General features: G+C 47.2%; 6 protein-coding genes, 1 long non-coding RNA gene and 1 pseudogene across 17 annotated transcripts; 5 read left to right on the top strand and 3 right to left on the bottom strand.

The window, feature by feature from the left end:
• Positions 1–5,219: 5,219 nt before the first annotated feature.
• On the bottom strand, positions 5,220–48,613 carry LOC140410438 (G protein-coupled receptor 137Ba-like). The gene is made up of 7 exons (XM_072498520.1): positions 48,212–48,613; positions 30,326–30,375; positions 27,083–27,305; positions 15,130–15,279; positions 14,127–14,255; positions 13,610–13,734; positions 5,220–7,491 (listed from the first exon to the last, which is right to left on the bottom strand). The coding sequence occupies exons 1-7, from the start codon at positions 48,557–48,559 to the stop codon at positions 7,344–7,346; spliced, it is 1,173 nt and encodes a 390-aa protein (XP_072354621.1). The 5' UTR covers positions 48,560–48,613; the 3' UTR covers positions 5,220–7,343.
• A 53,364-nt stretch (positions 48,614–101,977) lies between these two features.
• nid1a (nidogen 1a) lies at positions 101,978–273,601 on the top strand. The gene is made up of 20 exons (XM_072498519.1): positions 101,978–102,255; positions 103,438–103,737; positions 112,576–112,817; positions 118,306–118,721; positions 124,104–124,253; positions 136,257–136,508; positions 157,210–157,410; positions 162,926–163,159; positions 182,779–182,922; positions 185,651–185,779; positions 197,565–197,708; positions 205,776–205,898; positions 223,693–223,911; positions 230,311–230,483; positions 237,938–238,064; positions 247,633–247,804; positions 256,792–256,949; positions 263,104–263,227; positions 269,616–269,728; positions 273,127–273,601. The coding sequence occupies exons 1-20, from the start codon at positions 102,046–102,048 to the stop codon at positions 273,243–273,245; spliced, it is 3,750 nt and encodes a 1,249-aa protein (XP_072354620.1). The 5' UTR covers positions 101,978–102,045; the 3' UTR covers positions 273,246–273,601.
• Positions 273,602–364,928: 91,327 nt separating this feature from the next.
• lyst (lysosomal trafficking regulator) lies at positions 364,929–847,526 on the top strand. 3 transcript variants are annotated; one of them, XM_072498517.1, is made up of 56 exons: positions 365,249–365,287; positions 383,837–383,894; positions 437,491–437,576; positions 488,448–488,643; positions 511,906–511,996; positions 537,968–540,035; positions 551,118–552,129; positions 559,516–559,674; positions 576,902–577,058; positions 598,295–598,506; positions 610,971–611,037; positions 611,200–611,309; positions 612,852–613,278; positions 616,181–616,334; positions 618,135–618,308; positions 631,414–631,574; positions 640,795–640,985; positions 650,053–650,298; positions 650,912–651,085; positions 652,516–652,668; positions 671,566–671,703; positions 673,357–673,555; positions 679,403–679,528; positions 685,276–685,335; positions 686,530–687,235; positions 690,782–690,962; positions 701,466–701,635; positions 720,953–721,183; positions 721,967–722,133; positions 724,057–724,209; positions 725,919–726,080; positions 727,581–727,772; positions 734,192–734,367; positions 737,636–737,842; positions 738,161–738,337; positions 743,966–744,042; positions 746,375–746,563; positions 758,438–758,583; positions 758,668–758,764; positions 773,373–773,434; positions 773,545–773,600; positions 774,081–774,233; positions 775,827–776,071; positions 776,348–776,414; positions 779,671–779,827; positions 785,438–785,578; positions 791,109–791,326; positions 800,216–800,446; positions 800,983–801,172; positions 816,870–817,006; positions 828,083–828,181; positions 837,907–838,046; positions 838,939–839,036; positions 839,541–839,697; positions 843,930–844,001; positions 846,201–847,526. In XM_072498517.1, the coding sequence occupies exons 2-56, from the start codon at positions 383,859–383,861 to the stop codon at positions 846,337–846,339; spliced, it is 11,790 nt and encodes a 3,929-aa protein (XP_072354618.1). In that variant the 5' UTR covers positions 365,249–365,287; positions 383,837–383,858; the 3' UTR covers positions 846,340–847,526. The 3 variants fall into 3 exon arrangements, with proteins under 3 accessions (XP_072354617.1, XP_072354619.1, XP_072354618.1); XM_072498516.1 differs by lacking the exon at positions 383,837–383,894 and having other exon boundaries at positions 364,929–365,287; XM_072498518.1 differs by lacking the exons at positions 383,837–383,894; positions 725,919–726,080 and having other exon boundaries at positions 364,929–365,287.
• Positions 847,527–855,074: 7,548 nt separating this feature from the next.
• On the top strand, positions 855,075–880,041 carry LOC140410434 (guanine nucleotide-binding protein G(I)/G(S)/G(O) subunit gamma-4). Of its 5 annotated transcripts, none has more exons than XM_072498513.1 (4): positions 855,300–855,488; positions 866,493–866,722; positions 867,770–867,896; positions 873,254–880,041. In XM_072498513.1, the coding sequence occupies exons 3-4, from the start codon at positions 867,810–867,812 to the stop codon at positions 873,380–873,382; spliced, it is 216 nt and encodes a 71-aa protein (XP_072354614.1). In that variant the 5' UTR covers positions 855,300–855,488; positions 866,493–866,722; positions 867,770–867,809; the 3' UTR covers positions 873,383–880,041. The 5 variants fall into 5 exon arrangements, with proteins under 5 accessions (XP_072354615.1, XP_072354616.1, XP_072354614.1 ...); XM_072498512.1 differs by lacking the exon at positions 855,300–855,488 and adding an exon at positions 855,582–855,847; XM_072498514.1 differs by lacking the exons at positions 855,300–855,488; positions 866,493–866,722 and adding an exon at positions 855,075–855,160.
• Positions 880,042–881,626: 1,585 nt separating this feature from the next.
• b3galnt2 (beta-1,3-N-acetylgalactosaminyltransferase 2) lies at positions 881,627–925,798 on the top strand. 4 transcript variants are annotated; one of them, XM_072498502.1, is made up of 13 exons: positions 881,690–881,834; positions 885,331–885,440; positions 887,109–887,226; positions 896,684–896,784; positions 908,117–908,310; positions 909,788–909,883; positions 913,605–913,715; positions 914,269–914,359; positions 916,655–916,838; positions 917,495–917,617; positions 920,442–920,601; positions 924,349–924,405; positions 925,272–925,798. In XM_072498502.1, the coding sequence occupies exons 2-13, from the start codon at positions 885,422–885,424 to the stop codon at positions 925,401–925,403; spliced, it is 1,386 nt and encodes a 461-aa protein (XP_072354603.1). In that variant the 5' UTR covers positions 881,690–881,834; positions 885,331–885,421; the 3' UTR covers positions 925,404–925,798. The 4 variants fall into 4 exon arrangements, with proteins under 4 accessions (XP_072354602.1, XP_072354604.1, XP_072354605.1 ...); XM_072498501.1 differs by lacking the exon at positions 885,331–885,440 and having other exon boundaries at positions 881,627–881,834; XM_072498503.1 differs by lacking the exons at positions 885,331–885,440; positions 909,788–909,883 and having other exon boundaries at positions 881,627–881,834.
• A 1,425-nt stretch (positions 925,799–927,223) lies between these two features.
• On the bottom strand, positions 927,224–1,017,282 carry tbce (tubulin folding cofactor E). 2 transcript variants are annotated; one of them, XM_072498499.1, is made up of 17 exons: positions 1,017,165–1,017,282; positions 1,001,998–1,002,140; positions 999,000–999,084; positions 997,139–997,321; positions 979,572–979,660; positions 976,373–976,472; positions 972,958–973,060; positions 972,808–972,884; positions 971,766–971,861; positions 970,889–970,953; positions 968,189–968,253; positions 963,992–964,144; positions 961,370–961,523; positions 949,383–949,451; positions 933,260–933,319; positions 931,341–931,432; positions 927,224–928,901 (listed from the first exon to the last, which is right to left on the bottom strand). In XM_072498499.1, the coding sequence occupies exons 2-17, from the start codon at positions 1,002,101–1,002,103 to the stop codon at positions 928,812–928,814; spliced, it is 1,587 nt and encodes a 528-aa protein (XP_072354600.1). In that variant the 5' UTR covers positions 1,002,104–1,002,140; positions 1,017,165–1,017,282; the 3' UTR covers positions 927,224–928,811. The 2 variants fall into 2 exon arrangements, with proteins under 2 accessions (XP_072354600.1, XP_072354601.1); XM_072498500.1 differs by lacking the exons at positions 972,808–972,884; positions 972,958–973,060.
• Positions 937,685–938,226, bottom strand: LOC140410432 (small ribosomal subunit protein eS8 pseudogene; annotated as a pseudogene).
• On the top strand, positions 1,017,258–1,037,400 carry LOC140410433 (uncharacterized). The gene is made up of 2 exons (XR_011940647.1): positions 1,017,258–1,017,366; positions 1,037,021–1,037,400. It is a non-coding gene; the product is annotated as an uncharacterized lncRNA (long non-coding RNA).
• Positions 1,037,401–1,068,349: the final 30,949 nt, after the last annotated feature.

The following is a 1,068,349-nucleotide window of genomic DNA, read 5'->3' as shown; positions in this document are numbered from 1 at the left end:
CCCCCAACGGCACTTTTTCGCCGTTTCCCGGTGTGGGAAGGAGATTGCAATAGTTCCCCGACAGTGTATGGCTTGGACCAGGAGCGGGACGACTAAAAAAGTGGTAGTGAACCCAAAGAAGGTGCGAGGGAAGAAGAGCAAAATGGCGGCGGGCGGGGACCAGGCAGCGTGGGCGCAGGAGGTTATCTACACTGCTTCAGCGAGATTAAAGCGGACCTGCTGGAGCCAATGAAGGCTTCTATAGACAAGCTGCTGGAGACCCAGACGGCCCAGGGGGTGGCGATCCGCGAGGTCCGACAAAAGGTCTCCGACAACGAGGATGAGATCTTAGGCCTTGCGGTAAAGGTGGAGGCGCACAAGGCGCTCCACAAGAAATGGCAGGAACGGTTCGAGGAGATGGAGAAGCGGTCGAGGCGGAGGAATTTGCAGATTCTGGGCCTCCCAGAGGGGCTGGAGGGGTCGGATGTGGGGGCCTATGTGGTCACCATGCTAAACTTTCTGATGGGAGCGGGGTCCTTCCAGGGGTCCCTGGAGCTGGAAGGGGCCCATAGTGCTGGCGAGGAGGCCCAAGGCTAACTAGCCACCGCGGGTGGTGCTGCTGCGGTTTCATCGGTTTGTTGATCGGGAGTGCGTGCTCAGGTGGGCCAAGAAAGAGGAGCAGCAGGTGGGAGAACGCGGAGGTTCCGATATACCAGGACTGGAGTGCGGAGGTGGCGAAGAAGAGGGCCGGGTACAATCGGGCGAAGGCGGTGCTGCACAGAAAGGGGGTGAAGTTTAGCATGCTGCAGCCGGCGTGACTGGGCCACCGACAAGGACCGGCACCATTACTTCAAGTCTCCGGAGGAGCTGGGCCTTTGTTCAGGCCGAGAAACGACACAAACTTTGAGGGTCAGGATGGGTGGTCGGGGATTGTTGTTAGGGTGTTATACTTTGAGGGGGGGTTCTTTGCCCTTATTTCTGTTTGGTTCGATGAGGGTGGGTTGGGCACTGTTTTGGTTGGGTCTGTCGGGATGGCTCTTGGAGGGGGTAAGTAAATGGAGTAGGGACGGATGGCCGGTAGGGGGATGGGGCCCCGTGGGGAGGGGGAGGCCTGAGTCGGGAGTGAGGGGACTGGGCCTGGAAAAGGAACGGCGACGGGTGGCGGGGCCGGGCAGGTGGAAAGCGCAGGCTTTTTCCCGCGCTGGAGGGGGTAGGGAAGCGAGGGTTGTTTCCCGTGCTTGGGATGGAAGGGGGAGGCGGAGAGCCTGTGGATGGGTAATGGAGGAGGAGGATTAAACCCACAATGGGAGGAGTCGAAGGAGAGGCGGGAGTCAGCTGACTTGTGGGAGTGCAATGGGGGAGTAAAGTAGCTAGGAGGGATCTTGGCTGGGGGTGGGGGGGGTGGGGGGAAGAACCGGGTTGCTGCTGCAATGGTCAAGGGGGAGCTGGAGCAAGTAGAGGGGGTTGGGACGGGGGCCTGCCGCCGTGGGGAACGGGCTGGGTGTGGGGGGCGGCGGCGGGTGACCCCCCCCCCCCCCCCCGATCCGGCTGATAACCTGGAATGTAAGGGGACTGAACGGGCCGATCAAGCGGGCCCGGGTGTTCGCGCACCTGAAGGCGGATGTGGTCATGCTCCGGGAGACACCTGAAGGTGGCAGACCAGGTAAGATTGAGGAAAGGGTGGGTAGGTCAGGTGTTTCACTCAGGGTTGGATGCCAAAAATCGGGGGTGGGTGGCAATCTTGGTGGGAAAGAGGGTGTTGTTCGAGGCGTCGAGCATTGTGACGGACAATGGTGGCAGGTACGTAATAGTAAGCGGTACGCTGCAAGGGGAGAGGGTGGTGCTGGTCAATGTGTATGCCCCGAACTGGGATGATGCGGGTTTTATGCGGCGCATGTTGGGTCGGATCCCAGACTTGGAAGTGGGGGGCCTGATAATCGGGGGGGACTTTAACACGGTGTTGGATCCGGCGGTGGTTAGGGGAGAGCTGATTTCCATTAGGGCCCACGAGGAGAGGAGAGGGAGATGGTGGGGGTGGACAAGAGGAATGCGGAGGTGCCGGAGGAGGGCCTGCTGAGGAAGAGGCATAGCCTCCAGGCCAAATTCGACCTGTTGACCACCAGGAAGGCGGAGGTGCAGTGGAGGAAGGCCCACAGGGGGCGATTTATAAGTATGGAGAAAAGGCAAGCCGGATACTGGCGCATCAGCTTCAGAAGCGGGACGCAGCTGGGGAGATCAGGGGAGGGAGTGTGGTACGGAGTGGAGTTGACATCAGTGGGGTCTTCAGGGACTTTTATGAGGAATTGTATCGGTCCGAGCCCCCACGGGAGGAGGGAGTATTGGGCCGCTTTCTCGACCAAGTTTCCGAAGGTGAAGGAGGGACAGGTAGTGGCATTGGGGGCCCCGATTGGACTGGAGGAGCTGGCCAAAGGCCTAGGGAGCATGCAGGTGGGGAAGTCACCGGGGCCGGACGGTTTCCCGGTCGAATTCTACAAGAAATACGTGGACCTGTTGGGCCCGTTGCTGGTTAGGACCTTCAATGAGGCAAGGGAGGGGGGGGGGGGGCTTTGCCCCCGACGATGTCCCGGGCACTGATCTCCTTGATCCTGAAGCGGGACAAGGATCCTCTGCAGTGTGGGTCTTGCAGGCTGATTTCGCTGTTTAATGTAGATGCCAAGGTGCTGGCGAAGGTCTTAGCCACGAGAATTGAGGATTGTGTGCCGCAGATGATCCACGAAGACCAGACGGGATTCGTGAAGGGGAGGCAGTTGAATGCGAATGTGCGGGGGCTCCTGAACGTGATTATGATGTCGGCGAGGGAGGGGGAGGCGGAGATAGTGGTGGCGATGGACGCTGAGAAGACCTTCGATAGGGTAGAGTGGGGGTACTTGTGGGAGGTGCTGAAGGGGTTTGGGGAGGAGTTTGTTAGGTGGGTTAGGTTGTTGTACGAGGTCCCGATGGCGAGTGTGGCCACGAACAAGAGGAGGTCCGAGTACTTTCGGTTGCATCGAGGGACGAGGCAGGGGTGTCCCCTGTCCCCCCTGCTCCTCGCACTGGCGATTGAACCCCTGGCTATGGCACTGAGGGAGTCGAGGAACAGGAGGAGGTTGGTGCGGGGCGGGGAGGAGCATAGGGTGTCGCTCTATGCGGACAACTTGCTGCTGTATGTGGTGGACCCGGTGGGGGGAATGCCGGAGGTAATGAGGATCCTCCGGGAGTTCGGGGATTTCTCAACATGGAGAAGAGTGAGTTGTTCGTGGTTCACCCAGGGGACCAGGAGAGGGGTATTGGCGAGCTCCCACTAAAATTGGCGGAGAGGAGCTGCAGGTACTTGGGGGTTCAGGTGGCCAGGAGCTGGGGGGCCCTGCATAGACTCAATTTCACGAGGCTAGTGAAGCAAATGGAGGAGGCGTTCGAGGTGGGACGCGTTGCCGCTGTCCCTGGCGGGTAGGGTGCAGTCAGTTAAGATGACGGCGCTCCCAAGGTTTTTGTTCCTGTTCCAGTGCCTCCCCATTTTTATCCCATGGGCCTTCTTTGGGTGGGTCAACAGGAGCATAACGGGGTTTGTGTGGGCGCGAGGGACTCCGAGGGTGAGAAGGGTGTTCCTGGAGTTGAGTAGGGATGGGGGGGGGGGCTGGCGCTGCCCAACCTCTGTGGGTACTACTGGGCCGCCAATGCGGCGATAGTGGGTGATGGAGGGGGAGGGGGAGGGGGCTGCATGGAAGAGGCTGGAGACGGCGTCTTGTGAGGGTATGAGTCTAAAGGCGCTGGCAACGGCGCCGCTGCCGTTCCCTCCAAGGAGGTATACCATGAGCCTGGTGGTGGCGGCTACCCTCAAAATCTGGGGGCAGTGGAGGTGGCACAGGGGGGGGAAGTTTGGGGCCTGGGTGAGGACCAGTGATAAGGTGGTTGGGGGACCTGTTTGTGGACGGGAAGTTTGCGAGCCTGGGTGAACTGGAGGAGAAGCATGGGCTCTCTTCCCCCCCCCCCCCCCCCCCCCCCCCCCCAGGGAACGCCTTCAGATATTTACAGGTAAGGGCGTTTGCCAGGCGGCAAGTGGTGGAATTCCCACGGCTGCTGCCTCGCACAGTACAAGATATGGTGCTCTCGGGGGTGGGGGCGGGGGGGTTGGAGTGGGGAAGATCTCGGAAACTTATCAGGTGATGCAGGAGGAGGAGGCCTCGGTGGCGGAGTTGAAAGGAAAGTGGGAGGAGGAGTTGGGAGAGGAGATCGAAGAGGGGACGTGGGCAGATGCCCTAGGGAGGGTGAACTCTTCCTCTTCGTGTGCGAGGCTCAGCCTCATACAGTTTAAGGTACTGCACAGGGCACACATGACCGGGACAAGGATAAGCCGGTTCTTTGGGGGTGAGGACAGGTGTGTTAGGTGCTCAGGGAGACCAGCAAATCACACCCATATGTTCTGGGCATGCCCAGCACTGGAGGAATTTTGGAAGGGCGTAATGAGGACGGTGTCGAGGGTGGTAAGATCCAGGGTCAAACTGGGCTGGGGGCTCGCAATATTTGGGGTGGCAGAGGAGACTGGAGTGCAGGAGGCGAAAGAAGCTGGTATTCTGGCTTTGCGTCCCTGGTAGCCCAGTGAAGGGATGCGAGGCCCCCAAGCGTGGAATCCTGGATCAACGATATGGTGGGGTTTACTAAATTGGAGAGGGTGAAATTCGCCTTAAGGGGATTGGTACAAGGGTTCTTTAGGCGGTGGCAACCGTTCCTGGACTTCCTGGTAGAACGATAGACAATGGTCAGCAGCAGCAACCAGGGGGGGGGGGGTTCAACTTTATTTTTGTTTATTTGCCCTGGGGGATCTGAGGGGGTGTATATATTTGCTATGTTTGCTTTGTGTTAAACTCGGGGTGTTAATTTATTATTTATGTATAGGGGGGAGGGGGGCACGGGGGTTGTTTTAATTTGTTCTGTATTTAATATTATTGGATTTCTTTTCCATTCTGTTGTTGATATTTTGAGAAAACCTTAATAACAATTATTCTTTAAAAAAAAGAAGCTGACAGCCGTGTGGCTGAAAGTATTGTGCAATGAGTCTTGTTGTCTTCACTAAAAAAAATTGTCTCTAAGGTTCTGACACAGACTTTTGTAAATGCTATCTGTTTCTTCAATTACATCTTGGGTGTTTATGCTACCCAATAGGTGTTTAATTGGTTCGATCAACTGAAATGCATAAAAAAGGGAGCTGGACCAGTTCTTGAATAATAATCTTTATTGTCACAAGTAGGCTTATATTAAAAGGGCAATGAAGTTACTGTGAAAATTCCCTAGTCGCCACATTCCGGTGCCTGTTTGGGTTCACCGAGGGAGAATTCTGAATGTCCAAATTACCTAACAGCACGTCTTTCAGGACTTGTGGGAGGAAATCGGTGCACCCGGAGGAAACCCATGCAGACACTGGGAGAATGTGCAGACTCTGCATAGACGGGTAGCGATTACATTATATAGCAAGAATCTTTATACTTAAAAACTTGGGTAGTGTGAATTCTTGGGCAGACTTGGAACAACTGAGGCAGTAGGAAAGGAATGTTGTCAAATACGTTTCCTTTTTGGCTCTGGACGAGTAAATGCTTAATCATGCGGGGCTGGTTTGATCTTTTCATAGCTGTCAATTTTGCATGTTCAGAAATTATCACTAAAAGAGTAAAGAATTAAAGATTGTACTCATCCACCTTTATGTCAACTGTTGCACTAAGCTAACATGCTTATTCATGAGAAAGGATCAGGTAAATGTTTCTGAAGGCTCTCTGAAATTCGTGGTAGATTTGATGGTGGGAAAGAAGCTGAGAGTGGTGTAATTAAGAATATGAAGGGGCATTAATCTCAGAATATGAATTTGCTGGATCCAGGAAGGTGAGGGGTCTTTGGTAAATAAGATAGAGTATCACTGGCAAAAGCGAAGAAAATTGAAATTGGCCAACAGACCAGTCTTCTGAGCTATAGCTATGGTTTCTGGAACAACCATGGCCTTTTTGTGAGCCAACGTTCCTCAAATGTTATACGTGTGTTTCAGACATGCCAACTGGGCAATAGACTGCAATTCAGATTTTATACTACAGTGTCAATGTAATAATCTGGCTTCAGGGCCACAAAGTTGTGACTTAACCCCCACTTCAATTATTTCAGCAGAAAAGCTAGGCCGACTCCAATGCAGTACCAAGGAAGCGCCGCTGCACTTTGGAGCTGCTGGTCCTCACATGAGATATTAAATCAAGACCCTGTCCGTCCTCTCAGGTGGAGACGATCCCTTGGCACTATTGGAAGTGAGCAGGAAAGTTCTTCCAGTGTACCAGCCAATGTTTATCTCTCACCAACACTGTCTTTTCTTTAAAAACCTGGTTATTACCACATTGCTATCTGGGGTCCTTCGCTATTTGCAAACTGACTAAAACAATTTGGGAAGTCCTGATTCATGTTCTTTCTGAAATAAATAAAATAAATAAACTTTATTATTGTCACAAGTAGGCTTATATTAACACAGCAATGAAGTTACTGTGAAAAGCCCCATGTCGCCACAATCCGGCGCCTGTATTGGTATACGGAGAATTCAGAATGTCCAATTCACCTAACAGCACATCTTTCAGGACTTGTGGGAGGAAACCGGAGCACCTGGAGGAAACCCACGCAGACACAGGAAGAATGTGCAGACTCTGCACCGACAGTGACCCAAGCTGGGAATCAAACCTGGGACCCTGGTGCTGTGAAGCAACAGTGCTGCCCTAAGGACACTGGTGGGCTTTTTGCAATCCAACAGCTTTCATGGTGATTTTATCTGGTGGCGCTGGTCGACAAATTATCACATTTTGTTGAATTCAATGTCATGACTTTCTACGGTGGTGTTTTAATCTCAATCTCGGGATCACTCATCCAGTATCATAACATCTAGGACACCCAAGTGGATTTGTTTTTTTAAATGGAGTCTATTTCTGGCTTGCTGTCCAGCCATAAACAAAATTTAACAGTAGGCACAGTGTTCACTCCTATAGTATTGGCAACCAGAAAGATATTGTTAAAACAGGCTAAAATTTATTGTGATTCATTGTTTTGTAGGTTCTGAAGTGATGACTGTACAATATTTACAGAAATTGAAATAATTCTAATCTCTTTACATAAGGTTATATTAGTTAATCACAGATAAATGGAAAGCCATTATTTTCAAAGTTAGCATGGTCAGTAAAACAATATTCAGTACAAACCTTTGTGTATGCATGCACACACACACACACACACACACACACACAGTCCAAACCAACCACCAGTCTAGTTATCCATTTTTACTGTGCTTTTTCCTGAAATAATTGACAGTTGAAAAATGGGTAATCAGCTTATTAAAACGTGATCTCTTTTCAGATCATGAGTGAAGGAGAGTTTTGCGGCTGCATCTCTGCATGTATTGACACCTGGGCATCTGAAGCGAATGAAGCAAATTCCTCGTAATTGTAGCTTTGGTTCTTGGTTCCATAGTAATCGGCAATTTGGGATATGCTTGACGAGCTACAAAGAAAGATTACTGTGAATTCAGGGATTGTAATTATGTGCTTCATACTAGACTGCAGTAGAATGGTAAAATATTTTTCCAATGAAGGTGCAATTTAGTGTGGCCAATCCACCTACCCTGCACATCTTTGGGTTCTGGATTGTGCAACCCATGCAGACACTGGGAGAATCTGCAAACCACATGGGCAGTGACCCGGGGCCAGGATCAACCCCAGGTCCTAGGCTCCATGAGGCAGCAGCGCTAATCACTGTGTCGCATACTGCCCTACTGCAGCATGGTATTTTCCTAAACCTCAGCTGTGGCTCAAGAAACTGGGCTGTGCAGACTAGGAATATCCCAAATTTGATCTATGATTTTTTTGGTTATATCTGATCTCATTGTGATCCATTTGACATCCATGCCGCTTGCATAATGAATTTAAAACACTGCTAGCGTTCTTCTAGATGGTAAAGATCATGGGTTTGGAGGTTCGTGTCAAATGAGCCTTGATGTGTTGCTGGAGCACATCCTGTAGATGGTACACACTGCTGCGCAATAGTGGTGGAGGGAGTAAATATTTAAGGTAACGGATGGGGTGCAGATTAAGCGGGCTGCTTTATCCTGGATTAGACAAGCTTCTCGAGTGTTGTTGCACCACACTTTAGGAAGGGGATCTACTAGCATGGTATTACGGATGAGGGATTTCAGTTAAGTGCCGATACGAGCGAAGCTCAAGTTTCCATTGGAGTAGAGAAGGTTGAAGCAGTTTAAGAGTTCAAAGCTATGAAAGATTTTGATGGAGTAAATAAGAAACCATTTCTGCTTGCAAAGCGTTGGTGACTAGAGGATGCAGATTTAAGATAATTGACAAATAACCAACGGAGTTGCATTTTTTTAAAATGTGGAGTGTTGTGATCTGATATGCACTGCCTACATGAAGTGAAAGCAGATTCAATCGCAACTTCCAAGGAATGCCACACGAGGTCATTCTGCCCATCTTGTTCATGCCTGCTCTGCAAGAACAACTCTCATGAGATTACTCCTGCTTTTTCCCCATTGATAAGACTACCTGATATGTATTTGAAAAGGAGACACTGGGTACGGTTGGGAGTGCAGCTGATCAAAAGGAATATTGAAGCTTTTTACTTGCACTCATCAGGACTTTCACAAAAATGCCAAATGTAATGAGAACAACAATTTATACTTCATGAGAAGAGAGTACCGACTGGTTGGTAAGGGGGCTCTTGTAATAGTGTTGACATGGAGATTGCACCAATACATTCTCCATGGCAATGCTTATACCAATTTTCTCATGAAGTTTAAATTGTTCCCTTTACCTTTTGAATGTTCTGATAAGTGCAAAATAAAAAGCTTTGGCATACCTTTTTTTCAGTGATACCCGAAACACTTCTTCAGTGTTTCCCTCCCTTCCTCCTCTAACCAAAAAAAAAGACAATCACTGTAAGGATCCCAGCCGAGTAAAGGTCAAGGGGGAGACTCGTGGGCAGGTAGAAGTAGAAAGAAGCTGAACTGTGACATCACAGCCTACCGGTAAGTGATTGGCTGGTGACTGGTAAGTAGTTTTTCTTTTCCCTGAGGTGTTATCGTGCGGGGCGCAGTGGTTGCTGAGTGAGTGCTTGCTGAGAAGGGGAGTACATTTTTTTTTTAACTTACTGTTGGGAGTTTCCAGCTGAATCCGGTCGGAGTGAGGACAGAGTGACAGCTGGGTAAGTAGTAAAGATTTAAATTGTTTGCGCAGGCCCATAACAGCTGATTGTTGTTCTCGTGTGGGGCACAGTGGTTGCTAGTTAAGTGTTTTATTTTTACCTGTATTTAAGTTGGGACGTTTCTAAACCCTAGACACTATACTTGTAGTGTCCCCCACCCTTACACCTCCTTTAACCTGAGGGGTAGAGTGAATAACAGGTAAGCTCTTTCTTTTTCTTTTTTTATCTAGAGGGGATGGAAGGGAAGGCAGTGCAATGTTCCTCCTGCAGAATGTTTGAGGTGAGAGACGACGTCAGTGTCCCTGCTGATTTCACCTGTGGAAAGTGCACCCATCTCCAGCTCCTCAGAAACCGCGTTAGGGAGCTGGAGCTGGATGAAATTCGGATCATTCGGGAGGCAGAGGTGGTCATAGATAGCTTCAGGGATGTAGTTACTCTGAAGAATCAAGGTAGATGGGTGACGGTAAGAGGGGCTGGGAGGAAGCAGTCAGTGCAGGGATCCTCTGTGGTCGTTCCCCTCAGTAACAAGTATACCGTTTTGGATACTGTTGACGGGGATGACCTACCAGGGGTAAGCCACGGTGAACGGATCTCCAGCATAAGTCCGTCCCTGTGGCTCAGAAGGGAAGGAGGGAGAGCAGGAGACCAATAGTTATTGGGGACTCGATAGTTAGAGGGACAGATAGATGGTTCTGTGGCAGCGAAAGAGACTCACGGATGGTATGTTGCCTCCCGGGTGCCAGGGTCCATGATGTATCGGACCGTGTTTTCAGAATCCTTAAAGGGGAGGGGGAGCAGTCACAAGTCGTGGTACACATCGGTACCAACGACATAGGTAAGAGAAGGGACGGGGATTTAAAACCGGAATTTAGGGAGCTAGGGTAGAAGCTGAGAGCCAGGACAAACCATGTTGTCATCTGTGGTTTGTTGCCGGTGCCACGAGCTAGTGAGGTGAGGAACAGGGAGAGAGTGCAGATAAACACGTGGCTGCAGGGATGGTGTAGGAGGGAGGGTTTCAGGTTTGTGGATAATTGGAGCACATTCTGGGGAAGGTGGGACCTGTGCAGACAGGACGGCTTGCACCTGAACCAGAGGGGCACCAATATCCTGGGAGGAAAATTTGCTACGGCTCTTCGGGGGGGGGGGGGGTTTAAACTAATTTGTCAGGGGGATGGGAAAACGAGCTGTAGTCCAGAAGCCAGTGTCAAGAGTAGTGGGGTACTGAGGAGGGTATCAAGGTCGCAGGAGTGTACCGGCAGACAGAAAAGTGGGTTGAAGTGTGTCTACTTCAATGCCAGGAGCATCCGGAATAAGGTAGGTGAACTTAGAGCATGGATTGGTACTTGGGACTACGATGCTGTGGCCATTACAGAGACATGGTTAGAACAGGGACAGGAATGGTTGTTGGAGGTTCTGGGGTATAGATGTTTCAGTAAGAGTAGGGAAGGTGGTAAAAGAGGTGGAGGAGAAGCATTGTTCATCAAGGATAGTTTAACGGCTGCAGAAAGGCAGTTTGAAGGGGATCTGCCTACTGAGGTAATATGGGCCGAAGTTAAAAATAAGAAAGGAGCGGTCACATTGTTAGGAGTTTTCTATAGGCCCCCAAATAGTAACAGAGATGTGGAGGAAGAAATTGCAAAATAGATTATGGATAGGTGTGGAGGTCTCAGGGTGGTTGTCATGGGTGACTTTAACTTTCCAAATATTGATTGGAACCTCTATAGGTCGAACAGTTCGGATGGGGCAGTTTTTGTACAGTGTGTGCAGGAGGGTTTCCTGACACAATATGTGGATAGGCCGACAAAGGGGGGTGCTACGTTGGATTTGGTACTGGGTAATTAACCGGGCCAAGTGTTAGATTTGTTTGTGGGAGAGCACTTTGGAGATAGTGACCACAATTCGGTGTCTTTCACTATTGCAATGGAGAGGGATAGGGCCTTACGGCAGGGCAAGGTTTATAATTGGGGGAGGGGTAATTATGATGCGATTAGGCAAGAATTAGGGAGCATAAGATGTGAACAGAAACTGTCCGGGAAAGGCACAAATGAAAAGTGGAGCTTGTTCAAGGAACAGATACTGCGTGTCCTTGATAGGCATGCCCCTGTCAGGCAGGGAGGAAATGGCCGTGTGAGGGAACCATGGTTCACAAAAGAGGTTGAATGTCTTGTCAAAAGGAAGAGTATGTAAGGATGAGAAAACAAGGTTCAGTAGGGTCGCTTGAGGGTTACAAGGTAGCAAGGAATGAGCTGAAAAAAGGGCTTAGGAGAGCTAGGAGGGAGCACGAGAAGTCCTTGGCGGGTGGGATCAAGGAAAACCCCAAGGCTTATGTGAGAAAAGAATGACCAGGGTCAAGGACAGTAGTGGGAACTTGTGCATGGAGTCAAAGGAAATAGGAGAGGCGTTGAATTAATACTTTTCTTCAGTGTTCACAAAGGAGGTGGGCCATGTTTTTGAGGATGAGAGTGTGATTCAGGCAGGTAGGCTGGAGGAAGTAGATGTTCTGAGGAAGGATGTATTAGCAATTTTGAAAAACCTGAGGATCGACAAGTCTCCTGGGCCAGATGGGATGTACCCAAGGATTCTTTGGGAGGCAAGGGATGAGATTGCGGAATCTTTGGCTTTGATCTTTGCGTCCTCGCTGTCTACGGGGATAGTGCCAGAGGACTGGAGAGTGGCGAATGTTGTTCCTCTGTTCAAGAAAGGAAATAGGAATGACCCTGGTAATTATAGGCCAGTTAGTCTTACTTCGGTGGTCAGGAAGATAATGGAAAAGGTCTTGAAGGATAGGATTTATGACCATTTGGAAAGATGCAGCTTAATCCGGGATAGTCAACACGGATTCCTGAAGGGTAGGTCTTGCCTCACAAATTTGATTGAATTCTTTGAGGAGGTAACTAAGTTTGTCGATGAAGGTAGAGCAGTTGATGTCATATACATGGATTTTAGTAAATCATTTGATAAGGTTCCCCATGGTCCGCTCATGAAGAAAGTAAGGAGGTGTGGGATAGAGGGAAATTTGGCCAATTGGATAAGTAACTGGCTATCACATAGAAGACAGAGGATGGTGGTGGATGGAAATTTTTCAGACTGGAGACTAGTTACCAGCAGTGTACCACAGGGATCAGTGTTGGGTCCTCTGCTATTTGTGATTTTTATCAATGACTTGGAGGAGGGGGCTGAAGGGTGGGCCAGTAAATTTGCTGATGACACCAAGATTGGTGGAGTAGTGGATGAGGTGGAGGGCTGTTGTAGGCTGCAAAGAGACATTGATAGGATGCAGAGCTGGGCCGAAAAATGGCAGATGGAGTTTAACCCTGATAAGTGCGAGGTGATTCATTTTGGTAGAAAAAATTTGAATGCGGAATACAGGGTCAACGGCAGGGTTCTGAGGAATGTGGAGGAACAGAGAGATCTTGGGGTTCATGTCCCCAGATCTCTAAAGGTTGCCACTCCAGTGGATAGAGCCGTGAAGAAGGCTTATAGTGTGTTAGCGTTTATTAACAGGGGGATTGAGTTTAAGATCCACGGGGTTTGCTGCAACTATACATGACCCTGGTGAGACCACATTTGGAGTATTGTGTGCAGTTCTGGTCACCTCATTATTGGAAGGCTGTGGAAGCATTGGAAAGGGTGCAAAGGAGATTTACCAGGATGCTGCCTGGTTTGCAGGATAGGTCTTCTGAGGAAAGGTTGACGGAGCTAGGTCTTTTCTCTTTGGAGCGGAGGAGGATGAGAGGCGACTTTATAGAGGTGTATAAGATAATGAGGGGGATAGATAGAGTGGATGTTCAGAGACTATTTCCTCGGGTGGATGTAGCTGTTACAAGGGGGCATAACTATAAGATTTAGGGTGAGAGATATAGGAGGGATGTCCAAGGTAGGTTCTTTACTCAGAGTGGTTAGGGTGTGGAATGGACTGCCTGCTGTGATAGTGGAGTCAGACACTTTAGGAACTTTCAAGCAGTTATTGGAAAGGCACATTGAGCACACGAGAATGACAGGCAGTGGGATAGCTTGATCTTGGTTTCGGACAATGCTTGGCACAACATCGAGGCCCGAAGGGCCTGTTCTGTTCTGTACTGTTCTATGTTCTACATTACCAAATGGCTAATTGGAAAGTTCTTTCAGAGCCCTGGCTCAAGTGGCCTCCTGTGATGTACAATTCCAAGTTTCCCTTGAGTTGTAGTGGAGCCAGAGTACCCAATTCTTTTTTTGTTCCAATTAAGCAATTTGGCGTGGCCAATTCACCTACCCTGCACATCCTTTTGGGTTGTGGGGGTGAGACCCACAACAACACAGGGCGAATGTGCAAACTCGACATGGACCTGGACAGTGAATGGTGCCAGGATCGAAAATGGGTTTGTTGCGCCACCGTGTTGCCCCTCAGAAATGGGTTTCTAGTAATTACCTGCTGAGTGCACTGTGACAGGTGACATTCCAGGCTAAGTCATCATCACTGTCATACCGTCTGGGATTATCGAAGAAAAAGGCCCTGGGGGTGAATCCATGACTGCACGATATTCCATTCTCTATCTGCAACAGCATAAAAAAACCTGAGCAGTGAGTCTAGCAGAATAGCATGTTCAGACATACCTATCTGTATCATAAGATGCCAAGTGCCCGAGGGATTATTTTTCCATCTCTAAACATGGTTGTAATGGTTAAACCAATGACCACTGATGAGTGTGAATTTAAATGATACAAATTAAATGATGTAATGAGTGCCACTGTCATTCCTTCTCTGTGACCCTCCTGCGTCCGTATGACCCTGCTATTCCCTATGTGAGCCCTCCTTGGAGGTATACAAATGAATGTCTGAAAATTCATACACCTCCTACACCCGAGTACCTAACATGTCATCCTGTTACTGGAAATTCTGCAATCTAAAATAATGCCCAATTTAGACTACGGTTACACATACTTACCAGACTTTGGACGGGACTCCTTACACGAAAGAAGAGGACAACTAAAGTCGTTGGCAGCAGTTCCCAGATGAATAGGATTACTCCAAATACTAGATATCCTTTATCACCCAATTGGATTTGTAGATCTGCCTGTATGAGACAACTAATATATCAGTACCTCAACAATAACCTACATTTATATAACTCCTTTAATGAAATGTGCTTCCTAGGACTGTAATGAGACAGGATTCAACATCAAGACAAAGACATTTCCTTTAACCAATCCGCCTTGCCAAAGAGATAGTGCTTCAGAAGTATTTTACAGGAGTAAGAGAGGAAAATTTAAAACTTGGGGCTGAGGCAGCTCTAAGGATGGGCAGCAGGTGTGCAGAGCATTCCTCTGGGCCTCCCGTGCCTCCAGCCAGCCTCTCTTTTCCTCTCCCTCTCCTATCTCCACCCCACCCCCAACCCTGGCCTGAGAACCGCGCCACCAGTGTTTGCTGTTCCTCCAATCACACAATTTCTCTCCCACATCTGCAGCTGACATGCTCAGTAGTAAATGTGGGAGAGGAAATGGCCTGTGACTGGTGGAACAGCTCCTTGCAGGATCTGGCACTCCACTTACCTGTCCTACCAGCATTTTGAAAACTGGTTCTGCAGCCAAAATAGATGGGCTTTATGGGCTGCATCTAGCCTATGCATCATGAGTTGGACAAGTCTGAACTAAAGGGGGATAAGCAATTTTACACAATGATTTGCCACAATGTGGAATGCGCTGTCTGAAAGGGTGGTGGAAGAGGATTCAATGGTAACTTTCAAAAGGGAGTTGGATATAATTCCTGGAGGGCAAAAAATGCAGGGCTATAGGAGAAGAGCTGGGGAGCAAGACTAATCGAATAGATCATATTGAGAACCAAATAAGCATGATGCACCAAATAGCTTCCTTCAGTACAGTATGATTCTATTAAACCATGTGGGAAAACCATGGAAGTCCCAGACTTACCTGATTCAAATAAGTACTAACCTGATCAGACACGTTGTACCAGTCATAATCAAAAGTGTTGATGTGGTTATAGGAGGTGAGTGCGATAGCAACCAAATTGTAGCAGGCCCTTGATGTATACAGTAATATAATTACCACTCCCACCACTACAATCTGACACAGAGATGTCCCCTGAAAATACAAACATAATATAAGTTCTTTTCAGCCCAACACCTTCCTTTTTTGATCGCCATTCAAATATATAAATAGCAATATTTGATACCAATATTCAGAAAATATTTCCACTTGTGAAGTATAATGGACTAAATCATACAGTGGGTTTACACAATGTTCTGACACCTTTGGGATCTGAATGTGAATCCAGCTTGAACTGAGCCTACCTCACTCTTTAACTGAAATCATAGAATTTACAGTGCAGAAGGAGGCCATTCGGCCCATCGAGTCTGTACCGGCTCTTGGAAAGAGCACCCTACCCAAGGTCAACACCTCCACCCTATCCCCATAACCCCACCCAACACTAAGGTCAATTTTGGACACTAAGGGGCAATTTAGCATGGCCAATCCACTTAACCCACACATCTTTAGACTGTGGGAGGAAACCGGAGCACCCGGAGGAAACCCACGCAGACATGGGGAGAACGTACAGACTCCGCACAGACAGTGACCCAAGCCGGAATCGAACCTGGGATCCTGGAGCTGTGAAGCAATTGTGCTATCCACAATGCTACCATGCATTGAGTTTGCATTGATCATCATAGACTAGTAGTTCCCTCCAAAAGGTCTTAAGAATGGTTTAGTATGGAGAGTTATGCATGTGATTGACTAAGTTTGGGGAACTCAGTGCTTATAGATGTTACAACACAGGTCATTCTCTCCATTTTGTCTCTGCTGGCTCTTTATTGGAATAATCCAGTACATAGCGTACTATCTCATATTCTCCCCCATATACCTGTAACACTTTCTACATCTGATATTAATCCACTGCTCCTTTTTAAAAAAAACTTTTTATTAAGGCAGTTTAATTTTATAGCAATAAACAATACAAATGTACACATAGTTCAGTGCATAACATATCCCTCCATTTCCCATTGTTCCCATCTACTTTAAACACAAAATAACCTACCCCCTAACCCCCCCACCCTCCCCCTTATTGAATCTGCTGACAGTTTTGTTTTCTCCGAGGAAGTCGATAAACGGCTGCCACCTCCGGACCAACCCTCACGTTGATCCTCTCAGGGCGAATTTAATTTTCTCATATCTGAGAAACCCAGCCTTGTCACTAACCCAAACCCCTGATTTTGGTGGCTTTGAGTCCCTCCACGCTAATAAGATCCGTCTCCGGGCTACCAAGGAGGCAAAGGCCAAAATGTCAGCCTCTCTCGCCCCCTGGATTCCCGGATCTTCCGACACTCCAAAAATCGCCACCTCTGGACTCGCTGCCACCCTTGTTTTTAGCACCGTGGACATGACATCCGCAGATCCCTGCCAGTATCCCCTAAGCTTCGGGCATGCCCAAAACATATGGACATGGTTTGCTGGCCCTCCCGAACACCTCACACACTTGTCCTCTATCCTAAAAAAACTTGCTCAGCCGTGCCACCGTTATGTGTGCCCGGTGGGGGCAGCACGGTGACGCAGTGGGTTAGCCCTGTTGCCTCACTGCGCCGAGGTCCCAGGCTCGATCCCGGCTCTGGGTCACTCTCCTTGTGGAGTTTGCACATTCTCCCCGTGTATGCGTGGGTTTCGCCCCCACAACCCAAAGATGTGCAAGGTAGGTGGATTGAACAGGCTAAATTGCCCCTTAATTGAAAAAAAAAGAATTGGGTACACTAAATTTATTTTTTTTTAAATGTTTTAAATGTGTGCCCGGTGAACCACCTTGAATTGTATCAGGCTGAGCCTGGTACATGTTGAGGACATGTTGACTCTGCTCAGAGCTTCCTCCCACAGACCTACACCTACCTCCTCTCCCAGCTCATCTTCCCATTTATGCTTTATCTCCCCTATTTGAGTTTCCTCCCACTCTGAGTTCTTTGTAGATATCCAAAACCTTCCCCTCCCCCACCCCCGTTTTTGAAACTACCTTGTCCTGTATCCCCTGTGGCGGTAGAAGCGGAAAGGTCGCAACCTGCCTTTGCACAAAATCCCTTATCTGCATATATCGAAACCCATTCCCTCCCGGCAATTCAAACTCCTCCTCCAAATCCTGGGAGGTACTGGAAAACAAACATAAACCTCGGGAGGACGGTCATTTTTACGGTCTATACCCTCCCCGCCAGTGACAACGGCAGTATGTCCCACCTCCGAAGGTCTTCCTTCATTTCTTCAACTAGCTGGGTCAAATTTAAGTTATGTAACTGCTCCCAACCTCGTGACACCGGAATTCCCAAATAACGGAATCTCCCTCCTAAAGCTTTAAATGGCAGCTTCCCAGTATCCTTTCCTGCCCCCTCACCTGGAGCACAAAAACCTCATTTTTACTCATTTCAATTTGTACCCCAAGAACCGGCCAAATACCCCTAAGATCTGCATAATCTCCCCCATCCTCCCTAATGGGTCAGCAAAGTATAGGAGTAGGTCGTCCGCATATAATGAGACCCTGTGTTCCATCCCCCACCCCCACCCGGACTAGCCCCTTCCAGTCCTTTGAAGCTCTCAGCACCATCGCCAATGGCTTTATGGCCAAGACAAACAACAGTGGGGAGAGAGGACATTCTTGCCTTGTCCCTCGGTGCAATTTAAAGTAGTCCGAACTCAGCCGATTCTTCCGCACACTCGCCACCGGTGCCTGGTATAGCAACCGAACACAGTCAATAAAGCCCTGCCCAAACCCAGGACCTCCCACAGATAATGCCATTCCACCCGGTCGAAGGCCTTTTCCGCATCCATAGCGACCACTACCTCCATCTCCCTCCCCTCGGAGGGTGCCATGATCACATTTAGGAGCCTTCTAATGTTGGCCATTAGCTGCCTGCCTTTAACAAATCCTGTCTGGTCTTCCTGTATCACCTCCGAACACAGTCCTCTATCCTTGAGGCCAAACTTTTGGCCATCAATTTGGCATCGACATTCATTAGGGAGATTGGTCTGTATGACCCACATTGCTCTGGGTCCTTCTCCCGCTTCAGGATCAATGATATTGAAGCCTGCGACATTGTTGGGGGAAGGACACCTCGCTCCCTAGCCTCATTAAATGCCCTCACCAGTGGCGGGCCCAGCATCCCAGAGAATTTCATGTAGACTTCCACAGGGTAGCTGTCCGGTCCTGGGGACTTGCCCGATTGCATGGCCTCCAACCCCTCTACTACTTCTGAAATCCCGATCTGGGCTCCCAGCCCCTCCACTAACCCTTCCTCCAGCTTCAGAAACTCCAATCCTTCCAAAAACTGTTTCTTCCCCACCATCCCAGCTGGGGGTTCCAATTCATACAGCCGACTGTAAAACTCCGAAAACACCCCATTCACCCCTGCTGGGTCCAAGACCGTGTTCCCCCCTCTGTCCTTCATTCTCCCTATCTCTTCCTTAGCTGGTGTGCTAGCATCCTACTGGCCTTCTCACCATACTCCTGTACTGTCCCTCTCGCTTTCCTCAACTGCCCCACTACCTTCCCTGTGGATATCAGACCAAACTCCATCTGCAGCTTCTGCCGCTCCTTCAACAGTCCCGCCTCCGGGGCTTCAGAATACCTTATGTCCACCTGGAATATTTCCCTTACCAGCCTATCCATCTCTACCCACTCCACCTTCTCCCTATGAGCCCGTATCGAAATTAGCTCCCCCCTAATCACTGCCTTCAGCGCTTCCCATACCATTACTGCCGAAACTTCCCCTGTATCATTTATCTCCAAATAATCAACTGTTTCTTTAAAAAATGTAATTCCCCAGGACCTGGGGAATTAAGTTTAAGTCTCCTCATGATAATTTTAAATTGGGCCCTTATCACTGTCACATCAAACAGGAAGTCTTCCTTATTCACCTAGTCAAACACTCCCATGCCCTCCTGGTCGGCCCCCTTCCCCCTCCAGTCTGACCCACTCATCTTTGAAATCTATCTTCTCCCTTTAAATTGTCCCTTTAAACACCTCCTTTAAGGCAGCTAGAAGGGACCATTCCTTTCTTCCCGGTGCCCCAGTTACTCCCTGCCGATGCAGCTGGGGGCACCCTTCACTGCTCCTGCCTCATCCAGCCTGAGTGAGGAAGGTTTGGCGAGACAGGGACTTCAGAATACCAATGTGGGTAAGTCTATCAAGAGTGTCAATCCACTGGAGATTTTCACTCTGGAGGAGTTATGGGTATCCATGTTGCAAGTGTGTGGACTACACAAATCCAATCATTGTTGGTTTGCCTGCCACCTCTAATGAAACAGGTGGAAGACTCGTATCTGCCCTTACATTGCGTTACAAGAGGCTGAATCATTGTTGTTTTTTAAAAAAAAAAAATATTTTATTCAATTTTTCGGCCAAACAAAACAATACAAAGGTTTTCCCTTTTTCCAACAATAAAACAATATAAATAAGTGACCGTTTTAACAAGTAAATAAATAATATATAAACTAAATGGCAACTGCCATAACAAAAATAATAACTCTCCAGATAATAAAATCAAACCATCCAATATACATAACCAAGTACAAATATCTATACCAAAACCACCCCTGAGGACCCACCCGAGCCCCCCCCCCCACCCCTCCCCCCTGGGTTGCTGCTGTTACCTTCCCATTTCCTTTATCGTTCTGCGAGGTAGTCAATGAACGGTTGCCACCGCCTGGTGAACCCTTGAGCCGAACCCCTCAGCGCAAACTTTATCCGTTCTAGTTTTATAAACCCTGCCATGTCCTTTATCCAGGTCTCCACGCCCGGTGTTTTGGCTTCCTTCCACATAAGCAATATCCTTCGCCGGGCTACTAGGGACGCAAAGGCCAAAACATCAGCCTCTCTCGCCTCCTGCACTCCCGGCTCTTCTGCAACCCCAAATATAGTCAACCACCAGCCTGGCTCGACCCGGACCCCCACCACCTTCGAAAGCACCTTTGCCACCCCCATCCAGAACCCCTGCAGTGCCGGGCATGACCAAAACATGTGGGTGTGGTTTGCTGGGCTTCTCGAACATCTCCCACACCTATCCTCTACCCCGGAAAATTTACTAAGCCTTGCTCCGGTCATATGCGCCCTGTGCAAGACCTTGAATTGTATCAGGCTTAGCCTGACACACGAGGACAACGAGTTTACCCTTCGTAGGGCATCAGCCCACAGCCCCTCCTCAATCTCTTCCCCCAGCTCTTCTTCCCATTTTCCCTTCAGCTCATCCACCATGCTCTCCCCCTCATCTCTCATTTCCCTGTATATATCCGACACCCTACCATCCCCCACCCATGTCCCTGAGATCACTCTATCTTGAATCTCCTGCGTCGGGAGCTGCGGGAATTCCCTCACCTGTTGCCTCGCAAAAGCCCTCAGTTGCATGTACCGAAATGCATTCCCTTGGGGCAACCAATATTTTTCCGTCAGCTCTCCCAGACTCGCAAACGTCCCGTCTACGAACAGATCTCTCAGTTGCACAATCCCAGCTCTCTGCCATGCTCCAAATCCCCCATCTATTCTCCCTGGGACAAACCTATGATTATTTCATATCGTGGACCGCACCGAGGCTCCCGTCCTTCCCCTATGCCGTCTCCACTGCCCCCAAATTTTCAGTGTTGCCACCACCACTGGACTTGTGGTGTATTTCTTCGGGGAGAACGGCAACGGCGCCGTCGCCAGTGCTTGTAGGCTGGTTCCTTTGCAGGACGCCATCTCCAATCTCTTCCACGCCGCTCCCTCCCCTTCTCCCATCCACTTACACACCATTGAGATATTGGCGGCCCAGTAGTATTCACTTAGGCTCGGTAGTGCCAGTCCCCCCTATCCCTGCTACGCTGCAAGAACCCCCTCCTTACTCTCGGGGTCTTCCCAGCCCACACAAAACTCATGACACTTTTCTCAATTTTCTTGAAAAAAGCCTTCGTGACCATCACCGGGAGACACTGAAACACAAAAAGTATCTCGGGAGGACTACCATTTTGACCGCCTGCACCCTACCCGCCAGTGACAGGGGCACCATGTCCCATCTCTTAAAATCCTCCTCCATCTGTTCCACCAATCGTGTTAAATTAAGCCTATGTAAGGTTCCCAACTCCTGGCTATCTGAATCCCTAAGTACCGGAAGTCTCTTGTTACCTTCCTCAGCGGTAAATCATCTATTCCCCTGCTCTGCTCCCCCGGATGCACCACAAACAACTCACTCTTCCCCATATTCAATTTGTACCCTGAAAATTCCCCAAACTCCCTGAGTGTCTGCATTATCTCAGGCATCCCCTCCACTGGGTCCGCAACATACAGCAATAAATCATCTGCATACAATGATACCCGGTGTTCTTCTCCTCCCCGAGTACTCCCCTCCACTTCCTGGAGCCCCTCAGTGCTATGGCCAGGGGCTCAATCGCCAATGCAAACCGTAACGGAGACAGGGGACACCCCTGCCTCGTCCCTCTATAAAGACGGAAGTAGTCAGACCTCTGCCTGTTCGTGATCACACTTGCCACCGGGGCCCTATATATCAGCTGTACCCATCCAATAAACCCCTCTCCAAAACCAAATCTCTTCAACACTTCCCATAGGTAGTCCCACTCCACTCTGTCGAATGCATTCTCGGCGTCCATCGCCACCACTATCTCCGCCTCCCCCTCTGGTGGGGGGCATCATCATCACCCCTAGCAGCCTCCGTATGTTCGTGTTCAGCTGTCTCCCCTTAACGAACCCAGTTTGATCATCGTGGACCACCCCCGGGACACAGTCCTCTATCCTCGTCGCCACCACCTTGGCCAGGAGCTTAGCATCTACGTTTAAAAGGGAAATGGGCCTATAGGATCCACACTGCAGCGGGTCTTTTTCCTTCTTCAAAAGGAGCGATATCGTCGCCTCCGACATAGTCGGGGGCAACTTCCCCCTTTCCCTGGCCTCATTAAAGGTTTGCGTCAAAAGCGGGGCCAGTAGGTCCATATATTTCCTATAAAATTCCACCGGGAATCCGTCCGTCCCGGGGCCTTCCCCGCCTGCATGCTCCCAATCCCCTTTACCACCTCCTCCATCTCAATCTGTGCTCCCAATCCCGCTCTCTCCTGCTCCTCCACCTTCGGGAATTCCAGCTGATCCAGGAAACACATCATTCCCTCCTTCCCTTCCGAGGGCTGAGCCTTATATAACCTCTCATAGAATGCCTTGAACACCCCGTTCACTCTCTCCGCTCCCCGTTCCATCTCTCCCTCCTCATCTCTCACCTCACCTATCTCCCTCGCTGCTCCCCTCTTCCTCAATTGGTGGGCCAGTAGCCGACTCGCCTTCTCTCCATACTCATACTGTACACCCTGTGCCCTCCTCCACTGTGCCTCTGCCTTACCCGTGGTCAGCAGGTCAAATTCCACATGTAACCTTTGTCTTTCCCTGTACAGTCACTCCTCCGGTGCCTCTGCATATTACCTGTCCACCCTCAGAAGTTCTTTCAACAATCGCTCCCTTTCTTTACCCTCTTGCTTCCCATTATGTGCCCTTATGGATATCAGTTCCCCTCTGACCACTGCCTTCAATGCCTCCCAGACCACTCCCACCTGAACCTCTCCATTGTCATTAAGCTCCAAGTACCTTTCGATACACCCCCTCACCCTTAGACATACCCCCTCATCCGCCAATAAGCCCATATCCATTCTCCAGAGTGGGTGCTGTTCTTTTTCCTCTCCTACCTCCAGATCTACCCAGTGTGGAGCGTGGTCCGAGATGGCTATGGCCGTGTACTCCGTCCCTGTCACCTTCGGAATCAGTGCCCTTCCCAAGATAAAAAAGTCTATCCGTGAGTATACTTTGTGAACATGGGAGAAAAATGGTCTATCAGTTTCAGGTGCGTCTCTTGCAACATAACGACATCTGCCTTTAATTTCTTTAGGTGTGCGAGTACCCGTGCCCTTTTAATCGGCCCGTTCAGCCTCTCACGTTCCACGTGATCAACCGGGTTGGGGGGCTCTTTACCCCCCACCCCTTGTCGACTAGCCATCCCCTTTTTTAACCCAGCTCCTCACCCGGTTCCCACGTACCCATATATCCCACCGACGGTGCCCTCCCGCCTCGACCACCCCATCCCATAACAGCTCCCCCTTCTCCTTAGCAGCAGCAACCCAGTTAACCCCCCCCCCCCCCTCCGCTAGATCCCCCTCTGGCGTAATTGCACCCCCCATGTTGCTCCCAGAAGTCAGCGAACTCTGGCTGACCTCGGCTTCCCCCCTTGTCCTCGACCCCCACTGTGTGAGGCCCCCTCCTTCCTGCGTCCCCGTTCCCGCCACAATTACCATAGCACGGGGACAAAGCCCACGTTTCCCACTCGGCCCCGCCCCTAATGCCGCATTTCTCTCCTCCTTCCCCTTTCCATCCCACCGGCGCCCACAGTTCCTCATACTCCCCCCACTCCCCCGCCCCCCCCAACATGGGGAAGAGAGAAAAGTTACAGGATCACAGAATTAACAATTGAAAAATCATCCCCCCCCCCCACTTCCCCTTCCTCGCCCCACATAATCACCCCACCACTTTGTCCCAGAAGCTCTTTCTCTCGCCAGACTATTCCAGCTTCTCGTCCACAATGAATGTCCACGCCTCTTCTGCCGTCTCAAAGTAGTGGTGCTTCCCTTGGTATGTGACCCACAGTCTCGCCGTTTGCAACATTCCAAACTGGACCTTCTTTTTGTGAAGCACCGCCTTAGCCCGATTGAAACTTGCCCTCCTTCTCGCCACCTCCGCACTCCAATCCTGGTATACGCGGATTACCGCGTTCTCCCACCTACAGCTCCGAATTTTCTTCGCCCATCTGAGGACCGTCTCTCTGTCATTGTAGCGGAGAAACCTCACCACTATAGCTCGAGGTATTTCTCCAGCCTTTGGTCTTCGCGCCAGAACTCGATAGGCTCCCTCCACCTCCAAAGGGCCCGTCGGGGCCTCGGATCCCATTAGCGAGTGAAGCATCGTGCTCACATATGTCCCAACGTCCGCCCCTTCTGCGCCTTCGGGAAGACCCAGGATTCTTAAATTCTTCCGCCTCGAGCTATTCTCCAGTGCTTCCAACCTCTCCACACACCTTTTGTGCTGTGCCTCGTGCATTTCTGCCTTCACCACCAGGCCCTGGATTTCATCCTCGTTTTCAGCAGTCTTTGCCTTCACGACCCGAAGCTCCAGCTCTTGGGTCCTCTGCTCCTCCTATAGCCCTTCAATCGCCTGTAATATCGGGGCCAACACTTCCTTCTTCAGCTCCTTCTTCAGCTCTTCCACACAGCGCCGCAGGAACTCTTGTTGCTCCGGGCCCCATAACAAACGGCCACCTTCCAACGCCATCTTGCTTTGAGCTTCCCTTCCTTGCCGCTGCTCCAGAGGATCCTCCGTAATCCGGCCGCTATCCTCTCCTTTTTCCATGCGTGTCCGGGGGGATTCCCTTCTGGTTTACCGCACAGTGTTTTTGGCCGTTTAAATTGCCGTTGGGGCTCCTATTAAGAGCCCAAAACTCCGTTCCAACGGGAGATGCCAAAATGTGCGGCTTAGCTGGTCATCACCGCACCCGGAAGTCCCCGAGGCTGAATCATTGTTAATGAGCAGCAGCCCACCATTCTATCTGCATTACAAATTAATTTCAGAAGCTAGAACATCTTTTAACACAAACGGTGGTAGTTTGAGACCTGAGCAGCATGTTGGACTTGAACATTGATGGCTATAAAAAGGGAACATATTCATTGTATGCTTGAGAGCAGAAAAGTGTTTGAGCTGCTTTTACTGACAATTTGTATCAAGGGCAGCACGGTAGCATAGTGGTTAGCACAATTGCTTCACAGCTCCAGGGTCCCAGGTTCGATTCCCGGCTTGGGTCACTGTCTGTGCGGAGTCTGCACGTTCTCCCCGTGTGTGCGTGGGTTTCCTCCGGGTGCTCCGGTTTCCTCTCACAGTCCAAAGATGTGCAGGTTAGGTGGATTGGCCATGATAAATTGCCCTTAGTGTCCAAAATTGCCCTTAGTGTTGGGTGGGGTTACTGGGTTATGAGGATAGGGTGGAGATGTGGGCTTGGGTAGGGTGCTCTTTCAAAGATTCGATGGGCCAAATGGCCTCCTTCTGCACTGTAAATTCTATTCTATGATCTGGATGAAATTAAGAAAACAAACAGGATGTAGAGTGTTGTTAAGACAGAGGTCGATAGGTTCTTGATTAATAAGGGCATCAGGACTTATGGGGAGGAGGGAAGAGAATGGGAATGAGAAACATATCAGCAATGTTTGAACGGCAGAGCAGGCCGATGGGCCGAATGGCCTAATTCTGCTCCTATGTCTTATGGTCTTATGATACAGGAGGAAATCCTTTTACTGGGTAATATGGGAAGATACAAATTGAGCGATTGTTCCATTGGTTCCTTTATTCTGATGGGACCATACGGAGGGAGAGAACATACCCTGACTATATGATATAGAGTATGACATGATGGCAATACCCAAAAATGGAACTGAAGTGTTGCCAGTAGCAAGCAATTAGATGGTCCCATCAGAGCGATGAGCCTACAAAGCCACCGAATATAGTTCTTTATTTGTTCCCAAATCATTTGTTTCTTTTGGTTATGGGAGGTGATACAGGTTATGGTTGAAGCATTGATAGGTTCAGTTACTTCAATTAAATCAATCATAATTATATCTTCCCATCCCTGCTTTTTCAGCATTCCAAAGGGACCATTCCATCCCCAGTTCTGTGGAAATGTCATTGACCTGAAATATTGGGCTGAATTCTCCGGTCGCCAACGCCGAAATCGCGTTCGGCGACAGGCCGGAGAATCCAAAAGCCCTTCAAAGCAGCGTGCTCAAAGAGTACGCCACGCCAGGTATCCACGGCCTCAAGCAATGGGGCTGAGGTCCGCACCCCGAAGCTCCACCTCCGACCGGCCGAGTTCCCAACGCCGTGGGTCGTGTGTGGTCTCACCCGTCGGGAACTCAGCGTGGCGGCTACGGACTCAGTCCAGCGCCATCGCAGTCGGGGAGGGGGAGGCCGATCCGCAGGCAGAGGTGAACATATTCGGGGTTGGGGGCACTGTGGTGGGGCGGTCCGGGGCGTGCTGGCCGACCGAAGGGCAGGGACTATTTTACGGGCCGGGTCCGCGAGCGGCATCCGCCATGAAGCACGGCGCGGCTGCTGCAGGCCCCCGCCGTGCACATGCGTGGCCACGGACCCGGCAATTCTCCAAGCCGCGTGCTCTATGTTGCCTTCCTGCTAGCCGCCAGCGAAACGGGGAATCGGTGGCTGTTTCGCACTAGTATTCCTGCCAGCGTTCCCACTCCGGTGTGGGGAAATAGTCTCCAAATCGGAGAATCTAGCCCATTATCTCTGATTAACTCTCCACAGATGCTGCCAGACTTGCAGGGTTTTTCCACCATTTTCTGTTTGTATTTCAGTCATAATTATGTCGGAGTCACTGCGGAAACATAGTTCGAAAATAGGGATTTAATATTCCCAGGTTTAAATATAATGAGAGACCAGACCACTTTACACTCTGAGGAGATGGTATTGGATACCTGTTTAGATGTTTTAACATACGACCAGTATTACATTCAGTATTAATCCCAATAGGTTGGTTTTGAAACAGATTCACAGTCTGCTTTAGTTCATTCTATAATAACTTACTGCAGTAATTGCAAAACTGAAATCAGAACTATTTCAGTGAGATCTTACACCGGACTGGTATCCGCGATTCTCCATCTGCAGCTCCCCACCATTCTAGATGTCACCACTGTTATCAATCAATTTATTTCTGCTGAACACCATGACTTGTGGTCATCTGAGAAGATAGAAAATGATCACGAGAAAATACCCTGTAAAATCTTAACAAGAAAATTAGGTCATTTCTAACCCATGACTTTGTATAGGAAAACAAACCTTTGATTCTAAATATATATTGGCCAGGGACATTTTAGCAATCTTGTAGAGGCTCACAGACAGTGAGATTGCACACAGCACAAAGAGTGTGTCGTTGATCGCTACACGGACAAATACAATAGTCTTTGTTTCGGAGTGTGTGATCTTCACAAGCAGTGCACAGGTTAGGTTTACCACAAGGAATAGGAGACTGGCCAAGAGGAAAGTCAACTGAAGGGGCAGCCTAGAATAGAAGAGAGACATTAATTAACCACTGATAGAATCCCAGTCTCGCCAATCTGCTGCTGAAATCCTTATCCGTATCCAAGCTTTTATCATCCCCAGGTTTAGCTATTCCAAAGCTCGAGCCAGCTTCTTATCCAATACCTTCCACAAATTTGGGCTCATCCAAAATTCTGCCTCTCACTTTTTAAATTGCACCAAGTCCCACCAAATCATCACTACTCTTAGCCCCATGGCCCAGTAATACTTTGAATTTAAAATTCTCATCCTATGTTCAAATCCCTACCAAGACCTCACCCCTCCCTATCCCTCTAAGCTTCTCCAATCCGGAGACTTCCAGTGATGGCGGGCGGGAGGTGGCCGCACAATGGAGGGCTCCCGTTCGGGAACGGCATTTTCGGGGCTTTAAGACCGGTCCCAGGGTCCACAGAGGCGGAAAAAGCAGGGAGAAGGCACAGAGGCGGCAGAGTGAAGGCACAGTGAAGAAAAATGTTGAGGGTGAGCAAAAGAACGTCCGTAAGGAAAACAGCTGAAGGTCCGTTGGGGAATGGAAAGTTCACCGCGGGGTCACCAAGGAAAATGGAGGCTGGAGCACCAGGGGAGGCCGCATTGCTTACGGCTGAAGAAATAACTAAGGTGATGGCTGCGGAATTCGAAAGGCAGTTTACAAAATACATGGAGACGGTGAGGAAGGAGATGAGGGAGGTTTTGAGTGTGCTGGTGGAGGAGGCGATTTCCCCGGTGACGAAGGCGGTGGCGAGCGCAGTGGCGGAGGTGCGAGAGCAAGGGGAGGCGCTGAAGGAAGTGGAGGAGACGTTATTGCAGCACGGTGATCAACTTGCCTCGATGGGGAAGGAGATGCGGAAGGTGATGAACATTAACAAGGATCTGCGAGGAAAAATGGAAGACCTGGAAAACAGATCCAGGCGACAGAATTTGAGGATTGTGGGGCTGCCCTAAGGAGTCGAAGGACCGAAGCCGACTGAGTATTTTGCCGCGATGCTGGCGAAACTATTGGGGGAGGGGAGGTTCCCTCCCGATATGAACTGGATCGGGCTCATCGGTCGTGGAGGTCTGTACCAAAGGCGAGTGAGCTGCCAAGGGTAATGACTCTGTGCTTCCGTAGGTACAGTGTGAAGAAGAAGGTCCTGAGCTGGGCCGAGCAGAAGCGGGTGGTGCAGTGGGCTGGAGCTGGTATACGTGTATACCAGGACTTTACGGTGGAGCTGGCGAGGAGGCGGGCTGCCTTCAACCGGGTGAAGAGGGCACTGTACCCTCACCTTAACAATACCAACAATACCATATCCTCCCACCACCCCAAACAAAGACCCACCTGTCAATATATGCATCCAATAAAACAAACCATCCCAGGTTGGCAACAAAAAAACAAAGGAGAAAAAGGAAAAAGGAGTCCGGGTGTGTGTGCACGGTGCAGTGCGGCATTGTATATCCAGCGAAGCTGAGGGTGACTTACAAGCTCAGGGACTTTTATTTTGGAACGGCGGAAGCAGCGGAGGAGTTTGCAAAGGCAGAAGGACTGTGGCAGAACTGAGAAATTGAGAAATGGCCATGTGCCGATGTAACCTCATGACTGTATTTTCTTATTTTTTGTTTCACTGCGTGCGGGTGTAGAGGCTAAAGGAGCCAATGTTGTATATATTTGGACAAGGGAAGTGATGGGACTTTCACTCGAAATGAGGGCTCTTTGGGGTGTAGGTGGATATGTGGGGTTTGTGTGCTAAAAGGGGATTTCTGGGCTTTCCTGGGGCCGGGCAAGGGGGAAAGGGACCCGGGCGGGGGCCTCCACGCTGGCCTGTTTAAGCCGGCCAGTGAACGGGAGTGAGGTGGTGGGAGGGGCTGCGGCCATCGGAGCCTGGCAGAACAGGGTCCGAGTGGTCTAGCCGGGGTGGAAAGAACAGAGGTTGTGGGGAGGAGTTTTACAAGAGGCAGTGGATGGGAGGAGTAGGAGACTTGGGGTGGGGGGTACAACTCACTCTTGGGTATCATGTACGGTACTCTTTCAGAGGTTGGGGGGCGTTGAGTGGAGGGGAGTGGACTCTATAGGTCAATGGTGACCAAGGGCGGTCCCGGACTCCTTTTTCTTTTTCTCCTTTGTTTTTTGTTGCCACCGTGGGAGGGTTTGTTTTATTGGATGCATATATTGACAGGTGGGCCGTTGTTTGGGGTGGTGGGAGGATATGGTATTGTTGGTATTGTTAAGGGGATTGATTTTGTATTTGTTACCGTTTACTGTTTGTGGGTGGGGTGTACATTTTGAAGGAAAATGTGAAAATGGAGAATATAAACATTTTTTTAAAAAGCAAGCTTCTCCAACCCTCCAAAATCTCTGAACTTCTCCAATTCCAGCCACTTGCACGTCCTCAGTTTTTATCACTCCATAATTGGTGGCTGCCGCTTCTGCCACCTGAGCCCTGACTTCTGAAATTCTCTCCCTAAATCTCTCTGCCTCTCCACCTTATAATTTGACCAAGTTTTTGATCACCTGCTCTGACATCACTTTATGTGACTCGGCACCAAATTCTGTTTGCTCCTCTGAAGGACCTTGGGATGTTTCACCCCATTACCTGTACAATATAAATATTGTTGAGCTATCAACATGCAATATTTATAAAGCATATTCATTCAATAGCTCTCTTATTTCCATCAGATATGACCTTCATAATGACATTAAATTAAATGATTCCTCTCAGGTTTTGCCTGTCGACCAATTTAAGTAATATAGATTGTGACTCTACTACAGACTTGCTATACTGTAATGTTAATTATAGATTGTCACCACTATATAATGCTAATAAAGACTGACTATATCATGGCAATAGAGTCTAAATTGTGTCTACTAGATAACAGTAATAGAGTGTACACTTCAAATCTACTAAAATGATGGTAATAAAATATAAATTGTGATTGTTCCAGTAGTAATAGATTGTTGACTGATTACTACATAATGGTATTAGTGTAGGTTAGGACTACTATAGAGTGATAATAAAGCATGATTTTTACCTGTATTTTTGAAGCTCTGGGTAGTACTTTGATTTTGCTTTGAAAATCACCTGGAATATAAAATATACTGTTCAGCTATTCAATCTTTGCAATACTTGGAATTTATTTCACTCGATTAGCTATTAATGTTGGCCCAAACAGATTGAAATGTGTCTGACAATTGCACAATTCGCTTAAATATTCACAGGCCAACTGTTCCAACACTAAATTTTTTTTTTTGAAAATCTTTTTATTGGCATTTCTCATATTTATAAACAGTTGTTGCTTATATACATTAAGTTTTTCTTGCCCGCGCTAATTTATTTTATTTTACAGAGATTTGTTTTGTCCTTCATTTGACTAACTGTACGTACATTTTGCTGCCCTCTGATTTGGTCTATGATATCCCCCCCCCCCCCCCACCATTGGTTTCAGCACCCTTCCTCTTCTCTTGTGGCTTCCCATTTTTCTCCCCCCGCCCCCCTCCACTCCTCAACCCCCTCCCCAGTTGCGCAATCCTTTGGTTCTTCATCTTTTTTTTTTCTTCCCTGGTTTACTCCTCGTTGCTGGCCTCAAACAGGTTTTGGAACAGGCTGACGAACTGCCCCCAAGTATCCTCCAACACTAACTTTTGATGGATTAATGCTGATATATATCATGGCTGGGATTCTCCAAACCTGCGGCCAAGTTCTGACACCGACGTGAAAAGTGGCGTGAGCCACTCCGGCGTCAACAGGCCTCAACTGGCAGCTATCCACCACTTCCTAGGGGGCTAGTACGGCGCCAGAGTGGTGTCCGCAGCTCCGGCGGCCGAAAGCCGGCGCAAGTCCGCGCATGCGCACCACGGCCGGTGCGAGTCCGTGCATGTGCGCCACGGCCGGCGTGAGTTCTGCATGCGCGTGGGTTCCCGTCATCGTGCCGAAATAGGACAATATGGCGGAGTCCTACAGCGGCCCGGCGCGGAGGAATATAGACCCCCCCCACGGAATTAGCCCACCTGCCAATCGGTAGGCCCCGATCACGGGCCAGGCCACCGTGGAGGCCCCTCGCCCCCCCCCCCCCCCCACCCCCACCAGTACGGGCCCCGCAGACAGAACGACGAGGTCCCGCCGGGTGGGGCCACACAAACTCGGCGGGCACTCGGCCCGATTCTCCGACCCGGCGCGGGGTCGGAGAATCCCGGTCCATTTATATACATTGTTTGTTTCATCATACAAAACTAATCCAGGCTCTTTGATTATTTATTGAAAAACTGACAACCACCACAAGTAAGTTTTCGTTATCGATAGGAGAATTGTTGTTCTCAAATAATCTCGATAATCAAATTATCGGTTACAAAAAAAAGATATTTAAATTGTAGCTGTGAGGAGTGGTTGGATAGGCTAGACTGTTTTCCTTCGAACAGAGGAGGTAAGGGGGTACAATATTATGAGAGGCCTAGACAGGGTAGACTTATTTTCCCTGCTGAGGAGTTAATTCTCAGGGGGCACAAATTTAAGCTGATTGAAAGAAGGGGCATGATTTAATGGAATTGAACAGCAAGTCCCATTTTGGCCAACTTTAGCGGGTTGTTTCCCGGTGCTTGCATCGCTGAGAACGACCCCACTATTAAACGGGACTCTGCTTCACTTTTGGCTCATTTCCTCCACTAAGGAGCTCAGCTCGCCAATGCAGGAAGAGGTCAATCTCTGGACTCCCCCACCATAGCCTCTGGACCTCCCTCATGCCCAAACTTACCAATGAGTGGGTCTTCCAAGCCCCCGCACCCAACCTCATAAGGGCAGGGCACCCTCGAGCCCGATCACTGGCATGGGCAAGATGCCACATGGGCAGCTTAGCACTGCCAGCCTGGCACCCTGGCAGTGTCCCTGCCAGCCTAACAGTGCCACTCAGCACCTGGCACTGCCAGGGTGGCACCATAGTGGCACTGCCAAGGTGCTGAGATGGCACTGCCAGGGTGCCATGGTGCCTGGATGGCAGCTGGAGTGCCAGGGTACCAACCTGCCCAGAGCTTGACCACCCGGGGGCCTTCGATTGCCTGGAAGAACCACTCCCTCCCAAAGTGCCGGTGTGCCTGGTCCACGTTTCTGGAAACCAGTGCTAAATGGCGCTCGCTTGGGGTCCGCAAGACAAGGGCCCCAGGGATCGACCCCAGGGGGGGCCTCCGTTGTGGCCCTACACCATGTTGCTTTGGGGCCGGCGTGGAGAAGGGAGCCACTGCGCATGCACGGACCCCGCGACGCCCAGTTGATGCTGGGATCAGCAGCGTGGGCCACTCCAGTGCCGTGCTGGCCCCCTTCAGGGCCAGAATTGCTGATCCTGAGGCCATGTTGACGCCGTCGAGAAACTTCAGGATGAGAGAATCCCGCCCAGGATCTTCTACTTTCAACTTAAGAGTACCATACCTCGGACCCATTCCCCCGCCCTGTGCCTGGACCCCACATAATCTTTAAACACAAAGGGGCAATTTAGCATGGCCAATCCACCTAACCTGCAATCTTTGGACTGTGGAAGAAAACCGGAACACCCAGAGTAAGCCCAGAAAGACACGGGGAGAAAGTACAAACTTCACACAGACAGTCACCCAAGGTCGGAATCCAATGCAGGGGCGAAATTCTCCTACCCGCCCCGCCACATTTCTGCCCCGACCGGCCGGCGGGAGTCTCCGTAACACCGGCCGGTCAATGGGGTTTCCCATTGTGGGGCAGCCCCACGCCGTCGGGAAACCCCCGTGCGCCGGCAAAACGGAGACTCCCGCCGGCGGAGAATGACGTCCCTGGTCTCTGGCGCTGTGAGGCAGCAGTGCTAACCACTGTGCCACCATGCCGCTCTTGCAATACTCCCTCACTAAATGCTGCACTAAAGTAACATCTTAGATTTTGTTTGCATATTTTTCTGGAAATGGTCTTGACCCAGAAACCTTCTGACTCAAGTGCGCATGCTGACCATTGAGGTACAGCGGAGGATAGTTGACTGAGATGGGGAAGAGTGAGTTTGGTAAATTTTAAAAATCTATGATGTGGAGTTTGGCCTCCTAAATGACGAAGTTTAAATTGGCCATCTAACTGGCGGAATGTATCTGCTCCTGAAATGGAAATATCTGGACTTTGTGAACTGATTTTCCTTCCGGATTGCCCAAATAGTTAAAACCTGCTCTAAAGACGCAGATTAGTGTATTTTACTCATTCACCAAAATCTTGGGAATGCTTTGTGATTTTCAACATGCTCCTCGTGATTGAGGCCCCTGCTGAATATTGTAATGTCAGTTTGAATGCAAGACAAAGGATTCTCTTTGGATCAACCACAAAGGCAGTACCTGATCTATACTGAGGGATAAAGATAGATTGTTCTGGTTGTATAAAGTCAGTGTCAAATCCTACAGTGATGAAAATTTACAAGACTTTGAATAAAACTCCTCTACTGGCCTACCCTACTCCAGGCTAACCGTACAGGCATTTTAGAGTAGCGATAATGCCTTAACCTGGGTCACCCTTTATTACAAACCATCGTAAATTTATCCAGAAAGCTTGCACTATACAAACTGAGCTACAAATAACATGACACCCTCAAACTGAGGAAAAAAACTTAATATTTGCATGAAATGGGCAGCACGGTGGCACAGTGGGTTAGCCCTGATGCCTCACAGCGCCGAGGTCCCAGGTTCGATCCCACTCTGGGTCACTGTCTGTGTGGAGTTTGCACATTCTCCCTGTGTTTGCGTGGATTTCGCCCCCACAACCCAAAGATGTGCATGGTAGGTGGATTGGCCACGCTAAATTGCCCCTTAATTGGAAAAAAAAATGAATTGGGTACTCTAAATTTATTTTTATTTTAAATATTTGCATTAAATTATTAATTGAAATAACATAAGTTACAATAAAATTCTAAATGTCTTATATCAAGTTGTTTTCTCAAACTCAGTTTTTAAAAAAATTAGAGTACTTTTTTATAAATTAAGGGGCAATTTAGTGTGGCCAATCCACCTACCCAACACATCTTTTTGGATTGTGGGGGTGAGACCCACGCACCTGGGGAGAATGTGCAAACTCCCATGGACAGTGTCCCAGGGCCAGGATCGAACCCTGGTTCTTGGCGCCGTGAGGCAGCGATGCTAACCACTGCGCCACTCAGTTATTTACAAAATCTATTTAAATATTTTATTTTCCCAATTCCCTCCCGTCTCTGCAGACATCATAAAGGAAGAGGAGGCCAGACAACCCCTTGAGCCTACTCTGCTATTCAATTATATTATGGCTGATTTACATCTCAATCCCATTTGCTCGTCTTGGTTTCATATCCCATGATATCCTTACCTACCAAAATTCCATCAATCTTAATTGAGTATTTCAATATTAAGAACAACCTCAACAGAGTTTTGGAGGAGAGAGTGCCAGATTTCCACTAACCTTTGTGAGAAGAGTATTGCCTAACATTGCTTCCTCCAATTTGTTTTTCATTTTCCAATTAAGGGCTAATTTAGCATGGCCAAACCACCGACCCTGCACATCTTTGGGCTGTGGTGGTGAGACCTACGCAGACACGTGGAGAATGTGCAAATTCCACGCGGGCAGTGACCCGGGACTGGCATCGAACCCAGGACCTTGGCGCCGTGAGGCAGCAGCACTAACCAGGGTGCCGCCCTGCTACCTCCAATTTTAAGGTTATCCCCTTTGTCTTTGACTTTCCCTGAAGGAAATGGTCTCTCTCTCTCTCTCTATTTGCCCTGTCAACTTCGTTAATCGTCTGAAAATGTCAGCTAGAAAGTACATTCCAAAACATTTCAAATTGAGCAAAACTGCAATAAAATTCAAATTTTCTCCATACAGCAAGTCCCACTCTCAGGTGCTTCAATACAATTTCAATATTCTTGATATTTACCATGAACATTCAATGTCAGGCATACAGCCCAAGGGGTTCTACACAGTTGTCAACCCTGCAGTGTACTATGACCGAAAGCACAAACTCCTGTGTCACAGAGTTGCTTGGGATGAACCTCAATGAAAAAAAAACACTCCGGCCGGGATTCTCCGTTCCCACGGCCAAGTTCTGACTCCGGCGTCAACGGGCCTTCAGGCCCAGGTATTCACCCCTTCATAGGGGGCTGGTACGGCGCGGGATCGGAGAATCCTGGCCTGCATCTCTTTTCAGACATCCTTTGCAAAGGTACATTCCAGAGGAGGTGGACAACAGTCACTTTTCCACCACAGCCATCTTGAAGGCAACGTGCCGAGAGGCTGTGACTCCAAGCATGCTCAAAGGATCTGATGGGGAGAGCCTTTCTCACCACCTGACAAATATCTTGGTGCTTGAAAGTTCTGATGATGAGGCCGTCTGCCAAATGATTTTGACAGTCTGCTCAGGAATCCTGTGACAGGATCCATTATTTTCTTTTCCCACAGGGACTAGTGGATATTACATTTGGACCACTGCCCAATGGACTTGTTTATTCAGAAGAACACCTTTGACCACTTTACCACGATGGATAGGTGGTATGGCATGGTCCAACTGAATGGAGTGTTTCACAGCACTGAGGCCAGACCCATCCTTTGCAACACTAGGGTCAGGTAGAACATCAGCATGTAGTGACACTTGGTGTTTGCAAACCAAAGGTCTATATGCAGCTTGATGCTCATACACAAAGGTTGCCATGAGGAAGATATTGGACACGTGTTTTCCCTTTGTCTACAGTTCTGTACATCGTGTCCCTCCGAACGTGGTCCATTTTTAACCTCGAGATAAAGGAGATGATGGCTCAGAGTGAGGATTGGGCTATACCTGTGCCATGTACAGTAATACTGACACAGCCTCGCACTTGATCACCAGGTTCAGGTTCATCCCACAGCAGAGAGGGAGCATTGCTTCTACATGGCCAGTTTGTGTTTCACCATAACTACGTGCTCTTTCCATTCTAGTGCATGCCCTGGCCCCTCTGAACAATATCCTCAGCACCTTCAGGTAATCTAGCTGACAGTGAGGGGCAAAGGATCAGTCAGCCCAGTTCTCAAAGAACATGGCCTTGCTCTTGCCAAGGCTACTGAGACTAGTTCAAACTTTGGTCGCAAATGCTCATCAGTCTGCGCACCAAAAGTGGATCTGAGCAGAAGGCGGCAACAGTTAAAATGTCAGTTGGACATTGTTATGAAGCTCTGTTCTTGAGGAAATACAAGCCTAGTCTGTACAATCCGTCTTCGCCATTTAGCTCTTGTCTGATGCGGTTCAACACATGTTGTCTGCCTCTGTATCCAAGTGGGTGATCATTCTTCACAAATGAGGCCAGATATTAAGACCTAGAACTTCCATAATGTAACTTCCTCCACTGTTTTATCTTTTTTTAAATGTAGGAAAAGTATTTTACCCCCAGTGGCCTCTAGAGGGAGATTTTGGTCTGTTGATTTACATTCCCCATTGGTCTGAAACCGGGTGAAAGCAGTTAATCTACCAGGAAATTGGTGCAATTATTAAGACAGTTGAGACTGTGCTCGTCAGTGGCAGACTGGGGTGCAAGCAGATAAGAACAACAACTTGTATTCATGTAGCACCTTTAGCAGAGTAAAACATCACTTCAAACAACATTTGTCACCAAGCCAAATAAGGAGATATTAAGGTAGGTGACCAAAAGCATGGTCAAAGAGGTAAGTCTTAAGGAATGTCTTAAAGGAGGGAAGAGATATTGAGATAAAATGACATTTATGAGGCAATTCCATTTCTTAGGGCCGAGGCAGCTGAAAGCATGGCTACCATTGGTGGAGTGATGTACCAAAATCCTGAGGCCCCCAGGAGCTTAGGGCTTCATTCTCTGGCAACTTCACTACATGCCTTAAGCAGATTCTTATTACACTTATTATGAACTGGCAAGCACCCTCTGTACACAGAGACCATTAAGACGTGGCACCAATCCAGAGAAGGAGGACACACAATTCACTCAGATCTACAAGCTCACTGACGGCAGGATGAAAACTCCTGGAGGGAATTGAAGGCAGGATGGATAGGCTCTGACTGGACATGGTAATCGAGTTCTGCCTGCAACATCTTTCTGGATGGGTGACCTCAGGTGAGCTGAATGGCCTTATTTCCCGCTTCTTCCCCGCTGTTACCAGACTCCTAAATGACCCTCTTATGGACTGACATCATTAACACTACACCCTGTATGCGTCACCCGATGCCAGTGCTTATGTAGTTACATTGTACACCTTGTGTTGCCCTATTATGTATTTTCTTTTCTTCCCATGTACTTAATGATCTGTTGAGCTGCTCACAGAAAAATACTTTTCACTGTACCTCGGTACACGTGACAATAAACAAATCCAATCCAATTTATCTATAATTATCTTGGCGATTTTATGCTTTCCCAGTCATATTTTAAATAGAGTTATTAGAATATTGAATTCTTTAAGACAAGTGGCTATTGATGCAGAAGCTTTAATGTAATTTAGGAGGGAATTGGAAAAGCGATTGAAATAGAAGAATATAAAAGGATGTGGTGAAAGGCCAACCAACTGGGATTACAGTAAACAGCTCCAATTAAAGAATTACCATTGATTACAGGCATGATGCTGAACTTCTGTGATTCAGATTCAATCAACCCACAAGTTCTTTTTGAATTTTATTCTTCTGTACTGAAAGTACGGGGAGAATCTTACTGGTCTGCGCAAGGCGGAATCACGGCGGGAGGTGGAGGTTAGGTAAAATCAGGGTGAAACCTGTTAATTGTGTGAATTAAGCTAAAAATGTTAAATGTCATTGAGTCTATGCTGGCTCTCTGCCACAGCACTCAGTTACTCCTGCATCTTCTCTCTTCAGATAATTATCTAATGCCTTTTTGAAACCCATAATTAAATCTGCCACCATCAATCTTACGCATTGCATTCCAGATCCTGACCACTCGCTGCGTAAAAAGGTTTCTCCACATGACCAAAGTCTCATCCACCCTCTCGGATGCATGTAAAAGATCCCATGACTCTATTTCGAGGAAAAACATGAGAATTCTTCCTGGTTTCATGATCAAACTTTATCCTTCAAACAACATCACTGAAAACAAGATGATCTGGTCATAATCAGATTGCCATTTGCCGGAACTCACTATTTGCAAAATGGCTGCCATGTCTCCCTACAAAACAACAGTCACTGTACTTCAAAAGTAATTCATTGGCTGGAAGGTGCCTTGGAACATACTGACATTGTGAAAGGTGCTATAGAAATGCAAGTCTTTCATTTGATCTGAATCTCGGGGAATCGTGGGTGCGATGCCCACAGCATTCTTTTTTTTAAATTTAGAGTAGCCAATTATTTTCCTTTTTCCAAATAAGGGGCAATTTAGCATGGCCAATCCACCTGACCAGCACATCTTTGGGTTGTGGGGGTAAAATCTTTTGACAGCGGGGCTTATGAAACTGGGTGGGCCAGAGAATCGGAGAGTTGTAGGGATGACGTTTCTATGTCTGTCTTCCCAGTAGTAGAATGCCAGGCCAAAAACCTTTGCTATTGTTGTACAAAATGAGGTAATTAGCACTCTAAATACCATTAACGACTAGAACCACTGTTAGAAATATCTACGCATCACCGTTCCTTCACTGTCGCGGGGTCAAAATGCTGAAAACCCATCCCGAATGGCACTGTGGTGTGATCGCGCCAGCTGAATTGTAATCATCACCACCTTCTCAAGGGCAATTACGGGCAGCAGGGTAGTGTGGTGATATGCATCACTGTAAATACACAAGGGGATAATGTGAACACACTACACCTAGCTAGACACCAGAGGGAGCACCAGAGACATGACACACCGACATTCAACTAATAGGTCAGTAAGATAGGACACGACCAATGGGCAGTCACGACACACCCAGACGAGACACTACCACAGGAGGGCATTGCACCAACACATATATAAGGACACAGCACACATGATCTTTCTCTTTCCAGTGGAGACACTTAGTGAGTACAGACAGGGTTGATTGAAACACATCACACCTACCACGTGGATTGTAGCAGACTGGTTAGTTAGTCTGAGTAGCTATACTAGTATACTGAGTAGCAGGATTAACAGGAGAGTCGAATCCAAGTAGGAGAATTGTTGATAGTTTAATAAATGTGTTAAAGCTATCTCCAAGTCTGAACCTTCCTTTGTCAGAGTGTACAACAAGGAAGCAGCTTATGCTACGTCAAGAACATAACAAAACAGGTAGCACAGTGGTTAGCACTGTTGCTTCACAGCTCCAGGTTCCTCAGTTCCATTCCAGGCTTGGGTCACTGTCTGGGTGGAGTCTGCACGTTCTCCATGTGTCTGCGTGCGTTTCCTCCGGGTGCTCCGGTTTCCGCCCACAAATCCTGAAAGGCGTGCTATTAGGTGAATTGGATAATCTGAATTCTCCCTCTGAACAGACCCTGGAATCTGGCGACTAGGGGCTTTTCACAGTAACTTCATTGCACTGTTAATGTAAGCCTACTTGTGACAATAAAGATATTATTATTAGAGATGGGCAATAAATGCTGGCCTAGCCAGCAACTCCTGCATCCCTTGAATGGAGAAAAAAAAATGAACATGGAATTCCCTGGGAACTCCTGCCAAAAAGCGACCTGGCTCACTGACTCAGAAACATCCTGAAAGTATTTCAAATGGAATGAATGATAGTGTGCAGAAAGTCTTAAATGTGTAGCAAACAACAATGAAATGAATGATTGATTAATTTGTATTTCCCAGCGTTGGTTGATGGAGCAATATTGGTCAGGTCACCAGGAGAACCACCCCCACCCCGCCACCCCACCGCAACTGGTGCCATAGAGTCGTTAAGATTCGTCCAATCCACTGAAAGAGGCAGAGAGCTTAACATCTGATTCTAAGAACAACAACTCCAACAGTGCAGCACTTTGGTTGTAAATGGCGGACTGCCACTGGAGTGGTGCCTGTAATGATATGTATATAGTCAGGTTAGTGAAGGATTAATTATTGCATCTCTGTGTAATTCAAACACTAGAGGGCACCACCAATTCTCTGTATATAAATCAGATGTCAGGGAATGCTGGGTAGTTATTGAAGGAGAAAGCAAAAGAACAGCACTCGGAGAAGATTAGAACGGATAGAATTAACACGAGGTTAGATCATAGTATAATTAGTGACTATTTTGATTATTGAGTACTGCTAGACAGATTCAATATTACTTTATTATTAACACAGTAGAGTGTGTGACCTTCATTTAATTAATAGTTATACAATAAATCAGTTCTGTTTCAATCTAATGATTGGTGGATTCTTTGAACATAGAACATACAGTGCAGAAGGAGGCCATTCAGCCTATTGAGTCTGCATCGACCCACTTAAGCCTTCACTTCCACCCTATCCCCGTAACCTAATAACCCCACCTTTGTCATCAACACATTGCGGAAGAAAAGACAAAGAACACAACATATTACCACCAAGGGTAATATAGCAGTGCCTAGAATGGGCAGCCAGCTTGGGGGGGGGGGGGGGGGGGGGGGGGGCTCATGCTGCTGTTGTTGCAGTTACACAGGCTCACCCCAGATTAATGAAGACATGAAAAGCAGAAGCGGAAACCGCAGAAATTGCCATGACCTACTTTGAAGCTTCTGTTTTCTTTCCCCTGTGATATTCCAGATTACGTCTACTTTCTCTAACCTGCCCCAGTCTTCACACCACATCCATCCTCCACCTCCGCCCCTTGTTTTCCTCCCACTGGGCCTAAGTCCCCTCCACCATTGCTGTGTCCTCCATCAGAATCCTCCCATAAATTCCAGAAGAACTCTCCTCTTCCCCCCACCCCCAACAACAGGAGCCCCTTCACCAATGACGACGGCGGCAACACCAGGAAGGTTGGAAAAACCTTCCTAGCGAAATTCCAAATCTGCAAGTATCTGAACCCTTCTGACTGTGCTAACCCGTACTTCACGAATTCCTGCAGACTCACAAACCGTCCCTCCAGGAATAAATCCCCCATTTCTGGCACCCTCTTCTCCTCCCAACCTTAAACCTGGCGTCCAATCTAGTCGGTTCAAACATGCGATTGTCCCTAATCAGTCATCTTCGAACCTCTCCCGCTTTAAAATACATCCGTATGGGTGATTTGCAGGTTATAAGTTAAATATGGGAAAGAGCGAGATGTTCGTGATCAAGGCACATGGGCAGGAAAGGGGACTGAAGGAGCTACCTTTTAAAGTGGTTGGGAGGAGTTTTAGGTTTCTAGGGATTCAAGTGGCCAAGGATTGGGGGCAGCTTCACAAGTTAAATTTGGACAAAGCATTAGATCAAATGAGAAGGGATTTCCGTAGATGGGACATGCTCCCACTGACGCTGGCAGGGAGGGTTCAGACGGTGAAGATAACGGTCCTTACGAGACTGCTTTTCTTTTTTCAATGTCTCCGATATTTCTCCCAAAGGCTTTTTTCAGAAGCATGAATGTGGCGATATCGAGGTTTATATGGGCGGGTAAAACCCCAAGAGTAAAGAGGGCACTCCTGGAACGGACCCGCGGAGAAGGGGGCTTGGCTCTTCCGAGTTTTATTAACTATTACTGGGCTGCCAACATATCGATGGTCGGGAAGTGGGTAGTGGGGGAATGGGTCGGTCTGGGAGCGGATGGAGGCAGCATCCTGCAAAGGTACGAGTCTGGAGGCTTTACTGACGGCGCCCCTGCCGTTCTCGCCGGCTCCGTACTCTACAAGTCCGGTGGTGGTGGCAGCCCTAAGGGCGTGGGGGCAATGGAGGCAGCATATGAGACTGGAGGGGGCATCAGTGTGGTCACCGATCTGTGACAATCACCGGTTTGTCCCGGGGGGGGCTGGATGGGGGCTTCAAGGTATGGCAGCGGGCAGGGATTGAGAGGTTTGGGGATCTATTCATCCAGGAAGGCTTTCCGACCTTGGAGACAAAGAACATAGAACATAGAACATACAGTGCAGAAGGAGGCCATTGTGCCCATCGAGTCTGCACCGCCCCACTCAAACTCCCACTTCCACCCTATCCCCGTAACCCAACAACCCCTCCTAACCTTTTTTGGTCACTAAGAGCAATTTATCATGGCCAATCCACCTAACCTGCACATGTTTGGACTGTGGGAGGAAACCGGAGCATCCGGAGGAAACCCACGCAGACATGGGGAGAACGTGCAGACTCCGCACAGACAGTGACCCAGCCGGTAATCGTACCTGGGACCCTGGCGCTGTGAAGCCACAGTGCTAATCACTTGAGCTACCGTGCTGCCCATTAGACATTAGAGGAGGAGTTTGATTTTCCGGGTGGGAACGGGTTTCGGTATCTTCAGGTCCGGTACTTTGTATGGAGGCAGGTTCCAAGCTTTCCTCGCCTCCCCATGAGGAGACTACTGGACAAAGTGCTGTCAAAAACAGGGGTTGGAGGTGGGAATGTTTCGGAGATATACAGGGAATTGTTAGAGTGGGAAGGGGCCCCTATCAGAGAGGTGAAGAGGAAGTGGGAAGAGGAGCTAGGAGGGGAGCTGGAAACTGAACTGTGGGAAAAAACCTTGAAATGGGTAAATGCATCCTCGTCCTGTACTAGACTTAGCTTGATTCAGTTCAAGGTAGTCCACAGGGCCCACATGATGGTAGCCTGGGTGAGTAGGTTCTTCAAGGAGGTGGAGGACAAATGTGGACTGTCTGGGGGTAGCCCGGCCAACCACGTTCATATGTTTTGGGGATGTCCGAAACTGAGGGAATTCTGGCAGGGATTTGCGGATGTTATGTCAGAAGTCCTGGAAGGTAGGGTAACTCCGAGTTCAGAATTGGCAATTTATCCATGGTTTTCTAACTACCAGATTTCACTATTTAAATGCTCCCAGGCCAAACTCCTATCTTACCCTCCATGAACTTAAGCTTGTCCCAAACTCTGCTTTCCATATGAAAACTTGCACCAAGACCTGTTCATCCATCACCTCCGTGCTCACAGAACTACATTGGATTCTGATATGATGATATGTTGATTTTAAAATTCTCACCCTTATATTATAATTCCATCATCTTGGGGGCAGCATGGTGGCGCAGTGGTTAGCACTACTGCCTCACGGCACCGAGGACCCAGGTTCGATCCCGGCTCTGGGTCACTGTCCTTGTGGAATTTGCACATTCTCCTGGTTTTTGCGTGGGTATTGCTCCCACAACCCAAAGAGGTGCAGCGTAGGTGAATTGCCCACGCGAAAATTGCCCCTTAATTGGAATAAAAAATGAATTAGGTTCTCTAAATTAAAAAAAAATTCCACCATCTTGCCTTTCTTCACTTCTGTTAACTCCTCCATCCCTTCAACTCTCTGAAATATCTGTGCTCTTCCAAACTTGCCTTTAATGTATCATCCACTCCCTTCACTCCACCATTAATGCCATTCAGTCACTTAGACCCTAAACTGGTGGGTCTGTCCAGAACCAGGGGTCACATTCTGAGGACTCAGGGTAAACCATTTCAGACAGAAATGAGGAGACATTTCTTCACCCAAAGAGTGGTGAGCCTGTGGAATTCATTACCAAAGGAAGTAGTTGATGCTAAAACATTGAATATATTCAAGAAACGGCTAGATTTAGTGCTTGGGGCAAATGGGATCAAAGTTTATGGGGAGAAAGCAGGATTAGGCTATTGAGTTGGATGATCAGCCATGATCGTGATGAATGGCGGAGCAGGCTCGAAGGGCCAAAAAGCCTCCTCCTGCTCCTATCTTCTATGTATCTATGTAAGCTCTCCTATCCCTAAATCTTCCCACCTCTCATCCTTTAAGATCCACCTTAAAATCTACCTCTTTTTGTCCAAGTGTTTGGTTATCGGTCATACAGGCTCATCCTTTGGCTTGGTGTCAATATCAGTCTGACTTTGCGCATATGAAAATGACTCAGAATGTTTTCCTTCATTGGAAATTCTATTCAAATGCAAATGATTATTGTGGTGTCTTCCTCACTCTTATGATTTTCACGTTTCACTGCTTGTCTTTATTCTCTTAATTCCTAATTAAAAGAAAATGCTGTTTAAATTATTTAATAGAGCAAATAGCTTGTAGCTGGTTATATGGAATGTTTTGAAAACCACAAAGCTGCTTGTTACTTTGCATCGCAACATCAGTAAAACATGGCTTCTGGTCCCGTCAATTCTATACCTAATGGCAGAGTTTCCGCTCACACATTCTGTCTGGTTACTACCTTTGATAGCCAAGGAGGCAAGTCGGTCTGCTTACTTGTTGGTCACTCTCGATTTTTCACCCCAACATTTCTATCACAGGCAACAAAACTAAAACACTGGACAGTCAATGCCTAGAAGGGGAAAGGTCTTAAGAATGGAGGCAGAACTAATACAATATAGGTCTTTGGCCAGTTGAGCTGCTGTCACTATCCTACTACCTTGGGAGGCTTTCAGTTGGAGACATCAGGAAGAAAGGTGGACTCAGAGGGAATATGCTGCAATGCTCTCATTTCCGGACACTTGGGTTAGAAAGAAGCACAGGTGGAGTGCTGGAAATATTTTTCAATATATTTAAATATTGCTTCATATTAAGACGGTGATCTGGGCAGATTGTCCTCTGAATTTGTCTTCTTTCCAAACCTTCACTTCATGGGCGGCACGGTGGCAACATTGCTGCCTCACAGCTTCAGGGACCCGGGTCCAATTCCGGCCTTGGGTGACTATCCGTGTGGAGTTTGCACATTCTCCCCGTGTCTGCGTAGGTTTCCTCCGGGTGCTCCGTTTTCCTCCCACAGTCCAAAGATGTGCAGATTAGGTGGATTGGCCATGCTAAATTGCCCCTTGGTGTCCAAAAGGTTAGGTCGGGCTACTGGGTTACAGGGATAGGGTGGAAGGTGTGGGTTTAAATAGGGTGCCCTTTCCAAGGGCCGGTGCAGACTCGATGGACCGAATGTCCTCCTTCTGCACTGTAAATTCTATGATTCTATGATCACCCTGCCCTTCTTCCCGATAGTCTAGTCAATGGCTTAGGAATCCTCAATTGGTGAAAGGTCACACGACTCCTTTTTTAAAGATTTTCCATCATGTTTTATTGTAATCCATTTAATTATACATCTTCAGCCTTGTTGAAGCAGTATGTCAGACAACACTTCCCACAGTATTGTCTGTTGAAGTGAACACACCAGCACTACTCCTCAGAAGGGCATACACGCTGCAGACGATGGATTTTTCCATATTCATCAACCTTGTAATATTTAGGGACAGCAAGCTTGACCTTCTTCCTCTTATGTTGGTTTTTCTTTGGAGCGGTGTAAGACTTCTTCTTCCTCTTTTGCCACCACCACGAAGTTTCAATTTAAATGCAAAGTTGACTCCTTTTTTTGTTTATAAATTTAGAGTACCCAATTAATTTTTTCCAATTAAGGGGCAATTTAGAGTGGCCAACCCACCTACCCTGCACAGCTTTGGGTTTTGGGTCAAAATTTTTGATTGAAAGAGAGGTCACACGACTCCTGGCATCACTCTGGCTTCTGGGTCAGAAAGTGGTTCCAGACCCACTCCTGAGGCTTTCCTCTTTAACCTACTCGAGACTTTCATTCCACTTTCAGATGAGAAGTTAAACAGCGATTTTGATATTTTAGCAACTATTACTGGGCGGCTAATATAGCCATGATCAGGAAGTGGGTGGTGGGGGAGAGGTCGGCATGGGAGCGTATGGAGGTGGCTTCATGTAAGGGCACCAGTCTGGGGGCGTTGATAACTGCACCCCTGCCGTTCCCGCCGGTATGGTACTCCACCAGTCCAGTGGTGGTGGCGGCCCTGAGAGTCTGGGGCTAGTGGAGGCGGCATGTGGGAGCAGTGGGAGCATCGGTCTGAGCCCCAATCTGTGATAATTACCGGTTTGCCCCGGGGAGTATGGACGAGGGGTTCCGTTTATGGCAGAGAGCGGGGATTGTGAGAATGGGGGATATGTTTATAGAGGGGAGCTTTCTGAGTATGAGGGCGTTGGAGGAAAAGTTTGGGTTGGCGAGGGGAAACAAATTCAGGTATCTGCAGGTGCGGGACTTCCTTCGTAAACAGGTGTCAACCTTCCCACTCCTACCGCTAAGGGGGATTCAGGACAGGATAGTTTCCAGAGGGTGGGTAGGAGAAGGGAGCATCTCAGACATTTATACGGAGCTTATGGGGTCGGAGGAGACGCAGACCGAGGAGCTGAAGCGCAAGTGGGAGGAGGAGCTGGGAGGTGAGATAGAGGATGGTCTATGGGCGGACGTGTTGAGTCGAGTCAACACGTACGCAACATGTGCCAGGCTCAGCCTGATACAATTTAAGGTTGTTCACCGGGCTCACATGACAGTGGCCTGGATGAGCAGATTCTTTGGGGTGGGACAGGTGCGCAAAATGTGCGGGAGGACCAGCGAACAATGTCCACATGTTTTGGACATGTCCAAAGCTTAGGGGATTTTGGCAGGGGTTTGCAGATGTCATGTCCACGGTGTTAATAACAAGGGTGGCGCTGAGTCCAGAGGTGGCGATTTTCAGGGTGTCGGAAGACCCGGGAATCCAGGAGGAGAAGGAGGCAGACGTTCTGGCCTTTGCTTCCCTGGTAGCCCGGAGACGGACACTATTAGCTTGGAGGGACTCAAAGCCCCCGAAGTCGGAGACCTGGCTATCAGACATGGCTAGCTTTCTCTGTTTGGAGAAAATCAAGTTCGCCTTGAGAGGGTCACTGTTAGGGTTCACTCGGAGGTGGCAACCGTTCGCCGACTTCTTTGTGGGAAATTAATCGCCAGCAGATTGGGGGGAAGGGGGCGTGGGAGTAGTTTAGATTAGAGTAGGGGGTCAATAAGGGAGGGACCTGTACGAGAGATAAATGGCTTTTGCACTATGTTTATGGTTTCATGTATATTGTTTATTTGGTTGTTGTCACTATACCAAAAATACCTCAACAAAATGTTTATTTTTAAAAAAACAGCGATTTTACATGCCCTCCAAGGTAAAAGATCCCATGAAGCTGAGGAGAGTTCTCTCTACGTCACCCAACAAGATCTAGTCATTTATTTCATTGGTGTTTGTGGGAGCTTGTTCTTTTGCAAATTTAATAATCTTTTAATAATCTTTATTGTCACAAGTAGGCTTATAGGGGCTGGTTTAGCTCAGTGGGCTAAACAGCTGGCTTGTAATACAGTACAATGCCAGCAGTGCGGGTTCAATTCCCGTACCAGCCTCCCCGAACAGGCGCCGGAATGTGGCGGCGAGGGGCTTTTCATAGTAACTTAATTGAAGCCTACTTGTGACAATAAGCTATTATTATTATTACATTAATGAAGTTACTATGAAAATCCCCTAGTCGCCACGTTCCGGCGCTTGTTCGGGTACATGGAGGGAGAATTCAGAATGTCCAATTCACCTAACAAGCACGTCTTTCAGGACTTATGAGAGGAAACCGGAGCACCCAGAGGAAACCCACTCAGACACGGGGAGAACGTGAAGACTCCGCACAGACAGTGACCCAAGCTGGGAATTAAACCTGGGACCCTGGAGCTGTGAAGCATTTTTTTCGCTTCAGCGTTTCCAACGTTACAACTGCGAGGGCACTTCAGAAGTACTTCAATGGCTGTAAAATGTATAAACTGACACCATAGAAGGTGCTATAGCAATGCAAGTCGTTCTTTTTCCGATACCATCTTATTTTTCAATATGTTGCGGGCTTTGTCATTCAATCACGCCTGCCTTTGCCTGATTCCCAACTTTTATACTGCTCACTAGATACGTATTGCCTCTTGACCAGTTACAAATCTTCCCACAAACCGATTCACAGGAATGCGACAGTTTTGAAAATTTCCAAAGAGGGGAGGCAGAAAATAAAATTGAAAACCAACTTTCGTCTTTTTTTCCCCCAGTTTACCAGATTAACCTCAGAGAGCAATCTTTTTAAAAAATATATATTTTGACAACAGGCATTCTTTTGCAGACAGGAAAAGAAAGATATCTGTACTCACCTGGGTGAAGTAGAGATTCATCAAGCTTAAGGTGAAGAACTGGAGGCAAACTGGAAAACAATAAAGTAACCAGAAAGCAAAGGGGCCAAATGAGTTAGCCTGCACAAAGTCTTTGAAATAAAATGAGAAAAGGATGGTCCTTAGAGTGGCCCAGAGCAGACAGAGGAAGAGAAACACCGTCTGGTAACTGAACCTCTTGTGTCTGTAGTGGAGAATAAGCCAGAGCTGTACATACACAAACACAAAAAGCAAGGAGTAGAAAACAGTGTAAGCAACAGTCAGCCCCAGCTTCACAAAGGCAGGGACAGCAGGAGACAGGGTCGGGAGGGGCATTTCCTTGCCCTCCATATCCTTTACTTCGTTCTTAGTCCTCCATCCATTTCATCGGCAGAATTAAAGTCTCAACTTCCTGCTGCTGCAGCTGGAGAGAGCCAGCTGTAGCACATGACCAAACCAGAATGATTCATTAAATCTGAGGCTTTGTCAGCACTTGGCAGGAAATCGAAAGCTGCCCATGTCAGGACAGTCCTAAAACATCCGTGCTTACACTTAGAGTGCACTCACATCTTTGGCAAAGCCACACAGGCTGGGCATGCGTTGACAATGTAAATATGAAACAGTATAGGCTGCACTCAATATGAAGACCCCTCGGGCTGTGCTCAGCTAACCTCTAAACTGTTTATAATGGAGAGCTGAAAACAATTTGGGTTAAATTTTGGAACTGTTTTAATTGAGGTTTACACTCTAACTCATTTGGCATGATTTTACTCTGTTTCCCCTGGTCAAATATATCAGCTATGAACAGATTGGAAACATGCCCTAATTCTATTTGGTAATTGTACAGCTATCAAAAAGAAGTACAATCATAGTGTTATCTGTCAAATATAAGATATAAGCATTGTTTTACCATCAACAGTTTCTGGAGAAACAACGTAAATAGACAATTGCCTATTTACCCTTCCCCCTTGAGCCCCGGTGGGCTATAAAATCCACAGGCACCTGAAGCTCTTCAATAGGTCACCAAAGTAATCTCCAGCCAAAGATTCTCCTTGATCATGTCCATCTTTCTTCCTGTTCTTCTGCTCTCACCTCTTGACCTCCCTTCCAGCACCGTGATAGGGTTCCACTTCCAGCCCACCAGCCTCCACATTCAACGGATCATTCTCTGTCATCCCCATCACGTCCACCACAAACGGGGACCAGATGAAACGGCACTCATGCGGGTATCCCAGGGGATCGGAGGCCCCCTGTTGCAGGCCCTTTGGGCAGGGTGGTGCCCGGGCACCCTGGCAGTGCCAGCCTGGCACCCTTGGCAGTGTCGGCCTGGTACATTTGCAGTGCCACCTGGCTGGCAGTCTGGCACTGCTAATGTGCCCAAGGGGCACTGCCAGGGTGCCAGATTGGCCAGGGTGCCAAGCAGGCATTTTTGGTGCACACGATTGGGGTGGAGTTGCCTGGTGTGGGTTTTAGAGTGGCGGAGGGGGGGCGGGCTGGGCATTCTCCCAAAGTGCGCTGGACTGGGGGGAGGTCGGGGATCATTTCCGTGGCCTCGGAGATCAGGATGTCATTTAAAAATGGCGTCCAGATCTCTTGCCACAATGAGGAGTTCCAGCGAGCGGAGCTCCCCCACTGTACAAAAAGGAGCTATATGCAGCCTTGTGTGCGCGTTCCCCGTTCAAGCCCCTTATTCAACGCAAATGCCAGGAAACACACGTCTAAATACGCTCGCTAGGGGACTTTGTTCCCTTTTGGGAGAATTGCGCCCTCTGTGAGTCATTTTAGGTCGAAAAAGTTAGAGAGGCAATATAAAATAAAGGCCTCAGATATATGTGCAGAAATCATTTAAGGTGGAAGGGTAGGTTGAGGGAGCAGTTAATAAAGTGTATGGGATCCTGGGCTATATAGATAGGGGCAAAGAGTACAAATATCTCCTTATGGGACAAGGTGAGTTGCCCTTGAAGAGAACCAACACGGATCCAGCAGGCCAAATGGCCTCCTCCAGTATTCAATGATTGAAGGATTCACAGTTCTAATCAAACTGACAGTAAGCTCAAAGAACAGCACCTTATCTTTAGATTACGTATTCTATAGATGTCTGAACTCAACATTATGTGTAACAATTGCAGATGATAACCTCAATCCTAATTTTTTGGATGGAAGCTGATGGTAATTATTCTGCGTTTCCCATTTCCACCTCCTCTAGACCTACTATGTGTTTCTTTGGCAATGTCCAACCATCATCTCTTTTTTAAAAAATCTTATGTACCTGATTCTTTTTTTTCCAATTAAGGGGTAATTTAGCATGGCCAATCCATCTACCCTGCACATCTCTGTGGGGGTGAGACTCACGCAGACACGGGGAGAATATGCAAACGCCACACGGATAGTGACCCAGAGCCGGGATCGATCCCGGGTCCTCGGAGCAGTGAGGCAGCAGTGCTAACCCGTACGTTACCATGCCGCCCTATTATCATCTCTTTTTGCCTTGCAGTATAATTACTTTTGTCGTTTAATCATCCCTGCATGCCACCATATTACAGACCTTCTGTTTTTTTCCTCCCCTCCCCCTTTCCCTCACTCTGCTCTGTGCTTGCTTAAAAGTAGTTCACATCTAACCTTTTCCATTTCTTATGAAAGCTCATCTACCTGAAAAGTCAACTATGTTTTTCTCTCACTACAAATGCTGCCTGACCTGCCGTGTATTTCTAGCCTTTACATTTTTATTTCAGGTTTTCAGCAACTGTAGTATTTCCCTTTGGAAATATTTTTCACAGGTGAGCCTAGACAGCAGGCTGTAATATCACAGTCATGCTCAATCCAGCCCTCGTGCAAGGCTGACAACCCTCCAGCAATACCTTTCAGAATTAAAGATTAATCTCCTGGACATTGCTGCAAAAAGATTGGTGGGTGAATGGGTGGTACAACTGGATTCAGGAGGTCATGTGCTGAATCCTCCCTGTAGGTGTACATTGTACTCAAGTTGGCAACCCTCTTCTCACTCAACGTACAGTTATAGTTTTATTATATTCATTCATAGAATATGGGCATCGCTGGCTGGGCCATCCCTAATTCTCCTTGTAGCCACCTGAACGAGCACCTCAAGACCGCCCATCGATCAGGGAACCGCTCCAGTATTGGAGAAAATCGAACCAAGCGATTGGGACAAAGTCCAATCACCTGGGACCAGGTACAGGGTCCGCCCCGAAAGGCAGGAAGCCCCTGGGGACTATAAGAATTGAGCCCCAAGTTCAAATCTCTCTCTCTTCACCTCTGCGTCCTGCCCGGGTCACCCAGCAACACGAACCAACATTGACCGTGACCGGCGCAGTGACTCCCGAACAACGTAAGTCTTAATTCAACGCTCGCTACGAGATAGGCGCTCCTAGCTACCAATCCGTACCAACTTCGAATCCCGCAGACTCAGAACCCGAACGAAAGGCCATTTGTTCCCCTGACCTGGTGGGCCAGTCCGAAGTTAAGTATAGGCCTGTTAGTTGTAGAACTAGCTTAGACGTAGAATTTGTGCATGAGTAGCGATTACTGTGTATAATAAATGTGCTTTGATTTAAATCTTACTAATCGGTGTATTGATCATTACTCGAACTTGAACCTCGTGGCGGCATCATAAAGATACCTGGCGACTCGAGAGCAAAGGTAATAAAACAGAGCAATTGAACCAAGGAGAAAATCAGCAACATCCTTGAACTGACAGCCGTTTCAGAAGGCATTTAAGAGACAACCACATTGCCTTGGATCTGGGGTCACATGTAGGCCAGACGATGTGAGAACGGCAGCTCTAAATGACAGCCCTAAATGACATTAGTGCACCAGATGGGTTTTTACAACAATCATTTTATTTTATGGTCACCAGATTTTTATTGAATTCAAATTTCACCTTCTGACGTGTAACCCAAGTCCCCAGAGCCTGGGTCTCTGGGTTGCTAGCCCGCCTCTACTGAATAATCTGCAACAAGTTGCATTTATGCAGCAACTTTGACATAGTTAAAATGTCCTAGGTCACGGATAATACACTTCCACCTGGCCTAACTTTGCAGAGAGCACCCTGGTTGGGAGCTGGGGGCTGGGACTTTATTTGGGCTGGAACCTCCGACCACCTCAAACAGGACCCGCTGCATTTGGAAAGATGAATGGGACTTCCAGGCCTGGGGTTTGCTCGCCCTCGGCCTGGTGCTCCGGGGGGGAGTTGGGGGGGGGGGGGGGGGGCGCAGTTCAACCTTGTTTGCAATGGATGTGGATCCCTGTTAGGTGTCCAAATCCTGCCATTTGTGCTCAGGATCACATGGATATTTGTTGGGCAAAACCATTCATCATTCCAGAACCAAAACAGGTAAATTGAGTTCAGATGCAGATCAGCCATGGCCTCCTCCAGTTCCTATTATGCTTGAACCTCTAACCTAACACTGTGACATTTAAAAAAAACATTTAAAAAAAATAAATTTAGAGTACCCAATTCATTTTTTCCAATTAAGGGGCAATTTAGTGTGGCCAATTCACCTACCCTGCACATCTTTGGGTTGTGGGGGTGAAACCCATGCAAACACGAGGAGAATGTGCAAACTCCATAAGGACAGTGACCCAGAGCCGGGATCGAACCTCGGACCTTGGCGCTGTGAGGCTGCAGGGCTAACCCACTGCGCCACCGTGCTGCCCCCTGTGACATTTGTTTGAAATATATTCAAAGTATTACTAAAATCAGATCTGAACAAACAGAAATCAAAAATCAGAACAACTGAACAGTTTGGGATTCTTTAATTTCTGACGTATGAATTTTAGATATCTCTCCCCCCACAAAAATAATAAGGAATCAATTCATAAGAATTATTACCACTAATCTGTGCTTTCAAGATTTTTCAAGTAAAGACAACATTTTTTGATGCATTAAATTCAGCAAATATTTCCTTTCCGACAAAACCAAAATACTGCGAATGCTGGAAATCTGCAAGGTCATCTGAAACGTTAACATAGAACATAGAACATAGAAAATACAGCACAGAACAGGCCCTTCGGCCCACGATGTTGTGCCGAACCTTTGTCCTAGATTAATCATAGATTATCATTGAATTTACAGTGCAGAAGGGGGCCATTCGGCCCTTTGAGTCTGCACCAGCTCTTGGAGAGAGCACCCTACCCAAACTCAACACCTCCACCCAACACCAAGGGCAATTTGGACATTAAGGGCAATTTATCATTGGCCAATTCACCTAACCCGCACATCTTTGGACTGTGGGAGGAAACCGGAGCACCCGGAGGAAACCCACGCAGACACGGGGAGGACGTGCAGACTCCGCACAGACAATGACCCAAGCCGGAATCGAACCTGGGACCATGGATCTGTGAAGCAATTGTGCTATCCACAATGCTACCGTGCTGCCCTTAAGAACAAATAAATCTACACTATATCATTTTCCCGTAATCCATGTACCTATCCAACAGCTGCTTGAAGGTCCCTAATGTTTCCGACTCAACTACTTCCACAGGCAGTGCATCCCATGCCCCCACTACTCTCTGGGTAAAGAACCTACCTCTGATATCCCTCCTATATCTTCCACCTTTCACCTGGAATTTATGTCCCCTTGTAATGGTGTGTTCCACCTGGGGAAAAAGTCTCTGACTGTCTACTCTATCTATTCCCCTGATCATCTTATAAACCTCTATCAAGTCGCCCCTCATCCTTCTCCGCTCTAATGAGAAAAGGCCTAGCACCCTCAACCTTTCCTCGTAAGACCTACTCTCCATTCCAGGCAACATCCTGGTAAATCTTCTTTGCACCTTTTCCAGAGCTTCCACATCCTTCCTAAAATGAGGCGACCAGAACTGTACACAGTACTCCAAATGTGGCCTTACCAAAGTTTTGTACAGCTGCATCATCACCTCACGGCTCTTAAATTCAATCCCTCTGTTAATGAACGCGAGCACACCATAGGCCTTCTTTACAGCTCTATCCACTTGAGTGGCAACTTTCAAAGATGTATGAACATAGACCCCAAGGTCTCTCTGCTCCTCCACAATGCCAAGAACTCTACCGTTAACCCTGTATTCCGCATTCATATTTGTCCTTCCAAAATGGACAACCTCACACTTTTCAGGGTTAAACTCCATCTGCCACTTCTCAGCCCAGCTCTGCATCCTATCTATGTCTCTTTGCAGCCGACAACAGCCCTCCTTACTATCCACAACTCCACCAATCTTCGTATCGTCTGCAAATTTACTGATCCACCCTTCAACTCCCTCATCCAAGTCATTAATGAAAATCACAAACAGAAGAGGACCCAGAACTGATCCCTGCGGTACACCACTGGTAACTGGGATCCAGGCTGAATATGTGCCATCCACCACCACTCTCTGACTTCTATCGGTTAGCCAGTTCGTTATCCAACTGGCCAAATTTCCCACTATCCCATGCCTCCTTACTTTGTGCAGAAGCCTACCATGGGGAACTTTATCAAATGCCTTACTAAAATCCATGTACACTACATCCACTGCTTTACCTTCATCCACATGCTTGGTCACCTCCTCAAAGAATTCAATAAGATTTGTAAGGCAAGACCTACCCCTCACAAATCCGTGCTGACTATCCCTAATCAAGCAGTGTCTTTCCAGATGCTCAGAAATCCTATCCTTCAGTACCCTTTCCATTACTTTGCCTACCACCGAAGTAAGACTAACTGGCCTGTAATTCCCAGGGTTATCCCTAGTTCCTTTTTTGAACAGGGGCACGACATTCGCCACTCTCCAATCCCCTGGTACCACCCCTGTTGACAGTGAGGACGAAAAGATAATTGCCAACGGCTCTGCAATTTCATCTCTTGCTTCCCATAGAATCCTTGGATATATCCCGTCAGGCCCGGGGGACTTGTCTATCCTCAAGTTTTTCAAAATGCCCAACACATCTTCCTTCCTAACAAGTATTTCCTCGAGCTTACCAATCTGTTTCACACTGTCCTCTCCAACAATATCGCCCCTCTCATTTGTAAATACAGAAGAAAAGTACTCATTCAAGACCTCTCCCATCTCTTCAGACTCAATACACAATCTCCCGCTACTGTCCTTGATCGGACCTACCCTCGCTCTAGTCATTCTCATATTTCTCACATATGTGTAAAAGGCCTTGGGGTTTTCCTTGATCCTACCCGCCAAAGATTGTTCATGCCCTCTCTTAGCTCTCCTAATCCCTTTCTTCAGTTCCCTCCTGGCTATCTTGTATCCCTCCAATGCCCTGTCTGAACCTTGTTTCCTCGACCTTACATAAGTCACCTTTTTCCTCTTAACAAGACATTCAACCTCTCTTGTCAACCATGGTTCCCTCACTCGACCATCTCTTCCCTGCCTGACAGGGACATACATAGAAACTCTCTGTTTCTCTCCTCAGCTGCTGCCTACCCTGCCGAGTATTTATAGACATTTTGTTTTTATTTCTACTTTCCCACAATTCTTCTGTGAGACATTTTCAAATTATCTGAGACTGTTAAGAAAATATTTTTATCATGGGAATTATAGGGGACCGCTATTAGCACTTTCAATACTACTCAATTTGGATAGAGCTATTTAAAAGAAATGCGCTTTTCAGAACTGATCTTAAGCAACCCGAGATGCAGTAGAGAGGTGGTTCTGTTACTGGACTAATAATCTAGAGGTTGACAGTCGCAATCGCTGCATGGCAGATTTGAGAATTTGAATTCAGTTGAAAAATCTCAAAATAAGGGGCAGCACGGTGGCGCAGTGCGGCCTCATGCTGCTGAGGTCCCAGGTTTGATCCCGGCTCTGGGTCACTGTCCGTGTGGAATTTGCGTGGATTTCACCCCCACAACCCAAAGATGTGCAGGTTAGGTGGATTGGCCACGCTAAATTGCCCCTTAATTGGAAAAAGGTGAATTGGTTACGCTAAAAAAAGTTTTTTTTAATTAAAAAAAATAAAATGTAAAAACCGGTGTGAATAAAAGTGAGCGTGAATTTGTTGCATCATTGCAAACTCCTAACTGTCTCACTAATGTCCCTTTAGGGAAGGAAGCTTGACATTCCTATCTATAGTCTGAGCCTCCAGTCTTGTACCAACTTTCTGCTTTGCAACAGTGCCTACACTTCAAACTAAGCACTTAATTGATGATTAAAACTTTTGAGGTATCTGAGGCCTTGAAAGGTATATGATTGCAAGCTTTTCTATCAACATGATTGCCTCCTGTCCGTGCTCTGAAGTGGCTCTTGGATTGGTGATGAAGCCACACTAGTAAAGTTAAAAAGCAAAATAATGTTTAAAAGAAAATGCTTCGGAGTAAAAACAGTAAGGCACAGCATTTAAAGCCATGCGGGGGCGAGCTGGGAAAATAACCAGTCCGTGCCGGATAGAAGCTGGCCATGGCCCACCTACAATCCCTTACATACGGCCGTTATCGCTGGGCGGGAACCCATTTTTTCCAGTTTATATGGGCTTCAGGACTTTGATACCAGCTACACCGGTGGTGGCCAAAATCCATGGTGTGCTGGTATTCCCTGGCATCAGGTTTACTGGGTTAGTTCCCCTGGGATGTCAAACCTAGGGTTGGGCAAGAAATACCCATCTTGTCAATGACGCCTACACCCCAAGAATTACATTTTAAAATTTGGATCTCCTGCACCTATTGAAGTGTTCAACCTTCAGATTCACACGTGACAGTCTAATTATGTCACCTGGAAGCAGCTAGGCTCCCATAACAGCTTAAGTATGAGTGAAATGAGTACTTTATGTGGAAGAAATGGAATACTTTCGATAGCAGAGAATAAAAGGAACTGCTTTCATTCTGAAACAGGTACAAACTGTGCACAGTAACAAATGAGGTTGAGTTGAGCAAATAAACTGGTCAGTTTATAAAACTTTGAACAAGCAATGAAATACCACAATCCCTGCAGCAAAACATCACAGGCCGACGTCCTGGCAGTTGCAGGCACTCCCAGACACTGCCTTTGCCTGACATTTTGGCCCTTTGCACCTTGTCGCTGAGATGCAGAGTTAACCAAGTCGAGACAGATTCTCTGGTGGTTTGATGGGTTCCTGCACTGTTAAGGTAGCACCTCCAACCAAAGTGATCCTTAGGGCCTATGGGCACCGTCCGGGAGGAGGGAGCGCCAGGGGCCGACCCGGAGCCTTCCAACAGGGAAACTATGGCAGTTTCCAGCTAACCAAGTGCCCCCCATCCTGACAATGGTGCTTCTCGAGGTCAGCGGGTGGAACATGGTGGCATGGCGAGGCATGTGCCACGGGAAGTTGGCCTGGGCCCTCCGGCCCCGAGCCACTAGAAGACGCATGATAGGGACATCAAAAGCCACAGGGCGTGAAAAGCAGCAGGCTGACTTCACTCTGATGTGCATCCTGGGGACACACCTAGACGTAGCAGCAGAGCATGGAGGGTTAAGAAGATAGAAGGTCATGGAGAGGGCACTGAGGGGGAGGGAGGAGGGGTGGCACCATCGGTAGCTGGGGGCAGTTGGGTTTATTTTAAAACAAATTTAGAGTACCCAATTATGTTTTTCCAATTAAGGGACAATTTAGCGTGGCCAATCCATCTACCCTGCACTTTTTGGTTTGTGGGAGTGGAGTACCACACAGCCATGGGGAGAATGTGCAAACTCCACACGGACAGTGACCCAGGGCCGGGATCACAGTTGGGGTTTTGATCATTAAAACAGGTTACACCCGAGACATGGGAAGCCTCTGTCGTTTTATTCTGCACTGTGGCTTGGCATGCATCCCCCCACTCCGTGGTGACCTCTGCCCTCTGGCACAATGGTCCTAGATCTGGGTCTCTAACCCCCCCCCCCAGGCATACCATGTACAGGTGATGGGTGTGAGCTCTCTGCCAGCAGAAAGGCAGGTGTCAGACTATGGCATAGATTTCCTCACAGCAGATTATCATCACCCTCCAACATTGTATATTGACCCCCTGACTGTGCCAGCACAGGAACATCACCCTGGACTGATGCTACACAGACTCTGGGAAGGTGGAACAGGGTGGTCGGAGGTAGGGGGAATGGAATGGGTCAGTCGGCGGGGGAATGGTTGGGGGGAGGTGGATGGGAGGGATGGGAAGATGGATGGGAAGCGGAAAAGTGTAGTGAAATGACGGACAGAGCCTCGTCTTATGTGAAGTGTGATAGGATGAGGGCCACCCTGTTCCTCCGGGTATGCTGGACCTTCACCGCCGCCTATCCTCCATCCACCAGATGCTCCCAAAGGTCCTCCCCAGGCTCGTCTGCCAGCCCCTCCTGTTCAGGCCCCTCCTCGTCCTCCTCCTCAGGCAGGCTGCATGCCCCTCCTCCTCCATCTCCAGCACGTCACCCCGTTGCTGAACCAGATTCTGGAGGGCACAGAAGACCACCACAAAGCAGGTGACCTTCTGGGGAGTATACTGCAGTGCACTACCAGAGCGGTCGAGGCATCAGAATCGCATTTTCAGCAGTTTGAAGCACCGCTCAATGACAGCACAGGTGGCTGCATGGGCCTCGTTATACCGGGTCTCCTCATCGGTCTCTGGCCTCCGTACTGGCGTCATTAGCCAGGACCTCAGCAGGTGCCCCTTATCCCTCAAGAGCCAACCCATCATCCTGGGGTGTCCCTCAAAGATGCCAGGGGATCTCTGACTGCCCCAGGATGTAGCTGTCTGGGAAACGTGCACACACGTGCATGATCTGGAGGTGGTGGTTGCACACGAGTTCAAAGTTCAGTGAGTGGACCCCCTTAATAAAAGAAACTCCCAGATGCCCTGGTGTTCACAGGGCGACATGCTTGCCATCAATTACCCCCTGGACCTGGGGAATCCTGGTGATAGTGGAGAATTCTGCTGCCCGGGCAGGTCCGGTCAAAGTTTATGTAGTTGGCTGCCCAGGAAAGCAGGGCACCCGTGACTTCATGGATGCACTTTATGGGCTTTAGGTTGTGAAATGTTACACAAGTCCCCGCTCAAGACCTAGAATGAGCCCGAGGCGTACACGCTCAAGGCCGCGGTGACATTCACTGCCAGTGGGAACAGGAAGCCTCCTCCTCCAAGAGGTGCCAAGTTCATGAGGACATGACACAGGTGCCATACTGTCTTCTTGTTGGGGTTGGTCCATCTGCAGCACATGCTTTCCGACATCTCCTCGAATGACCAATGATGCTTGTACTCCTTGGGTCGTCGCCAGCCTCCCCCTCTGGGTCCCTCCTCGACCTAATGGGCGGCCGGGTCCTCAGGGTGTGGGGCGGACCCCTGCACATGAGCTGCATCCTCGAGCCACCACCGAAGCTGCTACTAACGCCTTCTCCGGCATCTGGCCACCTGGTTTACCACCAGACCTGCGAGGGCAGCTGCTGCAGGGTCCACAATATCATCCATACCGTGATATCTGTAAGGAATTGGAGAAGGTGAGAGCCTGACAATCAGTTATGGCTTCCACCCTGGGACCCTCGAGTCCCCCAAGCCTCCCCCATCCTTACATTCCCTGCCTTCTCTCAGGGTGCCATCCGACCAGCTGGTTGTGCTGGGGGTCCCGCCCTGCGCATGCACCGTCAGCCACAGCAAGGGCCACTGGGCCCCAGACCCCTGCTGGGAACATACCTTGGGCGGGCTCTGGTTCTCAACCCGGTCCACACACACTCACCCTCTGAGTGCGGGGATGTCTCCAGCGCCGAAACCCAGCTCCAGGCTGTTGGCTGCTGCCTCTGTGCTGTTGACGCCTCTGGGTACAGATAAAGTGTCCAGGCCCCACAGTCTGATTGGGATGCTAGGCAGTAACACATGCCTGCGACATACCACAGGAATCCACTTGAGAGCTGTGAAGTGCTCATGTAACTAACAATGCCACTTTCTTTGTAGTCATAGTCTTCAGCTATGCAGCCAGAGGGAGTTAAAGTGACCTTCACCATGTTACCACAGACAGGGCTCTGTCCTGGGGGTGTTCAATGGGACCGGCAGGCAGCAGCTGAAGTTGACCCTGTTATGGGTATACACAATCCAGGGGGTGGCCTGTTGGGTCCATGGGTGCTGAGCCCCTCACCCCCCAGCCCAGGAGCAGCCCTCCGCCGATGGCGCCCATCCCTCTCACCGGGCCCATCTCCCCCCTGACCTGGACTGCATGCTTACATCCTCCGATTCCCTCAGCAGCCATTGCGCTTGCTTCCTGTTTTTTATTAGACGTGCTAAAGGTCACCCACATGACTGCTCGCTGGGGAACCAGCTAGATCACGGGAGGCCATTGGATAGGGATCCTATTAACGATATGGAGTTTGGCCTCAATTGGTGTTAATTGGTACCTTGCCACGTCTAGGCGGTATTCAGAACCCACCAATGGGAGCTGGCTGGTTAGATTGGAAACCGGCCGGAGCCTGGCGCGGATCCCGATTTCAGCCTCTCCCGCAATCTAACCGCTCGCCGGCTGCAACGTGGCCGTTAGATCGTGCCCTCTCCATAGATGCTGCCAGACCTGCTGAGTTTATCCAGCATTTTCTGTTTTTATTTCAGATTTACAGCATCTGTAATATTTTGCTTCTATTCACATTGGCTCTGAGTCTGGTAACACCTTCAATTTAAAATTCTTATCATTTATGCATGGCGTGAAATACAAGGAATCCCCAGGGAATCCCTTCACTAGGCCGTCATCTTGTGTGGGCCCAATAGTGAGGTCCCTGAGCAGGGGGGGGGGTCTCTCTATCACAGGGGCCCCTGCGGGTTCCCCCGAATACAGGAGTCCTGGAGGGGCCCATTACACTGCAATAGGCCATGACGCTCGTGCACAGAAAATCAGCCCCTACACCTCCTCCATTGTGTTTTGTTACCTGTAAGGCAGGTAATCTGTGCTACTCAACTCAGTTACAGTAGAGGCTTTGGAAGAAGGCTCGAATTCGCCAAAAGTTTTACAGAAGGTTTATTGAGTGAGGTACCCTCAATAATGATGCTTAGAGATTAAACAGTAAAGAAGGCTTTATTAGACTAATAACTATGCTACAGCTATGGACGAGAGCTGACTGCTATACAGACCATGAGGCAGGCCTTTATGTATGGCTCCCAGATGGGCGGAGCCAGAGGCGGAGTCCCCAGGGTTCCAAGCCCGGTCTTAAAGGGGACATCACCTTACATGATGATAAGGCAGTAACCGTTCATCACATTGAGCAACACAACTTAAATAACTGCGTGAGTTCTTACTTTAAGAACTGTACTAGTAGCAAGGTTACAACTTTTCTATGCTCTACAACTAGGCCTGACCACACTAACAGCCCTGAGCTAAACCTCTGCCTCTGTTCTCCTCACAGTCTAATCAGCCAAAGAGACCATGGGCTGCTTGCATCCCCCTATTATACATGCCAGTGCTGCCCCCCCAGTGGTTTTTCCATTACCCATCAGCCCCTTCTGTACATACCCATGTAAACATCAGTACATCCCCCTTTTTCACTTTTTTTTTCATAGTTGCAAAGCTGTAACTAAAATAATCAAACAGTTAGTTTCTGCACAAATACAGAACAGAGAGCAATCATAGAATTTACAGTGCAGAAGGAGGCCATTTGGCCCATCGAGTCTGCACCGGCCCCTGGAAAAGTACCCTACCCAAGGTCAACACCTCCACCCTATCCCCATAACCCAGTAACCCCACCCAACACTAAGGCCAATTTTGGACACTAAGGGCAATTTATCATGGCCAATCCACCTAACCTGCACATCTTTGGACTGTGGGAGGAAACCGGAGAACCCGGAGGAAACCCACGCACTCACGGGGAGGATGTGCAGACTCCGCACAGACAGTGACCCAAGCCAGAATCGAACCTGGGACCCTGGAGCTGTGAAGCAATTGTGCTATCCACAATGCTACCATGCTGCCCACTGATTGTATCAGTTCAGGTTCAGACGGTTGGGTACACGTCTGATTCGGGTAGACCCCTTTAGTGGGCATGGAGACCCAAAGGTTTTATATCCATTTGGGCACCAACTGCTGGTGTCCCGGGATGTCGCATGATAGAGTCCTGCAGATCTACCATCAGAAATACAGGTTGATGAGGTGGAACCTTCAGCAGGTCTCGCCGATTGCGTCGAAACAGTATTCCATCATCAGACTTCACAACGTACGATCGTGGCGATACTTGGCGGAGCACCATCGCCATGTTAGACCAACCTCCATCAGGGTGTCGCAATCTAACCATGTCATTAATCGTTAACGGATGCAGCACTTTTGTATGCCGGTCATAGTGCTGCTTTTGTCCGTCACGTTGGTGACACATCTTGTCCAGGACTGGCGAGTGATCGGGATTGGCGAAATGTAACGCTAGTAGCGTTGTCCCCACATCTAGATTGAAGAGCATTTGAGCTGGTGACAGCCCAGAACTCAAAGGCGATGAACGATATGACACTAGAGCCAAGTGTACGTCGGAATTTGAGTCAGTGGCCTTGCTGATCAGTTGCTTAATAATGTGGACACCTTTCTCCACCCTGCCATTCGATTGAGGAAAGTGTGGACTACACGTCACGTGCTTGACGTTGTATTTTTTTGAGAATTCCAACCACTCCCAGCTTGCAAAGCAAAGACCATTGTCGGACATGACCGTCTGTGGGATGCCATGCCTCGAGCAGGTTTCCTTGCAGGCTTTGATAACTGACGCCGATGTGAGATCCGGGAGTTTCATTACTTCCGGAAAGTTGGAGTAATAATCGTTGAGAAGAACATAGTGTCAACCCATGGAATGAAACAAGTCAATACCAACTTTGTCCCACGGTGATGTACCCATCTCATGCTGTCGGAGTGGCTCCTTGCATTGTGCCGATCAATGGGCGGGATTCTCCACTCCCGCGCCGAAGTGCCCACGCTGTCGTGAACGCCGTTGAGATTCACGACGGCGCGAAACGGCCCCTATCCCAACCGATTCAGGGCCCGATAATGGGCTAGGAGCGGGGCCGCGTCATCTACACGCGCCAGGCATTGTCTCCGCGTAAAGGCGGCGCCGCATAACTGGCGTCACCAGCGCATGCGTGGTTGCCGTCCTCCCCGAGTCCGCCCCGCAAGAAGATGGCGGATTGATCTTGCGGTGCCGTGGAAGGAAGGAGGTCCTCCTTCATAGAGGACGGCCCGACGATCGGTGGGCACCGATCGCGGGCCACCCCACATTTGAGGTACCCCCCGGTGCAGGATCCCCCTCCCCCTCCCCTGCAGGTCGCCCCCCCCAGCGTTCCCGCGCTGTTCCCGACGGCAGCGACCAGGTGTGGACGGCGCCGGGGGGAACCCGCCGTTTTGGGCTGGCCGCTCGGCCCATCCGGGCCTGAGAATAGCAGGGGTGCCAGAGAATCACCATTTTCGGTGTCTCCGGCGATTCTCCGTCCTGCGGCCCACGGAACTCGACGGGGCCGTTCCCGCCGCTTGGGAGAATCGCGGGAGGGCGTCGAAACGGCGTCGCGGGAAATTTTGGTGGCCCAGGCGATTCTCCCAACCGGCGCGGGAGTGGAGAATCTCGCCCAATGTTTTTGAGACGTGTCACATGTGAGCACCATGTTTGTTATGTCCTCGTTTATCCCAGGCCAGTACACGGATTGCCGTGCTCTTCTTTTGCACTTCTCGACACCAAAGTGCCCCTCATGAATCCTGCGGAGCATGTCCGCCCGGAGCGTCAGTGGGATGACGATTCTGTCATTTCGCAGTTTGATGCCATCCACCACGGACAGTTCAGCTTGGACATTTTGGAACTGTGGGCACTGCCCTCTTGGCCAGCCATGCTGAAGGTTGTGCATGACCTGGAGCAGGGTTTCATCTTCTCGTGTCGCCTGACAAATCTGCTGCAGCCTCTTGTCCATTGCCGGGAGTGTCTCTCTGCACCACTGTGCATGAGCTTCTACATCATTAATGGAAGCCAGAGGTGGACTGTCAGCATCAATGGCTCGGGATAAGGTGTCAGCTATTATTAGGTCCTTCCCAGGAATGTAGACCAGCGTGAAGTCGTACCTCCGCAATTTCATCATCATGCATTGTAGGCGCGGCGTCATGTCATTGAGATCTTTGTTGATAATGTTGACCAGTGGCCTATGATCAGTCTCCATTAGAAATGTGGGAAGACCATACACATAGTGGTGGAATTTTGTTATATCCGTGATCAATCCCAGGCACACCTTCTCTATCTGTGCATACCTGCACTCCGTGTCGGCCATCGCTCGAGAAGCGTAAGCCACTGGGACCCAGTCCGACTGGTCATTCAGTTGAAGTAGCACCGCACCAATTCCATGTTGACTGGTGTCGGTGGAGATCTTGGTGGATTTTGCCAGGTCAAAGAATGCCAGCGTTGGAGCTGCCATCAATTGGTGCTTCAGATCCACCCACTCGTCTTGGTGGCGTGGAGTCCAGTCAAACTCCGTGTCCTTCCTTATCACTTGTCGTAACGCCATTGTCTGTGCTGCTAGGTTCGATATGAACTTGCCTAGGAAGTTGATGAATCCAAGAAACCGGAGCATCGCTTTCTTGTCACGTGGCTGCTGCATGTTCTGAATTGCTGCGATCTTCTCAGCGTCCGACTTCACCCTGTGCTCTGATATTGTGTAATCCAGGAAGGTCAGCGATGAACGTGCGAAGGTGCACTTGGCTTGGTTGAGCTTCAGTCCAAATTGGTGGATTCTTTGGAAGACTTGTTTTAAACGAACAATGTGTCCTCTCATTAACCATATTATGATGTCATCAACATATACACGGAAGCCTTCAAGCCTTCCGTCATCTGCTCCATAATTCTGTGAAATATTTCGGATGCAGAGATAATCCCGAAAGGCATACGATTGTAACAGTATCGTCAAAACGGTGTGTTGAAGGTACGGCTGGAATCATCGAGCTGCATCTGCCAGAAGCCTTGTGAGGCATCAAGCTTGGTGAATGTGCGAGCCTTCACCATTTCACTCGTTATCTACTCTCGCTTGGGGATAGGGTAGTGCTCCCTGCGAATGTTTTTGTTCAAGTCTTTGGGATCTAAACAGATTCTGAGTTCACCGACCGGCTTTTTGACAAATACCAACGAGCTGACCCAGTCAGTCAGCTGTGTGACCTGTGATATGATGCCTTGAGATTGGAGGCATTGGAGTTCTGCTTTTAGCTTGCCCCGCAACAGAGCTGGTACCCTCCTTGGTGCACGAATGACCGGTGCTGCATCATCTTTGAGCAGGATTTTGTACTTGTAGGGTAACGTACCCATGCCAGAAAAGACGTCAGGATACTCACTGAGAAGCAGCTGGATGGTATCGGCCAGTCGTGATGAGTCTACCGTGTTCATGAAAATCCTTTGTATCAGCTGCAAATCCTTGCAGGCTTGAGCACCTAACAGTGACGTTTTGTCGTCCACGATCTCAAAACATAGTCCTTTTGTGACTTTCTTATTAACTACTTGTAGGTGGCATGATCCCCTCGAGGTGATCTGGTTGCCATTGTAGTCTGTTAACTTGCAAGCAGCAGGTATCATCTCATGTGTTCCTGGGATGGATGCGAGATCTTTGCTTGTCATCAAGTTCGCGGATGCTCCCGTGTCCAGCTTGAACGCAATTGGGGAGTTGTTCACTCACACCGTGGCACTCTATTCACTTGTGAATTCAATGGTGTGCACGTATTGAGGCTGTGTGGTCAGCTCGTGCGGTTCCTCTGTGGCATTTATGATTCCAAAGCCGTATGTGTTCTCCCAGGAGTGGAACTCTTCGTGGTCGGAAAAGTTTTCTTCGGGTGTCTGAGTGTACATTGCATCTACTGTGCGAACGTTGAAGTTTCCATGTCTTTGCATTGGAGAGTAATATTTGGCTGTGGACTGACACTAGGAGGCAAAATGATTCATCTTGGAGCACTTTAAACATCTTTTCCCTAGTGCAGGACATTTCCTTTTAAATGGGCGGTGCCACAGCGGTAGCATGTCGTGACGTCCGTGACGGCAACGATCAGCATGCGCGACTCGCTCTTCTGGCTGGGGTCGGTACTTTACATACTGCGCATGCGCAGCTTCTTGCACATGCGCATACCGGGATATTGCGTGATCGCGTTTCTCCTGACCACGCGCATGCGCAGACATGCTGTAATGGGCGCCAGCAGCTGGAAAAGAAGGCCTGTGAGGAGAGGCCACCATTTTAACATCTTCTACCTTGTGGAGCACTTTCTCCATGTTTTTTTTCTCAAGAAACTCCAGGTACTGCTGTTTTTTCTGCTCTAGCTGTAAGCATTTTGCGATGGTAGTTTTTAAAGTTAAATCATTTTGCTGCATTAATGATTCCCTGCAATTTTCATCTGAGAGACAATAGATTAATTGATCCCTGATGATGGAGTCTGTTACATCAGCATAGTTACAACCTTATGCTAGCAATCGGAGATCTGTGATAAAATTAGAGATAGTCTCCCCGTTTTTTTGGAATCTGTTACGCAGGTTAAATTGTTCCATGATTTCATTTGACTGTGATTTACAGTGTTCATCAAATTTTGCCATTATCACTTGAAAGCTAGTTTTATCTTCATTGTCACCATACGTAAAAGAGTTATAAATGTCTGCAGCTTGCCGGCCTGCCGTTGAGAGTAATATCCCAATCTTTCTCTCGTCGGGGGCTGCATTTAGGGCAGTAGCTGCCATGTATATTTGATGTGGAGATGCCGGTGTTGGACTGCGGTGAGCACAGTACGAAGTCTTACAACACCAGGTTAAAGTCCAAAAGGTTTGTTTCGATATCACTAGCTTTCGGAGCACTACTCCTTCCTAGGGTGAATGAAGAGGTATGTTCCTGAAATATATATATAGACAAATTCAAAGATGCCAGACAATGCTTGGAATGCGAGCATTAGCAGGTGATTAAATCTTTACAGATCCAGAGATGGGGTAACCCCAGGTTAAAGAGGTGTGAATTGTGTCAAGCCAGGACAGTTGGTAGGATTTCGCAGGCCAGATGGTGGGGGATGACTGTAATGAGACATGAATCCCAGGTCCCGGTTGAGGCCGCACTCATGTGTGCGGAACTTGGCTATAAGTTTCTGCTCGGCGATTCTGCATTGTCGCCCGTCCTGAAGGCCGCCTTGGAAAACGCTTACCCGGAGATCAGAGGCTGAATGCTCTTCAGACTGCTGAAGTGTTCCCCGACTGGAAGGGAACATTCCTGCCTGGTGATTGTCGCGCGATGTCCGTTCATTCGTTGTCGCAGCGTCTGCATGGTCTCGCCAATGTACCACGCCTCGGGACATCCTTTCCTGCAGCGTATGAGGTAGACAACGTTGGCCGAGTCGCACGAGTATGTACCGCATACCTGGTCGGTGGTGTTCTCACGTATAATGGTGGTATCCATGTCGACGATCTGGCACGTCTTGCAGAGATTGCCATGGCAGGGTTGTGTGGTGTCGTGGTCACTGTTCTGAAGGCTGGGTAGTTTGCTGCAAACAATGGTTTGTTTGAGGATACGCGGTTGTTTGAAGGCAAGTAGTGGGGGCGTGGGGATGACCTTGGCAAGATGTTCATCTTCATCGATGACGTGTTGAAGGCTGTGAAGATGTCGTAGTTTCTCCGCTCCAGGAAAGTACTGGACGACGAAGGGTATTCTGTCGGTTGTGTCCCATGTTTTTCTTCTGAGGAGGTCGGTGCAGTTATTTGCTGTGGCGCATTGGAACCGTCGATCAATGAGTCGAGCGCCATATCCCGTTCATACGAGGGCATCTTTCAACGTCTGTAGATGTCTGTTACGCTCCTCCTTGTCTGAGCAGATCCTGTGTATACGGAGAGCTTGTCCATAGGGGATACCTTCTTTAATGTGTTTAGGGTGGAAGCTGGAGAAGTGGAGCATCGTGAGGTTATCCGTGGGCTTGCGGTAAAGCGAAGTGCTGAGGTGACCGTCCTTGATGGAGACGAGTGTATCCAAGAATGCAACTGATTTTGGAGAGTAGTCCATGGTGAGTCTGATGGTTGGATGGAACTTATTGATGTCATCGTGTAGTCGTTTCAGTGATTCTTCGCCGTGGGACCAAAGGAAAAAAATGGCATCGATGTATCTGGTGTATAACGTCGGATGAAGGTGCTGTGCGGTGAGTAGGTCTTGTTCAAACTTGTGCATGAAGATGTTGGCGTAATGGGGTGCGAATTTGGTCCCCATGGCTGTTCCGTGTGTCTGGATGAAGAACTTGTTGTCGAAGGTGAAGACGTTGTGATCCAGAATGAAGCAGATGAGTTGCAGAATTGCGTCTGGAGATTGGCAGTTGTCGGTGTTGAGTACTGAGGCTGTTGCAGCAATGCCGTCGTCATGGGGGATGCTGGTGTAGAGTGCCGAGACATCCATTGTGACGAGGAATGCTCCTGGTTCAACTGGTCCATGGGTGCTGAGTTTCTGTAGGAAGTCCATCGTGTCGCGACAGAAGCTGGGCGTACCTTGTACGATGGGTTTCAAGATACCCTCGATGTAGCCAGAGAGGTTCTCACACAGGGTCCCATTGCCTGAAACGATAGGACGGCCTGGTGCGTTGGCCTTGTGTATTTTCGGGAAGCAGTAGGGATCTCCAACGTGGGGAGCACGTGGGATGAGAGCACGTAGGGTGCTCTGAAGATCTGGATCCAAGGTCTTTATCAGTCTGTTAAGTTGGCGGATGTGTTCCTTGGTTGGATCTGCGGGTAATTGTCTATAGTGTTCTTGGTTGTTGAGTTGTCAGTAAACTTCTTTGCGGTAGTCCGTTCTGTTCAGTATGACAGTGGCCCCTCCTTTGTCTGCTGGTTTGATGACGATGCTGTGGTTGGTCTTGAGAGCGCGGATGGCATTGCGTTGTGCTTGGGTGACGTTCGGGGCTGTCTTGTGAATGCGACTGATAAATCTGGCATTGACGGGACTCCTGACAGCTTGAGCATACATGTCGAGTCAAGGGCAGCGGCCTTCCGGAGGGGTCCAATTCGACTCTTTCCTCTTCGGTTGCCGACCTGCAGATCTCTCGGTCTGCTGTTCCTGTTCATTGGTAGTCTGCTCTACAGCAGACGACGCAACCTGGAAACCAAGATAGAGGCCATATTCACCCAATGGCATGATGTGGGAGACCACTGCTCCTACAGCGTAAGGAGATGCATTACACGCCAACTGTAAGGGTAAAGTAGGGTCAAAGTGAGTGAGAACTTCAGACTGAAGTAATACTTCTTTGGCCTGCATGAAGGCGTTATTGCATTGGTCTGACCACTTCCACGTCGTGTTCTGGCACAAGAGGATATGTGATGGGTTCAGAATTGATGCCAACTTTGAGACAAATCTTCCATAATAACTCAACGATCCAAGGAAGCAACATGATTGGCTTATATTCTGAGGTGTAAGCCCCTCTTTGATGGCATTAACCTTAGAAGGAGATTTGTGAAGACCGGTGACGTGAATCACATGTTGTTGGGTCTCAATGGAGGATTGGAAGAATTCACATTTCTCCTCGCGAATTCTCAGACCATAATCTTCCAACCTTTAGAGAGCGGTGTCCAGGTTTTGAAGGTGCTCCTCCTCATCTATTCCAGTGACTAGAATGTCGTCCAGATAATATTGGACTCTTCTCAGTCCGCCCAGAATCTAATCCATTGTCCTTCGAAACAATCCAGGAGCAGAGTGCAATACCAAACAGCATTCTTCGGTACCGGAACAAGCCCTTGTATGTCACAATTGTCGGACGTTCCCGTGGCTTCTTGTCCATATTCCTCCGCAAGTAGACCTAGCTCAGGTCAATTTTAGCTGAAAATTTGGTCATCGGCCTCCCCCATAAACAGGTCCCCAATGTGAGGTAATGATTACTGTTCAGCACATAACACTGGATTTATGGTGACCTTAAAGTCGCCACAAATCTTCATGGGACCATGTTTCTTGGTGGCTTTAACAATAAGTGTAGCTCATTCGCTGACACTGGCAAGTTCCAAAACTCCAGTCTTCACAAGCCACTCCAAGTCTGTTCTTGTACAGAGACAATTACTGAGTCGGCGAACTAGAACATAAACATAACGTAAAGAACATCTAGTTGAAGACTAGTCAATTTTATTATTGTATTATAAACTGTGGATAGGAAACTAATGCTATCAAACTGGAACTAATATAAACACGACTAACCACAATGATTTCTCCTTCAGACTCCCCCAGGTTACTGTGTCACATGCTATTCTTGCCTGACACCTACTGGTCGGAGGCTATACATATTTACACATACACTTGCTTATGCACATCACTACAGCCTCCATCTTCAGCCTAATAGCAAATGGTACAGGCTGTGCCTTCAAAAATTCTACTTGGCTTCTATCTTTTATTTTTAGTTTGACTGTAATGTCCTTTGTGTTCCCTAATTATCCATTTAAAACAACAATGTGCTTTAAAAATTTTTTAATGAGTCCTGATTCTCCATTGACCATCATGTGGACTTCAACCGAGTTCAGTCGAATTTTGTCCAACCATGCATGACCTATCAACTCTGGGTACTTTCCCTTAACTACTCGTAGAGGCAAACCTGTCACTTGTCCATTGAGTTGCACAGCGACTTCATTGCAGGCCTTCAGGGAACCGTTCCTCCTGTGTGCGGCTTCAACACAATCCTTGATGGCCTTAAGGGAATGTGTTGGTGTTTCTTATTGTAGATAGTCTCTGGCACCAGCAAGAATGCTGCCCCAATGTCAACTCCCATCCTTACCGGCCGTCCTTCTGCAGTGGAGTGACGCAGTATCCATGGGCAGTACCAGCACATGTGATGTGGCTCCTCCTCTGACTGTGTGTCACTTCGCTCTTCTCGACCCAAATGTACAAACATGGACATTTCTCCTTTTATTTTATTTAAAGGTTATCTTGGTTTGTTCCTGCGTTTTATTTTTATTTATAGTTTGCTTTTACTTCCTGCAAACACACCCTATATGTCCTTTTTTCCCACAGCTTCAACATATCTTTACCTCAGCATTCAGATGCAGAATTCCATGGATTTGCACATCCACGGTAACAGGTCCAGGCCCCGGTCCCTTTAGGTGCCGATTCAGCAGACATTTTGTGCTCCCCAATGGATGTACTTAATTGTTGGGTTTCCTTTGCAGTCAGCTCCATAGGAACAGCAATTTCAATGGCATTCTGCAGAGTGAGATGACTCTCAGTTAACAGACGCTTTTGTTGTGGCTCACTGCGTAGACCACAAACAAGTCTGTCACGAATGCTGTCATTCAACATGTCTCCAAATTCACAACATCCTGCAAGTCTTTTAAGCACTCCACCAAATTGTGCGATTAACTCCTCCTCTTGGTTTGTTTTATGGAATCTAAAGTGCTCTGCAATCTCCAGAGGTTTAAATGAAAAATGTGCTTGCAAAGTTTACACAGTTTGCTGGTATGTTTTAGTGCCTAGCTTATCAGGTTGCACAAGACTGTGGAGGAGATTAAAAAAATGTTTTGCTATCACGCTGAGTAAAGTGTGCACCATAATATCTTCATCTATTTTGTTCGTGTAGCGCACAATGACTTACGAGAGACGAAAAGAGATGAAGCCGATGAGGCTTTATTAAGCGTGACTTGTTCCCCGCAGTTCAGCAACAGACTGGAGCTGCGGGGAGAACTCCTGGTTCTTATACTCCGCCTTCAGGGCGGAGCTAGAGATCAACAGCCAACCAGGACCCGGGATCTGTCAGCCAATGGCATCACGGCTTCACAGTCCCACATGACCCCTAATGCATACTACCACATTCACCCCTTGTTAAAAATGAACCCGGCGGGGTGCTGCTTCGCATGGTGGTAGAGGTTTACAAGGCCGGTCCTGGGAGGAAAAACTTTTGCATGTCATTACAGTGCCCTACACTTTGCCCTACACTGGGCTATGTACAGGGTTTGTGAACTATTTACAATATTCGTAAGAAGAAAAAAAAAGAACATTCTCGTTAAAGTCCACAACATTCTTGTGTTACACCGATGCCACGAGTCGAGCGGGCGGTCTGGTCTTCCTTGTCGATCGCCTCAGCCCCGGTGGTGGTGCCGGTGCTTGTTCCAGCGTTGTCGTCTCCGGGAGCCTTACGGTGTCTGCTTCTGCTTCACTCCTGGTCGGACATGGGAGGAGGACCGATCCTCCCGGGAAGGGGGCGGTCGCGGGGTGCGCCGGTGGCAGGGAGGGGGTGATTGGTGTTGGGGGGGTGTGCGTGTTGCCGGCGGGCGCCAGGTCTCGCAGGGAGACCGTGTCCTGTCGGCCGTCGGGGTATGCCACGTAGGCGTACTGCGGGTTCGCGTGGAGGAGGTGAACCCTCTCGACCAACGGATCCGACTTGTGCGCCCGCACATGTTTCCGGAGCAAGCTGGGCCCTGGGGCCGCCAGCCAGGTCGGCAGCGACGTTCCAGAGGAGGACTTCCTGGGGAAGACAAGGAGGCGCTCATGAGGCGTTTGATTAGTGGTAGTACACAGCAGCGGCCGGATGGAGTGGAGAGCGTCCGGGAGGACCTCCTGCCACCGTGAAACTGGGAGATCCCTGGACCGTAGGGCCAGTAGGACGGTCTTCCAGACGGTGCCGTTCTCCCTCTCTACTTGCCCGTTACCCCGGGCGTTGTAGCTGGTCGTCCTGCTCGAGGCTATACCCTTGCTGAGCAGGAACTGGCGCAGCTCGTCACTCATGAAGGAGGACCCCCTGTCGCTATGGATATATGCGGGGCAACCGAACAGTGTGAATATGGTGTTAAGGGCTTTAATAACTGTGGCCGCTGTCATGTCGGGGCGGGGGATGGCGAAAGGGAAACGAGAGTACTCGTCCACCACGTTCAGGAAGTATGTGTTGCGGTCGGTGGAGGGGAGGGGCCCTTTGAAATCCAGACTGAGGCGTTCAAAGGGACGGGAAGCCTTGATCAGGTGCACTCTATCCGGCCTGAAAAAGTGCGGTTTGCACTCTGCGCAGATGTGGCAGTTCCTGGTGACTGTACGGACCTCCTCCACGGAGTAGGGGAGGTTGCGGGACTTTATAAAATGGTAGAACCGAGTGACCCCCGGGTGGCAGAGGTCCTCGTGGAGGGTTTGGAGACGGTTTATTTGTGCGTTGGCACATGTGCCGCAGGATAGGGCATCGGACGGCTCGTTCAGCTTTCCGGGACGGTACAAGATCTCGTAGTTGAAGGTGGAGAGCTCGATCCTCCACCTTAAGATCTTGTCATTTTTAATTTTGCCCCGCTGTGCATTATCGAACATGAAAGCTACCGACCGTTGGTCAGTGAGGAGAGTGAATATCCTGCCGGCCAGGTAATGCCTCCAATGTCGCACAGCTTCCACTATGGCTTGGGCTTCCTTTTCCACTGAGGAGTGGCGGATTTCTGAGGCGTGGAGGGTTCGAGAGAAAAAGGCCACGCGTCTGCCCGCTTGGTTAAGGGTGGCCGCTAGAGCTACATCGGAGGCGTCGCTCTCGACCTGGAAGGGGAAGGACTCGTCGATGGCGCGCATCGTGGCCTTTGCGATATCCGCTTTGATGCGGCTGAAGGCCTGGCGAGCCTCTGTCGACAGGGGGAAGGTAGTGGTCTGTATTAGGGGGCGGGCCTTGTCTGCGTACTGGGGAACCCACTGGGCGTAATATGAAAAGAACCCCAGGCAGCGTTTCAGGGCTTTGGAGCAGTGGGGGAGGGGAAATTCCATGAGGGGGCGCATGCGTTCGGGGTCGGGGCCTATTATCCCATTGCGCACTACATATCCCAAGATGGCTAGCCGGTTTGTGCTAAACACGCACTTGTCCTCGTTGTATGTGAGGTTCAAGGCTTTAGCGGTCTGGAGGAATTTTTGGAGGTTGGCGTCATGGTCCTGCTGATCGTGGCCGCAGATGGTTACGTTGTCGAGATACGGGAACGTGGCCTGCAACCCGTGTTGATCAACCATTCGGTCCATCTCCCGTTGGAAGACCAAGACCCCGTTTGTGATGCCAAATGGGACCCTTAGGAAGTGGTATAGTCGCCCGTCTGCCTCGAAGGCTGTGTACTTGCGGTCACTTGGGCGGATGGGAAGCTGGTGGTAGGCGGACTTGAGGTCCACGGTGGAGAAGACCTTATATTGGGCAATCCAATTGACCGTGTTGGATATGCGGGGGAGAGGGTACGCGTCTAGTTGTGTGTACCTGTTGATGGTCTGGCTATAGTCTATGACCATCCTTTGCTTCTCCCCTGTCTTTACTACTACCACCTGTGCTCTCCAGGGACTATTGCTGGCCTGGATTATGCCTTCCTTCAGCAACCGCTGGACTTCGGACCGAATAAATGTCCGGTCCTGGGCGCTGTACCGTCTGCTCCTAGTGGCGACGGGTTTGCAATCCGGGGTGAGGTTTGCAAACAAGGATGGCGGTTCAACTTTGAGGGTTGCGAGGCCTCAGATAGTGAGTGGGGGTATTGGGCCATCGAATTGGAATGTTAGGCTCTGCAGGTTGCACTGGAAGTCTAATCCCAGTAATGTGGGCGCGCAGAGTTGGGGAAGGACGTAGAGCCTGTAGTTTTTAAACTCCCTCCCTTGCACCGTTAGGGTCACTATGCAGAAGCCTTTAATCTGTACGGAGTGGGATCCTGCAGCTAGGGAAATCTTTTGCGCACTGGGACGGATGGTCAAAAAACAGCGTCTTACCGTGTCGGGGTGGATGAAGCTTTCTGTGCTCCCGGAGTCGATCAGGCATGGTGTCTCGTGTCCGTTGATCAGCACCGTTGTTGTCGTCGTCTGGAGCGTCCGGGGCCGTGCTTGGTCCAGCGTCACCGAGGCCAGACGTGGTCGCAGTGTCTCAGCGTCTTCTTCGAACCCCGTGGAGCCGTCGATGCTGGGGTCCATTGTTGTCGTCCGAGATGGCGGCGGGGGTGAACAAAATGGCCGTCCCCATGCATCGCACATGGCTGGGGGGTCCCAAGATGGCGGCGGGGTGGACAAAATGGCCGCCCCATGCATCGCACATGGCTGGGGGTCACAAGATGGCGGCGCCCATCCTCCCCTCGTGGTGGCCGGGACCCAAAATGGCGGCGCCTGCAGGTCGCACATGGGGCGCTGGGGGGGGTTGGGGAGCGTTTGGGATGCGCTGGACTTTTTCTTCTCCGGGGACAGCAGTGACCCCCCGGGACCGGTACACAGCCGCGAAATGGCCCTTTTTGCCGCAGCTCTTGCAAATCGCTGCGCGGGCCGGGCAGCGCTGCCGGGGGTGTTTCGCCTGGCCGCAGAAATAGCAGCGGGCCCCCGCGGGATGACCTGGCGTCTGAACCGCGCAAGCCTGTGAAGGGGGGGGGTTTGTCGCGACGGGGGTCCACGGAGCCCAAGAGGTCCGTACGCGTGGGCGTTTTGCGCGGCCACATCTAGGGACGCTGCAAGGGCCCGTGCCTCTGAGAGTCCTAGCGACTCTTTTTCTAACAGTCTTTGGCGGATTTGGGGAGAGTTCATACCTGCCACAAACGCATCGCGAATTAACATGTCCGTGTGTTCAGCCGTGTTTACCGGCGGGCAGCTGCAGGCCCGTCCCAAAATTAGCAGCGCGGCGTAGAATTCGTCTAGCGATTCTCCGGGACTTTGCCGTCTCGTTGCGAGTTGGTAGCGTGCGTAGACCTGGTTCACTGGGCGAACGTATACGCTCTTTAGTGCTGCGAACGCCGTCTGGAAATCCTCTGCGTCTTCTATGAGAGGGAAAATTTCCGGGCTTACCCTCGAATGCAGGACCTGCAGTTTCTGGTCTTCTGTGATCCGGCCGGGGGCCGTTCGGAGGTAGCCTTCGAAACAAATCTGCCAGTGTTTAAAAATTGCTGCTGAGTTCACTGCGTGGGGGCTGATCCTCAGGCATTCCGGGACGATCCTGAGCTCCATAGTCCTTTAAGCACGCTTAATAAATTGTAGCGCACAATGACTTACGAGAGACGAATAGAGATGAAGTCGATGAGGCTTTATTAAGCGTGACTTGTTCCCAGCAGTTCAGCAACAGACTGGAGCTGCGGGGAGAACTCCTGGTTCTTATACTCCTCCTTCAGGGCGGAGCTAGAGATCAACAGCCAACCAGGAGCCGGGATCTGTCAGCCAATGGCATCACGGCTTCACAGTCCCACATGACCCCTAATGTATACTACCACAGTTCGCAGCGCAATATAATCAAAATGCTCAGTAAAAGAGCTCCACATTCTCATTAAAAGTTCCAACGAGGCCGAAAATTCCCACCATTTTTAGTCATGCACGTTTTCAGTATGTGTATTTTGCAACAGCGATTCCAGCAGCTACCTCCATTTTCCTATTTACACAAGGCATTCATTTGAACTACAGTCTGTCATTTACTACAGCCAGGCTCTAGAATCTATTTTCAGAGTATCTTTTACTCACTCGCCAATGGATTTTCTCCGCAGATAGCAATGCGTACATGTGAAAAGTTTCCCCTTTCTTGACTTTTCTTTGCTTAACTACTTCTCCCGAGTGGTTTAGCAAGCGCACGCCCATTATCCTCATCGCCAGTTTTGTTGTGTATGTGGAGAATGACATTCAGGAACACTTGATAAACGAAGGTAACTTTATTGTGGTGTGTTCTCTTCTGTTACTGCTTCTTCTCCTCTATTTCCCTCTCTACATCACATTACATCACTTGCTTGCATACATTATTGCAGCATGGCTCTATAGTGAGCCAAAGGGACAAATGTATAACATTTATCTCCTTGGTGAAAGATGTTCTTTGATCTTCCAGTGCAAAAATGCTGTTGGTGACCAAGTGTTGAAAACAGCATGTTCCAAACTCCAGGACTACTTGCTGAGGGACACACTAAAGCTTGAGGCAGCTGCCGCAAAGGCTCATTGGAAAAAAAGCAAGTCTAAACGGCCTCTCGCCAGTACACCAAGGTGCTGTACGCACCAGAGAATGTTTGAGAAGAAATGTAAATTGTAAATATGATCTGTAATTATTAGCGTTGCGGGTCATGTCAGAGAACATTTAAAGAAATGGAACTACATTCTATTGCAAGTTATATAATGTCTCATGTAAACAGCTGCCTGTACAAATTTAATGAATTAAGTACTTGGTTGGAAAAAAATCCAACAGGGGTAGTAGCACAGAACTACTTGCATTTCCACAGCAATCCAATAGAGGCCCTCAGTGTTCTGTGTGGTGATGTCTGTCATTCCACAGTCTGTTACAAATCCAATATCGTGAGAGGTTTGCATCATTTAAAGCAACCCTGCTTTACATTCGCCAGCCTGTGCCTCTTAAAGGGGAAGTCATTCTAAAAGTGATTTTCTCGTGGGAAAGATGCAAGATTAGCACAATATGACAGAAAATGACTCCAAGACTTTCCAACACCAGACCAGAGGCCATGGTGCTGGGGGTGGAGAGGAGGAGGGGCATAATATATCTACTTCATATATAAAGTACTTCATACTTTTCCACGTTAAATTTCAACTGCTGTGTATTTGCTTCTTTCACCTCTCTATAATCCCCTGAACTCGCTAGTCTACTACATTTCAAAGATTTGTGTCATCTGCAAACTTTGCAATACTGCTCTGTATAAAAAGAATTTCATTTATTTAGCATCTTACAAGATCTCAGGGAGTTCCAAAGCACTTTAGGACCAGTAAAGTACCCAATCTGGTCACCATTGTAATGTGGGAAATGGGGCAACCAATTTGTGCATAGCACGATCCTGCAAACAGCAATGTGATAGTGAAAGCGCGGGCTTTTTCCTGCGCTAGGGAAGGACGGGGGGGCTGCACACTGATTGCTGGGGAGGGGGGATTCCCACACGGGGGGGGGGGGGGGTCAATGGGACGGCAGGGGAGGCCGGGGTCAGCAGGAGTCAGCTGACTTACAGGAGTGTTATGGGGGAGCAAAAGAGCTAGATACGGATCTAGCGGGGGGCGGGGGAGGGGGGGAAATAGGGTTGCTGCTGCATTGGCCGATGGGGAACTGGAAACAGAAGAGGTGGTCGGGGCGGGGGGCGCCCGTCTGGGGGACTGGAGAGTGCGGGAGGCACGGGCACGGGACTGGCCTAGAAAAGGAGATGGCTAGTCGGCAGGGGGTGGGGGGAGCCCCCCAATCCGGCTGATAACTTGGAATGTGAGGGGCCTGAATGGGCCGGTTAAGGGGGCCCGAGTGTTCGCGCACTTAAAGGGACTGAAGGCAGACGTGGCCATGCTTCAGGAGACACATCTGAAGGTGGCAGACCAGGTCAGGTTAAGAAAGGGATGGGTAGGACAGGTATTCCATTCGGGGCTGGATGCGAAGAACAGAGGGGTGGCAATACTGGTGGGTAAGCGGGTGTCGTTTGAGGCCAAGAATATTGTAGTGGACAATGGAAGTCGATACGTGATGGTGAGCGGTAGGTTGCAGGAGGCGTGGGTGGTGTTGGTAACCGTATACGCCCCGAACTGGGATGATCCTGGATTTATGAAGCGCATGTTGGGGCGGATTCCGGATCTGGAGGCAGGAAGCTCGATAATGGGGGGGGGGATTTCAACACGGTGTTGGACCTAGCATTAGATCGCTCCAGATCTAGGATGGGGAAGAGGCCAGCTGCGGCCAAGGTGCTTAGGGGGTTTATGGACCAGATGGGGGGAGTAGATCCGTGAAGATTTGCTTGGCACCTGGCCAGGGAATTTTCTTTTTTTTCTCACATACACAGAGCCTACTCCCGGATAGATTTCTATGTTTTGAGTAGGGTGCTGATTCCGAAAGTGGAGGGAACGGAGTACTCGGTCATAGCTATCTCAGACCACGCCCCGCACTGGGTGGAGCTGGAGTTAGGAGAGGAGAGGGATCAGCGCCCGCTGTGGTGTCTGGATGTGGGAATACTGGCGGATGAGGAGGTGTGCGGGAGGGTGCGGGGGTGCATTGAAAGGTATTTGCAGGCCAACGACAACGGGGAGGTGCAGGTGGGGGTTGTTATGGGAGGCGCTGAAGGCGGTGGTCAGAGGAGAGTTAATCTCCATCAGGGCTCACAGGGAGAAGAGAGAGGGCAGGGAAAGGGAGAGGTTAGAGGCGGAGATCCTAAGGGTAGACAGGAGATATGCAGAGGCTCCCGAGGAGGGACTACTTAGGGAGTGACGAAGTCTCCAGACGGAATTCGACCTGTTGACCACAGGGAAGGCAGAGGCACAGTGGAGGAAAGCACAGGGGCGACGTATGAGTCTGGGGAGAAGGCGAGCCGGATGCTGGCACATCAGCTCCGTAAGAGGATGGCAGCGAGGGAGATAGGTGGAGTTCAGGATTGCAGGGGAACTACGGTGCGGAGTGCGGTGAAAGTAAATGAGGCATTTAAGGACTTTTATGAGGAGCTGTACAGATCTCAGCCCCCAGCGGGGGAAGAGGAGATGCGACGATTTCTAGATCAACTGAGGTTCCCGAGGGTGGAGGAGCAGGAGGTGGCTGGGTTGGGGGCGCTAATTGGGTTGAAGGAGCTGGTTAAAGGACTGGGGAGCATGCAGGCGGGGAAGGCCCCGGGGCCAGATGGGTTCCCGGTTGAGTTTTACAGGAAGTATGCGGACCTGTTAGCCCCGTTGCTAGTGAGGACTTTCAATAAGGCAAGGGGGGGGGGGGGACCTTGCCCCCGACAATGTCCGAGGTGTTGATCTCTCTGATCCTGAAGCAGGACAAGGACCCACTGCAATGTGGGTCGTATAGACCAATCTCGCTCCTCAATGTGGATGCTAAGTTGCTGGCAAAAGTGCTGGCTACGAGAATTGAGGACTGTGTCCCGGGGGTGATTCATGAGGACCAGACGGGATTTGTAAAGGGCAGGCAGCTAAATACCAATGTGCGCAGTCTGCTAAATGTGATTATGATGCCCTCGGTGGAGGGAGAGTCGGAGATAGTGGCAGCTATGGACGCGGAGAAGGCCTTTGACCGGGTGGAGTGGGAGTATCTCTGGGAAGAGTTGCGGAGGTTTGGGTTTGGGGAGGGGTTTATCAGGTGGGTTAAGCTCCTATATAGAGCTCCGATGGCAAGTGTGGCTACGAATCGGCAGAGGTCGGAGTATTTTCGGCTGTAACGAGGGACGAGGCAGGGGTGCCCCCTGTCCCCCCTGTTGTTTGCATGAGCAATTGAGCCTTTGGCCATGGCATTAAGGGAGTCCAGGAAATGGAGGGGGGTGGTCCGAGGGGGAGAGGAGCATCGGGTGTCGCTGTATGCGGACGACCTGTTGCTGTATGTGGCAGATCCAGTGGAGGGGATGGTGGAGGTCATGGGGATCCTAAGGGAGTTTGGGGACTTCTCGGACTATAAGCTCAATGTAGGGAAAAGTGAGCTCTTTGTGGTGCATCCAGGGGACCAGGGAAGAGGGATAGACGACGTACCATTGAGGAGGGCGGAAAGGAGCTTTCGGTACTTGGGGATCCAGGTAGCTAGGAGCTGGGGGGCCCTGCACAAACTTAATTTGACGCGGCTGGTGGAGCAGATGGAGGAGGACTTCAAAAGATGGGATATGCTGCCACTCTTGCTAGCAGGCAGGGTACAGTCAATTAAAATGACGGTCCTCCCGAGGTTTCTTTTTGTGTTCCAGTGCCTTCCTATTATGTTTACCAAGGCCTTTTTTAAGCGGGTAGGTAGGAGCATCATGGGTTTTGTGTGGGCAAACAAGACCCCGAGGGTAAGGAGGGGGTTTCTGGAGCGTAGTAGGGACATGGAGGGCTGGCGTTGCCGAATATGGGTGACTATTATTGGGCAGCCAATGTGGCGATGATCCATAAGTGGGTAATAGAGGGAGAGGGGGCGGCGTGGAAGAGGTTGGAGGTGGCATCCTGCAAAGGAACGAGCCTGAGGGCGCTGGTGACGGCACCGCTGCTGCTCTCGCCGACAAGGTACACCACGAGTCCGGTGGTGGCGGCAACGCTAAAGATCTGGGGGCAGTGGAGACGACATAGGGGTGAGATGGGAGCCTCGGTGTGGTCCCCGATCCGGGAGAACCATCGGTTCGTCCCAGGAAGGATGGACGGGGGGTTTCGGAGCTGGCATCTGGCAGGGATCAGAAGAATGGGGGATCTGTTTATAGACGGGACATTTGCGAGCCTGGGGGCGCTGGAGGAGAAGTTTGGGTTACCCCCGGGAAATGCGTTCAGGTATATGCAAGTGAGGGCGTTTGTGAGGCGGCAGGGGAGGGGATTCCCGTTGCTCCTGACACAGGGGATTCAGGACAGGGTGATTTCGGGCGTATGGGTCGGAGAAGGCAAGGTTTCGGCGATATATCAGGAGATGAAAGAAGAGTGGGAGGCTTTGGTAGAGGAGTTGAAGGGCAAGTGGGAGGAGGGGTTGGGGGAGGAGATTGAAGAGGGTATGTGGGCTGATGCCCTGAGTAGGGTTAATTGCTCTTCCTCATGTGCCAGGCGGTGGCAACCGTTCCTAGACTATCTCGCAGAGCATTAGAATGAGGTCGGTCAACAGCAGCAGCAACCCAGGGAGGGAGGGGGGGTGTTTCTTTCGGGGGGGGGGGTATTTGGGCGGGCGGGGGAGGGGGTTTCCCTAGTGGTACCTGTAAAAAAGCATATGGGAGGATTATTATGTGCGGGAGAAACCCATTGTATAGTTGTGGTAGTATGCATTAGGGGTCATGTGGGACTGTGAAGCCGTGATGCTATTGGCTGACAGATCCCGGGTCCTGGTTGGCTGTTGATCCCTAGCTCCGCCCTGAAGGCGGAGTATAAGAACCTGGGCTTCTCCCTGCAGCTCCAGTCTGTTGCTGAACTGCGGGGAACAAGTCACGCTTAATAAAGCCTCATCGACTTCATCTCTATTCGTCTCTCTCGTAAGTCATTGTGCGCTACAATAGTTCTGTAGTATTTTTGATCGATATGTTTAAGTTCTGTTCTGTTCTTTTCTCTTTCTCTTTTCTGTTACGGGGGCGGGGGGGGGGGTTTAAATTGGTTGAAAATGTTTGTTGGAAAAACTTTGAATCAACATATTTTTAAAAAAGCAATGTGATAGTGACCCAGATAATCTGTTTTAGTCATGTTAAATGGGGTTAAATATCGATCAGGATATTGAGGGTGATCTTACCCTTTCTTTGAAATAGTAACAATGCCTACCTGAGAGAGCAGACCAGGCCTCAGTTTAATGTCTCATCTGAAGATTGGTATCACCAAATGCAGCAGCACTTCCCCAGTACTGCACTGGAGTGTCACATTGGCCTCCAGTGACTATAGTGGGACTTGAACTCACAATCTTCTGACTCACAGGACCCAAATCCAGGTCATCAATATATTTCAATAAGAGCTGTGGTTCTAATGTTAATCTCTAGGGGACACCACTGCACAAATCAATGTGAAAAACATTTCTGTACCTAGACAATTTCATTTGAAACTCCATATACATTTAAAAAAAAGATTTTATTCAAGGCATTTTCATATCAACAAACAAAAGCAGACGAAAAATCATACAACATTATAGATAACAAACACCCACTTCCCCCCCCCCCCCCCCCGTTCCCCCACTATAACCCTCTTCTCCCATCCTGCCTTCCCCATTTTAACCCCCTTACACCCTTTCCTTTGCTGATCCCTCAATCCTCCTTAAAGAAGTCAATGAGCGCCTTCCACCTCCGAGTGAACCCATCGACCGACCCCTCAGGATAAACTTGACCTTCTCCAGCCTCAGGAATTCCGCCACATCACTCACCCACCCGCCCGCTTTTGGCGGCTCTGAGTGCCTCCATCCAAGTAAGATTCGTCTCCGGGCTATCAGGGAGGCAAAGGTCAAGACATCAACTTCTCTTACCCCCGAGACTCCCGTGACTTCCGACAACCCAAATATTGCCATCTCTGGACTTGGGGCCACCTTCACCCCCAGCACCTCGAACATTATGACCGCAAACCCCTGCCAGAACCCCTTCAACTTCAGACATACCCAAAACATGTGGACATGATTCGCGGGCCTTCCTGTGCACTGCCCACACTTATCCTCTACCGCTCGAAGAACCTACTCATCTGCGCTACCGTCATATGTGCCCTATGGACTACTTTAAACTGAATGAGGCTTAACCTCACACACAATGAGGACCCATTCACCCTCTGCAGGGCCTCTGCCCATGTCCTAGCCTCCACCTCCCCTCCCAGCTCCTCCTCCCACTTATGCTTTACATCTCCCACGAGGGCCCCCTCCCAGTCCTCCTTGTAGACCTTGTACACCTTCTCCTCCCCCATCTCCTCCTTCGACAGCACCTAGTCCTGCATCCCCGGTGATAGCAGCCCAGGAAAGGATGCACCACTCTCCTCACAAAATCCCAGACCTGCAGGAACCTAAAACCGTTCCCCTGGGCAACTCATATTCTTCCCGAGGTCCTCCAGCTTCGCGAAGCTGGCCCCTAAACAGATCACCAAATCACTCAATCCCTGCCTGCCGCCAATCCCGAAACCTCGCATCCAGCCCCCCCCCCCCCAGCGCAAACCTATGGTTATCCCAAATTGGTGCCCACACCTAGGCATGCTCCAACCCCAAATGCTGCCTCCACTGCCCCCACATCCTAAAGACTGACACCACCACTGGGCTCACGGACTGCCTGGCAAGAATGGCAGAGGCGCTGACAACAAAGCCCTCAATCCCGTTCCCCTACACAAAGCCGCCTCCATCGGCCACCACACTGACCCCTCCCCTACTACCCTCCTGACCCATGGGCTTTCCCCCACCCACACAAACCCAGAGATCAACATATTGATCTTTTTAAAGAACGCCTTCGGGATGAAGATTGGGAGGTTCTGAAACACGAACAGAAACCTTGGCAGTACCGTCATTTTTACTGTCTGCACCCACCCTGCCAGGGACAATGGCAGCACATCCCACCTCTTAAAGTCTCCTTTCATCTGCTCCACCAACTGGGTCAAATTCAGCTTATGCAGCTGCGCACAGCCCCGTGTCACCTGGATGCCCAAGTATCTAAAACTCGCCCCCTCTACCTTGAACAGCAGCTCCCCTAATTTTCTCTTCTGCCTTATAGTCTCAATCAGGAACACCTCCCTCTTTCCCATATTCAACTTGTACCCATGGAACCAGCCAAATTCCTCCATAATTCCCATAATGTCCCCAATATTGCCCAATGGGTCCGAAAAGTATAACAGCGAGTCGTCCGCATACAGCGAGACCCTATGCTCAGCAACCCCCCCTCTCCAATGCCCCCTCACCCTAGCCACCATTGCCAGCGGCTCTATCGCCAAAGCAAAAAGCACCGAGGAGAGCAGGCACCTCTGCCTTGTCCCCCAATGCAGCCCAAAATATCCTGAACTCATTCAGTTCGTCAACACACTTTCGACCGGTGCCTTGTACAGCAACTAGACCCAGTCCACAAACCCCTGCCCGAACTCAAACTGCCCCAGCACTTCCCACAGATATTCCCACTCCACCCGATCAAACGCCTTCTCCGCACCCATCGCCAACACCACCTCTACCTCCTGCCCTCTAAAGGCATCATAATTACATTGAGTAGCCACCTCACATTCGCCGATAACTGCCTCCCTTTCACGAAACCTGTTTGATCCTTGCCTATCACCCCCGGACACAGTTTCTCGATGGGCGAAGCCAACACTTGCGCCAACAACTTGGCGTCTCTGTTCAATAACGATACTGGGTGGTTTGACCCACACTGATCTGGATTCTTGTCCTTTTTCAATATCAGGGAGATGGAAGCCTGCAACAGTGTAGGGGGAGTTCCCCCCTCTCCCTAGCCTCGTTATATGCTCTCACCAGCAGTGGCCCCAGGTCCCTCCCAAACTTTTTATAAAACTCCATTTGAAACCCATCCAGGCCTGGGACCTTTCCTGCCTGCATCTCCATCACCTCCCTCAACCCGACTGCGACTTCAATCCCTGAACCAACTCCTCCTCTACCTTGGGAAACTCCAGCCCCTCCAGGAAACGCGGCATTCCCTCCTCTCCCCACGGCCGGGGGCTCCGACTCATATAATCCCCTGTAAAAATCCTCAAACACCCCATTCATCCCCTCCAGGTCCAACACCACCCTACCTATCTCGTCATTTACTCTGCCAATCTCCCTCGCCGCCTCTTGCTTCCTCAACTGGTGGGCCAGCATCCTGCTCGCCTTCTCCCCATACTGCCTCTCTGGCCCTTCATAACTGCCCCACCACCTTCCCAGTGGACAATAATCCAAACTCCAACTGGAGCTTCTGTCTCTCCTTCAACAGCCCTATTTCCAGGGTCTCCAAATACTTTCTGTCAACCTCAGGATCTCACCTATCAGCTTTGCCATCTCTGCCAGCTACACCTTCTCCCTATGCGCCCAAATTGACAAACTCCCCCCTAACCACCTCCTTGAGTGCCTCCAACAGTGTGGCTGTGGTGACCTCCCCCGTATCATTTAGCTCCACATATCCCCGGATGGCTACCCTCACCCGCTCACACACCTCCTCATCCGCCAACAACCCCACATCCAGCCTCCCCTGTGGGCGCTGAGACCCGCCCCGGTCTACTCGCAAATCCACCCATTGCGACGCGTGGTCAGAGACCACGATCGCCAAATACTCCGAGTCAACCACCCCCGCCAGCAACTCCTTGAACAATACAAAAAAGTAAATTCGGGAGTACACCCGGTGCACGTGGGAGAAGTATGAAAGTTCCTTCGCCATTGGCCTCCCACACCTCCACGGGTACACCCCCCCTCCCCCCACCCCCATGTGCTCCATGAACCCCTTCAGCTCCTTTGCCACTGTCGATACCTTCACCGACCTCAGGCTCGATCGGTCTAAACTCGGGTCAACAACCGTGATAAAATCCCCCCCCGATGATCAACCGGTGTGAGTCCAGATCAGGAATCTTCCTCGGCACCCGCGTCATATAAATCTACATCATCCCAGTTTGGGGCATAATGTTTACCAGGACCACCAGCTTCCCCTCCAGATTCCCACTCACCATCATGAACCCCACGCCCCCCCCGAGTCTGCCACAATGTTCCCCACCTCGAACACCACCCGCTTATTCATCTGCACCGCCACCCCCCTCGTCTTCATTATCAGTCCCGAGTGGAACACCTGGCCCGTCCATCCTTTCCTCAACCTTGTCTGGTGCCCTATCTTTAGGTGCGCCTACTGCAAAAAGGCCACATCCGCCTTCAGACTTCTCAGGTGCACGAACTCATGTGACCGTTTTTTCGAACACATGTGACCGTTTGACCGGCCCATTTCAGTCCCCTCACGTTCCACATGACCAGCCTGGTCTGGGGCCTCCCCGCCCCCCTTCCCTGCCGATCAGCCATGCCCCTTTTTGGGCTAGCCCCTGGCCCGTGTCACCCGCCCTTCCCGGCCCACCCTCAGATGTCCACTGTCATCGATCCTTTTCCAACCACACCACATCAACCACACCCTTGTCAGCAACCCTCCCCATAAACAAAATATCAACCCCATCCCCCTCCCATGCCTAACTCCTGATAACCCCCCACTGCACCCCCGTTAACTCGCCCGCCCAGCTAGCATCGTGGTCCCCGCCCAAAGCCTCCAATTCCCCTCCCCCAGACAATACTCCCCTTACAAGCAGCAAAAGGTGCACTCACCTATGACAGCCTGCCCTCCAAAAGCCTCACCATCAAAACAGAGGAAACACTTCAAAGAGAAACATTTTCAGAGAACAAACAAACAAACACATGCACAAACTCCTCAAGTTCAATGTCCTCACTCTCCTGCCAGTCCACTATCCCTCATGAACTCCAACACCTCCTCTGGCATGCCAAAATAGTACTCATGCTTCTGGAAAGTCACCCAGAGGCGGGCTGGGAACAGCACTCCAAACTTCACTCCCTTCTTAAAGAGGGCAGCCTTGATCCGGTTAAACCCGGTCCTCTTCTTCGCCACTTCTGCTCCCAAGTCCTGGTACACTCGCTGCTCGTTCCCTTTTAAGGTGAACTTCCTCGTCTGCCTCGCCCATCTGAGGATCCTCTTCTTATCCAGAAAGCGGTGCAACCGCACCACCATCACCCTTGTCTGCTCGCCCGCTTGTGGCCTCCTCAGCAGCCTCCTGTGCGCTCGGTAGACCTCCAGAGGCCGGTCAAAGGCCCATTCCCCCATCAACGTCTCCAACATTTTGGCCACATACCTCTGCACCTTCCATACCTTCAGGCATCCCCACGACCCTCAAATTATGTCTTCTGGAGCGATTCTTCAGATCTTCCACCTTCTCCTTCAGACTCTTTTAGTTCTCCCGCATCACTCCCACTCAGCCACCAACGAGGCCAACTGCTCCTCGTGCTCCCCCACTGCCTCCTCTACTTTTTGGATCGCCCGGCCCTGGGACTCCAGCCTCTGCTCCGTCCTTTCTCGATCTCCGATTTAATCGGTTCCACCACTTTGGCCAGGTCTTCCAGGGCCTCCCTCCTCTGCTGGCTGAACTTTGTGTTCAGAAACTCCACTAGCTGCTCCGTGGACCACTGGGTGGACAGAGCAACCGCCTTTCCCTCCGCCATCTTAACCTGTGGCGCACCACGAAGACTCTCCTGTTCCAATAGCTCTTTCCTTCTTGCCCCACTCCTAGTTCGTGGATCCATCCACCAGCCACACCAAAGGAGTAAAACCTTCTACAGGCACTCCTGCATCAAAACTTCACCTTTCGGGTGGGGAGAAGACCAAAAAAATGGTCTTGAGCGGGAGCCACCAAATGTGCGACCGCTCACTCCATGTCTGTCACCGGAAGTCTCGAAACTCCATATACATAGCAGCAAATACCCTTATCAGCTCTTTCCAGAATTTTACGACAGAGGATAACCCAGGCTAGTCCGAAACAATGGCTCGTCCTGATCCCACTCCCCAGGTTTGTGCAGTTCACCTTCTCAATCCACTGGTGCAGCATAGATTTCAAATGGAAACCAAATGCTGAGTACCCACTGGAGTAAAAAAAATGGCAACTGAATCGGAAATAAATGAGGTAAATTAATTATATTTTTAAAATCATACTTTATATAGTTTTTAATTTTTTCCCTGGATGTGGGCATTGCTAGCAAGGCCAACAAACAGAGCCTATCTCCAATTACCTTTGGGAAAATCATGGTGAGCCACTTTTTTAATGGCCCCAGTCTGAGTGTTGAAGGTATTCCCACAATTCTGGTATAATTACAATACAGGCTAGTGTGTGACTAGGAGGGGAGCATTTTAAAAAAAAAAAAAATGTATTCAAGGGTATGTGGTCGTAGCTGGCTAGGCCAGCATTTATCGCCCATCCCTAATTGTCCTTGAGAAGGTGGTGGTGAGCTGCCGCCTGGAACTGTAGGTACACTTACACCTGCTGTTCTTTGTGTGGTGGAGTTCACGGGGTTCATGAAGTTCATGGAGCAAGTTGCTGCAGTGCAATTTATAGATGGCGTACAACAGTGACGGGCAACCTGCGGCCTGGGGGGGTCACATGCGGCCCACCCTGGTTCTGAGTGTGGCCCACAAGACATTTTGTTGACCATTGCCCACAAAACAGGGTTGCCACATTCCACTTATTTCCGCCTGCATAGTTTTTTTCTACAGGTAGAACTGAAGTGATAGCATGTAAAGCATAGGCAAGTGAAGTGAGGTGCATTCTGATTGCACACAACATTGTCTGTGAGGAACGTAAGCTCCCTCTATGTCCAAAGTGTATATATTTATTTTTACCATTTGAAGTTGATTATAGTTCTATTCATATATGAATATTTAACGCATTATGAAATATTTAGCTTGTATTAAATGTATTTATTTAATCTTGTTCATTTTTTAAAAATGTATTTTATTACAAACATGTATCAAAACAGGTTACAGCAAATAAACACTCCGGGAAACATTCTTCCCAACAATCAACTATACAGTTTGTACAGATTGTTCCCCTTTTTCACCCCCCCCCTCCCCTGCGACAAACAACCCCTCAAACACGGTCACAAACATCCCCCACCTTTCCTCGAACCTCTCTGAAGAGCCCCTAAACTCATACTTTATCTTCCCTAATTGCAGGAAGTCGTACAGGTCACCCAACCAAGCCGCTACCCCCGGTGGTGATGCCGACCGCCACGCCAGCAGAATTCACCGCTGTGCAATCAGAGAGGCGAAGGCCAAGACATCGGCCTTCCTCCTCTCCATGAGCTCCAGCTTCTCTGAGACCCCAAATATTGCCACCAAATGGTCCTGGTCCACCTCCTCCTCCACTATCCTGGCTAAGACCACGAACACTGCTGCTCATAATCTTCCCAATTTTTCACAACCCCAAAACATGTGCACGTGATTCGCTGGCCCCCGCCCACACCTCTCACACTCATCTGCTATCTCCTGAAAGAATCCACTCGTTCTCGCCCAAGTCATATGCACCCTGTGCACCACCTTAAACTGTATCAGGCTTATCCTTGCACAAGAGGAGGTCCCGTTTACCCTATGCTGTGCCTCACTCCATACTCCCCAATTGATCTCCCCTCCCAACTCCGCTTCCCATTTCTCCTTGATCTTCACCACCCGCTCGTCTCCCTGCTCCCCCAGCCACTTGCATATATCCCCAATTCTTCTCTCCCCTTCCACATCTGGAAGCAGCAGTCGCTCCAGCAGGGTGTATCCCGGCAACCTAGCACCTTTATCCCTTCCAACCTCAGATGCATCCTCAACTGATTCCATATCTTCACTGTGGACTGCACCACTGGGCTCCCTGAATACCTACTCGGAGCCATTGGCAATGCTGCCATCACCATAGCCCTCAAATTGGACCCCTTAAAAGATTCCTCCTCCATCCTAACCCACTCTACCCCTTCTCCTTCCCACCACCGCCGCACCTTGTCCACATTCGGCGCCGAATAATAATGAAGCAAGTTCAGCAACGCCAACCCCCGCCCTGCTGCCTCTGTAGCAGGGTCCTCCCCACCCTCGGCACCTTCCCCGCCCATACAAAGTCAGAGATGATCGTGACCACTTTCCGAAAAAAGGCCTTCGGTATAAAAATCGGAAGAGCTTGAAAGATAAACAAGAACCTCGGCAGAATATTCATTTTCAACACTTGGACCCTCCGCGCCAGCGTAAAGTGCAGTGCATCCCACCTCTTAAGATCCTCCCTAGCTATCTCCAGCAGCTTCATTAAGTTCCACTTATGGAGCCCCATCCATTCTCTCGCTACCTGAATCTCCAAATACCTAACCCTATCCCTCGCTACCGTAAATGGCATCCACCTAAATTAGCCCGCTGTGCCAACTCATTCACCGGGAATACCTCGCTTTTCCCTACATTCAGCTTGTACCCCGAGAACCCTCCAAACCTATCCAGTAGGCCCACAATCCTTCCCATACTCTCCAATTGATCCGAAACATTCAGCAAGAGGTCGTCGGCATAGATCGACACCCGATGCTCCCTCTGTCCGCTCATAACCCCCGCCACTCTGCCGACCCCCCGAGAGCCATCGCCAATGGCTCTAATTGAATCTTATTCATGGGGTCATAGTTAGTGAACAATCTTGCAGCTCACTGAGATGAAGGAGGGCGACTCATGTGGCCCACTGGACTATTCTAGGTTGCCCATCACTGGTGTACACTGTAGCCACAGTGCATAGCCATATAGGAGGGGCAGTACCAAAATTTATCTTTGGGTTTTCTATCAGGCATCCAACTGTACTGAGGTTTGACCTGTTATCCTCAATTCCTGCGACAGAACAAACTGATATCCATTATTATTGTATGATTATGCCTGTTGTTTTAATTATCTCTATTTGTGTTTTGTTTTTGTGATTTAATGCAACCCATTCTACCTTGGCACCATTGCTCTGCCTGATATGAGCAGTCACTTAGACTCAACTTTATAATTATTCAGGAATACTTCATCAACGCTTCTATTTCACTTTCTGTTGTTGCCATATTAACTGATCAATGTTTAGTCTGTGCTGGTATATCTGAGGCATTCAAAATCAACAAACTCTAACTTCATATGAAAATAAATTGTATGAATTCTAGGATGTAACTGGCTGTGAACAATAAATTTGTGTAATGCGAAGTGGAGTGAAATATGGTGAGGCCTTACCAACTGGGGACAGCAGTGACGTAGGGATATTGTCACTGGACTGATAACTCAGAGACCCAGGGCAATGCTCTGGGGACCTAGGTTTGTATCGCTCCACAGCACTTGGGGGAATTTGAAGTCAATTAAAAAGAAATCTGGAATTAAAAGTCTCATGATGACCATTGGCATAAAACCCCATCTGGTTCGCTAATGACCTTTAAGGAAAGAAATCTGCCATCTTTACCTGGTCTGGCCTACATGTGACTCCAGGTCCACAGCAATGTGGTTGACTCTTAAATGCCCCCTGAAATGGCTAAGCAAACCACTCAGGGTAATTAGGAATGGGCAATAAATGCTGGCCCAGCCAGCGATGTTGGACCTGGTCTCGTGCAATTTATTTTATAATGTCACTGAGAACCATCATAATGAGAGCATGAAGCAGATTTACACAAGATATATCAGAAGCACAACATGGGTGCTTTGAAGGAAATGGAATAAGAAATGCACCACTAAGAGCTATAATGGAGAGAGCAATAGAAATTCAAAAATAAGTTTTATAGATTCAAGCAAGACATTGACAGAGTGCAGGCACTTGGTCATAGAATTTACAGTGCAGAAGGAGGCCATTCAGCCCATTGAGTCTGCACCGGCCCTTGGAAAGAGCACCCCACTTAAGCCCACCCCATCCCCATAACTCAGTAACCCCACCTCACCTTTTTGGACACTAAGGACAATTTAGCATGGCCAATCCACCTAACCAACACATCTTTGTCGTGGGAGGAAACCGGAGCACCCGGAGGGAACCCACGCAGACACGGGGAGAACATGCAGACTCCGCACAGACGATGACCCAAGCCGGGAATCGAACCTGGGACCCTGGAGCTGTGAAGCGACACTGTAGCCACTTAAAATGGCCAACTCCCGATTCAAAATGGCGAACGGCAAAGGCTGATGGGAAAGTCAGCCAACAAGACAAAAACCAGCAGCTGCAGGTTGGCTGTGTATTTACCTCTGGAAAGGCCAGACAATATCGATAGCCACAGCAACCCTCCCTACTATCCCCATGCAACAGGCTCCACACCCAGCGATTCCGACTACGATCCGAGTGATCCCTTCATGATCACTTTCCTAAACAAACCCCACCACCGACCACCGACACAACTAGACACCAACTATTGGCACCTAGATAACTCATTCCGACTCGTCTGCAACGATGAGAGCGACCCCACCTCACACCATGCAGCCCTTTCAGCCCTGATACACTCAAGAGTTTGGCACCCGGGAGAAGATGACGACCTAGGGTCTGACTCCCAAACCGAGAACCCCTTTGCGACCCTGTTCGCAACCAAGAACGGAGGTGTCCAGATGATGTTTTAAAAGGAACCGCTCGGGAGAAGTGGTGTCCTTTCTGATGGAACCTGCAGCATGTTTTATTTTGTTTGTAAGTTTGTTAAATGTTGTATGTCCGACAGGAAAAGAATTTTCACGGCCCCATGCCTTTTCGGCCGAAACCTCTGAGGACTTGCCCACAGAGACTCACTATTGCCAGACACTAGTTCAGCGGAACTAGCTTGTCTGCAGAGACTTGTTAAGGTACCAGACCCCCGTTCGTAACTGACTTCTGGTTCGAAGGTAGAACCACTACGGCAGCCCCCCCACGATGACTACATTTCTTGCCCGTTCTTGTCGGTTGCTCAGGCAGTGGAGAAACGGCCTGGGAACCCCCCCTCTGGTCAACTACGCTCGGGTAGGAGAGACACGGCATTGGTAGCCGTCCTACCCGGGGACTCCATCCAACTCTTACCCGTCGCTGCCCATACGCACCTCATTTTGGAAATTTCAGTTCCAAAAGTTTTGTTTCTTTCAGGTAACCCTTAGGTTGTCAACCATATGCTATTTACATCCTGAAACATTTGGATGGTAAATTGCGCAGTCTGCGAGACGGCTCACACTGGTTCATTATTTGGAAGTGTGTCGTGTCCTAAAATTCGGTTTTTGGAGAAAAAAAATGAGGGAGTCACACATAGTGACCAATTATAAAGGGAGTAATTGGCACTAAAGGACAGACACACTATCGTACGAGATGTTAAACAAAGATAGTTACAGACACTACGCTTGTTTCCACAGAACTCCAGAAGCTCCAGGACCGGAGAAGAAAAGAAAAGGAAAGAGAAGAGCCATGAGGACTTCCTCCACATGGATCATCATCTTTATGGACATTTGGTTGCGAGTGAATGCGAACCCCATGACTTCAAGCCCCCCAGCCGTTAATGTTTCACTTCCCCGCAGTACCCAGAGCCCAGTCACCAGCGACACCACATCATCTTGGTGTGCCAGGTTTATAACCTGGTACTCCCTGTCCTATGTAATAGAAACCTTACTGGTATTGGCGATACTCTGCTGCATCGTGCAGACTATGCGTCTAAGAAAATGGAGAAGGAGAGCCTACCGCGCTCGCACCCCGGTATATAGGATCAGATCCCCTATTTTCGGATACGACCAGACCCCTGACCCCCGCGATCTATAATAAAGAGCATTCATTTGCAGTTTTATTGCAAATAAAGAAATGTAAAGAACTGTTCATGAGCAAATTGTACGACCCTGAGCTTGACTGCCAAGCCAGGAAAACTGTGTATAAACTGCTATGATTTTGTTGTATGGTTGAGGAAGTTAGAATAATGAAATGTTGAAGTGAGTGTAGTGTATTAAGAATAGTTAGAGGTTCCCAGTTTATTGTTTTGTAATGCATGCCCCTGTTTGACATAGCGCCCTTAGAATTGTCAGTTAAAATATTTTGCATAGTTATGGTCAGTGCAGAGGCCATGAAGGAAGTGCCCCCCCCAGGTCAGGGAATGGAAAGCAACATAGTTATGTGATCCTTCACGCTTCGCGTTAGGATCACAAGGAGGGCATGTAGCCACTTAAAATGGCCAACTCCCGATTCAAAATGGCGAACGGCAAAGGCTGATGGGAAAGTCAGCCAACAAGACAACAACCAGCAGCTGCAGGTTGGCTGTCTATTTACCTCTGGAAAGGCCAGACAATATCGATACCAGCAACCATCAGCATAACAAAACAACAGCCATCTGCATACTAATGAGCAATCCCCGGGAACAATAAGCAACATTTAGACACACAAAGCAAAACCAGACTCTTCGGCGCCAGCAGGAGCCTACACAAAAGGAGGTGAACGAGCACCTCACGACCACCCATCGATCAGGGAACCGCTCCAGGATTGGAGAAAATCGAACCAAGCGATTGGGCCAAAGTCCAATCACTTGGGGCCAGGTACAGGGTCCGCCCCGAAAGGCGGGAAGCCCCTGGGCACTATAAGAATTGAGCCCCAAGTTCAAATCGCTCTCTTCTTCTCCACCTCTTCGCTCTCTTCACGCTCTTCTTCCTGCACGGGTCACCCAGCAACAACGAACCAACATTGACCGTGACCGGAGCAGTGAAGATTGAAATTGTAAGTCTTAATTCAATGCTCGCTACGAGATAGGCGTTCCTAGCTACCAGTCCGTACCAACTTCGAATCCCGCAGGCTCAGAACCCGAACGAAAGGCCATTTGTTTCCCTGACCTGGTGGGCCAGTTCCAAGTTATGTATAGGCCTGTTAGTTGTAGAAGTAGCTTAGACGTAGAATTTGTGCATGAGTAGCGATTACTGTGTATAATAAATGTGCTTTGATTTAAACCTTACTAATCGGTGAATTGGATTATTGATCATTACTCAGACTTGAACCTCATGGGGGTATCATAAAGATACCTGGCGACTTGAGAGCAAAGGTAATAAAACAGAGCAATTGAACTAAGGCAAAATCAGCAGCACCACTGTGCTGCCGTGTTGCCCCTAGAAGGGAAAGATTTAAGACTGCTTCAGAACGTATATTGGGATGAGACAGCGATAGTCAAAATAGACAATGAATACAGCAGATAGCTTTAAAAAAAGTGTGACAAGGTTGTGTTCTATCTTCAGATCATTTCAAACTTTACACTGAAACGATGAAAAGGCATCCATCATACCTACTAAGAAATTTAGTAGGTGGACCAAATAATAAATAAATGAGATATGTGGATGACACAATAATTATGGCAGATACAGAGGACTGTTATACACAGTTTGAACAAACAGGAGCAGATATGAATTATCATTAAACTACAAAGTGAGAGGGGCAGCAAGGTGGCGCAGTGGTAACACTGCAGCCTCACGGCACCGAGGTCCCAGGTCCGGTCCCGGCTCACTGTCCATGTGGAGTTTGCACATTCTCCCCGTGTTTGCGTGGGTTTCACCTCTACAACGCAAAGATGTGCAGGGTAGGTGGATTGAACATGCTAAATTGCCCCTTAATTGGAAAAAATGAATTGGGTACTCTAAAAAATGTTTTTTTTAAACTACAAAGTGATGAAGACATCAGGAAGAAATTAACCTTCACAAAAACATTTCATCTCTTTAGAATTAAGAATGTCTCTATGGAAAGCCGAATGAGATTACTAGAATGCTACATTTTGTCAGCGTTACTATGTGGATGCTAAAGTTGGGAAATGAGGAAGACAATGGGAGGTAAATTAAAGGTAACAGAGATGTGGTTTCTGAGACATATGATGATGACTACTTGGACAACACACAACTAATGAGAAAGTTTCGAGGAACACAGGCACACAAAAAATAACTTTTGCAGATGTTCACCAAGAGATAACTACAATGTTTTGGGTGTATAGGGAGAAATTAGAACATCTGGTAGTACTGGTAAAATTGAGGGTTGCAGAGCAAGGGGAAGACATAAGAAGAAATACACCAACAGATTAAGCAGCAGAGATTTGAAAAAAAACACCAAGATGTTGCCTGTTATCTCAGACCATAAAGGTTAGAGAGATATGACTGCCAATGTTGCAAAACATGGCACCTGAAGCAGAATACCACTACATTCTCTCAACTTCCTTTTATTCCAATGTGTAGCGAAGCGTCAATGAACGATCAGAGTTATTTTTATTCCATACCTACAGTTGAGACAGAATCCAACAAGATGTTTTTGCCCTTTTAAAAAAAATGTTATTCTTGGAATCTGGTATCACTGGCATTTAATGTCCATCCCGAATTATCCTTGAGAAGTTGATGATGCCCGTGCGTCTGGAGTCGCAAAGATCAGTTAAGGATGAAAGATTTCTATCCCTAAACACTGAGCGAATCTGATTGCTTTTATTACAACAATTAAGTAGTCACAGATCCCAACATTAAATTCTAGGACTGCACTTCTCCCAAAAAATGACTAAAGGTGCGATTTTCTGGAAAGATTTCCAAGTGTGGTAGTGAGCATGAGCTCCCTGGCACTTGGCCCGGCGACGTTAACTGGTGCATTTAACGAGGCCCACGGGCTTCTCACCGCAAATGAAGGCTCGCCAGCTGATTCGCCGGGGCCGCGCTCGCCAGCCCCGCTAACAAGGTCGAGCAGCACTTAAACGTCACTTGCACAGCCAACCCCAGCCAGCTCGCAGCCATGGCGCTGAGAGGACTGGCCTGCAGACCTGGGAATGCTACTCATTGTAGTGGAGGCCTGGAGGGATCTCCTATTCCCCTGAGGGTTCCAGAGGGTGAGCCACAGGGCAGCCAGTGCCGCCTGGGATGAGATGACGGCGACCGCGAGCTCGGGGAGTGTGACCAGGAGGACTGGCCTCCAGTGTCGCAAGCAGTTCAACGACCTACACTGGGCATCATGGATGAGGTGTCACCAATGACTCCCCACCCTGAGACCTTTCTGCCCTTACGCAAGCATCCACACCCCCAACCCTCCATGCGGCCCCCAATCCTCCCTTCATCCCCATCCCCATTCACACCCCAACCCTTTCTTCACAACCTCCCTCCCACCACTGTGAACAGTGTGGCTAACGATGCCCTCTCTGTGTCTTCGCAGGAAAAGCTCTCCCACAATCGCCGGGAGAGGGCCCAGACTGGCAGAAGGGTGCTGGGCATACAAATCCTCACCACCTTCAATGAATGGGCCCTGGAGGTGACTAGTGTGACCGAGGACAGGGCGGTTACTAACACGGGGATTGGCGGAAGCCATAGAGGTGAGGATCCATCGGGTCCCACTCGAGGACCTGTCAAACATGAGTTGTTATTGCCTTACTGACTGACCCATCCCTCCCAGTGACCACATGTCCATTCTCCCGCGAGTCCTCCATGATGCTGGCCCATCCCGGGCGGCCCCCTCTCCTGACTCCGAGGGGAACACCTTGGAGGAGATTTCAGAGGATGCTCCGTAGTCGCAGCACAGCTGTCATCCCCACCCTCTGCCAGTGCAGAAACACACACCTCGGTGGGAACACTTCGGTCAGGCTTCTGGGATGCAATCTGGAGAGCACCACACAGCTGCTGATGTACATCAGGTGGAGGCAGGAACCCCCTGGCGAGACAGTGGTTGGAGGTCTGCTGGGTCTCAGGACCCAGCTGGAACCTAGCCTGATGCTGAGCCTCTGGTACAGGGTTACCTGGAGCTGATGGGTGCGATCAGGACATTCAGAGGGAGATGTTAGTGATACTCCAGCAGGTTCAAAGCCGACTGGAGGAGTCCCAGAGGCTATGAGTGCAGGAGATGTTTTTTAAAAAAAAATATTTTTTTAGAGTATCCAATTATTTTCTTTCCAATTAAGGGGGAATTTAGCATGGCCAATCCACCTACTCTGCACAGTTTTGGGGTTGTGGGGGAGTGCAAATCAAGTGGGCTGCTTGGTCCCGGATAGTGTCTAGCTTCTTGAGTGTTGTTGGAGCTGCACTCATCCAGGCAAGTAGGGAGAATTATATCACACTCCTGATTAAATCTTGCAATAACCTTTTATTGTCACAAGTAGGCTTACATTAACACGGGACAGGCTTTGGGAAGTGAGTTATTCACCACAGGTTCCTAGCCACTGACCTACTCTTGTAGCCACAGCATTTATATGGCGAGTCCAGTTCAGTTTCTGGTCAATGGTAACCCTCCGGGTGTTGATAGTGGGGGATAGTGATGGTAATGCCATTGCCTGTCAAGGGGCGATGGTTTGATTCTCTCTTATTGGAGATGATCATTGCCTGGCACTGTATGGCAGGAATGTTGCTTGCCACTTGTCAGCCCAATCCTGGATATTGTTCAGGTCTTATTGCATTTGCACATGGACTGCTTCAATGTCTGAGGAGTCACGAATGGTGATGAACATTGTGCAATCATCAGCAAACATCACCACACCTGACCTTATTTGGAAGGCAGGTCATTGATGAAACAGCTAAAGATGGTTGGGCCTAGGATACTATCCCAAGGAACTCCTGCAGTGATGTCCCGGGATTGAGATGACTGACCTCCAAAAACCACAATCTGGAATTAAAAGTCTAATGACGACCATTAAACCATTGTCGATTGTTGTAAAAACCCATCTGGTTCACTGATGTCCTTTAGGGAAGGAAATCTGTTGTCCTTACCCAGTCTGGCCTACACATAGCTCTAGACAGCAATGTGGTTGACTCTTAAATGCCCTCTGAAATGGCCCAGCGAGCCACTCAGATTACAGGCAATTAAGGATGGGCAGTAAATGCTGGACCAGCCAGTGAGACACATCTCTGAACAAATCAACAAAAGTCACCGGCCGCATCGGCCAAGCCTCATGCCAGCGCAAATTAGTACTGATCTCCACAAACGGAGACTAGAAGGGAAGGCCCCACAGGGGGAGGGCTCAGAGGCTGTTAGCACCCTGGGTGGTCGGGGACAGGGCAGAATTCCTCGGTGGGAGATTAGGGGGGCAAAGGCACGGGCATTGGCCCCCCTACCCATGAATATTTCTGGCTGGTCTGATACCCCGAAGACTGCCACTTTTGGGCTTGGGTCCATCTTCTCTCCCACAGCCTTAGACACTGCTTCAAAGAAGGCTGTCCAGTACACAGCAAGTCTGGGGCATGCCCAGAACATGTGGGTGTAGTTGCTGGTCCTGCCTGGCACCATTCACATTTGTCCTCCACCTCCGAGAAGAACCTGCTCATTCGGGTTCTGGTTAGGTGCGCTCTGTGCACCAACTTCAGTTGCATGAGGCTTAGCCTTGCGCTTGAGGGGGTGGAGTTTGCCCTGTTCAATTCTTCGCTCCAAAGTCCTCAGCCTATTTCTAGCCCTAGTTCTTGCTCCCATTTCTCCCATGTTTCATCCAACGGGGAGCATGCCCTTTCTAACAGTCGCCTATACAGGTCCTTGCAGTTCCCTCCCAGACAAATGCCATGATCAATTTGTCAACTGTGTCGAAGAAGGCCTTGGGGATGTAGATCGCTATCGATCTGAACAGGAAGAGAAAACTGGGCGGCACATTCATCTTGATCATCTGTACCCTCCTCACTAGGCAGAGCAGTGTGTTCCATCTCTGTAGGTCATTTTTACTTCCTCCACCAGACTGGTCAGGTTCCATTTGTGGATCTGCCCCACCCTTCATAACTCCCCTTGTCCCTCTTCGTACCATCCCCCCTTGCATGGACATGGCGAGCTCAGGCCTCACCACTTGGCAGTGCCAACCTGGCACCCAGGCACTGCCACTGGCACCCTGACAGAGCCAACCAGGCACCCCTGCAATGCCAGGTTATCACTTCCAGGGTGTCAGGTTGGCATTGCCCAAGTGCCTGGGCACTGCCAGAGCACTGTCCTGCCCTGTCCCCGACCACCCAGGGCGCTAAAAGCCTCTGAGCCCTCCCCCTGTGGGGCCTTCCCTTCTGGTCTCCGTTTGTGGAGATCAGTACTAATTTGCGCTGGCATGAGGCTTGGCCGATGCGGCCGGTGACTTTTGTTGATTTGTTCAGAGATGTGTCTCACTGGCTGTTATCTTTAGCTGTTTCATCAATGACCTGCCTTCCAAATAAGGTCAGATGTGGTGATGTTTGCTGATGATTGCACAATGTTCATCACCATTCGTGACTCCTCAGACACTGAAGCAGTCCATGTGCAAATGCAATAAGACCTGAACAATATCCAGGATTGGGCTGACAAGTGGCAAGCAACATTCCTGCCATACAGTGCCAGGCAATGATCATCTCCAATAAGAGAGAATCAAACCATCGCCCCTTGACAGGCAATGGCATTACCATCACTATCCCCCACTATCAACACCCGGAGGGTTACCATTGACCAGAAACTGAACTGGACTCGCCATATAAATGCTGTGGCTACAAGAGTAGGTCAGTGGCTAGGAACCTGTGGTGAATAACTCACCTCCCAAAGCCTGTCCAGTGTTAATGTAAGCCTACTTGTGACAATAAAAGGTTATTGCAAGATTTAATCAGGAGTGTGATATAATTCTCCCCATTTGCCTGGATGAGTGCAGCTCCAACAACACTCGAGAAGCTAGACACTATCCGGGACCAAGCAGCCCACTTGATTGGCACTCCATCCACAAACATTCACTTCCTCCACCACCGACGCACAGTCGTAGCTGTGTGTACTATCTACAAGATGCACTGCAGGACCTCACCAAGGCTCCTTAGGCAGCAGCTTCCAAACCCACGATCACTATCATCTAGAAGGACAAGGGCAGCAAATTCATGGGAATACCACCACTTGGAAGTTCCCCTCCAAATCACCCACCATCCTGACTTGGAAATATACTGCCGTTCCTTCACTGTCGCTCTGTCTCTATTAGCACAGTGGGTGTAGCTACACCACATAAACTGAAGTGGTTCGAGGCAGCTGACCACCACCTTCTCAAAAGCAATTAGGATGGGCTACAGATGCTGGCTTAGCCAGCGTAGCCCACATCCCCAAAAAATAAATCTATGGAGAGAGGAACAGAGTCAACATTTAGAGCCAAATATGACTTCAGCTTTGATAAAGAGTCATCCAGACTCAAAACGTTAGCTCCCTCTCTCTTCACAGATGCTGTCAGACTTGCTGAGATAGTCCAGCATTTTTTGTTTTTGTTTCAGATTCCCGCAGTAACTTACTTTTATTTTGACTTCTTCAGAGTTAGCTGTTCTGGGGTTGGGCTGGTACTGGGCTTGGACTGGGGTTGGGCTGGGACTTGGGCTGGACTGGTGCTAGGCTGGGACTGGGACTCACGGGGACTGGACTGGGCTGGTGCTCACTGGGGTTGGGCTGGGACTGGACTGGTGCTCACTGGGACTGGCGGGGGGGGGGGGGCGGTGCTGGGCTGGACTGGGCCCTACTGGAGTTGGACTGGGACTGGAATGGTGCTCACTGGGACTGGGGGGGGGGTGCTGGGCTGGACTGGGCTCTACTGGAGTTGGGCTGGGACTGGACTGGGCTCTACTGGAGTTGGGCTGGGACCGAACTGGGCTCTACTGGAGTTGGGCTGGGACTGGGCTCTACTGGAGTTGGGCTGGGACTGGACTGGGCTCTACTGGAGTTGGGCTGGGACTGGACTGGGTTCTACTGGAGTTGGGCTGGGACTGGACTGGGCTCTACTGGAGTTGGGCTGGGACTGGACTGGGCTCTACTGGAGTTGGGCTGGGACTGGGCTGGGTTCTACTGGAGTTGGGCTGGGACTGGACTGGGCTCTACTGGAGTTGGGCTGGGACTGGACTGGTGCTCACTGGGACTGGGGGTGTGCTGGACTGGGGCTGGACTTGAATTGGGCTGGGACTGGACTGCTGCTCACTGGAAATGGGGGTGTGCTGCGCTGGGGTTGGACTTGGGTTGTGCTCGGCTGGGGTTGGGCTGGGACTGGACTGGTGCTCACTGGGACTGGGGGTGTGCTGGACTGGGGTTGGACTGGGGCTGGACTTGAATTGGGCTGGGACTGGACTGCTGCTCACTGGAAATGGGGGGGTGCTGCGCTGGGGTTGGACTTGGGTTGGGCTCGGCTGGGACTGGACTGCTGCTCACTGGGACTGGGGGTGTGCTGCGATGGGGTTGGGCTGTCCCTCAGGCTGCGCTGGGCGGAGTGGATGGCGGTGATTGGGCGCTGTTTGGCCAGGGGTGTGGTGACGGACAGCGGATTTGTGAGTTGAAGGCGGCTCAGGAGCGGGATTTGTTTCATTTCGCGGGCGGAGCGGGGTTGAGTCTGTGGACATGTTGCGGACGGGGATGGTGTGGCGGCTGCTGCTGGCTCCCCTCTTGTTGCAGGCGGCGGCTGTGAGCGGCCTCGCGCTCCGCGACCTCCTGCCTCACGGGGAAGGGGCTGGAGACCAGCTGCTGGCAGCCGGGGACGATGTCACCTCGGAGTCGGTCAGGTTGGCCCAGGCTGTGCGTTTATTCGACAGGACTGTCAGAAACCTCTACGTGAGTAACCGGCAACTTGGCCAAAGAGAGAAACTTTTTTTTTTGTCACGAAGAAAGTTTCTTCAAAGTGTGGATTTGATGTTTAGGGATGGTGGTGGGGAATGTCTGGAATCTGTTTTGAGGGGAGGATGTGTTATTCCAGTGAGAAGCCCCTGATAAACATTTAATTAACTGCTCTGTCAATGGCTCCAGGGCGAGAGATAGAGTCGAGTGATTTGCTTCGACTATCTATTAATAAGCACATTTTAATTTTACTTCACTCTCAACCGTTAAGTTTTTGGACCCAATTTTTCAGACAACAATACTTAACGCCAAGTACAATCTGTGTTTGTTTAATTGCGTTGCTACAGTCAGATTAAATTATTGTCTAAGGGCACATATCCATATTCGTAAAGAACTGTACATCTTGAGTGGATAGGGAGTGTTCTGCATCTGAAATATTAGCTCATCCATGCCCCATTTTCGATGCCCAAGGAACTTGTTTATTTCCAACGCTCTCAGTCTTCCACCACTTCCCAGTGGAGTTAAATGGTTGTGTTTATAATCAAATTTTCTCTTGGACTTAGTTGCACTTTGTTCAGGTTTAAGTTTAAAAACCTCAATTGAGCGGTGTCCCCCGTCCTTTTTAATGTGTGACTATTATGGGTGAATTGAGAAAATAATTCTATAGGTTTTATCATTTGTCCAGCTGGTTGCAACCGTCAGTCCAACAGTTTTCGAAGATTGAGTGAGGAATGATCTGACTGAGATGTTTAGAATGTTATAAGGATTCGGTGGAGTGCGGAAGCTGGAACTCCTTCCCTCTGATGGGGGAAATCAAGAGTGGGGTGGGTGGGGGATCGGGGGACGTGAGATGTAACTTCCAGCCAGGCTGTTGAGGAATAAAATCAGGGTGTGCAAATCTGCAACACACTCTCTGCCAAAAAAAAACTCGAGGGAGTCAGCGAAAAATTGCAAGACCTCAGATTGATCTTTTTCGTTGTGAAAGAGCAACATGGAACATGGAGCTCAGATACAGATCAGCCATAACCGGTTTGAATGGCAGAGCAGGCTGGAGGGGCTGAATAATCTCTTGTTTCAAGTGTCTTAAAAACCTCACGTGTTTGATTCGTACTTGGATGATTGTTCAGTGAAGCAAAAAAATATATATAAATAATATGATTTATTGTTGTGTGACTCAAGGTGAACACAAATGGAATCATTGCCATTAGCAAGCCACCAAAAGAAATGGAATACGTGGACACATTTCCACCAAAGTTTGGTGCAGTTGTGCCATTTCTGGCTGATCTGGACACTTCTGATGAAGTGGGGAAGGTCTACTACAGGGAAGACTCCTCACCACACACCCTCCGCCGTGTTGCACTGATGGTAAATAAGGCCTTCAACGAGCTAAGGTTTAACCCAGACAATGTGTTCATTGCCACTTGGAAAAATGTGACTGCTCACGAGGAGCCCAGGCGAGGAGACCAACCACAGAAAAAGGTAATGATGGTATTGGTGCTATTCAGTGTGAAATACAGCAACAGGAAGAAGTTGTTTTCTGGGCATTCTGGGTTTCATGTTGAAGTCTTTTTTTTTAAAGTCCAAGAATTTATATGAAGCTTTGCTTATTTTACTGATTTTGGTAACTTTTTTTGCATCAAATGTGAATTCATGCAGCAAGCTTTGTGTGTTGGTTTTCAGTGATTGAACGATAACCTGACGAGCTGTGTAACATCACTTCATGTGGATCAAAAAGTTTCACATTTAATGCTGGCCTGTGCTGGGTTAGCTAATGACCCAAGATAACTAACGGGGCACTATTTGCAATAAATGCCCTAGGGTAGGGAGGGGAAGTTAAGACGCTGCTCCACATTCCTGATAAATGTTCAGTGGCTCCTACTGCAGAGTGTGGATGTGCTGATGTTTGGGTGAGGTCCCCAGTGGGCTTTAATGAATTCCCTTCTGTAGTTAAAGTAAGTCCCTGCTGTTCAGGACCTAGACTCTGGTAAAGTATAGATCATGGATGAAATACTGAAGGGTACTGAATGGGACTGTTGGGAAAGTTGACTCCTTCAGAAGGAGTGGGGAACAAATTAGCAGGGTAAAACCTTGAGACCCAGCTCCCACTACGGAGATGTGATGAATATGATCTGACGTTTTGCCCTTATACATGCAAATATTATCAATTTTCCTCCGTTATCTGTTGTCTTTTTATAGGCAGGAGAGGAAAATGTTGGTTCACCACTTACAAATACTCCTTAAATTGGACCTTTAAATCAGAGATTTCCAAGCTCTCTGGCTGCCCAGGCTGTAAACTGCCCCACCCCAGTAATCCATAGGTTTTGATCAAGAAGGACTGTGCTTGAAATGATCAATGACCCCTTCACTCATCACCTTTCTTCTGTTCCCTTTCTCTCCTCGTGGCAAAATTAAAATATTCACCTTCAGAAGCTTAACTGATGTAGAAGAAACAATAGTATGCATTTACATAGAACCTTTCATCATTTTGGGATATTCTAAAGCTCTTTACAGCCAATGAAGTTCTTTTGTAGGGTAGCCACTATTGTAATATCAGTAATGTGTTAACTGATTTGCATACAGAAATGCGACTGTGACCAGAAAATCTTTTTTAACTGGTGATGGTTTGGGAATCAATATTGATTATGACACCAGCCTAACTTTCTTGCACTTCTGAAATAGTGCCATGGGATCTTTTTGTCCACCTGAGAGAGCAGACCGGTTTAAAGTCTCCTCTGAAAGATATATTTCGTGAAACATTCTCTCCGTACTGATGTTAGCCTGTCAACATGTGCTGAAATCTCTCAATCGCTGACCTGAGAGATCCACGTTTTGCCTGGTGAAGATGGAATCAATTACTGATTACTATCCAATAAAAGTTTATGTATGTGTTGATGACATTTAATACATTACCCAATGAATTAGTGCCTTCAGGAAAGAAAGAAAAATAAATGGGTTTTAAATGGCCTTATTGGAATCTGAATGGGTGGCAGATTAAATTTTTGCTACTCACACTGGCGAAATTGTTTGCACATCAGACATGGGATATGCCAGTTTCATAACCAATCCTAGTTGAATTCTGAAGAGCATTCAGCAGGGCATAAGTATTGATTTTTATCCCTGCAAATATAAGGACCTTCTGGAGAATCTTTATATGATCCATAATATAGAAATATTGGTAGATGCGGTTGAACCATTTAAGGCGGGAGGGTTTGAGATGATGAATTGACTATTGCACAAAAAACATTAGCATCACATAGGCTGTGGCGTTCTTCGTCGGCGGGATCTTCGACAGCGCACCCACGCCCGGGGGGTTCCCAATGACGTGGGGTGGCCACAATGGGAAACCCCATTGGCCGGCTGGTGGAAACGGAGAATTCCGCTGCTGGCGGGTGCGTGCCGTGCTGGAAAATGGTGCTGGTGGGACGGAGAATCCCGCCCAGCGTGTTAGCATTTGCCTTTTCTGCCGTGGTAGTACCAATGTGGTTAGTGACAGAAAAGTTCAGCTGCATACGCAAGATGGACATTGCAGAAACAGGCCATTCAGAACAAACCTCTTTGCCCGTGTTTATGCTCCACATGAGTCTCCTCCCACACGTTTCATCTCATCCAGTCAGTCTAACCTTGTGGTCCCTTCTCTTTCATGTGCTTATTTAGCTTCCCCTTCAATGTATTTATGCAATTTGCCCCAAACAATTCTTGTGATAGTGAGCTCTGCAGTCTATGCACTCTTTGAGTCAGCAGGTTTCTCATGAATTTGTTTTTGTGTTTTTTCTGTTGATGACTATCTTGCGTTTATGACCCTGAGATTTGGAATCTTCCACAAGTGGACCAATTCTTCTCTGTGCCTACCCTAAGGAATATTTTCATAATTTTCAAGACCTTGATTAGGTTACCTCTCAGTCTTTTCTTTCCTGATAGGCATAATAGTTTTGATATCATCCTTGTGAAACACTTAGAATTTCTTTTTTTAATTCACTTATATCGCTGGTTAGGCCAACATTTATTGCCCATCCCTAGTTGCCCTTCAGAAGGTGGTGGTGAGCTGCCTCTTGAACCTCTGCAGACCCTGAGGTATAAGTATGTAGGTGCTTTAATATCTCTTAATTCTTTTAAAGTTATCAGTTGTTGGGGGCGGCACGGTGTGCAGTAGTTAACGGCTGGCTCACGGCGCTGAGGACCCAGGTTCGATCCCGGCCCCGGGTCACTTTCCTTGTGGAGTTTGCACATTCTCCCCGTGTCTGTGTGTTCAGATCACACCATGGCCTAGACCCTCCCTGTCTCTATCATTTCCTTTAGTTCTTCAAGCCTTTGAGATCTCGGCTCTCCTCCAATTCTAGCCTCTTGTGAATTCCCAATTTCCATCACTCCACCATTGATGACCATGTCTTCAGTTGCCTCAACCTTAAACTCTGAAACCTCCCAACCTCTCCTGCTTTAAGAACCTCCTTAAAACCTACCTTTCTGACCAATCTTTTAGTCACCTGTTCTCGTATCTCTTGGTGCGATTAGGTGTCAGTTTTTTGTTTGGGGTGATGTAATGACCTCCAATTGGCATTATTGGTTGGCCAATTGGAGTATGAGCTCCCTCAATGATAGCTCACTGAGGGGGCCCATATAAGCACCTGTGTAGGCTTTGTGAGGCAGTCTTAAGTTGACTGGAATGCTAGCAGCGCTGTTTGGAGCTGCTCTAGTGACTGTACCCCTGCCTCCTGTGGATCATTACAGTGGTGACGAGGTAAACAAAGAACCTTGCGGAGACCAGCTGCCGCACTCGGAGGGTAAGCCTTGCTATTTCAAAAATGCCGTTTTGTGGGAAGTTAGATGCATTCGACCCGACTATTGAGGACTGGTCCCAGTATGTGGAGAGAATGTGTTACTTCTTCCAGGCCAATGAGATAATGAATGACGAAAGGAAACGTGCGGACCCTCAGCCATTGCCATTATACGTAGTCTAACTTATCCCGATACGCCGGACACGATACCTTTCCAGGAATTAACGAAATTGGTGGAAGAGCACTGTGACCAAAAACCACCCCTCATTTTGCGTAGGTACAGATTCTACACAACGAAGCGGGTAGACAGAGTCAGTCACAAATTTCTTGACCCGCCTGAGAAGGCTGGTGGAAAAATGTGAGTTTGGCCCAACGCTAAATGAAATGCTTCGGGATCGGTTAGTGTGTGGCATAAACGACCTCCCAATACAGAAGCTCCTGTTGGTGGAAATGCAGCTAGACTGCAGGTGGGTGTTGCAGCCCGCACTGTCCCTCGAAAAGGCAGCAAGTGGGGCGCAGGAAATACAGGGCACGCCAATGGAGGTAGATACCTGTGAGAGGGACTACCACAACGGGTCCAGCTACCAGATAGCCGCCCTCAGAAAAAGCCTGAGGAATAGAGGGCCAAAGGAAAACCCCAGAACTGCCCCCAAGTCTGCTAGGAGTAACTGGAGACAGAGGGAACTACCGGCTGAGGCTCCCCCAACAGAGAAGGACCGTTTCTGGCACCAGACAGAGTGGGGTAACAGCGACATAAACCCTAGAAGGAGGTGGCAAAAGAGGAATAGCAGGTGGGGATGCAGGGAAGTACACGACCTGGACGCCCCATCCTTCTCCGAAGGGGAACAGTTATATAATATTGCGACGAAGAAAGCAGAACCTATTAAGATTACCCCATTTACCCCTATTAAGATTGTCAGCCAACAATAATGGAAATAGACACGGGTGTGGCCGTATCAGTAATGGGAGTGGCAGCATTTTAAAAAAAATCAAAGATGGACTCCAGCCACTAACCCTAACAAAAACATCGACGAAACTTAAAACCTACACTGGGGAACCCCTGGAAGTTCGAGGCACGACTCGGGTACCCGTGGAATATGACGACACAATTGCTCGGATTACCGTTGACGATAGTAGAGATTTCCGGACCGAACTTAATAGGACGGAACTGGCTGAAAGACCTAAAAGTAGATTGGATGAAAATTTTCCAGAGTGGAAGCGGGCAGTTGAGGAGAGTACTCCAAAAATACCCGGAGGTCTTCCAAGAAGGTTTGGGGGAAATTATAGGTGCCAAAGCAACTTTGCACGTGGACCCAGAAGCCCTTGCAAAATTTCGGAAGCCCAGGCCGGTACCTTTTGCATTAAGGAAGAAAGTAGATGTCGAAATAGAAAGGTTACGGCGCGACGGCATTATCAGACCAGTACAGTTCTCGGAATGGGCAGCGCTGGTGGTACCAATTTTGAAGCCAGACGGCTCGATACGTCTCTGTGGAGATTTCAAACAGGCGGTAAACAAATATGCACTGCTGGACAAATACCCGATCCCGAAAGTAGACGACCTATATGCCAAATTGGCAGGTGGGCTTTTGTTCACGAAACTGGACATGAGCCACTCCTACCTGCAGTTAAAACTGGACAAGGACTCCCAGAAGTTCGCTACGATCAACACCCTGAAGGGACTTTTTCGTTATACTCAGCTACCTTTCGAGTGTCATCAGCCTGTGCTGATTTCCAGCGGACGATGGAAAATATTCTGCAGGGCCTACCGCAGGTGGCGATTTTATTTGGACTGTGTCTTAATCACGGGTAGGACCAACAGGGAACACTTAAGGAACCTGGAGGAAGTAAGGCGTTTCGCAAAGGCAGGCGTACGGCTGAAAAGAGAAAAATGTGTTTTTCTGGCCCCACAAGTGACGTACCTGGGATATAAAGTAGACGAGTCGGGCTTACACCCATTGGAAGACAGAGTAAGGGCAATAAAAGTAGCCCCAGCTCCCACCACTGTCCAGAAGCTACGATCATTTCTAGGGTTGGTAACCTATTATGGCAAATTTATTGAAAATAGGGCGTACATCCTAGAACCCCTCCACCAGCTCCTAAAAAAGGGACAAGAATGGAAATGGTTCACCCGCCAAAACTGAGCATTTCGGGACATTAAGGAACAGCTGTCATCCGAAAATGTCCTAGAACATTATGACCCAAGGAAGGAGTTGGTGGTCACGTGTGACGCATCACCTTACTGGGTAGGAGCCGCCTTAGCCCATAGAGGAAGGAATGGGGAAGAACGGCCAGTAGCCTATGCTTCGAGGACCTTGGCGATGGCTGAGAGAAGGTACGGCCAAATCGAGAAGGAAGGACTGGCGGTGATATTTGCAGTAAAAAGATTTCACCAGTATCTGTACGGTGCGGAAATTCACCATAGTGACAGACCATAAGCAGTTATTAGGGTTATTAAAAGAAGACCAGTCAATACCCCCGATTGCATCAGCGAGAATCCAACGCTGGGCGTTGCTACTGGCGGTGTATAGATGCGTTCTGGAGCACAGACCGGGAACGCGAGTAGCAAATGCAGATGCTTTGGGCAGACTTCCCCTCCCAGACACCCCGCCGCTAATACCGAAAGTAGAGGAGACAGTAATGACTCTAAACCTTTTTGGACACTCTCTACTAGTGGACGCACAACATATTCGGTTGTGGACGCGAAAAGACCCAGTTTTAGCCAAGATGAAGCATTTACTGCTAACAGGGGAACTGGAGAGACCAGTGGAGCCCCAGATGCACCCATACTGGAGCAGAAGGGACCAAATAACCGTAGAAGACGGTATCCTATTATGGGGAGCCCGGGTAATAGTCCCAGCTCAGGGCTGTCGGGCAATCTTAACCGAATTACATCACGGACACCCAGGGGTGTCTAAAATGAAGATGCTAGCTCGAAGCTACGTTTGGTGGCCAGGATTGGACACAGACATAGCAGCCTTGGTACGTCGGTGCCAGGAGTGCCAACAGGGACAGAGTGCCACCAGCTGCGCCATTGCACCCGTGGGAATGGCGAGGCAGACCGTGGACCCGCCTGCATATTGACCACGCCGGCCCTTTCATGGGCTCAATGTTTTTGGTGATAGTGGACGCCCACTACAAATGGTTAGACGTCCACCGGGTAAACGCGGCAAGCACAGCATCGATAATTGAAAAGCTCAGGGCCTCGTTTGCAACACATGGACTTCCGGAGGTATTGATGTCAGACAACGGAACGGCATTCACAAGTGGGGAATTTGGAAAATTCCTAAAGGGAAACTGAGTCTGCCACATCAAAACGTCCCCTTACCATCCAGCGTCCAATGGCCTGGCAGAGAGAGCAGTCCAGACACTAAAAGCGGGACTCGAGAAGCAGCCGGCAGCGTCAATGGACACAAAACTCTCCCGCTGGCTGTTTGATTACAGGACCACACCGCATTCCACAACGGGCATACCGCCAGCTGAACTCTTAATGGGAAGGCGGCTGCGAACGAGGCTGAGTCTCCTTTTCCCAAACTTAACGGGGAATGTGGAGAAACAACAGGAGGTCCAACGCAGGGGGCATGATAATAGTCGGCAGCAGAGACATTTCCAGGTGGGGGCACCGGTTTGGGTCAAGAATTATGGGAATGGACCAACGTGGGTCAAAGGCACGGTAGAGTCCCTAACAGGGCCCATAGCCTATGAAGTTTCGATAGGAGGTAAGGTGCTGAAGAAACACATAGACCAAATAAGGGCAGCGGAACCACACCTGGAGGCAGTCGAAGCAGGACCGCCTCCAGCTGGGATAGCCCAGACGGAAAAGATACCCACACCCAGCCCCGAGCAATTTCGCAAGACCCCGTCATCCAGTCGTCAGAGTCTGAGATGGACACGTTTGACGAGGCTGTCGCGACACACACCCCCGAGGAGAAGGAAGAACAACTTCCAAGGAGGTCGTCAAGGAAAAGACGGGCACCTATAAGGTACACCCCACCCACGTCGGAGAACGACCCGGCGGACAACACAGAGGTGACAGACCTGGACATGAGCAGGAAGAAGCTCAGAGGAATGCCAGCTGGCAGGAATTCCTCGGACCTTTTTGGGGGGGGGGGGGTGTAATGACCTCCAATTGGCATTATTGGTTGGCCAATTGGAGTATGAGCTCCCTCAATGATAGCTCATTGAGGGGGCCCATCTAAGCACCTGTGTAGGCTTTGTGAGGCAGTCTTAAGTTGACTGGAATACTAGCAGCACTGTTTGGAGCTGCTCTTGTATATAGTTATTGCAAATAAATACTGGTGTGGTGGCGGAACCCCTGCCTCCTGTGGATCATTACAGGTGACTTGGAATATTTTATTTTGTTGAAGGAGCTATGTAAATTGCAAGTTGTTTTTTAAAAAACTGTACGAATAACCAGCTTTAGAAAGGTAACGAACAAAGGAATTGGGACAGTAAGAGAAATGGGGGCACAAGTTTTTCAACAAACATTTCCCATTCTCCACCTCACTCCGTCCCTTCAGTTACTCCCATAGGAAAGGATGGAGCAACTGTAAGCTTTAAATTCCTCCTTTCTTGGATCCTCTATCCCCTGACCATCTGCCTTAACTCTGATTACGGCCATGAGCTACAGACCTTTTCAAACAACAATTTCTTCACCGCAAGCCACAGTAATATCCTGGGCACAGATATATTGGCGTGCACCTAAAATTCTTGCACTTTATTTAGATTTTTCACAAAAAGCAAGAAAATAATAAGAGAAATGACTTGCATTTCTCTTGCGCCTTTTACCACCTCAGGACATCCAAACTGCTTTGAAGGCAAAAGTACTTTTGAATTGCATTCACTGTTGTAAAGTGTGGAAGTCAATTTGCTCACAAGCTCACACAAATAGCAAGGTCATAATTACCAGCTCGCCTGTTTTATGTTTTCGATGGGGGGATAAATTGGTAGGACACTGGCAAGAACTCCCTTGCACTCCGAAATAGATTTAATAGAGTTTACAGTGCCGAAGGAAGCCATTCAGCCCATCGAGTCTGCACCTGGGAAAAAGCACCTTACTCAAGCCCACACCTCCACCCTATCCCCGTAACGCCGCCTAACCTTTTTTGGACACTAAGGACAATTTAGCATGGCCAATCCACCTAACCCGCGCATCTTTGGACTGTGGGAGGAAACTGGAGCACCCGGAGGAAATCCACGGGGAGAACGTGCAGACTCCGCACGGACAGTGACCCAAGCCGGGAATCGAACCGGGGACCCTGGAGCTGTGAAGCAATTGTGCTAACCACTGTGCCACCGTGCTGCCCAGAATAGTGTCATTGGGATCTGTTATGTTCCTTTTAATTTAATGTCTTATCCAAAAGACACCACCTTCAAAAGAGTAGTGGAATGGAGTGTCAGCCTGGTGTATGTACATTGGTCTCTGGAGTGGTGCTTGAACCGAACACCATCTGACTCCAATGTGGGAGTGTACTCACTGAACTACAGCTATTCTGCTTCTTGTAAATTCCTACACACCCATTGATTTTTTTTTTTTGTGTGTCACCAGAGAAACACCTTCCAAGTGATATTGACTTCCGATGAATCCAGCTCCTACGCTATTCTTCTGTACCCTGAAGGTGGTTTGCAGTTTTATGGAACACGTTCCAAAGCAGCAAATAATATTGATTTAGAGCTCCCTGCTCGAGTGGGCTTCAGCAGAGGAGAAAGCAGCTTTGTGCTGTTTACACTTGAGTGGCCGTCGTATGCAGTTACATCCAGCAGTGAACAATCTGTTAAAAACCTTTACCAGTAAGTAATTTTACCATTTCTTAATGTGCCGTTGTTGCTGTAAAATTCTATCCTGTAGTGATTTCTGCATGTCCAGGAAGAGCAGTATGGAATCTTTTGGCACTTTTTATATATAATGAAGTTCTCTGGAGCAAATGTGGTTTAACCATTGAATGCTGATTACTGTGGTCACGAAAGCTCATTGGTTTGGTTTTCAACTTCAGCCTTAAGGACATGTTGCATGTTCCCTTGAGTTTAGAAGGTTAAAGGGTGATCTAATTTACACGTTTAAGATGAATGAAAGATTTGATGGGATAGATAAAGACAAACCATTTCCTCTGGGGGGAGCGGGGGGCGGGGGTGGGGGGGGGGGGGGGGGGGGAAGGGAAGGAGGGGGGAGGAAGGTCCAGAACAAGGGAGCCATAACCTTAAAATTAGAGCCAATCGTTTCAGATCACAAAGGCTGGTGGAAATCTGAATCACTGTCCACTTAAAAAGCTGCTGAGGTTAGGGTTCAGTTGAAAAATTCCAAACTGGGAAAGGTGTATTTTAGTTACACATGGCTGGGAAATAATATTAAGATACAGATCAAGCATGATCTGACTGAATGACCTCCTGTTCCTAAATTTGCCATTTACTTTTTTTAAGTTTTCCAATTCAGCAGCAATTTAGTATGGCCCATTCACCTAGCCTGCACATCTTTGGGTTGTGGGGGTGAGACCCATGCAGACACGGGGAGAATGTGCAAACTCCACACGGACAGTGGCCCAGGAGGGAACCTGGTCCTCGGTGAGGCAGCAGTGCTAACCACTGACACCATGCTGCCACTTTACTTTCAGTGCATAGTGGGAATTGATTCTTTCCAATGGAACTGCCACATATCTCTAGTACAAATTTGTTTTTTTGGCCACTTTTCACGGCTTGGCTAAGCCCATGGGTTGCGAATTATGGTAAGCATATATGTACTAAATAATATACGCAGCTGTGATGCGTATGAAGAATAATGCAGGTCTTTGCAATAGTTTAATTCATTATTCATGTGGAAACAGCATTATAGTGGCAGGAGATGATGTTTCCAGACGTTCCTTTTATTCAAGGATATGATATTACACTAACTCCTGCCGCCAATCAGAAAGGCACTGGGAATAGTTGCGCATGTGTGCTCAGCCTGCACTGTGGTAGCTGGCACATACCAACTTTGGTTTGTGGGGGGGTCTCTCATTGTAAATAAAGTTCCATAATATCTTGTAAGGGAGACAGTGATAAGACAGTGACCAACTTGAGGGGGGGAAAAAAAGCATAATTCAGCGATAGAAAATAGACTTAACAGCATGTAAAACATTCACAGGCCGGCACTGCATGTGTCCATTTGCAGGATGTGCTCCCTCTAGCTTGCTAACAGTACAATAGTATTGCATTTGAAGGTAAATGTACTAGGTTAAGGTGATAGTTGTCCTTTTGCATTTGCAGAAAACTGACACTTTGTTACATATTGGGATGACGAACAAGGAAATTGTTGTTTTAAGAAGATTGGTCAGTGTATTTGCTCCTTCTCCCCTCCGGGATAAATGTGCTGGATAATGAAAGTTCTAGTTACAACAGTGTTATCTCTGGTGTAATCTTCATTGTAACCAGATTACATACAGTTCAAGCTTGTTTATCTTGCCAGCAAGGCATGTTTTCTTCACGTCTGGGATTCGGATTCCTGTTATTAAAACCATATTTCCTCCATTCTCAAAATCGTCGTAAATCCTTCCAGTGCTTTTCTTTTAAAAAGTAGTAATCTTGTGTGCTATAGTTATTAAACTGATCATGTTTCAGTTAGTGAGCTGGTTATGTCTACATTTACCATGATCATGCACCTTTTAGTCTACACTATCAACAAACCAACAATGCCTTGATGAATAAGGTGTTGCAAATGAAATGAAAGGCTTTTTCTGCATATATTAGGAGAAAGAGTAGGCCCACTCAAGGACAATGGAGGGAAGTTATGAGTGGAACCACAAGAAGTGGGTGAAATCCTTTGTATTGGTATTCACCAGGGAGAAGGACACGATGGATGTTGAGGTCAGGGATAGGTGTGTGAACGATCTTGAGAATATCAATATATCAAAGGAAGAAATGTTGAGTATCCCAAGGTAGACAAGTCCCCGGGCCGGATGGGATCTATCCCAAGTTACTGCAGGAAGCAAGGGGGAAATATATCGTCATATTCTCTTTGACCATAGGCGAGGTTCCAGAGGACTGGAGAATAGCCAATGCTGTTCCCTTGTTTTAAGTAAGGAAGCAGGATAATCCAGAAAATCAAAGGCCGGTGAGCCTGACATCCATGGTGGGATTCGGATTCCTGTTATTAAAACCATATTTCCTCCATTCTCAAAATCGTCGTAAATCCTTCCAGTGCTTTTCTTTTAAAAAGTAGTAATCTTGTGTGCTATAGTTATTAAACTGATCATGTTTCAGTTAGTGAGCTGGTTATGTCTACATTTACCATGATCATGCACCTTTTAGTCTACACTATCAACAAACCAACAATGCCTTGATGAATAAGGTGTTGCAAATGAAATGAAAGGCTTTTTCTGCATATATTAGGAGAAAGAGTAGGCCCACTCAAGGACAATGGAGGGAAGTTATGAGTGGAACCACAAGAAGTGGGTGAAATCCTTTGTATTGGTATTCACCAGGGAGAAGGACACGATGGATGTTGAGGTCAGGGATAGGTGTGTGAACGATCTTGAGAATATCAATATATCAAAGGAAGAAATGTTGAGTATCCCAAGGTAGACAAGTCCCCGGGCCGGATGGGATCTATCCCAAGTTACTGCAGGAAGCAAGGGGGAAATATATCGTCATATTCTCTTTGACCATAGGCGAGGTTCCAGAGGACTGGAGAATAGCCAATGCTGTTCCCTTGTTTTAAGTAAGGAAGCAGGATAATCCAGAAAATCAAAGGCCGGTGAGCCTGACATCCATGGTGGGGAAGCTTTTGGAAAAGATTCTGAGGGCCAGGATAAATGCACATTTAACAAAAAATAGACTAATTAGTGACAGCATGGTTTTGTATGGGGAAGGTCATGTCTCACCAACTTGATTGAGATTTTTGAAGAGGTGACAAAGAAAGTTGATGAGGGAAGGGCTGTGGATGTAGTTTATATGGACTTTAGTAAGGTGTTTGACAAGGTCCCGCATGGCAGATGGGTACAAAAACTAAAATCACATGGAATTCGGGGTGGGTTGGCTAGATGGATACTGAACTGGCTTGATTATAGAAGATAAGAGAGTAGTGGTGGAAGGGTGTTTTTCAGAATGGAGATCTGTAGCTAGTGGTGTTTTGCAGGGATTAGTGCTGGGACCTCCGTTGTTTGTAGTGTATATATAAATGATCTGGAGGAAAATGTGAGTGGTCTGATTAGAAGTTTGTGGGTGCCACGAAGATTACGGAGTTGTTGATAGTGCCGAGGATTGTCTGAGGATACAACAGGATAGAGATAGATTGGAGACTTGAGCACAGAAATGGCAGGTAGAGTTTAATCCGGACACATGAGGTAATGCATTTTGGAGGATCAAATTGAGGTACGAATTATACTGTACATGGCAGAACCCTGAGGAACATTTAACATACAGAGGGATCTGGGCGTGCAGGTCCACAGTTCCTTAAAAGTGGCAACACAGGTGGCCAAGGTGATTTAAGAAGGCATATCGCATGCTTGCCTTCATCAGCTGGAGCATCGAGTACAGGACTTGGGAAATCATGTTGTAGAAAACTTTGGTTAGGCCGCATTTGAAGTATTGCGTGCAGTTCTGGCCACCACATTATCAGAAGGACATGGAGACAGTGCAAAGAAGGTTCACCAAGATGTTGCCTGGTGTCAAGGGTGTTGGCTATGAGGAGAGGTTGAATAAACTAGGATTGTTTTCACTGGAAAGATGAAGGCTGAGGGGAGAACTGATAGACGTCTACAAAATTATGAGGCATAGACAGGGTGGATAGCCAGAGGTGGAAGTGTCAAATTATAAGAGGGCACTGGTTCAAGGTGAGAGGGAGAAAGTTTAAGGGAGATGTACGGGGTTCATTTTTCACACAGTGGTGGGTGCCTGGAACACGTTGCCAGAGGATGTGGTGGAAGCAGGCACATTAGCAACATTTAAGAAGCATCTGGATTGGTACATGAATAGGGAGGAAATAGAGGGATAAGGACTGAGTAAGGACAGAAGGTTTTGTTTTTAGTTAGGGCATCATGATTGGCACAGGCTTGGAGGGCCGAAGGGCCTCTTCCTGTGCTGTACTTTTCTTCGTTCTTTGAAATTGAAACTCTTAAGACAATGGCAGCATTCACTAAGTGCATAAAATAATAATGGTGAGACTGGAAACTGATAATATAGGTTAGGGTTAAAGATTATAGATTGCGAAGGAGGTTAAAAGACAATTAGGAATGCAAAGCAGAGGGGTGGCACGGTGGCACTGCTGCCTCACGGCGCTGCGGACCCGGATTCAACGCCGGGCCACTGTCCGTGTGGAGTTTGCACATTCTCCCCGTGTCTGCGTGCGTCTCACCCCCACAACCCAAAGATGTGCAGATAGGTGAATTGGCCACGCTAAATTGGAAGAAAAAAATTAATTGGACATGTTAAATTTATTTTTTAAAATGGGAATGCAAAGCAGAACCACAATATTAGATTATCAGGGAATATAAAAGGAACTAGTAAATTATTCTGCATTAATAGCAGAAGAAAAATTATGATTGGGATAGGGCCACTAAGGGATGTACAAGTTAATCTTGCAGTGATGACAGTGAAATGGGAGAAATATTGAGTAGTTTTGTTTGCCTCCGTATTTACCAGAATTGAAAAGCAGGGAAGTTGTCTTGAACTTTAATTAGATCAAACTTGAATATTGTTGATTGAGGGGTGAATATTGGCCAGTACACTGCGAGGGTGGGGTGGGGTGGGGGAGACCTCCCTTGCCCTTCTTTGACATTTGTGCCTTGGTCTTTTAGATACACCTAAGCCGGCCGACGGGGCTTCAGATGATATTTCAACCAAAAGATGACACCTTCAGCGGTTCAGTGCTCACTTACTATTGCACTAGAGAACCCTGGAGTGCGACTTGAACTGGAAACCGTTCAGAAGTAGGAATGCTCTCAACTGAGCCACAGCCGACACACAAATAGGATATAGAGGCCTTGGCGAAGGAAAGAAAGACTTATAAGGATGATGCTAGAACTGAGAGGTTATAATTATCAGGAAAGATTGATCACTTTATGAGGGTGATGCCTGAGGGATAGCCTAAAAACAAAGTTGGGTGGCTTAGATATGTTCCCACTTTAGGGGATTCAAAAACTAGAGGCCTTAAATATAAGACGGTCCCTAAATTTAATTTGTTTTTTAAAAAAAAAAACAATCGATATTGCTCAAAGGACTGTTTTGTAACATGACAACCTCCCAAAATTGTGTAAGCAAAAATGTAACAGTCAGTTCTCACAAATTTGTCCAATGGTTATTTCAACAGAGACAGTAATTCTGGAGAACGAGGGGTTTGGGTCTTCCAACTTGGTAGCTCTTCTAACCATACCATCGTGCCTGCCAGTGTAAACCTTGTCGATGATTCCGTTCCGGATACATTTAGTACTGCCACAACAGTTGACCGCCAGTGGAACTCCTATTTGGATGTAATCGAGAATGGGTCAGACCCAGAAAATGATGTTCCTGAAGAAGAAGAAAAGATTGGCACCCTGGAGGAGGCTGTGGACTACAGGGTAGCTTCACAGCACAATGTGGAAAATTTGCCACCAGAAGAACCTCGCTATGAGGAGCAGGTTCCGGTTCTCTCTCGTATCGAAGCAAAGCCAGTCCAGTTCCAACATCCACACTTTCCCCAACGCAGAGTTGAATTGCTGGACTCTGAGTTGGATGTGACTGGAAATGGTATGGAGACTTGTTGACGAGAATGATTAATACATTTTTTTTTTCAAGGTTTAGTGTCAGATGGGTGTCTAATCGCCAAGTGCTGTGATTAGGTGATCTCACATGGTTCCACTATTATTAGTGCGTAAAATAGTCTATTAATAGGTGGCGCAGTGGTTAGCTCTGCTGACTCAGCGCCGAGGACCTGGGTTCGATCCCGGGTCACTGTCCGTGTGGAGTTTGCGCATTCTCCCTGTGTCTGCGTGGGTCTCACCTCCACAAAGATGTGCAGGGTAGGTGGACTGACCATGCTAAATTGCCCCTTAAATTGGTAAAAAAAAGAATTGTGTCCTCTAAATTTATAATAAAAAATAACCTAGTAATTTGTGGTGAGGAAGAGATGCGCTGAACTGCAAATTACCACAAATTGCTCGACAATTTGCATCACTTCACCGCTAGCCTCACCAAAAATAAAAAACACTTTCTTGTCACGAGCCTTGCCACTGAATTTTCAAAAGTATTCTTTCATTGGATGTTGGCATTGCTGGCAAGGCCAGTATTTGTTGCCCATCTCCAGTTGGCCTTGAACTGAGTGATTTGCTAGGTCATTCTGTGGGTTTAGTGTCACCTGTAGGCCAGACCAGGTAAGGAAGGCAGATTTCCTTCCCTAAAGGACATTAGTGGACCAGATGGGTTTTTACAACAATCGGGTGATAATTTCATGGTCACCATTACTGAGATAGCTTTGATTTCGAGATTTATTGATTAAATTTAAAAACCGCCAGCTGCTGTAGTTAGATTTAAACCCATGCCTCCAGACCATAAGCCTGATCCTCTGGATTTCTAGTCCAGTGACATTATAGCTATGAAAATATCATGAAAATGCAGAATATGCCATGTTATATGAATGAATCTTGCTTTAACATTTGGTTTCATGTCATAATGACCTTGTTAAAAATGTGGTTTATGGGCATGACACAAAATTTAAACTCACTGACCCAAAAAGGTCATAAAGCTGTGGCCTCTCACTCTGACAGGTAGTAAATTGTTCCTAGAGGGATGTTAAATTTAAAATTTCACCGAATAAAATCTATCTTTTCCTTTCTATTTCCTCTCTCTTATCTAATCCTTTCCCCCCTCGTTATTTCTCTTTCTGCATCTAATTTGACATTAATTCACCCAATTTCCTTCTTGGTTGTTTCTCTGTTTCTACGTTTGTCCTTAAATTTAGTTGCTTAAGGAGATGCGCTGTTGGTCCCAACATTCATGACGTCCGAGCTGCTTATTGCCCTCGCCTCAACATTATCAGTTCACAAGAAAAAACAAACAAACACAAAAAAACATTATCAGTTCACGTTTCAACACAAGGTATGATGTAAGAATTTTATAATGTAAAAGCTGAGGAAAAGAAATCCAATTTATGGGGTCATGCTGCTTCACTCCAGCCAGTTCTGACTTTTACTTGCAAATCTGATCAGTGGATGAGATATTTGATATAAGGCCAGTAATGTGTGCAGGTATTGTGGTTCATTCTTTACATCAGAGTATGAAAAAGGCCACTGATGTGATTTAAAAACTTGAATGAACTTTTATTTTCTTGATTTTCCTTTCGCCCGTCTCCATTTCTAAACTGTAATTTGATTTTCTTTCTGAAATTTGGACCCTCCTTTCACTCGTTGCTTTCATCTTTTTTTGTTTCTAATTAGTTTTCTTTATCCTTTCTTCCCTGGAAGATCCTTTGCTGGAAAATGGTTCCAGCAGGAGAGTGCACCCTTTTTAACCTCACTCACGTTACGTTCATTTTTAAAATATGTAGGAGTTGCTGGCGAGACCAGCATTTATTGCCCATCCCTTATTGCCCTTGAAATCATGGTGAGCTGTATTCTTGAGTCATACAGGTGCTCTCAAAGTGTTCCCACTGTGTTGTTAGGGAGGGAATTCCAGGATTTTGCCCAATTTTAGTGAATAAATGGTAGTATATTTACAAGTCAGAATGGTGTTTGATTTGGAAGGTCATGATGCCCCCATGCACTTACTGTCCTTGTAGATTCTAGGCATTAAGAGGTTGCAGGTTTGGGAGGTTCTGTTGAAGAAGTCTTGGCCAGTTGCAACAATGCATCTTGTTGATGGTACATGCTGCAGCCATGGTGTGCAGGCTTCTAAACAAGTGGATTGCTTTGCCCTGCATTGTGTCAATAATAATCTTTATTAGTGTCACAAGTAGGCTTGCATTAACACTGCAATGAAGGTACTGTGAAAATCCCCTAGTCGCCACACTACGGCGCCTGTTCGGGTACACGGAGAGAGAATTTTGAATGTCCAATTCACCCAACAAGCGAGTCTATCCGAAAAGTTGATAAGTATTAAGCTTTGATAAGTAGAGAGTTGCACTCCTGGCTTGTGACTTGGGGATGGAGAGGCTCTGGGGTGTCATGATATGAGTCACAGAATATCCAACCTCTGACCTGTTTTATCAGCTACATTGTTTGGGCAGCCTATCTAGTGAATCTCTCTTCACTGGTGGCCTCCCACTGCGGTTTTAGTTTTGCCCTTCCATCCCCTGTATTAAGGTGACTGCTGATGTCTTGACTTTTATCATTCTCATCTTTGTGTTCATATCTTTCCATAGCCTTTCCCATCTTTACTTAGCATGTCCTCCAAGATCTCTGCGCTCCTCGGTTCTTCTCTCTTGTACATTGCCGATGTTCTTTCTCCCATTATTGGCAGCCATGTCTTCAGCTGTCTAGCCCTTAAGATCTGAAATTTCCTCTCTAAATATCTTCACCTCTCCACATCCCTGTTCTTTTATGACACCCATTAAAACCTACCTTTGGTTGCCTGTTCCAGTTTCTCCTTGTGGAGCCCGGTGTCAGATTTTGACATTATGCTGCTGTGGAACATCTTGGGAAGTTTGCAGTGTTAAAGGTGCTATATAAATGAAAAATGTTCTACCAAATGAGTGTCCAGTGCTCTGCTCTCCCTTCGAGATGTCGACTTATTGTGAAGTTTTAGAATTAATTTATAAAATGTTTCCACTTCAGTAAAAGATTTGACTTTGCTATTCCACAGTGTGGAGTGTGTCAATGATATAGGTCTGGGGGGTTATTGTTGGAATCCACTTAGTATAATGTTTAGTATAGTGAACAGCTCTAGGCTTTGCACTCCCTTCCTGGAAGACCAGAATCAGGAGCAGGCGAAGACCATTCAACCCATCAAGACTGCCCCATGGTTTGATAAGATCATGGCCTCGCTCTACTTTCCTGACTGACCCCCTTCACCCCCTTGTCAATTTGAAATTTATCCATCTCTGCATAGAATAGACTCAATGCCCTAGCTTACATTTCTCAGGGAAGAGGATTCCACAACTAATGACCCTCCGAGAGAGAATTTCTCCATCATCTCAGGCGGCACGGCAGCACAGTGGTTAACACTGTTGCTTCACAGTGCCAGGGTCCAAGGTTCGATTCACGCTTGGGTTACTGTCTATGCGGAGTCGGCACGTTCTCCCCGTGACTGCGCGGGTTTCCTTCCACAAGTCCCGAAAGAAGTGCTTGTTAGGTAATTTGGACATTCTGAATTTTCCCTCTGTACCCGAACAGAAGCCGGACTGTGGCGACTAGGGGCTTTTCACAGTAACTTCATTCCAGTGTTAATGTAAGCCTACTTGTTACAATAAAGATTATTATGTTTAAACATGTCCTGTAGTTTGAGCCTCCCCAAGAGGAAACATTCTTTCAGTAATCACCCTGTCAAAGCCCTTCAGGATGTTTCAATAAGATCACCTTTCAAATTTCAAAGAGTATAGAACCAATATTTGTTTCTGCTCATTCATGGGACACGGACATTGCTGGCTAGGTCAGCATTTATTGCACATCCCTAATCACTCTTGAAAAGGTGATGGTGCCTTCTTGAACCACTGCAGTCCATCCTCAACCTTTTCCCATGATTTAACTTCTTTAGTCCCAGGAATCAGTCGAGTGAGCCTTCTCCGAACTGCTTCAAATGCAATTCTGTCCTTTCTCAAATAAGGAGACCTAAACTATACACAGTGCTCCTGATGTGGTCTATCCAATGCCCTGTACAATTGTATCAAAACATTCCTAATTAATTTCTGTTTCCCCTTGTAGTAATAAACAACCTTCTAATCCCTTTCCAATTACTTGTTAATACCTGGATACTAACATTTTGTGATTCATGGACCAGGTCACCCAGACCCTACTGTATGGTTCTGCAATCTCTCTCCATTTTAATAAGATTTTGCTTTCCTATTCTTCTTGCCAAAGTGGACTAGTTAATGTTCTCCCACATTATACTCTATCCCAGCCAAATTTTTACCCACTTACAAAACTTATCTTGATCCTGTTGGAGACTCTTTGGGCGGGGCTCTCCGACACCCCACCGGGCTGGAAAATCGCCGGGGGGGGCGACGTGAATGCCGGATTCTCCGGCGCCGGCTTTTCAGCGGGGGCAGGAATCCCGCTGCGCCAGTCAGGGTCCGTTGGCAGTGACCCCCCCCCCGGTGATTCTCCGCCCCGCGATGGGCCGAGTGGCCGCCCGTTTTCGGCTGGTCCCCGCTGGCATAAATTAGACCAGGTCCTTACCGGCGGCCCCTGGCTCTGTGGGCGGCCTGTGGAGTCCTCGTGCCGCCAAGCCCTTCGGCGCTGGCTATCGCGGCGCAAACCCCGCCGGCATCGGCCTAGCCCCTGAAGGTGCGGAGGATTCGGCACCTTCCGGGTGGCCCGCGCCGGAGTGGTTCACTTCACTCCTCGGCGCTGGTATGGCCCGCCCTGCCAGTTGGCGGAGAATCCCGCCCTTTATGTCCTTTTGACGACTTACTTTCCTACCCATCTGTGTTATCAGCATATTTAGCCACCATACATTTGGTTCTTTCATCCAAGTCATTGATATAGATTGTAAATCGCTGAGGCTCCAACACTGATCCATGTGACATCCCACTAGTTACAACTTGTCAGCCCATTTGTTTGTCAGTGCTTGAACCATCACTTCAAACAGAGTCAATGCACTGAGTGTTCTGAGTGAGATTTGGTGTGCCAATGCAAGTCATGAAATTGGCTCTGTACCCCTTTTCATGAGATCGTATCAGAGCCATTCACCCTCTCTCCAGCTGAATCCTGTCTTTATCCCTCTATATTGTCACAGCTGTGTCTGTATATCTTTTCTCATGTGTAGTATTTGGAGTAATACTCTTGATTCTGACTTTTTATAAGCTGCATTTTCTTGTATGTGGTTCCCTCTTGTAGGGTGAAATTGTAAATAAGTGACAGAAACTAATACCCGTTCTGTGTATCCCACCACCCACGTAACAACCAAACTCCTGCTAAAGTTGAAAATCTGTGTCTTGTACTCAAATTCGATCATGACATTTTTCCCCCCTTCTACCAGTTTTCTCGTACAGTACCGAAAGACAACTGACGTGTGCCAACAGCCGTCATATCTGCTCGATTCACGGCCAGTGCAGCGACTATGTGGCAGGCTTCTGCTGTCACTGTAACCCTGGCTATTATGGAAATGGAAAGCAGTGTGTAGCAGAAGGTAAGACTGATTTGTTTTTAAATTTTCATTTCAAGACCGGAAAGGTCACTCGTGCGGAAGAAGATTAACAACGATGGATTGCATTGTTTGAATGCATGTTGCTGACAAAGGGAAGTCACCAAACTCTTTATAGGTTGGTGGCTTCACGAGCTGACATCTGTCAGAACAAGAACACAGTCGAAGGTAGGCGGCCACCAGAAAAACAAGTGCTTTGGGTTAAAGGTGGAACTGTTCTTTTATGAAATAAGTTCATATTTTAAGTGAGCTCTGATTTAAACTGAGAAAATCTGCCTATTCCCCAGATATAAAGTACACTAATATGATGCAGCTTTGACAAAGGGTCACCTGGACTCGAAACATCAGCTCTTTTCTCTCCCTACAGATGCTGCCAGACCTGCTGAGATTTTCCAGCATTTTCTTTTTGCTTTCAGATTCCAGCATCCGCAGTAATTTGCTTTTATTTTAATATGATGCACTATTTTGTACTTGTCTCTGGTTGTCTGGGCTGTTTGTACACTGCAAAAGGATGGGAACCGGATTGTTGATTTGTGAATGGGAGAGAGTTCGACCTGTTGGGATTTTTTGCTTCTGAGAGTTGGGCATTGTTCCATGGATGACACTGCAACACTTATCCTGAGTAGTCATTCCCTTTTGTCTGAACTGTAAATGATGTACGTCACAAGGTTATTTAACCATAATTCAGCTTAGAACCTGGAATTGGCCACCCAGCCTCTTCAAGTCTGTTCCAAGAAGGTCACAGCTGTCCTGTACTTCAACTGTATTCACCCACAATTGGTTTTTAATCCCAAACTCCATCCCTTGACACTCTTAGTGGATCAAAAATCCGGTTATCTGTCTTGAAACTTTTTTTTTTTAATAAACATTTTATTGAGGTATTTATGGTTTTACATAGAACATAGAACATTACAGCGCAGTAGAGGCCCTTCGGCCCTCGATGTTGCGCCGACCTGTGAAACCACTCTAAAGCCCATCTACACTATTCCCTTATCGTCCATATGTCTATCCAATGACCATTTGAATGCCCTTAGTGTTGGCGAGTCCACTACTGTTGCAGGCAGGGCATTCCACGCCCTTACTACTCTGAGTAAAGAACCTACCTCTGACATCTGTCTTATATCTATCTCCCCTCAATTTAAATCTATGTCCCCTCATGCTAGACATCACCATCCAAGGAAAAAGGCTCTCACTGTCCACCCTATCCAATCCTCTGATCATCTTGTATGCCTCAATTAAGTCACCTCTTAACCTTCTTCTCTCTAATGAAAACAGCCTCAAGTCCCTCAGCCTTTCCTCATAAGATCTTCCCTCCATACCAGGCAACATTCTGGTAAATGTCCTCTGCACCCTTTCTAATGCTTCCACATCCTTCCTATAATGAGGCGACCAGAATTGTACGCAATACTCCAAATGCGGCCGCACCAGAGTTTTGTACAGCTGCAACATGACCTCATGGCTCCGAAACTCAATCCCTCTACCAATAAAAGCTAACACACCGGACGCCTTCTTAACAACCCTCTCAACCTGCGTGGCAACTTTCAGGGATCGATGTACATGGACACCGAGATTGCTCTGCTCATCCACACTGCCAAGAATCTTACCATTAGCCCAGTACTCTGTCTTCCTGTTATTCCTTCCAAAATGAATCACCTCACACTTTTCTGCATTAAACTCCATTTGCCACCTCTCAGCCCAGCGCTGCTGCTTATTTATGTCCCTCTGTAACTTGTAACATCCTTCTGCACTGCCCACAACTCCACCGACTTTAGTGTCATCTGCAAATTTACCTACCCATCCTTCTACGCCCTCCTCCAGGTCATTTATAAAAATGACAAACAGCAGTGGCCCCAAAACAGATCCTTGTAGTACACCACTAGTAGCTGGACTCCAGTCTGAGCATTTCCCATCAACCACCACCCTTTGTCTTCTTCCAGCTAGCCAATGTCTGATCCAAACTGCTAAATCACCCTGAATCCCATGCCTCCGTATTTCCTGCAGTAGCCTACCGTGGGGAACCTTATCAAACGCTTTACTGAAATCCTTATACACCACATCAACTGCTTTACCCTCATCCAAATGTTGTCACCTTCTCAAAGAACTCAACAAGGTTTGTGAGGCACAACCTACCCTTCACAAAACCGTGTTGACTATCTCTAATCAAATTATTCCTTTCCAGATGATTATACATCCTATCTCTTATAAACCTTTCCAATATTTTGCCCACAACAGAAGTAAGGCTCACTGGTCTATAGTTACCGGGGTTGTCTCTACTCCCCTTCTTGAACAAGGGGACAACATTTGCTATCCTCCAGTCTTCTGGCACTATTCCTGTAGACAAAGATGACTTAAAGATCAAAGGCTCAGCAATCTCCTCCCTAGCTTCCCAGAGAATCCTAGGATGAATCCCATCCGGCCCAGAGGACTTATCTATTTTCACACTTTCCAGAATTGCTAACACTTCCTCCTTATGAACCTCAAGCCCTTCTAGTCTAGTAGCCTGAATCTCAGTATTCTCCTCGACAACATTGTCTTTTTCCTGTGTGAATACTGATGACAAATATTCATTTAGCACCTCTCCTATCTCCTCGGACTCCAAGCACAACTTCCCACTACTGTCCTTGACTGGCCCTACTCTTAGCCTAATCATTTGTTTATTCCTGACATATCTATAGAAAGCTTTAGGGTTATCCTTGATCCTACCTGCCAAAGACTTCTCATGTCCCCTCCTGGCTCTTCTTAGCTCTCTCTTTAGGTCCTTCCTAGCTAAGTTGTAAATCTCGAGCGCCCTAACTGAACCTTCATGTCTCATCTTTACATAAGCCTCCTTCTTCCTCTTGACAAGTGTTTTGACTGCTTTAGTAAACCACAGTTCCCTTGCTCGACCACTTCCTCCCTGCCTGACAGGTACATATTTATCAAGGACACACCGTAGCTGTTCCTTGAACAAGCTCCACATTTCCATTGTGCCCATCCCCTACAGTTTTCCTCTCCATCCGATGCATCCTAAGTCATGCCTCATCACATCATAATTGCCTTTCCCCCAGATATAACTCTTGCGCTGCGGTATATACCTATCCTTTCCATCACTAAAGTAAACGTAATGGAATTGTGGTAACTATCACCAAAGTGCTCACCTACCTCCAAATCTAACACCTGTTCTGGTTCATTACCCAGTACCAAATCCAATATGGCCTCGCCTCTCGTTGGCCTATCTACATACTGTGTCAGGAAACCCTCCTGCACACATTGGACAAAAATGGACCCATCTAAAGTACTCTAACTATAGCGTTTCCAGTCAATATTTGGATCCCCCATAACAACTACCCTGTTGCTTTCGTTCCTATCCAGAATCGTCTTTGCAATCCTTTCCTCTACATCTCTGGAACTTTTTGGAGGCCTATAGAAAACCCCTAACAGGGTGACCTCTACTTTCCTGTTTCTAACCTCAGCCCATACTACCTCTAGACGAGTCCTCATCAAACGTCCTTTCTGCAACCGTAATGCTGTCCTTGACTAACGATGCCACCCCTCCCCCTCTTTTACCACCTTCCCTGAGCTTACTGAAATATCTAAACCCCGGCACCTGCAACAACCATTCCTGTCCCTGCTCTATCCATGTCTCCGAAATGGCCACAACACCGAAGTCCCAGGTACCAACCCATGCCCCAAGTTCACCCACCTTATTCCGGATGCTCCTGGCATTGAAGAATACACACTTTAAACCATATTCCTGCCTGCCGAACCCCTGCTGAACTAGTTTAAACCCTCCCGATGAGCAAGGTTTTACAACAACAACAAAAAATAAGAACTGTACATGAATTTATAAACATAGTGCAAAAGCCGTCTTCCTCCCTTACAGGTCCCATTTTTTATTAACCCCCTACTCTAAGCTAAGCTAACCGCCCCCCTCCCCCCTTCTGCTGCCGATTAATTTTCCGCAAAGAAGTCGCCGAACGGCTGCCACCTTCGGGCGAATCCTAACATTGACCCTCTCAAGGCCAACTTTATTTTCTCCAAACAAAGAAAGCTAGCCATGTCAGATAGCCAGGTCTCCGACTTCGGGGGCTTTGAGTCCCTCCGTGCTAATAGTATCCATCTCCGGGCTACCAGGGAAGGAAAGGCCAGAACGTCTGCCTCTTTCTCCTGGATTCCCGGGTCTTCCGACACCCCGAAAATCGCCACCTCTGGACTCTGTGTCACCCTTGTTTTTAACACCGTGGACATGACATCTGCAAACCCCTGCCAAAATCCCCTAAGCTTTGGGCATGTCCAGAACATATGGACATGGTTCACTGGCCCACCCGCACACCTGTCTTCTACACCAAAGAACCTGCTCATCCGGACCACTGTCATGTGAGCCCGGTGAACAACCTTAAACTGCATCAGACTGAGGCTGGCACATGTTGTGGATGCGTTTGCTCTACTCAACGCGTCCGCCCAGAGACCATCCTCTTTCTACGACCAGCTCCTCTTCCCACTTGCGGTTCAGCTCCTCCGTCTGCGTCCCCTCTGACCCCATAAATTCCTTATAGATGTCCGAGATGCTCCCTTCTCCCACCCACATTCTGGAAACTACCCTGTCCTGTATCCCCCTTGGTGATAGGAGCGGGAAGATTGAAACCTGCCCAGGTTTCTCCTCCATTGCCCCCAGACTCTCAGGGCCGCCACCACCACGAGGCTGGTGGAGTACCGTGCCGGCGGGAACGGCAGAGGCGCCGTTATCAACGCCCCCAAGCTGGTGCCCTTACATGAGGCCGCCTCCATAAGCTCCCATACCGACGACGACCCGACCCCCCCCCAACCCCACCACCACCCACTTCCTGATCATGGCTATATTCGCCGCCCAATAGTAATTACTGAAGTTCGGCAGCGCCAGCCCGCCCTCTCCCCGGCTCTGCTCAAGCATCCCCTTTTTACTCGCGGGGTCTTGCCCCCCCCCCCCATGCAAAGCCCGTGATCACTTTGTTGACCCGTTTAAAAAAAGGACCACGGAATAAAGATGGGGAGACACTGGACCACAAACAGAAATCTCGGGAGGACCGTCATCTTCACCATCTGCACCCTCCCAGTTAGTGACAACGGGAGCACGTCCCACCTCCTAAAATCATCCTTCATTTGGTCCACGAGTCGGACCAGATTTAGTTTGTGCACAGCCCCTTGCGGCTCTCAGTGCGATTCCAGCGGCTCTATGGCTAACACGAACAGTGTGGAGAGGGGGCATCCCTGTCTCGTTCCCCGATACAGCTTAAAATAGCCCGATGTAGTCCTATTCATCCGTACACTTGCCACAGGAGCCTGATGCAGCAACCTGACTCAATCAATAAAGCCCCGCCCAAATCCGAACCGTCCCAGTACCTCCCACAGATATTCCCATTCTACGCGCTCAAAATCCTTCTCTGCATCCATTGCGACCACTACCTCCACCTCCCTACCTTCTGGGGGCATCGTGATCACATTAAACAACCTCCTTACATTGGCCACCAACTGCCTTCCCTTAACAAACCCCGTCTGGTCCTCCCCAATAACGTCCGGAACACAATCCTCCATCCTAGAGGACAAAATTTTGGCCAGCAGTTTGGCATCCACATTCAACAGGGAGATCGGCCTCTAGGACCCACACAGCTCCGGGTCCTTGTCCCGCTTCAGGATCAGTGAAATCGTGGTCTGTGACATCGTCGGGGAAGCATCCCACATTCCCTTGCCTCATTGAATGTCTTCAATAACAGCGGCCCCAATATATCGGAGAACTTTTAATAGAACTCCACTGAGTCCCCGTCCGGCCCTGGGGCTTTACCCGACTGCATGGCCTTCAGACCCTCTGCTATCTCTTCCAACCCGATGAGGGCCCCTAGCCCTTCTACCAGCCCCCCGTCCACCTTCTGGAAATTCAGCCCCCCCCCAAGGAAGTGCCTCATCTCCTCCGGCCCAGCTGGGGGTTCTGACCCGTACAGCCTACTATAAAACTCCTTGAATGCCTTATTCATCCCTGCTGAGTCTCCAACCAGGCTCTTGTCCCCATCCTTTACTTTCCCTATCTCCCTAGCTGCCTCCCTCATTCTAAGCTGCTGTGCAAGCATTCTGCTTGCCTTCTCTCCATGCTCATAAATCGCCCCTCCCTCGCCTTTCTCAGTTGATCTACCGCCCTCCCTGTGGTTAACAAGCCGAACTCCGCCTGTAGCCTCCGCCGTTCCCTTAAAAGCCCTGCCTCTGTTGGCTCCGCATACCTCCTGTCGACCTGTAATATCTCCTTTACCAGTCAGTCCATCTCTGCCCTGTCTACCTTCTCCCTGTGGGCCCGTACCGAGATCGGCTCCCCTCTAACCACCGCCTTCAATGCCTCCCAGACCACCCCTGCTGAACTTCCCCTGTGTCGTTGACATCCAGGTAGTTCTGAATACATTTCCTCAGCCGCCCGCACACCTCTTCGTCAGCTAAAAGTCCCATGTCTAACCTGCAGTGCGGGCGTTGGTTACTGTCTTTACTAACCTGTAGGTCAACCCAGTGCGGGGCACTGTATGGGATTGTGATCGCCGAGTACCCCGTGCCCACCATCCCCGTCAGTAGAGCCCTGCTCAAAATAAAGAAATCAATCCGGGAGTGCACTTTGTGCACGTGTGAGTAGAAGGAGAACTCCTTCACTCTCGGCTGCCCAAATCTCCATGGGTCGACCAACCCCCCTCGCCGATCAGCCATCACCTTTCTTGGGCCAGTCTCCAGCCCGCGCCCCACACCTCCACAAGCCCGCCCCCATGCAGCCTCCGCCCCCGATCTCCTCTCTTGGTCCCTCAGCAAACCCCCACCCCCCTCCCCTCATCCCCCTAGTAACAGCACAATGTAAATCGACCCCTTCGATAGGCCTAACATCTGCTCACCCCCCCCCACTGCGCTTCCGTGAGCTAGCCCGTCCAGCAAACTTGGTGGCCCCACCCCTGGCGCCAGACATTCTCCCACCTATCGTACCCCCCACCACCCCGCTCATACACACACATTCAAATGAGAAACAATCCCAACACACAACCGCTAAACAAATAAAAGATTAAGCAGAAGTTCCAGCATCTAACAAACACACCTCCATCCCCCATCAGTGCAAATGTAAACTTTAACTCACTCAGCTCTGCAACTGGCCCCAAATCAATACAGAAGGCATTACAAATAGCATCCACAAAACGAAAAAACAAAGTTTTTAAAACGTGAACGTTGCAGCAAAGTTCAAAGTCGTCAATCCGCCACCAGTCTTTTCCTTTTCGTGAAGTCCAGCGCTTCCTCGGGCAACTCAAAATAAAAATGTTGCTCCTCATACGTGACCCAGAAACGGGCCGGATACAGCAGCCCGAACTTCACCTTTTTCTTAAAAAGGATCGACCGTATCTGGTTGAACCCCGCTCTTCTCCTGGAGACTTCTGCACTCTGGTCCTGATAGATCCGCAGGATACTATTCTCCCATTTACAGCTCCGTGTCTGCCTGGCCCACTGTAAAATACGCTCCTTGCCCAAATACCTGTGGAATCTCACCACCATTGCCCCCCAGGGAGGGGGGCCATTGCCCTGGAGAGGGGGAGGAGGGAGGGGAGGAGAGGAGGGAGAAGAGTCTCCAATTTGCGGCTTCCTCGCGAGCACTCTTGTGAGGCCTGCCCACCTCCAAGGGTCGGGAGGACATCCCATCCCCCAGCAGTTTCTCGAACATGCCCGCTATGTATGCCCCAGTGTCCGCTCCTTCGGACCCCTCCGGGTGCCTGACGATTCTCAAGTTCTGCCGGCGGGACCTATTCTCTCGGTCCTCCACCTTCTCCAGGAGCCTTTTCTGCTGGTCTCTCAGCATCTCCACTTCCAACTCCACCACAGTTTGATGTTCCTCCTGCTCAGCCAGCGCCTTCTCTACTTTCTGGATCGCCCGATCTTGGGCATCCAGTCGAAGTTCCAGCCGCGCGGTTGATTCTTTAATCGGGTCCAAGCATTCCTGCTTCTGTTTGGCGAAGCCCTCCTGGATAAATTGCATCAGCTGCTCCGTTGACCGCTGGGTCGACAAGCCAGGACTCTGGTCCTCCGCCATGCTTTCTCCCGCTGCAGCTTCAGCCCAAGCCTTCTCTGTCCGTCTGTTCTGTCTTTGCGAGCACTTCAAGTCTGCCTCTCCATGCACCGATGTGGGAATCCAGTACACAATTGCCTCTATCATCAATTTTCCAAATCCAGTCCGGTGAAAAATCGGGGGGGGAAAGGTCCAAAAGTCCGACCCGAGCGGGAGCCACCAAATGTGCGACCTACTCCTTCATAGCCGCCACCAGAAGTCTCTGTCTTGAAACTCTAATTGACCCCAGCATCCACAGCTTTCTTGAATCATAGAGTAATTAAAGCGTTAATGGAGTTATTCACCCTGTCATTTAAAAAAAAACATTTTATTCTCCTTTTTCACATTTTCTCCCACATTTACACCCATCAATAAACAATAATCAGCAAGGTATATCAATCCCCATAATAACAACGATCCCATCCGCCCACCAACCCCCAAACCTCAACCCGCATGTTTACATAAACAAATGACAAAAAGGAATCCGGGATTACCCATAGTCACCCTTAATCTACACAGCTCCCCCCCCCCCCCCCCCCCCCCCAAACCAACGCCGTCCAGCCTCTGAGAGAGTACCGTACATGATACCCCAGAGTTGTCCCGTCCCCCCCACAGCTCCTCCCAGCCACTGCCTCTTGTAAAACTCCTCCTCCCAACCTCGGTTCCTTCCCCCCAACTTTCCATCCCGGCTAGACCACTCGGACCCTGTTCTGCCAGGCTCCGATGGCCGCAGCCCCTCCCCCCACCTCCCGTTCACTGGCCGGCTTAAACCAGCCAGCGTGGAGGCCCCCGCCCGGGTCCCTTTCCCCCTTGCCCGGCCCCAGGTAAGCCCAAAGATCCCCTTTTAGCACACAAATCCCGCATATCCACCTACACCCCAAAGAGCTCTCATTTTGAGTGAAAGTCCCGTCCCTTCCCTTATCCAAATATATACAACATTGGCTCCTTTAGCCTCTACGCCCGCACGCAGTGATACAAAAAAGAAGAAAATACAGTCATGAGGTTACATCGTTACATGGCCATTCCTCAATTTGTCAGTTCTGCCACAGTCCTTCTGCCTTCGCAAACTCCTCCGCTGCTTCCGCCGTTCCAAAATAAAAGTCCCTGAGCTTATAAATCACCCTCCGCTTCGCTGGATATACAATGCCGCACTGCACCATCGAGGCAAGTTAATGTACAGTGCCCTCTTCACCCGGTTGAAGGCAGCCCACCTCCTCGCCAGCTCCACCGTAAAGTCCTGGTATACACATATACCAGCTCCAGCCCACTGCACTACCCGCTTCTGCTTGGCCCAGCTCAGGACCTTCTCCTTCACCCTGTACCTACGGAAGCACAGAGTCACTGCCCTTGGCGGCTCACTCGCCTTTGGTACAGGCCTCCACGACCGATGAGCCTGATCCAGTTCATATCGGGAGGGATCCTCCCCCTCCCCCAATAGTTTTGCCAGCATCGCGGCAAAATACTCAGTTGGTTTCGGTCCTTCAACTCCTTCGGGCAGCCCCACAATCCTCCGATTCTGTCGCCTGGATCTGTTTTCCAGGTCTTCCATTTTTCCTCGCAGATCCTTGTTAATCTCCATCACCTTCCGCATCTCTTTCCCCATCGAGGCAAGTTGATCACCGTGCTGCAATAACGTCTCCTCCACTTCCTTCAGCGCCTCCCCTTGCTCTCGCACCTCCGCCACTGCGCTCGACACCGCCGTCATCACCGGGGAAACCGCCTCCTCCACCAGCGCACTCAAAACCTCCCTCATCTCCTTCCTCACCGTCTCCATGCATTTCGCAATCTGCGCCAACTGCTTTTCGAATTCCGCAGCCATCACCTTAGTTATTTCTTCAGCCGTAAGCACTGTGGCCTCCCCTGGTGCTCCAGCCTCCATTTTCTTTGCTGACCCCGCGGTGACCTTTCCACTAACGGACTTTCAGCCGCTTTTTTCACGGTCGTGTTTTTGCTGATTTTTGACATCCTTCTCCTCTGTGCTGTCTCACGACTTTTACTGCCGTCGCTGGCCCTAGGACCGGGCGTTACTCCCCGACAATGCCGTTCCCGAACGGGAGCCCTCCAATGCGCGGCTGCCTCCCGCCCGCCGTCACCGGAAGTCGTTATTCACCCTGTCATGACCGCACCAGTTCTCTGTAAGAGCAACTCGGCTAGTCTTGCCTCCCTGCCCTTTTCCCATGGCTGTGCAATTTTGTTCACTTCAGGTGCTTATCCAATTCCCTCTTGAAGGCCACGATTGAATCTGACTACACCACACTCTTCAGCTCTGCCACCACGATTGAATCTGACTACACCACACTCTCTTCAGCCGTGCTGCCACGATTTGAATCTGACTACACCACACTCTCTTCAGCCGTGCTGCCACGATTTGAATCTGACTACACCACACTCTCTTCAGCCGTGCTGCCACGATTTGAATCTGACTACACCACACTCTTCAGCCGTGCCGCCATGATTTGAATCTGATTACACCACACTCTCCAAATTCTAACGACTCACTGCATAAAAATATTTTTCCTCCTGCCGCTGTTTGTTCTCTTGGTACGGTCCCCTGTTACTTGAACCTTCTGCCAATGGTTATAGTTTCTCCATATCGACTCCATATCTTAACTACCTTGCTTTTGTAACCCTATGCCTCACTCCAACATCCTATTTGCCCCTTTACCCACTCTCTTTTAACTTGCCCTGCTACCTTCAACAATTTGAGCATATTATTCCCTGCCTCCCCTGCTTCTCTGTTCCTGCACACCCTTTAGAATTGTCCCGTTTACTTGATATTGCTTCTCTTTGTTCTTCGTACAAAAATGTATCACTTCACACTTCGCTGAATTAAATTCCATCTATCGTGTGCGATGAAAATTAATCCACATTTGTCCAAATGACTGCTAATTTTGTCCCACAGGTTATCATTTAAAAAACTTTCCCATCACCAATGTTAAACTGATTGATTTGTACTTACTGGGTTTATCCTTGTGTTAATTTTTGCACAATGGCACAATGTTTGCAGTTCTCCAGTCCTCTGGTATCGCCCACCATATCTAAGGAGGATTGAAATATTATGGCAAGTACCTCCTCAATTTCCACCTTGCCGCCCTTAAATGCATCCCCTCTGGTCCTGGCGACTTATTAACTTTGTCACCGAACCTTCCTAATGTCCCTTTTCAAATTTTTAGCCCACCCAGCATCTTAACTTCTTTCACGATGAGTTTGTCAATATCTTCCTTGGTAAAGACAGTACTAATTTAGTACCCCAACCATGCCTTCTTCCTGCATTCCTGGATCCCATTTTTGATCCCTCATTGGCTCTACTTACTATATATTTTTTTTTTTGCTGTTTATATGCTTGTAGAAGACTTTTGGATTCCTTTTTATGTTAGCTGCCAGTTTCTTCTCATGCTCTCCTTGTGCCTCATTGATTTCCTTTCACCTTTTGCATTTAGCTTGATTCTTGGTTGTGTTATCAACCTTTTGGGCAAGGGAATGAGCATCACATTTGAATCTTGGGAGTCCGATTTTATGCTTCGCTGCTGGCGGGTTTGAAGGCGGACGCCACATAAAATCCAGCGGGTGGCCTTCCTCCTGCCCCTGACCTGTCTGAGATTTTACTAGTTAGGGGAGGAAGGGGAGGTGTTGGACAGCCATTTAACTGCCGTTGTTAAAAGGCTTCAGGGAAGCCGTCAGGATCGCAGGCAGATTGCCACTGACTTTAGTTGATAGCGGGGTAAGTGGGGTCCACGGCACCCCATAAAATCCAGCCTTAATCTTATCCTTATTTGATGTCCATCACACCCTGTCCAGCTAGATCTTTGGGTAGCGAAAGGTGCAAAAAGCCCTGACTGATCAATCCTTCAGTCAAACAAATTCAACCCAGAAATGAGTTTAAAAATCCGATAACTATTTTTCCCTTTGTTTCTTTACAGGATCTCCGCAGCGTGTGAATGGGAAGGTGAATGCGAAGATTTTTGTAGGAACTAGCCCGGTGCCTGTCCAGTTTGAGAACATCGACCTGCATTCATACGTAGTGGTAAATGATGGCCGGTCATACACTGCTATAAGCAGAATCCCAGCGGCGCTAGGCTGGTCTCTCTTGCCACTGTCTTCTGTTGGAAGTATTATTGGTTGGATGTTTGCTCTGGAGCAACCTGGTTATGAAAATGGATTTAGTGTTGTTGGTAAGTAGTTTCATCATCCTAAAGGTATTGGGTTATATTTATGTGAAATGGATTGAGACTGACTTTGATTGCTACACCCTTGGCAGCCACGCTTTCAGCTCCTTGGGCTCTAAGCTCTGAAACTCCCTCCCTAAATTATTCTGCCTCTCTAACCTTTCCTAGTATGGCAGAGCAGTTGTGTTTGCGGTCTTCTTTACCCTATGAAAATCGCAGAGTGAGATTTGGCAGCAGTGAGGAAGGGGAAATGTTGTTTGTGCTGGTCAATTCCATTTTGGTGGTGGTTGACAAAACGAGTTAGATAACAAACGCACTGAGTTTAAGGCCGTGAATGCTCCACAGGGAGCGATGGGATGCAGTAAGTGGCTATGAAGGATCTGGTGCAGACAGGAGTGTTTCAGACTGAAAAGTGGCAACTGTTTAATATGTGATGCTGGAGTGTCAATGGAGAGGATTTGGAATTTTGATCAATTGTCGTTCAGCAGACGAGGGACAGTTTTCATAGAACATACAGTGCAGAAGGAGGCCACTCGGCCCATCGAGTCTGCACCAACCCACTTAAGCCCTCACTTCCACCCTATCCCCGTAACCAAATAACGCCTCCTAACATTTTTTAGTCACTAAGGGCAATTTATCATGGCCAATCCACCTAACCTGCACGTCTTCGGACTGTGGGAGGAAACCGGAGCACCCGGAGGAAACCCACGCAGACACTGGGAGAAGGAAAAATCTTTCTAGGAAAATCTTTCTAGGAATTGATCAGGGTCGGCAGGTTTGGGTTAATGACCGGACATGTGAATGATGTGGGAGATTGAGTAATCTTGATGAACTGATCAGTGATGGTGAGGTTTAAGTCAATAACTTGTTGTGGAACAGTTTTAAAAACCTTATTGTAATATTGTATTTAGGGGAGGCGGTGGTACAGTGCTATTGTCGCTAGACTGGTAATCCAGAGACCCAGGGTTATCGTCTGAGGATCAGGGTTCAAGTCCCACAACGACATTGTTGATTGCCTTAAATACCCAACTGGTCTGTCAGGGAAGGAAATCTGCTGTCCTTCCCTGGTCTGAATGGCCTCCTCTTGCTTCTATTGTGTCTGTGTATAACTGCTAGACTAGGACTGCAGCAGGTGGTGAGGGAACCAACAAAAGGGAAAAACATACTTGATCTCATCCTCACTGTGACAGATGCATTTGTTAATGGCTGTATCGGTAGCAGTTCTTGTGAAGACAAAGTCCTTTCTTCACATTGAGGATGCCCTCTATCGTGTTGTGTGGCACTACTACTGTCCTAGCTGGGATAGATTTTGAACAGGTCTAGCAACTGAAGACTGGGCAACCATGAGGTGCTGTGGGCCATCAGTAGCAGCAGAATTGGATTCAACCACAATCTGTAACCTCCTAGCCCGGCATATCCCCCCCTCTGCCATTACCACCAAGACAGAGGATCGACCCTGGTTCAATAAAGAGTGTAGGAGGGCATGCCAGGCGCAACACCAGGCATACGTAAAATGAGGTATCAACCTGGTGACGCTACAACACCGGACTACTTGCATGCCAAACAGCATAAGCAGCAAGTTATAGACAGAACTAATTGATCCCACAAATCAACGGACTGGATCTAAGCTCTTTAGTCCTGCCACATCCAAAAGTGAATGGTGGTGGACAATTAACACATTGGAGGGGGGGGGCTCCGCAAACATCCCCATCCTCGATGATTGAGGACCTCAGCACATCTGTACAAAAGATCAGGCTAAAGTATTTGCAACAATTTTCAGCCAGAAGTGCCGAATGATTGATCCATCTGGGTCTCCTCCGGAGATCCCCAGCATCACAAATATCAGTCTTCAGTCAATACGATTCACACCATGTGATATCAAGCAATGGCTGAAGGCACTGGATACTGCAAAGGCTATGGGCCCTGACACTATCCTGGCAATAGTCCTGAAGTCTTGTGTTCCAGAATTTGCCGCACCCCTAGCCAAGCTGTTCCAGTACAGCTATTTTTTATTTAAAAAAATATATATATTCATTCAAATTTTTCCACAGATTTTCAACAAATCCCCCCCCCGACCAAAAAAAAAGAAACCAGAACGCAACAATCCAAAAATTATACATTGGATTTCCCCCATATACAATAACCCCCCATATGACATTTAAAAGCACCAATAGGGAAATCCCCCCCCCCCCCCCCTACTCACCCAAACGCCCCTCCAAAAGACCCCCCACCCCCCCGACCCTGGGCTGCTGCTGCTGCTGACCACCTCCCAATGCTCCACGAGATAGTCTAGGAACGGTTGCCACCGCCTGAGGAACCCCTGCACAGACCCTCTCAAGGCAAACTTTATCCTCTCCAGCTTGATGAACCCTGCCATGTCATTGATCCAAGCTTCCACACTAGGGGGCTTTGCATCTTTCCATAGTAGCAAAATCCTCCGCCGGGCTACCAGGGACGCAAAGGCCAGAATACCGTCCTCTTTCGCCTCCTGCGCTCCTGGCTCGTCCGTTACCCCAAATAGTGCCAATCCCCAGCTCTGCTTGACCCGGGCGTTCACCACCTTGGACATGGTCCTCGCAAAGCCCCTCCAAAATCCATCCAGTGCCGGGCACAACCAGAACATTATGGACGTGATTTGCCGGGCTCCCTGAGCACCTCCCACATCTGTCCGCTACTCCAAAGAAACTACTCAACCTCACCCCTGTCATATGCGCTCTGTGCATATGAACCTTGAACTGTATTGGGCTGAGTCTGGTGCACGAGGAGGAAGAATTAACCCTACTCAGGGCATCAGCCCACAGCCCCTCATCTATCTCCTCCCCAAGCTCCTCCCACTTGCCCTTTAACTCCTCCACCGAGGCCTCCTTCTCTTCCTTCAGCTCCTGGTAAATCGCCGAAAGTTTGCCTTCTCCAACCCATACACCCGAAATCACCCTGTCCTGAATCCCCTGTGCCGGGAGCAGTGGGAATTCCCTCACCTGCCGCCTCACAAATGCCCTCACTTGCATGTACCTGAAAGCGTTTCCCGGGGGTAGCCCAAACTTCTCCTCCAGCGCCCCTAGGCTCGCAAACGTCCCATCGATGAACAGGTCCCCCATTCTTCTAATCCCTGCCCGATGCCAGCTCCGAAACCCCCCATCCATCCTTCCCAGGACGAACTGATGATTCTCCCGAATCGGGGACCAAACCGAGGCTCCCACCTCGCCCTTGTGTTGCCTCCACTACCCCCAGATCTTCAGTGTCGCCGCCACCACCGGACTCGTGCTGTACCTTGTCGGCGAGAGCAGCAGCGGTGCCATCACCAGCGCCCTCAGGCTCGTGCCCACACAGGACGCCATCTCTAACCTCTTCCACGCCGCCCCCTCGCCCTCCATTACCCACTTACGGATCATCGCCACTGGCTGCCCAATAATAGCCGCACAAATTCGGCAGTGCCAGCCCCCCCCTGTCCCTGCTACGCTCCAGAAACAGTCTCTTCACCCTCGGGGTCTTATTCGCCCACACACAACCCATGATGCTCCTGCTTACCCGTTTGAAAAAGGCCTTGGGGATCATAATGGGAAGGCACTGGAACACAAAGAGAAACCTCGGGAGAACCGTCATTTTGACCGACTGCACCCTACCCGCTCGCGAGAGTGGCAGCATATCCCATCTTTTAAAATCCTCCTCCATCTGCTCCACCAACCGCATCAAATTGAGCCTGTGCAGGGCCCCCCCCAACTCCTACCTACTCGGATCCCTAGATACCGAAAGCTCCTTTCCGCTCTCTTCAGCGGTAGCTCGTCTATCCTCCTTCCCTGGTCTCCTGAATGCACCACAAAGAGCTCACACTTCCCTACGTTGAGTTTATACCCCAAAAAGTCCCCAAACTCCCTTAGGATCCGCATGACCTCCGCCATCCCCTCTGGATCTGCCACATACAGCAACAGGTCGTCAGCATACAATGACAGGGGCAGCACGGTAGCATTGTGGATAGCACAATCGCTTCACAGCTCCAGGGTCCCAGGTTCGATTCCGGCTTGGGTCACTGTCTGTGCGAAGTCTGCACATCCTCCCCGTGTGTGCGTGGCTTTCCTCCGGGTGCTCCGGCTTCTTCCCACAGTCCAAAGATGTGCAGGTTAGGTGGATTGGCCATGATAAATTGCCCTTAGTGCCCAAAATTGCCCTTAGTGTTGGGTGGGGTTACTGGGTTATGGGGATTGGGTGGAGGTGTTGACTTGGGTAGGGTGCTCTTTCCAAGAGCCGGTGCAGACTCGATGGGCCGAATGGCCTCCTGCACTGTAAATTCTATGATAATCTATGAAAAAAATGACACCCGGTGTTCCTCTCCCCCTCGGACCAGTCCCCTCCATTTCCTGGACTCCCTCAGTGCCATGGCCAGAGGCTCAATTGCCAGTGCAAACAACAAGGGGGCTAGGGGGCACCCCTGCCTCGTCCCCCGGTACAGCCGAAAGTACTCCGACCTCCACCGATTCGTAGCCACACTCGCCACCGGGGCTCTATATAGCAGCCTGACCCAACTGATGAACCCCCCTCCGAACCCAAACCTCCGCAACACTTCCCAAAGATACTCCCACTCCACCCGGTCAAAGGCCTTCTCCGCGTCCATCGCTGCCACTACCTCCGCTTCCCCCTCCACCGGGGGCATCATAATCACACTGAGGAGCCTCCGCACATTTGTATTTAATTGCCTACCCTTCACAAACCCTGTCTCGTCCTCATGAATCACCCCCGGGACATAGTCCTCAATTCTCGTTGCCAGCAACTTAGCATCAACATTGAGGAGCGAGGACTTCCGGGTGCGGCGATGACCAGCTGAGTCGCACGTTTCGGCAGCTCCCTGTGAAACGGACTTTTGGGCTCTTGATAGGAGCCCCAACGGCAATTTTAACGGCTAAAAACACCGTGCGGTAAACCAGGAGGGTGTTCCCCCTGGACACGGATGGAAAAAGGAGAGGAAAGTGGCCGGATTGCAGCGGATCCTTTGGAACAACGGCAAGGAAGGCAAGCAAAAACCAAGATGGCGTCGGAAGGTGGCAGTTTCATATGGGGCCCTGAACAACAAGAGTTCTTGAAATGCTGCGTGGAGGAGATAAAAAAGGAAATGAAGGAAGAGTTGTTGGCCCCGATACTACAGGCGATCGAAGGGCTAAAGGAGGAACAAAAGACCCAGGAGCAGGAGCTTCGGGTCGTGAAGGCGAAAGCAGCCGAGAATGAGAATGATATACAGGGCCTGGTGGTGAAGTCGGAGATACAGGAGGCACACCAGAAACGATGTGTGGAGAGGTTGGAGGCACTGGAAAACAACGCAAGGAGGAACAACCTGAGGATTCTTGGCCTTCCTGAAGGTGTGGAGGGGGCGGACGTCGGGGCATATGTGAGCACGATGCTGCATTCGTTAATGGGAGCGGAGGCCCCGACGGGTCCGTTGGAGGTGGAGGGAGCGTACCGAGTTATGGTGCGAGGATCGAGAGCAGGAGAAACTCCCAGAGCCATAGTGGTGAGATTCCTCCGTTTTAAGGATAGAGAAATGGTCCTTAGATGGGCGAAGAAAACTCGGTGCAGTAAATGGGAGAACGCGGTGATCCGCGTTTATCAAGACTGGAGTGCGGAGGTGGCGAGAAGGAGGGCGAGCTTTAATCGGGCCAAGGCGGTACTTCACAAAAGGAAGATAAAATTTGGAATGCTGCAACCGGCAAGACTGTGGGTCACATATCAAGGGAGGCACCACTACTTTGAGACGGCGGATGAAGCGTGGACTTTTATTGTAGAAGAAAAACTGGAATGAGTGGATTATGAAAAAGAACGTTTGGACAAAGTGGTGGGGCGAATGGGGGGGGCGAAGAGGGGTTTTATGTTCTAATCCTGCGGTATGGTAACTTTTCTTTCTCCCACAGGTGGTGATGGGGGGAGGTGGGGAGGGAGAGGAGATGGGGCGTTGGCCATGGGAGGCGGGGCCGAGGGAGAGGCGCGGGCTTGGTTCCTGCGTTATGATAATTATGGCGGGAATAGAGAAGCAGGAAGGAGGGGGCGTCGCACGGTGCGAGCCGTGGTCACGGGGGGAAGCCGAGGTCAGCCAGAGTTTGCTGACTTCTGGGAGCAACATGGGGGGAGTAATTACGCTAGCGGGGGGTCTAGCGGGGGGGGGTGGGAGGGGGGAATTACTGGGTTGCTGCTGCTGGGGAAAGGGGGGAGTGGGTACGGGAGAGGATGGGCGGGGGGGCACCGCCTGGGGGAGATACAGCTGCGTGGGAACTGGGTGAGAAGCTGGAAAAAGATGATGGCTAACCGGCAAGGGGGGGGGGGGGTGGGAAGCCCCCGAACTCGGCTGATCACGTGGAACGTGAGAGGGCTCAACGGTCCGATAAAGAGGGCACGAGTACTCGCACACCTTAAGAAACTTAAAGCAGATGTGGTTATGTTACAGGAAACGCACCTGAAACTGATAGACCAGGTTAGGCTGCGTAAAGGATGGGTGGGGCAGGTGTTCCATTCGGGGCTGGATGCGAAGAACAGGGGGGTGGCTATATTAGTGGGGAAGCGGGTAATGTTCGAAGCAAAGACTATAGTGGTGGATAACGGGGGCAGATACGTGATGGTGAGTGGCAAATTACAGGGAGAGATGGTGGTTTTGGTAAATGTGTATGCCCCGAACTGGGATGATGCCAACTTTGAGGCGAATGCTAGGACGCATCCCGGACCTAGAGACGGGAAAGCTGATAATGGGGGGAGACTTTAACACGGTGTTGGAACCAAGGCTGGATAGGTCGAAGTCCAGGACTGGTAGGAGGCCGGCAGCAGCCAAGGTGCTTAAGGATTTTATGGAGCAGATGGGAGGTGTGGACCCGTGGAGATTCAGTAGACCTAGGAGTAAGGAGTTCTCGTTTTTCTCCTATGTCCATAAAGTCTATTCGCGCATAGACTTTTTTTGTGTTGGGTAGGGCATTGATCCCGAAGGTGAGGGGAACGGAATATACGGCTATAGCCATTTCGGATCATGCCCCACACTGGGTAGACTTGGAGATAGGGGAGGAAACAGGAGGGCGCCCACCCTGGAGAATGGACATGGGACTAATGGCGGATGAGGGGGTGTGCCTAAGGGTGAGGGGATGTATTGAAAAGTACTTGGAACTCAATGACAATGGGGAGGTTCAGGTGGGAGTGGTCTGGGAGGCGTTGAAGGCGGTGGTTAGGGGGGAGCTGATATCAATAAGGGCACATAAAGGGAAGCAGGAGAGTAAGGAACGGGAGCGGTTGCTGCAAGAACTTTTGAGGGTGGACAGACAATATGCGGAAGCACCGGAGGAGGGACTGTACAGGGAAAGGCAAAGGCTGCATGTGGAATTTGACTTGCTGACTACAGGCACTGCAGAGGCACAATGGAGGAAGGCGCAGGGTGTACAGTATGAATATGGGGAGAAGGCGAGCAGATTGCTGGCACACCAATTGAGGAAAAGGGGAGCAGCGAGGGAAATAGGGGGAGTGAGGGATGAGGAAGGAGAGATGGAGCGGGGGGCGGAGAGAGTGAATGAAGTGTTCAAGACATTTTATAAAAAATTGTATGAAGCTCAACCCCCGGATGGGAGGGAGAGAATGATGGATTTTTTGGATCGGCTGGAAATTCCCAAGGTGGAAGAGCAGGAAAGGGTGGGACTGGGAGCACAGATTACGGTAGAAGAAGTGGTGAAAGGAATTAGGAACATGCAGACGGGAAAGGCCCCGGGACCGGACGGATTCCCAGTTGAATTTTACAGAAAGTATTTGGACTTGCTCGCCCCGGTACTGACGAGGACCTTTAACGAGGCAAAGGAAAGGGGACAACTGCCCCCGACTATGTCTGAAGCAACGATATCGCTTCTCTTAAAGAAGGAAAAGGATCCGCTACAATGCGGGTCCTACAGACCAATTTCCCTCCTAAATGTGGATGCCAAGGTCCTGGCCAAGGTAATGGCAATGAGAATAGAGGAATGTGTCCCGGGGGTGGTTCACGAGGACCAAACTGGGTTTGTGAAGGGGAGACAGCTGAACACGAATATACGGAGGCTGTTAGGGGTAATGATGATGGCCCCACCAGAGGGTGAAACGGAGATAGTAGTGGCGATGGATGCCGAGAAAGCATTTGATAGAGTGGAATGGGATTATCTGTGGGAGGTGTTGAGGAGATTTGGTTTTGGAGAGGGGTATGTTAGATGGGTGCAGCTGTTGTATAGGGCCCCAGTGGCGAGTGTGGTCACGAATGGACGGGGATCGGCATATTTTCGGCTCCATAGAGGGACAAGGCAGGGATGTCCTCTGTCCCCATTACTGTTTGCACTGGCGATTGAGCCCCTGGCGATAGCGCTGAGAGGTTCCAAGAGATGGAGGGGAATACTTAGGGGAGGAGAAGAACACCGGGTATCTTTATATGCGGATGATCTGCTACTATATGTGGCGGATCCGGCGGAGGGGATGCCAGAAATAATGCGGATACTTGGGGAGTTTGGGGAGTTTTCAGGGTATAAATTGAACATGGGGAAGAGTGAGCTGTTTGTGGTGCATCCAGGGGAGCAGAGTAGAGAAATAGAAGACCTACCGTTGAGGAAGGTAACAAGAGACTTTCGTTACCTGGGGATCCAGATAGCTAAGAATTGGGGCACATTGCACAGGCTAAATTTAACGCGGTTGGTGGAACAGATGGAGGAAGATTTCAAGAGATGGGATATGGTAGCACTGTCAATGGCAGGGAGGGTGCAGGCGGTTAAGATGGTGGTCCTCCCGAGATTCCTCTTTGTGTTTCAGTGCCTCCCGGTGGTGATCATGAAGGCTTTTTTTAAAAGGATAGAAAAGAGCATCATGGGTTTTGTTTGGGCCGGGAAGACTCCGAGAGTGAGGAAGGGATTCTTACAGCGTAGTAGGGATAGGGGGGGGCTGGCATTACCGAGCCTAAGTGAGCATTATTGGGCCGCTAATATTTCAATGGTGAGTAAGTGGATGGGAGAGGAGGAGGGAGCGGCGTGGAAGAGATTAGAGAGGGCGTCTTGTAGGGGGACCAGCCTGCAGGCTATGGTGACAGCCCCATTGCCGTTCTCACCGAGGAACTACACCACGAGCCCGGTGGTGGTAGCTACACTGAAGATTTGGGGACAGTGGAGACGACATAGGGGAAAGCCCGGAGCATTGGGGGGGTCCCCGATAAGAAACAACCATAGGTTTGCCCCGGGGGGAATGGATGGGGGATATGGAATGTGGCAAAGAGCAGGAATAACGCAACTGAAAGATCTATTTGTGGACGGGAAGTTCGCAAGTCTGGGAGCGCTGACCGAGAAATATGGGTTGCCCCAAGGGAATGCATTCAGGTACATGCAATTGAGGGCTTTTGCGAGGCAACAGGTGAGGGAATTCCCGCAGCTCCCGATACAAGAGGTGCAGGACAGAGTCATCTCAAAGAAATGGGTGGGGGATGGTAAGGTGTCGGATATATATAGGGAAATGAGGGACGAAGGGGAGACTATGGTGGACGAACTAAAAGGGAAATGGGAAGAAGAGCTAGGGGAGGAGATCGAGGAGGGGCTGTGGGCAGATGCCCTAAACAGGGTAAACTCGTCGTCCTCGTGCGCCAGGCTAAGCCTGATTCAGTTTAAGGTATTACACAGGGCACATATGACTGGAACACGGCTCAGTAAATTTTTTGGGGTGGAGGATAGGTGTGCGAGGTGCTCGAGAAGCCCAGCGAATCATACCCATATGTTTTGGTCATGCCCGGCACTACAGGGGTTTTGGGTGGGGGTGACAAAGGCGCTTTCAAAAGTAGTAGGAGTCCAGGTCGAACCAAGCTGGGGGTTGGCTATATTTGGGGTTGCACAAGAGCCGGGAGTGCAGGAGGCGAGAGAGGCCGATGTTTTGGCCTTTGCGTCCCTAGTAGCCCGGCGCAGGATATTGCTAATGTGGAAAGAAGCCAAGCCCCCGGGGGTGGAGACCTGGATAAATGATATGGCGGGGTTCATAAAGCTAGAGCGGATTAAGTTCGTCCTAAGGGGGTCGGCTCAAGGGTTCACCAGGCGGTGGCAACCGTTCGTCGAATATCTTGCGGAAAGATAGATGGGGGAAAAAAGAAGGCAGCAGCAGCAGCCCAGGACTTGGGGGGGGGGGGGAGGGATGGGGGTGGGTGGGTGGGGGGGGTATAGCCTGTGACAAGGCAGTTGCCAATTAGGGCTAGTTTTCATTTTTGTTGTTTAATATTTATTTATTTGTTGTTTTTTGTTTATATAAAAAAGGTCATTATTATCTGTATTGTTATAATGTTGTGTAAAGGATGCACAATGTACTGTGTTGGTTGACCAAAAATTTTCAATAAAATATTTATTAAAAAAAAACATTGAGGAGCGAGATCGGTCTATGCGACCCACATTGCAGTGGATCCTTGTCCCGCTTCAGGATCAAAGAAATCAGCGCCCTATACATTGTCGGGGGCAAGGTCCCCCCCCCCCCCCCATCCCTCGCCTTATTGAAAGTTCTCACTAGCAACGGGCCCAGCAGGTCCACGTATTTCCTGTAGAATTCAACTGGGAACCCACCCGGCCCCGGGGCCTTCCCCCACCTGCATGCTCCCCAATCCTTTAACCAGCTCCTCCAGCCCAATCGGCACCCCCAAACCAGCCGCCTCCTCCTCCTCCACCCTCGGGAACCTCAGCTGATCCAGGAATCGTCGCATCCCCTCTTCCCTCCGCTGGGGGCTCAGACCTGTACAGATCCCCATAGAAGTCCCTAAATACCTTGTTTATTCTCACCGCACTCTGCACCGTATTCCCCCCTCTATCCTTAACTCCACCAATCTCCCTCGCTGCCTCCCTCTTACGAAGCTGATGTGCCAGCATCCGACTCGCCTTCTCCCCATACTCCTACATCGCCCCCTGCGCTTTCCTCCACTGTGCCTGTGCTTTCCCCATGGTCAACAGGTCGAACTCCGTCTGGAGGTTTCGTCGCTCCCTGAGTAGCCCCTCCTCGGGGGCCTCTGCATACCTCCTGTCCACCCTTAAAATCTCCCCCACCAACCTCTCCCTCCCCTCCCTCTTCTCCCTGTGGGCCTCTCCCCTAACCACTGCCTTCAGCGCCTCCCAGACTACCTCCACCTGCCCCTCCCCGTTGTCGTTCCAGTACAGCTAAAACACTATCTACCCTGCAATGTGAAAAATTGTCCAGGTATGTACTGTACACAAGAAACAGGACCAATCCAAGTCAGCCGATTACAGCCCCACCCATCTACTCTTGATCATCAGCAAAGTGATGGAAGGAGTCCTCAACAGTGCTGTCAAGCAGCACTTACTCAGCAATAACCAGCTCATGGACATTCAGTTTTGGTTCTGTCAGGGTCACTGAGCCTCATTACAGTCTTGGTTCAAACACGGACAAAAGAGCTGAATGCCAGAGGTGAGGTGAGCGTTGTCATGATATGCAGACACACACAATGATATTCAGACGAGCAGCTAATGGACACAGAGAACAGGACATGACTAATAAGCAGGCAGGACACTCCGGGGTGGGATCTGACTATAAAAGACACGAGGCACTCACACTCCGCCTCTTTCCACTGATGAACATCTAGAGAGTCAGTCAAGGGTGTTGTTACAATCTCACACCTCCACCACGTGGCTAAGAGCTAGTCTGGTTCAGTCAGACAGAGTAACCACACTTAAGTTAGCAGACAGTCGAACTCACAGAGAACTGTGCTAACTGTGCTCTTTGTTCAATAAACCTGATTGAACTAACTTCAATGTCTGGAGTATCTTTCTGATCTAAGCTGCAGCCAGTGTTAAACCAGTGTACCTAACACGACATAATACCAGGACACTACTAATTTAAGGTGGCTTACCTCAGTCCGTTCCGTGACGACCAGCAAATGTATCCCGGCACCATGGAGAAGATTCCGGCTCCTCACCAGCTCAGGACCTCCGGCAATCTCAGTGCCAACTGGCGGATAGTAAAGCAAAAGTTTCTGCTGTACCAGTTAGGTACACTGGTTTAACAGCTTCAGACCTCGAGGGTGCGTCTGATGCAAGAAAGATCGCGCTTCTCCTCTCAACAGCGGGTGATCAAGCCATCAAACTCTTCAACTCGTTTAACTTCACCGAAGGCCAGGACAAGACAAAGTTTCAGACCATCCTGGACAAGTTCGATAGTCACTGTGAAGTGGACACCAATGAAATCTTCCAAGTGCTACATATTCAAACAACGTCTTCAAGGTAAAGATGAATCTTTCAATGCCTTCTTAACTAGCCTCCGCCTGCTAGCGCTGTCCTGCAACTTTGGTGATATTACTGACTCCATGATCAGAGACTAAATCGTGTTTGGAGTTCACATTGATCCTCAGAGCAGCTCTTAAAAATCAAGCATATGACCCTGCCAGTCGCGATTGAAATATGTACAGAGCATGAGCATGCAAAAAATCGGTATTCCCAATGCAAATCGGTTGAAAATGAGAAACTTGCCTCCCACGAGGCAGAGTGTGCAGGTCATCTCCTGGATGCATCGCCTCAGCATTGAAGACAGCGGCCATCTCGCGCACTTTTCCCGGAGCCCCATGCATGCACGATGCGAACGGGATAACGAAGCGGCCGACACCCACACTGCACAGGTGCAGACGTCTGCCGACCGCACTGCGCCTGTGCGACGACGTACACCGCGTCATGACGTGCCCGAGCTGTGACAACGCCCACTTAAAGGGACACGGCCTTGCAAGAGGCAGGCGATGTTTAAACTGCGGGAAGCCTGCACCACCAGTCAGAGGCCAGCACTCCCAATTCCGATGGCGGGGCGTCCAGAATGTGCAACGACGATTACAGGATTCTGATCCTGGCAGTACAACAGATCCAGAGGACGAGTGCCTGGAGTCCGCCTACCGAGTGGGCATCATTACTACACGTGAATATGCCACACCTAACTCATCTCGCATTCAGTCCATCCTCGCTGTGGATTCGCAGGACGAATGGCGTGCGGTGATGCAGGTCAACCACTGCTCCATCCAGTTCAAGCTGGACACAGGTGCTTCTGCCAACCTCCTCTCTCAGGCAGACTTCAAACGCACCAAGAAGCCCCCCAAGGTCCTTCTAGCAGCCTGCCAGCTCCTGGACTATAACGGTAATGCCATCACGGCACTGGGGTCCTGCCATCTACTCGTCTCCAACCGGAGCACCCATGCACGGCTAAGGTTTGAGATTGTCAAGCCGGACAAGGCATCCCTACTGGGCGCGCATGCCTGCAAAAAGCTCAACCTGGTGCAGCGGGTTTATTCAGCGACATCCTCCAACATGGATCTTCAAGCTGGCATTGACGACATCCTCGCTCAGTATCCAGGTATGTTTGACGGGATGGTCACTTTGCCATATCGGTACAAGATCCCACTACGACCTGATGCCAAGCCAGTGGTCCATACACCACGCCGGGTCCCGGCTCTGCTGAAGGAGCGCCTGAAGCAACAGCTCCAGCAGCAGGGATCATTTCCAGAGTAACCGAACCGACTGACTGGGTCAGCTCGATGGTAGTGGTTAAAAAACCATCTGGAGATCTGCGCATCTGCATTGACCCCAAGGATCTCAACCAGAATATAATGCGTGAACACTACCCATCCCAAAGCGGGAGGAACTCACCAGTGAGATGGCTCATGCAAGGTTTTTCGCGAAGTTAGATGCGTCACATGGATTCTGGCAAATCCAGCTGGATGAGTCCAGCAGAAGGCTCTGCACCTTCAACACACCGTTTGGCAGGTACTGCTATAACCATATGCCGTTCGGCATCGTCTCGGCATCGGAGATATTTCATCGCATCATGGAGCAGGTGATGGAGGGCATCAAAGGGGTTTGTGTGTACATGGACGATGTCGTCATATGGTCCACGATCCCTGAAGAGCATGTTTCCCGTCTCCAGCAGGTATTCCGCCATGTCCACACCAATGGCCTGAAGCCGAACAGGGCCAAATGTTGCTTTGGGCATGTCGACTCTCAAGTTTCTAGGTGACCAGATCTCTCAGCAGGGCGTGTGCCCCGACACAGACAAGGTCAAGGCCATCGCAGCCATGAAGGTCCCGGAAGACTAGAAGGTGGTATTGCACTTCCTGGGCGTGGTCAATTTTCTGGGCAAGTTCATCCCAAACATGGCATCACACACCACAGCCCTACGAAATCTAGCGAAATCTGTTTCGAGTGGAAGGTGGACCATCAGGCAGAGTGGTTGGAGCTGAAAGCCAAGCTCACCACTGCACCCGTATTGGCATTTTTTGATCCAGACAGGGAAACAAAAATCTCGACAGATGCGAGCCAGGATGGCATCGGTGCGGTCCTGCTGCAACTTGATGACACCTCATCCTGGGCACCGGTCGCCTACGCATCAAGGGCAATGACGCCCACCGAACAAAGGCATGCACAAATCGAGAAGGAATGCCTGGGCCTTCTCACTGGCATTCTCAAGTTTCGCAACTATGTCTATGGCCTGCCGACATTCACAGTCGAGACGGATCACAGGCCTCTGGTCCACGTTATCCACAAGGACCTTAATGACATGACGCCTCGGTTGCAGCGCATCCTCCTCAAACTCAGAAGGTACGACTTTGACCTGGTCTACATGCCTGGTAAGGAGCTCATCATTGCCGCTACACTGTCCAGCTCCATCACCGTGCCTAGTGAACCACTGAACGTCATCCGGCAAATTGAGTCACAGGTTGAGTCTCAGGTGCAGCTGTGTGCTGGCACCCTCCCGGCATCTGATGAGAAGGTGATTCGTATCCGTGAGGGGACAGCCAAAGACCCCCCTCTTGCAGCGTGTTATGCAACACCTAGTCAATGGCTGGCAAAAAGGGCAGTCCCCTCAATCTTTCAATGTAAAGGACAACCTGACGGCGGTTGATGGTATCCTCCTCAAACTAGACCAGATTGTAATTCCACACAGTCTCCAGAGCTTGGTGCTCCGTCAAATCCATGAGGGCCACCTGGGTGTGGAAAAGTGCAGACGCAGACCCAGGCAGGCTGTCTACTGGCCCGGGATCAGACAGGACATCGCGAACATGGTCCTTAACTCTGCGACCTGTCAACGCTTCCAGCCAGCGCAGAGTAAGGAGACACTTCAGCAGCATGAAATCGAAATCTCTTCGTGGTCCAAGGTTGGCATCGACCTCTTTCATGCAAATGGTCGTGATTATGTGTTAATCATTGATTACTTTTCCAATTACCCTGAAGTTGTGAAGCTCTCAGACCTCACATCTCGGACCGTCATCAAGGCCTGTAAGGAGACGTTCTCCAGGCATGATATCCCACTCACTGCCATGAGTGACAATGGCCCGTGCTTCAGCAGCCATGAATGGTCTCTGTTTGTCCAGTCGTATCAGTTCAAACACGTCACTTCCAGCCCACACTATCCGCAGTCAAACAAAAAAGTTGAGAAAGGGGTGCACATAGTGAAGCAGCTCCTCTGCAAAGCCGCGGATTCTGCATCTGACATTCACCTTGCGCTGCTTGCGTACAGGGTGACCCCACTGTCCACTGGCATGACGTCCGCTCAACTCCTGATGAACAGGGACCTGCGAAAGACACTTCCAGCCATACACGTGCCCAACCTGGATCACCTCCCGGTGCTGCAGAAGGTGCAGCAACTCCGAGACCGGCAAAAACAGGGCTATGATTCTCATGCCACCGATTTGCCCGTGTTATCCCCATCAGACACTGTTCGGGTCAAGATCCCTGGTGGAGGCTGGTCAGCTGTCGTTCGACAGGCTCCCCCCGCTCGTATGTTGTGCGTCTGGCTGATGGTTCTGTTGTGTGACGAAACAGACAGGCATTGAGCAAAGTTGCCTGCCCGCAACTACATTCTTCTCCGTTTCCTTCTGTTGTTTTGCCACCTCCTGATACCTCGATCATGAGGCCACCAGTCAGGCTTCAATCCCACCTATCAAGGTGCTGTCGTCCCCACCCACCACCTCTCCGGCGGTCGACCAGGATCAGACGCAAGCCGCAGAGACTGGACTTATGAACAATTGTTCTGCTTGCTATGTTCTGTGTTCTCGCATTAGACAGTTGTTTTCACATGTCCATATGTTCACATCCACTGCATGTAGATATGTTAATATTGGCCTATTCTTGTAAATACGTTCACATATGTCATCCAAACATAAAAAAGGGGAGATGTCATGCTATGCAGACACACACATAATGATATACAGACAAGCAGCTAATGGACACAGAGAACAGGACATGACCAATAAGCAGGCAGGACACTCGGGTGGCATCTGACTATAAAAGACACGAGGCACTCACACTCCGCCTCTTTCCACTGATGAACATCTAGAGAGTCAGTCAAGGGTGTTGTTACAATCTCACACCACCACGTGGCTAAGAGCAGAGTAAACCACACTTAGGTTAGCAGAGAGTCGAACTCACAGAGAACTGTGCTAACTGTGCTATTAGTTCAATAAACCTGATTGAACTAACTTCAAGGTCTGGAGTATCTTTTTGATCTATGCTGCATCCAGTTGCAGCCAGTGTTGGACCAGTGTACCAAACACGACAAGTGCGACTACCCTTGACATCAAGGCAGCATTTAACCACGTATGGCATCAAGGAGCCTTAGCAAAATTGGAGTCAATGGGAATCGGGGAAAACTCTCCACTGGTAGGAGTCATATCTGGCACAAAGGAAGATGGTTGTGGTAGTTGGAGGTCAATCATCTGAGCTTCAGGACATCACTGTAGGAGTTACTCAGGGTAGTGTCCTAGGCCCACCGCAAAAGGTGTCAAATATTATTCAGTCATCTGTGAACAGCCCCACTTCCACTTATGATGGAAGGAAGGTCATTGATAAAGCAGCAAAAGATCGGTGGGCCCACTGCTTTATCAATGACCTTCCTTCCATCATAAGTGGAAGTGGGGTTGTTCGCAGATGACTGAATAATATTTGACACCTTTTGCGAGGATTCATACTGAAGCAGATCAAGTCTAAATGCAGCAAGATCTGGTCAATATCCAGGCTTGGGCTGACGAGTGGCAAGTTACATTCATGCCATGCAAGTGCCAGGCAATGACCATCTCTAACAAGATAGGATCTAACCATTGCCCTTTGACATTCAATGGCATTACAATCATTAAATCCCCCACTCTCAATATCCCGGGGGCTATCATTGACCAGAAAAAGAAGCTCGACACTACCCAGGACAAAGCAGCCAGCTTGATTGCTACACTTTCCACAAACAATCAATCCCTCCACCACCAACGCATGACTCTGGGGAGGCTGTGGTATTGTCACTGGACTAGTAATCCAGAGACCATGGGTAATGATCTAGGGACCTGGGTTTGAATCTCACCATGGCAGGTGATAGAATTTACACTCAATAAAATATCTGGAATTAAAAGTCTATTAATGACCATGAAACCATTGTCGATTGTCGTAAAAACCCACCTGGTTCATTACTAGTGTTCTTTAGGGAAGGAAATCTGCTGTCTTCACCCGGTCTGACCTACATGTGATATCTGTCCCACAGCAGAGTGGTTGACTTTTGAATGCTCCCTCAAGGGCAATTAGCGATGGGCAATAAATGCTGGCCCAGCCTGCGACGCCCAGGTCCCATGAACGAATTTTTAAAAGAATATCTACAAGTTGCACTGCAGGAGCTCATCAAGATTCCTTCGACAGCACCTTCCAAACCCACGACCACTTCCATCTAGAAAGACAAGAGCAGCAGATACCTGCAAATGCCACCACCTGCCGGTTCCTCTCCAAGTCACTGGATATCCTGACTTGGAAATATATTGGCATTCCTCAACTGTCGCTGGGTCAAAACCCAGGAAATACAGCCCTAACAGCACAGTGGGTGTACCTACATCTCTGCAACCAAAGCGATTCAAGAAAGCAACTCGCCACCATACTTCTGAAGTGCAACTAATAAATGCTGGCCCAGCCAGCGATACCCACATCCCATAAATGAATAATGAAGAAAAGGTTGATACACACACGTTTTGCTACATTTACAGATCACTTTGATCAAAGGCCCGTGTGAGCCTGTGTCAAGTTTTTCCCAGAAAAGTTAAATTCTGGTGCAGACAACAAACTACTTGAGCTTTCTCTTTACAATAATGAAACCAGGAGTACTGGAATGATACCATAAATGTCTTGCCACTCGAGAAGTAGCTCCCCTGAGGAGGATAAGAGTTGGACAGCCAGATGGAAAAGCTTGCTTGCGAACCGTCACCGAGAGATTAATTTTCAACTTTGTATCAGTTCCTTTAAACATGAGACACTGACAGGAAGCTAAGGACTAAAGAAAATTCATCAACCACTGTCCTAATCTACTGTTCCTTAGAGCTGACTTTTTCAGCATTTTCGTCCTTGGGCCAAATTTTGGATTGTCCATATGAAATCTTTAGATCTGTTTAGCATCCGAGTTTAATGATGAGATTCCCATTGTACATCGTCCACTATAATCTCTCTTCTCAGTCTGTGTTGACTGTTTGCGCAAACTGAATAGTTGTGTCGCTGCTGTATTCATCATGTCCTTTAGAACGTGGAAGGGTTACTAAGATAGGAACTGAAGGATGCCATTCACCCCCTCCTTTGGGGTCTGCTATTCAATGAGATCCTGACTTAAAATTATCCTATCTCCATTTACTCGCCTTGGCTCTATGTCTTGATAGCGTTGTTCAGCAAAAAATTGATCAATCGCAAATTAAAAATGGTTGATTTATTATTAGATCGAGCTGATCTGTATCTTGTTTCCCCATCTTGGTTTCGTAACTCTTTAAATCCGTATTGATCAATTTCAGCGTTGAAACTTTCAGTTGACCTCGGTCTCAGCAGCTAATTTCTTTTGGAGGGATGGATGGAGGGGTAGGGCGGGTGGAGTTGTGGGGAGGATAGAGCTTTAGATTTCCACCACCTTTTGAGCGATTTTTTTTTTTTTTTTTTTTTTTTTTTTTTTTTGCCATTGCCCCTGAGAGACCTAACTTCAATTTTAATATTTATGCCCCTTGTTCTGGACCCCTCACCAGAGGAAATACCTATCTACCCCATCTTAATCACCAAATGCCTTCAAAGATTGAATTGTGTGCTGTGAGATAAACTTGATTCCTGTATTTCAGGACACTTATTTTGGTCTAGTTGATCCAAGCGGATATTTATGCTCCACACCAGCCTTCCCCTATCACTATTAATCTAACCTATCCTCATAAACTTCAGTACCATTCTTTCTCATCTTATCTAGCTTTATCCTTAAATGCATTTAATGCTGTTTGCCTCAACCACTTCAGGTGGTAGTGAGATCCACATTCTTATCCTTCTCTGGAGTAAAGAAGTTTCTCCTGAATCCCTATTGGATTCATTAATGATTATCATATATTCATGTCTCATGGTTTTGAGCTACCCACCAGTGGAAGCATCTCTATCTACCCTAAATCTCTAGGGGAGACCAATTGCCTGGACATTTTCCCAAATTCACTCCATCTTCAAATGTCGAAGATGGTAGTTGGGGTAATTGATCTTTTCCAAAGCCCAATAATTAAGATTATACTATTTTACTAATACATTCAGGTCTTCAGGCCAGATTAATAATTTGTCATGGGGAATTTTGCAGATTATTATAACCATCAATTCCAGCACAATGTGTTCTAACCGTTGCCATGTTTGTTAACACCTATGCCGTTCAACTGGATAATTCTATATTTTCATGTGCCATGTTACCTAGAAAAATCTTCTGTGACTTTTGAGAATGATTTCATTCTCATGAGAAAGCACTGTGCTGCAGTCTCTTAGACACAGGGCTGAGAGCAGGCTGAAGAGGCTCGGTCAGATTACAGGAAATGCCCCTTTATTGCATTAGAGATTCCAAGTGTTCAGAGTTTTGTCTTGTGATTAAATTTGTGAAATCCTTGTGGAAATCCTGTTGGCGGGGCCAAAATATAACATTTGTACAAATTGTAATTTACAGTAATCATTTGGGAACTTTTAACATCTGTCTTCATCCATATGGTTACCACATTAATTGAGTCTAGACCCCTCTCGGGAACTTGCACAATAGTGACGTTCTGCCATGGTAAGTCTGTAATGCACGTGTTAAGTTTCTACATTAACCACCCACGTGCTGAACATTGGTTCTCAGTACTGCACTGCCCCGCATAAGAAATTCTAGTTCTTGTGATCAAATTACTCTGTGACCACAACCCTTCTCATCACTGTAACCACCAGCCTGACAACCCTTCTTTTCCTCTGTAGCCTCCTCCAGCCCTATAGCACTGAGAGATCTGCATTCTTGCCGTTCTGGTATTTTGTGAATACCTGATTTCCATTGTGTGTGTGTGTGTGTGTGTGTGTGTGTGTGTCTCTCGCTCTCGCTCTCGCTCTCTTTCCCCCTCCTCCCCCATTGGCTACTGTGCCTTCATTTGTCTAGGCCCTAAGCCCTGGAATTCCCTCCCTAAACCTCTCCTCACTTTTAAGATGCCCCCCCCCCCTATTAAAATCCATCTCATTGACCAAAGTTAGTCAAATGTGTTGACTAACACAAACAGTCCTGGTACTTCTTCATGCAGCACCTTGTCAAACATTTGACTAACTGCAGTCCTGTGAAGTGCGTCGGGACATTTTACAATATTAAAGGTGCTGCATACAGTAACTGCAATTTTTCTGTGTTGTTTCATGTAGTGAAACTTTGTGCATATGGAGATTGGTTGTGACTGGGTGGTCTTTGTGTTTTTTCCCATCAGGTGGTGAATTTGATCGGCGAGCGGAGGTGACCTTTACACCAGGTAATGAAAAACTTACCATCAATCAGCACTTCAGTGGGATTGATGAACACAATCACCTCACCATCACCACCTCTCTGGAAGGACGAGTCCCTGAAATTCCACAGGAATCAACTGTACATATAGAGCCGTACAACGAGCTGTACCACTACTCTAGCTCCGGTGAGCATGGCAGAGGAACATTCTTAATCATTTTTAGTTTGGAGCAATGTTGATACCTTGACAGTGGCCACTTCAATGTTTAAGGCCATTGTAAATCATCCAACAGGTGGAAGCAAAAACACATTGTGCACAAACCTTTGATCAACTCCAGTTCCGCAAGAGTCACTTCTGAAATAAGAACCCAACCTTTTCTCTCTGCCAATTATTTGTCAGCTGGAAGCTGCTGGAGAAATGGTACAGAAGGTTTTCCTTTTCACTTCTGTAGAGTTGGTGAGTGCAGGAGTACTCTCCAAACATCACTGTGATCCTCATCTCCGTCTCCCCCACAATTATCGCCGGTACCCTGCCTTTCAGTACTTAAGAACATAAGAACTAGGAGCAGGAGTAGGCCATCTGGCCCCTCGAGCCTGCACCACCATTCAATGAGATCATGGCTGATCTTCTGTGGACTCAGCTCCACTTTCCACCCCGAACACCCTAACCCTTAATCCCTTTATTCGTCAAAAAACTATCTATCTTTATCTTAAAAACATTTAATGAGGGAGCCTCTATTGCTTCACTGGGCAAGGAATTCCATAGATTCACAACCCTTCGGGTGACGAAGTTCCTCCTAAACTCAGTCCTAAATCTATTTCCCCTTATTTTGAGGCTATGCCCCCTAGTTCTGCTTTCACCCGCCTTGTTGGCAAGGCTCTAATTCATGTATCAGGGGACTGGGGATTGGGCTCAGCTCCGTAAATTAAACTTCACGAGTTTGGTGGGCAGGGTTAAGAAGGATTTGCTGAGGAGGGATAGCCTTCCCCCATCATTGGCAGGCCAGGTGCAGCCGGTTAAGGTGACTGTTTTGCCACGGTTTTTATTCTTGTTTCAGTGCCTGCCGGTCTTTTTGCGGATATAGTTTTTTTTATGGGAGTGGAGAGGCTGATTTTGTCGTTGGTTGGGAAGATAAGGTAGCAAGGATTAGGAAGAAGATGCTCCAGAGAGGGTGACATTTGGGGGACTTGGCCCTTCTGAATTTGTTAACTATTACTGGGTGGCAAATGCTGAGAAGGTGTGAGCTGGAGTAGGGAGACGGAGGTTTTGTGGGCAAAGGTGGAGCCAAATTTTTGTAAGGGGTCGGGGTTGCAGGTGTTGGCAGCGGCTCCGTTTCCGTCGCTACGGGGAGGTTTCGCGGAGTCCGGTAGTAGTGGCCATGTTGAAAATCCGGAGGGACTTTTAAGTGGAGGTGGGGTCGAAGTTTATGCTGATTCGGGGAACCATGGGCCTGGGCCTGGGACAATGCATGTGAGGTTTCGGGGATGGGAGGAGCGAGAGGTGGTGGAAATAATGGATCTGTTGTAGAAGGACGGGTTGCGAGTCTGGAGGAGTTGGGGGTGAAGTTTGGGTGCTGCGGGGGGAAGGTTTCCGGTACGTGCAGGTGTGGCATTTCGTGAAAAAGGTCTGTCCGACCTTTCTGGTGGCACTGCTCTCTTCGTCACTGGAGGGAATGTTGTCAATGATTTTTTTGGGGGGCGGGGGGGGGGGGGGGGGGGTGCGTCGTGGTAGTATAGCCTCGGCGATTTTGGGGAGGAATTTGGAGGAGGACCTCATTTGTGAGGCTAGGGTTGATACAGCTAAAGGTAGTGCACAGAAGAGAACCTGGCGAAGTCGAGGACGAGTCAGTTTGAGGGAGTGGAGGATACTTTGTGAGCGGTGCAGGAGGGGCCCAGCCAAACACGCACACATGTTCTGGTCCTGGCCGAAGTTGGAGATGTTTTGGGGGTAATTTTTCAGCACCATGTCGGCAATTTTACATGTGGACTTTGCCCCCAGGGGACTGGGCTCTTATTCGAGGCGTCGGACATGCCAGACTTGTAGACGGGAGTGGGGGCAGATGTTTCCACCTTCGCCCCGTTGACTGCTCGCAGGCGGGTTCTGTTGGGTGGAGGTCAGCTTCTTCACCCTGTGCCTCAGTATGGCTGGGGATCTAATGCAATCCTTGTATTTGGAGAAGGTGAAACTTTCTGAGGGGGGCGAGGGAGGTATTCCACAAGGGATGGGGTTTGTTTGCATTGTATTTTGGAGAGCTGGTTGCCGCAAACTGCTCGGGGGGGGGGGGGGGGTTAGTTAGGTGGGGGTGGGATACCTGGAGTTTTGTTTTATTTTGGGTTGGTTATATTTTGTAAATGTTATGTGTTTTATATGTTTTAATTGTTAAAATGTTACATTTTGAAAATTTAAATAAAAATATTTTAAAAAAATAATGTAAATAGGATAAAAATATCTACAAGTTAAACATTGTCTAAATGAGTAAGATCCTGTTTGATTTGCATTGGGTGTGGGAAACTGGTGTGCTCTGTGCATGGGCGTCATAATAGCAACATTACTTCCGTGGATATCAACTTGAAAAGGAGAAACTTTCAGGGCTTTGGGGAAAATGCAGGAAGTGGGACCCATTCAATGGCTCTTTCATAGTCCGCACAGTCAACAGACTAGTTTCCTTCTGTGCTCAATGAGAACTAACAAGCATTGATTGCTTTTTAAACAATGATTATAGTCCAGAAAATATATGTCCCTGTAGCATTCCTGAGCACTTATATTTTTCACCTTGGTTTGCCTTTTCAATGTTATGTTTTTTTTCCATCGTGGGTGGTATGGTGGTGCAATCCTATCATAGATCATAGAATTTACAGTGCAGAAGGAGGCCATTCGGCCCATCGAGTCTGCACCGGCTCTTGGAAAGAGCACCCTACCCAAGGTCAACACCTCCACCCTATCCCCATAACCCAGTAACCCCACCCAACACTAAGGGCAATTTTGGACACTAAGGGCAATTTATCATGGCCAATCCACCTAACCTGCACATCTTTGGACTGTGGGAGGAAACCGGAGCACCCAGAGGAAACCCACGTGCACACGGGGAGGATGTGCAGACTCCGCACACACAGTGACCCAAGCCAGAATCGAACCTGGGACCCTGGAGCTGTGAAGCAATTGTGCTATCCACAATGCTCTACAATGGTTAGCACTGCTGCCTCACGGCGCCGACGACCCGGGTTCGATCCCAGCCCCGGGTCACTGTCCTTGTGGAGTTTGCACATTCTTCCCGTGTCTGCGTGGGTTTCACCCCCACAACCCAAAGATATGCAGGGTAGGTGGATTGCCCCTTAATTGGGGAAAAAAGAATTGAGTACTCTAAATCTATTTTTTTTTTTTAAATGTTCTTTCATCATAGCTCTCCTGCCATCACCCTGGATAGCCTAACTCCAATTTTATGGTTATTCTCCTTTTGTCCTGGATTCCACCCACCACAGTAAAGAATCATTCTCTATCAACTCCTTTAATCATCTTAAATGCAGTCTCCTTGTGACTGAGGATACTCGGTGCACTATGTCCTGTGCCTCTGACGAGACCCACTCTTGCTGCAGGGCACGCTGAGAATTGACCTTTGTGGAGGGGTGGAATTCCTTGGAGTTTCCTTTCTTCTTTCAAGTCCAAAACAAATCTAAGTCTTTAATGGCCTCTGACATTTCCTGACCAAACAGTATGTCAATACTGCCTCAGAGCATCATGTGGAACTTTTTGTATTCGGAAAAAGTTGAGCCAAATTGTTGGGTTGATTTTTTTATTAAATCCTGAGGAAATTGAAAGAGTTTCCCCCAGTGACGTTGTGACCGGTCTCTTAGCATAATACTCCTGCAACATTAATATTGTGTTTGTTTTCCCCATTAGCTCAGCTAAGTAGGTCACTGGGTAGCTGAGCAATACAGACCCAAGTTCGCTCTCCCTCTCCAACTAATCTCGGCTGAGGTGATCGATAGGGGTGCTACACCTTTTTTAAAAAGGAAAAATAATTCTGGGAATGTGGACATTGCTGACGAGGCCTGTCTGTATTGTGCATTTCTATTTCTTGGGAAGGTGGTGGTGAATCACCACCTTGAACCACTGATTTCCCGTAGTGCGATTAGGGAAGGTTTTCCAGGATCTTGACCCAGCGCTTTCCAACTCGGAATGGTTGTGTGACGTGGAGGTGAATTTGCAGATGGCATTCCCATGTCCCTGCTGTAATGGGCCAGGGTTTAGAGAACCCCAAAGTGTATCATGGAGTTCCCCTGTCCCACAACTTTTTTAATAGATTGTGGTATGGGGAGCACACGGCCCACTCTACAGGTGTGGTACAGCAGAAATGGAAAAGTATTTTTTAAAGCAAAAATGTTTATTCTATGAACTCAAGTTAACCTTTTTAAAACATACAGTGAACATCTTAGCAACCATCAATTCAAATACAACCCCCAAAGACTATAACACTAAGTAATCCTTTAAGCTTTCCTTTTAACATCCATAAGACTTAAAACACCTTTTACCAGAAGCACATTAGGTTTACATTCACTACTGAGAACATTAATAATTCTGAATTCACCAAATGATCAAGAGATAGTCTTTTGATGGCAGAGAGAACAGCAGTACACCTGCTTGGTCTGGCTTCAGCTCCAATACTGAAAACGAAACTAAAACACCCTGCAGCCTGCTCAAAAACGTAAGTAAAAAGCTGACAGCCCAGCTCCACCCACTCTGACATCACTGCAGTAATAAACACTCCTTTCTTAAAGGTACACTCACTACAGATATTTATATACACACCCATTTATAAACATCCATTTCTTAAAGGTACTCTCACATGACACTGCTGACCCTTTCATGGGCGGTTGAAGTTGCAAGTTTTGAGGTGCTGTCAAAGAGGCCTTGATAACTGTTGCGTTGAGTCTTGTGTAGATAGTACACATTGCAGACATGGTGCACCAGTGATGGTGGGATTAAATATTTGAGTTGGTGGGTGGGGCGTTAATCAAACAGGCTGCTTTGTCTGGATGGTGACAGATTTTTTGGGGTGTAATTAAATAGCATTCTATTATACCTAAACCATGGATTTGGAAGGGGAGAAAGTTATACAGGATGTTGGTCCTGATCGTGTTGGATGAGAGAGCTCTTCATGAGCAAACTTAGAAGTAGGTGCATAGCTTAGCTCTTCATGCAGCTATTGCCTGTATCAGCCATGGTTCCGAGGGTAGTAATCTAACTTCTGAGTTCAAGCCTCACTCCAGAGAATTGAGCACCAAGTCCAGGCTGGCGCGCCCAGTACAGTCCTGGAGAAATGGTGCACTGTCGATGATACCTTTCAGATGAAATGTTCTACTGAGGCCTCATCTGGCTCCTCCGGAGGATGTAAATATTAGAATACAGGGGAGCTTTTTCATTGGCCAATAGTTATGCCTCAAACAAAATTAATGGGTTTAGGTAATTTGTTCTCATTGTGGGATCTTGCTGTGTGCAGATTGATGCGCGTTTCTTACTGGGGAGATGGGGGGAGGAGGAGGAGTGGTGGGGAGCAGCATTTCATTGGCTGTAAAACACTTTGGATCATCCTGAAGTTGTGAAAGGCATGATAGAAATTAAAGTTCTTTTTTATATTTACGTAACAAAGTACTTCATTCCTGAACGCTGAGAATGACCGGCTTTATTTTTCTTCTTCCGTCAGCAATCATGTCCTCTTCAAACATACAGTACACGGTCGAATTTCCTGGTGGAACCTCAAGGGGCTATTCCTTCCAATTGAAGCAGACCATCAGCTTTCATGGATGTATCCATGACGACGATGCACGACTGGTACCCACAACTCAGCAGCTATCCGTGGATCGCACGTTCGTCCTGTATGATAAAAATGAACAGATCCTCAGATATGCAATGAGCAACAAGATTGGACCAGTTCAAGGTATTTGTCTGTAATCTTTACCCAAAAGAATTACATTTTTGAAAGCAGTCATATAAGAGGAATACATGATGACCAGGGCTGTTAGCCAGTTGTTGGGTTTATGATGGAACATTTGCCTTCGAGAGGTTGAGTGAGGCGAGATTATTTTATGGGTTTGCAACAGTAGAGTTGAGTAGTTTCACTTAATAGGTGCTTTATAAATGTAGCTTCACTTAATAGGTGCTTTATAAATGTAGTTTCACTTAATAGGTGCTTTATAAATGTAGTTTCACTTAATAGGTGCTTTATAAATGTAGCTTCACTTAATAGGTGCTTTATAAATGTAGTTTCACTTAATAGGTGCTTTATAAATGTAGTTTCACTTAATAGGTGCTTTATAAATGTAGCTTCACTTAATAGGTGCTTTATAAATGTCTTGTGATCTTGATTGACTGCTCTATTAGAGACATCCAAGAAAAATGGTTGACATCCTAGTGAATAGAATTTACAGCACAGAATCAAGCCAATCAGCTCAGCTTATAAAGCCTCCTTCCTCTTGATCTATTAAACATGTTAAACAATTGGCTGAACTTGAGGTGGATAAGTCACAAGACTCTGTTGACGTGCACCCTAAGCTATTGAGCCATGTCTGGTGTCCTGACTTCCCCATTCCTGAAGGCAATGATTTGCTTAGCAAGTGTGCATTAGGCACCAGTTGCTTCCAAGGAAGTTTTGGGCCCTATTTTCCAATCTTGCATTACCAGTCGAACCAGATGTGGTGTGATGATAGCAGATTTAAAGGGGCGAGAGAGCGAGAGAGACAACACCTAAAAAGAGAGTTAACAGTATCGGCTTAACATGAGGACCAGGAGCCAGGAGGGAAGTGGGAATAGGGTGAAGGTGGGCCTCATAGGCAAGATGAGCTGAGAAAGGGCATGAACAGAGATTAGAGAGAAATACAAAAGAGATGAGTTCAGGGCAGTTTTTGAGTGGTGGGCAAGTGAAGGGAGGGTCACGCCAGAAGCAGCGGATTCGAGTGAATCGATCTTGGTGATAAAGAAGTCCGAGCTCCCTGCACCTATTGTTGGACGTGAGGATCAGTTGGGCTGAATGGGCTGTTCCTGCACTGCCAAATCGATGGAGTCTGTGTACTACAGCCAGAATGTACATGCCATTGATCTTTATTCTCTCATTCAATATTGCAGTGTACTGGGTAAAATTATGGTCTCTATGTTTGTTTGTAGACCTCCAAAAAACAAATGTCAATTGAAACAGTTCAGAAGTTTGTTGGGGATATTTGGATAACTGATGCTTCTAAACGGAACATTCTGCAGCCAACCTCTCTCTGACCCCAAACTAATGCACCAATTAGTCTTGGAACTCGTGAGCAGCTTACATTCCTGGTAACATGACAATAGAATGGCTTGCACTCTGCAGGCTTTGTTAGTGCTAGATGTTGCCACCTGAGCATTTGTCTTGTTTATAAAAAAAAAAAGTACTTTTGCTCAAGTACAACAGATTCTAGTATGAATACATTTCGAGCATCAACTTGGAGCCTGATCCAATTTGCTCTGAAGGGTGCTGAGCATTCCAGAGCCACTATTTTAGAGAAGGCTCTTCACATCCAAGCATAAGCTTTGATTGTTCCAGATTATAACTGTTGCATTGCGTCATAATACGTTGTTACTCTTTGCTTACTCCCAAAATGGTCTGATGGTTGTAGTTCAATGAAACTATCAGTCTTCAATTTAAAGCAAATAGCATTTAATGAATAACGGATATAAATACTAATGAGTTTGTTCACTCTTCACAATGATAAATGATAAAGTAAATCAGAAGAAGTATTAACTATGTTTAACTACATGTGCCAACTAAGCTATATCTTTAACACTCTGCTATCTAGTCACTCCTGGTTCAAAGAGAAGGAAGATCCTCTGAGTTCAGTTTATATACATGAATCTAGTGCTGCCATCTAGTGGTTGTCTAACACTATGATACAGTTGTTAACCCTTTACATACCAGCAGATATACAGATCACTACAATAACTAGTTGCGGTTCAATTTAAGATCTCCATTTTATAAAGATTGCGACCTCCTGGTTGCCTTTTAGCAACCTCGGCTGGAATTAATGTGTAGACACGGAAGTAAGGGCTTCCTCCAGCCGAGTTGTGATGTTCTGAAGAAATGTGCTTTAAAATCTGGCACAGTTTGTTTCAATCAGAAGGACTTGCATTGATATAGCATCTTCCGTGGCCTCTGGGCATCCCAAAGCCCATTATTGCCAATGAAGTCGTTTAGAAATATTTGAAGCATAGTTGCTGTAGTTATCTGGGGGAATGAGGCAAGGTGTAACATTCTTCAAACATTCTTCATTTGTGGGATTGCTGTGAGAAAACTGACTGCCACATTTCCTATTTGTCCTGCGGCTGCAGGACATCACTTTGGGGGAAGGGGGGACCAGCCGGAGGTTGTGGTTCACAATGGGTATCAATGACATAGATAGGAAGCAGGATGAGATCCTGAAAGCAGATTCTAGGGAGTTAGAATGAAATTAAAAAGCAGGACCTTGGGAGCAATGATCTCAGGATCACTCCCAGTGCCATGTGCTGGTGAGCATAAGAATAGGAGGATTGACTGATTGAATAAATGATTGGAGAATTTGGTGTAGGAGGGAGATCTGAGGCATTGAGACTGGTTCTGGTGCAGACTCTCACAGTCAGTGTTGTGAGCAGTCAGCATGCTGCTCACTTCATCTGCCCTTGCATTACGTGTGTATCACTTCAGTGCACGCTGGTAGGACCTGTGGATTAAAATCAGCGGAATGTGGTAAACCAGCGTATGGGCAACGGTCAACAAAATGTCTCGTGGGCTGCACTAATTGCAGGTTGCCCACCACTGCTAGAATCTATTATAAAGGATGTGATGAATGGACACTTGGTTAATACTGATTGGGCATAGTCAACACTGACGTATGAATGGGAAATCTTGTTTGACGAACCTGTCGGAGTTTTTCTAAGGACGTTGCTAACAGGATTGAAAAGGGGGAATTGGCAGATATGGTATACTTCGATTTTCAGAAAACATCAGATAAAATTCCCATCAAGATTGGTTAACAGGCAGAAAACACAGAGTAGGATTAACTGGGTCATCCTTGTGCAGGTAGGCTGTGATTAGTGAGGTACTACAGGGATCAGTTTTCAGGCCCAGCTGTTCACAATATATAAAAATTATTTGGATGTAGGAACCAAATGTAATGTTTCCAAGTTCGCAGATGAGACAAAACTGGATGGGAATGTGTGTTGTGAGGAAGATGCAAAACAGCTTTAAGAAGATTTAGACTACTCGGTGGGCAAGGATATTGTAGATGGAATACAAGGTGGAAAAAAGTGAGTTTATCCACTTTGGTCGGAGGAACAGATGCACATTTAATAATGATCTTTATTATTGTTACAAGTAGGCTTACATTGAAGTTACATCCAAGGAAGTTACTGTGAAAATCCCCGAGTCGCCATGCTCCGCCGCCAGTTCGGGTACACACGGAGAATTCAGAATGTCCAATTCACCCAACTGCACATCTTTCGGGACTTGTGGGGGGAAATCTGGGCACCCGGAGGAAACCCACGCAGACACGGGTAGAATGTGCAGACTCCGCATGTTCAGTGACCAAAGCGGAAAACAAACCTGGGACCCTGGCGCTGTGAAGCAACAGTGCTAACTACTGTACTACCGTGGCTCAATGGCAAGAGATTAGAAGGTTGATGCTGACCGTAGATGTCCATAAGAACCTGTGCCCTCATCAATAAGTCACCAAAGACTAACCTGCAGGTGCTGTAGGCAATTAGAATGGTATGTTGTGTTAGGAAAACAAAGGTAGTTGGCTGGCATTATTTGGGGTGGCGGACGAGCCGAGAGTGCAGGAGGCAAAAGAGGCCGGTATTCTGGCCTTTGCGTCCCTGGTAGCCCGGCGGAGGATCTTGCTCATGTGGAAGGACGTGAAGCCCCCCAGTGTGGAAGCCTGGATAAATGACATGGCAGGGTTCATCAAGCTGGAGAGGATAAAGTTTTCCTTGAGAGGGTCTGCGCAGGGGTTCTTCAGGCAGTGGCAACCGTTCCTAGACTATCTCGCGGAGCGTTGGAATGAGGTCGGTCAACAGCAGCAGCAACACTGGGAGGGGGGGGGGTGTTTCTTTTGGGGGGGGTATTTGGGCGGGCGAGGAGGGGGTTTTCCCTAGGGGTACTTGTAAAAAGCATATGGGAGGGTTATTATGTGCGGGAGAAACCCATTGTATAAGTTCTGTAGTATGTTTGATTGATATGTTTATGTTTTGTTCTGTTCTTTTCTCTTTCTCTTTTCTGTTACGGGGGGGTGGGGGTTTAATTGGTTGAAAATTTTTGTTGGAAAAAGTTTGACACAATTGCAAAATAAGGGGAAGCTGCTTCGGACCAAGATGAGGGGAATTTCTTTTGACTCAGAAGGTTGTGAATCTTTGGAATTCTCTACCCCAGAGGGGTGTGGAAGCTCGGTCATTGAGTATGTTTAAAACCCAGATAGACATATTTCAAAATGCCAGTGACATAAAGGGTTATGGGGGTAGTGTGAGGGGGGTAAAAAAGCATTGAAGTGGATGATTAGCCATGAGCATATTGAATGGTGGAGTAGGCTTGATGGGCTGAATGGCCAGTTCCTGCTCCTGTATTCCCAAGTCCTATAGTGACTATACTTCAGAGGTACTGAATTGACTGTAAAGCACTTTAGAACATCCTGAAGTTGTGAAAGGTGCTACTCAATGCAAGTCCATTTTTATCTTAGTTTAGTCAGAACTTGTTTCTGTAGCTTGTGCACCTTTAAAATAATTCCCTTAAATTTCCTAGAGCTTGGTGAGCCTTGTTTGCATATATCAGTGATGGGCAATCGTGTAGAAGCTGAGCGTTTCCTGGTGTGTTTTTTGTTTAAAATGTCCATCAGCCATGTGACTCCATTTAAGGGTTTATACTTAGCATGTCGACTTGGTGTATTCCCCTCCTACTGATCTAACCCTCACTGTCTAATCGTTCGAGAATAATGGAAAACTAAAAATTATTTCAAAAATGCACTTTTTCCCATACATTAAACCACTTGGCTCCGAGCTGGTGCGTCAATTATTCAGTTGTAAAAGATAATACAAATAATGAAGATTCAAAGTGTTGAAAATTCCTATTGTTTGATCTGTGTTTGTGAGGTGGTTCCATCTCATAGAATCATAGAATCATCGATCTCAACTGATGTATTGCTTCTGGTTTAGAGTTTATAGAATTGTTACATTGGTATAGTGAAGAGTTAGCAACATTATCTTCCCAGCAACATGAAGGAGGTAATGTGTGCTTGCGGGCGTATGTGCCTGTCAGTCTGTCCCAGGAACATGAGTGCGAAGTCCAGGCTGTCCCTCCCCTGATCCTCTTTGCGTTCCAGGGTGAATGAAATAGATCCCACTATTTTGAAGAAGAGTAGGGAAGTTCTCCACATTGTATTGCCCAATATTAACTTGCAACCAATCTAGCTAAAACGTATCTGACCGTTATCGCATTGCTGTTTGTGGGAGCTTGTTGTGCGCAGTTTTCTACATTGCAACAATGTCCACATTGCTGGCTGTAAAATATTTTGGGGGTGACCTGAACTTGTGAAAGGCAAGGTATAAGTGCATCTTTCTTTTATAGGATAAAGAGTCTGAATGTGGAGCAAAATTTGCATTTAAAGCTAAAATTTTAATTACTTGATATTTCCATTTAATTGACTCGTGCAAAATGCTGTCTCTCTCTGCATAAGCCAAGCTCAGTTTACATCCTCTGAACAGCCTTTCTTTATTCCACAGCATGTTTCCTATCAAGCTTGTAAAACATGTAAGAGGCATTTGTTGGTTTTGAGTTATTAAGAGGCCCAGTGTGGGATTTCCTGCAAAGGTGCCCTGAGGGGAAATGTCTTTTCTGGTCAGAGTAATTGAGGAAAAGGAAGCTTTTCTTCAATTTAAAAAAAAAAGGCGCAAAACATTGTTGAGCGCAATTAGATCCGAATTTTGGTTACTCTAAATTACTATTTTGCCAGTAAATTACAGGGGATGAAACTAAATGCAACAAAGCAGCCCACTTGCTTATGGAGAACCCACAAATAGTTCTTCAGCTGCTGCTTCATTCACATCATGGTGAGGAGTGGAACTGTTAGGCTGCATTGCAATAAATTGTAAAACCGATGAAGGTCCATGTTCTCTGAAAGTGAAGTGCCGAAATCACCTCAATTCTGTAGTTAAATTTTCTCTGTCTCAGTTCACCTCAAATTTGAATAAGGTTATACCAACTTTCAGCAACACTGGTTGATTGATTATAATTCCAGTTGTTATTGCCTCTGCTATCAATATTCTGAGCTTCCTGCACACCTGTGCTAATGGAAGTATTAATGGAGCAGGCAATGTCAGGCAGGATTGGTACTGTTACAAACTACGTTAGTTTTTGCTTGGTGATGCACAATCAATTATCACAAAGACGAGAGTAGTGGAATAATCGAGGCTTTATTGAGCAAAGATGTGGTGCCTCCTGTAGCTGAAACCAGAATGGCTGCAGCACCGGCGAGCGCGCACATTTATACGCCCCCTACTGGGCGGAGCCAACAGGCAGGGATTTACCCATGTACCTCTATTATACGTGCCTTACCACAATACATATAATACTGCTAGTGGTGACTACCACATTCACCCCCTGTTTTTTAAAAAAAAGAGTCCGGCGGGGGTGGTGGAAAACCATTCCAAGTTCAGTCTGTCGGGGGCCTTGACCCTCCTCTGTGATCGCCTCAGTCCTGGTGGTGATGTGGGTGGTGTGACTCCGGGAGCGTGTTGTCCTCGTCTTCTTCACCCCTGAGTGGAACCAGTTGGAGGACGGCTCCTCCTGGGGCGGGGGCTGCGGTGAGGTTCGCTGGAGGGAGGGTGAGTGGTGCAGGGGTGAATGAGACAACCGGGGCAGGGGGGGGGGGGCAGCAATGTCAGGTTGGGGGCCATGGGTGGGGATCCAGCGAGTGCCAGGTCCCGGAGGGAGACTGTGTCCTGGCGCCTGTCGGGATGTGCCACGTAGGCGTACTGCGGGTTCGCGTGTAGGAGGTGGACTCTTTCGACCAAGGGGTCTGACTTATGGGTCCACACATGCTTGCGAAGGAGGACGGGAACTGTTAGCCATGTTGGGAGCGAGACCCCGGAGGTGGACTTCCTGGGGAAGGCAAACACAAATTCGTGAGGGGTCTCGTTGGTCGCGGTGCAGAGGAGCGATCGGATGGAGTGGAGCGCGTCGGGGAGGACCTCCTGTCAGCGGGAGACCGGGAGATCTTTAGACTGCAGGGCCAGCAGGACGGCCTTCCAGACCATCCTGTTCTCCCTCTCCACCTGCCTGTTTCCCCTGGGGTTGTAGCTGGTCGTCTTGCTCGAGGCAATGCCCTTGCTGAGCAGGAACTGATGCAGCTCATCACTCATAAAAGCGGATCCCCGATCGCTGTGGATGAGGTGGAGAAACCAAATAGAGTGAAGATGCTGTGGAGGGCTTTAATGACCGTTGCAGAAGTCATATCGGGCCATGGGATGGCGAAAGGGAACCGGGAGTACTCATCAACCACGTTCAGAAAGTACGGGTTGCGGCCGGTGGAGGGGAGGGGCCCTTTGAAGTCCATGTTGAGGCGTTCAAAGGGGCGGGAGCCCTTCACCAGGTGCGCTCGATCTGGCCTGTAGAAGTGCGGCTTGCACTCAGCGCAGACCTGGCAATCTCTGGTGACGGTCCTGACCTCCTCAATGGAGTAGGGCAGGTTGCGGGCCTCGATGAAATGGAAGAACTGTGTGACCCCCAGGTGGCAGAGGTCACAGTGGAGAGCCCGGAGTCGGCCCACTTTGCGCTGGCACATGTACCGCGGGATAGGGTGTCAGGGGGCACGTTGAGCTTCCCCGGGGGATACAAAATCTCATAATTATAGGTGGAGAGCTCGATCCTCCACCTCAAGACCTTGTCATTTTTGATCTTGCCCCGCTGTGTGTTATTGAACATGAAGGCAACTGACCATTGGTCAGTGAGGAGAGTGAATCTCCTGCCGGCCAGGTAATGCCTCCAATGTCGCACAGCTTCCACAATGGCTTGGGCCTCCTTTTCAACAGAGGAGTGCCGAATTTCGGAGGCATGGAGGGTGCGGGAAAAGAAGGCCACGGGCCTGCCCGTCTGGTTGAGGGTGGCGGCCAGAGCTACGTCCGATGCATCGCTCTCGATCTGAAATGGGAGGGACTCGTCGACTGCGTGCATCGTGGTCGTGGCGATGTCAGCCTTTCTGCGGTTGAAGGCCTGACGGGCCTCGGCCATCAGGGGAAAAACTGTGGACTGAATGAGTGGGCGGGCCTGAACCCGGTTTAGCTCAGTTGGCTGGACAGCTAGTTTGTAATGCAGAGCCAGGCCAACAGCGCGGGTTCAATCATTGTCCCGGCTGAGGTTATTCATGAAGGTCCAACTTCTCAATCTTGTCCCTCGCCTGAGGTGTGGCAATCCTCTGGTTAAATTGCCACCAGTCAACTCTTCCCCCTCAAATGGGTAAGCAGCAGCCTATGATCAACTGGGACTGTGGCGACTTTACTAAACAGGTGAAGCAGATTTAAGATACTTAGCAAAAGAACCAGATGAGTGATGGGGGAATTATCTTTATTCAGGGAGTTAACATCAGCAATGTACATCATGAAAGGGTGGTGGAAGCAGATTCGGTTGTAACTTTCAAAATGGAAATAGATAAATGCGAGAAAAGGAAACCTTTGTAGGGAAATGGGACTAACTGGATACCTCTTTCAAAGAGGTGGGGCGATCACGATGGGTCAAGTGGGCCCCTTCTGTGGTGCTTGGTTCAATGAAATGGCAAGTTTCTGTCCTTTCTACAAAACTGTGCAATTTAAAGCTAACTTGGGCAATGTGGATAAATACTTCAGTGCAAAGCCAGAACTGATTTCATAACCAAGGCATGGGTAACCTGCAATCTGTGTTGATAACAGATATGTCAAGAATCTTGAGTGTTGCTTAATGAGCAGCAATGTGATTCAGTTTTACTGAAGCTGTGTCTAAGGTCGCTGATCACTGTGTTTTACTTACCTGTATAAATCGTAACTACTTTGTTTGAGTGCAAGAATGTTGATGGAGATTGAATTGAACAAACCAACAAATTATTTTTACGTACCACCTATTGTTTATTGGAAGTAAGCCAACAAGATGTCTGAATACTATTATTTCACAGTTCTTTAACATTGTCCTGTGTTTCAGCTTGACTTAGTTTGTAGTGCGCTTTCCTGAAATCAGCAGCTCCCAGGGTTCAAGCTACATTCAGGGCTGGAGCTCAAAATCTCAGCTGATAATTCAGTACACTATTAAGGGAGTAAGTACTGCAGAGGTACTGCCCCAGGAAATTACAGACCAGTGAGTTTGATGTCCATTGTGGGTAAAGTTATGGAAACCATTATTAAAGATCAGGTCATGGATCATTTGGATAGAAATAAAATCAAAAGATTGTCAATGTGGGCCTTTGAAGAGGTGGTCTTCTCAACCTAACTGGTGATCTTTGAGAATGTAACAAAATAATTTGATAGGGATAAGGCAATTGATTCGATTTTGATAAGGCTTTTGTATCAAAGGCTGGTACTGGAAATAAAAGAAACGTGGAATCAGTGGAAATGCTTTGCCCAGGATATATAAATGGTTGGCTCATAGAATCCATGGGGGGTGGGAACAGGGATTGTCATAAGGCTGGCAGATTAACTCTCTGGTTATGATACCAAGAGGAATATGTCTCATAATCACAAATACAGTGCAGAAGAGGCCCTTCGCCCAATCCTAGTCTGCACCGACAGATGAAAAACACCTGATTTACCTACCTAATCCCATTTGCCAGCACTTGGTTCATAGCCTTGAATGTTATGACCTACCAAGTGCTCAGCCAGGTACTTTTTAAAGGATGTGAGGCACTCCGCTTCTATCACCCTCCCAGGCAGTGCATTCCAAATCATCACGACCCTCTGGGTAAAAATGGTTTTTCTTCACATTCCCCCCCTAAACCTCTTGTCCGTCACCTTGAACTTGTCTCCTTGTGACTGACCCTTCAACTAAGGGGGACAGCTGCTCCCTATCCACTCTGTCCTCGTCCCTCATAATCTTCTACACCTCAATCAGATTGTCCTCTGTCTTCTCTGCTCCAGCAAAAACAACCCAAGCCTATCCAACCTCTCTTCGTACCCCAAATGTTCCACCCCAGGCAACATCCTGGTGAATCTTCTCTGCACCCCCTCCAGTGCAACCACATCCTTCCTGTAATGTGCAACCAGAATTGCACATAGCTGTAGCCTCACCAAAGTTCTATACAACTCCATCATGATCTCCCTGCTTTTGTAATCTCAGCCCCAATTGATAAAGGCAAGTGTGCCATATGCCTTTATCACCACCCTATTAACCTACCCTCTCAACTTCTGAGATCTACGGACAAACTCGCCAAGGTCCCTTTGTTCCTCAGAACTTCCCAGTGTCATGCTGTTCTTTGAATACCTCCTTGTCAAATTACTCCTTCCAAAGAATAATAGAGGAGCCAGCACAGATCCCTGTGGTATGCCACTGGACACTGGCTTCCAGTCACTGCCATCTGTCACCACAGATCTGTCTCCTGCAACTAAGTTAATTTTCAATCCACGTCATCAAATTACCCTTTATCCCACATGCATTTGCCTTCTTATAAGTCTCCCATGTGGGACCTTGTTCAAGGCTTCTCTGAAATCCATATCAACTGCGCTACCCTCATCTACACACCTGGTCCCCTCCTCTCAAAATTCAATCAAATTTGTTATGCATGACCTCCCTCTGACTCTGACTGTCCCTAACCAAAGCTTGCCTCTCCAAGTGGAGATCAATTCTCTTCAGAATGTGTTCCAATAGTTTCCCTACCACTGACGTTCCCTGGCTTATCTCTACAAACCTCCTTAAATAGTCGAACCATGTTATCTATTCTCCAGTCCTCTGGCACCTCCCCTGTGGCTAGAGCATAATTAAAAATTGGGTGAGAACCCCTATAATCTCCTCTTTCGCCTCCTACTCTCAGCCGGGACACAATTCATCTGGACCTGGAAATTTGTCCATTTTTAAGTCTGCCAACACCTCCAGTGCTTTGTCACTCTCTATGGCAATTTGCTCAAGAACCTCTGCAGTCCCTCTCTCGCGGAGTTCCATATCTACATCCTCATTCTCTGGGGTGAAGGCAGAGGTGAAGCATTCACTTAACACCCTACACATGGCCTCTGGCTCCACCCACAGATTGCCCCCTTGGTCCTTAATGGGCCCTACTCATTCCCTGGTTATCCTCTTCCCATTAATATACTTAGACTGTGGTGCGATTTTCCCTATTTTTACCAGTCAGAGTTCTCGTATCCCCTATTTGCTTTCTTAAATTCCATCCTGCACTAATGCCTCCGCTGATTTGCTCCTCTTGTACTTAAAAGCCTCTCTTTTTCTTCTTGATATCAGGATATCGTATCCTGAATGTCTCTGATCATCCATGGTTCTCTGGACTTGTTACTCCTTCCCATCACCCTAGAGGGAGCATGCTGGGTCTGTACTCTTCCCATTTCCTTTTTTGAATGTCCCCCACTGCTCTTCTGTAGATTTCCCCATAAGTAATTCTTCCCAGTCTACCTTGGCCAGACCTGCCTTATTTTACTAAAATCCACTCTACCCCAATCCAAAACTTTTTTTGCAACTTGTCTATTTCTTTGTCCAATGCTGTGCCATCCCTTGTTGGACCATCTACGTTTTGATGTAAAAAGTTCTCCTGTATGCATTTTAGAATTCCACTCCATCTAAGCGCTAACACTATGACTATCCCAATTAATGTTGCGGAAGTTGAAATCACACTATTGTTATTTTTACACACCCCTGCAGTTTACACACACATTTCCCGCTGACTATCTGGTGTTTATAATAAGCACCTAGCAATGTGGGTGATTCTTCTTCCTAAACATAAGAACCAGGAACAGGAGTAGGCCATCTGGCCCCTCGAGCCTGCTCCGCCATTTAATGAGATCATAGCTGATCTTTGTGGACTCAGCTCCACTCTCCGGCCCATACACCATATCCCCAAATCCCTTTATTCTTTAGAAAGGTATCTATCTTTTTCTTAAAAACGTTTAAAGAAGGAGCCTCAACTGCTTCACTGGGCAAGGAATTCCAGAGATTCACAACCCTTTGGGTGAAGAAGTTCCTCCTACACTCCGTTCTAAATCTACTTCCCCTTATTTTGAGGCTATGCCCCCTAGTTCTGCTTTCCCCGACTAGTGGAAACAACCTGCCCGCATTTATCCTATCTATTCCCTTCATAATTTTATATGTTTCCATAAGATCCCCCCGCATCCTTCTAAACTCCAATGAGTACAGTCCCAGTCTAATCCCCTCAACTCTGGGATCAACCTAGTGAATCTCCTCTGCACTCCCTCCAGTGCCAATATGTCCTTTCTCGGGTAAGGAGACCAAAACTGAACACAATACTCCAGATGCGCCTCACCAACACCCTATACAATTGCAGCATAAACTCTACCCACAAAGCTTAATTTGATGCCCTCTCCGAGATATTATCTCGCCTTACTCCAGTAACTGACTCCTTTGGTAGTCTGGTTCTTCGCTGGCACCAACCTTCACCCTGGGTGTCATACTACTGTGTCATACTACTGTGCTATGCTCCTCTCTTCTGTGTTATAGTTGTTGTGCTTGTGTGTTCTGGGGGGGGGGAGGTTTCCTGCCCCCTCGCCTCCTCCCTTCAACCCCCACCCCCATGTTTCTCTCTCTGCAGTTCCCTTGGGTCCCCCCCCCCCCCCCCCCCACCCACCCCCCCTGCTCCTCTCTAGTGTATGTGTTCCTATCTACTCTCCTCCGTCTGGGGCAGGCCCATAACATGTGGGCGTGGTTCGCCAGACCTCCCTGGCTCCGTTCGCATTTATCCTCCACCTCCAGGAAGAACCTGTTGATCTGGGTTCTGGTTTGGTGTGCTCTGTATATCACTTTAAACTGCATGAGACTTAGTCTTGCGCAGGAGTAGGTCGAGTTGGCCCGACTCAGTGCTTCGCTCCAGAGACCTCAACCCACTTCCGTCCCCAATTTGTCCTCCCATTTCTGTCTAGCCCCATCCAATGGTGCCCTTCCCCTTTCCAGCAACCATCCATAGATGTCCCCACAGTTTCCCCTCTCCTTGCTGTCCATGTTTATTAGTTCTTCCAGTCTCTCGGGGCCCTAGGGTATCTTGCTGTGTCCTTGCGGAGAAAGTGCTTAATTTGGAGCTGCTGGAGTTCCTGTCCGGGCGGTAATTCCAGATCTTCCGTCACTTCGTCCAAGGTGGTGAGTCTGTCCCCTATGTAAAAGTCTCTGACTGCTGGCATTCCCCCGTCCTGTCTCCATTTGTGGAAGGTGACGTCGAGCACGGCTGTTGGAAATTTGTGGTTGCCGTACATGGGGGTCATGAAGGTCATCTCGGTTAAAATGAAATGCTGCCTCATTTGGTTCCATGTCCTTAATGAGGCTACCACCACTGGACAGGATGTGTACTTTGCCGGTGGGGTTGGGAGCACTGCATGGTGAGGGCCCGGAGGGTCATTTTCGTTGCTCGATGACTCCTCCAGCCTCACCCATTCTGAGTTGGGTTCTCGTATCCATCCCCTCGCCCTCTCGGTTGTGGCCGCCCAGTGGTATATTGTAGGTTCGGTAGGGCCAGGCCGCTCATGGTTTTCATCCTTTGCAGTGTCAGCTTAGGATCCTTGGGTTCTTTTCCCCCTCACACAAATGCCATGATCATTTTGTCTAACCCTTGGAAAAAGACCTTGGGGATGAAGTTCGGTATGGATCTGAACAGAAAAAGGAACCTCGACAGTACGTTCACCTTAATCATCTGCACCCTTCCCACCAGGGAAAGCAGGAGTGCATCCCATCTCTGTAGGTCCTTTTTAACTTCCTCTGTCAGACTGGTCAGATTCCACTTGTGGATCCGTGTCCAGTGGTGGGCTATCGGAGTCCCCAGTTAGCAGAATTTGCTTTGGGCTAGTTTGAATGGTAGACCCTCCAGCACAGACCCTCTTCCGTTCACCAGAAATGCCTCGCTCTTGCCCAGGTCGAATTTGCAGCCCGAGACGGTCCCAAACTCTGCCATGAGCTTCTAGATTACTTTCAGGCCGTTCTGTGGGTCCAAGATGTAGAGGAGAGTGAGACTGTGTTCTCTGCCTCCTCTTCGGATGCCCATCCAGCCTTTTGCACCTCGCAGGGCGATCGCCAGGGGTTCGATTGCCAGAGCTGGGACTGTGGACATCCCTGCCTTGTACCTCTGTGCAGCTGGAAGTATTCTGAGATGGTGCTGTTGGTCTGAACGCTCTGCTTGGAGGTGTTATACAGGAGTTTCATCTACAAGGTGAACCCTATTCCTAAACCGCTCCAGTACCTCTGAGGTACTTCCATTCAACTCTGTCGAAGGCCTTTTCGGCGTCCAGGGAGACTATCACCTCTGGTGTCATTATTACATTACGTAGCCGCTTGATGTTCTCAGTTAGCTGTCTACCCTTGACAAAGCCTGTCTAGTCCTCTTGCGACCACCTCTGTTACACAGTTCCCCAGTCTTTTAGCCAGGACTTTCACAAGTATTTTCGCGCTTACATTAAGTGTCAAAATGGGTCTATGTGATCCGCATTCCGTCGGGTCTTTGTCTTTTTCGGGTATCATCGATATTGTGGCCTGTGGTAGCGTTGAAGGCAGGGTGCCCTTTGCTAGTGACTCTGCAAATGTTTCCAGGTCTGGGGCCAGGGCTGGTGCGAATGTTTTGTAGAAATCAGCCAGGAACCCGTTGGATCCCGGTGCCATCTTCGCCTGCGTGGAGTTGATGCTCTCTCAGTCCTATTGGTGCTTCCAGCTCCCTCTGTCTCTCGTTCCCCCCATGACTGGCATGTCCAGTCCATCGAGGAACTGTTTCATCCCCTTTGGGGGGCTCGGAGGTGTACAGCCGTTGTTAGAATGTCTCCCATGCTTGGTTGACCTTTGTTGGTTCAGCCACCAGTCTGCCTCTGCTGTCCTTCACCTGCGCTGTCTCCCTTGTGGCTGCCTACTTTCTCAGCTGGTGAGCCAACGGGCGGCTAGCATTTTCTCCTTGTTCGTAGAAGGTTCCCTCGTGTTTGTAGAAGATGCCCCATGACTGGCAGAGTTGGTGCACTACCTTCCTGGTGGATAGTAGGTTAAAGTCCATTTGTAGCTTTTTCCTCTCGGCCAGTAGCTCTATGGTCGAGGCCTCAGAATACTTTCTGTCGACCTTCAGGATGGAGTCGATCAGTTGTTGCCTAGCCACCCTCTCTTCCCTGTACCTATGTGCCTTGTAGGCCATAATCTCTCCCCTAATCACCGCCTTCAGTGCCTCTCAGAACGTGGAAGGTGAGACTTCACCATTCTGGTGTTAGTGGTGCACTCGCCTATGGTCTGTGATGTTTTCTGGCAGAAGACCTTATCAGCCGAAAGGTCCATGTCCAACCTCCATGTGGGGCCTTGGGCACGGCCCGTCTCCAACCTCCCATCCATATAGTGTGGATCATGGTCGGAGATGACTATCGCGGAGTATTCTGCTCTTACTATATCTGGAAGCACTGATTTTCCCACTGCAAAGAAGTAAATCCGTGTGTATGCCTTGTGCATCGGCAAAAAGAACGAGAATTCCTTCTCAGCGGGGTGTAGAAATCGCCATGGGTCCACAGCCCCCATCTGCTCCATGAATGCCCCAGTTCCCTAGCCATGCCCGTCCTTTCCCCCGATCTGGGGCTCAATCGGTCTGTCAATGGGTCCTGTACACAGTTGAAGTCTCCCCCCCACCCCCCTTTTGCAGGACTACCGGTGCCCCATCCAGGACATCGCTGACCATGACGTACCATCCCCCAGGGTCCATAACTGTCCTTGTCACTGTAAAAACCGTCCTCTTGCTGATCAGTTTGGCTACTCCCCTCGCCTTCGTCCCGAAACATGAGTCTGTCCCACCCAGCCCTTTCTTACCCGCAGTCGGCCCCCCTTACTGTCTGACTTCCCATGCTAACTATCCCTGCTAGTGTGGTGGCCCCTCTCCCGGGGCTGATCTTGCCCCTGTCTTACACTAGCTGACTGTCCGCATTCTCTGCCTGTACCTCGCCCTCATCTGCATTCCCTTGTCCTCGTCCTTCCCTGTGACCGGTCTTTTCGATCAGGGCGAGACAGCACAGTCTCGCGCAAACATATCAAGTATCTAAGAAGTCTCTATCTCTTCGCTTTCCTTCTCTGTTCCGCCTTCATCGCTGCCTCGCCTGCCCCTTGTCCAGGCCGTTGTTCTGCACAAACTCGTTTGCCTCTGCCGGTGTGTTAACATAATGCTTCTACCCAGCGCCTGGCTGGAAACAGCATTCCGAATAGTACCCTGTTCTTGATTAAATTCGGCCCTGTGTTTTGCTAAGTCTGCCCCAATATCTATACCTGGATTTTGTGTCCTTCCCGGGTACTTGCCTTGGTCTGCCTCACCCACCTCAGGATCCTCTCACGATTCTGGTGTCAGTTTAGCTTCGAGATGACCGCCCTTGGTTGTTCTCCTACCTTGGATTTCGGCCTAAGTGACCCCTGTGCACTCTGTCGATCTCCGGGGGGTTGGGGAAGCTGTTTCTCCCGACTAGGTTGCCCAGCATTTGGGGGGTGTAGTCTGTCAGTTCCCTGCCCTCAATACCTTCTGGCAGACCCATGATCCGAATGTTCTGGCGTCGGTATCTGTTTTCTTGCTCCTCGTCTTTCCCTTTTAAACTCCCTTGGGCCGCCACTAACTTTTTAACATCTGTCTGCAGGGCGACGATCCTGTCATTGGTCTGTTGATGCTTTGTTCAATTCGCGGATTGTTTTTTTCTGTGCTTCCACCTTCTTTTCCAATCTGTTGATCATTTTTTGCATGGTGACCATTGCTGCTGTCACTGACACCTGGATTTTGACCCTTATTGGCTCTTTCATTGCAGTCAGTTCCTTCATAAGGAATGCCTTTCCTCTGCCTCCAGGTTGTTGGGGGTGAGGCTGATGCTTGGGTCGTTGACCTCCCTCTCTCTTGGGTGGCTGGGCCCCCTCGCCTCGTGAGCTCGCCGGCTCATCCATCTGCTGCTCGTGACCTTTTCCACCGCTCCTGCCATCCATTCGACCCCTTGCTCCCGTTCGCTGGCATTCTGGGTCTAATCTTTTCCCCTCTCAGTTGAGGTTCAGGTATTTTTTTTCAGATTTTCGGGCACAATTCGCCTAAAAGCGCCTGTTTTGTTCTGGTTTGGCGGAGAGCCATCTGATGTGCATCCACTCAGCACATCACCATCACCGGAAGTGTAACTGACTTCTTAACTAATAATGCAATGCCTCCTCCTCCTCTTTTAATCTCTCCTCTGCTTCACCTGAAGATTCTATGTCCAGCCTCTTCCTCAACCACGTCTCCATGATGGCTACTATATCATAATTCCACATGGCAATCCTCGCCCTTAACCCATCCGTTCAGCCTGTAATACTCCCTGCATTAAAGTAGAGACCATCCAGCCTTGCCGTACTCCCTTGAAACTTAATACATCTGTATTCCCTCTGATTTGATTATTTTTCTGTTTTCTGCTGTGTCCTTATTCTGCCAACAGCCTGTGTCCTCTCCCCCTGCTGAATTAGTTTAAAGTCCTCCCAACAGCACTAGCAAACCCGCTGGCAAGGATGTTAGTCCCCTCTGGTTCTGATGTAGACCATCCCACTTGTGCAAGTCCCACCTTCCCCAGAAATGGACCCAGTGATCCAAGAATTAAAACCCTCCCTCCTGCGCCAACTCTTCAGCTACACGTTCATCTGTTTTTTAATTGTTGATAGACAAACTGAAGTTCATCTATAATTCAAATTTAAACACTTATTCACCTATATTTTCCAGTCACTGGTTTAGCCACATGTTTGGTTTGTGAGGCTCCAACGGTGCTGATATATTTTTAGGCTTTTGCCTCCAATATATTTCTTCAACATCAAAGAGCACACTTGAAAGTGATATGCTTTGTGATATTTATTTATTTTCAGTGAGACTCATGACCATACACCAACCCTGGTAAATAAAATGCTCAATACATCTTGTGCCACCGTATTGTTTCCCTGACTTCAGAAAGCAAGAGAACAGACACATCTCATTGTTCAGACGGGCAATTATGGACAAGGTTTATTAAACAAGTCAGTCAGCTAAAGAGAGATCAGAATAAAATAAATTGTAAATAAATCACAAGCTGCCACAAACAGTGATGGGATAAGGGTCTGTTTTAATAATGTTGGTTGAGAGATCAATATTCATCAGGGCGTCGGGGAGATCATCTTTGCTCTTCCAATATTACCATGGAGTCTTTTGCATCAATTCTGTGCCTCAGTGCAATGTATAATCCGAAGGATGACACCGCTGACAGTGCAGTAATCCCTTCGTCCTGGCTAGATTTTGTGTCCTGGCGTGGAGTTTGAACCCATGACCTTTCAACTCTAGGTGAGAGTTCTACCACAACTTGTGTGCAAGATGGTCTTCTGCAAGAGGTCCTGCAGTGCCGGATGTCAGTGAGCTGACGAATTGGTTCACATTCTTGACCTCCAGTCATGGTGCCACTTTTGCTTCGACATGACCCCGACACTGTTTTTTATTGAAGTGCAGTGCAACCTCCGACAATCCCTGCTCTTTTTTCCTTGGTTCTAAATTTGGAAACCGAACACTAATTTGGTCAGCAACTTTGCAGAACTGCAAGGAGACTCTCGGTTTGTATTCTAGAGTCAGGAATCTCTGCATAATTTGCATTCTAGCACAATGTTTTCATTGAAATGTTCGATTGAATAAAGACATCGCTGTGCCCCTCCAGTTTTAACTTCTTGAGCTTCGCGATTTTAATCGCTCTACTGTTACCAGCCATGTCTCCAACCCAAAGGTCTGGAATTCCCTCTCTCTACTCCTTTAAGACACAATTTAAAAATGCACCGCTTTGACCAAACTTTTGTTTATTTGTCTTAATATCTTGGTGGCATAGAGTCAAATTGTGTTTGATAATGTTCTGTGAAATGCGTTGGGATGTTTTACTACATTAAAGGCGATATATAAATGCAGATTGTTGTTGACTGGAAGAACAGAGTGAATCATGGATTAAGTTACATAAATTGCTGTGAAAGTGTAATAAATTTAAAAATCTGTCGGAAATATTGTTTAACCTGTGAGAGTTGTTCAGCTTAAGTGAAATAAGCAACACAATGATACATGTTATTCTTTTGTTTTATAAATTTAGACCCAATTCATTTTTTCCAATTAAGGGTAATTTAGCGTGGCCAATCCACCTAACCTGCACATCTTTGTGTTGTGCGGGCGAAACCCTCGCAAACACGGGGAGAATGTGCAAACTCCACATGGACAGTGACCCAGAGCCGGGATCGAACCTGGGACCTCGGTGCCGTGAGGCAGCAATGCTAACCGTACTGCTCCATATTATATGTTATTCTTTTCTGTGGAACAGGCAGTAGAGCCTGGAACGGTGTTGTATGTGGGGCGCTAATTTGAATCAAAATTTGAATTCTCTTCTACCTTCCAGATGATTCAAGTTCGCCAAACCAGAACCCGTGCTACACTGGGACCCATGGATGTGACACTAACGCTGCGTGTCGCCCAGAGCAGGGGAATCGGTTCGCTTGTGAATGTTCTGCTGGCTTTTACGGCAATGGCCAGACCTGCTATGGTAGGAAAGCAGCTAGTAAAATGTGCAATAATCTGTTTTAAAATAATACCTTTAGCTCATCACTGAAGTTGGATAGAACCAGAATTGATGTCATGTTGGGAGTCAAACAAAACATTGGTTATTTTGCATCGGATTTACACCACAAAGCCCATTTGACCCAACTGGTTTGTGCCAGTGTTTGATGTACATGAGCCTCCTCCCGCCCTACTTCATCTCACCCTATTACCACATCCTTCTATTTCTTTCTCCCGAATGTACATATCTAATTTGCCTTTAAAGGCATCTCTACTATTCACTTTAACTCTTCTTGTGGTAGTGAGTTTCTGAACAGACTGGGTCCAGTCCAGGGGTATTGCTTCACCTGTCTGGAGGGTCTAGAACAAGGTTACAGTCTTGGGATATTGGGTAGAACATTTAGGACTGAGATGAAGAGAAATTTCTTCACTCAGAGGGTGGTGAACCCTTTGGAATTCTCTACCACGGAAGGCTGTGAGGCCAAGTCACTGAATATATTGAAGAAGGAAATAGATAGATTTCTAGACTCTAAAGGTGTCCAAGGGTATGGGGAAGGAGCTGGAGTATGGCATTGAGGTAAAGGATTAGCCATGATCCTGTTGAATGGCGGAGCAGGCTCTTAGGGGCCAAATTACCAACTCCTGCTCCTGTTTTTTGTTCCTTGTACCTACCAACCCCTGGGCAGATCATCGCAGAGTCTTCCTTCTAATTTCTATTCCATATTGTCCACTGGAATTCATGTTCCCTTCTGGGATCTCTTTGAATCATTGGCTGGTTACAGCACAGAAGAAGGCCATTAAACCTGTAATGTCTGCACCAGCTCTTGGAAGGAGCAATTCACCTAGAGCCAATGTCCCGCTTTTTTTCCTGTACCCTTTTGCATTCTTCCTTTTTAGGTAATAATTCAATTTCCTCTAGGATGATTTGATTGAATCAGTGTCCAACAGGTGAGCCTCCATGCTGAGAGAGAAGTTTAGGAGCAGGGGCAGTCGCACAGGAGCTGTAAACCTTAAAGTACCTAAACCAAGAACATCTGTGAATAGTTTGAGAACCTGCAATCCATGCGGCAATTAATAAAAAGTGCTACAAGTCCAATAGACCAAAAGGTGTTCAGCTGCCATCTCAACATTTAGTTAGCCATAGTGGTAAGAATGTACCACAAGGAGTGCCATAAGGAAAGGCTAGGTGAGTCCATAAGGGCGAAAAGATGGAGAATACAGCAGAGATGGGAATAGGATTGTTTGAGGACCCTCCAACAGATTTTTGGGGGCGGATTTGGGGGAATCAAGAGTTTGTTGGGACGAGGGGAGCTACACATTGTAGGAAATGAAGGTTGAGTGCTGCCTCAGTGGGGCCTTCCCACCAAATTTCCCCCAAAATAACAGAGTCCCGTTCAATAAATGTATTTACTCCTTGTGGTACATTCTTACCACTCTGTGACCAAATAAGTGTTGAGGAGGCAGCTGAACATCTTTGTTTGAAACATTAACATTGCCGTGGGGAGGTTGGGTGTTGCCTGTTTCTGTGTTGTCCGTTCAATGTAATGCATTGGTAGAACTCCTGCACGCTTGTAGCTCACTTGTTTTGTATTGAGGTCTGGAGAGCGATTTAATGTTTTTGTAATAAAGAGTCCAAGGACGACCATGCTATCGAATGGGACTCTGTTATTTTTTGGGGATTTTGGTGGGAAGGCCCTACTGAAGCAGCACTTAGGAGCTCCCTTTGACCCAACAGCCCAACAATCTCTTGGTCCCCCAACGCTGCCCCGAAACACCCCTACATCAGCTTGCCTGTTGGGGAGTCCTCGACCCCCTCCCCCCTCGCACCCCACCTCCAGTGCATCCCTGGCATGGGCAAAATGCCATCTTGACACCATGGCACTGCAAGCCTGACACCGTGGCAGGCCTCTGCCAGGATGGCAGTGCCAAGGTGTCTGGGTGGCAACAGCAGTGCCAGGGTGCCTTCCTGCCCAGAGGCTGACCACCCAGGGGCCTCCGATCGCTTGGGAGACCTGCCCCCCCAGTTCCTTATAACCTCCACCTTGTAACCCATAACCCTACCTAACCTTTTGGACACTAAGGGGCAATTTATCATGGCCAATCTACCTAACCTGCACACCTTTGGACTGTGGGAGGATACCGGATCCCCGGAGGAAACCCACATGGACACAGGGAGAATGAGCAAACTCCACACACAGTCACCCAAGGTCGTAATTGAACCCAGGTCCCTGACGCTGTGAGGCAGCAGTCCTAACCTCTGCCACCCACCTCCTGGCCTCTTGCTCAACCCCAAATTTAATCGCACCACCAATGACTAAACTTTCAGCCGTCTTGGCCATAAGTTTAGGAATCCTTCACTAAGTGCCCTCTCTTCCCTTTAAGACGCTCTTTAAAATCTCCAATGACCTTTCTGTCCGATTATCATGTTCGGTGGCCCAGTGTCAAATTTTATGTGATAATCAATCCTATGAAGTGCCTTAGAATATCGTACTTTTAAAATCAAAAGGTACTGTAAAAACGCAAGTTGTTGCTGTAGGAGAGTTCGCAAATCAAGACTCTTAAGTTTTAAGTAAGGCAAGAAATAAATTGACTGTAGTAAATGGGCCTGACCTATCAAAGCGCAGAAATGTTTATTTGTGAATTATTTCTCAGCTTAAAATGAACTGTGCTCCTTGGTTCTCGCTGGATAAAGTTCCTTTGCTGTTACTCTACAGATCTCGATGAATGCAGAGACAATCTTTCCATTTGTGGAAATTACGCTGTCTGCAACAATCAGCCAGGAACTTTCCGATGTGAATGTTTCGCAGGTTATCAGTTTGCAGAGGACGGCCGAACCTGTGTGGGTGAGTTCTGCTTGTTTAGTACAATGTCTTTCTTATATTTACAGTGTTTCTATTGCTTTAGGGAAAGATGTGGGATTTCAAAAAAATAATGCAGTGCAAATTTTAATTGTAAATGAGGCATTAAAAACCTAAAATTGTACAGCACACAAGATGGCTAGTTGGCTGGTCATGACTGTGTGGCTCTTTGAACGAGCTATTCAATTAATCCCACTCCTCTGCTTATTTGCCATAGCACTGCATTTGTTTGCTTTTTCAAGTATTTATCCAATTTCCTTTCGAAATGTATTATTGAATCTTGGAATTTCAGGCAGTGACATTCCAGATCATAAACTTTTAAAAAATAAATTTAGTACCAAATTATTTTTCTTCCCAATTAAGGGGCAATTTGGCATCACCAATCCACCTAACCTGCACATCTTTGGGTTGTGGGGAGGATCCCCCGCAGACACAGAGAATGTGCAAACCACACGGACAGTGACTCGGGCCGGGATTCGAACCCGTGTCCTCAGCTACGTAGTCCCTGTGCTAACCACTGTGCCGCGTGCTGCCCTTCCAGATCATTAAAAGAATCTCTGCATTTCCCCTCTGAAGCTTTCGCAGTTACCTGAAATCTCTGTCCTCGGCTTCCTGACCTCCTTGCAACTGAGGTTTTATCTATATGCACTCTATCAAAACCCTTGTTGGTTGGATCTTGATTCTGCTCCCTGTAACTTTACAAAATTGTGCGAGTTCTCTCTATTCATGGAATGAAAAATCTAATTTACAAACTTAATTAGAGTATGACTGATCTATCCTTCCATTCCATGATCATGCTGGAACACATGGCTCAGTATTGCTAAAAGACCCTTCAACCGTCACTCCCTATTCATAAATTCTTGCTGTATTATTAAATCCTGTCTCTCTCCAGCAATGCATTTATGCTTCCATATTCTTCCCTGATTACTTAGTCCTTTGCTCTGTGGATCTTTGATTGACCGTTGTACTTGTTCCTAATTTAGGAGTTTTCATTATTGAGAGTTGTGTATTGCACTGAGAAAAGATTAACCCGTGGACTCTCAGCAGGCAGCCATTGTTGAACTAACTTTATTTACGCCTCCCCAACAAAGAGGGCTGCAGAGAGAGCAATGTTATAACATGCTCATATCTTGCAATATACCACTTTACCTATATATAAATTCTCAGAATACCATATGACTAAATCGACCTTAACATTCTCTAAATATTTGAGAGGTTGGGTTGCATGATTGTTTTTACTGTAATCAAAACTAATATATGACCCATATTACAGGTTGAAAAAAATGTTGGCATAACGTTGTGTTTAACAAAAATAGAGAGCGCAATCTATAACGGTCGTGCTGCGCCTGACTTAGGACGCAGCGTGGCAGGTAAATCTCGCGATCTGGATCCTGCCCACAATGGGCAGAGCCTAAATTTGCAAATTCAAGTGTGCCATCAGGCTCACTTGAATATGCTCTTGCTGAAATTATCCAAGGCGGGATCTAACCCCCGTGTCTTGGAGACCCTGAGGGAGCGCCATTTAGCACTGGCCTCCACCAACATGGACCAGACGGAAAGACACGGAGGCAGGGTCTCCCAGGCAATCGGAGGCCCCCAAGTGGTTGGCATCTGGGCAGGATGGTACACTTGCAGTGCCACCTTGGCAGTGCCCAGCCAGTACTGTGTCCAGGTGACATTTTGCCCAAGCCTTGGATCAGGCTTGATGACCTTGTTGTAAGCATGTTGAAGCATTGGGGTGGGGGGGGGGGGGAAAGAGTCTGGAGGCCGCAGTGTGGAGTCTAGAGAAATGGTGCCCCGATCTCTTCCTTCACTGCCGCGCAGAGCTCGTTAGTGCATGAATTGGGACGAAGTGCGGCCTCAATGGGGCGTTCTTCGCTGAGGCCCAGAAATGAAGCAGAATTCCATTTAATAGCGGGGTCGTTCTCCGAGCTGCCAGCGCTGGGAAAGACCTGGCTAAATGTGCTCGACACAGGACTCTGTTTTATTTCTGATAAACCGTGCCCACTATTTCACAAGAAATAATAAAAAGAACAATTTTTTCCTTCCTCCTCCCTACGTACTCCCTATTAACCTACCTGGCTTCTTTCATTCTCTTTCTTTAGGGTATCACCTCCCATTTTTGTGAGCTTGTTTCTGCACTCTCCACAGCTCTGACTGTGCCATATCTGAAATTTGATTGCCAGCTTCACTTAGTGGTTCTGACTTTGACATTGATTGATTTGTCTTAATCAGACTCACTTTGCTGTGGTGGATTCTATAAATCCAACAAACTTTCAGTTTCTTTTCTAACTTTCACCACTGTAGGAGGAATTTGGAATAAAGGAGGCTTCTCCTTTGCCTGATTTCCCTGTTCAAGCAAATAATCCACACGATATTGACACTGTCTCCAATCTTCACTAGGTATGTTAATATACATAGTCCCTCTACAACAGCTCCAGTCACATACTTCTTATCACCTCTGTATTTTTCACCATGACCTTCTGACCAGCACAGAACTCTCTAAATTTCATGCCTCTTATATCATAACTCGTCCTCACTTTGTCTGTTTTTCTTTGTTATTGATGTCCGGCTTAAGCAAACTAAACCTTATTTTAGGACCGTGTTTAAAAACTAACTTGTAAGGTGAGTAACCTGTTGCAGACTGTGGGGTTATCTTGTATCGAAGAGAAACATGGGAAACACTGCCCAGCTTGTCACCATGAACAAATATTAGTGCAAATACCTCTTCACAATCAATGGTTCTTTCTGCAACACCATTCCATGTGGGATGTTATAATTTTGACTCCATTCTTATTCCGAAATATTTCAAACTCTTCTGATGTAAACTGTGGACCATTATCTGACACCAACACTTCTGGCAAAGTTGCAAAACAACTTTGTAAAACCCCAGTATTTTTGATAGTTGTGGTAAAGGGCATAGACTCAATATTTGTCACTTGCTGTAACTCTCAAACAAAACAAGATACTCTTTCCCTTTCACTTCAAAGAAGTTGACATGTGCCCATTTCCCATTTGTTTTCTTACGGTTAACTATGGAATGAAAGGAACCTCGGTTGGATCATTTCTCATTCTGAGACGCACTTCACAACTTTTCACCAGCTCTTCGAGTCACACATCCTGCACTAACGATGCCAAAAATTGCTCCTTGCTACAGTTTTCCGATGGACTGCCCTGGCGTTCTTGGTGAAGTTCCTCTAACAATCTCTCTCTAAACCTTGGCAGAATTATGACTCTTAAAACCTACAGGACACATCTTTGATCTATAGTCTGTTTATTTCTACACATGAGATACTCCTGTAATTTATCATCCGCACTCTTTGTAAACCAGCCATTATGACCTAATTGAGCACTTCATTGAGCATCACATCCTTGTGAGTTTCTTCACCAGTTTCTCTGGCAGACATTGGCATGTCACCTGTGTATGTAAAGTCATTCAGTTAGCTGAGGGGTTAGAAATTAATCACGATCCATGGGAAATCTCAAAAGAACATTGCATTTGTAGAGTGTTCTGATTTACAGTTTTTAATCTCATACTGATAGGTCATCACAATCAATGCCTATCTCTGAAGTTGGCTGCTGCTCGGGATGGTACTCCCTTTTGTTACACAAATATGGTCATTTGAGAACATTAACTTCCTATCGTGCAAGTTATATTTTCAGTGTCTTTTATGTGCTATTTTTCTTACCCTCTGAGTACAAATCTTGATTCTCCTGTTCGGTTAAATCAACTTCTGTTTCCTTATATATCGTATGTACATTTGAGGATTTTCCAGTATAAGCTTTAGGTCTACTACCACCGTAACCCAGTGAATAGCTGTTACCTGAAGCTTTGTTAAGAATGTTTCCTTTACTCCTGCATGTCATCTGGATATGACAGATTTCATACAGGCATAACACTTTGCTTGAAAATGGGGGCATTAAATGGTTGGTGACCAACTTGATAATAGTAGCACCTAAATTTCCGACTCCGACTTGGCTGTTGTGGCATGTGTCTCACTGAAATCTGGTGGAGCTCCCTTACCAGCTCGGAAAAATAACTCACTTGCAATCTGCAACCATCTCTTTTGGCCATTCCCATGGCTTGGCCTCATCACAAGTCCCTTTCCACATCAGCTTATTGACTTTGCTCAAAAGCTTGGCCTAGACTTTATTGTTCTTTAGGTCTCCAACGAAAGTGTCTCTTGAGATTAGCTTCTAAGTTTGTGCCATACCCACAGTGATGAGAGTTTAAATCAAAAATGTAATCTGCAAGTCACACTTGGCAACTGCTTCCTTTCACATAATGCAACTCTCCGTGCAATCTCATCCTTAGTCATGCCACGAGATGAGTTCAGAATAGTCCATTATACTGTAGTCTCTTGGGCAACATTGTTTGGACGCCACCTCAAAAGCATCTGGCCTCATCGTGGTGGTGAAGAAAACATTTGCTTTATCCTCATCTCCTGTATTATCACGTTCATCCACATGTGTAATTACTCCAGTCCTCTTTGTCTGGGTAGAATTCCCCTATTGCCCCAAAATGCCTTTGGTGCCATTTTGTTCAGTTATGCACTGTGCACCTGCAGATATGAAACAATCTTTCAAATCACTCAAAATCAACTTTAGAAATTTGTTAACTGATACAGGGAGGAAGCAATAGAATGCTACTTCTCTGATGCTGAACTCTTGGAACTAATTATGGAGTTGGTTATCACTTCTGCTCCTATTGAGGCAGCTTAGAAAGGCCTTCTGGAACAGCCAAAGGGACACAGAGTGGAGAGTACACTACAGGATGGACACAGATTCAAGGCCATTATGGCTGGGAGGCAGTGTTTGCAAGTCTTTGCATCCAGAGCATCTGTTGATACAATATCCAAGGCACACAGAACTAAGCAGGGTGTGCAGTAACTGTCCTGCATACATAGTCATGTGCAAAGCCTGTGGACTTATTAATAATCTTTATTAGCGTCACAAGTAGGCTTACATTAACACTGCAGTAAACTTACTGTGAAAATCCCCTAGTTGCCACACTCCGGCACCTGTTTGGGTACACTGAGGGAGAATGCAGAATGTCCAATTCACCTAACAACATGTCTTTCCGGACTTGTGGGAGGAAACCGGAGCACCCGGAGGGAACCCACGCGGACACGAGGGGGAAACGTTCAGACTCCACACAGACAGTGACCCAAGCCGGGAATCGAACTTGGGACCCTGGCGCTGTGAAGCAACAGTGCTAATTAGAGGACAGTGGACCAAACTTTGCAGGTCTCTGGTGGAACTGATGAAGTGTGTTAGGCCTTTGTAGAGTATTCTATTGGATATACAAATCTCATTCAATACATTCTCAGATTTGTCGGGATACCCTGGATGTCTTGGACCAATCCTCCTATAATGACCTGGCACAGAGCTCAGAGTATGGGGTCTTTGGAGGCCCCCCTCTGAAGTTCCCGTCTCTTGTTCTGACCAAAGGACGAGGTTTATGTTGTGGACTACCTCCGAGTTTGTGTCTTCATCCACGTGAATGTTGAGTGATATGTCTCGTGCCTTTTTAGCACTTCCGAAATGTCAGATTGCCATCGCTGTCTGGTTGACTCGTGAGAATCACACTGCCAAGCTATCATCTCACCAAGTTATCTTTGATCACAGCCTAATTACATCAGAAAAATTAGGGGAGGCAATGGGGTAGTGGTATTGTCACAGGATTGGAATACAGAGACCCAGAGGCAAAACTCTGGGAACCTGGGTTTGAATCCCGTCACAGCAGATGGTGTAATTTGAATTTACTGAAAATAAAATCTGGAATTAAAAAGTTTATTCATGACCATTCAACCATTGCTGATTGTTGTCAATATCTGGTTCACCAATGTACTTTCGGGATCTTTACCTGATCTAGCCTACATGTGACTTCAGACCCACAGCAGTGTGGTTGATTCTTAATTGCCACTCGGTTCAAGGGCAATTTTGGGATCGGCAATAATTGCTCGTCTAGCCAGCGATGCCCAGATCCCATGAATTAACAAAGAAAAATGAGATGGAAGACTCTGATGACATGCATGTGGGTGAAGAATTACTGCCACTATATGTGGGCCAGAAGATGAGAATCCTACACCTGCAAGAACAAACATGGATCCAGAAGAGGTATCCAAGTATGCCATGTTAGAACGATGTTGGTATGAGGTGACAATGCCAAACGGTATGGTACGATGAAGTATTCAATCTCTGTTCGCCATGCAATGGGCAGCCAACCAGCATCGCCTGCGAGTACCATGAGCGTTTTGCAGATGCAAAGACAACAGGCAACACACCAACAAGTGAGGACCAATCCTCCCAAACACAACCTTCAGGAGGAGAGGATGATCAGTTTGAGAACATGCCTAAATATCATTACCCTAAGGTCTTGTCGAGTCAGCCAATGATCAAATAAAGAAAATACCTTGAGGAATGTTCCAAACGTCCATGTTACAGGCGAATGTTTTTTGTAAATAGTGTTATAGTTTTCAACTTTCTTATACTCTGAGGATTGCTAATTCATACACACATTAATGTTACACTATATGGGGTTGTTATTTTAAGGAAGCGGGAGGGATATTGTAACAGTGTATTTGTTAGTATGTTAAATGTAATGAGTTAAATGTTATGTTTAGGCTATGTCATTATTGTGTTATGTATCTTGGCCAGACCCGGGACGTGGTTAGGGACCAATTATGTTTTGTTTAAAGTTAGTATAGTTTGACATTCAAGATGCTTACTAAGTGAATAAAGCCACAATATTTCATGGTTTTTAAATAAACAAAATGAACGTTACTATACAAGGACAGAAAGTCACAAGATTCCATGGTTTTTAAATAAACAAACTTTACTATACAAGGACAGAAAGATAAAATAATATACAATATCTATTTTGCAATCCAACATTTAAGGTAAGTATGAGGTACATGTGAATTAACAGAGAAACTGTGATCAGGCACACCACACTACACAATAGATGACGTATGTGACCAAAACAGATTCCATGGATTTCTCAACAACCTACCCTGACGTTTGTCATGTTGTGAACTAACAAATCTCACTGAAATTTGGGACTGGATTCTCCAGCCCCCAGCCCTGTGTTTCTTGGCGCCCATTCGCTGACAGTGTGATTCTTTATTCCCACCACTTATCAATGGGATTTCCCATTGAAGCCACCCTACACCGCCGGGAAACCCACGAGCAGGGATGGGCTGCCAGCAGGAACAGAGAATCCCATTGGCTGGAGAATTCCTGCCTTTGTCTTTTTCAAGAGGGTTTCCAATCACCCCATCAGAAGACCTCGCCTTGGAATTCTCTTCAAATGTCGCTTGCACTTGAATCGCTTCGATGACCCATCTTGTAGGGTTTCAATCTCGTCTTCTGAAATTCTTTTCCCTCTGAATCCCCAAGTACACTCAAGAATCACTTTCCACAAACAATCCAAGATCATCATCCGTGCTAAGTAGAACACCACTGCCTCAACGGCCTGCAGCATGGAAGCATTAACCTTCAGCAACCTTTTCGGATCTTCAGGACTTCACCCTGAAAAATGCAAGGTGATACATTTTGGGAGGACTAACAAGGCAAGGGAATACACAATGAATGGCAGGATACTAGGAAATACAGTCGTCAAGAGGGATCTTGGAGCGCATGTCCAAAGATCCCTGAAGGTAGTAGGACAGGTGGATAAAGTGGTTAAGAAAACATATGGGATACTCGCCTTTATTAACTGAGGCATTGAATTTAAGAGCAGGTAGATTATGATGGAGCCGAATAGAATGCTAGTTAGACCACAGCCAGAGTACTGTGTGCAGTTCTGGCCGCCGCACTATAGGAAGGATATGATTGCACGAGAAAGGGTAGAGGAGATTCAGCAGTATGTTCCCTAGGTTGGAGTGTTTCAGCTATAAGGAGAGGCTGACAAGACTGGGATTGTTCTCCTTACAGCAGAGAAGGCTGAGGGGGGGGACTTGATTGAGGTGTACAAAATTACAAGGAGCATAGATAGGGTACCCGGGAAATCTTTCTCCTTAGTAGAAGGGTCAAAAGACAGGGGGCATAGATTTAATGTCCGGGACAGGAGATTTAGAGGGTGGTGGGAATCTGGAACTCACTGCCTGAAAGTTATAGAGCTGGGAACTCTCACAACATTTAAGACTCATTTGGATGAGCACTTGAACCGCCATAGCATACAAGGCAACGGACCATGTCTTGGAAAATGGGATTAGAATAAAAATGTGCCTGATGGCCAGCACAGACATGATAGGCCAAAGGGTCTCATTCTTCGTGTAAAGCTCTATGACTCCTTCCATGCCTACATCATTCAAAGTCAGCTCCCTGCAGCTCTTCCTTGGATTCTGAGCCTATTACTCTGCTCCTTTCTTTCCCTTCACTTAAGGGACCTATTTCAATCTCCTTCCTTTATCCCTTGCCTGGGACTGCCTTTTAGGACCTCTCCCTGCCCCCCTCCCAGGGACACACAATGCCATCCCTTTCCAGCTCATCCGACCTACCTCTTCGCGCAGTTTTCTCTATTCACTTCTGCGCGGGACCACAAGGCTGGTCCCCGGCCTGACGGACAGTTGGAAAAAACCCAAACTGTGCACGTGTGCCTTTTTCCCGGCTGGTGCATATGCACGAGACCATGGGTTCACCGGGAACTGGAGTTCCCCACCTCTGAACTTCAAACCAAGCTAAGAATTATTTGAGTTTCGTAACAACCGGAAGTGATGCAATATTAAGTGATTCAGTTGGTTAGCACATGTAAGCTACAGCTGATGACAATCTCCCTTGAAGCTCCACGTTCAACCTCAGTGTCTGCCCTTCAGCTGGCTTGCATTAACCTAGAAAGAAATAACGCAACAAAAACATTCCTGAATGTTCTGAAAACTGGTCAGAGAATCTCAACTTGGGGGCATTGTTTCAAGATAAAGGCCCGACCATTTAGGATTGAGATGAGGAGGCATCTCTTCATTCAGAGGGTTGTGAATCTTTGGAATTGTCTACCTCCGGCAGCTGTGGATGCTCAGACCACGAGTGTATTCAGGATGGAGATCGAGAGATTTCTGGGCACTAAGGAACCTAGGAGTATGGGGATTGCGTGGGGAAGTGATGAGAATAACGAGCACAAACCCAGATGAGGAGGGATAACTGTCTCTGTGTCTTTACTCAACCCATCCTCTGCTGGTGTCAACAAAGGTTTAATCTAACAAAGTTCCCTTGGGTACCTTCCAGATCCAATAGTAAAGGAGCCAATTTCTTGAGTTAAGATAGAGTAAGTTTATCAACTACTAAAACGGTAAGGAGAAATGGAAAAACGCATGAATCCACAGTGATATGAATGAGAAATAAGAATTGGGTCCAACAGTAAGTAAATATAAATAAAAAGTTATAGGGAACAGTCCTTGAGTTGAGAGGAGTAGATGATGAAATGTTGCGGCTGTTACAAATTGATACAATATATCATATATTGTATATAATATATCATATCCCAGCTGACGTCTGCTGGTAAATTTATTCGGTTCAGATTTTCTGGGTTTGGTAGAGATATTTAAGTTCTATATCCAGCTGTGATACTTTTTTCTGGCTGATTGACTTTCCACAGTCAGAGAGCTGGTTGTTAAGATATTCCTGCAAAATATGTCATTTCCTTTTCTCGGGGGCACTGTTTTCGGTGCTGTTTCACACACCTTCATCATAATAATAATAATAACATAATAAACATCGGTGAAATAGTTTGTCCCACATTTAAGTTCTGAAATCTTGACTGTGCAGGTGCCGAGACTTGGGCTATCACCCACCATAAAATAATTCCGTCTTTTTGAAAATAAACCTGTTAATATAATGTTTTGATATTCTAATAGATTAAAACCTGAAATAAGTACCAAGTATAAAGCGAGGAAATAATCGGGCTGGAATTGGCCATGGGAAAGAATGGATTTTTCCCTCTCTTCCACTCCCCATCCCTCGTCTCTCTTCCAGACCCCTTGCTGGTCAAGCCCCGCCCCTCCTTCCCCAAACTCGACCTTGCTCCCTGCCCTACCTTGTTTTTCTGCACATCTCATCAATCGTGTCCCTCTATTTCCCCCTGCTCTGATCTGTCTAACTCTTTTCCCCCTCACCCCTCCTCTCTCACCTCAATATCTGCCCAGCTGGTCTTTTCCCTAATAAGGCACGGCAGCACAGTGGTTAGCACAGTTCCTTCACAGCTCTGGAATCCCAGATTCGATTCCTGGCTTGGGGCATTGTCTGTGCGGAGTCTGCACGTTCTCCCAGTGTGTGCGTGGGTTTCCTCCCAGTTCCCCGGTTTCCTCCCACAGTCCAAAGATGTGCATGATAGGTGATTTGGCCATGATAAATTGCCCTTAGTGTCCAGAAAAGGGTAGGTGGGGTTGCTGGGTTACAGGGATAGAGTGGAGATGTGAGTTTAAGTAGGATGCTCTTTCCAATGGCCAATGCAGACTCGATGGGCCGAATGGCCTCCTTCTGCACTGTTGATTCTATACACAGTTGGATATTCAAAGCTGCATTGCCTGTCCACCTTGGGGGTTTTGCACCAAACTTCTAAACCATAATGCAGTGTAAAGCCAGGGTTAACTTGACAAAGAGGCTGCCTTTTTCCCTTTTATAGTAGCGGAGGAATACTGGCCAATTTTTTTCTGGTTGTTTAATCCAACAGTCGTGGGTTTTGGACTGAAGTATATAAACAGAAAAGTGAGCGGAGTCATTGAACAACGAACAAAGATTGGTTATTTAGATTTTAAATTAATAAAACTTGTTAACTGCCTGTGTGTTAACTGCCTGTGTATCAAGAAAAATCTACTGTGTAGATTGAGTTCAAGTGCCAAATTCTGAAGTAAAGTCAAACCTAGTTCAAGTTCCTTTCTACGTGCCCCCCCTCACCCTTCAGACCCCTGACCCCAACGCCTCCGTTCCCTGGCTTCCTGTTTTAATCTGTTCAGTATCCTATGGTCAGATTTCAGCTGCTGAAGTCATATGTGGGTGGAGAACTTCAAATACACATTTTAATCTTGTGTGTCTGATGTTTGATGGAGCACTTGTTTGCCTAACATTTCTTTGCTTTAAAACAGATTTCCCTCCTCCCGCTAACCCCATTCTTTCAATGCTCAATGGTTCAGCTTTGATTTACATTCAATGCAAAAAATGATTGCAATTTGCTTCAGTCTAACAGACCGCCAAAGGATTTTTTGTTCTTACTATGTGTTGGTCCACAAGCAATCTAGTATCCACAGTCATTTCCGCAACTTACTACCAAATGTTCAAATCTTGCAGGGTGGGATTTTATGCTGATTCACTATTTAAGTAAAGCATAAACTGGGGTAAAGAGGTTCTACTGTAAATCTCTCTGTGGCCTCCTCCATTCCCGCCTCCTCCATTCCCTATCTCTAACCTCCTCCTGCCCTACGATCCTCTGAAATCTCTATGCTTCTCTGATCCTGACAGCTTGCACATCCCTCATTTCCAGTGGTCCACCATTGACAGCTGTGTGTTCAGCTGCCAAGACCCCAAGTTCTGGAATTTCCCCTCTATTCATCTTTCCTCCTTTTAAATTGCTGCTTAAAACCTACCTTTTTGGCCAACCTTTTACTCCTGCGATGTACATTGGCATGTTTTACTAAGTTAAAGGTGTTATAAAAATCCCAAACTGTTGTTGCCTCCCTTCTCATTGCTGAAGTTGATGAGTGGAAAAGTCCCCTCTGCCCAATGAGAAATGGAATGTTAAATAACCTGCAAACATGGCCTGTTTCTACTCTTGCAGCTGTTCAGCGTCCTGATAATCCTTGCCAAACTGGAACCCACAACTGTGATTCGCCCGATCGCGCCCGCTGTATTTACACCGGTGGCTCGGACTTCATTTGTGCCTGTTTAACCGGTTTCTCTGGGGATGGAAAATCCTGTGTGGGTATGTAACATCCAATTTCAGTAAAGCATTGTCAGTTTTCCTCCTGAACACATGCATGACTTAAAGGTGTGGAGGGTTGGAGTGGGCCAAACATTTCTACACCGTCGTCCTTGAAATTGGGCAGGCCAGAATGTTTACCCGCTGCCGCAGGCCCACTTGAGGAAAGTCAATACCACACCACCTTTTGGGGGCTACTAAAGGTTTAAACAGGTGGAAGTAATTAATGTATTAATGATTGAAGCACAAAGATTCACCAAGCAATTGAGCCAAATGAAACTAAATAGAACATAAGCAAAATGCTGGGAACACGTGAGCATATTAAATAGAAGCAGGGGTAGGCCTTGGCCCCTCAAACTTGCTCCCTTATTCAATTGCACCATGGCAGATCATCTACCTCTGATGCTATTTTTCCCCACTGGAAAACTGAAATAATAACTACGGCTGGGATTTCCTGGTTCTTCCCACGTGCATGATCCCCTCTGGTCCCACTGAAGGCAAACCCAGTTGCCCTCCCCCTCACAGCGGGTTCCCCAGCAGTGCAGCCAGCAAGCAGTGCAAATGGCCATTGACTTTGGAGGGGCTTGACGATCCCGCCAATGGCAAGCCGCCTCTGCCACTGGAAAACATGCCGGGGGGGGGGGGGGGGTCAGGGAGTAACTGTGGAGTAAGAAACCGTTAATGTCCCAGGTCCATCAGAACTGGAGGATGATGGAGAGTAACAATTTATAAGTAGGTAGAGAAGCAGGGAAATGGAAAATTCAGGCAAAGGGAAGAACAAACAGGAAGGTCTGTGACAGAGTTGGAAGGCAGGAGTGACAAAAAGGATGATGGTGCAAGGATGGTATTGAGAGATGGTAAAGAAACATGGGAACAGTGAAATTATACAGTGGTACACCAAGGTAGACAATGAGATTTTACTGTTACGTGAGGAGTGTACAAAAGCTGGGATTGTTCTCCTTAAGAGTAGAGAAGCTTAAAATAAAATTATTTAGGATTTTGATGAGTAAATAAGGGGAGAAACTGTTTCCACTGGCAGGAGGGTGAGTAACCCGAGGACACAGATTTAATGTAATCGGTTAAAAAAACAGAGGGAAAATTAGGTATTCGTTTACACACTGAGTTGTTAAGATCTGAAATGTGCTGCCTAAAAGGCAGCCAGAAGCAGATTAAAGAGCAGCTTTCAAAGGGACTTGAAAAAATAATTCAAAAGGAAGCATTTACGGGGTTTTGGGAAAAAGCAGGTAAGTAGATCCAGTTGGACTGCTTCACCAAAGAGGTAGCAAAGGCCGGCTGGACTGAATGGCTGTCTTTAACTTTATATAATTCTATGAAGAGCTGGTATCCACGTTTCTGAAAAGTTGCCATTGTGAAACTTCTTTTGACTAACTGCAGCCAAGAGAGTGTTGCTGTAACTTAATGAAACTAATATCAGGCAATGTTACTGTTTTTAAAATTAAAAAAAAAATGTTCCCAACATAAAAGACAGTGTTAACGGTTTGAGCCCAATACGACCCTGCCTTCCAACCCGGTTCTCCATTCCGAAGAAGTCATATTCGACTCAAAACATCAACTTTCTCCTTCTCTCTCCACAGATGCAGCTAGACGTAATGAGTTTTTCCAGCACTTTGTTTTCACCTCAAATTTCCAGCATCTGCAGTATTTTGGTTTTAGTTCGATGCTTCCCTTTCTGCTCTATTTTGTTAATTGTACGTGGAAAAATAAATGTATAGGTTTCAAGAGAAATGGACTCATTTGTTGTTGAGATAACTATATTGGATTGTTTTGATAGTCTAAAAAGGTTCCATTATGCAGCGTAGACTAGATTTAATTTGCCTTGGGTACACAAGATTAAGAGGTGATGTAATTAAGTTGCTTACGGTGATTAAAGGATAGGGCGAAACTATTTCCTCAGTTTGACTTGAGCAAAGGGGGCAAAACCTTAATTAAGAGTGCAGCCATTCGAGGGGTGATGTTTTAAAAAATATATTTTTATTAAGGTATTTGAAAATTTTGATAAAAATAACATTAGCAATGACATCAACATGGTATAATAGATATTTCCCCCCCCCCACCATCCGGGCATCCGTCATGTGTGCCCGGTGGACTACCTTAAATTGTATCAGGCTAAGCCTGGCACATGATGAGGAGGTATTAACCCTGCTTGGGGCTTCCACCCATAGACCCGCCTCTATCTCTCCTCCTAGCTTGTCCTCCCACTTGTTCTTAAGCTCCTCCATCGGAGTTTCCTCCGCCTCCGAAAGCTCCTGGTAAATATCCGATACCTTCCCCTCTCCCACCCAGGTACTGGAGCCGACTCTATCCTGTATCCCCCGTGGCGGCAGCAGCGGGAAGGCCAGCACCTGTTTTCTCAGGAAGTCACGTACCTGCAGATACCTAAACCCATTCCCTGCTGGCAGTTTAAATTTATCCTCAAATACTTTCAAGCTGGGGAAGCTCCAGTCTATAAATCCCCCATCCTCCTAATTCCTGCCCTCTGCAACTCTGGAACCCACCATCTAGCCTATTATAAATCTGGGTCCAAACCGATGCTCCCTCCACTCTCTTATATCTCCTCAACTGCCCCCAGATTTTCAAAGCCGCCACCACCACGGGAATTGTGGAGTATCGGGCCGGCGAGAACGCAAGAGGTGCCGTTATCAGTGATCCCAAATTTGTGTCTTTGCATGACGCCGCCTCCATCTGCTCCCATACCAACCCCTCCTCCCTACTCCCTGATCATGGCTATATTAGCCGCTCAGTAGTAATTGCAGAAGTTCGGCAGCGCCAACCCACCCTCCCGCCGACTGCGCTCCAACACTTTTTCTTCTCTCGCGGGGTTTTACCCGCCCACAAAGCCCGAAATAACCTTATTCATCCGCTTGAAAAAGGTCTTTGGGATAAAGATGGGGAGGCACTGAAAGAGAAACAGAAATCTGGGCAGGACCATCATTTTCACGGCCTGTAGCCCCCAGTGATAGTGGGAGCATGTCCCATCTCTTAAAGTCCCCTTCCATTTGTTCTACGAGCCGGGATAGGTTTAACTTATGCAGTGCGAACGAGCCTGGGGGTGCTGGTGACGGCACCGCTGCCGCTCTCGCCGACAAGGTACACCACGAGTCCGGTGGTGGCGGCAACGCTAAAGATCTGGGGCCAGTGGAGACGGCACAGGGGTGCAATGGGAGCCTCCGTGTGGTCCCCGATCAGGGGTAACCATCGGTTCGTCCCAGGGAGGATGGACGGGGGGTTTCAGAGCTGGTATCAGGCAGGGATTAGAAGAACGGGGGACCTGTTCATTGGTGGGACGTTTGCGAGCCGAGGGGCACTGGAGGGGCAGTTTGGGCTACCCCCGGGAAATGCTTTCACGTACATGCAAGTGAGGGCGTTTGTGAGGCGACAGGTGAGGGAATTCCCGTTGCTCCCGGCACAGGAGATTCAAGATAAGGTGATTTCGGGTGTATGGGTCGGAGAGGGCAAGGTGTCGGCGATATACCAGGAGATGAAAGAAAAGGGGGAGGCGTTGGTAGAGGAGCTGAAGGGTAAATGGGAGGAGGGGCTGGGGGAGGAGATTGAGGCGGGGCTATGGGCTGATGCTCTAAGTAGGGTTAATTCCTCTTCTTCGTGTGCCAGGCTTAGCCTGATACAATTTAAGATGGTTCATAGAGCGCACATGACGGGGGCGAGGTTGAGTAGGTTTTTTGGGGTAGAGGACAGATGCGGGAGGTGCTCAGGAAGTCCGGCGAATCACGCCCATATGTTTTGGTCATGCCCGGCACTGGAGGGGTACTGGAGGGGAGTGGCGGGAACAGTATCTAAGGTGGTGAAAGTCCGGGTCAAGCCAAGCTGGGGGCTAGCACTATTTGGAGTAGTGGACGAGCCGGGAGTGCAGGAGGCGAAAGAGGCCGGCATACTGGCCTTTGCGTCCCTAGTAGCCCGGCGAAGGATCTTGTTAATGTGGAAAGAGGCAAAGCCCCCCAGCGTGGAGGCCTGGATAAACAATATGGCAGGGTTTATCAAATTGGAGCGGATAAAGTTTGCCTTGAGAGGGCCTGAGCAGGGGTTCTACAGGCGGTGGCAACCGTTCCTAGACTATCTCGCGGAGTGTTAGATGAAGGTCGGTCAGCAGCAGCAGCAACCCCAGGGTGGGGGGGGGGGCCTTGTTTGGGGGGTATTTGAGCAAGAAAATACATGAAGGATCTGGAAAACTGACATGTACGGGAGGAATCCAATGTACTAAGCTCTCTATCACATCGATTTGCTGTGTTCATGTCTTGCTATGTGCGTTTTCTTTCTTTTTGTTATGGGGGGGGGGGGGGGGGGGGGGTGAAAGGGTGAAAGACTGTGTTACCTTTCCAGTTCCTAGGGGCTCTTAAAGCCATAACCAATGGCTCTGTGGCCAGAGCAAACAGTAACAGGGAGAGGGGGCACACTTGCCTCGTCCCTCGGTGTAGTTTAAAATACCCCGACCTCAGCCGGTTCGTGTACACACTCGCTACTGGTGCCTCATAGAGCAACCGCACCCAGTCAATGAAGCCCTCTCCAAACCCAAACCTTCCCAGCGCCTCCAACAGGTAATCCCACTCCACCCGATCAAAAATCTTCTCCGCATCCATTGCGACCACCACCTCCACCTCCTCTCCTTCTGAGGGCATCATAATAACATTTAAAAGCCTTTGAACATTGGTCTTGAGTTGCCTGCCCTTTACAAATCCCGTCTGGTCTTCCCCTATCACCCCCGGGACACAGTTCTCTATCCTTGTGGCTAGTATCTTAGCCAGCAGTTTGGCATCCACATTCAGAAGAGAAATCGGCCTGAATGACCCGCATTGCTCCGGATCCTTCTCCTGCTTCAGGATCAATGAAATCGAGGCCTGCGGCATTGTTGGGGGGAGGACTCCCTTCTCTCTTGCTTCATTAAATGCCTCACCAGCAGTGGGCTCAATATCTCTGAAAACTTATTATAGAATTCCACCGGATAGCCGTCAGGCCCCGGGGACTTGCCCGACTGCATGCCCTCCAACCCCTTGATTATTTCCTCAATCTCAATTGGGGCTCCCAGCTCTTCCACCAGATCCTCATCTATCCTTGGAAACCTCAACTGATCCAAAAACTGCCTCATCCCCTCCACCCCAGCCGGGGGTTCAGACTCATATAATTTACTATCGAAGTCCTTAAACACCTCGTTCACCCCTGCTGGGTCCAGGACAGTATTCCCGCCTCTACTCTTTACCTATCTCCCTGGCCGCCTCCCTTTTCCTGAGCTGGTGCGCCAACATTCTGCTTGCCTTTTCCCTGTACTCCTAAATCGTCCCCCTTGCCTTCCTCAACTGTTCCACCGCTTTCTCTGTGGTCAACAGCCGAAACTCCGCCTGTAACCTCCGCCGCTCCCTCAGTAGCCCCGCGTCCGGGGCCTCCGAGTATCTCTTATCCAGCTGGAGTATCTCCTCCACTAACCTATCCCTCTCAGCCCGTTCCGCCGTTTCTCTGTGGGCCCACATCGAGATTAATTCCCCTCTGACCACTGCCTTCAGAGCATCCCAAACTGTCACTGCAGAGACCTCCTCTGTGTCATTTGTTTCCAGATAGTTCTGGATGGACTTGTTAACCCGCCCATAGATCGTTTCGTCCACTAGCAACCCCACATCCAGTCTCCACACTAACCCGTAGATCCACCCAATGCTGGGCATGATCCGACACTGCGATTGCCGTGTACTCCGTATCCACCAACTCTGGTATTAGAGCTCTGCTCAGAACAAAAAAGTCGATGCGAGAGTATATCGTGTGGACATGTGAGAAAAAGGAAAACTGCTTCGCCCATCTGTTCCATAAACCCCTTCAATTCTTTTACCGCAGCCGGCCTCCTCCCTGTCCTGGATTTTGACCGGTCCAATTCCGGATCAATGACTGTGGTAAAATCTCCTCCCATGATCAGGTTATGTGATTCCAAATCTGGGATCTTACCTAAAACCCGCCTCATAAATTCCATTTCGTCCCAATTCGGAGCATATACGTTCACGAGTACCACCCGCACCCCCTCCAGCTTCCCACTCACCATTATGTACCTGCCCCCTTGTCTGGCACGATTCTCCCTGCCTGAAATGAAATGAATGAAAATCGCTTCTTGTCACGAGTAGGCTTCAATGAAGTTACTGTGAAAAGCCCCTAGTCGCCACATTCCAGCGCCTGTTCGGGGAGGCTGGTACGGGAATTGAACCATGCTGCTGGCCTGCCTTGGTCTGCTTTAAAAGCCAGCGATTTAGCCCCGTGTGCTAAACCAGCCCCAGCACCTTGAATGCCATTCGTTTGTTGATCAAGATCGCTACCCTCCTGGTCTTTGAGTCCAGCCCTGAGTGGAACACTTGGTTAACCCATCCCTTTCTCAATCTCGTCTGATCTGTAACCTTTAGGTGTGTCTCTTGTAGCATTGCCACGTTCGCCTTCAACCCCCTCAGATGCACTAAACCGCGAGCCCTCGTGACTGGCCCATTCAGCCCTCTGACGTTCCATGTAATCAGCCTGGTCGAGTGGCTCCCCCCCCCCGGCCAACTAGCCATCACCCTTTTTAGGCCAGCCTCAAGCTCGCGCCTTCCGCCTCCTCGAGCCCGCCCCTCCCCCAGGGCATTCGCCGTTCCCGACCTCCCATTTGTGCCCTAGTAACAGGTCCTCCCCTGTCAGCAAAGCAACCCCCCCCCCCCAAGCAACAACACTAGAAACCCAACCCCCCAAGTCAAGCTCCAGCTTAACACCTGCTCACCCCCCCCCCCCCCCCCCCCTCTTGCGCTTCTGAGAGTCAGCTGACCCAAGCTGACTTGATAGTGCCCGCCCCTGGTGTTTCAAAGTAGAAGTCCCGTTCCTAATGTGTGACCCACAGAGGGGCTGGGTACAGCATCCCAAACTTCACCCCTTCACCCCCTTCTTAAAGAGGGTCGTTTTTGCCCGATTAAACCCAGCTCGCCTCTTGGCCAGATCCGCGTCCAGGTCCTGATAAATGCGCAACTCTCAATTCTCCCACTTGCTGCTCCGTTCCTCCTTGGCCCACCGCAGAACGTGTTCCTTGTCCAAGAATCGGTGAAAGCGTACCACTATCGCCCTCGGCAGCTCGTTCGCTCGGGGCTTCTTCGCGAGGGCTCTGTGCACAATATCCACTTCCAGGGGCCGAGGGAACGCCTCAGCCCCCATCAACTTCTCCAACATGTCCTTCACAAGTCCTCGCATCCGATCCCTCACTGCCTTCAGGGAGGCCAACAATTCTAAGATTTTGCCTCCCGGACCTGTTCTCCACGTCCTCCAGCTTCTCCTGCATTCTTTTATGGCAGTCGGTCACCATCTCCACCTTGGTCTCCAGCACAGTTATGTATTCCTCGTGCTCGGACATCTTTTTCTCCACCTCCTGGATCGCTCTTCCGTGGGTCTCTTGATTCTGCACCACCTGATCAATCGAAGCCTTAATCGGGTCCAGTGTGTCCTCCTTCAGCTTGGCGAAGCAATCTTCAAAAAACTACACCAGCTGCTCAGTCGACCACTGTGCCGTCTCCCTGCGGCCCTTGCCCTCCGCCATGCTGTCCCTTGTTACCAGCTCTGCTCGCGTCTTCCTTATAGGACTTTGTCTTCTCACACGGCCACTTCTGGTCCAATTCTCCATACACTGAAAAGGAATTTCTCCTCACTGTCTCACTCTTCACCAATTTATCCCATAAAATCCGGGGAAAAACGGGGGGAAAAGGTCCAAAAGTCCGTCACAGGAGGGAGCTATCAAATGTGCGACCTACTCCTCCATGGCCGCCACCGGAAATCGAGAGGTGATGTTAAGTAACACTTTACACAACGCAGCATGGAAATCTGGATCGCTATCCTTCTCTCTCTGTCTCGGGGTTGGTGCCATTGTCAATGGAAAATGTTGAAACTTCGATTAATAGATTTTTTTTTAAGGCAAAAGTTATGGAACCAGGACAGGTAAATGGAGTTAAATTCCAGATTCCATGATCAAATTGAACATCCAGAATAGGCTTGAGTGACTGAATGAACTTTTCATGTTTTCCAAGTTACGCCAAACCATTTTCCTTCTTAAAGATCTTGATGAATGCCAGCCGAACCGATGCCACCCTTATGCTCAGTGCTACAACACACCTGGGTCGTTCAGTTGCCGCTGTTCCCCCGGCTATCAAGGTGATGGGTTCCAATGTGCACCTATAGGTAAGGAACGGATTTCACCCACTCCAACTTCTACTTAATCGCTTTGTCATAAAGAAACACTAGATTTCTGAAGATAGCAAGCCATCTAAATTGGAGTGCTAGGACTGGTAAATTGTGTATCATGTATATTCTTGGGGCGTTTGTGTTGCATATAAAGTTTTACAATTTTACCGTGCAATCAGCTCTCCGGAATACTTATCCACTTCATACCTTTCCCCGTCTAAATTATTTCTCAAGCATTTAATTTTAAAATGAATTATCACCCTGTGTCTGATAGTGAATTCTCAAAGATTAAAGTGCGATGTATTGTGTATGGGTTTTTTCATGTTTTTTAAATGACGTTTACATTTTACGGAATTTCCATATTCACGTGGATAATTTGAGGTTAACACTGTTACTTCAGCAGCTTGGCTTAGTTGTGTTATTTTTCATCATAATCTTGCTGCTTAGAAGAGTTCCAACTTCCAAGTCATAGCTCATTTAATTTCCCTTCTGTGCACAGCAGTCTTCTGCGGTGGACCTGCCAAGTATGCCAGCAATGTGATCACCATACAGCCCGGGCTCCTGGAATACTGCTCCATAAGAATTGAATCATACAGTACAGAAGGAGGCCATTTGGTTGTGTTGGTTCTTTGAAAGAGCTATCCAATTAGTCCCGCTCCCCTGCTCTTTTCCCATAGTACAGCAATTTTTCCCCTTCAGTCGTATCCAATTCCCTTTTGATAATCATTGTTGAACCTGCTTCCAATGCTTTCAGGCAGTGCACTCCAGGTCACCAGCACACTCGGTTTTTAAGAAGAATTCTCCTTGTTTCCCCCTTGTGGGGCAGGATTCTCTGGCCCCCCTCCCCGCCGGGTCGGAGAATCCCCAGGGGGAGGCGCGAATCCCGTCCTGACGCCGGATGCCCTATTCTCCGGCGACGTTGGGATTCCCGCCACGCCGGTCAGAGGAGGTTGACAGCCCCCCCCCCGGCGATTCTCCGGGCCCCATTGGGCCGAGCGGCCGTCCAGTTTTGGCCAGTCCCGCCGGCGTGAATTGCTCGCCTCACGAACGGCGGAACCTGGCAGGTAAGTGTGTGGGGCAGTCCTCAGGGGGATCCGACCCCAAGGGGGACCCCCACGGTGGCCTGGCTCGCAATCGGGGCCTATCGATCTGCGGGCGGGCTTGTTCTGTGGGGAGACAAGAGAACCCCCTGCGCATGCGCGAAAATACGCCGGCCGGTCTGCACGTGTGTGGAAATACGCCGGCCATTCCCCGCATGCGCGAGATCACGCCGGCCGTTCTGCGCATGCGTGAACTCGCGCCGGCCCTTCACCGCCAACTGGAGCGGCGCCAACCCCTCCGGCATCCACCTCGCCCCCAAATGTTTGGAGAATTCTTCACTTTCGGGGGCTGCTGACGCTGGAGTGGTGGCGCTGGTTTTCCCACCAGCGTGGGGACTTAGTCCCCAGAAGGGAGAATCTCATCCGTGCTTCCAATGCTTCCGTGGTTCTTTTTGCCACCTACTTCAAATCTGTCCTCCTTGTTACTGGCCTCATCGAAAGGGCATCAATGTTTGCAGCCAATCAACACAAGTCTTTGGGTCACGCAAGATATTTTGAATTGTTGAGAAGCAGCTTAATTTATTTGTCCCAGCTACTGAGCCAGGTGAGTCAGTAAGATGCTAAGTAGCAGATAGCTAAACAGTAGGTTCTTTGAAATTGGAATGATATAAACCAATATTAATCTTCTTTGTCCCACTAATTTTCAGCTTATTAAACCTGATGAACTGGATGCAATCAAAGAAAGAATGAAATTGCATTTCTGTGGTGTCTTTCTTAACTTCAGGGCATGCCCAAGTCTTTTTTCAGCCAATAAAAGAGTTTTTCAAATACATTTGCAGTTGAGGTCAGAAATGCAGCAGCCAATTTGTGCAAGTGTGGTCAAAAACAGCTGTCTTTCAATGACCAAAGAATGGGATCTTTGTGTGCACACCTGAGCAGGCAGATAGAGCCTCAGTTTAATGCTTCATCCAAGAGACAGCACCTCCGACAGCGCAGCACTCCCTCAGCACTGCAATTGGAGTCTCAGCATGGATCATGTGCTTAAGTCTCTGGAGTGAGGTTGAACCTACAACTTAAAAAGACCCAATTCTGAGTAGTAAACATGTAATATCAGCAAAATAATTTTCTGAATTGCTTTGTCGAAGCATTGCTGATCTGAATACATGCCTACTTGTGAGTTCTAAACAGATGCAGATGCACTCTTGTATGTTAAAAGATACAAACATTTAAAACATGAATTCTTGAGATTTCTTTGCCGTTGTAATGTTAAAAGTCAAATAGTTTTTCAGTGGAAACACAGCAAAGTTTACATCTTGACCCCAGATTGGGCAACTAAGCAGAAAATCCTTGTAACAAAATTCCATTAGTGTCAACTGCTTTAATGCCTATTTAATTCCAGCACAAACTGAAACATCGAACAGATACCAACAGTTCTCGGGTTCAAGCCTCTTTGGAGTGGCGGGGGGGGTTGTCAAATTAGTCAAAAGGATCTTTATTTTTAAAATATTTTTAGTAGGTTTTAACATTTTATACAAAATAACAATCAAAACAACAAACCATTTACCAACAACTGTAACCAAAAAGAACCCCCCCCCCCCCTCAACTAATACCTATCAGTGACCAGATCCTTGAAATGCAATATAAACAGACACCATCTCTGATCGAACCCATCGATCACTCCCCTCACCGGTATCATAACCATCTCAAGATGCAAAAACTCCAAGTCACCCAGCCATGCTGCGACACTCATCCGCTTCGTCCGTTGGTAATTATGGAAGCGGATGATCACCGCTCGTGGCGGCTGATTCGGCCTTGGTTTTTACCTGAGTGAGCTCTGTCCAATTCTGGGGGGGGGGGGGGGGCGGGAATGCTTTGTCTCTGCCCACCAACTGAGAAAACATATTCGCAAAGTACTGAGTCGGTTTTGAGCCCCCCCCCCCCCCCCAATCCCTCCGGCAGCCCTACCAACCTGATGTTGCTCTTTTTAGCCTTAGTTTATTAGCTCTGATTATGTCACCTTTGCTCACGAGTCACCAGGTATCTTTCTGATACCGCCACGTGGTTCAAGCTCGAGTTATGATTAATAAGTCAGCACACCGCTTAGTAAGATTGAAATCAACGGTCATTTATTATATACAACAAGTAATGCTTACACAATAATCCTACTATCTATATAGAAACCTACCACTACTGGCCAATACTTAACTTTAGGAAGGGCCCACCAGGTCAGGGAAACGAATGGCTTATCGAATCGGATCTGGCCCGCGGGATTCAAAAGGCTGTCGACAATTTTATCATGACTCCGTAAATGGCCGTGTCCCCCCCCCCCCCCCCCACAAAATAAAAATAGGGATCAGAAGCAAAGGCCCATGCAGGAGCCACATTTTGTGCATCTTGCTCTTACATGTCACCGGAAGTCCACAGATTGTTATTTTTCATTATTATTCAATTCCTATATGTAAATGACCAACTGGCCAAATAATGAAGGATCTATTTAGGACATCTTTACTTTTCAGAGGGCATCTCTACAGATGGACACCTTCTCTGCACCTTTTCCTCTCCTCTATGAGGTTCTCAATCTGAGTTACATCTCACTTCCTGACCAGTGGAGGCAAAAGAGCAAAGAAGAAAAGGAAAGAAATTTTATTTTACACTGCAGCTTTGGCCACCTCACGATGTCTCAATCCACTATACGGCTAACAAAGTAATTTTGTCGTGTGCTCATGGTTGTAATGTAGGAAGTGCAGCAGCCAATTTACACACAGCAAGCTCCAGATTATGTTTGTTGCGGACTAAATGTTGACCAGGGTGCTGGGAGAACTCCACTGCTCTTTGTGAAATAGTGCCAAGGGATCCTTTATGTCCCCCTGAGAGGACTCTTTCAAAAGACAGCAACCTGTGACAGTGTAGCGCTCCCTCAGCATTGTGCAGGGTGTGTCAGCCTGGATCGTTGTGTTCAAGTCCCTGAAGTATGACTTAAACACAGGACCTTCTGAGTCAGGTGAGAATGCTACCCACTGAGCCAGGACTGCACAATAAGAATATGTTCCAGTGCTGTTTCGAGTGTCGGACTGTTTTCAGTTGTTGCACTGCGATACACAAGCAGAGTTACTGCCCCATGGTGGTGGACATGTGGATGGATGTTTCCAGATGTGACCATAATGCCACAGGACCTTCTGGAGTCGGCCATCTCGTGGTGTGCCCTGTTAGACATTTTGCTGCAAACTCCAAATCTTTTGCCCTGTAACCTGTTGCAAGTGCAAACTGATCAAGGTGTGGCGAGGACAGCGGTACATCTGAGACATTGATAACAACCGGCCAGCAGTCAATCCCCTTAAGTTAGGTTATAGGTCTGAGGAATGAACAGGAATGAATTGGGGTCCAACTGAGTGCAGAAATAATTTTTTTTTTTAATTTGTTGATGGGATGTGGGGAGTCACTGGCATTTATTGCCCATCCCTGAGGGCATTTAAGAGTCAACCACATTGCTGTAGACCTGGAGTCGCATGTCGGCCAACAGATTTCCTTCCCTGAGGGACATTAGTGAACCAGCTGCGTTTTTACGACAATCGACAATGGCTTCATGGTCACCTTTAATTCCAGACTTTTTTATTGAATTCAAATTTCACCACCTGCCATGGCAGGATTTGAACCAGGGCCCCACCAGGTGTCTGGATTACTAGTTCAGCGATAATACCACTAAGCCACTGTCTCCCCAGGAAAGGCGATGAAGAAAGAGTGATTGAAGAAAGAAAGAAAAAAGACCAAGGGAAAGCAATTGAAAAAAAATCTAAACATGTTGAAAACTAACCATTTACTACTGCCTGCAGGAATATAATGCCACAAAATCTTTAATTGTTTAGAGAATTGAGTTGCACTGTGGAACCTAAATGTTCTCGTTTATGGGCCTACCCTAATATTTAGCAGTAGATGTATTGGATAATTAATGTGTAAGCTGCAACGATTTTGTGAAACTCTCAGGGAGGTTGTGGCAAGTTCCTCTATTTACAAGTCCAACAGCAGAACGATGCAAATCATCCAGCAATCGGTGGTGGTTCACCATTCAATGGGTATTTTCTCGGTATAAGTTGCCGAACGGTTTATGTTATCGATAATGCAGAGTGCCATTAAAACAATGGCTAATTTGGCTCCCAAATCTGAGCCAACGTATTGTAACCAACCACCTTTTGGAGCTGTGTCCCAGCTAATTCGTTCTGCACTTTGCTTATACAATGCTGTTTCTTGCCCTACAAACAGAAAAAGAAACTTTAATGAGCATGTGGAAACGGTCAGTGAATATAAAATCTTAAGTAAATGGAGAAAAATTAATCCCTGTTAAATGATGCACTCAATAGTTAATTGGTTCCAGAGCTTGACAACATGTAAACATTTAGTAAGACTGCAGTCCAGACTGTGGTTGAAGATGAAAACTGCCACATGTCTGGAAACTGGAAGGGATTCACATGTAGGAGAGAATAACCAAACAGCATGTCTAGCCAGGGTATATAATAATTGTGCTTCAGCTCTCTGGTGCTTTCACTCCCACACACTAGTTCCTGGGAGGAGAAGTGAGCAAGTCGAAAGGAGAAGATTTATTAATATGGGCAGATACATAAACATGGGCATGTTGGCTCTCTTACCTTGACACTAGTTCTCACAAATAGAACTCGGCTTTTTTTGACCATTCCAAAGTAGAGTTGCATTCTTGATCACTGAAGGCAGAGGGTAGCAGTGGAAGGGTGTTTTTCTGAATGGAAGGTTGTGACTAGTGGTGTTCCACAGGGGTCGGTGCTGGGCCTATGTTGTTTGTAGTATACATAAACGATTTGGAGGAAAATATAGCTGGTCTGATTAAGTTTGCGGATGACCCCAAGTTTGGTGGAGTATTGTCAGAGGATACAGCAGGACATGGGGAGGTTGGAGACTTGGGCAGAGAAATGGCAAATGGAGTTTAATCCAGATAAATGTGAGATAATGCGTTTGTGGTAGGTCTAACATAGAGGGGAAATATACCGTAAATGGCAAAACTCTTTGGAATATAGAAAGTCAGAGAAATTTGGGTGTGCAGGTCCACACATCTTTGAAAGTGGCAACATAAGTGGACAAGGTCGTCAAGAAAGCATACGGAATGCTTGCCTTCATTGGACGGGCAATGAAAACTGTATAAAAACTGGCAAGTCATGCTATAGTTGTATAGAACCTTGGTAAGGCAGCACTTGGAATATTGTGCACAATTCTGGTCGCCATACTACCAGAAGGATGTGGAGGCTTTGAAGAAGGTGCAGAGGGACTTCTGGTTGCGGCGATGCACTGCTAAGCCGCACGTTTCGGCAGCTCCCGTTCTAACTGACTTTTGGGCTCTTTTCGGGAGCCCCAACGGAAATTCTTTCAGACCAAACCCAGTGTGGGGTGACGAAGGAAGGTGCCCCCCCGGGTGTGTATGGAAAAGACCAGTGGAAGTGGCCAGATTGCGAAGGATCCTTTGGAGCAGCGGCAGAGAAGAGAAGGAAGAAGCAAGGTGGCGACGGATGGAGCCCAGATGACATGGGGCCCGGGCCAGCAGGAATTCCTCCGACGGTGTGTGGAGGAACTAAAGAAGGAGGTGCTTGCGCCGATGTTATTGGCAATCGATGGGCTAAAAGAAACACAAAAGGCCCAGGCGATCGAGCTCCGTGGAGTGAAGGCAAAGGCAGCCGAAAACGAGGATGAGATACAGGGCCTGGTGGTAAAAATGGAGATGCATGAGGCGCTACATAAGAGATGTATCGAAAGGCTGGAAGCCCTGGGGAACAGCTCGAGGAGGAAGAACCTCCGGATTCTAGGTCTCCCCGAAGGAACGGAGGGAGCTGACGTCGGGGCTTATGTGAGCACGATGCTCCATACGCTAATGGGAGCTGAGGCCCCATCGGGCCCCCTGGAGGTGGAAGGGGCTCACCGGGTCCTTGTGAGAAGACCAAAGGCGGGAAAACTACCGAGGGCGATAGTGGTGAGATTTCACCGCTTCACGGACAGAGAGGCTGTTTTGAGCTGGGCCATGAAGGTACGGAGTAGCAGGTGGGAAAATGCGGTGATACGAATGTATCACGACTGGAGCGCGGAGATGGCGAGAAGGAGGGCGAGCTTCAATCGGGCCAAGGCGGTGCTTTACAGGAAAAAAATAAAATTTGGGATGCTGCAGCCGGCGCGATTGTGGGTCACGCATCAGGGCAAGCACTACTACTTCGAAACGGCGGATGAGGCATGGACCTTCATCCAAGAAGAGAAACTGGACTAGAACTGAGAGACTGATGTTGGGGGGGAAACAACGAGGTTGTGGTACAGAAGTGTAAATTGAGGAATGGGAGATTTATAGTATTGAAACTATAGACGGGGAATTTCTCTCCTCTAGATGGGGGACACGGAAAAATGTGGGCGCCGGTGGAGAGAGGGACTTAGAGGGTGGATGGGGAATGAGGGAGCTGCGCCATAGGGGGCGGGGCCGATAGGAAAGCGCGGGTTTTTTTCCCGTGCTATGGAGATGATGGCGGGAAGATAGGCGCAGGAAGGAAGAGTTCCACACGCAGGAGGGTCAAAGAGAGAACGGGGGAAGCCGGGGTCAGTTAGAGTTAGCTGACTTTCGGAAGCATCATGGGGGGAGTAACCGTGCTAGATGGGGATCTAGCGGGGTGGGGTGGGGGGAGAACTAACTGGGTTGCTGCTGCTGAGAGCAAGGGGGAGCTGGCAAGAGAAGAGGTGGTCGGGACGGGAAGGCGTCGCCTGGGGGATGGGTGGGTGCGCGGGACCCGGACGGGGGGCTGGCCTCGAATAGGGGATGGCTAGTCGGTTGGAGGGGGGGGGGGGAGGCGGGTGGCCCCCCAATCCGGCTGATCACGTGGAATGTGAGCGGCCTGAATGGGCCGATTAAGAGGGCCCGGGTGTTCGCGCACTTAAAAAGACTGACGGCGGACGTAGTCCTGCTTCAGGAGACGCATCTGAAGGTGGCGGATCAGGTTAGGTTAAGGAAAGGATGGGTGGGACAGGTGTTCCACTCAGGGTTGGACGTGAAAAATAGGGGGGCGGCAATATTGGTGGCGAAACGGGTGTCATTCGAGGCTAGGAATATAGTGGTGGATAACGGAGGTAGATATGTGATGGTGAGTGGTAGATTGCAGGGAAAGGAGGTCGTGCTGGTAAATGTACATGCCCCGAACTGGGATGACGCGGGATTTATGAAGCGGATGCTGGGACATATCCCGGACCTGGAGGTGGGAAGCCTGGTAATGGGGGGGGACTTCAACACTATGCTGGATCCAGGGCTAGACCGGTCTAGATCCAGGACCGGAAGAAGGCCGGCAGCGGCCAAGGTGCTTAGGGGGTTCATGGAACAAATCGGTGGAGTGGATCCGCGGAGATTTGTTAGGCCATTGGCCAAAGAGTTCTCCTTTTTCTCCCATGTCCACAAGGTATACTCCCGGATAGATTTCTTTGTTCTGAGTAGGGCACTGATGTCGAAGGTGGCAGGAACAGAGTACTCGGCCATAGCCGTTTCAGACCATGCCCCGCACTGGGTGGATCTGGAACTAGGAGAGGAGAGGGAGCAGCGCCCACTCTGGCGACTGGATGTGGGACTATTGGCAGATGAGGGGGTCTGTGGAAGGGTGTGGGGATGTATTGAGAGGTACCTGGAGGTCAATGACGATGGCGAGGTCCAGGTGGGGGTAGTATGGGAAGCGCTGAAGGCGGTGGTTAGGGGAGAGTTTGTCTCCATTAGAGCGCACAAGGAGAAACAAGAGGGCAAAGAAAGGGAGAGATTAGTGGGGGAGATTTTGAGAGTGGATAAAAAATATGTGGACTTGTTGGCCCCGCTGCTGGCAAGAACCTTTAACGAGGCCAGGGAAGAAGGATACTACCCCCGACAATGTCGGAGGCGATGATATCACTAATCCTGAAGCGGGATAAAGATCTGCTGCAATGCGGGTCATATAGGCCTATCTCACTCCTAAATGTAGACACCAAGCTGCTGGCAAAAGTGCTGGCGACGAGGATAGAGGATAGTGTCCCTGGGGTGGTGCATGAAGACCAGACAGGGTTTGTAAAGGGGAGACAACTGAATGTCAACGTTCGACGGCTGCTGTGGGTGATAATGATGCCCTCAGCGGAGGGGGAGGCAGATATAGTGGTGGCGGTGGATGCGGAGAAGGCATTCGATAGGGTAGAGTGGGAGTATCTATGGGAGGTGTTGAGGAGGTTTGGGTTCGGGGAGGGGTTTGTCTGTTGGGTCAGACTCCTATATGGCGCCCCAGTGGCAAGTATAGTCACAAACCGGCAAAGATCGGAGTATTTTCGGCTACATGGGGGAACAAGGCAGGGGTGTCCCCTGTCCCCATTACTGTTCGTTGACAATTGAACCACTGGCCATAGCATTGAGAGACTCTAAGAGATGGAGGGGGGTGGTTAGAGGGGGAGAGGAACATCGAGTGTCACTCTACGCAGATGACCTACTGCTATATGTTGCAGACCCTGTAGAGGGGATGACAGAGGTTATGTAGATATTGAGGGAGTTTGGAGATTTTTCGGGATACAGGCTAAATATGGGGAAGAGCGAGCTTTTTGTAATACACCCCGGGGACCAGGGAAGCGGAATAGACGCCCTGCCGTTAAGGAGAGTGGAAAGGAGCTTCTGATATTTGGGGATCCGGGTAGCTAGGAGCTGGGCAACTCTACACAGACTTAATCTGACGCGGCTGGTGGAGCAGATGGAGGAGGATTTCAAGAGGTGGGTTATGCTGCCGCTCTCATTGGCGGGCAGAGTGCAGGCGGTAAAAATGATGGTTCTCCCGAGGTTTCTTTTCGTGTTTCAATGTCTCCCCATTCTGATCATGAAGGCCTTTTTCAAGAAAATAGACAGGAGCATTGAGTTTTGTGTGGGCAGAGAAGACCCCGAGGGTAAGGAGGGGGTTCCTGCAGCGTAGCAGGGACAGAGGGGGACTGGTGTTGCCGAGCCTGGACGACTACTACTGGGCTGCCAATGTGGCGATGGTTTGTAAGTGGATGAGGGAGGGAGAAGGGGCAGCATGGAAGAGGCTGGAGATGGCGTCCTGTAAAGGAACGAGCCTAAAGGCGCTGGTGACGGCGCCGCTGCCGCTCTCCCCGAAAAGGTATACCACAAACCCAGTGGTGGCAACCTTAAGGATCTGGGGGCGGTGGAGGCGACACAGGGGTGACGGGTGCCTCGGTGTGGTCCCCGATCAGGAACAACCACAGGTTTGTCCCAGGAAAGATGGACGGAGGGTTCCAGAGCTGGCAACGAGCAGGAATTAGGAAACTGAGAGATTTGTTTATAGACGGGACGTTTGCGAGCCTGGGAGCGCTGGAGGAAAAGTATGAGTTGCCCTCGGGGAACAATTTCAGATACATGCAAGTGAGGGCGTTTACGAGGCAACCGGTGAGGGAATTTCCGCTGCTCCCGACACAGGGGATCCAGGCTAGAATGATTTCTGGGGTATGGGTGGGGGAGGGCAAAGTGTCCGAAATATATCAGGAGATGAGAGACGAGGGGGAGGCGATGGTAGAGGAGCTGAAAGGAAAATGGGAAGAAGCGCTGGGAGAGGAGATTGAGGAGGGTCTGTGGGCTGATGCCCTAAGCAGGGTAAACTCCTCGTCTTTGTGTGCCAGGCTTAGCCTGATTCAATTTAAGGTTCTACACAGAGCACATGTGACTGGAGCAAGACTGAGCGGGTTCTTCGGAGTGGAGGACAGGTGCGGGAGGTGCTTGGGAAGCCCGGCGAACCACACACATGTTCTGGTCGTGCCCGACACTGGATGAGTACTGGAGGGGAGTGGCAAAGGTGATCTCAAAGGTGGTGAAGGTCCGGGTCAAGCCAGGCTGGGGGTTAGCAATATTTGGGGTAATGGAAGAGCCGGGAGTGCAGGAGGCGAAAGAGGCCGATATTCTGGCCTTTGCGTCCCTGATAGCCCGGCGAAGGATCTTACTCGTATGGAAGGAAGCGAAACCCCCCGGCGTGGAGGCCTGGATAAACGACATGGCAGAGTTCATAAAACTAGAACAAATGAAATTTGTGCTGAGAGGATCGGCTCAGGGGTTCTCCAGGCGGTGGCAACCGTTCCTTGAGTATCTCGCATAACGTTAAGGGAAAATAGATCGTCAGCAGCAGCAGCCCGGGGGGGGGGGGGGAGCACTATTTTTTGTTACTTTGTTAGTTTACTAAATTATTTAAATAATGTTATTTATCAGTTACTGTGCTATTTTTATGTTGATTTGTAAAATGGAAACATTTTGTTTGAAAACTTTAATAAAATATATATATTTTTTTTAAAAAGAAGGTGCAGAGGAGGCTTACGAGGATGTTGCCTGGTCTGGGGGGTGTTAGCTATGTGGAGAGGATGAATCGACTCAGACTGTTTTCATTAGAACAACGGAGGTTGAGGGGCGACCTGATAGAGGTCTACAAGATATGAGGGGCATAGACAGAGTGGAGGGGCAGGCACTATTTCCCAGGATGGAGGGGTCAGTCACCAGGGGGTGCAGTTTTAAGGTCTGTGGGGCAAAGTTTAGAGGAGGTGCGCGAGGCAGGTTTTTTTACACCGAGGGTGGTGAGTGCCTGGAACGCGTTGCCAGGGGAGATTGTGGAAGCAGATACATTAACGGCGTTCAAAAGGCATCTTGACAAATACATGAATAGGATGGGTAAAGAGGGATACGGCACTAGGAAGTGCTGAGGGCTTTGGCCAAGGGTGGTGGTATGACCGGTACAGGCTTGGCGGGCTGAAGGGCCTGTTCCTGTGCTGTATTGTTCTTTGGACTCGAAATGTTAACTCAGTTTCCGTCACCGGGCCTGCGGAGTTTTTTTTTCCAGCACTTTGTTTTCATTTCAGATCTCCAGCACCCGCAGTGTGTTGCTTTGACCTTTTTTTTAATCCTGTCCTATACCTGCACCCACGCAGAACTGCCTGCCAACTAACCCAATTTAAAGTTGGCTCTCCCATTCCCAAATCCTCCTGGAAGTCTTAAATCGGGTAGATTTGCCAGAATGATACCTGGATTCCAAAGGTTAAGATACAAGGAGAGACTGCACAAACACTGGATTGTATTCCCTGAAATTTAAAAGGTTCATGGGTGATTTGATGTAAGTTTCCAAGGTAGTAATGGGGACAGCTCGGGTTGGTAGGGGGAAGCTATACCTTTTGGTTGGGGAATCCAGGACTAGAAACCGTAGTCTAAACATTAAGGCCAAAACTTGCAGGAGTGAAAAGCAAAATGCTGTGGATGCTGGATATTCTGATGAAAGAGCACAACAGACCTGGTTATAACCCTGTTTTTCTCTCTCTACAGTTGTTGCTGGCCTGCTGAGTATTTCCAACGTTTGCTATTTTTTTTATAAAAAGTGGTAAATATTTAAAACCCTTATCAGCAGATGGCAGCTGGGTAAATGTTAATTTTAAATCTTAAGATTGATTCATTTTTGTTAAGCAAAGGTATTAAATGATAATCGGCAACGGCAGGTATTTATGTCACAGATTAGTCATAACCTCATTGAATGGCAGATTAAACTTGATGGGCTTGAACTCCTGTTCTTGTGTTCTACAACAGCTGAGAGGTTTAGGCAGCCTACTTCATTTGAGAGCAATTGTCATCTCCAGTCAGAATATTATGGGTTCAAGCCCCACTGTGAAGTTGAACAGTATAACTGATGTTCATATGAGATGCTGCACTGTCTGAGGTTCTGCAAGGGGCTCCATCTACCCATTAAAGTAGACTTGAGGAATCCACAATTGAAAGAACAGCAAATGCATAAGTACAAAAATGGCTCATGGCTCTTTATCTTAACTAGATTGAATATAAAGAGGTTTTGTTAAGGCAAAGGATAAAGGAACAAAGATGGGAATAATGCGAGTTGAGGTGTGGATCAGCCATTATGTTATAAGATGGCAGAAAAGACTCACGGGCCTAAAGGGTCCACTGGGAGATTGATAGAGTCTACCTTTGTAACTTTCTGACTGGGATCTGGAGGGCATGGGTTTTATTTTACCAATGCTGTATGAAGCCATTTGTAACTGACCCAGAACTCAAAGTGGGAGAGGGCATTACAGGGTGGGTAACAATTTATAGGCCGCTGGTGGAAAGCTATTTTAGGGTATCATACAGACGTCCTTGCAGACCATGGTGCTAAGGGATCATGTGTAATTGATCATCCGGCTGGGATTATGAGTAGAACTTTGAGGCCCCTGAGTCCTGGGAGGAGGGACCATCATAGAATTTACAGTGTAGAAGGAGGCCATTCGGCCCATCGAGTCTGCACCGGCTCTTGGAAAGAGCACCCTACCCAAGGTCAACACTTCCACCCAACACTAAGGGCAATTTATCATGGCCAATCCACCTAACCTGCACATCTTTGGACTGTGGGAGGAAACCGGAGCACCCGGAGGAAACCCACGCACACACTGGGAGGATGTGCAGACTCCGCACAGACAGTGACCAAAGCCGGAATCGAACCTGGGACCCTGGAGCTGTGAAGAAATTGTGCTACCCACAATGCTACCGTGCTGTCTGTGAACCAAGGAAAGATGATGAGTCGATTTTAAGAATGAAGTGACTTGCATTTTTTTAAAATGCCTTTCACGGCCATCTGTTTCAATTATGTTGATTTGAAGGATAAATACTGACCCAGGTCACCAGGGAGCTCACCTCTGCTCTTCTTCCAAAATTGTGGTGGGATCTGAATGGACAGACCAGTCCAAAGATGTGCAGGTTAGGTGGATTGGCCATGCCAAATTGCCCCTCAGTGTTCAAAGGGTAGGTGCGGTTATGGAGATATGGCGGGGGAGTGTGCCCATGTAGGGTGCTCTTTCATAGGGTTGCTGCAGACTCAATGGGCCAAATGGCGGCCTCCTGCACTGGAGGGATTCTATGACAAAGATTATTATATTATAATTATTATTATATGATTTCGAAGTGGAACCATGATACCAGGGAGTGATAAGCTATGTTGACAGTGGGTGGGTCACCTTTTTGATCCCAGCCCTGGGTCACTGTCCGTATGGAGTTTGCACATTTTCCCCGTGTCTGCCTGGGTCTCACCCCACAACCCAAAAGATGTGCAGGGCCGGTAGATTGACCATGCTAAATTGTCCTGTAATTGGAAAAACAATAATTGGATACTCTAAATTTAAAAATAAAAAAGGCTGGTGGGTATGTAAGTGGGTAGAAGCGAAGACCAGCCACGGTGGTACGGGATAGCGATTACTTTGACCAAAACACTCTCTTGTGAGGGTGGTCATGGAGAGAGAGATTTAAAAAACAAAATTCATTTATGGGATGTGGTCTTCGCTGGCTAGACCAGCATTTATTGCCCATCCCTAACTGCCCTTGGGAATGTGGTGGTGAGCTGAATTCTTGAACCACGGCAGTCCCTGAAGTGCAGATACATCCACAGTGCGGGTAGGGAGGAAGGTCCAGGATTTTTACCCAGCGACGTGAAGGAACGACGATATATTTCCAAGTCAAGGTGTTGAGTGACTTGGAGGGGAACCTCCAGGTGGGTGGCATTCCCAGGTATCTGCTGCTCTTGTCCTTCTAGATGGTAGTGGTCATGGGTTTGGAGGGTGCGCCTAAGAAACCTTGGTGAGTTACTGCAGTGCAACTTAGATGGTGCACACGGCTGCCACTGTTCATCCGTGGTGGAGGGATTGAATGTTTATAGAAGACGTGCCAATCAAATGGGCTGCTTTGCCATGGATGGTGTCAAGCTTCTTTGTTGTTGGAGCTGCACTCAAAGTGGCGAGTATTCCATTACACTACTAACTTGGGACTTGTAGATGATGGTCAGGCTTTGAGGAGTCAAGAGGTGAGTTACCCGTTGCAGGAGACCTAGCCTTGACCTGCTCTGGTTGCCACCGTATTTAGATGGCGAGGCCAGTTCAATTTCTGGTCAATGGTAACCCCCAGGATGTTGATAGCGGGAGATTCAGCGATGGTCATGCCATTAAATGTCAAGGGCCGATGGATAGATCCTCTCTTGGAAGAGATGGTCATTGCCTGACACTTGTGTGCCATGAATATAACCTGCCATTTGTCAGCCCAAGCCTGGATGTTGTCCAGGTCTTGCTGCATTTGCACTTGGAATGCCTCATTAGCTGAGGAGTCGCGATTGGTGCTGAACATTGTGCAGTCATCCGCAAACAACCCACTTCTGACCTTTGATGGAAGGTTATTGATGAAGTAGCTGAAGTGTTCAAGTCTTTGAAGCTACTCTGAGGAATGTCTTCGTTGATGTCCTGGAGCTGAGATGATTAACCTCCAATCAGCACAACTATCCTCCTTTGTGCCAGGCATGACTCCAACCTCCTAATCCCCATTGACTCTACTTTGCCAGGGCTCCTTGGTGTAATACTCGGTCAAGTGCTGCCTTGATGTCAAGGGCAGTTACTCTTGCCTCACCTCCGGAGTTCAGCTCTTTTTGTCCATGTTTGAACCTGGGCTGGAATGAGGTCAGGAGCTGAGTGACTTGTGTGAAACCCAAACTGAGTGTCCGTGAACAGGTTATTGTTGGATAAGTGTTGCTTGATGGCGCTGTTGATGATCCCTTCCTCACTTTACCGATGATTAGGAGTAGACTGATGGGGCAGTAATTAGCTGGGTTGAATTTAACCTGCTTATTGTGTACAGGAAATAACTGAGTAATTTTCCACATTGCAGGGATGCAGCAAGATCTGGAGCACAAGTCTTCAGTACCATTGCTGGAGTATTGTCAGGTCCATAGCATTTGCATTATCCAGTGCCTTCAGTCATTTCTTCCTATCATCATGTTGATTGAATTAATTGAAGACTGACATGTGATGCTGGGGACCTCCAGAGAAGGCCAAGATGGAGCATCCACTCAACACTTCTGGTTGAAGATTGTTGCGAATACTTCAGCCTTATTTTTTGCATGGATGTGCTGGGCTCCTCCATCAGTTGAGGATGGGGATATTTGTGGAGCCTCCTCCCGCAGTGAGTTGTTTAATTGTCCACCAACATTCATGGCTGGATGTGGCAGGACTGCAGAACTTGGGTCTTCTAGTGATCTCTGTAATACATGATCAAGTAATGTTAAGCAAGCACAGGCAAATGAACACTAGATGACCACCAAGACCTATAAAAAGGTTTCCCCACTCTTTCCTCAAGGAGAGTGTTAGGAGTGTGGAGAGTACAGATGGGAAACCAGCTAGAGAGAAGAAGTTTTAGATTTTAGTATATAGCATAAATTTATTTAATAGTTTAATCTATACTTATTTGTTTGTTTACTAGTTCAGTATTGAAATAAAAGAACTCACTAGTTTAGTGTGTGTGTGTGTGTGTGTGTGTGTGTGTGTGTGTGTGTGTGTGTCTGCCTATCACTTGCTGCATATGCTGTTTGGCATGCAAGTAGTCCTGTGTTGCAGCTTCAATAGGTTGCCGTCTAATTTTCGGTATGTCTGGTGTTGCTCTTGGCCTGCCTTCCTGCACTCTTCATTGAACCAGGGTTGATCGCCTGGCTTGGTGGTAATGGTAGAGGGGGGGATATGCTGGGGCTTGAAGTTACAGATTGTGGTTGAGTACAATTCTGCTGCTGATGATGGTCCACAGTGCCTCATGGATACCCAGTCTTGAGTTGCTAGATCTGTTCGAAGTCAATCCCATTTAGCATGGTGTGTGGTGCCACACAACACGATGGAGGGTTTCCTCAATGTGAAGATGGAACTTTGTCTCCACGAAGACTGTGCGGTGGTGACCCCTACTGATTCCCGTACCAGCCTCCCCGAACAGGCACCGGAATGTGGCGATTAGGGGCTTTTCACAGTAACTTAATTGAAGCCTACTCGTGACAATAAGCGATTTTCATTTCATTTCATACTCTCATGGACACATGCATCTGCGGCAGGCGAGTTGGTGAGGATGAGGTCAAGTATGTATTTCCTTCTTGTTGGTCCCTCACCACCACCAGCTATGTCATTTAGGACCCACCAGCTCAGTCTGTAGTGGTACTACTGAGCCACTCTTGGTGATGGACATTGAAGGCTCCCACCCAGAGTACATTCTGCACCTCGATACCGATTCCATTTGTAGCGATTGACTAAAACTGAGTGACTTGCTAATCCGTTTTGGAGGGCATTTAGAGTCAACCACATTGCTGTGGGTCTGGAGTCACGTGTTGATCAGATCAGGTAAGAATGACCGATTTCTTTCCCTAAAGAGCATTGGTGAACCAGATGGGTTTTTTACGACAATTGTTTCATGGTTATCGTTAGACTTTTAATTCCAGATATTCTATCGCGTTTTTAAAATCCACTTATGCCAGAGCATTGCCTGGGTTTTTCTATTACTAGTAAAGCCACAATACCACTGTGCCACCGCCTCCCCATAAAGATGAGGAATGAGAAATTGTAGAGTGTAGGTGGGTTGCTGAGATTGAAGGCTGTTTTTTTTAATGTGATGACTTCTGTATGGTTTTGGAGATGGGCCTTCCTTGATGATTCCATTGGCTGATTTGATTGGCAGGTGCTTTCTACCATACAACTTCCTTGACAGAGAGATGTCATCAGGAAAGCAATTAAAGATCAAAAAATAACCATGTGATGAAGCACCTGTCTGAGAACATTAGTTCAATCAGGCCAGGTTTATTCTCAGACATTTTCTGTCTGATTTATCTAAACATCTAACCTACCACAAACTGGTTAGTGAGCCATTCTGTGTGCACCTTTTAACTCTGCATTTTCTATTTGTTGCTCAACAGACTCCCAGAAAACGGAGTGCGAGTTTCGCAGGGACAGTAGCCGGAGCATTTTAACACCAAGAGGGCACAGGCCTGATAGCTATTACATCCCTGAGTGTGATGTTCATGGGAACTTTGTGCCAGTCCAGTGCCTCTACAGCCAAGAAAGCTGTTGGTGTGTGGACACAAATGGGAATGAAGTTGCAGGAACCAGGACTGGCCGAGGAGTGCGACCCCCATGTAAGTATTAGTGCTTTTCGATCTAGGTACTCGTCATTAAAAATAATGCAAATTACCCATTAAAATAGAGTACAAGAGCAAGGAGGCTATTTTGACCTTGTGTAAGACAGTAGTTTGGACACAGATGAAATATTGACCACAATTCTGGGAATTCCAGTTAACCGGGGTATTTCTCAGCAGTAACAGCGCCGAGAAACACCCCGCTATCCAACAGCACTTTGCCCTTTTTCTTTGACCTCTGGGAGTTTCTCCCCGCCGAGGCCTCACTTAGAGGGATTTCGGCTCGCCAGCAGGAAAAGCAACTCGCAGATCGGGGGGCGGTTTTGTCCGGCAGTCTCGGATCCACCCCCACCCACTGCCCTTTCGGCCCCCCACGCTCTTTGACCTCCCCTCACTGCCTTATCCCTGGCAGTACCAACCTGGCACCTGAGACGCTGGCAGGGTGACAGGCTGCAGTGCTCAGATGCCCATGTGCCAGGTTGGCACTAATGGGGGTCAGGCCTGGGTGCTAGGGGAAGTGCCAAGGTGCCACCTGGCGGTCTCCAATGGCGTGGAAGACCCCCCCTACCCCTCTCGCTAGGTGCCTTTACACCTGGTCTATGTTTGTGTGGACCGGTACTAAATGGTGCCCTGGCAAGGTCGCCCAGGCACAGCCGGTGCGTCCTGGGCATCAGGTGAATCCGACATCCAGGTTTTTAAATGAGCAATTGTGCTCATTTAAATATTCAGATCGGGATCTTGCACAATGAGGGTGAGATCCAGATCGCGCCAGGTGGAGCCCGGCGGATAAACCAATTCGGCGCTCATGCGCGATTCACAGGTCAGTACCGGGCGCAACAGAGTCACTGAATCATGCCTACTGTGCCCAGTTCTGACTGTCACCCTTTAAGAAAGATATGAAGGCATTGGTGAGATGGAGAAATAGATTCATGAGAACAGTTCCCATGATTAACTACTTTCATTATGAAGATACAAAGATTGGAGGAGTTGGGATTGTCTTCCTTTGAGAAGAGAAGGCTGAGAGGAAATCTGATGGAGATATTCAAAGTCATGAGGGATCTGGTCAGAGCTGATAGGGTGAAACTGTTCCCACTCGTGTAAGGATTGAGAATGAGAGGGCGCAGATTTAAAGTACTTGGCAAAAGAAGCAAAAGCAACATGAGGGAAAGGTTTTTTTGTGCAGCACGTTTTTAAGATCGGGAATGCACTGCCTGACAATGTGGTGGAGGCAGAATTGAGAAATTAACAAGGGAATTGGGCAGTAAGCAAAAGGGAATTCAAGTGTTATCTGAAAAGGGAGAGTCTATCAGAGGAAGGCAGTGTAATGTCACAAAGTGAGTTGCTTATTTGGAGAAACGGTGCAGATACAATGAGCCGAATGGTCCCTTGTGTCGTAACAATTCTGTGAAAATAACTACTTTGAAACTGACGATATCTGTATTGGAGGTTTTAAATATCTGAGTGATATTGTTTACGTTATTTGCCTTACATCATTAACAACGGTTTAGCACGTTTAATGTGGTAAATTATCCCAAGGTGCTTCGCAGAGGTGGCGCTAAGACCAAAATGAGAGGTGAAGGGGATTAAGACACTAAAAGATTTGTTTCTTAGGGGTCGGTTTGCAGGATTGAAGGAGCTGGGAGCGAAGTATAGGCTGGAGCAGGGGGAAATGTTTAGATACATGCAGGTTCAAGATTTTGCCAGAAAGGAGAGACAGAGCTTCCCGGTGGAGCCGGCCTCCACATTGCTGGAGGAGGTGCTGACGACGGGGGGACTGGAGAAGGGGTGTCAGCGGTGTATGGGGCATTTTGGAAGAGGAGAAGGCACCACTGGAAGGGATCAAAGCAAAGTTGGAGGAAGAGTTGGGAGAGGGTACGGAGGAGGAGGTTCTAGTGTGAGGTGCTCCGGAGAGTGAACGCCTCCACCTCGTGCGCGAGGTTGGGGCTGATACAGCTGAAGGTGGTGTATAGAGCGCACACCTCACAAGGATGAGGATGAGCCGGCTCTTTGAGGGGGTAGAAGTTGTGTGTGAACATTGCGAGAGGTGCCCTGCAAATCACGTTCATATGTTCTGGTCCTGTAAAGCTGGAGGATTACTGGAAGGAGGTTTTTAGGGTAATCTCTAAAGTGGTGCACATGAAACTGGACCCAGGGCCTCAGGAGGCCATATTCAGGGTGTCGCACCAGCCTGGGCTGGAAACGGGTGCAGAGGCAGATGTTGTAGCCTTCGCCTCATTGATCGCCCGAAGGCGGATCCTATTGGGATGGAGAGCAACCTCTCCACCCTGTGCCCTGGTATGGCAGGGGTGACCTGTTGGAATTCTTGACTCTTGAAAAGGACAAATCTGAACTGAGGGGAAGGATGGAGGGGTTCTACAATTCATGGGCGTTATTCATTATGCACTTTCAAGAATTGGATAACATGGAACATTAGTGGGGTGGTGGGGAACTGTATGTGCTAATGGTGACTGGGATATTTCTGATTGCTCTTTGTTATTTGTTTATGTTAACAGGCAGGCAGTTGTTTGGGGGGCAGTGGGAGGATGGGATTGTTGTTGTTGACATGGGGATTGACATTATGTCCGTTACTGATTATTGTTTATTGTTGGTGGGTGCAAATGTGGGAGAAAATGTGAAAAAGGAGAAAAAAATATTTTTCAAAAAAAGACTGATGACCAAAGACTTGGCCAAAGATATTGAAGTGGGTCATAAACAAGGCGAGGAAAGCATAAAGAAGCTTGGCAAGGAAATTTCAGAGCTGGATTGTTGAATGCACAGCTATTAACGACTGGATGAAGGGAGTGGGGCATGCGTGAGATGCCAGAATGAAGTGGAACAGGAAGCAAAACCAACAAAATCATCCAGCTGGTCACCTCGGAGGCTTCACCAGATTGTGAAAGTGAAAGGTTGAGCATAGCTGTTTTCAGATCATTTGGGCTGATTCTGTGGGGGAAATGAAATAGCGTAAAATGTTTACTTCAACTTCCTGTTGACATTCTGTTTCCTTCTAGTGGTATTGCTTGAGAAAAGTATTAGTCAACTTGCGAGTTTGAATGCATAAACCTCAACCTGCTCATGGAGCAAGACTACTTCATGCAGCATCCGATATATTGGCCAGTAATACACTGCAGTTCTCTCTTCCGGCTCTTGCATGGAAACTATAACTGGATTTTCATAGCATCTCTGCAGAAATACTGCTAAAGCATTTGGCTGAGTTTGTGGCCTGCAAAGTCTTCTCTCTCTTCTTCCCCTCCATCCCCATCTCTTCTTGCCCCGCCATTTGCATTAAAGTACTCTTTAATAATCCATATCCCTATGGCTTAACTAATTAAGATGTGACTTTTTAATACTTTTAAAACATTTATTATAAATTTACAGTACCCGATTCATTTTTTTTTCCAATTAAGTGGCAATTTAGCATGGCCAATTCACCTACCCTGCACATCTTTGGGTTATGGGGGTGAGACCCACGCAAATACGGGGAGAATGTGCAAACTCCACACGGACAGTGACCTGGAGCTGGGATCGAATCTGGGTCCTCGGCAGCAGGGCTAACCACTGTGCCACCGTGCAGCCCTGAATTTTTAATACTTGTAAGGCAACAAGTTTCATAAATAAAATCATCACCTTGTTTACGTGTTTGGCAGCAAACCGATGACTATTCTTGGCCTTTTGAAAGCAGCTTTGAAAAGAAATTGAAACTAGTCTGATCTGACAAGCAGCCTCAAGAGAGGCCAGTTCAAAGATATTCCTGTAGATGTGGGCTGCTTTTTTGTCCTTTCAAAATGCTCTTCGCTACAATAATCTGCTTTCCTAAAGAAGGGGTTTCCAGATTCCGAGATCGGAATCCCGGCTGCATGGAGATTTGAAACCTTCCAGCACTTTGATGTCACAAACCTGCACTTAAACTGAAAATAACACCTGGTTAACACCAGTGTTTGGAATGGAGATGAGCTCATATCCTTCCGCTGTTTGTCCTCATTCCCTATTGTGCGGCAAGGAGCCAGGTGGTGGGCAGAGAGTGCAAAGGTCATGTTAGTCAAGATAGTGAAATATATGAACTGCTAAACTCCCAAATGTAATTGAATCTATTGAAGAATTGTTAGGGTAGAGTCTCAACACCAGGAGTAATGTAAAGATGTGTAAGAGAGCATCAACTGAGTTATTTCGATGGCTGTGAACTGAATTATATAGCCGCGTCACAGCCTTATAACAGTAGCCACACCATGGCCATTCTGAGAAATCCCTCGTTGCCTCAAAATTTTACTTCATCCAAAACTTTGCTAACAGGTCCTGTTTCTTCATCACCATTTGTGCTTCCAGACCTATATTGGATCCTAGTCTGGCATGCCTCCATTTTAACATTCCCTTCCTAACTCCAAGGCTTTGCCCTTCCCCAACACTGTAATGTCCTCCAGCCGTATAAGCCTGAGATAACTGTGCTACTTCAATTCTGGCCCCTCTCATTGTTTCAAATGCAATCGTCCCACCATGAGCACCCAGATCATACCTCTCTCCTGGGCCGGGATTCTCCCTTACCCGGCGGGGCGGGGAGTCCCTGCGGGATGGAGTGGCGGGAACCACTCCAGTGTCGAGCTGCCCCAAAGGTGCGGATTTCTCCGCACCTTTTAGGGGCCAAGCCCTCACCTTGAGGGGCTAGGCCCGCGCCGGAGTGGTTGGCGCGCCGCCGGCCGGTGGCAAAGGGACTCCGCCGGCTGGCGGAAGTCCATGCATGCGCGGGAGCGTCAGTGGCTGCTGACGTCATCTCCGCGCATGCGCAGGGGGGGGGCCATTTCCGCGCCTGCCATGGCGGACACTATGGCGGAGGGAAAAGAGTGCCCCCACGGCACAAGCCCACCCACTGATCGGTGGGCCCCGATCGTGAGCCAGGCCACCGTGGGGGCACCCCTCGGGGCCAGATCTCCCCCCCCCCCCCCCAAGGATCCCAGAGCCCGCCTGCGCCGCCAGTCCCGCCGGTAAGAGAGGTGGTTTAATTCCCGCCGGCGGGACTGGCATGACAGCAGCGAGAATTCGGGCCGGAGAATCGCGGGGTGGGGGGGGGGGCCGTCGACCGGCGCGGCGAGATTCCTGCCCGCGCCGGAGAATTCAGCGGCCGGCGGGGGCGGGATTCACGCCGAAACCCGGCGGGGAGTCGGAGAATCCCGCCCCTAATGTCTCCTTATGTGACTCAGTGTCATTTTTGGCTGATAATATTTTGTGAAGAACCTTGGGATATTTCACAATGTTAAAAGCGCTTTTCCCTTTTGCCTTACACCATGAAACCTTTTTTTGCCCTTTGAACTTTCCTGCCCCTCCATCCCACCCTATCACCCCCTCCCTGCTTTAACTTGCTCAAAACATGTTACATTTCTAATTTTTTCCAAGTCCTGATGAAATGTTATCTGCCTGAACTATTAGCTCAGTTTCATTTGACACAGATCTGCCAGACCTGTTGAATATTTCCAACAATTTCTGTTTCATTTTCAGATTTCCAGCTTTGTCTTCGGCTTTTGTGTTCCCACGCTTTAATTTGTGGTTCATTTAAATATATTTGCCTGGTGTAGCATTTGTGTAGTTTTGATTAAAGACCTGAGTGGAGATTTTACATTGCATTTGCAGCACAGAAACACGCACTTCTTCACCTAACACTTCCATCCATGAACCTTCTGTTCTTTTCTAGTTATCCCTAAAGGGAAGGTTTCCCCTTGCCCTCTTTGTTTCAATTTCCCCATGTGATAGTGAGTTCCACACTCTTTTTAAAAAAAAAAAAAAAAAAAATCTCTGGGTAAATAGGTTTTCCCAGTTGGATTTATTAATCTGCCTCTCATATTTATGACCCTTAATTCTGGCCTCGCACACAAGTAAAAGCATCTTGTTTATGTCGACCCTATCAAATTCCTTCATAATTTTAAAGATATTTATTAGGCCGCTTCTCGGCCTTCTTTCCTTTGGAGAAAAGAGCTCCAGCCCAATCAATCTTTTCCAATAGTTGTAACATCTCATCTCGGGTATCATCCTTGCAAACATTTTTTTTTCCCGCTTTCACTAAAACCTCAATATTCTTTTTATAATATGCAAACCAGAACTGTGAATCGTATTCTAAGTGTGTTCTCGCCAAGGTTCTATATAACTACAACGCAACTTCCTTGCTTTTCAATTCAATTAGAAAAATGTAGTCCCAGTTTGCATTTTTTTTAAATGGCCTTGTTAAACCTTTATTGCTACAATTAGTGATTTGTGTTTCTGCAGCCCAGACCCTTTTTCTCAACTGAGATAGAGCAGTGAAGACTGACTGAAGGAGTTAACTTGTGCACTGCACTGAAATATGCGTTTGTTTAAATGGTGTGATGCAGTGCTATCTAAACATGACCATCTGGTTTCCTTCCACTGTTCTGACAGGCCTTGAGACAGTCACTCCTACTCCTGCAGTTGGACCCACGACTAGACCAGATGTCATTCCACTGCCCCCAGGCACACACCTCCTCTATGCACAAAGTGGAAAAATAGATCATATCCCAGTGGAGGGTTCCAGCCTGAAGAAAAACAAAGCAAAGACTTTACTTCATGTTCCCGTAAGCAGTGCTCCAAAAATACAGTTTTTCAAGTCTGTTCAATAAATGCAGATCGTTTTCTGATTTATCTGTGCGGATTTTCAAGAGTTTTTCTTTAAATGTACCGGGGGTCCAACTTGCATGAAGGTACCATCGTGTGACTAATCTGTTATTAAAACATTCAATTACCAAGCTTGATAATAGATTATTAGACTATAATCTCGGCATCCCCACCAGTGTAGTCTGAGGGGAGTGTTAAAATGTCAGATGAGACGACTTTCAGGTGAGTTGTTAAGCTGAGGCTCTTTCTGCCCTATGGCATGACATAAGAAGAAGCAAGGAGATTTTACCTGGTGTCACAGCCAATACTTATTCTTCAGCCAAAAGTTTGTTGTTCTCTGTATAAACGGTCGCTTTGTAGCACAGAACTTGAATCTTGCTGAGAAGAGAGACATGTAGCCAAAGCTTTTCTCCCTTCAGGACAAAGGCATAAATGTCAAATTTCAAAAGATCACCATCCATACTACAGGGGAAAATGGGGTTCATTGGTTGGCAAATTGATTCTGGTCAAGAAAATAATGGGGAATTCTAGTCTCCCCAAGTTCCTGGGTAATTTTTTAAAAATCGTATGCAGGAATTTGTTCTCTGAGAACAAAGGAAATATGGTGAAGCCCTGAGCTGTTTGTGAATCACCTAGTTGCTTGGGGGAGCCTATAGTTCCTCATTGCTTATAAGATCCTAAGGGGACTTGACAGGGTGGATGCTGAGAGAATTGTTCCTCTTATGAAAGAGACTAGGGGACGCAGTTTAAAAATAAAGGGTCTCCCATTTGACGTAGAAGAATTTTTTTTCTCTGAGGGTTGTTAGTCTGTGGAATTCTCTTTTCTAGAGAGCAGTGAAGGCAGGGTCATTGATTAAGGCTGAGTTAGATAGATTCTTGACTAACCAGGAAGTTGAAGGGTATCGGAGTTAGACAGGAAAGTAGAGGCCGCGATCAAATCCGCCATGATCTTATTAAATGGTGGAATGGTGGAACAGGCTCATGGAAATCATGCTCAAGGCGTATGTTAAACTGAACCCGATTGATCTGAGTCTTGATGTGGATCAATGTCTTTTTTTTTAAATCACCTTCTGGAGCATGGCAGGAACTTATAGATGCCATTTTTATTGGAATATCTTGCTAATAATAGTTTGACTGCATTACTATCTGAGAATGGAATTCTGGTGCCCCAAGGGTGTAATTTGCATTGTATCCAGAGAGTTTAACAGCCTCCACCTCCCTGAACACATTTTAGTGCTGTCCACTAACGAACCAAGAATGGGAAGACAGCTGGTCTTGGCAAGACTCTGCAGTGTGCTCCGAGGTGCTGAGTTTAAATCTAATCTCGCACTGTCTCTTCTCTCACCCCCCCATGCCCACCCCCACCTTCGTTCGCTGAACATCCTGAGGTCAGCTGCTGTTTAATATCGCTCTTTCTCTATACTCTCCCCACTCTTTCCTCCACCCCCCCCCCCCCCCAACCCCATCCCACTGCCCTGCTATGAAAATCACAAAGGCGCAGGGTATTAGACCATCCATGTTCCTTTCTGAACATTTTGTACTTGTGGGTATCGACAGAAACCAATGAGAACAAGTTTTTTTTTTTTTTTTGTCCCTAGTTTCTTTATTGAAAGGAAGAAATGAAGAGAGGCAATGTAAATTAAATGATGCAATTTTAAAGGGAGGAGTGCAGAGCAGAGTGACCAGGTATATGGACACAAATTCTTTGAAGGTAGCAGGGCAAGCTGATGAAGCAGTTTATACAAAAAAAGTATACAGCATTCTGGACTTTATAAATGGAGACCTATGAATCAGAAGTGAGCAAGTTATGATAAACCTTTTGTAATTCACTAGTTGGGCCTCAGCTCGAATAATATGCCCAATTTTCAAATGGATGGGTGAACAGGGCGTGGCGCGGGTTGGAATATTTTACAGCATGCAGCCACTTTATATAATCTTTATTGTCACAAGTAGGCTTACATTAACACTGCAATGAAGTTGCTGTGAAAATCATCCTAGTCACCACACTCCAGCGCTTGTTCGGGTGCACAGAGGGAGAATGTCCAATTCACCTAACAAGCACGTCTTTCTGGACTTGTGGGAGGAAATCGGAGCTCCCGGAGGAAACCCACGCAGACACTGGGAGAACGTGCAGACTCCACACAGACAGTGACCCAAGTGGGAATCGAATCTGGGACCCTGGCGCTGTGAAGCAACATTGCTACCCACAACATTGTGCCCTACAGTTATAAAGAATGAACCATAGAATGATTGCAGAAGGAGGCCTTTTTTCCCATTTGTGCCTGTGCCGTTTAAAAGCAATTACCACTCCCCTGCCTATTTCTTGTAGCCATGGAAATTATTTTCTCTTCCGTTAAGTATCCAGTTTCTTTTTAAAAGTCACAATTGAGTCTGCCACTACCGCACTCAGACAGTGCATTTTTGATTCCAGGAATCACGGTGTATAAAAACAGCAACGTTTTTCCTCATGTCACCTCCTCTGATTCTTTTGCCAATCACCTTGAGTCAGTGTCCTCCTATTCTCAACCTTTCCGTCACTGAGAACAGTTTCTCCCCAGCTACTCTGCCTAGACCCTTCATGGTTTTGAAATACCTTTATCAAATCTCCTCTTGGCTTTCTCTTTTCTAAAGAGAGCAGCTCGTGGTCCACAATCTATCCATGCAATAGAAGCCTGCAGCTATTCTCGTAAATTTTATGCACCACTTTCACCAATGTCTTCACATCCTCTTTAGTGTTTTGTCCTGAATTTGACTCCAGTAGATGTAGCTAAGCCGGTGTTTTATATGAATATTCACTATAACTATCTTGCTTTTGTACCCTATGTCTCCATTTATGCACCCAGGATCCTTTGTGCCTTTTTAAATGTTTTCTCAACTTGCCCGAACACACACAGCGATTTCTGTACATTTTTCACGCACCTCCATTCACTTTGTTACCTTTCCTTATTCTTCCTATTAAAAGATCACTTCACACTTAATTGCCTTAAATTTCATCTGCCATGTCCGTCCATTCCGCCAGCCTGTCTGCATCCGCTTAAAGTCTACCACTGTCCTCCCCGCAGTTCACAATATTTCCAAACTTAATGTCATTGGATTTTTCAAAATATTTTCGATAAATTGTGCTGACTGAAATCTCAAATTTGCTCCTGGCCGTTCACCCTTTTGGAGGAACGTTGGGTGGAAAATATTTATTTAGATACGCAAATGAAGGGTTGGCCATCCTTGGTTATTGTCTAGACATAGCATGCAAAGGGGTTTGCTAGACATAACTGCAACAAAAGGGAATGGCTAAAATGTTTGTGTTCTAACCACATTATTGCATTACAGGAATAGTGCTTTATTCAGTTGAGAAGTGACATAGTCGCATACCAAAGTGACAGCAATCCACTGTACATGTCACATTGCGAAATATATGTAGAACTCCGATCGTTTGGAGCGGTACAGTATCAATTCTGTAATTCTTTCTCCTTTCTTTAAGAGGAGCCTTTAGGAGGGGATTTCAGTAGTCTCGTTTGTCTTTGAAAAAATATTTTGGAGCAATTTGTAGGTGTTAAAAACTTCCCATCCAAGTGATTTCTGTTTCACATCTTTAATTCATTAACAAAACATATTGGGATAGGTATAGCGAGAAAGTTATTTCACATGGTTACTTAGTTGTTGCAAAAAATGTATTAACCAAATAGGAGTATGATGAAAGTAAAAATTTCAGATGTATTGTAAGTATTTGGTGAAGTAAGGGTTAAAAGCCTGGGTTTGTTGTGTGTTTGTCTGCTGCAGTCATGTTTTTGGAAGCATATCCTCAGCTGTGGCTCAATTGGCAGTACTCTTGCCTCAGGGTGACATGGTTGTGGGTGCAAGTCCCACTCTATTAACTGAATGTAAAAATATTTTTGGGAGCATCTTGGTTTGAAAGATAACAAAGGTTTTAGGAGCTGAATGTGCAATTAACCACCGTGGGGGTGCAGTCTTGTTTTGAGTGGGGGAGCTCCCTGAGAGTTGATTTCGTTTTCAGCTTGGTGGGATATTGCTGGGTGGCGCTACGGCATCAGGGCCTTTTGAGAAAGCATTTTTCAGTTTCAGTTCTGATTCTGGCTGAAGCTGAGACCAAGAAAGACAGTTTGTTGTCCCTGTAGATTAGTTAAAATAGATTAACTGTATTTAAAGCAATGCAGGTTTGTCTGAGGACAAGGGAGAGCTGAAATAAGCCAATTGAAACAGTTTTTGAAGACCTCTAGCCAGAGTTTCTGTAGGGGTTCGGACCAGAATCAGCTCTGTTCTATAAAGCAGTGTGAAGAAATTTATTTATCAAAGAACATCTCTGTAAAGCAAATATTCTTCTGTTCTATTGGTATTTAGGATGGATTGAGAGCTGAGATGGTCTATTTTCTTGTTGTTTAAGTGGGAATAAAGATAGCAATTATAAGGGTATTGTATTCACTGTGTTGAGTAGTATTCATTAAGGGAAATTAATTGTAAGCTATTTTCAGGTGTGAGTTAAAGATTTTAATACTGTGTTAGTAATAAAGTTTGTTTTAAAATACCACGTTCAGGCAGCACGGTGGTGCAGTGGGTAGCCCTGTTGCCTCACGGCAGAGGTCCCAGGTTCGATCCCGGCTCTGGGTCACTGTCCATGTGGAGTTTGCACATTCTCCCCGTGTTTTCGTGGGTTTCAGCCCCACAGCCCAAAGATGTACAGAGTAGATGGATTGGCCACGCTAAATTGCCCCTTAATTGGAAAAAATGAATTGGGTACTCTAAATTTTTTTTAAAAATACCATATTCCATTTCTTTGTGCATGTACGCCTGGAGGAAAGTATCCTTTCTTCACAGTCTTACAAAATTAAAATAAAATATTGGGGTTTCTGTCCAGTATCCTAGCCACTGTTGGGGTCTGGTCTGGGATCGTAATAGGAGGTATGCTTCAATAAACTTGTTGAAAAGTCAAACCTCCGTTCAGGTGTAGTCCAGTGTTAACCAGCAGCAGACATGCTATATCCAACCAATGACCCAGACTTTGTGGCTGTAATGATGGCAAACTTGTTGGTGTTTGTCATCATGACTCCTCTAAAACCTGATAGCGACTTCTGGAGTCTGCAGCAGTTATTCAACGCTACCCACAGGGTGCACTGTTGAAGTTCCCCTGAACTCCAATCAAGTAGAAATCACTGAACTGATGAAACCTGTGTAAGTTATTTGTAAAAAAAAAAAAAAAAAAGCCGTGGAGGTGTTGACTGTAATGTGACTGGGATGTTAAAAATGCATAAACTCTGACGAACAGCCTCACATTGTGTGGAAAACTAATTTTGTATTTGGAATGTCAAATGTCTTCATTATGATAAAAAGAAATCACATTTACATTTTTCATGTTTATGATATTTCTGCCTCTTAACATAATGGCATGTGCCCTAACCATTTATTTCACACTCTTTAAACTCAGTTACTTCCTGATTTGCTGTCTGTGACAATGCTTCACTGTAATTGGCTGTTTACCCTGCTTAATGACATCACTGTTGCTGAATGCCTGGAGGCCCCTTTAATTTGTGCCAGATTCAAACTGAGGTCAGGAAAGGGGAAACCTATGCCATAGAATTTACTGGTTTTAATCCGCTTTCTCTGAAGTCGGTGGGTGAGCACTTTTGCTTTGTCACTAACCTCAAAATCTGAGCCTTGTTATCTCTGCCAGCTTTGTTCAAAACAAAATATTTTGGATCTGAAGAGAGGTTCAACCAATGGTAATAACCAACAGTGACCCAGCAGTAGAACCTCTTCCTTCTGCAAATTTGCAAATCGCAGTAATGGCTATCGTTATTACATTTACACAAGTAATTCTGGATGTTTTATATGACATGAGTAACAATTTTAAAATTCTCACCCTTGTTTTTAAGCCCTTCCTTGACCGGCCCACCCTTATTTCGGCAACTTCCACCCCTCCGAGAACTCTGCATTCTTTCAATGCTGGTATCATGAGCATTCCTGATTTTCATTAATCCACCATTGTTGGCTCTGCCATCAACTGCCTCGGCCCTAAGCTCTGGAATATCCTCCCTAAACCTCTCTGCTTCTCTACCTCTCTCTTCCTTAATGCTTCAAACCCAGCTTTGAGTCACTTGTCCTAAACTCATTATTTTGCTTGGTGCCATAACCTTGTCTGAAACTACCTATGAAATGCCTTGGGACATTTTACATTATAGGTGCTGGGCAAAGTCAAGTTGTCATTGATTGATTGGAGCTGCACTGTGGTTTACATAGGTTGAAGCCCAGTCCACATGAGTAATAACAGGAGCAGGATGTTGCACTTGGCATGGATTGAACATTCACAGATGGAGTATTTTGGCAGGAAGCTTAATTTTTATTTATTCATAATATTGGATGCAAAGGAAGAAAATACTTGCATTTACGTAGCACATTTCACAGCTTCAGGAGCTTCCAAAGCACTTTATAGCCAATTAGTTACTTCCGAAGTGCAGTTACCATTGCAATGTAAGGAACACAGCTACAAATTTCCACCCAGCACGATCCTACAAACAACAATGTGATGTTAACCAGATAATCGAATAGAGACTTAAATATTGGCCAGGCACTCGGGATAACTCCCATGCTCGTCTTCATATTAGTAACTTGAGACCTTTTATATTCACCTGTAAGGGGCAGATGGTTTCATGTCTCATTTGAAACGTGGTACCTGTGGCACTGCACTACCTGCTCAGCACTGCGTGCGTCAGCCTAGAATTTTGTCGTCACGTCCTGTAGGGGGTCTTGAACCTATGACTATCTGAGTCGAGGATGAATGTTACCAGCTGAGCCACAACTGAAAAAAGACTGGCTTAGTACAGTGAAGGAATCCATCCATCCCGCCAGCAGCAACTCTTAAGTTCCAGTGCCTGAGCCAAATTTTTTTATTTAGCATGGGAAAGTTCACATCTGGATGTGAATCTAGAACAAAGTTTAACCTTGGAGCAAATCTGACCATGACATAGATGTTTTGTTAGTACCTGGAGGAAGCTACCACTGTCTATAAAAGCTCCATTGGAATGCAGAAATGCATGTTTGGCGCAAATAGTTGTGTCCAAACAGATCACATGCAGCTCTGGGACTAGCAGTCCATCCCCAACTTATTCCCGTGTTCCTCAATGGCTGATTTTTCCTATTTGAAAATCTTTGGCCTTGGATTTATAAGATCTGTTAGTAATCAACAACCTGAGAGATCCAATTTAATGGAACATGGGGTTAGCTCTATTTCATTCCCAAAGTTCCTTGAAGACACATCTATTGGAAACTATTGCTGTTAGAGAAAGATGATCATTTCAATAGTTCCTTGTCTGATATTGCTAAACTATTTCACGTGTGTTTTCTTTCACTTTCTTTCACCAAGGAATTTGTCTTGGTTTAACTTGGGTGTTTTTTTTCCCTATAGGATAAGGTGGTAATTGGTATTGCATACGACTGTGTGGATAAGATGGTGTACTGGACTGACATTGCTGGACACACAATCAGCCGAGCCAGCATTCAAGGAGGAGAGCCTACAACTATTATTGAAATAGGTTGGTATGAAACTGGGGGAACAGCAGGGAATAAATGCTTACCTGGGCCCTTTAAAACCAAGTCTGCTTCTCTCTCTCTTTTTCCCCCCCCCCCCCCCCCCGCCCAATTCTCCACAGAATTATTTTGTGTGCAATTAAATTGGTATTGTATGCCCATCTATGTCGTATTCATAGCTCAGTTGGTATCAGTCACGTCGCCGACAAAAGGTTGCGGATTCATTTGGCTCCAAAGACTTGAGCATATAATTAAAATCAACTCTCCCTTATACTGAATGAGTGCTGCATTGTCAAAGGTGCTGTCTTTCAGATGAGGCCATAAACGTGGGCCCTGTAGGTGTACAGAAACAATCCCATCCCAATATTTCAAAGACGAGTAGGGGAGACCTCTCCCTTGTCCTGGCCAACATTTATCCTGAACCAACTTCAATGATTTGGAACATTTTGCTATTATTTCATTGCTGTTTGTGAGAGCTTACTGCGCACTACCAAAATCACAATAGCAACTGTGCTTCAAAAAAGTTCTTCATTGGCGTAAAATGCTTTGGTGTTTTTGAGATCACAGAAGTCCTTTATAAATACCAGTTCATTATTTTCTTTTCCATTGTACCAAAACTTTTAACATCAATTGGATTGAATTAGAAGTTAATTATTGAAGAAACTTATGGACTGGAATTTTGTCAGTTGTTTGTGGGGGGGGGGGTGCCTGACTGGCCTGGCAGTTGGAGGAAATCCCCATCTCAGCCAATTGTGGGAGTCCAGTTGCAATTTTCAGCTGTCCAGTAACAAATTAGTTGCTGTTGGATCTCGCAGAACGAAGACCACTGCTGGGACTGCACGTGGCAGAAAAGGTGCTATGGGAGCAGGCTGCCCTCTGCCAATTAGTGGGATCTGGCATTGCCGGTATCATTCAGACAGGTTCTGGTAGGGGGCGGAGTTGGTGAGGGCACGGGAAGGTTGCATTAAGGATAACTATTGCCACCAGAGTGTCTGAACAGGAATTCACGCGCCATTGGCCTCTAGGTGTGGGGTCTTCTGCCATCTTTCCCACTGCAGGAACAATGCTGTGGAAGTTGATGGTAATAGACACTCTACCTCCTGCATCAGTCTGCCATTTTATGCCAACAAAAACCCCCAGCATCCCAGCCCATTCTTCAAGGGCTGGTAAAATCCAACCCGTGGTATCATTTAGCAGCCTCTGATGCAAAACATCAAATTTTGCTTCGTTTAATAAATCAAGTTAAGGAACTTACCTGAAACTGAGCGCAATTACATTTGGATTAGAATTGTGATTTTTCTTGCTTTTTGGTTTTGCATAGTTTAAGGAACCAAAAAGACTTGCAGTGCAGTTGGAGGCCATTTGGTTCACCGTGTCAGTGCTGGACATTTGCCAGAGCAAACTAAACTAATCCCATGGTCCTCTCTCACTGACTCCAAATTGTCATCTTCCTCGAAACTTTATCCAGTTTTCCGTCACATAACAAACATCTGCACAAAGAATATTTTATCCATCTCTTTCCATGCTCTTAATGAGTATTTTCAGTTGATGGTCCTCATCGCTGATACTGCAGCTGGAGGAATTAGACTTTATTCTATAATTTTAAGAATGACTGTTTAATCATCTTTCAGTCTTCTGAGCCACAGTACAATTGGTCCTGGTATCTCAAGTCTCTGAAACTCTCATTTCTAATCATTGGGGTATCTATTCCTTCCCTCTTTGCTGTTGTATTCTAAGCCCCTATTTGAGCTACAAGACCCTGGTGGCCAATGTCTTAATTCGCCTGAACTCACCCTTATGTTTTGGAACTCTAGGTGTGTCTGTTTATTCATATTTGTATTTTCCTTGTGTTTTCCCCCCTTAAATGCATTACCATAACATTCCAGTCTTAAATTGCATCTCCCACCTGTTTGCCCACTCTGTTGGGAACTATGTTAATTTAAATTCTAAATGCTCACCATGATAATGCCTGTAGCAGTTGTTATGGGCCAGGGTTTAGAGAACCCCAAAGTGCATCATGGAGTTCACCTGACCCACAACTTTTAATAGTTTGTGGTATGGGGAGAGCACGGCCCATTCTATAGGTGTGGTACAGCAGAAATGAAAAGTATTTTTTAAAGCAAAACCATGTTTATCTATGAACTCAAGTTAACCTTTAAAAAACATACAGTGAACATCTTAGCACCATTAATTCAAAATACAACCCCCAAAGAATACAACACTAAGTAATCCTTAATAACTTCCCAAACAACATCCAGAAGACAAAAGAAACATCTTTTAACAGAAGCACATTAGGTTTACATTCACTACTGAGAACATTTATAATTCTGAATTCACCAAATGATCAAGAGATAGTCTTTTCATGGCAGAGAGATCAACAGTACACCTGCTCCGTCTGGCTTCAGCTCCAAAACTGAAAACGAAACTAAAACACAGCCTGCAGCAAACAGCCTAAAACGAAAATAAAAAGCTGACAGACAACCCAGCTCCACCCATACTCTGACATCACTGATAAACACCCATTTATAAACACCCATTTCTTAAAGGTACTCTCACATGACACCTTCCCCCAAGAAAAAAAAATAAACCATCAACTTCAAGATGGTTTCATTTTTCACCTTTTCATTATCCTTTAAGAAATTCACACAGTAAACAACACACGCAAACAGGTATAATAATATAGTCCATTTTTTTTCATTCTTCTTCCTCCAACTGAAACTCCTTCACGATTGACAGTCTCTTTGAACAAGAAGGTCTCTGCACAATCCGTCTATTTCTCTACACCTCGGCATTTTTCTTTAAAGTCCGATACTTTAGTTCAATCTATCACCGAGTCCCTTGCAATTCTCCAACATATGAGCATTGGTTATCACAGCTTTCAGGCAGTCAAATGCCTGTTGAAACTCCGCTGTCCATTGAAATTTTTGATGTTTCTTCAAGTCCATCAGTGGAGCAATCACGCTACAAAACGTTTGCACAAATGTTCGATCAAATCCACTCATGCCAAGAAATCGCATTATTTCCCTTCGTCTTGAGGGTATCGGAAACTCCTCAATAACTGTTGGTTTCACATCCCGTGTGACCATTCTACCCTGTCCGATTGTATGGCCAAGGAAAGTGACTTGGGCTTTTCCAAATTCACTTTTGGCTAGGTTTATCACCAAATCCACCTCCTGAAGTCGATCGAATAACTCCATCAGATGTTTTAAATGTTTGTCCATGTCTGGCTGTAAATTACCAGATCGTCGATGTATACCGCACAATTGGGTAATCCTGAAACAACTTTGTTAGCTAAACGTTGAAATGTGGCTGGTGCGTTTTTCATGCCAAATGGCATAACTTTGAATTGGTATATACCATCTGGAGTCACAAAAGCTGAAATCTCCTTCGCCCTTTCGGATAAAGGTACCTGCCAGTAATCTTTAAGTAAATCCAATTTGGAAATAAAAGCTGATTGTTCCACTTTCTCAATGCAATCCTCCAAATGTGGGATAGGATAAGAGTCCGTTCTTGTAACTGCATTAACCTTTCTATGGTCCACACACAACCATCTGGTTTAGGTACCGTCACTATGGTCCATTGGCTGCAATTATGCCATTTTTAAGCATACTCTCAATCTCTTTGTTAGCCTGTGCCGTTTTTAAAGGGTTAAGTCTGTATGGATGTTGTTTGATCGGAACAGCCTTTCCCACATCTACATCATGTATAGCCATTTGAGTACTTCCCAATTTATCCACAAAATTGCCCATGTGATATCAATAACTCTTTCAGGTCAGTCCGTTTTTCCTCTGGAAGGTAACTCAACAATTTATCCCAATTTTTAAGAACATCCTCATTTTACAATTTAATTTGAGGTATGTCACATTCACAGTCATATGGATTTGGTTCGTCACTGAGTTAGAATCATTAAAACCTCCTTTTTCTCTCCTTCCCTTTCAAAGTACCTTTTAAGCATATTCACATGACACACTCGGTGAGTGTGTTTACCACACAATTCACCTCACTTAATTTCCTTTCAATCTGATAAGGTCCACAAAACCTTGCTTTTAAAGGTTCACCTACCACTGGTAACAACACTAAAACCTTATCTCCACAGGCAAAACTACGAACTTTGAATTTCTTGTCCGCGACCCGCTTCATCACACTTTGTGCACCGTTTAAATGCTGTCTCGCCAATTCACCTGCTCTATTTAATCGTTCTCTAAAATTTGACACGTAATCCAATAATGTAATTTCTGATTTCTCACTCACCAATTTTTCCTTAATCAATTTAAGTGGTCCGCTTACCTCCTGATCAAAAATAAGTTCAAAAGGACTGAATTTGGTTGACTCATTTGGTGCATCCCTAATTGCAAACAGTACGAATGGTATTCCTTTATCCCAATCCTCTGGATAATCTTGACAATAAGCCCTCAACATTGTCTTTAATGTCTGATGCCACCTTTCTAACCCTCCCTGCGATTCTGGATGGTATGCAGTTGATTTAAATTGTTTTATTCCTAAGCTATCCATAACTACTTTGAATAACCTTGAGGTAAAATTTGATCCGATTGTATTTCAGTGGGTAGTCCATATCTACAATAGAATTTAAGTAACTCCTCCACAATCTTTTTAGCTGTAATATTATGTACTGGAATGGCCTCTGGAAACCTAGTAGGCACATCCGTTATCGTCAAACGATATTGATTCCCACTTTTTGTTTTAGGAAGCGGTTCTATGTAATCAATTAGGACCCTTGTAAAAGGTTCCTCAAATGCTGGAATGGATATTAAGGACGCCGGTTTTATCACTGCTTGGGGTTTCCCTATCACTTGATATGTGTGACATGATTGACAAAATTTAACTACATCTTTATGTAGTCCAGGCCAATAAAAATGTTTCTGGAATTTAGCTTGAGTTTTCCTTATCCCCAAATGACCTCCCCCTGGTACCTCATGTGCAACTCTCAACACCTCCTTTCTATACCCTACCGGCAATACTACTTGATGAACTTCTGCCCACTTTTCAGCCGCCTACATATGTAAAGGTCTCCATTTTCTCATCAAGACATTACTTTTACGGTAATAACACTCTGGTATACACTCCGATTCCTCTTCCGTGTATACTTTCTGATACATCCGTTTTATTTCTACATCTTTCTGTTGTAGCTCCGCCAATTTTCCTGAACTAAAAATATCCACCTCACCCTCCACCTGTTCTTGTTCTTTTTCAACCATCTGATCAAAAATCGTTTCTGATAATTGCACTTCACCTTTATCTTCATTCTCTGATTTCTCCTCTTGTCTTAACCTGTGACTTTGCGACCTTGTTACTACACAGTCCGGAAAAATCCCAGGATATTCGTCCTTCAACACTTCAATTGTTTGATTTTCCACTGGCTTGGCATCACGCCCACCTGCGATCCAGCTATATCATTACCCAAGATAAACTGGACAAGATAGTTTCTCTATTACTCCTACTACCACTTCACCACTCTTCACTGGACTTTCCAACCTTACCTTATATAATGGAACACTACTCCTCTCACCCTGAATTCTACATATTACCACCTTTTCTGGCAACATTCTTCCCAAACTACATAACTCCTCATCTCCTACCATTAAAGATTGACTAGCTCCCTTATCTATTAAAATTGTGACTTCTTTACCTGCTCCTCCTGATACACATGAGTAAACTTTACCCACACAAGTAAATTCTTTAAAGAGCTCTGGCACCTTTCTTATCAATCACCTCTTGATCAGGCTTTACAATCTTTTGCACCTCCTTCGCTTCACTTGGGCTTTCCTTTACCACTTTCACAAACCCCACTGTCTTATCCTGTTTTACCACATCAGCCATCCCAGTGCTTTTCTTCAACCACCAACACTGTGATTTTACATGGCCTAGTTTATTATAGTGAAAACATTTGAAACTTTTCATGTCTCTTCCACCCTCCTGGATTTCTGTTTTAGTCTGAGGTACACTCTCCTTATTATCTCCCATTAGATCTCCTTTACCTCTACCACTTGAGTATTTCTCATGTCCCCAGTTTCTATTCCTTACAGGCTGAAACTGATGTCGGAAACCAAGCTTTGATTTATGAACTAATTCATAACCATCTGCCATTTCTGCTGCTAATCTTGCAGTTTTAACCCTCTGTTCTTCCACATGAGTTCTCTCTACATCAGGAATTGAATTTTTAAACTCCTCCAAAAACATAATTTCTCTGAGAGCTTCATACGTTTGGTTTATTTTCAAAGCCCTTATCCACCTATCAAAATTACTCTGAGCCTTTCAAACTCCATGTATGTTTGACCAAATTCCTTCCTTAAATTTCTAAACCTTTGTCTGTAAGCTTCAGGTACTAGTTCATATGCACCTAAGATGGATTTTTTCACCTCCTCATACGTCCCAGATACCTCCTCCGGTAGTGATGCAAACACGTCACTAGCCCTACCTATCAGCTTTGTTTGAATCAGTAATACCCACATGTCCTGTGGCCATTTTATTTGTTTCGCCACCTTCTCAAATGAAATGAAAAGGCTTCCATCTCCTTCTCGTCAAACCTTGGCAATGCTTGGACATATTTAAATAGATCCCCACCAAGCCATTCGACTTTGACGCTCTTTCTCACTATCCTCATCACTATCATCCAACTGTACGTTTCCCTTTACGCCTGCCAATTTTAACTGACTGTCATGTTTCATGGCCATTTTCTGAAGTTCAAACTCTCTCTCTCTTTATGTTTTTCCCTGATATGTATCTTCCTTTCTCTTTCTTTCTTTCTCTTTCTTTTTGTTCTGCTGGGGTTATTCTTTCTTTTCTCCTTTCTTCTCTCTCCTTTTCTTTTTCCTCTCTCTCTTTCTTTTTCCTCTCTTTTGTACTCAAGCTGCTTTAATTCTTTCTCATGGTCCATTTGTTTATTTTGTAACTGAATTTTTGCCATTTCCAATGAGTCAAACTATATCTCAGGCAACTTTAAATGCTTAGCTACCGCCATAATTACCTCATCTTTTCGCATTTTGTCAGGTAATGGTAACTGCAATATTTTTGCCAAATCTAACAGTCTGCTTTTAGTCTCTATCCGTAAGGTACTGCGTGTGACTGTCTCCACCCCCAAAAACTTCTGAGCCTCTGAAAGAGCCATTGTCCACAACACACTCCCTACTTAAACTGAAATGCCACACTTGAAAAGCAACCATAATATGCTCACCCCTCACTGTCTTTAAGTTCACTAAGCCAACCCAATAGATAGACTTTTATCCCGGACAAGCCCCCAATTTGTTATGGGCCAGGTTTTAGAGAACCCCAAAGTGTATCATGGAGTTCACCTGACCCACAACTTTTACTAGATTGTGGTATGGGGAGCACACGGCCCACTCTACAGGTGTGGTACAGCAGAAATGGAAAGATATTTTTTAAAGCAAAACCATGTTTATTCTATGAACTCCAGTTAACCTTTTTAAAACATACAGTGAACATCTTAGCAACCATTAATTCAAATACAACCCCCAAAGAATACAACACTAAGTAATCCTTAACTTCCCAAACAACATCCAGAAGACAAAAGAAACACCTTTTAACAGAAGCACATTAGGTTTACATTCACTACTGAGAACATTTATAATTCTGAATTCACCAAATGATCAAGAGAGAGTTTTTTCATGGCAGAGAGATCAACAGTGCACCTGCTCTGTCTGGCTTCAGCTCCAACACTGAAAACGAAACTAAAACACCGCCTGCAGCAAACAGCCTAAAATGAAAGTAAAAAGCTGACAGACAGCCCAGCTCAACCCACACTGACATCACTGATAAACACCCATTTCTTAAAGGTACTCTCCCATGACACCGTACAAAGAAAAGGAACACCACCATTTCTTAAAGTAACAAGGTTGGGATATAAATGTGGTCTTGCCAGAATACCAGCATCCTAAGAACTAAACCATTTGACTCTATGATTAAGGGCTGGATATCCATACAGAGTTACCTACTTTCCTCTATCCTCATGTCTTCCACACTGCATCTTCAGCTGAGGCCCGGTGAACAGAACCACAGAGCTCTCACCAGAACTTGTTGGCCATACTTTGTTCTTGTTTGTGCCATGTGTGACTTTGGTCACAAGGACTAAAGACCTAATTCAGCAATACTTGCTTACAGTGCTGTGTAAAGGCCAAGCATAATTATCCAATCCAGGAAACAGATGTGTCATTGTCTGGAGCTTTTATTCCAGATCCAATTTGCCAAACCCCAGCCATGCTTTAATATGGAGCTTGTTTATTGGATTTGTGACCTAGTCTGGCCCTACACTGCAACCACAAAGAAGTACTGTTCTGTTGCAGATACTGCTTCTCTGGTTATTTCTTCATACAGTGACTTATCTGTTGATGCATCTAGCTTCTATACACACGTTACAGATATTGTTAAGGATGTCAGTTCCTTGCAACCTAGAGCACTCGAACATAACTTAAATGATGCTAACACTCTAACTGTCAATCTATAGATGGCCTTATACATACAAATGCTGAATATTCTATTATTCAAATTCCTTAATAGTCACTCCTTCACTGCCTCTGTAGCTTCCTCTGCCCTGCAACCCTCCAAGAACTCTGCACACTTCTAATTCTGGCCTCTTAATCATTTCTGACTTTCACTAGTCCACCGAGATGGCTGTGCCTTCAACTTACTGGGCCCTAAACTCTAGAATTTCTTCCACAAGCCTCATCCTCGTCTTTATCACTCTTGTCTTCTTTTGTGATGCTTCTTAAAACCTACCTCATTGGTCAGGTTTTTTTGATAGATTTAAATTTTTTTCCCCGTTTACATTTCAATGAAGTGCTTTACTACTCCCTCCATTGTTCAATTCTTCAGCACATTTGACAGCAATGTAGCAGCATACAGGCCAGCTCAGCAAGATTGCATTGGTCTACACACACCGAGTACATCAACCAGACTAATATTTCAATGCAGTGAGGATAACCTGCTAAGAAATGGCAAACTAATAACTCTTGGAGATTTCAGAACTTGCTTGGCTGTGAATTTCTGGACACCCGTTCATATGTCTGATTCTAGAACTCCAGAAGCCACCTCCTTCGGCAAGCTTCTGTAGTAACAGAGGTGGGCAGACAACAAGATATAAAGTCACATTAAAATCCACAGTACAATATTAAACTGTAAATGTTATCATCATTGGGGTGAGGCAGCAGCTAATTTCTAAAGGATGTTTATGTTTTTGAAAATTTGGAAAGTTCAATTTCAAGAACTAAACTTATTTCTATGAAATCAATCATTTCTTTTTTCAAACTTAATACTGCCCTATCCCAACCTGTCTAGCATTTTAGATTATTCTTGCACTTTAACCCTATTTTAAATTAGCGGTACTTGACTGCAGAATGTACTGTTTGACTTGCAGGAGAACTTTCAATTGTTTGGATAAATATTCTCCACTTAAAGACCACTCCACCGATACATTTAGTGGTGGAAAATGGCTCAACTTGTACTTGTGACGAATTTTATATGTCGGCATTTTAACTTGCAATGTGTTTTTGGTCTTCACTTCCCCTCTTGATGGGTCTTGTCTATGTTTTTGTGTTAAAGATCTGAAGAGCCCTGAAGGGATAGCCGTTGATCACCTCGGCCGTAACATCTTCTGGACAGACTCTGGGCTAGACAGAATTGAAGTGGCCAAGATGGATGGCGATCAGAGGCGGGTGCTTTTTACTGATGACCTGGTGAACCCAAGGGCAATTGTTGTGGATCCTGTCAATGGGTATGTACTAGAATGAGAGCTCACGCAACATTCACTATTAATACTCCTTTAAGTTATCAATGTGTGAGGCAGAAAGAAGTCACGTTTCTACACCTTTCTTATCCTTTGAATGTCCCAAAGCATTCCTCAGCCAGTGAAGTACTTTTGACCTGTAGTTACTGTTGTAATATAGCGAAGACTAGCACAGAGGGACTTTGGGTCCTTGTGCAGAAATCACAAAAAAGCTAGCAGGCAAATCCAAGAGGTAATTGGGAAGAAAAATGGAATGTTGGCCTTTATTTCAAAGTGCACGGAGTATAAAAATAGGGAAGTCTTGCTAAAACTATAAAAGGCACTAGTTAGACCACAGCTGGAATGCGTGAACAGTTATTGAAGGAAAGATATTCTGGCATTGGAGGCGGTCTGGCAAAGGTTCACTAGGTCGATCCCGAGTATGGAGGGATTTTCCCATGGAGGAGAGGTTGAGGCGGTTGGGCCTATACTCATTGGAGTTTAGAAACATGAGAGGTGATCTTATGGAGAAATATAGGATTCTCAGGGGGCCTTACAGGGTAGATGATGAGAGGTTGTTTCCCCTTGTGGGAGAGTCTAGGGTCAGAGGGCAGAATCTCCGAGTAAGAGGTCGCCCATTTAAGACGTTTCAAAATAAAAAAAATTCAGAGTGCCCATTATTTTTTTAACAATTAAGGGCCAGTTTAGCGTGGCCAATCCACCTAACCTGCACATCTTTGGGTTTTGGGGGTGAAACCCACGCAGACACCGGGAGAATGTGCAAACTTCACATGGACAGTGACCCAAGGCCGGGATTCGGACCCGGGTCCTCAGTGCCGTAGTCCCAGTGCTAACCACTGCCTCACGTGCCGCCCTGATAGAGATGAGGAGGAATGTCTTCTGTCAGATGGTAGTGAATCTGAGGAATTCTTTACCTCAAGAGGGCTGTAGAGGCTGGCCGTTAAGTATGTTCAAAGCTGAGATAGACGTTTTTAATTAATAAGGGAATTGAGGGTTATTGGAAAAAGGTGGGAAAGTGGAGCTGAGGATTATCATATCAGTCATGGCCGGTACGGTAGCACGGTGGTTAGCACTGTTGCTTCACAGCGCCAGGGACCCGGTTCGATTCTCGGCTTGCGTCACTGTCTCTGTGGAGTCCGCACATTCTCCACGTGTCTGCATGTGTTTCCTCCTGGTGCTCCGATTTCCTCCCACAAGTCCGAAAGACTTGCTGAATTAGACATTCTGAATTCTCCCTCAGTATACCTGAACAGGCGCCGGAGTGTGGCGACTAGGGGATTGTCACAGTAACTTCATAACAGAGTAAGCCTACTTGTGACACTAATAAAGATTATTATTATTTTACTGAATGGTGGAGCAGACACGAAGGGCCGAATTACCTTTTTCTGCTCCTACGTATTTTGGTCTTGCAGATCAACTATGATACAAGAATAAGTGCCTGCAATTGGACATGGCAAATTTATAGAAACCTCTGAAATTTGGGGCACTTTTTAGATTAAGCTTCGATCTTCTCTTTCACATTGGTGAAAGAAAAAGTTGAGAACTCACGTCCAGAAAACCAGAATGTGCTGGAATTCCTTCCTTGCCATGACCATGCAGCTGTTGGATTTGCTGTATAAACCCAACTCATTCACTAATTCCTTTAGGAAGGGGAAACCTTCCATCCTTGCCCAGTTTGGGCCTGTATGTGACTTCTGTCCCACACCAATATGGTAGCCATTCTGTCACATCAAACCACTAGTGTGGCTCAAGGAAGTGACTCATTTCACTTGTGGGCTGTTGGGGATAGGCAATAACCACAGACTTTGCCAGAAATATCCAGATCCTGATAATGAATATAAAATATAACCTGTCTGCACTACTTTTCATCGAGCATTGTTTGTCCCAATCACAGAAGTTCAATGGAACACATTTTTAAAAACTTCTTCTGTTCTGTTGGTTACTCGTGCCTCATTAAACATAAATCATTAATGCATAGTTCCTGTGAGCATTTGGTATGGTGGATTTGTGGCTCTACCAGTGCATCCCACGATGTATTTCAGTCGCACATATGTGGTGCACTGCTATGTAATTAACCCTTTATGTATTCTGTGCCTTTGATTCTGTTTCTGAAATATTGCCAACCAGTCAATCTGAGAACTCCATTTTTTGTATAATATATGTTTTTTAAAATTCCACAAGTACTTCATGAAAGAAACTGTTATCGCGGGATGGGAATAGTTGCAAGCTGAATAAGGAAGTTAGGGAGAATTGGTAGGTGGCAACAAAAGGAATGTATCATGTTTCTGGTTAGTACGGGTCAAGAGTTGGAGGGCAGGATCTTGTGACAGCAGTGCTAATTCGGAGTTACGAGCACATTGGGACGGGTGGTTAAGATTTCTAGGATAATCCTTTTTTTAAACTGCACTGAATATACCTTGTGTTATGTCACAACTAATGTGTTTTGAATTTTCTGGTTTACAGAGAGGGTGCAAAGAGGAGACTTATTGAATTGGTACAAGGATGAGGGAATTGTTATATGGAGAGACTAGAGGAACTGGGATTGTTCTCCTTAGAACAGAGACATTTAAGGAGAAATTTAGCAGAGGTTTCAAAATTGAGGATTTTCAATAATCAGTAAGGAGTATCACTGACCAGAGTGCATAGATTTTCTTTTTTTTTAAATTTAGAGTAGCCAATTCATTTTTTAAAAAAAAATTAAATGGCGTGACCAATCCACCGACCCTGCACAACTTTGGGTTGTGGGGGGGGCGAGACACTCACAGACACGGGGAGAATGTGCAAACTCCACACGGACAGTGACCTAGGGTTGTGATCGAACCCGGGTCCTCCGTGCCGTGAGGCAGCAGTGCTAACCACTGCACCGCCATGCTGCCCCTGAGTGCATAGATTTTATATGATCATCCAATTTAGGGATCAACAACTTTGACTGAGGAAATTTCTCCTTATTTCAGTCCTAAACGGCCAACCCTTTTCGTTTGTGACCTGTGGTTTTAGACTCCCCAGCCAGGGGCAACATCCTTCCAGCACCTGCCCGGTCAGGTCCTTGAAGAATTTTCTATATTTCAATTAGAGCAATTCCTATTCTTCTAAACTCGGAATATTGGTCCAGCCTCTCCTCACAGAACAACCCCCTCAACACGGGTATCAGTCTAGTGAACCTTTGTTGAATTGCGAGCGAGACTCCCGAAAGGTATGTTGCCTCCCGGGGGCCAGGGATGTCTCGGATCGAGTCTACAGGATTCTTAAGGGGGAGGGGGAGCAACCAGAAGTCATTGTGCACATAGGCACCAACGACATAGCTAAGAAAAGGGATGAGGATCTTAAAAAAGTGATTTTAGGGATTTAGGTTGGAAGCTAAAGAGCAGGACAAGCAGAGTAGTGATCTCAGGATTGCTACCGGTGTCACATGCAAGTGATGCAAGGAACAGCGAGCGAGTGCAGCTGAACACGTGGCTACAGGGCTGGTGCAGGAGGGAAGGCTTCAGATATGTGGATCATTGGGATATCTTCTGGGGAAGATGGGACCTGTACATGAAGGACGGATTGCACCTAAACTGGAAGGGCACCGATATCCTGGGTGGGAGGTTTGCTAGAGCTCTTAGGAAGCGTTTAAACTAGTTTGGCAAGGGGATGGGAACCAGAGCTATGGATCAGAGGATAGGGTAGCTGTTGAACAGGCAGAAATAGTATGCAGCAGGTCTGTGAGGAAGGATAGACAGTTGATAAGGCAAAGTTGCACTCAGTGGAATGGGTTAAAGTGTGCCTGTTTCAATGCAAGGAGTGTCAGGAATAAGGGAGATGAACTTCGAGCATGGATCAGTACTTGGAACTACGATGTTGTGGCCATTACGGAGGCATGGATTTCACAGGGGCAGGAATGGTTGTTAGATGTTCCGCAGTTTAGATGTTTTAAGAAGAATAGGGAGGGAGGTAAAAGAGGAGGAGGTGTGGCACTGTTAATTAGGGAGTGCACCACAGCTGCAGAAAAGGAGGTAGTTGAGGCGGGCTTGTCTACTGAGTCAGTATGGGTAGAAGTCAGAAACCAGAACGGAGCAGTCATTTTATTGGGAGTTTTCTATAGACCCCCCCCCCCCCCCCAATAGCAGCAGAGAGATAGAGGAACAGATTGGGCGTCAGATCTTGGAAAAGTGCAGAAGTAACAGAGTTGTTGTCATGGGTGACTTCAACTTCCCTAATATTGACTGGAACCTCCTTAGTGCAAATGGTTTAGATGGAGCAGATTTTGTCAGTTGTGTACAGGAAGGATTCCTGACTCAATATGTAGATAGGCCGACTAGGGGGGAGGCCATATTGGACTTGGTGCTCATAATGAACCAGGCCAGGTGGTCGGATGTCTCGGTGGGAGAGCATTTCGGTGACAGTGACCACAATCCTTGACCTTTACCATCGTCATGGAGAGGAATAGGAACGCAGTGTGGGAAGGTATTTAATTGGGGGAGGGGAAATTATACTGCTATTAGACAGGAGCTGAGGAGCATAAAGTGGGCACAATTGTTCTTGGGGAAATGCACAACAGTAATGTGTGGATTGTTTAAGGAGCACTTGCTGCGAGTGCTGAATTGTTTTAACCCACTGAGACGAGGAAGGAATGGTAAGGTGAAGGAGCCTTGGATGACAAGAGAAGTGGAGCTTCTAGTCGAGAGGAAGAAGGAAGCTTACGTAAGGTTGAGGAAGCAAGGATCTAACTCGGCTCTAGAGGGTTACAAGGTAGCCAGGAAGGAACTCAAAAATGGACTGAGGAGAGCTAGAAGGGGGCATGAAAAAGCCCTGGCGGAAAGGATTAGGGAAAACCCCAATGCGTTCAACACTTAGAACATAGAACGATACAGCGCAGTACAGGCCCTTCGGCCCACGATGTTGCACCGAAACAAAAGCCATCTAACCTACACTATGCCATTATCATCCATATGTTTATCCAATAAACGTTTAAATGCCCTCAATGTTGGCGAGTTCACTACTGTAGCAGGTAGGGCATTCCATGGCCTCACTACTCTTTGCGTAAAGAACCTACCTCTGTCCTATTTCTATTACCCCTCAGTTTCAAGCTATGTCCCCTCGTGCCAGCCATTTCCATCCACGGGAGAAGGCTCTCACTGTCCACCCTATCTAACCCCCTGATCATTTTGTATGCCTCTATTAAGTCTCCTCTTAACCTTCTCTCCAACGAAAACAACCTCAAGTCCATCAGCCTTTCCTCATAAGATTTTCCCTCCATACCAGGCAACATCCTGGTAAATCTCCTCTGCACCCGCTCCAAAGCCTCCACGTCCTTCCTATAATGCGGTGACCAGAACTGTACGCAATACTCCAAATGCGGCCGTACCAGAGTTCTGTACAGCTGCAACATGACCTCCTGACTCCGGAACTCAATCCCTCTACCAATAAAGGCCAACACTCCATAGGCCTTCTTCACAACCCTATCAACCTGGGTGGCAACTTTCAGGGATCTATGTACATGGACACCTAGATCCCTCTGCTCATCTACACTTTCAAGAACTTTTCCATTAGCCAAATATTCCGCATTCCTGTTATTCCTTCCAAAGTGAATCACCTCACACTTCTCTACATTAAACTCCATTTGCCACCTCTCAGCCCAGCTCTGCAGCTTATCTATATCCCTCTGTAACCTGCTACATCCTTCCACACTATCGACAACACCACCGACTTTAGTATCGTCTGCAAATTTACTCACCCACCCTTCTGCGCCTTCCTCTAGGTCATTGATAAAAATGACAAACAGCAACGGCCCCAGAACAGATCCTTGTGGTACTCCACTTGTAACTGAACTCCATTCTGAACATTTCCCATCAACCACCACCCTCTGTCTCCTTTCAGCTAGCCAATTTCTGATCCACATCTCTAAATCACCCTCAATCCCCAGCCTCCGTATTTTCTGCAATAGCCTACCGTGGGGAACCTTATCAAACGCTTTGCTGAAATCCATATACACCACATCAACTGCTCTACCCTCGTCTACCTGTTCACTCACCTTCTTAAAGAACTCAATAAGGTTTGTGAGGCATGACCTACCCTTCACAAAGCCATGCTGACTATCCCTGATCATATTATTCCTATCTAGATGATTATAAATCTTGTCTCTTATAATCCCCTCCAAGACTTTACCCACTACAGACGTGAGGCTCACCGGTCTATAGTTGCCGGGGTTGTCTCTGCTCCCCTTTTTGAACAAAGGGACCACATTTGCTATCCTCCAGTCCTCTGGCACTATTCCTGTAGCCAATGATGACATAAAAATCAAAGCCAAAGGTCCAGCAATCTCTTCCCTGGCCTCCCAGAGAATCCTAGGATAAATCCCATCAGGACCCGGGGATTTATCTATTTTCAGCCTGTCCAGAATTGCCAACACCTCTTCCCTACGTACCTCAATGCCATCTATTCTATTAGCCTGGGTCTCCGCATTCTCCTCCACAACATTATCTTTTTCCTGAGTGAATACTGACGAAAAATATTAATTTAGTATCTTGCCTATCTCTTCAGACTCCACACACAACTTCCCATCCCTGTCCTTGACTGGTCCTACTCTTTCCCTAGTCATTCGCTTATTCCTGACATACCTATAGAAAGCTTTTGGGTTTTCCTTGATCCTACCTGCCAAATACTTCTCATGTCCCCTCCTTGCTCGTCTTAGCTCTCTCTTTAGATCCTTCCTCGCTACCTTGTAACTATCCATCGCCCCAACTGAAACTTCACACCTCATCTTCACATAGGCCTCCTTCTTCCTCTTAACAAGAGATTCCACTTCTTTGGTAAACCACGGTTCCCTCGCTCAACGCCTTCCTCCCTGCCTGACCGGTACATACTTATCAAGAACACGCAGTAGCTGATCCTTGAACAAGCTCCACTTATCCACTGTGCCCAACACTTGCAGCCTACTTCTCCACCTTATCCCCCCCAAGTCACGTCTAATGGCATCATAATTGCCCTTCCCCCAGCTGTAACTCTTGCCCTGCGGTGTATACTTATCCCTTTCCATCATTAACGTAAACGTCACCGAATTGTGGTCACTGTCCCCAAAGTGCTCTCCTACCTCCAAATCCAACACCTGGCCTGGTTCATTACCCAAAACCAAATCCAACGTGGCCTCTCCTCTTGTTGGCCTGTCAACATATTGTGTCAGGAAACCCTCCTGCACACACTGTACAAAAAACGACCCATCTAATGTACTCGAACTATATCTTTTCCAGTCAATATTTGGAAAGTTAAAGTCTCCCATAATAACTACCCTGTTACTTTCGCTCTTATCCAGAATCATCCTCGCCATCCTTTCCTCTACATCCCTAGAACTATTTGGAGGCCTATAGAAGACTCCCAACAGGGTGACCTCTCCTTTCATGTTTCTAACCTCAGCCCATACTACCTCGGAAGATGAGTCCCCATCTAGCATCCTCTCCGCCACCGTAATACTGCTCTTGACTAGCAGCGCCACACCTCCCCCTCTTTTGCCTCCTTCTCTGAGCTTACTAAAACACCTAAACCCCGGAACCTGCAACATCCATTCCTGTCCCTGCTCTATCCATGTCTCCGAAATGGCCACAACATCGAAGTCCCAGGTACCAACCCATGCTGCCAGTTCCCCTACCTTATTTCGTATACTCCTGGCATTGAAGTAGACACACTTCAAACCACCTACCTGAACACTGGCCCCCTCCTGCGACGTCAAATCTGTGCTCCTGACCTCTATACTCTCATTCTCCCTTACCCTAAAACTACAATCCAGGTTCCCATGCCCCTGCTGCATTAGTTGTCCTCCCTCACTTCCCGTAGTAACCTTGGGTATATCCTGTCAGGCCCAGGGGACTTATCTATCCTGATGGTTTTCAAAATCTCCAGCACATCCTCCTTCTTAATATCAACCTGTTTGAGTCTATTAACCTGGTTCACGCTGTTCTCATGGGCAACAAGGCCCCTCTCTCCAGTGAATACTGAAGCAAAATATTCATTTTGGGCCTCCCCCATCTCTTCAGACTCTAGGCACACGTTCCCTCCACTATCCCTGATCGGCTCTACTCTCACTCTGATCAACCTCTTATTTCTCACAAGTTGTTAAGAAGGCGTATGGTGTGTTGGCTTTCATTAACAGAGGTATTGAGTTTAAGAGCCGCGAGGTTTTGCTGCAGCTTTATAAAACTCTAGTTCAACCACACTTGGAATATTGTGTCCAGTTCTGGTCGCCTCATTATAGGAAGGATGTGGATGCTTTGGAGAGGGTAGAGAGGCGATTTACCAGGATGCTACCTGGACTGGAGGGCATGTCTTATGAAGAAAGGTTGAGGGAGCTAGGGCTTTTCTCACTGGAGCGAAGAAGGCAGAGAGGTGACTTATTCGAGGTGTACAAGGTGATGAGAGGCATGGATAGAGTGGATAGCCAGAGACTTTTCCTCAGGGTGGAAATGGCTGTCACGAGGGGACATAATTTTAAGGTGATTGGAGGAAGGTATAGGGGAGATGTCAGAGGTAGGTACTTTACACAGAGAAATGAAATGAAATGAAAATCGCTTATTGTCACAAGTAGGCTTCAAATGAAGTTACTGTGAAAAGCCCCTAGTCGCCACGTTCCGGCGCCTGTTCGGGGAGGCAGTTACGGGAATCGAACCGTGCTGCTGGCCTGCCTTGTGGGTGTGTGGAATGCACTGCCAGCAGAGGTGGTGGAGTCAGAGTCATTAGGGACATTTACGCGACTCTTAGCCATCACATGGACAGCAGTAAATTGAAGGGGTATAGGTTAGGTTGATCTTAGATTAAGATAAATGGTCGGCACAACATCGTGGGCTGAAGGGCCTGTACTGTGCTGTACTGTTCTATGTTCTTCTATGTTCTATGCCTGCAAGTTCAACATATCCTTCTTTGGGCAAGGAGACCAACTTATATGTTAAGTCTTCACAGTTTTTTCATTGTGCCATTAGAACTACTTCTCAATCGTTTTCTTTCAGTAACCTGTACTGGACAGATTGGAATCGGGATGCTCCCAAAATTGAGACCTCCTACATGGATGGAACTAACAGACGGATCCTTGTGAAAGACGATCTTGGCCTTCCTAATGGATTAACCTATGACCCATACAGTGCATTGTTGTGCTGGGCTGATGCAGGTTTGTTGAACCTCGATGGTTTTTCTAATTGCAAACTTTAAAGTCTGATTTGTCAAGTTGATATTTGGGTGCCTTACCTCATGATCATATCTCGGCTCAGAGTTAATAAGCTGCAGTTCAAGCTTCAGATCCTGCAATGGTGCGTCAGGGAGGGAGAAAGTTACCTGAATGTTTTGATCCAGGAGGCAGTTGCACCCCTTAAACTAGGTACTTTAAATTTGGTTTTGTGGTCCGGGACAGGTGGGTGTGACTATAAGAGAGGCTTGATGTGGAGATGCCAGCGTTGGACTGGGGTGAGCACAGTAAAAAGTCTTACAACACCAGGTTAAAGTCTAACAGGTTTGTTTTGATGTCACTAGCTTTCGGAGCGCTGCTCCTTCCTCAGGTGAATGAAGAGGTAGTTTCCAGAAACATATATATAGACAAATTCAAAGATGCCAGACGATACTTTGAATGTGAGCATTTGCAGGTAATTAAGTCTTTACAGATCCAGAGAGAGGGGTAATCCCAGGTTAAAGAGGTGTGAATTATCTCAAACCAGGACAGTTGGTAGGATTTCGCAAGCCCAGGCCAGATGGTGGGGGGTGAATGTAATGCAACATGAATCCAAGGTCCCGGTTGAGGCCGTAATCGTGTGCGGAACTTGGCTATAAGTTTCTGCTCGGTGATTCTTCGTTGTCGCGCGTCCTAACTGCCGCCTTGGAGAACGCTTACCCGAAGATCAGAGGCTGAATGCCCTTGAGTGCTTAAGTGTTCCCCGACTGGAAGGGAACATTCCTGCCTGGTGATTGTCGCGCGATGTCCGTTCATTCGTTGTCGCAGCGTCTGCATGGTCTCGCCAAGAGAGGCTAACATGGAAATCCACAAGAGGGGAGATTTGGGAAGTTTAATGATAAAGGACAAAGCAATAGTGCAGGGTAGCAATACTGGTAATCATAACCGAGTGTGACAGGGAGGGACAGAATGTGCACATATAACGGTGCACAAGCAAATGAGGTCAGAGTGGGGAAATTTGATAAAAAGACAGAATTAAAGACTATCTAAATGTATGCAGTATTTGTAAAAAAAAAAAGACAGATTAATTGAAAACACAAATAGAAATAAACGAGTACAATATGATCGCCATTTCACAGACCTGGTTGCAAAATGATCACGACTGGGACCTGAATATTCAAGGGTATTTGACATTTCAGCAGGACAGGAAGAAATGTGAAGAAGGTGGGATAGCCCTGTTAAAGGATGAGATCAGTGCAATAGTGAGAATTGTTCTTGGTTCGGAGGATCAAAATGTAGAATCAGTTTGGCTGGTGTTAAGGAATAGCAAATGGAAAGAGGTGGGAATGGTTGATAGGCCCCCAGCAGCTACACTGTAGGACAATATAAATCACAGGAGCAGGCCACTTTAAAAGAGAGGATTAACTAATGACCTCATTGTAAAGAATCTTGTGGACAAGAGTAATCATAATATGATAGAATTTCACATTCAGTTTGAGAGTAAGAAATGTGAGTCTGAAATGAGTAATTGCCTTTAAGTTTAAGACACAAGAGTATGAAGACAGAGTTGGGCTGGGAAATAGGTTGAAAGGAAGGTGGTAGAAAAGCAGTAACAGACAATTAAGAATATATTTCACAACTCATCAAAGATATATTCCTTTGAGAAAAAAAAGACCATGCACCATCCATGGCTATCTAAGCAAGTTTAAAATCCTGTCGAATTAAAAGAAAAGATGCACAATTCTGCAAAGATTCATTGTAGGGTGGAAGATTGGTAAAGTTTTAGACACCAGCAAAGGATGACTTTTAACAAAGTAGATGGTGAAATTGGAGCAGGAGAGAAAACTAACAAGAAATATAAAAACAGACAGTAAAGGCTTCTGCAAGTATATAAAAACGAAGAGTAGCAAAAGTGAGCTTGGTGCTTTGGAAGGTGAGACATTGGGATTAATAATAGGAAAAAAGGAAATGGCAAACACTTGGAACAATTATTTTGTATCCATCTGCCCAGTAGAAGATGCATAAAGCATTGCATGAATAGTAGAAAAGCAGGGGGGTAAAGGGAGAGAGGAATTTGAAACCACCTCAATTACTATAGAAAAGGTACTAGGGGTAACTAATGGGACTAAAGGCTAACAAGTCCCCTGGACCTAATGGCATCCACAGAATGTAAACAAAGTGGCTGCAGAGATTAGCGGATGAATTGATTGTAAGCTTCCAAAATGTCCTAGATTCTGGAAAAGTCCCAATGGATTGGAAAACCGCAAATGTAACACCACTATTCGAGAAAAAAGGGAGACAGGAAACGGGAAACTCTCAGCCAGTTAGTCTAATATCAGTCACTGGGAAACTGTTAGGATCAATTATTAAAGAGTTAGTGGCAGTAGACCTGAAGAGGTGGAATTCCCTGCCGTTGTCCCTGGCAGGAAGGATACAGACAATTAAGATGAACTACTACCGAGATTCTTATTTGTTTCCCAAATCCTTCCAATGTTCCTCCCAAAAGTGTTCTTTCGTAGGCTGGACAGATTAATTTTATAATTTGTTTGGGCATGCAAAACTCCCAGGATTCGGAAGATCTTTTTGCAAAGAGGGCCGGAGTTGGGAATGTTGGCGGTCCAAAACCTATTATACTACTACTGGGTGACAAATCTAGTGACAGTGAGGTGTTGGTTGCGGGGAGGGGAAGGAATCAGAGCGGGTTCGGATAGAGGAGGCTACCTGTGTGAGGTCAAGTTTGAGGACCTTGGTCCCACTCCCGTTCTCTCTGGGTAGATATACTAGGAATCCATTGGTTGTATCTTCGCTCAGATTGCGGAACAAATTGAGGCGGTACTTTGGGCTAAGAGGCATGTCGACACAGGCCCCATTATGTAGGAATCATCGGTTTATGACGGGAAAGGTGGATGCAATGTATGGTAGGTGGTACAGGGAAGGGGTAGAACAGTTGAGGGACCTATTTATTGAAGGAAAGCTTGCAGAATTGGAGGAATTACATGGGAAATTTGAATTGCCTATGGGGAGCAAATTTAGATACATTCAGGTCCGAAACTTTGCAATCAAAGAGCTTCCCTCGTTTCCTCATCTGCAGAATGATACTAAATGGTACGAGAAAAGTTGGTAACTTTGGACAATCTGCGAGAGGGGAAGTTGGAGATATTTATATGTCTACTGGAAACTGATAAGCCGCCAATGGAAGATATGAGGAAGAAGTGGCGGGAGGAGTTGGAAATCAAGCTTGGAGGGAGGATCTGGAGTGAGATCATGCACTGAATTAACTCAACTTCAACCTGTGCTAGGATGAGCCTCACCCAGTTCAAGGTAGTGCACAGGACTTGCATGACAAGGGCTCGGCTGAGCATGTTTTCCCCAGAGGTAGAAGATAAGTGTGACAAGTGCGGGAGAGGATAGGCAAACCATTCGCATATGTTCTGGGAGTGTTCAAAGCTGAGGGTTTTCTGAGCTGCAGTGTTTGATACAATATCAGAGATAGTGGGGGTCAAGCTGGCACCGTGACCTTTGGTGGCAATTTTGGGGGTTTCAGAATTGCCGGAGCTGTGTGGAGTGGAGGGGGGCTGACATAGTAGCCTTCGTCTCACTGGTTGCAAGTCAACGATTCCAATTGTGGAGATTGGCGGTGCTACCAGACATTTCAACATGACATGGGGATCTGGTTGAATTCTTGAAGTTGGAGAAAATTAAATATGTGCTCTGGGTCGGAGGAAGGGTTCTTTGTCAAATGGAAATTCTTTCTATCCCTGTTTAAATACATTTTCGTTGCCACAGGGTATGGGGGGGGGGGGACCTTAGGGGTAGGAGAGGGGAATGGGGGGTTCCCCAGGCTGAATCGTGATATGAAGAGTTTCACTTGTTAGAAAAGGTTGTTCTTGTCTTTATTTTCAGTCACAAAGTCGGTCCTCTAGGCAGAGTCTCCATGAGGCCGCGAGACTGAGCTACACCATTAGCAACTTTGATGTCTGAATTTTCCTGAAACCAAAGAAAAAATGTTGGAAAATCTGAGCAGGTGTGGCAGCATCTATAGGGAGAGAAAAGAGCTAACATTTCGAGTCCAGATGACCCTTTGTCAAAGCTTTGAAAAAGGGTCATCTGGATTCGAAACGTTATCTCTTTTCTGCTGAGATTTGCCAACATTTTCTCTTTGGTTTCAGATTCCAGCATCCGTAGTAATTTGCTTTCATCGATGAATTTTTCCTGAGCTCCGCTTCTGACCCGATAGCCTCTCCATCACCAAGACGGTCTATTTTCCCCCCTGTAACATAACCAACCTTTTCCCTGCCTCAGCTCACCTTCTTCGGAAATCCTCATCCTTGTCTTGGTTAACTTTGGACTCAAAATGCCAGTGCTCTCTTTTTTAAAAAATATATATATTTTTTTCTTAAAGATTTTCTGTTTACAATAAATTTTATAACAAAGCCAAAATCACAAACAGCAGATGTAACGCAACAAAACCACAACCAACCATTTGCACCGCACCAACAAAAGAAAGGAAAAATAAAACCCAATTCTCTCTTCTCCCCCCCCCGACCCTCAAACAACTGATGATGACTAATTCCTTAAAGTCGGCCATGAATGTCTGCCTTCGTAGAACCCCTCAATCTACCTCCCGACGGTGTACTTGAATTTCTCCAGGTATAAGAATTCCATTAGGTCACCCAACCATAGCGAGGCACTGATACCGGTGCTCTCTTGTACCCCATCTCATTCATTCATCATCCTCTGCTCACTGACCTACATCTGTTCCTGGTCCAGAACTGCTAAATCGTAAAATGTTCACCCTTTCTTTCAAATTCCTTCACGGCCTTGCCTGCAGGGCATGTTTCGTGGTGGACATGGCCCACCACTGGCCAGCAGTGGGATCTTCTGGTAGATACAAGATACTCTAATTTTAATTTCTCTGTTATTGGAAACCCTGCCACACCCCTAAGTTTTTAACTTTCCCCTCAAAACCTTTCTGTTCCTCTTTCCTACTTTGAGATGCTCCTTAGCACCTTTCTCTTTGAGTCATGTGAGAATAGTAGCTCTGATGACTGGATATTTTGTCAGAGTTATATTGTTTTGTAGCGGTTTGGGGTTTTGCTGACATTAAAGGTACTGCATAAGTCATCGTAATGCATTGTTTGTACTTGTGGAACTGACCATGCCAACAAGGGCGGTACAGTGGTTAGCACTGCTGCCTCACAGAGCCAGGGATCCGGGTTTGATTCCGGCCTTGGGTGGCTGTGTAGAGGTTGCCCTTTCGCTCCGTGTCTGTATGGGTTTCGTCTGGGTACAAAGTCCAAAAGGTGAGCAGGTTAGGTGGGGTTAGAGGGCTAGTGTGGGAAGGTGGGCCTAGGTAGGCTGTTCTTTCGGAGCGCTGGTGCAGATTCGATGGGCGATTGGCCTCCTTCTGCACTGTCGGGATACTATGGATTCTGTGGAACATCTGGGTCCGTTCCATTTCCATGGGAAATTTCAGGTGCAGAACCTCACTTCTGAGCAAGCGGTTTTAGAGAATTTCCTATTGGTTTCAAATCCAGCAACACCTTCAATGTTGGCCAATGAGCATGGGGTGACGCAGAAGTAAATTTTGGCAATAAATAAACATGCAGTACTCTTGATTCTCAGTGTTCTGTGTCAGTGTTGTTAAAGCACTGTTGCCCAGTTTAGTAGAGCAGCAACTTTTGTGGAGTAAAATATCTAAGTGTTTCTCAGAAGGATGAAAAGCAGTTGCCTTCTAATCCAAAAAATGATTGCTAAAGCATGACCTAAAGATGTACGCATTTCATGCAGCAGCTGTGGTGTTGTCGGGCACGTGTTAAAGATCCAGTTTATTATTCTCAATCACATTTTCTTGATGTGGGAAACTGATTCAATGCAATTGATAATTTAAAATATCTCCTTGGGAGAGTTCCCAGGGTTTAACTTTGATAAATTCCTAAAGCGTAGGGTTAATGATTACCAGTTTAATTCCATTTCCTTAAATGTGCTACCAAAGCTGCTTGTGGACCATATTTCCGATCTATAATGGATAACAGCTTCCCAACAAACTGCTGGTAAGACTTGTCTTTTCTCTCTCACTCTGTGTATGTGTGTGTGTCTCTCTCTCTCTCTCTGCCGAGCTCTTCTGCGATGAGGTTCGTAACTGTTTAATTCTCTGCAGGAACCCAACGACTGGAATGCATGAACCCAAATCGAACTGGACGCAGGAGGGTCATTGACAGCATCCGTTATCCCTTTGGGATTACAAGTTATGGAAGGAATTTGTACTATACAGACTGGAGGAGGTACAGTCTCTATTTCAATGAGGTTTTCTGAGATTGTGTTGTATGTTGCATAGAATAATGTAATATTTACACCACTAACGCCATTGGGCCCATCAATTCTATGCTGGTCATTGTGCCCCATGCAAACCTCCTCATAGTCATCCATATCTTCAGAATACATAGAACATACAGTGCAGAAGGAGGCCATTTGGCCCATTGAGTCTGCACCGACCCACTTTTTAAAAAAAAATATATATTTTACTGAAAATTTTTTCTAAACAACATTTTTCCCTCTTACAAAGCAAACGAAACAATAACAAAACAGAATTCTTTAACAATACACAAGTAACAAAACCCCATTATCTATTGGCCTAAACTAAACTTAAACCCCCCCCCACCCCTTCCCCCTGGGCTGCTGCTGCTGGTCATCTATTTCCCCTCTAACGTTCCCCTTGGTAGTCGAGAAATGGCTGCCACCGCATGGTGAACCCTTGAGCCGATCCTCTCAGGGCAAACTTTATCTGCTCCAGTTTAATAAACCCGCCATATCATTTACCCAGGCCTCCAGTCCGGGGAGTTTCGCCTCCTTCCACATGAGTAGGATCCTGCACCGGGCTACTAGGGACGCAAAGGCCACGACATCGGCCTCTTTCGCCTCCTGCACTCCCGGCTCTTCCGCAACTCCAAATAGAGCTAACCCCCAGCTTGGTTTGACCCGGGCCTTCACCACCTGCGAAATCACTCCCGTCACTCCCTTCCAATATCCTTCCAGTGCCGGGCACGCCCAAAACATATGTGCGTGGTTTGCCGGGCTCCCACCACACCTCCCACATTTGTTCTCCACTCCAAAGAACCTGCTCAATCTTGCCCCCATTATGTGTGCTCTATGTAGCACCTTAAATTGAATCAGGCTAAGCCTGGCGCATGAGAAAGAGGAGTTTACCCTGCTTAGGGCATCAGTCCACATACCCTCCTCTATCTCCTCCCCTAATTCTTCTTCCCACTTTCCCTTTAGTTCTCCCACCGACTCCTCCCCCTCTTCCCTCATCTCTCTGTAAATCTCTGACACCTTGCCCTCTCCGACCCACACCCCTGAAAGCACCCTGTCCTGTATCCCCTGTGTCGGGAGCAACGGAAATTCCCTCACCTGTTGTCTAGTAAACGCCCTCACCTGCATATATCTCAAGAAATTTCCCCGGGGTGACTTATACTTTTCCTCCAATGCTCCCAAGCTCGCAAAAGTCCCATCTATAAATAAATCTCCCACCTTCCTAATTCCCAACTGGTGCCAGCTCTGAAATCCTCCATCCATTCTTCCTGGGGCGAACCTATGGTTGTTCCTGATAGGGGACCCCACCAGGGCTCCCCGCACCCCTCTCTGTCGCCTCCGCTGTCCCCATATGTTCAGTGTTGCCGCCACCACCGGGTACGTGGTATACTTTTTAGGTGAGAGCGGTAGCGGCGCCGTCACCAGCGCCTCTAGACTCGTCCCTTTACAGGACTTTCTCTCCAGTCTTTTCCACGCCGCTCCCTCACCCTCCATCATCCATTTACGTATCGTTGCCACATTGGCGGCCCAATAGTAATCTCCCAAGTTCGGTAGTGCCAGTCCTCCTCTGTCCCTACTGCGCTGAAGGAACACCCCCTCCTTTCTCTCGGAACTTTCCCTGCCCACACGAAGCTCGTGATGCTCCTGTCTATTTTAATAAAAAAGGTCCTGGTGATTAATATAGGGAGACATTGAAATACAAATAAGAACCTCGGGAGGACAATCATCTTAATTGCTTGCACCCTGCCCGCCAGCGACAGAGGCTGCATGTCCCACCTCTTGAAGTCCTCCTCCATTTGTTCTACCAGCCGTGTCAGATTAAGTCTGTGCAAGGTTCCCCAGCTCCTAGCGATCTGAATCCCCAGGTATCGGAAGTTTCTTTCCACTTTCCTTAGCGGTAAGCCTTCTATCTCTCTACTCTGGTCCCCTGGATGTATCACAAATAATTCACTCTTCCCCATGTTTAGCCTATACCCCGAGAATTCCCCGAACCTCCTCAAAATTCGCATAACCTCTATCATCCCCCCCCCCGCTGGGTCCGACACGTATAACAATAGGTCATCTGCGTATAACGAGACTCGGTGTTCTTCTCCCCCTCTAATCACCCCTCTCCATTTCCTGGAGTCTCTCAACGCCATGGCCAGAGGTTCAATTGCCAACGCAAACAACAATGGAGACAGCGGGCATCCCTGTCTTGTTCCCCTATATAATCGGAAATACTCCGATCTATGTCGACCTGTAACTACGCTTGCCGTTGGTGCCCCATAAAGAAGTCTAACCCAGCTAATAAACCCGTTCCCAAACCCAAACCTCCTTAACACTTCCCATAAATACTCCCACTCCACCCTATCAAATGCCTTCTCTGCGTCCATTGCCGCCACTATCTCTGCCTCCCCCTCCACTGGGGGCATCATTATCACCCCTAATAGTCGTTGCACGTTAACATTCAGTTGTCTCCCTTTTACGAACCCTGTCTGGTCTTCGTGCACCACCCCCGGGACACAGTCCTCTATCCTCGATGCCAGTACCTTTGCCAGCAATTTGGCGTCCACGTTCAATAGTGAAATAGGTCTATAGGACCCGCACTGCAACGGATCTTTGTCCCTCTTCAAAATTAGCGATATCGTCGCCTCCGACATCGTCGGGGGTAGAGTCTCCCCTTCCCTGGCCTCATTGAACGTCCTCGCCATCAACGGGGCCAACAAGTCCACATATTTTCTGTAATATTCCACTGGGAACCCGCCTGGCCCCGGGGCCTTCCCTGCTTGCATGCTTCCCAGTCCCTTAATAACCTCGTCCACCTCAATCGGCGCTCCCAGGCCTGCCACCTCCTGCTCCTCCACTTTCGGGAACCTCAATTGGTCCAGGAACTGCCGCATCCCCTCCTCGCCCTCTGGGGGTTGAGACCTATACAGTTCCTCATAGAAGGTCTTAAACACCTCATTTATCTTTCCTGCCCTTCGCACCGTGTCTCCCCTTTCGTCCCTAATTCCTCCTATCTCCCTCGCTGCTGCCCTCTTTCGCAGTTGGTGTGCCAACAGGCGACTAGCCTTTTCCCCATATTCATACCTCCTCCCCTGTGCCTTCCTCCACAGTACCTCCGCCTTTCTGGTGGTCAGAAGGTCAAACTCGGTCTGGAGTCGTCTCCTCTCCCTGTACAACTCCTCCTCCGGGGTCTCTGCAAATTCCCTGTCCACCCTTAAAATCTCCCCCAGTAATCTTTCCCTTACCTTGGCCTCTGTTTTCCTTTTGTGGGCCCCAATAGAGATCAGCTCTCCTCTGACCACCGCTTTTAGTGCTTCCCAGACCACTCCCACAGGGACCTCGCCGTCGTCATTGACCTCCAGGTATCTCTCAATACACCCCCGCACTCTTGCACACATTCCCTCATCCGCCATCAGTCCCACATCTAATCGCCAGAGTGTTCTCTGCTCCCTGTCCTCTCCTACTTCCAGGTCCACCCAATGTGGGGCATGATCCGAAACCGCTATGGCTGAGTATTCAGCTTCTTCCACCCTAGAGATCAACGACCTTCCCAAAACAAAAAAATCTATCCGGGAGTACACTTTATGGACGTGGGAGAAGAAGGAATACTCCCTAGCCCTAGGTCTAAGAAATCGCCATGGATCCACTCCCCCCATTTGGTCCATAAACCCCTTAAGTACCTTGGCCGCTGCCGGCCTTCTTCCGGTCCTTGAGCTGGATCATTCTAGCCCCGGGTCCAGCACCGTATTAAAGTCCCCTCCTAAAATCAAGTTTCCTGCCTCCAGGTCCGGTATACGCCCCAGCATCCGTCTCCTGAATCCCGCATCGTCCCAATTTGGGGCATACACATTAACCAACACGACCTCCATTCCCTCCAGCCTACCACTCACCATTACATATCTACCTCCGCTATCTGCTACGATGTTCTTTGCTTCAAATGCTACCCGTTTCCCCACCAAAATGGCCACCCCTCTGTTCTTTGGGGCCAGTCCTGAGTGGAACACCTGTCCCACCCATCCTTTCCTTAGCCTAACTTGGTCCACCACCTTTAGGTGCGTCTCTTGGAGCATAACCACGTCTGCCCTTAGTCCTTTCAAATGCGCGAGCACTCGGGCCCTTTTTATCGGTCCATTCAGGCCTCTCACGTTCCACGTGATCAGCCTCACTAGGGGGCTACCTGCCCCCCTCCCGTGTCGACTAGCCATTACCTTCTCTAGGCCAGTCCCATACCCCGCCTCCTCGCTCCCCCAGCGTCGCACACCATCCCCACCCACCCACTCTTCAGCCATTTCCTTTTGGATTTCCGCAGCAGCAACCCAGTTGTGTGTCTCTTTCCCCCCCCCCCGCTAGATCCCTATCTAGCTTAATTGCTCCCCCCATATCACTTCCGTAAGTCAGCTGACTTCAACTGACCCCGGCTACTCCTGCTCACTCCTCGACCCCCCCCCCCCCCCGTGTGAGGGAACTCCCATCCGCCTTGCGCCTGTTTTCCCGCCTTATTCTTTCTGGCGCGGGAACATCCGTTTACCTGACCCGCCTCTTATGGCGCAGCTCCCTTTTCCCCTCCCCCTCCCCTTCCCCATTCTCCGACTATGTCCCGTCTTTCCCCCCTCACCGGCGCCCACATTTCCCCAATGTCTCCCCCTTCCCTGTTTACTTCTCAATTAACTTCCACCATAACATTAATAACAATAACAATTCCCTGCAGCATCAGTCCCTCAGTTCCGGTCCAATTTCTCCTCTTTGATGAAGGACCGTGCTTCCTCCGCCGTCTCGAAATAATAATGTCTCTCCTGATGCGTGACCCATAGTCTTGCCGGCTGCAGCATCCCAAACTTCACCTTCCTTTTATGCAAAACCTCTTTGGCTCGGTTGAAGCTCGCCCTCCTTCTCGCCACCTCCGTACTCCAATCCTGGTACACCCGTACCACAGCATTCTCCCATCTGCTACTCCGCTCCTTTTTAGCCCATCTCAGGACCTCTTCTCTGTCCTTAAGGCGGTAAAATCGCACGATTATCGCCCTCGGTGGTTCTCCCGCTTTTGGTCTTCTCGCCGGGATCCGATTTGCCCACTCCACCTCCATGGGGCCCGCAGGGGCCTCAGCACCCATCAGTGAGCTCAGCATCTTACTTGCGTACGCTCCACAGTCCACTCCTTCCACACCCTCAGGGAGACCCAGTATCCTAAGGTTCTTCCTTCGCGCTCCGTTTTCAAGGGCCTCGATCCTTTCCGCACACTTTTTATGAAGTGCCTCGTGCGTCTGAGTCTTAACCGCCAGGCCCAGGTCCTCGTCCTCAATATCTGTCACCTTCTGCTCCACCACACGGAGCTCAGTCTCCTGGGTCTTTAGTGTCTCCTTGAGCCCCTCAATTGCCTGTAGCATCGGGGTCAGCACCTCCTTCTTCAGCAGCTCCACCCACCGTCTCACGATTTCATCCTGCTCAGGCCCCGATGTCGCCTGAGCTTTCTCCGCCACCATTTTGTTTTTCTCTCCCTCTGACCTTTTAGTCGATGATTCCTCAGGCTGCAGCCGCCGCCGCCGGTTTTTTCTTCCTTCGTTCGGGGGGGACTCCCTTCCCACACACCCCACACCGGGTTACGTGGTCAAAAAATTCCCCGTTGGGGCTCTTAAAAGAGCCCGAAGGTCCGTCGGAGCTGGAGCCGCCGAAACATGCGGCTAGCTCAGCATCACCGCAACCGGAAATCCCTGCACCGACCCACTTAAGCCCTCACTTCTACCTAGCCCCATAGCCCAATAACCCCTCCTAACCTTTTTGGTCACTAAGGGCAATTTAGCATGGCCAATCCACCTAACCTGCACGTCTTTGGACTGTGGGAGGAAACCGGAGCACCCGGGGGAAACCCACGCAGACACTGGGAGAACGTGCAGACTCCGCACCAACAATGACCCAGCGGGGAATCGAACCTGGGACCCTGGCGCTGTGAAGCCACAGTGCTATCCACTTGTGCTACCATGCTGCCCTGTCTGTATTTTTCTTCCTTATGTTTTTATCTAGCTTCCACTTAAGCACATCTAAGCTACTTGCTTCAGCTACTGGTAATAGCGAGTTCCACATTCTGGGTAAAGAAGTTTCTCCTGAATTCCCTTCGGATTTATTAGTGATGAGCATGTTTATGGCCCCAGGTTTTGAACTCGCCCATAAGTGGAAACAGTTTTTTTTTTTTACATCTGCCCTATTTAACCTTTTCATAATTTGTTAGACCCCTACCAGGTCACCTCTCCGCCTCCCATCATGTACGTGTTGGCCCATCACGTGTTGATGCCAATCTGGCAAATAAATGTGATGACCACTTCAGCTGGGCTCTTGAATGCAAAATCTTTAACCATGTTTTAACTGTTTGTGTTCATAAAGGGAATCTATCATAGCTGTGGATCGTAACATTGGGCGGGAGAGTGACGAACACCAACCATCCAAACGATCCCGTCTCTATGGAATAACCACAGCTTACTCACGATGTCCGCCAGGTAACTCCCATTGTGTTGAGTACTGCTTCAGTTCCTGTATCTTTTTTCTATGTAGCAGCTGGTTGATTGAGTGGGTTAGTGTGAGCCTTTACACCACAGGTGCTGATGCTAAATGAGTGGCCTACAAGGTGCTTTAGATTAGAGTCACTGCGGCCTGTGCTACAAGATGCTAATGGGATAGGTTGTGATCTAACTTCATGGAGACTGCTTTTGTGCAGGAGTGGAATTGGACCTGTGCCCTAACGCGCACCAATTCCATTCGCCCATCAATCCGTCACACCTGTGCTTGTTGACCTCCATTGACCCTAGGTCTTTTGAGCAATGCTTTGAATTTGAAATTCTCATCTTTCATGTTTTCCATGGCCTTACCTTCTCTCTATCTATGTCACGTCCCCTAGCCCCACAACTCCGAGATACCTTGCTTTCCTTTTCAGCTCTCCCCATGTCACACGAGGTCATCACAAATGCTGGTTGATCACCTTCAAACCAACCAACAGTTTTTTTTTATTTAGCGGGTGGGGTTACAGCCGGATGACCTTCCTACCATCATCCCTCCTATTCATCCAGGCTGGGCAATTGCACTGGTACCTACCGGCTTGGTTGCATTAGTGGCTGGGTTCCCTCATAACCAACAAGTCCTGAAGTGGGCCTAAAATCCGGGACCTTCAGCTCGCGCTGGAGAGCTAGCTGCCCATACTTCGTATTTGCTTATTTTCACTGAGCCACTCCCTAAACCTCTGATACATGTGCTCTCCAATCCTGGCCTCTTGCCCATCCCTGATTTTTAAGCCCTCCATCATTGGTGGCTGTGTCTTCTGATGGTTAGACCCTAAGCTCTGGAATTGTACCCCTCTTTCATCCTTTAAGATGATGCTCAAAACCTCTTTGATCGGTAACCGATTTTGATCATGTTACTTGCAATGTTTTGCTATGTGAAATGTGCTAAAAAGGAAGACTTCCATTTAAATAGTGACTTTTATTACCACACGATGTCCCAAAGTGCTTGACAACCAATAAAGTAGAATCATAGAATCATAGAAGTTTACAGCATGAAAACAGGCCCTTCAGCCCAACCAGTCCATGCTGCCCAGTTTTTACCATTAAGCTAGTCCCAGTTGCCCGCACTTGGCCCATAACCCTCTATACCCATCTTACCCATGTAACTATCTAAATGTTTTTTAAAAGACACAATTGTACCTGCCTCTACTACTACCTCTGGCAGCCCATTCCAGACACTCACTACCCTCTGAGTGAAGAAATTGCCCCTCTGGGCCCTTCTGAATCTCTCCCCTCTCACCTTAAACCTATGCCCTCTAGTTTTAGATTCCCCTACCTTTGGGAAAAGATGTTGACTATCTACCTTATCTATGCCCCTCATTATTTTATAGACCTCTATAAGATCACCCCTAAGCCTCCTACGCTCCAGGGAAAAAAGTCCCAGTCTATCCAGCCTCTCCTTATAACTCAAACTATCAAGTCCCGGCAACATCCTAGTAAATCTTTTCTGCACTCTTTCCAGTTTAATAATATCCTTTCTATAATAGGGCGACCAGAACTGCACACAGTATTCCAAGTGTGGCCGTACCAATGTCTTGTACAACTTCAACAAGACGTCCCAACTCCTGTATTCAATGTTCTGACCAATGAAACCAAACATGCCGAATGCCTTCTTCACCACCCTGTCCACCTGCGACTCCACCTTCAAGGAGCTATGAACCTGTACTCCTAGATCTCTTTGTTCTATAACTCTCCCCAACGCCATACCATTAACTGAGTAGGTCCTGGCCTGATTCGATGTGCCAAAATGCATCACCTCACATTTATCTAAATTAAACTCCATCTGCCATTCGTCGGCCCACTGGCCTAATTGATCAAGATCCCGTTGCAATCCTAGATAACCACCTTCACTATCCACTGTGCCACCAATCTTGGTGTCATCTGCCAACTTACTAACCATGCCTCCTAAATTCTCATCCAAATCATTAATATAAATCACAAATAACAGTGGACCCAGCACCGATCCCTGAGGCACACCACTGGTCACAGGCCTCCAGTTTGAAAAACAACCCTCTACAACCACCCTCTGCCTTCTGTCGTCCAGCCAATTTTGAATCCAATTGGCAACCTCACCCTGGATCCCATGAGCTTTAACCTTCTGCAACAACCTACCATGCGGTACCTTGTCAAAGGCTTTGCTAAAGTCCATGTAGACAACGTCTACTGCACTGCCCTCATCTACCTTCTTGGTCGCCCCCTCAAAAAACTCAATCAAATTTGTGAGACATGATTTTCCACGCACAAAGCCATGCTGACTGCCCCGAATCAGTCCTTGCCTCTCTAAATGCTTGTAGATCCTGTCTCTCAGAATACCTTCTAGCAACTTACCTACTACAGACGTTAGGCTCACCGGTCTGTAGTTCCCAGGCTTTTCCCTGCTGCCCTTCTTAAACAAGGGCACAACATTCGCCACTCTCCAATCTTCAGGCACCTCACCTGTGGCTGCCGATGATTCAAATATCTCTGTTAGGGGACCCGCAATTTCCTCCCTAGCCTCCCACAACACCCTGGGATACATTTCATCAGGTCCCGGGGATTTATCTACCTTGATGCGCTTTAAGACTTCCAGCACCTCCTCCTCTGTAGTATGCACACTTCTCAAGACATCACTATTTATTTCCCTTAGTTTCCTAACATCCATGCCTTTCTCCACCGTGAATACCGATGAGAAATATTCATTCAGGATCTCACCCAACTCTTGTGGCTCTGCACATAGATGCCCTTGTTGATCCTTAAGAGGCCCTACTCTGTCCCTAGTTACTCTTTTCCCCTTTATGTATCTGTAGAATCTCTTTGGATTCTCCCTTGCATTATTTGCCAAAGCAATTTCATGTCCCCTTTTTGCCCTCCTGATTTCCCTCTTAACTCTATTTAGTACTTTGAAGTGTAGTCACTGTTGCCATGTAGAAAGCATGGCAGCTAATTTGCATAGAGCAAGCAATGTGATAACGACCAGATAATCTGTTTTGTGATGTTGCTTGAGGGATATGTATTGGCCAGGACAATGGGGAGAACTCCACTTCCTTTTTGGAAATACAGCCATGGGATCTGTCACATCCATATGAGGGGGCAAATGGGGCCTCCGTTTAATGTCTCATCCAAAAGGCTCCGACAGTGCCGCACTGGAGTGTTGACCTTAATTGTTGGAGTTAAAGTCCTGGAGTGGGGCTTGAACCCACAGACTTCTTGACTCTGAGATCGGAGTTCTGCCCAGTGAACCACAGCCGGAACCTAGCTGAGTGATGCTGACACACCCATTCCTGTATAAATACCAAGTTGTTGTCCAGTGAAGAAACTGATGTAGCGCAATTTCAATAATGTGTTCGTCTTTACTTTAACAGGACAGAACCACTGTGCTGTGAATAATGGGGGCTGCACTCATCTATGTCTGGCAACACCTTTGAGCCGGTCTTGTCGTTGTCCCGATGGTTCGGGGATCAGCTGCGTGGAAAGAAACTAACACCCAAGTATTTCAGGGAGTTCCCATTACAAAAAAAGAGTCAAACCTCTTCCTCAAAAGTCAACTTCTGTCGTGGAAACCCTTTGAATTTTTAAAATACCATTTTATAAACTTTTTTTTAGTCATGGTTTTTAAATTTTTTATTTGAATTTTTATTCACTTTTATAAAAAAAAATTACAACTGTAAATATGTTTTCTTACGGTTCACGAAATTGTACTGCGAGTGATGTTTAGTTCTAACTTTATGGTGCTTCAATGTACTGTTACTTCACCATGAATGAAGCCAACACATCAGGTATTATGTTATGCTCTGTACAGCTTTGCAACATATATCAAATAAAATAGAACTTTTTGTACATATTTATATTTTTCTATCATGGCTCTTCCCCCCCCCCCCCCCCCCCCCCCCCCCCCGGACATGCTGCAGGAGGTGATTCAAGCCAGGATGCAATGGCACAAAAAACGGGCACAGTCTATCATTATCCCGAGATGGCTAGAGTTCTTTTGCTACTTTTTTGGATGTGGGTGTCACTGGCTAGGTCAGCATTAATTGCCCATCTGCCCTCAAGAAGCTGGTGGTGAACTGTAATCCTTGTGGCGAGGATACTCCCAACTGTGCTATTGGATAGGATTTTCCAGGATGTGACCAATGAAGGTGTGTGCTGAAGTCTGAACCTTGTGAAACTTGTAAGTGATGGTGGCCTAATATTATTGTTCTTGTCCTCCTTGGGATGCACTGATCATGGAGCAGTGATGTGCATTTGAAGTAATCTTGTACAGTTTCTATGAGACCAAGATCGAATTTCAAGGGGGTGCAGCAATTGAGAAACCTTGGGATTCACGTGCACAAATTTCCAAAGACTGCAGGACAAGTTGATGAGTTGGTTATAAAGCTTTGGTTATAAATCACCAGTTGGGCCTCAGGTTGAAGTATTGTATTCTATTCTGGACATTACACTATAGAGAGGCTTTCAAAATCTTGCAAAGGATGTGGAGCAGATTTTCTAGAATAGTACCAGAGATGTGGAGGCACTGGAGAAGCTAAAGTTGTTCTCCTTGGAGCAGAGATGGCTAAGGGCAGATCTGATACAAGCATTCAAAACCACGAGTAGTTTTGACAGAATAAATAAAGAGAAACTGTTTCTGGTGGCAGACGGATCAGTAAACCGAGAACAAAGATTTAAAGTGATTGGCAAAGGAACCAGAGGTGACATGATGATTTTTCTTCTAACACAATACATTGTTAGGATCTGAAATGTTCTTCCTGAAAAGGCAATAGAAGCAGATTCAATACATTTAGAAGTGAATTTGGATAAATACCGGAGAGGAAAAAAGAAACGGCTGTGAAAAAAGAGCAGGGATTTATCGGATCGCTCTTCCGAAGAGCCAGCACAGGCAGGATGGGCCCAATGGCGCTTCTCCATGCTGTATTATTCTATGGATGATGGCCTGGCACCCCAGAGAATAAACAGGGTTTTTTATTTACATTATTTAAATATATCTTCACAAAGGTTGCTGGGAAAGGGTCTCTGCAGTCTCCGAGGCAAGACAGGTACCCAAACCTCCCCAAGGGGGTCTGCCATTGTTATCCTAACACTTTTTCCAATCCCCCACCCGTCCAAGCTCGGGGAGGACCAACAGCCCAGGCCATGGTGGTAGAGTGGGAAAAGAATGCTGAGCTGATTGGGGATAATGGAACAGATCAGAACAGAGTGCTGTTCTGAATGCACAGGTTACGCTGTGGTGATTGGACGTAATTGCTGTAGCAACATAGCACTTAAGGCCTCATTAGCCAGTTGGTATATTTTGGAAATGAAATCTTGTTCACTTTCCCTGCCCTTGCTGCTTCCCAATTCCCCTCCCTCCCCAATTGCCTCACTAGCTTTATACAGGTTTATAACATTTTCATCATTCACTGCCAGGGAACAGAACTATCATTCAGATGCTTTCACGTGAACATCACAGATCAGAGCAACACCTGTGAATTCGCCACGTGTAATCTACACAGATAGGATGAGTGATGCAGCAAGGATTCAAGTAATGGTTTTATTTATATAGGCGATTCTTTTTTTTAAATAATTCCCTTATTATGAAATGACTAGCTTATTCCATTCTGCCAGGGCCACTTGGAGCCTGATCTCATTATAACTTTGGTCCAAACATGGACAAAAGAGCTGAACTCCAGAGCTGATGTGAGTGTGACTACCCTTGACATCTAGGCAGCATTTGACCGAGTGTGGCATCAAGGAGCCCTAGTAATGCTGAAGCCAATGGGAATCAGGGGGAAAACTCTCCACTGGTTGGTGTTATACCTAACACAAGTGAAGATGGTTGTGGGTGTTCGTAATCAAGTACCTCGGTTACCAGGATAGTGTCCTCGGCCCAACCATCTTCAGCAATGACTTTTCTGCTGTCGTAAGGTCCGAAGCATGAATGTTCAAGGAAGATTTCACAATGTTCAACACCATTCACAACTCTGAACTGAAGTAGTGCATGCCCATATGCAGCAAGACCTGGACAACATTCCGGATTGGGCTGCTAAGTAGCAAGTAACATTCCTACCGCACACATGCCAAGCAATGATCATCTCCAACAAGAAAGAATCTCCCACTATCACCTCCCACTATCAACATCCTGAGGGAGTCGACATTCACCAGAAACTGAACTGGACTAGCCCATATGACTACTGTGGCTACAAGATTAGGTCAAAAGCTGGGATTCTGCGGAGAGTAACTCTCTTCCTGACTCCCCAAAGCCTGTTCAGCATCTACAAGTGAGGAGTGTAATGGAATACTCTGTACTTGGCTGGATGGGTGCCGCTCCAACAACACTCAAGAAGCGCAACACCACCTAGGACAAAGCAGCCATCCATCACCAAGCACAGTGACAGCAATGTGTACCATATACAAGATACACTCACCAAGGCTCCTTTGATAACACCTTCCAAACCCACAACCTGATAACACCTAGAAGGACAAACCGCTAGAAGGACAAGGGCAGCAGATGACTGGCAAAACCACAACCTGCAAGTTCCCTGACAAACCACACACCATCCTGACTTGGAACTATATTGTTGTTCTTTCACTGTCATTGGGTCAAAATCCTGGAACACCCTCCCTTAATAGCACTTTGGGTGTACCTACATCACATGGACAGCAGCAGTTCAAGAAAGCAGCTCACCACCACCTTCTCATGGGGATTTAGGATCAGCAATAAATGCTGGCCAGCCAGTAATGCCCATTTCCTGTGAAATAATACAAAAATTCCATTGTATGGAACTGCGAATGATTGCCATAAGGATACAGTTTGTGTTGTTTTCCAGGATCATGTATTAAAGATGTGAAGGTAATAGAGAATGCAGAAAAGATTGACCGGAATGGTTCTAGGGATGAGGAACTTCTGTTATGAAGATAGATTCCAGAGCTTAGGACTATTTTCCTTGGAGAAGAGAAGACTGAGTGAGAGGAGATTTGATGGAGGTATTCCAAATCATGAGGGGTCAGTATAGCGTAGATAAGTTGAAACTGTTTCCAATTGTGAAAGACGTGCGAGTAAAAGGGCACAGATTTAAAGCAATTGGCAAAAGAAGCAAAGCAAAATGAGGAATAATGTTTTTACACAGCAAGTGTTGAATGCATTGCTTGAGAGGGTGGTGGAGGCAGGTTGAATTGAGGCATTGAAAAGGGAGCTATTAGACTGTTATCTGAAAAGGAAGAATGTGTAGACTTATGGGGAGACGGCAGGGAAATGTCACTAAGTGCATTGTTCACCAGGAGAGCCAGTGCAGAAATGATGGGTAGAATGGCCTTGTGAGTCTGAAAGGGTTATGATAGGTTGCATAAACTATTTAGGGTTGTTCTAATTGAGGTGTTTAATGGATGATTAATGGAATTAATAGTTTTTCATTCTCCAATGTCCAGAACAAGGGCACAGTAGCACTGTTTCTTCACAGCTCCAGGGTCCCAGATTCGATTCCCGGCTTGGGTCACTGTCTGTGCGGAGTCTGCATGTTCTCCCCGTGTCTGCGTGGGTTTCCTCTGGGTGCTCCAGTTTCCTCCCACAAGTCCCAAAAGATGTGTTGTTAGGTAATTTGGACATTCTGAATTCTCTCCCTGTGTACCCGAACAGGCGCTGGAATGTGGCGACTAGGGGCTTTTCAATGACTTCATTGCAGTGTTAATGTAAGCTGACTTGTGACAATAAAGAATATTATTATAACCTTAAACTTCAAGCGTGGCCGTTGAGGGGTATTATTAGGAATCCAGAACTTTCTCTTCCAAAAAAAACTGTTCAGGCTAGAATTAGTGAAAAATTACAACACCGAGATTGGCAGATTTTATGGCGCCAAGGCAAGTGGATGGAGTCCGATACAATCGGTCATGGTCTAATTAAAGTTTCATTAATCTATAAACCTTTGGTCAGTTTGGTGTTTATGCCTGCTTGACAGAGTTTGGAAACAGATGACACAGCTGTAGAAAATTAAGTGCACAAGTCACTGCAATTGGGTCATTGTTAACTCTTTGGGCCTGTGCATTGGATAAGTAGACCCTGATACTTGGAGTTGAGGTTCAGTCTTGGAGCAAGTGATAGATCAGTGAGAAAGATATTTGTCCATGTTCATTTGTACTCTGAGGTTTGTGCACTGGCCAGATCTCTTCACAAATCTGAGATACACAGGTGCTCCAACATTATTGCAAGCCGTGTAACCTGGCATGAGTTAAAATTTATACATGTATAATGGTTTTTGCTGGTACTAATCCCCAGATGTCTTCTGACATTTCAAAAGCTCTTGGCAGAATATTTCCTTCACATTATTCTTGTTCGCAAAGTGTAACTGGACTGCACAATGTGTTCAGAGGTTGAATACCAATGAGATCCAGATTTTTGAGTTGCTAAGTACATATGACCAATTTTAAATTGTGAAACAGACATTTCCCACATTCTGGTACAAAACAATGAACCTGTATTTTTTTTAGGTTTAATTCAAAAAAACTCATAAAATATAAATATTATTGTGCACTCAGTTTAGTCTCTGGTTTGTGACTCTCCTGTAATCTGTTGTGTAATGGTGCTGTGAATCAACAATTTACATACATAGAATTTACAGTGCAGAAGGAGGCCATTTGGCCCATCGAGTCTTCACCGGCTCTTGGAAAGAGCACCCAACCCAAGGTCAACACCTCCGCCCTATCCCCATAACCCAGTAACCCCACCCAACACTAAGGGCAATTTTGGACACTAAGGGCAATTTATCATGGCCAATCCACCTAACCTGCACATCTTTGGACTGTGGGAGGAAACTGGAGCACCCGGAGGAAACCCACGCACACACGGGGAGGATGTGCAGACTCCGCACAGACAGTGACCCAAGCCGGAATCGAACCTGGGACCTTGGAGCTGTGAAGCAATTGTGCTATCCACAATGCTACGGTGCTGCCCAAATCTAGGTCATAACTACATAGAAAATAGGAGCAGGAGTAGCCATTCAGCCCGTCATGTCTGCTCTGCCATTCATTACGATCATGGTTGATCGTCTAACTCAATAAACTGTTCCTGCTTTCTCCCCATATCCTTTGATCCCTTTAGCCCCAAGTACCATCTCTAACTCCCTTTCTTGAAAACATACGATGTTTGGCTTCAACTACTTTTTGTGGTAGCAAATTCCGCAGGCTCACCACTTTCTGGAAGAAGAAATCTTGCCTAATCTCAGTCATAAATGGTTTAACCTCAGACTGTAACCGCTGGTTCCTGACTCCCCTGCCATCAGGAACATTCTTCCATAATTTACCCTATCTAGTCCTGTTAAAATTTGATGGGTTTCTATGAGATTCCCCCCTCATTCTTCTGAACTCCAGTGAATACAATCCTAACCGACTCAATCTCTCCTCGTACGTCAGTTCTGCCATCCCAAGAATCAGTCTCGTAAACCTTCGCTGCACTCCCTCTATAGCAAGAATCTCCTTTCTCCAGATAAGTAGGCCAAAACTATGCACCCTATTGCAGGTGTAGCCTCACCAAGGCCCGTCATAATTACAGCAACACATCCCTACTCCTATATTTGAATCCTCTGATCTATACCCCATTCTGCTGAATTTTACACATCGGCGTATCCTTCCAAAATAGTTGATTGCTATTGCCTTGGACCATTCTACCACAGTTAACGTCCAGTTATCAGGTGTAACTTGTGTTTTTCTTTTTGTCGAATTACTGTTTCTGTAATGGGCTCCGGCTTTGAGGACTCTTCTTGCTCATCCGCATATCCCTATCCATCATCGGGATACAGACTTTAGTCAGTGGCTGCAGTTATCTTTCTCCTATCGGACCCATTCCCCTTTCCGCTTTCTCTGGAGCTCCCTTTGGCAGGAGAGCCCCTTATGTTGCACAGAAGCAGACAATTGGGCCCAAATGGCCTCCATCAGTGTTTAAGCTCTTACGAGCCTCTTTCTGTCCTACTTCACCCTTTCTGTCCTACTTCACCCTATCAGCATATTTCTCCCTTGTGCACCTACCTAACTCCTGCATAAATACTTCTGCGCTATTAACCTCAACTACTCCTCGCGGTCGTGAATTCTACATTCTTACCACTCTCTTGATTCTCCTGAATTCCCTGCTGGATTTATTGGTGACTCTCTTTTATTTATTGCCCCAGTTTCTTTGTTCTCCCCACAAGTGGAAACAACATAACTTCCACCAGACAAAGTTGTCTTATGATCTTTAGGACCTCTGTGATGTCATCCCACGTTTCCTGATTATTCTCATGTTCCTGCTTTATGGAATGATTGGGAGTGGGTGGGAAAGTGGAGTTAGCCTTGAATGAGCAGGCTTACAGGGCCATATGGCCGACTGCTCCTACTTCTCATGTTCTTGTATCTCAACCTTTTGTAATTGCTTGGCTCCATCCCCTCACTTAAATGGCTTATGGTTTGTTGGAATTAGTGGTGGTTTCCTCCAGCTCCTTCCTGTGCAGTTCATCGACTGGAATTAAATTTGTCAATCTATCTTGCCAAACTGCAGAGTGTGATTTGTGGAACAGGCCTGCATCTGTGTCTCTAACCCACTGCCACCAACAGCCACAGATGGTATTTATAGAGAACCTTTGATGGAGTAAATGTCCCAAGGCACTTCGCAGGAGCATTATCAAACAAAATCTACCTCGAGTTACAAACAACTTGGGACAGCTGAACAAAGTTTTGGTCAAAGAAGGGAGTTTTAATTCGGGCTTCAGGGAGTGCCCTACATCAACACAAAGGGGTTCCACTCCCTGAACACCCAGCTCATGTGGGACCATCACATGTGATTCTGTACATGTACACACACTTCCCAGGGAGTGTGTACGGCAGCTACATCCTGGAGCAGTTCGGCGATGCTCCTCAGTGATTGGGAAATGCTCTGGAGCACCTCGGCTATGCCCACCTGAGACTAGGATATAGATTCATGGTTACATCAGTGAAACCATTCTGGATCGATGTTGCACCTGTAGTGTAAGTGAACCGTCAGCGTGCAATCTCCTCCAGGCCATCTAGCTGGATTGCCTGGGAATCTCCGAATGTGGAAAATTCCAATCTTGAGCTGTCCCATTGCACTTTGTACAACAACGCGGATTTTGCGTTGCTCCCTTTAACATAAAACATTTCTGAGCGTGATCAGACAAAATCTTACACATCTGTTGCTTGAGGAGATGTTAGGAAGGTAATTTCAAAATAAATTAGGGTTGCTCAAGGAACCATATTTGGTGGCGCACTGATCTTTCTGAGGACTACAGGACTATAGGACATCACAGATTATCTAGAACATGCAGGAATTTGAAGTCAGATAGAATTTTAAAATTATGAAAAATATGGTATGGGAACACCAAATGAGTAGTTTTATGGGTTTCATTCCTGTTGTGCTTGATCTCGATAGCAGATATTCTCCCTTTCAGGCTCCTACTGATGATGCTGCATATTCCCATGGGCACCAGCTGCCCCCTGGTGGCTGTGTCAAGTGATCAGTTTGCATGCATGAGCCCAGACACTGGGGGGGGAATTCTCTAATCCTGCGGCAGAGTGGCCACGTCGTCGTAAACGCCGTTGCGTTTAACGACGGCGTGAACGGCCTGACCCCATGACTAATTCTGGCCCCTACAGGGGGCCAGCACAGCACTGGTGCGATTAACACCGCTCCAGCTGCTGATCCGGGCGTGAACTGGGCGCTGCGGGATCCGCATGCGCAGTGGCTTCCTTCAACGTGCCGGCCCCGACGCAACATGGCGCAGGACTACAGGGGCCGGCGTGTGAGAAAGGAGGCCCCCAGCTAGAGAGACCGGCCTCCCGATCTTGGGCCCCGATCGCAGGCCAGGCCACATCAGAAGCCCCCCCCCCCCCCCCCCCGGGGTCAGACCCTCCCCTCCCCCCACAGGCCGCCCCCCGACCCTTCCACGCCGAGTTCCTGCCGGCTGAGTGCAGGTGTGGGCGGCGCCAGAGGGACTCAACGTTTTTACGACGGCCGCTCGGCCCATCCCAGGCCGAGAATCGGCTGGCCGGCCGCGTAGGGCGGCCTGTGACCGGCGCCGCGCCAACCACGGCCAATGGCGCCGCCGCTCTGTGGAGAATCGTGTTGGGGCGGTGTGGCGCGATTCCCGCTGTTTGCGTGGATTCTCCGGCCGGCCCCGGGCTGAGAGAATCCCACCTTTGGTTATTCGATGGGGCAGCCTCTCATGGAGCACTTTCAAACAAAATGTTCCCCTGGCCTTTCTACTAAAGATGCTGCTGTGCGTTTCCAGCATTTTCTGCTCTTCATTTTGTGTTCTGTGTAGCATTGCCTATTCCTGCAACAACCCATGACCTCTAACTGCCCTGACCCCACAATCATACTGTGGCCCGTTCTATGGGCTCACCACCTTCCCTCGGCCATTTGCAAGGCGAGCAGAATCTTTGTTAACAGATTAAATGAACTTTGACTGTCAGTCAAAATGCCCGTTTCCATCATGGGAATCCTGAGGAAATTCGGCCGGTTCTCGGGGTATAAACTGAACATGGCAAAAAGTGAGTTGTTTGTAGCCCAGGCGAGGGGCCAGGAGGGTCGGCTGAGGGGGCTGCCGTTTAGGTTAGTAGGGGACAATTTTAGATACTTAGGGATACAGGTGGCGCAGGACTGGGGCCGGTTGCACAAGTTCAACTTATCTCGGAAGGTGGAGCAAATGAGGGTCGAGTTACAGAGGTGGGATGCGCTCCCACTGACACTAGCGGGGAGAGTGCAGATGGTTAAAATGACGATCCTCCCGAGATTCCTGTTCGTATTCCAGTGTCTCCCAATTTTCATTCTTTTTTCAAGAAGGTCAATAAAATGATTATGGGATTTGAGTGGACGGGAAAGTCCCTGCGGGTGAGGGGGTTGATGCTCGAGAGGAACCGAGGGGAAGGGGGGCTGGCGCTGCTAAACTTTCGTAATTACTACTGGGCGGCCAACATAGCTATGATAAGGAAGTGGATGATGGGTGCAGGGTCAGTTAGGGGGCGGATGGAGGCTGCTTCGTGCAGGGGCACCAGTTTGGCAGCCCTGGTTACGCCGCTCCTGCTGCTCCCGCCGGCACGGTACTCCACCAGCCCTATAGTGGTGGCGGCCTTGCGGATCTGGGGCCAATGGGGAAGGCATGTGGGGGAAGTGAGAGCATCGGTTTGGTCCCCATTTTGTGACAATCACCGGTTTGCCCCGGGGAATATGGACGGTGGGTTCTGAGGATGGCGGAGGATGGGGGAATCTGTTCTTGGAAGGGAGCTTCCCGAGCATGAGGGTGCTAGAGGAGAAATTTGGGCTGGCGAGAGGGAATGATTTCAGGTACTTGCAGGTGCGGGACTTTCTACGCAGACAGATTCAGTCCTTCCCACGCCTGCCACTTAGGGGGATCCAGGACAGGGTAGTGTCCAGTGGATGTGTGGGGGAGGGGTCTCAGATATATACAAAGAACTTATGGGGGCAGAGGAGTCGTAGACCGAGGAGCTGAAGCTTAAGTGGGAAGAGGAGCTCGGACGTGAGATAGAATAGGGCTTATGGGCAGAGGTGTTGAGCAGGGTAGACGCGACGCAACATGCGCTAGGCTCAGCCTGATTCAATTTAAGGTCGTCCACCGGGTCCACATGACAGTGGCCCGGATGAGTAAATTCTTTGGATTAGAGGACAGGTGCGCCAGATGTTCCCGGGAGTCCAGGGGGAGTGAGAGGCTGACGTTTTCGCCTTTGCTTCCCTGGTAGCCCGGCGACAAATTCTGCTGGCATGGAGGGATTCAAAGCCCCCGAAGTCGGAGGCCTGGCTATCGGATATGGCGAGCTTTCTCGGTCTGGAGAAAATTAAGTTCGCTCTGAGAGGGTCACTGTCAGGGTTCTACCGGAGGTGGCAACCATTTATCAACTTCTTCGCGGAAAGTTAATCGTTAGAGGGGGTTAGGGTAACTTAGATTAGGGGGGTAGTTAGGCTGGTCCTTGTAGGAGGGGAGCTGGTTTTTGTACTATGTTGATTGTTCTTTGCACACAGTTTTGTAGTGTTATTGTTTACTATGCCAAAATGCCTCAATAAAATTGTTTATCAAAAAAAAATGCCCTTTTCCCGCGCAGCCCCAATAGTTTTATAATTAATATTTTCAAAGGAACTCAGCATTTTATTTTAATGACTCATGATCTTTCCTATCAGTGTTACTCGCTGAAGTATTCACGAGATTAACCTTCACTTCCTCGAGGCTCCAATACAGTTCTGGAGGGTTGGCAACGTCTGGAGGAAGGGAGAGTGAGCAGAAATCCACAGCCAGGAAAAACCATACTGAACTTCGAATTTGTAATTTATTTTCTGTAAGCAACTTTAGCAAGCCAGATTTTTCCCACAGGATTTTGATGCTTGCCACACCTGTAGTGACTGGGCCACCATATCTGCCTCATGATACAAATAAGTCTATGGTAATAAAGTAAGTCACAGAATTTACAGTGCAGAAGGAGGCCACTCAGCCCATCGAGTCTGCACCGGCTCTTGGAAAGAGCACCCTACCCAAGGTCAACACCTCCACCCTATCCCCACAACCCAGCAACCCCACCCAACACTAAGGGCAATTTATCACAGCCAATCCACCTAACCTGCACATCTTTGGACTGTGGGAGGAAACCGGAGCACCCGAAGGAAACCCACGCACACACGGGGAGGACGTGCAGACTCCGCACAGACAGTGACCCAAGCTGGAATCGAACCTGGGACCATGGAGCTGTGAAGCAATTGTGCTTTCCACAATGCTACCGTGCTGCCCGGGGACTACTCGAGTTGATTCTGGAGAAACTAGTGGGTCAAAGTTTGGAAACTACCCTCCTGGATTATGTGACAAAATTCAGAGAAAGATTGAACAGAGCATGTGAGTTAGCTAAGGAACATTTAAACATATCTGTGCAGTAACAGGGTACATGACAAGTGTGTATAGCCTCCGCCCACTAGATGTCAAGCAAGAGGAACTGGACACTGGAACTGGACAGAGCCAGTCTTGATCAGAGATACAGAAGCTATTAGAAGCTCCCCAGTTTGGTTAAGAATAGTTTAGTCTATCCACAGTTTATTCAATGTTAAATAACTAGTCTTGAACTAGATATTCTGTAGTACATTAATTGATTTATTCTCATAGCCGATTAACATAACATGGTACCAGAGTGATTTGAATGGCACAGTCGTCAAACAAAGAAGAAACATTGCTACAAGAAAAACAAGGGCCGGGATTCTCCAAAATCGCGGCAAAATGTTGACTTCGGTGTAAACACCGGACTGTTTCACGCCGGCGTCAACAGGCCTCTTGGCCCAGCGATTCTGCAACCCACAGGGGGCCAGCACGGCGCCGGAGTGCTTCACGCAGCTCCGGCTGCCGATACGGGCCCCAGCACTTGCGGCCGCAGGTCTACGCATGTACGCGGCGGCCGGCCATGGGTCCGCGCATGCGTGCGGCAGCCGTTTTCCCGCTAGCCCCCATGCAACATGGTGGAGCCGTACAGCAGCCCGGAAGAAGATAGCCCCCTCCCCCCCGGAATGCGCGCGCCCACCGATTGGTTGCCCCCGATCGAGGGCCTGGCCATTGTGGAGGCCCCCCTGAAGTCTGAACACCCCCGCCCCCTCACCAGGACCGCCCCCGCAGCCGCGGCGCCGAGCTCCCGCCGGGTGATACCACATGGGAACCACGCCGGGTGATGCCACATGGGAACTACGCCAGCGGGACTCAGCGGAACCCGGCAGGAATTTGGCCTGTTGACCACGGAGAATTGCCGCGGGGGCCTTTTTCAAAGGCCCCCGACCGGCGCCGAGTCGACTGTGCGCGCGCGACTGCCAGCGATTCTCTGGTCGCCGGAGAATCGTGTCTCTGCATCGGACCCGATCGCGGGCATTCTCTGCCCCTTTGCCGATCACGATTTCGGCCCAGAGGCTCAGAGAATCCCGCCCATGGTTCTTCAAATGGAAAGTCTGAAAGCTGCAGAACAGCTTCACTTTACTGGTAATGTGGGTGGAAATTGCGTTTAATCAGCACTTCACGCTGTATGTCTCAGCTATCAGATTGCAGGCACAGCAGGACAAGAGAAAAATTGCGACAATGCTCACAGCAGCAAAATTCACGTATGAGCAAGAGGAAGACAGTAAGAAATTTGATGCTGTGATCAAAAGATTTGATGAGCATTGTACACCTAAGATAAATGAAATGAATGAAAATTGCTTATTGTCACAAGTAGGCTTCAAATGAAGTTACTGTGAGAAGCCCTTAGTCGCCATATTCTGGCACCTGTTTGGGGAGGCTGGAACGGGAATTGAACCCGCGCTGCTGGCCTTGGTCTGCTTTACAAGCCAGCTATTTAGCTCACTGTGCTAAACCAGCCCCTAAAACATATGAAAGGTTCATTTTTCGAATGTGCACGCAGAATCATTCAAGATCTTCCCCCTTGGGCAGCACGGTGACGCAGTGGTTAGGACTCCTGCCTCACGGCGCCGAGGTCCCAGGTTCGACCCCGGCTCTGGGTCACTGTCCGTGTGGAATTTGCATATTCTCCCCGTGTTTGCGTGGGTTTCGCCCCCACAACTCAAAGATGTGCAGGTTAGGTGGATTGTCCACGCTCAATTGCCCCTTAATTGGAAAAAATGAATTGGGTACTCGGAATTTATCGTACCAGAATGAAAAAAGACTGAATGGAGTAACCTACTTAATAAATACCCAGGAGAGAAGAAAGAACCAGAGGGCGTGTCATATAAATGTTCTTTAACAGTACTTTGACTGTCGTTCGAGGCTAGGAACATTGTAGTGGACAGCGGGGGCAGATATGTGATGGTGAGTGGCAGACTGCAGGGAATGGAGGTCGTGCTCGTAAATGTACATGCCCCGAACTGGGATGACGCGGGATTTATGAAGCGGATGCTGGGACACATCCCGGACCTGGAGGTAGGAAGCCTGGTAATGGGGGGGGGGATTTCAATGCTGTGCTGGATCCAGGGTTAGGTCGGTCTAGATCCAGGACCGGAAGAAGGCCGGCAGCGGCCAAGGTGCTCAGGGGGTTTATGGAGCAAATGGGGGGAGTGGATCCGTGGAGATTTGCTAGGCCGTTGGCCAAAGAGTTTTCCTTTTTCTCCCATGTTCATAAGGCTTACTCCCGGATAGATTTCTTTGTTTTGAGTAGGGCACTGATTTCGAGGGTGGAAGGAACGGAGTACTCGGCCATAGCTGTTTCAGATCATGCCCCGCACTGGGTGGATTTGGAACTAGGAGAGGAGAGGGAACAGCGCCCACTCTGGCGACTGGATGTGGGACTATTGGCGGATGAGGGAGTCTGTGGAAGGGTGCGGGGATGTATTGAGAGGCACCTGGAGGCCAATGATGATGGTGAGGTCCAGGTGGGGGTAGTATGGGAAGCGCTGAAGGCAGTGGTTAGGGGAGAGCTGATCTCCATTAGGGCTTACAAGGAGAAAAAAGAGGGCAAAGAAAGGGAGAGATTAGTGGGGGAGATTTTGAGTGTGGATAAAAGATATGCGGAGGCCCCGGACGAAGGACTATATAGGGAGAGGCGAAGACTTCAGATGGAGTTTGACCTGCTGACCACAGGAAAGGCAGAGGCACAGTGGAGGAAGGCGCAGGGGATGAGATACGAATATGGGGAAAAGGCAAGTCGGCTGCTGGCCCACCAGCTTCGTAAGAGGATAGCGGCGAGGGAAATAGGGGGAGTTAGGGATGAAACGGGAACTACGGTGTGGAGTGCAGGGAAGGTAAATGAGGCGTTTAAGACCTTTTATGAGAGGCTATATAGGTCCCAACCCCCGGAGGGAAAAGAGGGAATGCAACAGTTTCTGGACCAACTAAGGTTCCCGAGGGTGGAGGAGCAGGAGGTGGCAGGTCTGGGGGCGCCACTCGGGGTGGACGAGGTTACCAAGGGGCTGGGGAACATGCAAGCAGGGAAGGCCCCGGGACCAGACGGGTTCCCGGTGGAATTTTATATGAAATATGTGGACTTGTTGGCCCCGCTGCTGGCGAGAACCTTTAACGAGGCCAGAGAAGGGGGGACTCTACCCCCGACAATGTCGGAGGCGACGATATCACTAATCCTGAAGCGGGATAAAGATCCGCTGCAATGCGGGTCATATAGGCCTATCTCGCTCCTGAATGTAGACGCCAAGTTGCTCGCAAAAGTGCTGGCGACGAGGATCGAGGATTGTGTCCCGGGGGTGGTGCACAAAGACCAGACAGGGTTCGTAAAGGGGAGACAATTGAATGTCAATGTGCGACGGCTGTTGGGGGTGATAATGATGCCCCCAGCGGAGGGGGAGGCAGAGATAGTGGCAGCGATGGATGCAGAGAAGGCATTTGATAGGGTATAGTGGGAGTATTTATGGGAGGTTTGGGTTCGGGGAGGGGTTTGTCTGTTGGGTCAAACTCCTCTATGGGGCCCCAGTGGCAAGTGAAGTCACAAATCGGCAGAGATCGGAGTATTTTTGGTTACATAGGGGAACAAGGCAGGGGTGCCCCCTGTCCCCACTACTGTTCCCGCTGGCAATTGAACCACTGGCCATAGCGTTGAGAGACTCTAGGAAATGGAGGGGGGTGGTTAGAGGGGGAGAGGAACACCGAGTGTCACTCTACGCAGATGACCTACTGCTGTATGTGGCGGATCCTGTGGAGGGGATGACAGAGGTTATGCAGATATTGAGGGAGTTTGGAGATTTTTCGGGATATAGGCTTAATATGGGGAAGAGTGAGCTTTTCGTAGTACACCCCGGGGACCAGGGAAGAGGGATAGACGGCCTGCCGTTAAGGAGAGCGGAAAGGAGCTTCCGATATTTGGAGATTCAGGTAACCAGGAGCTGGGGAACTTTACAGAAACTCAATCTGACGCGGCTGGTGGAGCAGATGGAGGAGGATTTCAAGAGGTGGGATATGCTGCCACTCTCATTGGCGGGCAGAGTGCAGGCGGTCAAGATGATGGTCCTCCCAAGGTTTCTTTTTGTGTTTCAATGTCTCCCCATTTTGATCACTAAGGCCTTTTTTAAGAAAATAGATAGGAATGTTATGAGTTTTGTGTGGGCAGGGAAGACCACGAGGGTAAGGAGGGAGTTCCTGCAGCGCAGCAGGGACAGAGGGGGACTGGCGTTGCCGAATCTGGACGATTATTACTGGGCCGCCAATGTGCTGATGGTTCGCAAGTGGATGAGTGAGGGAGAGGGGGCGACGTGGAAGAGGCTGGAGATGGCGTCCTGTAAAGGAACGAGCCTAAAGGCGCTGGTGACGGCGCCGCTACCGCTCTCCCCGAAAAGGTATACCACGAACCCAGTGGTGGTGGCAACCTTAAGGATCTGGGGGCAATGGAGGTGACATAGGGGTGGGACGGGTGCCTCGGTGTGGTCCCCGATCAGGAACAACCATAGGTTTGTCCCAGGAAGGATGGACGGAGGGTTCCAGAGTTGGCATCAGGCAGGAATTAGGAGATTGAGAGATTTGTTTATTGACGGGACGTTCGCGAGCCTGGGAGCGCTGGAGGAAAAGTATGAGTTGCCCCCGGGTAATATCTTTAGATACATGCAAGTGAGGGCGTTTACGAGGCAACAGGTGAGGGAATTTCCGCTGCTCCCGACACAGAGGATCCAGGATAGAATGATTTCGGGGGTATGGGTGGGGGAGGGCAAAGTGTCCGAAATATATCAGGAGATGAGAGACGAGGGGGAGGCGCTGGTAGAGGAGCTGAAGGGAAAATGGGAAGAAGAGCTGGGGGAGGAGATTGAGGAGGGTCTGTGGGCTGATGCCCTAAGTAGGGTAAATTCCTCTTCCTCGTGTGCCAGGCTTAGCCTGATACAATTCAAGGTTCTACACAGAGCACACATGACGGGAGCAAGGCTGAGCAGGTTCTTCGGAGTGGAGGACAGGTGCGGGAGGTGCTTGGGAAGCCCGGCGAACCTCACACATATGTTTTGGTCATGTCCGGCACTGGATGAGTACTGGAGGGGAGTGGCAAGAGTGATTTCAAAGGTGGTGATGGTCCGGGTCAAGCCAGGCTGGGGTTAGCTATATTTGGGGTAGCGGAGGAGCCGGGAGTGCAGGAGGCGAAAGAGGCCGATATTCTGGCCTTTGCGTCCCTGGTAGCCCGGCGAAGGATCTTACTCATGCTCATGTGTGGAAGGAAGCAAAACCCCCCGGAGTGGAAGCCTGGATAAACGATATGGCAGGGTTCATAAAACTGGAACGGATGAAGTTTGCGCTGAGAGGATCGGTTCAGGGGTTCTCCAGGCAGTGGCAACCGTTCCTTGACTATCTCACGGAACGTTAAGGGAAAATAGATCGACCGCAGCAGCAGCCCAGGGGGGAGGGGGGGAGCACTATTTTTTGTTACTTTGTTAGTTCACTATTTTATTTAAATAATGTTACTTATTAGTTATTGTGTTATCTTTTATGTTGATTTGTAAGGTGGAAAAATTGTGTTTGAAAACTTTAATAAAATATATATTTTTTAAAAACAGTACTTTGACAGGGAAGAGAACCAAAAGGAGGTATTAGTAGTGGTAGATAAGGAAACGGAGGTAGAAATGAAGGACTCTGATATTGATTTTTCTCTAATTAAATTGGAGAATGATTAAGTGCTTAAGAATCTAAATGTGACACTGAGTTAGCTTCCAGACAAGGTCAATGATTTGGAAAAGCTAGTGCAGTCGCCCAAAGCTATTTGTGGGAATAAACTGGGGAAAAACAAATTTGGCTACACGTGATATAGATGTGGGGGGACTCAGTTTCAAGAAGGCAACATCCTTATAGATTCGATCCAGTGAAATTAGCTCCAGCGCAGAAAGAAATTGAATTAATGTTTCAGATTGACAGTAACTGTTAGTTGCAGTAACTGGAGTTCACCCATCGTGATGGTTTTGAAACCAGATGTGTGGACAATGTAGTGGCAAAAGTGGGCCATCAGACTTTGTCACAAAGATTGACTCGCTGGGAGGATATTGGCAGGTAACTTTATCAGAAAGGCTTTTGTGACGCTAGATGGACCATATCAGCTGTACCATTTTTAATGAAAAATGTACCAGCGACGTTTCAAAGATTGACAAACAAAGTATTCGCAGGACTGAGAAATTGTGCTGTTTATATTGATGACTTGGCTTTCAATCGAACGTGTGAGAATCATTTACAACATCTAAAAGAAACTAATTTGATCGTAAACTTGGCTAAGAGTGAATTTGAGAAAGCACAAGTTACATATTTAGGCCTCACCATTGGGCATTGTCAGGTGGCCTCACGGGATATGAAAGTAAAAGCTATAATTTTCCCAGCAAAACAGGAAGTTTTGAGACTTCTGGACATAAGTGGGTTTTATTGGAAATTGGTGACAATCTTAGCAGTATGGTTGCACCATTAGCTGAGCTATTAAAAAAAGGTTTTTCAATGGACACAGGAGTGTGTTATGAATGAGTCTAGCAACAGTAGTAAAACGAAGTTAGCAAAACATAATAGGATGCGAGATATCCAGCAACAGGTAGAAATCTGCCTAGAGACAGTCAGTCTTCAAAATAATGAGTTTAGAAGGCAGTTTAGAACAGAATCAGATGTGAATGGCTTAAAAGTGGAAACAATTTACATAGATGACTGGGAAAATCAATGAGTTATTGTAGTAGGGAAAATGGAGAATCTGAAGTCCACATGGGGAAGCAGGGTGGAAGATGCCTGGAAAGGGTTAAGGTGGCAGTCTGCAAAACCCAAATGTGGACAAACACAAATTAGCATAGTTTAAGCAGGCATATCTCAGGTAACATATTTCTAAGCCTTAGCAATAGGGACTAATCGGAAATGTTCAGCCTGGCTCCGGCATGTCTGGAAGGGGCATTGTGCACATACCTTTATGCAGGTATCGGGAGATCGGACACTCACCACCTCATTACAGACTGATTGTCTAAAAAACGTTCCTTTGTATTGTAAAGCATGTAAGACAATGTATCCACATCATCTGATCAGGAGAACGACTGTACCTTATCAAATTGCGGTATCGATAATCGGTTGTATTGTATTACCTTGAATCGCTTTATATTCCTTTCAATCAGTCTGTATCATCCAAACAGTATAAAGAAATGTGAACAGCTTTGTGCGGCAGAGCGACTTGGACCAAGCTGGTGTTACAGCAGCCGAGTTTTGGCTCTCCCGAATTTATGAGGCATTAAAAGACATTTTGTTAAATTCCATAAGGTCTGAAGAACCCGACTCATTAACTCCGCTAACAGATATACAAATGTTAATATCCAGAGTCAAGGAGGTTGATAGGGGCAGACAGCCAAATACACAGAAGGCATGATTAAAGTAGAACTGGATAGACCCTCAGAAGGAAGGGAGGTCAGTTACCACCTAGCAGGCTCACAAAGCAGACAAGCCAGTTTTCCAGCTAGCAGCCAGAGGTCTAGAACATAGAACATAGAAAATACAGCACAGAACAGGCCCTTCGGCCCACGATGTTGTGCCGAACCTTTGTCCTAGATTAATCATAGATTATCATTGAATTTACAGTGCAGAAGGAGGCCATTCGGCCCTTTGAGTCTGCACCGGCTCTTGGAAAGAGCACCCTACCCAAACTCAACACCTCCACCCAACACCAAGGGCAATTTTGGACATTAAGGGCAATTTATCATTGGCCAATTCACCTAACCTGCACATCTTTGGACTGTGGGAGGAAACCGGAGCACCCGGAGGAAACCCACGCAGACACGGGGAGGACGTGCAGACTCCGCACAGACAGTGACCCAAGCCGGAATCGAACCTGGGACCCTGGAGCTGTGAAGCAATTGTGCTATCCACAATGCTACCGTGCTGCCTTTAAGAACAAATAAATCTACACTATATCATTTTACCGTAATCCATGTACCTATCCAATAGCTGCTTGTAGATCTCTAATGTTTCCGACTCAACTACTTCCACAGGCAGTGCATTCCATGCCCCCACTACTCTCTGGGTAAAGAACCTACCTCTGATATCCCTCCTATATCTTCCACCTTTCACCTTAAATTTATGTCCCCTTGTAATGGTTTGTTCCACCCGGGGAAAAAGTCTCTGACTGTCTACTCTATCTATTCCCCTGATCATCTTATAAACCTCTATCAAGTCGCCCCTCATCCTTCTCCGTTCTAATGAGAAAAGGCCTAGCACCCTCAACCTTTCCTCGTAAGACCTACTCTCCATTCCAGGCAACATCCTGGTAAATCTTCTTTGCACCTTTTCCAAAGCTTCCACATCCTTCCTAAAATGAGGTGACCAGAACTGTACACAGTACTCCAAATGTGGCCTTACCAAAGTTTTGTACAGCTGCATCATCACCTCACGGCTCTTAAATTCAATCCCTCTGTTAATGAACGCGAGCACACCATAGGCCTTCTTCACAGCTCTATCCACTTGAGTGGCAACTTTCAAAGATGTATGAACATAGACCCCAAGATCTCTCTGCTCCTCCACATTGCCAAGAACTCTACCGTTAACCCTGTATTCCGCATTCATATTTGTCCTTCCAAAATGGACAACTTCACACTTTTCAGGGTTGAACTCCATCTGCCACTTTTCAGCCCAGCTCTGCATCCGATCTATGTCTCTTTGCAGCCGACAACAGCCCTCCTTACTATCCACAACTCCACCAATCTTCGTATCGTCTGCAAATTTACTGACCCACCCTTCAACTCCCTCATCCAAGTCATTAATGAAAATCACAAACAGCAGAGGACCCAGAACTGATCCCTGCGGTACGCCACTGGTAACTGGGATCCAGGCTGAATATTTGCCATCCACCACCACTCTCTGACTTCTATCGGTTAGCCAGTTTGTTATCCAACTGGCCAAATTTCCCACTATCCCATGCCTCCTTACTTTCTGCAGAAGCCTACCATGGGGAACCTTATCAAATGCCTTACTAAAATCCATGTACACTACATCCACTGCTTTACCTTCATCCACATGCTTGGTCACCTCCTCAAAGAATTCAATAAGACTTGTAAGGCAAGACCTACCCCTCACAAATCCGAGCTGACTATCCCTAATCAAGCAGTGTCTTTCCAGATGCTCAGAAATCCTATCCTTCAGTACCCTTTCCATTACTTTGCCTACCACCGAAGTAAGACTAACTGGCCTGTAATTCCCAGGGTTATCCCTAGACCCTTTTTTGAACAGGGGCACGACATTCGCCACTCTCCAATCCCCTGGTACCACCCCTGTTGACAGTGAGGACGAAAAGATCATTGCCAACGGCTCTGCAATTTCATCTCTTGCTTCCCATAGAATCCTTGGATATATCCCGTCAGGCCCGGGAGACTTGTCTATCCCCACGTTTTTCAAAATGCCCAACACATCTTCCTTCCTAACAAGTATTTCCTCGAGCTTACCAATCTGTTTCACACTGTCCTCTCCAACAATATCGCCCCTCTCATTTGTAAATACAGAAGAAAAGTACTCGTTCAAGACCTCTCCTATCTCTTCAGACTCAATACACAATCTCCCGCTACTGTCCTTGATCGGACCTACCCTCGCTCTAGTCATTCTCATATTTCTCACATATGTGTAAAAGGCCTTGGGGTTTTCCTTGATTCTACCCGCCAAAGATTGTTCATGCCCTCTCTTAGCTCTCCTAATCCCTTTCTTCAGTTCCCTCCTGGCTATCTTGTATCCCTCCAATGCCCTGTCTGAACCTTGTTTCCTCAGCCTTACATAAGTCTCCTTTTTCCTCTTAACAAGACATTCAACCTCTCTTGTCAACCATGGTTCCCTCGGCCAAGAGTACTCGACCATCTCTTCCCTGCCTGACAGGGACATACATATCAAGGACACGTAGCACCTGTTCCTTGAACAAGTTCCACATTTCACTTGTATCCTTCCCTGCCAGCCTATGTTCCCAACTTATGCACTTCAATTCTTGTCTGACAACATCGTATTTACCCTTCCCCCAATTGTAAACCTTGCCCTGTTGCCCGTACCTATCCCTCTCCATTACTAAAGTGAAAGTCACAGAATTGTGGTCACTATCTCCAAAATGCTCCCCCACTAACAAATCTATCACTTGCCCTGGTTCATTACCAAGTACTAAATCCAATATTGCCCCTCCTCTGGTCGGACAATCTACATACTGTGTTAGAAAAGCTTCCTGGACACACTGCACAAACACCACCCCATCCAAACTAATTGATCTAAAGAGTTTCCACTCAATATTTGGGAAGTTAAAGTCGCCCATGACTACTACCCTATGACTTCTGCACCTTTCCAAAATCTGTTTCCCAATCTGTTCCTCCACATCTCTGCTACTATTGGGGGGCCTATAGAAAACTCTTAACAAGGTGACTGCTCCTTTCCTATTTCTGACTTCAACCTATACTACCTCAATAGGGTGATACTCCTCGAACTGCCTTTCTGCAGCTGTTATAATATCTCTAATTAATAATGCCACCCCCCCACCTCTTTTACCACCCTCCCTAATCTTATTGAAACATCTATAACCAGGGACCTCCAACAACCATTTCTGCCCCTCTTCTATCCAAGTTTCCGTGATGGCCACCACATCGTAGTCCCAAGTACCGATCCATGCCTTAAGTTCACCCACCTTATTCCTGATGCTTCTTGCGTTGAAGTATACACACTTCAACCCATCTCCGTGCCTGCAAGTACTCTCCTTTGTCAGTGTTCCCTTCCCCACTGCCTTATTACACGCTTTGGCGTCCTGAATATCGGCTACCTTAGTTGCTGGACTACAAATCCGGTTCCCATTCCCCTGCCAAATTAGTTTAAACCCTCCCGAAGAGTACTAGAAAACCTCCCTCCCAGGATATTGGTGCCCCTCTGGTTCAGATGCAACCCGTCCTGCTTGTACAGGTCCCACCTTCCCCAGAATGCGCTCCAATTATCCAAATACCTGAAGCCCTCCCTCCTACACCATTCCTGCAGCCACGGGTTCAACTGCACTCTCTCCCTATTCCTAGCCTCGCTATCAAGTGGCACCGGCAACAAACCAGAGATGACAACTCTGTCTGTCCTGGCTTTTAACTTCCAGCCTAACTCCCTAAACTTGTTTATTACCTCCGCACCCCTTTTCCTACCTATGTCGTTGGTACCAATGTGCACCACGACTTCTGGCTGCTCCCCCTCCCCCTTAAGGATCCTGAAGACATGATCCGAGACATCCCTGGCCCTGGCACCCGGGAGGCAACATACGTTCCAGGGGTCTCGCTCTCGACCACAGAATCTCCTATCTATTCCCCTAACCATTGAATCTCCTACAACTATTGCTTTTCTATTCTCCCCCCTTCCCTTCTGAGCCCCAGAGCCAGACTCAGTGCCAGAGACCTGGCCGCTAGGGCCTTCCCCCGGTAGGTCATCCCCCCCCAACAGCATCCAAAACGGTATACTTGTTTTACATGTAACAGTCTTGAAGTCTTAGAGCCAAGGCAGTGCAGAAAACCTTTGTAAAGGCAGTTTTAATATCTTTGCTGGCTCAGGAAAAGATATTTCCAAGACTTGATTAACATCCCTGTATTGTGTAGCAACTATAAGCTGTTTCTTTAACTTCCACATTTATTTAATTTGAATGTTGTTTGGAGAACGGGAAAAGTCTTACAGAGTTGGCTTTTGTAGATATATTTCATAATAATAACAATCTTTATTGTCACAAGTAGGCTTACATTAACACTGTACTGAAGTTACATTCTACAAAAACTGTGTTTGTTTAGTAATTCATATATCTTAACTGTCCTGTTTGTGTGCATTTGCCTTTTCTTCAATAAATAGTCTTTAATAATCGTTACATGATGGCTGGATTACTTATTCTCACAGGGATTTTACTTATCTCCTCACACCAAAACAAAACTATGTACCCCCATGAACCAGTGTGCCAAGGTGGGATACTCTCGCAGATAACACCAGCAGAACAGCAGCGGGCTTCTTGACAAGTGTCAGAATGCATTTGACACTTTAAAGTCTGGCTTGATTACGACACCAGTTTTGGCAGGACCCAATTATGTCAAACAGTTTAAGTTGGTTGTTGATGCAAGTGATGTGGGTATTGATGTTCCAAGAAGCTGAACAGGAATTGAAAAGTCGGTAGGATGTTTTTCAGGAAGCTGAATGTACATCAGGAAAGATACTCAACCATCGACTTTAGGTCTGGTATTAGTGTTGCAGCATTTCAAGATTTATGTTGCAAGCAATTCTTCAGACACAATTATTTATGCAGACAACAATCCTTTAAAATTTCAGGAAATGTTTCAAAACTAAATGCCAGAATTTTCAGATGGGGGTTATAAATGCAACCGTTTAATTTACAAATCATACATGTGGCTGGACGAGAAAGTATAATATAAATGCACTGTCAAGAGTTTAAAGTTCCATGGAAAGTGGACATTTGGGGGAATATCTGGCCCCCGGGGGAGGTTTAAGTATTGTAAGGGTGTTGGGCTTTGGTTACTCTTCTGTAACCGGTCCGGGCTGGGGGGGGGGGGGGGGGGGGGGGTCGCTTTCTTTGTTCTTTGAGCATACACCCTGGGTGGGGGCTTACCTTTGTTAGCTGTAAAGTGTCAGCTAGTCAGTGGGTGTGAGGTGTGGGGAAGGGGCTTGGTTGGACCTGGCTGAGCTTGTCCTGGGTGGGTCCTAGACCGGGGCCAGCTGGAGGTGGCGACCTTTGTCTTTTATCTTTAGGAGGAGTTGGTCACAGTCAGTGGTAGAGGGGGGAAGGGAGGGGGGGTTGCCATTATCGTTGGTGTTTTTTTTCAAGGGTAGGGGTTTGTAGATGGTATTTTGTTTGTATGGAGTTGTTTATGTTGTGTTTCATAAAATGAAAACTTTAATAAAAATATTTTCAACACAAAAGAAAGTGGTAATTTGAATCATGAACGTTAATTCCTTGTAATGTAATAGTTTTCTATTTAAAGCTAAATATAGCAGGTAATGTGAAATGGGTTGAGAAAATGAAACAGCCTTTTACAATTATGACAGTCAGTTAATTTTTTTATAAGGATGAAGGTATGAAGAAATATCAATGTTTCCAATATTACTGTGGCAATACTGTGAAACAGGCTTATGGGAGGTTTTGTGTATGTTGTGTGTGTGTGTGACTAATGTAATTAAACTGAGGACAGTCAGACTGCAAAGTTTAAATCATTAAAGGGTTAGGTGTAAAAGTGGGCATTTTGAAGTGGAGATGAACAAAGCTAAGATGGAATAAGTAAACATGGATGGAAATGTGCATGGTATAAAGAAGGCTTGTTTGTGTTAACTTGTTGAATTTCAAAGGAAGAGTTAAAACATCAGAAATGAATGAAGCCATCTTATTAAGTTTATTTTCTCCAAATGTTGTAGCCATAAAGGCAACATGAAAGGTTTTTATATTCTGGGAAAGGTAACTTGCAAAGAAAGTTAAGAACAATGGGTTTAAAAAGAAAAGAAAAACACATTTACGTTCCCCAGGTGGAAGAAGTAAAGAGGCAGGTGTTGGAGGAGCTCCTGGGGCTGAGGGAGGTGCTGGATAGTATCAGGGGTATTGTGGTAAACACCACTAGTGGTATATTGTATGTATTACGGCACTGCCCGTATATTACAGGTGCGACGGTAAATCCCTGCCTGCTGGCACCTCCCAGCAGGCGGTGTATAAATGTGTGTGCTCTCCTGCGCTGCAGCCATTCTGGTTCCAGCTGCGGGAGGCACAACATCTTGTTCAATAAAGCCTCGATTGTTCCACCATTCTCGTCTCGTGGTAATTGACGGTACATCAGGTATGCAGTCGGGGAAGGCTCCTGGGCCGGATGGGTACCCAACAGAATTTTATAAGGAATTTGCGACGGACCTGGCACCACATCTGTTGGGGGCGTTTAATGGAGCACCGGAGAAGGGGGAGTTGCCGGAGACGATGACGCAGGCAGCAATCACACTAAACCCGAAAAGGGGAAGGACTTGGTGGAATATGAGGCGCATAGGCCCATATCACTATTGAACACGGATGTGAAAGTATTGGCTAAGTTGTTGGTGGGGAGGATGGAGGAGTGTGTCCCTGGGGTGGTGGCAGAAGATCGAACAGGCTTTGTGAAGGACAGGCAGCTCGTGAGTAATATAAGACGGCTGTTGCATCTGGTGATGAATCTGTCGGGGGCTCTGGTACCAGAGGTGGTGGTGTCCATGGACGCGGAGAAGGCATTTGATTGGGTGGAGTGGCGGTACTTGTTCGAGGCTTTGGGAAGGTTTGGGATTGGGCCGAGATCTGTGGCATGGGTATGGTTGCTGTATGTGGCACCAAGGGCGAGGGTGAGGATGAATGGTATGAGCTCACGAAGGTTTGACTTGCACAGGGGGATGAGGCAGGGGTGCCCGCTGTCGCCGCTGCTGTTTGCGCTGGCAATAGAACCATTGGCGATGGCTCTCAGGGGTTTGGCAGAGTGGCGGGGGATTATGAAGGGAGAGGGAGCATCGGGTGTCGCTCTATGCCAATGACCTCTTGCTGTATGTTTTGGATCCGTTGGAGAGTATGGGAAGGAAACCTGGGGAGGTTTGGAGGGTTTTCGGGATATAAGCTGAATGTAGGGAAAAGCGAGGTATTCCCAGTGAATGAGCTGGGTCAGCGGGCTAATTTAGAGGTGATGGCATTTATGGTAGCGAGGGATAGGTTTAGGTATTTGAGGATTCAGGTAGCGAGGGAATGGACGGGGCTCCATAAGTGGAACTTAATGAAGCTGGTGGAGGAGGCCAGGGAGGATCCTAAGAAATGGGATACACTGCAATTAACGTTGGCGGGGAGGGTCCAAGTGGTGAAAATGAATATTCTGCCGAGGTTCTTGTTTATCTTTCAAGCTCTCCCGATCTTTATACCGAAGACCTTTTTTCGGAAAGTGGACACGATCATTTCTGACTCTGTATGGACAGGGAAGCTGCTGAGGGTGGGAAGGACCCTGCTACAGAGGCAGAGGCAGCACGGGGGGTTGGCGTTGCCAAACTTGCTTCATTATTATTGGGTGACGAATGTGGACAAGGTGTGGCAGTGGTGGGACGGAGAAGGGCTAGAGTGGGTTAGGATGGAGGAGGAATCTTGTAAGGGGTCTAGTTTGAGGGCTATGGTGACGGCAGCGTTGCCAATGGCTCCGAGTAGGTATTCAAGAAGCCCGGTAATGCAGTCCAGGGCGAAGATATGGAATCAGTTGAGGAGGCATTTTAGGGTGGAAGGGATGTCGGTGCTAACGCCGCTGTGCGAGAAACATGGGCTTGAGCCAGTGGGGGGATGGATAGTGTATACAGGGGGTGGAGGGAAGTGGGGCTGGTCAAGGTGAGGGATTTGTATTTGGAGGAAGGGTTCACCAGTCTGGAGGAGCTAAGGGAGAGGGTAGAGCTGCCGAGGGGTAGTGAGTTCAGGTACCTGCAGGTTAGTTAATTTGCACAAATGTCTGGAAGGTGTTCCCTAGATTGCCGGGATACACCCTGCTGGAGCGACTGATGCTTCTGGATGTGGAAGGGAGGGAAGAATTGAGGATATTACAAGTGGCTGGGGGAGCAGGGAGGTGAGCAGGTGGTGAAGATCAAGGAGAAATGGGAAGCGGAGTTGGGAATGGAGATCAATTGGGGAGGATGGAGTGAGGCACTGTGAAGGGTAAACGGGACCTCCTCTTGTGCGAGGATGAGCCTGATACAGTTTAAGGTGGTGCACAGGGTGCATATGACTTGGGCGAGAATGAGTGGGTTCTTTCAGGGGGTAGCAGATGCGTGTGAGAGGTGTGGGCGGGGGCCAGCGAATCACGCGCACAAGTTTTGAGGTGGACTCTTTGGTGGCGATATTTGGGGTTTCAGAGAAGCCGGAGCTCATGGAGAGGAGGAAGGCCGATGTGGCCTTCGCCTCTCTGATTGCACGGCGGCGAATTTTGCTGGAGTGGCGGTCGGCATCACCACCGGGGGTAGCGGCTTGGTTGAGTGACCTGTACGACTTCCTGCGGTTTGACAAGATAAAGTATGAGTTAAGGGCTCTTCAGGGGGGTTTGAGGAAAGGTGGGGGATGTTTGTGACCGTGTTTGAGGGGCTGTTCGTCGTGGGGGGGGGGGGTGAAAAAGGGGAAAAATCTGTACAGACTGTATAGTTGATTGTTGGGAAGTATGTTTCCCGGGGTGTTTATTCACTGTAACCTGTTCTGATACACGTTTGTAATAAAATACATTTTTTTTAAAAACACATTTACGGAATGATTGAAAACTGTGTTGCCATGTGATATCTTGAAAAGTGTGCTGTGCTTGGACAGAGGTATGAAGTAAGGAGCCTCTAACCACCCCAAAGAAGTGTTTGTTCCAAAAAGCAAGGTTTTGTTACAAGCCTTGGATTTCCATTATTGTGAGGAAAAGAGAATCCCAGAGAAATGCCTCCCCTTAGGGACAGGGAATGCCTTGCGATAATATTACTGGAATGTTTATAAGTTAAGAATTGAGAGGGACTCATGCCTGAAAAGGGGTGTTGATTTGTAAGTCCAGCTAAGGAGAAATCTTTTGAGAAATGTTGTAAGACTAATGGCCGGTGGTGGGATCTTCTGGTTCCGCTGCTGTCAATGGGATTTCCCATTTAATCTACCCCATGCCGCTGGGAAACCCGTGGCGGGGCTGTGCTATTGGTGGGATCGGGAGATCCCGCCGAAGATCTCGGCCATAGTTGGTGTCTGACTGATATGTGACTCCTGTCTAACAGCAACATGCTTGATTCTTCATTACATTGTTATGTGACACCTATACCCATACCTACCACTGCAACTTTAACACAGCTCAGTATTGTATGGCTTTAACAATGAACAGTGTTGATTTGCCAGTTGTCTATGGCTATGTGGTGAATAGTGAAGGTATTGGACAACGGGGCACTGAGCAACAAATGATTACAGCCCAGTTGTATAATGAGAATTGAATATGTGAGTAGGCTTTCCAAATTGCTTGAAAAGCGGAATCATGGGGGCGGCACGGTGATGCAGTGATTAGCACTGCTGCCTCACAGCGCTGATGACCCAGATTCGATCCCGGCCACAGGTCACTGTCCGTGTGGAGTTTGCACATTCTCCCCATGTCTGCGTGGGTTTCACCCCCACAACCCAAAGGTGTGCAGGGTAGGTGGATTGGCCACGCTAAATTGCCCCTTAATTGGAAAAAAAAAGAAAAGTGGAATCATTTCCCCCCCAACTCAGATCACCAACGCTCCAGAATTGCTACGGAGTCTCCAAGAATTGAAGGTCAATCTCCCAGATACTGCTGGAAAGTAGATTGAAGAGAGGAATCATGGGTGAGAAAAATGTTGCAGATAAGGAAAGAAAGCTGTTTGGCCATTTCCCGACTGTCAGCTCTTTGAATAATGACAAGTCTGTTTATTTTCCAATTGGCCATGGGAATGTGCAGTACCATGAGAATGGATGTATCAGTTGACCAAAGTCCAGAGCTTTAGGTGTGAGAATGTTGTCTGAAATCTCCAGCCAGAGTCAGAAATCTATAATGAGCTGCTTAGAAGAAGAAGAAATCGCTTATTGCCACAAGTAGGCTTCAAATGAGGTTACTGTGAAAAGTCCCTAGTCGCCACATTCCGGCGCCTGTTCGGGGAGACTGCTACGGCAATTGAACCGTGCTGCTGGCCTGCCTTGGTCTGCTTTCAAAGCCAGCGATTTTGCTCTGTGCTAAACTAGCCCCACCTTAAAGCTTCCAATCAGATCCCTCTCTGATTGTAGGATCTGAATTGTAATTATCAAAGAGAAATGGGTTGGTTGGCATGCTCCTTGGTCTACTTTACCCAGACTTCGCCAGGGAGGTTGGGAGGGTCCTTGAGAGGGTGTAGAGGAGATTTATCAGGGTAGTTCCAGGGAGGTGGGTTTTAGCTATAAAGGTAGGCTGGAAAAGCTGGGGTTCCTCTCCTTGGAGCAGAGGAGATTGAGGAGAGATTTGATGGAGATGTACAAGATTGTAACAGGTTTAGATGAGATAGACAAGGATATACTGTATTCCCATTAACTAATGAAAGGACAAGGGGACAGAGAGAGATAAGGTTTTGGGCAAGAGAGGAATGTGAAGTTTTTATGTAGTAATATTCTGGATCTGCCCATGAGGGTTATGGAAGAAGAGGTCAAAGGGAAATTGTATTGGAAATGAACTTGCAGAGCTCTGGGAATAGAGCATGAGAGTGGCTGAAGAGAGCTAGGGTGGATTCAGCAGGCCAAATAGCCTGCTTCCTGCCGCCAATAGTTCTATCACGTGAGATGGCTAGCTGGAAGGTCTACAAGAAGGTAGGATTTCTGGGTGGATTCTGGGTCGCATGGTGGAGTGGGGCAGAGTATTCCTCCTGCAAAAAAATCTCTAGTCCATTCCCACCCCCTTATAACTTGTTGAATTTTGATCACAGTCTAGCAGCGTGAATTACAAAGAACACCATTGTGGCAATGTTTACACCTTGATTAAGTCACTTGGAGTTCAGTGTAACAGCACGTTCCTCACCAAAACAGTAAGAAGAAATTCAGGCTGTCCAAACAGAGAATATTAGCTGGGGAAATAACGTCATCTGTCCCAAATGTTTGTTTTGTCAGCACAAAATATTTTTTCCAATACATGCCAGATAATGAAAATTGAAAAATATCCAAAAATCTAATTTCTTTCGAGAAAAATTTGAACTCAAAATAGTTTTTTTCTAATTCTGTTTGCAGTATTAGTTGTCTTGTACAAGGTTTTGCCTCTGAAGGTCATTAAACATGCAAACTTGTTATTGTGCCCTGGGAAAACGTGGATGCAGACACATAGGGTGAAATTGCGGGGAACCTGACGTCTGCCACCCAAACCGGTGACCCCCCCCCCCGCTGACCCAATCTCAGGGAGCCCTGAACGAGTAAGTGCCTACTTGGCTGAAGGAACCCTCCGCAGGGCTCCCAGCTCCACGGGCTCATTTCATTCCAAGACTTCTCATAATAGGATGGAAATCATAGCTAATCATCTCAGATCTTCATTTTGGGCCACCCCCAGGGTTAGCAGCCTCTCCTCATTCCCTCCACCACTGACCCAACAGCTTCGGCAGGCGAGGTCGAAGGAGATGCCCCTACATTAATGCAAATATCCCCAGCAGGAAGGAAAAACCATGAGTCGAGAGGTTGCCCAAAATGGTCATCCAAGGCAACGGGGAATGTCACTGAGCAGACTGTCCCCACCTCAGCTGCTGATTTTGCGGTTGCACCCTCGACATAGTGGTACAATAAGAAAATCAATAAAAGTATGAGCACTAAGGTGGCATGGGTAATTTTTCCATGTCTCACTTGTTAAAATATGCACAGGGTAATTTTCTGTAATTATTTGGGTATGTCATAGTATCAGATTATAACAGTTGTTCCATCGACCCCATGTTTAGACCAAGGTTTCCCAAACTGGGACTCCTGCAAGGGTTCGGTAGTCGGTCTAACTGCATGTACCAAGAGGTGCTGCGGCTGGGCCGGTGCAAGGGGGGCCCAAGAAGAGCCGAGGCCAGAGCTGGCGATGCCCGAGAGGAGGGTTTGTGGGTGAGAATGAGTTTGAGGATGTAGGTCAGAGTGATTGAGGATGAGAGTGGGTGAGGGTGTGAGAGGGTGCAGGTGAGGGTGTATGTGTATGGGTGGGTGGGTGCTCCCATTAAAAATAGCAAAATGATAGTAAGACATGAAAGTATTTGTTGAATAACACTTTTTATTATAATAAATGTATGCATATACGACATTGAAACATTTCTCAAGTTTGTTTTTGTAACTATTGCGCAATAATAATCTTTTTTTTTGTGGTTTAATTCTTCAATAATAATACTAATAAACATAATAAGAGTGTTTCTCAGGGTTCTTTGACTCTTGCGATGTCAAAAGATTTTGCAGCTGCAAAGTTTTGCGAAATCCTGTTCTAAGGGTTCTGTGTTCCTTCCCGACCTTGATCAGTCCTCCCTCGATGGTAAGTGCGAGTGTACACAAAGGTGTATGTGAGTGACAGAGTGAACCAGGCATGCACATGCATGCACACGGCACCTGCACACGCCAGCCACATTCACACACGCCATAGCCACATGCGTGTGTACACACATGCCACCTGCACACACGCCACCCACACAGACATGCCACATGCACACAACGCACACACCGGGTGGGGGGGGGGGGAGAACAAAAACCAAGGTTTAAAGACAACCCACTTCTAACCCCCATAATTACATCAATCCCAGAGGCCAGCCTGGAATGCGCGTCACCAGAGGTGAACGCAAGGTCAGTGTTAGTTAAACACAATTCCCTCCCTCAACTCCGGTTCCCTCCCCCTTCCCCGGTGACCAGATCCTGGGACCTAGTCTGTCTCTCTCTAGCTCTGCCTCTCAAGTGAAAAAGGCAAAAAAGGTTTAATTAGTTGGCTCTGCTGTTTGGCACTTGTTAATGGTCAGATTTATTACTTACTCATTTTTTAAATTCATTGTTTTGACATTGAATTTTTAAAAATATGTTTAATTTAAAAAATTCAGAGTAATCAAAATAACCCGAAACAATCAAACAGAATTACACAATAGAAGAGAAAAAATAAAAGAGTAAAAGCGCACACACCACCAAATTAACTTTGACACAACAACTAACCTAAACCCCCTAACAGCTGATGGTGACTAACTCCTTAAACAAAATGGTTGCCACCTTAGGTAGAACCTCTCCACCAACCCCATGCTGGTGAACTTGACCTTCTCAAAATGCAGAAATTACATGAGGTCATCTAGTTAAGCCGAGGCACGAGGCGGAGGAGGACACCTCCACCAAAGCAGAATTCGCCTCTGGGCTATCAACGAGGCAAAGGCGAGGATCAAGACCATGATGGGCCCCACTGGCAGATTTGTGATGGATCCATGGCATTTTTTACATCCAAGAAATAAGGAATTTTCTTCTTTTCAGCATGTCCATCAGGTTTACTCTAGGATTGACTTTATTCCTGGTGGGTAGGTCCCTTCTCCCCTGGGTGAGGAAGGCGGGTACTTGGCTATTGTAGTATCAGACCATGCACCACACATTGTGGACTTGGTTCTAGAGTCGGTCCCCTCTCAGCACCCACCGTGGAGGTTGGATGCAGCGCCATTAGCAAGTAAAGGATTTTGTGGGCGTTATGTTATCTGCCATTGAAGTGTATGTCAGGTTAAATAAGAATGAGTCTGTCTCACCCTCCAGGTTATGGGAAGCCCTTAAGGTAGTTATTAGAGGGGAGATAATCTCCTATAAGGCACATAGGGAAAGGACTGCAAGGGTGGAGTGGCAGAGGCTTGTGGATTCTTTCCTTGAGGTAGACTACTGGTACCCATGTGATCCTACCCCTGGCGAGCAGGAAGAAGCTGCAGGCACAGTGTGTACTGCTGTCAACAGGTAAGGGAGTAGACCAGCTGAGAGGTATTGAAAGGCATTGGATCAATGCAAACGGGTAAAGCCCCCAGCCCTCATGGGCTTCCCATCCAGCTCTACAATAATAATAATCTTTATTATTGTCACAGTTAGGCTTACATTAACACTGCAATTAAGTTACTGTGAAAAGCCCCTAGTCGCCACATTCCGGCGCCTGTTCGGGTACACAGAGGGAGAATTCAGAATGTCCAATTTACCGAACAAGCACATCTTTCGGGACTTGTGGGAGGAAACTGGAGCACCCGGAGGACACCCACGAAGGCACGGAGAGAATGTGCAGACTCCGCATAGACAGCAACCCAAGCGGGAATCGAACCTGGGACTCTTGGCTGTAGCCAGTTGATGAGGTTCATTTATGCTTTTAAAAATCGGGAAACAGGCACCATGGCTGATGAGGGAGAGAGAGAAGAAGTGTGGCCTTGGGCTGCCGGTCCTGACACTGGGCAGATTAGTTGGGGAGGGGTTGGGGCATGCCAGGACTGAGAGGGGGGAGGGTGATGGGGTGACAAGGGGATGAGCTGTGGGCCGGGGCAATCACCCATGGGACCGGTGTGTCCAGGCATTTGCCGCATTTGGACCGCCATTGCCGCAGCCTGCAAGGCAGCCGTCTTGCTGACCACGCCACTGACCACCCACCTTGGCCTGTGGTTCTGCAGAGCGACATCAGGCATGTGGGTGCCCTGCATCCCAGCCTCCACCCCCATCATCCCCTACCCTCTGCCATACCACCCCACCAAGCGGCAGCCCACCCAATTCAACACCCACAATGTCCCCTACAGGGGGACGCTGGACGGATGCCACGGATTGAGGGGATGCATGTCATCCGATGAGCACCTGCAGATGACAGGCCGGTCTCCACAAACCAAAACCATGAGATGCCTGATACCTGTGCCGGATACTCGGGCAGCATGCACGATGTCTTCATCCTGGCATACTCAACGGTTCCTGACCTCTTAGAGGTGGCCCCCCCACCCCCCAGCTGGGGGGTTGGCTCCTGGGTGACAGGGGTCATCCGTTTCAGTCGTGGCTGATGGCACCTATCTGGAGGACCCACTACAGCACTGCCCATGCAGCGACCAGTGCTTCGGGGTCCTGACGTTGTGGTTCAGGTGCCTAGGCCCCTCTCACCCCCCAATCCGGAGTTAGCCATTTCCACCAAGAGAGATTGCCCAAGAGATACTTAAAAGATACAACAAACTGATCCACCCAAGATGGCCACCCAACCAAGTCAAAGGACCGGACAAAGAAAAAGCACCATCAGAAAATGTCTTTCATCCCCTCCTCCCAATGCCACCGCCCATTACACCCCTGTATGCTTCACCCAATGCCGGTGCTATGTAGTTACATTGTGCACCTTGTGTTGCCCTATTATGTATTTTCTTTTGTTTCCTTTTCTTCTCATGTACTTAATGATCTGTTGAGCCGCTCGCAGAAAAATACTTTTCACTGTACCTCGGTACACGTGACACGAAACAAAATCCAACCACACCCAAGTACAAATACAAAGTGAAGCGGGGCAAACAAAAACTACTAAAGTCAATGTCTAAAACAAACAAACAAAAGACGAACTCTAAACTACTACAATGAGCTGCAGTGAATCCTTCAAAACTGATCCCGTTAGCTAACTCTTAGGTTGGCATGGAGGCTCCTGATTGGAGATGAAGAAAAATGGTTATAACCAACAACATACCAAAACCCCATGGACCTTGCGTTTCAAAACGGAACCGTACATCTAAACAAGAACTGTAAGAACTCAACCCCAACCAGAACAAGAAAAAATAAGAACAAACATGAAACCCCAACAATTCAACATGATTGTCAACAGAACTGAAAACTCAATTCCACCGCGCCCAACTTGTGTTTTTTAACGAAAGAGTCCGCCTCTCCCGGCACGTACAAGAAATAGTCTTTTCCCTCCAAAGTTACTCTATTCCGAGCTCTGTTGACTAAACTGAACCAGACTCCACTTCTATACAGGGCGGCCTTGACTTTATTGACGCAGCTCTCTTCTTTGCCAGCTCTGCACCCGTGACCTGAAAAAACCTGATGGTGTGGCCTTCCCACTTAAAGTCATGTTGTTCCTTCGCCCACCTGAAAACCCTCTCTCCTGGAAGCAGTGGCACCTCTTATCACTGCACGGGGTGGTTCTTCAGGATGAGGCCTAGGCTGGAGTGTACGATGAGCTCCAATTTGTGCGGGGATGTGAATCTGCCCTCACCTACCATCTACCGAACATGCTTGAGAAGTACTCCCTGGGCGTTGGGCCTTCCACCCCCTCCGGCAGCCCCACAATTCGGATATTTTGCTTCCTGCACCAGTTTTCCCGATCATTAATCTTGGCGCTTATTCGCTTCAACCACTGAAGACAGCTCCGATTCCAGCAAGGCAGTCTGATCGCCCAGACAGGGCCACTTGGGAAGCATGCTAGCACAGTGGTTAGCACAGTTGCTTCACAGCTCCAGGGTCCCAGGTTCGATTCCCGGCTTGGGTCACTGTCTGTGTGGAGTCTGCACGTTCCTCCCCGTGTTTGCGTGAGTTTCCTCCGGGTGCTCCGGTTTCCTCCCACAGTCCAAAGATGTGCAGGTTAGGTGGATTGGCCATGATAAATTGCCCTTAGTGTCCAAAAAGGTTAGGTGGGGTTACTGGGTTACGGGGATAGGTTGGAAGTGAGGAAATAGGGTGGAGGTGTGGGCTTAGGTAGGGTGCTCTTTCCAAGGGCCGGTGCAGACTCGATGGGACGAATGGCCTCCTTCTGAACTGTAAATTCTATGACTTTCTTTGATCATGGCTCCCTGGGCTTCAACAGTGTGATGTGGCGATGCCGGTGTTGGACTGGGATGAGCACAGTAAGAAGTCTTACAACACCAGGTTAAAGTCCAACAGGTTTGTTTCAAATCACTAGCTTTCGGAGCATTGCTCCTTCCTCAGGTGAATGGAGAGTAGGTTCCAGAAACATTTATATAGACAAAGTCAAAGATGCAAGACGATACTTTGAATGCGAGCATTTGCAGGTAACTAAGTCTTTACAGAGCCAGAGAGAGGAGCAACCCCAGTTAAAGAGGTGTAAATTGTCTCAAGCCAGGACAGTTGGTAGGATTTCACGTGATTTCAACAGTATCATTAGTTTTCACCAGAGTTGCTCGAATAAGGGCCCAGCCATCTTCAATTGGTTTTCTTTTTTTTTAATGAATTTAGAGTACCCAATTATTTTTTTTCCAATTAAGGGGCAATTTAGCGTGGCCAGTCCACCTAAACTCCACACAGCCAGTGACCTTGGGCCGGGATTCAGTTGCTGATTTTCTCCTTGGTTCAATTGCTCTGTTTTATTACCTTTGCTCTCGAGTCGCCAGGTATCTTTATGATACCGCCACGAGGTTCAAGTCCGAGTAATGATCAATAACCCAATACACTGATTAGTAAGGTTTAAATTAAGACTTACTTCTGTCGGTCGTCACCGCACCCGGTCACGGTCAATATTGGTCCGTGTTGCTGGGTGACCCGGGCAGGACGCAGAGGTGAAGAAGAGTGAAGAGAGCGATTTGAACTTGGGGCTCAATTCTTATAGTCCCCAGGGGCTTCCCGCCTTTCGGGGCGGACCCTGTACCTGGTCCCAAGTGTTTGGACTTTGTCCCAATCGCTTGGTTCGATTTTCTCCAATACCGGAAAGTTCCCTGATCAATGGGCGGTCTCGAGGTGCTCGTTCACCTCCTTTGTGTTGGCTCCTGCTGGCGCCGAGGAGTCTGGCTTTGCTTTGTGTGCCCAAAATGTTACTTATTGTTCCCGGGGATTGCTCATCAGCATGCAGATGGCTGCTACTTTGTTATGCTGATGGCCGCTGGTATCGATGTTGTCTGGCTTTTGCAGAGGTAAATACACAGCAAACCTGCAGCTGCTGGTTTCTGTCTTGTTGGCTGACTTTCCCATCAGCCTTTGCCATTCGCCATTTTAAATCAGGAGTTGGCCAATTTAGGTGGCTACAATTCGAACACAGGTCCTCAGCGCCGCAGTCCCAGTGCTAACTACTGCGCCACATGCCACGCTTCAATTGGATTTCTGAGGTCTTCCGACACCATTCACTGGTGCTTTACAAATTATTTGGCAAAAACAGAAAGTGGTGGGTGCGTGGAATGCACTGCCAGCAGAGATGGTGGAGTCTGAGTCATTAGGGACATTTAAGCGACTCTTGGACAGGCACATGGAAAGCAGTAAATTGAAGGGGTGTAGGTTAGGTTGACGGTAGATTAGGATAAATGGTTGGCACAACATCGTGGGCCGAAGGGCCTGTACTGTGCTGTACTGTTCTATGTTCTAGAAAGTATTTCGGCTGTTAGTGGAGTGGACAGAGCACCAGAAACTGACTCTGCCGTTTTACCTGCCGATGAGCTCCAAGAGGTCTCAAGCTCTGTCGACGAACCTCTGCTCTCAGTCTTCTTTTCCCTGACTTTTTTGGGCATTTCAGTCATACACGACATTTATTACAATAATTATGCGGGTTTTCGATAGTAAGCAATCCATGGTATTAGGAAAAGGGGGAAAAGTTAAAGTACTCCAGGGGGAGCCACCTCGTGCACGTCTTCCCCCTACATTACGCCACCAGAAATCTCCCATTGATTGTATTTGACAAGTTATTTATGTTTTCTTCGTACCTTAACCTTTCAAAAAAAAAAATCAATGTTCTATTTGGGCCAAATCAAATCTCAGGCAGCTGCTGCTGCTTGCTGAAGGGGAATGAGCCTCACAAGAAGTCTGATTGTTTTTTGGAGAGCTGTCGAAAAGGGTTATTTTTGCTCCAATAGAAACAGAAAGTGTTGGAAATGTTCAGCCTCAGTATCTGTGCAGAGAGAAAAACAAAGGTCAATGACCTTTCATCAGAGCTAGTATAGCTCATGGACCTGAATGGTTAACTATGCTTCTCTCGCTTCAGATGTTACCTGGCCTGCTGAGAATTTCCAGCATTTTCTGTTTATATTTCAGATTTACAACATCTGCTGGACTTTGCTCTCCTTTTATATGCTCCGTGCTGGGTATTTGCAAATGTTGTTAGTTTTAATTTAAAATGAGAAAATATTTATCACTCAATGCAAAGTGTCATTTTTCTGTTAACAAATCTCACTTGTGTGGATTGTAATAGCACATTATTGCAGGTAAATTGGAGTCAAGTGTCAATAGAATATGTCACTGTTGGATATTCCTATTTATACATGGGATTGTTGTTTGTGGTGCTTGTGAGGTTCTAGCCGGATATTACATAGGCCCAGTTTCAAATAAGCGGAGCTGGGTGCATAATATGAATGTCCAAGTTGGGTGGAATTGTCTGACAAAGCCGTGGGTGTAAAATGTATCATACTGAAACCTGAGCTGGACAAAACTGACACAGTTTGACTGTGACTGTCGTTCTCAATTCTGGACACGCAAAGCGTGTGAGCAGGAGGGTTAAAGGTGGAGGGGTGGAGCAAATAAGGGACGGGATTCTCTGACCCCCCCACGGGTCGGAGAATCCCCAGGGGGAGGCTCAACTCCCGCCCAGCCGCCCCGACGCCGGCTGCCGTATTCTCTGGTGCCGTTTTTTGGGCGGGGGCGGGATTCCCGCCACGCCGGTCGGGGGCTTTTGGCAGCGGCACCCCCAGCGATTCTCCGGGCCCCGATGGGCCTAGCGGCCGTTCATTTTTGGCCAGTTCCGCCGGCGTGGGTTACTCAGGTCCCACACCGCAGGACCTGGCAGGTGAGTATGCATGGGTGGTCCTCGGTGGGGGGAGGTGGAGATCCGACCCCGGGGGCGGAATTGTTCCATGGGGGCACTTCTTTCTTCTGCGCCGGGCCCCTGTAGGGCTCCGCCATATTGCCTGGGGGCTGGCATGGAGAAAAATACGCCGGCCAGTCTGCACATGCGCGGAATCACGCCGGCGGTTCCGCGCATGTGTGAGATCACGCCGGTAGTTCCGCGCATGTGCAAACACGCGCTATCCCTTTGGCGCTGGCTAGAGCGACGCAAACCCCTCCGGCGTCCACCTAGCCCCCTAGAAAGGTGAGAATTCCTCACCTTGGCGGGCCGTTGACGCCGGAGTTGTTGGCGCCGGTTTTCCTGCCGGCGTGGGGGTCTTAGTCCCCAGAAGGAGAGTCCCGGCCAAGGTGTACGGAAACAGTAGAAGCATCAGCGCCCATGATTCCTCTCCAAGGCCCTGCCTTAGTCACAACTGCACAAAGTCAACTGGTGCATTACTCCTTTAAACGATTGAGATGCTCATGCACCATTATCTTTATCCTGAGGGTAGGACCTTATTGAAAACTGTTTAATGTTAATGAGTATTAATGGCATATAAATCACTTACAAGTATGAATCTGCCACAGATCAATTAACCGCTGACTTTATCTTTGCATCTCAGCCCACTGTTGGGAAATTTAATTTTTTCATCCCGCCTAATTCAGTCATCATGTTTCCCACCCATGTTTCTCACCCTTGTGGACTCCATAGAATTCAAATCCCCCCCACCCACATGTGGCCGTATGGATGATTTACTCAGTCTAAAGATAGTCGTTGCAGTTAAATTCACTGAATTAGCATGAAATAAAATTTAGCTATGACTATCACCACTGCACTGTCAGCTGCAGACTCACAGTAACGTGGACTTTTATCAAATTATATATCACACTGGTGTCATTAACTTCATTTAGTGGTTCACAACCAAGGGTTGTGCTGCAGCCTAGTGTGCAATGTGTAACAAGAGTTATTGCATCCAGTTTAGAACAGATGTGTTGAGCATTCTTGGCGTATGCATTGCGAACCCTGGCTCTGTCAAAGGGGGACACTGAAAATAAAATTCTCCAGCCAGTTCTTGGATTCGTGCCCTGAAGAGAATGTCTTGTGTTGTTTTTCTGCAAAAGATATTAAAATTCTTTCCAGAATGCAAACCCAGCCAGTTTGAGCCGTGAGTAGGGAGGGTTTCCAACTCTACTTGGAAGCATTCCTGGATATTTGATGATCTGACATTTTGACCGTCGGATGCCTGAGCACCTGACATCTGTAAATGTTAGTTGCATTTACCTTTCACAGGCCAGGTTCTCCCTGTGATGGAGGATAGTGAGGAAGACAAGGGAAACAGTGATGGGAGGGGGAAAGGATCCTGGGGGGCAGTGAGGAACATTAATTCTACTAGTAACTAATAGTAACTCACTGAAATTACATCAATAACTAACAATAATTCTGGTATTAATCAAGCAATTAAAGGGTTACAACATAAGTACATGAGGGAGAAAGGAACAGTTGGATATGTTGATAGGGTAGGATGGTTTGTGTGAAGCCTATGCAATTCCGTGGACTAGTTGAGCAGAATTATCTATTTCTACACTATACATTCTACGAAGGTCAGTGTAACGAGTACCATTTCCAAACATTAAAACTTACTAGTTTTGCAATACCTCAATTCACCCTTTGTCCTTCATGTTCTTACAGGGCACCTGTTTTAATTTCTATTCTCCCCAAAGTTTACAAGTGTTTTCTTCATGTAAGATAAAGAAGTTCCGAGATAGGAAGCACTTTAGATGGGAGGAAAGGCAGCTTTGGTTGCCAGAGGACTGCACGTAGGAATAGTCAGAGGTTATTCAGCCGTTTGAGTCTGTTCCGCCATTCAACTACATTGTGGCTGATCCCGAGCTCAATTCCATTTACCTACCGTTGCTCTCTATTTCTTGACATTTCCTTTTTTTTGAAAATATTTTTATTCAGATTTTTCATTTTATATAATACAAAGTAATACAAAAAAACAAAACAGAATAAAACACTGGTACAAACAAAACTCCCCAAACCCCCAAAACACAGCCTAATCCCTCCCACTCACCAGAGCTGCAGGTGGGCATGGGGGCCGATGTCCTGACCTTCGCCTTGCTGATTAACTCCTCCCCAATTCCCCCCTCAGCTGCTACCTTCAGTAAAACTTCTTAATTGCTCCCCTTACGGTGTACTTGACTTTCTCAAGGTACAGGAACTCCATCAGATCTCCCAGCCGCACTGAGGCACTGGGTGGAGGAGCAGATCTCCACCGCAGCAATACTCACCTCCAGGTAATCAGCAAGGCGAAGGTCAGGACATCGGCCCCCATGCCCATCTGCAGCTCTGGTGAGTCTGATACCCCAAATATGGATATTAAGGGACAGGGCTGCAGCTCAATTTTCAGAATTGCCAACATGGTATTAAAGGAGACCCAAAAACCTACAAGACCAGAACATGTGCACATGGTTGGCGGACCCCTTGAACAGCGCTCGCACTTGTCTTCCACCCCTGCAGAAAAGTGACTTAATTCTGGTCTTAGTCATGAGCAGCCTTAAACTACTTTGAGTTGGATTAAGCCAAGCCTTGCACACAAGGACGTGGAGTTAACCCTACGTAGGGCCTCACTCCACAACTCGTTGTCTGGGCCCCACATGGCCTTAACCCCCTCCACCCGACACTGAATTCTCCGACATAATCCTTCCATAAATATCGGAAGTACTCCCGTCCTCTGACCCTGCAAGTGAAAGAACCCTCTCCATTAGAGAGGTTGGCGGTGCCACAGGGAATGTCGGGAAAATTCATCTTGCAAAGTTGTGAACTTGTAAATATTTGAATAAGTCAGGTTGCGTGAGCCCAAACTTTTCCAACAGTTCTTCCAGACTGGCAAACCGCCCCTCCAGGAACAGATCACCCAATCCCTCCAGCCCCTTCTCTCAACCTCCGAACGTGACATCCAATCTCGCAGGCTCAAACAGATGCTTAGCACAGAGGGGAGCCAGCTTCGATACTGACTGCAATTTAAAATGCTGTCTGAAATTGCGTTTGCTTTGTAAGAGGGGAAAAATTGTAGTTTGGGAAAAAAATTTCAATAAAACATATTTATTAAAAAAAAATTTTTTAAATGCTGTCGGAATTGTCTCAATACCTTCAAAGTTGAAACAATTTGCCGGTGAGAATGGGAGCAAGGCTGTTGCTGTAACCCTCAGACCAGACCCGCTACATAACTTCCATTCCATCTGCACCCTTGTAGCTCCCGGATCACGAAACCAAACCCAAGACCTTTTTTCTTGATATTTGCACCCAATATATTTGTTTTATTCGTTCATGGGACATGGGTGTCTTAGGCTGGGCCAGCATTGATTGCCCATCCCTAATTGCCCTTGTGGGGGTGGTAAGAATCAACCACATTGCTGTGGATCTGGAGTCACATGTAGGCCATACAAGGTAAGGATGGCAGATTTCCTGCCCTAAAGGATATTAGTAAACCAGATGAGTTTTCACGACTATCGACAATGGTTTCATGATCAGCATTAGACTTTTAAAATGGGAAGCGGAGTTGGGAGGGGAGGTCAATTGGGGAGTATGGAGTGAGGCACTGCGAAGGGTAAACGGGACCTCCTCTTGTGCAAGGATGAGCCTGATACAGTTTAAGGTGGTGCACAGGGTGCATATGACACGGGCGAGAATGAGTGGGTTCTTTCAGGGGATAGCAGATAAGTGTGAGAGGTGTGGGTGGGGGCCAGCGAATCATGCGCACATGTTTTGGGGTTGCGAAAATTGGGAAGATTTTGAGCGGGAGTGTTCGTGGTCTTAGCCGTGGCAGTGAAGGAGGAGGTGGACCTTTGGTTGCGATATTTGGGGTTTCCGAGAAGCTGGAGCTCATGGAGAGGAGGAAGGCTGATGTTGTGGCCTTCGCCTCTCTGATTGCATGGCGGCAGGGGTAGCTGCTTGGTTGGGTGACCTGTACGATTTCCTGCGGTTGGAGAAGATAAAGTATGAATTAAGGGGCTCAGCAGGGGAGCTTGAGAAAAGGTGGGGGATGTTCGTGACCGTGTTTGAGGAGCTGTTCGTCGCAGGGGGGTGGGGGTGGGTGGTGGGGGGAGGGGCGGGGGAGGGTGAAAAAAGGGAAAAATCTGTACAGACTGTATAGTTGATTGTTGGGAAGTATGTTTCCCGGGGTGTATATTGGCTGTAACTTGCTTTGATATATGTTTGTAATAAAATACATTTTTAAAAAATCATTAGACTTTTAATTCCACATTTTTATTGAATTCAAATTTCACCATCTGCAGTGGGAGGATTCGAACCTGGATCCTCAGAGCATTACCCTGGGTCTCTGGCTTCTAGTCCAGTGACAATATCACTATGTCACTACCTCAGACCTCAGTCTTGAAAATTTCTATTGACTCACAGGTATTTGAAATCTTTTTGGGAGAGAGGGAAAGAGAGAGTTCCATATTTTCACTACTCGTTGTGATGGGAAGTGTTTTCTAATTTCACTCTTGAATGGCCCAGCTTTCATTTTAAGATTATTCCCATTGTTCTGGATTCAGTCACCAGAGAAAACCATTTCTCTCTATCCACCATATGGCATCCCTTCATCATCCTTCGGCACTCTAAATGCAAGGGCATCCTGAGGTGCGGTGCCCAGAATTGAACACAATTCTCACAGGTGGAGTCTGGCTCAGGCTTCGTACAACTGATATAGCAAATTCTACAGAGTTTGACATAAGCTGAGTTACTTTCCTGTACTTTCCAGCACAGCTCTAGAAACCCCAACACTTCACAAAACCCACATTGTAATTTGTGATTGATTTTTAAATGTTCTAATAAGTAGCGTGTGCTATCTGGTACCTTTTAGCCTCAATGAGCCTTTGTTTCAATTATTTCCTTTCCTCGTTTTAATCGCCTAAGAGGTTGAAGTTTCCTCACTTCTAACCTTTGATCCTGTTAACACTACACGGGAAATGGGATAGACTGAACAAATGTTATTTGGCTAGCTGTTTTCCTTCAGCAACAACTACTGCATATATGTAAAACAGATATCCCAAAGCATTTAAAAAGAATATAAGTAAGAGTGGAAGAAGTCCCATGTGGAGCATAAACGCCACACAGACCAGCTGGGCCTGAAGGGTCCTGTCTCTACGCTGTACATAATGTGTTGGATTTTGGTGTTCCAGCATGGATCAAAATAGACAAATTCTCAAACCTTTTTTTAAAAAGTATTTTTATTCCACAAATTTTCAACGTTTTTACAATTTACAACAACCCACAAACCCCCCAACCCACCAAATCTTCCCAGCGCCCCCTCAACAATCAACAGTAACCAACTCCCCGAAATGCAAGATAAACAAACCCCAACAATTGTTCCCTTAAAGCAAATTTAACTTTTTCCAGGGTCAAAAACTCTAACAGGTGCCCCCCCCCCCACCCCACCCCGCCCCAGCCAAGCCGAGGTACAGGGTGGAGAGGCTGACCTTCACCCCAACAAGACCCGCCTATGAGTGATCAGTGAGGCGAAGGCTAAGACATTGAGGTTTGGAGGGTTCTCGGGGTACTAACTGAATGTACAGAAAAGCAAGGTTTTCCCGGTGAATGAGCTGGGACAGTGGGCTAATTTAGGGGGATGGCATTTATGGTAGCGAGGGATAGGTTTAGGTACTTGGGGATTCAGGTAGCGAGGGAATGGATGGGGCTCCATAAGTGGAACTTAATGAAGCTGGTGGAGGAAGCCAGGGAGGAACTTAAGAGGTGGGATACACTGCACTTAACGTTGGCGGGGAGGGTCCAAGTGGTGAAAATGAATATTCTCCGAGGTTCTTGTTTGTTTTCCAGGCTCTCCCAATCTTTATACCAAAGGCCTTTTTACGGAAATTGGACATTTTGGACTTTGTATGGGCGGGGAAGGTGCTGAGGGTGGGGAGGTCCCTGCTACAGAGGCAGCAGGGGGGTTGGCGTTGCCGAACTTGCTTCATTATTATCGGGTAGCGAATGAAAATGAAATGAAATGAATTGACAAGGTGTGGTGGTGGTGGGAAGGAGAAGGGATAGAGTGGGTTAGGATGGAGTTGGAATCTTGTAAGGGGTCCAGTTTGAGGGCTATGGTGACTCAGCATTGCCAATGGCTCCGAGTAGGTGTTCAGGGAGCCGTTGGTGCAGTCCATGGTGAAGATATGGAATCAGTTGAGGAGGCATTTTAGGGTGGAAAAGATGTCGGTGCTAACGCCGCTGTGCGAGAATCTTGGGTTTGAGCCGGCGGGGGGATGGATAGTGTATACAGGAGGCGGAGGGAAGTGGGGCTGGTCAAGGTGTGGGATCTGTATTTGGAGGAAGGGTTCGCCAGTCTGGAGGAGCTAAGCGAGAGGGTAGAGCTGCCGAGGGGAGTGAGTTCAGGTATCTGCAGGTTAGGGACTTTGCCCGAAAGGTCTGGAGGGGGTTCCCCAAGTTGCCAGGATACACCCTGCTGGAGCGACTGCTGCTTCCGGATGTGGGAAGGGAAGGGAAGAATTAGGGATAAATACAAGTGGCTGGGGGAGCAGGGAGGCGAGCGGATGGTGAAGATCAAGAAGAAATGGGAAGCAGAGTTGGGAGGGGAGATCAATTGTGGAGTATGGAGTGAGGCACTGCGTAGGGTAAACGGGACCCCCCCCCCCCCCCCCCCCCCCCGGCTTCTAAGGGACTGGGTTCCACGTCCACATGTAAAACTCCCGGGATTGTGCTGAACACTGTCCTCCAAATCCTTTACAGCTTCAGGCAGGATCAAAACTTATGCACCTAGTTCACAGGGCCCCTCCCACATCACTCACTGATCTCCTCCACCCCTTCAACAGATGGCTCATCCTTGATTTTGTACAATGCACCCTGCCTCCTTCTGCACTGTAAATTCTACGATTTTATGATTCTATGAACAAGGAGGCAGGCGCTATCCAGAAGACCTTCCTTGCAAAGTCCCGCACCTGCATGTACCTGAAACCTTCGCCCTGCGTCAGCCCAAACTCAAATTCTCAAAGATGACAAAGGCAGCATCAGAGAAGATTGTATTAGTGAAGTTTCTGGATTTGAATTTCATGTTTCTCCATAATTTGAATTGAAATTGGTGAGAAAGGGCAAATACAGAGTAACATGTTTACGGAGGCATTTTCAATTATAAATTAATACAGAAAAAATAGAAATAAGGTGCAGTAATCCAGGAGACACCAAGATAAAGGTTAAACCAGATTTATTTTAACTCATTAGTCCCAGCCCGGAACTAACAGGAACTCCCAGCACAGGACTAACAGTAACTCCCAGTCTGAGGATCAATGATGAGTCCCAGCAGAACGGACCTCCGTCCGTCACCATGGGAACCCGTACTCAACGAGACCCACAGAGATACCAATGAGTGATCCCTCGTTAGGGCTATCACATAATGCCAAAATTGTTTGGTTATAAAGTTGGAACTGAACCACTGTGTGTTCTGGTGCAATTATTTCCCTGTCCTCCAACTCCACCAAAATGGAAGATTATATTTGCTTATGACATCTGAGGTACAAAGACATAGGAGATTTGTGTCACTTGTGGCAGGTTGGAAGATACTGTACAGCGTAGAATATGTTCCCAGGGTGTCTAAGATGAAAATGTTGGCACAAGCTATGCCTGGTTGCCAGCAATGGATATGGACATTGTGAAGGTGGCTCAACAGTGTTCCGTTTACCAGAAGCATCACAAGCTCCCTCCCGCTGCGCCCCTTTATCCCTGGGAGTGGCCAGGCCGCCCCTGGGCCTGGGTTCATGCCAACCTTACTGGTCCGTTCGTAGGCTTGATGTTTCTTTTTTTGGTGGACACCCATTCCAAGTGGTTAGAGGTCCATAGAAAGACGCTGATAACTGCTCACGTGACCAACCATAGGCTGTATGTCTCATTTTCGATGCATGGCTTCCCCAAGGTCCTCGACAGGAATAATGGCGCTTCTTTCACCAGTGAGGAGTTCTCAGTGTTCGTGAAGGCCAACACGATTCAGCATGTGTGGATGGCCACCCTGCGTCGAACAGGTTGGCCGAGCAGGGCGTACAGACATTCAAACGGGGGCTCTGGAAACAGACATCGGGTTCCAAGGATGTGAGCCTGGCTTGGTTCTTGCTCATGCTGCACGCAATGACCGGAGTGGCCCCGGCTGAAATGCTCATGGGCCGACGACTGCATACCTGCCTTAGCTTGCTGTTCCCTGATATTGGGACAATAGTGCGCCATAACGAGGAACTACAGGGATGCCCCCCCCCCCCCCCGCTCAACGTCAACCACCTCGGGATGCAGTGTTCGTCTGTAATTTCGCAGTCACCGCTCACTGGCTCTGTGTTCCGCCATACTGGCCAGTCTCTGACCAGGTTCGGTCGGAGGCCAGCTGCTGAAGCGCCATCTGGATCACAGGGACCGTTCCTTCCTCAGGTTCCCGACGTGCGCCCTCTTCAGGATTGCCCGGCCCTGCTGTCGGACCGGCCCACTGTGACGTGGGCACACGGGATGCCGCCTCTTCAGATTTTGAGATGGAAACACAGCCTTCTGCGGCCTCTGATGTGGAGTCTGCTGTGCAGCTATCTCCTGCTGAACTCCTGCCGTGGCGTTCCTGTAGGAAACGGCATTCACCGACGCGGTACATGGCATCGGATCCAGTGCCCAGGGTGCAGGGTGGTCCACCTGCGTCGGTGAGAGTCCGTCGCTCCTCCGCTTCTTCTTCTGCTTCTTCCCTCCCTCCTCCTTGTTCACAGCCTTCCAAAGGTCCTTCCGACTTTGTGTGTGTGTGTGTGTGGGGGGGGGGGATGTCATAACCTGCATCCACATGGAACTTACGGGGTGGGGACAATTGTATGCCCTGCCCCCTTTGCGGAATAGGAGCTTCCCCGCTAAGGGGGCAGGGGAATCTTAATGGCCAACATATATAAGTCTAGCCGGTTCAAGGCTGACCAGCTCCGACCCGGTTGGGTGTCACCCAAGCGTGGCAAATTCACCTATCCTGCACATCTTTAGGGTTGTGGGGGTGACGCATGGAGAATGTGCAAACTCCACACGGACAGTGACCCGGGGCTGGGATCGAGCCCAGCTCCTCAGTGCCGTGAGGCAGCAGTGCTAACCACTGCACCACCGTACCGCCCTCCCCGCTTCTTCTCAAAAGGCAACAAATGCTGACCTTGTCAATGACACCCACACCCCATGGAAGAATAAAAACAGCCCATTTTACTAAGCTGAAATATGACTTAGCAAGAATGGAATGGAGGCCGTTTCTTGAAGGCAAATCGGTATAAGAACAATGGGAAGTGTTCAAGGAGGAGATAGAGATGGATCCAAAAGAAACATGTTTCCAGAAAGTAAAAGGGTGGGACCACAAATCTCGATCCTTCGCAATGTTTAAGAGCATTCGGAGTAGGATAAGGCAAAAAAGGGACACTTATGTTAGATACTGAGAGTTCAAACCTGCATAGAGTAGAATCACTACAGTGCACAGGGAGGCTATTCGGCCCATTGAGTCTGCACTGACCCTCTGAAAGAGCATCCCACCGAGGACCATGCCCCCACCCTATCCCTGTAACCCAGTAACCCCACTTAACCTTTTGGATCCTCAGGGGCAATTTAGCATGGCCAACCCCCCTGTGGGAGGAAACTGGAGCACTCAGAGGAAACTAATGCAGACATGGGGAGAGGATACAAACTAGATGGGCGACAGCTAGCAATACAGTTCTGGTCACCTCATTACAAGAAGGATATGGTCAGAGTAGAGAGGATTCAGAGGACATTTACGAGGATGTAGCCAGGAATGGAGAATTTTAGTTATGAGGAAATACTGGATCAGCTGAAGTTGTTTCCTTTGCAACAGATGTTGAGGCTAGATTTAATTGAAATGTATGAAATGATGAGGGACCTAGATAGAGTGGATATTTTCATTCCCAGATAACTCAATGACAGAGGACACGGGTTTGAAATAACTAACAGAATTAGAGGCGAGTTAAGAATGTTTTTTTTTCATCCAGAAAGTAATGGGTCTGGAACTCATCACCTGAAAAGGAGGTGGAGCTAGAAACCTGCGTCACAGTTTTAAAAATGCATGGATATGCAATTACATTGCTGTAAAGCACAGGGCTATGAACCAAGAGCTGAAACAGGAAAGGCTTGGATAGCAGGTTTTTTTAGATGGCAGAGACACAATGGGCCATCGCCCTCTTGGGTGCCGTAGATTTTTTCTAACTTTCAGAAACCAGCTTTGAATCTTTGAAAGCACTTCAACCGTTTAATTCAATCAGACACTTGCAATGGCCAAGGGCATTTTCCAATATGAGCAGGTAGTTCCAAAGACCAAGCTTCACTTTTCACTACAGGTAGTCTGGTGCCAGCAGCTCAACAGAGGGGGAATTAACAAAACGAGAAGAAGCAGCAATATTGTAATGTAGCCAAAGTGATCAACTCCACAATAACACAAGAGAGCACTGAACGTGCGGTCAGTCCAGTAAGTGAAGTTGCAGCGCCTCCACTAGCAGGAAGATGTAAATACAGCATGAGATGTTTACCCCCAGAAGGTTCCATTATAAACATGGAACTGACGGTAAAGATTGATTAGAATTGTACCAAGAAGTTAGGTTTTCTAATGGACTAACTGGCCATTTAGTTATCTAAATTAACTCCCAATAAATTGGCAGCAATACGCTCCCAAACATTGTATAAGGGCCCCTGGTAGAATGACCTGCAGATTTATAAGAACTGGCAGTACTGAAGGCTATATATAAGCCTGCTCACTCTCTGTGTGGTCAGAAATGGTACAGGATTCAGGAGTTGAGCTCATTGCGCCTCTCAGGTCTGTGTGCACTTCTGACGTTTGCCACCAGAGGGTCACACAGAGGTACAAACATGTCACGTCCCCATTTCAATCAGCAGGGAGAGGTTTTCCTGATTGCTGACACACTCTTGCTGATTAGATCATTTACTTTTAAAACTATAACACTGCAGAGGTGGGTCAGTTCCAGCTCTTTTGCACAGAGTGCTCCAGTCCAGGCCACAGCTAATTGACAGAATTCAATTCAAGCAAATCTCATTTTCTGATTGAGGGATAATTCCAGAGTAGCCTTAAACTCCAACTTGTCCAGAGCTCAGTTGCCCATGTTCTGTGCCATCCATTATCCAAATCCTTGGTGACCTACATCGGATCATATTCAAAATCCTCCTCCTCATTTTCAAATTCCTTCATGGCCTTGACTCACTGAATCCCTGAAACATTCTCCAGCTTTATATCCCCTTCCCCGCGTTTCAACTCTGGACTTTTGCTCACCCCATCCAGCCCCTGTTGGAGTGGGGGGGGGGGGCGGCACTCTCACCACAGAGGCAGAAGATTCCGAGTTCAAACCCACTCCAAAGACTTGAGTACACTCTTTGTGCAGGACTGGCAGACTGCTGCTCTTTGGAGCTGCTGTCTTTTACATGAGGTGTTAATCGGAGGCTCCATTTGACCTCTCAGGATGGATTTGAAAGATCTTATAGCACAATTTGAAGAAGAGCAGGGGTTTCTTGACATCAAGGCAGCATTTGACCGAGTATGGCATCAAAGTGCCCTGACAAAATTTAAGTCAATGGAATTGGGGAAAGCTCTCCTATGATGGAGCACAAAGGAAGATGGTTGTGGTTGTCGGAGGTCAATCATCTCAACCCCAGGAGCTTATAGCAGGGGTTTCTTAGGGTAGCGTCAATCATAGAATTTGCAGTGCAGAAGGAAGCCATTCAGCCCATCGAGTTTGCACCGGTCCTTGGAAAGAGCACCCTACTTAAACCCACACCTCCACCCAAATCCCTGTAGCCCAGTAACCCCACCTAACCTTTTTGGATACTAAGGGCAATTTAGAATGGCCAATCCACCTAATCTGTTCATCTTTGGACTGTGGGAGGAAACCGGAGCACCCGGAGGAAACGCACACAGACACGGGAGAACGTGCAGACTCCGCACAGACAGTGACCCAAGCCGGGAATCGATCCTTGGGCCCTGGCGCTGTGAAGCAACAGTGCTAACCACTGTGCTACCATACCGCCCCAGTCCAACTATCTTCAGCTGCTTTATCAATGACCTTCCCTCCATTATAAGGTCAGAACTGGAGATATTCGCTGATGTTTGCACAATATGCAGCACCATTTGCAACTCCTCAGATACTGAATCTCCTCCTGTCAATGTGCAGCAAGGCCTGGACAGTACATAAAACATAGAACATACAGTGCAGAAAGGAGGCCATTCAGCCCATCGAGTCTGCACCGACTCACTTAAGCCCTCACTTCCACCCTATCCCCGTAACCCAATAACCCCTCCTAACCTTTTTGGTCACTCAGGGCAATTTATCATGGCCAATCCACCTAACCTGCATGTCTTTGGACTACGGGAGGAAATTGGAGCACCCGGAGGAAACCCACGCAAGCACGGGGGGGCGTGCAGACTCCGCGCAGACAGTGACCCAGGGGGGAATCGAACCTGGGACCCTGGCGCTGTGAAGCCACAGTGCTATCCACTTGTGCTATCGTGCTGCCCAGTATCTTGAAAAATGAAATGAAAATGGCTTATTGTCACAAGTAGGCTTCAAATGATGTTACTGTGAAAAGCCCCTAGTCACCACATTCCGGCGCCTGTTCGGGGAGGCTGGTACGGGAATTGAACCGTGCTGCTGGCCTGCCTTGGTCTGCTTTAAAAGCCAGCTCTTTAGCCCCTTGCTAAACCAGCCCCAGTATCTTGGTTTGGCTTGTAGGTTGAAAGTAACAAGTAACATTTGGGCCACACCAATGCCAGTTAAAGGACATCTCTAATATGAGAGAATCTAACCATCCCCCCTTGACACTCAATGGTATTACTACAGCTGAATTCCCCCCCATTATCAACATCCTGGGGGTTACCATTAATCAGTAACTGACCTCGATCAGCAATATGAATAATGTGGCTACAAGAGCAAACAGTTGATCGGGCAAAGTTGCACTCAGTGTGATGGGTTAAAGTGAGTCTATTTCAATGCAAGGCGTATCAGGAATAAGGGAGATGAACTTAGAGCATGGATCAGTACTTGGAACTACGATATTGTGGCCATTACAGAGGCATGGATTTCACAGGGGCAGGAATTGTTGTTAGATGTACCGGGATTTAGATGTTTTAACAAGAATAGGGAGGGAGGTAAAAGAGGAGGAGGAGTGGCACTGTTAATTTGAGAGTGCATCACAGCTGCAGAAAAGGAGGTAGTCGAGGAGGGTTTTTCTACTGAGCCAGTATGGGAGGAAGTCAGAAACAAGAAAGGAGCAGTCACTTTATTGGCAGTTTTCTATAGACCCCCCAATAGTAGCAGAGAGATGGAGAAACAGATTGGCGGCAGATCTTGGAAAGGTGTAGAAGTAACAGGGTTGTTGTCTTGGGTGACTTCAACTTCCCTAATATTGACTGGAACCTCCTCAGTGCAAATGGTTTGGATGGAGCAGATCCTGACTCAATATGTAGATAGGCCGACAAGGGGGGAGGCCATATTGGATTTGGTGCTTGGCAACGAACCAAGCCAGATGTCAGATATCTCGGTGGGAGAGCATTTCAGTGACGGTGACCACAACTCCTTGACCTTTACCATAGTCATGGAGAGGGTTAGGAACGGACAGTATGGGAAGGTATTTGATTGGGGGAGGGGAAACTGTACTGGTATTAGACAGAAGCTGAGGAGCATAAATTGGGAACAGATGTTCTCAGGGAAATGCACAACAGTAATGTGGGGGTTGTTTAAGGAGCACTTGCTGCGAGTGCTGGATAGTTTTGTCCCACTGAGACAAGAAAGGAATGATAAGGTGAAGGAGCCTTGAAGTGGAGCTTCTTGTCAAGAGGAAGAAGGAAGCTTACGTAAGGTTGAGGAAGCAAGGATCTGGCATGGCTCTAGAGGGTTACAAGGTAGTGAGGAAGGAACTCAAAAATGGACTTAGGAGAGCTAGAAGGGGGCATGAAAAAGCCCTGGCGGGAAGGATTCGGGAAAACCCAGGGCGTTCTATACCAATGTGAGAAATAAGAGGATGATCAGAGTGAGAGTAGGGCCGATCAGGGATAGTGGAGGGAACTTGTGCCAGAGTCTGACGACATAGGGGAGGCCCTAAATGAATATTCTGCTTCAGTATTCACTAGCGAGAGGGGCCTTGTTGCTCATGAGAACAGTGTGAACCAGGTTAATAGACTCAAACAGGTTGATATTAAGATGGAGGTTGTGCTGGAAATTTTGAAAAGCATCCGGATAGATACGTCCCCTGGGCCTGACAGGATATACCCAAGGTTACTACGGGAAGCGAGGGAGGAGATTGCCGTGCTGTTAGTGATGATCTTTGCGTCCTCACTCTCCACTGGAGTAGTACCGGATGATTGGAGGGAGGCAAATGTTGTTCCCCTGTTCAAGAAAGGGAATAGGGAAATCCTTGGGAATTACAGACCAATATGTTTTATGTCTGTGGTGAGCAAAATACTGGAAAGGATTCTGAGAGATAGGGGGCGCGATTCTCCACTCCCACGCCGGTTGGGAGAATCGCCTGGGCCGCCACAATTTCCGGGGACGCCGGTCCGATGCCCTCCCGCGATTCTCCCAAGCGGCGGGAACGGCCCGGTCGAGTTTTGCGGGCCGCAGGCCGGAGAATCGCCGGAGACACCCAAAATGGCGATTCTCCGGCACCCCCGCTATTCTCAGGCCCGGATGGGCCAAGCGGCCAGGCCAAAACGGCGGGTTCACCCCGGCGCCGTCCACACCTGGTCGCTGCAGTCGTGGGCGGTGCGTGAACGCTGGGGGGGCGGCCTGCGGGGGGCGAGGGGGGATCCTGCACCGGGCTTCACCTGGAATGTGGGGTGGCCTGCGATTGGTGCCCACCGATCGTCGGGCCGTCCTCTCTGAAGGAGGACCTCCTTCCTTCCGTGGCCCCGCAAGATCCGTCCCCCATCTTCTTGCGGGGCGGATTTAGAGAGGACGACAACAACGCATGCGCGGGCGACAAGGCCTGGCGCGTGTAGATGACGTGGCCCCAATCCTGGCCCATTGTCAGGGCCTGAATCGGTCGGGACTGGGGCCGTTCCGCGCCGTCGTGAACCTCGACGGCGTTCACGACGGCGCGGCCACTTCGGCGCGGGAGTCGAGAATCCCGCCCAGGATTTATGATTATTTAGAAAAACATTGTTTGATTAAAGATAGTCAGCATGGCTTTGTGAGGGGCAGGTCATGCCTCACAAACCTCATTGAATTCTTTGAGAATGTGACGAGATACATTGATGAAGGTCGGGCAGTGGATGTGGTATATATGGATTTCAGTAAGGCATTTGATAAGGTTCCCCATGGTAGGCTCATTCAGAAAGTCAAAAGGCATAGGATACAGGGAAATTTGGCTGTCTGGATACAGAATTGGCTGGCCGAAAGAAGACACTGAGTGGTAGTGGATGGAAAGCATTCCGTCTGGATGTCGGCGACCAGTAGTGTCCCACAGGGATCTGTTCTGGGACCTCTGCTCTTTGTGGTTTTTATAAATGACTTGGATGAAGAAGTGGAAGGGTGGGTTAATATGTTTGCCGATGACACGGAGGTTGGTGGAGTTGTAGATAGTGTCGAGGGCTGTTGGAGGTTACAACAGGACATTGACAGGATGCAGAGCTGGGCTGAGAAGTGGCAGATGGAGTTCAACATGGACAAATGTGAAGTGATTCATTTTGGAAGGTTGAATTTGAATGCTGAATACAGGGTTAAAGGCAGGATTCTTGGAAGTGTGGAGGAACAGAGGGATCTTGGGGTCCATGTACATAGGGCAGCACGGTAGCATTGTGGATAGCACAATTGCTTCACAGCTCCAGGGTCCCAGGTTCGATACCGGCTTGGGTCACTGTCTGTGCGGAGTCTGCACAGCCTCCCCGTGTGTGCGTTGGGTTTCCTCCGGGTGCTCCGGTTTCCTCCCACAGTCCAAAGATGTGCAGGTTAGGTGGATTGGCCATGATAAATTGCCCTTAGTGTCCAAAATTGCCCTTAGTGTTGGGTGGAGGTGTTGACCTTGGGTAGGGTGCTCTTTCCAAGAGCCGGTGCAAACTCAATGGGCCGAATGGCCTCCTTCTGCACTGTAAATTCTATGATAATCTATGATAATCCCTCAAAGTTACCACCCAGGTTGATAGGATTATTAAGAAGGCGTATGGTGTGTTGGCTTTCATTAACAGGGGGATTGAGTTTAAGACCCGTGAAGATTTGCTGCAGCTTTATAAAACCCTGGTTAGACCACACTTGGAATATTGTGTTCAGTTCTGGTCGCCTCATTGTAGGAAGGATGTGGATGCTTTGGAGAGGGTGCAGAGGAAATTAACCAGGATGCTGCCTGGACTGGAGGGCATGACTTATGAAGAATGATTGAGGGAGCTAGGGCTTTTCTCACTGGAATGAAGAAGGAAGAGAGGTGACTTGATCGAGGTGTACAAGGTGATTTCATAGAATTTACAGTGCAGAAGGAGGCCATTCGGCCCATCGAGTCTGCACCGGCTCTTGGAAAGAGCACCCTACCTAAGGTCAACACCTCCATCCTATCCCCATAACCCAGTAACCCCACCCAACACTAAGGGCAATTTTGGACACTAAGGGCAATTTATCATGGCCAATCCACCTAACCTGCACATCTTTGGGCTGTGGGAGGAAACCGGAGCACCCGGAGGAAACCCACGCACACACGGGGAGGATGTGCAGACTCCGCACAGACAGTGACCCAAGCCGGAATCGAACCTGGGACCCTGGAGCTGTGAAGCAATTGTGCTATCCACAATGCTACCGTGCGGCCCTAAGAGGCATGGATAGAGTGGATAGCCAGAGACTTTTCCCCAGGGCGGAAATGGCTGTCATGAGAGCGGTGGGTGCGTGGAATGCACTGCCAGCGGAGGTGGTGGAGTCAGAGTCATTAGGGACTGTGGTATTATCAGATATTACAGTACCCAAGAGGTTGAAGACCATTGGTTTAACCTAGGCGTTTACCATTGGCTGTTAGTACGTAGCTCCGCCTTGACGGGCGGGGTATAAGAACCGGTGCCATCCCAGCAGCCCTCACTTTCTGTACCGAAGCTGCTGGGGAACAGTTCTAGTCGATTAAAGCCTTCAGTTATGTTACAACCTCGTCATTGAGTTTAATTGATTGTGCATCAATTTAATCAACTACACTTAAGCTGAAAGAATGGATCTCCGAATCAAGCCTGAGTGTCTACAACTCAGCCCCCATGAGGAGGACTCGGCAGCGATATTTAAGCACTGGCTGGCGTGTTTTAAAGGCTACCTCGAGACGGCCGGAGGCACCCCCTCAGGAGAACAGAAACTCATCTCCTGCACTTGAGAGTAAGCCCTGGAATCTTCACCCTCATCGAGGAGGCGGAGGACTACGATGCTGCAATCGAACTGCTAAAAGGAGATTATATCCACCCTGTAAACCAGGTCTATGCACGTCATCTGCTCGCAACTAGATGGCAAAGCCCCGGGGAATCACTGGAGGACTTCTACCGTGCGCTACTGGTGCTGGGCAGAAACTGTGGCTGCCCGCAAGTTTCGGGCAGCGAGCACACGGAACTTCTAATCCGGGATGCCTTTGTAGCAGGTATGAGCTCCTCAGAGATCTGCCAAAGACTCTTAGAAAAGGACACCCTGGGACTGAGAGAGGCACGGGCCCTGGCAGAGTCCATGGATGTTGCCTCCAGAAACGCGCAGTCCTATGCGCCCAACCGCGCGGCCGCCCCCTGGGCTGCCTGGCATTCCGCAGCGGCAGCCCCACTGACCTTCCCCGTGTCCCTGCAGGCCTGCGCTGTAAGACGGCCCGCTAACTCCGTCGGGCCCCACTGTTTATTCTGCGGACAGGCGAAGCATCCCCGCACGCGTTGCCCGGCCCGCACCTCCACCTGCAAAGGGTGCGGCAAGAAGGGCCATTTCGTGGGGGCCTGCCAAGCACGAGCTGTGGCCGCGGTCTCCAGCGACTCCGGACCGCCGCGGCAACCTTCCCCTCGGGCCCTAGGCGGCCAGCACTCACCGCCACCCCCCCTATCCTAGGGCCACGTCCGACCCACGGGCATGGCCATCTTGCCCCTCAGATACCACGCTGGATGGAGGGGCGCCGCCATTTTGTCCATCCCCGCCGCCATTTTGTCCATCCCCGACCACCATGTGCGATCCATGGGAGACGCCATCTTGGATGGGGCCCCAGGCCCCCAGCACGGCCGACTACACGCTGCCCGATCACAACCCGCAACTGCTCCATCTGGCCTCGGTGACGCTGGACCAAAATCGACCTCGAACACTCACGACTGCAACGACGATGGTGTTCATCAACGGCCACGAGACGTCTTGCCTGATTGACTCTGGGAGCACGGAGAGCTTTATACACCCCAACACGGTAAGGCGCTGTTCACTTGTTACCCACCCTGTAAACCAAAGAATCTCCCTGGCCTCCGGGTCACACTCAGTGGAGATAAAGGGGTTCTGCCTAGCAGACCTCACTGTCCAAGGCAGGAAATTCAACAATTTCCGCCTTTATGTCCTGCCGCACCTCTGCGCGGCTACACTCCTGGGGTTGGACTTCCAATGTAACTTGTAAAGTCTGACCTTTAAATTTGGCGGCCCAATACCCTCCCTTACTGTCTGCGGCCTCGCGACCCTTAAGGTCGACCCGCCTTCCCTGTTTGCGAACCTCACCCCAGATTGCAAACCCGTCACCACCAGGAGCAGACGGTACAGTGCCCGGGACCGGACCTTCATCAGGTCAGAAGTCCAAAGGCTACTGAGGGAAGGGGTCATTGAAGCTAGCAACAGTCCCTGGAGAGCTCAAGTAGTGGTGGTGAAGACCGGGGAGAAACATAGGATGGTCATTGACTATAGTCAGACCATCAACCGGTTTACGCAGCTGGATGCGTACCCTCTCCCCTGATTATCCGACCTAGTGAACAGGATCGCGCATTACAAGGTCTTCTCCACGATGGATCTCAAGTCCGCTTACCATCAGCTACCCCTCCGCACTAGTGACTGCAAGTACACTGCCTTCGAAGCAGATGGGCGGCTCTACCAATTTTTAAGGGTTCCCTTTGGTGTCACTAATGGGGTCTCGGTCTTCCAACGCGAGATGGATCGAATGGTTGACCAATACGGCTTACGCGCAACGTTCCCGTATCTGTATAACGTCACCATCTGCGGCCATGACCAGCAGGACCACGACCACCAACCTCCGGAAATTTCTCCAGACCCCGAAAATCCTTAACTTAACGTATAATAAAGATAAATGCGTATTTAGCACCGACCGCCTAGCCATTCCCGGCTACATAGTGTGAAATGGAGTTATAGGCCCCGACCCTGAACGCATGCGCCCCCTTATGGAGTTCCCCCTCCCTCACTGCCCCAAGGCCCTGAAGCGCTGCCTCGGTTTTTTCAGTTATTACGCACAGTGGGTCCCCAACTATGCAGACAAAGCCCAACCCCTAATCCAGTCCACAACCTTCCCCCTGTCGACGGAGGCCCGCCAGGCCTTCTGCCGCATCAAAGCAGACATTGCAAAGGCCACGGTGCGCGCCATCGACGAGTCCCTCCCCTTCCAGGTCGAGAGCGATGCATCCGACGTAGCTCTGGCCGCCACCCTCAACCAAGCGGGCAGATCCGTGGCCTTCTTCTCCCGTACCCTCCATGCTTCAGAAATCCGCCATTCCTCAGTCGAAAAAGAGGCGTAAGCCATAGTAGAAGCTGTGCGACATTAGCGGCATTACCTGGCCGGCAGGAGATTCACTCTCCTCACGGACCAACGGTCGGCGGCATTCATGTTTGATAATGCACAGCGGGGCAAGATAAAGAACGACAAGATCTTACGGTGGACGATAGAACTCTCCACCTACATCTACAAGATCTTGTACCGTCCTGGGAAGCTAAACAAGCCTCCCGATGCCCTGTCCCGCGGCACGTGTGCCACCGCACAAGTGGACTGCCTCTGAGCCCTCCACGAGGACCTCTGCCACCCAGGGGGTCACTCGTTTTTTCCACTTCATTAAGACCCGCAACCTGCCCTACTCCATCGAGGAGGTCAGGACAGTCACCAGGGACTGCCAAATCTGCGCGGAGTGCAAACCGCACTTCTACCGGCTGGAGAGGGCGCACCTGATAAAGGCTTCCCGTCCCTTTGAACGCCTCAGCATGGATTTCAAAGGCCCCCTCCCCTTCACCGACCGCAACACATATTTCCTGAACGTGATTGACAAGTACTCCCGGTTCCCATTCGCCATCCCCTGCCCCGACACGACCGCAAACACCGTCATCAAGGCCCTCCAGGGTATCTTTACACTGTTCGGGTTCCCCGCGTACATACACAGTGATTGGGGGACCTCCTTTATGAGCGACGAACTGCGTCGATTCCTGCTCAGCAAGGGCATCGCCTCAAGCAGGACGACCAGTTACAACCCCTGGGGAAACGGACAGGTAGAGAGGGAGAACGGAACGGTCTGGAAGACCGTCCTGCTGGCCCTTCGGTCCAGGAATCTCCCAGTCTCCCGCTGGCAAGGAGTCCTCCCGGAAGCCCTCCACGCCATCCGGTCACTGCTCTGTACAACTACCAATCAGACACCTCATGAACATATCATAGATTATCATAGATTATCATAGAGTTTACAGTGCAGAAGGAGGCCATTCGGCCCATCGAGTCTGCATCGGCTCTTGGAAAGAGCACCCTACCCAAGGTCAACACCTCCACCCTATCCCCATAACCCAGTAACCCCACCCAACACTAAGGACAATTTTGGACACTAAGGGCAATTTATCATGGCCAATCCACCTAACCTGCACATCATTGGACTGTGGGAGGAAACCGGAGCACCCGGAGGAAACCCACGCACACATGGGGAGGATGTGCAGACTCCGCACAGACAGTGACCCAAGCCGGAATTGAACCTGCGACCCTGGAGCTGTGAGCAAATTGTGCTATCCACAATGCTACCATGCTGCCTCTCCTTGTCTCCCCCAGGTCGTCCTTCTCCGGGACCTCGCTCCCAACCTGGCTAGCGACACCCGGACTAATCCTGCTTCAGAAGCACATGCGGGCGCACAAGTCGGACCCATTGGTCGAGAGGGTCCACCTGCTGCATGCTAACCCCCAGTACGCCTACGTGGCATTCCCTGACGACCGGCAAGATACAGTCTCCCTCCGGGACCTGGCGCCCGCCGGAACCCCACGCGCACCCGAACCATTACCCCCCACCCCCTCCCCCCCCCCCACAGCACCTCACTGGGGGGTCGGTCCACCCGCCACTCCTACCTAGGCCATCCCACCCACCGACGCTCCCTACAGGCGACCCCCTCTCAGCCCAACCGTCGGGCCCACCAGCGCCACCTAGGGGTGACGAAGCTGCCATGGAGGCTGACGCCACGCTCCCGGAGTCGCAGACAGCCGGAACCTCACCAGAATCAACACCGAAGCCCAGACGATCCAAGAGGACGACCAGGCCACCCGACCGGCTGATTGTTCCACTGTAACTGTAAATGAACACTGAATGTATATATCTTCCACGCTTGTAAAATATTCTCGACAACTCTGTAAAGAGGTATCACGGTACCTCCATTTCTGATCGTACCATGTAGATGCAATTGTAACCACTGGCCACCCCCCCCCCCCCCAACCCCCCGCCGGACTCTTTTTTTAACAGGGGGTGAATGTGGTATTATCAGGTATTACAGTACCCAAGAGGCTGAAGACCATTGGTTTAACCTTGGCGTTTACCATTGGCTTTTGGTACATAGCTCCGCCTTGTCAGGCGGGGTATAAGGACCGGTGCCATCCCAGCCGCCCTCACTTTCTGTACCGAAGCTGCTGGGGAACAGTTCTAGTCGATTAAAGTCTTCAGTTATGTTACAACCTCGTCTTTGAGTTTAATTGATCGTGCATCAGGGACATTTAAGCGACTCTTGGACAGGCACATGGACAGCCATAAATTGAAGGGGTGTCGGTTAGGTTGCTCATAGATTAGGATAAATGGTCGGCACAACATCGTGGGCCGAACGGCCTGTACTGTGCTGTACTGTTCTATTTTCTTTGTTCTATGGGAGACTGGGAATTCTGAGGTGATTAACTCACCTCCTAACTCCCCAAAGCATGTCCACCATCTACAAGTAACAATTAGTCAAGAGTGTGCTGGAATACTTTCCACTTGCCTGGATGAGTGCAGCTCTGACAACGCACAAGCACGACACCATCCAGGACAAAGCAACCCACTTGATCACCCCATCCGTCAACTTAATCATTTACTCCCTCCACCGCCCACACACAGTCGCAGCCGTGTGTACCATATACAAGATGCACTGCAGCAACTCACCAAGATTTCTTTGACAGCAGCTTCTAACCCTGTAACCTCTACCATCTAGAAGGACAAGGGTAGCAGACGCATAGGAACACTACCACGTGCAAGTTCCCCTCCAAGTCACTCACCGTGCTAACTTGGAGACATATCGCTTCCCTATCAGCGCTCTGGGTGTACCTGTAACATATGGACTGCAGCGGTCCAGGACCTAGAAGGAAAAAAATGGGAAAACAGGGAAATGGTCCAAACAGCTTTTTTCCTTCTGGAGAAGGGAGCTCACCACTGCCTTCTGAGGGACAATTAGGGATGGGCAATTAAGGCTGGCCTAGCTACCTATGCCCCAATTCCATGAAAAAAAATCATATTGCATTGCAGTTTATTTAAACTTGCTGTGTTCCGTGTGGAGTTTGCACATTCTCCCCATGTCTGCGTGGGTCTCACCCCCCAAAGATGTGCAGTGCAGGTGGATTGGCCACGCTAATTTTTTTTTTTTTAACCATTTATTGTCACAAGCAGGCTTCAATGAAGTTACTGTGAAAATTCCCTAGTCACCACATTCCAGTGTCTGTTCAGGGAGGCTGGTACAGGAATTGAACTCACGCTGCTGGCCTTATTCTGCATTACAAGCCAGCTGTTTAGCCCATTGTGCTAAATGGGACAAGGTCAATAACTGCTTATTGTCACAAGTAGGCTTCAATTAAGTTACTGTGAAAAGCCCCTAGTCGCCACATTCCGGCGCCTGTTCGGGGAGGCCGGTACGGGAATTGAACCCGCATTGCTGGCCTTGTTCTGCATTACATGCCAGCTGTTTAGCCCACTGTGCTAAACCAGCCCCTCTTGCCCCCTTAATTGGAAAAAAAATAATTGGATACTCTGAAATTATAAAAGAAAAGAAAAGAAAGTTGCTGTGAAAATTAACTACTGTGTCCCCCACATGACTAAAATACATAAGTGTTTCATTGGCTGCAAAGCACTTTGGGACATTCTAAAGTTGTAATGGGTGCCATATAAGTAAAAGTTATTTCTGATTTCTTAATTGCTGCTCCTGGGAAACAAGCAAGTTCCAAGGTGAATTGAGATATCACCAAACCAGCATGTTGCAATGTTTGTGAACAACACAGAAACCAGCATTCAGCTGGACTGTGCCGGTGTTCCTGCTCCACACAGACTTCTCCCAGTTGTTTTTTTTTCTCTTATAGATACTTTGAGACATTTTACTAGCTTCAAGGCTTTGCAATAATGCCAGCAGTTGTTGGTGAAGGAAAGCAACTAACCAAACAAAGTTTGTTTGAGCTTATCCCTCAAACATGTTATTTCCTGCGTGCCACTGTACAGGATGAGGGTTAGAAATGAGGCAACCTTATCTTTTTAGGCTCTTGAAATGAAGAAAGGAAGTACCTCATCGAGACTAAAGGTACTGATTAGCACGAGCTACTGACTCAAGTTCCAATGTAAAAATAAATTGCAAAATCATAATACGGGGTTTCTAAAGCTATGTTGGATATAAATAAAGGAACGAAGCTCATCTTATATTCAGCTTTTTAAAATATGTTCTCAGAGTTACAACGCCAATGCTCAGAGTGTACAGGGCAAGCCCTTAATCCATCTCCTTCCTTGCTCCAAAAAACAATTCAAATTCAAATTGAATCCAATTCATGGCCCCCACCAAGGACACACACGCTGACAAGAAAAGGCACCGCACCTGATCTCAAGCTTGATCCTATGCTTGATCTTAGCTGAAAGGACAAAACCCTGTCAGAATTTGCTACATGCGGGTTGTGCAGAGTCTAAGTCAGACTGGCACTGCATTCAGTTCTGGGCACTGCACCTCTGGAAAGATATGCTGACCTTGGACGGGTGCAGCACAGAATCACCAAAGTGAAACTGCAGCTAAAAGGGTTAAATTATAAGGGTATATTGCATAAATGTGGCTTGTATCTCCTTGAGGTTAGAATGTCGATGGGTGGGCAGCACGGTGGCGCAGTGGGTTAGCTCTGCTGCCTTATGGCGCCGCGGTCCCAGGTTTGATGCCAGCTCTGGGTCACCGTCCGTGTGGAGTTTGCATATTCTCCCCGTGTTTGCGTGGGTTTCGTTCCCACAACACAAAGATGTGCAGGCTAGGTGGATTGGCCATGCTAAATTGCCCCTTAATTGGAAAAAATGAATTGGGTATTCTAAATTTATATTAAAAAAAGAATGTTTATGGGTGATTTTGATCAGGGTATAAAAAATAATAAAGGGATTTGATGGGGTGGACAGGCATAAATTGTTTCCTCTGGAGGGAGTCAAGGACAGTGGGGTATAATCTTAAAATTAGAACTAGGTCTAATTAGGACTTATTTAGGAGTGAAATTTTTCAATTTTTCACACAGAGGGTAGTGGAAATCTGAAATTCTCTCCCCAGCCCGATGATTGTGGATGTGTTTTCAAGTATGAGAAATATAGATTTTTGTTGGGTTAGGATAGTAAGGGATATGGTAAGGGATATGGAGCAAACGTAGGTAAATGGAGTTGAGCTCCAACTCAGCCGTGATCTAACTGAAAGAGGCTCTACTTTATGATGCTCCTTGATATCTATTCCTTTGATAAACGTTTGGTCACCTGGCCTAATATCTCCTAACGTGACTTGGTGTTAACTTTGAAGCACCTTGGGATGTTTTGCTGTGTTAACAGCACTACAAACATTCAAGTCATTGATTTTGGTGAAAGAGTTTGAAAGTAAAAAAATATATAGCCCTGGGTCACTGTCCGTGTGGAGTTTGCACATTGTCTGCGTGGGTCTCACCCCCACAACCCAAAAAAGATGTGCAGGGTAGGTGGATTAGCCATGCTAAATTGTCCCTTAATTGGAAAAATATATAATTGGGAACTCTAAGTTTATACTAAAAAAAATTTTTTTTAAAGAAAGTATACAAAAATATAGAGAGAGAGAAAATGGATTCCAGCAGTGGGTCATCATTGTGATATGCTGCATTGACAAGGCTACAGTTAAGAGACGTGCGTCATGCTCGGATTGGGAAAGGAAGCTATCTTAACACCACAGACTGACAGTTTCAAGCTAGTTAGACAACAAACCAGCTCAATGTAATAAAAACAGAAAATGCTGGATAAACTCAGCAGGTCTGGCAGCATCTGCAAAGAGCGAAGCAGAGTTATAAAAAATATATATTTATTGTAGTTTTATATATAACACTAACAATATTACAAACAAACAAATAACCAACAAAGGTACAATATCAAAAAGTTACAAACAAATCTTCCATCAAAATCACAAACTAAAACTTAAACACTGTAACTAAACCCCATAACAACTGACGGTATCTAGATCCTTAAAAAATGAGAGAAATAGTTGCCATTTAAGGTAGAACTTCCCCACAGACAGCCGTTGGCAATTGCACTAAGTGGGGGGGGGGGTTTTGAAACACAGAGTCTCGCTTTACGCAGACGACCTACTCCTGTATGTATCGGGCACAGTAGAGGGGATGGAAGAAATGATGAGAATTCTGGGGGAATTTGGCCGGTTTTCGGGGCACAAACTAAATATGGGGAAAAGCGTGATGTTTGCGATCCAGGCAAGGGGACAGTTGAGGCGACTGGGGGAATTGCCGTTTAGAGTGGTAGGAGGAAGCTTTAGGTATCTAGGCATCCAGGTGGCACGGGAATGGGAACGGTTGCATAAACTTAATCTGGCCCGATTAGTAGACGATTTCCGAAGGTGGGACGCGCTCCTGTTGTCACTAGCTGGGAGGTGCAGACGTTGAAGATGACGTCCGCCCGAGATTCCTGTTTGTGTTCCAGTGTCTCCCCATCTTTATTCCACGGTCCTTTTTTAAACGGGCTAACAAAGTTATCACTGGCTTTGTATGGGCAGGCAAGACCCCGCAAGTAAAAAAAGGGGATGCTTGAGCAGAGCTGGGGAGAGGGTGGGCTGGCACTGCCGAATTTCAGTAATTACTATTGGGTGGCGAATATAGCCATGTTCAGGAAGTGGGTGGTGGGGGGAGGGTCGGCATGGGAGCTTATGGAGGCGGCCTCATGTAAGGTCACCAGCTTGGGGCGTTGATAACGGCGCCTCTGCCATTCCCGCCAGCACGGTACTCCACCAGCCTCGTGGTGGTGGCGGCCCTGAGAGTCTGGGGGCAATGGAGGAAGCATGTGGGAGCGGAGGGAGCATCGGTCTGGTCTCAAATTTGTAATAATCACCGGTTTGTCCCGGGAAGGATGGTTTCGGAGATGGCTGAGGGCAGAAATTGAGAGGATGGGGATATGTTTATAGAGGGGAGCTTTCCTAGCTTGAGGGAGCTGGAGGAGAAATTTGGGTTGGCGAGGGGAAACAAATTCAGGTACCTGCAGGTGCGGGACTTCCTACGTAGGCAGGTGTCAACCTTCCCGCTCCTATCACCAAGGGGGATACAGGATAGGGTAGTTTCCAAAGTGTGGGTGGGAGAAGGGAAGGTCACTGACATCTATAAGGAACTCATGGGTCAGAAGACACGCAGACTGAGGAGCTGAAGCGCATGTGGGAAGAGGAGTTTGGAGGAGAGATAGAGTCAACGCATCCACAACATGCACCAGGCTCAGCCTGATACAGTTTAAGGTCGTTGTCCGGGCTCACATGACAGTGGTCCGGATGCGCAGGTTCTTTGGGGTAGAAGACAGGTGTGCAAGGTGTGCGGGGGGGCCAGCGAACCATGTCCACATGTTTTGGACATGCCCAAAGCTCAGGGAATTCTGGCAGGGGTTTGCGGACGTCATGTCCACAGTGTTAAAAACAAGGATGGTGCTGAGTCCAGAGGTGGCGATTTTCGGGGCGTCGGAAGACCCGGGAATCCAGGAGGAGAAAGAGGCAGATGTTCTGGCCTTTGCTTCCCTGGTAGCCCAGAGACGGATATTATTAGCTTGGAGGGACTCAAAGCCCCCGAAGTCAGAGACCTGGCTATCAGACATGACTAGCTTTCTCTGTTTGGAGAAAATCAAATTTGTCTTGAGAGGGTCAATGTTAGGGTTCGCCCGGAGGTGGCAACCGTTCGTCGACTTCTTTGCGGAAAATTAATCGTCAGCAGAAGGGTGTTAGTTTAGTTTAGAATAGGGGGTTGAAGAAAGGTGGGACCTGTGGGACGTCCGGTGACGGCGGGCGGGAGGCAGCCGGACATTTGAGGGCTCCCTCTCGGGAATGGCATTTTTGGGGTCTAACGCCCGGTCCCAGGGGTAACAGAGGCGGCAAAAGCAGGGAGAAGGCACAGTGAAGAAGGATGTCGAGAACAAGTAACAAAACGGTTCATGGTGACCATAGACGATTCCTAATTCCTTTCTCTTTTATTTCTCCTTTGTTTGTCCCACCGTGGGAGGGTTTGTTCTATTTGATGTTTATATTGTCAGGTGGGTCGTTGCTTGGGGTGGTGGGAGGATGGGATCATTGTTGTTGATAAGGAAATTGACTTTGTATTCGTTACCATTTACTGCTTGTGGGTGGGGTGTAAATTCTGGAGAAAATGTGAAAATGGAGAATAAAAATATTTTACAAAAAAAAATAAAGGTGGGACCTGTAAGGGAGGAAGCAGGCTTTTTGCACTATGTTTATAGACTAATTTACATGGTTTATTTTATTATTTTGTTGTTGTTGTAAAAATACCTCAATAAAATGTTTATTAAAAAAGAACTTCCCCACCGACCCCCTGATGGTATATTTAACTTTTTCTAAGTGCAGGAATGTCATTAAATCACCCAGCCAGGCAGATGCACTGGGCGGGATGGGAGACCCCCAGCTAAACAATATTCACCTCTGGGCTACCAGTGAGGCAAAGGCGACAAAATCCGCCTCTACTCCATAATGAATCGCCAGTGAATCTGAGACCCCAAATATGGCTACCAATGGACATGGCTCTAGAACCATCCAGAGAATCTCTAATAAAGTGTTGAAAAAAGAACCCCAGGAACTGGCAGGTTTGGGACAAGATCAAAACATATGAGAGTGGTTAATTGGCGCAAGCAAGCAACATTCCTCCACATCTGGGAAAAACTCACTCATCAAGTGCGTCCTGTGTAATATTTGGACCGGATTAAACTCAACTGGGCTCAAGACGATGTGGAGTTTACCCTGTAGAGGGCTTCCCGCCAAGCCTCATCAACACGCGCAGGACACAACTTTGTCTCTCATCTCGCCCTCACCCCATCCAATGGGGCGAGATCCGACAAAAAAATATAGCCGAATAGGTCTGAAATAGACCCCTCACCAGATTGGGCCAAGGATAAAACCTTCTTCAATAAGGAGGGGACGGGGCTAAAGGAAAGAAAGGAAAAGCTTTCTGAGAAAAGTCACAAATCTGAAATTAATGAGAGGCTAGAATTGGGCGACTGAAATTAGTCAGCCAGCTCTTTAAAACTGTCAAATCTCCCCTCTAGAAATAGGTCCCCAAAATATTAAAGTCCCTTTGCCCTCCAAGATTTAAATGAAGGGTCCAAACCAGAAGGCAGAAAAGAGGTGATCATTACAAATAGGGGCGAAAGGAGATCTCTGCATTGGTGGGGTTTCTGGTGGGGGGTCTCTGTAATGGGCGGGAGGGTGGAGGGGGGGGGCAGGTTCAGTTGGAGGTCTCTGTAATGGAGGGTTTCTGGTGCAGGTCTCCATTAGGGTGGGTCTATGAAGGAGTCTCTTATGGGGGGTCTCTGGTGCGTGTCTCAGGGGTGTCTCTTATTGGGGGTCTCTGGTAGGGGTCTCTCTAATGGTGTGTCTCTGGTGGGGGTTCTCTTATGGGGGGGTCTCTAGTAGGGTCTCTGTAATGGGAGGGTCTCTGGTGGGGCTCTGCAATGGGAGGGTCTCCGTAATGGGAGGGTCTCTGGTGGGGCTCTGCAATGGGAGGGTCTCCGTAATGGGAGGGTCTCTGGTGGGGCTCTGCAATGGGAGGGTCTCCGTAATGGGAGGGTCTCTGGTGGGGCTCTGCAATGGGCGGGTCTCCATAATGGGAGGGTCTCTGGTGGGAGTCTCTGTAATGGAGGGTTTTCTGGTGAAGCTCTCTCTTCTGGAGGGGTCTCTGCTGGGGAGAGTCTAGTGAGGTTCGGTTGGCAGGATTTGCATTGTGGGAGGAGGGAAACCTCCCCTAAAGAGTTACCCCCTTGGCCCACCGTGAGATCCACCGCCCCAGCCAGGGCCATGCTGGGAAATTCCTGCTCTAAATCTCACCCAAGAGAATCCCGGCCAGAGAATCATGCAGGCTTGGAGAATCCAGTGCCCCGCCCAATAATAGGATGGGTCATTTCACCCATTTGTATCCTGCCGCTGAGGACGGATGTGAACCTCGATACCACCGCCAGCAGGGAACTAGAACATTGGAATGGAACAATCCCGTTTCTTTTCACAACACTGGATTCTCCGCTGCATCGGAACTCTGCTACCAACTGAGGGCGGTGAAGCATCCAGCCCATTGTTCTCCCCATCTCCCTCTCATGCCTCTGGTTGGCTTTTTAAAAAAATAATTCAAGAGATGTGGCATTGCTGACGATGCCAGCAATTATTGCCCATCCCTAATTGCCCTTGAGGAGGTGGAGCCACTGCAGCCTATATGGTGTAGATACACCCACCGTGCTGTTATGGAGGTAGTTCCAACATTTTGACCCAGCGACAGTGGCAATATATTTCCAAATCAGGATGGTGAGTGACTTGGAGGGGAACCTCCAGGTGGTGGGGCTCCCAGGTATCTGCTGCCCTTGTCCTTCTAATCTAGATGGTAGCAGTCATGGTTTGGAAGGTTCTGACTAAGGATCCTAGGTGAGATTCTGCGGTGCATAATGTAGATGGTACACACGGCTGCCACTTTGTGCTGGAGGGAGTGAATCTTTGTAGATGGAGTGGCAATCAAATGGGCTGCCCTGTCCTGGATGGTGTCGAGCTTCTTGAGTGTTGCTGGAGCTGCGCTCATCCAGGCAAGTGGGGCATATTCCATCACACTCCTGACTTGTGCCTTCTATGGCAGACAGGCTTTGGTGAGTCAGGAGGTGAGTTAGTCACTGTAGGAGTTAGTCACTGCGCCGGGCCGGAGAATTGGCGTAACCGTGCCACGACGCCGACATGCGATTCTCCGAGGTTCGGAGAATCGGCGCCATTTGCACCGGCGCATTTGGCATGGCGCCGGCCGCTGGAATCGGCGGGGCCACTGATTCTCCGGCCCGGATGGGCCGTGCCGATATGACAGAGTCCCGCCGGCGCTGTTCACCCCTGGTCGCTGCCGGCGGGAACTCGGTGGAAACGGTCAGGGGGCGGCCGGGGTGGGGGTTGGGGGGGGGGGGCTCCTTCACCGGGGGTCTGGCCTCCGATGGGGTCTGGCCCGCGATCGGGGCCCACCGATCAGCGGACCACCCTCTTCCCCCCCTGGGCCTACTTTCTGGCGCAGCCGGCCCCTGAACACCGACTCCATGTTGAGTCGGGGCTGTAGCCATCTGGGATGGCCACTTCCAACTCAAAGAACAAAGAACAAAGAACAAAGAAATGTACAGCACAGGAACAGGCCCTTCGGCCCTCCAAGCCCGTGCCGACCATGCTGCCCGACTAAACTACAATCTTCTACACTTCCTGGGTCCGTATCCTTCTATTCCCATCCTATTCATATATTTGTCAAGATGCCCCTTAAATGTCCCTATCGTCCCTGCTTCCACTACCTCCTCCGGTAGCGAGTTCCAGGCACCCACTACCCTCTGCGTAAAAAACTTGCCTCGTACATCTACTCTAAACCTTGCCCCTCTCACCTTAAACCTATGCCCCCTAGTAATTGACCCCTCTACCCTGGGGAAAAGCCTCTGACTATCCACTCTGTCTATGCCCCTCATAATTTTGTATACCTCTATCAGGTCTCCCCTCAACCTCCTTCGTTCCAGTGAGAACAAACCGAGTTTATTCAATCGCTCCTCATAGCTAATGCCCTCCATACCAGGCAACATTCTGGTAAATCTCTTCTGCACCCTCTCTAAAGCCTCCACATCCTTCTGGTAGTGTGGCGACCAGAATTGAACACTATACTCCAAGTGTGGCCTAACTAAGGTTCTATACAGCTGCAACATGACTTGCCAATTCTTATACTCAATGCCCCGGCCAATGAAGGCAAGCATGCCGTATGTCTTCTTGACCACCTTCTGCACCTGTGTTGCCCCTTTCAATGACCTGTGGACCTGTACTCCTAGATCTCTTTGACTTTCAATACTCTTGAGGGTTCTACCATTCACTGTATATTCCCTACCTGCATTAGACCTTCCAAAATGCATTACCTCACATTTGTCCGGATTAAACTCCATCTGCCATCTCTCCGCCCAAGTCTCCAGACAATCTAAATCCTGTTGTATCCTCCGACAGTCCTCATCGCTATCCGCAATTCCACCAACCTTTGTGTCGTCTGCAAACTTACTAATCAGACCAGTTACATTTTCCTCCAAATCATTTATATATACTACAAAGAACAAAGGTCCCAGCACTGATCCCTGTGGAACACCACTGGTCACAGCCCTCCAATTAGAAAAGCATCCTTCCATTGCTACTCTCTGCCTTCTATGGCCTAGCCAGTTCTGTATCCACCTTGCCAGCTCACCCCTGATCCCGTGTGACTTCAACTCGGTGCAGAGGAACTCGCAAAGACTGGCGGCTAAAATGGACAAGCCAAGAATCAGGCAGGCTCAGAGCCTGAAATGCATATTTGTCAGCAAAAGTCCAGACAGTATCGAAACTCCGTCCCATTAGCATGTTAATCAGGCCGATTAGCATTTGATGGCCCATCTTCCCCAAAATAAAGGACTGGTACTCAAGCAACCGGGACAGTCCCTGTCCAAGGGAAACGCAAACAACGGGGTCAGTGACCGGTTGGGACATGCCCAGCCATCCAGATCCCCGCCCACTTATTGGTTAAGGAATCGAAAAGAGTGATCAGGCATCACCCAATTAGTAAGGCCCAAATTGAAGGACCCTCAAGTCATCACGCCCAAAAGAGCGCGAAAACCCCCTGAGTATAAGAAGAAGAGTTTGCCATATGTTCGCTCTCTTTTGGCCTTGGTTCCCCGGTCACGGTCATCGCCAATCGTAACAACACCAGAAGCGAGTCCAAGTTCAACGCCCGCTAGACGGATGAGCCCAGCTGAGCAGCAGTTACTCCTTCGAACCCGAGAGATCCAGAATTGAACAGCGGCCACTGTTTTCTGACCTAAGCCGGGTGCCCGAAGTTAAGTACAGGTTGTCTTAGCTGATAGGTGTAGTTAACTAGTAGTGTTTATGTTGCATGATTAATTGTGTATAAATAAAGTATCCTTGACCTTGAACTAACTAACTGGTGTTTGGCTCTTTGATCGATAGCCGGTTGAAACTTGTGGCGGTATCATTCAATACCTGGCGACTCTACGCATTCAGACATAGACAGCATAGAAAGAAAGGCAAATTCACTGATAGCCCTAATTGGAACAGAGCCACAGAAAACCAAGTAATTAAAGAAACCAGCAACAGGCCGGCTCGCTAAAGAAGTCCCCCGCGCATACACAGGTTGGCGTGGCCCAACTACGCATGCGCGGGTTGGCGCGGCGCCCATTTGGCGCTGCGAAAGGAGGCTGGAGCGGCGAGAACCGCCCCAACGCCATGCTGGGCCCCTATGGGGGCCAGAATCGGTCGTACCCGGGCCCGGTTCGCGCCGTCGTGAAAGGCGCTGGCGTTCACGACGGCACGAACACTTGGGCTCCATATTGGAGAATCGCCCCCTTTATCTTTATTGTATGAGTTCAGGACTAACAATTCCTTGCAAGATTGATTGGAAAGTAGATCGGAATGCATACCACAATCACCTCACACCTTTGTATGTGGGCTGAAATTATAGTCCAGGGTTGTTTATGGAATCATTGAATCATGGAAACATAGAATTTACAGTGCAGAAGGAGGCCATTCGGCCCATTAAGTCTGCACCGGCCCTTGGAAAGAGCACGCTATCTAAGCCCACACCTCTACCCTTTCGACACACCTCCACCTAATCCCCATAATCCCACCTAACCCTTTTTGGACACTAAGGACAATTTAGCATGGCCAGTCCACCTAATCTGCACATCTTTGCACTGTGGGAGGAAACCGGAGCACCCGGAGGAAACCCACGCAGATATGGGGCGAACGTGCAGACTCCGCACAGACAGTGACCCAAGCCGGGAATTTAACCTGGGACTCTGGAGCTGTGAAGCAACCGTGCTAACCACTGTGCTACCATGCAGCCCACCACTGTGCTACCGTGCTGCCCATGTCACGTGACCGATGTCTGACGCCACCAGCTTGTTGGAGGTTGCAGAACTAACTACGTACAAAACTATTCACAGGCATATCACCACAATCCTGTGTAGGGCTCATTGGAGATGTGACACCTGATTCTGGGTTGCAAGCAGCAACACTTCCTTCTCACATGACAGTATTACATTTTGTGAAGTTTATATTTAATATTTATTTTGTCAACAATTTTGAGTTGCTTGAAAATATTAGCAAGGTCTATTTATGCATTGCAGCGAGCACAAAATAGCAACAATTTGCATTTATACAGCACTTTGAACGCATTAAAACATCCCAAAGCCATTCACAGGTGAATTATCAGATAAAGACTGACACCAGGTTGGACACATTCGTAGACCACAAGCTTGGGAAAGGGATTAGGTTTTAAGCCACATATTGAGAGGGAAGAATTAGACTGCTTTGGGGGCAGAAATTCCAGAGCTTCAGGCCAAAGCAATGGAAGGAATGGCAACCGTTGGCAGGACATGAATATCAGGGTCAAGAGGCCCTGTTGGATGAACACAGAAGGTGCAGAGAGTTGAAGGACTAGAGGAGGTTACAGCAATAGGGACGGGCAGGACCAAATAACTTGGAATATAGCACTGAATAAAATAGTGTGTTGCTGTGGACATTATAAAACCTCCTATTATTTAATCACTTTATTCTTGTAACGTACAAAATGATTTGTGACATTGAATATCTAATGTTACTAATGGAAGGACCGAGCAATCAAGCATAGGTTTTAAAATCTCCAAGAGATTTTGTGGGTAACATAGACGACAACTGGCATATTTTCGAACAACTGTTTAGACTCAATGGACGGGTTTCTCTGAGCCTCCACGCCCAAATCGCGCTTGGCATGGGGGCGGAGAATGGGGCGTCAGACCAGCGATCGGGTCCGACGGCTTCCCGTGGACCGGTGAATCACTGCCATTCGCGCACAGTCAATGCGGCGCTGGTAGGGGGCCATTGAACGAGGCCCCCGGGGCAATTCTCCGCCGACAACTAGCCGAGTTCCCGCCGGCGTGGTTCACTCATGGTTCCACCCGGCGGGAGCTGGTAGTGGCAGCTGCGGACCCAGTCTGTGGCCGCCCTGGTGGGGGGCGGGGGGATCCGTCACCTGGGGGGCCGGCAGGACGGCCAGGCTCGCGATCCGGGGCGACCATTCGGTGGTCGCATGTGATCGGGGGGGGGCCTATATTGTCGAGGCCAGCCCACTGTGTGGGTCCGCCATGTTGCGCGGGGCTGCCGCTGCAGGTGGCCGTCGTGCCTATGCGGGGACCCGCGGCCGGAAGTGCAGGGCCCCATATCGGCAGACGGAGCTGCAAGGAGCACTCCAGGGCCCTGCCAGCCCCCTTCAAAACGGAGAATCACTCTGGACTTTCTCCACGAAAGTCCAGAGTGATTTGAGTCCGTTTTCTCGCGGGTGTGGGGGCATAACCCCATTATCAGAGAATTCCGCCCTATGTTTTAGCCCTTGGCCTGCAGGTGCAGCTTGACGAGAGGCGCATTGCATTGCTGGTCACGGTAGCAGGTCCTCAAGCAATCGAAATCTACACTACCTTCGCTTTTGATAGTGAAGAGGAAAGCAAGAGCTATGATGAGGTGGAATAAAGTACTTTGATCAGCATTGCCCTCCGAAAAAAGATACATATTCGTATGCGTACTCAAAAACCAGGCGATTCTATTGATGTAACTGATTTGAGGCTGAAGGCCCAGTCCTGCAATTTCAGTAATCTAAAGTCATCGATGATCCACAACCAAACAATGTTTGGGATATCGAATGATAAACTCCGTGAGAGATTGTTACGGGAAGAAGACCTGAAATTAGAAAATTTTATTAAGATCTGCCATGCGAGTGGAGGGCTGTGGCTAGTGGTGTTCCACAGGGATCAGTGCTGAGATCATTGCTGTTCGTAGTATATATAAATGATTTGGAGGAAAATGTAACTGGTCTGATTAGTAAGTTTGCGGACGACACAAAGGTTGGTGGAATTGCGGATAGCGATGAGGACTGTCAGAGGATACAGCAGGATGTAGATCGTTTGGAGACTTGGGCGGTGAGAAGGCAGATGGAGTTTAATCCGGACAAATGTGAGGTAATGCATTTTGGAAGGTCTAATGCAAGTAGGGAATATACAGTGAATGGTAGAACCCTCAAAGGTATTGACAGTCAGAGAGATCTAGGTGTACAGGTCCACAGGTCACTGAAAGGGGCAACACAGGTGGAGAAGGTAGTCAAGAAGCCATACAGCATGCTTGCCTTCATTGGCCGGGGCATTGAGTATAAAAATTGGCAAGTCATGTTGCAGCTGTATAGAACCTTAGTTAGGCCACACTTGGAGTATAGTGTTCAATTCTGGTCGCCACACTACCAGAAGGATGTGGAGGCTTTAGAGAGATTTACCAGGGTGTTGCCTGGTATGGAGCGCATTAGCTATGAGGAGAGGTTGAATAAACTCGGTTTGTTCTCACTGGAAGGACGGAGGTTGAGGGGCGACCTGATAGAGGTCTACATAATTATGAGGGGCATAGACAGAGTGGATAGTCAGAGGCTTTTTCCCAGGGTTGAGGGGTCAATTACTCTAGTCAATTACTAGGGGGCACAAGTTTAAGGTGCGAAGGTCAAGGTTTAGAGGAGATGTACGAGGCAGGTTTTTTACACAGAGGGTAGTGGGTGCCTGGAACGCGCTGCCGGAGGAGGTGGTGGAAGCAGGGACAATATTGACATTTAAGGGGCATCTTGACAAATATATGAATAGGATGGGAATAGAGGGATACGGACCCCGGAAGTGCAGAAGATTTTAGTTTAGAGGGGCAGCATAGTCGGCACAGGCTTGGAGGGCCGAAGGGCCTGTTCCTGTTGTTGCTCTCTTTGGTTGGCTCTCAATTTGGCTCTTTAATTACGTTTGCTCAAGAGTCGCCAGGTATCTTTTGACACCGCCACAAGGTTCAGAACCGAATACTGATCAATAACTCGATACACCAGTTAGTAAGTTCAAAAGCAATGCTCATTTATTTACACACAGTCAAATCTACTCATGCATAAACTCTACAAACTAAACTACCACTATTACTAAAGCCTATACTTAGCTTCGGGTGCCCACTCAGTCAGAGGAACATTGGCCGTTGCTCGGTTCTGAGGCTGCTGGGTTGAGCTGTTTACAGGGTAGCAACTAGGAGCGTCTATCTCGTAGCGTGTGTTGACTTGGAACTTACTTGGTCTGCTGTAGCTGCTAGGCTGGTCTCTCTCTTCGGTGCGAGCCAAAGCCAAAGGAGAGCGTTCTCCCTTGGGGAATATCTTTTATACTAAAAAGGGCTTTGCGCGCTTTTGGGCGGGCCTTGAACTTGGCCTCAACTAATTGGGTCTTTCCCAATCAGTCATATCGTTCTTCCGCCAATAGAGGGGTGGTTCCCTGATCACTGGGCGTGTCCTGGTGACTGTTAGTCTGCTTTGCCTTCACTTCTTCTGGCGCCGGGGAGTCTGCCTTAACATTGTGTATCTAAATGTTTCCCTTTTGTCCCCGGAGATGGCTCATTAGTATGTAGATTGCTTGGTAGTTTCTGTCCTCTCTGAGAGTTTGAGGTTCTAATCAAAAGACAGAGCTTGCACCTGCTTGTTTCTTAGCATTGTCCAATTTTCCCTGCATTCTTTGCAAGTGTCCATTTTGTAATTGGGATGTGGCCATCCCAGATGGCTACACTGTGCTGTACATTTATTTGTTCTTTGTTCTTTGAGTGAGCTGGCTGCACAGCAGATCAGTACACTCAGTTTGAAACATTTTGGTGCCTGATGCGCAATCAATTACTCTCAAGACAAGGTGATTCATAACTGAAGGCTTTAATCTGCTAGAACTCTTCCCCAGCAGCTTCGATACAGAAAGTGAAGGCTGCTGGGCTGGCATTGGTTCTTATACTCCGCCTCTCAGGGCGGAGCTATGTACATCAGCCAATGGTAGACTCCTGGGTCTAACCAATGGTCATCCACCTCTCAGGTACTGCAATACCTGGTACTACCACAGCGCCAACGTGGAAGAAGATGCCAGTGCCATCAGCATTCTGACACAGTTCAATAAAAAAAATGTGGTCTCAGTGCGGGTGGCCATTTTTTTTTTAGAATGTCTAATTCACCTAACAGCACGTCTTTCGGGACTTGTGGGAGGAAACCGGAGCACCCGGAGGAAATGCTGCCCCATGGGCGGCCATTTTAAGCGGCTGACTGGGTCTGCCATCTTATGCCAGAAATGTGGCAGTCGCCATGGGCCACGGCAATGTCCAGCACATGGAAAAGTATGTCCCAGCTGTGGCCGTACAAATCATTTTGCGAAACAATGTTTTTTGCGCCTACAGTGGACCAAATAAGATCAGTCAACGCAGTTGATGAGATGCCCCCGGAAGAACAGTTCTTCATTGATCTCATTTCAACCAAGGTCACGATGAGTCCGACCATGAAAAGTGAAGAAGTCTTACTGAACAGTTGTGACAATAGGAATGACAAACCTCATGCCATTGAAAGCAGAGGGACAACTCGAGTGTTGCTGAGCAGCACATTGATAAAATGCAAACTCCACATGGGAATGAGGACCAACCTCCTCAGTCTGTCTGATTTCCATGGGATGCAGGTTAAACTGAAAGTTATCAATCAACCGGGACTGCAGATACACCACGGTGGGAAGGGGATTGTGACGCTGGGTGGATGCGAACTCGAATTATGGGTGCCTGACAGAAGTCACATAATACCATTTTCCACGAAAAGTGGCTCCATCATAGGAGCGGATGCCTGTGAGGCCCTGAATTATGTTCGAGACAGCGAGTTGCCAGGCAATTGCTACGACAGCGAGTTGCCAGGCAATTACTACGACTCACAATGAGATATGCTAGTGCAGTTATTCGCTGAGAAACAAGCGAAAGTTAAGGCGGAGGACGACAAATCAGATGAAGAGATGGAAGAGCCAAAGGGAATTCTAGACTTCTGGTTAACAGTCTTCAAGAATGTGTATTTACTCAGTGGCATGACACAGGTGCAGGATGAGTCCATACTAAAGCATCTACAAGATGTGAATGTTAAATGTTCAGAGCGGGAACAGCCGATGAGCTTAACTCTGGAGTTTAAGTTTGAGCCAAATGAGTATTTCACAAATGAGGTGATTACAAAAGTATACCAGCTGGAATCGCGGCCTGGCAGGCCTGAATTCTCATTCTTTGACGAAGTAGAAATCACGGGATGCCCAGGCTGCCAGATTGACTGGAAGACAGAAAAAAAAGTCACACTGAAAACCATTAAAACGAAGCCGAAGCATAAGGGTCGGAGTACTCGTAAAACAGTGATGAAAACTGTACCAAATGATTCATTCTTCAATTTCTTCAGTCCTCCTAAAGTTCCACAGCATGGAATGTTAAATAAAAGTTCTGCAGCAAAACCCGCTGCTGACTTTGAGATTGGTCGCCTCCTGCCTGAACACGTAATTCCGTGTATAATGTTGTACTTCACAGGAGAAGCCTTTGCAGATGGTCGTGACTCCAATGATGGAAGACCATGAGTACAATGATGAAAGTAGAGGCTCAGAGGGTGAGCCAGATGAGGATGACTATGGGGACGCTAGTCAGATTGTTTTGTGGGAGTGACGGTAAACTAGATAAGATCGCCTCTGAAGCGCTATTCAGATGCTTTGGCGGGAGTGACGAGGTGATCACAAGCGATGCCCAGTCTGCGCAGGACACCGAGAAGTGTGAAAGCTCTAAGATGACGTATGCAGAGGCTGAAAGTGAGATTGCAGAAGTAGACACCGGATGAAAACAACTCAGCTGCAAACAAACTCCTAATAATAGAAGATATAATACCCATTCTGGAGAAACTGGCTCCAGAGGCATACGATGAATCATCTCAGGCCCACAAAATGATTCCGGAAGAGGACTCCCCCATACTCGAGGCCACTCCACCGAAAGACGAGTTAGAGGAGCAGATGGCTGTATCCGTATGCAGCTCCACAACGACACTTATATCATACTACCAGACGAAGATGAGTCTCTACTTGGTTCTTCAGGAAAAGATGACCCAAGCATTATCATTTTGTGTGATGAGGAACCATCACTTGGGGCTCAAACACAGGGTGCAGGAACAGCACCCAACGTTGGGGATGTGGATCCAACCCAGACACCATAATGCGAGGCTCTGCAGCCCGCTACTGAAGGTGCAGATGTGACTACGACCGCACAGTCCCCCGGAAGCACATCAACACGAGAAGTCTCAGCAGACAATCCACAATCAACCACTCCCATGCGCAGGCCAGCGGCAAGACGGGAGCTACCAAAGCCAAATGGAAAAGAGGATTGGATTAGTCACAAAATCAGTCACAAAATTGCGCTCATGAAAAAGAAGAGGCAGAGAAGGAGATTAGGGGATACCATGAATCCCACCCATGATACGAGACAATACATCGGCAATGTGACCGACACTCATGATGCTGAACAAGAAGACATAGGCGATGTGGCCAACAGCCCAGAAAGTGCATGACAACGTTGCAAAAAACATTGCGTTAAAAAATGGAAGAAGCTGGTGACGCAGAAGCTGGTGACACAGGCACGTCTTCAGGATGCATTGTGCCAAAAAGCTAAGACCGAAAAGACCGACACTGAAACTGGCCTTCCAGAAGCAAAAGCGATGTCAGAAAGCTGATAAGAGCCCTGAAGACCAGCGGGGTGATCCTGTCGGAGATGCACAATGAGCTGTGCAATAGGGACTAATTAATCAGGCATATCACGTCAATTAAAGCACAGTTTAATCTGTATATACATATGCCACATATGTTAAACGATAATACAAATCATGTTTTTGTATATAATTGTTAACATCTCCAAAGGAAGAGGTGATATGCCCATGAATAATATTGTACATGGTCAGCAGTGCGACCTCCAACCAGCTGGTGGCGTCAAACATAGGTCACGTGATGTGAGACGCTGGCCAGTTGGTAGTAAGGTGTACAACAGGACAGTCACATATAGGATTGCTCCAAGAGAGTTCACCAAACTCACAATGTAACTTTGTCTGTATAGTAATCTGTTTGTTATCTTTCCACGTGTTCATCAATAAATCATCATTCTAGATTAAAAAAACAGATGCTCTGTGTACATCATTGCAACGGCAAGATCACAGAACACAACAAGGAAAAGCCCCCTCCCACTTAATTTTATTGTTCCAGACTTCTTGATATGCCCTCTAGTTGCTGGAATTGGTACAATTTATGCATGCTTTCCAACTTTATATTTTCAGAAGAAAATCTGTTTCATAAAAAAGCTGCTCAAATTAGAATGTTCAAATATTTAAATAAATATAGCAGAAAATATTTCATAACTAGCAGTGTACTTCAAGAATTATCCCCAGCCACAAATATTCTTATGGATTTCTGATTTTTGTGTTGATATTATTGGTTCCATTAATCTTCAGGCAAGATATTTACAACAAAAACCTCACCATTTATTTATAACATCGTTAAAATGTCCAATAGCCCTTCACAGCAGTGTTGTCAAACAAAGTTTGATAATGAGTTGCAACAGGAGATATTGGGCATGGTTTTCCTGCCCCGTTGCCCCTGGTACTGATCCCATTACGCCAGGTGTATACATTGAGGTCAAAACAGGTTTCAAGTCGGGCAAACTGTGCAGTTTAGTAAACCTTCTCTGAACTACTTCCAGTGCATTTACATCCTTCCTTAGATAAGGAGACCAATACTGTACATTTAGATAATTTGCTTCTTTTTTATTTTTGCTGCTAAAATGGATGATTTTACGCTTTTTGATCTTATATTCCATTTGCCACATCTTTTCCCATTCACTTTGCCTATTTATGTCCTTTTGTAGCCTCCTTACGTCCTCTTCACAATTTATTTTCCTACTATCTTTGTGTCATCAGCAACTTTAGCAAATATGCCTTCAGTTCCTTCATCCAAGTCATTTATATAATTTATATAAATTTAAAAAGTTGAGGCCCTAGCACTGATACCTGTGGCACACCACTCGTTACATCTTACCATCGACAAAAACACCCATTTATGCCTACCCTCTGTTCCCTGTTAGTTACCAATCTTCAATCCATACCCCCTACACCAGGAGCTTGTATTTTTCACAACAACCTTTGGTGTGAGACCTTATCAAATGGCTTCTGGAAAGCTAAGCAGAGTACATCCATCGGTTCCCCTTTATCCACAACATACATTACTTCTTCAAAGAACTCCATTAAATTGGTTAAACATGATTTTCCTTTCACAAAACCACATTGAATCTGCCTGGTTACCTGAATTTTTCCAAGTGTCCTGCTATAACATCTTTAATAATAGCTTCTAACATTCTTCTAATGGCCTGTAGTTTCCTGCTTTTTGTCTACCTTCCTTTTTGAACTTTGATGGTCTACTCAGGGAACCATGCAAAAGGATTCATCATCTCTTTATCCTCAAGGGTGTTATGTGTGGACCACTGCCTGACAGTATTGTGGTCAGAGATGTTTTTCTGCATGAACAAGAGACTATGGGCACGATCAATTGGCCGCATCATGCCCGGCACTGACCCGTGCAAGCCAGTTACCACTGGAGAGGCCAAGATTGGGATCCGTACTCGGCACCAATCAGTTTCTGATCTAACCGGCCCACTCTCGTTGGTGGGTTCCAGATCCTGCCTAGATGTGGCACGGTTCTAATAAATGGGCAATTTCTATCTCATTAACACGGTGGACTCCTTATCTAATGGCCTCCTGAGATCATACCAACTCCCCAGCTGGAGGTCATGTGGGCGCCGTTTAGCACACCTATTTAAAAATGGGAAGCTAGCACAATGGCTGCTGAGGGTATCAGAGGAGGTGAGTAGCCATCTTCAAAATCAGGCACACAGCCCAACGGCACTGGAGCTGCTGACCCAGAGCTCAGGGGGTGGGGAGTGGGCTGGGGGGGGATGGAGGGAGGAGGGAGGAGCTGGTCAGGGGGGACTGGATGTCATCAGTGGGGGGGGGGGGGGGGGGGCCCGTCCCGTCCCATTGGGCTGGGGAGGTGAGGGGCTCAGCGCCTGCAGATCCTACAAGCCACCCCCGGATTGTGTATACCCATAACAGGGTGAACTTTGGCTGCTGCCTGTCTGTCCCACCGAACACCCCAAAGGCAGAACCCTGTCTGTGGTAATATGGTGCAGGTCACTTTAACTCCCTCTGACTGTGAGCAGCCCCTGACTGCACAGCTGAAGGCTATTGCTAATAGGGAATTGGTTTTGTTAGTTACATGAGCACTTTACAGCTCTCGAGTGGAATCTCGTGGGTACACGTGCCATGTCGCAGGTGAGTATCTAGCATCCCAATCAAACTGAGGCCAGGACACTTTGCCTGAACCCGGAGGCGTCAACACTGCAGAGGCGGGGCAGCATGTGGCGCTGTGGTTAGCACTGGGACTGCGGCACGAGAACCCGGGTTCGAATTCCGGCCCTGGGTCACTGTCCATGTGGAGTTTGCACATTCTCCCCATGTCTTTTTTTAAAATAAATATTTTTATTCTCCATTTTCACATTTTCTTCAGAATTGACACCAACAAACAGTAAACGGTAACGAATACAATGTCAATCCCCTTATTAACAACAACGATCCCATCCTCCCACCAACCCCCACACAACGACCCACCTGACAATATAAGCATCAAATAAAACAAACCCTCCCAAGGTGGAAAAAAAAAAATAAATAAAAAGGAATCAGGAATCGCCTATGATCACCATTGACATATACAGTCCACCCCCCAACCCCCCCCCTCTAATATTCAATGCCATCCAATCCCCAAAAGAGTACCGTGAATGACACCCATGAATTGTACACCACCCCCCCCTCCCAGACTCCTCCCTCCATTTCCTCTTGTAAACTCCACCCCCCAAACCTTGGTTCCTTCTCCCAACTTTTCACCCCGGCTAGACTCACCGAAACCTGTTCTGCCAGGCTCCGATGGCCACAGCCCCTCCCCCTACCTCACTCCCGTTCACTGGCTGGCTTAAACCGACCAGCGTGGAGGCCCCCGCCCGGGTCTCCTTCCCCCTTGCCCGGTTCCAGGAAAACCAATTCTCCCCATGCCAACGTGGGTTTCACTCGCACAACCCAAAGATGTGCTGGTGAGGTGGATTGGCCATGTTACATTGCCCCTTAATTAGAAAAGAAAAATAATTGGCTGCTCTAAATGTATTTTAAAAAACACTATAGAGGCAGCAGCCAACAATCAAACACCCAAGAGCTGGGCTTCAGCACTGGGGATATCCCCGAAAGGGACAGTGTGTGTGGATCGAGGAAGGTAGACGGCTCGGGCCACATAATGTTACTGGCAGGAGTCTGGGGTCTATGGACTTGTGTCCAGGGACCCCTGCTGTGGCCGGGGATGCGTATACAAGGCGGGGTCCCCCAGCACACCCGGCTCGTCGGATGGCACCCTGAGAGAAGGCGTGAAACGTAAGGGTGGGGGAGCCTTGGATGATTTGAGGGTCCCAGGGTAGAAGTCCTAAGTGATTGTCAGTGTCTCGCCCTCTCCAATTCCTTACAGATATCACATTATGGATGGTATTGTGAACCCTATAGCAGCTGTCGTCGCGGTGCTGGTGGCAGTTCAAGAGGCCAGAACCTGGAGAAGGCGGCGGCAGCAGCATCGATGCAGGCTCGAGGAGGCCACTCATGCCACACCATGAGGACCCGGCCGCCTATCGGGCAGGGGAGGGACTTGAGGGGGAGGCCAGCAACGTCCCAAGGTGTACATGCGTCGTTGGTCGTTTGAGGAGAGCATGTGCTGCAGGAGGCTTCGCCTCATCAAGGGGACGGTACGTGACCTGTGCCATGTCCTTGTGGACTTGACACCTCATGGAGGAGGGGGATACCCACTCCCAGTGGCCGTGAAGGTTACTGCAGCCCTTAACCTCTTTGCCACCGGTTCATCCAGGGCTCGAGCGGGGACTTGTGCGTCATTTCACAACCTACAGCCCTCAAGTGCTTTTGTGAAGTCACGGATGCCCCCCTATATGCTCAGACATCAGACTTTTTAAACTTAGAACTGGGCCAAACCCATCAAGATGCCTGGGCAGCAGGATTCCCTGCCATCTCTGGGATTCCCTACTTCCGTATGTCCGGGGTGTGGGGTGGTGTGTGTGTGTGTGTGTGTGGGGAGGGGTAAGTAATTGAAGTTACGCATGTTGCCTTGTGCATTCCGGGACAATGGGATGTGCCCTTCATTAACTCCCTGAATGTTCAACACGCGTGCGACCACCACCTCTGGATCATGCTAGTGTAGTACACTCAGAGATCCCTGGTATCTTCGAGGACCACCGCAGGATGATGGGTTGGCTCTTGGGGGGTAAGGGTTACCCACTGAGGTTCCTGGCTGATGTCAGCAGTACCACAGCCAGAGACCGATGTGTAAACCGGTATGACGAGGCCCATGTTGCCACCGGTGCATTGGACCGCTGAAAGAGCGGTTCCGAAACCTTGACCGCTTTGGTGGTGCACCAAGAGGGTCGCCCATTTTAAGGTGTTCGCTCCACAACCTGGCACAGCAGCAGGGCGACATGCTGGAGGAGGAGGTACATGCGGCTATGTCTGAGAAGAGAGCGGGGAGGGGACGGACCAGGAGGACCTGGAGGACAAACCCGGGGAGGATTTGTCGGAACAGCCGGAGGAAAGAGGACAGGCGGTGGCGAGGGTCCGGCATGCCCGGAGGGACAGGGTGGTCCTCATCCTCACCCGCTTCTCACAGGACAAGGCTTTGTCCGTCATCTCCCCCTTCCCCCACCTATTTCCCCCCTTCCCACCCATCTCCCAACTCATTCCCCCCTCCCCCCAAATCCCATCCCCCTGACTACCCTGTTCCACTCTCCCAGGGTCTGTGTAACATCACTCCAGGGTGATGGGCCTGTGTCGGCGCAGCCAGTGGGTCATTATACAATGCAGGAGGGTGATAATAAACCGCTGTGAGGCTCCTCAATCTATGCCATAGACAGCACACACACACCCATCACCTGCATGTGGTATGCCTCGGTGGGCTCCTGATCTAGGACCTCTGTGCCCGGGGGCCAGGGGCTGGGCTAGAGCAGAGGGCAACAAGGGGTGCATGTCCGCATTGCAGAATAACATGACAGAGCATTTACAGCTATCAGGTGTAACAAGTTTTAATTGTGAACATTTGAAACCCTAACTGTCCCTAGCTAACTATGGTGCCCCCTTCCCCGCAGTGCCCACTCAGTGATCCTCAATCTTCTTAATTGTCCGTGCTTTGTCACTACGTCTATGTATGTCCTCAAGATGCCCATTAGAAGTGGTCTTTGAAGCCCTGGCGTGCATCCTCTGAAGGCCCTGGGGCCAGATCACCCTGGCCGTCTTACTGGTGACACTGGTGTCTCCGTGTTAACCTGTTCTGTCCGCTGACCTAGAGACGTGCTATTATCAGGAGGGGGGGACCCGGGAGAGTTGGAGAATGTCATTGTCTCCCTGTTGGAAGGGTCCAGGTTAGCCTCCGATACTTCCTCTTCCTGGCGTGTGCCCGTAGGGCCCTGAGGGTCTCTATGAGACGGAGGGGTAGCTGGGGTGAGCTCCAGAGGCCCCTGCATCATCTGGCTCTGCTAGCCCTGGTGGCTCCCCATTGTCTGTAGTATGGTGTTGGCACCCTCAGTGATGCTCTTCTGTGACTGGCCATGCGCTGGAGTGCTTCTGCAATGTCCATCTGCATCTGGGACATATTCTTCAGTGACTGGGACATGCTCTGGTGCCTCGGCAATGTCCAGCTGTGTCTGGGCCGTTGGGTGCTTCTCCCGTGATCGATAACACCACGAGTGAACACTCCGTGACCCTCCTGACACCCGCCTGCGACCCACCCGCGAGTCATGCAGCACCACAGAGTCCATGATCAGGGACCAGATTGTTTTTGGCGTTGCCTCCAGTGGCCTACGCCAGCAGCTTGTTAAAATAAAAAGCCTCACCTTAGCGTCTGCTGTGGAAGCCTGTGTCCTCCACGAAAATGCAACCTGCCGTTTTGCCCGATTTCAGGCGTCCGAGTTGGCATGGAGGGGGTCCCCAGCCGTCGGATCGGCAAGCCAGGCCGCCCACGATGCCGAACGCATCCAGGCCGCCGATTACTTCCCGACCCGCGGCCCCGACGACAGCGGCCGCTTCCTGCGCTTTTCGCGGTCTCCCGCGCTGGTGCGCGCCAAAAATAACGGCCACATCGAGGGACGCACTGCGCAGGCGCGGCCACCGCAAGATCGCACTGCGCATGCGCAGTGGCGCAACGAACGCCGTGACGTCATGACGTGCGGCAATTGTGGAGCTGTACACTTAAAAGGGCAATGTCCTGCTAAAAACCGACAGTGCCTCAGATGTGGCAAGATGGGCCACTATGCTGCCCACTGTCGTGCTGCTCAACCCATGGATCCTGCACATCCCCAACAATCTCGCAGACAAGTCAGGACCGTCCAACCCACGCATCAAGACTTCCAGTTAAGTGATGCAGATGACCAGGATGCCTTCCGCGTTTCCGTCATCGATGTCAACAAGGTCAATGCCATCAATCCAGCCGGTGAGTGGTGTGCCACCCTGACGGTCAACCGATCGCACGTCACCTTCCGTCTGGACACCGGCGCATCCGCCAACCTGATTGCATATTCTGAATTCCAGGCCATGACGGTCAAACCACCCATCACGCCATCCCGGCTCAAGATGGTTGATTATAACGGGAACGTCATCCCGTCCATAGGATCTTGCCAGCTACAGATAACTCACAAGATGCACACGGCCACACTCCCCTTTGAAGTTGTCGGCTCATCAAAAGACTCGTTACTGGGCGCACAGGCGTGTAAGGTCCTTCACCTGGTACAGCGCATTATGTCTCTCTCTCCAGATGAGATTTCCGACTTCCCGGATGCTGAGTTCCACGCAAATCTCCATTCCCTCCTTGCTCACAACCAGGAGGTTTTTGAAGGCATGGGGACATTGCCATACACGTACAAGATTCGACTCAAACCGGACGCCATCCCTGTCGTTCACGCAACTCGCAGGGTTCCTGCGCCACTCAATGACCGCCTCAAGTTGCAGCTGCAGGCTCTTCAGGACCAAGGGGTCCTATCCAGGGTCACGGAGCCCACGCCATGGGTCAGCTCCATGGTCTGTGTAAAGAAGCCCTCTGGCGAGCTCCGCATATGTATAGATCCTAAAGATCTGAATAACAACATCATGTGGGAACACTATCCCATCCCGAAACGAGAGGAACTCACCAGCGAGATGGCGCAAGCCAAAATATTTACCAAATTGGATGCGTCCAAAGGATTTTGGCAGATCCAATTGGACCCGGCCAGCCGAAGGCTATGCACGTTCAACACCCCTTTTGGCAGATTCTGCTACAACCGGATGCCATTCGGCATCATTTCAGCATCTGAAGTTTTCCACCGCATTATGGAGCAGATGATGGAAGGCATCGAAGGGGTACGTGTATATGTGGACGATATCATCATTTGGTTCACCACTCCGCAGGAACACATGCATCGTCTACAACGTGTCTTCACCCGCATACGACAAAATGGCCTGCGTCTCAACCGTGCGAAGTGTGCCTTCGGCCAGACGGAGCTGAAATTCCTCGGGGACCACATCTCACGATCAGGAGTCCGTCCCAATGCAGACAAGGTTAGCGCCATCACAGCCATGCCACGGCCAGCTGACAAGAAGGCTGTCCTAAGATTCCTGGGCATGGTCAACTTCCTTGGGAAGTTCATTCCCAACCTGGCTTCTCATACAACTAATATGCGCCATCTCGTGAAAAAATCAACAGAATTCCACTGGCAGCAATCGCATCAGCTGGAATGGGAGGAGCTCAAGCACAAACTGGTCACGGCACCAGTGCCGGTGTTCTTTGACATGACTCGCCCTACAAAGATCTCAACAGATGCCAGCCAATCTGATATTGGAGCGGTACTCCTGCAAAAAGACAGCACGTCGTCATGGGCCCCGGTTGCATATGCCTCACGAGCCATGACCCCTACCGAACAGCGCTACGCGCAAATAGAAAAAGAATGCCTGGGCTTGGTAACTGGACTGGACAAGTTCCACGACTATGTGTATGGTCTGCCACGATTTACGGTTGAAACTGACCACCGCCCCCTGGTCAACATCATTAACAAAGACCTGAACGACATGACCCCTCGCCTTCAGCGCATCTTACTTAAACTCAGGAGGTATGATTTTGAACTGATCTACACTCCGGGGAAGGATCTCATCGTGGCGGACACGCTCTCCCGAGCAGTGAGCACACCACCAGATGCGGAGGGGTTCGTGTGTCAAATTGAGGCACACGTGACTCTGACAGCAGCAAATCTGGGAGACGGCGACTGACCCCCTTCTACAGCGAGTGATGCGCCACATGGCGGAAGGGTGGCTCAAAGGGCAGTGCCCCCAGTTTTATAATGTGCGAGATGACCTTACCAACATAGACGGGGTCCTTATGAAATTAGGCAGGATTGTTATTCCGCACAGCATGCGCCAGATGATTCTTAATCAACTACACGAAGGCCACTTGGGCGTCGAAAAATGCAGACGAAGGGCCCGAGAGGCGGTATATTGGCCGGGTATTAATGAAGACATAGCCAACATGGTGCTCAATTGCACAACCTGTCAGAGGTTTCAGCCGGCGCAACCTCCGGAGACGCTTAGAACATAGAACATAGAACAATACAGCGCAGTACAGGCCCTTCGGCCCACGATGTTGCACCGAAACAAAAGCCATCTAACCTACACTATGCCATTATCATCCATATGTTTATCCAATAAACTTTTAAATGCCCTCAATGTTGGCGAGTTCACTACTGTAGCAGGTAGGGCATTCCACGGCCTCACTACTCTTTGCGTAAAGAACCTACCTCTGACCTCTGTCCTATATCTATTACCCCTCAGTTTAAAGTTATGTCCCCTCGTGCCAGCCATTTCCATCCGCGGGAGAAGGCTCTCACTGTCCACCCTATCCAACCCCCTGATCATTTTGTATGCCTCTATTAAGTCTCCGCTTAACCTTCTTCTCTCCAACGAAAACAACCTCAAGTCCATCAGCCTTTCCTCATAAGATTTTCCCTCCATACCAGGCAACATCCTGGTAAATCTCCTCTGCACCCGCTCCAAAGCCTCCACGTCCTTCCTATAATGCGGTGACCAGAACTGTACGCAATACTCCAAATGCGGCCGTACCAGAGTTCTGTACAGCTGCAACATGACCTCCCGACTCCGGAACTCAATCCCTCTACCAATAAAGGCCAACACTCCATAGGCCTTCTTCACAACCCTATCAACCTGGGTGGCAACTTTCAGGGATCTATGTACATGAACACCTAGATCCCTCTGCTCATCCACACTTCCAAGAACTTTACCATTAGCCACATATTCCGCATTCCTGTTATTCCTTCCAAAGTGAATCACCTCACACTTCTCTACATTAAACTCCATTTGCCACCTCTCAGCCCAGCTCTGCAGCTTATCTATATCCCTCTGTAACCTGCTACGTCCTTCCACACTATCGACAACACCACCAACTTTAGTATCGTCTGCAAATTTACTCACCCACCCTTCTGCGCCTTCCTCTAGGTCATTGATAAAAATGACAAACAGCAACGGCCCCAGAACAGATCCTTGTGGTACTCCACTTGTGACTGTACTCCATTCTGAACATTTCCCATCAACCACCACCCTCTGTCTTCTTTCAGCTAGCCAATTTCTGATCCACATCTCTAAATCACCCTCAATCCCCAGCCTCCATATTTTCTGCAATAGCCTACCGTGGGGAACCTTATCAAACGCTTTGCTGAAATCCATATACACCACATCAACTGCTCTACCCTCGTCTACCTGTTCAGTCACCTTCTCAAAGAACTCAATAAGGTTTGTGAGGCATGACCTACCTTTCACAAAGCCATGCTGACTACCCCTGATAATATTATTCCTATCTAGACGATTATAAATCTTGTCTCTTATAATCCCCTCCAAGACTTTACCCACTACAGACGTGAGGCTCACTGGTCTATAGTTGCCGGGGTTGTCTCTGCTCCCCTTTTTGAACAAAGGGACCACATTTGCTGTCCTCCAGTCCTCTGGCACTATTCCTGTAGCCAATGATGACATAAAAATCAAAGCCAAAGGTCCAGCAATCTCTTCCCTGGCCTCCCAGAGAATCCTAGGATAAATCCCATCAGGTCCCGGGGACTTATCTATTTTCAGCCTGTCCAGTATTGCCAACACCTCTTCCCTACGTACCTCAATGCCATCTATTCTATTAGCCTGGGGCTCAGCATTCTCCTCCACAACATTATCTTTTTCCTGAGTGAATACTGACGAAAAATATTCATCTCGTCTATCTCTTCAGACTCCACACACAATTTTCCATCCCTGTCCTTGACTGGTCCTACTCTTTCCCTAGTCATTCGCTTATTCCTGACATACCTATAGAAAGCTTTTGGGTTTTCCTTGATCCTTCCTGCCAAATACTTCTCATGTCCCCTCCTTGCTTCTACCACACGAGTTGGTGACGTCCCCCTGGGCGAAGATGGGTGTTGACCTATTTCACGCGCTCGGCAGAGATCACATCGTTATTATAGACTACTTCTCAAACTGCCCGGAAGTCAAGCCTCTACATGATCTGACGTCGTCCGCAGTCATTGGGGCCTGCAAGGAAACATTTGCTCGCCATGGCATTCCAAGGACTGTCATGTCAGACAATGGACCCTGCTTCGCCAGCCGTGAATGGTCGTCCTTTGCCGCAGCATATGGTTTCACTCATGTGACATCCAGCCCTCTACATCCACAGTCGAACGGGAAGGCTGAAAAGGGCGTCCACATTGCCAAGCGGCTCCTGTGCAAGGCGGCTGTTGCCGGATCGGACTTTAACCTCGCCTTGCTGGCCTATCGATCGGCCCCGCTATCCACGGGTCTCTCGCCAGCGCAGCTCCTAATGGGTCGCTCCCTCAGGACGACGGTACCATCCATCCTGGCACCAACAACGGACCATGAGACGGTTCTTCGGAACATGCAAATGCAGTGTGATCGCCAGAAAAGTCAGTATGACACACGAGCGACAGACCTGCCCCCCCTGTCCTCCGGAGACAAAGTACGCGTCCATCAACCGTATGGTGGCTGGTCAGCACCGGCCGAAGTCCTCCGACGTGTGGCTCCCCGCTCGTTCCTGGTTCGCATGCCGGATGGTTCAGTGCGTCGCCGCAATCGGCGCGCCCTTCGCCGACTTCCACGCTCGCAGCCACACAGTACGCACACGCCAGATCCTCAACAGGCTTCCGAGGATGACTTTGTGGAGCTGCCGCAGATCACGCCCTCTCCATCGCCACCCATGGCCATGCTTGCACATCAGCCGGTGGTTCTTGACCCACCCTTGAGGCGGTCAACCCGAACTCGTCGCAAGCCCATTAGACTGGACTTATAACACCGTTCATATGTCTAACAAGTTACACAATTCTGTATGATAACCTGTTGTTGTTTATCGTTCCAGATATCGTCTGACTGGACCACTGTTCAAGTTTTTTTTTCTCGTTCGCATTCATGTTCTGTTATGGTACAACCTTGTTCATGTGACGCACCCGACATCGCCCCATGTAAATAATTACGTCATATGCACATGCTGTACACAACACACACACACTCTTAGATGCACTCACGACACAATTATATTTATTACCACGTAGGCACATATCTTTGTAAAAAGGGGGGATGTCATGATATTCAAACACACACATCATGATGGACACACCAACAGACAAATCAGAGCACACAACACCACAACCAATCACACACAAAGACAGGAACCACATAAAAGCATGAACACGACACCTAGTGGACAGTAGGTCTGGGGACAAGTTCACGACCTGTTTCAACATCACAAACAGGGAATCCCCACGTGCAGAGTATCAAGACAAAGCTGTACATAGAAAGTTTAAATAAAATAGCGTTGTACCATATACAACCGTGTTGGCTCATCTGTGTGTCAGAACGCCCAACACCACAATATCATTGCTGCTGACGATTGCAAGGTGTTGGCATGAAACCACAGCGGACAAATTAATGGGCAAAACTAACACAACCTACAGAGAAGTGTTAAAATAGATTTCAATTGCATCTTAACACTTGTGCAGTTCATTCTTTTGCAGTGCAACTGTTTGTGGTATCATAGAAAATTGGAACGGATATCTGACGCGAACTTAGCCGTTATAAAGAGTTTGTCTGAAGCAATGCACAAACTGCTCTTCGCCCAGGTTCAGCGCCAGCCATGCAGCCAGCCGACCGGGGAAGCCTGATTGACAGGCGCAAGATCCAGGGTTGACACTTTGCCCGGCGCGTGATGGCGTCAGGCGCGCGCGCCGAAGCTGCGGCAGAGACGCGGGGCTGCGCGCTACTTGCGTGTTTGCGTCAGGCGGAACAGAGCGCGCGAGTTGGAGTTGAGGGGAGGCCACGAGCGGTGATAACGGCTGGATCGCGCGCGGGTCCGGCCCGGCTCGCCTGTGGGACCGAGTGACGTGGAGGCGGCCGCTGCCGGAGCCCAGCCCCGGAGGCAGGGGAATGGGTCGGGAGGAGGGTGTGCACTGAGGAGCAGCCACCATTCCCGGGAAACCGATCCGTGACATCGACCGGCGGCACTGTGGGCTGTCCGCTCCGCCCAGCGTCAACACACTCCAAACTTTGCAGGAGGGAGGGACAGACAGCGCCATCCAGCCATGCCTAGATCCCCGAGCGCGAACTTCAGCCTCAGCCACGCGTGGGAGAGATACCTGCAGTCGGAGCAGGAAGAGCAGGTAAGCTGGTGGGAGGCGAGCCTGGCACCGGCTCAGGGAGGGCAATGAGCAGAGCGGAGTGTGGGTACCGGCTGAGGAGCCCAGACTCTGGACAGAAGAGAGGATGCAGTGTGAGAATGGCATGGTGAGGGCAGTGGTGATGGGCATGGTGAGGGCAGTGGTGATGGGCATGGTGAGGGCAGTGGTGATGGGCATGGTGAGGGCAGTGGTGATGGGCATGGTGAGGGCAGTGGTGATGCCATAGATAGGGCAGTGGTGATGGGCATGGGGAGGGCAGTGGTGATGGGCATGGTGAGGGCAGTGGTGATGCCATAGATAGGGCAGTGGTGATGGGCATGGGAGGGCAGTGGTAATGCCATAGATAGGGCAGTGGTGATGGGCATGGGGAGGGCAGTGGTGATGCCATAGATAGGGCAGTGGTGATGGGCATGGTGAGGGCAGTGGTGATGCCATAGATAGGGCAGTGGTGATGGGCATGGGGAGGGCAGTGGTGATGCCATAGATAGGGCAGTGGTGATGCCATAGATAGGGCAGTGGTGATGGGCATTGTGAGGGCAGTGGTGACAGGCATGGTGAGGGCAGTGGTGATGCCATAGATGGGGCAGTGATGATAGGGCAGTGGTGATGGGCATGGTGAGGGCAGTGGTGATGCCATAGATGGGGCAGTGATAGAGCAGTAGTGATGGGCATGGGGAGGGCAGTGGTGATGGGCATGGTGAGGGATGGGCTTGGGGTGGACAGTGGTGATGGGCATGAGGAGGGCAGTGGTGATGCCGTGGACGGGGCAGTGATGATGGGGCAGTGGTGACTGGCATGGGGAGGGCAGTGGTGATGCGCATGGATGGAGCAGTGGTGATGGGCATGGGGAGGGCAGTGGTGAATGCAGAGGGCAGTGGTGATGGGCACAGGGAGGGCAATGGTGAATGGGCACAAGTGGGTAGTGGGCACGGGGAGGGCAGTAGTGATGGGGTTGGCATTGGGCATGGGGTGGGCAGTGGTGATGGGCATAGGGTGGGCAGTGGTGACAGGCACAAGGAAGGTAACAGTAAGCATACAGAGGATGATGCACTTTGACAATGGGAAGATGTGAGTGTGACACATTTTGCCAAGTGGAGAGTGAGAGAGGTGGTGAGAGACTGATGAAACAGGATGATTTTTCTCTCCTTTCTGAGCCAGAATGGATTTCATCCCAATCCATAGATTTGTGCTCATAATCTAGGCAGACAGCCTGTGCAGTAGTGTGTACTATTAATTGGATGCTATCTGTCAGATGAGATGACAAATCAAGGTTTTACCTTTTTAAGATAGGGTAGAAACAAAATCCCATTGCAATTTTGTAGAAGAGCAGGGGAGCTATTTTTGTGAACATATTGGCTGCTGTGTTTCTTTCTATTTCAAAATTGACAAAGACTACATTTCAAAAGGTACTATGTTTTGGGATGTCCAGAGTTTAAAAGATTGGCTGGGAACAGAAAAGGGAGTACAAAAACTTCTATCAATAATAAGATTGAATAAGGAAGAGGGGTTGTGATTAGGGACTAAGGGAGTGATTTACGCATGAAAGCAGGGGGCATAGCTGAGGCGCTACAATGAATACCTTGTATCTGTCTTTACCAAGGAAGATGACACTTCCCAGTTCATGGTGAAAGAGGAGATGGTTCATGCACTTCAAAGGTTTAAAATTGATACGTAAAAGATATTGGATAGGTTAGCTGTGCTTAGATTTGATGAGGTGCCAGGTCTGGATGATGCTTCCAAAGATAGTGAAGGTAAGGAGAGCGGAAATTTCAGAAGTATTGGCCATAATGTTTCAGTCTTCCTTAGGTACCGGATGGTGCCAGAGGACTTGAGAATTACAAATGTAACAATCAATTCAAAAAAGGTTGTAAAGATAAGCACAGCAACCACAAGCCAGTCAGTTGAGCTTTGGTGGTGGGGAAGCTTTCAGGAATTAAGATTCTGGGTAAAATTATTAATCACTTGGGCGAATGTGGGTTAATTAAGGAAAGCCAGCACAGATTTGTTAAGGGAAAATTGTATTTAACTAACGTGCTTAAGTTTGTTGATGAGAGAAAAGAGAGGACTAATGAGGATGATATTGATGTGTACATGGACTTCCAAAATATTTTTGTGTTTGACAAAGTGCCACACAATAGGCATGTGAGCAACGTGAGAGCTCATGGAATAAAAGGGCCAGTAGCAAAATTGATATGAAATTGGCTGAGTGACAGGAAACAGAGATAGTGGTTAATGAATTTTTTTTGGACTAGAGGATGGTATATAATGGAGTTCCCCAGGGGTCAGTTTTGGGACCCATGCTCTTCCTGATATATATATTAATGACTTAGACCTTAGTGTGCAGGGCACAATTTCAAAATTTGCAGATGATTCAAAAGATGAAAGTATTGTGAACTGTGAAGAAGATGATGTTCAACTTCAAAATTATATAGACAGGTTGATGGAATGGTTGGACTGGTGGCAGATAAAAATGTATTAAGTGATTCAGTTTGGTAGGAAGAACATAGAGTGACAATTCAAAATAAGGGGCACAATTCTAAAGGACATGCAGGAGCAGAGAGACCTGGAGCTACATGTTCACAAATTATTGAAGGCCGCAGGACAGGTTGAGAGAGTGGTTAATAAAGCGCATAGGATCCTGGACTATATAGATAGGGTCATAGAGCATAGAAGCAAGGAAGTAATTTTAAACATATATAACACTGGTTCGACTTCAACTGTAGCTTTGCATCCCTGTTCTGGGCACCACACTTTAGGAAAGATGTTAGTGAGGGTGAAGAAAAGTTTCACAGGAATGATTACAAGAAATAGGAGCTTCAATTCCATAGATTGGTGAAGTTGGGACTGTTCTCCTTGGAGAAGAGAAGGTTGAGAGGAGATTTGATAGAGGCGTTCAAAATCATGAGGGGACTGAACAAAGTAGATAGAGTGAAAGAGTTCTCATTGATGGAAAGATCAAGTATTAGAGGGCATGGGGTAATTGGCAAAATAAGTAATTGCGACATGAGAGAAACCTTTTTTTAGGCAATGAGTGGTTAGGATTTGGGATGTACTGCCTGTGCGGTGGAGGCACATTCAATCCAGGCAATCAAAAGGGAATTGCATCATTATCTGAAAAGGAATGATTTGCAAGGCTGGGGGGAAATGCCAGGGAAGTGGCATTAGGTGAATTGTTCTTGCGGATAGCCAGCATGAACAGGATTGGCCAATTGGCTTCCTTCTGTGCTGTAATGACTCTATAGTTCTGTGATTCTATAAAATGCGCATTATAAATCCAACATTTTTCTTATTGGGAGATTGTGATAATGGAAGACATTGGAAGGAATGAGTAAGTTACAGTGATTGACGGGGGGGTTGAGATGGGGGACATTGGAGTACAATGGGAATGAGTGGCTTTGATTTTGAGATTTATTGAGAATGGGACAGATGGGTGTTGGAATGGAAAGAGTGAGAGTCATTGACACTGGGATGGAGAGTGAGTGAAAAACATTGACGTCAAGTTGGAGAATGTGAAGGATATTGACTCTGAAATTGAGTGAGACAGGTTGGTAAATGTTCACAGCTGCAGGAAAAAGAACTGACCTGATTTAGTACTGCTGGCAAACAAGCAAGCATAAAAGTTAATACTCTGGACTGAAGTATCTTCCGCCTAATTTGTTTGTGAACTAGCACCACTGTGCCCCCTCCTAACTGTTGAGCTCTACTGTTTGTTTCACTTGATGTTGGCAGGTAGCCTGTATTGTTTTGCGATATAGATATGATCTTCTTTGCTGTGATCCTGACCTGTCCCTCATCAAGAGCACCAGGCAGTTGACTACAAGTGCTGAATGAATGTATATTTGGTATTTTGAGCCGGTGCCTGGTCTCTTGACTCAACTTACTTATCATCAGGTAGTTGGATACCTGTGTGCTCTGGCCCATTGCAACTGGTCACATAATTTCTGTAGTATGCTTTGTACTTAAATGGTCCCACACCCAACATTTCTGATTTATCCTTGTGAGCACACATTGTGTTTTTTGTTTGCTCATCCACTGAATACTTTTCTTTATCCGTGCATATCCTGTGTTCCTTTTGTGCCTTTACATTTTTCTTTTTCACAACAGCTGGAATTCCTTTCCCTGGCTTTCCTAAAACATTGTAGCGCCATCGGCTATTTCAAGTCGCTTTTCTGAATTATGCTAGTGTTATGTGTGTAGTCTTCTTTGAAGGCAGGACACCAGTGACAAGTTTAAAAAAAAAAAAGGCAGCCTGAAAATGTCAAAACAAAAGTGAAATACTGTGATTGTTGAGAATCTGAAATAAAATGTGAAAATAGTGGGATATAATCAAGCCAGGCACCTGTGGAGAGAGAAACATGGGGCAAGTTTTTTTAGTATGGCTGGATTTCCCACCCCTCCAATTGAAGAGTTGATGGGGTGCCTGTATTCCACCGAACACACCAGCCCCACAGCCATTTAGCTGGAGACAGCTGTCCCTCATTCAGGCGGAAGTCCTGCCTCAGCTATGTGCCAATCAGATGGTGGCTCTGTAGTCCCAAGAGTGCTAGTGACAGCAGTGGCCATGACTGGGGATACAAGCAATTCCAGATTTTAAAGCTTGTAGTCTGGAACCAGGAAAGTACGGAGGGTCTCACAGCAGTGATGGGAGATGAGGCCTGGGGGGACAGAGAGTTTGAAGAGAGGGGTTAAGGTCTTGATGGAGTGGCCAGAGAGGGAAGAGAGCACCTCTAGAGGGCAAACCTTGTTGGGGGAGGGAGGGGCCTTAAGGGAAGGTGCTCCCTCTGCCTGAGCAGAGTGAACTACCGGGACACACACATACACCCTTCCACCATCCTCCAGCCCTTCATTATGAAATCTAAGATTATGTAGAATGTAAAATATAGTTAGATTCTTTGAATCTTACCCCATAGGCTTTCTTAATTCATCTATGGTTTGTTTGAAAATGCTGGTGTCAGGAAAGGGGATCTCTTAGTGTTTTTATTATGCATCATTGGGGTATGTGTATTTGGTTTGTATACAGTGAGTATCTGTTGAGAGTCTCTTCTCAGAGGAAAGGTAGCGAAGAAAGTGATGTATTTGGAAATATGTCATACAGGTGATGGTGTTTAAATGAGAACCCATTGGCTGGTAGCATGAGTCAACTGCTTTATTCCATTACTGAAGATATTGTTTCACAAAGGACTGTAAACAATACATCATTTTACTTAATAAAAGCAAAATACTATGGATGCTGCAAATCTGAAATAAAAACAGAAAATGCGGGGAAAACTCAGCAGTCTGGCAGCGTCTATGGAGAGAAAGAGTTAATATTTCGAGTCTCAGTGGCTCTGTAATGAAGCTTCTTAATTTGACTTACTTTCTTTTACTCTTTATTTTACTTAGCTGTATAATCTGTATTTTAAATAATTTACGTAAAGTATATCTAAGGGCTAGCACTACAAGTGTGCTTAAATATTCTAATCTTTCAACTATTATAAAAGGTATTATTGGGGTGGTGCAGTGGTTAGCACTTCTGCATCACAGCACCGAGGGCCCTGTTTTGATCCCGGCCCCGGGTCGCTGTCCATGTGGAATTTGCACATTCTCCCTGTGTCTGCATGGGTCTCACCCCCTCAACCCAAAAAGAGTGCAGTCGAGGTGAATTGGAAATAAAGAATTGGGTACTCTAACTTTATTAAAAAGAAGGTACTATCAATGGAAGTAAAACTTCTATTCTTTGAATCAATTTTACTCCGATGTAATCTTATTCTTGTGAAAAAGGCCTGTCAATATATTAATGACAAACATCTTTTTTAAAAATTTAGAATACCCAATTCTTTTTTCCAATTAAGGGGCAATTTAGCGTGGCCAATCCACCTACCAGGCGCATCTGTGTTATGGGGGTGAGATCAGTGCAGACATGGGGAGAATGTGCAAACTCCACATGGACAGTGACCCAAGGCCGGGATCAAACCTGAGTCCTCTGCGTCGTGAGGCAGCAGTGCTAACCACTGTGCCACCATGCCGTCCTGAATGACAAATATCTTTAAGAAATAGGCATTCCAAAAGTCAGGACTCTGAATTGAAAAGAAAGATGTTGTGCAGATTCCTCTTGTCTATTTCAAGTAAATCACGTGGAAGAATAACATTTAAGGACTAATTTTCAAATAATCTTTTTGTATAATCTTTTATTAGTGTCACAAGTAGGCTTGCATTAACATTGCAATTAAGTTACTGTGAGAATCCCTTTGTCACCACACTCCCGCGCCTGTTCGGGTGCACTGAGGGAGAATTCAGAATGTCCAAATCATCTAACAGCACGTCTTTCGTGACTTGTGGGAGGAAACTGGAGCACCAGGAGGAAACCTACGCAGACACAGGGAGAACGTGCAGACTCCACACAGACAGTGACCCAAGTCGGGGATCAAACCCGGGTCCCTGGCACTGTGAATCAACAGTGCTAATCTCTGTGCAACAGTTCATAGATGCAGTTTATAGAGGAGATTTAAAGAAACTGCATGGGACAAATTGTAAACTGCTCCAAATAAAGTTATTTAAAAAAAAAAAGTTGATTGTGTGGAAATGGAGCTCATTCTATTGCAATAATGCAAAAAATATTCAGGGCATTTCTCTTTCAACTCTCTTCCATCCTCATGTGACCCTCAATAAGGCTTGGGTGATTAGTCTGGTAGATTTGTAATATTATAATCAAGCAGGAGGGTGATGCATTTAATTTGGTGACTTGCATAATGTCTGTGGTTTCTTATGAGACATCATCAATCACTGGTTCTCCATCTAATAGCTTATTATAGAATTGACGACAACAACAACCCCACCTCTCCCCATTTTAAATAAAAATAGGCAGATTCAAGGAATTTCCAGGCATATGACCCAAACTTACAAAGTTTGGCGAAGCAGCCATGGTGCCATTGTCTAACTCTAATCCTGTTTCACTCATCTGTTGGTGAAATCCTCATCCATATTTTTGTTATTTCCAACCTTGACTATTACAGTGTATTTCTTGCTGACCTCCCATCTTCTACTCGACTTAAAGTTTAGGTCATCCAAAATTTTACATGTGTCCCAACACACTCCAATTCCATTTACCCATCATCCTCTAATCTACATTGGCTTCCAGTTGAACAATGCAATGATTTTTTTTTTTTCAAATTCTCACCCTTTTTTTTCAACACCCTCCATGTCCTTCCCTCTCCCTAATTTTGTAATGTCCTTCAACCCACCAAGATACCCAAACTTATCTAACTATTGGCTCTTGAAATCTATGATTTTAAGTGCTGCACCACGGCGGTCTTAAACTCCGGAATTCCCTCACTAAACCGCTTTGCCTCTCAAATCTCTTTTGTCCTTTATGTGCCCCTTAAAATCAAATTCTTTGACCTAACCTTTGGTCACAAGCCCTGGTGTATCCCTATTTTTAAAAAAAGCATCTTTCATGGAATGTTGGTGTCTCTGGCCTGACCACATTTATTGTCTGTCCTTAATTGTCTTTCGGAAAGTGGTGGTGAGCTGCCTTCTTGAACTGCTGCAGCCCATGTGGCATAGGTATACCCACAGGGCTGTGATGAAAGGATTCCCAGAATATTTATAGATTCTATAGAACATACAGTGCAGAAGGAGGCCATTTGGCCCATCGAGTCTGCACCGACCCACTTAAGCCCTCACTTCAACCCAATAACCCCTCCTAACATTTTTGGTCATTAAGGGCAATTTATCATGGCCAATCCACCTAACCTGCACATCTTTGGACTGTGGGAGGAAACCGGAGCACCCGGAGGAAACCCACGCAGACACGGGGAGAACGTGCAGACTCCGCACAGACAGTGACCCAGCGGGGAATCGAACCTGGGACCCTGGCGCTGTTTGAAGCCACAGTACTATCCACTTGTGCTACCGTGCTGCCCTAATATTGACCCGATGATAGTGAAGGAATGGGGATATAGTTCCAAGTCAGGATGCGTGTGGCTTGGCGAGGAACCTGCCAGTCATGGTGTTCTGTTGCATGGATTTTCAAACTCTGAATCGCAACCCGTGGGTGGATTGCGGGCGGTCGCGGCGCTCGTTCATGGCGTTCCCGATCGCGGGAGAAACGCCCAACAGCCGTGACCGCTTTAAAAAATGCCAGCCGCTACGGACTTTTAAGATTGCCAGCCATCCTGCGCATGCATGTTGGATCAAACTGTGCGTAGGCCCGGAGCTCAGCAGAGTGGACTGCCTCCCCCAGACGTCAGTGGGCTGTCCAGGGCCAGTTTTTTTCAGCAAACGATGGAGTCCTCCCACCAGAAGCGACCGAGATCAGATCATGTGCTGACGTCACATGTTCTGGGCGCGAGAGAGATTATTCCATTTTGCAGCTGCCAGCAGTGTTGGTGTGAACTTGCGGGCCTCTGGTGAACAACCCATGAAGAAGAAGCTGAAAGCAGGAACAAAACTGTATAAAGATGATTACTAGTGGTATAGGTTACTAATTCTTCCACTGCAAATCAGGATTCAAAGTTAATGTGTGTTATATACAGGAAAGCACTGACGAATGAAAGTTTAAAACCCTCAAAACTTCAAAGATATTTAAAGACTAATCATGGCGAGTTCATGGACAAACCTCTTACTTTTTTCAGCGGATGCAATGAGATCTTAAATCATCAGCGGAAATCATTATCATAAATGTCACATTGAATAACAAAGCAAGTGACATCGTGAGGACCAAGCAGGCTCATTTGGCACATTAAAGGTAAGTGAAAATGGTGGGTCACGAAGGTCGGCCGGCGTGGGTCACGAAGGTCAGCTGGTGTGGGTCCTGAAGGATGGCCGGTTGGTAAAAATGGGTCCTGGGCAAAAAGAGTTTGAAAAACACTGTTCTACTGTACCTGCTGCCCACGTCCTTCTACATGGTAGAGGCCGTGGGTTTGTAAGGTGCTATCAAAGGAGTCTTGGTGAATTCTTGTGCTGTATCTTGTAGATGGCATACACTACTAGCCACGGTATTTATATGGCTGGTCCAGTTCAGTTTCTGGTTGATTATCACCCTTGTTGATAGTGGGAGATTCAGCAATGGTCATGCCGTTGAATGTCAAGGGGCGATGGTTAGAATCTCTTTTGTTGGAGATGGTAATTGCCTAGCACTTGAGTGGCGCACATGCTACTTGCCACCCATCAGCCCATGCCTAGATATTGTCCAGGTCTTGCTGGACTTCTCTAACTATTAGCTCTTGAAATCTATGATTTTAAGTGCTACACCACAGCGGCCTTAAGTCTTAAACTCTGGCATTCCCTCATTAAACCACTCCGCCTCTCAAATCTCTTTTGCCCTTTATGTGCCCCTTAAAATCAAATTCTTTGACCAAACCTTTGGTCACAAGCCCTGGTATATCCCTATTTAAAATAAATCTTTCATGGAATGTTGGTGTCGCCGGCCTGGCCACATTTATTGTCTGCCCTTAATTGTCTTTGAGAAAGGGCACGGACCGCATCAGGGCCCATAGCCTTTAGGGTATCCCAGTGCCTTCTGCCATATGTGGCTCAGTGTCAAATTATGTTTTATTAGACTCTTGTGAAGTCTCCTGGGATATTTTACTACATTCAAAGTGCTATATAAATATAAGTTGGTGTATGTGTTCAATCTGTATAATGTCACAGTAATTTTAATAATGAATTTCTCTCACAAGCAGGGAACATGTGATGTCAGGTTTGAGAGACACAAACAATACATAAAGTAAAGTTTGTACGTTGGAATTCATGGTTGCAACTGATGATTGTTGTCATGAGTAATCAATGAGGTGTAATGGTAGGCAAATAGAATTTTCATATTAACTTGGAAGAAACACAACCAGAAGAACGAAAAATAATGTAAAATACTTTTTACCCAATCAAATTGGAACAGGCAATATTGGATGAACATGCTTTTTACATGTTGGTTGATTGGAAGCTAGGAAAGGATGCCGGGGATGTTGAAGTCTGACAGGGCAATTGAAGTCCTTCAAGTTGGCCCCATTGTTTAGGACACCCTCAGATTGATAGTTCATAACTGCTCAAATCATACTCCGTGCATATTGGTATCAGTATCGCAAACTTATTTCAGCATGGCTAATTTTATACTGAGATTGGTTTCAAGAGTTGAAAAGAGATTAGCTTTTTGGATCATTACACAAACCCGCCTCCCATCCATTGACTCTGTCTACACCTCCTGTTGCCCTGGGAAAGCGGGCAGCATAAGTAAAGATCCCTCCACGCGGTTTATTCACTCTTCCAACTTCCATCGGGCAGGAGATACAAAAGTCGAGAACACGCACTAACAGATTCAAAAACAGCTTCTTCCCCGCTGTTGCCAGACTCCTAAATGACCCTCTTGTGGAGTGATCCGATCTCTTCACACATCGTCTCAACTGAGTAGTACTATACCCCTGTATGCTTCACCCGATGCCTGTGTCTATGTATTTACAGTGTGTATTTTATGTTTGCCCTATGTATTTTCTTTTCATGAACGGAATGATCTGTCTGAACTGTACACAGGACAATACTTTTCACTGTACCTCGGTACACGTGACAATAAACAAATCCATAAGCTAACAGAAATCTGCAGAACATTATGAAGTAGGCTGTATGCAAATGCTTTTGTGGTTGACAAAGTGGCTGCTGCGAATTACTTTAGCGCTATATTTTATTACTAACCATTACACTATTTCTGACTTGTTGGCTGGATGTATAAAGCTGTGATCTCCAGCATGACCACAGGACTGAAGTGTTTGTGATCATTGGACGTTACTACTGGTACTGCTTCAGCTCAACTAATTTGTCAAGTGACTTCTACAATCTTGGATGGATTTTCTGATAATGTTTTAGCTACCAGCGATCACCATTACTATGCAATATATCAGTGAACAACAGGAGCAGACTAGGTTCTCAGTTCACATATTATATCCATCACAGCCACTGGTTACTGTCCATAATGAGGAACTGAACAAAATTACTTTCTGGAAAGAGGAATTGCTAATTGACCATTCAAACCGATTTGAAAAATTAGTCAGTTACACGGTATTCTGTGTCCTTACATACACTGTAAGTTGAGCACTGCTTCCACTCTACCACTTCACCTCTGCAATCTAGATCAACAAAACTGTGATAATCCAGATCTTAACCAATGGCCCAAATTTTGTACTAAGCGGCAAACGAATGGCGTTTACCTTATCTTATACTTAACAGGCTGCCCAATAACTTTTTGTAGGCTTTTCTTTTCCGAGTTGCAACTTATAAGCATTTGGTTCCTGAAAACAGAGTGGTGTCTGCTACAGGGGAACTGTGACCTTTGTGAACAGTGCAGACAACTGTGTTTGTCCTTAACCAATCATATTGAAGAATCCTCACCAAGGTAAGTAGGGTCCAAATCAGGAAGTGGAAATTAGAATATTTAATTCAATGTAAAATCATGTTCGAAGAGTGAAATAAAGAGAAGGAAAGGTAGATTGGATTATAATAGCAAGGAAAATATGTAAATTACCATTTTTGACAAATAATTAAAATCTAAACGACTAAGACTGATCCACACTTGTAAGTGTTAATTTTGCTCTGAGCATTGAAATACCCATGTTTTAGCTTGGAGGGAGGAGTGTTAAAAATAATAACCATAAAGTAAATAACAATAAAACAGAATTGAAAACAATCAACCAAACTCTGAAATATATGGTAATGTTGTAGAAGAAAGGATCTATATACAGCCTTGCTTTGAAAAGAAAAGATAGCAATGTCCAGAGGAAACACAGATTGAAGTCCTGTTTGTTACAATAGTTGGCTTTCTATCTGACCCAACTAAGATAAATTGGGGGAACTTTTTAGCTTGGAGGGCCGAAGGGCCTGTGCTGTATTGTTCTTTCCACTTTATTATTGACCTAAAAATCCAAGAAACAGCAGTTAGTGCAAGTAAAGCAAGCAGATGTTTCCTAACTATTGGGTTGTATGCATTAGAATTCCAAGGTTTGGAATTCAGTTATGAACTGAACTGTGGATAAGTGAGCCACCAGAGACTTTTGGACAGCAATGGATAATTGCTATGTATAGCTTTGTTCCTGTTTGCAATCATAGAGTGATAATTATGAAACATCTGAACGAAACATCTAAACGATAGAGTGCCCACCCTTTTCTTGGAACAAGGACCTCTGATGCAAAATAATCTAGAAAAAGAGGAACAATTAAAAACCATCCAAAACTTTGACAAAGAACAAAAGAACAAAGAAATGTACAGCACAGGAACAGGCCCTTCGGCCCTCCAAGCCCGTGCCGACCATACTGCCCGACTAAACTACAATCTTCTACACTTCCTGGGTCCGTATCCTTCTATTCCCATCCTATTCATATATTTGTCAAGATGCCCCTTAAATGTCCCTATCGTCCCTGCCTCCACTACCTCCTCCGGTAGAGAGTTCCAGGCACCCACTACCCTCTGCGTAAAAAACTTGCCTCGTACATCTACTCTAAACTTTGCCCCTCTCACCTTAAACCTATGCCCCCTAGTAATTGACCCCTCTACCCTGGGGAAAAGCCTCTGACTATCCACTCTGTCTATGCCCCTCATAATTTTGTATACCTCTATCAGGTCGCCCCTCAACCTCCTTCGTTCCAGTGAGAACAAACCGAGTTTATTCAATCGCTCCTCATAGCTTATGCCCTCCATACCAGGCAACATTCTGGTAAATCTCTTCTGCACCCTCTCTAAAGCCTCCACATCCTTCTGGTAGTGTGGCGACCAGAATTGAACACTATACTCCAAGTGTGGCCTAACTAAGGTTCTATACAGCTGCAACATGACTTGCCAATTCTTATACTCAATGCCCCGGCCAATGAAGGCAAGCATGCCGTATGCCTTCTTGACTACCTTCTCCACCTGTGTAGCCCCTTTCAGTGATCTGTGGACCTGTACTCCTAGATCTCTTTGACTTTCAATACTCTTGAGGGTTCTACCATTCACTGTATATTCCCTACCTGCATTAGCCCTTCCAAAATGCATTACCTCACATTTGTCCAGGTTAAACTCCATCTGCCATCTCTCCGCCCAAGTCTCCAGACAATCTAAATCCTGCTGTATCCTCAGACAGTCCTCATCGCTATCCGCAATTCCACCAACCTTTGTGTCGTCTGCAAACTTACTAATCAGACCAGTTACATTTTCCTCCAAATCATTTATATATACTACAAAGAGCAAAGGTCCCAGCACTGATCCCTGTGGAACACCACTGGTCACAGCCCTCCAATTAGAAAAGCATCCCTCCATTGCTACCCTCTGCCTTCTATGGCCTAGCCAGTTCTGTATCCACTGACAGTTGTGGTGCCTTGCAGCCCATAATTTACAGAAGCAATATATCCACTTGTTTAAATTTAAAATGTTAACGTTTTTCTTCCATTTAAGATGTGCAGTAGAAATGCCTAACCTTGGAGTATTGAAACCTGTTTTTGATCTGAAGGTGCATGACATATAATACTTACTTATTTTTGGTTAGTTGATTGTGGGTGAATTATTCAGTATGTATTATTTACAAAGTAATTCCACTGTATCAGCTGTAAAATTATACATTGTATTTTATATACGGAACATGTGTAAAACATGTGCATCATTTAAAAAAAAATGTTTTGCATGTCTTACATAAATTGTCTAGTTTTGCACCAATGATGTGCCGTCCTATTTTGTTACCAATTATGACTTGAGTAGGTATTTTATTCTGAAACACTGCTGGCCTTTCCCAATGTGGAAAACACTTTTCCTATATAGTACATAAAACAACTGCCATGAATTGCACATCTTAATTGGTCCCTCATTGTTTTTTTGGTTGCACGATGTGAGCAGTTTTTGTTATTTTTGTTGATGATTCACCAGTAATTCTCGTATAAGCCCAAACTTAATTCATTAAAAAAAAAGTACTTTATTACAAACACATGTTTTAAAAAAAACCTCAACTCCACAAATTCACAGTTTGTACAATTTTCCCCCTCTCCCGTCTATGTCCCCCGCGATTAACAATTCCTCAAACATTGTCATGAACAACCCTCGCCAGGTCTCCATGCCCTCCTCTGACCCCTCAACTCAAACTTAATCTTTTCTTAAACTGTCTCCTTAGCTGATTCCACACCCAATCGCCTCACCTTCTCCACGTTCCGGGACCAAAATCCAGAGGGTCTGGAAAACAAATGACAAAAAGTGACACCCAGTGCTCCCTGCTCTCCCTCACAATCACCTGCCACTCCATAGTCCCCCTAAGGGCCATCACTAAGGGCTCAATCGCCATCGTGAACAACAATGGCGACAACGGACACCCCTATCTCGTTCCCTGATATAGGCCAAAACTCAGTGAGCTCATCTCATTTGTATGTACTTGCCAAGTTCAGTAGACGCACCCACATCACAAACTTCAGGCCAATCCCAAACCTGCACAGAATTTCAAATAAATACCTTCACTCCATCCGATCAAAAGCCTTCTCTGCATCCATAGCAACAACAACCTCTGGCACCAGCCCCCCTGATGGAGTCATAACCACATTTACCAGCCTCCTGATGTTGCTCGAGAGCTGCTGGCCCTTTACAAAACCCGTTTGATTCTCAGCAACCACCCAGCACACATCCCTCCACCCTTCCCGCCATCAATTTAGCTAGCACTTTCTCGTCTGTATTCAACAACGAAATGAGCCTACATGACCCACAACTAACCAATCTTTTCCCTTCTTCGGGATTAACGTGATCGTACCTGTGTCAGCATCTCTGGCAATTCTCCCTACTCCAACTCTTCACTAAGGCTCATCCTGACGCAACTAAAAGTGCTACATAGAGCCCACTTAACAAGAACCCATATGAGTAGGTTCTTCCCGGAGGTGGAGGATAGATGTGAACGGTTCCAAGGAGGCCCAGCCAACCACGCCCACATGTTCTGGTCTTGCCCCAGACTTGCAGGGTACTGGACAGCCTTCTTCGAGGCAATGTCCAAAGTGGTGGAGATGAGGGTGGAGCCATGCCCGAAAGTGGCGGTCTTCGGGGTTTCGGACCAGCCAGATCTATTCCTGGGAGGAGGGCGGACGCCCTTGCCGTTGCCTCCCTGATTGCTCGCCGTAGCATCCAGTTCGGCTGGCGGTCAGCAGCACCGCCCAAAGCTGCAGATTGGCCGTCCAACCTCTCGGAATCTCTCCAGATGGAGAAAATCAAATTCACCATCCGAGGGTCAGACGACGGCTTCCACAGAACGTGGGAGCCATTCACGCAATTGTTCCGGGACCGGTTTGTGGCCAACGAACGAGAGGAAGAATAGCCAGGTAGCCAAGAATCAGGGGGGAGTAGCCGGGGAGGGGGAGGGGGAGGGGGGGAAAACAGCTAAACCTACGAGGAAAGAAAAGCGAACCACGGGAGGAGGGGAGGGGAGAGGGAAGAGACAGGGAACAAGAGAGGAGAATCAGGGAGGTGGGGGGGGGGAGACAGGGAAATGAGAGCCGGAAGGAAGGCACGAGATACAATAATGAACAGGGTATCTCCAGGAGTAGGGAACGAGGAGAATGAAGACGAAAGACGGGAGGAATGGCAGAAGTGGCAGTGAGCGCGAGACGGCAGCGAGATCCGTCCGGGAGAAGCGACAACAACACCAAACCCATTCGAGTATTGGCCACTGTAATTGTCTCCCCGGCACCCGAATGTATATTTATCTCCCCGGTCTCCCCCCCCACCCCCCGCAAACAGTCGCCTACTTATGTGTTGTAAATAATATTGCCAGTTATGCAGAGTTGCTGCTGTTGAGCTGGTGCACAATACCCTACCAGTTATCCTATATTTTTTTTATTGTATATTTTTATTGCTATTTACTATTTTCTTGTCATTGGTATGTTTGGGTGTGCCCGCTCTTCTATATATGTATGTGTATACATTATATATATATATATATACATGTTTCTTATCCTGTGTACATAACGGTAAATATACTTTGTTCAAATAAAAAACATTTATTTAAAAAAAACTTTGGACTTGACCCATCCACCTTCGGTTCCATCACACAGTTAAAATCACCACCCATAATCAGCTGGTTCATGTCTAAGTCCGGAATCGTTCCCAGTAACCCTTTACAAACCCCACGTCATCCCAATTCGGCGCACATATGTTGACTAGCACTTCCGCTAGTCCCCTCCAGCATCCCACTCACTATCACATATCTACCTCCCGGGTCCCGCTTTACCTTGGTCCCCACAAACCTCAACAAAATGGCCAGCCCCCGCGATTTTGAATCAAACCCCAAGTGAAATACTTGTCCCACTGTGGGATCTCCGTGTCTATTCATATACCTGTAATGCCGTACCATATACCAAATAACAGAGATTCAAGACTGGTTTCTTGGGTTAAAAGCAATTTGCAACTTTTATTTTGTCAGCTTCAATTTTCACACAAGTACAGAATTTAGGACGTTCCGACTAGCCCTGCAGCAAGCTAATCAGAATGATTGTCTTTCGCAAATACAGATTGTTGAATTCAAAATACCATGACAGCTCGAGGTAATTTCTTCAAATCAAGAAACACAGTACAAAAGGACTGCACAGTTTAAAATAGAATAAAATAGCGGTTTTGCAAAGCAAGCAAATAGAATACATTTCAGAGATAGGTTGAATTGATTCTAGAATGGCTTTCCCATCCCGATACCTGAGCTTTTAAAGAGATTACTATCTTTAAAGTTTCATCCTTTTTACAGCTGTGATTGGGTTTAACTAATCTATACTTCATTTAATTTGGCCGAAGTGTCTGTCAAATTAAGAGATAAAAAGATTTCCCACTTTTCCCACCAAAAATTCTTACTATGGGGTGACTTGTTGTTACCATGGACACGGAACTTGATCTTAGTCCAGCTCTCTAACACAAAATGTCTTTCTGCCAGTTTGTCCTTGCAAACTCTTGCAGTTTGCTTATCTGATCCATTCACAAGCAGTCAGCCTTTTCTTACTGTCATGGTTAATATTTATTGATTTAAAATTTCAGTTAATATGATTTCTTTAACCCTTTTTACCTATAATAAAAGGTTAGTTTCTATCACCCACCCATCCCTTCCTCAACCTAACCTGATCTTTCACCCGAAGATGCATCTCCTGTAAAAAGATCAACTCTGCCGTCAAACTCCTCAGATGTGCAAAAACCCGGGACCTCTTAACTGGCCCATTCAACCCTTGGACATTCCACGTTACAACTCTTACCAGAGGCTTGTGCCTCCGCTCCCCTCTATTATCTGCCACCACCCTTCTCCGGTTCTACCTCCTTTAATACCACCCTAAATTGGGCCCATCCAAGTTGGAGCCCCCCATCTGCCCAATACTACGTTCAGTCTCCAACTCTACCACGTCGCAATCCCCCCACCCAGCCACCTCTCGCGGCCTCCTCCCCCACTTCAGCTTCGAGGTACCTTCTGCTCGAAGGCCCCGCCTCCCTGCACACCCTCTGAACCCCCCACCCCCTCACCAGTCTCTCCTTAGCCGTGTAAACGGCCCCCCTACCCACCTGACTACCCCTTAGCCATCACTTCCACACGCCTTACCCGTAAAAGAAAAAACACCACAAATCGTGGGGGGTGGGTGAGGAGGGAGGGGTGCTCACGGTGGTGGTCTTCCCCTTACAAACTTACAACTCCCCAAAGAAATCCCCCCCCCCCCCCCCCAATCCCCCCATCCTTCAGCAACAAAGATAGTCACAGCATCCAGATATAGCTCCTCCATCCCATGCAAACTCTCAGTTCTCTCCCAGTTTTTGGTCCCTTATAAGGTCAGTGGCCTTTTCTCGTGTTTCAAACTAGTACTTCAAATGTGACCCACACTTTTTCCGGGTGCAACATCCTAACTGAATCTTCCATCGGTACAACACTGCCTTAGTCCTGTTGAATCCTGCACGCTTCTTTGCCAGCTCTGCATCATGTCCTGGTATATTCGGACACGATTCCCCTCCCATTCACAGTCTCACTTCTCCCTGGCCCACGGCAGGATCTTCTCCTTTTCCATGAACTTGTACAACCGTACAATTGCCACCCGTGGAAGCTCCCCTGCTCTTGGCTTATGCCTTGAGGACCTGTGGGGCTTGATCCACCTCTGGGGCGTTGTCCAGTACCCTCTCCAGCATCAACCTGGCCAGCATCCTTCCACAAATGAGCGTAGTGGAAATGCTGAAATAGAATAGTTTGAGATTCTGCAGCGAACAATAATTATATTAACATTTTTATTTCAAATCCTTGAGGTTTATGCAGTAATATTTTCCCAATTTAATTTAATTTATTTATTTTAAATTGACTTCCACCAAGGGCCAAATTGAGGAAAGCTTTACCATCATTCATTTTTCCAAGTAAAATGAAAAAAATACAGAAAAAGATAGAGCAGAGTAAAATATTTTAATCATCAGATTGGTGTCTTTATGATATTAGGATTCAAAGTTTAACAGTTGTAAAGAACATTTCTTCCATCCAATCCTGTTCTGTTATTGCCTATTAAGAATAATGTGAAAGCTATTTGGATGGTTTGATTATACTCCTAGTTTGTTTCTTTCTCAAACAGGGTAATTCCTAACTTTTGCTGTATGTCTTTGATGCCACAGGGCTATAATTCAGCTAAGGTGGGTGCAGTCTCGTTTTTCTATCCCATGCTGCTCTTTTTTCGGGAACTATTGAGCTGTTGATAACATCGAGTGAAATTCCCTGACTATTTTGGACCCAGCCCCCTGGTTTGAAGTGTTTTCTGTCAGGTTATTAATATAATTTATAGGATGCAAGATAGTGGAAAGACTTAAAGCCTGTATCCTGATAACAACTATGTTGCTGAGTTCGAAGCCTGATATTAAATCTCATTTGGATAAATGCCATTCGGGATTGTTAAATCCCTTATATAATGAAATTCTCTGGCCCACTTTAATAAAACCTTTGCAACATTAAACGTTATGTATGTGTTGTACTTAAGTTTTCAGGAATGATTTCCAAGGCTGTAACCATAATTACTTAATCCAGGTTACTGACCCTGTCATGTTTTAAGTTTTTAATTGTTTCAACAAACACAATTTTGAAGCTAGTTTATGAAACAATTAAAATATATTTTAATACATTCAATATTAATTAAAAAAAAAAAAATAATGTTCTAACATTTAATTAAGTACTGTTCAGATTGTTTTGGAAAAATATTCTGGTATTTAAGCAGCTTTAAAGATGGATTAAAAAGCTGAAACGAATATTAAATTTTTAATCTGCTCAGATTAACGGATAACATGAGATTTCCGTAGACGTTAAATTTTGAAAGAAAAAATATGGTTAGTGTACTGCTGCATATTCTGTATTGTAACCTATAAGAAAATTGAAGACGTAGTAGCAAAAACATAATTTCTTAGAAGTGAGTGAATGTTCCTCCTCCGTGATTTTGCAACTTAATTAGGAGTGAGTCATGCTCATGTGAACAGTAAGTGGATATTAGTGCAGATGATTCATTCAAAAATGTACTCCTGTGAAGTATTTTAATTGTAACTGGCATCCCTTTATAACACCTCAAATATAGTGGAAAAAGTGAGATCAACTACTTAAAATGGATTAGCTTCTGTGTAGGGTTTTTAAACATGTAAAGATAACTAAGTGTGTTTGTTTTTTAGCTTTGGGTAGGGAATTAAGCAATGCCTAGAACAGTGAATGCTATGGATCATATCAAGGTGTAATTTAGTGTGAGTATAAATGAATATACATAGTTAGTATATAATTCCTGAAACATTCCGGATTAATAATTGTGTAAACTAACTGCCAACTATTTAACATTATCAAATTTAATAATCTGTCAACAACCTTCTGGATGTTTTATGCCACACATCATTCTTTAGTGGTTAGATGGGAAGGCAAACAATCTGTGGGATATCTGTATTAGTGTTTTCTCTCCTGCTAGTTCTTTGGAGCTACAGCTTGCTTTTTCTGTAGTCTGGGCTTTGCTCCTTTTCCTGAGAATCCTCTCATAGTTGGGAATTTGGCAAAACAAATCTTTTACTCTTCCATGGGTTGGTTCATTAGTTTGTTGTCATGTGGTTGCACGTTTTTTTGAATTTTAAAGAACATAATCAAATAATAAACTTTGAAGTTCCATGTACAGGAAGTATAAATTTATGATCTATAATTGGATATTGTATAAAAAAAAAAGCTAAATTGAAAAATCTTTATTTTTAAAATAAGTGTACTTTCCATAAGGTTTTTTTCCTTGCCTTTGATTATAAACTACAGGAGAAAGGAAGCTGATTGGTTGACACATAAACTCTGATTAGCCGAAGCTGATTGAATCAAATGGCAAGTTCTTTTGGTTGTTCATAATAGGCAGGGTACACTATATTCAACCAGCCTAGTGAAGCCATCTGGGATGGCCACTTCCAGAATACAACATGGACGCTCGCAAAGAATGTAGGGAACTGTGGACAATATTAGGAAAACAAGCAGGCACAGAGTCTGTATGCATATTGGAGAGACAGCTCACAGACAAAATTGAAACTATAGGTCAATTAACATATTGATGGCCCATCTCCGGGAACAAAGGAAAGATACTCAAGAAACCGATACTGTTTCAGACATCCCGGCGCCAGTTCTCCAACCGAAAGCACAAACAAAGCAAGGCCAACGGCCACCAAAGACATCAGGGCACCCACCCCTTTATTGGTCAAGATCAATACCAGTGATCGAGAAGCGGCCCAATTAATTGGGGCCAAGTTTAAGGCCCGCCAAAAAGTGTGCGAAGCCCCTCCGGGTATAAGAAGGAACCTCCACGAGAGAATCGCTCTCTTGGACTTGGCTCTCAAAGCAGAGAGACCCATCCACCAGCATCACCAGAAGCAAGTAAGTTCAAGGTCAACGCTCGCTACCAGACAGACGACCTTAGCTCCTCTCCTGTACCACTTCGAACCCAACAACCTCAGAACCGAACAACGGCCATTGTTCCTCTGACTGAGTGGGCACCCGAAGCTAAGTATAGGCGTTAGCATTAGAGATAGTTTAGTTTGTAGTACTTTGTGCATGAGTAGATATTACTGTGTGTGTAAATAAATAGTATTGACTTTGAACTAACTAACTGGTGTTATTGGCTCTTTGATCAGTATTCGGGTTTGAACCTTGTGGCGGTATTGAGAGATACTGGCGACTCTAAAGCAAACATAATTAGGATTAAGGAAGGCGACTATATTGACCGCCATATTTATAACCAGATAAACAGAGCAACACTATGCTTGCACAATCCAAAACAAAACATCTACTATTAGGTATGATTCCGTGATTGGTCAGCACTAATAGCTACACTAACAATTAATTTATGATAATCAGTCAAGCTTGTAATGTCACTCATTTACACTTGCTACAAGTGGCATACATTCCTATGCAGGGATCCCCTTCAAACAAAAGTAATATGTTCAAATCTTGCATCTTTTTTGAATTACCTGGGAGATTGGGGGAGCCTTTGGTTCTCTGTCTGACAACACAACAACCAATCAGAGTCGACTTGCCAATCAATTGGCACCATCTTCTCCTGTTGTTTAGATTGTTTGTAATTTGGCATTCTTGGGTTGATCCTGATAAGTGCATTATGAAAAGCTTCAGCAATATGTCTGTCTCTCCAGCAATATTAAAGTCCCTAACATCTAGACATATAATAATTCTCCAAATAGATCTGAAGAGTGAGTAATCTTCTGGTTTTAAAGATAGAATTGTAAAGACGGGATCATAGCACTTGAACTGCTTTGCCATGTGACATAGAATCCCATAAATTTCTAAGATTGCATCTGTCAATGTCATGAATATGGTAACATCGGTCCCAGCAGTGTTAATGTTAACACCTTGTCTAGAGTCGTAACTTGTTTGATATTTAATCGCCTTAAAACTGTGTGATGTATTATATTAGCCAAACAGACATTTGAAGGGCACATTCTAATTTCCACATGTAAATAGAACTTAGATGGCTGGTCAGGTAAGAAATCCAAGTAACCACTTTAGATTTCAACTAAGTTTCCGAGATTCATCTTGACTCTGGGTTGTTATACTTCTAAGCATGGTTACAATTCTAATTATGCATTTCTTAAAATTCAAGATATGATTAAATGAAATATGCATACTTTGTACATAAGATCAAAAAATGTTGAAGAATTCTGTTGGTGATTTTTTTCTTAGCAATAACATTTTTCCAGATAATCTGTCCTGGAGTATAATGCACTGCACCGTTATTCTAGTTATTAGTCCATCTCAGGATAGAGAAGGGTTAAGAACCAGAATTACAACTGAAGCATGGTCTATAGAAAGGATAACAAATAAAAGCTTCATAAACATTATGCAAGGACTGTTGCTGGCTTAGATTAAAGCACTTGAGAGGCTGGCATGGTGGCGCAGTGGTTAGTATTGCTGGCTTACGGCACTGAGGGCCTGTTTCGATCCCAGCCCTGGGTCACTGTCCGTGTGGAGTTTGCATATTCTCCCTGTGTCTGCGTGAGTCTCACCCTCACAACCCAAAAGATGTGCAGGCCACGCTAAATTGCCCCCTTAATTGGAAAAATGTAAAAAAGGAGAAAAAAAGATTTAAGCAATTGAGAAGAACTCTTTAAAGAGGTACAAACTTTAGCTGGAGGAGCTGATAATTTTAATAGCCAGTAGATTTTAATTGTTGTGACCACATAATTAATGCTTTTGAGATCAGATGGATGAAGCCAAAAACATGGAGAAGTCTCAGTCTTCCATTCCTTCACTTCAGTTAATACATCTGACAAGTGACAAAGAAACGGGTCAAAATGACATTAGAAATTAGAGACCTGCACATTGATGATTCAGAATATTGGTTGTTCCTTCAGTGTAATCGAGAACATTACGAATGATCAAGTAGAGCTACACAGCTGGTTTAGCTCAGTGGGCTAGACAGCTGGTTTGTGATGCAGAACAAGGCCAGCAGTGCGGGTTCAATCCCCGTACCAGCTTACGCAAACAGGTGCCGGAATGTGGCGACTAGGGGCTTTTCACACACAGTAACTTCATACTTGTGACAATGAAAGGTTATTATTATTTCGCTGGAAAGGCAAGAGCACAAATTAAAGTTAGAAAGTCAGAATTGATTTTGCCATTTTCCGAACCTCAAAACTAGAAGTCTTGCTTATTGCCATCAGTGGTTGAGTTTATCTCTGTATTTTGCCTGGAAAGGAGCCTTTTGTCATGATAGGTAATATCTCTTTCAATTATGAATAAAAATAATGAGACCAAAGGTTAATTTTGTTACCGACTGGAAAAGTGTTTCACATATTGGTACCAAACTGAGTTGTGGCAGCTTTCTACCTTGTGAGATGATGGTTTTCGCCTTGGTGGTCAACTGAAAACTGAACACACTGGATATTGTATCCGAGAACTGGTTGGGATAGTTAACATGAAATTAAATTACAATGCCTTGATGTTGGAAAGATTAATGTAATAATGAGCTATTGATATTCTGTCAAGTTAACTGACCGTGAAACAACTTGGATTAAGATTTTGGTAGAATGTGGTATTAGCTAACAGTTCGGCAGGTAATGTTCATATCACCTAAATGCCAGATAATGGCAATCTTTAAAAAAAAGAGAAAGCTCAACCCTCAATTTAAGAGTTTCAGTGATATCATTATCAACATCAGTGGCTCTATTGTCATTGGGTCCCCTATCATCAACATCATTGTGATCACCATTGAACAGAAGTTCAACTGGATTAACTATATTAACACTGGCTGCGAGAGCAGGATAAGGGCACTGTACTCTTTGTTGAGCGACTCATCACTTGACACTCTCCACCTACATGGCTAGAGTCAAGAGTGTGACAAAATACTCATCAGTTGCCTGGATAATTGCAACTGCAGCAACACTTGAGAAGCTGAGTGTGATCCAGGACAAAGCAACTGACTGTCCATCCATCACATCGCTGGTGCATTGTAGCTGCAGTACATGTGACTACAAACTTCACTGCAACCATTCACTGAGCTTGCTTCACCAGTGCCTCTCAGCCTCATAGCCATTAACACTATGAAAAATTAGAACAGCAATGAAGTGAGTGCAACATCCTGTACACGATCCCCTCCAAACCACATATTCCGATGGACTGAAGTACATGCTTATTATTCCTGAGATTCTGTGCCTGACATTGTTGTGGAAGCACCATCAGCACAAGGTCTACAGCTGTTCAAAAACAAAGCCCATCAGCACTGTCTTGGTAACTAGGAATGGGCCGTACCACCTACTTCCCAAGAAGCACTTGCTTCTTAATTTGATCTACAATCATCTTTGCCGCAGTTGCGAACCTTGATTTCCCAAAAAGTTAAAATTTTTGTTTTAATGTACACTGAAGCCCATGTAAATTACTTGAATAATATGGCATTATTATAACTGCTTTAAATATGCAGAAACCACATGAGAATTTGTTGATGCACTGGTCGATCCTTCAAGAAATATGTCTGTTTTCTGAAAATATGGTGTTATTCAAGTGGCTGCATAAGGACTGATTTGACCAGAATGACGTTATTTGTTTTGGTCAAAGGAAAAGGACCTTGCATTATTTGAGTGGCGGTGTGATTACCCTGCATAAACCAAGAATGAAAGCCATTGAACATTGCAAAAGGAATGGTAGAACACCAGGGCAGCTAAAATTATAAATTGCTCTGATTAATGAGATTTAAAAAAACCTTCTTGCATTATCTAAAAATGTGGTATCTGGTCTGTAAAGACATGATGTCATCACACTGGAGGGTGCAATATCTCTTTGCTATTTGATTATATGAGGATTTAAATTTATTATTGAAGAAGTTAAATTTTGGATGAGATATAAAAAGGAGACCCTGTCTTCCTGCTCAAGTGGATGCAAGATATCATTTGCATTATTTATCATGTGCATTAGAAACATTGTCAATGTTGAAGGTGCTGTATAAATAATGTTGGTTGTTTTCAAGTTTTGCTAGACTTGGTTATCTGCTCTATTTATGTATGCCTTTTGGCAGATTGTTCAAGAATTGCCACTGACTGTATCTATGGCAGTATCTTTGGGTGTGTGTGTGGGTTTTATGCCGTTATAGTTGAGAATAATATAGGTTCAAGGTTCTTACTGGAGGGGAAGGGAGAAATACTGTTTTAGAGGGGATGTGAGTATAGTAGCCTATTGCACAACAAATTAGTGTTTGTTGCGATTTTAATTTTTAATCCTGTAACACTATGATATAAAACTGTCTTCAGTTTAATGTGAAGGAAGAATATTTTAAATGATTATGTGGCAGAACTTGAGTAATTTCTGACATTGCATCAATTTTAAATAGTTGTATATTCCCAATACTATGAATGCATTGACTATTGACGCAATTCTGCCCAAGGTTCTGCAGCATTTTGCTTTATTATTATCTGAGGTTCCCTATGTTTCTTTTCACCATTTGTATTTTTTTGCCCAATATCAGTTGTGTCAGTAATTTTGGTTGTGCTGTATGATGTTGGGCCAATCATTTGTCTATTTCTCTTAAGACCAGAAATGTTAAGGTGTATACATATTTTAAGGTTTTGTAAATGTTCCTCCTTGTTAGTTTCTTTTGCTCCATGCACCATTCTAGGCTGTCAAAAAGACAAGTGATCTGTTCTTGTATTCCAAAACTTCAATAACAATAATCTTTATTGTCACAAGTAGGCTTACATTAACACTGCAATGAAGTTACTGTGAGAAGCCCCTAGTCGCCACATTCCGGCGCCTGTTTGGGTCGCAGAGGGAGAATTCAGAATGTCCAAATTACCTAACAGCGTGTCTTTCGGGACTTGTGGGAGGAAACCGGAGCAGCTGGAGGAAACCCATGCAGACTCCACACACAATCGAATCTGGGACCCTGGTGCTGTGAAGCAACAGTGCTAACCACTGGGCTGCCGTGCTGCCCTACAGCATTCCAAAGCCAAATTCTTTGGAAGAATTTAGATTCTGGAATGGCAAAGAGGGTGACTGCTGCTTACAGATGTTGCAGTCAGGGGTAAGCAAATTCTTCCTAATGAGGGAGCTTTTCACCAGGAAATGACTTACTATTTTCAACTGATGGATAACAACCTAACAATTCAACCAAGCACAGAGTGAATTGTCCCCATATATACATCCTAAGACTCCAGAATCAGAAAGAATATTAAGGACCCTGTACTTGACCACTTGTCACATGGGATGAGTGCCCCCTTAATTTCCTTTCCTTTTCCCCTCCCTTTCTTCCTATTTTATTTGGTTGTCCCTCTCTAAACTCACTAACCCCCATTACCTCACTTCTTGGTTCAGTTTAATTATCTTGAGTCCTCTAATGCTGCTTAACCTGAATTCTGTATTTGGTTTTGTCTACCTATGTACAAAGTCCATAGGCAATCAGACTCGAAAATATATTATATTTTACATGTGAAAATACTTCTAAAATTTTGAGGTGGGTGGATGCCATTAAAATCATTGAAGATACATGGCCTTTAGCTTTGCTTTTAAACTTTTACATTCATGTTTATTTAATTTAAAGGGTTTCCCCATAACTTTGAATTCTACTTAATTGCTGGAGCTTCAAAATAATGCCACTTGAAATTATAAAGGTAACGCAGGTCAACTGCATAAAGTTTTATTCATTAATGAAATCAATGTCTTGCAAACAGCTCTATTTGTTAAATAGGTAGTGAAAGAACCTATATTTTCTCTTCTATGGTAGGCCTGATTAAATTCCATTACTTTTGGAAATGAGATACTCGTTGCAAGTATTTTAATTCTTGTTGGTGAATTCGTGACTGGCTGTTGTTTCCATTGTCTTCCCTCCTACTCTCCATTCAACTGTGAACCTTGATGGCATTGCTGAGATGATGAGCTTCTGTGCAGGAAATTACATTCAAAGTCCTATATTGCGTGCTGTATGGAAAGTGATTTAGCCCTTAAAAGTTGCTGACACATTCACTCAGCATTGTGATGCTCCTGACTTTGTTTTCTCTCCTCTCACCCTATTTAAATTTCTCGACCTCCTCCCCAAAGAGCGTTTTTACACATCTTTGTCTCAATAGAAGTAAATTGACTTATTTTCAGATCTATGCCAGGATATCATTGAGTATGCAGCTCAATTTAAACTGGAGAAAAAAAGTGATAGAATAGATTTATAAGCATTGACAAAATTATCATATCACCTCCAGAGCTGGCTGACTCTGACCGAAGTGAAGAAAATGGTACTCCAGAATTTAATAGTGGTGCGCAAGATTTATGAAAAGGCAGATTTAAATCCATCAGAAAATAAAAATTTAATTATTAACCCTAATGGTACAAAACCCTTCTCTGAATCAATTTCAGACTGCAGATGGTTGAGTAAGAATTCTGGGAGATGAGATTCTAGCAACACCCTGAGAGAGTTTGGTATTTCTGCTGGATAACATTTTGATGCATGGGATTCGAGCATAATTTTTTCGTTCATTCTACAAGTATATTTAGAGAAATGTGCTCCAGGTTCTAATGTCTTCCAGTTTTGTTGGGATATATTTGGGAACTTTTAGGTATAGTATCTAATATTCCTGACAAGTGATTGTTATCTTATTTATGGATATATTTACTTGTTACATACCTCAAGGCTATGTGAGCAAGTGATATTCTAAAAGGAGCTGTGGACATTATTTTTTGAAGGAAGAAGCATTCTATGAAGAACATCAGTGCTGAATATAGAGTCACTTTTCTTTTGTTTTTAAAGCATCTGTATAGCTCAGTGATGTGCAAAATGCAAATTAAATGGTTGAAGCGTAAGAGGTGAAATTAACACTGGGTTATTGGAGCTAGAGGATGAAATGTTAATAGGCAAGTAACACCAAGTGCTCACTGTACAGTTGAATTACAAAACTGGCGGTGTATTTCAGTAGCTTTTATTATTTACTGTGATGTGTGCAAACTGTAGCCATCTGGGATGGCCACTTACAATAAGAAACATGGACGGTCGCAAAGCATAATGGGAAAAATGGACAATGTAAGGTTCAGGCAGGCTCAGAGCCTGAATGTATATTTGTGAACGAAGAATCCAGACAGCATCAAAACCTCCAACCAATTAGCATTTTGATGGCCCATCTCCTTAAGACAAAAGACTGATACTTGAGTAACCGATACAATCCCAACCATTTCGGCGCCACTCCCTGTACTGAGGAAGCATCAGCAACAGGGTCAATGACCGCTTAGGACACGCCCGGCCATCAAGGCACCCGCCCCTTTATTGGCTCAAATCAAATACAGTAATCAAGAACTACCCAATTAAGGGGGTCCAAACCGAAGGACCGCCCAAAAGAGAACAAAACTCCCCAAGGATAAAGAGAGAGACCGCCATGCGTTCGATCTCTCTTGGACCTGACGCTCCGGCAACGTCCACCTCCAATTGCAGCAGCACCAGAAGCAAGTTCAAGTTCAACGCCCGCTACCAGACGGATGAGCCCAGCTGAGCAGCAGTTACTTCTCCAGACCCAGTAGATCCAGATCCGAACAACAGCCACTGTTCCACTGACCTAAGCCGGGTGCCTGAAGTTAAGTACAGGTTGTCATAGTTGATAGGTGTAGTTTAACTAGTAGTGTTTATATTGCATGATAATTGTGTGTGTAAATAAAGTACCCTTGATCTTGAACTAACTAACTGGTGTTTGGCTCTTTGATCAGTATCCGGTTGAACCTTGTGGTGGTATCATTTGATACCTGGCGACTCTGAGCAATATAATATCGATAAAGAAAGAAGGGCAACCTCATTGATTGCCATATTTACAGATGGTAAAAAAGGCAACAAAACCGTCTCATTTTTGCAGGCTTAGTTTTGTGACTTATTACACATTCCTTGATCCACAGTGTCAAATTAAGTGATGTATTCACAGAACAAACAATGTAGTTAGTATAGGAACAAGAGTAGGTCATTGCCTGTCGAGCCTGTTTCACCATTGAAACAGATCATGGCTGATCATCTTCCTCTGCGCCATTTCCCCCCATTATCCTCATTTCCCTTGATGCACGAGTAGTGCAGTTAATTCAAAGCCTTGTAAAAAAATATAACTAATAGAGCAAAATGTTGGCGACTTCCGGTGACGGCGGGCGGGAAGCAGCCGCGCGTTGGAGGGCTCCCGTTCGGGAACGGCATTGTCGGGGGTTAACGCCCGGTCCTAGGGCCAGCGAAGGCAGTAAAAGTCGGGAGACAGCACAGAGGAGGGGAATGTCGAAGACCAGCAAAAAAACGGCCGTGAAAAAAGGGGCTGAAAGTCCGTCGGGGAGTGAAAAGGTCACCGCGGGGTTGGTAAAGAAAATGGAGGCTGGAGCACCAGGGGAGGCCGCAGTGCTTACGGCTGAAGGAATAACTAAGGTGGTGGCTGCGGAATTCGAAAGGCAATTTGCGAAATGCATGGAGACGGTGAGGACGGAGATGAGGGAGGTTTTGAGTGTGCTGGTGGAGGAGGCGATTTCCCCGGTGATGACGGCGGTGGCGAGCGCAGTGGCGGAGGTACGAGAGCAAGGGGAGGCGCTGAAGGAAGTGGAGGAGACGTTATTGCAGCTTGGTGATCAACTTGCCTCGATGGGGAAGGAAATGCGGAAGGTGATGGACATTAACAAGGATCTGCGAGGAAAAATGGAAGACCTGGAAAACCGATCCAGGCGACAGAATTTGAGGATTGTGGGGCCGCCCGAAGGAGTTGAAGGACCGAAGCCGACTGAGTATTTTGCCGCGATGCTGGCAAAACTATTGGGGGAGGGGGAGGATCCCTCCCGATATGAACTGGATTGGGCTCATCAGTCGTGGAGGCCTGTACCAAAGGCGAGTGAGCCGCCAAGGACAGTGACTCTGTGCTTCCGTAGGTACAGTGTGAAGGAGAAGGTCCTGAGCTGGGCCAAGCAGAAGCGGGTGGTGCAGTGGGCTGGAGCTGGTCTACGTGTATACCAGGACTTTGCGGTGGAGCTGGCGAGGAGGCGGGCTGCCTTCAACCGGGTGAAGAGGGCACTGTACATTAGAAAGGTGCAGTGCGGCATTGTATATCCAGCGAAGCTGAGGGTGATTTATAAGCTCAGGGACTTTTATTTTGGAACGGCGGAAGCAGCGGAGGAGTTTGCGAAGGCAAAAGGACTGTGGCAGAACTGACAAATTGAGAAATGGCCATGGGCCGATGTAACCTCATGACTGTATTTTCTTCTTTTTTGTTTCACTGCGTGCGGGGGGTAGGGGCTAAAGGAGCCAATGTTGTATATATTTGGACAAGGGAAGGGATGGGACTTTCACTCAAAATGAGGGCTCTTTGGAGTGTAGGTGGATATGCGGGGTTTGTGTGCTAAAAGGGGATCTCTGGGCGTTCCTAGGGCCGGGCAAGAGGGAAAGGGACCCGGGCGGGGGCCTCCACGCTGGCCGGTTTAAGCCGGCCAGTGAACGGGAGTGAGGTGAGGGGAGGGGCTGCGGCCATCAGAGCCTGGCAGAACAGGGTCCGAGTGGTCTAGTCGGGGTGGAAAGTTGGGGGGAAGGAACCGAGGTTGGGAGGAGGAGTTTTACAAGAGGCAGTGGACGGGAGGAGCTGGAGACTTGGTGGTGGTGGTGGGGGGGGGGGGGGCGGGGGGGTGTACAACTCTTGAGTATCATGTACGGTACTCTTTCAGAGGCTGGATGGCGTTGAGTGTAGGGGGGAGGGGGAGTGGACTCTATAGGTAAATGGTGACCATGGGCGGTCCCGGACTCCTTTTTTTTTCTCCTTTGTTTTTTGTTTCCACCGTGGGAGGGTTTGTTTTATTGGATGCATATATTGACAGGTGGGACGTTGTTTGGGGTGGTGGGAGAATGGGATCGTTGGTATTGTTAAGGGGATTGACTTTGTATTTGTTACCATTTACTGTTTGTGGGTGGGGTGTAAATTTTTGAAGGAAAATGAAAATGTAGAATAAAAAAAATATTTAAAAAAAAATAGAGCAAAATGTTATAAAATGTTTTATTGTAGTTAAATGCCATTTCTATACATGTTTAAAGTCAGGATGTTCTAGTAATTAGTGTGTTGTGAAAATATGGTTGAAGAGAATATTCAAACTTACATCATCCAGCAATAGCACAATTAGCACTTGGGTTGCCTGTGGATAAAGAAATATTGCACACCTGATTCTCTAACCTATCATTTGTTATCTGGATAATTATTATTTAGTTTGACATGGAGAAGTAATTAATTTCTTAAAAGAGAGCATCGCCACTTTGGATCTTATGATGGAGAGATCATCATTGATGAAGCAGCTGAAGATGGTTGGGCCTAGGACACCACCCCCTGGAACTCCAGCGATGTCCTGGGACTGAGATGATACACCTCCAACAATCACAGCCATCTTGTGGATATAAATCCTGTGCAACGTGTCTTTAAAATTTATTACTGAGGACTGCCGGTGGCGGCCAAGGAGTGAGTGGTCGCACATTTGGCAGCTCCCGCTCGAGATGGTTTTTTCGGTCCTTTTTCCCATTTGCTGGGCGGATGTTTTGGTGGAAAAAGGTGTAGAAGTGCTGGAAGAAAGTAAACCTCCACTGGTGGTGTTGTTGGATCGGTTCACGGACCAGAAGTGGGTCGAGAAGGAAGAAGCTGTTGGATCTTGAGATTCTTTGTGTGCCACAGGTGAAGGTGACGGAGGATATAGGGTCGATCAAACCAGCCTAATGGTCAACGGAACAGCTGGTAGGCTTCTTGGTACAAAAGGTGAAGTCACACGGGATCAGGGGTGAGCTGGCAAGATGGATACAGAACTGGCTAGGTCATAGAACGCAGAGAGTAGCAATGGAAGGATGCTTTTCTAATTGGAGGGCTGTGACTAGTGGTGTTCCGCAGGGATCAGTGCTGGGACCGTTGCTGTTTGTAGTATATATAAATGATTTGGAGGAAAATGTAACTGGTCTGATTAGTAAGTTTGCAGACGACACAAAGGTTGGTGGAATTGCGGATAGCGATGAGGACTGTCAGAGGATACAGCAGGATTTAGATTGTTTGGAGACTTGGACGGAGAGAAGGCAGATGGAATTTAATCCTGACAAATGTGAGGTAATGCATTTTGGAAGGTCTAATACAGGTAGGGAATATACAGTGAATGGTAGAACCCTCAAGAGTATTGAAAGTCAGAGAGATCTAGGTGTACAGGTCCACAGGTCACTGAAAGGGGCAACACAGGTGGAGAAGGTAGTCAAGAAGGCATACGGCATGCTTGCCTTCATTGGCCGGGGCATTGAGTATAAGAATTGGCAAGTCATGTTGCAGCTGTATAGAACCTTAGTTAGGCCACACTTGGAGTATAGTGTTCAATTCTGGTCACCACATTACCAGAAGGATGTGGAGGCTTTAGAGAGGGTGCAGAAGAGATTTACCAGAATGTTGCCTGGTATGGAGGGCATTAGCTATAAGGAGCGATTGAATAAACTCGGTTTGTTCTCACTGGAACGACGGAGGTTGAGGGGCGACCTGATTGAGGTCTACAAAATTATGAGGGGCATAGACAGAGTGGATAATCAGAGGCTTTTTCCCAGGGTAGAAGGGTCAATTACTAGGGGGCCTAGGTTTAAGGTGCGAAGGGCAAGGTTTAGAGGAGATATACGAGGCAAGTTTTTTACACAGAGGGTAGTGGGTGCCTGGAACTCGCTGCCGGAGGCGGTGGTGGAAGCAGGGACGATAGTGACATTTAAGGGGCATCCTGACAAATACATGAATAGGATGGGAATAGAGGGATACGGATGCAGGAAGTGTAGAAGATTTTAGTTTAGACGGGCAGCATGGTCGGCACAGGCTTGGAGGGCCGAAGGGCCTGTTCCTGTGCTGTACTTTTCTTTGTTCTTTGTAATGAGACGTTTAGCCAGCAGAAGAGGGAAGCTCAGGAGGACTGGCTAAGGTGGTAGAACCACTAAAAGCAGGGATCGATCGGGGGGGTCTGAGGTTGGAGACCCAGAGCTAGGCGATCCAGAAAGTGGAGGCGATGGTGGGGGAGCATGAGGAGCAACTTACCTTGTTGGCGGCCGAGATCGGGATGATGCGAAAGACCCAGAAGCAGCTAAAGGAAAAGGTAGAGGATTTGGATATCTGCTCCCGGAGACAAAATTTAAGAATTGTTGGGATGCTAGAGGACATCGAGGAAGCGGACGCTGGCTCATATGCAGCCAAAATGGGAACAGTTAATGGGGGAGTGGCCTTTGACCGGCCCCTGGAGGTCGACTGGGCGCATCAGGCACTGATGAAGCCACAGGCGAACGAGCCGCTCAGAGCGATGGTGGTAAGGCTCCACAGATTCCTTGACAAGGAGAAGATTTTGCGGTGGGCTAGGCAGTCGAGGAGGTGTACCTGGGAAGGTAATGAGCTTCGAGTGTACCAAAACCTGGATGCGGAACTGGCTAAGTGGAGAGCCCGGCTCAACCGAGTCAAGGCTGTCCTCTTTAAGAAGTGGGGGTGACGTTCAGGATGCTGTAACCGGCCCACCTCCTGGTGACTTACAACAGCCGTGAGCATTATTTTGGAACACCTATGGGAGGCATTTAAGGCAGTGGTCAGGGGGGAGTTTATATCGATCTAGGTGCATAAGGACGAAGTGGAACGAGCAGAGATGGCAAGGCTGGTGGACAAGATTCTGCGGGTGGACAGGAGGTACTCCGAGGCCCAGAGGCAAGGTTTGCAGGAGTGGCAGAAGCTCCAGATGGAGGTTGGGGTGGTGTCTAGGGGGGCAGAAGTGGGGCAGCTGCGGAGGGGTAGTGTACGATATTATGGGGAGAAGGTGAGCAACAACTTGGCTCACCAACTTAGGATGCAGGAAGCGGCGAGGGAGATCGGAAGGGTGAAGGATGGGAAAGAGTGGTACTAGACTCGGTGAGGGTGAATGTTTTTATTTTATAAATTTAGAGTACCCAATTAATTTTTTCCAATTAAGGGGCAATTTAGCATGGCCAATCCACCTACCCTGCACATCTTTGGGTTGTGGGGGTGAAACCCACGCAAACACGGGGAGAATGTGCAAACTACACACGGACAGTGACCCAGAGCTGGGATTGAACCTGGGACCTCGGTGCAGTGAGGGAGCAGTCCTAACCACTGCGCCACCGTGCCGCCTGTGAATTGTGGTTTTGAGGAGTTTTATAAGAGACTCTACGAATCGGAGCCCCCGACCGGGGGGAAGGGAATGCGGCGATTTCTAGACTGGTTGGAGTTCCCCAAGGTGGAGGAGGACAGGGTGGAGGTGCTGGGGGCCCTCAGTGGACTGGTGGAGGTGATGGAGGGTATGGGGGCGATGCAGGCAGGGAAGGTCCAGGGCAGATGGATTACCTGTAGAAATTTACAGAAAGTTTCCTGGGGAGCTGGGACCCCTGCTGGTAAGGGCAGACAATGAGGCGAGGGATAAGGGAGAGCTTCCCTTATGTTATCGCAGGCTTTGATATCCTTAATACTGAAGAAGGATAAGGACCCGGAGCAGTATGGGTTCTACTGTCCGATATCGCTGACCTCTGATCTGCAAATTATTTCTGAAAAAATGTGTAATTTGTCAATGAAATACTAGCAGACATTAGAGCTAAAGTTTTTTTTAAAAACTCGCCAATTTGTTTGTGTTGATCATAGAAGTGGAGGATAATGCAGAAAATATTAAGTAATGACTGTATAAAGTATTTTAAAATATGGTCAGGGAATTAACGATGAGCCGATCAGAGTAATTTATACTCAACTGTAGCAGTTGATGCAAATTGGCTTTCAATCCATGTTGAATTGGCAGAGGACAGAATCCTAACTTGTGCATATGATGTGGCTCTCTGAACTGATCCTCATTTTGCTCTACCTCAGTTCTTGCTTTTTCTGTCACCAAGGGTTGTATGTCTAGCAATCCTGTTGCTTTATTGATTTCTATGACTTAGTTAATGTTCATGTAACTTTATGGTTTTCAACAATTATTGGATTGGGGTGTGTACAGGGATGACGTGGGGACAAGCTGACCAGAAACTGATTGCAACACAAACAGATGAAGAAATAACTGAAACATAGGGCTGAGAATCTGAATGGAATGCTGGAGGTGGCATGTGGAATCGAGGCATTGGGAAACTGGGAGGGTGTGACTGAGATGGAGTTTGAGAGTGGAGTGATAGGTCTAGGGCTGGTGGCTAGGGTATGTGGCCTTAATACCTTTATGGAAGTGTGGAAATTTGGTAGTGTTGGCGATCAGTTACCACTAGAAATACGCAATGGGTTCTGAATCAGTGTCCAGTTAGCACTGCCAGAAAAACACACTGTTGGGTTCTGAATCACTGCTGGGAGGGATGGGGTTGGGATGTCTGTGTCTTGAGGGATGTGTGAAGGTTCTGGGATTTTGGCTCGACAGCAATTTGTCGAGGACAGGGAACGATCAGTATTTGTGGAGCAGTGCTTAACCGCGCTCAAAGGAAGCATACGATGGGTCTAGCCATCTAAAAACTGATGAAGCCCTTGAGTAGTACAGTGAAAGTAGGAAGGAATTTAAACGTGGAATTAGGAGGGCTAAAAGGAGCCATGAAATGACTTTAGCAAACATGATTAAGGAGAATCCCAAGGCTTTTTATACATGTATTAGAAGCAAGAGGGAAATAGTAGGCCCACTTAAAGACAATGGGGGGAAGTTATGCGTGGAACCAGAAGAAGTGGGTGAAATCTTTAATTAAAAAAAAAATTTAGAGTACCCAATTCACTTTTTCCAATTAAGGGGCAATTTAGCATGGCAATCCACCTACCCTGCACATCTTTGGGTTGTGGGGGCGAAACCCACGCAAAACGGGGAGAATGTGCAAACTCCACACGGACAGTGACCCAGAGCCGGGATCAAACCTGGGAACTCGGCGCCGTGAGGCAGCTGTGCTAACCACTGTGGCACTGTTCTTCCACCAAGTGAAATCTTTAATGAGTATTTTGCATCTATATTCACCAGGGAAAAGGACATAGCGGATGTTGAGGTCAGAGATAGGTGTGAACGCTCTTGAGAACGTTAATATGCCAAAGGAGGAAGTGTTGAGTATCCTAAATTGCATAAAGGTAGACAAGCCCCCAGGGCTGGATGGGATCTATCTCAGCTTACTGCGGGAGAAAAGGGGAGAAATAGCTGAGCCTTTGCAGATATCTTCTTAGCCTCTTTGACCACAGGTGAATTTCCAGAGGACTGGAAAATAGCCAATATTGCTCCCTTGTTTAAGAAATGAAGCAGGGCTAATCCAGCAAATTATACCTGTGAGCCTGACATCAGTGGTGGGGAAGCTTTTGGAAAAGATACTGAGGGACAGGATATATGCACATTTGGAGGAAAATGGACTAGTTAGTGACAGGCAGCATGGTTTTGTACGGGGAAGGTCATGTCTCACCAACTTGAATAAGATTTTTGAAGAGGTGAGAAAGAAAATTGATGAGGGAAATGCTGTGGGTGTAGTTTATATGGACTTCAGTAAGCCCCCCCCCCCCCCGGCCTTCCATGCTTGCATTGCCCCCATACTGCCCATCACCTCTTCCAACCCATTTGGGGCCCCCAGTCCCTGAACCAGCTCATCATCTATCTTGGGAAACTCCTGCCCGTCCAATAACCGCCGTTTCTCCTCCCCCCTGGCCGGGAGCTCCGACTCGTATAGCTTTCTGTAGACTGCCTCAAGCACGCCATTCACTACACTACCCTGATCATCTCATACTCTGCTAATTACCCTCGCCGCCTCTTGCTTCCTCAATTGGTGGGTCAACATCCTGCTCGCCTTTTCCTCGTACTCATATGCTGCCCCTCTGACCCTTCATAACTGCCCCACCGTCTTCCCCATAGACACTAACCCAAACTCCATCTGGAGCCTCTGCCTCTCCTTCAACAGCCTTGCCTCCTGTCTACCCTCAAAATCTCGTCCACCAGTCTTGCCATCCCTGCCCGCTCTGCTTTCATCCTATGTGCCTGAATTGAGATAAACTTTCCCCTGACCACCGCCTTGAGTGCCTCCCACAGCGTGGCGGCAGTGACTTCCCCCATATCATTTAGTTCCACGTACTCCGATGGGCAGGCCGCACCTGCTAGCACACCTCATCTGCCAATAACGAAGTCGCCACTGCGGGCCCCGCCCAACTGGATCACCTGCAAATCCACCGAGTGTGGCGTGTGATCTGCGACCACAATCTACAATTACTTCAAGCCAACTACCCCCGCCAGCAACGCTTTGTCTAACACAAAGAAATCAATCCGGGAGTACATCTGGTGCACGTGGGAGAAGTATGAACACCACACGCTTATTCACCAACACCGCCACCCACTTGTCTTCATGTCCAGTACCGAGTGGAACACCTCCTTTCCTCAAACTTGTCTAGTCCCCTATCTTCTGGTGCATCTCCTGCAAAAAGGCCGTGTCTGCCTTCAGACTTCTCAGGTGCGCGAGCACACATGACCATTTGACTGGTTCATTCAGCCCTCTCACGTTCTACATGACCAGCCTGGTTGGGGGGCTCCCCGCGCTCCCTCCCCTGCCGATCAGCCATATCCCTTTTTGGGGAATTACCCCATGAAAAATCTGCCCTTCAGAAAACCCACCATCAAAGACTTTTGCAAACCACACAGATTCCTCCAAAGTTCAATGCCCTCACTCTCTGCCCAGTCCATTGGCCCTCATGAACTCCATCGCCTCTTCTGGCGTGCCAAAATAGTACTCTCGCTTCTGGAAAGTCACCCACAGGCGAGCCGGGTGCAATACTCTGAACTTCACCCCCTTTTAAAAAGGGCAGACTTGACCCGGTTGAACCCGGTCCTCCTCTTTGCCAATTCTGCACCCAGGTCTGGATACATCCGCAGCTTATTTCCTTCCCAGGTGTATTTCCTCACCCATCGGAGAATCTTCTTGTCCAGAAAGTGGTGCAACTGCACCATCATCGCCCTCGACGGCCCGCCCGCCTGCGGCCTCCTTATCAGCCCCCTGTGCGCTTGGTTGACCTCCAGGGGACGGTCAAAGTCCGCCTCCCCCATCAGCTTCTCCAACATTTTGGCCACGTACATTCCAGCCTCCGCACCTTCGATGCCTTCGGGCTTCGATGCCTTCGGGCATCACCACGATCCTAAGGTTTTGTCTTCTGGAGTGAATCTCCAGATCCTCCACCTTCTCTTTTGGGACTCCCGCATCACTCCCATTCAGCCACCAACGAGGCCAGCTGTTCCTCGTGTTCCCCACTGCCTCCTCCACTTTCTGGATTCCCAGCCCTGGGACTCCAGCCTCTGCTCCATTCTCTCTCGATCCCCGACTTAATCAGTTCCACCACCGTGGCCAGATCTTCCAGGGCCTCTTTCCTCTGCTGACAGAACTTTCCATTTAGGAACTCTATTAATTGCTCTGTTGACCAACAGGCAGGCTGAGCGGTCCCCTTACTCTACACCATCTTATCCTGTAGCACACCACAAAGATTCTCCTGTTCCAGCAACTCTTCCCTTCTTGCCCCACTTCTAGTTCGTGGATCCATCCACCGGCTGCACCAGTGGAGTAAACCTTCCACAGGCACTCATACACTCAAACGCTTTGCCCTTCGGCGGGGAAAAGATTTAAAAAATCAGCCTTGAGTAGAGGCTACCAAATGTGCAACCACTCACTCCGTGGTCGCCACCGGAAGTCCCTTAATATTACATTAATAATGCGATTTCGGGCAGGAGAGAGTTTCACATCCACTCCTACCTGAGCGTAAAAGTCAGACTGTTAATCTTTTTGGTAGACCATTCCATTTTGTCACACTTTAAGAAATATGAATCTTAACTGGTGTTTTCTTTAGATTTGCTTTTAGTTGATTTCTATTTTCTATTCCTTAATTCTCTTTTAGCATGCATCTCAGTAACAGTCTGCTTGCTAGTCGGTAACATTCATGCCACACAAGTGCCAGGCAATGACTCCAGCAAGAGAGAATCCAACCATTTCACCATAATGACATTCAATGTTATTGCCATCGTTGAATCGTTCACTATCAACATCCTGTGGGTACCGTTGACCAGAAACTGAACTAGACTATCCATATAAATACTACAGCTACAATAGCAGGTCAGAGGCTGGGAATTCTGTGGTGGGTAACTCTCCTCACGATATTCCAAAACCTATCCTTCATCTACAAGGCATAAGTGTGATGGAATGCTCCTCACTTGCCTGGATGAGTGCAGCTCCAACAATACCCGAGGAGCTTGACACCATTCAGGACAAAGCAGCCCACTTGATTGGCACCCCATCCATTGCTTTCAACATCCATTCCCTCCAACACCAATTCAAAGTGGCAGCAGTGTGCACCATGTACACGATTCACTGCACCTTGCTAACACGTGATCTCTACCATCTAGAAGGGCATGGGTAGAAGATTTTTGGGAACACTACCACATGCAATTTCCCCTCCAAGCTACACACCATCTTGACTTGGAACTACATCACTGTTCTTTCGCTGTTGATGGGTCAAAATCCTTGAACTTCCTCCCCAACAGCACTGTGAGTGTACAGACACTATCTGGACTGCAGTGATTCAAGATGGCACCTCACCAGCACCTTCTCAAGGGCAATTAAAGAAGGGCAATAAAAATGCTAGCGTAACCATTAATGCCCACGTCCCATGAAAGAATTAGAAGAAAAAATTGAGTACATCTTATCTATAGTAATTAATATTTTAGATACTTCAATTAGGCATTCTCTCTAACCTTTCATTTCCAGACTTCTCTTTAATCTTTACTCATGGCTTATTTGCTCTGACATGGCTCATCAGTGTGAGCACAGCCTTTGTAGAGTGGTAATGCTGAGCATTGTGGACTTGCTCAATAATTCTCACTCCTTTGTTAACTTTTTCCTTGCTTCAGCAAGAATTGTTAAGAGTGAGAGTATGTAAAATAATAAAATGTAAAGATAATTTTTTTAAAAAGCGATATGAAAGCATGGATGGGTGGATGTAAGACAACATTAGGAGGCGATGATGGGAAGGGGGTGGCTCCCCACTGCCACCCCCTTCCCTCCGGATGCTGTTGCAGTCCGCAGGCTGCACCACCAGCCTTCACGACTACGGAACTTGCCACTTGCAGTTGGCCTGATCCTAAAGTCTGACCCCCCCTCCCCCATCTCCCAGCCTCTGTGCCTGTGGAGGTTTGAGGCCAAGGTGGCCCATCCACCCACATTAGTTAACGTGTTAGAAGCGTCTGAAGCAACTGCAGAGAGGCTCTCCCCTTTGAAAGTGGTTTGTAAAAAATAAAATGAAAGAAAGCATTTCAGAGATGTCTGATCACATTAAATGCCTGCGTGTTAGGGGAAGTAAGGACTTTTTCTGAGTATAATGTATTGGTGGAAAAGTTTGTATGGAAAATAAGTTATCTTATTTGTTCTTACTATTATTGTTTGAAGTGAATTGGCCACAGGTTTTACTGGAATTGGCGATGGTGAACGAAGGCTTAAGACATGGTGGTATAAAGTACCCGGAAATATTAGAGTACCAGGACCCTGGATTTCTGTCCTTGGCCCTGGATAAAGGTGTTGGGCTTGATAACATTCCAGCAGTAGATTTCTACTCCAGAACAGCATGCTTCTAAGGACCAATGTCAACAGACATGATTCTAAGGACCAGTGTCCTTGCGGGGGCTTTCGTTAGTCCTGTTGGGGAGTATTTAAACTAGTTTGACAGGGGGATGGGATCCTAGGAGTAGGATCAAATAGATCAAATTCAGATCAGGAAAATGGAAGTAGAACATTAGTGATGTTTAACTAGTGATATGGAAGATGTCGTGATAGACTTGTAATTACAGGAGAATCAGAGTTTAAAAAGTGTCCGGCAAGGAAAAATGGCAGGGTTAAAATGTTTATACTTCAATGCAACGAGTATTACAAACAAGATCAGTTAAGGACACAAGTAGACACATAGCAGCAGGATGTCATTGCTATAACGGGAACCTGGCTAAAGGAGGGACAAAATTGGCAGCTCAACAGCTCAATATCCCTGGTTATAGAGTTTTCAGACACGATAGAGTGAGAGATAAAAAAGCAGGGGAGTAGCACAAATGAATCAATTCCATTTGTGAGAAGAGATGGTATACTAAACAACTGAGCTTAGAAATAAAAAAGGGGCAGTCACACTATGGGAGTATACTACAGACCCCCATATAATGAAAAGGAGATAGGAGATCAAATATGAGGGCAAATTTCTGCCTGTAAGAACAAAAGGGAAATAATAATCTTTATTAGTGTCACAAGTAGGCTTACATTAGCACTGCAATGAAGTTACTGTGAAAACCCTGTAGTCGCCACACTTCGGCACCTGTTCGGGTACACAGGGAGGATTCAGAATGTCCAATTCACCTAACAAGCACGTCTTTCGGGACTTGTGGGAGGAAACCGGAGCACCCGGGGGAAACCCACGCAGACACGGGGAGAATGTGCAGACTCAACACAGACAGTGACCCAAACCAGAAATCGAACCTGGGTCCCTGGCGCTGTGAAGCAACAATGCTAACTATTGTGCTACCATGCCACCCTCAATAATAGTAGGAGACTTTAACTATCCTGATATTTCCTGGGATTCAAACAATACAAGGGGAACTGAGGGAGAAAAATTCACGCAGCGTGTCCAGGAATTATTTTTCAACCAATTAGTGACAAACTCAATGAGAGGAGATGCAATTCCAGACCTAGTCTTGGAAAACGAAGAAGGGCAAGTGGGTGAAGTGCCAGTTGAGATTCAGTGTTATGATGGAAAAGGACAGAGATAAAGCAGGAGTAAATATTTTGTACTGGGGGAAGGCAAATTTTTCAGAATTGAGAAGGGACTTGGCTGAGGTGGACTGACCAGCACTGCTAGAGGATAAATCCGTGGAAAAACCAGTGGGAAGCACGAAAAAGCGAGGTCCTAAATGTACGAAGTAGACATGCCCCCTCCAAAAATAAGAGTGGTTCTGCCAAATCTAGATCCCCTGGTTGTCTAGCGGAATACAGGGGAAGATCAAACACTAAAAGAAAGCCTATGATAGGCACAAAAAAACTAAGCACTGCAGATAGCCTGGATGAGTATAGGAAGTGCAGGGATGAAGTAAAAAAGGAAATCAAAGAGAGACCATGAAAAAAGGTTAGAAGTATAATTAAAGAAAGCACAAAGATATTTGACCAATAGTTTAATGGTAAACGGTGTTAAGAAAAAAGTGGGACCGATCAGAGATGAAGAAGGAAACTTGTCTGTAGATGCAGAGGCTGTGGGCAAGGTTTTAAATTAATATTTTGTCTCTGTGTTTATTGAGGAAATGGATGATGCAGATATAGTAGTGCAGAAGGAACACTGAGATATCGGATGGGACAATCATAAATGGAGAGGAAGTACTCGAAGGGTTGGAATCCTTGAAAGTTGATAAGTCGCTAGGGCCAGATGGATTGTTTCCGAAGCTACTGAAGGATGTCAGGGAGAAGAGAGCAGGTGCTCTGAGGAGGATTTTGTAATCCTCACTAGATACAGGGGAGGTGCCAGAGGGCTGAAGAAATGCAAATGTGCTTCCATTGTTTAAAAAGGGATCAAAGGAAATACCAAACAATTATCGGCCAGTTAGTCTTACCGGTGGTGGGAGAATTAGTAGAATCAATCTACTAGATTAGCTGACACATAGAAAAGCATGGACTAGTCAGGGATATTCAGCATGGATTGTTGAAGGAAGATCTTATCTCACACGTTTGATTGAATTCTTTGAGGCAGTGATAAGAAGGGTTGATGAAGTTAGTGCAGTGGATGTTGTGTACATGGATTTTAGAAAGGCGTTTGACAAGATCCCACGTGACTGAATGGTGAAAAAAGTAAAAGCCAATGGAATACAGGGTGATAGGAACATAGCAATTAGAAGCAGAAGTAGGCAACTCGCCCCGTGAGCTTGCTCCGCCATTTAATCAGATCATGGCTGATCTCTTTCTGGTCTCAAAGCCACCTCCTTACCTGTAACTCATCCCTTTAACCTGATTTTTAAAATTAGGAATATATCTATCTTCTTGAAACCATTTAATAACTCGGTCTCCACCACACTCTGGGCAGCGAGTTCCACAAATTTACTACCCTCTGAGAAGTAGTTCCTCCTCATCTCAGTTCCAAATCTACCACCTCTCAACCTTTATCTGTGACCTCTCGTTCTAGATTGTCCCACAAGGGGGAACATTTGGTCTACATTTACTTTATCAATCCCTTTTAGTATCTTATATACCTCAATCAGATCCCCTCTCATCCTTCAAAACTCCAGAGAGTATAAGCCCAAACTGTTCTCCTCGTACGTCAACGCCTTCATCCCTGGAATCAATCTAGTGAACCTCTTCTGAACTGCCTTCAATGCCACCACATCCTTCCTCAAATAAGGAGACCAAAACTGAACACAATACTCCAAAGTGGGCTCAATAGCACCGGTCTACTTTTATACTCCAGTCTTTTTGCAATAAACGCTAACATTCCATTTGCCTTTTTAATTACCTGCTGTACCTGCGTGCCAACCTTTTGCAATTCATGAACAAAGACACCCAGATCCCTCTGCCCAGATGCATTTTGAATCTGCTTTCTATTTAGATAATAATTTGCCTTTCTATTTATTCAGCCTAAATGGATATCACCTGTTGCTAACTTTGCCTTAGTTTAATTGCTCTGTTTTATTACCTTTGCTCTTGAGTCGCCAGGTATCTTTATGATACCGCCACGTGGTTCAAGTCCGAGTAATGATCAATAATCCAATACACCGATCAGTAAGATTTAAATCAAAGCACATTTATTATACACAGTAATCACTACTCGTGCACAAATTCTACGTTTAAGCTACTTCTACAACTAACAGGCCTATACTTAACTTGGAACTGGCCCACCAGGTCAGGGAAACAAATGGCCTTTCGTTCGGGTTCTGAGCCTGCGGGATTCGAAGTTGGTACAGATTGATAGCTAGGAGCGCCTATCTCGTAGCGAGCGCTGAAGTAAGACTTACAGTTTTGACCAGCTGCTGAAGAGTGAAGAGCTGGAGAAGCGGTGGAGAAGAGAGCGATTTGAACTTGGGGCTCAATTATTATATTTCCCAGGGGCTTCCTGCCTTTCGAGGCGGACCCTGTACCTGGTCCCAAGTGATTGGACTTTGTCCCAATCGCTTGGTTCGATTTTCTCCAATGCGGGAGCGGTTCCCTGATCGATGGGCGGTCTTGAGGTGCTCGTTCACCTTCTTTTGTGTAGGCTCCTGCTGGCGCCGAAGAGTCTGGTTTTGCTTTGTGTGTCTAAATGTTGCTTATTGTTCCCGGGGATTGCTCATCAGTATGCAGATGGCTGGTGTTTTGTTATGCTGATGGTTGCTGGTATCGATCTTGTCTGGCCTTTCCAGAGGTAAATACACAGCCAACCTGCAGCTGCTCGTTTTTGGCGTGTTGGCTGACTTTCCCATCAGCCTTTGCCGTTCGCCATTTTGAATCGGGAGTTGGCCATTTTAAGTGGCTACATGCCCTCCTTCTGATCCTAACGCGAAGCGTGAAGGATCACATAACTATGTTGCTTCCCATTCCCTGACCTGGGGGGGGGGGCACTTCCTTCGTGGCCTCTGCACTGACCATAGCTATGCAAAAAATGTTTTAACTGACAATTCTAAGGGCGCAATGTCAAACAGGCACATGCATTACAAAACAATAAACTGGGAACCTCTAGCTATTCTTAATACACTACACTCACTTAAACATTTCATTATCCTAACTTCCTCAACCATACAATAAAATCATAGCAGTTTATACACAGTTTTCCTGGCTTGGCAGTCACGCTCAGGATCGTACAATTTGCTCATGAACAGTTCTTTACATTTCTTTATTTACAATAAAACTGCAAATGAATGCTCTTTATTATAGATCGCGGGGGTCGGGGCTCTGGTCGTATCCGAAAATAGGGGATCTGATCCTATATACCGGGTTTTGAGCGCTGTAGGCTCTCCTTCTCCATTTCCTTAGACGCATAGTCTGCACGATGCAGCAGAGTACCGCTTTACCAGTAAGGTTTCTATTACATAGGACAGGGAGTACCAGGTTATAAATCTGGCACACCAAGATGATGTGGTGTCACTGGTGACTGGGCTCTGGGTACTGCGGGGAAGTGAAACATTAACGGCTGGGGAGCTTGAAGTCATGGGGTTCGCGTTCACTCGCAACCAAATGTCCATAAAGATGATGATCCATGTGAAGGAAGTCCTCATGGCTCTTCTCTTTCCTTTTCTTTTCTTCTCCGGTCCTGGAGCTTCTGAAGTTCTGTGGAAACAAGCATAGTGTCTGTAACTATCTTTGTTTAACATCTCGTATGATAGTCTGTCCTTTAGTGCCAATTACTCCCTTTATAATTGGTCACTATGTGTGACTCACTCATTTTTTTTTTCCAAAAACTGAATTTTAGGACAAGACACACTTCCCAATAATGAACCAGTGCTGTTTTAAGAATTTCTATCCTGTATCTGTGCATTCATTGGTTTATTGATCCTATGAGATATTTGCCGCTGGGCTTTGGATCAGTGAAATTTCTCATTAAATTGCAAGCATGTGTTACAGTAACAATTGCAGTAGACAATGTATTCTTAAATATTCTAATTAAGTGGAAGCCATATAATTGAAGTGGTGAGTACACCTGAGTTCCCTCCGAATTGGTGCCAATTTGTGTCACAATTGTTTTCATTTTTGCATTCCCTGATGTGGAGCAGTATATTGCATTGTGTAGTTGCAAATTAAATTCCAGCAAATACTTTTAAATGCTGTATCAACTTAACGATCAACCATTTTCCTCTAGAGAAGGGGGAACTTCATGTAATAGTTTTCATAATGTTTTAGCATTTGATTCTCTCCCTTATGTCAGGTATCCTTTATAAATGGATGACTTATGTCTTTTCTTTTCTTGTGCATTCATTTAAAATGAGTGGAAAGGCATCTTGCTAATATCTCCAATCTGTGGTTTAATTTCCGTGACTGGCATGTCACAATCTGTCTTGTACTAGCAGAAGGTAGATGTCAGATTTAAAGCTAGTGAAACTCAGATTTGATATGACAGCTGCTGGAAGATGTTACGTAGGAACACAAGAAATAGGAGCTAGAGTAGCTTGTTTTGTTCTTTGAGCCTGTTCTACTATTCAACTTGGCTGATCTACTTCAATTCCACCTTCACGCACTATCCCCTGATCCTTAAATTCCCTTAGATAAAAGCAAATTACTGTGGATGCTGGAATCTAAAACAAACCATAAAATACTGGACAATCTTCTGAGATTGTCCAGTATTTTCTGTTTTTGTCCCTAAATTCCCTTAGTACCCAAAAATCTATCAACCTCTTGACTTGGGTATACTCAATGACTGAGCAACTGCAGCTCCGTGGGTAAAGAATTCCAAAGATTCACATACTTTGGAGTGAAGAAATTTATCCTCATCTCTGTTCCAAATGGCTGACCCTGTTTTCTGAGACTGTGACACCTCATTCTAGATTCCGCAGCCAGAAGAAATATCTTCTCCGCATCTACCATGTCAAGCCCTTTAAGACTGTTATATGTTGCACTAGAATACCTCTCATTTTTCGAAAGTCCAATGCACATAGATACAGATTTTTCAGTTTCTCCTCTATAGACAATCCCATCATCCCAGGAATCAGTCTAGTGAACCTTTGTTACATTAAACAAATATTGTTCCTTAGGTAATGAGACCGCAATTGCACACTGTTCTCCAAATGTAGCCTCACCAAGGCCCTGAATAATTGGACTAAGACGGTTTTACTGTTGTCCTCTAATCCCCAAGTCCCCTTACTGCAAACATTTCCCAGTCTGTCACCATTCCAAAAATATTCTATTTTTTTTACAAATCAAAGTGGATAACTTTCACACTGTCATATTGCATTCCATTTACTACGTTCTTGCACATTCATCCGAGCTGTCTATATCTCATTGCTGTTTTCTTGTACCCTCCTCACCACTTACTTTTGGCTGATCAGCAAACTCTGATACATTGCACTCAATCCCCTCATTTAAGTTATTAATATATTGTAAATATCTGAGGCCCAAATACAGATGTTGCACCCTGCGAGCATGCCAATCGAATATTGTCCTGTTTATTCCTACTCTGTTTTTCTGTCCATGAACTAACCCTTAATCTATGCTAATATATTACCCTCAATCCCCAATTGTATGATATACTCATCTGTGGCACTTTATCAAGCTTTTAGAAAATCGATATACACGATACCTAGGGGTTTCCCTTTATGCATCTTACTACTTACAGCCTCAGAACTTGAGTAATTTCTGACATTGCATCAATTTTAAATAGTTGTATATTCCCAATACTATGAATGCATTGACTATTGACGCAATTCTGCCCAAGGTTCTGCAGCATTTTGCTTTATTATTATCTGAGGTTCCCTATGTTTCTTTTCACCATTTGTATTTTTTTGCCCAATATCAGTTGTGTCAGTAATTTTGGTTGTGCTGTATGATGTTGGGCCAATCATTTGTCTATTTCTCTTAAGACCAGAAATGTTAAGGTGTATACATATTTTAAGGTTTTGTAAATGTTCCTCCTTGTTAGTTTCTTTTGCTCCATGCACCATTCTAGGCTGTCAAAAAGACAAGTGATCTGTTCTTGTATTCCAAATCTTAACAGATTTATTAAATACTATTTCCCTTTCACAAATCAGTTTTACCTGGAAGATCATGTGTTAATATATGCAGGGTTCAATGTCTTTGGATCCAGAGAAGCCAGCAGATGCTGCTATAGCCCTGCATCTCAATCTGGTAAAAACTACGTTCACTGGGGTATAATGTCCCAGATTCTGCAGTTGTATTGATTCCAAAACTGTCGGCATGTGCTTCATTGCCCTGTGAAACTGACGCAAACTTCTGGTGTTCACACATTCGCAGTTAAAAGTGAAAATCCAGAAGTCGCTGTCAGTGATTCCTGTTGTTGCACATGGGGTGCTATTTTTGTAATCACCTGAGCTGATGAGAATTTCGCTTCTTATGCTGTTTAAAAACAATTCCAAGAAGTTATTTTTGTTAATGATGTATAACTAGTTTTAATACTGTACCAAGTCACAACTATTGCTGAAGTTATTCCGTCTGTTATTCTTGAAATAAAACTTGTGTAATGTTGCACATTTCCATGATAATTCCACAATTACACCCTTTTTCAATTTGTAATGTTTCAGTTTCTAATGCATATGTCCCAATTTTTATTTTTCTGGTTGTAAAATTTGTAACAAGTGAAGGATTATCCATGTATTTTACTTCCTGGTTTACTGTCTGTGAGAATTCTTCAAGTGACCGGCCTCTTATCTTGCTCGATGACATCACTTTTGCAGAATTCCTGGAGATCCCCTTGACTTGGTGTCAGATTCAAATTAATGTTGGGAAAGGGGAGATCTATGCTATAGAGATTGCTTGGGCTGTTTTCTTTGAAGCCAGCGGTGCAACCCGTTACTTTGTGACCGACTCCAAAATCTGGTATGATGGTGCTGTGGTCAGGACGATACTGGTAATGCACGTTCTGTGACAAGCTTGTGTTGTTAACCGTTGCTGTTCGTGAAGAACTGGTACTCCCTGTTGACTTAATGAGGGATTTAACCTCCCCTACTCGGATGTCTAATCAAGTTTCCATGGAGGTATATCATGAGTGCAGTTTATATCCAAATTCTAAATACATAATCTATACCTGGGAGCTAAAGCAATAACATTGAGATCTGGTTTTCATACCGATTGTGGATATGGCAAACTATGATGAACATTGTGCAAAATTACTGATATTAAAAGAATGGGACGGTGGGTGAAAGATGTAATTTAATGTAAAAATATTCATTTTTGAAGGCCAGAGAACAGAAATGCAATTTAAATTGTAACATTTTAAATGGAGTAAAGGAACAGTTCCTTGGGCATTGCACATGTTATTAAAGATGTTGGTGCAAATAAATAAGGGCAGTTAAAAGGCAGGCAATTAGAATGTATTCTATGATTTAGGATACAAAACCAAGGAGATAGTGTTGAACTTTTACAAATGCTTAGTTCGGCTACTGCTGGGCAATTTGGGTCAGCCATGTTAGTAAAGTTATAAAAGTAGGAGAAATGTGCAGTGTAGATTTACAAGGATGTCACCATGGGTAAGGATTTGCAGCAATGAAGAAAGACTTGAGAAGTTAACTTATTTTTCATTGTGGCTGAGAAGATTAAGACTTAGCTCAGGTATTGAATAACTGGATCTACTGTGGGTAGAGTGGATTGGCTAGTGTTCAAACTTCGATTGCCATGAATAGTCTCCTAGAGCAGCGTACACATTTATGCAAATGAGTGGGAAAAGTTCAGCTGATCCTTCAAATCTGTCCACCGTCTTGACAGCAAAAACATTCTTATTTCTCCCCTCTCCCCCAGGAGGTTAGTCACTTAGAGTAATAGATAAGAGTCCTAGATGTTTACAGCATGGAAACCGGCCCATCAGCCCAGCTGGTCCATGCTGTCCAGTTTCTATCACTAAACTAGTCCCGCTTGCCTGCATTTGGCCCATATCCCTCTATACTTACCCTGCCCATGTAACTGTCTAACTGCTTTTTAAAGGACAAAATTGTACCTGCCTTACCACTGCCTCTGGCGGCCCGTTCCAGATGCTCACCACCCTCTGTGTGAAGAAAATTCCCTCTGGTCTCTTTTGTATCTCTCCCCTCTCACCCTCTTTGGTGGACTATGCCCTCTAGTTCTAGACTCCTCTACCTTTGGGCAAAGATGTCGACTTTTAACAAAGCATTACAGTGCGGAAATATACCATTCAACCAATCCATCAGGTGTGAGCTAATCTAATCTCAGTCATGATCACATCACATAAAAAAAAATGATCACATCACATTTTAATTTCAACCTATTCAGCTTAAACTATTGTTTGTAGCACAGCATTCCATACTCAAGAACCTACTGACTAAGTTGACACTTTCCTAACCATTTCATTATTTGTGTGATGATATTAAATTTATCCTCGTCTCACCTGACACATCTCACTAACCAGGGCCCAACGGGCTGCAATTTTGCAAACATTTACCCTGCTATTGTTATAGTGGTGGAGTTGGACTCATGAATTTTCAGGACTCAAATGTCTGTGATCTGAATCATGAAAATGTTAGTGTAATATATTAATTGCAGCATTATTTATCAATCTGCTTTGTTATGGAAAGAGCTTATTGAGTTCAGAGGGATTTTACAATTGAGTGTTTTCTTGTTTGGATGCAGTAGCTGTAACCCATTGTTTTCAAATCCTGTGGACGGTTTAGTTCTGTGTAAGATGTAAACTGTTTTATTTTATTTGTTCCTGTTTGGACGTTATTATTACAGTACATCAGTCCACCAAAGAGGCTGGAGGGCCTGTGGGATGTTTGGTCAGAAATCTCAAAATAAAATTCCCTGATTCAGTTTTACTTCGAGTTTTTACCTAGGGATATATTGATATATTATATATTTATTTTCTATATATTACTGTAAATCTGCTATTTGCTACTGCCTATTTATCTATTCATTCACAAATTGGTTTTGTAGTTTATAGTCTTAAGCCACAGTCTGATTATAGTGCATGTGGTACAAGCTTTCTGAGCACGAAACTGTGATATATAAACTTTATTCAGTAAGAATAGTTTCTGTTCAGCTCCTTGCCATACTGCATTACCAGATACTGCACGAGTTAAATCTCGCTCAAGATCAGAGGGAACACATTATATATGTGGGGCAGCATACTGGTTAGCGCAGTTGCTTCACAGCTCCAGGGCCCCAAGTTCGATTCCCGGCTGGGTCACTGTCTGTGCGGAATCTACATGTTCTTCCTGTGTCTGCATGGGTTTCCTCCAGGTGGTCCGGTTTCCTCCCACAGTCCAAAGATGTGCAGGTTAGGTGGATTGGCCATGCTAAATTGCCCTTAGTGTCCAAAAAATATTAAGTGGGGGTTACTGGGTTATGGGGATAGGGTAGATACGTGGGCTTCAGTAGGGTGCTCTTTGTAAGGGCCGGTGCAGATTCGATGGGCCGAATGGCCTCCTTCTGCACTGTAAATTCTATGATTCTATCTGAGTATGCACTGGTGGTGGAGGTTCTGGAATCATTATGGCTGAAAGGAGAAGGGCATTGTTTAGTCTTCCTGGATGGATGAATTAAGGTGTGGAATTGGCTTTCCTCATCTTCAACTGTCTTGTGATCAGTTTCAGCTAAACCTGATTCCAACTTTGGTTTGTAATGCCATTCCTCTGAATTTTGTGGCTGATGACGCCTGTACGGAGGCCACCTTGTTGCTGAGTCACCACTTGTTATAACCAGGCAGCCACTCGTGTGCAAACCAATTCCATTCTGAGTATATTACATTGTGCTACAAAATTATTTCTTTTTTTAATAAATATTTTTATTCTCCTTTCTCACATTTATCATATTTATCAAAACAAATAATTAACAATAACAACAAATACAATGGCAGTCCCCTAGCCAACAATCCCCTCATCCCGCCCACCCTCAAACAGCTCCCAACATTTTGAATACAAAACACCAATGAAAAAGAATGATCATTAATTTATGTATTCCAAAGTACTCAGGGAGTCCGGTAATAATAGTTTTATTGAGAATTTGGAGACAGTTTTGCCAACACTTTGGGTTGGGGGCAGGGTCAAGGGAAATGCCGATTCGGGAACCACAGATTTGAGCCAGGGAGGTGGGATGGAAATTTTCAGAAATGGGAGGAGATGGGATTAAGGCACTAAAAGATTTGTTTCTTAGGAGTCGGTCGCAGGGCTGAAGGAGCTGGAAGCGAAGTATGGGCTGGAGCAGGGGCAAATGTTTAGATACATGCAGGTTCGAGATTTTGCCAGAAAGGAGATTCAGAGCTTCCCAGTGGAGCCGGCCTCCACATTGCTGGAGGAGGTGCTGACGACAGGGGGACTGGCGAAGGGGGTAGTGTCAGTGGTTTACGGAGCTATTTTGGAAGAGGAGAAGGCACCACTGGAAGGGATCAAAGCAAAGTGGGAGGAAGAGTTGGGAGAGGATATGGAGGAGGGGTTCTGGTGTGAGGTGCTCCGGAAAGTGAATGCCTCCACCTCGTGCGCGAGGGTGAGGCTGATACAGCTGAAGGTGGTATACAGAGCACAACTTACGAGGGCAAGGATGAGCCGATTCTTTGAAGGAGTAGAAGATGTGTGTGAACGTTGCTGGGGGGGGGGGGCTAATCACGTTCATATGTTTTGGTCCTGTCCAAAGCTAGAGGATTACTGGAAGGAGGTTTTTAATGGTAATTTCTAACGTGGTGCACGTGAAACTGGACCCGGGCCCCCGGGTGGCCATTTTCAGGGTGTCAGACCAACCAGGGTTGGCAACGTGTGCGGAGGCAGATGTTGTAGCCTTTGCCTCGTTGATCGCCCAAAGGTGGCTCCTGATGTGGTGGAGAGCAACCTCTCCACCCTGTGCCCTGACGTGGCGGGGGGGACCTGTTGGAATTCTTGACTCTTGAGAAGGTTAAGTTTGAACTGAGGGGAAGGATGGAGGGGTTCTACAATTCATGGGCATTATTCATCATACACTTTCAAGAACTGGATAACATCGAACATTAGTTGAGGGGGGGGGGGGTGGGTGGGAGGGTTGGGGGGTGGGGGGGGGGGTTGGGGGGTATTGGGGGCGGGAGGGGTTGGGGGGAGGGGGGCGGGGAGGGTTGTGGGAGGGGGGCGGGAGGGTTGGGGGGAGGGGGGGGGGCGGGAGGGTTGGGGGAGGGGGGGGGGCTGGAGGGTTGGGGGAGAGGGGGGCGGGAGGGTTGGGGGAGGGGGGGGGTGCGGGAGGGTTGGGGGGAGGGGGGGGTGGGAGGGTTGGGGAGGGGGAGCGGGAGGGTTGGGGGAAGGGGGGCGGTGTGTGTTGATGGTGACTATGGGTGATTCCCTGATTCCTTTTTGTCATTTATTTATGTGAACATGTGGGGGTAATGTTTGGGGTTTGGTGGGAGGATGGGATCCTTGTTATTGATATGGGGATTGACATATTATATGGTTACTGATTATTGTTTGTTGTTGGTGGGAGTAAATTTGGGAGAAAATGTGAAAAAGGAGGAGAATAAAAATTTTAAAAAAATATATATTTTTGTATTCCAACCCCCCTCCCCCCTAAATGTTCGATGTCATCCAATTCATGAAAATGCATGATGAACAAGGCCCATCCTCCCCCCTCAACTCGACTTTACTTTCTTGAGTGTTCGGAACTCCAGCAGTTCCCCCCCCCACCACGCCGAGGCACAGGGTGGAGAAGCTGACCAACAGAATTCGCTTCAGGCAACCAGCGAGGCGAAGGCTAAGACATCTGCCTCCACACCCGCTTCCAACCCCGGCCGATCTGACACCCCGAATATGGCTTCTAGGGGGACCTGATTCGAGTCTCACATGCACCACCCTTGAGATCATCTCAAGACCTCCCTCGATTACTCCTCTAGTTTTGGGCAGGACCAAAACATAATGAACGTGAATTGCGGCCCCCCCCCCCCCCCCCCCCCACACAAGCGTTCACAAACGTCCTCTACCCCCTCAAAAAGTCGGTTCATCCTTGGCCTTGTGAGATGCGCCCTGTACACCACCTTCAACTGTATCAGGCTCAACCTCGCACACAAAGTTGAGGCATTCGTCCTCTGAAGCACCTCGCACCACAACTCCTCCTCCATGCCCTCCCCCAACTCTTCCTCCAACTTTGCCTTAATCCCATCCAGACTACAAAATAAATTCTGAATATGTTTTATGTATTTTATATTTTGCTGTTTTTAAGTCAGAGCTATCATTTGTTCCCTATGATCTTGAGTGAGATTTAACATATGCAATATTGGGTAGTTTAGCATGTATGTGGTAGATGGATTACTGATCAAGCATTTTGCTTTGTCTTGGATGGTGTCAAGGTTGTTGAATGTTGTTGGAGCTTTACTCATCAAGGTGCGGAAGCATTCCATTACATTCCTGGCTGGTGCCTTATAGATGTTGGACAGGTTTTGGAGAGCAGGAGGTGAGAGTTGCACTCTGCAGAATTCCCATTAACTTTTGCTGGGACTGGACTTCCGGGTGCGGCGATGACCAGCTGAGTCGCACATTTCGGCAGCTCCCTGTGAAACGGACTTTTGGGCTCTTGATAGGAGCCCCAACGGCAATTTTGACGGCTAAAAACACTGTGCGGTAAACCAGAAGGGAATCCCCCCTGGATACGGATGGAAAAAGGAGAGGGAAGTGGCCAGATTGCAGTGGATCCTTTAGAACAGCGGCAAGGAAGGCAAGCAAAAACCAAGATGGCGTCGGAAGGTGGCAGTTTAACATGGGGCCCTGAACAACAAGAGTTCTTGAAATGCTGTGTGGAAGAGATCAAAAAGGAAAATGAAGAAAGAGCTGTTGGCCCCGATACTACAGGCGATCGAAGGGCTAAAGGAGGAACAAAAGACCCAGGCGCGGGAGCTTCGGGTCGTGAATGCAAAGGCAGCCGAGAATGAGGACGATATACAGGGGCCTGGTGGTGAAGACGGAGACGCAGGAGGCACATCAGAAACGATGTGTGGAAAGGTTGGAGGCACTGGAAAACAACGCAAGGAGGAACAACCTGAGGATTCTTGGTCTTCCTGAAGGTGTGGAGGGAGCGGACGTCGGGGCATATGTGAGCACGATGCTGCACTCGTTTAATGGGAGCGGAGGCCCCGGCAGGTCCGTTGGAGGTGGAGGGAGCATACCGAGTGATGGCGCCGAGGACCGAGAGCAGGAGAAATTCCCAGAGCCATAGTGGTGAGATTCCTCCGTTTTAAGGATAGAGAAATGGTCCTTAGATGGGCGAAGAAAACTCGGAGTAGTAAATGGGGAGAACGCGGTGATCCGCGTTTATCAAGACTGGAGTGCGGAGGTGGCGAGAAGGAGGGCGAGCAGGAGGGCGAGCTTTAATCGGGCCAAGGCGGTGCTTCATAAAAAGAAGATAAAATTTGGAATGCTGCAACCGGCAAGACTGTGGGTCACATATCGAGAGAGGCACCACTACTTTGAGACGGCGGATGAAGCGTGGACTTTTATTGTGGAAGAAAAACTGGAATGAGCGGGTTATTAAAAAGAACGTTCGAACAAAGTGGTGGGGGCGAATGTGGGGGCAAAGAGGGGGTTTTATGTACTAATCCTGCGATGCGGTAACTTTTCTCTCTCCCACAGGTGGTGATGGGGGGAGGAGGGGAGGTGGAGGAGATGGGGCGTTGGCCATTGGGGGCGGGGCCAAGGGAGAAGCGCGGGCTTGGTTCCCGCGCTATGATAATCATGGCGGGGAATAGAGAAGCAGGAAGGAGGGGGGCGTCGCACGGTGCGAGCCGAGGTCACGGGGGGAAGCCGAGGTCAGCCAGAGTTTGCTGAATTCTGGGAGCAACATGGGGGGAGTAATTACGCTAGCGGGGGATCTAGCGGGGGGGTGGGAGGGGGGAATTACTGGGTTGCTGCTGCTGGGGAGAGGGGGGAGCTGGTATGGGAGAGGATGGGCGGGGGGGCACCGCCTGGGGGAGATACAGCTGCGTGGGAACCGGGTGAGGAGCTGGAAAAAGGTGATGGCCTAAACAACAAGGGGGGGGGGGGGGGGGGGGGGGGGGGGGGGGGGGGGGGGGGGGGGGGGGGGGGGGGGGGGTAGGAAGCCCCCCAACTCGGCTGATCACGTGGAACGTGAGAGGGCTGAACGGGCCGATAAAGAGGGCACGGGTACTCGCACACCTTAAGAAACTTAAGGCAGATGTGGTTATGTTACAGGAAACGCACCTGAAACTGATAGACCAGGTTAGGCTACGCAAAGGATGGGTGGGGCAGGTGTTCCATTCGGGGCTAGATGCGAAAAACAGGGGGGGTGGCTATATTAGTGGGGAAGCGGGTAATGTTCGAGGCAAAGACTATAGTGGCGGATAACGGGGGCAGATACGTGATGGTGAGTGGCAAACTACAGGGGGGAGACGGTGGTTTTGGTAAACGTATATGCCCCGAACTGGGATGATGCCAATTTTATGAGGCGGATGCTAGGACGCATTCCGAACCTAGAGATGGGAAAGCTGATAATGGGGGGAGATTTTAATACGGTGTTGGAACCAGGGCTGGATAGGTCGAAGTCCAGGACTGGAAGGAGGCCGGCAGCAGCCAAGGTACTTAAAGATTTTATGGAGCAGATGGGAGGTGTAGACCCGTGGAGATTTAGCAGACCTAGGAGTAAGGAGTTCTCGTTTTTCTCCTATGTCCATAAAGTCTACTCGCGAATAGACTTTTTTGTGCTGGGTAGGGCATTGATCCCGAAGGTGAGGGGAACGGAGTATACGGCTATAGCCATTTCGGATCACGCTCCACACTGGGTGGACTTGGAGATAGGGGAGGAAACAGGAGGGCGCCCACCCTGGAGAATGGACATGGGGACTAATGGCAGATGAGGGGGGTGTGTCTAAGGGTGAGGGGGGTGCATTGAAAAGTACTTGGAACTCAATGATAATGGGGAGGTCCAGGTGGGAGTGGTCTGGGAGGCGTTGAAGGCGGTGGTTAGAGGGGAGCTGATATCAATAAGGGCACATAAAGGGAAGCAGGAGAGTAAGGAACGGGAGCGGTTGCTGCAAGAACTTTTGAGGGTGGACAGACAATATGCGGAAGCACCGGAGGAGGGACTGTACAGGGAAAGGCAAAGGCTACATGTAGAATTTGACTTGCTGACTACAGGCACTGCAGAGGCACAATGGAGGAAGGCACAGGGTGTACAGTACGAATATGGGGAGAAGGCGAGCAGGTTGCTGGCACACCAATTGAGGAAAAGGGGAGCAGCGAGGGAAATAGGGGGAGTGAGGGATGAGGAAGGAGAGATGGAGCGGGGAGCGGAGAGAGTGAATGGAGTGTTCAAGACATTTTATAAAAAAATTATATGAAGCTCAACCCCCGGATGGGAGTGAGAGAATGATGGGCTTCTTGGATCGGCTGGAATTTCCCAAGGTGGAAGAGCAGGAAAGGGTGGGACTGGGAGCACAGATCGAGGTAGAAGAAGTGGTGAAAGGAATTAGGAGCATGCAGGCGGGAAAGGCCCCGGGACCGGATGGATTCCCAGTCGAATTCTATAGAAAATATGTGGACTTGCTCGCCCCGGTACTGACGAGGACCTTTAATGAGGCAAAGGAAAGGGGACAACTGCCCCCGACTATGTCTGAAGCAACGATATCGCTTCTCTTAAAGAAGGAAAAGGACCCGCTACAATGCGGGTCCTATAGACCTATTTCCCTCCTAAATGTAGATGCCAAGGTCCTGGCCAAGGTAATGGCAATGAGAATAGAGGAATGTGTCCCGGGGGTGGTCCACGAGGACCAAACTGGGTTTGTGAAGGGGGAGACAGCTGAACACGAATATACGGAGGTTGTTAGGGGTAATGATGATGGCCCCACCAGAGGGAGAAACGGAGATAGTAGTGGCGATGGATGCCGAGAAAGCATTTGATAGAGTGGAGTGGGATTATTTGTGGAAGGTGTTGAGGAGATTTGGTTTTGGAGAGGGGTATGTTAGATGGGTGCAGCTGTTGTATAGGGCCCCAGTGGCGAGCGTGGTCACGAAATGGACGGGGGATCTGCATATTTTCGGCTCCATAGAGGGACAAGGCAGGGATGCCCTCTGTCCCCATTATTGTTTGCACTGGCGATTGAGCCCCTGGCGATAGCGTTGAGGGGTTCCAAGAAGTGGAGGGAGTACTTAGGGGAGGAGAAGAGCACCGGGTATCTTTGTATGCGGACGATTTGCTACTATACGTGGCGGACCCGGCGGAGGGGGATGCCAGAAATAATGCGGATACTTGGGGAGTTTGGGGATTTTTCAGGGTATAAATTGAACATGGGGAAAAGTGAGTTGTTTGTGGTGCATCCAGGGGAGCAGAGTAGAGAAATAGAGGACCTACCGTTGAGGAAGGTAACAAGGGACTTTCGTTACCTGGGGATCCAGATAGCTAAGAATTGGGGCACATTGCATAGGTTAAATTTAACGCGGTTGGTGGAACAGATGGAGGAGGATTTCAAGAGATGGGATATGGTATCCCTGTCAATGGCAGGGAGGGTGCAGGCGGTTAAGATGGTGGTCCTCCTGAGATTCCTCTTTGTGTTTCAGTGCCTCCCGGTGGTGATTACGAAGGCTTTTTTTAAAAGGATTGAAAAGAGCATCATGGGTTTTGTGTGGGCCGGGAAGACCCCGAGAGTGAGGAAGGGATTCTTACAGCGTAGCAGGGATAGGGGGGGGGCTGGCACTACCGAGCCTAAGTGAGTATTATTGGGCCGCTAATATTTCAATGGTGAGTAAGTGGATGGGAGAGGAGGAGGGAGCGGCGTGGAAGAGATTAGAGAGGGCGTCCTGTAGGGGGACTAGCCTACAGGCTATGGTGACAGCCCCATTGCCGTTCTCACCGAGGAACACAAGCCCGGTGGTGGTGGCTACACTGAAGATTTGGGGACAGTGGAGACGGCATAGGGGAAAGACTGGAGCCTTGGGGGGGTCCCCGATAAGAAACAACCATAGGTTTGCCCCGGGGGGAATGGATGGGGGATATGGAATGTGGCAAAGAGCAGGAATAACGCAACTGAAAGATCTGTTTGTGGATGGGAAGTTCGCGAGTCTGGGAGCGCTGACCGAGAAATATGGGTTGCCCCAAGGGAATGCATTCAGGTATATGCAACTGAGGGCTTTTGCGAGGCAACAGGTGAGGGAATTCCCGCAGCTCCCGACACAAAAGGTGCAGGACAGAGTGATCTCAAAGACATGGGTGGGGGATGGTAAGGTGTCAGATATATATAGGGAAATGAGGGACGAAGGGGAGACTATGGTAGATGAACTAAAAGGGAAATGGGAAGAAGAGCTGGGGGAGGAGATCGAGGAGGGGCTGTGGGCAGATGCCCTAAGCAGGGTAAACTCGTCGTCCTCGTGTGCCAGGCTAAGCCTGATTCAGTTTAAGGTATTACACAGGGCACATATGACTGGAGCACGGCTCAGTAAATTTTTTGGGGTGGAGGATAGGTGTGCGAGGTGCTCGAGAAGCCCAGCGAATCATACCCATATGTTTTGGTCATGCCCGGCACTACAGGGGTTTTGGATGGGGGTGACAAAGGTGCTTTCAAAAGTAGTAGGAGTCCGGGTCGAACCAAGCTGGGGGTTGGCTATATTTGGGGTTGCACAAGAGCCGGGAGTGCAGGAGGCGAGAGAGGCCGATGTTTTGGCCTTTGCGTCCCTAGTAGCCCGGCGCAGGATATTGCTAATGTGGAAAGAAGCCAAGCCCCCGGGGGTGGAGACCTGGATAAATGACATGGCGGGGTTTATAAAGCTAGAGCGGATTAAGTTCGTCCTAAGGGGGTCGGCTCAAGGGTTCACCAGGCGGTGGCAACCGTTCGTCGAATACCTCGCAGAAAGATAGACGGAATGGGAAAAAGAAGGCAGCAGCAGCAGCCCAGGATCGGGGGGGAGGGGGGGCGGGGGGGGGAGGAGGAACCAGAAGGACTCTCAGGGTTGTTAATATATACTGTATAGTTATGTATAGGTCGTTGCTACAGATAATTATATATTGGACTGTTAAATTATATTTTTGGAGAGTGTTACTTGTGACAAGGCAGTTGCCAATTAGGGCTAGTTTTTATTTTTGTTATTTATTATTTATTCATTTTTTGTTTATAAAATAGGTCATTGTTATTTGTGTTGTTATAATATTGTGTAAAGGATGCACAATGTACTGTGTTGGTTGACCAAAAATTTTCAATAAAATATTTAATTAAAAAAAAACTTTTGCTGGGACTCCTTGGTGCCACATTTGGTCAAATGCTGCCTGATGTCAAGGCCATCATCTCACCTCGCTTCTGGAATTCAGCTATTTTGGCACGGTTTGGACCAATGCTGTAATGAGGTCAGGAGCTGAGGGGCCCTGGTGGAATCCAATCTGTGAATCAGTGAGCTGAGTAAGTGTCGCTTGAGAGCTCAACAACACCTTCCATTGCTTTGCTGATGTGAGGGGAGACATAATCTTCCAAACCTCCTTGGATGTAGTGTGACTCCAGAGGATTGGAGAATTGCTAAAGTTTACACCCTGTTCCAAAAATGTGTCCCAGGAAAAAGCTAGCATTTGTAGGCCAATCATTTTAAGCTGGTACTGGGAAAGCTTTTAGAAATGATGAGCCTTGATATAATTAACAGTCACGTGGAGAAATGAGGATTAATTAAGGAAAGGCAGCATAGATTTGTTGAGGACAAATTATGTTGACTGTGGTTGAGTTTTTTTATGAGGGTAATGCAGTTGATGTTGTGTGCTGCATATGGACTTCCAAAAGTGCTACATGACAGATGGTAAAACGGAAGCCCATGGAATAGGGGAAGCGGTCCAGTGGGGTGGGAATTCTGGAGCTGGCAAAGGGAGGGGTGTCCCGCAAGGCGTCCTAGCAGTCCCTGAGCAAAGTCATCAAGAAGCCACCCAAGAGCCGGAGGAAAGCCCGCAAGCAGAGCTACTTCACCTATGTGTACCAAGTGCTGACCCAGGCCCACCCTTTCACCCAGATCTCTTCCAAGACCATGAGTGTCATGAACTCCTTTATGGTCGACACCTTCAAACGCAGCGCCTCCGAGGCGTCGCCCACTACAACAAGTGGCGCACCATCTCGGCCCGGGAGATCCAGAACGACATCAGCCTCATGCTGCCAGGGGAGCTGGCCAAGCACGCCATCTCTGAGGGCACAAAGGTGGTCACCAAGTACACCAAATCCGTCGACCTCGGCCGTAATGCGAGAGACTGAAATATATGAAAAGGACATTGGCAGCATGGATTGTGATATTGGCTGTGTGACGGGAAAGTGTGGTGGTGAATAATTATTTGCCAGACTGAAGGAAGGTAGATAGTTAAATTCCCAGGTGCCAGTATTAGGAACACTGCTTTTCTTGATTAATGATCCAGACTGGGATGTACAGGGCACAATTTCAAAATTTGCAGATATTGCAAGACTTGAAAGTATTGTGAGTAATGAGTCAAAATGATAGACATCAGGAGAACATAGGCTGGTGGAATTGACATACACCTGACAGAATTGACATATACCTGGCAGATGAAATTGAATTCAGAGAAGTGTGAGGTGATGAATTTTGGTAGGACAAGTGAGGAATGCCTATCTTAAATGCTGTAATTTTAAATGGGTGCGCATGTGCCCTAACCATTGAGAAAGTGGATAAAATGAAATAAGGGATTCTGGGTGTTTTAAATAGAGGTTTAGTACAAAAGCTGGAAATTGCAGTATTGTGTTTGATTCTAGGCATCATACATTAGGAAGAATGTGAAGACATTGAAGAGGGTACAGAAACAGTTCAAGAAAATGGTTACAGGGATGAGAAGCTTCAAATACATGGATAGATTGAAGAAGCTGAGGCCGTTCTATAGGGAAGAGAAAATTGGGAGGAGATTTGATCGGGGTGTTCAAAATGATGAGCGGTCTGGACAGGATAGATAGGGAGAATCTGTTCGCATTTGCGAAAGGATCGAGAACCAGTCAACACTAATTTAAAGTGATTGGCAAACGAATCTGAGGTGACATGAGGAAAAACATTTTGTAGTGAGTAGTTACTGCCTGAGAGAGCACTGATGGCAGTTTCAATTGTTGCTTTCAAAAGGTAATTATATAATTGGACACATAATTTGCAGGGCTGCAGGGAAAAGGAAGCAGGTGAGTTCTTCCAGAGCGTTGGCGTGGACTTGATAGCCAAATAGTTTCCTCCTTTGCTGCAATCCGTCTATTAATTTATTATTCACGTCTGCTGAGATGGTAATTGGCCTGATTGGATTTGTCCTACCTTTTATGGACAGGACATAACTTGGCAACTTTCCACATTATCAAGTAGACGCCTGTCCTGGAGCAGCTTGACTAAGGGCACGGCTAGTTCTGGAGCAGAGGTCTTTAGTATTAGATGGCCAGGATGTTGTCAGGGGCCATTGTTCTATCCAGTGCATTCAATATTCCTTGATAACCTGTAATGTGAATAAAATTGACTGAAGACTGGCATCAATAATGGTGGGGACCTCAGGAGGAGAGCGAGATGGATCATCCACTCAGCACTTCTGGCTGAATATGGTTTTAAACATCTACAAAGAATAACTAGAATAAGCAATCCGTGAAATGCCTTCATCCTGGACTGCAGTGGTTCAAGAAGGCAGCTCATGACCACCTTCCAAGGGCTACTGGGACGAGCAACAAATCATGACCTTGCTTATGACACTCAAAATCATAGACCAGAGAATTTACAGCGCAGAAGGAGGCCATTCAGCCCATCGAGTCTGCATCGGCCCTTGGAAAGAGCACCCTACCCAAGCCCACAACTCCACCCTAACACTGCAACCCAGTAACCCCACCCAACTTTCTTGGACACTAAGGGTAATTTAGCATGGCCAATCCACCTAACCTGCACATCTTTGGACTGTGGGAGGAAACTGGAGCACCCGGAGGAAACCCACGCAGACACTGGGGAAAGTGCAAACTTCGCACAGACAGTGACCCAAGCCGGGAATCGAACCTGGGACTCTGGAGCTGTGAAGCAACTGTGCTAACCACTGTGCTACCGTGCTCCCTTCCTGAGAATTAACAACCTTATGCATACCCTGAAAATCATTTCTCAGGTTCTTCAGCCTAGATAGGTAATTTCTAAGTGTCTCCTATCTTTCCTCAGAATTCCAGCGGCAGGGAGCCATTGTTTCTTGGTGACCAGAATCTAATACAGCACTCCAAGTAAAGTCTAACTAGAATATGGTGCAATTTTGTTATGGCTTTGACTGACTTGCATTCTGCTGTTTTCACAATCTCGTTAGATATTGTGTATTGGGTTCTCAAAGTGTGCGGCCACCTTTTCGAGGAGATCAAATACAGATTAAATGATCACTTTACCAAACGTTTCCTTCTGTCATTAATCTCTCTGTTGCTTGCCACTTCAGCCTTGCTTCCACTCTAACCTCTTTCAGTTTGTCCTTTTTGTCTGTTTCAGTGAAGATCACACAAGTTCAAGGAGTGTACCAGCTTATCTTTCTACTGGACACTTTCCAACCCTCTGGGCTTAACAATGACATCACCAATTTAAGACCTTATGTGTAGCTCCGATTTTCTTTGAGGTAGTAGATGCTGGTAATCTAGGGTGTATGTGTGTGTTGGTCTTTGAGGCTGGGGCAAAAGGGTGTGGTTCGGTGATATGGGTGCATTCCCAAGTGATGAAACACCATATTGGTGTAGTATTTGGTACTGTTGATGTTGACCTATTTTCTTTCACCAGCCTCTAGACCACTAAAGCCATACCATTTTGTTCTGTTTCTCATTCAATTCACCTTTCTCTATTTAGCTGCTTTCAGTCTCTGTTGTGTAAATGTGTCTCATTTTTTTTTAAACGTATGCCTCCCTTTGTCTCATGCACCTATCACTTCTTCAGCTATTTAACCATCTCCTATTCTCCATCTAAGCACTATACAGATCATCTCATTTCAAATCTTGTTGGTACCTCCATGACTGCAATAGCTGATCGCATCCCATACTCACCTGTGATGCAGCTTCCATGATTCTATTACTGCTGCAGATAACTGTCAGCACAGTCCAGCTGATTCCAGTCCTCAAGTTTGCTAGCTGTAGTGCAACTGCATGTCACATAACAGCTAGTCAGTATTGTTAGTCCATCCCAATTTTCTTTGGAGATTTTTGTGTTAGCTTGACCCCCTGGGATCAGTTTGTGAGGAGTTGGTGACAAATGTCAGTCCTTGCATCATGTTACACACAATAGAAAGAGAGTAGGCATGCTTACCATTGTTAACTAAAAGCTTTTCTTTCTGACATGCATTATGAACTGGCTCCAAGCTTGTGGACAAACATCTGCCAATATGATTAGACTGCAGGTTTACAGAAGTCAGTTTTGGGCAGCACATTGGTTAGCACAGTTGCTTTGCAGCGCCAGGGTCCGATTCCCGGCTTGGGTCACTGTCTGTGCTGAGTCTTTACATTCTCCCCACATTCTGCGTGGGTTTCCTCTGGGTACTCCAGTTTCCTCCCACAGTCCAAAGATGTGCAGTTTAGGTGGATTGGCCAAGCTAAATTCAGTTGGATTACGGGGATAGGGTGAGGTGTGAGGCTTAAGTGGGGTGCTCTTTCCAAGGGCCGGTGCAGACTCGATGGGCTGAACGTCCTCCTCCTGCACTGTAAATTCTATGTTCTTCTTCACATTTTCTTTCCCTCCCTCTGTGGGCATCCCTTTGAGTTCCTGTATGTGCTTTCTTGTGCAGCTTCAGCCGAGGAGAATAATCTATTGTGTGGGGAACTAGTTAAATGAATCCAGGTTCTACAGTAGATTTGAAGGTCCAATTTCTACAACATCTTGAAATCATTTCTTAATGAACAACTTATTAAATGTCGTCCTCATTTCCTTCCTTTGCACACAATTTTGTATAAGGAAGGTTGGCTACAAGTTGGTACACGAGAACAATGTACATTACATCTGCATACATGTTTACACCTTTCTCTCCTGGACTGCGAGTCAAACTTATAAATTGCTTTTCCAATGTCTCAAGATCAGGAACTTGATGTATGGGGTTGAAATAAAGCAGTGAACGTTTCCAGTAATTTCTGTACTGTTTGACCCAGTTTTTGTACCTTTATGCAGTTGGCTCAGAGCATCTTGAATGGAAGCTTGAAAGGAGATCAGCTGCAGATTTAAGCCAGAAACTTTGAGAATTAGGGAGGAAATGGAGATACCCTGTATTTGGGTTTCTTGGAAATGATTAGTGCAGGAAACTTTCAAAGAGAGGGTTAAGTTAAGTTTTCTTTTTAAAAAATAAATTTAAAGTACCTAATTAATTTTCTTTCCAATTAAGGGACAGTTTAGCATGCCCAATCCACCTACTCTGCACATCTTTGGGTTGTGGGGGTAAAACTCACGCAGACACGGGGAAAATGTACAAACTGCACACCGACAGTGACCTGTGGCTGGGATCGAACCTGGGTCCTCGACGCCATTTGGCCGCAGTGCTTGCCACTGTGCAACCAGGGTTACGTTTTCTATGTCACCACAGCACCGAGGCCACGGGTTCGATCCAAGCCCTGGGTCACTGTCCATGTGGAGTTTGCAAATTCTCCCTGTGTCTTTGTAGGTCTCACCCCCACAACCCAAAGATGTGCAGGGTAGGTGGATTGGCCATGCCACATTGCCCTTTAATTAAAAAAAGTTCTCTATGTCATACATAATTGAGCTTCAAGAAGTAAGTGGTATAAATATATTATTTCCTGTTCTCTGGTTAGATATAAATATGCTGCCATCAGAAACTATGTATTCGCTACTGTAAAACAGAACTTTTACTTCAGAGTTACTGTCTTACTTTAATTGCACTTTATGATTTTTTTGCATAACATTAAACTTCTTAAAGTAGGCTTCATCCCGATATAGCATCTGAAGTTCAGCTTTTATTTGGGTGGGGCATGGCAGGTTTTCTAAATATCAAGTCATGGAGCATAAATTAATAGTTGCTTCCCTCATGACAGAAATTAGTTATAATTGGGGAGCGGCTATAAAGGATATTAGCTGCAGTGAGTAAAGAAATTGTGAAATCCCAATGCTAAATGCCAGTTGATGAAGATCCTCAGTTCCAAAATTGTTTGATTATTTTGTGAAAAGCTAAAAATGGGTTAGGATGGCACGAGGTGCTGTATTCAATTAGAGGTAGAATTTATAATGGCAGATAGAAGATCTAAGCATGACATATGTGACAATAAGCTTGTAGTTTATCTGAATTATGTTTCTTATCCTAGCTGGTTTGACTAGATCATTTAAAGTACTGTAGTTTAGTGTCAAGTAATGAAGCATATATTCCAACTACAAAATTAGTACAAGTTGACCAACAACTACAATAGAATGACCTACTGGAGAACACCGCAATGACCTGTAAAAGTAGTAGTTATAGAGATGTTATAATTTAAACCGCAGCTAAATTTTGAGCAGCATTCCGTCACTTCTGGATAGAAGAAACACATACAATACACAGAAATTTAACGGGAAAATTCAAATATTATAAACACAAAATTGATGGTAGATTTAAATTACAACCTTATTGCTGGCCTAACCCCTGCAGCCGGGGTGTCCCCTTTGGTAAATGAGCCTACATTTGTCCCAGAGTCATCTCTACATCCGCTGGGTGATTGGAGCACAGATAGATTTAGAATAAAAGTATCCTGTAACCCTTACAGAGTTCACATCTATCAGTTCAATTTTCTAAATATGTTTCCAAATATTATCGCAAGTGAATTAAAAAATCTGGAGTTTCAGAAAAAGTTTTTCTGGTTGTGTATTTCATTGAGTTTAGACAAACAATCTCAAAAGTAATGTGAGGATATATATTTCATTTGCACCGTTGTGACGTGAGTCCAGGTTGCGTGGGCCATGAAGTCTGGGTGGTGTGGGTCGCGAAGTCTGGGTGGCGTGGGTCGCGAAGGCCGGCAGACGTAGGTCGCGAAAGTCGGCAGACGTGGGTCGCGAAGGTCGAGGAAGAGGTGGGAAATGGCACTGAGTTACGGTGCTCGTTGCGAGAGAAGGTGCAAACGCGATGGGACAAATGGCCTTCTGCTCCATAACAATTCTGTGATTCTGCAATTTCCTAAGGAAAGGGTTACTTGTTAAAGATGGAGTTTAGTGAAGAATTACTACATTAATTCCGGGTGGCGTGGGTCGCGAAGGTCGGCAGACGTGGGTCGCGAAGGTCAGCAGACGTGGGTCGCAAAGGTCGGCAGACGTGGGTCGCGAAGGTCGGCAGACGTGGGTCGCGAAGGTCGGCAGACGTGGGTCGCGAAGGTCGGCAGACGTGGGTCGCGAAGGTCGGCAGACGTGGGTCGCGAACGTCGGCAGACGTGGGTCGCGAACGTCGGCAGACGTGGGTCGCCAACGTCGGCAGACGTGGGTCGCCAACGTCGGCAGACGTGGGTCGCGAACGTCGGCCGGCCGGTGTCGGTCGCGAAGGTCGGCTGGCTGGCGTCGGTCGCGAAGGTCGGCGCTTGGGTCCTGATAAATGGCCGTTTGGTGAAGATGAGTCCCGGGCACAAAAGTTTGAAAACACTGCTTTACTGTGACTTGCAAAAGCAACTGCTTTGTATGCAGTACATCGTTTTGAACTGCTGTGGCTGTTAAAGGACCACCAAAACATCCCACAAATAATGAGACTAATTATCACTTAATCTGTTTTTGGTATTGATTGAGGGAGGAATGTTAGACAGAACACCTGAAAAACTCTGTGTTCAATTAGGTACACAGTATTGTTAAAAAAAATGTAAATGTCGCCACAGTCCCAGAGGACCCATAGGCTGCTTTTCCCTTTCAGAGCTGACTAATGGTGATTTAACTTGAGGGTAACTTCATCAGTATCTTTAACACCCACCCCAACCAATTTGACAGGCAGATGGGACTTAATGACTTATCTGAAGCAGGATACTTGAAACAAGGCTGGCTCAACTTATAAACTTGAACTTTCAGTGTTGGCCTTGAATCTACAACCATGTTACCGAGCAACCTGCACCAAGCTGATGCAGTGTGATTATGCTTTGTTAACTTGCCATGATCTGGACTTCTGGTGGCGGCCATGGAGTGAGTGGTTGCACATTTGGTGGCTCCCGCGCGAGGTGGAATTTTCTGGTTCTTCCCCACCCGATTTGAGGGGTGTTTGCTGGCGTATGGTGCATAAGCACTGAAGGATTGCAGTATTCCTCTGGTGGGGCCGGTTTCTGGCATACCAGGCGAGGAGTGTAACAAATAAGAGGCAGCAGCTTGACCATGGGAATAGATGAGGTGCAACACAGAAAAAGATGGCGGGAGATGCTGGAGCATTGTTGCCCGCCCAGTGGTCTACAGAGCAGCTTGTGAACTTTTTGAACAACAAGTTCCACCAGCAGAGGAAGAGGCCTAGGAGGACCTGACTAAGGTGGTGGAGCCACTAAAGGCGGCTGTAGAGAGAGTGGAGCAGAGGCTGGAGGCGCAGGGCCCGGCACTCGAAAAAGTGGTGGAATCGATGAGGGAGCACAAAGACCAGCTGGCCTCACTGGAAGCAGAGATGATGCTGGTGGCGGACAGCCAAAAAAGGTTGAGGGAGAAGATGGAGGACCTTGAGAATCACTCCAGGAGGCAGAATCTCAGATTGTGGGGATGCCTGAGGGGATTGAAGGAGTGCAGGCCGCTAAATACATGGCAAATATGCTGGAGAAGCTGTTGGGGGAGGGGGGTCTTTGACCGCCCACTTGAGGTGGATCGGACGCACAAGGAGGGCGCTGAGGAGGCAGCCGAAGGCGGGGGAGCTGCAAAGGACTGTGGTGGTGAGGCTGCTTCATTTTCTCGATAAGGAGAAAATCATGAAGTGGGCGAGGCAGATGAAAAAGTGTACCTTGGGAAGGGAATGAGCTGAGAATATACCAGGACCTGGGTGTAGAGTTGGCCAGGCAGCATGGCTACAACCGGGGAACGCACCAGAATCAGGAGTTTTATTTTGATACGTCGGAGGAGGCGAGTGAGCTTACAAGAGACCATGGACTGGGAGGGGTGTGAGGACATTGAACTTTGGGGGTGTTGACTGTGGGTTCACAGGAGGGGTGGATTGGTGAATGTAATGAGAATGAGAGTGGAGAGGTTGGATGTGCTTTCTTTTATGTTTGTGTTTCGGGTTGTGGGGGTGAAGGGCAGATTTGGGGAAGGGGTAGATGGAAGCCCCGGGCGGTGGACAGTATTCCCCACATCAGCATCCCTCCCCATCTCCCTCCCCCATAACAAAACAAAAAAACCAACCCCCCCCCCCCCCCATCTCCCTCCTCCAGTCCACCCCCCACTTCATTCCCATTAACTAGCCAACCAGCTAGCAAGCTGGCCCTCTGCAGCTGCCCTACCGCCTTTCCCGTGGACACCAGTCCAAACTCCATCTCCCCTTTAGCAATGCCTACTCTGGTGCCACGAAGTATCTACGGTCCACCCTCAGGATGCCCTCAACAACCTCAGCCTCTCCTGCCGTTCCATGGGGCTGCATGACAAGTTGTTGTCTGAGGATGAGATTGGCGAGGGGAGAGTGGCAGACATATATGGAGAGCTAATGGAGTGGGAGGGCGCTCCAGTGGAGGAGGTCAGACGGAAGTGGGAGGAAGAGTTGTGGGCTGGGGTGTGGAGGGAAACCCTGCGGAGGGTGAATGCTTCCTCGTTGTGTGTGAGGTTAAACCTCACTTTAAGATGGTGCACAGAGCCCACATGAGAGTCCCAAGGATGAGCCAGTTCTTTTGGGGGTGGGGGGTGGCGAGCCATATGTTTTGGGAATGTCTGAAGTTGAGGGGATTCTGGAAGGGGCTTTCGGTGGAATGATCGAAATTCTGGAGGTAGGGGTGGTTCCAGGTCCGGAGGTGGTGCTATTCGGAGTGTTGGAGGATCCGGAAGTTCAGATGGGGAGTGGGGCCGATGTCTTGGGCTTTGCCTTCCTGATAGCCCGGAGACGGATTTTGTTGAGTTGGCGGGACTCGGAACTGCCAAAGGCGAGGGTATGGGTGAGTGACCTGGCAGAATTCTTGCAGCTGGAAAAAGGTAACTTTGCCATACGTGGAGTGGAGGAAGGGTTCACCCTGAGGTGGAAGCTGTTTGTTGACTTTTTAAAAGTGTATTGAGCGGTGGGGGGAGGGGTTAAGGGTTGGAGGCTGGGTGGGGGAAAAAGGGAAGGTGGGTTGTTAGTTTTCTTACGTGTTGCCAAGGTTTGACTTTTGCAGATGTGAAAAATGCCTTGAATAAAAATATTTCTAAAAAACAACCTGCCGTGATCTACTGATCGCCTGCAGTTAATGATTTGTTCCAATGCAGCAGCGTGCCCAGTTACGCTACAGAATTCTTTACCAGGAATATTTGGGCATTACTGAAATATTTTCTTTAACTTAACAAGAGGAATTTTTAGGAACAAAATCACATTTTATTGTTTTTTTAAAAATTGTAATTCAAGCATGTTGTGACTGTAAATGCATTCAATAACATGACAGATAATAACTGAGAGAACAGTGGTTTTAAAGCAAAATTATAGATTTAGTCAGAGCATCAATGTTGCCCATTCATCTTTAGATTAATGTGGGTAGAGTAGGAAATTGTTTAGCCATAATGTTCTGGTCGTCATGAGGTTGATGAACCAGCTCACTGGGAATTTCATATGTTCAATTTCAAATGTTCATATTCTATCCCCACAAAGTCAATTTATTGCTTTAAACTCCATCTTATTCGATCTACCTTTTCACTTCATATCTCGGTGATATTCTACGTTTATCAAATATTTGCACTTCATCTGATTTACTCTAACTTCTCCATTTTTTTTCATTGAGCTTTCTCCTTCCCTTCTTTTCAAGCTGACTTCTGTCAAGTGGTACCATTGCAAGTTTGATAGTTGTAGAAACAAAGGGGGATGGCAGACGGTTTGTTTTCACTGTGTCTCCTTCAGTGATGTTTCACTGTTTCTTGGAGAGGGCTTCATAAGTGATCAGCTGAGTCTATGGTGAGTCTTTATTTGTTGCACACTTCACAGCGACTTTGTTAACAATAGACATTAAGAGTCAAACAATATCAGGGCGGGGCAGCACAGTGGTACACTGGTTAGCACCTGGCCCCGGGTCACTGTCCGTGTGGAGTTTGCACATTCTCCCTGTGTCTGCGTGGGTATCACCCCCCAAAGATGTGCAAGATAGGTGGATGGCCACGTTAAATTGCCCCTTATTTGGAAAAATTAAAAAGAAAAGTTCATACCTGGGTTAGTCATGCAGAAATGATTTTCCCTATATCTAATGCTATAATTCAAGGAGCAGCGCTGATCTTACTTGAGAATTGCAGTCAGATTTCACCCTCCAAGCTTCTTATGTCTTTATCCTCATCTGGATTACCCTTTTCTGATTGTTTTGTGTTTTTTTTGCCAGAAGTGCTTTTGTGCAGTTGAGTTTTCTTCAACTTCTACATTCTGTTTCCTTTGACTATGGACGTACATTATCTGCAGATCTTACCTTAACAGTAGAATCTCAATGGAAAACTTCCTAGACCAAGGTTACTTCCACATTTGGATTGAGACAAAAAGAAATAATGCTACTCAGTTTTTACTATAAACTCCATAGAAGTGGGGGCATGCTTTTTATATTGATGAAACCATGAGAATTACTTTAATGCTGCTGATTGTTTTCAAGTTGGCAGTAATTAGTTGAGAAATTGGTTAAATGTGGAATTTTGTGTGAAAGTATATTGTTTCATTAGCTATTACATTTTGCTTGTTTTCAATCTCAATGAAGCAACTAATTTTGTATATTCTACAAAATACTGTCTGCTACAAAACAAATGTTTTACATTCATTTAAAAGACAACTGCAGGCACTTTTATGGGGGGGGGGGGTGAAACTAATTTTTCTGATTATTATTTCAGATGTTTTATTAAAATGCTTTGTACGCTTATGGCGATGAAGTTACACTGTCACAATCTAATCTAATGGGTTTTCTTTGGCCAAATGCTCAGCATTGGGTGAAATCCATTTTTTTCACGAAGCACTCAAATCAGCTTTCCACCATCTAATTTTAAACATGAAAAATATTAAGGAGAAAATGTGTTCGGCTTTAAAATTACTGTGTTTTAAATTTATAATTTGGTCTGTACCATGAACCAAAGAATTGGTGTTCATTTGCAATTTATGAAATGGAAAGAGATCAGAATAAATTGTTTGAATGTTTCTAAAAACATTAGAGATCATCCCATTATTCTACCAGCCATATACATTTCATGCTTTTCTAAGCATTCGTGAATTTCAATTCGCATTTATAAAGTAGGAAAATCAAGCCATTTATGTTTTTAACACTTAACCTCTTTGGTTTGCAGCTTTCAAATTACACTTTCTGTCGTTTTTGGAATCAAGAAAAATAAAGCTTTAATTTTATTGGCCATTTAAGATTTATGATGAGGAGAAATTACATCACTTCAAAGGGTTGTGAATCTTTGGAATTGTGTACTCCAGAAAGCTGCAGATGATCACTTGAGCCTGAGACTGAAACCATTAGATTTTGGGGCACGAAGGAAAGCAAGGCTATGGGGATAGGGTGGGAATGTGGAATTGATGTAAAGGCTCAACTGTGATATTCTTGAATGGTGGAGTATACTCGAGGTGCCATATTGCCTACTCCTGTCCCTATTTTTAAGTTCTTATTCTGAAGTGCTTCTTCTTGACAGTTATGATTAACAGTTATGATTTTTTTTTAGGTCAGAGTGGACTGCCTGGAGAGGTTCCTCACTCTTTTCTACTACCACAAAGGAAATCTGGATGCAACAGAAGTCATCAGCTTCTGGTTAGTATTTTATTAGAGCTTTGTAAATCATTTGTCAGTTTAAAAAAAAAAGCTGGTCCGAATACACCTCGAAAAATGTCTCTATCGCGACCTCCACCGCTGCATAACCTCAAAATAATTGCAAATTGTGCTACCCATATTGGGTATCCAGTCCCAAATTCTACTGACCGCTGTGCTTGATTTCCATTGGCTCGATATCCAAATGTCTCAAATTTTAAATTTCCATCATGTTTAAATCACTTCATGATCTTCCCCTTCCTGATCTCTGTAACCTGTAACTGTTAAATAGCCCTCATGAACTCTGTTTCTGTGACTCTAGCCCAGTGTTGGTTAACCTGCAGCCCATCAGCAGTCTGAGAGCGACCCCTGAGATATTTTGTTGACCGTTGCCAATATCCAGGGTTGCCAGATTCCGTTGGTTCCCGGCCGCATAGACTTTTTCTTACCAGTATGACTAAAGTGATACACGTGTAAAACAAGGGCATGTGAAGTGAGGGCATTGACTGTTAGAGCTGTGTGCTCCATCTGCGTCCATTCAAAGCATAAATATTTATTTTGTTCTTACCATTTGAAGTTAATGGCAGTTCTATTAATATATGCATGGTTAAGCATTTTCTGTAACTCATTATGACATATTTGGTGTGTATTAAATATATTTGATCTTATTCATGGCACTATGGTTAGTGCATATGCCTGCTTTCAGTCTTGTGGCCTATTGCGATGAAGGAGGGCCACTCATGCAGCCCATTCACTAGCCTAGGCTGCCAATCACTGCTCTGGCCTTTCGTGCATTCCCTCTACACTCTCTTTCCCTAGCCATTGAGATAAAAGTTCACATTGTTGTAATAGAGATTAAAAATAAATGAATTGCCACATTATTTTTAAAAATAAATTTAGAGAATCCAATTATTTTTTTCCAAATAAGGGGCAATTTAGCGTGGCCAATCCACCTACCGGCATATCTTTTTGAGTTGTGGAGGTGAGAGCCACGCAGACACGGGGAGAATGTGCAAACTCCAACGGTAGTGACCCAGGCCAGGATGGAGGTGGATTGAACACGCTAAATTGCCGCTTAATTGAAAAAAATTAATTGGGTACTCTAAATTTATTTTTTAAAAAAGAAGAGAAAAAAAAAGTCTTTAGCCAGGGAGGTGGGCTGGAAATTTTCGGAGATGGGAGGAGAAGGGGATTAAGACACTAAAAGATTTGTTTCTTAGGGGTCGCTTTGCATGGCTGAAGGAGCTGGAAGCGAAGTATGGGCTGGAGCAGGGGGAAATGTTTAGATACATGCTGGTTCGAGATTTTGCCAGAAAGGAGATACAGAGCTTCCCGGTGGAGCCGGCCTCCACATTGCTGGAGGAGGTGCTGACGACAGAGGGACTGGAGAAGGGGGTAGTGTCAGAGGTGGGGGGGGGGGGGGGGGGGGGGGGGGCGGGGGGGGGGGGGGGGGCGCGCTAATCACGTTCATATGTTTTGGTCCTGTCCAAAGCTAGAGGATTACTGGAAGGAGGTATTTAGGGTAATTTCTGAAGTGGTGCACGTGAAACTGGACCCGGGCCCCCGGGTGGCCATATTCGGGGTGTCGGACCAGCCAGGGTTGGAAACATGTGCGGAGGCAGATGTTGTAGCCTTTGCCTCCTTGATCGCCCAAAGGTGGATCCTGATGGGATGGAGAGCAACCTCCACCCTGTGCCCTGGCGTGGCGGGGGGACCTGTTGGAATTCTTGACTCTTGAGAAGGTTAAGTTTGAGCTGAGGGGAAGGATGGAGGGGTTTTACAATTCATGGGCATTATTCATCATGCACTTTCAAGAACTGGATAACATCGAACATTCGTTGGGGTGGGTGGGTGGGTTGCGGGGAGGGGGGGGGGGGAGGGGGCGGTGTGTGTGTGTGATGGGTGATTTCGGATTCCTTTTTGTCATTTGTTTATGTGAACATGCGGCTAATGTTTGGGGTTTGGTGGGAGGATGGGATCGTTGTTATTGATATGGGGATTGACATATTTGTTACTGATTATTGTTGTTGGTGGGTGTAAATTTGGGAGTAAATGAAAATGAAAAAAAAATGAAATGGCTTATTGTCACAAGTCAGCTTCAAATGAAGTTACTATGAAAAACCCCTAGCCGCCATATTCCGGCACCTGTTCAGGGAGGCTGTTATGGGAATTGAACCGTGCTGCTGGCCTGCCTTGGCCCGCGATTTAGCCCTGTGCTAAATCAGCCCCTGTGTGAAAAATGTGAAAAAGGAGAATAAAATATATTTTAAAAAAAGAAACTTTTCACGTGACTAAGCTCTTAAGTTTTATTCTCTGCTCAGTTAGGACTAGCTTAGGTCAGGCCTAACAAAAATCCTGATCATGCTTCACACATTGAAAAATGTTTTGGTTGCTTCTCTTTACCTTGGATTATCATAGAATTTACAGTGCAGAAGGAGGCCATTCGGCCCATCGGGTCTGCACCGGCTCTTGGAAAGAGCACCCTAACCAAGGTCAACACCTCCACCCTATCCCCATAACCCAGTAACCCCACCCAACACTAAGGGCAATTTTGGAGACTAAGGGCAATTTATCATGGCCAATCCACCTAACCCGCACATCTTTGGACTGTGGGAGGAAACCGGAGCACCCGGAGGAAACCCACGCACATACGGGGAGGATGTGCAGACTCCCCACAGACAGTGACCCAAGCTGGAATCGAACCTGGGACCCTAGTGCTGTGAAGCAATTGTGCTATCCACAAGGCTACCGTGCTGCCCCAATGATGGGGATGATGAAAACTCTCACACAGCTTGATCATTTCACACAAATTAAATTATTGTACTTGCACGTGTAAACAAGAATTAGTGCACAATTGTTTAATATATTTTACAAAATTGCTTGTTAGTGCAGGGATTTGGACTCCTATACTAAACCCCAGAGTGAGAAAATTCTTGTCGGGAATGAACATATTGGCTTAAAGGACAATCACTAATTTGGAATACAAACTGGCAAAAGTTTTTTTTGGACAATAAGGGTTGATACTTATTAGTCAAAGCATGGGACGAGATACAAGTTCAATTTGTATGTCTGTTTTCCCCGTGGTTCTTGGGATCTCTAAGGTTTTCTCTTTTAGGTTCCTTAAGCTCTCGGTCTCCTTGCTCTCGCTCACTATTCCTCGCTCTGCCTCGCACTCCCTCGCTCTGTTAGATAGACTGCAGCTTTCCCAAAATGACTAAGACTACTGATTCTTCCGAGCTACACTTTAACTACCTGATTCTACTGATTCTACTCACTGTTTCTTCAGGCCCCTTAGCCATGGCAATTGAGTCCATACTGGATTCACTTATCCCTAATTCTGGATTCTTACAGCAATCCTCAGGCCTGTGACAGTTACTTTTCTAATTAAGTAAGCCGATGCTGGTTTCCCACAGCTGCCCCTCAACCTGCCATATTTACCTGTCAACTAGCAATGTCCTATGCAAATATTAAATTCCTAGCGAGTGCCTTTCCTAACTCTTGATCCCAACAAATGCTTTGCCATTTAATTAAATCAAAGCTGACCTTCTACCTCAACACCATTTCCCATGCTATTCCCATATTCCATGATGTCTCTACTATCATGAGATCTATCAATTTCTATCTTGAACATGCTCTGTGACTGAGCTTTCACAGCCCACGGGATAGAGAATTCCAAAGCTTCACCATCCTCTGAGTGAAGAAATTCCTCCTCATCTCAATCCTAAATGGCCTACCCCTTATTCTGAGTCTCCCTGCCCCCCCGTTCTAGATCTGCCCCACAAGCCAGAGGAAACATCCTTCCTGCATCTATCATCTATCTCTTTGATCCCTGTAATAATTTTGTATGTTTGAATCAGATTGTCTCTCATTCTTCTAATCGCCAGAGACAATAGGCCCAGTCTCCTTGATCTCTCTTCAGAGAATGATCCTGCTATCCCAGGAATCAGTCCAGTGAACCTTCATTGCACTCCCTCAATGACAAGTATATCCTTCCTTAGGTTAGGAAACCAAAGCTGTATGCAACACTCTAAATGTGGTCTCACCAAGGTTCTATATAATTGCCGCAAGATATTTTGTACTCATTCCCCTTGCAAAAAAAGACCAACATACCATTTACCTTCAAGATTGCTTGCTGTACCTGCATGCAAGCTTTCAATGACTCACGAACAAGGACACTCAGGTTCCTTTGGACATCAACATTTCCCAATCTCTTTCCGTTTTAAAAAATACCCTGCATTTCAGTTTTTCCGACCAAGTGGAGAACTTCACATTATATTCCATCTGCTGTGTTCTTGCCACTTACTTAGCCTACCTAAATCCCCTTGTTTGCATCCTCATCACAAATCACATCCTTCAATGATGTTTATTTTTTAATCTCCTTTTTGCAAGTAGCTTTGCGACATTTAGCCCAAGTATGTGCACCTGACGACTTCTAACCCAATACGTAAAAATTAAGACTTTTCATCCCTATGTTTATGTACAGTACAATTTGATAACTTAAGCCTTATTAATTGCATGAAAATGCAAATAAGGTGAAGTGTAGCATTAGTCTTTGGCAAGTGTCTTTGTGTGAAGAGCTGTGCTTTCTTGTTCCTTCTATCATCTTTCAGGATGAGGTGTTACAAGTCATGTAGGTGAGTCACGTGTTAATGGCGCCTGGGCGTCTTTGTCAGAGCTGAGTACCAGTAAAAATTACATAATTGGCATTGTTTAACCCCAGTGACAATCCAAGGTGCTTTATGCGAAATGGTCCAATGGAATGCTAATGAGAGAGCGAACAAGCAATTTTTGTGCTCCAGTACCCAAACATGCAATACAAATCACATGTAGTTCAAAGCATTTTCATCTTAACCAATTTTTAAAAATTATAAATATTTTTATTCTCCTCCTTTTTCACATTTTCTCCCAAATTTACACCCAACAATAAACAACAATCAGTAACGAATGCAATGTCAATCCCCATATCAATAACAACGATCCCATCCTCCCACCAAACCCCCAAACATTAGCCTGCATGTTAACATAAACAAATGATCTTCCAGTTGCGGCTATGCAGAGCCAAGTCGCACGTTTGGCAGCTCCCGCTTGGAACGGACTTACGGGCTCTTTTCAGGGCCCCCAACGGCATCTTTTCGACATTTCCCGGTGTGGGAAGAAGACTGAAACATTTCCCCGACAGTGTATGGCTTGGACCAGGAGCGGGGCGACTAAAAAAGTGGTGGTGAAGCCAAAGAAAGTGCGAGGGAAGAAGAGCAAGATGGCGGCGGGCGGGGACCAGACAGTGTGGATGCAGTGGGCGCAGGAGCAACAGGAGATTATCCAGCGCTGCTTCAGGGAGCTCAAAGCGGACCTGCTGGAATCGATGAAGGCTTCTATTGATAAGCTGCTGGTGACCCAGATGGCCCAGGGTGTGGCAGTCTGTGAGGTCCGACAAAAGATCTCAGATAACGAGGACGGGATCTTGGGCCTAGCGGTAAAGGTGGAGGCGCACGAGGCGCTCCACAAGAAATGGCAAGAACGGTTCAAGGAGATGGAGAATCGGTCGAGGCGGAAGAATCTGCGGATCCTGGGCCTCCCAGAGGGGCTGGAAGGGTCGGACGTGGGGGCCTATGTGGTCACCATGTTAAACTCGCTGATGGGAGCGGGGTCCTTCCAGGGGCCCCTGGAGCTGGAAGGGGCCCATAGAGTGCTGGCGAGGAGGCCCAAGGCTATGAGCCGCCGTGGGCGGTGCTGGTGCGGTTTCATCGGTTCGCTGATCGGGAGTGCGTACTCAGGTGGGCCAAGAAAGAGAGGAGCAGCAGGTGGGAGAATGCAGAGGTTCGAGTATATCAGGACTGGTGCGCTGAGGTGGCGAAGAAGAGGGCCGGGTACAACCGGGCGAAGGCGGTGCTGCACAGGAGGGGGGTGAAGTTTGGCATGCTGCAGCCGGCTCGTCTGTGGGTCACCTACAAGGACCATTATTTTGAGTCCCCGGAGGAGGTGTGGGCCTTTGTTCAGGCCGAGAAGCTGGACACAAACTGAGGGTCGGGATGGGTGGTCGGGGATTGATGTTGGTGTGTTACATTTTGAGGGGGGGTTCTTTGTTCTTGTTCAGTTTTGGTTCGGTGTGGGTGGTTAGGGTAGGTTGGGCACTGTTTTGGTTGTGTCTGTCGGGTGGGCTCTTGGAGGGGGGCAAGTAAACGGAGTGGGGGGTTGATGGCCGGTAGGGGGTATGGGGCCCCGCAGGGAAGGGTGAGGCCTGAGTCGGGGGTGAGGGGACTGGGCCTGTAAAAGGAGCTGCGACAGAGGAGGCGGGGCCGGGCAGGTGGAAAGTGCGGGCTTTTTCCCGCGCTGGAGGGGGCGCGGCCGGGGCGGGGATGCGGGTTTTTTTCCCCGCGCTTGGGATGGAAGCGGGAGACAGAGAGCCTGCTGGTGGGGAATGGAGGGGGAGGAGATGTCCGACAATGGGAGGAGTCGAAGGAGAGGCGGGAGCGGCCGGGGTCAGCAGGAGTCAGCTGACTTGTGGGAGTGCAATGGGGGGAACAATGCAGCTAGGAGGGGTCCCAGGTGGGGAGGGGTCCCAGGTGGGGGTATGGCGTGGGGGGGAACCGGGTTGCTGCTGGTATGGTCAAGGGGAGCTGGAGCGAGTAGAGGGGGTTGGGACGAGGGTCTGCCGCCGCGGGGAACGGGCCAGGCGGGCGCGTGGCTGGGCGAGGAGGGGTCATGGCTAGTCAGTGGGGGAGGGGGGCAGGTAGCCCCCTGATCCGGCTGATAACCTGGAACGTAATGGGACTGAACGGGCTGGTTAGGCGGGCCCGGGTGTTCGCACACCTGAAGGGGCTGAAGACGGATGTGGTCATGCTCCAGGAGACACACCTGAAGGTGGCAGACCAGGTAAGATTGAGGAAGGGGTGGGTAGGCCAGGTGTTTCATTCGGGGCTGGATGCCAAAAATCAGGGGGTGGCGATCTTGGTGGGAAAGAGGGTGTCGTTCGAGGCGTCGAACATTGCGACAGACAATGGCGGCAGGTACGTAATGGTAAGTGGTGAGCTGCAAGGGGAAAGGGTGGTGCAGGTCAACGTGTACGCCCCGAATTGGGACGATGCGGGTTTTATGCGGCGCATGTTGGGTTGGATTCCGGGCTTGGAAGTGGGGGGCCTGTTAATGGGGGGGGGGGGGGCACGGGGCACGGGACTTTAACACCGTGATGGATCCCGCACTGGATCACTCCAGGTCTAGGACGGGTAGCAGGCCGGTGGCGGCTAAAGTGCCGAGGGAGTTTATGGACCAGATGGGAATGGTGGACCCTTGGAGATTTGCAAGGCCGGGGGCTAGGGAATTTTCATTCTTCTCACATGTCCATAAGTCTTATTCCCGAATCGACTTTTTCATCTTGAGTAGGGCGTTGATAGCGAGAGTAGAGGATACTGAGTATTCGGCAATAGCCATTTCGGATCACGCCCTGCATTGGGTAGACCTAGAGCTGGGGGAGGAGAGGGACCAGCACCCGTTGTGGGGCTTGGAGGTGGGGCTGTTGGCAGACGTGGAGGTGAGCGAGCGGGTCCGAAGAATAATAGAGAGATACCTGGAGGCCAACGATAACGGGGAGGTCCAAGTGGGGATGGTCTGGGAGGCACTGAAGGCGGTGGTGAGGGGAGAGCTGATCTCCATTAGGGCCTACAAGGAAAGGAGAGAGCAGAGGGAGAGGCTGGTGGGGGAGATGGTGAGGGTAGACAGGAGGGATGCGGAGGTGCCTGAGGAGGGACAGTTGAGGGAGAGGCGTAGCCTCCAGGCCGAATTCGACCTGGTGACCACCAGGAAGGCGGGGGCGCAGTGGAGGAAGGCCCAGGGGGTGATTTATGAATATGGGGAAAAGGCAAGTCGGATGCTGGCGCATTAGCTTCGGAAACGGGACGCACTAGGGAGATTGGGGGAGTTAAGGATGGGGGGGGGTGTTGCGGAGTGCGGTTGGCATCAATGGGGTCTTCAGGGACCTTTATGAGGAACTGTATCGGTCTGCGCCCCCACTGGCGGAGGGAGGGATGGGCTGCTTTCTGGACCAACTGAAGTTCCCGAAGGTGGAGGAGGGACTGGTGGCAGGATTAGGGGCCCCGATTGAGTTGGAGGAGCTGGCCAAAGGGATAGGGAGCATGCAGGCGGGGAAGGCACCGGGGCCGAACGGTTTCCCGGTCGAATTTTGCAAACAATATGTGGACCTGTTGGGCCCGTTGCTGGTTAGGACAAGGGAGGGGGGTGGGGGACGTTGCCCCAACAATGTCCCGGGCACTGATCTCCTTGATCCTGAAGCGTGACAAGGATCCCCTGCAGTGTGGGTCTTACAGGCCGATTTCATTGTTAAATGTAGATGCCAAGGTGCTGGCGAAGGTCTTAGACACGCAAATTGAGGATTGTGTGCCACAGGTCATCCACGAAGACCAGATGGGGTTCGTGAAGGGGAGGCAGTTGAACGCGAATGTGCGGAGGCTCCTGAACGTTATTATGATGCCGGCGAGGGAGGGGGAGGCGGAGATAGTGGCGGCGATGAACGCTGAGAAGGCCTTCGATAGGGTAGAGTGGGGGTACTTGTGGGAGGTGTTGAAGAGGTTCGGGTTTGGGGATGGGTTCATCAAGTGGGTTAGGCTGTTGTACGAGGTCCTGATGGCGAGTGTGGCCACGAACACGAGGAGATCTGAGTACTTTCGGTTGCATCGAGGGACGAGGCAGGGGTGTCCCTTGTCCCCCCTGCTCTTCGCGCTGGCGATTGAACCCCTGGCTATGGCACTGAGGGAGTCGAGGAACTGGAGGGGGCTGGTGCGGGGTGGGGAGGAGCATAGGGTGTTGCTCTATGCGGACGACTTGCTGCTATATGTGGCGGACCCGGTGGAGAGGAATGCCGGAGGTAATGAGGATCCTCAGGGAGTTTGGGAATTTCTCGGTACAAGCTCAACATGGGGAAGAGCGAGTTGTTTGTGGTTCACCCAGGGGAACAGGAGAGGGGGATTGGCGAGCTCCCACTGAAAAGGGCGGAGAGGAGCTTAAGGTATTTGGGGGTCCAGGTGGCCAGGAGCTGGGGGGCCCTGCATAGACTTAATTTCACGAGGCTGGTAGAGCAAACGGAGGAGGAGATTAAGAGGTGGGACGCGTTGCCGCTGTCCCTGGCGGGTAGGGTACAGTCAGTTAAGATGACGGTGCTCCCAAGGTTTTTGTTCCTGTTCCAGTGCCTCCCCATTCTTATCCCGAAGGCCTTCTTTAGGCGGGTCAACAGGAACATAACGGGTTTTGTGTGGGCGCGAGGGACTCCGAGGGTGAGAAGAGTGTTCTTGGAGCGGAGTAGGGATGGGGGGAGCGCTGGTGCTGCCCAACCTCTGTGGGTACTACTGGGCCGCCAATGCGACGATGGTGTGCAAGTGGGTGATGGAGGGGGCGGCATGGAAGAGGCTGGAGATGGCGTCTTGTGAGGGTACGAGTCTGGAGGTGCTGGCAACAGCGACGCTGCTGCTCCCTCCAATGAGGTATACCACGACGCCGGTCGTGGCGGCTGCCCTCAAAATTTGGGGGCAATGGAGGTGGCACAGGGGGGAAGTGGGGGCCTCGGTGTGGACCCCGATACGGGGGAACCACCGGTTTGTCACAGGGAGAATAGATGGAGGGTTTTCGGGGTGGCACAGGGCAGGGATAAGAAGGTTGGGGGACCTGTGGATGGGAAGTTTGCGAGCCTGGGTGAGCTGGAGGAGAAGTACGGGCTCCCCCTGGGAAACACCTTTAGGTATCTACAGGTAAGGGCGTTTGCCAGGCGGCAAGTGGTGGAATTCGCGCTGCTGCCGCCACGCACGGTACAGGACAGGGTGCTCTCGGGGGTGTGGGTTGGTGAGGGGAAGATCTCGGCAATATACCAGGTGATGCAGGAGGAGGAGGAGGAGGCCTCGGTGGAGGTGCTGAAAGGTAAGTGGGAGGAGGAGTTGGGGGAGGAGATTGAGGAGGGGACGTGGGCAGATGACCTTGGGAGGGTGAACTCATCCTCTTCGTGCGTGAGGCTCAGCCTCATACATTTAAGGTGCTGCACAGGGCACACATGACCGGGACAAGGATGAGCCGTTTTTTTTGGGGTGAGTAGAGGTGTGTCAGGTGCTCAGGGAGCCCAGCAAACTACACCTGTATGTTCTGGGCATGCCCAGCGTTGGAGGAATTTTGGAAGGGCGTAGCGAGGACGGTGTCGAGGGTGGTAGGATCCAGGGTCAAACCGGGCTGGGGGTTCGCAATATTTGGGGTTGCAGAGGAGCCGTGAGTGCAGGAGGCGAAAGAGGCCGGTATTCTGGCCTTTGCGTCCCTGGTAGCCCGGCGGTGGATTCTTCTTCAGTGGAAGGATGCGAGGCCCCCAAGCGTGGAATCCTGGATCAACGATATGGCGGGGTTTATTAAATTGGAGAGGGTGAAATTTGCCTTAAGGGGATCGGTGCAAGGGTTCTTCAGGCGGTGGCAACCGTCCTTGGACTTCCTGGCAGAACGGTAGACAATGGTCAGCAGCAGCAGCAACCCGGCGGGGTGGGGGGGGTTCTATTTTATTTTTGTTTGTCTATACTGGGGGATCTGAGGGGGTGTCTATATTTGCTATGTTTGCTTTGTGTTTCGGCGGGTGTTAATATATTATTTATGTATAGGGGGAGGGGGGCACTGGGTTTTGTTTTGTTTTGTATTTAATTCTATTGGGTTCCTTTTACATTTTGTTGTTGATATTTTGTGAAAACGTGAATAAAAATTACTTGAAAAAAACACATAAACAAATGACAAAAAGGAATCGGGAATCACCCATAGTCACCATTAACATATACAGACCCCCTTCCCACAACCCTCCCAGTCTCCCCCCATCCTAATGTTTGATGAAATCCAATTCTTGAAAGTGCATCATGAATAACGTCCATGAATTGTAGAACCCCTCCATCCTTCCCCTCAGTTCTAATTTGACCGTTTCAAGCGCTAAGAATTCCAGCAGGTCCCCCGCCACGCCAGAGCACAGGGTGGAGAGGCTGAGCTCCACCCTAACAGGATCCTCCTTCGGGCGATCAACGAGGCAAAGGCTACAACATCTGCCTCCGCGCCCGTTTCCAACCCTGACTGGTCTGACACCCCGAATATGGCCTCCCGAGGGCCTGGTTCCAGTTTCACGTGCACCACTTTAGTGATTACCCGAAACACCTCCTTCCAGTAATCCTCTAGCTTTGGACAGGACCAAAACAAATAAACGTGGTTTGCGGGGCCTCCCCCGCAACGTTCACACACATCTTCTACCCCCTCAAAGAGCCGGCTCATCCTCGCCCTTGTAAGGTGTGCGCTCTATACACCACCTTCAGCTGTATCAGCCCCAACCTCGCACATGAGATGGAGGTGGTCACCCTCCGGAGCACCTCACACCAGAACCCCTCCTCCATATCCTCTCCCAACTCTTCCTCCCACTTTGCCTTGATCCCTTCCAGTGGCGCCTTCTCCTCCTCCAAAATAACCCCGTAAACCGCCGATACTACCCCCTTCTCCAATCCCCCTGTCATCAGTACCTCCTCCAGCAATGTGGAGGCCGGATCCACCGGGAAGCTCTGTATCTTCTTTCTGGCAAAGTCTCTAACCTGCAGGGATCTAAATATTTCCCCCTGCTCCAGCCATTACTTCGCTCCCAGCTCCTTCAATCCCTTACAATGACCCCCACGAAATAAATCTTTTAGTGTCCTTTCTCCTTCCATCTCCGAAAATTTCCAGCCCACTTCCCTGGCTCAAATCTGTGGTTCCCCCGAATTGGCATTTCCCTTGACCCTGCCCCCAATCCAAAGTGCTGTCAAAACTGCCTCCAAATTCTCAATGAATTTGTTACTACCGGACTCCCTGAGTATCTCTCCGGGACCGTTGGGATCAGCGCTGTTGCTAGCGCCTTCAATCTCGACCTCCTACCCAAACTCTCCTCCATTCTGACCCATTGGGAGTCAACCCTCTGACCCAGCTCCGTACCTTTTCCACATTCGCTGCCCAGTAATAATACATCTGATTCGGAAGACCCAAAACCCCTGCCTGCCTTCAACTCTGCAGTAGATCCTTTCTAATTCTTGCCACCTTCTCCCCATATGAACGAGGTAATCATCCATTTAATCTCTCTAAAAAATGCCGGCAGGAAAATTGGCAAGCATTGAAAAATAAATAGGAATCGCGGCAGCACATTCATTTTAACCACCTGTACCCAACCCGCCAGTGACAGAGGGAGACCATCCCACCTTGCCAGATCCCGAACTTCTTAACGCGAGTGTAAACAGCAGCGGGGGGACACAGGACATCCCTGCCTAGTCCCACGGTGGAGAGGAAAGTATTCCCAGCTGATGTTGTTTGTGCGGACACTCACCCTCGGCTGCTTATATAGTAGCTTTACCCACTCCACAAATCTTCATCCAATCCCAAACCGCTCCAGAACTGCCATCAAGTCCCCCATTCTACCCGGTCAAACGCTTTCTTGCCGTCCAGTGCCACAACCACCTGTTTCCTTCCCCTCCGCCGGTGCCATAACCACGTTCAATACCCTCCTAATGTTCGAAAAGAGCTGCCTCCCTCATACAAACCCTGCCTGATATTCACCTATCACCTTCGGGAGGCACTCCTCCAGCCTACCTGCCAGTACCTTAGCCAATATCTTTGCATGCCCGTTTAAATGTGATATGGGCCTATATGACCCATACTCTGCTGGATCCTTATTTTTCTTAAGTAACAGGGAAATTGATGCCTGCCCCAAAGTTTGTGGTAACACCTCCTTCCCTGTCGCCTCCTCAAACAACCCACCATTAGCGGTACTAGCTTATCTTTGAATTTTTTATAATATTCCACCGGAAACCCATCCGGCCCAGCCACCTTCCCCGACTGCATCCTCCCAATCGCATCTTTTATGTCCTGCTCCACTATCGCCCCTTCTAATGTAGCCCTTTCCCCCTTCCCTAACCTCGGGTTCACCAGCCCATCTAGAAATTCCTGCATCTCCCGGCCTTTCCCAGCTGGCTCTGACCAGTACAACCTCTCATAGAATTCCTTAAAGATCTTGTTAATCTGATCTGGAGCTCCCAACAACTTCCCTGCCCTGTCCCGTACCTGGACAATTTCCCTTGCACAGCCTCCCTCCTGTGCTGTCCCGCCAACATGCCCCTCTCCATGCTCGTAAACTGCACCATTTGCTCGCCTCAATTGGCGTACCGCCTTCCTGGTAGATAGTCAGTCAAAGCTCGCCTGGAGTTCCTTCCTCTTTTCCAACTTTGCTGGGTCCCCATCTTCTGTATACCTCCTATCAACCTCCAGCATCTCATCTATTACCCTATGACACTCCAACCTCTCCTCTTTGTCTAGCCTAGCCTTGAACGAGATCACCTCAACCCTCACCACCGCCTTTAAAGCCTCCCAGAAAACCGCCTTCGACACCTCCCCTGTGCAGTTAAAACCTACATATTCCTTGATTACTTTTTCAATTTTGTCACAGAACCCTCGGTCCCCCAACAGTCCCACGTCTAACTTCCACCCTGGTCTCTGTACCACCTCCTTCTCCAGTACATCTTAACCAATTTTATGTTCACCATTCTATTTTTTGGAAATGATTATTATTAATTATTTAACATTTCATACAAAAGAATATAAAATATCTGAACTATGACAAACATTCTTTAACAAGATTCCATCAACAATCACTTTTTGCAAAGACTCTCACATCCACCCCTCTTCCCTCTGCCTCACCTGAGTTACCCTCCTGTAAACAAGTAACCCCCCCTTTAAACTCTACCAATCACTGATTCTTTGAAATACACTATGAACGGTCACCATCTTCGATAAAACCTCTCAATCGACCCCCTCAAGGTGTGTTTGTCCTTCTTGAGGCACACAAACTCCATCAAATCACCTAGCCATGCTGAAGCCTTTCAGCCCAATAAGAAAAGTCTCCGAGCCACCAACGAAGCAAAGTGCAGGACATCAGCCCCTGCTCCCGTTCGCAGATCCGTCATTTTGGAAACCCCAAAAATCGCCACCAGTGGGCAGGGTTTCAGCTCCACATTCAGGATCATCAACATGGTGTCAAAAAAGGACCCACAAAACTCCACCAGCCTGGGGTACAACCAGAACATGTACGTGTGATGTGCGGGACCCTTGAACAATGCTCGTACCTATCTTCCATCCCTTCAAAATAGCTGCTCATCCTCGCTTTAGTGAGATGAGCTCGAAAAACTATCTTTAGCTGAATGAGGCTCAGCCAATGTCGGCAAGACAATGTCGCATTCACCCGCCTCAACACTTCACACCACACCCTTTCCTCTGTATCGGCTCCAACTCCTCCATCCATTTCGCTTTCGTCCCCTCAACTGAGGCACTGGAACAGAAACAGGAATAAGAATCTCGGCAATATATTCATTCTAATCGACTGAACTCGACCCACTAGCGATTGCAGGAGGCTGTCCCACCTCTCCAGTTCTGCCGTGACTCTCCCCAACAAGCTCGTATATCAGCTTCCGTAACCGTTCCCACTGTCCCGCCACCAGTACCTCCAATTTCCGGAAGCTGGTCTCTGCCAATTGAACCGGCAACCCACTCGTTCTAGTTCCCCTCCCGCTGCTCCTACAACAGAACACTCACGTTTTCCTATATTCTGCCTATAGCCAGAGAAATCCCCAAATCGCTTCAAAATCTCCATGATCCTCCCAATAGATATCTTCAGATCCCTTGCGCATAACAGCAGATCATCAGCATATAACGATACCCAATGTTTCACTCCCCTCCTAACTATCCCATTCTTTCGAGGCCCTCAATGCCAACGGCTCAATTGCCATTACAAACAGTAAAGGAGACAGTGGGCAAGCTTGCCTCATGCCCCGATGTAACCGAAAGTTCTCACAGGTCAAATTAGTAGTACAAACGCTCGCAAACAGCACGGCATGCAGCAGCTGCACCCAGCACACACATCCCGGACCCAGCCCAAATTTCTCCAATACTGTAAAGCGGTATCCCCACTCCATGTGGTCGAACGCCTTCTCTGCGTCCAAATACAATATTCTCTGGTACCGGACCGGTCACAGGAGAAACCACCACATTAAGCAACTGGTGCGCATTTGCCGACAGCCTCCGCCCTTTCACGAACCCCGTCTAATCTTCCCCTATCAGCTTTGGGAGCACCGACTCTGGTCTTAAAGTCAGCAATTTGGCTTCTTCATTCAACAGGGAGATTGGGCGGTATGACCCACACTCTTTGGGGTTTTTGTTCTGCTTCAAAAACAGTAAATGGGATGCCTGCCCCCATGTCCCAGGGAGAGCGCCCCTCTCCAAAGAGTCCCTGAACATGCCCAGCAACAATTGACCCAACTGATCCATGAACCTTTTATCGAATTCCACCGGGAACCCATCTGGCCTGGGGGCCTTCCCTGATTGCATCTGCTTCAATGCTCCCTGGATCTCCTCCAAATAAAGCACCATCGAGGGCCGAAGGGCCTGTACTGCGCTGAAATGTTCTATGTTCTAAAGCGGGGCCTCCAGTTTCTCCTGCAGCTCCTCACCCACTCTGGGAAACTCCCCAAAAACTCCACCATCCCGTGTCCATATTTAGATGGTTCCAACTGATATAACTTCTCATAAAAAGCCTTGAACACCCCATTCGCCTCCAGATTGGAGTCCAACTTACCCTCTCGGTCCTCAACCTGAACGATCTCCCTACCTGCCTCCCATTGCCTTAATTGATAAGCCAAAAGCAGACTATCCTTCTCCCCATACTCGTATATTGCCCTTTTGCTCGTCTCAACTGTCGCTTCGCTTTGTACGTTGACATCAAGTTAAACTGCATTTGCAGTTCTTTCTGCACATCAACAATTCATGGGTCGGATGCCTCGCATATCTACGATCCACCCGTAAAAGCTTATTCACCAATTTATTTAAAAAAATCTTTTTGGCATTTTCAAAGTTATGTACATTGCCGTTCTCTTTCGTTTATTTTCCAGTGCAAAAATACTTTTTCTTATTTTTCTCTATTTACATATTTCTGCCGTATAATACGGCGTGTCATCCCCCCAGCCCCCCTTTCCCTAACCTTGTCTTCCTTTTTCCTTTATAATCCTTCCAGTTCACTCTCTATTGTCTGTTGTTGGCCTCGAACACGTTTTGGAACAGACCGACAAATTTCCCCCAAGCTTTAAGGAAGCCTTCCTCCGACCTGCGGATGGCGTATTTGATCATCTTCAGGTGGCGAAATTCCAAAAGGCCAGCTAGCCAGTCTGCAGCTGTGGGTGGTGCTGCTGATCACCAGCCAAGCAGGATTTTCCGGCCTGCGATTAGGGAAGCGAAAGCTAGGGCACCGGCCCTTTTCCCCATATGTAGCTCTGGCTGCTCCGATACCCCGAAGATTTCCACATGTGGGCATGGCTTCACCCTCACCACCTTAGACATTGCCTTGGAGAAGGCTGTGCAGAACTCAACAAATTTGGAACAAGCCCAGAACATGTGGGTATGGTTGGCCGTACCCCTCTGGCCCGTTCACATTTGTCCTCTACCTCCGGGAAGAACCTGCTCATTCGGGCTCTGGTCAGGTGTGCTGTATGCACCACTTTGAACTGCATGAGGCTGAGCCTTACGCAGGAGGATGTGGAGTTGGCCCTGCTCAGTGCTTTGCTCCAGAGTCCTCACCCCACTTCTGCCCCAGTTAGTCCTCCCATTTCTGTCTGCTCTCGTCCAGTGGTATTCGGGCTTTGTCCAGTAGCTGTCCATATTTTCCCACATAGTCCCCCTTCTTTACTGTCCGTGTTCATCAGGTCCTCTAATAATGTGGTCTCCGGAGCCCAGGGGTACCCTACTGTCTCTTTGTGGTGGAAATGTTTTATTTGCAGGTGTCTCATTTCCTGTCCTGTCGGCAATTCCCATTTCTCCGTCAGTTCGTTCAGCGTTTCTAGTCTGTGTCCAATGTAAAAGTCCCTAACTGTCAGCGTTCATCCGTCCTGACTCCATTTTTTAAAGGTTGCATATAGCATGGCTGGCGGGACTCTGTGGTTATGGGGGCCATGGGGGACATCTTTGCCAGCCCCAAGCGCTGTCTTAGTGTGGTCGCTACCACTGGGTTAGATGTGTATTTCGTCGAGGGGGATGGGAGTGCTGCCATGGCTAGGGCCCGGAAGGACGTCCCTTGCAGTAGACCTCCTCCATCCGCACCCACTCCGAGTTGGATTTGTGCACCCATTCCCCCACTCTTATTCACCAATTTCTGACACTCCTCCCGAGCTTCCACATCCGCATGTGCTTTAATTTCTATAATCTCTCCCCAGATCACCATTTTCAATGCCTCCCATAGAATCGAGGGTGAGAACTCTCTATTGTTATTATTCGTATTGTATTTCTGTATGGCCCTCGAAATCCTCCCACAGACCCCCAAATCTGACAGCAACCCAACATCTAACTGCCAACCCCTCTGCGGCGCTCTTGGCCCATTCCCAGCGCCAGGTCCACCCAATGTGGGGCGTGATCCAAAATCACTGCTGCTGAATATTCGTCCGCCCTAACTCCAGCCAGTAGAGTTCAACTTATAATGAAGTAATCAATCCACAAAATGACTTTGTGTACCAGGGAGAAAAATGAGAACTCCCTCTCCTTGGTTGTGTGAACCTCCAGAGGTCAGCCCCTCGCACCTCTTCCATGAATGTGGACAATACTCTCGCCATCCCGACTGGGGCCAATGATCTCGGCCTAGATTGTTCTGCCTTCGTGTCCAGCACACAATTCCTGCTACCAACTTTTTCATGAACAAATTTTGGGTCATATACATTCCCTGGTTTACCTTCCAAGACTCCTACCACCATCATGTGCCTTTCCCCCAATAATACAGTATATTACAATAACCACTGCTCAGCCTATACAAAAAGAGAAAAACCATGAACATAACCCACCAATATAACAATATTTACAGTTGCCTCAGCCCCTCTTGTCCAAACAAGAAAAAATAGAGCAAAAAAACAGCCCGACCCGCCTCAACCCACTCCCAGTCCTTGTTGGCCAGCCAGGGTCTCTTCAACACCCTTTAGTGTCTCGCCCTGCTTCTTCACAGCTCTAACAGTTTTACCCAACTGCTCCCGGAGCGGGCCCAACATTTCATCGATGGAGGTTTTAAAAGACTCCTTCAGTCTCAGCCTTGGTTCTCAAACCTGCCATTCATTTGCCTTCCAGATTTTTCAAGCTCTTGCTTGTGCTATCGCCCTCGTCAGGGTTTCTAAAGTGACGAGCATACCCGATTCCTTTGTCACCCATGTGTTTTTTTTTTACAGGGCTCCCTGCCTGAGAATTCTTCCCCGCAGCCTTCTTCAATGCCGTTTTGGACATCCGCTCAGCACTTCGAACTTCTGCCCCGGTAGCTTCTGGGTTAAAAACGGGGGGAAAAAAATTGGGGGAGAGAGAGACAAAAAACCCCCCTGAAAATAGAAGAGATTCTACTCTCACTCTTTTAAATAGCCCATAAGACCATAAGACCCAAGGAGCGGAAGTAAGGCCATTCGGCCCATCGAGTCCACTCCACCATTCAATCATGGCTGATTTCAACTTCATTTACCCGCTCTCTCTCCATAGCCCTTAATTCCTCGAGAAATCAAGAATTTATCAACTTCTGTCTTAAAGACACTCAACGTCCCGGCCTCCACCGCCCTCTGTGGCAATGAATTCCACAGACCCACCACTCTCTGGCTGAAGAATTTTCTCCTAATCTCTGTTCTAAAGTGACTCCCTTTTATTCTAAGGCTGTTCCCCCGGGTCCTAGTCTCCCCTGCTAATGGAAACAACTTCCCTACATCCACCCTATCTAAGCCATTCATTATCTTGTAAGTTTCTATTAGATCTCCCCTCAACCTCCTAAACTCCAATGAATATAATCCCAGGATCCTCAGACGTTCATCGTATGTTAGGTGTACCTGGGATCATCCGTGTGAATCTCCGCTGGACCCGCTCCAGCGCCAGTATGTCCTTCCTGAGGTGTGGGGCCCAAAATTGCTCACAGTATTCTAAATGGGGCCTAACTAATGCTTTATAAAGCTTCAGAAGTACATCCCTGCTTTTATATTCCAAGCCTCTTGAGATGAATGACAACATTGCATTTGCTTTCTTAATTACGGACTCAACCTGCAAGTTTACCTTTAGAGAATCCTGGACTAGGACTCCCAAGTCCCTTTGCACTTCAGCATTATGAATTTTGTCACCGTTTAGAAAATAGTCCATGCCTCTATTCTTTTTTCCAAAGTGCAAGACCTCGCACTTGCCCACATTGAATTTCATCAGCCATTTCTTGGACCACTCTCCTAAACTGTCTAAATCTTTCTGCAGCCTCCCCACCTCCTCCATACTACCTGCCCCTCCACCTATCTTTGTATCATTGGCAAACTTAGCCAGAATGCCCTCAGTCCCGTCATCTAGATCGTTAATATATAAAGAGAACAGCTGTGGCCCCAACACTGAACCCTGCGGGACACCACTCGTCACCGGTTGCCATTCCGAAAAATAACCTTTTATCCCAACTCTCTGCCTTCTGCCTGACAGCCAATCGTCAATCCATGTTAGTACCTTGCCTCGAATACCGTGGGGCCTTATTTTACTCCGCAGTCTCCCATGAGGCACCTTACCAAAGGCCTTTTGGAAGTCAAGATAGATAACATTCATTGGCTCTCCTTGGTCTAACCTATTTGTTATCTCTTCAAAGAACTCTTAACAGGTTTGTCAGGCACGACCTCCCCTTACTAAATCCATGCTGACTTGTCCTAATCCGACCCTGCACTTCCATGAATTTAGAAATCTCATCCTTTAGCCAGAACCGCTCTTCACCACATTGCCTCTGGCCAGGTGCACTCTTCTCCGTGTTGGTTTTGGCCGGGTGCATGGCCAAGTGCGCTCCTCTCCTCGATGTTTCTGGTCGAGTGCGCTCCTCTCCTCGATGTTTCTGGCCGAGTGCGCTCTTCTCCTCGATGTTTCTGGCCGAGTGCGCTCTTCTCCTCGATGTTTCTGGTCGAGTGCGCTCCTCTCCTCGATGCTTCTGGTCGAGTGCGCTCCTCTCCTCGATGTTTCTGGCCGAGTGCGCTCCTCTCCTCGATGTTTCTGGCCGAGTGCGCTCTTCTCCTCGATGTTTCTGGCCGAGTGCGCTCTTCTCCTCGATATTTCTGGCCGGGTGCGCACCTCTCCTCGATGTTTCTGGCCGGGTGCGCTCCTCTCCTCGATGTTTCTGGCCGGGTGCGCTCCTCTCCTCGATGTTTCTGGCCGGGTGCACTCTTCTCCTCGATGTTTCTGGCCGGGTGCACTCCTCTCCTCGATGTTTCTGGCCGGGTGTATAGCCGAGTGCGTTCCTCTCCTCGATGTTTCTGGCCGAGTGCTCTCCTCTCCTCGATGTTTCTGGCCGAGTGCGCTCCTCTCCTTGATGTTTCTGGCAGGGTGCGCTCCTCTCCTTGATGTTTCTGGCCGGGTGCGCTGCTCTCCTCGATGTTTCTGGCCGAGTGCGCTCTTCTTGATGTTTCTGGCCGGGTGCGCTCCTCACCTTGATGTTTCTGGCCGGGTGCGCTCCTCTCCTCGATGTTCCTGGCCGAGTGCGCTCTTCTCCTCGATGTTTCTGGCCGGGTGCGCTCCTCTCCTCGATGTTTCTGGCTGGGTGTATAGCCGAGTGCGTTCCTCTCCTCGATGTTTCTGGCCGAGTGCTCCTCTCCTTGATGTTTCTGGCCGGGTGCGCTCCTCTCCTCGATGTTTCTGGCCGACTGCGCTCCTCTCCTCGATGTTTCTTGCCGGGTGCATGGCCGAGTGCACTCCTCTCCTTGATGTTTCTGGCCGAGTTCACTCCTCTCCTCGATGTTTCTTGCCGGGTGCATGGCCGAGTGCACACCTCTCCTTGATGTTTCTGGCCGAGTGCGCTCCTCTCCTCAATGTTTCTGGCCGAGTGCGTTCCTCTCCTCGATGTTTCTGGCCGGGTGCACTCTTCTCCTCGATGTTTCTGGCCGGGTGCGCTCCTCTCCTCGATGTTTCTGGCCGGGTGTATAGTCGAGTGCGTTCCTCTCCTCGATGTTTCTGGCCGGGTGCACTCTTCTCCTCGATGTTTCTGGCCGGGTGAACTCCTCTCCTCGATGTTTCTGGCCGAGTGCGCTCCTCTCCTCGATGTTTCTGGTCGAGTGCGCTCCTCTCCTCGATGTTTCTGGTCGAGTGCGCTCCTCTCCTCGATGTTTCTGGCCGGGTGCATGGCCGAGTGCACTAATTTCCTTGATGTTTCTGGATGGGTGCGCTCCTCTCCTCGATGTTCCTGGCCGGGTGCGCTCCTCTCCTAGATGTTTCTGGCCGGGTGCGCTCCTCTCCTTGATGTTTCTGGCCGAGTGCTCTACTCTCCTCGATGTTTCTGGCCCAGTGCGCTCCTCTCCTCGATGTTTCTGGCCAGGTGCGCTCCTCTCCTCGATGTTTCTGGCCGGGTGCGCTCCTTTCCTCGATGTTTCTGGCCGAGTGCGCTCCTCTCCTCGATGTTTCTGGCCCAGTGAACTCCTCTCGTCGATGTTTCTGGCCCAGTGAACTCCTCTCCTCGATGTTTCTGGCCGGGTGCGCTCCTCTCCTCTATGTTTCTGGCCGGGTGTGCTCCTCTCCTCGATGTTTCTGGCCGAGTGCGCTCCTCTCCTCAATGTTTCTGGCCGAGTGCGCTCCTCTCCTCGATGTTTCTGGCCGAGTGCGCTCCTCTCCTCAATGTTTCTGGCCGAGTGCGCTCCTCTCCTCAATGTTTCTGGCCGGGTGTTTGGCCGGGTGCACTCATCTCCTTGATGTTTTTGGCCGGGTGCACTCCTCTCCTCGATGTTTCTGGCCGAGTGCGCTCCTCTCCTCGATGTTTCTGGCCGGGTGCGCTCCTCTCCTTGATGTTTCTGGCCGGGTGCGCTCCTCTCCTTGATATTTCTGGCCGAGTGCGCTCTTCTCCTCGATGTTTCTGGCCGGGTGCGCCCCTCTCCTCAATGTTTCTGGCCGAGTGTGCTCCTTTCCTCAAAGTGTTTGGCCGGGTGCGCTCCTTTCCTCGATGTTTCCGGCCCAGTGCACTCCTCTCCTCGATGTTTCTGGTTGGGTGCGCTCAGCTCATCGATGTTTCTGGCCGAGTGTGCTCCACTCCTCGATGTTTCTGGCCAAGTGCGCTCCTCTCCTCGATGTTTCTGGCCGAGTGCGCTCCACTCCTCGATGTTTCTGGCCGAGTGCGCTCCTCTCCTCGATGTTTCTGGCCGAGTGCGCTCCACTCCTCGATGTTTCTGGCCGAGTGCGCTCCTCTCCTCGATGTTTCTGGCCGAGTGCGTTCCTCTCCTTGATGTTTCTGGCCGAGTGCGCTCCTCTCCTCGATGTTTCTGGCCGAGTGCGCTCCTCTCCTCGATGTTTCTGGCCGAATGCTCTCATCTCCTCGATGTTTCTGGCCGGGTGCATGGCCGGGTGCGCTCCTCCCCTCGATGTTTCTGGCCGGGTCCGCTTCTCTCTGTGCTATTCCAGGCCTGAAGCTGAAACTGCTCTAACTTTTCCAACCATATAAAATGCACTGTTTCAGGCTGGGTCTGCTGCTCTCCAGGCTATTTCTGACAAGGTCCGATGCTCTCTGCGTTTCTTGTTACTTTAAAGCTCCTGGGTTAAACCTCCCCAATAATATTCCTGGACAAAAAAGGGTGATAAGGGCTGAAATATCAGGACATATGTGGGAGCCACCTTCAATGTGATCTCCCTTCTACTTCACACCGCTGGTTTAGCACATTGGGATAAATCGCTGGCTTTTAAAGCAGACCAAGGCAGGCCAGCAGCACGGTTCGATTCCCGTACCAGCCTCCCCGAACAGGCGCCGGAATGTGGCGACTAGGGGCTTTTCACAGTAACTTCATTGAAGCCTACGATTTTCATTTTTCATTTCACCGGAAGTCCGGTGAAATTTTGTTCTTGAAGATGTACATAATTTTTAAATTTTGTGAAGAATCACATTAGATCATACAATACCTGAAGCCAGAAGTTCCTATTTTACCAAAGTAGCTTTTTCCTGCATTTAACTGGTTGTATTACCTAACTTGGGAATAGCTGAAGCTGATACTGGTGGGAAATATACCATTCACTGTTCTGTAAACATAAAAATTGTGTCTGATTTGTTGGATACTTTAAACCAAGTTTAATAATAGTATTTATCTATCTATTTAGTATAAACAATGCACACTTTCTGTCCAGAAGTCTACTTCCTGTGCCAAGACTGAGATTTTTACATTAATAGTTAATATTGAAATTGTGCATGTAAACACTTAGGTGGAAATCCAAACACAAGCAGTCCTAAAGGAAGTGACGAGAAGGGTTGATGAAGGTAGTGCAGTGAATGTTGTGTACATGGATTTTAGCAAGGTGTTTGGGCAGGTTTGTCAAAAAAGTAAAAGCCGACTTCCGGTTGCGGCTATGCGGAGCTAAATCGCACATTCGGCGGCTCCCGCAAAAACAGATTTTTGGGCTCTTTTCAGGGCCCCCAACAGCACTTTTTCGATGTTTCCCGGTGTGGGAAGGAGTCTACAACAGCTCCCCGTCAGTATATGGCTTCAACTAGGAGCGGGCTGACAAAAAAGGTGGTGGTGGACCCGAAGAAGGTGCGAGGGAAGAAGGACAAAATGGTGGCGGGTGGAGACCAGGCAGCGTGGATGCAGTGGGCGGAAGAGCAGCAGGAGAGTATCCAGCGCTGCTTCAGAGAGATTAAAACGGACCTGCTAGAGCCGGCGTCTATAGAAAAGCTGCTGGAGACACAGACGGCCCAGGGGGTGGCGATCCGCGAGGCTCGACAAAAGATCTCTGACAATGAGGACGAGATCTTAGGCGTGGCGGTAAAGGTGGAGGCGCACGAGGCGCTCCACAAGAAATGGCAGGAGCGGTTCGAGGAGATGGAGAATCGGTCGAGGCGGAAGAATCTGCGGAGGGGCTGGTGGGGCTGGACGTGGGGGCCTATGTGGTCACCATGTTGAACTCACTGATGGGAGTGGGGTCCTTCCAGGGGCCCCTGGAGCTGGAAGGGGCCCATAGAATGCTGGCGAGGAGGCCCAAGGCTAACGAGCCTCCACGGGCGGTGCTGGTGAGGTTCCATCGGTTCGCCGATCGGGAGTGTGTGCTCAGGTGGGCCAAGAAGGAGAGGAGCAGCAGGTGGGAGAACGCAGAGGTCCGAATGTACCAGGACTGGAGTGCGGAGGTGGCGAAGAGGAGGACCGGGTACAATCGAGCGAAGGCGGTGCTGCACAGGAAGGAGGTGAAGTTTGGCATGTTGCAGCCGGCGCGACTGTGGGTTACCTACAAGGACCGGCACCATTATTTTGAGTCTCCGGAGGAGGCATGGGCCTTTGTTCAGGCCGAGAAGTTGGACACAGATTGAGGGTCGGGACGGGCGATTGGGGACTGCGGTTGACATGTTATGTTTATTTTTGTTTCGGGGGGGGGGGGGGGGGGGGGGGGTGTCTTTGTATCGCTCCGGGTTTCTTTTTCTTTGTGTTTTTTCTCTTTTGGGTCGGTGAGGGTGGCTGGGGCGGGTTGGGCACTGTTTTGATTGTGTTGGTCGGGGGAGCTCTTGGAGGTGAGATGGGGCCCCGCGGGGGAGGGGGAGGCCCGAGTCAGGGGTGAGGGGACCGGGCCTGTACACGGAGCTGCGTCAGAGGTGGCGGGGCCTGTTGGGTGGAAAACGCGGGCTTTTTCCTGCGCTGAAGACTGGAGGGGGCGGGACCGGGGCGGGGAAGCGCGGGTTGTTTCCCGCACTTAGAACAGAAGGGGGAGAGCCTAAGGATGAGGACGGGAGAGGAAGGTCTGCCACACAATGGGAGGAGTCGAAGGAGAGGCGGGAGTGGCCGGGGTCAGCAGGAGTCATTGCGGAAGTGCAATGGGGGGAGTAAATCAGCAAGGTTGGGTTGCTGCTGCTATGGTCAAGGAGGAGCTGGAGCGGGTGGGGTGTCGAGACAGGGGTATGCCGCTGTGGGGAACGGGCCGGGTGCGGGCGTGTGGCTGGCCGAGGAGGGGTCATGGCTAGTTGGGAGAGGGGGGTGGTTGCCCCCTGATCTGGCTGATAACCTGGAATGTAAGGGGACTGAATGGGCCGGTTAAGCGGGCCCGCGTGTTCGTGCACCTGAAGGGGCTCAAGGCGGATGTGGTTATGCTTCAGGAGACACACCTCAAGGTGGCAGACCAGGTAAGACTGAGGAAAGGGTGGGTACGTCAGGTGTTTCGCTCGGGGCTGGATGCCAAAAATCGAGGGGTGGCGATCTTGTTGGGAAAGAAGGTGTCATTCGAGGCGTCGAGCATTGTGGCAGATAATGGCGGCAGGTACATAATGGTAAGTGGTAAGTTGCAGGGAGAGAGGGAGGTACTGGTCAATGTGTATGCTCCGAACTGGGACGATGCGGGTTTTATGCGGCGTATGTTGGGTCGGATCCCAGACTTGGAAGTAGGGGGCCTGATAATGGGGGGAGACTTTAACATGGTGCTGGATCCGGCACTGGATCGCTCCAGGTCTAGGACGGGTAGGAAGTCGGCAACGGCTAGAGTGCTGAGGGGGTTTATGGACCAGGTGGGAGGGGTGGACCCTTGGAGATTTGCAAGGCCGGGGGCTAGGGAATTTTCATTCTTCTCACATGTCCATAAGGCTTATTCCCCAATCGACTTTTTCATCTTGAGTAGGGCGTTGATAGCGAGAGTAGAGGATACTGAGTATTCGGCAATAGCCATTTCGGATCACGCCCCGCATTGGGTGGACTTGGAGATGGGGGTGGAGAGGGACCAGCGCCCACTGTGGCGCTTGGAGGTGGGGCTGTTGGCGGACGAGGAGGTGAGCGAGCGGGTCCGAGGAAGTATAGAGAGGAGACCAATGACAACGGGGAGGTCCGAGTGGGGATGGTATGGGAGGCACTGAAGGCAGTGGTGAGGGGAGAGCTGATCTCCATTAGGGCCCACAAGGAGCGGGGGGAGAGGGAGAGGCTGGTGGGGGAGATGGTGAGGGTAGACCGGAGGTATGCGAAGGAGCCCGAGGAAGGATTGTTGAGGAAGAGGCGTAGCCTCCAGGCCGAATTCGACCTGGTGTCCACCAGGAAGGTGGAGGTGCAGTGGAGGAAGTCCCAGGGGGCGATTTACGAGTATGGGGAAAAGGCGAGCCGGATGCTGGCGCATCAGCTTCGGAAGCGGGACGCAGCTAGGGAGATCAGGGGAGTTAAGGACAGGGGAGGGAGCCTGGTGCGGAGTGGAGCTGGCATCAATGGGGTCTTCAGGGACTTCTACGAGGAATTGTACCCATCCGAGCCCCCACGGGAGGAGGGAGGGATGGGCCGCTTCCTGGACCAATTGAGGTTTCCAAAGGTGGAAGAGGGACTGTGGCGGGATTGGGGGCCCCGATTGGGCTGGAGGAGCTGATCAAAGGGATAGGAAGCATGCAGGCGGGGAAGGCACCGGGGCCGGACGGTTTCCCGGTCAAATTCTATAAAAAGATTCTGGACCTGTTGGATCCGCTGTTAGTTAGGACCTTCAGTGAGGCAAGGGAGGGTGGCGCTTTGCCCCCGACGATGTCCCGGGCACTGATCTCCTTGATCCTGAAGCGGGACAAGGATCCACTGCAGTGTGGGTCTTACAGACCGATTTCCTTGCTAAATGTAGATGCCAAGGTGCTGGCGAAGGTTTTAGCCACGAGGATTGAGGATTGTGCGCCGCAGATCATCCATGAAGACCAGACTGGGTTTGTGAAGGGGAGGCAGTTGAACGCGAATGTGCGGAGGCTTTTGAATGTTATCATTTTTTTTTTTTTTTTTTTTTTATAAATGTTTTATTGAAATTTTTTTCCCAAACAACAATTTTTCCCCTCTTACAAAGCAAACGCAACAATAACAATACAGAAATTTTAAACAATACACAAGTAACAAAACCCCTTTATCTTTGACCTAAACTAACCCCCCCCCCCCCCCTCCCCCTGGGTTGCTGCTGCTGGTCATCTGTCTTCCCTCTAACGTTCCCCTAGGTAGTCGAGAAATGGCTGCCACCGCCTGGTGAACCCTTGAGCCGATCCTCTCAGGGCAAACTTTATCTGCTCCAGTTTAATGAACCCCGCCATATCATTTACCCAGGCCTCCAGTCCGGGGGGTTTCGCCTCCTTCCACATGAGTAGGATCCTGCGCCGGGCTACTAGGGACGCAAAGGCCACAACGTCGGCCTCTTTCGCCTCCTGCACTCCCGGCTCTTCCGCAACTCCAAATAGAGCTAACCCCCAGCCTGGTTTGACCCGGGCCTTCACCACCCGCGAAATCACTCCCGTCACTCCCTTCCAATACCCTTCCAGTGCCGGGCATGCCCAAAACATATGTGCGTGGTTTGCCGGGCTCCCGCCACACCTCCCACATTTGTCCTCCACTCCAAAGAACCTGCTCAATCTTGCTCCCGTTATGTGTGCTCTATGTAGCACCTTAAATTGAATCAGGCTAAGCCTGGCGCATGAGGAAGAGGAATTTACCCTGCTTAGGGCATCAGCCCACATACCCTCCTCTATCTCCTCCCCTAGTTCTTCTTCCCACTTTCCTTTTAGTTCGCCCACCGACTCCTCCCCCTCTTCCCTCATCTCTCGGTAAATCTCTGACACCTTGCCCTCTCCGACCCACACCCCTGAAAGCACCCTGTCCTGTATCCCCTGTGTCGGGAGCAATGGAAATTCCCTCACCTGTTGTCTAGTAAATGCCCTCACCTGCATATATCTCAAGAAATTTCCCCGGGGCAACTTATACTTTTCCTCCAATGCTCCCAAGCTCGCAAAAGTCCCATCTATAAATAAATCTCCCACCCTCCTAATTCCCAACTGGAACCAGCTCTGAAATCCTCCATCCATTCTTCCTGGGGCGAACCTATGGTTGTTCCTGATTGGGGACCCCACCAGGGCTCCCCGCACCCCTCTCTGTCGCCTCCACTGTCCCCAGATATTCAATGTTGCCGCCACCACCGGGTTCGTGGTAAACTTTTTAGGTGAGATCGGTAGCGGCGCCGTCACCAGCGCCTCTAAACTCGTCCCTTTACAGGACTTTCTCTCCAGTCTTTCCCACGCCGCTCCCTCACCCTCCATCATCCATTTACGTATCATTGCCACATTGGCGGCCCAATAGTAATCGCCCAAGTTCGGTAGTGCCAATCCTCCTCTGTCCCTACTACGCTGAAGGAACCCCCTCCTTACTCTCGGAACTTTCCCTGCCCACACGAAGCTCGTGATGCTCCTGTCTATTTTATTAAAAAAGGTCTTAGTGATTAGTATAGGGAGACATTGAAATACAAATAAGAACCTCGGGAGGACCATCATCTTAATTGCTTGCACCCTGCCCGCCAGCGATAGAGGCTGCATGTCCCACCTCTTGAAGTCCTCCTCCATTTGTTCTACCAACCGTGTCAGATTAAGTCTGTGCAAGGTTCCCCAGCTCCTAGCGATCTGAATCCCCAGGTATCGGAAGTTTCTTTCCACTTTCCTTAGAGGCAAGCCTTCTATCTCTCTACTCTGGTCCCCTGGATGTATCACAAATAATTCACTCTTTCCCATGTTTAGCCTATACCCCGAGAAATCCCCGAACCCCCTCAAAATTCGCATAACCTCTATCATTCCCCCCGCTGGGTCCGACACGTATAACAATAGGTCATCCGCATATAACGAGACTCTGTGTTCTTCTCCCCCTCTAATCACCCCTCTCCATTTCCTGGAGTCTCTCAACGCCATGGCCAGAGGTTCAATTGCCAACGCGAACAACAATGGAGACAGCGGGCATCCCTGTCTTGTTCCCCTATATAGTCGGAAATACTCCGATCTATGTCGACCTGTAACTACGCTTGCCGTTGGAGCCCCATAAAGAAGTCTAACCCAGCTAATAAACCCGTTCCCAAACCCAAACCTCCTTAACACTTCCCATAAATACTCCCACTCCACCCTATCAAATGCCTTCTCTGCGTCCATTGCCGCCACTATCTCTGCCTCCCCCTCCACTGGGGGCATCATTATCACCCCTAATAGTCGTCGCACGTTAACATTCAGTTGTCTCCCTTTTACGAACCCTGTCTGGTCTTCGTGCACCACCCCCGGGACACAGTCCTCTATCCTCGATGCCAGTACCTTTGCCAACAATTTGGCGTCCACGTTCAACAATGAAATGGGTCTATAGGACCCGCACTGCAACGGATCTTTATCCCTCTTCAAAATTAACGATATCGTCGCCTCCGACATCGTCGGGGGTAGAGTCCCCCCTTTCCTGGCCTCATTGAACGTCCTCACCATCAACGGGGCCAACAAGTCCACATATTTTCTGTAATACTCCACCGGGAACCCGTCTGGTCCTGGGGCCTTCCCTGCTTGCATGCTTCCCAGTCCCTTAATAACCTCGTCCACCCCAATCGGTGCCCCCAGGCCTACCACCCCCCGCTCCTCCACTTTCGGGAACCTCAATTGGTCCAGGAACTGCCGCATCCCCTCCTCTCCCTCTGGGGGTTGAGACCTATACAGTTCCTCATAGAAGGTCTTGAACACCTCATTTATCTTTCCTGCCCTTCGCACCGTGTCTCCCCTTTCGTCTCTAATTCCTCCTATTTCCCTCGCTGCTGCCCTCTTTCGCAATTGATGAGCCAACAGGCGACTCGCCTTTTCCCCATATTCATACCTCCTCCCCTGTGCCTTCCTCCACAGTACCTCCGCCTTTCTGGTGGTCAGAAGGTCAAATTCCGTCTGGAGTCGTCTCCTCTCCCTGTACAATTCCTCCTCCGGGGTCTCTGCAAATTCCCTATCCACCCTTAAAATCTCCCCCAGTAATCTTTCCCTTTCCTTGGCCTCTGTTTTCCTTTTGTGGGCCCCAATGGAGATCAGCTCTCCTCTGACCACCGCTTTTAGTGCTTCCCATACCACTCCCACAGGGACCTCGCCGTCGTCATTGACCTCCAGGTATCTCTCAATACACCCCCGCACTCTTGCACACACTCCCTCATCCGCCATCAGTCCCACATCTAATCGCCAGAGTGTTCTCTGCTCCCTTTCCTCTCCTAATTCCAGGTCCACCCAATGTGGGGCATGATCCGAAACCGCTATGGCTGAGTACTCAGCTTCTTCCACCCTAGAGATCAACGACCTTCCCAAAACAAAAAAATCTATCCGGGAGTACACTTTATGGACATGGGAGAAGAAGGAATACTCCCTAGCCCTAGGTCTAAGAAATCGCCATGGATCCACTCCCCCCATTTGGTCCATAAACCCCTTAAGTACCTTGGCCGCTGCCGGCCTTCTTCCGGTCCTTGAGCTGGATCTATCTAGCCCCGGGTCCAGCACCGTATTAAAGTCCCCTCCTAAAATCAAGTTTCCTACCTCCAGGTCCGGTATACGCCCCAGCATCCGTCTCATAAATCCCGCATCGTCCCAGTTTGGGGCATACACGTTAACCAACACGACCTCCATTCCCTCCAGCCTGCCACTCACCATTACATATCTACCTCCGCTATCTGCTACGATGTTCTTTGCTTCAAATGCAACCTGTTTCCCCACCAAAATGGCCACCCCTCTATTCTTTGCGTCCAGTCCTGAGTGGAACACCTGTCCCACCCATCCTTTCCTTAGCCTAACTTGGTCCGCCACCTTTAGGTGCGTCTCTTGGAGCATAACCACGTCTGCCCTTAGTCCTTTCAAATGCGCGAGCACTCGGGCCCTTTTTATCGGTCCGTTCAGGCCTCTCACGTTCCACGTGATCAGCCTCACTAGGGGGCTACCTGCCCCCTTCCCGTGTCGACTAGCCATTACCTTCTCTAGGCCAGTCCCATATCCCGCCTCCGCGCTCCCGCTCGCTCCCCCAGCGTCGCACACCATCCCCGCCCACCCACTCTTTAGCCATTTCCTTTTGGATTTCCGCAGCAGCAACCCAGTTGTCCCCCCCCCCCTTCTCCCTCCCTCCTCCCCTCCCCGCTAGATCTCTTTCTAGCTTGATTGCTCCCCCCATATTACTTCCGTAAGTCAGCTGACTTCAACTGACCCCGGCTACTCCTGCTCACTCCTCGACCTCCCCATGTGGGGAACTCCCATCCGCCTTGCGCCTGTCTTCCCGCCTTATTCTTTCTGGTGCGGGAACATCCCTTTACCTGACCCGCCTCTTCTGGCGCAGCTCCCTTTCCCCTCCCCCTCCCCTTCCCCATTCTCCAACTATGTCCCGTCTTTCCCCCCTCACCGGCGCCCACATTTCCCCAATGTCTCCCCCTTCCCTGTTTACTTCTCAATTAACTTCCACCGTAACATTAACAATAACATTTCCTGCAGCATCAGTCCCTCAGTTCCGATCCAATTTCTCTTCTTTGATGAAGGTCCATGCTTCCTCCGCCGTCTCGAAATAATGGTGTCTCTCCTGATACGTGACCCATAGTCTTGCCGGCTGCAGCATCCCGAACTTCACCTTCCTTTTATGCAACACCTCTTTGGCTCGGTTGAAGCTCGCCCTCCTTCTCGCCACCTCCGCACTCCAATCCTGGTATACCCGTACCACTGCATTCTCCCATCTGCTACTCCGCACCTTTTTAGCCCATCTCAGGACCTCTTCTCTATCCTTAAGGCGGTAAAATCGCACGATTATCGCCCTGGGTGGTTCTCCCGCTTTTGGTCTTCTCGCCGGAATCCGATTTGCCCACTCCACCTCCAAGGGGCCCGTAGGGGCCTCAGCACCCATCAGTGAGCTCAGCATCGTACTTGCGTACGCTCCACAGTCCACTCCTTCCACACCCTCAGGGAGACCCAGTATCCGAAGGTTCTTCCTTCGCGCTCCATTTTCTAGGGCTTCGATCCTTTCAGTACACTTTTTATGAAGTGCCTCGTGCGTCTGTGTCTTAACCGCCAGGCCCAGGATCTCGTCCTCAATATCTGTCACCTTCTGCTCCACCACACGGAGCTCTGTCTCCTGGGTCTTTAATGTCTCCTTGAGCCCCTCAATTGCCTGTAGCAACGGGGTCAGCACCTCCCTCTTCAGCAGCTCCACGCACCGTCTCACAATTTCATGCTCAGGCCCCCATGTCGCCTGCGCTTTCTCCGCCGCCATCTTGTACTTCTCTCTTTCTGACCCTTTGGTCGACGATTCCTCGCGCTGCAGCCGCCGCCGCCGGTTTTTTCCTCCTTCGTTTGGGGGGGGACTCCCTTCTCACACGCCCCACACCGGGTTGCGTCGTCGAAAAATTCCCCGTTGAGGCTCTTAAAAGAGCCCGAAGGTCCGTCGGAGCTGGAGCCGCCGAAGCGTGCGGCTAGCTAGGCATCACCGCAACCGGAAGTCCCTTCAGTGGCCTTGATGAGGTCTTTTCACAGTTGTTCCCTCTGCTGCTAGAATTCACCTTTGATACAGGCCCTCAGGTCAGCTTGCAGCTTTAAGCTTGCCCTTCCCCCGCCTGCATGCTGGAAGAGGCCCTGTTTATCCTGTAGTTGCAGCCAAATCTTTCACTGTTTCTGCGTGTGTCTGGCAACCAAGAGACATACCCTTCCTGGGGGACACTGTCGGGGGAATATTGCCACCTTCTTCCCACACCGGGAAATGTCAAACAAATGCCGTGGGGGCCCTGTAAAAGAGCCCAAAAGTCCGTTCCAAGCAGGAGCTGCCGAATATGCGACCTAGCTCTGCATAGCCGCACCCGGAAGTCTTTTGAATGTTATCATGATGCCGGCGAGGGAGGGGGAGGCGGAGATAGTGGCGGCGATGGACGCTGAGAAAGCCTTCGATAGGGTAGAGTGGGGGTACCTTTGGGAGGTGCTGAATAGGTTCGGGTTTGGGGAGGGGTTTGAGCGTGGGTTAGGCTGTTGTATGAGGTCCCGATGGCGAGTGTGGCCACAAACAGGAGGAGGTCCGAGTACTTTCGGTTGCACTGAGGGACGAGACAGGGGTCCCCCCCTGCTCTTCGCACTGGTGATTGAACCCCTGGCTATGGCACTGAGGGAGTCAAGGAACTGGAGGGGGTTGGTGCGTGGTGGGGAGGAGCATAGGGTGTCACTTTATGCGGACGACCTGCTGCTGTATGTGGCGGACCCGGTGGGAGGAATGCCGGAGGTAATGAGGATTCTTAGGGAATTCAGGGACTTTTCAGGGTACAAGCGCAACATGGGGAAGAGCGAGCTGTTCGTAGTTCATCCAAGGGAGGGGGATTGGCGAGCTGCCACTAAAACAGGCGGAGAGGAGCTGCAGGTATCTGTGAGTGCAGGTAGCCAGGAGCTGGGGGGGCCCTGCATAGGCTTAATTTTACAAGGCTGGTGGAGCAAATGGGGAAGGAGTTCAAGAGGTGGAACGCGTTGCCGCTGTCCTTGGCGGGTAGGGTGCAGTCAATCAAAATGACGGTGCTCCCAAGGTTTTTGTTCCTGTTCCAGTGCCTCCCCGTGTTGATCCCGAAGGCTTTTTTCAGGCGGGTTAACAGGAGTATAATGGGGTTTGTGTGGGCGCGAGGGACTCCGAGGGTGAGAAGGGTGTTCCTGGAGCGGAGTAGAGATAGGGGGGGACTGGCGCTGCCCACCCTCTGTGGATACTACTGGGCCGCCAATGCGACGATGGTGCGCAAGTGGGTGATGGAGAGGGATGGGGACCATCCCTACATGGAAGAGGCTGGAGACGGTGTCTTGTATGCGTACGAGTCTGGGGGCGCTGGCAACGGCGCCGCTGCCACTCCCTCCAAGGAGGTATACCACGAGCCCGGTGGTGGTGGCTGCCCTCAAAATTTGGCGGCAGTGGAGGCGGCACAGGGGAGAAGTGGGGGCCTTGGCGGGGACCCCATTACGGGGAACCAAAGGTTTGCCCCAGGAAGAACAGGTGGAGGGTTTGCGGGGTGGCACAGGGCAGGGATACGAAAGTTGGGGGACCTGTTTGTGGACAGGAAGTTCGCGAGCCTGGGTGAGCTGGAGGAGAAGTACGGGCTCCCCCCGGGGAACACCTTCAGGTACTTACAGGTAAGGGCGTTTGCCAGACGGCAGGTGATGAAATTCCCGTGGCTACGGCCACGCACAGTACAGGACAGGGTGCTCGGGCGGGCCGGGGGGGGGGGGGGGGGGGGGGGGGGGATGATGATCTCGGAAACTTACCAGGTGATGCAGAAGGAGGCCTCGGTGGTAGAGGTAAAAGGTAAATGGGAGGAGGAGTTGGGAGAGGAAATTGAGGAAGGGACGTGGGCAGATGCTCTGGGGAGGGTGAACTCTTCCTCATTGTGCGCGAGGCTCAGCCTCATACAGTTTAAGGTGCTGCACAGGGCACACTAGGCCGGGACAAGGATGAGTCGGTTTTTTGGGGGTGAGGACAGGTGTGTTAGGTGCTCAGGGAGCCCAGCAAATCACACCCATATGTTCTGGGCATGCCCAGCACTGGAGGAATTTTGGAAGGGTGTAGTGAGGACGGTGTCGAGGGTGGTAGGATCCAGGGTCAAACCGGGCTGGGGGCTCGCAATATTTGGGGTTGCAGAGGAGCCGGGAGTGCAGGAGGCAAAAGAGGCCGGTATTCTGGCCTTTGCGTCCCTGGTAGCCCGGCGAAGGATTCTTCTACAGCGGAAGGATGCGAGGCCCCCATGCGTGGAATCCTGGATCAACGATATGGCGGGGTTTATTAAGTTGGAGAGGGTGAAATTCGCCTTGAGAGGGTCGGTACAAGGGTTCTTTAGGCGGTGGCAACCGTTCTTAGACTTCCTGGCAGAGCGGTAGACATTGGTCAATGGCAGAGGCAACTCTGGGGGAGGGGGTGGGGGGTGGGGAGAGGGGAAGGGGGGTCATTTCATTTTTTTGTTTTATTTACACTGGAGGGTTTGAGGGGGTGTATATACTTGTTGTATTAAGTCGGAGTGTTAAATGTTAATTTATTATTTATGTACAGGGGGGTATGGAAGGTTGTTTTTCTAGACTGTGTTTTGTACTTCACCCTCTTGGGTTTCATTTTCATGTTGTTATTGATATTTTATGAAAACCTTTAATAAAAATTATTTAAAAAAAAAAAGTAAAAGCCCATTGATTTGTGGCAAACTGGATAAAAAATTGACTTAGTAACAGAAAACAGGGTAATGGTTTATGGCTGCCGTTGCAAATGGAAAGTTGTTTCAAGTGAGGTTCTACAGGGCTCAGTGTTGGAACCAAAGGATGCTGAGGGGTGATTTAATTGCAGTGTACAAAATTATGAGGGGAAGAGATAGAGTGGACAGGATAAAATTGTTTCCCTTGGTGGAGAATTCTAGAATCAGGGGACAGAGATTTAAGATAAGTGGCAGAAGGTGTAGAAGAGACATGAAGAAAAATGTTTTAATGTAGAGGGTACTGGGAGTCTGGAATTCGCTGCCTGAGTTGGTGGTGGAGGCAGAGACCCTAAACTCTTTTAAAAAGTTCTTGGATCTGCACCTTGAGTCCTCTAAGCTACAGGGCTATGGATCGGGTGCAGGAAGGTGGGATTAGGAAGGGCATCTGCGTGTCCTCGGGCTGGCACAAACAAGATGGGCTGAATGGTCTTCTGTGCTGTAACTTTTCTATGGTTCTCTAATGACAAAACCCTTTCTGTGTCTTCGACTGTCCTTTTTGGGCAATCTGGCTACTTCTTGCAAAGCCTAAGACTACCAATCTTCCCTGTTGGTACCTACAATATCTGCATTGATGACTGCACCATTGTGTTGTCACTTCATTTTGTTTTGAAAACGTGAATTTTGCGATTGAGCAGCAGTCCCACGGAATTTCCATTGTCGCTTTGGAGTGTGCCCAATATAAACTGTCCCCACAGACAGCATGAGCAGACCTTGTTTTAGGTCTTGGTCTTCATACATTTGCTTATTGCCCTCACACTTGATCCAGAACCCATCAATAGTATTCGGCATGCTGCTAGCTTACTGTTCATTAAAGCTTTAGGAAAGAAATACAGGGCGGCACAGTGGCGCAGCGGTTAGCACTGCTGCCTCACAGTGCCGAGGACCCGGGTTTGATCCCGGCCCCGGGTCACTGTCCGTGTGGTGTTTGCACATTCTCCCCGTGTCTGCGTGGGTCTCACCCTCACAACCCAAAAATAGATTGGCCATGCTAAATTACCCCTTAATTGGAAAAAAAAAGAATTGGATACTCTAAATTTATTTTTAAAAAAGGAAAGAAATATAAAACTACTTCTGAAAGAATTTAATCACACTTCATGAGAAATCTCTGTCTTAGTTAAATACAAGTCTGTATGACAGGTAATTCTAATTCATTGCTATGTGTCAAAACTACTTCCAAGTTTAGCAAATCATTTAGTGTAAACATTGTTGGTGTGTGTTTTTAAAATCAAAGGAAGCTGTTGCTTGTTCCTTCAATTTTACATTCTCGGTTTGTAATGTAGATTTTGACACACCCTCCAATGAAGACTTGGGTTCGAAATCTAATGAGTCATTAAATTGATGGATGTTCAGTTGAAGGTTGAAAATCTTACTATTTGGATAAGATCAGGGGGTTCTTCTGGTATTCTAACTAACATTCTTCTCTCAACCAAACCTGTCAAACAGATTTTTAGGTACATTTGTACGACAGTAATGCAATGACTATTTTAGAATGATGGATAAAGCTTATAATGGGATGCCGATTTTGATTATCCATTCGATGACCTCCTGAGATGCCGAGTGGAGAAAAACGGTCCTTCTGCAGTAGATATTGGCGGGCAGGTAGATGTGTGCATTCCGTGAGCTGGGATCAGGCCACAATTGGATTTTGGGTCTTGCCTGGACTTTCACTTATGAGATGATGAATGGAGGATCCATGCTCTATGCAGATATAGTTGAATCCAGGATCTCTGCCGTTGGGTTTGTCATAAGGTGTTGTTTTTAGTTGACATATGACCCATCCACCTGGATAGTAGATTGAAATCAGCTGCAAGAATATTACTTGCTGTTTCCCAGAACGACTGGCAGATTTTTAAGCACTTTCTTGGCGGGTTTTTCAAGTCTTGAACAGAAAGGTTGATGCTGCTTGTGACTTTTCTTTTGTTATCAGAAGCATGATGGTACTGAGGGAGAGCACTGAGATCTATTTAGTTGGAATGTACTTGTTCTCTCAACAAATACTTAATATCTAAATTGTCTTTAGTTTTTTTAAATACATCAATTTTATGATGTATTTTTCATCATATATTTGATGAATATACTCTGTGGCATTGGATACTATCCATCATCCTGCTGGATATCTTTTCAGATGATCTGATTCACTTATTTCCTCCTCCCTTAAAAATGCATCAAAATTGTATCATTGCAAGTGGATTATAAGTTTGATTAAATATGAGTATAGCATTTCTGTACCATTTGCAGCATGTGTTGAAATGCTGACTTATATTAGTGCATTTCTGTCTTAAAATAAAGTCATTGTACTTTGACACATCATGTTCAGATTTTTTGCCCATCAAATTACTGTTTAAAGTAGTGAGAGATGCTCGACTATGCTACCAGGTAGCCCTTTTATAATGTGGCCGGAAGCAGAAGTAAATCCAATTTGACATCTGTTGTCAAAGATATGCTCAAATGAACACGTTGCACAGCATTGCTCTTCAAGTTAGATGATAAACATCTTTTTGACATAGAATTATGTACATTTTTTATGGCCTGCACCCATGACAGTAAAAAAAAATTTGCAGTAACTATGTTTATTGATGTTAGAGTTTTTCTTAAGAAAACTCAAATTGTAAGCTGACTGCCAATTATCTATTTCCTCCATTTTCCCCTGCCTGTAAGAAACTCCATAACAAGGACAATTGAAGCTTCACTGAAGCTGCTGGTACATGTCTACCTACAAGATAAGACTAACTTATAGCTTTCACTGTATTGCGGAGAAGGTATTTGATCGGGTGGAGTGGCGGTACTTGTTCGAGGTTTTGGGAAGGTTTGGGTTTGGGCCGAGATTTGTGACAAGGGTACGGTTGCTGTATGTGGCACCAAGGGCGAGGGTGAGGATGAATGATATGAGCTCACAAAGCTTTGACTTACACAGAGGTATGAGGCAGGTGTGCCCGCTGTCACCACTGCTGTTTCCGCTGGCCATAGAGCCATTGATGATGGCTCTCGGGGGGGTCGGCGGAGTGGCGGGGAATTATGAGGGGACAGAGGGAGCATCGGGTGTCGCTCTCTGCCGATGACCTCTTGCTGTATGTTTTGGATCCGCTGGAGAGTATGGGAAAGATTATGGGCCACTGGGGAGGTTTGGAGGGTTCTCGGGGTACAAGCTGAATGTAGGGAAAAGCGAAGCATTCCCAGTGAATCAACTGGGACAGCGGGCTAATTTAGGGGGGCATGCCATTTAAGGTAGCGAGGGATAGGTTTAGGTATTTGGGGAAGGTAGCGAGGGAATGAAAGGGGCTCCATAAGTGGAACTTAATGAAGCTGGTGGAGGAGACTAGGGAGATTCTTAAGAGGTGGGGCACTTAACGCTGGCAGGGTGGGTCCAAGTGGTGAAAATGAATATTCTGACGAGGTTCTTGATTATTTTTCAAGCTCTCCCGATCTTTATACCGAAGGCCTTTTTTTGGAAAGTGGACACGATAATTTCTGACTTTGTATGGGCGGGGAAGGTGCCGAGGGTGGGGAGGACCCTGCTACAGAGGCAGAGGCAGCAAGGGGGGTTGGCATTGCCGAACTGGCTTCATTATTATTGGGTGGCGAATGTGGACAAGGTGCGGCGGTGGTGGGAAGGGGTAGAGTGGGTTAGGATGGAGGAGGAATCTTGTCAGGGGTCTAGTTTGAGGGCTATGGTGACGGCAGCATTGCCAATGGCTGCGAGTAGGTAATCAGGGAGCCCAGTGGTGCAGTCCACGGTGAAGATATGGAATCAGTTGAGGAGGCATTTTAGGGTGGAAGGGATGTCTGTGCTAACGCCGCTGTGCGAGAAACATGGGGTTGAGCCGGGGGGGGGGGGATGGATAGTGTATACAGGAGGTTGAGGGAAGTGGGGTTCGTCAAGGTGAGGGATCTGTATTTGGAGGAAGGGTTCGGCAGTCTAGAGTAGCTAAGGGAGAGGGTAGAGCTGCCGAGGGGGAGTGAGTTCAGGTATCTGCAGGTTAGGGACTTTACGTGAAAGGTCTGGAGGGGGTTCCCTAGGTTGACGGGATACACCCTGCTGGAGCGACTGCTGCTCCTGGATGTGGAAGGGGAGGGAAGAATTGGGGATATATACAAGTGGCTGGGGGAGCAGGAAGGCGAGCGGGTGGTGAAGATCAAGGAGAAATGGGAAGCGGAGTTGGGAGGGGAAATCAATTGGGGAGTATGGAATGAGGCACTGCGTAGCGTAAACGGGACCTCCTGATGCGCAAGGATGGGCCTGATACAGTTTAAGGTGGTGCACAGGATGCATATGACTCGGGCGAGAATGAGTGGGTTCTTTCATGGGGTAGCAGATGAGTGAGAGAGGTGTGGGCAGGGGCCAGCGAATCACACGCACATGTTTTGGGGTTGCGAAAAATTGGGAAGATTCTGGGCAGGAATGTCTGCGGTCTTAGCCAGGAAAGTGGACGAGAAGGTGGACCCGGACCCTTTGGTGGCGATATCTGGGGACTCAGAGAAGCCGGAGCTCATGGAGAGGAGGAAGGCTGATGTCTTGGTCTTCACCTCTCTGATTGCACGGTGGTGAGTTTTGCTGGAGTGGTGGTCGGCATCGCCACCGGGGGTAGCGGCTTGGTTGGGTGACCTGTACAACTTCCTGCGATTAGAGAAGATAAAGTATGAGTTAAGGGGCTCTTCAGGGGGGGTTTGAGGAAAGGTGGGGGATGTTTGTGACATGTTTGAGGGACTGTTCATCGCAGGGGAGGGGGGCGGGGGTGAAAAAGAAGAAAAATCTGTACAGACTGTATAGTTGATTGTTGGGAAGTATGTTTCCCGGGGTGTTTGTTCGTTGTAACCTGTTTTGATACATGTTTGTAATAAAATACATTTAAGGGCTGTCTTCTAAGAAACGCTTCTACTGGTATTCTGCTGATATTAGTGTGTAATATATTGTAATAGGTAGAAAGAAATTTTGCTACTCTGTGATCCAATGAAAACTGATGCTTCTTCAGATTTGTTTCGAACATTTGCTTTGCGAGAGCACGTTTAACAATTTTACTGCGTGCTCTACTGCTCTATTGCAAGCAGGAACTTTAGTGTATTTTACCCCATTCATTCTCTTGGATTGTGCAAACTCTCCTGAACCAAATAGAAGTCTGTTGTCAGGCACAATTTCCTCTGGGAACTCAAAGCAGCAAACAAACTATGCAAACTATCTGAGTTTTGCTAGTTGTTCAAATCATCTGGAACCCATCAACCTACTTTGGCTATCACAATGAATAGATGTTGCCGTTAAAATTTCTAGAAATCGATGTGCAGCCTCTGCCAAATTCGAACTGGCCATTTCCATGGTCACAAGGGTACCGATGGTGGCTTGTTTTCTATTGCTTGACATACCCAACACTCTTTAATTTGTTGTTCATGCCCTATCTAACCCTGGCCATGAGAACACAAAAATTGGGATCCCGTGTCAGCGAAGTGACCCCTTGATCCCGCTCTGCCATTCAATAAGATCACAGCTGATGTGGCCTCAACTCCACTTTCTGCCCCCATAACTCTTGACTGTCTTGTCGACCAAAAATCTAACTAACTCAGCCTTGAATGTATTTAATGATCCAGCCTCCACAGTTCTCTGGAAAAGAGAATTTTACAGACTATCAACCGTTTCAGCGAAAGAAAATTCTCCTAATCTCGGTCTTAAATGGGAGACCCTAATTTTTAAACGGTGTTCCCTGGTTCGAGACTCCTCCACAAGGAGGATTCACCCTGTCAAGTCCCCTCAGGATCTTGTATGTTTCAATAAGATCACCTATCATTCTTCTGAACTCCAATGCGTACAGGCAGAACCGTTTCAACCTCCTTATAACTAACTTCTTCATCCCAGGAATCAGTCGATTAAACCTTCTCTTAAAACTTCTAGTGCAATTATATACCCTTTCTTGTAAGAAGACCAAAACTGTACACAGTACTATACTTGTGGTCCAACCAAGGCCCTGTGCAGATGTAGCAACACTTTCTATTTTTATAGTCCGTTCTGTTTGCAATTAATGTCAACTTTTCATTTTTCATCCAAATCACTTGATGCGCTTGTATATTAACTTTGTGATTCATGTGGCAGGACATCCATATCCCTCTACCACTGAACTCTGTAATCTCCATTTAAATAATACTCTGCTTTTCTATTCTTCCTACCAAAGTATACAACTTCGCATTTTCCCACATTATATTCCATCTACTAAATTTTTGTCCACTCGCACAACCCATCTAAATCCCTTTGTGGACTCCATGTCCTCTTGACAACATACTTTTCTACCTTTATTTCATTGTGTCAGCAGCAAATGTAGCTAGCATATATTTGATCCCTTCATCCAAGTCTTCTTTACTGTTAAAGCAATATATTCCATATGCTTCACCCAATGTCTATGTCTATGTATTTACTTTGTGTATTTATCATATGCCCATGGCGGGATTTACCGTTCCCCAACGGCGATATTGTAAGCAGTGATCGGGCAGAGAATCCCTTCCGACGTCGAAACCGGGCCGGCGCCGTTTGACGCCAGTTTTTTATCCTCTGCCCCCTTCGAAATGGAGTCATCGTGTCACGCGCCGCATGCCGTTGGAACTGCGTTGGCATGTCACCTGAAGACCCGCCCCTGATGCTCTGCCCCCGATGGGCCGTGTTTCCGACCGCGCGGGGGACGTGTGTCTCACCGGTTGGGAATCTGGCGTGGTGGCTGCGGACTGTGTCCAGTGGCGCCACAGTCTTCTGGGAGCCATGCTGCTGGCCAGGGCGGTTTCTGCGAGTGCTGGGGGAGGCTGGTAGGGGGTGGCCAGGGGAGCACTATTTGGCAGGTCGGGTCTGCGCATGGCCGGCGCCATGTTATACGACGCGACCGCTGCAGGTCGTTGCCGTGTGCATGTGCGGCTACGAACCCGGCCATTTTCCAGCCATTTATATCGTGGGAGCCGGGAGTTTTACTCGGCGCGGCTGCTAACCCCTCACTGGTCGCAAGATCGGTGAGGGTTCAGCACCGATTTTGGCATCGTAAAACACCACAGTTCCCACGCCGGCGTCGGCACTTAGCCTGAAAAGCGGTGAATCCAGCCCCCTATGTTTTTCATGTATGGAACAATCTGCCTGGACTGTATGCAGAACAATACCTTTCACTCTTATCTCAATACATGTGACAATAAATCTAAATGCTAATTGCTGACAGTTTACTGTTGTCTGTTTTCCTTTGAATCACTATTTATAGAGGAAAGTTAATACAACTATTATCATTATCTTCTGTCAGCTTGGTTCTTTTGGAGGTAATCCAACCTCTTGGGTTCGCGAGTTCAAGTCCACTGCAAACTTGAGTACATAGGTTCACTGAAACATAAGCATTAAATGTTGGAGTCTTGAGAAGTTAGATTTTTTTTTTTCACTAGTGTTGTGAAACTTAACGGGTCATTCGATAGATATATTCTTTGTTCTGAAGGGTTGTGGTTGGGTTAATCATTTCTCTCTTGGTGGTCTGGTGGTCTCAGAAGGGCACAAATTTTAAAATTGTTCAAAATTATTAAAGCGGAAATTAGAATGCATTTCTTTACAGAGTGGCTAAAATGTGGAATTTTCTGCCTCATCCCATACATGATATAGAGGTCATTTTAAAAGGGAATTAGCTGCTTGAAAGAGGAAGTGTGGCAAAAATGAACAAGTTTTCTCTGGTCGTAGTTTTAAATTCAGCCATTGGTCATTATGAGGCTTTTTAAAGAAAAACCTGTACCATGTTTAGTGTGACACACTCATTTTGAGATGAAATGGTTGCCTGTAAAATGAGGAACTGAGCTAAGTAAATATAGACTTTCTTTTGCATCCATATCTGTGGAACAGTTAGTTTCATTTTTGAATGTGGTTGTGTTACTTAAATCCAAGAGGACCTGGGGCTGATTCTACAATAACGAGGACACGGAAACTTTTTTATTTTCGGAGTTGGAACTTCTGAAAAATAGTTGAGACTTGCATGGCACCTCAGTTGTAAGACATAGTTAAAGAAACGAAACACTGCTAAGAAAAGTTATTTATAAAGAACAGCTGAACATTTTGGTTGCAATTTTTATTTCTTTCCTTTTGATGACCTAGTTGGAATAATTTCTGTTGTAAATAAATATTAATTTCATTATTTAGTTAAATTTACTTAATACTTTAAACCAAAAATTATGCCAGTTGTCACGATATTCCATCCCATTTTGAAAGGTAGGAGAGAGTTTAAGTATAGGATTGACAGGTTAGGCTACAGGTTAGTATCTGCTGGAGTTTAGAAGAGTAAGACGCAACTTGTTTGAAGCTCCTGAGGGGTGTTGACAGTGGATGTGGAGAGGATGTTTCCTCTTGTGGGAGATTCTAGAACTCTGGTCCCTGTTTAAAAATTAGGGGTTGCCCATTTAAAACTGAGATGAGGAGATTTGTCTCTCCCTGAGTAGTCCCTCATCAGGGACCTCTGCATATCTCCTGTCCACTCTTAAGATCTCCCCCACTAACCTCTCCCTTTCCCTGCCCTCTCTCTTCTCCCTATGAGCCCTGATGGAGATTAACTCTCCCCTGACCACTGCCTTCAATTCCTCCCATACTACTCCCACCTGCACCTCCCCGTTGTCATTGGCCTCCAGATACCTTTCGATGCACTCCCGCACACTTCCTCGTCTGCCAGCAGTCCCACGTCCAACCGCCACAGACGAAGTCTCCAGACGGCGTTCGACCTGTTGACCACAGGGAAGGCAGAGGCACAGTGGAGGGGGCGATGTATGAGTATGGGGAGAAGGCGAGCCGGATGCTGGCACATCAGCTCCGTAAGAGGATGGCAGCGAGGGAAATAGGTGGAGTCAAGGATGGAAAGGGAACTACGGTGCGGAGTGCGGTGAAAGTGAATGAGGCAATCAAGGCCTTCTACGAGGAGCTGTATAGGTCCCTCTCCTCCCCCAGCTCTAGTTCCACCCAGTGCGGGGCGTGGTCTGAAATGGCTATGGCCGAATACTCCGTTCCCTCCACTTTCGGGATCAATGCCCTGCCCAGAACAAAAAAATCTATCCGTGAGTAGGCTTTGTGTACATGGGAGAAAAAAGAAAATTCTCTGGCCAAAGGCCTGGCAAATCTCCACGGATCTACTCCCCCCATCTGATCCATAAACCCCCTAAGCCCCTTGGCTGCAGCCGGCCTCTTTCCGGTCCTAGATCTGGAGCGATCCAGTGCTGGGTCCAACACCGTGTTGAAATCCCCACCCATTATCAAGCTTCCTACCTCCCAAGTCCGGAATACACCCCAACATCCGTTTCATGAATCCAGCATCGTCCCAATTCGGGGCGTATACATTTATCAATACCACCCCTGTCCCCTGCAACCTACTGCTCACCATCACGTATCGGCCTCCATTGTCTGCTACTATGTTCTTGGCCTCAAACGACACCCGCTTCCCCACCAGTATTGCCACCCCTCTATTCTTCGCATCCAGCCCCGAATGGAACACCTGTCCTACCCATCCCTTCCTTAACCTGACCTGATCTGCCACCTTCAGATGTGTCTCCTGAAGCATGACCACATCTGCCTTCAGTCCCTTTAAGTGCGCGAACACTCGGGCCCTCTTAACCGGCCCATTTAGGCCTCTCACATTCCACGTGATCAGCTGGATTGGGGGGCTCCCCCCCCCCCCCCCCCCCCCCCCCCCCCCCCCCCCCCCCAGGCCCGACTAGCCATCTCCTATTTTAGGCCAGTCCCGTGCCCACATCTCCCGCACCCTCCAGTCCCCCAGACGGGGAACCCCCGCCCCGACCACCTCTTCCAGTTTCAGTTCCCCCTCGGCCAATGCAGCAGCAACCCTATTGTCCCCCCCCTCCCCGCTAGATCCGAATCTAGCTCTTTTGCTCCCCCATAATACTTCGGTAAGTCTGCTGACCCCGGCTTCCCCCGCGTTCCCGTTGACCCCCCCCCCCCCGTGTGGAAATCCCTCCTCCTCCTTGCGCTCCTCCACCCCCCCTCCCTAGCGTGGGAAAAAGCTTGTGCTTTCCTGATCCAGCCCCGCCCCCTGTGGCGCAGCTCCTGTTGCAGCCTTATCCCAATTCCCCCATCCCCGAGTCTCACCTCCCTCCAGCACTGACACCCACATTCCTCACTGTCCCCCCATCAAGAACTTTTTCCCCCATCCCCATCCATCGTCCCACCCGTGAAACATTCTTTACCCATATTTACAACCCTGTATACAGTCAACATCTCCCCACATCCACAGTCCCTCAGTTCGAGTCCAATTTTTCCGTTTGGATAAAGGTCCAAGTCTCTTTTGGCGTCTCGAAATAGTGGTGTCGGTCCTGATAAGTGACCCACAGTCGCGCTGGCTGCAGCATTCCGAATCTCACCCTTTTTTTATGCAGCACCGCCTTGGCCCGGTTGAAGCCAGCTCTCCTCTTTGCCACCTCCGCGCTCCAGTCCTGGTAGACCCGGATCACCGCATTCTCACATCTGCAGCTCCGCTCCTTCTTGGCCCACCTCAGGACACTCTCTCTGTCCGCGAAGCGATGGAACCTCGCCACTATCGCCCTTGGCGGCTCGCCAGCCTTGGGTCTCCTCGCCAGGACCCGGTGAGCCCCTTCCAGCTCCAGGGGGCTCGGAGAGGCCTCCGCACCCATCAGCGAATGGAGCATCGTGCTCACATACGCCCCGGCATCAGCCCCCTCCACTCCTTCAGGCAGGCCCAGAATCCGGAGATTTTTCCTCCTCGACCTGTTCTCCAAGACCTCGAGTCTCTTGGCCCACCTCTTGTGCAGCGCCTCGTGCGCCTCCATCTTCACCGCCAGGCCCAAGATCTCGTTCTCGTTAGTTTTGTCCTTCACCTCTCGGAGCTCTACCGCCTGGGCCTTCTGGGTCTCCTTTAGCCCCTCGATCGCCAACAGCATTGGCGCTCCTCCACGCAGCGCCTGAGAATCTCCTGCTGGTCCGGCCCCCATGCTGCTCAATCTCAGCCCTCCGCCATCTTGATTTTTCCCCCTTGTTTCTGCCGCTGCTCCAAAGCCTCTTTTTCCACCGCTCCACTGCTAATCCCCTGCATACGACGTAAGGGGGAACCTTACTTCACCTTCCCACACGGGATTTAGTCAAAACATTTCCGTTGGGGCTCCTCCGGAGAGCCCAAACGTCCGTTATAGCGGGAGCTGCCGAAATATGCAGCTTAGCTTCTCATCGCCGCAACCGGAAGTCCTAAGTGGAATATCCTGAAGGCAGATCTATTTAAGAGATATTAGATCCTAACAAACTTCCACCTGATGTCATTTTTCAGATTGTCCTCCATTCTATCTGCTCCTGCTGCTTTCAGCAGACATGAAGGGGGTGATTCTCCGATATGGAGGTCAAGTGTTCGCGCCGTTGTGAATGGCGTCGCGTTTCACGACGGTGCGAACAGGACCCGGGCATGACCTATTCTGGCCCCCACAGGGGGCCAGCATGGCGCTGAAGCGGTTCACGCCGCTCCAGCGTCCTTACGTGGCACCAAATGGGCACCGCACCAACCCGTGCATGCGCAGTTGGGCGCGCCATCCTGCAGATGCGCGGGGAACGTCTTACCCAGGCCAGCCCCTCACCAGCATGGGGCCGGTGTTCTGGGTCCGCGCGTGGAAGGAGGTAGGCCCGGGGAGGCCGGCCCGCCGATTGGTGGGCCCCGATCGCGGGCCAGACCCCATCGGAGGCCACCCCGGTGAAGGAGCCCCCCTCCCTCCCCCACAGGCCACCCCCCCCCCCCCCCCCCCCCCCCCCCCCCCCAGCATTCCTGCAGAGTTCCCGCCGGCAGCGACCAGGGGTGGTTGGCACCGGCGGGAACCTGTCGTGTCGTAGCGGCCGCTCGGCCCATTTGGGCCGGAGAATCGCCGGTTCTCCGAGTGGCGCGGTGTGAATCGCGCGCCGCTGGTTTCCGGGGGGGTGGGAGAATCGCGTGCGAAGGTCGGGGCGACGTGGCGTGATTCGCGCGGTGCCCTGCCGATTCGCCCACCCGGCGTGGGGGGGGGCGCGGGGAATAGCGCCCGCTATGTTTTTTCTGCCTAGTAAGCCTATTCACTTATTTTGGTCAGTTCCTGCTAAAGCGATGCCACATCCTGTTTTGCCCTATCTGTTCTTTTGATTTATGCAATTTTTGACATTATGAAGAGAACCTGATTCCACCTAGCTACTGCTGCTGCATAGTGCTTGGTTCAATTGAGACTTTTAACAATCCCCTACCTCCCTCCCATGTTTTAATCTTTGCTAAAGTTTCAGAATTTGTAGGGAGATTTTGTCAGGAAATTTCGATTACTGACTAATTCAATTCCAACTTTCATGGGTCCAGTTTTAAGACTGTGGTTGAGAATCATCAGATCTTCACCATTTTACCATCTTTACAATGCTATCATCCGACTCAGGTGCAATTTCTCTCTTGGTTATTCTCAAATCTGCTATTTCCACCCCTTCAATTTCTTTCCTTTTCCCTTGCCTTGAAAAGCTTTGTCGAAGGAGAAAAGTGAGGTCGAGAGATAAAAGTATGGGAAGGGTACTCTAGAACTTGGAGTCTATATACACCTGAATGAATGGCCTCCAGTGTTGGAGCAATTAAAATTATGAATGCTTAAAGGTCAGAAGGTGAGGAGTGCAGAGATCTAAGGGTGTGCAGCTGGAGGTTATAAAAGAGGGAGGGAGGACTGAGGCCAGGAGAGATTTGGAAACGAGGATGAAATGTTAAAATTAGACATTGCTTGAGCGGGGGCCAGTGTCGATCAGGGAGGTGATAGTGGAAGGTGACTTGCTGCCCTTTAAGACATGGGCAATAGAGTTTTGGATGACCACAAGCTCACAGAGGGTAACATGTGGAGAGCAGCCAGAAATGCGATGGAACATTTGAGTCTAGAAGTAATGAAGGCATGAATGAATGTTTGAGCAGCAGATTAGCTGAAGCAAGGTTGGAATCTGGCGACGTTGAGAGGTGGAAATAAGCATTCTTAGTGATGGCATGAAAATGAGGTTAGGAACCTCCTTTCAAGATCAAATGTGCCACCAAGACTACGAACAGACTAGTTTAATTTCATACTTTTGACTGAGCGGGATGGAGTTGGTAGCTAGGGAATGGATCTTGGAACCAGGATGTAAAACAATGGTATCAGGCCCAATATTTAATTGGAGGGATTTTCTGCTCACAGTATTGGAAGTTGGATAAGCAATCTGATATTATAGCAACAGTGGAGGAGTTGAGAGCATTGATGACGAGATAGAGCTGGGTGTTGTCAGCATGCATGTAAAAACTAACGCCATGCTTTCAAGTGATGTTGCCAAGGAGTAATATATAGATGAGAAATAGAAGGGACACCAAATGTAACGGTCTGTTTTACAAAGCATCCCCAGTTCTGTCAAACTCATTGTTTGCTGTCTCAATAATTAATGAGGCATGTTGAGATACATGGGTAGTATGAACTCCCATTTCCGCAAATGTCAAATGAAGGTGAGATCATGGTCAGTTGTAGTACCCCTACATTTGACAGCTTGTTGATTGCTCACAGCTCACTCTCTGGGATCACCCCTGATGAATGTTAAAGTGCCGAGATGCCATTGGAATCTTTTCATCGTATGAATCAGCATCATTGAGAGGATTTAGAGCGGATGATTGCATTGCTGCAGAATTGAATTGCTGATTTGCTATGCCATTATTGACACCTGCCAGAAGCTGATTAGCACTGTTTTGAGATCCTGGCCGGAATTCCTCGGTCATTGTGATTCACGTTTCTCGCCGGCAGTGGGTTTTGCTATGGCATGGGGTGGTTACAATGGGAAATCCCATTGACAGGCAGCAGAAAGATAGAATCCCGCTGCCAGCAAATGGTGCACCACCGAGAAACACGTGGCTGGGGTACCGGAGAACCTCGCCTATTGCATATTCATTTTCAACTGGGCAACATAGTAATTCTATTTTAGTTAAAATAATTGAGTTCACTACAGAATGGAAGACAGAGGATTAGAATTTTACATGCAATCGAATTGTTCGAAATGCACAATAAGCAATATTTTAGATCTCTGCACAGATCTAAGATTGCAGGAGTTGCGGATAGTGATAAAGATTCAGAGAATACAACAGGATATATTTATGCTGCAAAATCGGGAAGAGAAATGGCAGATGGAATTTAACCCGGAAAAATGTGGTGATGCATTTTGGTAGATCCAATTCGGGTGGGAGCTATAAAATAAATGACAGAACCATCAGGAGCATAGAGATACAGAGAGATCTGGGCGTGCAGGTCCACAGATCCTTAAAAGTAGCAGCACAGGTAGAAATGGTGATAAAGAAAGCATATGCTTGCCTTCATAGGATGGGGTATTCAGTATAAAAGCTCGAAAATTATGTTATAGTATAGAACGTTGGTTAGGCCACATTTGGAATACTGTGTCCAATTCTGGTCACCACACTGCCAGAAGGACGTGGAGGCTTTGGAGAGAGTACACAAAAAAGGTTTTCCAGGATGTTGCCTGGTATGGAGGGTATTAGCTTTGAGGAGAGATTGAATAAACTGGGATTGTTCTCCCTAGAGAGATGGAGGCTGAGGGCGACCTGATAGAAGTTTATAAAATTATTAGGGGTATAGATAGGCTGAACAGTTGGAGGTTTTTCCCCAGGGCGGAATTGAAAATTACAAGGAGGCACAAGTTCAAAGTGAGGGATAGGTTCAGTGGAGATGTGCGGGGTAAGTTTTTTTTTTTTTACACAGAGGGTCGTGGTGGCCTGGAATGGTGCCAAGGGGCTGGTTTAGCACATTGGGCTAAATAGCTGGCTTGTAATGCAGAACAAGGCAGCAGCGCGGGTTCAATTCCCGTACCGGCCTCCCCGAACAGGCGCTGGAATGTGGCGAATTGGGGCTTTTCACAGTAACTTAATTGAAGTCTACTTGTGACAATAAGCGATTATTCTATTATTATTAAGTGAGGTGGTTGAGGCAGATACGTTAGTGACCTTTAAGACTTATCTAGTAAGGCACATGAAGAGACGGAGTATAGAAGGATACAGGCGGTTGATCTAGATAGGACACGTGATTGGCGCAGGCTTGGAGGGCCGAAGCGCCTGTTTCTTAGCTGCATTATTCATTGTTCTTTTTGTTTAGTCTGCTGATGATTGGAGGTATATAATATAAAATAGGTTTTAACTATCTTTTTTTTTTAGAACAGACAAGCTGACACTACTTTGGCAGAGCCATGTCCAGTATAGAACATTGTAGAAAGATAGAGTCTATCTTTATTTGCTAAATGAATAATAAAGGGTAGATGAAACAGTGCGTCACTGATGCTGGCATATGTGATGCTTTTTTGCAATACAGATTGTCCATGTGATATCACATGATATCATGTGATTTTAGCATTTCTGAGCCTGAAGCGTAGCTTTTTCTTCATATCATTGTGGTTCAGGGTGGGGAATTTCAATAATATGTTCCGAATATAAGCTTACAGGATCTGTGTCAAAGCTTAAAGCTGTAGCTATCAACAGTGAAACAAGACGGCTGAATAATGTGAAAGATAAAATGTTTAACTCTGACTATTTTATTTTCTGAAATTAGTTCTTGTATGATAGTAGAATTCTATGTGAAAATAGGGGTGAGTTCGAACTAATTTTTAGTATGTAATTTCAATGAAATTTGTACGTGATCTGGACTCTGAAATTTAATTTATTTTGAAGCAATGGGGGCTTGAAAGGCAGACATCAATCATCTGTTCTTTTAGTTGTGTTCAGAGTTGAAGCCTTAACTTTTGTAATAATTACAGGAAGAAAACCTTTCAAATACAGAGCAAAGAAATCAGAATTACAAAAGGAAATTGTAACGTAATATTTATGTAATGTTCTGAACAGCATTTTTATCTTTCCACAGCTCAGACATGAGCAGTGCCTGTAACACATTGGCACGGGAATTCCTGACAGATGTGCACCAGCTTTGCAATGCCGTGGTTCAGAGGCCTGAAGGCAAAGAAGAGGAGGAAGAAAGTCACATGGTCGCACTGGGAGAATACCTAGTTCGGGGCCGAGGATACCTGCTACTTAGTACCTTGGATTCCATCATTGATCAGGTGCTGAATTGGTTTTCTTTGTAGTAATCTCATGTTTACGTCTCAGCAATTTTCATTTCCACCCCAAACTTCTAGAAGGTATTAAGTCAGACACAAGCGACTCTTCAGTTTCTTCAGTGTTATTTAACATTTGGAGCATTTGAACAAACCTGTGCTGGCTTGATCAGCTCGAAAATATCTGAATATTTCTAATTGAATCTTAATCCAATAGTGATTTTAAATTCACTAAGTTGCTGTTTTCCAGTTTATGCTCCTTTTGTAAATGGAAGTACTATATTGGGTACCACCTCACCCCAAAGGTCACGAGTGAAAATTATGGCTCAATTCTTCTGATTTCTGAATAGTCAGGGAGAGGATATACCCTGGAGGATGCACTACAGACCCCTGGGAAGTCGCAATGAATTGACTCCGTGGGAATTGCTTGGGACATTTTAACTGTGATGAAACATTCTCCTGCTTCCCGGGAGCCTCCGTAAAAGCCTCCTAGTTAGAGTTTGAGACTTTGGACAGATCCAATTTACTTACACAAATAGATATGCAGGACCCATCTCCTGACCACTTCCCGACACCCCTCAACTCAATCTGACTAACCCCCATCACCTGAATTCCCCCCTCACCCCGAACTGCCTAGGTGTCAACCTGCCAATCCCTCCTGACCCAATCAGATTACCCATCCCCCCCCCCCACCCCGCCCGCCCGCCACCCTACTCATTTATCCACTTACCTCATTCTACCCACTTCCTCCCCCATCCTACCCCCGTACTCCCTCACCTACCACTTACCTATCCACCCTACCTCCCCCAAACCCATTTACCGTACCTACCCTTTACTCTCTTACCTTCTGTCCATAACCTTTCAAAGAAGCTTTGGGATATTTGAACTCTTTGCTTACCAGAGTATGGCACTACATGCTGGAAAAAGGGCATGGTTACGACGTAGATTCCCTTTGCTAATGTCCTTGCACTGATTGAGTTCTGCAGGATCCTTTTTTGGAAGATTGCCCAGAAAAATCTGATGAAGTGGGATTTTGTTTGGTCTCATCAGGGTCGGAAATGGGGGTTTCTCCCCTGTCGACTTGCTATAGGGACTGATCGAGCCCACAATTATAATTCAGACAGTGTCCCAACACAAAATGGCATTGGTGTTGGACAGTAAATGTTGGCAGTCCCGGCCACATACCATGAAAAATTTTAAAAAGTGAAGATTATTCACAGTTCCAAATAATGAGGGGTAGTTGGAACCAGGGCAGTACCAAGCATTGAAATTTGAATTATGAAAGGACATGTATATGATATTTAGGGTTCCAAAAGGTTAGTCCAACAAGAGGAAATATATATTTTGGGTGGATAACTGGATATCATGCTTATGGAGAGAAAATAGGAGAATAATAATATTCAACGACTCCATCAGTACGTTGCGTTGGGAAGTGGAACCCTCCAAACTAAGACACAACCTAAAACAGATCGAAGCATCAACTGAAGAGTATCATTCATTTAAGATCTCCATGTGTTCAGCTTGGGATAAACTAAGACAACATTTTATTCTTTCTGACTAAGTAAAGTAAGTAAGCAAAGTCATCATAATCCCAGATGATCATAGCTTATTTCCCCTTTGAGTGGTGCAGCTGACTGGTGATTTATTTTTTATTTTTTTATTATAAATTTAGAGTATTCAATTTTTTTTTCTTCAATTCAGGGTCAATTTAGCGTGACCAATCCACCTAACCTGCAGATTTTTGGGTTGTGGGGGCGAGATCCACGCAGACACGGTGAGAATGTGTAAACTCCACACAAACAGCGACCTGGGGATGGGATCGAACCCCGTCCTCCGCGCTGTCGGCAGCAGTGCTAACCATTGCACCACCATGCCACCCCTGTCTGGTGGTGATTTAACTTGAGGATCAGGCTAGGGGCAAGGTTGAGAAGGCAGGGCCTTCATGAATAACCTCAGCCAGAAAGGGAATTGAACCCTGCTGTTGGCTTTGCTCTGCATCACAAAACTAGCTGTCCAGCCAGACCTGATTACCTACCCTTTAAATGGCTCCCTAAACACGAAGTTATTTTCCTCAATGAAACTCCAGTGCTGCTTGGGAACATGACACACAGCTTCTAGTTGATACAAAATTCTAAACTAAAATGATTCTTCTTTGAAAAGTACAATTGTCTTATAAAGAGGTAAAGGACAGCGAACCAAGTGGACCCCAAGCCTCAGGAGAGATAGTCCTCAGTGAAAAAAATCAGCATCTGTATACGTGTGTATCTGGGTTATTGGTTGTCTCCTGCCCAAATTATAATATCTGAGCTGAAGGAATTATAAATAATCAAGGGAAAAAGTAGGATGTAATGCGAGTACAATTAACTCTTTCAGGTTTGAGATATTCCGACACACTCTGGGTAGTGTAAAGCACTGCCTGACAGGCCAGTAAAGTCAAAGCCATCAGCATGTTCTGGTCTAAAATAAATACAGAAAATGCTGGAAAAACTCAGATGTGCCAGCATCTGTGGAGTGAGAAATAGAGTTAACCTTTCAAGTTATATGTTCTTCGCTAAACCTAGAAAAGAACAGTAATAGAGTTTGTCAGTTTTCCTTTCATAAAACTGTGTTCATAAGAACATAAGATCTAGGAGCAGGAGTAGGCCATCTGGCCCCTCAAGCCTGCTCCACCATTCAATGAGATCATGGCTGATCTTTTGTGGACTCAGCTCCACTTTCCACCCCGAACACCCTAATCCCTTTATTCGTCAAAAAACTATCTATCTTTATCTTAAAAACATTTAATGAGGGAGCCTCTATTGCTTCACTGGGCAAGGAATTCCATAGATTCACAACCCTTTGGGTGAAGAAGTTCCTCCTAAACTCAGTCCTAAATCTACTTCCTCTTATTTTGAGGCTATGCCCCCTAGTTCTGCTTTCACCCGCCAGTGGAAACAACCTGCCCGCATCTATCCTATCTATTCCCTTCATAATTTTATATGTTTCTATAAGATCCCCCCTCATCCTTCTAAATTCCAACGAGTACTGTCCCAGTCTACTCAACCTCTCCTCGTAATCCAACCCCTTCAGCTCTGGGATTAACCTAGTGAATCTCCTCTGCACACCCTCCAGTGCCAGTACGTCCTTTCTCAAGTAAGGAGACCAAACTGAACACAATACTCCAGGTGTGGCCTCACTAACACCTTATGCCGTTGGGATGGTCTCCACCTGAACCGAGCTGGGACCAGTGTTCTGGCGAAAAGAGTAAATAGGGTGGACAATAGGACTTTAAACTAAAGATTGGGGGGAGGGGAAAGTAAGGGAACCAAGAGGTGAAGTAATCAGTGGGAAGCGTAGCTGCTTAGGAATACAAAAAAGCACGAAAAGACAAAACTCAGGAGAGGTTACGATAGTCCCCATCCCACAAAATATGACACAGTGTATGGAAAGGCTCAGTAAACCAAGGTCCACCACACTAAGAAAACAAAAAGGGATGGTCAATAGAGAATTAAAGGTTCTATATTTAAATGCGCGCAGTGTACGGAACAAGGTAGATGAGCTTGTGGCCCAGATTGTGACTGGCAGGTATGATGTGGTAGGCATCACAGAGACATGGTTGCAGGTGTTTCAGGACTGGCATTTAAACATCCAGGGATTCACAACCTATTGAAAAGACAGCGAGGTGGGCAGAGGGGGCGGGGTTGCTTTGTTAATTAGGAATGAAATTAAATCAATAGCACTAAACGACATAGGGTCAGATGATGTGGAGTCTGTGTTGGTAGAGTTGAGGAACCACAAAGGCAAAAAAACCATAATGGGAGTTATGTACAGGCCTCCTAACAGTGGTCAGGACCGGGGGCACAAAATGCACCACGAAATAGAAAGTGCATGTCAGAAAGGCAAGGTCACAGTGATCATGGGGGACTTCAATATGCAGGTGGACTGGGTAAATAATGCTGCCAGTGGACCCAAGGAAAGGGAATTCATTGAATGTTTACAGGAGGGCTTTTTGGAACAGCTTGTGATGGAGCCCACGAGGGAACAGGCCATTCTGGACTTAGTGTTATGTAATGAACCAGACTTGATTAAAGATCTTAAAGTAAGGGAGCACTTAGGAGGCAGTGATCATAATATGGTAGAATTCAATCTCCAATTTGAAAGAAAGAAGGTAGAATCAGATGTAAAGGTGTTACAGTTAAATAAAGGTAACTACAGGGGCATGAGGGAGGAACTGACGAAAATCGACTGGGAGCAGAGCCTAGTGGGAAAGACAGTAGAACAGCAATGGCAGGAGTTTCTGGGAATAATTGAGGACACAGTACAGAGGTTCATCCCAAAGAAAAGAAAGGTTATCAGAGGGGGGATTAGGCAGCCATGGCTGACAAAGGAAGTTAGGGAATGCATCAAAGCAAAAGAGAAAGCCTATAATGTGGCAAAGAGTAGTGGGAAGTCAGAAGATTGGGAAGGCTACAAAAACAAACAGAGGATAACAAAGAGAGAAATAAGGAAAGAGAGGATCAAATATGAAGGTAGGCGCCAGTAACATTAGGAATGATAGTAAAAGTTTCTTTAAATACATTAAAAACAAACGGGAGGCAAAACTTGACATTGGGCCGCTCCAAAATGACGCTGGTAATCTAGTGATGGGAGACGAGGAAATAGCTGAGGAACTAAATAAGTACTTTGCGTCAGTCTTCACAGTAGAAGACATGAGTAATATCCCAACAATTCCGGAGAGTCAGGGGGCAGAGTTGAATATGGTAGCCATCACAAAGGAGAAAGTGCTCGAGAAACTAAGAGGTCTAAAAATTGATAAATCTCCGGGCCCAGATGGGCTACATCCTAGAGTTCTAAAGGAGATAGCTGAAGAAATAGTGGAGGCGTTAGTTATGATCTTTCAAAAGTCACTGGAGTCAGGGAAAGTCCCAGAGGATTGGAAAATCACTGTTGTAACCCCCCTGTTCAAGAAGGGAACAAGGAAAAAGATGGAAAATTATAGGCCAATTAGCCTAACCTCGGTTGTTGGCAAGATTCTAGAATCCATTGTTAAGGATGAGATTTCTAAATTCTTGGAAGTGCAGGGTCGGATTAGGACAAGTCAGCATGGATTTAGTAAGGGGAGGTCATGCCTGACAATCCTGTTAGAGTTCTTTGAAGAGATAACAAATAGGTTAGACCAAGGAGAGCCAATGGATGTTATCTATCTTGACTTCCAAAAGGCCTTTGATAAGGTGCCTCACGGGAGACTGCTGAGTAAAATAAGGGCCATGGTATTCGAGGCAAGGTACTAACATGGATTGACGATTGGCTGTCAGGCAGAAGGCAGAGAGTTGGGATAAAAGGTTATTTTTCGGAATGGCAACCGGTGACGAGTGGTGTCCCGCAGGGTTCAGTGTTGGGGCCACCGCTGTTCTCTTTATATATTAACGATCTAGATGATGGGACTGGGGGCATTCTGGCTAAGTTTGCCGATGATACAAAGATAGGTGGAAGGGCAGGTAGTATGGAGGAGGTGGGGAGGCTGCAGAAAGATTTAGACAGTTTAGGAGAGTGGTCCAAGAAATGGCTGATGAAATTCAACGTGGGCAAGTGCGAGGTCTTGCACTTCGGAAAAAAGAATAAAGGCATGGACTATTTTCTAAACGGTGACAAAATTCATAATGCTGAAGTGCAAAGGGACTTGGGAGTCCTAGTCCAGGATTCTCTAAAGGTAAACTTGCAGGTTGAGTCCGTAATTAAGAAAGTAAATGCAATGTTGTCATTCATCTCAAGAGGCTTGGAATATAAAAGCAGGGATGTACTTCTGAAGCTTTATAAAGCATTAGTTAGGCCCCATTTAGAATACTGTGAGCAATTTTGGGCCCCACACCTCAGGAAGGGCATACTGGCACTGGAGCGGGTCCAGCGGAGATTCACACGATGATCCCAGGAATGGTAGGCCTAACATACGATGAACGTCTGAGGATCCTGGGATTATATTCATTGGAGTTTAGGAGGTTGAGGGGAGATCTAATAGAAACTTACAAGATAATGAATGGCTTAGATAGGGTGGATGTAGGGAAGTTGTTTCCATTAGCAGGGGAGACTAGGACCCGGGGGCACAGCCTTAGAATAAAAGGGAGTCACTTTAGAACAGAGATTAGGAGAAATTTCTTCAGCCAGAGAGTGGTGGGTCGGTGGAATTCATTGCCACAGATGGCGGTGGAGGCCGGGACGTTGAGTGTCTTTAAGACAGAAGTTGATAAATTCTTGATTTCTCAAGGAATTAAGGGCTATGGAGAGAGACGGGTAAATGGAGTTGAAATCAGCCATGATTGAATGGTGGAGTGGACTCGATGGGCCGAATGGCCTTACTTCCGCTCCTATGTCTTATGGTCTTATACAATTGCAGCAGAACCTCCCTAGTCTTAAACTCCATCCCTCTAGCAATGAAGGACAAAATTCCATTTGCCTTCTTAATCACCTGTTGCACCTGTAAACCAACTTTTTGCGACTCATGCACTAGCACACCCAGGTTTCTCTGCACAGCAGCATGTTTTAATATTTTATCATTTAAATAATAATCCCTTTTGCTGTTATTCCTACCAAAATGGATAACCTCGCATTTGCCAACATTGTATTCCATCTGCCAGACCCTAGCCCATTCACTTAGCCTATCCAAATCCCTCTGCAGACTTCCAGTATCCTCTGCACTTTTTGCTTTACCACTCATCTTAGTGTCATCTGCAAACTTGGACACATTGCCCTTGGTCCCCAACTCCAAATCATCTATGTAAATTGTGAACAATTGTGGGCCCAACACTGATCCCTGAGGGACACCACTAGCTACTGATTGCCAACCAGAGAAACACCCATTAATCCCCACTCTTTGCTTTCTATTAATTAACCAATCCTCTATCCATGCTACTACTTTCCCCTTAATGCCACGCATCTTTATCTTATGCAGCAACCTTTTGTGTGGCACCTTGTCAAAGGCTTTCTGGAAATCCAGATATACCACATCCATTGGCTCCCTGTTATCTACCGCACTGGTAATGTCCTCAAAAAATTCAACTAAATTAGTTAGGCACGACCTGCCCTTTATGAACCCATGCTGCGTCTGCCCAATGGGACAATTTCCATCCAGATGCCTCGCTATTTCTTGATGATAGATTCCAGCATCTTCCCTACTACCGAAGTTAAGCTCACTGGCCTATAATTACCCGCTTTCTGCCTACTTCCTTTTTTAAACAGTGGTGTCACGTTTGCTAATTTCCAATCCGCTGGGACCACCCCAGAGTCTAGTGAATTTTGGTAAATTATCACTAGTGCATTTGCAATTTCCCTAGCCATCTCTTTTAGCACTCTGGGATGCATTCCATCAGGTCCAGGAGACTTGTCTACCTTTAGCCCCATTAGCTTGCCCATCACTACCTCCTTGGTGATAACAATCCTCTCAAGGTCCTCACCTGTCATAGCCTCATTTCCATCAGTCACTGGCATGTTATTTGTGTCTTCCACTGTGAAGACCGACCCAAAAAACCTGTTCAGTTCCTCAGCCATTTCCTCATCTCCCATTATTAAATCTCCCTTCTCATCCTCTAAAGAACCAATATTTACCTTAGCCACTCTTTTTTTGTTTTATATATTTGTAGAAACTTTTACTATCTGTTTTTATATTCTGAGCAAGTTTACTCTCATAATCTATCTTACTCTTCTTTATAGCTTTTTTAGTAGCTTCTGTTGCCCCCTAAAGATTTCCCAGTCCTCTCGTCTCCCACTAATCTTTGCTACTTTGTATTCTTTTTCCTTCAATTTGATACTCTCCCTTATTTCCTTAGATATCCACGGTCGATTTTCCCTCTTACCGTCCTTCCTTTTTGTTGGTATAAACCTTTGCTGAGCACTGTGAAAAATCGCTTGGAAAGTTCTCCAGTGTTCCTCAACTGTTTCACCATAAAGTCTTTGCTCCCAGTCTACCGTAGCTAGTTCTTCTCTCATCCCATTGTAATCTCCTTTGTTTAAGCACAAAACACTAGTGTTTGATTTTACCTTCTCACCCTCCATCTGTATTTTAAATTCCACCATATTGTGATCGCTCCTTCCGAGAGGATCCCTCACTGAAATCCTGAATCAATCCTGTCTCATTACACAGGACCAGATCTAGGACCGCTTGTTCCCTCGTAGGTTCCATTACATACTGTTCTAGGAAATTATCGCAGATACATTCTATAAACTCCTCCTCAAGGCTGCCTTGACCGACCTGGTTTAACCAATCGACATGTAGATTAAAATCCCCCATGATAACTGCTGTACCATTACTACATGCATCAGTTATTTCTTTGTTTGTTGCCTGCTCCACCATAATGTTACTATTTGGTGGCCTACAGACTACTCCTATCAGTGACTTTTTCGCCTTACTATTCCTGATTTCCACCCAAATGGATTCAACCTTATCCTCCATAGCACCGATGACGTCCCTTACTATTGCCCGGATGTCATCCTTAATTGTCAGAGCTACACCACCTCCCTTACCATCCACTCTGTCCTTCCGAATAGTTTGATACCCTCGGATAATTAACTCCCAGTCATGACCATCCTTTAACCATATTTCAGTAATGGCCACTAAATCATAGTCATTCACGATGATTTGTGCCATCAACTCATTTACCTTATTCCGAATACTATGAGCATTCAGCTAAAGTACACTTGTGTTGGTTTTTTCACCTCTGTTCTGAATCTTAACACTTTGATCAGTAACCTCTCCTAAGTTATATTTCCTCTTAACTTTTCTCCTAATTTTCCTTGTCGTTGAACCCATATCTTCATGTAACAACCTGCCGCGTTGCTTACCATTAATGTTTTTACTTCCCGTTTTATTCCTTTTAGTATTCCTGGTCCTATTCACTGAGCTCCCCTCAGTCACTGTACCGTGTACTGTCGTCCTTTTTAATTTTTGACTATGGCTTCTCTGCCTTACACTTTCCCCCTTACTGCCTTTTGTTTCTGTCCCTGTTTTACTACCGTCCAACCTCCTGCATTGATTCCCATCCCCCTGCCACATTAGTTTAAACTCTCCCCAACAGCTCGAGCAAACACCCCCCCCCCCCCAGGACATCGGTTCCAGTCCTGACTTCGGGGGCTCCAAGTCCCTCCATCTGAGCAAAATCCATCTCCGGGCCACCAGGGAGAAGCTCTCTTTATAACTTAAATGTTCTATCCCAGGCAACATTGCGATGAATCTTCTTTGCACCCCCCCCCCAGTGTGATTAGATCGTTCCAATAATGTGGTGACTAGAATTGCCCATACTACTCCAGCTGTGGCCTCACCAAAGTTCCATACAGCTCCATCATGACCTTCTTGCTCTTGTAATCTAGGCCCCATATGCCTTTTTCATCACCCTATTAACCTTCCCATCTGCCTTCAGATGTCAATGGACAAACGGGCCAAGGTCCCTTTATTCTTCGGAACTTCCCAGTTTCAGACCTTTCATAGTATATTTCCCTGTCAACTCCTTCCAAAGTGTATCACCTCACACTTTTCAGGGTTAAGTTCTATCTGCCACTTATCCAACCATTTGTCTATATCTTCCTGTAACCCAAGACACTCAACCTCACTGTTAACCACCTGGCCAATCTTTGTGTTATCTGCAAATTTACTGATCCTACCCCCCCCAACATAGACATATATGTCATTTATATAAATTACGAACAATTGGCGGCCCAGCGCGGATCCCTGTGGTATGCCACTGGTCACTGGCTTCCAGACACTAAAGCAACCGTCTATCATCCCCCTCTGTCCCTTACCACTAACCCAATTATGAATCCACCTTATCAAATCACCCTGTATCCCATGTGCATTTGCCTTCTTAATAAGTCTCCCATTTGGGACCTTGTCAAAGGCTTTGCTGAAATCCATGTAAACTACATCAACTGCACTATCCTCATCCAGACACTTGGTTAAATGCTCAAAAAATTCAATCAAATTTGTGAGGCATGACCTCCCTCCGATAAAGTCATGCTGACTATCCCTGATCAAACCTTGCCTCTCCAAGTTGATATAGATTCTCTCCTTCAGAATCTTCTCCAGTAGCTTCCCAACCACTGACGTGAGATTCACTGGTCTGTAATTCCCTGGTTTGTCTCTACAACTTTTCTAAAATAGTGGGACCACATTAGCTGTTCTCCAGTCCTCTGGCACTTGCCCCGTGGCCAGAGAGGAATTAAAAAGCTGGGTCAGAGCCCCAGCAATCCCCTTCCTCGCCTCCCACTTCAGCCTGGGGCACAATTCATCAGGACGTGGAGATTTATCCACTTTTCACCTCCAATTCTTTGTCACTCCCTATCGCAATTTGCTCAAGAACCTCACAGTCTCTCTCCCTAGGTTCCATATCTACATTCTCATTCTCTTGTGTGAAGGCAGATGTGAAGTATTTGTTCAACACGCTACCAGTGACCTCTGGCTCCACCCACAAATTGTCCATTTGGTCCCTAATGGGCCTTGCTCTTTTCCTGGTTATCCTCTTCCCATTGATATACATATAGAATATGTTGGGATTTTCCCTACTTTTACCAGCCAGAGCTTTCACATATCCCCTCGTTGCTCTCCTAATTGATTTCTTAAACTCCATTCTGCATTTTCTGTACTCCACTAATGCCTCTGCTTATTTGCTCCCTGTTATAACCTGCCTGCTTACCATTGGCTGGGGACGAATGACAATCCCACAATCCTGTGGGAGTATGAGCTTCCCCATTGAGGGGGCGGAGAAATCATTAGCAGACTGCCTGTATAAATAAAGCTGGCCAGTTTGGAACCAGCCAGGAAGGAGTGAGCAGCAAGCGAAGTTGCTGCTGCTGATATATATATATATATATATATATATATATATATGCCCCCTCTTCCAACCGCTGAAGCCCACACTCTCACGAAACCCCCACTACGAACCATTTCACCCTTCCCCACCCAGCACCCAAAAACTAAAAAACCAGTACCAAACAGAACAGAACATCCCCCAAAACACAACCATCACATCAACCCCTCTCGACATCCCCTCGCAACCGACGCTCAATCCGAGTCCAACTTTTCGGCCTGGATAATGGTCCACGCCTCCTCCGGAGTCTCGAAGTAGTAGTGGTGGTCCTTGAAAGTGACCCGGAGTCGCGCCGGCTGCAACATTCCAAATTTCACCCCCTTCCGATGCAAAGCCGCCTTAACCCGATTGTACCCGGCCCTCTTCTTGGCCACCTCCGCACTCCAGTCCTGGTATATCTGGACCTCTGCATTCTCCCACCTTCTGCTCCGCTCCTTCTTTGCCCACCTTAGGACACACTCCCTGTCCACGAAGCGGTGGAACCGCACCAGCACCGCCCGTGGCGGCTCGTTGGACTTGGGCCTCCTTGCCAGGACTCGGTGGGCCCCCTCCAGCTCCAGGGGCCCCTGGAAGGCTCCCGTGCCCATCAACGTGTTCAGCATCGTGACCATGTATGCTCCAACATCTGACCCCTCCACTCCCTCCGGGAGACCCAGAATCCGCAGGTTCTTCCTCCTCGACCGGTTCTCCATGTCCTCGAACTTCTCCTGCCATTTCTTATGCATCGCCTCGTGCACCTCTGCCTTCACCGCCAGGCTCAAGATCTCGTCCTCGTTCTCCGAGGCCTTTTGCAGCACCTCCCGGATCGCCGCCCCTTGGGCCTTCTGGGTCTCGAACAGCTTGTCTATCGAAGCCTTCATCGGCTCCAACAGCTCTGCCTTCAATTCTGTGAAGCAGCGCTGGAGAAACTCCTGCTGTTCCTGCGACCACTGCCTGGTCTCCACCCGCCGCCATCTTGATTTTCCTCCCTTGCACCTTTCACTGCTCTAAAACTCCTTTTTTCACCGCTCCACTCCTGGTCCAATCCATTTCCAGTGCCGGGGAAATGTTACTATCACCTTCCCACACTGGGAACCGTCGAACAAATGCCGCTGGGGGCCCTAAAAAGAGCCCAAAAGTCCGTTTCTGTCAGGACTTAGCTCTGCATAGCCACAACCGGATGTCGCCTCCTGACCATATGTAACGATAAATACACACCGGGGCCTGTATGAATATACACGTTTGCCTTTTGGAGTATCCTCTGCCTGCGCTATTTTTCAATGCGTTATGGAGGGTATTTTGAGAGGTTTACCGCGTGTCGCTGTCTACTTGGATGACGTTTTGATCACGGACGTTGGAGCAGGAACATTTGGAAAATCTGGAGGCTGGCCTTAGACTCTTTTCGGAGGCTGGAGTCCGTTTACATCGCACAACGTGCGTCTTTCAGGCGAAGAAAGTAGTCTACCTGGGTTATCGGGTGGACCGCGAAGGTTTGCACCCCGTCGCAGAGAAGGTGTGCGCGATTCACAGGCCCCCTCTCCGACTGACACTTTGCATCTTCGTTTTTTTCTCGGCCTCGTAAACTATTACGGGAAGTTTCTTCCCAATCTGGCAACTACGCTGGCCCCGTTGCACCTTCTGCTAAAGTAAAATCACATCTGGGTTTGGGGTCAGCCGCAAGAAACCGTTTTCCGGCGGGTAAAACAACAATTGTCGTCGTCTGGGTTACGAACCCATTGTGATCCTGGAAAGCCTTTGCTCGTCACATGTGATGCATCCCCGTATGGTCTTGGGGCCGTCCTGTCCCACAAGATGGAAAACGGGGCCGAGCGGTGATAGCTTTCGCCTCCCGAACATTGACTGCAGCGGAAAAAAAGTACGCGCAGATCGATAAGGAGGGCCTGGCAGTGGTCTTTGCGGTGAAAAGTTTCCACCAGTACGTGTATGGCCGCCACTTCACTATCGTGACTGATCATAAGCCTCTGCTGGGACTTTTCAGAAAGGATAAGCCAATACCGCCCATTGCTTCCGCACGGATCCAGCGCCGGGCTTTATTGCTCGCTGCTTATGAGTATTCTCTGGAGCACAAACCAGGAACCCAGATAGCAAATGCCGACGCACTGAGCTGATTGCCTTTATCGACCTGCCCCATGTCGACCCCCACGACCGGTGAGGTGGTTGCAACCTTAAATTTTATGGACACCTTGCCTGTCACGGCATCACAGATCCGTGAGTGGACCCAGACGGAGCCAGTCCTGTCAAAGGTTTGGCACATAGTCCTGTATGGTGGGCAGCATAGACAGCTCCCAGGCGAGTTGCGGGCATTTTCCTCCAAGCTGTCAGAATTCAGCGTGGAAGACGGCATCCTCTTGTGGGGGACGCGTGTGATTGTCCCGGAAAAAGGACAGGAGCTGATACTAAGAGACTTGCACAATGGGCATCCAGGTGTGACTAAAATGAAAATGTTGGCCCTGAGTTATGTTTGGTGGCCAGGCCTCGACACCGACATTGAGAAGGTGGCCCAAAACTGCTCCATTTGCCAGGAGCATCAGAAGCTTCCGCCGGCCGCACCCCTACATCACTGGGAATGGCTAGGGCGGCCTTGGGCGCGCTTGCACGCGGATTTCGCCGGCCCTTTTCAAGGATCCATGTTCCTTCTGTTAATTGATGCCCAGTCTAAATGGCTAGAGGTGCATAAGATGCTAGGCACATCGTCCTGCGCAACAATTGAGAAGATGCGTTTGTCTTTCAGTACCCATGACCTCCCCTGAGGTGCTGGTCACGGATAACGGCACTCCATTCACAAGTGAGGAGTTTGCGAGGTTCATGAAGATGAACGGCATACGCCATATCCGCACTGCCCCATACCACCCGGCTTTAAATGGGTTGGCAGAGCGCGCAGTGCAGACATTCAAACGAGGCCTAAAGAAACAGTCTTCCGGGTCAATGGACACGAGACTGGCTCGCTTGGGGTAGCTCCCGCAAAACTCCTAATGGGCCGGAGACTCCGCACCCGCCTTAGCATGGTTTTCCCGGACATTGGCGCAACCGTACGCCGCACACAAGAACGGCAGGGAAAGGGATTTTCTCGGCATCGGCCGATTCGGCAGTTTGCGCCCGGTGACCCAGTGTTCGTTCGGAATTTTTCTGGTGATGCCCAGTGGGTCCCTGGCGTAATCGTTCGCCGAACGGGCCCTATTTCTTACCAGGTGCAAGCCCAGGGTCGTCTTCAGCGCAAACATGTAGACCACGTTCGGTCCAGGAGACTATCCCTGCCAAAGATTCCCAGCCCCCGGAGCTCATTTCTACAGCCACAGAGACCAGACACAATGGAAAGTAGTCCTCACAATCTTCCTCTGGTGCCTCACTCAAAGCCTGCGCAGGTCGTTACAGAACCGCATGGAGATAGAGACGCCGAGATGATGGAGGCAGCAGACTCTGACTCCGAGATGGATACACAGGACGCATCAGCGGGGGAATCCTTGGGCCCACGGGCCGTGGATGTACAACCGTTACGTCGTTCATCACGGAAGCGCTGGTCTCCGTCTCGTTACACGCCGTCCGATCGAGCGCCTCGTGCAAATGGTGTTCGGCCTGCGGCAAAACGAGTCCGACGCCCTCCTTCGCCAGGGTCTTCGGTGGATTCCTTGGACTTTGGGGGGGAGGGATGTTATAACCTGTCTGCTTGCCATTGGCTGGGGACTAATGACAATCCTACTATCCTGTGGGAGTATGAGCTTCCGGAATGAGGGGGGTGGAGAAATCATTAGCAGACTCCCTGTATAAATAAAGCTGGCCAGTTTGGAACCAGCCAGTAAGGAGTGAGCAGTTGCTACTGTTGTGTATATATATATATGTGTTATTGTAAATAAATGTTATTTCTTTGTATCCTTAAAACTCGTGCTGGATTCTTTGTGGCCCTCACAATACTCCCCTTATACTTGTTAAAAGCCTCTCTTCCTTCTCATCGTATCCTGAATGTCTCTGGTCATCCATGGTTCTCTGGGTTTGTTACACCTTCCTATTACCCTAGAGGAAAAACATTGGGCCTGTACCCTCCCCATTTCACCTTTATACGCCCAGCCACTACTCTTCTGTAGATTTCCTCACAAGTAACTCTTTCCTGTCTACCTTGGCCAGATCCTGCCTTATTTTGTTCAAATCTACTCTTCCCCCAATCCAGAGCCTTTTTTTGCAACTTGTCTACTTCTTTGTCCGTAACAAATTTAAGTTGATCCATGTTGTAGTCGCTGTCACTAAAATGCTCCCCCATCAATACATCAGCCACGTGTCCGGTTTCATTTCCCAGAATTAGGTCCAGCACTGCACCATCCCTTGTCGGATCCTCTACATAATGAGCTAAAAGGTTCTCCTATATCCATTTTAAGAACTGTACACCATCTACGCCATTAACATGATGGGTATCCCAATTAATTTTGGCAAAGTTGAAATCACCTAATATAATTATCCTCTTGTCATTTTTACACCTCCGCGAATTCCGCAGATATTTTCTCCTCAATTTCTTGCTGGCTATCTGGGGGTCTATAATAAATAGCTAGCAACGTAGCTGTCCCTTTTTTATTCCTAAACTCTACCCACAAAGCTTCACTTGATGTCCCATCCAAGATATCATCTCTCCTTACTGCAGTAACTGCCTCCTTAACAAAGAATGCAATGCCTCCTCCTCTTTTACCCTCTCCTGTGTCTTGTCTGAAGATTCTATAAACCGGGATATAGAATAGTTAGTAAATTTAGTACTAATTAATTAATTACATTAAAATAAATACTTATTAAATTTAAGTTAGAATTAACTATATGGTCCCTTGCACTAGATTTCTCCAATAAATATTAAAAGCTAAATACACTAATCTCCAAGTTACTCCTCAACCTAGTTAATTACTCTAGTTTTTCAAATTTAGAACAGATTCCCAACCAGCCAATCAGGTCACAGCTTTACTGTGATGACACTTTTCATTTTAGTTTTCTACCTAGTCTCCGAATCTCAACAAGTAAGTTATTTTCACTTACTTCTCCGAGGCTGCTCCTCCCTGAGTTCGCGCCAACTCCACTCCCTGCTGACAAGGCTACGAATCCCTGAGGTAAGTTATTTTCACTTACTGCTCCGAGGCTGCTCCTCCCTGAGTTCGCACCAACACCACTCCCTGCTGACAAGGCTACGAATCCCTGAGGCAAGTTATTTTCACTTACTGCTCCGAGGCTGCTCCTCCCTGAGTTTGCGCCAACTCCACTCCCTGCTGACTAGGCCACGAATCCCTGAGGTAAGTTATTTACACTTACTGCTCTGAGGCTGCTCCTCCCCGAGTTCTCGCCAACTCCGCTCCCTGCTGACTAGTAAAACGAATCCCTGAGGTAAGTTATTTATATTTACTGCTCCGATGCTGCTCCTCTCCGAGTTCGCGGCAACTCCGCTCCCTGCTGACTAAGCCATGAATACCTGAGGTACGTTATTTACACTTCTCTGAGGCTACTCCTCCCTGAGTTTGCGGCAACTACGCTGACAGCTGACTAGGCCACAAATCCCTGAGGTAAGTCATTTACACTTACTGCTCCAAAACTACTCCTCCCCCAGTTCTCACCAACTCCGCTCCCTGCTGACTCGACCACCAATCCCCGAGGTAAGTTATTTATACTTCTCCGAAGCTCCTCTTCTCCGAGTTCGTGCCAACTCCGCTCCCTGGTGACTAGGCCATGAATTCCTGAGGTAAGTTATTTTAACTTACTGCTCCAAGGGTGCTCCTCCCCGAGTTCTCTCCAACTCCGCTCCCTGCTGACAAGGCCACGAATCCCTGAGATAACTTATTTACACTTACTGCTCCGAAGCTCCTCCTCCCCGAGTTCTCGCCAACCGCTCCCTCCTGACTAGGCCGCGAATCCCTGAGGTAAGTTCTTTATACTTACTGCTCCGAAGCTCCTTCTCTCCGAGTTCGCGGCAAATCCGCTCCCTGCTGACTAGACCACGAATACCTGAGGTACGTTATTTACACTTAATGCTCTGAGGTTGCTCCTCCCCGAGTTCGCGGCTCCTCCCCGAGTTCGCGGCAACTCCGCTGCCTGCTGACTAGGCCACGAATCCCTAAGGTACGTTATTTATACTTACTGCTCTGAGACTGCTCCTCCCCGAGTTCGCGCCAACTCTGCCCCCTGCTGACTAGGCCACGAATCCCTGAGGTAACTTGTTTACACTTACTGCTCCTCCCCGAGTTCTCGCCAACTCCGCTCCCTGCCGGCTCAGCTACGAATCCCTGAGGTGGGTTATTTACACATACTGCTCCGAATTTTCTCCTCCCCGAGTACTCGATAACCGCTCTCTGCTGACTCGGCCACCAATTCCCGAGGTAAGTTATTTATACTTCTCCGAAGCTCCTCCTCCCCGAGTTCTCGCCAACCCCGCTCCCTGGTGACTTGGCCACCAATCCCCGAGGTAAGTTATTGATACTTCTCCGAAGCTCCTCCTCTCCGAGTTCACGCCAACTCCTCTCGATGCTGACTGGGCCAAAAATCCCTGAGGTAAGTTATTTACACTTACTGCTCCGAGGCTGCCCCTCCCCGTCTTCTCGGCAACTCCTCTTCCTGCTGACTGGGCCACGAATCCCTGTTGTAAGTTTATAATTACTGCGCTGAGGCTGCTCCTAACCGTCTTCTCGGAAACTCCGCTCCCTGCTGATAAGGCCACGAATCCCAGAGGTAAGTTATTTACACTTATTGCTCCGAGGCTGCTCCTCCCCAAATTTGTGGCAACTCCACTCCCTGCTGACTAGGCCACGAATCTCTAAGGTAAGTTATTTATACTTACTGCGCCGAAGCTGCTCCTCCCCGAGTTCTCGCCAACTCCGCTCCCTGCTGACCCAGCCACCAATCCCCGAGGTAAGTTACTTGTACTTCTCCGAAGCTCCTCCTCTCCGGATTTGTGCCAACTCCACTCCCTGGTGACTAGGCCACGAATTCCTGAAGTAAGTTCTTTATACATATTGCTCCGAGGCTGTTCCTCCCTGAGTTCTCACCAACTCCGCTCCCTGCTGACTAGGCCACGAATCCCTGAGGTAAGTTCTTTATACTTACGGCTCCAAGGCTGATCCTCCCCGGGCTCGTGCCAACTCTGCTCCCTGCTGACTAGGCCACGAATCCCTGAGGTAAGTTATTTATACTTACTTCTCCGAGGCTGCTCCTCTCCGAGTTCGTGCCAACTCCGCTCCCTGCTGACTAGGCCACGAATCCCTGAGGTAAGTTCTTTATACTTACTTCTCCGAGGCTGCTCCTCACCAAATTCTAGCCAAGCCCGTTCCCTGCTGACTAGGCCACGAATCCCTGAGGTAAGTTATTTACACTTACTGCTCCGAGGCTGCTCCTCCCCGAGTTCACGCCAACTCCACTCCCTGCTGACTAGGCCACGAATCCCTGAGGTAAGTTATTTACACTTACTACTGCGAAGCTCTTCCTTCCCGCGTTCTCGCCATCCGCTCCCTGCTTACTCGGCCACCAATCCCCGAGGTAAGTTATTTATACTTCTCCAAAGCTCCTCCTCTCCGAGTTCGCGGCAACTCCTCTCCCTGGTGACGAGGCCACGAATCTCTCTGGTAAGTTATTTATACTTAGAGCTCCAAAGCCGCTCCTTCCTGAGTTCGCGCCATCACCGCTCCCTGCTGAGTAGGCCACGAATCCCTGAGGTAAGTTATTTACACTTACTGCTCCGAAGTTCCTCCTTCCCGAGTTCTCGCCAACTCCGCTCCCTGGTGACTCGGCCACCAATCCCTGAGGTAAGTTATTTATACTTCTCCGAAGCGCCTCCTCTCCGAGTTCGTGCCAACTCCGTTCCCTGGTGACTCGCCACGAATTCCTGTGGTAAGTTATTTACACTTACTGCCCTAAGGCTGCTTCCCCCCGAGTTCTCGCCAACTCCGCTCGCTGCTGACTAGGCCATGAATCCCTGAGGTAAGTTCTTTATACTTGCTGCTCCGGGGATGCTAATCCCCAAGTTCGCGCCAACTCCGCTCGCTGCTGACTAGGCCATGAATCCCTGAGGTAAGTTCTTTATACTTGCTGCTCTGAAGCTGCTCCTCCCCGAGTTTGCGCCAACTCCGCTCCCTGCCGACTCGGCCATGAATCCCCGAGGTAAGTTATTTGCATTTACTGCTCCGAAGCTGCTCCTCCCCTGGTTTGCGGCAACTCAGCTCTCTGCCGACTTTTTCTTTACTAATATTAATTACTTTAAATTTCCTGCTCTCATTAGACTTTTGGTTCCCCTCAATTTGCAGAATGCAATATTTGTCTTCTGCTTTGAATGTAGTCACAGTGGGCGGGATTCTCCGCCGGCGGGATTCTCCGTTTTGCCAGCGCCCGGGGGTTTCCTGATGGCAAGGTGCTGCTCCAAAATGGGAAACCCATTGACTGGCCGACGTAACAGAGAATCCCGCCGGAGTGTCGGGGCAGAAATGTGGCACGGCGAGGTGGAGAATTCAGCCCAATACTTTCTTAATGTTTCTGCTATTTGCTTATGCACTATTATAATTTTTCCTGTCCTTGCCTCTAGGACACATTTTACTTTCATTAATCTCTTCCATTTTAGATAGTCTTCAAAGCTCTTACAACTTTTTATTATTTCTTGCTAATTTACCCAGTCTGTTTTCTCCCTCTGTATCAATTTACTGGAAATTCTTTGCTGATTTTTAAAAACCCTTGGCAGAATTGTAAGCCTCTTAATCTATTATTATGCAAAACTTTTCTAGTTAGCAATGGATGGACTGCTTTTTCAGTGGAATGTTTATACCTCAAGGGAATGTATATTCATTGTGAATTATGAATTATTTAATTCTCCAATGGCACTAAGCAACATTAATCCCTCAAAAGCAGTAATCATTCATCTGATGTCTTCATGTGGAATATGGCTGTATATAAAACTGCTGCTGTTTGCTTACTTTAGCCATTGCACTTTCAAGTCATTTTTATAGCTGAAGTTTTTTAATTGATTCTGATGCGATTAGGTGAAATATTAATGAAAGTCTTTTTGCTGAAGTAGATGTAAAAAAACTGATTATCAGAGGATTTGGTTTTTTGAGTTGAAGCTTTGCAGGGGGAGGGGGCTAGGGGAAGGGGGAGGGGGGGTTGGATGAGGGATGAGGTTCTGCATGTAAATTTAATTAAACTAGGAAAGAGACCAGCAAACAAAATCTCAAAAGTATTAATCTCCGGATTATCTGTGATGCACTAGTATGAATAGAAATAGGAGGATAAAGCATGGCTGGCGAGATGCTGCGGAAGGGAGTGCTTCAGTTTTGTGGGACATTGAGGTTAGTTTGCTAGTGCTGTTCGGAAGGGTTTAAAGTAACTTAGCGGAGGATGAGAACTAGAATACGGCTCCAGGAAGGATAAGACCCAAAAGATTGGGAGAAGAAGTTAGCACTAAAGTGAGAAATAGTAAGATAGTAGGAAGGGCGAGATGAGGAGGTAATATAGTAAGATTTAAATTGGGTGTGCACCCCACAAAAGGTAGCATATAAGGTTGATGAGCAAAATGCAGAGGCTATTCTCCAGTAGCTGCTGCTCTCATGTGTAGATTATACAACTCCCAAAGGTGCTAGGGCCAACTTCCTGATGTTGTCTCTGTAGGACAGTTGGATCATTTTGCCCTATCTGAGGGCATATTACTGATGGAAGACTCAACTAACAACAGAACATGACCTTGCTGGACTATAAGCAAAGCAAGGACTGTGCAAACGCTTCACAAACTATTTTCCAATGTGACCCCATTTGAACTCAACGGCACTGTCTCACCGGCAGTTAGGACAGGCAACAAAGGCTGGAAATGCAATTGATGTCTAATCCCATGAACGAGGGTGGGAAGGAGAGAGACGGAGGGAAGGTGGAAATAATAATAATAATTATTGTCACAAGTAGACTTACTTTAACACTGCAATGAGGTTACTGTGAAAAGCCCCTAGTCGCCACATTCTAGTGCCTGTTTGGGTAAACAGGGAGAATTCAGAATGTCCAAATTACCTAACAGCACGTCTTTCGGGACTTGTGGGAGGAAACCGGAGCACCCGGAAGAAACCCACGCAGACACGGGGAGAACGTGCAGATTCCACGCAGACAGTGACCCAAGCCGGGAATCGAACCTGGGACCCTGGAGCTGTGAAGTAACAGTGCTAACCACTGTGCTACCATGCTGCCCAACTGTGGGAAGGAGAGAGACGGAGGGAAGGAGCGGGACAGAAGGTGGGAGGTCAAGGGAAGGAGGGAGAGGAACGGACGGACTGGGGAGGAGGGGCAGATAGGCAGAGTTAGGTAGGTAGAGAGATGGATGGAGGAAGGGAGAGAGCTGGACTGGTGGAGGGAGGTCGAGAAGCAGATGGGCAGAGGGAGGGAGAGAGACAGATGGGCAGAGGGAGAAGAGAAGTGGACAGTTGGACGAAGGGAGAGAGAGAGACAGACGATACTGGCAGCTGACATAAAAGGCTAGTAAGAGAAGAATTGGAATTGATTCAGGACCATAAAGGAGATGAATACACGATGGAGGGCATGGCTGAGATCCTGAAATGCAAATTGCATCTGTCTTTATGAAGGAAGAAGATACTGTCAAAATGATAGTGAAAAAAGAGGTTATTGAGATATTACATGTGCTATAAATTGATGAAGAGGGGTTATTAGAACATTTGGCTGTGCTTAAAGTTGATAAGTCACCAGGACCAGATAGGATACAACCGAGGATACTGAGGGAAGTAAGGCTGAAAATGTGGAGGCATTGGCCATAATATTCTAATCTTCCTGGAGATCTGAAAAAGCAGCAGAACGTTAGGCTGCGGTAACCCTTTGGAGTAGTAGTGTTCTGCTTGGTATTGCTGAAGAACTGATGTTATACTTGTTGCCGAGTGTAGACTTGGGAATCTGGGGAATGAAATCTCGGGAGAATGGATCACCCCTGCAAGGTGAACCATTGCAGACTGAGTCGAAACAACTTTAACAGGGAAATCCAAGGCTAGATCTTCAAAAGGGAAGAGTCCTCATGAAGAAAAAATAGCTCCAAAGTGATTGGCTGGCACAGTGTTTATTAACCTCTGGTTGGTTTGCTGAGAAATCCATGGGATCTGTCTTGGGCAATTTTATTATTTAATGTGTGGTGGGGGTCAGACCGCAGTTTGTTTGTTAATTCACATACCCCTCAAGTCAGTCCTGAATATTAAAGTGTAAGATAGATACTGTAAATTATTTTACCTTTCTGACCTTGTATAGTAAAGTTTATGTCTGGTCAAAAAACATAGCATATTGTGGCTTTATTTCTTAGTAAGTACTTTGGATGTCATTCTATTTCTTAAAAATAAATTTAGAGTACCCAATTGTTTATTTTTCAATTAAGGGGCAATTTAGCCTGGCCAGTCCACCTACCCTGCACATCTTTGGGCTGTGGGGGTGAAACCCACGCAGATACAGGGAGAATGTGCAAACTCCACATGGACAGTGACCCGGGGCTGGGCTCGCAACTGGGTCCTCAGCGCCTTGGCAGCAGTGCTAACCATTGCGCCACTGTGCCGCCCATCATTCTACTTCAAACAAAACGTTATTGGTTTCTAATCAGATCATACCTAAATCTTGGGGGTCTGGTCCAGGATCGTAACACAATTTAGGAAGGATGTGAAAAGTCTAGAGACAGTTCTAAAAAGATTTCTGAGAATTGTTTCAATGCCTTCAGTGGATAGATGGGGCAGTTCTCCTTAAAGAAGGGAAGCTTGAGAGGAGATTTAGTAGAGGTGTTCAAAATAATGAAGAGTCACTAGGGAGAAACAAATTGCATTGGTGGAAGGGCCAAGCACAAGAAAGGCACAGATTTAAGGTGATTGGCAAAAGATGGCAACATCAGGAATGGTTAGAATCTGAAATGTAGTATCCGAGAGAGTGGTGAACTTACAGAAGGGAGCTTACAGAAGGGAATTGCACAAGCAGCTGAAGGGAAGAAAATTGTAGGGCTAAAGGGAAGGAGTGGGGAGTGGATCTAGCTGAGTTGGTCTTGTAGAGAGCTGGCACAGACAGGCCAAATAGCTGCCCCTTGTGCTGTACCCATTCTATGACTATAAATATTTAACACTGCCATGTTATTGGACAGGAGTAGTAGCAGACCGTAGAACTCCAAAACTAACCTCTTCACCATGTTTCTTATTTAACCTGTACTCGGAACACATTGTTTATTTTTAATTTTCACTTAATGTCTCTTTTCGCTCCACAGTGAGGAATTCTTTTAACGTGAAAGGTCTGAACTGCCTTGTTATTATTAGAAACATTCACGGAGAGGTGTGAAAAGTCGATAGCATATTCTGATTGGATGATGATTCTGATACATTGTCTCTGATTCCAGACTGGCTTGGAAATGTTTCAGGCAAATAGTTGGAGACTCACTTTGAATATGGTCTCACTGTGCTCATATCATGTCATTGGTTACTGTCTTTGATAGGAATTAACCTGCAGAGAGGAATTGCTTACTCTTCTCCTATCGCTTCTGCCTCTTGTCTGGAAGATACCTGTTCAAGAAGAGAAAGCTCCAGGTCTGTTTTATTGTTCCTATGTTTTTACTAAATCCCTTTGCTTTTAGTAATACTTATGGGCTGCTCACAGATCCTTGTGTTTATGTTAGTTTTTTGTTGCGAGATGCTTGTAGGATTTATAGGGTTGCTGAATATTCTTGATGATGTTTTATAATCTGCTTCCTAATTTAAAAACATTGTAGTTGCATTACATGTAGCAAAAGATGTTACTGGTTTGTTATGTATTTGAATTATTGCAACAACTGAAACTTGTGTGCTTTAAATAAAAATCTACGAGGGACTGGCCTTTGTTGTGGAAGAAGCGTGAATTATATGCACATTTTAATCCTTGAGCTATGGAGAAAATTCTGAATTTCCATCATCTTATAATGACTAGAAAATCCAATGAATATACTCTCATACGCTTAATTTGAAACAGTATGGTTAGAACAATGTTGCATTACCAAAGAACAGAGGTTGCATAGTGTGACCTGAACAAAATTCCTTGTTTATGCCATAAAGTATGAAATGTTCTGTTGGCTTGAGAAAAATGATCATAGTTCTGCAACCATGTGATCTCAGCAATCGAGATTATGATACAAGCTTTTCAAGTGTACTCCAATCTTGTTTTTTAAAAATATATATATTTTATTCGAGTTTTTTGGCCAAACATAACAATACGTAGTGTTTCTTTTACACAACAATAAAGCAATATAAATAGCCGTGGCCAGTTTTTAACAAATAAATAAATAATATATATAAACAAAAACAAAAGAAAAACAAAACTAAATGGCAACTGCCTTGTCCAAAATAAATACTCTCCAAAATTACAGTCCAACAGTCCAATGTACAATTACATATACCAAATACCTATACATGTGCAATAACATCCCTGAGAGTCCGTCTGATTCCTCCCCCCCCCCACCCTCCCTCCCCTCTGGGTTGCTGCTGTTATCTACTTCTTTTCCATTCCCTCTATCTTTCTGTGAGGTAGTCGACGAACGGTTGCCACCGCCTGGTGAACCCCTGAGCCGAACCCCTGAGCCGAACCCCTTAACACAAACTTAATCCGTTCTAACTTTATGAACCCTGCCATATCGTTTATCCAGGTCTTCACCCCCGGGGGCTCAGCTTCCTTCCACATTAACAATATCCTGCGCCGGGCTACAAGGGACGCAAAGGCCAACACGTCAGCCTCTCTTGCCTCCTGCACTCCCGGCTCTTCTGCAAACCCAAATATAGCCAACCCCCAGCTTGGTTCGACCCGGACCCCCACCACCTTCGAAAGCACCTTTGCCACCCCCACCCAGAACCCCTGTAGTACCGGGCATGACCAGAACATGTGGGTGTGATTCGCTGGGCCTCTCGAGCATCTCGCACACCTATCCTCTACCCCAAAAACTTTACTAAGCCGTGCTCCAGTCATATGCGCCCTGTGTAGCACCTTAAATTGTATCAGGCTTAGCCTGGCACACGAGGACGATGAGTTTACCCTACGTAGGGCATCCGCCCACAGCCCCTCCTCAATCTCGTCCCCCAGTTCTTCTTCCCATTTCCCTTTCAGCTCATCTACCATGATCTCCCCCTCGTCCCTCATCTCCCTGTATATGTCCGCTACCTTACCGTCCCCCACCCATGTCTCTGAGATCACTCTATCCTGCACTTCCTGCGTCGGGAGCTGCGGGAATTCCCTCACCTGTTGCCTCACAAAAGCCCTCAATTGCATATACCGAAATGCATTCCCTTGGGGCAACCCATATTTCTCCGTCAGCGCTCCCAAACTCGCAAACGTCCCATCTACAAATAGATCTCTTAATTGTACTACCCCAGCTCTTTGCCATTCTCCAAATCCCCCATCCATTCTCCCCGGAACGAACCTATGATTGTTTCTTATTGGGGACCGCACCGAAGCTCCCGTCCCTCCCCTATGCCGTCTCCACTGCCCCCAAATTCTCAATGTAGCCACCACCACCGGGCTTGTGGTGTATTTCTTTGGTGAGAACGGCAACGGCGCCGTCACCATTGCTTGCAGGCTAGTCCCCTTGCAGGACGCCCTCTCCATTCTCTTCCACGCCGCTCCCTCCCCTTCTCCCATCCACTTACACACCATTGAAACATTGGCGGCCCAGTAGTACTCACTTAGGCTCGGTAGTGCCAGCCCCCCCCCTGTCCCTACTACGCTGCAAGAATCCCCGCCTCACTCTCGGGGTCTTCCCAGCCCACACAAAACTCATAATGCTCTTCTCAATTCTTTTGAAAAAAGCCTTCGTGATCACCACCGGGAGGCACTGGAACACAAAAAGGAATCTCGGGAGGACCACCATTTTAACCGCCTGCACCCAACCTGCCAATGACAAGGACACCATGTCCCATCTCTTGAAATCCTTCTCCATCTGTTCCACCAACCGTGTTAAATTAAGCCTATGTAATGTACCCCAATTCTTGGCTATCTGGATCCCCAGGTACCGGAAGTCCCTTGTTACCTTCCTCAACAGTAAATCCTCTATCTCTCTGCTCTGCTCCCCCGGGTGCACCACAAATAACTCACTTTTCCCCATGTTCAGTTTATACCCTGAAAAATCCCCAAACTCCCCAAGTATCCGCATTATCTCTGGCATCCCCTCCGCCGGGTCCGCCACATATAGCAACAAATCGTCCGCATATAGAGATACCCGGTGTTCTTCTCCCCCCCCCCTAAGTACTCCCCTCCACTTCCTGGAACCCCTCAGTGCCATGGCCAGGGGTTCAATCGCCAGTGCAAGCAATAACGGGGACAGAGGACATCCCTGCCTCGTCCCTCTATGGAGCCGAAAATAGTCAGACCCCCGTCCATTCGTGACCACGCTCGCCATCGGGGCCCTATACAGCAACTGTACCCACCTGATATACCCGTCCCCAAAGCCAAATCTCCTCAACACCTCCCACAAATAATCCCACTCCACTCTATCAAATGCTTTCTCGGCATCCATCGCCACCACTATCTCCGCTTCCCCCTCTGGTGGGGGCATCATCATTACCCCTAGCAGCCTCCGTATATTTGTACTTAGCTGTCTCCCCTTCACAAGCCCAGTTTGGTCCTCATGGACCACCCCCGGGACACAATCCTCTATCCTCATTGCCATTACCTTGGCCAGGATCTTCGCATCCACATTCAGGAGGGAAATGGGCCTGTATGACCCGCATTGCAGCGGGTCTTTTTCCTTCTTTAGGAGGAGCAATATCGTTGCCTCTGACATAGGCGGGGGCAGCTGCCCCTTTCCCTCGCCTCATTAAAGGTTCTCATCAGTAGCGGGGCCAGCAAGTCCAAATATTTCTTATAGAATTCAACTGGGAATCCATCTGGTCCCGGGGCCTTCCCCGCCTGCATGCTTCCAATCCCTTTCACTCCTTCCTCCGTCTCAATCTGTGCTCCCAGCCCCACTCTCTCCTGTTCCTCCACCTTAGGAAATTCCAGCTGATCCAGAAAGCACATCATTCTCTCCTTCCTGTCCGGGGGCTGCGCTTCATATAATCTTTCATAAAATGCCTTGAAACACTCCATTCACTCTCTCCGCTCCCCGCTCCATCTCCCCCTCCTCATCTCTCACCCCCCCCCTATCTCCCTCGCTGCTCCCCTTTTCCTCAGTTGGTGGGCCAACAACCTACTCGCCTTCTCCCCATATTCGTACTGTACTCCCTGTGCCTTCCTCCATTGTGCCTCTGCCTTACCCGTAGTCAACAAGTCAAACTCTATATGTAGCCTTTGCCTTTCCCTGTATAGTCCCTCCTCCGGTGCCTCCGCGTATTGTCTGTCCACCCTCAGCAGTTCTTTCAACAACCGCTCCCTTTCCCTACCCTCCTGCTTTCCTTTATGTGCCCTAATAGATATCAGCTCTATTAGGTTCTAACTTCTAATCAGCTTCTAACCACTGCCTTCAGTGCCTCCCAGACCACTCCCACCTGTACCTCCCCATTATCATTAATTTCCAAGTACCTTTCAATACACCCCCTCACCCTTAAACACCCCCCCTCATCTGCCAATAATCCCATGTCCATTCTCCAGGGTGGAAGCTGTTGTTTTTCTTCCCCTATCTCCAGGTCCACCCAGTGTGGAGCATGATCCGAGATGGCTATAGCCGTGTACTCCGTCCCCGTCACCTTTGGGATCAGTGCCCTTCCCTAAACAAAAAAATCTATTCGTGAAAATACTTTATGTACATAGGAGAAAAACGAAAACTCCTTACTCCTAGGTCTACTAAATCTCCAGGGATCTACTCCTCCCATCTGCACCATAAAATCCTTAAGCACCCTAGCTGCAGCCGGCCTCCTTCCGGTCCTGGACCTCGATCTGTCCAGCCCTGGGTCCAGCACCGTATTAAAGTCTCCACCCATTACCAACTTTCCCGCCTCTAGGTCCGGGATGCGTCCTAACATACGCCTCATAAAATTGGCATCAACCCAGTTCGGGGCATACACGTTCACCAATACCACCGCCTCCCCATGCAGTTTGCCACTCACCATCACGTATCTGCCCCCACTATCTGCCACTATAGTCTTTGCCTCAAACATTACCCGCTTCCCCACTAGTATGGCCACCCCCTTGTTTTTTGCATCCAGCCCCGAATGAAACACTTGCCCCACCCATCCTTTGCGAAGTCTAACCTGGTCTGTCAGCTTCAGATGCGTCTCCTGAAGCATAACCACATCTGCCTTAAGTTTCTTTAGGTGTGCGAGTACCCGTGCCCTCTTAATCGGCCCGTTCAGCCCTCTCACATTCCATGTGATTAACCGGGTTGGGGGGCTCTTTACCCCCCCCCTTGACGACTAGCCATTTCCTTTTTCAATCCAGCTCCTCACCCGGTTCCCACGTAGCTGTATCCCCCCCAGGCGGCGCCCCCCCGCCCCGACCCCCCCCCCCCCCATCCCATCCCAGCTCCCCCTTCTCCCCAGCAGCAGCAACAATTAACCCCCCCCCCCCCCCCCGCTAGATCCCAAGCTAGCGTAATTGCACTCCCCATGTTGCTCCCAGAAGTCAGCAAACTCTGGCCGACCTCGGCTTCCCCCAGTGACCTCGGCTCACACTGTGTGAGGCCCCCTCCTTCCTGCTTCCCTGTTCCCGCCATGATTACCATAGCGTGGGAACAAAGCCCGCGCTTCCCCTTTTGGCCCCGCCCCCAATGGCCGGCGCCCACAGCTCCTCATCCTCCCTCACCCCCTCCCCCACGACATGGGGAAGAGAGAGAAGTTACAGGGTCGCAGGTTTAACAATCTGGGAAGTCTTATCTTCCCCCTTTTCCCCCTTCATCCCACAAATTCACCCCCCCCTTTTGTCCCAAACGTTCTTTTTCTTCTGGCCCGCTCACTCCAGCTTCTCCTCGACAATAAATGTCCACGCTTCGTCTGCCGTTTCGAAATAGTGGTGTTTCCCTAGATGTGTGACCCACAGTCTCGCCGGCTGCAACATTCCGAATTTGACCGTCCTTTTATGCAACACCGCCTTGGCCCGATTAAAGCTTGCCCTCCTTCTCGCCACCTCCGCCCTCCAATCTTGATGCACGCGGATCACCGCATTCTCCCACCTACTGTTCCGAGTTTTCTTGGCCCATCTGAGGACCATCTCTCTGTCCTTATATCGGAGAAATCTCACAACTATTGCTCGAGGAGTTTCTCCAGCCCTCGGTCTTCGCGCCATAACTCGATAGGCTCCCTCCACCTCCAGCGGACCCGTCGGAGCCTCCGATCCAATTAACGAATGCAGCATCGTGCTCACATATGCCCCGACGTCCGCCCCCTCTGCACCTTCGGGAAGACCAAGAATCCTTAAGTTCTTCCTCCTCGCATTGTTCTCCAGCACCTCCAGCCTTTCCACACATCTTTTGTGTTGTGCCTCGTGGATCTCCGTTTTCACCACCAGGCCTTGTATGTCATCCTCATTCTCAGCAGCCTTTGCCTTCACGACCCGAAGCTCCTGTTCCTGGGTCTTTTGCTCCTCCTTTAGCCCCTCAATCGCTTGTAATATCGGGGCCAACAGCTCCTTCTTCATCTCCTTTTTGAGTTCATCTACGCAACGCCGCAGGAACTCTTGTTGGTCAGGGCCCCATATTAAACTGCCTTCTTCCGACGCCATCTTGCTTTGTGCCTGCCTTCCTGGCTGCTGCTCTTGAGGATCCAACCCAATCCGGCTACTTTCCTCTCTTTTTTCCATCCGTGTCCGGGGGGGATTCCCTTCTGGATTACCGCACAGTGTTATTTGCCGTTAAAATTGCCGATGGGGCTCCTATTAAGAGCCCAAAAGTCCGTTCCACCGGGAGCTGCCGAAACGTGCGACTTAGCTGGTCATCGCCGCACCCGGAAGTCTACTCCAATCTTGTTAAGCTAAGTTTTAAAAACAAAATTCCAATTAAGGGCAATTTGGCATGGTTAATCCACCTAACCTGCACATCTTTAGGTTGTGGGAGTGACACCCACGCAGACACGGGGAGAATGTGCAAACTCCATACGGACCCACTGACCCGGGGCCGGGATCGAACCCAGTTTCTCGGTGCCTTGAGGCAGCAGTTCTAACCACTGCATTACCTTTTGTTGAACTAAGTTGACATCCGTTGTATCCATATCAATATTACCAACACCCCCTTAAAAAAAAAGAATGCTGGACCCCTTCATTTGAAACAGTGTAATTTATGTTCAACATGCATCCTTGTGTGTGAGGTGAGAATATGCCTAAAAAGTGTAAACATACACTATGACACTTGCTTAATTGAAGTATATACATATATAGTTATAAACACTCTGCCATATATTCTTCAATTCACTAGGCAATAAACAACCATGTGAACTGTGATATTTCTTTGTTGTGATAACAAGTTGTGATACATAGAAAGCAGGAGTAGATAATTTGGCCCTTCGAGCCTGCATTACGATCGTGACTGATTGTCAAATTCGAAACCCTAATCCTGCTTCCCCCCATATCCCTTGATCCCTTTAGCCCCAAAAGCTATATCTAATTCCTTGTTGAAATCGCACAATGTTTTGGACTCAATTACTTTCTGTGGTAGTGATTTACACAGATCCACCACTCTCTGGGTCAAAAGATTTCGCCTCACCTCAGTCCTAAAAGATTTACCCCTTACCCTCAAACGATGATACCTAATTCTGGACTTCTCCACCATTGGAAACATTCTTTCTGAATCTTCCCTGTCTAATCCTGTTAAATATCTATGTTTCTGTGCGACCCCCTCTCACTCTTCTAAACTCCAATGAATATAATCCTAACTAACTTAGTCTCTCCTCATATGACAGTCTTGCCATGCCAGGAATCGGCCTTGTAAACCTTCACTCTTCTCCTGCCACAGCAAGAACTTCGTTCCTCAGATAAGGGCACCAAAACTGCGCACACTACTCCAGGTGTGGCCTTACCAATGCACTATACAATTGCAGTAAAACGTCCCTATTCCTATACTCCAACCCTCTCGTTATGAAGGTCGGCATACCATTTGCCTTCTTTAATGCCAGCTGTACCTGCGCGCGCGCCTTCAGCGATAGATGCACGAGGACACCAAGGTCTTGCTGAGTATCCACATCTTAATTTACATCCACTCAAATTATCTGCCTTCCTATTTTTGCTCCCAAAGAGGGCAACACGCCAGCTCCAGGGTCCCAGATTCGATTCCCAGCTTGGGTCACTGTCTGTGTGGAGTCTGCACGTTCTCCCCGTGTCTGCGTGGGTTTCCTCCGGGTGCTCCGGTTTCCTCCCACAGTCCAAAGATGTGCAGGTTAGGTGGATTGGCCATGCTAAATTGCCCTTAGTGTCCAAAATGTTTAGGTGGGGTTACGGGGATAGGGTGGAGGTGTGGGCTTAATTAAGTAGGGTGCTCTTTCCAAGGGCCAGTGCAGACTCGATGGGCCGAATGGCCCCCTTCTGCATTGTAAATTCTATGATCTATAACCTCGAGTGCAGCATGGTGGCACAGTGGTTAGTGCTGCAGCCTCACGGCGCTGAGGTCTCGGTTTTGATCCCGCCTCTGGGTCACTGTCCGTGTGGAGTTTGCACATTCTCCCCGTGTTTGCGTGGGTTGCGCCTCCACAACCCAAAGATGTGCAGGGTAGGTGGATTGGCCACGCTAAATTGCCCCTTAATTGGAAAAAATTAATTGGGTACTCTAAATTTATAATTTAAGTAAAGTGGATAATCTCACATTTATCCACATTATACTGCATCTGCCATTCGTATGCCCACTCACTCAATCAGTCCAAATCACGCTGAAGCATCTCTACACATTCCTCACAGCTCACCCGCCCACCCAACTTTGTATCATCTGCAAATTTGGAGATAAACGATTTGGTTCCCTCGTCCAAATCATTAGTATATAATGTGAACAGTGGGTTTCAAGCACAGATCCCTGTGGTACCCCACTAGTCGGTGCCTGCCAATCAGAAAAGACCCATTTATTCCAACTCTTCTGCTAACCAGCTTTCTATCCATCTCAAGACACTACCAGTATACCCATGTGCTTTAACTTTACATTGTAATCTCACGGCGACACAGTGGCGTAGTGATTAGCACTGCTACCTATAGCGCTGAGGACCCGGGTCGAATCCTGCCCCCGGGTCACCGTCCGTGTGGAGTTTGCACATTCTCTCCATGTCTGTGTGGGTATTGCCCCCACAACCCAAAGATGTGCAGGTTAGGTGGATTGGTCACGCTAAATTGCCCCTTGATTGGAAAAAAATAATTGGGTACTCTAAGTTTAAAAAAAACTTTACATAGTAATCTGCTATGCAAGATGTTGTTGAAAGCCTTCTGAAAGTCTAAATAAACCGCATCCACTGGTTCTCCCTGGTCAACTCTACTAGTTACATCTTCAAAGAATTCCAGTAGATTTGTCAAGCATGATTTCCCTTTTGTAAATCCATGCTGATTTCTCTGATTATACTACTGCTTTGCAAGTGCTGTGCTATGAAATCCTTGATAATGGACTCTAGCAACTATCCTACTACTGACATTTGGCTCACTGGTCTACTGTTCCCTGTTTTCTCTCTACCTTTCTTTTTGAATGGCAGGGTTATATTAGCTACCCCCAATCTGCAGGAACCATTTCAGAGTCCAAAGAATTTTGGAAAATGACCAGCAATGGTTCTACTATTTCTAGGGCCACTTCCTTAAGTACTCTGGAATGAAGATTATCAGGCCCTGGAGATTTATCCGCCTTCAATCCCATTAATTTCCCCAAAAACATTTCTCCACTAATACTGATTTTCTTCAGCTCCTCACTAAAACTTGTGTTTCTCAGAACGTCCAGTACATTCTTTATGTCTCCCTTTGTGAAGACAGGGCGGCACGGTAGCACAGTGGTTAGCACTGTTGCTTCATAGCGCCAGGGTCAACGGTTCGCTTCCCACTTGGGTCACTGGCTGTGAGTCTGCACGTTCTCTCTGTGTCTGCGTGAGCTTCCTCCGGGTGCTCCCGTTTCCGCCCACAAGTCCCGAAAGATGTGCTTGTTAGGTGAATTGGACATTTTGAATTCTCCCTCCGTGTACCCGAACAGGCGCTGGAGTGTGGCGATTAGGGGCTTTACACATTTACTTCATTGCAGTGTTAATGTAAGCCTCCTTGTGACAATAATGAAGATTATCATTAAGCAGGGTACGAATTTAGTTCTTCAGCCATTTCTTTGCTTCCCGCTATGAATTCCCCATTATGAATTCCCCCATTTCTGACTGTAAGGGGCCTACATTCATTTTTGTCAATCTGTTTCTCTTTACATACCTATAGAAATTTTTACAGGAGATCCACCAACTGATTCTGGGGGTGATTTAAACTTTACTATATAAAGTTTTAGACCTGAGGCTTGATCGCTCTAAGCCAAAGTTGTTTGCCCCTTTCGAGATGGGAAGGTGCTTTCAGCGTTCGTGGAGGGGTGCGGATCTGTGACGGTTTATGCACCCTGGGAATAAAGAGTTCTCGTTTTCTTCCCTGGTGCACAAGGTGTATCGAGGATAGATTACTTTGTTATGTGCAGGACTCTTCTCTTCGGGGTGAGGAAGGTGGAATATTCGGCCATGGTTATCTCAGACCATGCCCGGCATTTGGTAGACCTGGTGTTGGAGTTGGGCTGGATGCAGCCCACATAGAAGTTGGATGTAGGGCTTTTGTTGGATGTGGGGTTTTGTGGGCGGGTTTCGAGAGCCATAGGCGAATACGTAGAGTTCAATGAGAATGGGATGGTTTTGCCCTCTATTCTGTGTGAGGTGTTGAAGGTGGTGATTAAAGGGGAGATCATGCCATATAAGGCACATATGCTGTCTGATAGGGCGGTGTGTCAGCTGAGGCATTTGAGGGGGTGCCCTATGAGTATTGGGAGAAGGCCAGTCGTCTCTTGGCTCACCAACTAAGGTGGCAGGTGGCCTCTAGCGAGATCATCCAGGTTAGGGATTCGGGGGTTATGCTGGTGTCCGCCCCGGGCAAGGTTAATAAGGCATTTTGAACCTTTTGCGATAGGCTTTATAGGTCGGAGCTACCAGGAGACAAGTTGAGAATGGCACAGTTTTTAGAGGGCCTGGAGTTCCCCAAGGTGGGGGAAGAATTGCTGGAAGCACCGTTCGAGCAGCGTTGGGACAGATACAGTTGGGAAGGCACCTAGGCCGATGGGTTCCCGGTGGAATTTTACAAGACTTTTGTGGACCAGCTGGTTCCGGTATTGATCAGTATTTTTAAAGACTCTCTGGCACGGGGTTCCCTCCTTGAGACTCTTGGGCAGGCATCCATCTCCTGAAATAGGATAAGGAACTCACAGAATGCAGGCCATATCGCCCAATTTCATTGCTTAATGTAGACGCAAAGCTCTTAGCTAAGGTTCTAGCACTAAGGCTGGATCCCTGTCTCCCGGAGGTAATCAGGGAGGACCAGACGGGATTTGTAAAGGGCCGAAGATTGTCGGCCAACGTGAGGCAACTACTGAATGTGGTTCTCACGCCAGCGGTTGGACTGGAGCCAGAGATAATTGTGTCATTAGATGCAGAAAAAGCATTTGATAGGGTCGAGTGGAGGTACCTCTTGCTGTTTGAAGAAGTTTGGGTTTGGTCCAGAGTTTGAGTCGTGGGTGCGTTTGTTTTATGAGGCTCCTTCTGCCAGCATTTCTACCAACAACATTAGTTTTGGGGTCTTTTCGGTTGCACAGGAGAAACAAGGCAGGGGTGTCCTATGTCTTCCCTTCTATCTGCTTTAGCGATTGAGGCATTGGTCATTGCCTTGAAGGCTTCAGATAAGTGGAGCGGGATAGTGAGGGGTGGAATGGAGCACAGGTGTTCTTGTATGCAGATGATCTTTTGTTATACGTGGAGGATCCGGGGCCAACTATGGGAGACATAAGGAGTATACTGAAGTGCTTTGGCTCCTTCTCTGGATAAAAGTTAAATCTAGGGAAGAGCAAGTATTTTCTTGTCAGCATTTCAGGAAAGGGAGCCGGTCTGGGGGTGCTACCTTTCCGCCTGGCTGGGACTAGCTTTGTAGGGTGAATGCCACGTCCTTGTGTGCGAGGCTGACCCTGATTCAGCTTAAGGTAGTGTTTAGGGCTCACCTCACCAAAGCTAGAATGAGTTGTTTCTTTGCGGGGAGTTGAGGATAGGTGCGAGCCCTTTCGAGGAGGCCCGCCAATCACATGCACATGTTCTGGTCCTGTCCCAAGCTAGTGGGCGCTCCTGAACATTGAGCTGGAGCCCTGTGCCTTAGTGGCTATATTTGGGGTTTTGGCTTGCCAGAGCTGCGGATGAATGCAGGGGCATATGTTCTCAAGTGGCAGCCTAATTTGCGCCCCACCTCGGGTCAATTAGGCTTTTGAAATGTTTTATCGGGACCTTTATGGATTTTAGCCTCCGGCGGAGGATTCGCTCATGACTGATTTTTTTGGATGGATTATCCATTCCAGCTGAGGGGGGAGAGAGGCGTGAAGAGTTGGAATCTCTTTTGGGCCCAGAGGAAATTATGAAATGCATTGGGTTGATTCAGATTAGCAGAGCAATTGGTATCTCTAACTTTAGATATGTTTAACGACTCCTTATCCCAGGGTCCTTTGCCTTTTACACTTGCGCAGACCTGTATTCCTTTGATCCTCAAGAAGAACAAGGAGCCAACTGAGTGTGGGTTGTACCGATCTATTTCACTTTTAAATGCGGATGTCACTTGCTAAAGTGCTGGCACCGCATGTGGATCCGAGAGGTGATCTCGGAAAACCAGACATGCTTTGTTAAGGGCCGGAAATTGTCTATAAACATACATCGCCTGTTAAATGTTGTCCTTTCCCCCTCCTCAATGCCTGAACCGGAAGTAATTGTTTCCCTAGATGCTGAAAAGGCATTTGATAGAGTGGAGTGAGAACATCTCTTGAGATCCTTGGGAGGTTTGGATTTGGACAAACGTTTATATTCTGGATTTGTTTGCTTTATAGGGCCCCTGCTGCTGGTGGTTGCACAAATGCTTTAAATTCTGGCTACTTCCTGCTGAATAGGGGCTCGAGACAGGGTTGTCCATTGTCTCAGCTCCTGTTTGCTTTGGCAATAGAACTGCTCACCATTGCGTTGAGATCTTTGATTAAGTGGAGTGTGAGAATTCAGAGAAAGGTGGAGCATAGAAACCAAAAAGAAAATGCTGGAAAATCTCGCAGGTCTGGCAGCATCTGTAGGGAGAGAAAAGAGCTAACCTTTCGAGTCCAGATGACCCTTTGTCAAAAAAGTGTCATCTTTGACAAAGGGTCATCTGGACTCGAAACGTTAGCTCTTTTCTCTCCCTACAGATGCTGCCAGACCTGCTGAGATTTTCCAGCATTTTCTTTTTGGTTTCAGATTCCAGCATCTGCAGTAATTTGCTTTTATAAGGTGGAGCATAGGGTGTCCTTGTACGTGGATGACCTTCTTTATATTACGGACCCAGTATCCACTGTAGACGAGATAATGAAGCTGCTTGGGAGTTTTGGCTGCTTCTCTGGGTATAAGTTGAATTTTGATTCCCGATTAACTCTCGGGGAGGGGAGCCTATCTGGGGACACAACTTTTTTGCCTTGCCAGAACTTACTTTTGTTATCTAGGAATCGGGTGACCCACGAATGGGCCTCGCTTACAGTGCAGAAGGAGGCTATTCAGTCCATCGAGTCTGTCCTTGGAAAGAGCACTCTACTTAAGCCCACACCTCTACCCTATCCCCATAACCCAGTAACCCCACCTATCCTTTTTGGACACTTAAGGGCAATTTATCACGGCCAATCCACCTAAGCTGCACATTTTGGAATGTGGGAGGAAACCGGAGCACCCGGAGGAAACCCACGCACACACTGGGAGAACGTGCAGACTCCGCACAGTCAGTGACCCAAGCCAGGAGTCAAACCCGAGTCCCTGGAGCTGTGAAGCAACTGTGTTACCGTGCTGCCGGAGACCTCCATACAGGAGGTCTCCTCCACTCGTACCCATCCTGCACCGGCTCTCTCACCCACCCCGTACTTTTTTTATGTTTGCCGTCAAGTGGTAGAATAGGAGGTTCGGCAGCGCCAAGACTCCCATATTCGTCCTCCTTTGTAAGACGTTTTTACGAATTCTGGGGTTTCACCCTCCTCCCTCTTGAACAGGATTTTGTCTTTGGCCGGGTCTGCTGACGATTTTGTGCATATAGGGCCAGGTCCTATCAGCGGTCAGCTCCGTTGAATGAGGTGAGCGTGAAATGGAAGGGTGAGTTGGGATCCATTCTGGTTGATGAGTTATGGAGCGAGGCCCTTCAGAGGGTTAATCCCATGTCCTCATATGCTCAGCTTAGTCTGATCCAATTCAAGGTGGTGTACAGGGCGCATCTGACTAAAGCGAGGATGAGTGGATTGTTCTCCAGGGTGGAGGACTGGTGTGAGTGTTGTTCTCGGGGGCTGGCCAACCACACTCAGTTCTGGTCTTGCCCCTGGTTAGTAAGCTTTTGGGTCTCCATCTTCAACACCATGTCAGAGATACTCAATGATGAGTTGGAGCCATGTCCACTGGTGGCCATTTCTTGGGTGCCAGACTTGCCAGTGCTCCAGACGGGGGTGAATGCGAATGTCCTCGCCTTTGCCACGTTGATAGCCCGGAGGTCTCCTACTCCACTCAGTGCCTCGGATTGGTTAGGTGACCTCGTGTCTTTCTTACATTTGGAGGAGGTTAAGGACACCTATTAGAGGATACGGTAGAAGGGTTCGACCGAAGATGATAGCCATTCATTTCCTTTTAAAAAAATAAATTTAGAGTACCCAATTCTTTTTTTTTCCAATTAAGGGGCAATTTAGCGTGGCCAGTCCACCTATCCTGCACATCTTTGGGTTGTGAGAGTGAGACCCACGCAGACACGGGAAGAATATGCAAACTCCATACGGACAGTGACCCGTGGCTGGGATTGAAGCTGGCTCCTCGGCGGCGTGAGGCAGCAGTGCTGACCACAGCACCACTGTGACGCCCTTTCACTTCCTTTTTTAAAGAGCTAGTTACCGTCATTTGTTAAATTGTTTAGTTTATTTATGTGGGGTTAAGTTAGTATGCGCTTTTGCTTGTTTGTCTTGTTCTTTGATTTTATAACTTGGGTTAATTGTTTAATATTCTTTCGTTCATGATGAAAATTTTTAATAAACATATTTTAAAAAAACTTTCCATCTACTTGTCAGTGATTTTCACAGCAATGTGTTAGGATTTCAGATGTGTTGCTGACTTATTTGAGTGTTAAATGAGCTCATCAGTTAGTTGGCGTATCAGCAACGATGTGTGGAGACCGGAGTCATTATTTTCAAGTTACAATTTTAGACTTCTCTTCAATACTTGTGCTTAATGTGAAGTTTGTTCCTGGCAATCAAAACTTGATCTCGTGCTCAAAATGTGTTTGGAAACATGCAAGGGGATGAATAAAGGATCGTCTCATCAGTGGTGTATACAATAGAAAATGATGGCCTAACCAACCACCTTTTGTTCCAGTGTATATATGTAACATATATGTTGCAGAGCCCTAATTTGTGCTGTATTAATTTTAAGTTGAGACATTGTAATCAGCAAAACACACACATACCACATGTTTCAGACTCAAGCCCGGGATGTGGGGTTAATGCAGGAAGGTGCAGTTGAGGTAGAATATAATCGATCTGAATTGCACGGTGGGCTTGAAGTGCCGAATTATCTATTCTTCCAATATCTTCTGTTTTTACCGCTGGTGTAGGACTCCTATTTTTAATTGTTGCACCAGAGTTTATTTTGGTCACCAATGCGCTTCTGTGTGTTAGATTGTCCACTTTCCCTCCAATTAATTTCCTTTAAACATTTTGCTTCTACTCGTAGATTTGACTCTTGTGTACCTGGGCAACTGATCAGGCAATAGAGATTCTTCGACATGGCTCGAGAAATACCGCCTGCAGCAGTGAATGACCTAAATTGCAGCTGCTCAGAAACTGTAATTCAAAGAATTTCTTGATTCAGCTAGACTTTAACACTCTTAACTATTTGCCTGATGCAACAGTTGCTAGCTTTTGCTTCATAACTTTGAGCACTTTATTGTGAGTTTTATTTTTGTTATAGCATCCTCTTTTTAGTTTAATTTTAAAATGATGTGATTTATTTTACATCAATGCCATTATCTCTGGATAAAAACAAATCCAGCCCTACAGTTCCACCCCCCCCAACAGTATAAATCTCATCCTATTTCCAGTCCTCTTGAACTCTGGCAAAGAGTGATCCAGACTTGAAACATCAGCTCTGTTCTCTCCACAGATGCTGTCAGACCTGCTGAGATTTTCCAGGATTTCTGCTTTGCTTTCTCTGGATGTTGGCAATGACTAAATTTTCTTCTTGCACCCCATCCATCATCTTTCAACAAAACCAAAGGAGTTTTGATGCAAACTGCTGAAAATCATTTCATGTTTCTAAAGATGTCAGATTATCTCTGGGACATACGAGCTAGCATTGATTTCCATTTATGACTGACTATTAATTTTTTTGTCCGGGTCAAATTGACCTCTTGAACTGCTTTGAACCAGTGTTTATAGAATTCCTATGGTGCAGAATGAGGCCTTTCGGCCTATCGAGTCTGTTCCGATACTTCGAACGAGCACTCTACCCATATCCACTCACCCAACCACCATGCCCTGTAATCCCATATCCTAACCTGCACATCCCTGGATACTAAGGGGCAATTTAGCATGTCAGCACCGGGAGGAAACCCACGCAGACACGGAGAATGTACAAACTCCCCAGAGACAGTGACCCAAGCTGGAATTGAACCCGGGTCCCTGGCGCTGTGAGGCAGCAGTGCTAACCACTGTGCCACCAAGCCATCTATGCCATTTTAAAAGTTGCAAATGATCAGAACAACTACACAGTACAGATAGGCTCATTTGGTATATATAGGAAGGGAGGATTTTAGTTTTAATTTTAGTTTTAGTTGGGGTTGGAATTGGAGTGAGAAAGTGAAGAACGATCAGGAAGGGAGATTTAAAAAATAATGGATTTGGCTGGAATTGAATAATTAATAGTAGTGGATAAACTGGGATCAAAGGGCAAGTAAAAACTAGTCAGAAATATAGGGAAGCTATAAAATCTCACGTACTAGTTTCCGAATGGGGTTTTCAGCTATTTAGTAATGTTGTGTCTTGAGTGTTTCTTTCTGTCCTTCCCATTTTAATAATCTTTATTACTGTCACAAGTAGGCTTACATTAACTTTGCAATGAAGTCACTGTGAAAAGCCCCTCGTCGCCACACTCTGGCACCTGTTTGGGCACACAGAGGAAGAATTCAGAATGTCCAATCCAACTAATTTGCACATATTTGGACTGTGGGAGGAAACCGGAGCACCCGGAGAAAACCCACTCAGACATGGGGAGAACGTGCATACTCCGCACGGGGCCCTGGCGCTGTGAAGCAACAGTGCTAACCACTGTGCTACCGTGCATGTGAAACTCATTCCTTAATACTGAAATGAGGTTAACCATTTAAAACTAGATTGTTCTTATGATTGCCAAAAAATAATGGTCAGGATTATAACTATTTTTAAAAATATATATATATTTTATTAAAGTTTCCAAACACAATTTTTCCACCCTACAAATCAATCAAAAAAAGATAACACAATAACTAATAGATAACATTGTTGAAATAAAATAGTGAACTAACAAAGTAACAAAAAATAGTGCCCCCCCGCCCCCAACCAGAACAAAACAGGTTGCCCCCCCCCCCCCCCCCCGGGCGGCTGCTGCTGCTGATCTATTTTCCCTTAACGTTCCGCGAGATAGTCAAGGAACGGTTGCCACCGCCTGGAGAACCCCTGAGCCGATCCTCTCAGCGCAAATTTCATCCGTTCCAGTTTTATGAACCCTGCCATATCGTTTGTCCAGGCCTCCACGCCGGGGGGTTTCGCTTACTTCCACACGAGTAAGATCCTTCGCCGGGCTACCAGGGACGCAAAGGCCAGAATATTGGCCTCTTTCGCCTCCTGCACTCCCGGCTCATCCGCTACCCCAAATATAGCTAACCCCCAACCTGGCTTGACCCGGACCTTCACCACCTTTGAAATCACTCTTGCCACTCCCCTCCAGTACTCATCCAGTGCCAGACACGACCAAAACATGTGTGTGTGGTTCGCCGGGCTTCCCAAGCACCTCCCGCACCTGTCCTCCACCCCGAAGAACCTGCTCAGCCTCGCTCCCGTCATGTGTGCTCTGTGTAGAACCTTGAATTGTATCAGGCTAAGCCTGGCACACGAGGAAGAGGAATTTACCCTACTTAGGGCATCAGCCCACAGACCCTCCTCAATCTCCTCCCCCAGCTCTTCTTCCCATTTTCCCTTCAGCTCCTCTACCAGCGCCTCCCCCTCGTCTCTCATCTCCTGATATATTTCGGACACTTTGCCCTCCCCGACCCATACCCCCGAAATCACTCTATCCTGGATCCCCTGTGTCGGGAGCAGCGGAAATTCCCTCACCTGTTGCCTTGTAAACGCCCTCACTTGCATGTATCTAAAGATATTCCGCGGGGGCAACTCATACTTTTCCTCCAGCGCTCCCAGGCTCGCAAACGTCCCGTCAATAAACAAATCTCTCAATTTCCTAATTCCTGCCCGATGCCAGCTCTGGAACCCTCCGTCCATCCTTCCTGGGACAAACCTATGGTTGTTCCTGATCGGGGACCACACTGAGGCACCCGTCACACCCCTATGTCGCCTCCATTGCCCCCAGATCCTTAAGGTTGCCGCCACCACTGGGTTCGTGGTATACCTTTTCGGGGAGAGCGGTAGCGGCGCCGTCACCAGCGCCTTTAGGCTCGTTCCTTTACAGGACGCCATCTCCAGCCTCTTCCACGCCGCCCCCTCTCCCTCCCTCATCCACTTGCGAACCATCGCCACATTGGCGGCCCAGTAATAATCGTCCAGATTCGGCAACGCCAGTCCCCCTCTGTCCCTGCTGCGCTGCAGGAACCCCCTTCTTACCCTCGGGGTCTTCCCTGCCCACACAAAACTCATAACACTCCTATCTATTTTCTTAAAAAAAGCCTTAGTGATCAAAATGGGGAGACATTGAAACACAAAAAGAAACCTTGGGAGGACCATCATCTTAACCGCCTGCACTCTGCCCGCCAATGAGAGCGGCAGCATATCCCACCTCTTGGAAATCCTCCTCTATCTGCTCCACCAGCCGCGTCAGATTGAGTTTCTGTAAAGTTCCCCAGCTCCTGGCTACCTGAATCCCCAAATATCGGAAGCTCCTTTCCGCTCTCCTTAGCGGCAGGACGTCTATCCCTCTTCCCTGATCCCTGGGGTGTACTACGAAAAGCTCACTCTTCCCCATATTAAGCCTATATCCCGAAAAATCTCCAAACTCCCTCAATATCTGCATAACCTCTGTCATCCCCTCCACCGGATCCGCCACATACAGCAGTAGGTCATCTGCGTAGAGTGACACTCGGTGCTCCTCTCCCCCTCTAACCACCCCCCTCCATTTCCTAGAGTCTCTCAACGCTATGGCCAGTGGTTTAATTGCCAGTGCGAACAGTAATGGGGACAGAGGGCACCCCTGCCTTGTTCCCCTGTGTAACCGGAAATACTCTGATCTCTGCCGATTTGTGACTACACTTGCCACTGGGGCCCCATAGAGGAGTTTAACCCAACTGACAAACCCCTCCCTGAACCCAAACCTCCTCAGCACCTCCCATAAATACTCCCACTCTACCCTATCAAATGCCTTCTCTGCATCCATCGCTGCCACTATCTCTGCCTCCCCCTCTGCTGGGGGCATCATTATCACCCCCAACAGCTGTCGCATGTTAACATTCAGCTGTCTCCCCTTTACAAACCCTGGCTGGTCTTCGTGCACCACCCCCGGGACACAATCCTCGATCCTCATCGCCAGCACTTTTGCCAGCAACTTGGCATCTACATTCGGGAGTGAGATAGGCCTATATGACCTGCATTGCAGCGGATCTTTATCTCGCTTCAGGATTAATGATATCGTCGCCTCCGACATTGTCGGGGGTAGAGTCCCCCCTTCTCTGGCCTCGTTAAAGGTTCTTGCCAACAGCTGGGCCAACAAGTCCACGTACCTCCTATAAAAGTCCACCGGGAACCCGTCTGGTCCCGGGGCCTACCCTGCCTGCATGTTCCCCAGCCCTTTAGTCACCTCGTCCACCCCCGATTGGCGCCCCCAGACCTGCCACCTCCTGCTCCTCCACCTTCGGGAACCTTAGTTGGTCCAAAATCTGTTGCATCCCCTCTTTTCCCTCCGGGGGTTGGGACCTATATAGCCTCTCATAAAAGGTCTTAAACACCTCATTTACCTTCCCTGCACTCCGCACCGTAGTTCCCGTTTTATCCCTAACTCCCCATATTTCCCTCGCCGCTATCCTCTTACGAAGCTGGTGGGCCAGCAGCCGACTCGCCTTTTCCCCATATTCGTATCTCATCCCCTGTGCCTTCCTCCACTGTACCTCTGCCTTCCCTGTGGTCAGCAGGTCAAACTCCGTCTGAAGTCTTCGCCTCTCCCTATATAGTCCTTCGTCCGGGGCCTCCGCATATCTTTTGCCCACACTCAAAATCTCCCCCACTAATCTCTCCCTTTCTTTGCCCTCTTTTTTTCTCCTTGTAAGCCCTAATGGAGATCAACTCTCCCCTAACCATCGCTTTCAGCGCTTCCCATGCTACCCCCACCTGGACCTCACCATCATTGTTGGCCTCCAGGTACCTTTCAATACATCCCCGCACCCTTCCACAGACTCCCTCATCCGCCAATAGTCCCACATCCAGTCGCCACAGTGGGCGGTGTTCCCTCTCCTCTCCTAGTTCTAGATCCACCCAGTGCGGGGCATGATCTGAAACAGCTATGGCCGAGTACTCCGTTCCTTCCACCCTCGAAATCAGTGCCCTACTCAAAACAAAGAAATCTATCCGGGAGTAAGCCTTATGAACATGGGAGAAAAAGGAAAACTCTTTGGCCAACGGCCTAGCAAATCTCCACGGATCCACTCCCCCCATTTGCTCCATAAACCCCCTGAGCACCTTGGCCGCTGCCGGCCTTCTTCCGGTCCTGGATCTAGACCGATCTAACCCTGGATCCAGCACAGTATTGAAATCCCCCCCCCCATTACCAGGCTTCCTAGCTCCAGGTCCGGGATACGTCCTAGCATCCGCTTCATAAATTCCGCATCATCCCAGTTCGGGGCATATACATTTACCAGCACGACCTCCATTCCCTGCAATCTATAACTCACCATCACATATCTGCCACCGTTGTCCACTACTATATTCCTAGCCTCGAACGACACCCGTTTTCCCACCAATATAGCCACCCCTCTATTTTTTGCGTCCAGCCCTGAGTGGAACACCTGTCCCACCCATCCTTTCCTTAACCTAACCTGATCCGCCACCTTCAGATGCGTCTCCTGAAGCATGACCATGTCTGCCTTCAGTCCTTTTAAGTGCGCGAACACTCGGGTCCTCTTAATCGGCCCATTTAGGCCTCTCACATTCCACGTGATCAGCCGGATTGGGGGGCTGCCCACCCCCCCGACTAGCGATCACCTACTCTAGGCCTGTCCCACGTCCAAGTCCCGCGCACCCACCAGTCCCCCAGGCGGCGCACTCCCATCCCGACCACCTCTTCCCTTGCCAGCTCCCTCTCGATCCCAGCAGCAGCAACCCAGTTATCTCCCCCCCCCCCCCCCCCCCCCCCCCCCCGCTAGATCCCCATCTAGCATGGTTACTCCCCCCATAATGCTTCCGAAAGTCAGCTGACTCCAACTGACCCCGGCTTCCCCCGGTCTCTCCTTGACTCCCCCGTGTGTGGAGCTCTCATCTTCCTTGCGCCTATCTTCCCGCCATCATCTCCCTAGCGCGGGAAAAAACCCGCGCTTTCCTAGATCAGCCCCGCCCCCTATGGCGCAGCTCCCCCTACAGCCCCGTTCCCATTCCCCACCCCCCACCTATGTCCCTTTTTCCACCGGCGCCCACATTTCTCAGTGTCACCCCCGTCAAAGAAAACAGGGATTCTTCTCTTCCCTTTCCCCTCCCCATCTATCGTCCCGATACGGTGAACCTCCCATTCCCCAATTTACATTTCTGTACATCACCATCGTCATCTCCCCCACCGCATCGGTCCCTCAGTTCTGGTCCAACTTCTCTTTTTGGATGAAGGTCCAAAATAGTAGTATCTTCCGACGTTTCAAAATAGTAGTATCTATCTTGGTATGTGACCCACAATCGCGCCGGCTGCAGCATCCCAAACTTTACTTTCTTCTTGTGAAGCGCCGCCTTGGCCCGATTAAAACTCGCTCTCCTTCTCGCCACCTCCGCGCTCCAGTCCTGATACACTCGTATCACCGCATTCTCCCTCCTGCTACTCCATACCTTCTTGGCCCAGCTCAAAACAGCCTCTGTCAGTGAAGCGGTGAAATCTCACCACTATCGCCCTTGGTGGTTCTCCAGCGTTTGGTCTCCTCGCAAGGACCCGGTGAGCCCCTTCCACCTCCAGGGGGCCCGAGGGGGCCTCAGCTCCCATTAGCGAATGGAGCATCGTGCTCACATAAGCCCCAATGTCAGATCCCTCAACTCCCTCAGGGAGACCCAGAATCCGGAGGATCTTTCTCCTCGATCTGTTCTCCAGGACTTCGAGTCTTTCGATACACCTCTTACGTAGCGCCTCGTGCGTCTCCATTTTTACCGCTAGGCCCAGATTCTCATCCTCGTTCTCAGCTGCCTTCTGCTTCACCCCACGGAGCTCTATCGCCTGGGCCTTTTTGCGTTTCTTTTAGCCCTTCGATTGCCAACAACATCGGCGCCAGCACCTCCTTCTTTAATTCCTCCACACACCGTCTAAGGAATTCCTGCTGATCCGGCCCCCATGTCGTCTGGTCTCCATCCGTCGCCATCTTTCTTATTCCTTCTCTTCTCTGCCGCTGCTCCAGAGGATCCTTCGCAATCTGGCCACTACCACCGATCTTTTCCATACACACTAGGGGGGACTCCTTACTTCGTCACCCCACACTGGGTTTGGTCCGAAAATATTTCCGTTGGGGCTCCCAAAAAGAGCCCAAAAGTCCATTAGAGCGGGAGCTGCCGAAACGTGCGGCTTAGCAGTGCATTGCCGCAACCGGAGGTCGAGCAGGATTATAACTATTAATGTTAACCCCTTTTTGTTCTAATCCTGTTACCTAATTGTATACAGTAAGTACTCAGTGGAGTACTCCAAGGATTAATGCAAATCACCTACTGAACTAAGGTTGTATTTACAAAGGTAGTTCAGTGATGGCGCAAAATATACTTTGCTTCATGCCAATGTTAAACAGTGATTTAAATCTAGAATCAGGGTTGGATTGGGTGGTGTTAGTGTTTGAAGATGGCTGTCTCACACTGCTTTGGTTTGATACTACACCAGACTTAGACTCCATGAAGTAAGTGTGGTGTTGATTTACTAACTGATTTACAAAGTATTTAACCAGTCATGACAACATACCTGACTACACTTTCAATATTCAATGATCAGTGGTCCACTCCTCCACCTCCAGGATCACATTTAACAACCTCACTTTCTGAAACGGCTACCTTCCCTTCATGAACCCCATCTGATCCTCTCCTATTACCTTCGGGTGACATCCGTTCAGCCTTGCCGCCAAAACCTTTGCCAATATCTTGGCAACTACATTCTACAGGGCAGCACAGTAGTATTGTGGATAACACAATTGCTTCACAGCTCCAGAGTCCCAGGTTCGATTCCGGCTTGGGTCACTGCCTGTGCGGAGTCTGCACATCCTCCCCGTGAGTGCGTGGGTTTCCTCCGGGTGCACCGGTTTCCTCCCACAGTCCAAAGATGTGCAGGTTAGGTGGATTGGCCATGATAAATTGTCCTTAGTGTCCAAAATTGCCCTTAGTGTTGGGTGGGGTTGCTGGGTTCTGGGGATAGGGTGGAGGTGCTGACCTTGGGTAGGGTGCTCTTTCCAAGTGCCGGTGCAGACTCGATGGGCCGAATGGCCTCCTTCTACACTGTAAATTCTATGATATGGGCCTATACGACCCACACACTCCCCGGGTCCTTATCCTTCTTTAACAGCAGGGAAATCCAAGCCTGCCCCAACATCTGTGGCAAGACACCCCAGCCTATCGCATCCTTGAACATTCCCACCATGCATGGCACCAACCTATCCTTAAATTTCTTATGGTATTCCACTGGGAACCCATCTGGCTCCGCTGCCTTCACTGCCTGCATCCTCCCAATTGACCCCTGCTCCCCTGCCGGCCCCTCCAAGCCTGCTCTATCCTCTTCACCCAACCTCGGGTACTCCAACTTGTTCAGGAACTCCCTCATCTCTCGCTCCTCTCCCGGTGGCTCCGACCTATAGAACTTCTTCTAAACTCTTCAAATACTTTATTGATCTGCTCCAGGGCCACTACCAGCATCCCCATCTTATCCCGCACCTTAACTATCTCTCTTTCCGCCGACTCCCTCTGAAGCTGGCCGGCCAACATACGCTCATAGATTTCCCCTCACCCTTCTTAACTGGATTCCCTGAGGACAACTTCGCCTGACGCTCTTTCCTCTTGGCCAAGAGGGCTGGGTCCGGGTCCCCCACATACCTCCTATCCAGCTCCAGCATCTCCTCTCTCAATTTTTGATGCTCTTTCTCTCCTCCTTGCCCACCTTAGCCTTGAACGAAAGCACCTCCCCCTCACTGGCCTTCAGAGCCTCCCAAACCACCAACTGCAGAATTTCCTCCTGGAATTAAACCCTACATGTTCTTGAGACCTATCCATCTTTGGCTCTTGCACCATATTGCAATGCCCCCCCCCCCCCCCCCCCCCCCCCCCCCCTTATCACTATCACCTGCCACCCTGGTCTGCCACCACCGTCTCCGTCTGAAACCTCACCCTCTTGCCCACCAATACCGCTACTCCCGAGTCCTTATCGAACCGCGAATGGAAAACCTGGCTCACCCAACCCTTCCAAGCCCCACGTGGTCCTTCAACCTCAGATGGGTCTCCTGCAGCATCACCACATCAACCTTTAAGCTTGTTAAACGTGTAAAGACCCTCGACCTCTTCACTATTTCCCCCTACCCTCTTCACGTTCCACGTTACTATTCTCACCAACCCCCTGCCCCTCCTATCAACTATCATCGTAATCCTGGGCATGACCCGCCCTGTCTCTTTGTTGGCGTCAAACCCCCCTCCCAGAATCCCCCCATCCACTTCCTCTTGAAAACACCTCTCCCAGTATCGATCCCATCCCCTCACATTTCACACCTCCCAGGCCCATCGAAACCTGTTCGACCAGGTTCCAATGACCATGGCCCCTCCTCCCAACACACTCCTGTTCCCTAGCCAACTTGCAAGTGTGGATACCCCTGCCCAGGCCTCCCTCCCCTAATCCCCTGCCCCATGACCCCGGTTCCTGAAAACAAAGACACTCAAACACAACCAGTGCATAAATGCCGCGTCCTCGAAAGCCACCATAACCCCAAAGCCCAATATTCTCACTAGCCACTGTAGCCCATAACAAAGGTACACTACCCTTCCCCATCAACCAAACACCAACTGTTCTCCCCACAAAAACAAAACAAAATAAACATCCTGAAACAAGAGATAAGGCTGTACGCAACATTTAACCCCCTCCCTTCAGTCCAACGCCAAACCTTAATCGCATCTCTCATTTCAACCCCAGTCCATTGGCCTCCGCCGCCTCCACCGTCTCGAAGTAGAAGTCCCTCAAATTGTAGGTCGCCCTCAGCTTGACCAGGTAGACCATGCCTAACCTCACACCGTGGCTGAAGAGTATGCCTTCACCCTGCCCGCCTTCTTGCCAGCTCCAGTTAAGTCCTGGTATACATGAATACCAGTTCCTTCTCACTTCACCTCACCCCTTTGCTTTGCCCAACTCAGGACCTTCTCCTTAATATGGACTTTGTGGAAACAAATTATGACCGCCCTTGGCGGCTCGTTTGTGTTTGGCTTGGGCCTGAGCAACCTGCATTCTCAAAGTAGTACCTTCCAAATGGTGTATTAAAAGTGCAATATTTTGTACTTTGTTCCTCTAGCTTTAGTTATTAGAAACCCTGAGATGCGTCAAGTTTCATAAAGAATCGTGCACCAGTCATCACAAATGTAATTTGGATTGGATTTGTTTATTGTCATGTGTACCGAGGTACAGTGAAAAGTATTTTTCTGCAAGCAGCTCAACAGATCAATAAATACCATGCTGTCTATAGTATTAGGAGCCTGCCACAGATGAACAACCGTTCATAATTTCAGCAATGATTTGTAGAACCTAATTGCTATTATCATTCAACAAATTATACTCATGGTTGCTTGCAAGCTGCACATCAGTAAATTTAGGGCTTATACAATTCAAAATAAATGTGTAAAAATTAATTCTTAATTCCTTGTTTCCTTGATAGTTCTGAGTGGTAACTTTGTTTTGTGCTAATGTTTTTTCTTGATAACTAAAGATGAAGTTGGAGAATTTTGTACAATAACTTTTCTTTCTGTTTCTTAGATTATAATATATCTGCACTAGAACACCTTTTGTTTACCAAAGAGACCAAGTATTCTGCAACCAAATCTCCTCAGGAAAAAACGGCTCACACCCTAGACGGAAGCTCAGTTTTATTTGCTCAGGTACCATCACGATGTAGCACCAGCAACTGGAAGACCAGGCGACGTAGAAACACTCACCGCTACTCTTTGAGGGACACCAGGAAAATCCCACTTTCCACTTCTGATTCCGAAGCCAATTCAGATGACAAGAGTTCAGTCATGATTAGACAAAAACGACAACAGACTCTGCAGCCTTTTATATCATGCCAATCAAGAGAGGACAATAACTCTTCTAAGGACAGTTTTTCCCCATCTTTAAAAGTTGAGGAAGTTGCACAGAATAACTTAAGTTTAGAATATACTGCTATTCCACTTCAAGAAGTAGATGTGGAATCATCCATGTTAAGTAAGATGGAAAATACTCCATTTGATCTCTGTCGTGTTTTGTTATCTCTGTTAGAAAAAGTTTGCAAATTTGACATGGCCTTAAATCACAATCCAGCATTAGCAGCAAATGTTGTTCCCACATTGACAGAGTTTTTGTCAGGATTTGGAGACTGTTGCAATGGTAACGTATCTGATGCTGAGGGAGTTGCTGCAGGATGGACGCCAGAGCCAGCAGCCCTGGTACAAAGGATGCTTTTACGAACTGTGCTACATCTTATGTTTGTTGACATAAATTGCAGAGGTAACATGCCAGATACACTAAGGAGGAATATTGCAGACTTATTGAAGGTGACATTGAAGATTAAGAATTGTATTGAGAAGCGCCCAGATCCCTTTGTCCCACTTCCAAAGAAGACTTTCCAGGAACGCAGTGAAGATTTTTCTTCCTCAAGATCTCGTCACGAAGTACTACTGGTGCCAGAGTTACTTGAAGTGGTTTTGCAAATCTTAATCTGTACCCTACAAACAGCATCCTCCAATCCTTTCTTCTTCAGTCAGGCCATGGACCTTGTCCACGAGTTTACACAACATCATGGCTTTGAGTTGTTTGAGGGTATAGTGCTTCAGATGGAAAGGTTGGTTACAAAAGATGAACCCAAGTCTACCGAGGCAGCAGAGCATATCAAATCATTAATCAGTAGTGTCATGAAAATAATTAGCATTGTCAAAAAAGTAAAATCAGAACAAGTCCATCAGTCTGTTTGTACTCGCAAGCGGCACAGGCGATGTGAGTATTCTCAGTTTATGCACCACCACAGAGATCTGTCTGGTCTCCCAGTTGCAGCATTCAAAAATCAGCTGTCCAAAAGTCCTTTTGAAGAGACATTAGATGGTGAAGTTTGTTACCCTGACCGCTGTTGCTGCATTGCAGTGTGTGCCCACCAGTGTCTGCACTTGCTTCAGGAAGTTTGTTTAAGCAGCACATGTTTGCAAATTTTATCAGGCATGCATACTGTGGGAATTTGTTGTTGTATGGACCCAAGATCCATCATTGGTCCTATGCTTTATGCCATAAAATCGCAAACTTTAAAAAATTGTCAGCAGCACACCTTGAGTATTCTGAGTAAATTTATCCTTGAGCAGCTTGGGGGTGAGGAAGCTTCAGAACGAATGAAACATGTAAGTTGTAACATTTGCACCATTGACATTAGCCAGGTACCTGATATTGCAGAAATTCTACATGGAGGCCTCACAGACGTTGGTTCCTCATCCAATCCTGCCAATCCCATATACAGAGCAGATGGTATTCTGCCAATTGGAGGATCCAGGGAAATGTTGTGGACATGGGAGGCTTTGGAAGCCTATCAAGATCTTCTCTTCATCGATGATACACAGTTGAGTTTGCAGATTGCTAGCCATATATGCCACCTAATCCAAAAAGGCAATGTTGTGGTTAAATGGCAGCTTTACACTCATATCTTCAATACTGTGCTTCAAAGAGGAGTAGAGCTAACGCATCACGCACAACAGCTAGGATTAGCAACAGCTTCTATTGAAGCATGTAGCCACCACGGCAAACGTTTGTCTCAGGATGTCCTTCAGCTTCATCTGCACACATTGCCTTCACTCTTTAAATCCAGGTGAGTTGAGCACTACATCTCTTGTAATTTACTGCTATATTTTCGAGTATCACACCACAGTTTCATTTTAATGTGGAACAAGAATGGAAGGAGTAAATTTAAAGCAAACCACTGATGTAATGAATTAATGCACCCTAGTTCAGAGATAGCATTCTTGCCTCTGAAATAGACAATCATCATTTCAGATCCCCATTCTAAGCACAATATCCAGGCTGACACACCAGTGCAATTTTGAGCGAGCACTGCTCTGTTGGGGTGTAGTCATTTAGATGATGCGTTAAACCAAGGAAATTTCTACTCTCAGATGGATGTAAAAGGTACTATGTGAAGAAATGCAAGAGAGTTCTCCTAATATCCTGGCCAATGTTTATCCCTCCACCAACACTGAAAATAGATTATCTGGTTGTTCATCTCATTGCTATTTGCTGTTCACCAGCTGCAATTCCTCCATAGTGACTACCCTTCAAAAAGTACTTTGGGAAGGCCTGAGGCCATGCATGGCACAATGGAAATGCAGGTTTATTTTTTTTACACCACTACTGAGATATGAGGAAATCTTGCATCCATCCAGTGAATTCTTGATCCCAAGGTGATGACCATAATATGATAACTGAAGAAAATAATGGTAGTATTGGGCAGTCAACATGGATTTATTAAAGAAAATCATGTTTAACAAACCTGTTGGAGTTTTTGTAACAAACAGAATAGATAAGGGAGAACTGGTGAATGTGGCATATTTATATTTTCAGAAAGCTTTTGATCATGTTCCACACAAGAGGTTAGTAATCAGAATTAGAGCACATGGAACTGAGGGGAATGTACCAGCATGGATTGGGAACTGGTTAACGGACAGAAAACCAGTTCTTGGGCCCCAGCTATTCATAATCTGTTGATATCAATGATTTGGATGTGGAGATTAAAAGTAATATTTCCAAATTTACAGATGACACAACTTTTTATTTTGAAATATATTTTATTGAAAATTTTTCGATCACAATTTTTTCCCCTTACACATCGAACATAAGAAAAAAAATTTAACGGTACATGTAACATAATAACCACAGTCTAATAACAAGTAACTAACCAACATGGTAAACTAATCAATTAACATAAAATAGAACTCCCCCCCCCCCCCCCCCCCCCTCCCCCCTGGGTTACTGCTGCTGATCATCTATCTTCACTCTTAACGTTCCCCTAGGTAGTTGAGGAATGGCTGCCACCGCCTGGTGAACCCTTGAGCCGATCCTCTCAGCGCAAACTTCATCTGCTCCAGTTTTATGAACCCCGTCATATCGTTTATCCAGGCCTCCAGTCCAGGGGGTTTCGCTTCCTTCCACATGAGTAAAATCCTACACCGGGCTACTAGGGACGCAAAGGCCACAACATCGGCCTCTTTCGCCTCCTGCACTCCCGGCTCATCCGCGACTCCAAATAAAGCTAACCCCCAGCCTGGTTTGACCCGGACCTTCACCACCTTCGAAATCACTCCCGTCACTCCCCTCCAATACCCCTCCAGTGCCGGGCACAACCAAAACATATGTGTGTGGTTTGCCGGGCTACCACCGCACCTCCCACACTTTTCCTCCACTCCGAAGAACCTGCTCAACCTTTCTCCCGTTATGTGTGCTCTATGTAGCACCTTAAATTGAATCAGGCTAAGCCTGGCGCACGAGGAAGAGGAATTTACCCTGCTTAGGGCATCAGCCCACATACCCTCCTCTATCTCCTCCCCGAGCTCTTCTTCCCACTTTCCTTTTAGTTCGCCCACCAGCTCCTCCCCCTCTTCTCTCATCTCTCGGTATATCTCTGACACCTTGCCCTCCCCGACCCACACCCCCGAGAGCATTCTATCCTGGATCCCCTGTGTCGGGAGCAATGGAAATTCCCTCACCTGTTGTCTTGTGAACGCCCTCACCTGCATATACCTAAAAAAGTTTCCCCGGGGCAGCTTATACTCCAACGCTCGCAAACGTCCCGTCTATAAATAAATCTCCCACCCTCCTAATTCCCAACTGGTGCCAGCTCTGGAATCCTCCATCCATCCTCCCTGGGGCAAACCTATGGTTGCTCCTGATTGGGGACCCCACCAGGGCTCCCAGCACACCTCTCTGTCGCCTCCATTGTCCCCAGATATTTAATGTTGCCGCCAACACTGGGTTCGTGGTAAATTTGTTTGGTGAGAGTGGTAGCGGCGCCGTCACCAGCGCCTCTAAACTCGTCATTTACAGGACTTTCTCTCCAGTCTTTTCCACGCCGCTCCCTCTCCCTCTATCATCCATTTACGGATCATCGCCACATTGGCGGCCCAATAGTAGTCGCCCAAATTCGGCAGCGCCAGTCCCCCTCTGTCTCTGCTACGTTGTAAGAACCCCCTCCTTAACCTCGGGACTTTCCCTGCCCACACGAAGCTCGTGATGCTCCTGTCTATTTTTTTAAAGAAGGCCTTAGTAATTAGAATAGGGAGACATTGGAATACAAATAGGAACCTCGGGAGGACCATCATCTTAATTGCCTGCACTCTGCCCGCCAATGACAGTGGCTGCATGTCCCACCTCTTGAAGTCCTCTTCCATTTGTTCTACCAATCGTGTCAGATTAAGTCTGTGCAAGGTTCCCCAGCTCCTGGCGATCTGAATCCCCAGGTATCGGAAGTTTCTTTCCACTTTCCTTAGAGGCAGGCCTTCTATCCCTCTACTCTGGTCCCCAGGGTGTATCACGAAAAGTTCACTCTTCCCCATGTTAAGCCTATATCCCGAGAAATCTCCGAACTCCCTCAATATCTGCATGACCTCTGTCATCCCCCCCACTGGGTCCATCACATACAACAGTAGGTCATCCGCGTAGAGCGACACTCGGTGTTCTTCTCCCCCTCTAATCACCCCCCCTCCATTTTATGGAGTCTCTCAGCGCCATGGCCAGTGGTTCAATTGCCAACGCGAACAGTAATGGAGATAGCGGGCATCCCTGTCTTGTTCCCCTGTATAGTCGGAAATACTCCGATCTTTGCCGACCCGTGACCACACTTGCCGTTGGGGCCCCATAAAGGAGTTTGACCCAGCTAATAAACCCGTTCCCGAACCCGAACCTCCTTAGCACCTCCCATAGGTACTCCCACTCCACCCTGTCAAATGCCTTCTCTGCATCCATTGCCGCTACTATCTCTGCCTCCCCCTCTACTGGGGGCATCATTATCACCCCTAATAGCCGTCGCACGTTGACATTTAGTTGTCTCCCCTTTACGAACCATGTCTGGTCTTCGTGCACCACCCCCGGGACACAGTCCTATATCCTCGATGCCAGCACCTTTGCTAGCAATTTGGCGTCCACATTTAATAGTGAAATAGGCCTATAGGACCCGCACTGCAGCGGATCTTTATCCCGCTTCAAAATTAGCGATATCGTCGCCTCCGACATTGTCGGGGGTAGAGTCCCTCCTTCCCTGGCCTCGTTAAAAGTCCTCACCAACAGCGGGGCCAGCAGGTCCACATATTTTCTATAAAATTCCACCGGGAACCCATCTGGTCCCGGAGCCTTCCCTGCCTGCATGTTCCCCAGCCCCTTGGTAACCTTGTCCACCCCAATTGGTGCCCCCAGACCTTCCGCCTCCTGCTCCTCCACCCTAGGGAACCTTAATTGGTCCAGGAACTGCCGCATCTCCTCTTTTCCCTCCGGGGGTTGGGACCTATAAAGTCTTTCGTAAAAGGTCTTAAACACCCCGTTTATCTTCCCTGCTCTCCGCACCGTAGCTCCCTTTTCGTCTCTAATTCCCCCTATCTCCCTCGCCGCTGTCCTCTTTCGCAGCTGATGGGCCAACAGGCGACTAGCCTTTTCCCCATATTCATACCTCACCCCATGTGCCTTCCTCCACAGCACCTCCGCCCTCCTGGTGGTCAGAAGGTCGAACTCCGTCTGGAGTCGTCGTCTCTCCCTGTACAGTCCCTCCTCCGGGGTCTCCGCAAATTCCCTGTCCACCCTTAAGATCTCCCCCAGTAGTCTTTCCCTTTCCTTGGCCTCTGTTTTCCCTTTGTGGGCCCTGATGGAGATCAGCTCTCCTCTGACCACCGCCTTTAGTGCTTCCCATACCACTCCCACTCGGGCCTCCCCGTCGTCATTGGCCTCCAGGTACCTCTCGATACATCCCCGCACTCTTCCACAGACTCCCTCATCCGCCATCAGTCCCACATCTAATCGCCAGAATGTTCTCTGCTCCCTGTCCTCTCCTACTTCCAGGTCCACCCAATGTGGGGCATGATCCGAAATAGCTATGGCTGAGTACTCAGCTTCCTCCACCCTCGAGATCAACGACCTTCCCAAAACAAAAAGAACTATCCGGGAGTACACTTTATGAACATGGGAGAAGAAGGAGAACTCCCTGGCCCTCGGTCTAAGAAATCGCCATGGATCTACTCCCCCCATTTGGTCCATAAACTCCTTAAGCACCTTGGCCGCTGCCGGCCTTCTTCCGGTCTTAGATCTGGATCTATCTAACCCTGGGTCCAGCACGGTGTTGAAGTCTCCTCCCAATATCAAGTTTCCTACCTCCAGGTCCGGTATACGTCCCAGCATCAGCCTCATAAATCCCGCATCGTCCCAATTCGGGGCATATACGTTAACCACCACAACCTCCATTCCCTCCAGCTTGCCACTCACCATTACATATCTGCCTCCACTATCTGCTACATTCTCCTTGCTTCGAATGCTACCCGTTTCCCCACCAGTATGGCCACCCCTCTATTCTTTGCATCTAGCCCTGAATGGAACACCTGTCCCACCCATCCTTTCCTTAACCTAACTTGGTCCGCCACCTTCAGGTGCGTCTCCTGGAGCATAGCCACGTCTGCCCTCAGTCCTTTCAAGTGCGCGAGCACTCGGGCCCTTTTAATCGGTCCATTTAGGCCTCTCACGTTCCACGTGATCAGCCTCACTAGGGGGCTACCTGCCCCCTTCCCGTGTCGACTAGCCATCACCTTCTCTAGGCCAGTCCCACGTCCCGATTCCGCGCTCCCACTCGTTCCCCAGGTGTCGCATTACAGCCCCGACCACCCTTTCTTTAGCCAGTTCCTCTTTAATTTCTGCAGCAGCAACCCAGTTATCCTCCTCCCCCCCCCCCCCCGCTAGATCCCCCTCTAGCGTGATTGCTCCCCCCATATTACTTCCGCAAGTCAGCTGACTTCAACTGACCCCGGCTTCTCCTGCTCACTCCTTGACCCCCCCGTGTGGGGAACTCCCATCTACCTTGCGCCTATCTTCCCGCCATTATCTTTCTGGCGTGGGAACATCTCTGTAGCTGACCCGCCTCTTGTGGCGCAGCTCCCTTTCCCACCCCACTCCCATTCCTCATCATCCGCCTATGTCCCTTCTTTCCCCCCCCCACCGGCGCCCACATTTCTTAGTGTCTCCCCCCTTCCCAATTTACTTCTCTATATACATTGACAGTAACATTCCCCTGTAATATCAGTCCCTCAGTTCCGATCCAATTTCTCATCTTTAATAAAGGTCCATGCTTCTTCCGCCGTTTCGAAGTAGTAATGTCTCTCCTTGTACGTGACCCATAGTCGTGCCGGCTGCAGCATCCCGAACTTCACCTTCTTGTGTAACACCTCCTTGGCTCGATTAAAACTCGCCCTCCTTCTCGCCACCTCCGCACTCCAATTCTGGTATACCCGTACCACTGCATTCTCCCATCTACTACTCCGTACTTTTTTGGCCCATCTCAGAACCACTTCTCTATCATTAAACGGTGAAATCGCACGATTGTCGCCCTAGGTGGTTCTCCCGCTTTTGGTCTCCTCGCCGGGACCCGATGAGCCCCCTCCACTTCTAAGGGGCCCGAAGGGGCCTCAGCTCCCATCAGCGAGCTTAGCATCGTGCTCACGTAAGCCCCGCAGTCCGCTCCTTCCACTCCCTCAGGGAGACCCAGAATCCGAAGGTTCTTCCTTCGTGCTCTGTTTTCTAGGGCCTCAATCCTTTCAATGCACTTTTTCTGTAGCGCCTCGTGCGTCTGTGTTTTGACCGCCAGGCCCAGGCTCTCGTCTTCATTATTCATCACCTTCTGCTCTGTCTCCTGGGTCCTTTGTGCCTCCTTAAGCCCCTCAATTGCCTGTAGCATCGGGGTCAGCACCTCCTTCTTTAGTAGCTCCACACACCGTCTTAAAAATTTGTCTTGATCGGGCCCCCATGTCGCCTGGGCTTTCTCCGCCGCCATCTTGTTTCTTTTTCCTTTCTGTCCCTATCGTCGAGGATTCCTCGCGCTGCAGCCGCCGCCGCCGATATTTTCCTCTTTCGTTGGGGGGGACTCCTTATTAACTTACCCCACACCGGGTTTCGTCGCGCGAAAATTTCCCGTTGGGGCTCTTAAAAGAGCCTGAAGGTCCGTTGGAGCTGGAGCCGCCGAAACGTGCGGCTTAGCTGGTCATCGCCGCAACCGGAAGTGTACAGATGACACAACTAAGTGGAAGTGTGAGTTGTGAGGAGGATGCCAAGAATTTTCAAGGGAATTGAAGAGGCTAAGTGCGTGGGCAAAAAGTGGCAAATTGAATACCATGTGGAGAAACTTGGTCTTATACAGTATGGTAGGAAAAACAGAAATCCAGAGTATTTCTTAAATGGTATGGGGCAGGGAAGTTTTGAGCTTCAAAAGGACTTGGTTTATGCCATGGTTCATGAGTCACTGAATGTTAACATGCAGCAAGCAATTAGGAAGGTAAGTGGTATGTTGGCCTTTATTGCAAGAGGTTTTGAGTATAGGAGTAAAGAAGCCTTGCTGCAATCACATAGAGCCTTGTTGAGACTGTTGGTAGTATTGCGTACAATTTTGGTTTCCTTACCTAATGAAGGATATACTTGTCATAGAGAGAGTGCAACAAAGGTTCATTAGACTGACCCCAGGATGGCAGAATTGTCCTAAGAGGAACGATTGAGGAGACTGGACACTGTATTCTCTATAGTTTAGAAGAATGTGTGGTGATCTCAATGAAGCATACAGAATTCTTACAGGGGTTGACAGGGAGAGATGCAAGAAGGATATTTCCCTTGGCTCTCTGAATAAGAGGTCATTTCGGGCTTAGATGAGGAGGAATTGTTTCATTCAGAGGGTGGTGAACCTTTGGAATTCTCTACTCCAGAGAGCTGTGGAGATTCAGTTATTGATTATATTCAATTCAGAGATGTCTAGATATTTGAAGTATCAAGGGATATGGGGATAGTGGGAATCCCAAAGTCTTCTGCTTGCATATATATAGTAAAATGGTGGGAAAAGGAAGAATAGGGCTGATTAGGGACCTAAAATGAATTTAAACGTAATGGCAGGGGGCATGGCTGAGATCCTAAATGAATACTTTGCATCCATCTTTTGGAAGGAGGCAGATGCTACCCAGGCTATGGTGACAAAAGAGAAAACTTTCCCTAAAAGCATTCAAAATTGATAAGGAGGAAGTGTTGAGTAGACTGTCGATACTTAAAGTTGACAAGGCACCGGGACTAAACGAGGTGCATCCAAGGATAAAGGAGGAAATTCGAGTGGAAATTTCAGGGGCCCTGGCCATAATCTTTTAGTCTTCTCTCGACTTCGGGGAGGTGCCAGAGGACAGGATAATTGTAAATGTTACACCCTTGTTCAAAAAAGGTTGTAAGGATAGCCCCAGCAATTACAGACCAGTCAGTTTAACCTCAGTAGGGGACAAGCTTCTAGAGACAATTATTCTGGATATAATTAGTAGTCATAAAGTTAAGTGTAAAATGTGGGTTGATTAAGATTGATTACATTGATTTGCCGATCTATAGGGAATGGCACAGAGCAGTGGCACAGTCGGCAGTCCTCCTTGTAGCACTAGTTTATCAGCAGCCAGCAAACAGCACTGCTTTGTCGCTTGGTTGCAAGTTCACGCCTGTATTTTGAGGGTTTTTCATTCTCTTTGTTTTTGCCCACCACTTCTGAGTCTTGCATTCCATTAGTCTTTGCAGAAATGTGTTGTGATGCATCCTGAGACTCCTAAAAGGCTTTCAAAGTATATTTATCCCGTAGAAATTCCTTTAATTGTCTTGTTCTTTAAATTTGACCAGCATTGTTTTCTTTTTTAACCCGCTCCCACTCTGGAAGTCATAACACCAAGAGGAAGACTTACACTTCACTTTATATAGGTTCAGCATTCTATTTGATCTGACAGTATGAAATACTGAATCTGGATGAAAAACATCATTGCTGATAATATTATTAATTACAATGCGTAGTTGCTTATTTATTTGTGGTATCTGTTATTTAAAGTATATTATTAGTCATAAAATCAGTTTTATTTGCTCTAATTTAAAACTCTTGCAAAGAAATTGCAAATGCTGGAAATCTGAATTAACATATATATATATATATATTTACACACACACACACATTTGGGTGATTGGAATGAGCCAAGGCGCTTAATCAAACTCTGGTTGCATTATTTTGGTTTGTTGGTTAGATCTTGTGCTCAATTTGGAAAGTGTTAGAAATTACATGCTCATTAGACCATGGCTTGGATTTTGAACTGTGACGCTGATTTATTAACAATAAATATGTATGGAGCTCAATAGTAGTAATGGCAAGCACTAAGTTGACAATAAAATATCCAGAAATTAGTTATTCCTACCGAAAATCTGGCAGTACAGTGGCGTAATGGTTAGCACTGCTGCCTCACGGCACCGAGGTCCCAGGTTTGGTCCCGGCTCTGGTTCACTGTCCATTTAAATTTTGCACGTTCTACGTGTTTGCATGGGTTTCGCCCCCACAACCCAAAGAAGTGCAGGCTAAAGAAGTGCAGGCTAGGTGGATTGGCTACGCTAAATAGCCCCTTAATTGGAAAAAATGAATTGGGTACTCTAAATTTATTTTTAAAACAAATTCCTACCGAAAATGACTAATAGTTATATAGTAAAACTGGCCCTTTATCATAACTTTGTGGGAGTTTGTTACTAATTTCACAGAGCCCTCTATCTCCCATTGACTTTAGAAGACAGTTTAATTAGTGAAAGCCCGCATGATGTATACCTTCTAATTTCTTAAATGTTTGACCTCAAAATTTGAATTTTTCTTTGTTTCAAATGCTTAGATGTGGGGATATCCCAATTCATACCAAGAATAGCATAGTTGATTGAGCTCTAAACCAGAGACACATTATTCTGTTTAATTTACTGAAAGTTGTCAGTCCAATTAGGCCATTTGTTTCATTGAGCCTTGTTTTAACTTCAGAGATGCCATATTGAAATGACAATATAAATCAAAAGTGTTAGATAGAAATTGAGTTTTAAAGAAAGATTTTAAATTTTACTTCAGGAACATCAACCTGCTTTTTCTTATTTCAAGTACCTCCAATATATTACAGAAAATGAGAGCTCATGGTGTAGAGGAAAGTATGTTATGGATAAAGAATTGGTCGGCTGTCAGGAAGCAGAGTAGGGATAAATGGTCCTTTTTTCAGGCTGCTAAACTGTAACCAGTGGAGTGCCATAGGGATCAGTGCGCAGGCCTCCATTATTTATTATCTATGTAAATGACTTGGGTGAAGGGACCGAATGTATGTTTGCTAAATTTGCTGATGACACAAAGATAGATATGAAAGTAAATTGTGAGGACATAGAGTCTACAAAGGGATTTAGATAGGTTAAATGAGTGGTCAGAAATTTGTCAGATGGAATATAATATAGAAAATGTGAACTCGCCCACTTTGGCAGGAAGAATAGTAAAGCAGTATATTATTTAAATAGAGAAAGATTGCAGTACAGACAAATTTGGGTATCCTGGTACAGGAATGTTTTTGTTTATTGCTAGGGGAATGGAATATAAAAGAGAAGTTTTGCCACAATTGTGTAGGGTGTTGGTGAGACTACATCTGCAGTACTGTGTAGAGTTCTGGTTTCCTTACTTGAGAAAAGGTATAATAGCATTAGAAGCAGTTCAGAGAAGATTCAGTTGACTGATTCCTGGGATGAGGGGGTCAACTTATGAGGAAGGGTTGGACAGCGGGCGGCACAGTAGCACAGTGGTTAGCACTGTTGCTTCACAGCGCCAGGGTCCCAGGTTTGATTCCCAGCTTGGGTCACTGTGTGTGGAGGCTGTAGCACAGTGGTTAGCACTGTCGCTTCACAGCTCCAGGGTCCCAGGTTCGATTCCCGGCTTGGGTCACTGTGTGGAGTCTGCATATTCTCCCTGTGTCTGTGTGGTTTCCTCCGGGTGCTCCGGTTTCCTCCCACAAGTCCTTAAAGATGTGCTGTTGGGTAAATTGGACATTCTGAATTCTCCCTCCGTGTACTCGACTAGGTGCTGGAATATGGCGACTAGGGGCTTTTCACAGTAATTGCAGTGTTAATGTAAGCCTACTTGTGGCAATAAAGATTATTATTAGGTTGGGCCTGTATCTGTTAGAGTTTAAAAGACTGAGAGGTGATCTTATTAATAATAATAATAATCACTTATTGTCACAAGTAGGCTTCATTGAAGTTACTGTGAAAAGCCCCTAGTCGCCACATTCCAGCGCCTGTTCGGGGAGGTCGGTACAGGAATTGAACTCGCGCTGCTGCCTTGTTCTGCATTACAAGCCAGCTGTTTAGCCAGTGTGCTAAACCAGCCCCTGAAACATAAGATCCTGAGGGGACTTGTCAGGGTGTATATTGAAGGTGTTTCTTGTTGTGAGCAAGACTACAACTAGGTGGGGGGCAGTTTAAAAATAAGGGACCTTTTAAAGACTGAGATAAAGAGCATTTTTTTCTCGGAGGGTCTGTATCTGTGGAATTCTCTTCCCCAAAGAGCAGTGGAAACAGGGTCATTGAAATTTTTTAAGGCTAATCTGGACTGACTCTTGATTAACAAGGAAGTTAAAGTGGGTTGACAGGACAGTGGAGTTAATGCCACAATCAGATCAGCCATGATCTTTTCAATTGACAGAGCAGGCTTGAGGGGCCATATGGCCTATTTCTGTTCTAAATTGTATGATTGTATGGTTCCAGAGTTTTCTGTTTTTAAATAAAGTATGACAGAATGAACTGAATTTGAACTTGTTTATTTTCTCAGCAAAGTTCGTTTTGTATTTAAAAAATGTGTGCTTGTTTTCCACAGGATAGTCAGAGACCTATTTTTGAGCTGCAGTGGATTAAATCAGATGACTGAGCTAGTTTATCTAGACTCAGTTAGACCCTATGCACTGAAGGTTTTTGAAACCTTAATCCTGTGCCTTGGGGATCAACAGCTAGATGCAGAAATGCAAGGTGAAGAGACTGATGCAGAGGACTCTACTTTGGATCCCAGTGACACTCCAAGTAGACAACATACTGCATTGCATAAAAGTGAGATGCAGCAAAGTTTAAGTAAGTTTTATGCTGTTCTGAAAGAATCATACCCCAAGAAGAAGAAAGCTAAAATCATCGACATCCACTTAAATGTAATAAACTTGTTTCTTTGTGTTGCATTCCTGTGCATTAGCCAAGAGCCTGAACCTGATTGTGACTCTGTCAATGATTCTGAAGACACCTCCGGCTATGATAGCACAGCCAGTGAGCATCTGTGTAACATGCTTCCTCACTTGTCACCAGACAGTGTTATTTTGCCTTCGCAAAAGCAGATCAGACAAGCAGCAGATGTGTGGTCTGTCTGTCGTTGGATCTACTTGAATAACATGGTATTCCAGAAACAGTTCCATAAACTTGGTGGCCTGGGGATCTGTCGTAGACTGATGACAATCATTATTCAGCAGATCTCCAGCACAAGGAAAGACAACATAAAAGAAAACAAAGTTAATAGGTTTACTCAGGGTGAAAATCAAAAGGAACCGGAAATTGGCTCACATTTAGCATCAAGTCTGATGGTTAAAAAAGATTTGTCAGATATCAGCAGTAGTGAGGAATCTGTTAAACCAGAGCCTGAAATTGTTGAACAAGCAATAGTATTTGGAAACCAACTGGATGAGAAGACTCGAGAAGATGATGAAATGCCAAAAGATTGGGACGATGTGGAGCAGGAACAAAGTAGAACAGAGGAGGATTGGGCACTCCAGAGCATCAGGCTGTTGGAATCTTTATTAGCCATCTGTCTCCACACTTCTCGGAAAACCGACTTAGAGCCTCCTCCACAGGTACGTTTTACAAGTATAATTTTCTTGTGGTGTCCTGGCAGCAAGATAATTTGCCAACATGCAACCTAGTGTGATGGGACGTGGGCCCAGAATATCAATCTCCAAGTCTCAACTGTCTTGCTGTGGGGATTGTGCCAATGGAATGATTTTTTGTGTCACAGTTATGTTCCCCTCAACAGCTTCTGGCATTTGTAGAAACTTGGGAGGTGGTCACCAATTAGCCGCTGGTCATGTGTGCTGCCTGTTGTAAATTGATGACAATCGTTATTCACCGGGTCCCCAGCACAAGGAAAAATAATGTAAGATAAAGCAAAGTTAGTATATTTACACAGCGTAAAATTCAAAAAGAATTGGAAATTGACTCACTCAGCATCAAGTCTTATGGCCAAAAACATTTCTCAGATATTAACAGTTGTGAGGAGTCTATTAAACAAGAGAAAGTAGCAGATAAAGTAATTTTATTCCTCCTTACCCCTTTTGAAGGGTCCAGAGGTTAACTAGATGGAGTCCAAAGGCTACCAGAATTACACTTCTCAACATTATATTCTCTTTGACCTGAGCTTAAATACAACCCAGTTTTGAGTCAACGAAGCAATATAATTTGATTACTAGTCTTTGAGTTTGCAAAGCCAGAATATGCATTTAACTATTGTTATTGAAATTAAATTCCTCTAAAATTATTTTTGTGCTGCTTATGTTTTAGCGTTAATTCCAGGAGACTGGCGTCTGAGTCCAGGCCAGGTGCTCACACTGAATCCTGTTCTCTTATCCTTTTTTTTAATAGAAATATTTTTATTCAAATTTTTACATATTTTCAACAAACCCCCCCCCTTTTACAGAAAAAAGTCTAGGAACGGTTGCCACCGCCTGAAGAACCCTTCCACAGACCCTCTCAAGGCAAATTTTACCCCCTCCAATTTAATGAACCCTGCCATGTTGCTGATCCAGGCTTCCACGCTCGGGGGGCCTTGCATCCTTCCACTGTAGCAGAATCCTCCTCCGGGCTACCAGGGACGCAAAGGCCAGAATACCGGCCTCTTTCGCCTCCTGCACTCCCGATACCCCAAATAGTGCTAACCCCCAGCTCGGCTTAACCCGGGTGTTAACCTTAGACATCGTCCTCGCAATACCCCTCCAGAACCCATCCAGCGCCGGGCACGCCCAGAACATATGGGTATGATTTGCTGGGCTCCCCGAGCACCTCCAACACCTGTCTTCCACCCCAAAGAACCAGCTCAGCCTCGCCCCTGTCATATGCGCTCTGTGAAGAACCTTAAATGGTATCAGGCTAAGCCTGGCGCAAGAGGAGGAAGAATTAACCCTACCCAGGGCGTCCGCCCACGTACCCTTGTCTATCTCCTCCCCAAGCTCCTCCTCCCATTTACCCTTTAGCTCCTCCACCGAGGTCTCCTCCTCCTCCTGCATTTCCTGGTAGATCGCAGAGACCCTGCCCTCTCCAACCCACACCCCCGAAAGCACCCTATCCTGGACCCTGAGTGCTGGAAGCAGCGGGAACTCCCTCACCTGCCGTCTTACAAACACCCTTACCTGCATGTACCTGAAGGCATTTCTGGGGGAAGCCCAAATGTTTCCTCCAGCGCCCCAAGGCTCGCAAACGCCCCATCTAAAAACAGGTCCCCCATCCTTCTACTTCATGCCCTGTGCCAGCTCAGGAACCCTCCATCCATTCTCCCCGAACGAACCGATGGTTCTCCCGGATCGGGGACCAAACCAAAGCCTCTACCTCGCCCCTGTGGCGCCTCCACTGCCCCCAAATTTTCAAAGTCATCGCCACCACCGGACTCGTGGTGTACCTAGTTGGCGGGAGCGGCAGCTGTGCTGTCACCAGTGCTCCCAGACTCGTGCCCACACAGGACGCCATCTCCAGCCTCTTCCACGCTGCCCCCTTCCCCCTCCATTACCCACTTGCGTATCATCGCCACATTGGCAGCCTAGTAATACCCACACAGATTAGGTAATGCTAACCCTCTTCTATCCCTACTCCGCTCCAGAAACACCCTTCTCACCCTCGGGGTCTTTTTCACCCACACGAATCCCATGATGCTCCTACTGACCCGCTTAAAAAGGCCTTAGGGATCAGGATGGGGAGGCACTGGAATATAAAAAGGAACCTCGGGAGCACCGTCATCTTCACTGACTGTACCCTACCCGCCAAGGAGAGTGGCAGCATATCCCACCTTTTAAACTCCACCTCCATCTGCTCCACCAGCCTCGTCAAGTTGAGCTTTTGTAGGGCCCCCCAGCTCCTGGCCACCTGGATCCCCAGATACCGAAAACTCCTTTCCGCGCTCTTCAGTGAAAGCTCGTCTATCCCCCTTCCCTGGTCCCCTGGGTGTACCACGAAGAGCCCACTCTTCCCCACGTTGAGCTTATACCCGGAAAGATCCCCAAACTCCCTGAGGATCCGCATCACCTCCGGCATCCCCCCTACTGGGTCCGCCACATACAGTAACAGGTCATCGGCATTCAACGAAACCTGGTGTTCCTCCCCACCCCCGGCCCAGCCCCCTCCAGTTCCTGGACTCTCTTAGAGCCATAGCCAACGGCTCAATTGCAAATGCAAATAGCAAGGGGGATAGGGGGCACCCCTGCCTCGTCCCCCAGTACAGCCGAAAGTATTCCAACCTCCTCCGATTCGTGGCCACACTCGCCACCGGGGCTTCGTAAAGTAGCCTAACCCAACTAATGAACCCCTCCCCGAACCCAAACCTCCTCAACACTTCCCAGAGGTACCCCCACTCCACCCTATCGACGGCCTTCTCCGCGTCCATCGCCGCCACTATCTCCGCCTCCCCCTCCACTGTAGGCATCATGATTACGTTAAGAAGCCTCCGCACATTGGTATTAAGCTGCCTTCCCTTAACAAACCTGTCTGGTCCTTGTGAATCACCCCCGGGACACAGTCCTCAATTCTGGTAGCCAACACCTTCGCTAACAGCTTCGCGTCCACATTGAGGAGAGAGATTGGCCTATACGATCCACACTGTAATGGGTCCTTGTCCCGTTTCGAGATCAGCGAGATCATCGCCCTGGACGTCGTCGGGGGTAGGGCCCCCCCCTCCCTCGCCTCATTAAAAGTCCTCACTAATAGAGGGCCCAGCAGGTCCATGTACTTCCAGTAAAATCCCACCGGGAACCCATCTAGCCCCGGTGGCTTCCCCGCCTGCATACTCCCCAGCCCCTTAGTCAGCTCCTCCAGCCCTACCGGTGCCCCAAGCCCAGCCACCTGCTACTCCTCCACCCTCAGGAACCTCAGACGATCCAAAAATCCCCCCCCCTTGCGCTTTCCTTCAATGCACCTCTGCCTTCTTAGTGGTCAACAGGTCGAACTCGGCCTGGAGGCTTCGTCGTTCCTTGAGTAGTCCCTTCTCGGGGACCTCTGCATACCTCCTATCCACCCTTAAAATCTCCCCCACCAATCTCTCCCTCTCTTTCCTCTCCTTCACCTTGTGGGCCCTAGTGGAGATTAGCTCTCCCCTAATCACCGCCTTCAGGGCCTCCCAGACCACCCCCACCTGCACCTCCCCATTATCGTTCACCTCTAGGTATCTTTCAATGCACCCCCGGATCCGCCCGCTCACCACCTCATCCGCCAGCAAGCCCACATCCAGGTGCCACAGCGGGCGTTGCTCCCTCTCCTCCCCTAGCTCCAGCTCCACCCAATGCAGAGCATGGTCTGAGATGGCTGTGGCAGAATACTCCGTGCCCTCCACCCTCTGAATTAGTGCCCTGCTCATATCTAAGAAGTCTATCCGGGAGTAGGCTTTATGGACGTGGGGAAAAAAAAGAAAATTCCCTGGCCCCCGGCCTGACAAACCTCCACGGGTCGACTCCTCCCATCTGGTCCATAAACCCCCTCAGCACCTTGGCCGCCGCCGGCCTCTTAACCGTCCTGGACCTGGAGCGGTCTAATGCTGGATCCAGTACCGTGTTGAAGTCCCCCCCCCCCCCAGGGGGCACTCCTCTCCAACACTGCCCCCTTCCTTCCCTAGTGCGGGAAAAAGCCCGCACTTTCCATCAGACCGGCCCGCCCTCTCTACCGCATCTCCCTTTTGCGGCCTAATCCCAGCTCCCCCACCTGGGGCATCCCATCTCCCCTCCCACCAACGGGGCCCCGTCCTTCCAACCACCGACACGCACACTCTCACAAAACCCCCCCTGCGAACCAATTCACCCTACCCCACCCAGCACCCAAGGAAACAATGCAGAACATCCCCCAAAATCCCCCAAAGCACAGTAACCACAGTAGCCCCCCTGCGATCTCCCCTCACAACCGACCCTCAGTCCGTGTCCAACTTTTCGGCCTGAATAAAGGTCCACGCCTCCTCCGGCGTCTCAAAGTAATGGTGCCGGCCCTTAAACGTGACCCACAGTCGCGCCGGCTGCAGCATCCTGAATTTCACCCCCTTCCAATGCAGAACCGCCTTAGCCCGATTGTACCCCGCTCTCTTCTTGGCCACCTCCGCGCTCCAGTCCTGGTATATACGGCTTCTGCATTCACCTGCTGCTCCGCTCCTTTTATGCCCATCTTAGGACACACTCCCTGTCCACCAAGCGGTGGAACCGCACCAGTACCGCCGTGGCGGCTCGTTAGACTTGGGCCTCCTCGCCAGGACTTGGTTAGAGGTCTCGGGAAGGCACCCGTGCCCATCAACGTGTTCAGCATCGTGACCACATATGCGCCAGCATCCGACCCCTCCACTCCCTCCGGAAGACCCAGAATCCGCAGGTTCTTCCTCCTCGACCGATTCTCCATGTCCTCGAACTTCTCCTGCCATTTCTTATGCAGCGCCTCGTGCGCCTCCACCTTCACCGGCAGGCCCAATATCTCGGCCTCATTCTCCGAGGCCGTCTGCCACATCTCTCGGATCGCCGCCCCTTGGGCCTTCTGGGCCTCGGCCAGCTTGTCGATCAAAGCCTTCATCGGTTCCAGCAGCTCTGCTTTCAATTCCATGAAGCAGCGCTTGAGAAACTCCTGCTGTTCTTGCGCCCACTGCGCCCACGCTGCCTGGTCTCCACCTACCGCCACCTTGGCTGTCCTCCCTCGCACTTTTCGCTGCACCAAAATTACTTTTTTCACCGCTCCGCTCCTGGTCCAATCCGTACAGTGCCGGGGAAATGTTACTGTCACCTTCCCACACTGGGAACCGTCGAACAAATGCCGCTGGGGCCCCTCAAACGAGCCCAAAAGTCAGTTTCTGGCGGGAGCTGCCGAACATGCGACTTAGCTCAGCATAGCCGCAACCAGAAGTCCTCCCCTGTTCTCTTATCCTTACACCAGACATGTAGATCCAGTTTTTTTTTGTGGATTATCTCTCTGCCCCATAGTCTTTTTTGGGGGGAAATCTTTTTATTGGCATTTCACATGTTTATAAACAGTGGTTGTGTATATACATTACAATTTTCTTACCCTTGCTAATTTACGTTATTGTATAGAGAGGTTTATTTTGTCCTTCATTTAACTGTCTCTATGTACATTTCGTTGCCCTCTGGTTCGGTCTATAGTCTCTCCCCCCCCACTTGTGGTTTCCCCACCTTCCTTCCACCCCCGGGTTGTGCAGTCCTTTGGTTCCTCATCCATCTTGTTTATTTATTCTTAGCTTACTCCTTGTTGCTGGCCTTGAACAGGTTTTGGAACATGCCGACAAACTGCCCCCACGTATCCAGGAAACCTTCCTCCGACCCTCGGATGGCGTCCTAATCTTCTCCAGGTGGAGAAATTTTGAGAGGTCAGCGAGCTAGTCTGCAGCTGTGGGTGTGCTGCCGATCGCCAGCCGAGCAGGATTCTCCGCCGTGCGATTAGGGAAGTGAAAGCAAGGGCGCTAGCCTCCTACCCTTGCTCGGATACCCCGAAGATTGCCACTATTGGGCATGGCTTCACCCTCACCTCCACAACCTTGGACATTGCCTCGGAGAAGAACTTAGCAAGTTTGGGACAGGCCCAAAACATGGTGTGGTTGGCCGGGCCCCTCTGGCACTGTTCACATTTGTCCTCCACCTCCGGGAAAAACCTGCTCATTCGGGTTCTGGTCAGGTGCGCTCTGTGTACCACTTTGAGCTGCATTAGGCTTAGCCTTGCGCAGGAGGAGGTGGAGTTGGTCCTGCTCAGTGCTTCGCTCCAGAGTACCACCCTACCTCTGTCCCCCGAGCGTCCTCCCATTTTTGTCTGGTCTCATCTAGTGGTGTTCAAGCTCTGTCCAGTAGTTGTCCGTATGTTTTCCCACATAGCCCCCACTTCTCGCTGCTTGTGCCTATCAGGTCTTCTAGTAGTGTGTTTTCTGGGGCCCCGGGATACCTATTGTCTCTTTGGGGAGGAAATGTTTTATTTGGTGGTGCCTCAATTCCTGTCCTTTTGTTAGTTTCCACTTCCTCATCAGTTCGTCCAGTGTCGCCAGTCTGAACCCTACGTAGAAGTCCCCGACCGTCAGTGTGCCCCCGTCCCGCCTCCATCTTTTGAAGGTAGTATCCAGCATGGTTGAGGGGAATCTGTGATTGTCGCAGATGGGGGCCACGTGGGACATTTTAGTTATCCCCAAGTGTTGTTTCAACTGGGTCCACGTTCTCAGCGTGGCCGCTACCACTGGGCTCGTTGTGTATCTTGCTGAGGAGGATGGGAGTGCTGCTGTAGCCAGGGCCAGAGGATCGTTCCTTTACAGGATGCCTTCTCCATTTGTACCCAATCTGTGTCGGGTTCTTGTGCCCATCCCCTCACTCTTTCTGCCGGTTCTGCCCAGTGGTAGTATTGTAGATTCGGTAAGGCCAAGCCCCCTTTGATTTTCCTTCTATGCAGAGTCGGTTTGGGAATTCTCGGGTTCTTACCCCCCACACAAATGCCATGATTAGACTGTCTACGTTTTTGAAAAAGGCCTTGTGGATGAAGGTCGGAAAGGATCTAAGCAGGAGGAACCTTGGTAGTACGTTCACCTTGATCGTCTACTTATATTCTACTTAAACCTTCCGGCCTTCTCTCCTTGCCTTCAAAAGCACACAAAGTATTTTGTTACTCATCTTTACTATCCTTTTTGTTAGGATGACACTGATCAGTTCATGGATGTTGTTAATACCATTGCTGGATAAAGGTTTTAGGAGCAGCGGCATAAATTGTATTTATATAGCGCCTTCAATGTGGTAAAACATCTCGAGGTGCTTCACAAGAACATAACCAAACAATTTCTCAGCAGAGCACACAAAGAGGTGGTAGTGCAAGTGATCAAAGGTTTGGCCAAAGAGGTTAGTTTTAAGAAGCATCTTGAAGAAGGCGGAGAGTATCGGAAGGGAGTTCCAGAGCTTAGTAACCGTATTTGTGTGCTACAAGAATTAGAATGTTACTTATTAAATTAAAATTTTCTATTTCTTAAATCCCAGAACCTTTCTCTGGATGAAATAGTGACTGAAATGAGAGATCTACTTGCTCATTCTGGTATTGTTGATTCTGACCTGGCGAAGCCTCTCTTTGATTCCTTACAAAGTGTATCTCTGGGAGGAAGTCCTGTGGACTGTTCTGCTGAGCAGCAGAGAAAAAAGGTGATGCTTTAAGTTACAGTCAGGTTAAATATTTATTGCAAGTTTTCTTTCTTGAATTAAACTAGTTTTTTGCCCTTTGTGCACACTGTTAAAATGTTATCAAAATACTGCTTTGCCTTAAACACAAATCTCCACAATAGCAAATTTTATACGTTAGTTTGATTTTCTTCTTGCTTGCTCTTTCTGCAAGGTAAATGGTGGACATGGGACCCTGTCTGAGGTGAGCGAGATAGTGGAGGTGGACAGGGAATATTCGAGGGTGCCCACCGTGGAGGGATTGGCGAGGAGAAAAATGTTGCAGGGGCAATTTGACAGGCTGACAACGGGGAGGGCGATAGGGCAACTGCGTAGGGCAAGAGGGGTGCAATACGAGTATGGGGAGAAGGCGAGCCGCATGCTGGCGCATCGGCTGCGGAGGAAGGCTGCGTCCAGGGAAACATTGAAGATCCGGACTGAGGCAGAGGATGTGGTGTCAGAGCCAGGGAAGATAAATGAGGCATTCAGAGAGTATTACAACGGACTTTATGAGGCAGACCCAGGAGGAGAGGAGGTGGACATGGGGTGGTTTCTGGACGAGCTGGAATTTCCCCAGGTGGAGGAAGCAAAGAGGCAGGCATTGGAGGAGCCCCTGGGGCTGAGGGAGGTGCTGGATTGTATCAGGGGTATGAAGTCGGGGAAGGCCCCTGGGCTGGATGGGTACCCGGCAGAATTTTATAAGGAATTTGCGGCGGACCTGGCACCACCTCTGTTGGGGGCGTTTAATGAAGCACTGGAGAAGGGGGAGACGATGAAGCAGGCAGTAATTACACTAATCCTCAAAAAAGGGAAGAATCCGGTGGAATGTGGGCCGTATAGACCCATTTCACTTTTGAACACGGATGTGAAAGTATTAGCTAAGTTGTTGGCGGGGAGGATGGAGGATTGTGCCCCGGGTATGGTTTCAGAAGATCAAACCGGTTTGTGAAGGGCAGGCAGTTCGCGAGTAATATAAGACGGCTGTTGAATGTGGTGATGAATCCGTCGAGGGCTCTGGTACCGGAGTTGGTGGTGTCCATGGACGCAGAGAAAGCATTTGATCGGGTGGAGTGGAGGAGGTACTTGTTCGAAGTTTTGGGAAGGTTTGAGTTTGGGCCGAGATTTGTGGCATGGGTGCGGTTGCTGTATGTGGCGCCAAGAGCGAGGGTGAGGACGATGATATGAACTCACAAAGCTTTGACTTACACATAGGTACGAGGCAGGGGTGCCCGCTGTCAAGCTGCTGTTTGTGCTGGCCATAGAGCCATTGGCTCTCAGGGGTTTGGCAGAGTGGCAGGGGATAATGAGGGGACAGAGGGAGCATTGGGTGTTGCTCTATGCTGATGACCTCCTGCTGTATGTTTCGGATCCGTTGGAGAGTATGGGAAGGATTATGGCCCTGTTGGGGAGATTTGGAGTGTTCTCAGGATACAAGCTGAATGTAGGTAAAAGCGAGGTATTCCCGGTGAATGAGCTGGCACAGTGGGCTAATTTAGGGGGGGTGCGATTTACGGTAGCGGGGGATAGGTTTAGGTACTTGGGGATTTAGGTAGCGAGGCAATGGACGGGGCTCCATAAGTGGAACTTAACGAAGCTGGTGGAGGAGGCCAGGAGGATCTTAAGAGGTGGGATACTTAACATTGGCGGGGAGGGTCCAAGTGCTGAAAATGAATATTCTGCCGAAGTTCTTGTTTATCTTTCAGGCTCTCCCGATCTTTATACCAAAGGTCTTTTTTCGGAAAGTGGACACAATCATCTCTGACTTTGTATGGGCGGGGAAGGTGCCGAGGGTGGGGAGGACCCTGCTACAGAGGCAGCAGGGGGGGTTGGCGTTGCCAAACTTGCTTCATTATTATTGGGCGGCGAATGTGGACAAGGTGCGGCGGTGGTGGGAAGGAGAAGGGGTAGAGTGGATTAGGATAGAGGAGGAATCTTGTAAGGGGTCTAGTTTGAGGGCTATGGTGACGGCAGCATTGCCAATGGCTCCGAGTAGGTATTCAGGGAGCCCAGTAGTGCAGTCCACGGTGAAGATATGGAATCAGCTGAGGAGGCATTTTAGGGTGGAAGGGATGTCGGTGCTAACGCCGCTGTGCGAGAATCATGCGTTTGAGCCGGGGGGATGGATAGTGTATACAGGAGGTGGAGGGAAGTGGGCTGGTCAAGGTGAGGGATTTGTATTTGGAGGAAGGGTTTGCCAGTCTGGAGGAGCTAATGGAGAGGGTAGAACTGCCCAGGGGTAGTGAGTTCAGGTATCTACAGGTTAGGGACTTTGCACGAAAGGTCTGGAAAGGGTTCCCTAGATTGCCGGGATATACCCTGCTGGAGCGACTGCTGCTTCAGGATGTGGGAGGGGGGGGAAGAATTGGGGATATATAGAAGTGGTTGGGGAAGCAGGGAGGCGAGTGGGTGGTGAAGATCAAGGAGAAATGGGAAGCGGAGTTGGGAATGGAGATCAATTGGGGAGTATGGAGTGAGGCACTGCGAAGGGTAAACGGGACCTCCTCTTGTGCAAGGATGAGCCTGATACAGTTTAAGGTGGTGCACAGGGTGCATATGACTCGGGCGAGAATGAGTGGGTTCTTTCAGGGGGCAGCAGATGAGTGTGAGAGGTGTCGGCGGGGGCCAGCGAATCATGCGCACATGTTTTGGGGTTGTGAAAAATTGGGAAGATTCTGGGCGGGAGTGTTCGCGTAAGCCAGAATAGTGAAGGAGGGAGTGGACCCGGACCCTTTGGTGGCGATATTTGGGGATTCGGAGAAGCCAGAACTCATGGAGAGGAGGAAGGCTGATGTCTTGACCTTTGCCTCTCTGATTGCATGACGACAAATTTTGCTGGAGTGGCGGTCGGCATCGCCACCGGGGGCAGCAGCTTGGTTGGGTGACCTGTACGACTTCCTGCGGTTGGAGAAGATAAAGTATGAGTTAAGGGGCTCAGCAGGGGCGTTTGAGAAAAGGTGGGGGATGTTTGTGACCGTGTTTGAGGAGCTGTTCGTTGCGGGGGGGGGGGGGGGGGGGAGGAGGAGAAAAATCTGTACAAACCGTATAGTTGATTGTCGGGAAGAATATTTCCCGGGGTGTTTATTTGCTGTAACCTACTTTGATACAAGTTTGAATAAAATGCGTTTTTAAAAAAAAAAAAGAGTTGGCTTATGATAGAGGGAAGGAGAGAATAAATGACAGGATTTAACAGTATAAAGGTGAAAGAATGGTAAAAATTGTAGTAACAAACCAAAAGATTTGTCCAGAATGGGTGGAATGACAGAATAGTGAATAGCTGCACCCAAAAGCAAAATCATGAAAAACAAAATTAAGACTGCATGTACCAAAGAAAGTGCTGCAGGTGGTGGTTTCTGAGTATACAGCCTGAAATTGTTGAACTCAATGTTGAGTCAAAAAGGCCTTGAAATACACAATCGAAAGATGTATTGCTGTTCCTTGACCTTGTGTTGAACTTCAATGAAACACTGAAGCAGGCCGAGGATGGAGATGTCAGTGTGAAAGCAAGGCTCCAAATTGAACTGACAGGCAACCAGAAGCTTGTGGTCATGCTTATAGACTGAGCAGAGGGACTCAAAAGTGGTGACCCAGTCTGTGTTTGGTCTCTTCATTGCAATGGAAAACACATTGTGAATAATGAACACAGTATACTAAAGTGAAGGAAGCGCATGCAAAACCCTGCTTTTTCTGGAAGGAGGTTTTGGGGCCTTGGACAGTGAGAACTAAGGTGGTAAAGGGCAAGTATTGCATCTCCTGCTTTTGCATGGAAAGGGTTGGGGATGATAGAGGAGTGGACCAGGGTCGATCAGTGCAGTGGAATTATTGCTTTGAAATGCTAACAGCGAGGGGGAGAGTGTCATGTGAGAGTACCTTTAAGAAATGGGGGTTTATCAGTGATGTCAGTGTGTGGGTGGAGCTGGGCTGTCTGTCTGATTTTACTTTCACTTTGGACTCGCAGCTACAGGGTGTGTTTAGTTTTGTTTTAGATTTGGAGAATCTGCAGTCACAGCAATATGTGTATGAATCTCTGCAAGCTTATGAATGTTCATTTGGTGATTTCAAAGTGGTAACTGTTCTCAGTAGTGAAGTTAAACCTGATGTCTTTCTGTAAAAAGGGGTTCTTCTTGTCTTATGGATGTTGCAAGAGTTACTTAGAGAGTACTGTATTCTTTGTGGGATTTATTGGTGTTGATAGTTAAGATGTTTACTGTGGGTTTATGAAGTGTTAACTGGTTTCATAAATAAGCATTGTTTTAATTTAAAAGTACTGTAGATTTCTGTTGCACCACACCTGCAGAATGGGCCCGTGTGCTCCCCATAACCACAATCTATTCAAAGTTGTGGGTCAGGTGAACTCCATGATACACTTTGGGGTTCTCGAAACCCTGGCCCATAACAAGAGGAAAATATGTTTGGTGGTAGCATCACACAGGAGTTAGCGAGAATGTTAGAGGATGATCCATTGAATATACGGGCTGATGGCTGAAAGGTGAGCATCAGGGGAACCCAGTTGTGGTTCTGGGAGAGAAGGAAAGAGATGAGAGTAGATGTGTTCGAAATAGGTAGGAAACAGTTGAGAGCCTTGTCAACCACAGTGAAGTGAAAATCCTCGGTTGGGAGAAAAGAAGGCGAATCAGAAGCACTATTGTGGAAAGTTTGCATGATCAGAACAGATGCAATGAAGAAGTTGGGAAAATGGAATGAAGTCCTTACAGGAAGCAGAGTCTGAGGAAGTGCAGTTGAGGTTGCTACATGAGTCGGTGGGTTTTTGATGAATATTAGTTGATAGCCTATCCATAGAAACGTAGACAGGGAAGTTGGTGAAGGGAAGTGAAGAGTTGCAGTTGGACCATGTGAATGTGAGAAAAGGGAGGAAATTTGAAGCAAAGTTGTTGCAACCAATGTACCAGAAAAAGAGTTGAGGAAGGGGCTCTGAGTGGGACAGGAATGTGAAATGTTCCAAATATCCTACAAAAAGACATGCACAGCTAGGACCTTTGCATGTACTCATAGCATTACCTTTTATTTGGAGGAAATGAGATAAGTTAAAGGAAGTTGTTCCTTGAGAAAACAAGGTCAGCCAGGTAATGGAGGGTGGTGCTGGTGGTGTTTGGGCTTCTGATCAAGGAAGAAGCGGACAATCCTCAGACCCCTGATGGAGGATAGAGATGTAGAGAGATTAGATGCTCATTGTAAAGAGCTGATGCTTAGGGCCAGGAAACCTGAAGTTGTTGAAATGAGGGGCATCAGAAGATTCACAGATGTAGGTGGGGAGAAACTGAACAAGGGGACAAAAAGTTGAGGCAGGAATAAATAAATTCAGTGGTCTACCAGGAAAGTCCTGTTTCTGAATTTTAGTTTTGTTGCACTTACATAGAGCTTCACAGAGGTGTAACTAGAATCCCAGTCAATTAAAATATAAGGAAGGGTGATGAAAATGTTTAAGTAGAGTCTTAAAAATGGGGAGGGAGATGAAGGGGTTTAGGGAGGGAATTATTTAAAAATTTTTTATTACTTTTATCAGAGTTTCAAAGCCAGAGTTCAGAGTGTGGACAGGGGCAAACCCCTAATCCAACTCCTTGCCTGCTCCAAAAAACAATTCAAATTGAATCCAATTCACGGTCCCCACAAGAGAGACATACCAGATCCAGGCATTACACCTGATCCCACGCACATCTTAGCCAATAGGCCGAGAAGCGATAGGGAGGGAATTTTGAACAATGAAATTTAGACAGCTTAAGGCATGCCTGCCAATGGTGGGGAAAATGTGGGGAATGTGCAAGGCCACGGAAAACAAAATTCAGAGTTCAGGGTGGAGAGATTATAGGGTTGGAGGAGTCTCCATTGTTGTGAAGTGGCAAGCCCATGAAGGGATTTTAAAAAATTTCAAGTATCCAATAATTTTTTTCCCAATTAAAGGACAAATTAGTGTGGCCAATCCACCTACCATGCATACCTTTGGGTTGTGGGGGTGAAAACCACAGTCACGGGGAGAATGTGCAAACTCCACACCGACAAGTAACCCAGGGCCGGATCGAACCTGGGTCCTCAGCGCCGTAGGCAGCAGTGCTAACCACTGCACCACCGTGCCGTCCCTGAAGAGATTTAAACATAAGATCATCAAGGACAGGAATATGAGCAACTGATGTTTTGGATGGATTCAAATTTGGTGAGGGTAAGAGAGGGGAATAGTCAAGTCTGGGGGTGATAAAGACATGAAAGAGAAAATGCTGGAAAATCTCAGCAAGTCTGGCAGCATCTGTAGGGAGAGAAAAGAGCTAACTTTTCGAGTCCGATGACTCTTTGTCAAAGCTTTGACAAAGAGTCATCGGACTCGAAATGTTAGCTCTTTTCTCTCCCTACAGATGCTGCCAGACTTGCTGAAATTTTCCAGCATTTTCTCTTTCGTTTCAGATTCCAGCATCCACAGTAATTTGCTTTTATCCAGTGATAAAGACATGGATGAGTGTTCCTGCTGGGTTGTGGGGGTGACTGGTGCTGGTGTGGAGGTGGAAGTAGGTGGTCTTTGTTTCGTAGAGAAATCTGATTTTTAGCTCAGCTTGAAGTTAAATAAGGTGGTCAGGTTGCAAGCAATTATTTCATCATGAGGCAGTGGTCAGGGAAGGATCATGAAATCAGTGTCAAGCGTACAAAATTTGTGGTGGAGACAAAGATGATGCTTTCAGTGTTCCCATTGTTTAACTTGAGGAACAGAGGTGAGGGTTTGGCTGGTTGGAGATGGTTGCCTTATTGGCTAAATAAATTGGGCCTATAATCTCTGGAGTTTAGAAGAATGAGAGATAAAACATTACAAGATTCTGAAGGGGCTTGATGGGGTAGATGCTGAGAGATTGTTTCCACTCGTCAGGGACTCTAAAACACAGGGCACAGTCTCAGGATAAGGATGGAGGAGACATGGCTGAACTCAAAGATTTGTGAATCTTTGGAATTCTCTACCCCAGAAGGTTGTGGATGTTCCGTAGTTGAATATATTTACTGGGCTGGACAGATCTTTGATATTTCACAGAATCGAGGGATGTGGGGAGCGGGTGAGAAAGTGGAGTTGAAGCCAGATATCAGCCATGATTTTAAATTTAAATTTTTTTTTCTTTTTTTTACCCAATTATTTTTTTTCCACTTAAAGGGCAATTTAGCGTGGCTAATGCACCTGACCTGCAGATCTTTGGTTTGCGGGTGCGAGACCCACGCACACGGGCAGAATGTGCAAACTCCATACAGACATCGAACCTGGGTCCTCAGCCATGCTGCCTTAGCATGATTGAAATGAATGGCAGAGCAGGCTTGATGCACCATATATTCTATTGCTGTTTTCTTGTGTTCTCATGTTTCTTGATTTGGAGGAGAATGGTGTTGTCAACTGTACTCGAGGCTTCTCCGAGATTGAGGAGAATGAGAAGTGATTATGGTCACAGTCACAGATAGTATAATTTGTGACTTCAGTTCAGGCCAGTTTGGTGTTATGAAGGTGGAAACCTAATTGGAGAGAATCGAAAATGGAATTGGATGCACATGTATTTAGAAGACGCAACAAATCCAAGGGCAATGCAGAAGGAAAGGAAGTTGGTGATGGGGCAGCAGTTTATTTGCAAGGATAGGTCAAGTGTTCTGAAGAGGGGTTGATGATACAGTGATAGTATCTGAGGCAAAGGAAGCATTTAAAGTGTCAGCTAACATGAGCAGGGAAATTTAGGTGGTTAGTATTTAATGAAACCAGGTCAAGGGCAGCAGATCCATGGGCACACCGCCATATGGAAGCTCTCCTCCAAGTCACTCACCTTCCTGACTTGGAAATGTATCCCTGTTTAGGATCAAAATTTTTGATCCACACCTTACAGCGGCTAGCTGTCTTCTAGCTATTAAAATGCACTCCATTTCAGTTGTGCACACCTGACACCCTGTTCCATGTGGTGTATAAAATGGCTTCTACCTCAGCCCTTCACTCAATGGAATGATAATTAGAAGTCATATGACTATGGCAAGCCATCGGACATAACAGGAAACTGTGCACAAAAGGCATTTATTGAAAAGGTTACAATTGAGTGGAAGTAGACCATTTGTGGGAGTTCCAATCCAGAATGTCATGATGTATTTATGTACACCCACAGCACAGGCTGAACAAAGCTCAGCATAATTTTGTCGTGCGCTGATGATTGATATCATTCTGAAATTTCTGGGCAATGCTGCTAGAATATAATTTGCTTTTCCAGTGCAATTTTCTGATTATTCCTCCTTGTAAGGAAAGTAAACAATTAAATCAGTTTACATAAAGGCACTGATTCTGTTTTATATTGAATTTGCTCTAAATTGACCTTGGCAAGAATTTCTGCACACCTCAGTTCAAAATGATATGGTCCCAGTTCATCCATTTTTGTTTCCATATACATCACTTGTATATGAACAACGTATTGTTCAGGTTATTGCTTTGCAAACCTCGTATTACATGTGTACCAGGAATTGTAGATGCTCAGCAAGCTTAGATCAGTAGATGTAAATTGAATTTTGTCTGCTGTTTGGACTGTTGTTTGTGTTTCTTGTCAATTAAGTACAGTCTGTGCATTGTTTAGTTTGTGAAAAGATGTCGGTGTCATACATATGCTGGGTTATACTGTCCTGCCCCTCCCCTTCCACATCCGGAAGCAATAGTTGCTTCAGTAGGGTGTATCTCGGCAACCTGAGGATCTCTTTCCAAACCTTCCGCGCGCAGTGCCTTACCTGCAGGTCCTAAACTCACTTCCTCTCGGGAGCTCTACCCTCTCCTTTAATTCATCTATACTTCTTCCAGATACAAATCCCTCACCTTAACCAGCCCCACTTCTCTCCAATTCCTATACATGCCATCTATCCCCTGACTCAAAATCGTGATTTTCGCACAACGTAACAACGACCTCCCCTCTATCCTAAAGTGCCTCCTCAGCTGGTTCCAGATCTTCACCCTGGACTGCACCTACGGGCTCCCTGACTATCTACTTGGCACTATTGGCAACGCTGCCGTCACCATTGCCCTTACGTTGGACCACCTACAAGATTCCTCCTCCATCCTAACCCATTCTACCCCCTCCTTCCCACATCGCCTCACCTTCTCCACATACGCCGCCTAATAGTAATGTAGCAGGTTCAGCAACACCAACCCTCATTGCTGCCTCTGTAACAGGGTCCCCTTAACCTGTGGCACCTTCCCTGCCCATACCTTCCAAAATAATTGTGTCCAGTTTCCGAAAGAAGGCCTGCGGTATAAAGATCGGGAGTGTCTGGAATATGAAAAGGAACTTCGGCAGAATGTTCATCTTCACCACTTGGACCCCCCCTGCCAAAGTCAAGTGCAGTGTGTCCCATCTCTTGAGATCCTCCCTAGCCTCCTCCATCAGTTTTGTTAATTCCATTTGTGAAGTATTGCCCATTTCCTCGCTACCAGGATCCCAGGTATCTAAACCTGTCTCTGGCCACCTTAAATGGCATCCTTCCTAAATTGGCTCGCTGACCCAACATTCACCGGGAACACTTCTCTTTTCCCCACATTTAACTTATATCCTGAGAACGCTCCAAATTTCCCCAACAGGCCCAGGATCCTCTACGCTCTCCAGCGGTTCGAAACATACAACAGTAGGTCATCAGCATAGAGCAACACCCGATGCTCCCTTCGTCCCCATGTAATCTGTTGACACTCTGCCGACCCCAAAGAGCCATTCATTACCAGAAGCTCTATAGCCAGCGCAAACCACAGTGGGACATCGGGCACCCCCGCCTTGTTCCCCTGTGTAGTTCAATGTTTCGTGAGCCCACGTCATTGGTCCGCACACTCGCCCTCGGTGCAACATATAACAGGCGCACCCATGCCACAAACTTTGGCCCAAACCCAAACCTTCCAGGACCTCAAACAGGTACCGCCACTCCACCCAGTCAAATGCCTTCTCTGTATCCATGGACACCACTACCTCTGGTACCTGAGCTCCCGACGGGATCATAATCACATTTAACAACCTCCTTGTATTGCTAGAGAGCTGCCTGCCCTTTACGAAGCCTGTTTGACTCTCCGCAGCCACCCCCGAGACTCAACCTTCCGTCCTTCCCCCTACCAACTTAGCCAGCACTTTCACATCTGTATTTAACAACGATGTGGGCCTTTACGACCCACATTCCAACGGATCCTTCCCCTTTTTTGCTATTAATGTGATCGTTGCCTGTATCATCGCCTCTGGCAGCTCCCCCTTCTCCAACGCCTCATTAATCCCTCCCCCACAAGATGTGGTGCCAGTTTCGTCGCAAACACCTTATAAATTTCCGCCGGGTAGCCATCGGGCTCCGGGACCTTGCCCGACTTCATACCCGTTATACTGTCTAATATCTCCCTCGGCCCCAGGGGCTCCCCTAGCGCCCGCCTCTTCACTTCCTCCAGCTGTGGAAACTCCAGTTCATCTAAGAACCGTCCCATGTCCCCCTCTTCACCCTCTGGGTCCACCCTGTGCATCCCCTGATAATCCCTAAATGGCTTATTTATCTTCCTGGCTCCGACACCACATGCCCTGCCCCAGTCCATATTTTCAATATTTCCCTGGCGGCGACCTGCCTCTGCAGCTGATGCACTAACATTCGACTCGCCTTCTCTCCGTATTCGTACTGCATCCCTCTTGCACTACGCAGCTGTCCTACCGCCCGCCCTGTCGTCAACCTATCAAATTTCCCCTGTAATTTTTGCCTCCTCACCAATCCCTCCGTGGTGGGCACCCTCGAGTACTCACTATTTACCTCCACCACCCCATACATTCGCTGTTCATATTCCTCCCTCCTTTTCCTATCCGCATGAGCCTTGAACGAGATAATCTCCCCATGAACCACAACTTTTAGCGCTTCCCAAAAAGTGGCCACCGACACAGCCCCGTTTTGGTTCAATTCTACTGAGGCTATATGGGTAGAGATCAGGAATAAGAAGGGTGCAGTCACAATGTTGGGGGTATACTACAGGCCTCCCAACAGCCAGCGGGAGATAGAGGAGCAGATAGGTAGACAGATTTTGGAAAAGAGTAAAAACAACAGGGTTGTGGTGATGGGAGACTTCAACTTCCCCAATATTGACTGGGACTCACTTAGTGCCAGGGGCTTAGATGGGGCGGAGTTTGTAAGGAGCATCCAGGAGGGCTTCTTAAAACAATATGTAAACAGTCCAACTAGGGAAGGGGCGGTACTGGACCTGGTATTGGGGAATGAGCCCGGCCAGGTGGTAGATGTTTCAGTAGGGGAGCATTTCGGTAACAGTGACCACAATTCAGTAAGTTTTAAAGTACTGGTGGACAAGGATAAGAGTGGTCCGAGGATGAATGTGCTAAATTGGGGGAAGGCTAATTATAACAATATTAGGCGGGAACTGAAGAACATAGATTGGGGGCGGATGTTTGAGGGCAAATCAACATCTGACATGTGGGAGGCTTTCAAGTGTCAGTTGAAAGGAATACAGGACAGGCATGTTCCTGTGAGGAAGAAAGATAAATACGGCAATTTTCGGGAACCTTGGATGACGAGTGATATTGTAGGCCTCGTCAAAAAGAAAAAGGAGGCATTTGTCAGGGCTAAAAGGCTGGGAACAGACGAAGCCTGTGTGGCATATAAGGAAAGTAGGAAGGAACTTAAGCAAGGAGTCAGGAGGGCTAGAAGGGGTCATGAAAAGTCATTGGCAAATAGGGTTAAGGAAAATCCCAAGGCTTTTTACACGTACATAAAAAACAAGAGGGTAGCCAGGGAAAGGGTTGGCCCACTGAAGGATAGGCAAGGGAATCTATGTGTGGAGCCAGAGGAAATGGGCGAGGTACTAAATGAATACTTTGCATCAGTATTCACCAAAGAGAAGGAATTGGTAGATGTTGAGTCTGGAGAAGGGGGTGTAGATAGCCTGGGTCACATTGTGATCCAAAAAGACGAGGTGTTGGGTGTCTTAAAAAATATTAAGGTAGATAAGTCCCCAGGGCCTGATGGGATCTACCCCAGAATACTGAAGGAGGCTGGAGAGGAAATTGCCGAGGCCTTGACAGAAATCTTTGGATCCTCGCTGTCTTCAGGGGATGTCCCGGAGGACTGGAGAATAGCCAATGTTGTTCCTTTGTTTAAGAAGGGTAGCAAGGATAATCCCGGGAACTACAGGCCGGTGAGCCTTACTTCAGTGGTAGGGAAATTACTGGAGAGAATTCTTCGAGACAGGATCTACTCCCATTTGGAAGCAAATGGACGTATTAGTGAGAGGCAGCACGGTTTTGTGAAGGGGAGGTCGTGTCTCACTAACTTGATAGAGTTTTTCGAGGAGGTCACTAAGATGATTGATGCAGGTAGGGCAGTAGATGTTGTCTATATGGACTTCAGTAAGGCCTTTGACAAGGTCCCTCATGGTAGACTAGTACAAAAGGTGAAGTCACACGGGATCAGGGGTGAACTGGCAAGGTGGATACAGAACTGGCTAGGCCATAGAAGGCAGAGGGTAGCAATGGAGGGATGCTTTTCTAATTGGAGGGCTGTGACCAGTGGTGTTCCACAGGGATCAGTACTGGGACCTTTGCTCTTTGTAGTATATATAAATGATTTGGAGGAAAATGTAACTGGTCTGATTAGTAAGTTTGCAGACGACACAAAGGTTGGTGGAATTGCGGATAGCGATGAGGACTGTCTGAGGATACAGCAGGATTTAGATTGTCTGGAGACTTGGGCGGAGAGATGGCAGATGGAGTTTAATCCGGACAAATGTGAGGTAATGCATTTTGGAAGGGCTAATGCAGGTAGGGAATATACAGTGAATGGTAGAACCCTCAAGAGTATTGAAAGTCAAAGAGATCTAGGAGTACAGGTCCACAGGTCATTGAAAGGGGCAACACAGGTGGAGAAGGTAGTCAAGAAGGCATACGCCATGCTTGCCTTCATTGGCCGGGGCATTGAGTATAAGAATTGGCAAGTCATGTTGCAGCTGTATAGAACCTTAGTTAGGCCACACTTGGAGTATAGTGTTCAATTCTGGTCGCCACACTACCAGAAGGATGTGGAGGCTTTAGAGAGGGTGCAGAAGAGATTTACCAGAATGTTGCCTGGTATGGAGGGCATAAGCTATGAGGAGCGATTGAATAAACTCGGTTTGTTCTCACTGGAACGAAGGAGGTTGAGGGGCGACCTGATAGAGGTATACAAAATTATGAGGGGCATAGACAGAGTGGATAGTCAGAGGCTTTTCCCCAGGGTAGAGGGGTCAATTACTAGGGGGCATAGGTTTAAGGTGAGAGGAGCAAAGTTTAGAGTAGATGTACGAGGCAAGTTTTTTACGCAGAGGGTAGTGGGTGCCTGGAACTCACTACCGGAGGAGGTAGTGGAAGCAGGGACGATAGGGACATTTAAGGGGCATCTTGACAAATATATGAATAGGATGGGAATAGAAGGATACGGACCCAGGAAGTGTAGAAGATTGTAGTTTAGTCGGGCAGTATGGTCGGCACGGGCTTGGAGGGCCGAAGGGCCTGTTCCTGTGCTGTACATTTCTTTGTTCTTTGTTCTTTGTACTTAATCTTTAATCACAGCCCGCACTTTGTCACAAAATCCTCTATCTGCCAACAGCCTCGAATCGAGTCTCCACCCCGGCCTCTGCTCCCATCCCGATATAAACTGAATCTCCAGCCAATGTGGCGCATGGTCCGAGATTACTATCCCCGCGTAATCTGCCCCATCCATCCCGACCAAAATCTCCCGGCTCACCACAAAAAAGTTAATTCTGGAATATACCCTGTACACATGCGGGGGAAAAAAGGAATACCCCCTTCCTCCTGGGTTCTTGAAGTGCCACGGGTCCATCATATCAAAGTTTTCCATGAACCCACCCAGCTCCTTGCCATTTGGACCCTACCCATTGACCTGGAGCTCGGCCTATCTACCCTCGGCTCTAGGACACAACTGAAATCTTCTCCTTTAATCAACTGACGAGTGGTCAAGACCGGGATTGCTGATCGCAACCCCTTCATAAAACGTGCATCGTCCCAATTCGGTGCATTCATATTACCAAAACTATTGGCGTCACTTCTAATACCCCACACAAAATCACATATCTCCCACCCGGGCCCCTCACTACCTTCCTGCTCACAAACCCCATTTTCTTACTCATCAAAATTGCCACTCCCCGCGACTTTGAATTAAAGCCCGAGTGGAAATCCTGACCCACCTGCCCCTTCCTTAGCCTAACCTGGTCCTTCACGTGGAGGTGCGTCTCCTGCAGAAAGACCACCTCCGCTTTCAAGCTCCTAAGGTGTGCAAAGACCCGAGATCTTTTGACTGGTCAATTGAGCCCTCGCATGTTCCAAGTTAGCAGCCTTACCGGGGGGTTTACGCCTCCATTCTCCTCTACTATCTGCCATCCTCCCTTTTTGGCTCTACCCAGTTAATTTCACCCTATACCTGGCCCATCCAAGATGGCCCCTTTCTCCGCCCATGACCATGTTTGTTCTCCAACTTCGCCTCGTCGCGTCATCCTCCTTTTCCTCCTCCCCTTCCTCCTCCCCACCCCCTTCCCCACCCCCTTCCCCCCCCCCCCCCCCCCCCTACGGCCAACTCTCTTGGGCTTCTCCCCCACCTCACTTCTGTTCACCAGCAGTACCTGCCAGCGTGATAACTCTTGCCCAAAGACTTCTACCACTGACCCTCCCCATCCTCGCCTCTCTGTTCTGTGAAGAAGGCTCCTCGTCGACCTAACCCTCTCCACCCCATCAAAGACTCATCTCGAACCACAGGTCACCTTCCCAAGAACAAACAGAAAAAGAAAACACCCAGCCCCAGGCAGGAGGTGTGGGGACAGGGACAGCCATTCCCTTACAGACTTTTCACCCCTGCTACCCTTTGTCAATCCAACAGTTTAAAAAAACAGATAAAATGACTCCACATCGGAGGATAAGAAAACCCCTCACTCCCTCCAACGCCACTCTACCCGTGTTCCAAATTACTTCAAAGTGCCAACACCTCAGTCTCCCAGAATTATTCAGTTCAGTTCTCCCCCAGTTTATAGGACATAACATAGAACACACAGTGCAGAAGGAGGCCATTCGGCCCATCGAGTCTGCACCGACCCACTTAAGCCCTCACTTCCACCCCATCCCCTTAACCCAATAACCCCATCTAACCTTTTTGGCCATTAAGGGCAATTTAGCATGGCCAATCCACCTAACCTGCACGTCTTTGGACTGTGGGAGGAAACCGGAGTACCCGGAGGAAACCCACGCAGACACCTGGGAGAATCCGCACAGACAGTGACCCAGCGGGGAATCAAACCTGGGATCCTGGTGCTATGAAGCCACAGTGCTATCTACTTGTGCTACCATGCTGCCCTTAAGTTTTGACTGGACATCTAAAAGCATGATTATTCATGAAGCCATTGAAATATCTCTAAATATTGGCAGGTAATATGTGCCCAATTTTCATTTGTGACAGACCACTTCTACATATACATTACCCTCTTAAAAAATTAAAATTGGTTGCCTTAGGATTCCAAAATAAGATAAAGTGGAAGAAGTGCAGAAAAATATTTACTCAAAATATTTTCAACTATCCATCTATTGCTTCAATTTAATATGCATAATCAACACATCCAACACCACAACTGGAAAACAGTTATAATCCTTGATGAATCAAGATTTCCTTCTGAAATAGCTGAGAACAATGCCAAATGTGTTTGCACCAAATTAAGGACATGAATGGATGCAAGTCAGGGTTTTTCACCCCTGCATTTGTCAGCCCATATATCTTCTCCTATTCATCATAATGAAACAATCATGAATAGGTGAGCACAGAAGTAGGCCAAAACCTAGCAATATTGTTACATGGAAGCATAACTTGTAATTGTTTGTTCAGAATTTATTTTTGAGATTTATGTACATTTATACTCCTTGATAAAGTCATTGGCCGCTTCTGGGGTCTCAAAATAGTATTGCCGGCCTTTATACATCACCCAAAGCTTTGCCGGGTAAAGCACACCAAACCTTACCTTAGCACCCCCATGGCTTTGTTGAACCCCGCACGCCGTTTTGCCAGCTGATCTCCAATGTCCTGGTATATTTGGACCTTGTTCCCCTCTCATTCACAGTTGCGCTTCTCCCTGGCTCACTTCCGAATCTTCTCTTTCTCCACGAACTTATGGAGTCTCACGATCACCGCCCGTGGCGGCTCCTCCGCTCTAGGGTTCTGCCTCAGAGACCTGTGTGCTCTGTCCACTTCAGGGGCTTTATCCAACACCCTCTCCTCCACCAGTCCCAGCCAGCATCCTCGAAACGTACCCCGTGGCACTCGCACCTTCCACACCTTCAGGCAGGCCCACTATCCCCAGATTATGCCTTCTCAATCTATTTTCCTGATCATCCACCTTTGCTCTCAACATTTTGCAAAGATCTCCTAAGAGCCCCACCTCCGCCTCCACTGCCACCACCCGATCGCTGTGGTCTGACATCACTCTCTCAATCTCTCGGATCTGCGGCCCCTGTGCCTCCAAAGATTTTCCACCCTCTCCATTAGGCCCTTCAGGGGTGCCACAGCCCCTTCGATGGCCTTCAAGCGATCCTCCTGCATCTCCCTCTGCTGGCTGAACTCTTCCTTGATGAAGGCCATCTGGGGCTTTGTTACTTGCACTAGCCATTCAGCCTCTGCCATCCTTCCACTGGTTGCTGCGCCACAAATCTCTTCCAACCCCTTGGCCAGGTCCTTCACCACCTGCCGGGTTTGGTAACCAGCAGACATGGCACTCCCGGGGGGAACTTCTCCGACCTTCAGTTACACTTTTCTATCGATGTTGCACCCAATTTCAGGTAAAATGAGCTCTTTACTTTGCCTTCAAGCAGGTGCTGCCCTGTGTGCGATCACTCACACCATGGCTGCCACCGGAAGTCCCAGCTCTGTTTTCTACACCAAGGTGCTCTGCTTGCTGGAACTCCTCAGTATCGCGAGAGATGGTGTCCTGATCTCAGAGGCCCCCGACGGCTGCGCGCCCCCCCAACCACAACACACTATGGGAGGGTTCCCAGTGCACATTATCTGCTAATTCTGGGAATGCAGTGAGAATTTGTGAATACTGTTTGGAAGCTGGATGCTACTCTAACAAAAAGCTGATTTGATTTGCTCATTGAAATGCCATGGTTTGATTTTAAAATGGAATGGCTATCAATGTATAAGGGCTTGCTAACTTTCATTTATTCCACAGCAACAGAAAATAAATAGTGATGCAGCCCTACAGATGGGTGATCTTTCAGAGGAGACAGAAGAACCACAATATTGTAACATGAGGATTTTTGCAGAAGAGGAAGGATATGAGGCTGATAGCGAAAGTAACCCAGAAGAGATTTCAGCCAAGGAGGAAGGTAAATTTGCTTCCATGTATTTCACTTTCCATCTCACCAATCTTGGTCAGCTCTGCTCAGGCACAGAGAGTCATATTGTAAATGAGTGCAATAGGTTCTTGTTTAATGTTGTGGTTGTGTTCTGATAAGTACAACTTTAAATTAAACGATGTTAAGTGAATCGAATTTTCCCATTATAACCAATGTAAAAACAATAGTTGGTGCTGTAGGACCTTTCTTATCAGAAAACAGCATTAAAACATGTTGAGGTGTTTTACATTGCTACATTTCAATATTCATAAATTAAATAACTGTTAGGATAAAATAAATGTAGAAATAAAAAATAAATATGTTGCCTGTTTCTACTTACTCCAACTCATCAAATCTCTGGCTTGCCTATCTCTCCTGCTCCACGACCCACCGGCTTGCTGCCTTTCTCGCTCCACGACCCACCAGCTTGCTGCCTTTCTCGCTCCACGACCCACCAGCTTGCTGCCTTTCTCGCTCCACGACCCACCGGCTTGCTGCCTTTCTCACTCCACGACCCACCGGCTTGCTGCCTTTCTCACTCCACGACCCACCGGCTTGCTGCCTTTCTCGTTCCACGACCCACCCGCTTGCTGCCTTTCTCACTCCACGACCCACCGGCTTGCTGCCTTTCTCGCTCCACGACCCACCGGCTTGCTGCCTTTCTCGCTCCACGACCCACCGGCTTGCTGCCTTTCTCGCTCCACGACCCACCGGCTTGCTGCCTTTCTCGCTCCACGACCCACCAGCTTACTGCCTTTCTCGCTCCACGACCCACCGGCTTGCTGCCTTTCTCGCTCCACGACCCACCGGCTTGCTGCCTTTCTCGCTCCACGACCCACCGGCTTGCTGCCTTTCTCGCTCCACGACCCACCGGCTTACTGCCTTTCTCGCTCCATGACCCACCGGCTTGCTGCCTTTCTCGTTCCACGACCCACCTGCTTGCTGCCTTTCTCGCTCCACGACCCACCAGCTTACTACCTTTCTCGCTCCGCGACCCACCGGCTTGCTGCCTTTCTCGCTCCACGACCCACCGGCTTGCTGCCTTTCTCGCTCCACGACCCACCGGCTTGCTGCCTTTCTCGCTCCACGACCCACCAGCTTACTACCTTTCTCGCTCCGCGACCCACCGGCTTGCTGCCTTTCTCGCTCCACGACCCACCGGCTTGCTGCCTTTCTCGCTCCACGACCCACCGGCTTACTGCCTTTCTCGCTCCACGACCCACCGGCTTGCTGCCTTTCTCGCTCCACGACCCACCGGCTTGCTGCCTTTCTCGCTCCACGACCCACCTGCTTGCTGCCTTTCTCGCTCCACGACCCACCAGCTTACTACCTTTCTCGCTCCGCGACCCACCGGCTTGCTGCCTTTCTCGCTCCACGACCCACCCGCTTGCTGCCTTTCTCGCTCCACGACCCACCGGCTTGCTGCCTTTCTCGCTCCACGACCCACCGGCTTACTGCCTTTCTCGCTCCACGACCCACCGGCTTGCTGCCTTTCTCGCTCCACGACCCACCGGCTTGCTGCCTTTCTCGCTCCACGACCCACCGGCTTGCTGCCTTTCTCGCTCCACGACCCACCGGCTTGCTGCCTTTCTCGCTCCACGACCCACCGGCTTGCTGCCTTTCTCGCTCCAAGACCCACCGGCTTGCTGCTTTTCTTGCTCCACGACCCACCGGCTTGCTGCCTTTCTCGCTCCACGACCCACCGGCTTACTGCCTTTCTCGCTCCACGACCCACCGGCTTACTGCCTTTCTCGCTCCACGACCCACCAGCTTGCTGCCTTTCTCGCTCCACGACCCACCGGCTTGCTGCCTTTCTCGCTCCACGACCCACCGGCTTGCTGCCTTTCTCGCTCCACGACCCACCGGCTTGCTGCCTTTCTCGCTCCACGACCCACAGCTTGCTGCCTTTCTCGCTCCAAGACCCACCAGCTTGCTGCCTTTCTCGCTCCACGACCCACCGGCTTGCTGCCTTTCTCGCTCCACGACCCACCGGCTTACTGCCTTTCTCGCTCCACGACCCACCGGCTTGCTGCCTTTCTCGCTCCACGACCCACCGGCTTGCTGCCTTTCTCGCTCCACAACCCACCGGCTTGCTGCCTTTCTCGCTCCACGACCCACAGCTTGCTGCCTTTCTCGCTCCAAGACCCACCGGCTTGCTGCCTTTCTCGCTCCAAGACCCACCGGCTTGCTGCTTTTCTTGCTCCACGACCCACCGGCTTGCTGCCTTTCTCGCTCCACGACCCACCGGCTTACTGCCTTTCTCGCTCCACGACCCACCGGCTTGCTGCCTTTCTCGCTCCACGACCCACCGGCTTGCTGCCTTTCTCGCTCCACGACCCACCAGCTTGCTGCCTTTCTTGCTCCACGACCCACCGGCTTACTGCCTTTCTCGCTCCACGACCCACCGGCTTACTGCCTTTCTCGCTCCACGACCCACCGGCTTGCTGCCTTTCTCGCTCCACGACCCACCGGCTTGCTGCCTTTCTCGCTCCACGACCCACCGGCTTGCTGCTTTTCTCGCTCCACGACCCACCGGCTTACTGCCTTTCTCGCTCCACGACCCACCGGCTTGCTGCCTTTCTCGCTCCACGACCCACCGGCTTGCTGCCTTTCTCGCTCCACGACCCACCGGCTTGCTGCTTTTCTCGCTCCACGACCCACCAGCTTACTGCCTTTCTCGCTCCACGACCCACCGGCTTACTGCTTTTCTTGCTCCACGACCCACCGGCTTACTGCCTTTCTCGCTCCACGACCCAGCGGCTTACTGCCTTTCTCGCTCCACGACTCACCAGCTTACTGCCTTTCTCGCTCCACGACCCACCCGCTTGCTGCCTTTCTCGCTCCAGGACCCAGCGGCTTACTGCCTTTCTCGCTCCACGACCCACCCGCTTGCTGCCTTTCTCGCTCGACGACCCACCCGCTTGCTGCCTTTCTCGCTCCACGACCCACCCGCTTGCTGCCTTTCTCGCTCCACGACCCACCGGCTTGCTGCCTTTCTCGCTCCACGACCCACCAGCTTACTGCCTTTCTAGCTCCACGACCCACCGGCTTGCTGCCTTTCTCGCTCCTCGACCCACCAGCTTACTGCCTTTCTCGCTCCACGACCCACCGGCTTGCTGCCTTTCTCGCTCCACAACCCACCAGCTTACTGCCTTTCTTGCTCCACGACCCACCAGCTTACTGCATTTCTCGCTCCACGACCCACCGGCTTGCTGCTTTTCTCGCTCCACGACCCTCCGGCTTGCTGCCTTTCTCGCTCCACGACTCACCGGCTTGCTGCCTTTCTCGCTCCACGACCCACCCGCTTGCTGCCTTTCTCGCTCCACGACCCACCAGCTTGCTGCCTTTCTCGCTCCACGACCCACCCGCTTGCTGCCTTTCTCGTTCCACGACCCACCAGCTTACTGCCTTTCTCGCTCCACGACCCACCGGCTTGCTGCCTTTCTCGCTCCACGACCCACCGGCTTGCTGCCTTTCTCGCTCCACGACCCACCAGCTTACTGCCTTTCTCGCTTCACGACCCACCGGCTTGCTGCCTTTCTCGCACCACGACCCACCGGCTTGCTGCCTTTCTCGCTACAGGACCCACCGGCTTACTGCCTTTCTCGCTTCACGACCCACAGCTTGCTGCCTTTCTCTCTCCATGACCCACCGGCTTGCTGCCTTTCTCGCTCCACGACCCACCCGCTTGCTGCCTTTCTCGCTCCACTACCCACCGGCTTGCTGCCTTTCTCGCTCCACGACCCACCGGCTTGCTGCATTTCTCGCTCCATAACCCACCAGCTTACTGCCTTTCTCGCTCCACGACCCACCAGCTTACTGTCTTTCTCGCTCCACGACCCACCGGCTTGCTGCCTTTCTCGCTCCACGACCCACCGGCTTGCTGCCTTTCTCGCTCCACGACCCACCGGCTTGCTGCCTTTCTCGCTCCACGACCCACCGGCTTGCTGCCTTTCTCGCTCCACGACCCACCGGCTTGCTGCCTTTCTCGCTCCACGACCCACCGGCTTGCTGCCTTTCTCGCTCCACGACCCACCAGCTTACTGCCTTTCTCGCTTCCCGACCCACAGCTTGCTGCCTTTCTCGCTCCACGACCCACCGGCTTACTGCCTTTCTCGCTCCACGACCCACCGGCTTACTGCCTTTCTCGCTCCACGACCCACCGGATTGCTGCCTTTCTAGCTCAACGACCCACCGGCCTGCTGCCTTTCTCGCTCCACGATCCACAGGCTTGCTGCCTTTCCCACTCCCTAACTCTCCAGCTTGAACCCTCTCCTAGTAAACGACACATTGGCTTGCCTTGTCTCCTGCTCGCCAAACCCCCAGCTTGCTTCCTGTCCGACTTCCCAACCCTTCAGATTGCTGCCTCTCCTGCTCCCTGATCCTTTGGCTTGCTGCCTCTCCATTTACCGGCATGCTAGCTTGCCGTCTCTCCTGCTCCCCAAATCCCTGGCTTGCCTCCTTTCCTGCTCCCTAAACTTCTGGCTTGCTGCCTCTCTGATTTCCCAACCCTCTGGCTTGCTGCCTCTCCTGCTGCTTAACCTTCTAGCTTGCTGGCTCCTGTTCTTCAACCATCTGGCGTGCCACCTCTCCTGTTCCCTGACCCATATTTATGTGTTATTCTCATTGTATTTCCTTTTGTTGTTGAGTAGGAGGTTTTTGGTGTGGGGAGAAAGAGCTGCTTAGGGCTGCAGGAAACAAAATCCATGGTTTGTGCAGAGGAAACGTGGATTACAAAAGTTGTGGGTTGTATGAATATATTGTGCTACGTACCATGATCTGTTACTAGGATAGAATAGAGCTTTATTGTCCACGCAAAAGTGGAAATTTGCCTTTGGCTTCACCTCCACTATAAGATTTGGATTTATTTATTGTCACATGTATCGAGGTACAGTGAAAAGTATTGTTCTGTGTACAGACCAGACAGATCATTCCATACATGAAAAAACAATATAGGGCATACATAAATACAAAATGCAAATACATAGACACAGGCATCAGATAAAGCATACACTACTCAGTAGAGAAGATGTTTGAAGGGATCAGATCAGTCCATTAGAGAGTCATTCAGAAGTCTGGAAACAGCAGGGAAGAAGCTGTTTTTTATTCTGTTAGTCTGTGTTCTCAGACTTTTGCATCTCCTGCCCGATGGAAGATGTTGGAAGGGTGAATAAGCCGGGTGGGAGGGGTCTTTGATTATGTTGCCTGCTTTCCCAAGACAGAGGGTGGTATACACAGAGTCAATGGATGGGAGGCATGTTTGCGTGATAGACTGGGCGTTGTTCACGACCCTCTGTAGTTTCTTACGGTCTTGGGCCGAGCAGTTGCCATACCAGGCTGTGATGCAGCCAGATAGGATGCCTTCTGTGGTGCATCTGTAAAAGTTAGTAAGAGTCAATGTGGACATGCAAACCCCAAACAGACTGTGACCCAGAGTCGGGATCGAACATGGGACCTCGGCGCCGTGAGGCAGCAATGCTAACCACTGCACCACCGTGCTTCCCGGGGAAGAGATTGTTGTCGGTACACCACTCCACTAGGTTCTCTATTTCCCTCCTGTACTTTGACTCATGGTTGGTCGAGATCCGACCCACTACAGCCGTGTCATCAGCAAACTTGCAGATGGAGTTGGAGCCAAACTTTGCGCCAGTCGTGTGTGTGTATAGGGAGTATAGTAGAGGGCTAAGTATGCAGTCTGGCGTCGCCCTGGTATTGAGGACTATCGTGGAGGAGGTGCTGTTGTTTATCTTTACTGAATTTAATCTATGGGTCAGGAAGTCGAGGATCCAGGTGCAAAGGGAGGAGCCAAGTCCTAGGTTTTGGAGCTTTGATATGAGCTTGGCTGGGATTATTAAAATATAATCATAATAGTCATTCATTAAAAACAGTAAATGTTTCATGTATACCTACCTTCATATATTTGTACATATATAACATACATCTAAACCATACAGATATAACACATTGCACTCTGCCATTAAAGCAGTTACTGATTGCAGTAAGTTAAACAAAAGAACAAAGAACAATACAGCACAGGAACAGGCCCTTCGGCCCTCCAAGCCTGTTCTGGTCATGATACCACCCTTGGCCAAAACCCTCAGCACTTCCCTCTATACCCATCCTATCTATGTATTTGTCGAGATGCCAATTTACTATAAAACTCCCGAAACACATCATTTATCCCCGCCACCATCTCTCTCCCTCCCCCTGCCCTGTATTTCTCACATTCCCAATCTCTCTCGCCGCCTCCTGTTTCCTCTGCAGGTGCGCAAGCATCCTGCTGACTTTTTCCCCATACTCATACACCGCTCCCGTTATCCTCCTCAGCTGTCCCTCCACTGTACCTATGGACAGGAGCCCCAAATTCCAGCTGCAGTCTCTGACGTTCCTTCAAAACCCCATCATCCGGCGACTCCGCATACCTCCTGTCCACGTGTAAAATTTCGCCTACCAGCCTGTCCAACTCCGCCCGCCAGTGTTCTCCTTAAAGGCCCGAATTGAGATGAATTCCCCCCTAATAACCGCCTTCAGTGCCTCCAAAACCACCCCGCCGAAACCTCACCCGTGTCATTGATCCCTATATATCCCCGAATGGTCTCCCTTACCCGCTCACATACCTTCTCCTCTGCTAACAGCCCCACATCCAACCTCCATTGCGGGCACTGAGCCTTTCCCTTGCTAACTTGCAGGTCCACCCAGTGCGGGGCCTGGTCTGACACCACTATTGCTGAATATTCAGCATCTACCACCTCAGCCAGCAGCGTTTTGGCCAACACAAAGAAGTCTATCCGGGAATACATCTTATGCACATGGAAGTAGAATGAAAACCTCTTACTCCTCGGGCTCCCAAATCTCCACTGATTGACCCCCCCCCCCCCCCCCCCCCCCCCCAATGCGCTTCATGAACCCCCGAAGCTCATTTGCCATGGCTGATACCCTCCCAGAACTAGAACTCAACCGGTCCAGCCTTTGCTCCAGGACTGTTTTGAAATCTCCCCCCATAATCAGTCAATGTGAATCTAGGTCTGGGATCTCCTCTGGTACCCATCTAACAAACTCAACGTCATCCCAGTTCGGGGTACATATATTTACCAATTCCACGGCCATTCCCTCCAGCTTCCTACTAACCATAACATATCTACCCACGAGTCCGCTTTTATATTCTCCACCTCGACTGCCACCCGCTTATTAACCAAGATCGCCACCCTTCTCGTTTTAAAGTCTAACCCCGAATGGAACACCTGTCCAACCCATCCCTTCCTTAACCTAATCTGGTCCCCCACCTTCAGATGTGTCTCCTGCAACATACCCACCTCCGCCTTCAGTTGCCTCAAGTGCGTTAACACACGGGCCCTTTTGGCTGGCCCATTCAGTCCCCGAACGTTCCATGTGACCAGCCTGGTCGGGGGGCACCTTGCCCCCCTCCTCTGACGATCAACCATAACCTCTCCTAGACCAGTCTGCGACCCATGACCCGTACCTCACCTGGCCACCTCTCAGGCACCTACCGTCATCAACCCTCCTCCTCCTCCACTTTGAAAGTCCCCTCCCCGTCAGCAGTCTCACCCCCCCCCCCCCCCAAATCGATCTTCAGCTCACCTCCCACTTTGCTTCCGTGAACTAGCCTGCCCAGCTAGCCTGGCAGCCCCCGCCCATGGCACCTAGCATCCTACCCCCCACTGAATCCCCTCCCCCCGCTCCTAGTGCAAACAGCCAAAACAAAGGCAAGAAGTAGAAACAGACAAACAATCGCTCCCAAGGTCCGAGCATAAAGGCCCACTCCTCATCCCTTAACAAAGCACAGTATATCGCCAAACCCCAACCAGAATCGAAAAAACGGAGAAAGAAAAACGAAAAAATCCAAACCACATAAACCCAAAGTTTTTCACAATATAGTTCAGATCTTCTCAATCAAAGTTCAAGATCATCCTTCTCCTGTCAGTCCATTCTCCTTTATAAAGTCCGCTACCTCCTCCGCCGAGCGAAAGTACAACCCCTGGCCCCTATAGGCATGCCCGGTACAATAGTCCAAACTTTACGCCCTTCTTGTACAGGGTCGCCTTGACCTTAATAAAGTTCGCCCTCCTCTTCGCTAACTCTGCTCCCAGGTCCTGGTATAACTGGATCTCAACATCTTCCCAAGTGCATCGCCTCGCCTACCTGGCCCACCTCATGATACGTTCCTTGTCCAGGAACCGATGCAATCGCACCACCATCGCCCTCAACGGTTTTCCTCCTTGTGGGCCCGGCCCACCTCCAAAGGCCGGTCGAACGCACCTTCCCAAGCAGTTTCTCCAGCATCTTCCCGATGTACGTACCCGCATCCAATTCTTCAATTCCCTCCGGAAGGCCCACGATCCGAATGTTCTGCCTCCGCAACAGGTCCTTCAGATCCTCCACCTTCTCCACCAGTCACTTCTGCTGATCACGCATCAGCCCAATCTCTGCTGCCGTCGAGGTGAACTGGTCCTCCTGCTCCCCACCTGCTCCTCCAGCCTCTGGATCGCCTGTCCCTGGGCCTCAAGTCTCATCTCCACGCGGTCAACCACCGCCTTGATTGAGTCCACCGCCTGGCCAGGTCCTCCGCACTTTCCTTCCGCAGTTGGGTGAACTTCTCATTCAGGAAGCTCACCAACTGGTCCATCGACCACTGAGGCGGCTGGGCCAGACCCTGCACATTCGCCATCTCTGCGTGCGCTGTCTGCTTCACACTCGCCTCGACCAACTAGTTCGCTTTTTTCTGGGGACTTCTGGACTGCAGCTCCATAAACCACGGGTCACTCTCTTCTGCTCTTACTTCTGCATCTTTTTCCTACAAAATTCCTGCGACAAACTGGGGTGTTCTCCCGCAGTATGGCTATAATATTTTCCTCAACCAATAATGCTACTTCCCCCACCCCTTTTACATCCCCCTCTATCTCTCCTGACGCATCTCTCTCCTCCAACGTTCAGCTGCCAATCCTGCCCTTCCTTTAATCACATTTCTGTGATAGCCACAATATCATAGTTCCAAGTATTAATCAGTGCTCTTATGTTCATCTGCCCTCCCTGCTATAATTCTGCTGTTGAAGCAAATACACTTCAGACCAGTGTTGTTCAAACTTTTTTTCCGGGGACCCAGTTTTACCAACCGGCCAACCTTCGTGACCCACGCCGGCCGACCTTCGCGACCCACCATTTTCTCTTACCTTGTTTGCTGCTGACAAAAATGGAGGAAATGGTTTTGGGTCCCTTTGGCCCTCGTACACGCTCCTCCAATGGAACCTGTTGGATAAAGGTAAAGCCTTCTGGTGTCGGAAAGTATGGAGTCTCCATTTGTCCAAAGTTCTGAATTTTTTTCCTGTTAAATTTAATCAAATAACCCCCCCCCCCCCCCCCCGAATTTGTAAAGAAAAATAAAAAATAAAATGAGTAAAATAAATGAAAAAAATAAATAAAACCCCCCTGAACTTGGAAAAAAAATAAAATGAGTAAAATAAATGAAAAAAAAATTAAATCAATAAAATAAATGAATAAAAACCACTGCAGAACTCGTAAAACAAAAAGCTGCAACCATTAAAAAAAAAAAGCGGCCGCACTGCGCATGCATGCCCGATTATCGGCGCATGCGCATTTGCGCACCGATCATCGTGCACGCATGTGCAATGTGGCTGATTTATTTTTTTTAGCATGTTCGTGGCCGCTTGCAGCCAGTGTTATGAAAAGCCAGCTGCTGCGTGGGGATTTGGGTGGTTGGGAGCGCCACGGACAACGGCTCCGCGACCCTCCCGACACCCGCCCGCGACCCACCCGTGGGTCGCACCCCCGACTTTGAAGAACACTGCTTCAGACTACTGCGTTTGAGCTGATAGGGTGATGTTGTTGTTCTCTTTATTTTTGTTCTATATTTCCCCTTCAGTTTTTACACCTTCCCAGCTAACGCTCTGGTTCCCACCCCACTGCCATACCAGTTTAAATCCTCCCGAGTGACTCTCGCAAACCTCCCAGCCAGGATATTGGTGCCCCTCCAGTTTAGATGACACCCGTCCTTCTTGTACAGGTCCCATCTGCCCCGGAAGAGATCCCAGTGGTCCAGAAATCTGAAATCCTCCCTCCTACACCATCAGTTTAGCCACATATTTAGCTGCACTGTCCTCCTATTTCTAGCTGACTGGCACGTGGCACAGGGAATAATCCGGAGATTACAACCTGATGGATCGGTATTTTGTTAATATATGTATGTGTCGCCGCACTATATATCAATCTTACAGAACTCGAGACTGAGCTTCTTGGGTGAAGTCAAGTACAGCTTTATTTATGTCAGTTTGAAAGTCTATTGATGAAGTCAAATTTTATATGAGTACAGAATCGAGAAAGTTGTTTGTCCAACGCAAATACAGATGGTTGAATTGAATTCAAAATACAATTCAGTCCTGGGTAATTTCTACAGATCAAAATGCACAAGAAAAAAATGAAACAAAAGTAAATAGCTGTTTGCAAAGCAAAGTAGAAATAGGTTTCAAAGGTTAGGTTAAAGATGAATTCAGAGAGCGCAAGCAAATGTTTTCTCCCGGTCTCGTAAAGAAATTATAATCGTTTCAGGCTCTGTCCCCTTTCTGACTGTGATTGGGTTAAAATAATTATTATTCATCTATTTGACCGAAATGTCTGTCTATCAAGTTTTAAGAGATAATATGGCATGCATGGGAAAACGTCTCTATGTTTCTATAATATGGTGTGATCGAACCACCTGTTTCCCACCATATTCTCCAGAACTGGGATGTTTGCCCAGTAATGATAACAATGAGTCTATTCTGCAACGTGGATAATCAGTTTGAATACTGACTTCCTTATCAGATCTTTTCCCATGCTCTCAGCATTTTCTGCTGTCATGGCTTAATATATGATTTTTAATAGTTAATGTCATTAAATAATTTCTTCCCTTAAACCTTTATTACCTATAATAAAGTAGGTTTCTAGAACAACCTTAGAGGTCCTGCTTTTTAGCTTAATGCCTACGTACATTGTTTTTTAGTAAGCTTATGGCACTGGGGACAAAAGATGTCTTGAGCAGATTTTTCCAGAAATTGGCATTCTTAAAACGCCAGCCCGAAGGGAGCCCTTCAAATTGATGAAATGAAGGTTGAGAGGGATCACCGATGATGGCCTGAGTTTTCCTCTTAACTGCGTTGTTAAATATCTAGTTGTGTCTGCTGTCTACCAATGATTTTACCCGTAATGTTGACAATTCCGGCCAGCATACTTTTGTATTTCAGACTCAGGTTATCGTACCAGACAATCTTGTTGAATTTTAAAATATTTTCCACCAGACTTTTTGTACACCTTCTCTAAAACATCTTGACTCACTCCAAACCCTTTCAGTATTCTAATTAAAAGCAGACGCTGAACGTTTTAAAGGTGCAGTCATTATTCTCTGTACTTCTTAGCTTCTGGTCTATGTATATTCCCAGATACTTGAAACACTCTACAACCTCTACTGGTTGAACATCCTTCCTCAGATAAGGAGACCAAAACTGCACCCCTCCTCCATACCTCGATTGGTGAACTTGATCTTTTCCAAATGCAGGAATTCTGCCAAATCGCTCACCTACACCCCTGCATTTGGCTGCTCCGAGTCCTGCTAGCACAACAAAATCTGTCTCCGGGCTATCGGGGAAGCAAAGGCTAACACGTTGGCCTCTCTCCCCTCCTGTACTCCTCGATCCTCCGACACTCCAAATATCGCCACCTCCGGACTCAGTGCTACTTCTACCGACAAAATCTTTGACATTGCATCCGAAAGCCCATTCCAAAACCCCTCAATCTCGTGCACGCCCAAAACATATGCCCGTACTTATCCTCCACCCCTGGAAAGAACCGACTCATCCTGGACACTGTCATGTGGGCCCTGTGCACCACCTTAAATTCGATAAGGCCTAGTCTTGCACACAATGAGAACGCTTTCACCCTCTACATAGCCTTCACTCAATACTCAGGCCCCCAACGCCCCTCATCTAAATCACATATATTATGAATTGCTGGGGGCCTGGCATCGAACCCGACGGTACCCCACTTGTCACTGCCTCCCATTTGGAAAAAGACCAGTTTATTCCTGCTCTTTGTTTCCTGTCTGCCAACCAGTTTTCTATCCATCTCGATACACTACCCCCAAACCAATGTGCTTTAATTTTACATGTTAATCTGTTATGTGAGCCTTCCGAAAGTCCAAATAAACCACATTATTGGTTCTCCCTCACCAACTCTACTTGTTACTGTTGCCATATTGCCAGGTTTGACAATGTGACACTGAACCTTCACATATCTAGACTCATAATCATCACTTGATGTTGAATTCATACATCGAAAAAATTCCAGCTCTATGTCCAAGTTGAGTAAGAGAGTGTGGAACAATGATAATCTGACTGAGATCACCAAACTGTGAGTCTATTAAGCCTGTGTCTTCAGTGCATTTCTCTACAGTGGTGAGACCTGGATGACATATGCTGGACAGGAGAAAAGTTTGAGCAATTTCCACCTTGGCTGTCTCAGGTGTATCCTGGTCAAGGTCACTAAATCAGAGGTCCTTCCATTAGCTTACACTTATTACAAAGCTAACGACACCTGCACTGGCTCAGCCGTGTTCATTTACTGGATGATGGCTCTTTACCGAAAGACCTTCTGCATGGTGAACCGGCCACTGGGTCAAGACCTTCTGGGCATCCATTCCTCTGCCATAAAGACACCTGGCATATAAAACAGGATATAAAGATGATGGACATTGACACTGGCAACTGGGAGATGATCACTGACAGCTGTTACCTCTGGAGGATAAATGTTTTGGAAGGGCATTGGAAGAGCTAAGCTGGCTGAGAAGAGAGCCCACTGATATGTGGGCCAGTGAATTGTGCACCTTCAGTCTGCTGTCTTTTTCTGCAGCAAATGCGACAAGAAACTGCAATGTCACAAGGGGGCTCTTGAATCACACCAGGCAATGCCTAACACAGAGTAAGAATGTAGGAACATAGGAATTAGGAGCAGAAGTAGGCAATTCATCCCTTCGAGCCTGCTCTGCTATTCAATCAGATTATGGCTGATCTCTTCCTGATCTCAAAGCCACCTCCCTACCTGTTATTCATATCCCTTTAACCCGTTTTAAAATCAGAAATATATCTATCTCCCTCTTGAAACCATTTCATGATTCAGACTCTACTGTACTATTGGGCAGCGAGTTTCACAAATTCACCACCCTCTGCGAGAATTAGTGCCTCCTCATCTCAGTTTTACATCTACTGCCTCTCAACCTATATCTGTGACCTTTTGTTCTAGATTGCCCTCTTTGCCCCACAAGGGGGAACATTTGGTCTACATTTACTTTACCAATCCCTTTTAGTATTTTATATACCTCGATCATATCCCCTCTCATCCTTCTGAACTCCAGTGAGTATAATAAGCCCAAACTGTTTAATCTCTCCTCGTATGTCAACCCCTTCATCCCTGGAATCAATCTGGTGAACCTCCTCTGAACTGCTTCCAATGCCACCACATTCTTCCTCAAATAAGGAGACTAAAACTGAACACAATACTCCAGATGTGGTCTCACCAACACCCTATACAAATCCAACAATACTTCTCTCCTTTTATACTCCAGTCCTTTTGCAATAAACGCGAACATTCCGTTTGCCTTTCTTATTACATTTTGTACCGGCATACAGGCTTTCTGTGATTCATGAACAAAGACACCCAGATCTCTCTGCCCAGACGCATTTTGAATCTGCTTTCCAATTAGATAATAATTTGCTTTTATATTTCTTTGGCTAAATTGGATAACCTCACACTTATCCACATTAACTCCATTTGCCAAATTTTGGTCCAATCCTCGAGCCTATCTATATCCATCTGTAAAATCTATATCTCCTCTTCACTGCCTCCTTTCTACCTATTTTAGTATCATCCACAAATTTTGCTGTTACACTCTCTCCCTGCTTGCAGATCAATTTATATAGATTGTAAACAGTTAAGGTCCGAAGACTGAACCCCTCAGCACCCCGCTAGTTACAGTTCGCCAACCAGAGAAGGACCCATTTAACCCGACCCTCTGCTTTCTGTCAGTCAGTCAATCCTCAATTCAATCTAGTATTCTACTCCCAAACCCCTGCAATCTCACCTTCTGGATCAATTGTTTACCTCACCTTGTCAAACGCCTTCTGGAAGTCTAGATATACCACATCCGCAGGTTCACCATTATCCACCTTGCTGGTTACGTCCTCGAAAGAACTCAAGCAAGTTTGCCAAGCTTGACTTGCCCTTCATAAAACCATGCTGACAATGGTGGATTGAGCTTTGTCTTTCCATATGCTCAGTCATCTCTCCTCAATGATTGATTCCAGCAACTTCCCCACCATAGAGGTGAAGCTAACCGGTCTATCATTTCCTATTTTTTGCCTCTCTCCCTTTTTGAATAGGGGAGTTACATTAGCGTATTTCCAATCCACTATGACCATTCCAGATTCCAGGGAATTTTGAAATATCATAACCAATGCATCCACAATCTCTGCTGCCACCTCCTTTAATACCCTAGGGTGCAGGCCATCAAGTCCCAGAAATGTATCGGTCTTTACTCCCATTAGTTTATTTAATACCTTCTCCCTAGTGATGGTTATTGCACTAAGTTCCTCTACATTTTGGGTGGTGCAGTGGTTAGCAATGCTGCCTCATGCCACTGAGGACCCGGGTTCAATCCTGGTCTCGGGTCACTGTCTGTGTGGAGTTTGCACATTCTCCCCATGTCTGCGTGGGTCTTGCCCCCCACAACCCAAAGATGTGCAGGTTAGATGGATTGGCCACGCTAAATTGCCCCACAGTTGAAAATAAAATAATTCGCACTCTAAATTTATTAAAAGAAAAGTTCCTCTGCATTAACTGCAGTTCTTGGAAAAATTTTATTATCCTCTACCCAGTTGACCAGCACGTGCAACCAATTGTGCTACGAGACGGAGGCTGCCGCGATGATTGTTATTGTACTGGTGACACCTTGGTTTATTACGATGAGAATGACTAAGACTTCAGTGGCTGTTAGTCCGTCTTATGTACCTATAGGTTATTGTTGAAGTGGTACTACTTGTGGCATGGTTTGCTTATGATCTCTGCTATTCATACATGTTTCCTCTTTATTTGTTGATTATATTGGCATTGCCAATCAGCTAACGCCTGAGGCCTATTTACTTGCATGTTCAGGATGTATGCTGTGTGCTATGACCATGAGGCAATGTTTACTTCTTGTAACTCCTTCTCTTATAGACTCAGTAGGAAATCCATACCTTTCTACCCCTGTTAGCATCCAGGAACCTGATGAAAAATAACTGGGATAAGAAATGGGTGCAAGCAAAATTATTAAGTATTTTAGCCTAGAGTTCACAGTTAAAGAAAATTGTAAATACACACTTTGTCTTGGAGTCTTGGTTAGGAAACTGCAGAGAGGGAGATGTTTTCAAGAATTAGGACCAGGGCTTGGAATCTGAAGTGGGGTGGAAAATTTGCAAACAAGACAACAGTTTTCAAGATCGGCTTTGAGGAAGAAGAAGCACAATGAGTTAGAATTAAAGTTGTGAACAGTCCATTCAGACTGGGGAGCCAGAACCTGTGGGTCGGGAAGACAAAAAGTTTTCAAAGTGTTGGCCTGGGCTGAACTGAAACCATAGGATGTGAAAGGAAAAATAATTGGAGTGGAGGGGCTGGGAACCAGAAGGAGGTTTGTTTATTTTATCAACAATTTTTAAGAAAGGTGAATTTTGAAGGGGGTGAAAATACCTGGAGTTTAGGCGTGAGCGAGAATTAGGATCCGGCTGCATCTACCCTGCCAAGCCTTCTCAATCTTATATGTTTCATAAGATCACCTTTCATGCTTTTAAACTCCAGTGACAACCCCTTTATTCGGGTGACGCCTTACAAATGCCTATACAGCACACAGAATCGTAGAATCCTTACAGTGGAGAAGGAGGCCATTCGATCTATCGAGTCCATACCGACCCTCTGAAAGAGCACCCTACTTAGACACATGCCCCCACTCGATCCCAGTGACCCTACCTAACCTTTTGGACACAAAGGGGCAATTTAGCATGGCTAATCCATCTAACCTGTACATCTTTGGACTGTGGGAGGAAACTGCAGCACCCAGAGGAAACCCACACAAACGCACTGCTATCTCACAGTGCCGAGGTCCTGGGTTCGATCCCTGCCCAGGGTCACTGTCCGTGTGGAGTTTGCACATTCTCCCCGTGTCTGCGCGGGTCTTGCCACCCAACCCAAAGATGTGCAGGGTACATGAATTAACCACACTAAATTGCCCTTTAATTGGAAAAAAAAGAATTGGTCACTCTAAATTTTTATTTTAAAATTTTCAATAAAAAGGAAACCCACGCAGACACGGGGAGAACGTACTAACTCCACACAGGCAGTCACCCGAGGCTGGAATTGAACCTGGGTCCCTGCCGCTGTGAGACAGCAGTGCTAACCAGCTGTAGCAAGACTTTCCAACTTTTGTAATCCATCCCCTTTGCAATAAAGGGCACCATTACATTTGCATACCTAATTAATTGCTGTATCTGCATGTTAACATTAGCAGTTCCCCATATGTAACAAATTCAATTTTTGACAACTAATCTGAAAGTCTCCAATAGTGTGTGGCAGAACAATGAGTAAAGTGGTCAGGGAGATGCATGTTTTCAGAAATGGAAAGCTCAGGGATGAAAAGAGAGTGATCATATCTTTAAGCAATGTTTTGAAAGAGAGATTGGTATTGATTCATGTGGGATCTGCAAGTTTTCTTAAGGAGCAGCAGTGCTTAAAAAAGTTACATTAAGGAGTGATTGATGATGAAGAGCAGAATAAGTCAAAAATCTACCTTGTAAAGAGAGGAATGTGTGTTCGAGAAGAAGGGGTCAGAGACCAATGTCCTGAGAGAGAGAGAGAGAGAGAGAGAGAGCGAGGGGTTAGGGTGGGAAAGACTAGCATTTATATAGTGCACTTCCATGGCTTTAGGATTTCCCAGAATGCTTTATTGCCAATTTCCCACAAACAACAATGTAATAAATGGTCCCAGAAACAACAATGTGATAAATGCTAGTTGGGTTGGCTGAGGGAGAAATTCTGACCTGGTGCATTTGCTTGCTTTTCAAATAGTGCTGTGGCATCTTTCATGCCCATCTTTGACTGAGGCCCTGTCTGCTCTCATCTGAAAGATGGCATCCCCATCAACTCTCCCTTATTTCTGCATAAGGTGTTAGCATAATTTGTGTACAGTAAGAAGTCTTACAACACCAGGTTAAAGTCCAACAGGTTTGTTTCGATGTCACTAGCTTTCGGAAAGCGGATTAGCGCTCCGAAAGCTAGTGACATCGAAACAAACCTGTTGGACTTTAACCTGGTGTTGTAAGACTTCTTACTGTGCTCACCCCAGTCCAACGCCAGCATCTCCACATCATAATTTGTGTGTTCAAGTGTCTGGCATGGGGCATGAATCCGCAACCTTCTGACTCAGTGACGGGTGTTGTAGCCACTGAAAATGGCCAACTCCCGATTCAAAATGAAGAACGGCAAAGGCTGATGGGAAAGTCAGCCAACAAGACAAAAACCAGCAGCTGCAAGTTGGCTGTGTATTTACCTCTGGAAAGGCCAGACAATATTGATACCAGCAACCATCAGCATAACAAAACAACAGCCATCTGCATACTAATGAGCAATTGCCGGGAACAATAAGCAACATTTAGACACACAAAGCAAAACCAGACTCTTCGGCGCCAGCAGGAGCCTACACAAAATGAGGTGAACGAGCACCTCAAGACCGCCCATCGATCAGGGAACCGCTCCAGCATTGGAGAAAATCGAACCAAGCGATTGGGACAAAGTCCAATCACTTGGGACCAGGTACAGGGTCCGCCCCGAAAGGCGGGAAGCCCCTGGGGACTATAAGAATTGAGCCCCAAGTTCAAATCGCTCTCTTTTTCTCCACCTCTTCGCTCTATTCACGCCCTTCTTCCTGCCCGGGTCACCCAGCAACAACGAACCAACATTGACCGTGACCGGAGCAGTGAAGATCGAAATCGTAAGTCTTAATTCAACGCTCGCTACGAGATAGGCGCTCCTAGCTACCAATCCGTACCAACTTTGAATCCTGCAGGCTCAGAACCCGAACAAAAGGCCATTTGTTTCCCTGACCTGGTGGGCCACTCCAAAGTTAAGTATAGGCCTGTTAGTTGTAGAAGTAGCTTAGACGTAGAATTTGTGCATGAGTAGCGATTACTGTGTATAATAAACATGCTTTGATTTAAATCTTACTAATCGGTGTATTGGATTATTGATCATTACTCGGACTTCAACCTCGTGGCAGTATCATAAAGATACCTGGCGACTCAAGAACAAAGGTAATAAAACAGAGCAATTGAACTAAGGCAAAGTTAGCAACAATGTGTTGGTACTAGGTCACAGTTAACAGTTTAAGGACCATTGGTTGGAAGAGAGGTAAGAAACAATATCGATGTCAAGCATCTAGATCTGGGAAAGTGGACAGCATTGGAGGAATCTTGTGAAGTGCGTTAAACTACAAGAAATAATGCACTACTTAAACTCCCATTTGTTTTATGAGCTAGGGATTAGGACCTATATTCTCCGCTGTCTAGATTATCCCCAAGATGAATGTCTGGGGCGGGATTCTCCGACCTCCCTGCCGGGTCGGAGAATCGCAGGGGAGCGGCGAGAATCCCGCCCCCGCCGGCCGCCAAAATCTCCGGCACCAAAAATTTGGCGGGGGCGGGAATCGCACCGCGCCCGTCGGCGGGCCCCCCTGGCGATTCTCCGGCCCGTGATGGGCCGAAGTCCCGCTGCTGTCATGCCAGTCCCGCCGACGTGAATCAAACCACCTACCTTATCGGCAGGACTGGCAGTGCGGGCGGGCTCCGGGGTCTTTGGGGGGGGGGGTGCGCGGGCCGATCTAGCCCCGGGGGGTGCCCCCACGGTGGCCTGGCCCGCGATCAGGGCCCACCGATCCACGGGCGGGCCTGTGCTGTGGGGGCACTCTTTTCCCTCCGCCTCGGCCACAGTCTTCGCCATGGCCGACGCGGAAGAGCCCCCCCCCCCCCCAACCCGGTGCATGCGCGGGGATGACGTCAGCAGACGCTCCCGCGCATGCATGGACTTCCGCCGCCCGGCGAAGACCTTTCGGCCCCAGCTGACGTGGCGCCAAAGGCCTTTCCCGCCGTCCGGCGATGCGCCAACCACTCCGGCGCACGCCTAGCCCCTCACGGTGAGGGCTTGGCCCCTAAAGGTGCGGAGAATCCCGCCCCGCCTGATAGGGGAGAATCCCGACCAGAGTGTCTGTGGATGTTCCAATACGTTGAATTTCTCGGTAGTTTGAACAACCAATCAGCAATTTCCTTGGACCCTTCCAAAAATGGTCAGTCCTAGTTACTTTCCTGGATAGTTATCTGGGAAATATTAGACAAAAAAATCCTAGTCTAAGCCCTGGCTAACTATAAAATAGACCGCTCAACACATTCATTGACTCGCCGCTCCCCAACCTTTTGAAGGCAGTGTTTACAGAAGGGAATTTAATATCCTAATTTAGTTTGGAATGAAGGAGCTGATTTCTCTTGCTAGAGTAACATGGACTGTCTTGAGTACTGTCCGTGTTTCCGTTAATTAAAGCAGCAGTAATTAAAATATAAAACAATATTTTTTTAATGAAAAAATAAAAGAATGTGTAAATTATCAAAGTTCCAAATTTTATTTAACTACAGCTGGAATAGGGAAATTAGAGATTGACTTAGAAAGGAGCGAAGAAAGAGTGAATGAGATAGAAAGAATGAAGAAAGGTAATTTGATTTTATATGAATACCTAATGTTTCTCTATGTGTAGAAGTAGATATTTGTACTAATTCAGCCAACAAATGGCTAAATCGCCAGTCTCAATGGCAATGAGATTAGCTTGGCTTAATTCTTTCAGTAATTCCATGTTAGCCATGAATTATATTATGAGTAGCGTGGTATTTTAATGTCACATTCAGAAACTAGTTCAATCTTGTTTCTGCTGTATATTCAGAATCACATCACACTTTCCTTATGTCATAGGTTTCTAATTACACAAACCTGTCTAAAATAGTCTTAGCATTAATATAAAATATATTTTTAAGCTTCTACTTTATTATTTCACCTCTTTTTTGCCCTTTATTCATTTTCTTTCATAATTTCCCAGAGTTCAGACATCTCTTTGTATTAATAGATACTCCATACATGTGTAAAAATGGTACTGAGATCTTTTGAAGTGGCAATTAGTTTAACTTGCTGTTGCCCAGTTAATTTGCATCCCATCACCGCAATACAACAAAGTTCTATTAACCTGTATGTCCCACACGTTTTCATTTGTCTTGTTCAATTTCTCCCTTTCAGCATAATTCATATAAAGTTAAAAGGCATGAGAAAAATATTAGATCTGTATTTTGATAACTGTATTTGAGTTTGTAATTTTAAGTACTCCAACCTAAAACTTTTTAACTGTAAACACAACAAAAAGGGTGAGAAGGGTAGGAGGGATAATGCACCACAAGGAGGTGTGTCATTTGCGACTTTAGCAAGGTTGGTTTTGGTGATGGGAGTTGAACAGACACAAGACTGAAGATTTTATTAGATATTGGGATGGGACTGACGTGCTCAAGCATTTTGAAGACGGGGAAGATGATTAAAGGTGGGCCAGGGAGTTGGAGGGAGTGGCTGGGTTACGAGTAAATTCTTTACAGAAGAAATAGCAGTTTTTAATCGGAAAAGAGAAGAAACCTGCGGAAGGGAAACCATTGATTGTATCAATTTCACTGAATTAAGTGTAACTCTGGAAAGAAATTGCAACAACTGTATTTTCATTCACTTCTACATATATCTGAGTTTACTGGTGGTAAAGTGGTTGTGGCAAGTTATATGGAAGTACCCCAATTTTTCTCTCCCAAGTTGTGGCTAGAATCTACTTGGTAATACCTGGTGTTCATTTTGACTTCTCAGTTTTATATGGATAATTTTAGCTAAAAGGACTTTTTGGACCGGGTTGTGTTTATTCATGCAGAGTTCTACCTTTTAGGTTTAGCCAAATCCCTTTCTTATCCATTTTAAACCATGACATAATTTTGCTGTGACTTTACCTCTAATCCCAAATGTGTGTTGAATATAAATACAGAATGTGTAATTGTTTTCTCTGCTCTGTGATACAGATGTGAAACTCATGGCTCAATCATCTAGTTATCTCTGTAATATTACTGAGGGTACTGCACAGAGAGAATTGATGTACCCCGAGATCTGTATGTTAGAACTCACCCTGCTGTCTGCCAGCAATCCCAGCCTTGATGTCCTAATCCATGTCTTCAGAAATTTGCTCAAGGTTGTACAACACAGTGAAAATAATGCTACATCCATTTACCAGCAGGTAAAACATCAATAAAACTGCTTTGTGTTAGTGCAAAAATATGACGGAATATAAAAAGACAAGGGGCTGGATTCTCCATCCCGCAGTGCCAGATTTCTGGTTCAGCATGCGGCGGGATGCTCCGTTTCGCCGGCTGGTCAATGGGGCTTCCCATTGCGGGGCAGCCCCACACCATCGGGAAACCCCTGGGCTGCCGGCAGAACGGAGCATCCCGACAGCGGAGAATCCAGCCCAGGATATGTAATCTAATTCTGTTAGTACAAAGTTACTATTTCGTAGAATGTACAGTGCAGAAGGAGGCTATTCGGCCCATCGAGTCTGCACCGGCCCTTGGAAAGAGCACCCTACCCAAGCTCACACCTCCACCCTACCCTCACACCCCCACCCTATCCCCGTAACCCCAACTAACCTTTTTTGGACACTAAGAACAATTTAGCATAGCCAATCCACCTAACCTGCACATCTTTGGACTGTGGGAGGAAACCGGAGCACCCGGAGGAAACCTACCCACAGGGAGAACGTGCAGACTCCGCACAGACAGTGACCCAAGCTGGGAATCGAACCTGGGACCCTGGAGCTGTGAAGCAACTGTGCGAACCACTGTGCAATCGTGCTCTTTTTGCATTCAATTTTGCACTCGAGATTCAAATTATCCAGTAATTTTAATTAATCAATTTAAATAAAGAGCACAGGAGGCTTATTATACATAGAAACGATTTGGTAATTTGAAGTTTGAATTAACAGGGGTTTGTTTTTCTGCGATTCCAGTACCTGGAACTGCAATTGCTTCCTGCTCCATCTCAGCAGACACTATTTTAGAATATACAATTCCTCACATTTTCATAGAGTTTACAGCACAGAACTAGCCCATTTGCCCATCATGACTGCGCTGGCCTTATGTTCTGTGATGGCAAGGCTGTAATGAGGTCTGGAGGTGAGTGGTCCTGATGGAATCCAAAAAGGGAATTAATGAGCAAGTTATTACTGAGTAAGCGCCACTGCGCAGCACTGACAATGACTCCTTCCATCACTTTGTAGGTGACGGATGACTGATAGGACATCCTCGCACAGGACGAGGTTGAGTTCACCTGCCACATCGCCTCACAGAACAGCCCCCAATCTATTTCCCTCCCTCCCCAACTCCTCCTCCAATTTACACTTGACCCTCACCACTTGCTCCCGCAACCACCCGTATATATCTCCAACCCTGCCCTCCCCCAAGTCATCAGGAAGCAGCAGTTGCTCCAACAGTTGGTACTCCAGTAGCTTGGGGAATGCTCTCCACTCCTTTCGCGCAACGTCCCGCACTTGTATATACTTAAACTCTCTGCCCCTCGGCAGCTCAAATCTCTCTCGCAGCTCGTCCAGTCCCGTAAACTTCCCTTCCGAGAACAACTCCCTAACCTGCTCCACCCACCTCCCTCAACTTCCCATTCATCCCATCTATCCACCCCCGGCTCGAACCCATGGTTCCCACACAATTGTGCCACCATCGCCTCACCTTCTCCACATTCGCTGCCCAATAGTAATGTAGCAGGTTCGGGAGCACAAACCTCCCCTTTATGTCTCAGCCTCTGCAGCAGAGCCCTCTTCACCCTCGGAACCTTCCCCATCCGTATGAACTCCGAGATCAGTGCCTCCACCCTCCAGAAGAAGACCGTGGAGTGAAAGATCGGGAAGGTCTGAAAGATAAGCAGGAACCTTGGAACATATTCACCTTCGCCACCTTGCAACCTCCCTGACAGCGTCAAGTGCAAAATGTCCCACCTCTTAAAATCCCACTTAACCTCTTCCACTAACATTGTCAAATTCCACCTGTGCACCGTGGCCCACTCACCTGTCACTAGAATCCCCAAATATCTGAACCTCTCCCTAGCTACCTTAAACGGCAGTGCTCTGCCCCACATTCACCGGAAACACCTTGCTCTTCCCAACATTCAGCTTATACTCGGAGTAGGCCCCAAACCTCCCTGACAGGCCCTTGATCTTGCCTATACTCTCCAGCAGGTCTGACCCAAACAACAACAGGTTGTCTGCATACAATGACACCCGGTACTCTCTGTCCCCCCCCTCTCACAATACAATCCCTCGCCAAGCGTTCAGTCTCAAACGCGAATAACAGTGGCAACTGCGGGCACCCCTGCCTCATTCCCAAGCCACAAACTTTGACCCAAACCTTCCCAGAATTTCAAACGGGTACCTCCACTCCACCCGACCAAAGGCCTCTCTGCAACCATCAAAACAATAGACTCTGGCACCCGTCCCCCTGATGGAGTCATAACTACATTTAAAAGCCTCTTGATATTGGAGAGCTGCCTACCCGTCACAAAACCCATTTGATCCTCCGAGACCATCCCTGGCACACACCCTTCCATCCTCCACATCAACACCTTTGCCAATACTTTTACGTCCATATTCAACAACAAGATAGGTCTGTACGACACACGCTCCAGTGGATCCTTCCCCTCTTCAGGTTCAGTGTAATCGACATCTGTGTCAGTGTCTCTGACAACTCCCCCCTCTCCCATCGCCTCACCTCCAACTGTGAGAACTCCAACTCATCCAAGAATCGTCCCATATCCCTCTCCTCTCCACCCGGCTCGACCCTATACAACTTCTCGTAATCCCTCCCAGAACACCTCGTTTATCCTCCCCGGCTCTGACATCACCTCCCTGGCTCTGACATCACCTCCTCATTCTCCGCCCGCACTCTTAAAATTTCCCTAGACGCCGCCTGCCGTTGCAACTGGTGAGTCAACATACGGCTTGTTTTTTCTTTGTACTCATACTGCACCTCCCTTGCCCTCCACAGCTGCCCCACCGCTTTGCCTGTCGTCAACCAATCAAACTGTCCCTTCAGCCTCTTCCTCTCCGCCAACAACTCATTCGTTGGGGTCCACCGAGTATATCCTAACCACCTCAATTATGCCATCCAGCAGCCATCTGTGCTTCTTCCTACTTCTATCGTTGTGAGCCTTGAACAAGATGATCTTCCCTCAAACCACTGCCTTCAACACCTCCCAGAAAGTGGCCGCTCACACCTCCCCATTCTGAATAAGCTCCACATAACTCCCAATTTCCAGTCTCATCTTTTAACAAAATGCCTTATCCGCCAAGAGACCTGAATCTAACCTCCATCCCAGCCTCTGCACCTGCCCCGAGCTAAGACTTACCTCCAGCCAATCTAGCGCATGGTCCGAAATCACAATTCCTGTATTCTCTGCCTCCACCACCCCCATGCCCGACTAACAGCAAAGAAATCAATTCTAAAATACACCTTATACACATGCGAGAAGAACGAGTACCCTCTCTCCCGGTTTCCTGACCACCACGGATCCACCACCCCCATTTTCCCCATAAACCCTTCGCCATCCTTAGCCTTCACATAGACTTTGGGCTCGACATGTCCACCTTCGGCTCCATTACACAGTTAAAATCTCCACCCAGTTTGTGCGTATCCAGGTCTGCGGCTCGCTCCAAATAACCCAGCATCATCCCAGTTGGATGTACAAATGTTGACTAACACCAACGGCGCCGCCTCCAGCACCCCATTCACTATCACATAACTCCTCCGACCCCCCCCAGTGACAGTACCACCAAGAAGAGCTAACGTTTTGAGTCCAGGTGACCCTTTGTCAAAGCTCGAAACATTAGCTCTTTTCTTTCCCTACAGATGCTGCCAGAGCTGCTGAGATTTTCCAGCATTTTCTGTTTGGTTTCAGATTCCAGCATCCGCAGTAATTTGCTTTTCTCCTCCATCAATTCGGCCATCATCCTCAATGTACTTTGTGGCGCTCGCTCCTTCCACACCCTCTGGCAGACCCACAAACCGAAGGTTCTGCCGTCTGGACCTGTTCTCCTCCTCCAACTTCACCCGCAACGACTTACGTAGATCTCTCAGAATCCCCACGTCTGCCTTCAAGGACACAATCTGATGCTCTGGTCAGACACCACCTTCTCCACCTCCCATATCGTCGCTCCTTTCACCTTGCGGCATTTCTCCAGCCGGTCCAATGACCCTCGCAGAGGTGCCACTGCTCTCTCATTTGCCTTCAATCAGTCGTCGTGCATCTCCTTCCTTTGCTGGCAAAATTCCTCCTTGATGAAGCTCACATCAGCTCCATTTGAGGCTTTCTCACCGACGGTGACCCTTTCCCCTCGCCATTCTCGAAATTAGTGCTGCTCCACAGGTCTCTTCCAACTCCTTCGCCGGGTCTTTAACTGTCTTCTGCTGGGTCTGAAAGCCAGTAGACATGCTAATCTTGGGGTGAACCTTTTATGCCTAAACTACCCCTTCAATGGGTAGAAAGTGCCAAAATCAATGCTTTCGAGGTGGAGCTGCCCTGTGTGCAGCCACTCACTCCATGGCCGCCACGGGAAGTGTCAAGAGAAAGACATACTTGACCTCGTTCTGACCTATCTGGCTGCCACAAAGGGAACTGCCCACGCTAGTATTGTATCACCACACAGTCCTTGTGGAGCCAAAGTCCTGTTTTCACATTGAGGATACCCTCCATCGTGTTGTGTGGCTCTAACAGTGCTAACTGGGATAGATTTTGAACAGATCTAGCAACCCAAGACTGGGCATACATGACCCTCTGTGGGCCATCAGCAACAGCAAAATTGTACTCAACCACAACCTCATGGCCCGGCATATCCCCCACTCTACCATTACAACCAAGCCAGGGGATCAATCTTGGTTCAATGAAGAGTGCAGGATGGTATGCCAGGTGTTGCACCAGGCATACTTAAAGCAAGGTGTCAATCTGCTGAAGCTACAACACAGGACTGTGTGTGCCGAACAGCATAAGCAGCAAGTGATAGTCAGAGCTAAGTGATTCCACAACCAATGGATCAGATCCAAGCTCAGCAATCTTGCCCCATCCAATTGTGAATGGTGGTGGACAATTAAACAAATCACTGGAGGAGGAGTCTCTACAAATATCCTCATCCTCAAATGTGCTTGGAATCCAGCACATCTGTGCAATAGGTAAGGCAAATGCATTTGCAACAATCTTCAGTGAAGTGCCAAATGAACAATCCATCTTAGAACATAGAACATAGAACATTACAGCGCAGTACAGGCCCTTCGGCCCTCGAAACCACTCTAAAGCCCATCTACACTATTCCCTTATTGTCCATATGTCTATCCAATGACCATTTGAATGTCCTTAGTGTTGGTGAGTCCACTTCTGTTGCAGGCAGGGCATTCCACGCCCTTACTACTCTCTGAGTAAATAACCTACCTCTGACATCTGTCTTATATCTATCTCCCCTCAATTTAAAGGTATGTCCCCTCGTGCTAGACATCACCATCCGAGGAAAAAGGCTCTCACTGTCCACCCTATCCAATCCTCTGATCATCTTGTATGCCTCAATTAAGTCACCTCTTAACCTTCTTCTCTCTAACGAAAACAGCCTCAAGTCCCTCAGCCTTTCCTCATAAGATCTTCCCTCCATACCAGGCAACATTCTGGTAAATCTCCTCTGCACCCTTTCCAATGCTTCCACATCCTTCCTATAATGCGGCGACCAGAATTGCACGCAATACTCCAAATGCGGCCGCACCAGAGTGTTGTATAGCTGCAACATGACCTCATGGCTCCTAAACTCAATCCCTCTACCAATAAAAGCTAACACACCGTACGCCTTCTTAACAACCCTCTCAACCTGGGTGGCAACTTTCAGGGATCTATGTACATGGACACCGAGATCTCTCTGCTCATCCACACTGCCAAGAATCTTACCATTAGCCCAGTTCTCAGTCTTCCTGTTATTCCTTCCAAAATGAATCACCTCGCACTTTTCTGCATTAAACTCCATTTGCCACCTCTCAGCCCAGCGCTGCTGCTTATCTATGTCCCTCTGTAACTTGTAACATCCTTCCGCACTGCCCACAACTCCACCGACTTTAGTGTCATCTGCAAATTAGGCCCTCCTCCAGGTCATTTATAAAAATGACAAACAGCAGTGGCCCCAAAACAAATCCTTGTGGTACACCACTAGTAACTGGACTCCAGTCTGAACATTTCCCATCAGCCACCACCCTTTATCTTCTTCCAGCTAGCCAATATCTGATCCAAACTGCTAAATCACCCTGAATCCCATGCCTCTGTATTTTCTGCAGTAGCCTACCATGGGGAACCTTATCAAATGCTTTACTGAAATCCATATACACCACATCAACTGCTTTACCATCATCCACCTGTTTGGTCACCTTCTCAAAGAACTCTATAAGGTTTGTGAGGCACGACCTACCCTTCCTTTCCAGATGATTATACATCCTATCTCTTATAAACCTTTCCAAGATTTTTCCCACAACAGAAGTAAGGCTCACTGGTCTATAATTACCGGGGTTATCTCTACTCCCCTTCTTGAACAAGGGGACAACATTTGCTATCCTCCAGTCTTCTGGCATTATTCCTGTAGACAAAGATGACTTAAAGATCAAGGCCAAAGGCTCAGCAATCTCCTCCCTAGCTTCCCAGAGAATCCTAGGATAAATCCCATCCGGCCCAGGAGACTTATCTATTTGCACACTTTCCAGAATTGCTAACACCTCCACCTCATGAACCTCAAGCCCTTCTAGTCTAGTAGCCTGAATCTCAGTATTCTCCTCGACAACATTGTCTTTTTCCTGTGTGAATACTGACGAAAAATATTCATTTAGCACCTCTCCTATCTCCTCGGACTCCAAGCACAACTTCCCACGACTAGAACACAACATAAGAACTAGGAACAGGAGTAGGCCATCTGGCCCCTCGAGCCTGCTCCGCCATTTAATGAGATCATGGCTGATCTTTGTGGACTCAGCTCCACTCTCCGGCCCGTACACCATATCCCCGAATCCCTTTATTCTTTAGAAAGGTATCTATCTTTTTCTTCAAAACGTTTAAAGAAGGAGCCTCAACTGCTTCACTGGGCAAGGAATTCCAGAGATTCACAACCCTTTGGGTGAAGAAGTTCCTCCTACACTCCGTCCTAAATCTACTTCCCCTTATTTTGAGGCTATGCCCCCTAGTTCTGCTTTCCCCTAGTTCTGCTTTCCCCGACCAGTGGAAACAACCTGCCCGCATCTATCCTATCTATTCCCTTCATAATTTTATATGTTTCAATAAGATCCCCCCGCATCCTTCTAAACTCCAATGAGTACAGTCCCAGCCTACTCAACCTCTTGTCATAATCTAATCCCCTCAACTCTGGGATCAACCTAGTGAATCTCCTCTGCACTCCCTCCAGTGCCAATATGTCCTTTCTCAGGTAAGGAGACCAAAACTGAACACAATACTCCAGATGCGGCCTCACCAACACCCTATACAATTGCAGCATAACCTCCCTTGTCGAACTCCATCCCTCTAGCAATGAAAGACAAAACTCGATTAGCCTTCTTAATCACCTGTTGCACCTGCACACCAACTTTTTGCGACTCGTGCACCAGCACACCCAGGTCCCTCTGCACAGCAGCATGTTTTAACATCTTACTGTTTAAATAATAATCCATTCTGCTGTTATTCCTCCCAAAATGGATAGCCTCACACTTGGCAACATTGAATTCCATCTGCCAGACCCTAGCCCATTCACCTAACCTATCCAAATCCTTCTGCAGACTTCCGGTATCCTCTGCACTTTTTGCTTTACCACTCATCTTAGTGTCGTCTGCAAACTTTGACACATTGCACTTGGTCCCCAACTCCAAATCGTCTATGTAAATTGTGAACAACTGCGGTCCCAACACTGATCCTTGAGGGACCCCACTAGTTACAGGTTGCCAACCAGAGAAACACCCATTTATCCCCACTCTCTGCTTTCTGTTAGTTAACCAATCCTCTACCCATGCTACCACTTTACCCTCAATGCCATGCATCTTTAGTTTATGCAGCAACCTTTTGTGTGGCACCTTGTCAAAAGCTTTCTGGAAATCCAGATATACCATATCCATTGGCTCCCCGTTATCTACTGCACTGGTAACGTCCTCAAAAAATTCTACCAAATTAGTCAGACACAACCTACCCTTTGTGAACCCATGCTGCGTCTGCCCAATGGGACAATTTCCCTCCAGGTGCCCCGCTATTTCCTCCTTAATGATAGATTCCAGCATTTTCCCTACAACCGAAGTTAAGCTTACTGGCCTATAATTACTCGCTTTCTGCCAACCTCCTTTTTTAAACAGTGGTGTCACGTTTGCTACTTTCCAATCCTCCTGGACCACCCCAGAGTCTAGTGAATTTTGATAAATTATCACTAGTGCGTTTACAATTTCCCTAGCCATCTCTTTTAACACTCTGGGATGCATCCCATCAGGGCCAGGAGACTTGTCTATCTTTAGCCCCATTAGCTTGCCCAATACTGCCTCCTTAGTGATTATAATCATCTCAAGGTCCTCACCTATCATATCTTTATTTCCATCAGGCACTGGCATGTTATTTGTGTCCTCCACTGTGAAGACTGACCCAAAAAACCTGTTCAGCTCCTCAGCCATTTCCCCATCTCCTATTATTAAATCTCCTTTCTCATCTTCCAAAGGACCAATATTTACCTTAGCCACTCTTTTTTGTCTTATATATTTGTAGAAGCTTTTACTATCTGCTTTTATGTTCTGAGCCAGTTTACTTTCATAGTCTACCTTACTCTTCTTTATAGCTTTTTTAGTAGCTTTCTGTTGTCCCCTAAAGACTTCCCAGTCCTCTAGTCTCCCACTAATTTTTGCCACTTTGTATGTTTTTTCCTTCAATTTGATACTCCCCCTCACCTCCTTAGATATCCACGGTCGATTTTTCCCCTTTCTACCGTCTTTTTTGTCGGTATGAACCTTTTCTGAACACTGTGAAAGATCGCTCAGAAGGTTCTCCACTGTTCCTCAACTGCTTCACCATGCCAAGTCTTTGCTCCCAGTCTACCTTAGCTAGTTCATCTCTCACCCCATTGTAATCGCCTTTGTTTAAGCACAAAACACTAGTGTTTGATTTTACCATGTCATCCTCCAACTGTATTTTAAATTCCACCATATTATGGTCGCTCCTTTCAAGAGGATCCCGAACTATGAGATCATTAATCAATCCTGCCTCATTACACAGGACCAGATCTAGGACCGCTTGTTCCCTTGTAGGTTCCATTACATACTGTTCCAGGAAATTATCCCGGGCACTGGGATACTGTCCTTGACTGGCCCTACTCTTACCCTAGTCATTCTTTTATTCCTGACATATCTATAGAAAGCTTTAGGGTTATCCTTGATCCTAACTGCCAAAGACTTCTCATGTCCCCTCCTGGCTGCTCTTAGCTCTCTCTTTAGGTCCTTCCTAGCTAACTTGTAACTCTCGAGCGCCCTAACTGAACCTTCATGTCTCATCTTTACATAAGTCTCCTTCTTCTTCTTGACAAGTGTTTTGACTGCTTTAGTAAACCACGGTTCCCTCACTCGACCACTTCCTCCCTGCCTGACAGGTACATACTTATCAAGGACACGCAGTAGCTGTTCCTTGAACAAGCTCCACATTTCCATTGTGCCCATCCCCTGCAGTTTACCTCTCCGTCCGATGTATCCTAAGTCTTGCCTCATCGCATCATAATTGCCTTTCCCCCAGATATAACTCTTGCCCTGCGGTATATACCTATCCCTTTCCATCACTAAAGTAAACGTAATCGAATTGTGGTCACTATCACCAAAGTGCTCACCTACCTCCAAATCTAACACCTGTCCTGGTTCATTACCCAGTACCAAATCCAATATGGCCTCGCCTCTCGTTGGCCTATCTACATACTGTGTCAGGAAACCCTCCTGCACACATTGGACAAAAACGGACCCATCTAATGTACTCGAACTATAGTGTTTCCAGTCAATATTTGGAAAGTAAAAGCCCCCCATAACAACTACCCTGTTGCTTTCGCTCCTATCCAGAATCATCTTTGCAATCCTCTCCTCCTACATCTCTGGAACTTTTTGGAGGCCTATAGAAAACCCCTAACAGGGTGACCTCTCCTTTCCTGTTTCTAACCTCAGCCCATACTACCTCAGTAGACGGGTCCTCATCAAACGTCCTTTCTGCCACCGTAATACTGTCTTTGACTAATAATGCCACCCCGCCCCCTCTTTTACCACCTTCCCTGAGCTTACTGAAATATCTAAATCCCGGCACCTACAACAACCATTCCTGTCCCTGCTCTATCCAAGTCTCCGAAATGGCCACAACATCGAAGTCCCAGGTACCAACCCATGCCGCAAGTTCACCCACCTTATTCCGGATGCTCCTGGCATTGAAGAAGACACACTTTAAACCTTCTTCCTGCCTGTCGGTACACTCCTGCAACTTTGAAACCCTACTCATGACCTCACTACTCTCAACCTCCTGTATACTAGAGCTACAATTCAGGTTCCCAAGCCCCTGCTGAACTAGTTTAAACCCTCCCGAAGAGCATTAGCAAATTTCCCCCCCCAGAATATTGGTACCAATCTGGTCCAGGTGCAGACCATCCCGTTTGTAGAGGTCCCACCGACCCCAGAATGAGCCCCAATTATCCAGAAATCTGAAACCCTCCCTCCTGCACCATCCCTGTAGCCACGTGTTCAACTCCTCTCTCTCCCTATTCCTCGTCTCGCTATCACGTGGCACGGGTAGCAACCCAGAGATAATAACCTAGATCTAAGTTTCCACCCTAGCTCCCTGAATTCCTGCCTTACATCCCCATCCCTTTTCCTACCTATGTCGTTGGTACCTATGTGGCTCTTGGCCTCCTCCGGAGTTCAGTTCCCCAACATCACAGCTGGTTGGAGTCAGATCTAGCACAAAGGAAGATCATTGTTGGATGTCAGTCATCCCAATTCCACGATGTCACTGCAGGAATTCCTCAGGGTAGTGTCCTAGGCTCAACTATCTCTAGCTGCTTCAACAGTGACCTACCTTCCATCATAAGGGCAGAAATAGAAATGTTTGTTGATGATTTTGGGGGAGAGGGGCACGGTAGCACAGTTGCTCCACAGCTCCAGGGTCCCAGGTTCGATTCCCGGCTTGGGTTACTGTCTGTGCGGAGTTTGCATTTTCTCCCCGTCCCTGCGTGGGTTTCCTCCGGGTGCTCCGGTTTCCTCCCAGTTCAAAGATGTGCTTGTTAGGTAGATTGGCCCTGCTAAATTGCCCTTAGTGTCCAAAAAGGTTAGGTTAGGTAGGGTTATTGGGTTAAAGGGATAGGGTGGACGTGTGGGCTTAGGTAGAGTGCTCTTTCCAAAGGCCAGTGCGGACTCGATGGGCCAAATGGCTTCCTCCTGCACTGTAAATTCTATGATTGTTCAGCAACATTTGTGAGATACTGAAGCAGTCAATGTCCAAATGCAGCAAGACCTGGACTATATCCAGGCTTGGCTGACAAGTAGCAAGTTCCTTTCGTGCCACACAAGTATCAGGCAATGACCACCTCCAACAAGAGAGAATCTAACCATTGCCTCTTGACATTCAATGGCATTACCATCGCTGAATCCCCTGCATGCTGGGGTTACCATTAACCAGAAACTAAACTGATCTAGCCATGTAAATACTGTGACTACAAGAGCTAGTCAGAGACTAGGAATCATGTGGTGAGTAACTCACCTCCTGACTCCCCAAAGCCAGTCCACTATCTACACGCTACAAGTCAGGAGTGTGATGGCGTACTCTCCACTTGCCTGGATGAATGTAGCTCCAACAACACTCACGAAGCTCGACACATTCCAGGACAAATCAGCCACTTGATTGGCACAACATCCACAAATGTTCACTCCCTCCATCATAGATGCACAGGAGCAGTAGTGTGCACCATCCACAAGATGCACTGCGGGAACTCTCTGAGCCTTCTTAAACTGTACCTTCCAAACTCATCTAAGGGCAAGGGCAGAAGGTCCATGGAAACACCATGACTTGAAAGTTCCTCTTCAAGCTACCTATCGTCCTGACTTGGAAATATGTCACCGTTCTTTCATTGTCGCTGGGTCAATATTTTGGAAATCACTCCCTAACAGCAGTACGAGTTTACCTACACCACATAGATATAACGGTTCAAGAAAGAAGCTTACCATCACCTTGCGGACAATTGGAATGAGCAATAAATGCTGACCTAGCCAGCGATACCCACATGAAAATGAAATGAAATGAAAATCGCTTATTGTCACAAGTAGGCTTCAAATGAAGTTACTGTGAAAAGCCCCTAGTCGCCACATTCCGGCGCCTGTTCGGGGAGGCTGTTACGGGAATTGAACCGTGCTGCTGGCCTGCCTTGGTCTGCTTTCAAAGCCAGCGATTCAGCCCTGTGCTAAACAGCCCAAGATTGAATAGAAAACAATCCAGTTTAGTTCCGTGTCAGGCAGAGCTTGAGCTGTCCTAATTTCAAAAGCATTAAAACTCCCCAGAACGTTCTTTGTTATGTACTTTGATGTAACACTATGCATTTATCATATTATTCTTAGAATTTTCATTTCGCAATATTTTGCTTCATTTCAGGGAGCTGTAAAAATTATTGTGGGAGGTTTTCAGAATATTTTGAGTCAATCTGAGATGGCGTTTGAGGGTATGTGCAAACTTTCTTTTCTTGAGATTCTAATGTCATTGAATAGTTTAAATGCAAGTGGTGTTTAGCAAACTAAGTTCTTTGCTTAAATGTGACTGTTACTAAATCACCAATTAACTATGAATGTCAAGATCCTGTAACCATTTGCATTTGTTTATACAGAGTGCCAGGCAGTGCTTGTGGAATTATTGGTGACTTTAATCAGCTCCAGGTTGTCAGCTGAAGAGTTGACATTCTTTATGAGACTGTTTTTAGAGAAGACCCCTCCAACTGTGAGTGAAATGTCTGCACTATTCTAATTAAAATGCATTATAAAACAGATAACAGTAGCCACACCCAAGAGAGAGGGCAAATCAGAGATTTAATTTACCAATAGCAAGTCAGATAACCTTGTGAAGAACTACCAGGAGAATCCAAATCAAAGTCCTCAATGACATGCATAGAATTGTTCTCAAAAAGACATGAATACTAACCGTGACATTTATGAAAAGAGCAGACTCCAAATTGCAAAATATTCTGGCAGGCACGGTTTTTGCAGGAGACGTTGTGTGGAAGCTGGCAACCTTTTTTGTAGTTTTTGTTGACTTTTGGGGCTGTGATCTTTGAAATGAAATGAAAATCGCTTATTGTCACAAGTAAGCTTCAAATGAAGTTACTGTGAAAAGCCCCTTTGAGGAACTATGTGAAAGATTTGACTGTTGCAGTCCCTTGCTTTAGCTGTGGGACTCTTCTTAGCACTTCTGCTGGATGTTGTCAGTAGGTTAATGTGTGGAGATGTAAACTGGCCATTTAGTAATTGGCTGTGTTCTCAACTTGGTAAGCCTGGCATCAGAAACTTAGTAAGATAACCAATTTCAAGAACTCTGATTAATTTCAGGCATATCAAGCTGTGTGGCCAGTTAGCAATTTGGGTTGTTCCAAACATTTTTGTTGTAAAACTACACACTGTGTAGTCACAGTGAAATGACTCAACTGTCAAATGCACCATGACAGCTCCAGGGTTCTGGGTTCAATTCCAGCCTCGGGTGACTGACTGTGTGGAGTTTGCACGTTCTCCCCGTGTGTGCGTGGGTTTCCTCCGGGTGCTCCGGTTTCCTCCCACAGTCCAAAGATGTGCAGGTTAGGTAGATTGGCCATGCTAAATTGCTCCTTAGTGTCAAAAAAGGTTAGGTGGGTTACTGGGTTATGGGAATGGGATGGAGGTGGGGTGCTCTTTTCAGGGGTGGTGGTGCAGGCTCGATGGGCCGAATGGCCTCCTTCTGCACTGTAGGGATTCTGTGATTCTCTATTCAAGCAAGGAGAACCTCTATCATGAGATAAAGTAAAAAGCTAAACTTGAAAACCGCTGAAACTGACCGGTGACATATTAATAACTACACAGTCCACCCACATGTACAGAAATATCTTCTGTACTTCAATTGACAACAAGACACTAATAGATGGAGACTAAACAGTTGTTTAGCAAGAAATTACTTCATTGTCAGTGTCTCAACTTTGCATGACATAAGGAAGGAGAGATAAAAGGGAAGAATGAAGGAATTGAGGGTTGGTGGCTCTCGATGGATAAAAGACGGCAATGTAAAAAACTGGAACAATATTCTGTACCTGCCTTAGTAATTTCTTTCTGGAATTTGCTCTGTAGCTCGTCATATCATAAATTGTGAACTTTGTTCATCCAGTGCTCCAAAGATTCTAGAGTAACCCGTGAGTTCCATTAACTAAAATATGAAAATCTTGCTGACAGAAAGCAAATAGATTATCAGTATTTACAATGAAATACGTCTTGAAGTATTGTTTTTGTTCTCGTGTTTCAGAAAAGACTACTTGGAGGAATTCTGAGGATAGTGGAAGCAAATGTTGACATGATCCCAATGCAGTACCTTAGCTTCCCAACACTATTCAGCACTACTATTTTCAATACCATTTCAACCATACAGAAAACTAATACTACTCCCACCAGCAAGAGCTCCAGCCTTCTAAAACGAGTCAAATTTCCACAGGGCCAGAGAGAGATGAAATCTGAAGGATACACCCACCAATTGTCATCATCATGGCACGTGGCTCCACTGCATTTGCCACTTGTTGGACAGAACTCTTGGCCACATATGTCAGACGGCTTTAGTATCTCTCTATGGTTAAAAGTGGAAGTCACCAGTGGACCGGATGGGCCACTTGAAAAAACAAAGAAACAAAGACAAAACCATCTCGCTACTTTCAGAGAGACTAGTTTTGATGGTACAGGTAAGAATCAAATTCAGTTCTTTACTTTTTTATGAATCTATGAAGTGAGTAAACAAACTTGTTTCAAAAGAAGTTTCTGTCAATAGAGTTCAGTAGCTGTGGGTCAATGTGGCACATTGTGGGAGCTTGCAATACATAAATTGTCTGCCATATGTCGCGATTACAAGTAAGAAGTCTTAGAACACCAGGTTAAAGTCCCAACAGGTTTGTTTCGAATCACTAGCTTTCGGAGCACTGCTCCTTCCTAAGGTGAATTCACCTGAAGTGAATGAGGTGAATCCTCATTCATTCACCTGAGGAAGGAGCAGTGCTCCGAAAGCTAGTGATTCGAAACAAACCTGTTGGACTTTAACCTGATGTTGTAAGACTTCTTACTGTGCTCACTCCAGTTCAATGCCGGCATCTCCACATCGCGATTACAAGTGACCACAATATAAAAATATTGATTGACTGGAAAACACTTTGGGACATTGAGGTAGTGTAAAGAGCTATATAAATAAAAGTTCTTTCTTCGTCATCATGTAGCATTCACTTGGGGGAATCCTTGTATACATTTTTAATTGCATACTTAGCAAAATAACATTAGAATTGTTATTGTTTTCTCAGTGGAATGAAAGACTAAATACTCTGTATTATCCTCTCACAGTAACAGTAATAATTTACAAAGTAGTGGTTGTATAAATTCAGGCCTTGAATAAGCTATGGTCATTGTCTAATATCGGCAAGTTATGTAAGGGGTTATCCACTATTTCCATTTTCACAAAAGTACAGAGAGAGACCTTTGTTTGCTCCACTGCTTCTGCTGCAAAAACATGAAGTCACAAGAAGCGATTATCCTTTCAGCATAAAATAGTTCTTCAAAAATTAACTCCTTCTTGAAATACCATTGATAATCTTGAAAATGACAATTACAGCGGACTGTTACTATATTTAGAGCATGCAACGGTTAAACTGTTGAGAGGGAAGATGGCCAATATAAACGTGCATCAAATGCATTGATGGATTATTTAAGGATAGAATCAAATCATTGAATGACAATGGAAGGGGATTAATTTAAATAGCACAAATTTCTCCTCTCACTACCCAAACGTAAACAGAAAGGTGTTTTGATTTGTTTCCCTCTTTATAATTGCTGGAGTGTTTCCTAACCGTTCGATTTTGGTGCGTTCCAATTTTGTATTAATAACCCCACAGAAAACTCAAGATTGGGTTAGTTTATTTGTGCACACTCAAAATGTGAAATAGGGTTTACAATGTCACACTCGTATTAAGATAGTAAGGAGAGGGATAGAGAAAAGAAAGATTTACAGCACAGAGACCACAGAGAAAATGAATATTGCTTCACATGGGTCCCAGAGTCCAGAAATAAAGTCCAATAAGGTAGTCCTTCACGGAGTTTGGCAGGTTGAAAAACCAATTCAGTTTATCGGTAGTGTTGACTTCACATGATGAGGAATCAGTGTTGTAGGCAATGGTACAGAAGTTCCAGCAGAAACAGTGTTGTTGGGCCAGGTGTTCAACATAGGTAGAGCTCCTTTTCTGTGAGGCTGCCGGTCAGATGATAAACAGTAGACTTAGCTATGCAATTCAGCAAGGCAACATGTTCCAAAAGCCAGAGGCTCATGTCTCATGATCTCTTGGCTCTTTCATAAAAGATGTGTATCTACCATCAGGGTTCTGAAGAAGCCATTGCGAATTGAAAGGAAGGTAGCGGGGCTTTTGAAGACTCTATTGTCTCCTTCTAGCTATCCTGGGTGATTCAATGCCTTTGCAGAGCTCTCTTTTCAGTTGGACTGTACAGTCTATGGGCTGCTGGTAAGGATGGATCTTAGTGGCTCGTCAGAGATAAAGAGGTGTGAGTTTTCCTAAAACAGCCAAGTGACTTCTTTTGTTCAGGAGTCACAGACTGAAATAGTCCCAGTCATTTTAAGGATCTTTGCTCACTTTTAAAATTTTAGATGTAACAATGAGCATCTGTATATTATAAAATACTTCTTGAGGTCTTTGTTCCTCACACTATTTAAATAAAAATTGCTTGAAACATCTTTTGAATATTTATCCTATGGCAGACTAAAAAGTAAATCCTCTCAGATATGTATTCCCAGCTGAAAGAGATATTCAGGAGAGTGGATCAAAATCTCTGTTACAGCTTTAAAGAAAGACTTGCTTATATATGTTGAATCTTTCATGAACTCCGTATACACAAAAGTGTTTTGCAGGCAATTCCAAACATATTCACCATTGTAGGAAATCCAGCTGCCAATTCACACACGGCACCGAAGCACAAATGGGGTATTAATGAGCTGGATAATCTGTTTTAATAATGTTATTTGAGGGATAAACATTACCCTAGAAAGCAGGAAAATGTCCTGCTTTTCTTCAGTTAATGTTATGGACCCTATGTCTATCAGAGAGGGCAGATGGGGCCTCGGTTTAATGTCTCATCCTAAAAATGGTATCTTCGATAGTGCTACATTTACTTAATATTGCCCTGAAGCATTGGCCTATGATTTATGTTTCTGGAATGGGGTTGAACCCACAAACATTTGACTCTTTGCTACCCACTGAGCCATTGCTGACATCTCGTAGAGCTTTTGCTAGCTCATTGTCTTTTTGAGTTCATCTTCCAGCTGGGGATCAGTGATTCTATCCAATGGCATTTTCTACAGCTCACACTTTCACCTGAGATCAACATTAGAGGAGACGTTAGAGCAACATTAGTTGCTCGATCAAATGCCTGACTGCATTCAGATAATAACTAACCATGTTATTTTGTTCTTATTATATCTCAACATGTGGAGGAATGTTAAGCCATTCTAAGGAGCTCTGATGATCGCATGCTTGTCTGGTGCTCACCCACAATTTGAGTGATGCAAAAAAGTAATTTTGTTTTATTTTTCAGAGTATGAGAAAACAGCAGGCTTAGAATGCTGCAGCACTCCAAACTCTAGTGATAAATTGGTTGAAGATGGATGCCTTCATGTGATTTCATTGGGGTCTAAAGTAATCATGCTGCAAGTATGGGCTGATTTGAACACAGGTGGCTTTACATTCAGGTAGAGTACTAACTGCTGAAGAAGAAACAAGTACAGGGTCCCCTTTTCTGTTATTAAAATGGGTGAAGGAAAATCTACTTTTGTACAAACTGAATATTTCTCTTAATTTTCGAATGCCCATGGCTGTGTTAAACAATGAGACTATTTGTAATTTTGGGGATGTTAACTGAATTCAACTATTGTAAAATGTTTTGGAACTATTCACCTTTATAAAGCATGTGGCATTACTTCCATAAATAAATCTTTGTGCTTAATGGAACAGTGTGAAAGTAACTTTGAAGTGATGTCTCCATTAATTTCAAAATCCTGATTCAGATAGAAATGTTTAAAATTAACATCAACCATTATAAATGAAGTTTTAATTACAAACCGAACATGTGAAATGAATTTCTGATAATTGATGTAATTCAATTTCTCTTTCATTGTGGTGCTGAATGGAATTCATTCATCACTTTCCTCACGCATTATCAGATCTACCATTCTAGCAATGTAAATTGTGCTTCATGTATAGTTTAAAGTTGGATCAAGGCAGCAGTAGGGTCAGTTAGAAGACTGAGTTCAAGCCTCATTCCAGACCTGAAATTAAGATGCAACCTGACACTCCAGTGCTGTACTGAGGGAATGCTGCATTGTTGGAGGTGCCATCTTTTGAATGAGATGTTAAAACAAGGCCCCATCTATCCTTTCAGGAGGATGATAAAGATCCTGTTGCACTATTTCAAAGGAAAGTGTTGTGCCTAAACCACAGTGTGTCTTAACCCGTATACAGTGAACAAATAACTACACGTCTGTTTCATACAATAATTCAATATTTATTCACTATCATACAATTGTTACTATTAATGAACCTCACACACACATACAACATAAGTTAAGCTCGCAAAGCAAGCTCGCACAAGGCCTCAACTTAACTTCAAGTGACTGGCAAGTACAGGGTAGCTAAGGCCTTTATCTGTGACCCGCAGTCTTGCAGTTCTCGATGGTTGGTTGTCAGTCTTCCTCATCCTTGGCTTTGGTCTTCCTTCTGCTGGTGTCGTGGATAGTCTTCTTCTTTGGCCGGTGAAGGGTCACCATTGTTGGTTGCTGCTGCACAGAGAGAGATCGAGGAGTTGCGCAGCACCTTTTATCCCTGGGAAATTTGCGTCCTTTTGGGCAGTCCCAGGTGAGCTACCAATCAATCGATCAAGGCTTTACCACCCTGATCGATTAAGTACAATTAAGGCCCGTCACCTTGATGCGGGGCGTGCATCTTACTGGCCATGTCCATTGGTGCCAAAGGCACAGCCTTTCCAAGATAGGGAAACAGACGCCACTGAGTCTAATACTTTGGAGGTGATTTTCATTTAAGCCCATTGTCCCGGGATGGCCCATTGACGGCCTTTTTCCTGTGTTATTTTGCAAAGTCTGGGCTGCGGCCTTTGTTTATTCGGAGCTGCAGCCTGTTTGTCCTTGAACTTGGCTACTTTTCCCACCGTCCCTTGCCAGATGCCATTTTAGGTGGCCATAAGAGCTAGAGAATTACCCTTGTCCAAGTCAATATTTATCCCTCAACTAACATCACTAAAGCAATTTATCTGGTCATTATCACATTGCTGTTAGTGGGAGCTTACTGTTTGAAAATGAGCATTTCTTACATTACAACAGTGACAACATTTTAAAAGAACTTTGTTGGCTGTAAAGAGCTTTGGGAAGTCCTGAGGATGTGAAAGGCACTACAGAAATGCAAATCATTCTTTAAATTGTTTACATTGTCTATTATGATTTCTCAAATGTTAAAAATGACTTGCTTTATTTCTGTAGAATTTGCATTGATCCAAATGATGACTTGAAAGCCGGCCTGCTAGCACAAGCTGAGTCACAGGAAAACATTCTAACTCCAGGAAAATGGCAGCACTTGGCACTAAGCTATGTGCAGCAATCGGAAAGCAAGAAGAGCATTCATGGCAAGCTTTCGCTTTGGGTGTCTGGACAAAGGTATAGACTTGTGACTCTTTATATCTACCATATCAAGTCATTTTAAAGACCTTCATTTGACCACCCCTCAATGTGCTGAATGTGGGAGAATACAAATTAAGTTTTGCAACCTTTCTTAATTTAACCCTTAAGCATTGGTATAGTTCTGGTGGTTTCATTGCACTATTTTAAATCCAGTATCTTTCCAGAGCTTCTGTACTCCAAATTGAACACAGTACCCCAGTAGGGGTTTGACCAAGACCCTACACAACTGAAGCATCATTTCCTCACTTTTGCTTTTCAACTCCTTGAGATAAAGTCTTTTATGATGACTTTTTGTACCTTTGCACCAACCTTTACTGATCTGTGTACATGGACACCCAAATCCCCTAACGTTTAGTCTGCCGTTAAAAAAATGTTTCCTTCGTTATCTGCAGGGGTACATTGGCTGCAAATGTTTGCTATCACAGGCACCTATCGGTCTATTTAGGTCACTTAAATGGAAATTATATTTATTTATTATGTTGTATTTAATTTTCTTGCAAAGAGGTTTAAGATTGGAGACATAAAGACTTGGTTGCAATGACGTTGATTATAGTCAATGGGAATAAAATCAATTGGATAATAATCATTACTAGTGTCAGAAGTAGGAGTACATTAGCACTGCAATGAAGTTACTGTGAAAATCCCCTAGTCGCCTATGGTGCCTGTTCAAGTACACTGAGGGAGAATTCAGAATGACCAGTTCACCTAACAAGCACATATTTCAGGACTTCTGGGAGGAAACTGGAGCATCCGGAGGAAACCCACGCAGACATAGGGAGAACGTGCAGACTCCGCAAAGACAGTGACCCAATCTGGGAATCGAACCTGGGACCCTGGAGCTGTGAAGCAACAGTGCTAACCACTGTGCTACCGTACTGTCCATAGTATGTAGTATGGGAGATTAATTAAATGGAGCAACTGTAGTGTGGAACACAAATTGCCGCTAAAGAACAGGAAGTATGGCATAGGAAGAAGAATACACATGTACCTCTCTGCGGGGATCTTGTGATGACTGTAATGAACGAACACCACAGCTATTATACTCCCTAATCCACTGAAGTTAATTGTTCTGTCTACTAAATGGTCCACTGATTGTGGACTAACTCTAATCTAACTCTTAATCATCCAGGACAGAAACTGTTTGATCTTCATGACCCAGTGCATGCCAAGTTTATTACGTTTGCCTAAGCTTAGCGAGCTTGCATTGGCACTACAACTTGGGTTTGTGTTCACCATGACTTAAATTCAACAGTGAACTGATGCCCCCCCCCCCCCTGTTGCTAACTTTTGGTTGGGTCAATTGGCTCTGTTTTATAACCTTTGCTCTCGAGTCGCCAGGTATCTTTATGATATCGCCACGAGGTTCACGTTCAAGTAATGATCAATAACTCAACACACCAATTAGTAAGATTCAAATCAAAACACATTTATTATACACAGTCAATCACTACTCATGCATAAATTCTACTTAATAAACTATCTCTATAACTAACAGGCCGATACTTAGCTTTGGACTGGCCCACCAGGTCAGGGGAACAAATGGCCTTTCATTCAGGTCCTGAGTCTATGGGATTCAAAAGCTGGCATGGACTGGTAGCTGGGAGCGCCTATCTCGTAGCGAGCGTTGACTTGAGACTTACTTGCTTGGAGGGAGCTTGGGCAGTTCACTCTCAAGGATTGATTCGCTGCTGAGTGACCCTGCCAAGAAGGACGATTTGAACTTGGGAGCTTTACTTTATAGTCCCCAGGGGCTCCCCGCCCTTCGGGGCGGACCCCCTACCTGGTTCCAAGTGATTGGACTACTTTCCGATCACTTGGATCGATTTCTCCAATACTGGAGCGGTTCCCTGATCGCTAGGCGGTCCTAAGTGTCCGTTGACCTTCCTTTGTCTTGGCGCCTGCTGGCGCCGAGGAGTCTGGCTTGGCTTTGTTTACCTTTACTGTTGCCATTGTGCCTGGGGATCGCACATTACAATGTAGATGGCTGCTACATTACTATGCAGATGGCTGCTGGTTTTGGTGCTGTCTGCTTGTTTTGCAGGTTCCAGTATACATGATTCCTGTATTTGCTAGTCTTTACCTGTGTTGACTGAATTTCCCTTCAGCCTTTGCTGTTCTCCATTTTAAGGCGGGAAGTGGCCAACTCAGGTGGCTACACCCCGCCCCTTGGTATCTTCCCATATCGTTCGGGGTGTGCTACCCCTAGCTTCTGGTCTCTTCCCCCCCCCACACCTTCTTTCCTTTGTGCTTTCTGCTGTGTCTGCCTTGTAGGTCTAGACGGAGGGGTTCTACAATTCATGGGCATTATTCATTATGCACTTTCAAGAACTGGATAACATCGAACATTAGTTGGGGCAGGTGGGTGGGAGGGCTGGGGGCTGTGTGTGTTAATGGTGACTATGGGCGATTCCTGATTCCTTTTTGCCATTTGTTTATGAGAACATGCGGGCTAATGTTTGGGGTTTGGTGGGAGGATGGGATCGTTGTTATTAAGACCATAAGACCATAAGACATAGGAGCGGAAGTAAGGCCATTCGGCCCATCGAGTCCACTCCACCATTCAATCATGGCTGATTTCAACTCCATTTACCCGCTCTCTCTCCATAGCCCTTAATTCCTCGAGAAATCAAGAATTTATCAACTTCTGTCTTAAAGACACTCAACGTCCCGGCCTCCACCGCCCTCTGTGGCAATGAATTCCACAGACCCACCACTCTCTGGCTGAAGAAATTTCTCCTCATCTCTGTTCTAAAGTGACTCCCTTTTATTCTAATGCTGTTCCCCCGGGTCCTAGTCTCCCCTGCTAATGGAAACAACTTCCCTACATCCACCCTATCTAAGCCATTCATTATCTTGTAAGTTTCTATTAGATCTCCCCTCAACTTCCTAAACTTCCTTATTGATGTGGGGATTGACATATTTGTTACTGATTATTGTTTATTGATGGTGGGTGTAAATTTGGGAGAAAATGTGAAAAAGGAGAATAAAAATATTTTAAAAACAAAAATACTAGGCAGTCAACTTGGCTTTGTCAAGGGCAGGTCATGTCTGACAAGTTTAATGGAGGTCTTTGACGAGGTGACACAGGCAGTAGATAAGTGCTGTGAATAATTTTATTATTAATATGTCTGAAGAACATTTTACTATTTGTTTTAACGCAGCCTGCCATCCTTTCCTCATGCTTCCACTTAACCTTCCTTATTTCAACCTTAGGCTCGATCCTGCATTTGAGATACTCTTCCTGATTTCTATTATTATTATTCCGGCATGTATCATATGCCTCTTTTTTCTTCCTTATTTTCTCCTCAATAACCGTAGTCATCCAGGATACTTTAGCTTTGGATACCTGCCTTTGCCCCTCATGGGTATGTACCTAGCTTGCACCCTATTCATCTCCTTTGAAAGTCTCCCATTTTTCATCCATCATTTTATCTACCAAAATGCAATTCCAATCAACCTGCTCCAGTTCAACTTTTAGACCCCTAAAATGTACCTTATTCCAGTCTGGGAGCTTAATGTGACTGATTTCTTAGCCTTTTCAAACTTTTCCAACTTTCTAAACCTTATAAAACAGGTGCCGGAATGTGGCGACTAGGGGCCTTTCACAGTAACTTAATTGAAGCCTACTTGTGACAATAAGCGATTATTATTATTATATTATTATGATCGCTATTTCCCAACAGCTCCGCCACTCATTCTCCACACTTCTAAAACTGGTCCCATTAGTCAACCCATCCCCATGCGGCACAAGTTTAAATCAAGAAAAACACTTCTAGAATTTTAGGGCCATTATTTTATGATAATGATCCTGCCTCTGCCAAGGTACCTTAAGGTTGACAGAAAATAAGCTGAGATGTGGCATTAGTTTTACAAATTGAATTCTGTCCTTGAACACTCTGCGTACCTATTGCAATCAAAGAAAGTAATGAAGGGCTTAAGAGTGCGCTTTTAGTTGGTGACACCACCAAGAGTGCTTAAATTATGAGAAATTCATTAATATGGGTTTGTGTTATATACAACCGAAAAGGTTAAGGGGAGATTTGGAAGTTATGAGGGGTTTTGATAGGAGTAAATAAGGAAAAAATGTTCCCCCTGGCAGACCAGACAGTAAGCAGAGGACAGAGATTTAAGATAATTGCAAAAAGAACCAGAAGTGAGATGAGGAGAAAATACTTTTCACAAGAAGTTTGTTATGATCTGGAAAGCATCATCTTAAAGGTGGTAGAAGCAGATTCAGTTATACCTTTCAAAAGAGATTTGGTTAAATCAATGAAGGGGAAAATTTTGCAGGATTAGGGGAGAGCGATGGGGAATGTGATTAATTGGATAACTCTTCTGAAGAGCCAGCACAGGGATAATGACCTCCTTCTGCACTGCATCATCGCTGAGCCATGAAAGTATTTTATTGTTGAACACAATTTGGGCACTTTGTCAGTGATGACCTGAATTTATCATCAGTCTCTCTCCATCTAAGGAATTTTTGTGTTTTGTCTTTCATTATTTCAAAGTCTCCTGAGGCAGGATGCATATTGTATAAGGGTGCTTGACCAATAATTTTTTCATGATAGCATCCTTGACCTGTGGGACTGCAGTTATTTCAACTGACATTTATAATTCTAACAGGCATTTTGAGTGCCCATTTATTAGTGAATTATGTAGGATCTTGGTAAGCTGCATCACCGGTTTATGTGTTTATCTGAACCTTGCACAGAAATACAACTAAGGTTTTCTCTTTTTCAGCCAAATGGTTACATTGGTTCTAATGCATGTGCAATAATAGACTGGTTAATTCAATCTAGTATAGGTTTTGCGTGGGTTCAGTGATGGTTACTTGCTGGCTTGATTCAGAATGAAGAATAACCATTTGCAGAAATTCGGGATTGCTGTTGGTACTGAAGGAATATAAACTTTGCACATATCACTGCTTTCTGGAGAGAAGGAAACAAATTGAGGGTGAATCTTAATACTGGTGATGTTGGTAAGTTGCGCTGTTTTGAGGGGTGTGAGCAAATTGAATTAATATCAGAGGTCAGCGTCCAGGAATTCTACTGCCCAAACCAGCTAGTTCACTTTGGCACAAACGTAATAGATGTAAAAAATATTAAAAAGTGAGCAGAAAGCAATTTAACGGTACAAAGTGAATCGTTATGTTCATAATTTGAGACTCTGATGGAAGGTTTTTTTAACAGCACAGAAAGAGACCATTTGGTCCTCTGCCTCAGCTCTCAACAAGAGCAACTCTGTTGGTACCACGCCCCTGTTCTCTGCCCATAGACTGCATTTAAAAAAAGTCAGTTATCCAGTTTTCTTTTGAAATTCATGTTTAATGTTGTCTTGAATCATCCTTTCATGCACTGAATTCCAGGTAATGAGTATAATCGCTGGCTTTGAAAGCAAGACCAAGGCAGGCCAGCAGCACGGTTCAATTCCCGTACCAGCCACCCCGAACAGGCGCCGGAATGTGGCGACTAGGGGCTTTTCACAGTAACTTTATTTGAAGCCTACTTGTGACAATAAGCAATTTTCATTTCATTTTCATTTTTCATAAAGTATTTCCGCATTTCTCCGTTGGTTCTTTTGTCAGTTAAGTCAGTGTCCTCTCAACACTTCTAACTAATGGAACAGTTTTTCATTATCTACTTTGCCCATATCCCTCATGAGTTTGAACACCTCTATCAAGTCTTTTCTTCACCTTCTCTAAGAACAGCCCCAGCTTCTCCAATTTGTCCACGTAGCTGATGTACTTCATCCATGGCACCATTCCCATTAATCTTTGTTTGCTCTACCAATACCTTCACATTCTTCCTAAAGTCCGGTGCCCAAATTTGGACACACACTTCAGTTAAGGCAGAATCAGTGTTTTAGGAAGGTTTACCGTAGCTTCCTTGCTTTTGCATTCCATGGGCAGAACTTTGAGCCCGTGTTCACTGCGAGTGTAAACGGTGACGTGGGCGCAAAATCCCACGAGAGTCAGCAATCGGGATTCTTGGTGGTGAGATCTTGTTTCCTGATTTTCCCTGCGCTTCGCAGGTGACGTAATGAGATTCACACCCATGAAGGGTCGGAACCTCATTTAAATATATTGTAATCTATTTAAATATTATTAACAGGCCTTCCTGCCACTTGATCCACCCTCCATGAATATTCATATCTCACCCTTGTGACAGCTTTATAAGAATGGAATTCAGTCGGGATCCTGCCAGGGCCACCAAGGTAAGTATAGACCCTGGGGGGAGAGGGATATTCCCAGGCAGTGCTCTATGGCACTGTCCCCTAGCAGAGGTTGGCGGTGCCAAGGATGGGCCATCTAGGGAGCCCCATTAGCACCTCGTGTGGTGCTGTTGGAGGAAGGAACGATGTGAAGGGGGTAGGGATGGCTGATGCCTGTGAAGGCAAGAGACATGCCTATGGAGGGGGCAGGCAGAGGGCTAGAGATGCCTGTGAAGCGGGGTAGTGACCCCTGTGAAGTGGGGGTGGGGGAGGTAATACCTATGAAATGTTGGGGGCAGGGGAAGAGGAAAGAAAGCCCCCGATACTTCCATGGGGTGGGGGGGTTTCCCCAATGTTTGCTTGTGGGGAAGGACTCGGTCCTCCTGATACTTGGCTTGTGGGGGGGGGTGGCATGGCCCTTCTCATGCTTTTGCGGGGAGAGGGGGGGGTCCCCTGGGAGTGGGGTTGGGGAGTTTTGTTCCATGCTGATTGGGGTGCCTTTTAAAGATGACAGCCTGATCTCTCTGGATCCTGCCTTGCCAGCTCTTATCAGGCCCTGCCCCGAAAGAGGGACGGCGTAAAGCACCCCCCAGATTTTTTTAATGCACTAAGTGCCCGAAAACCTGGTCTGAAAACTCAGCTGTGCATCTGCAGAGAAACACGCCGATTATCAGTCAGAGACTGACACTGACAAATTATGGTCACGTTCTGCCCTTGTCTCTACTTAAAGCCCAGGATCGATTATGTTTTATTAATCACTTTTTCTCAACCTTCCCTATCCCCTTCCAATGATTTATGCCGATACACTCATCGGTCCCTTTTGCTCCTCAGAATTGTATCCTTAATTTTATATTGCCTCTCTCATTCTTCCCATCAAATATATCACATCATACACCGTTGCATTAAATTTTACCTGCCACAAGGGCAGCACGGTGGTGCAGTGGTTAGCACTGCTGCCTCACGACGCCGAGGTTCCAGTTTCGATCCTGGCTCTGGGTCACTGTCCGTGTGGAGTTTGCACATTCTCCCCGTGTTTGCATGGGTTTCACCCCCACAACCCAAAGATGTGCAGGGTAGGTTGCTCGCTATATTGCTCCTTAATTGGAAAAAATGAATTGGGTATTCAAAATTTTTTTTTTTTTTTTTAATTTACCTGCCACTTGCCTCCTATTCCACCCTTACTATGCCTCTCGAAATCTATCATTAATCCTTAATGAGTATTTTGCATCAGTATTGACAAAGGAGAGGGACACGTTGATTGGTGGTGTCTCTGAGGGATATGTAAATACTTTAGAACAGGTCGTTATTACAAGGGAGGAAGTGTGAGGTGTGTTAAAAAGCATTAAGGTAGCCAAATCCCCAGGGCCAGATGGCATCTATCCCAGATTACCGAGGGAGACACGCGATGAAATCGCTGGGCCTCTAACAGAAATTTTTGTTTCCTTGTTTGGCCACAGGTGAGATCCCAGAGGATTGGAGGATAGCCAATGTTGCCTCGTTATTTAAGAAGGGTAGCAAGGATAACCCGGTTAATTATAGGCCAGTGAGCTTGACGTCAGTGATAGTGAAATTGTTGGAAAAGATTCTCAGAGATAGGATCTATGCACATTTGGAAGTGAATGGTCTTATTAGCAACAGATAGCATGGTTTTGTAGGAGGGAGTTCATGTCTCACTAATTTAATTGAGTTTTTGAAGAGGTGACAGAAATGATTGGCGAGGAAGGGCTGTGGATATTGTCTACATGGAGTTTAGTAAAGCATTTGACATGGTCCCTCATGGCAGGCTGGTTATGATTAGATCACATGGGGTCAGGGGTGAACTAGCTAGATTGTTTCAGAACTGGCTTGGCCATAGAAGACAGAGGGTAGCAGTGGAAGAGTGTTTTTCCGAATGGAGTTCAGTAACTAGTGGTGTTCCGCAGGGATCGATGCTGGGACCTCTGCTGTTTCTAATATATATAAATGACTTGGAAGAAAACGTAGCTGGTCTTATTAGCAAGTTTGCGGATGATACTAAGATTGCAGGAGTTGTAGATAGTAATGAATATTGTCAGAGAATACAACATATAGATGGACTGCAAAATTGGGCGGAGAAATGGCAGATGGAATTTAACCCGGACAAATGCGAGGTGATGCATTTTGGTAGATTCAATTCAGGTGGGAGCTTTAAAATAAATGGCAGAACCATCAGGAGCATAGACATACAGAGATATCTGGGCTTGCAGGTCCACAGTTCCTTAAAAGTGGCAGCACAGGTGGAGAAAAATGCACATGGCATGCTTGCCTTCATCAGAGAGGGTATCGCGTATAATGCGATTAGGCAAGAATTGGGGAGCATAAGATGGAAACAGGAACTGTCAGGGATAGGCACAATTGAGATGTGGAGCTTGTTCAAGGAGCAAATACTGCGTGTCCTTGATATGTATGTCCCTGTCAGGCAGGGAGGAAATGGTCGAGTGAGGGAACCATGGTTTACAAAAGAGTTTGAATGTCCTGTCAAGAAGAAGAAGGGGGCTTATGTAAGGATGAGATAACAAGGTTCAGTTAGGGCACTTGAAGGATACAAGATAGCTAGGAAGGGGCTCAAGAAAGGGCTTAGGAGAGCTAGGAGGGGGCATGAGAATTCCTTGGCGAGTTGGATCAAGGAAAACCCCAAGGTTTTTTACGCTTATGTGAGGAATAAAAGAATGACCAAGGTGAAGTTAGGGCCGGTCAAGGACAATAGTGGGAATGTGTGCATGGAGTTTGAAGGTATAGGAGAGGCCCTAAATGAATACTTTTCTTCAGTGTTCACAAAGGAGAGGGGCCATGTTGTTGAGGAGGATAGTGTGATACAGGCTGGAAGGCTGGAGGAGGTAGATATTCGGAAGGAATATGTGTTTGAAATTTTGAGAAGCCTGAGGATAGATATGTCCTCTGGGCCTGATGGGATATATCTCAGGATTCTTTGGGAGGCGAGGGATGAGATTGCAGAGCCTTTGGCTTTGATCTTTATGTCCTTACTGTCTACAGGAATAGTGCCAGAAGACTGAAGAGAGGCGAATGTTGTCCCCTTGTTCAAGAAAGGGAATAGGTATAACCCTAGGAATTATAGGCCGGTTAGTCTCACTTCGGTCATAGGTAAATTATTGGAAAGGATCCTGAGGGATAGGATTTATGATCATTTGGAAATATACAGCTTAATCCAGGATAGTCAGCACGGATTTGTGATGGGTAAGTCTTGCCTCACAAGTTTGATTGTATTCTTTGAGGAGGTAACTAAGTACATAGATGAAGGTAGAGCAGTTGATGTTGTATACATGGATTTTAGTAAGGCGTTTGATAAGGTGCCCCGTGGTCGGCTCATTCAGAAAGTAAGGAGGCACGGCATAGAGGGAAATTTGGCTCATTGGATGAGTAACTGGCTATCACATAGAAGACAGAGGGTGGTGGTAGATGGTAAATTTTCAACCTGGAGCCCAGTCACCAGCGGTGTACCACAGGGATCAGTGCTGGGTCCTCTGTTATTTGTGATTTTTATCAATGACTTGGATGATGGAGTTGAAGGTTGGGTTAGTAAATTTGCTGATGACACCAAGATTGGTGGAGTAGTGGATAATGTGGAGGGGTTTTGTAGGCTGCAAAGAGATATTGATAGGATGCAGAGCTGGGCTGAAAGGTGGCAGATGGAGTTTAACCCTGATAAGTGTGAGGTGATTCATTTTGGTAGGACAAATTTGAATGCGGATTACAGGGTTAACGGCAGGGTTCTGAAGAATGTGGAGGAGCAGAGAGATCTCGGAGTTTATGTCCATAGATCTCTGAAAGTTGCCACCCAAGTTGATAGAGCCATGAAGAAAGCCTATAGTGTGTTAGCATTTATTAACAGGTGGATTGAGTTTAAGAGCCGTGAGGTTATGCTGCAACTGTACAAGACCTTGGTTAGACCACATTTGGAGTATTGCGTGCAGTTCTGGTCACCTCATTATAGGAAGGATGTGGAAGCATTGGAAAGGGTGCAAAGGAGATTTACCAGGATGCTGCCTGGATTGGAGGGTGGGTCATATGAGGAAAGGTTGAGGGAGCTAGGGCTTTTCTCATTGGAGCAAAGGAGGATGAAAGGTGACTTAATTGAAGTGTGTAAGATGATAATAGATAGAGTGGATGTTCAGCGACTTTTTCCTCGGGTGGATGTAGCTGTTACAAGGGGGCATAACTATAAGGTCATGGTGGAAGATATAGGAGGGATGTCAGAGGTAGGTTCTTACTCAGAGAGTGGTTGGGGCGTGGAACGCACTCCCATTTATGGTAGTGGAGTCGGACACTTTAGGAACTTTCAAGCGGTTATTGGATAGGCATATGGAGTGCACTAGAATGATTGGGAGTAGGTTGATTTGATCTTAGTTTCAGACTAGTTTGGCACAACATCGTGGGCCGAAGGGCCTGTACTGTGCTGTACAGTTCTATGCGCTATGCCCTTCAGCCCTCCAAGCCTGCGCCGATCACGTGTCCTATCTAGACCAACTGCCTACATCCTTCTATACCCCGTCTGTTCATGTGTCTATCCAGATAAGTCTTAAAGGTCGCTAACGTATCTGCCCCAACCACCTCATTTGACAGTGCATTCCAGGCCACCACCACCCTGTGTAAAAAGCTTCCCCTGCACATCTCCACTGAACCTATCCCCCCTCACCTTGAACTTGTGCCCCCTTGTAATTGTCATTTCCGCCCTAGGAAAAAGCCTCCAACTGTTCACCCTATCTATACCCCTCATAATTTTATAGACTTCTATCATATCGCTCCTCAGCCTCCATCTCTCTAAGGAGAACAATCCCAGTTTATTCAATCTCTCCTCATAGCTAATACCCTCAATACCCTGCAACATCCTGGTAAATCTTTTCTGTTCTCTCTCCAAAGCCTACACGTCCTTCTGGTAGTGTGGTGACCAGAATTGGACACAGTATTCCAAAAATGGCCTGACCAACGTTCTATGGTCTATCCACACATTGTGTGAGGAAACCCTCCTGCACACACTGGATAAAAACAGCCCCATCCAAACTATTCGAATTATAATGGTTCCAATCAATATTTGGAAAGTTAAAGTCACCCATGACAACTACCTGTGACTGCCGCACCTATCCAAAATCTGCATTGCAATCTTTTCCTCCACATCTCTGTTACTGTTTGGGGGCCTATAGAAAACTCCTAACAAAGTGACCGCTCCTTTCCTATTTCTATCTTCAGCCCATAGTAGACAGATCCTCCTCAAACTGCCTTTCTGCAGCCATTATACTATCCTTGATTAACAATGCTATTCCTCCACCTCTTTTACCACCTTCCCTAATCTTACTGAAACATCTAAACCCCGGAACCTCCAACAACCATTCCTGCCCTTGTTCTATCCACATCTCCGTAATGGCCACAACATTGTAGTCCCAGGTACCAATCCATGCTTCAAGCTGACCAATCTTATTCCTGATGCTCCTCGCATTGAAGTAGACACACTTCAAACAACCTTCATGCCTGCAGGTCCACTCTTGTGACCTTGGTACCTTCCTCAGTACTGCACTACCCTCAACTTCCTGAACTCCAGCAACGCTATCTCCTGGACTACAAATCAGTTTCCCATCCCCCTGCCAAATTAGTTTAAACCCCCCCCCCCCCCCCCCCCCCCCCCGATGAGCTGTAGCAAATCTCCCTCCCAGGATATTGGTGCCCCTCTGGTTCAGGTGTAACCTGTCCTGTTTGTACAGGTCCCACCTTCCCCAGAATGTGCTCCAATTATCCAAATAACTGAAACCCTCCCTCCTACACCATCCCTGTAGCCACGTGTTTAACTGCACTCTCTCCCTGTTCCTCACCTCGCTAGCACGTGGCACTCAGCAAACCAGAGATGACAACACAGTCTGTCCTGGCTGTCAACTTTCATCCTAGCTCCCTGAATTCCTGTTTTACATCCCCGTCCCTTTTCCTACCTATGTCGTTGGTACCGATGTGTACCATGTTCCTGTGCTGTACTATTCTTTGTTCTGTTATCCTCCTCACAGTTCACAATGCGTCCAAGTTTTGAACCATCCACAAATTTTGAAAATGGGCCCAGCCAACCCATTCTAGGTTATTAATATAGATCAGGAAACACTGTGATTCTAGTACCACCCTCTCAGAAACCTGACTGTGTACCCTCCTCCAGTCCAAGAAACAATCGTTCACTGCCACTCTTTCCTGTCACCCAGCCAACTTTGTATTCATGCTGCCACTGTCCCTTTTATTCCATGGGCTTAAACTTTGCTGACAAACCTGCTATGTGGCACTTTATCAAGCACCTTTTGGAAGTCCATGTACACCAAATCAACCATGTTATCCCTATCAACCTTCTCTGATACCTAATCAAAAACTCAATCAAGGTAGTTAAACACGATTTGCCTTTACCAAAGCTGTGCTGACTTTCCTTAATCAGATGTGTCCAAGTGACTGAATTGTGTCCTGGATTATTATTTCTAAATGCTTTCCCATTGGCCAGTAGTTGCTGGGCTTTGCCTTCCTCCCTAACAGTGCTGTGGATGTGGCTGCAGCGGCTCAAAAAGGCAGCTTACAACCACCTCCACGAAGGCAGTTAGAGGTGGATAATAAATGTTGGCCTAACCAGTGACACCCATAAGTACTTACTCCCGTAAGTAAATATTAAAAATTCATCCGCACAGATACACCATCATGGTGATTACCACTTGACGGTACAAATATCATAAAAGGTGATCTTTGTTAAATATGGATATACGGAACCTGCATCTTTCTGGATGGTTTATTAGTGTCCACTGGGACTGCGGTAACAAATCTTCAAATATCCATTGTTTAGTTTTTAACTGGATGGCTTCTTATGTTTTGTGTTTTTCAGAAAGCCTGATGTGGCCTTGGGTTATACTGTTCCTCGAAAGAGCAGCCTTTCCTCTGACAGTAATAAAACCTTTGCAATGATTGGCCACTCTATAACTCATCAAGAAGATGCTGCTAGGTTGGCTGGAATGTGGAGTCTTGGAAGCTTGCTTCTTTTTAATGGTAATGATTTGATGAGAATTTAATTTTTTCTACATTTCTGATAATTGTTTTTCCCTTGGGTCTATAGACGTTACAACACAGAACTGGGCCATTCAGGTCAACCAATTCATTCCACCATTTCCCCTCTCGACCAGCAAAAGTCCTCATCACATTTGCTGCCATATTTCCATATCCCTTCAACTCCTTTCAGCCATCTAATTTTGAATGTTGATATAAGTTGTGGCTCGTGCTGTGCGTATACTCACAGTTGCACAACTCTGTTTTTAAAAAGTTTATTTTGCCGTCTTCTAAATCTCACAATTTAATCTTATATCTATGGATGTTCATTCAAGTCTTCTCAACCACTTGACACCCCTCTAGTCTTGCAGAATACTTAATTTACTTCCATGCAGAGTATAATTATTGCTGCTTTTCTTCCAAAAATGTATTAATTCACACTTGCAAAAATTGATTTCCCTCTGCCATTTCTTAGTTCATTGCTTCTTTTTAACAATATCCCATTTCAGGTTCCTTTGGAATTAACAATACCTCCTATCATTATCTTATCTTCGTGTCCCAACATCACTCCCTGTAAGGCCATTCTTCTGGACAGTGAACAGAAATCGCCTTGGAGCTCAACCTTGTTAGTCATGACTGCTCATTTAAAACTGCTCCGAAAAATTGTTCTTAATTCCAAGTTGTTTTCTCCTTTGTAACCAATGTGTTAGCCTTCCCCTCATTCCATCCCACATTACCTACTCATTTGCGGAGCTTGGACACCTCCTTCTTCTTAGGCAGTCCCTCGTGATCGCTGGTGACTTGCTTCCACTCTGGTTCGATGGGTTTTGTGATGGCTGATGAGTCCAATGTGCGATCTGCGGACTCTACCACATGCCAGGCAGATGGTGCATGAAGGATTGGGATATGGATTATTTGGAGGTTTGTACGTATTCTCTCCCATGCCTTGACTTTGCCTGTGAAAGTTCCAGATAAGTCCCTTGATGTGTTCGGTACATTATTGGATGAGTCATCTCTATTTTGGACAGTCACAATCCAGGAGCTCTCATGAGTTGATGGACATGTTTGCCTTCTTCAGGAATACTTTAAGGATATCCCTGAAGCACTTCCACTGTCCTCCTAGGAACCTGCTGTTATGTCTGAGTCCCAAGTAGAGCAGTTGCTTCAGGAGTCTGGTGTCAGGCAACTGAACTACATGACCCAGCAATGGAGTTGGCCTTAAGTAATTAATACCTTGATAATGAACATGTTAGCTTGAGAGAGAATGCTGCTGTTGGACTGCCTTTCTTGTTGCCTGTTTTGTAAGATCTTCCAATGGCACTATTGGTATTTTACCAGTGCTTTAAGGTGCCTGCCGTATATTGTCCAAGCCTCTGAAGCATACAGGAGCATGGCATCACTGCTGCAAGTCAACAATGGCCATAGTCTCAGGTTTCAAGTCCTGGTTCTCAAACACTGTTTTACTGTAATCGATTGGTTTCTGTGATGAAGGGGTTAGCTTATGAGGAAAGATTGAGCAGATTGGGTCTATTTCATTGGACTTTAGAAGCACAAAAGGTGATTTTATTGAAATATATAAGATCCTGAGGAGACTTGACAGGGTGGAATTCCCTCACAAAGGAAAGATCCTCTCAACATCCATCCTGTCTGTGGTGCCTCTTGATGGATGAAAACCACACTGTGACTCTGGAAGGAGCACTTGAAAGAGAAGTTTGAAGAGGATTCTTTTGCAATGATCATTCTTGTGGCAGACAGCAGGGAGACTCTTCTGTAGTTACGACAATTGGACCTGCCTCAGTTCATGAATATAGTCATGATCACAGTGCCCTGAGATCCTCACATGGGCTCGACTTCCCAGATGAAGGATATAAGGTTGTGCAGCTGTGCCAAGAGTTTATCTCTATTGTCATTCAGAATTTCAACAGGCATTCCAGGGAGCAATCTTCCCAGTTCTCTCCATTTCTATGGTTGTTGCAGCCTCACAAATCCAACTACTTAGGAGCCCTTCTTACCTATACTGTTGTCCTTTTAATTATAAATCTTTCCACTGAAAGACTGAACTCACCATTGCACCCGCCCCCCCGATTTGTCAGGAAACTGGAGGTGGGGGCTAATAATAATAATTGCTTATTGTCACCAGTAGGCTTCGATGAAGTTACTGTGAAAATCCCCTAGTCGCCACATTCTGGCGCCTGATCGGGGAGGCCGGTACGGGAATTGAACCCGCGGTGCTGGCATTGTTCTGTATTACAAGCCAGCTATTTAGCCCACTGTGCTAAACCAGCCCCATATGCCATGGATCAGCTAAAGGAACCATGAAAAAGCCGGGTAATTAGCCAAATGTGTTCCTGACCTGTAAATAATTCTGTTCTTCTGATAGGAGCTAAGTTTGGAAAATTCTAACCTGTAAATTTTTTTCCCCATAAATTTCGAGTACCCAATTATTTTTTTTCCAATTAAGGGGCAATTTAGTGTGACCAATTCACCTACCCTGCACATCTTTGGGTTGTAGGGGTGAAACCCACGCAGACATGGAGAGAATGTGCAAACTCCACATGGACAGTGACCCATGGCCGAAATTCGAACCTCGGTCCTCAGCGCCGTAGTCCCAGTGCTAACCACTGCACTACGTGCCACTCCTGCCCTCTAAATTTAAAAACTTTCTGTTGTTAACTTTTAAAAATATATATATTAATTAAAGTTTTTTAACACAATTTTTCTCCCTTACAAACAATAACCCCCCCCCCCCCCGTAACAAAAAAAAACCGAGAAATCGCGCAGAGCAAGATATATACAAGGAAAATGATATATTTACACAGCTTTGTACACTGGCCCTCACCCGTACGTGCCAGTTTCCCCAACCCTTCATGTTATCTCTTCCTCATCCACCCTCCCAGGCAGTCGTCTTCCCCCCCCCCCCCCCCAGGACGTCCCCTCCACCCCCACCCCCCCCCCCCCAGGTTGCTGCTGCTGCTGACCGACCTTCCTCTAACGCTCCGCGAGATAGTCGAGGAACGGTTGCTACCGCCTGTAGAACCCCTGCGCAGACCCTCTCAAGGCGAACTTAATCCTCTCCAGCCATATCGTTTATCCAGGCCTCCAGGCTGGGGGGCTTCGCCTCCTTCCACATTAGCAAGATCCTTCGCCAGGCTACTAGGGATGCAAAGGCCAGAATGCCGGCCTCTTTCGCCTCCTGCACTCCCGGTTCGTCCACTACTCCAAATATTGCTAGCCCCCAGCTTGGCTTGACCCGGACTTTCACCACCTGAGATATTGCTCCCACCACTCCTCTCCAGAACCCCTCCAGTGCCGGGCATGACCAAAACATATGGACATGGTTCGCCGGGCTCCCTGAGCACCTTCCACATCTGTCCTCTGCCCCAAAGAACCTACTCAACCTCGCCCCCGTCAAGTGCGCTCTGTGGACCACCTTAAATTATATCAGGCTGAGCCTGGCACATGAGGAGGAGGAATTAACCCTACCTAGGGCATCAACCCACAGACCTTCCTCGATCTCCTCCCCCAGCTCCTCCTCCCATTTACCCTTCAACTCTTCTACCAGCGCTTCCCCCTCTTCTTTCAACTCCTGGTGTATTTCCGACACCTTGCCCTCCCCGACCCATACACTCAAGATCACCCTATCTTGAACTTCTTGTGCCGGGAGCAACGGGAATTCCCTCACCTGTCGCCTCACAAAAGCCCTCACCTGCATATATCTGAAGGCATTTCCCGGGGGTAACTCGAACTTCTCCTCCAGTGCCCCTAGGCTCGCAAACGTCCCGTCGATGAACAGGTCCCCCATTCTTCCAATCCCCGCCTGATGCCAGCTCTGGAACCCCCCGTCCATCTTCTCAGGGACAAACCGGTGGTTACCCCTGATCGGGGACCACACCGATGCTCCCATTGCACCCCGGTGCCGTCTCCACTGGCCCCAGATCCTTAGCGTTGCCGCCACCACCGGGCTCATGGTATACTTTGTCGGCGAGAGCGGCAGCGGTGCCGTCACCATTGCCCCCAGGCTCGTTCCTTTACAGGACGCCATCTCCATCCTCTTCCATGCCGCCCCCTCTCCCTCCATAACCCACTTGCGGATCATCACCACATTTGCTGCCCAGTAGTATCTCCCCAGGTTTGGCAGCGCCAACCCTCCTCGGTCCCTACTGCGTTCCAGGAACCCTCTCCTTACTCTCGGGGTCTTATTCGCCCACACAAATCCCATAATACTCCTGCCTACTCTCTTAAAAAAGGCCTTAGTGATCACGATGGGAAGGCACTGAAACACAAACAGAAACCTCGAAAGGACCACCATTTTGACCGACTGCACTCTACCCGTCAGCGAGAGCGGTAACATGTCCCATCTTTTGAAATCCTCCTCCATTTGCTCCACCAACCTCGTCAGATTCAGTTTATGTAGGGTCCCCCAACTCCAGGCTATCTGGATCCCCAGATACCGAAAGCTCCCCTCCGCCCTCCTCAGCGGTAGGTCCCCTACCCCTCTTTCTTGGTCCCTCGCCTGTAATACAAAGAGCTCACTCTTCCCTACATTGAGCTTATAGCCCGAAAACTCCCCAAACTCCCTTAGAGTCTGCATGACCTCCACCATCCCCTCCATTGGATCCGCCACGTACAGCAACAGGTCATCCGCATATAGCGACACCTGATGCTCTTCTCCCCCTCGGACCACCCCCCTCCATTTATTAGACTCCCTCAATGACATGGCCAATGGTTTGATCGCCAATGCGAACAACAGGGGGGACAGGGGGCACCCCTGCCTCGTCCCTCGGTACAGTCGAAAGTACTCCGACCTCCGCCGGTTCGTCACTACACATCGGGGCTCTGTAAAGGAGCTTAACCCAATTGATAAACCCTACCCCGAACCCAAACCTACGCAGCACCTCCCAGAGGTACTCCCACTCTACTCGGTCAAAGGCCTTCTCCGCGTCCATAGCTGCCACTATCTCCGCCTCTCCCTCCTCCGATGGCAGCATTATCACGTTTAAGAGCCGCCGCACAATGGTGTTTAGTTGCCTGCCCTTTATGAAATCCCGTCTGGTCCTCGTGGATTACCCCCGGGACACAGTCCTCGATCCTCGTGGCCAGCACTTTTGCCAGCAACTTTGCATCCACATTGAGGAGCGAGATCAGCCTGTACGATCCACTTTACAGTGGGTCCTTGTCCCGCTTTAAGATCAAAGAAATTGTCGCTTCCGACATTGTCGGGGGCAGGGTTCCCTCCTCTCTTGCCTCATTAAAGGTCCTCACCAGTAGCGGGGCCAACAGGTCTGCGTACTTCCTGTAGAACTCCACCGGGAATCCGTCTGGTCCCGGGGCCTTCCCCGCCTGCATGCTCCCCAAACCCTTGCTCAGCTCCTCCAACCCAATTGGTGCCCCCAAACCAGCCACCTCTCGCTCCTCCACCCTCGGGAATCTCAGCTGATCTAGGAATCGTCTCATCCCCCGCTGGGGGCTGGGATCTGTACAGCTCTTCATAAAAGGCCTTGAATACCTTGTTTATTTTCGTCGCACTCCGAACCGTGGCTCCCCTTCCATCTTTGACTCCCCCTATTTCCCTCGCTGCCATCCTCTTATGGAGCTGGTGTGCCAGCATCCGACTAGCCTTTTCCCCATACTCGTAGGTCGCCCCCTGCGCTTTCCTCCACTGTGCCTCCGCCTTCCCTGTGGTCAACAGGTCAAACTCCGCCTGGAGCCGTCGTCTTTCCCCAAGTAGTCTTTCCTCCGGGGCCTCTGCGTATCTCCTGTCCACTCTCAAAATCTCCCCCACTAACCTCTCCTTTTCCATACCCTCTGTCTTCTCCCTATGTGCCCTAATGGAAATTAGCTCTCCCCTGATCACCGCCTTCAACGCCTCCCATACCACCCCCACCCGCACCTCCCCGTTGTCGTTGGCCTCCAAGTACCTTTCGATACACCCCCTCACCTTCCCACACACCACCTCGTCCGCCAGCAGTCCCACATCCAGCCGCCACAACGGGCGTTGGTCCCTCTCCTCTCCCAGCTCCAGTTCCACCCTGTGCGGGGCATGGTCCGAAACGGCTATAGCCGAATACTCCGTCCCCTCCACCCTCGGGATGAGCGCCCTACCCAGAACAAAGAAATATATCCGGGAGTAGGCTTTGTGTACATGGGAGAAGAAAGAAAATTCCCTGGCCTGCGGCCTTGCAAACCGCCATGGGTCCACTCCCCCCATCTGATCCATAAACCCCCTAAGTACCTTGGCCGCCGCCGGCCTCTTTCCAGTCCTTGATTTGGAGCGGTCCAGTGCTGGATCCAACACTGTATTGAAGTCCCCTCCCATTATCAGGCCTCCTATCTCCAGGTCCGGAATGCGCCCCAACATGCGCTTCATGAATCCTGCATCATCCCAGTTCGGGGCGTATACGTTTACCAACACCACCCACGTCCCTTGCAGCCTACCGCTCACCATTACATACTGCCCTCCATTGTCCGCTACAATAGTCTTGGCCTCAAATGACACCTGCTTTCCCACCAATATTGCCACCCCTCTATTCTTCGCGTCCAGTCCTGAGTGGAATACCTGTCCTATCCATCCCTTTCTTAACCTGACCTGGTCCGCCACCTTCAGATGTGTCTCTTGGAGCATGGCCACGTCCGCCTTCAGTCCCTTTAAGTGCGCGAACACTCGAGCCCTCTTCACCGGCCCATTCAGGCCCCTCACATTCCACGTTGTCAGCCGGATTGGAGGGGCTCTCACCCCCCCAAACCCCCCCCTCTCACCCCCCTACTAGCCATCTCCTTTTCTGGGCCAGTCCCGTGTCCACGCCTCCCTCACCCTCCAGTCCCCCAGAGGGGGGACCCCCGTCCCGACCACCTCTTCTGTGTCCCATTCCCTTTCGGCCAGTGCAGCAGCAACCCTTCCCCCCTCCCCCCCCGCTAGACCCCTGTCTAGCTTTTTTGCTCCCCCCATGTCACTCCCGTAAGTCAGCTGACGCCTGCTGACCCCAGCTTCCCCCGCCGTCCCATTGACCTTCCCGCGTGGGAGTCTCCCAATCCATATGCATTCCTTCGTTACCCTTCCCGCCTTTCTTCCCGCGCGTGGGAAAAAACCCCGTGCTTTCCAAAGCCCGCTCCGCCCCCTCTGGCGCAGCTCCTGTCGCGGCCTTGTCTCTCGCCTCCAGCCCATGTAACATTTCCTGCGCGTGATACAACCATCACACATCAAACCCCAAAACATCCCCCCCCACCCTCACAAACCCTCAGTTAGAGTCCAACTTTTCGGCTTGTACAAAGGTCCACGCTGCCTCAGGCGTTTCAAAGTAATAGTGTTGGCCCTTGTATGTGACCCACAGTCGCGCTGGCTGCAGCATTCCGAATTTCACTTCTTTCCGGTACAACGCCGCTTTGGCCCGGTTGAAACCCGCTCCCCGCTTTGCAACCTCCGTGCTCCAGTCCGGGTATATTCGGATCTCTGCATTGTCCCACTTACTGCTCCGCTCCTTCTTGGCCCATCTCAGGACCCACTCTCTGTCCGTGAACCGGTGGAACCTAACCACCATCGCCCTTGGCGGCTCATTTGCCTGGGGCTTCTTCGCCAGCACCCGATGTGCCCCGTCCAACTCCAGCGGCCTCGAAGGGGCCTTCATGCCCATCATCGTCTCGAGCATCGTGCTCGCGTATGCCTCGGCATCAGCCCCCTCCACTCCCTCAGGGAGACCCAGGATTCGCAGATTCTTTCTCCTCGACCTGTTCTCCAGGTCTTCGTGTCTTCCCGCCCACCTCTTGTGTAGCGCCTCGTTCTGCTCCACTCTCACCGCCAGGCCCACAAGCTCATCCTCGTTCTGACTGACTCTTTTCTGTACCTCCTGGATCTTAGCTTCGTGGGCCTTCTGCGTGATCCCAAGTCCTTCAATTGCCAAAAGCATAGGCGCCAACATCTCTTTGCGCATCTCCTCGCGCTGCTCCTCGAAGCAGCGCTTGATGAACTCCTGCAGCTCCCCTTTGTCCCTGGCTGCCGCCATTTTGTTTTCTTTCCCTCGCTTCTCCCGTTGCTCCAGTGCCGCTCCTTTGGCCGTTACACTTCTGGTCCGTTTCATAGAAGTTGGCAGTGTTTGCATCACCAGTCTGCCCCAAAAAGTCTATGGAAACTCCTGAAAAAGGTCTGAGAGTCGGTTCCAGACGGGAGCTGCCGAATGCGCGACCTATTCCTCCATGGCCGCCACCAGAAGCCTCGTCCCTGCCTCTTCAATGGCCTTGGTAGATCCTTTCACAGTTGTTCCCTCTGCTGCTAGAATTCACCTTTGATAGAGTCAAGTCAGATTGCACCTTTAAGCTTGCCCTTCCCCCGCCTGCATGCTGGAAGAGGCCTCTGTCTATTGCTGCAGATCAAGCCAAATCCTTCACTGTTTCTGCCGGGTCTGGCAGCCAAAAGACACAACATTCCTGGGGGACACCGTCAGGGGAATGCTGCAGTCTTCTTCCCTCACCGGGAAATGTCAAACAAATGCCGTGGGGGCCCTGTAAAAGAGCCCAAAAGTCCGTTCCAAGCGGGAGCTGCCGAATATGCGACCTAGCTCTGCATAGCCGCACCCGGAAGTCTGTTGTTAACCTTTTGATAGCAAGAGAGCTGCTTATGAATTTTCTAGAAAATCCCGTGGCTGACTAACAAGAGGACAGTGTCAAAGCTGACAGATTGATTAGCTAACTTCTTATCGCGCTGTGAACCCCGTATTAGGGTTTTGGGTACATGGTCTTGTCAGTTTGAAAGCACAACCATCACAGCATAAATCCTATTTCTTAAGGTGCTGCAATAGCATATAGAGCTGCAACATATGCTTTTAGGTTTGTGAAAGGTTAAAATGTTGGATTTGGTTGCAGTGTCTTTTTCCACAGGACACATGAGATTCCTCATTCCTTTCAACATTTCCATATGAACTGAACCCTGTGACTAAGAAATATCATAACCCTGTCAAATAGTACAGAATATCTTTGGACTCAATGTATATGTGTATGGCCAGTAAAATCACATAGCAGCATATACCATGTATTAGTGAAAGTGTACAATTTCTCGATGAGCCCAATTCTGTAGTTAGAAAGTTATATTTTCTGCATCCACTCGAGAGTGTAAATCTATTTTGTCAATTATGTCAAAGCCAGAGTACAGATCATCATTTAAATTTTGTGGATTGCAAATATTTCTGTTTTCTGCACATAACTTACTTGCACTCAAATGTGCATTTTATCACAGGTGCCAGGATAGGGCCGGTGGAAGCTTATCATTTATTTGTCTGTGGACCTGACATCACCTCTGTCATGCCCTGTAAATATGGACAACCTCAAGCAAATTACTCTAAGTATGTTACTCTGGAGATTCTACAGTGTGATCAGATTAGTGAATTTCTCATGAAATATAAGGAAGTGGACATTGGCCCTCTGGTGGTGAGTAGATGGTTCATATACTTGACTTATTTAAATCCAGAGCCAAATTGTGTACTAAATGTATAATTATGGTTTGACTATTGGCTAGAGTTGCAATATCACCAGTGGAGATGAGAATATTTTTAATGCAGTGAATTGTTATGATCTATAACGCATTATCTGAAAGTATGTTGAAAACAGATTTTAGGGAATTTAAGCATATAGAATCCCTACAGTGTAGATGTAGTCCATTCTGCTCATTGAGTCTCACTGACCCTCCGAAAGAGCACCCTAATCAAGCCCATGCCCCGCCCTATTCCCGTAACCCAAAATAACGTTTGGACACTAAAGGACAATTTAGAATGGACAATTGGCCAATCCACCTAACCTGCACATCTTTAGACTTGAAAAGGAAACTGTTGCACGGCTATGGGGAAAGGGCAAGGGAATTGGATGAACTGGATAGTTTTTTTCAACACAACGCAAACATAATGGACTGATTGGCCTTCTGTGCTGTATTATTCCATGACTAGTTTCCATAACTAAGTGAGAAAGTTAGCTGAGAGTCCCCTAATAATTCAGTCAATTAAACTGGTGACCTCTGAAAAGCCAACAAGTCCCAGGTTCTCTCTCTAGTATGTGCTGAGTGAACTCTTCTCAATTGGGATGCTAAATTAAACCTCCAGTGTTTCCGAGTGGCGGAGGGTAAATTAACCAGAGTCACAACTGTTGATAGCTATTTTGTGTGCTTCTTTGTAAATGTACACATGTCCGCATGTGAGACTGGCAATACATAGAACTTTACAACACAAGCAAGTTATTCAATTCTATACCAGTGTTTATGCAGCCCATAAACCACCTCTCATCTTGCATATCATTTTATCAACATATCCTTATATTCCTTTTTTTCTCGTGTGTTCACCTCACTTCCCCTGAAATGCATTTATGCTATATGCCTCAACCTCTCCATGTGGTAGCACATTTTACATGTTAGATTTAGCTGTGATTCAGACTTCCTGTGGTGGCCATGGAGTGAACGGTTGCACATTTGGTGGCTCCTGCTCAAGGTGATATTTTTCCATCCTTTCCCTGTCTGAAGGACAATGTTTTGGATGGAAAGAGGTGTAGGAGTACCTGGAGAAGGTGTAACTCCTCTGGTGTGGCTGATGGATGGGTCCAAGAACTAGGTGCGAGAAGAAAGGAACTGTTGGAACAGGAGAGTCTTCGTTGTGTGCCACAGGTTAAGATGGCAGAGGGCAACGGGCCCATTCTGCCCGCCCAGTGGCCAATCGAGCAGTTGGTGGAATTTCTGAATGCTACGTTAAGCCAGCAGAGGAAGGAAGCCCTGGGGGATCTGACCAAAGTAGTGGAGCCGATTAAAGCAGGGTGTGGAGCAGAGGCTGGAGTCCCAGGGCCAAGCAATCCAGAAAGAGGAGGAGGCAATGGGGGACACGACTGGCCTCATTGGTGGCAGAGTTGGGCCGGTAGAATAAGTACTGTTAATTCGGACAGTGGTCAGGGACAGAGTGGTGTGACTGCAAGGGAGGCAGGTAGGGGCTGAGTTTAGGAGTTGAGGAGCCTCAGGCCTTGACCTTGTCCAACAGGTATGAGGTACTTGCTCCCTGTGTGGATGAGTAAGAGGGCTGTAGGGAGGATGCGTTGACTGACCACTGCACCGTGGTACAGGAAGCCATTCAAGAGGGGGAAGCAAAAAGACAAGTGGTAGTTGTAGGGGATTCTGTAATTAGGGGGATTGATGGCATCCTTTGTAAGCCAGATCGAGAGTCCCGCATGGTATGTTGCCTGCCCGGTGCCAGGGTGAGGGACATCTCTGATCGGCTTGAAAGGATTTTGGAGAGGGAGGGGGAGGATCCAGTTGTTGTGGTTCACGTTGGGACTTACAACATAGGTAAGACTAGGAAAGAGGACCTGTTTGGGGATTATCAAACACTAGGGACTAAATTAAAGAACAGGTCCTCCAGGGTTATAATCTCTGGATTACTACCCGAGCCACGTGCCAATTGGCATAGGGTTGAGAAAATTAGGGAAGTTAACACGTGGCTAAAGGAGTGGTGCGGGAAAGAGGGATTCCATTTCATGGGGCATTGGCATCAGTACTGGGGCAGGTGGGACCTGTACCGTTGGGACGGTCTTCACCTGAACCATTCTGGGACCAGTGTTCTAGCGAATAGGATAAATAGGTTGGTCACAAGGACTTTAAACTAACAAGTTGGGGGGAAGGGAAGTGTAAAGCTATGGACAGTATAATGGTTAATGGAAATCAAGGCAGCAGGTTACGTGACAGGTTATTATGTCGAGATATGGGTTCAAAGACAAGGAAAATTAGGAGAAAGGGTAAGAGGAAAAATAAATTGCGAAAAGTTACTGATCAAGGTGTTAGGATTCATAACAAAGACATAAAAAACAGCATAAGTGTACTTTACCTGAATGCTCGTAGTATGCAAAATAAGGTAAATGAGTTGATGGCGCAAATCATCGTGAATGACTATGATTTAGTGGCCATTACTGAAACATGGTTAAAAGATGGTCACGACTGGGAGTTAAATATCCAAGGGTATCAGACTATACGAAAGGATAGAATGGACGGTAAGGGCGGTGGTGTAGCTTTGTTGTTTAAGGATGGCATCCGGGCAATAGTAAGGGATGATATTGGTGCTATGGAGGACAAGGTGAAATCAATTTGGGTGGAAATCAGGAATAGTAAGGCGAAAAGGTCACTGATAGGAGTAGTCTATAGGCCACCAAATAGTAACAGGATGGTAGGGCAGGCAATAAGCAAAGAAATAACGGATGCATGTAGAAATGGTACAGCGGTTATCATGGGAGATTTTAATCTGCATGTCGATTGGTTTAACCAGGTTGGTAAAGGCAGCCTTGAGGAGGAGTTTATAGAATGTGCCCGGGATAATTTCCTGGAACAGTATGTAATGGAACCTACAAGGGAACAAGCGGTCCTAGATCTGGTCCTGTGTAATGAGGCAGGATTGATTAATGATCTCATAATTCGGGATCCTCTTGGAAGGGGCGACCATAATATGGTGGAATTTAAAATACAGTTGGAGGATGACAAGGTAAAATCAAACACTAGTGTTTTGTGCTTAAACAAAGGCGATTACAATGGGATGAGAGAAGAACTAGCTAAGGTAGACAGGGAGTAAAGACTTCATGGTGAAGCAGTTGAGGAACAGTGGAGAACCTTCCAAGCGATCTTTCACAGTGTTCAGAAAAGGTTCATACCGACAAAAAAGAAAGACGGTAGAAAGGGGAAAAATCGACCGTGGATATCTAAGGAGGTGAGGGAGAGTATCAAATTGAAGGAAAAAACATACAAAGTGGCAAAAATTAGTGGGAGACTAGAGGACTGGGAAGTCTTTAGGGGACAACAGAAAGCTACTAAAAAAGCCATAAAGAAGAGTAAGGTAGACTATGAAAGTAAACTGGCTCAGAACATAAAAGCAGATAGTAAAAGCTTCTACAAATATATAAGACAAAAAAGAGTGGCTAAGGTAAATATTGGTCCTTTGGAAGATGAGAAGGGAGATTTAATAATAGGAGACGGGGAAATGGCTGAGGAGCTGAACAGGTTTTTTGGGTCAGTCTTCACAGTGGAGGACACAAATAACATGACAGTGCCTGATGGAAATAAAGATATGATAGGTGAGGACCTTGAGATGATTATAATCACTAAGGAGGCAGTATTGGGCAAGCTAATGGGGCTAAAGGTAGACAAGTCTCCTGGCCCTGATGGGATGCATCCCAGAGTGTTAAAAGAGATGGCTAGGGAAATTGTAAACGCACTAGAGATAATTTATCAAAATTCACTAGACGCTGGGGTGGTCCCAGAGGATTGGAAAGTAGCAAACGTGACACCACTGTTTAAAAAAGGAGGTCGGCAGAAAGCGGGTAATTATAGGCCGGTAAGCTTAACTTCGGTTGTAGGGAAAATGCTGGAATCTATCATTAAGGAGGAAATAGCGGGGCACCTGGAGGGAAATTGTCCCATTGGGCAGACGCAGCATGGGTTCACAAAGGGTAGGTTGTGTCTGACTAATTTGGTAGAATTTTTTGAGGACGTTACCAGTGCAGTAGATAACGGGGAGCCAATGGATGTGGTATATCTGGATTCCCAGAAAGCTTTTGACAAGGTGCCACACCAAAGGTTGCTGCATAAACTAAAGATGCATGGCATTGAGGGTAAAGTGGTAGCATGGGTAGAGGATTGGTTAACTAACAGAAAGCAGAGAGTGGGGATAAATGGGTGTTTCTCTGGTTGGCAACCTGTAACTAGTGGGGTCCCTCAAGGATCAGTGTTGGGACCGCAGTTGTTCACAATTTACATAGACGATTTGGAGTTGGGGACCAAGTGCAATGTGTCAAAGTTTGCAGACGACACTAAGATGAGTGGTAAAGCAAAAAGTGCAGAGGATACCGGAAGTCTGCAGAAGGATTTGGATAGGTTAGGTGAATGGGCTAGGGTCTGGCAGATGGAATTCAATGTTGCCAAGTGTGAGGCTATCCATTTTGGGAGGAATAACAGCAGAATGGATTATTATTTAAACGGGAAGATGCTAAAACCTGCTGTTGTGCAGAGGGACCTGGGTGTGCTGGTGCACGAGTCGCAAAAAGTTGGTGTGCAGGTGCAACAGGTGATTAAGAAGGCTAATCGAGTTTTGTCTTTCATTGCTAGAGGGATGGAGTTCGACTAGGGAGGATATGCTGCAATTGTATAGGGTGTTGGTGAGGCCGCATCTGGAGTATTGTGTTCAGTTTTGGTCTCCTTACGTGAGAAAGGACATATTGGCACTGGAGGGAGTGCAGAGGAGATTCATTTGGTTAATCCCACAGTTGAGGGGATTAGATTATGACGAGAGGTTGAGTAGACTGGGACTGTACTCATTGGAGTTTAGAAGGATGCGGGGGGATCTTATTGAAACATATAAAATTATGAAGGGAATAGATAGGATAGATGCGGGCAGGTTGTTTCCACTAGTCGGGGAAAGCAGAACTAGGGGGCATAGCCTCAAAATAAGGGGAAGTAGATTTAGGATGGAGTGTAGGAGGAACTTCTTCACCCAAAGGGTTGTGAATCTCTGGAATTCCTTGCCCAGTGAAGCAGTTGAGGCTCCTTCATTAAACATTTTTCAGAAAAAGATAGATACCTTTCTAAAGAATAAAGGGATTCGGGGATATGATGTACGGGCCGGAGAGTGGAGCTGAGTCTACAAAGATCAGCCATGATCTCATTAAATGGCGGAGCAGGCTTGAGGGGTCAGATGGCCTACTCCTGTTCCTAGTTCTTATGTTCTTATGATGCGGGAGACCCAGAAGAGGCTGAAGGAGAAGATGGAGGATGTGGAGAACCGCTCCAGAAGACAGAATTTGAGGATTGTGGCGATGCCCGAAGGCATGGAAGGTGCAGAGGCCGGCACGTATGTGGTGAAAATGTTGGAGCAGTTGATGGGGAGGGGGCCTTTGATCGGCCCCTGGAGGTCCGCCGAGCGCACAAGGCGCTGATGAGGAGGCCGCAAGCAGGCGAACGGCAAAGGGAATGGTGGTGCGGTTGCACCGCTTCCTGGATAAAGAGAAGATTCTTCGGTGGGCAAGGCAGACGAGGAAGTGCACCTGGAAAGGGAACGAGCTGCGGGGTGTATCAAGACCTGGGTGCGGAACTGGCGAAGAGGAGGGCCGAGTCTCTTCGGGTCAAGGCTGTCCTCTTCAAGAAGGGGATGAAGTTCGGGTTGCTATGCCCGGCTTGCCTCCATGTGACTGTTCGGAGTGACTGAGTATTATTTTGGCACACCAGAGGAGGTGATGGAGCTTATGAAGGATAATGGACTGGCAGGAGAAAGAGGACATTGAACTTTGTAGGAGTTTGTGAGGAGGTTTCTTTGTTCTTGGGGAAACTTTTCCCCTTGAAATGTTCTTTTGGTTTTGATGGTGGGGTGTTTGGAGGGCATGTCCCTCCGTGGGAGGATTATCTAGAGTGAGTTCACCTTTTCTGCTTTTTGGGGGAGCGTGGACGGTTTGGGAGGTGGTTGGTGGGGAAGGATTGCTGACAAGAGTACGTTTCCGGTGGCGCAGTTGGAAAAGGATCGATGACAGTGGACAGGAAGGGTCACGTGACACGGACCGATGGCCGGCCCTAAAAGGGATATGGTTGATCGGCAGGGAAGGGGGGGCGGGCGGGGCGCCCCCCAACCATGCTGGTCACGTGGAACGTGAGGGGGCTGAATGGGCCGGTCAAACGGTCACATGTGTTCCTGCACCTGAGGAGTCTGAAGGCGGACGTGGCCTTTTTGCTGGAGACGCACCTAAAGATAGGGGACCAGACAAACAAGGTTGAGGAAAGGATGGGTGTTTCACTCCGGACTGGGCTTGAAGACAAGGTGGATGGAGGTTCTGGTGAATAAGCAGGTGGCGTTCGAAGTGGGTAGCATTGTGGCAGATCCAGAAGGGGAGGTCCGTGATGAAGAGTGAGAACCAGGAGGGGATGCTGGTGGTCTTGGTAAACGTTTATGCCCCAAGTTGGGATAATGTAGATTTCATGAGGCGCGTTCTAGGGGAGATTGCTGACTGGGACTCGCACTGGTTGATCATTTTGGGGAGGGGCAAGCTTGGACCGGTCGAGCCCAAGGTCGGGGAAGGTGTCGGCAGTAGCGAAGGAACTGAAGAGGTTTATGGAGCGTATGGGTGGGGTGGACCCGTGGAAGTTTGGGAGGCCAGGGTGAAGGAAATCTCATATTTTTCCCATGTGCACCGGGTATACTCCCGGATTAAGTTTTCTGTGGTGGACAGGGCGTTGTTGGCTGGGGTGGTCGATTCGGTGATCATGGTCAATGACCACACGCCGCACTGGGTGGATTTGAGAATGGACTTGGGGAGGGGTGGTGGGGGGCAGCGCAGCTTGGATGTGGGGTTATTGGCGGATGAGGAGGTGTGCGAGCGGGTGAGGGCTGCCATCTGGGGGTATATGGAGCTCAATGACATGGGGGAAGGTCACGACAGCCAGCCACACTGTTGGAGGCACTCAAGGCGGTGGGTCAGGGGGGAGTTTATTTCAATTCGGGCGCATAGGGAGAAGGCAGAACAGGCAAAGATGGCAAGGCTGGTAGAAGAAATTTTGAGGGTGGACAGAAGTTTTTCAGAGGCTCCGGAGGCGGAGTTGTTGAAGGAGAGGCAGAGGCTCCAGATGGCATACGGATTAGTATCAACCAGGAAGGCAGTGGGGAATCTGCGGAGGGCCAGAGGGGCAGTTTTAGTGTGGTGAGAAGGTGAGCAGGATGCTGGCCCACCAGCTGAGGAAACAGGAGGTTGTGAGGGAGATTGGCAGAGCAAAGGACGAGATGGGAAGGGTGGTGTTGGACCTGCTGGGGTTGACTGGGGTGTTGAGGCTTTTTACAGGATTAGTCGGAGCCCCTGGCCATCGGGGAGAGGGAATGCGGCGGTTCCTGATGGGTTGGAGTTTTCCAGGGTGGACGAGGAATTGGTTCAGGGATTGGAGGCCCCTATCGGGTTGAGGGAGGTGATGGAGAGTATGGGAGCGATGCAGGCAGGAAAGGTCCCAGACCCGGATGGGTTCCCGGTGGAATTTTATAGAAGGTTTGGGGTGGACCTGGGGCCACTACTGGTGAGGCCATACAATGATTCTAGGGAGAGGGGGGGAACTCCCTCCTACACTATCGCAGGCATCCATCTCTTTGACATTGAAAAAAGACAAAAAACCAGAGCAGTGTGGATCGTACCATCCAATATCGCTATTGAACGTGGACGCCAAGTGCTGGTGAAGGTGTTGGCTTTGCGAATTGAGGTCTGCATCCCGGGGGTGATAGGCGAGGACCAAACGGGGTTTGTGAAAGGGAGACAGTTGTCAGCAAATGTGAGGAGGCTGCTTAATGTGATTATGATGCCTCCAGAGGGACAGGAGGTGGAGGTGGTAGTGGTGATGGAGGGAGAAGGCTTTCGACCGGGTGGAGTAGGAATATTTGTGGGAGATATTGGGGTGGTTCGGATTTGATCATGGGTTTGCGGACTGGGTCTGGTTACTGTACAAAGCACTGGTTGCAAATGTGCAGACGAACTGGGTGAGTTTGGGATATTTCGGGCTGCAGCATGGAACGATGGAGGGGTGCCCGCTCTCCTCGCTATAGAGCCATTGGCAATGGTGCTTAGAGCGTTGCGAGATTAGAAAGAGATTGTGTGGGGTGGGGGTGGGACCTTGAGCACAGGGTTTTGCTGTACCCGGACGACCTGTTGTTAAATATTTCGGGCCCATTGGGTAGCATTTGGGGCATAATGGGGATTTTACAGGACTTTGGCCGAATCTCCGGGTCCAAGTTGTACATGGGAAAGAGCAAGGTGTTCCCGATTGAGGCTAGAGGGCAGAAGAGGAGGTGGGGAGTTGCCGTCAAGTTCCACGTTTTAGATACCTAGGCATCCAGGTGATGCGGGGTTGGGTGCAGTTCCACGAGTTAAATTTGACTCGGCTGGTGGAGCAGTTGAAGGCTGACTTCAAGAGGTGGGATGTGCTTTCGCTGGCTGGTCGAGTGCAGACAGTAAAGATAGCGCTCCGAAAGCTAGTGACATTGAAACAAACCTGTTGGACTTTAACCTGGTCTTGTAAAACATCTTACTGTGCTCACCCCAGTCCAATGCCAGCATCTCCACAACAAAGAAAGATAATTGATGTTGGAGGTCAGTCATTGCAGTCCCAGAACATCACTGCAGGAGTTTCTCAGGGTAATGTCCTCGATCTAACCATCTTCAGTTGCTTCATCAGTGACCTTCCCTGCATCATAAGTTCAGAAGTGGGAATGTTTGCTGATGTTGATGATTGCACAATGCTCAGTGCCATTTGTAGCAGGTTTTGAGACTGTTGAAGGTGGAAATGAGAGATAGCAAGGGGAAGGGGTTTGAATGACCATTTAAAAAAAAAAGTTGCAAGGACACTCCCGTGGAAACCTTCTAGCAGTAGATCAATGCCCTATCTGTACACTTCAATTTTTGTTTGACAGAGAAAACATTAATTTGTATTTCACACAAAAGCTTGATGGCTATGATTTTTTTGCAGGATAATCTTGCTATTGTTTACAACCCAAGATGTCCTGCTCAATATACAATCTATGAGCCAGTTATTCGGCTCAAGGGTCAAACAAGAACTGTAACATCACAAAGACCATTCAGCTTAAAGGATATCCAAAGCAATGTGATGAAGCCCCAGCAACTGAAGAACCTGCAGCCTTTGGAGCATCAAGAACTTCAACGTATCCTGCATAAAGTTGGAGGAACTGGTGCATTCATCTTCCTCTTTGCCAGAGTATGAGATGGTTATTTTTGTGTTATTTAGCAATAGGTGTTCGTCAATTTAATTATAAAATAGGATGAGCACCTTAGAGCACAGTTGATTAATGCATTACCCATTTTTGAACCAGCTCCCAATCTGTGTGAATATAGTGGATTTTGGATGGAATCACTGTGGACTGTTTGACTCAGTACCTGGTGCTAGAAAGGGAAAACCCTACCTAGGATTTCAACTTCTGAATGCAGGGCACCCTATCATTGGGGTAGAACTGAGCTTGGCTAGGCTGGTTAAATTGCATGATGCAATTTTTTGAATCTTGCATAGAAGGGGGCCATTTGGCTCATCATGCCTGTGACAGCTGTCCCTACTCAGTGTATGTGATACCTGTACACTATACATGCATGCTCAATTGCACGTCACTGCCAGCATCCAGCATAACCATTGTAGCAAAGATTAGGCATTGAATCCAGGTCATCCTGCAATATATGGTTTGGCTACCCACAGGATAACATTTTGTTATTTGGAGAACAAGTGTGTTGCCATTTATTTTACTAATTAAAAATTATTCACGAATTACCTGTAACCATTCTGTTTGGAAAATTATAAAATATTTGTACTTTCTTTTCAGTCTGTTGAGATTAGTGATTGTGAAAAGACACAAGCTCTAGCACTGAAAGTTGTACTTACTTTGACAAAGTATAACCAGCAGAGAATTCAGGAAATGGAGAGCTGTCATGGCTATGCTATGATTCACCAAGTGCTCATCAAAATGAAATGTATTGTAGGTTTTCACATCTTAAAGGTATGTACTATTCTCTACATCTATATTCTTGCTGCACTGTTTTGTTTGACTAGTTCAACAGTATTTTTATTAAAATGCTATTAAATGGCAGACATAGTCTGGTAAAGATGGTCACTTTACCCATGTTATTGCTCAGGCTCAGTCCACGTGGCTTACCTCTATTCCCTTTTTGTTACAAGTGAAAGTTAGCACTGGTATGCCTGATATGCCCTGATCAGTAAGTTTCCCTGTCTCCCCCACCGCCTTTTCTAGCTCTGTTTCCACTCCAACCCCTCATTTTGCTTTCCACCTCCTTTCTCCAGTCACAGTTTCTCTTTAACACATGCTTCTTACTGCAGTTCCATATGTGTCCATAAACACTGGGCTGCAGTAACAAAATTCATTCCATCTTTTTCCTGAGGGATTTTCAGCTCAACTCCTGGTGCTACTTCCCCCCAGCCCAGGTTTTGGGTACTAATTTCTCTCTCACCTGCATATGTTGCAGCAGTATCTGCATGGTTATTCCCTGTCTTCACCTTGGACCTCTTTTGAGCCAGGGCATATTGACTGTCACTTTTAAAAAATTTATTTAAATTTTGTTTTCCAAGTAAGGGGCAATTTAGCGTGGCCAATCCACCTACCCTGCACATCTTTGGGTTGTGGGGGTGAGACCCACACAGACACTGGGAGAATGTGCAAGCTCCACATGAACAGTGACCCGGGGCCAGGATTGAACCTGGGTCCTCGGTGCCACTGTGCTGCCCTCTATTGATTGTCACTTTAATTCATATCCTATGCCTTACAAAAGAATTTAAGAGTAAAATTCAATCAATACATAATGGAATTAAGAGGAAGGGAGAAAGCAATACTTTTATAAAAAAAGAAAAGAGAGAGTTCGAGAGCAATAAAGTTGACAGATGGGCAGAGAGTAAGAGGAAGTCAGGAAATGTGAAATTTTACTCATAAGAATAGAGGGGGAGATGAAAAACATTACAAACTGAGGGACAAGCAGAACAATTTACCTGTAAATTAACTGCCCTTCTCTAAAGCATTACAGTGGACAACAACCCAGTGCTCAAGGCCTCTCTTTCAACGAGACAGGACACTCCTGGAACCAGAATGTTCCCAAATTATTTTGACCCCCCAAAATGGTCAGTAGATGTTTTAGCGTATTACCGATTCCAGGATGCCATTCTGTTCTCTTAAGTACTATATGGAACAAATTATGAACTGACTTCATTAAATACATGCATACATTCTCAGAATAAAGAAACAGTTATCTGGTTTAGTTCACTTATTGCCTTCAAACCTATGTTATATCCTCTGTTTAAACAAAAATCCGATTATGTTATAATAAGCAGAAAATTTTTAATTTTCTAAGTTGTCAGTTGTGGTCATAGACAGTTGTATGTAGATTTGCTAAATTTTTGCTTTTAAAAAATATATTTCAGGCTTTACTCGATGGATGCTGCAGTGCTCCAATTCTTAACTTTAATGAAACCATGGGTCAATTTGAGATTGATACAGAATCCAGTGCTGTAATCCAGGATGTGAAGCTCCTGTCTGAATTGTTACTCGATTGGAAGATCTGGTCTAAAGCACAGGTTTTTCCCGACTTTTTTTTTTGGTTTGTTGCTATCAATATTAAATTCTGGATTGAAAGTTGAACTCTATATTTGAAAAGAGTAACAATTATATAATGATTTCCAGTTGTTCAACAACAAGAGGGAAAAAGTTTATTTAAGAACCTAATGAGTAGCACAAATAAAGTAAAGGTGTTCACTCTGTATAACTTGCAGTTATCCAGTTTCTAACGGAACTTTTCTTAAAATTATTGTGATAATACACACCTTTATTGTTCTGCTCTCTATCAGAAACTCCCTTTTGGATGCTTCACTGGGGTTGTTTGTTTACTGCATTAGGTGTTGGTCAGTTCCACTGATTAATAATCCTGAGGTATGATGTTAGTCCTTACCTTTAGCTTAATTTTTCTTTAATTCATAATTAACTCTTGATGGTTGACTCCAGGTTTTACACAAGTGCCTTTCTGTATACGACTTATGAAAAAGGTGTGCATATGGAATGATGGACAGTATGTGACTGCTGATGCCTGGAGCAAGTTACTATAAAGTGACAAAAGAGTACAAGAGGAGCATAACCTTAAACCTGGATGAGGAATTTAGAACTTGAAAACACAGTCTCAGGTTATGCTGTCGACCATTTATGACTGAGATGAGGAAAAGTTTCTTCACTCAGGGTAGTGAACCTGTGGAGGTCTCTACCACAGAAGGCTCTGGAAGGCAAGAATTCAAGAAAGAGAAAGATTTTTTTTTAGATTTTAATGGCATCATGGGTAACATTTCACCCAGAAGGTGGTTGGAGTCTGGAACAAACTCACTGAGAGGATGGTGCAGGCAGGTTCAATCGAGGTATTCAAAAGGGAATTGGATTATATAATAATATAATAATCTTTATTAAGTATGCTTACATGGCAATGAAGTTACTGTGAAAATCCCCTAGGCGCTACATTCTGGGGCCTGTTCGGGTACACAGAGGGAGAATTCAGAATGTCCAATTCACCTAACAGCAGGTCTTTTGGGACTTGTGACAAGAAACCGGAGCACCTGGAGGAAACCCACGCAGACACGGGGAGAACATGCAGATTCTGCACAGACAGTGACCCAAGCCGGGAATCGAACCTGGGACCCTGGTGCTGTGAAGCCATAGTGCTAACCACTATGCTATATACGCATTATAGGAAGGACGTGGAGGCTTTGGAACGGGTGCAGAGGAGATTTACCAGGATGTTGCCTGGTATGGAGGGAAAATCTTATGAGGAAAGGCTGATGGACTTGAGGTTGTTTTCGTTGGAGAGAAGAAGGTTAAGAGGAGACTTAATAGAGGCATACAAAATGATCAGGGGGTTAGATAGGGTGGACAACTGAATGAATTACAAAAATGAATGATTTTGATTGTAAAATGCTGTCGCAATTTGTATTTTAAAGTGGGACGGCTGCAGGCCTCAGGCCTACACCCGGCTCATCCCCACTACTTTGAGCATTCTTTCTTTTGAGATAGAACATAGAATGATACAGCGCTGTACAGGCCCTTCGGCCCACGATGTTGCACCGAAACAAAAGCCTTTGACTTTGAGTCAGTGAGAGCCTTTTCCCGCGGATGGATATGGCTGGCACGAGGGGACATAGCTTTAAACTGAGGGGTAATAGATATAGGACAGAGGTCAGAGGTAGGTTCTTTACGCAAAGAGTGGTGAGGCCGTGGAATGCCTATGAACTCGCCAACATTGAGGGCATTTAAAAGTTTATTGGATAAGCATATGGATGATAATGGCATCGTGTAGGTTAGATGGCTTTTGTTTCGGTGCGACATCGTGGGCCGAAGGGCCTGTACAGCGCTGTATCATTCTATGTTCTATGTTCTATCTCAAAAGAAAGAATGCTCAAAGTAGTGGGGATGAGCCGGGTGTAGGCCTGAGGCCTGCAGCCGTCCCACTTTAAAATACAAATTGCGACAGCATTTTACAATCAAAATCATTCATTTTTGTAATTCATTCAGTTGAGATGATTTTAAAAAATATCCCATTGCGATTTTTGAAACTTGTAGCGGTTGTAGCTCGAGTTCAGTTACAGAGGGCTGTCGTTGATGCATTTTATTTGCACATTGTTGTATATAAAGCGCAGAAACAGAATGATCTGTTATTGAACAAAGACCAATATATGTGCTATAATTCTAATCCATGGATAAATGTTCACATTCATAGCCCAATTCTAAAAATCCTCACACCATGTGGTAATTTGGATACCATCAATCTTTTTGATTATTCATGTACTCATTATGTTGCTGCAAGGTGAAATATACTATCTTGGATTTAGCAATACCCTCAGTTAATTTAGTTGTTCTGACAACTAAGAACAAAGAATAATACAGCACAGGAACAGGCCCTTTGGCCCTCCAAGCCTGTACTGGTCATAATACCAATGTTTGCCAAAACCCACAACACTTCCTTGTGCCATATCCCTCTATACCCATCCAATCCATGTGTTTGTCAAGTGCCTTTTGAACACCGTTAATGTATCTGCTTCCACAACCTCTCCTGGTAACCTGTTCCAGGCACTCACCACCCTCTGCATTAAAAACCTGCCTCGCACGTCTCCTCTAAACTTTGCCCCACGGACCTTAAACCTATGCCCCTTGGTGACTGATCCCTCCACCCTGGGAAAGAGTGCCTGCCCATCCACTCTATCCATGCCCCTCATAATCTTGTAGGCCTCTATTAGTTGGCCCCTCAACCTCCGTCTTTCTAATGAAAACCGTCGGAGTCTATTCAGCCTCTCCACATAGCTAACACCCTCCAGACCAAGCAACATCCTGGTAAACCTCTTGTGCATCTTCTCCAAAGCCTCCACATCCTTCTGATAGTGTGATGACCAGATTTGTGTGCAATATTCCAGGTGCGGCCATACCAAGCTTCTATACAACTGTAGCATGACTTGCCAGTTTTTATACTCGATGTCCTGTCCAATGAAGGCAAGCATTCCGTGTGCTTTCTTGACTACCGTGTCCACTTGTGTTGCCACCTTTAAAGATCTGTGGACCTGCACGTCCAGATCTCTCTGACTTTCTATATTCCTAAGAGTTTTGCTAATTACGGCATATGTCCCCTCGATGTTAAACCTACCAAAATGCATTACCTCACATTGTCCGGATTAAACTCTATTTGACATTTCTCTGCCCAAGTCTCCAACCTATCTATGTCCTGCTGTATCTTCTGACAATCCTCAACACTATCTGCCACTCCACTGACCTTGGTGTCATCCGCGAACTTACTAATCATCCGCGAACTTACTAATCAGACCGGCTACATTTTCCTCCAAATCGTTTATGTATACTACAAACAACAGAGGCCCGAGCACAGATCCCTGTGGAACACCACTAGTCACAACCTTCCATTCAGAAAAACACCCTTCTACTGCTATCCTTTGCCTTCTGACCGAGTGGGATTTGAACCCGCCACCCTAGAAAGGGACCAGAAATCACCAAGTCCTCAATGTCAATGAACAAAACTGCTTACGTCTGGCACCTTATTTTGGTGGGGGTGGCTGGTGGGGGCTTTTTACTTTTTATTACTTTGTTTTGTACTATTGGGGGGGTTCTCTGTGGGTTTTTTGTTTTGGGCTGCCTCCTATGGTAATTGGGAGATTGTCTGGGGTTGGTTTGATGAGGGAAGTGGTTTCGAGGGGGGGGGGGAGTAGGGAACAATAGGTGTGAGACTTCTTGGCACCGGAGGCGAGAGCCACCAGGCTAGCTGGGTGAGCTAGTCAACGGAAACACATTGGGGGGAGGGGGGACTTGGGACTTGGGGGTATATGGCAGGGGTTAGGTTGCGGAGTGGTTTTGCTAGGGGGGGAGGGGGGACTTGGGTTTCGGGACAGAGAGGAGGTCGGGGGTGAGGGCTGCCAGGAGGCGGGCCGATGGAGGCGCGATGGGCTGGAGGCGGGCCCAGGAGTGCCCCCCCCCCCCCCCCCAGGCTGATCACCTGGAATGTTAGAGGGTTGAATGGGCCGGTCAAGAGGGCACGGGTGTTCATGCATCTGAGGGTTCTGAAGGCCAACGTGGTGATGTTGCAGGAGACACACCTGAAAGTGGCGGATCAAGTTAGGCTTAGGAAGGGCTGGGTCAGTCAGGTCTTTCATTCGGGGCTGGACACCAAGACTAGAGGTGTGGCGATTTTAATCAATAAGCGGGTGAAATTTCAGGTGGGCAGTATAGCCTCGGATGGGGGCGGGGGGGTGAGCGGTAATCTGGAGGGGAGGAAGGTAGTCTTGGTTAACATGTACGCGCCAAACTGGGACGATGTAGAATTCATAAAGAGGGTACTAGGGAAGATAACTGACCTGGACTCGCATAAGCTGGTGATGGGAGGGGATTTTAATACTGTCATCGACCCCGGCCTGGACCGGTCGTGTTCGAAAACGGGGAGGGTGCCAGCAATGGCAAAGGAACTGATAGGGTTCATGGAGCAGGTGGGGGGGGGGGGGGGGGGGGGGGGGGCTCGACCCATGGAGGTTTAGGCAGCCGATGGGGAGGGAGTTTTCTTTTTATTCGCATGTGCATAAGGTTTATTCCCGGTTTGATTTTTTTCATTTTGAGTAGGGATCTGCTGGCGGGGGTGGTGGACACGGGGTACTCGGCCATCACTATTTCGGATCATGCCCCACATTGGGTGGAACTGCAGGTTGGTGAGGAGAGCTTCCAGCGCCTGCGATGGAGATTGGACGTGGGCTTGTTGGCGGACGAGGCGGTGTGCGAGAGAGTAAGGAAGTGCATGCAGAACTACCTGCAGGTCAACGACACAGGGGAAGTCTCAGCAGCGGTGGTCTGGAAGGCGCTGAAGGCAGTGGTGAGAGGGGAACTGATTTCGATCCAGGCTCATAGGGACAGGACAGATAGGGCAGAGACGGATCGGCTGGTTCAGGAGATCCTACAGATAGATAGGAGGTATGCAGCGACCCTGGGGGTAGAGCTTTTAAGGGAACGTCGGAGGCTGCAGGCTGAGTCTGGGGTGCTGACAACAGGCAAGGCAGTGGAGCAGCTTAGAAAGGCGAGGGGTGCGTTTTACGAACATGGGGAGAAGGCCAGCAGAATGTTGGCACAGCAGCTTAGGAAGAGGGAGGCGGCCGGGGGAATAGAGAGGGTGGTTGATGGGGATGAGAATTTGGTAGGGGACTCGGTGGGGCGAAACAGGGTGTTTAGGGACTTTTACAGTAGACTCTATCGCTCGGAACACCCCGCAGGGCCCAAGGGGTGAGACGCTTTTTGGACGGACTGACCTTCCTAAGGGTGGGCAGGGAGCTGGTGGATGGGCTGGGGACCCCGATTAGGGCCAAAGAAATAGGGGAGGGCTTGAAGGCAATGCAGTCGGGTAAAGCCCCGGGGCCCGACGGGTACCCGGTGGAATTCTACAAGAAATTCTCGGGGATATTAGGGCTGTTGCTGATCAAGGTTTTTAATGAGGCGAGGGATAGAGGGTGCTGCCCCCGACGATGTCACAGGCGACTATTTTGTTAATATTGAAGCGGGACAAGAACCCGGAGCTATGTGGGTCTTATAGGCCGATCTCACTGCTTAATGTGGACGCCAAGCTGCTGGCCACGGTTTGGGCCTCCAGGGTTGATGATTGTGTGCCGGAGGTGATTATGGAGGATCAAACTGGGTTTGTCAATGGCAGGCAGTTGGTGGTCAATATAAGGAGGCTGTTCAACGTGATTATGATGCCTCCGGAGAGTAGGGAGGTTGAGGTAGTTGTGGCCATGGAGGCGGAGAAGGTGTTTGACCGGGTGGAATGGGACTATCTATAGGAGGTGTTGGGGCGTTTTGGGTTCGGTAGGGGCTTTAACGACTGGGTTAGGCTGTTGTATCAGGCCCCAGAGGCTAGTGTAAGGACGAAGAGGGTGACCTGGACTATTTTAGACTGGACCGGGGGACAAGACAGGGATGCCCCCTTTCCCCACTGCTATTTGCATTAGCTATAGAGCCGCTGGCAGTTGCTCTGAGAGCTTCAAGGGGCTGGAAAGGGCTGGTTCGGTGGTGGGAGCATAGGTTCTCGCTGTACGCAGACGGCCTACCTGCTCTTGTATGTAGCAGATCCAGGGGCAGGGATGGGTGAAATCCTGGCGACTTTGGGAGAATTTGGCCGGTTTTCGGGATACAAACTGAATATGACAAAGAGCGAGATGTTTGTAGTCCAGGCAAGGGGACAGGAGGGTCGGCTGGGGGAGTTATCGTTTAGGTTAGTGGGGGACAGTTTTAGGTACTGGAGCCGGTTACACAAGTTGAACTTGTCCTGGTTGGTTGAGCAGATGAGGGGCACGTTTCGGAGATGGGATACGCTGTCGCTGGCTGGGAGGGTGCAGACGGTTAAGATGACGGTCTAACCAAGATTTTTATTTGTATTCCAATGCCTCCCAATTTTCATCCCTTTTTTAAGAGGGTTAACAAAATCATCCTGGGCTTTGTCTAGGCGGGTAAGTCCCCACGAGTGAAGAAGGTGATGCTCGAGAGGAATCGGGGGGAGGGTGGGCTTGCCCTGCCAAATTTCAGTAATTACTACTGGGCGGCCAACATTGCTATGATTAGGAAATGGGTGGTGGGGGCAGGGTCGGTTTGGGAGCGGATGGAGGCAGCTTCATGTAGGGGCAACAGCTTGGGGGTGCTGATAATGGCACCTCTGCCGTTCCCGCCGGCGAGATACTCCACCAGCCCTGTGGTGGTGGCGGCTTAGGATCTGGGGTCAGTGGAGGAGGTATGTTGGAGCAGTGGTAGCATCGGTTTGGTCCCCGATATGTGACAACCATCGGTTTGCTCCAGGGAGCTTGGATGGGGGGTTTCAAGTTTGGCGAAGGGCGGAAATTAAGAGGATGGGGGACCTGTTCCTGGAAGGAAGCTTCCCCAGCATGAGGGCGCTGGAGAAGAAGTTTGGGTTGGCAAGAGGGAACAAATTCAGATATTTGCAGGTGCGGGTCTTCCTGCGCAGGCAGGTATCATCCTTCCCACTTCTTCCACTAAGGGGGATCCAGGATAGGGTAGTGTGTAGGGGATGGGTGGGAGAGGGGAGCGCCTCGGACATTTACAAAGAACTTATGGGGGCGGAGGAGACGCAGACCGAGGAGCTGAGGCGAAAGTGGGAGGAGGAGCTTGGTGGTGAGATGGAGGATGGTGTATGGGCGGACGCGTTGAGCAGAGTCAACGCGACCACTACATGCACAAGGCTCCGCTTGATCCAATTCAAGGTGCGGGAGGACCAGCGAACCATGTCCACATGTTCTGGGCCTGTCCAAAGCTTAGGGGATATTGGCAGGGGTTTGCGGACATCATGTCCAGAGTATTGAAAACAAGGGTGGCAATGAGTCCACATGTGGCGATCTTTGGGGTGTCGGAAGATCCGGGAGTCCAGGAGGAGAAAGAGGCAGATGTTCTGGCCTTTGCCTCCCTGGTAGCCCGGAGACGGATATTATTAGCTTGGAGGGACTCAAAGCCCCTGAAGTCGGAGACCTGGTTAACCGACCTGCCGAGCATTCTCGACCTAGAGAAGATTAAGTTCGCCTTGAGAGGGTCTTTGTTAGGGTTCGCCCGGAGGTGGCAACCATTCATTGACTTCTTCGCTGAGAATTAATCGTCGGCGGTGTGGGGGGGCTAGGGTAGCGTTGAATAGGGGGTTAAATAGGCAGGTCTTGGAGAGATGGGAGTCGGTGTTTGCACTATGTTTATTGTTCTCTGTACATTGTTTTTATACTATTGCTGTTTGTAATGCCAAAAATACCTCATTAAAATTGTTTAAAAAAAAGTCTGGCACCTTAGACCACTCGGCCATTCTGACTGAATGACAATCGATCCACAAACTCCCATAATTACCCTTTCACCCTATCTTTTGCATTAATTTTTGTGTTACATTTGTTTGCACTTTGTCAGCCTTGGGACGGTTCATCTATTTCTAATTTTTGTAATATTCTAATTGGAACACAATTTTTGTGTGGAGAGCAAATTCAAAAGTGAATTTCAAAAGAAAGTTGTATATATTGGAAAGAAAAGTGCACATGAGTGAACTAATGGGAAACTCCTGTCAAAGAGCCAGCACATACATGATGGACCAAATAGCCTATTTCTGTGCTTACACAGTTTTATGAATTTCTGGAGAAAATTGAAAGGGTGAGCTTCATTAGGCAGCTGGCTTCCAACACCGAGAAGTCTGATTAAACAACATTAGTTGTGGAGGCATGGAAGTGATATGGCTGCTCCTCATCTGCAAAATGGATGGCAAGATGAATTGTGTTTAAGTTTACAAAAATTATTCAGATATGCAATTAAATAGTTCTATAGCGTAAAATTTAGTCCAATTGTTCTGTGCCAGTATGCTCCTACTCTATTTGTTTCATCTCATTGTATCAACATACCCTGTTATTTTTTTCTCCTGTACATAATAATTTAGCATACCCTTAATTACATCTATACTATTCACCTCAACTACCCCATGTGGTAGCAAATTCCACATTCTCACCACTTGATGAGTGAATATGTTTCTCCTGAATTCCCTGTTGGGTTTATTGGTGACCGTCATATATTTTGGACGCCCCCACAAATGTAAATACCTTCTCTGTATATATCCTATCAAATATAGAATCACAGAATGTTACACCACAGAAGGAGACCATTTGGCTCTCTCCATCCCAACTCTCTACAAGAACAACTCCACTAGTGCCATTTCTGCTCTCTCCCCGAGCCCTGCATTTTTTCCAACTGCAGATAATTATCGAATTCCCTTTTGAAAGCCATAATTGAATTTGCCTCCACCACACATTTAAAAATAAAAGGCATTTTCCTCATGTTTCCTGTCATTCATTTAACCGTCATTGTCGCCATGAAGGCTGTCCTCTTGTTTGCTGGTATGGCTACCCCCCTCGCCTTAGATTGGTACGCCTGACCCACCCAGCTCTTTCTTACCCACAGTTGGTCCTTCTCCAACTGGTGAGTCACCAGGAGAAAGAGAAGATCACCCTCAGACATTTCAGATGGGCGAAGACTGTGGATCTTTTCACTGGGCCGTTAAGACCCCTGATGATCCAGGTGACTATATCAGGAAAGGGGGGGGGGTCCCTTGCGTTACCACCAACTGTGCCATTTCTGTCTCCAAGGAGGCGATTCGGTCGCTGCTTTCTCCAGGTCTCTGATTGTCTCTTCCTGTGCCTCTAACCGTTGCTCTGTCTTTTCTAGCGCCACTTTGAAGGGGACCAGGGCATCTGCGACCGCTGCCTTTGCTGTTGCCATCATTTTGAGCTTGGTGGCGTCCCTGTGTTTTAGTAGCTCCTGAGTCAGGAGTTTCATCCACTCGCTTGTCGGTGGGTCGTCCGGCATGAGCCCTGGTGACCCAGCCAGCTCTGACTCGTCTCGCGTACTCCCGACATCCCGTTCTTCCTCTCTAGGCTTTTGCTGATTCTACTATGTTTACGGGTCCAGGAGTTATTTCCGGACATTTCTCGGTTGCTGTGGTGGTCTTGTTGGGGGTGAGGGATGCCAGTGGCTTATTTTTGTGTTATAAGTGCCAATTTTCTGAATCCCCGAGGAGAGCCACCTTTCCTGCATTCGCTCAGCACATCCCTGTCATGGGAACCTCCTTTTCCATTCTGTGTGTCTTTTCAAAATGTTGTGTACGCTGGAATATCTATTTTGCAACCTTGTTCATTGTGTACTCCTATCTCTGGAATGACGATTAGATTTAAAGCATTTATCTCTATTTGTGCTGTTAGTTCATCTATCTTATTGTGAATTTTTTGTACATTCAGATAAAGAGTCTTTAATTTTACTTTTTTAAACTATTGTTTGCAAGGACTTTATTCACAAATGCACGATCATCGTTAAACTCTGTCTATTCCTGTCCCACTCTGTTTGCTTGTCTTTACCCAAATCGCGACACTGCACTGCCAAGCTTACCTTGGCTTTTCTTTTAAATTTCTAAATATCCCTTCACCTGACTCCTCCCTCCAGAGCCCTGGTTTTATGATTTGCATCCAGAAGCCTCATTATATATGTCACCTAGCCACGCATTGCACCTGCCTGTATGTACTTTTGAAGCCTATCACTATCCTCCTCACAGTTCACAATACTTTAAAGTTTGATGTCGTCAGCAAATTTTGAAAATGTGGCTGAGGTCTGATCAAGAAAAAGCAGCGGTCCTAGTACCATGCCCAAAGGAATCTCCTTCCCTCAGTCCAATAAACTGCCGTTCACCACCACACTCTGTTTCCTTTCATAATTTCTTAACATTTTATTGAGGAAAAGCTAGTCTTGTTCATAACAGTCTAATGCTGGGATATTTCAATAATTTGGTCTTTGAGGCATAAGAAACAAATTTTTACTGTACTTATAGTTTTTATTAGCTCCTAAGTATTTTTTAAATTTTGTGCCCTTGGAGAAATGAAAAATGACTCATTGGTAATCCTAAACCAGAACTCCCAAGATCTGTCAGTGTCAACAACTTGAGATATAGGAACATTAATCGGAGAGCTTTATATGTGGCCCCTATGAGCATCCTGCGAAGACAACAGCATATGTTTTATATTGTAGTTGCAAATAAAATGGTATTCTTTATGTGATATTTACATAGTTAAATTTATTCCTTAATACTATGTAGCTGGGGTGAGCAAACTTAAACACATCAGCACATATTTATATAGCACTTTAATGTAATAAAACATTTCAAGATGCTTCATGGAAGCATTGTAAAACAAAATATGACATTGAGTCACATCAGGAAATATTAGATCAGATGACCAAAAGCTTTGTCAAAGAGGTGGGTTTTAAATAGTGTCTTAAAAGAAGAAAGATAGGGACTTCCGGTTGCGGCTATGCGGAGCTAAGCCGCACGATTCGGCAGCTCCCGTGAACACGGACTTTCGGGCTCGATAGAAGAGCCCCAACGGAACTTTTTTCACAGCCAACCCGTGGGGAAGAGAGGAGAGAGGTCCCCTACTAACTTGTATCGACCGGACCCGCAGTGAATCGGCCAAAAAAGTGGCACTGGAGTAGCGGGAGAAGAGAGGGAAACAAGCAAAATGGCGGTGGCCGGGGACAAAGAGGAGATGCAAGAATTCATCAAGCGCTGCTTCGAGGAGCTGCGTAAGGAGATGGTGGCACCTATGTTGGCAATAATTGAAGGACTGGGGGCAACCCAGAAAGCCCATGAGGTGAAGGTCCAGGAGATCCAGGACAAAGTGAGTGAGAATGAGGACGAGCTCTTGGGCCTGGCGGTGAAAGTGGATCGGCACGAGGCGCTACACAAGACGTGGGCGGGAAGACTCGAAGACCTGGAGAACAGGTCGCGGAGGAATAATCTGAGGATCCTGGGTCTCCCAGAAGGAGTGGAGGGGGCTAACGGCGCGGCATATGCGGGCACAATGATCGGGGCGCTGATGGGCGCGGAGGCCCCCCCGAGATTGCTGGAGTTGGAAGGGGCGCACCGGGTGCTGGCGAGGAAGCCCAAGGCAACTTAGCCGCCAAGGGCGATGGTGGCGAGATTTCACCGGTTTACGGACAGAGAGAGGGTCCTGAAATGGGCCAAGAAGGAGCGGAGCAGCAAGTGGGACAATGCAGAGATCCGAATATACCCGGACTGGAGCACGGAGGTTGCCAAGCGGAGAGCGGGTTTCAACCGGGCCAAAGCGGTGCTGCATCGGAAAGGAGTGAAATTTGGAATGCTGCAGCCAGCGCGACTGTGGGTTACATACAAGGACCAACACTACTACTTCGAAACGCCTGAAGAGGCGTGGACCTTAATACAAACTGAAAAGTTGGACTCTAGCTGAGGGTTTGTGAGGGTGGGGGGTGTTTGAGGGTTGGAGTATGATGGTTGTTGTATATAGGGGGTCAATCACGCGCAGGAAATGTTATATGGGCTGGGGGAGAGAGACTAGGCCGCGACAGGAGCTGTGCCAGAGATGACGGGGCAGGCTTTGGAAAGCGCGGGTTTTTTTTCCCGCGTGCGGGAAGAAAGGCGGGAAGGGGAACGAAGGAACGTAAATTGATGAGGAGACTCCCACACGGGGGGGTCAAAGGGATGGCGGGGTCAGCAGGTGTCAGCTGACTTACGGGAGTGATATGGGGGGAGCAAAAAAGCTAGACAGGGATCTAGTGGGGGGGGGGAGGGGGAAGGGTTGCTGCTGGCTGCACTGGCTGAAAGGGAATGGGACACAGAAGAGGTGGTCGGGACGGTGGTCCCCCGGCTGGGGGACTGGAGGGTGAGGGAGACGTGGACACGGGACTGGCCCAGAAAAGGAGATGGCTAGTAGGGGGGTGAGAGGGGGGGGGGGTTGGGGGGGTGAGAGCCCCTCCAATACGGCTGATAACGTGGAACGTGAGGGGCCTGAATGGGCCGGTGAAGAGGGCTCGAGTGTTCGCGCACTTGAAGGGACTGAAGGCAGACGTGGCTATGCTCCAAGAGACACACCTGAAGGTGGCGGACCAGGTTAGGTTAAGAAGGGGATGGGTAGGACAGGTATTTCACTCGGGACTGGACGCGAAAAATAGAGGGGTGGCAATTCTGGTGGGAAAGCGGGTGTCATTTGAGGCTAAGACTATCGTAGTGGATAATGGAGGGAGATATGTGATGGTGAGTGGTATGTTGCAAGGGACGTGGGTGGTGTTGGTAAATGTATACGCCCCGAACTGGGATAATGCTGGATTCATGAAGCGCATGTTGGGGCGCATTCCGGACCTGGAGGTAGGAGAACTGATAATGGGAGGGGACTTCAATACAGTGCTGGATCCAGCACTTGACCGCTCCAGATCCAGGACGGGAAAGAGTCCGGCGGCGGCCAAGGTGCTCAGGGGGTTTATGGATCAGATGGGGGGAGTGGACCCATGGAGGTTTGCAAGACCGCAGGCCAGGGAATTTTCTTTTCATTTCCCTCGTGCACAAGCCTACTCCCGGATAGATTTCTTTGTTCTGGGCAGGGCGCTCATTCCGAGGGTGGAGGGGACGGAGTATTCGGCCATAGCCGTTTCGGACCATGCCCCGCACTGGGTGGAAATGGGGCTGGGAGAGGAGAGGGACCAACGCCCACTGTGGCGGCAGGATGTGGGACTGCTGGCAGATGAGGTGGTGTGTGGGAAGGTGAGGGGGTGTATCGAAAGGTATTTGGAGGCCAACGACAACGGGGAGGTGCGAGTGGGGGTGGTATGGGAGGCGCTGAAGGCGGTGATCAGGGGAGAGCTAATCTCCATCAGGGCTCATAGGGAGAAGACAGAGGGCATGGAAAGGGAGAGGTTAGTGGGGGAGATTTTGCGAGTGGACAGGAGATACACAGAGGCCCCGGAGGAGGGATTACTTGGGGGAAGCCGACGGCTCCAGACGGATTTGACCTGTTGACCACGGGGAAGGCGGAGGCACAGTGGAGGAAGGCGCAGGGGGCGACCTTCGAGTATGGGGAAAAGGCCAGTCGGATGCTGGCACACCAGCTCCGTAAGAGGACGGCAGCGAGGGAAATAGGGGGAATCAAAGATGGAGGGGGAGCCATGGTTCAGAGTGCAACGAAAATAAACAAGGTATTCAAGGCCTTCTATGAAGAGCTGTACAGATCCCAGCCCCCAGGGGGGGAAGAGGGGATGAGACGATTCCTAGACCAACTGCGGTTCCTGAGGGTGGGGGAGCAAGAGGCGGCTGGGTTGGGGGCACCAATCGGGTTGGAGGAGCTGAGTAAGGGTCTGGGGAGTATGCAGGCGGGGAAGGCCCCGGGGCCGGACGGGTTCCCGGTGGAGTTCTATAGAAAGTATGTGGACCTACTGGCCCCGCTACTAGTGAGGACCTTTAACGAGGCAAGAGAGGAGGGGTCCCTGCCCCCGACAATGTCGGAGGCGACAATTTCCTTGATTCTGAAGCGAGACAAGGACCCACTGCAATGTGAATCGTACAGGCCGATTTCGCTCCTCAATGTGGACGCTAAGTTATTGGCAAAAGTGCTGGCCACGAGGATTGAGGACTGTGTCCCGGGGGTGATACATGAGGACCAGACGGGATTCGTAAATGGCAGGTAATTAAACACTAATGTGCGGCGGCTCTTAAACGTCGGATGACGTCGGAGGAGGGAGAGGCGGAGATAGTGGCAGCTATGGACGCGGAAAAGGCCTTTGACCGAGTAGAGTGGGAGTACCTCTGGGAGGTGTTGCGTAGGTTTGGGTTCGGGGGAGGGTTTATTAGCTGGGTTAAGCTCCTTTACAGTGCCCCGGTGGCGAGTGTGGTGACGAACCGGCGGAGGTCGGAGTACTTTCGGCTGTACCGAGGAACGAGGCAGGGGTGCCCCCTGTCTCCCCTGTTGTTTGCATTGGCGAAACGAACCCTTGGCCAAAGCACTGAGGGAGTCTAATAAATGGAGGGGGGTGGTCCGCGGGGGAGAAGAGCATCGGGTGTCGCTATACGTGGATGATCTGCTGCTGTACGTGGCGGACCCAATGGAGGGGATGGTGGAGGTCATGCAGACTCTGAGGGAGTTTGGGGAGTTCTCGGGCTATAAACTCAATGTAGGGAAGAGTGAGCTTTTTGTATTACAGGCAGGGGACCAAGAAAGAGGGATAGGGGACCTACCGCTGAGGAGGGCGACGGGGAGTTTTCGGTATCTGGGGATCCAGATAGCCAGGAGTTGGGGGGCCCTACACAAATTGAATCTGACTAGGTTGGTGGACCAAATGGAGGTGGACTTCAAAAGATGGGACATGTTGCCGCTTTCGATGGCAGGTAGAGTGCAGTCGGGCAAAATGGTGGTTTTCCGAAGTTTTTGTTTGTGTTTCAGTGCCTTCCCATTGTGATCACCAAGGGCTTTTTCAAGAGAGTAGGTAGGAGTATTATGGGATTTGTGTAGGCGAATAAGACCCCAAGGGTAAGGAGAGGGTTCCTGGAACGCAGTAGGGACCGAGGTGGGCTGGCGCTGCCAAACCTAGGGAGCTACTACTGGGCAGCAAATGTGGCGATGATCCGCAAGTGGGTTATGGAGGGAGAGGGGGCGGCATGGAAGAGGATGGCGATGGTGTCCTGTAAAGGAACGAGCCTGGGGGCGTTGGTGATGGCACCGCTGCCGTTCTCGCCATCAAAGTATACCATGAGCCCGGTGGTGGCGGCAACGTTAAGGATCTGGGGCCAGTGGAGACGGCACAGGGGTGCAGTGGGAGCCTCGGTGTGGTCCCCGATCAGGGGTAACCACCGGTTTGTCCCGGGGAAGATGGACGGGGGCTGGCATCGGGCGGGGAGTAGACGAATGGGGAACCTGTTCATTGACGGGACATTTGCGAGCCTAGGGGCACTGGAGGAGAAGTTCGAGTTACCCCCGGGAAATGCCTTTAGATATATGCAGGTGAGGGCTTTTGTGAGGCGACAGGTGAGGGAATTCCCGTTCCTCCCGGCACAAGAAGTTCAAGATAGGGTGATCTCGGGTGTGTGGGTCGGGGAGGGCAAGGTGTCGGAAATACACCAGGAGTTGAAAGAAGAGGGGGAAGCGCTGGTAGAAGAGTTGAAGGGTAAATGGGAGGAGGAGCTGGGGGAGGAGATTGAGGAAGATCTGTGGGCGGATGCCCTAGGTAGGGTTAATTCCTCCTCGTGTGCCAGGCTCAGCCTGATACAATTTAAGGTGGTCCACAGAGCGCACTTGACGGGGGCGAGGTTGAGTAGGTTCTTTGGGGCAGAGGACAGATGTGGAAGGTGTTCAGGGAGTCCGGCGAACCATGTCCACATGTTTTGGTCATGCCCGGCACTGGAGGGGTTCTGGAGAGGAGTGGCGGGAGCAATATCTCAGGTGGTGAAAGTCCGGGTCAAGCCAAGCTGGGGGCTAGCAATATTCGGAGTAGTCGATGAGCCGGGAGTGCAGGAGGCGAAAGAGGCCGGAATTCTGGCCTTTGCGTCCCTAGTAGCCCGGCGCAGGATCTTGCTATTGTGGAAGGAGGCGAAGCCCCCTAGCCTGGAGGCCTGGATAAACGACATGGCCGGGTTCATTAAGCTGGAGAGGATTAAGTTTGCCTTGAGAGGGTCTGCGCAGGGGTTCTACAGGCGGTGGCAACCGTTCCTAGAATACCTCGCGGGAGGGGAAACGAGAAATTGATTGAGGGGATGGATGAGCGGGAGATAACATTGAGGGTGGGGGAAACTGGCACGTGCGGGCGAGAGCCAGTGTATAAAGCTATGTAAATATACCATTTTGTCATGTATATAACTTGCTCAGTGCGATTTTGTGTTATTTTGTTACGTGGGGGGAGTTATTGTTTGTAAGGGGAAAAAAAATTGTGTTGTTAAAAAATCTGAATAAATATATTTTTTTTAAAAAGAAGAAAGATAGAGAGACGGAAGTTATTCCACGGCTTAGAGCCTAGTCAACAGAAGGCTCGGCCGACTGTGGAAAGATTGAAATCAGGTTTGTCTAAGAGGCCAGAATTAGAGAAGCGTGGATATCTCTCAGGGTTGTGGGGCTGGAGAAGATTACAGGGGTAGGCAGGACAAAGTTACGGAGGGATTAGAAAACTAGACTTGCGAATTTTAAAATCAAGATGATGCTTGACTTGTCAGCAAGCTCAAGGGTGATAGTAAACTGAATTTGGTGCCAGTTAAGTCAAATGTGATCCCAAGTTGTGAAAAGACTGGTTTAGTCTCAGAGTTTGCCAGAGGAGGGATGGAATTGGTAGCTGTGGAATAGAGTTTGGAGTGGGGAACAAAAACAATGGATTTTGTTTTCCCAATATTTAATTGAAGGACATGTCTGCTGATCCAATACTGGATGTTGAAAAAGTAGTCTGATAATTTAGCAACAGTGGAGGAGTCAAGAGAGTTAGAAGTGAACTAGAGCTGTGTGTCAACAGCATTCAATGTGAAAACGAATGCTGTGCTTTTAGATGTTGTAGCTGAGGTGCACCATTTAACTGAGGAATCGGATTGGAGCAATGGTCAATCCTTGGGAGACAACAGAGGTAACAGTGCAGGAGCAGGAAGTGATAATTGATAAATTCTGGGTTCGATTGAATGGAATAAGGTGATTGCAGTCCCACCCAATTGGATGACAGTGAAGGAGGAGGATGGTGTGGTCAATCATGTCCAAGGCTGCAGACAGTTCAAAACAACAAAGAGGAAAAGTTTACCTTTGTAACAGTCATATAGGATGCCATTTGTGGCTTTGATAAGAGTTGTTTTAGTATTTTTGCAGAAACCTGTTTGGTGAGATTCAAGCATGGAATTCCAGGAAAGGTGGGAATTGATTTGGGAGGCTGCAACATGTTGAAGAATTTTGGAGATAAAAGGGAGTTTAGAGATGGAATGGCAGCTTGCAAGGATGATGGAGTCAAAAGGTTTTTTTTGAGGAAAGATGTGATGATGGCAGATTTAACGGACAGGGGAACAATTGAAAAGAGAACTGTCGGCGATTTTGACAACATGAGGACCAGGCGAGAAAGTTGGGTAGGTCAGCAGATTAGCGGGAATAGAATCATGGGAGCAAGAGGTCGGTCTCATGGGCAACTTGAGCTCAGAGAGGACATGAGGGAAATGGGAGAAATGCTAGAGAAAGATGAGAGTTCAGTGCTAGGGCAGTGGGGAGCATTAATGCCTTCATAAGACTTTAGCCTAAGCGATGTGACCGCCGCCTGAAATAAAGCGTCCAGGTAATTTTTGCCTCTCTGATGTGCCACAGTTCAGCCTCCAACTCAATGACCTGAACCAAAACTCCTCAAGCTGCAGACACTTACTGCAATACTTGCCCCGAATAACACTGGTATCCATGAGCTTCCACATGCACCAACCTTGATACATCACCTGTCCTGCCATCATTATTTTATTCAATTACTTATTTTGTCTTAGGTATTTACTAACCGCATTACAAATTCCAGTATCGTTTTAAACCTTGGGAAAATGGACCTGAACATTCAGCAGATACTTCACCACCCTTTTCCCATGTAGTCATGAAGAAACCAATTCCTACAGGGTGAAAAAGTTAGAAAAAGCAGAGGAGTACCTCAGTCCCCTCCTTACTGAACTTCCTCAGCTCACCCAACTTCCATACTCTGATTGAACCTCACTCAAGGCAATGTGTCATCATGCCTCTGCCAGATTTCCATTAAGGCCATGATGTCAATGCAATCATCATGTTATGGCAAAGACTTTGTTCATGAATGAATAGACATTCTGGAGGGAGATTGCGAGTACTGAGTCACTGGCAGAGTTCACAGTTTCTGCAATAAGATGGGTGAGCGCGACTGGAAGATTGGCAATATTAGCCCCAGTGAATGTATTGGGCGGGAAGTCTGGCAAGAGAGTCAGATGGAGCAGTTGGGGTTGCTGATCGTAATAAGTCAACGCTGAGGGCTTTGATGGGCCCTTCAGAGTATGCCAAAAAAAATACATCGATAAACTCTGGGCTTATCTGGGATGGTTCAAACTTGTGGCAGAGGCAAGAGATCTGGAAGGTTGAGGTGTACTGAAGGGCAGAGCACCTAAGAATAGAGAAATGAAAGGAGGAAAGACAATAGACGAGAGGGGTCAAGGATGGGAAAAGAGAAAATAATTTTAAAAGAGCAAAAGTGGAAATAGAGTGATAGGATTGGGTTCAGAGTGACAACCAAAATCCACATTTAAATGGACTTTGCGAGAGCTCAAGTAGATAGGTCTGGTTACGTAAAAATGAGGTAAACCACGAATGCTTCGGTTGTACTCCTTTTTTTCAAGTTTGATCTGTGGCATTGAGCTCCACCTGAAGAGGAATCAAGCCATCTTATCGTTTGAAAAAAATGTCCTTTTCGTTAACTAATATTACTGGCTAGTCCAGCAGCTCAAACTCATGAAGTTTGCTACCAATGATCCTGTGACCCTTCAACCATTATTGTGACAAAGAGGCTGCATTCTGTTCATCGAGAAATAACCTCGCCAAGGTAGTTACCAAGGTTGTGTTTATTTGTTTTGAAAACAGAATGGCGTCTGGGAAACGCTGATGGCGGCTCTTGAAGTGCTCATTCAAGTCCATCATCCAAAGCAGATGTTCAATGTCAAACAGTTTCTAAAGGCGCAAGTGGTTTACCGCTTCCTCTTGACTTGCCAGGTTCTTCAGGTATGAACTGTATTTCTATCCTAATTTCCACTACTTCGCTGCCCTTTCCCTGTCTTTTCTCCGTTTTATTAAGTCTCGCTAGGGTACAGTTCTGTGATACATGCACCTTTTCATTACCTTGACCAAGTGGCCATTTTCATGTGATTCTAGATAATGAAAGTCGATAGATCATTAATTCATCATAGATTATCATAGAATTTACAGTGCAGAAGGAGGCCATTCAGCCCATCGAGTCTGCACCGGCTCTTGGAAAGAGCACCCCACCCAAGGCCAACACCGCCCCACAACCCAGTAACCCCACCCAACACTAAGGGCAATTTTTGACACTAAGGGCAATTTATCATGGCCAATCCACCTAACCCGCACATCTTTGGACTGTGGGAGGAAACCGGAGCACCCGGAGGAAACCCACGCACACACGGGGAGGATGTGCAGACTCCGCACAGGCAGTGACCCAAGCCAGAATCGAACCTGGGACCCTGGAGCTGTGAAGCAATTGTGCTATCCACAAGGCTACCGTGCTGCCCCTTTTTTATAAATTTAGAGTACCCAATTCATTTCCTTTTTCCAATTAAGGGGCAATTTAGTGTGGCCAATCCACCTACCCTGCACATCTTTGGGTTGTGGGGGCGAAACCCACGCAGACACGGGGAGAATGTTAATTAATTGTGGAACATATCACAGCTGAGTTCCTTCCTCTTCTCTTCTGGCATCTACCCAAGTTCATTTACCAACTGGGGTCACTAGATGATAATTAGGAGTGGGAGCCCTGCTAACTTGTGATGTAGCATACTATTCTTTCCCTCATACACCTGGAAGTTCAACAGTTCCAAGTTAACTGGGAGAACTGAACTCAGGAACCAGTGGCATCATGGCAAATTTATTCCGAAGTTTAAAAAGTTTCTTTCTACAAAATTGTCACTGAAAATCAGAATGTAGTAATTTATTATGTTAACCCAGTACCTGAGAAGCTTAGAAAATGCTGCCGCTGAATCTGCCTTTTAAACATGGTGTCTCAAACTTCGTCCGAACTTTTACCAGTTCAAGCAGTCTGTCCTGATTCTCATTGCTAGCTTGACCATGTGGCCTCAAGAGAAAGGACAACATTTATTTTTATGTAAGTCAATACATATCCCCCCCATATGCAATTACAATACCAAAAGTTAATTTTCTGAAACCGAAAAATCCAAGCTTTGTCACATGAATTATATATGGCGGTGCTCTGCATTTTCAGAAATATAATTTCTTCGTGAAATTGTGACATTGTGACATCACCCACAGACACACAAAAAAGGATATTGAATAATGTATCTGAAATGTCATCGATTTTTTTGATCGTTACTCAAACTGGGTTCAGGAAAGTTTCTGTTTTGGGTTTTCTTTAGTCCAAGCAAAGGGTCATATTGCACCATAATGTTATGCTAACTTATCTGCATTCTTTGCCAATGTCTTATCAGTTACATTGTTAAAGGAAACTGGTATTGAACACATAAATAGCTGCGACCTGGATATGGGTGAGAACTGTTGACACTGAGCAAAATCAATAAGCTTCCTCAGCAAGGAAAGGCTCTGTGTCTTAGTTTTGAATTCACCAACTGGCTTAAATTGTATTAAGTATTCTTGTTTCTGTCTTTCCCTATTCTGGCTTCTTAGGAGCACCGAGATGAACATCTGAGATCTATCCCACGGGAGGTCTGTAGATCGTTTGTGAAGATCATTGAAGAAGTACTTGGGTCGCCACCAGATCTGGAATTGTTGAAGCTGGTTTACAATTTTCTGTTGGCAGTACATCCTCCCACTAACACCTATGTTTGCCACACCCCACCAGGCTTTTACTTTTCCCTCCATATAGGTGAATGGAATGCTTCCTGCTTTTAATCTGTTTAACATGCACATCCAAGCGTATAGGGGGCACTGGTATAGAAAATAATTGAATCTTTGGTTTGCATTCTCATACGTAGCATCCACACAGAATTTATCTTCATAACGGTTAGTTCACGACAAAATAATTAATTGAATGGAACATGTTTTGACATTTCACTGTGAAAAGTCCTTTTCTGCAACATATATTATAAATTGATTCGCGACCCTGCGTCAGGACAGAGGGAAACAACGTTTAAATGAAATTCGCAATGCTAAATGAGAAAACAGATCCCATTAACTGTCCAATTTTAAAAGCGAAACAACATAAAACAGGGCAACATTAAATGGGGACTTACTGTAAACACTCCTCTATTGTTTCTCTGCAAACATGAGTAGCCTTTTCTTTTAACTATTTTCTTTTTGTACTAATACACACTGAATTTTACATCCAGGTGCATGTGTTGCAAACTTATACAATCCAATGTCTGTTCTAACCCACTCCTTCCTTGACACCACATTTTCTCTACTTAATTTTTCTGGATTCAGTGCTTTCTCTCTGCAGTTATCTGATTCTGTGCTGTCTACCTGGTCGTTGCCAAATTAAAGCTTTTCACCAAAATAGCTGGGAGAGTAGGAAAATCTAACATTTTCAGGTTAGAGGTCATATACCACACTGAAGCACATCAGGTAAACCAACAATACATGCATAAGTTACAAAAGAGTTTCCCAAACCTTTTGAGCCACGGAAACCCCAGTAATCTCCCTAGTGCATTGGGAAAACCCCAAGAATTCCAACATGTTTGCTGGAAAATAAGTACGGACACAGAAATCAAATGTACACAAGTATTTTCCAGCTATAACTATGCATATATTAGGAAGAGGCACTGGGTCACAAAGACATTGGCCAGCTACCTGGCCCCCTCACATTAAGCACTGGCCAAGCCACCTTCACATGGCCCCTTAACATTAACCCCTGGAAGTAGTGCCCACTTTAGGAGTGGGTAATCTAAAGGGTTTTCTTATTTAAAAAACAAATAAAATCTTGTTTTTCACCATTTTTAATGGGAGGAGTGATGTTGGACAGCTGATACTCATATTGGACACATACCTCAACCCCCTCCCCTTTCTCTCTCTCTCTCTCTCTCACCTACACACACTCACTCCTCTCACATTCACCCCCTCTCTCACTCAACCCCTCTCTCTCACACTCACCCCATCTCTCACTCAACCCCTCCCTCTCACGCACTCAACCCCTCTCTCACTCACCATCTCTCTCACACACACATTCCTTCTCTCACACACTCACCCACCTGTCTCACACACATTCCCTCTCACACACTCACTGCGACTCCTCTTACACTCATCCTTTCGCGCACACACACTCACACACACCCCTATTCTCCTCTCCCACACACACTCTACCACTTCTCATACACACTCTGCCCTCTCTCACACCCACTCTACCCCACTCGTACACACACTCTACCCTCCTCTTGTACACACTCTACCCCCTCTCTCATGCACACTCTACCCCCTCTCCTGCACACACTAAACCACTCTCACACACTAAACCCCTCTCTCACACACACACCCCTTCTATCACACACTCACCCCCTCTCTCTCACACACTCAGCCCCCTCTCACACACTCACCCCCTCTCTCTCACATTCAGCCCCTCTCTCTCACACTCACCCCTTCTATCACACACTCACCTCCACTCTCACTCACTCCCTATCTCACACACATACTCCCTCTCTTCCCCCTCCTCTCCCACACACACACACACACACACACGCTCCCTCTCTCACACACTTAAATTTTTTAAGATAATATTTATTGTCACAAGTAGGCTTATATTAACACTGCAATGAAGTTACTGTGAAAAGCTCCTAGTCGCCATATTCCAGCGCCTGTTTGGGTACACAAAGGGAGAATTCTGAATATCCAAGTTACCTAATAGCACGTCTCGTTCACTCGGTCCCTCTCACAAACAAAGAACAAAGAAAAGTACAGTACAGGAACAGGCCCTTCGACCCTCCAAGACCGTGCCGACCATGCTGCCCGACTAAACTACAATCTTCTACACTTCCTGGGTCCGTATCCCTCTATTCCCATCCTATTCATGTATTTGTCAAGATGCCCCTTAAGTGTCACTATCGTCCCTGCTTCCACCACCTCCTCCGGTAGCGAGTTCCAGGCACCCACTACCCTCTGCGTAAAACACTTGCCTCGTACATCTACTCTAAACCTTGCCCCTCTCACCTTAAACCTATGCCCCCTAGTAATTGACCCCTCTACCCTGGGGAAAGGCCTCTGACTATCCACTCTGTCTATGCCCCTCATAATTTTGTATATCTTTATCAGGTCGCCCCTCAACCTCTGTCGTTCCAGTGAGAACAAACCGAGTTTATTCAACCGCTCCTCATAGCTAATGCCCTCCATACCAGGCAACATTCTGGTAAATCTCTTCTGCACCCTCTCTAAAGCCTCCACATCCTTCTGGTAGTGTGGCGACCAGAATTGAACACTATACTCCAAGTGTGGCCTAACTAAGGTTCTATACAGCTGCAACATGACTTGCCAATTCTTATACTCAATGCCCTGTCCAATGAAGGCAAGCATGCCGTATGCCTTCTGGACTACATTCTCCACCTGTGTTGCCCCTTTCAGTGACCTGTGGAACTGTACACCTAGATCTCTCTGACTTTCAATACTCTTGAGGGTTCTGCCATTCACTGTATATTTCCTACCTGCATTAGACCTTCCAAAATGCATCACCTCACATTTGTCAGGATTAAACTCCATCTGCCCAAGTCTCCAAACAATCTAAATCCTGCTGTATCCTCTGACAGTCCTCATCGCTATCTGCAATTCCACCAACCTTTGTGTCGTCTGCAAACTTACTAATCAGACCAGTTACATTTTCCTCCAAATCATTTACATATACTACAAACAGCAAAGGTCCCAGCACTGATCCCTGCGGAACACCACTAGTCACAGCCCTCCAATTAGAAAAGCATCCTTCCATTGCTACTCTCTGCCTTCTATGACCTAGCCAGTTCTGTATCCACCTTGCCAGCTCACCCCTGATCCCGTGTGACTTCACCTTTTGTACTAGTCTACCATGAGGGACCTTGTCAAAGGCCTTACTGAAGTCCATATAGACAACATCCACTGCCCTACCTGCATCAGTCATCTTTGTGACCTCTTCGAAAAACTCTATTATGTTAGTGAGACACGGCCTCCCCTTCACAAAACCATGCTGCCTCTCACGAATACGTCCACTTGCTTCCAAGTGGGAGTAGATCCTGTCTCGAAGAATTCTCTCCAGTAATTTCCCTACCACTGACGTAAGGCTCACCGGCCTGTAGTTCCCTGGATTATCCTTGCTACCATTCTTAAACAGCGGAACAACATTGGCTATTCTCCAGTCCTCCAGGACATCACCTGAAGACAGTGAGGATCCAAAGATTTCTGTCAAGGCCTCAGCAATTTCCTCTCGAGCCTCCTTCAGTATTCTGGGGTAGATCCCATCAGGCCCTGGGGACTTATCTACCGTAATATTTTTCAAGACGCCCAACACCTTGTCTTTTTGGATCTCAATGTGACCCAGGCTATCTGCACACCCTTCTCCAGACTCAACATCCACCAATTCCTTCTCTTTGGTGAATACTGATGCAAAGTATTCATTTAGTACCTCGCCCATTTCCTCTGGCTCCACACATAGATTCCCTTGCCTATCCTTCAGTCGGCCAACCCTTTCCCTGGCTACCCTCTTGCTTTTTATGTACGTGTAAAAAGCCTTGGGATTTTCCTTAACCCTATTTGCCAATGTATTTTCGTGACCCCTTCTAGCCCTCCTGACTCCTTGCTTAAGTTCCTTCCTACTTTCCTTATATTCCACACAGGCTTCGTCTGTTCCCAGCCTTTTAGCCCTGACAAATGCCTCCTTTTTCTTTTTGACGAGGCCTACAATATCTCTCGTTATCCAAGGTTCCCGAAAATTGCCGTATTTATCCTTCTTCCTCACAGGAACATGCCGGTCCTGAATTCCTTTCAACTGACACTTGAAAGCCTCCCACATGTCAGATGTTGATTTGCCCTCAAACATCCGCCCCCAATCTAGGTTCTTCAGTTCCCGCCTAATATTGTTATAATTAGCCTTCCCCCAATTTAGCACATTCACCCTCGGACCACTCTTATCCTTGTCCACCAGTACTTTAAAACTTACTGAGTTGTGGTCACTGTTCCCGAAATGCTCCCCTACTGAAACTCCACCACCTGACCGGGCTCATTCCCCAATACCAGGTCCAGTACAGCCCCATCACGCGCACTCTGTCCCTCTCTCGCGCACTCTGTCCCTCTCTCGCGCACTCTGTCCCTCTCTCGCGCACTCTGTCCCTCTCTCGCGCACTCTGTCCCTCTCTCGCGCACTCTGTCCCTCTCTCGCGCACTTGGTCCCTCTCTCGCGCACTTGGTCCCTCTCTCGTGCACTCGATCGCTCTCTTGGTCCCTCTCTCGCGCACTCGATCGCTCTCTCGCGCACTCGGTCCATCTCTCGCACACTCGGTCCATCTCTCGCGCACTCGGTCCATCTCTCGCGCACTCGGTCCCTCTCGCGCACTCGGTCCCTCTCTCGCGCACTCGGTCCCTCTCTCGCGCACCCGGTCCCTCTCTCGCGCACTCGGTCCCTCTCTCGCGCACTCGGTCCCTCTCGCGCTCGGTCGGTCCCTCTCTCGCGCACTCGGTCGGTCCCTCTCTCGCGCACTCGGTCGGTCCCTCTCGCGCACTCGGTCGGTCCCTCTCGCGCACTCGGTCGGTCCCTCTCTCGCGCACTCGGTCGGTCCCTCTCTCGCGCACTCGGTCGGTCCCTCTCTCGCGCACTCGGTCGGTCCCTCTCTCGCGCACTCGGTCGGTCCCTCTCTCGCGCACTCGGTCGGTCCCTCTCTCGCGCACTCGGTCGGTCCCTCTCTCGCGCACTCGGTCGGTCCCTCTCTCGCGCACTCGGTCGGTCCCTCTCTCGCGCACTTCGGTCGGTCCCTCTCTCGCGCACTCGGTCGGTCCCTCTCTCGCGCACTCGGTCGGTCCCTCTCTCGCGCACTCGGTCGGTCCCTCTCTCGCGCACTCGGTCGGTCCCTCTCTCGCGCACTCGGTCGGGCCCTCTCTCGCGCACTCGGTCGGGCCCTCTCTCGCGCACTCGGTCGGTCCCTCTCTCGCGCACTCGGTCGGTCCCTCTCTCGCGCACTCGGTCGGTCCCTCTCTCGCGCACTCGGTCGGTCCCTCTCTCGCGCACTCGGTCGGTCCCTCTCTCGCGCACTCGGTCGGTCCCTCTCTCGCGCACTCGGTCGGTCCCTCCCTCGCGCACTCGGTCGGTCCCTCTCTCGCGCTCTCGGTCCCTCTCTCGCGCACTCGGTCCCTCTCTCGCGCACGTGGTCCCTCTCTCGCGCACGCATATCGCTGGCAAGCGCCAGCGTCCAGGGGGGCCTCCAGCTAGGCATCAGTGAATCTTGGCACTGCTCTTACGCTGCCATCTTGTTGACTGGGATGGTTTTGTGGGGAGTGAAGTGTGTATATGTGCTGCAGCTTGTCAGCCCCCTGAGTGTCAATCAGGCACTGTTTCTCATGCAATCGATTGTGTTCCACGGGGGGCCAGTGCTAGCCCCTCAACAGTAGCTGAATCGGTTCAGGTGCGGCACCAGTTTTACTGTTGTGGAACTCCACGAATCCCGTGCTGGTGTCAACACTTAGTCTAAGAAACGAAGAATTCCGCTAAATGTGTTGTTAAAAATGTGATGTGCTGTTGAGTGCAATACAATTGATTTTATTTGGCTTTCAGATGGTAAGATCTTTGATGAAAAGGTCAAATCAATCATGCATATGCGGCATTCTAACAGCAGTGCAAAATCTAGTGAAAGCCCTGGCTTTTCATCTCCACCTACCTTCACCGCTGTCCAAACAGATGGTAGGTGACTCTTCAAAATGATTTGTAATCTAGTTTACGTAACTCCTACTCCATCACGTTAGTGTACATCTTAACCTCTACAGTATCTGCCTTCTAATCCAATCTCTTGGTATTCATGCACTAAATGCTTTCCTCTCATTAGCCATTAAGTTAGCTTGGCAAATGAGCATGGACTTTAATTTATCTGTTTATATTTGGGCAGAGTCTCAACATAAACTGCTTATTAGTAAGTCACATGCTTGGACAATTGTTCCATTTGGGATTAAGACTCCCCAATCAGGAAATCTCAGCATCGCCTGAAAATAGAAAATAATTTGTACAGATTGATGTTTTCTGAACTTCCGTACTTGGCATTCAGGTTCTAAAGATGTTAGTCATTGTGATTTCCCATCATATCATCCCTGACAGATCTGATCAGTTGAGTTGCTTTCTGTTAAATGTGGAACCCATGGGGTGGCGCAGGGAAGGAAAAATCATACTAGGAAGATGTCATATTAATGTGTTTTTAAAACAGGTTGAGCATTCCTTATCTGAAATGCTTGGGGCCGAGTGTGTATCGGATTTCAGAACTTTCGGATTTCGGAATATAATGTGCACCTGTGACGCGTTGAGAACTGTGCATGTGCAGCACACATTGGGAACAGCGTACGTGCGGCGTGTGTTGGGAACTGCACATGTGCAGCACGTTGGGAACTGCGTATGTGCAGCGCGCATTGGGAACTGCGCATATGCAACGCGCGTTGGGAAATGCGCATGTGCAGCACGCGTTGGAAATGCGCATGTGCAGCACGCGTTGGAAACTGCACATGTGCAGCACGCGTTAGAACTGCATTAATAGACGGGCAGCACGGTGGTTAGAACTGCCCGAGGTCCCAAGTTCGATCCTGGTTCTGGTTCACTGACAATGTGGCGTTTGCATATTCTCCCTGTGTTTGTGTGGGTTTCCCAGAGGGGTGAGTCACCGAGGGCGATGGTGGTACGATTACATCGGTTCCTGGACAAGGAACGTAGGCAGCCAGGCAAACGAGGCGATGCATTTGGGAAGATGTCGAGATCCGGGTGTACCAGAACCTGGGAGAAGAGTTTGCGAAGAGGAGGGCGAGCTTTAATAAGGTCAAGTCGGCCATATACAAGAAGGGCATCAGGTTTGGTCTACTGTACCTGGATCGCCTATGGGTGACCTATGGTGGCCGGGAGTTGTACTTTGGCTCAGCGGAGGAGTCAGTGGACTTTATGAAGGAGAATAGACTGGCAGGAGAAGGAGGACCTTGAACTTTGACTGAGGAGATTTGAACTTTGGGTTTGCGTTGTTCAGATTTATTTCAGGGTTTTGCTTGTTTCTTTATATTTTTTCGATCCTGTTTGGGGTTCATTGTTAAGGGGAGGGTTGGGTTCGGACCTTGGGAGGGATGGTTTGTTTGTTTTTACTACTTGCCTTTGTTTCGATTGTTTCAAATGTTTGCACTAAGAGCGGGGAGGGAGGGAAATCAGTGGGGCTAGGCGCCATGGGCGGGCTAGTTCACGGAAGCAAAGTGGGGGGTAAGCTGAAGACTGATTTGGGGGAGGGATAGGAGGGGGAGTGGAGGGGGTGGGGAGTAGACTGCTGATGGGATGGGGACTTCCAAGGTGGAGGAGGAAGAGGGTTGGTGACGGGAGTTGCCCAAGGGCGGGCCAGGGGAGGTGCGGGACATGGGCCGAAGACTGGCCTAGGAGAGGTTATGGTTGATCGGCAGGGGAGGGGGACTGGATAGCCCCCCGACCAGGCTGGTCACGTGGAACGTTCAGGGACTGAATGGGACAGTCAAAAGGGCCCGTGTGTTCGCGCACTTGAGGCAACTGAAGGCGGAGGTGGCTATGTTGCAGGAGACACATCTGAAGATGGGGGACCAGGTTAGGTTAAGGAAGGGATGGGTTGGGCAGGTGTTCCATTCAGGATTAGACTTTAAAACGAGGGGAGTGGCAATCCTGGTCAATGAGCGGGTGGCAATCGAGGTGGGGAATTTAAGAGGCAGACCCAGGGGGCTAGATATATTATGGTTAGTGGAAAATTGGAGAGAATAGCTGTGGTATTGGTAAATATATATGCCCCAAACTGGGATGACGTTGAGTTTGTTAGACGGGTGCTGGGGAAGATCCCGGACCTGGACTCTGATCGATTGATTATGGGAGGAGAGTTCAACATGGTCCAGACTGGATCGGTCGATTGCCAGATCTGGGAAGGTATCAGCTATGGCAAAGGAGCTGCGGGGGTTTATGGAGCACATGTGGGAGCACATTTGGGAGGCCAAGGAGTAAGGAGTTTTCATTCTACTCCCATGTGCACAAGGTGTATTCCCGGATAGACTTCTTTGTGTTGGACAAAACGCTGCTGGCTGAGGTGCTAAATGCTGAACATTCAGCAATTGTGGTGTCAGACTACGCCCACACTGGGTAGACCTGCAAGTTAACAAAAGGAAAGGCCCAGCGGCCGCAGTGGAGGTTAGATGATGTGGGGCTGTTACCGGGGGAGGAGGTGTGCGAGCGGATGAGGGAGGCCATTCGGAGATATATAAAGATCAATGACACAGGTGAAGTTTCGGCTGGGGTGGTATGGGAGGCACTGAAGGCAGTTATTAGGGGGGAACTCATCTCAATTCGGGCCCATAAGGAGAAGGCTGAGCGGGTGGTGTTAGACAGGCTGGTAGGCAAAATTTTACAGGAGGTATGCGGAGTCTCCCGATGACGGACCTGAAGGAGCATCAGAGACTGCAACTGGAATTTGGGCTCCTGTCCACAGATAAGGCGGAGGGACAGCTGAGGAGGGTAAAGGGGGCGGTCTACGAATATGAGGAAAAAGCCAGCAGGATGCTGGCGCATCAGCTGAGGAAACAGAAGGTGGCGAGAGAGATTGGGAAAGTAAGAAATACAGTGGGGAAGGTGGTTTTGGATCCGGCGGGAGTGAATGATGTGTTTCAGGAATTTTACAGTGGATTGTATAAATCGGAATCCCCAGCTGGGGAGGAGGGTATGAAGCGACATCTGGGGCGTGGGGCTGGTGTTTCCGAGGATAGATGAGGAGTTTGGAGGGTTGGGGGCCCCAATTGGGCTGGGAGAGGTTATAGACGGATTGGGGCGTTACAATCGCGTAAGGCCTCAGAGCCTGATGGATACCCAGTTGAGTTTTATAAAAAGTTTTCTGGGCTGTTGGGGCCGCTCCTGGTAAAGGCTTTTAATGAGTCCAAGCAGCTGGGAGTGCTCCCCCCAACGTTATCGCAGGCACCGATTTCCCTTATTTTGAAGTGGGATAACGATCTGTAGAGTTGTAGGTCGTATAGGCCAATCTCCTTTGTTACGGGCCAAGGTTTAGAGAGCACCAAAGTATATCATGGAGTTCACCTGACCTACAACTGTTTATAGATTTTGGTTATGAGGAGCACAATGGCCTACACTTCAGGTGTTATAACATCCTTTTCCCACAAAACAGGGGATGAAATCTTTTTGAATTCTTTACAGAAAACAGGTATCAAGGTATTAAATTATCATGTGATCTGGACACCTTTTAACATATAGAGAGACCAAAATAAACCTCCTTTGTCTGAATGCTGCTCCCAACCGTCTAAACCGAAAGTAAAATACAGCAGCAAATAGCTCCCAGCTCAGAACCTCGGCCAAGCTCCACCCACACAATGACATCACTGAAGCTATTTGATAAACACGCCTTTCTTAAAGGGACATTCCCATGACACCATGTTGAATGTGGATGCAAAATTGCTGGCAAAGATCTTGGCCATGCGCATAGAAGATTGGGTTCCAGGGGTAATAGGAGAGGACTAGACGGGATTTGTGAAGGGACACCTGACGTCCAACATTAGGCGGCTCCTAAATGTAATAATGATGCCTGCAGAGGGGCGCGAAGTCGAGGTGGTGGTGGCCATGGACGCAGAAAAGGCCTTTAATCGAGTGGAGTGGAAGTACCTGTGGGATGTCTTGGGAAGGTTTGGCTTCGGGCAGGGATTTGTGGATTGGGTCCGGTTGCTATATCAGGCACCGGTGGCGAATGTAAGGACCAACCGTGTTCGATCAGAGTATTTTAATCTGTTGGGAGGGACAATGCAAGGGTGTCCACTCTCCCCACTACTGTTTGCCCTGGCCAAAGAGCCTTCGGCAATGGCGCTGAGGGCATAGAACATTTAGCGGGGGATAGTGAGGGGGGGGGGGGGGAAGAATCATAGGGTCTCCCTCTACGTGGACGTACTCCTTTATATAACAGACCCGTTGGGGAGAATCGCAGGAATTATGGGAATGCTGGAGGAATTTGGTCGTTTCTCAGATTACAAACTGAATATGGGCAAGAGTGAGGTTTTTGCGATCCAGGCAAGGAGGCAGGAGAGGAGACTAGGGCAGATGCCGTTCAAAGTCGTCGGGGGCTTTAGGAGGTGGCAGCGGGCAGGGATTGAGAGATTTGGGTATCTCTTCATTGAGGAGGGTTTCTCGAGCCTGGAGGAGCTAGAGGAGCTCAAGGAGGAGTTCGAGTTGCCGGGTGGGAATGGATTCTGGTACCTGCGGGTATGGGATTTTGTCCAAAGGCAAAGCTTCCCTCGCCTCCCTCTAAGGGGACTACAGGATAAGGCGATATCTATATATAAGGAACTGATGGAGTGGGAAGGGGTCCCAATCGGGGAGGTGAAGAGGAAGAGTTGGGAGGGAAGTTGGAGGTCGGGCTAGGGGAGAAGACCCTGAGGAGAGTCAATGCATCCTCATCGTGTGGATCAGCCTGAGGGCTCATATGACTGTGGCCCAGATGGGTAGGTTTTTTGAGGAGCTGGAGGACAGATGTGGGCGGTGCGGGGCAAGTCCGGCGAATCATGTACATATGTTTTGGACTTGTCTGAAGCTGAGGGGATTTTGGCATGGATTCTCTGAAGTAATGTCAGAGGTCCTGGAAGGGAGAGTAACTCCAAGTCCAGAGGTGGCAATATTTGGAATGTCGGAAGATCCGGGAGCCCAGGGTGGAAGAGAGACTGACGTTTTGGCCTTTGCCTCCCTGGTGGCCCGGAGAAGGATTTTGGGATGGAGGGACTCAGAGCCTCCAAAGTCGGGAGTGTGGGTCAGTGACATGGCAGGGTTTCTTAGGCTACAGAAGATTAAGTTCGTCTTAAGGGATTCACTCCAGGGGTTTGCTCGGAGGTGGCAGCTGTTCATCGACTTCTTTAAGGAAAACAGACCGCCAACGGGGGGCGGGGCATGGAAATGAAAAATAAGGGCAGAGAATCTAATATATGGGTAGCTAGGAGTTAAGGCAGGTGGAAGTTGGGTATGTTATTGTGGGTTTTTTGAGTGTGTTGGACTACAGGACTACAGGTGTTTAGAATGTTAAAATGTTAAAATTATAAATGCCTCTATAAAATATTTTCTAAAAAAAAAATATAGGGATTTTGTGTAACTCCACTAACATTCCTGGAAGGTTAAAACTGCAAATGTTCATCCGATCAAGTATCCATGCCACTTTATGAAAGCTAACAACATTGTTTGGACCATTCTTTTCTCAACCTCGCTTGTATTGCTTTGACGCCTCTTCACAGGAATTGAGTTGAGAATCAGTATCAGTTCATTGTCATACATTATAGCATTTTCAGTAAACTATTGAGGCCAGTAGAAAGGGGGAATAGAGGTATTGTTGCTTCAATTTATTTGTATTCTCTACTTTTTTTCTGACACTTCACTCCTCCCACATGGCACTGACTCTTGTTTGTGGTCTGTTTCCATAGCCATCATTAATCCTCCAGCACCTCGTACAAGTGGCCATTCCTCCGATGTGAGACTAGACGGTGAGTCACAGCTGGCTTTCCCACCATGGAGGCATGAAAACTGCCTATGTTCAACAGCATTTGCCAAGAGTTGAAACTCAAGTATGTCCATCCTATGTTAGTTTGGGCCAATAAAGCCAATCTGACAACCTTCAGTTGCCATCCTGGCTGAGATTCTCAAACACATCATAGGCCAGGAATCAGATCTATGACCCTGTGTTTGGTATGGTTTAGCTCTACATTATGTCGTGCTTTCAGCTACAAGGATATCAAGGAATCTCAGCAATTACTTTTTTTAAGAACATCACGCCTTTTGGGTCAGGAGACTTCACTGCACACAACATCTTTTGTAGTTGTCAGTAGAGTTTTCTACTGCCCTTCAAATGGGGTAAAGTTCATATGTAGAATTTCCCAGGATCATCACAATAATAATTGACCACCCATATTATGTTTTAATTTGGTTAGTAGAGCTGAACAGAAAGCGGCAGGAGTTTCTAAGAGCCTACATGACTTTCTTCAACATTGGTTAGAAGTCGCCAAACCTTTGGGTTTTGCCCTTGGCCCATCAACACCTGATAATTGGTTGCAGTTAGATGAGTAGAGCATCAGAGTCTGCATCAGCATTTAATGAATTCTGCCTCCGGCACTGTCGTTTTTGGTATCCCAAAATTGTTATTGGATTTAGTTTTGTGTCAGTTTAATTTGATTACAACATCAAGCCTTAACAAAAGGCAGCTTTGGCCAATGAGTCTGCTCACTGATAAAAGTGCTCACTGATAAAAGTATGTTGTAAAAGAAAAAGCAGTGTTAAAGAGTCTCCCTTTATTCTTTAAATGATTTTTTATGGTACAGCCCTGGATATTTTGTCATTTCATGGCTTGCTTTTCATATTAGTTCTCCATCACTGTGATGATTTGAGTTTGGGATAATAAGTGTTACTACAGTAGTTTATCACTTGAGAATTGGAATTGTGGCATTGTAAAAAGAAGGGATACATAGATGGAAGAAGACTCGTTTAATTTCTCATAGAATAACAGAAAAAATAAATTACATTTAGAAAAGTAAAGAATAAAGTTCCACAGAAAAGCATGGGAACACATGCAAACTGATAGTGGTAATCTCAAAGTTCTCTCCTGCCGTATTAGATCATAAACAGATATGCAAGTTAATGTTCAGTAGTATAATAACATCCTGATTTTTTTCTCCACTTCTTAGGAGATAAAAGTCAAAACACATTGAACTATCCAAAGCAGGAGTCCCCTTTATTACCAATAAATGAACAGTACTCCCAAAGTCTACCAGTTACTCCTTCTACCTCACCACAAGTGCGAATCAGAAGATTAACATCAAGAGTTGAAAGCAACTTTGCTGACTTAAGAGAGGTTTCTGAGTGTGAGTCTGACTCTCTTGCCTTTTTGCCAGAGAGTGCTCCTAACATGGCTGCTGCAGAAACATTGAAGGACGAGATGTACCTCAGCAGCTGTGAGTCAGCAAAAACCCTGTGCGAGTCTACAAAGGAAGCTTCTGCCCGAGGAGATGCAGATGGCCACGTACAAGAAGCTTTGGAACCTCAGGTACAGCTGGATAACCTGACAAATGTTATCTCCAGGATTGGATGTGAGCATACTGCAGATGAAAGCAACAGCATTTCATCAACTCTGGAACCAGAACTAAAACAGGAGGGGGCCGGTGATGAAGGAATAAATCGACCTGATAGTCTCCGAGGACTGCAGACGTTCCAAAGAAGTCAGAGTAATTTTACCAGCCTGGGTTTGGCATTTCCTTCCCAAAATGGATCTTTAGTTATGACACGTTTGCCAAGCATAGCTGACAAGAATTTGATTCCTGAGGAATGGGAGAGCATTGGCTTTTCACCTCTCTACGATCGACCCTATAATGAAACTGACACTGCTGCAGAAAGGTAACAATTCTGTTATTCATTCTGCCATCAGATTATTTTAAGAAAGCAGTAACTTTTAACCATTAACAAAGTTTGCTATACTAAATTCAAATATTTATATCTAGGATATTTTTGTTGGGGAGGGATGGGCTGAGGGAATGGGAGATGGGAGCATTTGGGGGGTTGAATCCCCTCTTTCAATCTGTACTGGTGTTTTATTAAATTGCTTCATGGAATGCGAGCGTCACTGGCAAGATCAACATTTATTACCCATCCTTAATTAACCTTGAAAAGGCGGTGAGGATCTGTTTTCTTGAACTTCAGCAGTCCATGTGGGCCATGTGTCTTACTAGGCCAAACAACTGTTAATGAGAGGCATGGCCATGTGACATCTGACTGGGCTGATTTTAAAGCTGAGATTGTGTTAACTTATGAAATGCACAGGCAGAACCAGCATTGCCTATTCCACAATACCCATATCTTCTAATGGAAAGGTAACTGACCATTTGGCACTTTGTTACAGTAGTGTGGCTGAAAGACATTGCGAGAGTAGGAGAGTCATTTCTGCGCTCCTGCTGGCTTGTGTGTGGTGGCTGATATAATTTACAGGGTCAAACAAGGCAATGCAATTATCTTAACAAACTTATGTGCTACAACACTATGCCTGTGGTGATCGGACTGCATTAAGTCCCTTTAGCTACCTACTCATTGTGTATTTTGTTTCCGTGAAACCGTAAAGTGGGCCACTGTAAAGAAACTCCTGCTTTCCACAAAATCCTCAAATGCTTACAGCAGAGAAGGAGGCCATATGGGGCCTGTAAAGTCCATACCGGCTCTTGCAAGAGCAACTCCTCTTCTTTCCCCTCCCAGAGCCCTGCAAATTTTTCATTTTTATTAATGATCCAAATCTCTTTTGAAAACCATGATTGACTCTGCCTCCACCAAACTTTCACGTAGTGCATCATAATCCTAACCATTTGCTAGGTAAAAACATGTCACTGTTGTTTATTTGCCTATCACCGTTAATCTGTGTCCACCCTTCCACCAAGGGAAACAGTTTCTCCCTTTCTACTCTGTCGAAACTCCCAAGTCGCGTCAATCTTTTCTCTGAGATTCTCCAAACTAACTATGTTACTGAAATTCCTCATTCCTATAAACAATCTCATTAATCTTTTATGCACCCTCTCTAATGCCTTCACAACCTCCCTAAAGTGTGGTAGGTATCCAGAACTAGACATAATGTTCCAGTTGAGGCCGAATCAGTGTTTCTTACAAGTTCATCATAACTCCCTTGCTTTTGGGCTCATATCTCTATTTGTAAAGCTCAGAATCCCATATGATTTCTTAATCATGTTCTGAACCTGAACTGCAAGCTTCAATGATTTGCGCACATACAGCCCCAAGCCCCTCTGCATATATGCCCCTTTAGAATTACCCCCTATGTTTTACATTCCTCTTTTGTCCTACCAAAATGAATCATTAAAAACTTATCTGCATTAAATTTCACCTGCTACTTGTGCACCCATTCCCTCAACTTGCCTATGGTCCTTTTGAATTTTAACATTATCATCCTTGCAGTTCACAATATTTTCAAGTTTTGTTTCATCCTCAACTTTTGAAATTGTGCCATGAAAGCTGAGGTCATTAATGTATATCGAGAAGAACAGGGATCTTAACATCAACCTGGGAAACCCACTTTGAGCCTTTTCTGAAAAGCAACTGTTCACCACAACGTTTCTGTCACTTACCCAATTTTGTAACCTTGCTGCGACACTTTTACTTCATGAGCTATAACGTTGCTCATAAGTCTGTTGTGTGGCACTGAATGGAAATCCATGTACCCCACATAAACCACATTACACTCATCTACCCTATTTGTAGCGCACCAAAACACTCAAACAATTTAGTTAAACACAATTTATCCTTAACAAATCTGTGCTGTCTTTACTTAATCAAATTGCATTTGCCCAAGTGACTATTAATTTTGCCCAAAATTATCATTTCTAGAAGCTTCCCTGCCAGCAAAGTTAAACTGAAAAGCCTGTACTTTCTGAAATTATCCTTGCACCTTTTTTTGAACAAGTGTTAACATTTGCAATTCCATATTCTGGGACCAACCCTGTACCAAAGGAGGATTGACAATTATGGCCAGTGCCTCCATAGTTTCCACCCTTACTCCCTCAGTATCCTCATTCAGCCCTGGTGCCTTATAAATTTTAAATATGTCCAGCCTATCTAATATTATCTTAATATTAATTTTTAACCCATCAAGTCTCTCCGCTACCTCCTCTCTCCATGATTTGCACAGAAACGTGTTCCTTGGTAAAGCTGGATGCAAACTTCTCATTTAGTACCTCAGCCATGCTCACTGCCTCCACACGTAAATCCCCATTTAGGTTCCTTATTGCCCCCACTCATTTTACCATCCTTTTATACCTATATACCTATAGAAGACTTTTGGATTCTCTTTTATGTTAACTGCCAGTCTCTTCTCATTCACTCTCTTTGCTTTTCTTATTTGTTTTTTCAATTCCCTTACAAACAACCTTCTATATCGAACCTGATTCTCAGTTCTATTATCCATGTGACATCAGTCAAAAGCACACTTTTGCTGCTTCGTATTCTCTGTCTCCATCATTATCCAGGGAGCATTGAATTTGTCTGCTTTACAGTTCCCCATTGTTGGAATGTACCTTTACTGCACCTGAACTATTTCCTCTTCAAAGGCAGCCCATTGTTCATTCATAGCCTGTCAATATTTGATCCCGATTTATCTGGGATAGATCTGTTCTCAACCTGTTGAAGTTTAATCTCCCCCAATTGATTACCTTTACTTTGGATTGTTCGTTGACTTTTTCCATAGCCAACCTAAACCTTATGATACAATGCACACAATCTCCTAACGGTTCGCCTTCTGGTAATTGATCCACTTGGCCCACCTTATTTCCAAGAACCATGTCTACCAACTTCTTCTTTCTCGTTGGATTTCAAACATACTAAGACTGTGGAACTCTGGCCCCGCTCTATCTTTTATCTTATTATTGTCCCAGTCGATATTAAGTTTTTGGTGTGTGTGTGTGGGGGGGGGGGGGGGGGGGGGGGGATGTGATGGCAGAAAATGCTATTGTCACTGTCTCGATTTCTCCACAATATTTGACAATATTGACCAAGCAACCTCCTCAACTACCTTCTCTCCATTGCTGAGTTTACAAAGTTCATTGTGTGTTTCGCCAGAGTTTCTCATTGCTCCCAGCACCTTTATACCTGTAGTTTACTTAGATGCATTCTTAGCACCCTTTCTCTTTGTTGCTCCTGAGTGACATCATCAGCAGGCACACAAAACTTTCACCTGGGTGTAAATTAATACTTCCATGATATGCCCCGTCCAATCTCACATTCACACACATACACACACAATTTGTCAACGCGACAAGGTTGTACAAGCCTGCTCTAGACTTTAAAGTGCCTGCTATTGTGTAGACAAAAGGCTGACATGTTAGTTTTGTGTGTCAAATAGAAGCAGGCAAGTTATTTCTGACATTATTGACATGTGTTTTACATATCTAGATTTGCGACAGAGGACAGTCTGATTCTTATCTGCTGTGGACTCTATAACCTTCTAAGAGGAATCCTGCTCATCTTGCCAGATGTAATGCTAGCTGATGTGATGGACAAGTTAATCCAACCTGAAGCATTGATAGTCCTTGTCAATCATCCAACTCCAGTAATACAGCAAGGAGTTATTAAAGTAAGAAAAATAACCGACGGATACCTTCAGAAATTTGCTCATGGCAAGCTGAAATCTTACACATTAATAGAAGACAAATGGATAAGCAGTATGTCAAATTCCAGATGTCATGTTCCATAATATCATTGCAACAGTGAATACACTCTATTCTTAATCTAATTTCATATTTGGTGTTGCCTCTTTGCTCTACGTTCCATTTTTGTTTTAGATTTTAACAATGAATATGAATGTTCAAATATATTTTCCACATTGAACATTTAAATTGTTAATGATAGTACAGAGATGTGTCTGTCAAGAAAGGGCAGCTACTCATAAAGATTTTGATTTATATATTTTTAAAAATTGATTTATGGGATGGCTAGGCCAGCATTTATTGCCCATCTTTAGATGCTATTGAGAAGGTGGTGATGAGCTGCGTTCTTGAACCGCTGCAGTCCCTGAGGTGTGGCGCTGTTAGGGAGGGAATTCCAGGATATTGACCCAGTGACAGTGAAGGAACGGCGATATATTTCCAAGTCAGGATGGTGAGTGACTTGGAGGGGAACCTGTAGGTGGTATCTGCTGCCCTGGTCTGTAAATGGTAATGGAAATGGGTTTGGAACATGCTGTTTAAGGAACCTTGCTGATTTCCTGCAGTGTATCTTGCAGATGATACACACAGCTGCTACTATTCACTGGTGGTGGAGGAATTGAACGTTTGTGGAAGGGGGAGCAATCAAGCTGGCTGCTTTGCCTGTATGGTGTTGTGCATCTTGGGTGTTGTTGGAGCCGCACTCATCCAAGCAAGTGGAGAGTATTCCATTACACTCCTGACTTGTGCCTAGTAGATGGTGGGCATGCTTTGGGCAGTCAGGAGGTGAGTTACTCGTCACAGGATTCCTAATTTCTGACCTGCTCTTATAGCCACAGTGTTTACATGGCTAGTTCAGTTTCTGGTCAGTGGTAACCCCCAACATGTTGATGGTGGGGAATTCAGTGATGGCAATGATGTTGAATGTCAAAGGCATGGTTAGATCCTCTCTTGTTGGAGATGGTTATCGCCTGCACTTGTATGGAGTGAATATTACTTGTAATAATAATAATAATCTTATTGTCACAAGTAGGCTTACATTAATAATGCAATGAAGTTACTGTGAAAATCCCCTAGTCGCCCCATTCCGGCACCAATTCGGGTACACTGAGGGGGAAGTCAGAATGTCCAATTCACCTAACAAGCACTTTCGGGACTTGTGGGAGGAAACCGGACACGACAAATATCCCTCCATTGACTAGTGGCTATGATCTGAAAGGAGGAGAACTGAACTCTCCTTTTATTTAAAATTGACATATCCCTGACCCTGCCATTGAAAATGGAGTGAAAATCCTGCCCAACCCAACCCTTGTGTCGCCTGTCTGATCCTTGACATGTAAGAAAACTTAATCGGTGGATGCCCCCGAATGTTTTACTAGGCCATTCAAACCCTTACATAGCAGGTAACCAAACAGATTGGATGTCTCCCACCACCCCTTAATATGGAGTCAGCCATTTCCATAGATGGATACCAAACAAGGGACACTGAAAAGATAAAGTAAAAAGATCCACCCAAGATGACCACCGGGCCAAGTCAGATGACTCGACAAAAGAAAACCAACAGACACCCATCAGAAACTAACACTAAACCCCCCCGCCCCACCACCACCCCAAATACGCCTTATTGAAACAGTGACAAACTGTCATGGAGAGGAAGAAGCCAGTCGCTCCTTATCTCCAGATGATCCCTGAGAGGATTCAAAATCGCTCAACAGATTTTGGTTCGAATTCTTCTTGACTTTGACTCTCCTGGGCATCTCAGGGAAGGGAGAACCCTATCCCGCTAAATTACCAGAGTCCCTGAGAAGTAAAAGGTCCATGGCACCTGAAGAAAGGCAAAAAAATCTGTTTTCCAGTAGGAGCCAACTCGTGCACATCCTCCCCTCACTTTGCACCACTGGAGGGTGCTGTGGAGGGTATCCACAATGTGGAAGATGGGACTGTCTCCATGGCTGCGGTGAAACTGTTACCGATACTATCATGGACGGATGCATTTGTGGCAGGCTGGTTTGTGAGGGTGCGGTCAAATATGTTTTTCTAGTATCTATAATTAACTTGCTAAATAACATCATGAGCTCTGGCATGGAAGAGGGCTGGACTTTGAGTCTTGCTAGCCGTGCTGTTTCCAAGGGCCGGTGCAGACTCGATGGGTCAAATGGGCTTCTTCTGCACTGTAAATTCTATGATTCAGGATTGTCCTAGAGTAATTTCCTGGAAAATGCTGCATGCAAAACACAGGAGAAAAATTGTTAATATGATTTTAAGGTAGGGGCAGCACAGTGGGGCAGTGGTTAGCACTGCTGCCTCACGGCGCTGAGGACCCGGGTTCAATCCCAGCCCCGGGTCACTGTCCGTGTGAAGTTTGCACATTCTCCCCGTGTCTGCATGGGCCTCACCCCCACAACCCGTTAAATTGCCCCTTAATTAGAAGATGAATTGGGTACTTTAAATTTATTCTAAAACTATATTCTTTTATGGTGCCTTTTTCACTTTCTTTGAACATTTTTGTTTATTAGTTATAAAAATATTGGAGATGGGGGTGTCTCTTGTAACATTGCCACGTCCGCCTTCAATCCCCTCAGATGCACGAACTTGCGAGCCCTCTTAACCGGCCCATTTAGCCCTCTGATGTTACAAGTAATCAGGCCCCCGGCCGCCGCTGCCACTGCCGACTAGCCATCACCCTTCTTAGGCCAGCCACCAGCTCGCGACCCTCGCTTCCTCGGGCATCCTCCGTCCTCGACCTTCCCTTTGTCCCCTAGCAACAGTTCCTCCCCTGTCAGCAGAGCAGTTCCCCTCCCCCCTAGTAACAGCACCAGAAACCCAAGCCCCCATATCAAACTTATTACCTGCTCACCTCCCACTGCGCTTCCGTGAGTTAGCTAACCTAGCTAGCCCATGTCATCAGGCATCCTATTTCCCCATTGTTCTCCCTCCTCCAACCCCCCCTGCTTGGACATACATATTCAAAGCATCACAGACCACAGTAAACAAACAGCAGAAAAAATCCCTCCATCCAACTTCCAATGGAACAGAGTTAATTTTGCACTGCTGAGCAGCTGCTCAAACATCTTATCACAACGAAAACCAAAGTAAAAAGGAAGTGGCAAAACCAACCAAAGAAGAAAAAAGAGAACAGAAACAAAAAATAACCCCTTGTTACAGAGAGCACTGCATATTCAAAACAACACAAGTGATTTTGACCAAATCGCCACCGCATGCCCTCCCCCAAGGTTCAGTGATCTTAATCCCCCGCACGCCTTCTGTCCTTGATAAAATTCATCACCTCGTCCGGTGATTCAAAATAAAATTCCTGGCCCTCAAACGTGACCCGAAGACACGCTGGATACAACATCACGAACCTTACCCCCTTCTTGAAGAGGGCCGATTTTGCCCTACTAAATCTGGCTCGCCTTCTGGCCAGTTCCGCGCCCAGGTCCTGATAGATGTACAACACACAGTTCTCCCACTTGCAGCTCCGTACCTGCCTGGCCCACCGCAAAATCTGTTCCTTGTCCAGAAACCAGTGCATTCGCCCCATCATTGCCCTCGGCGGTCCATTCGCTTGCGGCTTCCTTGCAAGAGCTCTATGCACTCTGCCCACTTCCAAGGATCGCGTAAACGCCCCATCTCCCATCAACTTTTCCAGCATACTTGCCACATATGCTCTCGTGTCCGATCCCTCACTGCCCTCAGGGAGGCCGACAATCCACAGGTTCTGTCTCCTGGACCTGTTCTCCAAGTCCTCCAGCTTCTCCTGCAACCTTTTCTGGTGGTCCTTCATCAGCCCCACCTCGAGCTCCAAAGCGGTTAGATAGTGCTCGGACACCTTTTCCTCCACCTTCTGAATCGCCCGTCTGTGGGTTTCTAGACCCTGTTCCAACCGATCAATCGATGCCTTAATCGGGTCCAGCGTATCTTTCTTTAGTTTGGCGAAGCTTTCCTCAAAGAACTTCACCAGCTGTACCATCGACCACTTTGCCACCACCCCAGGATCCTGCACCTCCGCCATGCTTTCCTGCACTGTCGGCTCTGCACGCGTCTTCCTTGCTTGACTATGTCTCCTTAGACGGCCACTTCTAGTTCAATGTTCCATACACTGGTGGTGGATTTTTCCTCACTGTCTCACTCTTTACCGATTTATCAAGTAAAATTCTGAAAAAACAGGAGAAAAGGCCCAAAAGTTTTGTCACAAGCGGGAGCTACCAAATATGCGACCTCCTACTCCATGGTCCCCACCGGAAGTTCATAGATGTCCTGTATCATTTGCCTGCCTGGGTTTCTTAACCCTTTGACTCCTAAAAAATCTATCAACCTCCGTTTTGGCATTTCAATTAATTCACAGATTCAACTGTTTTTGGGGGGAGTTTTTCAGATTTCCACCATTTTCACAAAGAAATACTTCCTGACATCACTCTGAATGGCCTAGGTCTAATTTTAAGGTTCTGCCTCATTATTTGAGTCTCCCAGTACTAGACAAATAGTTTCTCCCTATCTACCCTACTAACTCCTTTAATCATCATAACACCTCAATTAGATTACAATTATAACACCAGGTTGCAAAATTGTGAAGCTAGCATTCAGACGTCTCATTTTAGTGATTGCCTTCCTGACTTCTTCAAGAGCAATTCATCCAATGGGCTTTGGTTTGTTTCTACATGTATTAATAGAAATATTCAAAGCCAGAAGTAATTTTGTTCAGAGTGGTGATATACTGGGGCAGTCTTATTATAATGGGCAGCACAGTGGTTAGCATTGCTGCCCCACAGCGTCAGGGACCCAGGTCCAATTCCGACCTTGGGTGACTGTGGAGTTTTCGCTTTCTCCCCGTGTCTGGGAGGGTTTCCAGAGGGTGCTCCAGTTTCCTCCCACAGTCCAAAGATGTACCGGTTAGGTGGATTGGTCATGCTAAATTGCCCCTTAAGTGTCCAGGGGTGTACAGGTTACAGAGTCAGGGAGGCGAAGTGGGCTTGGATAGGGTGCTCGTTAGGAGGGTTGGTGCAGACTCGATGGGCCGAATGGCCACCTTCTGCACTATAGGAATTCTGTGGTTCTAGGTGTGGGTATACTGATCAAATTGCAAAGCTGTTTTATCATTTGAAGAACTGAAAAGCAAATTTATGGTATGATTCATACTTCAGGGAGAATTGTTAAGGCTTTAGAGAGAGTGGAAAGCAATAGATCCAAGAGTGAGGGATTTCAGTTTTCTCAGGACACTGGAGAAACTGAGATTATTCTCATTCGACTAAACAAGGCCAATGGGAGATTGAGGGATTTAAAATTGAGGGATTTTAAGAGCTCAGATAGGGAACAAAGAAATCTAGGTGGTGAAGGCAATTTTATTTTACTATGATCTGGAATGGACTGCCTGAAAAAGGGTGGCAAGGTAGCACTGCTGCCTCACAGCACCAGGGCTCCTGGTTTGATTCTGGTCTTGGGTGACTGCTGGTGTGGAGTTTGCACATTCTCCCCGTGTCTGTGTGGGTCTCCTCTGGGTGCTCCAGTCTCCTCCCACAATCACAAAGATGTGCAGGTTAGGTGGATTGGCCATTCTAAATTGCCCTTTTGTGTCCAAAAATGTGACAATTAGGTGGATTGGCCAAGATCAATATGCGGAGTTACGGGGGAAGGGTGGGTAGATTGTTCTTTCAGGGGATCGGTGCAGACTTGATGGGCTAAAGGCCTCCTTCTGCACTGCAGAGATTCTGTGGAAATGGTAATGGATGCAGATTCACTTGTATTTGAATATATACTTAAAAAGGAAAGATTTGTGGGATTATGGGGGAAAGAGATGGCTGAGTGAGACTAATTGGACGCCTCTTTCATCAAGCTAGCATAGGCATGAGTGGCCTCCCTATGTTGTTTAATTCTATGATTTCCTCAAAGATCTATCTTTGGCTCATATTTCTCATCTATGTGCCCTCAGTAATATCATGCAAAAACACACTGGGTTCCACATGTGTCTTGACAATGCTTAGCTCGACCTCCACCACCTGTCTTGATGTCTCCATTATCTCTGATTTGTCAAATTGCTTGTTGGGCATCCATTATTGTCTGAGCAGAAATTTCCTCCACCTGAATGTTAAAAAGATTGAAGTCATTGGCCTGCAGAATAAAGAAAAGTCCCGAAAGATGTGCTGTTAGGTGGATTGGATATTCTGAATTCTCCCTCTGTACCCGAACAGGTGCCGGCGACGAGGGGCTTTTCACAGTAACTTCATTTCAGTGTAATGCAAGTCTACTTGTGACAATAAAGATTATTATTACTTTCCGGTAATTTATGTCAGGATATTCTTGCCCTGCCGATGGCGCACCTCTGCCGTGAGTTTCACGGCAGCGAGGGGTGTACTCAGTGGGGAAACCCTGTTGGTAACAGTGGGACCAGAGGATCCTGCTGCTGGCTAATGGCAGGCTGCCTCCACTGCCGCAAAAGGCGTGGGTTGCGTGGAAAATCCCGCCCACTAGTCCCCACCTCTCCCTGGTTCTATTTGAAAATAATCCGGACCATTCATAACCTTGGTGTCGTATTTGACCCCAGAATGAGCTTCTGACTACATAACTGCTCCACCAAAACTGCCTACCTCCGCTCCACAGCTCATCTGAAACTCTCATCTCTGCCTTTGTTTCCTCTAGACTTGACTATTCTAATGCCCTCCTGGCTGGCCTGTCATCTTCCACTTATCATAAACTTGTGCTTATCGAAATCTCTACCACCCATTGCTTAACTTGCACCCATCAACGCTCTGCTTGTTGACTACACGGAATCCTGATGCAACAATGCCACAGATTTAAAATCCTCATCCGTGTTTTCAGATCCCTTCATGGCCTCACCTCTACCATCTCCGTAAGCTTCCCCAGCCTTACAAGCCTTTGAGATCTAGCATCTTGCACATCCTTGTTTTTAATTTCAGCTGCTTTGGTCCCAATCTCCTGAGTTCCTTCCATAAGCTTCTCCACCTCCATCCTCTTATCAGATAATCTTTGTCCTGATCATCTCATTCTGTGGCTCATTGCTAAAATCCTTTATTCATGTTGGTCTTGTTTAAGTACGAACAACTCTGATCATACCTGCGAGGGTATCCCAACTTGGAACACCAGTTTGTGGGGGTGCATAGTTTTGTACTTTCAAATGGTGTGAGGAGTCACGTGAAACCCCAGTGAGAATAAAGAAAAGGTAAATACACACAAACAGGGTTACAGTACTCTTAAGGAAATCAAGTATATGAATCACTAAACACACAGTTTATGTAGAATGTACCCCTTGTTCCAAAATATATCTACGATCCCTGAATTCCTTAAGACTTCCCCTTTCCCAAACAACATCCAAATTAAATAAATCTGTAAGTCAATTCCAGCTTATAGTTACCACACAATACAGTGCAGAGAGTTAAGTCTGGTAAAGGTCTTTCCTGGTCTAGCAAAGATATTTAAACTGTCTTTATGAAGATTTCTGCACAACCTTAACTCTATGACTTCGATGCTCGCCTAGACTCCTGGCTTATTAGACTGGCCTCACATTTTTAGATGTAAACTGTCTCCCTGGCTGTTAGGTGTAAACTGCCTCTTCGTTTCTGAGGGTGCTGGCAACTATATATCATTGTCTAGCCACCTGCATCTCGTTACTTTTAAAATTGCATATCATTGTGCCTTTCGTATGCTGTCTACTGCTATTGCTAGGCAGATTTCTATCTGTTGCTGGGCAGACCCATGGCACTTGTTGCTGGGCAGATCGCCTCCCATCACGACTTGTCATGTTAGTGTTACTGCTATTGTGAGGCAGATTTCTACCTGTTGCTGGGCAGATTCATGACGGTACTTTGGGATGATGTGGCGATGCAGAGGGCTCAATTTCGGCACCATCACCAAAATGGACCCCATCAGTCTCGCGGCAGACACAGAGGAATTCATCAGGAAAATGAGGCTTTGGGAGTTCTTCAACAGACCCCAAGAGGCCTACAGCAAACCAAATGAGACAACCAATGAATCGGAACAGCAGACAGAGAGATCTGCGGTGCAGCAACCAAAGAGGAAAGATTTGAATTGAACCCCTCCGGAAGGCTGCTGTCCTAGACTCGACATGTATGCGCAAGCCGTCAGGAGTCATGACAATGCCAGATTTATCAGTCGCATTCACAAAACAGCCCCGAACGTCACCCAAGCACAACGCAACACCATCCGCGCGCTCAAGTCCAACTGCAACATTGTCATCAAACCAGCAGACAAGAGAGGGGCCACCATCATACTGAACAGAACGGACTACTGCAGAGTAGTGTACCGACAACTCAACAACCAGGAACACTACAGACGGGTACCTGCAGATCCGACCAAAGAACATACCCGCCAACGCAACAGGCTGATCGAGACCTTGGATCCAGACTTTCAGAGCACCATACGCGCTCTCATCCCACGTACTCCCTGCGTTGGAGATCTCTACTGCCTCCCGAAAATGCACCAGGCCAACACACCAGGCCGCCCTATCATATCAGGCAATGGGACCCTATGTGAGAACCTCTCTGGCTACATTGAGGCCATCTTGAAACCCATCATACAAGGAGCTTCTGTTGCGACACTATGGACTTCTGACAGAAACTCAGCACCCATGGACCAGTTGAACCAGGAACATTCCTCGTCACAATGGACGTCTCGGCACTCTACACCAGCATCCCCATGACGACGGCATTGCTGCAACAGCCACCGTACTCAACACCGACAACTGCTAATCTCCGGAGGCAATTCTACAACTCATCCGCTTCATTCTGGATCATAACGTCTTCACCTTCGACAACAAGTTCTTCATCCAGCCACATGGAACAGTCATGGGGACCAAATTCGCACCCTCAATATGCCAACATCTTCATGCACAGGTTCGAACAAGACCTCTTCACCGCACAGGACCTTCAACCAACGTTATACACCAGATACATCAATGACATTTTATTCCTTTGAACCCACGGCGAAGAATCACTGAAACGACTACACAATGACATCAATACGTTCCATCCCACCATCCGACTCACCATGGACTACTCTCCAGAACCGGCTGCATTCTTGGACACATGCATCTCCATCAAGGACGGTCACCTCAGCACTTCGCTTTACCGCAGTCCCACGGATGACCTCACGATGCTCCACCTATCCAGCTTCCACCTAAAACACATTAAAGAAGCCATCCCCTATGGACAGGCCCTCCATATACACAGGATCTGCTCAGACGAGGAGGAACGTAATAAACATCTACAGACGCTGAAAGACACCCTCGTAGGAACGGGATATGGCGCTCGATTCATCGATTGACAGTTCCAGTGCGCCACACTGACCTCCTCAGAAAACAACACGGGACACAACCGACACAGTGCCCTTCATTGTCCAGTACTTCCTCAGAGCAGAGAAACTACGACATCTTCTTCGCAGCCTAACACGTCATTGATGAAGACAAACATCATGGCAAGGCCACCCCCCCCCCCCCCCCCCCCCCCCCACTATGTGCCTTCAAACAACTGCGCAATCTCAAACAGACCATTGTTTGCAGCAAACTACCCAGCCTTCAGGAGAACAGCGACCATAACACCACACAACCCCTGCTATGGCAACCTCTGCAAGACATGTCACATCATCAACATGGATACCACCATTACATGGATACCACCACCCACCAAGTACATGGTACAGACTTGTGAGACTCGGCCAACATTATCTACCTCATACGCTGCAAGATAGGATGTCCCCAGGCGTGGTACATTGGCGAGACCATGCAGGTAATGCGACAATGGATGAATAGACATCGCGCGACAATCACCAGGCAGGAATTTTCCCTTCCAGTTGAGGAACACTTCAGCAGTCAAGGGCATTCAGCCTCTGATCTTCGGGTAAGCGTTCTCCAAGACGGCCTTCAGAACGCACAAAATCGCAGAATTGTCGAGCAGAATCTGATAGCCAAGTTCCGCCCACATGAGTACGGCCTCAACCGGGACCGTGGATTCATGTCTCACTACATTTAATCCCCCACCATCTGGCCTGGGCTTGCGAAATCCTACCAACTGTCCTGGCTTGAGACAATTCACACCTCTTTAACCTGTGATTATCCCTCTCTCCAATCGCACTATCTGGACCTGTAAAGACTTAATTATCTGCAAAGACTCGTATTCAAAGTATCATCTTGCATCATTGGCTTTGTCAAAATATGCTGTGTTTGTGTAACCTAACTCTTCACTTACCTGATGAAGGAGCTACGCTCCGAAAGCTAGTGATTCCAAATAATCACTGTTGAACTTTAACCTGGTGTTGTAAGACTTTTTACTGTAATTTGGGACGGTTTACCCTGCTATAGGTGCTATATAAATGCAAGTTGTTGTATTCCATACAACTGACAGATCTTTCCTTCCAGTTCCACATATTTTATTTTCCTAATTGAGCGTAATATCTTTTCTTGACAGCTGCTGGATGCATACTTTGCAAGAGCATCAAAGGACCAAAAGGAGAAATTCTTGAAAAACCATGGATTTTCCTTATTGGCAAACCAGCTATATCTTCACCAAGGAACAGAGGGATTGCTGGAGTGCTTCCTCGAAATGTTACTAGGCCGGGCAGTTCATCTGGATGAAGAGTATGTCTGTTTTGTTAATCTAATTTCTTTTTTTCGAGCAATTCCTAAAATTAGCATTCCTAAAATCAAAATCAATTTTGTTGGTCCCTGTAATTCAGCAGTGCTTGGAAAGTGGAAAATCCAGTATTGACATAGCCTATGTTCATCAATTTGCAATGATAACAAATGAGATGCAGTCGTATGTATGACAAACAGAAATGTAAAACCTGAGTGGATAGCAGATCGGCAGTTCTATTTGTCAGAGGATGTTTGACCTACTCTAGGCTAAAGCATCAGGTCACCCTTTTAAAAATTAGGCTGCTACTAAGAATTGTGAATATATTGATTCCCTATTTGTATTTTCTTCTGATTATTGTTTACACAGGGAGAAGTGTGCACTAAGTTTGCTGAGGAACAGTGTGACAGTAATTTAATGGCAGTTAACATTCCAACTGCGTATTTACTAATTTCATATTTCCAGACTGAAATCATTGTTCCATGTGACAACATCAACATTCAAGATTTTTGAAAATTAGATATATCTAAATTGATCCCAGTTCCTTTAAATGCTGTAAGACTCCCTTCTAGATATACTCATATTCGGAAGGATTTAACTACAGAAAAGCAGTAAATAGTAGCTAATCTGCCCTTTACACTACATCTAACTGAAAACTCTTTGAATCCTTGAAGTATTCAGTTGGTGTAGCATTTGTCATGCTAAATTTGAGTTCACACCTTAGGGTGTTGAGGCCATTTGGATATTATCTGACCTTCCAATAAATATTCATATACCTTATCTGGAGCAATAGTAAAATAGGAGCTTTTCACAGTAATTTCATTGAAGCCTACTTGTGACAATAAGCGATTATTATTATTATTATTATTATTATTATTATTATTATTATTATTATTATTAAATAGTTGTGGGGAGGCAGGAACGTAGTGCTGTTGTCATTGGACTAATAATCCAGAGACTCGGGCGACCCGGATTCTAATCCCACCACGGCGATGGGTGGAAGTTGAATTCAACAAAAATCTAAAATTTAAAATTTAACGATCACGATGAAACTATTGTCGATTGTCATAAAAACCCATCTGGTTCACTAATGTCCTTTCGGGAATCTGCTGGCTTGACAAGCCACTCAGTTCTATCAAACTGTTACAGAAGATTGGATAAGAAATTAAACTGGCTAGACTTTCTGGCATCAACCTAGGGACTGGAAGTGACGATGGCAATCTCAGTTTGGTTGACCCTACAAAGTCCGCCTTTCTAACATCTGGGGGCTGGAACCAAAATTGGAACAGCTGTCAAGTAGAAACCTGAAATATTCATATACTCACGGAGTCATGTCCCAGACACCACCGTCACCATCCCTGGGTATGTCCTGTCCCACCAGCAGAGGGGGCAGCACAGTGTTATAACGTGAGGAGGGAGTCGTGCTGCAGTCCTGAACATCGACTCCGGACCTTATGGCATAATGCTAAACATGGATGTTACGAAGCCTGCTGATGTTAATTGCAAGGGTATCCCAAAACCCAGACGGGTAACTTGGAACACTAGTGCTTTGTGGTATTCTGTGACTAAAGGTATGCAAATCAGGAAGGAATAGTCCAGTCGTTTTGTGACCAATTAATTTCTTTAAAAATAAATTTAGATTACCCAATTCATTTTATCCAATTAAGGGGCAATTTAGCGTGGCCAATCCACCTACCCTGCACATCTTTGGGTTGTGGGGGTGAAATCCAAGCAAACACTGAGAGAATGTGCAAACTCCACACGGACAGTGACCCAGAGCCAGGATCGAACCAGGAACCTCGGTGCCGTGAGGCAGCAGTGCTAACCACTGTGCCACCGTGCTGCCCCAAGAGTTGTGACCAATTAATAAAGAATATTTATTAACTTGGAAAAAACACATGACAAGAAGGACTATAATACACTACAATAGGGCACTTAACTACACCGATGGCTGTACATGCAGTTACCCCCATTGTTCCCAACTACCAATGTTTCCTGAACTCTGATGCTCCTTATTCCCAAGCAACATCCAATGTTATATAACTCATATAAGCTAAATCCAGCAGATAATGACAACGCACAGGTAATTTTTCCATGTTTGGGAAAATTGTCTTCAGTTTCCGACATAATAATCTTGGTTTGAGTTTTGGATTTTAACCAGCTGCCCTTTTAGCAATAACTTGCAGCTGGTTGTTGTTGTGATGGTAGCTACTGTTACTGTCTCCCTTTCTTCACTTATTGTGCTATGGATATATCATTCTTTCCCTTTGATGTTATCCACCCTGTGGACCCAGCTTTTAAGCATAAAGTGCCAATTCCCTTATCTCTCCACTTCTAAACCCCATTGTTTCCCCTTAGTCACATAGGTAAACACTTTCTTTTCTCACTGGTATGCTAATATCAAAACTCCCTTCAGACAGCTTATCAATTCCTCTTTTTATTTGATCCCAATTTCATTTTGCAACTTATAGAGTCATAGATGTTTACAGCATGGAAACAGGCCCAGCTGGTCCATGCCACCCAATTTCTTTTTTTAAAAACTATGTTTATTAAAATGTTTTTAACAAAATTTTCAATCATACAAACAACCCCCCCCCCCCCCCCCCCTGTAACAACAAAGAAAGAATGCACGCATAGCCAGACATGAACATGGCAAATCAATAAGATACAGAGCTTTGTACATTGGATTCCTCCCGTACGTGTCAGTTTTCCGGATCGTTCATGTGTGTTCTTGCTCAAATGCCCCCAGACCCCCCCCCAGGTTGCTGTTGCTGCTGTCCGACCTTCATCTAACGCTCCGCGAGATATTCTAGGAACGGTTGTTACCGCCTGTGGAACCCCTGCGCAGACCCTCTCAAGGCAAACTTTATCCTCTCCAACTTAATAAACCCTGCCATATCATTTACCCAGGCCTCCACGCTGGGGGGTTTCGCCTCTTTCCACATTAACAAGATCCTTAGCCGGGCTACTAGGGACGCAAAGGCCAGAATGCCGGCCTCTTTCGCCTCCTGCACTCCCGGCTCGTCCACTACTCCAAATAGTGCTAGCCCCCAGCTTGGCTTGACCCGGACTTTCACCACCTTCGATACTATTCCCGCAACTCCCCTCCAGAACCCTTCCAGTGCCGGGCATGACCAAAACATATGGACATGGTTCGCCGGACTTCCTGAGCACCTCCCACATCTGTCCTCCACTCCAAAGAACCTACTCAGCCTCGCCCCCGTCATATGCGCTCTGTGCACTACCTTAAACTGTATCAGGCTAAGCCTGACACACGAGGAAGAGGAATTAACCCTACTTAGGGCATCAGCCCACAGCCCCTCCTCAATCTCCTCCCCCAGCTCCTCTTCCCATTTACCTTTCAGCTCCTCTGCCAAAGCCTACCCCTCTTCTTTCATCTCCTGGTATATCGCCGACACCTTGCCCTCTCCGACCCATACGCCCGCAATCACCCTGTCTTGAATCCCCTGTGCCGGGAGCAGCGGGAATTCCCTCACCTGCCGCCTCACAAACGCCCTCACTTGCATGTACTTGAACGCGTTTCCCGGGGGTAGACCAAATTTCTCCTCCAGCGCCCCTAAGTTCGCAAACGTCCCATCGATGAACAGGTCCCCATTCTTATAATCCCTGCTCGATGCCCCCCCCGTCCATCCTTCCTGGGACAAACCGGTGGTTATCCCTAATCGGGGACCACACCGAGGCTCCCAGCGCTCCCCTGTGTCGTCTCCACTGCCCCCAGATCTTTAGCGTTGCCGCCACCACCAGGCTCGTGGTGTACCTTGTCGGCGAGAGCGGCAGCGGTGCCGTCACCAGCGCCCCCAGGCTCGTTCCTTTGCAGGACGCCATCTCCAACCTCTTCCACGCTGCCCCCTCTCCCTCCATCACCCACTTACGGATCATCGCCACGTTGGCTGCTCAGTAGTAGCCACCCAAATTCGGCAACGCCAACCCTCCTCTATCCCTGCTACGCTCCAGGAACCCCCTCCTTACCCTCGGGGTCTTGCTCGCCCACACAAAACTCATAATGCTCCTGCCTACCCTCTTAAAAAAGGCCTTGGTGATCACGATTGGAAGGCACTGGAACACAAAAAGAAACCTTGGGAGGACCACCATTTTAATTGACTGTACCCTGCCCGCCAGCGAGAGCGGCAACATGTCCCACCTTTTAAAATCCTCCTCCATCTGTTCCACCAGCCACGTCAAATTAAGTTTGTGCAGTGCCCCCCAGCTCCTAGCTACCTGAATCCCCAAGTATCGAAAGCTCCTTTCCGCCCTCCTCAACGGTAGGTCATCTATCCCTCTTCCCTGATCCCCCGGATGCACCACAAAGAGCTCGCTCTTTCCCACGATGAGCTTATAGCCCAAAAAATCTCCAAACTCCCTTAAGATCTGCATGACCTCAACCATCCCCTCCACTGGGTCCGCCACATTCAGCAACAGGTCGTCTGCGTACAGCGTCACTCGATGTTCCTCCCCCTCGGACCACCCCCTTCCATTTCCCCGACTCCCTTAACGCCATGGCCAAAGGTTCAATTGCCAATGCAAACAGCAGAGGGGACAGGGGGCATCCCTGCCTCGTCCCTCGATACAGCCGAAAATACTCCGACCTCCGCCGGTTCGCGACCACACTCGCCACCGGGGCTCTATACAGGAGCTTGACCCAACTAATAAACCCTCCTCCGAACCCAAACCTCCCCAACAGTTCCCAGAGATACTCCCACTCTACTCGGTCAAAGGCCTTCTCTGCGTCCATGGCTGCCACTATCTCCGCCTCTCCCTCCACCGATGGCATCATTATCACATTTAGGAGCCTTCGCACATTGATGTTTAGTTGCCTACCCTTTACGAATCCCGTCTGGTCCTCGTGAATCACCCCCGGGACACAGTCCTCAATCCTCATAGCCAACATTTTTGCCAGCAACTTAGCATCTACGTTAAGGAACGAGATCGGTCTATACGACCCACATTGCAATGGGTCCTTATCCCGCTTCAAGATCAAAGAGATCGTCGCCTCCGACATTGCCGGGGGCAGGGTCCCCCCCTCTCTTGCTTCATTAAAGGTCCTTACCAGCAACGGGGCTAACAGGTCTACAAACGTCCTATAAAACTCCACCGGGAACCCATCCGGACCCGAGGCCTTCCCTGCCTGCATGCTCCCCAGTCCTTCAACCAGCACCACCACCCCAATTGGTGCCCCCAAACCAGTCACCTCCTGCTCCTCCACCCTCGGGAACTTCAGTTGGTCCAAGAATCGTCGCATCCCCTCTTTTCCCCCTGGGGGCTGGGACCTATGCAGCTCCTCGTAAAAGGCCTTGAATGCCTCATTCACTTTCACCGCACTCCGCACTGTAGTTCCCCTGCCATCCTTGATTCCGCCTATTTCCCTCGCTGCCATCCTCTTACGGAGCTGATGTGCCAGCATCCTACTCGCCTTCTCCCCATATTCATATATCGCCCCCTGTGCCTTCCTCACTGTGCCTCTGCCTTCCCTGTGGTCAACAGGTCGAACTCCGTCTGGAGACTTTGTCTCTTCCTGAGTAGTCCCTCATCAGGAGCCTCTGCATATCTCCTGACCACTCTTAATATCTCCCCCACTAACCTCTCCCTTTCCCTGCCTTCTCTCTTCACCCTGTGAGCCCTGATGGAGATTAGCTCTCCCCTGACCACCGCCTTCAGCGCCTCCCATACTACTCCCACCTACACCTCCCCGTTGTCATTGGCCTCCAGATACCTTTCGATGCACCCCCGCACCCTCCCACACACTTCCTCGTCTGCCAGCAGTCCCACATCCAACCGCCGCATCGGGCGTTGGTCCCTCTCCTCCCCCAGCTCTAGCTCCACCCAATGCGGGGCATGGTCTGAAATGGCTATGGCCGAATACTCCGTTCCCTCCACTTTCGGGATCAATGCCCTGCATTGCAGAACAAAAAAAATCTATCCGGGAGTAGGCCTTATGTACATGGGAGAAAAAAGAAAATTCTCTGGTCAAAGACCTGGCAAATCTCCACAGATCTACTCCCCCCATCTGATCCATAAACCCCCTAAGCACCTTGGCCGCAGCCGGCCTCTTCCCCGACCTCGACCTGGAGCGATCTAATGCTGGGTCCAGCACCGTGTTAAAATCCCCACCCATTATCAAGCTCCCTACCTCCAAGTCTGGAATACGCCCCAACATCCGTTTCATGAATCCAGCATCGTCCCAGTTTGGGGCATATACATTCACCAGTACCACCTCCGTCCCCTGCAACCTACCGCCCACCATCACGTATCGGCCTCCATTGTCCGCTACTATGTTCTTGGCCTCAAACGACACCCGCTTCCCCACCAGTATTGCCACCCCTCTATTCTTCGCATCCAGCCCCGAATGGAACACCTATCCTACCCATCCCTTCCTTAACCTGACCTGACCTGCCACCTTCAGATGTGTCTCCTGACGCCCACATTCCCCATCATCTCGTTTACAGAGAAAGGAGAAGAAAAGATAAAAGGAATTTTAACCAGAACTCTACCCACATCCCCATCCTCATCCCACCCATGAAATATTCTTTCCCCTTATTTACAACCCCGTATGCAACCAACATCCCCCCCCCACAGCCACAGCCCCTCAGTTCAAGTCCAATTTCTCCGCTTGGATAAAGGTCCAAGCCTCTTCTGGCGTTTCAAAATAATGGTGTCGGTCCTGATAAGTGACCCACAGTCTCGCAGGCTGCAGCATGCTGAACCTGACTCTTTTTTTGTGCAGCACCGCCTTGGCCCGGTTGAAGCCAGCTCTTCTCCTTGCCACCTCCGCGCTCCAATCCTGGTAGACTCGGATCACCGCATTCTCCCATCTACTGCTCCGCACCTTCTTGGCCCATCTCAGAACACTTTCTTTGTCCGCGAAGCGATGGAACCTTGCCACTATCGCCCTTGGCGGCTCATCAGCCTTGGGTCTCCTCGCCAGGACCCGGTGAGCCCCTTCCAGCTCCAGGGGGCTCGGAGAGGCCTCCGCATCCATCAGCGACTGGAGCATCGTACTCACATACGCTCCGGCATCAGCTCCCTCCACTCCTTCGGGGAGACCCAGAATCCGGAGATTCTTCCTCCTCGATCTGTTCTCTCGGCCCACCTCCTGTGCACCGCCTCGTGCACCTCCATTTTTACCGCCAGGCCCAGGATCTCGTCCTCGTTCTCATTCGTTTTATCCCTCACCTCACGAAGCTCCACCGCCTGGGCCTTCTGGGTCTCCTTCAGCCCCTCGATCGCCAACAGCATTGGCGCCAGCACCTCTTTTTTAAGCTCCTCCACACAGCGCTTAAGGAACTCCTGCTGGTCCGGCCCCCATGCTGCTCGATCTCTGCCCTCCGCCATCTTGTTTTTTCCCCCTCGTTTTTGCCGCTGCTCCAGAGCCTCTTTCTCCAATGCTCCACCGCCAATTTCCGCCATACAGCGTAAGGGGGGACCTTACTTCACCTTCCCACATGGGAGTGAAGGTCTCCATCCACGGTAGAACTCATTGATCGACCCACTCACAGTAAACTTGATCAGACCGCCTCGAGGTACAGAAAGTCCATTAAATCACCTCGCCACGCTAAGCAATATTCACCGATCAATTAATGAGGCGAATGCCAGGGCGTCCGCCCCCTCATTGTCCTCAACTCCGGCTGGTCCGACAATCCAAATATAGCTGCTGACAGACGGGGCTCTAAATCAGGATTGCCAATATGGTGCTGAAGAACTACCCCCAAAAACTCACCAATTTGGGACAGGCCCAGAACATTTGTTCGCGGGCCCTCTCGAACACCGCTCGCACCTACCTTGAACCCCTGCAAAGAATTGACTCATTCTGACCTTGATGAGTTGTGCCCTAAACACCATCTTGAGCTGGATCAAGCTCAAGCTCGCACAGGATGACGAGGCATTCACCCTGCGGAGGAACTCACTCCACATCACCTTCTCCAAAATGGGTCCCAACACCTCCTCCCACCTGACCTTCACCTCTTCTACGGAGACCTGCTCTTCCCCCAAGATCCGTCCATATATCCAAGACGTGCTGCCCTGTTCTGACCCTGCGCAGGAGAGTATCCTCTCCAATAAAGTGGACGGTGGTGCTACTGGGAAGGTTGGAATTATCTGCCGAGCAAAATCCCTACCTGCAAGTATCTGAACATATTCAAACCCGCAGGTCCTACTTTCTGCTTCAACTTCTCCAAGCTAGCAAACTGACCCTCAAGAAACAAATCCCTCACCCTCTCCAGATGCTTATCTTTCCACCCCCCAAATGTAGCATCCAATTTTGCTGGCTCAAACCAGTCATTTCTACAGATAGGAGCCCATCTTGACACTGCCCCCAGCTGAAACTGCTGACGGAGTTGTCGCCATATTTTCAAAATGGAGACAACCACTGGGTTCAAAGAATATTTCGCCAGAGGAAATGGCAGAGACGCCGTCACCAGCGTCTTCAAGCTAGAACTTTTGCATGACCCCGACTCCATCCACACCCAGGTAGATTCCTGGTCACCACACTACCACCACACCTTCCCCGCATTGGCCGTCCAATAATAAAATATCATGTTCAGCAAGGGCTGCCCCTCTGCCTGCCTATCTCTCTGTAGGATCCCCTTTGAATCTGAGGAGTTCTCCCCACCCATATGAAACCTTCTATGTGCCGCTGCATCCCCCGGAAGAACGACTTGGGTAGAAAAATCTGGGAGGCATTGAAATAAAAAATCACGGCGAGACATTCCTCTTAATGGTTGAATCCGGCCTGTCGGCGATGGTGGAAGGCTGTCCCACCTCTCTAGATCTACCCTACTCGCCAGGCTAGTGTAATTCATAGACCTTACTCAACTTGGTCTGGTCTCACACCCGCAGACTGATTTCTTGTAGGAACACCACATTGGCCCCCGAACCCTTTAAATAGGAAAAAAAACTCTTGCCCTCTTCACGGCAACCCCCCCTTCCCCCAAAACCAAGCTCCGCATGTTCCAGCTGACCAACCTTGTCATGCGTCTCTCACCCCCACTCCTTGTCTCAACCATTCACACCACAAATTCCTGGGTCCCAGGCCCACCTAAGATGGCTTCCAGCCATATCTCTGGGTGAGGCATCGAGAATCCCCTGGTCAATGTTAGTTCACCCTTCCTCTCTCTCACCCCCCCCCCCCCCAATTGTCCCGTCCCTCCCCCTCCAGGCTCGCAGACTCCCTGCCGCCACAACAACCCCATGTCCCACCAAACAAACAAACCACTAGACCAATTGTGTCCCAGCCAATCTGGCTCAACGAGTCACAGCCTCCTCTCTCTCTCTCTTCCCTCCCCCCTCCTCCCACACACACACACACACACACACACACACACACACACACTACTAGTATTGAGTTGATACAAGTGGGGAGGAAGAATAATCATCCTCATTAATAAGTATTTCGAGTGGGAGGAAGCTTATGGAGAGGCATAGACTAATTTAACTGAATGGCCTTTTTTGGCGATGTAAATTCAGTGTAGTCTGGTGAAACATTTCTCATGTTGGGCTCTAAAGTGCTCCTGAATGCTCACCATTGCACTGCATTAGGGTGACAGCTAACCAGCCAGGAGAGATCTTCAAGGAAGTTTACATCTTCGTCCAAACTGAAAATGTTAAGACAACAGAAAAGCCTTTGTACACTTTTTTTCCTGGAAGGCTGTGCACAAACAACAGTGACTGGTGTTTGGGAGGTCAAATCTCCCTTCTTATTTTGGGAAGTTACAACGGTGCCTTTTTTCTCCCAGAGGAATTTGACAGTGTGACTTCCAAGATTTCATAATTGTTTGGCCTGGAACTGTGACTGAATTAACATTGATGTGGAGATGCCGGCGATGGACTGGGGTGAGCACAGTAAGAAGTCTGACAACACCAGGTTACAGTCCAACCGGTTTAAAAACACTTACCTTCACAGGAACAGGCCAGTCGATTTCAGCGGGAGCGGTGCGCAAGTGATTTCTGGGAGGTAAGTTTATCCTTTTAAAAAAAACACTTCTTTTCTGTTTTATTTTTTTCGACCCGCGGACTTCTAGGATGACCCCCCCCCCCCCCGCCCCCCAACCAATACATTCTGGTGGAGAGGAAACCCGAGACACTTCACGTGTAGTGTCTCCCACCCGCCCTCCTCCTCTAACTTAATAATAAGACCCATTGGTGTGAGGTAAGTGCCAAATTATATTATTATTATATTATATTATTAGCTTTGTGCAGGTCAAGGTTCGGAGGTGGAGGAGCAGTCTCTGTCAGGGAGAGAACCTGAGAACATCTAAGACACTCAGAAGGTAAGAAGGTAAGTAAGTGATTTTTACTCATTTTTACTTTTATACCTTTTTCAAATTGTGTGTCGGGGGGAAACTGAAGTGACATCACAGAAAAGCTGTGGCCTGAGTGGCTGGTTGGGAATCTACACTAAATTAAAAAAATTAAGCATTGGTAACTAATTAAACATAATTACTTAATTATAATTTAGAGGAGTATCTAAGCCAGAGATTGGAGAGTGCTATATTTAGCTTTCGCATTTCTATTAGAAACCTAGTGCTAGGAAACAGATAGTTAACAGTAACTTTGAAATTTAAAAAAATATATATTAAAAAAAAATTTTTTTTTTTAATTTTCATTAATTGACGCAATGTCAGTTAGAGGGGTGCAGTGCTCTGACTGTGAGATGTGGCAGGTCCGGGAGGCTTCCAGCGTCCCGGATGGCTTCATCTGCAGAAAGTGCACCCAACTGGAGCTCCTCACAGACCGCATGGTTCGGTTGGATCAGCAATTGGATGCACTTAGGAGCATGCAGGTGGCGGAAAGCGTCATAGATCGCAGTTATGTAAATGTGGTCACAGCCAAGGTGCAGGCAGAGAAATGGGTGACCACCAGAAAGGGCAGGCAGTCAGTGCAGGAATCCCCTGTGGTTGTCCCCCTCTTGAACAGGTGTACCCCTTTGGATACTGTCGGGGGGGGATAGCCTATCAGGGGAAAACAGCAGCAGCCAGAGCAGTGGCACCACGGCTGGCTCTGATGTTCAGAAGGGAGGGTCAAAGAGCAGAAGAGCAATAGTAATAGGGGACTCTATAGTCAGGGGCACAGATAGGCGCTTCTGTGGACGTGAAAGAGACTCCAGGATGGTATGTTGCCTCCCTGGTGCCAGGGTCCAGGATGTCTCCGAACGGGTAGAGGGCATCCTGAAGGGGGAGGGCAAACAGGCAAAGGTCGTTGTACATATTGGTACAAACGACATAGGCAGGAAGGGGCATGAGGTCCTGCAGCAGGAGTTCAGGGAGCTAGGCAGAAAGTTAAAAGACAGGGCCTCTAGGGTTGTAATCTCGGGATTACTCCCTGTGCCACGTGCCAGTGAGGCTAGAAATAGGAAGATAGAGCAGCTAAACACGTGGCTAAACAGCTGGTGTAGGAGGGAGGGTTTCCGTTATCTGGACCACTGGGAGCTCTTCCGGGGCAGGTGTGACCTATATAAGAAGGACGGGTTGCATCTAAACCGGAGAGGCATAAATATCCTGGCCGCGAGGTTTGCTAGTGTCACACGGGAGGGTTTAAACTAGTATGGCAGGGGGGTGGGCACGGGAGCAATAGGTCAGAAGGTGAGAGCACTGAGGGAGAACGAGGGAATAGGGACAGTGGGGCTCTGAGGCAGAGCAGACAGGGAGAAGTTGCTGAACACAGCGGGTCTGGTGGCCTGAAGTGCATATGTTTTAATGCAAGAAGTATTACGGGTAAGGCAGATGAACTTAGAGCTTGGATTAGTACTTGGAACTATGATGTTGTTGCCATTACAGAGACCTGGTTGAGGGAAGGGCAGAATTGGCAGCTAAACGTTCCAGGATTTAAATGTTTCAGGCGGGATAGAGGGGGGTGTAAAACGGGAGGCGGAGTTGCGCTACTGGTTCGGGAGAATATCACAGCTGTACTGCGGGAGGACACCTCAGAGGGCAGTGAGGCTATATGGGTGGAGATCAGGAATAAGAAGGGTGCAGTCACAATGTTGGGGGTTTACTACAGGCCTCCCAACAGCCAGCGGGAGATAGAGGAGCAGATAGGTAGACAGATTTTGGAAAAGAGTAAAAACAACAGGGTTGTGGTGATGGGAGACTTCAACTTCCCCAATATTGACTGGGATTCACTTAGTGCCAGGGGCTTAGACGGGGCGGAGTTTGTAAGGAGCATCCAGGAGGGCTTCTTAAAACAATATGTTGACAGTCCAACTAGGGAAGGGGCGGTACTGGACCTGGTATTGGGGAATGAGCCCGGCCAGGTGGTAGATGTTTCAGTAGGGGAGCATTTCGGTAACAGTGACCACAATTCAGTAAGTTTTAAAGTACTGGTGGACAAGGATAAGAGTGGTCCTAGGATGAATGTGCTAAATTGGGGGAAGGCTAATTATAACAATATTAGGCGGGAACTGAAGAACATAGATTGGGGGCGGATGTTTGAGGGCAAATCAACATCTGACATGTGGGAGGCTTTCAAGTGTCAGTTGAAAGGAATTCAGGACCGGCATGTTCCTGTGAGGAAGAAGGATAAATACGGCAATTTTCGGGAACCTTGGATAACGAGAGATATTGTAGGCCTCGTCAAAAAGAAAAAGGAGGCATTTGTCAGGGCTAAAAGGCTGGGAACAGACGAAGTCTGCGTGGAATATAAGGAAAGTAGGAAGGAACTTAAGCAAGGAGTCAGGAGGGCTAGAAGGGGTCCCGAAAAGTCATTGGCAAATAGGGTTAAGGAAAATCCCAAGGCTTTTTACACATACATAAAAAGCAAGAGGGTAGCCAGGGAAAGGGTTGGCCCACTGAAGGATAGGCAAGGGAATCTATGTGTGGAGCCAGAGGAAATGGGCGAGGTACTAAATGAATACTTTGCATCAGTATTCACCAAAGAGAAGAAATTGGTAGATGTTGAGTCTGGAGAAGAGTGTGTAGATAGCCTGGGTCACATTGAGATCCAAAAAGACGAGGTGTTGGGTGTCTTAAAAAATATTAAGGTAGATAAGTCCCCAGGGCCCGATGGGATCTACCCCAGAATACTGAACGAGGCTGGAGAGGAAATTGCTGAGGCCTTGACAGAAATCTTTGGATCCTCACTGTCTTCAGGGGATGTCCCGGAGGACTGGAGAATAGCCAATGTTGTTCCTCAAGGGTAGCAAGGATAATCCAGGGAACTACAGGCCGGTGAGCCTTACTTCAGTGGTAGGGAAATTACTGGAGAGAATTCTTCGAGACAGGATCTACTCCCATTTGGAAGCAAATGGACGTATTAGTGAGAGGCAGCATGGTTTTGTGAAGGGGAGGTCGTGTCTTACTAACTTGATAGAGTTTTACGAGGAGGTCACTAAGATGATTGATGCAGGTAGGGCAGTGGATCTTGTCTATATGGACTTCAGTAAGGCCTTTGACAAGTCCCTCATGGTAGACTAGTACAAAAGGTGAAGTCACACGGGATCAGGGGTGAGCTGGCAAGGTAGATACAGAACTGGCTAGGTCATAGAAGGCAGAGAGTAGCAATGGAAGGATGCTTTTCTAATTGGAGGACTGTGACCAGTGGTGTTCCACAGGGATCAGTGCTGGGACCTTTGCTCTTTGTAGTATATATAAATGATTTGGAGGAAAATGTAACTGGTCTAATTAGTAAGTTTGCAGACGACACAAAGGTTGGTGGAATTGCGGATAGCGATGAGGACTGTCAGAGGATACAGCAGGATTTAGATTGTTTGGAGACTTGGGCGGAGAGATGGCAGATGGAGTTTAATCCGGACAAATGTGAGGTAATGCATTTTGGAAGGTCTAATGCAGGTAGGGAATATACAGTGAATGGTAGAACCCTCAAGAGTATTGAAAGTCAAAGAGATCTAGGAGTACAGGTCCACAGGTCATTGAAAGGGGCAACACAGGTGGAGAAGGTAGTCAAGAAGGCATACGGCATGCTTGCCTTCATTGGCCGGGGCATTGAGTATAAGAATTGGCAAGTCATGTTGCAGCTGTATAGAACCTTAGTTAGGCCACACTTGGAGTATAGTGTTCAATTCTGGTCGCCACACTACCAGAAGGATGTGGAGGCTTTAGAGAAGGTGCAGAAGAGATTTACCAGAATGTTGCCTGGTATGGAGGGCATTAGCTATGAGGAGCGGTTGAATAAACTCGGTTTGTTCTCACTGGAACGAAGGAGGTTGAGGGGAGACCTGATAGAGGTCTACAAAATTATGAGGGGCATAGACAGAGTGGATAGTCAGAGGCTTTCCCCAGGGTAGAGGGGTCAATTACTAGGGGGCATAGGTTTAAGGTGAGAGGGGCAAGGTTTAGAGTAGATGTACGAGGCAAGTGTTTTACGCAGAGGGTAGTGGGTGCCTGGAACTCGCTACCGGAGGAGGTGGTGGAAGCAGGGACGATAGTGAAATTTAAGGGGCATCTTGACAAATACATGAATAGGATGGGAATAGAGGGATACGGACCCAGGAAGTGTAGAAGATTGTAGTTTAGTCGGGCAGCATGGTCGGCACGGGCTTGGAGGGCCGAAGGGCCTGTTCCTGTGCTGTACATTTCTTTGTTCTTTGTTCTTTGTTCTTTGTTTGTTCCGAATCACTAGCTTTCGAAGCACTGCTCCTTCCTCAGGTGAATTATTGACCTGAGGAAGGAGTAGTGCTCTGAAAGTTGGTGATTCGGAACAAACCTGTTGGACTTTAACCTGGTGTTGTCAGACTTCTTACTGAATTGACATTGAGTAGATACAAGAGGTGAGGAAGGATAATCATCTTTATGAATAAGTAATATGGATGGTTATAATCTTTATTATTGTTACACGTAGGCTTACATTAACACTGCAATGTAGTTACTGTGAAAATCCCCTAGTCGCCACATTCCGGCACCTGTTTGGGTACACGGAGGGAGAATTCAGAATAACCAATTCACCTAACAGTACGTCTTTCAGGACTTGTGGGAGGAAACCGGAGCACCCAGAGGAAACCCTCACAGACACGGGGAGAACGTGCAAACTCCGCACAGACAGTGACCCAAGCTGGGAATCGAACCTGGGACCCTGGCGCTGTGAAGCAACAGTGCTAACCATTGTGCTACCGTGCCGCACGCATTTCATCTGATTCGACCAGTATATATCCTGGTTAGAAATGGGGAGGAGGGACTTCCAGTAGCGACATGTGGAGAGCAGTCGTACACGAGGTGCATTAGAGTACTTTGATTTTGGTGCTTTTCGCACAGTTTTCAGGGCTGATTTGGGGCAGAACTTCATTAGTTCGATGGGATAAGAGTTCCATGTAAAAGGAAATGTCAAAAAGTACAAAACAGGGCCGCAGACAAGTAAAGTATCGTCGTCAGACTCTGAAGTCTCGAGAGCTTTGCTGCAAAAATGGGTGGCTCCTGTTGCAACTTTGGCTACTCCACTGATGGCTAAAATGCTTACTGGCATCTTGGCGGAGGAACTTAAGAAATTACAGCAGGTGCCTCTGAAGATCTAGACAGAGCAATCAAAGGGACCCTGTCCCCCATTCGTGCAGCCTTGGCAAAAACAGATCAGACAGCCAAGGTGTGGTGCTACAGAATGTGGAGTGGCCCTTTCACGGCAGAGTGACCAGATCACCTCCCTGGAAGCGGAGATGGCACGGGTGGCTAGTGATATCAAAGCGCTAAAGGCCAAGGTGGACGATTTGGAGAATCATCTCAGAAGGCAGAACTTGAGAATCATAGGGCTGCCAGAGTGTCTGGAATGCCTGAATCCAACAAAATATATTTTGCAGATGGTGGAGGAGGGTGAAATGGCATCCCTCCTGAATTGGGTTGGGCCCACAGGTCGCTCAGGCAGAAGCTCTGTTTGTGCATTTGTGCATTGAAATTTAAAGTCCTCGTAATCTTTGCCTTGTGAACCAGGAACAATAAGGTGCCGTTATATTAAAAATAACCCAATTGACATCGTTGTCATCACCCTGGACGAGATTATAGGACTCTCTGCACGCTTCTTTATCAATCTTCGTAGCCAATCTTACCAGCTAGTCTGGTAGTCAACCTTGACTACCAGAGTGCCTGCCGAGGACCCACTCAGTATCACATTGGGTCAGCCACAACCCCAGTGGTCGAAAAAGGCATCTGCTTATCACAATTGCTGCGCCTCAGGCCCTACCATCGAAGCCTGGGTCGGCCGGGTGCCCTATCCACTCCTTCCGGAGCCTGGTCTGATCCCTCACCTGTAAATGGGTCTCCTGTAACCACATCAGCGTTGAAGTTCTTTAGATGAGAAAAGACTCTTGATCTCCCACCCAATCCCCTTACGTTTCAGGTGTAAGAATCAGCCATTTCCACCGTCAGGGACAAACACATAAACCTTTAACAGGCATCAATCAGAGGTCCCCCCCAAGACAGCAACCAATCCAATCCCCAGAAAAAAAGAATATTCTAGAACAACCATCAGCCAGCTAACCCCTCCCTCATTCCCCCTTAATCCCCCCTAAATCCCCGAGGTTTTGCCTCCTCAACCGATTTTCCAGGTTGTTGACCTTCAACCGTTTGTTTTAATTGGCCATCATTTTCACCTCAGCCTCCAGCGATGTAAGCTGGTGAGAGTGCTGGCCCATGCACTCTCATCCCCACCGCTTTATCCAACTCCACCTGGACTGGGCCCAGTGCTTCCTCAATTGACTTACATATTTTGTCAGAGATCTGCTTCCACTGCTTCGTGAAGTGTAAGTTGAATTGTTTATTGAATTCTTTGGCCAATATGTCTGAAAGTGCACCTAATGTGATCGGGTCAGAGGCACTCAACTGAGTCTGTTCCTGGCTCCCTGGGATCTTTTCCTTTTTGGGGAGCATGGTTTTAACACGGTAGGGGGACTTATTAAATTGATCTGTACTGTTCCTTGGAGAAAAACACCCGAAAGAAACAGCTGAAAATGCTGATAAAGAGCAGGTCTCAGCTGGAGCTACCGGAAGTGCGACCTCCCTCCATATCGCACTGGAAATTTTTCGTGAAGGTTAATAACATATCTTCCTTATTTGGGCGGGCAAGACCCCCATGGATTCATAGGACATTTCTGCTGAGGGAGAGGCAGTCGGGGCCTAGCTCTGCCTAATCTGTTATTTTGTTATTGGAATGCGAATATTGAAAACGTGTGGGGGTAGTTTAAGATCCTGATTCCATATGGGAGCGGATGGAGGCAAGTTCTTGTAGAGGTACTAGTTTGAGGACCTTGGCTATGGCTCTGCTTCCGTTTACACCCACAAAATTTACTTCAAGCTCGGTGATGGTGGCCACTCTGAGGATATGGAGACAATTCAGGCAACATTTTAAGCTGGGTGCCATGTCAGTGTTAGCCCAAATCTGCAGAAATTATCGCTTTGTTCCAGTGGGTTTGGATTCGTCATTCCGGTCATGGGGGAAGGAGTATTTGGAGAGGCTTGGGGACATTTATAGAGGGGAAGTTTGCTGGTTTTGAGAAATTGTTGGATAAATTCCAACTCCTGAAGACTAATGTATTTAGGGTTTTTGAGGTTTGTGACTTTTTTTGCAAGGAGATTCCTTCCTTTCCCTTGGCACCATCGCCCTTTTGGATAGGGTCCTTTTAATGACCGAGTTGGGGGAGGGGAAGATATCGGATATTTATGGTTGGATCTTGTCGGTGGAGCAAGCGATGTTGGACGAGGTAAACAGGAAATGGAAAAGGGAGCTGGGTCTGGTTTTTGGTGGGGAGGTGTGGAGTGAAGCTCTTCACGGGGTCAACTCTACCTCCTCATGTGCTAGGCTCAGCATGATTCAATTCAAGGTGGTGCACAGGGCACATCTGACCAGGGCAGGGATGAGTGAGTTTTCTTGCCTTCACCTCATTGAAAGCCCGGAGGCGAGTTCTGCTTGGGTGGAGGACCCCAGCTCCGCTCAGTGCTTATTCCTGGTTGAGTGACTGTATGAGGAGGAGGAGAAAGCTTCTGAGGGCAGCATGATGGCTCAGTGGTTCGCAATGCTGCCTCACAGCGCTGAAGACCTGGGTTCCTTCCCGGCTCCAGGTCACTGTCTGTGTGGAGTTTGCACATTCTCCCCGTGTCTGTTGGGTTTCACCCCTACAACCCAAAGATGTACAGGGTACGTGGATTGGCCACATTAAATTGCCCCTTAATTGGGAAAAACATGGGGTACTTCAAATTTAAAATAAGGAAAAAGGTTCCTTTTGTACAGGTTGCAAATGGAAATTGGTGTTCCACAGGCCTCCGTGTTGGATCCCTTGCTGTTTGTAGTATATATTAATGATTTGGACTTAAATGTGTGACACAAAGGTTGGCCGTGTTGATATCGAAGAGGATAGCTGTCGACTCCAGAATTATATCGATGGCTAGGTTGAGTGGGTGGAAAAGTGACAAATGGAACTCAATCCAGAAAAGTGTGAGGTGATGCATTTGGAGAGGGAAAACAAAGGAACACTCACTAAATGGGAGGATATTGAGAGGGGTGGAGGAAGTGAGACACCTTGGAGTTCATGTCCACAGGTCCCTGAAGGTGGCAGGACAGGTGGATAAGGAGGGAAAGAAAGCATAGAATGTTTTCATTTATTGGGTGAGGTTTTGAATACAAAAGCAGGGGTGCAATGCTGGAACTGAATAAAACGCTGGTTTCACACAGATGGAATATTGTGTACAGTTCTGGTCACCACATTACAGGAATGACATAATTGCTCTGAGAGAGTACAGAGGAGATTCACAATATTGAAATTTGCAGCTATGAGGAAAGATTGGATAGGCTAGGCTAGCTCTGACGAAGACTTATCCAGCATCAAAACATTCGCTCTGTTCTCTCCGCACAGATGCTGTCAGACCTCATTAGATTTTCCAGCATTTTCTGTTTTTGTTTCAGATTCCAGCATCAGCAGTGATTTGCTTTTATCTTGGATAGGCAAGGGTTGTTTCCTTAGAACAGAGGAAGCTGACCTAGTAAATTACATTGCTACAAACAAAATAGGTGCATCAAAGAAGCTAGAACTACAAAACTTGTAGAGATCAAGAGCAAAACAGCAGAGTCCTGTCCTAAATGTAGCCCGGATTGTTGTGTCACCCTGGTGTTGATGGGAATTCATTCAGGTATTTACAGATGGAAGATGCTGGTCATTGAACCTACTACCTTCTCAGAATCTGAAAGCACACCACTATTAGAAGCAATAATACTTGAACAGTACTTTGATTTGGATTGGTCTTTAATTGCCCAATGACTTATGCACTGCTGTTAACAGATCTTTGGTTTATAACTGGATATATGCCAAAGTGTATGACATGTTTTACAGAACAGTTCAATTCCTGAGTAATTTGCTGTGTGATTCTTGATTTTTATAGGTTAGATCCAGAGACTATGGCTCACATCGACCCATTTCGTAAAAGATGCATTATTCCTATACTGGGCCTCATTGAAAACTCTCTGTATGAAAATGCATTGGTGCACAATAAATTGTGCATCCTACTCCAGCTTCTGAATGCGTGCCCCAAGTTAGCTGATATACTGCTTGACAATGGCTTGCTATATGTCTTGTTTAACACCTTAGCAACACTAAATGGACTAGAGAATGGGTAAGGAAATTATTATGATGGTCTTCATAAATTGTGGAGTTAAATAATTATCTTGCACTTGTTGCAAATAGTACAAACATTTTAAAACTGTTCCATTTTCCTTTATTAATTTTGGAACAGCTTTTATTTTGCCTTATATCGATGGGGGATCAGAATGAAGCTATTAGGTTCCCATTGTACTACTACAATCAAACTAATATCTGCAATGTAGTCCCATGTCTGTTGGTCAATATTTATTCCTCAACTAATGTCACTAAAACAGGTTATTTGGTCACTATCTCATTACTGTTTGTGGGATCTTTGTACGTGCAAATTTATTGCCATGTTTTCTCAATTACAACAGTAACTACACTTCAAAAATACCTATTGGCTGTAAAGCAATTTGAGATGTCTAAGGTTATGAAAGGCACTTTATAAATGCAGTTCTTTCTTCCTTCTCGCCCTTTAAGATACTTCTCAAAAACTCAGCTCTTTGACCATACTTTTGGTTACCCTTCTGAGTATCTCCTCTTTTATCCTAGCAACTATTTTGTCTCGTAGCACCTCCATACTAAACTTTGGGATAATTTTCTATATTTAATGTGTTCTATAAATGCGAGTTATTCTTGTAGTTTGACCTCAGCTGAGTTAGTTTTGTGGTTCCACAATCTCGTTTGTCACTATTATTTTTAAAAGGCTTTAATACAGTTTGTTAGCTTTTATACTTTACAATTTTCACTATATTCCTGTCTATGAAAGTTGTCTGTTGTGATAAATTTACCCAATCACTTTCTTTCATTGTAGCATTTCAGTGAATGAGTACAAATTATTGTTGTGCGACATTCAGCAACTGCTGGTCGCAATTACCATCCATTCCTGCAGCTCTTCTGGGTTACCGTATTTTCGCATAATAGAGGATTTGATCTCACTGCTTGGATACCTGCAGAACAGCAAGGATACAAAAACAAAAGGTAGCTGTTTAAGACTTAAAACTGTATACAAAGTTTCATTGAATAAAAGTTTAACTTTCAAAAGAGAGACATTGTAGAATGACAGACTCATTTTAAGTCTTTATTTTTGGTATATTTCTTTCATCATATGTGACATTGATGCCATTTGCTCCAGAAGCATGTTTATTTTATTAAAAATGAACCTGTACCATTTGTAAAGTAAGGCGCTGAAAGAATATTGCAACCAAATAGTTCACAATTGGTAATTTTATGTATTGCTGCAAGAAAGAAATGAAAATAAATAGGAATTGGATTGCTGAAATGTTGTGGAAGAAGGATGGTCATGCATCAGGAACAGGTCCATAGACTTAAACTGTCAATGCCTCTTCAATGTTTTTGCTCCCATTGACAGTATTTACTGTATCACCTAACTACATCATTGGTTTTATTTATGGCTCTTTGTGTCTTTGTCTAAGTCATTTATAAATACAGTGAAAGCTGAGACCCCAGTACTAATCCTGGGAGACACCATCAGGCACAATATGCCAATTGGAATGTCTACCCATTATTCCTAATTTCTGATTTCCTACCTTAAATTAAATTATTAAATTAAATTAAATTAAATTAAAATCCTACCCGGGTGCCTACCCATGTCAGTAAGTTACCTCCAAGTCTCTTAGTTGGACCTTATTGAATGTCTTCTGGATATCGAACCATAGAATCCCTACTTTGCAGAAGGAGGCCATTCAGCCCATAGAGTGCACCGTACCTAGGCCCACTCACCCACCCTATCCCTGTAACCCCTGCAACATCTTTGGACACGAAGGGGCAATTGATCATGGCCCTGCACATTTTTAGACTGAGGGAGGAAACCGGAGCACCCGAAGGAAACCCAAGCCAACACAGGGAGAAAGTGCAAACTCCATAAAGTGCAAACTATCTGGACTAATAACATACATAGACACGTTCTTCTATACCTGAATCTGTACACTTACCTTGCAACAGGAATATGGAGCCATGGTAAACTAGGCCTACACTTTTGTTGTGCCGATAATTGTGAATCAAAAACTGCTTTTTATTTCGCTTTTCTCTAGTGCATTCTCAATCTCCCCACATTCTCATTTCTAAAAAAAAAATAACTCCTTAATCCCAACCGCACAATTGGGTATGGACCCTTGAAAGAGTATGCGCATGATTCTGCCTGCCAGTTTAATAAGAGAGAGGCTTAACAATGCAACTGATATGTGTCAGTAGAGTAACATCGAGCCAAGATGAAGAAGTGCTGTTAAAGTAGAAAAGGCAACATATGAGACTTGGGTTTCTCGTTTCTGCACACAATCTAAAATACCCAGGGGGTTATGGATAGCAGTCCAACCAGATTAAGCTATTCTGATGAAACAGTTATAGAATAGTGAAACATTAGCTATGTTTATTATATCAGAGTGCCGCCAAAGGCAAGTGCAAATTTCTTCTGTCGGTGGCTGCATCACAAATAGGGAGAATCTGATGCTTGCTATTTTGGCAGAAACAGGAACCCATGTTTTTAATGGTGAATCAGCATCTTCGCAATGATTTGGAGCCCATTCTGGTATCATTACATTGCACATGTGTGTAGAAGAGTAGGTCCTCTGTGCCATTGACTTCTTTAGAATGGTGCCAGGTGAGTTTAAATAATCGGAAACAGCAGTCCATGAAGATCAGTATAATGACATCATCTGAAATCAGATTTTTATTAATAGCAAGAAAAATGTTGACTGAATCCTGCCCCTCTTTCATTCTCAGCAGGGTTCAGCAGAGTCAGATGTACAGAGCATATGTAGACAGGGGAAAAGTGTTGATGCGATAAATAAACAGGGGACTTCATTTCAAAGTCTTCCTACGAGTACTCTGCTATCTCAGCCTAATTCTGCACTGTAAATGTAATTGCCGTCTTTCCTTATTTAGAAATGGCTGTTGCACTGCAGTTCCGAGTCCTTCAGAGTGCCATCGAGTTTATTAAAAATACAGCCAATCAGGATGCTCAGAATATGAGTAGTTCTTTCAATTTACCTGCAACACAGCATCATGCCATTCGCCAGAAGAGGAAAAGTATTGCTGGTGAGTCTTGTAACTATCCAGTGGTTGCACTGTAACTGTCTGATGAATAGCAAAGCAGTGTAAACATAACCGTTTCACATTTTGAACTATATACAGATTAGATTTATTTAAGTGGTTTATTTGATTTCTTTGTTTTTCCATTTCCATGTTGTAATATTTTAATTGGATTTTAATCATTTGTTCAGTGAATGGAACCTAGAATTGGATAGATCTCTACTCTTGGACCTCGGGCTTCACTGCATAGATATACACAATTATGTTCATGTGGAGAAAGACCAGTTGAACCAATTGACCTATTTCTATGTTGTATGTTCTATGTAATTCTCCTCCTCAGAAACCTGAAGTGATTGAAGCTGTGACTGTTCTCTCAGAATGGAACTTTCTTCATGGCAGATACAAATATTTATAGTAGTTATTACAAACATGATGAGTGACTTTGCTGCAATACATATTACTGCAGCTTAATAAGAATTATATTTTTATATTCAATTTAAAGGCCCACTGTCTTATCTCAAGAAGCTTGAAATAGTTTGATGCAACTGGTTCTTTCAGTCTTGTGTATTAATAATCACAGAGGCACAAATATCTCTCTTTGTCAACTATATTGTCAAAAGAATATCGCTGCAAGAGAATCTTTCTGATCTCTCACACAAGTTAGACAAGCAGTCACTAGATTTTGTTTCTGTAGTTATTTTCAGAGTACTGTTGTGATTGAATAATGTACAGGATGGCATGGCATAACCTGACACTTGAGTCCATGATTCCTAGCAGCTGAGCACTGGCCTGAAAGAAAGTCTTATATAAATGCAAATCCAGCAGAGGGTTTTTAAATATTTTTCATGAGGTGTATGTATAAGTCGGAGCAGTATAATTCAGAGCTAGATCATCAATGTGTAGACTAGGACAATGTAATTCAGAGTTAGAAGCAGATCTCAATGCTGGGAGGTAATTGGAAACTAGATTGGAGAAACTAAATGGACAAGACAGTCAATAGACTTATACACAACAAAAGAAGGGAGTTTAGTTTACATGTCAAAAGCTGCAAAATTGTTTTAGTGTCAAATTTAAGTTGTATTCAAATTTGTGATTACTACTCAAAACTCTTTCGCTTGTTTTTTTCCAACTAAAGGCAGCAATTGTCAAAATTGAATGAACCAATTTTTAGGCAGCTTCTATTTCGACATTTTTACTTCACGTTATCTTGCCAACTGCATTGTACAATAAAAACCCGTTTGTAAAGTTGTTGTTGAATTATATTGAAGGGCCAGCATGTTTGTGTGATGGCATTCTAGTTCGGATTTTTTAAGGAAGAGCCTACATTATTTGTTTCATAGGGATGTACAGGGATTGCATTGCAATAAAACTTCCTGTTGTGCACATACACATAGATGAGAAATGCTTTGGCAAACCCTTCTTTGTGGATGCAGTGTCCCTTTGATGAAACATGTTGCAAGCTACATACATGAAACTTTTATTTGTTTTGCTTTTTAAGATCATTTTATTTTTTGAATTTTATATGGTATTTGTTGGCATTGCTTCTAAAAATATCAAATTAGTTGCAAAATATTTACTTGGGATTGTTCAAGATGTGGCTCTTGCGAATTTACATGGTCCATTGCCTTTCGACTTGAGTGATTGTACATTTTTAGCCATTGTGTAGTCCTTCCCTGCATACATCTCTATTTTATTTGTACTTGTTTACAATGAAGGTTCAATTGCATTGAAAGATTCCATAATTCCACGGCTGCCAAGACAACATTTCTCCTCGTATAGTCACCTTCCGATGACCTATTGCTTCAACTTAGTAAGCCAGGAGTCTCCCCTGGAGTCCCCAACTGGATCTACTTCTTATACTTTCCCTACAGAAGCAGGTGCAGTAGTGATCTTCAGATGTCGGATCCCAGAAAAACATTTCATTTTGAAATGTTTGTGTCAAAAGTAGACTGCAAAAGTGGAGAAAAAGCCCTCTCCTCAATACTGTATACCGAAGAAATGTCTTGTCTCAAAAATGTTTTACGGTAGCAATATATTCCAGATAAAGTGGAAATACACTGCAATGGAAATTCAGCAAAGTGTTCTGTTGACATTTTTAGGTTTACAATATTAAGAGCAAATCAGTGTTTGGGTTCACCTTTGAACTGATTTGTTTGCAGTTCTGTTGCAACTAATACTAACAAAATAATGCTATTCATCGAGAATAGCAATAAAGTATTACATCCCAAACATCACTTGTTTACATAGTGTTGTTTTGAAGACATGGGCTTTTACTTTTCCTATCATCCAATTGTTTAAAATCTTGGAAATCTTAGTGCTTTGTTTTCACACGCTAACAATGCATTTGTTAATGGATACAGTAACTTTGTCTTTTGTGAAAACATTTTGATAGCTTATCAAATTAAAAAGCAATGAAGATAATTTGTGTAGTTAAATCAGAATTGTCGATAATAGTGACTGTTTAATCATGCCAAAGTAAATCTATCGATTGCTCTTTGGCTGGTGTTTTATTCTTTCCCTGCCTGTTATGGTTGCCAGCCCTCCTGGGATGGCTGGGAGTCCATCAGAATCAGCCTCAATCTCTTGGTGGCCAAAAACAATTCCAGGAGTGTCAGTCAACCGCTAGTCAATCACAGCCCAGACCCTGATACTACCTGACCTTCCCTTTGTCAGGGACCGGCTGCCAGCCAGTCACATCTGGATACTGGTACCACCTGACCTTCCCTACACCAGGGACCTACTTCCCCACCCACGGAAAAGCTCAACTCTGTTTCAACAGAGGCCACTTGATGGAAATATCTGAACTGTCTACTGACTATTTGCTCCAATCAGTTGAAGCAATGCCCAACTCAATGGGGCTACAGAGCTGGAGGAAGGGGCACTGATTATGAGCCAAGGTTAGGCTCAGCTGATGCTGGATGTTGCCATAGTGGGTAATTAGTGTTATTAATATTATTAATGAGTGTTAGATTGATTTACAGGTTACCAGGTGGACTGTGGTAGTGAATTTCCATCCCCAGCACAACTGGCAGGGGAAAGAACTGTTTAAACTCAGTAATGGAGTTTATTGGAGACAGGTTCATTCCGTCTCACTGTGTCACAGGCCCTCTCTCTCGTTTCACCTACTTGCATCACACTTTTGGCTTTCCACGATGTCTTTTTCCGCCAATGTCTCACTGATTATGTCCAACCGGAGTTGGCAACCTTGCTGCCTGTAGGAATTTGATTCATTGTTACTTGAGCTTGCTAGTGCCTCTAAATGCATTGCACTTTAGAATCTGTTGGCAGCCTTCCACAAGAGGAGTGTATTTTATAAAGAAAAAATAGTAAGCACAAGTTTTCTGATTGTGAATTTGATTTGGAATCCATATTGCCAGGTCCTCGTAGGTTTTCGGCTGCCCCGTCCGATACCTTGATGATGCAAATGCGATCTGTCGCCAGCGATGAGCTCTCTGTGTTAATGCAGAGAAGGATGAGCCACGACAACTCCATGAGAGCTTCTGAGACTGAGTTTGTCCAGAGACTGCAGAGACTCACTGTTTTATCAGTTAATAGGCTGATCTACCAAGGTAGGCAATTCAGATTGCTTTCCCAGTTTCCTTCCTCTTACCGTCTCTCTCGAAGATGTTCCTTGTTTGAATCCACCGACGACAGCACTCTCCCAAGACCTTATCCAAGTAGAGATTTTTATTTTGAACGTAGCCATGCTATTTGTTCACAGAGATTCTCACAACCAAGCCCACTATTGTCTTCATCCAACATGTTCTGACATTGACGCTTCAGGAAATCACTGGATAATGCTCAGGAGTTGGAATCTCAGCTAATTATTCTGTTTCACTTCCCCAAACCGTATGATGTTCAGTACTAGTGCTGACCAAGATCAATACAGAGGTTGTACCTGGGAACCCCCTGATCTGTGTTACTTAGTACATTTACCCTCTGAGTCACTGGACAAGCATTTGTACGTTTCTAATTTCCAACATGTGTACAATGTTGTGTTGTACTTTTTCCATAGTTAGAAATAAAATATTAACTGAGGTCTTTTAAAAAAAATGTTAATTCTATTTTCATGGTAATGAATTCCTACTCTTCAGTCCAACTGATGTCAGCTGAGAGAATGACCTGCTCCACTGTGTTCCATGGGCACACACTAGGAGATGCGAGTTACCACCCAGACTTGATTATTCCAGATCTTTCTCCGTACCAAATTTTATTTCGCTGTTGTCGAATTTTGCTTTGGTAGAAGAGCATCAAAAGGGCATGGTGAAATCTTGGCGAATTCTCTTTTTATTCCATTGGCTGGCCCTCTAATCCTGTTACTGCTTTGTCCTGGGAACTGATATATGAGATTCACCCAGACAGTTAAGTATTTTAGGGGATGGATTTATTAGGCAGGAATATATCTAGAACCTAATTTTCAAACTTACCTCAGAGTTTCACATAAGTACTTTGAAGTAGGGCGGCACATGACACAGTGGTTAGCACTGCTGCCTACGACGCTGAGGACGCGGGTTCGATCCCGGCCCTGGGTCACTGTCCGTGTGGAGTATGCACATTCTCCCCGTGTCTGCGTGGGTTTCACCCCCACAACCCAAAGATGTGCAGGTTAGGTGGATTGGCCATGCTAAATTGCCCCTTAATTGTACAAAAAAAATAATTGCGTACTCTAGGGGCTGGTTTAGCACAGGGCTAAATCGCTGGCTTTGAAAGCAGACCAAGGCAGGCCAGCAGCACGGATTAATTCCCGTACCAGCCTCCCCGAACAGGTGCTGGAATGTGGCGACTAGGGGCTTTTCACAGTAACTTCATTTGAAGCCTACTTGTGACAATAAGCAATTTTCATTTCATTTTCAATTCTAAATTTATTGAAAAACAGAAGTACAACGACTGTTACTTGGGCATGGTTGATTTGCTCCATCAAGATGATCCAAAAATTGATGAAATCAATTTGTTTGTTTTTTGTTGATGGAAAAATGTTGCCCAGGAAACCGCCATCTCCTCCTGCTCCTATGTTTCTTTAAATAATGCCATGGAATTTTTAACATCAAAATGAACCACAGGAATAGGCACTTCCAGCAACTCACCCCCAATACTGCTGAAAGTTTTATCGATGAAGCTTGCAGCCTCTTATGCTCTCCTTACTAGCCACCTCAACTGTACAAACCCTCTCCTGCCGTCACAGACTGTCCTTTTTAACTTGTTGAAAACCCCTTACATTTCTTATCTTTTCCCAGCTCTGATGAAAGATCATTGACCAATAACTCTGTTTCGCGTTTCACAGATGCTTCCTGACCTGTTGAGTATTTCCAGCATTTTCTGTTTTTATTTTTTACTTCAATTTACCAGCATCTGCAATATTTTCCTTTTGCCCAAAGTGGAGCTAATTTTTACCCCACTTTTCCCCACATCATCACACTGCAAAGTCACCTGCAACTGCACACTTTATCCCTCCTTATGGACCATTGTTGGTGTCTTCCAAAGATGGTTTCATTCTCCTTCATTGCCCCTCCTCTGAGGTTTGTTTGCTGTCACGTGCTGCCTTGTGACAGCATTGTCCACAAACATGGAGTCAGCTGTCATATGAATGCTGAGGACAAGCAGCTGTACCTCTCCGCCAATTCCATTAACTCCACGATTCTTACTGTGATATCTGACAAAAACTATGGACAAGTCATATTTTCTCCACGTTAAGGCTGCAAGACTGAAACCATGTGTGCACTTCAAAAGCGCTTCATTGGCTGTCACCATTTTGAGATCACTTGAATCCAATGGTCAAACACAATATAAATGGAAGCTTTTCTATCCCCTATGCAGCAAACCCCCTCCCGCCTCGACCTACTTATTGCGTCAAATCTTCAGTCCTCACATAAGACCATAAGACATAGGAGCAGAATTAGGACATTCAGCCCCATCAAGTTTGCTCCACCACTAAATCATGGCTGATTTGTTTCTCATCCCCATTTTCATGCCTTCTCCCCATAACCCCTGATCCCCTTATTGATCAAGAACCTATCTATCTGTCTTAAAGACACTCAGTGATTTGGCCTCCAAAGCCTTCTGCGGCAAAGAATTCCACAGGTTCACCACCATCTGGTGGAAGAAATTCCTCCTCATCTCTCTTTTAAAGGATCGTACCTTCAGTCTGTGACTGTGCCCTCGGTTTCTAGTTTCCCCTACAAGTGGAAACATCCTCTCCACATTCACTCTACCCAGGCCTCTCAGTATTCTGTAAGTTTCAATGAGATCCCCCCTCATCCTTCTAAACTCCATTGAGGACAGACCCAGTGTCCTCAACGGTTCCTCATATGACAAGTCCTTCTCTGCATTTTAAAATTGTTTATGAAGTGTATTGGGACAAAAGAACAAAGAACAAAGAAATGTACAGCACAGGAACAGGCCCTTCGGCCCTCCAAGCCCGCGCCGACCATACTGCCCGACTAAACTACAATCTTCTACACTTCCTGGGTCCGTATCCTTCTATTCCCATCCTATTCATATATTTGTCAAGATGCCCCTTAAATGTCCCTATCGTCCCTGCTTCCACTACCTCCTCCGGTAGCGAGTTCCAGGCACCCACTACCCTCTGCGTAAAAAACTTGCCTCGTACATCTACTCTAAACCTTGCCCCTCTCACCTTAAACCTATGCCCCCTAGTAATTGACCCCTCTACCCTGGGGAAAAGCCTCTGACTATCCACTCTGTCTATGCCCCTCATAATTTTGTAGACCTCTATCAGGTCGCCCCTCAACCTCCTTCGTTCCAGAGAGAACAAACCGAGTTTATTCAATCGCTCCTCATAGCTTATGCCCTCCATACCAGGCAACATTCTGGTAAATCTCTTCTGCACCCTCTCTAAAGCCTCCACATCCTTCTGGTAGTGTGGCGACCAGAATTGAACACTATACTCCAAGTGTGGCCTAACTAAGGTTCTATACAGCTGCAACATGACTTGCCAATTCTTATACTCAATGCCCCGTCCAATGAAGGCAAGCATGCCGTATGCCTTCTTGACTACCTTCTCCACCTGTGTTGCCCCTTTCAATGACCTGTGGACCTGTACTCCTAGATCTCTTTGACTTTCAATACTCTTGAGGGTTCTACCATTCACTGTATATTCCCTACCTGCATTAGCCCTTCCAAAATGCATTACCTCACATTTGTCCGGATTAAACTCCATCTGCCATCTCTCCGCCCAAGTCTCCAGACAATCTAAATCCTGCTGTATCCTCAGACAGTCCTCATCGCTATCCGCAATTCCACCAACCTTTGTGTCGTCTGCAAACTTACTAATCAGACCAGTTACATTTTCCTCCAAATCATTTATATATACTACAAACAGCAAAGGTCCCAGCACTGATCCCTGTGGAACACCACTGGTCACAGCCCTCCAATTAGAAAAGCATCCCTCCATTGCTACCCTCTGCCTTCTATGGCCTAGCCAGTTCTGAATCCACCTTGCCAGCTCACCCCTGATCCCGTGTGACTTCACCTTTTGTACTAGTCTACCATGAGGGACCTTGTCAAAGGCCTTACTGAAGTCCATGTAGACAACATCCACTGCCCTACCTGCATCAATCATCTTAGTGACCTCCTCGAAAAACTCTATCAAGTTAGTGAGACACGACCTCCCCTTCACAAAACCGTGCTGCCTCTCACTAATACGTCCATTTGCTTCCAAATGGGAGTAGATCCTGTCTCGAAGAATTCTCTCCAGTAATTTCCCTACCACTGAAGTAAGGCTCACCGGCCTGTAGTTCCCGGGATTATCCTTGCTACCCTTCTTAAACAGAGGAACAACATTGGCTATTCTCCAGTCCTCCGGGACATCCCCTGAAGACAGCGAGGATCCAAAGATTTCTGTCAAGGCCTCAGCAATTTCCTCTCCAGCCTCCTTCAGTATTCTGGGGTAGATCCCATCAGGCCCTGGGGACTTATCTACCTTAATATTTTTTAAGACACCCAACACCTCGTCTTTTTGGATCACAATGTGACCCAGGCTATCTACACCCCCTTCTCCAGACTCAACATCTACCAATTCCTTCTCTTTGGTGAATACTGATGCAAAGTATTCATTTAGTACCTCGCCCATTTCCTCTGGCTCCACACATAGATTCCCTTGCCTATCCTTCAGTGGGCCAACCCTTTCCCTGGCTACCCTCTTGCTTTTTATGTACGTGTAAAAAGCCTTGGGATTTTCCTTAACCCTATTTGCCAATGACTTTTCATGACCCCTTCTAGCCCTCCTGACTCCTTGCTTAAGTTCCTTCCTACTTTCCTTATATGCCACACAGGCTTCGTCTGTTCCCAGCCTTTTAGCCCTGACAAATGCCTCCTTTTTCTTTTTGACGAGGCCTACAATATCACTCGTCATCCAAGGTTCCCGAAAATTGCCGTATTTATCTTTCTTCCTCACAGGAACATGCCTGTCCTGTATTCCCTTCAACTGACACTTGAAAGCCTCCCACATGTCAGATGTTGATTTGCCCTCAAACATCCGCCCCCAATCTATGTTCTTCAGTTCCCGCCTAATATTGTCATAATTAGCCTTCCCCCAATTTAGCACATTCATCCTCGGACCACTCTTATCCTTGTCCACCAGTACTTTAAAACTTACTGAATTGTGGTCACTGTTACCGAAATGCTCCCCTACTGAAACATCTACCACCTGGCCGGGCTCATTCCCCAATACCAGGTCCAGTACCGCCCCTTCCCTAGTTGGACTGTTTACATATTGTTTTAAGAAGCCCTCCTGGATGCTCCTTACAAACTCCGCCCCGTCTAAGCCCCTGGCACTAAGTGAGTCCCAGTCAATATTGGGGAAGTTGAAGTCTCCCATCACCACAACCCTGTTGTTTTTACTCTTTTCCAAAATCTGTCTACCTATCTGCTCCTCTATCTCCCGCTGGCTGTTGGGAGGCCTGTAGTATACCCCCAACATTGTGACTGCACCCTTCTTATTCCTGATCTCTACCCATATAGCCTCACTGCCCTCTGAGGTGTCCTCTCGCAGTATAGCTGTGATATTCTCCCGAACAAGTAGCGCAACTCCGCCTCCCCTTTTACATCCCCCTCTATCCCGCCTGAAACATCTAAATCCTGGAACGTTTAGCTGCCAATCCTGCCCTTCCCTCAACCAGGTCTCTGTAATGGCAATAACATCATAGTTCCAAGTAGTAATCCAAGCTCTAAGTTCATCTGCCTTACCCGTAATGCTCCTTGCATTAAAACATATGCACTTCAGGCCACCAGACCCGCTGTGTTCAGCAACTTTTCCCCGTCTGCTCTGCCTCAGAGCCACACTGTCCCTATTCCCTAGTTCTCCCTCAATGCTCTCACCTTCTGACCTATTGCTCCCGTACCCACCCCCCTAATCATGTTTTGTATTGATACAGTTTTTCCAACAATAGTACTTGGGTAGCAACGTTAACATTCAATTCACATAAATATGTAAATATATAGAAATCTAGCCATATAGAAACAAGCATTGGTGATGTAGAGGGAAAATAACACTAGGTTGTTCCATCAAGGTCTACCAAAAGAAAAACAACCAAAGAATAAAGAATTTGTGAAATGTCAATTTAGAACAAATATTAAGAAAATGTTTTCAGTCAAACAGTGATAAATCTTTGGAATAATCTGTCAAAATAATAAAATACAACTGTTGAGTTTACCCAAAATAAATTAATTACTATGAAAAGAGAGTTAAGCTAAATTAACTTTTCTCCATGTAGACTTTTTGTGCATGCTTAAGGCTCAGAAATGTCTTTGTCCCAACAGATTAAGAGTGATGTGACTTATTTTTGTGTTCATTAAACGAGAAACATGCAATGTATTAAGTAGTTATCTCTTCATTCTGCTCGGGCAACAATTCCATGTACTAATTTATATGTTGACCCACCTTTCTGTGGGCCCACTCATCTTTTACTTTTTTAAATGTGATTTTTGTTTTAAATTTGTGGCTTGTTGTGACATTCATATGTTTATTTAGACCCTGACCGTGACATTCTGGATTTATTGAGCATATCCGAATATCCTCATTATAGAATATCAACCCCTCCAGGTGAAGGCTCCGAGGAAGGTGCATCAGGGCTACCCAGCAACAACATAAAAATGTTTCAGAAAGAAATGCTAAAACTAATGGTTGAAGGGATTAAAATATCATTGGTGAGTATAGCTGCATGTAATCAAAATATTTTGGGAGAGATCGAACGGCCACGCCGTGCCCAAAAAGCAGCTCACCGCACACAGCATGGCCGATAAAAGCCGGGAGACCCGACTCCTGGGATCTACCTGTCTCGTAAAGTCTTGTGAGACATTGCAATGTAAATCCCATTGTGGGCGGGATCGTGTTTTAGCAAGTCTGCATATTAGAGTGAAACAGCTAGTCTCACTTTAATATGCAGTTTCCTAAGCTACCCGAGGAGTTGGGATCTATCCCCTTTGCCGCGCTAGACAGAACGGCACTCATGGGGGTTTCCCAGGGGATCGGAGGCCCCAAGGTGCATGCCCTTTGGGCAGGGTGGTACCCTGGCACTGTTGGTGTCACCCAGGCACTGCCAGCCTGGCACCCTGGCAGTGCCATCTGGGTGCGAGCCTGACACTGCCATCTGGGTGTGGGCCTGACACTGCCATCTGGGTGTGGGCCTGACACTGCCATCTGGGTGTGAGCCTGACACTGCCATCTGGGTGCGGGCCTGACACTGCCATCTGGGTGTGGGCCTGACACTGCCATCTGGGTGCGGGCCTGACACTGCCATCTGGGTGCAGGCCTGACACTGCCATCAGGGTGCGGGCCTGACACTGCCATCGGGGTGCGGGCCTGACACTGCCAAGGTGTTAGGTTGGCACAGCCAAGGTGCCATGCTGGTATTTCTTGTGTGCTGGCAATCAGACCAGCGGGTGTTTGGAGGGCGCTGGGAAACCTTCCATAGTGCATGGGGTTTGGGGGTCGCGCCGGGGTAATCGAGTCCTGCTCTCTCGCTATACTGAGGAGTTCTGGCGAGCTCAGCTCCTTGGTGTAGAAAGCGGGGCTATGTGTGGCCTCGGCAGCACATTCCCTGCTCAGGCCCCTTATTTAATGTAAGTGGAGTTTTATAACCATGTGTTTCTCGATGCTGCAAGCACCGGGAAACACGCGATTCAACATGCTCACTATGGGTCTTTGTTCCCATTTAGTTGAATCGTGCCCTGTATCTGTGGACTGGCCATTTGCTTGTCTTTCAACAGAATTAGGTTCAAGACCCTGGTGATTTCACATTCTAACTTCATTAAGAAATCAATTCTTGCAAGGTATTTAACAATTATTTCTAATTGGTATTGAAGCTAGGAGGAACTAAAATAATCAGATAAAATAAAAAAGAATAAACTCTAGGGATGAGGCGGGGGCAGTACAGTGGCGCAGTGGTTAGCAATGCTGCCTCACAACGGCAAGGTCCCAGGTTCGATCCTGGCGCCAGGTCACTGTCTGTGTGGAGTTTGCACATTCTCCCCAAGTCTGCGTGGGTCTCACCTCCACAACCCAAAAATGTGCAGGGTAGGTGGATTGATCAAGCTAAATTGCCCCTTAATTTGAACAAAAAAAGAATTGGGTACTCTAAATTTATTTTTAAAAACTCTAGTGATAAGGAAAAATAGATGTTGAGCCAAAAAATGAGAAACTAGGAAAGTTGACTCCAATCTTGGCCAGAAGGATAGGTTTTGAGGAGAATTTTGAATGAGGAGAGAGGAGTACATGGGGATAAAGGGTTGCAGAAAGCAGAACTAAAACATCTGAAAGCTCTGACATCAATGGTTGGGTCAGGTTGACCAATCATCTCTGATTTTCTGAGATTGTCCCAGAATTTGGCTTTGCGTCCTGGGTGTGGGCTTCCTGGGATGCCACTAATTGTCGTGGATTCCTCTGGGCAGCAAGTGAGGAAGCCATTTAAAGGTTGGGTCCGGCTAGGCCGCTGCTTCTCTCCAAAGTGTCCCTTATTTCTTGCAGCATTGGTTGTGTAATGGAAACAGAGAGGGTGAGGGGGAAAGAAGTGAGTAAAGAAAACCAGGATGAACGGTTATGTGGTTTTGGAGAGGATCGAGGGCTGGAGAAACTTGCAGAACTAGGTGGGGCAAGACTGAAAGGATCACAGGAAAACAACATTGTTTCTGAAATCCTTACTAACAGACTGAGAGCTTAGTAGGTGGGAATGGTCAATAATCATTTATTTCAGGATAAAATATTTCTGGTGCATGTTTTCTTGCATGCTTCTAAATCTTATTGGAAAGTTTTGCAAAAACTGTTTTTTGTGTTGTGCCTTTTTAAATTTTGATACGTTGAAAAACAATTAAAGTTGTATAGTTTATATATAGGTGTCTACAATTGATTGTAAGCATGTTGAAATGTATCCATTGAACAACATTGGAAGTTCCAACTAATTTTTTTCTGTTAACAGGAAGGGTTTAGTGATTATTCATCAAAATTTTTTTTTTTTCATAGAATTTACAGTGCAGAAGGAGGCCATTCGGCCCATCGGGTCTGCACCGGCTCTTGGAAAGAGCACCCTACCCAAGGTCCACACCTCCACCCTATCCCCATAACCCAGTAACCCCACCCAACACTAAGGGCAATTTTGGACACTAAGGGCAATTGAGCATGGCCAATCCACCTAACCTGCACATCTTTGGACTGTGGGAGGAAACCGGAGCACCCGGAGGAAACCCACGCAAACACTGGGAGGATGTGCAGACTCCGCACAGACAGTGACCCAAGCCGGAATCGAACCTGGGACCCTGGAGCTGTGACACAATTGTGCTATCCACAATGCTACCGTGCTGCCCAAAATTGATTGGAGATTTTCAGTTTCTAGTTGCTTAGGTGACTCTAGCATGCTGTTAATTATATACAGCAAATTATTTTTTGCCCCAGAAATTATTTTAATGCCAAACATAAAGTTAGGGGAGTAGCCCTCAATAACACTTCACAGTACTGATAGAGTAGCATAACCCCACCTCATTGACAAACTGACCTATTGTATTTCTGGTGATTGTATACTGTATAATACTTTGTTTAAGGGTGAAAACATGAGCTCTTGATGAATCACTACAATCAGGAATTTGACAGGAAAGCTTGCTTGATCCAATTCTGTTTCTTGTTATCATCAATACATGATTGATTAGGTAACCTGGGGCTAATAATGCCTATGCACTCTTGGTGTTGCCATAGGAACCTATGGGTTTTATAAATAGAAGGTTACACCAAGAGTTATTTACTTTTGAGCCTTTGTTGGAGTAACACGCATTAGACAGTAGCAAATTTGCTTGATTTTCCTTCCATACAAGAACTGTTTTTAGACAAAGTTCACAATGTTTTAAGACTTGTTTTTCAGTTTGATTCAAGCTCCTTGGCAGCTTGTTCTTGTCTCGATCACTCACTGATGTATATGTGTTTGTTTAGGGGGCAGGCAGAAATAGCCCTCCACGGCAGCAGTGGAAACGCATGCTTTGGTCCTGCAGAGAGACATTCCGGTCCCAATTGGGGCGATTGCTTGTTCACGTTCTGTGCCCTGCCCGTCCGCTAGAAGAGAGGAAAATGGCTTTAGAAATAGTTTATGAACCAAGCCATCAGGAGATTCTGCGAGAATGTCTTGGTCAACCTCTGGAGGTAAGGCAGCTGCCATGAAAACCTCCAAATATTTGCAGAAAGTTACATTGAAGCATATCAAGAAAACGATGTACTATTCCAATGTGTTAATCATTTTATAACGTTTAAATGAAACAATTTACTTTTGTGACTATTTTCAGTAGATTTTTGGAAGATTAATTTTTATATTCTTTAACATAATTTGTTGATATTTGAAAAATGTTTAAATATATTACTTCCTGAAAGAAAATCTGAAAGAATCTCTTTGTTATCAGATGAAGGAGCTCAATTGAAGCAGCTTTAAATGGTGAAACTTCTACCTGTTCTGTTTATTCACAGCATGGACCCAAGCTGGCACTGTATTTGTATGAATTGATGCATGACCACATGGAAACCTTGACCAATGAACAACAATCTGCAGCAGGGAACTTCTTCAGCTCGTTAAAGCTTTGTGGATACAAGTGTATTCCACTTAGTGCTCCACCCAAACCTGATCTCATTAAAGCCATCAAAGAGGTATGGAGGCAGTATTCAGAGAGAACAGAAGTCAAGCTCAATTTTATTTATATTGGAGTTAACAATACCAATAGAGGCCAATAACTTTCTAAAAAGGAAGGAATCCCCACAATGGCAACAGAGGAATAAGCCGCTGAACAAAATTTGACTTATTTAAAACTTTTACTGTAACAAAACAGCTAAAATCAACAAAACTCAAACTTAATTCATAGATAAAAGGATATTTCAAATAAAAAGAGACATTTAGCTTTAAATATTTGATACAGCAAAGATACACCTCATGTAGTTTCAGGCACTTGCATTATTTCCTACACAGATATGGTATATAGGCACCTTCAGTCTTTCCAAATTGACCCTTGTTTTGTCGGATCTCACTTTCCATACAAACATTTCAAACATTGAATCGCATTTACCAGCAGCTGTGTTCTATCCGGAGTCCACAGGCACAGTTGCCATTGATAAGATGTAATTTACAAACTCTGTCAGTTGGGTTGTGAACATTCTGATGGAACAGAACTTGACCCCTTTAAACAGACTGCAGAGCTCTGGCACATCTGAAATAAAAGCCATGGGTTTTCTCTAATTCACAATCTCTTGCTCTTACCGTCTTCAGTGTTCTCTCATTTCCAGCTAATTAACCTACACAGCCTCTTCGCTTTTGGAGATCTGCTTCAATACCAGGGTCTGTTCAAATAGTGCCAACAGAAAACTCCATTTGGAGGAAGACGAGCTTGTTTTCTCTTTGCATAAATTCTGCGTTCCGTAGAATCCCTACACTGCAGAAGGGGGCCATTCGGTCCATTGAGTCTGCATCAACCCTATGAAAGAGCACCCTATCTAGGCCCACTCCCTGCCCTATCCCAGTAACCCCATCTAACTTTGGACACAAAGGGGCAATTGACCATGGTGTCCCGCAGGGTTCAGTGTTGGGGCCACAGCTGTTCTCTTTATATATTAACGATCTAGATGACGGGACTGGGGACATTCTGGCTAAGTTTGCCGATGATACAAAGATAGGTGGAGGGGCAGGTAGTATGGAGGAGGTGGGGAGACTGCAGAAAGATTTAGACAGTTTAGGAGAGTGGTCCAAGAAATGGCTGATGAAATTAAACGTGGGCAAGTGCGAGGTCTTGCACTTTTGGAAAAAAGAATAGAGGCATGGACTATTTTCTAAACAGTGACAAAATTCATAATGCTGAAGTGCAAAGGGACTTAGGAGTCCTAGTCCAGGATTCTCTAAAGGTAAACTTGCAGGTTGAGTCCGTAATTAAGAAAGCAAATGCAATGTTGTCATTTATCTCAAGAGGCTTGGAATATAAAAGCAGGGATGTACTTCTGAAGCTTTATAAAGCATTAGTTAGACCCCATTTAGAATACTGTGAGCAATTTTGGGCCCCACACCTCAGGAAGGACATACTGGCGCTGGAGCGGGTCCAGCGGAGATTCACACGGATGATCCCAGGAATGGTAGGCCTAACATACGATGAACGTCTGAGGATCCTGGGATTATATTCATTGGAGTTTAGGAGGTTGAGGGGAGATCTAATAGAAACTTACAAGATAATGAATGGCTTAGATAGGGTGGACGTTGGGAAGTTGTTTCAATCAGCAGGGGAGACTAGGACCCGGGGGCACAGCCTTCGAATAAAAGGGAGTCACTTTAGAACAGAGATGAGGAGAAATTTCTTCAGCCAGAGAGTGGTGGGTCTGTGGAATTCATTGCCACAGAGGGCAGTGGAGGGCGGGACGTTGAGTGTCTTTAAAACAGAAGTTGATAAATTCTTGATTTCTCGAGGAATTAAGGGCTATGGAGAGAGAGCGGGTAAATGGAGTTGAAATCAGCCATGATTGAATGGTGGAGTGGACTCGATGGGCCGAATGGCCTTACTTCCGCTCCTATGTCTTATGGTCTTATGATCATGGTCAATCCACCTAACTGCACATCTTTGGACTGTGGATGGAAGCCAGAGCATCTGGAGGAAAGTTCCTCATACATAGGAAAAACGTGCAAACTATGCACAGGCAGTCACTCGAAGCCGGAAATGACCCAGGCCCCTGGTGCTGTGAGGCAACCATGCTAACCAACTGCCAAACAAAAGAAACCAGACTGAAACCCCAACTCCGTGCAATTATCCTTTTTACCTACTGCTTCTAACCGATTTATCCCGATGGCAACCCCAGATCACGTTATTTTTTGTAACTTAATATTCAGGGAGCCAATTAATCCTCATAATACTCTGCAGCACATTTTTCTTAAAGGGATATCACACAAAAGAAAATGCAGGCTTTTCTAGCACATCTTTTTTACACAGAGGTTAATGGGAACCTGGAATTCACTGTCTGAGTTGGTGGTGGAGGCAGAGACTCTAAACGCTTTTAAAAGGTGCCTGCATCTGCACTTTAAGTGTTGTAATCTACAGGGCTATGGACCCGGTGCAGGAAGGTGGGATTAGAAATGACACCTGTGGGGGGGTGGGGGCAGCACGGTGGCGCAGTGGGTTAGCCCTGTTGCCTCATGCCGCCGAGGTCTCAGGTTCGATCCTGGCTCTGGGTACCGGCTCCCGGGTCCGTGTGGAGTTTACACATTCTCCCTGTGTTTGCGTGGGTTTCACCACCACAACCCAAAGATGTGCACACTAGGTGGATTGACCACGTTAATTTGCCCCTTAATTGGAAAAAATGAATTGGGTACTCCAAATGTAAGAAAAAGAAAGAAAGGACATCTGGGTGTACTCGGGCTGGCAGGGACAAGATGGGTTGAATGGCCTCCTTCTGTGCTGTAACTTTTTTATTATTCTATGATGAGCATCACCCATAATCCGCTTTAAATCAGAGGACAATATTGATTTTAAATCCAAATTTGCAGTACTCTTTTTAAAAATAAATTTAGAGTACCCAATTAATTTTATTTCTAATTAAGGGGCAATTTAGCATGACCAATTCACCTACCCTGCACATCTTTTGTCTTTTGGAGGTGAGACCCATGTAGACACTGGGCGAATGTGCAAACTTCACACGGACAGTTACCCGGAGCCGGGATTGAACCCGGGTCCTCGGTGCTGTGAGGCAGCAGTGCTAACCACTGCACCACCGTACTGCCCTCCAAATTTACAGTACTAATACAGACTCAATTATTTAAAGCTGCAAACCAAAGGATATCCCCCTTATAAACTCAATTCTCCATGGCACACCTAATGGGGGATTGATTTTATAAGGGGACTAATAGTCTGTTGATGAAATGACCTGTGTAAGGGTGTTCATAATCGTATGGAATGCACAGCATTGAAATAAATGAGCGATGTTGATGATATTTAAAAAATTCATTATAAGTTGCAGACAATAAGGATGTCCTCACTTCTTCAAGTTATAGACAATAATTCTCCTTTATATGTTCTTGTCCAATCTTGTCTTGAGTGCCTATGATCCAGGGTTAGATTCCTTAGGATGTTTTGCCTGATGGTCCATTACCCCCTTGTCCCAACCCCAGCATCCTCACCATACTTTATTTTCCTTCCAATTACCATATCAACCCCTCCCCCCACTACTTTCCTCCATGACCCTAGTCTCCAGGAAATAAATCCTCCACCACCTTCCAAGAAAAAGAAAAGCAAACGCACAACACACTATATTGCAATATTTACAGCTCCCCAACCCACCGTTCACCTCCAGAAAGAAATCCCACCAGCCCTCCTGAAATCAGTCCCAATCCTTTGTCCTCGATGAAGGCTCAGCCTGGCTCTGGCCTGTTGAAATAGTGATCCCTCAAATCGAGCGTGACTCTCAATCTCACTGGATAACCACCTCGAACCGCACACCCTTACTTTACAGCTCCGCAACTGGTAGTGAGCTACCAGTGACCAGGGAATTTTCTTTGTCTCACCCATCGGGTGGGGCAGGCGACCATCTTAGGTGGGCCTGGTGCCTAGAGACTGGTGGTGAGGATATGGCACATCACATCGTCAGTGAGAGGTCCCCTACAAGGTTAGTGACCTGGAACATGTGAGGCCTGGGGGGATCATTAAAGAGGATGAGGCCGATCACCAATCCTAATTAATAAGAGACCCCGAGAAGGTCAAATACACTGAGAGGATCGATTGAATGGTGTGGGGGGGGGGGGGGGGCTTTCTTTTCATTTTTGTTTATGTTGTTTCATGGGTTGGAAAACTGTGGAGGGATTTGTGTGCGGCTGGTGTTTGGTTAAAGGTACATTTTGTATAAATTGTTAAACATTTAATAAAAACTATTTTAATCATTTTCCGAGCTCACCGAGTGCTCAGTAAGTTTCTCCACTGAGCAACTCGCCTCTGGAAGGTCTCACATTTAATTACTAGTCTGTGTTGAGCTAGTTGATATCTGCTGGGATAATGGTAGAGATACTAGAAACATTTAGCATGTTAGGCAGCATATGTAGAGAGAGAAGCAAAGTTAACATTTCAGATCAATGATCTTTCATCAGAACTGGAAGATGTGAGAGATGAACAGTTTTTATGCAAATGCAGAGCCTGGGAAAGTGCTGGAAAGGAACAAGAGGGTAAGATCTTTGAAAGGAGGGAGGGCCAGAGTGATTCAGTGACAAAAAGGATGATGGGACAAGCAACAGAAGATAGGGCAGGGCAGATTTAAATGGTACAGCATGATGGCAGAGGGGAGGGATGCATGAAAATCTGATAAACCAAGAGGGTTACCATGGACCAGAAATGTGATAGAGAAAAGTTAATCAGGCACCAGAAGTGCTCATCAAAGCACAGTGGTGCACTAGGTTAGCCCTGCTGCCTCACGGTGCCGAGGTCCCAGGTTCAATCCCGGCTCTGGGTCACTGTCCATATGGAGTTTGCACATTCTCCCTGTGTTTGCGTGGGTTTCGCCCCCACAACCCAAAGATGTGCAGGGTAGGTGGATTGGCCATGCTAAATTGCCCCTTAATTGGAAAAAATTAATTGGGTACTCTAAATTTATTTTTTAAAAGTGCTCAGCACCCCACCAGCTGTGTATTGATAGGGGAAATCCTCACCCCTCAAACCAGCCCACATCTTCTCTATTCCTCGTGGCTCTGGTTAGGCCACCCTCCATTACCAGAACCTGCTACCATTGAATACCTCCATACCTAGTTTCTCAATCATGCCACTTAGAAAGTGGGCCTGTGTGAACATGGGATAAAGGTCGGATCAATCTTAGCTATAGCATCCTATAATCAAATGACTGTCTGGTGCTCACCTTCAATGTGAAAATGACCACCTGGGTGAGGTACCAGAGAAGAATATCACTCCAACAAAGATTCAGTGGAGAAAAAATGGCAAAAAAAAAAAAAAATGTTTTGAACAAAGTTTCCAACAAAATCAGTTGTTTTGTTCTGCCGTTAAATTTTATTTCAACTTCGACATTTAAAGTAATTGATTCCAAGGTGCGATCAATGTTGTTTAATGTGAACCATCATGTGGAAGAGTATTTGAATTTAACGGTAGCTTTATATCGCTTAAAGTGGTATATGGCATATAGAAAAGTCTTGAATATGTGCATGTAGGCCTCGGAATGTTATAGTTTCAAATTCAGTGTTTGTTTTTGAATTAAATGAATTGGAAATATGCATACCAACATTGAATGTGGACAATATGTACTTGTCTCCTTCAGGAGCAAACCAAATATGAGAATGAGGAATGTGCAAATAAAGCTGCTTGGGAGAAGAAAATGACGACTTCTCAGCAGAGGTAAAGTAGCAATGGCTTGGATGCCCATTGGAGCATCAACTCCGTGTCACGGAGCAAGAGGGCATGATTCTGCTCAGGTGCTGACTCAAGGGCCATCACTGGGGATGGGGAAAAGTCAACAGGAAAATCCTCACAAGAAATGCAATTTTGCACTTACCCAAGCGACTTATATAACGCAGTATTGCTAGTAGTTGTGTAATCTCTCTGCCTTGTTGGTCAATTAACAGGTTCAAATGCAGCAATGAAATGAGGATAAATAATTTTTTTTTAAATGTCCCTGGTGATGAGAGTTGAAATTGGAGTGTTGCTTTCAAACAATCTACTGAAGATTATATACACTTATTACACAGTGACAGCATTTCACCTGAAAAATGTCAACCACAATGTTCATTTTTAAAATCCCTCTCGTGTGGAGGAACATTATGGAGCTTTATAATGGGGGAGGTGTAAGAAATTTGAAGTGAAATTAGATACATTATTGTAGTAAGTTTTATCGTGACTTCTGAAAGAATGAAGAAAATCTGTGAAGCAACGAGATTGAGGGAAAGAGCTTTAAATAGCTGGACTTGGTGACTGAATGAATAGCCTCTGGTGGAGTGGAGAATGTGGAGACAGAGTATCAATCAAAACTCAAAGAGTCTGGGACTTGCAATTAGAGATTACTCAAATCAAATTGAGATAAGGCTTCTGAAGGATTTTAAGATTAATTTTAAGTTAATGAACTAGTCACCAGGAACTAGTGGAGCATTTGAACCTTCTTGGAGCTAGTAAGGTGCCAAAGAAGTAGGATGTCATTGCATACATGTCAAAGCTGAGGTAATACTTTGTTCATACCAAGGAGCAGCATTTAGAAAATAAACAGGAGGACCAGGGATAAGAGAACCATATGAAACATCCTAGCTTGACTCAGCCTCCTGTCTTTCTCTCTTGAAAGACCAGCGACTCGATAGCCCAACTGGGATTTCTGAGGTTCATCCAAGCACAGAACTGGCACAGCAATCCCCTGTTACTGAATCTCATTTTGTATTTCAGTAATTCTTCTTCAAAATATTATGCAAGTTCACAAGTTTTGCCCTTTTTGGCTGAGGTGCTGCTGGTTTTAGGTTTGTCAGTTCCGTATATTTGAAAATAGCTCAGTGTGGTCACAGATTGGGTTGTGACCTTATTAATTCAGACTTCTTAAACATTTGGCTTGCATGATTGATTTCAATGTTAGATAATATAGTCAGAAAATGTGGCCAGAGTTAACTTTAACAAAGAACTCACAACTTTAATTAGCTGGATATCAAAGGTACCACCAGCATGTCCGAGTTGGGAATAGAAGGAATGATAGTAGGAAATTACAGTAAGAAGTCTTACAACACCAGGTTAAAGTCCAACAGATTTGTTTCGAATCACTAGCTTTCGGGGCAGCTCCTTCATCAGGTGAGTGAAGAGGTGGATTCCACAACCACATATATAAACAAAGTCAATGATGCAAGACGATACTTAGTAAGAAATTAGACATATTGGCTAGGTGTGAGGGAAAATGCAGTAAATAGAAAGAATGGAGAAGAGTGCAGAAATGTGGTAAATGCAGTCACATGTAGAACAATACATTCTGCGGAAAAATAATTGGGAATGGAAATATATCCTGAACAATAAAATTGCCAGTTGAAGGGTGAATGTACAGATCTTTATAACCAGAATTCTGTGTAGAAAATACATAATATGATTAATGGATTTGGATTTCTATTTCCCGAGGAGCTGGGTGGAAGAAGAAGAGATAATGATGATTCGGTGGATGACCCTGAATTAGGCCACAGCTGCAGTTTTAGACTCCCCATTATAGAATGGATAATGGGTGTAATGGAAACGATCAAAATTGGGTGTACCACATATCATTCTGATGGGAATACTGGGAACTATGGCTATGTCCACTGGAGCTGAGAGGATAAGGGGAAATTTAATAGAAGTTTAAAATTTTCCAGAGTTTTTATAGGCTAATTAGTGGTAAGTGCATAAATTTAGAAATAGTTCGAAAAGCAAAAGAGAGAAGTTATTAGAATGAAAACCTATCACAAGATGTTTAAAGGGAAATTAGACTTGGTGACAATTGAAGGGGGGGTCAAGTAAAAAGCAAAGAAATGGTATTAAGTGAATGGTTTATGATCAATGTTGACTGATACCTATCATTTTTAAATGTACATACATGGATACTAGGTGAAAGCAGGATCAGGCTCAACAGTAATGCACTATATGGTCAAATAACATATTGCCATTATTTACCTAAGATTGGAAATGACGATTAGTCATTTGAATGCAGTTTAGAAGCTGTTCTCCTGTTTTTTAGCCTCCTTCAACGACTGGATCTGAAGTCAAAAGATATTTCCAAAATAGCGGCTGAAATCACTCAGAATATCTCATTGCATCAGGGAATGGAGAGAAAGAAAGTGATTCAGCACATCCGGGGAATGTACAAGGTAGATTTAAGTGCTAGCAGGCACTGGCAAGAACTTGTTCAGCAACTCACACATGACAGGTAAGCCCCAGCAATACAACTAAAATAATTCCTAGTTTTAAAAAAAGTCAATATGATGGCATTTCACTGATTGATGGGGCAATGGGTACATGATTGAAAACCCTTCAACTTTTAATGGGGGATATTCCGGCTAGTTCTAGAATATATTTCTTCCATTCACAACATAGAACATAGAAAAATACAGCACAGAACAGGCCCTTCGGCCCACGATATTGTGCCGAACTTTTGTCCTAGATTAATCATAGATTATCATTGAATTTACAGTGTAGAAGGAGGCCATTCGGCCCTTTGAGTCTGCACCGGCTCTTGGAAAGACCACCCTACCCAAAGTCAACACCTCCACCCAACACTAAGGGCAATTTTGGACACGAAGGGCAATTTATCATGGCCAATCCACCTAACCTGCACATCCCTGGACTGTGGGGGAAACCGGAGCACCCGGAGGAAACCCACGCAGACATGGGGAGGATGTGCAGACTCCGCACAGACAGCAACCCAAGCCGGAATCGAATGACTACATGACTACAATTGTATATTTAAGATGAGTGGTTATACAGATTTGCTTCAGAAAACCACAGTTCACCAAAGTAAAGCCCTTAAGTGCCTCAAGAAAATCTTGGGGGGAAAAAGCTTTAGCATGTAGCCAGCTTAGTTTCCATGCTATGAAGGAAGTGTTATTATCCTCATCTAAAAGTGACAATGAGAAGCACATTTGTTGGTACATTCATCCATGTTTTAAGAGCAGCACAGTGGCACGGTGGTTAGCACTGCTGTCTCACACCGCCAACGACTCCGATTCAATCCCAGCCCCGGGTCACTGTCCATGTGGAGTTTGCACATTCTCCCCGTGTCTATGTGGGTCTCACATCCACAACCCAAAGGTGTACAGGGTAGGTGGATTGGCCACGCCAAATTGCCCCTTAATTGGAAAAAATATTTGGGTACTCTAAATTAAGAGAAAAAAAAGATATTCATCCATGTTTTAATTTTCAAAAAGTCACAATTAAACTTGGCAATTTTTCTATCTGACAGCATGAAAATCATTAGCTATCAGTAGATACAACCCATTGTTACAGAATGATGGATCTGTTAGACCATAAGAAATAGGTACAGGAGTAGGCTGTTCGGCCACTCGTGCCTGCTCTACCCATCATTCAATAGGATCACGTTGATCCAACATTCTTCACGTCCACTTTTCTGCCCTTTCCCCATAACCCTTGATTCCCTTGCTGATGAAGAATCTATCTATCTATCTCAGCCTTAAATATACAAAAGAACTCTGCCCCCTCCGCTTTGTGGGTGGCACAGTGGTTAGCACTGTTGCTTCACAGTTCCAGGATCCCAGGTTTGATTCCTGGCATTGGTCACTGTGGAATCTGCACGTTCTCCCTGTGTCTGTATGGGTTTCCCACAGTCCAAAGATGTGCAGGTGAGGTGGATTGGCCATGCTAAATTGCCCTTAGTGTCCAAAAAGGTTGGGTGGGGTTACTGGCTTACGGGGATAGGGTGGAGGTGTGGGCTTAGGTAGTGTGCTCTTTCCAAGGGCCGGTGCAAACTCGGACCGAATGGCTTCCTTCTGCCCTGTAAATTCCATGATTCTATGATTCAAAGACACTCAAATCTCTGAGAGAAGAAATTCCTCTTCATCTCAATCTTAAATTGGTATACCTTCATTCTGAGACTATGCCCTCTGATCCTACACTCTCCCATGAGGGGAAACATCCTCTCAGCATTTACCCTGTCAAGCCCCTTAAGAATCCTATATGTTTCAATGAGATCACCTCTCATTCAATGAGTAGAGTCCCAACCTATTTTCACCTTTGCTCATAAGACAATCCCTCCATACCGGGGATCATCTTTTTTAAAACTCAATTTCGAGTACCCAATTATTATTTTTTCCATTTAAGGGGTAATTTAGCGTGGCCAATCGACCTAACCTGCACATCTTTGGATTATGGGGGTGAAACCCCTGCAGACACGGGGGGAATGTGCAAACTCCACACAGTGACCCAGGGCGGGGATTCGAACCCGGGTCCTCAACACCATAGTCCCAGTGCTAACCACTGCGCCGCATGCCGCCCCTATGGGGATCATCCTAGTGAACATTCTCTGAAGTGCCTCCAATGAAATAATATATTTTCTTTAATAAGGGGACCAAAACTTTTCACAGATGTGGTCTCACCAGTACCTTGTACAGTTACAGCAAGATTTCCCTACTCTTATACTCCAAACCGCTTGAAATAAGGGCCAATACTCTGTTATTAACCTTCCTGATTACCTGCTGCACCTGTGTGCTAGCTTTCTGTGTTTTGTGCACAAGTACCGTCAAGTCCCTTTGTGTTGCAGCCTTCTGCAGTTTTTCTTTTTTTTAAAATATATTTTATTCAGATTTTTTTGGCCAAACAAAACAATACCAAGGTTTTCCTTTTTACAACAGTAAAACAGTATAAATAACAGTGGCCTTTTTTAACAAATAAATAAATAATATATAAACTAAATGGCAACTGCCCTATCAAAAATAATAACTCTCCAAAGTAAAATCAAACAATCCAATATACATAGCCTAGTACAAATATTTATACAAAAACACCCCTGTGGACCCACCCGGCCCCCTCCCCCCTGGGTTGCTGCTGTTACCTTCCCATTTCTTTTATCGTTCTGCGAGGTAGTCAATGAACGGTTGCCACCGCCTGGTGAACCCTTGAGCCGAACCCCTTAGTGCAAACTTTATCCGTTCTAGTTTTATAAACCCTGCCATGTCATTTATCCAGGTCTCCACGCCCGGGGGTTTGGCTTCCTTCCACATAAGCAATATCCTTCGCCGGGCTACTAGGGACGCAAAGGCCAAGACATCAGCCTCTTTCGCCTCCTGCACTCCCGGCTCTTCTGCAACCCCGAATATAGCCAACCCCCAGCCTGGCTCGACCCGGACCCCCACCACCTTCGAAAGCACCTTTGCCACCCCCACCCAGAACCCCTGTAGTGCCGGACATGACCAAAACATGTGTGTGTGATTTGCTGGGCTTCTCGAGCATCTCCCACACCTATCCTCTACCCCGAAAAATTTACTGAGCCGTGCTCTGGTCATATGCGCCCTGTGTAAAACCTTGAATTGTATCAGGCTTAGCCTGGCGCACGAGGACGACGAGTTTACCCTACGTAGGGCATCAGCCCACACCCCCTCCTCAATCTCTTCCCCCAGCTCTTTTTCCCATTTCCCCTTCAACTCATCCACCATGATCTCCCCCTCGTCCCTCATTTCCCTGTATATATCCGACACCCTACCATCCCCACCCATGTCCCCGAGATCACTCTATCCTGGACCTCCTGCGTCGGGAGCTGCGGGAATTTCCTCACCCGTTGCCTCGCGAAAGCCCTCAGTTGCATGTACCGAAATGCATTCCCTTGGGGCAACCCATATTTTTCCGTCAGCGCTCCCAGACTCGCAAACGTCCCGTCTACGAACAGATCTCTCAGTTGCACAACCCCAGCTCTTTGCCATGCTCCAAATCCCCCATCCATTCTCCCCGGGACAAACCTATGGTTATTCCTTATCGGGGACCGCACCGAGGCTCCCGTCCTTCCCCTATGTCGTCTCCACTGCCCCAAAATTTTTAGTGTTGCCACCACCACTGGACTTGTGGTGTATTTCTTCGGGGAGAACGGCAACGGCGCCGTCACCATTGCTTGTAGGCTGGTTCCCTTGCAGGACGCCATCTCCAATCTCTTCCACGCCGCTCCCTCCCCTTCTCCCATCCACTTACACACCATTGAGATATTGGCGGCCCAGTAGTATTCACTTAGGCTCGGTAGTGCCAGCCCCCCCCTATCCCTGCTACGCTGCAAGAACCCCCTCCTCACTCTCGGGGTCTTCCCGGCCCACACAAAACTCATGACACTTTTCTCAATTCTCTTGAAAAAAGCCTTCGTGACCATCACTGGAAGGCACTGAAACACAAAGAGGAATCTCGGGAGAACTACCATTTTAACCGCCTGCACCCTACCCACCAGTGACAGGGGCACCATGTCCCATCTCTTAAAATCCTCCTCCATCTGTTCCACCAATCTTGTTAGATTAAGCCGGTGTAAGGTTCCCCAACTCCTGGCTATCTGAATCCCTAAGTACCGGAAATCTCTTGTCACCTTCCTCAGCGGTAAGTCATCTATTCCCCTGCTCTGCTCCCCGGATGCACCACAAACAGCTCACTCTTACCCATATTCAATTTGTACCCCGAAAATTCCCCAAACTCCCTGAGTGTCTGCATTATCTCAGGCATCCCCTCCACTGGGTCCGCAACATACAGCAATGAATCATCTGCATACAAGGATACCCGGTGTTCTTCTCCTCCCCTGAGCACTCCCCTCCACTTCCTGGAGCCCCTCAGTGCTATGGCCAGGGGCTCAATCGCCAATGCAAACATTAACGGAGACAGGGGACACCCCTGCCTCGTCCCTATATGAAGACGGAAGTAATCAGACCTCTGTCTGTTCGTGACCACGCTCGCCACTGGGGCCCTATACAGCAGCTGTACCCATCCAATATACCCTTCTCCAAAACCAAATCTCCTCAGCACCTCCCACAGATAATCCCACTCCACTCTGTCGAATGCTTTCTCGGCGTCCATCGCCACCACTATCTCCGCCTCCCCCTCTGGTGGGGGCATCATCATTACCCCTAGCAACCTCCGTATGTTCGTGTTCAGCTGTCTCCCCTTAACGAACCCAGTTTGATCCTCGTGGACCACCCCGGGGACACAGTCCTCTATCCTCGTCGCCATCACCTTGGCCAAGAGCTTAGCATCTACATTTAAAAGGGAAATGGGCCTGTAGGACCAACACTGCAGCGGGTCTTTTTCCTTCTTCAAAAGGAGCGATATCGTTGCCTCCGACATAGTCGGGGGCAGCTGCCCCCTTTCCCTAGCCTCATTAAAGGTTCTCGTCAGAAGCGGGGCCAGTAAGTCCATATACTTCCTATAAAATTCCACCGGGAATCCGTCCGGTCCCGGGGCCTTCCCCGCCTGCATGCTCCCAATCCCTTTTACCACCACCTCCATCTCAATCTGTGCTCCCAGTCCCACCCTCTCCTGCTCCTCCACCTTAGGGAATTCCAGCTGATCCAAGAAACACATCATTCCCTCCTTCCCTTCCGGGGGCTGAGCCTTATATAACCTCTCATAAAATGCCTTGAACACCCCGTTCACTCTCTCCGCTCCCCGTTCCATCTCTCCCTCCTCATCTCTCACCCCACCTATCTCCCTCGCTGCTCCCCTCTTCCTCAATTGGTGGGCCAGTAGCCGACTCGCCTTCTCTCCATACTCATACTGTACACCCTGTGCCCTCCTCCACTGTGCCTCCGCCTTACCCATGGTCAGCAGGTCAAACTCCACATGTAGCCTTTGTCTTTCCCTGTACAGTCCCTCCTCCGGTGCCTCCGCATATTGCCTGTCCACCCTCAAAAGTTCTTTCAGCAATCGATCCCTTTCTTTACCCTCTTGCTTCCCTTTATGTGCCCTTATGGATATCAGTTCCCCTCTAACCACCGCCTTCAACGCCTCCCAGACCACTCCCACCTGAACCTCGCCATTGTCATTAAGCTCCAAGTACCTTTCGATGCACCCCCACATCCGCCAATAAGCCCATATCCATTCTCCAGAGTGGGTGCTGTTCTTTTTCCTCTCCTACCTCCAGGTCTACCCAATGTGGAGCGTGGTCCGAAATAGCTATGGCCGTATATTCCGTCCCTGTCACCTTCGGAATCAGTGCCCTTCCCAAGACAAAAAAGTCTATCCGTGAATATACTTTGTGGACATGGGAGAAAAATGAGAACTCCTTACTCCTAGGCCTACTAAATCTCCAGGGGTCTACCCCTCCCATCTGCTCCATGAAGTCCTTGAGCACCCTGGCCGCTGCCGGCCTCCTCCCGGTCCTGGACTTCGATCGGTCCAGCCCTGGATCAAGCACCGTATTGAAATCTCCCCCCATTACCAACTTTCCCGCCTCCAGGTCCGGGATACGTCCCAACATACTCCTCATAAAATTTGCATCATCCCAATTCGGGGCATATACGTTCACCAGAACCACCGCCTCCCCTTGCAATCTGCCACTCACCATCACATATCTACCCCCGCTATCCGCCACTATGGTCTTTGCCTCAAACAGTACCCGTTTCCCCACCAAGATAGCCACCCCCCTGTTCTTCGCATCCAAACCCGAATGAAACACCTGCCCCACCCATCCTTTACGTAGCCTGACCTGGTCTATCAGTTTCAGAAGCGTCTCCTGCAACATAACCATATCTGCCTTTAATTTCTTTAGGTGTGCGAGTACCCGTGCCCTTTTAATCGGCCCGTTCAGCCCTCTCACGTTCCACATGATCAGCCGGGTTGGGGGACTCTTTACCCCCCCCCCTTGTCGACTAGCCATCCCCTTTTTTAACCCAGCTCCTCACCCGGTTCCCACGTACCCGTGTATCCCCCTGACGGCGCCCTCCCGCCTCGACCACCCCATCCCATAACAGCTCCCCCTTCTCCTTAGCAGCAGCAACCCAGTTAACCCCCCCCCTCACCCCCCGCTCCGCTAGATCCCTTCCTAGCGTAATTGCACCCCCCATGTTGCTCCCAGAAGTCAGCGAACTCTGGCTGACCTCGGCTTCCCCCCTTGTCCTCGGCCCCCACTGTGCGAGGCCCCCTCCTTCCTGCGCCCCTGTTCCCGCCATAATTACCATATCGCGGGAACAAAGCCCGCGTTTCCCACTTGGCCCCGCCCCTAATGACTGGCGCCCACAGTTCCTCATACTCCCCCCCCCCAACATGGGGGAGAGAGAAAAGTTACAGGATCGCAAGATTAACAAATTAAAAAATCATCCCCCCCCCCTTTTTTTCTCGCCCCACATAATCACCCCACCACTTTGTCCCAAAAGTTCTTTCTCTCGCCAGACTATTCCAGCTTCTCGTCCACAATGAATGTCCACGCCTCTTCTGCCGTCTCAAAGTAGTGGTTCTTCCCTTGGTGTGTGACCCACAATCTCGCCGGTTGCAACATTCCAAACTGGATCTTCTTTTTGTGAAGCACCGCCTTAGCCCGATTAAAACTTGCCCTCCTTCTCGCCACCTCCGCACTCCAATCCTGGTATACGCGGATCACCGCGTTCTCCCACCTACAGCTCCGAGTTTTCTTCGCCCATCTGAGGACCGTCTCTCTGTCATTGTAGCGGAGAAACCTCACCACTATAGCTCGAGGTATTTCTCCAGTCTTCGGTCTTCGCGCCAAAACTCGATAAGCTCCCTCCACCTCCAAAGGGCCCGTCGGGGCCTCCGATCCCATTAGCGAGTGAAGCATCGTGCTCACATATGTCCCGACGTCCGCTCCTTCTACGCCTTCGGGAAGACCCAGAACTCTTAAATTCTTCCTCCTCAAATTATTCTCCAGTACTTCCTGCCTTTCCACACACCTTTTGTGCTGTGCCTCGTGCGTCTCTGTCTTCACCACCAGGCCCTGTATTTCGTCTTCATTTTCAGCAGCCTTTGCCTTCACGACCCGAAGCTCCAGCTCTTGGGTCTTCTGCTCCTCCTTTAGCCCTTCAATCGCCTGTAATATCGGGGCCAACAGCTCCTTCTTCAACTCCTTTTTCAGCTTTTTCACACAGCGCCGCAGGAACTCTTGTTGGTCCGGGCCCCATAACAAACGGCCACCTTCCGACGCCATCTTGCTTTGAGCTTGCCTTCCTTGCCGCTGCTCCAGAGGATCCTCCACAATCCGGCCGCTATCCTCTCCCTTATCCATGCGTGTCCGGGGGGATTCCCTTCTGGTTTGCCGCACAGTGTTTTTGGCCGTTTAAATTGCCGTTGGGGCTCCTATTAAGAGCCCAAAAGTCCGTTCCAACGGGAGCTGCCGAAACGTGCGACTTAGCTGGTCATCGCCGCACCCGGAAGTCCCCAAAAACATTGTTGATGGCCCTGCATTGACAAAACACCTAGCTTTAGCTCTTGTAGCTCGGTTTTACTGTCTTTTGAGTGACCTTGAAGTTCATCTACTTTATAGACTGGACTGCATTATTTACTTGTATTCTTCTTCTTGTACTTTATTATGTAGAAAAAGTTTCCTGAGCCCAACACGCCGTGGCAATATGGCCCTTCTTGCCACAATTCTTGCATGTATCCGTTTCCTCCAGCATTCCCCTGCTGTGTCCAACCTGTGTACAACGGTGACATGGATTTGGATTTGTTTTATTGTCACGTGTACCGAGGACAGTGAAAAGTATTGTTCTATGTACAGTCCAGACAGATCATTCCATACATGAAAAAAGAACCATGGGACATACATATATACACAGGCATCAGATGAAATATACAGCATGCAGTACTACTCAGTAGAGATCAGATCAGTCCATTAGAGAGTCATTCAGGAGTCTGGTAACAGGGGAAAGAAGCTGTTTTTGAACCTGTTAGTGCGTGTTCCCAAACTTCTGTATCTCCTGCCCGATGGAAGAAGTTGGAAGACTGAATAACCCGGGTGGGAGGGATCTTTGTTACGCTGCCCGCTTTCCCAAGAAGTCAGTGGATGGGAGGCAAATTTGCGTGATGGACTGGGCTGTGTTCACGGCTCTGTAGTTCCTTACGATCTTGGACCGAGCAGTTGTCGTACCAGGCTGTGATGCAGCCAGATAGGATGCTTTCTATGCTGCATCTGTAAAAGTTGGTCAGAGTCAGTGTGGACATGCCAAATTCTCTTAGTTTCCTGAGGAAGTATAGGCACTGTTGTGGTTTTCTTGGTCGTAGTGTCGACGTGGTGGACCTGGACGGATTGTTGGTGATGTGCACACCTAGGAATTCAAAGTTGTCAACCATTACCTCGGCACCATTGATGCAGACAGGGGTGCCTATGATACTTTGCTTCCTGAAGTCAATGACCAGCTCTTTCGTTTTGCTGACATTGAGGGAGAGATTGTTGCTGTTACACCAATCCACTTGGTTCTCTATCTCTCTCCTGTACTCTGACTCATCGTTGTTCGAGATCTGACCCACGATGGTCGTGTCATCAGCAAACGTGTAAGTTGAGTTGGTGCCAAATTTTGCCACAGTCGTGTGTGTATAGGGTGTATAGTAGGGGGCGAAGTACACAGCCTTGCGGGGCCCCGGTATTGAGAACTACCATGAAGGAGGTGTTGTTGCTTATCCTTACTGATTATAGTCTATGGGTCAGGAAGTTGGGGATCCAGTTACAGAGGGAGGAGCCAAGTCTAGGTTTTGGAGCTTTGATTATGAGCTTGGCTGGGATTATGGTGTTGAAGCCCAGCTGTAGTCAATGAATAGGAGTCTGACGTATGCATCCTTGTTGTCGAGATGTTCCAGGGATGAGTGTAGGGCCAGGGAGATTGCATTTGCTGTGGACCGGTTGTGGCGGTATGCGGATTACAGTGGATTAAGGCATTCTGGGAGCATGAATTAGATGTTTCTCATGACCAACCTCTCAAAGCACTTCTAATGATCAGTGTCAAGGCCACCGGATGGTAGCTATTGAGGCATGTTGCCTGGTTCTTCTTTGGCACCGGTATGATGGTGGTCTTCTTGAAGCAGGTGGGAACCCCGGAACAGAGTAGGGAGAGATTGAAGATGTCCGCGAATACATCTGCCAGTTGGTCCGCTCCGTGCAGGATCTGAGTGCGCGACCAGGGACCCTGTCTGGACACCCTGGTTGTACCTTTGTAACCCTGTTCCTTGAGGTATCCATTTTGTGGATCTTCACTCCAGCCTCTATCGACGAGCTTCTTTCATTGCAAGCTCCATAGATGTGGCAACTTTCATCTCAGCTTTTAGAGATAAATCACTTCCAGTAAACAGCTTCTTCTTAATAGCGTTACTGGGTGATACACAAGTGAGCCTGTCTCAAAGAGTATCATCAAGTGTCATATCAAATTCACAATATTTAGCTAATCTTTGAAAAAATCCTGGCCGGGATTCTCCGAAATCCCGGCCAAGTGTTGACGCCGGCGTAAACACCGGAGTGGTGTACGCCACCGTCAACGGACCTCCTGGCCCAGTTATTCTCTGGAATTCAGGGGGCTACAACGGCGCCGGAGTGCTGTGCACTGCTCCGGCTCAGAAGCCCGGCCAGCACGGGTCTGCGCATGCACGCAACGGACGGCACGTGTCCACGCATGCGCACAACGGTCGTCTCCTCGCCGGCGCATGCACGTGGTTTCCATCTCCGTGCCGGCCCCCGTGCAACATGGCGGAGCCCTAAAGGGGCCCGGTGCGAAGGAACATAGGGCGCCCCCCCCCCCCCCCCCCCCCCCCGGGAATGAGTGCGCCCGCCATTCAGTAGGCCCCGATCGTGGGCCTGGCCACCGTGGAGGCCCCCCTCGGAATTGGATCCGCCCATCCCCCCACCAGGATGGCCCCTGCAGCCAGATCGCCGAGGTCCCGCCGGTTGGGACCATATGTGAACCACGCCGGTGGAACTTGGCGGGCACTCAGCCCGTCGAGCGTGGGGAATCGCTGCGGGGGCCACTTGCAACGGCCCCCGACCGGCGCGCGGCGACAGCGCGGGCGCGATTGGCGTCGATATTCAGGTCACTGGAGAATCGGCGGCCCAGCGTGGCGGGATTCTCGCACCCCCCCCAACCCCCTGACGATTCTCCGACCTGGCGCGGGCTCGGAGAATCCCGGCCCCTATAATCTCTGAAATGGATTCACCTTCTTCCTGACTATGGCAGAGGGACTGAAACCTTTCTACAATCAATAAAGGTTGAGGAGATAAATGTCCCTTATAAGATTTGCATTAATCCACTGAAGGACTTGTCTCCTGGCTTTGCTGGGTGAACAAGAGTCTGTAGCAGCATAAGAGTTTTACGGAAAACTGAGCTGAGAAATGTTGCGACCTGTAGGTCCTCCAGTGTCTGATTAGCTATTGAAAACAATTGGAATCTTTCTTCATCTGAATTCTATGTTTCATAATCGTCATCAAATGAGTCCATGCTGCCCTTTTTCCTGTCATTTTTGGACATGGCTCCTAGGGTCTACACTTCCTCCCTTCCAACTGTGTTGGAAAATATAGCACAAACAATCCCTTTAACAAGCAACTACGAATTCTTTCCCATTTAAGCCTGAGTATTTTGACTTTTCTACTGAGTCGTTGCCCATGCAGAGTTGGCAGACTTCAAAATCCTCGTTCCCTGTAGCCCGTGTAGCTTTGTGTGCCGTCCCTGCAGCCCAGACCCCACTAATTCTAATGCAAGCAAGTCTTCCCCGACTGTCTGTCTTCTTACTCATAGTTGCTGTCAAACAAATTTATGAAACCCTTATATCGCCGGCCGTGCTTCACCCAACGTCTGTGTGTGTGTGAGTCCGATCCCAAGAATCTTCGGTTGTTCCCAATGCCGTCCCACAATTCGTCGACGAAAATCTTCTTTCCAGCGATTTTTCTGCCTCAGTGGTCATCGCCAATTGTCTCTCCCGTTATATTTGTTGCCGCGAAGAGAAATGGTATGGAGGTGCCCACAATCTGGGTTATTGTAAAAGAGGAGAGGTTTATTAAGGGTGTTGCTCACAACAAAGATGGTGATCTGCCCAAAGCCCCACAAACACTTTGTGGATGTCACTACACATCATGTGATGCGAAACAAGCAGGAATGTATTCTCAGATACATAACAGTATTGATGCTAACTAAAAATAGTGTAATAGTCTAATAAAATAGTTTTTCAAAAGATTAGAACCAGCATGGATGATTGTTACCAGATCTGTGTCTAACCAGGAATAGCTGCCATTGCTGGTGAAATAAGGAAAAACCTATAGACAATTATTTCTACAAAATTGGAATATAGCAATATGCAATTGTTTTTCTATGAATAACATTTTTAATAATTTGATTTCTAGGGCAATATGGTATGATCCTGTGTCTTACCCTACTTCATGGCAACTGGATCCCACAGAAGGTCCCAATAGAGAGAGGCGACGTTTACAAAGATGTTATTTGACCATACCTAATAAATACCTGCTCACAGACCGGCAGAAACCAGAGGGTAAAATGATGGAACAAACCTGATAATTTTCTGACACTTCAATCTGTTTGGATTGTTCTCAACATTTTTGTTTGTTTGTTGCAGAACCACTGAAGCCACCTTTGTCATTTTTGTTTGAAGATAAATCTCATTCTTCTTTCTCATCAACTGTAAAGGATAAAGCGACAAGTGAACCGATCAGGTAACTTCATTATCTGACCATGACTAAGTAATAACTTACATTATTCTTGTTTAAAGGTGTTCATGCAATCAATGGTTACATTTACAGTGTGAGTATTGGTCACCTGCCACTCCTCATAGTTAGAGCAGCAAGAGACAAATCACACAGAATGGAAGGAACTAATTGGATCAAGCATGCTTGTGCCAGTTTTGTTTTAAAGATAATTTATTGAAGGTATATCCAGAACATACAAAAACAGGAAATCGAAAACAAAACAATCCATAATACAATAACGGTGCATTTAACACTACAGCAATGTAACACAGTCAGAATCCTCCCATATATACAAATACATCCGCCACACCCTCAAAGAATTTTTCAACCGAAATAAAATAACCCCTACCTCTTAATAATCAATAGTTGCTATACCCCCCTCCCCCCCTCACTGATGTTCGAATACTTGTTGAAAAAGTCGATGGAAAGCTTCCACCTCACGGGAGAGCTCCTCATCCATTCCTCTAATGGATTGGATTGGATTTGTTTATTGTCACGTGTACCGAGGTACAGTGAAAGGAATTTTCTGCGAGCAGCTCAACAGATCATTAAGTACATGAGAAGAAAAGGGAATAAAATAAAATACATAATAGGGCAACACAACATATACAGTGTAACTACATAAGCACTGGCATCGGATGAAGCATACAGGGTGTAGTGTTAATGAGGTCAGTCCATAAGAGGGTCATTTAGGAGTCTGGTGACAGCGGGGAAGAAGCTGTTTTTGAGTCTGTTCGTGTGTGTTCTCAGACTTCTGTATCTCCTGCCCGATGGAAGAAGTTGGAAGAGGGAGTAAGCCGGGTGGGAGGGATCTTTGATTATGCTACCCGCTTTCCCCAGGCAGCGGGAAGTGTAGATGGAGTCAATGGATGGGAGACAGGTTTGCGTGATGGACTGGGCGGTGTTCACGACTCTCTGAAGTTTCTTGCGGTCCTGGGCCGAGCAGTTGCCATACCAGGCTGTGATGCAGCCCGATAGGATGCTTTCTATGGTGCATCTGTAAAAGTTGGTAAGGGTTAATGTGGACATGCCGAATTTCCTTAGTTTCCTGAGGAAGTATAGGCGCTGTTGTGCTTTCTTGGTGGTAGCGTCGACGTGGGTGGACCAGGACAGATTTTTGGAGATGTGCACCCCAAGGAATTTGAAACTGCTAACCATCTCCACCTCGGCCCCGTTGATGCTGACAGGGGTGTGTACAGTACTTTGCTTCCTGAAGTCAATTATCAGTTCTTTAGTTTTGCTGGCATTGAAGGAGAGATTGTTGTCGCTACACCACGCCACTAGATTCTCTATCTCCCGCCTGTATTTGGACTCGTCGTTATTCGAGGTCCAGCCCACTATGGTCGTATCGTCAGCAAACTTGTAGATGGAGTTGGAACCAAGTTTTGCCACGCAGTCGTGTGTGTATACAGGGAGTACAGTAGGGGGCTAAGTACGCAGCCTTGTGGGGCCCCGGTGTTGAGGACTATTGTGGAGGAGGTGTTGTTGTTCATTCTTACTGATTGTGGTCTGTTGGTCAGAAAATCGAGGATCCAGTTGCAGCGTAGGGAGCCAAGTCCTAGGTTTTGGAGCTTTGATATGAGCTTGGCTGGGATTATGGTGTTGAAGGCGGAGCTGTAGTCAATAAATAGGAGTCTAAGGACTTCCGGGTGCGGCGATGACCAGCTGAGTCGCACGTTTCGGCAGCTCCCGGTGGAACGGACTTTTGGACTCTTAATAAGAGCCCCAACGGCAATTTTAACGGCTAAAAGTACTGTGCGGTGAACCAGAAGGGAATCCCCCCTGGATACGGATGAAAAAAGGAGAGGAAGGTGGCCGGATTGCGGTGGATCCTTTAGAGCAGCGGCAAGGAAGGCAAGCAAAAACCAAGATGGCGTCGGAAGGTGGCAGTTTAATATGGGGCCCTGAACAACACGAGTTTTTGAAACGCTGCGTGGAAGAACTCAAAAACGAAATGAAGAAGGAGCTGTTGGCCCCGATATTACAGGCGATCGAAGGGCTAAAGGAGGAGCAAAAGACCCAGGAGCGAGAGCTTCGGGTCGTGAAGGCAAAGGCTGCCGAGAATGAGGACGACATACAGGGCCTGGTGGTGAAGACGGAGATGCACGAGGCACACCATAAACGATGTGTGGAAAGGCTGGAGGCGCTGGAGAACAACGCGAGGAGGAACAACCTAAGGATTCTTGGTCTTCCTGAAGGTGCGGAGGGAGCGGACGTCGGGGCATATGTGAGCACGATGCTGCACTCGTTAATGGGAGCGGAGGCCCCAGCGGGTCCGCTGGAGGTGGAGGGAGCATACCGAGTGATGGCGCGAGGACCGAGAGCAGGAGAAATTCCTAGAGCCATAGTGGTGAGATTCCTCCGTTTTAAGGACAAAGAGATGGTCCTTAGATGGGCAAAGAAAACTCGGAGCAGTAAGTGGGAGAACGCGGTGATCCGCGTATACCAAGACTGGAGTGCGGAGGTGGCGAGAAGGAGGGCGAGCTTTAATCGGGCCAAGGCGGTGCTTCACAAAAAGAAGATAAAATTCGGAATGCTGCAACCGGCAAGACTGTGGGTCACATATCAAGGGAGGCACCACTACTTTGAGACGGCGGATGAGGCGTGGACTTTTATCGTGGAAGAAAAATTGGAATGAGCGGGTTATTTAAAAAAAAAGAACGTTTGAAACAAAGTGGTGGGGCGAGTATGGGGGGGCGAAGAGGGGGGTAAAAAGGGGGAAAAGAGGAGTTTTATGTTATTAATCCTGCGATGTGGTAACTTTTCTCTCTTCCACAGCAGGTGGTGGGGGGAGGAAAGGAGGTGGAGGAGATGGGGTGTTGGCCATTGGGGGCGGGGCCAAGGGGGAAGCGCGGGCTCGGTTCCCGCGCTCTGATAATCATGGCGGGAATAGGGAAGCAGGAAGGAGGGGGCGTCGCACGGTGCGAGCCGAGGTCACGGGGGGAAGCCGAGGTCAGCCAGAGTTTGCTGACTTCTGGGAGCAACATGGGGGTGTAACTACGCTAGTGGGGGATCTAGCGGGGGGGTTGGGAGGGGGGAACTATTGGGCTGCTGCTGCTAGGGAGAGGGGGGAGCTGGTATGGGGTGGGTTGGGCGGGGGAGCACCGCCTGGGGGGGACACAGCTGCGTGGGAACCGGGTGAGGAGCTGGAAAAAGGGGATGGCTAATCGACAAGGGGGGGGTAAAAAGCCCCCCAACCCGGCTGATCACGTGGAACGTGAGAGGGCTGAACGGGCCGATAAAGAGGGCACGGGTACTCGCACACCTTAAGAAACTTAAGGCGACGTGGTTATGTTACAGGAAACGCACTTGAAACTGATAGACCAGGTGAGACTACGCAAAGGTTGGGTGGGGCAGGTGTTCCATTCGGGGCTAGATGCGAAAAACAGGGGGGTGGCTATATTAGTGGGGAAGCGGGTAATGTTTGAGGCAAAGACTATGGTGGCGGATAGCGGGGGCAGATACGTGATGGTGAGTGGCAAACTACAGGGGGAGGCGGTGGTTTTGGTAAACGTATATGCCCCGAACTGGGATGATGCCAATTTTATGAGGCGTATGCTAGGACGCATCCCGGACCTAGAGGTGGGAAAGTTGGTAATGGGGGGAGATTTCAATACGGTGTTGGAACCAGGGCTGGACAGGTCGAGGTCCAGGACTGGAAGGAGGCCGGCAGCAGCCAAGGTGCTTAAAGATTTTATGGAGCAGATGGGAGGAGTAGACCCGTGGAGATTTAGCAGACCTAGGAGTAAGGAGTTTTCGTTTTTCTCCTATGTCCACAAAGTCTATTCGCGAATAGACTTTTTTGTTTTGGGAAGGGCGTTGATCGCGAAGGTGAGTGGAACGGAGTATACGGCTATAGCCATTTCGGATCATGCTCCACATTGGATGGACTTGGAGATAGGGGAGGAAACAGAAGGGCGCCCACCCTGGAGAATGGACATGGGACTAATGGCAGATGAGGGGGTGTGTCTAAGGGTGAGTGGGTGCATTGAAAAGTACTTGGAACTCAATGATAATGGGGAGGTCCAGGTGGGAGTGGTCTGGGAGGCGCTGAAGGCAGTGGTTAGAGGGGAGCTGATATCAATAAGGGCACATAAAGGAAAGCAGGAGAGTAGGGAACGGGAGCGGTTGCTGCAAGAACTTCTGAGGGTGGACAGGCAATATGTGGAGGCACCGGAGGAGGGACTGTACAGGGAAAGGCAAAGGCTACATGTAGAATTTGACTTGCTGACAACGGGTACTGCAGAGGCACAGTGGAGGAAGGCACAGGGTGTACAGTACGAATATGGGGAGAAGGCGAGCAGGTTGCTGGCCCACCAATTGAGGAAAAGGGGAGCAGCGAGGGAAATAGGGGGAGTGAGGGATGAGGAAGGAGAGATGGAGCGGGGAGCGGAGAGAGTGAATGGAGTGTTCAAGGCATTTTATAAAAAATTATACGAAGCTCAACCCCTGGATGGGAGGGAGAGAATGATGGGCTTTCTGGACCGGCTGGAATTTCCCAAGGTGGAGGAGCAGGAAAGGGTGGGACTGGGAGCACAGATTGAAACAGAGGAAGTAGTGAAAGGAATTAGGAGCATGCAGGCGGGGAAGGCTCCGGGACCGGATAGATTCCCAGTTGAATTTTACAGGAAATATGTGGACTTGCTCGCCCCGCTACTGATGAGGACCTTTAATGAGGCAAAGGAAAGGGGACAGCTGCCCCCGACTATGTCTGAGGCAACGATATCGTTTCTCCTGAAGAAGGAAAAGGACCCGCTGCAATGCGGGTCCTATAGACCTATTTCCCTCCTAAATGTAGACGCTAAGATTCTGGCCAACGTAATGGCAATGAGGATAGAGGATTGTGTCCCGAGGGTGGTCCATGAGGACCAAAATGGGTTCGTGAAGGGGAGACAGCTGAATACGAATATACGGAGGCTGCTAGGGGTAATGATGATGCCCCCACCAGAGGGGGAAGCGGAGATAGTGGTGGCGATGGATGCCGAGAAAGCATTTGATAGAGTGGAGTGGGACTATCTGTGGGAGGTGCTGAGGAGATTTGGTTTTGGAGATTAGTATGTTGGATGGGTGCAGCTGTTGTATAGGGCCCCAGTGGCGAGTGTGGTCACGAATGGACGGGGATCTGCATACTTTCGGCTCCATAGAGGGACAAGGCAGGGATGCCCTCTGTCCCCATTATTGTTTGCACTGGCGATTGAGCCCCTGGCAATAGCATTGAGGGGTTCCAAGAAGTGGAGGGGAGTACTTAGAGGAGGAGAAGAACACCGGGTATCTCTGTATGCGGATGATTTGTTGTTATATGTAGCGGACCCGGCGGAGGGGATGCCAGAGATAATGCGGACACTTCGGGAGTTTGGAGAATTCTCAGGATATAAACTGAACATGGGGAAAAGTGAGTTGTTTGTGGTGCATCCAGGGGAGCAGAGCAGAGAAATAGAGGACTTTCCGCTGAGGAAGGTAACAAGGGACTTTCGTTACTTGGGGATCCAGATAGCCAAGAATTGGGGTACATTGCATAGGTTAAATTTAACGCGATTGGTGGAACAAATGGATAAGGACTTCAAGAGATGGGACATGGTATCCCTGTCACTGGCAGGGAGGGTGCAGGCGGTTAAAATGGTAGTCCTCCCGAGATTCCTCTTTGTGTTTCAGTGCCTCCCGGTGGTGATCACGAAGGCTTTTTTCAAAAGGATCGAAAAGAGTATCATGAGTTTTGTGTGGGCCGGGAAGACCCCGAGAGTGAGGAAGGGATTCTTACAGCGTAGTAGGGATAGGGGGGAGCTGGCACTACCGAGCCTAAGTGAGTACTACTGGGCCGCCAATATCTCAATGGTGAGTAAGTGGATGGGAGAAGAGGAGGGAGCGGCGTGGAAGAGATTGGAGAGGGCGTCCTGTAGGGGGACTAGCCTACAAGCTATGGTGACGGCCCCATTGCCATTCTCACCGAAGAAATACACCACAAGCCCGGTGGTGGTGGCGACTTTGAAAATTTGGGGACAGTGGAGACGGCATAGGGGAAAGACGGGAGCCTTGGTGGGGTCCCCGATAAGAAATAACCATAGGTTTGCCCCGGGGAGAATGGATGGGGGATTTGGAATATGGCAAAGAGCAGGAGTAATGCAACTGAAAGATCTGTTTGTGGATGGGAAGTTCGCGAGTCTGGGAGCGCTGACCGAGAAATATGGGTTGCCCCAAGGGAATGCATTCCGGTATATGCAACTGAGGGCTTTTGCGAGGCAACAGGTGAGGGAATTCCCGCAGCTCCCGACGCATGAGGTGCAGGACAGAGTGATCTCAAAGACATGGGTGGGGGACGGTAAGGTGTCAGATATATATAGGGAAATGAGGGACGAGGGGGAGATTATGGTAGATGAGCTGAAAGGGAAATGGGAAGAAGAGCTGGTGGAGGAGATTGAGGAGGGGCTGTGGGCGGATGCCCTAAGTAGGGTAAACTCATCGTCCTCGTGTGCCAGGCTAAGCCTGATTCAATTTAAGGTGTTACACAGGGCGCATATGACTGGAGCACGGCTCAGTAAATTTTTTGGGGTAGAGGATAGGTGTGCGAGATGCTCGCGAAGCCCAGCGAATCACACCCACATGTTCTGGTCATGTCCGGCACTACAGGGGTTTTGGGTGGGGGTGACAAAGGTGCTTTCGAAAGTAGTGGGGGTCCAGGTCGAACCAAGCTGGGGGTTGGCTATATTTGGGGTTGCACAATAGCCGGGAGTGCAGGAGGCGAGAGAGGCCGATGTTTTGGCCTTTGCGTCCCTAGTAGCCCGGCGCAGGATACTGTTGATGTGGAAGGAAGCCAAGCCCCCGGGGGTGGAGACCTGGATAAATGACATGGCAGGGTTTATAAAACTGGAACCAGAAGAACTCTCCGGGTTGTTAATATATATGTATTTTATAGGTCGTTGCTATAAATAATTGTATATTGGACTGTTAAATCATATTTTTGGAGAGTGTTTATCTGAGACAAGGCAGTTGCCATTTAGTTTTAGTTTTAGTTTTGTTATATATTATTTATTCTTTGTTTATAAAACAGGTCATTGTTATTTATACGGTTATATTATTGGGTAAAGGATACACAATGTACTGTGATGGTTGACCAAAAATTTTCAATATAATATTTAAAAATAAATAAAAATAAATAAATAAATAGGAGTCTAATATAGGAGTCCTTGTTTTCGAGATGCTCTAGGGATGAGTGTAGGGCCAGGGAAATGGTGTCTGATGTGGACCGGCTGCAGCGGTATGCGAATTGCAGTGGATCAAGGCGTTCTGGGAGTATGGAGGTGATGCGCTTCATGATCAACCTCTCGAAGCACTTCATTACGAGTGAAGTCAGGGCCACTGGTCGGTAGTCATTGAGGCACGTTGCCTCGTTCTTCTTTGGTACCGGTATGATGGTGGTCTTCTTGAAGCAGGTGGGGACCTCGGAGTGGAGTAGGGACAGGCTAAAGATGTCCGCGAATACCTCTGCCAGCTGGTCCGCGCAGGCTCCCGAGTGCACGACCAGGGATCCTGTCCGGGCCTGTCGCCTTCCGAGGGTTCACTTTCAGGAAGGCCAATCTGACTTCGGAAGCTGTGATGGTGGGTATGGGTGAATTATGGGCTGCTGGGGCACTCGACAACGGATTGTTGGTTACCTGCTCGAACCGATAGGGGAGGGGTGCGCTGCTGCTAGAGATACTGTTCGGCTTCGCTTTGTAGCCCGTTAGTTGTTTAGTCCTTGTCACAACCGCCAAGTGTCTGTCTGTGACTCTAGCTTGGTTTGATATTCTCTCTTGGCATCTCTGATGGCTTTGCGGAGGTCGTACCTGGATTTCTTGTATAGGTCAGGGTCGTCTGCCTTGAACGCCTCAGATCTGTCCTTCAGTAGGGAGTCAATCTCACGATTGAGCCATGGTTTCCGGTTGGGGAACCCACGTACTGCTTTCTTTGGCACGCAGTCGTCCACACATTTGCTGATGAAGTCTGTGACCGTGGTGGCATACTCATTTAAGTTGGTCGCTGAGTTCTTAAATATGGACCAGTCCACTGTCTAAGCAGTCACGTAAGAGCTCTTCTGTCTCCTCGGACCAGCACTGCACAACCTTCTTAGCTGGATTCTCCCGCTTGAGTTTCTGCTTGTATGCCGGGAAAAGGAGCACCGTCTTATGGTCTGATTTCCCAAAGTGCGGTCCGGGGATGGAACGGTAGGCGCCCTTGATTTTTGAGTAGCAGTGGTCAAGAGTGTTGTCGCCCCTGGTAGGACAGGAGATGTGCTGGTGGAATTTTGGCAGTACGCTCTTGAGGTTGGCCTTGATGAAGTCTCCGGCCACGATGAACAAGGCCTCCGGGTGTTCTGTTTTGTAGTTGTTTATTACTGTGTATAGTTCGTCCAGCGCCTTCCTCACTTCTGCCTGGGGTGGGATGTAGACCGCTGTGATAATGGCTGAAGTGAACTCACGTGGAAGATAATATGGGCGGCACTTCACGGTCAAGTATTCCAGGTCTGGGAGCAGTAGGTCGCCAGAGTCGCCACATCCAAGCACCAGGAGATGTTGATGAGGAGGCAAACCCCTCCATCCTTCGCTTTGCCTGATGACGCGGTGCAGTCCGCCTGGTGAATTGAGAAGCCTTCAGGTTGTATGGCACAGTCCGGTGAGGCGGGGGTGAGCCATGTCTCTGTGAAACAGAGCACACAGCAGTCTCTTACCTCCCTCTGAGAGGTAAGTCTGGCGTTAAGTTCATCCAGCTTGTTTTCGATCACTTGGACGTTTGCCAGGAGTATGCTGTGGAGAGGGGTCTTGAAACCGCGTTGCTTCAGTGTAACTGCAGACCGCCGCGTTTCCCTCGCTTCCTCGGTCGGCGGCTGCTGATGGATGATCCTGGGATCCGATGGCAGATGTCAGCTCTTGTGGAAGGTATGTGGTTGCGTCTGGCGGGGACCAGGGCGCTGTTTACGTATCTGGGGTCGCGTCTGGCCAGGTCCTGGGCGCTGGTTGAGGTAGAGGGGTTGCTAGGGGGGCATGTTTGCGATCCGGATGGGTCCCGGCGTTCTGCGGGCACGGGCATGGCGAACTTAATTCTCTCCAAATGGAGAAACTCAACAAGGTCCGCACCCAAGCCCGATGTTTGATGGATCCAAGGATCACCAGTTTAGCAAAATTCCCCTCTGGGTTAAAATGGAGGCAAAAACCACAAGATCAGCCTCTTTCCCCACTAAGACACCCGCATCTTCAGATACTCCAAAAATAACTATCCAAGAAGTGACCACCATTCTCAACACCTGAGACATTGCATCCGTGACTCACACCAGAACCCCACCAACTTTGGACAGGACCCGAACATGTGGGCATGATTCGCGAGGGACCTGGCACATCGTGCAGCGTGACCACTTCTGGGAAGAATCAGCTCAGCCTTGCTGGCATCATATGTGCTTTATGTACAACTTTAAGCCGAATAAGACTATGTCTGGCACATGACAATTGATCTCTTTTCCTTTTCCATCAGAAAATTATTTTCGAAGCATCTTCCCTCCTGGGCAGCTCAGGGTAGACGTCAGAGATATTTCCATCCCCAATATTAACCTCCAAAAGGAGCCTATCCTGTAAACCCGAGGGTGGCAACATTGAGAATGAACGCACCTCCTTTCTCAAAAAGGCCCTGAAATGGAGGTATCTGAACCTATTACCATTGGGCAATTGGTAAGCCTCTTTCAACTCAGCCAGGTCCACACATTTCCCACCCAGAAACTGGTCCTCGAAGCATTTGATCCCCAAACGCTTCCACTCCCTAAACCTGGTATCCAGTCTCGCTGGGACAAATCTATGGTTACCACAGATTGGGGCCTTTCTATACATGCCCTCAAGCTAAAACGTAACCGGCACTGATTCCACACCCTTAAGAGTAGAAACTACCACTGGATTCGATGAGTACCTGTTCAGTGAGAACAGCAGAAGAGCCAGTGCCCTTAAGCAGGTCTCTCTACACGACGCCCCCTCCACCCTGCACCACACCGACCCTTGGTCTACCATCCATTTCCGGACCATGACGATATTGGCAGCTCAGTAGTAATTCTGAAAGTTGGGGAGCGCCAAACCACCACGCCGTCTATCCCTCTCCAATTAAGCTCCCTTAATACAGGGAATCATCCCCACCCACACAAAACTCAGGATAAGCCTATTAACCTTTTTGAAAAAAGATTTGGGCAAAAAGATTGGAAGATTCTGAAATACAAAAAGGAACCTCGGCAGGACCACCATTTTTATTGTCTGGACTCTCCCACACATAGACAGCGACAACCTGACCCATCTTTTAAACTCCTCTTTCATCCCCTCCACTAAACCTGCCAGTTTTAACTTGTGAAGCTGGGCCCAGTCCCATACCACATGGATCCCCAGATATCAAAAGCTCTTTCTTGCCAAGCGGAACAGGAGCCCCCTCAAACACCCCTCCTGCCCTCTGGAGCCAATCGGTGAGAGGACGCCTCCCCTCGATTCAGCCATATTTTTTGCTTGAGCCAATGACCCCAAGTCGCACCCCTTCGGGCCCATGAGGCATCTACTGCCACCGACCTCTATATCTCAGTGCCCTAACATAAGAACTAGGAGCAGGAGTAGGCCATCTGCTCCCTCGAGCCTGCTCCACCATTCAATGAGATCATGGCTGATCTTTTGTGGACTCAGCTCCACTTTCCGGCCCGAACACCCTAACCCTAAATTCCTCTAGCAATGAAGGACAACATTCCATTTGCCTTCTTAATCACCTGTTGCACCTGTAAACCAACTTTTTGCGACTCATGCACTAGCACACCCAGGTCTCTCTGCACAGCAGCATGTTTTAATATTTTATCATTTAAATAGTAATCCCTTTTGCTGTTATTCCTACCAAAATGGATAACCTCACATTTGTCAACATTGTATTCCATCTGCCAGACCCTAACCCATTCACTTAGCCTATCCAAATCCCTCTGCAGACTTCCAGTATCCTCTGCACTTTTTGCTTTACCACTTATCTTAGTGTCGTCTGCAAACTTGGACACATTGCCCTTGGTCCCCAACTCCAAATCATCTATGTAAATTGTGAACAGTTGTGGGCCCAACACTGATCCCTGAGGGACACCACTAGCTACTGATTGCCAACCGGAGAAACACCCATTAATCCCCACTCTTTGCTTTCTATTAATTAACCAATCCTCTATCCATGCTACTACTTTCCCCTTAATGCCATGCATCTTTATCTTATGCAACAACCTTTTGTGTGGCACCTTGTCAAAGGCTTTCTGGAAATCCAGATATACCACATCCATTGGCTCCCCGTTATCTACCGCACTGTTAATGTCCTCAAAAAATTCCACTAAATTAGTTAGGCATGACCTGTCCTTTATGAACCCATGCTGCGTCTGCCCAATGGGACAATTTCCATCCAGATGCCTCGCTATTTCTTCCTTGATGATAGATTCCAGCATCTTCCCTACTACCGAAGTTAAGCTCACTGGCCTATAATTACCCGCTTTCTGCCTACCTTCTTTTTTAAACAGTGGTGTCACATATGCTAATTTCCAATCCACCGGGACCACCCCAGAGTCTAGTGAATTTTGGTAAATTATCACTAGTGCATTTGCAATTTCCCTAGCCATCTCTTTTAGCACTGTGGGATGCATTCCATCAGGTCCAGGAGACTTGTCTACCTTAAGCCCCATTAGCTTGCCCATCACTACCTCCTTGGTGATAACAATTCTCTCAAGGTCCTCACCTGTCATAGCCTCATTTCCATCAGTCACTGGCATGTTATTTGTGTCTTCCACTGTGAAGACCGACCCAAAAAACCTGTTCAGTTCCTCAGCCATTTCCTCATCTCCCATTATTAAATCTCCCTTCTCATCCTCTAAAGGACCAATATTTACCTTAGCCACTCTTTTTTGTTTTATGTATTTGTAGAAACTTTTACTATCTGTTTTTATATTCTGAGCAAGTTTACTCTCATAATCTATCTTACTCTTCTTTATAGTTTTTTTAGTAGCTTTCTGTTGCACCCTAAAGATTTCCCAGTCCTCTAGTCTCCCACTGATCTTTGCTACTTTGTATGTTTTTTCCATCAATTTGATACTCTCCCTTATTTCCTTGGATATCCACGGTCGATTTTCCCTCTTTTTACCGTCCTTCCTTTTTGTTGGTATAAATCTTTGCTGAGCACTGTGAAAAATCACTTGGAAGGTTCTCCACTGTTCCTCAACTGTTTCACTATAAAGTCTTTGCTCCCAGTCTACCTTAGCTAGTTCTTCTCTCATCCCATTGTAATCTCCTTTGTTTCAGCACAAAACACTAGTACTTGATTTTACCTTCTCACCCTCCATCTTGTATTTTAAATTCCACCATATTGTGATCGCTCCTTCCGAGAGGATCCCTAACTATGAGATCCTGAATCAATCCTGTCTCATTACACAGGACCAGATCTAGGACCGCTTGTTCCCTCGTAGGTTCCATTACATACTGTTCTAGGAAACTATCGCGGATACATTCTATAAATTCCTCCTCAAGGCTGCCTTGACCAACCTGGTTAAACCAATCAACATGTAGATTAAAATCCCCCATGATAACTGCTGTACCATTTCTACATGCATCTGTTATTTCTTTGTTTATTGCCTGCCCCACCATAATGTTACTATTTGGTGGCCTATTGATTACTCCTATCAGTGACTTTTTCGTCTTACTATTCCTGATTTCCACCCAAATGGATTCAACCTTATCCTCCATAGCACCGATGTCATCCCTTACTGTTGCCCGGATGTCATCCTTAAATAACAGAGCTCCACCACCTCCCTTACCATCCACTCTGTTCTTCCGAAAAGTTTGATACCCTCGGATATTTAACTCCCAGTCGTGACCATCCTTTAACCATGTTTCAGTAATGGCCACTAAATCATAGTCATTCACGATGATTTGCGCCATCAACTCATTTACCTTATTCCGAATACTACGAGCATTCAGGTAAAGTACACTTATGTTGGCTTTTTTACCTCTGTTCTGAATCTTAACACCTCCTAAGTTATATTTCCTCTAAACCTTTCTCCTAATTTTCCTTGTCGTTGAACCCATATCTTCATGTAACAACCTGCCGCGTCGCTTACCATTAATGTTTTCACTTCCCGTTTTATTTCTTTTAGTATTCCTGGTCCTATTCACTGAGCTCCCCTCAGTCACTGTACCTTGTACTGTCGCCCTTTTTGATTTTTGACTATGGCTTCTCTGCCTTACACTTTCCCCCTTACTGCCTTTTATTTCTGTCCCTGTTTTACTACCTTCCAACTTCCTGCATTGCTTCCCATGCTCCTGCCACATTAGTTTAAACTCTCCCCAACAGCTCTAGCAAACACCCCCCCTAGGACACCGGTTCCAGTCCTGCCCAGGTACAGACAGTCCGGTTTGTACTGGTCCCACCTCCCCCAGAACCGGTTCCAATGTCCCAGGAATTTGAATCCCTCCCTCTTGCACCATCTCTCGAGCCACGCATTCATCCTCTCTATCCTGACATTCCTACTCTGACTAGCTTGTGGCACTGGTAGCAATCCTGAGATTACTACCTTTGAGGTCCTACTTTTTAGTTTAACTCACGTCAGCTTCCCTGCAGTCCCCATCCCATCTCCCGCCCTCCCTGCCCCAAACTAAACCAAAAAGAAATATTCAAAGCTCTATCCTCCTCACTCCACCTCATCCCCCACATCCCTTCCGTTTATTGGTTCTCATACCTGCATGGTGGCCCCACACGAGGCCTGCGATTATCCTGGACCCACCATCTCACCCAAACCCAATCAAAAATAACCACTATCTCGCCCTCCACATCCCCCAAACCCAGAACATCAAACACACATCAATAAAAAGAAAACCGGAAGGAGAATGATAGCGAGAGGGACATAACAAAGATACAGAAGTGCACAATAACCGAGCTATCAACAATATCATCAATAACGCAGAACAACCACATTTTAACATATTTACAGATTCCCAATCCCCTGGTCCCGAAGAAACTTTCCGCCTCCTCCGGGGTGTCTAAAAAGTGCTCCTGGTTACAAAAGGTGATCCATAAATGGGCCGGATACAACATTCCAAATCTCACACCTTGCTTATGCAGGATAGCCTTGACCCTGTTGAATCCATTTCGGCATTTAGCCAGTTCCGTACCCCAATCGGGGTATATTCTGATGACACTTTCCTCCCTCAAGCTCTTCTTCACCTGCCTGGCCTATCTCAGAATTTTTTTCCTGTCCAGGAAACTGCAGTCACACCACTATTGCACTTGGTTGCTCACCTGCCTTTGGCTTTCTCTGTGGTGCTCTGTGTATTCGGCCGCCAATCGCATGGCTGCCACCAGAGGTCCCTGTGCCAGTTTTTTAATGACCTTTCCAGTTAAACCACTCCTCTCCTGCTTTCCCACTGCTTTGCAAATTTTCCCTCCAAGTATAAACCCAAATACATGTGGATCCAGATTAAAATAATTTTCTAATGGAAAAGGAAAAGAGATCAATTGTTTTGCAATTACTGTGATTGATGTTTACCTCACTGAGACTAATATTTTGTTTTCTCGCTAGATTCATTCGTAAATGTACCAATGTTGCCCCTTCTCGAGAAACGCTTGGTGAACTCCTTTTAGGTTAGTAAAAGTTGTGAACTCTCCCCAAGTTGCTGCCAGAGCTGTGATCTAAGAAAGATATTTAGGTTCAAGTGATCTGGGGAAATTGATGGAAATCTGTTGCCTTCCAGGGGAATCGGGAATGTATTTTGTTGAGGATAACGCTGCTGATGCCTTCGAACATCCTGTAAGTACACAATCACATTTTTAACAACTAGTCTTTGGCTCCGTGAGGCAGCAGTGCTCCACCGTGCTGCCCTTAGTCAAGTGCAATTTTTGAACAGTTTCTCAAAAGTATTTTATGACTTTACTATGAGAAATGTGTAGTAACTTTGCAATTGAGAAGGTGTCTCTAGTCAAAATGACTCTGCATTGTACTCCTGCCTCTTAAGAGTTTCAGCCCCAAAATAGACTTGAACACATAGTCTAAAGCTGACATTTCAGTGCACTATTAAAGGAGTGCTATGTTGTCAGAAGTGCTGTTTTATAGGTGATATTATTCAGGAGAACATAAAATACTTCACGATCTTGTGTTCTTGTTTCCTAATTTGTTGGCCGTGAAGTATTTGAAGACATCCTAAAGAAATTAAATGATCCATATAAATGCAAGTTCTTTCTTACTCAGTATTTCTGAAACATAATTTCTGCCTATCAAACTGTTTTAAAGAGCACTGCAGTGGAAACAGAACCAGCTTCATTCTCCTGGACGTATGAAGAAATTAAAGAGATTCACAAGCGGTGGTGGCAACTGCGTGATAATGCCTTAGAAATCTTCCTAACCAATGGCAGAACTCTTCTTCTGGCATTTGACAATGCAAAGGTACTGGATTCATTTTAATTTTTGAAATGAGAGGCATAATGAAAGACGACAGCAGCATTTTTTTTGACAGCCACCCACCCGTTCCTATCTTCTCTATGAGATAGTGATTCTTAGCTGAGATGATCAATAAGAAAAGGGACCTTTTGTTGTTTCTCTCAATTGGCTGTTGAGATGTGTATCTTTATGGTAAACATCAGGTTATTTGACTGCTTCAAGCATCACATCTGAACATCACACCTGTGACCTTACCTAGTGGCCATTTGTGAACTTCTGACAGGAGATGTTGAATGGATATCAGGTGAGGAACACTGGCTGAGTTTCCTCCTCTAATTTTGAGTTTTAAGGTCAAATGTGTAATATTGTGATTGCAAACATTGATTCTCGGAAACTTTGGTATTGAACCTGCCAACTTTCTGATCCATGTAAATTAGAATTCTGTCAAGACATTAGAAATAAGTAAAAGACTACTAACCAATAAAATACTGTTCAACTTTTTCGGCTGAAGCTCATGTAACCACATATTCCTCACCGTATTAAACTGCTGGTGGCTTGGTGGCTGGATTGGACCAGTTGATAGCACTAAGGAATATGGTAATTAGTTTCAGAAGGTTATGAAGTCCAACAAAATTATAAATGTAAAATGTACTGGAATCTTTCAGTGTTTCTATTTTTTATTTTTTCAATTAAGGGGAAATTTACTGTGGCCAATCTACCTACTCTGCACATCTTTGGGTTGTGGGGGTGAGATCCATGCAGACACAGGGAGAATGTGAAAACTCCACACAGACAGTGACCCGGGGCCGGGATCGAACCTGGGTCCTTGGCTCCGTGAGGTAGCAGTGCTAACCACTGTGCCACCATCCCTCCCCATCTTTCAGTGTTTCTAACCCTACTGAGTTGCTGACTCATGCTGCCAAAGTGACACACAGCTGTTCCATGCCATTACTTACATTTGAATCATGGGAATCAGCTCAGGAACTTGGAAAATTTGATTCTCCATTACACGTACAGAGGTGTGTGCGTAGTACTCCTCACAGACCTGAAAGAATTTGGATAATTTTAGAATACTGAATCCATCCTGAACACTGAGCTCAATAGAATACGAATAATCAGTTAAATTTTCCAGCTGACAATCTGTACTTTTTGAAATAGGCATGCTTTCAGGATTTGTATCCGTACTTAATACCAGCTCTCAAAATATAAAGAGCCGTAGAGGTTTACACCACAGGAAGAGGCCATTGGGCGCATCGTGTCTGTGTCAGTTCTTTGTCGGAACAATTCAGATTAATTCCTCTGCCATGCTCTCTCCTCATAGACTTGTATTCACGTACGCTGCAAGTATTTATTAGTTCTCACTCAACAGGAATAATATGCTTGTCAGCTGGAGAATTTTATCATGAGTCTCGCAAACTGGAGTCTTTCAAATGATTGCTAACATTGTTGATGCTTCATCTGAATTATTTACAAATGCTGACAGATCAAACCTGCCTGAATGATGTGCTGCATACTGATTGACTTCTAAAGCTGTTAACAGTTCTTATCTTTATTAATTAGTTGTTCATACAGTTAATTCTGTTTCTTCTTCCCATATAGGTTCGGGATGATGTTCATCACAACATTCTCACTTCCAGTCTACCAAATTTATTGGAGTACGGGAACATTTCAGCTCTAACCCAGTTGTGGTGCTCAGGGCAGATAACCAATTTTGAGTATTTGACCCATTTGAACAAACATGCAGGCCGCTCTTTTAACGATCTCATGCAGTATCCCGTTTTTCCTTTCATACTGAGTGACTATTCTAAGGAAACAGTTGATTTAAATGAACCAGCTATTTACAGGTACAGTTTGAATTTTATGTGGCGTTTTTTAGAATATCATGCACCTTTTGTTAAATTTTACCACATGCTTTGAGACCTATTCCAATGTCAGTCCTGAATATAAAAATGACACTGGGTAATTCTTAGTGGGATGGGATAGTGTCTGATTTGTTCCCTCTCCCATGGTGCCATGGCACAGGAGCATCAAGAGTTTGCTGTGTTTGGAAATATTAAGATAATTTAACTTCATTTTGGGGATTGTTTTCTAAATTGCATGCGATTTGCTTCACTTTTTAGAAACCTTCTGAAGCCGATAGCTGTGCAATCCAAAGAAAAGGAAGATCGATACGTGGATAACTATAAGGTAAGTGCTTAAAATAAATTTCATGATTGCTATATTGAGAATTCAGATATTTTTTTAAAAGGTGAGGATAGTTGATGCTGAGAAATGTGTTTTATCATTTTAGGCCCCTTTTGTTATTCATCAAGTACTCCTAGTCAGATGCAGCATAATTAGGTGCAGCTCACAGATCCTGCTCCCCTCTGCTGTACCCTCACGATCCTTTCTTTCAATTTTCCAGCTGAGACCCCCACAACTTAATTCGCTAAAAGACCTTTAGGGTAATCATAAACCCCATCAGTCTAGACTGGATTTGAATACAGATCCAAGTTTGAAAAATCAACTTGTTTGCCTACTATAAGGGTTCAAGAAGGGACTCCCCGCCACCCTCAAAGGCACTTAAAGATTGGCAATAAATGCTGGCCTTGCAGGCAGATCTCACATCCTATAAAAGAATGTAAAAATGGAGTCACCATTTTCCACCTTATTGTCCATTATATGGGTGCACATAGACTGGATTAGAAGCTGGTGTGTAATCTTGCGCTACATGTTGAACTAAATTTCACAGATCCGGTTCCAAATCCAGATACACTACAAACACAGAAAAAAAGACGTAGGATTTGAAATGTTTATTGAATGCTTCGACTCTAATGTAAGTCAGCAAAACACAAAAGCAGCAAAATTCTTGGCGAAAGTAGATGGGTGAATTTATCCTCCACAACCAATGTCCTTTATGACGACTTCAGAAACATTTTAAGCTGAACAGTAAAATACTCCTGTCTGCCTGTGTGTGTGTTAATTCATTTGTTAATGTTCTTTGTATTGTTGGTCTAAAACATGGATCGGGCCAGAATTGGGGTGTGCAAATCAGGTTGTGCATATGTTGCACCTGCCTAAGGAGACTGGCAGAAGTACTGTGACTAACTTGTTCATATTCCTCTTGAATACGGTAGTGACAAGTAATGGACAACTATCATGGTGACGGGCATGGCCCATGAGGGGGAGGGTGTGGTCAGCTGGGACTGGATTGGTATTCAAGAAGGAAGGGAAAGAGAAAATGGGAACTGCAGACAAGTTGGTCTAACATCATCCATCAGGAAAATTCTCATGCACTTTGAAAATGATTGTATGATTAGTGAAATTCAACATGGTTTCATGAAAGTACAATCATATTTGACAAATCAATTAGAATTTTTAACCTCTGCCACTGAAAATAGGATGAGGTAATGTTTTACCCCTATTTGTTAGTCTGTCTATAAACAATAGATCTCAAAAATTAATGGGCAGATTTCAACTGTGAAACTTGGTGCACAAGTAGGTATTGCCCAAGGAAGGATTGATTAGTTTTTTTAAATAAATTTAGAGTACCCAATTCTTTTTTTCCAATTAAGGGGCAATTTAGTGGGCCAATTCACATACCCTGCACATCCTTTTGGGTTGTGGGGGTGAGACCCACACAGACATGGGGAGAATGTGCAAACTCCACACGGACAGTGACCAGGGGCCGGGATCAAACCTGGGTCCTCAGTGGCGTGTGGCAGCAGTGCTAACCTCTGCACCACCATGCCGCCTTCGGAACTGATTAGTTTTAACAAAGATGCAGATCCCCTTCCGGAAATCTTTTTTTAAAAAAGGATCCGTTAACAAGGTAAATTGACATTTTAAAATTAAGAATGTTGTGGATTGTCAACACCTGATTTATGGGACAAGACGATGAGCTGAATGGCCTACTTCTGTACTGTAATAATTCTATGAAAATATCAGCTGGAAATGAATAAATGTTATATTGCAGTTTAAAGTTGAGTTAACACAGTGTGGTGGAGGTATGTGCTCTACTGAGTGCCCTCTTCACATGATGGAGGATGTAGCTAGCAGGGTAGACAAAGAGGAACCACTAATTCTAGCATATTTGGATTTTCAAAAGGCATTTGGTAAGGTCTCGTAGGGTTAGGGATGGGTTAACGGACACTGAAAATACAAGAGTAGAAATAAACATGGTTTTAGGTTGGCAGGATGTTAATAGTGGAATGCTTCAAGGATCATTGATATGGTCACAGCCTATCTATATTATTGACTTAGATAATGGGATCAAGTGTAATGTATTCAAGTTTGCAAATGTAGGTTATGAGTTGGGTGACGATATTGACATTGTTAGATGTGGAGGTTGTCATATGAAATGAGATTGAGCAGAATCAGCCTGTATAATCTAGAGTTTAGAAGAATAATAGGAGATCTGTTTGAAACATAAGATTCTGAGGGGGCTTGACACCATAGATGCTGAGAGGTTTTTTTCTCTGGCTGGAGGGTCTAGAACTGGGGGCCATAACCTCAAGATAAGAGGTAAGACATTTAGGACAGAAATAGGGAGAAATGTCCTCATTCAGAGGGTAGTGAATATTTGTAATTCTCTACCCCGAGGGCCATGCAAGACTTTCAGTATGTTCAAGGCTGAGATTAATTGGATTGAGATTTTTGAATTTTAAGGCACTCGAGGGATATGGGGATCAGGTGAGAAATTGGAGTTGAACTCAAATATCAGCCATGATCAGGGTGGCATGTGGCGCAGTGGTTAGCACTGGGACTGCAGCGCTGAGGACCCAGGTTCGAATCTCAGCCCTGGGTCACTGTCCGTGTGGAGTTTGCACATTCTTCCCATGTCTGCGTGGGTTTCACCCCCACAACATAAAGATGTGCAGGTTAGGTGGATTGGCCACGCTAAATTGCCCCTTAGTTGGAGAAAAAATAATTGGGTACTCTAAATTTAAAAAAAAAATATCAGGCATGATCTTACTGAATGTGGGAGCAGGCTTAAAGCATTGTATGATTTACTCCTGCTCCTATTTCTTATGTTCTGCTCGCTCCATGTTCAGCTAAGTAAAAAATATTGTACTTGGCTTTTTTGCTTGCAACTTCAAGTGGTTCCTTTAAGAGGTTTGGTTGTTTTTTTTGAGGATATCGACTGTTCACACCGCAAACAGCTTCACAAAAGTGTTTCAAATGGGATTATTGCCCACCCCTCCCCAATTTTCATAGGCAATGGACTGTGTGTCAATTTCAGGAGAGCCCTGACCATTGTGGCACATACCTGGTATGGAATTTGCGTGTGCACCACATGTCTCTTTGGAACTACTTTACCATCTTTGGAACCACTTTACCATCTAATGTTTTAGTTTCGAGGATGGTGTAACAGGTTTTCAGGCTTTTCTCAATCTGTTTCTATTCACCAGCTGTTTCCGCAATCATCCAATGGCTAACCCTTCTACTTCCTCTTTCATGTTAGTATCTAGAGGAGGAATATCGTAAAGGGGCTCAAGAAGATGATCCAATGCCACCTGTACAGCCGTATCACTATGGGTCTCATTACTCAAATAGTGGAACAGTCTTGCATTTCCTAGTTAGAATGCCACCATTCACCAAAATGTTTCTGGCTTATCAAGGTAAGATCTGTTGAACTACTGAATGATTACTGCTCATTTTATGTGCTGCAGTACAGGATTTCCTAAATGCCATGCTTAAGATGGAAATAATCAACATGCTGTTTAATGTTGCCTATTAATATTTGAAAACTTTGTCAACGTCATAAAATAAATTAGAAATATGTAATTTGTGTCCTGGACCTTTACAGCGTTAATGAGAGAATTAATTAGGGAATTTTCCATGCTCTTTTTAAATTATCTAGCGACTTGGTTGAAAAAAATGTACATCCACATTTGCTTTCTCTTTTGGAGATTTACATCTCTACAGGTATTTATAAATGTCTGACGCTCAGGATCTTGAGTCATTCAAAACAATTTTAAAAAATATTTTTATTGAAGACATATTTAATTATAACAAAATAAACAACAAATACATAAAGGCACAACACATGAATAGCACGGCCAATGATTAACAACCCCACTAAGCCCAACCATTCAACATATAACCAAAAAAAACTAAATTCCCGCCCCCAAAGAGCTGACAGTGACTAACTCTCTGACAAAGGAAATGAATGGCTGCCATCTTGAGTAGAACCCTTCTCCCCACCCTCTAATGGTGTACTTTTTAGAAAATAAATTTAGAGTACTCAATTCATTTTTCCAATTAAGGGGCAATTTAACGTGGCCAATCCACCTACCCTGCACATCTTTGGGTTGTGGGGGCGAAACCCACGCAAACATGGGGAGAATATGCAAACTCCACACGGACAGTGACCCAGAGCCGGGATCGAACCTGGGACCTCTGCGCCGTGAGACAGCATTGCTACTCACTGCACCACCGTTCAGCCCCACAACACTTATATATACATGAGCACCGGTAGAACCTCACCGTGTACTCTTTCCTCATGGTCTGTTCCACACTGGCCAACCTTTTATACAAGTACGGATAAGCTACCCCATCCCTTTCCAGGGAGCTCGTACTCCTCAAGGAAAACAATCAGCTCCACACCGTATATCCCGTGCTGGTTATTACATTCCTCCTCCCCAAATTCCGAAAACCCTCTCGAAGGGTGATGATGATGAGAAGATGACGGAGTTGCAAAAATTGTTGCTGAAGAAAAAAAACACCGGTGCAGCACTTGCAGCAGTCGGATGACGAAGATATTTCGGCTCCAGCATGTCGTTGTCAAGGGGGTGAGTAGGATCAGTCGCCGTGTGCCTCACTGGCAAACTATGTTTGCGGCAGGAATGCCTGGGTGGACAATCGGCCGAGGGCGGTGGAACCACAACGTCCGCGTCGGTGATCCCAAACATTTACATCTCCATGTCAGAGTCTGAGAATAGGACATCAGGCATGTCAACGTCACAAGAAAACAAAGGAGTCGCAGCAGGCCATACCGGCAAAAGAGCCGGAGGATCCAGGGAAGACCTCATGTGGGGTACCTCACGAAGAGTAGACCGTCGGGAGCGGATATGATCCAGGTTTTGTCGCAGAAACTGCCCACGAACACGATCCTGGTAAGACACAGAGCCCGATTGACAGACGACCCCAGAGAGCCAGCGAGCGGCCTGGGAAAGTTACAAACATAGACTGCGTTGTCGGGTGCGAAGCATCAAAGTGGTTGACATCAAGCCAGGCAACACCCCTGCAATTCTTGGTTACGACGCACCTTAGCGCCAATATTGGGCTGCAGTAAACATAGTCGTGACCGAAGCCTTCAACCCATTAACAGCTTGGCAGGGGCCAACCCAGACAACGTGTGAGATGTTGTCCTGTACGAAAACAGCAATCTTGCCTGCGGTATATCCATCGAGCCCGCAGTCTGCTTCTTTAGCCTCTGTTTGACCATCTGCATGGCCCTCTCGTCCAGACCATTTGATGCCGGGTTACAAGGGTCAGTGCAGACATGGCAAGTCTCGTTGCACTTTGTAAAAGCGGCAACCTCCTCTCATTAACAAGGCTCTATTATCAGTGACGACCACCTCAGGTATTCCATGGACCAAACAAAGTACGCAGGCGCTTTAAAGGCGCCCGGGATGTGATGGACGTCATCCTGTGGACCGCTAGCCACTTTTAGTGGGCGTCCACCATGATCAGAAACATCAACCTCCAAAAAAGACTGGTGAAATCCTCATGGGCGCAAGCCCAAGGATAACCCAGTCACTCTCAGGACCTCGATAGCTGAGTCCACCTCAGAGCACCAAACGTAGCTTCTGGCCAACATCTTCATCTTGGGCCGTGATTGGCTGCACCGCTTGAAGACCAATTGGCATTATGTCCTTCAAGTGGATGCCCCACATGAAGATCCTTCAAAACCAACGCCTGTCCTTTTGCAGGGACAACGATCCTCGTGCCCCACAGGAGGACACCGTCCTCTGCGGTCAGTTGTGACAACTTGGTGGAAAACGCCTTTAGCTCCCCTAGAAGCTATTGCTATTGCCCACCGTACACCAGATGACGAACCTTAACCAGCACAGGGTCGGGCTGCGTCCCCTCACAAGCACAGGAAACAGTCACAGGCAAAGAGTCCATGGACTTAAGGACTGCAATGACTTTGTCTGTTGTAGGTGAGTCAGCTGCCATGACTGGCAGTAGAAGATGACTCAATCCGTCCGCATTCCCAATTTGTGACCCTGGACAGTACTCGAAAGAGTACTCATATGCGGCTAACCGCAGAGCCCAGCACTGGATCCGTGCGGATGCGATTGCTGGGCTGCTTTGATCTCACGAAAGAGGCTGAGTAGCGGCTTATGGTCAGTTATGATGACAAAATGGCGACCATAAATGTATTGTGAAAATGTTTGACATCAAAAATGACGGTCAGCTGGGTCCAGTTGGATAGTAGCCACACACCCCTTAGTGCTATCGAACCTGGCTGGAAAACCTCGGGGGACTCGCTCAACACTGAGTATAAGCCCCTCATCTCCACTTGAAGGACATAATGCCAATCGATCTTCAAACGGTGCAGCCAATCACGGCCCAACAAGCTAGGGCCATCGCCCTGCACCACGATGAGGGCAAGGTGTAGTGACTGACTGCCATAAACCACTATATTTAAATGTTCACCCATATACATGGCCAACGTAACCGCCGCGCCTGTCAACAACCAGGTACTCACTCCCTGCTTGATCTGGTCAAAGGTGTGTTGCGCCACTACTGAAAAAGCCACTCCTGTGTCCAACTCCATTCGGAGTAAATGTCCAATGACCTTCACCAAAATACAGATCGAGGCTATAGGGGGCGTCGACACACAATTGAGATGCATCTCCGCCTCATCCTCAGCCTCTTCCGGGCCGTCCAAAACCTCTGGGTTGACGCCGATAATGACCAGGGTGTCTGGGGCGCCAGCTCACTTGCTGCCAACATTCACTTTCATACCCTGTAACTCCCTGAATGCCCCTTGCTGTGCTCTCTTGGGAAAGGAAGATTTGTAGCGCCTGTTGAAACGTGAGGGAACTTTTGCCCAGAAGATTCTTCTGAGTTTCATGGTTGTTTACCCTGCAGACCAGACAGTCACGGAGCATATCTGTTAAAACAGCGCTGTACTCTGTATTCGGCGATTTTCCAATATATTGAAACAAATTCTGCAACCAGGTAGACCTTTCCACTATATTGAACCTATAATCATTGAACGATGATAAACGGGGCTGGGTTTAAATGCTGTCCCACCAACATGACATGCTGGCCAAAGGATATCGTGACGGGCGTCGCCGGAATCCTGAGGGCTCGGAGCACTCCAAACATATGCACTCCACCGGCCGTCAGCAGAATTACCGTCTAGCACTCGTTTTTTGTGATATAATAATAATTTTAATTGCCATAAGTAGGCATACTTTAACACTGTAATGAAGTTACTGTGAAAAGTTACAGAGCAAAATTTATTGGCTCCGAAGAAGTACTGCATTCGCTCTGCATGCTGATTCCAGTTCTCCATACTGGGGTCAAAAGCATCCAAATGCCCAAACAGAGACATCATTAATCACCCAACTTCGCACTGTGGTCCAGAAAAAAAAAAATTCAACGTAGTGAGTGGCTCAGGTGGGCAGGTTGAATGCCAATAGCTCCAGGTTTACCCTGGCCACCAGTTTAGTAAAGCTCGGGGAGTCCAAAGTGAGTAAAAGTAAACCACACTTATATACATGAGCACCGGTAGAACCTCACCGGATACTCTCTCCTCACGGTCGGTTCCACGCTGGCTGATTTTTTAATACAAGTACGGGTAAGTACCCACCCTTTGCGGGGGAGCACGTACTCCTTACGGAGCAGTACTTCCTCAGGGAAGATAATCAAACCCACACTGTATGTCCCATGCTGGTTATTACACATAGTTCATAGAAATACAAAATAATACATTTTGGTAGGAAGAATGAGGAGATCCTATATAAACTAAATTATATAATATTAAAGGAAATGTAGAAACAGAGAGACTTAGGGTTCAGATATACAAATATTTGAATATCTCAGGGCAAGATGAGAAGGCTGTTAAAAAGGCATATGGAATCCATGGATTTAAAAATAGCGGAACAAATACATACTAGATTTTTAACTATCACGAGTTCGGCTTCATCTGGAGTATGCTTATCTGATTCAAAAATGCACTCCAGTGCAGGACCGAGGGAGAACTGCCATGTCGGAGGTGCCATCTTTCGGAGGAGATGTTAAACCAAAACCCCATCTGCCTGCTGAGTGGGTGCAACAGATCCCACGGCATTATTTTGAAGAAGACGAGGGAATTGTCCCCTGTGTTCTTGCCAATATTTATTCCTTAACCAACATCACAAAAGCAGATTATCTGATTTTTGTAAGGGCCCCGAAGAATCCAGCACGAGTTTTAAGGATACAAAATAATAACGTTTATTTACTATAACAACATATACATAGCCGTAGCAGTAACTTCCCTTGCTATCTTCTCCTTCCTCCTGGTTCCTGGACTGGCCAGCTTATTTATAGTAGGAGTTTCTCCGCCCCCCTCATTGGGGAAGTTCATACTCCCATAGGATTGTGGGATAATCATTAGTCCCCAGCCAATCGTCAGTAGGCAGGTTATAACACTGATCATCGCACTTATTATTATTAGCACAATTGAAACGTAAAATTCTGAGAGGGGCTTGATGGGGTGGATGCTGAGAGGATTTTTCCCATTGTGCGGAAATGAACTAGGGGGCACAGTTTAAAACTAAGACATTTCCCATTTAAAACTAATTAGGAGAAGATTTTTTTCTTTGAGGATCGTCACCCTTTCGAATTGTCTTCCCCAGAGACTAGTGGAGGCTGGGTCATTGAATATACCCAAGGCTGAGTTGGATTAATTTTTGATCAACGAAGCAAGTTGAGGGTTATTGAGAGCAAACCGGTAAATGGACTTAGGGCCGCAATCAGATCAGTCATGATCTTACTGGTGGAACAGACACGAGAGACCAAAAGGCCTACTCCTATTTTCTTAGGTTCTTATTTCTGTTGGTTGGAATTTGCTTAATGCAAATTAGCTTCCGTGTTTCCTACTTTACAAGAGTGACTACAATTCAGAGGTACTTCATTGTCTGTAAAGCACTTTAAGGTGTCCGGCGGTGTAAATGCAAGTCTTTCCTTTTTATATAACAGTAATCTGCAATTGTATTCTTCAAATTTAGATCAAAGTTTTGATATCCCAGATCGAACATTTCACTCTATGAATACTACCTGGCGCCTATCCTCATATGAATCCATGACTGATGTGAAGGAGCTCATTCCAGAATTCTTTTACCTTCCAGAGTTCTTGGTCAATAGAGAAGGTATGTCCATTATAAATGTATATTTCACAATGAGCCTTTTTTCTGGTTATAGTATTTGTGGAAATGCATGCAATATTGATATCTTGCCTTAACGTAAAAATATGTTCTCTTTTTGTAATGCTCACATTGCGTATCGAGTTTCTAGTCAGCATTAGGACCTACAAGCCCAATTATGCAGGCCAATTTCAGAAACAAAATTTACCTCTTGGATAAAAGTGCATTGTTGGCCAGGAAAATCTGGCATGTTTAAAACTTTTGCATGGTGATGGTATGCTACAGCTAATATTTGATGAATGCAAAATGAGTAATTAAGTAGTATAGAGTGCAGCTCTACAGAGTACTGCTTCAACAAAGCACTTAACTCAGGAAATATGTTGAGTGAGGGAATTTGGCCAGGTTAGGGAAGAAATTCTGGCTTTTTAGCCCTGAGAGTGAGAGCTAGCTCGACATCATGAATAGCTAGCTCGACATCATGAATAGCTGGCAATTGTTTCTAAACAATAGTCTAGGAAGTAAAGGCACTTTAGCCCCATGGAATGCAAATCATGTGCCATGTGTAAAATCCTGGGCACTTCTCATGGCCTGGCTGAAAATGTGCAGGACGTGTCACAAGCTGGTTTTCAGAGCTTGAGCGGCAGCTGGAGTCGCTATGGGGCGTCCATAGGGTTGAGAGCTTTGTGGGTAACAAGTTTCTGGAGATGATCACCCCGCACCTTAACAGTGCACAGGCGGAGTGAGACTGGATGATCACCAGAAGGAAAGAAGGACTATCAGTTAGGGAAAGGTCCCCATGAGTGCATCTTCCTCTCCAACTGGTATTTAGTTTTGTACACTGATGAGATTGATGGTCCCTCTGGGGAAGCCAAGTCCATGGCACCATTGAGGAGAAGGAACAAAAGTGGGAGAGCAAGAGTGGTCGGACATTCAATATTGAGGGGAACAGACTGGCGCTTCTAATGCCCTAGACATGACTCAGGAATAGTATGTTGCAGCTCTGGTGACAGGGTCAAGGATGGCATTGAGCTGCTACAGGATATTCCAAAGGGAGAGGGTGAATAGCCAGAGGTTCTGGTCTATGTTGGCTCCAATGATATAGGCTGAAAGAAGGATGGGGTCCTGAAGCCAGAATTAAGGGAGTTAGGAGAGGGATTGAAAAGCAGACTGGAGAACAGCTAAAGTTGTACCATTGTTTAGACTGAGTAACAGTCAAAGTAACCTAGGTGGTGAGAAAGTTTTTGGAAAAAATTCTGAGGGAAAAGATAAATCTTCATTTCGACAGGCTAGGATTAATCAATGGCAGTCAGCATAGATTTATTATGCTGCATCTGACTAATATTTTTTTTAAATAAATTTCCAATTCATTTTTTTTCTCCCCAATTAAGGGGCAATTTAGCGTAGCCAATCCACCTAACCTGCACATCTTTTGGGTGTGGGGGCAAAACCCCCGTAAGCACGGGGAGAATGTGCAAACTCCACATGGACAGTGACCCAGAGCCGGGATTGAACCTGGCGCCGTGAGGCAGCAATGCTAATCACTGCACCACCATGCTGCCCTGCATCTGACTAATATGATTGCGTTTTTTGAGGGAGTAGCAAGGAGGGTTGTTAAGGATAGTGCATTTGATGTAATTTTTATGGATGTTAGCAAGGCTTTTGATAAGGTTCCACATGGCAGACTGGTCACAAACATAAAAGTCCATGGGATCCAAGGCAATGGAAAACTGGATCCAAAATTGTCTTAGAGGTAGGAAGAAAAGATGGCACGGTAGCATAGTGGTTAGCACGAGTGCTTCATAGCCCCAGGGTCCCAGGTTCGATTTCCAGCTTGGGTCACCGTCTGTGCAGAGTCTGCACGTTCTCTCCGTGTCTGTGTGGGTTTCCTCCGGGTGCTCCAGTTTCCTCCCACAGTCCAAAGATGTGCAGGTTAAGTGGATTGGCCATGATAAATTGCCCTTAGTGTCCAAAAAGATTAGATGGGGTTACGGGGATAGGGTGGAGGAGCGGGCTTGGGTGGGTGCCCTTTCCAAGGGCCGGTGCAGACTCGATGGGCCTAACGGCCTCCTTCTGCACTGTAAATTCCATGATTCTATGAAAAGGGTATTATGCTTAGTGAAAACATGAGGATATTACAGACTATAGGATAATAGTTTATGAAAGCCACTATTCCTGTTACGATTGCTGAAACCTAACATGTGACTATGCCATTTTGACTGAACAATAATTGATTCTGTGACCAATATCTAGTTAAGCATGGTTAAATAAGGGTACTGCACAGCAACCTATGAAGTTTAAACATCTCATTGTTTCAGCATGAATCGACTTTTGAGGAATATAAGGGGCTGGATTCTCTGCATCACGATGCCGAAATCGCGGCCAGCGCCAGGGCGGAGAATCCATTTCCCCACACTGAGTCGGGACTGTCGCCGATTCCCCGATTCTGTGGGTCCCGGAAAATGGAGAGTACCCCGCGCTGCATAGCACCTACCTGCGGCCATTGCTGGAGGCCCGCTCCGCCATTCTCCGTCCCCGACAGCGTGGACCACTCATGGTCCTGCCGGTCGGGAAACTAGCATGGCGGCTGCGGACTCAGTCTGGGGGCGGGCTGATCGGAGTGCCGGGGGGGCCTTGTACGCGGCCGGGCTATGTTTGGGCGGGTGGTCAGGGTAGAGTGCAGGGCCTATCGGAGGGTCTATTTTTAGTGTCCAGCTCCGCGGTCTGAGTCCGCCATGGAGCACGGCGCAGCCGCTGGAGGCCGCTGCATTGCGCAGGTGCAGCCTCTGACCCGGACGAGCTGCTCGTTTTACGCCAGGTCCCTGCTAGCCCCCTGCAGGGCTAGGAATATGTGGCCCTTTCATGCCAGTTTTTCTGCCGTGAAAGTCCACAGTTTTTACGACGGCGTGGGGGCATAGTCCCAAAAACAGGGAATCCAGCCCAAGATCTCTCGACTGTTGGTCTCTGATTGCCATTTTGAACAAGGGAGAATATCTGAGCTCAAGTTAGGGAAGAGATGGGACTGAATGACAATTGTCAAAATCGGCTCTTTCATGATGGACCCCAGAAGTGTTGTGTGACTAAAACTAACTTTCAGGTACTGCGGTTTAAAATACCCTGAACAGAGCAAATACAGGAGGAGAAACATCTGAAACATCAGAAGCATCTCAAACAGCTGAATCTGCATAGCCAAAAGTCTTCTAATGCAACCAAAGTAATCTCCTAGCTTTGCAGCTTTACGAGAATCTTTTGTTTCTAAAAGACCTTCACTCCAACTAAAGTATCAACTCAACTAAGAAGGTATCAGGCCTGCACCAACATGGAAACTGAATTATAAATTCCATTTTTATAATTACTGCTTTAACTTCATCTGCACCTAATCTTTGCATATGTAATAGTGTAAGTGAGACAAGTGATTGAGGCATTCAATTTTAGGTATCTGGGGAAAGTGTGAAATAATAAATAAACTTTATTTTTCAAATCACCAAAATGCCTGCTGCTGGAATTCATTTTAAATTATGAAAAAACATTCTGAGGCTCAGGAAATGTACACACACTATGTACAGACATCCTGATTGTGGACTGGAAAGGTACCACACACATTCTGTCTATAACAAGGGTAATAGTCAATAAGTGTTTTTGTGAATGGAAGGCTATTTCCAATTGGGTTCTGCAGGACAGTACTAGGTTCCTTACCTTTTTATGGTATATATTAATGATTTGGACTTGAATATAGGTGATGTGACTGAGAGGTTTGCAGATGTTACAAAAATTGGCTCTGTAGATTTTAATAAAAAGAAAGCTGTAGACCACAGGAAGGTATCAAAGCAGGTGGACAGGTGGTCGCCTGTCCTAATATCTCCTGAACAGAGCAAATACAGGAGGAGAAACATCTGAAACATCAGAAGCATCTCCATAGAAAGCATCCTATCAGGCTGCATCACAGCCTGGTATGGCAACTGCTCGGCCCAGGACCGCACGAAACTTCAGAGAGTCGTGAACACCGCCCAGTCCATCACACAAACCTGCCTCCCATCCATTGACTCCATCTACACCTCCCACTGCCTGGGGAAAGCGGGCAGTATAATCAAAGATCCCTCCCACCCGGCTTACTCACTCGTCCAACTTCTTCCATCGGGCAGGAGATACAGAAGTCTGAGAACACGCACGAACAGACTCAAAAACAGCATCTTCCCCACTGTCACCAGACTCCTAAATGACCCTCTTATGGACTGACTTCATTAACACTACACCCTGTATGCTTCATCCGATGCCAGTGCTTTTGTAGTTACATTGTATATGTTGTGTTGCCCTATTATGTATTTTCTTTTATTCCCTTTTCTTCTCATGTACTTCATGATCTGTTGAGCTGCTCGCAGAAAAATACTTTTCACTGTACCTCGGTACACGTGACAATAAACAAATCCAATCCAATCCAAACCTTGTAAGAGTCCTTCCTGCTTACTTCCTTTGTTCCCATTTTCTTTTCTTTCATTTTACTATTTTTGGTCAGTGAACCCATAATCAGAATGTGCCTTTAAGCAGAGGACGCGAGCTGAAGAAGCCTGTTTGTCAGGACATTGTGTTCCAGGTTTTGTATTTTGGAGAGGAGAAAAGAGATGCTTTGGTGTTGAGTGGATCTTAGGATCCAGTGACAGTGTTCTGCCTGACAACAGTCAGTGATTGGTTGTTGCGTGATGCTTTTTGAGAGAGCATGGCAGAAGTGATTAGACATTGGAAGAAGAAGGAACTGTTGCACTCTCTCACTTGCTGAAGACAGAACTGCTTTATTGTTCTAAAACCAGTGAGTGCTTGGCGCATCTTTGCTGTAAACTTGAAATACTCCTGAATCTTCAGAGAATCCTTACCAGAGAAAACCACCTCAAATCTAAAAGGAAGAAGAACCTAACTGAAAGCTGAACCTCAAAGACATTAACTAGAAGTCACCCAATGCATCAATGATCCTTTATCTTTTTATTTTTATTAATATTTTCTTTACCTCTCAGCAACCCCTTTACCTCTGTTGTTTGTGTGTGTCTGTATGTATAGAGAGAGTGGGGGCAGTGGGAAAGGAGCATTAGATTTTTCTGTCAGCTTAATTATAATACTGTACATAATAAAATGTTACTTGTGTTAAAGTTACAAACCTGGTGTCTGCGGTTTATTGGGCTCAGCCAAGGTCCTCGGGCATTTTAAAATAACATCTAATTTCACTTGTGTTGCGACCCTGGGTCAAGTGGGGCTGGAATTGACCACACCGCCCAGGGTGTCGTGACATCCTTATGTGCTTGATGCCAGATGATACTTGACTCCACTTCAGCTAATTGTCTTGGGACATTCCACTATGTTAAAATTGCTGTATAAATGCAAGTTAATATTGCTGTGTCAAAAGTAATTTAATCAGTTTATGGTTAATGTTGGAAACATTTTACATTTTACAAATGGTTCTTTATTCTTTGAATCAATGGATCGCTATTTGTCTCCTGAGATTAGTTATTTGCAAGAATGGCACCTGTTGTAAACTAGGCCCTGCTTTCAGGTTTTGACTTCGGAATGCGGCAGAACGGAGAAAGAGTGAACCATGTAAACCTTCCACCTTGGGCTCGCAATGACCCCCGGCTGTTCATTCTGATTCACCGCCAAGCCTTGGAGTCAGATCACGTTTCACAAACTATTTGCAATTGGATTGACTTGGTGTTTGGAAACAAACAAAAAGGCAGAGCTGCAGTTCATGCTATCAATGTCTTTCATCCTGCGGTAAGTCTACACCCCTCTCAATTTTCAGATCATTATAAAGCCAATCATCAGATGGAAAGTGAGTCAAACACCCACCACTTGTTATATATTCTCCTAGTAATTTTACAAGACAAAAATAATTTAAAGTACAATCTTTTGCAGAGTAATGCAATTAGAATAACATTTTAAAAGACACTGAGTTAAAAATGTTAAAATGCCATATAAAATAGAAAAAAGTTCAGATTTGAAGGTTGATTGAAGTGCTGCAAGGGCTTTTGAAAAATTGCCTGCTTGTTTTTTGAGCTTTTCATGATTTTGTACAAATAACATGACCAGGATTTGAAGTAAAACAGCCGAGGAATAAAATTGATATCTTGGCAGCACGATGGTGCAGTGGTTAGCACTACTGTCTCAAGGCACAAAGGACCCGGGTTCGATCCTGGTTCTGGGTCACTGTCCGTGTGGTTTACACATTCTCCCCGTGTCTGTGTAGGTCTCATCCCCACAACCCAAAGATGTGCAGGGTAGGTGAATTGGCCACCCTAAATTGCCATTTAATTGGGGAAAAAAATAATTGGCTACTCTAAATTTATTTTTAAAAATTGGTATCTTCGGTCTCTGGGTTTGCACTACTGGTGCTGCAAAGCGCAATGCCACTGCCTTTAGAACTTGAAAATACATTGTTTTAATTCAATTAGAGATGGTCTGACATGCTCTTTGATTAGGATCAAATGTTGATCATTATAGATAGATAATTGATATACTAAGATCTGACTGTCATGTACCCTGTTGGGTACTTTACCACATGCTTTTCAAATAGTCGGGCAGGTGACCTCATCTGCCAATGGAAATGCTCCTTCCGCTCGGCTTTCCTCTTCCCTGTCCTTCCCTTCCTTTTCCAAGTAGGTCTCCCTTTTAGAAAGCAATGTGTGGAGCAATCCCTACATACCAATATCATACTATTGTGAGTTCTAGCACAAATAATCAAGCAATGCACAGATCTTCTCATTTTTAAAACACAACAAATTAGTTTTTTGCATTAAAATGAACTGCCACGTATCATGCTAATTTATTTCAGGTCAGTGAAAATAACTAAGAATGGTTGATTTCAGCACTGAAATTACTCTGATATTTCCATGTATATATTGTGTACACGTGCACATTACAGGAAAGAGTAAGGAAGTGGGACTAATTGGGTAAGCTAACAGCGGAATACTGCGGATGCTGGAAATCTGAAATAAAACAGAAAATGCTGGATAAACTCAGCAGGCCTGGCAACATCCGGAGAGAGAAACAGAGTTCACTTTTCAGAGCTCTGCAGAAGACTCGTAGGGATTAATTGCGTAACTCTTTCAAAGACCAAGCACAGTGAGACAAATGATTAAAACTGGAATCTTATACGTTACTGCAAGGGGAATGGAATATAAACATCGGAATGTTTTGCTACGATTTGTACAGGATCTTAGTGAGACTGGGGTACTATGTACAGCTTTAATCTGCTCACTTATGATAAAGTTGCATTAGAAGCAGTTCAGACTGGTTCCTGCGATGAGGGGATTATCTTATGAGGAAAGGTTTAACAGGTTGGGCCTGTACCCATTGGAGTTTAGAAGAATATGAGGTGAGCTGATTGAAACATAGGATTCTGAGGGGACTTGACAGGATGCTGTATCCTCACTGCTCACCTTTCTTCTCTGAACTCTCAGTATCCTTTCTACTCTCTCCTTACATCTTTGTATCCTTGCTGCTCTCTCCTTCCATCTCTGTACAAACTGTATCCTCACTGCTCTCTCCTTCCCTCTTCGCACTCTTTCTGTCCTTGTTACTCTCTTCTTCACTCTCTGTATAATAGTTGCTATAGCCTTTCCTCTCCTCACTGTCTGTATCCTCTCTGCTCTCCCCTTCCCTCTCCACGCTCTTTTTATCCTTGCTGCCCTCCTTCCATCCTTGCTGCTCTCCCCTTCCCTCTCAGACTCTTTTTAGCCTTGCTGTTCTCCCCTTCCCTCGCCGCACTCTTTGTATCCTCATTGTTCTCTTCTTCCCTCTCTGCACTCTGTTATACTTGCTATTCTTTCCTTTCCTCTTCGCACTGTCTGTATCCTCGCTGCTCTTTTTCCATCCTCTTTGCTTCCTCCTTCCCTCTCTGTGCTCTTTTTATTCTCTCTACTCTCTGCAAACTCTGTATCCTCGCAGCTCTCCTCTCTGCACTCTTTTTATCCTTGCTGCTTTCTCCTTCCCTCTCAGCACTTTTTATCCTTGCTGCCTTCTCCTTCCCTCTCCACACTCTCTTTATCCTCGTAGCTCTCTCCTTCCCTCGCCGCACTCTGTATTGTTGCTGCTCTCCCCTTCCCTCTCCGCACTTTCTTTCCTTGCTGCTCTCTCCTTCCGCCCCTTCTCTTTTTATCCTTGCTACTCTCTCCTGCCCTCTTCGCACTCTCTGTATCCTCTCTCCTTTCCTCTCTGTACTTTTTCTATCCTCGCTGCTCCCTCCTTCCATCTCCATACTCTTTGTATCCATGCTGCTCTACTTCCCTCTCTGGAATCTTTTTATCCTCACTTCTCTATCCTTCCCTCACTGCACCCTGTATCCTAGCAGCTCTCTTCTTCTCTTTTCACGCTTTCTCTATCCTCGCAGCTCTCTTTCCGTCTCCGCACTCTCTCTATCTTCACTGCTCTCTCCTTTCCTCTCTACGCCCTCTGTATCCTCGCTGCTCTCATCTTCCCTCTCCGCACTTGCTATAGACCAACTATGCTTGCCTGCCCTCTCCCTGCTCTTTGTAACCCAGCTACTCTTGCCTTCCTTCTCTGCGCTCATTGTAGCCCTGCTGTTCTGGCCTTCTCTCTCGGTGCTCTTTGTAGCCCCACTGCTCTCACCGACCCTCTCCACGTTCTCTGTAGCACTGCTGCTCGGACTGCATTAGTTATTGAAGGTGGCAGGACAGGTTACTTAATAAAGCATACAATCTCCCAGGCATTCTCAATCGGGGCAAAGCCAAGGAGGTTCTGTTGAATTTGTATTAAACACAAGTTCGGTCTCAGCAGGGGTTTTGTTTTCGGTTCTGGGCGCAACACTTGGAACTTTGTGAAGGGGTACAGTGTAGTGGTATTATCACTGGATCCCTTGATTACTGTGTACTGGTATGAATCTGTTCCCCTCCATGTTGAACACCATTTACAGGAAGCACTGAGGGTGGCACGGGCACAAAATGTACTCTGGGAGAGGGACTTCAATGTCCAACACCAAGAGTGGCTCAGTAGCAACACTACAGACTGAGCTGGTTGAGCCTGAAAGGACATAGATGATCAACTGAGTTTATGGCAGTAGTGAGGAATCAACAAGAGGGAAAAGCATACTTGATCTCATCGTCTCAGATGCATCTGTCCATTATAGTAGCGGTAGGAATGAGCACCGTACTGTCGTGTTGGCGACCAAGTCCTGTCTTCACATTGAGGATTGAACACATCTAGCAACTTGAGACTGGGTGACCATGAGGTGCTGTGGACCATCAGCAGCAGCAGAATTGTGCTTGACCACAATCGTAACCTCATGGCCTGGTATATATACTATTTTACCAAGCCAGGAATCACCCTAATTGAATGAATGCAGGAGGGCATGCCAGGAGCAGTATCAAAATCTTGGGGGCTACCATTGACCAGAACCTGAACTGGACTAGCCATATAAATACTGTGGCTACAAGAGCAGGTTGGAGGCTAGAAATCCTGTGGCGAGTAACTCTCTCCAAAGCCTGCCCATCATCTACAAAGCACAAATCAGGAGTGAGATGGAACATTCCGCACTTGCATGGATGAGTGTAGCTCCAATAACACTCGAAGCTTGACACCATCCAGGGCAAAGAAACCCACTTGATTGGCACCCCATCCACAAACATTCACTCCTTGAACCACCAACGCACAGTAGCAGCGGTGTGTACCATCTGCAAGATGAACTGCAGGAATTCACCAAGGATCCTTAGACAGCATCTTCCAAACCCATGACCACCACCATCTAGAAGGACAACGTAAGCAGACATGTGGGATCAACACCACCTGGAAATTCCCCTCAAAGCCACTGACCATCCTGACTTGGAAATATATCCCCCTTTCTTCACTGTCAGAATTCTGCAACTTCCTCCCTAACAGCACTGTGGGTGTACCTACATCACAGGTATTGCAGCGGTTCAAGAAGCAGCTCACCACCACCTTTTAAAAAAAATATATTTTTATTCTCCTTTTTCACACTTTCAACCAAATTTACACCCATCAACAATAAACAATAATCAGTAACAAATATGTCAATCAATCACCATCTGTTGCTAACTTTGGTTGGCTCTTAATTTGTTGCCCGTTGTATCTTTACTTAATTTGCTCTGTTTCTATAACCTTTGCTCTAGAGTCGCCAGGTATATTTATGGTACCGCCACGAGGTTCAAGTTCAAGTACTGATCAATAACTCAACACACCAATTAGTAAGATTCAAATCAAAACACATTTATTATACACAGTCAATCACTACTCGTGCATAAACTCTACTTACTAGATTATCTCTAACACTAAAAGACCTATACTTAGCTTCAGAACTGGCCCACCAGGTCAGGGGAACAAATGGCCTTTCGTTCGATTCTGAGCCTGCAGGATTCAAATGCTGGTATGGACTGGTAGCTAGGAGCGCCTATCTCGTAGCGTGCGTTGACTGGAGACTCCTTGGTTGATGCGGCAGCTAGGCAGGTCACTGTCGAGGGTTGGTTCGCGCTGCTGAGTGACCCTGCCAAGAAGGACGATTTGAACTTGGGGACTCTACTTTATAGTCCCCAGGGGCTTCGCAATCACTTGGATCGATTTCTCCAATACTGGAGTTGTTCCCTGATTGCTGGACGGTCCCTGAGTGTCCGTTGGCCTTCCTTTCTCTTGGCTCCTTCTGGCGCCGAGGAGTCTAGCTTGGCCTTATTCACCTTAAATGTTTCAATTGTTCCCGGGGATTGCTCATTAGTATGCAGATGGCTGCTGGTTTCAGTGCTGTCTGGGCTTCTGCAAGTTCTCATACACAGGAGACTTTGCACTTGCTAGTTTTTCCTGGCTTGGCTGAATTTCCCTGTAGTCTTTGCGGATCTCCATTTTAAGTCAGGAAGTGGCCAACTCAGGTAGCTACACATCTCAATAACAACGATCCATCTTCCCACCAAACCCCAAACATTAGCCCACATGTTCACACAAACAAATGACAAAAAGGAATTAGGGATCACCCATAGTCGCCATTAACACACACAGCCCCCATCCCCCAACCCTCCCACCCACACGCCGCAACTAATGTTCGATGTTACCCAGTTCTTGAAAGTGCATAATGAATAATGCCCATGAATTGTAGAACCCCTCCATCCTTCCCCTCAGTTCAAAGTTAACTTTCTCAAGAGTCAAGAATTCCACCAGGTCCCCCCACCACGCCAGGGCACAGGGTGGAGCGGTTGCTCTCCAACCTATCAGGATCCGCCTTCGGGCGAATAACGAGGCGAAGGCTACAACATCTGCCTCCGCACCCGTTTCCAACCCTGGCTGGTCCGACACCCCGAATATGGCCTCCCGGGGGCCCGGGTCCAGTTTCACGTGCACCACTTTAGAAATTACCCTGAAAACCTCCTTCCAGTAATCCTCTAGCTTTGGAGAGGACCAAAACATATGAACGTGATTAGCGGGGCACCCCCCCGCAACGTTCACACACATCTTCTACTCCTTCAAAGAATCGGCTCATCCTCGCCCTCGTGAGGTATGATCTGTATACCACCTTCAGCTGTATCAGCCCCAACTTCGCGCACGAGATGGAGGCATTCACTCTCCGGAGCACCTCACACCAGAACCCCTCCTCCATTCCTCTCCCAAAACTTCCTCCCACTTTGCTTTGAATCCTTCCTGTGGTGCCTTCTCCTCTTCCAAAATAGCTCCATAAACTGCTGACACTACCCCCTTCTCCAGTCCCCCTGTCGTCAGCACCTCCTCCAGCAATGTGGAGGCCGGATCCACCGGGAAGCTCTGTATCTCCTCTGGCAAAATCTCGAACCTGCATGTATCTAAACATTTCCCCCTGCTCCAGCCCATACTTCGCTTCCAGCTCCTTCAATCCTGCAAACCGACCCCTAAGAAACAAATCTTTTAGTGTCTTAATCCCCTTCTCCCATTTCTGAAAACTTCCATCCCATCTCCCTGGCTCAAATCTGTGGTTCCCCCGAATCGACATTTTCCTTGACCCTGCCCCCAACCCGAAGTGTTGGCGAAACTGCCTCCAAATTCTCAATGAAGCTATTATTACCGGACTCCCTGAGTATTTCCCCGTGGCTATCGGAAGCGGCACTGTTGCTAGTGCTTTCAATCCCGACCCCCTGCACAAACTCTCCTCCATTCTGACCCACTGGGAATCAACACCTCAGACCCAGCTCCGCACCTTCTCCACATTCGCCGCCACCACCACCTTCGGTTGGACAATAAATACTGACCGAGCCAGCAATGCTCACATCCCATGATTCAATTTTTTTTTTAAAAAGGACATTTGAGAGAGTGCAGAAAAGAGTGCAGGGAGAAACTTCCCACTCGTCAAAGGGCCAAGAGTGAGAGAACACAGATTTAAAATTATAAGCCGAAGAAGCAACGGTGATTTGAGAGAGAACTTTTTCACGCAGTGAGTGGTCAGGATCTGGAATGCATTGCTTGAGAGTAGAGTGGAGGCAGGTTCAATTGAGGCCTTCAAATGAGAATCAGACTGTTATCTAAAAAGGATTATGGGGCAGGAGAATGGCACTCAGTGATTTGCTCATTTGGGAAGCTGGATCAGACACAATAATCTAAATGGCCTCACTGTAACAATTCTGTGATTCTGGATCGCAGTCCCAATGTCAACCTCAATCACTTCAGCAACTTGGAAGTTCCATGGCGGGGCATTGGTCATGATCTTCCTAGGGGTGGCCAATTAAGAAGCTGCCTTTGGGAACCCTATCCAATTAAGGATCATGTGCCGATGATGAAGCAGGTGGCCCAATAGTTGGGTCATGATCATAGAATCCCTACAGTACAGAAGGAGGCCATTTGTCCCATTGAGTCTGCACCAACCCTTGGAAAGTGCACCCTTAACTAGGCCCAATCCCCAGCCCCATCCTTATAACCCCACCTAACCTTTTGGACATTAAGGGGCATTTTTAGCATGTCCAATATACCTAACCGACATATCTTTGGACTGGTCATATTTGATCATTTGGCAGTCAGTCAGCTAGAGGTACTCTCTGCAGCATTGGGAAAATGACATTAAAAATTAAAATATATGGGGCAGCACAATGGCACAGTGGTTAGCACTGCTGCATCATAGTGCTGAGGACTCTGGTTCGATCCCGGCCCCAAGTCACTGTCCGTGTTGAGTTTGCACATTCTCACCTGTCTGCGTGAGTCTCACCCCCACAACCCAAAGATGTGCAGGGTAGGTGGGTTGGCCACGCTAAATTGCCCCTTAATTGGAAAAATATGTTTTAAATTAAAATATTAGAATATATGACAGCACGCTGGAAATTGGTTAGCACTGCTGCCTCACAGCGCCAGGGACCTGGGTTCAATTCCGGCCTTGGGTGAACGTCTGTCTGTGTGGCATTTGCATGTTCTCCCCATGTCTCTGAGTTTCCTCCGGGTGCTACGGTTCCCTCCCAGTCCAAAGATGTGCAGGTTATATGGATTGGCCATGCTAAAATTGCTCTTTAGTGGCCAAAGATGTGCAGTTTAGGTGGGGCTACGGGGGTAGGGTGGGGGAGTGGGCCTAGGTAGAGTACTCTTGCAGCGTTGCTGCAGACCTGATGGGCCGAATGGCCACCTCCTGCACTCTATTAATTTTATGATTCTAAAAAAACAAGCATGGCCATAGCTACCAGGCTATCATTATGGATGGAGGATCCCCTCCACAGGATGGCTTGCAGCCACATCTATTGCCTCACATTCCAAAAGATCTGTGCTGTTCTGAGTGACAAAAGGAGTTGATGGCTCCGGGAGATCATCTCCAGTTAAAGGCAGGCTTTGGCCTCAGTTGGGGAACTGCTACATCATTGGGAAGATCCTGGCGGCTCAATCACCGTACCCTCAATGGCCTATTAATGAGCTTAATGGCCACCCACTGCTGCGTCGACTTTATCTCTGGCAAGATCACTCGAAGGTGGAAATGCGTCAAGTAGGCAACCTAACACTGTATTTACAACTTTGCTCACAGCCCTCTGAGACGAGGAAAATTTAGCCCATTGTTTCAGGTCGCGACCTTTGCATTTCCATCCAGCTTCCATTACTACTAGCCCTGAATACACTGTACATTTAGCACCAGACATGCCTAAATAATAATCTTTATTGTCACAAGCAGGCTTACATTAACACTGAATTGGAGTTACTGTGAAAAGCCCCAAGTCGCCACATTCCGGCGCCTGTTCGGGTTCACAGAGGGAGAATTCAGAATGTCCAAATTACCTAAGAGCTCATCTTTCGGGACTAGTGGGAAGAAACCGGAGCACCAGGAGGAAACCCATGCAGACACGAGGAGAATGTACAGACTCCACACAGACAGTGACCCAAGCTGGGAATCGCACCTGGGATCCTGGAGCTGTGAAACAACAGTGCTAACCACTGTGCTACCGTGCCGCCCATTAGGATGAATTCTGAACCTTCTTCAGTGGTGGGTGGGTAGCTGGCTGAAGTTAAGCCTTCCTGGCATCATACAGCTAGTTATACATGGGATATGCTGTGTCTTGGCACAGTCAAAAATAAAACAAATTATTTTTTCTTCAATTGCCTCTTATTGACATTCTGTCATGGAATTGATCCATTGTATATTCAGACCAATAAATATGGAAATAAATATTTTAATTGATTTTACAATGATCTTATTTCATATTTTGCTGATAGACATACTTTGGCATGGACGTATCTGCTGTTGAAGACCCAGTGCAAAGACGAGCCCTGGAAACTATGATCAAGACCTACGGTCAGACCCCTCGCCAGCTCTTCACATATACTCATCCGAGCAGGCACGGGCCTAGACTCTCAATGGAGGGGGAGCTGCCTGCAGCTATGGGTCTCCTTGTGCAGTTTGCTTTCAGAGAGAGCAGAGAACATGCCAAGGAAGTCATCTACCCGGTATTTACATTTCTTCTGTTGTAAATTTGCTTCAGTTTTCAAATTTAGAAGCAGTTAATATTTCTTCAGACTTTCTTATGTAGTAGCCTTGATGGCCCAGCTGGTATTTACTGCCTGTTGATTGTTGTACATATGTGTAATTACTATCTGTTTTTCATTCGAAAATACAGCTGATCTCTAAAAAATGTGATAATTGCACAACCAGTCTTTTCATTCTTAGTGAAGTCACCTGATAAATTTTCCTAAATTCTTTTTCTGTTTTTTATGTTAGTCATTTAATTTTATTCAATATGAACACTGTACTATGGATTGGCACATTATAAGAGATCTTTTGCTCTTCCAAGCTTAAATTTTTTCTTTATTTAGAGCTTGTCAAAATGTATGTAACTAATTATTAATTAAACAATTTGCAGGCTTGGTGATTACTAATAGTGTAGCATTGTTAACTATATGAGGAATTTATTTTTGGACAATATTTTAAGGGGCCTGCGGTGATTGATCCTGTTTTAAATCTTATTTTGTGGCCTGTGTCTCAGAGTCCTCTTCCCTGGATTCATGGGCTGAAGTGGGGCGAGTACGTGGGTTCCCCCAGTTCACCAGATCCTGTGGTTTGCTTCAGTCAACCCCATGGAGAACAGTTTGGATCGCTATTAGCATTGCCAACCAGAGCCATTTGCGGTCTGTCAAGGAAATTTTGTCTCATGATGATATACAGCAAAGAGCAAGGTATAGAATGGATTCTTACTTTTTTTCACTGTGCAAAAATTACATTGGTATGTTTCTGTGTTGTACATTACATTGGCATCCTTCTGTGCTGTACATTTGTTCAGTCCAAATGCTTCAGACTGGTGTCTATGTAACACTCAAAGCTCTTCCCACTATTATTTATCTAACACGATCAGCATGTCCTTTATTCCTTTCTCTCTCGTATGTTTATGCAGTTTCCCCTTAAATGCATCTAAGCTTTTCTCATCGACACTGTGGTATTAGAGGTATTACGGTACCTGATAGACTGGAGCACCATTGGTGGAAACTGTATGCTTTCTATTGGTTAGAATGTATGGTAGCTCCGCCCTGCTAGGCGGGGTATAAGAGCCCGTGCCGCCCCAGCAGCCTTCATTCTGTACCTGAGCTGCTGGGGGAAACATCTAGCTTATTAAAGCCTTCAGTTGGACTACAACCTCGCTTTAGTGGTCATTGATCGTGCATCAATTTAGTAAGCTAGTTTTTTTTTTAAAAAAGGATGGAGCTCAGAATCAAGCCGGAGTGTCTGCAACTCAGCCCCCACGCGGCGAACTCAGCGGCAGTCTTCAAGCACTGGCTGGCGTGCTTTAAAGGGTATCTCGGGACAGCCGAGAACACACCCACCGGAGAGCAGACAATGCAAGTCCTGCACTCAAGGGTGAGCCCGGAGATTTACACCCTCATCGAGGAAGCGGAAGACTTTGATGCAGCAATAGAGCTGCTCAAAGGACATTATATTCGCCCGGTAAACCAGGTCTACGCCAGGCACCTGCTTGCAACAAGGCGACAAACCCCTGGGGAAATCGCTGGAAGAATTCTACCGTACACACCTGGTGTTGGGGAGAAACTGCAGCTGCCCGCAAGTTTCGGCGAGCGAATACACCAAACTCTTGATCCGGGACGCTTTCGTGGCAGGTATGCTATCCTCACAAATTCGCCAGCGACTGCTAGAGAAAGACACTCTGGGTCTCAAGGAGGCAAGGGCCCTTGCAGGCTCCCTGGACGTGGCCTCCAGGAACGCCCGCGCTTGCGTTCCCGACCGCGCGGCAGCCCCCTGAGCAGCGTGGAACCCCTCCGCGGCCGGCCCCAAGACCTCCCCCGTCCCCCTACAATCCTGCTCTGCAAGGCGGCCTGGAAACCCCGGGGGGGCCCCGCTGCTACTTTTGCGGGCAGGCCAAGCACCCCCGCCAGCGCTGCCCGGCCCGTGCATCCACCTGCAAGGGATGCGGCAAAAAGGGCCATTTTATGGGGGTATGTCAGGCCCGTGCGGTTGCCGTGGTCTCCGGTGGCGAATGCGGACCGCCACCACAAACTTGTCCACGGTCCCCGTGCGGCCAGCGGTCACCACCATCTTCCTATTCGAGGGCCACGTGCGGAACCCGGGCGCCGCCATCTTGTCCCGCGGACGCCACGTTAGAGGGATGGGCGTCACCATTTTGTGCACCGCCAGCCATGTGCGACCAATGGGAGCCGCCATCTTGGATGAACCCCCAGGACCCCAGCTTGGCTGACCACGCACTGCCCGAAGAGAACTCTCAATTGCTGCGATTAGCCTTGGTGACCCTGGATCAGTCCCGGCCTCGAACACTCTCAATTGCTACAACAACTGTATTCATCAACGGGCACGAGACGTCCTGCCTAATTGACTCTGGGAGCACGGAGAGCTCCATACACCCCGACACGGTAAGGCGCTGTTCTCTCCTCATCCACCCCGTTAATCAAAAAATCTCCCTGGCCTCCGGTTCACACTCGGTGGAGATAAAGGGGTTTTGTGTAGCGAACCTCACAGTCGAGGGAAGGGAGTTCAAAAATTTCCATTTCTACGTCCTTCCTCACCTCGTCGCGGTTACACTCCTGGGTTTAGACTTCCAGCGTAACCTCAAGTCTAACCTTCAAATTCGGCGGCCCTATACCACCCCCCCTTACTGTCTGCGGCCTCACGACCCTGAAGGTTGACCCGCCTTCCCTGTTTGCGAATCTCACCCCATTGTAAACCCGTCGCCACCAGGAGCAGACGGTACAGTGCCCAGGACCGGATCTTTATTAGGTCAGAGGTCCAAAGGCTACTGAGGGAAGGGGTCATTGAAGTTAGTAACAGCCCCTGGAGAGCTCAAGTAGTGGTGGTAAAGACCGGGGAGAAGCATAGGATGGTCATCGACTACAGTCAGACCATCAACAGGTTTACGCAGCTGGAAGCATACCCTCTCCCCGCATATCCGACCTGGTAAACAGGATCGCGCATTATAAGGTCTTCTCCATGGTGGATCTCAAGTCCGCCTACCACCAGCGCCCCATCCGCACTAGTGACCGCAAATACACTGCCTTTGCGGCAGATGGGCGGCTCTACCACTTCTTAAGGATTCCCTTCGGTGTCACCAACGGGGTCTCGGTCTTCCAGCGCGAGATGGACCGAATGGTTGACCGGTACGGTTTACGGGCAACATTCCCGTATCCCGGTGATGTCACCATCTGCGGCCACGACCAGCAGGACCATGACACCAACCTCCGAAAATTCCTCCAGACCTCAAAAATCCCTAACCTTGCATACAACAAGGATAAATGCGTGTTTAGCACCGACCGCCTAGCCATCCTCGGCTACGTAGTGCGAAATGGAGTTATAGGCCTGTTGTAGGGAAAAATCCCTTGTACCAGTGCAGTCAAGAGCCCGAGTCTCAAAGCAAGGTTCAAAGCGTTGTTCTTTATTGTACAATTACTGAAACAGTGGTTTGGTCCACGTTGATCTCAACAATTACACATTCGCTCTGGATTTTTATAGGAATTCAAATTCGAGCTGGGAACATTTGCTCATACATAATAGTTAAAGGGTAGTTTTGATTTAGATATCTCAGACAGGTTTAAACTGAGAATATGCATCTTTGTCAATTTGCATCTGTATGGTGTGTGTCCGTGTTGATGAGATTATCTGTGCTCGCTCCGGTGTCCCTCTCTTGTCAATTTGCATCTGTATGGAGTGTGTTCGTGTTGATGAGATTTATCTGTGCTTGCTCCGGTGTCCTTCCCTTCTCTAATGTGTTTCCCATTATCTCCCTGATGTGTCTCCTTAACTAAATCGACCTCCGATGTCTGTGGCTGTGCTATGCTTTTTATGTGTTTGCTAGATAAGGTGTTAATGTCATCTTTGTCCTGCTGTGTGTGTGGGGGACGCTAATCTAATCTATATATTTCTTTTATTCCTTCTATTCTGGTTTTTTTGCCTGCCTTGGCCATTTTATTAATATATTACTTAATTCTTTCATAAGTCTTTGCAATACAGTTGTGCCATATATCCCACTGCCAGGGTCTTGACTCGCAGATATCCCGATCTCCTGGCCATTGGGCCGTTTTAAGATGCAGCTTCGTGCTATTGCTGGGCAGAACAAGTGTCTTCCATCAATGCAGAAGGGGATTTAAATGAATGTCCATCCGGGTGTCCCCTTCTGCATTGTGGGCACATTATATTATAAACGGTGCCAATCAGTCCAATAAAACAGTCCAATAAATGTTAAACGGTGCCAATCAGTCCAATCAAACAGTTTCATAAATGAAGAATGTTTGATGAGATGAGATAAAAATATGGTCTTGGAAAATGGCCTACTTCAGGCCTCAACCCTGAACGCAAGCGCCCCCTTATGGAGTTCTCCCTCCCTCACTGTTCTAAGGCCTTGAAGCGCTACCTAGGGTTTTCAGTTACTACGCCCAGTGGGTCCCCAACTATGCGGACAGGGCACGTCCCCTGATCCAATTCACAGCTTTCCCCTGTCGATAGAGGCCCGCTAGGCCTTCAGCCGCATCAAAGCAGACATTGCAAAGACCACGATGCACGCCATTGACGAGTCCCTCCCCTTCCAGGTCGAGAGCGATGCGTCTTACGTAGCTCTGGCGGCACCCTGTTGCTAACTTTTGGTTGGTTCAATTGGCTCTGTTTTATAACCTTTGCTCTCGAGTCGCCAGGGATCTGTATGATACCGCCACGAGGTTCAAGTAATGATCAATAACTCAACACACCAATTAGTAAGATTCAAATCAAAGCACATTTATTATACACAGTAATCGCTACTCATGCATAAATTCTACTTCTAAGCTACTTCGACAACTAACAGGCCTATACTTAGCTTCGGACTGGCCCACCAGGTCAGGGGAACAAATGGCCTTTCGTTCGGGTTCTGAGTCTGCAGGATTCAAAAGTTGGTACGGACTGGTAGCTAGGAGCGCCTATCTCGTAGCGAGCATTGACTTAAGACTTGCGGTCTCTTGGCGGCAGCTGAACCGGTCACTGTCAAGGGTTGGTTCGCGTTGCTGAGTGACCCGGTCAAGAAGAATGATTTAAACTTGGGGGCTTAACTTTATAATCCCATGGGGCTTCCCATCTTTCGGGGCGGACCCTGTACCTGGTTCCAAGTGATTGGACTTCGTTCCAATCGCTTGCTTCGATTTCTCCAATATTGGAGCGGTTCCCTGATCGATGGACGGTCTTCAGGTGTCCGTTAACCTCTTTTGTGTTGGCTCCTGCTGGCGCCGAGGAGTCTGGCTTGGCCTTGTTTATCCCAAATGTTTTGATTGTTCCCGGGGATCGCTCATTAGTATGTAGATGGCTGCTACATTATTATGCAGATGGCTGCTTGTATCGATGCTATCTGGGCTTTTGCAGAGTTTAATACACAGTAAACTTGCACCTGCTAGTTTCTGCCTGTGTTGGCTGAATTTCCCTGCAGCCTTTGCTGTTCTCCATTTTACGTCGGGAGTTGGCCAACCCAGGTGACTACACTCCCACCTTGTGATCCTAACGTGAAGCATGAAGGATCACATAACTGCGTTGTTCTTCATTCCCTGACCCGACGAGCACTCTTCTATGGCCTCTACACTGACCATAACTATGCAAGAAAATTTTTAACTAACAATTCTGAGGGGTGCTATGTCAAACAGGGAAATGCATTACAAAATAGGAAAATTGGAACCTCTAACTATCCTTAATAAACTACACATACTCAAACATTCCATCACACTAACTTCCTAAACAATACACACAAAATCATAGCAGCATTATACACATTTTTCTGGCTTGGCAGTCAAGCTCAGGATTGTACAATCGCTCATGAAACATTTCTTTATTCACAACAGAAAACGCAAACGAATGTTCTTTATTATAGATCGCGGGGGTCTAGTCATATATGAAAATAGGGGATCTTATCCTATATACCGGGTGTGAGCGCGGTAGGCTCTCCTTCTCCATTTCCTCAGATGAATGGTCTGCACGATGCAGCAGAGTATCGCCAATACTAGTAGGGATTCTATCAAGTAGGACAGGGAGTATCAGGTTATAAACCTGTCACACCAAGATGGTATGGTGTCGCTTGTGACTGGGCTCTGGGTACTATGGGAAAGTGAGTCATTAACGGCTGGGGGGGGTTGAGGTCAGGGGGTTCGCGTTCGCGCGCAACCAAATGTCCATTATGGTGATGAGCCACGCGGAGGATATCCTCATGGTTCTTCTTCTTTCACTTCTCTTCTCTTCTCTGGTCCTGGAGCTTCTGGAGTTCTGTGGGATCAAGCATAGTCTCTGTTACTATCTTGGTTTAATATCTCGTATGATAGCCTGTCTGTCCTTTAGTGCTAATTACTCCCTTTATAATTGGTCACGATGTGTGATTCCCTCATTTTCTTTTTCCAAAAACCGAATTTCAGAACAAGACACACTTACAAATACTGAACCAGTGCGAGCCGTCTCGCAGACTGTGCGGTTTACCATCCAAATGATTGCGGATGTAAATAGCGGAGGGTTGGCAACCTAAGGGTCACCTGAAAACAAAACAAAACTTTTTGAACTAAACTTGCCGAAATGAGGTGCGTATGGGCCGCGACGGGTAAGATTTGGATGGAGTCCCCGGGTAGGACGGCGACCAATGCCGTGTGTGCCCTACCCGAGTGTAGCTGACCAGAGGGGGGTTCCCAGGCAGGGCGGGTCCAAATGCCGTTTCTCCACTGCCTGAGCAACCGACAAGAACGGACAAGAAATGTAGTCATCGTGAGGGGGTTGCCGTATTGGTTCTTCCTTTGAACCAGAAGGGCAGTTACGAACGGGGGTCTGTTTTTCAGTCGACAGACGAGTTCCTCTGAACTGGCGTCTGGGACATTAACAAGTCTCTGCGGACAAACTAGTTCCGCTGAACTAGCGTCTGGCCAAACTAGTTTCTCTGACTGCCAGTGGGCGTCAGAAGGGTGGTGTCGTGGGGCCGTGGAAAAAAAAATTCCGGTCTAACATACAACATTTAACAGTACAAGTACAAACAACATCAAACATGCTGCAGGTTCCATGAGAAAGGACACCATTTTCTCCCAAGCGGTTCCTTTTAAAACATCATCTGGACACCTCAGTTATCGGTTGCGAACAGGATCGCAAAGGGGTTCTCGTTTTGGGAGTCAGACTCAAAGTCGTCATGCCAAACTCTCGAGTGTATCAGGGCTGATAGGGCTGCTTGATGTGATTTGGGATCGCTATCGTCATTCCGGCGAGTCTGTATAAATTATCTCGGTGCCAAAAGGTGGTGTCTAGTTCTGTGGGGACGGAATCGGGGTCGTCATTGTAGGTCGGTGGTGGGGTTTGTTTAGGAAAGTGATCGTAAAGGGATCACTCGAATCGTGGTCAGATTCGCTGGGTGTGGGTCCTGTTGCATGGGGATAGTAGGGAGGCGTGCTGTGGCTATTGTCCGAGTCACAGTCGCTGTCGCTGCTGCTGCAGTCTGTGGGCGTTCCGGGGCGGAGTCTGTAGGTCGGGGGTGGAGTCGGGGTTGAGTCCATGGCTGGGATGGACATGTTGGGGGACAGTAGGGTTACGTTGGCTGTGGGCGGGGTGTGGTCTGCTGCGTCGAGCATGACGTGGTGTGCGTGGTTAGACTGTGGTCCATATGCCTTAAGCTGGTTGATATGGAACCACGCAGTCTTTCCATTGGGGTACTTTACTTTGTAGACGGAAGGGCAGACTTTGTCCGCAATGGAGTACGGACCCGAATACTTAGGTGACAGGAATGTGCTGGGGTTGTATACGGAGAGCATGACTTGTTGTCCTACACTGAACTCAGTCGCATCTTATCGAAACAGGCCTTGCTCTGTTTCTTTCTTGTGCCCAATTTCACTGCAGCTGCTAGCTGAGCCGTTTTAACATTCGCCACTAATTGTTCTACTGCTTTCTCGTGTGTGAGGGCCGTCACTTCGGGGCTGGTCAAATCTAATCCTAATAAAAATTCTGTGCCTTTCATGGGGCGTCCGGTCATGAGGGTGTGTGGGGTGTAACCTGTGGATGTTGAAACTGTATTTCCCAAAAACATCAGCGCAAAAGGGAGGATTGAATCCCAAGTGGTGTTGTTTTGCTGGACCATTTTTCTGAGGGTGGATTTTAGGGTCCGATTCATGCGCTCCACGATCCCACTTGACTGGGGGTGGTATGCAATGTGGAATTTTTGGGTAATGCCAAATATCGTGATGATGTTCTTCATGACACATCCCGCAAAATGGGAACCTTGGTCGGATTCAATGTTGCGGGGGAATCCCTATCTCGTATAGATGTGGTGGGTTAAAATCTTGGCTGTGGTCTTTGCCGTGTTCGTTCTGGATGGGAATGCTTCCACCCATTTCGTAAACGTGTCTATCACCACGAGTACATATTTATAACCATTCCTGCAAGGGTGCAATGGTCCAATATAATCAATCTGGATGTTAGTCCGGGGGCCATTAGCGGGGCGGGTGTGACTGAGCTGAGCCTTTTTGGCGTATCTGTCCGGGTTGTTCTGGGCACAGATAAGGCAATTCTCAACGTAGTGAGTTAAATCTTCTTTCAAACTCGGCCACCAACAGAGCTGCCTGAGGTGGGCTGTAGTGGGATCAATTCCCTGATGTCCATGACTGTCGTGAAACAAACAGATGAGCTGATTCCTGTCCTGTTCAGGAACCAATAAAGGGTGTCTTTTAACACCACACCGTCATGTGTGGTCAGTGCATTTTTGAATCTCTCATAGGGTGCTGGATAGTTTCCTTTCAAAATCTCCCTGAGATTGCTGTCCTGCTTCTGGGCTTGTACTAAATCCTCGATATTAGTCTGCGAGACCTGAACTGCATTCACTGGTGCGCTCTCGGGGGGTGTCCAAAAATATCCGTGCCTGGAACCTGCTTTTGTCAGTGCGTCGGCTTTTACATTTCCAGGGGGGGAGGAACGATGGTGACTATGAACTTTAACTATTCCAAAGGTCCGGTTCTGTGCTCGCTCTAAAATGTGACGGAGCAATGGGGCTGAAGGGAGGGGTTTGCCGTCTGCGGAAACAAATCCTCTTGCTATCCACGGGTAGGAATTCCGTAAGGCTGTTGCAGACATAGAGGCTGTCCGAATATATGTCTGCTGGGCTGGGGAAGGAATCTGGGTGTTCCACTATGTATGCGATGGCCGCAAGTTCTGCCGCCTGTGCGCCTAAGTGTCCTGGAAGTTTTATTGCTATTTCTTCTAGGGCGCGTCCCTGCGCTTCCTCGACGTAAATGCCGCATCCTGTTATGCGCTTCCCTTTTAATATTGTGGAAGATCCATCCACATGTATCCTTATGGGTTTGCACGTGTCTGTGTGCTTGGGGCTCTGGGTTGAATTACCTATCTTTCTGGGGGGGTGTTTTCGCAATAAAGGGGCCTGTGTTGTGGTGTGGAGAGAGAATTTCACATTCATGGGGGGTTCCGGGATACTGTAGGTTATCGGCTAAAAAAGTGTGGGTCTTTGTCCTTTTAACAGTGATGTCCCGTCCCTGCAAAAGAAGGGTCCATCCGGCTGCTCTAATCTGACTAACTGTACCGTCCTTGAGTCGTCCGTCCAGTAAAAGTTGGGTGGGGGTGTGTTCCGTGAGGATTGTGATGGGGTTCAGTCCGGTAATGTAAGAAAAATACTGTACTGCCTAAAAAGCTGCGAGCAGGTGCCTTTCACAGGCTGAAAATCCCTGCTCCACAGCATCTAAAACTCTGGAGGCGTAAGCCACGGGCCTTAACTGGTCGTGCCGTTCCTGGAGGAGCACGGCCGAAAGGGTGCGGTCTGTGCTTGCTACCTCTATAGTGTGGGGGGAAAGCGGGTCTGGAACTTGTAGTGCGGGGGCTGCTATGAGTGCTCTTTTCAACGAGTCCACAGCATCCGTATGCTGCGGAAGCCATTTCCAGGGGGCTCCTTTCTTTAGGAGGTCTGAGAGGGGTGCTGCCTTGCTGGCGAAACCGTCAATGTGGTTTCGGCAGTAGCCAACCAGTCCTAAAAACGACCGGAGGGCTGAAACGTTCTGGGGAAGAGGCAATTTGGCAATCGAGTCAATCCTTTTATGCTCGATCTCGCGTTTACCGTGCGTGATAATTGTACCCAAATATATCACTTTGTGTTTCCAAATCTGGGCCTTTTTGAGGTTAACTTTACATCCAATTGCCTGTAAGAGTTCCAGGAGTTCGGACAGAAGCTCGATGTGCTCTTCCTTGGTGTCTGTCTGCAGTAGTAGGTCGTCTACGTACTGGACCAGACATTCGGGGCGAGAAAATTTGGCTAAACCATTTGCCAGCTGTCGGTGGAAAATGGAGGGGGAGTTGTGGAATCCTTGTGGAAGGCATGTCCACGTATACTGTGGGTTTTTAAAGGTGAAGGCAAATTTGTACTGGCACGCCTTTGCCAATGGAATGGACCAGAATCCATTACTGATATCCAAAACCGTAAAGTATCGGGAATGGAGTCCCTGCTTGAGCATGGTCTCGGGACTTGTGGCTACTGTGGGGGCTGCTACGGGGGTGATTTTGTTGAGTTCCCGCTAATCGATGGTCAGGCGCCATGATCCATCGGGCTTCCTCACTGGTCAAATCAGGGCATTATTAGTGGAGGCTGCTGATCTAAGTACGCCCTGCTTTAATAAGCTGTTGATTACTTTTGTGATTTCTCCCTCTGATTCTTGGGGAAATACATATTGCTTTTGGGGTCTAGAATCAGGTCCTGTGATTTGTACTGAACCAGTCATCCGGCCACAGTCGTGTTTGTGGGCCGCGAATGCTGTCCTGTTCTTTTGTAACACTGCCCTAACCTGCTTGTCCGTGCTAATTGTAGTCGGGTTACACCAAAATTCGCCTACTGCGCTAATTTTGTTGGCATATTCCCCTATGGTGAGCGTTGCGGGGACTCTTGCAGATTTTGCCATTTTCCAGACATTGGTTGACTGGATCAAAGGACAGGTTGTGGGAATTCATAAAATCTATGCCCAAAATGCGTTCTGCTGTGTGGGGCAGGTCGACTAAAACTATGGGGTGCTTGGTGGTGATGTTGCCGATTTGAATGGGTACAGGGGCTGTGATGTGCCCCTGCTGTGAGTGGCCTGTAAAGCCGCTGAGGGTGATGGTGGCTGTAGTGGGCCACGTGTCCTTTTGAAACATGGTGGAGGAATTTATTGTGGTGCGGGACCCTCCTGTGTCCCAGAGAAACTCGATGGGCTTTCCCCATATTTTTGCTGCAACTACCGGTCGTCCGGACCTATCCCAAAGGGTGTCGCAGACCCAACTGGGGGAGCCCGAACACCGTCAGTCCGTTCTGTTCAGGTCTGTCTGATCTGAACGGGTGCTCACACGATGTATGGGCTCTGTCTTATTCTTATTCAGGGTGCCTGCCTGCTGGGCTCTCTGTGGCTTTCGTGGGGCATTGCATTCTCTTGCAAAGTGTCCACAGTTGTAACACTCCTGTGGCTTTTGTGGGGGGCCGTTCTTGCCTTCATTTACCCTTGCGGGGGGTTCTGGTGTGCCTTAACTGCTTGTATGTCATCTTCTGCCTGCTGTTCTTCGGGATTTTTAACTGCAGGTTTGTTTTGTACAGACTGCTCCCAGGCGCGAGACAATCTTTTTATGACCCATTTCTCATTATGAGCCTCCTCTGAGGGATCATAATTCGCACAAGCTTTTTGTCCTGTTTCTGTGGCATGGGAGATAAGGGTGAGGGTCCATTTGGCCATGTTGTCTGGGGACAAATGGGCGCGGTCTAAGTCTCCGAAAACTGCTGCAAAATGGATCCACAGGCGTCCAGCAAACGCTGTGGGGTGCTCGGTTTTCTTTTGCCTGCATTTATTCAGGCCATCTATGGGGTCCCCCTGTTATACCCGATCGTGTCTAGTATCACGGTATGCATTTCCGCAAGGGTGCCTCCTCCTACATTCTGTGGGTCGGGAAGGGCTGCTACGACCGAAGGGTCTAAACTCAAAACAGTGAGCTTCACATGCTCTCGCTCATCCAGGCCGTACATGGTCGCTTTACTCTGGCAAAGAAGTGGTGTGGGTCTGAGGTGGTGAGGAACGGTGTGATTTTCTAGCACGCGTCCCGTAATTGGGTCACTGTTAAGGGGGTGGTGTACAGAAATTCTGTGTCGTCCGATGTGGCTGTGCGGTGGGTGGTGACTGGGCTCATTGAAGCCTGAACTATTTGCTCGGTGGGGGGTTGGGGCGCTTTTCTCTTTTGGGGCTTTCCCTGCGCACAGGTTCCCTGAACATATCTCTGCGCTGTCTCATTTAACTCTTCCCAATCAGGGCCGTCTTCCTCATCTAACTTTGATCCAAAGGTTTCCTGGAATCCTTTTTGAACTGAAAGTAGAGATTGCAGCTCTGCAATCTGCTTCCGGCACTTTGCATGGTCTAGTGAGCTTTGTCTTTGCTCCGTGGTGGCAGCATGGCGTGCTCTTAATGCTGTCTTCAGGTCACTACACTGCCTCTGCAATGCCTCTACCTGCTTCTCGGTTTCCTCTCGTACCAGGACTGCACATCCTGATAGGCCTTTTCGTACTGGGACTGGAAGCTGCTTAAGTGCTCCAGATAAGACTGGTGTGCCCACTTGGCATCATCCACCTCTCCGTCTTTTGCTGCCAACTTCCTCCTGAACTCTACGTTCTCTCTCTCTACCACACTGACATCGACCGTGCTCATTCGATGTATGCCTTCTATCTCTTTCCGGAGCATCCTAACGACCTCCTCTGTGCCTCGCAATTGTGCCAAGCAGGACACGATTGCCATCGGCTTGCGAGCTTTTCCTAAGCTCTTCTTGTGAATCTCGCTCAGGTTCTCCCACCAAGTATGTCCTATAGTCCCGGGACCTGTTTCCTCATTGTTACAGAATTCGCTCCAAAGGGGCCATCCTTTCCCTTTGAGGTACTTCCTGATTTCCTCTTCCCAAACGGGACACTGTCCCTCTCTACTGCTGCTGGTCTCTGCGACCGCAAATTCTTCTGGGTTCATGAGGCGTTGCATTGCCTGCATTGCCATCTTTCCTATCTGAATGCTTCTTTTAAAATTTGGAACAAGGGGTACTAAGGCGGCGCTGTAATTACGGGTACGGCTTTCGCTATTTTCCGGAATACAAACTCCCGACAGTTTTGTCGCAACAAAAAATCTATCAGTTTACCTTATCGCCCTGTTAGTTACGCATGCATTTAACACACTTCAGAATTATGAGGATTGATCAGAACTGCTTGAATACTTGTGGTTTTCTGTTCCCAATTGGATCTCTAATTCAAATTTTTGGGTTCAACCGGAGTGGTGAAGCCACTTCTAGATCGGGTCCCGTCAGGATGTCGCCAGTAATATGTTGCTACTTTTGGTTGGTTCAATTGGCTCTGTTTTATAACCTTTGCTCTCGAGTCACCAGGTATCTGTATGATACCGCCACGAGGTTCAAGTTCAAGTAATGATCAATAACTCAACACACCAATTAGTAAGATTCAAATCAAGCACATTTATTATACACAGTAATCGCTACTCATGCATAAATTCTACTTCTAAGCTACTTCAACAACTAACAGGCCTATACTTAGCTTCGGACTGGCCCACCAGGTCAGGGGAACAAATAGCCTTTCGTTCGGGTTCTGAGTCTGCGGGATTCAAAAGTTGGTACGGACTGGTAGTTAGGAGCGCCTATCTCGTAGCGAGCGTTGACTTAAGACTTACTGTCTCTTAGCGGCAGCTGAACCGGTCACTGTCAAGGGTTGGTTCGCGTTGCTGAGTGACCCTGTCAAGAAGAACGATTTGAACTTGGGGGGCTTAATTTTCGGGGCGGACCCTGTACCTGGTTCCAAGTGTTTGGACTTTGTTCCAATCGCTTGCTTCGATTTCTCCAATACTGGAGCGATTCCCTGATCGATGAGCGGTCTTGAGGTGTCCGTTAACCCCTATTGTGTTGGCTCCTGCTGGCGCCGAGGAGTCTGGCTTGGCCTTGTTTATCCCAAATGTTTTGATTGTTCCCGGGGATCGTTCATTAGTATGTAGGTGGCTGCTACATTATTATGCAGATGGCTGCTTGTATCGATGCTGTCTGGGCTTTTGCAGAGTTTAATACACAGTAAACCTGCACCTGCTAGTTTCTGCCTGTGTTGACTGAATTTCCCTGCAGCCTTTGCTGTTCTCCATTTTACGTCAGGGATTGGCCAACCCAGGTGGCTACAACCCTCAACCAAGCGGGCAGACCCGTGGCCTTCTTCTCATGTACCCTCCATGCTTCCGAAATCCGCCACTCCTCAGTCGAAAAGGAGGCTCAGGCCATAGTAGAAGCTGTGCGACATTGGAGGCATTACCTGGCAGGCAGGAGATTCACTCTCCTCACTGACCAACGTTCGGTTGCTTTCATGTTTGATAATGCACAGCGGGGCAAGATAAAAAACGACAAGATTTTGCGGTGGAGGATCGAACTCTCCACCTACAACTACGAGATCTTGTACCGTCCCGGGAAGCTAAATGAGCCTCCTGATGCCCTGTCCTGTGGCACATGTGCCACCGTACAAGTGGACCGCCTCCGAGCCCTCCACGAGGACCTCTGCCACCCGGGGGTCACTCGTTTTTTCCACTTTGTCAAGACCCGCAACCTGTCCTACTCCATCGAGGAGGTCAGGACAGCCACCAGGGACTGCCAAATCTGCGCGGAGTGCAAACCACACTTCTACCGGCCAGAGAAAGCGCACCTGATAAAGGCTTCCCGTCCCTTTGAACGCCTCAGCATGGACTTCAAAGGCCCCCTCCCCTCCACCGACTGCAACACGTACTTCCGGAACGTGATTGATGAGTACTCCCAGTTCCCATTCGCCATCCCCTTCCCCGACATGACCGCAACCACCGTCTTCAAGCCCCTCCATAGCATCTTTGCACTGTTCGGGTTCCCCGCTTACATACATAGTGATAGGTGGTCCTCCTTTATGAGCGACCAACTGCGTCAATTCCTGCTCAGGAAGGGCATCGCCTCGAGCAGTTACAACCCCCTGGGGAACAGACAGGTAGAGAGGGAGTACGGAACGGTCTGGAAGACCGTCCTACTGGCCCTACTGTCTAGGAACCTCCCAGTCTCCCGCTGGCAGGAAGTCCTCCCGGATGCCCTGCGCTCCATCCGGCCACTGCTTTGTACCACCACCAACCAGACACCTCACGAACGTCTCCCTGTCTTCCCCAGGAAATCCTCCTCTGGGACCTCGCTCCCGACCTGGCTGGCAGCACCCAGAACCATCCTGCTCCGAAAACACGTGCGGGCACACAAGTCGGACCCGTTGGTCGAGAGGGTCCATCTGCTCCATGCTAACCCCCAGTACGCCTATATGGCGTACCCCGAAGTCCGACAAGATACGGTCTCCCTACGAGACTTGGCGCCCGCCGGAGCCCCACGCACACCCCAGCCACCAGTCCCATCCTCCCCTCCTCCGGGGCACCTTACAGGAGGATCGGTCCTCCTGCCGGCCCCGTCTAGGCCCCCCCACCCACAACGCTCCCCGCAGGCACTACCTTCCCAGGTCAACCGTTTTCCCCACCAGCGCCGTCTAGGGGTGACAAAGCTGCTATGGAAATCAAAGCCACGCTCCCGGAGTCACAGATGCCCGAACCTCCACCGGAGTCACCGCCAAAGCTGCGACAATCACAGAGGACAACCAGGGCCCCCGATCGACTGATTGCTTCATTTTAAATTGTAAACTGTAAACTGATTGCTCCATTTTAAATTGTAAACTGTAAACTGTAAATTTAAATCATCAATTGTAAATAGCTATCAGAATTGTAAATAGTGTGGAGGTATTATGGTACCTCCATAACTAATTCTACCACGTTGCCATGTTTGTAGTATCAGGCCACCACCCCTGCCGGATTCTTTTTTAACAGGGGGTGAATGTGGTTAAAGAGGTATTACGGTACCTGATAGGCTGGAGCACCATTGGTGGAAACTGTATGCTTTCTATTGGTTAGGATGTATGGTAGCTCCGCCCTGCTAGGCGGGGTATAAGAGCCCGTGCCGCCCCAGCAGCCTTCATTCTGTACCTGAGCTGCTGGGGAAAACATCAAGCTTATTAAAGCCTTCAGTTGGACTACAACCTCGCTTTAGTGGTCATTGATCGTGCATCAGACACATAGTAGTGAGTTCCATATTCTAACCATTTTGAATGAAGAAGTTTCCCCTGAATTCCCGATTAGATTTATTAGTGACTCGCTCAAATTTAAAGTTTTGGCCTCATTGTATCCCCCCCCCCCCTCCCCCCAAACACAGCACCACCACCACATGAAAACTTCTCTACATCTACCCTATTGCACCCAAGTCTCTTTATTAGAGAAAAGAGTCTGTGTCTGTTTGGCTTTTCCTGATTTATATACTTTCTCAGATCTGACTTCATATTTGTTTCCATCTTAATTTTAGGTGTTCGGAGTATGCACAGTACAGACATCCAGTGGTCTGCCATTTTGAGTTGGGGCTATGCTGATAACATGCTAAGACTGAAAAGCAAACAAAGTGAGCCCCCCATCAATTTTATTCAATGCTCTCCCTTACACCAGGTATGTAGTCTACTCCTTAAAATAGACCTTATATTTTCTTAATTTCTGCCAGCTTATTTTAATTAGCAATGCACAACATTTTACTTACTTATTTACCTTCATTGCCATACATAGGCACAATATTAAAAATAAGAACATCAACAACATCATTTTATTTTCTAATTTCTGCTTTTTCATCAGCTGTAATAAAATGAAGCAAAATCTATGTGTTACAGAAAATGGATGCCTTTATTAATGATATATGACCATTTTTTTAAACAAGCTCCCTATCTGGAGCAAATGTATTTTAAATTCTTTTTTAAAAATATATATTTTATTCAAGATTTTTTGGCCAAACATAACCGTACGTAGTGTTTCTTTTACACAACAATAAAGCAATATAAATAACAGTGGCCAGTTTTAAACAAATAAATAAATAATATATGAACAGAAACAAAAACAAAACTAAATGGCAACTGCCTTGTCAAAAATAAATACTCTCCAAAGATACAATCCAACAGTCTAATATACAATTACCTATAACAAATGCCTATACATATACATTAACGTCCCTGAGAGTCCATCCGGTTCCTCCCCCCCCCTCCCCCCTGGGTTGCTGCTGTTGTCTTCTTCTTTTCCATTCCCTCTATCTTTCTGTGAGGTAGTCGACGAACGGTTGCCACCGCCTGGTGAACTCTTGAGCCGAACCCCTTAATACGAACTTAATCCGTTCTAACTTTATAAACCCTGCCATGTCGTTTATCCAGGTCTCCACACCCGGGGGTTTGGCTTCCTTCCACATTAACAATATCCTGCGCCGGGCTACTAGGGACGCAAAGGCCAAAACATCAGCCTCTCTCGCCTCCTGTACTCCCGGCTATTCTGCAACCCCGAATATAGCCAACCCTCAGCTTGGTTCGCCTGGACCCCCACCACCTTCGAAAACACCTTTGCCACCCCCACCCAAAACCCCTGTAGTGCCGGGCATGACCAGAACATGTGGGTGTGATTCGCTGGGCTTCTCGAGCATCTCGCACACCTATCCTCTACCCAAAAAAATTTACTAAGCCGTGCTCCAGTCATATGCGCCCTGTGTAACACAAATTGTATCAGGCTTAGCCTGGCACACGAGGACGATGAGTTTACCCTACGTAGAGCACAGCCTACAGCCCCTCCTCAATCTCCTCCCCCAGCTCTTCTTCCCATTTCCCTTTCAGCTCATCTACCATGATCTCCCCCTCGTCCCTCATTTCCCTATATATGTCCGACACCTTACCATCCCCCACCCATATCTCTGAGATCACTCTATCCTGCACCTCCTGCGTCAGGAGCTGCGGGAATTCCCTCACCTGTTGCCTCGCAAAAGCCCTCAGTTGCATATACCGAAATGCATTCCCTTGGGGCAACCCATATTTTTCCGTCAGTGCTCCCAGACTCGCAAACGTCCCATCCACGAACAGATCTCTCAATTGTGCTACCCCTGCTCTTTGCCATGCTCCAAATCCCCCATCCATTCTCCCCGGAACAAACCTATGGTTATTTCCTATCGGGGACCGCACCGAGGCTCCTGTCTTTCCCCTATGCCGTCTCCACTGCCCCCAAATTTTCAATGTAGCCACCACCACCGGGCTTGTGGTGTATTTCTTCGGTGAGAACGGCAACGGTGCCGTCACCATTGCTTGTAGGCTAGTCCCCCTGCAGGACGCCCTCTCCAATCTCTTCCACGCCTCTCCCTCCCCTTCTCCCATCCACTTACACAGCATTGAAATATTGGCGGCCCAGTAGTACTCACTTAGGCTCGGTAGTGCCAGCCCCCCCCTGTCCCAACTACGCTGCAAAAATCCCCTCCTCACTCTCGGGGTCTTCCCGGCCCACACAAAACTCATACTACTCTTCTCGATTCTTTTGAAAAAAGCCTTCGTGACCACCACCGGGAGGCACTGAAACACAAAAAGGAATCTCGGGAGGACCACCATTTTAACCGCCTGCACCCTACCTGCCAGTGACAGGGACACCATGTCCCATCTCTTAAAGTCCTCCTCCATCTGTTCCACCAACCGCGTTAAATTAAGCCTATGTAATGTACCCCAATTCTTGGTTATCTGGATCCCCAAGTACCGGAAGTCCCTTGTTACCTTACTCAACGGTAAATCCTCTATTTCTCTGCTCTGCTCCCCTGGATGCACCACAAACAACTCACTTTTCCCCATGTTCAGTTTATACCCTGAAAAATCCCCAAACTCCCCAAGTATCCGCATTATCTCTGGCATCCCCTCCGCCGGGTCCGCCACATATAACAACAAATCATCCGCATACAGAGATACCCGGTGTTCTTCTCCTCCCCTGAGTACTCCCCTCCACTTCCTGGAACCCCTCAATGCTATGGCCAGGGGTTCAATCGCCAGTGCAAACAATAACGGGGACAGAGGACATCCCTGCCTCGTCCCTCTATGGAGCCGAAAATAATCAGACCCCCGTCCATTCGTGACCACGCTCGCCATCGGGGCCCTATACAGCAACTGTACCTATCTGATATACCCATCTCCAAAGCCAAATCTCCTCAGCACCTCCCACAAATAATCCCACTCCACTCTATCAAATGCTTTCTCGGCATCCATCGCCACCACTATCTCCGCTTCCCTCTCTGGTGGGGGCATCATCATTACCCCTAGCAGCCTCCGTATATTTGTATTCAGCTGTCTCCCCTTCACAAACCCAGTTTGGTCCTCATGAACCACCCCCGGGACACAATCCTCTATCCTCGTTGCCATTACCTTGGCCAGAATCTTAGCGTCCACATTCAGGAGGGAAATGGGCCTATAGGACCCGCATTGCAGCGGGTCTTTTTCATTCTTTAGGAGGAACATAGAACATAGAAAATACAGCACAGAACAGGCCCTTCGGCCCACGATGTTGTGCCGAACCTTTGTCCTAGATTAATCATAGATTATCATTGAATTTACAGTGCAGAAGGAGGCCATTCGGCCCTTTGAGTCTGCACCGGCTCTTGGAAAGAGCACCCTACCCAAACTCAACACCTCCACCCAACACCAAGGGCAATTTGGACATTAAGGGCAATTTATCATTGGCCAATTCACCTAACCCGCACATCTTTGGACTGTGGGAGGAAACCGGAGCACCTGGAGGAAACCCACGCAGACACAGGGAGGACGTGCAGACTCCGCACAGCCAATGACCCAAGCCGGAATCGAACCTGGGACCATGGAGCTGTGAAGCAATTGTGCTATCCACAATTCTACCGTGCTGCCCTTAAGAACAAATAAATCTACACTATATCATTTTACCGTAATCCATGTACCTATCCAATAGCTGCTTGAAGGTCCCTAATAAGGAGCGATATCGTTGCCTCTGACGTAGTCGGGGGCAGCTGGCCCCTTTCCCTCGCCTCATTGAAGGTTCTCATCAGTAGCGGGGCCAGCAAGTCCAGATATTTCCTATAGAATTCAACTGGGAATCCGTCTGGTCCCGGCGCCTTCCCCGCCTGCATGCTCCCAATCCCTTTCACTACTTCCTCCGTCTCAATCTGTGCTCCCAGTCCCGCCCTCTCCTGTTCCTCCATCTTAGGAAATTCCAGCTGATCCAGAAAGCACATCATTCTCTCCTTCCCATCCGGGGGCTGAGCTTCATATAATCTTTCATAAAATGCCTTGAACACTCCATTCACTCTCTCCGCTCCCTGCTCCATCTCTCCCTCCTCATCTCTCACCCCCCTATCTCCCTCGCTGCTCCCCTTTCCCTCAGTTGGTGGGCCAGCAACCTGCTCGCCTTCTCCCCATATTCGTACTGTACACCCTGTGCCTTCCTCCATTGTGCCTCTGCATTACCCGTGGTCAACAAGTCAAATTCTACATATAACCTTTGCCTTTCCCTGTACAGTCCCTCCTCCGGTGCCTCCTCATATTGTCTGTCCACCCTCAGAAGTTCTTTCAACAACCGCTCCCTTTCCCTACCCCCCTCCTTTCCTTTATGTGCCCTAATAGATATCAGCTCCCCTCTAACCACTGCCTTCAGCGCCTCCCAGACCACTCCCACCTGAACCTCCCCATTATCATTGAGTTCCAAGTACCTTTCAATACACCCCCTCACCCTTAAACACAACCCCTCATCTGCCAATAATCCCATGTCCATTCTCCAGGGTGGATGCTGTTGTTTTTCCTCCCCTATCTCCAGGTCCACCCAATGTGGAGCGTGGTCCGAAATAGCTATAGCCGTGTACTCCGTCCCCGTCACCTTCGGGATCAGTGCCCTTCCCAAAACAAAAAAGTCTATTCGTGAATAAACTTTGTGGACATAGGAGAAAAACAAAAACTCCTTACTCCTAGGTCTACTAAATCTCCAGGGGTCTACTCCTCCCATCTGCTCCATAAAGTCCTTAAGCACCCTAGCTGCAGCCGGCCTCCTTCCGGTCCTGGACCTCGATCTGTCCAGCCCTGGGTCCAGCACCGTATTAAAATCTCCACCCATTACCAACTTCCCCACCTCTAGGTCCGGGATACGTCCTAACATACGCCTCATAAAGTTGGCATCATCCCATTTCGGGGCATATACGTTCACTAAGACCACCGCCTCCCCTTGCAATCTGCCCCCACTATCCGCCACTATGGTCTTTGCCTCAAACATTACCCGCTTCCCCACTAGTATAGCCACCCCCCTGTTTTTTGTGTCTAGCCCCAAATGAAACACCTGCCCCACCCATCCTTTGCGTAGTCTGACCTGGTCTATCAGTTTCAGATGCGTCTCCTGGAGCATAACCACATCTGCCTTAAGTTTCTTTAGGTGTGCGAGTACCCGTGCCCTCCTAATCGGCCCGTTCAGCCCTCTCACATTCCACGTGATCAGCCGGGTTGGGGGGCTCTTTATCCCCTCTCCCCACCCCCCCCACCCCCTTGTCGACTAGCCATCTCCTTTTTCAATCCAGCTCCTCACCCGGTTCCCACGTAGCCGTATCTCCCCCCAACGGCGCCCTCCCGCCCCGACCACCACACCCCATACCAGCTCCCCCTTCTTCCCAGCAGCAGCAACCCAGTTAACCCCCCCCGCTAGATCCCTCACTAGCGTAATTGCACCCCCCATGTTGCTCCCAGAAGTCAGCAAACTCTGGCCGACCTCTGTGCGAGGCCCCCTCCTTCCTGCTTCCCTGTTCCCGCCATGATTACCATAGCGCGGGAACAAAGCCCGCGCTTCCCATTTGGCCCCGCCCCCAATGGCCGGCGCCCCCAGCTCCTCATCCTCCCTCCCCCACGACATGGGGAAGAGAGAAAAGTTACAGGGTCGCAGGATTAACAACTTGGGAAATCATCTCTTCCCCCTTTTTCCCCCCTTCACCCCACATATTCACCCCACCACTTTGTCCCAAACGTTCTTTTTCTAGCCCGCTTATTCCAGTTTCTCCTCGACAATAAATGTCCACGCCTCTTCTGCCGTTTCAAAGTAGTGGTGTTTCCCTAGATGTGTGACCCACAGTCTTGCCGGCTGCAGCATTCCAAATTTAACCTTCCTTTTGTGCAGCACCGCCTTGGCCTGATTAAAGCTTGCCCTCCTTCTCGCCACCTCCGCACTCCAATCTTGATATACGCGGATCACCGCGTTCTCCCACCTACTGCTCCGAGTTTTCTTTGCCCATCTGAGGACCAGCTCTTTGTCCTTATATCGGAGAAATCTCACCACTATGGCTCGAGGAATTTCTCCAGCCCTCGGTCTTCGCGCCATAACTCGATAGGCTCCCTCCACCTCCAGCGGGCCCGTCGGGGCCTCCGATCCCATTAACGAGTGCAGCATCGTGCTCACATATGCCCCGACGTCCGCCCCTTTTGCACCTTCAGGAAGACCAAGAATCCTTAAATTCTTCCTCCTCGCATTATTCCCCAGCACCTCCAGCCTTTCCACACACCTTTTGTGTTGTGCCTCGTGCATCTCTGTCTTCACCACCAGGCCCTGTATGTCGTCCTCATTCTCAGCAGCCTTTGCCTTCACGACCCGAAGCTCCTGCTCCTGGGTCTTTTGCTCCTCCTTTAGCCCTTCAATCGCCTGTAATATCGGGGCCAACAGCTCCTTCTTCATCTCCTTTTTAAGTTCTTCCACGCAACGTCGCAGGAACTCTTGTTGGTCAGGGCCCCATATTAAACTGCCTCCTTCCGACGCCATCTTGCTTTGTGCCTGCCTTCCTGGCTGCTGCTCTAGAGGATCCACCGCAATCCGGCCACTTTCCTCTCCTTTTTCCATCCGTGTCTAGGGGGGATTCCCTTCTGGTTTACCGCACAGTGTTTTTAGCCGTTAAAATTGCCGTTAGGGCTCCTATTAAGAGCCCAAAAGTCCTTTCCACCGGGAGCTGCCGAAACGTGCGACTTAGCTGGTCATCGCCGCACCCGGAAGTCTGTATTTTTAATTCTAAAACTAATATAGAATGCTTAGTTTTCCCTCTTACCTGTACATTCAAAGCAATTGCAGCAAGGTTTCTCTTCATGTCCCTATACCATTACCTTCAGAATCCCTGTTCCTTCACAACATAATTTATCGACCTGGGATCAACTTTAGAACTTAATGTACAACTTAATAAATCATTGGTTGGGCCTCAGCTGAGTATTGTGAGGAATTCTGTCCACCACGCTTTAGGCAGGATGTCAAGGCCTTGGAGAGGATTTACTAGAATAATACCAGGAATGAGGGACTTTGAAATGAAATGAAATGAAAATCGCTTGTTGTCACAAGTAGACTTAAATGAAGTTACTGTGAAAAGCCCCTAGTCGCCACATTCAGGCGCCTGTTCGGGAAGGCTGGTACGGGAATTGAACTGTGCTGCTGGCCTGCCTTGGTCTGCTTTCAAAGCCAGTGATTTAGCCCTGTGCTAAAGCAGCCACCTTTGTTTATGCCTTGTGCTTTTTTTTGATCCACAGGATCTTAGGGAGCCTATAGTCTCTCTGCCGTAGATTTCATAGAATTTACAGTGCAGAAGGAGGCCATTCGGTCCATCGAGTCTGCACCGGCTCTTGGAAAGAACACCCAACCCAAGGTCAACACCTGCACCCTATCCCCATAACCCAGTAACCCACCCAACACTAAGGGCAATTTTGGACACTAAGGGCAATTCATCATGGCCAATCCACCTAACCTGCACATCTTTGGACTGTGGGAGGAAACCCACACACACACGGGGAGGATGTGTAGACTCCGCACAGACAGTGACTCAAGCCGGAATCGAACCTGAGACCCTGGAGCTGTGAAGCAATTGTGCTATCCACAATGCTACCGTGCTGCCCTTATGACAACTCCTCGGAGTCCACTTGCCAACCAATCAACAGCCTTTAATAAAAATTGTTTTGATCATTTGAACATTGACATTCTTTGTCCTAATGAGTGTAAGGTGAAAAGTTTCAGAACATGTCTTTTTCAACAATATTCAGCTTTCTTTATGTGGAGAAACTAGAGATATTTGTATTGCTCTCCTTGGAGTAGAAAGGGTTAAGGGGGAATATAATAGAGGAGGTATTGAAAATTACCAAGCATTTTGACAGAGTAAATGAGGAGAAACGGTTTCCATTTGTAGGAGGGTTGGTGGCCAGAGGACACAGGTTTTAGATTTGAGTTGATTTGATTTATTGTCACACGTACCGAAGTTCAGTGAAAAGTATTTTTCTGCGGCTGAGGAAACGTACACCGTACGTACATAGTAGACAAAGAGAATAATCAACAGAGGACATTGACAAATGGTACATCGACAAACAGTGATTGGTTACAGTGCGGAACAAGGGACCAAACAAAGCAAATACATGAGCAAGAGCTCATATTGTTCTTACAGGGAACAGATCAGTCTGAGGGGGACTGAGGCATCTTGTAGCTGTGGGAAAGAAGCTGTTCCTATGTCTGGATGTGCGGGTCTTCAGACTTCTGTAGCTTCTGCCTGATGGAAGGGTCTGGAAGAAGGCAATGCCTGGGTAGGAGGTGTCTCTGATAATGCTGTCTGCCTTCCTGAGGCAGCGGGAGATGTATACAGAATTAATGTGGGGGTGGCAAGCTTGTGTGATGCGCTGGGCTGAGTTCACCACACTCTGCAGTTTCTTGCGATCGTAGACCGAGCAGTTGCCATACCAGGCTGTGATGCAGCCGGATAGGATGCTCTCTATCACACATCTGTAGAAGTTTGAGAGAGTCGATGCAGACATGCCAAATTTCTTTAGCTTCCGTCGGAAGTTGTGATGTTGTTGGGCTTTCTTGGCTGTTGCATCAAAGTGAGTGGACCAGAACAAACTGTTGGTGATGGTGATCCCCAGGAACTTAAAGCTATCGACCATCTCCACTTCGGAACCATTGATGCAGATGGGAGTGTGTGGCGTGCTAAGCTTCCTGAAGTCGATGATCAGTTCCTTGGTCTTTCCGACATTTAGAGTGAGGTTGTTTTCCGTACACTATGCAACTAAGTGATTTACCTCCCTCCTGTAGTCTGTTTCGTCGTTGTTTGAGATACGGCCCACCACAGTCGCAACATCCGCAAACTTATAGATTGAGTTGGAATTAAATCTTGACATACAGTCATGTGTGTATAGGAAGTACAGTAGAGGACTGAGCTCACATCATTGTGGGGCCCCGGTGTTGAGGACCAATGTGGAGGAGGTGCTGTTGCCTATCCTTACTGATTGCGGCTTGTTGGTGAGGAAGTCAAGGATCCAGCTGCACAGGGAGGGGTCAAGTCCAAGATTGCAGAGTTTGGTTATTAGTCTTGTCGAGATAATGGTGTTGAAGGCGTAGCTGTAGTCGATGAACAGCAGTCTTACAGAGATTTCCTTGTTGTCGAGGTGTTTGAGTGTTGATTGTAGAGCCAGGGAGATAGCATCTGCTGTGGACCGGTTGCGTTGATAGGCAAGCTGCAGTAGATCGAGACCATCAGGAAGGCTGGCAGTGATCCGTCTCATGACTAGCCGCTCAAAGCATTTCATGGCCACCGGTCAGGTCAGGGTCACCGGTCGGTAGTCATTGAGGTAGGCTACCTTGTTCTTCTTTGGTACTGGTATTATGGTGGACTTCTTGAAGGAGGTGGGGACCTCAGAGCGGAGGAGAGAAGGTGTTGAAGATATCTGCGAATACACTCGCCAGCTGGTCTGCGCAGGCTCTGAGTGCTCGCCCAGAGACTCCGTCGGGGCCCGTCGCCTTCCGCGGATTCACTTTCAAGAAGGCAGTTCTTACCTCTGAGGCTGTAATAGTGGGTATGGGTGTGTCCAGGGCTGTTGGGGCGGGTGGCACTGATGCATTGGCTGACTGCTCAAAGCGGGCACAGAACTTGTTCAGATCATCGGGTAGGGATGCTCCAGCCGCAGATATTCAGCCTGGCCTTGCTTTATAGCCTGTGATCTTGTGTAGGTAGGCCCTGCCATAGTCGTCGTGGGTTAGTGTCGTTGGCCTAAGACTCTAGTTTGATGTGGTATTGTCTTTTTGCATCCCTGATGGCTTTCCATACGTCGTACCTGGATTTCATATGTAGGTCAGGGTCGTCAGACTTGAACGCCTCCATCCGGAGGGATTTCAGCAGGGAGTGAATCTTTTGGTTGAGTTGGGTTTCCGATTGGGGAATACCCGTATTGTCTTCTTTGATTATTGATAAAAGAATCAGAGGGGAGATGAGAATTCCTTTTATGCAGCAAATTGTTGTGATCCAGAATGCACTGCCCAAAATGGTGATGACTTTCAAAAGGAATTGGATATATGCTTGAAAAAAATAACAGGGAAAGAGTAAGAGATGGGATTAAATGGGTAGCTTTTTCAGATAGCCAGCACAGGGACCATAGGCCAAATTGCTCCCATCTGTGTGGTATAATTAAGAACTTTACCTCTCCACAATCTACTTGATCACTCCACTGTGTTACGACCCCCTGGGCTAGTGCACAGTCAATTCCAGCCCCACTTGACCCGGAGTCTTAACACAATTGAAATTAATAAATAATTCTTAGAAAAACATCCAATGTCTTTGGCCCTTAACTGCCTAATAACTACCAGTTTGTAAATTTAAATACAATTTCATTAATAACAGTAACTACATTTAAATATTCAGCACATACAGCAGGTTGACTATTATCTAATTTCTAACCCCCCTCCCCATGAAACCTGACACAAATGCAGAGGAGAAATGTAATGAAATGAAATGAAAATCGCTTATTGTCACAAGTAGGCTTCAAATTAAGTTACTGTGAAAAGCCCCTAGTCGCCACATTCTGGCGCCTGTTCGGGGAGGCTGGTATGGGAATTGAACCGTGCTGCTGGCCTGTCTTGGTCTGCTTTAAAAGCCAGCTATTTAGCCCAGTGTGCTAAACGAGGGGTGTAAAATTAATAATGGAAGTAAAAAGATAAGGGTCTTTGTTTCAGATGGTTGTTTCTTGCACACGTTCCTTCAAGGCTTTCAATTCAAGGTTTTCTGTTTCAAATCTGCAATGGTTTTCACTAGATTCATTCAGGTCTCTGCAGTTTCAGAAATACAGCAGTTTTTCTGGAGAAAACATGGGGAAGAGAGAGGAGGTCCTTTCCTCTGTGTGTTCAGAAATCAATTGCTTCCCCAGGCCCTCTGAAAATCATCCCACTCAAGCAGGACCCAATCATCACCTGTTACCGGGGAGAGTTCAGCCTTTTGGCCAATTCATTAGCAACCAGTCAAACCAAGTCCCACCAATCTCTCGGGTGCCGAAAAGTCTGGGTTCTGCTGTCCGAAGACTAGCACAGTGTTTCGTTTTGTAAATTTGAATTCCTCACTTTCCTGCTCGACTTAGATATATCTCCATTAAGCATCCATGAATCAAGATGATAACAGCAAAAATAAAGAAAGGGGAAATAAGGAATCAACATGAAGGCCCTTACAACTGTGTTGTCACATTGTCTGACCGACATCCTCTCTGTTATCCAAGTGCTACATGGGTCTTCACGTAGTCATTGTAAATCCGTCCAATAATTTGATAAAATATTAATCAAAGACAAATGCACATTGTTGATTCAAACTTTTTCATTTCTTTGACAATTCATAATCAAAATAGCAATGTCTAAGGATTAATCTCTTGTTGAATCAGGTTATAAATTGTCCAATCAATGGCTTCTTTTCAGGTTACAAGTTGTGCGTGGGTGACTGACAGTTGTCAGCTCTTTACTGGCAGTAAGTGTGGAGTGGTTACTGCATACTCAAACAGATTTACCAGCAGCATGGTATGTATATGAAACACGTTTGTGGACGTGTGTGTCTGTCCACCCTGCTAACTGTATCTTCCATTGAAGTTTTAATAGTTTCCATTGAAGTTTTAATAGTATTCATTGTTTTAACACAATTATGTGTCTTTAATTATTAGAGAGAATTCGCTCTGCTATACTTCAAATAATTAATGTTACTGCAATTGATTTAAAATTTGACCCAAAGGTTTTCACTTTCTGTTGGGATTTTGGTAAAATTAGTATACTGTTGGCCATGGCTGTTGCTGTCACTTTTGCTTGAGTTTTTTCTCTATGCTACTCCAAGACCCATCTCTCTTGTTCATGGCTCCTTTCATTTCTCTCCTCTCAGTACTCTGCTCTTCTAAATCCCTACCAACCCTTCAGTAGTCCTTGAACTTCCTACTCCCTTGTTGCTGTCCTAGAGACTCGCTCTGTGCCTCTCTTGGAAATCTCTGAGAGAACCAAATAGGTATTTATCACTACCTCCCTATGAGCAGCCACCCCCTTGCACCAACCTACTCTCTTGCTGATTAATCTTGCCAGTCACCACCTTGACCAACTCGTCCCACTTACTGTTGACCCTGTGGACTCTGCTAGCATATCAGCTATCTCCGCCCTTCTTCCCATCTCCTTCTGGAATGTTCATTCACTCATGAACAAAGCCCTTGTAATCCATGAGTTTATTGTGGACAATTACATCAATATCATGGCCTTGACAGAAACCTGGCTGAGGGAGATGACAGCACTCTCCTGGCTATACCTTTCACACTATTCCTTGCCAGGCAGTCAAAGCTCTAATCATCAAGTCTCACCTTGATCTGTCCCTTTACTCTTTTGGCACTCCCATCTCTCTCACCTCTCATTTAAAATTTGGTTCTTTATCTTGTCAGTTTCTCACTGAGCTATCTTAATTACTTTCCTCTCTCAGTATCAGACTTCCATCTAAATTCATATATCCTTTTTTCTGTGCATCCCTTGCACTCCTTTAATCTCTCCATGCATGTGAACTCTCCAACCCATGTACATGGCCAACAGCATGGCCTTGCCATCTCATGTCACCTCACTATTCCAATAGTATCACACGTGAGGCTGAAGTAGGGACAAGTGGGTTTTTTTTTTCTATTAATTTAAGGTATGTGGGCATTTCTGGCGAGGCCCATCCCTAGTTGCCCTTGAGGAAGTGGTGATGAGCTGACTTCTTGAACCGCTGCAGTGCCTGAGGTGCAGATAACTTGTGAGCAGCTAGGCCATTTCAGTGGGGATGTAAGAGTCAATGACATTGTTGTGGATCTGGAATCACCTGTAGGCCAGACCAGGTAAGGACAACAGGTTTCCTTCGCTAGGGATGTTTGAGAACCAGTTGGGTTTTTACGGCAATCGACAATGGTTTCATAGTCATCATCAGACCTTTAATTCCAGAAGTTTTATTGAGTTTAAATCCACCATCTATCATGATGAGATTCAAAGATGGGTCCCCAGAGGATTATTCTGAGTCTCTGGATTACTAGTCCAGCGACTCAGTTTGCCACCGTATCCCCTTATACATGTAGAGTTGTATTAAAATGCTTTACTGATCTTAAAATAAGCACTGTAGTTTTGAGAGTCCCTTTCCTAGGGTGTGATGGGATACTTGACCAATGGTGGTTCTGCGAATGGTGGGTCAGCAGCCAGCATAACAGCCTTAACAAGCTGTGTAAATATAAGGAAGGAGGTGAAGGAAACTGCAGGCAGACAAAAAGGTTGAGTCATCATGGAAACTGGCAGACCCAAGAATGAAGGTTGAGATAATGGGAACACCTGCTGGGCCTGCATGATCCGGTTCACTGATAGAAATAGTATGGTTAAGAGTTAATGTCTGTCGCAAAACATTGTAGTGAAAGCAGGAAGATGAGGGCTACAAATATGTGCTTAAACTCTGTATCATTGAAAGGTTCCTTGGGTGACAAAGATCATCATCTCCCTTGCATATATTTGAATAAATTCTTTGCTTGCTTGAATTCCTCAAACTCGAAAGAGGCTTACTTTTTCCACAACAGAGGCCATCATTGTCTCATGTATAGCACTCCGCCCACACTGTTTGCTCCACCTTCTGCATCTGCCCCTGAAAAAACTCTCCTAATTCATTTCCAATTACGTTTCAGAATTCCAATTGTCTAGCCTTTGTCCCTCCATCCATCACAATGTTTCTGAAGCTACTAATCTGCTCAGCCATACTCTCAACACCTTTGATGTAATCATCTCCATTAAAACCACTCCGCTCTCTTTGTCACCTGCTCACCCGCTGCAGTCCTCATCTGCACCCTCAATAATGATGCTTCGAGATTAAACTGTAAAGAAGGCTTTATTAGGCTAATAACTATGCTACAGATTTGGACGAGAGCTGACTGCTATACAGACCATGAGGCAGGCCTTTATGTATGGCTCCCAGATGGGCGGAGCCAGAGGCGGAGTCCCCAGGGTTCCAATCCCGGTCTTAAAGGGGACATCACCTTACATGATGATAAGGCAGTAACCGTTCATCACATTCACCCCCTGTTTAAAAAGGAGTCCGGCGGGGGTGAAGTGCCATCATAGGTCCATCCGTCTCGGTGGCCGGATCGTCCTCCTCGACCTCCTCAATTCGGGCGATGGTGCGGCGGGCACGGACGTCCCGGTTGAGGGCACATCCGGGAGCACAGCGGTCGGAGCTTCGGTCCGGGTCGGGGCAGAGGAACTAGGCAGGGCCGGGGGTAGCGGAGCCGGCGCCGGCGGGGTGTGTAAAGGGGGGGCGCAAGGGTCCTGCAGGGGCACGGTGCGGGAAGGGGCGTCTGTGGTGGAGGATCCAGCGGGTGCCAGATCCCGGAGGGAAACCGTAACTTGCCTGCCGTCGGAGTACTCCACGTAGGCGTAACTGGGGTTGGCGTGGAGCAGTCGGACCTTTTCAACTAGGGGGTCCGTTTTATGGCTCCTCACGTGCCTCCGGAGAAGAACAGGTCCCGGAGCCATCAGCCAAGGTGGAAGCGAGACCCCGGAGGTAGACTTCCTGGGGAAGAGAAACAACCGGTCGTGAGGGGTCTCATTCGTGGCCGTGCAGAGGAGTGACCTAATGGAGTGTAGGGCATCGGGTAGGACCTCCTGCCAGCGGGTGGTTGGGAGATTTCTCGACCGCAGGGCCAGAAGGACAGCCTTCCACACGGTCGCGTTCTCCCTCTCTACCTGCCCGTTTCCCTGTGGGTTATAACTGGTCGTTCTGCTCGAGGCGATGCCTTTGCTGAGCAGATACTGACGCCGTTCATCGTTCATGAACGATGTACCCCGGTCGCTGTGGATATAAGCAGGGAAACTGAACAGGGTGAAGATGCTGTGCAGTGCCTTAATCACCGTGGCTGAGGTCATGTCGGTGCAGGGAATGGCGAATGGGAAATGGGAGAACTCATCGATCACGGTGAGGAAATAGGCATAACGGTTGGTGGATGGGAGGGGCCCCTTGAAGTCCACGCTCAGTCGCTCAAAGGGGCCCGAGGCCTTCACGAGCCGAACCTTGTCTGGCCGATAGAAGTGTGGTTTGCACTCCGCACAGACTTGGCAGGTCCTGACCATGGCCTTGACCTCCTTGGTTGAGTAAGGTAGGTTGCGGGACTTGATCAAATGGACGAGCCGGGTAACCCCCGGGTGGCAGAGGTCATTGTGGATGGCTTGCAGGCGGTCCTCCTGTGCGTTGGCGCATGTGCCGCGGGACAGGGCATCTGGGGGCTTGTTGAGCTCCCCTGGACGATACTTGATATCGTACGAGTAGGTGGAGAGTTCGATCCTCCACCTCAAAATTCTATCGTTTTTTATTTTGCCCCGTTGCGTGTTATCGAACATATAGGCGATCGACCGTTGGTCGGTGACGAGGGTAAACCTCCTACCGGCGAGGTAGTGTCTCCAGCACCGCACAGCCTCCACAATGGCTTGTGCCTCCTTTTCGACTGCAGAGTGTCGAACCTCGGAGGCGGTGAGGGTTCGGGAGAAGAACGCTACTGGTCTGCCTCCTTGATTGAGGGTAGCAGCCAGGGCGATGTCCGATGCATCGCTCTCTACCTGGAAAGGGATGGTTTCGTCCACCGCGTGCATGGCGGCCTTGATGATGTCAGCCTTGATGCGGTTGAAGGCCAATTGAGCCTCAGCCGAGAGGGGAAAAGTGGTGGTCTTTAGGAGTGGGCGGGCTTTGTCCGCATACTTGGGGACCCACTGGGCGTAATAGGAGAAAAGCCCCAAGCACCATTTGAGGGCCTTGAGGCTGCGGGGGAGAGGGAGTTCCTTAAGGGGGCGCATGCGGTCGGGGTCGGGACCTAGGACCCCGTCTTCCACGACATAGCCGAGGATGGCCAGCCAGGTGGTGTGGAAAACGCATTTGCCCTCATTATAGGTCAGGTTAAGGGCTCGGGCGGTCTGGAGGAACTTTTTGAGGTTAGCGTCATGGTCCTGCTGATCATGGCCGCAGATGGTGACATTGTCCAAGTACGGGTAGGTAGCCCGCAAACCGTACTGGTCCACCATTTGGTCCATCGCCCTTTGAAAGACGGAGACCCCATTTGTGACACCAAAGGGGACCCTGAGGAAGTGGAAGAGCCGGCCGGCTGCTTCGAAGGCAGTATAGGGGCGGTCTTTTGGTCGGATGGGGAGCTGGTGGTAGGCAGATTTGAGGTCGACCGTGGAAAAGACTCGGTATTGGGCGATGCGAGGAAGGGGGTACGCATCAAGCTGCGTGAATCGGTTTATGGTCTGGCTATAATCCACGATCATCCGTTTCTTCTCCCCGGACCGGACTACCACCACTTGCGCTCTCCAAGGGCTGTTGCTAGCCTCGATGACCCCCTCTCCCAGTAAACGCTGGACCTCTGACTTGATAAAAGCCATATCTTGGGCACTGTAGCGCCGGCTCCTGGTGGCGACGGGCTTACAGTCAGGAGTGAGGTTAGCGAATAGCGAGGGGGGTGCGAATTTCAGTGTCGCAAGGCAGCACACCGTGAGGGGGGGCAAGGGTCCGCCGAACTTCAGTGTCAGGCTTCGGTGGCTGCACTGGAATTCCAGTCCGAGCAGCAGGGTGGCACAGAGGTGAGGGAGGATATAAAATTTGAAACGGGTGTATTTGGCACCCTGGAACGAGAGATCCGCATTACAGTACCCCTTGATTTGTACCGAGTGGGACCCAGATGCGAGGGCTATGGTTTGGGATGCGGGATGGGTGCGTAGGGAGCAGCGCCTTACCGTTTCAGGGTGGATAAAGCTCTCCGTGCTCCCGGAGTCGAAGAGGCATGCAGTGTCGTGCCCGTTGACCTGGACCTGCATCGTGGAGTTCTGCAGGTGTTTTGGCCGAGTTTGATCGAGGGTGATCGCACCCAGTCGCGGGTAATCGGAGTCGTCAGCCGAGTCGGACTCGTAAAATGGCCGCTGCTGTCGGTTGCACGTGTCGGGTCGAGAAGATGGCCGCCGACCAGATGGCCGCTCCCATGATTCGCACGAGGCTGATGACGCGTCAGAAGAGGGCGTGTCGGGTCGGTGCGCAGCAGCATTGCGAGGCCTGCGGGCCTGAGAGCCTGATTTTCGGGCCGGCTGTTCTTTGTTTTTCTGGCCCCTGGGTATGGCCAAGCAGACCCTCGCAAAGTGCCCTTTCTTCCCGCAGTCGCTGCAGATCGCGGAGCGGGCTGGGCAGCGTGGGCGTGGGTGCTGGCCCTGCCCGCAGAAGTAGCATGGTGTGCCCCCATGGTGAGCGGGTCGCCGCGTGGCGCAGGCCTGTAATACGGTTGAGTCTGAGGAAGTCCGGGGGGGCTGGCAGAGTCCGCGGGGTACGTACCCAAGTTATGTCGGGCCACCTCCAGCGAGGAGGCGAGCGTTAGCGTCTCCTGGAGGTCTTTTGCCCCGTTTTCGAGCAGCCGCTGCCGGATGTAGGTCGAGTGGATGCCGGACACGAAAGCATCCCTGATGTGCAAGTTCATATGGACTTCCCCTGTCACATCCTGATGGTCACAGTCCCTGGCAAGCGCGGTGAGTTTTTCAACAAACTCGTCGAGCGATTTCCCCCGAGCGCTGCCGGCAGGTAGAGAGCAGATGCCGGGCGTGCACCTCATTGACAGGTTTGACAAACCGCTTGCGGAGCAACTCAATCGCTTCCTCATAAGTCGTCGCCTTTTCGAGCGTGGCGGAGATTCTGTGACTCACCCGGGCGTGGAGTAGACGCAGCTTGCGTGGCCCTAGGATGGGAATCTCTGCGGAGTCCAGGTAGGCCTCGAAGCACCGCAGCCAGTATTTAAAAATTTCCTTTGCCTCCGGCGTTCGTGCTTCCAGATTGAGCTTCTCTGGTTTTAGGCCTGCGTCCATCCTGAATCTAGTTTAGTCTAATAAATTGAGGTACCCTCAATAATGATGCTTCGAGATTAAACTGTAAAGAAGGCTTTATTAGACAAATAACTATACTACAGCTAGAGACGAGAGCTGACTGTTACACAGACCATGAGGCAGGCCTTTATGTATGGCTCCCAAATGGGCGGAGCCAGAGGCGGAGTCCCCAGGGTTCCAAGCCCGGTCTTAAAGGGGACATCACCTTACATGATGATAAGGCAGTAACCGTTCATCACACACTGTCTTAAGTCCAAAGGTTGTAGACTGGAATGGATATGGTGGAAAATCTGTTCAGCCATTACCATCAGATCTGGCTGGATCACTTAAAGTATTACAAGGTCTTATCTGTTAAAACTGCTTATTTTTTTCAAGGATTATCCTGGGATGCAAAGGGAGAGACCCACCCAGCTCTTTTTCTCTACTGCAAACAATCTCCTTATACCCCTCTCTCTGATCTCCTCTGTCCTCAAATCCAAAAAGTGTTAGAAGCTTGTGTATTTCTTTGTCATTAAGATTGAGACCATCCAATTGGTGCCTCTACCACTCATCTCCCATGTCCAGTTCACTAAAGCAAGCTTCCTCTAAGTCTCTCTCCTGCCATGGCCCTGAACTTGTTTCTTTCTCTAGCCTTTCACCTATCTTTCCCCTAAACCTTCTCTGAGTTCATCTTGCCCTTGAGACCCACCTCATACTCTCAACCTTATTCCCACCAAGTTACTGATCACTAACTTCCTGGCTCCCATGTTACTTGACACAGTTGTTAACAGTTTTATCTTGTTAAATTCAGTCCCCTTCTCATTCAAATCTGCTGTTAATACCCCTTTCCTAAAAAAAAAAGAACTGTTGACCCCTCTGTCCTTGCAAAGTACTGTCCCATCTCTTAAGCTACCTTCTAACTCCTCCCAAATTCATGCCCACCTTACTCAGAACTCCATGTTTAAATCCCTTCAATCTGATTTTCACCCTGTCACAGTACTGAAAGACTTATCAAAGTTATCAGTTCCATCTTATGTGACTGTGACAAAGACAAACTATTCTTCCTTGTCTTTCTGCACCTGCCTACATCCTTTGACACCATCCTCCTCCTACCTCTCCACTGTCACCTAGCTGGATGGGATTCGCCTGGCTTGATTCTTATCTATCTAATTGTATCCAGAATATCAACTGCAATAGTTTCCTTGTTCTCGCAAGGGTATCTGGAGTACCACAAGGATCTATCTTAACTCCCTCCTATTTCTCGTCTACAGCATCATTAAAACCGGATCATTTGCCACATTGAATGCTGCCAACAACCCAACTCAACCCTACCATCACCGTCTTGACCCCCTCCACCAACCCTAAGTTGTTGGTTGCTTGCCCAGAATGCAGTACTAGATGAGCAGAAATTTTCTTAAATGGGGCAGCACGGTGGCACAGTGGTTAGCACTGCTGCCTCACGACGCCGAGGTCCCAGGTTTGATCCCAGCTCTGGGTCACTGTCCATGTGGAGTTTGCACATTCTCACCGTGTCTGCATGGGTTTCATCCCCACAACCCAAAAGATGTGCAGGGTAGGTGGATTGGCCACGCTAAATTGCCTCTTAATTTGGAAAAAATGAATTGGATACTCTAAATTTATTTTAAAAAAAAGAAATTTCCCCAAATTATTTATTGGGATAACCCATAGCCATTGTCTTCTGTTCCTGCCACAAACACCACTCTCTATTCACTAACTCCATCCCTCTCTGGCGACTGTGACTGAATCAGACTGTTCACAATCTTGGTATCATATTTGACCCTGAAATAAACTTTCAAACACACATCCGCTACACCACCATGATCATCTATTTCCACCTCTATAGCATTACCTGACTCTGCACTTTCCTCAGCTTATCTGCTGCTGAAACCCTGATCCATATCTTTGTTACCTTTATGTCTGATTATTCCAGTGAAGACCTGGCCAATCTCCCATACTCTACCCTGTTAACTTGAAATCATCAAAAACTCTGCTGCCCATGCCCTACTTTGCACCAAATTGTGTTCACTCCTTGTGCTCACTAAACTATACTGGTTCCCAATTAAGCAATGCCTCAATTTCAAAATTTGTATTCTTGTTTTCAAATCCCTTCCTATCTCTATAATTGTTTCCAGCTCCACAAATCTCCTGAGATAGAATCATAGAATTTACAGTGCAGAAGGAGGACATTCAGCTTATCCAGTCTGCCCTGGCCCTTGGAAAGAGCACCCTACTCAAGCCCATGCTTCCATCCTATCCTCGTAACCTAGTAACCCGACCCAACCTTTTGGACATTAAGGGGCAATTTAGTATGGCCAATCCACCTAACCTGCACATCATTGGACTGTGTAATTCAGGCCTCTTGCACATTACCAACTTAAATTGCTCAACCATTGGGTCCTAGGTTCCTCGCACTGAAATTATGCTCCTACACCTCTCTGCCTCTCTATCTCACTTTCCTCCTTTAAGATATTCCTTAAAACCTATCACTTTAACCAAACATTTTGTCATCTGCCCTGATATCTGCTTATGTTGCTCAGTGCATTTTGTTATTATAATGCTTCTGTAAAGACTTTGGAACATTTTATTACAAAAAGACACAATATATGTTATTATTGGTCAGAAGTTTGTGATTTCAGGCTCCGCTCCAGACACTTCAACACATAATCTAGGCTGACAATCTCAATGCAGTACAAAGGGAATGTTGCACTTAGATGCCATCTTTCAGATGAGACATTAGGCCATGGACCCTTGAGGGGGATGTTTAAGAATCCACGGCAACAATCAAAGAAGAGCAGGGGAGTTCTCCCTGGTGTCCCTGCCAATATCCTTCCAAAAGAGCCACCAAGAGCGATTATCTGGTCATTTATTATTGCTGTTTGTGGGAACTTAGTGTGTAGAAATTGGCTAGACATTTCCTACATTACAATTGTGACTACACTTCAAAATTACTTTTTAAAAATAAATTTAGAGTACCCAATTCAGTTTTTCCAATTAAGGGGCAATTTAGCGTGGCCAATCCACCTACCCTGCACATCTTTGGGTTGTGGGGGTGAGACCCAAGCAATCATGGGGAGAATGTGCAAACTCCACACGGACAGTGACCCAGAGCTGGGATTGAACCTGGGACCTCGGCACCGTGATGCAGCAGTGCTAACCACTGCACCACCGTGCTGCCCTCTTCAAAATTACTTAATAGACTATGAAGCATTTTGGTACATCCTGAGGCTACGAAAGATAAATCCAAGTTTTTCTTTACTGAACTGCGTACTGTGTTTGCTGTGCAGTGATTAACAAGCTTGCAGGAAAGTACATGTTAAGAGTGTGAGAAGGGACAGTGAACTCATTGTGTTTCTATTTCTTAGTCTTCAGAAATTGAAATGGAAGCAAAAGTCCACCTATATGGGCACACTGCAGAAGTAACCAGCTTGTGCGTCTGCAAACCATACAGCATTCTGATCAGCGTCAGCAAGGATGGGTCCTGCATTATTTGGGATTTGAACAGGTACAAAAACATTTTTTTTAAACAGCTCCACCAAATCAATGAGTGAAATATTGGAATAGACAAATTTACATTCTGTCTGTTATGTTAACTGTGGCGTACACCCACATCACCATCGTCATACCTTCATACAAATAGAAAGAAAAAAGATGTTGCCTATAGTTAAATTTCCAAAAGGATAGGGCAACACGGTGACGCATGGTTAACATTGCTGCCTCACGGCGCCGAGGTCCCAGGTTCGATCCCGGCTCTGGGTCACTGTCTGTGTGGAGTTTGCACATTCTCCCTGTGTTTGCGTGGGTTTCCTCCGGGTGCTCTGGTTTCCTCCCACAGTCCAAAGATGTGCGGGTTAGGTGGATTGGCCATGATAAATTGTCCTTCGTGTCCAAAATTGCCCTTAGTGTTGGGTGGGGTTACTGGGTAATGGGGATAGGGTGGAGGTGTGGGCTTGGGTGGGTGCTCTTTCTAAGAGCCAGTGCAGACTCGATGGGCCATATGGCCTCCTTCTGCACTGTAAATTCTATGATTCTATGAATCTTACACACCTCAATTAAATCTCCCCTCAACCTCTTTAATTCAAAAGAAAATTACCCCGGCCTATCCACTATTTCCTCAGAGCTAAAATTCTCCATTCTTGGCAAAGGTCTTGTAAATCTTTATCCCCTCGCTCGTGTGGTCACGCCCTTGTAATGCGGTCAGCAGAACTCTACTCAGTACATGCTCTTCCCATCAGGAAATGGACTCCCAGTTTCCTGTGTGATAAGTAGGGATACTTCACCACAATTTTAATGCGAAACTTTGAAATGTCTACTATTGTAATTTTACTTGAACACCGCGAGATGTGTTTTAGTTATAACTGTTGAGAGCTCCTGTCAGTGTTTTCTTTATCCTGCAGATTGTGCTATGTTCAGAGTTTAACGGGACATAAAAATCCAGTGACAGCAGTTTCTACAAGTGAGACAACTGGTGATAGTGCGACAGTTTGTGATTCGGGTAAGCAGAACAGATTCTTCCCTGTTAGTCAGATTATGGCCACTCTAATATTTTTGACAGAGAGGAATGTTATGTGGCTTGTTGCCAGGCTAACTGTGGTCCATTTAAACCAGTTACCAAAAGGTTCTCGAGATTATCTAGGTGTGATTCTCCTTTCTGATTCCTTCCCCTCTATCCTTTTACTCAGTGACTCATCAAACCCATTCCATAAGAATTTCATGATGATGGTGTGACTACAGCACACTGTTGGTATATTGCAGAGATGACATTTCTCGGAAACTGGCTTTAATAAGAAAAAAGAGAAACCTTAAATACAAATTAAGTACTAAAAGTACAGAATAAATCAGAGGAAAGAATAATCGATTTAACTCGTGGTTGAAGCACTTTGTTTTCTCCCAGCAATCAGTATAGCTTTTCTAAATCTTGTAGTACCAGTGAACACAGCAGTTTGTTCTCTGTAACATGGATTACCCTAAAACATTACTCTGTGCACTTTTGTTTCAGTTGGTGGTGGCAGTGACTTAAGACTGTGGACTGTAAATGGAGATCTCAGTGGCCACGTGCATTGTCGAGAAATAATCTGCTCTATAGCTTTTTCCAATCAACCTGAAGGTGTATCTGTCAACGTTATTGCTGGAGGACTAGAAAATGGTGTCGTAAGGTCGGTAACATACTTATCTAATTGAGTTACAGTTGTCTGTACATGTGCATCAATTTCTACCTGGAAATAGAATGTCTTGGGTTAGGCACATAGTATTAGATTAATAAAAACTGAGAGTGTAGCTTACTCCACCTAAGTGAATACTCCAGGGCATTTTTGTAATATACCAAAGATCTAGCCTCTTCCTGTCACCCATTTCCATTCTAAATTCCTGTATTCACATTTGTTATGGGAATCGCGTATGTTGCACTGTAATTACATAAAGCCATTGGTCGTGAAACTGAGGGTGTAATTACAATGCGACAAGTTTGCGTTGCTAGCTTCCATGGTAAAGTTGAAATAGGAAATTAGAATTATGTGGAATATAATAACCTTTATTAGTGTCACAAGTAGGCTTACATTAACACTGCAATGAAGTTACTGTGAAAATCCCCTTGTTGCCACACTCCTGCATCTGTTCGGGTACACTGAGGGAGAATTCAGAATGTCCAATACAGCACAGAAATCGGCCATTTGATCAAAATGGCCTGTTGGTCCACACAAGCCTCCTCCCACCCCATCGTATCTAACCCTATCAGCCTAACTTTCTATTCACAGAATTGGTACAGTGCAGTCGGAGGCCTTTTTTTTTTTTTCTTTATCCGTTTAAGGGATATGGGCATCGTTGGCTGGGTCAGCATTTATTGCCCATTCCGGAGGGTATGTTGCTGTGGGATGGAGTCACATGTAGGCCAGAACAGGTAAGGATGGCAGATTTCCTTCCCTAAAAATCTTTAGTGAACCAGATGGGTTTTTACAACAATCGACAATGGTTTCATGGTCGTCATTAGACTTTTAATTCCAGATTTGTATTGAATTTAAATTCCACCAACTGCCATGGTGGGATTCGAACCCAGGTCCTCAGAGTATTACTCCGGGGTCTCTGGATTACTTGTACAGTGACAATACCACTACATCACTGCCTCTCCTTGTAGACATAGACATAGAATTTACAGTGCATAAGGAGGCCATTCGGCCCATCGAGTCTGCTCTGACCCTTGGAAAGAGCACCCCACTTAAGCTCACACCTCTGCCCCATACCCCAACAACCCCACCCAACCCCTTTGGACACTAAGGGCAATTTTGCATGGACAATTCACCTAACCTGCACGTCTTTGGACTGTGGGAGGAAACCAGAGCACCCAGAGAAAACCCATGCAGACACGAGGCAAACGTGCAGACGCCGCACAGACAGTGACCAAGCCAGGAATCGAACCTGGGACCCTGGAGCTGTGAAGCGACAGTGCTAACCATTGTGCTACCGTGCTGTCCATTGTGTTTGCATTGGCTCTCTGAACGAGCAACGCTCCATTCTCCTGCACGTCTTCCTTTTCAGATAATAGTGTGATTCAGCAGATATTTGTATGCTTTGATTAAATGCCGGCGCATATACGATGGGCCGAAAGGCCGCCTCCTGCTCCATAACAATTCTGTGAACCTCCTGAGGCAGAGCATTTCAGACACTAAACACGTCATGAAAATGTTTCATAGCATTGTTGCTTCTTTTAATTTTTTTTAATGAATTTGCAGTACCCAATTTTTTTTTTCCAATTAAGGGGCAATTTAGCATGGCCACTCCACATACTCTGCACATCTTTTTGGTTGGGGGGGGAGGGGGGGGAGACCCACGCAGATACGGAGAGAATGTGAAAACTCCACATGGACAGTAGCCCGGGGTCGAGATCAAACCCGGGTCCTCAGTGCCGTGAGGCAGCAGTGCTAATCACTGCGCCAGTGTGCTGCCCATGTTGCTTCTTTTACTAATTACTTTAAATCTGTTCCCTCTTGATCTTGATCAAGAGTGGGAACATCAAGAGTGGGGTTACAGGAATAGGGCTGGGAGACTGGGCCTAGGTAGGATGCTTTTTCCGAGAGTCGTTGCAGACTCTGGGCCAAATGGCCTCCTTCTGTACCATAGGGATTATGTGATGTTCTCCTTTCTCCTTACCTACTCTGTTTAGACACCTTATGATATTAAATACCTTTATCAAATGTCCTCTCAGCCTTCTTTTCATAAAAGAAAACAATCCTAATTTCTCTAATTTATCTTCATAACTGTTTCCTGAGAGGAGGAATTTCATTCTCATGAATCTTTTCTGCAATCCCTCTAATACCTTCACATCATTCCTAAAGTGCAGCGCCCAGAACTGGATGCAAAACTCCAGCTGAGGCCGAACTAGTGACTTATATAAGTTCAACATAACCTCCTTGCTCTTGTACTCTATGCTCCAAGATACTATATGCTTTATTTCTCACTCTCCCTGTCACCTTCAATGACAGCAGTGTAGGAAACCATTCACCCATCGATATGTGCTGGCTCTCTGCAAGAGCAATTCACCCAAGAACCACTCCGTAGGGCGGTACGGTGGCGCAGTGGGTTAGCCCTGCAGCCTCACGGCGCCGAGGTCCCAGGTTCGATCCCCGCTCTGGGTCACTGTCCGTCTGGAGTTTGCACATTCTCCCCGTGTTTGCGTGGGTTTCGCCCCCACAACCCAAAGATGTGCAGGCTAGGTGGATTGCCCTCGCTAAATTGCCCCTTAATTGGAAAAAATTAATTGGGTACTCTAAATTAAGAACCACTCTGTTGTCTTTTCATCAAAGTCCTGCAAATCTTTCCTCTTAAAATTATGATCCAATTCTCTTTTGAAAGCCATAATTGAATCTGCCTCCACCACACTTGACACTGCATTCCGGATCCAAACCACTCGCTCGTAAAAATGCTTTTCTTCAAGTTGCCATTGCTTGTTTTGCCAGCCAATTTAAATTGGTGGCCTCTGGTTTCAATCCTTCTGCTAATGGGAACATTTGCTCCCCATATATTCTGTCCAGACCCCATACCAGCCTCCCCGAACAGGCGCCGGAATGTGGCGACTAGGGGCTTTTCACAGTAACTTCATTTGAAGCCTACTTGTGACAATAAGCGATTTTTATTTCATGATTCTGAAGATTTCCATCAAATCTCCTCTCACTCAACCTCCTCTTTTCCACGGAGAACAGCCCCAACTTCCTCCAATCCATCTACTAGAGTCATTCTCAAGAATCTTTTCTGCACCCCCTGAAGTGTAATGCCCAGAACTGGATGAAGTACTCCAGCTGAGACTGAACTAGTTTTCTTTATTTATTAAATTATGGGATGTGAGTGTCGCTGGCCAGGCCAGCACATATTGCCCATCCTTAGTTGCCTTTGAGAATGTATGGTGAGGTACCTTCTTGAACCGCTGCAGTTCCTGTGATGTAGGTACACCCACTGTGCTATTAGGGAGGGAGTTCCAGAATTTTGACCAGACGACGGTGCAGGAACGGCAATATATTTTTAAGTCAGGATGGTGAATGACTTGGAGGGGGATCTATCTGCCGGAGCTTTCTCATATCCCCTCTTTGCTCTTCTAATTGTTTTTTTAAACTCCATCCTGCACTTTCTGTACTCCACTAATGCCTCCGTTGATTTGCTCCCCTTGTACTTGTTAAAGGTCTCTCTTTTCCTTCTCATTGTATACTGAATGTCTCTGGTCATCCATGGTTCTCTAGGTTTATTACTCCTTTCTGTTACCCTAGAGGGAACATGTTGGACCTGTACCCTCCCCATTCCTTTTTTCCACTGCTCTTCTGTAGATTTTTCCATAAGTAATTCTTTACAGTCTACCTTGGCCAGATCCTGCTTACTTTTACTAAAATCTGCTCTCTCCCAATCTACAACCTTTTTTTTGCAATTTGTCCATATCTTTGTTCAGAACAAACTTAAATTGTACCATGTTGTGGTCGCTATCACCAAAATGCTCCCCCACCAACACATCAACCACTTGTCCAGCTTCATTCCCCAGAATTAGGTCCAGCACTGCACCGTTCTTGTTGGACTCTCTACTTTTGAGCTAAAAGATTAAAGATTACTTTGTCTTTGTTAAAACGTGCACTGATTTCTTGTTTAACACTAATCAAATCGGTTAGGACTATTGCTATAATTGCTGATGGAGAAATTTGAAACAAGCACATTAATATTTGTTCACTACCTTTGCTTCGCTGATAGTCACATATCCTTTAGCTCATTTATATAACAGCTTTAATGCTTCAAATTCACTTACCTATGCACCCACTAAACAATTTTACTCAAACTAATGTGGGAAGTTGTTTCATGTCATGTTTTGAAAAAAAGACAAGTTAATCTTCTAACTGTTAAACATTTGTGTACCATTCAGGCTGTGGAGTACATGGGATCTGAAGCCTGTTCGGGAAATTACCTTCCCTAAGTCAAATCAGCCGATTGTCAGGTAAGATTGAGCAAAATATTGCCCACGGTGAAAAATCAATCAAAGCTGGTTCAGTATGAATTAATATGAAAACCCGTCTCGTGGACACATTGATCTGTATTGTGCAGCTTGGGTGGTACCTAATTCAGTGCTAATGTTGCCCAAGTGTGCCGTGTGTATCCAAATTACAACACATTCGAGGAATACATTTTTGGATGTGCAAAAAAAATACTAATCTCTGGTTGTGGCCAATAGATGAGCTTTGGGCTTCTAATTTTGACCTCTTTTATATCCCTGCTTTTAATTGTCCATCATTGACATCTGTGCCTTAAGCTGCTGAGGCCCTAAGTTCTGAAATCCACAACCCTGCCCTCTGCTCTCTTGCACTTCACTCGCCCTTTAAGTGGCACCTTAAAATCTACTTTGACCAAGTTTTTGGGCACTTGTACTAATATTTCCTTATGTGGCTTGGTGTCAAATTTTATTTGATAATGCTACTGTGAAGCACCTTTGGGTTTTCTCAATCAACTGTAACCAACTGAACAAGCTATAGAGAAGCAGTTGCTGTTGCATAAAAACCTGTCAAATTGATAAATAGCAACAGGGGGAGGTAAACTCTGCTGATCATTGACTGTTGGATTACTGGTTCGGTTGTTTTTCATTCACCCAGAACAGTCCGAAAATGATGCAGCAGAACTTAGAGCAAATGTGTATGAAATCTATTGCAAATTAGCACCCCAAAGTTTCTGTGGTGAGAAGAAGTTTCCATGTCAATATTTGTTGCATTTAATTTGTTTTTGCGGTAAGGTATTCGCTCTCCCATCACTTTCTTTTATCTCCTTGTTTCCTGCATTCTTCCACCTCGGAACACAGGGTGGAATATGGCCACCAGCCCTTCTCTAATACCACTCCTCAGTCATGTCAGAGTGGCTTGATGTGACTGATCTTTCATTTCTTTCTCTCAGTCCCAGTGAGGAAATGTGTGGCCTCCATTCAGTGCCTTTGGTCGTGTGGCAGGAAATTGTGGGCATGATCATGAATCCCCCCACACTGGCATCCTGATTTTCTCTCTGATTTTTGTGACTCTCCCCAATCCGCCAGTAATACAAGTGAGAATGTAGGTGACTTGCTTCCAGCTCTTCATCAGTCATATGCGTGTGGCGGATATTAACAAAATCTCAGGTTTTATTTTTTTCCCTTACTTGATTCTCCAAATTCACCGATAAATACAGCAAAGCATTCTGGCGCAGTTACCAGTCTGGGAATGATAGCTGCAATTTGGGTACCAGGCTATATCATGCTTCCATCGTTTGGCATCTGCCTGTCTGACGCATGTGCCCATGAGATGGCAATTCAATGCATGGATACACACAAACTTGGATCTGTTTCCCAACAGCTAGAAACTTAAATACTCCGGGTACGAAGAGGAAATCCTTACTCTCTATAAAAATAAACTTGCATTTATATGACAACTCTCATGCTTTACAGCCAATAAAGTACTTCTGAAGAGTAGTCTTCATTGTAATGTAGAAATTGTGGCAACCAATTTTCATACAGCAAGCTTCCATGAACAGCAAAATGATCATCAAAGTATTGGTTTTAATGAAGGCAAATATTGTACAGAACACCAAGGAAAATTCTACTGCCCTACTTTGAATGCCACCTTTGACACTGCAGCACTTATTCAGTGCTGCATTTAAATGCTAGCTTAGAATATGTGCACTAGTCTCTGGAGTTGGGTTTGAACCTATGATCTCCTGAGTCAGGCAAGACAAATACCTGCTGAGGCAGTTAACATTGTTAAACACTTACACTAAGGTCCAGTAGGTTTAAAAATACCCAGAACATTTAAAGTGCATGAATACTTTCTAAACTAAGTTTGTAAACTGAAATTAAGATCTGTGCATAGTAAAAACTATGCAGTTTGAATCTCCTTCCTCCAGGGAACCTCCCTTAATTATTTATAAACAAACCCTGACAGTTGCAATGCAAAATTATTATACTCCAGTGAAAAACTTGCTGTGTAAAAATTACAGGTGAACAGCCAAGTTATTGTGGAAGCAGACTCCAGCAAGGAATCATTATTCTTCTGGAGAGGGAAATATTATCAGCAAAGGGTAGTTGTAATTTTCACCATGTTGAAGATTAGCTTCCATGTGGCACATTTTTGATTATAGTGCTTTTGACTTTAATGGTTATATTCTCTCTTGTATCCAACAGTCTCACATTTTCCTGTGATGGCCATCACCTCTACACAGCAAACAGCGAGGGCACCGTGATAGCCTGGTGTCGTAAGGACCAACAGCGGATGAAGCTCCCCATGTTTTATTCCTTCCTAAGCAGTTATGCTGCTGGATGAAGACTAATCCTGTGACTAATTTGTACCAATCACTGTGCACATTTAGAACCTTCAGTGCTCTCGTGGGTGGGGGGAGCAAAGATAGGGGAAATTGTGGTCCCCTCTCAGTTGTAAATATTCTAAATGCAAAAGATGCCCACGAAAGGAACGGGGGATTTTCCCCAACCAGCAGAACAAGATGGAATATGGAAACAGATCAACGGAGCAGTTTTCATTGTTGCAATCTGCTACCTCCTGCCCATGGTGGGAATCCTTGACTTTTACATATGCAGTCCTTCAAAGTACTACCAGTTCCAAACTGGCAAACTTAAAACTCAGTTGCACCAATTTTAATTTGATGTAAATTATGCAATGTGTCTGGTTGGTAACTTTACAGAGTGCAATATTTTCTACTTCTGATCGACATCAAGTTTTGCATACAATGCGCATGAGACCAAACAGGTTATGAGGTACAAGAATAACAGAACCAGTTACATAAAGGAGCATGGAATTATGATATAAAAGCACCTTAAAACCAATGTTTGTGCACGCAGCATTTATCTACGACTGCCTTGAATGTTTAAGTTCATCTTTGCAAGTGCTGCCATTTCTCATACTTCTTCCGTCGTCTTAATAATTCGAAATGATGCAGATTGTTCCTTCCCCATCACTTTTTATTATTAATATTGAGAAGACCCCAAATTGAGCAAGAAAGATTAATTTGGCCAATGCTTAAAGATTGCATGAAAAGATATATAGTGTCTCAAATGAATGGATATAAGAGTTTCTACACATAAAATTATGTTGAATTTATTGAAGATAAATGCTGGGGTCAATTAGTTTTGTTGTGGTTAAGCTGTTACCCACTTGTGTTAAATATATGACTATTTATTTAACTGGAGGGCCAACTTTAAGACTGCCACTTTCCCTCTGAAAGTTGTCTTTTGATTATTGTTCTTAATCATATTTAAAAATAAAGAATTGAAAAATGTGTATTTTGCAAGTATTTTGGAAGAAGGAGCTAGTTTATCAATTGTTTTGCTGATATTTAAAACTTTAGCGAACATTAATTTAAAATTTCATGAAACCAGTGTTCCTCAGACTTTGAAAGTGAGCATTTGCTGTCTTTTGTACTTCTATTCCTTATATATCTGTACAAAGTATTTGTGATGAATATTTGAACATTAAATTAACTATAATCTGAGAAATCTTTCTGTTCTTGACCCTTTTATTCTTTTCCTTTACTTTGCTGATATTTAAAATTTTGGCTAACATGAAGTTAATTTTAAAATTCAGGAAACGATTGCACATTAGACTTTGAAATTTATAATTTCTCATCTATATGCTGCCCCTCAATGACATCTGATCTCGTTGAGAATATTTTGATGGTATTTGGGTGGGCATTAGAGAAGGAGAATTTTAAATGAGGTAAGAGGGGTGGAACAAAGTGAGATGCCCACTGAAGGAGAAATGGCAGAGGGGCATGGGGATAAACCAAGGTGTGATATGGTGATGGGAGCCATAACGTGATGGGAGCCATAACACCACAATCATGACACAGTCTTGGCGAAACAAGTGGTGGAAGGGATAATCTGTTGGGTTTGCTTCAATTAGAGGATGTCATCACCCCTCTCCCAGGTTTTTGTGAAGGTAACATGATGTTCAAGTAGTCATCCACAATAAGCTCATGGATGGCAAGGGCCTTGCTAACATGAGAACATAAAAAATAAGAGCACGATAAAGCCAAATGGCCCATCAAGCCTGCTCATTCAGTATGATCATGGATGATCTTAGGCTTCTACTTCACTTTCCTGCCTGCTCCCCATATCCCTTGATTCTCTGAGAGAATAAAAATGTCTATTTTGACCTTAAGCATATTCAGTGATAGTACATCCACAATCCTGAGGGATGGAGATTTCAAAGATTCACAATCCTTTGAGTGAAGAAATCCCTCTTTATCTCAGTCCTAAATGATTAGTCCCTTATTCTGAAACTATGCATCCTTGTTCTAGATTCCTCAACCAGGGGAAATAATCTCTCAGTATCTATCCTGTGAAGTCCTTTCATAATCCTGAATATTTCAATGAGGTCATCTCTCATTCTGCATTCCAGAGAATATAGATCCAATATAGTATACACAGCCTCTCATCATAGGAGAACCCTCTCATCTCCGGGATCAATCTAGTGAACCCTCACTGCACTGTCACCAATGTAAGTACATCCTTCTTTAAATAATGAGGCAAAAACTGAACACAATATTCTGAATGGTCTCAGTAAAGCTCCATACAATTGTAGAAAGACCTTTTTATTGTTGTACTTCAATCCCCTTATAGGCCAACATGCCATTTGTTTACTAATTGTTTGCTGTACCTGCATACTAATCTTTTGTATTCCATGTAAGAGTACACCTAAATCTCAATCAAAATCAACATTTACAAGTGTCAAGCCTTTTAAAAATATTCTGCTTTTCTATTCATACAATCAAAGTGAATAATCTCACGCTTCCCCACGTTAAATTCCACCTGCTAACTTGTTGCCCACTCACTTAACCTGTATAAATCTCTGCAGCCTTTGTGTTCTCCTCACAGCTCACATTTCCACCTACATTTGTACCATCAACAAACTTAGATACATTACCCTCTTTGCAAAATTAGATATATTACTGCCTGTCTCTTCATCTAAGTTGTCATAGTGCAGAAAGAGACCATTCGGCCCATCGAGTCTGCACCGACCCACTTAAGCCCTCACCTCCACCCTATCCCTGTAACCCAACAACCCCTCCTAACCTTTTTGGTCACTAAGGGCAATTTATCATGGCCAATCCACCTAACCTGCACGTCTTTGGACTGTGGGAGGAAACCGGAACACCCAGAGGAAACCCACGCAGACACGGGGAGAACGTGCAGACTCCGCACAGACAGTGACCAGCAGGGAATCGAACCTGGGACCCTGGCGCTGTGAAGCCACAGTGCTATCCACTTGTGCTACCGTGCTGCCATGTCGTGGACAAATTGGTGTGTTTTCTTCATGATCAATGTGTTTTGTGTACACAGTGAATATTTTCTTACCCTCAGAGTAATTGTCACAATTCAAAGAAATTCAAGCAGCAAGCTTTTTTATAAGTTTTAAAATAAAGGTTATTTATTATCGCACATTGGCCCAGGAGGTTTTAAAAACTCATCTCATTCACTCGCCTCACACACTATCAATCACACAAATGTTAGAAACGGATTAGGAAAAAATATGATTACAAAACATAATTGTCTCAGTCTCATTTCCACGAGAGGCCTGCAGTTTCTTAACTGAGTTGATGCTTTAGTTCAAGTGAAGATCTTTTAAGCAGAGGATTCTGAATTACCAGGATGATAGTTTTCAAATGAACTTGAAGCTCTGAAGAAGTCATATGGACTCACTGCTTACTCTATTTTCTCTCTCTACAGATACTGCCAGACCCTTTGAGTTTTTCTAGCATCCGCAGTATTTTGTTTTTATTGAAGTTGGAACAGGTTTGGGACAATCCTCCCATTTTCACGGTATGGTTCTTCATTACCTTGCCCATCCCTAATTGTCCTTGTACTGAGGCCATGCAGAGGGCATTTAAGAGGCAATCACATTGCCGTGGATCAGGAGTTATACGTAGGCCAGATCTAAGGAGGCAGATTTCCTTCCCTAAATGGCATTATTAAACCAGATGGGTCATCATAGGACTTGTAATTACAGATTTTTATTGAATTCACATTTCACCATCTGCCATGGTGGGATTCGAATCCGGGTCCCCAGAACCTTACTCTGGGTTTCTGGATCACTAATCCAGTGACAATATTCCTGCACCACCAACTCCCCTACAGTGGACTTGCAGCTAGTTTGATGGATTTCTGTCCAGAACAGCTTCTTGCTGTTTTAAAAGCATGATGTGGAAATGCCGGCGTTGGACTGCTGTGGGGCACAGTAAGAAGTCTTTATAGCACCAGGTTAAAAGTCCAACAGGTTTTTTTCAAATCCCTAGCTTTCGGAGCGCAGCTCTGAAGGGCACTCACCTGATGAAGGAGCTATGCTCCGAAAGCTAGTGATTCAAAATAAACTGTTGGACTTTTACCTGGTGTTGTAAGACTTCTTACTGTTTTAAAAGCAGGTCACAAACATGGCTGTGCAACCATGTGACCTGTTACATGTCCAAATTTGTTTTCCAAATAAGGTGAGTGACCAGGTCGATTATACATCCTGTGAGATGACTTTCACACAGTGACAGTTTGAGACGGCTAGTGTCTGAATGGCCCAATTAAAATTACCCTTCTGAATTAGTTTTACAGGAATAGACATTGGCGCTTAATTTCCTTTTGGGACACCAACCTAAGTCACTGGTGCTCTGCACACACACAGCGCGACGACCCGGAAGTGGGAACACAACGGGCATGCACGCTGGAAACTCCCGGCTGGCCTTTTTTACTACAAGATTGAACTCCTGCTGTGCTGGACCTGCTGCATTCAAAGGAGACATCGGGAGCCATTTGTTTGGTCTGTTTTATATTATTAGTGTTTATAAATATGTTTAAAGTGCAAATAAAGCGAAAGGAAGTATTTTTTTTAAAACTTTGGTTTGTCAGGAGGCTGTTTATTATTATTGTCACCAGTAGGAAGTTACTGTGAAAAGACCCTAGTCGCCACATTCCGGCGCCTGTTCGGGGAGGCAGGTACGGGAATTGAACCCGCGCTGCTGGCCTTGTTCTGCATTACAAGTCAGCTGTTTAGCCCACTGTGCTAAACCAGCCATAAATGAATAGAATGCGGTGATCACTTGCAAACGAGTATGATTGTCAACCGAACACACTCCATGTTACTGGTCCCGGGTTCTGGGGGTCCTTGCGCGACTGTAGAGCCTGATCCTAGAGCCACATCTTCAATCACTCACATGGCAGGAGTTTCCAAAAATTGGCATCGGCCTTTGGACGCTAGGTCACGGGTATTTTTTTTCAGGCTCCTTTTCCAGGCCTCTTGCCATCAGGTATTCTCGAAGAATTGTGTCCCTTCAATCAGGAGGTTCCTACTTCTGAGAAAAGGTCTTCAAGGCATTGATGTCTATGTTCCATATCTTGAGCAAGCCTTTGAAGAGCTTCCTTTATCATCCTCTTGTTCAGATCCTTCCTTGAGCTGGGTGAAGAAGATTTGCTTTGGTAGTCAGGACTCTGACATCCTTTGCATATGGACGGCCCAGCAGAGTTGGTTTTGGATGATCATGGCCTTGATACAGGTGCTATTGACTCCTCAAGTGCACTAATGTTAGCGCGCCTGTCGTCACAACTGATTCAGAGCTAAAGTCCATTTCAATTTTGTAATGTATTTTAAGCGGTGTTGTTTCTCCCTGATATAATGTCCGTCTTTACAAGCCTCCATAATTACTTCAAATGTTTTAACAAAGTTTAATGCCTTAGTTAAAGTATGCAAGCCTTCTGTAAGCTTATGTGAACTATTTCTCTGACAAGTATTGCAGAATCTAGTGCAGATTCAAGATCTGAAGTCATGATTCACCTCCGCTAGGTCATCACACTAATAGCTTGGCTTCTTCAAATCCTTGAACATTTTGGGCTTCTTAAAATATTTGAACTTCTTTTGAGGCTTCGAAGCTGGCGCAAGAATCTTGAGAAGAGTCAGGCTACATCTCTGCCTGGCAAGGAAGCAAATCAAGTACCCATGCCCAAGAGTGCACAAGCAAAGGACATCCTGAAATGATGTCAGAGATCTGTGCCAGGATACTGTGCTTCAAGAGCTGCTCAAGATGGGGATATGGTCGGAGGGTGGGTGAGTGTAACGGGGAGAGGACCAGGTTATGTGTAGGTGTCTGGGGTACAGGGTCTGGAGTCCATTGAGGGGGGGGGGGGGCACTGCGGCAGGGTGTGCGTGGGCATGGTATTCCAGGTGTGGGACAGGGAGAAAGGGAAATCAGTGGGGGAATGGAGGGTCCTGGGCTGGGAGCCACCGCTGCTTGTCAGTCGAACACGCCCTCTCAATTCCTTACAGATATTAAACCGTATGGAAGATAGTTTGGACCCTGCAGAACCGGCCCCGTGCTGCTGCTGGTAATCCGGGCAACCAGACACCGGTGATGGCGGCAGCAGGAGCATCTGCAGAGGCTCGAGGCGGCGGCCCACATGCAGGGACCCACCCCACACCCTGAGGACCCAGCCGTCCATCAGGTCAGGGTGAGACCCAGAGAGGGAGGCCCGTGACTGCTCAGGGTCAACAGGCATCACAGGTCCTTTGAACAAATGACGGACAGCGTGTGCCACAGGAGGCTCGGCCTCAACAAGGAGATGGTGCGACACTTGTGTCATGTCCTCGCGGACTTGACACCACATGGAGGAGCAGGAGGACCCGCTCTCTGGCTCTCAAGCTCAAAGCAACCCTGAACTTTTACGCCTCTGGATAATTCCAGGGCTCGAAGAGGGGCCTGTGTGGCATCTTGCAGGCCACAGCCCACAGCTGCATCCGAGGTCATGGACAGAGAACTAGAAACTTTGACATGGAGCAACCCCAACTAGATGCCGGGGCTGCATGATACTCCGCCCACTGCAGAACTTCTCTTTGTCCAGATATCTGTGCAAATGTGCCATCATCGCCATCGGCTGCTCCCCCGCCTTCGGCCTCCTCCTCAACAACCTGTGCATTCGATCCACCTCGGTGGGGGGTGGAGCAAAGACAACCCCCTCCCGCTTCCCAAACATGCTCAATACATACTTTGTGGCTTGCGTTCCCTCAATGCCTTCAGGCAACCCCACAGTTCGGAGATTATGCGTCCTCGACCAATTTTCCAAATCGTCCACTTCCTCCCTCAGCTTCAATTGGCCCTCCGCCACCAACGCAATCTCTGCCTCCAACGAGGCCAGCCGGTCCTCATGGTCCACCACCCACACTGCAACTTTTTTGGAACACTATGTGCTTCCAACTCTCTCGATGGCTGCCCGAATCGGGTCTGCCACCTGAGCCAGGTATGTGGCGCAGTGGATAGCACTGGGACTGCAGCGCTGAGGACCCGGGTTCGAATCCCGGCCCTGGGTCACTGTCCGTGTGGAGTTTGCACATTCTCCCCGTGTCTGCGTGGTTTCACCCCCATAACCCAAAGACATGCTGGTAAGGTGGATTGACCATGCTAAATTGCCCTGCCCCTTAATTAGATAAAAGAAAAATAATTGGCTACTCTAAATTAAAAAAAAAAAATCTTAGCCAGGTCCTCTGAGACAGCCTGCCGAGTGTGATGACCTTTGCTGCCGAAACATGGCTGTCAAAACCTCCACCAACTGTTCCATGGACCACTGAGCGGACAACAACGCTACAGAGCTCTCCTTCTCTTCGCTTTGTGAAAGCTCCTGGTCTGACTGTTGCCCCTTTACAGTTACACCCCTTGTTTGATCGGGCTGAGATATGGCCACCCAAAGAAGAATCCTTAGCTCTGTCTGTTGCTGTACCAACAAACAACGTGTACACAGGTAACAAGGATTAAACAATTCCACCTCGAGCAGGAGCCACCAAATAAAAATAATCTTTATTGTCACAAGTAGGCTGACATTAACACCGCAATGAAGTTACTGTGAAAAGCCTCTAGTTGCCACATTTCAGCGCCTGTTCGGGTACACAGAGGGAGAATTCAGAATGACCAATTCACCTAACAGCACATCTTTCGGGGCTTGTGGGAGGAAACCGGAGCACCCGTAGGAAATCAATGCAGACACATGGAGAACGTTCAAACTCCGCACAATGACCCAAGCCGGGAATCAAACCTAGGACCCTGGCTGTGACCATTCACTCCATAGCCGCCACCGGAAGTCTTCAGCCTCAAGATTTACATTTGAGTTTCTAAATTTTCGTTCACCCAAACCTTTTGTTAATTTAAAGCCATTTTCCCTATTCTGACTATATTTGCTGGTGCACTTATGTTGAATGCTCTGCCCCTTCATGTCACATTTTCCCCTGCTCTATTACCTTGATTTGATATTACGTTTCCCTTCCTCTTTGTTCCTTTTGGGCTCTGCTCCATTTGTTCTTTGCAGGAGCAAAGAATTTAACCCTTTAATTTAACCCTTAATTAGATTCAGTTCTTCTAATTGGTTGATGGACCCTATAATACATCTTGAGTGAAGATGGATGTGAAGTATTTGTTCAACACCTTTCCAATGTCCCCTTGGTCCCTACCCTTTCTCAGGTTATCTTCTTACTGTTGATATAAATAAATAATCTTTATTGTCACAAGTATGCTTACATTAACACTACAATGAAGTTACTGTGAAAAGCCCCTAGTCGCCACATTCCAGCACCTGTTGAGGTACACAGAGGGAGAATTCAGAATGTCCAATTCCCCTCAACAAGCATGTCTTTCGGGAATTGTGGGAGGAAACCGGAGGAAACCCACGCATATCACAGAATATCCTGGGTTTTCCCCTATTACCAGTCAGCTTTCTCCTATCCCCTCTTTGCTCTCCTAATTACTTTCTTAAGCTCTACCCTGCACTTTCTGTACCCCACTAATGCCTCCGTTGTAAGAATTTTACTGGCATACCTCAACAGCCTCATGGTTTGTAGGAAACACCATTCTAGACAGATGTTTCGTCTGACTCTAATCTAAGCATTGTTGAAATTTAAACCAGCTAGGTTGACTCTGATTAGTCAAGGCATTGCCCTGTTACCAATGCCTGACAGTTAACTATCAGGCACTCATCAACTGGTGCATTCTCCATGGCAACAGCTCCACCCATCAGAGTCCACATGCCAACCAATCAGAACTCTTGTCCAGTATACATCTGGTGTTTCCCGTATATGTGGTATTCTTGTGAATTGTCCTGATAAGTGCAAGGTAAAAAGCTTCAACGAAATGTATTTCTTTCCCTGCACTGGGTGGTGGGGGTGGGGATCTTGGACGGAAAAATGTGTGGTCGATTTATGCTGACTCGGGTCCCAGGTGGAGAAGAAATGCCCGAGTTGAGCCGATGCCTCTGGACCGGGAGTGAGACGGGGGAAGCCACAGGGCAGCCGTCCCTGCCCATTGCTCTCTGACAGCACTGTGGGCCGGCTCACCCTGGGCGCAGCGAAGGCGGAAGCCTCTGTTAAAATTGCAATGCTCCAGCAAACCCCGATAGCTTTGGACACGCACTTGCAAAAAAAAAACCCAACTCAGTGACTCGGTATGTGGGACAGTACAAATGGGAGAGGGATTGAGGGAAGATTTGCCGTCTTCCCGCTGGGTGTGTGAGCTTCCCCCTCGCTGACAGGTTTGGAATATTCCGGGATGCAGATTCCCCCTGTTTTACTTGCCAGGATCTCCCCTCCACATCACCACAGAGCTGGCCGACACGGCTCTGGCGCTAAAGACGTCGGAGAGCGCGGGCTGAGTGGAGCCGGCAGCAGGGAGGGGAGCGGGAGCACGGTGTTGATGTGAGGGGGAGATGTCCACCACCGTGTCGGGCAGCGGCTGAGTGAATGGACCTGGGCTGTCGGTGTTATTTGTGGGACGCGGATTCGGGGGAACGGCGAGGCGCCTCGGGTGAGTGTTTTCCGGGAGAGGGGAGCGGGCTGTGTGTCCCCTCGGCCGCCTCCTCCTCCAGCGAGCTCTGCTGTCTCGGCTCCCGGAGCTCAGCGCCAGCCTCGTGCGTTTTATTGTCTGATCCTGAAGCTGTTCACATCCCTACAACTGGAATTCCCGCCCCGTCCAGTAAACGGTGAAGTGAAAAGCCCACAGAGTCAGGAACCTGGGGGGGTTGACATGTGGAAGGGGGAGAGCTGGCTGGTCTTTTTGGTGGGTCCACGTTGAGCAACTTGTGTCGCTGCATCCCCTGATGCTGGACCCTCCTGCTCTACATTTATTCCTGTTCCAGCATTGCTATCATCTACCCACCGTGCAATTATTACTGCCCCTGTTGTTCTGCTCCTGGTAGTAGTGGGCACAATGTAGGTGGCGAGGCTTTAATGTTCTTTGCGCATATGGTTCTTGAGTTTGAAATTAATTTCTGCGGGCGAGGAAAGGGAATATTTGTGCACTTTGGTGAGCGAGTATCTGCAATCCAGCAACCCCCAGGTCCGGTATAGCACAGGCCTTCTCCACCCAGACCCTGCTCCAGCCTTGCCTCTTCACCAGCCTTAGACAAAAACATCTCTGTCAATCTTCCGGTTTCCCCCACACGAACTCGGTCGGATTCATGGCTTTTAAAGACTTGTTAGACTAGTTCTGTACCAGTTTAATCCTACAGTCTGGATGTTTCTGAACTGTGAACCCGACAGCCCTCCCCCTTCTAGCTGTTATTTTCCAGGGTAGTGAATCATTTCCCAAGGTGATGCCATTTTCCAAGCTAAAATGTTACCTTTTATTCTGTTAGCTTGTTTTTGTGTTACTGATCTTTTTTTGCTAATCTTCCCCATATCGTTTATTTGCTTACTCTTCTCGTCGTTTTCCAGCACCTCCACTCCGCCCCCCCCCCCCCCCCCCCCCCTGCCAATCATGGAATTTGAAGGCACAAGGAGGCCATTTGGCTCCTTGTGCCTGTCCCAGCTGTCAGCACCATCTACAGTTACATTCCTGCACTCTTCCAACAAACCTGGATTTTTTTTCCTTTTTAAAATATTTACATGAGTGGTGGGTACAATAATAAATCAGATTAAAAAGTAAATGGGAGTGGATGCAAGCCAGGATAGGGAGAGTGAAAACAGGAGATGAATACTTTGGCTGAAAAGATGTTTTGAGGTTTTTCAAGAGGTGCCATCACTTTGGGATGGAGTTCTAGAGAGTAGAGAGGAGGCGGTTGATGACACGGCCATTTATCATGGAGTGCACTTTTGTCAAAATTTTAGAATTTTTAGATACCAGATAGTTAAGCTCACAATAACAAACTACAAAGAGTAGTTGAGGCAAATAGCCTTTAATGAGATGCATGAGGAAAAGGAAACTACTGCTATGATGTTGGGAGAGTGGGGTGAAATGCTCTTGTGATACATGAAAACCACCACACCGACCAGTTGGGCTGAATGGCCTCTTCTGTCTATGCTGTACATTCTATGTAATTCCTTTTTAAAAGCGATTATAGATTTGAATTTCACCAACATTTCTACTTGGACATAATAATCCTCCATGTGAAAACAAACTCTCCCAATCTTTTCCGTTGTTCTTGTCAGAGATCACCTTAAATTGATTCCCTCTAGTTAGTTACCCAATCCCTAACCAGTGGAAAAAGGTTTCTCTGTTTAGCTTTTCAAAATCCCTCATCTGATCTTTAAAACCTTCTTTCTTCTAATAAATCCCAGTTTTTATCATAACCAATACTTCCCATCAATAAGCTTGTTGTAGGTGAATCTCTTTGCACCCTCTCCACAGCTTTGACATCCTTCCTAAAGAAAGGCCAACTGGAGACAATATTTTCCAACTATTTGCAGTAACATAGCATCTCAAAGGCAGTAAAATGTCCCACAGCTCTTGTGATCAATCAAAAGTTGACAATGAGACACTTAAGGAGCTGTCAAGACAGATGAGCAAAAGCTTGGTCAAGATAAAACTTCGGGAGCATCTTAATGGGGAGAGAGGTAGCACGGTGTAAGGTAAATCTTTCAAGTTAAGCTAAAGGAACTGTTGCCAGTGATGCAGCGATGGAAATTGGAGACATTCAAGAGGTCAGCAAGCACAGAGGTGATGGGTGAGCAGGACACAGTGCATGTTAGGAGATGAGAAGCAGGCCTTTGGATGGGTTTAGGTTTATGGAGGGTGGTAAATGGGAGGCTGGCTGGGAAAGCATTGGAACAGCTGGGTCTGGAATAAAGGCATGGGTGAGGGTCTCGGCAGCAGATGGGATGAAGCAGTGTAGGAATGTGGAAAATTGAGATGCAGAAGTAAACAATTTTGGTAACTGAGAGTTCATGGGGTTGGAACGTCAGTACAGGGCAAAGTAGAACATCCAGGTTACAAATTGTTTGGTTCAGTCTTGGAAAATAGCTAGGGAGAGTGATGCAGTTGGTGGCTCAGTATCAGAGACAATGGCTTGTAACTGTTCAGCACAGGTTTGACATTACCTATTCTCTTGTTTCACTATTTCTAAAACTTTAGGATCCTTTGGGATTTTCTCCGGACCGTATTAACTTATCATAATTTTAAAGCATATCTGAAATCCCGAAGTGTTTCTTAATAGGTGGGAAGACAAATGGTGAGGAAGACTAAAAGAGAGGGATATAGACCGGTTAGGTGAGTGGGCAAAAACTTGGTAGATGGAATATAGTGTCGGAAAATATGCTCTGCACTTTGGTGGGAAGAATAAAGGAGCTGAATATTATTTAAATGAAGAAAGACGGCAGAAAACTGCAGCACAAGGGATTTGGAGGCCCCCGTGCATAAATCAGAGAAAGCTGGCATGCAAGATCAGGTAATTGGGAAGGCAAATATTGCCTTTTATTTCAAAGAGAATGGAGTATAAAAATAGGAAAGTCCTACTAAAACTATACAAGGCGCTAGTAAGACCACACTTGGAATACTGTGAACAGTTTTAGTCCAGGGTAAGATATATTGGCATTGGAGGCAGTCCAGAGAAGGTTCACTAGGTTGATCCTCGGTATAGAGGGATTTTCTTATGGGGAGAGGTTAAGTAGGTTGGGCCTGTACTCATTGGAGTTTAGAAGAATGAGAGGCGACCTTATTGAGACATATTGGATTCTCAGGGACCTAACCTGGTAGATGCTGAGAAGATGTTTCCTGTTGTGGAAGAGTCTAGGATCAGAGGGCCCAGAGTAAGGAGTCACCCATTTTAAGACCCAGATGAGGAGGAATTTCTTCTGTGAGGGTAGCGAATTTGTGGAATTCTTTACCGCAGAGAGCTGTAGAGGCTGGGTCGTTAAGTTGAGATAGACATATTTTTAATCCGTAAGGGAATCGAGGGTTATGGGAAATGGTGGAAAAGTGGAGTTGTGGAATACATAATATAACCTTTATTAGTATCACAAGTACGTTTACATTCATACTGTAACAAAGTTACTGTGAAAAGCCCCTAGTTGTCACACTCTGGCATCTGTTTGGGTACACTGAGGGAGAATTCGGAATGTCCAATTCACCTAACAGCACGTCTTTCAGGACTGTGGGAGGAAACAGGGGCAACCGGATGAAACCCATGCAAACACTGGGAGAATGTGCAGACTCCACACAGACAGTGACCCAAGCTGGGAATTGAATCCGGGACCCTGGCGTTGTGAAGCAACAGTGCTAGGCGTTGTGAAGCAACAGTGCTAACCATTGTGCTACTGTGCCGCCCTTAGATCAGCCATGATCTCATTGAATGGCGGAGCAAACTTGATGGGCCAAATGGACTACTTCTGCTCCTGCGTCTTATGGTTTCTCTATTCCTCTTTTAAAAGTTATATAATTTCATATTTATTTCATCACATCGTGATGAAGAATGAATCAGCTTACATAAATTTTATGAAAGGTAATGTCACCATAGTCCCAGATGACCATAGGCTGTTTTCCCCTTTGAAGGGGGAGAACTGACTGGTGGTGATTTAACCTGAAGGTCACCACACCTCGGGTGTGGGGCAAGTTTGACAAGGCGGGCCTTCATGAATAACCTCAGCTGGTACGGTGCTGCTAGCCTCACTCTGCAACACAAACCAGCTGTCTCTGTGCAACTGTTAGTTTGGATATTTTACCTCCTTTTTTAAATTAAATTTAGAGTACTCAATTATTTTTTTTTCAATTAAGGGGCAATTTAGTGTGGCCCATCCACCTAACCTGCACATCGTTGGGTTGTGGGGGTGAAACCCACGCAGACTCGGAGAATGTACAAACTCCAGACGGACAGTGACCCGGGGCCGGTATTCGAACCCGGGTCCTCAGCGACGCAGTCCCAGTGCGCCACATGCCGCCCCATTTATCTTCATAAAAGTCTTCATAAACACACAGAAAAGGGAGCACATCAATTGGATCTAAGCAGAGTCAGGAAATTGTGTGTAAACTCTAGGCCCAGGAATGCGCTCTGCTTACAGCTGCTGTTGGGTGGCACGGTAGCACAGTGGTTAGCACTGTTAGATAATTTGGACATTCTGAATTCTCCCTCTGTGTACCCAAACAGGCGCCAGAATGTGGCGACTAGGGGTTTTCACAGTAACTTCATTGCGGTATTAATGTAAGCCTACTTGTGACAATAAAGATTATTATTATTGTCCAACAGGTAATTCCGGGGAAACATCTTCACCAAGAGAGGTTGATTTGCTACCACCGGGTGTGATTGAGACAAATGATGTAGATGCATTTAAGATGAAGCTAGATTGAGAGATAACGGAATCAATGGATATGCCTAAATTGTTGGATTGTTTAGGATGTGAGGAGACTCATGTGGACCATAAGCTATGGAATAGACTAGTTTTTCTTTCATTGATGGAATGTGCATGTTGCTAGCTAGGCCAGCATTCATTGCCTGTCCCCAATTGCCCTTGAGAAGATAGTAATCAGCTACCTTTTTGAACTGCTGCAGTCCTTGTAGCATAGGTACACCTAGAGTGCTGTTAGTTCCAGGATTTTTACCCAGCATCACTGAAGAAATACTGATATAATGCCACAGCAGTATATCTGTGACTTGGAGGGAGCTTGCAGGTTTTGGTTTTCCCATATATCTGCTACCCTTGTCTTCTAAGGTGGTAGAGGCCACAGGTTTGAAAGGTGTTGTCGAAGAAACCTTGGTAAGGGACATAGAATCACTACAGTGCAGAAGAAGGCTATTCAGCCCATCAAGTCTGCACTGACCCTCTGAAAGAGCACGCTACCTAGTCCACTCCCAACCCGTAACCCCACCTAACCTGAACACGAAGGGACAATTAGCGTGGCCAATCCACCTACCCTGCAAATCTTTGGGCTGTGGGAGGAAACCAGAGAGGAAACCGGACTGTGGGAGGAAACCTAAGCAGACAAGGGGAGAAAGTGCAAACTCCACACAGTCAGCCAAGGCCGGAATTGAACCTGGGACCCTGGTGCTGTGAGACAGCAGTACTAACCATTGTGCCACCGCGAGGTGCTTCTGTGTATCTTGTATTTTGTACATACACTGCAGACCACAGTACTCCATGGTGGAGACAATGAATGTTTTAGGTATTGGATGGGATGCCAATCAAGCAGGCTTCTTAGTTATGAATGGTGCTGAGCATTTTGTGTTGTTGGAGCCATACTCATCTAGGCGAGTAGAGAGTATTACATCGCACTGTTGACTTGTGCCTTGTAACTGGTGGACCGGCTTTGAGGAGTCAGGAAGTCAGTCAATCGCCACCTGGTCTTTTAGCCACAGTATTTATGTGGCTGGTCCAGTTAGGTTTCTGGTCATTAGTAGGGAAGGTAATTGGATCTCTTGTTGGAGATGGTCATTCACTGGCATTTGTGTGGTACAAATGTTACTCGACACTTATCGATCTCCAGTTGTCTAACCCTTTCTGCATGTTTGCACAGACTGTATCATTACCAGAGCGTCCACAGTATTTTGCTCATTACCTGAGTTGTTGTGGGTGCACAAATATCCCCATTTTTGACCTTCTGATGGAAGATTGATGAAGAAGCTGAAGTTGGCTGGGCCTAGGACACTGCCATGAGGAATTCCTGCAATGATGTCTGGGGCCTGAGATGATTACCCTCCAACAATCACAACCATATTCCTTAATACAAGTTATGACTCCAATCAGAGTTTTCTCCTTGATACCCATTGATTTTAATTTTATGCGGTCTCCTTGATGCCACATTTGATCAAATGCTGCCTTAGAAGTCTATCTCACCTCTGCAGTCTGTCTGGAAAAAGAATGTAATGATATCTGGAGTCAAGCAATCCCAGTGAAATCCAAATGTGCATTAATAAGCAGCTTATTGGTGAGTAAATGTTGCTTTATAGCACTGTCAACGATAACCTCCATAATTCTGCTGGTAATTGAGAGTATGCTGATGGAGTGGTTTGTCTGACATTTTGCAAGCAAGACACGGCTGGGAAAATTTCCACTTTGTTAGTTAGATACCAGTGTTGTAGCTGTACTGGAACATCTTGGCTAAAGGGGTTACTTGTTCTGGAGCACAAACCTTCAGCAATACAATCAAGATGTCATCAGGGCCTATATCCAGTGCTGTGTCCAATGCACTCCGCTTTTTCTAGATATCAGATGGAGTAAATCAAATTGGTGAAAGATGGTGACAATTACTTCAACCTTGCCTTTCGCCCTCATGTGCTGACTCCACCATTATTGAGTATGGATTATTCATGAAGACTCTTCCCCCTGATAGTTGATTAATTGTCCATAATCATTAACAACTGGATGTTACAGATCTGCAGAGCTTTGATCTGACGTGTTGGTTGTGATATACTTAGCTCTGTCTATAGAATGTTAGCTCTGACTATAGAATTCTGCTTCTGCTATGTAGCATGCATGTAGTCATAGCACAGTGGGTAGCACTGTTGCTTCACAGCTCCAGAGTCCCAGGTTCGATTCCCGGCTTGTCTGTGTGGAGTCTGCACAGGTGCTGTTAGGTAATTTGGATATGCTGAATTCTCCCTCTGGGTATCCGAACGGGTGCCGGAATGTGGTGACTAGGGGCTTTTCACAGTAACTTCATTGCAATGGTAATGTAAGCCTATTTGTGACAATGATTATTATTATTATTAGTCCTGTGTTGTAACTTTGCCAGGTCAGTACCTCACTTACAGATATGTCTGGTGCTGCTCCTGACACTCCTCATTGAACCAGGCTTGGTTCCTGGTTTAATGGTAGATTAAGGTATTTGTCAAGCTGAGGTTACAAATTGTAGTTGAATAGAATTCTGCTGCTGTTGATGGTACAAGGTGCCTCATTGATCAGTTTGGAGCTGTCAGGTCTGTTCCAAATCTATCCCATTAGGCAGGGCAGTAGTGCCACAGCACAATGAAGCATGTCCTCATGGCTGGCTGGGGTCGAATGGCCTGTTTCTGTGCTGTAAATTTTATGTACTTGTATTTATATAAATTACAGTTTATTACTGCAATAAAGAACAGAAAGGAGTATTAATCTGAATTTTAACTTGGCTTTAGTTTGAATTAATCCTCTTATCATTTTGTGGAGAGCAAGAGGGAGCTGGTTCTCAATGCTGACAGTTCTGAGGAACTGTGTTGAGCTTTCATCACAAGAAAGCAGATCCAATCGGAACTAATCTGCAGCCCCATCATCTGAAACCTTTAGGGCACTAGTTCTTGATGCACTGATAAAAGGTTATTTTTTTAAAAAAATCAAAGCTAATGGCAGACTCCAGCAGAGATACACGCCCAGCAAGTGATTCTTCCCCCTCACATGATCCTCTTCCCTGTGGTGTTAATTGCCTCTCCTGACTTTAACATAATTCGGGCAGATGTTTCCTTTGAACATTTCTGGTGCCCGTTTTAAGCTGACAGTAATTATAAAATCTGCAGACTCTATGTCCTACAGGGATGCGGAGGGAAACTGTGGAACCCAGAAAAGAGCACATTCAACAAAAAGCATGCGGGTCTTCCGAAACTGGTCTTGCCACAGATTTACTGTTAGAATAGGACTATATATACTGGTTCTAATATAGAATATACAGTGCAGACAAGAAGCCAACTGGTCCATTCCCGTGTTTATGATTCACACAAGTCTCTCACCCTTCAGCGAACCTCATCAATGAATGGCATGTTTCAGATACAATCAATAGTCGAGTGAACTAGTCAGACACCTAATTTCAGGTTCAAAGCCCAAGCTTTTGAAAAAAATATCTTGATGTAATATTTGTAAGGGTGACGGGTGGGCACAGGGTATGGTGGGTTCACTGACCTAAACAGGCAAATGAATGGCCTCTTGGTGTGAAAAAGAGCAATAATGAACATAAGAGCAAGGAGCAGGAGTAGGCCATCTGGCCCCCTCAAGCCTGCTCCACCATTCAAAAAATTCATGGCTGATCATTTTGTGGACTCAGCTCCACTTACCCACCCGCTCACCATAACCCTTAATTCCTTTACTGTTCAAAAATCTATCTATCTTTGCCTTAAAAATATTCAACGAGGTAGCCTCAACTGCTTCACTGGGCAGGGACTTTCACAACCCTTTGGGTAAAGACGTTCCTCTTCAACTCAGTCCTAAATCGTCTCCCCCCTATTTTGATGTTATGCCCCCTAGTTCTAGTTTCACCTGCCAGTGGAACTAATCTCACTGCTTCTATCTTAACCCCTTCATGTTATATGTTTCTGTAAGATCTTCCCTTATTCTTCCAAATTCCAATGAGTACAATTCCAATCTACTTAGTCTCTCCTCAAGCTAATCCTCTCAACTCCGGGATCAACCTAGTGAATCTCCTCTGCACACCCTCCAGCACCCTATACAGCTGCAACATAATTTTCCTGTTTTTAAACTCCATCTCTCTAGCAATGAAGGAGAAAATTCCATTTGCCTTCTTAATTACTTGCTGCACCTGCAAACCAACTTTTTGCGATTCATGCACAAGGACACCCAGGTCCCTCTGCACAACATGATGCAGCAATTTTTTACCATTTAAATAATAGTCCATTTGCTGTTGTTCCTACCAAAATGGATGACCTCACATTTATCAACATTGAACTCCATCTGCCAGACCCATGCCCACTCACTATCTATATCCTTCTGCAAACTTTGTGTCCTCTGCACACTTGGCTCTACCACTCATCTTAGTGTCATCTTCGAACTTTGACACATTACACTTGATCCCCAACTCCAGATCATCTATGTAAATTGTGGACCCAACACTGATCCCTGAGGCACACCACTAGCTGCTGATCGCCAACGAGAAAAACACCCATTTATCCCCACTCTTTGCCTTCTGTCAGTTAACCAATCCTCTATCCATGCTAATACATTACCTGTGACACCATGTGCCTTGAGCTTCTGCAGCAGCCTTTTGTGTGGCACCTTGTCGAATGTCTTCTGGAAATCCAAATACACCACGTCCAACATGCTCGTAAGGTCCTCAAAGAATTCCACTAAATTAGTCAAATGAACCCATGCTGTGTCTGCCCAATGGGACAATTTCTATTCCGCTGTCTCGCTCTTCCTTAACGATAGAAGTTAAGCTAACCAGCCTATAGTTACCCGCCTTTTGTCGACATCCTTTTTAAACAATGGTGTCACATTTGCTGTTTCCAATCTGCTGGAACCCGCCCCAGAGTCCAGTGAATTTTGGTAAATTAGCACAAGCGCATTTGCTATTTCCCCCACCACCTCTTTTAGTACCCTGGAATGCATTTCATCAGGGCCAGGAGACTTGTCTACCTTTAGCCATTAGCTTCCCCAACACTACCTCCTTGGTAACAGTGATCGTTTCTAGGTTCTCACCTGCCATAGCCTCTTTGCCAACAGTTTTTGGCATGTTATTTGTGTCTTCCACTATGAAAATACCTGTTCAATGCCTCAGCCATTTCCTCATTTCCCATTATTAAATCCCCCTTCTCATCCTCTAAAGGACCAATGTTTACCTTAGCTACTCTTTTTCATTTTATATATTTGTAGAAACTTTTGGTATCTGTTTTTATATTTTGAGCTAGTTTACTCTCATAATCTGTCTTGCTTTTCTTTATAGCTTTTTTCGTGGCTTTCTGTTGACCTTTAAATATTTCCTAATCCTCTAGTTTCCCACTAATCTTTGCCACTTTGTATGCCTTTTCTTTCAATTTGATACCCTCCTTTATTTTACAGTACCAAATTGTTTTTCCCCAATTAAGGGGCAATTTAGCGTGGCTAATCCACCCACCCTGCACATCTTTGGGTTGTAGAGGTGAGACCCATGCAAACATAGGGAGGATGTGCAAACTCCACACAGACAGTGACCTGGGGCCGGGATTGAATCTGGGTCATCGGCGCCGTGAGGCAGTAGCGCTAACCACTGCGCCTCCGTGCCGCCCACTATTTCCTTAGATATCCATGGCTGATTATCCTTTTTCCTACAGTCCTTCCTTTTTACTGGTATATACCTTTTCTGAGCACTGAAAAATCTGTTTGAAAGTCCTCCACTGTTCCTGAATTGTCCCAACACAAAATCTTTGCTCCCATTCTACCCTAGCCAACTCCTCCCTCATCCCATTGTAGTCTCCTTTGTCAAGAGGTAGGACGGGCTGCAAGTTCGATGCTGAAGCGTGCAATCATGTTTATTAACTTCTTCCTGTGTTACCATCCATTTTGACTAGAGAAAGGCAACAAAGATTTAAGATCTGAAATCTAAAAGCCGGATTCTTTTGGACTTCTTTGGTCCCTGTGACATTCTTGACATGGTCCATGGTTAACAGCTCCAGCTCCACAGTGATGTCTGTGTGCAGATCTCGATAGGAAAGGAATGAGAGCTGGTTCAATTACTTTTGGCTTTCTTTCTGGCCATCTCCAGGGAACAGATAGCACCTACATGTTATCCCTCTGCGAGGTGAGTCACAACAGCAGTCAGCAGGAAGCCTTCATGAAGTCATAGCATTGACAAGTCTGTCCCACATAAATGCCTCAATAAAATATTTTCCAAAAAAAAAGTCTGTCCCACACCTCACCTGGACTTTAAAGATGAAAGAGATCAGATTTTTAAAAGCAGATTTGAATTTTTCACTTTGAGTTTCCAACTCAATGGTGTTCTGTGATCCCTCAGTGGGATACAACTCCAGCATTGCAATGCCGAGAGGCCATTCAGCCTATTATGTACGTGTTTTCGCTTTTCCAAAAGAATCCAAAACTAATCTTGGCTCTTTGCCCAGAGCTTTGCATCTCTTTGTTTTAAATATGACCCACTTTTCCCTTCAAAGATGCATTGGTCCCTGGCTCAACCACTCTGGTAAAACATTCCCTACTCAAACAGCTCTGGGTTATATATAAAAAAACACTCTCCCGATTACGGACTCCCTGACCCACGGAAATAGCTTTTCCCCCCAATGCATCCTATCAAAATCCTTCATGCTGTTAGTTTTTATCCAGCTCTGCTCCAGAAACTTTGCAGTAACTTTGGTTAATGTGGTTGGCATCATTTCGCATCTTTGCCCTTCCCCTGGAGCATATTGCAAAAGTAGGAGCAGGATTCAGCAGCTGAATAACCACCTTATACCGGCCGATATGGCAGCTACTCTGATGTGTTTTATGTGCTTCCACAACCAATATGATGAGGGCAGAAGGATCTACCATATGCGACGCACATGAGAATCTGAGTGGATGTCATCCCAGAATTCAGAGCTTGAGCTCCAGTTTCCACTCAACAGGCTGCATCTTCTGACTCAGCAGCAAAGGGAGACTTTAAACCATTTAGATTGAAAATTGAGCCAGAGAATTAAATTACAGTGCAATGATCCACTCCCATCAGCTAATCCCTGATTCAATATGGGTTGATTTTGAAAACGGTCTGGTAAATAACAGTATTAACTTTCATGTATAAATATCTGAGGGAATGCAATTTAAATTGACATCTCAACATTTTACATCCCTTGAACTTCAGGGCATGTGATTTGATTTGAAAGTTTACAGAGTGACAGGAAATGTCGAACAACAGCACAGCCAGTATTTCTCAGGCCAGAAAAGCAGTAGAACAGCTGAAGATGGAAGCCTGCATGGAAAGAATGAAGGTAAGCAGTAATTTCTAAAGATTCACAGTTGCCAACTTGAGACGCGTAACAGTTCTGAGACATTTTGTAAGGAAAGAAGGAATTGTTTTTTTACAATGATGATGATATGAGGAGTGATTGGCTTTGCATTCATATTTTAAGATAGTCAACATCAAGAGGCTCCTCACAATCAGCAGTTCTCCTTCATTATATTGACCAGCATGTCCCCCATCCCCTACCCGGCTGCCACCTCTCCCACTGAAATCTCTTTCCTGATCAACTCCCCCAGCCTTCAAAACCTCCCTCGGACTCTCCTGGTCCTCTTTTTTGTTTTACACCCCCAACATCCTTCACCTGAGCTCAGTGCCTATCCATCTCCTTGTAGGAAATGTGTGGGGTTGAAATGTAAGTAGTTGTTTGGGAATTATTCTGGCCAAGTTTTCTGACATATCTGGGTGGATGTATTCCTGGAGATTTCATCAAATGATTTTCTGCCAATTGCCCACCCTCATAAGCCTTTATCCCCCATAACCAATTGTTTTATAACTAAAGAAATAATGGTGTTCACAGAAAATGGAAAGACAAAAACAACTTTTTAAAAAATTTAGAGTACCCAATAATTTTGTTTCCAATTTTAGGGGCAATTTAGCGTGGCCAATCCACCTAACCTGCACATCTTTGGGTTGTGGGGGTGAAACCCATGCAGACACAGGAAGAACGTGCAAACTCCTCATGGATAGTGACCCAGAGCCGGGATTCGAACCCGGGTCCTCGGCGCCGCAGTCTCCGTGCTAACCACTGTGCCACATGCTGCCAAAAACAACTTTATGATATCCCTCTGAACATTCTCCTGGGTATTTTTGTTCAGTGTGTTCAGAAGATTAATGTTTAACTCCTGGAGGTTCCAGGACTATCCTGGAAGGTTGTCAAATCAACACCAGTTAGAGAGAGAAAAGAAATCAGACCACTGGGTTGGATGCAAAGCACAGGAGTGCCAGTGACTCATAGATTCTTTCCGTGTCTCATTTGGATGGTAATGACACAGCATTTAATGATATATTACTGTACTCATTAACACCATATATCTTACACTAGGCTATGGTTGAATGCAGATATTTTAATACAATGGTACACCCACCAGGCAATTGAACAGGGAGAGAAAATAATCTCAAAAAAATGAAACCACTTCAGAATACTTTCCACATTAACCCTCCCTGGTTGTTTGATTAAAGACAGTCTTTAGTTCTCATGGCTAAATAAAGAGATTTAACGGCCAACTCTTGCCTCTGCAATTTTGAAACTCCCCAAAAAGAGCAGTAAACATTTTAATTAGATGCTTTCAGGCTGCCAGAAATCTACACTGCCTGTGATAGTCTTTTAGTTGCCTCGCGTGACACCTCCTCCCAGGCCCTGGCTACATTTGATTTGCTCCCATTAGGAGCTGACAGACTCTTATTATCAGATGACAATGGGGCTCAGAACAGGGTGGTTGCAAATAGGCACACAGAACATGCAACACCGAAAGCTGCATCCTTTCAGAGAAACAATTGGCATTAATTGTTTCGAGGAGAAGGTTTTCCTACTGTCACTGAAGCTTCCAGGATAATTATAGAGGAGCTCCCAGAATTTTGAAGGCTTTTTAAATCAACAATCTCCATCCGTTCTTGACTGTAAGGACTCTGACGGCACATCAACAAATCGTAACCTGAATTTCTTTTTTACGCCAGAATGAAAGCAAAATACGTTTTTGTTTTTGTGAATGTTGCCCAACAGACTAATCTGCTCCACCTCACACTGACTGTCAGTGTGGCATTTTTACACATTAACACCTCAAATTTAAGATGCTCATCCTCATGTTCAGATCTATCCACTGCCTCCCCATTCCCTAATTTTGTAATCTCCCTCCACCACTACAACCTTTGAAGATCTTGCCTGGGCCCAATTTCCTTTGTCCCACTATTGGTAGCTGTACCTTCATCTACTGATACCTAATTTCAGAACTCCTTCCCTAATCCACTCTGCCTGTCTCGTCTCCAATAAGACACTCTTAAAACCTTCCTCTTTGACCACCGCAGTCCTTGTGGAAATGGGATCCCATCTTCAAAATGAAAATATCTGCCATTGTGTTGTGCGGCACTACCTTCATACTAAATGGGATGGTTTTAGAACAGATCTAAAAGCTCAAACTGGGCATCCCAGAGGTGCTGTGGGCCATCTGCAGATTTGTATTGAAACAGAATCTGTAACTTCCTGGACTGGCACATTCCTCACTCTGCCATTATCAGCAATCAGGGGACTGAAGAGGAATGGAGGACAGCATGCCAGGAACCACGTCAGGCATGTCTAAAAGCAAAATGCCAATCTGATGAAGCTGCAACAGAGGCATGAATGCTCAGCAGTATGTTACAGACAGCTAAGCAATCCCATAACAAGCAGGTCAGGTTAAAGCTCTGCAATCTTGTCACATTAGGTCATCATTGGTGGTGAACATTTAATGGGAGGGAGGAAGTTCTACAAACATCCCCATCTTCAATGATGAGACAGCCCAACACATCAGTGCAAAAGACCAGGCTGAAATGTTTGCAACCATCTTCAACCAGAAATGATGAGTGGATGATCCATTTCTCCTCCGGGGGTCCCTAGCATCACAGATGCCAGTCTTCAGTCAAAGAACAAAGAAATGTACAGCACAGGAACAGGCCCTTCGGCCCTCCAAGCCCGTGCCGACCATACTGCCCGACTAAACTACAATCTTCTACCCTTCCTGGGTCCGTATCCTTCTATTCCCATCCTATTCATATATTTGTCAAGGTGCCCCTTAAATGTCCCTATCGTCCCTGCTTCCACTACCTCCTCCGGTAGCGAGTTCCAGGTACCCACTACCCTCTGCGTAAAAAACTTGCCTCGTACATCTACTCTAAACCTTGCCCCTCTCACCTTAAACCTATGCCCCCTAGTAATTGACCCCTCTACCCTGGGGAAAAGCCTCTGACTATCCACTCTGTCTATGCCCCTCATAATTTTGTATACCTCTATCAGGTCGCCCCTCAACCTCCTTCGTTCCAGTGAGAACAAACCGAGTTTATTCAACCGCTCCTCATAGCTTATGCCCTCCATACCAGGCAACATTCTGGTAAATCTCTTCTGCACCCTCTCTAAAGCCTCCACATCCTTCTGGTAGTGTGGCAACCAGAATTGAACATTATACTCCAAGTGTGGCCTAACTAAGGTTCTATATAGCTGCAACATGACTTGCCAATTCTTATACTCAATGCCCCGGCCAATGAAGGCCAGCATGCCGTATGCCTTCTTGACTACCTTCTCCACCTGTGTTGCCCCTTTCAATGACCTGTGGACCTGTACTCCTAGATCTCTTTGACTTTCAATACTCTTGAGGGTTCTACCATTCACTGTATATTCCCTACCTGCATTAGACCTTCCAAAATGCATTACCTCACATTTGTCCGGATTAAACTCCATCTGCCATCTCTCCGCCCAAGTCTCCAGACAATCTAAATCCTGCTGTATCCTCAGACAGTCCTCATCGCTATCCGCAATTCCACCAACCTTTGTGTCGTCTGCAAACTTACTAATCAGACCAGTTACATTTTCCTCCAAATCATTTATATATACTACAAAGAGCAAAGGTCCCAGCACTGATCCCTGTGGAACACCACTGGTCACAGCCCTCCAATTAGAAAAGCATCCCTCCATTGCTACCCTCTGCCTTCTATGGCCTAGCCAGTTCTGTATCCACCTTGCCAGTTCACCCCTGATCCCGTGTGACTTCACCTTTTGTACTAGTCTACCATGAGGGACCTTGTCAAAGGCCTTACTGAAGTCCATGTAGACAACATCCACTGCCCTACCTGCATCAATCATCTTAGTGACCTCCTCGAAAAACTCTATCAAGTTAGTGAGACACGACCTCCCCTTCACAAAACCGTGCTGCCTCTCACTAATACGTCCATTTGCTTCCAAATGGGAGTAGATCCTGTCTCTAAGAATTCTCTCCAGTAATTTCCCTACCACTGACGTAAGGCTCACCGGCCTGTAGTTCCCGGGATTATCCTTGCTACCCTTCTTAAACAAAGGAACAACATTGGCTATTCTCCAGTCCTCCGGGACATCCCCTGAAGACAGCGAGGATCCAAAGATTTCTGTCAAGGCCTCAGCAATTTCCTCTCCAGCCTCCTTCAGTATTCTGGGGTAGATCCCATCAGGCCCTGGGGACTTATCTACCTTAATATTTTTTAAGACACCCAACACCTTGTCTTTTTGGATGACAATGTGACCCAGGCTATCTACACCCCCTTCTCCAGACTCAACATCTACCAATTCCTTCTCTTTGGTGAATACTGATGCAAAGTATTCATTTAGTACCTCGCCCATTTCCTCTGGCTCCACACATAGATTCCCTTGCCTATCCTTCAGTGGGCCAACCCTTTCCCTGGCTACCCTCTTGCTTTTTATGTACGTGTAAAAAGCCTTGGGATTTCCAGTCAATTTGATTCACTCCCAAGTGATATCTAGAAATGGCTGAACCCACTGGATACAGCAAAGGCTATGGGCTCTGACAACATTTTGACTTTAGTACTAAAGAATTGCCCTCCAGAACTAGCTGGGTGCCTAGCCAAGCTGCTTCAGTACAGCTGGAACACCTGGTGTCTACCAGGCAATGTGGAAAATTGCCCAGATAGACCTTGTCCATAAGGTATGTCCATAAAAAAGCAAAACCAGTGCAATCTGGCTGACTACTGCCTCTTCAGTTGACTATCATCGTTAAAGTGTTGGTAGGTGTTGTTGACAGTGCTATCAATAACCTGCTCACTGATGTTCAGTTTGGGTTCCGCCAGGACTACTTATCCCATTACTGCGTTGGTCCAATGTGGACAATATAATTGAACTCTAGGTGAGACCAGAGTGACTGCCCTCAATATCACTGATGGAGTGCAGCAGTTCCATAGGGTGGAACTTTAAAAAACAAAACAAATTAGAGTACCCAATTCTTTACTTTTCCAATTAAGGGGTAATTTTGGGGTGGCCAATCTACCTATCCTGCACATCTTTGGGTTGTGGGGGTGAGACCCACGCAGACGTGGGGATAATGTGTAACCTCCACACTGACCGTGACCTGGATCGTACCCGGGTCCTTGGTGCCGTGAGGCAGCAGTGCTAACCACTGCGCCACCCAACCACCAGCACATTGATGACAATTGGAGAGAGGCAATAAATGATGGCCTTGTTAGTGATGCTCATATGTAACATGATTAAAAACAGAAAGGTATAGTAATGAGAGCGGTTTTGTCAGCATACACTCCTCCACATCACTCAAGTAAAATTATTCCTAACACTGGTCTTTCTTTGGCATGTTCTAGGTGTCAAAGGCATCAGCCGACCTGATGGCTTACTGTGACGCTCACCTTAGAGATGATCCACTCATCGCCCCACTGCCAGCTTCTGAAAACCCATTCAGGGAGAAGAAGTTCTTCTGCATCATCCTCTGACAACATGTGGAAATTGTGGGGGGGGGGGGGGGGGGGAAGAGAGAGTGAGGCAAGAAGCACTGTGTACAAACAGAAGATCACAGGCGTTGGGAATGTCACATGTGCATGCTGTAATTATTGCTCCAGTTCTAGGGGAATGAACCGTATTGAGTGTTTTACTTTGATCATAGTTTTGACAGCACAAACTTGTGTCAGTTGCACAATCACAAAAGGATTTAACAGTAACATAAATTTTTTAAAACAAATGTAGGTATTTAGATGACTTTTTCTAACTAGACTGTTTAATGTTTTGTATGTTGAATATAAAATGTTATAAGCACAATCGCCTAGTGGCAACAGGAAGTAGTAGTGGCTTTGGAGAGAAGTACAACCATTCTATTTTTACACCGTGAAGACAGAACAGAACTGAATGTGCATGCAAAGAGACAAAGTATAGGTTCAAAGACATTTGCTCTGAAGCCAAACTATGGTTCAGGAACAAGTGACTTATTTGAAGAAGAATATTATATTCATATTAATGCATCCCAATTAATTTGGCCATGGTATTGACGTGCTTCCTAATCTAATATTTCCAAAGCCAAAACAATAATCGTATATATCAGAGGTTGGGGTATAAATGCATGCCAAAATACTAGTGGGACTTTACATAGCACCGAATTAAGACAATTCAATCCAACTAGTCCAAGCCAGTGTTTATGCTGAACACGAGCCTCCTCCCACTTCACCTCTCCCATTTTTCTTCAGCTGTTAGCATATCCTTCTATTCCTTTCTCTGTCATGTACATATCCAGACTCCCTTTAAATCTATCTATACTATTCGGCTCAACTACACCTTGGGTTCACAAATTGCATGTTCTATCTTCTCCAGGTAAAGAAGATTCTCCTGAATTCCCAACATGGATTTATTAGTGATTACCTTATATTTACGGCCCCTAGTTTTGGTCTTTTCAACAAGTGGAGCATCATTGGGTAACCTTGTTTTTCAAAAACCTCCACCTGTTCAGCCTTTCTCAATAGTTATACCAAAAAATCCTGAAAGTTACCAGAGATTAATCAGACTTTTGGGAAACTTAGAAACCTCTGATCCTGAGATGAGCTTCCAACCACTTTTGCGCTGTCACAAAGACTACTTGTTTCCATCAACGTACCATCGTCAAACTCCCACCTGTTTAAGCTCATCTGCTGCTGAAACCCTCAACCGCCCTGGACTTGACTATTCCAATGCTCCCTTGGTCAGCCTCCCACTCTCAACCCTCTGTAAACTTGAGGTCATCCAAAAGGTTGCCGGTGTCCTACTTGTACTAAGTCCTGTTCACCCATCAGCCTTTCTACTCACTGAACGACATTTGTTTCCTGATTAAGCAGCATCTTAATTAAAACATTTTCACCTTTGTTTTCAAATTCCTCTCGGGCCATACCCTTTCCCTTGTAATCTCCTCCAGCTCCACAATCTTCAAGAGATTTTTACACCCCACCCCGAATTCTAGCCACTTGAGCATCCCTGATTTCAATTCTTCCAATATTCATGCCTCTGCCTTCAGTCTCAAGACCGTAAGCTCCGAAATTCTCCTCATAACCTCTCTCCATTTTAATATACTCCTGAAAACATACCCCTGAACGAGCTTTTTATCAGCTGCCCTAATACATCTTTTGGTGTCAAATTTTCTTTCATTGCTCTTGTGAAGTGTCTTGGGGTGTTTGTGGATACAAATTGTCTGAATCAGGAATTGATTCCAGGAAAAGGTTCCAACTCAACTATATGTAGGCTCGCTTTTGGGTGAGGTTGGTATGATGATGTTCAAAATAATTAATTTCACATTTGGGGCATCACATGGCGACAATAAGTAGAAAAACTGCAATTGTGTAAATTGTCCTCCATTTCTTGAGAGAGATGGTCTCCAATGATTTCTGCCCAATTTCCTGAATGTAACGTACCCATGTAGGATGAAGTGTGAGAATGTTGCGATATGAAATCTATTCTAGGAGTGAAGGGAACTTGAAAGCTCGGGAATGTTGAAGCCAAGGGTCAGGTATCACAGTTTTCATTAATGATAGAATAAGTTCTGTTTTCCAATTACAACAATCACTCCGATACATAACATATAACAATGAGAATTTAATTTAAATGTGAATTATTGTTGATCAATTTATAATGCAGGGATTCTTAGGAGAGGGAAGCTGTCATCCTGAGAACACTTAAATCAAATGGAATACGTTTCAAAGCCACCTGCAGAAAGCAGAAACACCTTTAAAAAAAAAAAAAAACACGGCTGGTGTATGGAAGAAACACACAATTACTATACAGGCTGAAGTGGTACATTGCTCCATTCAGGATACCACAACATGAAGGCATATAGGCTTTCAATGTAGCACAGAGAAGCAACAGGCCTATATTTGTTGTTTTTAAAATGAACACTGATGGGCGGCACGGTGGCGCAGTGGTTAGCACTGCTGCCTCACAGCACCAAGGACCCAGATTTGATCCCGGCTCTGGGTCACTGTCCATGTGGAATTTGCACATTCTCCCCGTATCTGCATAGGTCTTACCCCCACAACCCAAAGATGTGCAGAGCAGGTGAATTGGCCACGCTAAATTGCCCCTTAATAATTGAATCAAATAATTGGGTACTCTAAATTTATATTACAAATGAACACCAATGAGGGAGGGGCCATTGGGCCATAGAATTTACAGTGCAGGGTGCCATTCGGCCCATCGAGCCTGCACCAGCCATTCGGAAAGAGCACCCCACTTAAGTCCACCCTAGCCCCGTAACCCAGCAACCCCACCTAACCTTTTTGGACACTAAGGACAATTTATCAGTGCCAATCCACTTAACCACATCTTTGGACTGTGGGAGGAAACCGGAGCACCCAGAGGAAACCCACGCACTCACGGGGAGAACGTACAGACTCCGCATAGTGACCCAAGCCGGGAATCAAACTTGGGACCCTGGAGCTGTGAAGCAACTGTGCTACCGTGCTGCCATTCATCGTCATCGGGGCCCCGTCACATTTCCTAACTGTTTTGAATGAGTCTTGATACTGAGTTATGAAAGAAGACATCAGGACAGGTGACCAAAATCTCAGTCAAAAAAGTAGGTTTTAAGGATCAGCTAAGAGAGGTGGGTAGACAAAGGTTTAAGGAGGGAATTATAGAGTTTGGGGCTGACAGCTGAAAGCATAGCTGTCGTCATTGGTGGATAATGGACAACAGGCCAGAAACAGGAATACAGAGTTCTCAAGATTATTAACTGTTGGGAGTGGTGAGGTCATGAAGAGATTTGAATTCACGAATGAGAGCAAGATTGTGACGTGCAAGCAGAGGACAAGATGTAAGATACAGTTTCTTTACATGAAGGATAGTGGACGTTGAAACAGGTTGAGGTCAGGAGGCTAGACTTGTCTACTTGGGAGATGGATGGACTCATGTTCTGCAAACAGGAAATCTAATGGAACATCGAACCTCCTTCCACAACTGACTAACTGAAGTCTTTTTCATCTAAAATGAATTTGATTACATCAAATAAATAATAACATCCATAAATGCACATCTTTCAGTTCTTCATCAGGATCACACTGTGTATCTGGATGCCAAATCTAAATTTATTAAATATTAATTTCAATGTTTAGCTTTTGATCTGGTGATCATGCACTTCAGGTAGTTGTGGCTCCGATACTCAGTAAGGTCCACATTATACAAAATCAATCCATGCTGGCTCACACTCCCTTTGATATATTACAGCTTTGTTTTACATCATTTCTTTCAACATTTAAAAAAAAAACATTTTTGAAGATATGCTTGAAAAAATTGCCACCTGCTCCTGTTAGAACAGCCAGATATATATCTTCTCGGTTCTCAATGTCTCTTATTTATATATTGTTAGTGTTTAAAAACAGCTTGGGAACACACATTTGTGGAATGGGGCAGGGAAAATTCCTCTTTTGATAAATTTAAATTTGCCAATTTTTCAGGATTGTCCCAGATTCTCTAAGAATGAACAATTGTTGGCTTGGGAACATCTGTGAGCCATCACATAATTGTGTGTTTATCATTGTTTGAAAACTGATTTGTTATAAAAATATTGGAGATACAAAGAAAAAGGTTGTTTGAATGGATGGGGCAGATCGAGTTGGGAGGTCTGTAACAAATCCTCCAGGAATATGTCTTGAGTTATAAGCCCTTGAACTGCAACCTTGAAACATGCCAGTTCTGAAAATTGATAATGGATCATTGGTAATTGAGAAAATACAGTTGTCCTCCTGTTTTTTTTAAATTAAAGGTGGAACCACTTCTGTAAAACTAGTCATGTTATGAATTTCTGGATGAGATGGTACTACTCCTGATCCATTGTCCTCCACTCTGGATTAAGGCTTCACCATCAGAAAGTACTTGCAGATAAGGAAGGCTAATCAGATTAGTCTTCCGAATCTTCCATCTGGTTGGGCCTTAAATGATTGCAGAATGTTCTCTCTACCCAGGAGTCCATTCCCAGTCTCGATCAGTTTCTGTGTGAAGAATTTCTAGATATCCATCTGAAAATTATCCTTTACTAGGTTGAGCTTGCTTTTGTCCAAGTTTAAAGATTTACCCTTTCAATTCCCTTCACTATCCTGCATCTTTCCATCGGCTCAGGCGCCTCCTTTCCAGGCTAAACAACCCAGGTTTATCCAGTGTTTTCTATCTCCGACTCAATAGTGGGGATTAGCCTTATGGATCTTCTCTGCACTGCCTCCAGCCTTTTCAATGTTCGCATGCTTTTCAGTGACCTGATTTTGACCTGGTTCCCAAGATGTGGTTTGATGAGAACATTGTACAGTTTGGTCACAGTTCCTATATAGGAATACTCTATAGGACATGTCGAGGACCAATGAGAAGTGATTGACACTCTCCTTAAACTGTGCGCATCTCCCTTTTTAACAATCTCTCTAACAGATGATTATGTGACAATACTGAGGGGTAATCTTAACTTTGGTTTCAAAATCAGTTGCATTGCCATGCAGAGTCTCGTGTTCACTATATTTCTAACGTGTTCCATTCATTATTTTTAAAAGGGAATATTATTCTCTGGCATGTTTGCTTTCCGTTGCCTTGGGGGGTTTTCGCAAAAAGACACTGATTCCTTCCCAGGGATAATGTGGCTATCTGGAATTCTGCTCCTTGTGACGGGCCTGTCGGTGAATGCCAGCAGGATATTCAACCCAGGATATAATCTGCAAATCAGTAGCCTGCTTTGCATTTCACCCCATTTTCTTTTCCATTGGCTGGAGATTCATTATCCATTTTGTACAACCTCCCAAGCAATGCTCCTTCTACACTGCACAGAAAACCCAAATGTTCCACACAGGCTGTGCACAGGACAGGCCCCTTTAAGCTGCCACCTAAAAGAATTAAAATGTCCATATGTTTAACAAAATGCGCATTACAGAAAGAAACTTTGAGTGTATGTTGCTTCCAAGACAAATTTCCACCCCATGGTCTGTTTACCTGATACCAAATCCACCTCCGATCTGCCAGACAGAGAAGAGCCATTAGGATGATGTGTCCATCCTTCACCAAGAAGACACTGACCGGAGTGGATTTTGAACATTCTTGCCTAGATTATCAACACCGCTACTGGAATCCAACTGAAAATCTCCAAAATCATTCAAGGAGGACTCTGGGTGGGTTGCAGCTCCCCAGCTAGTGGGAATTGAATTAGTCGAGGCATCTACTCAGCGGTCTAGAGGCCCAACATCATTTAAAATTTCTATATCAGTATTTGGGAGTAAAATGCCTTTACTGTAAAGTAAACGTATTCCCTGCACCAGTGTCATAACTCACACCAAACATTCATCCAACATCTCTGTGCTCACTGCCTTTTTTGAACCTTTGCAATCCATGTAGTAAAGATGTCCCCACAGTGCTGTTAGGCAAATAATTTAAGGATTTTGACCCAGTCACAATGAAGGAATGCAAATAGGTCCAAGTCCTTCTCCACCTTTCCTTGGAAGGGAACTTGTAGGTGGTGTTTCCATGCGCCTACTGCCTTTGTCTTTCCAGGTGATGGAGGTGAAGCTGAGGTTTCATTGCATCCTGCAGATAGGACATATAACAGACATAGTAATGGAGGGAATACATGTTAAATGTAGATATTTGCAACTTGGAGTGACTGCCATTTTCTGTGAAAATTTACCCCCCTCCCCCGCCGCTGTGACTTTCTACAGGGAAGAGGAGGGTGGGAGGAAATTGTGGCAAGGGGGAAAAATCTACAATGAGATGTAACGGTTTGAACACATTTGTATGTGTTCATTTTATTTATTTTGAGCTCTATTGCAAGTGCTAACATTTTGTAGGATACCTCCAGAGTAAAAGTGAAACGTTGTTCATTTACTGGTCCTTTCTGCTACCTTTATCATGTTTTTGGGAGAAATGAGCCTTTGTCTAATGTGCTTCACTGACATTGGGTAGTTAGAACGTGCTGTTTTGCTGTAAAACAACTAACTGCACGGCCTTGTACTTCGACTTGTTTCACACTGAACTGGATTAGGAGATTGGGTCCAAACCTTAGTTTGTTTTACTGTGACTGAGTTAAGCAAATTGGTTGGTGTTTTCTGTTCATTTTCTGCTTGGTGACTAGTAAGGATCGTGAAGCTATTAAAAGAAATGTAGAATTATCAAACATGTTTGGCTTGTTTTTTTTCTTTGTGAAAGGACGTGCATTTATACATTAACCTTCACAACTTCAGGCCGTCCCAAAGTACTTTACAGCTAATGAAGCATTTTTTGATGCATAAATCACTGTCTTAGGTGGGAAATTTGCCGGCACAATTAGTCAGGAGAGAATGACCAGATAATTTGATTTTGTGATGTTAGTTGAGGGATAATTATTGGACAAGACGGAGACAAATAGCATCTTTGTATCTTCTTTGGGCAGCACTGTAGCGCAAGTGATTCGCACTGTGGCTTCACAGTGCCAGGGTCCCAGGTTTGATTCCCTGGTGGGTCACTGTCTGTGCAGTCTGCACATTTTCTGCGTGGGTTTCCTCCAGGTGCTCCGGTTCCCTCCCACAGTCCAAAGACGTGCAGGTTAGGTGGATTGGCCATGATAAATTAGTGACCAAAAAAGGTTAGGAGGGGTTATTGGGTTACGGGGATCGGGTGGAAGTGAGGGTTTAAGTGGATCGGTGCAAACACGATGGGCCGAATGGCCTCCTGCACTCTGTTCTATGTATAGTATAGTGCAATGGAATATTGTGTCCATCCGAGGGGACACGGCTCATCCAAAACAAACAAAATGTACCTCCAAAAGTGTAAGCACTCTGTCAGCGATGCTGTCTTTTCTTTTCATAAGAACTAGGAGCAGGAATAGGCCATCTGGCCCCTCGAGCCTGCTCCACCATTCAATGAGATCATGGCTGATCTTTTGTGGACTCAGCTCCACTTTCCGGCCCGAACACCATAACCCTTAATTCTTCAAAAAACTATCTATCTTTATCTTAAAAACATTTAATGAAGGAGCCTCTACTGCTTCACTGGGCAAGGAATTCCATAGATTCACAACCCTTTGGGTGAAAAAGTTCCTCCTAAACTCAGTCCCCAATCTACTTCCCCTTATTTTGAGGCTTTGCCCCCTCGTTCTGCTTTCACCCGCCAGTGGAAACAACCTGCCCGCATCTATCCTATCTATTCCCTTCATAATCTTATATGTTTCTATAAGATCCCCCCCCCCCCCCCCTCATCCTTCTAAATTCCAACCAGTACAGTCCCAGTCTACTCAACCTCTCCTCGTAATCCAGCATCAGGGAGACAACTCTTCACACAACCAGCAAGAGTCCATGTCAGCAGGAGGCAATTTTAAAAAAAATTTAAGAGTGCCCAATTCATTTTTTCTAATTAAGAGGCAATTTAACTTGGCCATGTACTTAATGATCTGTTGAGCTGCTCGCAGGAAAATACTTACAAATCCAATCCACTGGAGTGTTAGACTAGATTTGTGCTCAAGATTCTGAAGCAGTGCTTGAACCCACAAACCTTCTGATCTATACGAAAGTGTTAGCCACTGAAACATTGCTGCCACAAGCATACCAAATGAATTGCACCTTTTAATTCCCATATTGGAAACATACCTGCTCGACCCTCCTGCGTCCTTCCCCGCAGCATCCAACGTCATTACGCTGGAGACTTGACGGCGCCGGCCGGCGGACTACAACTCCCAGAGTGCCCCTGGGCAGGCACGGCTGCGCAGTGCGTGGCAGCGGGTCAGCCCTCGGAGGAAGTGGGAGGGCTGCGGTAACAGGAGGAGGCGACGATTGGCCGTTAACCGGCAGGGGGACCGGTTAGAAGCGGCGCTTCCGTGACAATCGATGCGGAACGTGACTGTGCTGGCGGCGGCCTGCTTTTGCGTCCTCGCCATTATTGTCCCTTTTGGTCTGCGGCCTGACTGCAGCACCGGCCGCCTGGTCCTGTTGCCAGGTAATGGCGAAATTTAACCGGCAAATACCCGCCTTGTTCCCCGCGCGGCTGCTGGCTTTGGGGGGGGGGGGGGGTGTACGTGAACGTGACCGTGACCGTGACCGTGACATCGCTGCGGAAGCCCCGCCCCCTATCTGCCGTCGCACCGCGCGTGCGCGGTATTACCACGACGTCAAGCCTGGTCATGTCACTGCTGGTGCTGCGCCCCAGACTCGCCGCTTTATTGCGCGTGCGCCTTCGTTTGACAGCTGGAGCAACACCTTTCATGCTGCAAAGCACGTGGTCGGTCACTGCCTTGTGGGTGCTCACTTGTCTCCCGTTGGCAATCATTGCTCGCTATATGTCTTTTAACAGATTGAACGATATTAAGCAAATAGGCATTCTACCTTGCTCCTCGCCATTTGTTTGTTTTTTCCTAATGAAAGCATACTGGATTTGAAAATCTCCCTCTGAAGAAAAAGGGATGGAATATAGGGTGGGAACTGTTCGTGAGTTAGTCTTTCAAGTTTATCAATTGAAGATTCCTAGAAGCGTCAGCAGTGTTGCTCTCACCACTGAGTTAGAAGGCCCCATTCCTGAGCCTTGAGCCAATAATCTAGGCTGATACTCCCAGTGCAATACTGAGGGAGCACTGCATCGTCAGAGGTGCCATCTTTCAAACAGCACGTTAAACCACGGCTGTTGGCCCTAATATGAGCGATGACACGATTCACAGAAGAACAGGAAAGTTTCCCCAGTATGCTGGCCCAGTACATCAGTGGTCCCTGCCCTCGGAAGAGGGGAGAACAAATTAGTGGAATATTAGGATTGATTGTAGCTAAGGAACTGTCTAGAAACTCTTGTGAAAGAAAATTATTGTTCCTAATTCTTCCATAACTCAAGCAATTCCTCTGGAGAGTAATGGGGAGATGCGAGAGCATGAGGTAAACACACCTCTTTTCACACAACCAGCAAGAGTCCATGTCAGCAGGAGGACAATTTAAAAAAAAAAAATTAGAGTGCCCAATTCATTTTTTCTAATTAAGAGGCAATTTAGTTTGGCCAATCCACTTACCCTGCACATCTTTTGGGTTGTGGGTGCGAACCCCACGCAAACACAGGGAGAATGTGCAAACTCCACACGGACAATGATCCAGAACCAGGATTGCACCTGGGACCTCAGTGCCGTGAGGCAGAAGAGCTAACCACTGCGTCACTGTGCTGCCCTTGCAGGAGGGCAATTTAAACAAAGTGCAGCCTACGATTACAATATATCCAAGGAGAAGCACAGGAAAGTTGAATGGCACTTATGAAAAAGAAAGATGTACTTGTGGGAAAGTCCCAAAACCAAAGGACCATCAATAGAAAATTGTCACTAATAACCATCACTAATCCAGGAGGGAATTCAGGAGAAACATCCTTATCCAGCGAGTAGTGGGACTATGGTACTCGCTACCACTGGAGAAGTTGTGGTAAATAGCACAGAGAGTGAGCACGAGGGGAGACGGTGGGGTAGTAGTATTGTCACTGGACTAGTAATCCAGAGACCGAGGGTAATGCTCTGGGAACCGGGTTCGAATCCCACCATGGCAAATGGTGAAATTTAATTCAATAAAAATCTGGAATTTAGAAGTCTAATGATGACCATGAAACAATTGTTGTAAAAACCCATCTTGTTCACTAATGTCCTTTAGGGAAGGAAATTTGCCATCTTTACCTGGTCTGGCCTTCTTGAGACCCATAGCAATGTGTTTGACTCTTAACTGCCCCTGAAATGGAGTAATGCCACTCAGGGAAAGACACAAAATGCTGGCCCAGCCAACCATGCCCACATCCCCTGAACGAATATAAAGGAAATTGAGGTAAAGGGGTGTGGGAGGAGGCACATGTGAAAAATTGACATAGACTAGTTTTTCTTCAATATGATAAAAATATAAGGGTGTAGTGTCATATATTAATGTCTCCCATCCCAGTGGTTAGCACTGCTGCCTCAGTACCAGGGACCTGGGTTCAATTCTGGCCTTGGGTGACTGTGTGGAGTTTGCATGTTCTCACCGTGGCTGTGTGTGTTTCCTGCTGGTGCTCCAGATTCCTCCCACAGTCCAAAGATGTGTAGGTTGGATGATTGGCCATGCTAAATGTGCCTCCTTATTGTCCAAAGGTTAGGTGGGAGAGTGGATCTAGGTAGGGTGCTCTTTCGGAGGGTCGGTGCAGACTCAATGGGCTGAAAGGCCTCTTTCTGCACTGTAGGGATTCTATGACATCCTTGTGAAAGATCTTGGAATTGTTGCCACAAGTCTGTCAACAACTTAGACTCTTTTAGGGCATTGAGATAGTTTGTCCCACTGAACAGATTATCTCTTGAATACTGGGAGACCTTTATGCATTCTTGACAACCAAATATTTTGTGATGAGCAAGAGACCAGAGTAGATTTGGCTGTGTATTTTTGGTATTAACTGTGATGGACATGACTTAAACCCTCATACCTAGCAGAGAATTTATTGGGCGGGATTCTCCGCTCCCGGGACTAAGTGCCCGCGCCGTCGTGAACGCTGTCGCATTTCACGACGGCGCGAACAGGGCCCTAGCACGACCTGTTCTGGTCCCCACAGGGGGCCAGCACGGCGCTGGAGCGGTTCATGCCGCTCCAGCCTCCTTACGCGGCGCCAAAAGGGCGCAGCGCCAACTCGCGCATGCGCAGTTGGGGCAGCTTATTCCTGCACATGCGCAGTTGGGCTGCACCATCCTGCGCATGCGCGGGGAACTTCTTACGTGCGCCGGCCTCTCACCAACATGGTGCCGGGGCTCTGGGGCCAGACGCGGAAGGAGGTAGGCCCGGGGGGGGGAGAGACCGGCCCGCCGATCGGTGGGCCCCATTTGCGGGCCAGACCCCATCGGAGGCCCCCCCCCGGTGAAGGAGCCCCCCGCCCCCCACACACCGCATTCCCGCACAGTTCCCGCCAGCAGAGACCAAGGGTGAACGGCACCGGCAGGACTGTCATGTAGTATTTAAGATATGTCATAAATCTTTCACTTTAATTCATAAAAATTCAAGTTGTAATGCGTCAAACGTAGCCAGATGATTTGGCAGCACGGTAGCATTGTGGATAGCACAATTGCTTCACAGCTCCAGGGTCCCTGGTTCGATTCCGGCTTGGGTCACTGTCTGCACATCCTCCCCGTGTGTGCATGGGTTTCCTCCGGGTGCTCCGGTTTCCTCCCACAGTCCAAAGATGTGCAGGTTAGGTGGATTGGCCATGATAAATTGCCCTTAGTGTCCAAAATTGCTCTTAGTGTTGGGTGGGGTTACTGGGTTATGGGGATAGGGTGCAAGTGTTGACCTTGGGTAGGGTGCTCTTTCCAAGAGCCGGTGCAGACTCGATGGGCTGAATGGCCTCCTTCTGCACTGTAAATTCTATTCTAACAAGGCAGTAATGCTCACTGAGGTGGGAAGAGGATAAAACAATTACCTTGTTTTGTGTTTTACTTTCTTCACCATTCTGTTTCTCCTTATAGTCATTAGAAAATGCTGAAGAGTTGAACAACTTCACTGCCATATTCAAATTGTATACACCACTAAAATTCAAGGAAGGCGTACCAATCAGAAATGGAGAGATTGAGGAAAGGTAGGAAGAGTAGGAGAGTATGAATCAGGAGAGAAGATAATTTGAGAACAATTGAAGAGTAAATGAGAGATTAAGTATCACACACTAGTCGGTTGCATTACCCACATCCTTTTCAGGGATTATGAAACTGTCATTATATAAATGAAATCTCAGTAAAACATTTAAGGGTAAGCAAGATAAGTACATGAGGGATAAAGGACTAGAAGGCTCTTTTGATGGGATGTGATGAAAAGGACTTGTGGGGAGTGTAAACACTAACATGGATCAATTGGGCAGAATGGCCGGCTTCCTTGCTGTAAAGTTCTTTGTAAGTCATCGGCCTTCCGCGTACCTCTGAGTATAAAGGATAGCTTTCCTTTTTTTGGACTAGCAGTGGAGTGAGTTACAGTTTGTACCGAACTGGCCCTGAGCAATGGGGCATGGGTTCATGTCTTTGTTCACATTGAGTTTACAATTTCGGCTGGGGTGTCATGTGAGAAATGGCAGCATTGGTAAACTAGAGCAAACCACAGTGAGCTGCCCACAGTGAGATGTCCACTTACTGGTTTCAGAACAACATTGAGGGACAGCTCCACTTAGCCAGGGGTGGTAGATGGAACAGAAGCAATAGTGGAAGGAAAAGGAAAGAAAATACTGTGCAAAGGGCAGGTGAGCTCCTTTCATTGGAAAAAGAGAAGCACCCCTTCCCAACATAAAAAGATTTGTAATTCTCTGTTTGAGAAGTGATATGTTTCAACGTCTGTTTGAAACTGGGTAAGTCATCTGAAAATATTGAGACGAAAGAGAAAATGCTGGAAAATCTCAGCAGGACTGGCAGCATCTGTAGAGAGAGGAAAGAGCTAACATCGAGTCCGATGACTCTTTGTTATTTATCTAATTTAACTGTCCTCCAAACCACACTTTTTCTGAAGAAATGCTGCGGTTCATGGACACTCTTTGTAAGTGAGACTTTTGGTATTTTGCTGATCAAACAAACACTGCTGAGTACACTGATGTTTTCTGCTGTTTTCTGAGGAAATGGTCTTTTATTACACAGAGCCTCTGCCAAAGTGCATACAAGCTTTGGGCAGCCGCCTGAAAGGCCACTGTGTAAGGCTCATAGATACTGAGGGGCTGGAAACAGTGCAAAAACCCCTCAAGCTGTATGTTTGATATGAAATGAGTGGTAGAAATATATCCTGTAATTGTAAGTGTAGTGCGGCACCTCAGAGTGCAAGATATTGTAATTGGAAGAAACATCTGTTTTGCACTTTGCGAACTGTTGTGTAATGTACCTTTATAAATTTTATGATTAAAGTATATTTTGGGGGGAAAACTTCTAATTTACAAAGTACTGCTGATTTAAGGTTGATACAAAAGTTGTGGTACAAGTCCTACCTACACTATAGATGTGAGGCCATAATCCAGGCTGACTTTCAGTGCAGCACTGAGGGAGGGAGGCACTGTTAAAGGTGCCATCTTTTGAACAAAACATTACACCAAGGCCCCACCTGCCCTCTCAGTGGACATGAGAATCAATGGTACTATTTAAAGAAGTCAGAGGAATTCTCAAAAGTACTTAATTGGCTGTAGAGTGCTTTGGAATATCATAATGTCATGAAAGGTGCTATATAAATGCCGGTCCTTTCTTTGTATTGCTTCTCCTGAATGTTGACTTTCTTTTTCAAGAGTGGACAGCAGATCAGTACGATATTGTGATAGGTGTACTGTCAGCTCGACATCATCATGAGTTGCGCAATGCACTCAGGAAAACTTGGCTGGGGCATCTACAGCATCTAAACCAGCGGTGAGTAAGAGGTTATTAGAGTGTTTAACTTTTCTTTTTGAAGAGTTTTTAAATTAAAGAAAGTAGCCTAGAAGAGTACACAATGATGTGAGAATGCCTCTTAGAATCGTGGAACCATAGAAAGGTTATGGTGCAGAAAGAGGCCATTCAGTCCATCTTTCCTGCACTGGTCAAAAAAAAGGGAAATAAGGAACTAGCGGCTCCTTTTATTCCCATTTTCCAGCCGTAGCCACTTGAAGTGCAGATCCAGGTGCCTTTTAAACAAGTTGAGCATTTCAGCCTCCACCACCAATTCGGACAGTGAATTCTGGATGCCCACCACCCTCTTTCCTCGTGTCCCCTCTAATCTTTCTGCCATTCATCGTAAATCTATCCTCCATGGTAATCTAGGGCGAGTAGGTCTTTCCTGTCTACCCTATCTAGGCCCTTCATAATTTTGTACACCTCAATTAAGGCTCCTCTCAGCCTCTCTTGTTCTAAAGAAACCAACCCTAGCCTTTCCTCATAGCTACAATTTTCAAGTCCTGGCAGTATTCTTGTAAATCTCTTCTGTTGTCTGGAGCAATTATGTGACCAGAACATACACAGAATTCCAGCTGTGGCCTAACCAGCGTTTTATTCAGTTCTATCATTACCCTCTTGCTTTTGTATTCAGTAACTCATCCAATAAAGGAAAGCATTCCATAAGCTTTCTTAACCACTTTGCCCACCTGTCCTGCTACCTTCGGGGATCTGTGAACATGCACTTCACGTTCTCTCACTTCCTCAACCCCTCTCAATATTCTCAATGCTGTTTCCCCTCACACTTCTCTGGATTGAATTCCATTTGCCACTTTTCGCCTACTCACCCAAACCATTGATATCATTCTGGAGTAGACAGCTATCCTCTTCTCAACACGGCCAAATTTCTGTGTCATCTACAATTTCCCAATCATACCTGCCGTAGCTAAGTCCAGATCATTCATTTATGCAACAAATGGTAAGGCTCCCAACATTGAGCCCTATGGAATACCACTGCAAAACACTTTCCACTCACAAAAGCATCCATCAACCATCAACCTTTGGTTCTTGTCGATAAGCCAATTTTGGATCCAACGCGTCATCTTCCTCTGTATCCCATGGGATTTAACTTTTCTGACCAGTCTGCCATGTGGTACCTTACTAAAATCCATGTAGAAAACATCCACTGCACTACCCTCATCAATCCTCCTTGTCACTTCCTCAGAAAGCTTGATTATATTAGTAAGACACAATCTCCCCCTAACACAGAATGCTGACTACCCCTGATCAATCCATGTCTTTCTAAGTGACAGTTTATCCTGTCTCACAGAATTGATCCCAATAACTGAAGTCAGAATGACTGGCCTATAATATTCTGGCCTATCCGTCACATCTTTTTAAAATAATGGTACAAGCTTGCTGACATCCAATTCTCTGGTACCGCGCCTGTGTCTAGCGAGGATTGGAAAATAATCCTCAGTGCATCTGCTATTTCCTCCCTGGTTTACTGTAACAACCCAGGATACAATCCATCCAACCATGGTGTTTTATCCACCTTCAAGGATGTCAGTCCCCGCTTCCGGTTGCCGCAGGAAAAAGATCGGTGGCGGTGGCCAGATCATGAAGGATCCTCGAGGGCAGCGGCAGAGGAGAGAAAAGAAGGAAGCAAGAAGGCGTCGGAGGGAGGCCGGGCGACATGGGGACCAGATCAGGATGAATTCCTCAGAAGGTGTGTGGAGGAGTTAAAAAAGGAGGTGCTGGCCCCCATGTTGCTGGCAATCGATGGGCTCATAGAAACACAAAAGGCCCGGGCGATAGAGCTCCGTGTGGTGAAGGAGAAGGTAACTGAAAACGAGGATGAGATCCTGGGCCTAGCGGTCAAAATGGAGACGCACGAGGCGCTACATAAGAAGTGCATCGAAAGAATTGAAGTCCTGGAAAATAGATCAAGGAGAAAGAACCTTCGGATCCTGGGTCTCCCCGAGGGAGTGGAGGGAGCTGACGGCGGGGCTTATGTGAGCACGATGCTACATTCGCTAATGGGAGCTGAGGCCCCCTCGGGCCCCTTGGAGGTGGAAGGGGCTCACCGGGTCCCTGCGAGGAGACCAAAGGCTGGAGAACCACCAAGGGCGATGGTCGTGAGATTTCACCGCTTCAATGACCGAGAGGTTGTTTTGAGCTGGGCCAAGAAGGTACGAAGTAGCAGATGGGAGAATGCAGTGATACAAGTGTATCAGGACTTGAGTGCGGAGGTGGCGAGAAGGAGAGCGAGTTTCAATCGAGCCAAGGAGGTGCTGCATTAGAAGAAAGTAAAGTTTGGGATGCTGCAGCCGGCGCGATTATGGGTCACGTACCACGATAGACACTATTATTTTGAAACGTCGGAAGAAGCATGGACCTTCATCCAAAAAGAGAAACTGGACCAGAACTGAGGGACTGATGTTGGGGAGGAAACGACAATGTTGTTGGATAGAGATGTAATTGGGGAAAGGGAGGTTCACTGTATCGGGACGATCTTTGACGGGGGGGGACACTGAGAAATGTGGGCGCCGGTGGGGAAAAAAGGGACATAGATGGGGAATGGGAACGGGGCTGTAGGGGGAGCTGCGCCATAGGGGGCGGGACGGTTCTAGGAAAGCGCTGGTCTTTTCCCGCGCTAGAGAGATGATGGCGGGAAGACAGGCGCAAGGAAGATGGGAGTTCCACACATGGGGGGGGTCAAGGAGAGAGCGGGAGAAGCCGGGGTCAATTGAAGTCAGCTGACTTTCGGAAACAATATGGGGGGAGTAACCATGCTAGATGGGGATCTAGCGGGGGGGGGATAACTGGGTTGCTGCTGCTGGGATCGAGAGGGAGCTGGTAAGAGAAGAGGTGGTCGGGGTGGGAATGCGCCGCCTGGGGGACTGGTGGGTGCGCGGGACCTGGACGTGGGACTGGCCCAGAGTGGGTGATGGCTAGTCGACGGGGGGGGGGGGGGGGGGGGGCCAATCCGGCTGATCACGTGGAACGTGAGAAGCCTAAATGGGCCGATTAAGAGGGCCCGAGGGTTCGTGCACTTAAAAGGACTGAAGGCAGACGTGGCCATGCTTCAGGAGACGCATCTGAAGGTGGCGGATCAGGTTAGGTTAAGGAAAGGATGGGTGGGACAGGTGTTCCACTCAGGGCTGGACGCAAAGAATAGAGGGGTGGCTATATTGGTGGGGAAACGGGTGTCGTTCGAGGCTAGGAATATAGTGGTGGACAGCGGTGGCAGATATGTGATGGTGAGTGGTAGATTGCAGGGAATGGAGGTCGTGCTGGTAAATGTATATGCCCCGAACTGGGACGATGCGGGATTTATGAAGCGGATGCTGGGAAGTATCCCGGATCTGGAGGTAGGAAACATGGTAATGGGGGGGGACTTCAATACCGTGCTGGACCCAGGATTAGATAGATCTAGATCCAGGACCGGAAGAAGGCCGGCAGCGGCCAAGGTGCTTAGAGGGTTTATGGACCAAATGGGGGGAGTGGATCCGTGGAGATTTGCTAGGCTGCTGGCCAAAGAGTTCTCCTTTTTCTCCCATGTCCATAAGGTATACTCCCGGATAGATTTCTTTGTTTTGGGTAGGTCACTGATTTTGACGGTGGAAGGAACGGAGTACTCGGCCATAGCTGTTTCAGACCATGCCCCGCACTGGGTGGATCTGGAACTAGGAGAGGAGAGGGAACAGCGCCCACTCTGGCGACTGGATGTGGGATTATTGGCGGATGAGGGAGTCTGTGGAAGGGTGCTGGAATGTATCGAAAGGTACCTGGAGGCCAATGATGATGGGGAGGTCCAAGTGGGGGTAGTATTGGAAGCGCTGAAGGCGGTGGTGAGGGGAGAGTTGATCTCCATCAGGGCTTACAAGGGGAAAACAGAGGCCAAAGAGAGGGCGAGATTACTGGATGAGATTTTGAGTGTGGATAAAAGATATGCGGAGGCCCCGGACGAAGGACTATATAGGGAGAGGCAAAGACTCCAGACGGAGTTTGACCTGCTGACCACAGGGAAGGCAGAGGCACAGTGGAGGAAGGCACAGGGGATGAGATACGAGTACGGGGAAAAGGCGAGTCGGCTGCTGGCCCACCAGCTTCGTAAGAGGACAGCTGCGAGGGAAATAGGGGGAGTTAGGGATGAAACATGAACTACGGTGCGGAGTGTAGGGAAGGTAAATGAGGTGTTTTAAGACCTTTTATGAGAGGTTATATAGGTCCCAACCCCCGGAGGGAAAAGAGGGGATGCAGCAGTTTCTGGATCAACTAAGGTTCCCGAAGGTGGAGGAGCAGGAGGTGGCAGGTCTGGGGGCGCCAATTGGGGTGGACGAGGTGACTAAAGGGCTGGGGAACATGCAAGCAGGGAAGGCCCTGGGACCAGACGGGTTCCCGGTGGAATTTTATAGGAAGTGCGTGGACTTGTTGGCCCCGCTGCTGGCAAGAACCTTTAACGAGGCCAGAGAAGGGGGGATTCTACCCCCGACAATGTCGGAGGCGACGATATCATTAATCCTGAAGCGAGATAAAGATCCGCTGCAATGCGGGTCTTATAGGCCTATCGCGCTCCTGAATGTGGACGCCAAGTTGCTGGAAAAAGTGCTGACAATGAGGATAGAGGATTGTGTCCCGGGGGTGGTGCACGAAGAGCAGACAGGGTTTGTAAAGGGGAGACAATTGAATGTCAACGTGCGACGGCTATTGGGGGTGATAATGATGCCCCCAGCAGAGGGAGAGGCAGAGATAGTGGCAGCAATGCTTGCAGAGAAGGCATTTGAAAGGGTGGAGTGGGAGTATTTATGGGAGGTGCTGAGGGGGTTTGGGTTCGGGAGGGGTTTGTCAGCTGGGTTAAACTCCTCTATGGGGCCCCAGTGGCAAGTGTAGTTACAAATCGTCAAAGATCGGAGTATTTTCGGTTACATAGAGGAACAAGGCAGGGGTGCCCTCTGTCCCCATTACTGTTCGCGTTGGCAATTGAACCACTGGCCATAGCGCTGAGAGACTCTATGAAATGGAGGGGGGTGGTTAGAGGGGGAGAGGAACACCGAGTGTCACTCTACGCAGATGACCTACTGCTGTATGTGGCGGATCCAGTGGGGGGGATGACAGAGGTTATGCAGATATTGAGGGAGTTTGGAGACTTTTCGGGATATAGGCTTAACATGGGGAAGAGTGAGCTTTTCGTAATACACCCTGGGGACCAGAGTAGAGGGATAGATGGCCTGCCGCTAAGGAGGGCGGAAAGAAACTTCCGATACCTGGGGATTCAGATAGCCAGGAGCTGGGGAACTTTACACAGACTCAATCTGACTCGGCTGGTGGAGCAAATGGAAGAGGATTTCAAAAGGTGGGATATGCTGCCGCTGTCACTGGCGAGCAGAGTGCAGGCGATTAAGATGATGGTCCTCCCGAGGCTTCTATTTGTGTTTCAATGCCTCCCCATCTTGTTCACTAAGGCCTTTTTTAAGAAAATAGATAGGAGCATTATGAGCTTCGTGTGGGCAGGGAAGGCCCCGAGGGTAAGGAGGGGGTTCCTGCAACGTAGCAGGGACAGAGGGGGACTGGCGTTGCCAAATTTAGGTGACTACTACTGGGCCGCCAATGTGGCGATGATCCGCAAGTGGATGATAGAGGGAGAGGGGGAGGCGTGGAAGAGGCTGGAGATGGCGTCCTGTAAAGGAACGAGCTTAAAAGCGCTGGTGACGGCGCCACTGCCGCTCTCCCCGAAAATGTTTACCACAAACCCAGTGGTGGTGGCAACATTAAGTATCTGGGGGCAATGGAGGCGATAGAAGGGTGTATTGGGAGCCTCGGTCCCCGATCAGGAACAACCATAGGTTTGCCCCAGGAAGGCTGGACGGAGGGTTCCAGAGCTGGCACCGGGCAGGAATTAGGAGAGTGGGAGACTTATTTATAGATGGGACGTTTGCGAGCTTGGGAGCGCTAGAGGAAAAGTATAAGCTGCCTCCGGGGAATATCTTTAGGTATATGCAGGTGAGGGCGTTCACAAGACAACAGGTGAGGGAATTTCCGCTGCTCCCGACACAGGGGATCCAGGATAGAATGCTTTCGGGGGTGTGGGTCGGGGAGGGCAAAGTGTCCGAAATATACCGGGAGATGAGAGAAGAGGGGGAGGAGCTGGTAGAAGAGCTGAAAGGAAAATGGGAAGAAGAGCTCGGGGAGGAGATTGAGGAGGGCTTGTGGGCTGATGCCCTAAGTAGGGTAAATTCCTCTTCCTCATGTGCCAGGCTTAGCCTGATCCAATTTAAGGTGCTACATCGAGCACATATAACGGGAGCGAGGTTGAGCTGGTTCTTCGGAGTGGAGGACAGGTGCGGGGGAAGCCCGGCGAACCACACACATGTTTTGGTCGTGTCCGGCACTGGAGGAGTATTGGAGGGGAGTGGCAAGAGTGATCTCGAAGGTGGTGAAGGTCCGGGTCAAGCCAGGCTGGGGGTTAGCTATATTTGGGGTAGCGGATGAGCCGGGAGTGCAGGAGGTGAAAGAGGCCAATATTGTGGCCTTTGCGACCCTGGTAGCCCGGCGAAGGATTTTACTCATGTGGAAGGAAGCGAAACCCCCCGGCGTGGAGGCCTGGATAAATGATATGGCAGGGTTCATAAAACTGGAACGGATGAAGTTTGCGCTGAGAGGATCGGCTCAGGGGTTCTCCAGGCGGTGGCAACCGTTCCTTGACTATCTAGCGGAACGTTAGGGGAAAATAGATAGCCTGCAGCAGCCCAGAAAGAGGGGGGGGGGAGGCAGGGAGGGGGGCGGGAGGGAGGCAGGGAAGGGGGGGGTCAACTTGTTTTTGTTCTAGTTGGGGTGGGGGGAGCACCATTTCTTGTTATTTTGTTAGTTCACTACTTTACTTAAACAATGTTATCTATTAGTTATTGTGTTACCGTTTTTGTTGATTTGTAAGGGTGAAAAATTGTGTTTGAAAACTTTAATAAAATATTTTTTTTTTAAAAAGGATGTCAGTCCCTCCAATACTTCCTCTCATGTTTATTGCATCTAATATTTCACACTTCTCTTTAACTATTTGCATTATCTCTCTCTTTCATGAAGACAGAGACAAAGAACTTATTGAGAACCCAGCCCACATCTTTCGCATTAATGGATAAGTTAGTGTGTATCTCTGATAGACCATACTCGTTCCTTACTCTTTTTTGAAAATTTAGAGTACCCAATTCTTTTTTTTTCCAATTAAGGGGCAACTTGACATGGCCAATTCACCTGCCCTGCACATCTTTAGGTTGTGGGGGTGAGGCCCACGCAGACATGGGGAGAATGTGCAAACTCCACACGGACAGTGACCTGGGCCATGATCTAATCCGGGTCCTCGGCGCCGTGAGGCAGCAGTGCTAACCACTGCGCCATCGTGCTGCCCGCCACCCTGTAAAACATATTACCTGCCAATATTTTTTTGCATTGGTTCTTTGCTTTCCTAATTTTCTTTTTTACTTCACCCCTGTATCTTCTGTACTCCTCTAGGCTTTGAACAGTATTGAACTATTTGCATCTGTCATAAGCTTTCTTTTTCTACTTGACCTTACTCTGCATGTTTCTGGATAACCAGGGGGCTCAAGATTTGGCAGTACCAGCCTTTTTCTTTGTGGGGACATGTCTACACTGCCAGTAAAATCTTATTTTTGACTGCCTCCCACTGGTCAAAGGTTGATTGGCAGAACTGTGACTGAACAATGAGCTGCCATCAAAGTAGAGAGTGTTCTGGCACAGTCAAGGTATATCCCCACAAAGGAGAACAGGAGGGAACGAAAATTCAGAGCACCTTAGATAATAAAAGATATAAGGATTAAGATGAAAAAGCTTATGACAGATGTCAGGTGGATGATATAACCAAGAACCAGGCTGAATATAAAAGGTTCAGTTCTGGCTGCTGCACTTCATGAAAGATGAGATGATAGATTGGAGAGGTTGGGACATATTTTTGAAGAGAAGATTGAGAGGAGCTTTGATGGAGGTATTCAAAATCATGAGGTGTCTAGATAGGGAAAAACTGTTCCCATTGGTGGAAGGATCGAGAATGAGGAGGCGCAGATTTAACATAATTGGCAAAATAAACACAGCGAGTGGTTAGGAATGCATTGCCTGAGTGTGTAATGGAGGCAAGTTCAATCGAGAGGGAATTGGATTATTATCTGAAAAGGAAAAATGTGCAGGGCTCTCTGGAGAAGGCGGCGGATTCGTACAAGGTGAATCGCATCTTCAGAGATCCTGCACAGACAACGGTGGGCCGAATGGCTTTCTTCTGTGAAAAGTGTTATGTATGTAATTTAGCTGTCTACAGAACAACAGCAGAACCAGTCCCTACTGGCTAAGATCTGAAATTGTTAAATTTGATGGTGAGTCTGATAAATGTCACCCTGGATCTATTCCCCCCCTCCCCCCCCCCCCCCTTCCCCCCCGGTACCCTGGTTGTATTCCCCCACTCCCCTATATTGCTTTGGATCTATCACACCTCCCCTGGCACCCAGGGTAGATAATCAGAGATAATCATGGAATTTACATGACAGAAGGAGGCCATTCAGCCCATCGAGTCTGCATCAGCCCTCAGAAAGAGCACCCTACTTAAGTCCATGCTTCCACCCTATCCCTATAACCCAGTAACCCCACCTAACCTTTTGGACACTAAGGGGCAATTTAACATTGGAAATCCACCTAACCTGCATATCTTTGGACTGTGGAAGGAAACCAGAGCACCCGGAGGGAACCCACACAGACACGGGGGGAAAGTGCAAACTCCACACACACAGTAACCTGAGGTTGGAATTGAACCCGGGTCCCTGGAGCTGTGAGGCAGCAATGCTAACCACTGCCCCACCTTGCTACCGGGTCTTACCTCTCCCTACTCACCCAGCCAATGCCCGGAGTCTATTCCCCCTCCCGCAGTGCCCTGGGTTTATGGTGCTCTGGTGCCTTGGGTCCATTCCTTCTCCCCTCCGTTGCCCTAAATCCCCCACCTGGTGCCCTGGATCAATGCTCCCCCCACCACCACCACTTCTAGAGCCCTGGGTCGATCGTAACAGCCCTGTGCTCTGTGTCTGTGCTTCCTTAACTGGACAATCATACCACCGAACCAGAAGTTCATGGGTTCAATTCCCATTCTAGAGATTTATGAACATGTTATCCAGAGAACATGCTCCCAGAGCAGTACTGAGGGAGTATTACACTGTTGGAAGTAACATCTTTCAGATGAAACGTTAAACCAAGGTTCCATCTGCATGCTTGGGTAAATGTAAATGGCACAGTCACAGCATTATTTTAAAGAAGAGCAGGGGAGTCCTGGCCAACATTCTCAGCCAACATCCCAAAAAACATGAGGTGAGCTTTTTACAAATTTGCAATACAACAATGACCACTGTCATGAAAGACGCTATAGAAAATGCAACATTTTCCCTCCCTCTCTTTTTATTTGCAGTGTCCTTCCCAAGTTTATAATTGGAACTTATGGCTGTGACATTCCTGACGAGGACAGAGAGGATCCCTACTCCTGTCAACTGCTCAACTTTACAAAGCCAGGTCAGGCTTGCTGGAGATTATTGAATTGCTGTGTTCATGGTTTTTTAAATTCATTGGACAAGTGTGGTGTTGGTTAAGCCAGCATTGATTTCCCATCCCTAATTCCTTCTAAGCTGAGCAGCTTGCTCGGCATATAGAGTCAACCACATGACTGTGGGTCTGAAGTCACATGTAGGCCGGGCCAGGTATGGACATCAGATTCTTTCCCGAAAGGGCATCAGTGAACCAGATGGGTTTTTACAACAATGGTTTTGTGGTTATCATTAAAGCTTTATTGAATTGAAATTTGTGGGATTTGAACCCAGGTCCCCAGAGCATTACCCTGGGTCTCTGGATTAGTAGTTCAGTGATAATACCACTCTGGCAATGCCATTTCTAAGAAATAAAAATCTAGAAATACTGAGCAGAGAAGGAAGCATCTGTAAAGAGTTCTACAGAGTTAAAGATTCAGGTTCTTATTGAAATTCGAGAAACGTAATTTGTTTGGGGCTCAGGAGGAGGGGGAGGGGTTGTGAGGGGGGAGGAGCAGGTTGCTGACGACAGGGTTTTCTTGGTTTATGTACTGGTTTGAGGGGAGCGACGGCAGTCTTCAGGGCGGGCCTGGAGCCGATGCAAGTTGGGGTCTTGGCGGACTTCCTTGTGGGAGATATGCTGATCATAGACCCCCAATCAGGCTAGTTACATGAAACATGAGAGGGTAAATGGGCCAGTTAAAAGGTCAAGTGTGTTTTCTCATATAAAGAGTTTGAAGGCGGTTGTGGTTTTCTTGCAGGAGACACATCTGAGGGATGGCACAGTGGTTAAGACTGCTGTCTCACGTTTCCGGTTGCGGCTATGCGGAGCTAAGTCGCACATTCGGCGGCTCCCGCAAAAACGGACTTTTGGGCTCTTTTCAGGGCCCCCAACGGAACTTTTTCGACGTTTCCCGGTGTGGGAAGGAGTCTATAAAAATTCCCCGTCAGTATATGGCTTCAACTAGGAGCGGGGCGACATAAAAGGTGGTGGTGGACCCGAAGAAGATGCGAGGGAAGAAGGACAAAATGGCGGCGGGCGGAGACCAGGCAACGTGGATGCAGTGGGCGGAGGAGCAACAGGAGGGTATTCAGCGCTGCTTCAGAGAGATTAAAACGGACCTGCGAGAGCCGATGAAGGCTTCTATTGATAAGCTGCTGGAGACACAGACGGCCCAGGGGGTGGCGATCCGCGAGGCTCGACAAAAGATCTCTGACAATGAGGGCGAGATCTTAGGCCTGGCGGTAAAGGTGGAGGCGCACGAGGCGCTCCACAAGAAGTGGCAGGAGCGGTTCGAGGAGATGGAGAATCGGTCGAAGCGGAAGAATCTGCGTATTCTGGGCCTCCCGGAGGGGCCGGACGTGGGGGGCCTATGTGGTTACCATGTTGAACTCGCTGATGGGAGTGGGGTCCTTCCAGGGGCCCCTGGAGCTGGAAGGTGCCCATAGAGTGCTGGCGAGGAGACCCAAGGCTAACGAGCCTCTGCGGGCGGTGCTAGTGAGGTTCCATCGGTTTGTCGATCGGGTGTGTGTGCTCAGGTGGGCCAAGAAGGAGAGGAGCAGCAGGTGGGAGAACGCAGAGGTCCGAATGTACCAGGACTGGAGTGCGGAGGTGGCGAAGAGGAGGACCGGGTACAATCGAGTGAAGGCGGTGCTGCACAGGAAGGGGGTGTAGTTTGGCATGTTGCAGCCGGCGCGACTGTGGGTGACCTACAAGGACCGGCACCATTATTTTGAGTCTCTGGAGGAGGCATGGGCCTTTGTTCAGGCCGAGACGTTGGACACAGATTGAGGGTCGGGATGGGCGATTGGCGACTGCGGTTGATATGTTATGTTTATTTTTGTTTCGAGGGGGGGGCCTTTGTATTGCTCCGGGTTTCTTTTTCTCTGTGTTTTTCTCTTTCGCGTCGGTGAGGGTGGCTGGGGCGGGTTGGGCACTGTTTTGGTTGGGTTGGTCGGGGGGGCTCTTGGAGGGGGGTAGGTAAACGGAACAGGGGGGCTGGACGGCGGTGAGATGGGGCCCCGCGGGGGAGGAGGAGGCCCGAGTCAGGGGTGAGGGGACCGGGCCTGTAAAAGGAGCTGTGTCAGGTGGCGGGGCCTGGTAGGTGGAAAGCGCTGACATTTTACCGTGCTGAAGACTGGAGGGGGCGGGGAAGCGAGGGTTGTTTCCCGCGCTTAGAACGGAAGGGGGAGGGGGAGAGCCTATGGATAGGGACGGGAGAGGAGGGTGTGCCACACAATGGGAGGAGTCGAAGGGGAGGCGGGAGTGGCCGGGGTCAGCAGGAGTCAGCTGACTTGCGGAAGTGCAATGGGGGGAGTAAATCAGCTAGAATGGGTCCTAGTCGGGGGGGGGGGGGGGGGGGGGTGCGGTTTAGGGGGTTGGGTGGGGGGGGAATCGAGTTGCTGCTGCTATGATCAAGGAGGAGCTGGAGCGAGTGGGGGGGGGGTCGAGACGGGGGTATGCCGCTGTGGGGAACGGGCCGGGTGTGGGGTGCGGGCGCGTGGCTGGCCGAGGAGGTGTCATGGCTAGTCGGAGGGGGAGTGGGTAGCCCCGTGATCCAGCTGATAACCTAGAATGTAAGGGGACTGAATGGGCCGGTTAAGCGGGCCCACATGTTCGCGCACCTGAAGGGACTCAAGGCGGATGTGGTTATGATTCAGGAGACACACCTGAAGGTGGCAGACCAGGTAAGACTGAGGAAAGGGTGGGTAGGTCAGGTGTTTCACTCGGGGCTGGATGCCAAAAATCGAGCGGTGGCGATCTTGGTGGGAAAGAAGGTGTTATTCGAGGCATCGAGCATTGTGGCAGATAATGGCGGTAGGTACATAATGGTAAGTGGTAAGTTGCAGGGAGAGAGGGTGGTACTGGTCAATGTGTATGCCCCGAACTGGGACGATGCGGGTTTTATGCGGCGTATGTTGGGTCGGATCCCAGACTTGGAAGTGGGGGGCCTGATAATGGGGGGAGACTTTAACACGGTGCTGGATCCGGCACTGGATCGCTCCAGGTCTAGGACGGGTAGGAAGCCGGCGGCGGCTAGAGTGCTGAGGGGGTTTATGGACCAGATGGGAGGGGTGGACCCTTGGAGATTTGCAAGGCCGGGGGCTAGGGAATTTTCATTCTTCTCACATGTCCATAAGGCTTATTCCCGAATCGACTTTTTCATCTTAAGTAGGGCGTTGATAGCGAGAGTAGAGGATACTGAGTATTCGGTAATAGCCATTTCGGACCACGCCCCGCATTGGGTAGACTTGGAGATGGGGAGGAGAAGGACCAGCGCCCACTGTGGCGCTTGGAAGTGGGCTGCTGGCGGACGAGGAGGTGAGCGAGCGGGTCCGAGGTAGTATCGAGATGTATTTGGAGACCAACGACAACGGGGAGGTCCGAGTGGAGATGGTATGGGAGGCACTGAAGGTGGTGGTGAGGGGAGAGCTGATCTCCATTAGGGCCCACAAGGAGGGGAGGGAGTCGGGGGAGAGGGAGAGGCTGGTGGGGGAGATGGTGAGGGTAGACCGGAGGTATGCGGAGGAGCCCGAGGAAGGATTGTTGAGGAAGAGGCGTAGCCTCCAGGCCGAATTCGACCTGGTGACCACCAGGAAGGCGGAGGTGCAGTGGAGGAAGGCCAAGGGGGCGGTCTACGAGTATGGGGAAAAGGCAAGCCGGATGCTGGCGCATCAGCTTTGGAAGCGGGACGCAGCTAGGGAGATCGGGGGAGTTAAGGACTGGGGAGGAGTGTGGTGCGGAGTGGGGTTGGCATCAATGGGGTCTTCAGGGACTTGTACGAGGAATTGTACCGATCCGAGCCCCCACGGGAGGAGGGAGGGATGGGCCGCTTCCTGGACCAATTGAGGTTTCCAAAGGTGGAAGAGGGACTGGTGGCGGGATTGGGGGCCCCGATTGGGCTGGAGGAGCTGATCAAAGGGATAGGAAGCATGCAGACGGGGAAGGCACCAGGGCCGGATGGTATACCGGTTGAATTCAATCAAAAATATATGGACCTGTTGGGCCTGCTGTTAGTCAGGACCTTTAATGAGGCAAGGGAGGGGGGGGCCTTGCCCCCGACGATGTCCCGGGCACTGATCTCCTTGATCCTGAAGCGGGACAAGGATCCACTGCAGTGTGGGTCTTACAGACCGATTTCCTTGCTAAATGTAGATGCCAAGGTGCTGGCGAAGGTCAGGATTGAGGATTGTGTGCCGCAGATCATCCATGAAGACCAGACGGGGTTTGTGAAGGGGAGACAGTTGAACGCGAATGTGCGGAGGCTTTTGAATGTGATCATGATGCCGGCGAGGGAGGGGGAGGCGGAGATAGTGGTGGCGATGGACGCTGAGAAAGCCTTCGATAGGGTAGAGTGGGGGTACCTGTGGGAGGTGCTGAAGAGGTTCGGGTTTGGGGAAGGGTTTGTCAGGTGGGTTAGGCTGTTGCATGAGGTCCCGATGGCGAGTGTGGCCACAAACAGGAGGAGGTCCGAGTACTTTCGATTGCACCCCCGAGGGACGAGACAGGGGTGTCCCTTGTCCCCCCTGCTCTTCGCACTGGCGATTGAACCCCTGGCTATGGCACTGAGGGAGTCAAGGAACTGCAGGGGGTTGGTGCGGGGTGGGGAGGAGCATAGGGTGTTGCTTTATGCGGACAACCTGCTGCTGTATGTGGCGGACCCGGTGGGAGGAATGCTGGAGGTAATGAGGATTCTTAGGTAATTTTCGGGGTACAAGCTCAACATGGGGACGAGCGAGCTGTTCGTAGTTCATCCAGGGGACCAGGAAAGGGGGATTGGCGAGCTCCCACTAAAAAAGGCGGAGAGGAGCTTCAGGTATTTGGGGGTCCAGGTGGCCAGGAGCTGGGGGGCCCTGCATAGGCTTAATTTTACAAGGCTGGTGGAGCAAATGGAGGAGGAGTTCAAGAGGTGGGACGCGTTGCCGCTGTCCTTGGCGGGTAGGGTGCAGTCAATCAAAATGACGGTGCTCCCAAGGTTTTTGTTCCTGTTCCAGTGCCTCCCCGTGTTTATCCCGAAGGCTTTTTTCAGGCGGGTTAACAGGAGTATAATGGGGTTTGTGTGGGCGCGAGGGACTCCGAGGGTGAGAAGGGTGTTCCTGGAGCGGAGTAGAGATCGGGGGGGACTGGCACTGCACAACCTCTGTGGGTACTACTGGGCCGCCAATGCGACGATGGTGCACAAGTGGGTGATGGAGAGGGACGGGGCTGCATGGAAGAGGCTGGAGACGGCGTCTTGTATGGGTACGAGTCTGGGGGCGCTGGCAACGGCGCCGCTGCCACTCCCTCCAAGGAGGTAAAGCACGAGCCCGGTGGTGGTGGCTGCCCTCAAAATTTGGGGACAGTGGAGGCAGCACAGGGGGGAAGTTAGGGCCTCGGCGTGGACCCCATTACGGGGGAACCACCATTTCGCCCCAAGAAGAACAGGTGGAGGGTTTTCGGGGTGGCACATGGCAGGGATATGAACGTTGGGGGACCTGTTTGTGGACGGGATGTTCGCGAGTCTGGGTGAGCTGGAGGAGAAGTACGGGCTCCCCCAGGGAACACCTTCAGGTACTTACAGATAAGGGCGCTTGCCAGACGGCAGGTGGTGGAATTCCCGTGGCTGCTGCCACACACAGTACAGGACAGGGTGCTCTCGGGGGGGGGGGGGGGGGGGGGGAGATCTCGGAAACTTACCAGGGGATGCAGGAGGAGGAGGAGGCCTCGGTGGTGGAGGTAAAAGGTAAGTGGGAGGAGGAGTTGGAAGAGGAAATTGAGGAAGGGACATGGGCAGATGCCCTGGGGAGGGTGAACTCTTCCTCATCGTGCGCGAGGCTCAGCCTCATACAGTTTAAGGTGCTGCACAGGGCACACATCACCGGGACAAGGGTGAGGGTGGGGGTGAGGACAGGTGTGTTAGGTGCTCAGGGAGCCCAGCAAATCACACCCATATGTTCTGGGCATGCCCAGCACTGGAGGAATTTTGGAAGGGCGTAGCGAGGACGGTGTCGAAGGTGGTAGGATCCAGGGTCAAACCGGGCTGGGGGCTCGCAATATTTGGGGTGGCAGAGGAGCCGGGAGTGCAGGAGGCGGAAGAGGCCGGAATTCTGGCTTTTGAGTCCCTGGTAGCCCGGCGAAGGATTCTTCTTCAGTGGAAAGATGCAAGGCCCCCAAGCGTGGAATCCTGGATCAGCGATATGGCAGGGTTCATTAAATTGGAGAGGGTGAAATTCGCCTTGAGAGGGTCGGTACAAGGGTTCTTTAGGCGGTGGCAACCGTTCTTAGACTTCCTGGCAGACGATAGACATTGGTCAATGGCAGCAGCAGCTCCGGGGGAGTTACTTTATTATTGTTTTTGTTATTTACACTGAAGGGTCTGAGGGGGTGTATATACCTGTTGTCTTAAGTCGGGGTGTTTATGTTAATTTATTATTCATGTACCGGGGGGGGGGGGTTGCTTTTCTAGATTGTGTTTTGTACTTAACCCTGTTGGGTTCCTTTTTTTTTCTCATTTTGTTATTGATATTTTATGAAAACCTTTAATAAAAATTATTTTTTTGAAAAAAGGACTGCTGCCTCACGGTGCTGAGGACTCGGGTTCGGTCCTGGCTCCGAGTCACTATCCATGTGAAATTTGCACATTCTCCCCATGTCTGCGTGGGTCTCACCCCCAAAGCCCTGCAGGGTAGGTGGATCGGCCACACTAAACTGCCCCTCAATTGGCAAAAATATGAATTGGGTACATTAAATATTTTTAAAAAGGAGACACATCTGAGAGTTTGGGACCAGACAAGACTGTGGAAAGGGTGGGTGGGGCAAGTGTTTCACTCAAGTTTTGATGCGAGGACAAGGGGAACTGGGGTGCTAATCAATAGGAGTGTAACCTTTTCAGTGGCTAATATTTTGGTGGTATCAGGAGGGACATATGTGATAGTGAGTGCGTTGTTGGAGTGCGTTGTTGGCAAACAATGTTGCGATGATTTAGTGGATGTTTATGCGCCGAATTGGGACGACACGGACTTCATGAAGGTGCTGGTGGCCATCCCCGAGCATCAGTTAGTTATTGGGGGGACACTTTAATTGCGTGTTAGACCCTAGGCTGGATAGGTCAAGCCTCCAATCCTTTACCACATCAGATGGCAAAGGAACTGCTAGTGATTATGGAACAGATTGGGGTGGGGTGGAGGGGGGAGGGCTGTAGATTTAGACACCCGAGGGAGAAGGAGTTCTCTTTCTTTTTGCTTGTGCATAGGGTCTACTTCTGTATTGATTTCTTTGTGGTGGGGAAGTCGTTACTGCCCGGGGTTGTGGGGGCGGGGTACTCAGCGATTGTAATATCAGATCACACCCCACACTATGTGGTTGGAGACGGGCTGTGCTCAGCGATCCCTTTGGAGATTGGGTCCAGTGTTGCTCGCAGACAAGAGGTTTGTGAGAGGATAGCTTCCGCGATTGGAAATTATGTGGATATTAGCAAGAATGAGGTGGTCTCACCTTCCGTGTTCTGGGAAGTACTGAAGGCACCTGAGGAAGGAGCAGTGCTCCGAAAGCTAGTGATTTGAAACAAACCTGTTGGACTTCAACCTGGTGTTGTAAGACTTCTTACTGTGCTCACCCCAGTCCAACGCCGGCATCTCCACATCATTTCTTTAGTAGGATCACCAAGTTAATTTTGTCTCTCATGTTTGGGCGGGTTTGAAGGGTTTTCCTGCAGAGGGATGGGCAGTCGGGGAGTTGGCATTACCTAATTTGATATATTATCACTGGGCGGCAAACATTGAGAAAGTTGCGGGGTGGTTTAAGGATCTGGGGTCGTTAAGGGGACGGATGGAGGAGGTTTCTTGTAAAGGTTTGAGTTTGAGGGCACTTGTTACTGCTCCTCTTCCGTTCTCTCCGGCCAGATTCTCTGCGAGCCCAGTGGGAGCCTCTCTGAGAATATGGTATCAATTCAGACAGCACTTTAAATTAGGGTCTAATTCGCTGCTGGCGCTGATCTGTGGGAACCATAGGTTGTAATGGATTTGCCATGTAAGACCTGGGAGAGGGAGGGGGCTGAGAGATTTAGGAATATCCTCGTGGAGGGTAGGTTGCTGGGCTGGAGGAGCTGACGGAGAAGTTCCAACTACTGGGAGAGAATGTTTTTAGATATTTGCAGGTGTGAAACTTTGTGCGTAAGGAACTCTCTTTTTACCTTCACTTATGGATAAGGTGTTATCTCTCGGCGAGATAGGGGAAGAGAGGATATGAGACATAAATGGACAGATGCTGGCGATGGAGAAGGCTTTGCTGGAGGAAGTAAAGGGGAAATGGGAGGAAGAGTTGGGTTTGGTTTTGGAGGACGTGTGTGTGGAGCGAGGTTATGCATTAAGTCAATTTCACATCTTCATGTGCCAGGTGAGTTTGATACAGTTTAAAATGATGCATAGGGAGGGCAGCACGGTGGCGTAGTGGTTATTGCAGCCTCACGGTACCGAGGCCCCAGGTTCGATCCCGGCACTGGGTCACTGTCCGTGTGGAGTTTGCACATTCTCCCCGTGCTTGCATGGGTTTCGCCCCCACAACCCAAAGATGTGCAGGGTAGGTGTGTTAGCCACACTAAATTGCCCCTTAATTGGAAAAAATTGATTGGGTACTCAAAATTTATTTTACAAAATGGTGCACAGGGCTTCTTCACAGGTGTAGAGGACAGATGTGAGCGTTGTTTGAGGGGACTGTCGAACCACTCTCATATATTTTGATCTTGCCCCAAGTTAGTTAAGCTCTGGGCTTCCTTCTTCGATACAATGTCGGAAATGTTGGGAGTTAGAGAGGAGCCGTGCCCAATGGTGGTGATCTTTGGAGTGTTGGTCTTGCCTGGGCTGCTGGAGGGGAAGAGGGCTGATGTCTTAGCCTTCGCTTCTCTAATAGCTCGGAGGCGAGTCTTGCTTGGATGGAGGGCATTGGCGCTACCTAAGGCTTCAGCATCGTTGGGGGATTTATTGGAATTCCTGCATTTGAAAACGATCAAGTACTCCATAATGGGATTTGAGGTGGGGTTTTACTCTCGGTGGCTGACATTCATCCCCAACCAGAGCTGTTTGTCGTCAGCAATTAGGGAGGGTGGTTTGGAGGAGGAGAGGGGGGTTACTGGGGTGGGGAGGTTTCTGGGTAAATACGGGTTAGGTGGGGTTGGGTGTAGGGATGTTTTTATAAAAGTTGTATCGATTTGATTGACTATTCCGTATCTCAAAATTGAAAATTTTGTGGAATAAAAAAAGTTTTTAAAAAAGAAACTGGAAAAATGTTAGCGATCTAACTGTTATTAAGCAAGTACAGAGTCAGGGGAAGCCCATTTCCTGTGTCCCCGGGTGGGAGATGAGAATTTTTTTGACACAAGCAAATTGTTACAATCCAGAATGTGCTTCTTGAAAGGGAGGTAGAAGCAGACTGAATTTTTTAAAAATCGTTCAATGGACGTGGGCGTCACAGGCTGTGCCATCATTTATTGCCCATCCCTAATTAACTTGAGGGGCAGTTAAGAGTCAGACACATTGCTGTGGGTCTGAGTCACATGTAGACCAGACAGGTAAGGAAGGAATTTGCCTTCGCTAAAGGATTAGTGAACCAGGTGGGTTTTTACGACAATCAACACTGGTTTCATGGTCATCACAAATTTTTATTTAATTCAAATTTCACCATCTGCAGTGGCGGGATTTGAACCTGGGACCCCAGAGCATTACTCTGAGTTTCTGGATTACTAGTCCAGTAACAGTTGAGGACGGCACGGTAGCACAGTGGTTAGCACTGTTGCTTCACAGTGCCAGGGTCCCGGGTTCAATTCCTGCTTGGGTCACTGTCTGTGCGGAGTCTGCATGTTCACCCTGTGTCTGTGTGGGTTTCCTCCGGGTGCTCCGGTTTCCTCCCACTAGTCCCGAACGACGTGCTTGTTAGGTTAATTGGACATTCTGAATTCTCGCTCTGTGTACCCGAACAGGTGCCGAAGTGTGGCGATTAGGGGCTTTTCACAGTAACTTCATTACAGTGTTAATGTAAGCCTACTTGTGACAATAATAAAGGTTATTATTATTATTTAAATTTAGAGTACCCAATTCATTTTTTCCAATTAGGGGGCAATTTAGCATCGCCAATCTATCTTCCCTGCACATCTTTTGGGTTGTGGGGGCGAAACCGACGCAAACACGGGGAGAATGTGCAAACTCCACACAGACAGTGACCCAGAGCCGGGATCGAACCTGGGACCTCGGCGCCATGAGGCAGCAGGGCTGACTCACTGCGCCACCATGCTGCCCGGATTATTATTATTATTATTATACCACTGCGCCAGCGCCTCCCCTTAAAAAGTAACTTTCAAAAGGAAATTGGATATACTTAAAAAGATTAATTTATAGGGCTATGCGGAAAGAAAGTGGTGAATGGGACCAATTTAATAGCTATATCAGGGAGCTGGTATAGTAGATTGAATGGCCTACTAGGCTGATCTTATGAATTTATAAGAAGCAATGTAGCTAAATATTATTTATAATGAAGCCAATACTTTAATGTAGAGCATCAAGTTCTCCGTGTAGTCAATATTCCACTACAAAGAAAAATACACATGCAAATTTGATTCTGTTGTTTGTATGAGTGTATCCACATCAACAGTTTTGTGAACCATGACTTATCATAGAATCATAGAATTTACAGTGCAGAAGGAGGCCATTCAGCCCATCGAGACTGCACCTGCCCTTGAAAAGAGCACCCTACTTAAGCCTACACCTCCACCCTATCCCCGTAACCCAGGACCCCACCTAACCTTTCTGGACATTAAGGGTAATTTAGCATGACAAATCCACCTAACCTGCACATCTTTGGACTTTGGGAGGAAACCGGAGTCCCCGGAGGAAACCCACGCAGACACGAGGAGAACGTGCAGACTCCGCACAGGCAGTGACCCAAGCCGGTCTTATCTATGAGCCAGAATGTTGTGGGTTTAAGTCTCATTCCACAGACACATGAACACAAAATCTCAACTGACACTCATTAGAGAGGAGGTGTCACACTAGTTTAACATCTCACTAGAGGTGAGATGTTAAACAAAGGCCCTGCCTGCCCTTTCAAGTGCATATAAAAGCTCCCATGGCACTATTCTCCGCCAACTGGAAAATATTTCCACAACATCATGAAACCAGATGACCTGATCATTACAATTTGCTGGTGGGATCTTGCTCTGTGTGAGTTGGTGAGATGGGTTTCTCACATTACAACAAAGACTACTTCATTGGTTGTGAAGTGCTTTGGGATGTCCTAAGGCTGTGAAAGATGCCATATAAACATCAATATTTCCTTTTCTTACTTTCTGTAGTTATAGGACAAGAAATTGAAGCTGTCAATTTGTTTGGAACTCCTACTTCCACATTGCTTGGCAGCAAGGTATCAAAGATTGACTTCCGAGTTCTCCATCCCATCATTATTACAAGACTTGGGGTATTGCATGATCCAAGAGGAAATGGTTTTCATCAGAATTTGACTGTCCGACTCTACCAAACCACATTGGAGGTAGGTCCCACCAGACAATCATGACAACCTATTTAATTCCCAATCCCTTATCCTCTCCATCATAAGACCGGCTATTTTCAACTCTGTAAACTCATTATTGAAGTCCCTATTTCAGCCCATTTACTACTGAAATCCTTATCCACAATTTTTGGTACCTCCAGACTCACCTATTCCAATGTGTTCTTCTTAACCACCTTCCCATCTTGCAACCTCCATGAACTTGAGCACATCCAAAAGCCCAACTTGCGCTAAGTATCATATATTGGCTCCTGGTCCAGCAATGTCTCATCGCTGTTCTTTTGAGGACTCAACTCTTCCTCTGTAACCTCCTCCAGCCCTACAACCCTCACTCAATATGTAACCAACGCTAAACCTCCCTCTCTCTGTAACCTCCTCCAGCCTGGCAACCCTCACTGAACCTGTCACTACCTCCAACCCAGCCCCACAAAGCTCACATTCCCTTGAACTTCCTTCAGCCCCTACAGCCCTCCCTCCCAGTAACCTTCTCCAGACCCTACAACCCTTCCTCTCTGTGTAACCCCCTCCAGCCCTCTAACCTTCCCTCCCTGTAAATCCCTCCAGCCCTCTAACCCTCTCCTGTAACCCCCCCTGCACTCACTCCAGTAAATCCCTCCAACTCTGCAACCCTCCCTCTCTCTCCGTGTAACTTCCTCCAGTCCCAACAATCCTCCCTCTATCTGTAACCTCCTCCAGGCCCTAACAACCTTCACTCTCTGTAACTTCTTCCAACCTCCTAGATCTTTTCGTTCCTCGAATTTTGGCCCCTGGATATTCACTATTTTCCATCATTCCACCATTGGCGATGTGTTTTAATTTCCAAGGTCCTGAATACCCTCACTAAACTTCTGTCTCTCCCTACCTCTCTCATCATTTAAATGCTCATTTTTCACAAGCTTTTGGTTAAATAGCTGACCCACTGACATCTGTTTATATTTCTAATATGTATCATGGTTCTTGACATAACCGTGGTGTCCATTTTAATCTTGGGTACAATCACAACAGCAGCTCTCAAATTATTTGAGTGTATGTTTGTTTTTATTCATTCTCATGTCATGGGCATTGCTGTCAAGACTGGCATTTATAGTCCTGTGTGCTCCTTGAGAAGGTGGTGGTGCTTGTGTAACCAGCTAGTTAGCTGGCACAAAAACAGAAAATGCTGGAAACTCTCAGCAGGTCTGGCAGCATCTGTGGGGCAATAACAGAGCTAACATTTCGAGTCTGGATGATAAAGAGAAATGCTCTTTGACGAAGAGTCATCCAGATTCGAAAAGATTCCAACACCCACGGGTATTTTTCTATTTTATCCTATAGTTAGCTGGCACATTGCACAGTGAGTATTGTAGGAAATGGAATGAATTAGGCAGTGCTATGTAACAATGTATTGGAACTCTAGCTTGTTGTGTCTAAACATCCGAGTAGTAGATATTGCCATATTACTGTGTGAATGTTTTACCAGGAGGTGATTGTCAGCGCCCGCTTCAGTCCGCTCAGCTCTGGAGTACAAGTGAACCAACTGTGGTATAAACCGGTGGAAAGATTCCTTTTACCTAAGGTATGAGCGAAGGTTTAAGGATATTGTTGTCCTTTTTATGGACTTTCCATGCTGAGCAACTTTTAGAAAATCCCACCTATGTTGCATACAAAATTCCTTTGCCGATATTTTTCTTCTCTCTTTTGCCCCACTCTATTCAGGCCTTGTGATGAAATGCTCTGTTCTCTGGCTAATTGGGAAACAGGAGACTGCTTCCCAGGTCTCTGCAGAGGTCCTTTGAACTGCCCATCAAGAAGTGGATGATGGCAACCTTGAGTACTCCCATTGATTCACCCTCTTTCCAAAGGAAAGCACCTGTTTCCTGGTGGATGGCTGCCCGCCAATCCTCACACTTAATATTTAGATGATTCTGACTGCTCTGTTGGGAATATCATTTTGCGGCTCATTAATCGACCATTCCAACACACTTGAGTTAGAAATATAACATCAAGCGGCCAGGTGTATTAAGATTTATTTTGCTATGTTACAAAGCCAATGCTTAACCTTATCCATTTTCTTTAATTACCTTCCCATTGCTTAACTTCCCTCCTGGATGTCTCAACCTGTCATAACCTCCCCTCCTCCCCCAGCTCCATTTTACTGAAGCTCATGTTTCAATCTCTTCACTCTACTCTCAGTACCAAGGCTGAATTGCCAATTCATAAATAACATTCCTTGCTACTGTGTGTTTGCCTTCATTGTCTCTGTCAACCTCTCTTTGGTGTTCATTGTGGTATTTATCTCTCCTTCAACCTATCATAGGGATTCTATGATTCTATCTAATCAATTCTTAAATGTTGACAAGGTCTCTGCTTCAATCACTTAATCAGATACTGGATATTACAGCATCACAACCCTCTGTGCAAAACAAAATCTTCTGCTTTCTGTCCTATATTTGGCACATTTAATGTTGAATCTTATGTTCCCTTGGTTTAGACCTCTCCAACACTAGAAATTGTATGTTTCTATCTAATTTGGCTGAAGCCTTCATAATTATATCTCTGATACTCACTTTCAAAGATATATTAGTTTGTTACATTTCTCCCTGCCTTTAATAATGCATAGTTTCTGCACATTCCTTTGATCCTCCCCTCCCTCAAATTATTTTACTTCCTGCATACTTCTTGGATGCTCTTTCATGGAAGGAGTGCTATATTGATGCAAATTGTCATTAAGTTGCTTGACCTGGATATACTAACAGAGAGTTTGAACAAAATGTTTAGCAGGGGTGCACTCTTGAGCCTGTCATTCCATTATAGGCAGCAGTAATATCTTGGCATTGTTAACACTGTCCTTGATCTCATCAGTGCCAGTGTCATCAGTGTCAGTCCTGGGTCAATGGATAGCCCTCTTACCCCTGAGTCAGAAGGTTGTAGATTCAAGTCATACTCCTAGAGAATGGAGTCCACAATCTAGGCAGACTCTTTTATTCTATTTAGGTTGCGATATTTTATTATTTATATATATTTGTGAACAATCATAAGCTATTTAGGAAATAAGATTTAAATTTTGACTTGCATCAGAAATAGTTTTGTGACATTCTCTCATCTTTAGTTTCAAATGTATTCTGTTGCCTCCCCTTGCATAGGCCTATTCATCACTGATTATGGGGGTGGGATGGCTGTACTGATACATAGCCACCACATCAAAAAACCGACACTGACAGCATCACCTACAGTCCCTTCAAACCATATTTATTTTACTGGAATGAGAGCATTCCAGCAGTTATTGCTCATCCCTAATTGCCCTTGAGAAGGAGATAGTGAACCGCCTCTTGAACCACACTATGTGGTGTAGGTACACCCGCAGTGCTGTAGGGAGGGACCTCCTGTAGTTTGAACCGGTGACAATGAAGGAATAGCGATGTCGTTTCAAGTCAGGATTGTGTGGGGTTTGGAAGGAAACTTGAAGTTAGCTTCACTAGATTGACACCTCTTTTTTTAAGTATGCCTGTGTTGCTCCAAATATGCTCTCCTACATTCAGCCAGGGTGGTAATGGTAGAGTGAGGAATATACTGGATCATCAGGTTATAGATTATGAGGTTACAGATTGTGGCAGAATACAATTCTGCTGCTGCTGATAGAACAATAGAAACGTTATGGCTCAGAAAGAGGCCATTAATTCAGTTGTGTCTGTACCACCAATCTGGACACCAAATTCCAAATGCCCACCACCCTCTGGGTGAAAACGCTCTTCCGAATATCCCCTCTAATCCTTCTACAAACACCGTAAATCTGCCCGAGTAGCCTCTCTGCTAGGGAAAACAGGTTCTTCCTGTCTATTCTATCTAGGCCACTCGTAATTTTATACACTCAATCAAGTCACCCTTCAGCCTTCTCTGTTCTAAGGAAACCAATCCTAGTCTTTCCTCATGGTTGCAATTTTCAAGCCTTGACAACATTGTAAACCTCCTCTATACTCTTTCCAGAGCAATCCTGTCCTTCCTGTAATGTGGTGACCAGAACTGTACACAAAATCTCAGCTGCAGCCTAACCAGCGTTTATACAGTTCCAACATTGCATCCCTGCATTTGTATTCTTTACCTTGTGTAATAAAGCAAAGCATTCCATATGCCTTCTTGACCACCTAGTTCACCTGTCTTGACACCTTCGGGGACCTGTGAACATTCATTCTCATTTCTTTTATCCTTCTATACATCCTCATGTTTATTGAGTATTCCTTTGCTTTATTTTCCCTACCAAAATGCATCACCTCACACTTTTCTGGATTGAATTTCATTTGATTGGGCCTTTGCCTTCACAGGGACTGGGCAATGGTCACCCCGACCAGTACTGTCATGCAACTGCGATAGGTAGTTTGATGAGGACACGTTCTAATAGGTTTCCCTCTTGTTTGCTCTCTCGCCTGCCACAGGTCCAGTCTAGCAGATATGTCCTTCAGCACTTCGCCAACTCGATCAGTAATGGTGCTACCTAGCAACTCTTTGAGATAGACATTGAAGTTCCCCACCCAGAGTACAACTGCCACCCTCAGTGCTTCCTCCAAGTGATGTTCAACATGGAGGAATACTGATTCATCAGCTGAGGAGGGACGGCACATGTTTATCAGCAAGTGGTTTCCTTGCCCATGTTTGACCTGATGCCATGAGGATTTATGTGGGCTGAAGTCAATGTTGAGGACTCTCAGGGTAACTCCCTCCTGACTGTAAACCACTGTAGCAGCATCTCTGGTGGCTCTGTCCTGCCGGTGGGACAGGACATGTCAGGGGTGGTGATGAAGGATTTGGGGTCTTTGGCTGGAAAGTATGATTCAGTGAGTTTGTCTGCTGCTTAACTAGTCTGTGGGATACCGCTCCAAATTTTGGCACAAGCCCCTTAGTAAGAACTTTGCAGCGTCGATATGTTTGGGTGCGCAATTGTTGTTTCCAATACCTAGGTCACCCCGATGCCAGGGTAGGCCATCCGATTTCATCCTTTTTTGACTTATCTGTAGCAGGGTGGTATAGATAACTTCCCCTCCAAGTTACACACCATCCTGACTTGGAAATATATCGTCATTCCTTCACTGTCTCTGGGTCAACTCCCTTCCTAAAAGCATTCGAGATATACCTACACCAGATGGACTGCAATGTTTCAAGAAGGCAGCTCACCACCACCTTCTCAAGGGCAACTAGGAATGGGAAGTGAATGATACCCTCACTTCCCATCAACAAATTAAAATAAAGATGGTGTGTAAAGCTTCAGGTCATAAAATCTATATACTGTCGGTTCTCTTTGACAGGGCTTTGAAGGCACCATCTCTTGGGAGAGCCAGGACCCTGAGTACCTCATTACCATGAACCTCACAGATGTCCTGCTTGACAGTGGAGGAGGCGTTCTTAGATTCTCTGCAGTAAGTTGATCCTCACGTTACAGTAAGTTAATTAGGAGTCCTTCAAAAAAGTTTGATTGATTGCACAAGAACTGCACCTTCTCCATTGGACAGAAATTGGGAAATTATTACTGTTTGAGGGCAGTACTGAGGGAGTGCTGCACTGTTGAAGGGACATTACTGTGAGAGCACTGCATCGTAAGATGGGTAGTACTGAGGGAGCACTGGATTATTGGGGACCAATATTAAGGGAGCGCTGCACTGTCAGTGGGACAGTATTGAGAGAGCCCTGCACAGAAGGAAGGACTGTACTGAAGGAGTGTTGCACTGTCGGAGGGCCAGTACTGAGGGAGCGCTGCACTGTTAGAGGGAGTGTTTTTTCCCCAATTAAATGTGCAGGAATGGGACTGCCATTGTGAAAGGAATGTTAACTGTGTTTAAAGCATGTAACTGGATAATGAAGTGTGTGTCTGTGTACATATGTGTGTACGTGTGTATAGACACACTTTGTTTGGACCTGAATTTTTACCTGTTTAGATTGCTCCTGATTCCAATCTCTGCTTGTTGTACATAGGCTCAGCTGCAGACAGAGAAGCAGATGATTCAGGATGGATTTGGACAGAATGTGGCTGCGGTGGCTGGAGGCTTTACCTATACCATTCATGGTAGGTCAGTGAAAGACCAAACTGCAACCCTAGCAATGGATGTTAGTGTAAACTGTATAGTCTCTTAGGTTTAAAATGATGCTGCCTAAACAGTAATGCAGGAAAATGACTGGCCAGAGGAATATTGGTTCAAAGATTCAATAACTTGAGCTTTGCAAATGGGACCAGCTCTTTAGTGTAAAAATTACCACAAAGCTGTCAATTGTTTTCAAAATCCAACTGGTTCAAGGTTGAACTAATGTTCCTTTAGGGAAGGAAATCTGCTATTCTTACCCGGCCTGTGCCTATATGTGACTCCAGTCCCACACCAATTTGATTGACTCTTAATGCCCTCTGAAGGCCTAGGAAGCCAATCAGACAGATGACAATGAAGAATGGGCAATCAATTCTGGCCTTGCTAGAAATGGCCACATGAGAACACATTTTTAATAATACCTTCTGCTTATTATGTTGCTGCACTATATTAGTAAAGAAGTCTTTAAAAAAATAAAAAAATTTAGATTACCCAATTATTTTTTCCAATTAAGGGGCACTTTAGTGTGGCCAATCCACCTACTCTGCACATTTTTGGGTTGTGAGGGCGAAACCCAGGCAAACACGGGGAGAATGTGCAAACTCCACACGGACAATGACCCAGAGCCGGGTTCGAACCTGGGACCTCAGCGCCATGAGGCAGCTGTGCTAACCACTAGGCCACCGTGCTGCCCTTTTAGTAAAGAAGTCTTAACAATCCATAAATAAAAATATGGTATATCAGTATGATTTTACAAAATGGAAATCCTATTTGATTAATTTATTTAAGTTTTTTGTAACTAACAGAGTAGATAAAGACAAAGTAGATAAATCCAGTAGACTACTGGATTTCCAAAAGGATAAGGTGCCACACAACATTAATACACAAGATAAGATCTCATGGAGTTGGAGTTTTTTATATTAGCATGGATGGAGGATGGGAAATGGACAGGAAGCTGAGTAGACATAAATGGGGCATTTTCAAGTTGGCAGGCTGTGATTAGTGAAGTGCTGCAAGGATCAATGTTGGGGCCTCAGCTATTTATAATCTATATTAATGACTGAGACCAAGAGGTAGAGAGTAAAGTATCTATTTTTTTTTGATGATACAGAGCTAGGTTGGAATGCAAACTGAGGAAGACTCAGAGGCTGCAAAGCGATATATTCAGGTTAAGTGATTGAGGAACAAGGTGGCAGGTGGAATATAATGTGGGAAAGTGCAAAGTTTTTCACTTTGGTTGCAGGAATAGAAAAGCTGACTATCTACTAAAAGGCGTGAAACTTGTAAATGTTGATATTCATCCTCACACCGTTGAGGACCTGGGTTCGATCCCGGCTCTGGGTCGCTGCCGTGTGGAGTTTGCACATTCTCCTCGTGTCTGCGTGGGTCTCACCTCACAACCCAAAGATGTGCAGGTTAGGTGGATTGGCCACGCTAAATTGCCCCTTAATTGGAAAAATAAAAAGAATTGGGTACTTTAAATTTATTTTTAAAAAGTAAATGTTGATATTCAGAGAGACCTGGGTGTACTCATATAAGGGACACAAAATGTTAACATGCAGGTAAAGCAAACAATGAGGAAAACAATTGGCATGTTGATCTTTACTGCAAGAGAATTGGAATATAGGAATTTAGAAGTCTGGCTACAATTGGTGAGATTACAGCTTGAATACTGTGTGCAGTTTCGATCTCCATATTTAAAGGAGGTTATACTTGCATTGGAGGCAATACAACAAAGGTTCACTCGACTGGTCCCTGGGTTTACAGGGTTGTCCTATGATGAGAGGCTGAATAAATTGGGTCAATAGATAAATGAGAGGTGATCTCAGTGAAATATTCATGATTATGAAGACATTTGACAGGATCGATACTGAGATTGTTTCTCCTGACTGGGGAATCTAGAATAATCTAGAACATGGGGGGTGGGGTCACAATTCGGGATGGCACCAATCATTTAGGACTGAGATGAGAAATTCTTTTACTCAATATATATTTAAGGCTAGATAGACAGAAATGTTGTCTTTCAGGGAATCAAGGAATATGATGAACAGATGGGAAAGTAAAGAGGAACATCAGCCATGATCATATTGAACTATGGCGCTGACCCGGTGGGCTATATGGTCTTTTTCAGCTCCTAGTTCTTAAGTTCACTCTTTATAGTGTTGACACAATAAACTCCCCCTACTCTCCCATTATAATTGTCTGAAATTTAATAGCGAACTTGACAGCCAGGGATTGCTGCAAGCACAGATTAAGCCTGTCACTCTACTCCGCTTTTTCAGATGGTCCTGCGCTCCTGGAAAGCCTCACCACACGGACCAAGCGGTTCGAAAGCCACAAAAATAAGCTCAGAGAAGAGGATGCTGCCTTGCAAAAAGAAAGTCAAACCTATCAGGATATTGTTTTTGTAGATGTTGTAGACACATACAGAAATGTGCCACATAAGTTGCTGCACTTTTATCAGTGGTAAGGGATATTCATCATTTTTTGTTCACTCTGTGTTAGTTGTGACTCAATGGGTGTCACTCTTGCCTCTTATGACCCAATCCAGAGACCTGAGCACAAACCCCAGGTTGACACTCCCAGTGCCAGGACTGAAGGACTGCTGCACTGTTGGAGGTACTGACCTTTGGATGTGATGTTAAACCCAGGTTTCGTCTGCTCTCTCAGGTGAACATAAAATATCTCCTGGCACCATTTGAAAAAAAGAGTAGAAGATTTCTCCTGGTATCTTAACCAATATTTATTCCTCAAATAACACCTACAAACAGAATATCTGGTCAATTCTCAAATGGCTGTTTGAGGGAGCTTTCTGTACACAATTGGCTACGGTATTCATTATAACAGGGACCACACTTAAAACAAAATGTACTTCATTGACTGTGAAGGACTTCAGGACATCCTGAGTTCATGAAAGGCACTATAGAAATGCAAGTCTTTTTAGTTACAGAGGGGATTGTGTTCTGGAGTAACAGAGATGTTTTTTTTTTTGTGGGGTAACTAAGTATTTGAGGTTTGGAGGAAATAGCACCCAGTTTCTGAATCTCTCTTGACCATACACATCTACTGGAAAGGTTTTTAAAAATAATTTCATGAATTCCAATTCTTTTACCTCACAACAGGTCTGTGGAGTCGGCGAGCTTCAAACTGCTGCTGAAAACAGACGATGATTGTTACGTCGATGTGGAGGCAGTACTAGAGAGAGCAGGAGACAGGCTGGGAGCTCCCAAAGTGTGGTGGGGAAAGTCAGTATCTGTGTTCATTTATAAAAGCAGTCATTCAAAAGGATACATTTGCAGGGCTACGTGGCAATAAACATGGGGTGTGAGTCGACTCAAGTAGTTCTTTCAAAGAGCAAGCAAGGGAACGATGGACCGAGTGGCCTTCTCCTGTGCTGCATAATTTTGCTGTCTGATTTGGTTTGACTCTGCATAGCTGTTAGCTGTTATTGAGGATCTGTCTATAAGCACGCTAAAGTTGCTGCATTTTATGTTTGTTTATTTACATCATGGAAAATGTGCCTGTTGAGCCACCTTTTCTGACCAGAAGCTTTTGGGACCAATCGTTATATTTTTTCGACCTAAGCTAATGTCACATTCCTTTAATTCAGATTTTTCCTTGCTTTATAGCCAGTTAATTTGATCTCCCTCTTCTGCACCCTTCTCCCAATGCTGGCCACTCATTCTTTTTTTGCTGCACATTAACCTCAATCTTCTTTGTCTGTTTCTGGTTTATTTCCCCCGCTATTCCTCCTCAGTTTAAATGGTTTCAAGTTCAAATCCAAAGAGCTTGACAGACCTCCATACCAAATGTCTGAGGACCTCCTGGAGTGTGTTTACTGAGGCTTTGAAAAATATCAGTGGAAAACTAATCTAAAAGGATGTAATATATTAGTCATTTAATACAAAGTATGTGGTGCTTTGAAGTGAAATTGGTAAGTTAATTTATGAAATAGAAACCGTAAACCCTGGAAGCACTGAGCAAGTCGGACGGCATCTGGAAAGAGAGACAGGGTTAATGTTTCAGCTCAATTACCCTTTTTCAGAACTGGACGATGCTAGAAGTTTAGCATCTTTAAGTCTGGGTTTTTCAAAGTGCACATCACGACCCGTGAGTGGGTTGTGGGTGGGGTGTTGGGATGGTCTTGGAGCGATCGGTTGCGGAGTTCCCGTGGTGGTCCCAATTGCGGAAGAAGCGCCCAATGGCCGCCACTGGCATTTTTAGTGAGAATGGCAGCCACTGCTGCCTTTAAATTAAAATAAATGAGGCACGTACATTTGACGTCAAGCACCCGGTATGTACATGCTTTTGATGCTAAGTCACAGAGGAGAGCTTCTTCCATTTTCTAGCTGCTAGCAAGCAAGGCAGGAGGACTGTGAAGACGTATAGTTTTGTTACAAGTAAGAGACGGCCAGAGACACAAATAGACAGTGCACCTATTAGTCAGGATCTCATAACTGAATCTGTTGGGGGAGCTGTTCAGAAAAGTTCAGGGCAGGACAGAACAGTGCTAGAGTTAGCTCTGTACAGAGCTCTAGGGCCTCTGGTTCACAGCTGACAAAGAAGAAACTTAACTCGGGAACAAAGCAGTATAAAGATGATTTCTTGTCAACTGACACAAAACCCATGTGTGTTATATGCAGGGAAGTACTGGCAAATGAGAGAAGTTTCAGATTTTGAAAGAGAAGTGGTGGGTGAAAAATTCTTTTTGAGATTGAGACCCGAGTAAGTTATTAACTTGCAGCTGACTCCAAATGAAAAAATTATGCTGCTGTAGCTGACCTGTGATACCACATTATAAACATGTCAAAAGTCCATAAGGCTGTCAGCATTCTGGAATATCTCCCAGGAGTATCTAGTGCTGAGTGAAACAAGCATTTTGTTGCTATTGCCCTTCACAACGACCTTCTGTTCTCACAAAGATGAAGATGGCACAAAGCAACCTGGTATGCGCATTACTCTCTCCTCCTGTGAACCTGATTGGAGTGAGATTGTGAGGACCAAGTAGTCTCCCTTTCGCATTAAAGGTAAGTTAACGTGGCGTGGCGTGACCTGACTACCTAAACCCATTTGCCAGCACTTGGCCCATATCCTTGAATGTTATGATGTGCCAAGTGCACATCCAGGTACTTTTTAATGGATATGAGGCAACCCACCTCTACCACCCTCCCAGGCGGTGAATTCCAGGCCGTCACCACCCTCTGAGTAAAAAAAGTTTTCCTCAAATCCCTCCTAAACCCCCTGACCTTGAACTTGTGTCCCCTCGTAACTGACCCTTCAACTAAGGGGAACAGCTGCTCCCTATTCACCCTGTCCATGCCCCTCATAATCTTGTACGGCTTGATCAAGTCTCCACTCAGTCTTCTCTGTTCAAGCAAAAACAACTTAAGCCTATCCAATCTCTTCATAACTTAAATGTTCCATCCCAAGCAACATCCTGCTGAAACGCCTCTGCACCTTGTCCAGTGCAATCACATCCTTCCTATAATGTGGCAACTAGAATTGCACAGAGTACTCCAGCTGTGGGTCCCGAAACTCGGCCATTTGGCAAAAGTGGGTCCCGGAACACAAATTTTGAAAATCAGGGGAAGGAGGAAAGAACAATAGTGTAGGACTGTGATAGGGTGAAAGGCAGAGGGAATCAAAAAGCAGAAGAGATGAGTGCAAGGAAAAAGCAGCTGACAATAGAAGATTGGTCAAGGGGAGATTTAAATGATTACAGCATGTCCAAGAAGGAGTGGATGATTAAGATCTAGTTATTAAATCCATATGTTGAGGGTAAAAGGCTTGTGAAGTGCCTAAGTAGAATGACTAGGTGCTGTTATTTAAGCTTGTGTTTTGCTTAATAGTTATTCATCAGAAGCATTATCCCATTTACGAGAGCAGGTCATTGACTTGAAATGTTAACTTTGTTTTTCCTCACCACAGATGCTGCTTGACCTGCTGAGTATTTCCAGCATTCTCTGTTTCTATCTCACATTTACAGCATCCACACTATTTTATGCCGATGTTTATTTGTTTATTCAGAAAAGCCCCACGCTCATTCATTTTCCCAATTGATGTCCCCAGTTTCAGGCAGAATTGGGCAGTAGATAGCAGTGGAAAGTGGATGGAGCTGGAATACCCAAGTTTGGTCTATCCCGATTTTGCCTGTGGTTCCGGTTATGTCGTCTCTCGCAGCCTAATTCAGTGGCTGGCAGAAAATGCTAAAACGCTAAAAGTCTATCAGGTATTGGGCATCTTCTGATTTTAACTGTGTTATGGAAATAGTGGTTGTAAAATACTCACTTAGTAACATTTTTTGTCTTAACAATTTCTAAGGAAGTTCAGCTATTAGTTGAGTGGTCTGGCTCTAATGCAGTTGACTAATCATAGCAATCAATCTCTATTAGTGTACAACAAACCCAGACAAGAGATGAAGAAAACATCAGTGCTAGAAATCTTTGTGAACCCAAGTCACCTGGTCCTCTAAGCATGCAACGTGAGGAATAGGAGAAGGAATAGGCCGTATTGCCCCTCAAGCTGGGTGAAGTAGTAATCTTTTGCCTCAACTCTACCTTCCCACACTGTGCCAAAGGGAGTGGGATTCATTGGATAGCTCTTTTTTAAAAAAAATAACACCTGGTATGTTATGAACAGAGGCTGATCGCTGACTGGATGGCAAGGTGGGATATTACTGGAGACTAGTCCATTTTTCCGAATCACTAGGTGGTATTGTTACTGGAGGCTGTTACTAACATGTGACTGGAAACCCAGAAACCTCATGTGGAGAGAAGGACGAAGGGGAACAAGTATAGAAAAAGCAGCAGGTGTACTGCCCAGTGTTTTTTTCCACTGACTTGTCATTGGCGGAATTCTATAAGGAGTTCCTGACGGACCTGGCACCACATCTCTTGGGGGCTTTTAATGAGGCATCGGAGAAGGGGGAGCTGCCGAAGACGATGACGCGGGCAGCGATCAAGTTAATGCCGAAAAAGGGGAAGGACCCGTTGGAATGTGGGTTATATAGGCCCATATCGCTGTTAAATACAGACGTGAAAGCGCTGGCTAAGTTGGTGGCAGAAAGGATAGGTTTTATCCCAGGGTGGTTGCGGAGGCCCAAACAGGCTTCGTAAAGGTTAGGCAGATTTCTAGTAATATAAGGCGGCTGTTAAATGTAATCATGACCCCGTCGAGAGCCCAGGTGCCGGAGGTAATGGTGCCCTGGACGCGGAGAAGGCATTCAACTGGGTGGAGTGGCAGTACCTGTTTGAGGTCCTGGGAAGGTTCGGGTTTGGGCCGAAGTTTGTGTCGTGGGTGCACCTGTTATATGTGGCACTGATGGCGAGTGTGCGGACCAATGACATAGGTTCACGGAATTCTGAACTGTACAGGGGAAAGAGGCAGGGGTGTCCGCTGTCGCCGCTGGTGTTTGCGCTGGCTATAGAGCCTCTGGCAATGTCTCTTAGGGGGTCAACAGAGTGATGAAGGATTACGAGGGACGGAGGGAGCATCAGGTGTCATTCTACGTGGGAAACCAACTATTGTATGTTTCAGACCGACTGGAGAGCATGGAGTGAATCATGGGCCTGTTGGGGTGTTCTCGAGATACAAGTTAAATGTAGGGTAAAGCGAAGTGTTCCTGGAAAACGAGTTGGTCGGCGAGCCAATCTAGGGGGGATGCCATTTAAGGTGACCAGAGACAGGTTTAGATACCTGTGGATTCAGGCGAGGGAATGGGCGATGCTACACAAATGGAATTTAACAAAACTGATGGAAGAGGCAGGACATGCTGTACTTGACTTTGGCAGGGAGGGTCCAAGCGGTGAAGATGAACATTCTGTCGAGGTTCCTGTTCATATTCCAGACACTCCCGATCTTTGTACCAAAGGCCTTCTTTCGAAAACTGGATATGATTATTTCAGACTTTGTATGGGCAGGAAAGGTGCCAAGGGTTAAAGAGGACCCTGTTACTGAGGCAGAAGGGAGGGTTGGCGTTGCCGAACCTGCTACATTATTACTGGGTGGCAAATGTAGAGAAGGTGAGGTGGTGGTGAGAAGAAGGGGTATAATGGGTTAGGGTGGAGGAAGAATCCTGTAGGGGGTCCAGCTTGAGGGCTGTGGTGACGGTGACATTGCCAATGGCGCCAAGGAAACATTCGGAGAGCCCTGTGGTACAATCCAACGTAAAGGTCTGGAACCACCTGATGAGGCACTTTAGAATAGAGGGAATGTCAATGTTAACGCCGTTGTGTGAAAACCACGGTTTTAAGTCGGGGGGATAGATGGCACGTATAGGAAGTGGAGAGAAGTGGGGCTGGTTAAGGTGAGGGATCTGTACCTGGAAGAAGGATTTACCAGTATAGAGGAACTGGAGACGGTAGAGCTCCCAATAGGAAGTGAATTTATGTACCTGCCGGTAAGGGACTTTGCACGGAAGGTTTGGAAAGAATTCCCCAGGTTGCCAAGCGACTGCTGCTTCCAGATGTGGACGGGGAAGGCAAGATCGGAGACTTATACGGGTGGCTGGGAGAGCAGGGAGGTGAGCAGGTGGTGAAGATTAAAGAGGGGGAGCTGGGAGGGGAGATAAACTGGGGAGTATGGAGTGAGGCACTACGAAGGGTAAATACAACCTCATGTGCAAGGAAGTGCTTGATATAGTTCAAAGTGGTACACAGGGTACATATGATGCGGGCAAGAATGAGTGGGTCCTTCCAGGGAGAGACAAACGAGTGTGAGAAGTGTGGGCAGGGACCAGCAAATCACGTTCATATGTTCTGGGCTGTGAAATGATGGGGAGATTTTGGGCAGGAGTGTTCACAGCGCTAACAAAGAAGTGGGGGAAGGAGGTTGAGCCGAACCCATTGGTGGTGATATTTGGGATATCGGAGAAGCCGGAACTGATGGAGGGGAGGGCGGCCGATGGTGTGGCCTTCTCCTCTCTGATTGCCCGGCCAAGAATTCTGCTGGAGTGGCAGTCCGCAACGCCATCGGGGGTGGCGGCCTGGCTGGGGACTTATATGACTTTCTTTGGTTGGAAAAGATTGTATGAATTAAGCGGTTTAACGGAGGGCTTCGAGGCAAGGTGGGGGATAGTCGTGGTCATGTTTGAAGAGCTGTTCATCACGGGGGCGGAGGGAGGAGGGGGTGAAAACGGGGAAAATGCGTACAAACAGTATAGTTTGTTGGGGCGTTTGTGCCCCGAATTGCTTATATTCTGTAACCTTTTATATACGTTTGGAATAAAATATATTTTAATACTGAACCACACTTCAAAATTCAGCAGCATTAGAACTCAAATTGACATTAGAAATTCACCAGGTAACAACATTTTACTGTCACAGAAAGTATAATAATCAATGGTGCTAACATAATGAGGAAAGGAAATTGAACTGGGCGAATGAAGCCTGATTGTTTTAATAGTATAGGACAAACTTTAGAAGTCCCCAGCATAGTATATAAGAGTGGGCAACATCCCTTATCTTACTATTGCAGACCTACATCCTAAAGGAAAATTGTTCCTTATTCTATTTTTTTTGCAGCAATTTGGTTGCTATGTTCTGGCAATCTCAGGATGTTGGTATTTCTAGCAAGGCCAGCATTTATGTCTATTCCAGTTACCCTTGAAACGTATTGCGCTTTGTTGAACTGCTGCATCTGTGTGATGGAAATGTACTGTTAGGTTGGGTGTTCCATGATTTTGAGCCAGCGGTGATGGAGGAATGGCTATATATTTCTAAATGAAGATGTGGTGCGAGTTGGAGGCAATCGTGTCTGAGACACCTTCTACCCTCCTCCTTCTTGGAATATCTCAAAAGTTGCATTATTTTTAGAATAATAATCTCCAATGTTCGCATCTTATTGATACTGTTCCAAACTATTTAGAGACTGAATTGCTAAAGAAAAGTAATTTATAATGGGTAATTCACATTACAGCCAATTACATGTCAAAAGTGTGTTTGTGAGAATAATGTGCTAGTCTGTATTGTGACTCCAGGGTGAAGATGTCAGCATGGGCATTTGGATGGCTGCCGTTGGACCTCAGCGGCATCAGGTGACCAAATTACATTCAACATTTCCAATGTTGTTTTCTTTGAGATTTTAAGTTTGATTAATTGTATAAGGAGTTTAATACATTTCCAAAAGAGGTTAACCCTGCTGCCTCACAGCACTCAGGACCTGGATTCGATTCCAGCCTTGGATGACGGTGTGGAGTTTGTATATTTTCCCCGTGTCTGTGTGGGTTTCCTCCGGGTGCTCTGATTTCCTTCCACAGTCCAGAGATGTGCAGTTTAGATGGATTGGCCATGATAAATTGTCCCTTAGTGTCCAAAGGTTAAGTGGAGTTACGGGGATAGTGCGATGGAGTGGGCCTAGGTAGGGTGCTCTTTCAGAGGATCGGTGCAGACTCGAAGGGCCGAATGACCTCCTTCTGTACTCTAGTGATTCTATGACTTAGGCATCTGAAACTGATTTTCACAGTAATTATCGCTTAGATATTTAGCAATCAATTGTTCATTGCATTGAAGTACAACACAGAAGCTGGCCATTCAGCCCAACTAGTCTATGTCGGTGTATTTACTCCATGTAATCTCCTCCCAACCCTCTATCTCAACCTATCAGTACAACTTTCTATTTTTCCTCGTTTGCTCATCTGGCTTCTCCTTAAATGTATCTGTGCTCTTTGCCTCAACTACTCCAGTGGTAGTGAGTTTCACATTATAACCACTCTGGGTCAGGGCATCTCCTGATATCCTTATTGTGACAATCTTATTTATGGCCCAAGTTGGACCCTACACAAATATATCTTTCTCATAAGAACCTTTACCTTCTGCTGTTCCCGGTAACTTACCTTTCTCATTGAATGTATTGTATGCAATTGTAGCTTGTATTAAAATGTCAATTTTCTTTGCTGACAAGGACCCTCGCTGGCTGTGTGAAAAGAAGTGTCTCCCCGGTGCGCTCTCATCCCCCCAATACTCTCCAGGGGAATTGCTCGAGTTGTGGAAGAATAAGGAACAGTGTGGAAATCCCTGTAACTGCCAAAAGTGAGGATCACCAGTGAATTCTCAGCAAGGCAGGACAAATATCAAATATCTTTGGGCTCAGTACTCAAGGTTTTGTGTGTACATGGTCTTTTGCTTCTCCTGTACAACTATGGTCTATCGTTTATCAAAGGTTGATGAATTAGTGTTGACAGACCAGATAGTGTTTGGAATGAAATGACTGTGGTCATAAAGGATCTACCTATAAGCTTCCAGCTCCTATGGCCTTATACCTGTTACTGAGCTTACACCATTCAGGTTGGTTTTCAGCTGGCACTGCTCCACCAGTGTCATTGGCAGCACACAACTTTCCTGTGTGCAAAGGTCACTTTAATTATCAAACAAATGTTAGCAAATCTTCCTATTTTTGTATTTATAAGAATAAAAGTACTCTGAATCCTTTTCTGTCTTCCCCAGCCCCACCATACCTTGTCAAGAATCAAGAAAGGACAAACATTGGGAGGAAATTAATAAAGAAATGTGGAGGGGTGGAAAATGTGATTGTATGTACTCCAACTGGCAGAACATAACAAGTGGTGTTCCCCAGGAATCTCAACTTTCTACCGCATTTACCAATCACTTAAATAAAGAGGGAATCGTATATATACGTTTGCTGACATTAGGTGGCACGATAGGTAATGTAGATGGGAGCAGAAAGTTGCAAAGGGACAGGAGTTGGATAAACTACAGGAGATGGGAGCTCAATATGGGCAAGTGTTGAAAAGGGGAAACAGGATCTGAGGATATGCGATTCAAACATAACTCCCAGGCTCACTCAGGGTAGTGCCAGGTTAAAGGGCAACTGAGATTGGGGTAGCTAACTGGGGAAGTTTACATGGAGCAGGAGCAGTTTAGTGATTTTGTTGAAATACTTTCTCAGGAAATAGTGAAGTTTAATATTAACATTATTTTAAAATTTAGAGTACCCAATTATTTTTTTTTCCAATTAAAGGGCAATTTAGCATGGCCAATCCAACTTAACCTGCACAGCTCTGGATTGCAGGGGTGAGACCCACGCAGACACGGGGAGAACATGCAAACTCCACACAGTGATCCAGGGCCGGGATTGAATCTGGGTCTTCAGTGCCGTGAGGCAGCAGTGCTAACCACTGCGCCGCCCGAAGTTTAAATTAACATAAGCTGATAAGAGACGAGGAATTTAAGCTCAGCAAGTGCCTACATAATTAACTTTATGCAATGAGGGTGGTGAACATGTGCAATTATCGCCTAACAATTGGAGTTGGGGTGGCAGGGTAAGTGTCAAGTTTTCTTTTGGTAAACAGGATCAAGTGAATTTGTATGTGGTTCAAGGGTTTTTGCAGCTCAGAAAGTACAGACAAGGAATTGAACGTGTTGTGATTTGTCTGCCCTAGTACAAATTCTTGGCTGGGTCTTATGCTCAGGGCCAGCTTAAGATAACTCAGACATTGGACAGGAACATCCATTTATTCGAACTTGTTCCCCTTGAATGTTGTCAACTGCTGATTAGACGGACTGCTGTACTTCTGGTTGCATTCAAAATACCTTAATATTCATAAGTATTAACTCTTTCCATAAGAGGTGATATCCTTTACCTGCCCTGTGAAAGTGGTGGTGTTTGACCAGACTTGCTATTGATTCATTTCCTTACAGACAAAGGCCTATCACATTCCTCTATGAATCCTATGAGTATGAGCAATCACAATATGCACGAGGGCAATTTTATAACTATCCATTTTGTTGTATCACATAAGTTGAACACTTAGTAAAACTCGTCCTTGAACCTTGTGAAAGAACCATGTTATTAAAGTTTGTTTTAGTTCAGCTAATGAGGAAGGAAAGCACGACTGCAGCAAAAACCTTTTTATTATAAAGTGAGAGGAATGGAAATTGCATAGGTTCCTCATACAGATATTTACCAATGTCAAATGTAATTAGAACTCATGTAACCCACCACATACAACTCTAAAGGTGTATGAGTCTCTCTGGAAAATTCTGGAAGCAGACAAAGCTTTAAAGGAGAGTAATATTCTATACATTTTGAGATGTGATGAACCCTGGTGGATGATAAAATAAAACTGGCAGAGTTTGTGAAGAAAGGAAGCAAATTAATGTTTCTGATCTAACCCTGACCTACCTTGGAGTTAAGGCAACACTTTAAGGCTATAGGATAGCTACAAAAGCAATAGGGTAGGGGAATCAGATTTTTCCAGCTACTTGCAGCATATGTTCAAGTGAGGGGTGTCATAATGCCCCAAGATGAAAATGTTTTCTCAGTTTTAACTGCATAGCTCTTAGGGAAATTGGGAACCTTTCGAGAGATCAGGCTCTGGTGACGCATTCAACACTGAAATGTTCTAGGGGCAGGAGGCACTCTTAACAGCTCAAAATTCCAACAGCCTCTCAATTGTTAGCTGTCCCACAGTCTCATTCAAGATAAAGAGTGGATAGCGTGGTGATATCAGAAATAGAGATATATAGACGTTAAAAAACTGTGATAACATCCATTTCATTAACTGTCAAAACTATGTATGATAAATGCAATGCAAAAGTTACATTTCACAAACTCAATTGTTATTCCTATAAGCTTCCTAAACAGCTGGAACTTTCTGATAGTGCTACATTGAAATTCATTTTACACAGGATTTACAACCATCTCTCCCCAATAATATGTAGAACATTATTCTCCTTCTCAAGCATTGTCATACCCTCATCAAACTCCCATTTCTCTGCTGCACACACTATAGCTGGGACTGCTTTCAGATTATAGGGGACAGGAAAATATGTTTAGACAAGAATCATCCAAACTCATCTGTAGAAGATACGTGAACTTAAAATGCTTGTTAAGTCTCTGAATCAGAGTCCAATGCAGTAACATTAAGGCCTAATGCCCAGAACTACCAAAAGACACTTAACACGGAACCTTTCAGATCACTTCAAATGATAGTGGTTCAGAACCATTACTGTACAAAGAGCAAACATTGTTGGAGAATGAGGCTAACCACTCAATATTTGTATTAGGATTTTCAGTGACCATTTGGTGCCATTGCTAAACAGAACATGTTCATTTTAGAACTATGTTATAAACTGCATGTTAGGCCTGTTTATTGTGCAAAGGTACATTTAACTTCAGTTTTTTACCAAAAACAGTCAAGTACAAAGCTGAGAGTTTTGACACGGGTGCAAATTATAATGTGGACTTTGAATATCCACATCACACTCTGTAGCTTTGAGGCCGGCACAAAAATAAATCACTGTTCACCAACAGGTAACTAGCCTGCATTGTTTTAAGTACAGATGTAAATAAGTACGTCCTCCAAAGCTGCACGTACCATATGAGATTACATGCATCTGGGATGATGCTGAAAGTATCTTCTCTCAAGGCTCGGAGTATGGTTCCTATTCTTTATATATATAATGTGCTGGTCACATGCAGTTACCACCGCACTAATATACAGTCTCCATTCTCTATTGAGTAGTATGATAGCGGCTTCAGGTCATTATCCATATCTATTTCCATGTCCATCTAAGAAAAAATATAAAAAGATCAGTTCTACTGTACAGGAATTATTTAGTGCATCCATTTAAAGGATGGACAGCAAATTGCCCTCAGAGTAGGTTCTCATTCAGAATTTAGTTTGTTACTTCATCAATAATTAATTGCTGTACCATTATAAATATTTATAATGCTCGATAGGTAAGTGTAAATAAAATTTGATGTCACTGCAAGGTGTTGCTTCAGTTTTGCTACTTGCTGAATGAGGCACACTCAAGCAATCTTGTTTCTGGTTCAGAAATTGGCTGCTACTGTCTGCATGCTAACTTGTCTTCTGCCCAATGTTTATCAAATCACCAATTTCCCCCAACTCATTCTCCACCACCTTCACCTGCTAGTACCTTGCAGAGAGTAAGGCTAGGTGATAGTTAGTGCAACAACAGTCACTACTTCATGGAAACATGGAAAATAGGAGCAGGAATAGGCCATTCTGCCTCTTGAGTCAGCTCCGCCATTCAAAATGATCACAGTTGGTCCTCCATCTCAACGCCATATACCCGCTCGCTCCCCATACCGTTTGATTTCTTTAGTGTTTAGAAATCTATCAATTTCCTTCTTTAAGGAGCGGCATGTGGTGCAGTGGGACTGCGGCGCTGAGGACCCGGGTTTGAATCCCGGCCCTGGGTCACTGTCCGTGTGGAGTTTGCACATTCTCCCCGTGTCTGCGTGGGTTTCACCCCCAAAAACCCAAAGATGTGCTGGGTAAGTGGATTGGGCATGCTAAATTGCCCTTAAATTGGAAAAAAAAAATTGGGTACTCTAAATTTTTTTTTTTTTTTTTAAATTTCCTTCTTTGAAATATTCAGTGATTGGCCTCCACACCTTCACAATGAACTCACTCTAGGTCACAGCATGTGGCTATGGGAGTTATGGTCCAGATTGTACAGGGTGAAAGTGGACAATCGCAAATTCAAAGCAAGACAAAATTGAGTGATGTGTGGGGGTGCTGCCCAGTTCACTCCTGAAACTAATTTTCTTTTAAAAAGGGTATCCAATTATTTTTTTTCCAATTAAAGGGCAATTTAGCGTGGCCAATTCACCTGCCCTGCACATCTTTTTGTTTTGTGGGGGTGAGACCCACGCAGACACAGGGAGAATGTGCAAACTTCACATGGACAGTGACCCGGGGCTGTGAAGCAGCAGTGCTAACCACTGCATCACCTTGCTGCCCATGCCCAGTTCATTCCTGCCTGATTTTCCACTACCTCCGAATTTTACTCCAGTCACAGGTTCATGTTTCTCCCCGAGTTTCCACTCACTTGCAATCCTGTAATCTGGATTTGGAAGATTTTGAAAAGGCACAACTGCCCTACTCGTGACATAAAGTCTCAGTTTGGAGCACTGCACCATTTTCCTCACATTTCAAACAATTATTATATTCCATATTACTTTTTCCTCTTTGTCAACTTTCCTACAGTCCCTTGCAAGGGTATGGAATCTTTGCAGCAGTAGTCAGTCCTGAGGGGAGAGGAGGCTGGGAGGGCATTCAAGCAGACGCTATTTACCAATGTCAGCACCAAGTGAATGGAGAGAGGATCTATTCCTCACTTCCTTCCATACCTGTGTGGCTGAGATCACCCGGCACATCCCAGGGGTCAAATACTCATACTCTTCAATGGCTCAGTAACTAAAGGCGTGACATCACTCTTTGGAGGCAATTTTTTGTTACAAAGCTTACTCCACTGAGGAACCTTAACTACAAGTTTCATTGTAAATCTGATCTAAGATATTTTCGCTTCAGTCTTCAAACAAACCCTTACTTACTAGGACTAAAGATTTTAGACAGACAGAGATACACTGGGCCTCTATGGGCTGTTGGGATGTATTCAATGTAGTCCAATACAGGTCAAGAAAAGTTCAAATTGCTATCATGTCCTTTACTATTATCTCACAGATCTTTAAGTGAGATGTTTAGGTGGCACTATTACGTCAACTGCCTGCAGTCAAAGGATTTTAGCGTCCCTTCAGCGGTCCTTGTTCTCACTGTCAATCTTCCATGAGAATAGATTGTTTTTTGCACCTCGGTAAACAGGATTGTTGCAATGTAATGTTGAATGAAAAGGAAATTAAATCCTTAATTGTGCTGCCTCTGTGATTTTGTCAGAGCAGTCCTTCCCCTTATTAATAATAATATTAATCGCTTTTTGTCACAAGTAGGCTTCAATGAAGCTACTGTGAAAAGCCCCTAGTCGCCACATTCCGGCGCCTGGTACGGGAATTGAACCCGCGCTGCTGGCATTGTTCTGCATTACAAGCCAACTGTTTAGCCCACTGTGCTAAACCAGCCCCATCCCGTCCCCATGCATGTGTATGTCTGCACCAACTCCTTTACAAATCTCAGTTGTATACTATCATATGGATAAAAGAACCAAGTGAAATTTGCTGACACTTTAATATGGAACGACTCACCTTTGAGCTGATGTATGTTAATTTTAGTTCAGCACCTGGGACTTTGAGCAATCGATGAAGCAGCCCCCTCACTTTCTGAATGATCATGGAATCTACAATAGTTAATAGAACACAAGCTTCTGTTTGTTAACAAGAGGTTTCAAGACTTGCAGTCAACATCTTACATTTATACAGCACTTTTAATGTTGTAAAATGTCCCAAAGCGCTTCACAGGATCACAATCAGGTGAATTTTGATACAAAGAAATATTAGGACAAAATTTGGTCAAAGTAGATGATTTTTAGGGGCATATTAAGGAGAGAGAGGATAGGTTAAGAAGTAAATGCCAGAGCTTTGGACCTTAAACCAGTGGTGAGCAACCTGTTGCCCAGAGGCCACATGCAGCCCATCTGCGTTCTGAGTGCAGCCTACGTGCAGGGTTGCCACCTTCCACTGATTTCCGTCCACATAGTTTTTTCCCCGACCGGACTGAAGTGATATAAACGCAAAGTAAGGGCAGGGAAGAGAGATGCACGCTGGAGGGCCACTCATGCGGCTCACTCACTAGTCTAGGTTGCCCTTAATTGCTGTAAACAACTGAAAGCACCCCTGCTGGAACAATTAAAATCGAGAATGCGTTAAAGGGTAGAACTGGAGCAATGCAGATATCAGCAAGAGAAGCTTGTAGGGCCGGAGGAGGATATGGAGAGGGGAGGCTTATAGAGTTGGAGGTTATAGAGAGAGAGGGAGGATTGTACGGCTGGAGGTTACAGAGAAATGGAGTCTTGTAGAGCTGGAGGAGGTTACAGAGAGAGGCTATGTTGTAGGTCAGAAGGAGATTACAGAGAGAGGTAGGGCTGGAGGTTACTGAGCAATGGAGGCTTTACAGAGAGGGAGGGTTGTAGGGCCTAGTGAGGTTACAAAGAGGGATGGTTGGAGGGGATGGAGGAGGTTACAGAAAGGGAGGGTTGTAGGAGCTGGAGGAGGTTACAGAGAGAGGGAGGGTTATAGAAGCTGGAGGAGGTCATAGAGAGATGGAGGGTTGTAGGGGCTGGAGGAGGTTACAAAGATGGAGGGTGTAGGGGCTGGAGGAAGTTACAAAGAGATGAAGGGTTGTAGGGCCTGGTGAGGTTACAGACAGAGGGAAGGTTGTAGGACTGAAGGAGTTTACAGAGAGAGGTAGGGGGTTGGAGGAACTGGAGGAGGTTACAGAGATAATCTTTATTATTGTCACAAGTAGGCTTACATTAACACTGCAATGAAGTTACTGTGAAAAGCCCCTAGTTGTCACACTCTGGTGCCTGTTCGTGTTCACAGAGGAAAATTTCACAATGTCCAATTCACTAACAAGCACGTCATTCAGGACATGTGGGAGGAAACCGGAGCACCCGGAGGAAACCCACGCACACGGGGAGAATGTTCAAACTCCGCACAGACAGTGACCAAAGCTGGAATTGAACCCGGGACCCTGGCGCTGTGAAGCAACTGTGCTACACTGTGGAGATTCCAGAGAGGGAAGGCTGTAGGATTGGAGGAGGTTCCAGAGAGAGGGAGGGTTATAAGGGCTGGAGGAGGTTTCAGAGAGACGGAAGGTGGTAGGGCATGGGGTGCATGAGGGGGAAGTTGTAGGGCTGGAGGAGGCACAAAGAGAGGAAGGGCCTTGGCCTGAAGGAGGTCATTGAGATGGGGAGGGTTGTAGGGTCCGGAAGGAGCTACAGAAAGAATGAGGGCTGTAGTACTGGGGAGAATTACAGAGATGGTAAGGGCTGAAGGCGATGGAGGAGATAACAATAATAAGAGGGTTGTAGGGCTAGTAATGGTTACAGAGAAGGAGGTACAGAGATTGGATATGAGAGGGTTTTATGTTGCCATAAAACATACTAAGTGCCTTCCTCCAACTCTGTAATGAGGGCAATGTATATTAGAAACCAATTTCTTACCTGGCAGTTTCTTCTCTAAGAGTTTTTGGTCTGGGCTGTCTGGGCACCTAATGGTCAAAGCTGTTGAGGCAGATTAATAAACAATTTTATTGAATCTACATATAAACAAAAGCATAAATTAGAAGCATTTGGCCCCTTGAGCCTGCTCTGCCGTTTGATACGATTATGGCTGATCTGGTTGTGGCCTCCACCTTCCTGTCTCCCCCAATATAACCTTTGACTCTCGTCAATCGAGAATTTATCTCACCCTGTCTTAAAAACGTTCAATGAGCCAGCCTCTACTGCTCTCCTGCGGAAGAGAATTCGACAGACAAATGACCCTCAGAGAAAAAAATTCTCATCACCTCTGCCTTAAATTGGAGACTATGGGCGGTATTCTCTGTTTCTGAGACTAAGTGTTGCTGCCAAAGCATTATTCATCGACCTTCACGACAGAAAAACTGGTGCTGCACCAGGACCGATTCAGCGACCGTTGAGGCGCCACGTGGAACACAATCGATTCCAATGAGAAACGGTGTTGGATTAGCCGGGTCTGAGATTGACACTCAGGAGGCTGACAAACTGCAGCCATATATACACATTACACTGTGCACACACACCATGCCAGCCAACAAGATGGCAGCGAGGAGAGCAGCCCCGAGGTTTACTGAAGCCGAGCTGGAGACCCTCTTGGACGCGGTGGTGGAGAGGCCGGAGAAGGAAGCTTTCTGCCGTTTGCCATGTATGCCTGGGTGCAGGTGACAGAGGCCGTCAGCGCAGTGGGCAACACCATCCGGACCGGCCAGCCTTCTGGCTGAGCTCGGGTTGGAGGATGAGTGATTTTCCAGCTGTCTCCAACACCCTCCACCATCCCAGAGACTTTTACCTCTTGGGCTTGTTAATGAAGAGGCTCCTGGGACACTCGTGCGCACCACACAGTTGCTCCAGTATAGCAGGTGGAGGTAGGAGCACCCGAGGGGGCGGGTGGTTGGAGGGCAGGCCGACCCCAGGGACTAGCTGCTGTCCAGATGGGTTTCAGGCTTCTGGAACGGTCAGTCCCATCTATAGTGGAGATGCAGTCGCAGAGCCAGGGACTGCATGAGGGGTTGTCGGTGAGCATCCAGCACCTGGAGGGACAGTTGGAGGAGTCCAATCACGTGCAGCAGCAGGAGGTGGTGCCGACAATGTGTGCCACCCAGACCAACACCTCACGAATGGCGTCCGCAGTGGCGACGGTCGTGGCTTTCGATCAGCATGTCCAAGGCTTGGGGCATTTTGTGCAGGCGCTGGCCGAGGCCCAGGACAGGCTTGTCGTTTCTCAGGCAACCATGTCCCAGAGCCACCTGACATTGCAGCGGCGCTCCTGAGCGGGGCCTAATCACAGCAGGCGCAGACACAGAGGGAGGTGGTCCAGTCCCAGAGGGAGAAGGTGCAGTCACTGGCAGATGTAACACAGGCCCAGAAGGTTGTGGCAATGGGTGATGTGGTGCAGTCCCAGATGGAGATAGTCCACCTCCTGTGCTCCATGGTCTGCGACGTGCGTATCCTGATTGAGACCAGAGTGAGGCTTCAGGACTGGAAAAGCCAGGTGGCGGGAGAGCCTCAAGATATAGCTTCGCTCACACCGTTGTCCTGTGGAATAGCCATGGGGCCCATCAGGCACCCTGAGGGAAGAGGAGGTGATGGGGTCTGAGCTGGTGCCTCCTGCAGGGGAGGCGCCGGAACACTGCAGCACTTTTCCCCCTCCTGTTCCTGGTGCATCTGGTGGGCAACGGGCAGAAGGGGACACCCAAGCAGCAGCCGGAGGCACTCAAGCAGCAGCCGGGCCCACCCAGGCCGGGTCGCCCCAGAAGGCAGCCGCCAACAGGGACCCAGGTCGCAGGGCAGGTGTCACAGCAGGCCACCTCCACTCCTGATGTGGCCCATGCGGCTGGTGTCACTCTGAAGAACCAAGGGCCAAGGTGGGTTTTCATGATTTTTAAAAGCACAAGTAAACCGCGCCGTCGGGATCTCGGCCCATCGGAGGCAGAGAATCGCGGAGGTTCCAGAGAATACCAGGTCAGGCCCACTAATGATATGCAAATGGTGTCTACTGTACACGCGTTCCGGTACACATTGGCGCCATTGTTGAGGTGATCGATCATCGCGATTTGACGTCAAATCGGCACCCACCATGATTTTGGCATCGGAACCTATTCTCCACCCAATCGCGTTTCACAATTTTGGCATCGGCAAACGGAGAATGCTGCCCTCTGTATTTTTAAACTCCTCCCCCTAGTTCTAGTCTCCCATAATGGGAAACATCCTTTTAACATCCATCCGGTCAATTCCCCTCAGAATCAGGCCCAACCTGACCAACCTTTCCGAATAAGATAGCCTCGTCATCCCAGGAATCAGTTGAGTAAATCTTCTTTGAACTGCTTCTAATGCAATCATATTCTTAAATAAGATCAAAACTACACAGTGTCCAGATGTGCTCATCTGGCCGTGTACAACTGTACCAAAATGTTCCTATTTTTATATTCCATTCCCTTGCAATATCCAACAATGTTCCATTTGCTTTCCTACCTCATCACTTACTTTACCTGGATATTAACCTTTTGTGATTCATGCACCAGGACATCCAGATTCCTCTGTACCTTAGAGTTCTGCAATCTTTCAGACATAGAACCGAAATAGAATCCCTACAGTGCAGAAGGAGGCCATTCGGCCCATCAAGTCTGCACCGGCCCTTTTGAATGAGCTACCCATTTACACTCCCCCGTCCACCGCGCCCTATCCCCGTAACCCCATGAAATGAAAAAAATGAAATGAAAATCGCTTGTCACAAGTAGGCTTCAAATGAAGTTACTGTGAAAAGCCCCTAGTCGCCACATTCCAGCGCCTGCTCGGGGAGGCTGTTACGGGAATCGAACCGTGCTGCTGGCCTGCCTTGGTCTGCTTTCAAAGCCAGCGATTTAGCCCTGTGCTAAACAACCCATAACCTAACCTGCACATCAAGGGGCAATTTAGCATGGCCAATCCACCTAACCTGCACATCTTTGGACTGTGGGAGGAAACCGGAGCACCCGGAGGAAACCCGCGCAGACACGGGGAGAACGTGCAGACGCCGCACAGACAGTCACCCAAGGTGGGAATTAAACCTGGGACCCTAGAGCTGTGAGGCGGCAATGCTAACCGCCAATTTAAATTATTTGCTGGTTTCTCATTCTTCCTGCCAAAGTGGACAAGTTCACATTTTCCCACATTATACTCCATCTACCAATATTTTGCCTATTCATTTTCTCCCTTTGCAGACTCCCTATATCCTCTTCACAACTCATTCTTCAACCTATCTTTGTGTCATCAGCAAATTGTACACCCAGTCCCTTCATCCAAGCCATTGATACAGATTATAAATAGTTGAGGCCCTGGCACTGATCCCTGTGGCACTCCCCTAGTTACAGCTGAAAAAGATCCATTTATCCCTACTCTCTGCTTCCTGTTTGCATAGATAGATTGGTTAATATTTTACCCCTAACACTATGAGCTCTTATTTTATGTAGCAACCTTTGGTGTCGGATCTTTTGGATATCCAAGTACACTACATCTACAGGTTTCCTCATCATCCACGTTTCTTGTAACATCCTCAAAGAATTCGAATAAATTAGCCAAACACTATTTCCCTTTTGCAAAACCATGTCAATTCTGCCTGATTGCATTAAGGTTTTTGAAGTGCCCTGCTAAAACCTACTTAATAATAGATTTGAGTATTTTTCCCATTAAGATGCTAGGCTAACTAGCCTGTAGTTTCCTGCTTTCTGTCTCCCTCCATTCTTGAGCAGAGGAATAACATTTACTATTTTCCAATCTAGGGAATTTTGGAAAATTGCAACCAATATATCTACTATCTCCACAGCTACATTTTTGCAAAATAATCTAGGATGCAGGCTAGCAGATCCTGGGGACTGTCAGCCTTTGGATCGAATGCATCTACTATCTCCACAGCTACCTTTTTGCTAAATAATCTAGGATGCAGGCCAGCAGATTCTGGGGACCGTCAGTCTTTGGTTCTAATACTTTTCTCAGTAGCCTTTCTCTGATGACTAATTTTTTTTAAAGTTCCTCCCTTCCTTTCACTTCTTCATTTGCAGGTATTTCTGGGAGTGCTAATTGGGTGTTAATTGTTAATTTTTATTATTAGTGTCTTCTGGTTTTTAAATTCTGTCCAATCTTCTATCCTACCATTAATTTGCATAGAATTGTACGCATTTTCTTTCAATTTGATGTTATCCTTAACTTCTTTAGTTAACCACGGGTGGTACATCCTTCTCCTAAAATCCTTCTTTCTCACTGGGATGCATCTTTGCTGAATTTTTTGAAACATCTCCTTAAATGTCTGCCATTGCATCTCTTTTGTTTGGTGAAAAATGGTTTATTAATCACAGTTTCCTCAAGGTACTATGTTCATTTGCCTTTATTTGCTCTGATCTTCCTCAGGTAGAATTCCAGCTCCTTTCCTTCATGGACGTAGCCATTAACTTTGCCACGCTGGCCAGGTCTTGAAGCTATGCAAGCAAGCAGTTTTCCCTGCTAAGCAAGCAGTTTTCCCTGCTGGAATTGTTCTTCGAGCAGTGAACTGATTTTTGCATTCTTCCTCCGATCATCATATTTCTTCTGAATTTTCTTCGACCTCTTCAGAGTATCTTCTTCTTCAGGGGTCAGCTTAGCACCCTTCTTCCAGCCAAGGGGAAGGGCAAAGTGAGACTCATACCACTGCCGGAAGGGAGTTCTGTCGATTAGAACAGTGAGGAGAAGTTTCCAGCATCCAACCTTAGTGCTCGATAATTCTCATTTCCACCATGGACTCTCACGGTGTGAATACGTGTGGTCCAATCTTCGTATTTGCAGGAGGACGCTCAATTTCATACTTTCTTTTTTTTGCGATATGGCTTCCTTTTACCTCCAGTCTTGTAACGCTTGTGCCAATTGTTCTGGGAAATGCCCATTTTCAGGTGCTGATTGCAAAGAGCTGCCTTTACATCTCTACTGATCCACTCCTTAAACTGATTTCCCTATTCACTTTAGCCAGCTCTGTCTTCATACTCTTGTAATTGCTTTTTTATTTAACTTTAAAACATTCACCTTAGGCATGCTCTTCTCTCCCTCAAACTGAATGTGAAATTCAATCATATTATGATCACTGCTACCTAGGGCAGTGAGACTGTTAATTAATCCTGTCTCGTTGCTCATGAACAGGTCTGGAGTAGCTTGCTCTCTGGTTGGTTCTAGAATGTGCTGCTTGAAGAAACTGTCCTGAAAACACTCTGTTAACTTACCTTTCAGGCTACTGTTGCCAATCTGATTCATCCAATCAATATGCAGATTAAAGTTACCCAAGATTATTGCTACACCTTTCTGACAAGCCTCCATTATTTCTTCCAGTATACCCCATCCAACAGTGTTGCTACTGTTAAGGGGTCTACAAACTACTCCCACAAGTGACTTCTTACCATTGCTATTTCTTACCTCTACCCAGATCCATCTTACCACTCACTTCATCTGCTCCCTCACTGGGGCTGTGCTGAGTGTGTGAAAGGAAAGAGTTGCTACAATGTTTTCCCTCAGTCCATAGAACCATAGAAATGATACAGCACAGAAGAGGGTCATTCGGCCCTTCTTGTACATGCTGACCCAAAGACACTCAGATGCCCTTTCTAATCCCACTTTCCTGCACCCATATCCCTTCAGATTGCAGCACCCTTTCAGGTGCAGATCCAGGTACTTTAAAAAAGAGTTTAGAGTCATTTATATCATTTTGGAGTTTACAGCTATCCTCTACACTATCCACTACACGGCCAATTTTTGTGTCATCTGCAAATTTCCCAACCATGCTTCCCACATTTGCAAATTTCCCATCCATGCTTCCCACATTCAAGTCCAAATCATTAATATATAAAACAAAAAACAGGGACCCCAACCAAGTCTTACGGAACACCACGTGAAACAGCTTTCCATTTGCAAGGGCAACCATAAACTATTACCCTTTGTTTCCTGTTACTAAGCTAACTTTGGATCCAACTCGCCACATTACCCTGTATCCCATGGGGCTTTTACCTTTTGACCAGTCTTCCACATGGGACCTTGCCAAATGCCTTACTAAAATCCATGTAGACAACATCCACTGCACCACCCTCATCGATCCTCCTTGTCACTTCCTTAAAGAATTCAACCAAATTTGTACAGTATGGCCTTTCCTTAGCCATGCTGACTGTCCCTGACTAGTCCATTTCTTTCTAAGTGACAGTCAGTTTGAACTTCCTTCCGAGAACAAAACAATCCCACAGATCTTTCTGGTCATTTAGGTGAATTAACAGACCTTTGACACTGACCATAACAGCCATTGTAACCAGTGTCTTCAGCAAAGGTGATTCCTGAGAGCAGTTCCAACATGGTGAAAGCTGTCGTCTTCTGTCGTTAAGGAACACCGTGATCTGATGATGGATCCGGCGGGCTGGCTGGAGTAGAGGGTTCTGCTCCAGGCTCATTGGTTTCCCCAGAAGACTTTGGCTACTCACAGGGGGTGTTTCTCTTTTATCCATGCGTTATAAGCTTCTAGAGAGGATCATCTTGCATTGTATCCAACCAACTTGGGGAGGATACACTATCCATAGACCAAGCTGGATTCCGTAAGGAACACAGCACAGAATACCAGTCATTTGCCCTCATCACACACATTGAAAATGGCTTTCAAAAGTGCCTGAAAATTGAAGTCACCTACATCGATCTCACTGCAGCCTATGGCACTGTGTGACACAAAGGCATACTGGTCAAACTTTCTAGTGTCCTACCACCATGGGCTGTTGATACCACCCGAGTCCATGTGGGGCCCAAAGCCAGCACATGAAAGAGGCAGTGAAATGGCTTACCTCAAGGATTAGTACTCACCCCCACCCTGTTCAACCTGAACCTAAATAACCCGCCATCCACATGCAGCCGCTAGTTCATCCACACAGATGTCAACTGCTGTGCTTAGCAAGCAAGAGATTTCAAGGATATTAACAGTGCTTTTAATAATGATCTTAGCAAACTCTCTGACTACTGTCAAAACTGGAGCCTCAAACCAACTGCTGTCAAAACCGTACCATGTGTCTAAACCTTGACAATGCAAGATGTCACCAAGAACTTGACCGCTACGTAAACAGCAGCCGCATCAAACATCACCCCTACACCTACCTATCGCGGTGTAAGTTTGGACCGCACACTGAACTTCGAACCACACTCCCAGAAAGTCTCAACTAAACTGAAGACTCACAACAATCCTTAGGAACTTTAAGAACTTCCTCTTTGGCTCTCTGCTGCTCAGTAACTGAGCACTGTGCTTCTGTCTGGAAGAACCCTGCGCACTGTAAATTGGTAGATGTCCAGATGAATCAGGCCATGAAGAATATTGCGTGAGTAATCTGCTTAACAAACACAAATTGGCTCCCTGAGCGCTGCAATACTGCACCACCACAATAGAAAAGATGCACAAAAATCTGGATCTGTCACTGGCGGGAGACATTACCCATTCACCCAGCAAACATCTAATCTCAAGACAGCCAATCTGGATCGACCTACCCGAGCTAGGCAGTTCTGCTGCGGACCTGTGGAACAACACCAACAACACGCCCAAAATCAGCACTTGGGCGATGATCCCACATTGGAAATTCCTGGCTTGACCTCCCACAGGGTGACAGGGTCAATCTAAACAGGCTTTGCCCTGGAGTTGGACTCTGCCGCAACAATCTCTTCCATTGAGGACACCATGATTCACCCCTGTGCAACTGTGGCGAAGTGCAAACCATGGTGCGTATAATCGACAAGTGGTCCGCGGGACCTGTGCTTCAGTGGTGGTGGTCTCACTGCCCTACACCAGGCCGATGAGGAGGCTGCTAACTGGCTGAAGAATTTCAAATTTAACATCCAGCTGTTCATCATTAAGTAGTTGCAGCAAAGGTGAGTGATTGAGAACATGAAGCAGTGCCTCAGGGTGCACCAAGAAATTTTACTTTCAAGTATGTAAGTAAGAGTACATTTATATAAAATGTTCAACACAGAAACAGGCCATTTGCAGTGTTCATACTCCATACAAGACTGTTCCCACCCTTCTTTACCTAACCCTATCAGTATACTCCATATTCCTTTCCCGATCATCTATTTGTCTAGTTTCCGCTGAAATGGATCTTTGCTGTTCGCTTTGACCACACCTTGTGGTAGTGAATTCCATATTCTAATCAATCTCTCAGGAATTTTTCCTGAATTCCTTCTTGGATTTATAAGTGACCATCCTTTATATGGAGGTCATGTGGTACAGTGGATTGCATTCCTGCTTCTGAGCCAGATGCTCCGGGTCCGAGGCCTGCCAGGACTTGACGGCCAAGAAAAGAATGTCCATACACAGTCAAAAAGTCAAGTATCAATGTGCAAATCCGGGCACTTCCGGTGACGGCGGGCGGGAGGCAGCCACGCGTTGGAGGGCTCCCGTTCGGGAACGGCATTGTCGGGGGTTAACGCCCGGTCCTAGGGCCAGCGAAGGCAGTAAAAGTCGGGAGACAGCACAGAGGAGGGGAATGTCGAAGACCAGCAAAAAAATGGCCGTGAAAAAAGCGGCTGAAAGTCTATCGGGGAGTGGAAAGGTCACCGCGGGGTCAGTAAAGAAAATGGAGGCTAGAGCACCAGGGGAGGCCGCAGTGCTTACGGCTGAAGAAATAACTAAGGTGATGGCTGCGGAATTCAAAAAGCAGTTTGCGAAATGGATGGGGACGGTGAGGAAGGAGATGAGGGAGGTTTTGAGTGTGCTGGTGGAGGAGGCGATTTCCCCGGTGATGACGGCGGTGGCGAGCGCAGTGGCGGAGGTGCGAGAGCAAGGGGAGGCGTTGAAGGAAGTGGAGGAGACGTTATTGCAGCACGGTGATCAACTTGCCTCGATGGGGAAGGAGATGCGGAAGGTGATGGACATTAACAAGGATCTGCGGGGAAAAATGGAAGACCTGGAAAACAGATCCAGGCGACAGAATTTGAGGATTGTGGGGCTGCCCGAAGGAGTTGAAGGACCGAAGCCGACTGAGTATTTTGCCGCGATGCTGGCAAAGCTATTGGGGGAGGGGGAGGATCCGTCCCGATATGAACTGGATCGGGCTCATCGGTCATGGAGGCCTGTACCAAAGGCGAGTGAGCCGCCAAGGGCAGTGACTCTGTGCTTCCGTAGGTACAGTGTGAAGGAGAAGGTCCTGAGCTGGGCCAAGCAGAAGCGGGTGGTGCAGTGGGCTGGAGCTGGTATACGTGTATACCAGGACTTTACGGTGGAGCTGGCGAGGAGGTGGGCTGCCTTCAACCGGGTGAAGAGGGCACTGTACATTAGAAAGGTGCAGTGCGGCATTGTATATCCAGTGAAGCTGAGGGTGACTTACAAGCTCAGGGACTTTTATTTTAGAACGGCGGAAGCAGCGGAGGAGTTTGTGAAGGCAGAAGGACTGTGGCAGAACTGAGAAATGGCCATGTGCTGATGTAACCTCATGACTGTATTTTCTTCTTTTTTGTTCACTGCGCGCGGGTGTAGGGGCTAAAGGAGCCAATGTTGTATATATTTGGACAAGGGAAGTGATGGGACTTTCACTCGAAATGAGGGCTCTTTGGAGTGTAGGTGGATATGCGGGGTGTGTGTGCTATAAGGGGATCTCTGGGCTTTCCTAGGGCCGGGCAAGTGGGAAAGGGACCCGGGCGGGGGCCTCCACGCTGGCCTGTTTAAGCTGGCCAGTGAACGGGAGTGAGGTGGGGGGAGGGGCTGCGGCCATCAGAGCCTGGCAGAACAGGGTCCGAGTGGTCTAGCCGGGGTGGAAAGTTGGGGGGAAGGAACCGAGGTTGGGAGGAGGAGTTTTACAAGAGGCAGTGGACGGGAGGAGCTGGAGACTTGGTGGGGGGGGGGGGGTGTACAACTCTTGGGTATCATGTACGGTACTCTTTCAGAGGCTGGATGGCGATGAGTGTAGGGGGGGCGGGGGGGAGTGGACTCTTTAGGTCAATGGTGACCATGGGTGGTCTCAGACTCCTTTTTCTTTTTCTCTTTTATTTTTTGTTTCCACCGTGGGAGGGTTTGTTTTATTGGATGCATATATTGACAGGTGGGCCGTTGTTTGGGGTGGTGGGAGAATGGGATCATTGGTATTGTTAAGGGGATTGATTTTGTATTTGTTACCGTTTACTGTTTGTGGGTGGGGTGTCAATGTTTGAAGGAAAATGTGAAAATGTAGAATTTTTAAAAAATTTAAAAAATCAATGTGCAAATCCGTCCAACATATCTGACAATGGTAGACTGTAAGAGCGGGAGAGATTCCTGGTCAGCCATGTGATGGGAAGAAAGTTCAAGCCTCTACCATTACTATCCATAGCTTCGGACTACTACAACAGTCATTTTCAAAGTTGGGGTTGCGGGCAGGTATCGGTAGGGTGGCAGAGCCATCCATTGTGGGAATTAATGCGCAACGGCTGCAGCAGCCGGCTTTTAAAACTGCCGGCTGCGACCAGTTTTTAAAATGACGGCCACGACCGGCTTTCAGAATGTGGGCGGGCTACACGTGTGCCCGCTCATTGGTGTGCATGTCTGGAGCCCAGCGAGAAACACCACCTTCTCCTGACGTCAGCGCACTGACCCTGGAGAAGGTTTTTTAAGATTCAATGCCGTCTTCCTGCCTGAAGCGAGGCAGAGAGTAGGTCATGCGCCCCGAACACTGACATCACGTGCTCTGGGCGCAACTGCGATTCCCCCATTTTGTCAGCAGCAAACAAGCAACACGACTGTAAAATTTGAAATGGAAGTAAAACGGGGCCAGAAACAAAAAGGGGGAAAGTGTAAGGCAGAGAAGCCATAGTCAAAAATCAAAAAGGGCCACAGTACAGGGTACAGTGACCGAGGAGAGTGTGAAAAGAGAGGTGGCCAATGCAGGACTGAGGGTATTGTACCTAAATGCGTGCAGTATACGGAACAAGGTAAATGAGCTTGTTGCGCACATTGAAATTGGCCGGTACGATGTTGTGGGCATCACAGAGACGTGGCTGCAAGGGGATCAGGGCTGGGATCTAAATATGCAAGGATATGTGTCCTATCGAAAGGACAGGCAGATTGGCAAAGGGCCAGGGTTGCATTGTTAGTAAGGAATGAAGTTAAATCGATAGCAAGGAGCGATATAGGATCAGAAGGCATAGAATTTCTGTGGGTAGAGTTGAGGAATCGCAAAGGTAAAAAGACCCTGATGGGTGTTATGTACAGGCCCCCTAGCAGTAGTCCGGATGTGGGGTAGAAAATAAATCAGGAGATAAAAAAGGCATGTAAAAAAGGCAATATCACAATAATCATGGGGGACTTCAATATGCAGGTGGACTGGGAAAATCTGGTTGGTAGTGGATCCCAAGAAATGGAATTTGTGGAATGTCTAAGAGATGGTTTTTTGGAGCAGCTTGTGACAGAGCCTACTAGGGAACAGGCAATTCTGGATTTGGTGATGTGTAATGAGGCAGACTCGATTAGGGAACTTAAGGTGAAGGAACCCTTAGGGAGCAGTGACCACAATATGATAGAATTTACCCTGCAGTTTGAGAGGGAGAAGCTGCAATCAGATGCAACAGTATTACAATTAAATAGAGTAACTACAAAGACATGAGGGAGGAGCTGGCCAGAGTTGATTGGAGAAGGAGCCCAGCAGGGAAGACAATGGAACAGCAATGGCAGGAGTTTTTGGAGGTTATTAGGGAGGCACAACAGAAATTTATCCCAAGGAGGAGGAAACATGCTAAGGGGAGGACAAGGCATCCATGGCTGACGAGGGATGTCAAGGACAGCATAAAGACTAAGGAAAAAGCATACAAAGTGGCGAGATTTAGTGGGAAACCAGAGTATTGGGAAGCCTTTAAAAATGAGCCAGAGAACACCTAAAAAAGCAATATGGGGGGAGAAGATGAAGTAAGAGTGCAAGCTAGCTAGTAGTATAAAGGAAGATAGGAAGAGATTTTTTCAATATATAAAAGGTAAGAGAAAGGCAAAAATAGACATTGGACCACTAGAAAATGTGGCTGGAGAAGTAATAATAGGAAACAAAGAAATGGCAGGCGAACTGAATAGTTACTTTGCACCAGTCTTCACGGTGGAAGACACCAGTGGGATGCCAGAGCTCCAGGAGAACCAGGGGGCAGAGGTGAGTGCAGTGACCATTACTAAGGAGAAGATTCTGGGGAAACTGAAAGGTCTGCAGGTGGATAAATAACCTGGACCGGATGGACTACACCCCAGGGTCCTAAAAGAGATAGCTGAGGAAATTGTGGAGACATTAGTGATGATCTTTCAGGAATCACTGGAGGCAGGAAGGGTCCTAGAGGACTGGAAGGTGGCTAATGTAACACCACTGTTTAAGAAGGGAGGGAGGCAGAAGACTGGAAATTATAGGCCGGTTAGCCTGACTTCGGTCATTGGTAAGATTTTACAATCTATTAAAGATGAGATCGCAAAGCACTTGGAAGTGCATGGTAAAATAGGACTGAGTCAGCACAGCTTTGTCAAAGGGAGGTCGTGTCTAACAAATCTGTTAGAGTTCTTTGAGGAGGTAACAAGCAAGTTAGACAAAGGAGAACCAGTGGAGGTGATTTATTTAGATTTCCAGAAGGCCTTTGACAAGGTGCCGCATAGGAGACTGTTAAATAAGTTAAGAGCACATGGTGTTAAGGGTAAGATTCTGGCATGGATAGAGGATTAGCTGATTGGCAGAAGGCAAAGAGTGGAGATAAAGGGGTCTTTTTCAGGATGGCAGTCGGTGACTAGTGGTGTGCCTCAGGGATCTGTGCTGGGACCACAACTTTTAACAATATACATTAATGATCTGGAAGAAGGTACTGAAGGCACTGTTGCTAAGTTTGCAGATGATACAAAGATCTGTAGCGGAACAGGTAGTATTGAGGAAGCAAGGGGGCTGCAGAAGGATTTGGACAGGCTAGGAGAGTGGGCAATGAAGTGGCAAATGAAATACAATGTGGAAAAGTGTGAAGTTATGCACTTTGGAAGGAGGAATCTAGGCATAGACTATTTTCTAAATGGGGAATTGCTTCGGAAAGCAGAAGCACAAAGGGACTTGGGAGTCCTTGTTTACGATTTTCTTAAAGTTAATGTGCAGGTTCAGTCGGCAGTTAAGAAGGCAAATGCAGTGTTAGCATTCATGTCAAGAGGGCTAGAATACAAGACCAGGGATGTACTTCTGGTCAGACTCCATTTGGAGTACTGTGAGCAGTGTTGGGCCCCATATCTAAGGAAGGATGTGCTGGCCTTGGAAAGGATCCAGAGGAGGTTCACAAGAATGATTCCTGGAATGAAGAACTTGTCGTATGAGGAACGTTTGACGACTCTGGGTCTGTACACATGTGAGTTTAGAAGGATGAGAGGGGATCTTATTGAAACGTACAAGATACTGCATGGCCTGGATAGAGTGGACGTGGAGAGGATGTTTCCATTTGTAGGAAAAACTAGAACCAGAGGACACCATCTCAGATTAAAGGGACAATCCTTTAAAACAGAGATGAGGAGGAATTTTTTCAGCCAGAGGGTGTTGAATCTGTGGAACTCTGCCACAGAAGGCTGTGGAGGCCAATTCACTGAGTGTCTTTAAGACAGAGATAGATAGGTTCTTGATTAATAAGGGGATTAGGAATTATGGGGAGAAGGCAGGAGAATGGGGATGAGAAAATATCAGCCATGATTGAATGGCGGAGCAGAACCGATGGGCCGAGTGGCCTAATTCTGCTCCTATGTCTTATGGTCATACGGAAGAGAGTGCCAGAGACATAAACAGGCCAGGATCTCAAAACTAAACCGGCTGGAGAGGGTGGCTCAGGGGAATCCACAGCAGGAAAGCAGTGGTGATGTGAGCTGTTTAGGAGAATCCACAATAGGACAAAGGTGTGAGCTCCAGGACCTATGATGAACAACCCATACAGAAATGTAACATTGAATGACAAAGCAAGTGAGATCGTGAGGACTAAGCAGGCTCACCTGTCGCAAAGCAAGTGAGATTGTGAGGACTAAGCAGGCTCACCTGTCGCATTAAATGTAAGCGAAAATGGTGGGTCCCGAAGTTCGGGCGGTGAAGGCAAGGGTCGTGAACGCCGGCTGGCACGGGTCGTGAAGGTCGGCCGGCATGGGTCGCGAAGGTCGGCTGGCATGGGTTGCAAACGCCGGTCGGCATGGGTTGCAAACGTCGGTCGACATGGGTCGCGATGGTCAGCCGGGATGAGTCGCGAAGGTTGGCCAGCATTGGTCGTAAAGGTCGGCCGGCATGGGTCGCGAAAGTCGGTCGGCGTGGGTTTCGAATGTCAACCGGATGGGTCGCGAAGGTCGGCCGGCGTGGGACTCGAAAGTTGGCCAGTTGGTAAAAATGGGTCCCCGAAAAAAAGTTTGAAAAACACTGGACTACAACATGTAAAGGCACAATGGCAACTGGGACTCAGTGACTCCGTAAAGAAAAGATCCCCAACCTGTCTGAAGCTCTCCTGATAGTTATAACCTCTCAGTTCTGGCATCATCCTTGTCTCATTTTCTTTGCTCCTTTCCAATGTCTCCATATCCTTTTTGTAATACTGAAACTAGAACTCTGCACAGTACTCAAGTGTGCCTGTACCAAATTTTCAGAGATGGGGGAGAAAGGAATTAGGACACTAAAAGATTTATTTCTTGGGGGTCCTTTTGCAGGATTGAAGGAGCTGGGAGCGAAGTATGGGCTGGAGAAGGGGGAAATGTTTAGATACATGCAGGTTCGAGGCTTTGCCAGAAAGGAGATACAGAGCTTCCCAGTAGAGCCGGCTTCCACATTGCTGGAGGAGGTGCTGACCACGGGGGGGGACTGGAGAAGGGGGTAGTATCGGCGGTTTACGGGCTATTTTGGAGGAGAAGACACCGCTAGAAGGGATCAAGGCAAAGTGGGAGCAAGAGTTGGGAGAGGGCGTGGAGGAGGGGTTCTGGTGTGAGGTGCTCCGGAGGGTGAACGCCTCCACCTCGTGTGCGAGGTTGGGGCTGATACAGCTGAAGGTGGTGTATAGAGAGCACCTTACAAGGGCGAGGATGAGCCGGCTCTTTGAGGGGGTAGAAGATGTGTGTGAATGTTACGGGGGAGGCGCCGCAAACCACGTTCATATGTTTTGGTCCTGTCCAAAGCTGGAGGATTACTGGAAGGAGGTGTTTAGGGTAATCTCTAAAGTGGTGCACGTGAAACTGGACCCGGGCCCTCGGGAGGCCATATTCGGGGTGTCGGACCAGCCAGGGTTAGAAACGGCGTGGAGGCAGATGTTGCAGCCTTTTCCTCGTTGATCACCCGAAGGCGGATCCTGTTAGGATGGAGATCAACCTCTCCACCCTGTGCCCTGTCACGGCGGGGGGACCTGCTGGAAATCTTGACGCTTGAAAAGATCAAATTTGAACTGAGGGGAAGGACGGAGGGTTTCTACAATTCGTGGGTGTTATTCATTATGCACTTTCGAGAATTAGATCATATCGAACATTAGGGGGATTTGAGGGCTGGGAGGGTTCGGGGGAGAGGGACTGTGTGTGTTAATGTTGACTATGGGTGATTCATGATTCCTTTTTGTCATTTATTTATGTTAACATGCGGGCCAATGTTTGGGGTTTGGTAGGAGGATGGGATCGTTGTTATTGATATGGGGATTGACATTGCATTTGTTACTGATTATTGTTGGGTGTAAATTTGGGAGAAAATGTGAAAAAGGAGAATAAAAAATTTTTTTTTAAAAAAAGTGTGCCTGTACCAAGGTTCAAAACAAGATGATCGCTATTTCTCTGCTTTTCCATTGTGTTCCTCTAGAAATGAACCCTGGTGTCTTTTCAATGAAGTTATTAAACTGCATAATTACTTTACTGATTATGTACTGATACCCCAGATCTCACTTCTCTTCTACCGCATTTAGACCCATATTTTCCAAAACGTGTGTGACCTCCTTATTCATAGTACTAAAATGTATTAACTCACATTTCAACAAGTTTCCAATGTCAGTAACATAGAAGTATCCATTTGTTTTATAACAGACAAGGTTTCTGGAACATTTTAAATCTCACTTCTGACGCGTGTGTTCTCACCTAATAGCTGGTCCTTTAGGGCAAACAACTTTTGCTGTTCCATCTCGGAAACTTCAGGAGCTCCAAACTCTGCCCAGGGAAATGAAAGAAAACATAAATGGTCATTGGATAAACATATGGATGATAATGGATTAGTGTAGATGGGCGTTAGAGTGGTTTCACAGATCGGCGCAACATCGAGGGCCGAAGAGCCTGTACTGCGCTGTAATGTTCTATTGTTCTATTGTATACTTACTGTCCTCACTTCAAAACTAAAAAGTAATCAATAGCCAAATTTCAAACAGAAAATTCTTTATGTTAAAGCTAAAGATTGACTGAGTTGGTGAATTTCATCAGGTGAAGTTCTGTGATGTGGAACGTGTGCAAAAGAAAGTAAGTATTGATGCTACCTCGCCGCCAAACAGCTGGAGGCTTGGCGGGACAAACGGCAGGACTCACACCTACAGGTTTATTTATTCAGCAAAGAGTCTATTCATAAAGTTTCTACAAACGATAACAAACAACTCATGTCCAAAACAACAGCAAAGACTCCCAATTAAAGCCTGGTTATTACTAAACGCAGTGAGTGGAGGCTAGTTCGGTAATATAAATTAGAAGCGTAAAATTAATCCCAGTCACTAAGCTTGCATTGGGCTCCATGTGTGATTGACAGGACAATTACCCAATCATCTCTATTCTAGAGGGGACTTGTAGCATCGCTATTTGTAGCTAGTACAAACATGGAATGAAATTTGTCCTTTGACGAATTCTGACATCTCGGCCACATAAACTCCCTCACCCAATGAATACTTCAAATAAATTGGTTTGAAAATTTCATTTTAAACATAAATGATGTTGACATACATTTTCTTTATGCTGTTGCTGTGTTTTTGTAGTTTTAATAGATTACAGAAACCCCTGTGTGATGAATTGTAGAAATTTCAGATATATTGTATTAGGTGCAGTGAGGATTAAAAGCCTGGGTTAGTGTGTAGGGCCATTGAGCTAGACAACTGGTTTGTGATGCAGAGCAAGGCCAACAGCGGCTGTTCAATTCCTATACCGGTTGAAGTTATTCATGAAGCCTTCCCAACCTTGCCCCTCGCCTGAGGTGTGTTAACCCTCAGGTTAAATCACCACCAGTCAGCTCTTCCCCTCAAAGGGGAAAGCAGCCCATGGCCATCTGAGACTAGGGGACTTTACTGTAGTAGTGGTGACTGCTGCAGTAGTGTTTTAAAAAATCCTGGTTTGCAAGACAGCTAGGCTTTTTGGAGCCAAAGGTGCAAGTAAAACATTGTAGAACCTTGGGATAATGGATTTTTGTTTATAGAATTACCCGGGGAGTGGATAATTAGAGACAGTGTGTCAGCTCAGTAAGATGATGAGTCAGGCTGAAGCAGTCAGGTGTTGAGGTTTGAGTTTTTAAAAGTTTAATTTTGGATTGGGATGTGAACAGACAAGAAGCTGTGCTCTCAATACAGGGAGGTTAGATCTGTCTGTGGACAGATTCTGGAGAAACAGTCAGTTAAAGATTTGACTGTGGCCAGATTAACTTATCTCAAAACAGTGTGTAAAAAGATTTTGCCTGGGAATTTCTGTGGCAGCTATGTGGTGAGCAGTCACACACATGGCCGTTTTTGCTCACACCGTTTTTGGTGTGTTTTGGGGGCAACTTAGTTTTGCTAGAGTCCCTCACAAAAGTAATGTCCGGCAAATGCAATTCAAGACAGAAGTTGGTGGAGGGATTGTCGACAGTGGACGGGAACTTGGTGGAGGCTTCTGCTGCGTCGTTGGCCTTTCGGTGGTCGACCAAGACATTGGCTAGCTTCTTGAAGGACAAATTTAAGAAGCAACAGCAGGCGGTCTCTGAGGACCTGTAGAAAGAAATGGAGGGGACTTTGGCCCCTATTCGGGCCTTGGAGAAGATGGACTGCCGTATAGTGATACAAGATGAGGTGATACAGAAGGTGGGGGTGGCACTCTCTGACCATAGTGACCGGATTGTCTCCCCGGAGGCAGAGATGGCGTTGCTGGCTGAAGAGCGCAAAGCGTTGAAGACCAAGATGGACGATCTGGAAAACTGCCCTAGTTGGCAAAGCTTAAGAATCGTGGGGCTACTGGAGGGCTCAAACGCTACGGACTATGTGTCTTAGATATTTGGAAATTTGGTGGGAGAGGGCATTTTGCCGTCCAATCGTGAATCAGACCGGGCTCATCGGTCGCTGAGGCAGAAGCCTAGATCTGGGGAACCACCACGAACGATCATCATCAGGTTTCACAGGTACAGAGACAAGGAACAGGTTCTGAGGTGGGCGAAGGACCATCGGGACTGTAGATGGAAGGGTCAGGCCTTCAGAATATATTGTACCGTTGGAACCGTGTAGGGGATGGGGGATGAGTGTTTATTTTCCTCTATTTTCCTTTATATTTCCTCACAGCGCCAGGGACCCGGGTTCAATGAAAATGAAATGAATGAAAATCGCTTATTGTCACAAGTAGGCTTCAAATGAAGTTACTGTGAAAACCCCCTAGTCGCCACATTCCGCCGCCTGTTGGGGGAGGGTGGTACGGGAATTGAACCGTGCTGCTGGCCTGACTTGGTCTGCTTTCAAAGCCAGCGATTTAGCCCTGTGCTAAACCAGCCCCAAGGATCAATTCTGGCTATGTGGAGTTTGCACTTTCTTCCCATGTTTCTTCTGGGTGCTCCCATTTCTTCCCACAGTGGATGTGGCGGTTAGGTGGATTGGCCATGCTAAATTGCCCCGTGTCCAAAGGTTTGGTGGAGTTATAAGGATAGGGTGGGGATTAGGCCTGTGTAGGGTGGTCGGTGCAGGCTCGGTGGGCCAAATAGCCTCCTTCTGCACTATAACAATCCTATGATCCTACTGTTCTGTATTAAAGTTAGGTATGGGCCAATTGCTGATATGCTGTTTAGTTGTCTTTCATTTTAACCCTGTGCGGGGGGGATATCTGCAGCTTGTTACCGTTGATTTTTTTTTCAAGGTGGTAATGAGCTTGGGTTTTTTGTTCCTGTTTTGTTTGGGATGGGGACAGGGAAGGGGGAGGAGTTTGTTCTTCTGTTGTATTTTTTAATGGTATTCAGGGTGGGGTGGGGTGGGAGGAGGAAGAGGGGCAGACTGCTGACGGTTTCTTTGTTTTGGTTCTGGCTTGAAAGGGGTATGGTGGCCATCTTGGATGGGCCCGGACAGGCACCGGCTGAGGCACTGCTGGATTGCCTTACTGGGTGGATTTGGCTGACCCTGGGGGTGCAGGGGTGGAGTCAGAGGCCCCAGTCTGATTAATTGTCCAGTTGATAACTTGGAATGCAAGGGGGTTTACGGCTCAGTAAAAAGTCTCGGGTGTTTGCACACCTGAAAGGTTTGAAGGCTGATGTGGTTTTTCTACAGGAGACCCATTTGAGAATCAAGGATCAAATAAGGTTATGGAAATGCTGGGTGGGTTGGTTTCTCATTTGAGTTTTGATTGTAGGGCACGGGGGACTGCTGTGTTAATTAATAAGGGGGTGTCTGTTTCTGCAGTTAATATATTCGCAGACCCAGGGGGAGTTACCTAATCGTCAGTGGGTGGTTGGCTGGCACGTGGGTGGTGCTGATCAATGTGTATGCACCAAACCGGGCAGGGTGTGTGTGGGCGGGGGGGTTACTCAGTGATCATTATCTCAGATCATGCTCCGTATTCCTGATGTTGGAGCCAGGCCACTCTCAGTGGCCCCTGTGGAGATTGGACACAGCGTTCCTCGCGAATAAGGGACTTTGTGAGCGTATATCGTCCGCCATTGGGGAGTATGTTGAGCTTAACAGGAATGAGGCGGTCTCTCCTCCCACACTCTGGGAAGCCATGAAGGCAGTAATTAGGGGCGAGATAAACTCTTGAAAGACAGATAGGGACAAATCTGGAAGGGTGGAGAGGGAAAGGCTGGTGGATTCTATTCTCCAGGTAGACCGCTAGTACTCGATTGCCCCAACACTGGAGTTATCGGGGATGGGGGAGATCGGGGATGGAGAAGATTGGGGATGGGAGAGATTGGGGATGGGGAGATCGGGGATGGGAGAGATTGGGGATGGGGAGATCGAGGATGGGGGAGATCGGGGATGGGGAGATCAGGGATGGGGGAGATTGGGAATGGGGAGATTGAGGATGCGGGACATCGGGGATGGGGGAGATCGGGGAGTGATTGGGGATGGGGGAGATCGGGGATGGGGGAGATCGGGGATGGGGGAGATCGGAGATGGGGGAGATCGGAGATGGGGGAGATCGGAGATGAGGGAGATCGGGGAAAGATTGTGGATGGGGGAGATCGGGGAAAGATTGTGGATGGGGGAGATCGGGGATGGGGGAGATTGGGGATGGGGGAAATTGGGAATGGGGGAGATCGGGGATGGGGGAGATCAGAGATGGGGTATGGTGGAGATTGGGGATGGGGTAGTTTGGGGATAGAGTAGATCGGGGAGTGATTGCGGATGGGGGATATCGGGGAGAGATTGGGAATGGGGAGATTGGGGATGCGGGACATCGGGAATGGGGAGATCGGGGATGGGGTAGATCGGGGAGTGATTGGGGATGGGGTAGATTGGGGATGGGGTAGATTGGGGATGGGGAGATCGGGGATGGGGGAGCTCAGGAATGGGGGAGATCGTGGATCGGGGAAATCGGGGATGGGGGAGATTGGGGATGGGGGAGATTGGGGATGGGGGAGATTGGGGATGGGGAGATCGGGGATGGGGGAGATCGGGGATGGGGGAGATCGGGGATGGGGGAGATCGGGGATGGGGGAGATCGGGGATGGGGGAGATCGGGGATGGGGGAGATTGCGGATGAGGTAGATCGGGGAGTGATTGGGGATGGGGGAGATCGGGGAGTGATTGGGGATGGGGGAGATCGGGGATGGGGGAGATTGGGAATGGGGGAGATCAGGGATGGGGGAGATCGGGGAGTGATTGGGGATGGGGGAGATCGGGGATGGGGAGATCGGAGATGAGGGAGATCAGGGAAAGATTGTGGATGGGGGAGATTGAGAATGGGGGAGATCGGGGAGATCAGAGATGGGGTATGGTGGAGATTGGGGATGGGGTAGATTTGGGGATGGAGTAGATCGGGGAGTGATTGCGGATGGGGGATATCGGGGAGAGATTGGGGATGCGGGACATCAGGGATGAGGAGATCGGGGATGGGGAGATTGGGGAGTGATTGGGGATGGGGTAGATTGGGGATGGGGAGATGGGGGAGCTCAGGAATGGGGAGATCGGGGATATCGGGGATGGGGGAGATCGGAGATGGGGGAGATTGGGGATGAGGTAGATCGGGGAGTGATTGGGGATGGGGAGATCGGGGAGGGGGGAGATCGGGGAGTGATTGGGAATGGGGGAGATCGAGGATGGGGAAGATTGGGGATAGGGGAGATCGTGGATGGGGGAGATCGGGGAGAAATTGGGGATGGGTGAGTGATTGGGGATGAGGGAGTTCGGGGATGGGGGAGAGATTGGGAATGGGGGAGAAATTGTGGATGGGGGAGAAATTGTGGATGGGGGAGATTGTGGATGGGGGAGATCGGGGAGTGATTGGGGATGGGGGATATCGGGGCGAGATTGGGGATGGGGGAGATCGGGGAGCGATTGGGGATGGGGGAGATCGGGGATGGGGGAGATCGGTGATGGGGGAGATCGGGGAAAGATTGGGGATGGGGGAGATTGGAAAGGGGGGAGATCGGGGATGGGGGAGATTAGGGATGGGGGAGATCGGGGATGGGGGAGATTGGGGATGGGGGAGATCGGGGATGGGGGAGATCGGGGATGGGGGAGATCGGGGATGGGGGAGATCCGGGAGTGATTGGGTATGGGGGAGATCGGGGATGGGGGAGATTGGGGATAGGAGAGATTGGAGATGGGGATAGGGGAGATCGGAGATGGGGGAGATCGGAGAGTGATTGGGGATGGGGGATATTGGGAATGGGGGAGATCGGGGATGGGGAGATCGGAGATGAGGGAGATCGGGGAAAGATTGTGGATGGGGGAGATCGGGGATGGGGGAGATCGGGAAGAGATTGGGAATGGGGGAGATTGGGAATGGGGGAGATCGAGGATGGGGGAGATCAGAGATGGGGTATGGTGGAGATTGGGGATGGAGTAGATTGGGGAGTGATTGCGGATGGGGGATATCGGGGAGAGATTGGGAACTGGGAGATTGGGGAGAGATTGTGGATGCGGGACATCAGGGATGAGGAGATCGGGGATGGGGAGATCGGGGAGTGATTGGGGATGGGGTAGATTGGGGACGGGGAGATCGGGGATGGGGGAGCTCAGGAATGGGGAGATCGGGGAAATCGGGGATGGGGAGATCGGAGATGGGGGAGATTGGGGATGAGGTAGATCGGGGAGTGATTGGGGATGGGGAGATCGGGGAGGTGGGAGATCGGGGAGTGATTGGGAATGGGGGAGATCGAGGATGGGGGAGATTGGGGATAGGGGAGATCGTGGATGGGGGAGATCGGGGAGAAATTGGGGATGGGGGAGTGATTGGGGATGGGGGAGATCGGGGATGGGGGAGAGATTGGGAATGGGGGAGAAATTGTGGATGGGGGAGATTGTGGATGGGGGAGATCGGGGAGTGATTGGGGATGGGGGATATCGTGGACAGATTGGGGATGGGGGAGATCGGGGAGTGATTGGGGATGGGGGAGATGGGGGAGATCGGGGATGGGGGAGATTGGAAAGGGGGGAGATCGGGGATGGGGGAGATCGGGGATGGGGGAGATCCAGGTGTGATTGGGTATGGGGGAGATCGGGGATGGGGAGATCGGGGATGGAGGAGATCGGGGATGGAGGAGATCGGGGAGTGATTGGGTATGGGGGAGATCGGGGATGGGGGAGATTGGGGATAGGAGAGATCGGAGATGGGGATAGGGGAGATCGGAGATGGGGGAGATCGGAGAGTGATTGGGGATGGGGGATATTGGGAATGGGGGAGATCGGGGATGGGGAGATCGGAGATGAGGGAGATCGGGGAAAGATTGTGGATGGGGGAGATCGGGGATGGGGGAGATCGGGAAGAGATTGGGGATGGGGGAGATTGGGAATGGGGGAGATCGAGGATGGGGGAGATCGGAGATGGGGTTTGGTGGAGATTGGGGATGGAGTAGATTGGGGATGGAGTAGATTGGGGAGTGATTGCGGATGGGGGATATCGGGGAGAGATTGTGAACTGGGAGATTGGGGAGAGATTGGGGATGCGGGACATCAGGGATGAGGAGATCGGGGATGGGGAGATCGGGGAGTGATTGGGGATGGGGTAGATTGGGGATGCGGAGATCGGGGATGGGGGAGCTCAGGAATGGGGAGATCGGGGAAATCGGGGATGGGGAGATCGGAGACGGGGATGAGGTAGATCGGGGAGTGATTGGGGATGGGGAGATCGGGGAGGGGGGAGATTGGGGATAAGGGAGATCGGGGATGGGGGAGTGATTGGGGATGGGGAGATCGGGGATGGGGGAGATCGGAGATGGGGGAGAGATTGGGAATGGGGGAGAAATTGTGGATGGGGGAGATTGTGGATGGGGGAGATCGGGGAGTGATTGGGGATGGGGGAGATCGGGGATGGGGAGATCGGAGATGGGGGAGATCAGGGAAAGATTGGGGATGGGGGAGATTGGAGATGGGGGAGATCGGGGTTGGGGAGATCGGGGAAATCGGGGATGGGGAGATTGGGGATGGGGGAGATCGGGGATGGCGTAGATCCGGGAGTGATTGGGTATGGGGGAGATCGGGGATGGGGAGATCGGGGAGTGATTGGGTATGGGGGAGATCGGGGATGGGGGAGATTGGGGATAGGAGAGATCGGAGATGGGGATAGGGGTGATCGGAGATGGGGGAGATCGGGGAGTGATTGGGGATGGGGAAGATTGGGGATGGGGGAGATCGGGGAGTGATTGGGGATGGGAGATCGGGGATGGGGGAGATCGGGGAGAGATTGGGGATGGGGGAGAGTTTGGGAATGGGGGAGATCGGGGAGAAATTGTGGATAGGGGAGAGATTGGGAATGGGGGAGATCGGGGAGAAATTGTGGATGGGGGAGATTGTGGATGGGGAGATCGGGGAGTGATTGGGGATGGGGGAGAGATTGGGGATGGGGGAGAGATTGGGGATGGGGGAGAGATTGGGGATGGGGGAGAGATTGGGGATGGGGGAGAGATTGGGGATGGGGGAGAGATTGGGGATGGGGGAGAGATTGGGGATGGGGGAGAGATTGGGGATGGGGGAGAGATTGGGGATGGGGGAGAGATTGGGGATGGGGGAGAGATTGGGGATGGGGGAGAGATTGGGGATGGGGGAGAGATTGGGGATGGGGGAGAGATTGGGGATGGGGGAGAGATTGGGGATGGGGGAGATTGGGGATGGGGGATATCGGGGATGGGGAGATTGGGGATGAGGGAGATCAGAGATGGGGAGGTTGGGGATGGGGTAGATCGGGGAGTGATTGGGGATGGAGAGATCGGGGATGGGGGAGATCGGGGATGGGGGAGATCGGGGATGGGGGAGATCGGGGATGGGGAGATCAGGGATGGGGAGATCAGGGATGGGGGAGATCGGGGAGTGATTGGGGATGGGAGATCGGGGATGGGGGAGATCGGGGAGAGATTGGGGATGGGGGAGAGTTTGGGAATGGGGGAGATCGGGGAGAAATTGTGGATGGGGGAGAGATTGGGAATGGGGAGATCGGGGAGAAATTGTGGATGGGGGAGATTGTGGATGGGGGAGAGATTGGGGATGGGGGAGAGATTGGGGATGGGGGAGAGATTGGGGATGGGGGAGAGATTGGGGATGGGGGAGAGATTGGGGATGGGGGAGAGATTGTGGATGGGGGAGAGATTGTGGATGGGGGAGAGATTGTGGATGGGGGAGATTGGGGATGGGGGATATCGGGGATGGGGGATATCGGGGATGGGGGATATCGGGGATGGGGGATATCGGGGATGGGGGATATCGGGGATGGGGAGATTGGGGATGAGGGAGATCAGAGATGGGGAGGTTGGGGATGGGGTAGATCGGGGAGTGATTGGGGATGGAGAGATCGGGGATGGGGGAGATCGGGGATGGGGGAGATCGGGGATGGGGGAGATCGGGGATGGGGGAGATCGGGGATGGGGGAGATCGGGGATGGGGGAGATCGGGGACGGGGGAGATCGGGGACGGGGGAGATTGGGGACGGGGGAGATTGGGGACGGGGGAGATTGGGGACGGGGGAGATTGGGGACGGGGGAGATTGGGGACGGGGGAGATTGGGGACGGGGAGATCGGGGAGTGATTGGGGATGGGGGAGATTGGGGAGGGGGAGATTGGGGAGGGGGAGATTGGGGATGGGGGGAGATCGGGGTGGGGGATATCGGGGATGTGGAGATCGGGGATGGGAGAGATCGGGGAGAGATTGGGGATGGGGGAGATCGGGGATGGGAGAGATCGGGGATGGGGGAGATCGGGGATGGGGGAGATCGGGGATGGGGGAGATCGGGGATGGGAGAGATCGGGGAGAGATTGGGGATGGGGAGATCGGGGATGGGGGAGATCGGGGATGGGAGAGATTGGGGATGGGGGAGATCGGGGATGGGGGAGATTGGAGAGATCGGGGATGGGGTAGATCGAGGAGAGATTGGGGATGGGGGAGATTGGGAATGGGGGAGATCGGGGATAGGGGACATCGGGGATGGGGAGATCAGGGATATTGGTGAGAGATCGGGGATGGGGGAGATTGGGGATATCGGGGAGAGATCGGAAATGGGGAGATTGGGGGTGGGGAGATCGGGGATGGGAGAGATTGGAGATGGGGGAGATCGGGGATGGGGTAGATCGGGGGGAGATCGGGGATGGGGGAGATTGGGGATATCGGGGAGAGATCGGGAATGGGGAGATCGGGGATATCGGGGATAGATCGGGAATGGGGAGATCGGGGATGCGAGAGATTGGAAACGGGGGAGATCGGAGATATTGGGGATGGGGAGATCGGGGAAGGGGGAGATCGGGGATGGGGGAGATCGGGGAGAGATTAGGGATGGGGAGAACGGGGATGGGGGAGATCGGGGATGCGGAGATTGGAGAGAGATTAAGGATGGGGAGAACGGGGATGGGGGAGATTGGGGATGGGGAGATCGGGGATGGGGAGATCGGGGATGGGGGAGATCGGGGAGAGATTAGGGATGGGTTGAACGGGGCTGGGGGAGATCGGGGATGGGGGAGGTCGGAAATTGGAGAGATCGGGGATGGGGGAGATCGGGGAGAGATTGGGGATGGGGTAGATCGGGTTGGTGAAAAAAAAAAGAAGAAAAAAAATGTTTGCACGTCTCTGTCCCAAGGATACAGTGGCTTCTCTGCCAGTATGGATACTGGGTTATGAAATACCCATTCACCAGAATCTTTTTTTAAAAAAAACAATTAGTTGAAAATAAGAAAACAAGGCCACATGCATTTAAAACAAGACAACTGTTGCCTGTCCGAAAGTGTCCATAATTTACAAGTTTCACTGTATCTCAAAAGGGTAATCTGGGCTCTGGGATCTCGCAGTGTCACTGGCCAGCAGATAACGAACAGGAGTAAGAATCTTGGGCAGGGATTTGAATTGTAACTAAATACCCAGAAGTGAATTTTTTAAAACTGTAAAGGGCATTCAGTACAGTATTCAGTAGAACAGTGTTATACTGAATGGACTCGACAATATGATCAAAAAGTTGAAGAGTTTGATAGCTTATATTCCTCCGACTCATTCCTTCACAGCCATCCCAAACTGTTACAGCTCCATAGTTAATCAGCCCCTTGTGTAAAAGGATGCATGTATTTAATGTAAAACATCCTCATGGTTCATTAAATCCCAGAAGTAGTCAAAAATAAACCCTGTCTAACTGTTACAAAAACTTGGAGAAAAAATACTGGCACTTTCTCCTAATGCTGAAAGGTCCTGTGCTTTCTGTTCTGAGTCAAAAGAGCAAGTTTCCCAAAGCACCAAGTGAACTGCAGAAACAGGAGGAGGCCATTCTCCCCTCTAGCCAGTTCCGTCTGCCATAGCTAATCTGCATCTCAAATCCATGGGGCGGGATTCTCCGACCCCCGTGCCGGGTCGGAGAATCACCAGGGGGCGGGGTGAAGCCCGCCCCCGGCGGCTGCCGAATTCTCCGGCGGCAGGGGCGGGAATCGCGCTGCGCCGGTCGGTGGCCGCTGGCAGCAGCCCCCCATGTGATTCTCTGGCCTGCAATGGGCCGAATGGCCGTCTGTTTTTTGCCGGGCCCACCGGCGTAAATTAGAGTGGGTCCTTACCGGCGGGACCTGGCGGCGCGGGCGGCCTCCGGGGTCCTCAGGGGGGATCTGGCCCCGGGAGGTGCCCCCACGGTGGCCTGGCCTGCGATCGGGGCCCACCGATCCACGGGCGGGGCTGTGCTGTGGGGGCAGTCTATTGTTCCACGTCAGCCGCTGCGTCCTCCGCGATGGCCGACGTGGAGATGAACCCCCCTGCGCATGTGCTGGGATGACGCCCGCTCCTGCGCGTGCACTAATTCGCGCCGGCCGGCGGAGGGCTTTCGGCGCCGGTTGGCATGGCGCCAAGCCCCTTACCCGCCGGCTGGTGCGGCGCAAACCACTCCGGCGCCGGCCTAGCCTCTGAAGGTGCAGAGGATTCCGCACCTTTGGCGCGGCCCGACGCCGGAGTGGATCACGCCAGTCCGTCCCGCAGGGACCCCCCCCCCGCTCCGCCGGGTAGGGGAGAATCCCGCCCTTATCTTTCATTCTCCCATACCCAATTAAAATCTGCCAATTTCAGCCCTGAAATGTTCAATTGGCCCAAGTCATGCCATCCCCTCAACATGTTTTGGGGATAAGGCAGGGTAGGGGGGGGAGGGGGGGGGGGGGTGTTAGTCACTAATCAAAAATGACGCTAGTTGGTTAAACATAATTTGGGAAGGAGAGAGAGATTGTCATTACAGGTGAGAACCCATTATCTAACAATTTACTCACTCTCAATGAGTGCTTGATATCTAGGATGCTCAGCACAGAATTCCTGATCAGGCCTGTTTTTCTCAGGATCCTGGTGCCCTCCAGCCTTCATCCAGTCCTTCCCAAATCTCTTGCGATAGTCTAGTTCTGCTCCCTTCCTTTCATCGGCTGAAATCTACACCAACATTTGAGTGTTAGCAACGCGACAGAGAACTGTAATGCATAAGGAGTGACAGTAAAACATGCAACTATTGGACCACATGCCTTGATCAGAGGCTGGATATTCTTCCCATTTCATCTCAAAGAAAACTCAGTATATGCATTTAACAAATTGCCATCTATAAGGTTGTAAATGTGAGAGAGGCCAGCTTTCCAATCAAACAAATGGCAAAAGAACAGGACGTTCAATGGAGAAGCTTGACTAAACAAAATAGGGCAGTATGGAGTAGTCAGAGTGGACAGCAGTGATTGGTAGAGAATGGGGTGGGAGGGACAGGGTAAACCAGTGGAGATAAGAAACAAAACTGAAGAAACCAATGTAAGAGGATTGATAAGAGTGAGTGCGTGTTAAGGACCATCGCATTATAGTAATACACATTTTTTTTTAAAACTCAACTGGTATAATCTGGTCTTCAGGTACCTATAAATGAGTCATCTAAAATTGGGCATAGAAATATTTCAGATATCTGAGGTTAAAGGAGCCACAAGATATCGGAACACACATGGCCTCACAAAGTGCAAGGTTTGTCCTTTCATAAAAATCTATACATTCCCTACGGTGCAGAAAGAGGCCACTTGGCCCAGCGAGTCTGCACTGACCCTCCGAAAGAGCACTCTACCTAGGCCCATTCCACCGCCCTAACCCTGTAATCCTGCGCATTGATCACAGCCAATCCACCTCACCTGTAGATCTTTTGCTTGTGGGAGGAAACCAGAGCACCCAGAGAAAACCCACCAGACATGGGGAGAATGTGCAAACTCCACACGGTCACCCAAGGCCAGGTCCCTGGTGCTCTGAGGCAGCAGAGCAAATCACAGTGACACCGTGCTCTGACCTCAATCTCGCAATTTTTGTAGTATAAATCATAAGACATAGGTGGCCATTCAGTCCATTAGTTCCTGTTCTTTCCTCTTTGCCCTGTTAATTTTTCCCTTCAAGTATTCATCCAGTTCTCTTTTAAATGTTACTATTGTATCTGCTTTCACCACCCTTTCAGGCAACGCATCCCAGATGACAATTTGCTGTGTAAAAATAATTCCTCCCATCATCTTTGCTTCTCCTGACATTCCTCTTAATTCTGTAACCTCTGGATACTGATCCCTCTGCCATGGGAAACACTTTCCCCTTATTTTCTCTATCAAAACCTTCAGAATTTTAAACACCTCTATTAAATCTCCCCTCCGTCTCTGCTCTAAAGAACACAACCACAGCTAGTCTAGTCTCGCCACTGAATTGAAGTCCGTCATCCCTGGCACCATTCTAGTATTTCGCTTCTGCACCTTCTCCAACACTTTGGCATCCTTCCTAAAGTGTGGTGGGCAGAACTGAATAGAATATTCAATTCCAGCTGGAGCCTAAACCGTATAAAGATTTAGCATAACTCCCTTGCATTTGTACGCCATCTATTAATAAAGCAAAGGATTCCTAAAGCTATTCTAACAGCCTTCCACCTTCAAAGATTTGTGCACATCCATTCCATCACAGGCCCATAGGATATAGTGTGAGGAACAAATGTATGCTCGGCCGTTGTAACTATCAAACAACACAAGATCATGAATCTGTATTAGACTAATGCGAGACCGATCTAATAGGGAATCTGACATTAACTAGGCTTTAAAAAAAAATTTAGAGTACCCAATTATTATTTTTTTTCAATTAAGAGGCAATTCAGCATGGCCAATCCACCTAACCTGCACATCTTTGGGTTGTGGGGGTGAAACCCACGCAGACACTGGGAGAATGTCAGGACAGTGACCCGAGGCCGGGATCGAACCTGGGTCCTCGGCGCCGTGAGGCAGCAGTGCTAACCACTGCGCTGCCCATCAAGTTGGCTTTAACGAGTAATGAATACACTGCACTCAGAACACCAATTAATCAAATTAAACACAGCCTGGAGCTTTCAAATATGAACATTCCCTTCCAGTACAGACCAACACAAATGGCCACAAATAAAAATTCAAAACTAAAATTGCACACAAATAATCCCATTAAACATAGCCTAGCCTACATGGTCTAAAGATTAATGATCATGATGAAATTCAATTCCTCCCTCCTGCCTTATTGGGACTATTCTTCTTAGCAAATCTAAGATTCTATTCTAAGTCCCTAAGGAATCGACATAAACTGGAACTATTCTCTTGAAAGCTTTCCTCTTGTGGGGGGTCGAGGCATAGTCACCAATAGGGAATTCAGAAGAAAAGTCTTTACCCAGAAAATGGTGAGAATGTGGAACTCACTACCAACCAGGAGTTGTCGAGGTGAACTGCATGGATTCATTTAAAGAGAATTTAGATAAGCATACGAGGGAAAAAGGATATGTTGATAAGTGAGGTGGAGAAGGGTGGGAGGAGATTCTTAGAGCTGTGCAAAAAGGTCTGTTTCTGTGCTGTACATTCCATTTAATTCTATGTAAAGACACTTACTTCTGTCCTATTTAATACATTTAGATGTCCAAGCTTTGCGATGATAAGCTGCCGCACAGTCTTTGCGTTCTTCTCATGCTCCACCATCGCATAGTGACTAAATTTCAACTGTTCCAAGCTTTGTAACTTGTTTAACTCATTCACAGTCGAAAACTTGAGAAACAAAAGATAGAGAGCAATAAATCATTGCCTTTCCTTCTGGCAAAACACTGCAAAACATTTCAGAATATTATCGCCACCTGGGAATAAATAAGAACAAGCTTTCCCTGAGCATGATTGCCAGTTTTTATGATGGAACAGGTTATTAGTGAATTTTACACTGTTATTCCCACAGTTGCTCAAAGAATACAATGTTCATTTGTTAAGATATTCTCTGTAGCTATAGGATACAACATGTTGTGAATGACTGCCTTACAATTTCAGCATAAAATGCATTGTTATACCATTGAGAATAATAATATAATGGGGAGGAGTGGGGGTCTTGGGCAGGAAAAACAAAAAAAGTTATCCTAATGGGGAAGAGGACTGGAACAAATTCAGGATGTGTGGTGTGAATGAACGTGAGTTGATGTATGGTTCATAACTTGTACGAGAGAAAGGAAGCAGGTCGAGTAACATCACAAATGGTTCCATCCCCTTGGGTATTGACCTATCTCACCCTTTTAAAAATTGCCACCGCCACCCCTTCCCCGTAGAAAAATCACTCTCGATCCCTCGTGACAGGAGAGTTTGGTACTTGAGAAGAAAAAATACGAATGAAGATATTCAACGTGAGAACAAAAAAGATAATATTGTAATAATTTTGGTCTTTTTTGTGAGAAACTTTGATAGGTTGGTAGTAACGGTACCTGGCAGACCGAAGATTTTGAGGAAATGCGGGAGAAATTTCTCTATTCAGAGCATGTTGAACTCATTACCACAAGGAGAGGTTGAGGCGGATAGATAGCATAGGCACAGTTAAGGAGAAGCTGGACAAGTAGATTATGGAGAAAGGAATGGAAAGGTGTGTTGATAGGGTGAGATGAAATAAGGTGGGAGGAGACACAGGTGGAACATAAATACTGGCGTGTATCTATTGGTCACCGCGCGGCAAATTCTTTTTAAAAAAAAAAAAATTTTAGAGTATCCAATTCATTTTTTCCAATTAAGGGGCAATTGAGCGTGACCAATCCACCTACCCTGCACATCTTTGGGTTGTGGGGGTGAAACACACGCAAACACGGGGAGAATGTGCAAACCCCACACGGACAGTGACCCAGAGCCGGGATCGAACCTGGGACCTCGGCACCGTGAGTCATGCTGCAAATTCTATATAATTTTATGAACTCAGTTGGCTGCTTTCAATCATTTGTTGCGAGTTATCAAAGATAAGAGTTTAACATTCTCCCCGTGTTTGCATGGGTCTCACCCCCATAACCCAAAGATGGACACAGTAGGAAGTCTTACAACACCAGGTTAAAGTCCAACATGTTTGTTTCAAACACTAGCTTTCGGAGCACTGCTCCTCCCTCAGGTGAATGAAGAGATATGTTCCAGAAACATATATATATAGACAAATTCAAAGATGCAAGGCAATGCTTAGAATGTGAGCATTTGCAGATAATTAAGTCTTTACAGATCCAGAGATAGGGGTAACCCCAGATTAAAGAGGTGTGAATTGTCTCAAGCCAGGACAGTTGGTAGGATTTTGCAAGGCCAGACCAGGGATCCCCCACCATCTGGCCTGGGCTTGCGAAATCCTACCAACGTCCTGGCTTGAGACAATTCACACCTGTTCACACCCATCAGCTTGATATGAAATATTATTTTAATACACCCCTGTGAAGCTCTGGGATGTTTTACTGTGTTAGAGGTGCCCTTTGTGGGACAGCACGGTAGCATTGTGGATAGCACAATGGAGCTTCACAGCTCCAGGGTCCTGGGTTCGATTCCGGCTCGGGTCACTGTCTGTGCAAAGTCTGCACATCCTCCCAGTGTGTGCGTGGGTTTCCTCCGGTTGCTCCGGTTTCCTCCCACAGTCCAAAGATGTGCAGGTTAGGTGGATTAGCCATGATAAATTGCCCTTAGTGTTGGGTGGGGTTACTGGGTTATGGGGATAGGGTGGAGGTGTTGACCTTGGTAGGGTGCTCTTTCCAAGAGCCGGTGCAGACTCGATGGGCCGAATGGCCTCCTTCTGCACTGTAAATTCTATGATAATCTATGATGATATATAAATGCAAGATGTTGTTGTAGATGTTGCTGTAGGCTTATAGCCAACACAAACATGCTCAGAACCGACTTTACTGAAATTTCGTAAAAGTTTATCAATGAAATCATTAAAATTTAGCCATATTTTAGCAGGATTGCTAAAAAACTGCATTCAGGATTTTGATGTGAGTACATTTCATTCAGCCTTACAGCACTGTTAACAATGATCTGTGCTGTACACACACAGCTTGTATAAATCTTCAAGCAACTAAAAGAACAAGTTGATTGAACTGAAAAACAGATAGTGATCCCACCAGGAGTATAGCTGCAGTTTACTGCAGAACCTGCTGGAAGATTTGATTGGCAGGTCTGGGATTAGCCCAGAGTGCCCCACCGAGCAGTACAATGGCAGCCTGGTGCAATCTGTGCGGGCAAGTCCAGACTGAACCAAGTGGTGGAGAGAAGGGAGAGGTCAACTTCAGTAAATTAACAGAATAGCTTTAGAGTCCGATTCACTATTCACATCCGCCCCCTCACCACCCCATTAAAGTTGGACAATACCTGATCGATCATTTCTGTGAGGCAGTAGCAGTGCAAAAATAGCAATGACAGGTATTAAGTACTTCAAGAAAGATATCATTAAGCCAACGAACAAGATCTCAAAGGAGTAAATCACTTCAAATGACTGAAGCAAGCTGCCAAGAATTCCGATTGATGAGTCTGCAGGGTTACGGAAGCAAGCTGAAAGCTCAATTATCAACTCCACAGATAAAGCACAACAATCTTTCAAGCTTCAATTCTAAGCACTCCAGCTCCTCAACATCAATACATAGGCTACAAGCTGCAATTGTGGAGGCCTGACTTCCTGTATAGAGTGAGCCAAGATGCTGTGCTGGAACAGTTGACTGGGTGACGACCAGGAAAAGAATAAAAGATAGAACTTGTATTTATGTAGTTCCAGTCTCGACCTCAAGATATCCCTCAGCTCTTTACAACCAACCAAGTATTTAGTCACTGTTGGAATGCAGGAAATTCAGCAGTCAATTTGTGCAGAACAAGCTCCCACAAACAGCTTTGCGATGATGACCAGGTTGTCTGCTTTAGTAATGTTGATCGAGGCATAAAAATTGGCCAGGAGAACACCCCAACACTTCTTCAAATTACAGAATCTTTTACATCCACCTTGAGAGTTCTGAAAGACGGCACCTCTGACAATGCAACACTCAACACTTTCTGACTGAGATTCGAGAATTTTACCCACTGAACCATGGCTAGGACAAATGTGGAAAACCTTGTAAGTCCAGTTGGGTTGTCCCAGGAAAGTGAAGTGCAGTGAAGAGAAGTACACACACACGCCACACACACATAGGCTAGATATACACCTAATGGGCGGCACAGTGGTTAGCACCACTGCCTCACAGCGCCAGGGACCCGGGTTCAATTTCGGTCTTGGTGACTGTGTGGGGTTTGCACTTTCTCCCCTTGTCTGTGTGGGTTTCCTTCGGGTGCTCCAGTTTCCTCCCACAGTCCAGGGATGTGAAGGTTAGGTGGATTGGCCATATTAAATTTCCCATTAAGTGTCCAGGGATGTGCAGGTTATGGGGATAGGGCAGGGTGGAAGGGAGACTGGACAAGGGTAGAGTGCTCTCTCGAAGGGTTCGTGCAGTCTCGATGGGTCGAATGGCCTCCTTCTGCACTGTGGGGATTCTAAGATTCAATGATACGTAATCACAGGGACTAAAAGGGCTATACGCCACAGAATCATTAACTGCAGGGAGAAGAGGAAAAGTGGGGAATGATTTACCAAATGGCACTCGTAATGAAGTTTATGTTGATCGCAAACTATTGTTAACAAAACCTTTCAAATGAACTGCTCAAGAAAAGAAAACTGACTAGAAACTAAAGGAGAAACAAGGAACAGTAATAACAGCTTTAATATGAATATGAGAACATTTACTTCCACTCTTTTCATCTTGTTGCATGGAATTAAATTCTTAGATGTAGATTTACCTCAGAGATTTGGTTCTTGTCGATTGCGAGGAATTTCAATTTTGGAAACATTGCTGTTTTACCATCTGAAAGAGAACAAAAACAGTTGGAAAATGCTCAGGAAAGGATGTATTTCACACGTGTAACCTAAGAACAACTGCAACTAAATTATGACAAGCTGCACTCTCAATGCAACTACAATGGACTGACCAACAGTTCACTTGGGAGTGCATGATAAAATAGGACTGAGTCAGCACGGCTTCATCAAGGGGAGGTCATCTCTGACAAATCTGATAGGTTCTTTGAGGAAGTAACAAGGAAGTTATACAAAGGAGAACCAGTGGATGTGATTTATTTTGATTTCCAGATGGCCTTTGACAAGGTGCCGCACAGGAGACTGTTAAACAGTTAAGACTCCATGGTATTAAGGGTAAGATCCTGGCATGGATAGAGGATTGGCTGACTGGCAGAAGGCAGAGAGTGGGGAGAAAGGGGTCTTTTTCAGGATGGCAGCCGGTGACTAGTGGTGTGCCCCAGGGGTCGGTGCTGGGACCACAACTTTTCACAATATACATTAATGATCTGGAAGAAGGAACTGAAGGCACTGTTGGTAAGTTTGCCGATGATACAAAGATCTGTAGAGTGTCATGTGAGAGTACCTTTAAGAAATGGGTGTTTTTAATGGGTGTGTATATAAATATCTGTAGTGAGAGTACCTTTAAGAAATGGGTGTTTACTACTGCAGTGATGTCAGAGAGTGGGTGGAGCTGGGCTGTCTGTCAGCTTTTTACTTTTGTTTTTGAGCAGGCTGTAGGGTGTGTTTTAGTTTTGTTTTCAGTGTTGGAGCTGAAGCCAGACCAAGCAGGTGCACTGCTGTTCTCTCTGCTATCAAAAGACTATCTGTTGATCATTTGGTGAATTCAGAATTGTAAATGTCTTCAGTAGTGACTTTAACCTGATGTGCTTCTGATAAAGGTTTTGACAGAGATAGATAGGTTCTTGATTAATAAGGGGATCAGGGACTTTGGGGAGAAGGCAGGAGAATGGGGATGAGAAAAATATCAGCCATGATTGAATGGCGGAGCAGACTTGAGGGGCCGTGGCCTAATTCTGCTCCTATGTCTTATGGTCTAATCCCGTGAAAATCAGCATTTAGGATTCCATGCACACTTGTCCAAAGCTGAGTATCTGCATTATTGCCAGATGACACTCCTGGGATTGAGGGTCGCTGTACCCTCTGGAAGTGAATTCTCACCATAGAACGGACAGGAACTCCGACATCTGCAAGTCCAAAACTTACTCCGCAAGGAGATAACAAGATACCCTAGGGCCCCAAGAGACACAATGTTGGAGAAGTTACTGGACGCGAACAGTCTGGGAAAGGGAAATTGCGGAGACATACAGGGACGACTTTTAGAAAGGACCACTCCCCACTGGACAGAACAAGGGGAAAATGGGAAGAAGAGGTAGCGACAGAAATAGGGTGGGGACTCTGGAGCGAAGCACTGAGTAGGGCCAACACCACCGCCTCCTGCGCAAGGCTCAGCCTAATGCAGCTAAAAGTGGTGCACAGAACACACCTGACCAGAACCCGAATGAGCAGGTTCTTCCGGGAGTTGGAGGACAAATGTGAACGGCGCCAGAGGGGCCCGGCCAGCCACACCCACATGTTCTGGACATGCCTCAGACTTGTCGGGTTTTGGACAGCCTTCTTTGAGGCAATGTCCAAGGTTGTGGGGGTGAGGGTGGAGCCATCCCCGAGAGTGGCAGCCTTCCGGGTATCGGACCAGCCAGAACTACATATGGGGAAGAGGACTGGCACCCTTGCCTTCGCTTTCCTAATTACCTGCCGGAGAATCCTGCTCGGCTGGTGATAAGCAGCACCACCCACAGCTGCAGACTGGCTGGCAGGATTATCGGAATTTCTCCACCTGGAGAAGATTAACATACACCATCCGAGCGTCAGAAGATTACTTCCACAAAACGTGGGGGCCGTTCACCAACCTGTTCCAAGACCTGTTCGAAGCCAACATCTGATAGAGCCCGCATGGGAGCCAACAGGACCAGAGAGCAGACAGAAATGAGAGGGAGGGTAACTGGGGGAGAGACTGGAGGAAACATCCAGGGGAGGCCAGGCAGTGACTGACACTGGGACCAGAGAGCCCAATTAAAGGCCACATGAAAAAGAACCCCAAAAAGCAGGCTGACAACATAATGGGGAGAACGGAAAAGGGAGGGGAGGCCAAGGGTGAAGGAGGGCATCTCACAGACAAACACCAAACATCCATCTATGGTGAAATAAAGGGTCTAAGATAAGACCTAGAAACAGCAAAAGAAGGGAAGTGTGGGGGGGGGGGGGGGGGGGGTGCGAAAAGGATCGACATGTAAACTGTAACCATCTCACTTATCTTTTATGTACATGTAGAAATGTAAAACTTTAATAAGAATTTTTTTTTAAAGTTTGCGGGTGATGCAGAGATTGGTGGGGTGGTAAATAGTGAGGAGGATTCTGACCAGTAGTCTTGCTCTAAACCATTATGCAGTGCCACACTGGCGAATGCTGAACAGTGTCACAGCTGGACGAGGCTAAGGTATCCTGACTCAGAGAAAAAGCAGAAAGGTTCCAGGAGGGTGTTAGTACGAGTTGCAATGGCCACTGGAGGAAGGGAGAGGGGCTAAAAAAACCTGAAAACATATATATTTTTTCATTAATCCATATACCTGGTCGAATATCATCAAAATGCAATGAGGTTAATCCAGTGTTTGACAATATGAGCTGCTCCAACCTGAAATGGCAAACACAACAGAGACTGGTACATTAAATTGTAGCATAAAAACAGCTAGTGTGATCATTAAAACACGATTGTCGCAAACCAGGATTGGGTTCCATGGTGCTAGCATTATTCTAATTAATTGTTACAGATAAGCATCCCCTCCCTCCGAAAATGAATGAAATGGAAGCCTATTATGCAAGAGTTGCCACCTTGCCCAGAAGAGTCACTGGAATGGTGCACTAATGGTCAGGTGAGCTTCCCCCAGGTTCTCAAGTGCACTTTTCTTGCAGGAGGAAACACTGAGAATAATGCAGAGCAACAGCAAGAGGTTTAAATGTTTTCCAATGTAGAATAGTTATTAAAACAGAAATGCCTTGCTAGAGATCTATTAGGGAATTAAGAATAGAACACACAATAACGAGTAAAATAAAGAAAGCAACTTGCATTTCTATAGCATCTTTTATGACCTTGTGACATTTGAAAGTAGGTTAAAGTACTCTTAAAGTGTAGTCACTGTTATTATGTAGGAACCACAGTTAATTTGTACATGGAAATATCTGTGAGCCTTTGAACGTACCAACGAAAACTACCAGTGGAAAGCTAAACTGAAGGGTGAGATACAATAGAATGTGTATCACAAAATACACAGGGTTTAGGATTAATATACCAAATAAAGTTAATTCATTTAAAAAACGCTCTTATGCATTGCAGGCAAATTAATAAGTGCCTGTACACAGGGCCTTTGCACTAAGACTAATGGTGAAGTTGGCTTAAAATTGTTATTTGAACTGCGAATTTTAACACAAGGAAGGTTATCAGCTAACCTTGGCAAATAAGCAATGTGCACCAATTGATTCTCATCAGCCAGCTGATTGGAGCTGAGATCCAGTAACGTCAAGGACTGTAGAACACCGATAGGCCTTGGAACAAGGTAATGGGGTTGATGAAACATGGGAAGAGATTAAATACACAGAGAAAAAAAAATCTTTATTAGTGTCACAAGTAGGCTTACATTAACACTGCAATGAAGTTACTGTGAAAATCCCCTAGTCGCCACACTGCGGTGCCTGTTGGGGTACAGAGGGAGAATTCAGAATGTCAAATTCACCTAACAAGCACGTCTTTTGGAACTTGTGGGAAGAAGAAGGAGCATCCAGAGGAAACCCACGCAAACACGGGGAGAACGTGCAGACCCCACACAGACAGTGACCCAAGCTGGGTTCCTGGAGCTGTGAAGCAACTGTGCTAACCACTGTGCTACCGTGCCGCCCATACAAATAACAATTGCATATAAAACCAAGAATAATTCATAAAACCTTTCTACCGTGGAATTAAATATCAAATTTTAAAAAAGATTTAGAGTACCCAATTCATTTTTTCCAATTAAAGGACAATGTTGCTTGGCCAATCCACCTATCCTACACATCTTTTGGGTTGTGGGGGCAAAACTCACACAAACACGGAGAGAATGTGCAAACTTCACTCGGACAGAGCCAGGATCGAGCCTGGGACCTCGGCACTGTGGGGCAGCAGTGCTAACCACTGCACCACCGTGCTGCCCCTAAATATCAAATTTGATGAACGTCCAAAGGTTCAATAGTCAAAATGTTAATATTAGGTACATGGTGATAAGTATACAGAAGAAAATTAAAATTGTGGACCAAAATTTAGTGCGAGAATATAATTCAAAGCCCAGTCTAAAGTTGCAGGTTGATCATAGTACAATTTAGTCCAATTCTCCGCACGGGAGTAGCTCCCTCACAATTCATTGGATGGATTGTTTGTCCCGGCCCACAATATCACTGGGAGGTGTTTCAAGGTGTGAATCTTGGTGCATGGTGAAAGTGGGTCAAGAATTCGCTTTACCTTTCTAGCACAGAAATGTCATTAGATGACAAGTGGGCCCTTTCGAGCACTGGCCACATTGGGGCGCATTCCAAAATCTATAAAGAGATCAGAGTCAACTCGGTGTTGCATCACATCATTCTGTTCAAGCAAAGACAACACCTATGTTACCTGGGCCCATGTCAGTCCATTGTGTTGAATGGCTAATGCCTTCAGGTTGGCAAATGCACCAGACAGAGAGACTGGACTGGAAACGATCGCCAACTTGTTTTGACTGGTAAGAGAGAGAAAATTACATATGAGGAGGTAGGAAAAAACAGTTGCCATGGAGACTCTTTTAGGAATCCTAACAGCTCAAGTAAGAATAGATCACTTAGCTGGCAAAAACATTAATCAAGCCAGGACGTGCTTGTCAGGTTGCACAGAATGCCAGTTGCATCATCCTCACAAATGAATTCATCTTTTTCATTGAAAGACGCATTCTTTACATCTACAAACGTGCAGGAAGTATTTTGGCTATACAATTAGAAAATGGAAGGAATAGTTGAATACGCAAGACATAATAAAGTAAGTGACCTAATTATACCTTTGGTGGTATTTTCTACTAATCAGTATGGGGTTGCACTGAATGTGGGATTAGCATCCTTTATTAAGTATTTCCCCGTTCTTTGATTGCAGTCCAATTTTATGTACAAAACTGGTCATATCCTGGGTGCGGTGGGGATCATTCAAGGAAATTTCACTTCTGAAGCGTCAAGTGATCTCAATCTGCTTCACTACCTTGTTCTAGACAGTCTTACATGGAATGTACAGCACAGACACAGGACATACAACTTAACTGGTCAAGTTGTCCTCACAACTGTCTTGCCACCTCTCACTGTACCACCATATTCTTCTAAACCTTTCTCCATTGTGTCTTTATCTTGTTTTCCCATAAATGCATCTATTTAATTCACTTCAACTGCTTTTGCCGGTAGCACCTAGCTTATGTCCCTGGGTTTTGGTCTCGTCCAAAAGTGGAAACATGTTTTCTATGTCGATCCTGTCAATCCCCTTCAGGCCCTAAATCATCCTTCAGCCATCTTTCTTCTGGCAAAAATACGCCTAACCTGTTTAGTTTTTACTGACAGGTATATAACAGTAAACAACAAGAATTGTGAAATGAGAAGTCGCAGGCACTTCTGAACTGTATCATTCTTGAGAGGATTAGTGAGAGACTGGCAGTGGACACATAGGGGTTGAAAGAAGAACAGAGCAAAGGCAGGGACTCCCAACATTCAAAGTCAACCCCCATGTACAAAGGAACAGCCAAGGGCTGAGCATAGGTTTTGAAAGACGCAGGGAAGCTTGAATCACTATAGTACCAATTTATCTGTCACCCTGAGCTCGCAGGTCACAATAAAAGCATGTACTATTCCTGGTCACTGAGTTTGCACATTCTCCCCGTGTGTGCGTGGGTCTCACCCCCACAACCCAAAAAGATGTGCAGGATAGGTGAATTGCCCACACTAAATTTCCCCTTATTTGGAAAAAAAAAGAATTGGGTACTCTAAATTAAAAAAAAACTATTCCTGGTCACTGTGTTGCAGATGTTACCCAGAGAAACAGAGGTGCGTTTCCCTTTGTCAAAAGGCTTTAGGTCTGGGGAGAAAAGTTTCTTAACAGTAAATGTAGCTATAAATTAATTTGAAATGAGTTAAGAATCTGACAGAATACTAGAAATAAAACCTGTCTCATTTCTTAAGATGAATGAAAATATGCAACTAATACACTGAGACAACATCTGACCAAACGCTGCAGAGTCTGAGTGTGGAAATTGATCATAAGCATTCCTTGGAGAGTCTCAATTATCTAACCCTAACAATTATAAAGTTTAAAAGCTTGTTATGTTTTGGGAACGTCTGTTTAAGGTAAAATTAAGTGGTGAATGGGACATGTGACCGGATCTGAATCCTAAATGGTTTTGTTGCTATGGGGACATTGAAGCCCAGATTAATTTACTGGGAAGGAAGTGCAAGATGTTCATACCTGGTGGGCAATGGTAACGCCATCTATGATGACTCTGAGTAAACTGTTAGCCTCCAAATCTCAAGGGGGGTATTTTGAATGTCAAGTTTAGTAAATGGTTAGATTTAAACTGTTTAATTTCAACACAGTAAGAAGTTTTACAACACCAGGTTAAAGTCCAACAGGTTTGTTTTGAATCACTAGCTTTTGAAACAAACCTGTTGGACTTTAACCTGGTGTTGTAAGACTCCTTACTGTGCTCACCCCAGTCCAACGCTGGCATCTCCACATCATAATTTCAACATATGGAGTCGGCGATCTAAACAATAACTAATTTGTATTTCTGATAGGTACAAGGCCCATGTGATTCATATTGTCATAGAGATGGGCTTCGAGAGGGAAAGAATCCATAGTAAGCCATTGTGGTATTGGGTTAGTTTCCTACGGTATTACTGAACTTCGTAGACAGGTCAGATCGCAAGAACCTGGGCGAAATTCTCCCCAAATGGCGCGATGTCCGCCGACTGGCGCCCAATCAGACGGGCATTGCGCCGCCCCAAAGGTGCTCCGCATCTTTGGGGGCCGAGCCCCAACATTGAAGGGCTAGGCCGACGCCGGAGGGATTTCCGCCCGGGAAATCCCTCCGGGAAATTCCACTCCATAATATGTGGAGTTTGCACATTCTCCCCGTGTTTGCGTTGTGGGGGCGAAACCCACGCAAACACGGGGAGAATGTGCAAACCACACGGACAGTGACCCAGAATCGGGATCGAACCTGGGACCTCGGCGCCGTAAGGCAGCAGTGCTAACCACTGCCCTTTACACTGATGACTGACAAACATTTTTGCAGCTTTTCATAAAGAGCATTCAAATAAAAATAACATAGGAGCAGGAGTAGGCAATTCAGCCTCTTGATGCTGCTCTTCCATTTAATAAGAGTATAGCTGGTGTGTATCTTAGTTTCATTTACCCGCCTGGGCTCCATAGCCCTAAATACCCTCCTTACCTTCCAAAAAAAAACCAATCTCGGTATTGTTGTTTTAAATTACCCTAACCCGCAACAGAGTTTTAGGAGAGAGAGTAGCAGATTTCCACTAAAAAAATGTAAATGTTGCCACAGCCCCAGAGGCTGTTCTACCCTTTGAGAGAGAGCTGGCTGGTGGTGATTTAACCTGAAGGTCACCACACCTCAGTGAGGGGCAAGGTTGAGAAGACGGGGCTTTTATGAATAACCTCAGCCTGTAGGGTAATTGAACCTGCTCTGTTGCTCTGCATCACGAACCAGCCATCCAGTAAACTGAGCTAACAGACCCACTATTCTTTGTGCAAGGAAGTGTTACTTGACATCACTACTGGTTGGCCTAGCTCTAATTTTAAGGTTATTTCTTCCTTAATGGTCAGTCGTACAAGTAAACTTAATTGGGAGAATTTCACTTCAAATCGAGTAATTCATTATTTCCTTGCACCCATTGCCTTGTTTTGATTCTATACTCCCTTTCCATCAGAAATAAAATCAGGGTGATACCAACAGATTCTGAAAGCAGCACCTGCCCTTCAGTATCCTACACAGATTCCATACCTGAGGTCAAGATGTTCGAGTTTCCTTAATTGTCGAGTAATTTGTGCTACTTTATCCCAGGAAGGAAGCAAGTTCTTGGCCAAATCCAGTTCTATAATATCTGAAAGAAAATGGTGAAGGAATAGATTTGACAAACCTGCCTTATCTGCAATCAAGGTATGATTCCCTCATCCTGCAATAACAGTGCTGATCTGCGAAGCATTATACAAGAGTGAGTTGGTCAGTTAACCTCTTTAAGATAGATATGTAGTGTGCTGGAGGGAAATAAAGAAAGGAAATCATTTTTATTTTTGAAGCACCTTTTACAACCTCAGGACATTCCAAAACACTTCACAACCAATAAAGTATTTTTTGAAGTGCAGTCACCAGGTGTGACTGGTGACCAGGGGCTGGTTTAGCACAGGGCTAACTAGCTGGCTTTTAAAGCAGACCAAGGCAGGCCAGCAGCACAGTTTGATTCCCGTATCAGCCTCCCTGAACAGGCGCCGGAATGTGGCGACTAGGGGCTTTTCACAGTAACTTCATTTGAAGCCTACTTGTGACAATAAGCGATTTTCATTTCATTTTCACGTACGCAAACACAGTAGCTAATCTGCAAACAGCAAGATTGACAATCAGCACTGGACTTTAAAAGACAGCCCGTCTTCACAGCTGCAAGTTATCAAAGCTGGTGGTTCCAGATGGCTCCTGTTCTTTTGCAGTAAGTGGTGGACCAGGCCAGACCATAAATATCCCAGGTTAACAGCTCTTAGTCAGGGTAGCAATAGGCCTGCTGCAGTAGCATTTGAACAAGATCAGGCAGCATATGCATGATACACTCCAATTGCTCCATCTGCTGGTTAGAGCGGTATATCCCAGAAAACATGCATCTGCATTCTTCCCATCAATCCCAGACTGTCTCTCTGTGAGCACCATGTCAGGAGAGAATTTCTTAATGTAGTGCTTCAATAAGCAGACTGCTGGTTCCACTGACAGCTTGGCAGTAAACCATTCAGATCAGTGCCCAGAAACCTGATATGTCAAGGGCGGGATTCTCCCCTACCCAGCGGGGCGGGGGGCCCTGGCGTAATGTAGTGGCTGGAACCACTCCGCCGTTGGGCCGCCCCAAAAGTGCGGAAGTCTCCGCACCTTTAGGGGCCAAGCCCTCACCTTGAGGGGCTAACCCCGCGGCGGAGTGGTTTCCACTACATCAGTTGGTGTGGAAGGCCTTTGGCGCCACGGCAGAAGGGGCCGAAATTACTTTGCCGGCCTGCGTAAGTCCGTGCATGCGCGGGAGCGTCAGCGACTGCTGACTTCATTCCCGCGCTTGCGCAGGGGAGGGGGTCTCTTCCGCCTCCGCCATGGTGAAGACCATGGCGAAGGCGGAAGAAAAAGAGTGCCCCACGTCACAGGCCCGCCCGCGGATCGGTGGGCCCTGATCGCGGGCCAGGACACCGTCGGGGCACCCCCGGGGCCAGATCGCCCCGCGCCCCCCGCGACCGCAGAGCCCGCCCGCGCCGTCTGCTCCCGCCGGTAAGGTAGGTGGTTTAATCCACGCCGGCGGGAGAGGGTTGACAGCGGCGGGACTTCGACCCATCGCAGGCCGGAGAATCGCCAGTGGTGGGCCCGCCGACCGGTGCGGCGCTATTCCCGCCCCCGCTGAATCTCTGGTGGCGGAGAATTCGGGACACGGCGGGGGCAGGATTCACGCCAGCCCCCGGCGATTCTCCGACTCGGCGGGGTGGGTCGGAGAATCCCGCCCCACGTGTTTGGGTGCGGTTACTGATGATGTTCTGGGTTGGTACTCTGATCATTGATTGTTGGGTTTAACTATAGGGAATGACATATGAATAAGTCTCATGTTGGCCAAGTGAGGAGCCTTACTTTCCAACTTCTATAGTACCTGTGACGGTTCAACCACAAAGAAAACCTGATCTGGAACAAACTATACCTTCAACTGCCGAGACCCAAAGCTCTTGAATTCCCTTCCTACTTCGCTCCGTCCTCCCTTTCCACCTTGAAGACATTCCTTAAAATCTACCTCTTGGACCAAGCTCTTGATCAGATGTACTAATACCTTAATATGTACTTCTGTGTCAAATTTTATTTGTAATGTTTCTATCAAGTGCCGCCTTGGGACATTTTACTATATTAATGGCACTGTATAAATGCAAGTTGTCATTGTCTTAATGATGGTGATGAACTGAGTTCTTTAAGTCAGCGTTGAATAAAGTTTACGGACATTTCCAGTGATTTTCATGCCTTCAATGAACGTGAAGCTCTGGCTCTCCTTCAAAATACAGCTGGCTGCACATCCCATTCAAGTGGATGCAGGCGGCTCTTTCTCCTCCTATCCTTAGTCAACAGGGTTCACTTGAGACCATATTGAGAATAGCCCATGTTCACTGAGGTCTAATACGGCCAAAATATAGTCCCCATTTATATTCCATTGCTGCCAACACTTCCCTGTATAACCCTAGGAGGCCACCTAAGAGGAAAGCACATTGACCTATACAAACTGTAGAATCTCAGTTACCTGCCGCTGTCATTCCAACCCACTCTAAGACTTCATATATGCTTCATATATGCTGCATCATGTATGTCCTTATAGTATAAGGACATACTATAACCAGCACAGCACAGAAACAGGCCATTTAGCACGACAGGTCTATGCTACATACAAACCTCCTCCCAAACTACTTTATCTAACACTTTCAACATAACCTATTCTTTCTCCTTCATGTGTTTATCCAGCTTACCTTTAAATGCATCTATGCTTTTTGGCTCAACCACATAGCAGCTAAATCCTACATTCTCACCACTCGCTGGGTAATGATGTTTCCCCTGGGTTCTTAATTGGATTTCTTGATGGCCATCTCATATTTATGGCCCTTGATTTTGGACTTCTGCAAAGTCGTCTCCTCTCCATTTACCCTCTTAAACCCTTTGATAAACTTGAAGACCTTTATCACATTAAATGTCAAATAGACGAAAAGCCGCATTTTCCAGTCATGATCCTCCAACCATCATTATATGGGCAGACTTAATGCCCAGATGGTCTTCTCCTGTCCGCCAATCTTGTATGTCCACATGGGTTGAAGACTTTATAAGCGGCTCAGAAATACATTATGATTCTTTATAAAAGCACACTTCCTTATTCTAACATATGACAGACCTTGTTTTTTTAATCAGCACAGCTAAATTAATATTGTAAGGATACTGGGGCAGACGTTGGAGATCTCGTCCTCCTCATTGGTGTGGCTCACTTGACATCCACTGACTGAAACAATCAACAACGCATCAAACCACCTGTATATCAGACAGATACAGACAGTAGAATATGGTTAGAACTGCCACCAACTTATAACAAGGGAACTCGTGTTCATAATCTTTGGCTTTCAGTTAAATAACATAGAGCATGAGAAACAGTGAGACGCAATTGTATTCCCGAAGCGCAACATAACAAATGAATGATCACATTCCTCATCACCTTGATTTCCCTTCATGGACAGAGATGAGTCATGTTCGGTGTGCATGTGATACGATTTTGAAGTCTGACCTCACCTAGGCACATGTATTAGTTATCTCCTCGGGTGATTGCAGGAATGGTTCAGCATCCCAACAGTTCCAATTTACTGGTCTGCATTCGGAGCTTGGCTCCAGAGACTTTGTGGTCACATTTTCTGCAACGTGATGAGCCACTCCCAGGGCAGATTATTCTTAACAAGATAGCATCTGGCCTGGACCATGACCTACAGATATGATACAATTTCAGCTCTGTGGTTTGGAGTATGGTTATTCTAACTACATCTATTAATTCTCTCACCCAGAATGGTGTGCAGGGAAAACCACAAGACATAAGGTCAATGATGGACAGGCAATTTCAGCCTGACCCAGACAACCGCAATGCCCGTGCACCACGATACAAACACTCCATATCCACGTGACTGGCCGGAAGAGGTGAAAAAGCAGATTAACCATCCTGGCCATTTAGTGAAAAAAATCATTCCAGTTTCTAAAAACTGCAGCTCTTCAATTCCAGTTACGTAATTGAGCAACGAGCATCAGTTCTGCAGCTTATCCCATATAAATGCACAGGCCCTTCAGGGTATCGGACCAGCCAGACCTATTCCTGGGGAGGAGGGCGGACGCCCTTGCCGTTGCCTCCCTGATCGCCCGCCTTAGAATGCGGCTGGCGGTCAGCAGCACCACCCAAAGTTACAGACTGGCTGTCCGACCTCTCAGAATCTCTCCAAATGGAGAAAATCAAATTCGCCATCCGAGGGTCAGACGACGGCTTCCACAGAACGTGGGAGCCATTCACCCCATTGTTCCGGGACTTGTTTGTGGCCAACAAACAAGCAGAAGAATAGCCAGGTAGCCAAGAATCAGGGGAAAGTAGCCAGGGCGTGAGAGGAAGGGATAGACCGGGGGTGACAGCTAAACCTAAGAGAAAAGAAAGGCGAACTATAGGAGAGGGGGAGGGGGAGAAGGGGGCAGAAGGGGGAGGAAGGAGGAGGAGACAGGGAACAATAGAGGGGAACCAGAGAGGTGGGGGGAGGCAAGGGAATGATAGTCAGAAGGAGGGCACGGGAAACGATAACAAACTTGACATCTACAGGAACAGAGAGCAAGGGAAATACGGGCGAAAGACGGGATGAATGGCTGAAGTGCAGGTGAACGCGAGACGACAACAGCAGTAAAATCCATCCGGGAGAAGCAAGCGACAACACCAACACCAGATCCATTTGCGTATTGCCCTCTGTAATTGTTTCTCCGGCACCCAAATGTAAATGTACCTCCCCAGTTTCTTCCCCCCCCCACAAACAGATGCCTACTTATGTGTTAAAAATAATATTGCCAATTGTACAGAGTTACTGTTGTTGAGCTAGTGCATAATACCCTACCAGTGATTTTATTTGGTTTTTTTTGTGTGCGCTCTTCTCTATATATTTTATCCTGTGTACATAACGGGAAATATACTTTGTTCAAAAACCCAATAAAAAAAATTTATAAAAAAATAAATAAATGCAGAGGGCAGCACGGTGGCCTAGTGGTTAGCACAGCTGCCTCATGGCGCTGAGGTCCCAGGTTTGATCCCGGCTCTGGGTCACTGTCCTTGTGGAGTTTGCACATTCTCCCCATGTCTGCATGGGTTTCGCCCCCACAACCCAAAAATGTGCAGGGTAGGTGGATTGGCCACGCTAAATTGCCCCTTAATTGGAAAAAATAATTGGGTACTCTAAATTAAAAAAAATAAAATAAATGCACAAGCCCAGGATGCAGAAGCGACTGCACCTCTGATCTACAGGATGAACAATATATATCTGGTTCCCACTGGTAGGTGTGAGGCTGATGGGGGAAGGGGATGGTTGGGAAAAGCACAAATCCCTGATAATCCAGTAGGAGAGAGCAGAATGGATGCCCAATTTGGTGATTCTTGCTGTAAAGGAGTGTGTGTGCCATGTTCAGGATTACCTGGCAGGGGTGAGAAGGAATGGGGAGAAGGAAATGTGTCTACTTCTGAATTGTGCCTAACATTGAGCTAAGAACCTCTGCCAATTTCATAATCACTGATAAATTCCCCAGCAACATAAACAGAGAAGACAGAATTTGCAGTACTTTTAACATTACTCAGGAATGAATTATTTTTGGAGTGTAGTCACTGTTGTTATGGAGGCAAATGCAGGAGCTCATCTGCACACACAAAGACCCCACATGTAAAACTCAGATTAATCTATTCTTGGTGATTTTGGTTGAGGAATAAATGTCGCACAGGAAGCTGGGGAGACCTATCTTTCTCAAACAAAGAAAATTACAGCACAGGAACAGGCCCTTCGGCCCTCGCAGCCTGCGCCAATCCAGATCCTTTATCTAAACCTGTCGCCTATTTTCCAAGGATCTACTTCCCTCTGTTCCCCGCCCGTTCATATATCTGTCTAGATGCATCTTAAATGATGCTATCGTGTCCGCCTCTACCACCTCCGCTGGCAAAGCGTTCCAGGCACCCACCACCTTCTGCGTAAAAGACTTTCCATGCACATCTCCCTTAAACTTTCCCCCTCTCACCTTGAAATCGTGACCCCTTGTAATTGACACCCCCACTCTTGGAAAAAGCTTGTTGCTATCCACCCTGTCCATACCTCTCATAATTTTGTAGACCTCAATCAGGCCCTCCTCAACCTCCGTCTTTCCAACGAAAACCATCCTAATCTACTCAACCTTTCTTCATAGCTAGCACCCTCCATATCAGGCAACATCCTGGTGAACCTCCTCTGCACCCACTCGAAAGCATCCACATCCTCCTGGTAATGTGGCGACCAGAACTGCACGCAGTATTCCAAATGTGGCCTAACCAAAGTCCTATACAACTGTAATATGACCTGCTGACTCTTGTACTCAATACCCCGTCCGATGAAGGCAAACATGCTGTATGCCTTCTTTTTAAAAAAAATATATTTTATTCAAATTTTTCGGCCAAACAAAACAATACAAAGGTTTTCCCTTTTTACAACAATAAAACAATATAAATAACAGTGACCGTTTTAACAAGTAAATAAATAATATATAAACTAAATGGCAACTGCCATAGCAAAAATAATAACTCTCCAGATAATAAAATCAAACAATCCAATATACATAACCAAGTACAAATATCTATACCAAAACCACCCCTGAGGACCCACCCGAGCCCTCCCCACCCTCCCCCCCTCCCCCCTGGGTGCTGCTGTCACCTTCCCATTTCCTTTATCGTTCTGCGAGGTAGTCAATGAACGGTTGCCACCGCCTGGTGAACCCTTGAGCCGAACCCCTTAGCGCGAACTTTATCCGTTCTAGTTTTATAAACCCTGCCATGTCCTTTATCCAGGTCTCCACGCCCGGTGTTTTGGCTTCCTTCCACATAAGCAATATCCTTCGCCGGGCTACTAGGGACGCAAAGGCCAAAAATTCAGCCTCTCTCACCTCCTGCACGCCTGGCTCTTCTGCAACCCCAAATATAGCCAACCCCCAGCCTGGCTCGACCCGGACCCCCACCACCTTCGAAAGCACCTTTGCCACCCCCACCCAGAACCCCTGCAGTGCCGGGCATGACCAGAACACGTGGGTGTGATTCGCTAGGCCTCTCGAGCATCTTGCACACCTATCCTCTACCCCGAAAAATTTACTGAGCCTTGCTCCAGTCTTATGTGCCCTGTGCAAAACCTTGAATTGTACCAGGCTTAGCCTGGCGCACGAGGACGATGAGTTTACCCTACGTAGGGCATCAGCCCACAGCCCCTCCTCAATCTCTTCCCCCAGCTCTTCTTCCCATTTTCCCTTCAGCTCATCCACCATGATCTCCCCCTCGTCCCTCATTTCCCTGTATATATCCGACACCCTACCATCCCCCACCCATGTCCCTGAGATCACTCTATCTTGAATCTCCTGCGTCGGGAGCTGCGGGAATTCCCTCACCTGTTGCCTCGCAAAAGCCCTCAGTTGCATGTACCGAAATGCATTCCCTTGGGGCATATTTTTCCGTCAGCGCTCCCAGACTCGCAAACGTCCCGTCTATGAACAGATCTCTCAGTTGCACAATCCCAACTCTCTGCCATGCTCCAAATCCCCCATCTATTCTCCCCGGGACAAACCTATGATTATTTCTTATCGGGGACCGCACCGAGGCTCCCATCCTTCCCCTATGCCGTCTCCACTGCCCCCAAATTTTCAGTGTTGCCACCACCACTGGACTTGTGGTGTATTTCTTCGGGGAGAACGGCAACGGCGCCGTCGCCAGTGCTTGTAGGCTGGTTCCTTTGCAGGACGCCATCTCCAATCTCTTCCACGCCGCTCCCTCCCCTTCTCCCATCCACTTACACACCATTGAGATATTGGCGGCCCAATAATAATCACTTAGGCTCGGTAGTGCCAGACCCCCCCCTATCCCTGCTACGCTGCAAGAACCCCCTCCTCACTCTCGGGGTCTTCCCAGCCCACACAAAACTCATGACACTTTCCTCGATTTTCTTGAAAAAAGCCTTCGTGACCATCACCGGAAGGCACTGAAACACAAAAAGGAATCTCGGGAGGACTACCATTTTGACCGCCTGCACCCTACCCGCCAGTGACAGGGGCACCATGTCCCAACTCTTAAAATCCTCCTCCATCTGTTCCACCAATCGTGTTAAATTAAGCCTATGTAAGGTTCCCCAACTCCTGGCTATCTGAATCCCTAAGTACCGGAAATCTCTTGTTACCTTCCTCAGCGGTAAATCATCTATTCCCCTGCTCTGCTCCCCCGGATGCACCACAAACAACTCACTCTTCCCCATATTCAATTTGTACCCCGAGAATTCCCCAAACTCCCTGAGTGTCTGCATTATCTCAGGCATCCCCTCCACTGGGTCCGCAACATACAGCAATAAATCATCTGCACACAATGATACCCGGTGTTCTTCTCCTCCCCTGAGTACTCCCCTCCACTTCCTGGAGCCCCTCAGTGCTATGGCCAGGGGCTCAATCGCCAATGCAAACAGTAGCGGAGACAGGGGACACCCCTGCCTCGTCCCTCTATAAAGACGGAAGTAGTCAGACCTCTGCCTGTTCGTGACCACACTCGCCACCGGGGCCCTATACAGCAGCTGTACCCATCCAATAAACCCTTCTCCAAAACCAAATCTCCTCAGCACTTCCCACAGATAGTCCCACTCCACTCTGTCGAATGCTTTCTCGGCGTCCATCGCCACCACTATCTCCGCCTCTCCCTCTGGTGGTGGCATCATCATCACCCCTAGCAGCCTCCGTATGTTTGTGTTCAGCTGTCTCCACTTAACGAACCCAGTTTAATCCTCGTGGACCACCCCCGGGACACAGTCCTCTATCCTCGTCACCATCATCTTGGCCAGGAGCTTAGCATCTACGTTTAAAAGGGAAATGGGCCTGTAGGACCCACACTGCAGCGGGTCGTTTTCCTTCTTCAAAAGGAGCGATATCGTCGCCTCCGACATAGTCGGGGGCAACTTCCCCCTTTCCCTGGCCTCATTAAAGGTTCTCGTCAAAAGCGGGGCCAGTAGGTCCATATATTTCCTATAAAATTCCACCGGGAATCCGTCTGGTCCCGGGGCCTTCCCCGCCTGCATGCTCCCAATCCCTTTTACCACCACCTCCATCTCAATCTGTGCTCCCAGTCCCGCTCTCTCCTGCTCCTCCACCTTCGGGATTTCCAGCTGATCCAGGAAACACATCATTCCCTCCTTCCCTTCCGAGGGCTGAGCCTTATATAACCTCTCATAGAATGCCTTGAACACCCCGTTCACTCTCTCCGCTCCCCGTTCCATCTCTCCCTCCTCAACTCTCACCCCACCTATCTCCCTCGCTGCTCCCCTCTTCCTCAATTGGTGGGCCAATAGCCGACTCGCCTTCTCTCCATACTCATACTGTACACCCTGTGCCCTCCTCCACTGTGCCTCTGCCTTACCCGTGGTCAGCAGGTCAAATTCCACATGTAACCTTTGTCTTTCCCTGTACAGTCCCTCCTCCGGTGCCTCTGCATATTGCCTGTCCACCCTCAGAAGTTATTTCAACAATCGCTCCCTTTCTTTACCCTCTTGCTTCCCTTTATGTGTCCTTATGGATATCAGTTCCCCTCTGACCACCGCCTTCAACGCCTCCCAGACCACTCCCACCTGAACCTCTCCATTGTCATTAAGCTCCAAGTACCTTTCGATACACCCCCTCACCCTTAGACATACCCCCTCATCCGCCAATAAGCCCATATCCATTCTCCAGAGTGGGTGCTGTTCTTTTTCCTCTCCTACCTCCAGGTCTACCCAAGGTGGAGCGTGGTCCGAAATGGCTATGGCCGTATACTCCGTCCCTGTCACCTTCGGAATCAGTGCCCTTCCCAAGACAAAAATGTCTATCCGTGAGTATACTTTGTGAACATGGGAGAAAAATGAGAACTCCTTACTCCTAGGCCTACTAAATCTCCAGGGATCTACTCCTCCCATCTGCTCCATGAAGTCCTTGAGCACCCTGGCCGCTGCCGGCCTCCTCCCGGTCCTGGACCTCGACCGGTCCAGCCCTGGATCAAGCACCGTATTGAAGTCTCCCCCCATTACCAACTTTCCCGCCTCCAGGTCCGGGATACGTCCCAACATACGCCTCATAAAATTTGCATCGTCCCAGTTCGGGGCGTATACGTTCACCAGAACCACCCTTGCAATCTGCCACTCACCATCACATATCTACCCCCACTATCCGCCACTATGGTCTTTGCCTCAAACAGTACCCGTTTCCCCACTAAGATAGTCACCCCCCTATTCTTTGCATCTAAACCCGAATGGAACACCTGCCCCACCCATCCTTTACGTAGTCTGACCTGGTCTATCAGTTTCAGGTGCGTCTCCTGCAACATAACCACATCTGCCCTTAATTTCTTTAGGTGTGCGAGTACCCGTGCCCTTTTAATCAGCCCGTTCAGCCCTCTCACGTTCCACGTGATCAGCTGGGTTGGGGGGCTCTTTACCCCTCCCCCCCTTGTCGACTAGCCATCCCCTTTTTTAACCCAGCTCCTCACCCGGTTCCCACGTACCCGTATATCCCACCGACGGTGCCGTCACGCCTTGACCACCCCATCCCATAACAGCTCCCCCTTCTCCTTAGCAGCAGCAACCCAGTTAACCCCCCCCTCTCCGCTAGATCCCCCTCTAGCGTAGTTGCACCCCCCATGTTGCTCCCAGAAGTCAGCGAACTCTGGCTGACCTCGGCTTCCCCCCTTGTCCTCGGCCCCCACTGTGCGAGGCCCCCTCCTTCCTGCGTCCCCGTTCCCGCCACAATTACCATAGCGCGGGAACAAAGCCCCCGTTTCCCACTCGGCCCTGCCCCTAATGGTGCATTTCCCTTCTCCTTCCCCTTTCCGTCCCACCGGCGCCCACAGTTCCTCATCCCCCCCCCCCCCCCCCCCCCCACCCCCCAACATGGGGAAGAGAGAAAAGTTACAGGATCACAGAATTAACAAATTGAAAAATCTCCCCCCCCCCTTCCTCACCCCACATAATCACCCCACCACTTTGTCCCAGAAGCTCTTTCTCTCGCCAGACTATTCCAGCTTCTCGTCCACAATGAATGTCCACGCCTCTTCTGCCGTCTCAAAGTAGTGGTGCTTCCCTTGGTGTGTGACCCACAGTCTCGCCGGTTGCAACATTCCAAATTGAACCTTCTTTTTGTGAAGCACCGCCTTAGCCCGCTTGAAACTTGCCCTCCTTCTCGCCACCTCCGCACTCCAATCCTGGTATACGCGGATCTCACCTACAGCTCCGAGTTTTCTTCGCCCATCTGAGGACCGTCTCTCTGTCATTGTAGCGGAGAAACCTCACCACTATAGCTCGAGGTATTTCTCCAGCCTTTGGTCTTCGCGCCAGAACTCAATAGGCTCCCTCCACCTCCAAAGGGCCCGTCGGGGCCGCCGATCCCATTAGCGAGTGAAGCATCATGCTCACATATGTCCCGACGTCCGCCCCTTCTGCGCCTTCGGGAAGACCCAGGATTCTTAAATTCTTCCTCCTCGAGTTATTCTCCAGTGCTTCCAACCTCTCCACACACCTTTTGTGCTGTGCCTCGTGCGTTTCTGCCTTCACCACCAGGCCCTGTATTTCATCCTCGTTTTCAGCAGTCTTTGCCTTCACGACCCGAAGCTCCTGCTCTTGGGTCCTCTGCTCCTCCTATAGCCCTTCAATCGCCTGTAATATCGGGGCCAACAGCTCCTTCTTCAACTCCTTCTTCAGCTCTTCCACACAGTGCCGCAGGAACTCTTGTTGCTCCGGGCCCCATAACAAACGGCCACCTTCCGACGCCATCTTGCTTTGAGCTTCCCTTCCTTGCCGCTGCTCCAGAGGATCCTCCGTAATCCGGCCGCTATCCTCTCCCTTTTCCATGTGTGTCCGGGGGGATTCCCTTCTGGTTTACCGCACAGCGTTTTTGGCCGTTTAAATTGCCGTTGGGGCTCCTATTAAGAGCCCAACAGTCCGTTCCAACGGGAGGTGCCGAAAGGTGGTCATTGCCGCACCCGGAAGTCATCTGTCTGCCTTCTTGACCACTCGATCGACCTGCGTTGCCACCTTCAGGGTACAATGGACCTGAACTCCCAGATCTCTCTGTACATCAATTTTCCCCAGGACCCTTTCATTGACTGTATAGTCCGCTCTTGAATTAGATCTTCCAAAATGCACCACCTCGCATTTGCCTGGATTGAATTCCATCTGCCATTTCTCTGCCCAACTCTCCAATCTATCTATATTTTGCTGTATTCTCTGGCAGTCCTCCTCGCTATCTGCAACTCCACCAATCTTAGTATCATCTGCAAACTTGTTAATCAGACCACCTATACCTTCGTCCAGATCATTTATGTATATCACAAACAACAGTGGTCCGAGCACGGATCCCTGTAGAACACCCCAGTTCTTTATCCATCTAGCTAGTACACCCTGAACCTCATACGACTTCACTTTTTCCATCAACCTGCCATGGGAAACTTTATCAAACGCCGTACTGAAGTCCATGTATATGACATCTACAGCCCTTCCCTCATCAATTAACTTTGTCACTTCTTCAAAGAATTCTATTAGGTTTGTAAGACATGACCTTCCCTGCACAAAACCATGCTGCCTATCACTGATAAGTCTATTTTCTTCCAAATGTGAATATATCCTATCCCTCAGTATCTTCTCCAACAGTTTGCCTACCACTGACGTCAAGCTCACATGTCTATAATTCCCTGGATTATCCCTTCTTAAACAAAGGGACAACATTAACAATTCTCCAGTCCTCCGGGACCTCACCAGTGCGCAAGGATGCTGCAAAGATATCTGTTAAGGCCCCAGCTATTTCGTCCCTCGCTTCCCTCAGTAACCTGGGATAGATCCCATCTGGACCTGGGGACTTGTCCACCTTAATGCCTTTTAGAATACCCAAAACTTCCCCCTTCCTTATGCCGACTTGACCTAGAGTATTTAAACATCCATCCCTAGCCTCAACATCCGTCATGTCCCTCTCCTTGGTGAATACCGATGCAAAGTACTCATTAAGAATCTCACCCATTTCCTCTGACTCCACGCATAAATTCCCTCTTTTGTCTTTGAGTGGGCCAATCCTTTCTCTAGTTACCCTCTTGCTCCTTATATACGAGTAAAAGGCTTTGGGATTTTCCTTAACCCTGTTAGCCAACGATATTTCATGACCCCTTTTAGCCCTCTTTATTGCACGGTTGAGATTAGTCCTAATTTCCCGATATTTCTCCAAAGCTTCATCAGTTTTAAGTCACCTAGATCTTATGTATACTTCCTTTTTCATCTTAGCTAGTCTCACAATTCCACCTGGTTCCCTAATCTTGCCATTTCTATCCCTCATTTTCACAGGGACGTGTCTGTCCTGCACTCTAGTCAACCTTTCCTTAAAAGACTCCCACATTTCAAATGTGGATTTGCCCTTAAACAGCTGCTCCCAATTGACATTCCCTAGTTCCTGCCGAATTTTGTTATACTTGGCCTTTCCCCAATTTAGCACTCTTCCTTTAGGACCACTCTCGTCTTTGTCCATGAGTATTCTAAAACTTACGGAATTATGATCGCTATTCCCAAAGTAATCACCGACTGAAACTTCAACCATCTGGCCGGGATTATTCCCCAATACCAGGTCCAGTATGGCCCCTTCCCGAGTTGGACTATTTACATACTGCTCTAAAAAACTGTCCTGGATGCTCCTTACAAATTCTGCTCCATCTACGCCTCCAACACTACATGAGTCCCATTCAATGTTGGGGAAGTTAAAATCTCCCATCACGACCACCCTATTGCTCCTACATTTTTCTATAATCTGTCTACATATTTGTACCTCTACTTCACGCTCGCTTTTGGGAGGCCTGTAGTAAAGTCCCAACAATGTTACTGCACCCTTACTATTTCTTAGCTCTACCCATATTGCCTCAGTGCTCGAATCCTCCATCGTGCCCTCCTTAATCATATCATCTCTGACCAGTAATGCAACTCCTTCACCCCTTTTACCTCCCTCTCTAATCCTCCTGAAGCATCTATACCCTGGGATATTTAGTTGCCAGTCTTGCCCTTCCCTCAACCAAGTCTCAGTAATACCAATAACATCATATTCCCAGGTACTAATCCAAGCCCTAAATTCATCTGCCTTACCTGCTACACTTCTCGCATTAAAACAAATGCACCTCAGACCACCTGTCCCTTTGCGTTCATCATCTCTTCCCTGTCTACTCTTCCCCTTAGTCACATTGAGTTTATTATCTAGTACCTTACTGGCTTTAGTTGCTGCCTTTTTACTGACCTCTAACTTCCTAATCTGGTTCCCATCCCCCTGCCACATTAGTTTAAAACCTCCCCAACAGTGTTAGCAAAAGCACCCCTTAGGACATTGGTTCCAATCCTGCCCAGGTGCAGGCCATCCGATTTGTAATGGTCCCACCACCCCCGAACCGGTTCCAATGTCCCAAAAATCTGAACCCCCTCCCTCCTGCACCATCTCTCAGGCCACGTATTCATTCTGACTATTCTTGAATTTCTACTCTGACTGTCTCGTGGCACTGGTAGCAATCGTGAGATTACTACCTTTGAGGTCCTACTTTTTAATTTATCTCCTAACTCCCTAAATTCTGATTGTAGGACCTCATCCAGTTTTTTACCTATATCGTTGGTGCCTATATGCACCACGACAACTGGCTGTTCACCCTCCCCCTTCAGTATGTCCTGCAGCCGATCTGAGACATCCCTGATCCGTGCACCCGGGAGGCAACATACCATTCGGGAGTCTCGTTATCGACCACAGAAATGCCTGTCTAATCCCCTTATGATTGAATCCCCTATGACTGTAGCCCTGCCGGTCTTTTATCCACCCTTCTGTGCAGAGCCAGCCACGGTGCCATGAACCTGGCTACTACTGCCTTCCCCTGGTGAGTCATCTCCCCCAACAGTATCCAAAATGGTATGACCGCAGGGGACACCTGCACTGCCTTTCTGCTCTTTCGCGGCCTTTTGGTCACCAATTCCCTGTCTCCCTCACCAATCCTAATCTGCGGTGTGAACAACTCACTGAACGTGCTATCCACAACCTCCTCAGCATCGCAGATGCTCCAAAGTGAGTCCATCCGCAGCCCCAGAGCCATCATGCGGTCTAACAGGAGCTGCAGCTGGACACACTTCCCGCACATGAAGGAGTCAGGGGCATCAGCCGCGTCCTTGAACTCCCACATTGAGCACGAGGAGCATAACACGGGTCTGGGATCTCCTGCCGTTTTTACACTTTACCTTAACTGATTACAAATATATCAAATAATGAATAAGTGAAAGGAATAAAGATTTTACTTACCAATCACAACACTTACCAACACACAAAGAGTTAAATTTCTCCCAGCTACTGCTAATTGCAGCACTTTCCTTACCAGCCAATCAGGTCACTGCATTGCTGTGATCTCATTCTTCAAGGTAAGTTTTTAAAGAGGAAAACTTACCTTCCCGACAGACCCCTGGCCACTGCTCCCGCCGAAAATCTGAAGGCCGCTTCTCCGGCAGCTGTGTCCCCGCCGCTCTCCTCGCGCTCTTTTATCCTGTGTCCCCACCGCTCTCCTCACGCTCTTTTATCCTGTGTCCCCGCCGCTCTCCTCGCGCTCTTTTATCCTGTGTCCCCGCAGCTCTCCTCGCGCTCTTTTATCCTGTGTCCCCGCCGCTGTCCTCGCGCTCTTTATCCTGTGTCCCCGCTGCTCTCATGCTCTTTCACTGAGTCTCCGCCGCTCTCCTCGCGCTCTTTCAGTGTCCCCATCGCTCTCCTCGCGCTCTTTTATCCTGTGTCTCCGCCGCTCTCCTCGCGCTCTTTTATCCTGTGTCCCCGCTGCTCTCCTAACGCTCTTCACTGAGTCTCCGCCGCTCTCCTCGCACTCTTTCACTGAGTCCCCGCCACTCTCCTCGCGCCCTTTCACCAGCAGTCACTCTGTCCTCACTCCGACCGGATTCAGCTGGAAACTCCCAACAGTAAGTTTTTAAAAACATTCACTCCCCTTCTCAGCAAGCACTCACTCAGCAACCACTGATAACACCTCAGAGAAATGAAAAACAACTTACCAGTCACCAGCCAATCACTTACCTGCAGGCTGTGACGTCACGGTTCAACTTCTTTCTACTTCTACCTGCCCTCGAGTCTCCCTCTTGATCTTTACTTGGCTGGGACCCTTACAGTGATTGTCTTTTTTTTTGATTAGAGGAGGAAGGAGGGAGGGAAACACTGAAGAAGTGTTTCGGGTTTAACTGTCACTTGACAACAGCTCCTCCACAAACCACCTTCTCTTCATGGGATCTTTTATATCTAACTAAGAGGGAAGCCAAGGACACAGCTTAAAGTCTCATCCAAAAGACAGCGTTTCCGCAAGTGTAGCATTCCCTCAACTGCAGTGTGAGCCCAAACCCATAACCTGATTGGGAGGTGAAAGTGCTACCCATCCAGCATTGGCTGACAATGCAGGAGCAGGCATTTGCTAAACAATATTGTGGCACAGGACTTAGGAACAGGAAGGCCATTCAGCCCTCTCGGATCTGATTGTGGGGTCTCAATTTCAACTTCCTGCCTGCCCCCTTAACCTTCAACCTCTTTGCCTATCAAAGCAGCCTTGAATCAATTCAATAACACAACCTCCATTGCTTTCTGATGAAGAGAATTCCACAGACTAACAACCAACAGAGAGAAAAGAAATTCTCATCACGGTCTTAAAACGAAGACCTCTTTTTTTTTTTAAACTTAAGAGTACCAAATTAATTTTTTCCAATTTAAGGGGCAGTTTAGCGTGGCCAATCCACCTCCCCTGTACATCTTTGGGTTGTGGGGGCGAAACCCACGCAAACACGGGGACAATGTGCAAACTCCACACGGACAGTGACCCAGAGCCGGGATCGAACCTGGGACCTCAGCGCCGTGAGGCAGCAGGGCTAACCACTGCGCCACCGTGCTGCCCTAAGACCTCTTATTTTTAAACTGTGTCCCCCAGTTCTAGTCTCCCGCACAGGAGGAAACAACCTCCAGGTATCCGCCCTATTCAGTCCTCTCAGGATCTTAGATATTTCAATAAGATCACCTCACATTCTTATCATTCTTGGGTATAGGCTCAAGCTGTTCAACCTTTCTTTTTTTTTTTAATTTAGATTACCCAATTCATTTTGTCCAATTAAGGGGAAATTTAGCGTGGCCAATCCACCTACCCTGCACTTCTTTGGGTTGTGGGGGCGAAACCCACGCAAACACGGGGAGAATGTGCAAACTCCACACGGACAGTGACCCAGAGCCAGGATCGAACCTGGGACCTCGGCGCTGTGAGGCAGCAATGCTAACCACTGAGCCGCCGTGCTGCCCATTCAATGTTTCTTCATAAGATATGCCCCTCAAATCAGGAATGAGTTGAGTGAACCTTCTCTGAACTGCTTCTAATGCATTTATACCCTTTTTCAAATAAGGAGACCAAAACTGTATAGAGTGAGTTAGATTTGGTCTCAGGCCCTGTACAGTTGTAGTAAAACTTCTTTACTTTTATATTCCACTATCCTTCCAGTAATTGCCAACATTCCATTTGCCTTCCTAATCACTTGCTGTACCTGTATACTAAGTTTTTGTGATTCATGTACCAGGACACCCAAAATTCTCTGTACCATGTCTGCAATCACTCTCAAATTAAGTGGGACACTGCTTTCTTATTCTTCCTGCCAAAATGAATCAGTTCACATTTTCCCACATTATACCACATCTGCCAATTTTTTGCTTACTCACTTAACCCATCCATATTTTTTTGTAGACTCCTTACCTCCTCTTAACAACTTCCTTTCCAATCTATCTTGGTATCATCGCTAAATTTAGCTACCATACATTCAGTCCCTAATCCAAGTCATTGACACAGATTGTATATTGCTGAGGCCCCAATACTGATCCCTATGGCACTCCACTAGTTACATCTTGGCAACCCAAAAATGACCCATTCTTCCCTACTCACTGCCTCCTGTTAGCCAACCAATCCTCTATCCCTGCTAATATGCTATCCCCTACACCATGAGCTGTTATTTTATGTAGAACCTTATCGAATGCTTTTTGGAAATCCAAGTTCAGGTTTCCTCTTCAACCACATTGCTTGATACTTTCTCCAAAAACTCCCAACAAATTAAACAATTTCCCTTTCACAAAACCTTGTTGACTCTCCCGATCCCATTATGGTTTTCTAAGTATATTGCTACACCATCCTAAATAATGGATTCTAGCAATTTCCCTATGACAGATGTTAGGTTAACTGGCCTGTGGTTTCCTGTTTTTGGTCTCCCTACTTTCAATAAAGGTGTCACATTTACTATTTTCTAATACGTTGGGACACTTCTAGGATCTAAGTAAATTTAGAAGGTGAAAACCAATTCCTCCACTATCTCTGCAGCCATTCATTTCAAGACCTTAGGATGCAGACCATGGGGATTTGTCAGTCTTTGGTCTAATAGCACCTTTTCCTAGCATCTTTTCCGAGGTGATGGTGATTGTTTTAACTTCTTTCCTCCCTTTCATTCTTGATTTACCAGAACTGTCGGAAATTTTCAAAGTCTTCTACAGTGAAGACTGACACAAAATACCTGTTCAAAGCTTCTGCCATTTTCTTATTTTCCATTATTAATTCCAGACTCCCTCTCCAGAGGGTCAACACTCATGTTGGTCACACTTCCTTTATAAATACTTATAAAAACTCTTATTGTTTTTAAACTTCTAACTAGCTTTCTCTCATATTCTAATTTCTCCCTTTTTTTTATCGTCTTTCTTTGTTCAAATCTCAAATTCCCAAACAATAAATGGAAATGTAATGATACAGTGGATTTGTGTTACATAGAATCATAGAATTTACAGTGCAGGATGACTTTCGGCCCATCGAGTCTGCACCAACCCTCAGAAAGAGCACCATATTTAAACCCACGTCTCCACCCTATCCCCGTAACTCAATAACCCTACCTAACCATTTGGACGCTAAGGGGCAATTTTGCATGGCCAGTCGACCTAACCTGCACATCTTTGCACTGTGGGAGGAAACCTGAGCACCCGGAGGAAACCCATGCAGACATGGGGAGGAATTGAACCCGGGTCCTGGAGCTGTCAGACATCAGTGCGAACCACTGTGCCATAGTGCCGCTCCATCTTGTGAGTTGTACAGAGAGAACACTACACTATCCGTAATGCTGTCTTTCAGATGCTTGTTTGAGCTGTTCTCTCTTTCATATCCGCTTAACATTTTTCTTTACTTAATATTAAATGTCCTAAACAAAATATTCAACATGGGACACACACCAACTACCAAAATATATTTAGTGCAGAACAGACTGCCAAGACAATCTCCTGGACATTGTTGTGAGGAAAACTCAGGAGAAAACTCATGCCCATATTTTTAAAATTTCAGTTTATTTATTCTAAAAAATATTAGAAGAGCGGCACAGTGGCAAAGTAGATGGCACTGCTGCCTCACTGCGCTGAGGACCCGGGTTTGATTACGGCCCGGGGTCACTGTCCGTGTGGATTTTGCACATTGTCACCGTGCCTCCATGGGTCTCACCCCACAACCCAAAAGATGTGCAGGGTAGGTGAATTGGCCACACTAAATTGCCCCTTAATTGGAAAAATTTAAATAAATAAATAAAAGTATTAGGAGATGGAAAATAAAAGTCATCTTATTGGGAGGTGGAGAGTGGTGTGGTTGGTGCTGAGAAGGAGCACATAATAATAATAATAATCTTTATTTGTGTCACAAGGAGGCTTACAATAACACTGCAATGAAGTTACTGTGAAAATCGCCACACTAATCTCCACACTATGGTGCCTGTTCGGTACACTAAGGGAGAGTTCAGAATGTCCAATTCACCTAACAAGCACATCTTTCGGGACTTGTGGGAGGAAACCGGAGCACCCGGAGGAAACCAGACACGGGGAGAACATGCAGACTCTGCACAGACAGTGACCCAAGCGGGAATCAAACCCGGGACCCTGGAGCTGTGCAGCAACAGTGCTAACCACTGTGCTACCGTGCCGCCCTTCAATCAGAGTTGGCAACTCTAGTCTGAAAAGACAATGAACCAAAATGCCTTAAATCCATGGATGGGTAATATAGAAAGAAGCAAAAAATATAAATAAACATGATAGGAAAGATAACAAGACAAAACAGGTGACAACGTCTGTATTTATAAATGTTTTGCCTTGTTCTGTGCGTATGATCATAAAATCTCCACAGTGCAGGAACAATTCGGCCTTTTGAGTGTGCACTGGCCCTTGGAAAGAACAACCTACTGAAGCCCATGCCTCCACCCTACCCCATAACCCTATCTAACCTAAACTTTCCATCTCCCAATAGAATGACTTTTATTTTCCATCTCCTAATATTTTTATTTTTTTATTTTTATTTTTTCCAATTAAAGGGCAATTGAGCATGGCGAATCCACCTAACCTGCACATCTTTGGACTGTGGGAGAAACCCAGAGGAAACCCATGCAGACAGGGGGAGAATGTGCAAACTCCACACAGTCAGCCGAAACCGGAATTGAACCTGGGTCCTTGGAGCTGTGAGGTAGCAGTGCTAACCACTGTACCACCGTGCCGCCCCACTGTGCCAAATGTATGATATATCATACATGTTGACAAAGGGAGGAGATTGCGCCTAATTGAGCAGATGTGTCAAAGAGATGGAACACACAAGATAAGCTGCATGTCCTACTTGTGTATGTGCCATTCTATGATTACCTTTGTTTAACATCTTGGCTTCCCAAAAATTCGATAGGTTTCTTGCCCCAGCGAAGAGGATTGCCCCGGCAGTCCTGTATTCCTTGATTGCCCTCCTGCCCATAGCGGTCCCTCACAGCCGAGAGAAAATCCACTCCAAAGTTTGCCTTTTGAGGGCGAATGAACGAACCACCTGTGGGGTGACTGACACAAAGAGGTGCAGATGTTTAAAGTCATTGTATTTCTTCCAAATCTAGCTCACATGCTCAATCCCATTCCCAGCAGTTTCCCCAGCCAACCCACTGTCACCCAAATAGTGAAGGAAAGCAGTCAGTGTCTAGAGCTATTGGTCTCTGGCATCAAAGCTGGTGGGGAGATGGGGACACTGATGGGCAGGCTAGCTGGTATACCTCAAGATTATATAGGGGAGGGGGAAGAGAGGTGAAGGTCTTTGATTTTATATGAATACTGAAGGAAAGGATTACTGTATATTATCTGTTGAGGAATAGTGATGCGGTAGTTGTGTTCTTAATAATCTAGAAGACACAAGTTCAAATTCTACCCTGGGCAGTTTGAGAATTTGAATTCAGTTTAAAGGCTGGAGATGAAAAGTTGGTCTCAGTGAAAGTGATTGTGAAGCTGTTGGATTGTCGTAAAGATGCAACTGATTTCCCGATGTCCCTTTCGGGAAGGAAACCTGCTACCCTTACTGGTTAGAATTGATATCTGACTCCAATCCCATACCAACATAGTTTACTGCACCTAGTAGAGCAAGTTGCTATGTTGTGTTACACCTGCAGTGGATCAAGGAGAAGGTCCCTCAGAGGCTTAGTGCTTAGGGACAGCACGCTAGCACAGTGGTTAGCACTGCGTCTTCACAGCGCCAGGGTCCCAGGTTCGATTCCCCGCTGGGTCACTGTCTGTGTGGAGTCTGCACATTCTCCCCGTGTCTGCGTGGGTTTCCTCCGGGTGCTCCGGTTTCCTCCCACAGTCCAAAGAAGTGCAGGTTAGGTGGATTGGCCATGATAAATTGCCCTTAGTGTCCAAAAAGGTTAGATGGGGTTATTGGGTTACAGGGATAGGTGGAAGTGAGGGCTTAAGTGGGTCGGTGCAGACACGATGGGCCGAATGACTTCCTTCTGCACTGTATGTTTTATGTTCTAAAAGAGGCTGTCTCAGAGAAACTAAGAATGGGGGGTGGTGGGGGAAATCTACCTTACCTTTGTACACAGGTTGTCTCCTGTGTACAACCTACATCCTGACTCCTGAGTATGAATTTTTCAAATGTATTCTTTTAATAAATAATTATTTCCCTAAAATGATTAGTGTAAGTTTTTGGAATTCTATATATATATATATATATATATATAAATAATTCCAAAAACTTACACTGAATATATATGTATAATATATATGTTGTGTGATGCGTGTATAAAAGGAAACTGCTTGTGCAACAGGATTACATCAGTGACTCGCTATTATTACAGCGAATAAAGTTACTGCTACAAATTCATTCTCTCCCCCTCTGTGGGTCTTAGCTGCTATTCTATCGATGAGACGATAGGAGAGGACCTGTACTCCAGGTAAGTGACAAAGCTATTCGCAGGTAGATGTACAAGGGCAGACTGAGTTGACATATTCTCCTTCTCAACAGAGAGTTCCCGTCCCCAAACACCCAGTACAGATCATGAGAAGATTAGAACAAGATTTTTCAGCAACCAATAGGGAGGAAAAGCATTGGCAATGGACTGTTTTCCGGTCACCTTTCCACTCAGTGTTGAGACATGGAGAAAGATAATGATTGTAAATACGAAGCGATACATTTTAAATAATTACAGTTCACATAACCAAAGGAAATTACAGAGTGAAGAAATTTGCTTACCTGCACTGAAAATACTGCACTCCCTCAAGTGTCCCATTGTGCTTTCCTCGTTCAGGATTGTCCCATTCCACTCCAAGCCAGATTCCTTGAAAACAAGTGATGTATTTTTATCGCCAGCTTATCAAATCTTGTTACACGTATATTCTAAAGTTTACTCGTCACATCACTTCAAACTGTGACCTGTCACAAAATTACTTCAACAGTCTCGGTAAGTGCAGCCAGTATTTCTCCCTTTTCAATATCTAACTTTTTTTCCCACAGTTCTATTCCCTCTATTCTAATCCCAATTTAATCCTCCTTTCTGGTCTCCTGTGTACAACTACACTTAAGGGATGAGTAGCTCTATTACTAATGTCAGTCAGCACTTGTTCCACATTGCCATCAGTACCTGCTGTGTCCATCTGCCCCAATGTGCTGCCGCCTTTAGCTCACAAAAGCAATCCAAAACATGCAATGAGTAATTATGTACCGTGTCATGTGAAAGTACCTTTAAGAAATGGGTGTTTAAGAAAGGTACATTTAAGAAATGTTTGGCTGCTCATGTTACTGCAGTGATGTCAGAGTGTGGGTGGAGCTGAACTCTGGTTCTGCTTTTTAGTTTCACTTTGAAAAAAGCTTGGGTGTGTCTGTCTTTTTGGTTTCGTTTTTCAGTGTGTTGCAGCTGAAGTCAGACAAAGCAGCTGTACTGCTGTTCTCTGCCATGAAGGAATATCTTTTAATCATTTGGTGAATTCAGAATTATAAATGTTTTCAGTATTGAATGTAAACCCTGATGTGCTCCTGTTTAAAGGTTTGTTAAGTCTTTTGGGTGCAAAAGGACAGCATACAGGTTACTTAGTGTTGTATTCTTTGGGGGTTATCTTTGAATTAATGATTGCTAAGATATTCACTGTTTTAAAAAGGTTAACTCATAGAATAAACATTGTTTTGTTTTTTTAAATACTTTTCCATTTCTGCTGTACCACACCTGTAGAGTGGGCTGTGTGCTCCCCATACCACATCTATTAAAAGTTGTGGGTCAGGTAAACTCCATGATACCCTGACACATAACAACTGGCTCACTGGATTTTCCAATGATTTTGTGGTAGAAATGTGAGGGATCAATCTGGACAGCCCGCCCATCAGATCTCATCCGGTTTTCATTCTGTTAACTTCAGTCACATGAGGGCGGTATGGTAGCGCAGTGGTTAGCACTGCTGCCTCATGGCTACGAGGACCCAGGTTCAATCCTGGGCCTGGGTCACTGTCCATGTGGAGTTTGCACATTCTCCCCGTGTCTGCATGGGTCTCACCCCCACAACCCAAAGGTGTGAGGGTAGGTGGATTGACCACGCTAAATTGTCCCTTAATTGGAAAATAAATAATTGGGTACTCTAAATTTGAAAAAAAAAATTCAGTCACATGAAAATTGGACAGATTTGACAACAAATTGACAATTAGCTCCTCATTAACCCCAGCATCAAAGTTAAACATCACCCTGAAGATCATGCCAGGTTTTAACTAGATTGAAGTTCTGCATCAACAGCCTCTTTTGTGTTAATTCGCTATCACAGGCGATAGGGCAGTCTTAGCTGCATTCGGATGCTGGCTGGATGGGCTGAAATGGCAAACAGAGGAGCAATATGGGCTGAATGGCTTATTGTTGACTTTGACTTTCAAAATCAGTTCTTTTATCCGAGCTCTCATTTTTTTTTTCTCTCTTCCTCTCCCCTACGCCACTTTAATCTCAACAATTTTTTCTCTGCCTCATAAAATGTTACTTCTTTCCCAACTCCTCCTAAATTCTCATCCAATATTTCCTCATCTTCTTTTCCTGTAGTAGTTTGTTAAATTCCTTTGTCACTCCCATCTGTCAGAGGCTCCTTGACTCTCTATCAGCTTAAACTCTCCTCCTTTCTCACTCAACCCTCTTTCGTCTCTCAGTAGCTGCTCATTCCTTCCTGGGTCCAACATTCAAAGTCCATATCTCAGATCACAACCTAACAGAATCCTTTGAACACTATCTCTACTTCTCCAAAAATTGATGGCACGACGTTTGCACTGCCTAAATTCCATCCCCTGATATGCGTGCAATCCTTCCAAAGCATTTTCTGAAATATTACTGTCATCGTTCACCGTACAGGTTCAAAATGAACTGTCCACGCACAGCAGATTGATTTGTGAAGTTTCCTGTGCAGCGTTTTTTACTCAGTGAAATGATGGAAAATCTAAATTATAATAAATTGCAGTGGTAACTTGGCCCCAAAATATAAACAGAAAGGCACTCAATGGTGCCTGAAAGCAGGCCTTCCAAAATGCTTTATAGTCTGTTAATCACACTTTTGAAGTGTAGTCATTGTCGCGATGTAGGAAACATGAGATTCAATTTGCACATATCAGGTTTCCATAAACAGCAAGGTGATAATGGGCAACCAGTTTAAATGATGTTGGTCGAGGGATAAATATTAGACAATACATGGGACAGAATTCTTGTGCTCTTCTTCAAAATACTGCCATGGGACCTTTACGCCCAAGGCAGACAGAACCTTGGTTTAGCATCTCCTCAAGATGTTATTCCCAGCAATGCAGTTCACTATTTTCAAGTCTCTGAAGTTAAGACTTGAACCCACACCTTCTGACTCCACAGTGAGAGTGCTACCCACTGAGTCATGGCTGACACGCCCACTGCCCCCACCCTCCCTTCTCCAATCGCCCAGTCTCATATCAAATGGGAATGACCCTTCCCTCACCACGTGGGCTGCAGAGGCTCTCGAAGGCGGGTCACCACCATCTTTGCCTAAGGGCAATTGGCAATGGGTAACAAATGCTGGCTTGGCCAGTGACACCTACATCCATTGAAGGAATAAAGAAACCTTCACCAACTCCCATTATAAAATTCTTGAAAAGTCCAGGAACACCTTCTTCCAGACAGTGAATAACACAAAGCGAGCATTCCTTTAATTTGAGAATGACTTCAATGACCATGAATGGAATAAGAGGATTGTGATTTGAACCATACCTGCTGCTGATGGGACTGTTCCCACAAAGCGAACAGTCCCGTATTCATCCCGGTAGACGATCCTTCTACCCACAGCATCACAAGGAACACTGTTACTCTGTGTCATCTTCGATAGATTTCAGCCTCTGATGGCTCATCCAAACCTGAACAGAAATTGAAAAGAGATTGATCAGATCTTTTACCCACACATTCTATGGACACCTTGAAATTAGCAAGGTGGCTACACCACTCCCTGACCTCCATCCCAACTCCTGCAGCTCCCCTTCATGTTATTTAGGCCCACAGAATCATTCAGCACTTAATGAGGTCATTCAGTCCATCATGTCTGTGCTGGTTGTTTGAAAGAGCTATCCAATTAGGAATATTGCTGTTTAGTCCCTCCTGCCCCCCCCCCCCCCCCCCTGTCCACCATTCAATGAGATCAGGACTGATCTGTGATCTAACTCCATGTGTCTACTTTTGGCATATAATCCCTTAATACCATTGGATAACAGAAACCTTCAATCTCACATATTAAAATTAACAAGTGACCTTCTATCAATTGCAGTTTATCGAAGAGGGTTCCAAACTTTTACAATCTGTTGTGTAGACGTGTTTCTTACTTTCACTTCTGAAAGGTGTGGTTCTAACTCGTTGAGTATGTTCCCCAACCTGGATTCCCTATCAGCAGAAATTGTTTATCTCTATCTACTCTATCTGTCCCCCTTAATAACTTTGATGAAAAACTTTGAGTAAATTCCAGAGAATATCTGCTGGCGTCACCCTTTCAGGCAGTAGTATCTGGATTATAACAGCTCACTACATCGAAATATTTTACACATCTCCCCGCTGACATTTTTGCCAATTATCTTAAACTCTCTTGTCTTCTGATTACTGTCACTCCTGTCACTGGAAAACACTTGTCCTTATTGACCATTCATAATGTGGAGCACCTGTCTTGAATCTTTCGTAACCTTCTCATAGAACCATTACAGCACAGGAGGCCCAGCGAGTCCATGCGTTCGAAGAGAATAACCTCTCTCCTCCTCACGCTCTCCAAGGTCTTGACAAGTGTGGTGCCCCGAAGTGGACATGGTATTACAGCTAGGGTATAATCATATTGGGCTACCAGGAACGAAAGAATTGCTACCCCAAAAAAACCCAACTGATTTTGCCTTCTATCATCTTGGTAGTCACATGACAAAATTATATTATAAAAATCTCTATCGATTAGTCTATAAACAAACCCAGACATGAGGTGAGGAAAACCCTGTGTGATGGAAAACGTATGGAACCAGAGGTCCAAAGTCACCTGCTCCTCCTAAACATGGATCACACGTTATGTCTCATATGGTGGATCCCAAAATGATTTTTTCTGAAATAAATCTATTGAATTTGTATTTGACTGAATTAGTACCAACTCCTTCCACGATCTCCCTAGGTAGTCAGTTCCCCTGTTTGAACATTTGCTCATTGAATCTACCCCTTCAAGCTCAGGCCTTGTATCTGGTTTTGTTCTTCTGGACAAGGTGAGGTTCTTTGTTATGGTCTGCATTTTCCAGTCACTTTGGAATTCTGAAAACAGCAAACACGGCACCCCTCAACTCTCTCTTTTCCAAGGGGAATAAACCCAAATTACATCATGACTCCTCGTCATCCAATCCCCTCAATCATTCTCTACGTAATGTCATCGAATTTCATGGTTTATAACAACTTGCATCTAAGAAGCAACTTTAACGCAGAAAAACATCCCAAGATGCTTCACCTGACACTGTGCCACATAAAGAGGTATTAGGACAGGTGACCAAAGGTTTGATCAAAGAGAGATGTTTTAAGGAAGAGAGAGAGAGTGGGAAGACAAAGAGGTTCAGCGAGGGAATTCCAGAGTTTAGGGTCCAGTCAGCTGAAGACATGGAGGGTGGGGTGAAGAAAATGGGAGATCGGCGGAGGCCAGAATTGGAGGAGTGAAGAGATCTCGGAGAGTTGTAAAGGTTACAGACATAGGACGCGATTCTCCAGAAACATTTCTAAGTGTGGTAGCGAGCAGGAACTGCTGCGAGCTTCCTGGAGCTCGGCCTGGCGAGGCCAGCAACCCTATTCAACGCCAATTGGTCCAATTAACGATGCCCCACAGCTTCTCGCAGCAAATGAAGGCTCACCAGCTGATTCGCCAGAACCGCGCTCGCTAGCCCCCCGCTTACACAGTCGACCAACACTTAAGCAGCACTTGCTCAGCCAACCCCAGTCAGCTCGCAACTATAGGACAGAGGAGACCGGCTGCAAGATTCGGGGCTGCAGACCTGGGGAGGCTGCTAGACACATTGGAGGCCTGGAGGGATGTCATGTTTCTCCGAGAGTCCTGGATGGTTAGCAATAGGGCAGCCAGTGCTGCGTGGGATGAGGTTGCAGTGGCTGTGAGCTCCGGGAGTGTGACCAGGACTGGCCTCCAATGTAGGAAAAGGGTCAACGACCTTCATCGGGCAGCACGAGTGAGTAGACACCAACGCCCTCCCTCCCACCCCCCCACCCCCACCTCTCGCTCCACCCCCCACCCTCCCGCCGAGACCTTTCCGCCATCTCTCATGCATCCCCCCCCCCAACTCTCCATGCGACTCCCAACCCTCCCTCTTCAGCCCCCCCCCCCCTCCGTCCCATCCCAACCCCCAACCCCCCCCCCCCCTTCCCCCACTGTGCACCATGAAGGCTAACAATGCCTTCTCTCTGTCTCCTCAGGAACATTTCTCCCACAATTGCTGGGAGAGCACCCAGACTGACGGAGGAGTGCTGGACCTAAGAATCCTCACCGCCTTTGAGGAATGGGCCCTGGAGGTGACTGGTGTGGCCGAGGGCAGAGAAGTCACCAACACAGAAGCTGGCAGAGATGAGGAACCACTGGGCCCCACCTGAAGGACTTGTCAAACGTGACCATGACAGCCACGAGGAGCGGGTGTCCTCCTCCTCCATGTGGTGCCAAGTCCGCAAAGACATGGCACAGGTGTCGCAGTGTCTCCTTGTTGAGGCGGAGTCTCCTGGGGCACGCACTGTCCGTCATCTGTTCCAACGACCAGCGACGCATGTACACCCTGGGCCGTCACAGACCTCCCCTTCTGGGTCTCTCTCTGACCTGATGAGTGGCTGGGTCCTCAGGGTGTGGGGTTGGGTCCGACACATGGGCCGCTGCCTCGAGTATCTGAAGACGCTGCTTGATAGGCCGGGGAGTGGCAGGTGGACATGGGTGGAATGCTCATTTGAAGGGTCGGTGCAGACCCGATGGGCCAAATGGCCTATTTCTACACTGTGGGGATTCTATGATTTTATGAATGATAAGGACAAAGCAATAAATTGTAAACATTCCGGACAGGTTAAAGAAGTAAATCTCACAATTATCAAGTGTAAACTCAACTTCAAAATCCTTTTACACTTAAAATGAATGTTCACTGTTGGAGGAAATGTAATAAACGTATATAGATTTCCTGTGGTATTGCTCACAGTAAGAGGTTGCACTGTTGTGAGGGGCACTGGAGCGTAGGAGTAGACACCACATGTCTGAAACAATTTGGACGGAAGCCTGGAAGAGGCTCTCAGAGGCAGCAAAGGGATTTTTTGATTAGCTTCCAGTTTACACAACCCTGGCATGTATCCAAGTCTCTGACAGGAGAGCATTGTTATGTGCATCTCAAATGCAGAAAATACAATTACAACTTTAATCACCTTCTTGTGAATGTCTAGACGTTAGTAATTAGAATCAGTATCTCGGCAGTGGAAGCATTTAGGGCAATTATTGTTTCTAACGATCAAGGAAATGCAGGTGAGACAGCTGGTTAGGTTCAAAATTCAAGGCCTTTAATATTTGAAAATTGAACTAACATTGTGAGCAAGATCACTCTCAGCTTAATGGTTCAGTAGCCATCTGGGATGGCCACTTACAACCAGGAACAGGAAAGGTCGCAAATCATAGTGGGAAAAATGGACAATGCAAGATTCAGGCAGGCTCAGAGCCTGAATATATATTTGCGAGAAAGGAATCCAGAAGGTATTAGCATTTGATGGCCCATCTCCGCCAGACAAAGGACTGATACTTGAGCGGCCGATACAACCCCAGACATTTTGCGCCATTCCCTATACTCGGGAAGCGTAAACAACAGGGTCAATGACTGCTTAGGACACGCCCAGCCATCAAGGCACCCACCCATTTATTGGCTCGAATTAAACATAGTGATCAGGAATTACCCAATTAGTGGAGTCCAAACTGAAGGACTGCCCAAAAGAGCGCGAAAACCCCCAAGGATAAAAAGAGAGACTACCATGTGTTCAGCCTCTCTTGGACCTGGCGCTCCGGCAACGTCTACTCCCAAGGGCAGCACCACCAGAAGCAATTTCAAGCTCAACGCCCGCTACCAGAGGGATGAGCCTAGCTGAGTAGCAGTTACTTCTACAGACTCGATAGATCCAGAATTGAACAAAGGCCACTGTTCCTGTGACCTAAGCCGGGTGCCTGAAGTACAGGTTGTCATAGTTGATAGGTGTAGTTTAACTGGTAGTGTTTATATTGCATGATTAATTATGTCTGTAAATAAAGTACCCTTGACCTTGAACTAACTAACTGGTGTTTGGCTCTTTTGATCGATAGCCGGTTGAACTTTGTGGTGGTATCATTTGATACCTGCCGACTCTGAGCAATATAGTATAGATACCTAAAGAAAGGAGGACAACCTCACTGACTGCCATATTTACAGTAGGTAAAAAAAGGCAACAGTCCATCCTCACACAAGCAGGTGCACACATTCACAAACCCTATGCCATTTCAAGGGAAAACTGAACTTACTGTACCCGAGTGAAGCTTTTGAAATTTGTCCTCTCCGCTATTCTTTTTCCACGTCATGTAATAACTGAGCAGAAACGCCGAGAAGCTAAAGAAAGCTATTCCACCATTACAGCTGACAGCAATGTACTGATTTATTTTGTAAATTTAAGCTCATGCATAGAACCTCCCCCCATCCAAATTCAGCTCACATGCCTAGAATTTGCAAAGGGCCTCAGACTCTTTTTAAAAAATAAATTGAGAATACCCAATTCAATTTTTCCAATTAAGGGGCAATTTAGCGTGGCCAATCCACCTGCACTTCTTTGGGTCGTGGGGGTGAAACCCACGCAAACACGGGGAGTGTGTGCAAACTCCACACGGACAGTGACCCAGAGCTGGGATCGAACCTGGGACCTCGGCGCCGTGAGGCAGCAGTGCTAACCACTGCCCCAGAGGGCCTCAGACTTTCAAGAAATAAATTATGAAAGCATTAAAAAGACAAAGTTGAGGGCAGATTTAGTATAGATGTACAAAGTTAAGAAGGGTTTTGATAAAGTAAATAAGGATAAATTGTGTTCTGGGGCAGGGGGATTTCTAACCAAAGGATACAGATTTAATATAATTGGTGAAAAAGCCAGAGGGTAGATGAGGAGGAATAATTGCATCCAGCAAGTTATGACCTGGAAGGTACTGCCCGAAAGGGTGGTGGAAGCAGATTTCATTGAAACTTTTCATAGCGAATTGGATTTTTCTTGAACAGAAAAGGTTTGCAGGGTTAAGGGGAAAGATCAGTGGCAGTGGAAGTAATTGGATAGTTCCACCAAAGAGACAAAGATATGCTGGACTGACAGGCTCTGTGCTGTATGATTATAATACATGAAAGACAATAGAACTTAAATCATGTATTTCTGAAATATGTATCTTTTTAACCAATTACCTGAATGCATATTTTGGACATTAGGAATTTCAGTTACTGAGAGGAGAAATGGTAATAAATATTCAGAAGCATTTTGAGCGATGATTTTGAAAGATTAATGCATGGCGTTTACAATTCTGATTTCCATTATGAACGTGAATGTGCGTTTTTAAAAATTCATTCACGGGATTTGGGCGGCACTGGCTGGGCCAGCACTTATTGTCCGTTCCTGCCATCCAACTGAATGGCTTGCTCGACCATTTCACAGGACATTTTAAGAGCCAACCACATTGCTGGAGTCACATGTCGGCCAGACCAGGTAAGGACGACAGATTTCCTTCCCTAAAGGACATTAGGACAAGATGGGTTTTTACGACAATCGACAATGGTTTCATGGTCATCATTAGACTTTCACTTTCAGATTTTTATTGAATTCAAGTTCCATCTGCCATGGTGGGATTTGAATCCTGGTCCCCAGATCATTGCCCTGGGTCTCTGGATTACTGGTCCAGTGGCAATGCCACTAGGCCACTCACCAACTTCCCACAATAGAGGCGTTTATGATGTAGAAATGCAAACACAAAGAGTATCAGTGGGAAGTAAGGTTTAATTGACAGGAAGAATATATATGACTTTTCTGTAAGACAAATATGAGACCATTTCTAGTGTCATGTGAGAGTACCTTTAAGAAATGGGTGTTTATAAATGGGTGTGTATATAAATATCTGTAGTGAGAGTACCTTTAAGAAATGGGTGTTTACTACTGCAGTGATGTCAGAGAGTGGATGGGGCTGGGCTGTCTGTCAGCTTTTTACTTTCATTTTAGGCTGTTTGCTGCAGGATGTGTTTTAGTTTCGTTTTCAGTGTTGGAACTGAAGCCAGACAGAGCAGGTGTACTGTTATTCTCTCTGCCATGAAAAGACTATCTCTTGATCATTTGGTGAATTCGGAATTATAAATGTTCTCAGTACCGAATGTGCTTCTGTTAAAAGGTGTTTCTTTTGTCTTCTGGATGTTGTTTGGGAAGTTGTTAAAGATTACTTAGTGTTGTGTTCTTTGGGGGTTGTATTTGAATTGATGGTTGCTAAGATGTTCACTGTATGTTTTAAAAAGGTTAACTTGAGTTCATAGAATAAACATTGTTTTAATTTAAAGGTACTGTAAAGCTCTGTTTGCACCATACCTGGAGAGTGGACCGTGTGCTCCCCATAACCACAATCTATTAAAAGTCGTGGGTCAGGTGAACTCCATGATACACTTTGGGTTTCTCTAAACCCTGGCCCATAATACTAGTATCATTACTTGAGATATGATGGAGTGCAGAAATAGTGCATTAGCGAGAACACCAAATCAAGTTCTCTTAGTACAAGGTGCTCTGATATTTTACTGATATTTTGAGAATTTAAGTCTGTGATTTTGTAAATACTGAAAGTCAACAGCTTCAATTATTATTCGTCATTCCTTTTGACATACATTTTATGCATTTGGTTTTATATTTTTACTTCTTTTCCAAGTCCAGAATATGCAGCATGATAAGGAACGTGGACTAGATTGGAAATGGATAGGTATGTGGTAGTTCAGTCAAGATTTAGTTTTGGGGTACGGCCTTGTTTAGAGGGAAAGCATGGATTTTCAGGTATGGGGAGAGGCGCTAGAAAATGTGGCAATGGGTTTACTAGATGATTCCTTAGTCTGGGGTTGCCACATGTCCTGTGGGACGACAGCACTATGGAGGGAAAGGAATGCAGAATCAGTCAATCATGGAAGGTTGTACCGGCAACTATTGGTGGACTGGGGAGAATGTTGAGGTGAGGAGCAGTGAAGGGAGTCCACTGGGTGTGTCTGGTAGTGCTGGTGATCTTGGAGTCGGATAGCAATGCTGGGGCAGGAGTCTGAGAGCACTGAGGAGCGAGAGTACCAATGTATGAAAGCGCTGACGGTATAGAGCAATGTTTTTCAAACTATTTTTCCCCGGACTCACTTTTACCAATCGGTCAACCTTTGGGACCCATGACGGTCGACCTTCGCAACCCACCATTTTCACTTCCCTTTAATGCGACAGGTGAGCCTGCTTGGTCCTCACAATCTCACTTGCTTTGTCATTCAATGTTATATCTCTGCTAAGGACGTCAGCTGATAATTTAAGTTCTCGCTGCATCCTTTGAAAAAAATCAAGAGGTTTGTCCTTGAACTCGCCGTGCTTGGTCTTCAAATGCCTTAGAAGTTTTGAGGGTTTTAAACTTTCATTTGCCAGTACTTCCCTGCAAACAATGCACATGGTTTTGCATCCTGATTTGCATTTGTACAATTAACACAGCTATACCTCAAGAATCACAGCTTTATTCCTGATTTCAGCTTCTTCTTAATGGGTTAGTCACTAGAGGCCCTGGAGCTCACACAGCACTGCGTTGCCCTGCTATGGACTCTCCTGAGCAGCTCAACCAGCACTGCTTTGTCCTGTGTGGACTCTCCTAAGCAGCTCTCTCCACTAGATTTAGTTGTGAGATCCTGGCCTGTTTGCGTCTCTGGTCCTCTCTTCCTTATTACGAAAGTATCCATTTTCAATTCTTCAGTCCTGTTGCCTTACTTACTGGCAGCTACTAAATGGATGAATCTTTCTTCTGAGATTTTGCACCCCAGGTATCACGTGCCCTGTACTTATATTTTTTTTTATCCAGGATGTACAATATGATAGGGAATGTAGACTAGATTGGAAGTCGATAGGTAAGCGGTAGTTCAGTCGAAATTTCGTTTTGGGGTACGGCCTTGTTTAGAGGGGAAGCATGGATTTTCAGGTATGGGGAGAGGCTGCAAAATGTGGCACTGGGCTTACTAGATGATTCCTTAGTCTGGGGTCGCCACATGTCCCTCAGGGCACGTGACGTCAGTATACATGGTGGACACATGACCTGCTCTCTGCCCTCGCTTCTTGCGGGAAGACTCCATGGTTTAACAAAATAATAGTTTGGTCCTGGGGATGAGCGCTGACGTCAGGAGGAGGCGGTCTGCCCCATTGGGCTCTGGGCTGCCCTGGAGGTTATGGAGGAATATGCATTGGATCCGTGGTGAGTGGAGCTGCGGCTGGGACGGACCGGGTACGGAGCAGGCTGCTGTGCAATGGCCGAGTGGGGAGGGCCTCAGATCTCAGGCCTGCGCACTGCCAGATCCGCCTGAGGGGGCATGTATGCGCAGACAGCCGGCATTCTTGAAAGCCGGTCATGGCAATTGGGTGCTTCTCCTGCGATCGGGAACTGCACGACCCTCACGACACCCGCCCGAAAACCACCCACGGGTCGCGACCCTGACTATGAAAAGTCCTGGTATAGAGGATGCTAAGTTGCAGAGCAGTAAAGGTGATCCTAAGGTATGTCCTAGACCAGTGATTCACGAACTGGGGTGTGTAACTGGGGCACTTAATCAGCAATAACCTGCTCACGAACACCCAGTTTGGGTTCCACGAGTCACTCTGCTCCTGACCTCATTACAGCCTTGGTTGAAACATGGACAAAAGAGCTGAATGCCAGAGGTGAGGTGAGAGTGACTGTCCTTAACATCAAGTTCATAAGATATAGAAGCAGAATTAGGCCATTCGGCCTATTGAGTAGAAGGCAGCATTTGAACGAATATGGCATCAAGAAGCCCTAGGTAGACTGGAGTCAATGGGAATCGGGGAAAATTCTCTGCTTGTTGGAGTCATACTTAGCACAAAGGAAGGTGGTTCTGGTGGTTGGAGGTCAAATCATCTCAGCTCCAGGACATTACTGCAGGAGTTCCTCAGGGTAGTGTCCTAGGCCCAAGCATCAATGATCTTTATTCCAACACAAGGTCAGAAGTGGGGATGTTCGCAAATGACTGCACAATGTTCAGCACCATTTGCAGCTCCTCAGATACAGAAACAGCTCACACTGAAATGCAGGAAGACCTGGACAATATCCAGGCTTGGGTTGAAAAGTGGCAAGTAATATTCGTGCCACACAAGTGCCAAGCAATGGATAAAAGCAAATTACTGTGGATGCTGGAATCTGAAACCAAAGAGAAAATGCTGGAAAATCTCAGCAGGTCTTTGACAAAGGGTCACCTGGACTCGAAACGTTAGCTCTTTTCTCTCCCTACAGATGCTGCCAGACCTGCTGAGATTTTCCAGCATTTTCTCTTTGGTGCCAGGCAATGACTATATCCAATAAGAGAGAATCTTGCCCCTTAACATTCAAAGTCACTATCATCACTGAATCCCCCACTATCCTACTGTGTGAGAAAAGACAGTTGATTGGTTGGCAAATCGACTCTGGTTGTTCAAGGTGCTGTGATGGGGAATTGCACCAGGAAATTATTGTCCCCATGCTGTTGTTTAATTCAAAAAGGTACAATGTCTGGATTTATGCTTTCTGCTTGCAGAGGACAAATCCCTACATATGAATATATGTAGCTTCTAGTAAGCATATGTGAGCTACATTGTGAGTCTGACTGATAATCTTAATCTTGTTTGTGTAATTCTTAGCACGCTCAGGATTGTTCAGCAAATGCTGTCCAATCGTGGAATCACATCTAACATTATTTGCTGAGTTTGAACTAATCTAGTTATTCTCAGCTATGCTGCCATAAACTAGCATCCAATGAAAACGCTGAGTCCTTGAAAGCACGCCTAACTACTCTCACATGTGCATACTGCAGGATACCAAATAGGGGCTTTTCACAGTAAATAAGCCTGTGTGACAATATAGATTATTATTATTAACTTGTCCAACTTTCACGTGCAGTGTGAATGACTGGTGGTATTGTATGGCCTCAAGACCAACACAGACATAAGCAACTGCAAGCCTGGTGAAGGGACTGGAATTTTGATACTCAACAAGTACGATTATATTGATAAAACGCACACTGTTCTTAACGACGGGTCCAAATGTGTGCCCATTGGACCCGCTGCTAAGCAAGTTTGCACAACCCAGCTCGAAAGCAAGTTACAAAAATGTTTTTTTAGGCTTGTATAAGGGTAAGAAGCTGCCTTGTCTAATCTATGATAGGCATCATCCTCACGGTTCACTATCTCCACGTATGTATGGGCTGCCCATGACACACACAAGTGATGTCCCATTATGCCCCGTCTTTCCAGGACTGATTCTGCACAACACAAATTGGCCAAATGGTTGAGTGAGTTGCTGCAACCAGTTCCAAGTGAATTTCCACGTACACAACGAAGGATTCCTTTACCTTCACAAAGACTATACAGAACTTTCATATCAAGAGCAATGCCATGTCGAAGTGCTCATTCGACATTGCAAGCCTATTCACTAATGTGGCACTCAAGGAAGCCATAGACGTTTGCTCCACATAACTATGTCATGGTAATCTGGATGCACCACCAATGTCTGAATCTGCATTCATTGTATTTATGAACTCAGCAACTCGTGCACTTGAATCAGCTTTAATGACACCATGTATCCCAAAGAAATTGCACTCTTGGTCCAGTTCTCACTAACATTTTTGTTGGTTTCTGCAAATAACACATTTTCAATGGTATGACTCCTAATCTCCTACCCTTGCATATTTCCGATAAGTAGATAATAGGTTTGAGTCCACAACTGCGTGTAAGAATTTTGCACAAATTCACAAATGGGCCTAAGGCCGCCACTTTTGGACCTGAAAAGTGCGTTGTGCGCTTTAAATTTCTCTGGAAGCGCAAGGTATCACACAAGTTTGAGCAACAGGTGAAGCTAGCTGTTTCAAGCTTTTACTATGACATAGCAATACGAGTGGTATTTTCTACCAACAGAATGCTGCCATCACACAAATGAGGACTGTGGTAGATGAATGTGCCAGTTTGATGCTACGTATGTAGTCCATATGTCCCAATGACTGGTAGATCGTTTCAAACAGCTCATCCCTTCCGCTGTTCGCAATATTCAGAGTACATGTAGTTCCCAACCAGCCAGTGCTCCCAAAACCCAGGACATAATTTCTAACATTAGATATGATTCTGTGATTGAGCAATGCTTGCTGAACATAAACCAATTGTATTAAAAACGACACTAACAACCAATTTAAGACTATCATTTGGGTTCATAACGTGGCTCATTTATGCTTGCTCGAACCTATATATACACTCATAGACAGGGACATAGCCTCTGCAAGCTGAAAGAGCATGTCCAGGCATTGAGCCTTCTTTTTAAATTAAACAAAAGCGTGGGGGACAGTAGTTCCCTGGTGCACTCTCTGCATGTAGCACAAGAACTGTTACTGTGCCCTAGCAAACCCAGCGAGGTCAAAGTAGGTAGGAAATAGGTACCATGTGGGCTGGGAGCAGTGCAAGGCTGGTCAGTGAGTTCTGTTCATTGAGCCCGAAACCCTTGACGGAGGTTAGACGCTGGAGGGGGGAGAAACTTTTTTTAAATATAAATTTAGAGTACCCAATTAATTTTTTCCAATTAAGAGGCAATTTAGCGTGGCCAATCCACCTACCCTGCACATCTTTGGGTTGTGGGGGCAAAACCCACGCAAACACGGGGAGAATGTGCAAACTGCACACGGACAGTGACCCAGAGCCGGGATCGAACCTGGGACCTCAAAGCCATGAGGCTGCAGGGCTAACCCTGGGAGAAACTTAATATATGCAAGTCAGTTGACATAATTTTTTACAAATGTTTTGTGCTCTTACAAGTTCTTTTTAACCACCTTTTGCATGGCCAGCCGGTGTAGGGGAGAAAGTGACAGGCAAAATATTTTCCAAATTTGATAAAATGTGTGATATGCGATTTGATTGATTCCTTTATTCTTTGTTTTAAAAGTGTTAATTATATTCAGCCTGGCAATTACTGCCAAAAGCTTAGATTTCTTTTAGGTGCAGGTTTAATTTGAATTCTGGCATTGCCTTTCCTAGTTACCGAATTGCGATTTGTCAGTTATAAATTTGTCTCTGATGATCAAAGAGCGCAAAGTTAATTTCTCACAGCTGAACAGTTCCAACAACCTCCCCGAATGAGGTAGGAAATATTCAGACGTTCATTATATTACAGATGGATCACTGGAAACCAAACACCTGGATGGGGAATTAAAAGAGGGACTTCATAATCAACATTGATCATGGGCCTGGTTGGCCATTAATAAGACAAGGCAATGGGCAGTCCAAGAGATCATCCATTGTGACTGTCTGTCTGGAAAGGAAGCATGCAGTGTCTGTCAGTGCAATTGAGGCCTTCTGCGGCCAGTGGGCATCGCAGAGACTGAGGTGTTTTATCAACCTCTGCAATCACATTTTGTTTTGTTGTTTTGTGGTATGTTTCCTTTGAGACTGTTAACTTTGATGCAGTATCCTTTTAAGGGGCTGCCTTTTAATTTATCCTCCAATTTGTTCATTTAGTTTATTTGACTCAAAAGAAGCGCAGGAAAGAACTCCCTTGTTCTTCTCCAAAGACACGCCATTCAAGTCCACCAGAGAGGGTGGATAAGACTTCAATGTAACATATCAAACGGCACTCCCTCAGAACGGCAATGGAGTGTTGGGTTGTGTGCTTCAGTTTTGGAGTGGAGCTTCAACTCTCAACGTTCTGATTCAGAGGCAAATGAAAATGGGATTAAAACAGAAGAAAACAAGGGCAGCACGGTGGTTGACACTGCTGCCTCACGGCGCCGAGGATCCGGGTTCGATCCAGGCCCCGGGTCACTGTCCGTATGGAATTTGCATTCTCCCGTTGTCTGCGTGGGTCTCACCCCAACAACCCAAAGATGTGCCGGGTAGATGGATTGGCCACGCTAAATTGCCTCTTAATTGGAAAAAAAGAATTGGGTACTCTAAATTTTTTCCCCCAAGATACAAAGAGAACACTAGACGTACCTGCTAAAGGTACACAGAGGAAGAGATAAATGCCAACTGAACAGAAGAAAATAATGAAATGTTGGTTTAAAGGCTTTGGAGAAGTAGAAAGGGAAAATGAGTAAAGGATGATGCAGGGCTCCTCAACATTAAAGGGTTAAATATGGAAGAGGAGAGGAGGGGTTTGCAAGTTGTATGAAAAACGATAGAAAAACATGCAAGGGATTAAAAAGTCTGATATAGGAAAAGGGAAACTGACACTATGGCAGAGACAAAGAGAAGAATCAATATTAAATTCAGCGGTTGGTTTTGGTGTTGTGTACGGTACTTTGATATTTGATGTGTTGCACATACACTGCCAAGCTTTAAGACAACGGTGAGTGTCTGAAATCCTGGGGCCTACAATTAAAGTGCGGTTGCTTCAACTCCAAATTGGAGTCTGGAAAGCGACCCATGGAGTTTGGTAGGAAGATTCTACGACTGAGAAACATGCGTACGTTTGACTTTCTGAGAAACAGATCATAGAATCAACAGTGTAAAAGGAGGCCATTCGGTCCATCGAGTCCACACCAGCTCCTGGAAAGTGCACCCCACCCAAGCCCACACCTCCACCCTATGCCCGTAACCCAGCAACTCCATCTAACCTAAAGGCAATTTAGCATATCCAATCCACCTAATCTTTGGACTGTGGGAGGAAACCGGAGCACCCGGAGGAAACCTACGCACAGGGAGAACGTGCAGACTCCACACAGCCAGTGACCCAAGTGGGGAACCTGGGACACTGGCACTGTGAAGCCATAATGCTAACCATTATGCTACCGTGCTGCCCCAAACATATGTAGGTTTGACTGTGAGAAATGTACGTATGTTTGACTGTGAGAAACATACATATGTTTGACCGTGTGAGAAACATACAGATGTTTGACTGAGAAACATACAATGTTTGACTGTGTGAGAAACATACGTATGTTTGACTGTGAGAAACATATGTATGTTTGACGGAGAAAAATACATGTTTGACTGTCTGAGAAACATGTGTATGTTTGACTGAGGAACGTGTATGTTTGACTGTCTGAGGAACATGTGTATGTTTGACTGTCTGAGGAACATGTGTATGTTTGACTGTCTGAAGAACATGTGTATGTTTCTCAGAGGTCATTCAACCCCAGAAGTTTGCCCCAGCACAGGTCTGCTTATGGCTGATCTGTATCTTGACGCCATCCATCCTGCTTGGTTCCGTGACCTTTAATCCCCAGCAACAAAAAAACCCATAAATCCCATGTTTTACCTAATTACACCCCCCCCCCCCCCCCCCAAAGCCAATTTGTGGGGCAGAGTTCCAGATTTCCACTCCTCTCTGGGAAGAAATGCTCCCTCAACAGTCCAGCTCGAATATTAATTGTGAGATTATGTCCCCTTGTTTCAATTCCTTCACCGGGGGCGATCATTTCTCTCTCCCGCTGGCTGGGGAATGACATTGTTTATGTTCAGCCTGTGGGGCATTTCTCTGGATCCTCCCAGGCCGCAGGGCCACAGACAACGGGACAGGCCTCAGGCTCCTCACCCGCCTCCGTTAAACCTGACAGACCCTGCTGCGGGGGAAATAACCGCTCCCTTCCCTTCTTTTAAATCTTCCCGCCCGCCCAGCCGCTGACAGGAACCTGGTCTCCGTGTCTGCTGCTGTATTTCTCGCCACCGGTCCGTTCAGTCCGACTCCAGACTCCGTCCGACACTAGGGCGACCAGCCGCCGGAACTCCAGCCCAAGCACCGCGGTTTCCGGTACGGAGACATTCCGTGTGACAACGGACTGGAGACATCACTTCCTGGGCAGTGCCGAGTCACTGCGCCCCCTTCGGTTGGAGGTACGTGCCGTCACAAACCACCAGCAGCAAAGTTTGAGCATAACCAGGCCCAACCACAGTCCACTAGTAGGTCCACTTGTGATACCACCCAGAGTCCACCACCAGGTCTGCCTGTGATACCACCCAGAGTCCACCACCAGGTCTGCCTGTGATACCACCCAGAGTCCACCACCAGGTCTGCCTGTGATACCACCCAGAGTCCACCACCAGGTCTGCCTGTGATACCACCCAGAGTCCACCACCAGGTCTGCCTGTGATACCACCAAGAGTCCACCACCAGGTCTGCCTGTGATACCACCCAAAGTCCACCAACAGGTCTGCCTGTGATACCACCAAGAGTCCACCACCAGGTCTGCCTGTGATACCACCCAAAGTCCACCACCAGGTCTGCCTGTGATACCACCCAGAGTCCACCACCAGGTCTGCCTGTGTTACCACCCAGAGTCCACCACCAGGTCTGCCTGTGATACCACCCAGAGTCCACCACCAGGTCTGCCTGTGATACCACCCAGAGTCCACCACCAGGTCTGCCTGTGATACCACCCAGAGTCCACCACCAGGTCTGCCTGTGATACCACCCAGAGTCCACCAACAGGTCTGCCTGTGATACCACCCAGAGTCCACCAACAGGTCTGCCTGTGATACCACCAAGAGTCCACCACCAGGTCTGCCTGTGATACCACCCAAAGTCCACCACCAGGTCTGCCTGTGATACCACCCAGAGTCCACCACCAGGTCTGCCTGTGATACCACCCAGAGTCCACCACCAGGTCTGCCTGTGATACCACCCAGAGTCCACCACCAGGTCTGCCTGTGATACCACCCAGAGTCCACCACCAGGTCTGCCTGTGATACCACCCAGAGTCCACCAACAGGTCTGCCTGTGATGCCACCCAGAGTCCACCACCAGGTCTGCCTGTGATACCACCCAGAGTCCACCACCAGGTCTGCCTGTGATACCACCCAGAGTCCACCAACAGGTCTGCCTGTGATACCACCCAGAGTCCACCACCAGGTCTGCCTGTGATACCACCCAGAGTCCACCACCAGGTCTGCCTGTGATACCACCCAGAGTCCACCAACAGGTCAGCCAGTGATGCCAACTGCAGCCAATCAACAGGCACCGTGCTGCATGGATCTCACCCCCACAACCCAAAGATGTGCAGGTGAATTGGCCACACTAAATTGCCCCTTAATTGGAAATAAAAAGAATTGGATACTTTAAATTAAAAAATAAGAATTCATGGGCCATTGACACCAGTACTGGGGAAGGAGGGAGCTGATCCAATGGGAAGGTCTTCACCGGAGTCATGCTGGGACCAGAGTCCCGGTGAATCACATAATTAGGGCTGCAGATAGGGCTTCAAACTAAATAGTGTTGGGGAGGGTTCAGTTGTATGGAAAATTAGAAAAAGATAAAGGTGAAGGTAAAAGTATAGGTTAATAATGAATTAAAGGAAGGGAGGCTCAGGAGAGGTTCATAAAGTTTCCAGAACAAGTAATAGAACAGAGTATGAAAAGCGGCAGGAATCTAACTTCAGGCACAGCAGATAAGGGGACAACAATGAGAAGGGTGGCTGACAACGCAGGGCTGAGGGCGTTGTATCTAAATGCGCGAAGTATACAAAATAAGGTCAAATGAGTTTGTTGCGCACATTGAAATTGGCCGGTACGATGTGGGCATCACAGAGACATGGCTGCAAGGGAATCGGGGCTGGGATCTAAATAAGGATATGTGTCCTATTAAAAGGACAGGCAAATGGGCGGGGTTGCCTTGTTAGTAAGACGTTAAATTATCAATAGCAAGAAGCGATATGGGTCAGAAGGCGTAGAATCTGTGTGGGTAGAGTTGAGGAATCGCAAAGGTAAAAAGACCCTGATGGGAGTTATGTACAGGCTCCCTAGCAGTAGTCAGGATGTGGGGCAGAAAATACATCAGGAGATAAAAAAGGCATGTAAAAAAGGCAATATCAATAATCATGGGGGACTTCAATATGCTGGGAAAATCAGGTTGGTAGTGGATCTCAAGAAAAGGAATTTGTGGAATGTCTGAGCAGCTTGTGGTAGAGCCCACTGGGCACAGTCCGTTCTGGACTTGGTGATGTGTAATGAGGCAGACTCTATTAGGGAACTTAAAGTGACTTTGACTCTCCACCAATGCTGTCAGACCTGCTGAGATTGTCCAGTATTTTCTGTTTTTGTGACGGGAAAGTATAGGCCGGTTAGCTTGACTTCGGTCGTTGGTAAGATTTTAGAGTCCATTATTAAGGCTGTGATTGTGGAGTACTTGGAGCTGCATGGTGTAATCGGGCTGAGTCAGCACGGCTTTGTCAAGGGGACATCATGCCTGGCAAATCTGTTAGATTTCTCTCAGGACGTAATGAGGAAGTTAGGCACTGGAGAGTCAGTGGACATGATCTATTTGGTTTTCCAAAAGACCTTTGACAAGGTGCCATATAAGAGGCTGCCAAATAGGATAAGAGCCCATGGTGTTAGGGGAAAGGTACTGGCATAGACAGAGGTTTAGCTGACTGGCAGAAGGCAGAGAGTGGGGATAAAAGTGTATTTTTCAGGACTCAGTATTAACCAGTGACTAATGGTATTCCGCAGGCGTTAGTGTTGGAACCACAACTTTTCAAGGCATACATTAATAAATCTGGAAGAAGGAATTGAAAAATTGTTGCTATGTTTGCAGATGATACAAAGATATGTAGAGGGACAAAGATATGTTGATGAAGCAGAAAGGCTGCAGAAGGACTTGGACAGGCTAGGACAGTGGGCAAAGAAGTGGCAGATGGAATACAATGTGGAAAAGTGTGAGGTTATGAATTTGGTAGGAATAGAGGCATAGACTATTTTCTAAATGGGGAAAGGCTTCGGAAATCTGAAGCATAAAGGGACTTACTGAAGAGTCCTAGTTCAGGATTCTCTTAAGGTAAGCATGCAGGCAGTTAGGAAGGCAAATGCAATGTTAGCATTCATGTCCAGGGGGCTAGAATACAAGAGCAGGGATGTACTGCTGAGGCTATACAAGGGTCTGGTCAGACGCCATTTGAAATATTATGAGCAGTTTTGGGTCCCGTATCTAAGGAAGGATGTTCTGGCCTTGTAGGGGGTCCAGTGAAGGTTTACAAGAATGATCCCGGGAATAAAGAGCTTGTCATATGAGAAGCGGTTGAGGACTCTGGGCCTGTACTCGATGGAGTTTAGAAGGATGAGGGGGGGATCTTATTGAAACTTACAGAATACTGAGAGGCCTGGATACAATGAACATGGAAAGGATGTTCCCACTAGTAGGAAAGAGTAGAACCCGAGGGCACAGCCTCAGACTGAAGGGACGATCCTTTAAAACTGAGATGAGGAGGAATTTCTTCAGCCAGAGGGTGGTGAATCTGTAGAATTCACTCCCACAGAAGGCTGTGGAGGCCAAGTCACTGAATGGGCTGAATGGCTTAATTCTGTTTCTATACCTTATGGGCTTATTTCATGCCTCTCATGAAAAAGTGCTTCTTGGACTTCCGGTGGCAGCGGGTGGGAGGCAGCCGCACACTGGAGAGCTCCCGCTCGGAAATAGAAATTTTGGGGTTTTAACGCCCGGGCCCATGGGCAACGGAGGCTGAAAAAGCTGTAAGAAGGGACAGGGAGGAGAAATGTCCAAGTTTGGGGGAAAAAACAGCCGTGAAAAAGGGGGTTAATAAAAGTCCGCCAGTGAGTGGAAAAGTCAGCGCAGGAACTGTAAGGAAAGCGGAGGCTGGAGCACCAGGCGAGGCCACATTGCTCACAGCAGAAGAAATGACCAAGGTGATGGCCGTGGAACTTGAAAAACAGTTCACAAAGCACAAGCAAGCGATGAAGAAGGAGATGGGGGCGGTATTGAAAGTGCTGGTGGAGGAGGCGATTGCCCTGGTGAGGGTGGCGGTATCAAGCGCAGCGGCGGAGGTGTGGGAGCAAGGTGAGACACTGAAGGAAGTGGAAGAGGCATTATCGCAGCACAGTGATCAACTCACCTCGATGGGGAAGGAGCTGCGGAAGGTGATCGAGACCAACAAGGGTCTGCGAGCCAAAATGGACAACCTGGAAAACAGATCCAGGCAGCAGAATCTGAGAATTGTGGGTCTGACCGAAGGGGTGCAAGGCCCGAGGCCGACGGAGTATTTTGCCATGATGTTGGCAAAGCTATTGGGGGAGGGGGACGATCCCTCGCGATATGAGCTGGATCGGGCTCATCGGTCATGGAGGCCTGTACCAAAGGCGAGTGAGCCGCCAAGAGTAGTAACTGTGTTTTTCCGTAGGTTTAGCTTGAAGGAGAAAGTCCTGTACTGGGCAGAGCAGAAGCGGGTGGTGCAGTGGGCTGGAGCTGGTATACGCATATACCAGGACTTTATGGTGGAGCTGGCGAGCGGCCTTCAGCCGGGTGGAGAAGGCACTGTACATCAGCAAGGTGCAGTGCGGCATAGTATATCCAGCTAAGTTGAGGGTGACCTACGAATCCAAGTACTTTTACTTTGGGACGTCCGAAGCGGCGGAGGGGTTTGCGAAGGCAGATGGACTGCAGAATTGAGAAATGGGACTGAGAGTGGGTCGTGTACCGATGTAGCCTCATGTAACTTTATTTTTTCACTGTGTGTTGGTGTATGTACTAAATGAGTTGACACTATATTTGGACAAGGGAACAGTTGGGACTTTCATTTGCAATGATGGTTCTTTGGAGCTTGGGTGTGTATGTTGGGGTTGTGTGCTGAAGGTGATTTCTTGGTTTTCCTGGGACCGGGCAAGGGGGAAGGAGACCTGGGCGGGGGCCTCCACGCTGGCCGGTTTAAGCCGGCCAGTGAATGGGAGTGAGGTGGGGGGAGGGACTGCGGCCATCGGAGCCTGGTAGAACAGGTTCCGGTGAGTCTAGCCGGGGTGAAAAGTTGGGGGAAGGAACTGAGGTTAGGACATAACAGCGCATTATAGGCCCTTCGGCCCTCAATGTTGCGCCGACCTGTGAAACCACTCTAAAGCCCATCTACACTATTCCCTTATCGTCCATATGTCTATCCAATGACCATTTGAATGCCCTTAGTGTTGGCGAGTCCACTACTGTTGCAGGCAGGGCATTCCACACCCTTACTACTCTCTGAGTAAAGAACCTACCTCTGACATCTGTCTTATATCTATCTCCCCTCAACTTAAAGCTATGTCCCCTCGTGCTAGACATCACCATCCGAGGAAAAAGGCTCTCACTGTCCACCCTATCCAATCCTCTGATCATCTTGTATGCCTCAATTAAGTCACCTCTTAACATTGTTCTCTCTAACGAAACGGGGTGGTGGGGGGGGGGGGGGGGGTTGGGTTGGGTCGGGGGGGGGTGGACTATATATGTCAGTGGTGACCATAGGCGATTCCTGATTCCTTTATTTTTCCCACCTCGGGAGGGCTTGTTTTATTTGATGCTTATGTTGTCAGGTGGGCTGTTGTTTGGGGGTTGGTGGGAGGATAGGATCGTTGTTGTTAATAAGGGGATTGACATTGCATTCGTTACCGTTTACTGTGTGTTGGGGCGTAAATTCTGAAGAAAATGTGAAAATGGAGAATGAAAATATTTTTTTAAAAAAGAAACAGTGCTTCTTGACATCACGCTGATTAATTTTGACACCACAGTCTAATTTTAAGGTTACGCTTCCTTCTTTGATGCCCCCATCAGAGGAAATAGTTTTTTTGTATAGAATCTGTCAATTCTAATCATCCTTTTAATGGGATTGAGAATTCTGTTTAGTGTGATTCTTCCAAAGAGCCAACTATAACTAATAAACCCAGAATCGGTACTGAACAGCCTCTTTCAATCCATTGTATTGTACTTCTCGGCCCTGATCAGTAAATTGTAAGAGGTGATTAAGGGGGTGAACTAATTGAAGTGTTGAAGATGTTTAAAGGACTCAATAGGGGTAAATAGAAATGATTTCCTCTGCTGGGGGAAATACAGAACAAGGGAAGGTAACCTTAAAATTAGTGCTCTTCAGGGGTAATGGCAGGAAGCACGTCTTCAAACAGCGGGTGGTTGCAATCTGGCACTCTGCAACCCCTTGCAAAAGTGTTGAGGCTGCAGATCAATTAAAAATTTCAACACGGAGTACATTTTTAGTAAATGCATATTAAGGGTATCAAGGCCAGTAGGTGGAATTTAGATACAGAGCAGCCATGATCTAATTATTTCCAATTAAGGAGCAATTTAGCATGGTGGTATGGGCTAGGGTTTAGAGAATCCCAAAGTGTATCATGGAGTTCACCTGACCCACAACTTTTAATAGATTGTGGTTATGGGGAACCCACAGGCCTATTTTACAGGTGTGATGCAATAGAGATCTACAGTACTTTTAAATTAAAACAGTGTTTATTTATGAAACCAGTTAACACTTTATAAACTCACAGTAAACATCTTAACAACTATCAACACCAATAAATCCTCACAGATACAATATTCTATAAGTAAACAATCTTTCCTTATTATTTCCTCGTCACACAGGCAATACCCAATCCATCCAGCAGGTGACAGTAACAGCCAATACTCAGACCTGTCAGACAGTCCCAGCTGCTGCAGATGGCAGGAATGAAAGCCCTGTAACATGTCTGGGTTTCTTGTAGAACGCAATCCCTGAAGATTGCAAGCAAGATGGATGATAGATTACGGAAACTTCCTGTTGCTTACATAGTGTCCCTGTTTTTATTTTTGTAACAGACTGCACTTATTCAAATCACCAGAAATGTGATAACTCTTGTCACTTGCTGCACGCCAAAATATTCCACATTGCTCTTTGGATTCTTACTCGTGGGAATTCTTGAGTGGAATAATACAATTCACAGACCAGGAATTCTGTAGGACTGTACCAAGAGAAGTGTAAATGGCCAATGACATTACCAGCCAGATGTGTCCTAACAGCAGCTCATTGCCTGTCAGAGTGTTCAGCGTGGAGAGAGACTGAGTGGGCAGAGGGTGAAAGGAAATGAGAAAAACTAAATAAAAAGATGGAGGGACGAGAAACGGGCCATTCGGCTCCACATCCATGCCAGTATTTGTGCTCCACACGAGCCTCCTCCGAATCCCTCTTCCACTCACGCTATCAGCACCTTTTATTTCTTTCCAATCTCCCTCATGCACTTTTCCAGCCTTCTTTCAAGTGCATCTATGCTATTCACCCTCAACTGCTCCTTGTGGTAGTGCATTCCACACACTGTAACCACTCTCTGGATAAAGAGGTTTATCCTGAATTCCCTATTGGATTTATTAATGGCTACATCACATTTCTTTTTTTTAAATACATTTAGAGGGCCCAATTATTTTTTCCAATTAAGGGGCAATTTAGTGTGGCCAATCCGCCTACCCTGCACATTTTTTGGGTTGTGGGGTGAAACCCACGCAGGCACGGGGAGAATGTGCAAACTCCACACGGACAGTGACCCGGGGCCGGGATTCGAACCCGGATCCTCAGTGCCGTAGGCAGCAATGCTAACCACCGTGCTGCCCACATCACATTTCTGATTATATAGGAGCAGGCGGATGTCGTTCAGCCTCTCGAGCCTGTTCCATCACTCGTGGCTAATCAATTCCATTTACACATCTTTGCTCCACATTCCTCATTATCATAAGCCCAACACAAATCTGTCACACTGTCTTGAACTGCAATTGTGGCCCCAGCAAAATCAAGTGGCATTCTTTCTGTTGTTACTTACTCTGAACATAATCCTTAACAGAAGTGAAATACTGCGGGGTGGCACATTGGTTAGCACTGCTGCCTCACAGCGGCAGGGACCCTGGTTCGATTCCGACCTCCGGTGGCTGTGTGGCGTTTGCACGTTCTCTCTGTGTCTGCGTGGGTTTCCTCCCACTAAATTCCTCCCATTAAAATGCTAAATTGCCCCAAAGCGTCCAAAGGTTAGGTGGGGTTACAGGGATAGAGCAGGGATTGGATCTGTGTGGGTTGGACTCTCGAATGGTTGGTGCAGACTCGATGGGCCGAATGGCCTCCTTCTGCACGGTAAGAATTCTACTGTTCGAGAAGGGGCAGCATTGAGTTATGCTGCCAGTTCAGCAGAGTTTTGTGAAGTTAGAGAAGGAGGGAGTAGGATTGTTCAGAACTGTGCAGACTGGAGACTAAATGATGTCCAGCAAAATATGTTGCTAACATCAGACACTCTGAGCAAACAAGCATACATCCACCTGGGAACTTTACCAACCGTAGCAGGTTAAACCTCACTTCACTCTAATCAAACTGGGAAATCTCAAATGTCATAAGGACCCAATCTGACATCTGTCCAGCTATGGTTGTACTGCAGGTTATCTGTTATTGAGAATCTTAACTATTTTACAGTAATTTAAAATGTGCAGTTTGACAGCAATAGTTCTAGGAAAGGAAAGACCAAATGTGTGTAAATTACAGTATATAAGTATCAACTAGGCTCAGAGTCAGGAACCCAGCACAGAATGTGGGCTGACACTCCACCGACAGGAGGGTCAGTAACCAGAGCACACTGATTAAAGGTACGTGGCAAAGGAACCAGGGATGAGATGAGAATTTTATTGTGATAGAATCCCTACAATGTAGGAGGCCATTCAGCCCATTGGGTCTGCACCGATTTTCTAAAAGGGCATCGCACCGAGGGTCAGGCTCCTACTCTATCCACATAACTCCACCTAACCTTTTGGACACTAAGGGGCAATTTAGCATGGCCAATCCACCTAACCTGCACATCTTTAGACTGTGGGAGGAAACCGGAGCACCCGGAGGAAATCCACGTAGACACGGGGAGAACGTGCAGGCTCCACACAGACAGTCATCTAGGGCCGGAATTGACCCTGGAGCTGTGAGGCAGCAGTGCTAATCACTATCTGGTCTGAAATGCACTGGCTGAAAGGGTGATGGAAGCAGATTCAATAGTAAATTTAGATGATAAATGGATAAGCATTTGCAAATAAAAATAGCAAGGCTTTGGGGAAAAGAGTAGAAGGATTGGGACTTATTAGATTAGCATTGTCATAGAGCCAGCATGTGCACAATGGGCTGAATGGTGTACCATATCATTTTCTAACTGATGAGAGGATGATTCTGGACAAAGTCAATTGAGGCAGGTCCGGTTGATTTTAAATGGTTGATATTTCTTCAAAGTGTCATTTTGCAACGAAGCACTTTTTGGAAATCAAATTCCAACTGGAATTTACTGGGAATCCTTCATGATACAATGGCCTTCATTCCAGTCTCGCTGGGAACTCCCAGTGTTGGCAATCAGCTGGCCGAGGCTCAAAATGAACTCTTTAAATGCCAGCATCACTTTGAAGGCAACAATGCTTTAAATCTGCTTTGTAGAGTGCCTTTCATGACCTTTGTAGCCAATAAAGTACATTTTGAAGTGGAGTCACTGTTGTAATGTAGGAACTAGCGCAGCCAATTTGTGCACAGCAATGTTCCCCCAACAGCGCTGCCAGCTAGCTCCCCGTAAAGAGGTGGCTGGCTTTGTGGTGTCGGGAGGGGGGGGGGGGGTAGGTGGGAAGAGGAGCTGATTGGCAAGCCGCAGTAATCCCAAAATTCGATTAGTTTCTTTGGCGATGGCAGCTGGAAGACAGGGCCCCGTGCAGAGGCCCCGCCCCCCCTCATCTCCACACCGCGCACTACTATACAGCGCATGTGTTATAACCTGCCTACTGACGATTGGCTGGGGACTAATTACTATCCCACAATCCTATGGGAGTATGAACTTCCCCAATGAGGGGGGCGGAGAAACTCCTACTATAAATAAGCTGGCCAGTCCAGGAACCAGGAGGAAGGAGAAGGTAGCAAGGGAAGTTACTGCTACTGTTATGTATATATTGTTATAGTAAATAAACGTTATTATTTTGTATCCTTAAAACTCGTGCTGGATTCTTCGGGGCCCTTACAAAAGCATGCATGTCAAGTGATCCTTAACACGGTTGTGCATTGAGATGCTGTATATGTAAAAGCATTGGGTTTGCATTTTCCATTTGTGTGTTAGATTTCTGCAATAAAAGTGTAAAGATGTACTTCAGATTGGCGGGCATTTTTTCTTTGAAATGAAAATACCGATTTTACTGCCAAAAGACTGATTTTTGGAATCTGGAATACTGATTTCTGTTGGGAAAGGTTGGCAGCTCTGCACCAACAACGTGAAAATGAATAAATAATCTATTTTTTATTAATTTGGCTGAATGTTGACCCAGGACATTCTTTTGTTATGCTCTTGACGTAGCATAAGCTGCTTCCTTGATGTGCACTCTGACAAAGGAAGGTTCAGACTTGGAGATAGCTTTAACACATTTATTAAACTGTTAACGATTCTCCTACTTGGATTTGACTCTCCTGTTAATCCTGCTATAGCTACTCAGACTAACTAACCAGTCTGCTACAATCCATGTGGTGGGTGTGATGTGTTTCAATCAACCCTGTGTCTGTGCTCACTGAGATTCTCCACTGGAAAGAGGAAGATCATGTGTGATGTGTCCTTTTATATGGGTTGGTGCAATGCCCTCCTGTGGTAGTGTCACCTCTATGTGTATCGTGACTGCCCATTGGTCGTGTCCGATCTTACTGACCTATTGGTTGACTGTCTGTGTGTCATGTCTCTGGTGTTCCCTCTAGTGTCTAGCTAGGAGTAGTGTATGTACATTAACCCTTTGTGTACTTAAAGTGATGTATATCACCACATCCCTCCTTTTTTTGTGTTACATATTTTCTGTACATTAAGAAAATTGAACAAACTAGGTAGATGAGTGATACTCTGTACAAGTTATAACAGTGATCATTAAACAATAAGTCCAAATCATATGCCTGAGTCCAAAGTTCATTAACTATTATGGTCGAGTGGCTTTCTTGTTTGGTTGGTGAGTTGGTGATGTTGATGGTGGCATTGCATTGTAAACACCATCAGTGTCCCTCTGCTGAAGGAACCAAGAAGTGGTCAAATCATTTCGTTGTCGGATTTGGACTCTTTTTTTTCTCTCGATGCTTGTGGTGGTAATTCTTGATGGCATTTGTCCTGAAAGCCAGGTTGCCTGTTGGTAGTGCAGCAAACGTGAATTGGTAAGGTGCATCGTCCTGCCATGGTATGTCATTGTGCTGAGCTAAGCAGTAACAGTGTCCCTCATTTGCAGAGTTGTACCATGTCGTACCAGTCGTAGTTCCATTGGTGTTGTTTTTGTTGTGCTTGTTGTCGACGGCACGCTTCTTGCTACTGTCTTTGTTGTTGTTGTTGTTGTGGTTGGTTTTGATACCGTTTTTGCTGCGCTCAAGGACCACACTCTGTGGATAATACGAGTCCTTCACACAGTTACTCGCGTCAGCGTGCTTTGTGGCATCTGCTGTCTCCTTGAGCGTGTCATCACTGAGTTTGTGGCGCTCCCCGTCTGGAGTCATGTCCGGCTTACTTGAATCAGCTTTGGCTTGTCGATGCTCCCCGTCTGGAGTCTGGTCTGTTTCACCTGAGTCAGTTTTGGCTTGTCGATGCTCCCCGTCTGGAGCCCTTTCTGGTGCACCTGAATCAGCTTTGGTTTTTTGTCGCTCCCAGTCTGGAATCAATGCAGGTTCACTTGAGTCAGCTGAGGTTTCTTGATGCTCCACATCCGGAGTCATTTCAGGTTCACTTGAATCTTCTGAAGTTTCGTGATGCTCCCCGTCTGGAGTCAAAACGTTCAGGAATTTGCTTGTGGAGAGGCTCGAGCGAATGAGGTTTGAAGTAACGTGGTGTCACCAGTAGTCTCACAATCACTGTGATTGTCGAGTGTCTCAGTACATTCTAGCTGAGGTCTGTCACGTTGCACATCTGGTATGGGAAATGGGATGCCGTCGTCACTTGTCTCACATACAGTGCGTAGAGCCTCAGTGTCTTCTTGTCGTTCACTTCAGCTGGGTAGACCATCAGAGTCTTCTGGTGGCTCAAATAATCTGGCTGGACTGTCATAGTCTGCTTGCTGTACAATTGAGCATGGCAGACTGTCATAGTCTTTCTGTTGTTCACTTGAGTGTGGCAGACTTGCAATGTCTGCTGCTGGTTGCTAGAGGAGGTTGGTAGACCCTCATGGTCTTGTTCATGTAAGGACTGCGCTTTGGAGTCTTGCATTGCTGCTATCTTGGAGGCTGTCCACGAGCTCGCTGTGGAAGCTTGTGTCACTCCCTCTGTGGAGTCTTGCAGCGTTCCCTGTGTGGAATCGTGCATTGGTCTGGGGTGGAGACTGTCATCACTTCTTGTTCATGCAAGGACTGCGCTCTGGAGTCTAGCGTTGCTTCTATCGTAGAGTCCGTCCACGAGCTCGCTGTGGAGGCTTGTGTCACTGGAGTCACTTCTTGTGTGGAGACATGCAGTTGTCTCACTGTGGAGTCTTTCATCGCTGTCTGTGTTGAGGCTGGGACCCTTTGTGGTGTGTGGACCACTCTCTGTGTGGAGTCAGGAGCCCTTTGCGGTGTGTGGACCACTCTCTGTGTGGCAGCAGGCCGCTCTCTGTGGACTTGTACCGCTCTCTGTCTCTTGGTGTCAGGCCGCAGCATCATCCTGCACTCACGAGTCGGGATGTCGTATATGCTGGGCGGAAGATTCCCCAATCCGAAGAACTCGTCGTCGGGGTCGTCAATGAGCAACATGTCTAATTGAGGTTCGGATTTGGTGCTGGGGTAGCCACCTCCCAAGGTGAAAGCTTCGTCTGAGTCGTTGTCTTCCAAGACATATCATCACGTTTTGTGTCGGAGCTGGCATTGGGCTCACGATGTCCAAAGAAGAATTCAAGGTCTGAGTCATAGTCTTCAAGGACTGTATCATCCTTTTGGGCGGTGCTAACTGCTTGTTGCAGGGTTCTGCGGAGGTTACTTTCAGCTACTGGTCGAATTTCAGGCATTGTGCTGTCGTTCCAGGTGAAAGAATCTGGTTTTGAGGCTTTAAATTTATTTTTTTGTGTGTTTGGGACATTTCCCTTTTAGGTGGGCGTGGTCCGGGGCCTCTGACGTCATGACGCTTGTGACGTAGTGCGTAGGAAGCGATTGTGCATGCGCAGATCGATGTTCCTTTACTTGGGGCCTTTTTCACAACTGCGCATGTGCAGCACCTTTTCCAAGATGGCTGCAATTCAAAACTGCCGCTCGTTGCTGCAAGCCTACCTCGCGGTGAGTTTTGGCGCTCTCTTTTACCTTTTCTTCTTGCATGTTCCTCGCAGAATTCTTGGAATTTGTCCAGGACTGCCTGGAAGTTGCTCTCGTTTTGCCCCTTTGAGTATTTGAAGGTCTGGAAGATTTCAGCTGTTTCTGGTAAGTAGAAGCTTTATTTTCTCTGCATCCGCCACGCCATCTAGGTCGCACGTTACCAGGTAGATCTCGAATCTCTGCTGGAACCAACGCCAGTTGTCACTGAGATTGCTTTGGTACTGGAGCAGCTGTGGAATCGGAATCCCGAACATCATCTTGCCTGACTTTTGTTGCTGGTTGTCACTGTTCGCTGAGTTGAAACTATATGGATTTAACAGTTACTCACTGGTACCATGTTTTGTTATGCTCTTGACGTAGCATAAGCTGCTTCCTTGATGTGCACTCTGACAAAGGAAGGTTCAGACTTGGAGATAGCTTCAACACGTTTATTGAACTATTTTTAAAAAAATATATATTTTATTCAAATTTTTCGGCCAAACAAAACCATACAAAGGTTTTTCCTTTTTACAACAATAAAACAATATAAATAACAGTGACCGTTTTTTAACAAATAGATAAATAATATATAAACTAAATGGCAACTGCCATAGCAAAAATAATAACTCTCCCAAATAATAAAATCAAACAATCCAGTATACATAACCAAGTACAAATATCTATACAAAAACCACCCCTGAGGACCCACCTGAGCCCCCCCCCCCCCCCCGGGTTGCTGCTACCGCCTTCCCATTTCCTTTATCGTTCTGCGAGGTAGTTAATGAACGGTTGCCACCGCCTGGTGCACCCCTGAGCCGAACCCCTTAGTACAAACTTTATCCGTTCTAGTTTTATAAACCCTGCCATGTCGTTTATCCAGGTCTCCACGCCTGGGGGTTTGGCTTCCTTCCACATAAGCAATATCCTTCGCCGGGCTACTAGGGACGCAAAGGCCAAAACATCAGCCTCTCTCGCCTCCTGCACTCCCGGCTCTTCTGCAACCCCAAATATAGCCAACCGCCAGCTTGGCTCGACCCGGACCCCCACCACCTTCGAAAGCACATTCACCACCCCCACCCAGAACCCCTGCAGTGCCGGGCATGACCAAAACATGTGGGCTCCTCGAGCATCTCCCACACCTATCCTCTACCCCGAAAAATTTACTGAGCCTTGCTCCGGTCATATGCGCCCTGTGCAAAACCTTGAATTGTATCAGGCTAGGCCTGGCGCACGAGGACGAAGAGTTTACCCTACGTAGGGCATCTGCCCACAGCCCCTCTTCAATCTCTTCCCCCAGCTCTTCTTCCCATTTTCCCTTCAGCTCATCCACCATGATCTCCCCCTCGTCTCTCATTTCCCTGTATATATCCGACACCCTACCATCCCCCACCCATGTCCCCGAGATCACTCTATCCTGAATCTCCTGCTTCGGGAGCTGCAGGAATTCCCTCACCTGTTGTCTCGCAAAAGCCCTCAGTTGCATGTACCGAAATGCATTCCCTTGGGGCAACCCATATTTTTCCGTCAGCGCTCCCAGACTCGCAAACGTCCCGTCTAAGAACAGATCCCTCAGTTGCACAATCCCAGCTCTCTGCCAAGCTCTAAATCCCCCATCTATTTTCCCCGGGACAAACCTATGATTATTTCTTATCGGGGTTGACTATTGGTTGACTGTCTGTGTGTCATGTCTCTGGTGTTCCCTCTAGTGTCTAGCTAGGTGTAGTGTATGTACATTACCCTTTGCGTACTTACAGTGATGTATATCACCACAGACATCAGGGAGAATTACCCTACATTTCTTCATATAGTGCTGTGGGATGGTTTATGTCCACCTCCAAAGTCTCAGTTTAATGTCTCATGTGCAAAAAGGCACTGCTGACACTGCAGCCTCCCTCTGTACTGCAGTGGAGCGATCAGCCTGGAAAAAGTGCTCAGATCCGTGGCGTGGGACTCAAACTGGAACCACTGCCACAGAAGCAAGTGCGCTATCCACTGAACCATAGCTGACATGATGATAACCTCAGCATCACCAACATTAGCGTGCATCGGTCCTTCAAATCTATCTTAGCTGAATGTGTTGTAAAACATCCCTGTAGGAACTGCACTCCAGTGGGAGTGTTACAGTATTGTGAAGCGACCATTATGTATGGGAATGCTGTGCTTCAGTAAGACCAGGTTATCAGGTATACAATACTTTTTCAAACATCAACTTACATCAATATAGTGTCTTTATCATAGTGCACATAGCCAGCACTCCATAGGAGCGTTAGCAGACAGGAACTGACATTAACCCACATAAGGAGATAGTAGGACGTGCCCCTAGGTTTTGAGGCACATCTTAAGGAAGAGGTGGCGATGTTCTAGGGAGGAGTCTACAGCAGTGTTTTCTAAAAAAAAATTCCAGCACCCACTTTTGCCAACCGGCCAATCTTCTGGACCCACGTCAGCCAACCTTCTCGACACACCAACATTCACTTACCTTTAATGCGAAAGAGAGAACCTGCTTGGTCCTCGTGACCTCACTCTAATCAGGTTCAAAGGAGAAGAGGGCAATGCTCAGAACAGGTGCAGAGTTCAGCCAGTTCCTTTGTGCCGTCTTCATCTTATGAAAACGGAAAGTCCAACCTCGCACATGTAGGTCATTGTGGAAACAACAGCAACAAAATACTTATTTTACTCAGCACTGGATACTCCTGGGAGATGCTACTCCAGAATTCTGACAGCATCATGGGCTTTTGACGTATTTTTAATGTGATATCACAGGTCAGGTACAGCAGTAATTTGGAGGCAGCTGTGAGTTAATAACTGAATCTGGGATCTCAATCTCAAAAGGAATATTTCACCCACCACTTCTCTTTCAAAATCTGAAACTTAACATAGAACATAGAAATACAGTGCAGAAGGAGGTCATTCGGCCCATCGAGCCTGCACCGACCCACTTAAGCCCTCACTTCCACCCTATCCCCGTAATCCAATAACCCCTCCTATCCTTTTTGGTCACTAAGGGCAATTTATCATGGCCAATCCACCTAACCTGCATGCCTTTGGACTGTGGGAGGAAACCGGAGCACCCAGAGGGCACACACTGGGAGGATGTGCAGACTCCGCACAGACAGTGACCCAGCGGGGAATCAAACCTGGGACTCTGGCGCTGTGAAGCCACAGTGTTATCCACTTGTGCCACCGTGCTGCCGTGTGGCAAATGAGAGAATGACTTCTCTCATTTGCCAGTACTTCCCTGCATATACACACATGGGCTTTACATCCTTATCTGTATTGGCACAATTGACAAAACCATACCTAAAGAAATCATTTTTATACTGCTTTGTTCCTGAGCAGTTTCTTCTTTGGAGGCCCTGGAGCTCTGTACCGAGTGAACACTAGCACTGCTCTGTCCTTGCCAGATCTCTCAGCAGATTCTGTTGAGATCCTGCCCAGTAGGTACACTGCACGTGTTTGTGTCTCTGGCCAACTTACTTGTCACAAAACGATCCATTTTCCCAGTCCTCTTGCCAGCAACTAGAAAATGGAAGAAGATATCCTCCATGATTTGCTGCCAAAAGCACGTACATGCAGGGTGCTTTACATCGAGTGTATGTGCAGGGCGTGTGACCTGCTCACTGCTGCCACTTCTGGCTGGAAGACTCCACACAGTCTTATTTACTTTTATTTAAAAGGCGGCAGCCATTGCCAATTTAAAAACCGGTAGTGGTCGTTGGGCGGTTCTCCGGGAATGGCACGACCGAACACTCCGCGCCCCTCCCGACCGCTCCGCACCCCTCCCGACATCCACCCGTGGGTCACGACCCACACTTTGAAAAATCCTGGTCGAGAGTGTATGGCCGTGGCACCTAAAGGCACGGCCGCCAGTGGTAGAGTGATTAAAACTAGGAACCTGTTGGAGACCTGAATTGGAGGAGCGCAGAGATCTCAGGAGATGCTGAAGGAGATTTCAGAGATAGCGGAGCAGCATGGACACATTTGGAAACAAGGATGAGAACCTTAAAATCAAATTGTTGCTCAATCAGAAATCAGTGTAGGTTAACAAGGACAAGGATCAACGGTCGAGCGGAGTGAAGGTCCTTGTGAAAGGAACCTGGGTATCTCTGGGATGCACCAAAGAAATAAAGTGGAATCAAAGACCAAGCCACAAACCCAATCTTGGGTAAATTTGAGAGTCTTGCAAATAGAGATTGTGAGGACTAAAAAACTAATTTTTCCATTGAAAAATTAATGAAGTGAAATCAGGTTATTTGCCACGTTTTCTTCAAATTCAGACGCAAGTCTGAACAGAGCTGGTGGGAAGTTTTACATCTTTGTGAAGGCATTTAGTGCATTATCGCAAAGTCAACTATGGTTCATTGAGTAGCACACTCACATGAGTGTGAGAGAGTTGGGGGCTCATAGTCCCACTCCAAAAACCTAAAGCACATACATTATTTAAGCTAGTTTAATGTTAAAAAGTGATTTGCAGATTAAACCACTCAAACCCCAGCTGCCTCATCTCTTACTTGTAACAAAACAATCCATTTTCCTCTTGCCAGTAGCTAGAAAATGGAAGAAGCTTTCCTCTGTGATTTTCTGACAAAAACACGTGCATACAGGGTGCTTGACATCGAGTGTATGTGCAGGGCCAGGAGTGTACCTAAGATGGAGCTCTCAACAGTTACATTTCACCTTCAGGTTTTCATGTCTTTTATATTTCTCCACTCCCGCTTCTGTCCAACAGAATGGTGCTGTGCTTATCAACTTCTTCAGGCAGAGAGCGGTCTTAACTCCTCGTTTTCATAGAGCAGGGTCACTTTGGAGTTGTTTTGGGTGCTGTGTCAGCTGTTTTCCTGGGTTGGTTTATACGGAAGTGCAGGACACCAAGGAGATTTCAGAGATAGCGGAGCGAGCCAAGTGAGCCAGAGTGAGCCAAAGAGCAGCACTTTGGAATAACAAGTGAGTATTCAGCAATTTGCTATCAAGACTCCACATCTGGGAACATCCACATGGCCTCTTACAGGCTCCTGAAATGTGTGTCTGTTCATTGGGATGGGGGCACCAGCATTTGTTACCCATCCCAAATTTCCTTTGAGAGCAATTAAGGGTAAAACACATGCAGACCAGACCAGGTAAGGATGGCAGATTTCTTGCCCGGACAACCAGATGGGTTTTTATGACAATCAATGACAGCTTCACGATCACCATTTTAATTGCAGATTTTAAAAATAAATTAAACTCAAATTCTACCAGCTGCCAGGATAGGATTTGAACCTTTGCCCCCAGGGCATGAGCCTAGTCATGGTGTCATAGAGGTTTACAGCATGAAACCAGGCCCTTCAGCCCAACTTGTCCATGCCACCCAGTTTTTACCACTAAGCCAGTCCCAATTGCCCGCATTTGGCCCATACTCCCTCTATACCCATCTTTCCCATTTAATAAGACAAAATTGTACCCACCTCTACCACTGCCTCTGGCAGCTCGTTCCAGACACTAATCACCCTCTGTGTGAAAATATTGCCCCTCTGGACCCTTTTGTATCTCTCCCCCTCACCTTAAACCTCTAGTTTTAGAACCCCCTGCCTTTGGGAAAAGATGTTGACTATCTACCTTATCTATGCCCCTCATTATTTTGTAGACCTCTATAAGTTCACCCCTAAGCCTCCTACACTCCAGGGAAAAAAGTCCTAGACTATCCAGCCTCTCCTTATAACCCAAACCATCAAGTCCCGGTAGCATCCGAGTAAATCTTTTCTGCGGTCTTACCAATGTCTTGTACAACTTCAGCAAGACGTCCCAAATCCGGTATTCAATGTTCTGGCCAATGAAACCAAGCATGACGAATGCCTTCTTCACCACCCTGTCCACCTCTGACTCAATTCCTATGGATTACTTGTCCAGTGACATTACCATCATCTCCCTAAGTGTACGCACTGGGTGGTGTGTGGGCAGTGAATTGGTTTGTGGGTGTGGGGGTGAGCACGTGCATCTGAAGACAGAGTCAGACTCACAGATGATGACAGTCATGAAGGAGGATGGCGAATCGTGAAGGGGCATGGGGATGATTTTTTTTTTTTAAACACAAGATGCATGCAGTTAATTCAGGAAATACTCCTCAGAATACCTGCTGAACTGTGCAGGGTCAAGGAGCACAACAACAATATCATGACTGGCCAAGGTGGGAGGGAAAGAGATGGAATACATGACCCTCACACATCCTTTGGTGACAGAAATCCAATAAATATTTGACAGTAGTTATCCAGACCAAAAGAAAACCAAACTAGAACTGCTTTCCTCACTCGGATATAACCTGAAAATCACTCTAGCTTTAACAGTCAATAGGTAGCTGTCATTTTTAATAAATAATCCTCTTTCATTTGATCATTCAGACTTAAACCTTGAGCAAAGGGATGACAATATCTCAAAGATGTAGTTCAAGTCTGGTGCAAACTGACATTTCTGGTTCACGTAATACAACCCAAGATAATTAACTTCATATTTTTTTACACCATTAGGACACGCACCACATAATGACAGGATAATATACTCAGAAAGATGTCCCGAAGGGAAAATAACAGCCAACCATCAATGATGATAAGCAAAGTACACAGAGGCATCTCATCAAGCATCCCTGGTGGACTGAACAAGGAGAAGTACATTTAGACTGCAAATGAGAAGAAGGAAATAAAGTGGATTTGTCATGAAGAATACTTTGGAAAATTCAAGTTCCACCCCTGAAACAAAATCTACACCGACAAGCCCAATACAATATTGAGGGAACGCAGCACTGTCAGGGGCAGTTTGAAGATGTATAGTTTACCTAGTGCACTTGCAGCATCAAGCTACCTCAAGTTATGAATAGGCTATAATAAAGTGCTTCAATATGCTGATGTAACTGTTGCTTTGAGTTGGATTGATATCTGGGTCAGTTGTTTCATTCTGGGTACTTACTGGTTATCTGCCACTGCAGTGTGACATTTATCCGTACTCCGCAAAGGGAACTTGGCCTTTTTCCACATATGGGCTCCCAGTTGCAGGCAAAGTGTAGGTCACCCTCTTACATTCAACTAAAATACTTTGCATCTCTGTAACCTCTTCCAGCGTTACAACTCTCAGATCTCTGTGCTCCTCCATTACTCCTCTTGCACATCCCCAATATTCATTGCTCCGCTATTGTTAATGATCTCAGACCAGACCCCAACGGTGGCTAGGATACTGGACCGACTCCCCTATATTTTAGTTTATTTTGTAAGACTGTGCGGGAAGAAAAAATTCACTCCAGGAGTGATTGCATGAAATAAATAGGGCTTTGATACTTTAAAACAAAACTTTATTATGAATACATTATTAAACTCTATAACTTCATGCCCAAGAAGAACAGCATACAATTACGTCCTTAATTCTGCCACTCAATTTCCCATTAAACAACAAAAGAAACATACAGTTCTCAAATCAGCAGGGCATAGAGTAATACTTGCTTTGCAGAATCGATTTGGGCCCCAGTTAGAATCCCTTCAGACTCTGGCTGAATATCTTCAAATAGTTGCTTCACCTGGGTCGTTTCAGCCTCTTCCCTGTCTTCAGATAAGACTGCTCTGCTTTAAAATATTATTACTCCTCTTTTAAAAACTATCCTGCTTGGAAAGAAAACTGCCTTTACTTGTAGATTCTGTCTTAGACCTCTTCAAAAGCTCTCTCAAAACAAATCTCTCTCTTAGCTCCACCCAGCACTTACATCATCTTCCCAAGCTGAAAAACAAATGAAATTTTGTTCAGGGACTGAAAGCACAATAGTCCCCAGAGACTGCCCCCCCGTCAAACCATAGTGCATTAGCCCAGACTGAAAAACACATTCCTCTGTCAATTTCACCTTCCAGCTGCTAAAAGCTCCTAGGACCTGCAAAACAGAATCCTTTTAAAAAACAGGCCCACTGCAGTCAAATACACTCTAACGCCATGCTTTGAACTCATAAATTGCCCAATACATTTATAATCTAATTTTTCTAAAACCCTCCATTCATCACACTAATGATGGCATGGTAGCACAGTGGTTAGCACTGTTGCTTCACAGCACCAGGGTCCCAGGTTTGATTCCCGGCTTGGGTCACTGTCTGTGTGGAGTCTGTACGCTCTCCCCGTGTCTGCGTGGGTTTCCTCCGGGTGCTCTGGTTTCCTCCCACAAGTCCTGAAAGACGTGCTGTTAGGTAATTTGGACATTCTGAATTCTCCCTCCGTGTACCCAAACAGGCGCCGGAATGCGGTGATTAGGGGATTTTCACAGTAACTTCATTGCAGTGTTAATGTAAGCCTACTTGTGACAATAAAGACTATATTATATTGATGACTCGGATTTCTGCTGCCTCAGCCCCAAGTTCTGGAGTTCCTTCTCTAAACCCATTTGTTACTCCTCCTTCAAGATGCTCCTTAAAACATACCCCTTTGATCACACTTCCCCAGTATCTCCTTACACAAAAAGCTGGTAATCTTAGAAACAGAAAAAAAGCTGGAAATATCCAGCAGGTCTGGTAGCATCTGTGGCGAGAGAAAACAAAGTAAACCTTTCAGGTTGATAATACTTCACCAGACAATGGGTCGAATCTTCCATGGAGTGGCAATCGCTGTTGGAGGATGCCACTCCATTCCTATTTACTTCACTTGCACTCCGCGAAGCGCCCCATTTCTCATCCGGTCTTCCAAACTGAGCCTCTTCAAATGCAGAACTCATCTGTTTTGGGAATCACTCACTTGTAGTGCAGGATCATTGGGAAAAGCCAAGCTACACTCCTGTGTTCCGGTTAGTAGGGTTTTATTGTTCCAAAGGATCTTTGGGTGCTATGCGTAAGGTGGGTGGATGAGTGGATAGGGTGATGGGCAAGAGGGTGAATGGGCAGGAGTGACAGGTAAGGGGGTAGCTGAATCAGTAGTATAGTTACCAGGAGTTAGAACTGGTTTTAATCCTTCTAAACTGTTCTTGGTAACATCCAAAGTCTCCGCATAGTCAGTATGTGGGTACTTTCGAAGGATCAGATGCTCTTTTGTTCCATGCTCCACACTTTTTAAATGCATAATAAAGACACTATATAAATCAGGCACTGCTGTTGTTTTGCATTTGTCCTAATGTATTTGAAATCTGACTTCATTGGTTGTCTGGGAGGAGTGGGGGTTGGGACGTGGGGTCGGGACATGGGGGAGGTGCAAAGTTCAAGAACATCTCCCTGCTAATAAAGAATTCATTTTGGCAGTGATGCAGCAAGTGGAACAAGGAGTTTATATGATTTGTAATCATTATGTCATTCTACAAATCCATCTTCACAATTCAATTAAGTCACGAGAGACAAGACGAGAGGAATACAAAAGGAAGAGAAGGGAAATGGGTCACAGGCTCAGACTAGTTAAAGGTAACTTTAGGACCAAGTCCTTTTTCCTGTACAGAGTAATTAACACTTGGAATGGACTTATTGGCAGATGGTGGGGTAAAATTCTGGCATCAGCGGGCAGCACGGTGGCGCAGTGGTAGCACTGCAATCTCATGGCGCCGAGGTCCCAGGTTCGATCCCGGCTCTGGGTCACTGTCCATGTGGAGTTTGCACATTCCCCCCCGTGTTTGAGTGGGTTTCGCCCCCACAACCCAAAGATGTGCAGGGTAGGTGGATTGGACACGCTAAATTGCCCCTTAATTGGAAAAATTCAATTGGGTACTCTGAATTTTTTTTTTAAAGCTGGCATCAGAAATCATTTGCTGTAGCAATGGCAACGGTGGTGTAAAGGGGTGTGTAAAGATGAGTTAAATGAACTTCCTCATGCATAGATCGTCATCTTTCAACCGTGTGAATTGAGATGTTCCCAGAGTGTTTTACAGGGTAATGGAGAGTGAGAAAATGCTAATAGGGCAATAGGGAAGAAGAAGGGAACAGGAGGTTCAGTAAGGGGCAGGACTAAAGGTCGGGAAGATTTGTTTTGTCAGCCTTGGGAAAGGGTTCTTAGCGTTTGACCTGGAAGCAGCAACAGTAAGTAAATTTGTGATTTCAAATGTTTGGGGAAGCGCTGGCTGAACAGGAGGAGCATCAAACAGCGGTGGAATTGGAGGTGGGGATGCTTCGGGGACAACAGAAAAGGCTCCAGGAGAAGGTGGAGGACCTTGAGAACCGGTCCCGCCGGCAGAACTTAAGAACTGTCGGGCTCCCGGAGGGGGCTGAGGGAGCTGATGCTGGGGCATAAGTAGCAGGTATGTTTGAAAAGCTGCTGGGGGAGGGGGCATTCCCCCGGCCGTTGGAGGTGGACAGGGCGTACCGAGCGCTTGCTAGGAAGACGCACGCGGGGGACACTCAGAGAGCAAAGGTGGTGAGATTCCATAGGTTCCTGGACAAGGAATGCATTCTTCGGTGGGCCAAGCGAACGCGGAGTTGTAAGTGGGACAACAGCATCCTGTGGGTGTACCAGGACCTGAGCGTGGAGGTGGCGAGGAAGAGGGCAGGCTTTAACCAAGTCAAGGCTATTTTCTTCAAGTAGCAGGTGAAGTTCGGTCTGCTGTATCCGCCGCGTCTTTGGGTCGCGCATGAGGACCAGCATCACTATTTTGAGTCTCCCGATGAGGCACTGGACTTTGCTAAAAGAAAAGGACTGGTGGGGGTCTAAGAATTCTCGGACTCTGAGACAACTTGTTGGCCTATATTGGGCCCCTTTTTTCCGTTTTTGTTTTTTCCCCTTGGTTGGGGGGTTTTGTTTTCCTGTTTTTAAATTGGTTATGCCTTCTCTTATTGTTTCGTGTCTGTTTTTGGGGCTGTGTTTAAGAAAAAGGTGGTAGGGGGGGGAGTCGATTTTTCGTTTTTGGGTTCTTTTTCTTGGTAGATGTTGGCAATGTCCCTTTTGTTTTTATTGATGTGCACTTTTGTGGGATGGAGACAAGCCTGTTTGAGTTTCGGTGGATGGTGCTTTTGTCTTTGTGTTTTCTTGCTGTTGGGTGTTTGTTTGGGGATTGTTAGATGAGGGAGTTTGTTTGTATGAGCGGGGGAAGGGGAGCGAGGGAACAATAGGTGGGACACTTCTTGGTGCCGGGGGTCACCAAGCTAGCTGAGTGAGCTAGCTCACTGAATCACAGTGGGGGGGGGGGGGGGGGGGTGTATACGTTTAGTTTACTAGATGGGTTAGGTTTTAGAGTAGTGTTGCTGGGGGGGGATGAGTTCTGCTGATGAGGGAGGGACACTGAGGAGGTCGGGGGTGGGGTCCGCCGTGGGGCGGGCCGGAGGAGGTGTAGCACAGGGGCTGGAGGCGGGCCCAAGCAAGGGGATAGCTGATCGGCGGGGAGGGGGGACTTTGCCCCCAAACTTGACTGATCACCTGGAATCTTCGGGGGCTAAATGGGCCGGTAAAGAGGGCATGTGTGTTTGCGCACCTGAGGAGACTGAAGGCGGACGTGGTAATGCTGCAGGAGACGCACCTGAATAGTGGACCAGGTCAGGTTGTGGAAAGGCTGGGTTAGTCAGGTTTTCCACTCGTGGCTGGATACAAAGACTACAGGGGTTGCGATCCTGGTTAACAAGCGGGTGACATTTGAGGTGGGAAGAATAGTCTCGGATGTGGGAGGTCGATATCATAGAATTTACAGTGCAGAAGGAGGCCATCAGGATCCGGGAATCCAGGAGGAGAAAGAGGCTGACCTTCTGGCCTTTGCTTCCTTGGTAGCCCGGAGGCGGATATTACTAGCATGGAGGGACTCGAAGCCCCCAAAATCGGAGACCTGGTTATCGGACAGGCTGGCTTCCACTGCCTGGAGAAAATCAAGTTCGCCATGAGAGGGTCTCTTTAGGGTTCGCCGGAGGTGGCAACCATTCGTCGACTTCTTTGCAGAAAATTAATCGTCAGCAGAAGGTTGGGGGGGGGGGGGGGGGGGTTTAGGCTAACGTAGATTAGGGGGGTAAGTAATGGTGGGACCTGTGGGAGAGGGAGGCGGTATTTGCACTATGTTAATATTTTCCTTGTTATGTACATTGTTGATTTTGTTGTTGTTACAATGCCAAAGAAATACCTCAATAAAATGTTTATTAAAAAAAATAATAATAAATTTGGTTGAATCATAAACTTGTATTTGTTCATCTCGCAAATAAGGGCACCTGGGTAAAAAGTTTGAATAATAAACTGGTCAAAGTGTCTGAGATTTTACAGACATCACTTTATAGACCACCATGGGGATCTTAATTGTGCCGTATATTGTTTTTAAGAATGATGCCAGGGATAAAATTATGTGGAGAGACCTTGGAGCAGAGCAGAATAAGGGGAGGTTTATGGGTTTTGATTGAGTAAACGAGATAGATTTAAAGTAATTGGCAAAAGTACCAAGTACTAGTCACCGTAAGATACAGATGTCTGCACAGTATTCCACGCTCTGGATAGCAGTACAGCTGGAATGAAAAGCCAGTTGCCAGATTTTAAGCCAAGTGCTACAGAAAGCTAAAAACAATTCCCAGAGAACTCAAGACTCCCATCTCTTCAGTAAATTGAAGAGATCCATTCTTCTGATAAAAATGTTTTTGATATTCACTGCTATCCAGCACAGAATTTCAGAGACAATTTTGTGAAGCAAATTGAATTAGAGACGCTGAACAAAACAATAATGGCATCCTTTCCTTCAACACCATTTTCCATTATTATAGCAGTTACAAATTCATTTATTGGAGTATGGAACAAGATGTGCCGGGGGTCAAGGTCAATGCGGCTGGGGAAATGGCCATCGGCTGGCAGATACAAATTAGGAATATTTCGAGTACACAGACCGGTACCTAAATAGCTTCAACTAAAACATCACAAGCCAGCTAACAAGACCAACACCACCAGAGACGACTGGCATTAATTTTTCATAACATTAAAATATACTGCGCAATAAATGAAAGCTACTCAAATATGAACAAGAATCTAAATAGTAAGGGCAGCACAGTGGTGCAGTGGTTAGCACTGCTGCCTCACGGCGCCGAGGTCCCAGGTTCGATCCCGGCCCCGGGTCACTGTCCGTGTGGAGTTTGCACATTCTCCCCGTGTCTACGTGGGTCTCACTCCCACAACCCAAAGATGTGCAGGGTAGGTGGATTGGCCACGCTAAATTGAAAAAAAAAAATTATAAAAAGGAACCTGAAGGGTAGCATTGAAAAAAATATTGCACTGCGATTGTGGTGCAGTATTCTTCCTAGGCTGTGATGAGTTGGGTGTTCTGGATCACAAACAGGTCACCAACACTGGAAGTGGCGCAACTCTATTTCATTATAAGGTTAACTATATTAACATACTTGAACTGTGGGTAAATGCAATACCAGCTTTAACTGTTGACCCTTGCCTAGTCCTAACCAGGTGATGCACTCGGCACATGGTGAATGTCTGTGTTGCAGGCTGTGAGCTCTGTGCTCTGAGCTCGCTGCTGCTAGAATGAGCGGGAACTCTCTTGTCCCCTGTCTTTATAGTGCGTGTGCTCTCACTGGTGATTGGCTGCGGTGTTGTGGATGCTGATTGGTCCCACTGCATGTCCATCAGTGTGTGTGTATGTGTGTGTCTGCACCATAATATACTGGTGTATATTATGACATCCCCCCTTTTATATAAAGAACATGAGCCTGCGTGACAATAAGTATTGTGTAGTGAATGTACCTGACTCTTATTGCGTGTTATTTACATGACTATGTACATGAGACTAATCTATTTACACGGGAAGGTGCCTGGTGCAGAGAAATAGGGTGTCAGGCCATCAACGAAATGAACATTATACACAAACTACTGGAACGATGAAACAGGATAACAGAACAGAACAAAGAGTCCAACATCGTAAAACTCATAAGTCAAGTCTCTGAGGTGGGCGACGAATTCTGGTTGACCGCCCCAAGGGTGGGTCAGGAGCCACCGGCTGAGGAACGGGCTGGGCCACGGCAGAGTGACGAGGATGCAGAGTATTCGGAATCTCCACATAGTCCAGGTTGGGGACAACAGGAGGGCGTGGCACCGGTGGAGGATCACGTAGCGAGCGTGGAACGAGACAAAGGGCACGCCGATTGCGACGGCGAATGGAACCATCTGGCAGATGAACCAGGAACGAGCGGGGAGACACCTGCCAAAGAACCACAGCAGCTGCAGACCAGCCACCCTCCGGAAGATGGATGCGGACATTGTCATCCGGCGCCAGAGCAGGGAGATCAGTCGCCCGAGCGTCATGCGCCGCCTTGTGTTGTGCACGAGACTGTTGCATCCGCTGAAGGACTGGAACGTGGTCGAGGTCTGGGACGTGAATGGATGGCACCGTGGTCCTGAGGGTGCGACCCATGAGCAGCTGGGCTGGCGACAGGCCCATGGAGAGGCCAGCAAGGCGAGGTAGAAGTCGGATCCTGCATCGGCAGCCTTGTAGAGGAGCCGTTTGACGATGTGGATGCCCTTTTCTGCTTTGCCATTGGATTGAGGGTGCAGGGGACTGGATGTCACATGCACAAAGTTGTACCTGCTGGCAAAGTTGGACCATTCCTGGCTCGCGAAGCAGGGGCCGTTGTCCGACAGCACAGTGAGTGGGATGCCGTGACGAGCAAAGGTCTCCTTGCAGGCACGGATGACCGCCGGTGATGTGATGTCGTGCAGACGTACGACCTCCGGGTAGTTCGAAAAATAGTCTACAATCAGAACACAGTCCCTGCCGAGCGCATGGAACAGGTCAACGCCTACCTTAGACCAAGGTGACGTGACCAACTCATGGGGCTGTAGGGTCTCACGTGGTTGGGCCGGCTGGAACCGCTGACAGGTGGGGCAGTTGAGCACTGTGTTGGCGATGTCCTCATTGATGCCGGGCCAGTACACAGCCTCTCGGGCCCTACATCGGCACTTCTCCACACCAAGGTGGCCCTCCTGTGGCTGTTCCAAAATGAGCTGGCGCATGCTGTGCGGGATCACGATGCAGTCCAGCTTCAGGAGGACACCATCGACTACTGCCAGATAGTCTCTGATATTGTAGAACTGCGGGCATTGGTCCTTGAGCCACCCGTCCATCATGTGGCGCATGACACGCTGTAGTAGGGGGTCAGCCGCAGTCTCGCGGCGAATGTGGATAAGGCGTTCATCTGTGGCCGGCAGATTGGAGGCCGCGAAGGCCACATGGGTGTCAACCTGGCAGACGAACCCCTCTGGGTCACACGGGTTGTTGACTGCCCTGGGCAGAGCATCGGCTATGATCAGGTCCTTGCGGGCCCAGGGTGCACAGGAGCTGGAAATCGTACCGCCGGAGTTTAAGCAGAATGCGCTGGAGGCGAGGGGTCATATCATTCAGGTCTTTTTGTATAATGTTGACCAGCGGGCGATGGTCGGTCTCGACAGTGAATTGGGGGAGGCCGAACATATAATCATGAAATTTGTCAACCCCAGTCAACAGGCCCAGGCACTCCTTTTCGATCTGCGTGTAGTGCTGTTCCGTGAGGGTCATGGCACGTGACACATATGCACTGGGGGCCCATGATGAGGCCTCATCGTGTTGCAGGAGCACTGCCCCAATGCCAGATTGGCTGGCATCCATTGAAATTTTTGTTTCCTTCGTGGGATCAAAAGATGCCAATACCGGAGCCGTGGTAAGCTTGGTCTTAAGCTCCTCCCATTCGCGCTCGTGGGCGGGTTTGCCATTGGAAGTCTGTCGTCTTCCTGACCAGGTACCGGAGAGCTGTGGTATGGGAGGCGAGGTTGGGGATGAACTTCGCCAGGAAGTTGACCATGCCCAAAAATCGGAGGACCGCCTTATCTGCTGGCTTCTGCATGGCCGTGATGGCTGCCACCTTGTCCGCATCCGGCCGCACACCCAACCGGGAGATGTGGTCCCCTAGGAACTTTAGTTCCGTCTGGCCGAAGGAACATTTGGCTCTGTTGAGGCGAAGGCCTTGGTCCCGTACTCGTTTGAAAATGCGCTGGAGGCGACTGATATGCTCCTGCAGGGTGGTGGACCAAATGATGATGTCGTCAACATAGATGCGCACACCCTCAATGCCCTCCATCATTTGCTCCATGATCCGGTGGAATACTTCTGATGCCGATATAATCCCAAATGGCATCCTGTTGTAGCAGTATCTGCCAAACGGGGTATTAAAGGTACACAGCTTTCTGCTGGACCTGTCGAGTTGAATTTGCCAGAATCCTTTCGAGGCGTCAAGTTTGGTGAAGATGTTGGCCCGAGCCATCTCGCACGTGATCTCCTCGTGCTTGGGGATAGGGTAATGCTCCCTCATTATGTTGTGATTCAGATCCTTTGTGTCAATGCAGATCCGGAGCTCGCCGGAAGGCTTCTTTATGCACACCATGGAACTGACCCAGTCGGTTGGTTCCGTCACTCTGGAGAACAATCCTTGGTCCTGCAGCTGCTGCTTGAGGCGGTCCTTGAGGGGTGCTGGGACTCTGCGAGGTGCATGAACCACAGGCATGGCGTCTTGTTTGAGCAGGATTTTGTAAGTGTATGGAAGCGTGCCCATGCCTTTGAAAACGTTGTGATGCTGGTCGATGATGGCATTGAATTGTGCCCTGAAGTCCGCATCCTTGAAGGCAGACGTGTCCTCTGGAGAGAGTGTACTCGTTGAATGAGGTTTAGGAGTTTGCACGCCTGTGCGCCTAGCAGAGAGTCCTTCGAGGAGCCCACGATCTCGAAGGGAAGGATGGCTTTTCGCGAGTTGTGTGTCACTTCGAGTTGGCATGAACCGATAGCAGGAATGACGTTACCATTGTAGTCCACTAGTTGGCAGGTCGACGGAAGCACCAGTGTCCAGGCGGAATCGTATCTGCGATCGGTTGGCCGTCAGGGTGACACACCACTCGTCGTCTGGATAAATGCTGTGCACCGACAGCGGCTGGTGGTTTTGATTCGAGGACAGCCTGTTCTTTGTTATAACAGCGACTCGAAAAGGCTCCCTCGGGTCCTCGGTGTCACTGATCTGCGGGAAGTCGGAATCGGACTCGGTGAACGTGGGTTGAATTGCCCGAACGTCCCTGCGAGGCTGGCTGAAGCAATGTGAATTGGCAGGCTGAGCTGCTCGACAGCAGGCAGCATAGTGGCCAAGTCTGCCACATCGTAGGCATTTGTCGCAATTTTGCAGGACATTGCTGCTTTAAGTGGGCGGGGCCACAGTTGCCGCACGTCGTGACGTCAGTACACTCGTTGCGCCACTGCGTATGCGCGGTGCGGTCCTGCGTGGTGTGCGGCTGCGCATCACGTTCCTCCACGTCACCGCCCCCCGTTTGGCGCGTACAAGCGCGGGAGGTCGCGAAAAGCACGCAAAATGGCCGCCCCCATCCAGGCTGCAGCCTTGGAGGTGTTCAATTGTTTGGGCCCGTTCCGCCTCGTGGGGACCTTGCCGCACCGTTTCAGCCGTCTGTATGTGGGAGTGCTGGCTGGTGGCATTTTCATGCAGGACACAGGTCTCGATGGCAGTCGCTAGGGTGAGTTGCTTAATTTTGAGGAGCTGCTGACGCAGGGGGTCTGACAGAACACCAAATACGATCTGGTTGCGTATCATGGAGTCGGAGGTGGACCCGTAGCCGCAGGACTGCACAAGGATGCGGAGGTGTGTTAAAAAGGATTGGAAAGGCTCGTCCTTACCCTGCAAGCGCTGCTGGAACAGGTATCTTTCGAAGCTTTCATTGACCTCTATGCTGAAGTGGGTATCGAATTTGAGGAGAACCGTCTTGTACTTTGTCTTGTCCTCGTCGCCTGCGAATGTGAGGGAGTTGAAGATGTGGATGGCGTGTTGCCCGGCCGTGGAGAGGAGCAGAGCAATCTTCCTGGTGTCCGAGGCGTTCTCCCTGTCCGTGGCTTCGAGGAAGAGCTGGAAGCGTAGTTTAAAATCTTCCAATTGACCCCAAGATTGCCGGCGATGCGGAGCGGCGGAGGCGGGTTGATGTTCTCCATACTTCAGGATGACGGAATGCCGATTAGTTGCAGGTGGGTCTCAGAAGTGCTAGTATGCAACCACTCCTTGTACCATGATGTGTTGGGTGTTCTGTATCACAAACTGGTCACCAACACTGGAAGTGGTGCAACTCTATTTTATAAGAAGGTTAACTATATTAACATAGTTGAACTGTGGGTAAATGCAATACCAGCTTTAACTGTTGACCCTTGCTTAGTCCTAACCAGGTGATGCACTCAGCACATGGTGAATGTCTGTGATGCAGGCTGTGAGCTCTGTGCTCCGAGCTGGCTGCTACTGGAATGAGTGGGAACTCTCCTGTCCCCTGTCTTTATAGTGCGTGTGCTCTCAATGGTGATTGGCTGCAGTGTTGTGTATGCTGATTGGTCCCACTGCATGTCCATCAGTGTGTGTCTGCACCATAATATACTGGTGTATATTATGACAGACTGCAAACATGATGAAATATGGGCGGCACAGTGGTTAGCACTGCTGCCTCATAGTGCTAGGGACCAAAATTCAATTCAGGCTTAGGTTAATATCTGTGTGGAGTTAGTACATTCTCCCTGTGTCTGTGTGGATTTCCTTCCAGTCCAAAGATGTACAGGTTAGGTGGATTGGCTATGCTAAATTGCCCCATGGTGTCCAGGGATGTGCAAATTAGGTTATGGGGTTACAGGGGTAGGGAGGGGTGGTTGGGTGAGTGGATATGGGTAGAGTGCTCGTTCGAAGGGTCGGTGCAGACTCGATGGGACGAATGGCCTCCTTCAGCACTGTAGAAATGCTATAATTTACATTTATACAGCATTTTTCACCACCTCAAGATGTCTCAAAATGATTTACACCCATGATGTAAATGCAGCTAATTTTCACACACAGCAGCACCCAAGGGCTGGTTTAGCACAGTGGGCTAAACAGCTGGCTTGTAATGCAGAACAATGCCAGCAGCGCGGGTTCAATTCCCGTACCGGCTTCCCCGAACAGGCGCCAAAATGTGGCGACTAGGGGCTTTTCACAGTAACTTCATTGAAGCCTATTAAGGGGCTGGTTTAGCACAGGGCTAAATCGCTGGCTTTGAAAGCAGACCAGGGCAGGCCAGCAGCACGGTTCGATTCCCGTACCAGCCTCCCCGAACAGGCGCCGGAATGTGGCGACTAGGGGCTTTTCACAGTAACTTCATTTGAAGCCTACGTGTGACAATAAGTGATTTTCATTTCATTTCATTTCAAATAACAATGTGATAATAACAAATAATCTGCTTAAGTGACAGTGGTTAAGGGATAAATGTTGGCGAGACCACTGGGTTTTTTTTTAAAAATATATTTTATTGAAGTTTTTCAAACAAAAATTTCCCATTTTTACAACTTTAAAATGTACATTAACCGTTATTTAAATAATATATTAAACTAACAACAAATGAGAAAAAAGTATTGCACAAGAAGCAATTATCCACAACTAGCATAAAGAGAAAGAAAAACAAAAAACAACCTATATGCTGTGCCTTGACTAATAAAAAAAAGACAAGAAATAACCCTCCCCCTCCCCCCCCCCCCCCCCTCCCCCCTGGGTTGCTGCTGCTGTCAGTTCTGTTTTTCCATTATCGTTCCGCGAGATAGTCAAGAAACGGTTTCCACCGCCTGGTGGACCCCTGAGCCGATCCTCTTAACACATATTTTATTCGCTCCAGTCTTATGAACCCTGCCATGTCGTTTATCCTGGCCTCCACGCCCGGGGGCTTCGCTTCTTTCCACATAAGTAGAATCCTTTGCCGGGCTACTAGGGACGCAAAGGCCAAAACGTCGGCCTTTTTCGCCTCCTGCACTCCCGGTTCTTCTGCAACCCCAAATATAGCTAACCCCGACCACTGGGTCTTTTAAATAGTGACTTTCACACATCTCTCCATTGAAATGCACTTGCCAAGCTGCTACCTATTTCACCATCCTCTGCATGTTTTCTTTTAATTATTCATGGGACTTGGGGGACACAGGCTGTAGTAGCATTTATTACCCATCCCTAATTGCCCTTGAGGGGACAGTTAAACGTCAACCACATTTCTCTGGGTCTGGAGTCACATGTAGGCCAGACAAGGTAGGATGGCCGAATTCCTTCCCTAAAGGGCATTAGTGAACCAGATGTGTTTTCCCCGACAATCGACAATGGTTTCATGGTCATCATTAGACATTTTTAATTCCAGATTTTTATTGAATTCACATGTCACCATCTGCAGTGGCGGGATTTGAACCTTGGTCCTCAGAGCATTACCCTGGGTCTCTGGTTTACTAGTCCAGTGATCACTGCTGCCTCACGGCACCGAGGACCCGGGTTCGGTCCTGGTCTCGGGTCATTTTCTGTGTGGAGTTTGCCCATTCTCCCCATGTCTGCATGGGTCTCACCCGCATAATCCAAAGGTGTGCAGGGTTGGTGAATTGGCCACGCTAAATTGCCCCTTAAATGGAAAAAATAATAATTGGGTACTCTAAATTTATTATAAATCAAACTAGTCCAGTGACAATACCACTACGCCGCCTCCTCCATCTGTCAACCATACTATTTTGTGTAGTATGGTTGACCAGCAGATTGACTCTTACTGTCTGCCATCGGGCATATTGGAAGCATTTATAGGCCGACAAATCAACCTGTTTGGCCATGTTCTAAACACATCTGTGGCCATCAAGTCCTGAATTGGGACTTGAACCTGGAGCTTCTGGAGCAGAAGTTAGGTCGTTACCACTGTGTCACAAGACCTCCTTGCTCTTTCAATAAATATATTAATTACCTCCAAGAGTATTTGCCTTTGACATTGCAATTCCAAGTGGGCATGAATAATGGCAATAAAATCCAGGTCAACACCATTGCAGAGCACATGCCGAACAAAAGTGGCAGGCAACAGTGAAATCCTGTTTATAGTCCCATATTAATTTGTAGTCTTGTGCACAAGAGCCAAGACTCATCGACACACATTCCTCATATGGAATTGCTTCAGATACAGAACGCAACGTAACACCCACCCACCCACTCGATTACAATTCCAAATTCTGAAATAGTATTTAGTAAAACTCACACCAATAGCTGAGGCAAAGTTCACAAATCCATTCATTGTATACTATAGTTCATTTTAATCCACTGCAAGGGTTCTTCTTACTTAATTGTACAAATCCCAGTGTTATGCCAATTCCATCACTTCCAAAGAATCCAGGAGTTCCTCCAGCATTGGTGAAATACACCACTGGCAGACAGCAAGTATCGGGCGCATTTGTTTATACCAATGACAGCCACTGGCACATTTAAAAACATTTCTCAGCTTTTTTTTAAAGAAACATAGTGGCACATCATCCAAGTTCTGGACTAAGCTCAAGACTTCGAGATATTGGTTGAATTCCATATAAGTGTCAATGAGCATAGCCCATCAGTATTACATTTAGGGTAGAAAAGCAGATATTTCTCAAAATCTTAAGAAAAAACAGAAAAGAATGACTTCTATACAAGTCATAACTTAAAGAAAAATACAATCTGCAAAGTCTGCAACAAACATGGGGCATGGAAGCTGGGTTGAAAGGACAGTGAGATAGGAGGGAGGGTCTGTCTGAGTTTTCCTAAGGATGAGACCATCAGCTAGATTGCAATACAGCAAAATAGGTGCAAAACCACTTGTAACCACAAACAGTAGCAAGTCATTCAATCCTTCAACTCTGTCAAATTCTGCCACTAAATTAGATACTGACTAATTTGTACCTCCATTCAACTGCCTCTGCTCCATATATAGATACACTGATCTACTGCAAATCTGTTGAGGTCAGTGTTGTTTCAACTGAGTCCCACCCTTCACAGCCTTTTCTTTCTGACGTCGATCCTGAACAGCCTGGCACTAATTTTAAGAAACTGCCCCCTCGTTTTGGATACCTGCTGTGGAGAATATAGTTTATCTATCTATAATCCTTTTTACCATTTTAAAGACCTTGATCAGATCATTCCTCAATCTTCTGGGCTCAAAAGAAATATGTTTTTGCATAACCAATGTAGATGGCTTCTCTAATTGATGTGGAGATCCATAGAATTTACAGTGCAGAAGGAGGCCATTCGGCCCATCGAGTCTGCACCGGCTCTTGGAAAGAGCACCCCACCGAAGCCCACACCCCAACCCTATCCCCATAACCCAGCAACCCCACCCAACACTAAGGGCAATTTTGGACACTAAGGACAATTTAACATGGCCAATCCACCTAACCTGCACATCTTTGGACTGTGGGAGGAAACCGAAGCATCCGGAGGAAACCTACGCACACACGGGGAGGATGTGCAGACTCCGCACAGACAGTGACCCAAGCTGGGAATCGAACCTGGGACCCTGGAGCTGTGAAGCAATTGTGCTAACCACTATGTTGCCGTGCTGCCCCAATTTTGAGGTACATGTCAGAGCAAATGACACATGCTTGAAAGTTATTATATTCAGGTAATATTGGATGGTGGATTCACTGGGGGAGTGGTTCAATAGTGTAATTGTCTCCAGACCAGTGAAGCAGAGAACCAGGCTGAAGCTCTGGGGACTGGGGTTCCACACGGCAGATTAACTCAGCAACTCAATTCAAGGGCAGTTCAGGATGGGTGTAAATGAATAAAGAAAATGTCAATCATGTAACTTTTCCACACACGGAAATGAATGGGATTTGATAATGTTTCTGTGCGGTTTTAAACCGAGGGCCTTTATGCTGTAAAGCAAACATGATAATCACTACACCACAGAAGCAGGCCTACACCAAGTAAATCACAGAGCTAGGTTTCTACTGGTTAGGAACTTGCCTTTATAAAGGACACAGTCTCATTTATAAAGGGCACAGTTACACCAAGTCACATGCTCTAATATCTCCAAGTAGCTTAGTTTCAAATTATATTTGACAACACTCCTGTAAAGCAGAATGGATATTTCAATACATTGAAGGAACTACCTTTTCTCCTGAAAAGGGAAGGTCAAGAGGGGTGACCTAATAGACGTGCTTGAAAATTCCGAAAGGTTTCGATAAGAGTAGATAATGTTTTCACTTTGTGGGAAAAAGCAAAACTGGAGGCCATTATATAGCAGTCATCAAGAAATTAAATAAGTTAATCATAGGAAACTTGTAACCAGAGTGGTGAGATTGTGGAAGTCACTACCAGAGAGAATAGTCGAGACGACAGTATAAATACATTTAAGGGGAACTAAATAAACAAAAAAGGGAAATGAGAATTGAAGGTTATGTTGCTCGAGATGACCAAGGATGGGAGGAGGCTCAAGTAGAACATGAACACACATGGATTTCTTGAACCAAATGACTCTTTTCTGGATTATATAGAACATAGTGCAGAAGGAGGCCATTTGGCCCATAGAGTCTGCACCGACCCACTAAAGCCCTCACTTCCACCCTATCCCCATATCCCAATAACCCCTCCTAACCTTTTTTGACACCAAGGGCAATTTATCATGGTCAATCCACCTAACCTGCACGTATTTGGACTGTGGGAGGAAATCGGAGCACCCGGAGGAAACCCACGCAGACACGGGGAGAATGTGTGGACTCCACACAGACAGTTGAGGATTCTTTTGCAGCCAGTCCGGATGAAATGATCAGTCGAACACCTCGTAACTTTAACAGCTGTTTATTTTTCGCCCGGGGCTAAGACCACTGTGTCTCTTGAGAGTCACAATAGCAAGCCAAAGTCAATACATCTAACAGCAGGATTTATACATTTTTGTTTAATTTCTGAGGGCAGCTCCCTCGCATTTCTATCTGTGCCTTCAGCTCAATTATAATTTCAGCCCCCTCAATTATAATTATCTTTAAGCCTAGTGCACCCATTCCCAAGGCCGTTACTGCAATTTGTCTGGTTCAAAAACAAGTGATACATTTTGCTACCAGAAAGCCTGTCTTGACATTTCTCCACACAAAGCTTTATCTAACATTTTGTTTTCACCATAAAGTTCCAATCCACCTTGAGCCAAACTCTCATTTATCGATCATCAGCCAAACTCTCATTCCCCCCTTTTATCATTTCATGATAACTTCTAATCCATAGTCAATCGTCTCAATCTCTCCCATTCTATTTGCATTTCGATCATTTCCTCATATTCCTCTGCACTTTCTTTCACATCCATTAACTCTTCAAGGCGCACTTCATGTTGCTGCATTAACTGTTGAGAAATTACTGCTGCACTGACACTTTTACACAAGCATTTCATTAGGAAGCTAAGCATAATTATTACAAGTATTACAACTACCAGGATTATCAATCCATGCACTAGATAAGACCCCCATGATCCGGCAAACAACCAATCTAACCACCCATCTCTTGATATTTCATGCAGTTTCTTAACCTCTGTGCGGATATGATCCACGAGGTGGGTGATGTTCTCCGAACTATCGGGGATGTAGGTGCAACATTCCGAACCTATCATGGCACAAGTCCCAACTTTGTTTGCAAGGAGGTAATCGAAGGCCATTCGGTTTTGTAGGGCTACGGTTCTTATTGCCACCATTTCATTATTTATCTCAGTCAATGCTTCAGTGGTGTCGTTTGCTACCTCTTCCAGGATTTTTGCTATCTTCCTTATTTCCTTTATTGCAAGAGCTACCCCGATAGGGGGAAGCAGGATCCCAAAGTATCGTTGCGTTTTGGTTATTTCTCTCTTTTGTCGCTTCATCATTTGGTAATGGTCGCCTAAATTGGGGAGGTGGTGTATAAAGGGGACTACATACCCCAGATAACAGGATCCCGTCCAATTCTCTGGCAGCCAGGGATATGCCTTGTGGCCACAAATAAAGTACGTCCCATTGTATGAAGTGAGTTTGTCCACATGAAACCCTTGGGCCATCAGGGAGTACTTGAAGGTACCTGTCCCATTTGCGTATGGGACGTCCAGTGTACACCCATAAAACTGAGGAGACGTATATATGGGATAGACCTCGGATATGTTGGCCACCACAAATCTGTGCTCGCATTGACTAGCACCTACAAATATCCCTTTAACCACATTCCTTACCAAACATATTATTCCCAGTGGTCTTCCCATGTTGGTGGTATTAGTGAGGGTAAGAAACGGAGGCTGGTGGGATTTGTTATAACTTGGTTGGTACCACATCTCAAAGGTGTTCATTGGATAGCCCCCCTCTTCCCAAGGTCTTGGGGAGAAACGATAAACTAGAAGCTGCCCCGCCGTCTGGGTGTCTTACCATAGATGCAATTCTTATAGTCCTGGGGGATTGACTAGTACCATTCTAGTAAATATACCATTCTACTGTTTCAGACAGGTTAAGGGGAACAGGTCTGAGGGGGATCCCTCCCTTAGCATGGGTCGGGATATGTGTACAAACCCAGCAGCCAGAAACATTCATATCCTTTGCGTACACATATGACATATACAAATAAGTGTTCACATGCAGTTCTCGTTTAGCCCGGGATAGTTGCTTCTGCAAGTCACATTGTAACGGCATTGTTCTGTTTTCGTGCCTGCATCCATAATCCCATTTGCAGGCATGCTGGTCGTAGGATAGGCGATGCCGGTGTGTCGTATCCAAGGGCCGGTTTTGGCCCTTCCGCAGGAACTGAGCTGCACATCGGTCAACGGGCATCATGGTCCATGATATCCTTTGCAGGTTTCGGTTAGCGCAATGCAGGGTGTCCCCTTGGCAAAGATGGTGAGGGCTCCTTCGCTGGGGCTGACAGACCTTTCGTATAGTTTCTCCTTCCAGGATTATGAGACCGACCAAGGTCAGAGCAACAAGAACGATATTCATGACCACAATTCAACTTTATCGTCTCCCTAGAACTTAAGAAAAAGAGTTAGTCTCTATTGCATTGCTATACTCTTACAATGGTGAATGTGAATCCAAGCATTTCGGCCTTTCACTTTCACGGCTGTGGGGGTAGTTAGGAAAACCGGAAACGGTCCTTCCCATCGCGGCTCCAGCCCTTTCCGAACCCAGTTCCGGATCATAACGTACTCGCCTGGGTGAATGGTGACAGTACTGGATAAGGGTGGTACTTCCCCACGGGCTGCTCGGACCCGCGAGTGGAGACCCTTTAAAACCTTTGTTAGAGCTATAACGTAATTGGCCATTTCCGTGGTCATGTGGTGAAAGTTGACATCTTTAGGTTTGTCCTGATCCCATGGAGTGTGAAAAGGCCTTCCGTACAATATCTCAGCAGGGCTTAATTGAGTTTTTCCTGCGGGTGTAGCGCGAATTTGAAAAAGGGCAATGGGTAATAGTTTCAGCCAGGTAGCGCCTGTCTCAGCCTGTAATTTGGCTAGTTTGGTTTTCAATGTCTGGTTGGCGTGCTCCACCATTCCTGCTGCTTGTGGCCTATATGCACAGTGCAACTGTTGTTTTATGCCCAGCTGAGCACAGAATTCTTTGTTAATCTGTCCCACAAAATGAGGTCCATTATCAGAGCTTAATCGATATGGAATCCCAAATCTAGGAACAATTTCTCGCATCAAAACTTTTACTACCGTGGAAGCTTTGTTATCTACAGTGGGTAAGCTTCTATCCACTTACTAAATACATCAACAATAACTAATACATGTTTATAACATTGGCATCTTTCCAACTCAATGTAATCCATCTGGAGTGTCTCAAAGGGACCTTCCGGTAGCAGGGTGTTACCCATTTCACAAGGTATTGCTTTACCAGGATTATACTGCTGACATACTAGGCAACGACTGCTAATGTTTTGTGCTATATCTTGCAGTCTTGGATGCCACCATGTTTTGAGCAATACATCACCGTAGCTCGCGCACCACAATGAGTTGCAAAGTGAACACATTCGGTAACCCAGGCTGCCAATGCATCGGGCATACAAGTCTGCCCTGCCGGGGTGACCCACAATTTGTTTGCAGAATCATAACAACATCCCAATTCTTCCCATAGTCTTTTTACACAGCCAGGAGCGTCCTCCTGTAATTGAATGACGTCAGTGATGGTCGGCATTGGCTTTTCAGAGGGAGACTGACTCTTAGAGCTTTTAGTCTGGCTCATCATTTTCGGGACCACCATGTCTTTTAAGCGAGAAGCCTCCTTGGCCTGATGGTCCGCCTGCTTATTGCCCACATCCACTGACGTTTTTCCATTTGTATGTGCAGCACATTTTATAACCTCAATTTGTTTTGGAAGCATTAGAGCTTGTAATAATTGTTTATGAGATATCTGAGTACCTGCTGACGTCAGAAATCCCCTGTTTTTCCATAATTGGCCAAAATCGTGTGTGACCCCAAAGGCATATCGGGAATCAGTGTAGATAGTTACAATTTTATCTTTCCCTAATACACAGGCTCGAATAAGTGCAAAAAGTTCAGCCTGTTGGGCGGAAAAGGGAGTTTTGAATGCTGCTGCTTCAAGCGTTTCTCCTTGTTGGTTAACAATTGCATACCCTGATAATCTATCCCCCCTTTCACCGATGGATGAACTACCATCGGTGAATAGGTCTAGATCAGCATTTGGTATTGGTGAGTCAGCTTGTTGCCGAATAAGATTCTGTATAAGTGCCTCCAGTGAATTCTACAGGGATAGTCAAGAACTGTCAACTTAAGAGAACTGTCATTATTCTGAATATTGCTTTATTAATTTTAAGAAACCAACATATCTTGCTAGTAGTGCCTTCTTTAATAGAATCGACAAATTCATCTACAGAAAACCTATATGTTTAATAAGTTATTGTGTTTGATATTTTAAAATAAATGTTTAGAATTAGCCTGGAAATTAAAACTTCAAACAATGGAAGCTGGTTTTACAAAAACCAAAACAACTCAGATTAAAAGGAACAGATCGTTCAAGGACACCTGATAATGGGAATTTGGCAGCAATCCAACTTTTACTCCCAGTCCATTTGAGCGACAAATATTTTTTTTTAAAGTTTGGAGATGTGAATGGCATCATTCCAAGCTATACGCCTCTTTTTGTCTCTGCAAGAAAATTAACCCTTTCAACAAGCTTTTGTGTATAATCCAGGAGATGTCAAATTGCAGAATGTTGTACTTTCATTCCCAATAACTCTAAAGAAGTTAAAGATTTGGCATTACATATCCAAAAAGAAATCAAACACTTGATCCACCCCAATTTATCTTCCAATTGTACCCCCAATTGATGAATTTGAGCTGAAATACTATTATTGAAATGTTACTGATCAATCAACTGTTTGACTGTATTATATTGTATAATTTATTAATACTGAATCAGTAGTATCAAATTTGATTAATTTATTAATTATAATAATTATTTTGAAATGCCTGGTTGTTGGGCCCCGGGGGGTTGGCAGGGTTGTATGCTATATTGGAAACTTGCCGGACGGGAAATTGACACTGCAGCTGATAATCGTCTGGGTAATCAGGGAAATCCACCTCTAGTGCCCCCTCTTTTCCCAGGACTAACTCTTGATTCATCTGTGGGAATTGATTAGCATGGGTTTTAGAACGAGTGCGAGTCGCCGGACCTCCTTGCGACAGTGGAGGTGGTGATAGTGGCGGGGGAGCGGTGGATAAAGGGCTTGAATGTACACATCTTTAATGTAATTTCTAACATGGTCACACCAGAGGAGTAAAGAGTTTTTTTGTCTGAAACATCATTTGTTTTAGAACAGTTTAAACTACAATCAGAACCCTGGGAATGTAGGGTGGAGGCGGTCGTAGTGGCGGTGTAACGGTCGGTCGTCCCCTATATTGCCAATTTTCAGGGTCATCCTCATCGTCTCCCTTGGTCAAGGCAAGGCCGGCCATTTGACCGTACGGTCCTGATTTAGAAATGGTTTTTTTTACAGACTTAGGTCTTTTTCTATGGTGGGCACATTCCTTTTTCAAAACCCCCCTGCAGTCTTAACAATTCCCCCTTTTGTTAATTCAATACCCAATTTTAAAGCGTTAGCCTGCCAATTAGCCAATAAAGATGCATCTTTTAATTAATTTTTTTTTGCAGTACTCCCGCCATAACTCAATCAATTTCTTAGCCGTGGAGCTACGGTTATGTTGCCAAATAATCTGCTGTCCCTCTATAACCGTAGGCAAATCTTTTGATCCTCCCAGGGAACATTTCCCCTTTCCCAAATTTTTATGCAATTCTCCTGATAATTGCCGCAGCTGCTGAGAATGTTCCGGATACCGTTCACAAAGAGTTTGAAGCGCGCTTCCACTATTAGCTGTGCTATCTAAAGTATTACCCATCGTCTCCTATCCGCGGATGATCCTTGTAGTTTCCAATTTAATTTTGGTAGCGATCCTAAATCGCCTATTCAATCAAGAATTTAAATGGGGTTATCCTGCCCCATTGCCCAATCAAAAGGCTAAATCAAACTGTTCGAAAGTGATTTTTAGAAGGTCAAAGTCTGGAAATGAAACATGAAAAGAGAGAGAAAGAGAGAGAGAGAGAGAAGACTGATTTAAACAGACTGACAGGGAATCAAAGACAGAACAGACAGACTCAGAGAATTAAAGACAGAACTAACAGATTTAAGAAATTGTTCGAGTGTTCCGACAGGGCACGCAACGGTCAAGCCCTGTTTATTATGTTTCCTTTAGGTGTTATCCGCACCCTTAATTATATAATTTGGACAGAGTTATCCGTTCTCTGTAATACTCAATCTGATCAACCCGAAGTGTCGAACAAGTCTAGACACCGGTTGATATACTTATTTATCGAAAATCACCTTTTACGCGAAGGTATTAGGCAACCCTAAGGATCATCATCACTCATTTACCTACCCAGAGATTTAAGGGGCCCTGGTACTCCAACTCTGACTATTTAGGGAGGACTCTAACCCCCCCAGGTTTCCAACCCGGGACTTTAGGGAGGACTCCAACCTCCCAGGGACTCCAACCTGGAACTTCAGGAGATCCAATCCTCCAGGGACTCAAACCCAGTACTTTAGGAACTTTAGGAGATCCAATCCTCCAGGGACTCAAACCCAGTACTTTAAGAAGGTCCAACCTTCTAGGGAACGCTATAAAACCAACCCTTCTTCGTAACAGGTTCGCCGGACTGCTTTGATTTCGTCAGAGTATTCACCGAAACTGAACAGCAGGGCGTGGCCACACTCGGGACAGCAGAGGGGGAAACCAAAGTGGTAACAAGGGTACTCACGTTTGGTGCGCACTTCTCTCCTCAGCGTCCGAATGCGATCAGTCTGTTACGCCGTCAGGTTCCAGGAAGGCTCTTTTGAAATCCCACTTCTGACACTAAATGAGGATTCTTTTGCAGCCAGTCCGGATGAAATGATCAGTCGAACACCTCGTAACTTTAACAGCTGTTTATTTCTCGCCCGGGGCCAAGACCACTGTGTCTCTTGAGAGTCACAATAGCAAGCCAAAGTCAATACATCTAACAGCAGGATTTATACATTTTTGTTTCATTTCTGAGGGCAGCTCCCTCACATTTCTATCTGTGCCTTCAGCTCAATTATAATTTCAGTCCCCTCAATTATAATTATCTTTAAGCCTAGTGCACCCATTCCCAAGGCCGTTACTGCAATTTGTCTGGTTCAAAAACAAGTGATACATTTTGCTACCAGAAAGCCCGTCTTGACATTTCTTCACACAAAGCTTTATCTAACATTTTGTTTTTCCCATAAAGTTCCAATCCATCTTGAGCCAAACTCTCATTTATCGATCATCAGCCAAACTCTCACAGTGAGCCAGCGGGGATTTGAACCTGGCGCTGTGAAGCCACAGTGTTAGCCACTGTGCTGCCCCATATGTTCTATGCATGTAAATACAAGTTGTTTTTAAGTGGCCGATCTTCTCCAGAGAAAGTAGAAGAGATCTGAGAGTGGAATTGCAAGAGTTGAATTAATAGCAACAAATTTTTACCAGTGCAGTTTTCAGAACTGCTCAATGGTCCATGGTGAGATCAGTAAATGCTTGGCTAAAGTAGCTCCCAAGGCAGCCCAAACATTGCCAAACCAACTATATGTGGCTTACACGACAAAATAAGCACAGTTTTTCACCATCGTACCATGTTGGACTGCTGAACCCGTTGAAAGATTCAAGGAGAGGATTTCCGAGGACAATGACTGTCGTACAATTCCAAAATTGAGATCTCAGTTCTGTGCAAGTTAAAACCAAGGATACAGTTTAACAACTAGCCAGGCGACTTCCGGGTGCGGCGATGACCAGCTGAGTCGCACGTTTCGGCAGCTCCCGGTGAAACTGACTTTTGGGCTCTTGATAGGAGCCCCAACGGCAATTTTGACAGCTAAAAACACTGTGCGGTAAACCAGAAGGGAATCCCCCCTGGATACGGATGAAAAAAGGAGGAGAAAGTGGCCGGATTGCAGTGGATCCTTTAGAACAGCGGCAAGGAAGGCAAGCAAAAACCAAGATGGCGTCGGAAGGTGGCAGTTTAACATGGGGCCCTGAACAACAAGAGTTCTTGAAATGCTGTGTGGAAGAGCTCAAAAAGGAAATGAAGAAAGAGCTGTTGGCCCCGATACTACAGGCGATCGAAGGGCTAAAGGAGGAACAAAAGACCCAGGAGCGGGAGCTTCGGGTCGTGAAGGCAAAGGCAGCCAAGACTGAGGACGACATACAGGGCCTGGTGGTGAAGACGGAGATGTATGAGGCACATCAGAAACGATGTGTGGAAAGGTTGGAGGCACTGGAGAACAATGCAAGGAGGAACAACCTGAGGATTCTTGGTCTTCCTGAAGGTGTGGAGGGAGCGGACGTCGGGGCATATGTGAGCACGATGCTGCACTCGTTAATGGGAGCGGAGGCCCCGGCGGGTCCGTTGGAGGTGGAGGGAGCATACCGAGTGATGGCGCGAGGACCGAGAGCAGGAGAAATTCCCAGAGCCATAGTGGTGAGATTCCTCCGTTTTAAGGATAAAGAAATGGTCCTTAGATGGGCAAAGAAAACTCGGAGCAGTAAATGGGAGAACGCGGTGATCCGCGTTTATCAAGACTGGAGTGCGGAGGTGGCGAGAAGGAGGGCGAGCTTTAATCGGGCCAAGGCGGTGCTTCATAAAAAGAAGATAAAATTTGGAATGCTGCAACCGGCAAGAGTGTGGGTCACATATCGAGGAAGGCACCACTACTTTGAGACGGCGGATGAAGCGTGGACTTTTATTGTGGAAGAAAAACTGGAATGAGCGGGTTATTAAAAAGAACGTTTGAACAAAGTGGTGGGGCAAATGTGGGGGGCGAAGAGGGGGGTTAAAAAGGGGGGAAAGAGGAGTTTTATGTACTAATCCTGCGATGTGGTAACTTTTCTCTCTTCCACAGGTGGTGATGGGGGGAGGAGGGGAGGTGGAGGAGATGGGGCGTTGGCCATTGGGGGCGGGGCCAAGGGAGAAGCGCGGGCTTGGTTCCTGCGCTATGATAATCATGGCGGGAATAGAGAAGCAGGAAGGAGGGGGCGTCGCACGGTGCAAGCCGAGGTCACGGGGAGAAGCCGAGGTCGGCCAGAGTTTGCTGACTTCTGGGAGCAACATGGGGGGAGTAATTACGCTAGCGGGGGGGGGGGGTTGGGAGGGGGGAATTACTGGGTTGCTGCTGCTGGGGAGAGGGGGGAGCTGGTATGGGAGGGGATGGGCGGGGGGGCACCGCCTGGGGGAGATACAGCTGCGTGGGAACCGGGTGAGGAGCTGGAAAAAGGGGATGGCTAATCGACAAGGGGGGGGTAGGAAGCCCCCCAACCCGGCTGATCACGTGGAACGTGAGAGGGCTGAACGGGCCGATAAAGAGGGCACGGGTACTCGCACACCTTAAGAAACTTAAGGCAGATGTGGTTATGTTACAGGAAATGCACCTGAAACTGATAGACCAGGTTAGGCTACGCAAAGGATGGGTGGGGCAGGTGTTCCATTCGGGGCTAGATGCGAAAAACAGGGGGGTGGCTATATTAGTGGGGAAGCGGGTAATGTTCGAGGCAAAGACTATAGTGGCGGATAACGGGGGCAGATACGTGATGGTGAGTGGCAAACTACAGGGGGAGATGGTGGTTTTGGTCAACGTATATGCCCCGAACTGGGATGATGCCAATTTTATGAGGCGGATGCTAGGACGCATTCCGGACCTAGAGATGGGAAAGCTGATAATGGGGGGAGATTTTAATACGGTGTTGGAACCAGGGCTGGATAGGTCGAAGTCCAGGACTGGAAGGAGGCCGGCAGCAGCCAAGGTACTTAAAGATTTTATGGAGCAGATGGGAGGTGTAGACCCGTGGCGATTTAGCAGACCTAGGAGTAAGGAGTTCTCGTTTTTCTCCTATGTCCATAAAGTCTACTCGCGAATAGACTTTTTTGTGCTGGGAAGGGCGTTGATCCCGAAGGTGAGGGGAACGGAGTATACGGCTATAGCCATTTCGGATCACGCTCCACACTGGGTAGACTTGGAGATAGGGGAGGAAACAGGAGGGCGCCCACCCTGGAGAATGGACATCGGACTAATGGCAGATGAGGGGGTGTGTCTAAGGGTGAGGGGGTGCATTGAAAAGTACTTGGAACTCAATGATAATGGGGAGGTCCAGGTGGGAGTGGTCTGGGAGGCGCTGAAGGCGGTGGTTAGAGGGGAGCTGATATCAATAAGGGTATATAAAGGGAAGCAGGAGAGTAAGGAACGGGAGCGGTTGCTGCAAGAACTTTTGAGGGTGGACAGACAATATGCGGAAGCACCGGAGGAGGGACTGTACAGGGAAAGGCAAAGGCTACATGTAGAATTTGACTTGCTGACTACGGGCACTGCAGAGGCACAATGGAGGAAGGCACAGGGTGTACAGTACGAATATGGGGAGAAGGCGAGCAGGTTGCTGGCACACCAATTGAGGAAAAGGGGAGCAGCGAGGGAAATAGGGGGAGTGAGGGATGAGGAAGGAGAAATGGAGCGGGGAGCGGAGAGAGTGAATGGAGTGTTCAAGACATTTTATAAAAAATTATATGAAGCTCAACCCCCGGATGGGAGGGAGAGAATGATGGGCTTTTTGGATCGGCTGGAATTTCCCAAGGTGGAAGAGCAGGAAAGGGTGGGACTGGGAGCACAGATCGAGGTAGAAGAAGTGGTGAAAGGAATTAGGAGCATGCAGGCGGGAAAGGCCCCGGGACCGGATGGATTCCCAGTCGAATTCTATAGAAAATATGTGGACTTGCTCGCCCCGGTATTGACGAGGACCTTTAATGAGGCAAAGGAAAGGGGACAACTGCCCCCGACTATGTCTGAAGCAACGATATCGCTTCTCTTAAAGAAGGAAAAGGACCCGCTACAATGCGGGTCCTATAGACCTAAATGTAGATGCCAAGATCCTTGTCAAGGTAATGGCAATGAGAATGAAGGAATGTGTCCCGGGGGTGGTCCACGAGGACCAAACTGGGTTTGTGAAGGGGAGACAGCTGAACACGAATATACGGAGGCTGTTAGGGGTAATGATGATGCCCCCACCAGAGGGGGAAACTGAGATAGTAGTGGCGATGGATGCCGAGAAAGCATTTGATAGAGTGGAGTGGGATTATTTGTGGGAGGTGTTGAGGAGATTTGGTTTTGGAGAGGGGTATGTTAGATGGGTGTAGCTGTTGTATAGGGCCCCGATGGCGAGCGTGGTCACGAATGGACGGGGATCTGCATATTTTCGGCTCCATAGAGGGACAAGGCAGGGATGCCCTCTGTCCCCATTATTGTTTGCACTGGCGATTGAGCCCCTGGCGATAGCGTTGAGGGGTTCCAAGAAGTGGAGGGGAGTACTTAGAGGAGGAGAAGAACACCGGGTATCTTTGTATGCGGACGATTTGTTACTATATGTGGCAGACCCGGCGGAGGGGATGCCAGAAATAATGCGGATACTTGGGGAGTTTGGGGATTTTTCAGGGTATAAATTGAACATGGGGAAAAGTGAGTTGTTTGTGGTGCATCCAGGGGAGCAGAGTAGAGAAATAGAGGACCTACCGTTGAGGAAGGTAACGAGGGACTTTCGTTACCTGGGGATCCAGATAGCCAAGAATTGGGGCACATTGCACAGGTTAAATTTAACGCGGTTGGTGGAACAAATGGAGGAGGATTTCAAGAGATGGGATATGGTATCCCTGTCACTGGCAGGCGGTTAAGATGGTGGTCCTCCCGAGATTCCTCTTTGTGTTTCAGTGCCTCCCGGTGGTGATCACGAAGGCTTTTTTTCAAAGGATCGAAAAGAGCATCATGGGTTTTGTGTGGGCCGGGAAGACCCCGAGAGTGAGGAAGGGATTCTTACAGCGTAGCAGGGATAGGGGGGGGCTGGCACTACCGAGCCTAAGTGAGTATTATTGGGCCGCTAATATTTCAATGGTGAGTAAGTGGATGGGAGAGGAGGAGGGAGCGGCGTGGAAGAGATTAGAGAGGGCGTCCTGTAGGGGGACTAGCCTACAGGCTATGGTGACAGCCCCATTGCCGTTCTCACCGAGGAACTACACCACAAGCCCGGTGGTGGTGGCTACACTGAAGATTTGGGGACAGTGGAGACGGCATAGGGGAAAGACTGGAGCCTTGGGGGGGTCCCCGATAAGAAACAACCATAGGTTTGCCCTGGGGGGAATGGATGGGGGATATGGAATGTGGCAAAGAGCAGGAATAACGCAACTGAAAGATCTGTTTGTGGATGGGAAGTTCGCGAGTCTGGGAGCGCTGACCGAGAAATATGGGTTGCCCCAAGGGAATGCATTCAGGTATATGCAGCTGAGGGCTTTTGCGAGGCAACAGGTGAGGGAATTCCCGCAGCTCCCGACACAAGAGGTGCAGGACAGAGTGATCTTAAAGACATGGGTGGGGGATGGTAAGGTGTCAGATATATATAGGGAAATGAGGGACGAAGGGGAGACTATGGTAGATGAACTAAAAGGGAAATGGGAAGAAGAGCTGGGGGAGGAGATCGAGGAGGGGCTGTGGGCAGATGCCCTAAGCAGGGTAAACTCGTCGTCCTCGTGTGCCAGGCTAAGCCTGATTCAGTTTAAGGTATTACACAGGGCGCATATGATTGGAGCACGGCTCAGTAAATTTTTTGGGGTGGAGGATAGGTGTGCGAGGTGCTCGAGAAGCCCAGCGAATCATACCCATATGTTTTGGTCATGCCCGGCACTACAGGGGTTTTGGATGGGGGTGACAAAGGTGCTTTCAAAAGTAGTAGGGGTCCGGGTCGAACCAAGCTGGGGGTTGGCTATATTTGGGGTTGCACAAGAGCCGGGAGTGCAGGAGGCGAGAGAGGCCGATGTTTTGGCCTTTGCGTCCCTAGTAGCCCGGCGCAGGATATTGTTAATGTGGAAAGAAGCCAAGCCCCCGGGGGTGGAGACCTGGATAAATGACATGGCGGGGTTTATAAAGCTAGAGCGGATTAAGTTCGTCCTAAGGGGGTCGGCTCAAGGGTTCACCAGGCGGTGGCAACCGTTCGTCGAATACCTCGCAGATAGATGGAATGGAAAAAAGGCAGCAGCAGCAGCCCAGGATTGGGGGGGGGGGGGGGGGGAGGAGGAACCAGAAGGACTCTCAGGGTTAATATATACTGTATAATATGTATAGGTCGTTGCTACAGATAATTATATATTGGACTGTTAAATTATATTTTTGGAGAGTGTTACTTGTGATAAGGCAGTTGCCAATTAGGGTTAGTTTTCATTTTTGTTATTTATTATTTATTCATTTTCTGTTTATAAAATAGGTCATTGTTATTTGTGTTCATATAATATTGTGTAAAGGATGCACAATGTACTGTGTTGGTTGACCAAAGATTTTCAATAAAATATTTTTTAAAAAAAACTAGCCAGGCACTAAAATAAATTGTGCACTGATCTCTCTCAAAACACAATGCCACATAGTGGACAGGCTGGACAGTGTTAGAAACAGAGAAACCTACAGCATGGAAGGCCATTCGGCCTATGCCAGTTGACAAGTAGCCATCCAGCCTAATCCCACTTTCCAGCTCTTGGTCTTCAGACCTGTAAGGTTGGGGAACTTAAATGCCTATCCAAGTAATTTTTAAATGTGAAATGTTGCTGCTCATCACTGTCTCAGGTAGAGAGTTCCGGAACCCCACTACCCTCTAGGTAAAAACATTTGCCCTCAATTCCCCTCTAAGCCGCCTCACCCTGTATCTATGCCCTCAGATTATGGACACAGCAACCAAGGGAAATAGGGCCCTTCTAGCAACACTATTTATACCCCATAATTTAATACATAATGCCCCCCCCCCCCCATCGCCTCCTCTTCCAAAGAAAACAACCACAGATTATTCAATCTTTCCTTATACCAAAGCTCTCCAGTCCAAGCAACATGCAAGTAAATCTCCTCTGTACTTTCTCCAGTGCCATCTGTGCTAAAGTGCAATGACCAGAATTGCATGCAGCATTCAATCTCTGGCCTAGCCAGTGTTTTGTCCATCTCCAGTATAACCTCCCAGCTCGACCACCTTATCTATCTGTCCAGCCACCTTCAGGAATCTGTAGACATGTACTCAAAAGCCCCTCTGTTCCTCTACCATATTCTACAATTTGTGTATTCCATTGCCTTGTTAGCCTTCTCCAAATACCCACCCTTCTCTGGATTGGAACCATCTGATTTGCCACCACTAATCACTTCCTTCCATTAAGAGTAAGTAATTATGATCTCTGTCTTCTGTCAAATCAATCTCCCAAGCAGGTCAATAATCTGTCTTTCATTCTGTTTTTCATTCAATTTCAGCCAACAGACTCTTACTTAGAACCTTATTGAATGTCTTCCGGAAGCCATACAAAGCACATCCATAGGCATTTCCCTGATAGGGTTTTGGTTGCCTCTTCAAGAATTACAATAAGGCTCATTAGACATTATCTAAACATTTCTAAATCCAAGTCTGTTCTCTCTGATCAACTCAAATTTCTCCAAATGCTCAGTCACTCCATCCTTCATTATATCTTCCCCACAAAAAAATGCATAACCCACAGGTCTATAATTTCCCAGTTTCACTCTCACCTTTCTTAATAGACATGGCTGACACTCCAT

This window comes from Scyliorhinus torazame, chromosome 4 (assembly GCF_047496885.1).
Source record: "Scyliorhinus torazame isolate Kashiwa2021f chromosome 4, sScyTor2.1, whole genome shotgun sequence".
NCBI lineage: Eukaryota > Metazoa > Chordata > Chondrichthyes > Carcharhiniformes > Scyliorhinidae > Scyliorhinus > Scyliorhinus torazame.
This window is presented reverse-complemented; position numbering and strand designations above follow the sequence as displayed.

Coding starts and splice junctions, on each gene's coding strand:
- LOC140410438 (XM_072498520.1), bottom strand. CDS start 48,559: ATGGAGGGCAAGGAAATGCCCCTCCCGACCCTGTCTCCTGCTGTCCCT. Junction 14,256..15,129: donor GGTACAACGTGTCTGATCAG/GTTAGTACTTAT, acceptor TGTCTCATACAG/GCAGATCTACAAATCCAATT. Junction 13,735..14,126: donor GGAGTCCCGTCCAAAGTCTG/GTAAGTATGTGT, acceptor ATGCTGTTGCAG/ATAGAGAATGGAATATCGTG.
- nid1a (XM_072498519.1), top strand. CDS start 102,046: ATGTTGCGGACGGGGATGGTGTGGCGGCTGCTGCTGGCTCCCCTCTTG. Junction 103,738..112,575: donor GAGACCAACCACAGAAAAAG/GTAATGATGGTA, acceptor GTGTGTCACCAG/AGAAACACCTTCCAAGTGAT. Junction 205,899..223,692: donor GTTCCAATGTGCACCTATAG/GTAAGGAACGGA, acceptor GTTGCTCAACAG/ACTCCCAGAAAACGGAGTGC.
- lyst (XM_072498516.1), top strand. CDS start 365,210: ATGCCTAGATCCCCGAGCGCGAACTTCAGCCTCAGCCACGCGTGGGAG. Junction 671,704..673,356: donor TGACTTGCCAGGTTCTTCAG/GTATGAACTGTA, acceptor CTGGCTTCTTAG/GAGCACCGAGATGAACATCT. Junction 758,765..773,372: donor GCGACAAGTGAACCGATCAG/GTAACTTCATTA, acceptor TTTTCTCGCTAG/ATTCATTCGTAAATGTACCA.
- LOC140410434 (XM_072498514.1), top strand. CDS start 867,810: ATGTCGAACAACAGCACAGCCAGTATTTCTCAGGCCAGAAAAGCAGTA. Junction 867,897..873,253: donor CCTGCATGGAAAGAATGAAG/GTAAGCAGTAAT, acceptor GGCATGTTCTAG/GTGTCAAAGGCATCAGCCGA.
- b3galnt2 (XM_072498501.1), top strand. CDS start 881,726: ATGCGGAACGTGACTGTGCTGGCGGCGGCCTGCTTTTGCGTCCTCGCC. Junction 881,835..887,108: donor CCGCCTGGTCCTGTTGCCAG/GTAATGGCGAAA, acceptor TTCTTTTTCAAG/AGTGGACAGCAGATCAGTAC. Junction 909,884..913,604: donor AAAGATTCCTTTTACCTAAG/GTATGAGCGAAG, acceptor TCTCTTTGACAG/GGCTTTGAAGGCACCATCTC.
- tbce (XM_072498499.1), bottom strand. CDS start 1,002,103: ATGACACAGAGTAACAGTGTTCCTTGTGATGCTGTGGGTAGAAGGATC. Junction 997,322..998,999: donor GTGCAGTATTTTCAGTGCAG/GTAAGCAAATTT, acceptor TCTTTGTGTCAG/TCACCCCACAGGTGGTTCGT. Junction 971,862..972,807: donor GACATTTCTGTGCTAGAAAG/GTAAAGCGAATT, acceptor CCTTGTTCCAAG/GCCTATCGGTGTTCTACAGT.